At 44.9% G+C, this 1,153,433-nt stretch overlaps 10 protein-coding genes, 3 long non-coding RNA genes and 2 pseudogenes across 44 annotated transcripts; 9 read left to right on the forward strand and 6 right to left on the reverse strand.

Moving 5' to 3' along the window:
* Window positions 1-3,173: 3,173 nt before the first annotated feature.
* Window positions 3,174-691,186, reverse strand: GRID1 (glutamate ionotropic receptor delta type subunit 1). Of its 5 annotated transcripts, XM_021073750.2 has the most exons (17): window positions 690,953-691,186; window positions 688,585-688,740; window positions 556,216-556,500; window positions 484,977-485,182; window positions 264,425-264,478; window positions 232,487-232,657; window positions 219,478-219,639; window positions 217,872-217,991; window positions 122,022-122,123; window positions 120,404-120,601; window positions 116,864-117,188; window positions 115,498-115,636; window positions 51,031-51,226; window positions 20,524-20,690; window positions 12,838-13,078; window positions 12,486-12,576; window positions 3,174-3,886 (listed from the first exon to the last, which is right to left on the reverse strand). In XM_021073750.2, exons 1-16 carry the CDS (start codon window positions 691,029-691,031, stop codon window positions 12,487-12,489), a joined length of 2,691 nt encoding a protein of 896 aa, XP_020929409.1. In that variant the 5' UTR covers window positions 691,032-691,186; the 3' UTR covers window positions 3,174-3,886; window position 12,486. The 5 variants fall into 5 exon arrangements, with proteins under 5 accessions (XP_020929409.1, XP_084852549.1, XP_013838843.2 ...); XM_084996423.1 differs by lacking the exon at window positions 264,425-264,478; XM_013983389.3 differs by lacking the exon at window positions 12,486-12,576.
* LOC146396922 (uncharacterized) lies at window positions 408,574-415,912 on the reverse strand. The gene is made up of 2 exons (XR_014827502.1): window positions 415,767-415,912; window positions 408,574-413,657 (listed from the first exon to the last, which is right to left on the reverse strand). It is a non-coding gene; the product is annotated as an uncharacterized LOC146396922 (long non-coding RNA).
* Window positions 473,903-479,618, reverse strand: LOC146396923 (uncharacterized). Its single transcript, XR_014827500.1, has 2 exons — window positions 478,692-479,618; window positions 473,903-478,086 (listed from the first exon to the last, which is right to left on the reverse strand). It is a non-coding gene; the product is annotated as an uncharacterized LOC146396923 (long non-coding RNA).
* Window positions 691,187-710,146: 18,960 nt separating the features above from the next.
* Window positions 710,147-715,176, forward strand: LOC146396924 (ral guanine nucleotide dissociation stimulator-like). Of its 3 annotated transcripts, none has more exons than XM_084997688.1 (5): window positions 710,147-711,292; window positions 712,851-713,044; window positions 713,677-713,736; window positions 713,905-714,092; window positions 714,362-715,176. In XM_084997688.1, the coding sequence occupies exons 2-5, from the start codon at window positions 712,890-712,892 to the stop codon at window positions 714,640-714,642; spliced, it is 684 nt and encodes a 227-aa protein (XP_084853814.1). In that variant the 5' UTR covers window positions 710,147-711,292; window positions 712,851-712,889; the 3' UTR covers window positions 714,643-715,176. The 3 variants fall into 3 exon arrangements, with proteins under 3 accessions (XP_084853814.1, XP_084853812.1, XP_084853813.1); XM_084997686.1 differs by lacking the exon at window positions 710,147-711,292 and adding an exon at window positions 711,584-711,750 and having other exon boundaries at window positions 713,905-714,098; XM_084997687.1 differs by lacking the exon at window positions 710,147-711,292 and adding an exon at window positions 711,584-711,750.
* Window positions 715,177-738,364: 23,188 nt separating this feature from the next.
* Window positions 738,365-741,974, forward strand: LOC146396925 (ral guanine nucleotide dissociation stimulator-like). Its single transcript, XM_084993356.1, has 5 exons — window positions 738,365-738,531; window positions 739,659-739,852; window positions 740,481-740,540; window positions 740,709-740,902; window positions 741,166-741,974. Exons 1-5 carry the CDS (start codon window positions 738,394-738,396, stop codon window positions 741,444-741,446), a joined length of 867 nt encoding a protein of 288 aa, XP_084849482.1. The 5' UTR covers window positions 738,365-738,393; the 3' UTR covers window positions 741,447-741,974.
* A 33,822-nt stretch (window positions 741,975-775,796) lies between these two features.
* On the forward strand, window positions 775,797-779,292 carry LOC146396926 (ral guanine nucleotide dissociation stimulator-like). The gene is made up of 5 exons (XM_084997709.1): window positions 775,797-775,964; window positions 777,058-777,251; window positions 777,881-777,940; window positions 778,109-778,302; window positions 778,566-779,292. Exons 1-5 carry the CDS (start codon window positions 775,827-775,829, stop codon window positions 778,766-778,768), a joined length of 789 nt encoding a protein of 262 aa, XP_084853835.1. The 5' UTR covers window positions 775,797-775,826; the 3' UTR covers window positions 778,769-779,292.
* A 38,395-nt stretch (window positions 779,293-817,687) lies between these two features.
* Window positions 817,688-821,160, forward strand: LOC102161977 (ral guanine nucleotide dissociation stimulator-like). The gene is made up of 5 exons (XM_084994166.1): window positions 817,688-817,855; window positions 818,937-819,130; window positions 819,749-819,808; window positions 819,977-820,170; window positions 820,434-821,160. Exons 1-5 carry the CDS (start codon window positions 817,718-817,720, stop codon window positions 820,634-820,636), a joined length of 789 nt encoding a protein of 262 aa, XP_084850292.1. The 5' UTR covers window positions 817,688-817,717; the 3' UTR covers window positions 820,637-821,160.
* Window positions 821,161-860,937: 39,777 nt separating this feature from the next.
* On the forward strand, window positions 860,938-862,623 carry LOC102165904 (ral guanine nucleotide dissociation stimulator-like). Its single transcript, XM_021073698.2, has 4 exons — window positions 860,938-861,125; window positions 861,736-861,795; window positions 861,964-862,157; window positions 862,421-862,623. Exons 1-4 carry the CDS (start codon window positions 860,971-860,973, stop codon window positions 862,621-862,623), a joined length of 612 nt encoding a protein of 203 aa, XP_020929357.2. The 5' UTR covers window positions 860,938-860,970.
* Window positions 862,624-875,391: 12,768 nt separating this feature from the next.
* LOC100152313 (isochorismatase domain-containing protein 1 pseudogene) lies at window positions 875,392-877,906 on the forward strand (annotated as a pseudogene).
* A 28,966-nt stretch (window positions 877,907-906,872) lies between these two features.
* WAPL (WAPL cohesin release factor) lies at window positions 906,873-1,008,040 on the reverse strand. Of its 4 annotated transcripts, none has more exons than XM_021073751.2 (19): window positions 1,007,592-1,008,040; window positions 1,004,327-1,004,847; window positions 979,148-980,191; window positions 976,796-976,896; window positions 940,748-940,843; window positions 938,748-938,900; window positions 938,346-938,482; window positions 937,568-937,679; window positions 935,365-935,592; window positions 927,875-927,986; window positions 927,402-927,499; window positions 926,127-926,203; window positions 922,789-922,964; window positions 922,414-922,529; window positions 921,148-921,312; window positions 918,593-918,800; window positions 917,465-917,553; window positions 914,898-914,993; window positions 911,878-914,214 (listed from the first exon to the last, which is right to left on the reverse strand). In XM_021073751.2, exons 2-19 carry the CDS (start codon window positions 1,004,823-1,004,825, stop codon window positions 914,149-914,151), a joined length of 3,573 nt encoding a protein of 1,190 aa, XP_020929410.1. In that variant the 5' UTR covers window positions 1,004,826-1,004,847; window positions 1,007,592-1,008,040; the 3' UTR covers window positions 911,878-914,148. The 4 variants fall into 4 exon arrangements, 2 of the variants coding, with proteins under 2 accessions (XP_020929410.1, XP_013845907.2); XM_013990453.3 differs by having other exon boundaries at window positions 976,796-976,914; XR_014827456.1 differs by lacking the exons at window positions 911,878-914,214; window positions 914,898-914,993; window positions 917,465-917,553; ... (5 more) ...; window positions 927,402-927,499; window positions 927,875-927,986 and adding an exon at window positions 906,873-906,940 and having other exon boundaries at window positions 934,681-935,592; window positions 976,796-976,914.
* LOC146396927 (uncharacterized) lies at window positions 1,006,282-1,014,249 on the forward strand. The gene is made up of 3 exons (XM_084997492.1): window positions 1,006,282-1,006,287; window positions 1,007,255-1,007,368; window positions 1,007,504-1,014,249. Exons 1-3 carry the CDS (start codon window positions 1,006,282-1,006,284, stop codon window positions 1,008,671-1,008,673), a joined length of 1,290 nt encoding a protein of 429 aa, XP_084853618.1. The 3' UTR covers window positions 1,008,674-1,014,249.
* Window positions 1,014,250-1,065,065: 50,816 nt separating this feature from the next.
* LOC146396928 (uncharacterized) lies at window positions 1,065,066-1,080,948 on the reverse strand. 2 transcript variants are annotated; one of them, XR_014827497.1, is made up of 2 exons: window positions 1,078,196-1,080,948; window positions 1,065,066-1,067,012 (listed from the first exon to the last, which is right to left on the reverse strand). It is a non-coding gene; the product is annotated as an uncharacterized LOC146396928 (long non-coding RNA). The 2 variants fall into 2 exon arrangements; XR_014827498.1 differs by lacking the exon at window positions 1,078,196-1,080,948 and adding an exon at window positions 1,075,476-1,075,656.
* On the forward strand, window positions 1,067,283-1,078,423 carry OPN4 (opsin 4). 2 transcript variants are annotated; one of them, XM_001925749.5, is made up of 10 exons: window positions 1,067,283-1,067,627; window positions 1,069,133-1,069,278; window positions 1,070,376-1,070,509; window positions 1,070,831-1,071,034; window positions 1,071,659-1,071,830; window positions 1,072,255-1,072,419; window positions 1,073,314-1,073,421; window positions 1,074,274-1,074,454; window positions 1,075,633-1,075,776; window positions 1,077,699-1,078,423. In XM_001925749.5, the coding sequence occupies exons 1-10, from the start codon at window positions 1,067,484-1,067,486 to the stop codon at window positions 1,077,735-1,077,737; spliced, it is 1,437 nt and encodes a 478-aa protein (XP_001925784.3). In that variant the 5' UTR covers window positions 1,067,283-1,067,483; the 3' UTR covers window positions 1,077,738-1,078,423. The 2 variants fall into 2 exon arrangements, with proteins under 2 accessions (XP_001925784.3, XP_084852585.1); XM_084996459.1 differs by lacking the exons at window positions 1,067,283-1,067,627; window positions 1,069,133-1,069,278; window positions 1,070,831-1,071,034 and having other exon boundaries at window positions 1,070,318-1,070,509.
* LDB3 (LIM domain binding 3) lies at window positions 1,080,515-1,141,785 on the forward strand. 21 transcript variants are annotated; one of them, XM_084996454.1, is made up of 16 exons: window positions 1,080,515-1,080,590; window positions 1,080,674-1,080,789; window positions 1,090,082-1,090,233; window positions 1,090,715-1,090,790; window positions 1,096,101-1,096,123; window positions 1,097,232-1,097,435; window positions 1,099,436-1,101,690; window positions 1,102,015-1,102,184; window positions 1,102,686-1,102,722; window positions 1,115,145-1,115,327; window positions 1,118,539-1,118,681; window positions 1,124,255-1,124,672; window positions 1,125,825-1,126,005; window positions 1,126,895-1,127,015; window positions 1,133,568-1,133,683; window positions 1,139,076-1,141,785. In XM_084996454.1, the coding sequence occupies exons 8-16, from the start codon at window positions 1,102,166-1,102,168 to the stop codon at window positions 1,139,163-1,139,165; spliced, it is 1,308 nt and encodes a 435-aa protein (XP_084852580.1). In that variant the 5' UTR covers window positions 1,080,515-1,080,590; window positions 1,080,674-1,080,789; window positions 1,090,082-1,090,233; window positions 1,090,715-1,090,790; window positions 1,096,101-1,096,123; window positions 1,097,232-1,097,435; window positions 1,099,436-1,101,690; window positions 1,102,015-1,102,165; the 3' UTR covers window positions 1,139,166-1,141,785. The 21 variants fall into 21 exon arrangements, with proteins under 21 accessions (XP_084852580.1, XP_084852566.1, XP_084852577.1 ...); XM_084996440.1 differs by having other exon boundaries at window positions 1,099,436-1,099,450; XM_084996451.1 differs by having other exon boundaries at window positions 1,080,515-1,080,578.
* Window positions 1,141,786-1,153,119: 11,334 nt separating this feature from the next.
* LOC146396929 (small nucleolar RNA U3) lies at window positions 1,153,120-1,153,208 on the reverse strand (annotated as a pseudogene).
* Between the last annotated feature and the right edge of the window lie 225 nt (window positions 1,153,209-1,153,433).

Below are 1,153,433 nucleotides of genomic sequence, written 5' to 3' on the forward strand. Positions count from 1 at the left end.
GAGAAGCTTCTCCTTTGATGTAGAGACAGAAGGATAAGGTCCAGACAGGCTCCTTTGAATATCTAGAAACTGAAATGTCTTGATCATGAAAACCAACTTCTCATGTTATGTCTATTTGGCCCAAGGCTGCAGTGGCATTGTTTCTCCTGCAAAGGCCAAGAAGTCAGAGGTGAACCTTGTGATACAAAAGGTAAGACTGGAGAGTATATGAATCTGGAGGTCCAGGGCCCGGGCTGATGACCCCAGGGCCCCAGAGATGATGGCACATACAGATGTTCATTGGAAAATGATAGCCACAGACTCTCTGAGGGCCAGAAATGGAGAAGCTAAGCTCTACACCAACAAAGAATGACATTCCCTTAGCCCTAAGGCTGAAGCACAGGGAAGCAACTTCTCTGAGGTCAGAGTGGGTGCAGAGATGAGAGAAGAAACAAAGTCACCCAACTCTTAAAAGGATGTTCATTCCACAAGATCATGGGAACACTTCCCTAGGTAATGTGGCCCGATTCTCTCCTGGTGGTTTTCTAAGAAGTCACATACTACAGGAAGCTGTTAGGGTAACTAAAAATTAGAACTGCTTCTCAGCCTGCCCCTCCCATTGCTTCCCAGGCAATGTGGGGCTGCTCTGTATACACACCTAGTGAGGAGGGCGTGCTCCCTGCCCCAGGCATTTCTGAGACCCACTTAGTCTAAGAATTTTTGCTCGCAACAGTCCATGCCAACAGGACAGAATTCCGCTCATGCCTGGGAACAAGCAGAAAGCATTTCTTCACCCCAGAGAAGAAGAGGGTAGGGAGCAAAGTCAAGTTTTATTATTAAACAACTTTAATCCAAATGCTGATTATTATTTGCAGTGTCTGAAGGCACAAATTATACCTAAAATGTACGGAATAGTCTAAACAGAGTTATAAATCCAAAGAGCAAAGCATGAAAAAAAAAAAAAAAAGAAAGAAAGAAAGAAAAGGTACATTCTGAGCTGACACAGAAATCTGAGTTGGGAAGAATTTTTTTAGAGAATTTTCTTGAATATCAATCATTTCCCTTCATGTCAAGGATAGGAAATTTAAAAAAAAATAAATAAACATGGTGAGGAATAACACCATGGGGTGTTAAGGTTTTTTTTTTTTTTTATAAGCCAAATACCTTTCCTTCAAAGATGCACTTGCTCTCTTATTCTCTCTCTCTCTCTCTCACACACACATACACACATACACATACACACACCTCTCCTCTCCCTGATACCCATTCTAAGCAAAACCATCCAAGAAGATACCCATAGTATACAGGTCATACAGAAGACAGGTCATTTCATGGAAATAAAAGAACAAAAACCAAACCAAAACCCAAACAACATAGACTTGGGTGTGAGATAAGGCAGTGAGACCAGAATTTGATTAAAAAAATAGAGAAATATATGTGAAAGAATTGACCATCCAGGGCAGGACATCCCCCCTCCCAATCAAAATGCTGATGGAAGAAAATGAAGCCTTTTCTCCCACAGGATAACCATCGCCTACCTAAGCTTCCCCATGTGCATGCACTCAGCTCCGGGCTCTACATGCTCTGATGGAGAAATGTCAATGGATCGCCTTGGTAGCACTAACATCAGGCCATTCTCAGCATCCAGAGATAAATAACATAATTATAAACACTCTCCTCCCCAGGGTGCTTTTAGCTGACTGTGATGCAGCCGTTCCTTACTGCTCAATCATGTCACGCGGGACTTTGGGAAAGAAATCAATCCTGGGCTAGTTATCACCCTCATAAATACATCTCCAGAATAAGTCCACAAGGCTTGAGGAGAGGCAATCAATAGGACTTTGTATTTCTCCATGACCACAGACCCATGCTCTCAGCCCCCTCATTACTGCTGGGTTGGGGCAAGCCTCACCCCTCTTGGTGCCAGATGTGAGTTGTGTTCTCCATGTTGGAAGGCTAGGAAAGCAGAATCACCTTTGTCTTCCAATGAAGAGCTGAAGTGATACAGCTCTGATTACTCCAATGACTCTGCTCCTGGTGTTTCCCACCCCTTCCTCTGCTTCTACAGTTTAATTGCCCCCAAAAAGCACAATGGAGGGAGGGAGGTGGGATTGTCAGATAATCTTAGCCTTAAGAAACAGAGTTTCCTAAGAAGATAAACCTAAGAAGCAGGTTCACCAGCTCAGGGATAGGCCTTGGAATCTCTGAGACTATGTGATTCTCTCATCCAGCCCCTGCTATGGGCTGGATCACAGCTTGAGGGCTTCTGGTCTAGAGAAAGTAGCATAGGAGGGCATGACGATTGATGCTGGGTTTCAGCCCTATTGGGAAGACTGCCTGCATGGTATAGGGCCCAGAGACATCCTTTTACTTCTGGGGTGACTTCCCTGAGGGCTGGGAATTACCTGTCTCCACATCACACAAAGTTTACACTGTTCTAAGAGCCAAGGCTTCCTCCTACCTGAAGGAACACAGTCCCTTTGATCTATTCTGGGCACTCCCAACAGGTTCCTTTGACCTGGAACCATGGGTCCCACACCCAAGGGGATATTCTCCGTCTACTCGGCTTCTCAGCCCCCCACTTCACCTGGTCCTCATGTCACACCTCACACCTCCCTCATCCATGCAGACAAGGACAAGCCTGCCTCTGTCCAGCCTCCCCAAGGCAATGATCTGGCCTGCTCTCCTTACAGATTAGATCGCAGGTTGATTGTTCTAATTAGGAAAATAAAGTTAAAAAACAAGGCCATCAGGATAACCCTAGTGCATGTCAGCCTCAAAGCCCTCAGAGATCGTTGCCTCAGCCTGGGCACTTCTCTTGGGCCCACAGCACACAGGGACATGGAGTAGGATGACCAACAGGACTGCCCCAGTCCTAGGAGCCTCCTCAGTCCCAGGCTGGTAGGCACAGTTGATCACCCTACAGTACAAGGACCCAGGGGTCAGGCCAACACTGTCCCGAGGCTCACTCTTTATCGACGCAAGAGGTCTAAGAAGAACAAAGGGCCAGGAGAGGAGGAACATGGCAGGAAACTCTGGGACAGGGCAGCAAGCAGCATTTGGGACTCCTCCAAAAGGGACCGGCTGCTTTACCTTCCCCTCTCCACCAGCAGGGGGCGGCCTTATCTGATCGCCCCTCCTGCCCTCGCCCTCAGAAAGGCCCAGGAACAGGGGGCTTCTTTGGCACTTCAGAATGATCACAAGTAATTTGCGTTTTTATTCATATAGAACAAAATTTACAAAGTCATTCATACAGGTTTTGTGTTTTTTTTTTTTTTTTACTGACTTCGAAAATTGGGAATATTCAAAATACACTTTTACCCCACTCCATTCTGTCGTTATTTACAGGTATATACAAGAAAAATGAAAGAGTCTCTGTGTGTGTGTGTATGTATGTGTGGTTTGTGTTGTTTTCTGGTATTAAAAAGCTCTGCTGGTCGGGTGGGTGGACGGGCGGGCAGGAGGGCGGGCTGCGCGGTCAGATGGAGGTGCCATGGGAGGTGTCCAAGGCCTCCGGAAGGACGCCTCCAGGCACGGGCTGGAAGGACATGGGGATGGGGGTCTTCACAGGGCTCTGGCGGAACAGCCCCCCGTTGGGCGACCTGTGTTTGCACTGCATGGAGGGCATGGTGGCCGAGCTGCTCAGTGGCAGAGGCAGGTTGCTGCTGGGCCCTGACGAGAGTGTCCGGCTCGTGCCATGGCTGCTTTGCTCCGGCAGAAAGGTGCTGACCGAGAGCTGCGTGTTCTGGTACTCCCGCGTGGGCTCCAAGGCCTGGCTGGGAGCCAGGCCCCCCATCTCCAGGGCTGAGAGCTCAATGGACGCCGGGGAGATCTGCTTGTGAGCAATGTCTTCATCCATGAGACTGTTCATGCGCCGATGGACCTGCTCCAGATTCACTTCTTTGTCCTGCAGGCAAAGCACGGGAGGGTCAGGCCAAGCCCTCACTCCAAGCAAGGCTACAAACTCTGGGAGGCTGGAGACCCCAGGCCTGATCAGCCTGCTGGACAGTGGGGTGAGCATGCCCCCACTTTTCCCACCACAGCTCAACTAAATACCCAGCCCTCCATTACCTGCCGTACCAGTAGCCTAGGCCCCTGGCCCTGGTAGAAAAGACCCAGCAAGCAGGACTTGACAGTATGTGGGCCCCTACCCACCACAATTTGCTTAGAATCACCATGTGGGCCCCTACCTGCTACAGTTTGCTTAGAATCACCGTCACACCCAGAGGCAACCCTTGGGAGAAGATGCTTTGAACAACTGGCAGAAACAGCAGAAGAAAGAGGTTCCATGGGAATAAAAGGGAATGGTCCTTGAACACCTAATGTGTCCCATGAATTTTCCATTTAGTGCTCATATTGCTCAGAAGACCTGGTGTGGTCATCCCCACCCTACAAAAATGAGGCTTGGGTTCAGGAAGGTCCATGGCCTCCCTAGAATCATAACCCTAGCGAGTGGCAGAGGCAGCGCCGGACGCCTGGAACATGTAAGATCTCCAGAGATGCCAGGGAAGGGGCATGTCTCTGTCTGGAAGGCTCATGGGGCTGGGGTCCTGGAGGAAGATGGGGGTGGGGTGTGATGGTGAGGAAAAGGACTTGCCAGAAGTCAGCTGACTTTCCTGGTATCATGAGAGTTGAGGCTGCTGAGATGGGTGACCCTCGCACTCAACTCTCTCTGTATGGTGAATGGCATTAAGGGAATTGCTTTGTTTGTTCAGTTATTTATTTGCAGAACAAATATCATTCCTTGATATTTTGCCTACAATGTCAGAAGAAATCAAAGAGGTTAAACTGCTGGAAAGCTTTTTAAAGACAAAGACTATGTAATCTACTTCTTCCTTTTCTCCCCAGTGACCTGGGGAACAAAACCAGATGTCCACAGAAGAGCCAAGCCAGCCCCTCAGTGAGGTGTTAGAAGTTGCAGTCCTATTTCCAGGCCGTAGTAAGTACTGCTGATGTGCCAGGCAAGGTTATTCCCTATGTTTCCCTGGTGTCAAACTCCAAGAGAAATACCATGTCAAAGCTCCGCTCCAGACCGAATGTCACAGGCTGTCTAACATCGGCATCCAAGGAGCAGAGAGGAAGCTGTCCCCTGCCCACCTTGTAGGGTTGTCAGAAATACCACAAAATGTAAAAGCTCTGAATGTGATTTCAAAAGAAAAAAGAAGGAGCCACACAAGTCCAAGAGCCGTTCTAGTGGCTGATGAGAGAGGATATTCCCCAGGAAGAGGTGACCTTAAATAATTGGCATGGGCTCCCCTCTCCTATGAGGGCACATGCATTTAGCCCCCAGGAAGTCTCAACCTAGCCTTCCTCAGGCAAGGAAGCTGCCTCTGCAATCCATTCCTTGCTCCCAATGACCCCTGGCGTGGAGAAGGCAGGGCCACTGCTCTCTCCACAACTTTGTTAAGTTCATGACTGGCACACAGGGCTTGGCTTCTGGTGGGACACCTGCTGTCTTTCCCAAACAAGAAAACTGACAATACTCATACAACAATGAGAAACTCATTCTGTGCCTGGAGGAAGCTGGAGATAAGAAAGCCAACTGATTTGAGGGTGGACAACGCTATGGGGCTTGGTATCACAGATAGAAACCGCATCAGAAATTGTTGATATGGCCATATGGGCAGAGCCAAAATTCCAGTGATCTGAAGTCCCACACAGCAGAGCTGAGCTCACTGATGCTGGAAGACCAGCTCCAAGTTAGGGACATCTCTGGGTGGCAAGTGTAGTGGGTGAAATTTGGGGAAGTGCCTGGAGAGGATCAGGCTTTTATTTAGTCAGACCAAATATGGTGCATGCCATGTCTTTCACCGACTCCTTCAACAATTTGTAAGATACGTAACAAACCAAATCCAAGATCTCTTCTTTATTAAGCATAGTTGATTGAGCTCTGTGAACCTTGCCCTTTTATCTATGTTTTATTTACGTACTTTATTTCTATTCCTGAAAAATACGCTATTTTTAATAGTTTTTAAACTATTATACTAGGCATTGGTTCTTTTAGTGCCATCAAGCATCGATCTTCCCTATGGTTTATTTGCTTTGGGGGAATCACTTTTCCCCAATGGATAACAGTTTGACAGTGCTCTGCCTACCTGTATCCAAAAGGCAGGACCATAACCCAAGTAAGGACAATAGAATTGGATCTGAATCCTGAACAAAGAGATAAAGAGACAGAGGATGGCTGACATTCCATCTGTTACAGTGGTAGTACTTGAGAAAACCTTATTCTGTGACTATCCTCCTGGATCTTGCTCCCCAGCCCTCTGGACAAGCCTTGACTTCTGCCCATCAACCAGCATGCTTCTCCAGCCCTCTCATGGCTGCTGTGAGCTTCTGATAAACTTCTGACACAGTGTTCTCATGTACATTAGCCAAAGTCAGTGCCAATGGCTATGTTGGTAAATATTTGTATCTAGAGGCTATTTTCATTTCAAAATGTATGAAGGGCACAAACAGGTACCAGAAAGCCTGGAAGCTGGAAAAACTGGAGGAGAATTTCAGACACTTTTGTAGTTTAATAATATCAACTTCCCTTCTCTTTGCAGTCAGCAAAGCTTGGAGAAGAATGGACAAGCTGAGTGCCCCTGCTGGCAGAGCTATTAACAGATGAAGGAAAACTGATGACCAAGTAAATGGTCCTGGGATCATTGGAAGAACTAGTTAGATGCATAATCTTGCCTTTTCCTCCTTTGTATTTTCTTTTCAGGGCTTTAAGAATCCTTTTGAGACTGGAACTAAGTAGTTTAATAAGAGTAGACTAATTTGAAGTGGGAGGTGTGTCTTGGTCCCACCTGTGTTCATTTTGGATTCTGGCAGTTAGAGGAGAGGGCTTTTTCTCAGAGTCAGTGGAATACTTGGCCAGGACAAGCGTTCAGGAGATGCTCCCATTCTATTGTGTCTACAGTGAATACAGGAGAAGGGAGAACTTCTTGCCAAGGAAGTCTAGAGGGAGACAGGGGATTGAGAGTGGGGGCAAAGTGAAAGAAGCCCTCTTACCGAAGGCCGGGAAAACAGACTTAAGGAGAGCTTTGGGGGAAGACCAACCAACCAAAATCTTCTGGAAGAACATGTGAGCAAAAGAGGTCACTGGGAAGAAATCTTTCACCAGTGAAATACAAGAGAGAGGAAGTTTGGGGGTGTTATAAAAGTATTATAGAAGTGCTAGGGCACCGACACCAATCTAGCATAGTAATCACATAATGAGGAGTTGACCAGGTCGTATCAAAGCATCTAGTAAAAAGACCAGCCCAGAGTGTGGGTGTGGAGACAATATAATTACCCTAGAGTCAGTATTTTTGGAGGAAAGACCTTAAATATAATATTTTTAAATCTGTATCTTTTTCTTGCCTCCAACTAAGGACAAATGAAGCAGTTCTAAGAAAGGCTGCAAAGCTGTGCAGCAGAGCTCAACTTCCAGCTGAGGTTACTCATTAGCCCGTAACCTCTCCACCTCAGGACACAGAAAATGTCCACGCCAATTGAACACACGTTCCAAAGAGACCTTCCCACTCCAAATGGCAGTCAAGAAATCCATCCTCTCCACACCAGTGGGACCTCATTCTATTCACATTCTATTACCACTGGTAGATTCAACACAAAATCAAATGCTGGAAGAAGAAGATTGCCATCATGAGCTTTCTACATGAGTTGTGTAACTGGACAAGAAAATTAGTAGAGCTAAAGCAAATCCCTCTTTATCACCTCTGGAAACCATATGCAGCCCATTTCTGAGTCTCCCAGTGTATCCTAAAAGGTACCTAAAGTGGAGAGAACCGGAGAAAACTACCATGTTTGGAAATGCTGCAAACACTGTCTTCCTGGATGAGATTTAGCACGCGTGAAGACATTTCTGGTGGCCCCCTGACCAAGGAAATAGGAGTCAGAAATAATCTGCCTGCTTAAGGAAAGAGGCAGGAGTGATTTGAATAATTATCTATATTTTAGACAAAATAGGGCATTCTATTATGTTATGCAAATTCAAATAATGGGCTTTTTTATGTGCACTACATCAGTTTACATCCTCATTATCTCAAGGTTTCAGTGTTCAACCAGGTAATGACAGCTGTGGAAAGAGACTTGGAAGCTTGCTGCTGCATTCATTAATTTACTGTAGGTAACTGACCTAGTCAGACCTTCCTGAATATGGCATAAAATTCACTGACTACATTTATCCATGAATCCGGCTGAATTCCAGCTCTGTGTTTCTCACTTCACATTAAACATGACAACATAAGCACCAACAGAGGTTACTGGAGACCCTCTCCCGGGCATTGGCTTGCAGAGATAAAGTTCTGTAATTAAGCTGCTGTTCACCAACGTGGAAATAATACACTGTACTGGAAAACGGTAATTAACTAAACTCTCATTTATGTAACAGCTGGTTACACCTGGGACTCTTTAGAACTGACTTTGTTAGTAGTTGAACGGCTCCCTATTTTAAGTCGGGCAGGAACAAAATGGGATGAGGGACTTCCCAGTTGACTAGAATGGTTGTAGGAGGTGATCTCCTGTTACTGCAGTCTAACCAGGTGGTAAATGAGACCCAACTGGCTGGGACAAACACCTTCAACATGATCTATTGCTCGAACACAAAGGGTTAGTCTGGGGGGTGGCAGTCTCAGGGTAAAGAGCAGAGAAGCTGAACAAAGTCGGGGAAGTAGTCTCAGGGGATGATGGGCAGTTTTTTAGAACATTGTGAGAAAGAGTTCTGATGGGGTTAATTGCAGATTTTGTAGGGGAGGGCAATGAGAAGAGGGGGCCAGCAGACACCTCCCATCGTATGTGGCGGTAGCAGGTACGGTGTGAAGAGACTTGCTCAAGGTTATATAATTCTATGATAAGTGGGATATTAGGATGAGAACCCACATCTACGTGGTTCCAAAACCTGAGATCTTTTCCACCCAACTTCCCCTTGGCATGATGGTGTAGACCAACGGTTTTCATCCTTAGCAGGATATGAGAAACACATGTGGAGCTTCTAGAAATGACAGTTGTTCAGATCTGCCTAACAAGACCCTTTAGGGAATGGAACCCAAGCATCTATATTTCTATAAAGCTCCAGGATCGATTCTTTCTTTCTTTCTTTCCTTCTTTCTTTCTTTCTTTCTCTTTTTTTTTTGGTTTTTAGGGCTGCACACATAGCATATGGATGTTCCCAGGTTAGGGATCGAATTGGAACTACAGCTGCTGGCCTACACCACAGCCACAGCAATGCCAGATCTGAGCCGCATCTGTGACCTACACCACAGCTCACGGCAATGCTGCATTCTTAACCTACAGAGGGAGATGAGGGATCAAACCCACGTCCTCATGGATACTAGTCAGGTTTGTTATCACTGAGCCACAACTGGAACTCCTAAAAAGCTCCAAGATTAATCACCTCTGATGTGCAGCCAGAACTCAAAGCCATTGATTCAGCTGCAATGATTCCACAACAACTTAACATTAATAACGCTTTCTTTAAAGGATCCCAGACTGGTTCATTCATTCGATAAACACTTTTGAGTTCCCACTACCAGATGAGCTAATACTCTTCATGAAGCATCCATCTTGGTCCCTGGCACAGCGAAGATGCTCAATACTTTATATTCATCACTCCTTAATGAGAGGTCGCTCTTCCAGAGATTGGGCAAAGAGATGGGAAGGCAAAGTGGAGAAGCACCAACAGACTCAAGGCAGAGACAGGCAGGTGAACCACATGCAGCAATTTGGAATCCTATCCAATATGGGTGTTTACATGGATGGGGGGTGGGGGCAAGGCTGCTACAGAGATGAACGGGGTGGGGGTGGCATCTCAGCTGATTTTAAGATACACACTGGTGTAGGGTAGGTGTTCAAAGCCTTCTTACTGGAAGGCCCTGGGCTATGGACTGAAACACTCACTCACTGTCCTTTCTCTCAAGCCAAGAGATAGTGGTGTAGCCATTGCGCCAAGCTCAGATTTCAGCAGAAGTTCTGAACCTGGGGTTTAGAGGATGTGAATGCCTAGCTAGGGGTCAGGATCCTGGCTCAGAGAAAACCCTCAGTTACATCCTTCATTTTCAAACCCTCTGAAAAGGCTAGGTAGGAACTTCTGCTCCTGTGCACACCCCATAAAGGCCCAGTGGAGGACACATCACTCCTATCTTGGTTCTGCCCCTGATACCTGTGAATCTCATTTCTCCAAGAAGAAGGATGCCCTCCTCAAATGGTTTTGAGAGAATCAGCAGAGTTAAGGAGATGCCCTAAGATATGACTCCTCTTCCCTGCATCTCTTACTGCCCATCACAAGGTCCTTGGGAGGGTAGAACCCCTTGGCAACCACTCACCAAACAGCTTCCCATGGATCAGGTGCTGCTCAAGGTACTTTACACACTGTCCCTTGTTGAACCTTGGAGTGACACTGTGAGGTCAGTGTGAATGAAGAGGGCAAAGAAGCAGGAAAGAAAGTCTCTCTGTGGAGTCAAAGAAGCGTCAGAGGGGTGGAGGTGGGAAAGGTGTTCATTCCAGAGGAGTGTCCTGAGCAACACATCTTCTAGGGAATGCAGGAGTGCAGTGTGGGGGTTTGCAGACAGAAGCTGGCCCGCTGGCCAGGACAGAGGGGCCTGGCTATTTCTGCAAACCTGCTGCTTGGCCACTCAAGCCTCAGTCAGCCCCTGTCTGCAATGAAGCAGGGATGGCAGGGAGAGCAGGAAAGGCGGGAAGCAACAAGAATTCCAAGCTCCCAGCCCAGTGACAAACTATTCATCCCCTCACTCCTCATGTCATCTCCCATTTGTGCAGTCCTCATCGTTGTTTCATGAATATTTTATGCTTAGAGCAATGGCTCTACTTCCCCCATAAATCTCAAGGGTGGCTCTTTACTGCATCTGTAGAGCTGGGTGCACTCACCTGCCTTCGTTAACTACATCATCGTCTGATTCCTTAGAAAAAATATGAGCTCAAATCCACATGAATATTAAGAGGTTGAACGCATATTACTACTCTTCCCCAAGTAGGTGTCTAAACTCTGAAGACATTGCAGCATAAGCTGTTAAATATGACCAGGATTCCACCCGAAGGCAGGTTTCTAGCTCTTAAGAAATATGGCCAATGCCCCCAAATGAGGCATTCTTAGCTCAACCAGACACTCTCACCTAATTGCAAATGCTGCCTCATAAAACACAGGAAACCGGTAACACAAAGTAGTTCTGGATTAAATACTATCATTATTCATGAAAGCTTTTAAATACAGGCTTCTAAAATCCTGTTGTTACCACCCCTTTGCTGGTTCCTATTCCCTGTATGATTAACATATAACCTCCCTGGCCAGGCAACTTAGTCCCCTGCTATGCCCTGCAGTCTCCTCCCCTCCCATCTCCTTGCTGATGCCCCAGAGCTCCGGGAGAGGTGATGACTTTGTTAACTCTGTGCAATGTCCCAGAATGCTGCCTCCATGACAGTGCCATGTTCGCCCAGCTGGAAAACCTGCCCCCCTTCCCTGACTGCAAGGACATTAGCACAGAAATCAGGGTGCTATAATCCTCACTGAAAATTTTCTAGTAGCAAAAGAAGCTAGAGACGGGACCATTAACTATTCTTTTCAGTAGGTTTTCCTTACATCTCTTCCTTGCTTCTCTCTTGTGACCCAGGGGTGACAGGAGAGCCTTGAGTCAGTGGGAGACTCCAGCCCTGCATTTCCTTACATGGAGGTACACAGACGGTGAGAGGAAGAGGGATGTCCTCAGAACATTTCGGACACACTGAGTCAAACAGCAAGCCCCTTGCAGCAAAAACTAAGTGTGATGACAGAGAGCTCACTGCCTGGTATGAATGGAGAGTCTGTCCTCACCCCCAGCTGTGCCAGGGGCTCCTTACAGACTGACGTGTGGAGCTGTGGTCAGGCAGCCTTTCCATGTAGAGATGGTGGCCATGGTGATGCTGCCTCTTTGAGTTTGGTGCTGGCTACCTGACTGCTTCTTGGTCGCAATTTATACCTGTTTGTATCAGCATAACCTATGAGTGAAGCTGTGATTCAGGAAGTTGCTGAGGTATATGTAGTACATCATGACAGCCCTACCCTGGGGTGGCTGGGCTTGTGCTACAGTGTCTGTTTGTAGGTTTCCGTCAGTGAAGTGTTATTGCCAAATGATGCTCCTTGTCATCCTCCCTTAGAGGAACTGCCTCCAGGAGAACTTTGTGAAGATTTTATCCATCTGTCTGTCTGTCTGTCTGTCTATCTATCTATATATCTATCTATCTATCAGTTGAGCTTGAAGACGAGCAAAACCCAGAGAGAAGGAAGTGTGGAAGGCAGAATCAGCTTATGCTTGGCACACATGGTGAAGGAAGCTTGCCTAGAACCTGGAGTCAGAGCTACAGCATTCCCTGTGCTAGGTGTGCCTGAAGGGATGTGTGCAAAGAGGAGGAAGAGAGGGAGAAGGGATGATGGGAGGGGCAGGGGCCCGTCCCCCCTCACATGCTGGGAGAGCAGGGCCCTTGATGAGCCAAAGAGAACCAGGAAGGAATGCAGTTTCCCCTCTTACCCTACAGCTGGTCTCTCCAGGTCAGGGTGGAGGCGCATGGGCGGGGCAGGGTGGGGAAGGGCTCTCTGGCGCTGCTCATGCTGTACCCGCTCTATAGATAAATACACGACTTTAGTGGCCATGGCTGGTGCCTTGGCACTTTGTTCAAACATGAAAACAACCCACTGCATTTGTTCTCTTGCTTGCAAAGCAAAATTAAACAATAACACCATCCCCCACTCCAAAACACTGCCGTCTCCAGACAAGTGGCTGAGGCAAATACTAACTGGACGAAAACCGCCCACCGAGTGGCCCAGTGGGACTCTCCTGCCTCTAGGCTGCAGAAAGGAGAAGCAGGGCCCAGGGCACAGACCTCTTTGGGAGTCTCCTGGTGGCACCGGTTGCTGTTCCACCACAACTCCAGGGCAGCCACCAGGCAGGCGAGGAGGAGGCCGATGGCCAAGATGCAGAAGACCCCGGCGAAGCTGTGCAGCTTGAGGGCCTTGCCATCCGCCTGGGCACTGGCGTGGCTGGTGAGGTCGCAGCGGCCTGTGTGTGGCCACCACTTCTGCTTGAGCACATCCAGATCCCCAGTGTCCTGCAGTTCCAGGATCCTGCAAGATACAATCCACGTGAGCCACGGCCCTGACCTTATCAACACAGCCACAGGGGGGCCCTGACCCCTTCCCCACTGTGCCAGCCCCTCGGTAGGCAATGCTGAACCATCAAAGTAGTTTTCTGCCTCAGCCTCTCCCCTCCCAATCCATTCTCCACTCTGCAGGCACAGCATCCTCCTCAAAGCACTCATGGGTTTTTTTTTTTTTTTCAGTTTTTATCATTTTTTAAAAGTTTTATTGAAGTATAGTTAACTTACAAGGCTGTGATAATTTCTGCTGTACAACAAAGTGAGCCAGCAGTCTCTGTGCTGCATAACACAGAGAAATCTACCCAGAATTCTATGATAATCCATGTGGGAAAAGAATCTGAGGGAGAATCAATATGTGTATATGCACTCATGGGATTTTGTCACTCTTGTCCTCAAAGCCTTGATGCCTTCTCCCACCCCTCCCACCACTAATGGGCCAAGTCCAATAGCAAAGCACAAAAGGACCCTTCACATGGGATCCTGGGGAGAGCTTGAAGGATAAAATCAGGAAGTACAGAAATGGATGAGGTGAACACACAGATGTGGCCTGGCAGCAAGGCTTTCTTTCAAATGTCAATAACTATATCCCAAGTCTCTCTCACTAAGATTCACCAAATCACTCATTTGAGGAGCACCTGCATTGTGCCAAAAGTGATGTTCAACACTGCAGAGAGTTTGGTCTAGAGACACATACCTGGGTTTTGAAACAATGAGAGCCATCAATATGGAGACAGAAGCTGTGATGGACATGACAGAGTGAAAGCAGAGGTGCTAAGAAAGAGTGCCCGGGGAGGGTGACTGAGCCTGGAGGTGGGGGGAGACCTCATCAAGGAGGTGACAGGCAGGCACCAAGCAGCTCACACTGGTCTAGCACTCTATGTGCCAGGAAGGCTCCTAAGTGCCTGGCAAATCCTGTTTAATTCTCATGTCAGCACTTTGAAAAGTCTACTTCCATGTGCTCATGTTTATAGAAAAGGAAACTGAGGCAGAGAGGCGAAATGTCTTGCTAAAGTCCCTTTGTGGTTGGCGGGGATGGCATCCAATGAGGAGGACAAAGAGCCTCCCGAGACTAGAACCACGTTTGAAAGTTTTGTCTGCAGTAAGTGCTCGGGAGGTATGAGAAGCTAAAATGTGGCCAATGAGGCTGGAGATGGTGGATGAGGAGGAGGAGGATGTGTAATGAAAATAATGAAGCAGGTAGAACTAAGAATGTGGGCTCTGAGACGTGTAAGAGGCAGCCTGGATTTTTTTTTTTTTATAACAGGCAGCTTGCAAAGCTGGGGTGACTCCACCAGTCCCATATTCCCCAGGTAGGTGTCTGGGTGGCTATTTGCCTTTGTTGTAGTATTTTATGGACTCTTTATGTAATCCCAGAGTCTGGAGAGGGAACTAGAAGTAACTGACAGCCCTTAGGCTCCTCAAACCCAAGCTTTTCTATCGGTGGAGAAGGACTCTTTTAGCCTGGTCCACTGACAATGATGAGATATTCAGCTGACAATACCCACAATGGCCTTTCTGAGCCCTCTGGCCTTTTAGAGCCCTCTGGGGTGTGCACAGTTCAAGAGCAGTGGTTCAGTAGGGTCAGGAGATGCTCACAGCCACCTGGCCATCTGAGCAGTCTCTGCCCTGGACCTGCATTGCAGGCCAGCTGTGACCACAGGCTGAAGCTGAGCTCCAAGACAATGCATGGGCTGTGACTGGTGGAGAGGGAGGGTGACAGCCTGGAAAGAGTGCCCTGCCCTGTCAGCATCATGAACCCAGCATAGCATGGCCTCTTACTGGCTAAGAACAGCCTGGCTCTGTGCCAGGAACAGCTGCCTCAGAGTTTTGAAGGCATCAAACCCAGCTTGGTGTCCCCAACAAGGTATTTGTCCCTGCTAAGCTTGGCTTCCTCATCATTGCAAGATAGACCAATGATCCCCACTAGGTGAGCAGAGCCTATGGAACAGAGGCTATACGTCACTCTTCATGGCTTCCCCTAGGCAAGCACCATGGCCAGCGCAACTTGAGTTATCAATGGGTGTTTGTTGCATTGGTAATGTATGAATGGATTAACTGAATCATGAATACTAAGATTGACTAACATGGCTGTAGTGAAATAATGAGATAATTTCAACTAAATGGCCAGGGCATGAGTCAGCACAAAAGATTTAGAATGCAGCTTGGTCACTGAGATAAAAGCATGATTTACATAGGCATTTGTGTGGCTTGGGGTTGCACTTGGTATGCCATAGGTCTCTTCTGTGGCACATACCATGATTAACTGGGCAGGTGCACTGTCCCACATCTTCTAAGTGGCTCTATGTATGTTAGGAAAACTGCATGTCTGCACAACCACTGGCTCATGCTGAGTGACTGTTATTTAAGTCTCTACTGGCAGGTCCAAGTAGGCTGGGCCTTCTGGCAGTTATAGGAACCCCAAGGCTGGATGTGTAATGCCTCAGGGCCTTAAAGAAAGCACTCGTAGTTGAGCTACTGGCTCACTATGGAGAAGCAGCAGAGTTTTGTATTCATCAGCACATATCCTGCTCTGATGGACATTAGTCCAAGCCCAGATTCTGCCATTCACATTAGCCATGTTAGTAAACCTTTCAACTTTCTTGTATCACCATAATCTAAGATCATAACAAAAGTGAGATAGGCTGGGACCTGAAACCACCTATTTGAGAACTTATAATTGCACCTGAATTCAGAGGTTTTGGAGGCACCAAACCCAGCTTGGTGTCCCCAACAAGGGATTTGTCCCTGCTAAGCTTGGCTTCCTCATCATAGCAAGAGAGATCCATGATCCCTGCTAGATGAGCAGATTCTACGGAACAGGGGCTGTGTTCCAGCAATAGAATACAAAGCAACTATAAGGGAATAAAGATAACTGTGGGTCTGAGCAGTTGAGGCAATTAGGAATAGTAAGATACAAAAAGACCACAAACCTGCTATTGCTCAGGTGCTAGGAATAAAATCAGGGAGTTGGGCATGATCCCTGAACACAGCACCACCAAGGTGGTGGAAAGACAACCTTAGCCACCCCTTTGACCCCACCACAGACCCACTCCCACCTTCACTCCATTTAAGGAACCAGTCTGCCCCCTTTGGAGAGCAGAGAGTGAGCAAGGGCACCTGTTACTTGTTTTCACTGCCTCAAACTTCAGCACAAATCCCACTTAAGCTTTTCCTGAATTCCTCATCTGGCCTCTTACCAATTTGGATTGATTAAAGCGCCCAAGGACCTGGGTCAATAACAAAAGCCCCTACTTCACAGAATTATCACGACAAAATAAAAAGAGGGAACACGGGAACACGTGGGACCACTCAGCTCAAGATCTAACAAGCTCTTCAGTGGGTCAATGTGGTATTGTGCTCTGGTGCCATATTGACCAGCAGCCCTATCCATCCAGCATTGACAGGAGATACCTTTTATTGAGAACATAGTAGGGACTGATCATTTTACATTGTTTGAATTCTCACAACAGCCTCTAAAGTAGTTCTTAGTATAATGTCAGGTTTACAGATGGAAGACCCAAGGCTCAGCATCTAGATGACGTGCCCTGAGGTTGCAATTAGAAAGTGGCAAAGCAGCTCTGCAGAGCTGGGTCATGCTGACCGGGGAGGCCATGCTCTTTCCAGAACACCAGGCTGCTAAGTGCAGTCAGCCTGCTCTCTGAGAATCAGTTCTGGCCTAGAGGATGGTGAGACTCCAACCAGAGTGGGGCCCTAGGGCTGGATACCTCTTCCAACGCTCATTAACTGCAAATTCAGGTAGGCGGCTTAATTTTGCTGACGTTTCCCTTCTTCCTGCTCCTTATAATTGTATGCATTTTTTTATGCCCAATATTATTCCAGGAAGCATGTAAGGCAATTGACAGGAAAACAGAGAGTAAAATAAAACAAACAAGCAAATCTAAAAGAAAATTTAAATTTGTAAGCAACAGAGGAAAGATAAAACAAGTCACAGGCACAAAATGACTCCCGGAACGAGGCTAAACTAATGCACACCATAATAATCTCTGCTCCTGTCTATGAGTAAGCCAGAGTGATAATAGCCACTTCCTGAAGCCAGTTGTTCTATTTTCCAGACAGATATAATTGCAGGTGCTTTCCTTTAGTCAATAGTCCTGGAGCCTGCTACACAGTAGGTATTCTATACATGGTTAGGAATTTGCTAAACGTTTGCTGAATGCCTACTCTGCATGCGGTGGTCCACAAAAGGGCTAAAGCACTCAACCCAAGTCTCTCTCTCTCTCTCTCTCTCACGCACACACACACACACACACACACACACACATTGTAGCCTATAGACTCTGTCCTCTGCCCAAGGAAGGGAAATATACAGAGTCAAGGAAATAACTTAGTTCATGAGACTAAGGGAAGAAAGGTTACAGCTATTCCAGAGAAGACTGGAATCCACTGTTTATACATAGCCCTTTTTTCTGTCAATGACATGGAGCATTGCTCCCTGGATCTGCCATCTTCCTTCTCCTAGGTGTGACCCAGCCAGGGGCAGCTCACTGTTGTGCATGCACCATATAATGGAGCCTTTTAAAGGACTACTGGCAGCACTAAGTTGGAAACCTGAGGTCTGAGTGTTTTGTCCAAGTGCACACCCACCTTCCTGCATTAGGGAGGTGAGGGATGCTTTCAGCCCAGGAAGACCTAAAACATGGAGACCAAGGACTATACTTCTGGAGGACAGCACAGCCCACCAGGGATATTTCCTTACATAGAGCACATGACATTCTGGTGACAGCAAAGAATAATTAATCACATCCTGCCAGAAAAATATAGACACTGGACTAGCCACTTGCATTCATGACCCTTGAACCCTCTGTGAGAACAAAGCTCTCTCCTTTCTCCAGGGTGTGCGTGTTCATGTCAGACTTTTAGAGGATCTCTGAGCAGTTTGAATGCACTGGGGCCCTAAGCTTCCTGCTCTGAGGACCCTGTGCATCTATGAGCACTGTCTTGGGGCACATTAACTGTCTTGGTGGTGCTGCTGCAGGGGTCCCCACAAGCTCCCCTACAATCTGTTCATGGGAAGTGCTTACAGGTTGATGGCCTGTGGAATGCCATGTATTATAACACCAATGTATTATACATCCTGGAGAGGGGCTGTTCCTTCTTCATGCCTTTCATCCCCCAAATTGATAAATCACTCCTCCTCCTTCTCTAGTGTCAGCTCACTTTGCTCCAGGGAGCAAAGGGAGGCACAAAATATATACCCGATTAAATTCTAGAGAAAACCCCAAGGCCTCATTTAACTTAATTAGTTTTATCCCCTCTCCTTCCTAAGTTTTGCAAACAAGTCACTGAATGAATGAATGGGTTGCAGGCGTTCTTCCTTGGCCTTGTGAGGATGGGGTTTAGACTCAGGTGCATGTGATCAGAAGGGCATGTTCAACATCTAGAAGGTAGAAGGGACATGGTAGGGCTTGGAGATCCCACAGCAGCATGGGGCACAGTCCTGGGGCTCAGGGGACCTGCATTCTCCTCCAAACTCTGCCAGTAGTTGGATGCACACCCTTGGTGCACGTGACCCTCTCTGATGCTAAACGAATGATCTTTAACAACCTTGACCCTCAAAGTGGGTGCTCCTCAGTTCTGGGGGGCATGCATTCACCAGGCAAGCGGGGACTGCCCCTGAGCCTTGGTGCCATGACAGCCTTTTCACCTAGACACTTCTACCACAGCTGGGAGTTTGGTGTACCAAGGCAGAGCTCTGCCATTCTGCTCCTTCACCCGCCAGGATGTCAGCACACAGACATGTGAATGGTGGGTTTAGACATCCATGGGGATAAGAGCCCCTGTTAGCAAGCTGGCTCCTGGGAAAAGGCTACCAAGCTCACCTAGGCTCTTCATCTCCACCCTGTCTGTGAGGCCGGGGAACCTGGTCAAGGACTACGTTCCTGTGGTGAAGCGAGAAATGAGGGTGGGACAATGAGAGATGATCTTCCTCAAGGAGGCTGGCCAGGTGTCCAGACTGAGCACTTGGAAACTCAATCATGCCCATGAGTCCAGAGAAGGTCAAGCCTACAGGATGGACAAGCCCCAGAAAATCACCAGGGAAGCTAAATGGGCCAATGCAAAGGACACACATATTCTTTCTGGTGCATGGGGTCCATGGGCCTTAGCTTAGGCCGGAACACTCCTGTCTATACAGTGTCCCCACCACCACTTTCCCTCAACATACCTACCATTGCTAGTGTTAATCAACAGGAAGCTGAACTGAGAGGATGGGGAGGAGGCAGGTGATGAGGGTCAGGTCCCTGCTCCACCCCCTCAGCCCATGTACAGGTGAGTATGGAGTCAACCTGCTTCTCTGGCCCCACTTTTTTCATGTCTCTGTACTGACTCTTCCCACTGACTATTTATCCTAAGAAGTTATTCTTGGGCTCTTACCAGACCCAACTAATCTTTCATTTAATTTTTTTTTTTTTTGGTCTTTTTGCCATTTCTTGGGCTGCTCCTGTGGCATATGGAGGTTTCCAGGCTAGGGGTCTCATCAGAGCTGTAGCCGCCGGCCTACACCAGAGCCACAGCAATGCAGGATCCGAGCTGCATCTTCGACCTATACCACAGCTCACGGCAATGCCTTATCCTTAACCCACTGAGCAAGAGCAGGGACCAAACCCGCAACCTCATGGTTCCTAGTCAGATTCGTTAACCACTGAGCCATGACAGGAACTCCTCTTTCATTTAATTTGTGTGTGTGTGTGTGTGTGTGTGTGTGTGTGTGTGTGTGTGTGTTTGCCTTTTCTAGGGCCACTTCTGCGGCATATGGAGGTTCCCAGGCTACGGGTAAAATCGGAGCCGTGGGCACCGGCCTACGCCAGAGCCACAGCAAGGCGGGATCCGAGTCGCATCTTCAACCTACACCACAGCTCATGCCAACGCCTTATCCTTAACCCACTGAGCAAGAGCAGGGACCAAACCCGCAACCTCATGGTTTCTAGTTGGATTCATTAACCACTGCACCATGACGGGAATTCCTCTTTCATTTGATTTTAAATGACTAGGTCTGTCTGGATAAATCCTACTTCTGGCCTGAGGTGTCACCTCCTCTGGAAAGTTCTCCCTGGTCTTCTGGGTCTGGTCAGATGCCCTCCTCTGCCCTCCCCCACCCCCAAGAATATTCTGTCTCACTGTCCTGTGCAGGCATCACCTACTTCATCACAGTTCCCATTGAGACTGTGCCCCTTCATGGGATGGAACATACACTTCCTCTTCTTTATTCCAGGACCCAGCACAGGACTATTTGGGGTGTGGGATGGTAAGGAGCCTGTATCAGTCCATAGCCATGCTGAGGAAAACGTGATGAAGAAACAAGTTTGTATTCCCTCTCACCTCCTAAAAGAAGGTTAAAATCCATCCCCAGCATAGGGGTTTGGCTGTTAGGGCCACCTCACTGACCACGCCTACCTCTGGGAGAAGAGGTCCCTGTAGGGGCTGCCATGCTGCAGGGCGATCCCATAGCCCTTGCTGCTGACGCTGTTGCCAATGACCGTCACGGAGCAGTCATCATCTGTCAGGGCTGCATATTCCACCACGGCAACATCCCACAGAAAGGCGTAGTTCCCCTTCTTTGCCTGAAAGACCAAAATCACCATGAAATCAGGCAGACCTGGCCGGCCATATTGGTTTCAAGCAGCGAAGCATCTCCATGGTGGGGTTTGAGGGGACCCCTCCTAAATGGTCCTCCTGTCCAACCAGCCAGCATAGCAAACTCCTATTTTCTTTCCCGTCTTCAGATTCCACCACCAGTTGATGCCACTCACTGTGTTAGACATAAAAGGCTATGACATTGCTTCTTGGAGGCCCTGGTGTTGCACATCTCACAGAGAGAGGTGGGCAAGATAAGCTACATACAGGCTCTAAGCTAGCCTCCTGGTCACAAAGCAAGCACCTATTTCAGATTTCCAAGCTTACCTAGGAAAGTGCAGAAAGTCTGAGACCAGAGACCTAAGACTTTATGATCAGAGATTCAGGCAGATATCTAACAGTGTCCATCTAATATTTTGACTTAGAAATTGTGCTTTGCTTAAGGTGAACATGGGAGGCAGCCCTAGGTTGAGTGCCCCAGGTGGCTGTGACTGAATATACAAGTTGTGAACCTGCTATACATGGGGAAGAAGCCCATAAGGACAGGGTCCTGATTATTATGGTGCCGGGCTAGATTTCTGCCACTTGCTCTTCACTGCCCACACCAGAGTGGGCACACATACACATGCACATTTATATGCACACACACACATATATGCACGCATGTGCACACACATACATGTGTGTATATAGAGGCGGTTTCTGGTGTTAATGTTTCTATATCCATGCAATGCTGGCAGATCATTCCATCAATTTACCTCAGCCACAGATAAAGTCTTGCTCCATCATATCCATCCATAGCAGATGTTCAGTTCTATCCTGAGCCATAATCCTGACTTGGCCTGGAGTTTAGGCACTCGGAAGGAAGTGTGCACTACTCTGAATTTTGGAAGAAGATGTAAACTAGACATTGTCATTTGGCCAGCTTAAAATAGACCATAATGTTCTTAATGCAGCAAAAAGCCTGGTTTTAATTCTCTAGAGAGTATATAGATGTCTCTTGCCTTCTGCTTCCCTCCTACCACAGCTCACACTAGACCGGAAAGACCCTGGTATGGGGCAGTGGCAGGGCTGAAACATAAGATAACAAGTCAAGTTGGCAAGCTACAAGCTTCGTGGCACTGTCAGGGGTGTTATTCCACTCTCCTGCCTTTATTCCGTTGAGTCCTCATGTGCACTGAGACGTTCCAGAGAGTGCCATAACTGCAAAGATGAAGCTTGTCAAGATTTTACCTCTTTGGAGACCATGCCTGTGGGCCGAGATGGCTCTTCCTTTTCTCATCCAGAACTTTCCATTGGAAGGATTTATAGGTAGAATGTGGTCTCCCCCTACCAGGAATATACTGTTCCTATCCCTTCACACAATTTGCCCAACAACCTTGTAAGAAATGACACTCGCCGTGCCACCCATTGACGTTCACCTCAGGGAAGGATCCAAATATTACCTTAGAGCCTCTTTCCTTGGCCAAGCCAATTTCAGGAGTCCCTAAAGGGCGCTGACCAGGTTGCAAAATTATACTCATCTCTCTCCCTCCACATGGGAAGATAACAGTCTTTGAAATATTTTTTTCCTGCTGGCAAACACGTTTTCTCATGAAAAGATATAAATTTTCCACCTCTTAGTAACCAAGTTTCTCAGCAAAAATGTTGACTTATGACCTAATATTTGGCTTCTGTCTGACTCTGGAGCATTTCATACCCATGCTCGCAATTCAACATGACAATCGGACATTGTTATTTGCACGATTTCAAAAGGGCATGTCATGTTGAAGGAAGAATTAAGATCAAGTTCATTTCTATGTTTCAAGGGATGTTCCAAGAAGGAGAAAGAAAATAAGCTGGCCCAGCTCGAGTGGAAACTGACTCTGACATAAGCCTGGCATGGCCATTCTGATGGGGCACTTGCATCGGTCAAGCCACAGGCATCTGGGGCTCCAGCATGGGCTAAGTGACAGGTGAGCACAGATGCATGAAGGAAGCTGCATTTATAGTTCCGCTGCCTAAGCTGAGAAGTCAGAAAACATATGCAAGGGACTCTGGCAATGTCTCAGTTGCAAATCCTTGCTAACAAGGAAGGCAGTTGGGAAAAGAGGAGAATAGTTCTCCTTGAGTTGCTAAATGACCCTAGACACTCAATCTCCCAATTGGTAAACAGGGACTACATTTACTACCATATTTTTTATGTCTGCTTCAAGGAGCACATGGTTGGTCCCTAATCTACCTGATGAGGCCAGAACAAGGAAGACTTTGGAAAGCTATATGCACCACAGCTTATATGTGGGCCAACTCAGAAGCTGCAATAGCAACGGGGCTCTATCTTTATAAAATACTCTCCATTCCCAACATCCCTTCCTCAGCATCTCAGTGCTTCCTTGGGTCTTCCTCTCTTAGCCTCATTCTGGGTAATATGTACCACTAAAACCTTCCCCTGGCTCCCCAAGTCCATTACTTTCCAGGTAAACTTCCTAGACCTGGAAAACAGTCTCCCCAGTCTTCTGGTGAGTCACGGCTCCTGTATGAGACAGAAGGCTTCTCAGGAATGCCTCACACACCATCTATAAGAAGCCCAAACAATCCATCCATCATGGCTATATCTGCTTTATATAGATCCTCTTCTTGTGTCCCATGCAGAATGAACTCCCCATAACCTCCCCAAAGTTACAAGCCTCTTCTTTGTAGGATCAGAACTAGTTTTCTATGTTATTTCTAATAAATTATGTATCTTCCTTCCTATTCTATGCTGCTAATCCTTCTGACTTCTCCATATGTGGGGAACACGAAATATTCTAAACATCTGCCTCTAGGAGAACCAAGAATTCCCTCTCTTTCTCTGCCTTCCTATTAGGAGCTCTTCCTCTGCCTTTCTCAAGTCTGAGCATTTCTCCTTATTCTGCTCTCAGTTCAGCTCCCTCCCCTGTGGCTCAGACTCTTATCTAGTCTCTGCTTCCATTGGAAGGCATTTCTACCTGCTCCTCCATTCTCCACACCCTCAACTCCATGCCAGAGACCTCTCCCACTTTGAAACATCTGTCATTTCCTATTTATATTATCTTCTTCTATTGAGGATCCCCCCCTGCCAGTCTCTTAGGAAGACAGAGTATTGGCAGGAATCTAGTCTCTTTGCAACCATGTACCTTTGGCTGTTCCTCACAGAAAGAGAAGGGTGAACCCAAATACCTTCCTGAAGGCGGCCTGCGCTTCCCTTGGCTGAGGGACACAATGGATCTCTAGAGCGACTCTTTTGCCACTTCCTGTTCAAAACCAACTCATTCTTTCTTACGCCCCCCCCAGTCCTGTCCTTTCCCTATGTCCCGGGTGGCCATGGGGAGTTAAGGAGGATGCTATCTGAGAGCAGAAGTAATAGGCAAGTGAGCTATTTACAAATAGATCATGGACATTTATTTCATAAAGCCTAAAAGACGGTGGTACCACAGATTTGAGTTCTGCATTAAAACAAGAACAAATACTGGATTTCACTCTTTAATGAGTTAAATTACTTTTATCTGGCTGGCTCATTTATAATATTAAATGTATTCTGAATTTCTAATCATCGACTTACTCTGCATCAATGCTTTGGAGTGGCTATTGGAAAGTTAGGCTGGAGACATGGCTGGTAGATTCAACAGAGCCTCCCCCAAGCCTTCGGCTCTGTGCAGAGTCTCAGGGGGCAAAGAGATCCAGACAACCCTTTAGAGCTAGAGCTGGGTTCCTGGGGCTCCAGCCCCAGATCCTTCAGGAGCTAGGAAGGCCTTTTTAGATCATCTAAGAAAAGTGGCGGTTTGAAAGTGAACATAGCCTAGAAATAGAATTTACTACTTCTATGGTTTGTTTGCTTTTAATTGATCATACCAGTGTTAATGAGGTGGTGACAAAGTGGGCGTGATCCTTCATCGTAATAGACATCACAGAATGACACAACCCTTTAGAAAGTAATGCAGCAATCCATGACATGAATGGCTAAAACTACTCATATTCTTTGCCCTAGCAAATTAAGAATTTAACCTAAAAAGTAAGCCAATGTATCTATGTACCTTAATGATATGACAGATATTTTAAATATAATATTGATTATAAAGTAAGCACACAAATAATTTAAATATTTAGTTTAGGAAAATTAATAAATTATTGTTCATGAATGTGCTATAATTTTATTCAAATGATAGTATTATAAAGAAATAACAAATGCTAGAAGGGTGTGGAGAAAAGAGAACTTTCCTGCACTGTTGCTGGGAATATAAATTGGTACAGCCACTATGGAGAACAGTATGGAGGTACCTTAGAAAACTATACATAGAACTACCATATGACCCAGCAATCCCACTCCTAGGCTATATCCAGACAAAACTACAATTCAAAAAAATACATGCACTCCTATGTTCACTGCAGCACTATTCACAATAGCCAGGACATGGAAACAACCTAAATATCCATTGACAGATAAATGGATTAAGAAGATGTGATACATATATACAATGGAATACTACTCAGCCATAAAATATGAATGGAATAATACCATTTGCAGCAACATGGATTCAACTAGAGATTCTCATACTAAGTGAAGTAAGTCAGAAAGAGACAAATACTACTACATGATATCACTTAACACATGATAGGCACAAAAGGACCTATCTATAAAACAGAAACAGACTCACAGACATGGAGAACAGATTTGTGGTTGCCAAGAGGGAGGGGGGGGAACTGGGAGTGTGGGAGTAGTAGATGCAAACTATTACATTTAGAATATATAATCAATGAGGTCCTACTCTATAGCATATGGAACCACATCCAGTCTCTTGGGATAGACCATGATGGAAGATAATACAAGGGAACATATATATGGGTATGACTGGGTCACTGTTTTACAGCAGAAATTGGCATCACATTGGAAATCAACTATACTTTAATTTGAAAAAAAGACTATGTAGAAACATGGAAATATATTTTTTCTATACATCTATAAAATATATATGTATAATAAAAGTAGTAGAAAACAATAGAATGAATACATTATTATATTGTTCTGTATACATGTGAAGTGTAATAGGCCAAAAGATAGACAGGAATGTTATACAATGGAATGGGATCAGTGATAATTCCTAGGACAGGCTGATTAAAATGATTTCTTTAATCTCATTACACAATCCATAGTATCACACACCACACAGGTACCAGATCTATAACAGACTCCATCTCCACTGTCCTGTGTGCTCTTGGCTCCAAAGGTGCCTTTGACCAACAACAGAACACAAAGTTCTGTCAGAGCTCTCCACTTTACCAGGCACTAGCTCTCACTACTACCCAAACTCCTGAGAAAGTCTTCCTTATGTGCTCAGCCTGCATCTAAACATTTGGCTTTACTGCACTCTCTCCTTTCCCTAAAAGAAAAAGAAGAGGCATTTGGCTCACACAGAACAGAACAGATGTAAACACTTGGGGGAAAGGAGGAAAGAACAGCTTTGACATTGAAGAAAGTCAAGGGTATCTGGGCATCCATCCCCGGGATTCCAGGACAGCAGCAGGCAGACAGGCCACCCCTAGTTTGTCTCCCAGGAAGCATCTCTGCAAACAGAATCTAAGCCTATTCCTGAAGTCCTCTTCCTCCCCAGTGCACCGCATGCTGGAGTGCTGCTGCAAATGGAAAGGGATTGAGATCATGGGGGTATCTGGTCCAGTGCTGAGAGTATCCTCCCTAATATTTGGGGGAATATGATCAGCCTATTTTGCTGGGGGAAGGTTGGGTTCCATAAACAAAGCCACAAGTGAGCTTGAATATTGGATGACTCATCTCCATTGCTACACACTGGTAATAAAATGAGATTGCATTGCCTTTCATTGCACCAGTGATTCGGCCATTCCCAGAACTCACTGGGAGCACAAACTTTTAGAGACAACACCCTTGGAGGCAAGAACTTCATAATGCTCTTCTACTACATCCTAACTGCTTTCGGAAAGGGCCAAGCAACACACTTTACCCCAAACAATACCGCTGGTGCTACAAACATCAAGCGTACATGCTATCAGAAAAGATGAGATGTCTGCCATGCCAGCTATAGGGTAGGGGTTCTGGGCTGTCAGAAACATGATTCCATTTCCATCCATGGTATAATTCTGTGGGTCAGAACATGAATCCCAACATATAGATAAAAAAACTGAGACTCAGAAACATAAAGTGACTTGACCCAAACAAACATGGATAGTGGGTGGTGGGGCCAGATCAATTTGAGGTCCATCTGGCTCCAAAGATAGCTGTGTTCTCCCCTCTGCACTGCTTGGACTCCTGAAAGGATGGCTGGGGAAACTGCTATTGTGTCCTTGCCTGCAGAGCACTTCCCAGGGGGATGCTGTTGGCGATGAAACCCATGGGGAGACCATGGGAATGACAATGACTGCCTTTCTCCAGCTTTACTGATGTGGTTCATGAAACAGCTGCAACTCTGGGAGAGGGAGGACACAGTGGCTGGCACTGTCTGTGGATGGCAAGGTTAGGGTTTCAGGGATGCCTTGGAAACCTAATGCCGCCTCACATGCATTAACCACCCAATGACCTGCTCCTTGTCTCTCCTTCCATCCACCTGTCACCCCAACAAAGCAGAGCTCAGCATTCCAAATCTTAGCTTCTATAGCATGTTCACAGAACAGCAATGCATAGCTGTAGGTAGCCAAAATCCCATATACAGTGATACGTCTATTAAGCACTGCATCAAATCACAAGATGCAACAGTAAAACTCAGGCGATCTATGGAGAAAAGGACAATTTTACAGTCTGCTGGTAGGAGTGTGGGCTGGCATGATATTCCTAGAATGGCAATTTGGTGGGGAGAATCAAATGCTTTTAAAATGTGCACATATAGCAATTCTACCCTTAGGGATTCATTCTCAGGAATTATTCCGTTTCTGAAAAGACGCTTGTACAAAGATTCTCAGGGCAACACTGTTTAAAACAGCAAGAACTGGAAACAACCTAAATGCTCAACAGTTGAGAATTAACTAGATAAGGAATAGTATTAGATGGTGGATTTTTACATTGCCATTTCCAGGGTGTTTTAAAAGAGCATTCCTTGCTAAGGGAAACAAATTTCCATGGTGAGGAAGAACCTTTATTCTGAATTCCAGTTGTAAGAATTTGAATCCCAGCCCTGCTGCTTGCTGGCTGTGTGAATGCTGGCAAGATACTTAACATTTCTGGACTTCATTTCCATTAGATGTAAAATGGTCCATATTTCACAGAGTTCTGATGATGATAAATCCCTCAATGACTGTGACATCTTTAGGGGTCTTGCCTGGCATGTGGTGGATACTAAAAAAATGATAACAGGTATTGTAATGTTTAATAAAAAAGAAACCTGTTACAAGAGAGTATTTACATTGTGATAGTCTTTAAAATTATTATGTAAGAACTTTATGAAGAGTCAGAACCAAATGCCAAGTACTCATGGCAGTCATCTTCAAGTGATGACAGCATGGGTGGTGACTTCTACTGGTTTATTTCAAAGTCCTGGGCTGCCCATGTTTTCTGCAGTGCAGTAAGCATTTCTTCTGTGATTACAGCTGGCCAAGAGGGTAATTTTAGTGACTCAGCCTCCTTCATCGAACACAGTGTAATGAAAAGACTACAGGACTGTGGATAGACCTACCACCACATTCCAGCTGTTTGGTGAACTTGCAGACTTAGGGTTAATAATCACTTCCTAGAGGACTACTCTGAGTATGAGGTTATAGGACACAGTGGCTGTGCCTGGCACACAGTGAGGACCCAACACAAGCTCCTTCTCCTTCTGGCAGTCCCCAGCTAAAGTCAGAAGATCAATCAAGTCAGTTGTTACTGAAACATCTTTCCTCCCATCCACTCCTATCCTGACAATCATTTCTCCACTTTGACCAAGTCAGCAATATACTCTGTGTGTGTGGTGTGTGTGCGTCTGTGTGTACATGTGCGCCCATAAGGATGTGTGTGCATGACCATATGCATGTGTGACAGTGTGTGTGTGTGTGTGTGAGTGTGTGTGTGAATGAATGTGAGCACCCCCCAGGGAAGCAGCAGAGGGGTGAACTCAGGTACCAAGCCTTTGGAGACCACAACAGGTTCAGGAAAAGACCTTCATCTGGAGAGAAGGAGACTACCTCCCTTCGGTCTCTTAGTGCAGTACAAAGAGGTCTCCGAAATGATGTGAAATGTAAGGCAGACCATCAACAGGACCCTCGGGAGCATTCACAAGCCCTCCTCAGGAGGCTGTAAGGAAACCTGCCACCCAAGGAGTAAAAGAGAGTGACCCTTCACCTGGAGAAGCCCTCGGACCAGCCAAAGCAGGGAAAGCAGGGCAGGCTTGGTGGGAGGGGAGAAGGCAGCTGGACTGGCCCACAGGTAGCACCATGGCTGCTTTCCTAAAGTGTCCTAATTTGGCTCCTGGCTTCAGAACAGAGTGAACAGGATGGAGCTGGTCAATGAGATAACATGACTGAAAGGGCAGCAAGAACATGTGGGAGACAGATGTCATGTGTGTGAGTGTGTGTGTATGTGCGTGTGAACACAGGCATGAGAGCAGCCTTGAAGTTTTGTCATGTTTGTCCCAGTGACGCTGCCCATTACCCAGGCTATCAGACCTGGATGATAGAGAGACCCCAAGACTATAGATAGTAGAAAACAGCTCCTGATGGCCAGGCAGTAGGTCTGCAAAACAATTCCTGCGAATGATTACCCAAGATGCCATCCTGGTATTCCCGTGTCCTGGAGCAACACAATCAATAGTGAGAAGCAGAGCTAGCGATAGAGAGCAGCAAGCAATTCCTCAGGCCACCAACGCCCGTACTCTTACGTGACCTTCTCTTTGATTCCTTGACTTTCATTATAGAATCTTCGACCCCCTTTCATAGAAAGCATGGTGTCATATGTTGGTGAAAGCAAGGGTCTGGAGATGGGCAGATCAGGCCTTTGTAGTGTCCATGGTCAGCCACCTGAACCCTCTGAGCTTGAATGACATTGTCTAGAAAACAGGAGTAACAAGCCCCCGCCTCCCCGGCTTATCACAGGAAAAAACTGCCTGATGAAATGAGGGAACTGGAACAATAAGATACTATCATTATGATCATGATAATCATCACCAGCATCATCCTTAGAGCTTAAAGTTTGACTCCTCATTAAAATGCAGTTTCCTTAGGGAAAATAGCACTTGAATTGTTCTCAGTCACTAGCCTGGTAAATTAGAAAGTCTGTTAGACTGGGTCACAGTCTTGACCCAGGTACTGACTCATTACTGATTTATAAAACTGGAAGATGAACCCAGATAATCCTTAAGATCTTCTCTGACTTTAACATTCTCCAGGTTTATAATACAGACCAGTGGTGCTCGGAGTGTTCCCTAGACCAGCAGCAGCAACATTACTGGAGAACTTAAAAGAAATGGAAATTCTAAGGCTCTATACCAGAGCCACTGAATAAAAGACTTTAAGAGTGGGACCTGACAATCGGTTTTGTTAGTTGGGGAGTTCCTGCTGTGGTAGGGAGCTAAGGATCTGACTACAGTGGCCAACAATCTGTTCTAATAATCTCCCAGTAATCCTGATGTGTACTAAAATTGGGACCCAATGATATAGACCTTTGTGTCGGTTAACTTCTGATCATCTCCTGGGAGTAGGTTTAGGAAGGAAAAGAGTATGCTGGCACCAGGATCTTGGGGCAGAGCCCTAAATGGAGGAGGAAATACTGTAGAATCAAGATCAAGGCCATTGGAAACAAACACTAAAGAAAAGTCACCCTTTACATCTTCCTACAGATCACTCTCCTTGGTACTTTCCCATCCATTCCCTTCTTAGAAAGTTTAGGATAAACTTCCAGAGTATAAACTGTGTTCATTTTCCAAGAGAATTAAGGCTCTAAAGGACTTTGCCCAAGACCCCAGAATCAGTCATTCTGGCAGAGCGTGAATGTCTCCCCAGGTCTTCTTGACTGCAAATGGTCTTCCTTTGTCCCACATCAAAATTCCAACATCAGTTGCCCTGAAGAGCCACATGGAGCCCCCTGAGCAGCTGCTGTTATCAAGCTGCCAGATTCTAGACCAGCTTTGCTAATGATGTCTGCCTCCAGCACCTAAGCTTATGGAGGCTTTATGGCTGCTTTCCCTTTTATGGCCTCTGGCCTTTTTGGGGAAAAGAATCTTATTTAGTGAACCAAGCATTGCCTCAATGGGAGAAGATTTCTCACACCTCCAAGGGAGAAGAAGATGGTTTGGTACAAAAGATAAACCCAAAGTCCTAACTTGGAAGAATCAATGGTTCCTTCCTTGAAGTCTGAAATTGCACACTCTCAGCAAGATGGGGAGCCATAAAGAACATTCTCAGCAGGGCAAAGGGACACATTGATTTTCAATGATTTTTCTAAGCTTTAAATTGTCCAAAGACCATGATAAACAACAATCTGAGTTATTCTATGGGAAAGATGAAGGATGATCTAAATGAAAGAATACATTGGTTCTCTTAGACACAAAATAGGTTATGAAGAGACAAGAACATAGAATGAGAAATGCCAATGTAGAAAGGGAAACAACCTAAGAACACCTGACCCCCAGCCTCCTCCACACACACACACACACACACACACACACACACACACACACACGGAAGGATACAAGCCCCTTGGCCATACATATTCTTCTTTCTGCCATAACATAAGGTCTGCCATATAGTTGGTGCTGAATAAATATGTGTAAAGTGATTAATGCAGAATTAAAAGGATGAATACTAGAATCTGAGAAGGCTGGGGACATGAATCAAAGCAAGCTGAGCTGGCTATGTCCTGCTTGCCTCTCCAAGTCAGTTCCCACCACCCTTCTTCATCCTCCACTCTCCTCCAGAGGCTGATTTCATGGACAGTGTCAATAACCACCCTTGGCTTCTGGCTAAGAGTCACTTCCTAAGATTCAGAAATAAATCAAAGACTGATAATATTAAAACAGTAGTCATAACCATAAGCACAACTTATTCAAGGTATGTTCTCAAACCTGAAAGGGCATGAGAATTACCTGGAGGGCATGTTCAAAGACGGATTAGTAACCTCCTCCCAAATTCCCATCTCCAGCTTCTGATTCATGAAGTCTAACATAGGGTCCGCAAGTTTCACTTCTAATGTGTTCCTGGGTGATGCTGATGCTACTGGTCCAAAGACCACCCCTTGAGAACTGCTGTGTTAAAATATACTCTAAAAGGCATGGCACTCATCCCTTCATATCACCTCTAATCTTCACAATAAGTGGGGAGACCCAATATGAGTATTTCTATCTTTCAGATGAGATAACTTGGTTCAGGAATAAGTTAACTTGCCCAGGATCTCAACTCTGTTACAAGGCAGATCCAAGAGCCAAACCGAGTTCCTGTTAACTCAAATCTCACACTCTATTCACTGCATTATGTGGCCCTAACTGAGCACTTGACTTCATTGAGACAAAGTTCAAATGAGACTCATGAAACTACACCCTGAGGTCAGAGTGGCTTTGCCATCTGCAGCCAACCCCCCTCAGAGTCTCTTTAGCCTGAAAGAGTTGTTGGGAACTGACAACTGGGACTATGCAGGATGGAGAGAGAAGCAGTAAAATCACATGTTATCATGATTCATATTAAAGACCATTCCTTAATGTGTTCAGAGACCATTCCTGTGGGGTTTATGTCAAAGAGCCTTGTTCTCTAATCCCATTTGTGGCTAAGTATTCCTTTATGGGCTTTGCTAAGTAAAATGTCAGCCTTGAGATAGAGAAAGAGCTCACACAATAGCCTTTCACACTTTGAGGGGCCACAAAAGAGGTCATGTACTGACCAAAAAGATCCAAATAGACTCTCATCCCTCACAGAACAAGCTCTGAGCTCTACCTGTCAGGGTGTACAGCTTTGTAAAAGTCAAAGAATCAGAAACAGTCACTAGAGGGGTCCATGGGGGCATGGCCCTGACAGAAGCCCACCTCCTATCCCAGGGATGCCAAACACTCACTAGAAAGTGTACTGAGCCCTTCTCATCACTTCCCACATAAATAACTGAGGTCTGAGATCTGGGCTGCATGGATGGGTTCAAGATCTCTTTCATGAGAAGATTCTTTAAAAAAAATAGAAATAACAAATTTCACTGCTGAAGATTTTCTTTACTGGGCTCCTCACCATTCCTATTTCCTTTATCTGCCCCTTGGGAGGCATGATTTTCTAAGCTCTTACTGTTCTTATTATTCTTCCTGATTTGAATTAATCCACCTCTCATCTCTCTCTCTCTCGGTCTCTCCCTCTGTCCACCTCTGTTTGTGTTTCACACACACACATGCTAAAGTTTTAAAATGTAGAGCTCAAAGCCAATCTTAATACCTCCATGTTGGAGAATTAAGGGACTCTTTTTTGGGGGGGTGGGAGGCCATGCCCCACAGCATATGTAATTTCCCAGGCTGGGGAGTGAATCTGCACCACAGCAGTGACCCGCAGTGACCCAAGGAACATCAGTGACAATGCCAAATCTTTAACTGCTAAGCCACTGAGGAACTCCAAGGGACTCTATATTAGAGGTTCTCATCCCAGTGGAAACCACTACTTATACCCAAATAGTTTTTGTTTTTGTTTTTGTTTTAAATTGAAGTATAGTTCATTAGTTGATTTACAATATTGTGTTAGTTTTGGGTGTACACTATAGCAATTTGGTTTTTTGAAGATTACATTACAGGTTAATATAAGATATTGGGTATAATTCCCTGTGCTATATAGTAAATCCTTGTTGTTTTCCTATTCCATGTGTCATAGTTTGTATCTGTTAACACCATACTCCTAATTTGTCCCTCCCCTATTCTCTCTCCCCTTTGGTAATCATAAGTTTGTTTTCCATGTCTGTGAGTCTGTTTCTCTTTTGTATATACATTCATTTGTATTATTTTGTAAATACCACATGTAAGTGATATTTGTCTTTCTCTGACTTATTTCACTAAGCATAATATTCTCTAGGTCCATCCATGTGGCTACAAGCAGTGATAGTTCATTCTTTTTTATGGCTAAGTACATATTCTTTTAAACTAATCATCTGTTGATGGGCACTTGGATTGATTCCATGTCTTGGATATTGTATAGTGCTACTATGTACATGGGTGTGTGTGTGTGTATATTTTCAAATTAGAGTTTTCATTTTTTTCTGGATATAAACCCAGGAGTGGAATTGTTGAAGCATATGACAGTTCTAGTTTCAGTTTTTTCCCTTAAAAGGAAACTTCATACTGTTTTCCATAATGGCTGTATCAATTTACATTGCCACCAACAGTATATAAGGGTCCCCTTTTCTCCACATCCTCACCAACATTCTTTATCTGTAGAATTTTTAATGATAATGGGTGTGAGACAATATCTCATTGTTGTTTTGATTTGCACTTCTCTAACAATGTTGAGAAATCTTTTCATGTGCCTGTTGACCATCTGTATTTCTTCTTCGTAAAAATGTCTATTTAGGTCTTCTCTCCATTCTTTGATTGGTTTGTCTATTTTTACAATAGTGGTATGAACCGCTTATATATTTCAGATAGGAACCCCTTGTCTTGTCGGTCTCATCATTTGCAAATATTTTCTTACTGATGATGACAATGATGATGGTGATATTAATAATAAAAGCAATAACAATAAACACATGGATGGTAGAAAGAGTCCAATAATCTTTGGGGAAATTGTTTAACCTTTCTGAGTTTTGCATTCTTTATTTTCAAAATGGAAATACCACATATGCCCTCAATGGTGAAGATAACGGGTATGAGCACAGGACCACACACAGTAATTTCTTAATAAATGTTATTTTCCTTTCTATTTTTCTCCCTCTTTGTTCCTGGACAAACAAAATTATACCAACAACATGGAAATAAAAATAAGCTAAACAAAAATTGCCAACAATCTGGCTGACTCAATAAATCAAAATTGTTCTCACCAGCAACTGCTTCTTGGTTTTAATGTAATCAAAGTACAAAACAATTCAGTTCAAAATACAAAAACCTAAGTCATAAAACCCAAAGCCTTAATACTCAGTAGAAAAAACAGAATGGAACAAGCCCACATTTATAGCCAGCACTAAGGTGAAGCATATCAGACTGGGTACAAAGCAAATTATGGGGCAGAAGAAATCTGAAGAATAAAATCAGATTTAAGGGAAGTGAACATCCTCCCACCCTTATAATGAGGAGTTTGAAAATAATCAAAGTTAGCATGATGGCACAGATATTGGTTGGATTCCAGAGCTTACCCTACCAAATTATAAAAATCGCAAAAGAAAGTAATTGAAGAATTCATAATGAGATTTGCTTGGCAATGCTCAAAACCCAAAGCAAAGTAATTTAATAAGGGAGGCACAGTGGGGGCTTTCCTTGATCTTTGTACTGTATTATCCCAAACCAATCATAATCAAAGAGAATTAAGCTGCAGGGCATTATGAAGGGGCCAACTTAGTCAACTGTATGGAAACCTGCTCCAGGAGGCTGATGAACCCCACTGCCCTCCCCGCCCCTCCTCACCCCTTCTTGCCCTCTCTGTAACTAGGTCCCAGCAATCCTGCTCATCCATGTTGAAGCAAGATGCACATGGATGCATTTCCAAACACTCCTCAGTTCTTACTCATTGAACATTTATTTTATTTTATTTTATTTTATTTTTAACAGGATAAAAGTCTTTGGATGTCCTTAGGCTTTGCCCCTGTGCCTACCTCTGCCCTAGGACTTGGGGACAAATAAATGAATAAGAGACAGGCCCCACTCCATGGAGGTTTGGAGTCTAGACAGGATATGACAGAGTTGGGCACTGAAGATGGGGAGACATGTGATGAGCCTGTGTTCTGGGATGCACAGGGTATTAAGGGAGCCCCTGGCCCTGCCCAAAGAAAGGAGGAGCTACATCAGAGGGCTTAGGAAGAGCAGATGCTTCTGTTGAGGCTGGACAGATTACCGAGAACCAACTTGTCCAACAAAGAAAGGGACGGCTTCCCAAGCAGGCTGGAACCAAGAGTATGAAGGTGGGGAACAGGGAAGAAACTGCTCAGGTTTCCTGCAGTGAAAACACTAGCAACATGGTAGGAGGGGCTGAGGCTTTCTTTTGATCATGCATCTCTGCCATTTTTTGTGGGGTGTCACAAGGTAATGACACAGGCGCTGGAGTGAGAAAAACACTGACCCAAACCCTGGATCCAATATCGACTCAAGCTTGATTTTAGCAAGTCCCTTGTCCTCCTCAAACTCTAGTTTCCTCATTAATAAACAGGCTGTCTTGAAGCATGGTTGAGCTAATTAATGCCTATGGAAACATATCCCTACCCCTGATCCATCCCAGGCCATGCTCATGGTAGCCATTACAATTAAATTAACCTCCCAGTGGTCAGAAACATTGATGCAAGGCCCCAAAGGAAGGAAGGAAAACTCTGGGTAAAGTAAGAAAGGAAACACAAATCTTTTATTTTTAAAATAACATACTATACCAAACCAGCCTTTTTCTTCCCTCTGAGCTTACGCTAAATCTAACTCAATTTTAGAAGGAAAGTATCAAGCCCACACTTACATATTAACTGAGCTCAGCACTAGTAAATGAGTTGACTCATGAATGAATAAAAAGCCCATATAGTTCAAATAATCAATGATGGTTTATTAAACAAAGGTATATGTCTAACCGTGATCTCACTCAATTTCCTCAAACCCACCAAAATTTATGAATCAGTGATGGCAAAATGCCTAATATGGGCCAAGAAAAAAAGTGAGTTGAAAAGAAAGTGATTTCTTCTCCACTTCAGTCCCCAGAATAATAAAGCATAAAGATAAATACATTTTTAAAAAAATCACAAGGGATTTGAGAAAAGTATAAAAATACAATTTATAAAAAGACTTTTCCTACTAAAGATAAATCCACAAGGATTTAATGAAAAAAAAAAAAAAAACAAAGCAGAAAAACACTGGAGCCTGAGTATTCTTTTGATCCCAAAGATAGAATATAATTTATTCAAAGCCCTGCTTTTGGCACTACTCAGTAATATTTTGTTGAGAGCTTTAAATGTTTATATCCTTTTTTGACACCATATTTCTACTTTTGAGAATATGACCTGAATATAGAAACTGAAAAACCATTAGGCATGAAGATGTTCATTATAATGCTACTACTATTCGGGAAAAACTGGAATTGACCCACATGACAATCAAGAAGGAAATGTTTAAATAAATCACTTTACATCTATTTGATAAAATATTAAGTAGCCACTTAAATGATTTTTAAAGTTTTACAGCAGTGTTAGGAAAATGCAGGATAAAATGTATTATCTCTAACATCATAATTATGTAAAATGTTTGCAGATTTGAAAATGACTACACAGAAATATACACAAGAATTCCTAGACCGTTATTTAATTGGTGAACAACAATATGTATGATTGGTTCTTTTTCTGCTAATTTTTAGAAATATGGTGATATATTAAATTTACCTTGTAAATGTATAACCTAAAATTTCATCACAAAAGCTCTTATTTTAAAAGTTGGCATGGATTGGGAGATATTTAACCTTGGTGCCATTGGAGTTGGGTTGGACCACAGATTTAAAGCACATGAAGAAGGCATAGTATGGGGTTAGGACACTCAGAACTAAGCCTGAGACCCTGAGAAGGGGTACTGTAGACAGCAACTGCTAAGCAGCAGAAATACCACTGCTTAGGAAAAAAAAAATCACTCTCCCACAAGGAAACTATACATTTAGTAGAAATAAAAATGGGTTTTGTTCACATGCCATTCCACTGCTTGGTTTCCGTTATTTTTCATGTGTACTTTATTTCCTGCTTGTCAGTTTTCTCTCACATTCTCACATTTGTGTCTTCAATACTGAGAAGGAATTGAGGCATTTGGATTGTGAAGTATGGGTGCATGACAGGACTACCTTGGGAAGGTTTCCTTAACCCTACTGAGCAGGGGTGATATACTACTTATATGTTTGTAAGTTCCACGTGCTGGACATCCTGAAAACACCCCAGCTTTTTGTTCTCATACCTTTTTCCACATTAAATTATAGCCACTTGTCATCCTCCAGAACTCAAAAGAGATGCATTGAAGAAAAAATCTAAGTCCAATGTTTTATGTTTTGAGCTTAACGATAATGAAAACTCAACATATAAAAATCCCCAGAATTCAGCTAAAACATTGCTTTAAATGCTTATGTTAGGAAAGAAAACCAAATGCTTATGTTAGGAGTAAAACCAATAATCTAAGTTTCAATATTAAGAAGCTAGAAGAGGTAAGAGCAAAGTGAAATCAAAGAAAATAAAAGTTAAGAAAAAAATTAACAAGAAAAGCTGAAATCAATAAAGTATAATAACCACTAAGAAAATCAATAATATTGAAAGTTTATGTTTTAGAAGGAAAAATATATATTCATGAATTAAAAAACTAAATAGTTTAAAGCGATTGATTCCCCCAAAGAATCTATAGATTAAATGTAATAGCTATCAAAATCTCAAGCTTTCCTGAGGAAATTGACAAGGTGATTATAAAATTTAAATGGAACAGGGAGCTCCCTGGTGGTCTAGTGGTTAGAATTCAGCATTTTTTTTTTTTTATCACTGCAGCATAGTTTTAATCCCTGGTCTGGGAACTGAGATCCCACATCAAGAAACTGCATGAGAAGGGATGGTGGGGGAAATAATAAAAAGATCTAGAATTGCCCAAATAATCTTGTAAGAGAAGACCATCAAAGTTGAAGGACTTACACTACCTGATTTAAGGAATTACTATAAAGCCACAGTGATCACGACATCTTTGTATTGGCATAAGAATAGATGTATAGACAGGCAGAATAGAACAGAAAATCTGGAAAAAGAATCGAACACATGTCTGGCCAGTTGATTTTCCATCAAAGCATCAAGTCATTTATTCAGTAAATGCAAGTATTTTTAGTAAGTGATGCTAGGTCAACTGGATAGACAGATGGAAAAAAAAGTGAACCTGGACCACTGCTTTATTCCATACTCAAAAACTAATCTGAGATGCAACATTGACATAAATGTAAAAACTTCTACAAGAAAACTTGCAACTTTGAGACAGGCAAAACTTTCTTGGGACCAAAAATTTTAATCATAAAAGGAAAGTAAAATTGATATATGGCATCTTATCAAAATTAAAACTGTCTAATATATATATATATATATATATATTTTTTTTTTTTCTTTTTGGGCTGCAGCTGCAGCATATGGAAGTTCCTGGGCTGTGGGCTGAATCAAAGCTGTAGCTGCCAGCCTTCACCACAGCCACAGCAACACCAGATCTGAGCCACATCTGTAACCTACGCTGCAGCTTGTGGCAATGCTGGGTCCTTAACCTGCCAAGGGAGAACAGGGATTGAACCCACATCCTTATGGATACTAATCAGCTTCTTAACCCGCTGAGCCACAATGGGAATGGAGTACTAAAATTTTATCAGGACTCATACCCAAAATATGTATATCTCATCTAAATCAACAATGTAAGGATGAAGAGCCTAGTAAAAATTTCAAGAAGATATGAGCACACTCTTCTTGAAAGAAGCTATGTAGATGGCCAACGTGAAAGTACTGGACATTATCAGTCACCAAAGGAATGCAAATTAAAACAATGTGGCATCCTTCACATCCACTTAATTGTCTATGGACCTAAAGACTGACAAATAAAATGTTGGTTAGGATGTCCAGCACCTGGAACTTACAAACATATAAGCAGGATATCACTACTGGGATAGAAAAATAGAATAATCCCATTGGAGATGGTGAGTCAATTTCTTACAGAGGTAAACAAACACACATCTGCCCTATGACCTGAAGTTCTCTCTATCATATTTGGCAAAGAGAAATGAAAACATATCTCTGCAAAAGACTTGTAATATTGCCTTATTCATAACAGCTCTAAATCGGTGGAAATATAGGTCAACTGGAGAACGGATAAACAAATTGAGGTTTGTTCATGTAATGAAATGTTATTCAAAGGAAATAAAAAGAAAGAACTACGTACTGATACCCATAACTTCATGGTAAAGTCTCATAGACATTTTGTTGGGTTTAAGAAACTAAACATAGATACACATATTTTATATTATTCCATTTATATGAAGTACAAGAACAGGTAAATTTAAAGTGTGGTACTAGAAATTCATAAGTGGTTTCTTCTGAGCTTGGGGGGAGGAGTTTCTAGAAAGTGATATAAGAAAATTTTTCAAGGTGCTGGAAACATTCTACACAGTTGTTCCTCTGTATCTGTGAGTTCTGCACCATGAATTCAACTGTGGATGAAAAACATTAAAAGAAAGTCCGTAGGAAATTCCAAAAAGAAAAACGTGAATTTGTTGCATACTGGTAATGATTCGCATAGCATTTACATTGTATTTACAACTATTTACATAGTATTTACACTGTATTAAGTATTCTTACAATGATTGATGATTATTTAAAGTATAGGAGAATGCTTGTAGGTTATATGCAAATATTCCACCATTTTATATAAGGGACTTGAGCATCCATGGATTTTGGTATCTGCAGTGTCCTGAAACCAATCCCTCTCAAATACTGAGGGATGACTTTATCTTGTTTTGGATGGTGATTACACAGTGCATACAATAATTTAAACCCATGAAATAAACACTTAATGTATGTGCATTTGGTTGTTTGCCAATTATACCTCATAAAAGACTAAGTACTATTTGCCTTTATAGTTTTATTACTTTTTTTTCTAATACATAGTAGGTGTTAAGGCATTCTTCTGATACCCACTCAATGTCAACTTTGTCCTGCAATCCACACTAGACACTTTCCACTTTTGCAAACACAACTAACCTGGGAAGGCATGTCTCAATCTCACATATAGCTCAGAGAAGTGAATTCTCTTAACCAAAACCATGGATTCAGTTTGGTTAAAGGTGGAACTTAAATTCACATCTCCAAACCCCTAGGTGGAAGCTCTTCAAATTACATTTCTTGAATGCATGAATAAGTGAATAAATGAATGAATAAAGAGAAGAGACAATCCAACTTGCAAAAAAGATATAGTGCCTTTTGAGCAAGTGCGAAAGAAGATAGATAAATGATTATGCAATGTGAGTGTCTAAGAAGGAAAGAGGCATATGGAATTCCCAATCTACACTGACTTGGAAACAGGAAAAGGACAAAATATGTGTCCTGGAGCATGTCTGCAAGGCCCATTGCTGCTACAGAGAAAAGCATTGTTGATTTCCACTGCACACAGCTACCTAGTTTGAACCAGTCCTTTTTCCTGCAGGGCAGAGGGGTCAGTCAGACTTGCACCAAAGATTCCTTCCATCTACTTGACCAAACCTTTGTGATCATTGAACTCAGAATCCCCCAAATACAAAGCAGCACTATCCCATGTAAGCCTCATCCTACTCCTCTGTAAGGACTCCCAGTATATCATGGAAGCAGGTGCTCCCTCACCTTGCTCCTTCTAAATGGAGAGCACTATGGGGCATCAACATTCTGTAACCAAGCAGGGCCCTGTGGGGCTCCTGGGCACAAAAGTCTTTCTGTGTCCCTCATTTCTTATTTTTAGGATATGGATCTCATTTAGCCTTCATGGCCTTCTGAGTCCCAAGGGACAGCTTCAGGCAGTTGCTGATCAGGGAAGGAAAGGGATGCAAAGAAAAGTGAGAAACAGTCAAGAAACAATAGTAGATCCTTGGGGCAGGATCCTAGTTCCCTCTCAAGGCATACACATAATGACATAGGGATCTTATACACCTAAGAGAAAAGTTATATTCCTTATGCTTCTTTTAGAAATTGATATGTTAAAACCAAAAATCTTAGAGTCCTTCCTTGTGCTTCTCCCTGGCTTAATTGCACCCTAAACACAATCACCTATAATCTAGAGATTAGGCACCCTAAGCACTCTTGCCTGTGGGTTAAAGATTTATTAGCATATGATGTTTTTCAGGAACTTTCCTAGTTTGTTCTAATCTCTGATCAATATGTCCTTTTCTCAGGTACTGTTCTAGGCAATAATGCAGAAGATCTTTGCCATGATCGGGCTGAGATCTCCTAAGACCAGCTTTGATGACTAAGATTCCCTCAAAGAAAGAAGAATGCATGATGGCCCCAATCCTTACTCTTCTCTGAAAGCATGTTTTTCTCCTTTTTCCTATAAAATTCCCTGCAATTCTTCCTAGTGGAGAGCATAGTCTTTAAGGCATTATCCTGCTGTGGCCTCCTTTGTCTGGCAAAGCAATAAAACCTATCTCTTTCTCTTTCACCCTAACTCTATCTCTGCATTTCTATTCAGCACCAGTGGACAAAGGCCAAGTTTTGGCAACAGTTCCTGACCATAATCCTGCTGGGAACCACTTTTTCTGCCACAAGGTATGATTCCTGGCACTCAGCACAGAATGAGTGCAATGAAAGCATCCCTTGTTACAGAGCAGAGAGCAAGGAGAAGGAAGAAAGTGCATGATGATGGGTGATACCCACATGCAATCTGGAACCAGGGCAAGCATTAGATCTGCATGGAAATAAATAAGATTTGTGGGCCCGTTTTCTTCGTGCATTTGCATTCACACTTTATGACCTCAGCGATATTTACTGAGTGGAAAAAAAACACCTTCTGTTACGACTGCTCCACTGCAAAGCTACATCCCTCTGAAAAATACTATCTCCAGACACAGGGTCTAGAACAAGCTACTTGTCTATTTATTCGAAGAGCCCAATGAGCTGTGAAGATTGACATTTAAACTATTAACACTGTATTCTATTTGACAATGTTATTAAATATTAGGTCTGATTTATGGAAAGTCTTAATAAATTGGCAGCCTGGGTCAGCCCTGACATGGCACAGAAATTGGGTTGTGCTGGATGTCACTTAGTAGAGTTGATCAAGCTAAAGAAATTAAAAAAAAAAATCCCACCTACAGCATTAAAATCTGATTTCATGTGACAAAGTTATTATCATATAAATTCAAACCGCTTTACTAGCTCAATTCTGCATTACTGAGTTTCTCTAATAGATATTTTTAATAGTTGGGAAATCAAAAGATAAAATCACGGACTTAAATAACCTTTGCTAAGTCACATGTAAAGAGAGGTAAGGCTTTTTAACATGGGAGCCTGGCATATATCTTGCTACTGTAGTGTAAAAGGGGAAGGGAAATCAAAATACAAGTAACAAATAGGCAGGGGGGTGGAGACACATTGAGTGCAGAAATGGTGGTGTCACTCCGCCGTAGGAAGCAAGGTTGGAGTGAGATGGACAATTGTTCCATGGCTTACTCATGTCTGTGTGACCTTGAACAAGCCACTTAATCTCCCTGAGGGTCAGTCCCATTTCTACATGCTGGAGATAATAATAATCAAGTAGTTCTGTTTAGGATGAAAAGAATAATACATGCAGATCATTTGGTGGAGTGCCTGGTACACAGAGAGAACTCAATAGATTTCAGGGCCAGGCTGGGAGTGAGGCTGGGTCCCAGTGCAGTGAGAAGGAAGTCTCTGGACCATGAGCATTAGACCTGAGAAGGACAAGAAAGGACAGAGCCTGCCCGCTACTAGAGGGTATGGGACTAGGTAATGGAACAGAGCTAGATGATGTGTTACTGCATGCACCTACTTACTTCTAGGTGCTGTAAAGCCAGAGGAGGAGCTTCTTACTAGTTGGGCCTCTGCCCTTTGAGATGATAAAGACCTACGTGGTGAGCGACTGGATGTGTCTATGGGTTATCAGATGTCATTGACCCCTGGGCCATATCCCTGGAGCACCCACTATTCTAGACCAGGGATTCTCAAAATTTTTTTCTGTAAAGGACCAGGTAATAATATTTTAGGCTTTGGAGACAACATGGTCTCTGCCACAATGACTCAACTCTGCTGAAGTAGCAGAAAAACAGCCATAAACAGTATGTGTGTGCCAATAAAACTTTATTTGTAAGTTTATTTGTAAACGCAGGTGGCAGGCCAGATTTAGCCCATGGACCATAGTTTGTGAACCCCTGGTTTAGGCTGTCCTCAGGTCAAGTGCAGGTGTCTGTGAGAAATGAAGACAGCCTCTCTTCTCTCTCTGAGGATCAACAAGGTCTCTTTCCTAAGGGGAGGGTTTTAAGAAACAGGCCCTAAAGGGACTATGAAGCTATTTTGCTTGTCCCTCCCATCAAGGAACAAGGAACTCACAGAGGGTAACCCACTAACTGATGGTACCAACTACACCCCTGATTTATGCATCTCTGTTCAGTCAGACAACAAATGGGATTCATTCAGAGACAACCAACCCAGGATTTATTGAGACTTACTGGGTGCCATGCATGTTTGTTGTAAAAACCGCATACTGTGGGTTTTTAATAAATAAATAAAACCTCCCTCTCCTTCCAAATTCCTTTCTTCTTTCTTCACCAGGGCTCAGAAAGGGCTACCCCCTCCTTATCTGAGCCATAGGTGGCATGAAGGAGCAGGTCACAGCCGCAGGGCAACCATAACATAATTCCTTTCTCTGGTTCTGATACTGGGCAAAAGTGATCGCCTCTTGCTAAGCAATTTCCCACCTAAATTGGTTTCAAGTCATTAAAAGCTGCAGCACTCCCGAGGGGGGAAAAAAATAATAGCAGCTCTCTGAGGTTAGCCTTGATACCGAGCTCCTTGACTTTTAACGGCAATTAGACATTGTTCCACTAGCAACTACTCTCGGAAAATGGATCCAGAGTCACCAAAGAGTAACTGGAAATTAGAAGTGGGAGCATTCTCTCCTTGATAAAGCAGTTTCCTCTGACATCCCTTGGGGGCAGTTGGGCCTCACCTTTGCCAGGCTACCTGCCCTGCACCCACGAAGGGTCTGTTTGGGATCTGACAGACCCTAAATATCAGGGTTATGCCATATTTCCCTACATGCTGGGATTTTCCTCACAGAGTCTGGATTCCAGAGATGGCCCTCACTGAGGGCATAGCCATCCCTAGTCCATTCTGCTGAGGGCTGGGGAGTCATAAGGCTTCTCGAGCCAGAGCCGGGAAGATGAAAGGCAGTTCCACAGTGGCAGGGGGACAGGAAGAGTTTCAGACAAGCAAGTAGGTTTTTCCAGTAACCACCTAAACAGACACATGTAGAAGGAGGGTTTAAGAGTGAATCTGAGCTCTTCTTCTAGTAAAAAAAAAATGTGATGCACTCCATTTTCTGACAATACCATAAACTCACTTTCATGACCCTAGCTATAAAGCCCTTAACATTTATCTAGTGCCGACAGTCAGTTGTCTTTTTTTTTTTTTCCTTAAAGATACAAATGCATGGGGGAGATTTGTGACCCCAAAGTCAGCTTGGGGTTTATAAAATGAAGGTGTCATAAAATCAACACATCCTGTGTGCTAAAAAAGACTAGACTCTGTACCATGGAGTTATAGGCACTTATAAAGAATCTCTTATTTGCATCTTCTACTACTAGTTTTCACACTGTTTTATTCATGAGTAAGGCCCTAAATATCACTAGAGGGTGAGGACTTCTAAGGTGCCAGCAATGGACTAGAATGATGATGAGGATGATGAAGAGATGCTTCCCTGACGACTTGTCACCGGATTTATTGTGCCCCAGAGGGCTTTTCTGACATCTGCCTTCTTGAGGTGCTCCAGGAACAAAAAGTAGGCTGATACATGAGTGCTCACAAGGAAAGAAGGGGCTGGTGTAGGGGGAAGCCAAACTCTGCCTGGCTGGCCTGGAATTCTTTTTTTTGAAAGAGAAGGTAGGTGCAAAAATAAGATTGATTTATAACCCTTGGTTCAGGACACCAGTCCTTTTATTTAGGAATGGCCTCCTTTTTAAATTAACTAATTTATTATTTATTATAATAGAAATTTTTTAAAAATTTTAAAAAATCCAAAACCCTATGACTATAAAGCTAACATTGATCCTGACTTACATCCAATAATCAGCTTCTCCCTTCCACTTGCTCTGCCTCTCCCATCTGTAGTAGCCACTATCTTATATTTTAAACATTACTTTGGATGAGTCTTATATTTAAACATTATTTTGAGAGTTCCCATTGTGGCTCAGTGGTTAACAAATCTGATTAGCATCCATGAGGATGCAAGTTCGATCCCAGGCCTCGCCCAGTGGGTTAAGGATCCAGCATTGCCATGAGCTGTGGTGTAAGTCGCAGATGCGGCTCAGATCCTGCGTTGTTGTGGCTGTGGTGTAGGCCAGCAGCTACAGCTCTGATTCCACCCCTAGCCTGGGAACCTCTATATGCCTTGGATGTGGCCATAAAGTAAAAAAGACAAAAAATAAAAAATAAACATTACTTTGGATGTGTATATGCCTGTGTTTTACACATTTTTGAAGGGGAGTTATATTGTATGTTATTTTCTATTAGTAGACCCATATGAAATTGCCTTTAATGCTTTTTTTTTTTTTTTGGTCTTTTTTGCCTTTTTAGGGCCATACCCGTGGCATATGGAGGTTCCCAGGCTAGGGGTCTAATTGAAGCTGTTGCTGCCAGCCTATGCAAGAGCCACAGCAATGCCAGATCCGAGCCGAGTCTCCGACCTACACCATAGCTCACTGCAATGCCAGATCCTTAACCTACTGAGCGAGGCCAGGTATCTAACCCACAACCTCATGGTTCCTAGTCAGATTCATTTCCTCTGCACCACGACGGGAACTCCTAATGCTTTTTTTTCATTCAATATTATTCAGCTAAGATTCATCCATACCATTACATGAAACTGTGGTTCATTCATTTCATTACAGGTTATATATATTTAAAAAAATTTTTTTCACAGAACTAGAACAAACAATCCAAACGTTTATATGGAACCACAAATGACCCAGAATCACCAAAGCAATCCTGAGAAACAAAAACCAAGCAGGAGGCATAACTCTCCCAGACTTCAAGAAATACTACAAAGCCACAGTCATCAAAACAGTGTGGTACTGGTATCAAAACAGACAGAGAGACCAATGGAACAGAATAGAGAACACACTAATAAACCCTAACACCTATGGTCAGTTACTCTTTGACAAGGGAGGCAAGAACATCAAATGGGAAAAAGAAAGTCTATTCAGCAAGCATTGCTCGGAAACCTGGACAGCTGCATGCAAAGCAATGAAACTAGAACACACCCTCACACCATGCACAAAAATAAACTCCAAATGGCTGAAAGACAAATATACGACAGGACACCATCAAACTCCTAGAAGAAAACATAGGCAAAACACTCTCGGACATCAACATCATGAACATTTTCTCAGGTCAGTCTCCCAAAGCAATAGAAATTAGAGCAAAAATAAACCCATGGGACCTCATCAAACTGAAAAGCTTTGGCACAGCAAAGGAAACCAAAAAGAAAACAAAAAGACAACTTACAGAATGGGAGAAAATAGTTTCAAATGATGCACTGACAAGTGCTTAATCTCTAGAATATAAAAGCAACTGATACAACCCAACAGCAAAAAAGCCAACCAATCAATGGAAAAATGGGCAAAAGACCTGAATAGACATTTCTCCAAAGAAGATATACAGATGGCCAGCAAACACATGAAAAAATGCTCAACATCGCTGATTATAAGAGAAATGCAAATCAAAACTACCATGAGATACCACCTCACACCAGTCAGAACGGCCATCATTAAGAAATCCACAAATAACAAGTGCTGGAGGGGCTGTGGAGAAAAGGTAACCCTCCTGCACTGTTGGTGGGAATGGAAACTGGTACAGCCACTATGGAGAACAGTTTGGAGATACCTTAGAAATCTATACATAGTACTTCCATATGACCCAGCAATCCCACTCTTGGGCATCTATCTGGACAAAACTCTACTTAAAAGAGACACATGCATCCGCATGTTCATTGCAGCACCATTCACAATAGCCAGGACATGGAAACAATCCAAATGACCATCCACAGATGACTGGATTCGGAAGAGGTGGTATATATACACAATGGAATACTACTCAGCCATAAAAAAGAATGACATAATGCCATTTGCAGCAACATGGATGGAACTAGAGAATCTCATACTGAGTGAAATGAGCCAGAAAGACAAAGACAAATGCCATATGATATCACTTATAACTGGAATCTAATATCCAGCACAAATGAACATCTCCTCAGAAAAGAAAATCATGGACTTGGAGAAGAGACTTGTGGCTGCCTGATGGGAGGGGAAGGGAGTGGGAGGGATCGGGAGCATGGGCTTATCAGACACAACTTAGAATAGATATACAAGGAGATCCTGCTGAATAGCATTGAGAACTTTGTCTAGATACTCATGTTGCAGCAGAACAAAGGGTGGGGGAAAAAAATGTAATTGTAATGTATACATGTAAGGATAACCTGACCCCCTTGCTGTACAGTGGAAAAATAAAAATAAAAATAAAAAGATTTACACCAAAAAGAAAAAATTAATGCTCATTTGGATTGTTTCCAGGGTCCTGGCTCCATAAGCAATGCTACCTACCATGGCCTTTCTTGTCTCCAAGGTGCTGCAGAAGTTTATTTTGGGTGGATACATAGGAGTGGAATTGCTGGGTCATAGGGTTTGCAAATGTTCCATTTTCGAAGAGAACAAGAAACACGTTTCCAAAATGACTGTACTAAGAACACTCCCATCAGCAATTAACCACCTGTTACTCCCGTCCTCTTTACCACTTCTCATTTGGGCCAAGTCTAATTGATGTAAAGTGATATATCTTCATGGTTCTAATTTTCATTTTCTGGAAACACTAATGATTTTGAACATCTCTCCATATGACTATTGGCCATATGTGTTGCCTCTTCTGTGAAAGTTCTGTACAAGTCTTTTGCCCATTTTTCTATTAAATTGTTTGAGCTTTTTTAAAATTAATTTATAAAAGTTCTTCAAATAATACCCATATAGGATGTTAACCCAATATTCATTATATACATTGTAAACAGCCCTTCCCAGGGTGTGACTCGCCTTTTTATTTTCTTTAAAGTGTCTTATAATAAATAGAAGTTTGATCAAATCAAAAGCTGCTATTTTTTTCTCTCATAAGTTCTTTTTTAGCATCACTGCAATGAATCTTCATAACAATTCAGTTTGGATGGGAGTATTGACTCTTTATGAGAGACAAAGAAAGCAGAGAAGGGAAACTCGAAGGCCATTTGGCCCAAGCCTTACATTCATAAAAGGTTTTAAATCAACTTTGTATTCATTATCTCCAAATGAGGTCACCTACAGCCACAAAAATCCACTGTCAGGGATGAAAGAGGAACCAGCAGCTCGAGGTAAGAGCACCATCCTTCTTTGTGCAAGAGAAAGTAAGAGGTTTTAATAAACCTTGTGAGCATGAGACTAGCACATTTATGTTGCATTTTATTATTTTTGTTAAGATATCACTTTGTTAAATATAAACATTCCAAATCTACTATAACACATACTTTTAAATATTTTAAGTGTCTAAAGAGACCTCCAAATGGGAAGTTGCCCAGGCCTCTCTCAACTGAGAGATTCCCAATAGGAAGAGTGGTGTGCTCAATTATACATTGTTGGTGAGCTGTGGAACTGGGATTCTCACTCAACTATGCCAGGCTCCAGAGCCCAGACACTGTCTCCTGTTCAACTTGGCTAAACAACAGGGAGAAGCCTCCCCGAGCTAACTGCCCCAAGCTAACACATGTGCCCAGGGGCTCCCACTCCACATAGAGTGCAGTCTTCAGGCACCATGCCAGATGCCGTGCCCCATTGCTTCTGAAGCAGGACTCAGGCTCTGCCTCTCTCCCTGGACCCCATCAGGGCTCTCCTGGGAGGGGCTGGCAGACTGCTGAGGATTTTTCTCATCATGAGGAGCAGGATGGTAAGCCCTTGTGGCCTGGAAGCTTTTGGCAGAAAGCTGTCCTCTCCAGTAAGGCCAAAGAATTGCCAAGTGGCTGGGATGGTGGAACCCAGGTATGCATGTACAGGAATATGTGTGTGCACTAGTATGTGTGAGGAATGGGAGTGTATGCATGAGTGACTACATGTGAGGGCCTGTAAGATGGTTCCACAGAGGTAGAATAGATGAATAGGGAAAGGTATGATACACTGAGGCAGGCTAGACAGGTGTATGTGTGTGTGTGTGTGAATGTGTGAAGGTTGGGTAGGCTAAATAAGGAACAGAAGGGAAGAGATGCTGAGCAAGATAGGCTGGACAACTGGTCTACCCAGAGAGGCAGCAATGGTGGCCACAGTTCACATCTTTTTTGCATCATTCACTGACGACAGAGATAGTAGCCCCTGCATGTGAGGGTCACTGCGAAGAAGGTGTCATCAACAGCAACATCTTTATGACACCTGCCTTCACCCTACCATCTTCCTCATCACAGACCTCCAAAGGGCTCCACAGCACGTGGTGGATGAACACCACACTCCTCAGTCTGGAATCCCAGGCATCAGAACCTAACAAGGAGCGTGACCCACATCTATGATTCTCATCTGTATAATGGAATAATCATGATTAATTGCGAAATTAACTGAAATAAATGAACAAAGTCTAACCCACTCCCAAAGAATGTGTTAACCTTTTTCTTCCCTTCCTCTCTCTGGCCTGGATTCTTCCCACCCAGTGCTCCCTCAATTTCTCCCAGTTCAACCTCCATTCTGGGCTTGCTGTCCTTATCATCATCTCCTGAGCACACTGCCTCTCCATATCACAGTCTTACAGTGTTCCCACTCTCCCCTGAACCCTGTGACCCACTTCCTTCTACCTCTCACTTGGTTCTCTGCATCTGCTTTTTTTTTCTTTTTCACTTTTTAGGGCTGAACGTGCACTAAATGGAAGTTCCCAGTCTAGGGGTCAAATTGGAGCTGTAGCTGCCAGCCTAGACCACAGTCACAGCAATGCAGGATCTGAGCCACACCTGTGACCTATATCACAGCTCACGGCAATGCCAGATCTTTAACCCACTGAGCGAGACCAGGAATCAAACCTGCGTCCTCATGGATACTAGTCGGGCTCCTCACCACTGAGCCACAACAGGAACTCCTTCTGCACTCGCTTTGCCCAGTGTTCCCATTTGGAGTGGAGCAGCCCCTCCACATCACCATCCTATAAGCCCATGAAGGGGGAGGTCTATGTCTTGGGCTCTAATCTAATTGCTTTTCCCTGACCATTTGGAAACTTAGAAGGAACCTAAAGACCAATGCCTTTGCTTCTACTGCCAAAAAATGAGCATCTATCTAAAGAATGTATGCCTCTTTACCTGATACTCTCATGTCTGTGAGAAATGCCTAACTAAGCTGTTGAAGATGGGACATGTTGCAAGTGACAGGGCTACTCAAAGGAGATATGTCTGGGAAGGTGTCTCCTACCCGGAGCATGACAGTCCCCATGGCCCCTGTCATAGCACACACATGCCCAAGTGGTCAGCTCCTGCCTACCTTCCTGATGCCTTCTGAAGGGCTGGACACACAGTTGTCAGCCCCTCCATTCTTGCTGATGGTCCGCCAGAGCTCAGAAAATGTGCTGTCTTGCTCCAGAGGGTTGGTGCCTTTGGCTCGGAAGTACTCATACACTGCAGAATCCCGGACAGTGCCATAAGACATCTCCACTTGTTTAGACAGGTCCTGGAATGTCCTGAAATGCAAAATGGCCATGAAACATAGGTACATGCTATACCTTGCAGGGACACACATGGGTTGCAAGGCCCGCCAGAGGACTGAGCCTGGGTATGGCCCACCGTCCACGTCCTTTACTCCCAACCCCCAGCAGCACGAGTGTCCCAGCCTGGAGCATGACTTGCCAGGGCCTCCCTCATTCTATCACAGTTACATTTCCTTGTAGATTAACTCCATAATGTCACTGAACACCTAAAACCAGGTTCTGTGCTGAGCCTGAGGGACAAAGGATGAGTAAGATAGGACTCCTGCCCTCAAGGAATTTGGAGTCTAGCTGTAGAAACATATAGACAGACAGTCACAGTACAAAAGGGCAACACAGAAGGCTGTACACTGAAGGTCTCCAACTTGAATATCTACAAGCACAAGAAAGACAAATGCATTGGCAAGACTGATGATGGTGACTGGTCTCTGACACTTAGAGCTGGCATGTTGCAGACACACACACAGGGATGGTGACAATTTTTTGAACACAACCCCTCCAAAGCTTGCAGATGTTCTGGAGTTCCACGCAGTTGTCTTTTAAGTTGTTTAGCGATGAAGAAGTCTAGGTTCATCTGTGAAATCTCTTGACTTTCAAAAGGTGGTGAGGATAAAACAAAGCACTTCTGAGAACCTTGATCTGTTATACATGGAGGAGAAGCAAGTAGCTCAGGCCAGGTGCACCATGCAGGGAGGGAGTGCATCTGGAAGGCCCATCTGCAGCCCAGGGGCAGAATTCCAAGCAGGGCATGTAGGGACAGTGCCTTCTTAGGGGTAATGTCAGATCAGGAAGGACCAGTTGACATGAAGTTTTCAATTGTCTGAAGAAATGAGCATATCTGACTAATGTATTGAGAGGACAGAGTTACCAAAAAAAAAAAGTTCTGTGTTGAGCCAGCTTCTCTCTCCAAGCTCCAACCTGATTGCTCTTTATTTATTTCTCTTTTGTAAATCTGTTTCTCCTTATGTTCTTTGTTTTGGCTGCACCCATGGCAAGTGGAAGTTCCCAGGCCAGGAATCAAAACTATGCCACAGCAGTGACCTGGGCAGCTTAACCCTTTGCACCACAAGGGAATTTCTGTCTCTCCTTTTTAATCAGCCAGAATCATTTCCAGCAATCTGAACCATGGTTCCCACGAAGAGATCCAGCCATTTCAGCTTGATTTACACAACCCTCCACCTCCTGATCTCATCTCCAGCTGTTGTTCTCACTTCCATATGACCCCAAAGCCAAAGCTGAAGGGAGAAATCCCACATGGTCCCCATTTATGGCACCAGACCATGGAGCTCCCTCTGCCTGGAATCCTTTTATCTTATTTATCCACTTCTGCAAACCCCTTGAAGTTCCAGCATCCACCTCTACCCATGGGAAGACATCACTATCCATTACCTTCCTTGCCATCTCTCCATCCCTCATGGCTTCTGTGGCAGGAAGAGCTCACTATGACAGCAGAGAGCTGCAGCGCAGAGTGGGTAAAGCAGAAAATCTGGAGTCCGACTACCTGCCTGGCCCTTCCCAGCTCCACTAGCACTAACACGGCAGGCCTGGGCAAGTCAGCTGACCTCTCTGTGCCTCAGTGTCCAAATCTTAAAAAAACAAAAAAGAAAAACATGGCTGGAAGCAGAGTCTGCAGCAAAGGCTGCCTGAAGATGAAATGAGGTGATCTGTGTTCATCTCTTAGAGTAGTGACTGATGCAAAACTCAGTCCCCAGGAACTAGTAGCCATTATTCTGTGATATTATTTTATGTCTGGCCCTGGGACTCTAAAAATTTGGAGGCCTGGAGTCAAAGCAGCCCCATGTATCCTCAGCAATAGACCAGCCTACAGACCCTGCACGCAGAGGAGCCAGCAATGGATGTTTCCTCCTGTTTAGGAGACACAGTCCATGGAATTCCTTCAGGCCCTGCTACATGGCCCAGAAACAGAGCTCAGTATTCATTTCAATACATTACAGATGAAAGGAAACATAAAATAACAAATTCGATGAAGAAATCTTTCTAATTATTGTTCATTATTTATATCTAATTGAAGCAAGATGTTTCTTTGCTTGAAGGGCCCCAAGGGTTGTAACTCCGTCATAATCTGCCTGTAGTGAGGAGGGGGGGATCTTTTTTCCTACATTTTTTTATTTTTCTCATGGTAATACAAACAAACATGAGGCTTTGATGAATGGGAAACATCAGGATGAATTACACAGTTGAGTCTAAATACTGAACTGCTCTAAATTATTGCAGTTTGTACAAGGATGGAATGAATGCGCAACTGCCGAGGAGCTCAGCACTGCTGTTTCATCCCTGCATTTGAAATGGAGATTTCTTCTCTCCTCTTGGTATTTATTCGCAACGGTGCCCCCGGCCAGAAACTCAGGGAACATCCCTGGAATACAAGCAGGCAGCCCGAATGTTAATGGCTTCATGTCCATTTCTGTCCCCGCAGAGGTCATTGTTTCCATCCCCAGACACCACCGCCATCTTTGCTGTGCCAGCCTCATGGCCATCATCCATCACCTCTTGCAGCCTTGAGTCTGTGTCAGGGGATCTTTCCCATCTCAAATGCACATTCCCTCCTTCAAGGAGAGTTTTCAAGCTTCCTAACCCACAGTAGGTGCTACCATCATATTTCGGAGTGAATACACCTATCTAAGGCTATTTGGAGGTTTGAACAGCAAGCCAGCTATTTCTAGACAAGAGCTGCCATCTCCCTGGGCACTCATCCTCTTGTCGGAGTGAGCAGCTTTGGAAGGGACACAGGAAAAGGAATAAAAAAGAACAAGGGAAGCCAGCCAATCAGGCTCCAAGCCAAGAGTCAGAGGAAGACAGATGTTCTTGTCAGACAGAACGTGCATCCAAACAAGAAAGGGAGGCTTAGCCTGGGGAAGGCTGTACTAGCAGCACACTTAATTTATCCTGTTTCTCAAATTAATCTCTTCAGCAACAACTGCTAGTAAGTTTCCAAGCACCCCTTCCCCAAAGAGGGATAAATAGGATCTGCCTGTCACAGGTGGTGTCTCTAGAAACCAGTCATGCCTGACGCAACTGGCTGAAATCATTCAACCAAGGGTCGCATCCACAGCTAGCTAGTTAGTAAGTAGATACTAGGTAAGGCACAGAGGCAAAGAATGGATAAGTGAGCATCCTCATAGTAAGGGGTGGTGAGAGGTCAGAGAGGTAAACCAAAAATAACTGTTCACTCAAATCTGAAAGGGGCTAAAATAGACATCTGCATGAGGGACCCTGGAAGAAAAGAGGAGAAGCAGTTGGCCCATGGACCAGAGCTAAAGAAAAGCTTCCTGGAAGAGGAAGCCTGCCTGGGTCTGGATTGACTAATTAAGTGTCACATGCAGGAATGAAAACTTAGCAGCTTACTCCCAGCTCTGTGATCAGCTGCCTAGATCCTTGCTTCACCTCTTATAATGATGAGTGTTCACGATCGTCCCCAGGCAAAGATTAGCCTCTATTCCACGCTTTCTTTTGAGCCACTACCTCTTACTCAATTGTACTCTATTGAAATCAATAGGGTTTGGGACCAATAGGAGCTGTTCTCTGTATCTCCTGGCCCGGATTGCTGGTTTTGAGGGTCTCCCCTTAGCTGAAAGCAGAACTGACTCCTATGAGTCTATGAGTGCACCGCAGTATCTTGCAAAAGTACTTTGTAAGCATCCCTTGACTCTAGAGTAGTTTTCTCCAATTAAACAGCACCTTCTAGGGAGTTCCCATCGTGGCACAGTGGAAACGAATCCAACTAGGAACCACGAGGTTGCAGGTTCGATCCCTGGTCTCACTCAGTGGGTTAAGGATCCGGTGTGGCTGTGAGCTGTGGTGTAGATCACAGATGTGGCTCAGATGTGGCTGCGGCTGTGTCTGGTATCTGTAGCTCTGATTAGACCCCTAACCTGGGAACCTCCATATGCTGCGAGTGTGGCCCTATAAAGACAAAAGACACACACACACACACAAAACAGCACCTTCTGGAAGTCCCACAATGTCTCCTTCAGCTACGGCCAAGGACAGTCTACCCGGCCCGGCACCACCTCCCTCCCTCCCTCCCCGTACCTTTCTCTATAAGTCAGTCTTACTATTTCCCAGATATATTTTAATTAACAAAGAGACAAATGTGTTTGTAGCATGAGGAAAATCAATAATACAGAATGTATAAATACATCTTTGCATGATGCAGAAATATTTACATTAGAGATAAATACACTTGCAAAAAGAGTAGAATCAATATACAGAATATGTAAAACAGATTCCAACAACTGTGGGGTTGCCATCATCATGGGCCTGATAAATCTAAATCCCACAGTCTTAAAATTCTTCTTAAGGAGAAAAAGAAGTAGTGGAGTGGCCCCAACGTACAGGAGGGTTTGGATGCTCATAATTTAAAGCTGTCCTAACTAGAGCCCACAGAAGCCCTTACTATCATTCTGGCAGTCTCACCCTTCCCTCTCTCATGGCTGATGGTGCTGAGCAAATCAGCTGGAATTGCCTGTTAGGTTTCTACAGCTTCTGGGACCTTCAGGAACCAGTGCTGCCACTTCCCTGTCCATTTCCTAGTCCTTCTGTTCCTTCTCTGCCCTGGCTTCCAGTATCTGTGATCCTTCTCCCATGCACTCTGCTCCTACCCAGTCTCTGCCATGTTTCCCATTCTTTCCACCCCAGACCTGGGTTCTTCAAGGTAGATAAGAGCACAGGGTAAGGCTGAGACACTGCAAGATGCTTCTCAATCTTGGGCTTTGAAAGGCATCTTCAATGTCCTCATTCTCTCATTCATACAATGGGAAAAAAAAAAGCCACAAACATTTCCCAAACACCTGCTTTCATCAAGCACTATTCTAGGTCCAAGGATATGGCCTGAGCAGCACAAAGTTCCCACTCTTGTGGTATTTGCATGATGAAGGTAGGAAGAGAAAAAGAAATACAGGAGTAACAAACAAAAACAAATAATTACCTAATGAGGGTCAAAAAACTTTCTGGGAAAGGACAGAGTGTGTGGATCAGGCCACAAGGGCCACATACTGCTCTGTCCCATATTCCCTGGTTTTGTGTTGCCATGTTTTTAGAACACTGGGAAAATGTTTCAAAAAAAGAAAAACAGTCCTAGCCTGCGGGCAGCAGGAAAATAGGCTGCCAGCCAGATGTCGCCTATGGGTGCATAGTCAGCTGACCAGTGATGTCATGTTTGCAGTGGTGAAAGGTGCTGCAAAGGGTAATATAGCAGAGTAAGGGTTACAGAAAAGGATGGAGGAAGTGACGATGTGAAGTATGCAGGGGGGTGTTTTAGCCATTGGAGCTGACATTGAGGCACGTGCTTCACCATTGCCTTTCTTTGAGCTAGACTGAGAGGAGATGAGAGACCACTGAAAGCAAGGCTTGGACCCGGAAAAGCTGTGCTTTTCGAGGAGCAGAAGCTCACAGGCTCGGGGCTCATCACCCTCTTTTTCCCGGGAATGGGCCCCATACACATCGACTAGGGACCCTCTGGGAAGCCTGGGTCAGGTGACGTTGGGTATGACATCAGGCTCCTCTGTATCTAAAGTCTGTTGTCTGAGTGACTACAGATCAGAATCCTAACTCAGGACACCATCAGGTTAACACTGTGTGAGGACACTTCATGACCCACCAGGATGAGGGCTGTGTGGCAGGAAAGCACATCCTTGCAGGACACAAGAGGCCAGGAAGCCCTTCTTCAAAAGTGTGCTCTGCACACCAGTCACAGAGGGCTCAGGGGTACAGAGCACTCAGCTGAGGTGTGCTCGCTCCCTTCCACCACATTTTCTCCAATCCCATTTCTTTAATAGCTACTGAAATTCAAAGATGCCTAAAATATGCTAAGAGGAAAAAAAATCCAACTCACTTGTATATAGTATATTTCTACTCTTGTAAGAAGAAACCATTGATAAATGTAAATAAATATAGGGACAAAAATAGGAGGAATGAGCACTGAGCAGTTATGAGATCTCCAGTTTTTATACATGTATTTCTGTAAAATTTGCATTTTTTAAGATGTTGTAAACATAAGTGTGATCTGACCAATTTAACTAATCCTTCTGCTGCCCAAGTGTCAGTTCTGAGACTTGAGAGTTTAGCTCTGTACTATCCTTTCTCCTCCATGTCCACCCATTTGGCCAATCACCCCTGAAGCTGACTCACTTGGGAGAGAGAGGCCTCGTTCTCTCCTGCCCCATTAAACTTGTGCCCTGCTGGCTGCAAGGAGCGGGCTCCAAGGCATTGTGATGGGTGTAGCCTCATTCTTCAGAGCAAGGCAAACACTCCTGAATTAACTCCAAGGGGGTGAGCCACCTCAGGCATCCAGGACCTGTCAAGTCCAAGGCTCCTTCATCCAGGCAGGCTAGAGTTTCCCTTACTTGCACATTTTTTTTTTTCCTGCTTGAATTCAGCACAGCCCTGGTGCCAAAGCAGACTGGGATGGCCAGACATGAGTTTCTAAAAAGAGGGCATATGAGTCACGTTTCCGATTGGCCCAATGTAGTCAAGACCCTGGAAGTGAGCAGGGCTCAGAAATAGGTGTTGAGGGATGGGGCTGTGAGCATCACCTCAGTCAAGTTAGATCACACTGGGCCAAGTACCAAGCCAAGGCCCAGGCATGTGGCAGAGGTTGAACCTCTACATCCTTTAGTGAGTCAAATCTGGGGACCTCTAATGCCATTGGCAAGGGGTTCTCAGACAACGAGGACCTTCGCACTCCTGTCCTACCTTCTCCTGCCTCTTATCAGACTACCCTGCTCTTGAGTATCAGCTTGGAAGACATCCTGCTTTTTCAGACCTCTGAGCATTCATTCATGCTATTGTCTGTTCCCCATGCAGTTCCCTGCCTCTTCATGTGACTAAAACCCACCCTCCCTTCAGGAATAAGCTCAGTTATCATCTCTAGTAAGAATAATGGATCTCTTCTTTGGACCTATGTCCCTTCTATGTGAACCCAGCTTAGGATAGTTATTCTAAGATTAATGTTGCCCCAGACTTCATGTGGCTGTTGATGGGTCTGTTTCCCCATCTTGACAGTGGGCTCCCTCTGGATCCATGTCATCCATAATACAGTCTGACAGACAATGTGTGCTGAATTTATGTTTTCTGGAAGAATCAACTTGAATATGGCTAGGGAAAACCCAGGTTGGAGACAGGCATGGTGGTGGGTCTAACTTTAGAATCATGACCACTAACCTCAAGTGACCCTTCATGCTGCCTGGCAATCTTCTAAATTTTCCTGTTCAATTCACTCTCCCTCTCTCTTAGATAACTCTCAGACAATGACCCTGCTTCCAATCTCCTAAAAGAGTAGAAGCAGTCATTTGAGAACTTTATTTCTCTAAAAAAAACCTTCCTTTTCTTTTCTTTCTTTTTTTTTTGTCTTTTTTAGGGCTGCACCTGTGGCATATGGAGGTTCCTGGGCTAGGGGTTGAATTAGAGCTGCAGTTGCTGGCCTATGCCAAAGCCACAGCAATGCAGGATCCGAGCCATGTCTGCAAACTTCACCACAGCTTATGGCAACACCAGATCCTTAACCCACTGAGAAAGGCCAGGGATCAAACCCACATCCTCATGGATACTAGTTGGTTTTGTTACTGCTGAGCCATTGACAGGAGCTCCCAGAACTTCCTTTTCTTAAACCACCAAATACCTGCCTTTTAAAACAGTAGCTGTCTTTGCTCCTATGTATGTCTAACTCTGTCTCATGGATCACAGACTTCCTTGTCCTCTCCAGTACATTGCCTTTCCCATTGTCACCTCTATCTCCCACATCATGAAATTGCTTCGCTCTACAGATCTCTTCCATCAACATTCAAACACATACATTTTTATCTTTTAAAAAATCCTTCATTAATAAGAATCAAAACTACAATGAAGTATCACCTCCCTTCAGTCACAATGGCCATTACCAAAAATCTACAAAGAGGAGTTTTTGTTATGGCATAGTGGCTTAAGGAACTGATGTTGTTGCAGCTATGGCATAGGTCACAGCTGCAGCTTGGATTCTATCCCTGGCCCAGGAACTTCCATATGCCACAGGTATGGCCAAAAAAAGAAACAAAACAAAACAAAACAAAACACCCCCCCCAAAAAAAAAACTACAAACAATAAATGCTAGAGATGGTGCAAAGAAAAGTAACCCCCAACACTGTTGGTGGGAATGTAAGCTGGTGCAGCTACTATGGAGAACAGTATATAGGTTCCTTAGAAAACTAAGTATAGAACTACCATATGATCCAGAAATCCCAATCCCTGGGCATCTATCCAGAAGAGAATCATAATTCAAAAAGATGCATGCATCTCAGTATTCATCATAGCACTATTTACAAGACCCAAGACCTGGAAGAAAAACAAATGTTTATCAACAGAGGATTGGATAAAGAAGATGTAGTATATATATATATATATATATATATATATATATATATATATACAATAGAATATTAGTCAGACATAAAAAGAATGAAATAATGCCATTTGCAGCTACATGGATAGATATAATAATTATTATACTAAGTGAGTAAGTCAGAAAAAGAAAGGCATATATCATATGAGATCACTAATATGTAGAATCTAACAAACAATGATACAAAAGAACTTACAAAACATAAACAGACTCAAAGAGTTTTAAACCAAATTTATGGTTATCAAAGGGGAAATGTGGACAGGAGAGGGATAAACGAGGGATTTAGGATTGACATATACACAAATATATGTAAAATAGACAGGTAAGAAGGACCTACTGTATAGCACAGGGTTATCTACTCAGTACTGTGTAATAACCTATATGGGAAAAAATCTGAAAAGGAATGGATATGTGTAAATGTATAACTGTTTTACTTTGTTGTACATCTGAAACTAACACAACTTCCTAAGTCAATTTAAAAAAAAATGACTGGAGGCCCTGAGAGATGTTTAGGAAGTACATTGAAAGTATAAGAGAGGACTTTCAAAGATTACTCTTTGGATATTTTGTTCATAATTGCATCTGCAGTACCTAGCCCCTAAGCATCTATTAGGTGCTTAATCAGTGTTTTTGAATGAATGAATAGAAACTAGATTATTAGATCATTCTAACAATCTACTTCTATAATGTGAGATATGCAATAGACTTTACAACTATAAGGAGAAAAAATCCTTCGTTCAGTTCACACTCTCCTCCAACCACTCTCCTGTTCTTCTAGGGAGTTATCTATGGCTACTGTCTCCATTACTCTCTTTCTAGGTATCATGAATCTAGCTTAAGTTTTCACCCCATCACTGAAAAAAAGAAAGCTGCTTCTGTTAAGGTCATTAATGAGCTCCCAAACAGAGTGGCCAAATCCCAGTCTTCGCTTTACTCCCACCTACCGGCATTTTGACAAACATGGTCACTCTGTCCTTCCCACACTTGGCTTCCAGGACATCACTCGTCCTAAGTTCTCCCACCTTGCAGGTGCATCCTTATCCATCTCCTTTATGGTTCTTGGTCTCTTTTAAAACTCTGAATCTTGGATTTCCCATCGTGGCACACTGGAAACAAATCCGACTAGGAACCATGAGGTTGCAGGTTCAATCCCTGGACTTACTCATTGGGTTAAGGATCTGGTGTTGCCAAGAGCTGTGGTGTAGGTTGCAGATGTGGCTCAGATCTGGCATTGCTGTAGCTGTGGCATAGGCTGGCAGCTGCAGCTCCAATTTGACTGGGAACTTCCATATGCTGTGGGTACTAAAAAAAAAAAAAAAAAAAAAGGACAAAACGACAAAACTCTGAATCTTGGGATGTGCTAGGGTCAACCCACAGATTCCTTCTCTTCTTTGCTGACACTCATTTCACCATGATCTGGTTAAGTTCATTGGCTGTAGATACATCTATACACTGATGACTCCAAAGGACAACACCAGCCCTGACCCACCCCACTAACTACAGATCCTCTAGACAGAAAATCAATAAGGCAAGAGAGATCCTAAGCGACACAATAGAAAAGTTAGACTTAATTGACATTTTCAGGACATTACATCCAAAAAAATCAGAATACACATTCTTCTCAAGTGCACATGGAACATCCTCAAAAATTGATTACATATTGGGGCACAAAGCTAACCTCAACATATTTAAGTGTATAGAAATTATTTCAAGTATCTTATCTGACCACAATGGCATGAAAGTACAAATAAACCACAGGAAAATAAATGAGAAAAAACTTACTACATGAAGATTAAACAACATGATACTAAAAACCAATGGGTTGATGAGGAAATCAAGAAGGAAATTAAAAAATACCTCAAGACAAATGATAATGAAACTACGACCACTCCAAATCTATGGGATGCCACAAAAGCAGTGCTCAGAGGGAAATTCATAGCAATACAGGCCTTCCTCAAAAAAGAAGAAAAATCTCAAATCAGCAACTTAACTCACCACCTAAATGAATTAGAAAAAGAAGAACAAACAAAACCTAAAGTCAGCAGAAGGAAGGAAATCATGAAGATCAAAGAGGAAATCAATAAAATAGAGATTCAAAAAACAATAGAAAAGATCAGTAAAACCGAGAGCTTGTTCCTTGAAAAGGTAAACAAAATTGACAAACCTCTGGTTAGACTCACCAAGAAGAGGAGAGAAAAAACCCAAATAAACAAAATAAGAAATGAAAACAGAGACGTCACAATGGATACTACAGAAATACAAAAAACCATAAGAGAAAACTATGAACAATTATATGCTAACAAATTTGACAACCTAGAAGATATGGACAACTTTCTAGAGACTTACAGCCTGCCAAAACTGAATCAAGAAGAAATAGATCAACTGAATAGACTGATCACTAAAAATGAAATTGAATATGTCATAAAAGCACTCCCTACAAATTAAAGTCCAGGACCAGATGGCTTCACAGGTGAATTCTAGTACACATACAAAGAGTAACTTATACTCATCCTCCTTAAACTTCTCCAAAATGTTGAAAAAGGAGGAACACTCCCAAAGACATTCTATGACACCACCATCACCCTAATTCCAAAACCAGACAAAGATACCACCAAAAAAGAAAACTATAGGCCAATATCTTTGATGAATACAGATACAAAAATTCTCAACAAAATTTTAGCCAACCGAATCCAACGACATATAAAAAAGATCATACACCACGACCAGGTGGGATTCATCCCAGGTTTACAAGGATGGTTCAACATATGCAAATCAACCAACGTCATATACTACATTAACAAAAGTCAAAAACCACATAATCATCTCAAAAGATGCAGAAGAAGCATTTGACAAAGTTCAATATCCATTCATGATAAAAACTCTTACCAAAAGGGGTATAGAGGGAACATATCTTAACATAATCAAAGCCATTTATGACAAACCCACAGCAAATATAAACTCAATGGAGAAAAGCAGGCATCTGCCCTCCTGATATTGCCATTTGAATGGCTATTAGTCCCCAAAGTAAATATGTTCAAACACAAGTTCTTAAATTGCAAACCACAAACCCCACCACCAAATCTGCTCTTTCTCTAGTTGATCCATTCTGATGTCAAATGCTGCTCTGTTTTTTGACATGCTGTGGCTCAAAGTCTTGGGATCACTGCTGATTCATCTCTCTTGCAAATCTTACATTCAATCTCAGCATGTCTGATATCTTCCACCATCAGGATAGATCCAGAATCAGATTGTTTCTCATCATCTTCATCACAAACCACTCCGTGTCTGCCCAGGATGTTGACATCATCTCCTTAGTGGTCTTCTTACTTCCACCTTTTAACTCTATAGTCTATTTCTTGGGGAATGAGTGATCCTTTAAAAAATCTGAGTCAGATCATGTCACCTCATTGCTTGAAACCCTCCAATTTCTTCTCACCTCTTCAAAAAACACCCCAAATCCTCACGTGGCCTGAAAGGTTACATGTGACCTGGACCCAATACCTCTGCTCTCCCCACACTGGCTATCCTGCCTCTCTGCCTTGGGGTTTCTGCAGCTTTTTTTTTTTTTTTTTCTTTCTTAGCGGGATATACTCTTCCATCACATCTCTAATTGGCTTATTCCCTCAGTGTCTTGGGGACATCAAATGTCGCCTTCTTCATGAAACCTTTGTTGATAACCCTCTACAAAACCCCATCCTTTTAAAATTATATGATAAAACAAAGAAATGTATAACAGGCTGTTTCATAGTAGTTCTCCTCATAGAATGGGACTTGTCTAGTTTATTATGTCACTAGTGCCGACCCCTGCATAACCAATCATCCTGGTTCACACAGGATAGAGAGGTTTCCTGGGATACAGGACTTCAAGTTCTAAAACCAGGAAGGTTCCAGACAAATTGGAGCAATTTGCACTTCTCTACCTACAACAGTGTTTGGCGCATAGTAGATGTTCTAATAAACATGGGTTATTATGTGCATGAATAGTACATTAATGAATTAGTCTTTTCTCACTATCCAAACATCTAGGATGGATATTCTGTTGGCAAGATCTTCATCTTGGATTGACCAATGTTCTTTCAACACAAGCAAGCATTGGCCAGAGAAGCAGGGCATACTGCTTGGATGGAAGACCGTAGCCCTGGGCTAGGAGGCACAGCACAGAGCTACATGGTCAGAGCCAGGCCAGGAATAAATCACCAAGACGCCCAGGGATCATGCCATGTTCTTTCCAGGCTTCCTCCTCAGGGTCTTGAAGCTTCAAGATTTGGCTGCCTTGTGGATCTAACAGAAAGCAGCACTGGCTGAGAATCCTCCTGAGCCTGGACCCCCAGCAGCCACTGTCTGCATCCCTAGCTCCCGTGCCCCTCCCACTTGGGGGGGAGCCCAACACAAACAGTCCCACCAGGCAGTTACATCTTCATGCCAAGAAAACATGGCTGGCTCCCAGGTCTCCACACCCGCAAATATTTGCTGCCACAAATCAATAGAAAAGCAGGATGCACCATTAACCTTTAATATATCAGTGCCAGGGCCCTTAATCCATTATGAGGCTGTCATAAATGGGACTGAAATGCAAATCAGAGCAGCACTACTTTGGGAGGATGTGAAGGTGCCTTCACTGCCTCCTGGCACAGCCTGTATCCCCTCTGCTCTAGAGAAACAGCCCGAGTCGCCTCTCCCCCTGCTGGATTTTGTTTTCACCTCCTTTCCAACCCTCTTCTTTTTTCCAGATGTCTGACTGAGTCCCTGTATTATGTCAGCTTCCACAGCAGGCAGTCACTTGATATGCTGGAAGAAGGCTGGAATAATACTAACTTCCAGACACCGTGCTAATACTCCATTTGTCTTGCTTCATGTAACCTCAGCCGTGATTTCACAAGGTGATCATGATCCTTCCATTTTATAGATGAGGAAGTCAAGGCTCAAGGAGATTAAGTGACTGTGGAAGGCTACAGAAGCAGTCAGTAAAAGAGCTGATGCCCCACTCAGGACTAGTTTGATCCAAAACCCCATACAGTCAATCACCATCCTATAGTGATGTCAGGCAGCCCACATCTATGTGGGGAGGATTAACAGGTAAGCAGACAATCAAAAATATCAGGCAGAATATACTGCTAGAAATCATCTGAGTGTTATTAGAACATGATGTTGAACCTCTCCCGGCTTGGCAGATGAGAGATGGAGGGTGGGACAAGGAGAGAGAAGTAATTGGAAACGTTGGGCTTAAGTTGAGGCATAAGGAGAAAAGTGGAAATTGACAGAGAGAGGAGGGGAATAAAAGATGTTCTGTACAAAGGTGACCATATCTTCCAACCATGGATGTCTTGAGAACAAAATCTGCTGGGAAACTAAGAAAGGTTTACTACAAGGTAGTAGAAATGGTAAATAACCAACAAGCACTAGGGGCAGGATTGAGGAAATAATTACTCACAAAATACTTATAAGCTAGTATAATAGAATGGAAGGGCAAAATATGACTGTGTTCCCTGGACAATTACAGGGTCTGAGCATGTGTGAGATGAATAGTTAGGCACCTCCTGTACAATGGGGGAGAAGAGAGGTACCACAGAGAGTGGTCACATATACTTCAGAAGGCAGGGCTGGAGCTTCTGCTGTGGTGCAAGGGGATCCACAGCACCTTGGGAATGCTGAGACGCAGGTTTCATCTCTCCAGCCTGGCATAGTGGGTTAAGGCTCTGGAGATGCCACAGCTTTGGCTTAGGTCATAACTGTGGCTTGGATCTGATCCATGGCCTGCCTGGGGAACCCTGTACGCCATGGGGCAGCCAAAAAAAAAAGCAGGGCTGAGAATCAGCAGTGAGCCTGTGTGTGTGTGATCGGGGCTTGGGTGTGTGCACGAATGTGGTGCATGGAAGGACCCGATGGGAGCAAGAAGAGAGGAAAGAGGGAGAGGGGTACTGCTAGAGGGCTGGGACATTCAGATTAAGGGATGTCATTTGCTCTGACAAATGTTAAAATAAAGGAGTAGCTATGGGTCCTTCAGTAGCAGGATGGTGGCCTCAGAGGAGGCAGATCTGTGTGACGAGGAAACCGACCAAAGCAGCTAGTGCAGGGATCACGGCACAGGAGACATCTTGCTCACCCAAGCGTGTTTATGGGTTTGAGCAGTCAGCACTCACAGTGCAAGGAAACAGAGATGCAGGGCCCTTCCCATGTGGGAGAGCTTGAGAGAAAATACTAGTGTGTTCGAGCCTATTATTGAACAATACAAACCCAGCTGTAATTAAACGTGAAGCTACAAGATGCTAGCCGTTCCAAATCAGTTTGCGGAATAATCGCTTTAACAAGGATACGGATTCTGATGGAGAGGTTAGGGAAGGGATTTGGGAGAATAAAAGTATGTTTTTATTGATGAGTCTTGGTTCAGGGATGGAGGGGGACCTACTCTGTGCCAAGGGCTAAATGAGAATTGACTTATTTCCCCTTTGGAACCACCTTTTATTCTAAGTGATTCAATCCCTTCATAGAGTAGGAAATGATGAGGTTTTTAGAGCTGGTCCCATGCCAGGGACCAGGTTGAGCTTGCTGGGCTGTCTGATGCTGAGCTTCCCCAGGCCTGTATGTCGAAGATGCTGAGACATCTTCCCAAACCATCTCCCACTGAGGATGATGTGCTGCTGTGGACAGTTCAGTTACAGATGGTTTTTTCTTGGACAAAAGGTTCTTCTAGCACCATTACCCATGCCAGGTGCCAGGCACACCACCCTGGAAGTCACACGAGCCAAATGGCCTGGACCTGGCACTCTCTCTGGCTGGTGACCAGAGATTGTCTGCTTTACTCCCCAGTGGGCCCACCAGCAGAAGCCGCCTGTACCTGATCAGAGGTACACTGCCGACAGCTGCAGCACAGGGATGCTGGCAGAATGAAACATGGGCCTGCTTTTTGTTCCCTAAGTAATTATTCATCCCATTAACTTCTGAGGGTTTGGGCAGGACACTCAGGACCACTCTGCCAGTGTCTAACAGGAGACTATCTGATGGGAGCAAAACACCCAGCTGTGGAGCATTAGATAAAATACCATGGAGAAAGAGTTGGAAAAGCACATGGTGGTGTCTGCAGCCTGGTAGACAAGGACACTGGTATTTAGGGGGCAGGTAAACATATGCAAGGCTTCCTTGTACTAGTCCCTCTTTTATTGGGGATTCCTAACAGCCCTGGGAGGAAGTTATCCCAGTCCTCATTCTCAGAACACTGAGAGGTGAGCTAACTAACGTCCCCAAGAATTAGAAACTCACACCAACTAACCCAAGACCCTGCAGCATCAGCATGAGAGCTGAGCATGTACACCAGTCTGTCCTGGCTGCCATGCCTGGTTCTATACCTTGACTACCTTTCCGGTACCGCCTGAGAAGCAGGAGAGAACTAGTGAAGCAGAATGGGCCAGTTTGACGCTATTGTACTGGGCATCTGGGGCTTGGGTTCTGGGCTCTGTCTGGAGAACTGGCCCCTCCCTGCTCTAAGGCGCACTTGTCCCCAGGTGACGGTGCACCGCAGGGGTCCAGAGCTTCAGTAACGGAGTTAGACTGTGATTGCGAGTATCACTCTATACTGCTAACTCTGTGGCCTTGGACAAGCTACACTCAGCTTCTCTGGGCATCAGTTTCCTCATCTAGACAGTTAAATTCAGGCAAAGTCCTGAGAAAAGTGCTGGACCATGAGAGACACCCAGGAAATTGTTGCCTCAGATTTCCCAAGTATTCGATGAGAAAATTGTGTCATGAATATAAACTGCCAGATTCAGGACAGGTCCAGAAGCAGCTGGTTTGGCTACAATAGTGTTTGGAGTGAATTCAAATTCTTTTTTTGGAGGGGAATCTTTTTTTTTTTTTTTTTTTTTTTTTTTTTAGGGATACACAGCATATGGAAGTTCCCAGGCTAGGGGTCGAATCAGAGCTATAACTGCCAGCCTACATGACAGTCACAGCAACACCCAATTTGAGCTGCATCCATGACCTATGCCGCAACTCACTGCAATGCCATGTCCTTAACCCACTGAGCGAGGCCAGGAGTTGAACACATATTCTCATGGATAATAGTAGGGTTTGTTAACTGCTGAATCATGACAGAAACTTCCATGAATTTGAATGCTTTTAATGTGGGCACATGATTTCTGGGTCATCACGAGCTCCAGCACTTTTCCTTGGTCTCAGACCCACAGGGACATTCTCTGCCTGGCTCTGTAAACATTTTTGATTGAAACCCCCAGACAGGATTATTTTTTAGGTCTTCCCCCACTGTGATACTTCATGACTTTATGGCCGGGGATGGACTAAAAACCTTGCCTTATTTAGGATTCTCTGTTCCAACAAAATGGCAGCAGTAGACTCTTCTTTGAAAACTGGAATGTCATTTTGCAGTGTCTGCTGGGACTCAGAGCTACCATGGGGGAGAATCCCACAAAGAAGAGGCCTCCCCTGTAGCAATTAAAATCCAGTTTGTCCAGACTCCAGGAGCTTTGCCCCTGTGGAAATCTGGCAGCCACCTCCCCAGAAGCAGGGGTCATGCGAGCTTGTCTCTAGGTTACACCAAGGCTGCAGCCACAACTCACCCAACGGGGTAAAGCAAATTAACCAACTTCAAAGGCTCAGGTCTCTGTGGGCTTTCCTGCCTCTTAGCAATATAATGCTGTCCCCAGGGTGCCTTAGAATGAAGGACAATGCACAAAAACCAGCTGCAAACCCAAAGCAAAGTCAACTCCTTCCTCGGTGGGGCAGGAGGGTCTTTCCACAGAGAGTGTTGAGGGTGAATTTTAGGAGGAAGCTGTTGTCTTCAAGAGAAATGAGCATTTCATGGGAACCCTCAAAGGACTGTGTTGTTCAAAGATGGGGTCCCCTGTGCCCATCACCCATCCAGATTGCTGTGTCTGCCAAAATCATGGTTCCACTTGAAATGTCCCCGTCCTGCCAAGTTCTCAGGCCATTTACCTTCACAGCCATCCCCCATGTCTCCTAGGATTCAGAACCTGGAGCACCAGGACCAGGGTGTCCCTGGATCTTTATGCCCAGATCACAAGAGTTACTCAGCAGACAGTGCATTTCTATTTGTTTGAGTGGATGAATGAGGTCTAAGCACACATCTCTGCTGCCTCAGCCATGAGTTTCTCTCCTTCTATTCTGGAGGCTCTGCCCAGGTAAACAAATGGAAGGCTGGCAGTTCCCTTTAAAGACTTTTCTGAAAATACCCTTCATGGGTTTGATCAGCCGGGCTAGAAGAAACAAGGGCAAAGGGACTGGAGGGTGATAGGTATGAGGAGAGGGGCTGTTCAGATGTGAGGGGGAGGGGCTTCATAAGCTCAGAGATGGCAAGAAAGACCCAGTGATAGAGCAGAGGGAAGAGCAGGGGGTTACAGAAGAGCCCCGCCTCTCACCCAGCCCTGCACAGTGTCCATCACTCTCCCAAATCTCCTCCCTCCCCACAGAGCCAACATCAGTCAGAGAGAGATTCCAGTCTCCTTCTAAACCAGAGGACCCACGCCCACCCCTGCGCACCCCCACCTTCCCTGAACCGAGCCCTTGGCAGCAGCACTGTTCTGAGGTCAGGTCTGCCAGGGAAACCTGCTGAGCAGAGCAGAGCTGGACCACGTTGTGGGAGGCCTGGCTCCCTGCTGTGTGACAAGGGTCGGGTGGGAGGCTGTGATGAGTTCTGAGTACGATGCTGTCTAGACAATCCTTCACACTTCCCACTCCCCTCAGAACAAAGTGACCCTCCTGATCATGACTCTTTAGGGCTTGCAGTACATGTGCCCACCTAGTCTTCCAGCCAGCACCCCTCCACTTTATGTTCTGGCCAGACTTTCCCAAACCCACCATGCTTTCCCACACCTCTGGCCATTCCCATATGCCATGTGGAACACTTTTCCTTCCTAAACACACAGCCACCTCCTATATTTAAGGTCTTGGATTATATATTACTACCTCCAGCATTTAGTCAGAGACAGTCCCCCAGTCATGGATTGAATGTGTCCCTTCCAAAATAAATATGTTGGATTCTTAACCACCAGGACCTCAGAATGTGACCTTATTTGGAGATGGGGGTCTTTAGAGAGGTAGCCAAGGTAAATGAGGTCATTAGAGTGGGCCCACATCCAATATGACTGGTGTCCATATAAAAAGGGGAAATTTGGACATAGTCACACACCCCAGGAGAAAGCCATATGAAAATGAAGCAGAGATCAGAAGTTCCCGTCATGGCGCAGTGGTTAACGAATCTGACTAGGAACCATGAGGTTGCAGGTTCAATCCCTGGCCTTGCTCAGTGGGTTAAGGATCTGGCATTGCCATGAGCTGTGTGTGGTGTAGGTCCCAGATGCGCTCAGATCCTGCATTGCTGTGGCTCTGGCCTAGACCGGTGGCTATAGCTCCAATTAGACCCCTAGCCTGGGAACTTCCATATGCCACGGGAGCAGCCCTACAAAAGGCAAAAAGACAAAAAAAAAAAAAAAAAAAAAAAAAAAAAAAAAGAAGCAGAGATCAAGATAATGCATCTGCAAGCCAAGAAATGCCAAAGATTGCCAGCAAACCAGAAGTTATAAGACACGAGGAACAGATTCTCACATAACCTTCATAAGGAACCAACACCACACCACCTTGATCTTGGACTTCTAGCCTCCAGAACTGTGATGACAATACATTTCTGTTGTCTAACCCACCCAGTTTATCACACTTAGTTAAGGCAGCCCCAGGAAACTGACAATGTACTCTGACAATCACAAGGCTTCCTCTATCATACCATTTGCTTCACTGTCCTGTATTGAGTCACTGGTCTGCCACCTCCTTTAAACTGCCAACCACCACTCCATGAAGGTGAAGATCATGTGTCTATCATTCACTTTTTTATCTATAGAGCTTAACACAATGCCAGACATATAAAAGGAACAAATGATCACTTCCTTGTGTGAATTTATGAAGGAATGAATGAGTGAGTGGATAAATGAATGAATGAGTGAGTGAATGAAAAAATAAGTGAGTGAATGCATGAAAAAAGATGACTACTCCTGATTATGGGAAACCCTTGCAATATGGTCATCATGTCATTCACATGGTGATACTATTGCAATACTCTTAGTCCACAAAGGCCTAGCCCAATAGGTACCATATGTGCTCCATGGCTGCCTGATGGATGAATACATGAATAAATGGTCAATTAATCTGTGAAGAGACTTGGGCTCTCATGAAATGTATAAGGCCATTTCCCCTGTACATGAGGTCATTCCTGGTGTCATACTCCTTGAGATGAACCTAGCCACATGAAATAGTCACTTGAACTTGTGGTAGAGTAGAACATGAACACAGAGAGGTCAAGTCTCAGTAAGGAGCTCCTAGCTGGGAGTCAAAGGTCATGGTATGAGAGCCCCTATGTAAAAGCCTCCAGCAAGAGGGAATCATGTTGTTTAAAGAACCCTTACTATGTGTCAGGCATCCTGCCAAATGCTCCATGAAACCTAAGATGACTGCACATGAACATCTCAATATTCCTACGAGGAAGCCAAGGCATGTGAAATAGGTGCCTTATCTGTGGTCCTGCAGCCAGGAAGGTGTGAAAGATTTCCTAGTAGTGTCTGACTCCAAAATGCTCTTCCCTTGGAATTAGAGGATTTCTTTGAGGCTAGACATAGACCCACAATCTATACTTTCAGTTTTTAAATCAATTGTAATATCACTGGATTCACATTTTCTCATCCTGCATGGGCTCATCGAGCATTTTCAAGATCCCAGCCAACTTTAGCTGTGCTTAAGGACACAGGGGATGAGCTCAGTACCTTCTGAGAGCCAAGCTTGAAGTAGAAGCCATGGGTACCTTGGAGATGATGGTTGCAGAAATAACAGAATCTGACACACAGGCCTGACACAACAGGCCTCCTCACAACCTGGAGACTTTCGACTTTTCAGCATGAATATCTTAAGTGATGGAGGCTAGTGAAAAGCATTCGATTTGATTCAAACAGGCTTACATTTGAATCCAGGCCCTGCTGCATACCAGTTGTATGGACTGGTTCTTGGCCTCGGTTTCCTCATCTGACATAATAGTTCAATGCGGTAACAATTAAATGATGAAATTTATGTAAAACACTCAGGCAACTTCTAGCACAAAACTGTATTGTATAACTTTTCAATAAGTAAGATGCATCAATGTTATCATTGTAATTATTACTATGATTATTATGATTATTATCTGTGTTGTTGTTGAAATAATTTCCCTTACAGAGACAGGGAAGTAGGTGTGGCTGATGTTTCAGTAGACTCCTCTATTGGGCCCATACACTCAGTTTCCTTTCCACACAAGCAAACCCCAACAGCCCCAGGCTCACACTTGGGCAGTGACTGGCCCAAGACATGCACTCAAAGCCCTGGGGTTCAAGATGAAGGCTGTCAACACATCAGACCCAAGGGCCTCTACAGAACCACCTGGTCCATACTCCCACTTTCCTCTGCTTCTTCCCATGATCACGAAGGGTTAAGATGGTAATTAAAGCATGAGATCCTAGTTCTTATGATATTAATTAAAGTGAAAACTGCAGATGGTGTTTAATAACAACTTAGTCCCAGCAGGTTCCAGGCACTTTACCTAAATCAAACATATCATCAAGTTGGCATGAGAAGCACAGAGACTGGCCCTGCCACATCTGGCCAGGGACTCACGTCCTCACCTCGAGTGAAAGTAACAAACCATCTCTATTACCTATGCAGATGTGGCCTTAAATTGCCTGACAGTCTGATTCCGCCCTACCACCTCCTGGAGCCAAAAATAAAGGAGTATTGATTGCAAAGATTAATAACGGAGCTCAAGAAGGAAAATGGTGCAAAACACCTTTTTCTCTCCCTTCGTGATATAAGCGCCTGCCACCCCTGCAACCTAATTTTGTCACCCAGCACACAGGAGTGTATTAATTAAAGTGACACCAAGGACAGGAAAATCTGAGCTCTTGGGTGATGACTGGAAATACATAAATATGCATCTCCAGTCTGTCTCAGGAAGAGAGGCACGTTGCCAGGCAAGATCAGCATAATTCCACCGAGGGGAGGGGGCAGAGGAGTAGGCATAGCTCACCCCTGGAGGTCATGGCTCTGGTTCTGGGAAATAACTCCCCAAACCAGACAAAGAAACAAAACCAAGAGTGAGTGTCTGATAGCCCACCTCTTTTGGAAAGAACTGGGCCATAACTTTTATCAGCATCCCCTGATATGGCCCAGGGAGAAGTTAATATTTAACAGATAATTGTTAGGCACTCAAATTTCATGATATACTGACATAGAGAGGTGCCATTTTACAGATGAGGAAACTGAGTCCCAGGATGTCTAGTCAATGGCTCAGCAGAATTCAAGACCATGTTTGATTATAATCATCGCCCTACACTGCTCTGATCAAACAGAAGGTGTTGGAGGTCAGGGTTGAATGAGAAGCCTTTGCCCAGGGGACCAGTCTCAGGATAAGCCTCCTGATAGAACATCCTTGCAGGGTCAGAGCTTCCCTCTGCAAGATCATGGGAAGCTCCTTCCCCTCCCAAAGCAGAGGTTACAATGGGACTTGGACTTCCCAGCCAGGGAGACTCCTCTCCCCAGGAAGGAGCAGGTACTAGAAACTCTCCATGAAGAAGAACTATGAGACGAGATGGAATTATCTTGTAAGGCATGAGGCTATGGTGGATGATTTTAGAGACACTGAGGTTAGCATTGTTTTATTTAGGTCAGTTTCGCTGTAGTCGGTAAATCAGTTTTAACAGCTGACTGCGCTATGTGCCCTGGTTTCAGGAGATGTGACCTCACCTCATCCTGAGCTCCCTTGCTATCATTACCTGTTGGGCATCTCCACCTGGCCATCCATGAGTTCCAACTGGCTCTTCCCCTGTACACTTCACATCAGGTCAGGCATCACCAGCCAACGCAGCCCTCGAGCCAGGACCTGAGCTGCTCTGCCTCCTCGCTTCAGCCCTTCTTCCATCTGTCATACCCCAAAAGGCATGATCAAGTTGACCTCCTCGACCTTTCTCAGACTTCCCTCCTCCTCCAACAGTGCTGCTGCCCTAATTCAGGAAAATACAGGGATGTTCACTGGGCTGTAAGGGGAAGAGAACTAAGCAGAAGCAGAGAGAAGCAGACAGACAGAATGAGCTTAGTCTCATTAATAGCAGAAAAGAGTACATTCCATGCCCGCTGGCATCCTTCTGGGACCCCTACATTACCAGAGCAGGCATCCTGATAAGTGACATGTATTTTCATATATGTGAAATATATATATCTCACATGTTCTTGTTTGTTCTCCTAATAAGTTATTATTTTTAAAAAGAAGAAAGACAAATAGATTGTTAATGCATGCTTACTATGTACAGGGCACTGTTCTGAGTATTTGCAGAACCACCCTTTCAGGTAGGGCCTGTTATTATTCTGCATCTACAGAAGAGGGATCCGGGGCTCAAAAGGTTAATTAAGTTGTCCAAAGTCATGTCTCCATTAAATATTGGGTCCGGGTGTGAGTGCAGGCAATCTGACCCCTAGCCTATGCTCCAAACAGGGCTTCATTCCATGCTTTAAGCTCCTTGAAAACATTCCACAGGTCTGCTTTCTTCCCTAGGATGACCCAGTACTGAGCACAGTGCCTGGAACCCAGTAGGCAATCAATAAAGACTTGGGGAGCAGATGAGTGCACTGACCCATTGCAGTGTTGTTACTGTAAGCCCTGATAATGGTTCCGAAACCCTCTGCTCCTGGCTCCACTGTCTGCCTTGGCTTCCTTCCCCTACAAGAAATGCCATCTCTTCCTTCCCCAGCTCTCCATCGATTTAGGCTGAGCCAGCGTTCTCACCGGGAGGGCACCCACCATCCCCATGGTTTCCCGGAGCGACAGGCAGAGGCCAGCTCTCCAGAGGTCACACACATCTCACCAGCTGAGATCGCCTCACGTTTGGAGGAAAAGCTTGTGCCAACCCACTGTGTGTTTTGGCCATTGTTATCAGGACACACAGCACATTAGCCATGTGAGGGCATCAGGCACCCGCACATCCCACAGCTTGTCGGACACAGGAGCTAGGAATATTCTGACACAGAGGTGCCCAGAGGAATCCCAAAGAGGGAAATGCAGCAACAGCCCTGCGCTTCTCAGCCAGAACCAGAGATGGGAGTAAAAGAAGGCAATGCACAAGGAGAGCGGATCATTCCCTTTTGGGTGTGAGCAACAGAGTATGTGGCTATGATTATGTGTGTGTGTGGGGGGGGGGGGTACATGTGTGGCCGCTCCTGAGTGGGTGTGTGTGAGCTGATGTGTATCCTTGTACTGTGAAGATCTGCAGAGGGAGGAGGAAAATGTGTCTATGCTTGACCCTAGTCTGAAGCTTGCTTTTCTTAGCGTACTAGGCCAAGAAAGCCATTCTGAGATATTCTACAGAAATTATTAGGTCAGACCAGAGTCAGAGTAAGTTGTTGATAAGCCTGCAAACTGGGAAAGTGGTAAGGAACTTTAGAAATCTGGTAAGACCCCCTCATTTTATAGAAAAAGAAAGTCCAAGAAAGAACACTTTTCCAAGAACACACAACTGGTGAGTTCACCTAGACTCCCAAAGCCCTGATCAGTAGGCTTTGCACAATGGCTGAGGGGCTGCCACAGAACCTGCCACTGTTGAAAGGTAGATGCTACTCCATGTTGGAGGAGCAGAGTAAGATGAGGCTCCTAAAGAAAGGGCACTGATATTCACAATCACTGTGGTGTATCCAAGAGATATTGGTCATGCATTCTCAACACTCAGGACCCCTCTTGTGACTCCAGAAGCCAGGTCATGACAATGAAGTATGGTCTAAGGGGTTCAGAGATCAGGAGGCCAGAGGGAAAAGAAGTGGCCCAGGGGACAGGTTGACAATCACTGTAATTATGCAGTGAAGTCAGGTGTTCAGAAAGCATTATCTAAATTAGGAACCCCCTTGATTCCACCACAGGATGACACAGTGCTAATCACAGGTCCCCTGCTCCAGGCCAGAATGAGCATGGAGCCCTAACCAAGCTTGACTCCATGTTCATGGCCAATGAGTATTTCATGACCACGACCCAAATCCAGGGCCCTGTCTTCTCTTCTGGCTCTAGGTGGGGCTGTGGGGTGAGCAAAGGTGGAGGCTGGTGGGATGTCTATTTGTTGGACACCCCCATGTGCCAGGCACTGTGCAGAGCCCTTTGCAGATGGCATCTCTTTTCACAATCACGACACTGTTTGGAAGTCAGTGTTCTCTCACAGAGGAAGAAACTGGGGTTCTGAATGCTTCTCTAAGGGACATGAGGAAACACATGAAAGGCCAATGATTACCCATGTGGCCAAGTCGGCTGAGGAATATAAAAAGCCAAACATGCCACATACAATAATGCTCACACTTTCCTAAGCCCCTGGCTTCACCCTCCATGTCTCTACCCTTCTGGTGTGGCTCCTGACTCATTTTCCATCCAACGCTTCTTCTTGTATCTTCAGTTGTACTCCAAGACTTACCCCTCGTGGTTTCCTCCCTCAGCCCTGCTTGGTGGGTCCTGACTTTACCCATCCTTAAATCAAGGCATCTAAGGTAGAACTGCAGACTCCTGTCTCCTAGAACATATCCTGCTGTGTTCTGGCTTATAGTGAGAAATCCCGGCAAAATTGTTTCATAAAAAATGGATTTGGTTTCCTGTAAAAATGTGATAAGAATATTTTTATCAAGTTAGTTTATTGAATTCTATTTCTCATCTTTTTTTTAGGAAATAAATATTTTCAATTTAAAAAAAAAACAAAGTTCATTAATAAAACACATTTGGGAAATGTTGAACACTGTGGCTCCCTCCTGGAGATTGATGATGCATGATAACATAGTAAAAACTCTGAGAAGTCTTCAAAAAGAAAACTTTTAACTTTATTTAGCCTAGATTTTTCTATCTTGGGAAAAAAGAGTTACTGTGAATTCACTTTTGGAAATGTTGGTGTACAGACGATCCAAAGACCAGAAGGCTCCCAAACAGACATCAAATGCTGAGTCAACATCAAGATTTGTATTAGAAACAGAGCATTCAGGACTCTCTTTCCTCTGAACAAGCCCTTGTGTTTCCATTTAGAGGAATTAACTCTGCTCCTTGAGAAAGGGATTCTGCCAAGAATGAAACCTCCGAAAAAGGGCTAAAAACAATATCAGAAGTTTAAAAGGGGACTTAGGCACAAAAGAAGATAAAGGTACAGTCCTTTGGATCTATGGAGACAAAACTGAGGCAGACTGAGAGCTCAAAAATCCTCTGTACTTGTGAGTTCCCTGTGACATCACCTTGTGCTCCCACCTATCAGTCAGTGGCAGTCTCCCGTCTCCCTGGATCAGTAGACTCTCTAAACCAAATCCCTTTGAAACTGCCTTATCCTGGACATCCTTTGTGTGTGTGTGTGTGTGTCTTTTTAGGGCCACACCTGCAACATATAGAAGTTCCCAGGCTAGGGGTTGAATTGGAGCTGTAGCTGCCATCCTACACCACAGCCACGGAAACTTGGGATCCAAGCCATGTGTGATCTATGCCACACCTCATGGCAATGCTGGATCCTTAACCCACTGAGCAGGGCCAGGGATCAAACCCGAATCCTCATGGATACTAGTGGGGTTCATTATCTCTGAGCCACAGTGGGAACTCCTGGACATCCATATTGATGATGACCTTTTCTCTTTCATCTCCAACTGAAAATTCTCCATCACTTCCTCCATCTCCTCTACCTCATCTCCCCCATTTACAGATGGTTTGCTGTTGTACCCTATCCCTTATGCTCTCTTGTTGGTAGGGCTACAACAAGCACCTCCATGATGCCAAAAGATGGATCTTCCACTCTGAGAGCTCCATCACTCAAACTCCTACCCAAACTAGCTCTTCCTCTCAACTTTCTGTTTCCTTTGAGGACACTGTTATTCTTTCAATCCTCCAAAGACAGTCTTAGGATTATTTAATAATTTTTCCTTTTCTACAGTTGCCATATTTAATCAAAAGATTTCTAAAATTCTATTTCCTTTACTCCTTTTTTTTTCCATTCCTGCTGCTACCCTCTTGTTTGTTTGTTTGTTGGCTACACCTGAGGCATGTGGAAGTTCCTGGGCCAGGGATCCAACCTACACCACAAGAGCTACCCAAGCCTCTGTAGTGGCAACACTGGATCCTTAACCTGCTGAGCCACTGGGGAACTCCCTGCTGCTACCCTTTTAATTTGGTTTCTTTCCTAGTCACTCAATTATTGAAGTGTTCTCATCTTTCTCATCTCAGGCCTCCACTATTCCCATTTTTCTCTGCTTGAGCCCAGCTACAAATTCCTCTCAGATCATTCTTCTTAATCTGTAAAGCCATTTTTAAAACATGGTTTACACTAAAAATTGTTACTCCTCTTTCCCACCTCTCTATCCATCCTACTGGCCATGCTTGTCCCAGTTTGAGACTTCCCTTCTGCTTCCTTCCACAAACACTTATGCACTGCAGGTGGGATCTGGACCTTTTCTCTGGGTCTCTTCTCTGGCTCCCATGCTATGACTTGCTCAAAAGTTACCAAGCTGTGGGCTAGTCTGTTCTCCCTCTGTATTTACCTAGTACAAAAATCAACGTCTTCTTCCATTTGGTTCTAGATGTCCCTCTGAATGCCTCCAGGCATCCAAGAAATGGATATTAAGTAGAAATCAAATAAAAGAGAACAGCTTCAGTATATTCTGTTGCACAGCTCAAAGCTCTAGAAATATAAATTATAGAAGTCTGATTCCACAGATTTATGGCTTATTAAAGCTTATGCTATATCTCATAAGCCATTTTATAATATCCCAGCAATCAGCATGTGGATTGATCAAGATGATTATCCCCTGAAATTAACTGCAATTATTTACTCCCATTTTAAAGACGAGGAAATAGGGTTCTTAGAGGTTAAGGGTTATTCCAAATCACAGAGCTAGTTTTGTGCAGAACCTCATCACCTATCCTTTCTGCTACACTATTAGTGCAAGGAAATTAGAAGATAACATTGTTGACTTTTTAAAGTGCTACATAAATCCATCCATAACAGAGACAAGTGGATTGCCGGCCACGACACAGCCAGTGTATGTTAATGAGAAGCTCATTCATTATTAATGCAAACCATAACCAAAGACACACTAGGTCCTTCATCCCCAGAGGGGAGAGATGTAGGACAAACTCTGTTCTTGGACCCCAGAAGTGTCAAGAATTGTTCTGCCTCAACTGCTGATATCTTCCACTGGAGTTTATTGAAAATTATTTTTTAAAACTCAATTCTGGGTTCACGTTCAACGGCTCTATCAATGGCTTTACAGCTGTTTCAGAGGAGATAAGAGGCCGTCCATCAGGCTCAATGCTGCTGTTTTGTGTCATTTTCCTCTTAGGAAAATTGCCCAGGAAGAAAGAGAAACCTATCTTGGGGAAAGTTTTCAGAAATTATTCACGCTATTAGAGGATCCAGAAGGGACCTAACGTTAGCAACTACCCTGGGGCCGCAGGTGCATGAGAAACTTGGCCAAGAGGGAGAGATGAGATACACAGAGCAAGCAACTGACCCACATGGACAGTCTAGAATGGAAGTGTCCTCCTCCTCCACCTCCATCTCTTCCCCTCAGCTCCACTTTCTCCCAGGTTAGGGGACAATGAAAAACCCAACCTGGCACAAAACAATGCAGAAGGAGCCTGACCTTAGAGCTGGGGTGCACAGTGACTGTTGGAGGGGAAGGATGCTTTGAGGAATAATATTGCATACATGTCACTTAGGGGGTCCCTAACCCAATCCTGTAGACTAAGGCTCAAGATTCGTGAGGGAGATATTAGAGAGAAAGACAAAGAAAGTTAATTAAAATGTGTTTATGTGGTGGAAAATCAACCCCACCTCTCTTTCCTTCTTTATCTCTTCCAAACAGAGGGAGGTCAGAGCACAATGAAGCCAGTATTTAACTTCAGGGATAAAAAGAATAATGTCCTTTCAGTGTCCAGCAGGGCCCCTGCTGGTAGAAAAATGCTGTTGAGTCTGGTATGACATTAACCTGCAGAGGCAAAAGTGGATGTGTCAGCTTCAGGTGTGCACGAGAAGGACAAGATTGGTTCTTGACCTGTGAAGTCAGAGGCCAGGGATGCAGTCTAGATCACATGACCACAGACAGGCACTGAGGGCATTCTAGGCAGTCTCGGAAAACTGGGAACTGCTGGGGAAGCTGCGGTTAGGAACTGAAAGTCCACAGTTAGGTCCTAGTTCAGAAACCTGGGCTTGGTCAAAGAGCAATTGGCAAATGCTGTCCCCTTCCCTGCCTCTCCCCATGTAAGTTTTTACTAAAAAGGCTGTGCAATGCCACAGAGGCAGCTACAGCAGGAGGGTTTCCACAGCAGCCCAGAACACAGGTATAATCTGAGTTCCTGTTCATAAAGGGAGGTCAGCTAGATCTGCAGGGGATACAGCTGGTACCCTGCCTCGACCCCTTTTTGGAAGGATGTACCCATCCTTCCCATGAATGTTGGAGGCTAATGGCACAGGAGCTTTGTCTCCCATGGTGGGGAGCCGCATCTCTCAGGGATGAACCTTCCCATCTCCTCTGTAGGGGGCAGCTCACGGCAACAACAATGGGAGTTCCTGTTGTGGTGCAGAGGAAAAAAATCTGACCAGTATCCATGAGGATATGGGTTTGATCCCTGGCCTCATTCAGTGGGTCAGGGATCCAGCATTGCTGTGAGCTGTAGTGTAGGTCACAGATGTGGCTTGGATCCTGAGTTGCTGTGGCTCTGGCATAGGCCTACAGCTGCAGCTCTGATTCGACCCCCAGACTGGGCACTTCCATAAGTTACAGGTGCAGCCCTAAAAAGAAAAAAAAAAAAAAAAAAAAGCCAGCCTCTTTGCCCGAGAATTGGACCATCTTTGCAGAGCATTTCACATACCAAATCCCTTGCAGGATGAGTCTGGAGCTAGTTTCTAACTGCCATCACATCCTTTCTTAGCGCTTTTCCTCTGCCTGATTCTATCTCCCTCCTTTGGCTTCTCTTGAGCTGCTCCCCTCCCACCCCTGACCCTCTAAAACACATGGGGATGACTTCTTAGTTCGGGCTCTGTTTTTAGGGATCCCACCTAGAGGCAGGAGGCCTGGGGCTCTGAGGTCAAAAGCACCATAATGGACATGCAGAATCCAGTGAGCCCCTCCCAGCCCCAGACTGGCAGATGGAAGCTAAGAGGCACATGCTTCTGAGTTTCAGAAAACTATGAGGCACAGAACTGAGCACATCGCCAGCACTCATTAAATCCTGGAGGTCTGACTTGATTGATACAGCTCCATATTTTTATACAGTTGGCTCTCTGCATGCCTGCATTTCTGCTCTCCCTTAAGTACTCAGGAGCCAGTCTCTGCAAGGACAATTAATTTCACTTGCTCACCAGATTCAAGCACAATTAGTCACTGAGTTTGCCATTAGTTAATGGCAGCCAGAGTTATCAGAACCATCATTTTTCTGTTTGGGGAAGGAATAAAATAAATAAGGCCTAGGAGAAAACCTGATCCACAGTGACTGCTATTTACAGACAAGCTGAGAAGCCAATTCCTCAGCCTCCTTGTCTGGACTGCACATTCTAAGCTGTCCTGATGATTTTGGACTGTGTTACAGGTCACCTCTGATTATCTCAGAGCAGAGCTTTCTGACCCACCAAAACAGTCAGGGTCACTTGCTGTTAAGACTGGAATCTATTTCTACAATAAATTCTCAAGAGCCAAAATGTTCAACAGGACAAAAGATAAAGTGGGATGAGGACAGGTTAGTTTTAATTGAAAACAAAGTCAGGTGAGATGGCTGCAGGTGGACTAAGAATCCCTACCCAGCCAGCATTCCCAGTGCAAAGTGGCCACTGAGCAGGAGGAAGAGGGTCTGTCTCACCCAAGCCACACATGTGACTGGGCGGGGGTTAGGAAAGTGGAGATCAGTGATCACTATGTTCCTGAAAGCATCAATAATTGGGGGATTAATACTGGAGAAGATGTAGAGGAAAGGGAACCCTCATACACCATAGGTGGGAATGTAAATTGGTGCAGCCACTATGGAGAACAGTATGGAAGTTCCTCAAAAAACTAAAAATAGAACTACCATAAGATCCAGCAACCACGGAGTTCCCATTGTGGCTCAGTGGTAACGAACCTGACTAGTATCCATGAGGATGTGGGTTCGATCCCTAGCCTTGCTCAGTGGGTTAAGGATCCAGCGTTGCTGGTGAGCTGTAATGTAAGTTGCAGATGAGGCTAGCATGCTGCATTGCTGTGGCTGTGGCATAAGCCTCAGATGTAGCTCCAATTTGACCCCCTAGCCTGGGAACTATGCCTCAGGTGTGGCCCTAAAAAGAAAAAAAATAAAAATAAAGGAAAAGATATCCAGCAATCCCACTCTTGGGCATATATCCAAAGAAAAGTCTAATTTGAAAAGATAAATGTACCCCAATATTCAAAGTGACACTATTTACAGCAGCCAGGACATGGAAGCAACCTAAATGCCTATCGAATATCACTCTGCCATAAAGAAGAATTAGATAATGCCATTTGCAGCAACATGGATGAACCTAGAGATTATCATACTAAGAGAATTAAGTCAGAGAAAGACAAATACCACGTGATCTCAATTATATGTAGAATCTAAAATATGATACAAATGAATGTAATTACAAAACAGAAACAGACTCACAGACACACAAAACTTATAATTACCAAAGAGGAAAGGGGGTGAAAGATGAGGATTCGGGTTTGATCCCTGGCCCTGCTCAGTGGGTTAAGGATCCAGCATTGCCATGAGGTATGGCATAGATCACAGACTGTGTGTGTGTGTGTGTGTGTGTGTGTGTGTGTGTGTGTGTGTGTGTGTGTGACTGAGTCACTTTGCGGTATAGCAGAAATTGACACAACATTATAAATCAAATATAATTATTTTTTTATTACTCAAATGAATTTATCACATTTATAGTTGTATTATGAACTATAATTAATTAAAAGAAAAAAGAATATATATTTATATAACCGAATCACTGTGCTGTACACCTGAAACTAATACATTGTGAATATATATATATATATATACACTTCAATAAAAATAAATAAAAATATTTTTAAAAAATCAGGGATTTCAAAAGAGGAAAAGAAAAGAGGCAATAATTCCACTAGAAGACCTACTGTGTGCTAGATGTATTTACATGGTGATGTCTATTAACCTTTTCAACACCCTTAGGCAGAAAGAATTCATTTTTCTACTTAGCAGTCCAAGGAAACAGAGCTGAGGAGATACCAACCTACATCAGTCGAGTACCAAGTCGAAGTGATTTCCACTCATCCCTGTTCAACTCACAATGTTTTTCTGGTATCGTAGTTGGGTGGGACCTTCCCTGAAGAGAATAGGGCTTTGAGTCTGAACCCAAGTCTCCCCTAGGAGGTGGTGTTTATGAGCTGAACCATGAATGATAGGTAGAATGGTGGGGGTAAATAACCTGCAAGCACATTTCAGGGAGTAGGAAGAGCATGAGCGATGATGGGGTAAAGGACATGGCATGTTCTGCAGACTCCTGAGATTTGAGACTAGTAAGTTCCTAGAGCTGCATCTTGAGACAACACACAAAAATGAGAAGCTCCAAAGAGTGATGGTGCCAGAGCATTCTCAGACACTAAAAACAGAACAAAACACACGATACTGGAGACTATAGAAGGGCTATAAATAGGAAATGTGCAGCAAAATGCTGTTTTTCATTCTTCGATTACATAGCACTCAAAGGTTAAGAACCCAGTTTCTCTACCACCTCTCCCTCCTGCATCCAAACTTTAAGTTGGGCAGAATTGAGGCAAGGCCTGGAGTGGGCTTTCTAGCAAGAGTAGGGTCATCACAAAAGAGCCTTTAAATTGAGGCCTCAATGGGGCCAGAGGTTCAGGGCCCCGTTGGGTGCCAATGCACCCTGAGGGGAACTTCAACGGGGATGATTCAGCAGAGAAGAGTTTTTTCTTTCTTTTCTCTTCTCTCCTCTCCTCTTCTCTTCCCTTCCCTTCTCTTCCCTTCCTTTTCTTTCTTTCTTGAATTGCCAAAGGCATGCAGAGATTCCTGGTCCAGGAATTGAACCTGTGTCACAGCAATGACCCGAGCCACAGCAGTGGCAATGCCAGATCCTTCATCCACTAGGGTACCAGGGAATTCTAGAAGCATTTTTTCTTATTGAGGTCCTGAAGAGAACTATCGAAAGCTGGACATAACACACTCATTTCTACTACTCTGCCACCCTCCTTCAAACACATTCAAAGACAATTATGGCCCTAGGCTTCCCTTTTGCCTTTTCTCAAGCTCTAGGAGCAGAAATTCTAAACTGGGAACAGGGGACTTCTAAAAGGATCAGCACCCAAACATGAGCTTGAAGGTTGTCTTCTTCTGCAGATGGTAGCCCCTGGAGAGGTCTCACCACCTTAAGTGGTCTTTGCACCTCTACTTTTCAGTTTCCTTGTCCACCTAAACTTCACCTTTAATCTCATTATCTCTAGTCTTCTTAGAGACATTCCCCCTTGACCAGCCCTTCTTTCTCTTACTTCTGGTTACTCTCAGTCTAAATGTATAACAAGGTCTGCCTCATCCCACAAAATAACTATAATATCCAAATCCCCCTAGACAGCGCCTTCCCTGGTCCCCAACCCTATTACCACCACCTCTGCCAGCTATGCCTTCTCTCCCCTGCTGCTCACCATTAAAGTTCTTGGTAACAATATATCTTTACTTTTTCAAGTTTGGTTTATACTCTTTGAAATTTAAATTACACCCTTAGCATGCAAGGAAATTTCTCTCTCTAAGGATAAAGGAGAGGGAGCTACACTCAGCCAAGTCCCACGCTGCAGCTTAACATGCATGATTATAGGTAATCTCCACCTGCCATAAAAGAAAACAGGCTCTCAAAGAGTGCTGACGACTTAATTTGTCATTTAATCCAGTGTTCATTCTAGTCTCACATGCCCCATCAGATCTAGAGATAGGACAACCTCCTGGTGGCAACAAAGTCTAACTGCCATGGCAGTATGGGGGCGGGGGGGGACATAGTTGAACCCACCCAGGGAATTCTGAAATCAACCTCACACCAACTGCCTTCCCCACATCTGCCACCTGTCCACAATGCCTGCTTCTCGCAACACATGGCAATGTAGTTCCTGGGGCGTCTTCCCCACTCTCTTAACCACAGATCTCCCTCCTCCTCCCTGGCCACGTCCAACATGTGACTCCAAGGCCAAGGCCTGTCCAAGCCCTCCTGGTCTTACAATCTACAGTATCTCCACTGAGAATTAATTAACTTCCGCAATGATGAGTGCAGTTCTTGGCAGGGGGCTCTGAAGGCTCTGGGTCTAGCAGCCCTTACTTGTCTCAGTCCAGCAGGGATACATTTCCAGCTATTCCTCAACCCATCCTAGAGAGATGTGGGAGGGCCTCCTGGAGGAGGTAACAATTGAAATGAGTCTTCAGGGACAGATACAGACATAAGATCCTTGGAGAAGCAGGAGAGCAGAGTCCTCCTCCAGGCAAGGGGAGAAGGATACAGAACAGAGGATACAGAGTCAGAGAGCCCCTGGTCTGTTGCGGAAATGTGTTACTGGTGAGGGTACAGATGTGCATGAGGCAAACTTATTTCCAGAGGAAGGAGAGCTCTCTGAAAAGAAACTCAAAGAGGACCTAGCCATATTAGCCAGACAGAAAATGTCATAAATTAATTTCAGGATACAATGGCATTCCAGCTGCTAGAGTCATTACAGTGATATTAACACACTCCAGCCCCTGGCACTGAGGCAGCCCTACTCCCTACAAGGAGCAGCATGAGAGTGTTGAGCAGGCAATGATGATGATGGCCTGTTGGGGGTGGGGGGAGTCAGGGTGGGTGGTTACAGAGGTGTCGTGTGGCTCTGGGAGGGCAGCTTAGGTTCTGCTGCATCTGCCCTAACCTTGAGCACACCAGGCCTCATGATGGCCTACACCACCAACCTCTTCCACCCAAGCCTGCTCCCAATAACACTGAAGGGTAACTGTGAGAGTAAGTGTGCATGCAGTGGGAGGAGGGTGTAGAATGTGACAAGGAGGGAGTTCCCACTGTGGTGTAGTGGAAATGAATCCAACTTTTATCCATGAGGACGCCAGTTCGATCCCTGGCCTCACTCAGTGGATTAAGGATCCGGCACTGCCATGAGCTGTGGCTGTGGCATAGGCCAGTAGCTGTAGCTCTGATTCGACCCCTAGCCTAGGTGCCCCATATGCCATGGGTGCAGCCCTAAAAAGCCAAAATAAATAAATAGATAAAAGAACATGACAAGGAAACTAGGAGCAAGAAGATCCAGAAAGGCCAAGCTTCGTACCCCTCACCCTCCTCTTCAGGCCATGCCCACTGCACCCACATTCTGCTAGTCCTACCTTCTGCTACAACTTCTCTCACTGCTGTTTCTTCCACTAGAGCTGCCCCCTGGAGACCACACCCTTATCCCTTCCTTAGACCAGGAGCTCACAACTTCTCTCTCCACATAAAAATATCTCCTAAGTGTGTCACCATGATTATGGCCAACTCCTGATTGAAGCCCTCATTCTCTAAGTAATTAACTATAGAAATTCTTGATCTTATGTGCAGGGCCCTCCATTCAAGAACCTGGCCCAACCTCAGGTCCAGTTTATTTCCCTGGATCCCTCAGGTCTTTATTCCCCTGCATCCCATATGAGCCCTGATCTCTACCTAATCTGAACTCAGGGAGAGAGAAAAAAAAGCACCTAAGGAGTTTTCTGGACACCTCCTTGGGTCCAGCAGTGTATCCAACACTTAGAAATGCACTGACTTTTTTAAAAAATCCAAACAACCTTCATAAAGAAGATAATACTATTTTCACTTATTTATGAAAAAAGAAAAAGTAAAGAAAAACCAACCCAGGAAAGTTCAGTTGCACAAGGTTTATGAATTTCCAGAGCATGGACTCAGATCTTTGTCTGATAGGCTCCACATCTCTGCTTCTTTCACCCCAACCATATGCTTCCCTAGAACACTCTCTGGATCCTCACCTCTGTTCCTACCCAACATGCATTGCTTCTTTACCTGGAATGCCCCACTCACCAGCGCTTTCTAAATCTTACACCTCCTTCACAACCCAGCTCCTTTCCTGCCACCTCAGCTGAGAATAATTATTTCCTCCACCCTGCCTTTGGCCCACGCATCTGACACATAGCTCTGGGTTGTTCTGCTGGCATTTCTGCTCTTCTCTTGCTTCCCATGTCAAACAGCAATCTCTCTGAGGGAGCGTCCTTTCCAAGGACAACAGTATGTGCCCCACTCTGCCCACACATGCTCAGCACAGTGTTAGTGCAGAGCTGATGTTCAGAGTTGAATGAATGTCGGGGTTCCCCCGGCAATTCATTCAAAAACACATTCTCAGTGCACTTCCTGGCAGAGCTTACACACCAGCAAACATGGGGCAAGCATCCTATCCCCTGTGAAATCATGGCCTGCAGTATTTTTTACATGAAAGCAGCAGTAGAGAGGAAAAGGTCTGGAATGATGAGGGCAGGAAAGAAAGATCTGCCTTCCAGAACCAGCAGGCTTCTCCAGAACAAGAGACAAGTGTCTCAACCAAGGCCTTGACATCTGTAGGGAAAAGGAAATGAGTCAATTTGAGAAGGGCATGGGATGCATCTCAGGACCAGAGCTTTTTTTTTTTTTTTTTTTTTTTAAGTATACTTGATAGAGTTCCTGCTGTGGCACAGTGGGTTAAGAATCCAACTGCAGTGGCTCAGGTTGTTGCAGAGGCACCAGTTCAGTCCTGGATGGCACAGTGGGTTGAAGGATCTGGCACTGCTATAGCTATAGCATAGGTCACAGCTGTAGCTCAGATTCCATCCTTGGTCCAGGAACTTCCATATGCTGCAGGTACAGCCATTAAAAAAAAAAAAAATCAACTGGCATCCAAGTTGATTTACAATGTTGTATTATTCTCTGTTGTACAACAAAGTAATTCAGTTATACATATATACATATCCACTCTTTTTCAGATTCTTCTCCCATCTAGGTTATCATGAAATATTAGGTAGAGTTCCCCGTGCTATATATTAGAGGACCAGAGCATTTAGGAGCTGTCAGGTAAGAGCAAGCAAGGCTCTTAATTTCCTAGATCCTCTGTTTCCTCTTCAGTGAAATGGGAACAATATGGTATCCACCTCTTAGAGAGTTGGGATGATGATGGGATTTATGAGACATAATGACATTGAAAGATATTTACTAGAGAGTTTACTACACAGCGGTTGCACAGCATTAATGATCTGAGGTCGGTATGAATATCCAAATGAGTAATGAATATCCAAAAACAGGCTCTCAAAAAATAAGTAAATAAATAAAGAAATAAAAAGCCTCAAGAGTTCCTGTTGTGTCTCAGTGAGTTGCAAACATGACTAGTATCCATGGGGAGGATGTGGGTTCAATCTCTGGCCTTGCTTAGTGGGTTAGAATCTGGACTTGCCATGAGCCGTGGTATGGGTCGCACACATGGCTTGGATTCTAACTTGCTGTGGCTTTGGTATAGAACAGCGGCTGTACCTCCAATTCAACCCCTAGCCTGGGAACTTCCATATGCAGGTATGCACCAAAACAAAACAAAACAAAACAAAAACCCGGCATTGTAGAGTTTAACAATTTCTATGGTCTGATATTCCCACCAGTTTCAACACAGTGTCACCAAACTATTACTTAGTTGACTCCAGCATACCACTGCTTGTGGCGCACACACACACAAATGTTAATTCCATGCACTACTCTCTCCACCTCCCTGTAAACATAGACAGACCTTCCTACTAGGTGGAAAAAGGAACAGCTATGACTTTTAAATGAGCTATGGAGAGAATACTGCGACCTCAGGCCCCCTTGCCAACAGAGGAGGAGCCTCCGAACCTGCCCATGAATCCTCAGAAGCACGGACTTGACAGTGGGGCAAGCCACTGTGCCTGGGGTGTGGCCCAGCTTGCGGAACGTAGGCCCTTGGAAAGAACCACAAGCTGGGCTGTTCTGAGAATCCTCTTCAAAGGCACAAGAAGAGCTTCCTTCTAGCATCCTTCTCTAGGGAATCTGGCTCATGGGTAGATAGCTGTGGTCATTTTTTAATTTCCAAGGATGTGAAGAACATCCTACATTTTCCTTCATGATTAATGTCTACCTTGTTTCTTAGTTTTCCCCAAACAGTCTGGTAAACAACCTCTTCAGAATATGATTTCTTTCTTTTTTTGCCACATGGATAGGTCGAATATTTTCCAAGCCTTTAAGTTCTGGTTTCTTTTTGTTTAACAATTTCTCCTTCAATTCTTCTCTCCTTTCTCCTTTCACTATAATGAGTCAGGAAAAACCAAGATGCTTCTTTGATACTTTAGAAATCTCCTCAGCTAAACATCTCATTTCATTGCCTATGGATGTCTACCTTCCACAAAACACTAAAACACAGGTCAGCTGACTTATTTGCTACTTCAAGGAATGCACTTCTTATGGTTTCCAGTAACATGTACTTAATTCCACTGAAGACCTAACAAGAATTTTCCTCAACATCCATATTACTAGCACACACCTCAAAACGCTTCCAGTCTCTATTACTCAGTTTCCAAAGCTGCTTCCACAGTTTCACAGTTTACTGTCTGTTATACTAGCACCCCAGTTCAGTAAAACATATTAGCTCAGACTACCATAACAAAATACCACAGACTGGATGGCTTGAACATCAGAAATGTATCTTCTCACAGTTTTGGAGACTGGAGGTCTGAGATCAGGGTTCCAGCATGGTCAGGTTCTGCTGAGAGGTCTCCTCTGGCTTGTAGATGGCCACCTTCTCACTGTGTCCTCACATATCAGAAAGATAGAGAAAGAGATCTCTCTTCCTCTTCTTATAAGGTCACAGTCCTATCTGATTAGGGCCCCATTCTTATGATCTCATTTATCATATTACCCCCAGACACCCTATCTCCAGATACCATCACATTGGAGGTTAGAGCTTCAATACATGAATTTTGGGGCGACGCATTTCAAACCACAGCATCCACTAACATTGTTTCTATTGAACATTATGTTGGAGGCCCTATTTAGTGTAAGAGGGAGGAGGATGAAACTCTAAGGAATAAAACAAACAAAATCGTGATTTTTCACAAATGATGATTGTGTACATAGACATCCAAAGAGAATCTATAGTTAAATTATTAGAATTCATAAAACTGCTCTGAGAAGCAATTACACTTAAAATCAATAAACTAAATAAATTATTTATCTACACATTAGCAACAAATATTCAAAATAAAGTTAAAAATTATAAGATACCATTTAAAATGGCATCAGAATTTCAAATACTAAATTAAAAAATCTAACAAAAGGTGTCTATGTCTTTGTCACAAAACATTATTGACAGAAATTAAGCTGAAAGGAAGAATATTAATATAAATGGAGAGACCACCATTTACATGGGTTAGGATATTTAATCTTGAGTAACAAAATTAAAATAAATAAATAAATTATACATGGAAAGAGAGATATACTATGTTCATGAATAGAAAGGATTATGCAAAAAAACAGGCCAATTATCCCAAAATGTATCTACAAATATATCAAAATTTTGCTTTTGTGAAATATAAGAAGCTTATTTAAAAATGTATATGAAGCAACACCAAGTAGTTATGTGAGCCACACGGGAAATCCAGAATAGACTTGTGTTGCCTAGGCAGAGGGGGAGGGAGTGGGGTGATTGGGGAGCTTGGGGTTAATAGATACAAACTATTGCCTTTGGCATGGATTAGCAATGAGATCCTGCTGTGTAGCACTGGGAACTATGTCTAGTCACTTATGATGGAGCATGATCATGTGAGAAAATAGAATGTGTACATGTATGTTTAACTTGGTCACCATGCTGTACAGTAGAAAAAAAAATTGTATTGGGGAAATAACTTAAAAAATAGTAATAATAATAAATAGAAAAAAATAAAAATGTATATGAAAGAATAGTGCCTCAAGATAATTCTGGAGGAGAAAAACAAAGATGAGTGTAGCAATTAAAAAAGTACACAATGCATAGGGGCAAACAGACCACTCAAAGAGAAAGAAAGCCCAGACAGAAAAGGCATTCGAAACAGTAGGGTTTTTTAAAACCCATAGCGCTTTAAAGGAGAAAGAGTGATGGAGTTCCTGAAGTGGTGCAGCAGAAACAAATCCAACTAGGAACAATGAGGTTGTGGGTTCGATCCCTGCCCTTGCTCAGGGGGTTAAGGATCCGGCATTGATGTGAGCTGTGGTGTAGGTCTCAGACGTGGCTCGGATCTGGTGTTGCTGTGGCTGTGGCTGTGGCTATGGCTGGCAGCAATAGCTCTGATTAGACCCCTAGCCTGGGAATCTCCATATGCTGTGGGTGCAGCCCTAAAAAAGGACAAAAGACCAAAACAAAACAAAACAAAACAAAAAAAAAAAGGAGGAAGAGTGGGAGAATATAAATTATATATGTTGAGATATAGGAATCTAACTATAATACAAATGTATGACATAACTTCTGAAAGGTATGGGGAAGAATAAGTTTACCTAAGTAACTTTGGAAAAAACAATGTTTTACTGGAAAGTGTAAGGCTAAGGACAAAAGATAGTGTCCATAAACACTGTGTTATAGTTGGTAAATTTGTCTCTCATGGAGTAATGAGATCAATTCTGAAACCAGTTTATGTATACACTGGGGTTGAAGAAATAAGTAAATAGATGGCAGATAGTAGGATCATGGTTTCTGACAGTTAAAGAAGGAAATTGTGGAGAAGCAGAGGGAGAAAACTAGAAGGAAATGTATGACAGGTTTAGAATCAGAAACAACATTATAAATGCATGTACAACAGTAAAGATATAGGGTGAAGAGATAAAGAAACAATTACAGACATACAGGCTTCTATACATATATTTCCTAGCTCTAACCTCTGAGCCTTGGAGAAATGGCTGATTCAAGGGCTGGGGCAGGATATATACAAGATGACTGTGGAGCATCTGGTCATTTTAGAAAGCAAGGAAGTACAAAAAAATAAAAAGAATGGGGATGTGCCAAAGGGATCTGGGAGCCAACCCCAAACAGCTTCCAATGGCCAAAGCTGAAATAATTTGAGCAACAACATGAACGCAGTAATATTGGATTATCATTTGAAGCATAAAATATTCATGAGTCCAACTAATATAAATTAATAACTGAATAAATAAATGGGGAGAGAGGGGCTATATCTCCCTTATAAGAATTCCAAATAACTTATGTAGATATCCCCTTCTCCAGGAGGTGTAACTTAACATCCCCTCAACCCTGAATGTGGGCTGTGCTTAATGACCTGCTTCTAAAGGACAGACTGTGGAAAAGATGAAAAGGTATAACTCCACATTGGAGGGACCTGGAAAATTTAACTTAGCAAGGTGAACAAGGCCAACATCACCAGTAATGAGTAGTGTCCACAGGAATGTAAACTTGATATGATGTCATGAGAAAGACATTTCTTCCCCATGGTCTTCCTCCCAAAAACCCATGAAAAAAAGGCAAGCAAACCCCAACTGAGGAACATTTTACAAAATATCAACATTCTTCAAAACTGCCAAGGTCATCAAAAACAAGGAAAGTCTGAATAGTCACAGACTAAGGAGACATGATAACAAAATATAATCTGATATCATGGATAGAATTCCAGAACAGACAAAGGACACCGGGGAAAACTCGTGAAATCTAAATAAACTGTGGCATTAAATTAATAGTAATACTCTAATGTTGAATTTTAGTTATGACAGATGTACCGTCATAATATAGGATGTTAACTATGGGGGAAACTGGGGGAGGAATATATGGAAATTATCTGTACCATTTGTTGAACTTTTCCATAAATATCAACTATTCTAAAATAAAATGTTTGTTTAAAAGAATCACAGGGGAAAGCATGGAATCTTCAATAAATGATGTTGTAAAAACCATTTATTTATATGAGTTAAATGATACTCTCTAAAATAAATTCAAGATGGATAAAAAAATCTATATGTGAAAAGTCAATATTATGCAATTTTAAGAATAAATCATATGGCCCGGAGTTAGGTATGATATTTTAAAATAACACACAAATAGAACAAACCCTAAAGGGATAACTTAAAATGCTGACTATATTAATATTAAAATCTTCTTCACAATAAAAGATACTGTAAAGAAAATAAAATATAAGCACAGACAGGGAGAAAATATTTGTATATATGCAACAGATAAATGTAAGCTCAGTAAGATTAAAGCAAATAATTGAATTGAATAAAAGAAAAAGTATAAAAAGGAAATGTGCAGAAAAATAAGCCCAAGTGGAAATAAACTTATGAAAAAATGCATAGCCTCACATGTAATCAGGAAACTGAAAATTAATATACTCATGAAATATCAGGTCAGACTCATATGATTTTCAAAAATAAAAAATGTGAAATAATCAAATATTCACAGCATTGATAAACAATGGGTATTTTCTTTCATAGTTATGAGAATGTAAATTTACAAAACTACATGAGAGAGCAACTTGGCAATATCTAATAAAATCAAGCAGGCCTCTAACCAATTAGCCAGCAATCCAGGTTCGAGGTCTATAGCCCAAGAAACATCCATGTGTTCACAAAATACATACAAAAATGCATAAGACAGAGCTGGCAAAACTGGCCAAATAAGAGTTCTTGTTGTGGCTCAGCAGAAACGAATCTGACTAGCATCCATGAGAATGCAGGTTTGATCCCTGGACTTGCTCAAAGGGTTAAGGATCTGGCGTTGCTGTGAGCAGCAGTGTAGGTCCCAGAAGCGGACTGGATCTCACGTTGCTGTGGCTGTGGTGTAGGCCAATGGCTGCAGCTCCGATTCGAGCCCTAGCCTGGGAACTTCTATATGCTGTGGGTGTGGCCCTAAAAAGACAAAACAAAACAAAACACAACAAAACAAAAAACTGGCAAAATATTGGAAACACTCTAATGTTGGTGGGGAGTTAGGTAAATATATATGGTTGTATAATTAAAATATACCTCATTGTGTGGTATCTAAACAAGTGGACTAGACCTTTTTGTATGTGAAGGGCAGCACAGAGAAGATCTTCTACTGTGTATAGATTATATGCTATAATACTATTTACATACATTTGAAGATATTAAAAATATTACACTGAATATATTGATATTTAAAATAGATATTAAATATATTAAAATAATTATATATTTTATTTTTAAATGAATATTATGTACGGTAAAATTATACATATGTACTATATATATATATATATACCTCAATACACTCTGAATTCATGTCAGAAAATGCCTCTGGGTGGAATAAAAGATAATGAAACTGGGAATAGGTTCAAATGTGTGTTCAACTGTGTCTATAAGATTTTATTTCAAAAACATAATTTGAGCAAATTGGTTAAGTTAACATTTGTTACATGTGGGTGGTGGGGCATAGTATTTGTTATATTATTTTTATTTTTTTCATGATCTAAATGTTTTGTACAAAACTCAAGATAACCAATGAGATGTGGTTGCAAACGCAAATATTGAGCAAACCCTGAATTCGTACAAAACTAATATTTGGTGATTCTGGGTTACTGTGGTTACAGAAAAGGAATGCACATGTCATAATTTTTTAACATGTAAATATAATAACCAGTAAAAAATGGAAAGTAATGCTCAGGGAAAAATCTATGTATGGTATTTCTCTTTTTTCCATAGTAGAGAGTCAAACGGGTGGTTAAAAAATAGTTGGATTTTGTTTTTTTGTTTTTCAGGTCCACACCTGTGGCATATGGAAGTTCCCAGGCTAGGGGAATGGGAGCTACAGCTGCCAGCCTACACCACAGCCACAGCAACATCAGATCTGAGCTGCGTCTGTGACCTATACCACAGCTCACAAGCAAAGGCAGATCCTTAACCCACTGAGTGAGGCCAGGAATGGAACCCACATCTTCACGGATATTAGTTGGGTTCATTATCACTGAGCTACAATGGGAACTTCTACTTGGATTTCTTAAGCTTTTCAGATTTGATTTTATAAATACAAAGAATAATTTTGGAACTAATATATCCTACCATAAATACTTATCAAATTTCAGTAATATCTTTATTTCTGCTTTTTTCATTTTTTAAAGTCAAGTAAAAATAAATGTAAAAATGTAATGATTTTATTAAAAAATACATTTGGTCATATGATCCCATTGCTTCTTGGATTACCTCTTTATATCCATTTATAAATATGCAGAGCTATATACCTAAAATTATTTTCCCCAAATGAATATTGATTATTGGGGGGAGGAAGACTTTGGGTGTTTTTTTTTATTTGAATTTTTATGGTAAGGATAAGACATGCTTACAAAAAAAAAATACAACCACTACTATTTTAAGAGTCATGAGGCAGTGAGAATGAATTACAATGTGCCAGAAGTGGACAGCATGGCAAGGAATTTTAAAGAAAGGAATGTTAACTAAACTGGAGAAGCCTGAGAACAATTCAAAGAACAGACTTTAACCAAACCTGGGAGAGTAAAATGTTACAAAGAATGGAAGGACTGAATGTGAGTTGAGGGGCAGGGGAAACTCTTCTGAAAATGTCTGGTTCACTGACAGTGAAATGACTGTATTAAAAGAGTAGGAAATACAGTATGTTAGTGATATAATTTCAATAGAGGGAGTTGGCCATTAATATTGGTATGTGTGAAGTACTGGGAAAGGACAGAATAATGGGTTTTTTTTCAGAGTCTGGAAGATCACAGAGAGTACTTGAGCAGGTTCTTGAATGGAATATTATGAGTTTTCCAGGAAGATGAGGGGTAGTGTTCCAGGAGGGAAAAAAAAATGCAAAAGGACAGAAAGGACTCAACTTGTGATTCAAATATGGGTGAGAAAGAAATGGAGGTAGGTGAGGCTGCAAAGGTAGGCAAGGATAACATTCTTGCCATTAGCACTATCTGGAAGAACTTACACTTCCAGTGGACTCCTTGGAGTGGGGTGGCAATGGGCAATAACATGATCAAATTTGTCTTTTAAAAAGATGCTCAGAAGTAACTAGATGAAAGGAAAGCAGAAAAGATGGATTTAAATACCTCCCAAGTCTGGGAGGGAGTCATCCAGGTATATGAGCCCCTATTCCAAAAGAGCTGCTAAGAGGGGAAGATTTTGAGAAATAATTTTTGGCAGACTGAATCTATAGGTGGCAAATGATTTTCCATGGGAAACAGGGACAGGCTGGGTTAAGGATGACTAAGTGACGTGGTGGATGCTGATGCCCTTCAACTAATGAATAAGCTGGTGGGCTGGTTTCGGGGGTGAGCTCATGAGCACAGTGTTGAACAAGTTGGCTTTAGATGCCTGGCCTGGACCATGGCCACAGATATCACATCTTGCATATTTGGTGGTAACTGAAGCCTTCAGAGTTGGATGTGCTTTGCTGGGAAGAGCAGGAGAGTGAGCAGACCAGCAAGCTGAATATATAAGGCTGGAAATACACCCAGTCTGGCATCCCCTGTCCTGTCCTATACTTAAGTGGCTGATTATTTTTAGGCAGTCTGTCAGATTTCATTTATCCATCTTGTTGGGTTCAGCACTTTGTTCCATCTTGTTGATGTAATTTAGAGTCTTGATTCTATCAGTCAACATATTAACCACCCTAGACATTTCCATTGAAGATGGTTTCCGTCTAGCACGCACTAGTCTCTTAATTTCCTAGTAAAATGACCTTCCATAGAAAAGATAAAATGTCACACAATCACTCAAAAATTACAATGTTGTAAAACAGAAGATGTACCGTTCCTTTGCAAACATTTTTGGAACTAGTACAGAAAGCCTAAGAAGAAAACAGCCAGAAGTGAAAAGTCAACAGGATGAGATGTAAAGGAAATGATTTATAAAATAAAGACTTGCAGGTGAAAAACTGTAATTGTTCAAATAAAATCCATGCTGACAGTAGAGAACATAGGATAAATTGTATGAAGGCCACACTTCAAAACTTGTCTCTGAATCCAGAGTAAAAGAATAAATAAATGAAAGGAAAATGAAAATAAAATGATGATAGTTACAAAGGCAAAAGACCAAAGCACCACCCTCAGAATATAGGGTTTGCTAAGATACTTGTAAACAAGTACAGTAGAAGTAATACCCAAAGTTACACTTTAAAAAAATCCTCAAACACATCAAAAGGAGCAGGAAAGTTGAAAGGGCTCATCATATTCCAAGGAAAACCGATGAAAAGAAACCTACACTACCCAAACACATACCAACAAAAGTCTGTCAAAAAGGCTTACAATTCAAGCTTTAAAAATAAGAGGCAAAACAGGTCCATAGGAAGAAAACTAATGCAGTCATTCATCTAATGTGGATTCTACATGCTAGAGAATATAAACTTGGATCCAACCAGTTATCCTTTATTTGTAAAGAACCAGAAGTGAAATACATCTGCAGAAATGAAGGAGATTTGAAAAGACAATGCCTACAGACTGCTGCTGAAACATCCATCAAAAACGTATTTCAACCAATCCAGAGTGAAACTGACAGTAAGAACCTAAAAACTGTATATAAAATGATTTTTAGGTTTTCCCAAAAAAATCATCAGGAACCACACTCTATTTATCAAAATTATCTTAGCCACCAGCCTACGCCACAGCCAGAAAGAGTTTAATAAACTATACCTATTTGAACTGGCCATGAATTAAATCTACAATAACAAAAGTATACATTGAAATAGTCTTGTATTTTTATACTTTGATTTGCACATTTGTCTTTAATAAGTATGTATTTTAATAATAAACTTTGTATAAAACATATATCCTTGATATTTTATATATCTGTAAAATTGATGAATTTGATATCTTAATGAATATTCATCAATATCTTGATGAATTTAATATCTTATTGATGTCTTTGATATCTTAATCTAAGTCTTTGATGATTTTTTTCATTTTTTTATTACTCAAATGAATTTATCACATCTGCAGTTGTATAATGATCATAACAATCTGATTTCACAGGATTTCCATCCAACAGCCCAAGCAGATCCCCCCGCCCCCCAAACAGTCTCCTCCAGAGACCATAAGTTTTTCAGTGTCTGTGAGTCAGCATCTGTTCTGCAAAGAAGTTCCCTCTGTCCTTTTTTCAGATTCCACATGTCAGTGAAAGCATTGGATGATGGTGTCTCATTGTATGGCTGACTTCACTTAGCATGATAGTTTCTAGGTCCATCCATGTTGCAAAAAATGCTGGTATTTCGTTCTTTTTGATGGCTGAGTAATATTCCATTGTGGATATGTACTACATCTTCTGGATCCACTCCTCTGTCGATGGACATTTAGGTTGTTTCCATGTCTTGGCTATTGTAAATAGTGCTGCAATGAACATTGGAGTACATGTGTCTTTGCGAGTCATGGTTTTCTCTGGGTAGATGCCCAGGAGTGAGATTGATGGATCAAATGGTAGTTCTATGTTTAGTTTTCTGAGGAATCTCCACACTGCTTTCCACAGTGGTTGCACCAATTTATAATCCCACAAACAGTGTAGTAGGGTTCCTTTTTCTCCACACCCTCTCCAGCACTTATTGTTTGTAGACTTTTGGATGATGGCCATTCTGGCTGGTGTAAGGTGGTACCTCATCATGGTTTTGATTTGCATTTCTCTAATAATGAGTGACGCTGAACATCCTTTCATGTGTTTCTCGGCCATCTGTATGTCTTCTTTGGAGAATTGTCTGTTTAGATCTTCTGCCCATTTTTGGATGGGGTTGTTTGTTTTTTTGGTATGGAGCTGCAGAAGGTGTTTATAAATTTTGGAGATTAACCCTTGTCAGTCGTTTCACTTGCAAAGATTTTCTCCCATTCTGTGGGTTGTCTTTTTGTGTTATTTAGGGTTTCCTTTGCTCTTTGATGACTGTTGCACACAATGTTTCTGCCTCTTGACTAAGCAACCATCCACCAAGTTGAACCAAATATTATTTTATTAATGGTCTGGGACATTTTCAAACCAATTTCAAATGTATTTAACTATAAACCACGTTTTCCATCTTATTCATAAGATTACTATGCATAACCATCAAATACATTTCTGAAATCAAGATATAATATGTTTATACAATTATTCTAATTTGTCAGTCTAATAAGCCTATCAAAAACAAACAAAAACAAATTGAAAGAGGTTAGCCTAACCCAGTATGATTTATTCTTGGGGAATCAGTACTGCCTCCTAGGGATCACTTTTTCCTTTCTAACTATTCAGAAGTCTCTTTTCGAAAAATACAGTCATAAATTTTGCCATGGCAGCATATCAAATTCACTAACATATCAAATCAAAATCAACTGTTTTTCAAAAGGTTAGATATTTAGCCACCATCAATAATCTGTCATCATTCTCATTTTTAAAATATAAGCAGTGCCCTTGCATATATATCTGCAATTTTCCAGTGTCTTGGGATAGTTACTCAGTTGAATCTAGAAGCAAGATTTAAAAGCCATCAAGGGAAAGGTGGTTTATCTATTTATTGTAGACCAGCTGAATGTCAACACCATGCTGGATCTTGTAAAGTTAAACTTAATTAACTGGCTATTTAACTGGTAGGTTTATATCTATTTTGTCTCTCTCTCTTTTTTTTTTTTTTTTTGTATTTTTAGAGCTGTACCTGCAGCATATGGAGGTTCCCAGGCTAGGGGGCTAATTGGAGCTGTAGCCACCAGCCTACGCCACAGCAACGCCAGATCCAAGTTGTGTCTGCGATCTACACCACTGAGTGAGGCAAAGAATCGAACCCGCAACCCCTTGGTTCCTAGTCAGATTCATTTCAACTGCACCACGATGGTAGCTCCTGGCTTATGTCTGTTTTGGAGATGAGAAAGCTAAGGCTCTAATTGTGACGTGACAATCTGAAAATCACACAGACAGCAAGCCACTGTGCTAGCACAGTGTTTGAATCCCATGATTTTTATACTGCAACAGTGATTCTTCTTCTTTATCATCCATTAATACCACCCAGTACTCCCTAACTACTGACCTTATTTCTTTGGGACAGTTTTAAAATCAAAACTTGAGTTTAGAAGTCAAAACAAACTTTGCATTTGTTTTCTTCAGCATTTTTCCCCAGCAGAAGCTAATTCTGTAACTTGGCCCTCCCTGCATGTGTTTTCTTTTTTAATTTATTTTTTGTTACTATAGTTGATTTACAATGCTTCTTCAATTTCTGTTGTGCAGTAAAGTGACCCAATCACAACAGTCCCCTGTGCTGTACGATAGAGCCCCATTGCCCATCCATTCCAAATATAACAGTTGGCATCCAAAAATGCCAAACTGTCCATCCATCCCACTCCCTCCCCCTTGGGAACCACAAGTCTGTTCTCCTTGGCCATGATGTGTTTCTGTTTTGTAGATAGGATCATCTGTGCCATATTTTAGATTCCACAAATAAGTGATATCATATGGTGTGTTTTTATCAAGTGGATGGGCCTGTTTTGTTTTATTAAACCATGTACCACCTCCCACTTCTGTACTTGCCATTTGATGCACAGGAGATGCCTTGGGTATCAGCTTGCTGTCCCTTCCTCAGTGGGATCATTTGTGATTGATTAGACAACTACCATTTTATTATATAAAGACCTTCTCCTCTGAAACTTCCTGTAATCTGAGATAACTGCTGAGTTATGCCTAGTTCGTCTTCTACTTCATGTCTATTATAATAAATTTCAATGACTCTCTCTTTCTCCCCATTATCCCACTACTTGCATTATCAACACATTGTTTTCTTTCCATAATAAATAAAATGTGAACAGTTATCTCCACAGAGTTCCCAGTTCACCATAAATACCCTGGCTGTTTTCCCAAACACTTGACCTGGGCTTATTAGAAGACAGGCCGGGAACACAAAGAACACCTAGTTTGGCTAGAAGATAGATGCTTCCACAGTTGCTAAACACCAAGAGCAAAGACCAACACATCAGAACTACCTCATTTCCACTTCAGATGATACTGGAATAGGGTTCCCATTGTACCCTGGTAGTCTCACTCCGAGTGTCACTGTATCCCTCTCAGTAGCGCTTGGGATAGCCTCGTCAGTACCAAAGTGTCCCACATGACACCATACAAGCCCAGTGAGGAGCTCATGCCCAGCAACAGATATTTTTCACCAATGGCCCCATTTCTCCTACTTTCTCTCTCTACATCTAGCCATTTCTTCTTCTTCCAGCTTTCAATGCTCACTTTTATCACTATCTTCCTACTGTCTCTAGGTTACCTGAGGCTGTCAAGTTCCCTTGTCCATTCATTCATGTATTTGCCCAACCCACTGGGTTCTAGCTAAGGGCCAAGCCCTTTACTTACCATGGAGAATCCTAAGAAGAATATTTATAACTTCAAAGAGCTCATGGTCTAATAGAAGAGATAACTTATAAATGAATGGTAATGATTCAATTTAATGTCTGATGATGGAAACACAGAGAACAAATAAACAGTTAAAATTCTTTTTTTTTTTTGTCTTTTGTCCTTTTTTAGGGCCACACCCAAGGCATATGGAGGTTCCCAGGCTAGGGGTCTAATTGGAGCTGCAGCTGCAGCCTACACCACAGACACAGCAATGCTAGATCCAAGCTGCATCTGCAACCTACACCACAACTCATGGCAACACCAGATTCTTAACCCACTGAGTGAGGTCAGGGATGAAACCCAAAGTCTCATGGTTCCTAGTCGGATTCATTTCCGCTGTGCCACGACAGGAACTCCAACAGTTAAAATTCAATTTAAGAAGTTCTATATGGGGAGTTCCCATTGTGGCTCAGTGGGTTAAGAACATGACATAGAGTCCATGAGGATGCAGGATTGATTCCTATCCTCACTCAGTGGGTTAAGGATCCAGTGTTGCTGCAAGCTTCAGTGTAGGTTGTAGATGTGGCTTGGATCCAGCATTTCTGTAGCTGTGCATAGCTGGCAGGTGCAGCCCTGATTCGACCTCTAGCCTGGGAACTTCCATAGAGTACAGGTATGGCCATAAAAAGAAAAAAAATAAAGTTCTATATGGAAGATGTCATAGGAAAAAAATAAGGGAAAGAAAACCATGCAAGATAAAAAAAAAATCCTACCTCTTAAAAAATTCAATCTTAGACTAGCTAAGTACTGGAAGAATATACATCAAGATACCCACCAAGGGTTAGCAATTTGAGGCAGAACAGGATATACATGTAGTTATAAAGTTGAATCTGGAAGGGGGGTAAGGTCAAGTGAAGATTCTGTGCTAAGGAAGCTGAATTGTTAACCTGAAATGGATGGGAAACCAGCAGAGATTCAAAAGCAAGGGACTGACTGGATCAGAATTTATTTCACAAAGAAATTTCTGCCAGCAGCATGGAGAAAGGTTTGGAGGACTTTTTTGGGACAAAAAAAAAGCAAGTCAGAAGGCTGTTGTAATAAACTAAGTGGTCATTGGGCCCTGGATATGGTGGAGAGAATATAGAAATGACACCTATTTGAGAGATTTAGGAGGCAGAATGGCTATATTCTATAGACAGAGTAGTCTGCAGAGTATGGAACAGGTAGATATTTAGAATGACCCCAGATTCTGCTTAGTTAAAAATAATATTCAAGAAGAAAAAGGAGAGATTGAATAGCTAGAGCACAGGGAATTTTTAGTACAGTGAAATTACTGAGTATGCTAATGGGATGTTATATACATATCATTCTACATTTATCAAAATCTGTGTAAGGTGCACCATACCTGAATGATCCCTGGGTAAACTGTGACCTTCAGCTAATAATAATGCATCAATATCAGCTCATCAAATGTACCACAGTAATTCAAAATGTTAATAATTGGGAAAATTGGGGGAGAGAATATACGGAAACTCTCTATACTTTCCATTCACTTTTCCTGTAAACCTAAAACTATTCAAAAAATAATCTGTCTTTTTTAAAACAGAAGGTGGGAAAAATACCAATTTGAGGTCTCCCAGCACCTTGGGCATGCTGCTTTAGGACAGCCATAGAGAAGTATCATCGTTTTATATACAGTCCACACAGTAAGCCTGTGGAAGCCCTGTCTCTACACTTCCTTAGGAACCCAACATCTGCTTCAGAGGGCTGGATTCCAAGTCTTTCACGTTTCTTTCACAACATGATGCTGTAGTTCTAGACGTGACAGGAGAAAAGCAAGCATACAGCCCATCACAGGAGCAGCACAATCATTTTCCCCTTAGGAACCCAGCTTTCCTGAATCATATCAATTTTGCTAATATATCATGCATTCAGAAGCCTGAGCCTGAATACAAATCCCACAGCCAGTTTGTGCCTATGGATGATTTATCACAGCTATAATGTCAGGAGCCTTTCAATTCATGAATCTCACGGTTCCAATGTGAAACAGTACACAGATCACAAGTTGCATTTCGTACGATTCTAATGGATCCATGAATACAAGAGCGATGGAGGGATAAAAAGGGATTAAAAAAATCAAAATATTTGGAAAATCTCCAATGTGACCTTTAGAAAAAAAGTGTTCTATCACCATTTTGCCCAGCAGGAGACCGACATGTATACTCAACATCAGCCTTTGCCCTCAAGATAAAAATAAATAATTAGAGAAAAACACAAAACAAAGCCAACTCCTTCTTTGCCTACAGATCTATAAGTGGAGTGGGACCCAAAGAACAGGAAGCACAGAATACATGACTTGAGAGTTTAGGAGTGACAATCCTGCTTCCCAACTGCTGAAAACACACTTCCAGGGATATGTAGTTCATCACCTCCCAAGGGTGTTCACTCAACTTCAGATAGGTCTAATTTTCAGGAAGGGACTTTTCTATTTCTGAGCTAAACTCTGTATCTTGAACTGTCCTATCTAAAGTTGCTTATTCTTTATATATGAACCAAACGACGAGATCTTCCTTCAAAATTTAATTCATCCAGTTAATATGTATTAGGAATACACGTTGTGTACTATCAACTGAATGTTGTACCTCTTCCAAATTCATGTGCTGTAGCACTTACCTCCAGTGTGACGGTATTTGGAGGTGGGTCTTGGGGTGGTAATTAGGTTTATATAAGGTCACGAGGGTGAAGCCCCCATGATGGGATTAGCAACCTTATAAGAAGGGAAAGAGAAACCAGTACTCTCTCTCCCTCCACCATGTGAGAACTCAGTAGAGAGAAGGAGGTCATCTGAAAGTCAGAAAGAGGACTCTCAGAAAGAATCAAATCTGTTGGCACCAAGATCTTGGATTTCCCAGCCCGCAGAACTGTGAGAAATAAATTTCTATTGTTTAAGCCACTCAGTCTATAGTATTTTGTTAATGGCAGCTGAGCTGTGTCAGACATTGTGCTAAGCACTGGTTGTACAATGAGGGCAGACAAATTCAGTCCCCAGATTCACAGAGTTCATTATATAGAAGAATGGATGCATTATAACAAAAAATAAACAGATAGTTACACAACATAACTATTGCTAAGAAATAAACGTACTGAAGTATATGTTGTGAGCCACACGGGAAGTCCAAACGTACTGAAGTATATGAAAGACAAAAATGGAAAAGGGTGATTCAAATTGAGGAATATCCAGGAAGGCCACTATGAGGAGGTAATATTTCAGTAGAGACTTGAAAAATGAGTCAGCATTTGCTGGATGAAAACTGTGGAAGAGGGCTCCAGAAATATGAAATAGCTTAGTGACGGTAACAGACAAAAATTAACTGATCTTTGAGGAGTATAATGAAACCAGGAAAGCAAAAGCACTGAAAAATAAGATTAAATAAAGTTAGAGGGACTGCAAAATGCACCTACAGCTTTGTAGAAAGTCTTGAAATCAAGTAGCACTAGTCTTCCAAATTTGCTCCTTTTTTTCAAAATTCTGTTCTCCATTCTAGAGCCTTGTAAGTACACACACACACACACACACACACACACACACACACACATGATTTTTTCCAATTGAATTTTTTAAGTCAGCTGATATTCTGAGCGGGATTGGCTTGAATCCATAGCTCAATTAGGAAGATTTGCCATCTCAACAATATTGAATATTTCGATCCATGAATACTGGATATCTCTCCATTTATTTAGATCTTTAATTTCTCTTGATATTTTCCACTACATTTTTTATTAAAGGTATAATTATTATACATTTTTTAAAAAAGTATTCCTAAGAACCGTATGCTTTTGGTGTCAGTGTAATTTATTAAAAATTTGTTTTCGAACTGTTGGTTAGTCATATGTAAAAATACAATTGATTTTTGTATAGAGACTTTGTTTCTGGCAGTCTATGAAAACATATTTATTAGATTTAGTTGTATTAGAAGATTGTTAGGATTTTTCACAAAGATAATCAGAAAATAAAGACAGTGTTACATCTTCCTCTCAAGCCTGTATAGCTTGTGTTTCTTTTATTGCTTGTTGGCTAGACAAAGACCTTCAATATAGTGTTGAGGGGGAAGGTATCATCAAGTATATTGTTAGTTGTCAGTTTTCTGTTTGTGCTTATTATCAGAGTGTGGAAGTTTCCTTTTATGTATTTATTTATTAATCATGAGTAGGTATTTAATTTTGTCAGATGCTTTTCTGTATTATTTGAGATGATCATGTGACTTCAGTCCTTTATTTTGTTTTCAAATACTGAAACAAACTCATATCCTTGGGATAAGAGTCCGCTTGAATATAATGTATTATCCTTTTTATATACTGCTAAATTCAATCTTCCTCTCATTTTGTCGAGGATATTTACATCTAAGTTCATGGGGGATATTGGGCAGTGATTTTCTTTTCCTATAATATCTTTTTTGGCTCTTGGTATCAGAATTATGCCAGTTTCATTACATAAATTAAAAAGTGTTTTCTCCTCTATGTTCTAAAAGAGTTTACAATTAGCGTTATTTATTTGAGTGTTGGCTAGAACTCACCAGTGATGCCATCTGGGCCTGAAATTTCATTTGCAGCAAGGCTTACAAATCCAATATCTTTAATAGATGTATTGATATCCAGATTTTCTATCTCGTTTTAAATTGGTTTTTATAAGATGTGTTTTTAAAGAAATTTATTTATCTCACTTAAGTTGTTGAATTTGTTGGTATAAAGTTGATCATAATATTGTCTTATCATTTAATGTCTAAAAATATCTATAGTGAAATCCGTTTTTTTGTTTGTTTGTTTGTTTGTTTTTTGCTTTCTAGGGCCGCAACCACGGCATGTGGAAGTTTCCAGGCTAGGGTTCAAATTGCAGCTGTAGCTGCAGGCCTACACCACAGCCACCAGCTTACACCACAGCTTCCGGCCTACACCATAGATGCAGCAACATAGAATCCTAGCTACATCAACCTACATAGCAGCTTGCGGCAATGCAGTCTCCTTAACCCACTGAGCCACAATGGGAACTCCAAAATCCCTAGATTCATTCCAGATATTAATAACATCAGTTTTCTCTCATTTTCTTTTTTTTTTCTTTTCTTTTCTTTTTTGCTTTTTAGGGCTGCACCCTCAGCATATGGAATTTCCCAGGCTAGGGGTTGAATCAGATTACAGCTGCTGACCTACACCACAGCTGCAGCAACATGTGATCCAAGCCACATCTGCAACCTACACCACAGTTCACAGCAACGCCAGATCTTTAACCTACCAAGTGAGGCCAAGGATAGAACCTGCATCCTCATAGATACTAGTCAGATTCATTTCTACTGCACCACATTGGGAACTCCCTCTCTCATTTTTTTGATTGGTCTTGCTTGGGTTTATCAATTTTATTAAAATTATGAATTAATCAACTTTTGTCTTTGCTAATTTTCTATTAGTATACACAATCTATATCTTTCTTTAAAACTACTTCAAGTTTACACTGTTTTTATTTTTAAAATTTTTTTGAGTAGGAAACTAAGAATTTTTAATTTAAACATTTTCTGTTCCTTATATAGGCATTCAAGACTGTAAACTTTCCTTTAAGCACTATTTTAGCTGCATTCCAAAAATTCTAATATGTTGTGTTTTCATTATCACTTAGAAATACTTTTTACATTTCTTTTACCTTTTTTTTTCCAAATTTTACATCATAAACTTTGATGCTTCATTATAAGGTACATACATATTTAGATGTACCTTTTCAGAGAAATTGGTTCTATTATCATTATGTAATGCCCCTCTTTATCCCTTGTAATATTCTATGGCATAAAGTCTCCTTGCCTAATATTGAGATTAGCCTCATCAGCTTTTTTTAGGCTTACTGTGTGCATGTCTTTTCCCTTCTTTCTCACTGTACCTTGCCTCTATGTTGAAAATGCTTGTAAACAGCATATTATTTTCCAGTTTTATAGTTGTTAATGATGGGAGGTCAGATACCTGTTACTCCATTATGACATGTAGAATAAGCCCCCACATTCTTTTGCTTGAGTACCATTAACATGCACCACCTTCCTTTTCCAGTTTGTGGTGCCCCAAAGGCAGGAACTGATGTATAGCTCTATTAAAATGCATTTGTTAGTTGCAGCCAATTGCTTCAGGCTATTAGAATTTTAGAGATCACTTTTTTCTAATGGGAATCAGTGCTTTCCAAATTTTAATGTGAAGAAAAACCACTTGGAGATATAGTTAGATATAAATTCCAATTCATGAGATCTAAGAGCAGGTCCGAGATTCTAACAGCAGTGTTTGGGCTGTGCATGATGCTTTGAAGAGCAGGGATGAGTAGGACTGGCTAGTTCCCAAAGAGCCATCCAGGTCGTCTGTGTCACAGGACACCAACCTGAATGGCTTGATGATGAAAGGTGGGTATATAGGAGTAATAAAACAGGGGACGGAGGGACTGTGGCAACCTGAAGAGCGCTAGCATCAACAAAGTCATTCAAATTTAAATATTTAAAACATTATGCTGCCAAAAAACTCCACAAACTTGTGAAGTAAATTCAGGTCATACCTAACTGTTTATATTCCTATTCAATGTCTTTACCCATAAAGTAATTTTAAAAATGGAATCTTTACATCCAAATTGATGATGACCCATGTGTAAACAGCCTTTAAGCTCAGTTTGCAAAGGGCAATTGATCTACTGTGGGTTTGGCATGACTTCTTAGATACAATACCAATAACATGATCAGTTAAAAACACATTAAATTGGCTTTTTTTGGCCCAAATGATATCTAGTGCTGTCCTGCTCATATTTTTTCCCATTTTATCCACAAAGATAGCTAAAAACTTACATTAGTCTTCATAAACCCATATATTTCTCTTTCTTCATATATAAATTATAAACATATATAATTATAAATCTATATATTATAAAATTTATAAATATATATATATTTAATCACAAGACTCTTACTTATCAATATGTATTTAAAGTTCCTCTATGACTTTTCATGGATCAATAACACCTTTCTTTTTAGCACTGGATGCACTCCAGTTTATTTATACATTCATTTTTTTAAGGACAGCTTAGTTGTTTCCACATTTAGACAATTTAGGCAAAGCTGCTATAAAAAGTCATGTGCAGGTTTCTGTGTGGAGATGGAGAAAGAGGAATGAGGAGGAGGAAGGAAGATCAAAGTAGAGGGAGGAAGAGGAAGAACAGCAAGGACAGGAGGGAGACGGGAGGAAGAGGAAAAGATTAAGGAAGAAAAGGTGAGGATGATGGAAAGGAAGAGGAAGAGGGACATGGAGAGAAAGAGGGAAAATAGAGAACGGAGTAAGAAGGGAAAGAGAGGAAAAGAAAGAGGAGAGGAGAAAAATGAGGCGCATGGGATATTCTCATGCTTCTCTGGAGTGTTACATACAAGAACAATGGAACAAATTCTTCAGAATTCATACATGGGAGAAACTTCTATAGAATATTAGGGGAAGAAGTTGTGACACAAGAATATTGCACCCAGATAAGTTTAATTCATGTGTAAATGTGATAGAAAAGGGTTCTCAGATATGCTGTCCCAGAAAATATACCATTCTTGCTAGATATATTGCTCAAAAAGCTATTATAGCTGAACAAAAAGTCCTTAAGATAAAGAAAGGAACAATGGCTAAGTCATAGAATTAAGAGATATTCAATAAGCATTGAAATATTTTGAACATAGAATTCAGTCCAAATAATGAGTATAAATATGGATGAGAAAAAAATGAAAAAATGCAAATGGTTTCTTAGAGAAGCCATAAAAGATTTTAAAACACAAAAAGAAGAAAAAAAAAATCAGAGTAAACTGTGTCTAAACTGGGTCAGATTCTGCCAAAAAAAAAAAAAATGAGTAGGTGGAAGACGAGGAAAGAAAAGGTAGCTTACTCTCATTTTAACTAGGAAGCTATAGGAGTATATGGTTTCACTTTTGATTCTGAAAGAGAAATTACCGTGCATGCAACTTTAAGCCTAAAGGAAACCTCTAGAGGTTAAATGAGGATGCTTAATTTCTACTGGCGGGGGAGGTGGTGGGAGAAACACTGTAATAATAATGGTAATTGAGTGCTAGACTCTATTAAAACAATTAAGAATGCATAAGTAAATGGGATAACTGTAAAGATGAATACATTTAAAATACCTGTCAATTATATGCCAACAAATTTGATAACCTAGAAAAAATGGACGAATTCTTAGAAATACACAGCTTCGGAGTTCCCGTCGTGGCGCAGTGGTTAACGAATCCGACTAGGAACCATGAGGTTGCGGGTTCGGTCCCTGCCCTTGCTCAGTGGGTTAACGATCCGGCGTTGCCGTGAGCTGTGGTGTAGGTTGCAGACGCGGCTCGGATCCCATGTTGCTGTGGCTCTGGCGTAGGCCGGTGGCTACAGCTCCGATTCAACCCCTAGCCTGGGAACGTCCATATGCTGCGGGAGCGGCCCAAGAAATAGCAACAACAACAACAACAAAAGACAAAAGACAAAAAAAAAAAAAAAAAAAAAGAAATACACAGCTTCTAAGACTGAATCATAAAGAAACAGAATATCTGAATAGATCTATAACTAGTAAGGAGAGCTAATCAGAAATGAAAAACCCAATAAAGAAAAGCCCAGTTCCAGATAGCTTAACTGTGGAATTCTACAATTTAAAGAAGATTGAACACCAATCCTCCTCAAATTCTAACCAAAAGAATTCAGGAGGAGGGAATACTTCCTATTCATTCTATGAAGCCAGTGTAACCCTGATATTAAAGCCCCAAAAAGACATGACAAGAAAAGAAATCTAAAAACTAATATTCCTGATGAATATTTATGCAAAAATCCTCAACTAAATACTTGCAACGTGAATTCAGCAGCATATTATAAAGGATTATGCACCATGACCAAGAAGGATTTACTCCTGGAATACAAGAATGGTTCAACATACAAAATTTTATCAATGTAATATAGCACATTAACAGAACAAAGTCACAAACCACATTATCACCCCAATGCAGGAAAAGCATTTGACAAAATCCAACACTCTTTCATGATAAAAACACTCAACAGGCTAGAAATAATAGGAAACAACCATTATGTAATAGTGATTCAGAAACTCAAAGCTAACATCATACTCACTGGTGAAAGAATGAAAGACTTTCCCCTAAAATCAGAACAAGACAAGGATGTCCTTTTCACCCCTTCTACTCAACATAGTACTGGATATCATAGTTAGACAATTTGGCAGGAAAAATAAACGATTGGAAATAGCAGGAGTTCTTGCTTTAGTACAGTGGATTAAGAATTTGACTGCATGGCTTGAGTCACTGTAGAGGTGTGGGTTTGATCCCAGCCCAGCACAGTGGATTATAGGACCTGCCATTGCCACAGCTGCTGCTAGGATTCAGTCTCTGTCCCAGGAACTTCCACATGCTGTGTGTGCAGCCATAAGAAAGAAAGAAAGAAAGAGAGAGAGAGAGAGAGAGAGAGAGAGAGAGAGAGAGAGAGAGAGAGAGAGAGAGAGAGAGAGAGAGAGAGAGAGAGAGAGAGAGAAAGAAAGAAAGAAAGAAAGAAAGAAAGAAAGAAAGAAAGAGAAAAAGAAAAAGGAGTTCCTGTCATGGAATAGCAGAAACAAATCCGACTAGGAACCATGAGGTTCCCTGGCCTCGCTCAGTGGGTTAAGGATCTGGCATTACCACGAGCTGTGCTGTAGGTTGCAGACGCGGCTTGGATCTGGCATTGCTGTGGCTATGGCTGTGGCCGGCAGCTGTAGCTCCAATTGGACTCCTAACCTGCAAGACTCCATATGCTGTGGGTGTGGCCCTAAAAAGGAAAAAAAAAAAAGAAAGAAAGAATTGGAAATAAATTGTAAAGGAAAAAGTAAAATTATCTCTGTTGTCAGACCAAATGGCCTTATATGTAGAAAATCTTAAAATTGGACACACACGCATACACACACAGAGACAAGAAACTATTAGAACTAACTAATTAACCAAAGTTTCCAGATACGGAAATCAAAACCCAGCAGCATTTCCATACATTATTAATGAAAAATCTGAAAGGGAAATTACTAAAACAATTCCAGTTACAATAGTATCCAAAGGAATAAAATGTCAAAAAAAAAAAAAAAAGGCAAAAGGCATGTATACTGAAAACTAAAAAATTTAAAAAAAATTTAAATCACAAATAAGTGAAATGAACCCTGTACTAATGGACTGAAAGTCTTTTTTTTTTTTTTTTTTTTTTTTTGTATTTTTAGGGCCTTTCCAGTAGTATAGAGGTTCCCAGGCTAGGGGCAAAATCAGAGCTGCAGCTGCCAGCCACAGCCACAGCCATAGCAATGTGGGATCTGAGCCATGTCTGTGACCTACACCACAGCTCAGAGCAATGTCAGATCCTTAACCTACTGAGAAAGGCCAGGGATCAAACCTACATCCTTGTGGATTCTAGTTGGGTTTGTTACTGCTGAGCCACAAAGGGAACTCCCTGGAATGGAAGACAATATTATTACGACGTCAATACTACCTAAAGAAATTTATAAATTTAATACAATGGCTACCAAAATTCCAATGATGTTTTCTGCAGAAATAGAAAACTCCATCACAAAATTCATATGGACTCTCAAGGGACCCTAAATGGCCAAAACAATCTTGATAAAGAACAAAGTTGGATAACCCAGAGTTCTGAATTCAAAATGTACTACAAATCACAATAATCAAAACAGTGTGGCACAGGCATGATGACAGACATACAGACAAGTGGAAGAAAACAGACAGCCCAGAAATACTGTCCTATATGTGGTCAAATTTTCAACAATGGTGTTAAGACTATTCAATGAGGAAAGAATGGTCATTTCAACAGATAGTATTGAGAAAACTGGACATCCTCGTGCAAAAGAATGAAATAAGACCCTTACATTAGGCCACATACAAAAATTAACTCAAAATGGATCAAAGGCCTAAATATAAGACCTAAAAATAAAAACCTCTTAGAAGAAGACATATGAGAAATGTTTTATGACTTTGGATTTGCTAATGATTTCTTAGATATGGCCAAAAAAGCAAAGACAACAACAACAAAGAAATAGATAATTTGAACTTCATCAAAATTTAGAAAAAAATTTCTGCATCCAAAGACACTACTGACAAAATGAAAATGCAATCCATGGAATGGGAGAAAATATATGCAAATCACTTATCTCATAAGGGACTCATATCCTGAACAACAACATCAACAACAAAAACCCACCTACAACTCAATAACAAACTAACCAAAACAACACAATTAAAAATAGAAAAAGGACTTGGATAGAAATTTCTATGAAGAAGGTACCTAAGGAGTTCCTGTTGTGGCTCAGTGATAATGAACCCAACTAGTATCCACAAGGATGCAGGATCCATTCCTGGCCCGCTCAGTGGGTTAAGGATCCAGAATTGCCATGAGCTTTGGTATAGGTCACAGATGTGGCTCAGATCTGGTATGGCTGTGGCTGTGTTGTAGGCCAGCAGTCACACCTTCCATCAACCCCTAGCTGGGGAACTTCCATGTGCCGTGGGTGTGGCCCTTCAAAAAAAAAAACAAACGAAGGTACGTAAGTCAGAAATAAAGACAAGAAAACATTCTCAACATCTCTAATCATGAGGGAAATGCAAATTAAAACCAAAATGAGGTACTACTTCATACCCATTAGGATAGCTATCATGAAAGTCAAAACAAAACAAAACAAAATAACAGAAACAAAGCATTGGTGAGAATGTGGAGAAATTGGAATCTTTGTGTTTTGCTGGTGGGAATGAAAAATGGTTAAGCTATTATGGTTCCTCAAAATTACTAAACATAGAATGTCCATATGATCCAGCAATCCTACTTCTGATTATATGCCAAAAGTATTGAAAGCAGGGACTTGAACAGATATCCATATGCTTATGTTTATAGCATTATTAAATAATAGCCAATAGATGAATGGATCAAAAAAATAAGTTTATACATACAATGTTATTCATCCTTAAATAGCAAGGAAATTTTGATACATGCTACAAAATGGTGAGCATTGATGTCATGCTAAGTGAAATAAACTAGTCATAAAAAGACAAAAACTATCTTATTTCACTTATATGAGTTACTTAGAGAGTCAAATTTATAGAGACCAAAAATAGAATGGCATTTTCCAGGGTCTGGGAAAAAAACTCAACTCAAAAACTTCCCACCTTATACAAAAATTAACTCAAAATGGATTTTGGACTGAGATGGAAAATGCAAAACTACAAAACTTTTAGGAAAAGAAAAAAAAAACAAATGAAATTATCTTCAGGGCCCAGGGCTAGGCAAAGAATTAGACTTGACACCAAAATCATGATACACAGAAGAATAAAAATATAAATTGGACCTCATAAGAATTAAAAACTTTTCTCTATGAAAGATCTGTTAAGAGGTTGGAAAAAAAACAAACTTCAGAATGGGTGGAAATGTTTGCACACCACACATCTGGCAAAGAACCACTATCTAAAATATATAAAGACCTTTCAAAACTCAACATTAATAAGCAATCCAGTGAGAAAATGGGAAAATACATACAGATATTTACTGAAGAGGATATATAGATAGTAAAAAGCACATTAAAAGGTATTCAATACAATTAGTCATTAGGAAAACCCAAAACCACAATGTGTTATTACACCATGACTATCAGAATGGTAAAACAAAAAAGTGACAACACTAAATACTGGCAAATATGTAAAGAAACTGGATCATTTGCACATCACTAGTCATAATGTAAAACAGTACAGTTACTCTAGAAAGCAGTTTGAGAGTTTCTTATAAAACTCAACATGCTCTTAACACAAGATACACCAATTGCCTTCTTGGCTATGTATCACACATTAATGAAAACTTATGTTCATACAAAAACCTATACCCAATGTTTATAGTGGCTTTATTCACAATTGTCCCCAACTGGAAGAAAACCTGATAACCTTCAATGAGTGGATTGCTAAACAGAGTGTGTTACATCAGATACAACAGAGCAATATAATGAAATGAATTATTAATGCGCAAAACAACGTGAATGACTCTCCAGAGAACTATACTGAAAGAAAAAGCCAATCCCCAAAGGTGCAATTCCATTTACATAACATATCTGAAATGACAACATTTTAGAGATGGAGAACACATCTTGCCAGGGGTTAAGAACAGGCCTAGAGCAGGAGAAGTGTGAAGGAGGTGGGTGCGATTATAACAGAACACAAGGGACTGAATTGTTTAACATCTTTACTGTGGTGGTGGACACACAAATCTACAAATACCATAAGACTGTTTAGAACCAAATATGCACACATGCGTGCCCACATGCACACACAGAGGCAGAAATGAGTACCTGTACAAGAGGAGAAATCTGAATAGAGTCAGTCAATTGTATCCATGTTAATATCTTGGCTTTGCAAAATGTTTCCATTGGGGGAAACTGGTTAAAAGATACTATGAGATCTCTCTGCATTATTACTTACAACTGCATGTGAATCTATAATGATCTCAATAAAAATGTCAATTAAAATAAAAGCCAGACAACATCATTCTCAATTTTGAATCCTAGTCAAGGAGACTGAACTCTTTCAAATAGGCAGTTGGGAGCTGTAGAAGCTAGTTGAGTATGGATGGCTGGACTGGGGCTTTGGATGAATAGAATCGACATGATGATAGTAAGCATGGTGAGCTAAAGGAGAAATTACCAAAGGCAGGGACAGAGAAAACCATAATCTGGAATCAAGTGAGAGGTGATATGGAAGTGAATATTGTACCCAAAGAAGTATAGAACAGGTCTGTGCCTTTGGTCAGTTCAGCAACTACATATCCGATAGACTTTCACTTTGTCCAAGTTCTTTTCTAATTCACATAGTATATGAGAATCTGACTATAAAGCGAAGGCATTTCTGAATTATTTCACTATGTTGAACTAATTCTTTTATGTCATGTTTTTTTAAACATTTTGGTTAAAATGAGACATTTTTAGACCTTGGCTTCAACAGTTTTACAATTTTATAACTCTGAGTGAAATAATTTTCTAATCGCTGTGATAATTGGCATGTATTTAAAAATACTTTTTAAATGTTTGAAGATTGGAAAAACATATTAGACTTGTGGTTTTAATTCATTTTAATTAAATGTTTCTAAAATTTTGATTAAATAAGTTTGTAATCAATGTTTAAATATCTGAGGACATTTAATTAGTTAATTTTTAATGTTTTGACTTATTACTCTTATAAGTAGAGTTTAAATGTTCAAAGAAATATTATTTAATGAGTTTATATATTTATTTAATTGTGCTTGAAATAAAATATAACAGGAGGTAAGCTCTATATGCATTAAAAGATTACTATCATCAAACTGCAGATCCGGAATCTAAGCCTTTCTCTGCCTCCTTGACACCAGGCTTTCCTGATCAGGTTCATATCCTCTCTTTACAGCTTTTCAGAGCTGTATAGTCCCAGATCTGGAAAAGAAGAGGATCTTACCTTATGGGGTTGTCCATCCTGGACACTGTAAGGAAGGCAGCAAGATTGGCTGTGTAGGAGGAGCATACAATGAGAGTGAAGAGCCACCAGCTGCCCATCACGATTCTCATGGCCATAGAGTTCACTGAGGATTCACCACCTGCAGGAGAGAGGCAAAGTGGATTGGCCCTGGGCTTCTGCTCTTAGTCCCATCCCTTCCCCAGGGAAGTTTTCTGCCCTCAGGCCAGGCATGGGAGGGGGTGGGAAGGAGCCACCCTGATGATGAGCTAGTGAGCAGGAAAGTGACTGCCAGCTGATAATGGTGGGCTGTGACAATTTGGGAGAAAATCCTAAGACCACCTATGCTGGAAAGAGAAGGAGGACCACAAAATATGGAAAAGTGGAAGAGCTGGGATTGTCATTTTTAGTGATGAGATGTTTGTCAAAAAGACAATGATAGCATTCTGAATATCAAAATCTTGAAGTTAGAAGATTCTACCTCGCTGTAGAACCCTCTGTCAGGCTACAACCCTATGTAAGGTCCTTGTGCATGTTAAATTCACACAGGATAGTCTCAGGAATTCTGTAAAATTACCTCCTACCTGGAGGGTTCCACAGCTAGCTTTTAAACCTCAGAGATGAGATGCACCATATTACTTTTATTAATATTCAGCCCTCACTAGATGACTTTCTTTTTCCCTAAAAGTTTTGAAAATCATCGCATGTGACTTAGAAGCTGCCTCTTTGAGGCCAATTATTTCTCCTTGGTCACTTAGGTGGTAGTGGAAGAAAGCTTCTCATTGACTATTTTTATATAACCTCTCAAACAGGTAATACATGTTTTGCCATGGCGCAAACAGGGCCAGAACTCATGTTAGGAGTTTTGCAACTTATACTTTCTGGTGAAAATCACACCATCCCCAAGTGCTATCCAGAATTCACAGAGATAGAACTTGGTATTTCAAGAATGGCTGGAGTACCAATTAGATGATTGCAAAACAATTGTGTGGGTTTTTTTAATCCCATTAAGACTTCACATTTAAGCAAGACACCGTCTCCTTTGACAACCCTGTCTGCATGGCAATCAATCTAATGTGGGAGAGGAGAAAATTCTGCAAAGCAGAACTACAAAGTTAATTTTATCTAAAGGGGAAAAACCAGGATTTGAAGTTAAGTTCCTGATTTTTGTTTTTTTGTTTTTTCATTTTGTTCCCATCTGATATTAATTGGAGAAAAGGAGGTGCAGCATGATCCTGGTACTATCTTAGAGATTAAATAAAACTGCATTTAAGATGATTTGGGCAAAGTGCATCTAAGAACTTTGCCAGTGGACAAGTGCATCCAGGCCCCTGGGGCTATTCCAACATCGGGGAAACCAGAACAGTACCTTGCTGGACGAAGGCTCCGTAGACGATCCAGATGGCACTATGCAAGGTGGCAGACGCGGATGGCCGTGGCTGGGCAGCACTCTGAGCTCTCACTGCCTGTATTCGGTTCAACACGAATATCAGCACACCAACCACAGGGATGGCTGCCGCAATGCAGGCCCAGACAGCAAAATCAAATGGAGCGAAGAGAGAGAAGATGCTGATTTTCTCCTCGGGCTTCCTGATTAGGATCCCCACCGAATAATCCATGTACCGCTTGCTGAAGTCCACGACGCTCTCCCTCTCTGGGGTGATGGTGATGGCGGAGATGGCCAGGTCTGCTCTCTGAAAGGCAAACCCATCTCATCAGGTGGCAGTCCTCAGCTTACTGATGGGTTCTACCTTGGACCAAGGCCTATCCTCTGCTGTTGGGGTTGCTCTGTTCAGAGGAAATGGATTCAAGAGTTGACACCTTGTGATCTTGAATATTGTAGGGAAAATCCATCACTAAGCTGTCTGTTGTTATCTCCTTCACCTTAAACACATTTCTCTCCCAAACGCTAAAAATTCCTAGAAACCACTTCTGGAAGAAAGTCTACAAACCACCTTCCTTCCTGTGTGAACTGTAATTTTTCTTCATTTTTTAAATGATCCCCTTAGCAAAGCATCACCTTTCTTTGACTAGTATGTCCCTCCTACCCCTCCCTGCCCTGCCTCCCTTCTATCTTCTGGACTTAGTTACATCCTTCCTAGCTTCAAGGCCACAGGGACACTCCACTTTCCCCTCATACCTCTCTGAATTCCATTAGCCCACACAGATATCTCTCTTTTCTAAAATACTTTAGAAGCTATATGGTAAGTATCCAACTACCTTGAACCTCACTAATGTATCAGTGCTAGGTCGTTTTATATGCAGACTCTATGCCACAGAGTAACATCCTCGAAGAAAAGAGGGGCCATCTACTTCTTCTGTTCTTCCACCTCCCTTAACTCATGGCCTCTGAGACACATGGGTTGATTCTTCCTTTAGTAAAGCCATGCTGTGAAGGGTCCTCTGGGAATCCTATGCTGTGACCTCAAAAGTACCTTCCAAGATTTTTGCTTTCCAAGATGAGCTTAATTTAAAAATAGACGAAGACCTTATTAAGATGGAATAAGACTGTGAGGTTAAAGCTGCCAAGACTAGCGGGGTCCTTATGCCCAGGTGGATGCTGGCAGGCAGAAAAGCGCCTAAAGTACCTGCTTCAACCATAAGAGCCTTAAAATGTATAGTCGCCATCTCCATCTTGGCTCTGGGCTCTCTAAATCGGACATATTGCCAGAACTAGGTTTATTTTAGAATGACCAGTTGTGACAGATGATTCAAACTACAGATTAAAATTGGGGAAAACTATATTGAAGGATTTTATCAGGTCCAATATGTGGGCTAGACAGGCAGATATACTGGTGTTCCAAACCATGAAATCCAGCAATATGCCTAGAGGAAAGAGAAAAAATGTTGGGGGGACCATGTCAGAGGTCTCAGATTTGCCACATTTGCATCACTGACTCTTGCTTCTCTTCTCAGAAATCAAGATCCAGGGAGGTTTTTGTTTTCGGTTTTGGTTTTTGTTGTTTTTTTTTTGGTTTTATTGTAAGGATTCAGAGAGTTTGGAGCATTGTAAGGACTGAGGAAGGGAACCAGTGGGATAGCTTTACAATATAGGATAGAGGGAAACTAATTTATGAAACCAGGTCCAGAGGAGGCACAAGGGAATTAACTCATGACACAGGTGGAAGGATGAGCTCTAACAGGAAGAAAAACACCTCCACCAAAACTTGAGGGGTGTGTAGGGGTCTGCAGATGTGAATTTCATAGGACGTTGAAGGACAACTTCATGTCCAGATGGCTCTATTTCTTTCCCTAACAGAGGAATAATTTTTTAAAAAAATTTAGATAGAAGATTATTAGGTTGCTTGAGAAGGAATATATAAAATTTGAAATAGTCTCTAAGGAAGCAGCCAAGGAGCCCAACGAAAGCCAAGTTTAGGGACGCAGGCTGTCCTGAAGGCCCAGCTGAGGTGCAAGGCCACACATCATTCATAGATCCATCTGAACAAATTGGTGATTTTCTCTTCTGATTGCATACAGCAACCTACATGTCGGAGCCAGAGTGTGGATACCAGAGCAAGTCAGGGTTTCAGTGCTGTAAGAAATCAAGTATAATTTAGGCGGATCGCAAAGGATGAAGGGAACAAGGACTTGTCTGGACCACCACAGAGGGCACACCAGGCGGGAAAGGACACAATATCAGAAGAACACAGAACTCCAAGAGAAGAATAACCTCAAGTCCATGTGCCAAGTGAAAAGGGCCAGACACAAAAGACCATATATCATATGATTCTGTTTATATTAAAGGCTTGCCAAGGCAAATCTATAGAAAGTAGATGAATTGTTGCCTAGGGCTGGGTTTGGAATGGGATCAACTGTTAATGAGGCAGGATCTCATTGGGGTGATGGAAGTATTATAAAACTAGATTATGGTGATGGTTCTACAACTCCCTAGATTTCCAAAAATCATTGAATTATCCATCTGAAATGGGTCAATTTTTTATATAAATTATTCCACAATACAAAAGTTGTCATTTTAAAGCTTAAAAAAATTTGTAGAGCATATGGGCCTTGTATTTGCCATTGCAGGTGTATAAAGCAAAGGACTTGTGTTTTAGGAACAAAGGCCAAAAAGAGTCAGAAGAATGACAGGTTGTAGTCATGGAATGGGGTGTGACAGCAACATGTAAGATGCTAACAGGATGTGTGGGGCAGGTACTCAAAAGTCACTGGAGGTGAAAGGGTCAATGGAAGCCTGGGCTTGTCTGTAGGGATGTTGGAAACATCAAGATTGATGGCAACAGTTACACTGGAGAGGGAGAGTTATAGAAGATCCACCATCATAAATGATTGTCAGGAAATGACCCAGAGATTAGGGGCAAGGATGGGGACACAGTGAACTGGCCTCATGCCATGAGTCTGAATGAAGACTATATAGGAAGAAAGAATAGTAATGATATGAAATTAATCTGAGGAGTTGGGGGATGCCAACTATAGGAAGAAGTAAGGCCATATCACTTACACATAATAATGCAGACACACTCACGTGCTCATTCATACACATGCATGCATGTGGACATGTACATGATATATGCACCCACTCCTGAGCCATGAAGAAGAGAATAAGCGTGCACCAGTATCATCTTGTGAGAACTGGGTTCCTACTGCAGCCCGAACATGGGAGTGGATTTCAGAAAGGGTTATTAAAGAACAGGCACAGTGGATAAGTTTCAAAGGAAGAGAGCAATGGGTACAGAAGGAACACAGGGAGTGAGAAAATAAAAGGGCAAAAACAGGTATAGCAGGGAGCATGGGGGTTGAGATAAAGAGGACTTTAGTGTGTGGAGAGTGGTAACTAGGAGTCTGACTAGTTGATCCCAAGGTTCCAACTTCATAATGGGTCGCATTTAGACATCACCCCAGAGGCAGACTAGGGTGCCCCTCCCCACGGACCTGCTCTTGGACATACCTTGCTGATGAGCTCCCCGATCATCCCGTTCCAGGAGGTGTTATGGAGCTGGTGACCGTACCTGCCATCAGGGGCCTGGTAAATCTCATATTTGAAGCCCAGAGCCTTGGCCAGTGCATCCAGGACATCGATGGAGAACCCTTTGTAGCGCTTGGGCTGTCCAAGGATGTTCTCAGCCACCATCACAAAAGGCTCTTCCTGAGGACAACAGAATGAACATTCTTCAACTAAATCACAGGTTCATTAACACACATCTTTCTAGGGTACTATTGAAGAGACCAAGCTGATGAATCATAATTTCACAATGTTTGTGGACATGTGCCTGTATTCACCCAATTTAAGCCTGGAATCTGAATCTCTCTGCCCTTTTCTAGAGAACTTTATGGATACTCAGGATGCAGTGCACAGGAAAATCCCTCCAACCAGCATGCTGATGGAGGGGCAGGTATTTATTTGCCCTATGTCATCCAGACTTGGCCCAGAACCCCATCTCCAAGAATAACATGGCTTGTCATAACATTCCTTCATCTGTGACATTCAGGACTTTGTCCTTAGGAAATGCCAAATTTTTTTAGGATCCACACAAGAAATGTTGATACTTCTCATTCAGGATAATAAATAACAATACATCTCTGTGATACTGGATTGAGAGAAGACAATATTACGTCTATCAGATAGTGCTAGGAAGTGGATGCTGAGTCACAGGACAAGGTCATACCGCAAGTCAAGGACAGGATGGTTAAACCCACAGCTTGAGAAAATCCAAAGCCAGGTAATGCACACTTTCACACATTTTGTACTGTGTCACATGTGCTCCTATCAATCATGTGGTCATCTGGGAAACACCTCAGCCTTCCCCACCACCATCCTGTGAAACCAGACAAGAAAGGGCCTTTTGGCAATGGCCCCAGAGATTACATCTCATAAATTTAATTTTGAGGGGAAATAAGATATAATACTTATTTGTGGTGTGCACATGGGGAATACAGGAATGCTGCTGACAAAGACCTCTAGAGCCAAGGAGATGCCAGTGCCTCCTAGGACAGATGTTTGGACCATGTCTGACCAACTGATAAGAGATAAATCTAAAATGTCTCCAACAGTTCTAAAGAAGTAAAGAAAGGGAGAGGAAGATGTTCCTAAGGTATCTTAAAGATATAAAAGCCTCTGATTCCAAGGCAATCAGATTGAGAAATTGCCACAAATGGTCTTATTATGAACTCTGTGCCACAAGAGCCCATCAGTGGTGTTGAATCCTGGAAGAACATTCTTCCAACCTCTATCTGAGGACTCTGGCTACCAGCCAAGCTCTCTTAAGGACCAGTAGTTCAAGATCCTGTTTACACCCAAGAACAAGTGGAGTTGCGGTGCCTGCTCTGGAGCACAACACTGGATCTGGATTAGTGGTCCTTTTCTGGAGCAACCCAGTGACCTCCCAGGGAAGGCCTCAGAGGCCCTGGGGCAGGATCTCCAATCTCACTCTTCCCCAAATTCTTTGAGTGAAAGGCCTTATGATTTCAAGATCCCCTTCTTTCCAAACTTAGCATCAAGCCAAACAGAGAAGCCTCTGACCGCAAAATCTGAATAGCAGACCTCCCCAGGGTACCCATGCTCCTACCAAGACAGTCACCACTTTGAGAGTCAGTCCTTGGAGGCGGCTGCCCATGGGCCTCTCCTGCAGGCTGCCATTCAGGCCCTTCTCCGAGTCCCACGTCGCCAGCTGTGAAGGAAAAAGGGAGTGAGGGAAAGTACCAGCACCTGTGCAAACTTTAGGCACTGCTTCCTAAACCAGGCTCCCGTGTCAGGCAGATGGGTAGACAGCAGCCTAGGAGTTTCGAAGGACCCAGAGCCACCCTACAACCTTAGAAAGAATATAGGTGGGACAGACAGAGTCCCACTTCCTCCATCGGCTCATCTGCATCTTGAGGACTTACACATTTTTGAAATGAAACCAAATCATAAGAACTTATTTCTGGAATGAACGTTTATGTCCAATTTTATTCTGTCTACCCACTTGAGGCCATGTCACTGTGTCTCCCACAAAAGTGTCCTCTTTCTTTAAGACTCCCTGGACTTGCCCAGGCCAGAAGATCCTTGAGTTCAGCTGCTGCCACCACCAGGACAGGGTGAGGCTCAGTAGTGAAGCAGGTAGCAAAGATCCCAGTCTACAGCTTGTCTTGCACCCTCATGCCAACTGCAAGCAGGACCAAGTGCTCACTGCCCATCTCCCCTGTAGCAAAAACTTCATAATTTTCCCTGATAGGCAGGTCGACGCCAAGAATGCATGTGCTATGGGTCTACCATACCTCTTGAGCCTGCAGGATATGTCCATTAGCTTGATATATCACTGATGGGCACCCTAAAGTGGTCAAGGAGACCATATCCTGGCTCAGAAACAACAGGAGACACAGATGCTCTTGGGACTGTTCCCCTTCCTTGCATCCCAGCAGGGCCAAAGCGACAATGATGAAATCTTTGTCCAATCAGGGACCCTCAATCCTTCATTGGTGAGATGTAAAAAACCTACACATATTGGTCCTATCTAAGGCCAACATAACCAGGATCTTAGGGTTTGGGCAGGAGGTCCTTATTGAAAACCTCTGCTATTCTAGCTCACTGAGCCTCTGACTTACTGTATATCAGAATCTTTTAAGAAACCTTTTAAAACATACTGAAGTTGGAGTTCCCACTATGGCTTAGTGGAAATGAACCCAACCAGTATCCATGAGGATGCAGATTCAATCCCTGACCTTGCTTGGCGGGTTAAGGATCTGGCATAGCCATGAGCTGTGGCATACGCTGGCAGCTATAGTTCAATTCTACCCCCAGCCATGGAGCTTCCATATGTCAAACCTGTGGCCCTAAAAAACAAAAAATGAAAAACATACTGAAGTCTGGGCTCCACGCCCAGAGATTATAATTGAATTGGTCTGTTGTGGGCTGGAGATGGACAGTTTAGCTCCCTAGGGGATTCTAATGCACAGGCAGGATCATGAACCTCAGCTAGCTACAGATTCAAGTAGCAACCCTCAAACTGTAATATGCAGACAAATCACCCAGGGACTTTTCATGCACTCTCTGATTCTGGGCCCTGAGATTCCTGTCTAACAAGCTCCTGGGTGCCGCTCTTTCTGACCCATGAACCATCATTTTAGTAGCAAGGGGTAAAAATCAGATAGCATCTACCATTCGGCAGGGAAAATCCACAAGACCCCTAGTCAGGCTGAGCAGAAGAACTGCCCCTCTGTTGAGAGGTACCACTGGGTGCCCTAAAGGAGCCACCAATAGTGCCACTTAAGGACATTTTATTCTTCCAGCATTTCCCACCACCTGACATCCAAGGCAGGGTTGGCACACTGGGCCTTGACTATGAGGCCGCAGTTCCAGAATCTGTGGGACCACTCCACCTAAAAGATACTAGAACCCTAAGGTCTAAAGTAGGAACATCAGAATGAGTTATGTGGTTCTAGAACTAGTTTAAGAAGCCTGGAAACTCCAGCTATCACTTTGGACATGATACCAGCTAAGACCCACTTTACCCTAAATAATAGAATGCCTGGAAGTGATTAATGGATCATTTAGTTCACAACATGGCAACATGCTCTGAGGAGCTCCCCACAGCCACTACTAATCAATCTGAGAGGCATTTCAGTGAAGAGCAAAGTTAAGATCTACCCAAAGTCCTGTTCAAGGACATCAAAGTATGCTCACTGTGGGAACTGGTATAGTGAGAAGCAAACTTCATGACTGTATCTCCATTGGGTCTCAGGAAATACCCCTGGGACTCAGAATCAAGTCCTGAAGTTGGATTAAAATGCTGGCTAAGGGGAAAAGACACACTTAGACAAATGGAGCCAAGGTGTTACCTCCCTGCACTCTTTGCACCCTTCAAACTGGACAAAGGGTATGTATTTAGGAAGCCTGCATCCCATCCCTGTTTAGCACAGTCATTGGTGCTGTTAACCCTGTATATGATCTCCTGCACCTCCTGGGTTGGGTGATGTTATGAAGGTCCCCTTCACTACCTCAGTGACTTACAGAGTCATAATGTGAGCACACCTGTATCAGTGATGACATGTCAGCTCCAGGGACTGGGTATGCTGCTCTGCACTAGGACTTAAATTCCTAGCAGTGCTGCCCAACCTCCTTGGCACTGGTGAAGAAACATTCTCAACTCTGTGCTGCCCTGGCTTGGATGAGTGCCTAGAATGAGGCTCTGTTTGGCATTAATCACCCAGGGTTTACTTCTTTACTTCTTTCTTTCTTTCCGTCCATCCTTCCTTCCCTCCTTCTTTTCTTTCTTTCTTTCTTTCCCTCCCTCCTTCTCTCTCTTTCCTTCCTTCCTTCTTCCTCCCCTTACTCCTCCCTCCTTCTCTTTCCTTTTAGCTGCTCCCACAGAACGAAGAACTTTCCAGGCCAGGGATCAAACCTGCACCATAGCAGTGACCCAAGCCACGGCAATGACAAAACCAGATCCTTAACCTATTGTGCCACAAGAGAACTCCTTTACCTGTCTTTCTATTGGGAGTATAATCAGTCATGAGAATGGAGAATGAGGGCAGGAAAAAGCAGTTGGGATAAAGCCCTGTACTTCTAGGGTTTTAGCACAGCTGTGAGAAGAGCTCTGCCTTTCAATCCCTACCCATCCATCCTCTGCATCTAACCCTGCTCAAGGCAGCAGGACCCCTGCCCTAGAGTACTGCAGCAGCACCCCCACCATTGATCTCATTACCACCAACCTCTCTCTCTTACAGCCCTCCTCCAATGAGCTGATAATCTACCTTTATAATAAACAAAGGAAGCCAAAAATAAAACAAAAAGACAACTTACAGAATGGGAGAAAATAGCTTCAAATGATGCAACTGACAAGGGCTTAATCTCTAAAATATACAAACAACTTATACAACTCAACAGCAAAAAAGCCAACAACCCAATGGAAAAACGGGCAAAAGACCTGAATACACATTTCTCCAAGGAAGATACACAGATGGCCAACAAGCACATGAAACAATGCTCAACATAACTCATTATTAGAGAAATGCAAATCAAAACTACCATGAGATACCACCTCACACCCGTCAGAATGGCCATCATTAATAAGTCCACAAAAAACAAGTGCTAGAGGGGGTGTGGAGAAAAGGGAACCCTCCTGCACTGTTGGTGGGAATGGAAGCTGGTATAGCCACTATGGAGAACAGTATGGAGGTACCTCAGAAATCTATACATAGAACTACCATATGATCCAGCAATCCCACTCCTGGGCTGATATCTGGACAAAAATTTCCTTAAAAAAGACACATGTACCTGCATGTTCATTGCAGCTCTAGTCACAAGAGCCAAGACATGGAAACAACCCAAATGTCCATCGACAGATGATTGGATTAGGAAGAGGTGGTATATATACACCTTGGAATACTACTCAGCTGTAAAAAAGAACAACATAATGCCATTTGCAGCAACATGGATGGAACTAGAGACTCTCATCCTGAGTGAAGTAAGTCAGAAAGAGAAAGACAAATACCATATGATATCACTCATATCTAGTTTCTAATATACAGCACAAATGAACCTTTCCACAGAAAAGAAACTCATGGACATGGAGGATAGACTTGTGGTTGCCTGGGGAGGGGGTAGGGAGGGAGTGGGAGGGATTGGGAGCTTGGGGTTAACAGACGCAAACTATTGCTTTTGCAATGGATTAATAATGAGATCCTGCTGTGTAGCACTGAGAACTATGTCTAGATACTTACAACATAGCATGACAATGGGAGAAAAAATTTATGTATACATGTATGTGTAACTGGGTTCCCATGCTGTATAGCAAGGAAAAAAAAGTGTGTTGGGGAAATAACAATAAAAAATAAATTAAATTTAAAAATGAAGACATTTGTTATTATCCTTGTGGGACATTTGGTCCATGCTAAATGGTTTTGCACAGTGCCATATATCAAAGTCCTTTGGCATGAGTCAGATGTCATATGGACGTCTTGGACAGGACCAAATGTCCACTAACCACTGGATATTGAGTGAGAATGTCCTAAAAGGAGGAAGTCAACTGAGAGAAGTCACAAAATCTTTTTTTTTTCTTTTTCTTTTCTTTTATTTATTTATTTATTTATTTATTTATTTATTTTTGTCTTTTTGCCATTTCTTGGGCCACTCCCACGGCATATGAAGGTTCCCAGGCTGGGGGTCTAATCGGAGCTGTAGCCACCTGCCTACGCCAGAGCCACAGCAACACGGGATCTGAGCCGCGTCTGCAACCTACACCGCAGCTCACGGCAACGCCAGATCCTTAACCCATGGAGCAAGGGCAGGGACCGAACCCACAACCTCATGGTTCCTAGTCAGATTCTTTAACCACTGCGCCATGAAGGGAACTCCTTTTTTTCTTTTTAATATAGTTGTTTTAAAAAATAAATAAATGTATTTTTTCAATTTAAAAATAAATAAATTTCTTACTTAAAAAAATAAACTCAAACATGAACTGTGGTAATTAGTGTTCTAATCATTTCTGATGTCCTGAAGAATAAATCCTAACACTTTCACACATGGCCTAAAAGACAGGCCTTCCTAATGGAGACCCAGGCTTTACTCTCAGCTTTAGGACACTCCAACCCCACCAAATCCCTCACCTTCCTCACACACGCCATGGTCCCTCCTGACTCTTTACATCCTGTTCCTTCTGCCTGGAGTGACATTGCTCTTTGGCTGTCTGGTAGACTCTTAGTAATTTTTTTTTTTAAATATTTCATTTTGTAAGAGTTTTAGATGGACAGGAAAGTTGCAAAAGTTGTACAGGAACTATCATATACTCCACACCCAGTTTCCTCTAAGATCTTGCATTAGTGGGACACAGTCCTCACAACCTGTGCCATGCTTAGTTCTGTCACTGCCATTTACACAAAGTTGCAGTAGAAACGGTCGTCAGTGTCTTCCATTCTGGACTTAAGTCTATGATTCTGCTGTGCTATTTGGCTTTCTTACCCTGTTCCCTGGGATCAGAATCCTGTCTTCATAAAATGCTAGTTTCAGGGTCTTGGAGTGGACCTTGCCTTGCTTATCCCCATCTCAGGACTTACAACCTTGCCTTGAATGTCATTTCTTTTCTTTAAATCACCTCCCTATTTTACTGGTACAGATTCAGGGAACTTGGAGGTATTAAATCAGTATATGTTTATGAGTCCATAGATCTATGTTCTAAGGGTACTTCCACCTACTAAGGTCACTTAGCTGAGGGACCTCAGTATGTTTTGTAGCAAAGTGCTTAAAACACAAGAGGCAGGCAACAAATATTTTTGAATAAATTTAACTTCACTTAAATTCCATTTTCTTATCTATAAAATGGAATAAAAACACTTTCCCTGCCTACCATGTTGAGGGGACTGTTCAAAGGAGGAAAAAGTTTTGAAATAATTTATTAGACAATAAATAATAATTACAAAGTACAGAATCAGGATATAAAAAAGTGTGCACAATGTGACCTTAATTATGTTTTTTTTTAAAGGCAGTTGTAAAAAATGGAAGGAAATATATTTAAATGTATATTTTGATTTATCTTGGTGGTGGACTTCTGAATAACCATGATTTTATGTTTTCCTATGTTTTTAATAGGTTTCCTCACTTTCACAAAAAGGAAAATAACCTTTTGATAAAAACAGTTATTTAGCACAGGTGATGAAGCAAGATCCTGTCACATGCACTTGTGTGATTGATGGCTGAATGGAAACAAGGAATCATAGTCAAATTAACTGTCGGTAGGTCAAGGCCAGTCTGAGAGTCATGACTCGGTAAGTCGGTCCCCTGGCTGCAAAGAACTGTGGCCAGGGTGCCCAGCTCCTAGAAAAGGCACATGGTGAGGACCTCCAGCACAGCATCTCATGTTCTAAGACATCTCCAAGAGGGTGTAGGCCCCCATGAGCCTATTGGGTTTAGAGACAGGACAGTGGCCCAGCTCCCTGAAACAGGCAATCTTTCTCCACTAAGGAAGACTGATCGCCCCCTATCATGTTAGTTACTATTCAGACAGTCCTAAGGCAAGGCCATTTAAATCAACGTGCAGCTTCATGAGAGAAAGTAGATTAAAAAAAATTCCTTCAAACCTGTTATTATCATGCCTATTTTCTGTCTAAAAGTACTTAGGGCTTAAGTTTTCATTTTTTTTTTATTGTTTTTCAATACAGATTTATCTCTCCCTGCCCTTCAGGTATCCTGTACTCTGACAAAGAAAAAAAAAAAAAAAAAAACACTTCAAAGAGAAAACAAAATTCTGCTTTCAAACACATCAAAGTGTTACCATGTCCTAGGATCCAACATCCTTGGAGTTTGGCAGGAAAGTTTATTATTCCCTCAGATCAGCCTGAAGCCAAGCACCCCAGGCTGAGTGAATGCCCCTCTTTCCATAAAGCCTTGTGCGCTTGCCCAAATCTTCAGATCAGCATGATAAACCTTCATTTCTGAGTATGGCCATCCCTCTAAGCACACAATATATGAGACCTGAAGAGCAAAAGGTGCCATCCCTTAGTTTAAAAATCTTTTGTTTAAAAGACTCCAGGAGATGCAAACTATTGCATCTGGAGTCAATAAGCAATGAGAGCCTGCTGTATAGCACAGGGAACTATATCTAGTCACTTTGTGATGGACATGATGGAGAATAATGTGAGAAAAAGAATAAATATATATATGTATGACTGGGTCACTTTGCTGTACAGCAGAAATTGACAGAACACTATAAATCAACTATAATGGAAAAAGTAAAAATCATATAAAAATAAATAAAAAATAAAAGACTCCATGATGGAAGATAATAGGAGAAAAAGAATGTATCTATATGTATGACAAGGCCACTGCTGTACAGCAGAAGCTGACACTGTAAATCACCTATACTCTAATAAAAACAAAATTAAAAAACACTCCCTGTGGAATTTTTAAAAATTAAAATAAAGCCTGTAAATAGATTCCCAAACTTACAGACCACCAAGATTAGAGTGACTGAATTCTGCTTGCCTCCTGAGGGTGGCTGGGGCTCCCAGTTCATAATGCTGGAGAAACTTTTCAGAAAATAAAAGCCAAATGAGGCTGATAGGCTTGATAAATGGGAAACCAGAAAAACCTTTCACCCAAAGAAATCCCAATACTTAGTCATACAGCTGCAGACCATTTCATGTGTACATACGTTTGTCTACTCTGACTTTCTCCTTGTATTTTGCAGACAGAATTTTGTTTATGGGATCGATGAATTTATGGTCACAGATACACACTTTAATAGCTGACCTGTCAAGATCAGTGCCTGAAAAACTAATTTCCAGCACTGTTAAACAAACCGAGAACTGCTGCTCTTTGATAAGACGGCTATGGTTTTCATTCATTGATGAGATCTGCTTTACCCAGACCAAAAGCGTGGATGCAGCCAGAGGTTACAGCACAGTCATCACTTGAAATGAGATATATGGTTTCAAAATCTGATTATGACAAACAACTGTTCAAGAGATCAGCCAGTTGGAGAATACATTTCGTAAACCACTGGTCTCAGAAAGATAGAATTCCTGAGTCATTCCGGGTGCTCTTCAGTCAGTATTTGGGTTGGGAGATGTAGGGGTTTGGGACTTTGTGGCCTTTCCTTATTAAATGCAGGACTATTAACCCTAAATGGGACAGGCTTCCTTTGGAAGATGGGGCTCTGTGGTCTATAGTCCAGCCATAGAGGTTTCATGTCATTCTCTTTTCATGGGGAGGGGGGAAGGAGAGAGGAGGCAACCCAACTGGTTTACAGCCCAGAACACCACCCACTTCATACCTAGAGCTCTTCCAGTTCCTTGAGAGGGAGGGAGGGAAGAGGGCAGGTAAGGTTGCTTAATCCCAAATCTCCTATTGGTTATATCCAGCAAGACAACAGATCAATAACCTCTATCGTCACATTTTGCGACTGAATGAACCATACTTTGGTGATAAGCTTGTCTCAAGAGAGCCCTGAAAGCAAGAAGTGAAGTTTTTATGACCATAACCATCAGACCTCACAGCTATAGCTGGAGCCCCACGTGGGCTGTGCCCTCATGACCTCACTGCAGTCAGTGAGTGCAAACATCCTTGGATGGGATACCAGCTTCAGTATGATTGGTTTCTCATCATGTCAGTACATGGGATTTTCTGAAATAAGCCCTCTATTGGCTCCTGTTCTTTTGTCCATTTTTATTGGAAAGTAAATTGGTTTGGTATGTGCTTCAAAGAATCACAGACTTGGGTGGGAGTGGGCATGGGGTGAAGGAGGAACACACATCTTGAATTAGTTTGTATTGGGGGCTTTATCCAGAACTGATTTCAGTCAGGGAGTTGCACATTTTAATTAATTAATTAATTAATTAATTTTTATGGCCCCACCCAGGGCATACGGAAGTTCCCAGGTCAGGAATTGAATCCAAGCCACAGCTGCAACCTAGGCCACAGCTGCAGGAACGCCAGATCCTTTAGCTGCTGAGCCTGACTTGGGATCAAACCCCCACCTTCACAGCAACCCAAGCTGCTGCAGTTGGATTCTTAACCTACTGTGCCACAGCGGGAACTCTAGGAAATTGCATATTTTAAACCATGACAATGCAAAGACAACATGTTTAGACACAAATGTTGCATCTTGGAAGCACAATATAAATGTCTGAAATAGGATATATGGTTTCTTAATTTTATTGGAGTATAGGTGGTTTTTTTTTTTTTCCCCTCTTTTTTGGGCTATTGGAGTACAGTTGACTTACAAAGTTGTGTTAATGTCAGGTGTACCACAAAGTGAATCAGTTATACATATACCTATATCCATTCCTTTACAGATTCTTTTCCCATATAGGTCACTACAGAGTATTAAGTAGATCCCCCTGTGCTAAACAGTAGGTTCTTGTTACTCATCCATTCCATGTATAGTAGTGTGTATATGTCAATCCCAAGCTCTGATTTTATCCCTTCCCACAACATTTCCCCTTGGGTAATCATAAGTTTGGTTTGAGTCTGTTTCTATTTTGTGAATAATTTCTTTTCTATAATTTTTATTAGATTCCACATATTAGTGATCTCCTATATTTGTCTTTGTCTGACTTATTTCACTTAGCATGGTAATTTCTAGGTCTGTCCATGTTGCTACAAATGGCATTATTTCATTCATTTTTATGGCTGAGTAATATTCTGCTGGGGGTAGGATATTAATATTTGTAGTCAGGATCCCTGAAGGAAGGCCAAATTTTAGAATTGATTTTTGGGAATTCTAGTATGTCAGGGCTTTAGATGGGCAAGTCTTCTAGTGTATGAACTCAAGGAAATGACCATCAGGTCTGATATACCTACTGAGAAAGGGGTCAGGACCATTCTTAAGGTCTAGGTATGCTGAATAGGAGAAGGGAGGGGACTCATTCCAAAAGTCTCACCCCAGGAGCATCCACACAGGGAATTAAATATTTGGTGAAAGTTATACAAGCTCCAGCAGAACTTGGGTTTAATGTCTGAAAGGAAGAGCCCTTAGAAAGTGAAAGAAATGGAGTTCCCATTGTGGCACAGTGGAAACGTATTCAACTAGTAACCATGGTGTTGCAAGTTCGATCCCTGGCCTCCCTCAGTGGGTTAAAGGTGTGGCGTTGCTGTGGCTGTGGTGTAGGCTGGCAGCTGTAGCTCCAATTAGACCCCTAGACTGGTAACCTCCATATGCTGTGGGTGCGGCCCTAAAAAAAAAAAAAAAAAAAGTGAAAGAAAAGTGAAATAGACTGGAGAGATACCACATATGGGGCTTCGTGAAAAACCTTTAGCAAGGATGAGACACAAGTACTCCCTAGGCGTGTTGGAGAAGATGACAAGGAAAACTAGAAGTGCCTCTGATACTGGCAACCAAGTCATTCATGACAGAGGCCACAGACAGGCCCAAATTCTCACCTCTCCTCTCCAAAAGCCCAGGGCACAGAGGGCTCTGGGTCCACACTGACCAAATGCAGTGGTACCAGCGATGGAGTCCCATTAACAGAGAGGAGTCACAACATAACATTAAGTGGAGGCAGTTCCACTTCTGCTTAGATACAGAAAGAAGCAAAATGATGTTGCTCTTACTGTAACAAAGTATCAGATCATCAAGAAAACTGCATATTAAAAAAAATTAGAGACCTGTGGTCATAAAATCATCTGGCGAACTGAATTTCAAAGGATGAGCAGCATTTCCGAGGATAGAAAGGACACAAAAAATATTTCATTTTTGGCAGACAGTAGGACAAAAGAGGTGATAGTTGAAGAGTGGATAAGAAGGAAAGAACTGAGTTCCCATTGTGGGTCAGTGGATTAAGAGCCCAACTAGTAGCCATAATGACACAGATTTGATTCCTGGCCTTGCTCGATGGGTTAAAAATCCAGAATTGCCACAAGCTTTGGCTTGGATCTGGTGTTGCTGTGGCTTTGGTGTAGGCCAGCAGCTGCAGCTCTGATTTGACTAGCCCAGGAATGTCCATATGCTTAGAAGGAAGGAAGGAAGGAAGGAAGGAAGGAAGGAAGGAAGGAAAAGAAAAGAAAAGAAAGAAAGAAAGAAAGAAAGAAAGGCAAAAGAAAAGAACCGAAATTTTACCAAATTCTTAAAGGTCATGTGCAGACCAGCATGACACTGAGTCGTTTGCGAGCCCAGACCCAAGGAGGGTCCCAAGAGGATTCACACCCACTCATTAGCCCTTTCCACCAAGCCTCACCTCCACTGGATGGAGTTCAAGAGAGAAATATACAACAGAGCATCCTAAGTTATGGGACAACATCAGATACATGTGTATCTGACATGGGACTTTTATATGACATATGTAAAGAAACCCTTATGATTCAATTATAAGAAGGTAAACAATTCAATTTTTAACAACAGAGAAGAAAACTTATTTTTCCAAAGAATATATGCGAATTCATAATGTGCATATAAAAACTCAACATTGTGAGTCATCAGGGAAAGGCAAAATAAAACTACATGGACCTCCCACTAAACTTCACTCGAATGTCTAAAATCAAAGGCTGATGTTACCAGGTGCTGGCAAGAATCTGGAAAGGAAAAGGTACAGCCACACTGGAAGACAGTTTGGCAATTTCCTATAGAGTTAAACATACGCTGAGTATACCCTCCAGCAATTTCACTCCTAGTCATTCACCTGAGGGAAATATAAAATATATCCACACAAAGGTTGGGATGTGGCTTCTCATAGATGCTTTATTCATAACAGCCAAAAAATGGGAACATTCCCATGTCAATCACCATGACTGATAAACAATGTGGGATATATTTATATACTCAGTGATAAAAAGCAACAAGCTACAGACACATGCAATAGCATGGATGAAGCTCAAAATTTTATACCAAGTGAATGGAGCCAGACACAAAAGACCACATACTTTACGACTCCATTTAGATGACATTCTTGAAAAGATATTGTTACAGGTCCTAAAGATAGATCAGTGGCTGCCTGGGGCCAGGAATGGAGAATGGTATCAAATGTAGGGAGTCTTTGGGGGTCATGGAAGTGTTCTTTGAGTGTTGCTGTGATTATACTACTATTTATACTTGCCAGACCTGATCATACAGTACACTGAAAATGAGTAAATTTATTGCATCTAAATAAACCTGACTTGTTTTACACACACACACAGATAATGATTTAGAAAAGGATGGAGCCATGTGCTGGGGAGGTGGGTTAGTGATACTAACGTATCATGTGACCCAACAATGCCCCTTTGGCAAGGATGGTGAGAGGAAAGGATTCCCAAAATGACATGATGAACAGTGTCAGGACTCATGCAGGACTGAACTAGCTACAGCTAGATGGAGACCAAGGGGCCAAGAAATTATTTATCAATGTAGAAGAACTGAATTAATATTTATAAAGGTTTGGAAAGAACATAAGGGAGGTTTACCTTCAAATAATGCCTTGGTTTCTGTGGGGGAAAAATAGATTACAGAAATTACATATAGTATGATCCAACTGTTTCTTGTGCTTATTTCTTTTTGTGAGATGGTACGTGTGCATGCCTAAGACACAAAAGGGTAGTTGTAAGTGGCTATTTTGGGAATCAGTAGAGGTGTGAGATTGCAAGGAAAGTCCATTTCTTGCACTATACAATCCTGTAATGTTTGAATTACTTTACAGAGAGGAAGCATTGCTTTTGTAATCAGAAGAAAAACAATAAAGCTATTTTCATTGTGAAACTGCTTTGCAATCTTGTTTATAACTGTAATGTTGATTTCGTATCTATAATTATTTTAGGTGTTGGTTTTGTCTCTCTAAATAACTGAAAGTTTCTACCAAAAGCAGCATCAGCAGCAAAACAAAGCAGGATAGAATTTGTTTCTTCCACCTGTGTGTTAGGGGGCCTCTGGCCGGTTACTTGAATTAATCACATTTTTTCTTTGGGTTCAAATGTCTGCATCTATTGAGTTATTATTATTGACAATGCTTTCTTTTTTTTCTCCAGTCTTTGCAATACTAGAGACTAAAATTCTTGCTAGTGTGAATTGATTAGAAATAATGGTACTTATATACACTATATATCAGTCTGAAGAATGAGATACCTTCTGACAACCAGGACTATGAGTTCTCATATCAGAAAAAGAGCAGGTGTCTATCATCATATTCTAAACTCTGGGTTTCCTCTTCTTCCTAGAACTCTCCCCTCATCCTTTGTTCCCTGACTCTTAGTCCTTCTTTGAAGATCATTCTAGAGATCCATCCTTGCACCCTATACCAAGAGTATGAGTGTCCCATAATATTACAAAGCTATGGTAATCAAAATAGAGTGGTAGTGGTACATAAACAGACATATAGACTAATGGAACAGAAGAGAGAATCCAGAAATAAAGCCAGACACCTATGGTCAATTAAACTTTGACAAAGGAGGCAAGAATATAAAATGGGAAAAAGACATTCTCTTCAGCAGGTGGTGCTGGGAAAACTGGACAGTTGTATGTAAATCAGTGAAATCAGAACACACTCTCACACCATGCACAGAAACTCAAAATGGATTAAACATAAGACACCATAAAACTCCTAGAAGAGAACATAGGCAAAACATGCTCTGACATCAACTATGCAAATGCTTTCTTAGGATAGTCTCCCAAGGCAATAGAAATAAGAACACCAAGAATAAAAAACCCAATGGGACCTAATCAAACTTACAACTTTTGTAGAGCAAAAGAAACCAGTAAAAAAAAAAGACAACCCATGGAAAGGGAGAAAATAGTTGCAAATGATGCAACCAATAAGTGCCTAATCTCCAAAATACACAAACAACTCATATAAGTCAACAGCAAAAAAACAGACAATCCAATTGAAAAATGGGCAGAAGACCTAAATAGACATTTCTTCAAAGAAGACATATGGATGGCCAATAGGCACATGAAAAAATGCTCAACATCACTAATTACTAGAGAAATGCAAATCAAAACTACAATAAGGTACCACCTCACACTGGTCAGAAAGGCTATCATTAATAAGTCTACAAATAAAAAAACTCTGGAGAGGGGGCAGAGAAAAAGGAACCCTCCTACACTATTGGCGGGACTGTAAATTGGTACAACCATTATGGAAAACAGGATGGAGGTATCTCAGAAAACCAAATCTAGAACTACCATATGATATAGCAATCCCATTCATGGGCATATATCCAGACAAACCTTTCATTCAGAAAGGTACATGTGGAGTTCCCTTCTTGGGCTCAGCAGTAACAAACCTGATTAGTATCCATGAGGACTTGGGTTTGATCCCTGGCCTCACTCAGTGGATTAAGGATCTGGTGTTGCCATTAGCCATGGTGTAGGACAGCAGTTATAGCTCCGATTTGACCCCTAGCCTGGGAACTTCCATATGCCCCAGACCTAAAAAGACAAAAAAAAAAAAAAAGAAAGATACATGCACCCCTATGTTCATTGCAGCACTATTCACAATAGCCAAGACATGGAAACAACGGAAATGCTCACTGACAGATGAATGGATTAAGGAGATGTGGTACATATACACAATGGAACACTACTCAGCCATAAAAAAGCCCAAAATAATGCCATTTTCAGAAACTTGGATGGAACTGGAGACTCATACCAACTGAAGTCAGAAAGAGAAAGACAAATATCATATGGATATCACTTATATGTGGAATCTATATATGGCACAAATGAACCTATTTACAGAACAGAAACAAGCTGATGGGACATAGAGAACAGATTTGTGGTTTACAAGGAGAGGAGGAAGGAATGGGATGGACTGGGAGTTTGGGGTTGGTAGATGCAAACTATTGCATTTGGAGTGAATAAGCAATTAAGCTTTATTGCTTTATTCCTTGCTATAAAGCACAAGGAATTATATCCAATCACTTGCGATGGGACATGATGGACGATATTATGAGAAAAAAGAATACACACACACATACGTGTGTATATATATATGTGTATGTGTGTGTGTGTGTATAACTGGGTCACTTTGTTGTACAGCAAAAATTAACAGAACATTGTAAATCAACTGTAATAAAAAAATTTAAAAAAAGAGTAAGTGTCTCCCTTTGGCAATCCCAATCCATAGCACTCTAGATTTATCTCTGCAGAAACGCTTTTCTCAATACATTAAAATTGTATGCCTCTTATTCCACAAATATACTCTATCTCTTTTAAGGCAGGAAGGGACTCTCTTTTCTTCATTTAGATTTCCTCAATAAAATTTTATTGGAAAAATTAATACCTCTTCATTAACTGGGTACCTCTTCATTAACTGGCTGAAATTTCATGCTTTTCTTAAACTCCAACTCCCAAGTTATGTCCCATATCTGAAGCTGTATAGAAGGCTTTCTCACTCACTTCAGATTTATTGACAATGGTGGAAAGAAAGTGCCTGGACTAGATTTTCTCTTTTGCATGATTTTGTTTTACATACTTACATTAAGACTTCTAGTCATGGGAAAGTAAAATGAATGATTCAAAAGGCATTTTAAAAAATTCACTTTTTATGTCTTTACCTCTAGACCCTTGTTCCACAAAATATGGTCTATGCACCAGGACATCACATCACCTGGGAATTTATTTAATGGGAATTTATTTAAATCAAAGAGTCTTGGCTCCATCCCACATCTCCTGAGTCAGTGTCTGCATTTTAAGGAGATTCCCAGGTCAAGAGTGGGCACAGGAAAAGTTTGAGAAACAGAGTTTCTAGATCACATCATCATGATTTCTTGCCTAGAATTTTATGAGCTGCTTTACCTATCCACCATGCCTCTCTTATCCACCTGATATCTAATCCAGTAGCCAGAATTTTCTTTCTTTTCCTTTTTAAATAAAAATTGTTTTATTCCACTCTCCTTAAAATTCTCTAGTGGCTTTTGGTTAAACTTCGACCTAAAAGTATATATCCTTTCATGGCCTATAAGATTTTATAAGACCTGCTCCAGGCCTGCCCTTTAACTTGAACTCCTGCCATGCTTTCTATCTTGTTTACCAAGTTCCAACAAAACACAACGCCTTTCAATTATTCTCTCAAGCCAAGATCTTTCCTGCCTTGGGAATGTTGGGTACACCCTTCACTTCCTTGATAATTCTTATCTCTATCCTTCACATCCCAAGGTTGGCTCTTTCTCATCTGGTAAGTCTTAATCTTTATTCTCCTGATAAAGTCTTTCCAGTTCACTCTTCATAAATACTCTAAATAGTCTTAAGCATAGAGCTTTGTGTTTTCTGTATAGCTCTCAAATATTGTAATTGTTAAAACCACCCACCATGGTAGAATTCTTTTTTGTTTCTGTCGGTTCTACTGTGTGTCTGTTTCACTCCCTATCCTATACTCAACCTCTGATACATTTCTGGCATCTAGTATGTACTAGTATTTATTGAAAAACAAATAAATCAATGAACTATTCCAAAGGGTCAGCAAACTTTTCCATAAAGGACTAGGCAGTAAATATTTTAGGCTCTTTAGGCTACAAGTCTCTGTGCTCAGTTATTCAATGAGTGTGTGTGTGTCTAGGTTTCAACAAACTTTACTTACAAAATAAGTGACAAGTTGAGCTTGGTCCAAAGGCCATAGTTTGCTGACCCTAATAATCAATACCTTTATCTCTATTGTTCCCTCTGTGTAAAATGTTCCCCTCTCCAAATGAACTTTTCCAAACACTATACTTTGTTAAATGTTTAATTTTTCATTTAAAATTGTTTAACTGTCTGTTTTTCAAGAAATCCCATTTTATCCCTCCAATCAGAAGTGGCAGATCTTCTTCCATCCTTAAAGCCTTCTGCTTGCCCCCTTTTCATGGCACTGATTACATTCAGATTTCCCTGACAGCTCCTGCAGCAGATTGTATTTTCTAAAGATGGTTGTGACAGTATTTCCTATCCCATATTCTCTTCTATAATGTGAACTTCACCACCTACTATCAAGAAGTGAAGTTTAATTCCCTTCTCTTCTAAAATCTGGTCTGCATCTAATGCTGCTTGTCTTTGAGTCTAGGTTGAAAACTTTTGCTTGACTCTTAGGATGCTCATTCTGGGACAAGAATTTTCAGCTTTGACAGCACCGACTTTTGGGAACAAATGTTTTTTTGTTCGTCATGGTAGAGGGAACTTTCTTGTGCCTCACAGGATGTTAAGCAGCATCCCTGACCTCTACCAACTCTATTCCAATAGCACCCCCTGACCCAGTGTGACCACCATAAATATCTCCAGACATTGCTATCCTCCAGGGACAAAATCACTTCTCATTTAGAACCATATATCTCGGAAAAGCCTGTTATCATGCAAAAAGTTCAGCAGCCCTGAGACCACTAAGCTCGAAAAAATCACATGTCAGTATTCCAGTCAACAGTCCCAGATGAGTCCAGCCTTCCTGCCACCTCTGCCAAAAAGTGTGAGGACATCTTAGGCATTTAAGATGAGCCCGTCAGACAGCTAAGCACCATCAAGTGGCTTCAGTTAATGTCAAGAATCACCAAGCCAAGCCCTGATCAAATTTCTGATGTGCAGAATAAATGAGATATAACAAAAATTATTGTTTAAAATAGCATATTTGGGGACATTGGTTATTTGGTAGTAATGACTTGAATAGAATTGGATACCTGGAAGCATGGTGCCACTACTATAAGGAAAATATATGTAGAATTAGCTTTGGGGCTGTCTAGCAGAAGGAATCTAGAAGGACCTTAAGGGGACTTTGAGAGGAAGCAAAATGGCCTTTGAGGAGAATGGTTGTGAGAGTTTAAAGAAAGTGAGGAAAATATTACTGGGAGCTCCAGAAAAGGACACCCTTGTTATACAGTGACAGAAAATTTAGCAAAACTGCAGTAAAATGAAAAATAGCAAATCTAATTAATAAACTGATGGGTTTGGCCAAGAAAGTGTCAGTCTCTTTTGTTTTCTCTTAGCTGTATATCATAATGTAAACCTTGATACATAGTTCACAGATGGATTAAAGAAGGGATTTTGTTCTCAAGAAAAATTTAGAGAAAATACATAGCAGCCATGCCTTGTTAGACTCAAAAATAAAACTATTTCTTGAGTTTCTTCTAGAGAAAATTCCAAAATAAGAGGCCCTTGATGCAAAGAAACCCCAGACTACCCCATAGGAAAATGCAGACTCATGAAATCAAGGCTGCATCTATAAAACCCTTCCTAAAGATCTCAGAAATACTTAAGGTGGTGTCTTATAGACCTTTCATAGAAACAGATGACTTATTTTACAATCTGAAAGGTGCATAGCACAGACATTCTCTGTTAAACAATAAAGCTCCTAAAACTCCATAGCAGCCTGTAATGGAGTTCAAGATAGAGCTCAAATAAATTTGTAGGTATGGTTTTCATCTAATATAGTGAACAACCTATAAACTTAATAAAAAACTCACACAATTTTTTAAAAGAACTGCCATGGTAGAAGCACAGCCAGGGGATGTAGAAACACAGACTAAATGGGATATGGAAAATGCAAAATGAAAAGAGACTTTTAGATCCCTGAACTCCTATGGGCAGGAAGCGGCTGAGAAAACTATTAAGCTACAGAGTATATATTTTTATAGAAAAGTAAGTATGACTCAGAAGTTAGAATCAAGAGCGCAGAGGACTGATCAGATGGACTGTTCCCAGGAAGCAATAACAGGTCCTAATCAAGATGCTAATACCACAAACCCAGGTGGATATCAGAATTGCTAAGGACCACAGAGTTCCCATCATGGCTCAGTGGTTAACGAATCCGACTAGGAACCATGAGGTTTTGGATTCGATCTCTGGCCTTGCTCAGTGGGTTAAGGATCCGGCGTTGCCGTGAGCTGTGGTGTGGGTTGCAGACGCGGCTCGGATCCTGCGTTGCTGTGTGGCCCTGGTGTAGGCTGGCAGCTACAGCTCCAATTCGACCCCTAGCCTGGGAACCTCCATGTGCCTCGAGAGCGGCCCAAGAAATGGCAAAGACGACAAAAAAGGAAAAAAAAAAAAAAAAAAAAAAGAATTGCTAAGGACCAGCAATCACTCTGTGCCTCCAGATAGGAGGCTATATCTCCCTCCCTTATGGATGGAAATCTTTACCGTAGTTATCGCTGTCTTACCTTTACATACTGAGTGTGGAGCAGTCAGGAAACTTGTCTCTTTAGACTGAGGTCTTCAGATTGATAGCACCTATACTTGGAAAGCTCTATTCAAATATCTCAACCTAATGAGCTTCATCCTCACTTTGACCTGATTTAGATGAAAGACCCCAGACTTTGAGCTAATGCCAAAATGGATGGAAACTCTGAGGTTCTTGAGGAAAGGAATTAGAATACTTCTCATTTGGAAGGGGTGGGGATCATTGCGGCCAGAGGAGAGATCACAACAGATTGTATCTTCCAGTAGGAACAAAGTCATCAATCTCATACGTTCTAGAATATTGCCTTGCCCCCCCACCCCCATCAACATGTGGAGCCTACCTCCTCCTTTTCCTCTTCAATTTTGACTAGTTTCTCTTGAAATTTATAAATTGTAGTGAAGGTACACTGTGATTTCTGAGGCTCTCCCGCTCTGTATATATACATATATATACTTTTTTTTTTTTTTTTTGCTTTTTATGGCTGCACCCACAACATATGGAAGTTTCCAGGCTAGAGGTCAAATAAGAGCTACAGCTGCCAGCCTATGCCACAGCCACAGCAATGCTGTGGGATCCAAGCCGTGTCTGCGACCTACGCTGGAGCTCCTGGCAACACTGGATCCACAACTCCCGGAGCAAGGTTAGGGGTCAAACCCATATCCTCATGGATACTTGTTGGTTCATTACTGCTGAGCCAGAGCAGGAACTCCTGAGGCTACATCCTAAGTGATACAACATATAAGTGAACATCCACTTGGTTCTCTTTAGATGCTTGCCAGACACCATGTAAGAAATTTAACATCCCTGAGACTATCAGGCCACATGTAGGTGCCCTAGAAGATGGTCTTAGATGAGCTAAGCCTTCCCTTTCTATGTGAAGGTACCCAACATATGAGTGAAGTCCCCTTGGGCTCTACAAACTAGCCCATCTGCCAGCTAAGTACAACTGAGTCATCTCCATCATTACCACAAGGAGCAAATAAATGTGTGTGTGTGTGTGTGTGTATCTCCCCCAGCCAAGCCCTGCTCCTCATCCTGACCTGAAGGATCTGTGAGATATAATAAAATGTTTTCCATTTGAGTGCCACCAATACTTTGTGAGTTAAGCAGAACAGGAATTAGCATCCTCAGTTTTGCCAGGAGAAATTGGGGCTCAGAGAAGTTACATGACTTGTTGGGTGTCTATTAATTAGTTTAGAGACCCTGTAAATTCAAGACTTCTGAATCTAAGACTGCTAGACTTTTCTTTCAAAATAGCCCCTCAGTACATAGTATAAGCTTCATAGACATGTTTTTATTTCATAAAGGAAGAAAGAAAGGACAAATGCACCCGAGGTTGTTAATTTCTATGGTCATGGAATCTCATCTGGACCTCAGGTGGAACCAAGACACATCCCTGAGGTCAGCATTCTCCCCTTCTCCCAACATTTTATTAACATCTTGGGACCCAGATCATTATATTGATGCAACCTGGAAACTTCACAGCCTCAGGCCTCCTTTCTTCTGCCCCTTCCCCCTGGCCTCACACTTAGGGGTCTCTCCAATGGCACAGAGGCAGATGAGTTCTCATTCCCCTCAGCAACAGTCAACCAATTAATATTACCCAGAAAATGTATAAAAGGGTAACAATAAGAAAGATAAAAACCTACCCCTGAAAGTGATTAACTTATAACCTGAGAGTGATATAAGGTGAACCAAGAGATAGAGATTTCATGTTATGGGGGTTAGGAGAAGCCTTGAGCTCTACAGAGATGGTTGAGGAGTAAAATGATGGTTCTTTCCCTTTCTCATTTTCCCCTTCATAGTTCATAATCAGAAGGTAAATGATATTTGCTTCCAGTGCCAGTGATTCTTCTTTGGATTACACATGTAACTCAGATCTGAAGGCAACCAAATAAAGCATCTTTATTTTTACAACAGCAAACACAGAAAATGATCACTACACTACTTCATACGAGGACTTTGAAGAGGACTCTGCCTCCTGATTAACTTTAAGGCTATGAGCAGGAAAATGAATCTAGGATCTGTGAGATATAATAAAATCTTTTTTTTTTTTAATCTTTTTAAGGCTGCACCCATGGCATATGGAAGTTCCCAGACTAGGGGGTCAAATCAGAGCTGCAGCTGCTGGCCTATGCCATAGCCATAGCAAGGCCAGATCTGAGCTGCACCTGTGACCTACACCACAGCTCATGGCACTGCTGGATCCTTAATCCACTGAGCAAGACCAGGGTTTGAAGCTGCATTGTCATGGATACTAGTCGGGTTCATTACTGCTGAGCCACAGTGGGAACTCCAGTCATGGGATTCTTGACTGAGTGCACTGGAAAGTTGGCAGCTGAAGTATCTGCCTCTTTGTGGTCTCCAAAGTCCTGGGCTCAAACCAAATACTCACGAAGGACATTTGTCACTGACCTGAAATAAATGGAATGGAGTAAAATGTTCACATGATTCTTTAGTGATTGAGAGGCAGTACAGTGTAGTATAGCGTAGTAGGGTTGAAAAATTTAGAAATGAAAAGTAAGACTGCTTGAGAAATATCATATGAACTTAGCCAATTAATTTGAATATCTTATGTCCATAGCCATTACTTGAAAATTGGTATGGATTTTTTATATCTACTAGTGAAATAATGCATGAAAAAAAGAGGGTTAAGAGCTATAAAATGAAACAAAAAGTTTGATACATTAATAATACAAAAGCTATTATTATCTTTGGCAGAATGAGTTTAGACAGACTTGAATGTGAACCCTATCTTACTCACTTGCCAATTATGACCTTGATCAAGCTACTTAACCCTTTTGGGCCTCAAGATGTGCTTTTTTAAAATAGAGAATATAATAGCATTGATGGTAAGTTCTTTTGAATTTTAAAATCCTACCAGTGTTCTGATCACATGTATATTCCTAGATAAGACTTCTTCGCTGGGCTCCAGGTTCAAATGTTTAGGTTCCATTGAATACAAAATGCACAATTCAGAGTCAAAAACCTCTAATACATAACTTTTGATCCTTAAACTCCCCAAATTTGCATCATATACTAGTATTTTATTTTCTTCCTCTCAGTTACAAGCACCATCACACAACTTAGTTGCTTAAGCCAAAGACATCAGAGCCATCTTTTATTTCACCTCCTACATAAAAGCCATCTGCTTCTGAAATATGTCCTGAAATGGAACCGTCTCTATTGCTGTCTCCCAAGTCCCAGCCAACATTGCTGGGACTTTAGATCACTGAAACTCTTTTCTATCTGGTATCCCTAATATTACTATTTCTAGGCCAAATTCCTGTGGTTACAGGCAGTTACTGTTCATCAAATATGAATATGTTCTACTAAATTTCTGAGCCTCATTTCAGTGAGGTTGGTGCTACCTCTAGGGAATATCTTCTCCATAAAGTGCCTCAGGGATCCAGGCAAGATCTATCCTGTCATTGTCAACATGTGACCTCCACGGCAGAAAAAAGAGATGAAAAGACAAGCACACAAACTCTTATGCACTCTGAACCAAAAGTAAGAATCCCTTCTACACACATTCCCATTCCTTAGAACTCAGGCACATGGCCTCAGGACTAACATATGGATTTCGTGCAAGGTAAAAATCAAAGATGACTCTGAAGTCTTTGCTTAAGCATCTAACTTTGTGTGAATAAGAAATAAACTTTTGTGGTATTAAGCCTCTGACAACAGCACAGTCTAGCTTATCCAGACCATAATCCATCCTTCACACAGCAGGTGAGTGACAGTTCAGAAACATAAATGACTTCACTTCACTCCTTCATTTAAGAGGCTCCCTTAGCTCCCAATTAAAATAAGATCCAAACCCCTGAGCATGACCTAAGGCATTCTCTACGATATGGTCCCTATTAGTTCTCCAATAACAGCCTATCACTTCCTCCTGGTTACTTAAAACAGCCACCCTTCCATCTCTTTCTCCCACATTCCAAAATGATACCTAGTTTAGAGCCTTTGTACATGTTCCTCTTCTAGAAACATTTTTACTTTAGACTTTTCTGAGATGGCTTCTTTGCATCATTTTCAATCAATCATTTTCTCTAAAGAGATTCCTTGTCAATCCTGAGTATCTTATTTTCCTATTTCATTTCTGAATAGTATGTGTGAATATATATAACTATACAAGATATTTTGTTATGTAATTGCTAAAATGTCTACACAGGGGTAGTCCATCTCCTCTTACTGGAATATAAGCTACATGAGGACAATATTTTTGACCCATTGTTAGCAGTGCCCTTAACACTTATTAAAAACACACGGCACAGAGTAGGCACTCAATAAAAGCTAATGGTTATTACTATCATTATACCCAATAATGCAGATAAGCATGCCTATTCTTATAGTTAGTTGAATTCTAACAGAAACATCTATCCCAGTGCAGACAGATGACTAGAGTGTGGATCTGGAAGAATCCTAACATAAGATCATATGGTGCCTTCCCTCACCCAAAGTTCAGGGAAGATTCCACTGCTCAGAAGCACAAGACTCTTCTGACTTATTACCAATTAAGAACCAAGGCATCTGATCACCTGTCATGATTGGCTGAAAGGTGTGATATTCTGGTATAAAAACAGGGCTTCTGCCCCAGCCTCATAGACAGAAAGCCTTGCATCATAAAACATCTGTGAAAGCTGAAAAGAAAGACAGCAATCATATGGAGCAAAACAAAAGCAAAACCAAATATTTCCACAAAAGATAATCTGTAATTACCTAACAAGCATGGAAATACATTTAAACTAATAACATAAAAGGACATGTTGTAGTGATATATGATTTCTTGCTTATGAAAATATTTTTTAGAAGTAAAATACCTCGATGATACAGTGAAATGAGCATCATCATAATACAGGGTAAATTGATACTCTGTGGAAGGTACTCAACAGTCGGCATCAAGAGCTTAACAAATGTACCTCTTCACCAGTCATTTCAATTCTAGGGGAGTTTCATAGGGAAGGAACTCTATGCTTTAATGACAAAAAAAATTATCCACATGGATGCTCATCAGATAATTAAATACAATGGTGAAAACAAACAAAAAAGGATACTTTAAAATCCAATTACATGAGAATGGTTAAGTACTTATGTTCCACCCCCAGATATAAAATTATACAGTACTAAAATGATTACTGGAGATTGTGATAACATTAGAAAATATCATGACCCTAAACACTGGGTAGTGATAATCAGACGGGAAAGTGTGTAGTCAGTAGAAATAGAATGTGTTGTGCCTATGGGTTGAGGGGAGGCCCTGGAGAAAATGACATGAGATGAAAGGAGATTGTGGGTGTTTACAGTCTTAAAATCTCAAGAGAGAAGGGAGTCAAGAGTGGATCAGAATCCATCTAAATGGAGACGAAAGCCTGTTTAGGTCTGAATTGCAAAAGCACCTCTTCTGGTTGCCCTGGTTACAGGCCTCCTTCTTCAGGCAATGGTATTATAAATGGGCCAAATCACATGCAAATGAAGCAAGCTGTATTAGGAGGAGCAGCCTCAACTCTAAGAAGCTTTGCTTTGGGGTAGGTCTGAGGAAGAATTTGGGAAGGGTTTGTTCAAGAGACAAAAGGTGACATTAAGAAGCGATAATGCCACATTCAAAATTAGAATGAACAGTTGCAGAAAGCTTGCAAACACCCGGTCTTCTCTTACTCCCACCAAGGTGGCCCCATCACAGCAGGGAGACCACAGGCCTTCACTTGTTCAGTTTGTGGCTTTGGAAGTCGGTATAGGTCAAAGGTGAGGAATCGTAATCAAGATTACAGGATTTTATAAAGAACAAAAATAATGAATGATATCTTCTTATATATATGTGCATATATGTGTGTATGTACATATGTGTTGTATATATACATATATATACAACATATATGGTATGTATAGTATGTGGATCTGTGATACATGATAGATAGATGGATAGATACAAAATTTAATAATGACTCCTAAGTAGTGAAATTATCGCTGAATTTTTTTTTCTTTAGAATTCATTGCATTTTAAAAACTTGCTATAATGAGATTGACTTGCTTTAATAATGAGAAAAGTAAACTGAAATTTTAAATTAAGCCCTGCTTTTACCCAAGGAGGCTCAGAGTTCACTGGCAGAGAAGACCAGGGGTACTATCATGCCAGTGACCAGCTGGAAGCCATCATCCCCACATTTATGCTAGTCAGCCTCCTCTGGCCAGGACAGAGTCACTTCGGCCTTCCCAAAATGGCCTTTCTTTAATCCACATTCTTTAATGAAGCTTGGAATAGACAAACTGTAGAAAGAGTCAATGTGCCCCTGGAGTGTATCTTTATGATCCTTGTAATTGGTACAAGACCAAAGCGCACACAATCCCAGCCCTCAGGCCCTTTATGAGTTAGAATTGTTGGAAACACATCCCAGGGCCTGCATGGAGCTCATGCTCTTAGAGACACACTCTGACTGGATAAAGTCCAGAAATCTGGAACCGTGCTTGCAGGACAAAAGGTAGAGACATGTCTGGCCATCTTCTCCAAGGTGTGGAAGGCCTTGGAGGTGACCTCATGCCACAGTCTTCACATTCCATGGACACTAGCCTTTCAGTGAAAGAATGCTAAGCTGCAAGACAATACGTGTATGCTTATTTACAAAAATACATATATACTACATATTGCATGTATTATAAACAATATATATAAAGTAGAATTTTCCAAGTGGAGATACAGATACAATCAACTATTGTTAAATGCCTTGTCATAGGTTATATTTTCATTAGGGAATATTTCTTGTAAAAAATTTTTTTAGTTATATTTGATTTAAAATATTCTGTCAATTTCTGCTATACAGCAAAGTGACTCAGTCACATACACACACACACACACACACACACACACACACACACACACATAAACATGACATTCTTTTTCTCATATTATCTCCATCATGGTCCATCACAAGTGACTGGATATAGTTCCATTAAGGAATATTTCAAGATCCCACATACACTTAAAAATTTAATTTGATATCCTAAATACTTATATTGATAACTTGGAACTTTTTAAACCAGTTTCCTACAATATCAGAATATGTAGTCATTGTTTCTATTTCATAATATGGTTGTCGGGGAGCTCACACTAAAATCTGGAGAAATGTCCACTTCACCATTTTCATATTGTTGGCCATGTATACGTTATTTGCAGTACTTTCAACATGCAAATTATTAACAGGAAATTTTTTAAAAGTATAGTTGGTTTACAGTGTTGTGCCAATTTCTGCTGTACAGCAAGGTAACACAGTCATACATATATACATATTCTTTCTCTCATATTGTCTTCCATCATGGTTTATCCCAAGAGACTGGATATAGTTCCCTATGCTGTACAGTAGGACCTCATTGCTTATCCATTTTATTTATTTATTTATTTATTTATTTTGTCTTTTTAGGGCTGCACCTGTGGCATATGGAGGTTCACAGGCTAGGGGTCGAATCGGAGCTGTAGCTGCTGGCCTACACAGCCACAGTAATGCCAGATCCATGCTGCGTCTGCGACCTACACCACAGCTCATGGCAACGCCAGATCCTTAGCCCACTGAGCAAGGCCAGGGATCAAACCGGCATCCTCGCAGATGTTAGTTGGGTTCGTTAATCACTGAGCCATGGCAGGAACTCTGCTTATCCATTTTATATGCAGTAGTTTGCATCTACTATCCCCAAACTCCCAGTCCATCCCACTCCCTCTCCCCTTGCCTTTGGCAACCATAAGTCTGTTCTCTACATCTGTGAATCTTAACAGGTAACTTTTTAATCCATTTTCCCCCATTCTTTAAGGAGCATTTTACTTAAAAGTCAATATTACCCATAAATCCCTTAACAGGCAAATATGAATTACTATACATTTTACTTTATTGAAATCAAATAAAAACTTGGGCACTCTGGCAAACCATCTGTGCTATAAAATCCCTTCTTTTCCCTTGGGGTACCCCACATTCCATACATCAATACTATTTAGAGCATGTCCATGGACCAGTGCCAACCCTCAAACTATTTCTGGTCCTCAATGAGATTAGCAGAGAAATCAAAAGTTACACATACATATTCTATTCAGATTCTTTTTCATCATGGGCTATTATGAGATACTGAATATAGTTCCCTGTACTATAAAGTAGGACTTTGTTGTTTATCCACATACAGTCGTGTGTATATATTTATCCCAACCTCCTAATTTACCCCCTTCCCTCTTTGGTAACCTTAAGTTTGTTTTATGTCTGTAAATCTATTTCCATTTGGCAAATAAGTTCATTTGTATCTTTAAGATTCTACATATAAGTGATAACATATATTTGAGATTAAAGAAACGCAAATCAAAACTACAGTGAGATAGCACCTCACTCCAGTCCGAATAGACATCATCAAAAAGTCTACAAATAATAAATGTTGGAGAAGGTGTGCAGAAAAGGGAACCCTTGTACATTGTTGGTGGGAATGTAAATTGGTACAGCCACTATGGAGAACAGTATGGAAATTCCTTTAAAAACTAAATACAGAACTACCATATGGCCTGGCAATCCCACCCCTGGGCATCTATCTGGAGAAAACCATAATTCAAAAAGATACATGAACCCCAGTGTTCACTGCAGCCCTATTTACAGTAGCCAAGACATGGAAGCAACCTAAATGTCCATGGACAGATGAATGGATAAAGATGATGTGGTACATATACACAATGGAATATTATTCAGCCATAAAGATGAATTAAAACCATTTGCAGAAACATGGATGGATTTAGAGATTTTCATACTTAGTGAAGTAAGTCAGAGCAAGGAAAAACAAGCCGTCTTTGGATTCAGCCAGCTGACTAATATATAGACAGAAAGGACAAGTAGGCAAGAGGGCACTGAAACAAAAGGGTCTGGACAACTGGAACACAAATGCTGGGATACCCTGCTGCTTAGGAGACAATTCTAGACTCCAGCTAAGCAGTTTTCTAGCCTACACCTGTACTCTGTATACAGAAAGACTCCTAACTCATCAGAAGCTGAGCAACAATGAGACAGTGTCCCAGGAGAGCATCCCTGGAGAAATAAGGAGGGGGTGGGAGATGGGTGGGAGATAATCAGAGCAAACCGCTCACAGGTCTCCATTCCTCTCATGTTCCAGGGGGATCACAAGGTAGTCCATCAAGACTTACATTAGCTGCAGCTCAAGCTTTGCCTGTGTGGTCTTCCTGGATACCTGCAAGGTTGTCAAAGCATCACAGCAAAACCACTTTCCTATAAGCACCACTGTCAAACCACATGGTAAATATTGTAAAGCTTCATTTCCTTCAAAAGTTTTAAGAAATAAAAACTTATAAAGAAATATGCTAGTTTTATTTTTATTTTTGTAAGACATCATTTGTCTTTTTTTGGGGGGGGGCTGCACTTGCAGTATATGGAGGTTCCTAGGCTAGGGGTCAAATCAGAGCTGTAGCTGCTGGCCTATGCCACAGCCACAGCAATGTGGCATCTGAGCCTCGTCTGCAACCTACACCACAGCTCACAGTAATGTCAGATCCTTAACTCACTGAGCAAGGCCAAGGATTGAACCCGAGTCCTTATGTATACTAGTCATGTTCATTACCACTGACCCACAATGGGAACTCCATGAAACATTCTAATTTTATCCCCTGTCACCTGATGGTCCATTCCACTCATGGGATCCCTCATCTAGTGAAATCCCCATGTGATATCAGAATCCACATGACAGCAGCCTAAATAACTACATAGGCACTCAACAGATGGAGGGCAGGGGCTCATTTCCTTCCCAGGGGTCACTTTCTAAATTTGGGCAAAGGGTCACTGAGTTATTTCTTCTATTGAATCATCAATATATCCATTAACTAAACAAACATTTATTGAAGACTGTCACATGCTGACAGGTACCAGCCACAAAGATGGATGAAGCATAGTCCCTGTAGTAGAGAAATTTATGATCTAGAAGGGAGAAATGTACAGTGATAGGGAATAATTAAAATCATACGTTACACAACAGAGGGTTTGTGGAAAGCAATGTAGGAAGACAGAGGGAAGAATAGTACTCTGAACCCAGAAGGCTTGGGAAGCCTCTGACAAAGAGAGTGAGATGTGATATTAAAGGGTGAATAGGATTCCTTCAAACAGAGGACAGAAAGGTCATTGCTGGTTAAAGGAAGAGCATATGCAACACAGTGGAGGTGAGAGAGCATGCCCCGCTGAGATTTCCCCTCCCCCACTAAAAGTCCCCTTTCCTCAAGTTCCATGCTGTGCACCAAGGAAGAGACAACAAGGCATATTGGAGAGAGGCTGGTCTTGGGAGTTGAATTTTGGCTCAAATTCTAGTGCCTCACCTTTAGACACCGTGCGATATTGGGCAAGCAACTTAACCAATTTGATTCTGTGCTGCACTAGCAAAATAATGAATTCTTACCTTAAAGAGCTGTTTACAGGATTAGGATAGGCTGAATATAAAATGACTGGCTTATCAGAGGCACTGAATTTATTTTTTTAACACCGTTATGATTTTTCTTAAAGTGCTTGGGATGTTTTTGGACCAAGTCTAGTCTTTTTAGCACACGACAGCCCTCTTGGTATTTGAAGCAGCCTAATGCAATGCCTGGGAATTTTTAGTCTTTCTTCTCAGCAGTTCCTCCTACTGCTCTTTATGAGGCATGCTTTTGACTCGCCCTTTCCCAAACACAATCCAGTCCCACTTTGTATCTTGGTAGAGGGGCAGCTAGAAAGGTGCCCAGGACTCCAAGCCTGGTCTGACCTGCGTAGGTGCTTCAGTGATCTATTGCACCAAAACACATTACTCCATGAACCCAGTGGCTGGAAACAATGACAATGTACTATTTCTAGCAACTCAGTGGGCTAATGGGGTTTGTTTGTGGAATTTCCTATGGCAGACTGGCAGGGCACTGGGAGACCCAGACCTTGCTTTCCACGTGGTTTTCATCCTGGGCTCTCATGTGGTCCTCTCAGGGAGCAGCCAAGTGTGCAAAGGAGAAGCCAAGAGGCTTCCTGAGGCCCCAGAACTTCTGTACCATCACTTCTGCCATATTTTATTGGTTAAAGCACAACACCGGCCTGCCCAGATTGCTGGGGTAGAGCAAGAGACACCCTATCTGGAAGGAAGAAGCAGCAAAGACAAGTGCCAAGGAGCACATGGGCTGGATAGACGGACCTGTCACCATTGAGAACCCAACAGAAAAGGAGACTGTCCAGCTTTACTTCTCAGCTCCAACCTGGCACCTCTGCTTAGGCATACCTGTTCTGGGGGCCCTAAAGGCAAAGCAGACCCAAAAATACATGTGATGGGAGCCCTGACACCTGGGTGCCTTCCAGGACCCAATACTTTGGTGATGTGGATGGAAAGGTCTGATACAAGCTTACTCTGAATTACACAGGCCTCTGTCCTGGCCCTGGGTTATTTCATCCTAAATGGAGGAGTGGCATCCTGACCTCTCAGAACCCTTTCCCAGACACAGAGACTTATTGAGACCCTGCCATGCACTGGACACTAGCAGAAGAAGCTCCGAAACTTCCCACCCTGTGGTGATTTCTCTCCCATCCTCTCCGTCCCTCTCTCTTATCCCCCATCTATACGTACACATGGGTATCCAGCCATGTATCCATTTATCCTGTCCACCGAGGAGTCCATCCCTTCTTTATTGATTACGTCAACACACATCTAGGTGTTGGTAGGTTTTGCTCCGAGCACTGTAGGAATCTGAACTCCTCTAGTGCTCATGATGACCTAATGAGTAAGCACCATTACCAACTCCAAGTGAGATGGGAGAGAGAGGCAAGGAGTAGTTTTTCAGGTTTAAGGGCAGGTGGCTACACTTTGTGATCAAATATGCTTCTTGTCTCCCAGCTACCTGTGCACAGTGATGTAGTTGTTCGGATGTGCAATGAGCGGAGAGCTGGACCTAAGGCATGAGAAACATACTGAGCTGACAGAGGAGAACCGTGATTCAGGGCTCACCTATTTAGCAGATGCCTCTAACTCTCCTCTGAGGCACTGCTGCCCCAACTCCCTAGGAACCACCAGCTCTCACTTAGGAAAACCTCACTGCTCACTCTCTGTGGGTGAGAAGGAGACTTGCCAGTGGCCCAGCCTGAACCCAATCCTGAAACAGCCACAAGGAAGCAAGCTGGCCATGCCGTGGCTGTGCTGAAAGAAGTGGCCAGGATGCCAGAGGAGCTGGTGCCCACTCTGAACAAGGAAATCCTCCCGTCTGTCTTCTGTGGGAGTTGGCATGCCCAGAAAAACAAACATAATGGTCTCTGATCAGCATTGGTGAAAAGGGGCTGCCAAGTCTGGTAGTCTTAGGAACTTCCATTGCCTCTCCAGGGTAGTAGCTGACCTTGAAGCTGAAGGAAGGATGGAAGGGAGCTGAATTTGAACAGAGCTCTGCAACAGCTCGAATGGTGTGGCTGAGCCTGGTGGGGACACTGCAGAGTGGGTGCAGGAGGCGAAGGTGGACTATGTGCTGTGTATGGAGGTGGATCTGGATGGTTCTAATTCCAGCAGCACTCCAAACATACTGTGTCAACCTGAGCAAATTAAATCTCCAAGCCTCAGTTTTCCTATCTGCAAGGTGGGGACAATCATCTTATCTGCAGTAAGATGTGCCTAGTACATTCTCAGAGTTCTGTAAAGTCTGCAGCATGCCCTTAGGCTGGGAGGTATTCTAAAGGGGGAATGGAAGCTCCAGCTGGACCAAGAAGGCCTGGTAGGCAGGGGCCGGGGCTCACTTATAACAGCATCTCCTGTACATCCGTGAAGATGCCCCAACAGAGGGAAGAGAGAACAGTGGTCAGAGTGCATCTCTGCTCTCCCACTCCCTGATCCAACTTTGCATCTGCCACTTCCTAGCCATATCATTTTGGGAGAGTTCTGAGCCTCTTTGAACCTCAGATTTCTCATTTGTAAAGTGAAGTGAATAGGTGTTTCAATTATGCTCTGCTGCATTATTAAATAACTGCAAAACCTGATGGCTTAAGACAAAAAGCATTCCCAATCATTTTATATCTTCACTCACATCTTTGCAATTTGCAATAGAGTTCCACATGAGTTCATTTCTGTTCCATGTGGCATCAGTTAGGAAGCTCACCAGGGCAGCGGGGTCTGCTTCCAAGATGGCTTTGTTCATCTGGCTGGCACGGTGGCAGGGCCATTGGCTGGGAGCTGGGCACGGGCTATTGTCTGAGGCCTGTTTCCCTTCACATAGTGTCCCCTTGTTGCTGAGGGTGGTGGCCTCAGCATAGTCGGACATCTTACATGGCAGGTGGCTTCCCCCAAAGCACAAAATAAAGGCTGTGGAGTGTCATAAGAATGAGACATCGAATGGTCATAGTGTGAGTTGTACCACAAGCTATTGATTAAAGCAGGTCATAGCCCAGCCCCAATTCAAGGGGAGGGGACTACAAAAGGGTGTGAATACCTGGTGATGTGATTCATTGGGAGCCTCCAGAATAGCAGCTCACCACAGTGGTGGTCCTCACATACCCCCTCCCTCACAAGGCTGTTGAGGGAATTAAGAGCGTGAATCCACAGCACTGGGTAAGTTATGAGGGATCGGCTCATACTGAAAAGTGGGACAGTGCAGTGGCCAAAGTGAGGAAATCCAGCCAAACTGCTGGAGTCCCCCCATCACTGGCAATGTGACCCAGGACAAGCTACTCAGCTCCTATGCTCCTCCAAGTCCTCCTCTATAAAATGTAAATGATAACAGCACTTGCCTCTAGAATGAGGTAAGTTGTGAGGATTAGATAAGCAGGTGTTTGTAAAGTGTTTCAAACACCCTTTAACGACACTGAGCAGCTCTAAAGCTAACACCAAGTTAAACACTAAAGTTTACCAACATGAAAGTATGTGACACAGTCGTCATGGTAGACATGCTTTCTGCTTTTATAATCCTAATTGGAGCCAACTCCCACCCCTGAGTCTTTCCCTGGGTCAAATCGTTGGCATCAGCATTTCCCAGGAAGCAAAGCGACTTCTGTAGAGCCACTGTCTTCTGCCTTGTCCTTCAATGGTAGTCAGGGTCACTGAGTGCCATTCATGTTTCCATCACCCTGCTGCTGCCTGCCTGGCAACCCAGTCTAATGGGACTTGCTGTCCCGGCTCCTGGACCAGCCCTAGACCTGCTGTGTCCTTATGTTCCCAGGGCTGGTCAAGCAACTGAATGCATTGGCTCTTGGAGAAAGACCTGGAGTCTCAGCCAAGCCAAGATCCTCACCACCCTGTCTTCTTGAAAAGGAGAGGACTTGGCATTTCTTCATGACCAACCAACTCCTTCTCAGAATATGCCTCCCTGACTTTTCTTTGACTAATCACCGCAATGGAAACGACCCTCCATAACCGAAGAGAACTGTCCTCCTGGGTGGTAAAAGGCGATTTGCACAGTGATAGAAAAATAACATTTTTTAATCCAATCCATAATTAGGTCTTGGAGAAACAAATTAAATGAAGGCAAAATTATGTTTCTTTAAAGCATGAATACTGATCTGCATAATGATGTACATTTAATGGTTTTAATTTCCAAGGGAAACTATTTTTAAAATGAGTGTGGAAAATGTATTTTTCCCTTCAATTCTACGTCTATAAAGTTAAGTCCCCAGGGTTGGAGCTGCATCACCCTAGGCTGCAATCCTAGCTAATTAGCGGTGACATTTTAAACTTAATACAGCAAAAGTGTCTACCACCTCTGAGGGCCCCCTGCCATGCAGGTAAAGTGCAAGGAAGAAATGGTTCCCAAAGCATGGACTCTGTGAATGTGCTTGCTTGCCCCACAGCACCTCCACCTCCTTCAATCCGCAGGCCAAGTCATCTCAGTGGCTGTTTGTCTCAGACCCTTGAGAATAACAAATGTTATTATTATGAATATATAACATGCCTAGTGACATCCGTTCTGGCAGTAGCTCTACAGCTTACCTCCTTGGAAGGCAGTGTCACAATAGGAAATCTGGTGTCACAGCCTACCGACTTCAGTCAGTTCAGTCATAAAAAAGATACATGGAAAGTGTTGACCTTTGATTGTTTTTTACCTACACAGATGGCAATGTTATAGGACTTGGCTTCATGACATACTCATATATGGAAAGTGCTCGATGGATTTCAGATATTATTACAATGATGATTGTTGTTATTATTAATTGCATGAGCTGGGCAACTTGGCTGTAAATGGAGATGGGACCACCTACTCTTCAGGTTGTTGGGAACAGTAGAGGGAGTTACATGAAATAATGTAATTAGTACCCTGCCTAGCTTACCAGCCAGTTCAAAACAATTTGGTTCCCTCCTCTTGCCAGTTTTTGGTTTGCCCTGTTCATTTGCTGCCAGGAAAACCAAATTAACTCAATAAGTCATAGGCACCAAAGATAAAGTCTGCTCTTATCTTGGAAGAATAACTGAACTAGTCACATTCATCATATTAGCTAGCAAGACAGAAGTCAACAGTAAGTGTATATTTGCAATATTTTCCATGGTTTCAAGTACAACATCCCCAATGTTCCCATTTTATCTCTCTTAAGAGCTCTGTGGAGTCATGCCTGGATTTTCTGTGTGGTAGCCATTCTGCTTGGCTGTAGCAATTTGAGGGCTACTGGCCTTGGTACAGCACCCAGGGCAGGGAAAATTGCATCTCATGGATCCCAAACCCTGGCAAGGCCAGAAAAATCCACCTGTGGCAGCAAAGTTCTCAGGTCCTTCTTCAACATGGGCAGATTTGCCCTCTGACCACTCACAGACATGAGATGTAGCTTCAGGGCCCCGGCAATGATAAACCAATAATAACACTTCTAATCTGGAGTTAAAGGTTCTGGTTTTTGGGTCTGTTAATCCCATACTCCTGAGTTATCTCTCTACCGCCTTCCCCTTTGGTAACCATATAGCTGTTTTCTATGTCTGTGAGCCTGTTTCTGTTTTGTAGATAAGTTCACTTGTACTGTTATTTTCTAGATGCCACATATAAGCTATATCATATAACATTTGTCTTTAGGGGAGCCCTATTAAAGGGAGACAATGACAATAAGTTCTAGGAGTTCCCATTGTGGCTCAGTGGTTAATGAATGACTAGTATCCATGAGGACGTAGGTTCGATCCCTGGCCTTGTTCAGTGGGTTGGGGATATGGCATTGCCGTGAGCTGTGGTGTAGGTTGCAGATATGGCTCAGATCCCGAGTTGCTGTGGCTATGGTATATGCTGGCAGCTGTAGTTCCCCATTTGACCCCTAGCCTGGGAATCTCCATATGCCATGGGTGCAGCCTTAAAAAGCCAAAAGCCAAAAACAAACAAACAAACAAAAAAAGCACACACACAAAAACCCCCCAAAACCAAAAACAACAACAACAAAAAACCCCAAAAAAACAATTAAGTTCTAAAAGGTAGGTGTTTGCCAGCCAAAGGGAGGGAAGTGGAATTGGGGCCCAGAGACAAATAAACCTGATCTGGGTCTTCAATAGGTCAGCCTCTTGCATCACAAACTCTGAAAACCTTGAGATCCACATTGCCAAGGTCCAACTGTCCACCAGACACTCTTTGAGCCACCCCCAAACACACACAACCTATGAAGCCCTTTCAGCAACTCACTTGAATATTCTAAGCTGAATTCTGCAATTCAGAAGAGGTGAGGCTACCACAAGAACAGAGAACAAAAGAAGTGCTTAAGACAGGGAAACATTTTTATCAGCCTACTTGAAATGTAGTTTTCCCCTCTCTAGTATGTTGAAGACATTGAAAAGCCTTTCCAAATATCTCAAACATCTGCTGAGTGGGCCAAATGCCCCCTCCCTTTTGCTCCACCCACCATCTCTGTATCCATCAAGCCTCATATTAAACGACACTCAATTACAACACGTATAATTTTGCACCATGTTCCTCAATCGAGAGCCCGTGCTGGGGCAGTCTTTTCCCCACTGTCCTCGGGGTGTGCACGGTGATGCCGACAAAATGCACGTGCATGATAATTAAATTTGGCATAATTACTTTTCCAAATGATCGCTGACACTCCATTGTTCCAAAAGGCTTAATCCTCTGAGCCTTCCAAATGCAGTCTGTTTCCTGGATCTAAATGAGATTTCAAAGAATGTAATTTATAATAACCACAATCCCTAATGCACATTTTAATACATTTTTTCTTTGTTACAGTCATTTGCTGGTAAAATCCCACAGAATTAGAATTCTCCTAGGGTGGGGAGCTACCTGTCCACAGATGACCGCTGCACCGCCACAGACACTCCACTGCAAGTTCCTCCCTGATCTGCCCTGATGCAGGGTCTGTGCCTCACGGCTTCATCTAAGGCTAAGCCCTGGATTACTCCACATTCCTGAGAGAGGGAATGGACCACTTGCTCCCCTCTTGCTGAACCGAAAAGGTGACTGGGGCTTTGCCAGGATGGAGAGAGGGTGGTGGGGAGAAACAGTGGACCCCCAGTCCTAATGCTGTAAAAATGAATGACAGTCAGGATGGAGCCTGTGGGAAGAGGGCATCCCTGCTAGGAAGCAGGTGATTTGCCAGGTGCCTGATAAAACATTAGCTCACTGATGAAACAGAATGATCCCAGGAGACATACCCCCTTTAACACATGAGGCCCCTTGAACAGCCTCTGCATTAAAACCTAGACTGAAGTCACACAGCTAGCACAGGACAGGGCTAGAATTTGGAGCTACTGTATATCTATGAGTCTAGACATCTCGTGCTCTTTCTGGAAACTTGGGAACCACAGAGAAACAGAGCATCTGGGGAGAGGGGGTGGGTAGACAACAAGCTGGCAAAGTCCTTCCCTGGCCTGAGCAAGAGGTGCTGCTCTTCTCCAGAAATCAAGATTTGACTTTCAGGAAGATAGGCAGGGGGCACTGGAGTCGTGATCTCTATTGTCAGTGACCCCAGCCGACTGCCCCGCGCTGCTGCTATAACCCCTGCCAACACACACACAATTCCTCTGTGTACCTACCCCATCATGCTCTCCGTGTTCTAGATCTTGAAAGAAAGGATGCTATGGTCATCTGATCAAGGATGTCCACTGAGATCACAGTTCCACGTTTTCTCTTATGGAGAAGAAGCCATGAGAAACCTTCTTTGCAAGGCTATGAGAGGGGAGGGCCTGGGGATGCCCGCTTGCCTTCTCTGTCACCAAAGGTGCCTGGTATACTGTCTGACATTCCATTTTCCCATCACACCCTGACAACACGCCCCTACCCCATCGCCTTCTGATATGCAGAATGCAACTTATCTCATAAAACATTTCCCGAATGCTAGGTTGATTTCTCATAACGGTTCCAATTTATTGGGTTAAGTAAACACCAAGTGACAAAACATCACCCGCAGTCATCACGAACATGGGTCTCATTTATAACACGCATTTTCACCTCCTTCACTGGAAATGGACAGCGAAAATGGCAATCACAAGCAGATTGGGTATTCCTGCAATTTTAAACAGCATCCTCTGTGCTAGAATCTTCAGTATTTAGACAGATTTGAATATGTATAACATTTATTAACTGTAACATTAGCTCTGACATTTCAATTTAATCAGTGTTACTACAGAAGAGTAAAGTAATTCTCTCATACTCATACATAAACAGTATTATCTTTTCATTTCCAAAAGGTAGCTCTTCGTGATCTAAGACGCTCGGGGAATAATTTCATCTCTGTGTGGGGAGGCAGAATGAGGAAAATCCGGCAAAGTCTCTGTGAGACGGCATTTGAAGATTAAATCATACATAAATTACAGAGGAGGCCACAGAGAATAGCTTTGGGGACGGCTGGATGTTTCCACAATAATTTATTTAATTTAAAAGTTAAAAATAATTATGTTTTCTGCCCACAGAAATCCAGTTTGTTCAGAAATGGGAATGGTGAGCCTCTGAAATGGTGAGCCTTTTTGGCAAGGCTGAGGGCAGGTGATCCTAAATGCTCGGTAAATCCTTCGCAGGCTAAGGTGCAGCCACAGTTAATTATCAGAGAACTCCAGTGTCTCTCTACAGTGCTGGGCACTGCTCTGCAAAGTGATGGTTCTAAAAGGGCAGCCTAGGAGTTCCCTGGTGGCTTAGCAGTTAAAGACTTGGTGTTGTCCCTGCTATGGTATGGGTTCAATCCCTGTCCAGGGAACAGCTGCAGGCACAGCCAGAAAAATAAAATAAAATAAAATGGCAGCACAGAGTCCCCCAGTGAGAGCCATTTCTCAAGGGGGACATCTGGCAAAGCCCCCCACCACAGGGCCTCAGAAATAAGTGCAGGCAGAGTTCCCATTGTGGCACAGTAGAAACAAATCTGACTAGGAACCATGAGGTTGCAGGTTTGATCCTTGGCCTCTCTCAGTGGGTTAAGGATTCGCTGTTGCCATGAGCTATGGTGTAGGTCACAGATGCAACTCAGATCTGGTGTTGCTGTGGTGGTGGCATAGGCCAGCAGCTGTAGCTCTGATTAGACCCCTAGCCTGGGAACATCCATATGTCACATGTGTAGCCCTAAAAAAGCCAAAAAAAAAAAAAAAAAGAAAGAAGTGCGGGCCTTTTGCTTGGCTCTACATGGAACATTTTGGCAGCATTTACAAGCCTGCAGTGAAACCCCACAGGGGCAGGAAGAGTAAGTCAGGGTGAAGAAGGCTTCCCTGGTCCCCTTAAGAGCCAGACTTCTGGGTGTGAATAAACTCAGCCAATTGGACTGTGGTAGGTAATCCATGGGCCCCACACTGTCCAGAGCAATCAAAGGCCCAGGACATAATGGGGAGATAGGGCAGATGAATGCCCAACCTATGCTCAAGGGAAAACCTGACAAACACACTTAGACTTTATTACCAAATCTGCTCCAACTAAGTTAGCAAAGCTGTGTCTTCAAGTTAGTCCTCCCTCACCGATGCTCTGTCAGTACCCTCGCTCCACTTATAAACAGCAGCTAGAGTTTGCCCATGTTTTAGCCTACACTATGGTTACTGTTAACCATTAGCCAGAGTGTGAACCCAAGCACAGTTCAAGGAAAAGAGAAGAGGGAAATTGAAAACAAAAATCAGAATCACTGAATTCAAAGTACCACTTGCCTGAAGGTGACTTTTATGGTTCTAAAACATGAAGGGACATGGGACTCTATGAACGCAGCAGGAATTTGGTCTCAAAGAGGACAAAACAAGTAGCCGGGTGGTCTCTTTGAGGATGTGCAGTGTATCTTTAAACCCGATATTTATTTTGAGCTTATACTGTACCAGGTGCTATTCAAAGCCGCTGAAATACAGCTCACTTACGTATCTCATTTAAAACAATCCCATACATTCAGGTTCTTATGATGACTTCAGTTTTCAACCTGATGAAACTGAAGCTCAGAGAAGTTAAACAAGTAGCCTTTGGTCACACCACATAAAATGGGACCTGGTATCTGCCTCCAAATCTCATATGAGAAGCCCTCCAGGAGGCCTGAGAAATGATCACGGCTACCCCAGGGAGCTCTGCATGCAGAAGGAGAGTTAATCAAAGGGAATAATTGAGACCTCAGAGCCCTGTGTTGCTCTAGCAAATTGGTCACAATGCTGAGAAGGGGCCCTACCTCCATGCTCCCTTGCCCCTTTGATTTTGTAAAATTTGCAAAAGTACGCTAGTTAACTGAAATCAATTAAAGCCAATGTTCCATTCCAACTCCCTTCAGCCACACTTTCTCTTATGTCTACTACTGTTGAAACTGCTGTTAGAAATCTTGGGAAGCTCAGTTTTGGTATATTTGGAGTAAGTTTAGTGGGATACATTTCTGTGGTCTAAGGGCACTTCTGTGCATAGTTAATCTATTGCCAGCTCTCCCAGGGAGGGGGCAAGCCAGGATTTCTTTAAGCCACCTTGTGCGCCAACTCACCTGACCTCATGCCACCAAAGTGCACAGGTGAGATTGTGTCATGGCAAAATACGTCCTGCAGCCCCTGTCACCAGAAGCATTGTGACAGCGGAGAAGAAACGAAGTTTGAAAAAACCAAGTCAGAAGCTAGCTAAGGAAAAATCTTCCAAATCTTCCAACTCGTGTATAGAAACCCAAATTTGACAACAGTCTTATATTTACAAGACCTTACCAATGATGCAAAGCTGGATAAAACTTTCTAACTGCTAATTAAAAAAAAAAAAAAAAACTTTCAACTTTCAATCAGCCATACCAGAAGAAAGACTTAATTTTCTTTCTATTCTTGCTATAGAAAATTAAATTTAAAGAGATGGTCATATAAAGAGAGGGTTAAACATTAACCAAAAAAAGAGAGGGGAAAAATTTATAGACCACTTGCCAGGCAGTGTGTGTGTGTGTGTGTGTGTGTGTGTGTGTGTGTGTGTGATCTGCTGCATTTATCAGCTTTTTCATGTTTTTTTTCAATGATTTGTGTTATGATTTATATTCTCAGTAAATAAATATTTACTTTCATGTCTGATTTTACATTCACCATTTCATATTCTTTCCCTTAAAACATGCTCTGAAATTGCATACACTTCCTGTCTCACAAAGCCTGGACCCACTCTGCCTGCAAAGTCAACCAGAGGTAAAGGGTTCTCCTTCATAGGGTTAAGATACATCTGTGCCTGGACCCACTCTGCCTGCAAAGTCAACCAGAGGTAAAGGGTTCTCCTAAAGAGGGTTAAGATACATCTGTGCCTGGACCCACTCTGCCTGCAAAGTCAACCAGAGGTAAAGGGTTCTCCTTCAGAGGGTTAAGATACATCTGTGCCCCTCTGTTTCCCATCACCAAATCCACATATGTGACTGTCCATCCCAATGAGATCTAGAATTTCTTTTATAATGAGTGTTTGGACCTCTTGGAGAAGGAGGCCCGAAGACTTGGTATCAGAAGTTGGTCTTCCCTTGTGCAGCTCTTTATCTTATTGAATAGGTTGTAACTAATATTCCCCTTTTTGCTCTGCCTGCCAGGAAATATGGAGCCAAATCTGTGTGCAATGCAGCAATTGTATTAACTCATATATAAGTCACACTTTTATGAGCCCATCCGCCTCTCTCACCACCACTCCAATCTCCAGGCTTATTACTTCCTTGTCCTTTATTGAATTCTACCAGTTATTTTTTCTTGTCTCTGTGGTTTCTTTAGCTGCTTCAAAGTCTTTAGTGAATCAGATTCATTAAAAATTCAAGTAAGTTTAAAAGCATATCTATATACAATGAGCATGCTTATTTTTATAAGGGGAAATCAACTTTATACAGAAATTCACACATCAACAAACAGGACCCAGGAGTCCTGAGTCATTTACATTTTGCTAGAGTTTTCAGCCTGTGGTTAATCATCCTGTTGGCAGGAGTTTCTGGGTGAGGGAGATGGAAAGGAGGCAAGGTGGAATTCAGGGGAAGGGAGTGGGCACTTCTTCAGTTATCTTTTCATATGCTCGACAGCTGATATTTTCTTCCACCTTTTTAATAAACTTCCCAAATGTACCCCGATTCCATCTGTCAATATTTCCTTACAGCTAGCAGCACCCATCCTGTCCCAAAGCAGAATCATTTCCTAGAAATAAGCAGGCCATGTGGTACTTGTTGAGAGTTTTCAGCTTGTAAATGGCTTGTAAATGGCTTTTATGTTGCTTTTTGTAGGAAAGGAATCCTGTTGTCAAGGGAGGCAGCTGTAAGCAGGTGACAGAGTTAAGAAGTACAGAAATCCCAAAGAGAAAAGGAAATGCCAACACTAGAAGCCTTGACAAAGAGATTTATCACCTTCCTAGGAAATACCAGGCTAAAATCCATTAAGGCAGGATGACAGTTGAGAATGTTTAGCTCTTAACCAAACCCAAAGAAAGAACGGATAATATGAATTATTCAATAAGTGGTGTTGGGACAACCTGGCCACCAACTGGAAAAAAATATTTAGTGGGATCCATTCTTCACACAAGGCACTCAACATGTCAGGATGAATTCAAAAGGATCACAGTTGCAAATGGATCAAATGTCTACTATGAAAAATAGTAGAAGAAAACATGAAAAAGTTATTCATTTATTTTATTTTATTTTATTTTTTTTTTTGTCTTTTGTCTTTTTGTTGTTGTTGCTATTTCTTGGGCCGCTCCCGCAGCATATGGAGGTTCCCAGGCTAGGGGTCCAATCGGAGCTGTAGCCTCCGGCCTACGCCAGAGCCACAGCAACGCGGGATCCGAGCCGCGTCTGCAACCTACACCACAGCTCACGGCAACGCCGGATCGTTAACCCACTGAGCAAGGGCAGGGACCGAACCCGCGACCTCATGGTTCCTAGTCGGATTCGTTAACCACTGCGCCACGACGGGAACTCCTGAAAAAGTTATTTAAAATTGAGTCTATAAAAAGAAAAAAATGGTAATTGGACGGCATAAACACCTTCCATGTGGTAAAAACTAATACGACAATAATAATGATAAGTAAAATTGAAAAAACAATAATATATTGGAGAAAATATTGTCAGTACACACAAAGGGTAACAGTCTCCTTGATGAGCAAAAACATCTACAATCTAGAAGAAAAAGACACATCATCAACCTAATTTTTAACATGGAAAAGTTATATGAACAGGAAAGGAAAAACAAGTGGATCCAAAATGTTTGGAAAGATACACAGCCTCATGCAGGATAATATAAATGCAAATTCCCATTATTCTGTGTTACGATTTTTACCTATCTTTTTGGCAAGGATCTTAAAGTTTGGTAAGACATGGTTTTAACAAGGCTGTAGGAAACTGGTACCTCCACACATTTGGTGGTGGGTATAGAAACCAACTTGACACCTGTGTAGCGCAACTTGGCAATACTTGGCCATATTATACACATTGCATCCTTTTAACCAGCAACTCTGTTTCTAGATATTTATCTTAAAAGTCATTCTCCGATGGGATTAAGATGGTGGAATAGAAGGACTGGAGCTCAACTTCTCTCCCAAAAACAACAAAATTTACAACCAAATGCTGAGCAATCTTCAACCAAATGAACCGAAAACTTTTTAAAAGATATCCCACTCCAGATGACAAAGAAGACGCCACATTAAGAAGTAGGAGGGACGATTACGTGACATAAGCACCCCCATACCTCCCAGGTGGGATGCCTCACAGACTGGAAAGCAACTGTATCACAAAGACTCACCTACGGGAGTGGGAATTCTGAGCCCCACATAAAATCCTCATGTGTGGGGATCTGGCACTGGGAGAAAGAGCCCTCAAAGCATCTGACATTAAAGGCTAGTGGGGCTTGTGCACAGGAGCTCCATGGGACTGGGGGAATCAGAGACCCCATTCTTGGAAGGCGCACACAGACTTTCACACGCACTGTGTCCCAGGGCAAAGCAGGGTCTCCATGGGAATCTGGGTCGGACCTGGCTGCGGTTCTTGGAGGACCTCCTGGGAAAGCAGGGGTGAATGTGGCTTGCTGTGGGGGAAGGACATTGGAAGAAAAGCTCTTGCAAATATTCATCAGCTTAGGTAACTCTGGAGGTGGCCATTTTGAGAAAATCTGTCCCCACCCATCAGGGCTGAGAAGTCCCAGGCCATACAATCCAGGTGGGATGACAGCCCCGCCCATCAGTAAATAGGCTGCCTAAAGAACCCCCCAGTTACACAGCTGCCTCTAATCTCACCCAGAGACAATGCCCCACCAACCAGACGGATAGGAATCAGCTCCGCCTACCACTGGGCAGGCATCAGTCCCTCCCATCATGAAGCCTACAGCAAGCCCCCGTACCAATTTCAGCCACAAGGGGGCCAGACACCAGAAGTAAGAGAGGCTACAACTCTATTATCTGTAAAAAGGTCACCACACCAAAAACCTATAAAAATGAAAAGACAGAGAACTATAACGCTGATAAGGGAGGAAGAAAAAACCCCAGAAAAACAGCTAAGTGATCAGGAGATTCTCAGCCTCCAGGAAAAAGACTTTAGACTGTTGATGCTGAAGATGATACAAGACATTAGAAATAAACTGGAGGCAAGGATGGGTAATTTACAGGAAACACTGACCAAAGAGATACAAGATATAAAACTTAAGCAAGAAGAGATGCAAAATACAATAACTGAAATTAAAAAAAATTCATTAGAAGCAGCCAACAGCAGAATACAGGAGGCAGAAGAAAGAAAAAGCGAGGTGGATAACAGATTAGTGGAAATCATGGATGTGGAAAAGAAAAGAGAAAAAAGACTGAAAAAAAATGAGGAGAGTCTCAGAGAACTCTAGGACAATGTTAAACACACAAACATCCGTATTATACGGGTGCCAGAAGGAGAAGAGAGAGAGAAAGGGACAGAAGAAATATTCAAAGAGATTACAGCCAAAAACTTTCCTCACATGGGAAAGGAAACCACTCACTCAAATCCAGGAAGCACAACGAGTACCATATAAAATAAACCATTAAATAGTGTCCTACTTTCTCTTTCTTTATGGCTTTCATTTTAAAGTCTATTTGTCTGATATGAGTATTGCAACTCCTGCTTTCCTGTCTTGTTCATTGGCATGAAATATCTTTTGCCACCCCCTCGCTTTCAATCTATATATGTCCTTTGTCCTAAGGTGAGTTTCTTGCAGGCAGCAGATTGAAGGTTTTTGCTTTTTTATCCACTCAGCCACTCTGTCTTTTGATTGGAGCATTCAGTCCATTGACATGTAAGGTGATAATTGATAGATGTTTATTTATTGCCATTTTAAACCTCATTTTCTAGTTAATTCTCTGATTCTCCATTCTTCTTTTCTGTTTTTAGATTGGATGGTCTCCATTTATTTTCTGCTTGAGTACTTTTCATTTTTTGTGAATGTAATGTTTGGTTTTGTTTTGTGCTTGCCCCCTTTTTTAAGTATGTTAACCCCTTCCTATAACTGTGTGTTTCAGCCTGATAGTCCTGTAGGTTCATACATTTCATTACTATAATAAAATTTTAAAAAAGAATCAATTTATTTCCTTACTTCCCTTGCCCACATTTTATGATTTTGATGTCTTTTTTATTTTATTTTAAATATCTTCATGATTAGATCTGTATGCTGGCTTATTTAAGTGACGGCTCTCTGATCATTGTTTCCTCCATCCTAGTTCTTCCTCTTTTTTTTTTTAATTTAGAGAAGCCCTTTCAGTAATTCTTTTAGAATGGGTTTAGTATTACTGTACTCTTTTAGCTTTTGTTTGTTGGAGTAGTTTTTTATTTCCCCTCTATTTTAAATGATATTCTTGCTGGATAGAGTATACTAGGTTGCATATTTTTTTCCTATCAGTGATTTAAATATCTCTTGACATTCCCTCATGGCCTGTAGAGTTTCTGTAGAGAAATCAGCTGATAACCTTATAGAGGTTCCCTTATAATTGACACTTTGCTTTTCTCTTGCTGTCTTTAGAATCTTCTCTTTGTCATTAACTTTTGCCATTTTTATTATAATATGTCTTGGTGTGGGTCTATTTGGGCTCAACTTGTTTGGGGCCCTCTGTGCTTCCTGTATCTTGAAATCCGTATCCTTTAGATTGGAAAGTTTCCAGCGATAACTTCTTCAAATATATTTTCAATCCCCTTTTATTTTTCTTCTCCTTCAGGAATTCCTATTATACATAGACTGGCCCTCTTTATATTATCCCATAGGTCTCTCATACTGCTTTCATGTTTTTTCATTTGGTTTTCTGTCTGCTGTCCTGTTTGGGTGATTTCCATTATTCTATCTTCCACATCACTAATTCGTTCCTCTCCATTATTCATTCTGGTTTTGACTATCCTTAGCTCAGTCTGTATCTCTGCAAATTAACTTTCAAATACCTGGGAATACACCTGACAAAGGAGTCAAAGGACCTGTATGCCAATAACTATGAAACACTAATCAAGGAAATTAAAGAATGTGTAAAGAAATAGAAAGATGTTTCATGTTACTGGATTGGAAAAATCAATATTGTAAAAATGGCCATACTATCCAAAGCAATCTACAGATTCAAAGCAATCCATATTATATTACCCATGACAATTTTCACAGAAGTAGAACAAACAATCCAAAAATTTAGATGTAACCACAAAAAAACCCAAAATTGCCAAAGCAATCCTGAGAAACAAAAAACAGGAGGCATAACTCTCCTGGACTTCAGGCAATATTAAAAAGCCACTGTCATCAAGACAGTGCAGTACTAGTGCCAAAACAGACAGACAGACCAAAGGAACAGAATAGAGAATGCAGAAATAAACCCTGACACCTATGGTCAATTAATCTTTGAACATAAAATGGGAAAAAGACAGTCTTTTCAGCAAGCATTGCTGGGAAACCTGGACAGCTGCATGTAAATCAGTAAAACTAGAACATACCCTCAAACCATGCACGAAAATAAACACAAAATGGCTTAAGGACTTAAATATAAGACAAGAGAACATAGGCAAAACATTATCTGACATCCACCTTACGAATATTTTCTCAGGTCAGTCTCTCAAAGCAATGGAAATAAAAGCAAAATAAACCAGGGGCACCTAATTAAACTGACAAGCTTTTACAAAGCAAAGGAAACCAAAAAGAAATCAAAAAGACAACTTACAGAATGGGAGAAAATAGCTTCAAATGATGCAACTGACAAGGGCTTAATCTCTAAAATATACAAACAACTTATACAACTCAACAGCAAAAAAGCCAACAACCCAATGGAAAAACGGGCAAAAGACCTGAATACACATTTCTCCAAGGAAGATACACAGATGGCCAACAAGCACATGAAACAATGCTCAACATAACTCATTATTAGAGAAATGCAAATCAAAACTACCATGAGATACCACCTCACACCCGTCAGAATGGCCATCATTAATAAGTCCACAAAAAACAAGTGCTAGAGGGGGTGTGGAGAAAAGGGAACCCTCCTGCACTGTTGGTGGGAATGGAAGCTGGTATAGCCACTATGGGGAACAATATGGAGGTACCTCAGAAATCTATACATAGAACTACCATATGATCCAGCAATCCCACTCCTGGGCTGATATCTGGACAAAAATTTCCTTAGAAAAGACACATGTACCTGCATGTTCATTGCAGCTCTAGTCACAAGAGCCAAGACATGGAAACAACCCAAATGTCCATCAACAGATGATTGGATTAGGAAGAGGTGGTATATATACACCTTGGAATACTACTCAGCCGTAAAAAAGAACAACATAATGCCATTTGCAGCAACATGGATGGAACTAGAGATTCTCATCCTGAGTGAAGTAAGTCAGAAAGAGAAAGACAAATACCATATGATATCACTCATATCTGGTTTCTAATATACAGCACAAATGAACCTTTCCACAGAAAAGAAGCTCATGAACTTGGAGAATAGTCTTGTGGTTGTCCAGGGGGAGGGGAGGGAGTGGGAGGGATTGGGAGCTTGGGGTTAACAGATGCAAACTATTGCTTTTGCAATGGATTAATAATGAGATCCTGCTGTGTAGCACTGAGAACTATGTCTAGATACTTACAACATAGCATGACAATGGAGAAAAAATTTATGTATACATGTATATGTAACTGGGTCCCCATGCTGTAAAGTGAGAAAAAAAAGTGTGTTGGGGAAATAACAATAAAAAATAAATTAAAAAAAAAGATTTTTAAAAAATTAAAAAATAAAAATAGAATAAAATAAAATAAAGCCAAGGAGGAATACTGTGAGACACATATTAATCAAACTGACCAAAATTAAAGACAGAGAAAATTTTGAAAGCTAGGGAAAAGAAACAAATAACATACAAGGGAACCCTGATAAGTTTATTGGCAGATTTCTCAGCAGAAACTCTGCAGGCCAGAAGGGAATTGCATGATATACTTAATGTGATGAAAGGGAAAAACCTCCAACCAAGATTACTTTACCCAGCAAGGCTCTCATTCAGAGTTGAAGGAGAAATCAAAACCTTCGCAGATAAGCAAAAGCTAAGAGAATTCAGTAACACTAAACCAGCTGTACAACAAATACTAAAGGAAAGTCACTAGACAGAAAAGGCCGCAACCAGAAACAAAAATGCCAGAAACGACAAGGCTCACCAGTAAAGGCATATAATACAGTAAAGATACGAAATCATCCATGCACAATTATGCCACCAAAATCAGAAATTGTGAGAAGAGGAGTGTACAATCAAGTGCAGGACACTGGAGATGCACTTGCAATTAAGAGACCAACAACTTAAATCAATTGCGTATATATAGACTCATATCAAAACTTCAGAATAACTGCAAACCAAAAATCTACAATTGATAAACAAATAAGAAAAATCAACTCAAACACAACAGTAAAAATAGTCATCAAACCAAAAGAGGAGAGAACAAGGGAAGAAGGGAAGAAAAAAGAGTAAGAAAAAACCCCAAATCCAAAGCAATTAATAAAATGGCAATAAGAATATACATATCAAAAACTACCTTAAATGTAAATGTTCTAAATGCCCCAACCAAAAGACAAAGACTGGCTGAATGGATACAAAAGCAAGACCCATATATATGCTGTCTTGAAGAGAGCCACTTCACTTCGAGGGACACATACAAATTGAAAGTGAGAGTATGGAAGAAAATATTCCATGCAAATAGGAATTAAAAGAAAGCTGGAGTAGCAAGAGTCATATCAGACAAAATAGATTTTAAAGTGAAGAATATTTTAAGGGACAAGGAAGGTCACTACCTAATGATCAAAGGATAAATCAAAGAAGAAGATATAACAATTTTAAATATCTACGCACCCAACACAGGTTCACCACAATATATAACGGAACTGCTAACAACCTTAAAAAGACAAATCGATGATAACACCATAACAGTGGGGGACTTTAACACTCCACTTACAGCAATGGACAGATCATCCAGACAGAAAATCAATAAGGAAACAGGCCCTAAATGAAGCATTAGACCAGATGGACTTAATAGATATTTATAAGACATTCCATCCAAAAGCAACAGAATACACATTCTTCTCAAGTGCATATGGAACATTCTCTAAGATTGATCATATCCTGGGCTGCAAATCCAACCTTGGTAACTTTAAGAAAATTAAAATCATGTCAAGCATCTTCTCCGACCACAATGCTATATGACTGGAAATCAACAACAAGAAAAAAACTGCAAAAAACACAAATACATGGAGACTAAACAACGTGCTACTAAACAACCAATGGATCACTGAAGAAATCAAAGATGAGATTAAAAAATACCTAGAAGGAAATGACAACAAAGACATAACGCTCCAAAACCTATGAGATGCAGAAAAAGCCGTTCTAAGAGGAAAGTTTAGAGCAATACAAGCCCACCTCAGGAAACAAGAAAAAGCTCAAATAAACAAGCTAGCTTTACATCTATAGCAGCTCCAGAGAGAACAGACAAGACCTAAAGTTAGCAGGAGGAAAGAAATCATAAAGAGCAGAGCAGAAATCAATGAAATAGAAATGAAGAAAACCATAGAAAAGATCAATGAAATGAAAAGCTGGTTCTTTCAAAAAGACCAACAAAATTGATAAACCCTTAGCCAGACTTCACAAGAAAAAAAGAGAGGACTCAAATCAATCAAATTAGAAATGAAAAAGGAGAAATAACAACAGACATCACAGAAATGCAAAGGATCATAAGAGACTACTATATGCAACTGTATGCCAGTAAAATGGAAAACCTAGAAGAAAAGGACAAACTCTTAGAAAAGTACAATCTTCCAAGACTAAACCAAGATGAAATAGAAAAGATGAATGGACCAATCACAAGTACTGAAATTGAAACTGTGATTAAAAAACTTCCAACAAACAAAAGATGGCTTCACAGACGAATTCCATCAAACATTTAGAGAAGAGCTAACCCCTGTTCTTCTGAAAACTATTCCAAAAAATTGCAGAGGAAGGGCCACTCCCAAACTCATTCTATGAGGTCACCCTCATCCACATACCAAAACCAGACAAAGATACCATAAAAAAAGAAAACTACAGGCCAATTTCACTGATGAACATCAATGCAAAAATCCTCAACAAAATACTAGCAAACCAAATCCAACAATACATGAAAAGGATTGTACATCATGATCAAGTGGGATTTATCCCAGGGATGCAAGGGTTCTTCAATATCCGCAAATCCATCAGTGTGATACGCCACATTAACAAACTGAAGAATAAAAACCATATGATCCTCTCAATAGACACAGAAAAAGACTTTGACAAAATCCAACACCCATTTCTGATAAAAACCTTTCAGAAAGTGGGCATAGAGGGAACTTACCTCAACATAATAAAGGCCATATATGACAAACCCACAGCTAACATCATTCTGAATGGTGAAAAGCTGAAAGAATTCCTACTGAGATCAGGAACAAGACAAGGATGTCCACTCTCACCATAACTATGTAACATAGTTTTGGAAGTCCTAGGCACAGCAATCAGAGAAGTAAAAGAGATAAAAGGAATCCAAATTGAAAAGGAAGAAGTAAAACTATCCCTATGTGCAGATGACATAATACCATACCTAGAGAATCCTAAAGACTCTACCAGAAAACTGTTAGAGCTCATCCATGAATTTGGCAAAGTCGCAGGATACAAATTAATACACATAAATCAATGGCATTTCTATATACTAACAGTGAAAGATCAGCAAGAGAAATTAGGGAAGCAATCCCATTTACCATCACATCCAAAAGAATAAAATACCTAGGAGTAAACCTACCTAAAGAGACAAAAGACCTGTACTCTGAAAACAATGACACTGATGAAAGAAATCAAAGATGACACAAATAGATGGAAAGACATACCATGCTCTTGGATTAGAAGAGTCAATATTATCAAAATGACTATACTACCCAAGGCACTCCACAGATTCAACACAATCCCTATCAAATTACCAAGGACATTTTTCACATAACTCGAACAAAAGATTTTAAAGTTTGTTTGGAAGCACAAAAGACCCAGAAGAGCCAAAGACATCCTGAAAAAGAAAAATGGAGCTGGAGGAATCACGCTCCCTGACTTCAGATTATACTACAAAGCAACAGTTTCAAAACCGTATGATACTGGCACAAAGACAGAAATACAGATCAGTGGGACAGGATATAAAACCCAGAATTAAACCAACATACCTGCATCCAACTATGACAAAGGAGGCAAGAATGTACAATGGAGAAAAGACAGCCTCTTCAATAAGTGGTGCTGGGAAAACTGGACAGCCACATGGGAAAGAATGAAATTAGCATACTCCCTAACACCATACACAAAAAGAAACTCCAAATGGATTAAAGACCTAGATGTAAGACCAGACACTATAAAACTCTTAGAGGAAAACATAGGCCAAATACTCTCCAACTTAAAGGATAGCATCTTCTCAGATCCACCTCTTAAGAGTATTGACAATAAAAACAAAAATAAACAAATGGGACTTAATTAAACTTAAAATCTTCTGCACAGCAAAAGAAACCCTAAACAACACAAAAAGACAACCCACAGAATGGGAGAAAATATTTGCAAATGAATTGACTGACAAGGGATTAATCTCCAAAATTTATAAACACCTTCTGCAGCTCAATACCAAAAAAAAAAAACAAACAACCCCATCAAAAAATGGGCAGAAGATCTAAACAGACAATGCTCCAAAGAAGACATGCAGATGGCCAAAAAACACATGAAAGATGCTCAACATCACTCATCATTAGAGAGATGCAAATCAAAACCACGATGAGGTACCACCTTACACCAGCCAGATTGGCCATCATCAAAATGCCTACAAACAATAAGTACTGGAGAGGGTGTGGAGAAAAGAGAACCCTATTACACTGTTGGTGGGATTGCAAATTGGTGCAACCACTGTGGAAAACAGTATGGAGATTCCTCAGAAAACTAAAAAGAAAACTACCATTTGATCTAGCAATCCCACTCCTGGGCATCTATCCAGAGAAAACCATGACTTTAAAAGACACATGTACTCCAATGTTCATTGCAGCACTATTTTCAATAGCCAAGACATAGAAACAACCTAAATGTCTATCAACAGAGGAATGGATCAAGAAGATGTGGTACATATTACACAATGGAATATTATTCAGCCATTAAAAGGAACTAAATTTGTAGCAACATGGATGGACCTAGAAACTGTCACGCTAAGTGAAGTCAGTCAGATGGTGAGACACCAACATCAAATGCTATCACTGACATGTGGACTCAAAAAAAAAAAAAAGGGCACAATGAACTTCTTGACAGAACAGATATTGACTCACAGACTTTGAAAAACTTAATGGTTTCCACAAGAGACAATTTGGGAGGTGGGGGGATGTGCTGAGGGTATGGGATAGAAATCCTATAAAACTGGATTGTGATGATCATTGTACAACTATAAATCTAATAAATTCATTCATTGAGTAATGTAAAAATAAAAAACAAGTTAAAAAAATAAAAATCAGACCAGAACTCAGACAAAAAAACTCATTCTCAGATGTTTGTGAATTAATATATGTTCACTGTTATTCCTTCAATGATGTTTTCGATAGCAAACAATTGCAAATATCCTAAACATCCATCGACTGGGTGCTAGTAAAATAAATCATGCTCCATTCACTCACAGGAAGTAACAGCTCTGGTGGAAGGGGTCCTGGGGGTTCCAAAGCAGCCAAGAGCCCAGGCTCCTGGGAGGCAGGAGGGGAAGCTAGTGTGTGTGTGTGGGGGGCGGGGGGGCTCATGGCTGGGGGAGCAGGGCATGAAGTGATGCAGTGATGAGCAGGTGGCTCTGAGAGGTCAGATTCAGGCAGCAAGGGGCACCAAGGCCAGAGGGTGGAAGATGACAGCCGGCAACTTTACTCTAGGGCTGGCTTATCAAGAACCTTATAGTTACACACACACACACACACACACACACGCAGCAATGTATCATGCTTCTCTTCGTTCCAAATCACTGAAGGCCCTTGGGATACTGGGATGGACATAAAAGATGCAGATCCTGACCTCAGAAAGCTCACTTTCTAGTGGATGGGAAAGACCCATAAGAAATCATTTCCAGGAGTTCCTGCTGTGGCTCAGTGGAAACAAACCCGACTAGTATCCGTGAGGATGCAAGTTTGATCCCCGGCCTCACTCAGTGGGTTAAGATGTGGCTCATATCCAGCATTGCTGTGGCTGTGGTGCAGGCTGGCAGCTGTAGCTCTGATTCAACCCCTTGCCCAGGAACCTCCATATGTCACACCTGGGTCCCTAAAAAAAAGAAAAGAAATCATTTCAGGTCACAGGGGACAAGCACACCATGTGTGCTGGGATGACATTTTGGATTTTAACTGACCCATCAACAGGAAACCAAAAATTCCCAGCAGAAACAAACAAACAAAAAACCTCAGCAATGAACTTTAGGACTTGTGAGTTGGAGCTGAAGAAAATGAAGTCCTCAAAGCCGGGCCATGACAGATTCTAACCGGGGGGCAGGGCGGGGGGGAGTGCGAAGCTGTACAATATCCCCAGGAAATAACAATATTCAGAGAGATACGAGGGAGAAAAAACTACCTGGAAGGCTGAGAGTGAGCTGCCTATTTAAAACAGAAACATTTTCCTGTTGTCATTTTTCAAACTATTTTCAGGGATATACAATACCTCTCTTTCTTCCTCCTGTTCACGTAACCAGGCTGCTGTTGGAAGAAAGTTGGGTGGCAAAGCTGGGACGCCATTCATGTGAAGGGAACTTGGACCTCGAAAGGCCCTGGTCTGGGGATGCCTTGTCTCATCTGCTGGTATTTCTCGCTCTACGAAGGCCTCCAGGCAAGCACGGAAAATACATCACATGGAAACCAGACTCGATTTTTGTTTCCCTGCCTTACTCTGTCGGAAAAATCTAAAACCTGCCTTGGGAATCTGAAATCTCTCTTCCCAGTAGGAGCCTCTTCCCTTCTCCTGCCAGAGTTTTATCACTGCCACGTGCCTCAGTCAGTGCTCACTAAGCACCTCCTCTGTGCCAAGCCCAGGCCTCCAGCAGACACTATTCCCAGATGTGTCAAAAGGACAGGGCGAGACAGGACAATAAACTCTTCAGCAAATCCCAAAACATACAGGCTCAACTCTTCCTCTCCCCACGCGACCCCTGCTTTTCTGCTTTAATTAAAACACGCTGAATACCAGAATGATCAGGCAGCATTTGACAGCATTATCCACTCTACAAGCAGAAATGTGGCGAGGTTAATTACATCGTCTAAAGAGGTCCTAACTGCCCCTTGCAGGCATGTTCTTCTAGCAGTTTGCCCCTGAGTGAGCAGTCAGTAATAGCAGCTAATCTCACACCACAGATACTGGCAAGGCAGCCTCTGAGATGAAGGTGGAAAGGGAAAAAGGAAAGTGAAATACAGAAATGGTGGGTTGCTTCTGTGGTGCCATCTTGTTAGGGCCATCTGCATGGGGACCCGCTTGGCTAGAGCCTGTGGATGATGGGAAAATGACTGTGAGGACTGGGAAGGGACTGCTGATCAGGGCAAGGGGCATCCTTGGACAGATTCTCATTTCATCTGCTTTCTAGGGGCATAAGACCAGCTGGTGACCTCTGTGACAACTCAGGTGGTGCCAGATCAGGACTGGTCTGAACAAAAGAAGTTCTACTATGTGTCCCGGCACAGAGTTGGGAGGACATCGTGGGCCCACCCCCCAGCTATAGCCAGCCCACAGGTTTCAGAGCAAATCTTCTATATGGGAAAGGAGGATCTGCTAGACCCCTGTCTAGTTCAGTGCTTTGGCATGGGCACTGCAGTGCAAATGGACTCAAAGCCAAGGCCACCGGCATGGAGAAACATGCTGTCTTTCAACTGCCAATAGATCTCCAGAGACACGCAAACCAAAGTGGCTTGGAGGAGGTTGTGGGGTAGGGCTGGGGGATTCAGTAGCCATGAGCACTGGAATTATGGAGAGGAGGAGAGCCTGGTTCTCACCCTACACCACTGGGCTAAAGTCCTATCTCTCCCAACTACCATGCACATGACCTTGAGCATAGTACTCAACTACAGTCAGTCTCAGTTCCCCCATCAGTAAAATGGGGACCATAATCCCCCCCGTGGGTAGCCGCCAGGGTGAGGAGGTAACATGCACAAGGTTCCTGGCACACAGTAGGCCTCTGAGATTAGTTATGCCAAAGACACTCATGAGCCAACCTCCCTAACACCCAGGCTGGAGGCAGACTCTCTGGGTCAAGCCCTATGTCCACTCCTTCTAAGTTGTGTGGTTCTGGGTGAGATATACTTCCTGGTACCTCCATTTTATAAATTGGAAGCTGGCATTGGTTCCTAGGTCACATAAAAATTATGAAGATTAAATTAGTTATTAGATAAAAAGTGCTTCAAATAATTCTGGCACATAGTTAAGTGCTTAATAAAGATTGGTTGTTCTTATGATTTCCAGAGCACATGGTCTTGTCAAGAGATATGGATGCCCTGCCTGGCCCAGAATGTGGTTCCACAGCAGGCACAGGTGTGCTTAGAAACCCAGGCAAAAAGGGAATGGAATGAGCCTCTGTACCACAGGAAGGGTTTCCTCCGATCCCTGCAGGGTAGCAACCAGACCAGAAGGAAAGATGAGAAATTATGTGATCCTGGGATTAAGAGCCAGCATTTAAATCTCTGCTCTCAGATTGAGTATGAAGGCAGAAGAAACCAATTTTAAAAAATCAATATCAAATCAAGGATAATTTTTCCTCTGCGAGAAAGAAACTAAAGCTAATTCCCCTGGACTCCCAAGTCATAATACCATTTGGGAAAGAATGTTTCCCTTCAAATATTGAGACACCTCTTTAGGCTTCCACTATGCCATGTAAGCACTTCTGGCACAACCAGAATGAATTCTTTGTCCTCTGAAACCCATATTGTTATGCTTTTATAGTGCATCTCTGACAAATGAATAATCTTTGCTTTTGTAAAATCTGGCATCAATTTTGTGAAATTAAAGATATAATTTATAATATAGTGGTGCTGACCACTCTAAACATGTAGTTCAGATATGAAAATGGCATGATATAGGTAATAGACAGGTTAAGAAATTTCATTTTCTAGCCAGAGGATTTGGCTCAGGAAATGGTAACTCAGTCCTTTTAGCCTCTTGAGTAAAACCTGCATTTAATGAACACTTACTACATGCCTGGCCTTGTGGTAGGCATTTTACACAAAGGAGTTATTTAATATATCCATGAAATAAATACCATTGTCTCTATTTTCTAGCAAAGACATAAGAGACTTATTGTGCATTAAAAACTGGTTCAAACCAATTTTCACAGCGAGTAACTGGTTGGGCCTGGATTTGAACCCCCAAAATATCTGGTCTCGAAAGCCATGATTTAATCACTAAGCCCTGGCAAGTTCTTCTAGACCTTGCTGATTATTCAGGAGGCCAGGAATTCTCAACAGTTTAGCATAGGTTTGACCTCTTTTTGTTAGTCTTTTGTCTCAAAATTAATCTTCCTCAAGGCACAAATAAATTAAAGTTTAATTATAATGAGTCCAAATTAATATTCTTTTAAGAATTTCATGACTTCCCTAAGTTGAAAAGCCAACCAGGTCTGGGAGCTACAACAGCACAAAATGATTATGACAGCAACAAAATTAATTCCAACACTTAACAATTAATTGTCAGAACCAGGACCCTGTGCGTGCACAGGCGTGCACACACACACACACAGACACACATACACACATACCAGTCTGAGTCTATATCATGAGATACCATGCCAGGAAATGCTTGAATTATTGACAATCAATGTCTTTCACAAAGTGTCTGTGGGATGGACAGTATTATTGTCTATTGACAGCTTGAAAACAGAATTGCCTCATTCATTCGACAAATGTTGACTGAGCATGCCAGGCCCTGTGCTAGACCTCGGGGACCCAGCAGTCCACAAAACAAATCACAGCTTTCCCGTATGCTACAGTCTAGTGGAGGGAGGCTGACAAAAAGCAAAACAAGTCAAAATAAAGAATGTGCTAAGAAATGTGATGGTTGATTTTATGGATCAACTTGACTGGATCACAGGGTGGCCAGATACTTGGTCAAGCATTATTCTGGGAGTTTCTGTGGGGTGTTCTGGGATGAGGTACACATTTAAGTCTATGGACTAAATAAAGCAGATTGCTCTCCCCAGTTTGGGTGGGCCTCATCCAATCAACTGAAGGCCAGGATAAAAGAAAAAGGCTGACCTGACCCTCACCAAGTAAAAGAGAGATATATCCTGGAGTTCTCTTATGGCACAGTGGGTTAAGGATCTGCTGTCACTGAGTGGCTTGGGTGGCTGCTGTGGTTTGGGTTTGATCCTTGACCTGGGAACTTCTGCATGCTGCAGGTGTGGCCAAAAAATGGAGAGAGAAAGAGAGAGAAGTGCTCCTGCCTCCAGATTGGGATGTCAGCTATTTCTTGCCTTGGAGCTCAAAATAAAACACCAGCTCTTCCTGAGTCCTCAGTCTGCCGGCCTTCGAACTGGAACTACATCACCAGCTCTCCTGACTCTCCAGCTCACTACTCTGCAGATCTTGGGGCTTGTCAGGCTCCATAATCATGTGAGCCAATTCATATATATACTCATGGAGAGCCCCGGTGGACTAGTACAAATGTTTATATGGGAAGCAGGATAGGGAATATCCAGGTATTAACATTTTAAGTAAAGTGGATTAAAAAACCCTCACACAAAAAGAGATATTTGAGTGAAAACCTAAATAAGTTGAAGAAATAAGCCAATTGGATATTGAGGAGAAGAGCATTCCAGGCTGAGAGAATAAATAGCAAGTGCAAATGCCCTGGGGTTGGTGCATGCCTGGTAGACATAAGGAGCAGCAAGGAGACCAGGGTGGCTATGGCAGAGTCAGGGAGTTCAGAGATGACAGATCACATGGACCTCAGGGCCTATTACAGATGATTCACCTACATATCAAATGTGTGTGTGTGTGTGTGTGTGTGTGTGTGTGTGTGTGTGTGTGTGTGTTACTCTCTTTCCAGAAGGGATTTGGGGCACCTTAAAAAGTTCATTACAGGGAATTCCCTTCGTGGCTCAGTGGTTAATGAATCCAAACTAGGATTCATGAGGATGTGGCTTCAATCCCGGCCTCGCTCAGTGGGTTAAGGATCCGGCGTTGCCCTGAGCTATGGTGTAGGTTGCAGATGTGGCTTGGATCCCGAGTTGCTGTGGCCGTGACTGTGAACAGCAGCTGCAGCTCAGATTCAATCCCTAGCCTGGGAGCTTCCATATGCCACAGGTGCAGCCCAAAAAAGCAAAAAAAGCAAAAAAAAAAAAAAAAGAAAAAGAAAATAACAGTGTACAGTGACATGAGATATATGAGAAGAAAAAAGATAAATTAAAATGGAAATAAACTGGAGCCAAAACCTAACTAGAAATCAAAGAAGTTCTCCACATCTCCCACAGGTGACCCTCTTTTTGCTCTCAGACTCCAAGAGTCAGCAGGAACAGAGAAATACCATTAGTGACCATCTCCAAAAGATACATGCAAATAAATCGCTCCTGGAATTACAATGGTTCTTGGCATTATAATCAGAAAAAAATGATCTGCTGAGGGATCATCAGCCAGACTGTGTGAAACAAAGTGACCGACATCATTAGCAGCATCTCCCACGAATACAGCTAGAAGCTTCTCAAGACCCTGTTTCTCAGATAGCAAAGTGCACGACACTCAAGGCAGTTCTGCTGAGGATGCTGGGAGGGCTGTGTGTTTTAGGGAGTCACCTTTAGACATTAGAACACCTTGACAACATATTATATAATATCAAGAAGAAAGTGAGGCCTCTTGTTCTTCACATAATCCTTACTGATTGGGGTTTCTTGAAGCTGAATTATAGACAGAAAGAGTGACAGTGAGCTTGGGACTGTCCTGGAACCACCCAGCAAACTTCAGGTGTTTGCAAGTTGAATAGTGACCGCAGAGACTTAGCAGGAAATAAAGGCAGAGAGAGGTGAAATCCTTTTGGAGAAGCCACAGATCCTGATCAGAACACATCCCACCTGTGTGGTGAGGTGAGCTGAGAATTACTGCTGTTAATCAGTAATTCATGGAGCACAGACAAATGGGCAGTCGGGGACTGACCCAATGTTCCCTTTTATCTAGCATGGCCAGAATCATTTTACTCTGTAAAAACAGAAAGCTGGTGCCACCAGACACTCGCTTAAGCCAAAATGAAACCTCCTGAGAACATTGCAGAGAACTGCAGCCTTTGAGAAAGGCTAGCCACACCCGGACACACCCAGGAAAACACATTATGTATTATGGGGTTGGGAGGACTACTTGAGGTCAAGGACATCCCTGGCATCAGCACACCCCTGGCATCCCCGGCCAAGGGCCTTCTAAGAACATGAACATGTAATGTTCAATTTCTGTGTGGCTTCCTCAGTGCGGATGTGATAGAACTGCCTTCTGTCATGTCAAAACTTCAGTAAAATCTGATACAGATGAAAAAAGATCTGGAGGACATCTAGCAAAGATAATAATATAAATCCTAGGAAGGCTGAAGAAATGTGGGCCTTCTCTTGGAAGAATTATTTTGGAACCAGTCATTCAGTCTGCAGCATAGCACATAACTGGGAGGAGTACACACACACACACACACACACACACACACACACACTTGTGGATTTTATATGGATGAGAAATAAACTTGAGAGGGGCTCAGAGGCCTTTAAACTCAGAGGCTACATGATCAGAAAAGGACTGCCTTATTCTGGTCTCTGAACACCCTAATCCTTTATTAAAACTGCTATTGCAACAGGCCTGTGTTAGGGGCACTCCAGTAAATGAAGTAAAAGAGTCTGGATCCATGGTGGTTCAGGGCAACTCTGAGGATGGAGTCTCATAGCAGGAGATAAAATGATCAGGAGATGAAGTCCTTGGAGGAAGGAAAGAGATGAGAGACACAGCGATGGGGAGAAAGCCAGCTTCCCTGAGATGTCCAGAGCAGGGGCTTTGGGGGTGCCACCATAATGTGGGGAAGAACTCAGCCATTTTTACATACTGACAGAAGCATGACATCCAGAGTCTGAGGCTTATGGGCTGGAATGAGCTAATCTGTCTCCACTGGTCCCCAAAGTTTGTACCCAACTCTGCCACCACAACCACCACCATCCCCCAGACTTCCAAACCCTGGAATGGAATCAGGAAATGAGTCTGGCTCAGGGTAAAACTGAAGACAGATCAGTTTCCCTTTGAAAGAAAGAAAATGAAAAATGACCACAAAAAGGACATCAAATAAGGGTACAAATACACATGCAACACACCACACTCATAGCAGACGCACACACAAAATCTTTAGCCCAACTACATACATAATGCTATGCCAAATGAAATGCCTTTTTTTTTTTTTTAGGAATTTTTCCCCCAAGCAATCATTCTTCCCAGATTACAGAGTCCTGACTCACAGATAGAAAGCTGCCTAGATCAACAGCCAGCCTAAATGACACAATATTTATTTTTAATTCTGCTTTAACATTATTTGCCAAACTCATTAGGCACCTACCATGTGCCAAACATCACATTAAGCATTTGAGAAGCCGGGTGTAGAGGATGTCGCCCCCATCCTTGAAGGATTTTGCAACTGAAATGCAGTGGCCACCTCCCAGGCACCAAGGCCAGGGTCCCTACAGCTCTCAGGTTCAAGACGACCCCCTCTGTGGGCGGTTAATCCACCTAGGGTCACGTGGCAATCCCAACTCTTTTCCAGTGGGAAAATGCTGGAATCCAGGAGAAAGTGGGGGTGTCCTGGGGGGTGCAGGGGCAGTAACTAACAGGCTGGCAAAAGCAGCTGCCACAGGCTGTGAGGCAGTGCTCTCCCCCATGCCCCTCCCCACCTGCCGCCTCGCCCCGGGGCTTATTTCTATTGACACTCTCAGTAGTGCACATCCACATTTAGATAAGTGGCACTAAAATAAAATGGACTGTAATTATTGTTATAGATTACAGTAATTACAGAGGGGGAATGGGCCGATTAGATTAGCATGCCCACCCCCCCACCAGGACCCGGCTGACATGAAGGAGATTTGTGCAGAGAGCGATGAGGCTGCTGTGAGCGTTGGATGTCACTAAGACCTCCCAGGGCCCAGGCTGCAAAGGGCAGAGCCGCTGAGGTGGGGCAGTGGGAGGGAGAAGGTTTCAACCTGGAAATAAACCAGCCATTAGAGAACAAAGTCTCTCGCCAGCGTGCCTGGGGGTCACCACCTGCCAGCTCTTCTATCCATGTGAGGGCAAGGCCACGGCTGGGCTTTCCACTGTGGCTCAGCATAGCTGGAGACTGGGTCCTCCTTCTATGGAAAGACTTTCCCCCCTGCTTCCCGGCGCTGGTCTGCTCTCTAATCAATGAGGCCACACAGGGCTGGCTGGAGCATCTACCCAGGAGGCTAGGATCCTAATCATTGACTTAACATTCCCTTGGAGCCTCTTTGTCCTCCTTGGTGGGTGGAGAGACCATTCCCATTCATGTAATGTTGCAGTGAGATCACAGACATAGAGCATTCGAGACAGACTGTGCCTGGCCAAGGGGAAGGCCTGGTCAATGTGACTGCTCCTTCCAGGCCCTGACCACTTCCGGCCCCCGCTGGACCTGCTGGTACTCCTATCTTCATGCCTAGCCTGGCCCCTCATCTGAACACTGCTCACCTTGGTGGAAGGACTGAGCCTCCAACTGCCTCAGCCATGAAATGTGCCTTGCCCTCTGAATCACAGCTCTGCTGTCTACCTGGACCCCATTCATAAAAGGACCCATGGGTAGGGCTACTACCAGCTCACTTCTCGGCTTATCTGTGAGTTGGGTACCCCCATCAGAGCGAGCCTCCACTCCCTCTAGACCCAACTATCTCTCACTCAGCTCTCTTACTGGAATTAGAGCCCTATTTTGGATCTTGGGGATAGGATAACTGGGAGCTGATGTCACGAATATCTCTCACCCAATCGACCCTATTTCCTTTCCCAGAGGCTGCTCAGCTTCAGGGACAACCACCACTGCCTGGACACCCAGGGCCACCCATTTGTCTGAACCATGGATGGAGGCAGGTATGTGCCCATCCAAATGCACTACCCCACCAGCTGGACCATCTCTCAGGCCAGACCATCCCTGAGCCAGTCTCAAGAGGTGTGTCTCCTGCCACAGCCCAGCCCTTCTCTAATGCTCTGTCCTGTTGACACCCATTAGTGGGGGGCCCGTGCTACCAGGCATTCCCCACCACAGCTTCTTCCTTTGCAGATACTTCTGCTCCTGGTTCTAAGAAGGGTCCCTGCAGCTCACAGAATCCAGTCCAAAATCACTTCCCAGAGTTGGCTCCTGGTTACGCTCTCTGCTCTCATCTCCTATTTCCCTGCAAAATACTTATCACATCATAAGTATCTGCTTACTCATCGGTCACCCTCAGGAGGCTATAAACTTCGTGAAAAAAAAAAGTTATTTTGCCTTTTAATTACCCCTTAGCAGAGTGTCTGACACACAGTAGATGCCAATTAAGGGTTGATGAATGAATGAAAAAAATAAGTATTGATGCCTAGAAACTTGCCAGCCTTTTTTTACTTTCTTGATTTACTCCTTCTGTGTGTTGGGGGGGAGTGGTGGAGGGGGCTTTCCTTATGGAATATGGTCGGGGGGGGGGTGCATTGAGCCTGGCCAGAAGAGGCAGGGGCTCAGTGCACCGCTAGACAGGGACTCGGGCCCAGTAAGTCAGGAAGATGGCCTGGAAGCACTGGAGAAACTTGCCTGTGGCTGGCTTAGATGCCTAGAGATATGGTCCGTCTTGGTTGATGTAAGTAAACTGGCAGATCTGTGATTCCACATGGCCTCCTCTCACCTTGGAGCCATTCCTGCAAGGGCTTGGCATGAGGGCTTGTACAGCTTGGCTTGTGTTGCTAGATTATTATCTCTGCTCCTTACATTCAACAAGAAAAAACAAATTCAACTAAAACGCTCTTGTGAAAGTTTGCACATTACTACCAGGCCAGTTTTGGTTACCAGGTTCCAGCATGTGCCTGTTGGCCCCTCTCCTCTGCATAGAAATCCAAAGTACAGATGTGTCCATGAACCAAGAGTATTGGCAATCTGGCTGCATCACCCCAGCAAGCAAGCTCTCACCCTGATTTCCCACTGTCACACATCTGACCTAGGAGTATCTGTAGTAGGAGAAAACCTCAGAAGGGAAAACACACAGTGGAAAATCTTGGGACTCTGCTTCCCATGGGACATATCCCACCCCAGGTGACCTCCTTATCTGCCCTCTGCATCCTCCCAACATCCCTACTGGTCTCTCTTAAAGCCAATATCTGATAAGATGGAAGTGGGTTAAGTCTGACTTGGGTTTTTCTCTACCACGTAGAGTCCTTGATCAGATTTCACTGGAAACCAGGCAAGGTCATTTTCCTCCATGTCTTAAATACATTGCTGAGTTTACCCCACCCCCACCCCATCATCTGTCTTGAGAAGCAGGTGTTTCACATTCTAGGTAAGCTGAGGCAATGACTAGAGGTCCCTGCATGCAGCTCCTTACCATGCAACCCTCAGAGAGATTGCAAGTTAAAAACTATCAGCCGTGGACATTTCTTGTAGGAACTGCCTGATCCATAGAGTAAAAGGGCACCTCTTAGAGGACGCTAGAGGACGCCTGGCTTCCTGCCCTTGGTCCTCCGTTCCCATGCTTATCCCCCTCATCTTCAAAGGCCCCCTCAGGCATGCAGGCTCCCATTCCAGCTCCTCCCCTTCTCATCAGGTAAAGTCAATGTCGACTAGAAAAGACGAAGTCTTCCATTGAAACATAGCTGCCCTAACCCAGTGTCCATCCAGGCCTGATACGCTCCCTCTACTTTAAGAGAAGAAACCACCGAAACCTCCTGAGCAACTTCTGCCTCCAAAAGAGCCCAACATCTCGTGGGACTAGTGTCAGAGGCTGGCTTTCAGGCTGAGGTTCAGGGAGCCCTGGGGGAGAGATAGGCATTGTAAAGTCCATGACATCGCACAAAGCCGCACCAACCCCCTCAGTCCCTAGAATGCTCTAAGCTTTGTCTCATCTTTTTTTTTTGGTCTTTTTGCTATTTCTTGGGCCACTCTCGTGGCACATGGAGGTTCCCAGGCTAGGGGTCGAATCAGAGCTGTAGCCACCGGCCAGAGCCACAGCAACGTGGGATCCGAGCCGCGTCTGCAACCTACACCACAGCTCACGGCAACGCCGGATCCTTAACCCACTGAGCAAGGGCAGGGACCGAACCCGCAACCTCACGGTTCCTAGTTGGATTTGTTAACCACTGCGCCATGACGGGAACTCCAGCTTTGTCTCATCTTGCTGCCCTGGCCCTTTCTTTTCCTCTCTGTGGCATGGTTCCCCTGGCTCTTTTATGCGGCTTTCTCTCTCTGGAGGATCAGGTTTCAATTTGTGGAGTACTCCCTCAGAAGGAACTCTGCAGAACAGTCCCACCAACAGCACTGGCCATTTCCATCAGAACCCCTCCTGTTCCCTTCTTAGCACTGATCAGGACCTGTGATCACTATGTTTAGGTGAATTCTTTCTATGGTCTGTCTCCCTGATGACCCCTCTCAAAGACAGCATGGTGGCTGGCCCAGAGTAAGGTCAGTGAGTTCTTGTTGTCTGGTCACATGAATTTATTCTCTGTTGCAAGGCAAACACTACTTGTTTCTAAACATAAATCATCTACTGAAGATTTCTTTAGTTTTGAGTATCTGGGAAGGCTCATCTTCTGGGGTACCTGATTTATCTTTGCCTTAGGACAACCTGGCACTTTGACCAGAAGTCTTATTTCCTTCTTCACAGTGGCCAGTAGAAGGCTTCCAGGCACATAAGGACCATCTGGAGCTGATCTCCAGCAACTGATTGAGTTCTTAGCCGATGAGTCGCTGAGTTCCAACTATATCAGCAGGGAGAGCATCAGCTGCTTTAGAGGATTCAGCCCATCAGGACTCACCTGGGAAACACAACTGGGCTAGAGAATGCAGGGTGGGAAGTGGAGTAGATACATGCATTTCATAAACTCATCTTTCCACTGCCTTCACCTTACAGCACTGTCCTCATTTTTCTCTTTGCCCTGGTTTCCCCAATTCCTTGATGAGGGAAAAAGAAAAAAAATCTTCAATTGTACATTAAGTATTTCTGTAAGCTGCAACTAATCCTTTTTGGGCATGAGGCAGGATATAAAAATAAATAAATATAAATAAACAAATAAGCTCCGTCTTCCCCCAGGGTGCCCCACTCCACTTGGATTTAGGTCATCCACATGTCTATTTGTGATCTATTTTTGAATCTCAGGCTTCTGACTGTGTAAGCAGGAACTGCGGGGCTGGCCCTGGGATGAAGACACCTGCCCAAGCCACCGTTCCACAGAGCCCCACAGCCCAGAGGCCTCATACACATGCTGGAGCACCCTCAGAGGGTGTTTGCAGGCTGGGCCTGAGCAGTCCCTGGTATCCAGAGGAACAATCAGTAGTCGCATATCTTCCTGAGCCTCAACTTGAACTTCTGGAAAATGAAGTTTTGGACAAAGAGTGTCTCTGAGAGTGCAGAGGGAGTTTTGCAGAGCTCCTGGTGCAGGATCTGGGATGTGTGGTCCCTGGCATCAACAGTCCTTCCTGTTGCACAGGTGATGCATTTTAGGCACAGCCTCACATGCTCTTGGCCACAGATGTAGCAGCAGATGCTCTCAAGGTTCAGAACAGAGCCAAGGGACCTAGCCGACTTCAGACCTGCCCATGAGGTAGACGGTCCCCAAGGCACCCACAGGATTCTGTGGCCTCGTGGTCAGGGTGACAGAGGAGTAGCAACACCCCAGGCTCCAGCATGAGTTGGTCCTTAATGTCCCCAGACTGTGGCAGAGCGATCTCGCAAAGTGCAAACCTTCCTGCTACCCTCAGAATAGAGTCCAAACATACAAGTGCAGGTACAAGGGTCTGACTGCCCCCTGCCCCCTCTCCTATTTCACCCACTCTGAGGAGCCCCCAAGTCTTTGACGGTGGCACCCACCTTTCTCCCATCTCAGGGCATTCATATCTGCTCTTCCATCTGCAGGGAGTCCTCTCCCCTTTCCACTCCTTAACCTGACTCTGCTCCAGGCCTCCACTGAGATGTTACTTTGTCTAGAGCTTTTCTTGATGCTGCCCCCAACCAGGCTTGGACCACTGCTACACATTCTTCCATAACACCCTGCCTTCCTCCAATCAGCACTCAGAGCATCACAGAACACACCTACTGGATGGGGTAAGAACCAGCCATCAGCCTGGAGATAACGCAAGGCGATGTCTCCTTTTGTTCCCTGTCATTTCCCTGGCACCTAACCCCATGACTGGCAGATACCAGGAACTCAATATATATAGATTGAGCAGAAGATGATTGAATGAGATGACACTCAGGCCGCCAAGCATCAGCAGTTTGTCACTAGGCAATTGTCCTCAGGGGACCTGGCTCTTCACCCAGGGGCCATTCCAGGCCTTAAAAAAGGGAAATTGGCAAGAAACAAAGTCTGTACCTGTGAGAGGACAAGGGACAGAGAAATCACAATGGGATTTGGAGCTGGGCAGAAAGGAAGCTCTTTCTGGAATGGGCTAAGTGGGTGGAGGTGGGGCAGTGGTGGGATGAGGTGGGAAGGGTTAAAGCCCCATTAGGACAGAGGACTAGGACACACTGGGGTTTCAGGCTTTGCAACTGACCCTAGGAGTTCCCGTCATGGCTCAGTGGTTAACAAATCCAAATAGGAACCATGAGGTTGTGGGTTCAATCCCTGGCCTTGCTCAGTGGTTTAGGGATCCAGCATTGCTGTGAGCTGTGGTGTAGGTCACAGACTCGGCTCGGATCTGGCACTGCTGTGGCTGTGATGTGTGCCAGCGGCTACAGTTCCAATTAGACCCCTAGCCTGAGAACCTCCATATGCCACGGGTGCGGTCCTAGAAAAAGACAAAAAGACAAAAAAAAAAGAAAAAGAAACTGACCCTATCCTGGGTCAGACAAGAAGCTGCCTGGCAGGGGGTGGTGCTTGGCCCAGCCTGCCTTCTGGTTTAGTCACGTGTCCGTGGGAATGGACACCACCCCGCTGGCTTCCAGAGGCAGAAGAGAGAGGTAGCTGCTGAGGGGCAATGGCCTTTAAAAAAAGAGTCAGGTATCTTGTGGTAGGGACATTCATCTTGCCATTCCTCCTCCTAACCCCTTCCTCTCTACCCCTACCCACTGCCCAGAACAAGCCCCCGTCATGGGCTGCACAGAGCCCTCAGCCACCAGGTCCGTCTTTCCTGTTACAGAAGCTTTCGAAGATGCCAGCCACATCCTGACCCTGTGTGAAGCAGAGATGAGAAACTCACTGGCGCCTGGTCTTCTTGAGGACCTGGGGGATGATACATTTTACTGCTCCTCATAATCTGCCTCACTTCTAATCCTGACTTTCCCCAAAATAGGGGCCTTCACCCACAAGGACTATAAACCACAATGGTTAGAGCACATCTGTCTGGGAGTGACACCTGAGAGAAGAGTCAGACACTGATGAGCAGAACGTAGGTGTCCCCACCTGAGTGTGGCAGGGAGCCCAAAGAAGGAGTAAGCGATGTCACTGAAGAGGTTAGGCCAGCCCTTCCATCCAGTAGGAACAGCAGAAAGACTGTGCAGTGGTCTCCAGCCAGGAGAGCTACCCCAAGACGTGGTGGTGTGAAGGCACTGAGGACAGATCCCCCTGCCGCCTGGTCATAAGGAAAATAATGTAGATCTTTAGGTGATTTGCAGAAAGTCCTTTCTCATTTTGAATCCCAAGAATTACACAGAGAAGCACATCTAGGGCAAAGTGAACTGCAGACTTCATGAAAACATCATCAAATTGGATGGAGGACCAGGGCTGCCCCGCCCCACTGCCCCTCACCAGCCCCAGTTGCTCGGTGCTCTCTTCAACAGGGAGCTGGTGGTCTTCAAAGATGGGTAATGAGAGCAGAAAGGAAGCAAACAATGAATATATGAGCAGAATCACACACACACCCCCCAAGATGAGGTGAGGGAGGGAGGAGCAGGCAAGGGGAAAACGAACATCAGAAAGAGCAGATAAAGGAAATGTAAAATCCATCATAAGGAATTATCTCTCAGGGAGAGAGAGAGAAAAAAAAAAAAGAAAGAAAGAAAGAAAGATGAACCGTTCAGACAAATATTCTCCCCAGTCTCAAAGAAGTTGCAGATAACATGATCTCTCAAAGGGAAAAGAGGAGAGAGGAGAGTTCAAAGAAGAGATTATAAAACAACAAACAGACAAAAAGCAAACTGTGGGGATTTGGAGGGAGAACGCAGGAGACCCTGTTTAGGGGCTTTGGGGGCACAGTGGGAGGGCTAGAGGGGAGGGTCGGCTGTTCAGCTGGGGGAGGGCCCCAGAGGAGTCCCAGAGGCCTGGACAGCAGATAAAGTTGTGCAGAAGCGCATTTACAGGCTAGGGCATAACCGAAGTTCTCTGTCCAGCGCCAGCCAGATCATAGAGCAGGACTTTTCCCAAATCCTCCTTCCACTGGGCTGGGACAGCTGCCTTGGAACCACTGCCCACCTGGCTGGATGATCCTGTCCCCACCACCAGTGCCACCAGACAACCATTCTGTCCTGTGACACTCCTGACAGTGACAATGGCAGCAGCGGCAGGAGAAACAAGCTGTAGCTGTCACTTCTGAAATGCAGACAGCGTTGTCCCTGTCTCTGGATGAGGCCATGGGACTCGGGACCTCAAATGAATCTTGTATTGATATTTCCACCAGCGGAGGGAGCCCTGGCGAGGTGCCTTTCAATATTTTTAAAATGATTTTTCCTCTTGGCTGTACTTCATAATCCGTCATCAGACACTGGAAGCCAGAATCCTCTTTCTTGCTGAAATGATTTGTTCTCTGGCAGGCTGCAAGGTTTATGACTCTGGAATCCAGCTCACGATCTGAGCTGCGAGTCGCAGAAAGCCTCGGGCTCCTGGCTTCCCTCTGCCATCCTCACAGCATGTGGGCTAAAGAAAGTGACAGCTGTAGTTCTGTCTGGGCACCCAGATTCACAGGGCAGGTTCAAAGGCAGGGCTGTTCCAGGGCTTCTCAAAAGATGCTGTCTTCTCCCCCTTGAGGGTGAAGCCTCTCCCTCCTGATACACCCATGGAACAATGGAAATAACACCCTGAGTTCTGCAGGGGGAGCTTCAGGGATCCTGAGTCTGATTCCCCTTCCAAAAAACCACACCAGAGTGCAGGGCTCATGAGACAGTGGGCCAGCAAAGCGGAAGGCAATTCAGGCCCCCACCTGTCACAAAGACAGCAGTGAGGTTGGGGCAAAACATCTCTCACATAGTCAGATGCCTGATTTGGGGTCTTGCCCCACCTTGTCCGACCCCATGCCCACTGAGGCAGGTGCCTGGCAGGTAAGAGAACTATCAATGGACAGTGGTCTTCCACATGGATCAAGATGTCTGGGTCTCTGGGGGCCCAGCCACAGAGGAGACCCACAACCTTAAGGAGTATCGACGTGGTCCTTCCTTTTTCCCACCTTCAAGCGAAACAATGGATAATATGCCTGACATGCCAGTGTGCCATAAGGGAAAACTCTTATCTGTATCTCCAGAGAGATGCAGATAGGAAGCCGGACATGCCTAGCTTTGGCTCTCAGCAGGCACTGAGATTGGGGCCCCACAAATGGAGCACATGCATCCTGTCCTGGATTCTAAGGCCAGCAGCCACCAAGCACCCACCTGTCCTGATACCATCAGGATCCTTCTGTCATGACAGAAAATAAAGCATTGTGTTTCATGTTGTGTGTGATGTGGCCTTAAACCTGTCCCCATTTTTATGACTCCTGTCTTAGGAACTACTGAATACCTCAGAATCTGGAAAAAGGCTGAGAATTACAGAAACCTAGAAGGGAAGGCACTTGGGAAAGCTACTTAAGAGACTTGACGAAGACCTCTTTTCATCACGTGTTAAATGGGGATGGAAGTCCCCTAGAGGTCAGCCAGTCAAAAAGCCCCCTGACAAGAGAAATCTCCTCCCTCACACCCGGACTCTGCTTGAATACCTGCAGGGATGGGGCACTGATTACCTTCCAAGGCAGCCCATGTTGTCTTCTGACAGCTCTGTTAAATGTACTTTAGTTGCAAGCTGTGTCCCTATTATATCTCCCTTCTGGAATGACACAGAGCACATCCCCATGCTTCTGGAAGACCTACTGTCCTGGGACCACTTTCAGGGTCATGTGTGCTTTTAGAAGGCATGGCCTCTATGATCCATGGTCTCTGGTCCTCCCACGCAGCCCTCAAATCCCATCTCCTCCCTGCGATTCTTCTGAGTCCTTCAATCCCTTCCAAGCCTCCCTGCCAGAGTCTTGGTCCACACCCACAACATCTCTCTCCTAAACTATTTCAGTGCCTCCTCACCATCCTTCATGCCTCCCATCTCTCTTCCCTCCTACCTCTCACCACTGGGAATTATCCTTCTAAAAATAAACACAGCCTTTGGCAGTTCCCAGTTGCCTTTGGACACACCTCACATTCTCAGTAGGGGTTTTCACAGTGGGTAGCCAGCTATCCTATAATATGTACCCCATGTGGAACTCAGAGGATGTGCCAGGTAAAGCTCAGGGTCTCTTATTTAAGCTTTGAGGTAGGATCCACTTCCATCCCCATTTAACACGTGATGAAAAGAGGTCTTCGTCAAGTCTCTTAAGTAGCTTTCCCAAGATTAACTGTTTGGCAAGTGCCAGATGTGAGGTCCCAGTGCTTCTTGCATATAGTCGACACATACCCCCTCACTGTAGTTCAGCACCTGAGAATGGGCCCTGGCAGTCTCTCCAGCACCGTCTTCCATCCTTCTCTAGTCCCAGGAGTACTATGATCTGGCTACACTATATCCACCACCTCAAGCAGAAGCAACTGTTGGCAGTTACCTACACCCATCTGTGTGCCACATGCTGCAGGGACATGGCCGTGCTTCCTGCCGGGAATCCTTAGACTGCCACCCCACTGGCAGCTCCTGCCCATCCCACAGCTCCAGTGACCTCTCCTCAATCATGTTTTACCGGTACCAAGACTAATCACTTCCTCTTCTGGAGTCTCTTACATTAGCTGCTCTCTTAGGCTGGCCCCTGTGTGCTCACTTATCAGCATCACCACAGAGGTGAAGCCCTTGAAGATAATGTCTATATCTTATTTGTAACGTTATTCACAGAATCTAGCACAGGGAATTCGTGTTGTGGCTCAGTGGGTTATGAACCCAACTAGTATCCATGAGAATGGAGGATGCGCATTCAATCCCTGGCCTCTCTCAGCAGGTTAAGGATCCAGCACTGCTGTGAGCTGTGGTGTAGATCACAGATGCAGCTTGGATCCCAAATGGCTATGGCTGTGGCATAGGCTAGCAGTTGTAGCTCTGATTCGAGGCCTGGCCTGGGAACTTTGATATGCCACAAGTGTGGCCCTAAAGAGCTACAAAAAAAAAAAAAAAAAAAAAAAAAGAATCTAGCACAGGCCTGAAAGAAGGTTGGTCAAGATGCAAGTTGCAAATGAAGGAACAGAGTCTTGGCTCTTGAACCACCAGCTGTCACAAGCAGTCCTCCAGCCTCTACTGTGCAGGATGTTCCCTCCAGGGCCCCACCTTTCCACATACTTGTGAGGCTTATTGATACAAACTTTATAACATGTATAACATGTCCTGGACACCCCATAAATGGTAGCTATTACTACTATTATAAGTAAAAAGTTCCAGGTGGATAATGAAGAGTATATGAAAAAATAAAAGCTAACGCTGGTAGTGGGAGACAGCCAAGAGTGTGACAAAAACCCACTGGTCCTTTCAGTTAAATGATTTTCACGGCATTTTCTAAAGTGAATTCTTCAGAGCACTCCTCAAATAGTACGAGGTCCTATGAGAAATAACAGCAACAGTGACAACCAGGAAAGCCTGGGGGTCAATGAACTTTGGAAGAAAAAATGCCACAAAAAAATGAAACATTTCTTTCCTACAAAATTCTCAGATGCTAATATGTCTTGTGAATCAACATAAGATACATTTAACGTATAGCATTTCACATACTTGGCGGTTTCCCCAGGGCTCTTCCTTTGGGAAGCATCTCCTTGAAGTATAGTTGCTCACAACCCACTTTTGGAAAAGCCAAATTAATCTCCCTGTCAGGACAGGTGTTTCAATTGATTGTTTTTACCCAGATGAAGGCTGTAGGATTTCCCCTGCTGGGGTTATTTGGTTAGCCTTTACCATCTGCCATAATGATTTAAATGTCAACTCTGTCACCCACCACTTTAGCTTCTTCATATGATCAGTAACCTAATCATTTACATGATTTGTAATATCAGGACAAAAACAAGCATTCTGTTTCTATCGCTGAGACTGAATTTCTGTGCATCCGTGCTGACAGAGGAAATATGTCAAGGCAGCAAATGTTTTCAAGATCAGACTCACAGAAAGTCAACAGTGAGTTTAATAAGTGTGTTTGTAACCATGTCTCTCCATGATAGCGAATGACATCATACCAAAAATACTGAATGAAATAGGTCTCCATGGAGGAAAGCAATTCTCAACAGAGGGAGCTCATTCAATGCCCAGCTTATCGGATTATAAACATTAGAGTGTCCAAGAGATTGACAGACTGAAAAGCTTTCAGGTTATCTACTAAAAGTATTGTTTCTCTCATGCTACCTTTGATGAGGATTAAATAGTGGCAAGTTCAAAGTTACTTCTAAACAAGTGCCTGGGGTGCACCCAGTACTCACCACTGGGTGTCAATACAGCCATGTGCTGTGAAAGGCAGCTGAACTAGACATAAAGCCTTGCATTTGCCTGCTGTCATCATGAGACAACACAGCCATGCCCTTGAGGTCAAACACTCATGGAGAAGCATAAAGCTGGTGTGCTTCCAAATTATTGCTTTCTGGGCCTCCAAAGAGATAGCAAATTCCACGTGGATTATTTACCAACCTCCTTCACTATTTACCTAAGTTTCCAATTTAAAATGACAGATGGCACACTTCCCCCAAATTCAAATTAAAATATTTATGAAGACACAGAAATGATATTTTAAAAATCAAAGAAAAGAGATGCAGACCATTTGGCAATCATCCTATTGTAAATATTGGGGGATTTCCACTGAATATAAGGTTGATGGATATGGATTGAGAAATATAACTACCTATGTCTTCTGGCAAAAAAAGGGATAGGCTGGCCCTTCTGAAATGGCATAGGCAGATATTCTAACATCAGCCTGCCCTGCTTGCTCTTGAGACTGGCACCAAGGGTGAAGGTTAATTTGAAGAGTGCCCAGCAGTTTCATAAATATTGGCTTTCTGTTCCTGGGGAGCTAGACAAATTTCTCCATCTTCCCAAACATATGACAGCAAAGGTTCCTGAAAGATGATTTGCAGAACACCAGTCTTAAAAGATGTACCTCAGTGAAACTCGACTAGCCCCATCTCAAGGAGCTTCAGAGCCACCAAAGGTTCAGAGAGGACATTCAGTAAAGAATCCTTTATGGTTTTGTTTCACTATTTCTTAAATGCATTTGAATGCATGGTACTTTTATTTTTCACTTAATATCTACACACACTTGGAAGAACTAGTGTTCCCTGAAACATATTTTCAGAAAATGTTCTAAATCCATTCCAGTAAAACAACTGCCACAGATCTATATATAGAGCTAGAAGTGGAGAAGAAAGGGGACAGGCAAGGGTGCACTGGATCCTGGGAAATGTAGTCCCCACTTGCAAAGCACACCAGGCTGAAACAAATTTAGATAGAAGGTTAACATCCTACAGCAGGGACTGCAGTTACGCACCGGGTAATCTATTTAGAGTGCCAGAGAAAATGACCATAGGTAGAACAATGTCCATTGTGGTAAACAACACCTGCAAAATAATTCAGATTTTTTTTATTTTATTTTAGTGAAACAACTCAAAGAAAACAGACTAAGTTGGGAAGTCCTATGAAGAAACAGAAAAATAACAAGCTGAGCTTGAGAGGCAGTTGGTGAGTTAAGGAAGGGCTGCCAATAAAACCAAACTTCGAATCCTAACATTCAAGCCTATACTGGAATGGATGGGTGAGGCTCCCCGCATATGTGAGGGCAATGATGGAAACAGCAAAGACAAAGGCTAAGGTGAAAAGTGTGGAGAGGACTAAGTATGGGGAGCAATGATAGAATTACAGAAGATTCTTAGAAAATACATACACAAACCTGTAAACACACAAAACTTTAACAGAACCAAATGAAGACATAAACAAAGAAATGGTTTTTGAATTTCAAAAGAATCTATTACAAATACAAGGGACTTACAATACTTGAAACAAAATTATTTGAAATAAATATAGACATTTTCTGGTAAAATACATATTTTATTGGAACAAAGGGCATGTAGCACAACAAATTCTTACAGAAAAAAAAATGGTATTGAGTAAAATTAGTTTGATTTCAGTTTTTCCCTTCCTTGCACTAAAAACAGAGCAAATGAAGTAAATGTCTCCAGCTTATATAATAATACAAGAAGTGGATTCTAGATTAAGAATGGCATTGCCAGATATAAAAGGCTCAAAAATTAATAAAAAGTGACATAATTGGAATAATTACGTAAATATATAATCCAGCAGATTGGAAAAAGAGAGCATGAGTATAAAATCCAGCCATCTGAAAGAGATAAGAGAGTTCAGAAATGAACACAGGCAAATCACAGTAAAAAAGCAATGATCCTGAACAATGAAATAATTTAAGTACATAGTTTAATGTCAACTCGAATTTCTGATCATTATACGCCAAGCTGCCACTTTCCTCTTGAAAGTAGGTAGGACGTCAAGGAGCAATACCAACTAGCTTGTTTGGAACCCAAGAATGCAAAGTATAGGATATTAGTAGCAGGATCTTTGGACCACACTGGGCACCATAGAAAAGCAGAGGAGGAGCACAAAGGAAGAGACAGACAAAAAGCAGAGTATGAGTGAGGGCCTGAGACATGGCAGAGGAAACTGCAGATAAATTTTCCAAGACTCCAAGAAAGATGAATGACCTTGGATTGAAAGTGTCACAGGATGAAACATAAGGAAATAAGAAAATGGAGAAATTGATATTGTAAAGACACTTTAAGATATCCAAAACAAAGAAAAAATGCAAACTATTTCCTGAGAGAAAGAGCCAATAACCTATCATGACCATTTGACATCAGACTTCTTAACAGCAACACTGGGTTCATGAGACAACGGAGTAATATTTTGTATAAGCATTTGAAGCAAAGGTACATTAAACCAGGAGTTTTATATCCAGCCAAATTACCTTTCAAATGATTTAAAATAATTGTCAGACATACAAGGCCTCATTAGGTTTGTCACAGAAAGGCCCATTTTAAAAGGCTTTGTGAGAAAAGTACTCACATAAGAAAAGGAACAATCTTGCAGATGTTGTAGGAGATTCATGAAGCAGGGATGAAAAGATACCTGTAAAGTCTCATTTTGTCTTTAAAAGGTTAAAAACATCCCCCAAAGGAAAAGACAAAGTAGAATCATGACAAATCAAAATGAAAATTCTAGAAAATAGCAAGACGATGAGGATAATGGTAGACATTAACAGTAAAAAGCAGCTATATCTCATCATTTGAAATGGGTATCATTTTTTAAGTTTTTATTGTTTATTATTTATTGAATTTTAATTTTTTTGTCTTTTTTTTTTTAGGGCCACACCCACAGCATATGGAGGTTCCCAGGCTATGGGTCCAATTGGAGATGTAGCTGCCAGCCACAGCCACAGCCACAGCAAAACCAGATCTGAGCCGCATCTGCAAGCTACGCCACCCTCATGGCAATGCCAGATCCTTAACCCAATGAGCGAGGCCAGGGATCAAACCTGCGTCCTCATGGATGATAGTCAGATTTGTTTCCACTGAGCCACGATAAGAACTCCATTTTTTTTTAGTTTTTAAAAGGCAAAACAAGTTGGATAATTTAAATCAAATCTTAAATCATAGAAAAAACCAAATTTTTAATAATCACCGTGAATATTATTTTCAGTTTAAAAACAATAATTGTAGGAAAATCTGCTGTGTCTTATTTGGAAATTGTGCTTTAAGGACACATACAGATTAAAAGTAAAATGGGAAATAACAATAAAAAAAAGAAAAAATATGCCAAACAATACTAACAAAAATTTAAAAAAATAAGACAAGATAAACATTAAGGCAAAAAGTACGAAGAATATAGTTACTACAGAATGTAGAAGAGTTTGATCAAAAAGATGTTATGTTCCATCCCATGTTGCTGTGCCTGTGGTGTAGGCTGGCAGCTATGGCTCTGATTAGAACCCTAGCCTGAGAACCTCCATATGCCTCGGGTGCAGCCCTGGAAAAGACAAAAAGGTAAATTAATTAATTAATTAATTAATTTTAAAAAAAGATGTTATGTTCTAGATATTTATATACTTAACAATTAGCCTCACAATGTATAAAACAAACATATACAGAATTGCAAAGAGAAATGTAAAGCTTTTAAAACCATAGTAATTAACTTCTAAGCAGCTTTCTCAATCATTGACAAGTGATCACCAAAGACATAGAAGATGTGAACACAATTTAATGAAGATATGCATTGGACAACTTAAAAATATATTTTTTCCCAGACACATACGGAATATTTCCAAAAACTGATTACATACTAAAGATGAACAAACTATGTTATTGACTGAAAGTTAACAGATTAATAACCAAAAGATAAATAAGGAATTGCTGTATATGAAAAAAAAAGTACTTCTGAATAACTCAGAGATAATATAAAAGATCATAGTGGATAGTTCAAAACCACCTAGAACTAAATAATAATAATGATAATAATAATAATAATACCACCATATAGCAAGGTTTACAGAATGTAGCAAACGTGGTAATTTGTGGAATATATATAGCATCTAATCATCATAATAGAAGAGAAAATAGAAGAGAAGCATAGCCTAAACATTTAGAAAGAGGATAATAATAATTCCAAAAGTATACAAAAAGGAGGTAATAAAAAATAGAAGTGAATGAAATATTTATTTACTAAAATATTATTTATGCATAAGTATTTGCTGGGCACTGCTCTAATTGCTTTATAATTAGCAATTCTTCTCATCAATAAACCATACTACATAGGCAAAAGTACAAGCCAAAAAATCTTAAATGATTTACAAAAGATCACATGCCTAGCAATTACTGCAGCCAAGATCTGGTCACAAAGTTTGGGCTATTCACTTTGTTAAAATAGAAAGAATCAGAGATAAACGTTATTTAAAAAAAAAAAAAAAAGAATAACAGAATTGACAGGCTTCAGGGATTTTTCAAGAAAGAGAGAGAGAAGATACAAATAAATAATATTATGAATGAAAAAGTGACATAATCGCCAGGATAATAGAGATTAAAAATTTAAGAGAAAATTATTAATTTCTTTATGCTAGCAATCTTTAAAAGTATGTTTGTTAAAGCTAATATATAAATGGCTTAAGAAGAAATAAAACACAGAAATTCCTATAGCTTTTAAAGAAATTTTAAAGCAGTAGTTAAAATTTTTCCACAAATAAGTTCTTGACAGGATTACAAGCAATTTCTAGTAAGTTTGCAAAGTACATGTCCTTTTAGAAATTATAAGAAGAAAGAGTAGTCCCTAACTCAACTCATAATTCTGATCCCAAAAGAAACAAAAATAGTACAAGAAGGAAATGGTACTGAACCATTTCATTCACAAATATAGATGTAAAATATTCAGACAAAAATATCTAAAACAAATTCTAAGCAACTAAATACAACAGCATATAAACTAGATTACTTTAATACAGAAAACAGAGGCAGAAAAAACCTTTCATAATACTCAGTATCTATTCACGATAAAAATCATGATATATTAAGAGTAAAAGGAAAGTTCTTTAACCTGATAAAAGGTATCTACAAAGTATCAACAAACATAATCCTAAATGGAGAAATGGTAAAGCAATGACTTTAAAATCACAAAGATAAAAGGATGCTCACCATTACCAAATCTATTCAACATGATACTGAGGTTCCAGCATATGTAACAAGAGAAAGAGGGAGAAAAAAAGACAAAGATTTTAAAGGAGAAATTGAGTCATTATTTTTAGATTGCATATTTATGTGTGTATAAAACAAAACTGACCTTGTGAAAAAAAATCTTGAGCTTTAAGAGGTGAATTTAGCAAAATGAGTGATTAAAAAATCTTTTTAGTCTAAAGTCCTTTGCATGTCTGTGTACCAAATAGTTAGAAAAAAAATCTTTAAAGAACAATATTTACAACAACAACATAGCCGATAAATCTAATAACGTGTGAAAGATCTATATGAAGGAAATTATAAAAATTACAGCAAGTCATTAAAGGAAGGACAGACATAATATGGTAAAGATATCAAATTTCCTAAATTGATTCGCATAAGCAAAGAAATGCTAATCAAAGTAGCAATATTTCCCACGGAACTTGGAAGAATAAAGAACTAAGAATAGCTAAGGCATTTCTGGAAAAGAATTGGGAGGAGACCTAAATAAAGAACTTTGAGAAGGTAAAGGCATTAACTCTTACCATGTCTTTTCAGGGTTGTGCAATAGGTATAAAAGGAAAAAGTGGAGAACGAAGGAAGGAAGGAGGGAGGGAGGGAAGGAAGGAGGGGGATAGAGGGCAGGAAGGAAGGAAGAGAAAGAAGCAGGAAGAGAAGGAAATAAGAGTTGACTCTATATTTTAACACATATGTAGAAAACTTTTTTAAACAAAAGTACTAGTACAAATATATAATTTTAACAAGATCATAGGATACAATGTCAATATATAAAAATCTAGTGTATTTCTACAGACCAGTAGTCATCAATTGGAAAATGAAGTTTAAAAAGAGCATTTGAAAGATTAATAAATAACATTTATATTTGAAATATAAAATCCAAGAGGATGATTTTATTAAAATATATGCAAGATTTATAAAAACTATATACAATTTGCTGAGAGAAATAAAATCTAAATTAATGGAAAGATTTAGTATGTTCATGGGTGAAATACTCAATATTAAGATGTCTAATAAACCCCATACTGATTAAAAAATTAACAATCCTCAAAAATATCCCAGCAATCTGAAATTGACAATCTGATTCAAAAGAAATTACACGATTCTAAAAATTTTAAAGCTCTAAAACAAATTAATTTTTATCAAGAGAAATAAACGTGGAGAATTGATATTACCTGATTCAAGATTTACTATCAAGTTTCAGTAATAAAGAGTTGTATTAACATAAGAATAGAGGTGTAAAAAAAAAGAAACAGAGAACAGAGCCCAGAAAATAGATTCAAAGATTTAGTATTTCAACCGAAATACTAAAATCATTAGGGCAGCTTTTTAACAATTAGATGTCATGTTAATAAAGAACAGCCTTGATGCCTACCTCATGCATATGTGAAGTAATAATTCAAAATGGATCATAGACAGAAAATAAAACCTAAAACTAAAAAAAACTTCTAGAAGGAAAACATAGGAAACAATATTTGTAAACTTATGGTAGGCAAAGAAGATTTTATACATAAGAAACAAAGGCATTGACCTCAAAAAGTATTTTGATAAATTGGATCTCATAACTATTAAGTACTTCAAAACCGTGAAGCATAAGTAAATAAAAAAGTAAACTCTAGGCTGGGAGAATTGTAAATAAGCAATTTTATGGTAATCAACATCATTCATTAGTCAATATAGAAGAGAAATTTGAAAACACAGAGCTACTGCTGTGCACCCACTAGAATGACAAAAATTTAATAGACACATCAAGCTTTGGCAAGAATGTGGAGCAACTAGAACTTTCATACATTGCTGGTGTATTGCAAAATTGTGCTGCCAATTTGGAAAACAGTTTGTCAGTTTCTTATAGAGCTGGACACACACTTGCCATGGCCTTAGAAAGCTACTTAAGAAAAATCAAAGCATAAGTCCACTTAATGAATTGTATACAAATGTTCCTAGTCGTTTTATCCATGATCCAAAACTGGAAAGAATCTAAAATTGTCCTTATATTCATGTAATGGAATAAAATCCATCACTAAAAAGAAACAAACTACTCATACACAAAACTGCATAGAAAACCTCAAAAATATTAGGCTAAGTAAAAAATAGTTGATATAAAAGATGACTATATACTTTACTTATACATTCCAGAACAGAGAAAACTAATCTATAATGACCGATATGAGAACATCATTTGTATGAAATGGAGGGGGAATGGGAGAACTTTTTGGGGTCATGGATATATTCTACCCCTTAAGTAGATTGGTGATTTTACCTGAACATACTTAATATTACTTATCCAATTGTGCAGTTAAATAGGTATATTTTATTAGATGTAAATTAAATTCAGCCAAGATTTTTTTTAAAGCTTTTGCTAGAAAATTAAAAAAAAATAATTTTTACTTTGGATTGAGATAAAAGTACTCATTTTAAAAGTAAAGAGAAGTAAATCTTGCATTATTATAATTATGAATTTCTTACTTGAAAGCCACCTTAAAGAGATGGAGAAATAAAACATGATACAAATCATAGAAGATAATTACATGACTGGAAAGCAAAAAGCTATAAGTTCTAGGAACACATGAAGAACTCATTAATCAATGAGAAAGAGAGAAATAATTCAATAATAAATGATAGAGAAAAATGAGCAAAAGAAGTAAACATTAACAGGAAAAATGTAAGCTAATTAACATGTGACAAGAACTCAGTCTTCATAGTGTTCAGGGATACATTAATCAAGATAACTTTCTTGACTGGCAAAAATAAAAAGTTAAAAAAACAAAGAGGTGAAGAAGATGTGGATAAATGGAATATCTTATACATTGCTGGAGGCATAAATTAATACAATCACTTTGGAAAACAAAACGATTTGTTGATTTTTAAGCTGATTATTCAAAACCCAGCAAATCTATCTTTCCACATAGTCAAGAGAAACTCTTGTACATAAGTACTTGTGTAAGTCAAATAATATTCATAATACCAATGTTTATAATAAAATAATAAAACCTAGAAATAAATCCAGGGTTCATGTCCAGGGAAACAGATTAATAAACCATATACTTAGAAAATAAAATATTTTATACTCAAAAAAATTAAACAACTTAGGTCCCCATAGCAAATTTCATTAACATAATAATGAATGTAAAATTTAGTCCCAGGAGAATATGTACAATACAGTATCCTTATTTGAAAGTTCAAAACTAACTCATCTAAAGCATGCTTCAGACAGAAAGAGGGTGGTACATAAATAAACATGCGATAGAATCATGAAAATAAGGGAACTTCCCATGATAAACACTATAAAGCCTATTAAAATGTATAAAATAACTGTTTCCAGGCCTTTGTATAGCAACCAATACCAGACTCTATTTGAGATCATGAAAAAAACATGAGAGAAACCCAATAGTCACACCAGATCTTCTTATGTGAAGACATTTTTCAATCCATTTTGCATGGAAATCAAACAAAGGCATGGACCAGCAATCTCAGTAGGTGGAGGGAACAGTTTGTGGTACCAAGATGAGACAAATTTGTGAAGCATATTAAGAGAGAGGAAGAAGCTCCAGTGAAAAAATACAAAACATCTCTGTAAAAATTGCATGCATGTTCTTGGATGACTCCTAGGATGTATATTCAGCTTGCAAAGAATCTATAAGGAGGATGGAGAAATAAGCAGGTATTTCAGAGTCTCAGAATGCTGAAAATATGTTAAATTTTAGGCTTAAGCAAAGTATAATATCTTGATCAATACCAATCACTTTCAGTTGAGACCCCAGGAGGCTGTGTCCTAAGTTTAAGAATCCTATTTTAAGAGTGAGGGAAAGGCTACAATAAAATCACCATGACACATTCTAAGACCAAAGCTAAATAGCACCAAGAAGGTTTGCTGGTAACTTAGGTGTCTTTCAGAATAGCATTTCACAATCAGAAGAGAAAGATAACACATTATCTCCCACAATGTAAATGGAAAGATTTACAGCTTAACAAAACTATTTGAAAGTTCAAAACTAACTCATCTAAACCATGCTTCAGGCAGAAAGAGGGTGGTACATAAATAAACATGCGATAGAATCATGAAAATAAGGGAACTTCCCATGATAAACACTATAAAGCCTATTAAAATGTGTAAAATAACTGTTTCCAGGCCTTTAAAATCACAGCTTAACAAAACTAACACAAGAAATAACATAAAACCTAAATATGAATACTATTGCATGTGTATGTGGGATCAACATGACTTTGCTTCACTAGTGAAATTTCCCAAACATTTAAGAACGAACACCCATGTTACAAGCTCTTCCTAGAGACAGAAACAAAAGAAACATTTTCCACCTTCTCTTAAGAAACTCAGCCCACAATAATCTTGACACTGAAACCTAATGAGGACATTACTACACAGGATAATTACAAAATCTCCATGGCCATAAAGAAATTATTAACAAAATATTAGCAGATTAAATGTGGCGATATACAAGGATAAGGAATTATGACCTAGCAGAGTTTATTTGAACCATGAAAAATTGCTTAACTCTCAAAAATCAATCACCGTCAAAGTTTCTGAACAAGATGGTGCAGGCTCATTTCTCCCTGCTCCTCACTGTTAAGTACAACTAGACACCTTGAAAATAATGCAAGAGGTAACCAAAGGAGAACTCTGAAACAGAGAGAGGAGGAACAAACCAGTTAGAGAATGCAGGAGTGGAGGAACAGCAGAGTGACAGAATGTCCCATGGTCCCCAGCCCTGGCCAGGGAGATACAATAAGAATTCCTCTGGTAACAAATGGGCTGACCTATCTCTTCCTTCAGCCAGAGATAGCAGGTCAGGCCCAACCTGAAGAAACCCCTTCACCATCCTCAGGAAGCATGAGGAGGGAGCAGTAGGAGCCCAATGACACCAGCTAAACCAAGCAGAGAAAATCAGAAGCACAAAATAACACCAGCTCTTAAAATCAGTCATTGTAAGCATGGCAGACAAAAATAAGCCAGACTTGCATGCTTAAATCTCTACTAAAATAAAAGACTTACATAGAACACACAGTCTCCTAAGATAATTATCACAATGTTCAGGATATAATAAAAAATTACCCATCATATCAAGAATCAGGAAAATCACAACTCAGATTTTAAAAAAGACAATCAACTGACACTAAGACCAAGATGAATCAGATGTTAGAATTATTCAACGGGGATTTTACATTATAAAAATGCTTCAACAAGTAACTACAAATTCTCTTGAAACAAATGAAAAAATAGAAAATCTCAGCAAGAAAAGAGAAATTATAATATACAACTAAATGGAAATTATGGAACTGCAAAAAAAATAACAAAAATATTTTAAAAACTCACTGGGTGGGATTAATCATAGAGGATAGAGCCCATAAACTGAAGAAGAGAAAAATAAAACTTACCCAACATGAGACTGAAAAAGAAATGAATAGGGTCTCAGGGCCCTGGGGAACAATAAAAAGAAATCTAACATTTGTTCCATTGGAATATCAGATGGAGAGGGGAAAGAGTGTTGGCATGAAAGAGAATTCAGATACATAATGGTTGGCAATTTACCAAATGTAGTGAAAGATTTAAACCTAGAGATGCAAGAATGTAGAAACCCCAACAGGATAAATGCAATGAAATCCATAGAAATACACATCTTAGTACAACTTCTGAAAACTTAAAGCCAAAAAAAAAAAAAAAAAAAAAAAAAACTTGAAAGCATCCAGAGAGAAACTAGTCAAAAGGAAATCAAATTACATGAGAGATTCCTAACCTAAAGCCATGGAGGCTAGTAGAAAATGGCAAAACACTTTTCCAGTGCTGAAAGAAAAGAATTCTCAACCATAAATCCTACCTTTCGGGAATGAAGAAGAAACAAAGACCTTATTGGGTGAGGGAAAATGAGAATTTGTGGCTGGCAGGCCAATCCTTAAATACTGGCTAAAGAAGTTTATTAAACAGAAAAGAAATGGTAAAAGAATTCTTTGAGCATCAGAAATGAGAAAGGAAAACAGAAAGAACAGAAATATGAGTATATACAATAGATTGACCTTCTCATGAATTTTTTAAATATCACATTTGAAAATTAAAACAAATTATAACACTATCTGATACTTAAGACAGTGAAATGCAAAAGTGAAGAAAGTAAAGAGACCCAAATGGCAGTATGATTTGCACATGTCACTCAAAGTGGTAAAATGTTGACCAATAGATTGATAAGTCACATAGGTATACTGTAATACCCAGAGCAAATACACACACAAGCAAAAGTGAAACAGAGGAAATCTGAAAGTTAATCAGATTCATGTATTGTATCAATGTCTACTATTGGAGGAAACAACGAGGCATTTATTGAATCTTTCAGGATCTCTTTATTATTTATTACAACTGAATGTGAATCTACATTAATCTCAAAATAAAGTTTAACCTAAAAAAAGAATATTATGAAAAGGAAGAGAAATTAGGAAGTACTAATGTTTCCAAATATTGGAGCATATTATAAAATAATAATAATCAAAAAGAAAGGTACAGTATTGATGTAATAAAAGATGAATAATAAGCCAGTTTCAAAAATCAATGTAATTTACTATAAGCAATGAGATCCTGATGAACAGCACTGGAAACTATATCTAGTCACTTACAATGGAGCATGATAATGTGAGAAAAAAGAATGTATATATGTATGTGTCACCAGGTCACCCTGCTGTACAGTAAAATTGACAGAACACTGTAAAACAGTTCTAATGAAAAAAATAAAAATCATTAAAAAAATCAATGTAATTTACTGCATTAACAGGAAAAAGTGGAAATTTATATAATTATCTCAAAAGATTAAAAGAGACTTTTGCTAAATGTAAAAATACCTTTTATTAATACCCTTTTTGACAAAACTAATAGCAAACCAGAAATTCAAGGGATTTTTCTCAATCTGAAAAAAGAACACTTAGCAAAAATATGTAGTAAACATTATTTTAAATTGTGCATTATAAAAAGCTATTCTCTGAGATTGAGAACAAGAATACTCACTATCATTACATCTATTCAACTTGAATTAATGACCCTAAATAGTGCAATAAGTAAAGAGAAAGGAATAAAAGGCATAAAAATTGGAAAGAAAAAATAAAACTCTCATTTTTCATAGACGATATGATTGTGTGTATAAAAAATCTTAAAGAATCTATAGGCAACCATTAGAATAAATCAGTGACTAGAGTTCACTAAAAAATGAGTTTCATATACAAACCAATGATTTTCTATATATACACAATGAACAAGTAGAAAAATAAATTTAAATATATACTATATGTAACATGATCATAAATGTCAACATCTGGGGGCAAAACATCAGAAAAGGTTATTCATGAGTTCTACAGTGAAAGCTACAAAACTTTCTTGAGAGAAATTAAAGACCAAAATAAATTAAGGAGATACCATGTTCATGAGCTGTGTTACTCAGTATTGGTAAGACGTTAATTCTCCCTAAATTAATATAGAGTCCATGCAATCTCAATCGAAATCCTAAATGTATAATAAAATGCAAAAAGCCAAAAATAGCCAAGTCTACCTGGAAAAAGGGGAAAAAAAAGAAAGAGCTGCAGAATGTACACTACCAGAACTCAAGAGCTATTATAAAACTGTGATCATTAGAACAGTGTGATAGCGGTCACATAGAGATAAATGGCCAAATGTAATGGAAGAGAATGTTCAAAAACAGACCCACAACACACAGTCACCTGGCTTATGAAAGGTAGTATAGCAAACCAGTAGGGAAAATTGTTTATTTTTTTTAAGTAAATGATATTGGGTTAATTGGCTGTTTTCTTTATTTTTGTCTCCAAACCCACACCATATATAAAGATCAATTCCAGATGTAATGCAGATACAAATATGAAATGTAGAACAAGAAAACATTTAAAATAAATATAGGGAAATATCTTTACAATCTTAGGTAAATTTTATTCAACAACACACCACATATAATAAATACAAAGAAAAAAGTTAAATTGGGTAAATTGAACATTAAAATTAAGAATTTCTGTTCATCAAAAGACATCATTAAGAGCATTAAAAAGTCATGCCACAGAGTAGAAACAAAAGAAAAATTCCAAGGCATATATTTATAAATGACACATATCTAGTTCTACAAATCACTGGAAAAAGGCTGAAAACCAAATTTTAAAAATGCCTGAAAGATTTAAATAGGCACCTCGCAAGAAGATATCCAAATGACCAATAAATATATGAAAAGGAGCTTCACATTATTAATCATTATGGAAAAAAATTACCACAGTGAAAAATCATTACCCGCCCACCAGAATAACTAGAATAATGATCCCTATTAGTTCACTGAGGGTCATTGAAGCAGAAACTGGAACTCTTAGGAACCACTGCTAGGAGTATAAACTGGCATCAGCACTTTAGGAAAGTGTTTGGTAGTTTCTATTAATCAAATATATATCTGTTGACCTACTAATTTCACTCTGAGGTATAGACTCAACAGAAAGACATAAACGCATTCCCCCCAAGAGCTATATCTAAGAATGTTTATAGCAGCATTATTGAAAATAGATAAAATCTGGAAATAATTCAAGTGTACTCAATAATAGAATAAACAAAGTGTGAAATATTCATGAAAGTAATATTATATGTCAACATATATTAATTGCATCTTTTATTTTCTATATTTCGATGCTTTGTTATCAAGGGCTTTCCCTATCACTGGAGAGACTGTCTTTCCCAGGGCTAGCCAATTCCTAGAGGTAGTAAATGTTGGCCTGAACCTGTGCCTTTATATGCAAGTTAACCAATTCAGAGCCCACAGCCTCAACCACCACCTTTATGGAGCTCTTACACTCTTAGCCAGTATCCCTCTGCCCTAATCATCCCAGGGCAAGATATCAGACAATTAGGACAGCCCCCTCACCCTGGAGCCTGCTGAAGTTATTCAAACTAGCCAATACTAAGCCTGCTTTTCCCATTCCTTCCTGCAAAAACCACAATAAAGTCTCTTGCCCACATTTTCCCTGCTCATTCTGCCTCCTAACTGAGCCTGGTGCTTCTCCATGTGGCCCTGTGTGGTGTGCTGTGCTCCTCTCCTCTTGGGAATTGTAACAACTATCTGTTGGCGTCACCACACCTGAGTAATAATAAAACCTACATTTTAAAACACAATAAGAATGAACAAAAACTATACACAATCATAATAATAAATCTCACAAAAGTGATATTGAGCAAAAGAAGGCAGTTACTAAAAGAGTACAGTTATCAATAGTGTTCCCACTGATGGGTGTAATGACCAGAAGGGGGCATCAAGGAGACCTCTGGGGCACTGGTGAGGCTCTATTTCTTGTAGGTGTTAATTGCATGGATATGTTCTAAAAATATACTGCAATTTACTCCTAATTTAGGCACTTTTCCTTATGAGTGTTACACTGCAGTTTACATGAGAAAAACCACTAGAATTCAGACACAACCATACTCAGAATAAAATAGAGAACATCCCCAAACTGGAAAGAATAAAAATACATTATTTAACACCTCATGTAATAAGTTTAAAATTTACAATGAAATGAACATAAGGCAAGAGAGGGGAAGAAAAACAAATTAACTAAAGTAACATAAAATACAAAAAAATTGATTAAACAAGTTAGAAATAGTTCTTTGAAGAAATCAATTTAAAAAAATTTCTCTCAAGTCTAATCAAGAATTGAAGGAAGACAGCACAAAAACACAATAGTATCAATGAAAAGAAAGATATATCAGCAGGTGGATATTTTTAAGTTATTTTCAACTATTACATCAAGTTGTTTGTTTGATTGTTTTTAGGGCCGCATCCATGGCATATGGAAGTTCCAGGCTAGGGGTTGAATGGGAGCTATAGCTACCAACCTACACCACAGTCACAGCAACACCAGAACCAAACAGTATCTGCGAATGGCACTACAGCTCTTGGCAATGCCAGATCCTTAACCCACTGAACAAGGCCAGGAATTGAACCCTCATCCTCATAGATACTAGTTGGGGTAATTTCTGCTGAACCACAATGGGAACTCCCTATATTGAGCTGTAATAATACATTTGAAAATGTCAATGTTATATAAGATTTTCTGTAAAGCAGGTTATTAAAAATAACTCAAGGAAATGTAGAAACCAGAAAAGGAATTTTTCAAAATAATAGCTCTAAGACCAAAAACCAGCCCAGATAATCTTACAGTTGAATTTTTTCCAAATTTAAGAACTCTTTCCATACAAGGGCAAAAGAATAAGCAATTCCTTATTCACACTATGAAGAGAGCAAATCCTATACAAGTTGAACACAAGCATCTGAGAGAGAAAATATTGTCAGTGCCACAAATGCATCTAAATGGAAAACCTCAACTGCAATAACAAAAGAGCAAGACAATCATTATATAAAAACAGGAAACCAGGGTCAACTCCTGGGAAAGGTCTTCCCGTTTATTAAAAAGGAGACGCACAGAAAAGAATACCCTCTTATTCCCTGTGCTGCTGTCCTTCTGGGTATGGCTGTTGGAACTGCCACAGTCATTCTGAAACCTTAAGAAGAGCTCAGACTCCGCCCTGTGGACAGCCAAGAAGAAAGATTAAAAAGAGCAGAGGCTTTGATCTGGGTGCTGAATGTCTGATGTGGGCAACTCTGGAGCCACCCTAGCGCCAGGCCTATTTTCATGTGAGATAATAAGTCTTCCTTATTGCTTAATCCACTCAAGGTGAGCATTGTTACTTGCAGATAACACATTCTAATAATATACAAAGATGAATTATATTTCAGCTGAGAAAAAAAGAAAGAAAAGAATCTAAGTCTTTAAAAAAAAAAATCATGGAGGAGATACGTAAAAGTTAGTAGTGCATTCAATAAATATGACATTCAAGTCCATGGGGGAAGGAAGGGTTACTGCAGAAATGATAGTAAGAGCCTGTACTGAAAGATTATATAAGATTGGCCATAGAGTCACAATTTATCCCAAATCAATCTCATGTGGAACAAAATCAAACCATAAAAATACTAGAAGAAAGTATGGATGAATAGTATCTACTTAGCAAACCGGGTAAGACATGGCTTTCTAAAAAAATATATATATATATATGAGCACATACATTTTTTAAATGTTTGTGAAAATATTTCCTTAGTTCCAAAGCAAACAAAATATTTGACATAAATAATTATCAGTTTCCTTCTGAAAGAGAGGTTATATGAGTTGACAAGAAAAATTTCATTCCTGGTATAAAGAAGCAAAGGGACTGAGGTATTATTTATAAAATGTGAAGTATATATGACCAATGATTATATTTTTAAATGTACAATCTCCTAAAAAATTCAAATTTAGTGGCATTATCTTTTCATACTGTTACCGAATTAGCAAAAATGCTCAATATATCACTCAACTTTTCGGTATAGGATATAGCAGAGACTTCCATATATTACTAGTAGATTGGTAAATTATTAAATCTTTCTATAATCAATTTGAAAATATGTGTCAAACACATCAAGAACCTAAAATTATTATCCTTGGTTTGGTAATTCTACTTCCTAAAAAAAAAAAGTTAAAGAAATATAGACACAATAAAAGTATATGTATTCTGGATATTTGTCACAATGCTATTCTATAATAATATGGTGAACATGCCTACAGATTCATCATATGGGAAGATAAAATTAACGATGGCTGCCTGTAAGTTGAGTAATGGGTTTCCACTAAAAATCATAGTTGTAAAAAGTAGTTAGAGAAGCGAGAAAATACTCCCAAGATAGTATTAAATAGAGGTCAGGATATAAAATTTATGTACAATAAATAGCAATTTGACAAATACACACATTACTATCTCTATCTCTATGTACAGGGTGATGGGAAAAAAAAGGGAAAAAAATACTAGGGAAAATGCACCAGAAATGCTAACACTATTTATTTCTTGGTTCAGAGATTATAGCTAACTTTTATATTCTTTTCATTTATTTGCATTTTCTAAACATTCTACCCTAAATGAGCATGTATCGATGCAATCTTCAAAATGAAGCCATGCTACTTAAAATGAAATATTTAATTGTATCTCTTCCTTATCCTTTTACTCAGATGAAGCAGCACTGTTTTGGTTCTTGGCTCTATCAAAAGCGCTTCTGCACAAGGGTTCCGAATGGTTGACATTTTACTCGGGAAACACGCTGCAAGAATGCTAATCCGTGAAGAGACTGAAGTTTATTTCTCTTCTGAGACTCACTGTGCACAGCCGGGAGTCTTTATCAGAGCAACTTAGTAGACACACTGCACAATTCTCAGGCTGGATCGCCCCGCCCCACCACCGCCCACCTCCCCTGCCTCATCACAGGCGCCGGCTGGGCTGCAGGAGCCTCCAGGTAAAGGATCCTGCCTGGGCTCGAAGAGGCAGCTCCTACTTCATTATCAGAGCTACTCTGTCTGCTGGCTGGTGGCTTTTCCACCTGGCCTCATTGCGTAGAGTTCCTGAACCCTGAGACTGTGGGACAATTTGTAACACAGCGGAGCAGACCTGGGCAAGAGTGTTAATGATGTACTCCCAAGCCCGGGGAGGGCTGGGGTCTTATGGTGTGACAATCACTACAAGATGAGCAATTATTACTCTGTGAATTATCAGCAGCCAAGAGGCCCTCCCAGGGACTTGACATCAAGAGAGGCATTTGATTCCTGTCCAAAGCCAACTTTAATGTGACAGAAAAGAAACGTCTTAAACTAGTAAAGGAGAAGGAAGCCTCCCATCTCCCTGGGTAACAGGGAACAGGGAGGCTGAGCCAAGGGCATTGGTGGAACTTCATGTCTGCAGGCTCTTGACCAATGGGAAGGAACTGTGAGGTCCCAATGCTGGGGTGGGGGTGGGGAGACAGGTGGTTGGGAAAAGGAGGATGGAGTGATAAGTGGGTGCAGAGGAGTGGGGGAATCACAGAACTGTATCATCCTAAGTTCAGAAAGATATTCCAGGCCCTTTGCCACACATCTTCTCATCCCCACCCCAGGAAATCTGCCTTCCAGCCCCAGCACAGCCACCTGCTGGTTGGTACCACCTAATTGAATCTCTCCAGCTCTGGGCCTCAGTTTCCCAAGTGCAGCTGCACAGAACACCATGGAGAGGCTGGCGACCTGGAACACTGTTTAGTGGAGCCTCAAGACCCCACCCCAATTCTACTGCATATCTGCTTCCATAGCTGTTTAATATATTTGGTTTGCAGTAAGATACTGCTGCAACAGATTTTCCAGGATTGGAGAAAAGCTGGAAAACCAATGGACTAAATTCTTTCTTAGTCTCTTGGCCCTAAATCAATGCTACTCTATGGAAAGGAACAAAAAATAGCCCCTTCCCCTCTCTCATCTCACCAGAGTGTCCTTTGTCTTGGAATGTCAACACATAAAGCAAACCCACAGGGTTTCCGGATGCTTCCTGCCCACTTCCCCCACCCTCCTGCCCAAGGAGACAAGCTAACCTCCACTGAGCTAGTGAATTAGGTGGATGGTGCCCGCGGGAAATGAGGTTCAAAGGGCCTCCAGGCGGCTGGCAATCTTCCCAGAGTTTAACTGTACCAGGGACCCGTGTTTGTGGAAAGGAGTGAGTACCCCTCAGTGGAATGTTTAGGACAGAGAAAGGCAGGCATCCTCAGCAATCACGTCATGGAAAAATGTTTCTTCTGAGCTATAGTCAATATTACACTCTCCAGGCAAGACATGCTTGTGGAGAAGAAGACAACCATGTCTTTCTTCTTCTATTAATCACATCAAAATAGTCCTAAAAACAAAATCCCATCAGAGGTGAAGCCCCCAACTCCCTCTCAGTCCTTGGTCTTTATAACATATCTGCTCCCAGGCGTGGATGGGGGGCTGGGCAATGCCCATTGTGCAAAGAACTTCTCCTGCCTCTGGCCTCAGGCTTTGGCACACAGTGTGGAGAGGGGCTGCAGTCCAGGGCACCTCCAGGCAGAAAGCCATGCTCTAAGCCTGCCTGTGCCTCCCTGCTCTTATAGGATCTGGGGTAGGGAAGGTATACAACCCCCAACTGCCTGAAGCCGATGGCCATGTGGGAGAGTTCTCACTGCCAAGTACTGCATCAGGGTCATTACACAGACTGACCCCTCTATTCAACCAGGAGCTTCCTATTATCTGTACCTTCCATCTGAGAAAATGAACATTTCAAAAAAAAAAAAAAAAAAAAAAAAAAACTGTGGCTGCAAAAGCTCAAGGAGAAACAGAGCCACCAGGAGCATCACAAAGGCCCCCAGGTCAGGGAGACAATACATGTATGATGCATCTTTGTCTACCGTAGGTACTCAGTAGTCCCTGCTTGGCTCCCTCTACTCCTCTGTTACGCAGCTTTCCCTGCCCCCACTTCTGGAAATGTCCCCACAGGTGGTCTCCAACTATCCCCTCCTGGCTCATGCCCAGCGCTGAGGACATTTCCATGAAAAAACCCAGGGGGTCTTCCTTTCGAGATTTCTATCCCAAGAGAAAGCCAAGAAGAAATGGGTAGGGCTCCAACAGGAACAAGCATGAGCCCACAGGACAAATATCAGGCCAAGTCCTATGGGAGCTGGACATGACTTTCCAGCAAAGCCTGCCCCTGGCTGGGTTGCCTGGTAATCGCCCATGCCAAACGTCTCCAAGCAGAGCATGAAGGTGATTAATATTTTGCCTGGAGTTACACAGCAAGCGGGTGACAGAGACCTGTGATTTTGCCATCCTGCACTCCTGAACACTCTTCCTGGATGAGATAATTTAATCAGTATTTGTCCAGCACCCTGCAGTGAAAGGCGATCACCCCCTCCTTCCATCCTCTGAAGGGGCTGAGTAATCCAGTCTCCCAAACCCGCTTAATCTGAAAGGTCTGGGTGACTCACCCTTCCAAAGAGTTCCCTCCTGGATATTTACTTTAAGAAAACATCCATTTGCTCCTTAATTTAAATGATTTCTCTTGATTTAAGTCTTAAAGAAACTACTTGGCTTTTGTTTCTGTGTCTGTATTTACTGCAGTTGTGTTTAAACATATATACCTGTGTATATATATGTGTGTGTGTGTGTATGTATCATATACATGACATATACATATCGCAAAATACATATCATCTTTTCAGGGTAACCCTGACTCTGCTCCAACAGGACAGCATCCTACATTCAGCCCAGTTGGCTCCTCTGACCACACTGACTTGGGCGTGGCTACAGAGAGATGCAGTTGAGAGGCCTCCTCAGAGTTTCCCCTGCCTCCTAAGGATGCCTGATCTGAGTACCCATCTTAGCATTTATGCGCCTCCAAAAGATAACCCTACCTTCCCATCTGCCACCCACCCTCAATTTTATTTTTAGGTTGCCCCAATTCCTCAGCCCTACCCACCCTCAGGCCCATCTTCCAACAGGAACCACACAGCTCAGCCTTGCTTTCGAGCTTGATCCTAGACCTGCCCCTGTTCTGGCTTCATCCGGAAACCTCCCAGACCTGCTTTAATGCACCCTGGGCCTGAATAACAAACATTTGCTACAGTAAATCCCATTCCCTGCTTTCCAGATAAGTTCCCCTTAACAGAGATAAGCTGCCAGGCAGACAGATAACAACTGGGATATGCAGTTATTAAGGGCAGATTTTAAAATGACAAAAGGATACATTTTAAAATAAAGCCCACTTGAAAATCAGCTTCCCCTCTAACTCAATCATTCAGGCCTCCTGCTCAGCAGCTCCTTATACTGAGAAATTCCAACTCCCATTGGCTTCAGGGTTTTGGAGGAGCATTGCCATGGCAACACGGAAGGCCCAGACACCTGAAATGGAAGCTGGAGGACACAGTGCCTCCTCCTCTCTCAGGCACCTGGAGTGGCCAGCATGACCCCAGCCAGCTGCCTGAGACAGGCAGGAACCCCTACAGCAGACATTCCCATCTGCTGGGGGAACCTTGGGGTTAGAGCTGAGCTGGAGTAAAAGGGTGGAGGTAACGAAGGAGCCAGCAGGCAGGGCCTGGTTTTCTCTAACCTCCAAGGAAGACTCAGGATGAAGGCAAGTACCATGGCAGATGTGAATGATCACTACGACAGGCAGTTCCTCTCCCACCAGAGTGATTGAAAGGGCTCTCTGGCCCTGGTTTCCCCTTGCCCAGTGGGAGTCCCAGCACAAGCCAATTTCTATCATGGTCATGAATGACCCAGACCAACACTGACCTCCCATTCCCAGGTTCCCCACCCACCAAGCCTCACGAGAGCTTTGGCATCCCTAGTAGACATCATAGATCATCCCTGACACTCTTTTTTAAAATTTTTATTTTATTTTTATTTTTTAGTTTTTTAGCACATGGAATTCCCAGGCCAGAGATCAGATCTGAGCCGCAGTTGTGATCCATGCTGCAGCAATGGCAACACCAGATCCCTAACCCACTGTGATGGGCCAGGGATTGAACCTATGTCCCAGTGCTCCAGAGGTGCTGCCAATCTCATTGCACCACAGCAGGAACTCCATCCTTGACATTCTTGACATTGCAGTTCATGCCTTGACTTTCCAGGGATATGCAGTTATTAAGGCATTTCACACTAGTCACCAACCCCCTTTTTGATGCCACAAACAATCTTCCAAACTCCAAATTGTCACCAAACCATTGGGTGTCGCCAATGTATCACAACAAATTATTGAAATTTTTATTATTATATGACCAACTCATGTCTCTACCTCTGTCATAGGCTCAAAGCGCCCCATCTGCATGTCACATATGGACCCCCCAGCCATCCCAGATGCTCCCTAGAGAGCCAGTCCCCCTCCCCATGTTCTCACTGATGACCGCTCCTTCTGGCTTTCCAGCTCTCACAGCCTCCAGGACTTCACACACTCATCCTTCTACATGGTCCTCAAGCGCACAGTCAGAGAATCCCTTTGCCCAGATTCTCAGTACCTCGACATCAAGTAAGCCCTCCCACCCCTCTGCTGCCCCCAGTCAATGCTGGAGGCCAGGATAGAGGGCTGTCTGTCAAAGGTTTATGTGACCTCCTGAGAGCTCACCATGCCCTCTGTCTCCTGGGCACTGTCATCCGCAGAGATGTCTTCTTCTTGAGTGTATAGAAATTGTGTGTGTGTGTGTGTGTGTGTGTGAGAGAGAGAGAGAGAGAGAGACAGAGAGAGAGAGATTGCAGGAGCCTCTACCTGAGGCCATGCCAACCAGCTAAGGCTTTGGTGCTTTCCTGATTACACCAAGCCCTGAGGCCCCTTTACATCATGAGCGCTCCCATCTCTGGCTCCAACAAGCACCTGGTCCTCCTGCACTGGCCATTTCTGGGAATGCACCCAAGCCAGCTGGGCTGGCTAGCCCTGGGCAGCCAGCAACTGCCCTTACCAGCACCCCCACCACTGCTCCACATTGGCTTGGCTCATGAGGACCACATCTGAGGTCCCCTGCCAGCCGTTTTGACCTCCTAGGCCTAAGACCTATTAGACTCTCCACTTCACAGCTCCCCAGTATTAACTTTTGTAGGTTGCCATTCTGGGTAAAGGCCACCCCTACCCTGCCAGTCCTCAATCCTGAAAATCCCTCCATAAGGGGGGAGGAAGAAACAAGGTATTGCTGGAAAGAGCCCCCAGGCCTGCCACTTGCATCAGCACCAAATAGAAACAAACCAAACCCCACCCTGAACCGTGCAGCTCACTTGTCTCACATCTGTCTCCAGTGGGTTCCATCCCTCCCCACTTCTCACCCTCTGTGTGGCTCTATTCATGGCTTTGCATCACTCTTACATCTAGGGACACTCTCTGGCCCCAGTAACAGTCATATTTGTCCCTGGCCTCACCCAGGACCACAAGGCTGGCTCTCCAGGCCCAGTAGGACCTGTTGGCAGCAGGGGCCCCTGCTTTCCAGAGACTGCAAGAGTGGCACCTTCTGTCTGAAACTCCTTTGAGCCTCTCCCCACCATGACCCTCCCACCAGCAACAACAGCAGCATCCACAGAGACTGAAGAGGGGACTTCTGTGCTGGGTAACATCTGCTCAGAACACAGTCCAATGCATGACAGCAGGAAGCAGGGGAGGTGGGCACCCTGAAGCTTACCTTCCGCATGTCTTTGCCAAAGGTCTCACTGTAGGTCGTACCAAGGATTTCAAACTGCACATAAGGATTCGAGCTGTCCTCCCGAAACTCCATCACTCCTGTGAGGCCAGTGATGTGTCCCTGAGGGAGAGAAGGAAAAACCATGGGAGGATAGGGCCAACATGGATGGGTAGGGATGGAATCCCAAAGGCAAGGAAGAAAAAGGAAGGGGTCACCAAGAAGGGAATAATCTAGGTCCAGGAAGCAATGGCTCAGACTCCTGGCAGTTCTAGGGCGTCGAAACAGGATCACCGCTTTCTAGGCCTTCGCTCATAGGGGAAGGTGCTAAGCCTCCCCCCTGTCCTCCACACAGTCGATATGAGTAGCATCTGCCCTGTGCCACACATCAGGCTAACCCTGAGATTCAAGAGGGAAAGCATTTGTCCCCACCCTCCTGAAGCTTACAGCCTTCCATCGCAACATACTCTGGGGGCTCAAGCAAACCGGAAGGCCAAGGTCAGTGAAAGACGTCTCAGGAAGTGGCAGAGCAGTAAACGTGAGCATTAGAGACCCAAACCCAGCTCAAGTCCTAGCTTTGCCCCTTGGACAAGTCATTTCCCATCTCTCAGCTTTGGTCTGGCGTTAATTAGACCCATGCCAAGCACCGAAGAAGAAAATATGTACAGAGTGTGATATCTGGTACAGATTGGATATGCATGGGGTGGGCGTGTGGGCCCTGCACCTCTCTCTGGCCACTCCATGGGCTCAGGAGGAGCAGACTGTGGAAAGGCTGGGTGGGCCTGTGCTGAGCCCTCTTCTTTCTTCAAGTCTGGGGTGGGGGGTCCCATTCAACTGTGATCTCCCACAGAGAGTGAATGGGGACAGTCCCAGAGAGTGAGCTGGCCCAAAAGGGGGGGTCCTCCTGCTCAGGCTTCGGTGCAGCAGATTCAAGCCGACATCAGACTCTGTTCACTGCTATTGAAACCATGCAGAATTTATTGTGGCTCAGACTCCTGGCACTATAGATGGCCCTAAATGTCTTTTAGAAGCCTCTAAAAGACAATTCAGTCTAATGAGTCTTTTGTGGATTACCCAATTCACTTCAAATCCAATCTTTAGGTAGGTTTAGTGTTACATCTAAGTATATAGGACATACACATATCCTACATGCTGAGGTGTGACACTAAATCCACCAAATCATAGATATGCACATGCACACACAGGGATCCATGAACACCCATGCTGACACGCACACACACACATAAGCTGATCTTGATGAAAAGCAAGATAAACTCTCCTGGAGACAGTGGCAGCCTGCATAGCAGAGAATCTGGCAGGCATAAGCTAGCCAGTTGCTTACATTTTTTTACTTACTTAAGACCTTGGGCAAGTTATATAACCTCTCTGAAGTCCAATATCCTTACACAAAAGGGAGATAATAATAACATATATCCATGAATCCTAGCTCACCAACCCTCAAATGCCAGGACTGGAAGAGTGGCAGGTGGAGGCCTTGGAGGGGTCTGGCTGGGGGATCACAGAAAGAACTCAGCCTCCCAGCAGGGACAAAGAGTGGCGGTGAGAGGACAGACCTGTCTTTGGCCCAGAGAGTGCCCCTCACACACACCTTTTTGATCGTGTCCAGCATGGATCTCCCTCCATTCCACGGCTTGGTGGACTTGCGGATGCAGTTGAGGCTTGCCATGCTGTGCCACTTCCGGTCCTCCAGCTTCCTGTGGAAGGCGTTGGCCAGCATCAGAACACTGTCATACAGGTAGAGGTTGGAGATCTGCAAAGACAAAGACGGTGAAACCCTTTCCACTGGTATATTTCCAAGGATGGAGAGAAACCACTAGAGCGGTGGAGTGACCCATGACACCAATGTTGAGAAGGGGGGCCCAATATCTAGGTCATGATCCTTTGGCTCCCAAGTGGTCATTCAAGCAACCAGCCAGGTGCTGGAGTCCCGGCCCTGCCTCAGGAACTAGAGTGGGAAGAGGATCCGTACATTGACAGAACTAGTGTGATTAGCGCCATGACTGAGACTTGGACACAACTCTGCACAAGGATGGAGGGATCATCTTACTCAGCTAACAAAGGATGGAGGGAAGGATAGGCAGAAAACTCATCTAGAACAATCAGGGTAAAAGATGGAAAGCATTATAAGGACACCATTTTTTTTCTTTTTCTTCCTGTTGTTAGGGTCGCACTTGCAGCATATGGAAGTTCCCTGAGGGCTAAGGGGTCAAATTGGAGCTACAGATGCCAGCCTACACCACAGCCACAGCAACGCAGGATCCAAGCCACGTCTGCGACCTACACCACAGCTCACGGCAATGCTGGATCCTTAACCCACTGTGTGAGTCCAGTGATCGAACCTGTGTCCTCATGGGTACTAGTTGGGTTCATTACCCTTGAGCCACAATGGGAACTCCAGGGAGAGCATCTTTAAAGGCAAGAGGTTGTAAAGAAGCTGGGCCAGGTAGAGTAGGTTCCACAAGCATTTTCTGCAAAGGAGGAGACGACAGTAAAGAATTGAGACTTACAGTCTCTTTTCCAAGTTGACCGCGCTATGAAAGCAGCCGCAAATGGTACATAAACAGAGGATGTGCCAATAAAACTTTATTCAGAAAAGAGGCAGTGGGCTGGATTCGGCCTGTGGGCCACAGCTGGCTGACCCCTAGGCTAGAGGGACTGAAAGCATTTCCCGATGTCTGCATCAGGGGTCACAGTAGGGAGGAAGTAGGATCAAGAGGGAGGCGGGGATCAGGGCTGGAGCCACGCTCAGCTGAAGAGCAACAACACAGGTGGCTTTAGGATCTGTGCCTAGAATCAGATCCGTGACTTAGAAAGACCACTCTGGTCCCCAGACGGGCCTAGGGTAGATGGCGGCCTGAGTGACACTGGCAGCCTTTGTGGGATTCCGGAGGCCACAGAGCCTGCTCTGCAGTGACATCACTGCTGGCCAGGGGATGCACTTGGAATTGGTGACTGTGGGCATGTGAGAACTACCCCTCTGCTTAGCTGTCCACAAGAGGGCTGAATGGCAGGAGCAATACAGCCCATCTCAGAGCATTCAAAAACAAGGTGCGAGGGAGAAGTTGGGGCAACAAGGAGAAGGGCAGCACCACAGTGGTGAGATCCAGGGGCAGGACCCTTGACCAGGATTAAGACCCTGATCTGCAGGAGCCTGGACTCCAGCACTCATAAGAGCCCTCCAGGGGGCGGGGGAGGAGGGCAGCCTTGCTCGCAGGTATCACCCTGCCCCTGCCCCACCCCTCTTCTCCATGAGGTTTTCCTGGAGCCTGAAGGGATGAGATGTGGGTGAAGGGGAGGGTACAGAGTAACATCCCCACCTCGGTCAGGTCTGTGACTCCTCATGGGTAACTGTTGTACAAACAACATTAGCCAAAGTGGGTCAGGGGGATGAGTCCCTCACGCCTTAGCAGCAAGGTGTCTGCTAAAAATGTTTCAGAAAAACAAAATCACCAGATATAAATAGGAGAATATGTTGGCCTCATAGGACTCCTGGGAAAATCAAAAAGGATCCTTGGGCTGTGGGGAGAACTCCTGCTGCCTCCCAGCCTTACCTCCCGCTGTACCCCAGTATACCCCTCACACTCCCAGCACATTCTCAGCCTGTAGGTTCCTTCCTCAGGCATCTTAGATGGGATACCCTCAATGCAGAGGCTCAGACAAGAACTTGGGTGTTAGGAACGGTCTCTGCGACCTAAATCAGAGGTGGGCCAAGGGAGCTGATACAGAACATCACAAACACCTGCTATACGTGCCTGGTCCCCAACTCATGCTCACCTTCAGGGGTCATCTCTTCCATGATGTGTTCAAGTAGAGCTGACCTCTTCTTCCAGGATGTCCCTGTGCCTCACTGTTCCTTCAGAGTCCTGTCCTATCCACCCTCAACCTGTGTCCTTGCAGTGGGCTCAGGGATGTATGCCACCAAAGCCTGCAATGCCTGATGCCTCTCCATTCTGTGCAGGTGTGGGAAATAGGCAGAGGGTGGACAGGAGATGTCTCAGAGGTGACACGAGCATACCTGGCATGGCTGACCACTGCTAGCTTAAATACAACCTCAGGCCATAGGGAAGAGGGCATGGCAGGGCCTGGTGACCTTTTTCAGAGCCCTGTACCACACAGGTGCTTACCTGATGGCAGTCATTCCCACCACCAAGAATTCACCTTCTGTCCTGCAGGGAACACCATGGCAGAACTCTGGGGGAGCATGTCCTTGATGAGAAAGAACTAACCCGCTCCCTGCTCTTGTCAGCCCCCAGCTCTCAGAAGCCCCAGTCAGTGCAAAATTATTTCTGACATGTCTACTTCCCTTCTGGTATACGGGCCAATAATGGAGGTGTTCTCAGAGAATGTAAGCCACTTAGAGTTGGCTTGGGTGTGTTTTTTTTTTTTTTTCCAAAAGGATAACTGAAAGCTGAGAGTCCTTGATGGTGTGAAGATTTCTCTTCTCAAGACATTCATGGATCTCCTAGCCACCCACTCACAGCCAATGCTATTTAACCAGCTTGGACCCTTTGACCCATATCCCTGTTTGTACACACACACACACACACACACACACATACACACACACACACACACACACACACACACACACACCAGGAAACACCACCCCTGCAGACTAACACCCAGTGGAATTTCCCTTTTTCCCTCTAGTACTAGAAGTCACAATAAATTAAGGTTCTTAATTACATAAGTGATTCATACAATACTAATGTATGAATGCAGAAAGGTCTTTCATGAAGAGGAAGAAACAGGATGTGACTCAGAAAGGCCAAAGAAAGAACAGTCTTCAGCAATGCTCTTTTCCAGACCTATTTATTTTCACTGTCTCCAGAAGCCAGCACCAACCAAGGCACACAGTTGGTACTTAGTGTATGTTTAATGGACGGATGCATGATGGATGGATAGGAAGAGATGGATGGATGAGTTTGGATGTGAGGGTATGTGGGGGAAGTGGGGGAGATGGGTGGATGGATGGATGGATGGATGGATGGATCTCTGCTAAGAATGTACACATTGATCTTGGTTCACAAAAAAGAAAAAAAATATGGAAAGCAGAGAGTAGGAAAAAGAGATTTTCTGCCTCCAACTTTGATTTGAGAGGATACCTCCTTTGTTCAAACAAAAAAATCTGCTTCTCACTTGTGGCTTGCTCCGAATGTCTTCTTGATACTCACTGGGAGCTCTTCCCATCTTTTCCACTCACTCCTGCCCCTTCTCCTATAAGGGGGAATACTGTCTAATACTTCTCTCTGCCTTGGGCAGAAGCTAACACTTGAGTATTGGTCTGTGGCTCCACAGTCTGTTACCAACCTTAGCATGCCCGCTTAGGTGACCTGCTAGGTTCCCTGGTGAAGATACAAAGGGAGGGATGCTACCCTCACAGTCTGGTTGTCCAGAGAAGGGACTTTAAGGGGAAAAGATCAAGAGCATATGGTAGAAAGTCAGCCTCTGCTTGGGGTTCCCTCCAGGTCCTGGCAAACATTAAAAAGTCATTCCTTATGGTGAGTGGGTGATCAGTGTAAATGGGTGGATGGAAGTATAGATAGATGGATGGATGGGTGGATCTCAACTAAGAATGTACACCATCGATCATGTCAGGCCCCTGAGCTAAGAGGGGAGGTATAGAAAGACATGGACCTCCACTCACTGTGGTCTGACGGGGAGCACAGTTTGAGCCGGAGCTACAGGTCACAGGGTCAGAGAAGGGGGCCTGGCCTGATGGAGTCCTTGCCTCTCTCCCTCGCATCACGGGTGAGGTCCAGCACAGAGTTCATTGGCAAAAAACAGACAAGCAAAACAGATACTGCCACTGTATCCCTCTGCTGGTGGGAGCCCAGGGCTCTGGGTGGCCTAGGAACGCTGCAGCACAAAAGTGGCAAATGACTGAAAAAGGATTTCAGGTGAGCATAGACTTGAGAAGCAAAAGAAAGGCCAGAGTGTTGAGGCCAAGGGGATGGCAGAGGAAAGGCCTGGATACACAGCTAAAGACCTGGGGCCAGGTCAGAGACGTCAGAGTGAAGTCAGAGGCAGACAAGAGCCAGAGCTGCGACAGGGGCTGAGGCTCTCCTGGGAGCATGTGGCCTCCAGTCTATGTGCGGACACAGCTGTTAGTGGCCTGGCTGGTTCAGACGGCACCCCTAGAGATGCATGCCAGGGTCCTCTTTGTGTCATAAAGAACAATTCACTCTACCACATATGCAGCTTGGCAGGTGATCTGGGAGGAGGAGCAAGAACGTGGATTCATCATAGCCTGGGCCAGCATGGCTCACTGTCTCACTCCTTGTGTGGACAGCAGCACATGGAGAAAGCACGTGCTTGATGGATGCCTATCGTATGTGTGAACTGAATCTCCTCTTGCACTCATTTGCCAGGTGATGTTGAACAAGTCCTTTAAAGCTCTAGCCTTATTCTGACAATAAAACACAGTGTGATCGGTGGCCCTGGAGACGTGCAATGGGGCAGCCCTGTGAAATGTAGCCATATATACCCCATGTGCTCAGGACCAGCCTAAGCTCTTTGCACATATTTTTGGTTTAGAAGGGAACAGAGACAGAAGGAGTGGAACAGGAATTAAAGGACCCAAGCAGAGCTTACCAGGGGTGTCTCAATGGCTGGGGCTCAGTATGGGTCTGGCACAAAGAAGCATGGGGACTATTGCAAAAAGGAACTTCTATCTGCCAACACCACTTGCCCTTTCCCCCAGTGCCCCTCAGTCTGAAAGCTTTTCAAGGGCAAGCAGGGGTCATATTTGGCTTCTGAAGCTTCTGGATCAAAAGACTGAGCATGGATCAGCTCTGGGCATCATATCTCCAACACTGCCTGAAATTTGCTCACCTGGGTGCATGTCCCTAGCTTCCTCCTGGCCCAGCAGCAAGATCACAACTGCCAAAGCCCTCTGGGCCTGCCAGGCTTTTCAGATCTGCATATCATGAGGTGCCCTCTGAGGAAAAGGCCACTTCTCTGCTCCCAGGGTGTTCTATAAAACCTGCCAAGGAAGGCCCAGAGCAGCACCTCTATAATACCCTGACCCAAGTTCCTGAAAGGGAGGTGGCTTGGGCCACTTCAGAGGCCTGACATTTGCAATGTAGAGCTGGTTCAGCCACAGGAACCCAGGGCACCGCCCATCCTGGAGCAAGACCACCCATGTGTGCAGGGGACAGGGGAGGCAGGCAAAATATGACTCCATCAGGGGAAGCTGCAGCCCAGTGCCTTTGAGAGGTGCCATGCCCTGTACTCTGTCGCCTGTTGCCCATCCCCATGCACAGGCTCAGGGGTTTTGCCATGGGGAAGCTTCCTAATGCCCTCTTTACATGGTCACCCCCATGGCCACCACAGTTCAGGAGCCCTCATATCTTCCTGGGGAGGTGGTAACCCCTGGTTATCTTGTCTCCCAGCCCATGCCCTCAGCCTCCACCCTGAACTGAGTCATCCCTCTTAGCACACATCCTGCCCAGTCTCATCTCCAAGGGCTACTGCCCCAGCCTCGGTGTCTGGGCAGCTGCCCTCCTCTCTCGCTGATTTCCCAATGCCTCTTGCCTCTCACTCTTTGCCTCAGATATACTGAATTTGGCCCCTACTCTATTCTGCTTCTGGGCCTTTGTATATGCCATTCTCTGTAATGGGAACATGGTCCTGAATGGAGACTAAAACTCCCAATTTATTTGGTGTTTGTGAGAATTCAGAGAGAACATGTGTGAAATGTCTACCATAGGAACTGGCACATACTATGTGCTTAAGGGGTGTTCGTAGAATTAATGGATGCTGAATGAAGAGTTTTAAACCTGTTCTTAGGAAAAAACACAATGGCAAGAGAGGTCAAAGTGTTTGGAAAGATGATGCCTCTTAGAACAGGAGTGATGGGGGACCAAAGGCATGCTGGGAAGGGGAACAGCACCTCCGTATGGGTACACTCCATGTGGAACTGTCCATGTGTAATTGGAATCCGGGGCACGTGTTTCCATGAGAAAGGAGATCCTGGCAAAGCTTACATTGCCAAAATCAATGATCTATGTAAGATGGGTCCTCATAAGGGGAATAAGGAAGATGAGAACACATCTGCGGGAGACACAAGAGAATCCAGCCGTGGGCTCTTGACTCGGGCTTCAGCTCTTGAGAAAACCAGGTAGACATATCTGGCTGCTGGATGATTAAAGACCAATTCCATGAAGCCAACTGAGGACCAAGGATGGAAAAATAGACTTTGTTTTATATTATTATTATCTTTTTTAGGACCACACCCACGGCATATGGAAGATACCAGGCTAGGGGTCGAATCAGAGCTGCCGCCCTGTACCACAGCCACAGCAACACCAGATCCGAGCTACGTTTGTGACCTACACCACAACTCGCAGCAACACCAAACCCCCAACCCAATGAGTGAGGTTAGGGATCAAACCCGAGTCCTCACGTATACTAGTCAGGTTAATTACCACTAAGCCGTGACGGAAACTCCAAAAAAATAGATTTTAGTTAAAGAGTTAATACCCAGCATCCCCATTATATCAGTAACTATATTTTATTTAGGAATATACCTTGCATCAGCAGACGCAAAGGCTACCAGTAAGACTGTTAAATTTATCTTCATGAGAAAATGAGGAGAATTTACTTTGGAGTCAAGACCCAGAGAAAGAAAATAGAGCATGGCTAGAGAAAGGGAAGCCAGAAAGATGTGGAGAGAGGATAAGGCACTGGGCAGAGGGGAGGCAGTGGAGCAGCAAACATCCCCCATCCAGGGGGCCTTAGAACATCAGAGGCTGTTTGTGCAGCTACAGTTTAAAAGTCCCCCCTCCCAGTCCCCACCATATATGACACCATCTCTGAGACTTGGATCTGTTGTCTTGTTGACACTAGGAAAGGCACTGATTTCCATCTGGGTTGGGACTGGGTAGGGTGGAGGCAGATCCATTGGAAACCCAGATGATCTGTTTAGTTACTGAGTCCCTAGAAGCAGGACTAGGGCCAGGAGTAAAGGAAATAGAAGCTGCCCCCTAAAATGTGCTGAGATCTTCAGGAGAGCTATATGCATCCAATCCTGTCTGGACCTCAGCAGGCTGAGATCTGGGCCCACCCCTGTCAGACTGGGAGGGAGAGGCCCTGGAGGATGACAGTCCTGCCTGCTGGCCAGCTGTCTGCCCTCTCAGCACTCTGTGCACATTTCCTCACAGTAAACCTGAGAATTCAAGCAAGTCATATTAGGGTGATCCAGCCTCATCTCTCTCATATACCACCAGCCCAGGGAATGGTTGTGCATGCACATTATCAAGGTAGCCGGAAGGCAAAAGAAGATGAATGGCAGGTAAGGGTCACGGACACATGGGCCAACTGCCTCTCGCCATCAGGCCATCCTCTGCCCAACACCAAGCTGGAAATGTGGGAGATGTTTTCATTATGAAAGGCTGCATTTCCTCCAGGCTTTGAAAGAGCCTAATTTTCTCTTGTCTCCATCATTAATCAAGCAAAGTAGAGACCTCACAGAGGCAAACAGCAGGAACTGACCTCTGACCAGAACCTCAGACAGGCTCTGGCCATCCAGCAAAGTCAGACAAGCAGCCAGCAGAAGGTCCAGCTGGGAGGACAAGCTGACGCCCAGATGTCATAGCTTGAGAAATCCATTCCCAGGTGAGGCCTTTCTGCCAACCTGCTGCCAGCCCACTGGTCCTGAGAGGGGGCATCACAGCCAGGCATGAGGAGGGAGCAGATGGTGGCAGAGGGCAAAGGGAATGGGGGACCTCTGCTCACACTGAATTTAAGGTAGAAGTGTTGGAGGGGGACAGACATTTGCTATATCCCGGGCTCCCTGGGCTCCAACTGCACACATGGCCACCTACAGCCACAGCTGCAACCACATACACCCAAGGCAACCACCTGTGCAACTGTCTCTGACAAAGGCATGGATGATCATGCTTCCCACCCTGGTTGCTCCATTGTCCCATCACCCCATGTCTTTAAGGTGAAGTAAACCAGCGAAAGTGACACGACGTCCAAGGTAGCTCTGGTGTGAGGCTCACTGTCGTTTAGAGGAAAGGAATCTACAGGCAGGTTGACAAAAAAACTTGCAAGTCAGGGAAGAGTCAAGAAAGCCCTAAAGAAACAGGGATGCATGGGGGAGGGAGAGGTTTGAAATGTTTTAAACAATTGAGCAAGGGAGCAGTAATTCCACCTATCAAGCCAGTCCACAATTTTAAGATGCACAAAGAAGAGAAATTCCAACCAGGGGGAGCATTTTATCATAATACCACATTAGTCCCTGCAGCTTAATTCAAGGATGGGGCTCCACAGTGACCATACAACACAGCTTCTATCATTTTCTTGTCCCCCTTTGGAAAAACATTTGAACAGAAATGGAGTAACAATGTGATAGTGTGTCTATTAGGTCAACTGTAGCCCTGAAGTTGCCAGGCAATGCAGTTGCTACAGGTGTTTCTCAGATCAGGGCTGCCCATAAAATCTGAGGAAGGTCTCAGGGGTCCTTAGGGTCTGGTTGTCACTTTTATTACTGGTTGAGTCTTACAGGCCTTAAAGTAACTTGTTGAGAAAATAAGAACCAGAAACATCCAAATAAGACAGTGCTTTGCAGGGAAAGATAAACAACAGCACTGCAAGCTGGCAAATGTAATACTTTGGGAGCCACTAGAAGCCACTCATTTAGGTATGTTTCTTCCAAAAGATGTTCTCTTTACTAAGAAGGAACCAAACTGATTTGCTGTAATAGTGCCTGGTTGGCTTTGGAGCAAGGAAAGCCCTCACCAAAGGCCTAACAGAATAAGATGGAGTTTCTGAGGCCAGCTCAGTGCAGAAGCAAAGCGATGGATGATTCTTATAAAAATTCCATTTCTGATGGTTCTCATGAAAACTTCTAATCCAGAATTATCATCGTAAGAGCAGCTGTCTGAGGGAGGAACTAAAGATGGACTTGAGAGCTCCATTTCCAAAAGGATTTTCATTAATTTCATCAAGACAAAGTTAATAATCCATGACATCACTTTTTTTTCCCTTCAGTTGGTTGTGCTAAACATGTTAGAGTCTTCTCGATAAATCTCACAGCTAGAGGCTAGTAGAAATTAGTTTGCCTTCTACACCGTCATTAAGAAAGAAAGAAGTGGTAATAGCTACTGAGGAAACTTGAGGGGAATGGCTTCTAAATGAGATGAATCTACAGGCTGCCCAAATGGCTGTTGGGTAGGATGGGTAAATAAATCCACATTCTCCTCTCATCACATCCCGCACAAGGAGGCAGATGCAACGAATGGAGATAGATTCCTTTAATAAAGTATTTTATTTATAGATATATAAAGAGGCTTCTAGAGACAGTTTAACGTAGGTTAAGACCTGCATTCTTAACAGATCCACCCCATCAGTCTTTACTGAGCATCTCCAATGAGCAGGGTCTTGTGTGAAGAGCTGAGCAGGTCACAAAGATGTGGCCTCTTCTCTCCCACACAAGGCAGTGCTGACTGAGCTCCTGTATGACTGATGCAGACAGACAGAACGTGGTGCATGATGCCAAGGATAAGGGGCTGGACAGGCGGCAAGTGTTCCCCCACCCACCGTGAGGCTTTCAAAGAGCATGCTTGGGAAGATAGTGGACTACACCACACAAAAAAGAAAAAAAAGGCCCTGTTCAGCCTTTCATGGAAAGCCCAAGCACACCTGACCACCTCCTCTCCAACAACGCTGTTAATAGCTCAGCCGTGCTCTAAATGCTTTGTAGATATTCTCTCATTTAATTTTCATTGTGACTCTGAGGGGTAGGTAATATTCTAATCCTCAATACACAGAGGAGAAAACCAAGGCACAGGCTGACAAATAAATAATAAATTAAATAATAAGTTAATCACTAGGGTTACTAGGATTTCAACCCAAGAAAGCTCTCTCTTGTGCTGTTGCTGCTGCTGCTGCTGCTACAACTTCTACTGTTATCTACCGCTGCTTCTTCTACTACTGCTACCACTACTGTTAGTACTCCTGCTGCTGCTACTATTACTACTGCTACTACTACTAACACTACTATAGCTATTGCTGCTGTTACTGTGACTACTGCTATTACTGCTACTGCTGCTATTACTATTATTGTTATTACTGATGTTACTACTGCTACTCCTGCTGCTGCTGCTATCACTGCTACTGCTACTGTTACTACTACTACTGCTGCTGCTACTGTTAGTGCTACTATTACTACTCTTGCTGTTACTACTCCTAATACTGCTACTACTATTACTACTACTAAAGCCATTGTGGCTGCTACTGTGACTACTGCCTTTATTACTGCTACTGCTATTGCTATTACTAATATTCTATTACTGATGTTATTACTGCTATTACTACTGCTGCTATTATTGCTACTGCTACTACTACTGTTACTACCATTACCACTGCTGCTGCTACTGCTACTGCTACTACTATTACCACTTGCTGCTAACTAACTGCTACTAGTACTACTAACACTACCATAGCTACTGCTGCTGCTACTGTGACTACTGCCACTATTTCTGCTACTGTTGCTACTGCTGCTAGTACTATTGCTTCTACTACAACTGCTATTAAGATCTGTGATGTTGCTCTTAAATCCTTCTCTTTATATAGTTCCTGGATCTCAGCAGAAAGAGATCCAGGTAGGGTAGCCAGGACTCTAGGTGTGATATCACACTGACCCCATGATGACGACTGGCCACGCACCTCAGAGCTATGGCTTTGCTCATCCTCCTCACAGGTGAATGTCATTTTCAAAAGCATTCCTCACCACCACCAACAATCTCCTTTTCTCTCTTGTCCTCCAGGACAGATTTTCTGTATCCAGTGTGTCTGGCGTGTAACCAAAGGGCTTGCCTGTGCCTTTTGCCAATGGTAAAATGAGTAATCAAGATCTTGAGGAGAAGCACTTTCCTTTCTCCCTCCACCTGACCAGGCAGCATGCGTTGGTGCAATGGGAAGCGATCCTCCTTTCTCCTGGACAAGGAGTGCAGTGTAGCTAAGCAAGAACTGGGGGAAATAGGTTGGGGGGTGGGGCAGGATGGGGCAGGGCTGCTGTGTTTTTGGAGAAGGACAAAGTCCTTTGGGGAGAGAGAACCTGGGGAGTCCTTCCACAGAGCAAGATGCAGAGAGTGACAGAGGTGCCTTCCTGTCCTGCCCCAGGTGGTGATGAGCACACATTACCTGGGTTACATGGTCACACTGCACTTCCATCCACGTGGAGAGTAGGGTAAAATACAGAAGCAGTTGAGAGGCCCTACCCCTTCTTTCAAACTCCAGAAAAGAGGAGGGCAGAATAGGTTGAGAGCATCCAAAAATATACATTATTTCATCAAATATCTTCAACCCCTGACCCATATGCCCAGGGTCCTCAAGTCCATGGTCCTGCAGAGGCCTTTGTTCCACTCTCTTGGTCAGCTCTTCACTATCTTAGAAAGACACCAGATATAGTGATGGTTCCCTGGAGCAGTAGAAGGGGGAATCAGAGTTCCTCTAGCTAAAACCTCAGCGTCTTCTGTGATTCTTTATCAACCAAGAACGTATTTCTAGCATTTTCCATCTGTTGGATGTTTCTCCCCCCACCCCATGTAAGACTACGGAATGTATTTGATGCTTTGGCAAATCACACATGGACTCAGCCCACTCTAGAGATGTTAAGAACACCCCCTCCCCATACCATGTTATCCCTGATAAAATAATACCAAGATATCCTGGGGTGGGACTGATACCCAGGAGGCATCCTACCTCTACCGTACAGTCCTCATGCCTGGCTGGGTAAAGAAGGTGTAATTAGTTTTGAATGCTGAGTGGCAAAAACTTCTGAGCTGTTTTCACGAGCCCCATTGGGATAAACTTCCTTCTATTATGTGTCTCCCACCAAGTATCAAATGAAAGTTTTCTTGGGCGCCATATTTCTAGTGCAGATGGAGATATTGGGCTGCCAAAAGTCTGTCTCCACAGTGCTTCACTGTGACCCCCCCAAACATCCAGGGAGAAAACTACCTCTCACAGAAGGTGCACAGATCCACATCCTCCTCACATGCCCAAGAGGAACTAACCATGGCTGCACCTGCGTCAAGCAAGTGGTGGAATGCCTAACTGTAAACATTCTATATTTCCTATCTTAGAAGGAATGGACCGGGTGGGCAAGTGATAGTCCTACCCTTTTGCCCCTCCCTGATCAGCTGGGATTCCAGCAGTGTTCTGGATGACCCTAAGCCTCAACATTCAGAAGCAACTCCTACATGGAAGAACTTAAAACAGGTTCAAAATAATGACTCCCCACAGAAAAGCTCTGTCCTTAGTCCTGCCAGATGAAGTCATCCCTAAAAAATAGTCATCACAGAAGCCTAAGAGATAGGACTCTCCCTATCCCAAGTATGCAACTTTTAAATACAAAAGACACCCAGTGAGCTAATATGCCCTGTCTGCAGACAACAGCCATAATTGCCTGCTTATGTGCTTAGAGGCACTGCCCAGCTGACTGGTTTCAATTTCAGCAAATGACAGAGTTCTAGTAATTAAAGGTGGTGGGCAAGATTGCTCAGCCAGAGCTGAGGCACATCATGGCAGGCCAAGCGGACAGGTGAGACTCACTCCTAGAGGGAGATTGGGAGGCAAGCACTGACCTGCAGCATCTGGAGGTAGCCTTCCTGGGGATCGCAGAGCAGAGAGGAGATGCGGTGGTTGTTCCTCATGCATTTCTGGTTGTCCTTTGCAGATGGGAAGATCTGCCGGACCACGGTCATCCTGCCAAGGGCACTGTGGACCAGATCCAGGATCTCTGGGTCACTGATTTCCTGGGAAGATAACCAGAAATGCTTACCATGGACTCATAAACTCATGATTTCTGCAAAAGGCCTAATGGTAGTTGCCAAGGTCAACAGCCTACATAGCCAAAGCCAAAGGGGTTATGAGTTTGGGCCCAAGGTCAAAGAGTTCTTTAGTTGCTTTTTACAGATAATACTTGCTTATCCTAAAATGCCAACAGGACTATTTAACATCTCCCTTGAAAGACAGAAAAGGATATCTACAGCTAAATCACCAATACATTGGCCTCCATGGAGGCAAGTTCTAAAAGAACCAGTGCTGTCAAATGTCACAGTAGGCATTAGCTGGGATTAAAGGCTGAATTTCCCATTGGGAGTCATCCACCTGATTTAGAAAAGGAAAACCAGTTTTCTCTGACATAGGTGACCAAAATGCAATGAGTCTTCCCTAATTCTTTAATAGAATTTTTTTTTTTTTTTTTTTGGCTGCACCCACATTATGTGAAAGTTCCTGGGCCAGGGATCAAACCTGAGCTGCAGCAGTGCAAACACTGAAAGAATCCTTAACTGCTAGGACACCAGGGGACTTCCAAAAATTAGATTATTTTTTTAAAAAGAAAATATGCACATACATTTTAAAAAATATATTCATTCATTCATCCACTCACTCATCGCACAAAATCTACCCAACATCTCCTATGTGGTTTGTTCTGTGTTAAGCACTGGGGACATAGCCATGAATGAGTCAGGTTTAATCCCATCTGGTGAAACTAAAGGTCATCATGGGATGAGATATGCTGAGTGATGTCATGCGGAAATCTAGATGCAAAGGAGACCCACTGCACTTCCATGTGAGACAATTTGCTAAGCTCTTTACACACATTCCTTCATTTGGTATTCACAACAACCTAGGAAATCTATGAGGTAGATCCTATTATTATCGTATTTAAAATGAGCACTCATATGCATAGAAATAGCAAAGGAAGCAAGCCACAGGTAGCTCTTTCCAGGATGAGGCTTCTCTGAGGAATTAGCACTGAGGCTGAACCTGAAGGATGAACTGGTTAAGCAAAGTGCTTGCAGGTAGCAAGGAGGTGGAGGTGCAGTGCAGAGCTGTCGGTGCTGCTGAAGGTGAGGGCAGCAGGTGGCACTCAGGGATACCTTCTTCTTGGTACAGGTATCAGGTTGCCCCTCCAACCTGGGGAGGGGCACGGCCACAGGCAGGAGGGAGGGGTGGTCAAAGATACCCTGGAGTCTATGTCCAGGGACAGATGTGGGTGTGGGATTCCATAAACCCTGCTAAAACAGCCACACTGAAGACAATGAGAAGTCTTGAAAGAATTTAGGCACAAGCAAGCCACACAGACTTACATTTTTAAGAAATCTCTGCCTGCTGTATAGAGAGAGGATTAGAGAAGAACAAACCGTTTCTATGTCTGAAGTCAACACAGGAACAAAAATGGACACTCACCAAGGGTTTTTTTAGTGGTGGGAGAGAGTCAGGTTAAGTTCACTGACTCTAAAAAGTGACCCAATGGGTGTTGGTGGCAAGTCAAGGATTTCACTGTGAATAACTGTTTTAAAATTGGTCTTAAGTTTTCTTCCTTGGAGAGACAATCAGACAGTACAAATAGAGCTATTGAGATTGGAAATTAGTGATCAGGAGTTTCAAAATCACTTAAACAAGAATATAACATGTTTAAAGGTATAAGAGTAAACAAAGTATTTCAGGATCTGTCCAAGGTACTCGATGTGAGTGGGACGAAGAGCCAATTGTAACCATATGCTAGATCTGGGAGAAAGTAAGAAATTAAGAATTGCATCCTTTTAGAATGATCAACAGTTCCTAAGTGTGCAGAATTGCAATAATTTTAAAAGAATTAAAGTACTATTACATGTCATATCCAGGTTTAAACCACTTAAATTTTGTATTTCAGACAAAAGTCTGTTTAAGGGATGATGATCTTGTTGGATTGGGACCAACTGACAATGAGTGGTGAGGAAACTGCAAACTGTTCATATCTTAAGACCATCAAGAGAGTCAAGCCCAGAACCCATTTGGGCTTCAGGAACAAAGCAGAGAATGTAGCTGAACCTGGACATTTGTGCTCTGCTCTTAGCTGTCCTGCTAATGGACACCATGCCTCAGCATAGGATAGTAGGAGAGAGATATCACATGCTTATTTAATAGTAAGTTGTAGAACTATAAGAAAAAGCAATTAGTAGAGGAGTCAGCTTTACTTGGAGAAGGAATACAAAGAAATTTGTGGTGGTGGGAGAGAGTTACTTAGAAAAACCATGAGATCATGAAGAATGCAATTTGAATTATGCATAAAAACTATCAGAGTCAGCACATCTTGGAAAAGAAATGGCTATGTTATGTACCTTTTATTTTTCTCACTTATTTTTGATGGCAGAGGCCACCATAGAAACTCTTTTATTAAACCTCTTCTCTCCTACACTTTTAACTTTCTGGAAAGAGAGTATTGTCATTGAATCCCACCCTCTGCCCCTGCCCCCCCCCCACTGAACCTCAAGAAGGACCCTGTAAACTGTAAAGCACCTGACTGATAGGGCACACAGTAACTTTCTGGTAGGTGTAACTCTCACCTTCCCTGGCAGCACCACATGGTGTGAGTGACTGAGCCAGGGGAGCCATGACCTAATCAAGGGGCTGAGTCCCTAAGCCAAGTAGCCCTGATCTCTAGATCATTCCTTTTCAATTCTGCCTACCAAGGACAGAGAAGAGAACTTTGCACAGCTCTCCCCAGCCCATTAGCTGCTCTAAGCCTTCCTCAGAGTAAGGATCTGCTGGATTTCTGCAGATCTCCTTTCTCCCAAGGCCCAGTTCTCACCCACTAACTCTGGGTCAAAGCACATATTCTTGTCTGCCAAAGCACTCCTACCCACCTCCCCACATTTCTGAACCTATACTTAGAGTCCAGCACAGAGATAGCTGCAATCAGATTCTAAGAATCCACAGAAGCAACTCCCATTTGGATTTCTTGGGTGTGATAAGAAGGGTCACCGCTTCTGCCAGAGATACAACCTTCCCTTTGGAGATTTCTAAGCCTGCTTCATCAGTCAGTTCCAGCAGCTCCATGCCAGATCCTTTCTTGTCCTGTTGGCCCCACTTGGTCCCTTCAGTACCACTGGGTTGCATACAGATATCTGCTCACACCCTGCTCACTGCTGTTAGGCACTGCCTCCAGGTTGCACACCAGGTCAGCCTCCAGGCCACTGTGAAGAGCCCTGACCTCTGAGCCTTCCTAATGGTGCAGAGGGAAATCCAAGCAGCCATTTTACACAACCCACTTGGAGAACAAACTTTCTCTTAGTCCCAATAGAGCATTCCTTCTGGACAGTGTTGCTGATGAGCAGAAGAAGCAAGACAAGGTGTACACACTGCATGACCACCACTGACCTCAACAAAGTCAGCCAGGAAGCAGCAACACAGTAACACATTATACCCAGATGCTCACTGAAGTGCTGAAGGGCATAGGTTCAAAATAGATTTTGCTTATTTTGTTACTTTTTAAGTTTTGTCTTGTGAAATATCTCTTAATTCATAAACATTACAAAAAGTATGAATAATAAAATGATTTCAGTGTGCCTTCCAACAAGCTATAAAATATAACGTGCATCTTGGTTGAATGCCTTCTCTCCAAATGCTTACTGCTTCCTCCTCACCAGGAGCTGCCTTTGTCATGCTATAGCTTATGTATATAACCTAAATAATGTATATCTTATTCTTGTACATTTTGTTTAGCTTTGTGTAAGCTAAACAGTCTGCATGCCTCTTACAATTGTGTTTTAACACAGTGGTTCTCAAACCTTGTTGTGTATCAGGATCACCTGGGGAATTGACAAAATTACAAAGGTCCAGTCCTGTTCCATTTCAACAAGCAAGACTTCTGTGCTCTCCATTAGCTCTCCAGATAATTCCAATGCTCAGCAATGTCTAAAACTCACTGGGTTTAACGTTAAGTTTTTGTGATCTGTTCATAATGGATGCAGCTCTAGTTTATTCATTTTCACAACTGTACCTTACTGCATTGTATGCTTATGCCGCAATGTATTCTCCCTGTTGTGATTACCATTTGAATGTTTGGCTTGTTTGCTATTAGGAACAAGCCTTTCATATATTTTCCTTGGCTGTATGTCTTGGTGAAGTCCTTTAAGAATTTCTCTATATACCTAGAATTAGAATTCCTCCATAGAAATTCAATTTTACTAGGTAGTGTTCAAAATTACTGGGTAATACTATATTTCCAAAGTGCGTTATTTTATAAGTCATTTTTAAAAAGGAAGTTTTGGCTTAATTTATACCTTTTTATCAAAAAGAGTTGGTTTTCTATTTCATTAATTTCTACTCTTTATTATTTTTATTTTTCTATTTTCTTTGGATTTACTAAGTGCTTACTTGTCAAACTTTTTTTCATGTCATTAAGCTGATGACTCTTATACCTTTGGTCTCTCCTGATTAAGTATTTTATTTCTACATGCAAACACTGCTTTGTTTGTGTCCCACAGATTATCATACATACTAATTGTATCATTATTTCTAAAAAATCCATCTTGATTTATTTTTGACCCAGGAGTAATTTATTAGGGATTTTTTTCAAAATTTTACAAATATCGGGGAGTTTTTTTGTTTTTGTTTTTGTTTTTTAGTATTCTGCATATTGATTTCTAACTTAAATTCACTGTAACCCTAGAATGTGGACTGTGGTGATAAAACTTACTGAGCTTCACAACGTGACTTATCATATGATCACTTTACATGGATATTTCATGCATTTTTCACCGTACAACTGTTTTTTATTTCAGTGGTATATTTTTAGGTCTATTAGATCAAGAGTTTTTCTATTTCTCCTGGTATTAAGTCTATATTTAAAAAAAACATATTTTGAACCTCTAATTAGTTACATACAAGTTTGAAGCTTGCTCAACTGAACCTTTTATCATCATTTGGATAACCTTTTTATCTCCAGCAATGTATCTTGCCTTATAGTCTACTGACATTAATTTATCTACACCAGTTTTACTTTGGTTAATATCTGCCTGTCCTGTTTCCATTTCTTTGCTATCAATATTTCTCTGTCTCACATTTTATTTGGGACTCCTGTAAGCAAAATATACCTGACTTGTTATATCTATCTTTGTCATTTTAATAGAAATATGTATTTATATTGGCCTATGATTTTATATATATATATATATATATCTGGATTGATCTCATATTATTTATATGACCTATCTTACTGTTTATTTTTTCTTCCTTCCTTTTAGCTTCCTCTTGGAATGATTTTTTTCCTATTTTCATCTTCTTAATCTCTTTTAGAAGTTAAATTCTCTATTTTTCATTCATTGTTTAGAGTAGATATTTTAATATACATAAAAATGTAAAATTAATCAACATTTTTTTTACTCTCTTCTTCAATCCTTATCTCTAATCACCATCGTTTCAACTAATGTGATAATGATGTCTAATATTTTAATTCTTTCTTTTTGTTTTCCTATTACACATAAATTCCACTGTTTTATACAGTTAATATTTATCTGTCTAACCAATATCTATCAATGTATTTATTAAACATTCCTCTCTGGACCTCAAATCTTACATCTGAGATTATTTTTCTCCCCCTGAAATATATTTCAGAATTTTCTTTAATGTGAGCTTGTTGGTGATAAATTTAGTTTTGTTTTTTTTTATGATTTTTATTTTTTCCATTACAGTTGATTTATAGTGTTCTGTGTTTATTGGAAACTGTATTTTGATCTCATTCTTGAAATAGAAAATTCCAAGCTGACCACTAATTTCTCTTAGAACAGAGAAGATAACATTACACGACATTTTGGCTTCAATTTTTGTCCAGTGTATTCATTTCCTGTGGTTCAAATAAAAGATTATCATAATCTTAGTGGCTTGGGGACAACAGAATTTATTTTGTCACAGTTCTGCAGGCCAGAAGTCCAAAATCGGTCTCTCTGGGCTGGCATCAGAATATAGGCAGGGATGTACCCCTTCCTAAGGCTCCAGAAGAGAATCTGTTCCTTGCTCTTACAGTTGCTGGTGGCTGCCAGCATTTCTTGGCTTACAGCCACATCACTCTAATCTCTTCCTCCACAGTTACAATGACTTCTCTTCTGTACAGTTAAATCTCCCTTTTCCTCGCTCTTATAAAAACATGTTGGGTTGCATTTAGGGTCCATCTGGATAATCCGAGATCATCTCCCCATTTCAAAATTGTTAACTTAATCACATTGCAAAATCTCATCTGCCATATAAAGTCACACCCACAGTTTCCAGGAATTAGGCCCTTTATGTCTTTGTGGGCCATTATTTGGCCTATGATCTCCAGATATTAGGAATCAGTTAACTGTCATTCCTTTGAAAATGACCTTCATTTTCTCTCTGGATGCTCTTCAGATTTTTCTTGTTCTCTGTTATTCTGCAGTACCACCATGAGGTATGCAGGTGTGAACTTTTTTTAAAAATTCTGTTCCTGATTCTTGGGCTTCCCAAACCTGGGGTTTAGTTTCTTCAATAATTCTAGAGATTTCTAAACTGTAATATCTTTTAATATTATTTTCCCCTGTTATCTTTTTAAAAAATCAACAGTATATTAGATCTTATTCTATCTTCCATGTTTCTTAACCTCTCTTTCATATTTTCCATCTTTTGTTTCTCTGGACTATATCCTAAATAATCTCTTCATATTTTCCAGTTCACTAATTCTTTCTATATATGCGCCCATTTTGCCATTTATTTTTAGCTTCAAGTATTAGGTTTTTAATTTCCTGAAACTGTTTTTTTCTTTCTTAATTCTGCTTCTTTTAAAATGTATTTTATTCCTTGCTCATATTTTCCCAATATCTCTTTATTTTTGAAACATATCTAAGCAAACTGATTTAATATTTTATGTCAAATAATTCTAATATCTAAAGTCACTTCAGATCTGATAAAGCTGTCCCTTTTTTTCTGGATTTCACTCATGATAGCTTGTTTTTTCCCCTCCCTCCCTCCCCGCTTCCTTCCTTCCTGCCTTCCTCTTTTTTTTTGTTTCTTCTCCTTTCTTTCTTTCATACATGCAGTCTTACCCTCCTAGAACCTCCTTATGAATTCTTTGAAGTCTGACTGGAGTTGGCATTACTTTGGAGAATATTTATGCTTTCTTCTACCACTCCTAATCTACCACCTCATAATTTAACATTAAATTTTCTTTTGTGCTTTGTTAGGCACCCTAGGTGGTGTGACTTGGGTTACAAGTCCACATGAAAGTTTATCACTTTTCAAAAAAGATCCCTCCTTCTCAAAACTCTTAAGTCAAGATAGGAAATTTCCCTTGCTCTTCCCTTCTGCACAGCAGGTCCATTTGTCATCAATCCTTACACTGAGAATCTAAGTTTCCAACTTTATGTGGAAATCCCTCATTCGATTGGTCCTTACACTGGATCTCATGGGTTCTAGGTCCCACACAGCCAGAAGAACAAAAGCTCAAAGTCCCCACAATTTGACCAATTAAGGCAAAACCTAATCTGAAACTCCACTATTTCCCAGAGTTTCCATTTTCATTTCACATTTTGCTCTATGGACATTACTCTTGCCTGTTTGGTGATCTATTTTTAAATATTTTAAAAATACATCGCATCTGCTTTTTAGTTCTTTTCTGTTCGGGAGTGTGATTCAAGCTAATTATTCTTCTATAAAGACATACTACTTGAACTTGTATATAGAATGGTAATTCTTTAAGGCATGACACTGACCTTTTCCTGGACACATAGCCAGCTTCCAAATTCCTTCCTATATGTCTTGGCTGTGTGATTGACTAAACTTCAGTTCTTATGCTTCAATTGGTATTTGCTTCATTTGACCACCTTTTCCTAAGTTCACGGTCATTCGTGTTAGGAAAAGGGCTATTTCTGAAGGGCCAAGAGAAGCATATCCAACCTTTTCCATTTGGTTGAATGCCAATTGCATTCTTAAATCATCTCACTGTTACAGATGGAAAAAGGTAAATATCCTCCAGGTTCCACCTTATATTTTTCTCTTGCTCCAGAATACCACCCCCTGCTGAATTTCCCCATTACTGTCCTCTCCTGGAATCTAGGTTCCACTATAAATCCTTTCATCAATTCTGTTCACTCAAGACATGATCTTTGTGAGAGGCGATGGTAACTTGAACTGAGTGGTTGCAAATGGATCATCTTCAGAGATGATGAAATGTAGAAAATGGAGCACATATCAGATATGGAATTAGAATCGAGTGATAGAAAACTATTACTGGATCTATCTTCTTTTTTAATGGAAGAAGTGTATGAAGTTTGATAACAAAAATATTGTAAAAACTAAAACAAGTAGAGAAGAAAACAGGGATGAAGTTCCCAATAACATTACATCCTCCTGGCCAGTCTTCGGGAGGAAAAAAAGCCTCATGTCTTAACAGCACATCTAAAGAAAGATCTCTATGAAAAGAATAAAATAGGAGATTTTCTTCATGCACTAAATAATAAAAATATTCACTGTCTCTAATTCTGTCCTGAGAATACATACTGAAGCTTAGACAATCTTTATTTTAGGTCAAATAAATTATTCAGAAACCTTTACAAATCTCCACTTACAAAGAGTTAAAACTAAAGAAAAGTTGGAAGAACCCTAAAGAAAATTCAATCTTCACATCCTCCTGGATGGGACATACTTAATGATCAAAAGCAAAATTGCCCTTTTTATAGAGCACGGAAAGCAAAAGAATGGGATCTGATTGCCTCCATTTAGAGGCAACTTGTGTCTCCAGCCAGGCTGACTGGGGGAGGGGTGGGCACACCCTTCCCCAAAATGTAAAGTAGACAAGTATGTGCACATTTTCCTGTGGATAAAAGCCCATAAATTTCCAAAGAAGACTTTCAGTCCGAAAGGGAGATGGGCAACTGACATGGAAGCTAGTAATGTTTTTTAAAGTCCTCCCTGCTGTTAACTATGAGAAGAATAAAAACGATAATGAAAACATCAACAGAATAATTTGGAGACACAGGAGTTTCAGTGTCTGTCGGATTTAGCTCTTTCTTCCTCACTTCATTAAGACCTCTAATGTAAATCAACAACAACAGCAGCAACTAAAATAGAATTAAAGAAGTAAAGGAATTTATACAGCGAGCCTCTCTGCAGCTATAAAATGAATACATGAATCTGAATAACATACAGAATTGTGTTATTACCTCTATAGATGTAGATAAGAGACTTAAGGAAAACAGAAAAGAAAGGAAAACAATGAAAAGCAAGTTACAGAAAGCTATATTGAAGAGCAAAAATATGGAAATAGTATAATAAAAACACAATTGTGAAGGACACATACTGACTTCAGGAGAGTGGTTGCCACTGGGGAACAAACAGATTCACTGCCCATCTGACAATCTTGTCCCTATTCTGCGCTGGCTCAGCCCCCACATGAACAGGGGCTCTTCCTCTCATCTCGAGATTCAAGGTGGTGGGAGGTAATCCCCATGCCCAGAAACAGAGGTACTTCTGGCCTGGTCTGGGTCAACCTCGGTGGTCCTGCATTTTAGACAAGTTCTAAGGAGGGCACGTGACTTCATAGCTGAGATGTGAGGGGGAGGGGTTTTCCTTAAGGGATTCTAAGAAGGTTTGCTCAGTCCTAAGAAGACCAAGAAGAGACAGCACCTTTCTGTCTCTGGACATTTAGAATCATGGGGAAATTCCACAAGAGAGCAGTTTTCACTGAGGACAACACCAGCCATGGGTCCTGAGGGTGCTATGTAGCCTCTGAATGACCTGCCTTGCACACTTATGACTAATCTCTGAGCCTTCTCTAAGGTGAGATAATAAAATCTGGGTCCGCTGATGGAAATTAGACTTGGATTTTTCTGTCATTTCTAGATACAGAATTTAATGGCATCAGTCAGTGGGTACAGAACAGACTCCAAATACATGTGAAATGGTCAAATTCCTAAAAATTGAGATCTCAAAGATGGCAAAATATGAATGCTAGATATGTAAATGCCTGTTATGTCATGGTCTGTATCTTTTGAACTTCTTAGAAATATTTTGTTTAAAACAGAGAGAATCACTACAGACATCTCACTTTGAGTCTGAGTAGCAAAGAGGATACATTTTTATAATGAAGAGAAATATTCAAAATAGCAATTAAAGTGATAAGGATCTCCTTTTTCTAAATATACATTTTGGCAAATGAGATGAAAAAACTCATACACAAATAAGTTTTTGTCTGATCTTTAAGACTTCAATAAAATTTCTGAACCTTCTGATTTCAGGGAAACTATTATTAAATATTTATTTAGAGCTCTAAACTTATAGAGGGCCAGGCAATCACATTATTAGTTATTTCCTTTTATTCCTTAGAAAGACCTAGATCTATCAAACATCTGTGTGATACCAGCATTATTCCACTTCTGGAAAAATAATAATGTTTTATTTTCTGCCTAAAAAAAAAGATGGTGTCCATAATTTAAAGTTGATGATAGTAGGGAAACTTTTCAGACAAGGCTGGCTTGAGAGAAGCTGAGAAAATAGAAGGAGGATTCAATAAAACTGTAATGAAAGAAATTACTCCCACCAAAGTCAACAAGCTTTTCAGAATGCCTGCTGAATTGAGGTCCCCATGGAGCACTTAGGGCAAGACAAGCTAGGGCTCCAAGGAGACAGACATCCCGGTAAGGAAGAAAGGGTGGGAGGAAGCTGCCAAAGCTTGTTCTGATTCCATTTCCAGGACTGAGGAGGACAGAAGGAGGGCACCTGCTGAGAGGATGTTCTGACCAGAGATACACCCTGTCTCATTAGCGGTCTCCTAAAAACCCATGGCATATGTGTGAATCTGTTTTACACTGAGTATAGAAAATTGCCATAGAGAAAGCCCTTTGCTCCCCAAAGTGTGGCCCACAGGCCCAAACCATCAGCATCACCGCCAGCTTGTTAGAAACGCAGACTCTCAGTTCCCACCCAGGCCTATCTAAACAGAATCTGCATTTTGACACCACCATTATGTTTGAGAAGCACTAGTCTAAGATATCATACAGTGAGATGAAGGTCTGGAATGAGAATGGGTCTGGAATGAGAATGGGTTTACGATCCATTTTTGATTTCTCCACTTCCTGGGTTGGTAACTTGGATAAGGCACTTAATTTCTTTGAGTGTCCTCTATAAATGGGATAATAGTACTTTCCAGGGTTCTTGACTAAATTCAGTGTATTTATCTCAATGGGATCCAATATATTTAACACAAAGCTTTGTGGCAAGTACCCCTTACCCTTCTAACTCAAAAATGAAAGTTCTTTCTATAACCTTAGAATGCCAGCAAAAGACTGCCTTAGCCTGGCCTCCAGGCAAATCAGAGCATCCCTTTTCCTGCCCTTCCTCTCACCCCAGGAAAGCTTGCTCCTGCAGCATCCTCCACACCCCTAAGGCAACCATAGCTGACCACCTCAATTTGCTTTCAGCTCTTTCCTGCTCCTTATCTCCAAGAGACCCCAGTCAACACTGGACTCCCTGCTAAGACATCACATCAGGACTCAATCATTCTAGCATTAAAGAAAATGGCCCCTGGGTTGAAAATTGGTTCAGCTACTTTAATTTTTAATAAATGACACAAATGGTTTCTGCTCACAGAAAGCCCACACTTTGCCTGCTCCTTTATACTCAGGGTGCCCAGGGTACAGGTGGCAGAGCTCTCCCCCATCCCACCTCCTCCATCACAGCCCATTCCCATGAATGGTCCAGTCAGACCAGCCAGAAATAAGCAGCTGAACTTGTTCTCTAAAGACCTGCAGCTGTCTATGGCCAGAGGGCTAGAAGGATGTCCCCTCAGGCTTTCTGTGTAGTTCTGGGAAACCCTCCCTGGGCCTGCTGGTTTACCAAGAGAATCTTCTGTCTTGCCTGGAGAAGGCTAAATTTCCCCCAGAGCTGTGCATTTTTAGTGGTTCTTTGATTCCATTTCATTTGAGTTTTTATTTCATCACATTTTATTCTATTATATTTGGCCAAGAGTACAAGGTGGATGTCTGCCCTCCAATGAGCCAGACACACATGTTCCTAGCATCTACTGGGGAAGGTTTCTAAAGCTCCTCTGATTGGCTGGTATTTATGGATTATAGATAGGCTTGAGCAGGCTGTTGGTGCGATTCCTCCATCCTTTCACTCCTCTTCTTTCTTTCTTGTCCCTTGACTTTCACTTTCTCCTTCCCCATCCCCACTACCTCCTTTGTCTCTCACTGTTCCCTTCTCTCCTCTTTGTCCTTCCCCCTCTTTCCCCTCCTTCTTCTTCAGCTTTCCTGCTTCCACTCACCTTGCAAGTTCTGAATTCTTACAATTCCACATTATCCATTTCTACTCATACCATTTTCTTTAATTCCAGTGGACTTAGAACATCTAAGGGAGATCAGAACAATTCCCAGAAGTCATTCAGCATTTGCTAATCCTACCCTCTCTTCTTCAGATGTGATATTCCTGAAATATGCTCTAAGTTGGACTTGAAATGTATACTTCTGCAGGTCCGGACCTGGCCCTTAAAAGCACTAAAATAACAGCAGGGACAGGCTAAAAATAGCTTGCTCTACCATTTGGAGGGCAGGGCAATTCAGAGTTTGCACAGTTCAACAACTTGGGGCAGAGTCTGAGTAGAAATTCTCTAGGTAACAGGACCTTGCAGTCTCAAGCAGAAAAGTGTGATCCTTCATGTAACCCTACACCCCCAGTAGAGCAGCACAGAATTCACCTGGAAAGGGGGTCTTGAGAGCTACATAGGAAACTCCATTTATTGTATATCCACACCTCTGACTCAGATCTGGGGTACTAAGAATTCTCAGTGTTTCCTGCACTGAAGGAGGTTGTATGTGTTAATCTGCATCTATGCTGAAGTTGGAACCAGAACTAGTTTCTCCAGGACAGGGCTTAAGTCTCTCATATTCTGCTGCCTTCCTAGTGCTGAGCACCAGGCCTGGCAAATACTTATGAAGGAAGGAAGGAAAGGAAGGAGGAAGAGAGAGAAGAAGAGAAGGAGGGAGGAAAAGAAAGGGAAGGATGGAAGGAATTCTGTAGAATCCCACATACACATAAAAGGTGAACCTCAAAATTTTAACTTTTAAAGCTCTGACCTAATGAACTATCTCCAAAACACAAAGCCAATGCTTTTTATTCTGTTGTTAAAGTTTTAAAAGCTGGTTGGGCTTCAATTTGCAGCTTACTCCCCAGGCAGATATTCAAAAAGAAAAAATAAATATAATAGCAGCTGATCCTTCACAGTGCTCATTTGCTTGCTTGCTACAAGCCACTTTAATTATTTTGTTTGCAATACCTATTTGTTCATCTCAGGAGAATATTTAAATCTGCTTTTTATTTGTTCACAACTATCCCTACCACTAGGAAAATGAGACCTTATGTTTCACATTAACACCTAATTTTTTTATCCCCAAGGAGCTAACAGAAAGTTATAGTTTTTAATTGCATTTATAATTAAAAATCCAGAAATATTACCATAAACAAATTTCAAAGATGATTTGAAAATAAAACTGCATGGCCCAGAGCCTTGGAATGAATGGTTCTAAAGTTTATAGGCCTGAGCTTAACATTTCAAAGCCCTCGCATCAAAACTGGATCCAACTGTGTAGACCCAAGTGTAAAGATCTGAGAATATAAATTCAGAAGACTAGAGTTATACAGTAAAATTGGTAAGTGTGTAGAGGCTGACCATGATGGATTAAGAGGAGCTTGATTTAGCTCTCACCTTAATAGCTAAGAAACAATATATATGAAACACCAATTCTCAGAAGTGGAACAACAGACATAGCTGAAAAGTGATACTCAAGAAAAAAGAAATAAATGAGGTGATCCTTAGTTTATTGCTCAGACAGACTTTCAGGTTGCAGCAGAGGAAGGGGAAATGTAGGCAGAACCTGATATTCCCCATGAATCTAAAAGGGAGTTTAGGGTCTGAGGAGGCCAAGGAAGAGAAGAGAGAGCTACACGGGGAAAAAAGCCCTCTGGAAATGTGCAGAAAGTTCCCTTTGAGTCTCTAGCAGAGTATTGATTAGCATATGTATGTGATAAAACTGCCAGAAAAAAAAGGGACCATCTGAAAGGATCAAGTTTAACAAGTCTCAAAAATAGGTCAAATTGGCAACAGACTAAGGACTGTTTTTTACCTGCTTAACAAAACCTCAAAGCAAGTTTTGAAAAGTCAAAATCTTCCAAAGTAACTTAACTGAGTCCCAGTGGGGACAAATTATTTAAAGGAATGAAAAGGATTCAAGCACTTAACCATGTAAAATTTATAATGTCTGGCATCTAATCAAAAATTACTAGGCATGCAAAGAAACAGGAAAATGCAAACCATAATGAGGAAAAAATCAATCAATATAAATAGGCCCAGAAATAATACAGATGGTAGAATTAGTACAACAGGACATTAAAAAAAGATATTGTAAATATTATAAACAAACACCATATGCTCAAGAAGATAGAGGAGAGTTTGTGCATGATAGGGAGAAAAGTAAAAGACACAAAATGAATTTATACAAATAAAAATGCATCATCTAAGATGAAAAGTACTCTGGATGAAATTAGGAAATTAGACACTGTAGAAGAAAAATAAATAAACTTGAAAGTGTGGAAACAAAACATCTCCAAAATGAATCATGGGGGTGGGGGGAAGACTGGAAAAAGTCAACGAAGTATTAATAATGAGCAGTGAAATAACTTCAAGTAACCTAATATACATGCCATTTAAGTACATGAAGGATAAGAGAGAAATGGCAGGGGAGTGCTTCAGAAAAAAAAAAAGAAATAATTCAAAATATGTTTTGAATTAAAATATGTTTAAAGAAGATATGATATCAATTCTATACAAACCCTTTCAAAAAACTGAAGATAAGTAAACACATTCTAACTTATTCCAGGAGGCCAGTATTATCCTGATAACAGAACCAGACAAAGGATTTACAAGATAAGAAAACCATAGACAAACGTCTCTTGTAAACATAGATACGAAACTTCTTTAAAATATCTTAGCTAATACTTTAGCTAAGTTTAAATCCAACAATTCAAAAAGGTACAAAAACTTCCTGATCAGGTGAGCTTTATCACAGGACTGTGGTGTTGGCTTCACATTCAAAAATGAATTAACTTAGCTGTCCATATTCACAGAAATTAAAAAAAGAAAAAGTAAAGTAAAAGCAGGTGATTATCTCAACAGATTCATAAAAATCATTTGACAAAATCCAACTTCCAATTATGTTAAAGATCTTCAGAAATAAAAGAAAACTTCTGACCAAGGGCATCTATGATCAACATGCATCTAACATCATAATTCTTGGTGAAAAGCTGAATACTTTCCCCAAGGTCAGGAAAAAGACAAAGATAGTCACTCTTATTACTTCTTTGCAACATGTGCCAGAGGTTCTAGCCAGTGTAATAGGGCAAGAAAAAGAAACAAAAGAGATTTAGATTGGAAAGGAAGAAGTATAACCTATCTCTATACACAGATGGCACAATTGTCTATATAGAAAATCCCAGGAAATCTACAAAAGAAAGCCAATAAAACTAAGTGACATAGCAAGGTTGTGTGTATACAAGGTTAATATTCAGGAATCAACTGTATTTTTACATGGCAGCAACCAACAACTGGAAATTTAAACTGAAAAAGAAAAATCATCTACAATTACATAAAAATTTTGATTTGATGTGTGAGAATGAATTTAACAAGATTTTGTATTTAACACTTCAAAATATTGCTAAAAATAATTAAGAAGGACATAATAAATTTTAAAAACATACCTTGTTCATGGATCAGAAGACAACACTATGAAGACCTTAATTCTCCCTTGAATTATATGTAGATTCAATACAATTGGAATTAAAATCTTACTAAGTCTTTTTCTAGAAACTGACAAGTTAATTATAAAATGTATGTGGAAATGCAGGGTCAGAACCAGGGTGAGACTTGAGAAGGAATTCCTTCTTAAATTTTTTGTTTCATTTGCCTCACTCTAGTCCCAGCCCTTTGAAAATGTGAAGGGCCTTAGAAGAGTGGACGAACATTTTTCAAAAACAAAAAGGTGGAGAACTTATTCCACTTGATTTCAAGATGAACTATAAAGCCTCACTTATAAAGACAGTGTGTCACTGGTGCGAAAATAAACATATAGACCAATGGAACAGAATGAAGAGTCCAGGAATAGATCCAAATACTGAAAACCAATGTATTTTCAGCAAGTGATTCAAAGGGGAAAGGATACTATTTTCAACAAAAGGTACTGACACAATTAAATATCCATGTGCAAAAATAAAATAACTCACACCGTATCCTAAAATTAACCATCAATATACACAATGGTATGAATGAATTTCAAAGTCACTATATGTGAAATAACCTGGATAAAAAAGAATATGTACCCTATAAACCCATTGTTACAAATTCTAAAAAAAATAAGCTATAGTGACATAAAACAGATTAGAGGTTGCCTGGGATTGAGTGGAAGGAGAAATGTATTACCTGGGGAAATAAACTTTCGTGAGTAATTATAAACATGCATTATAATGATTGTGGTGATAGTTTCACAAGTATATATATCAAAACTCCAAATTGTAACTCATCAAATTGTGCGGTATTTTTATGGTCAAACTTCATAAAGTTTGTCAAATCATAAGGGTATAAGAAAGTGGGCTAGAATGCATGGGTTCAGAGCCAAAGTACTCTATATAAATTACAGTTCACTTCACTCACACCCTAAAACTCTCTTACCCTGCTGTAAACACCTGCTTGGAGTTTTCCCTTAGATTTGTCATTTGCCCTCTTTGTACATCAGTCTGGTTAGCCCTACCTTCAATATCACAGAATCTGAGCACATCTCACCTCCTATGCCCATGTCACCTCAGACTAAACCACTCTCATTTCTAATTAAAGTCCCAATTTAAAAAATTTTTCACCCCATTACAGAAAGTCAAGGTGGTCCCTCTAAAGCATAATTCTGACCACATCTCTCCTTGGCTCAAAATGTTTCAGTGGCTTCTCAGCTCACTTAGAGTAAAAGCCATAGACTTTGCAGTAGTAGAAGATATACCAGAGTCTTCTCACACCATCTCTCACATATTGCCACATTAAACTTCAAGTCATTGCCCCATGATTAGATGTCTGTCCATAATTTCATCCCCCAATTGTCACCAACACTTCCCAGTCCTAGTTGCTGTGACTATTTCTTACCTGTGGTACACATCCCTCTCTGGGCTGTGTCATGTAAGCTGAGTACAAAAACCTAAAAGATAACACAGCCCTTCTTCCTGAAGCCAATATTTGGGGGAGGAAATGGCATTTTACATTAAACCAAACCATTATGCTAAATTGGAATTTCCCTTGGAGGCCCCAAGCTTTAAGGATATGAAATTCCTTAATGAGGTGCTTGGTGCATATGCAGATTGGCCAAGGGAAATGACTGAGAGTCATTTTCTTGAATTCAAAAGTTCTCACCCCCAAGGAAGCTATAAAAAGTCCAGAAGAGCTAAAATTGGAGGAGAGAGGATTTGGGAAGGAGCATTTCTTCAAGGGGAAAAGAGAATTTGACCTGCTTCCATTCCCCATAAAAACCAAGAGGGCCCTGCTCTTCCCTGAAAGTCTCCCTGCGGGGGCTTCATGTGGAGGCCACTGAAGACTCCCACAGAACAGAACTGAAGGATTCTTTGGATTTAATCATAGAAGCTGCTTAATGTTGTCTTCTGTTGGCCCTTTGACTCTGCTCATTCCCCTCTACTGAATAAAAATTGAGGAGGGTTTCATAACTTGTTTGTTAACTAAGGCTAACAGAAAGTTTTATGTTGCAAAACCAAGTTTTGATGCAGAAATTAAAATGATGTAATCCAATATAATAACTGAAATATTTACATGTCTTGGTGCAGAAATTTTGACACTTAAAATATATACATCAATATTTATCTCCCATTAGGGTAGGGCTAGGCTGATTCAAAAGCAATTTTATGTGGAAATAGCACAGGCTTTGAAAAAAGACCAACTTGAGCTTAATAGTCCAACTAGTCTTTGTATCTTAGAACTTTTCTGGGCCTCAATTTCATTATCTGTGTTAATAGTACGTCTCTTGGAGAGTCGCTATAAAGATTGGATCATGCAACAAAAGACCGATTCATTTGCACAAAAGACGTGAGTAACCAAGTCACAAAGCTAGAAATGATCGACCAGTAAATGTTTAAAGGGTTTTCCTTGACTAATAAGCAAAGCAGTGCACATTAAAACAAGGCAATATGAGCTTTTTTCCCATCTAAAATATTGATAAAAATGAAAAACCAATATATATATCGGTTTGCGTTGATTATCTTCATGTTCAAAGACATAACAATGAGATGAAACAGGCACTCTGATTAAAGGAGCTCAGGTCTTTAGGAGTTCCCATACTTGAAGCAATATTTTTACCATCATATGAAATCAAAGAGACATCAGCAGATCTGGATATAATGATGTTGATCGTAGCATTATTTGCAATAGCATTAACTAACTTTCCAAAAATGGTGGAGATTTGCATAAACTATGATTCCTCCAAGTGACAGACTACTACAAGACTATTAAATATTATCCCAAATGCTATTTACTGAGTTGATAAAATGTTAATGGTATGTTATTAATCGAAAAGAGCAGGACATAAAACTGAACAAAACAAGAAAACCTCAATCTGGCAAAATAAGCTACATATATCAGGCTATTTGAAAGAATGATTTTATTGGTATATTGATTTTTTTGTATTTTGTTTTACAACTGTAGAAGAATCAGAAATAGAATTAAGAGCAATTTTTCCCCGCTTTCCTTCTAGCCCTGCCTCTCCCTCTCTGCTACATACCTGCCTGCACACACCCACGCAGAGACAAGCAATATCTCCCACTCTAGGAAGCTGGTGCTCTTCTTTCTCCCAAGATATTATCTTTTTTTTTTTTTTTTTTTTTTTTTTTTTTTTTTTTTTTTCCGGCTGTGCCTATTGCATGCGTAAGTTCCTAAGCCAGTGATCGAACCTGCACTACAGCAGTAACCCAAATCATAACAGTGACAGTGCTGGATCCTTAACCTGCTAGGCCACCAGGGAACTCCTCAATGTGTTCTCTTTCAATATAGGTGAACCGGAAAATGATGGTTGGCTGGAAATCCCTCTGTGGCTTGAAGAATGGAAGTGGTCAAAGTGGTCTGAGCCAGGAAGATTCCAATAGATATTGAGGTGGCAGAAGAAAAGCTTGTGGTCTACACATCCCCTGATCCATGTTAGTCTCAGGGTAAGATATCAGAAAGGAGTGGCTGGTGGCCATTTATGAAGGCAAGGCTTCCAGTCTGAGGGCTCTCCAGCTCAGAAAAAAAATCACCATGCCTAGGCACGTGGATTAGGATTTCCTGAGTGTCTACAGAGATTTTTCTATGATTGATCTAGACAGAGTAAAACCCAGGGGCCTTTATATAACCTCCTGAGGGCAAGGAGGAAGCTGTCCTGTTATAATGGTTAAAATTTCTTGCAGTCTCTTTAAATGGAATTTCATGAACAGACGTAATTTGTTCTGTCTGTAAAGCATCAAAAGCAGGGCCTGACACACGGTAGGTGTTCAGCAATGTGAGTCTTCTTGCTTCCGAAGGCATCCACCTGGCTCACTGTTTCTGCAAGTCCTCCCAACAAACAGGAAGAGATCTAAGGGTAGGGAGGAGGTGGCTCAGACCCCAGTGGCCTCACAAGGTGGGCTCTTCAGCACTTGTTGACCAGGAATCCCACTCGGCATCTGGCCAGCAGTAATGCTGGGCAGGATGGTGGTAGCATCTGGTCCTTAGCCCCTCATTGCCTTGGTAACTGACAAGCCAGTCTCCAGGGCTGTACGAAACTTCTTCCCAGTTCTCATCACTGACAAAGCTTCCTCCCTTTTCTGGAACTGCTTGATACTCACTTTGGATTCTTCGACCAGCTCTAAGAGACAAGCTGCCCCAGTACACACATCCTCCAGTGTAAGACAGTGGAAAAAAGAACCAAAGCTGAGCCTACTGTCTCTATGAGCCCTCAGATTATCATTTAAGACACTTCGCAAGAAGTTCTGGTGGTTCGAGTTGTGTCCTGCCTCCATATCTGCTTTCATGCTGCATTTCTGCAAGGATTCCCCCTGGGAGCTCCACCAGGATCTTGTTATCCCCCATGCTGCAAAGGAAGGCAGTAGCCATGTGTGTGCGCATGCATATGTGCACACGCGTGTGCATGTGAGCATGAGCATGCACACACACTTCCTTCTTGCCTCTCTGTATGGTGCCTGATGATTATCCAGCCTGGCAAAGGGGGTGTAATAACAGGGTGGAAGGCACAGATAATAGGGTCTTCCTGGCACAAGCAGCAAGTTCATCTGAATCTATCAGAATCCATTTGTGGAAAAAGCAACGGAATGTGGAAAGATAGAGGCACTAGTCTTTAGTGTTCAGATGCATTTGCTGCACATGGTAACTAAAGCTCTTTTTAAAACATCCCAAGTGTCAGAACTCCCTTTCCTAAACATTCTTCTATCAAAACTCTGCAAAACAACAACACACTTGTTGGGAACAATTGATGCATGTCTCAAACATGGAGTCTGATTCCATAGCAAATTCGGTCTACATGGAGTTTGAACTTGATTGCAAATTTCAGAGGACCTGGAGCGGCTCCTACAACCCTTGCCTAGCTGCGGTTTAGTGATCCAAGCACACATGTTTTTTTTTTGTTTGTTTGTTTGTTTTTTACCCATGATATTATAAGCTCTCTAAGGGTGAGGAACATATATAATTCTCATAAGCACCCCCAGTGCCTCACAGTGTTTGGTACATGAACACTAAATGAATCATAGATTGTCAGGAGTTATATATTCAGGGAGGGAAATAGGACATGGAGGAAGAAGTTAAGGATTACTGAAGAATCACAGCCTGAGTTCTCTGGGTACCAGAAAAAGGAAAGGCTATGGAAGAAATCAATTGGTGTTGCAACGTGGGGAGAGGGTAATTTGATCTGAGTCTTAAAGGATGCATAGGAGTTTGGCAGGCAGAGACAGGGAGAACCATGGACCCAGCAAGCCAAAACACAGTTATAAATGCTGCAATTGAGATTCATCCAAGCGATAAACCAAGCTATGTCTCTAACACCCTGAACTCCTCATAAAAACATGCATTGACCTGTTACCAATGTCTAAAATCTGGGTGCTTCCTTGATTAAGTTTAAAGACAAACCTGCCTGCAAAACATTAGTTGTTAATGTTGTTATTGGTTGGTTAATAAGAAGAGCTATCTTTTAAGAGTGTCTGCTATATGCCAGGCCCTGTGATGGGGTCATTTCTGGTGAGTTTTCTCTTTCGGTCTTCCTAACTTTCCTAGGAGCTGCTTTCCATGAACCCTACTGAGTGGATGAGGAAAACAAGGAAAGAAAGCAATTTTCACGAAGTCAAAGAAGTGGTAAGCATTAGAGTCGAATCCTATCCATGTTGTATTCCCAAAGACTGATCTAAAACACAGCGGTATCTTACTGCTTTTTCAGCACTGTTCCCCAAAACCACCATCTATGCAGCTCCAATAATATTACACAACAGCAATTTCCTCATGTATCTGTAAGCCTAAGTGTAAAATTTCATAGATCGATTTGGGGCTGAGAAAGGAAAATAGATATATTCTAGTTAAAAAGTGGAAGTACATTTCTAGTAATTATGGCTTGTTCCTTTTGGATACTACTCATGTAATATGCATTAGCTTATTTGTGTGGGCTTTATCAGAGTTCTTTCACATTTTCCATAGTAAATTTTAAAAATAAGGTGTAGATGTGTAAAACAACACAAAGGGAAGAAATCTAACAATAGTCTTAAATTTCATAATAAGACTTTACACAGATCATATTACCACTTCCACATTATTTGCAAGGTCAAATATTGCTGGACTTCAGTCATGTAATTAACATTTAGTTAGTGCTCTGTATGAGGGGAGAAGGTAAGAGAGAGGCAGTGTGTCATGAGATATATATTACTTAAATTTGAAGTTGAAATCCTGACTCTTCCACTTACTGACATTGAAAAGTCAATCCATCTCTCTGAACCTCAGTTTCTTTATCTGTAAAATGGGATGATGTATGATGAGATACCTGGAAACGTGTCCTTCAATCCTTTCTCAACACCCACCCCTAGGCCATCACAGTCTCAAGGCAGCAGCACTTGACATTAGTAAGCTCTCTCTCCTCCTCTTTAAAATGGTTTATTCACTGGGCTTCCAGGACTCCTAACTATATCAATATTCACATTAAATATAAATTATCTAAGCACTTTAATTAAAAGGCATTGTTACATAAAAAATAAATAAATACACAAATAAATAAAAAATAAAAGTGAAATTAAAAAAAAAAATTAAGGGAGTTCCCATCCTGGCGCAGCGGAAACAAATCCAACTAGGAACCATGAGATTGCAGGTTCAATCCCTGGCCTCACTCAGTGGGTTGAGGATCCAGCGTTGCCATGCGCTGTGGTGTAGATCGTAGACACGGCTTGGATCTAGTGTTGCAGTGGCTGTGGTGCAGGCCAGCAGCAACAGCTCCGATTTGACCCCTAGCCTGGGAGACTCCATATGCCGCAGGTGTGGCCCTAAAAAAAAAAAAAAGACAAATGACAAAAAAAATTTAAGAAATACACATTAAAAATAATGGCTCTCGTACTCTTCTAGAAGAATTAAAGACAACATGCCCCCCCCCCCCCCCGGGGGGGGGAGCCAGTGTTACAGTGAATAAAAAAGCAAAATCCCAGAATCCCAGAAGGAATGGCCTTTGAGAAACATACTTTAAAACATTAACAAGTAAGTTAAAAGAATGGAAAAAGTTGTAGGATGCTAACACTAGTCAAAAATAAATCTCTAATAGCTTCAGTAATATCAGATAAAGTATATTTCAGTGCAGAGAACATTTCAGAGCAGAGGGACCAAGAAGGTCATTCCATTATGATAACAGATCAATTAATCACCAGTACAGAAAAATCCTAAACATTTATGCTTCTTGTAACACAGCTTCAAAATACATTAAGCAACAACTGATAAAACTACAAGGAGAAACAGGCAAAGTAACAAAGCTGAATATTTTGAAATGCCCCTCTCTCAATAATTGATTGAACAAGAGACAAAAAAAAATCATCAAAGCTACAGAAGACATAAACAAAACTATCAACAAAATTGACCTAACTGACATTGATAGAACATTCCTCACAACAAAAACAGATTATAGATCCTTTTCAGCTGCACATAAAACATTTATAAGGAGAGATATTATATTAGACTATCAAATAAGTCACAATAAATTTTAAGGGATTTAAATAATAGAAACTATGTTCTCTGACCACAATAGAGCTAAATTGAAAAATCAATAAGAGAAAAATCCCTGAAAAATCTTCAATATTTAGAGATTTCATAACACACTTCTAAACAACCCATGGGTCAAAGAAGAAATCAAAAGGTAATATAGAAAGTATTTTATACTGAATAATAATGAAAATACCACATACCAAAATTAGGAGGTGTCAATAAATCACCTAAGGGAAAGTTTAAAGCAATGAAGAAAAATAAAGTCCTTGAATCAATAATTTCAGCTTCCCTTCTAAAGAAGCTATAGATATAGGTGTTATATAAACATTTGGAAAGATGCTCAGTATCATTAGTCATTACAGAAATGAATTACAATAGTAATGAGGTACCATATACACCACTACAATGGCTACTATCAAAAGCCCTGATGAAAACAGACCTTGACAAAAGACGTAGAACAACTGGAATCCTCATACAACCTGGAAGTTTCTTTAAAAGTTCAGCATACATCTGCCATACAATACTATAATTCCACTTGTAAATATGTGCCCAAGAAAAATGAAAGCCTATGTTCATACAAAGAATTGTATATGAATGTTCATAGCAGCCTTATTTGTAATCACCAAAAATCTCAAACAAACAAAATGTCCATTGGGGGTGAATGTATATTTAAGTTGTGGTGTAGTATTCAACTGAATATGCCTCATCAGGAAAAAGAAAAGGACTATTGCATGTATTGCAACATAGGTGAATCTCAAAATAATTATCTGGAGGGAAATAGCCATAGCAAAACAGAAGAAAAGAGTACATACTCTATGATTCCATTTATATAAAACTCTAGAAAATACAAATGATCTGCAGAGCCAGGGACTGGCTGCCTGGGGAGTAGGGGAACAGGCGGTAGGGACAGGGATTACAGTGGGGCATGAGGATTCTTTGGGGGTGATAGTTGTCTTTGCTACCTTCATTGTGGTTATAGTTTCTCGCATGTAAACATGTCAAACATAAACTATCCACTTCAGTGTGTGCATTTATTGTTTTATTGTACATGAATTAAACCTCAATAAAGCTGTTAATTTTTAAGTAAAAAATGATGTGATGCTTATAACAGTGCCTGGCTCTAATGCCAGATAAATGGCAGCTCCTATTCTCCATTCTGGGTGCTCAGTGGGGCTACAGAGCTAAGATATGGTCCCTGTCCTCAAGGACTCCTCGGGGGGGGCTAGGGAGAGAAACAAGTGAATCGATTACAACAAACATAATTGTTTTTGAGTGTTGCTAAATGAAATTTGCAGACAGTAAACGGTACAGGGACTTAATATCCACACAGAATTTGAATCTTCAAAATGAAAGGAGGGGAAAAAAAAAAAAAAAATCCTTACCCTCCCTCTCTTCCTCTGTGTTCCAAAAAGAGATTTTGTGAAGCTATTTGATTCAGCATGCATATCATGGTCTTTTATTCTTGTTTTCTTCAATTAGTACATTAGCATTTCTTTCCCCTACATTATGCATGGATGACCTACTCTCACTTTCATTTGTTTTAACTCAAGGTGTGTTTTGGGGGTAGGGATGGTAATATGAGCCCAGAGTGATGTTTTCTGGATGACTGCCTGGCGTCCCCCTCCAGGACAGGCCCAGCTCTGCACCCAGAGGGTCCTCATGGAATATTTGTTGGTGGTAAACCAGTGAAGACATTAAGGTGGGGGCTGGGGGCTGGGGCCTGAGGGGCACCAACAGAAGAACATTCTGGGCAGATAGGGCTGAGGGCAGTCCAGACACTGGGATCACCCTGTGCTTGGGGTGATAGAGATGTCCCACCACAGAGGCAGGGCACAAAATATTACAAGAGATGGCAGGAGCTGAGACTAGAGAGGACTCTGAAGTCAGCCCATGAATAGGCTCCCCAGCCATGTGGAGGGATCTGAACTCTAACCTCTGGGCCCTGACACCCCACCACCTGCCAAAGGCCTATCCCAGCATAGAGGTGAGCATATGTTGAGAGAAAAAGCACAGGAGTGTGGTTTGAATCACAAATGCATGTGGCAGCCAGTGTGTGTGACCTCATCCTTGGAAAGCACAGCCTGCATCAGAGATGGAAGATGCCTGCAGGAGACACCTGCCTCTTGCTGTTTAACTCGAACTTATCCGCCCTCTCTGATCACAGAATCTGATTTTTCCACCTACGAATTAGCAGAGTACACATTTCCCCACACCCAGTGTAGAGACTGCTGTAGGAAGCCTGACCAGTGCCTCCTCCCTGGCAGCTCTACCACCTGCTGATGGCCTGGTCCAGGGCAGAGGAGAGCCTGTGTGCCTGAGAGGAAGAGCTGATCCCGCCCCCCAGTGGGACTTGTCATGCAGGCACAGGACAAAGAGGTGCAATGGAACATGGGGTAATGACAGTGGTAGTTCAGGAAGTGGGATCACAGTTTTCTCAGTTTGTGAAGGTTTGGGAGGTTATAAATGACTCTTCCGCCACATGTAGGCAATTAAACAGAGTCTAGATGAGGAAGCAAGAGGCAGATACATCAGTGAAAGGCTCAACCCAGCACCTCTTCAGTGTGTGAGTCCCTCATGCTGGGGTCTCCAGGCAACCTGACAGAAAGGAGGTCCAGTCCTCACTTATAGGCTGTTGGGAAAGCCAGACCCCTGCACCAAGACCCCAAAATAGCACAGCTGGTGTGAGGAGTACACGGTGGCAGGAGAATGAATAACTCTAATGGGGAAATCCAGGAAGACCTTTTGGTGGAGGCAATGTTTAACAAATTCTTACAAGAAAGGTAAGCCCTTGACAATCAGAGATTAGGGAAGGGCATAAAGGAATATCCTGGCCAAAGTCCAAAGCCAAGAGAGGAAAATAAACAGAAGAAGCAACAAGTCACCCATTGTTTGCAAGGAGAAGCCATGGGAGAGTGGGCAGAGGCTAAGAAGTCAAAAAAGATGGAAAGATGTTTGGGGATCATCCTGGCACAGGTTCTGAGGTAGGGAGCAGGATGTGGGCTTTTCTCCCTTGGCTAGGGAGCCAACCAATAGGATGGGGACACAGGTGCCTGGGTGAGAAGAGCTCTGGGTGAGAAGCAGGTTGGGGGAGGATGATGAGCTCAGAGAGAAACACACTGAGCTGGAGGTGGTCATGAGGCTTCAAGCAGCCAAGTCCAAAAGGCAACTGGATCCCAGTATCTGGACCCAGACACAAAAGATATGGGGTGTGAAGGTCATGGACGTAGGCTGGCAAGGGGGTAGGGTATGAGGGCCTTGGCCTTCTCCCTTCTTAGAACCTACCTCCCTCTGGGCCCCTGCTGAACCACAGAACACAGCTCATGGCGACACTTGCTGACAAAACCTAAGTGCAAGGGTTATGCATGTGCTTCTGCACTTGAACCATTTCCATCAAAGCCTGCTTTGTTACCATGTCTGGAAGAACTCATCTAAAAATGAGAACTGTCCGACAACAAATGGAGTGCTTCAAATCCCCTTCACAGATGGTTCCAGAAGAGGCTACGGAGATATAGGTGTTCCATAAAAGAATTTCCTCCAGAGAGTTCCCAGGAGGCCAGACTATGAGGTCCACAAAGCCTCTTGCCTGGATGCAGAGCCTTGTAGGGAGGGCAGTCTCCTCTGCATCCAGACTCCACCCTGTCCTGAGGACACCTTAAGTCACTGAGGGGACGCTCTCCAGACAGCTGATGAATTGGTTCTGGAAGCCAAGGTCAAGTCTGACGGGTCCTGAACCAGCAGCTTCTGATGACTGATCCAGAACAGCTCCCTCCACCTAAGCCTCTCAACTGAACCACTGCCTTTGTCTTTTCTCGGAGGCTGACTGGAAGAATTCTTCAGTGCAACTTGCCCTACCCTATCCTATGTACATCAGCTCACCTTCAACCAGACCTTTTTAAGAATCTATTCTTTTTTTTTTTGTCTTTTTAGGGCCGCACCCATGGCATATGGAGGCTCCCAGGCTAGAGGTTGAATGGGAGCTGTATCCACTGGCCTACACCACAGCCATAGCAACGCGGGATCCCAAAACTGTCTGTGACCTACACTACAGCTCATGGCAATGCGGGATCACTAACCCACTGAGTGAGGCCAGGGATCGAACTTGCATTCTCGTGGATGCTAGTCAGATTCCTTTCTGCTGAACCACGACGGGAACTCCCCAAGAATCTACACTTTGCACAGGGTACTGGGGAGGCAGTGGTGAGTTGGATTCTGACCATATCCTCAAGGGACTCATGACCTAGTGGCCACCTTGACTAATGTTCAAATTTGCTTGCCACACGTTCTTTTGAATCCCCCATTCCCCTCCAAGTTAACGTGTGATTCAATTAGTCAGTAAAACCACGGTTTACACCCCAAGGCACATCTGCTTGCCAGATTCCCCATAGCAGAGCCCAGAGACCTGTAGAAACAGTCAGCAAGGCTCACCTACTCGCAAGCCTTTCTCTGCCTCCAATTACCCCCTCTCCAACTAAAACAAGCCTATAATACCCAACATCAATATTCACCAGTGAGGGGGGTTTAGACATCTGAAGAAAACCACTGCATAAAGAAGGCAAATAAAAACATGTGCCTCGAGTGTTTATCTTGATTCCAGGAAAGCAGATTAAGAAAATCAAATACAGAGGGAGAAACTGAAGGACAGAGCCTGTGAGGAATGAGGGAAGCAGGGGGTGGAGCTGTAAGACCACAGGGGAGGCCTCCCCGCAGAAAGATGTGGCAGGAAAAGGCTCGGACTTGAGGCCAGTGATGGACAGAACTTCCTCCAGAGACATGGGGAACAGCTCAGGAAGCCAGACGATGGTGCCCCAGTGTAGATGCTGAATCCTGGAGACCATGTTGGAGCTACCAAATGCCTGCTTTTTCCTACTTTATTTTATCCTTTCCATCCTATATGCCAGATAGAAAAACAACTGGGAAACTACTTGTCTGTGGCTCTGTATTTGTACAGAGCCTGGAATGATGTAAATGCCATGAGAATAACATGTTCCCCATGGGGCCAGGCTTTAACTGTAAACAGCAGCTCTGAATACAGCTAAATCTACATGCAATTTAGAGGCCAACTCAGCCATTAACCACACTGAGGTCTAAGGGTCAAAGCTTTACAAAGGGACCCACCTTCAGATGGCAGGCTTCAAGAACGTCCGTGAGCTGACATCAAGGCCAGCCCCAGAGTGTCTCCATCAGTATGCATACCGGGGCCCTACTGACTGGCCTCACTGAATCAGACCTTGATCACAGGTTAAGGAACATCACCAAGGCCATGTGCATGATGGTGTCATTTGGTGGAAGGGCTCTGGAGCCAGTCTTCACACAGAATCCCAAATGTATCCTTCAATAGCCACATGACCTTGGGCAAGTGATTTAACTTCTGGAGCCTCCCTTTTCCCATCTGTAAAATGGGGATGGTAGTAACTGTCACACAGGGTCATTGAAGGGGGCTAAGGATGGTAACAAATAGGAAATGCCTAGACAAGGGCTTGGCCCACAGGAAAGAAAGAAGGAAGTCACTTCTGGAGGAGGACACACTTATCTCGGGACAAATCACACAACTGGGGTACTAGCTCAGGGTGCAGTGCCCTGCTGATGACAGCCCTCCTCCTGTGTGAGACTGTCCCAGTGTGGCTCTGATGGGTGTGCCCACACCTGACTCCTCCTGGCACTCAGTAAGCCCTGGCTTCCAGCTGCCCTAACAATGCCCTGAGGGCACATCACACAGTGTGAGGTTAAGCCCAGGCCTGAAGATGAAGTAGGAGGGACAGACAGAGGACCCTGGGAGTGGGTCAGCCTGCAGGGGAAGAAAAAGGAAGTAAGTCAGAAATGTAAAAACAGGTGTTCCCCTTGTGGCTTAGCAGTAATGAATACAGCTCATGTCCGTTAGGACGCGGGTTTGATTCCTCACCTCGTTCAGTGGGTTAAGGATCCAGCGTTGCCATGAGCTGTGGTGTAGGTCACAGACACGGCTCATTCGTATCCCGCATTGATGTGGCTGTGGCTATGGCCACTGTAGCTCCAATTCAACCCCTAGCCTGTGAATTTCCATATGCCATGGGTTTGGCCCTAAAAAGAAAAAAAAGAGAGAGAGAGAAAAAGGAAAAGAAATGTAAAAACAAAGCACTTTTTGAAGACTAGAACAGAGAAAGACTGGCCATCTAATTTGAAGTGGAGAGCGAGCAGCTCAGGAAGTGAGAAGAAGATTACCAAAAAAAACAAAGCCAGCACAAGACTTTTGCCTTAAGGTGCACATAGAACGCATCCTGTCCCTAAAGCAAAGGAAACTGTAGACAAGTTGGCAAAGCTCAGAGGATCAAAACTTCCCAAGGAAGAAGGACTCCTACAGGCTCAGAAGAAAAGGGTGGCCCGGGGGGGGGGGGGGGGGGGGGCTGCAGTGTCCATTCTCCTAATTACCAGCACAACCATCCACAACCCAAGGGGAAGTTAGCTCACATGTCGCCGCCTGGCTCATGTAGATGTGGAGCTAATAACATGTAAATTTATGGACAAACACCATGAAAAGTGGGCCTTGCAAGTAGTTACCATCTGATACTACCTGCAAAATTATTAAAATAAGCCACCCAAGACTCTTTCAGCCATAGTAGCACAGAGCTAATGAAGAAACACCCATCATAAAAGCATCAATTACTTCCATAATAAACCTTGCATCTTCTAGAATGCAGCCATTAGAAATTGATCACTTAATTTAGGAGCAACGGAAGGCCACAGGGCTGATGGAAAGCCTGTGCCAGGAAGCACCTTCTAGAGTCAGCTATGCTAACAACCAGCTGGCTCACACGGGTTGCGCTGGTGGGTGCTTCCTGAACGGATGTGAGGGAAGCGGGGATTCTTCTGGAACTTGAGGGCATGTTGTTACAGGCCTCTTCTGTGAAATGCCTGTAGGAGGGAGGAGGCCAAGGCCAGTTAGGGTATAATTGGTGAAGAGCAGATCAGGCAACAGTGAAGCCTTGGTGTTCGCATTCCTCCCGGGGCCCAAACCAGTGGGATGGCCAGTCATGGGAGAAATTGGAAATTTACCCCCTTTAAATGGTTACACTGACTCCTGCCCCCACCAGCTGCAGTGGGGGGGGTATCACATACTTACACACTATCAGTGAAAAAAAACGCTGCCTGCTAATAAACAAAAGATACTGCAGCCATCAAGGCATTACATTACAACTGCCCTGAAGATGAGCTTTTAGGGAACTCAGGGTAGAAACAGGATGCCCGTCATCTAGCAATCAGTCTTTGCAGCCACCCTGGATGGTGAACCCTGAGGAGACTCAGGATGAGAAAGCACAGGGTACTGGCCCTAGATAGATGAGGTGCTTATCATAGGAACGATTTCAGTGAGTCCTGAATTTTGCACCTTCCTATGCATAGAAAACTGGGAAGTCCCTTAGCTTGAGATATCTGGGTTTTTTTCATCAACAGCAATCTCTTTTTTTTTTTTTCCTTTTCTTTTTATAGCTGTACCTGTAGTATATGGAATTTCCTGGGTTAGGGGTTGAATTGGAGCTGCAGCTCTTGGCCTACACCACAGCCAGGGCAACACCAGATCCAAGCAGCATCTGCAACCTCTGCTTCAGCTTGTGGCAATGCTGGAGCCTTAACCCACTGAGCGAGGCCAGGGATGGAACCCGCATCCTCACAGAGACAATGTCAGATCCTTAACCTGCTAAGCCACAATGGGAACTCCTAATTAACAGTAATCTTTTGATGTTCCAACTATTTGGTCTTTGTTGCAAGACATCTCCTGGCCCCTCCCTTACCTCTTTGGAGCAGTCTCAGAGTTATCTGAGTGTCCTGGGCTTAAGTCCCCAGTTCTGTCCGCCAAATAAAACACAATTCTCAACCTTTAGATTACACATTTTTTTTCAGTTGACAATACTCCCGCATACACATTCTCAGCCCTATACACTGACACATACACTCTTTAGTACACACACTGATGACAACCCCCCCACACACAAACACTTAGGCACACAGACCCATACATACTCTCACAAATATATACAGCCACACACTCAAACACACACCCATGCCGTCTTATACACACACACTCATACACATTCACCTTACACACCTCCAACCTCCTGCAGGAAATGCAGCCTCCATCCCCTCTTCATTCTTCCACCTGTCCCCTCTGCAACCCATTTTCTAACCTGCCCTCACCTCTCTGTTCTCTGACCCCTGACTGGTGCTCTCCCCTCACCAGCATATCTAACACCTGACACCACCTCTTTGACTCTTGGACTCAGATCTCCACTGTTTCCCTGGTTTCTGCTCCAGGGGAGCATCTTGGCGGCTCCCTTCCAACTCTTTCACCTGTTGTCATGCACAGTGGAGCCCTGGAATTCCCTCCAGCTCCCCAAGTCAGAACTGGACCTGAAAGGATCGCGCAGTGATTTCCCAAGGGGCACGGGCTCAGGGCAGGCCACGCCCCTCACCATTCTGGGGCTCTTACCTCATTCACAAACACCCAGTGGCTGTCCTTGGAAGCCAGGTTGGTCTCCACGGCCTGCAGAGAGAGAAAGAAAAAAAGAAAAAAAAAAAAAAAAGAGAACAAAGAACATGAACAGAAGCAAGCCAGAAGCTGGCAGACACACACAGGATGATTGCCGAGATGGGGTTTGATAAACATTGTTCTTGGAGAATATTTTCTTCACAAAACACGCCGTCCCCCTGGGGCCAGCTCTGGCTGCCTTTGCTACAAAATGCATCATTTGAACACGGATGTCTGCTTTCCTGCTGTTCTTTGGAGCTCTCATGCACCCGCCCAGAGCAAGGTTAGAAGCTCCAGTTCCTGCAGGCATCACAGGGCCACAGGTGGGTGCACACCATCCCCTGGCAGAATGCCTGCAAACACCTTTCAGGAGGGGCACTGGGGGGCGGGGTTGAGTGTCATCATTGCCTGGGGCTAGAGAATCAGGAATCTGGAACAGGGGATTTATAGCAGCTTGTCCAGCCGTGCCCAACAACACCCAGAAAGTTGGCAGCTCCCAGCTGGGGCTCTGAGCTCCCTTCAGCTCTAAAGAACCCAACAAGGACCCTAGAACTGGCTCTTTTTGGCTCCTGGGCAGTGACCTCACCCCCATCACTCTCTCCTAGAGCACTTTTTTTCTATTTCTTTATAGAATTTGCTGTGTCTGTGCTTGAACAGGTATCAGTTTATTTATTTCTTGTTGTCTATCTCCAGGTTAGCAGGTGTCCATGAAGTCAGAGGCCATGTCTGTGGCTGTCACACTTGTGAGCCAGAACCTTACACTATAACCAGCTACACTATAACCAGAACCTTACACTGTAACCTTACACTACAACCTTACACTATAAACAGTGTTCAATATATAAGGGAATACTCTTGTAATATATGAATGAAGTATAGGAGAGCAAGGCAGATGGGCCCTAGTTACTTATTTTGTTGCTCATAAGTATTTATGAGTGCTTTTCCCCTCCTTTAGTTGGAGATCTGAGCAACTGAAAAAAGAGAAGAAACTAACAGTTTTCAAGCCCATCCTAAAGGAATACTCACAGTTAGCACGTGCCAAGCATGGCTGAGTGCCAGGCACTGCCAGGCCATCTGTAAACCTGGGGGAGAGCTCAGATTGTAGTTCTCTTTCATTTTTACTTTTTTTGATATTTTGGTAATGTGATTTTTATTACTCTTTTTATTTGAAAAAATATAGAATAATCAAAACTTTCAAAATTACCCCTTCAATCTGGCCCCATTTTCTTTTAATGTGCTGAAGCAGTGAAAATGCCCTAGGCACCCCCTCCAAATTCATCCCCTAGAGACTGTTCGAATTGGCCCCTTCCAGAAGTTTTCAGTCACATCTGCATGTATGTACCTACAAACACAGAGCAGACAGATTTTTTTTTAAGGGATCATGCAATACACATCTGGTTACAACAGACATTTCTGAATTATCAGTGTATCAAAATTCTCTTTCCTCATCAGTACACAGAGATCTGATTCGTTCTTCTTAACAGATGAGGCATTGAGGGGAAGGACCCTGCCTGTTCCCATGACCCAGTGTATGTGGGACCTAGGTCATGACACCGTTAATGCACAGGGTCCTGTTAGAACCTCATCTCCACAGGGGATGGACACATTTGCTGGCTAGCACAATAAGCATGTGGAATAGAGCCCATGGGAGTGCCGGCTGTAGCATCCCTGTCTCCTACAGACAGCTCCCCATAGGACACCAAGGGTGGGTGGGGACAGGGCCTTCTCTGGGCTGGGTCAGGGTGAAGGACACAGACTCTCCTCCAGCTTACAAATGAGAAGGTACCAGCCCCTGGAAGACAAGTGGGAATGGGAGTCTGGACCTGACTGGAAAGGGATGGCCTCCATCAGCTGTCATTTAACCACTCTGGCACCTGTTCAACTATACAATGTAGACAACACTTGCCCCCTCTTGTTGGCCAAGGTGCGTAAACTATTTTAAGTCCTCAGTCTCAAGAAGCAGTGAACACACAGGAAGGCCTCCAGACAAGTCCCAAGCCCCTTCCCACAAAGCAGGCATGGGAAGTGTGGGTCCCCCTCCTTTGTGGGTTCTACCCTTGTCCCTTGACTCGCCCACGTTCTTGGGTCCTGAGAGACTTCTCCAGCCATAGGAGTCCTCCTTCTCTTTAAGAGCTGGGCCCACATGGAATGCTGTCTTCCCCAGGATAAATGAGTTATGTCTCAAAACACCTTGGCCGTTCCCTCCCTGACCTCAGGAAGAAACCTTCAAGAGTTCCTGGAAGGTAGCTCTTAGAGAGGCCAAGCCCTGTACCTGGATCCCTCATGGAGCCAGGAACTAAAGACACCTCCCATCCCATGCTACAGACTCCACAAACCAGGCCCTCTGCACAGAAAGCAGGGGGACTTTGGAGCCAATGGCTCTCCGAGGAGCCCTCAGACCCTTAGGCAGGGTGGGGAAGGCAGAGCTACCCAGCCCACAGCCTCCCTCCTCTCCACACACAAACTTTCAGGAATATCTTCAGAAGCCAGAGGCCTGGGGGGAGCTGGGGAGGGCAAAGTGGACACATATCTGTGCTCTGAAATAACTGCAGCATACGGCTGGGCTCTGACTTGCCTCCATTCCCAACGCCTCAGCATTTGCTTAATGCTCATGTCGAGGACAATCAGCGACATACTCATTGACATACTCATTAAATCTGCACCTGATACAGGACTGGGGGCTGTCATAACATCTGAGAAAGCTGGAACACTGCACCAAATCTAAAGAGATGCAGTTGAACAAGGCTGAACTCAAAAGGCTTATGCTTGGGTTATGGGAGCAGAAGGGCAAATGGGGAGATGAGATTTGAAAAAAAACTGTTAAATAAAGATCCATGAAAAGGCAGGGGGCTGGGCATCTGTTCTGCCCCTTGGGGGGTTGCCTACTGTACCACTGTGCTTGATGGAAGGCACTGCAGATCCAGGCAGTGGTTATGGAGTGAGACAGTGTAAACCAATGGCCAGTTACAGTCATCAGTTCAGGTGTGCAAGAGAGGCTGGAATTGCTCTTTGCAGCCTCTGAGAGTTGATTTAGGACCAAGGTCTTCAGTACTCAGGGGAACAGATATCAACTCAATATAGTAGAGAACTTTCTGACTTTCCAAGGAGTTCAATATGGAACGAGTTGTCTCAGAGGCAGCAAGGTCTCATTGAGGAAATGCCTGAATGGAAGGCAGATAGTAATGCCATAAATGGTATGTAAGTGTCAGCATGGAGGTTGATGATGGTGGAGCCATGGTCAACACTTCATCATGCAGTGGCATTCTGCGACAAATGATCCTCAAGTCTGGCTGCATGTAAGAACCTCCTAGGGAGCTTTTAAAGATGCAGACCCTGGATCCTCACTCCCTGGATTTCTAGTTCACCGGGAATGGTCATGTGCCTGAGATGCTGTGTTGTTTCAGAGCTCTGAACCCCAGCTCTTAGCCTCCAGGGCTGGGATCTCTGCTCTAGAATGTAGTTTTGTGTACCTGAAGGTGTAGATGCACCTGTACAGGTGAGAGGTCCTCCAGCGTTCCTGCAGGAGCCAGCAGTGCGAAGGACCTGACTCAGTTGCAGGCAGCAGGTGGGAGCCCAGGCTATACGAAGGCATCTTCCCACCTGGTCTCAGACTCAAGCATGGAAGATATTGATGGAGAGAATTGATCAGAAAACCCCACAGGACAACTGGCCAACTTCCCTGTCCTACTTTCCCTCACCAATTAGCAATTAGCTAATTTGTTAAGCCTCTTTTCCCTGCATGGAGATAAATAGCACTTGGCTGCTGCCTTTTCCAGAAGGTGCAACTCACACAGAAGCTGAGATAGATGGTGAGAAGAAGCCACCGCAGATTTAGCAAGAACAGCCCCTCCTGCTTGCGTACTGGAGAGCTGTCAGCTCTATGGGCAAAGCCCTAAATGCTCCCAGCCCAGTGGACAGTGTCCACTTCCAAGTGCCATCATTTCCCTGATCCTCTCCAGCCATGTCTGAGGCATGTGGGGTCCCCCGAGCCCTCCCTTTCAGCTCAGAGGCAGCAAGGTAGGGGGGAGGCAGGAAGGTGAAGCATTCAAATCCCAGGTCTGCCTCTGCTTAGTGGAGTGCTCCTGGGTGAGATATTCCACCTCTCTGAGCAGCAGTCCCATGCCTACAAGGTATTCAGATGCCAGGAGCACTACTGATGGTCTGCCCAGGTCCCCACTTAATCCCATTAGGAATTCTCAGCCCACTGGCTCCCCATGTACATTTACTGCCAGTGGCAGACACTGTGGCTCAGCTGTCAAAATCCTCCTTGGCATTCACAGAAACGTACACCCTCACTAAGGTCTGAGGGTGCTACGCACACAATCCTCAGCTGCCCTGTGCCCTGATGGCCACTGCTCAGAGTGTGAGCTCAGCTGCTTCTGGATTCATTTTGTGGGACCAGCTAATATGGCCTCATTCCTCACTTGCTTATGCACTCTCCCTGGCTGTCTTCACTTCCTGTTCCACATTTCCACTCCTCTGCAGGTTTGGTTGTTTGTTTGTTTGTTTGTTTTAATTCCCCTGGAAACATTTCTTAAGAAATCATTGTCACACAAACCCTCACCTCAAAGTCTGCTTCTGGGAAGCCAACCCGAGATAAACACGTCCCTTCCTGGGGTTACTGCAAGAATTAAATGAAATTATGGGTGAAGCTTCCAGCCCAGAAAGAAGCTCATTCCAGATGATCGCTTAACACGAAGGTCCTCCCCATTCCTTCCACTCATATCCTGCCTGGTTGTCATGTGATAGTCTCTTCTGAATGTGGCAGAAGCAGGTAACCTCTCCTGTGTTCCTTCCTTCATTCAACAGACGGTATCAGCCAAACTCAGCAGACAGGTGTGAGCCAGGAGCCTCATCCACTCCATCATGGAGCCAACGGTGGCCAAAAGTCCAATAATCAACACACCAGGCAAGTGTGATCAGCACTGTCTCCTCCACGAGTCCACAGACCCTTCAAGGCAGCATAATGTGCGGTCTCCCCCCATCCCAGCTTCGCTGTGTAACACTGTTGGTGTCTGCAGGGGAGCACAAGGCCAACTAGACAAATAAAGGGCAGTCTCTTCATGCCAAGGGCAGGGCAGGGTGTGGAGCTGATCTTCTGCTCAGGTGGGCTCTTGGGTCCTTGCTCTTAGCAGGTAGGGAGGCCAGTTTCCTGCAACTAGGCCTCCCTTCCCAGCACCATGGCTAGGAACAACCTACTAAATAATACGGTGGCAGATATTGGAAGCCTGACAACTGTAGGAGCTCCACACGGACACTGTGGGCACTGGAAACTAGGTCTCAGTGAACCCAAGGGATGTCAACCATGATGCACTGCCTCGGCACAGTACAGGCAGCCCTGGGGAGGTCACTGCTATGAGCCCCTGAAAGGCCACACCAGACCATCAGAGCCCAAAGTCTCCTGTGGTCCCTCGATAGACTGCCAAGCAGAGAACTTTAGAAGAACTGGGGCGCTGACTCCTATTTGAGCCCATTTTGAACAGAAGACAAGGCCCAAGATGTTCTAGATAGCATGTAGCCCACGGAAAGGGCTGGGATGATGGACACAGGCAGCTAGTGGGAAGGGACTTGCAGAGGCCAAACTGGATGTCTGCCCTTGTTCTGACCCCCAGGTACCACCCTTTGGAGAGATAAGTGCACTGTCATAGGTAGACCTTTGTTAGGGGAAGTAGAAGGCAGCCGTTTTCCCCAAACTGGGGGAGGGGAATGTGCCTCCTTATCCATGAGCAGCAGTCCCCATCAGAACCTCCAGGTGCCTTTTCCCATGGCCAGTGGCATCTACAGAGCTGGGGTAGAAGTGATACAGGACATGCCATCCTGCAGGCCTGCTAGGGGCTAAGGGATATTTAGATCCTATTCTGGCCACCCAGCCACCTCGATCCCATAGTTTCCATAGTGAAGCTGATGCAGACAAAACCAGTTCCTGGCTGGCTCCCCAAAGCTCTGGACACAGAGCAGCCCCTAACGCCATCAGGGATAGGATGTGTGGGGCGGCTCACCTAAAAGGGGCTAGGGAGGTGCCTGACCACGGGGAGGTGAGGATCTGTCCTAATATACAAACACCTGGAAGAAAGCTGAGAAGGGATCAGAGGAAGCATCCCCAGCCTTGGTCTCCTTTCTCTGGGCCCTCAGACTTTCATGTGGGACTAAGCTGCAGCAATTTCCAGGGTCAATGAGAGTCTGCTTTTATCGAGCACCAGCCAGATACTTCAATACGACATGTCCACTTCATATCCACAGGCCTCACTTTATTCCCAACACCCTAAGGAGCCAGGCAGCTTCTCACTCCATTTCACAGCCAGGAGACTAAGATCTGGATCTAGACTCATACATCACACAGGTCCCTATGTTAGCGGAGATTGCATTTACGGTTGCGTTCATCTATCTCCAAAGCCTGTGTGCTTTTCCCTTGATCCTGCTGCTCCCCCAAAGCCTAGACAACCATCAGGGCAAATGCACAAACCTCTGGCCCTGGGCCTGGCCCTCTGACAATAGGAACAAAAATACCTTTTTTCTCATATCTGAGAAAAGGCCCTTAGGAGCCATGGCATCTTCTTTCCAGGGTTAACTTGTTCTCCTAAGCCTGGAATGTTGTTCCACTTGCCTTTCTCAAGTCTGAGCCTGTTTCACTTTATCTTGGCCTCAAGGAGTAATAAATGGAGTGGAAGAAAACCTCCACATGGACGCCTTCCAGCAACATCGCTGAGGATTTGCTTTACAAAATACAAATGCCACTGACTATTTATGTATGTGTTCATTGCTGGCCACTTATCCAACGCCCCCCCAACACTGGGAGCCTGAGATAATGAAAGCTTGTCGATGATTAGCATCTTTTTAAAACCCCAACTCTAACATTTCCGAACATTCCCCCCATGGAACCTGGGGCCTGGCATTTTCCCAAGGACAGATATCACGCTAACTTTAAAGACCCACTGCCGCCTTGGCAACATGCCATTTAGGAACAATTCTCACTGTGCAATGTCACCCCTTGGAAGCAGGAGGGAGTGCAATGCCCCGCACTTGCCGAGAAGGGGAGTAGCTGCTTGCAAGACTATAGATAATTTCAGGAGCCCGTTTACAAGGAAATCAGCAAGGCAGCCCCCATGAGGCCTGAGTTTCAAAAGATTGACCCAAAACCACATGGAACCCCATACATGGCGGTGATCACTGAGCTATGTCTGGCCAGGTCATGCTTCCTAGGGGTCTGCCTTCCTGAGGAAAGGGTCTAAGCTTCCAGCCCAGATACTTTTCCTGGCTCCCCAAAGCTCTGGACACAGAGCAGCCCATAACGCCTTGTCTCCAGAACCTCCTCTAGGGCCTTGCTTTCCCCAGAAAACTGCCTTCAGGTTCTCCCCCAGCCTCCCATGCCTCCTACTTCTGGCTCCATCTTAACTCCAGGATCTCAGTGGGGAATCTTGTCCCTTCAGGGTTTTCTCTTTCAGTTTTGTCTTCCAAGCCTTTCCCAGGAGATGGTCCCACCTGATCAAGTGTGAGTTATCTGTTTCTGCCATTCTCATCACTCTGCTGGAGTTTCTTTAAAGCCCAGGGCCCTCACCCTTGGTGGGAGCAGGAAACACAGCCACCTGAGCACATGTTGTGGGGGGGGCAGTTTTCTGGAAGATGGTGGAGATAAGGAATTCACTCCAGGTACACAAGGCCATCTGGGGAAGGTGTGGCAGAATTAATCCCGTGAGCTTCCAAACATAACTCTGGGACAAGTAAGAGGGGGTTTTTTGCTCCGGGAGATCTGAGCCTGTGGCCTGGGAGTTCATGGAACGCTCTAGCTGGGAAAGGAGGAATGGAGATGAGGGCTGTTTGCAGGCTGGGTACCTCTGCCACCCAATCCGGAGCAAAGCCCTCTATACGTGAAACTTCACTGAGTCTCAAGCAGCCCCTGAATGGAGGTTCTGATCTGAGCCTACAGGTGGGGAAACTTGCCCAGAGTCTCCCAGCAAGCACACAATCAGGACCTTCATCCTGCTGTATAGCAGAGAGAACTATATCCAATCTCTTGTGATAGAACATGACGGAAAATAATACAAGAAAAAAAGAATACACACACACACACATATCTGGGTCACCTGGGTGTACATCAGAAATTGGCCCAACATTATAAATCAACTATATTTTAATAATAATAAAAAGTCTTTCAGATGCCAAAGCCCATGCACTTCTGAGCACAACGATGACTTGCAGACTAAGCAAAGACGAACTCATTTTTTGGCACGTTTTGTAGATGTTTAATGCAAAACCAAGAGTTGCGCTGAAAGGTGATGCAGATAGTGGTAAGGACTGGTGTGTGGACCCAGGGAGCCACAGGGACTTCTGTAAAGTTGGGTCCTAGATTCTAGAGTTTCTGGCCACCACCTCTCCCCAGAATTCCTGGGTCAGGTGGGGCTCTGATTGCCAAAGTGTTCCTGAATATGGAGCGCAGCCTCCAGTCCCTCACCTAGAGATGAGCTCCTCAAAGGCTGCTGGTGTAGTTGCTCCACAGCCCTGGCTGACAGTGAATTTCAGAAGATGTCTATGGGATGAATGAATGGGTGGATTCATGCTCCTGTGTAGTTCCCTAATGCTCAATATGAGGAACGTCGGGGGCATAAAATAGGAAGCCCTGTGCAGTGCAAAGGGCTATTGACATAGAGGCAGCCATCACTTTCACAGTAGGTACCAAATTAATGGAAACCCTTGTACGTGGGGCCTGGGTCCTTGCTTCCCACAGTTTCAATATGCATTTGGTTTCCAGTTAACATTGTGCCATGCAAAGTAAGTCCTGCCTCTATTTGAAAGCAGCACCCCTTTTCTACACATCTGAGAGAACCTGAGAATGAAATGATCTTAAAAGGTGGATAAATGCAGATTTCGTGACCTTTAGAAGCTGATGGAAACATGATCAAATTTTAGAGCTTTTCTGTGGGAATGTAATCATTTCTTCATTTGTGCTGAATGCTGAACCTCCTGATGAAAAGCCCTCATATATCCTGCTTAACAACACAGTAAATTCTGGACTAGTCTGGTCAATCAATGGCATTTAAAAAGATATTACTGTAACACCAGAGAGAGAGTATTATTCATTAGATTTGTTTCTTACAGTTGCTTTGATCTCAGAAAAAAAAAAAAAACTAGTATGGTGCTATTAGGAAAAAAGAAAGAAGGCATAATTGACTAAGTAACATGTAAAAATCTGATGGATCTGAACAGTTTCAAGTCAATCATTAGACCTCCGCAGCCTCGGTCCCCACTGTTTACCAAGTTTGAGATAAACAGCTCTGCCAAACCGCCTTCCCACTTTGAGCAGAGGGCACAAGTGCCAGCTCACAGCCTCAGGGGGCTGAAGATTCATTACAGATCATTTGTGGATCCTTCAGATGAAACAGAGACAGGTTCCAGGGCTGTGCAGGAAGTGCAATTGACTGTAATAAAAAGTGAGAATATGCTACATGTGGACAATTTATGAGGAAGCGTTAATATCAGCAGAAAGATGAAATGGAGTCTGCTTGCAGGCACGATCTGTTTAATAAGATCAACTTGGAGAAGTGAAGCTAGGCAGTGCCAATGAGTATCAACTGATGGATACTTGTATTTTAATCAATGGTCCATAATTTCCTTGCTACCTGGAGGGCGTAGAAGCCAAATAAGGCTCTCCATGTCCTCACGCTCACAGACATCCAAGCTGTCCTGATGGGAGGGGATGGGAGCCAGCCCTTCCGTCAATCCTGCCTCATGGCAGAGAAAGGTATCCCCAGCCATGAGACATAGCCACACGGAGACTGCCACACACCCATTTGTGGGGACTGAGGTGGACAACAGGACAATGACTGCTGAGCTTATTTACACCCTGCTGTGGTTTCGTGAGAGCAGCCGCCAGCCTCTGCACTGGGCTGTGAACAATCTCACCACCAGGTCCCCCAGGGGCAGCGGACGTAGCTCTTGGGTGGCAGGTGGCTGCGCTGAACCATTTCTCATACGCTCTGCTGTTCAGCTCTAGCTTCAAGCGGTTTTCAGATATGAGCAAACGCAAAGTCGAAAACTGATTAGGAATGTTTTCTTCTCCCTCCCATGGGTATTTTCACGTTCATACTGGAGTCTGAGATGGCACTGCATGCAGTCAAAGACTGGCTCTGGTGACTCACAGCATCCGAAGTTGCTGAGGAGAGGGTGGGGGCCATTTGGGGCAGAAAAGTCCCTCCCAGTGCCACTGGGTCACATAATGCCTCAGAGGCCAGCCTCCAGAGCATGACTGTCAGCCCCAGAGATGCACACCCACAGCAGGATGTCCATTAGGAGAACTACACTGCCCAGGCTGCTCAATTAAAGCATCAGCATTCAAGGTTAATACCGTGACCCCTTCAAATCATGCCAGGAAAGTCGCTTCTGCACATGGATATAATTCCTTTCCCCAACCTAAATTGTTTTTAAAAGACGGAGCATTTGAATTCTTTTTAAGGCAATAAAGTTGAAAGTAGCAATTCTTTACCAAGCTGATAAGAGCTGCTGGGTGTAATTTGTATTCCTTTTTATGAGCCTGACTTTTGGGAGAATGAAATAGAAAGAAAAATCTCTTCTTTTCAGTTCTGGAGACAAGAACCACTTCTTCCTAGGGGTGCTGGGGCGGAGTTCCCTGGCTCAGGAATTGTCAGGAAACAAGTCGCTGACTGGTGACACATGAAAGCCAAGGAGACACCCTGTGCTGGGGTGTGGGCAGGGGGCTGGGAAGCTGAGGCATAAATAGCTGCTCATCTCCACGCTCAGCATGGGACTCTGGATCCCCTGAAAATGATTCAGAGAGGCCAGGAATGGAGATCGGAGGTCTTGGGGAGCAAGGAAGAGAGGGTGTGGCAAACTCACCCTATCTACCAGAACAGAAAGAGACTCATAGATGGAGAACAGACTTGTGGTTGTCAAGGGGGAGAGGGAAGGGAGTCAGATGGACTGGGTGTTTGGGGTTGGTAGTTGCAAACTATTACATTTAGAATGGATAAGCAACGAGGTCCTGCTGTACAGCACAGGGAACTATATCCAATCACTTGTGACAGAACACGATAGAAGATGGTATGAGAAAAAGAATGTGTGTATCTGTCTATCTATATATATAATTTGTATGACTGAGTTACTTTGCTATACAGCAGAAATTGACACAACATTGTCAATTGTAAACCAACTCTACTCTAAGCAAAATAAAATTCAGTGAAAGAAAAGGAGAACTGTTTCCTTTAGTATGCACAAGATAAACTGCTCTACCACCTTTGAGATGGCTTCTCACCAAGGACAAAGCCTTTGTACCATTAGGTCTCAGGCCTGGGCACTGCCAGAAGTCTAGTTTTTACTCAAAGCCCTCTGGGCCCAACAGTGAAGGCACATCACTCTGCATGAGCTGTTAGAAGGGACCCGATGCAGAAGACACATTAACATGTGCTTCACCCCCAGGGATGTGGCCCACCTGCCCCACCCTCCACCTCTGTTACCTGCACAAAGCACCTGGAAAGGCCCTACCCATGGAACAGCATCCTTTGGAAAGAAAACTCTCTTAACACAAGGCTTCCAAGCTCAGGGCTTGGAGTAGAAAAAACAATGAGAGAATTTACCACCAACCAAACCCTGCAAACTTCCTTGGTCTGAGACACCCTACTGGTTTCATCTAACGATCTTGGTATTAGACATGACCTTGACACCCAGGGCAATTTGAAACCTTAAACTCTCTAAATACTCCTATTCATACGGTTATGTGCATATACACACACACATATATATGCACACACACACACATCTATACACACACACAAACAAATCTACTTCATTCACTTTGTGGGGAAAAAGTGGGACATAAAAAAAGAATTAATATCAATGAATCAATAAACACAAAATGCCCAGCACAGGCATTTCTGTCCCCAGGTCTGGAGTAGCCATTGGTCCCACCAGACCCCAAGGACAGGGAAGCTCATGGGAGTCTCAGCTCCTCCCCTGGCTGTAGACGTGATGCATCTTGATGCTGCCCTCCATGGTAGCAGTTGCCTTTGGCCCAGGGGAAGAGCTAGGTGCTGGCTAGTACCTGGTGGTGGTACCTGGTACCTGGCCCAGGAAAAGGCCACTGGCACAGAGCTAGAGGCTTCAGGCTAGAAAAGGACCCACCCCACAGGCCTTCTAAGGAAAGAACAGGTATGATAGAGGCTCAAGGGAGAACAGGATTCCCTGACTCATCCACTTTATGCATTAATGTGGTGGGATGGAAAAGTCAAAGAAGTAGGTGTCACCCTCAGGAAAATCCATGAGCAGGTGGGAGGGAGGCAGCAAAAGAACACACCCATCCATTTAGCAAGCATGTCCTGGGTTCCTAATATGTGCCAGGTGCTAGAAGTGATGCTACATGTGGAAATAAGGCAGTCTAGAGCCCAGTTTTTGAGTAAATCCAGCCTACTGGGAGACATAGACCCACACAGGGAGAGAATTCCATGAGATGAAGGGAGAAAGTGCAGTGAGAAAGATGCTTTCAGTGAATCAGGAACCAGATACCAACTCCTGCCTGGAGAGTAAAGCTTCCATGGAGGGGGCAGGTGGTGGTGGGATGGTAGGGTCTTCAGTCTAAGGAGATAGCATGTGTAAGCCTGGAGGAGAAGAGGAGGCCTTAAGTTTGTAGAAAACAGTGGTTGAGTCACATCTTCATATCTTGTGAATAAGGGTTTTGTTCTAAAGTTATTAGATGAGGCTAAAATCAATTACATCAAAAATAGCCATGAAGATTTCTTAACTGATGGATAAAGTATAGTACAGAAAATATAATTTGCATGAAGAACTCTTCAACTGATGCCCTAACCTTCATTAATCAAATTTTCTCTATAGTGCTCAATTAAAGCTTCATTTTCTTCCCTGAGTGTATTGACTAAATCATCACCCACCCACCCAGCCCTGGGATTCCATGAGCCCTGTCCTGTCCTGCTACTGTGCTATCCATGTGGCCAGACCAAAACCTCTTCCTGGCTTGCAGGTTAGGATGGGAAATGTATGGTCAGATTTGCATTCCAGAGAGGTCAGACTGGCTGTGTCAAAAAGCTCTCGAGACCAGGAACACACTCTTCCAACAGGTTCTTTCTTAGGATGTCAAGTTTTAGTGTGCACATGACCTGATAGAGAGGTAGTCATGGCATTGTCTGGCTCATGTACCTATCGGCTAGAGTTAAATGTGCATGTGAATCATCCTTGCCTTGGTCATGCTGTGGCTTAAAATAAGGGTAGGAGGGTCAGTAGCATGAGGCATGAGTTATGATCTAAAATTGTGCCAGGTCCCAACCAGCAGGGTCTTATGCTATGCAATGGAGCCTGGCTTTGTCCCTATGCATTGGGAGCTTCCAGATCATGGTCAATGGAAGGGAAAAAGCTTAGGAGATGCTAAAAGTTCTCCTGTTAAAAAAAAAATCTAAATAAATCTATGCTGAGGAGCATTTATATCCCCACCTTGAAGAATCACAAAAGACACTCAAAGACATGTCCTTGGAATGTTATGGGCCAAATGATGGCCTCTCTATGTTCATATGTGAAAGTGTCAGTCCCTGGGACCTCAGAAGGTAATTGTATTTCAAGGCAAAATCTTTAAAGAGTTGAGTTAAAGCAAGGCCATGAAGATGGGTCTAATCTGGAGTTCCCAACGTGGCACAACAGAAAAGAATCTGACTAGTATCCATGAGAATGAGGGTTTGATCCCTGGCCTTGCTCAGTGGGTTAAGGATCCAGGATTGCCATGAGCTGTGGTGTAAGTTGAAGATGTGGCTCGGATCTGCCATTGCTGTGGCTGTGGTGTAGGCTAGCACCTGCAGCTCCGATTAGACCCCTGGCCTAGGAACCTCCATATGTCGCAGGTGGGGCCCTAAAAAGCAAAAATAAAAAAGTAAATAATAAAAAATTTAAAAGGTGGGCCTAATCCAATTGGACTGGTGTCCTTACGACAAGAGTAAGAAACGGCAGGAGTGCATGCTCACAGAGGACAGGCCACATGAGAACAAAGAAGGCAACCATCTACCATCCCAGAAGGGAGGCTTCAGAAGAAACCAGCCCTACTTACACCTTGATCTTGGCCCTCTGGCCTCCAGATCTGTGAGACAATAAAAGCCTGTTGTGTAAACCACCCAGTCCATGGCATTGTCACAGGCATCACAAGTTTAGGAAATAAGCTAGAAAGCAGTTATAATAGTCCAGAAAATTGGTGATGAGAGCTAGAGCAAAGTGAGGTCACTATTCTCGGAGAGGAAGGGTGGGGTTCAAAGGTTTGGAAAGAAAACACTGTTAGCATATGGTCAGCAGCTGGAAGTGAGTATGATGAGAGGAGAAAAAGGACTCTGATGTGACTACTGGATGCAATTACATAATGACAGAAGGTGGATCAGGCTAAATGAGGAAAACGATGAATTCCAGTGTAAGTAACCCCCTGTGGCACTCAAAGACATGTCCTTGGAATGTTATGGGCCAAATGATGGCAGCGAGAAGTTGGAGAGGCAAGTCTGAAAGGTCTGGAGGGATGAGTAAGCATGGAAGTAAATGGGAATAAGGCAAGGGCTTACCTGGGGCAAAAGGTGCACAGTGCAGAGCAGCTTATACAGTATTGAGTTAGCCCAGAGTCCCCACCCTCCAACAGAAGAACCAGCAACGGCTGGTTTGATCTACAGACACCTGCGAGTTACTGCAGTTGTAGGACCAGTGATTTGTGAGGGAGGTTCCCATGGCAGGAGAACAGGAGCCTCTACACCCTCCCCTTTGGACCATGTTGCTTCTACTTGTCCAGCCCAAGCTACCACATTCCAGGGGACAACACAAAACACACTCAGCTGCCTCACTTTCAATCCCCAAGGATGTACTTTTAGTCATTTCTTTGAAATCTACTTCCACATTTCTTTTTTTTTTTTTTTTTTTTTTTTTTTTTGTCTTTTTAGGGCCATACACACATACACACAGCATATGGAAGTTCCCAGGCTAAGGGTCATATCAGAGCTGTAGCTGCCAGCCTACACCACAGCCACAGCAATGCCAGATCTGAGCCTCCTCTGCGACCTACACCACAGCTCACAGCAATGCCAGATCCTTAACCAACTGAGGGATCAAACCGGCGTCCTCATGGATACTAGTCAGATTCGTTTCTGCTGAGCCACCACGGGAATTCCTTGTGTTGGTTTTTTTTTTTTTAATTATTGTGGTTGATTTAGAATGTTCTGTCATATTTCTTAATCATTTGTTCATACTGCTATACTTGGTTGATCAGTTTTAGACATTAGCATTATCTTTTATCTTTCTGATATGGTAATAAGGATTTAAATCTCTTATACAACCCCAAACCCTTTTTGTTTCCCTTCCCAAGTACTCCCAATTTAGTTTTAGCATAATTTTTTTAAAAGTTTTATTGAGGTATAGTTGATTTACAATGTTGTGGTAATTTCTGCTGTAACATAAAATGATCAGTTACACATAAACACACATCCATTCTCTTTCAGATTTTTTTCCCACATAGATCATCAGAGAATACTGAGTAGAATTCTCTGTACTATACAGCAGGTCCCCATTGGCCAATCATCCCATATACCTCAGTGTGCATATGTGTAGCACAATTTTTTACATAAAAGTGTTGACTTGATTATGATTATGAAAATACTATTTCCTACTAAGCCAAGGAGTGGACTATAATTATTTTCCTGATTGTACAATTTTGCTTTTCTTGCATTAGCAATTACCTTGATTTGTATTTATTTATACAAGTTCCATAGTATATTTATTCAAATACTCACCATATAAAATAGTCTTTCGGTTCCCTTATACCCCAGAGTGAGCCTCTCAGAGCCCTCTCTCCCCTGCTTCCATATGGACCCCTGCTCTCCAGCTGGATGGTCAGGGGCTATCCTGAGACTAACCTGTTCTGCCAGTTGGACTCTCTGTACCTGTTATGACTTTTTTTTTCCTAAAGTCCATCCTACAGCTTCTTCCTAAGAAAAGGTGCATGGGGTATAAATTTTTGACTCTATATATGTATGGAATTTTTAAAAATGCTGTTATCACATTAATTATTAGTACAAACAGGGTAATACTAACTAATTGTTCTGTACTAATTGTTCTTAGTACAGAACAGAGTAATGCTAACTCTTTCACAGAAATAGTGTTTCTCCAGTATTTTCTTGAATCCATTGTTACTCCTAAGCATCGTGATGCCACTCTGATTCGTGTTCTCTTTAGGTCACCTGCCCATCTTCCTCCTCCCCCTTCTTCCCTTCCTCCTCTTCTTTCTCTCTCCCTTTCCCCTTCCTCTGCTTCCCTCTCCCTCTCCCCTTCATACCTCTCTCTAGGGCTCTGAAACTTGGCATTGAAGTACCTTTACATTAATGGAGTATTCTTTTCAATTTATTTTGGCTAAGTGCTAAACTATTACTAGGACTTTTTAGTCTGGAGACATTCCTTTTGTTCTGAGACATTTGCTTGTTTATTTCTTTGTTATTTGCCTTTTCTCTATTTTTATCTTTTCCTTCTCTAGAACTTCTGTTAGAAGAATACTAAACTTTCTGGACTGAACCATTCTCTTTTGCCAAGTTTCCTTTCCAAGTTTATACCTCTTTACTTTTGATTTTACTTCCTCAGCGTTGTCTGACAATTCAATTGGATTTCTAAATTTTCATTTATCCATTTTTTTTTTTGTCTTCAGTTGCTATTTGGTATTCTCAGTTCTTTTTTCATAGTATCCTGTTCATGTCTTAAGCACATAATATTTTAATATCTTTAAGATTATCAATGATACAATTTCTTTCCCTTTCTTTATTTCTCTCTCTCTCCCTTTTTTTTTTTGTCTTTTTGGGGCCGCACCTGCGGCCTATGGAGGTTCCCAGGCCACAGGTCAAATCAGAGCTGTAGCCGCAGGCCTAGGCCACAGCCACAGCACACATGATCCAAGCCACATCTGCAACCTACACCGCAGCTCACAGCAACGTCAGATCCTTAACCCTCTGAGTGAGGCCAGGGATCAAACCTACATCCTCATGGATACTAGTCAGATTCATTTCCACTGAGCCACAAAGGGAACTACTCAATAATACAGTTTCTGATGTTTTCTTCTATTCCCTAAAATAAGTTTGCCCTAGATTTGTTTTCCATGTTTATTTGGTATTCTCTCTTTCATAAGAGACCTTCCTCAAATGCATAATAATCCTTGGTTGTTCTTTCACATTTAAAGTGAGGCATGCAAAAGCTCACTGCAGGGCATGAACATGGCTTGTGGAAAGATGGACTGGTGGGCTTCCTTGCTTTTGCACTGGAAGACACCTCTCTCCTCCACAATTTCAGCTCCTGGATGTCTTTTCTCCAAAGCTGTTCAGATTCTCTGGGAAAGATTATTCCCAGATCCTGCCTGAAGGGTATTCTCTAGTTGCTATTATTCCAAGAGCAGGGCAGGAAAAGGAAGTAAAGGCTTACTATTCAGCATGTAGATCTCTGCTTATTCTCCTGGTTTCTTCCACCTGCCTCATCCCACTTTCTGGGGTCTCTAGGTTCAAAGGCTCTCAAGCAGGTAGAATTAACTCACTTCTCATGAGCCTCTTTACTATCAGGCACTGAGGTTGCCACATCCTTACCTATGCTGAATCCATTACCTTTCCCCCATCCACTCTCTATTTTCCAGAAACTAGTCCCAAGCTCTCAACAACTGTTGTCTCCTCACATGTACACTTTGATCTTGTGGGTTTATAATGTTTAACTTTATGGACATTTTTAATTTTTTAAAGTAGTTTCAGGCATAATATGAGAAAAAGAATATATATATGTGTGTGGGTGTGTGTGTGTGTGTATCCCCAGTCATATATATATGACTGGGTCACTTTGCTATACAGCAGAAATTGGCACAACATTTTAAATCAACTACACTTTAATCTAAAAAATATGTGTAAAAAATAAATTAAGAGAAAAAATAAACATAAGAAGAGTTAAACATAAGCAATAAATCAGATTTTTTTTTCTTTTTAGGGCTTCACCTGTGACATGTGGAAGTTTCCAGGCTAGGGGTCAAATTGGAGTTGCAGCTGTTGGCCTACATCATAGCCACAGCAATGCCAGATCCGAGCCATGTCTATGACCTACACCACAGCTCAGGGCAATGTTGGATCCCTAAACCACTGAGCAGGGCCAGGAATAGAATTTGTATCCTCATGGATACTAGTTGGGTTCACTACCACTGAGTCACAACAGGAACTCCCAGAATTATTTAATCAGTCAAATATCAATAAAACTGAAGTTGATCAGAGCTTAGTAGGTTCCCTTTTTTTTTTGCTCAGGACAACTATAATAGGGTTTCGTTATGGGCAACTAAGACCGTTGACAGATCCAAGATGGCTGAAGAAGAGCAGGTGGGGATAAGGGTGGCTTGTGTTGGGGCTGATGGAAAAGGGTGGGTTAGAGATAAAATCAGAATTAAAAGAAGTATCATTTTTCTGCACTGAGTCTAGAAAGCTAGTTGAGAACCAAACTCCAAACCCTCTCATGCAGAACTTATTTTCATAAGCTTTGGGGTGGTGAGACAGCCCACCAAGACTCTGGGAGGAGAAAGGGACCGCTCCTTTCTCTGCTTTAATCTACAGCTCCTGGAGCTGCTTGGGACAGTGTGTTCTTTGGGTGATCACACAGCTGAAAAGGTACAATTTCATAGAGAATTCTTAATTAAGTCCACAAGCACATTTTGTGCTCAGGCTCTGTATATCACTCCTACAGGGGAAGGATGTCAGACTTTTATCCAACAACTTCATTCCACAGTCCATTTAAATAAACATACTGCAGGCAACACAAGGTAAGGAGAGAGGAGGAGCCATCAGCAACCTCAGGAATGACATGATATCAATCAGATGTGTGAGGTTTGGGGATTTATAATAGCCTGTTCAAAGGAAGAGTTCAAATACACCTCAATTTGATCAACACAACCGTCTAGAAGGATGAAAGATTTTAAAAGCTACAGAATGCAGGAATCTGGGCTCCTTCAACATAAATTCAGGTTGAGGTTTACTAGGCATGTCTTCAATGAGGGTGAGCCTGAAGGCAACAAGGGAAGCCATGAATGATGTCTCTCTCCTCAATCAGATCAGTTCTGATGGGAGGAGAGGAGAGGGATGATAGAGAACGGATAATGCATGCATTGTGGGGGGGAGGGGCAGTGGTCAGTCTTAAGGGACCCTGAGAGGTGGAGAAGCAGACTAGAAGGGTGGGAAAATTTTATGGAGGGGCTGGGCTAAAAGGATAAGAAGGTATGGATAGACTGAAAGGAAGAAGGAGGCCATTAAAATCTCAGATAAGGGAATTCCTGTTGTGGCTCAGTACAGGTTAAGGACCTAATGTCTCTGTCAGGGTGTGGGTTCCATCCCTGGCCTCGCTCAGTGGGGTAAGGATCTGGCATTGCTATAAAGCTGTGGTGTAGGTAGAAGATGTGGCTCAGATCCAGTGTTGCCATGGCTGTGACGCAGGCCTCAGCTGCAGCTCTGATTTAACCCCTAGCCCGGGAACTTCCATATGCTGCAGGTGCAGCTGTAATAAATACATACATACATTCATACATACATGCATACATACATTTTAAAAATCAAATAAAATCTCTAGAAGAGTGAAGATGAGCAAAATGATGAATGCAAGAAAGTGCAAAAAATAGCAATAAGGATACAGACAAGTGGCTCTGAGCCCACAGTGTGCCCCTAAATAGTGGCTGGAAGTACCCCTACTGACAGAGGCAGAAAATACAATAAAACCACAGCAGAGATAGCTGCTCAACCAAATGGATGTACCACCAGGGTCCAAGCCCTCTGAGAATCTAGATTCAGATGTACGGCCCTCTGCACCTTGCATATTTCAGGGTGTGCATATGTTTCTCTCTGGGGCTAAGATTTCTGCAAAACATAAACTTTGGGCTTTCTTTTTGACTCTAGTACACAGCATGCTTTATGTACATTAACAAAATCATATGTTCTCAACAAAACCATTCCACACATCCCTTTCTGCACAAGTATGATGAAAAGCATTTCTTTTTTGTCCCCCCCAAATCCTTTTCTAGTAAAATATTTGTGTGTCTTTTAGAGCAGAAAATGCAATTAGTGTGAACAAGGCACTGAGAAGCCCATCCTGGCCTGGATACACACAGGCAGACAGGAGGCCAGTGAGACTGGCTGGGATCACTGGCCAGGACTGGGCTGGAGAGCCAGGCAGCCTATGTGTTGCACTACAGCCCGGTGGGAAGGGGTTGTATGGGGGTTCCAGGAACTCCAGGATCTGGCTGGTGAACATTGGTCCCTGCCCACAACTAGGTACTGGGGATCTTGGTTCCAAGAAAGCCACCTTGGGAACTTTAAGGCTTCCAAAATCATCCTGGAAATTTTCACAAAGATGAATTCTAGGAGTTCCCGTTGCGGCTCAGTGGTAACAAGCTTAACTAGTCTTCATGAGGACATGGGTTGGATCCCTAACCTCACTCAGTAGATTAAAGACCTGGCGCTTCTGTGAGCTGCAGTGTAGGCCACAGACATGGTTCTGGTGTTGCTGTGGCTGTGGCGTAGGCTGGCAGCTGCAGTTTCAATTTGACTCCTAGCATGGAAACTTCCATATGCTGCAGGCACAGCCCTTAAAAAAAAAAAAAAAAGACAACTTACAGAATGGGAGAAAATAGTTTCAAATGATGCAACTGACAAGGGCTTAATCTCTAGAATATACAAGCAACTTATACAACTCAACAGCAAAAAAGCCAATCAATCAATGGAAAAATGGGCAAAAGACCTGAATAGACATTTCTCCAAGGAAGATATACAGATGGCCAACAAACACATGAAAAAATGCTCAACATCGCTGATTATAAGAGAAATACAAATCAAAACTACCATGAGATACCACCTCACACCAGTCAGAATGGCCATCATTAATAAATCCACAAAGAACAAGTGCTGGAGGGGCTGTGGAGAAAAGGGAACCCTCCTGCACTGCTGGTGGGAATGTAAACTGGTACAGCCACTATGGAGAACAGTTTGGAGATACCTTAGAAATCTATACATAGAACTTCCATATGACCCTGCAATCCCACTCTTGGGCATCTATCCGGACAAAGCTCTACTTAAAAGAGACACATGCACCCGCATGTTCATTGCAGCCCTATTCACAATAGCCAGGACATGGAAACAAGCCAAATGTCCATCAACAGATGATTGGATTCGGAAGATGTGGTATATATACACAATGGAATACTACTCAGCCATAAAAAAGGATGACATAATGCCATTTGCAGCAACATGGATGGAACTAGAGAATCTCATACTGAGTGAAATGAGCCAGAAAGACAAAGACAAATACCATATGATATCACTTCTAACTGGAATCTAATATCCAGCACAAATGAACATCTCCTCAGAAAAGAAAATCATGGACTTGGAGAAGAGACTTGTGGTTGCCTGATGGGAGGGGGAGGGAGTGGGAGGGATCGGGAGCTTGGGCTTATCAGACACAACCTAGAACAGATTTATAAGGAGATCCTGCTGAATAGCATTGAGAACTATGTCTAGATACTCATGTCGCAACAGAAGAAAGGGTGGGGGAAAAAACTGTAACTGCAATGTATACATCTAAGGATGACCTGACCCCCTTGCTGTACAGTGGGAAAATAATAATAAAAAAAAAAAAAAGGCAGGAAAAAATAGGAACTCACCTTAGAGTGAGTTCATGTCATGGAGAAAAATGTTGGGTGGTATAGACTTGGGAAGTGAGTATCACAAAGTCTAGAGGAAGAGCATAGAGTGTGTGCTTATCACGTGTCAGGCCCTGGCCAAGTGCTGTACATAGATGACCTCACTGGATCCTTACAACAGCTGCTCTGTCAGGAGGCACCATCATCCCTGCTACTAACAGTGAGACAGTTGATGCTGAAGATGTTACATGACCCACCCTAGTTCACACAGGAAATGAGAAGCTGAGACAAAAAGGGATCTCCAGTTTGCTGGTGGCCAAAGACCCCTCAATTGCCTCCTAAAGGAAACTGAGGCAGGGTGAGAAGCCCCAGAAGAAGGCTAGAGAGTCTTAGAGATGGAGTTCCGACCTGAGAGTTACAAATATCCTTCCATAAACCTGCCCCCATGTGGTTGGACAGGGAGCTCTGCAAAGGATGCCTGGGGTTGCCCAACCTCTAGACAGAGGTGGCGGGGAGACCTGGTGAGCACAGAGTGTCAGCCTGGTTCCCTGAATACCCAGGAGCTGCTTTTGCATGATCAACAAATGGTCGTGTGCCAGGCCCAACGTAGATGGACCACAGGTCAGCCTATCTGCCTACTAACTCTGGCAAAAGAGCTGCTGGGACATTAGACACTATTCATCATAGTCAATTACACACAAAGCAGTATCAAGGCGCCAGGCACTGTGCCAAGTATGTTCCATGTATTATTTCCTTCAATTCCCTCAGGAATCCTACAAGGTAGGTGCTATTATCAGTCCCATGTTATAAATGAGTAAACTGAAGCACAGAGTCTTTCTTTCTTTTTCTCTTTCTTTCTTTCTTTCTTTCTTTCTTTCTTTCTTTCTTTCTTTCTTTCTTTCTTTCTTTCCTTTCTTTCCTTTCTTTCTTTCTTTTTTGCTTTTTAGGGCCATACCCACAGCATATGAAAGTTCCCAGGTTAGGGGTCAAATTGGAGCTGCTGCTACCAGCCTACACCACAGCCACAGCAATGCAGGATCTGAGCTGCATTCACAGCCTACACCACAGCTCACGGCAACACCGGATCCCCAACCCACTGAGCGAGGCCAGGGATTGAACCTGCATCCTCATGGATACTAGTTGGATTTGTTTCCCCTGTGCCACAACAGGAATGCCAGAGTGTTTCTTTAACTTGCCCAAGGTCAACAGGAATAGAGGCCCAAATTTGAACCTAGCAATCTGGTGCCAAAGCCCAGACTCTAACCATTCCATAAACTACTTCCCCTCATACAAAGAATGTCCTGAGTTTTGGCACACCTAGTAAATATCCAGAAGGGCCTACTATTTGCCAAAGCCACTGTGTGCACTGGGAATACAAGCATAACTGAGGTTACAGCTACCTTTTAGGCTCTCACTGTCTTCAACACAGACACATAAACCAGGTATAATGAGGTGGGGGCTCTATGGAGGGGGAGGATGCACAGGACATTAGGGAGCATATTGTAGGACATCTAACTCAAACCTCAGGGAGACAGGGAAAGTTTCTTGGAATGGCTGATGCTTGATCTTAAAAAGGAAGCAGTGGCGAGCCAGCAAGACAAACTAAGAAATGCCACTCTTAAATTCTTCTAAGGCTTTTAAGCTCTACCTTGTGCCAGTTCAAATCCTTAGGAAGCTCCGAGTCTGGATGATATCATTTCGGCTTTCCACAGAAAAATCTTCACTGAACTAGAATATCACATTGTTTATGCCTTTGGCTTTCAGCCAGGGCTGACATAAGAAGCACCCATATGAATCACATTTGCATTGTTTGTAAAATTGTGAGCAAAGACACTATCCATTATGTTGTTCTATGTCCCTTATCTGGAGGCTCATGTGATAAATGTCTCCCTAAGCACTAAAATTAAAAAAAAAAAAGTAAATAGAAGCCTCTCTCCCAATGGACTGGTGTTCTTTTTTGTAGCAAGCATTAAAGGCCATGCATTGGTGAGGTTCTGTTGTTGCCTTGCCTAACAGGAGGCTCAAAACAGAGGTCAATAATAAGAGCTTCCCTTAGCCTGAGTTTCTGGCCTAAAGGTCCCATTGCCCTTAGTTTTTTCATTCTTAACATTGTAACTTTATTTTAATCGACTTATGGTTTTATATCATTTGTTAGCTAGACTTCTAGTTATCAATACTGCTGTGACACAGTGCAGCATATAGAAAAGAGTTAAGTAGGCTTGCTTAACACTCAAAATCACACTGTTCCCTTACTCACTGATACCTACAATTTCCCATGATTTTTTTGAAACTCTGAGTATCCTTTTATACCCAATATGGTTGAAAATAGATCTGCAGTCAAATGCAAAAAGGCCAAAACAGGCCCCATCTGCCACCTGCGGGATCGCTCCTCTCAGAACAGACGAAAGAGCTGTCCTTCACACCACTCCAGGCATGATTGTCTCCAGGACTGCAAGAAATCTCTCAAGACACGTTCTCTGGGAACTCTAAGCATGGGCCAGATGCTGAGAGGAATTTATAACTCTGGTGAAAGGAGGTGTACTGACATCTTTCAGAATACATGTGGCAGTGTGAGTGTCTGTGTCTGCGTTTCTGTGTGTGTCTGTGTGCGCCCAATTCTCATGCTTCATCTTAGCATGACCAACGCATTTTTATCCCCATCCAGGAAATGAAGCTGCTAGGAAGAGTGACCAAGATGATGCATCTGAAGCACCTGACATACTTTGGGCAATTTGCGAAGGTTATCTTGTCATTTGCTCTCTCCATGCTAGACTACAGTCTCCACAAGCAAGGATGAGAACTGTGAATGTCTTACTGTTCCAGTCCCCAGTGCCTAACACAGATCCTGGCCCTAGGAGCTAACAGATAGATACTCAGTCTTAGAACACAACATTCCCTGGATAAATATTGCTTGAATGAATCAATGAGAACAAACAGGAGATCTGAACAGATGACATGATATAAAATCAAGTTGCGGAGAGAGGACAAGATGGCGGAGGAGTAGGGGGACACGCTCGCCCTCTCCCACAAACACAACAAAAAAAGCACATCTACAGAAGAAATGACTCGCACAGAACAACAACCAATCGCTGGCAGAGGAACCTAATCTCCAATAACGGCAAGAAATTCGTGACATTATTGGGCAGAACGGGAGAAAAGAGGAGAGTGAGAGAAGGTGAATCCGAGCGGGACGGGCGCTCCCGAAAGGGAACTGCGGAGGAGAAAGGGATCCCGCACCCTGGAAAGTCACCTACCGGGCGAAAGATCAAACGAACCGGAGGAATCTCCAGATGCAGAGAAGAGTGTAGCAGTAAGTTGGAGTACGGAAAAACGATCAAGAACCCAACGGACCATCTGAACTACGGGCACAGTCACCAAAAATTGAGACGCCTGGGTGGGGGCTGGGCACCGAATCCTCGGCTCCAGAGGTTAGTCCCCGGGAAAGGGCCGGGGGACGCCTGGGTGGGGGCTGGGCACCGAGACCTCAGCTCTGAAGGTTGGTCCCCGAGAGGGGGCCGGGGACGCCTGGGTTGGGGCTGGGCACCGAGACCTCGCCGCCAAGGGTTGGTCCCCGAGAGGGAGCCGGGGGACGACTGGGTGGGGGCTGGGCACCGAGACCTCGCCTCCGAAGGTTAGTCCCTGGGCTAGGGGGGCCGGGCAGAGCGGAAACTGCTTGGGAGGTCTCTAAACCATTTGACGGGGCAGAGACTGCCTGGGAGACTAGAAAACAAAGCTGTCGCAGAGGAAGGGAGCAATACTCTAGGGGCGGGAAGCCGCCTCAGAGGGAACCTGGGAGAAGAGCCTGGTCTGCGCCAGTGCTGGGGAGGGGAGAGACGAAGGGGTGGGTCCCCATAGAATACCCCCCACGCCACAACAAGCTTACAGGCCCGCTAGCTAGCAGAAAGCTGTGCTTCCCAGTGCATTCCCTCCCCCCACCCCCACCACCCCCTACGCTCTCGCCGAACCTGGGGCTGCCTGCCATCCAGGAGGGCTGGCCTCAACAATTGCCTGAAGCCTACCACCGCAGGGGCTCTCCCTGCACAGGCCTGCTTGCCCTTTGGAGGGGCTACACTTCCACAGAGCAGCACCAAACACCACCAGCCCCCTAAAAAAGGCCTGCAGCCCAGAAAAGCTAGAACAAGCCTAGCCAGGCCGTGAATAGATCGACCTAATTCTCTGACGGTTTTTCTGAGACGGGCTCCCCCGGGGAGGAGCCTCTTGAGTCTCCAAGGGCCTTGCTACACGCCCAAGACCCTAGGGGGTGCTAAGACCTAGTGGACCAGCTGCATAGGACTGCCAGCTCCAGGCAGGACCCCCTGCAGCCCAGAAAAGCTGCAACAAGCCTGGCCGAATCGGGAAAAGATCTCAGACGGTCTTTCGGAGTCGGGCTGTCCTGGGGAGGAGCCTCTTGAGTCTCCAAGGGCCCTGCTACCCGCCCAAGACCCCAAGGGGTGCTGAGACCTAGTGGACCAGCTGCATAGGACTGCCAGCTCCAGGCAGGACCCCCTGCAGCCCAGAAAAGCTGCAACAAGCCTGGCCGAATCGGGAAAAGATCTCAGACGGTCTTTCTGAGTCGGGCTGTCCTGGGGAGGAGCCTCTTGAGCCTCCAAGGGCCCTGCTACCCGCCCAAGACCCCAGGGGGTGCTGAGACCTAGTGGACCAGCTGCATAGGACTGCCAGCTCCAGGCAGGACCCCCTGCAGCCCAGAAAAGCTGCAACAAGCCTGGCCGAATCGGGAAAAGATCCCAGACGGTCTTTCTGAGTCGGGCTGTCCTGGGGAGGAGCCTCTTGAGTCTCCAAGGGCCCTGCTACCCGCCCAAGACCCCAGGGGGTGCTGAGACCTAGTGGACCAGCTGCATAGGACTGCCAGCTCCAGGCAGGACCCCCTGCAGCCCAGAAAAGCTGCAACAAGCCTGGCCGAATCGGGAAAAGATCTCAGACGGTCTTTCTGAGTCGGGCTGTCCTGGGGAGGAGCCTCTTGAGCCTCCAAGGGCCCTGCTACCCGCCCAAGACCCCAGGGGGTGCTGAGACCTAGTGGACCAGCTGCATAGGACTGCCAGCTCCAGGCAGGACCCCCTGCAGCCCAGAAAAGCTGCAACAAGCCTGGCCGACTTGGGAAAAGATCCCAGACGGTCTTTCTGAGTCGGGCTGTCCTGGGGAGGAGCCTCTTGAGTCTCCAAGGGCCCTGCTACCCGCCCAAGACCCCAGGGGGTGCTGAGACCTAGTGGACCAGCTGCATAGGACTGCCAGCTCCAGGCAGGACCCCCTGCAGCCCAGAAAAGCTGCAACAAGCCTGGCCGACTTGGGAAAAGATCTCAGACGGTCTTTCTGAGTCGGGCTGTTCTGGGGAGGAGCCTCTTGAGTCTCCAAAGGCCCTGCTACCCGCCCAAGACCCCAAGGGGTGCTGAGACCTAGTGGACCAGCTGCATAGGACTGCCAGCTCCAGGCAGGACCCCCTGCAGCCCAGAAAAGCTGCAACAAGCCTGGCCGAATCGGGAAAAGATCTCAGACGGTCTTTCTGAGTCGGGCTGCCCTGGGGAGGAACCTCTTGAGCCTCCAAGGGCCCTGCTACCCGCCCAAGACCCCAGGGGGTGCTGAGAACCAAGTGAAATCTGCTACCATCGTGGGGTGGACCTCCCAGTCCTGTCTGCCCTCAGGAAGTCCTCCTTTGCTTCAAAGAAACACTGTTAGTCCCATCAACACTCCAGAAAAGCCACACTGCCTCAAAAAAAGATTGACCAACAACGACAGCCCTCAGGAAATATTCCAGGGCAGTGACAAGGCAAACACTACCCGATAACAGAGAGTACAACTCCCTCAGGAGAAAGAAGACAACAAGCAAGATGAAGAAGCTGAGAAACCACCCCCAGTCAAACCAACAGGAGAACTCACCTAAAACAGTCAACAATGAAACTGATCTCTGCAGTCTGACAGACCTGGAGTTCAAAAGAGAAATAGTGAAAATACTGAAGGAATTAAGAGAAGATATGAACAGCAATGCAGATACCCTCAGAAAGGAGCTAGAAAATATAAGGAGGAGCCAAGAAAAACTAGAACATTCATTTGCAGAGATGCAAACTGAACTAGGGGCAGTAAAAACCAGAATGAATAATGCAGAAGAACGAATCAGTGATATGGAAGATAGAATAATGGAAATCACTCAATCTGGTCAACAGACAGAAAACCGAATCAAAAAACTGGAAAGCAATATAAGAGACCTATGGGATAATATAAAACGGGCCAATCTACGCATAATAGGAATTCCAGAAGGAGTAGAAAAAGATAAAGGAATGGAAAATATATTTGAAGAAATTATCGCTGGAAACTTCCCAAATCTAAAGGATACTGGATTTAAGATACAAGAAGCACAGAGGGCCCCAAACAAACTGAACCCAAACAGACCCACACCAAGACACATCATAATAAAAATGGCAAAAGTTAGTGATAAAGAGAGGATCCTAAAGGCAGCAAGAGAAAAACAGAATGTTACCTACAAGGGAACCCCCATAAGAATATCAGCTGATTTCTCTACAGAAACACTACAGGCCAGGAGGGAATGGCAAGAGATATTTAAAGTGCTCAAAGGAAAAAATATGCAACCTAGAATACTTTATCCAGCAAGAATATCATTTAAAATAGAAGGGGAAATAAAAATTTTTCCCAACAAACAAAAACTTAAAGAATACAGCAACACAAAACCCAGGTTAAAGGAAATATTGAAAGGGCTTCTCTAAACCAAAAAGAAAGGAAGGAAAGGGAAGAAAAAAGAAAAGAAAAAAAAAAAAAAAAGAAGAAGAAGAAGAAGAGGAAGAACTAGGACTGAGGAAGATACAATCAGAGAGCAGTCACTCAAATAAGCCAGCATACAGATTTAATCATGAACATGCTTCAAACAAAATAAAATTAAAAAGAAAAAAATAAAAGAGTCATCAAAACCATAAAATGTGGGCAAGGGATGTTAGGAGGTAAATAATCCTTTTTGTTTGTATGTATGTCTCTCTTCTTAATTTTAATATAATAATGAAGTGTTTGAACTTACAGGACCATCAGGCTAAAACACACAATTATGGGAAGGGGTTAGCATACTTAAAAAACAGGGCAACCACAAGCCAAAACCAAATATTGCATTTGCAAAAAATGAAAAAAAAAAATACACTCAAGCAGATAATAACAGGAGACCATCCAACCAAAAAAAAAAAAAAAAAGAAGAATGGAGAACCATAGAATCAACTGGAACACGAGGATCAAATGGCAATAAATAATCATCTATCAATTATCACCTTAAATGTCAATGGACTGAATGCCCCAATCAAAAGACACAGAATGGCTGAGTGGATAAAACGGCAAAAACCTTCAATATGCTGCCTACAAGAAACTCACCTTAGGACAAAAGATACATATAGATTGAAAGTGAAAGGCTGGAGAAAAGTATTTCATGCCAATAGACATGACAGAAAAGCAGGAGTTGCAACGCTCATATCAGACAAAATAGACTTTAAAACAAAAGACATAAAGAAAGACAAAGAAGGACACTATTTAATGATTAAGGGATCCATCCAAGGAGAGGATGTTACTATCATCAACATATATGCCCCAAACATAGGAGCACCCAGATACATACAACAAATATTAACAGACATAAAGGGAGATATTGATGAGAATACAATCATAGTAGGAGACCTAAATACCCCCCTCACATCAATGGACAGATCCTCTAGACAGAAAACCAATAAAGCAACAGAGATCCTAAAGGAAACAATAGAAAAGTTAGACTTAATTGATATCTTCAGGACACTACATCCAAAAAAATCAGAATACACATTCTTCTCAAATGCTCATGGAACATTCTCAAGAATCGACCACATATTGGGACATAAAGCGAATCTCAATAAATTTAGGAGCATAGAAATTATCTCAAGTATCTTCTCTGACCACAATGCCATGAAATTAGAAATCAACCATGGGAAAAGGAAAGAGAAAAAACCTACTCCATGGAGACTAAACAACATGCTACTAAAAAACCAATGGGTCAATGAGGAAATCAAGAAGGAAATTAAAAACTATCTTGAAACAAATGATAATGAAGACATAACCTCTCAAAATCTATGGGATGCTGCGAAAGCAGTGCTCAGAGGGAAATTTATAGCAATCCAGGCCTTTCTCAAAAAAGAAGAAAGATCCCAAATTGACAACTTAACCCTCCACCTAAATGAATTAGAAAAAGAAGAACAAAGAAGTCCTAAAGTCAGCAGAAGGAAGGAAATTGTAAAGATCAAAGAAGAAATCAATAAAATAGAGACTCAAAAAACAATAGAGAAAATTAATAAAACCAAGAGCTGGTTCTTTGAAAAGGTGAACAAAATTGATAAACCCCTGGCCAGACTCACTAAAAAGAGGAGAGAAAGAACCCAAATCACCAAAATTATAAATGAAAAAGGAGAAATCACAACGGATACAGCAGAAATACAAAAAACCATAAGAGAATACTATGAACAACTATATGGCAATAAGTTTGACAATCTGGAAGAAATGGACAATTTTCTAGAATCTTACAGCCTGCCAAAACTGAATCAAGCAGAAACAGACCAACTGAACAGACCAATCACTAGAAATGAAATTGAAGAGGTCATAAAATCACTCCCTACAAATAAAAGCCCAGGACCAGATGGCTTCACAGGTGAATTCTATCAAACATATAAAGAGGAATTGGTGCCCATCCTCCTTAAACTCTTTCAAAAGGTTGAAGAAGAAGGAATACTCCCAAAGACATTCTATGAGGCCACCATCACCCTCATTCCAAAACCAGGCAGAGATACCACCAAAAAAGAAAACTATCGCCCAATATCATTGATGAATATAGATGCAAAACTTCTCAACAAAATCTTAGCCAACCGAATCCAACAACATATCAAAAAAATTATACACCATGACCAGGTTGGGTTCATCCCAGGTTCACAAGGATGGTTCAACATACGCAAATCAATCAACATCATACACCACATTAACAAAAAAAAAGTCAAAAATCATATGATCATCTCAATAGATGCAGAAAAAGCATTTGACAAAGTTCAACATCCATTCATGATCAAGACCCTCGCCAAAGTGGGTATAGAGGGAACATTCCTGAATATAATCAAAGCCATTTATGATAAACCCACAGCAAATATAATCCTCAATGGGGAAAAACTGAAAGCCTTCTCACTCAAATCTGGAACAAGACAGGGATGCCCACTCTCACCACTGCTCTTCAACATAGTTTTGGAAGTCTTAGCCACAGCAATTAGACAAACAAAAGAAATCAAAGGCATCCATATAGGAAGAGAAGAGATCAAACTGTCACTGTATGCAGATGACATGATTCTATACCTAGAAAACCCTAAGGACTCAACCCCAAAACTCCTTGAACTGATTAATAAATTCAGCAAAGTGGCAGGATATAAGATTAACATTCAGAAGTCAGTTGCATTTCTGTATACCAGCAATGAAGCATTAGAAAAGGAATACAAAAATACGATACCTTTTAAAATTGTACCTCACAAAATCAAATACCTCGGAATACACCTAACCAAAGAGGTAAAGGACCTATATGCCGAGAACTATAAAACCTTAATCAAAGAAATCAAAGAAGATGTAAAAAAATGGAAAGATATTCCATGTTCCTGGATTGGAAAAATCAATATTGTGAAAATGGCCATCCTACCCAAAGCAATCTACAGATTCAATGCAATCCCTATCAAATTACCCATGACATTTTTCACAGAACTAGAACAAACAATCCAAACATTTATATGGAACAACAAAAGACCCAGAATCGCCAAAGCAATCCTGAGAAACAAAAACCAAGCAGGAGGCATAACTCTCCCAGACTTCAAGAAATACTACAAAGCCACAATCATCAAAACAGTGTGGTACTGGTATCAAAACAGACAGACAGACCAATGGAACAGAATAGAGAATCTGGAAATTAACCCTGACACCTATGGTCAATTAATCTTTGACAAGGGAGGCAAGAACATCAAATGGGAAAAGGAAAGTCTATTCAGCAAGCATTGCTGGGAAACCTGGACAGCTGTATGCAAAGCAATGAAACTAGAACACACCCTCACACCATGCACAAAAATAAACTCCAAATGGCTGAAAGACTTAAATATACGACAGGACACCATCAAACTCCTAGAAGAAAACATAGGCAAAACACTCTCTGACATCAACATCATGAATATTTTCTCAGGTCAGTCTCCCAAAGCAATAGAAACTAGAGCAAAAATAAACCCATGGGACCTCATCAAACTGAAAAGCTTTTGCACAGCAAAGGAAACCCAAAAGAAAACAAAAAGACAACTTACAGAATGGGAGAAAATAGTTTCAAATGATGCAACTGACAAGGGCTTAATCTCTAGAATATACAAGCAACTTATACAACTCAACAGCAAAAAAACCAATCAATCAATGGAAAAATGGGCAAAAGACCTGAATAGACATTTCTCCAAAGAAGATATACAGATGGCCAACAAACACATGAAAAAATGCTCAACATCGCTGATTATAAGAGAAATGCAAATCAAAACTACCATGAGATACCACCTCACACCAGTCAGAATGGCCATCATTAATAAATCCACAAATAACAAGTGCTGGAGGGGCTGTGGAGAAAAGGGAACCCTCCTGCACTGTTGGTGGGAATGTAAACTGGTACAGCCACTATGGAGAACAGTTTGGAGATACCTTAGAAATCTATACATAGAACTTCCATATGACCCTGCAATCCCACTCTTGGGCATCTATCCGGACAAAGCTCTACTTAAAAGAGACACATGCACCCGCATGTTCATTGCAGCACTATTCACAATAGCCAGGACATGGAAACAATCCAAATGTCCATCGACAGAGGATTGGATTCGGAAGATGTGGTATATATACACGATGGAATACTACTCAGCCATTAAAAAGGATGACATCATGCCATTTGCAGCAACATGGATGGAACTAGAGAATCTCATCCTGAGTGAAATGAGCCAGAAAGACAAAGACAAATACCATATGACATCACTTATAACTGGAATCTAATATCCAGCACAAATGAACATCTCCTCAGAAAAGAAAATCAATCATGGACTTGGAGAAGAGACTTGTGGTTGCCTGATGGGAGGGGGAGGGAGTGGGAGGGATCGGGAGCTTGGGCTTATCAGTCACAACGTAGAATAGATTTACAAGGAGATCCCGCTGAATAGCATTGAGAACTATGTCTAGATACTCATGTTGCAACAGAAGAAATGGTGGGGGGAAAAACTGTAATTGTAATGTATACATGTAAGGATAACCTGACCCCCTTGCTGTACAGTGGGAAAATAAAATAAAATTTAATAAAAAAAAAAATAAATAAAAAAAAATAAAATAAAATAAAATAAGAAAAAAAAAAAAAAAAAAAAAAAAAAAAAAATAAAATCAAGTTGCAATTTTACTTCTCCTTTTACTCAGATGTGCGAAGATTACATAGCTTCTTTATTTTCCAGAACATTCTTCACAAGTCTTCATCCTCACCCTTGGGCACCAGGGAAACAGACTTGTCCATACATTATGTCTTAGTCACTTACAGTTTAGTTGGTCTCCTTTAATTTTATAAATTAAAATAAACTCTGTTTTGGTTTATAAGTGGCCATTATACAAACTTTACTGATGTGAACCAGCAAAGCCTTGCAGAGTGGATTCATTTTGAGAGATGCAGCAAGCCCACATCCTGCTCCATTTTGCTCAACCATCATTCAGTCTCTTCTCTCTTACTTTAGACCAGTAATCCTGAACCTGCTGGGAGGCTTGAAAAAAAAATCTGTTTCTAGGCTCTACCCCTCACAATTCTGATTTAATTAGTCTGGAAGGCCCTGAGGAAGTATCAGCACTTTAAGAGAAGAACAAGAATGCTAGGGACAGACTAGAAGCAATAAAGAAATCCCACTCCCAGGCATCTATCTATATGGACAAAACTTTAATTCAAAAGGATGCATGCACCCCTATGTTCACTGCAGCACTACTCACAATAGCCAAGACATGGACACAACCTAAATGTCCATTGACAGATGATGGATTAAGATATGGTACAAATATACAATGGAATACTACTAAGCCATAAAAAAATGAAATAATGCCGTTTTCAGCCATATGGATGCAACTAGAGATTCTCATACTAAGTGAAGTAAGTCAGAAAGAGGCCACATGACATCACTTACATGTGGAATCTAAAGTATGGCACAAACGAACCTATCTACAAAACAAACAGATGCACAGACATAGAGAACAGACTTGTGGTTCCCAAGGGAGAGGAGGGAGGAAGTGAGATGGGGAATTTAGGGTTAGTAGATGCAAACTATTACAGTTAGAATGGAAAAGCAATGAGGTCCTACTGTATAGCACAAGGAACTATATCCAGTCACTTGGGATAAAACATAATGGAAGATAATATGAGAAAAAGAAAGTATATACATGTACGACTGAGTCATTTTGCTATATAGCAGAAATTACACAATACTGTAAATAAACTCTAATAAAAATAAGAATAAAAAATAAACTATTTTTAAGAAAGATGAAAACTTGACACACCTAGGAAGTCAAAATGGAGAGTGATCTGGGCTCATTTGCTATAGGGACAAAGAGTTACCCTCTGATTGGCCCCTGTGGCATCAGGAAACAAAAACTGATATCCAAAATACTAACCTGTATTCACATGAAAGAGGTTTTGTCTTCATATCTAACAAATCAGCTGTAGGGAGGGCACTCCCCACCCTCTCCTGTGTCCTTCTTTTCTTCCACCGGGCCTGGCTTCAGCCCAGTGATTACCCTGACTGTATTATCATGGGCCATTGTTCACAGGGGATGTCTCCTCTCTAAATTGTGAAAGTTTGGATGGCAAAGGTTGAGCCTGATTAATTTCTGTAATCCCATTGCCTAGGCCTGTGGTTCTAAACCAGAAGCAATTTAGCCTGCATATCCCCAGCAACACGTGGGAATATCAGGAGATTCTGATTGTCACAAGGTGGTGAGGGGGTGCTACTGGCATCCAGTGGGTAGAAATTGTTCTGCTAGAACTAGAACAAAATATTTTAAAGTTTATTTGAAAGCACAAAAGACCCAAAATAGCCAAAGACATCCTGAAAAAGAAAAATGGAGCTGGAGGAATCAGGCTCCTGGACTTCAGACTATACTACAAAGCAACAATCATCAAAACCGCATGATACTGGCACAAAGACAGAAATATAGATCAGTGGAACAGGATAGAAAGCCCAGAATTAAACCCACACACCTACAGTCAACTAATCTATGACAAAGGAGCTAAGAATGGAGAAAAGACAGCCCCTTCAATAAGTGGTGCTGGGAAAACTGGACAGCCACATATAAAAAATGAAATTAGAACACTTCTTAAAACCATACACAAAAATAAACTTAAAATGGATTAAAGACCTAAATATAAGACCAGATACTATAAAACTCAGAGGAAAACATAGGCCAAACACTCTCCGACATAAACCACAGCAGTATCTTCTCATATCCACCTCCTAGAGTAATGATAATAAAAATAAAAATAAACAAATGGGACCTGATTAAATTTAAGAGTTTCTGCACAGCAAAGGAAACCCTAAACAAAATGAAAAGACAACCCACAGAATGGGAGAACATCTTTGCAAATGAACCGACTGACGAGGGATTCATCTCCAAAATTTATAAACACCTTCTGCAGTTCCATACCAAAAAAACAAACAACCCCATCAAAAAATGGGCAAAAGATCTAAACAGACAATTCTCCAAAGAAGACATACAGATGGCCAAAAAACACATGAAAAGATTCTCAACATCACTCATCATTAGAGAGATGCAAATCAAAACCACGATGAGGTACCACCTTACACCAGCCAAAATGGCCATCATCAAAAAGTCTACAAACAATAAGTGCTGGAGAGGGTGTGGAGAAAAGGGAATCCTATTACACTGCTGGTGGGAATGTAAATTGGTACAACCACTGTAGAAGACAGTATGGAGATTCCTCAGAAAACTAAAAATAGAATTACCATTTGATCCAACAATCCCCCTCCTGGGCATCTATCCAAAGAAAGCCATGACTCGAAAAGACACATGTAGTCCAATGTTCACTGCAGCACTATATAAAATAGCCAAGACATGGAGACAACCTAAATGTCCATCGACAGAGGAATGGATCAAGAAGATGTGGTACATATACACAATGGAATATTACTCAGCCATTAAAAGGAACTAAATTTGTAGCAACATGGACGGACCTAGAAATTGTCATGCTAAGTGAAGTCAGTCAGATGGTGAGACACCACCGTCAAATGTTATCACTTACATGTGGAATCTGAAAAAAGGACACAATGAACTTCTCTGCAGAACAGATACTGACAGACTTTGAAAAACTTATGGTTTCCAAATGTGACTGGTTGGGGGGGGTGGGGGATGGGATGGGAGTGTGGGATGAAAATGCTATAAAATTGGGTTGTGATCATCACTGTACAACTATAGATGTAATAAAATTCTTTGAGTAATTAAATAAATAAAAATAAAATCCATGGGATCTATTAAAAAAAGAAATTGTTCTACTAGACATACTACGGTACACGGGGTAGGCTCCCACCACAAAGAATTATTCTGCCCAAATTGTCAGTACCTGGATGAGAAACTCTGGTTTAAATCTAACACTTGACACAGCTGACACTAAATATCAGAAAGATATCCCCATCAAGAACTTTCTTCCCACACGTATTCATCATCCAGATAAGGCCATCATGATCTATAAACATCTAGAATCCTCACACGAGATTTGTTAGCTATCTGGTCTCAAGTTGACAAGCTTTTGAACATAATATATTAACCAGCAGAGTTCTTTCAAGATGTCTGAATGCCTCCATTCCAGTGACAATCCCAAAGCTCTTACCAGAAGAAATGTAGATGAGAAAGACTGTCTCCCTAGAGCCAGTTCTTCAGGAAAATCCACCTAAATTAAGGAGGAAGAGATTTGGACACATTTATCTATAATTAGGACTGAATACTGAGGGGGGCTTCCAGCCACACCCATGATCCCCTACTGGCTCACCAGCATCTATGTTCCGATAGGATTAAACTCCATCCTCTGCTTTTGCACTGACCCTCAATACAGCACTCTCCAATTGTTCGTATTATACTCCAAATTTAGAATAACAGTGAAATGAATCATTACTTTATTTGTGCACTTACTATACACTAGGTGATATGCTCAGAGTTTTATATGGCTTAACTCTTTGAACGCTCATAGCAATTCCACGGGATAGTTTTTATTGTGTCTATTACACAGATAGGAAAAGTGAGGCTCAGACACATGATACTACACCACAATACAGTCAGGATTTCACCTCAAAGATAGTGAGTAAACATGCTGAAAATGTACAAAAGCCTATCTAATTTTAATCAGCAGTATTCGGAAATTTAAAAAATTGTCAGCAATCCAGTGTTCCGTGGGATATCACCTACAATAACACAACAACAGACTGGAAATAGGCCAGCAACCAACTCTGCTACTCTCTCTCTGGACAACTGAAGACAGTCACTTTTTTTTTTTTTTTCTTTGTCTTTTGTTGTTGTTGTTGTTGTTGTTGTTGCTATTTCTTGGGCCGCGGCTCCCGCGGCATATGGAGGTTCCCAGGTTAGGGGTTGAATCGGAGCTGTAGCCACCGGCCTACGCCAGAGCCACAGCAACGCGGGCTCCGAGCTGTATCTGCAACCTACACCACAGCTCACGGCAACGCCGGATCGTTAACCCACTGAGCAAGGGCAGGGACCGAACCCGCAACCTCATGGTTCCTAGTCGGATTCGTTAACCACTGCGCCACGACGGGAACTCCTGAAGACAGCCACTTAACCATGGACTCAAAAAGATTTAAAATATTAAAGTGTGCTAATTCCAGTAATAAATAATCTCTCCTATTGGACCCAAATAATTCATACAGAAGTGCATTGTGTAAAATCCCTTTTTAAAACTGATTTCCTTAAAAAAGACAAAACAAATAAAATTGAGCGTAATTATTCAAATCTGCCAATGCCTGGTTATTTGAAGAATGAACAGTGACAGTTGTGGCCCCCTGGAAAGCTGGGCCTTGCTAAATGGCTGTGCCCTCCAGCAATACCTCTACATATGGTCATTGCCAGTTCCACCTGGCACCTGGTTTGTAGAACCACCTCTTCCAGCTCACCTGAACTGCCTCAGGGGACCATAATCCCCCACCTGAGTCAGCAACTAAGTCAAGTCTATGCCTTCCCACATCACCCTACCCAAGGAGGTTCTGTAGAGTCCCATGATGCAGACTGAGCTTTCCTTCTTATTGGTTCACAGAAAAGATACCACCTGTGATAGTTCTCTATTGACACTGCAACACAATACTCTAAATTTAGCAGCTCAAACAACACTAATGTATTACCATGGAGTTCTATAGGCTAGAAGTCTGATATGGGTCACACTGGTCTAATATCAAGGTGTCAGCAGGGCTGTTTTCCCTTCCAGAGGCTCTAGGATAGAACCTGCTTCCTTGCCCTTTCCAACTTTCATGCCTTGGCTTGTGGTCTCTTCCTCTATCTTCAAACTCAGCAACATTGAATCTCTCTGTACCTTCCTTCAGTAATCACATTCTCCTCTGACTCTTCTGTCTTCCTCTCTACTTTTAAGGACCATTTTGATCACATCATCTTACCTGGATAATCCAAGATAATCTCCATTTTATAAAGTCAGCTGACTAGACATCTTCATTCCATCTGCAAACTTAATTCTCCTTTGCCATGTAACCTAATACATTCACAGGTTCCAAGGGTTAGAACATGGACTTGGGGTGGGCGTGCTTATTCTGCCTACTGCACCATCTCTCAGATGGGGCAGAAAACTCTCAGAGGACTTTGGCCCCCACAATAATGCTTTAATTGAATTTGATAGCCCTTCTATGGGACACACCCTTTCCAGTTTTCCCAGCCACTGCTACTCTTGATTGTCTTTCTCTACCCTCTGTTCTTATCTGCCTGAATCAAGGAAGAATTTGAGTTTTCCAAGCCAAGTCTAGGAAATCTTCAAAAGAGGGCCAGTCTTGCTTAGCTCATGCTCCTCCCTTAGGAGGCCAAGCTCAGAAGAATGATCTTGTGACTGGACCCCAAAAGTCTCTGGCACCATGCCATGTGCAGTCCTCTCAAAAGCTATCGGTGTGAATAATGAATGCAGATTCTGGGATACACACACACTGATGTGACTTCCAAAAAAGGAATTGGAGAAGCATTTGTTTCTATTGATGTCTGGGTGACTTACAGCTCTAGATATATATCTCCAGAATGATTTAGTAGAATTTTACAGACCCTAGACTTTTCCCAGCTGAAACCCAGTTACTGCTTCCACAATAACTCATTGGATTGATCGCCTTAAATTTAAAGGGGCACTGGGAGAACTTTGGCTGCCCAAACTGTTTAAATCTTGTCCTCTGTGAAGGGTTCTGTTATACTTCTGGATGGCTGTGACACAAAGCACTGCAGGTCCATAGTAAAAACATGGCACCAGTGGAGGTGGGAAGTGCAAAGGAGATGGAGCCAGAGCTGGGCTGGAAAAGGGCAGCAGCCAGAACCAAGGACAGCAAATCAAGGCAGAGGCTCAGGTGCCAAATAAAAGAGCTTTGGAAATAGTAGTTTAAGCTACAAGAGCTTCTCTGGAAGCGTGGTTATAAACCAAGATAGAGGCTAGAACTCTGATAGTGAATAAGAATGGTGCTGCCTGAGGAAGGTTAAGGCAGAGCAAGTGGAAAAAACTTTCATTTATTAAGGAACCTCACATGTCAGGATGTTACATCCACCTATGACATTTACTCATTTATCCTTCTTTTTTTTTCTTTTTTTTTTTTTTTTTCTTTTTAGGGTCACCCATGGCACATGGAAGTTCCCAGGCTAGGGGTCAAATCAGAGCTATAGCTGCCGGCCTACACCACAGCCACAGCAATGCAGGATCTGAGCCACGTCTGTGACCTACGCCACACCTCATGGCAACATCTGATCCCCGACCCACTGAGCAAGGCCAGGGATCAAACACCCTTCCTCATGGATACTAGTCAGATTTGTTCCCACTGAGCCACAATGGGAACTCTGTTTGGTCTTAATAATCAGGAAGGTATAGGTTCAAATCCCAACTGAACCAAATGCTAGCTGGGTGTCCTTGGGTATGTTAATTAACCTTTCTGACCCTCATATTCTTATTTGCATTTATAAATTATTTTTATACATAAATATACATAATCTGGTATTTAGAAAGTATTATATATGTATACATTATAAATTTATATATAGATATAATTTATACATGTTAGATATATACATATTATATATGTATAAATTATACCTCACAGAGCATGCGCTTTTTAAAATGTATTTTCCAAGATTATTTAATAGCGTGAGAAAATGCTCATTAACAACATTAAAAGGAAAAAAGTAAATGGCAAATACTAACGCAATTCTGATTTTGTACAAAGAATATATATATTTTGACTCTATGTGCACATATACATATGAAAGAAAATACATCAAAATATTAACAATGGTTATTTTCATGGTGGGAATTCAGATGATTTAATTTTTAAATATACTTTCATATTTTCCAAATTGCCTACAATGAACATGACATACTTTGAAATATTTTTCTAGATTTGCATTTTTATTGCAAAAGTGATCCATGTTCAGGGTAGAAAATTAAACTTTGTTACTATTGGGAACAGCTTGTTAATGAGTCCTTTCAGATGTTTTTCTATGCCTATCTAAATACCTACATATAGGGCATGAGCTTCACAAGCCACAAATACAGGTATGCAAAAGCGGGCAGCTTTAGTTTTCTGTAACTGAATGTTTTTTCTGTCTCAAACCCTCCCTCTTTCTACCTAGTGGCAGAAAATTCACTGTGAGCAGTGGAGAGTAAGCTCCGGCAAACAATGTTTTTCTCTGTGGATTTAACTCATCCATGCATTCTTCTCCCTGGACTTGCACCTTCATCCTGGGGGGCTGCCAAAGTATCCAGATGTGTGTGGGGTGTCTGATGCTCACCTATCATTTGATCTTGCTAATGTAACTGGCTGAGGTAGACTTTTTTCCTGGCCTTGGCCCACAGGATCTTGAACAGACTCCAAGGTGTCAAGTTTCCCGAACCTACTTACCAACCGCGCTGAACACTTGGGGCACCCCTTTGTCAACTGGGAGCCCTCTTGAGGTCCAACAGCCTTGGGCTCTCCATTTCTCAAAGCTCCTCTCAAGGGGCCATAAGGGAAACTTCTGGATGCCCTTCCACTCATCCCTAGGAGGGACTTTCTCAGGCTCTGAGAGAATTTCTCCTCTTCTGACGCTGCAGGCCAGGCTCAGGGGATATTCGGAGGACCGCCACCTCCACTGAGCTCGGGCGCGTTCTCACATCATCAACCACCTGGACCTCTGACCCAAACCTCCCTTCTTCAGCCAGGGAGCGCCCCCAAGTCCTTCTCAGCCTCCCTCCTACACTACCAGGTCACTCTCCACTCATTCTCTCCTCTCTGGGACTGTGTGATCTTTAACTCCTCTGTGTGAGTCCAACAGTGTGCTTAGGGATCTGAGCTTTATGACAGAAACCTGATGTTGGGAGCCCTCTGCCTCAGCCTGGACACTACACAAGTCTTCTTTTCTAACCAGCATCTCTATTTTGAAGTATAAAAGTCTTCTTTAAAATTCCAAAGTTGGGAGTTCCCATCGTGGCTCAGTGGTAATGACCCCAATTTGTATCAATGATGCAGGTTGGATCCCTGGCCTCGCTCAGTGGGTTAAGGATCCGGCATTGCTGTGAGCTGTGGTGTAGTTCGCAGATGTGGCTTGGAACTGGTGTTGCCGTGACTGTGGCGTAGTCTGGCAGCTACAGCTCCGATTCAGCCCTTTCCCGGGAACTTCCATATGCCGTGGATGCAGCTGTAAAAAACAAAAAGAAAAAAAGAAAAATAATAATAACAATAATAACATTCCAAAGCTGGAAATCAGCTTTGGTTCTGTGGCCTTGTGTTCAGCACTAGCATGACCATTCCTTCTGGCAGCAGGACCAACTGCTATTTATTAGCAGAAATAACATAACTGCTGTCTGAGACTGGAGGGGTTTGGTGGGTTTGGCATAGATGGAACAGAAAAATACATCCATTAATGCCTTAAAATATTAACTTACTGTATTTGCGTCTTTGGATGTGTTAAAGATAGATACATAGGTAGTTTAATAACAGTATGACAGTGGGATGAGACCCCACATGCTTTCCACAATATTCTTTTATTCAATGAGCAATAATTGGTCTTGGAGTTATTGAGCTAATACACTCTTTGTAACAGTTGAGTGATAGTCTATTGTCCTATTTGGTTATCTAATCCTGTTTCAAAAATAGAGTACTTCCCAATTTTTCACTATTATAATGCTGCAGTGCACTTGCTTGTTCATATCTCTTGTTCAATTGATCAACTATTTCTTGAGGATAAACTCCTAGAGGCTGAATTTTTATATCAAAGGCTCAATAGCCTCCCTCCAGAAAAATATACAGGGTAATATTATAGATTAAAAAATGCAATTTTTGGAATTCCCTTCATGGCTCAGTGGTTGACAAACCAGACTATGATCCATGAGGACACAGGTTCTATCCCTGGCCTCTCTCAGTGGGTTAAGAATCCAGCGTTGCTGTAAGCTGTGGTGTAGGTCACAGACACAGGTTGGATCCTGCATTGCTGTGACTGTGGAGTATGCTGGCAGCTGTAGCTCCAATTGAACCCCTAGACAGGGAACTTCCATGTACCGCCAGTGTGGCCCTAAAAAAAGGCAAAAAAAAAGCAATTCCATGTAAAAATGATACTTTACTTAATAAATAAATGCAATAAAAATGCTTGAGTAAGTTATATCAGAGTAAGTTATATCAGAATATACATAATGTCTTATATCATCAGAATAAAGATATGTAAGCCAGATCATTTTTAATGCAATAAAAGATGCCACAAACAAAGCCAAGAGATAAATGAAAGATTAGAAAATATCTTTACAAGTATATGACAAGAAACTGGTTCATATCACTAAACAATGAACTCCTTTAGAACTAATTTTTAATTTTTTTAGTAATTTAGATGTTATATCATTATTTTGTCTTTTTAGGGCTGTACCCATGGCATATGGAGGTTCCCAGACTAGGGATGAAATCGGAGTTGCAGCTGCCAGTAACACCACAACCACAGTAACACGGGATCTGAGCTGTGTCTGCGACCTACACCACAGCTCAAGGCAACACCGGATCCTTAACCCACTGAGTGATGCCAGGGATCATACCTTTGTCCTTGTGGTTACTAGTCAGATTTGTATCCGCTAAGTCATGACAGGAACTCCTAGAACTAATTTTTTTTAAAAGAGAGGCAAAAGATTTCAAAAAGTAATGCAGAAAAGAAAAAGGCTAATGTGTTACATTACAAAAGATGACCTCACAATTTCCCCCTGGCATCAGGAGGTAGAGTCTGTTTCTCCATACCCCCACCCCGGAAGGTCTGGATTGGCCACGTGACTTGCTCTGGCCAATGGAAAATTAACAAATATAATGCAGGCAAAGGGCTTGATATTGGGGCTTGCCCTGTTTTGCTGCTTGGAGGAGCCCTGCCATAACTACCTTGTGAACAGGTCCTAACTAGTCCAGTGGATGATGAGCAACACACTGCCCGCTCACCTCTCTCTTCCTAGCCAACAGCCATCCAACTGCCAAGTACTAGAGCCAGTTAACTGACCAGTAGCTAACCAAAGACCCATGGGGGAGCTGAGGTAAGACCCGTAGTAGAACTGCCCAGTTGAATCCAACCCAAATTACTGACCCATAGAGTCATAAGCTAGATAAAGGACTGTTGCTTTAGGCCATTAAGTTTTGCTTTGGTTTGTTGTGCAGCAAAAGCTAACAGAGACAGCCAATAAATAAAAAACATGTTCAAACTCACTAGCAGAAAATTTAAACAAAACATCATTTTTTTACCCATTAAGTGGACAAAAATGAAGAAAAATGATCATTTCAGTTTAGGCAAGGATGTGAAGAAATAAATATTTTTATTCACTGCTGACAAGGATATAGATTTCTACAAACTTACCTGAACAGTAATATGAAAATACATATTTAAATTGAAAATACATATAATGTTGACCACTTTGTGGGGTATTACCTTACAGACACTTAAAAATGTATAAAGATATTTATAGGAGCATCATCTGGATGGAGGGGGAAGAAATTTTCAACGAAATAAGAAAAGAAGAAAGGAAGGGAAGGGAAAAGGACAGAAGAGAGAGAAGGGCAGAAAGAAAAGTAACTGTGAGAAAACATGTATAACTTGCAATAGGAAAATGTTTAATAAAATGTAGCCTGTGTATACTACGGATTAACAGACTAATATTAAAGGAATGAATTAGAGCTATATCTACTAATCTGGAGCAATGGATTTGATTTACTGTTGATTTTTTAAAACAGATTACAATATAATGAATATAATTATTTTTTTTTTCTAAAATAAAAAGGTGATATATATATGCACGTTTTAGCAGAATAATATTGATACGTTTTAATTTCACTAATTGCTTTTATCCAGTAGCCCTCCTAAAGACATGGAAATAAGCATGCCATATAGATTACAGACACATAGGTTAACTCAGAGCTTTTGAGTTTCAAACTCTGAGGTTCTTGTCTAGACCATGATTCCTGAACATCCTAACTGCATACACTGATTAGTAAAAACTTTGAAGCAGTTATATGTGTACTTAGCTTCTTGAAATTTATGTACATTAATTACTATAGAGTATAAAACATATGAAAATATATCACTCCTAAAGGGGAGCCAAAAGAGGAAATAAAATATTTTAATACGTTATATTATTATATACTATTCACTAATAGTACAAAATTTTTTTGCTATTACTAAAAACATATACCCTCAATCATAAACATTTTTTAGTGACAGAAATGTAACTGAAAATGCTTTAAAAAAAATCTTGGTTTAACCCTGCGTGACACAGTAATTCAAAGACCTGGTTCCAGTTTCCATTTATTTCAATGCTTGATTTTAGTGGTGATGGTAGCTGAAAGAGGTAACTTTCAGACTTTCATGTGTCCAAATTAAAAAATTCAGTCTTTTGGAGTTCCTATTGTGGTACAGAGGAAACGAACCCTACTAGGAACCATGAAGTTGCAGGTTCAATTCCTGGCCTCTTTCAGTGGGTTAAGGATCTGGCATCTCCATGAGCTGTGGTACATAGGCCACAGATGCAGCTCAGATCTGGTGTTGCTGTGACTGTGGTGCAGGCTGGCAGCTGCAGCTCAGATTCAACCCCTAGCATGGGAACCTCCATATGCCACAGGAGTGGCCCTAAAAAGCAAAAAAAAAAAAAAAAAAAAAAAAAAAAAATCACCTTTGGTGGCATTGGTTTCTCAATCTCAACCAGCAAAGAATGTGTCCAAAGTGGACTAAAACAGTTTCATCTACCTGTAGATGAAAATTAGTTCTTCTTGCAAAGGCTTCAGAACATACTACAATTTCGTATTTTCAGGAAATTATTTTAAAACACATAGAAACTCTTCACTCTGGAAGATTTTTATATATGAGTTCGAAAATATTATTTCCTGGTTTTTTTAATTGGCAGATATGAAAGGGGTTTTTAAAGTATTATTTATGGGTGATATATGCTGTTTTCCATAACAACAAAATAAGAAATATTTCCAAACATTCATTTTCAAAATGCTTTCTCAAGAATAGGAGTTTCTTTCAAAAAGCAATTGCATTCTCATGCATTTTTAAAACACTATCTTCTACTGAAGTAACCAATTAAATATGTTTAATTTTTCAAAAATACCTGCCAGATAGCATTTGATTAATATTGTCATCTCAAACAAAGGTTGGTAAACTTGAATGTTTGTCTTCTGTGAAAGAAAAAACATCTTAACATCTATTTAAATGAATCTTTTAAACACTTTGCCATGAAAGCATCAGCGAAGCTCTGGGAAGATTTCAAAATGTCTCCCCATTTCACGACAAAGTACCGGAAAGAATGCTACCACTTAAAGGTCTTGTTTTTACCAAAGCAATCAGCTGATGGTACCCATGCCAAGTTAAATGGAATGTGCTGTGACATCCTGAAGACAGACAGGTGCAGTCTTCACTCCAAACGCTTCTCAGGGTTCACTGCAGTCCTCCCAGGTGCCAACTTACATCAAATACCAGGCTTAGTTCCTTTCCCTTTTTTTTTTTTTAAGGCTGCACCCACGGCATATGGAAATTCCCAGGCTAGGGGTTGAATCAGCTGCCAGCCTACACCACAGTCACAGCAACACCAGATCTGAGCTGCATCTGTGGCCTATATACCACAACTCACAGCAATGCCGGATCTTTAACCCACTTAGCAAGGCTGGGGGTAAAACCCACATCCTCAGGGACACTATGTCAGGTTCTTAACTTGCTGAGCCACAATGGGAACTCCCTTCTTTCCTTGATTAAAAAAAGAGAGAGAAAGAGAGAAATAAAAGTTTTAATACTTTCCTCTCACATCCCAAGGGATCAACTGTGCAATCCATTCTGGAGATCACTGCCTTAAACAAGCCATTTGGAAAAACACCTTCTGTGCCACAAGGAGAAAAAAACCCATTGCTAAGGCAAAACAAGAGAGCATGAGTCACTTGAGCAATATAGCCAGTAGGGTCTCTGAAAGTTGTGGTGTCTACACTCTCTGCACCCCGAACCCCAGCCCAAGGCCAGCTCTGAAGAGGTGGTGTTAAGGGAACCACCGGTCAGTCTTGAGTGGTTCTGAGTAAAGAGGAGCTGGCCTTCGATTCCTCTGGGAGGTTCTGAGGCCAAGAAGCCAGGTATCCCCAGGCATCCAGGAAGGAGGACGTGGGGCCCCTCACAGAATCCCACCCACAGTATTCAGTGTGGCGCCTGAAGCTGCCTGGTGTAGTCATAGACAAGGACAAGCACAGGTGTAGATGAGAAATACACAGTATAAGTGTCAGAGACTAAAGATGTAGAAATGCGAGTAGAGCAGGAGAGATGACAGTGAGTAAATTCTGGAAGGAATGGTGTGTAACTTAGACGAAGGGAGGCTGGTGATGTCCCTGGACCAGAGCAGTGCCCATCAGCAACCCCCACCATTAGCACCCTTTCCACCGCCAATTAGAGAGACCCCTCCCCAGGAAAGGAAGAAAGGAAACTTGACAGAGCTAAGACCACTTCTCTACCCCCAGGCAGAAGGGAAAGCTCAAAGTAAAAATTAATTTCAGCAACAGATATACAAAGTGACACTGTTTTCAATTCTGAATTTGTGGTTTGAGATAAATCTCCACTATGCAAGTTATAGATTTATGCTTATGCAGACACTCCAGGCTGTGAACAGGGGTAAGTTCAGCAGGCTGGGATTGGAAGGTGGCATGGGGTCGGGGGAAAAAATCACTAATTTATGCTTCTTTACATTGTTTTACTTGGTTGTTTTTTGTTTTTGTTTTTGGCTTTTTGGGGCCACACCCATGGCATATGGAAATTCCCAGGCTAGGGGTCTAATCAGAGCGACACTGCCAGCCAATACCACAGCCACAGCAATGCCAGATCTGAGCTGTGTCTGCAACCTACACCACAGCTCACTGCAACGCTGGATCCTTAAGCCACTGAATGAGGCCAGGGGTCGAATCTGAAACCTCATGGTTCCGAGTCATATTCATTTCCTCTGTGCCATGAAGGGGACTCCTGTTTTACTTGTTCTGGTGGCCACTTGTAACTTCTGTAATTCAGATAAAATATAATTGAAAATATATATGTAGAGTATTTACCAGCAGGCTGGCTGGTTTGTGAGTCAAGCTGCGGTCCCAGACTCCACTAGCAGACCCAGACCACTTCCCTAAAGGCCCCCACAGAGTGGTCCCGTACGGGAAGCCTTTTGACTTTTTACAGGATGTTGTGCCGTGGGACTGGACACAAAAAGCAGGACCCAGATGCTTCAGTCAGCTCCACAGAATTTTCTCAAGAATGCTTATTAGCACAGAAGGAGCCCACCATGTCTCCCAGGGAGAGAAGGAAATGTGAAGACATGGCAAACGTACACAAGCCTCATTATGAATGCCTTCTCTCCCTCTGAAGAGAAAGAAGTGAGGCTCCAGACTCCTGATGCACCAAAAGGCCTCCCTCGGCCTTGCTCCCTTGCTCTTGTTCATCCTGCCCATCACCCTGACGTCAAGGGAGAGCATCTTAGAAATGTTGTGAAGGAATTGGGAGAGTGTTGAATAACACTGAGGATGATGAGCAACCCTATCAGAAGTCAGCTAAGCTGAAAAATATTTGAAAATGACATGGCTATACTGGGTTCAAGGAGAGTCTGGCAGAGGAAGAAAGGGAAGTGGCCCCAAATGCAGTGTGGTCTCCCTAATGGGATCCTGGAGCAGAAAAGGGACATCGGTGGGAAAACTGGTGAAATCCAAATAAAGTCCAGGGCCTCATTCATGGTAATGTACCAAGGTTAGTTTCTCAGTCTTGACATGTACACCATAATAATGAGATCTTTAACATTAGGGGAAACTGGAAAAGGGTATATACGAAAACCCTCTGTACTATGATTAACAGTAAAAATTATCCCACAATAGACTTTAAAAAACAAATAAAAAAAAAACAAAAAAACAGAGAAGTTGTCAAGGATCAAAAGAGAAAGAACCGGAAGATGAAGAGGATGGGGAGGAAGTGGCTGAAGATAAGTGAAAGCATTTGTTGATTCCATTGCAGGTTTTCCTTTTCTCCTAAGGAAAGAACTATTCTATACATATCTCACTTGTTAAAAAAGACTATTCAAATCATAAGGACATATAAGATCATTTTTAGTGCAGTAAAGCTAGTATTAAGATAACCCTGTATTTTAGTGAGATTTACAGTGGCCATCAATTCTGTCTGGTAGAGTATGGGGAATGTACATTGGCATGGAAATTTAAAGCAGGTTAAATTTGTGTATAACACAAATTATATATGGGATAGTAGTTTTGCTTTTGATAGTATATAAAGTATACTATGTATAATATTAAATATAGTATATTTATTATATACTAATAAATATATTATATACACAAGCTATAGATAGCTTATATTAAATCACCATTCTATTAAGGGAATACCAGTTTATAATTGAAATAAAGAACTTACAACTGTCTGTCCTGTTGACATTCTGAATGTTTCAACTTGTTATCCCATCAGGGAGACCACACTGCATTTGGGAGACACAGCTCGGATCCCGCAGTGCTGTGGCTGTGGCATAGGCCAGAAGCTACAGATCTGATTAGACCCCTAGGCTGGAGAACTTCCATATGCCATGGATGCAGCCATAAAAAGACAAAATAAACAAATAAATAAATAAATATTTATGATTAAAAATAATATTGTTAAAATAGTAATACCTATAAAAATTCCAAAAAAAAGTTTTCATTGAAAACTCCTCTCTAGCCTCCAATCTCATTTTCCAGAAGTAACTGCTGATAACTTCACACTTAGGGGCATCCTTCTGGACTTTTTCTATACCTATGTAAAAATACAGAGATGGTCCTAATAGAGATAGGATCATATTGCACATACTATTGTATAATTTGCTTCTTTTTTTGCATGAAACAATAGATCATGGACATTTTTCTACCATTTATGTATATAGGTCTAATTCATTCCTTTGAAAAGCTGCATTGTATTCCATTTTATGAGTAAACCTTAAATTACTTATCTAGTCTCTTATTGATTTTCATTTACAGTGTTTCCAGTTTCTTGCTGTTATAGATGGTGCTGCCACGTTGTTTGTGCTCTGATGAGCACAATCTTTACAACAAGCCCCCTGAGCTACTATCCTGGCTCCAAAGATGAACTCTGTGTGTTGGGATGGATTAGTTCACTCCCCTGAAATGCAGTGCCCTCATTTTAATGGGAGATAATATCTACTTTATAGGGAGGTGTATGGATTAAATGAGTTTATGTTAATGAGTGAAGTTAAATGAACGAAAATGTCTAGTAGTTTTCTTCGTGTGTGTGTCTATAGATTGAGAGAAGGGGGAAGGAGAGAGAGAGACAGAGAAATGGATGAATATAGAGATAAAGATGGATGCGCAGATGGACTGATGAATGGATGGATGAACCAATAGACAGACAGACAGATACCTAGTAGGTAAGATATCTACAAAGATTTATTTCTCACTAACAGGGCATGAAGGAATTTTTATATATTAGTGATCAATAAACTTAATATCCTTTCTCGTCTACTCACAGAAATAGGGAGAAGACAAAACACAGAAGCAATGGGAGAGTTAGACCCTCTAAGGAAGCTGCTTCAGGAGGCATTAAACTATGAGCAGCACTCCTGGAAGTGACAGCAGCCAAACTCAGAGGGAAGAGGAAGCCATGGAGGAGATGCCATCAAAGGAAGAGTGGTTCAGGTAATGGGAGTGATATGAACACTGAGAAAGAGGGGCCCTGTCACTTTAATAACCAGTTAGTCAGAGAGAGTCAAGCTCTATATAATCACAAATGTAGCCCAGATTTGGGCCAGAGCAATTGAAAAATACCCAGGGAAAAGCAAGACTAAGACTTAAAAATGATACAGATACAGATGTGGGAGGCTCCCAGAATCCAATGCTGACCAGACTATAAGTCATCCTGGCAAAGAGCAGAAGGAGAGACTATCTCAAAGGCCTAGGAGAAAACAAACTATTTAAAATCAGAAGCAGCCTTATAGTTCCCTTTGATTCATCTTCTAATTCAATCCGTTCCCAAATCCCATAAACTTTATGTCTAATACAAACCTACTGCTGGAGTGATCATTCTAAATCTGTTCTTGATCAGACCAGGCCCTCTAGTCCTCTGTGGTTTACAGAATAAAGGCTAAAGTCCTGACCCAGCATCCAGATTCCTCCAAAATCTGGTGCCAGCCTGACTTGTACCACTCCCCTCTACATACCCTACCCTCTGATCACATGACCACTCAGGAGTCCCCCCACCCCCGCCCCATAGTAACAATTGCATGACATGTAGCCTGGGCCTGGAGTATATAGAGTGGCCACCTGGAGTTTGGGCACAGGCTGGAACCCTGTTCCCTTTGGAAATGGTCCGTATGTGACATCATCTGGTTCTGACTGGATACCATTCACAAGATCCCACTTCATACCTGGTCATTACAGGTCTGCATCCTCCCAGTCACAGTGACCAGCCCAGAGGAAAGGAACAGAACCCAGGCCAGACCAAACCCAGCCTTTCTAAGAGACGTTATGGATGAATGTGGGGAGGGGACAGACTCAGATTTCATTAGCCTTGGGATCACAAGGCATTAAAATGTGGGCTGGGGCTACCAGCCAGCCACCTACCCACCATGAGAGAAAAAGGGCCTCTGAGCTCCATAAGGGCAGGGGGTTTCCCTCTGGCATGTAGTGCATGCATGTTTGTTGAATGAATAAATGAATGTGACAGGATCAATCCAGATCAGCAGGCAAATAACAGAACAAGCAGAGCCAGTGTGCAGAGAGAGCTCTGAACATGGGCCCTTTGGACCTCCTGATTAAGTTTGCTTAACGTGTTTCACGTCTGCACTTCTGCTTACGCTACCTTGAGCTGGGTTTCTGTCACAAACAATCAAAAACCCTTTCTCTGCACATGCTCAAAAGCTCAAATCTCTCCAGATTTGTTTCATAGGCTTGTTCTCCCACACAGCCTTCCTAGATCAAGGTGCTCTGAAGTCCAGTTGTATGTTATCTAAACCTTCTAGTAATATTGGATATTTTTCCACCTTTATTTAAGACTCTTTACACAGGTGCAGTGGACACCATTGATGCCCAACCTAGAGGATCCCTTTTTCTGGTCTAGCGGCTATGACCCTGCCCCGGAGGCTACAGGTGCTGGGCTAAGGGCTCTACTCATCCCTTCCCTGAGCTACTGTAGCGCATAAGTACCTGGGAGTCATCCACATGCCACATCCCCACTCTATCGCCAATGTGCTGAAGAACAAAAGCTGGCCCTCTCACCTCAAGGCGATGCTGCATCACTGTCATGCTCCTTGGGAAGGTAGGTTTCTCCTAGTCTTGAGCAGCCCCACCCCTTCCTCTATCCCAAACCTTTATTCCTTTCCGAGTTTCCCCCTTTTACAATAAAGTGCTCACAAATCTCCAGGCCAGGCTCTGCCTCTCAAAATTCTGACCTAAGGTAACATCCCACCTTCCAAACAAACCTTTCTTAAAAAGAAGATGTATGTTGATCCCCTCTTCTGTCTCCTGTCTTCTGTCTTTCTGTCAACAAACATGCATGCAATGCCTTTCAGGTACTCTGAAGGCCAACAGGTGGGGCCAGGAGGGTTAAGGGAAGAAGGGAATGAGGGTATAACTGCATGGAGTTAAGAGTTTTTAATAAACAAGGAGGAATAAATGTTATGGTACAAACCTGTGAACAGAGCATAAAGAAGTAAACTTCTAGAACAGGCTAAAACTTCAAAACAATTCAAACAGCAAAAATGGCGTGTTCTCTGCCCCCCCCCCCCGCTCTATCCAGAGGAAAATCTGGAAATTTGAAAGTCTTTTTTGTTTTTGACTGATCCTCTTCAGTGTTTCTTAAGTCCCCCAACTCAAGTACATTGCCCACTCATTGAAAGTCTCCAATTCATCTCTGATGAAATGAGCCACTTAGAAATCAATCCCAATATTCCTGCAATGCCTTCAGTATCTACACAGAACTTGTTTTTGAAGAGGTTTGTTTTCCTCCAAGCTCACCCCCATCTCTAAAAAAAAAAGGCTTCTACCACCAAAACAAAATGAAACAAACCATAACAAACAAAACCCCAGAACAGGGTCTTGCATATTGAATTACATCTTAGTTCTGTGGGCTCTGGTATGCATTTTTTTCTTCCACTGATCTGGACTATCGTCTTGGGGGAAGTATATAGTTTCTAAGATATAGAAACGTTCCAACTACACATAACTACAAAAGGCTTTCTCACTGTGCAGAATCCATCTTCCCAACATTAAACTCTATCAAGTAGCCCTTGTCAGTTTTAGCCCCGAGGGGTTAAGTATTTAACCACTTCACAGTCTCTCTCAGGTCTATTGATTATATGCTTGAAGGCACAGGCATAACTCTTTTCCAGCAAAGCACACACACACTCACAGAAACACCTTCACCTAGAAACATCACACTTTCTGGTTTTAATATTCATTGGCGTCTTCTCTGCCTAGAGTTCCTAATTCTCACGGTGGGACAATGTTTTCCTATTAACCATTTTCCCTTAAGCCTCATTACTTCTCTGTGGTAGATAATCATTGCATTGCTTTGGCTGTCTTTGCAGGAAAGAAAATTAATTTACAAAAGAAGGCAAAATAATTTCCAAACAACAAATCCTTCTGAACCTTGGAATTTAGCACTTCACAACCAAGTCAGATAGAAGGAGGCCAGGGTTGGGCATGCGAGGCAGGGGCTATGACTGCTCCAGGAATTAAAAGGAGGAGCTAAAATTGACCTGAAATTAGTAAGTGCACAAATGGGGAAAGATGCGGGGGGTAGGGGGTGGGGCAGTGAGAAACCTCAGCCCCAGAAAACCATGCCATGATATGCCACCAAAGAAGATGATTGGAGGGCACTCTCAGAATAGATGGGTGACAACTACAGAGGAGGGATGTTCAATTAAATATAAACACTTAGCAGAAGGAACTGCACTTCCACTGCAAATCAATGGCTGCCAATTATTGCATCAAACAAGTGTGCCTAGCAATTATAAACATCATCTCTCCTATCCTGCACTCTACCTATTCAACGAACTGAGAGTAGCTCACAGAAATGGGAAATCTTCCAAAATTAAATCTATATGAAAACTTAAGTCATAAATACAGGAAATATAAATGACACTTTTAGCAGTACTCTAGGCATGCAAAAATCTTTATACTTTTTTAAAAAAAGGAATTAACTGACAAAATATGGATAGTTGACCCTTAATATATTTGAAAAAGCCATCCCCCAAATGGCAATGTTACTACAGCATGTGGTTCCTCTGATAAACTGTGTGCTCTACCATAAGCATGAAACAATGAAATTGGGTGATTTGTATCCCTACACCAGCCTCCCAGGTCCTCACAAGCTTGCTGAACTGTGTTAAACCCCCCAAATGCAGATCAAGGTAGTAAATTACATTAACAAGTGTTGAAGTAGTGTGAACTCCAACACTTACTAATCATGTGATCTAGAATAAATCGCTTAATCTCTCTGAGCCACAGTTCCCCACAGTGTTGTTGTGAAACTTAAATGAGGTCATGGATGGAAAGTGTCAAACCCACTGCAGGCACTTGTCGAACATTAGTTTTTTTCCCCCTTTCTTGTACCTGCTCTGAAATAGGTGTAAAAGACTGGAGTCCACAGATGTAAGACTACTAAACTCTCAGCACAGCATATCGGCTTTTGGCCCCATTTCCTGGACAGAACGTGCACGTGTCGGAGAGAGAAGGACTACTGACCCCTGCTTGGCAACTTGCAGCTTCAGAAGATGACCTGCTGGGGCTTGAAGGAGAGACTTCATTTCCCTGTCCCATGGATGGTGCTCATTCAGCAAGAACTGGGGCAAGAGTAGCTTTTCTGACCTTGCCCCCAGAGTCCTATTCCCCCAGGACTCAAAGGTCAGCACCAAGACAGCAAACCTCCAGCCATAAGCAAACAGCACACGGAGACCCCAAGAGCCCCCCTGAAAATCTGCACCCAGCCAGCCAACCTTTAGCCACAGGAGGCTTGGAAGTACCAAGAACCTGCATGCAAGGGCCTCTTTTAGGAGTAAAACTGGTGGAATCTGTGGGGGAGGTCTGACAGGTTCCCTACCTTGCCCCCTGCCTAGGAGGGTCTCTGCAGTCAAAGCAAGAAAAGCAGGGCCTCAGAACAGGAACTCTTAAGGCTATTGTTCTACTGAAAGATATGAGACAGAGTGAAAGAGAGAAATGTATTTCCATGCCTCCAGTCATGCCTGAGATAAGAAAAAAAGAAAGCACTAGCCAGCTAGGAAAAGGAACCAATGCGATGAATGGTCCCCATCAACAGACAGGTGGAAGCTTTGGGCCACCATGGTTCATTCATTCACTCAGTCTGTCACTATTGAGCACCCTGCATGCCAGACACTTTGCCCCTGTCTGCCAGAGGCATGGACTGTGGACAGCGCAGCTGACCATCCCTGGGTGCTGCATGGGCACCTCTCCTTCTTACCATATGCTGCCAGATGCCCCATGGAAACTCCTCCAGTTCAGCTTCCACAAGAGAGCCTGATGGCCGGCTACCAGCCATTGCGGGTGCCCAGGCTCTTTTTTTTTTTTTTTTTCCCCACAGTACAGCAAGGGGGTCAGGTTATCCTTACATGTATAATTACAATTACAGTTTTTCCCCCACCAGGCTCTTTTTGATTCTCAGTATACAAAGTAGATTGGGATCTGACATGAGTGACAGTTTCTTGTGAGTTTGACTGGCTCAGGTCACCTCCAGGCACCCTGACAGGGCTGGGTCTCAATGTTTGCTGTCAAGGTGGAGGACTATAGTCCAGATACAGTTACTCAGACCCATGATGCCCAAACTACTGGGAAGCCTCACTAGCCAGCCAGACATTTCATACATTCTCTTCAACATCTGTTATGCCCATGTTCCATTATCTACTTATTTTTTCTTATTTTAATTTACTTTAAAATGTTATTTAATTTTAACCAAAATAGTTAATGGAATCAGATCTCAAACGGTCGTGTGTCTACCCGGCAAGTCCTGGGCTCCAGAGGTTGAGATAAAGGGCCTTACAGCTGGGTACTGCTAACTACCTGAGCCTTTTGTTGGCTAAGCCAACTCCCTTCCCAGACAATTCCTGCTCCAGCAAGCTCCTCCTAGCCCAGACTTCAACACTCTTCTCTGGATACTCTCAAGCTGCCCTTACCCATTCCTTTCAAAGTTCAGGAAGATATTTGGCACTTCAGTACATCGCAGAAATGCCATGCATTAAGAAAGTACAATGTAGATGCTCAAGATTTCTCTTCCGGGATGGGGACAGGTAGGGATTAAGTGCGGTTTTGACCCCAAGGGACCCTCTTAGCCTGATCTGTGCTCATGTGTGTGGTCTGATTACTGTAAGTTGCCCAAACATTGAGTAGCATAAGAACAGCCCCTTCAGAGCCCAGCACTCTACAAACTCTAATTAAAAGAGGACCACTGAGCTGAACCAAAAACACCCTTCCTCATATTGATGAAGTCAATGTAGGAAAGAGGTAGAAATGGGGAAGCATCCACTTGAAGTAGGGCCAGGAAGCTATCACCACCACTGGGTTGTTTTTTGTTGTTTTCCTTTTTTTAAAACGACAGAAATAAATTCTAAAATTAAAGTTGAGGAATTCTTGGAAGGAGTCTGGGAGATCGCAGAATCACTGCCAACAGCTGGAAAATGAAGCTGGGACATAAGACAGCTCTGGGGCATGAAGAACAAACTACAGACATGACCTTGGGGCAGCAACACTGGGACCAGACTGCCCCCCAGATGAATGCACTCTTGCTGGGGTTTTGGTCCTCAAATTTCCAAAGTTCCACAAGAAAGTATGACACTGGCCAAGTTAGGTCTTGATGTGCCCTTTGGTTTTACTAGGGAGTGAAAAGAAATATCGGCCCCTCTGGCCTCTGTTAAGTAGGAAAATCTCTCTAGATTATAAACCGAGGCAGAGTCATCCCTGATAAAGGAAATCAGAGAGCTGTGGGAAGGAGGAAAGGGTAAATATGCCCCAGTGAAAATGATGATAAGAATGTTCTGACATCAGAGACCTCCCCACCCCACAGGGTCACACCCTGCCTTGGACATCCTGGCTCCCAGCCAGGCTGGCCTAGCAAGACCCCAAGTCTTCTGTGCAAACCACTCTCTCCCTGCCTCCATGCTAAGGGTCAGCCACAATTCCCCTACGAACCCTTCCCCAGAGCATAGCTGACCAGGGGTTAATGGAAAGGCGGTGAGGCTTGGGATGTCCTGTCTGGCTCATCAGATAAACCTGCCACTCTGAGGCGTGTCTGCGAACCCAGCTGTCACCTGTCACAGTGAGACCAGCTGCAAGCAGGGACCTTTCCCCAAATAGAGCTACTGTTGGTTAAAATGAGAATGAAATGTGGGAAACTACTTCTAAGAGAGGTCAGGAAGAGGGCCAGCAAGTTAGGTTGGGGATGGCAGAAGCCAGAAAGCAGACAACAAAGGTGAACCTCACAGATCTGGGGCTCTTGTCTCCTGGAAACCTGTCCCGGCACCCTGCTGGGTCAGGTCACCCAGGGCTGCTCCTGGATCCCATGCTGCTCCTTTGTGGACACGGCTGCAGTTTGAGTTTTACTTCCCTGGGCAACTAATATTTGCCGTGGGCTCTCTCTCTGGAGCACCATGTTTGAAAGGACAGGGATCCTGTCTGGTCTGCATGTGCCCCCACAAATGTCACCAGCATTTAGCTTCTGACACTTAGCGAATTCATTAAATCTGTGTTATGTTAGGCACTGAATGAATAAATGAACGCACACACTGAGCCAGAGTCTCCCTCTTTTCCACAGCCCAATTAGTCATGTTCACTTCTCCCTCACTGTGGCTGAGGTTCTGAAGAAAAGACTGATTTTACCCAATAGCACAGCAGTGATGCTAAACATGGACTGAGATGTGGTGGGGTGGAAAGCACGTGTGCCCAGAATGGCAAATCAGATTCTGGTACCCTGAGCCTGGGTGCATACACTAAATAATACCACACTACATAACACCACATCTGTTGGCTGCTCTGAGGCCCCTTTGTGTTCCCTGTGTGTGACAATTAATTTTATATGTCAAATGGCGGGACCATGGGATACCCAGACACTTCGCAAAACATTTTTCTGGGTGTGTTTGTGAGGGTGTTTTGGGGGGAGATTAACATGCAAATTGGTAGAATGAGTAAAGCAGACTGTCCTCCATAGTTTAGATGGGCTCATCTAATCAGTTGAAGAGCTGGATAGAACAACAAGGCTGAGTAAGAGGGAACACCTTCCACCTGATGGTTGAGCTGAGACATCAGCTGCCTTTGAACTTCAACTGAAACATCAGCTCTTCTTGGATATCCAGCCTATTGGCTCTCAGGAACATCAGTTCCTCCTGGGTCTCAGACCTTGGTGCAGGCTGAAGTTACACCACTGGCTCTCCTGGGTCTCCAGCTCATTGACTGCAGATCTTGGGATCTGTCAGCTTCCATAATTGCATGAGCCAATTTTTCATAGTAAATCTCTTTATGCATATCACATTGGTCTGTGTCTCTGGAGAATCTTAATACAACACCCTCTATAACACTCCCTCACTGTCCTGGCCACACTATACCCTCCTCCAGGAAGCTCTGAGCTTCGCCATGATCTGGCAGATCAAAGGGGTAAGACATGGCACAGCAAGATGTCAGCCTCCAGGACATTGCCCGATGCTCTAACAGCATCTGCTTCAAGGTGTGCAGGTTGGTAAATGGACGAGTTTTTACACCTGCACACCACGACTGTAATTATGATACAGCACATTTCCATCAGCCTGGAAAGTTCCCTGTGTCCTGCCCAGCCAAAGTCCTACCCCACTTCACCCCAGAAAACCAGTGAAGGATCACCAAGGAGCCGTTGAACTTTTCTAGGAATTCATATACATGGAATCATACACATGGTGCTCTTGAAAATCTGGCTTCTCTTGCTCAGTATGTTTTGGAAATTCATCTTTGTCACTGCAGTTATCAATATTTGGTTTTCTTGTATTACTGTGTAGTTTTCTATTACCTGAATACATCATAATTCTTTACCTATCACCTGTTGATGGGCACTTGGAATATTTCCATTTTTTTTTCTACCTAAGATTGAAGTCCTTCCAAACATTCATGCCCAAGTCTTGGTATAGGAATGTAATTTCATTTCTTCTAGGTAAATATTTAGGTGCCATATAGTAGGCTCATAAGGTAAGTCTACACTTAACTTTATTTATTTATTTCTTTAGGCTTTTTGTCTTTTCAGGGCCACACCTGCACCATATGGAGGTTCCCAGGCTAGGGGTCGAATCAGAGCTGTAGCTGCCAGCCTACACCACAGCCATAGCAACTTGGGATCTGAGCCACTTTTGAGACCTATACCACAGCTCATGGCAACACCGGATCCTTAACCCACTGAGCGAGGCCAGGGATCAAACCTGCAACCTCATGGTTCCTAGTCGGATTCATTTCCGCTGCTCCATGATAGAAGCTCCCGTTTTTTTATTTTTTTGTTTTTTCCATACACTTAACTTTATAAGAAAGGGACAGAGCATCTTCCAAAGTAGCTGCACCACATTCCATTCCCAGAGCAAAGTCTGAGTATCACTCTGGCCTACAGATGGGTGGAGAGGAGTTCATGTGGGGCTTGCAGGCTGTGCAGGCTGGAAAAGGGTGTGCCTGTGTTACAGTTTTGCAGGGCTTCTCAGCCCCTCTGGAGGCTCCTCCTTCCTGAAGTCTTCTCTACTTCTCACCCCCTGGTCTCTCCAAGATGCACAGGGACATGTATCCACACAGCACTGGCCATGCAGAGGTAAAGAGAATGCCATATACTTTTACCAGCCAAGGGCTCAAGGGCAGAGCTGTTGTTTTATTTATCTGGGTATCTCTCCTCCTCATGCTGCCCACCCATGAGACTCTTTCCCCATGCCTGGCATTACCATTTGCTGGTACACGTGTGATGAAAGCAGTATGAATGAATAAATGAACAGAGCCTGGGTTAATCACCTCTATCTCCGTGCCTGCCTCACTCAATTGGAACACTGCTTTCTCCACTTGGGTGCACTGATCTCTCTCAAGGAAAACATTTCCTTCAATCTTTAAAGAAGCAGCTAAGCTGATGGCTTGGGGAGGGGGAAGGAGCTTCTACAGAGCCCCCTACCAGTCCTTGCCTTCACCCTGAGAACTGGCAGAGGATGTCCACCCTGGTGGAGTCCTTCTTCCCCCACACAGCCTGGCACACAGCTCTCCTGTGTGCTTGTCTAGGGCCTGAGAGTGAGGGCTCCAGAGCCAGGTCTCACGCCTCTCAGGAGTGGTCCCTGCCTTGGTTGAGTGGCAGGATCATTCCAAGTCTAGGTTTTCTCCTCTGAAAAGAACAGCAATAATAATACATTCACAGCATTGCTCTGAGGGTAGAATGAGATAATGTATATGAAAGTGCTTGCAAAACACTAAATTGTTCCCCAAAGGTAAGGTCCTATTATCATGCAGCATTTTGCTCTCCTCACAAGGCCTGCACCACCAGACTCATTAGCTGTGCTAAGCAAGTACTCATGTTATCTGTCAGGCTCGAAAAGCTATGGACAGACCCACCCTTGGCACCCACAGTGACTTTTATGATGAGCATCATGAGGGCCAGACCAGATAAGGGGACATCTCATCACTAGCACTCTGAGGCAAAAGGAAAAAAGTGTCCCCAGGCTTCATGACCTACGGGTTACCTCTTCCCTCCCTCCCTCCCTTTCATTCTTCTTCCCTCCCTGTCTTTGTTCCTTCCCCAGTGTTCTTTCCCAGCATCCACAGATTCACTTGGCTGAAAACTGCTTAGCATCTGGTGGCTGGAACTAGGTACTCCTCCCTACAGCCTTCTCTCCAAGTTTCTGCTTTGCTTCTCTACTTAAGGGGAAAACCTGAAACTGCATGTCTCTAAAATCAGGGGAAAAAACCTCAATTCTGATAAGTGGCAGTGTTGAGTGCTGAGCAAACTTCATGACTGTCCATTCCAGACTGATGCCCAAGGAAGTTATATTGCCCCAGAGCAACGTCAGTTCTGCAAATGGGGAGCAATGGAAGAATATACCACCACAATGTTGTTCCCAGTGCAGCCTGGGCCTTCAGGCACACTGGGAGCTCTGAGCAGGGATCTTTGAAGGCAAGATGGTGGCTCTGGAGAAACCACTGTGTGTCTACCCCAGCTCAAGGGAGGGTGAGTGTCTCCACTGAGGAAGGATGTGATGACCTCATTCCTAATGAGTATGCAAGGGCCCAGTCCCAGAGGGTGGCCTCAGTCCTGCTAAGCACACGGTAGCAAGTATGGGAGCCCAAGTTCAGTGAACCCATTCCCTCCCAGGTCAGCACAGGGGCCTCACAAGAGCCTGAGGGGAAGAGAGGCCGGGAGACGGGCCAAAGTCTCACAAGACTTTAGCAGCTAAACAGAACAAGGATTGGCAGACGCAGGTCAGGGAATGGCCAAGTCAAAATTGGCCATCACAAACTGGGAGATTGCATCTCCTTGCTGCATATGTATTTGTGATGCTGCTTACTCTGGACACACTGATCACTGGGCACTTGGTCCACAACCAATAACCCTAAGCTCTGTGGGATGAGGAGACTGAATACACTGCTCAGGCTTGCATGGTCCTGAACTTAGAGAGGGATTTAGGAATTGATGGAACCACTCAGTTATAACCTGCCAGATTCCCTTTTCCTCCCAACCCTCTACATCCATGCTCAGTTCAATGCACAAATTGTGATGCCTCTGATCTGGGAAAAGCTGGCAACATAATGAAGGGTAAGATTTGGTTTCTAATCTTTAGGCATTCACAGTTTATAACAAAAAAAGTCATAGCAGATAATTTTGAATAAAATATACACACTACTGTGTATAAAATAGATGATTAACAAAGACCTACTATGCAGCAAAGGGAAATCTACTCATTAGTCTGTAATAACCTACAGGGGAAAAAAGAATGAATATATGTATGTGTTAACTGATTCACTTTGCTGTACACCTGAAACTAATACAACACTTGAGTCAACTCTAAACCAACAAAATTTTAAAAAATAAAATAATAAAATGTCGTGCTAAGTGCTCCACTGGGGATAAAAAGTAGATGTCTGCGTGAGCCTAAGAAGAGATGCCAAACTCAGCCAGGAGAGTCTGGAAAAATGATTTGTGTTGTTGATACTTAAATGTATAGTGATTGCTTCTCTTCCATTCATTTTTTCCTGCTATAAATGTATCACAGACTCTGGAACATGTTTCTAAAGGCAGTTGAAGCCTAGAGTCCATGGCATTCTTCACATTGAACAAGCTACATCTTTTAAGTCAAAAAAGGATCCTTCTGACTTTTCCTTCCATGGGCAACTGGGTCCCAAGCCCCATGGATACCACCACTGAATTCTCTTTCCACTCCACCTCTCCTTCCTTTGTACACTGCCACTGCTTTAGTCCCAGGTTCTGGCCATCACCTCTCTGCATAATCTGCATGAAAATAATAGTACAATGATGAAACAGTTATACTGGAGCCAAGTTTTTACATAATATTAAAATTAAGCTACTATTAATCTGCACTAGATTGTTTTAAGTTATGATGTTAACTGTAATCCCCAAGGCAACCACTAAGGAAATAACTCAAAAGTATGTAAAATAAAAGATACAAATAAGGGAAGTAAGAGGTTACACTAGAAAATATCTATTAATGCAAAATAGGCATTATAGGAGGCAGTATAGGAGGACTAGAGGGATAAATATATAAGGCATATAAAAAACAAATGGTAAAATGGAAGATGAGGATTATACTTAGTCAATACTTATATTAAATATAAATAAATAATTCCAATCAAAGGTAGAGATTAGCATATATGAATCTTTGAAATGATCCATCAGATGCAGTCTATAAGAAGTAAACTTTAGGGGGTTCCTGTTGTGGCTCAGCAGGTTAAGAACCCAACACAGTGTCCAAGAGGATGTGAGTTCAAACCCTGGCCTCGTTCAGTGGGTTAAGGATCCAGCATTGCTACAAGCTGCAGCATGGGTCACAGATGCAGCTCAGATCCAGTGTTGCCTGGCTGTGGTGTAGCATGGTAGCTGAAGCTCCAATTCAACCCCTAGCCCAGGAACTTCCATATGCCACAGGTGCAGCCCTAAATGGAAAAAAAGAAAGAAAGAAAGAAAGAAAGAAAGAAACTTTAGATTCAAAGATAGAGGTATGGTCAAGGTGGCATACTAGGAGACCCTGAACTCACTTCCTCCCAAGGGAACATCAAAATTACAACTGTTTACAGAACAACTCTCTATAAGAATGACCTGGAGACTAGCAGAAAAGATTTTCCACAACTAAAGATACCAAGAAGGAACCACAGGCGGACAGGAAGGAAAGGCAGGTGTGTGGTATGGTGAAGACCCACAACCTCAGGGGGTTACCCACAAATAAGAGGATAATCAAAATGGAAGAAGTTCTCCCCAAAAAGCAAGAGCCCCAAAGCCCACATGAGGATCCTCAGCCCAGGGGTCCTGCACCAGAAAGATAAGCCCCAAGAATGTCTGGCTTTGAAGGCCAGTGGGGCTGGCATACAGGAGACATAAAGAACTATAGGAAATAGAGACTCCACTCTGAAAAGGTGCAAATGAAATCTAACATGTTCCAAGTCCTAGCGCAGAGGGAATAATGTGAAAGGTAACTGGGTTAGACCCCCTTGCTGATCTTGGAAAGCCTCCTGGAGAAGCAAGAGGCAACCGAGATTCCCCTTGAGGAGAGAGATCCTGGTGGCAGCCATTTCTTGGAACTTGTTCTACCACAAGGATATTGATGCTGGCAAGTACCATTGTGGAGTCTTCCCTCTAATCTATCCGTGCTGAGGGCTTACCCACCAGTGAGCAGCCAGCCACATGGAGACCTAGCCTCACTCACGAGCAGACCAGTACCAGCACTGGGATTCCCCCAGGCTGCATAGACAGCCACAACAAGCCATGACCCCATTCCCTAGTGGGACAGCACCTGCCCCTGGACTCTATGGGCTGCATAACTGGCCACCCTGGGACACAGCCTCACCCACCAGCAGGCCAATGTACAAGGCAAGGCCTAGCAGCCAACCTGACTGGGTGCCAGTCCCATGTAACCAGTGTACCCACAATGGTTTACCCTGCCACAAAAGAAGGGCCAACACAGCCCTTATAGTAAGCATTCCTAGAGCATATAGCTCTAGTGACCAGATGACAGTGAGTTGTTGGGCCCTGTAGGAAATCTCCTACATAAGACCAGTTCTCCAAGATCTGAAACTGTAACTGACCTACCTAATACAAAAAAATAATAGTGAGAATTAGACAAAATGAAGAGACAGAGGAATATGTTCCAAATGAAGGAACAAGATAAATTCTCAGAAGAAAGTGAAGTGGAGATAAGCAACCTATCTGACAGAGTTCAAGGTAATGATTATAAAGATGCTCAATGAAATTGAGAGGAGAATGAATGAACATAGTGAAAATTTCAACAAAGAGTTAGAAAATGTGAAGAAGAACCAAATAGAGACAAAAATATAATAAGTGAAACTAAAAAATACACTAGAATGAATCAAAAGTAGATTAGATAATACAGATGAACATATCAGTGAGCTGGAATGCAGAAGAGTGGAAATCATCCAAGCTGAAGAGAAAAAAATAAAAGAAATTAGTGAGGATAGTTTTAAGAAACTGGGACAACATAAGCATACTAACATTTGCATCACAGGAGTCCCAAAAGGAGAGAGAGAAAGAGACAGAAAATATACTACTTGAAGAGATATGTAATAGTTGAAAACTTCCCTAACCTGGGGAAAAAAAAACATTCAGTGGCAGGAAGCATGGGAAGTCCCAAATAAAATGAACCAAAAGAGGTCCACACCAAGACGCATTATAATTAAAACGGCAAAAAATTGAAGAGAGACACTTAAAAGCAGGAAGAGAAAAGCATCTAGCTATGCAAAAGGGAACTCATATAAGATTAAGCTGAGTTTTTATCAGAAACTTTGCAGGCCCAAGACTGAATCAGAAAGATAAAGAAAATATGAACTGATTACTGGTAATGAAGTTGAACTAATAAATACAAAGCATATAAGCAAAAAGACAAAACAAAACCTCCCAGCAAACAAAAGTCCGGAACCAAATGACTTCATGGGTGAATTCTATCAAACACTTAAAAAGAAGTTCTCTTTTATTCTTTTCAAACTCTTCCAAAAATTTGAAGAGGAAGGAAATCTTCTGAACTCAATCTACAAGTCCAGCATCACCGTGATACCAAAATTGGGCAACACCACACAAAAAAGGAAAATTACAGGCCAAAATCATAATAAACATAGATGCAAAAATCTCAACAAAATTTTAGCAAACCGAATTCAACAATACATTTACAGGATCATACCATGATCAAGTGGGATTTATCCCAGGCTGATAGGATGGTTCAATATTCACAAATCAATTGATGTGATACATCACACTAAAAAATTAAGAGTAAAAATTATATTGTTACCTCAATAGATGCAGGACAAGCTTCTGTTGACAAATACAACATCCATTTATAACAAAAACTCTCAATAAAGTGTCTGTAGATGGAACATACCTCAATATAATAAAGGTCATAAATAACATACAGCCAACATCATACTCAGTGGTAGAAATCTGAAAGCATTTCCTCTAAGATCAGGAACAAGACAAGAAAGCTCAATTTTGCTGCTTTAATTCAACATAGTATTAGAAGTTCTAGCTATATCAAATGAGACACACATATACACAAGAAATAAAAGGAATCCAAAATGGAAATGAAGAAGTAAAACTGTCACTGTTTCCAAGTGGCGGGGAAGGGGGAGAGAGGGAGAGAGAGACTAGCATAGAATTAATAAATTCAGTAAAGGTACAAAATTAATATATAGAATTCTGTTGCATTTCTACACACTAACAATGAATTATCAGAAAGTGAAATTAAGAAAAAAAATCCCATGTACAATTGCATCAAAAGGAATAAAATACTTAGAAATAAATTTAAGGCAGTAAAAGATCTGTACTCAGAAAATGATACAATAATGATGAAAGAAACCATAGACGACACAAATGGAAAGATAGACAGTGCTCATGGATTGGAAGAATTAATATTATTAAAATGACAAACTACCCAAGTCAGTCTAGAGCCAATGCCATCTCTCTTCAAAATACCCACTCTTACGTGGGAAATTAATCTTATGTAAAGGAGGCAAGACTACACAATGGAGAAAAAGCCTCTTCAGTAAACTGTGCTGGGAAACTGCACAGCTACAAGAAGAAGAGTCAGTCTGGACTACTTTGTCACACCATATACAAAAATAAACTCAAAATGGGTCAGGTATTTAGATGGAAGACCTGACCATAATACTCCAAGATTAAACAAAGACAGTACACTCTGTTATCAGTCTCAGCAATATTTGTTTGTATTGTCTTTTCAAGGAAACAAAAAACAAACAAATGGGACTACTCAAACAGAAAACTTCTGCAAAGCAAAGGAAACTATCAACAAATGAGAAGGCATCCTTGGAGTTCCTGTCATGGCACAGAGGAAACAAATCCAACTAGGAACCATGAGGTTGCCAGTTCAATCCCTGGCCTCGCTCAGTGGGTTAAGGATCCTGCGTTGCCATGAGCTGTGGTATAGGGCACAGATGCAGCTCAGATCTGTCATTGCTATGACTGTGGCATAGGCCAGCAGCTACCGCTCCAATTAGATCCCTAGCCTGGGAACCTCCACATGCCGTGGGTGCGGCCCTTTAAAAAAAAAAAAAAAAAAAAAAAGGCATCCTACAGGAAGATGTTTGCAAATAATACATCTAATAAGGGGTTAATATCCAAAATACGACACCAAAAGACCCATATTTAGAAGGAATATTTTAAATAATTCTAAAAATCAAAAAGAAAGAGACTAACAATCCACTGTAAAAGTACAGGGGGGTAAAAGAGCTGAATGAGTCCTTTACAAAAAAGGATATCTAAATAGTCAGTAAGAATGTGAAAAGAGGCTCAACATATTTAGTGTTTATGGAAATAAAAGTTAAAACCATAGTGAGACCCCAGTGTATTTCCTTCAGGAGACCTAAAATTAAAAGAGACTGACAACAGAAAGAATTGGTGAGAATGCAGAGTATCTGAAACCTTCATACATTGCTGGGGGGAGTTAAAACTGCTGCAACCACTTGGGGACAATGTTTGGCAGTATCTCGTAAAGCTAAATATGTACCTCCTTTATAGTCTTGCAATCCCATTCCTATGTATATGTATGAGAAAAATGGACACTAATTGACACCACCAAAGGGCATAAGCAGAAACATTAACAGCAGATTTATTCATAATACCATGAAATTAGAAATAATAAAAATGTCTATCAACTGGGGAATGAATAAATAAATTGTGGTGTATTCATATAATGGAATGCTACACAGCAACAAACCCCTGACAGACATAACAACATGGGAAAACCTCTAAGACACAAAGTTGCATGATAGAAGCCAGACACAACAAGAGTATACCCTGTGTGATTCCACTGATATGAAGTTCAGGGAAAACTAATTGATGGTGACAAAAATCAGTGTTTTCTTCCAGTGAAGAACAGATGAAAACTGACTGAGATTGAAGCACCACAGAAACTTCTGGAAAACTATTAAGTTCTATATCTTGATCTGGGTGGTACTCACATAGGAATGTACATACATACAATTAAACCAAGTTCTACAATTAAAATTAACATTTTTAATGCACTTCATCAAACCATGATTTAAAAGATCTTTAGTCACATCAAAGACAAAATTAAAACAGGTTGAATAATAGCAAAATAAAATAAACATATTTTTTAAAAAATGTGTTGTGACTCAGTGGGTTCAGAACCTGACAAATAAAACCAAGAGCTGGTTCTTTGAAAGGGTAAACAAAATTGACAAACCTCTGGCCAGACCCACCAAGAAGAGGAGAGAGAGAAATAAAATAAGAAATGAAAAAGGAGAAATCTCAATAGATACTGCAGAAATATAAGAACCCAACATAGTATCCATGAGGATGCAGATTCCATCCCTGGCCTCACTCAGTGAATGGAGGATCCAGGGTTGTCACAAGCTGCAAGATAGTTCCCTGATGTGGCTCAAATCTGGTGTTGGCAGTGGCTGTGGCTTAGGCCAACAGCTGCAGCTCTGATTCAACCTTTAGCCCAGGGCACTTCCATATGGTGCCAGTGCGGCCATAAGAAGAAGAAAAAAAATAACTGCGCCCAGAACTCCAGGGTAGGTTTGCCCTGGCAATGTCTACGTCCTTCTGTCTTGTAGGTCTCATGCTGTGTCTCAACAAAAGTAGCCAAGGATTTCCTGAGCATTTTTTACTGACCTAAAATATTAATGGCTCACAGCGAACTTTCAGTCAACTAAAATTCCCAAGTCTCTTTTTCCCCATGCACAGCTAGGACCTATTGTCCTCATTCTGTCTTTATGCATGTTTAAAAATTTTTAAATGTTATTATTATCACTTGTTACTGCAAACTGTAACAACCCTAATGGAAAATCAAATGCAGTTAGAAAGAGGAAAATTTCCTGTAGGTTTGCCATCCCATGAATCACCAAGTTCCAGGCCCTCCAGTTCCTTTCCACTTACATATTTAATTTTTATGTACTTATAATTACCTCATTAGATACAATTTTGCTATTATTTGTAAAATACATACTGTTATATCATAAATACTGCCCATTGTCTTTATCATTTTTATTGGCTGCAGAAGAATCTACTGTGTGGCTACACCCATAATTTACCTAGCTAGTCCTTGCACAGACATTTAGGTTGTTTCCAGTTTTATGTTATGATAGATAGCACTGCAATAAAATACTTATATATTCATCTGTCTTATTTAAATTATACTTTTAGGCAAAATTCTTAGAAGTGAGATCACTGGGTCAAATGTATGCTTTGCAAAAAGGTTTCCTAATGGACATGGTCACCAAAAATGTATAAAGATAATAGTTTTATCATAATCTTGGCAGCATTACTATAACTTCTAGTCAATTACAGTAGATATAAAGTGATTTCATGGATTTCATCTCATTTTGCAATTATCTGAGTGCTCCAGCAGTTGTCCATTTTAGTTTTTGAAATTCTATTATTTAGCACAGGGCCAGGCACAGTGAAGGATTTTGATAAATATCTTTTGGGTGAACTGAACTTTATTTCTTCTGATGTTAGCATTCATTCATGCCTTTTGTCCATTTTTAAATTGGTATTCCATTATTTATCTCATTAATTTGAATGAGGCAAGGTAAATATTTCTATTTTGTCATGTTTATAACAAAGACTTTTTCAACATTTCTTTTTTGTCTTATAAAGAAATTTTAAATTTTTATAAACTTGTGTATATTTACCTTTCTATTGAAGTACAATTGATTCACAATATTGTGTTCATCTCAGATGTACCATTTAAAATGCAGGAAATTATCTGGAAAATCTTGGGGTCTATTTTTTCCATGATTTTGAAAATACTTAATTCCTTAATAGCATATTTTTTCTAATTTTAGGGCCACACCCACAGCATATGGAAGTTCCCAGGCTAGGGGTCCAATCGGAGCTGCAACTGCCAGTCTATACCACAGCCACAGCAACCCAGGATCTGAGCCACATCTGCAAACTACACCACAGCTCACAGCAATGCCGGATCCTTAACCCACTGAGCAAGGCCAGGGATCAAACCCGCATTCTAGTTGGGTTCTTAACTCACTGAACCACAATGGGTACTCCCTTTATTTTTATTTCATTTTTATTTTTTTATTTTTTAAATAGGATTATTATTTATTTTTGGCTCATTAGGAGGTGTGTGACTAATTTTTCCCTAATAATGAATACATTTTGCCAACATCTTTTCATAAGCAATCCTTCCTTTCTCCATGGTGTTTGATTCTGCTTTTATCTATAACATAAATTATTTTATGTAATAGAATCTTTTTCAACTGTAAAACTGTTTTGCACTACTATCTTTCTGATTTAATTAGTATTGGTTTATATGTTCTAAAATCTATTAATACTGGTCCTCTTCATTACTTTCTGTTCTGTAAGTATTTTATATTAGTCATTTTTTTCTTTCCAGAGTAATTTTCTAATTATTTTATAAAAGTCCAATAAGAAAATTGATTGGGATTTTGATAGAGATTGAACTACAATTATAAACTGAGAATAGAATTTTTTATATTTAGCCAAAGACTACACCCAGGAGTTATCCCTGTTGACTTGCTGTAATTTGCATGTTCAATCACTGAGCTCAGCTCTTCATGGGTGGTAGATGAGTTGAAGGAAACAGGACAACCCTGAAGGACTTTCTTGATTGATGTAAACCAGTGAATCAATAACCTCTGGGTACATATGTTTAAAGTTAACACACCCACCTAAAGGTCCTGCTTAAAATTCTGTGTTTCTCCATGTTCTCTACAAGGGCTGATCAAGAGCCTTGTATAAATCTGAATGTGCTTCCTTAAGCATCTCCACTCTCACTGTATGTTCATGTCCTAGGTTTGAATTTGTCTAAAATCTCTGCATATGGTTCTGTCGGTTGATTCCAATGTTCCCTGTCACCACCAGGGACATTCACAATGATTTAATCCGTGTTCAGTTCAGTCTCTATAGCCTGAAGAGCCATAGTCCCTTGTTTAGACAAAAACAAGAGAATTTCTTGGGGCCTTTTGAAATCCCCTTTACAAAGGTGTAGGGTGAATATGTGCTTGCCCAACCTTTCCTTCCTGGCTCCAAAAACTGAAAGGTCATCTGGTCAGCCTGCCACAAGTTTCTTCTCACTTCTACTTTACCAAGAAGTTCCTCCACATTTAGGGCGAAGGTAGCAAGTATCCTCATGGGATTCTCTGTCCCATGGGAAATAAAGATGTCAAAAAGCTATAAGATGCTGAATGAGACCTAGCAGATGGCCAGTGCGTGACTGGGATCAGCTTAGGGGTCAGCTTAGAATTTTCTTTTCTTATTTCTTTTTTTTTCTTTTTGCCTTTTTAGGGCATATGGAGATTCCATGGCTAGGGGTCGAATCGGAGATGTAGCTGCTGGCCTACACCACAGCCACAGCAATGAAGGATCTGAGCCGCGTCTATAACCTACACCACAGCTCACAGCAATGCCAGATCCTTAACCCACTTAGGGAGGCCAGGGGGGATCAAACCTGTATCCTCATGGATGCTAGTCAGATTCGTTTCCACTGAGCTATGATGGGAACTCCTGCTTAGAATTTTCAAACAGAGGAGGCCAACTGATCTGTCTCACTGTGGATGATGAGCTGGGGCCAGTTTGCAGCAGGCTAAAGCTGGAACCCAAAATTCTAGGGACTGACTTTTCTTGGTTCAGACTTGTGGTCAGTGGGTCTCCAAGTAGCCCTCCCTCATCCAAGCTCCCATAAGGCAAGAGACCACCCAAAAGGTGATCAAGAAAATCAGTTCTCATGGCCAAGCTCTCTCATAGGCCATCTTCGCCAATAACTATTTGAATATGTGCTCCCCAAAAAAGACAGCAGTGAATTTTCCCTATAAAATAGATTTCACTTACCTGAAAAAATTTACATATTTATATGTCTTTTCTTTATTATCCTTCCAAAATCTATCATTTAGAAATGGTGTGCCATATGTTCTAGGAAGCCTTGAGAGAGCTCACCTAAGGTCCGGGGGCCCTCTTTGCCTCTGTTTTATTCACCAGCTAATTGCTGGGTTAGCAAATGCTGTCCAATAGATGCTAATGCTTCTGTGCTGTGTGTCTTGTCTTAGAATTCTAACATGTTTGTGCTAGTCTCTCTTTTTTTCCCCCTCCTTAATACATAAGCATTTATTTCTCTAATTTGATTATCGGGTTTTTGTTCTATTTTCAACTAAAAATAAAATGACCAGAGATCACACTGTGATCATTTCCCGCAGCAATTAATCTGTCTTTAAGGCTGTGTTCTGCTGCACACTTTGATCCACGTTAATCATGACTCGGAACTATACTCCATCAATACGGCACCATTACTGGAGTGGCTCACTGTCAATTGTTTAGAATCATTGACCCCGGAGAGCGGATGCCTCCAGACTGGGTGAAGACAGTCTGAGCTATCTCTGCAGAGAATGGCGGCCCCCTAGCAGCTCCCACTGACCTTGAAGGAAGGTTCCAGACTCTGGCTCCTCCCAGAACTCACCGGTAGGGAGAACTACTGCTTGCTTGTCTTATAAAACCTGACCACCCAGCTAGCCGCGTGCTGCTCCAAACCCTCCCACATGTGTGCACCAATAGGTGGGGCGCTCACATCCCAGGCTGATAACCAGGAAACACAGCCCTCCTGTCCCTACAGCCATATCTCCCTGTCAGAGCCCATATCTCCTAATTAATCTCTGTTCACACTCTCTACAAATGGCTGCCTTCAGGCCTGACAGTCTTCAAAAGTCCCAGATGACAGGCAAAAACAGAAACGCAGAGTTACTGAGGCCCCAGGAAAATTGGTACAGATTTGCTCCATCCATAAACGGGGACTGGTCTGTATGCTCTGGGACCATAAATGATCTGAAATCATCAAAGGGACCATTCCCCCAGTCCTGGCCCACAGGGAAGGCACTGAGGGAGGGTGTATTTCAATAGGAGGCATTGAATTGGCCCACAGATTCCAAAGTAGTCTTTTCCCTCTGACAAAGCCCAGCTCCCAGGGGAGACATAAAACCCATGAAGCCTGTGTAGAAACCAGGGATGTAGAAATCCTGGAACACACTCTGCTCGCACATCTGGCATGGACCAGCCCTCTCCACTGAAAACAGTTAGTGTCTACACTGTAGGGCTGATGCAGATTGAAGAAGACCAGTGTTTTTAAATGTTTAGCAATGTGACTGGTAAGCAATAGAGGTTCAGTAAGTTTTTCTTCCATCCTACAGCCTCTCATGGGCCAAATGCAGATGCTGGAGGCAGCCAAGACTGCCACACACAGGTCACACAGGGAGGAGGGGAACAGGCAGGGATGAGCCCAGGATGCCAAGGATACACACCCCACTTAGAAGCATCCCGATGCATATTGTAAAAACTATTGCACCAACCATCCAAACACATCTCTGAGCTAAGTTCACCCCAGGGGAAGTAGGGAGAGAAATATCTGGAAAACAAGGAAGTAAAAATAGCTGTAGAACATTTCTAGCAACATAAAGTGAGCAGATCAGAGCAAGGCCAACACACACAATTGCTGAGCCTAGAAAGGCCCCCTCTTGCAAGTACACAGTCAAGGCTGCTCCCTCAGGGCACAGTGCCATCAAGGGGTCTCCTTCCCTTCCCTGGATGAGATTACAAGCCCCAACTTCCATGCAGAGACACCAGGCCAATGTGCATGTTGCAAACACCCACTACCTGATAAATACCCTCCATTGAAAGTGAAATCCTAACTCATATTTAAAGAGAGTGCTGAGGCCTGACCCAAGTATGTCATCGTGGACCACACTAAGGAGCCTGGGCAAATGCCTGGCCCCTGTGATGCCCTGGAGTGTGAGCATGATGGCAGGTATGATAATATCCATTGCAAGGCTCATATGAGAGTAACAAAGTCAGGTTGGACCACATGGCTGAAAGGGCCAGTGAACTCATTCAGCTCTCTAAAAGCATTTTGTTACCCTTCCAGGACTCCCCAAATAGGCTGAGGTTATCCTTGTAGTTCTTGTTCTCTATATAAAATAAAACAATCAACAGAGGATGTAGAGATGGGCATTTTCCCAGGCCATGCGGCATCTTCCCCACTCACTCTGTGACCAAAGAAATACCCTTAAAGCCACATCATTGAAGTTCAGGCTTAATACCACGCAGATGCCAGGGCTACTCTATCCATTTGCCTCTGACTGCCATACTAAAGAACACAGTGTTGGACAAAGTCTAAAAACATATTGCATTTATTTATGAACATTTTCTCCAAAGGAACTGGGATTACCATAAAGAATGTATTTAATCAACTGGTACAACATAAATAAAGCATAATAAATTAGAACGAGGAAGAAGGGGGATTACAATCATAGAAACATAATAATTAATAGTCTTGACCTTCCTGGCAATGAGAGCAAAAAAAAAGGAAATGCATGCAGTTACATGGATTATGATGCCAGTGAGAAAGAAACTAATGTCTACTAAATTCTGAAAGCTATCCCTCCAAATGGTGCAATGGACAATTTCTTTGAGGGAAAAAGCAAATGTTCATTGGGCATTAACTACACACTGGGAACACCATGAGACCCTTGACATACAGGGTCAGTCCTGCCTGTGGGAGCTTAAAAGAACATGACCCCAGTGTGGAAGGGGTGGTGAGCTGAGTGCTGACCAAGTCCAGTTTTGACTCACCTCCCTAGCCACCCTGTGCAGGGCACAACCTGCCCAGGTGTATGTGGCAGATGTGTGTTGTTTACACACATCTTCCCTACATTTTTTTTTCCCACTTTTCACCTTCTTCTTTACTATCTTTTTTTTTTTTTTTTCACAACATAACTACTGGGCGTTGCTTCCCTGCATCTTCACGGTGACTCTGAAAGGACATGGTTCCACCTCACAGATAAAGAAACTGGGACTCAGAATCTCTAAGTATCTTGTCCAAATTTAAGTCAGTGAGGGGCAGAGCTGTGTTCTATGACTCCCACGTCCAGCTTCTTTCTACTATACACCAACAACAGTGTCAGCCACAGAGACTGGAAAATTCCATACTGCTTGTCTCTTGTAGGACCCTTGACAAAAGCTGCCATGGGTAGGGCATTCTCAGTCTGGAGACATAACACAGGCCACCTGCAGAACTTTTTGATGGTGTCACTTCCCCCAAGGATAGAGCTGAGGACCAAAGGTAAAAATGCACAGAGGGAGGCCTGGGTGAGATCTGTACCCTCCCCATGTCTCAGAACCCTCATCAGCATCACCTGGAGAGCCCCCTCCACCACCACCATGTTAGCATCTCCAAGAGTGGGATCCTGGTGTGCTGACGTTTCAAAGGCCTCCAAGCTTTCTCTGTGAAGAGGCAAGGGTGTATTAGCCTGCTAAGGCTGGGTAACAGCACATCATGGACTGGGTGGCTTAAACAACAGACATTTATTCTCTCACAGTTCTGGAGGCCAAAAGTCTAAGATCAAGGTGTCAACACGGTTATCTTCATTCTGAGAGCTGTAAGGGGAAGACCTGTTCCAGGCCACTCTCCTTGGCTTAGAGATGAATGTCTCCTTCCTATGTCTCCACATAACCTTCTCTCTCGGTCCGTCTCTGTGTCCAAATCTCTCCTTTTAATAAGGACATGAGTCATAATGGGATTAGGGCCCACCCTAATAACCCCATTTAACTTGATCAATACAGAGACCCTACTTTCAGATAAGCTCATATGCTGAGATACCGAGGTTAAGACTTCAGTATAACTTTATTGGCAGGGACACAATTCAATGAATAATGAAGGCTATATAGCACATCAGATGCTGGTCCACAGAGATCAGGAAGGGTCAGGATACCATTGCCAAAACCAGCCCCCTGCCAGGTTGCACGTTTATCCACTGCTCCAAGCCACCCTCATCTGTTGCCAAAACAATATCAATGGCCTCCTGGCTGGTCTTCACTCATCCACCATTGTCACCCCCATCCAGGCTCCACACGCAGCCAGACTGAACTTTTCAATCAAACACAAAACTGATAACAGCAGTCACTGCTTAAAAGCCTTCAAAAAGCTTCCCATTAGTCTCAGGAGAGCCCAAAGCCACTTCATCCTTATTACTTTCCAAATACCACACTGGGTCCGGAACAGTCTCTTTTCCACCTACCCCCACCTGGGGCTCACAATTAAGTTCTTCTCGCCTGTCAGATCCGAGCTCAGAAGTCTTCTCTCCAGGTCTCCTGTGTCAGATCGCAGCCCCCAGGACAGCCTCAAACCTGTTCTGCTCCCACTGGACCCCCAGCGCCTAGGACACTGCCCAGCACATGATGGCGGCTCCATATTTGTTAAGTGATGATGAAGTGTGACAGTGGTTCATTTAAGTGTATTATCCTGGACTACTTTCTCTCCTTTTGTGAATGTTTGTGAAATCCTGCCTAAGATTAAGGCACTGCCCTAGAAGCTTTAGATATAAAGGCAACTTCTTATTTCCATATAATAGAGGAGGAAGCTGAATTCCTGAGACCAGAAACAACTGTCCAAGGTCACACAGCTAATGCAATCTGACTCCTGACTGAGTTCTCAACCACAAAGCCCTCCTGGCTCCCCAGGCTGGGGATTATCCAGGGCAGCCCTGATTTCCTCCTTCAGCAGCTCATCCTTGGGTATTTTCTGGTCAGGAGACAAACCTCTCTGTTCTTCCTCCCACAAATAACCTTGTGTTCCTACCCAGAGTTATGGGGCAAACAGCTGATAAGAGAGTAATAATGAAAACAGGCAAGAGTGCTGGCTGTGCCTCAAGCAGGGTCAGAAGGGGGAATCTGCCTCCTGAAGGCATTGTAATGAATTGAGCCCTGGATCTGGAGTTCCCAAATGAGGTGTCTGAGCCTGCTTCTGCTACTTATGGGGGCAGGAACTTGGAAGGGTCTCATGACTTCTCTGAATCCCATTTTCCTCCTCTGTAAAAGTGGAGGGAAATATTGAAGCCCGCTTCACAGTGAGGACGCAGGAAATCACAAATGCCTAACTGGATGTCAGCCACGGCAGGCACCCAGGCAATGCCAGTCTCTTCCTTCTTCTAGGATGACTTCTAACCTGGGCAGCCCCAGGGTGAAGGGGCTTCTGGCTCCCACTAAGGCTGTGGGACAAAGGGCTGCGTGAGGATAAATTTCAGTCACCAGTCCTTCATCCACAGCCCATGAGCACAGAGCATGCAGGACTGACCAATGAGCTGCAAGTTCCAGTCCAACCCCCAGAAGAAATGACCACCAGCAGCCAACCGTGATGAATATACTGCTTAAGGCGTGGCACTAGGGAGAATAACCCTCACCTCCACAGCACTTCAGACAGACACACAGCTGAAAAGGCAAGACCTGCTTGATTTTGCTGTATTGTACATCTGGAAATGTGCAGGCCGTGAATTGCTATCACTCCAGGGAAAATCCCTTGAGGATGATTAGCCTTTGTAGAAGGGAACCCGGCCACAACTGGCTGCCGATGGCACTAACTTCACAAAGGCCCGGCAGCCACTAGGAACCTTGGCAAAGGACTTCATGCTGGTCTCCTTCAAATGATGCCAAACTTCCTCCAAGCTCTGCCTCCTTGCCTGAGCCCTCGGCATGCTGGTGGCCTATGCCCAGATGTGCACATTTGGAAGTGTTGTCTAAAAGACTCAGCCTTTTCTTTCCTTTCCTGTCATTTTTGTGTTTCCCCACTCCACCACCCCTTTGATCCTGGTGTTTGTTCAGTGATGTTTCATTCACCAAAGACACAGAATCCCCACTGTGTGCCAGCTGCCACCACAGGCATGGAGGGTACAGCAGGGGCAAAACAGGCACAGACCCTGGTAGGAGAGAGACCACCCCCCATCAAACTAGCCTGTGATACGAAGTCAGGTTGTGAGGGGAGTGGGGAGGATGCTGTTTTAGGAGGAGTGGCCAGGAGCGGCCTCTCTGATGGTAACAGCAAGATAAGGAGATGAACCTGAGGCTTCCTTGAAAAAGAAGGGGTCCTGTCAGAGGAGGCAGCCAGTGCCAGGGCCCTGAAGTGTGAGCTTCTTGGTATGTTCGAGGACCAAAAAGGAGGGGCCAGGTGACACAGGGGATGGATGTCAGGAGGCCAGAGAGTGGCAGCCATTGCATGAGGCCCTTGAAGGTAATGAACAGAATGGAACTCTTTGGATCTTACTTTTTCTGTTTTTTTTTTTTTTTTTTTCCTTGCTTTTTAGGGCCGCACCCATGGCATATGGAAGTTCCCGGGCTAGGGGTTAAATCAGAGCTACAGCTGCTGGCCACAGCCACAGCCACACCAGATCAGAGCTATGTCTGTGACCTACACCACAGCTCACAGCGATGCCAGATCCCTGACCAACTGAGAAAGGCCAGGGATCCAAGCCCCATCTTCATGGATACTAGTCAGATTCTTTTCCTCTGCATCACAATGGGAACTCCATGGATCTTATTCTAAGTGAGACTGAAAGCCACTGAGAATAGTTTGAGCAAAAATAATCTGAGTTATATTTAAGAGGAGCAGTCCAGGTACTCAATGGGAAATTGTCTCTAGAGGTCCCAGGTGAGCACTCCTGTGGCTATGGTTATTCAGGCAAGAACAGAGTGTGGCACAGGTGGTGTCACCAGCAGGGGAGGAGGGTGAGCCCAGCCCTTGAAAGATGTGTGATTTGAATCAAGTCAGAGGGGCTTCTGGGAGCCCCAGTGTCTGCCTCTGGACAACCTCTGTTCCACATGGGATTCCAGTATGATTGCAATGAGCTAACATGTATAAAGGGCTCTGCATGGTGCCTGCCTCTTCTCAGGCCTTTCCTTCCTCCTCCAGTCTCATCTCTGTCTTGGGGGGAGGCTATCTCCCCACAGTGGCTCTTACAGCTGGAAAAGATACTCCCAAGTTTCTCAGTAAGAGCAACCCACGGGCAAAAATACAGGAAAATTCGAAAAATTTCTTAAATCAGGATCTTAAAAACTATCACTAAAAAGACAACCTGCCAGTTTTATGGCTCCTAAAAACACTTTAGAAACACACCCGGCATTCCCCGAGACCCTCTGCTGGTTGATCCAATTAGCCAGTCTGGGGCCCCAGAAACAACACAGAGAAGCAGGGAGCTGCCCAAGTGGGAGGAGATGCTGGCCTTGACCTGGAAACAGGAGGAGAAGCTGGGTAGCCCCTCTCTGCCCTCACCACCTTGTCTGTAGTGGGTGTGATTGGACAACCTCTGTTAAGTTGACAAGTGAGAAAATGGGGTCTCTCCCTCACATGCTGGGGGACCCTGAGCCTGGGGTGGGACACAGGTCAAACCAGAAAGGCTAGGGGAGCCACATGCAGGAGGTGGGGAGGGGAAGATGGGAGCAGGGCACATGTGTAAGTTCACTGGGTGAAACCAAGCTGCCTGGGCCCAGCAGTAACTCTTGAGCTCAGCCTCGGAGATGAGCCCCGCTAATTTTCACAGTCCTGTGAGATAGACAGGGCAGAAATGATTATTCCATTTTATCTTATTTTATTTTTTGCTTTTTAAGGCCGCACCCACAACACATGGAAGTTCCCAGGCTAGAGATCGAATCAGAGCTACAGCTGCCGGCCTACATCACAGCTATAGCAATGCAGGATCTGAGCTGCATCTGCGACCTGCACCACAACTCACAGCAATGCTGGATCCCCGACCCACTGAGCAAGGCCAGGGATCCAACCCACATCCTCATGGATACTAGTCAGATTCGCTTCCGCTGTGCCACAATGGGAACTCCAGAAATGATTATTCCATTTTAGAGAAGAGAGAATCTTGTCACCTCTGAACTCACAGAGGGGATATGAAGACTTAAACTAAACCTCCTTCCTCAATGGCCAAGGAGTCCCCATTGCCCATCTCTCCTGGGCCAGTGGATCACATTCTGGGTTGTAAGACTGAATGGGCCTCTGGATCCTGTGGTCAGCAGGAACTGGCCAGACCAAGAAAGGCTCCATGGGGTCTCCAAGGCAGTGCCCAGCTGCTCCTTAAGGCCATGTTCCATTGCTTCAGGACTTTCCACAGCCAAGCCTCCATCAAGGGAAGGAGGACCAAGACCCATTACTGGGGCCATGGCCTTGGGAACTGCTGACACAAGGGCTCCTCTCCATTCTTCACCTCACAACATTGCTCTTTTGTGGCCTTGGACTCCTCCCCTCACCTCTCCCTTCCCCTTTCCTCCTGTATCTTCTAGACACCCAGGGTCAGCTCCTCTCCTCCACATCTTGCCAGCCACCATGATATGGTCACTGGATTTCAGGTAAGTTGCCTGAGTCCAGCCCTCCTTGCCCTCTGCCTCCATGACCACACAGGGAGACCCTAACATATCGCCTGGCTTCCTCCCTGCCCTGCTAATCTCCCTGTGCTTGATGCCAGCTACTCTGCTACAAGGCTCCTAACAGATGCACCTCCCTCTGGCTCCCAGTCCAGCAGCCCCAGAAGAGACCTTGGATGACTCAATGTGGGATGAGGAGGAAACACAAAGGTTCCCATCCCTCCTGTGGACCCACTGCCTCCAGTCCAAAGCTGGGGAGCTCCTTCAGGCCCAAATCTTCTAGGGTCTAGCATCCATCAACTACCTGGCTGCCTGGGGCCCAAACCTTCTAGGGTCTAGTATCCATCAATCTCCTTAGGCCAAGAACAAAGCCCCATGTTGAGGGATCTTGGGGAGAAGATCGCTCCCCCAGCTGCTGTGCCTGGTCTCCAGCAACTGCAGGCAGGTGGGATGAGCTGGATCCAGGAGCCAGAGCTGTTGGGGAGGGCAGGAAAAGAGAGAGGAGGATCCTTGTGAAAAGTTCAAAAAAGCCCTAGTCCTGGCCAGGACCCAGGGAAGAACATCAGAGGGGGCCCTCAGAAGGTGTCAGATCAACCAGATTACAGCAACTGAAAGTGAGCCTGGAACAGGGAAGGGCAGCCACAGACCCAGGACACCTCATGCTCCCTGACAAAGCATGTCCCTCACTCATCGTGTCCCCACCCTGGGTCCCCAAGGCCAGCCACAGAGCATCTGGGTGCCTGCCAGGAGTCTCAGCAAGGACGTCTCCCGCTCTTAACACCCTGAAGGAATTCAGCTTACCTGGACAAACACCCTCTTGGGTGCTATGCACTAGGTGAAGCCTCATCATTCACAGCAGGGTTTCTCAACCTCGGATCCATGACATTCTGGGCTGGGTCATTCTCTGCGGTGGAGGGCTGACCTCTGCACTGTAGAACACTGAGCAGTATCCAGGCTTTACCCACCAAAGGCTATAGCCCTCTATCCCCCCGTCATGACAACCAAAGATGTCTCCAGACATTGCCAAATGCCCCCTAAAAGACATCATCTCGAGCTGAGAACCACTGGTACACACCACTTGAGCCTTAACGATAGCAAGAGATAGTTCTGTCCCAAGCTGCAAGTGAGAGCACTGAGACTCAGAGGTCTTGTCCAAGGTCACCAAGCAAGTGACAGAGCTCATGTGTGAACCCACAGCTTTTAGATGCAAAGTTCAGGGCACCTTCCACTGTATAACTCTATCTCCCCATGTGAAGAGAAACAGTAAATCCCTGCCTACTTTGGTCTCCCCTAGTGTAACCAAGAGGGGAATGTATGAATTTGATCAATAAAATAGAAGTAACCTTTGTATATGTAACTAGACTATAACCTTCAAAGGCCAGAGGTAGGGCTCACTGCCTTGTACAGGGAGCTCATGGGGTGGCCTTCCTTGAAGGAGCCACTCTCTGCATGGAACAACATTCCTGGGGTCCCAGGATGACTGCTCAGTGTATGGGGGTGGGGGCTGGAACGCCATCCCCACACGCCCCCACATGGTTGAGCAGGTAAGTGTCCGTGCATGTCCCCATCATTCCCCCTGATGGCAGGTTCCTCTGTTCTATTCATCTATCTGCAGGACCTAAACCGGTGCCTGGAGAAGGTCCTGTCTCCACACACAGCCCCACCGGATCTCCCAGACCTGGCTGTCTGGCCCACGGGAAGAGGCAAAAGCAGAGCAAGCCCGCTGCCGCCTGCCTGTCTCCCCCACTGTCGGGTTCACAAGGGGAAAAGGGCACAGTCTGGTCTCCTGGTATGAACCCTGACAAATTCTGAACAAATGGTTTCATCGCTCAAAGCATTCGTTTAGTCCCCTAGAGCACAAAAATAATAATACCCACCTCACAGGGACAGAGTGGAAATAAAACCAGACATTGGAGGCTAAATGCCCAGCAGTGTCTGCTGCATTCAAGGCGCTCAATAAATCATTCATTTAATACAATTATGAAACACTAAGCATGTCGAGGAGAAAAGCTTGGCATGCCTCCCAGGTGTTTGTGAACTCACAGATAGATGGGGTGGATACACAAATGTCTGCTAAGCAGCCCAAGATAAGGCTGGCTCCTGTATTTGAGGCAGCCCCAATTTAACAGAGAACAACCTGAAAGGTAATGAAGTTGTCTCAGACTGCCTTTGTCTTAAAGGCAATCGCCTGCAGATAGCAAGCCCAGAATATTTCCAAATGAGATGCCCTGGGAAAGCCCTTGATGGGTACCCAAACAGTCAGTCTGAGAGGAAAATAAATAAATAATCCAGGTTGTTGTCTGAGGCATTTGTCTGTGCATTCTGTTGGGAAAACAGCATTAACTGCAGAGACAGGCTTGAAAGGGGGGCCAGCTAGAGGGGAGCATCGGGGAGACACAGCGGCATGGAGAGACTTGGCATCACTGCCAAAGCCTGCTGGCAATGTCAATGAGCCCCACCCACTCCACTAGCCACATGGCCAGGGGGGAGGTCTGAGAAAGCAAAAGCTTGTCAGCACCAGGTGAGGGAACTGGGCAGGCATTCTGGGCCTTTGGAAACTTGCCCTGGCCCCTTGGTCCACACAGCCCACATCTGCACCTAAGTCTACCGTATGCAGATCATTTACTCGACAGGTGTTTGCTGAGCGTGAAGACCAAAGAATTGCTCTAGGTACTGAAGGTACAGCAAAGGACATCACGGATAAAGCTGTCTTCTGTCTCAGCTTTCATGTGAGTGGGAAAACAAACAACAGTGTCCGTTTGCTCAGTTCCTTCAGCAGATTCAGGATTCAGCCCAGTCCCCTACTCAGTACCTGGCCCAGAGCAGCCCACACCAGCACGGGTGCTGATTCCCCGAGGAGGATCACCAGCCCAAGCTCCAGAGGAGGCCAGAACTTTCCTTCCTGCCCTACCTGAACCATTCCTCCCATCTAGGCCTGTCTTGGGGTGAGGGAGGGTGCACCCAGCAGGGACAGGGCAGCCACTCAATGCCCAGAACTCAGGGTTGTCCCCAGCCTGCCACCTCCCCAGCCCAGCAGCCAGAGTGGTCCTTCTAAAACCCGACCTGGATAGAGTCATCATCCCCACTTTTTAAAGGCCCTCCTTCTCAGTCTTACCTTACTCACAGAGGCCTGACCTCCCTCCCTCCCTCCCTCCCAGCCTCAACCCCGTTGGATGTTACAGGGAGGGCAAGAAAAGCAGAACAAGCTCTGGATTGGAAATATGAAAACTGTCGGTCTGGACAAAGGGAGTATCAGGGCAGGGAGAGGGTCACACGGTGGTGGTTTGAAAACAGCACAAACAGAGAGAAAATGGAGCTGAGAAAAACAGAGAAGTTGCTAGAGGGGAGGAAGAGTGTGGACAAACCCGGAGGGTTTTTTCCTTCGAAGATTCTAAAACAAGCTTCTAGGCAGAGCAGCAATGAATGAGAGGAGAGGGCAAGATGGATAACATAGGAGAGAGATGTGAAAAGGGGAAATGCAAAAGCCTAGTGAGGGGAAAGAGGATGGATTGAGGACCCAAGAAGTGGCTTTTGCAAGGAGCAGGGACATTTACTTCCTCTAGAGTGATGGGGTGGGATCGTGAGCCAAAGGGTGCAAACGCAGGTGGGCCTGTAAGCTTGGACATGGAGGATGAGGGGGGCACCCACCCAATGGCTGAAAAGTGAGAAAGAGGAAGATAGGGGTTTGAGAGCAGAAGACAACGTATGAAATATGGGTTTGGGGAAGAAGAGCAAAAGCTGTGATTTGTGATGCCCACTGCAGAGCAAAACCAGGTGCCTAGCTCTGTGACTCTCTTTGGCAACACTCAGTGTTCCTATGCAGGATGCAAAGGTGGTGGCCAGGTTCAGCTCCTCTTGGAGTTTTGCCTGATGAATATCCCAAAGGAAAAGGATGGAGGAAATTACACAGGCAAGAGAGGGATTATTATGGAAGAAAACAATTTTTTTTTTTTTTTGGTCTTTTTAAGGCCACACCCGTGGCATATGGAAGTTCCCAGGCTAGGGGTTGAATCAGAGCTGCAGCTGCTGACCTGCACCACAGCCACAGCAGGATCTGAGCCGTGTCTGCAACCTACACCACAGCTCATGCCAATGCCAGATCCTTAACCTGCTGAGCAAGGCCAGAGATCCAACGTGCATCCTCGTGGATGCTACTTGGGTTCATTACCGCTGAGCCACAATGGGAACTCCTGGAACAAAACGATGAAGCTTAACTCAGAAGATATGTAAGAAAAATATTGGGGTTGGAGGTCTCAGATGAAAGAAAATTTCTGTGGAAGAACTGGGTGTGGTTGGAGGATAGTATACCATGTTTGTGATTTCAGATACAAAGACATTATCACTGGTGGGCGTGTCCAGAGGGGTATATCCACGAAAGGAGGAGGCTTGGGAAAGAGGGGAAATGCACGTAGAGATGCAGAGATTAAGGAAATCAAAGTCCAAGATGTGAAAGTCATTAGGAATGATCCAGATTTGGATGGAGAGACAGCCAGAGGATTCGGTGAATGATAGGAAAGGAAAGAGAGCTGAGCATGAGGACAGGGAGAGGATGGTGGAGGCAATGGCATGAGCTGGAGAGAGCTGGTGTTGGAGGATGAAGGAAAAGAAACTGTTTGCAAGTGGTGATGCGAAACTAGGTAGATGGCTCCTGGGGAGCATGGAATGAAAAGAGAATAAGACCTTCAACTTGACAGGCTGTCCTAAGAGGACAACTAGGTATAAACTAAGGTAAACAGTGGAAGAGAAGAGAAGGAGCTCAGAGGGTTTGCTTGCCCCAGGGTGCCAGTTGTAGAGAAAGAAGGGTGCTGGAGGTTATAACAGGTGGAGCTTGTGCAAGTTCAGGGACGGCTTTGACTAGATAAGCAGGGTGGATGCACAGCAGGATAAGTTCTACGGCAGAGGCCCCTCATTCTCTAGTAGATGGTGTGGCTAATCCCAGGACACTATGTCACTTGGGTTATTCTCTGCACACAGGTCTTTATATATAAGGAAACATTTCCAAAGCATAGACATGTATATTAATCAAGGAGTGCTGGGGAAGTGATTAATATTGGAAAACCCACTGGTCCCAGGACAAGTTATTTGTGTCCCATTAATCCTTCCACAACCTGCAGAGGAAATATTACTGTTCCCATTTTATACCTGAGGAAAGGTTCAGAGAAATTAGGTACCACACCCAGGGCCCACAACTAGTAAGTAACAGAAGAAGAGCATCATTTAGATTTACTGCAGCAGGCTTGTGGCTAATTGCTTTTACGTGCCTTGACTTATTTAATCCTCATGACAAAACTATAAAGTAAATTATGCTATGTACTCATTTTGTAGATGACGGAACTGTGACTTGGAGAGTAATGAGTCTTGCCCAAAGTCAAAGGCAGGCACCCCCTTCCCTTGTTGGAAATGATGTGTCCTTACGTGACAGCCTACCCACAGAAGTCTTACCCCAAGCCCTGTTAGGCATCTGCCCCATCAGGAGATCAGCTTAAGTATAGAGCAGGTGCCCCTGCCATGGAGTTGGACATCACATCTTTTAACCTCGTTGGACTCTGGCCCTGCTGAGCCATTCCCCATGATGAATCAGCTACTCAGACATGTGCCAGGGCAGGGGCTGAAAGCTCTTTCAATTTTTCAAACACAACAAACAACAGGAGAGAAAAATGACCAAACTGGACCCAGAAAGGGACTCGACCCAATGCCTCCAAATAGCTCCTCCCCTCAAGAAGCAGATCTGCCATCTGGGCTTACAGCTGCTGTGCAGTGACCCACAGCATGGCAGCTTGGTCTGCTGGGGCAGCCTTAAGGATTGCAGTGACAGTGTCTGAGCAGGCAGAGGTAAGGCAGGGTGGTTTCCAGGAGAAAAAGCTGATTAGCGTTGAAATGGCCTGAAATCCAGCCCATAGCTGTTGACAGCTGCAACCTCTGCACCAGACATCCCTGCCCTTGAATCACACACCTGGAATCAGAGGCTGAGGACCACAGCAGAGCCCCAGCCACCCACTTTTATGTAACTATAAGGAATTACATAAATTCAAGAGATAGTGGGAGACTCCAGGATGCCAGAACACCAGGCATGCACTTCATTTACGGTGAGTTGTTGGATGCTCTGTACATGAGTGAGCAGTTGTGATGGTGGACCAGAGGCTGAGGTCACTCTGATGGTCATCTTATGGTCTAGGAACCATGGCTGTAACCTTAACTTCTGCTGCCCAGGCAGGATTAGGAAAGGTAGCCTTTGGTTTTAAAGGGAGAGTCTTCTACAGACAAGAGTCCTCTACTTTTTAATGCAGTTTAAAGGTTCTTGGAGCAATAAAAAGCACTTCATGTGGGAGATTTATTAAGGAGCGAAAATGGTATCTTCAGTTCAAATGCCATTGGACTTATATTTTTAAATATTTCTGCTAACCCAGCCCAGACCTGGCTGAAACAAATGCAAATGTAAAATTAACTTTTACAGACCCTGTTTGGTTTCACAAACTAACCATAAATGTTTTCAAAGGCACTTATTTGTGTTTTATATTCTTTCCATTTATTTTCACATTAGACTTGGGAAGTTTTATGTTACAAAATGATTTTCCAGAAGTGGAATCCTGCACCCATAGAAAATAACACTGTGTCCATAGAAAATTAAGCTTCATTTACAACAACTCAATGAAGAGGCACCATGTAGGAACAAAGTAATTTTATGGCATCAAGAGCTAACTCTTTGACTTGCCATCTACTGGCTATCTTGTATTCTGCTTCTGAATAGACCAAATGTCCTAAGAACATCCTACTAACAAAGCAGTCCCCAACTAGGGAGCAACTGGATCCTCTCACCCCATTATCGGGTCTATCTCTGTTCCCAGGGACTTCCCCACCAGGGCTACATTGCTTAAGGTAGGAAAGGTTGTGCACCCCCCTTAAAAGTAAAAACTCTCAGCATGATAACTCTCAGCAAACTAAGAATAAAATAGAACTTCTTCAACATGATAAAAAGTATGCACACACACACACATGCGCACACACACACAAATGAAAAATACCCAAACAACGACAAAAAATTATGGCTAACATTATTCTTAAGATTGAAAGATCGAAAGTTTCCCCTTAAAATTAAGAAAAGGCAAATATACCCACTTTTAGCATAGCTATTATACACTGAATTAGAAATCATAGTCACTGCAATAAAGCAAGGAGTATAAATTAAAGCACATGGATTGGAAAGGAAGAAATAAAACTGACCTATTCACAACCAACAAGACTGTTTATATAGAAAGCCCCAATTAATCTACAAAACAATTATAGAATCAAAAATTGTTTATCAAGGTTGCAGAGTATAAGGTCAATACACAAAAATCAATTGTATTTCTATATATTTGCCATGTAGAGTTGAAAAACAAAATTTTAAAACAGTGCTATTTACAATAGCTTCAAGATAAGAAATAAGTTATGAAGGTAATGTAAACTGTGAAGAATCTGTAAAAAACACTGAGAGAGGAAATCAAATACCTAAATAAACAAACAGAAGAACAACCCATGTTCATAGATTGGAAGATTCAATATACCGATTAATATCAGTTCTCCTGCAAATTGATCAGATTTAAGACAATTCTGATCAAAATCCCAGGAGGTTTTTTAAAATCCTCAAAATCACAACAGAGAAGTTGTGTCTAAAATGTAAATTGAAAGGCAAAGTAATTAGAATAGCTAAAAGAATTTTTAGAAAGTAGTCAAAAAAATCACTCTGTCCAATTTTTAAGAGCTATAGCAATCAAGAAACATGTTACTGGTGAAAGGACAATGAATAGATCAGTGGAATAAAAAGTCCTTAAATAAACCCACACAAAATATGGCAAATTGATTTTAATGGTGCACACAAAAGCAATTCAATGGATAAATAAGTCGTCTCAATAGATGTAAGAACAACTAGACATTCATATATCCCCCCCCCCCCCCCCCGCTGAAAGAAGACCCTTGTACTAAGCCTAGCAACTACACAAACATTGACTTAAAATGGATCAGCATTCTGGAAAAGTTTGGCAGTTTTAATAAGTTTAATATGCACTTACCATATGGCCCAGCAAACATACCCCTAGGTGTTTACCCTAATGAAATATTCACACAAAAACATGTATACAAAGGTTTTTTTAACAGCGCTATTCATAATCAACAAAAACTGGGGGGGGAAAAAAAACAATGTCTTTCAGCAGGTGAATGGATAAACATACCATGGTACATCCAATAAAATTCTACTCTGTAATAAAATGAGAGAACTATTGACTCACACATGGATGAATCTCAAAAGGCATTATTTTGAGTGAAAGAGGCCAGTCTTAAAAGGCTGCATAATCTCTGATTCCGTTTCAGTGACAGTCTTAAAATTATAAAAGGATCATGATGGAAAACAAATCAGGTTTTAGGGACGACTCCAGAAAGAGTGGGACTACAAAGGAATAATAGCACAAGAGGATTTTTGATGGAATGGCTGTGTATCTTGATTGGGGTGGTGACGTCACAAATCTCTTTCTGTGTTACAATTCAGAGAACTGCAAATAAAAACAAAACAACAACACACTGCCACAAACTAGATGGGGCACTGTGGCAGGCCTCAATCAGTCTCCAAGATGTGCATGAAAACTTAAGTTAAAAACTTATATACAAAACAAACAAACAAAAAAACATATTGGAAATTAGAAGACATGGAAGTGTAGTGATAAGGCATTGAAGGAGCAGAGGTGCACCCCCTCTTGAACCTCAAGCACCTTTCAGCCACTTCTCCCTGAATTTGGTAAGGTTTTTTTTTTTTCTTTTTTTTTCTTTTTAGGGCTGCACCTGTGGCACATGGAGGTTCCCATGCTAGGGGCTGAATTGGAGCTGTAGCCACCGGCCTACGCCACAGCCACAGCAACATCAGATCTGAGCTGTGTCTATGACCTACACCATAGCCCATGGCAACGCTGGATCCTTAACCCACTGATTGAGGCCAGGGATCAAACCTGCAACCTCATGGTTACTAGTCGGATTCGTTTCTGCTGAGCCATTCCAAGAATTTGGTGAGTTCTCATAGCACTGGTCCTCCAAGTCTGAAAAGGTTTCCTAAAGAAATTTGGCCTTGTGATGGAAAGGCATTGGTCTCAAATGCAAAAATTCAGTTTCCATGGTGTCTGTGATTCTGCCACACAGGTTAGCATCCAGTGATCCAGAAAGTTCCTTTATCATCTGTGGAGTGTACTTCTGACAACTGATTTGATTGTCATAACTAAGCCATCTCCAATGTATTAGTTTTCTGGGGCTACTTAACAAAGTAAGCACAAACTGGAGAGTTCAAAATAAGGAAATACATTCTCTCACAGTTCCAGAGGCTAGAAGTCCAAAGTCAAGGCGTTGACAGGGGCCATGCTCTCTCCAAAGCCTCCAAAGATGGATCTTCCCTCGCCTCTTCCAGTTCCCAGTAGCCACACACATTCTTTGGCTTGTGGCTGCATCACCACTGCACTCTCTGCCTCCCTCTGCACACGGCCATCTTCCCTCTGCCTGTGTCACCCTCTAACATTTTCCTCTGTGTGTGCCTGTGCTTGAATTTCCCTCTTCTTCGGAGGACACCAATCATATTGGATTAGGGCCCACCATAATTAGAGCTCATTTTAATTTGACGATATCTGGAAAGACTCTATTTTGAAAAAAGGTCACATTGACAGGTATGCAGAATTCGAACTTCCACACACCTTTTGGTGGGCTACAATTTAACCTATAACATCAAGATTTCATAAAAGATAGGAAATGAAAGGTACAACAATAGCACTGGCATTACTTTGTTTGATGTACTAATAGCAATGGATTCTAAAGAAGTTCCCTGGCATTAAGTCTCTGCTCTCCTTATCTTGAATCACCTTTTTGAATTCCTGGGAAAACCAGAGCCTCCACTGAGTTCTTCTATGTTTTTTATATAACACAGGCTGTACCCCTATTTAAAGTTTTCAAACCAACCCTCACAGATGTAAAATTTAATGATTTTTTTTTTTTTTTGCACTTGCATTTCTCCTGTGTTTTGATTTTCCAAGCCTCAGCAAAATTCTTTTTTAACCGTCTGGCCTTTTCACAAAATTATCATGGTAGTTACTGGGCCTGGGAGGGGTATAAACAAATCTCTGCTCTTACAACCCCCCAGACTCAGCCACATGTTCTAGGAGGAAGGAGCCATATTTATTGCTGTATTCTTTTGCTTAAAGGGACTGTGTTGAATTATGCATACATGAAAAGACTGTGGAATTTATTTTCTTAGTACACAGAAACAAAAGTGGCATTTCAAAACCATGGTTGGTGAGGGTCATGGAGTCTTCCTCCATTGGTTTATTTATTCACTGAGTAAATAGTTACTGAGCACATACTATCTTCCATATCCCATGCATGATTCTGGGGATACAAAGACAAATAGGACTGAGCCATAAAACTGATTTTAAAAATTCATTTTTTTTCTTTTTATGGGCTGTACCTGTGGCATATGGAAGACCCGAGGCTAGGGGTAAAATCAGAGCTACAGCTGCCAGCCTATGCCACAGCCACAGCAACGCAGGATCTGAGCTGCGTCTGCGACCTACATCACAGCTTGCAGCAACCACAGATCCTTAACCCACTGAGTGAAGCCAGAGATCGAACTTGCATCCTCATGGATACTATGTTGGGTCCATAACCTGCTTAGCCACAATGGGAACTCCCCAAAACTCAGTTTTAAGGGTTGTCATGGGGTTGGCATAATGTTCTTTTGGATCCAGGGGCTGGCCCTAATTTTTCCTGGACAGTGAGGGGTGACTGTCAGTTTGATTCATTTCACCATGTCCATGGCAAACCCATACACACAAAGATGGTTTTTCCTCCTTCTACTTCCCTATTCAGTGCAGCCCAGAACTTCAAGGGCAACCAGAGACACTTGACACATTCATTTAGCAAGTGCAAGTTTACAACCACAATATACCAAGCGCTGTGTCAAGCAGTGGAGCTAAGTGATGGTAGAGACCACAGGGCAGCTGCCCTCCCCAAGCCTTCATCCATTCGAGACTTGCTCCTGGGAAACCAGGGGACAGGGAGAATGGGGAGCCCTTGGCATATCAGCTGGCTGGGAGAGCCCACAAGGCAGCCGACAGCTGCTCATCCAGATATAGCCCTGCTGTCCTGAGAACATGTCAGCTTCTTATTCAAAAACAAGAAGTATTTTTAATCCTCTGGTACTCATGCCCCACTTAGAATATGACTTCAATCACTAATCAGGGGAGCCCAACTGCTCTGGATTGCTAAGATCTCAGGTGACTTCTCATAGTTACCAAAGCCCTCAGCAGTCAGCAAGAAACAGGGCAGGTGGCTCATGGAGCCCCAGGTGGGCCTGGCCACCTTCCCAAATTTCACCAGGCCCAGGTACATGCAAGAAGCTGCCATCAGCAGACACCAGATGTGAGGATGGCTTTCTCTTTATAAGCCTTTGGAAATCAATGGCCAAGGAGTATCTGAAAATGTATTCAAACAATGGCAAGCAGGAAGCTGTGCATGATCACAAGACACCTCATCTACCCATCTGACAGGTAAAGATTTAAAGTTTACCAATATCAACCAAGTGTTGGCCAGCATGTGAAAAACAAAATATGACTAATTGGAGAGATCTCTGTCAATACCCAGGGAACCTCCAACATGCCTGCCCTACCCTGCAGCTGGTCACAAGGGCACCAGGAGAGCCATAAGCCATGTCCATCACAGCACTGCTTGTAACAGCAAAACATTAGAACTCCCCAACATCCAGCAGTACAGGCACAGGAAGGTAAGCTATTCAACCAAGGAATCTCATCAGCATTATAAAGGACAACTCTCTATATATTCAAAATCCTTAGATCCCAACACACATTGCTGAGTGAAAATAAAGCACAGAATATTATGCATAACATGATACCATATTTCAGCATTTAAAACACAGAAAATGTTGCTATCTATTGTTATGGATATGTAGTTAAAATATAGAAAAAAAGAACTGTCAAATTAGCTGCCATGCTTAGGACAACACTGCCTTCACGGAAGGAGAAGGGGAAATGAGCTTGTGGAGAGAAACAAAGGAGGTTCCAATATATATACTCTTTTTCATGAAAAAAATATTCGATGTAAATACATCATAATGTCTAAATGTATTAACCCTAGGAGGTGAGTGATAGAAACAGCCAGATGTCAGGAACTGATCTATGCTTCACATAGATTACATTGTTTAACCCTCACTACAATTCAGTGAGGGAGATGTACTATTTATCCCCATTTCCCAATGGGGAAACTGAGGCACTGAGAGGATGTTACTGGCCTGAGGTTACCCACCTAGGATTCAAACCCAAGCCATGTGCCCCCAATTCTTTGCTCCTACCCACTCTGAAATCCTGTCTCTGTGGAATGGACATGGAGGCATACTGAGATTCTCCTCTATGTGTACATATTGCTGAGAAAATGTAATTATAGAACAAGAGGTAGAAGTGCTACAAGAAAGAGCTTCCCAAAGCTCTTCTGTGATGGTCCATTTTGTTTCAAATTGGCTGGGCCATAGTGGCCACATATTTGGTCAAACATGATCCTGGATGTTTCTGAGAGGAGGTTTTTGGATGAAATTTATTTTTTTTTAATTTATTTTATTTTTTGCTTTTTAGGGCCACACAGCATATGGAAGTTCGAAGGCTAGGGGTCAAACTGGAGCTACAGCTGTCAGCCTACGTCACAGCCACAGCCACAAAGGATCCAAGCCACATCTGCGACCTACACCATAGCTCATGGCGACGCCAGATCCTTAACCCACTGGCAAGGCCAAAGATCGAACCTGCATCCTCATGGATCATAGTTGGGTTCATTAACTGCTGAGCCACGAAGGGAACTCTGCAATTTACATTAAAATTGATGGATTTTTGAGTAAAGCAGATTGCCCTCCATACTGTGGCTATGTCTCATCCAATCATTTGAAGGCCTGGATAGACTGAAAGGATGACCTAACTCAGTAAGAAAGAATTCAGCCAGTCGGTGGCCTTTGGACTTCATCTGCAACAGCTCATCCCTGAATCTCCCAGCCTGTCAGCCTACTCTGCAGATTTTAGACTAGCCAACTTCCATAATTGTGTTAGCCAATTCCTACTTAAAAGCGTATTCTATTTCTCTTCTATATAGATATATATGGAGATAGATATATATATAGAGAGATGATAGACAGATAGATCCTATCAGTGCTGTTTCCCTGACTAATACATCCTCCCTCCTGGCAAAGGCAGCCCTCATGCAGCTGTTGATGGACAGATGGAACAGGCTGTCTGGGTTGCTCTTACTTTCTCCTGTCTGAAGTCTTGGTAGAAAGAATCATAATGAAGCCACTAATTATCAGAACATCATACTCCAAGGTAGCTACTGATAATCCCTTCTTATAGAAAGAAAACTGAGGTTCAGAATAGCTGAATAAGATCCCAAGGGTTCCCATCAGGCTGGGGACAAAGTGCTTTCACACTCAAATCCCACAACTTTCCCTGAAGCATAGGGTAAGGGCCAAGACAGTGGGTGTGCTTGGCTCTGCCAGCAATCAAGCAAAATGGGGTAAATGCCAGGGATCCTAAGAGTAATTGAGGAATTGAGCAGACACTGAATTAAGACAACATACAAGAATGTATAATTATGGGGCATAGCTCATGTTATGACTATGCAGAAATAGATGACGAGGGCTTCCATGACAGCAAGTAGGAGAAATATTGTAATATGAGATCCTGATCTAAGAAAAAATTAATGAAGACACATGCCAACTTTATGGAGAGGAATATATAGCATTATGTAGATGCAAATTCTTTTCAAATTTATCTGTATATTTGATGCAACTCTACTCAAATTTCAATAGGATTTTCATGGACCCCAATAAGATGATTCTAAAATTTACATGAAAGAATAAAGAATAGCTAATATTCTTTGGAGAAAGAAGGCTGATGAGGAGAGTCTTGTTTTACCAGGTATCAAGAATTATTATGAAGCTATAGCAATCAAGACATTGTGGTATTACTGCAGTAACAGATAAATTAACCAAGAGAACAGAATACAAAGCCCTGAAACAGATGTTGAAGAGATAGGGAGATGTTCTATATGACACTAGTCAAGTTGCAGGAGACACATGAGGGATATTCCATAGATGAAGTTAAAGGAATTCCCTGGTGGCCTAGCAGTTAAGGATCTAGCATTATCACTGCTGTGGCATGGGTTCAATCCCTGGTCCAGGAACTGCCACATGCCACAGACATGGCCATAAAAAAAAAAAAAAAAAGATGGAATTAGAAAATATGGTTATCCACTTGGGAAAATAAATGAGTCTCTAACTCAGTTTAACCATAAAAATTAACTGTAGTTAGATTAAGAACTTAATGACAAAAGCCAACTTTAGGAGTTCCCATTGAGGCTCAGTGGGTTAAGAACCCAACATAGTGTCCAAAAGGATGTGGGTTCCATCCCTGGCCTAACTCACTGGGTTAAAGATGCAGTGTTGCTGCAAGCTGAAGCTGAAGTTATGGATGCACCTCAGATCTGGTGTTGCTGTGGCTGTGGCATAGGTCAACAGCTGCAGCTCTGACTTGACCCCTAGTCTGGGAACCTCCATATGCCCCAGATGTGGCTATAAAATTAAAAAAAAAAAAAAAAGCTAAGTTCCCATCATAGCTCAGTGGTAACGAACCCAACTAATATCCATGAGGATGTAGATTCAATCCCTGGCCTCGATCAGTGGGTTAAGGATCCGGCATTGCCATGAACTGTGGTGTAGGTAATAGATGTGGCTCAGATCCTGCGTTGCTGTGTTTGTGGTGTAGGCTGGCAGCATAGCTCTTATTCATCCTCTAGCCTGGGAACTTCCATACGCTGCAGGTGCAGCCCTAAAAAGCAAAAAAGAGAGAGAAAAAAAGCCAACTTTAACACTTTTATTTAGGTAAATGTCTTTCTGATCTAGGGATGAAAAAGGATTTCTTAAGACTAGCCCTAAAAAACTATATAAAATAAAGAGGTAATAAATTTTGACTATATCCAAATTAAGAACTGCTTATCAATGGAAACTTTCAAGAAAATTAAAAAGGCAAATAGGAAAACAATATGTGTTAATAGCTACAACAGACAATGGACTGATAATCAATAACATATAAAGGACTACAAATCAGTAAGAAAATAATCTTCATACCAATAGAAAAATAAGCAAAAGACATAAACGACCTGTGAACAATAAAGCTATAAGATCTTTACTCTCCTTTGTGATCAGTAGATACAAATGAAGACCATAATAAAATACCATTTTACACACAATCTGTCAACATAGATTAAGAAGCCTCCACCTGTTGCAGAGTATGTGGATCAAGAGCAACGCCTAAATGTTGCTGGTGGGAGGATAAATTGATACAGTCAATTTAGAGAATAATGTGCAGTTTTCTTGTAAAATTGAACATTCAGTACCAGACAACTCAACAATGCCACTCCAGGAGAAACTTGCACGTGTATAGCAGGAAACATGCACAAGAATGTTCATAGCAGCACAGTTCCTAGTAGCAAAATCTTGGCATCTTGCCTAATGCCCATCAACAGGAGAATGGATTAAAAAGGAGACACCATTCACAATAGCATCCCATTGTAATATTATATAATACTCAGAATGCTACATAACTAACTCTGGCTACACAGAGTAATAATGAGAATGTGTCATAAACCAGAGATTACAATGAACCCAATTGCATGGTCTAAAGCAAAAATGAAAAAAGTAGAAAAAAAAATCTTTGAGAGGACACCTATTTTTCTCTGGGCAGACAAATGCTGGATCACATCCCTGCAAAGGGCATAAATGTTTACCACAGAAGAATTTTTGAACAGCAAGTCCTTCCTGACATTCCTCAAACCAATATCAGAAATGAAATATCTATACCAACATCCCAAAGTGAGATAAATTAGGATTTAAATGGCAGAGGATGGGGGCTTAGCTGCCACCATTTTAATTTATGCATGCATCCAGGCAGAGCAAAAAGAAAATTCTACAGTCCTGATGATAAAAGTTAACAGGAACATCAAGCTACAGAATTTAGGAAGGAAATAGCTTCTAATCAGTCTCTCTGCTAAAACCAATTGCCTGAGATAAACCCAGGCCATGCTGTGAAAGACAGATAATCAGGAATTTATTGGACAAATGAAAAACAATGATAAAAGTGGTAACCTCGTTGCCAAGTAGGCAACCTAAATAAGGCTAGAAAAATGGAAAAGGCTGTTGTTAGATTCCAATTTTCCAGACATTGTTTATGCCCCACTCCTGCAAAGCTTTTCCCACTTTCCTAAAGAATGTTCAAGAACCAGGAACCAGGAACACGGACACATGATCAGGAAGTTTCCTAACCCAACCTAAGATAATGTCTGTAAGATGTCTAAATGCTCTGTTTAAGACACTAAAACAAATGAAAAGGGAATAACCCCCAACAGCTGGGTCATAAGCATTAGCAGATACATGAACAGGGAGGTTACAAGGCTGAAAACCTGTATCTCAATGGTTTCAAAAGGCTGAGACAAAAATGCTATAACTCTTTCCACTTCCTTGTTTCCAAATAGTGAATGAAAACCAACAATTATCTCATTCAGGTTTGCACATCGGGCTCAGAGTAGGATCCACAACATAACCACCCAGGCTACTGTCAAACACCCACTTAAGTGACGAAGTTGGTTCGTTTTATGGCTCAACCGGCGGGAAGCCATCCCTGAATGTCCCTGGAAACCTTGAAGGGCCTCTTACGCAGGTAACATCAGTATCACCACCACTTCAGCACTTAGAATGCAGCCATCATTAGAATGGGTATCGTCGTGCTGTTCATTCATTAGACAAACACCATTAACTACTGCTTGGTGCCAGACAGCATGCTGTGCACTGGGGATATGGAAGATAAGCAAATACAAACATGGCACCTGCTTTTTCGGGGTCCACTTGTCAGCAAGGGAAAAACCCGTCATCAGAGTGTCATAACACTGTAAGCTTGATTACACTTTGAACAAAGGACTATGGAGGGCAGGCGAGGTGCTGAGGGACCAGATCATACTGACAGGGATGGGAGTGGATCTAGAAAGTGAAGTTTCAATTGATTTATACAAAATAAAAAGGAAGTACCTGTTGAAAGTGTGTATGTGTGTGTGTTTGAGTGAGGGAGCAAATATGTGCAGAGGAAATTTGTGTAAAGGTAGGTGGTAGATGGACTATGAAGGACACATTGAAAATTCTGGTCTTTACCTTAAATGTGATAGAAATCTTAGAAGGAATTTGGGGTAAGACTTCTAAGTTCTGTCTTAGCTCAAGCAGCCGGGAGTGGTTCTAATTGTTTGGCCAGCTACTTAACAGAAATGTAAACTCCATAATGATCTACTCTCAATGAAGCTGGGATGCCAGAACTTCTTTGCATAATGTAGAGGAAGCAGTGCAAAGACCACAGAACACTGACATCCCTTATCATATGGTATCTCCTTCTGCTTATCCTTAACCAGGCTCCCACAGGCCACGCCCTTCACCAAGGGCTGATACACAGGAAGGTGAGGGCTAAACATTCCAGTAAGCTGTAAAGTTCAAATGCCAGTCTTGAAATTGGACCCCTGATTTCAACAGAGAGGAGCAGAGTCTAAGTGGCAGAATCCAAACACCACAAAGTGAGCCTGAGAACGGAAAGAGGCAGCAGGACCAGAGGTGTCACCAGAATGTTCTCACCAGGGATATATGATGGTGATTAATTGACTCTGAGGTTCCCAAACAAAAGTAGAGAGGTGACCTGCCAAGATCTTATTTACTTTCTCTTTTCTTTTTAGGGCCGCACCTGCAGCGTACAGAGCTTTCCAGGCTAGGGGTGGAATCAGAGCTGCAGCTGCCAGCCTAGCCACAGCCACAGCAATGCAGGATCCGAGCCACATCTGCGACCTACACCACAGCTCATGGCAATGCTGGATCCTCAATCCACTGAGCAAGGTTAGGGATCAAACCCACGTTCTCATGGTTACTAGTCAGGTTTGTTTCTGCTGTGCCACAACGGGAACTCTGATCTTACTTAACTTGTATAACTGGTGGGGGAAGGGGAACAGCCTTATTTAAGGCTTTTCAATGGAGACATATACTGTTTTCATTCAATGTTCAAACCCTGAGTCCCCTGAATGACCCTGAACTTTTTAAAAAGGGGGAAGAACTGAACTCTCTCTGGAGCATCACAATAAGAAGAATGAATATTCTTCTTGGCCTTTTTTCAAAGAGGCCTGAAACTACTTATCAAGATAGCTCTGCACTGAAGGAAAAGCAATATCACATAATACCTATTGGGTATTATTGATTGCTGAATCTTGGCTATTCCTAATTCCTAGAAACCTGGCACATTGCAAGAGCCCATCAGTCAGAGTGGGAGCTAATGGAAGTCAAATGAAAAATCAAGTTTTGACCCAAGGCAGCCTCATAGAATGTGCAAGGGACCCCACCTACTCAATGGTTGTTTCCCCATTTTCTGAGTGAATGTTTGGAAGAGATACCTTCAGCAACATGATGAACTTCCTAAATGACTTTCTTAAAAACAACTAAGGCCTAATGAAGGTAGAAAGGACAAAGTGGAAACCACTTCCCTCTTCCTGCCCAAATAAAACAAAAGTACTACCACATTCCTAGGGAAATCAGAGAAATTAGCATCGTCATTAAATATTTGAATGGTGCAAAGGAGAGGATTCCAATCACATCCCTGATTAACTTTCTAGGTTGGAAGATGCAAAAGATAATGAGCCATATGGAGTGACAGTAGATTATCATCAACTTAATCAAGTAGTGACTCCAATTGGTTCTGCTGTTCCTGATATAGTCTCTTTATTGAATCAAATCAATATGGACCCAAGCAACTGGTACACAGTTATTGATCTGTCAGTATTTTTTCCCTTTATCCCAACAAACAGAAGCAACTTTCTCCAGTAAATACAGTAAGAAACCTTCACTGTCCTATCTCAGGGACATATCAAATGTCTGTTTCTGAGCTAGAGTCCACAAAAAAATGACTGGCTGACCAGCTAGTAGACCATCACGCTAGCCTAATACATTGATGATGTCATGCTGATAAGACATGGAGAGCATAAATACGCAGGTACCAAGTGCCTCAGTAAGACATGTGTATATATAGTAGAAAATAGCTTCTATGAACATGCAGAAACTTGCCAAACTTAGTCAAGTTTTTTGAGTTCCAATGTGCTGGGGTCATTAAGAATATGCTCTATAAAATAAAGGACAAGATACTGTCCCTTATATCCTGTGCCTTTAATAAAGAGGTACAACACAAGGTGGGCCTCTTTGGATTTTGGAGGCCAGAGATGCCTTATTTAGGTGTGCTGCCCCCATCCACTCACTGGATGAATTGAAATCTGGACAATTTGGGACCCAAAGAAAGATTAGGCTCTCCACCTTGTCCAGACTGCAGTCAAACAGCTCTGACAATCAGCTCCCATAACTCGGGACTCAAAATGCCTACACTAATTTAGGATGCTTCATGGACCTCCCCCAAGTGAAGCATGCTAGAGGTTCCTAGGGCTTGCCCTCTGGGCAAGGAATTACTCTCATTTTGCAAACCCACTGTGGACTCACCAACAGCAACTTCTTAAGAGAGAAGAAATGCCTAAAAAGTAAAGCTGTATCACTGCTAGGCTGAGCGGCCCAATGTAGCCTATATATTCTCGATTCCCTGAGTCAAAAAGCCAGGTATGTGCACAACTAGGAACATGAAAATTATAACAGGAATTATCTCATTGGTAAAAACAAATATACGGTAAAGGTAGTAAATAAACCACATACAAAGCTAGCAAGAGGGAGTTCCCGTCGTGGCGCAGTGGTTAACGAATCCGACTAGGAACCATGAGGTTGAGGGTTCGGTCCCTGCCTTGACTCAGTGGGTTAACGATCCGGCGTTGCCGTGAGCTGTGGTGTGGGTTGCAGACGCAGCTCGGATCAATCCCGCGTTGCTGTGGCTCTGGTGTAGGCCGGTGGCTACAGCTCCGATTCGACCCCTAGCATGGAAACCTCCATATACCACGGGAGCGGCCCAAGAAATAGCTAAAAAGACAAAAAAAAAAAAGCTACCAAGAGGATTAAAAGACAAGAGTAGTCAAATCATCTACATCCACAGTAAGTAGTTAAGGGATACACAGCATGATGTAAAATATAATGGTCAAAAATAGTAAACAGGGGAGAGAGGAGTAAAAAATGCAGGGTTGTTAAAATGTGTTTGAACCTAAGAGATCAGCAACTTAAAATAATGATAAAATATATAATAATGATATATAAATGATATATAATCATATATAATCATATTATATATATTTGAAATATACATATGGGCTGCTATATGCAAATCTCCTGGTAACCACAAAACAAAAATCTATAATAGATATACACCACAAAAGAGAAAAGAATCCAAACATAATACTAAAGATAGTCCTTAAATCACAAGGGAAGAGAACAAAAGAAGAAAGGAACGAAAAAGAACTACAAAATCAATCTCAAAAAAAAATTTAAAAAATGGATTTAAGTACATACCTAACAACAATTACAATAGAAAAAAGGCAAAAAAAAAGAATCTGCAAGCCCCCCAAAAAATAAATAAAGAAACTTCTAATTAAAAGAAATGTAAATGGCAATGGACTATAACTCAGACTCAAAAAAGAATGAAAACCTACCATTGGCAACAACATGAATGGACCCAGAGGGTCTTATGCTTAGTGAAATAAGTCATTCAGAGAAAAACAAATACTGTAAGATTTCACTTATATAATGAACAAACATAAAACAGAAACATAGCCATAGATATAAGAATAAACAGGTGGTTTCCAGAGGGTAAACAGGTAGCGGAGAAAAGAAATAGGTGAGGGAGATTAAGATAAAAACTCCAAGTTGCAAAATAAACAAGTCACAGGTATGAAATGTACAGTGTGGGGAATACAGCCAATGAGATGACATATCATAACAAGATTTAAAGTGGTGATCAATTTGAGATATATAGAAATAATCACTATATATAGAAAGAATATATATAGAAAGAATCACTATGTTGTGTAATAGGAATTCGCTTAGTGTTGTAGGTCAACTATACTTCAAAAGCAAATAAACTCATAGAAGAGATCAGATTGGCAGTTACCAGAGGTAAGAAGAGAGGGAAGGGGGAATTAGACGAAGGCAGTCAAAAGGTACAAACGTTCAGTTATAAGATAAATGAGTACTAAGGAGGTAATACAAAACATGATAAATATAATTAACCCCACTGCATGCTATGTAGAAAGTAAGAGAGTAAATCCTAAGAGTTCTCATCACAAGAAAAAAGCTGTCTTTGGAGTTCCCATCGTGGCTCTGTGTAATGAACCTGACTAGTTTCCATAAGGATGTGGGTTCGATCCCTGGCCTTGCTCAGTGGGTTAAAGATCTGGAGTTGCTGTGAGCTGTAGTGTAGGTCACAGACACAGCTCAGATCCCATGTTGCTGTGGCTGTGGCATAGGCTGGCAGTTGTAGCTCTGATTGGACTCCAGCCTGGGAACTTCCATATGCCATGGGTACTGCCCTAAAAAGCCAAAAAAAAAAAAAAAAAAAAAAGAAAGAATGAATGAAAGAAAGAAAAAAGAAGTTGTTTTCTATTTCTTTAATTTTGTGTCTATATGAGATGATGGATGTTTGCTAAACTTATTATGATAATCATTTCATGATATATGTTAATCAAATTATTATTCTGGACACCTCAAACATGTACAGTGCTACTTGTCCATTATTTCTAAACAAAACTGGGAGACAAAAAGAGTTGAGTATGTGCATCAGCATTCTACTATCACGTGGAAGTGGCATATGCATGGTCATGCCTGGTCAGGTCCTGAAGGCACAAGAAGGCCACGCGAAGGCTTCTTACCACATGCACACTCTGGCCATGGAGCAGCCCCTCTCCCAAACCACATCAACCTATCTAGGACTGCCTTTAGATAAGAAGAGTGAAACAAATTCAGGCATACTATAAAAATCACTTGACAAATTAGGTTTGCAATCCAGAAGTGGACTGCTATAGTGACAGGTAATTAGTGAGTGACTAACTTTTGACTAGACTGTCAGACTTAAAAGGATCACGTTTCACGAAAGCAATCTTTAGGAAAAAGAACAAAACTGTAGCATAATACTTTTAGACTTCAGACAATAATACAAAGCTACAATAATCAAAATAGCATGGTATTGGCACAAAAAAAGCCATAAAGATCAATGGAACTGAATAGAGAGCACAGAAATAAACCCATACACCTAAGGTCAATTAACATTCAACAAAGGAAGCAGGAATATACAATGGAGAAAAGAAAATCTCTTCCGCAAGTGGTGTGGGGAAAGCTGGAGAGCTGGATGTAAATCAATGAAGTGAGAACACTCCCTCACACCATACACAAAAATGTACTTCAAAATTAGACATAACACCATAAAACTCCTAAAAGAGAACATAAGCAAAACATTTTCTGGCATAAATCGTAGCAATGTTTTGTTAGGTCAATCTCCCAAGGCAGTGGAAATAAAAGAAAAAAATAAACAAATAAGACATAATCAAACTTAGAAGGTTTTTTTATTTTTATTTTTAGGACCACACCTGTGGCATATGTAGGTTCCCAGGCTAGGGGTCTAATCAGAGCTTTAGCTGCCAGCCTATGCCACAGCCATAGCCACTCAGGATCTGGAGCCATGTCTGCAACCTACACCGCAGTTCACAGCAACGCCAGATCCTTAACCCACTGAGTGAGGCCAGGGATCGAACCCGCAAGCTCATGGTTACTAGCTGGGTTCATTAACCACTGAGCCACGATGGGAACTCCTCAAACTCATAAGCTTTTGCACAGCAAAGGAAGCAATGTACAAAATAAAAAGACAACCAATGGACTGTGAGAAAATATTTGCAGATGATGCAACCAGCAAACAATTGATTTCCAAATACACAAAGAGCTCATACAATCCAATAACAAAAAAATAAACCCAATCAAAAAAAGCATTGAGACCTAAATAGACAGCCCGCCAAAGGAGACATATAGATGGCCAACAGGCACATGAAAAGATGCTCCAGATTGATAATTATTAGAGAAATGCAAATCAAAATTACAATGAGGTATCTCCTCACACCAGTAAGAATGGCAATCATTAAAAAGTCTACAAATGCTGGAGAGGGCATAGAGAAAAGGGAAACCTCCTATACTCTTGGTGGGAATGTAAATTGGTGCAGCCACTATGGATAACAGTATAGAGGTTTCTTAAAAAACTAAAAATAGAGTTACAATATGATCCAGCCACCCTACTCCTGAGCATATATGTGGAGAAAACTAATTTGAAAAGATACATGCAACACCAATGTTCATAGCAGCATTTTACAATATCCAAGGCATGGAAGCAACACACATGTCCATTGAAAGATGAACACATAAAGAAAATGTGGCATTTATAAATAATGGGATATTACTCAGCCGTAAGAACGAATTAAATAATGCCATTTACAGCAACATGGATGGACCTAGAGATTATCATACTAAATGAAGTCCGACAAAGACAACTAAATACGATATCAGTTATATGTGGCATCTAAAAATAGTACAAATGAATTTATTTATGAAATAGAAACAGACTCACAGACATAGAAAACAAACTTATGGTTACCAAAGGGGAGGGGGAGGAGGGATAAATTGGGAGTATGGGATTAACAGATATATACCACTACATACAAAATAAATAAACAGCAAGGATTTACTGTATAGCACAGGGAACTGTACTCAATATCCAGTAATAAACTATAATGGAAAACAATTTTTAAAAGAATATAGATAAGAGTTCCCATGTGAGTCAAGAACCCGACTAGCATTCATGAGGATGCAGGCTTAATCCCTGGCCTCTCTCAGTGGGTTAAGGATCTGGAGTTGCTGTGAGATCTGGTGTAGGTTGCAGATGTGGCTCAGATCCCACATTGCTGTGGCTGAGGCACAGACCATCAGCAATAGCTCCAATTTGACACCTAGCCTGGGAGCTTCCATATGCTGCAGGTGCGGCCCTAAAAATCAAGGGAAAAAAAAGAATGATATATACGGATATAACCAAATCACTTTGCTGTACACCTGAAACTAATACAATATTATAAATCAATTATACTTCAACTAAAAAAAAAAAAAAAAAAAAAGGAGAAGCAGGAAGTTCCCATCATGGCTCAGTGGTTAACGAATCCAACTAGGAATGATGAGGTTGTGGGTTCAATCCCTGGCCTTGCTCAGTGGGTTAAGGATCTGGCATTGCCGTGAGCTGTGGCTCAGATCCCATGCTGCTGTGGCTCTGGTGCAGGCCGGCAGCTACAGCTCAGATTAAACCCCTAGCCTGGGAACCTCCATGTGCCATGGGAGCAGCCCTAGAAAAGGCCAAAAGACCAAAAAAAAAAAAAAAAAAAAAAAACAGCAAGTTTTCAGACTTTGCACTGGTACCTCCTGCCTTTCTATTACTCTGTACCTGGCTCCTATGACTCCAGCTGCACTTCCCCCCCACTGATTGCACAGCATTCCATTAGCGTCCCCACATCCATTCAGGCTCCCACATGAAGGTCCTCTCACTTGCTGTCCTCTCTGCTCAGGACACCTTTCCCCCAGTTACTCAGACACAGCTCACTTCTTTCACCTTTTAGGACTGTATTCAAATGGCACCTTCCTGCTAAGACCTTCCCTCACCATGATCTTTAAAACTGAATCCCTCTAAACACTCCACATCTCCTTTTCCTGTATTTTTTCCATAGGACTTATCAGCACATAACATACTGCAGTCAGCCCTCCACATCTGCAGACTCCATGTCCACAGATTCAATATTTTAAAAAAATTCCAGAAAGCTCCAAAAAGCAAAACTTGAATTTTCCACATGCTAGCAACTATTTACATAGCACTTATTATCATATTAGGTATCATAAGTAACCCACAGGTGATTTAAAGGATATAGAAGGGTGTGTGCAGATTGTATACAAACACTATACCATTTTATATACAGGAATGGAGTATCTGAGGATTTTGGTATCCACAGGGGTCCTGGAACCGATCTCCTCTGAAAACCAAGGGGAGACTGAATATCTTTATTTATTGTATTTATTGTTCAGCTTCCCCTAAAGTTTCCTCTGAGCAGTACTGTGTTCTGTTCACTGCTCCTAGAATCAAGCCACATAGCAGGTATTCAAAAATATTTATTGACTAAATTAATGTGGGAATTGGTCAGCCAACAGGGTAGAATGTATTTACCATCTGGCCTTCTTCTTTTGGTTGCCCAGTATCTAAACTCCCTTCTAGTCTGGGGGAAAGTCACCCATGGTTTTAGTCTTTGTAGAAGAAAAAGTCATTCCTCTAAGGATGCCAAATGGCCCTAGTTATCTTCTCTCCCAACATCCTCGCAACTATGGTATGATGTGGAAGCTGGATAATCTTACCCAACTCTTTACCTCTGTGGAAGATACACAGGGTGCAGGAAATCTAAGAGATTATTATGACATCATGTAGTGTAATCAAATGTCCACATGGCAGTTGGGCAGAGTAGATGCCGCAGCCAGAGTTCAGCAATGACCCTACTGCCTAACAAAACTGTCGTGAGTGTGTGACTTTTTTTTTTTTTGGTCTTTTTAGGGCCACACCGATACCATGTGGAGGTTCATAGGCTAGGGGCTGAATCGGAGCTGTAGTTGCTGGCCTACACCACAGCCACAGCAATGCCAGATCTGAGCCATGTCTGTGACCTACACTGCAGCTCAGGGCAATGCCAGATCCTTAACCCCCTGAGTGAGGTCAGGGATCAAACCTGCATCCTCATGGATACTGGTCAGATTCGTTTCCTCTGAACCACGACGCAAACTCCAAGTGCGTGACTTTTCACTGGGTTCTCTGTGGCCCACACTCCCCTGGTTGATGACCATGTCCTTAATCTGACTCTCCACACTTCCCATTGATTCCATTAGCTGCCCAATATCCTAACGTTTCATTATCTTCACTGGCTAGGTTAGCTGAAGCTGACTTCCACTGTTTCCAATCAAGACCCTGAAGGTACAGGAGGCAAAGGAGAGGAAAGTATCACAGATGTGGTCAGAAAGCAGGAGCTGGGAGGTGGAGTAATTTCAGAGGATGCTAAGGACCAAGGTTCGGTCATGCAGGTAGGAAGCTGAGGGGCAGTGAAATGAGGTCAGGAAAGTGAGAGGTTATAGAGTTGAAGGGTCACCACATGATCAGTGACATCACACGTGTTACATCTGGCTTGGGCTGGTGCGGAAGGCAGTTATCCAGGGCCCAATGTCTTCAATCAGACTGAATAGTCAGATCGAACCCAAAGGGCAGCATGTCTTACAAGAGTGTCAGAGATCTCTGTTTCTGAATCCCTAGGGCCTACAGTAGCACATGTTTGCTGCAGAATCAAAGGAAACAGGTCTTCTTCATGTCTAACCATATAAACAAAAGTTATAAGTGAAGTTTATTTCTACAACTCCTCTCTCAAGTGTGCATATGTGCATACAGACTTTTTCTGTCTTGTTCATTCTTACTGCCCAAGGGCCCAGAACAGTGCCTGGCACAGAATAGGTCTTCAGTAAATATTTATGGAATATAAACCAAATGAATGGGAGTTCCCATCGTGTGTCAGTGGAAATGAATCTGATTGGTATCCACGAAGATGAAGGTTTGATCCCTGGCCTTGTTCAGTGGGTTAAGGATCCAGTGTTGCCATGCGCTACGGTGTAGGTCACAGAAGTGGCTCGGATCTAATGTTGCTGTGGCTGTGGCATAGGCTGGCAGCTACAGCTCCAATTATACCCCTAGCCTGGGAACCTCCATATGCTGCAGGTACAGCCCTAAAAAGACAAAAACAAAAACAAAAAACCAAAAATACACATGATCGAACTTAAGTCCCTCTCTCCTCCATCTCACATCTATCCTCCTTCTGTGACTGTTTTCAATGGCTCTGCAGAATGGTCAGCCCTAGGCCCTGGTCCCCCTCTCTCAGAGCCTTGGTTTCCATTTTTAAGCTTCCCTTCCTCTATTAGTGTACTCTTCTGCATCCCCACATGAGGATGAACACCTCCATGGCCAGAACCACATGGCTGAGAGACCATGGAGTTGTTGAAATGTCATCGCTCACACTCAGCATCCATGGACAAGGATGCTCTGATGAGGACAATGCCGGTCTCCAGTCTAGGTATGGCTTATGCATTCATTTAATAAACCTTTACTGGGTGCTCCCTGTGGCTATATTCTGCTAGGCCCTCAGCTAGAAAGGATCTGAAACCCCAGGGAGACCTTATACACACTTAACTGGAAATCAAAGGATACAGAAAATAAGATTGGACTTGCTGACAGGTATTCCTGGGTTTTAATTCTACCCCAGCACTCACTTGCCATAGTGAGACATTGAGCAAACTACTCAAACCTCCCTGAGGCTCAGTTCCCTCATTTGTTTCTGGGAGTAACTAAACATAAAAATCATGCCACATAGATAAATATCAAGAGAAGTCTCTCATCTTTCCTGCTCTCCTTCTCCTTTCTTTGCATCTCCCAGGGAGCCTAACATGTGACAGGCCACAAAGTAAGTGCTCATAGTTTGAATTGTTGGAGAAGGCTGGGCTGGAAGGTCCTGCATCAAATTTTGGTCCTGCAGAGGCAGGAGTGGACACTAGGTTGCCCATTGTCCCGGCTTTGTTTACAAAAGTGGGGGTTCACCAGCTACCTTCTCTGGAATCCTTGATAAGGCATCTCAGGATCACTAACCAATGTCACAGCCCATCTGGCTGTGTTGGCCCTCACATCTCTAGGACATGAGGCAGGCAGAGGTGGCAGACATCCATTCCAGAGAGCCACACTGTTCAGATGACAACTCAAATGTCCTTCTATCCTTGAGTCACGTGAATCCGAGTAGCCAATCTTGACAATTGAGAATGATTTGGAAGCTCAGCATTCTGAGGTAAGAAAAGCAGCTGAGGGGACTCTGAACAGGAAGACAAGGAAGAGATGGGGAAGATGCAAGACTCTGAAAAGCAAGAGAAAAGGAGGGGGAGGGAGGAACCCAACAGTCCAGTTTGCACACATCACGCCTCCAGGAAAAGGGGGACCATCGAGAGCAACAGTCACACCCAAGAAGGATGACTGCCAGTGTGTCAATCAGGGGTGATCCAGCCCCATGCCACCCCCCCTCAACCATGGGGACACACTTCTCATGAGCTCCTTTATACCGTGAGCCATAACCAAACCCTGGCATCAGAAGTCTCTCCATGAAACACACCAAAGCTGATGCAGCATGATCAGAGTTCTGTGAGCACCCATGGTGCATGTGAGTGAAGCAGCGACTCGCTCTCTGGCCTCCCACAACTCTGCGTGGAGAGATAAGACAGGACTGTGAGAAGCAGCCAATGCGACAAGACAGACGACGTTCTGTGCCAAAATGTCTGGGGGAACTGTATCCAGTTACACGTGCAGCATTTGCAGCACAGCATGACAAGCTGTCTCTCACTCCAACAAGTCTAGGTTCTTTATTACAGCTCCAAGGCCAAGAGCAAACAGCTGGCTCTGGGACATGGCACGTGACTGCAGGTGTCCACTCCTTCTTCTGGGCTGAGCCTCAGCCTTCTGGAGCAGCTGAGCAGTGGAGGCTATTCCTTCCAGGCCCCTGGAGCCCACCAACCACAGAACCAGGGTTCCAATACCAGCCACACAACATTTCCCTCACCTTCCTCATGATGCCACCAGCTATTTTCCGAACTTGGGAAACCCCAAGAGAGCATGTGCATCCAGGCCACAATGGACCTCCCCCAAAAGACACTCTAGATGCAGAGTGAGGAGGCTGCAAACCCCAAATCAGGAAGCAGGAACACGTGACTTAATGCTGGACACTAGATCTCAAGGACAATGAAGGGCTTGGTGGCCCCTATCAGACAAAAAGTTGTCTGAGATCTAGGTGGTGACTTCTCTCTCCCATGAGAGTGAAGAGTGAGGGACATGGGCAGCTTGAGCCCTAATGGCTCTCTGGAAGCCCACTGGGACATGTCCAGACCAGACTTGGCTTCTGCACTGCAAGGTTCCTGGGCACCCTGCACACCCGCCAGCCCAGCGCTGACAATTGCAAGCCCTTCCTCACTGCTGCCCTCCACCCTGGCTGCCCTCTGCACAGACACAGTGCCCAATGGATGGAACAGTGTTCCCATGGGCACCACAACAGCAAGCGCCCCAGTGCCTCAGCCATAAGCTCTCACCAGGACAGCCACAGCATCCCCATCACAGAGAAGCCAGAAACCTCGGGCTCCTGAGGGACTGGGGGATTTCAGAGAACAAGATGATTGCCCTTTTCTTGCAAGTAACCCCGACCCCACTCCAAGCTACTTACTCCAACCCAGCAGGATAAGCAGACAGCTCTTGTCATCCCAATGGATGGAACACCCTGGCCAGGCCCTTGTCAGGTTGTTTTCTCACTCCTCCCAGAAACCTCCAGGTGGAAGTCAGCATTCAGATGCACGCATGTCCCATGTGCCATGCTTTGAGCCACACCCATTATGGTAGCTAATAAGTAGATTAGGATTCAAATAGAGATCTGACTCCAAGCCAGGGCCAAAAGAAGGCAGAGCTGCATCTGGTCAGGGCCATGGGCCATGCTGGGCAGGCATGCGGAGGATCAAGGGCCTGAATGGCGCATCCTGGTGGCAGTGATCTGCTCACTGGCAGCCCCTCCTCCTTCCCCAGCACCACCCACTCCATCCTAGTGTTTATAGAGGGGCAACAGTGCATCCCAAACCCACTGAAGGCTTGGAAATGCCCAACCTCAAATAAATTAACTCTCCTCTAGCTGTCCTACAACAGGGGAAAACGTGACAGAATTCATACATCACCTAAAGCCAAATTCAATTTGTACCCATTTATAACACAAACATGTCTCAGGTGTAATATCACGGAGACTCATTTAGCATTCTGCCCACTTGCCTCCCAGGGCTGGCATTGCACAAGGTGAGGTGGTGCAGATCCACTTATAAGCAAAACCTGTTCCAATGTGGGAGAAAAACTGGTTGACTCTAGATGGCTAGGGGGAGACCCCTCACCCATCTGTAAAGTGCCAGACAGGGGCCTGGAACAGGAGAGGAACAGAAGCTGAGTTGGCTGCTTGGATCCCCTGTGACCACTGACAGGCTGATGGACCAGCCCAGCTTGAGACGAGCAGCCCACCCACTCTGCTCCAGCACTGCACAGCTCCCGGGTGGTCATGGGTGCAGCCTGTGGGATCCAGGGCAATTAAACTGAACTGACTTCAAATCTTTGCCCAGTGACCTTGTTAAAGTTTCTTGACTTTTCTAAGCCTATGTTTCCAGCCTATTGAAATAAAGTCAAGTCTGTGAAGATGACTGCGAGTCAGAGGAAGGAACAGACGTGGGGAAAAGAGTAGGAAGTGCTTTGTCATCCATCGTCATTAACTCCAGCGCCACCATTTATGCACAATCCTAAAGCATCATGGCATTTTAGCCAGCACCACAGGCTCTGCAAAGCCACTAAGGCAGCCAGGCTGGCTGACAGTGACAGCTACCTCTGGGGATTTTTGTTAAAGAAACTATGTTTACTGAAATATAACAGGCAAACACAAAATACAAGAATCCTAAAGATGGTGAATTGTCACAGATGAACACACAAAGATGGGAAACTGAATATTAGCAGCCCCACTAGAACTCCCCAGGAAACACTTTGCCAGGTGTTTTCCCCTTTTGCTTCTCAAACATGCTTAACTCAACCCTGGACCAGCCTGCCTGAGAGGAGGATCAAAGTGTCTGAAAGCTGCCCTACAATTTGAAGACCACGTCCATGATCAAAGCTTGGATGGAATCCACCTGTAATCGCTGGGTTCGATTGGAGGCCTTGATCTCCAACACAGAGGCAGGCCAAATTAAGAAAAGCTCTTTTCTTCCTTTCTGGGCTTCTCTGGGTTTCCTGGTGAGAATCTCAGGAGAGACTTCTTGATGGACAGGCAGCTTCTGCCTGTAGCTCAGCCTTGTGCTGTGTGACCACAGCCTCGAGGAGGTTCTGATGATGAGATGCTTTGATGAGCAGGTGCCTCATCAAAGGCACCCCTTATTTGGAGGGATTAATTGAGCAAATTAGTTTCCCTAAAAAATATTGATGGCACTCTGAGATTGTATTCCTCTGTTTTGTTGTTGTTCTTATTCTTCTGCTTAATTTTTAATAGACTTTATTGTTTAGAGCAGTTTTAGGTTCACAGCAAACTTGAGCAGAAAGTAGTTCCTACCTACTGCCCTGCCCCCACCCAGCCTCCCCTAGTATTAACTTCCCCCACCTGCGTGGTCCACCTGTTACAACTAATAAGCTTGCACTAATCCACCATTAGCACCCAAAGGCCATAGTTTACATCACAGGTGATGTCAATTTCAAATCTGCAAAACTTGGCCATTCTCCCCAATGGCATATTCTCTTAAGTGAAGCCCAGAGCCCTGGGCTTCCCAGATCAGAGGATAAACCAGTTTGTCTAGTTTTCTAGCAGCCACCTTAAAATGAAACAGTTAAAATAGCAGATTTTATATACCCCAATCTATCCAAAATCTTATTTCAACATATAATCAATATAAAAATTATTCATAAGATATTTGACATTCATACTAAGTCTTCTAAACTGGTATGTATTTTACATTTATAGCACACCTCAATGCTAAATTTTCATTGGAAATATTTTATCTGAATTTAAGAGTTCATAAAATTTACTTTAGCAAAGTAGATTCACATAATCAAGTTGTGCCAAACAGACTTAAAATTTTTCTAATGCTTGAATCGAGAGTCAGCTCTTTTAATGTAAATTAATTAGAATTAATTATTATTACAAATCGAGGTCCTCAGTCACACTGCCACATTTCAAGTGCTACACAGCTACATGTGGCTGATGGCCCCTGTGCTGGACCGAGCAGGACTACAGGGCAAGGCAAGGAGGACCACGGTTCAGCCTCAGCTGGTGCCGGCTTTGGCCCACCATAGCCATTACCCCCAAGATGACAAAGTCAACTAAAGGTGAAAAAGCAAGGGTGGCTCTGGAGCTCTTTTTTTCCCAAGGTCTCTTTGAATGGCTAGTTCAAGGCCACTAGTCTATACCGGGAAATAAGTGGTCTGGCAAATACCTTTTCTAAGATCTGCAAGAAGGTTAAGAGAGGAGGGTCCAAAGCATGGTTCCATGTTGGGGAGGCCTGCAGGTTTAACTCCTGAGCAGACCGACTCCAGCTCTCCCCACCTCCGTCCAGCCCTGGGCTTAGCCCCCTCTTCCCCTTGCACTGCCACCTCCTACTGTCTCAGGGTTGGTCTCCCCTGCCCTGAGGAATGTGGTCAAGAGTCTGGCTCCCCATGCACTACCATCAGACCAAAGGTGAAACGTGCTCCAGAGAAGGCTGGAGAAAGCAATCAAAGCAGGGCGATAGCTACACTGAAACCCACCACAGCCATGAACCCAGCCTGCGGATTTAGCGTCCTCTGCTCCAGGAGAAGCGCTCCACCACCTCACTGAACTCTCACAGCTCTGCGGAGTTCTACAATAACCCCATTCTGCAAGAGCACCCTTGACCTCCCGGTGCCTTTACGCAACCCACCTATTCTGGCTCTGCCCCTGAGTCCCTTTTCCTTCTAGACTCTCTCTCTGAGCAACCTGCTCCATGCCTGCTGCTCCTACCACCACCCAGAGCCCCAGGCCACCTGTCCAAGTCCACCTCTTGAACACCATTTCTGTAGTACCATCTGCTTGCTGAAAACACCTGCAGGCCAACACACACCAATGCTGAATGCTCAAAACGCCCAGGCTGGCCTCACCATCTCCCCCTGGCCAAACACATTCTTCCTCCTGTCTTCTTTGTCTCTGTGAATCACGTATGACTTACACAGCCACACAAGCAGCACAGAGGCCTCAGCTACCCTCTGCCTTACATCTCATCTGTCTCCTACTTCCTGAAGTTCAGTTACATCCACCCTTCACATGACCCACCTCCCACCTCTGTGCTGCAAAAGACAAGGACCTCACCAGCTTTCACTTAGGCTATAGCAAAAAAAAAAAAAAAAAAAAAAAAAAAAAAAAAAAACCACAAGTTCACAGACAAAAAAGTAATAATCACAACCATGTCTGAACACCTAGCACATGTGCTTCTTAATTGTGCTGAACGAATGCCTTCCTCTTTTTCCTTTTCATCCTATCCTCCACAGCCCCTCTGAACCAAGGCTAGCCACTTATGTCTCCAGGGGGTACAGATGGTATAAAAGCTGGCAGATTTCCCTATCAAGGGTCCCCACCACCCTACAGAGGATGGTGAGAAAGAGGTAGGTGTCCACATTCTGACAGCCCACCAGCCATGGGAGGCAAGGTGACAGCTAGAATGGTTAATCTGAAATGAGACTACCCAGTTCCCAGATTGGTGGGCAGAGACTAGATCTGGTTAGCATTCTGCAGAATAACCCTCCTGCTCCCTCTATGCCACCCCTTTCCCACAATCAGCCAGTTGTCTGGTGGGGATGACCCATTTACACATCTTCCAAGTGAGGATGAGAAACAGGATAATGAGGTAGCCAGCCTGGGCCCCCAGGCAGCAACCACTGTGTGGAGGATGGGCTGCACGGGCTTCTCCTTGCTCTCATGTGTCACACATCAAGTGAGAGAAGATCTATTTTTTCCCCAGGCAGCATGCCTACAACTTCAATTGGCCCAAAATACACTTGGCTAAATTTGCTTGTGCGATGCTCTAAACGGTACACTGTGTTCTATAAGAAGGCGTTGTGAGAAATCTCAGCGCGAGGTGGTGGGGCCAGGAATCCACAAGGTGAGCACATCTGAGACAGGTGCAGGGCTCCTCCCAGCAAATGACGTCCCCAGTTCTGAGCTCCACTTCTCTGGCTGGCTGCAGTCCAGGCATCCTTCTGGATACCATGCTGCTTCCCAGTGAACTCACAGTGCCCTCCTGAGCCAAAGCGCATCTCCTGGCCACCTCCAGCCCCTCTCTGAGTACCCAGCCCTGCTTCATCACTCAGTGCTGGTCCTGAGATGTCACCTGAGACTCAGGGGTCTTTATACCAGGCTAAATCCAGGAAAGCAGGCCTGGGGAGTTTGCAACATCAGGTCTGATGAGCGGAAACCCGAAATGGTGCCAATGGTTTGAAATTGTCTTAAATACAGAGCTTGTGATGAGAGGGGCTCAAAATACAGAAATGCGTCCCCTCATGGCCAGCACTATTTGGAGAGTAGCTGCCCTGTTGGAAGGAGATGGCCACATAGCAGTGTGCTCTGGACCCAGACAGGGGTGGTCTCAAATCCTGGCTCCTTCTGCCCAGCTCTGTGACCTGAGCACATGGCTCCCACCTGCTGAGCTGCAGCCCTCTTGGCTGTAGACCAGAAGTAGTCATGGGACCACCCCTCCATTCGAGAAGGATTAGGTAAAATGCATATAAAGCACTTAGTGCCTGGCATATAATAGGTCCTCAAAAATAGGGACTATAGCAGTTCCTTGAGTCTGGGCTTTATGATGGTGGGGCCAGCCCTAAGGGGAGGTGGTTGCTATCCCACTGCATTGCTTACTGATGGTGACACTGGTCACCAGCTCTGACAATGAAACCAAGCAGTCTTATTAGAATGGGCTTCTCCCTTAGAGCTTCCCTACAGTCAAGACCACAGTCATAGGACCCACGAAATGGGCACCAATTATACATGCCAAGTTTTTTCCAGATGGTATTCATTAGATCCCCACTACAACCCTGAGAGAAGATTCGTTTTCTCCACACTTTACAGAGGAAACAGACCCTTAGAGCGGGTAAGTGCCTCCCCCAGGTGTCACACACACACACACACACACACACAGCCTGGAAGTGGCAGGGCTGGATTTTGAACCCGGAGCAGAATTTGATGCCTGTGCTCTGCACTGTGTCAGCCAAGGTGAGACCTGCTTAATCAACACTGCGTTCCTGACGACAAATGACCCCGTCTCAGGACTTCAGTTAACTTGCAACTTGTTAACTTGTTCCTCTGGCCCATTCACACCCCAGGGCTCCGATGTAATTGAATTTCAGGTCTGCCAAAACAAAAGCCAGGCCCCTGGCCTGGGGAACCTGCCTCTAAGCCTTCTGCCTTAGGGTCTAGCCCTCTACACCCCGAGGCAGGCAGTCAGCCCCTCTCCCCAGGCCACACTGCTTTCCAGTCCTCCCCTGCCACTCCCAGGCCTGCACATGTGTTGCTAACACACCCATCTATGCCCAGAATTTTGACAATTAGCTCAAACTAACATATGTGCAACATCTATATTACTGCATAATTTATATACATTTCACACTGTTTGTGGGGGGACATATGCACCACACCACAAACTATTTGCATATAGATGGCGGCTTATAGACAGATGCTTGTGTTCAGTGGGTAATAGCTGATATACACACATACACTCATTGCTCTTACAAAAGCTAAAATGCTTGCTTTCTGCCACCACTCAGAGTGCACTGATTCTTCAACAGTTTGTTAATTTTTAAAATTTACAATACTGAATTGTCCATTTTTTTTTCTTTTTTCTTTTTAGGGCCACACCTACAGCATAAGAACCTCCCAGGTTAGGAGTGAATCAGAGATGCAGCTGCTGGCCTACATCACAGCCACAGCAACACAGGATCCAAGCCACATCTGCAACCTACGCCACAGCTCACAGCAATGCAGGATCCTTAACCCACTGAGCAAGGCTAGGAATTGAACTTGTGTCCTCATGGATACTAATCAGGTTTGTTACCACTGTGCCACCAAGGGAAGTCCCTGAATTGTCCATTTCTGAATGTAGAAATTATTTTCATCTGCTTGATGAGCTGTGGTTGCCAAGTCTCAGGGAAAAAGAGGATAAGGACTTTAAGAAACTTTACCTCAGAGAAGTTAGGAGTCAGGCTCACTTTTGTTGAAATCCCTCGTATTAACAGTTGTCAAAAAGAAAGTCATTTCCCTCCACCCCCATTCCAGTCTGCGGTCTACTACCGCGTCACTAACCTCCAGGACAAAAACCTGACATGTATCCATCAGACACACAGTTTCTACCCTCTGCCAGAGAGCACACACTGTGCTAAGTAAGCACAGGGGTCCCTGAAGCAAACTCAGATGGTGAGAAGGCAGCCCAGACCTAGCATGGAGCCCAGCACACAATAGGTGCTCAATAAACAGCAATGACTATAATAGTTGATGAGAGGTTGGTACCTGTAGTGGCAAGTCTGGCCCTAATGTAGACAGGGACACAGCCAGGGTTTGAGTGATGGTTCAGCACATGCTGGTTCTGTGATTCAAGAAAACGAATGACACTTTCCCAGCCCCATCCTCCTGGTCCACAGAGCAGGACTGATGCTTCCAGCCTCATGGGGCTGCTGTATCTAAAGTGTTCTGCCTTTTGTCTGACCCACAGAGGGGTGGTGGGAGGCAGAAAAAGCTCCACGCAGAAGTAGCAGCCGACTTTGAGAGTCTTTGAGGTAAACTCTCAGGTTCCTTTACCTGATTATTTTTACTGAGGTAAATATACATCATGTAAAATTAGCCACTTGGCCGCATGACAGTGCACAATTCAATGGCATTAATATATTCACAATGGCGTGCAACCACCACTTCTACTTAGTTTCAGTTTTTTTGTTTTTGTTTTTTTTGTTGTTGTTTTTTTTTTTTTTTTTTTTTTGTCTTTTTAGGGCCACACCCATGGCACATGGAGGCTCCCAGGCTAGAGGTCAAATTGGAGCTGTAGTTGCTGGCCTACACCACAGCCACAGAAACACCAGATTCAAGCCTCGTCTGTGACCTACACCACAGCTCAGGGCAACGCCAGATCCTTAACCCACTGAGCAAGGCCAGGAATCGAACCTTCATCCTCATGGATACTAGTCAGATTTGTTTCCACTGAGTCACAATAGGAACTCCCTAGTTTCAGAATATTTTTATCATCCAAAGTGGAAATCCTGTACCCATTAGCAGTTACTCCTACTCCAGCCCTGGCAACCACTAAACTGCTCTCTATCTCTATGCATTTACCTATTCTGGACACTGCATATAAAAAGAATCATACAATGAATTTTATTTGCCATTTCATGTCTGTTTTCCCTCACTTAGCTAGTTTTCAAGTTTCATCCAACTTGAATGTAGCATCTATCCATCCTTCATCATTTTTATGGCTGAATAATATTCCATTGTGTCAACAGACCACATCCTATTTATCCATTCAATAGCTGATGGACATTTGGGTTGTTTCCACTTTTTGCCTATTCTGAATAGTGATGCTATCAACTCTTACCGATTTTAAAGGATGGGAACAACGTTGCTTCTATTTCAAGACGTTGTGTTCATTAACTCAGATCATCATATAATCCTTACAGGGCCTGGACCTGCTCCTCCCAATGTTCCATTAAGACCAAGATTTTTTCCAGTAAAGCTAGCAGCTGATGGCCTTTCCTTTCATATAAACTTTCTTTGTTTTGCCTACACCTCAGGCACCACTTTGTGTTTTCTCAGCTCAGGTTTCCTAATTGATTTATTGATGTAAAATCCACCCTCACATTATTACAATAGTCATTACAGAAACTATTCATCATTAACTATTATCAGCATGAATTTCTTGTTGGCTGCATACGGACGAGGAAAGAGAATAAACATGGGGTGAGTGCCGGGTTCATATCAGGCTCTGTGCTGGCTCCTTTGTATACTTTATCTGATCCTTACAACCACCCTCTGAGGTAGGAGTTAACATCTCCTGTTACATGGATGAGAAAGTTCAGGTTCAAAAAGATGAAGTGACTTGTTTCAAATTATGCAACTAATGAGAGTCTGAGTGAGTATTCAGCCCCCAGGTGTGTCTGTCTCCAAAACTGCCCTCTGCATGACAAGGCAATGCTTCCTTGATAGAATAATTATTAACAACGGGCATCTTAGCATGCTCCTGCTTGTCTCCGATGGTGTCTGTTTGCTTCCTGCCCCATCAAACTGAGTACCACTGCCACTCTATGAATAAACAAAACTCCCATCCTTGCATGATGGGTTCAGGGGAGCAATTCTACTCCATTCCGGGAAGATGATAAAATGCTACACACTGAGCAAGGTTATAGAATTGGGGTCCTGGGCCAAGGGACTCAAAACCCAGGTTTCTAGTGTGTCCTGAGTTACTGACTTCAAGTGAACCAGTCCACAGAACGGGCCCTCATCTCCCAGCAAAATGGACATCTGTGTCTGTCCTAGGAATGAGGAGAACTGTGTTCAGATATTGCTTTTTTTTTTTTTTTTTTTTTTTTTTTTTAAGGGCTGTACCTGCAACATATGGAAGTTCCCAGGCAAGGAGTTGAATCAGAGCTACAGCTGCCGGCCTACACCATAGCCACAGCAATGCTGGATCCTTAACCCATAGAGCGAGGCCAGGGATTGAGCCTGTGTCCTCATGGATGCTAGTCAGGTTCCTTTCCGCTGAGCCACAACAGGAACTCCCAGATATTGGTATCTTTAATTATTCATATGCACATTCACATGGTTGAGCCAGGCTTGAATCCAGAGAAGGGAGCATATGAAGTATAGCACTTACCAGAGAGAATGCAATCAGAAGTGCGAGGCCTCCCCTTGGCATCACCCCTTTGTCAGTACCCCGGGTCCCTTGGGCAGCCCTTGTCCTATAGAAGGAATTCAGGGGCCACGGGAAGGGGGGTGTTATCCATCTCACATGATAGCTCTGTAACTCTAAATAATGTTGGCCTCATCGGGAGCAAAATATCCATACTTCTTAGAAAGTGTCCCAGGTCTTCGAGTGGGCAACTTCCAAATTGGAAGAGTCAAAAATCAAAAAAATCAAACAAGGAGTTCCCAGTGTGATATAACAGGATCGGTGGTGTCTCTGCAGTGGCAGGGATGCGCGTTTGATCCCCAGCCCAGCTCAGGGGGTCAAGGATCCAGCATTGCTGCAGCTGTGGCATAGGTTGCAACTCTGTCTTGGATCCCTGGCCCAGGAACTCCATGTGCTGAGGGGCAGCCAAAAAAGAAAAAAGAAAAAATTATGGAATTCTCAGGGGTAAAAGGCAGGAAAGCTAGCTGGTTTAGGCCTCCCACCTCAGTCCTTATAAACAATCATTCTGGGGCAATCTTCACTCCTTCCCTCAATGTTGGTCTCATCTAACATTCTGACTTTGTGAGTCTGTGCGATGTGTCAAGTGTCAAGGCTGCATCAGCATCTCTGACTCCTCATCACCCCAGCATGGCAGATCCGACTGCCTCCTCTAAGCCTCCTAGTGGAAGTCCAAGGTGCACCACACATTAGCATGGCCAAAACCAAACTCCTGGTTCTCATGCACCCCCCAACACCCAGATCCACTCTTCTGCAGCCCTCCTCATCCCAGGAAATGGCCACCCCATTCATGCTGCTCAAGCCAAAAGGGATGGTTCCATTGACTCCTTTTCCTCTCAACACCCACATCCACACTATTGGCAGAGGCTGTCAATCTGCCTTCAAACTGTACCCAGTTTCCAATTTTCCACTTCTGCCCCCCCCTTCTCATCCACTCATTTCCTCTTTTTGTACAAAGCCTAGGTTGTTTTTTGTTTTGTTTTGTTTTGTTTTTGGCTTTTGCCTTTTCTAGAGCCGCTCCTATGGCATATGGAGGTTCCCAGGCTAGGGGTCTAATCGGAGCTGTAGCCGCTGGCCTACACCAGAGCCACAGAAATGTGGGATCCAAGCTGTGTCTGCAACCTACACCACAACTCACAGCAATGCCAGATACTTAACCCACCGAGTGAGGCCAGGGATCATACTTTTGTCCTTGTGGTTACTAGTCAGATTTATATCCACTGAGCCACGACGGGAACTCCTCAGAGTCTTTGCTCTTACGTTCCCTTTGCTTCAATACTCTGCTCCCAACATCCCAGAGGGTCACTCTCATACCTCCTCTGGACCTCTGCTCAAATGCCTCCACATCAGTGGGGCCTCCATTCCCCTCCTATCTAAAGTAGAACCCTCACACTTCTCTTTCCTCCTTATGCATTTTTATTTTCCTTCATCATATGTGTCTACCAGATATATTTTACATTTATCTGATTATTATCTGTCTCATTTCACTAGAACATAAGCTCCATGATAAAGGGGGCTTGGTCTGGATCACAGCCACATCTTGCTGGCAAGTATGTAGTAGATGCTTATTAAATATTTGTAGGAAGAAAGGAGGAGAGCGAGGAAATTTTTTAAATTCAACAAAGTTATGGAATCAGAATTGTCTTTAGATATTGGCATCTTTACCAATAATGGAAATAATGGAAATCCAAGGCCAGAAATTCAAGCTGGCCTGAATTTATCCAGCTAGAAGGTGGAAAAGCCATAATGTGAGTTCAGACTGTGAGACTATAAAACCTTTGCTCTTTGCTCAACAATGATTTGCCTCTCTGGGCCACATTCCCTGTAAAAATGGAAATCACTGTCCTGAGTCAAGCAGAACTGAGGACAGATACCATTTCTTAGAAAAATGTGAAAAATAAATGTTATGGTAACAAATTGCCCGTGATCTAATTATCATCATCAAACATTTATTAAGGGCCCATGAGCACACGGTGCCCCGCTTGGCAGGCTCCTCAGAAGGAGAGAGAAAACTAGAACAGCAGACAATGGGAGGCCCATTAATATGAATGATGCTTCAGTCTCTGTACTGTCCATGGGTGGGGAAGGAAGGAGAGAGCCTAAGCAGGCTAGAAATTAGGTGTAGATGAGATGAGAACTAGACTTCAATCTTAAAAACTCAATCTAGTACCTTTGTGGAACTCTCCCGAAGCTTGTGTAGGAGGATAGCAGCCTTGCCCTACAGAGATGTGGACTTTAAGACAGTCTGGGGGCACACCCACAGACATTACTGCTTCTTTCCCACAGCCCCAGGTGGATGGGTCCCTGCCTCCAGTCCTCTCAATTAGGGGCTGGGTCTCCAGGCTGGACCAGCCACCAGGCAAGCAAGAACTTTAGCTCTCTCTCTCATCACTTGCTGGGGGAACCCCAATATGGAAATGGTAGTCTCTCCCTACCATAGCAACATGTTCCAAACTCCCATCGTCTTGGCTCTGAGGTTAAAACATGCTAACAGCATCTCTTCTGACTTTGATATCACCCTGTATCATCTCACTCTCATTTACCCCACTGTCTCTCCTGTAGAAAATGCAGATTCTATGCCTACACTTGGATTCATGGGAAGAAAGTTTTAAGGGAACACTGCTATTCAAATTTACAACCTCAAAATTAGAAATTTGCTTCTATTAAGTAAACTTAGCCTCAGAGTAATCAAATAGAAGTTCCAAAGCTCCTGCTATGTGTGTTAATATTTGATTTTTTTTTAACGAGGTACTTATATGTGTGCTAACACAGCTAATGGCATCAAGGTAGCAGATGTCCCTTTGAGTTGCCCAGGAAAAGGGAGAGCTTTAATGCTGAATTGAGAGTTTTAAATTCCATGGATGTGTATGAGCATGTATGTATAAAATATGGGATGTATAAATATCTTTAAACAGGATCCTTTTTTATAAATAAATTAACCAAAGGAAGGCTTCGCACAGGACAAAGAGAGGGAAGGACACCAAAATTTACTCCCCAGCTACTAACGGCAGGCATTCTGCTGAGCACTTCACAGACCCCATCTCACTGCCTCCTCACCCCGCTGTCTCCATTTTATTTTTAATTTTTAAATGATTTTTATTTTTTCCATTATAGTTGGTTTACAGTACTGTCTCCATTTTAAAGGTGAAGAAAATAAAAGCTCCAAGAGGCTCCACAACTTGCCCACCATCACTCAAATCGTCAACAGCAGAGCCAGAATTAAAATCAATTTCTGACTAGTTCCAAAGCAAACGTTCTTCCCACAATAACATATTGCTTCCCAGGAACCAGGTGAAGTTTCACTGCCTGGTAAGGAGTACTCCTTTGGGCTCCAACAACATCTGGAAGGTCTTCTGTAATCACACTCATTATGCACTATTGCAATTGTGTGTTCTCTTTGATCTCCTTTACTGGACTATGAGTTTCTGAGTTAAGGATCTTGTCAAGTTTTCCACCTTTGTATCCCTGCATTGTGCCTGCATGTAAGGACAGATAGGCAAGTAGGAAGATGGATGGATGGATACATGGATGGATGGATGGATACATGGATGGATGGATGGATGGAAGGAAGGAAGGAATTGGGGGATTACTAAGTCTAGGTTCTAGCCTCCAGGATCATGGTTTTTGTTCCAGAGCCTTTGGGAGCTGGGCTGCCTTGGGCCAGGGCCTTTCTCCCTGGCCAATCAAGGGGCAGTGGCTATACCTACCTTCTCACCAACCCCTTTTATTTTATTCACTCTCTTCTAATAGGTCTTTCATCCCTCCAACACAGCTGGTGGTGAGATTTTACCTAACAGCCCTGGGATAGATTTCTTTGGAAAGGGAAGCTCCCTGCTAGCAGATGCTATTCTTATTCATAGAGGTTTCTAATCCCCTCCTTAGTCATGTTGAATTATTTGCTTCAATGATATCTTGCAGGATTGAGTTCTGAAGGTTGATTAATTGTATGTTGCCAAAAAAAGGGTTCCCGCGTGTCTATTTTAAATTTGCAGCCTTTAAATTTCATCAAGTACCCTTTTGACTAGGAAAGCACTGATGCGTGTTATGCAGGATCCAGCCCTATTGGGGTACCAGGCAAGTGTCATGAATAGGATATCAGAGTCCAGTGGGTCTATGAGTTGTTCCTGAGGTCCACTCTCAGAGCTGAACTTTTTTGCATAAAATAGCTATTTTATTGTGCACCCACTAGGTGCCAGGCCTTGGGCTAGGCACCAGGTGTACCCTGATAAACAAAATAGATATAGTCTGGGAGGGAGGCAATGAGCATAAAGTGAAAAAAAATATGCTTACAATATAACATAAATATATAAATAATAATAGATATTTATAAGTTGAAACACACACTCCAATGAAAATAGCAGCTGTTTTAATAGAATAACTTGGAGGTGGCAAAATATGTGGAAATATCAGAAAACTGATGTCATCAGACACTTGGGGAGGAAGGCTCAGGCTGCAGCTTTGGGGAACCTCCTACAGTGTACCCCAAGGGGCTCTGGGTATGACCTCAAAGGGCAAGGCTGTGGGGGCACCTCAAAGGGCAAATGCATTGTAATTAGTTTGAGGGAAATAAGGGGGGTGATTTGTCTGGAAGATGGTGAGGGACATGCAAACAGGCAGAAGTTGGCAGCACCTGTGCAAGTGCTATTAGGGAAAGGGTGTCCAGGGACCTAGCTTGAGCCCACCAGGCCCAGGACAGGTGGATCCTGGGTGATGGCCCACACAAGTGATGCTCCCACCATGAGACAGGGGTCTCTGGGGAGACAGGAGGTGTGGGTTGGTATTCCCTGCATGTAAAGACAGACAGGCAAGTGGGAGGATGGATGGATGGATGGATGGACCCCAGGTAGTCCGGCCTGGGGTCACACAGGTGTTTCCTTAGCTGGAAGTTTCCTTGGTATGAGTTTGTCCTGGGAAGGGAGTCCTTCTAAATGTTCGGACAAAAGCAGACTTCTAAGGACTCAATTCAAAGGCCCGATCCTGCTCCTTGGCGACTCCCAAGAACACTGGTCCCTGGAAGTCTCAGAAGAAGGCCTCTGGCCCTCTGACCACACCCCTGTCAGCTCCAACCCCAAGAAGACCCAGCCAGAGGTCCAGAGCCAGTTCTCCGGACACTCCCTGTGGCCCGCAGAGGCTCACAGGAAGTGATCCTATCCAGCCTCCAGTTCCTAGGACGGCAGGGGAGGGGGCTGGAAACCAAAAGCTTTGGTCCCACCCCAAGAGACTCCTCAAAATACTGCAGCTGGGTGGGAGTATCGAGCAGCTGACAAGCAGGGGCCCTCCGTGGCCCTCACAGCAAAAGAAGAATGGCCTGGAGGAACCTGGAGTCTGGGAAGACCTCTGGTCTTACAGGGTGGGGAGGATGGCTGAACACACACTCATGACACAGGTTACCTAGATGCCAGGCCCAGGGCTCCTGCATCCTGGAGGGAAGGCCCTGCTCCCCCACACTCTACCACTTCCCGTTTAGTGGTTCAAACAGTGTAGGCTACATTACAAATCAAAATAAGCAACACTGCATTTTATAATTAGCTACAACTTGACAAATTAATTAGTCCAGCAGCACACTGTGTTCCCTGAAGCATGGCTTACTATATTTTGCTTACAAAATATATGTCACACATTACAGACATATTATTAAAAGTACTTATGCAACCAGAGTGAATTTGAAAGGTGCCCTTTTGACATCACTTTCTGGGATGGAAGACGGGACTCAAGTCATGAAGAAATATCATCAAATCCACCTTCCAAGCTCTGAACCACAAAAGTGTTTGCAAAGATTTACTTCTTTTCCTGGAAGGGGAACAGACGCTGTCAACGACCCACAATCTGGCCTCTAGAAAAGAGTTATTAGCAATTAATTACCTGAGGCGGTGTGAAAGGAGAAGTTCTGGGCCTCAGGAGCCTGACGGTCAAGTGCGTTAGACTGCAGGGCTGGAATCCTGACTCAGCCACCTAATAGCATGATGTTATTAGGCAGGCTTGTCACCCAGAAATCGTCATGGGCATAACAATAATACCCACCTTGCAAATTTCCTGTGAGAGCTGGTATATGACTTCATGCCAAGTGCTTAGACCATAGGAAGAGGCCAATAAAAGTTGCCACTGTTATTCCAAGACGCACTTCCATTGGAAGGCTCAAGAGGGTAGTATTTTAGGAAGCCTTGCAGGCTGGTGGACTAAATGCCTTATCCATTCTTCCAGGGATAGTCCAAGGCTTGTTCTTAGCCTTATTTGTTCAAAAACTCAGAAAGTGTTTCTCTTTGAGACATCACAAAGCTCACTGAAATGAATATACACACTGAAAGGCCAATGAATGAACAGCAGTGACAGCTATAACCAGTGGTGTGCAGCTAAGTATTTAACAACCAGTTCTCAGGTGGAGGGTGGGGAGCCCTGAGTTGTAGGTTGTGTCATGCTATAAATACTCCCACCAAAAGTAATTTTGGGCTATGTCAATGAACACAGCAGAACCAGAAAGAGATGTACACGATCAACTCTCATGAGCAGGTACAAGCTGGTCTTGCACAACACCCGGCTAAACTGAGCCTGGGGTTGGAATCTTGCATCCATGAGACAAGCCACATTCTTTTGTTGAGGCAAATCTCCTGAGCTGCTGAATCAGAAGTAGCAGGTGACTAATGGGACAAGTGGAGTTAGCCAAATGCACAATTATCTGCAGAGTTGACCGTCTGGCCGATGAGCCTGGGAGTCCATTAGCTTTCAAGAGCTGTGCTCACATTGGCAATGACACTGCCTGGGAAACCATGACCCTGCAGGTCCATGTCCAACCACAACTGAGTTGTGCTTAGATGGTTAGGTGGCCACAACCAACTCTCCTTTGCCTTTGCCTCTAGAAGACCAACCTCCATGTCTCAGTCCTTCCACATATCCCATTATGTCCTGACACAAAAGCCATTCCTCTCTCTTTAGGAGACATCCCATGCTTTCTTGTGCATGGCTATGCCTATCTATCTGTGCTGGCTAAAAAGATAACACTCAGAGGATGGTTTTATAGCTACCATTTCCTAATTCTTAGAAGAGAGAGTCAAATAAAACAGCTTTCCCTCTTATCTTCAACGGGCTAAATTTCTAACCCCAAATCCTACTCCAAGCCAATATTATCCTTGTGATGACAAACCAAGCAATCAGCAAGTGCCATCAATTTTGCTTTCTAAATAGTTCTGAAATCTGCCCCTACTCCCTGTCTACCACCACTTCCTTCTTTTAGGTCCCCACCAGCTTCTGCAAAGACTATTCCCTTGTCCCCTAGCTAAGTGGCTGCTTTTCTTTAATCTCACACCCCCTCTCCTTTCCCTCCTTCACTCAACTAGAAGGAGAATTCAAAATCCCAAAGTGACCTTGTCACTTCTCCCTCCCAGCCTCTCTGTGGTCATCCTCGCCTATTCCCCCAACCCCTACCCTCAACTCTGGTAGCACCAGATGATACGATACACCCCTGTGTCTTTGCATATGCAGTCCCTTCCACTCAAAATTCTTTTCCCCCTTCCAATTGGGCCACTTTGGACAACTCCTCTTAACCCTTCAAAACCTCCTCTGAGTTTTTCTACTCAATGTTAATAGGTCAGTATGAGGAATAGCTCACCTTCTTTCCCCATGTTTTATCCAAGATTTAAAAAAAATAAATGTCATTCCTTAAATGTAGGAAAGTAAAAGTTACTGTTCTTCCTTTTACCTTCCACAGGCTCCTCCCTTTGGGAAGGAGAAGGTTTTACCCGCTTGGGGAGAGAGCAAGAGTTTGATACCCACTGGCCACACACCTCTAGGGGCCGTCAAAAGAGTAGAAGGCTGAAGACCAAGGCCCAGGTCAGTTGCCTGAATTGAGGTCAGATCTACAGTCAGACTGTCTTTATGGGGAAGGCTCAAAGGATGCCTTTGAGGGGAAGTAGCAGAAAGCTCATTTTGACCTCAGCTCCAAAACAGGTCTTAATTCAAGAGTGAAACAGGTCTTAATTCAGCAGTGAAACAGGTATTTTAATCCCTATCTGCTGCTTATGTTGGTTTCTCCATGGTCTGGAACTCATAGAAGAGTCAGGTATAAATAATCAGCCCCTGGAAGCCAGAACATGTGTCAGGAAGAGACTCTTGTACTCAGAGTGGTAATTACCTGCTAACTTGTCGGTCTTCCCCAGTGGACTGTGGGCCCCTGAAGGGCAGGGGCTGAGTCTTTCCTCCACTGATTTGGATACATTCTAGAATCACTGTGTGTCCATCCTGCTTTGGTGGGGTGCCAACTGTTGTGGGACCTGAAAACTTAGAAAGAGTGGGGCCAAGGCGGTCTCTGGGTTGCAGGACCTGAGCCTTCTGCAGGGCAGGGTGAGGAGGCACCCCCCCATGCAGGGATCCAGATGCAGCTCACAGCCCCCTCCCTGCTCTGCCACCTCCTCTCTTACCTTACTCTTCCTCCTTCTCACTCTGCCTCTCTCTTGCAGATCCTCTCCTGCATAGGAGATCCACAATGTGACAGCTCACTGAGGCTGGGGTGCCAGCCCCCCTGAATCCTAGAGGAAGGGACCTCACGCTCCACCCACTTATTTGCACAGAGACCTCCTAGAACATCTCAGCCTGGCTGCGTGTAGGGCAGATCCACTGAAATCTGCTCCTGCAAACCAATCCAGGTATCAGTGACGGGGCAAGGCCTTGAGCCCTTGTGGGGCCTCCGGCCAGGCCTGAAATCTTGCCAACACCAGAGTAACTGAGTAGAATCTTCATCTGCCTTCACGATTACCACCACCAGGGGCTCAGAAAGAAACACACAGGCCACTGAGGTACAAGTCTATGAGCTACATCCTGTCTCGTGACCCATGAGGAAGGGCTGGCCTTATTTAGAAATCTCCCTGGCCAGTGCTGATCACAAGGTGGTGCCCTGCAAAAGAGGGGAAGGGAGAGCTGACAGTTTGCTTTCTTCCCCTGGTGGGGCCAGCAGGGAGCCACCTGAAGCAGCTGGGCTTTCCCAAAGAATCACTTAAGCTTTGTCATCTCAAGGGAGCGTGAGAGTAGAGCTGCCTGCTGGAGCCCTGGTGAACCCCTCACTCTGTCTCTAGCACTTTTTGCCAGTGTGCCATCCCTCACCACACATACCTGACCTCAAGGTTCCTGCCACAGGGGGAATGGCCTGTCAGGCTCTCCCACAAGGGTAGCTGAACTTCCCCTCTGGTTCCAGCCCCGTCTGGGAGCTCTCCAAGGGCACCAAGCAAAGCCAATTGTCTTGTCCATTGGCCTGGAAACAGGAGACGATCCACCAGCTCCTCAAACTGCCAGGCGCCATGTGAAGGGGAGACTGTGAGGGGGCCGGAGGGGGCTCGTCAGACACTCAGACAATCCTAGAAAGAGTGTCAGCACAGCAGCTTCTCTCATCCTGTCCCCTTCCTTCCAGATGACTGTCTCCAGCCCCTCGACAGAGAGGAGGTTTGTCAGTGTGCCTGCAGTCCTTCTGCAGCCAGGAGAGGTCAGCCTGGCCTGGCAGTCAGGTCTCTGGGCTCCCAAACACCACAATCACAGCCCACATAGCTTCCAGCAGAGTGGGAGACTCCATGAGGACAGAGTCCCCTTGAGGTGCAGACGGGGCCAGCAGTGCCTGAAGGAAGGGGAGAGGGAAGAAGGACTTGACCTGGAGAGATGAACTCCCAACTTCACATCCCCCTCCCCCAGGCAAAGGGTGAGCAGAGGCCCCTGTGCAGCTGGAAAGTCTGCTCAGTGGTCCAAGAAGCTTCTAGAAACTGGGAGATTTGAAAGTAACTAGAGATGCTGCCAACACCAGAGCAGCAGGCTAATGGTGAACTCAGGTTCTAAGGGGCTCCTTCCAAAGAGCTTCCATGGGAACCTGCTAGGAGCAGGAAGTAGTCCTGCCCTTCCTCTACCAACCAAGCTGCACTCTAAGCATCTTCCTCTTTGTCTCTGAGAAGCCCAGAAAGCCCAAGATGCAAGCACAGAGGAAAGACTTCTGGAGAGGCCATAAAAATGTCCCAGCAGAGAGCAGCGTCACATACCCTCCACCCATGCACAAACAGACCTGAAATTCCCAACAAGGAACTGCCATCCCCCAGCCCTGAACCCTGCCTCCCAGGTACCCGGCAGGGCCTCTCTCTCAGACTCTCTCTCTCTAAGCACCTTTAGACCCCTGTTTCTGTGGATCCATCAGACTATAAAGAATCAGGACCAGCTCCCCTCTCCACTGCAGTGGAATTCAACTTGCATAAGGAAGACCTTCCTGACAGCCAGGGGTTGGGACCATGCACTGAAGATGTCAGGGAACCCAAGGCCTCCCCTGGGGGTATGTTCTGCAAGCTCTCCTGCCAACCTCTTGCTCGCGGCCCACTGACCCCTCTTCTCATTACTGGCTGGACAGGTCTGGAGGTGCAGGAAAAGGTGCAGATGGGCAGGCTGCAGGCTATGGGTGACCTACCTTGGTTCTGCATCCAGCTGGAGCTTCAGTTTGATCTCTGGAAAATTCACAGCTTGACTGAGTTCAATAACTCCACCCCCACCCCTGGAACTACACACTGTGTCATAAATAACCTGACTACCAGATTTTTGACCACTCTTACAAAATCAATTTCTTTTCCATCCTCTATTTCTGTTCCCCAAACGTCAGCCCTGACAATAAATTTCACCAATCTACAAAAATGTGTACTTTCTAAAACTTTGAATAACTGGATCTTTACCCACAAGGTAAATTATCCCACATGCTATGGGCCTATGAGTTTGTAAATTTCAGTGAGGATTAATGCATGACAATAGAAAATGAAAATAAAATATTTAATCTTATTATTGAAAGGCAAAAAATATCATATATAATATGTATTTAATATTAAGAAAGTAAGTAAAATATTATTCTACAATACCAGTTTCACATCTCTTTTTAATAGTCTACTAAAGAAACATTGGCTACTTTATCAGGCTTGGTACACAAACACTGCTTAAGATAGTAAGGTTGTCAAGGTCGAGAGCTGAACTACGCTGTGTTAAATTCTCTGTCCTAGTGCCTGGCAAGTGCCAGGCACATAACATGCAACATAAAGGTTTGCTGAATGAAGGGGTGAAGAAATTAATGGCATTCTAGCGCATTCAGTGTTTAATTTTCAAATTCCAGGCAAACACCCACACAACCTGCTTCTTTATCCTACTCAATAATCACTGTGCATAAACTTACAAACCTTCATTGTCCTAACCATTTCTGACATGCCAGTAAGTGTTAACTCTGCTTATATTTTAATTGACAGTCTTTCTAAAGAGCCAGGAAGGCCTAAAACATTGCTGATGTACAGAAGATGCATGATTTGCTTAGAAAAGAAAAACTAGGTGTTCATACCGGCAATTTGATCTCTCCATCTTGCTTCTTTCTACTGCATATCCACTGAGAGTGCACGACAGCCCAGCCAGCTCTGCAAGGGGTCCTGAGACCTCAATTCCCATAGTAAGCCCTACTCAAAAGAAGAAAACCTACTAATCATATCACAAAGGTGATATTACAGGGTGCCCCAGGGAATTCCCATTGGATAAGAGCAAAACCTACCACACTAGGTGTTTGTGGATGAAATGAGTTAATACAAATAAAGCTCCTGGAAAACTATCTGGTGCTTGATAACCCCTAGGTAAATGTTATCTACACTGAAATATTTTTTTTCTTTTTCAGATTCTTTTCCCATATAGATTATCACAGATTATGGGGTAGAGTTCCCTGTGCTATATAGCAGCTCCCCATTAGCCAATTCTATCAGACTGTAGATTCCACGAGGGCAAAGATTTGTCAGTCCTTTATTCCAGTGTTGAAAGATGGGTCTGGCACATAGCAGTTGCCCAATAAACATTTGTGTTGACTGGCCCCAGGCTTCAGAGGAAAGGGAATGAAAACCTATATAAGAGGAGGAGCATGTGGGGCCCCTGGGACAATCTTGGAGGGAAAGACAAGAGGCGGGGATGGAGGGAGGGAGAGAAAGGAGAGCAAGATGATGGAAGGAAGGCTGGCTGGCCACCTCTGGATGCCCCTTCACCCCCTGAAAATCTTAAGCCTACCAATCTTACATTTGACTGGTGTGATGACTGCTGACAGTGTGGGGGTTACTCTGATTGTTGTTAGGATCAGAGGAGGGCTAAGGTTCCCATCAGGAAGATGTGGTCAGAGCAGAGGCTGGCACAGAGAAAAGGAAGCCTGCAGACTGGGAAACCTTTGGCGATATGCCACTACTTCTGGGTGAGCTCTGGGCTTCCACTGGCTCTGGACTTGGGCAGGGGTTTAAGGGTGATTTCACCCTGGTCTCAAGGCACAGAATGGCCAGTGGGTGAGTTCTGGAGTGGACATGACACATCAGGGAGACAGTTAAGAATTTTCATTTGCTTCTCAAAGTGTAATATCCCAAAGAGTTGGTGTCAAGGAAGAAAATGCCAGGTGTTCATCTCTGGACAATTACCTCCATAAAACCCCCAATTATTGATCACATGTACTCAGGCTCTTTATATATGTATATGCACTGAATCCTTGCAATAATGTTATAAATCATTAAGCCCACTTCACAAAAAAGACATGGAGCCTCAGAGAGGTCAACCCATTGCTGAGGCCATGTGGTCGGCAAGTGGTCAAGTAGGAACACCACCCAGGAATGTCTATTTGACGGCCAAGGGCACATCCTAACCCCACTCACACGTCTCTCAAGTTGGGCCACTGGAACAGTGGTTGCAAAGCTTCACAGTTTAGAATCATGTTCTCTGAGAATCAGAACAAAGGATTGTCTTAAAACTAATTAGCTGCTCATATTCAAAACCAATTAATTTTAGCTAAGCTCACTGAAGCCTCACCTTCAATGATGAAAAATACCAAACCTGAATTCATCATCAAAGACAGCTCCCCAGCAGGAAACCCACTCATCTAAATAACTCAGCTTCCTGAGCTACCTGGGCCCTGATGAAAGCAGGGAGTATGGCCACTGGCTGAATAGTAATCCACAAGCACAGAGCGGAGCCAAGCCCTCAGTACATGGACCCGAGCGGGCACACATTATTAAAACATAAGCTGAAAATCACTTATTCTGCATTAGGTGATTAATAGTGCCGGTCCTTTCCTGGGACATGGCAGCGGCCCTGAGAAATGATGCTATTACTCCCAGTGAATGGAGATGTTAAGGGACTCGTTACCACCAGGGCGATGTGTACAATTTCATGGTTAATTAGGACTTTTGGTTATGGGGGGGTGGCATGGGAACTCCGCTGTATTACCCAGCCTAAACAGAGTTCTTAATCCCTCACCTCTCCCTGCCTTTAAACTGTGATGACGTAAACTTTAAGGACCGAGGCAATCAAAGATGCTCTGGTTTAAGGAAAACCCAGGAGTGACTGCTGGAGATGATTTCTGTGGTGATCCTAGACCAGCCAAGTCCTGACGGCCTCTCATCCACGCGCACGTCACCTCGATGCCCTCCGTGGTATAGCAGAGGCACTGCAGACGTGGTTTCCAGGGAGAAAAATGATTTTTAATCAAGACGGGGAAATGGAATTACATGTGCAATTAGATAGAAACAGCCACAAAACCACAAGTGAAGGAGCACGCTGTAATACTGGGCTTCAGTTCTCAGGGGCTAGCGAGGATTTAGGCATAAACTATGCTGAGGCAGGCATTTAGATTTGTGTTCTCGGCTGACCGGAACTTCCCAGGAGAAAGATAATGGCCACTTTGTCCTCATTGGAAACACCCCACGTGGTGATGCGGTGGCTGCTGGCCCTTTGTCGGTTCCTGCTTTTTGCTCTCCTGGCCCTGACCTCAAGCTTATCATCCTGGCAGACAAATGAACACATGGCTAGGTTTTCCTCACTTTTGGAAGCAAACTCCAAAAGCCTAGTGAGGAAGATAAACAATTCTGAGGCACCGGGATCAAAGGTCATCAGTTAAGGGCTCCAATTTGCATGCATTTCAAGTTCATAGGCATATTGAGCAGAGTGATACACACACACACACACACACACACACACACACACACACACATTTATACAAACATTGACTTCTCTGACCGCTGAAGGATCACTGGAGTGCAAAAATAGGGCAAAGAGGCAGCCACAGCCTGGGATTATAAGTCTGTCAACACAATCACTTTCTGTGGAGCTTTGCAAAGCCTTACAGTAGGGGCTTCTGGGGCAGAAGGTACTAAAGCCCCAACAACGGCAACCTAATATTCTAAGTTAGAGAGGCTGCCAGAAGATGCCAGCATGGCTTCTCCAGTCCCAGGCCAAAACATACAGTAAAACTTGGAAGTAAAACCACTTCAGGAAAAAGTAGGGCTAGGCCAGTGGCTTGGGCTCAAAACCCAATGCCCCGGGTCCATGGCAGAGCTTCAAGCCGATGCTAATAGATTCTCCCTACCTGAGGACAGAGTCTAGGTGAGTGTTTGTGTGTAGAAATGCCATGTGGGAGGAGGGGTGGGGGGAGGGCTGCAAATTATGTGGCCCCATGTGGCCTAAAGCCTCATTAGCTTTTATTCCTGACACATGACACTGAAGATTGACCTTGTTTGTAATGTCGGTAATAATAATAACAATAATATAGTAATACGGAATTCTGTAGGACATGTGAAAAGCTCACAAGTTTTACAGACCTATAGACCTGGGTATGCATTTTTTTTTTGGGGGGGGGAGTCTTTTTTTTTTCAGGGCTGCCCTGTGCCCCCATGGCATGTGAAAGTTCCTGGGCTGGGGGTCAAATCAGAGCTGCAGCTGCCTGCCTACGCCAGAGCCACAGCAACACCAAATCCAAGCTGCATCTGCGACCTGCGCCATTCATGGCAATGCCAGATCCTTAACCCATTGACCCCCACTGACCAAGGCCAGGTATCAAACCCACATCCCCATGGACACTATGTCAGGTTCTTAACACACTGAGCTCCTGAACTCCCGGGGTATATGTTTTTGATTCCTCCTCTTTTCTATGGCCCATCTTCCTTCTCTATAAAACAGAAGTAGTAACTCACCTCTCTTACAGAATTAGTGAAAGAATTGAAAATGGAAAAAAAGAACCCTTTTATGTGTCAAGCTTCATGCCAGACACTTTATAGATGTTGCCTTATTGTGTGGGCCAGGAAAAGCCGGTCTAGTAGAAATGGTGGGGTTCTAAGCCAGAAGACGGAAAGCAAGTCTGATACTATAAACCAGGGACAGATATATTCGGTCCCCGAATAAGGCAGAGGCTGCTTCCCATCAGCACTGAGAAAATTCAGCTGTTATGCAGCAAGGGGGACCTGTGAGATGCCCTGCATTTCCCAAATCACCTGGCCTGTGGATGGGTATGGCTGCTCTGCTTGGCTCCGATGACCACCAGGACCAGATTCCATCCCACAAATCTCACTTGTCCAAACCCTTAAGAAATGCAATACTTTTCTTAAGATGTGTTTGAGTCCTGCCTGCAGCTCAGTTCGTCCCTTCTCCTTGTCACTCATCCAAGCCCATCGCACTGTTGCCTGACAAAATGTCACCCCTTCATTACCTAGGCTGTCCACATTGCCCCATACACGGCTGGTTTTAGAAAGGGAGACTCTACACTCACTGTTCCCATGGAGTAAGAGAACATGTGTTGAGCACTTGCCAGAACTCAATCTCAGATTGTCTGCTTGTCCAATTCTTCCAACCCTGGCAGGCAGCAGGGAAATGACAGGATCTATGCACACAGGAAAATCTGCATGCATTCTCACAAGAAAGTCAGGTGAGGACATACATCTAAGGATCACTGAGAAACCAAGTCAATAGATTTATGAAGGGGGGCAGGTTGGTAGTGATGCTTTATGAGAAAAGTCTGTGTTTCTGATTTTTCTCTTAAGCTTTTTAAAATTAAGCACAGATGGCTAGCATCAAAAAGACAATAAATATCAAGTATTGGCAAGGATGTAGAGAAAAAGGAATACTCAGGCACTACTGGTGGGATTGTAAATTGGTGTAGCCATTATGGAAAGCAATATGGAGTTTCCTTAAAAAACTAAAAACAGAACTACCGTATGGCCCAGCAATTCTGCTTCTGGGTATTTACCCCCCAAAACAAAAGACTAATTTGAAATACACATGCACCCAATGTTCACTGAAGTATTATTTGCAATAGCCAAATATGGAAGCAACATAAGTACCTATTGCTAGACGTATGGATAAAGAAGAAACGGCACACACACACACACACACACACACACACACACACAGGAATATTACATAGCCATTAAAAAAATAAATCTTGCCATTTGTGACATGAATAGATCTGGAGGGTATTATGCTACGTGAAATAAGCCAGACAGAGAAATACAAATATCACATGATCTCATTTATGTGTGGAATATAAAAAAAGCAAACAAACAAAACAAAATGAAAACAGACTCATAGATACAGAGAACAAATGGGTGCTTGCAGAGGGGAGGAGATATGGAGTTGGATGAAGCAGAAGAAAAGGATTAAGAAGTCCAAACTTCCAGCTATAAAATAAATATATATACAGACATAATATACCGCAAAAGAATATGGCCAATAATATTTTAAAAACTTTGTATGAGGACGTGTGGTGACTAGACTTATGATCATTTCATAATGTATTCAAATGTCATGTCACTATGTTGTACACATGAAACTAACATAATATTGTACATCAACTATATTTCCATAAATAAGTGAACAACGCTTACTGAAAAATTTTAAAAAATGAAGCCCAACAATCCTCAACCGGTAAAATTAATTTGGAACTGAACAATCCTCTTTTTTTGAGTAGAATTCAACATCACTAAGAATTCAACATCACATTCAATTAATCCTAAGTTAATTTATAAATTTAAAGCAATAACAAATAAACATCAACAAGTTGTTTTTCTGAAACTGCAAGCTGATTTTAAAGTTCAAACCGGAGTTCCCGTCGTGGCGCAGTGGTTAATGAATCCGACTAGGAACCATGAGGTTGCGGGTTCGGTCCCTGCCCTTGCTCAGTGGGTTAACGATCCGGCGTTGCTGTGAGCTGTGGCGTAGGTTGCAGACGCGGCTCGGATCCAGTGTTGCTGTGGCTCTGGCGTAGGCCGGTGGCTACAGCTCCGATTCAACCCCTAGCCTGGGAACCTCCATATGCCGCGGGAGCGGCCCAAGAAATAGCAACAACAACAACAACAACAAAAGACAAAAGAAAAAAAAAAAAAAAAAAGTTCAAACCAAAAAATGAACAAGGAGAAGAGCTAGGGGGAAAAAACCTAAAAGAAAAGAAAAGGAGGGGCTTCAGGAAGACCTAATCCTGCCAGGTTGAAAATGCATGTATTAGATAATATCAATAATTAAAACAGTTTGGTACAGACATGTGAAAGATCATAAGAAAGATCAATGAAACAGAAGAGAATTTAGAGAAATACTCAAATATCTGCAGTATTTTGGTATACTGTAAAGTATATTATAAAAAAATTTATATTATAAATTTGGCATTGCAAATCAATGAGGAAAAGATAAATGTTTCGATAAATGGTATTGAGACGACACACCAAGCAAAATTATAAATTGATCTTATATTTAAGTATTTAAAATGGAACTATAATAGAACTTCTAAGAAAAATGGAGAAAATCCTTTATTACTTTGTATTGGCATATGTTTTCTTATGAATGAAAATTCACAAGTCATAAAAGAAAAGATTGATAACTCTGCTATATATAAATCAAAAACCTCTTCATGAAAAAAAGCCAAGTAACAAACAACAACAAACCAGGTTCAGTAATTTCAACTCATGACAAAGATCAAGGGACAAAAATCCCTAACTAAAAAGAGCTCCTCAAAACCAACAGAAAAATAAGCAAAGCACATGATTCACAGAAAATGAAATACAAATAACTCCTGAGCATGTGAGAAGAGGCTTAATCTCACTCAAAAGAGAAATGCAAATTAAAACTATGCTCTCATACTATTTTTATCCATCAGATTGGCAAAAATCCAAAAGCTTGATAACGTATTCTGTTGACAAAACTATGGGAAGGCAGGCATGTTTATAAGTTGCTGGTGGGAGTATAAATTGGCACAACCCTTTTGGAAGGGAATTTTGCAATAGCTATCAAAATTACACATGCAAAAATCCTTTTACTCTGCAATTCCACTTTTAGAACTTTATCTGATACTTCGAAAAATGCAAACTGACCTAATTACAACATTATTCTTTGCAACACTATTTTTCACAGCAAAAGATTGGAGAGAGCCCAAATGTTGTCTTTAGGAAGCTGGTTAAATAGGTAACGGCGCATCCATACAATAAAATACTGTGCAGCTGCGGAAAAGATGAGAAAATTCTTAATATGCTAATACAGAAATATCTCCACAATGTTTTATACCAAGTGAAAAGAGCAAAATGCAGATTAAGGACCTGTAGTATATCTCTGTCTGCATAGAGAGGTGGGAAAATGTGAATTTACACACATATCTACTTATAAGTCATAATAAAAATCTAGAAGGACCCCCTCCCATGAATAATCTGAGGGACTGAGGAGGAATAGAACTGAATGGGGCTTAGGAGAATTTTCTCTCTACGCCTTCTCACACTTAACTTTTGAGCCAGGGGAATGTATTGTCTGTGCAAAAAATTAAAGAAATGTGTTACTTTTTTTAAAGGATAAACAAACGTTAATGAAGTAGATCAGAGACCACAAAGATTCAGTAAACTCTAGAACTACAGAGACAGAAGATATGACAGCTAAGTATGATCAGAAAGGGAATGAGTGAGACTCCAGGACTAAACTGGAAGTGCCAAGTGCAGTAACTGGGATTGTGAAGAGATAATCCACAGCATTTGGAATGGCTGGGCAATGGAGGCCTACTGTGCAGCACAGGGAAGTGGGTATGACTGGGTCACTTTGCTGTACAACAGAAATTGAAGAAACACTGTAAACTGACTAAACTTAAAAACAGTAATAAATACAGGGAAGGAAAAAAAAGAAATATGCACCTTAACGTTCTTCAGCTACAGTAGTTCCTTCTTGTCCTTGGTTTCAAGTTGCAAGGTTATCCTTAGTCAACCACAGTCAAGTTATTAAATGGAAAATTCCAGAAATCAACAATTTGTAAGGTTTTGTGTTTTTCTTTGGTTTTTTTGTTTGTTTGTTTTGTCTTTTGTCCTTTTTTAGGGCTGCACCTGAGGCATATGGAGGTTCCCAGGCTAGGGGACTAATCAGAGCTGTTGCTGCCAGCTTACGCCACAGCCACAGCAACAGCAGATCCGAACCGCATCTGCAACCTACACCACAGGTCATGGCAATGCCAGATCCTTAACCCACTGAGCAAGGCTAGGGCTCCAACCCGAAACCCCATGGCTCCTAGTCAGATTCATTTCCATTGTGCCATGACGGGGACTCCAACAATTCATAAGTTTTAAACTGCACGTGATTCTGAGTGGTATGAAAACAACCCACCATCCATCCTGCAGGAGACAGGAATCACCCCTTGGACCAGGGTATGGCACCCGTTAGTCTCTTACTAACCATCTCCTTTATCAGAGCTATCTCAGTATCACAGTGCTTCTGGTCAAGTGACTCTTATTTTACTTAATAATGGCCCCATCCAAGGGGGAGGGGGAGGGAATGGGATGGATTGGGAGCTTGGGGTTAATAGAATGCAAACTATTGCCTTTGGAATGGATTAGCAATGAGATCCTGCTGTGTAGCACTGGGAACTATGTCTAGTCACTTATGATGGAGCATGAGAATGTGAGAAAAAAGAATCTATACATGTATGTGTAACTGGGTCACCATGCTGCACAGTAGAAAAAAAATAATGTATTGGGGGAAAAATAATATATTGGGGAAATAAAAAAATAATAATAATAATAATGTCTCCAAAGCACAAGAGTAGTGATGTTGCCAATTCAGGTATGCTGAAGAGAAGCCAGAAAGTGCTTCAACTGAAAAGGTGAAAGTTCTCAAGGAAAGGAAAAAAAAAATCATGTGCTGAGTTTGCTAAGATCTACAGGAAGAACGAATCTTCCACCCATGAAATTATGAAGAAGGAAAAAGAAATCTGTGCTAGTTTTGCTGTCACACCTCAAACAACAAAAGTTACAGCCACGGTTCCTGACAAGTACTTGGGTGATGGAAAGGGCACTAAATGTGTACAATAACATATGTTGGAAAAGAGAAAGAGAGACCACCCTCACATGACTTTTGTTGCAGTATATTGTTATAATTGTTCTATTTTATTATTAGTTGTTGTTCATCTCTTACTGTACCTAATTTATAAATTAAGCTTTATAAAGGTTGTATGTATAAGAAAAAACACAATATATTCAGGGTTCATTCAGTACTATCCACAGTCTCAGGCATCCACTGGGTATCCCAGAACATATCCTGCATGGATAAGAGGGGCTATTGCATCATATACATTATATAAAACTCGTGTGTAGAGAGTTCCCTTCGTGGCGCAACAGAAACAAATCTGACTAGAATCCATGAGGATGCGGGTTCCAGCCCTAGCCTCGATCAGTGGGTCGGGGATCTGATGTTGCTGTGATCTGTGGTATATGTCACAGATGCAGCTCAGATCCCCAGTTGCTGTGGCTGTGGTGTAGGCTGGCAGCTATAGCTCTGCTTCGACCCTTAGCTTGGGAACTTCCATATGCCACGAGCACAGCCCTAAAACAAACAAACAAAAACTCATGAGTATATGTATTTATATGCATTTCATAATGCAAAACATTTTAATGAGCAATAAATGCCCTTTGTCCCCAGCAACTGTACATTTAGAAATATTTTTTAAGGAAATCACTGAGAACGTGCTCAAAGACTTTGGTACAAAGCTATATCTCACACATAAATGTTCAACAACAGATGATTCATTAAATAAATCATGGCCTCCCGTACAACGGAATGCCAAGCAGGCACCAAATTTATGCTGCATAAGGTTTAATGATACCAAAAGATGTTTATTCTCTGCCGGCAAAGACATACGCTAAAATATTAACTGCAGTTATCTCTGGGACTAGGATTATGGATGGCTTCTTTTCTTTTGCATATTAACATTTTCTAATTTTTCTACAATGAATATGGATGACTTGCAAAATAAAAAAACAATAAAAGTTATTAAAAAGAAAAAGGAAAAGGAAAACCCCACATTAAGGAGTTCCCATTGTGGCTCAGCAAGAACCCGACTAGCATCCATGAGGACATGGGTTAGATCAATGGCCCTGCTCAGTGGGTTAAGGATCCAGAGTTGCCGTAAGCTGTGGTGTAGGTCACAGAAAAGGCTTGGATCTGGTGCGGCTCTGGTGCAGGCCAGCAGCTGTAGCTATGATTCAACCCCTAGCCTGGGAACTTCCATGTGCGGCAGGTGCGGCCCTAAAAGGCAAAAAGAAAAAAGAAAAAAAAGAAAAACCCCAGCTTAGCTGATTGATATCCAAGAGTGCTACCCTAATGGACATCACCTGTCTAGTTGCTCTATTCCAATAATTTCTTTTTAGCTTTTTTCCTTTTTTAAGGCCTCACCCACAGCATATGGAGGTTCCCAGGCTAGAGGTCTAATTGGAGCTGTAGCCACCAGCCTATACCACAGCCACAGCGACCCAGGCTCCGAGCCACATCTGCGATCTACACCACAGCTCACAGCAACCCCAGATCCTTAACCCATTGAGTGAGGCCAGGGATTGAACCCACAACCTCATGGTTCCTAGTCGGATTCGTTAACCACTGGTCCACGACGGGAACTCCTACTCCAATAATTTTTAAATTGCACTGTGGTGAAATCCAAAAGCACAGGAAAAAATCCTCGGGGTCTACAAAGGGCAAGCAAGATTTGAGGCTCTGCTCCACACCCCAGCCCCTCCCCTTCCTACACATACACAAACACACACTTAGAAGGACTCCATTTTCTGCAGTTTTATAAATAGGCCTTTTGCCTAAGATTTAACCTGGCAGATGAAAAGACACAAAAATACTGTCCCACGAAAGCTCTGTCTTTATGCCTATTCCAAGCACCAAGAAACCATTCGACTGCCCTTAACCCTTGAAAAATGCCTTTCCAGAACTCAGGTAATGAGTCTGAATGGCTTTTATCGCAGGCAGATGACAGCAAGAGTGAAGGCCCATAGGTACGATTCCACAGGATGGATGTGGGCTTGCCTGCCACTAGAGAGAGGAATGGGGGCGGAGCTGGGGGCAAGGTGAAACCAGAGTGGGCACCTGAGAAACAAAGACAAACTGAGGAAGGGGGTCAGAGCCCATCCCCATCTGCAGGTGCGGGAGCAGAGCCTGGGTTGGTCTTTGAGAATATACTGAGCCAGATCTGCCACCAAAGATGGTGCTGGAAATTCAGACTTGGTCTGCTCTTTTCCCAACTCTAAAAGAAAATCAAGACCAGTGTCCTGCTGACGCTCCTTCCAGGCAAGGACCCCTGACGTACCCATAGCTTTTTCCTTAAGAGCATGAAGGAGGGAGCAGTGTGCCCTGCAAAGGCTGAGTCCAGATGTCATTCTCACTTTGGCCCCTGGCTGCAAAAAGTGGCTGATCTGTATCTAGTTCCGAAAAGACATCAGTCTAATAACAATACACTAGCAGTTATCATTTATCATGTTTTCGCTAGTAATCAGGCAGTGCAATCACATAAACAATTTCATTTAAACCGAGCAGCAAGACTCTGAGGTAGTCTAGGAAACGCACTGTAACAATGGCCCCACTTCTCCACTTTTTCCTGTATCTACACTGTATCATGTGACTTTTCTATGAAGAGGTGAAGTTTCTATGTCATCCTTTGACTTGGGGCAGATTATTTTGACTTTCTTTGGCCAAAGAAGTGAAACAGAGATAATGATTTGCCTACTCTAAGCCTGGGTCTCAAGAGCCTTTGCACACTTCCACTCATTTTTTGGAATCCCGCTATTTTCCCAAGAACAAGCCCAGAGTAGCCTCCTGTAGGATGAGGGGCCACATGGAGAAGAGCTCTCCCAGCCAAGGTCACCCTAAGCCAGCCAACCCTCCAGCTGACCACAGACATGAGTGAGCCAAGATCAGCCAAGCCAAGCTCAGATCAGCAAAACCACTGGGTAAACCTGTAGATTCAGGGGAAATATTATACAGTTGGAATTTCAAACTGCTAAGTTTGGGGATAATTTGCTGTACTGAATTGTTATGGTGACAGATAACTGGATACAGGTGAGTACCATTACGGTTGCCAAACTCAATCTGAGAAAGGAGAAACTTTCCTGTTATAAACTGAACGTGTCCCCCCAGAACTCACATGTTGAAGCCCTAACCCTCGCTTTGTGTTGAATATTTGGAAATAGTGCCTCTGGAAGGTAATTAGCATGAAATAAAGTCATGAGGGCAGGGCCCTGGTGACCCTTGAAAAATGCCTTTCCAAAACTCAGGAAATAATAGAGCTCTCTCTTTCTTTCTTTTTTCTTTTCTTTTCTTTTTTTTTTTTTCGGTCTTTTCGTCTTTTTATGACTGTTCCTACAGCATATGGAGGTCCCCAGGACAGGGGTCCAATGGGAGCTGTAGCTGCTGGCCAACACCAGAGCCGCAACAATGAGAGATCTGAGCTACGTCTGCAACCTACACCACAACACCAGATCCTTAACCCACTGAGGGAGGCCAGGGATCAAACCTGAATCCTCATGGATACTAGTCAGGTTCATTAACTGCTAGGCCATGACGGGAACTCCTCTCTCTCTCTCTCTCTCTCTCTCTGCCATGAGAGCACAAAGTGACAAGATAGCTGTCTGCAAGGCAGGAAGAGAGCTTTCACTAGAACCCAACCTTACTTGCACCCTGACTTGCAACTTCCAGAACTGTAAGCAAATTAATTTCTATTGTTAAACCCCATTTTGTTATAGCAGCCAGAGCAGATTAAGGCAAGACCTCACAGCTAGTAGAGGACAGAGTGAGAACCCAAAGCCTCTGCCCTTACAGAACAGTCCATGGCGTCCTACCCAGCCTTAGGGCTGTGACCAGAGCAGACAGACTCCACTTCCACAGAATTCATCAGCCACACGCATTGGTCTTGAGCTACCCCAGAATCCTAAAGGTCAAGGCACATGGAATTCCAAAGCTAGAAACGTACTTAGAGGGTGTTAACACCAACTCTCTGGTTACACAGGTGATGGTACTGAAAACCAGATGATCCAAATGAACTGTCCAAGGTCAGACTATAAAAAGGCAAAGAAAAGACTGGAGTAAAGCTCTCTTATCTCCCAGGGAAGAGCTCATTTGTCCACATTGGGCTAATCTGTCTCTCCAAGAAGAGTAAGTGCAAGAAAAGTTTGCCCTTTGGCAATTCTTGTCTTTCTCCCAATCCCAGAAGCCCAGTCTTGAATTCTAGGAACCAAAATGCCCAGGAAGGCATGAATTCCTACCTCATCTCCCCTCTTCTCCACAAATAAGCCTGCTAAGCCACACAATCAAGATGGCATGGGCAGACGGTAGTGCCTGGGTCCCTAGCGGTTATTCAAGGACATAAGGCTGCTTCAGCCCACCAGCACCATAAAGGCAGCAGCAGCCTATGCCCATGTAGAGCCCCTGGGTCACCCTTAGAGCTTCTCCAAGGCCACATGGGGATCTTGTAGCGGAGGCTGGAGCTTATGGCAGCACTTTGGCTGTTGCCACGCATATGGCCACCTGGCATCTACTTCTAAGAGCTCACAAACCACACAGTAATCAGAAGCCCCTAGGGCTTGGGGCCCATCTGCTATGCAAAGATAGAGCCTCATTTCAGATGCCATGAAGCCTCAGAGGATGCTGTGTGCTTCCCTTGAAGCTGGAGCGCTGCCCCAGCCTTTAGGCTGCAGTGAAACTCAAAGAAGATGAAGTTCACCCAGCACATAGGCAGAGGGCTGCTGTCTCTAGGGCTCTGGGGACACTCTGATGGACATGGCATAGTTGGGGCCCTCAAGGAACCTTGGTCAAGTAGTGAGTGTCCTACAGAAGTTTATACAGTTGCAGGTGTGCACAGAGGATGACAGATTCTGGTCTGGAGGGAGAGAGGGCAGGAAGGGCCTTAAAGAAAACTTTTCAGAGAACATGACCTTTGGGCTGGAGCTTCAAGGAGCTCTCTCCTGTGATCACTTCTCTGGAAGCTGCCCAGGAGTCATCTAGGATTCAAGTGAGGAATGAAGTGGATGAGAACTCTGTCTCCTGTGTTACCTCCTAGACAGACCATGCTCTCCAGCATCTGAGCTCAGCTTCTTTTGCAATGGCCAACAAAATGGCTTGGATCCCTTACTGCCACTACACTGCTTAAAATCAAGCCGTGCTCCCCTTTTTTTCTTCAGGGAAGCTTAGAGCCTTTCATATGGTCTACAAGGTCCTGCAGGTTTGCCTTTGCCCTCTCCATCAGCATTTTTGGCTGTTCACACTTGCCCTCCCTGGCTAGGTTTCGGGAATTCCAGCTTTCCTTCAGTTCCCACATTCCTCCCACATAGGTCTTGGCACGTGCTGTTTCCCCTGTGTTTAGGTATCATCTCAAAGTTCCCTTCATCAGGGAACTCTCCCCCCAGCCCCCACCCTTCAGTTTGGGTCAGCATCCTCAGATTTACTCTCTCAGAGAACCACATCCCTTTCTTTCACGGTACTCTAATGCATCTTGAATGCACCTTGTCGATGTAATTTTAGTTAATGTCTGTCTTGCCCACCAGTTTGTAACCCCATGAGGGTAGAAATCATGTCCACTTTTGCTTACACTTGTACGCTCAATATCTAACACAGTGCCAGGAACACGATATATGCTCAATGAATATTTTTTGACTGAATGGACAGATGAATGAGGACTGCAAGAACTATTACTGGGAGTTTTGCTCTGGGGAATGGAGGTTCCATGGTGTCTTACGTTGGGTGTCCCTAGAAGCAGATCCTGGGACAAAAATCTGAGTACAAGTCAACTTTTTTGGGAAGTAGAACCAGCAAGAATTGATAGGGGAGTGGAGTAGATAGGGAAGAAAGAAAGAAGAAAGGAGGGAATGTAAGAAGGAAGGAGGGGAAAAAAAGGGAGTGGGGGCAGTGTACAGGAGACCCTCGGACTAGAGGGCTGGGGGAGGAGAGGAGGGGAGGAAGGAGAGGCTGGATGCTTACCTGTGTACATGACAGGACAGGTAGGGGAAAGAAAGGGACCAGCTCATTTCTTCTCAGCTTTCTACTTGATTTGTGGTGACTCCAGCCCCAGGTTCTAGCCATGCTGATTCGGGAGCTTTGGGGGTCCAACCTCTCTGTTTCACTACCACTGGTTTCTCATTAGCACACATTTTCAGCTCCTCCAATAGAAGAATCTTTTAAAATAAGTTTCAGACTCTACCCCTGGCTGCAAGTAATATCAAAACTGCCTGATTACACTTAAAGGTCCATCTCAACCCTCCAAAGGAGGAAAAGTATGGAGACCATGACCCACAGCTGGAGATTCTGAGCACCCTTCTGCCTTTATTTCCTGAGCGCATCATATTTATGCGAAATGACAGAAACCAACATCTGCTTAGAGCCTTGTCAGAGGGGTTCAAAACCCAGAAAGCAAGTCAAGGTTTTATGAACGGCATTTCTCCTCCATCAAAAATCTTAATCTGAAAGTACTATGCATTCAATCAAACGCCCAGCCAATGCTCTCTTGAGCACCTGCCATGTGTCTGGCAACACGCTAAGCACTGGGGACACAGCTGTGAAGGCAGATGTGGTCCCTGCCCTTGAGGAAGTTATAATCCATTGGAGGGGTAGGGAGACATGCATCAATCAACCAACCACCCAAATGCATGTTCAAGTACAACTTGCGAAGGAAAGGTACACAAGGAAAGTAGACCATAACATGGAGTGTGGGGGGAACTAACCACATATAAGGACCAGAGAAATCTCCCTGAGGAATGGATGCCAGAAATGATGTAGGAGTTAATGAGGAGGAGGAACGAGCAGGGGAAAAGCATATGCAGCAGAGGGAATGGCATGTGCAAAGAAAGCCCTTTGCTGGGAGGACAAGGGCCAAGTGGATGGATGGATGCTGAAGGCAGGTGTGGTCTGAGCTAAAGCAGGCAGAGGAAGCAGGTGTGGCCATCCAGGTCCTGAGTCCCACTGCACAGGATGATGTCAAGAAGCCCAGATTCTGAAACATCATGGGTGAGACACGGTAGGCAAAGGTGACCTGCTGGTCAAACGCTACACAGAGAGGCAGGAAAGATGCAGTGGGACTCAGACAAGAGGGAAAAGAATTGGCCTTTTTGAGCACCTCCTACACATCAGGCATTGTGCCATATGCAGGGATTTCATTTATGAAATTGTTAGACTCATTCATTCATTCATTCAATTCAACAAATAGCTGCAGATCCACTGCTCCACTTTAGGATCAAATAAACAGCAAGGGTAATTTTTACCAAAATCATCCTTCAAAAAAAGAATGAGTGAACTTATTCAAAATCCTGACAAACTCTCTCCTATTAAAGGGCAGCTTTCTCATTTACATTATTTTAACCAACAAAGTACCATTTGGGGAAAAGACATTAACCTGAAATGACCTCAATCAATGCAAGTTTGGGATACTTATGAGAGGTTTCCTGATGGAATCATTTAAAAAGGAGGCAAAGCTATTTAACCCCTATTTAATAATTATTCCTGAGTACGACCTTCGAATTGCAAGCTGGGGATGTTGTTCTAAATAAGCCTTTTACAAATCACTTTAAAAGGCAATACCTTCAGTAGTTACACTGCAGAGAGCGTGAATATACCTACAGAACAAAAGAAAAAAAAAAAAACCTCTCCCCTAATATTATGCAAATAAGTGCAGGTGGCTTGGGATAAAATCTCCAGTGACAGCATTTTACACAGATCCACAAAATGCTGGACCTCAAACAACTCTGATAGAAGGGGAGAATTTGTGCCCTGGAAACTAGGTTAGTCGCTGCATATAGTGGCTCAGGCAAATGATAGAAGCACGGCTGCCAAAGAAGAGGCTTTGAATAAAATTGCTCCGTGAAATGTGAGAGGGAGAAGAAAGCAGTATTTCTCAATTATCAGACTATTTTACATAACATGTGAGTTTAAATATGTATGTGTCACTAAATTAATAAATCCAGGGCTATAAATAGACATCTGACTCTTTCATCTACCTCCCTGAGAGTTTATATGTTCAACTTCAAGTTGACCCTCTCCCCTAAATATAGGCTATTCCCACAGGGAAAATGCAAAAAGCACTTTCTTTAGGGAGCTATTCTGTGTCCCAGCGTTCATAGGGACCAGCTACAGAAGGTGGAGTGGAAGCTCGCCAGTTTTACCCACCAGGTACACATGGCCTGGCCCCGCCAGCCAGAAGCACCCAGATGCATATCCCTGTCCTATCCATGAGGGATCAGGTCCAGAGAGGCCCTGAGGCTGACCTGCACATGGACACAGGCAAAGGGCAAACCAGGACTATGGCTGGATCTGTGTCACTCTGAAATCTTGTCACCTAAATGCTTCTGATGTCCCCGGGTATCAGACTCTCCATCACAGCAGGACCCTGGCCTCAGCAATCTGCCTTCTTGTTTTGGCACAGAGAGTGCTGAAGAGTAGTGCAGGTAGCTTCGTGAGACCCCAGCCTGGGTCTGTCTGACCCAAAGACCTTCTCAGGACCTCAGTGGGAAGGAAGGCCCTCAGCCTCCTCCCCTGAGAAGACAGGGACAGAGGGCCCTTCACCAAGGACAGGCACCATCACAGACCCACAGCCCCTCCTCCCAGGAGGTGGCCTGGCTGGGAAGCATCACACCAAGGAGTGAGGCATCGGGGCTCCGTGAGTAGGCACCGAGGCCGGAGCACTTTGTGCTGCTGGGCCAGCTATAATGCAGATCAGTCTGTCTCCTCTATTCTGGGAGACAGAACAACTGAGGTTCCTAGGCAAATCTGGCCATGAAACCTTCCCTGCCTGCATCCCACTAACTCCTCCCCCTGACCGCTCCCCAATTTAGGAGCATCCTCTCTGTGCTCCAGCCAATCAGGTTTTGCACTTCCCCATCAGGATATTTTGTGCTTCCCACCACTTGCACCTGAGGTTATTTCCCTTAGCATGCCAAGTCCTTTCCTCTCCCGGCCACCTGACAAATTCCTACACATTCTTGAAAAGAAAGAGTGCAAACTGAAAATTCACTGGCCAAGTGAAGGCTGCAGATGTGTTTTCTCAGACCCTTGTGGCATTGTAAAAATAAAGACATTTGATTAAAAAAATTCAGAATCCCAGCCTTTCCAGACCAAGTGGAGGATCTAGTAGCACTCATCCCACATTCCCATATGGCAACTGCAGGCTATGGCTGAGTAGCAGCTGCTCTCTTTCCATGGGGCCCGTGCTTCTCAGGCAGCCATGGGCCACGAACCCCGCCAGAGCCACCACCCAGCCTCCCCTGCTGGCCTCTGTCGGCATCTATCTAGGATTTTGAACTCTGCATTAAATGCACAGTCGTTCTCAAGGTGTGCTCTCAGGCCCAGCAGCATCCACATTATCTGGAAACTTGTTAGAAATGCGAATTCTAGGGCTTCATCCTAGACCCAGAAACACCAGGGGGGACGGGGATCGGAAATCCACAGGTACCAAGCCTTCGGGAAAAGGCTGATGACTGCTCAAATGGGAGACTCTGCTCTAGCTCTGTGGGACCTCACCCAAGCAGTAGGCCAGCCTTCTCTACCCCTGACCTCTATCCCTCTAGCCTCAGTCCCAGCAAAGCTCAGCCCTTGACCACATTTTTTACCTGTCCATTGCAGAACTCCCCCACCCTGTGGCCCCGGGCCATTTACCTGCCTGACTGTCTTCCTACACAGTAAGATCCTCTCAGGCAAGCGCTATGTTTAATCCCTTCCTCCTAGCACCTCACAGAGAGTCCCCAGCACTGAATGAACTCACTTGGTGATCACTTTTATCCCCCTAATCCGCTGAAGCAAGAGTGACCCTGAGGCAGCCTTGGCCCTCCTCTGACATGACAAGGATGCCGAGCATCAAATGCTGGCAGCTCCAGGGGAAGCAGTATTTCAGCAGAAGATGAAGTAATTCCTATTCACAGCATCTGTTAATCACTCAAGATCCTTCTAGATGCGAGGGGCTAGAGAATGAAAGGTGTTATTAATGAAACCGTACAGACTAGGAGGCAGTTCTGAATAGCAGCCCTCCTTCCTAACAATGCTTTCCCCTGCAAGTTAATCCCCTTCCATTATTTTAAATTCTTCAAGTGCTGGAGAAGTCATGTAGGTTGTTTTCCCGAATAGTCACTTCGCTGACAAGCATTTTCTAATTGACAGAACATTCTGAAAAGACAGATTAAAGGGTGGGGGGGAGGGGGAGAAGTATTAAGATGGTGCAATTTCCCACACACAGCAGGAGGCTAAGTTGACTGAAATGTAAGATTTGGAAGAAAAGTTATTCATCAAACCCCTCAACCCCGCAGCCCCTTCCCAGAGAGAGGAATTCAAAGATTCCTCCATGGGTGGTTCTGAAGCAAAGATGTGCCCAGAGGGACCACAGGCCTCCCACAAGCTCAAAGCCAAGCTGAGTATTAAAATCCAAGAGTAGTAATGGAAATTGTTACTAATAGTTGAGCAGCTAATATGTGTCTGGAACTTTCCAATAGGCTGTATGCCTGGGGGTGGGGATGGGGTACACTTACTATTCCCAAAAGGATCATGGGAAATGGATTTATCCCCATTTTCTAGAAAAGGGGACTGAGGAATGCACTCAAGTTCTCACATCTTGTAAGTTTGCTCAGGAAGCTCTGTGTGTTCTTTCCTGTCACGGGGCCACCTCCTGCCCTTTGAGGACATATGCATTGTCATGACTTTAGAGTAGCAATGCTCTCAGATGGCAAACACCCTGAGCCACAGCCCAGTTCCCGTTGGAGCCTGCCCTTGGGCACAAGAGGCCCATAGGTGCAGACAGGGCATCTCTGTGGGCTCTCTGTGGGCTGCCACCCCTGCCTCTGATGCTGCAGAGCCTTGGGACAGGACCAACCTATCAATCACCCCTCCTTTAATATCACAGGGAGCTGATGAATTTCCCCCCACTGGCCCTCAAACCATGCATGCTTTGAACAGCTAATGAGGCATGCAGGATGGCTCTGCATCTAATGTTTTCAAATTTCCCGGAGTGAGATAACGCAGCAGACAAGGGAGTATACGCCAAGTCGTCCCAAGCACTGATAAGGTGTTAATAAACCTTAGCAAATGCTGATTAGAGGCAGCTCCAGCAGCACAGGGCCACTGTTCTGCACACACACCAGAGGCTTGGCCAATTAAACCTGGGGAGCTTCTCAATTTGGAAATGGATCCCAAGTGGGCAGCAGGAAGCATCTCCAGGGCCTCAGAGCCACCCAGCAGGTCAGGCTTGCTTTGTGGCTTCAAGCCTGAGTTTAGTGCCAAGGGACATTGTGGGCAGGAAGCGCTTCACAGACATCCCACCCAGACCCCTCCTCTGCTGCTCTGCAGGTGGGCCCTGCCTCACCCATGCCTGGGAGCTCACCTCCTCCCTCTGCAGGTGTCCTGAAGCCAGCCAGTGGATGACTGTGATGGGACACAAAAGTCTAGCCCTTTGCCTCAAGTTGGGATAACCTCGAGGTGCAATTCCCACTCCAGAGCTCCTCCTTGGGTCTGGCTGAGGCCGGACATCAGCTGCACCCCTCGCTTTGCCGAGCTTCTTCCCCTGCCCTGTCCTGCTCCCTTCACATCCTGAAGGATCTCACCTAAGAGATGCTCCAGAATGCATCACCTGTTCAACACAAGGCTACACGTCTAGAAAACAGACTTAAGCAGGTGGAAAGGAGACAGGTGAAAGCTACTAAGTTTTGAGCATGGCTAAGTGCAGGGCACTGTTCAACACTGCCACACTGTTTCACTAACTTCCCTCAGTAAACGTGTGCTGTATGGAATAACGGCAGCATTCAAGATAAGGAAACTGAGGCTCTGAATGGGAAAGTGACTTGGCCAAGGTCACACGGAGCCTAAATGGCAAAGGCAAGATCTGACTCAGAACTGGTTGATGCCGAAGTCAGAGCAAGTCTATTTCCATGAAACCCCGCTGCTTCCCCATGTTTACCAAGGGCTGTGTGGAGTCAGAATAAGTGAGAATGGAGCTTAATAAAGACAGAGATCTGAAAAGACACACAAGGCTGAAAGCTGACAGACCAGCAGGAAGAAAGAAAACCTCTCCTACACTGAGTTGAGGGTTCAAATCACCACTCCATAAGCTCCTGTCACCCCCAGCAGATCCTAGGCCTGCTTGGGGTCTTTCTTGCTTAACAAGAAACTGGTCACCTGCCACCTCTCTGATTCCCCATTATAAGGCATATTGTAGATTTTAACTTAGGACGTGTATTCCACTTGTTGATAGGAGGCAAATGTTTTCCAGCCTAAAGGAGCTCACGGTTTCCATAAACAGTAAAGAAGTCTCCTGCCAGTGACTACGCCTTCTGATACGGTCACACATAACCCTACCTCAATTAAAGCATGTTCCGTGATGAGGATCTTCAGAGAGGCAACCTGATAACTCGGATGTGTCTCCCAAGCATACCATCCTTCCTAAGAAGGCAGGTAGCCTAACTCCAATGTGAACAAATCAACAGTGAGATACCACCCCTCTAAGGTATTAATTACTGTGCCAGTGACCTCGGAGCTGACAGGCAGCAAGCTGCAGCAGGAGTCAGGAGTTGGGAAAGCTTCTCACCATCTCACCTTTCTGCATCCACACCCCCTCTCCCAGGGGGTCATGACAATGCATATGTCCTCAAAGGGCAAAGTCATGACAATGCATATGTCCTCAAAGGGCAGGAGGTGGCCCCGTGTCTGGTCACCCCTGGCTCCCATGGCCACAGTCAGAAACTCCAATCCAGTCTGCAAGCCCTTCTGTCTCTGGCTTGAATCGATGTGACAAGAGGGGGAGTGTACGTGCACATCTGGGGAAGGCTGGGTTGTGGGGGACTAGGGAGGGAACAAGGCTGGAGTGTGTATGTGTTTATGTACTGGTGGCTCCTGAGTGAAAGCTGTAGGTGGAGGTGGGGCCAGGTTTGCAGTCATGCCTGCCACTGCAGACACAGCTGGTGAGTACAATCAGCTCGGGGTGGGGGTGGGGGGCAGAATTCGAAGTAGGTCCTAGCTTGGGATGGGGGTGGGTTGTTCTGGACTATGGAGCCCAGCCTGTTCTGAGCAAGCTCCTCCCTGGGAGAGGAGAGACACTAGCCCCCTGTCCAGAAACAACGAGCAGAGTTCTAGTGTGGCCTAGAATGCGCATCTGGCATAAGTGCCCACAGATCAAAGGCAGCAGATGGTGGCACATGAACTTAGGGCCTGACTCTACCAGCCATGCTGTGTCAACTCAGCGACTGACTGAGTCTCAGCTCCCTCATGCGTAAAACTGGGTGCACAATACACTCTTAGGTGTATCAAGTTGGTGAGGAAGATGCTCAGGAAAAGGTAACAGACAAGGGCCTCGAAAAGCAACACTTTTCTTCAAATTCAAGCCATTTTCCTTATTCTAATTTTGCCCCATTCCATTAAACCCACACACCTTCCTTTCAACTAAACAAAGATGGACACTGTTCTTTTTTTACAGATGATGGTAAACACTTTCTGAGCACCTATAATGTGCTGGGTTCTGTACTACCTGTGTGCTGAGGGAGGTGCTGGGGAGGTATAACGAGGACCCCGGCCTTGAGGAGTTCATGGTCTGCTCCAAGAGAAGCAGCTACCCTTAAATGATCCATAATGTTCGTTTAAGATGGTGGTGGATAAAGAAAGGGGAGCCTTCCCAGCTAGTGGGATGCTGCTCAGGAAGGCTTCCTGGAGGAGGCAACACCTGAGTGAATGCTGAAGGATGAGAAGGAATAGTGAGACAAGGGAGTGCAAGGCAGGGGGCAGCGAGGAGGACAGGACCGTGGGTCCTTTAGAGTTGCTGGCAGAGAAGAGGAAGGGAAGAGGACTGGGGGGAACAGGCAGAGCAGGCAGAGGAAGGGTTGGCAGCCCTCTGAGGACCCCACCAGGGCTAAAGGAATAGGACATTACTCTGGGACAGTGGAGAACCATGGAAGGGTTGTATCCAGGCGGAGTGACAGCTTTCTATTTTAGACTCTGGCGTTTAAGGCAGTGTCTGGCAACAATCCCCACTTCAGCCAACTTCCCTCCAAAAAATCTATGACGACTCAGACCAAGATGAAAATGGTAAATGGAGATTTATCACTAACCAAGGGCCTGATGCCAGGGGAAACTTCTGCAATTTGTAATATCTAAGTTGCTAAAAGAAGACTCATGGGCTAGACAATGCCTGGCCATTTTTCAGGCCAGTGGATTTTTTTTTTTTTTTCTCAGATAGTAACAGGCATTTCCTCATCTTATCCAGAGGAATCAACAGTTTCTCTCTCTGTCTCTCTCTCTCCACCCTGCCTCCCTCTCTCCACCCACTCTCCCCCTTTTTATTTCTATTGAGTAAAGAAATACAGGTATGTTTCAGGAAATATAGACACATTTTAAAAAACAGCATAGGGGAGTTCCCATCGTGGCACAGCGGAAACGAATCCGACTAGGAACCATGAGACTGCGGGTTGAATCCCTGGCCTCACTCAGTAGGTTGAGGATCCAGCATTGCTGTGAGCTGTGGTGTAGGTCACAGTCGTGGCTTGGATCTGACATTGCTGTGGCTGTGGTGTAGGCCGGTGGCTACAGCTCCAATTAGACCCCTAGCCTGGGAACCTCCATATGCTGCGGATGCAGCCCTAAAAAGAGAAAAGACAAAAAACAAAAAATAGCATAGGCCATTAAAGACAACATTATAGGAGTAAAATAAGATGGACTCATTCCAAACCCCTAAGGAAAATCACCACTGTGGAAGTCCAAACCACATGTCAAAATGTAAATCAGAAGAAACAGCAAAAAAACAAAAATATAAAATAAAATATCAGAAATAAGACCAAGACATATCTTGTAGGATGACAAAAATAAATAAGATCTCAAGTAGAACCAAGAAATAAAACCCAACCACCTGCCCTTGTCAGGAGCCAGGCCTAAAACAAAGCAGCTTAGATCTGATCAACATAGTGAGTTTCTGGCCTTAGCGATATGTTTTGGTTCATGTGTTTCCACCATTCTATCCCATACTTTTTCATGGTCTCAGATGTTGGTCTACACCAAGAAGATATGTTCACTACTTTGCTAGTAGTAAAGCAGCGACCTACTTGTCCTCATGTCACACACACCATTGCAGCCTGCCAAGTGCGCAGATCCCCGTACAGCACACGCCGTGTTACAGCATGCAGGTGAGATGATTTTTTTGACTTCCATTTTATCACCTACCCAATGCCAGAGCCACATATTTGGAAACATTGAGCACACTGATGGAGTTTTCCCTGCTTATTCAGATGTGTGGCTTTGTGAGTCTGAAGCATCAGGAATAAATACGGAGAAAAAGCTCCATTCACATTTCCCATTGGTAACTTACTAGTAATGGAAAAAAAATCTTTGCTCGTGGAAGGGATTTAGGAGGAGACATTAACACCCCCAGATATTTCAGTGGTGAAGTAAATTCTGAATAGAATGACTGGCAATATTGAGACTCTGCAGACATCTAAGCAGGCAAATACATGTGCTCATAATGCAGCCTTAAAGCTCCATCAGAGTGACCCCTAGGGTGGGACTAATTCATTCAGACCTGTGCAGCAGGAAATCCAGTGGTGACTCCCCTTACACACTGGAATGGGGTGAGGACCTTCTGTGTCCTGGGAGAGTGGCTGCTGAACAGATAGGAGCCACTGCCTTCTTCGTGGGAATTCATGATTCTCACTGTCCAACCCAACTTTGGTGGATTTCGTGGAGATGTGATTATGTAGCCTGGAAACAGCATTTGCTAATGATGCTGTTTTCTTGCCTCCTGCTGGAATGATCCAGGGAAAAAAGGAGACTGGTTGCCCTGCCCTGCTGGTGGGAAGATAGAGTGTATACTTTTCGTCCAGGGATAACTGAGGACACACCTAGGCCTTTAGAGAACTCCAGGTCACAATGTGGGTACCACTCGAATGCCAGCTTGAGGCTGGGCCAGGCACAAGGAAATATCAACTGGGCCCAAATCCTCAGAGCAGACTCAGGATTGGGACAAAAGCAGAGGGGAGAAGGGGCAGACATGTCCTGCATGGCTGACCAGTGTGAGCACTCAGCTCTCTTGCTGAGAGAGGTGTGCACAGTCAGGACAGTGGCAACAGGGATCTAGTTCCTAATCAGTGCATCCTAGGATCTATGATAGGAAAGCAGGGCACAGCGCTCCATCCTCTTGTGAGCAGAAGCGGCCAAGAAACAAGTGTACATCCAGTCTGTGGATCCATTCCTCACCAAACCCTTATATTCCTCTATCTTGGGAAACCACAGCACTTTGAAGATGTAGAGAGAGCTAAAACATTCCAATCGCCCAAAAACACTAGAGAAAGACATTTCTCTCCAGTACCTAAGAATATGACCTTCTTTGGAAAAAAGGGTTTTTACAGAGGTAATCAAGTTAAAATGAGGTCATTGGCAAAGTCAGATTAAAACAGGACTGGTGCCATTATAAAAAGATGAAATTTAGAGACAGACATGCACACAGAGAGAATGTCAGGTGAAGAGGAAGCCAGAGGTCAGGAAGATGCTTCCATAAGGCCAGAAAGGGCTTATTTCACACACGGTATTTTGTACCTCTTAATTCCCTATTCCTTTATTGCTCCTCCTTCCTCCCCCCTCCCCACTGGTGACCACTAGTTTATTCCCTGTATAAAAGTCTGCTTCTTTCTTTTGTTATACTCACTATTTTATTGTATTTCTTAGGTTCCATATATAAGTGATACCATACAGTATTTGTCTTTTTCTGTCAAACATTTCGCTTAGCATAATGCCCTTTAAGTCCATCCTGCTGCAAATGGCAAAATGCTGTTCTTTATGACTAATATTCCATTTTGTGTCATTGTGTGTGTGTGAGTGTGTGTGTGTGTGTGTGTGTGTGTGTGTGCCATATCTTCTTTATCCATTCACCTGTTGATAGACACTTATGCTGTTTCCATGCCTTAACTATTGTAAATACTGGGGCCATATACATCAGGGTAAATGTATCTTTTTGAAACAGTATTTTTAATTTTTCTGGATATATACCCAGGAGTGGAATTGATGGGTTATGTGGTGAGGAGAGAGAGAAACAAGGAGGAAAAGTTCTTTAAAACTGAATCAAAACAGCTCCTAGCTCCCCAGGAAGGCCACACTGCTCTTCTCAATATCTTCTCAGCCACTGAAACAGTGTGAGAGCTGACTTTAGTTGGTATATAAGGAAACATTTTTAAGAGTAATAAATTTGTTTTAATCAATTTTAATTAGGAAACTATTTACTGCTAGCATATAGCATCCATGATTTCACAGAAATGATTGCTGGAGATGAGGCACCAGTTAAGAAGTGAACTTGTTAGAAGAAAAATGGTAAGTAATTAACAAGTGGTATGGAGATATGGTGAAAACTTGAGAAAGTTGGTCATGAATCACTGGCATTTGGGTCCATTGGTCTGGGATACCTGAAAGTTTGCAGCCATTACTTTCAGCCAAGAGCCTGGCCAAACCTCGTATATTAGGCAGGGTTCTCCAGAGAAGCAAACCATAGGAAGTGTGTGTGTGTGTGTGTGTGTGTGTGTGTGTGTGTGTGTGTGAAGATTTAGTTTAAGAAATAGCCTCACATGGTTTGGAGGTTGGCAAGTCCAAAATCTGTGTGGTGGATGATCAGGCCAAAAAATGAAAGAAAAGGTAATGCTACAGTTCCAGTCTGAAAGCCATCAGGTTGAACACCCAGCCAGGAGCTGACTTTGCAGTTTAACTTCAAAAGCTAATCTGATACAGAATTCCCTCTTGCTCTGGAAAGATCAGTCTTTTGTTCTATCCAGGCCTTCAACTGATTGGACGTGGCCCACCCACAGTATGGAGGGCAATCTGCTTTATCTAAAGTCTACCTACTTAAATGCTGACCTCATCCAAAAACATCCCCACAGAAACATCTAGCACAATGCTTGTGCATATATCTGAGCCCTGTGGCCCAGCCAAGTTGACACAAAACTGACCATCCTACTGGGGGAATAAAAGTTTGATAAGCTACTAGAGAGGACTGAATAGTTCCCCCAGACTTCAGGCTTCTTAGAATAGTAGCCAACACAGCACTGGGCAGTGGCCCCACTGGCCTTTATCCCCTGGATGCCCCTCCAACCTCCTCAGTGCCCTCCTGACCTCTGGCCTGGCCCCTCCCATTCTTCCTCCAAAACTGACCCACAGGTCAGATTTAAGCCTTCCCTTCTCCATGGTCCTTTCATTGACGTCTTCCTCCTCCCCACAAATCACCTGCAGAATAAGTCTCAACTCCTCACCACTGTCTCTAAAACCCTTCCTGATCTAACTGCCACCAATTCTGTGTGAAGCCTTCTAATCCAGTAACTCCAAACCATGCCCTACTGCTGAATACTCCTTGCAGTCTCTGGCCACCACGCCTTTGCTCACCCTACTCCTCCCACCTGAAGTGCCCTTCCCTCTTCTTGCTCTGGCCTACCTGGAACTCGGGCTCTGGGGCTACTCAGGACCCCCCCTCTATGAGGTGTTCCCAGCTTCCTGCAGACAGAATCATGTCCTCTATTTTCTACGCCTCCATCTGCATGTACCTTCATCAAAACACATAATGTGTGACTATGGTTAGTGATGTGTGTTGGTTAAAAGAGGAAGGTGTCTGCCCCTACCCTGACATGACAAGTGGCTGAGCCATCTCCAGATGTAGGCTGGGACCTCCAAGGACATATACTGGGGGGTGGATGTCAGCATGGGAGGCTAATGAATGAATGGATGGAAAGCTGAAAAATCACAGATGGGAAGAAAACCTGCCTTCAGGCACCACACACCTCTGCATGAACATTAAGTGACGAGGACAATGGGTCACTTGGCCTGGCCTACCAGGCAAGCCCAGGGAGCTTCGGTTCCAAAGCTGACAGAGGAGGTTCCTCTGAGGCTGCCCAAGGGGCTTTGCAAGAGCCAACATCCTGAGTCACGGCCAGCCTGTGGCTTTAATGCTCCAGGGCTCCCCAAGACACGGATTAAAGAGGGACCTGGCAGTGGCAGGGCTGGCACTCACTTCTCCCTTGGCAGGCCTATTCCTGAGCACCCACAAGCCATCTCCAAGGAAATGCAAAGGCCTTGATTTTCAACTCCGCAGCTAGAAAAGGGCTGCGCTCACACCACTTATATTTTCCAAAGACCAGGAGGCAGATGACTCCATGGATGCACTGTGCAAAGTCCTGCAATGAAGTTAACAGGTGACAGGTGGATCCATTCTGGCCTGGGCTTCTTGTGTCTTTCTAGTTTCCTGCTAAAATGCACAGTTGTTTCTTCATTGAAAAAAACCCAAAGTGTAAAATCTGTAAATCAGAGACATCCCCTCGGGGACAGTCAGTAGCTGGCCTCCTTGGGCATAGTTGGGAGGTGCAGCAGGTGCCCCCTGTGGCTGCAGCAACTTCTGCACACACCCTCTCCCGGTTCTGCCTACCTCCTCCATCTTCATCTACTCCCTGTCCTGTAAATCAGGGGCTCAGACCTTCTTTTCGAAAGCCTTTATGTTGTTGAAAGCCTTGTCCTCTACATCCCCTGAACAAGGAATAAGACACAGAATCAACATGGAAGCAGGTGGCTCTGCCTCCAACAGCACGCTACCCTGCTATGCACAGAGCTGCAGGCGTGACTCAGGGCCCAGGCTGTCTGGGCAATGGTAGCCATGCCTAGGGCTTAGGAGAGACAGGCAAGTGACTAAACCCAGACTTCTCCATGGAGTTCAAGGGCCCCACCCCCAGGTCCACTCCCCTGGGCATTGCAGCTAAACCTCTGGCACCATGTTAGACTTCTCCCAGCCACCCAGCACTGGCGGCAGTGAGGGGAGCCTACAAGTTGTTCCTTGCTTGTACAGACATGACTGAGAGCCTGTCTGGACAAGGCCCTGTGTCAGGAGCTCAGTGGACTCAAGGTCACCTCCAGGGGGCACTCAACAGGCATGAACACAGACTTCTCCCAGGGTGCAGAGACCTTGATGCTACCACAGCCCTGACTGAGTGACAGACCAGTAGTTGTGGTTCCCTTCACATGGCCTGAAGGGACTCCTACTTCATAATCAATGGTCCTGTGCTCTTCACAGGGTCACAGAGAAGTGAGTGTGGGGATGTGGGCCCTATCACTTCCCAGAAACCCCATTATCAGCCTCAGTGACTTGGACCAAATCGCAGAGCCTGTCTGGAGTGCCTGGAGAATCACTCAGCCCCATCCTAGCAAATGGCCTGGATGGGGGCTGACTACTCTTTGAACACTGTTCTGTAAAGGAAATCCTAAGTCGGCCTCCACTTCCCTGATGGAGGCTGAAAGCTCCAAATGGTGGGGGCAAGGGCCTCCTGCGAGTGGCTGGGGCTCCGTGCTATTCATGATTTAATCATCCATTTTTCTCTGGGACTTATTCCACGGCTCAGCCCAATCAAGGGCCCTGGGTACTGGACTGGAGGGAAAAAGGCATTCATCAGACCAGGAAGCGAGAGAGAAAGAGAACGGGAAAGAAATAAGGGTCCATTCTATGCACAGCTGTCTTGGGCCTCATCTGCCTCAGTGAAGGTGAAGGAGTGAGAGAGCCCAAGGTCCAAATCCCAGCACCACCCCTGGGAGCCCGGCCTTGACCAAGCGTCAATGTGTCTGAGCCTGTTTCCTCCTTTCAATATGGCAATAAATAGCGCCTCTACTGTAGCTGTTGTCAGGATCCAATGACAAAAATGAGAAGTTCCTGGCATATATTGGGCCCTCCATAAAGAGTCGCTTCCTCCTCAACTTAAAAGTCATAGAGAAAATTAACACCTGCTCCATTTGAAGTATGTGTTATTTCCCTTCTGTGTATTTTGGCTGAGCTCCCTGATAGTGGTTGCTGGGTACAGGACACTGAGAAACAGCTGGCAGAGGAGTATTAAAGGACTAGCCAGTAGATTGTAAACTCAGAAGGGAACAGTGTCCCCAAGTCCAAGGGAGGAAGTGTTCCAAGTTCAAGGACACAATTGGCTGGGTTGGGGTGCTGAGAAGTTGAAGGGGTGGTCAGATGAAGCCTATACAATGAGCTGGGCTTGGGCCCACGGAGGTCACTGGTGACCATCTAGGAGCAGTGCCTGGGACAGTGGGCACTGCCTGATTGGAAAGTGTCTGAGTTTGGGTCCCCAGAAGGAAGCTCTGAGATTCAAGCGCAAGCAGTTGATTTGGGAGGCACAGAGAAAGTTGGCAGGGAATAGAAAGCAGCACAGGGGAAGGAAGGCAGCCCATAATGAGGCTATCAGGAAGCTTCCACATAGAGCTAGAGCTTGCTCCTGGAAGGAACACCTGAATGCAGTGTTGTGTGGCTCTCAGGATCACGCCACCTGCAGAAAAGGGCACAGGGGAGCTATGTACCAACTCCCATCCATCTTCAGTTGAGGGCTGTCCCCCAGTGTGCTAAGGGCAAGCAGAGAATAGCCTTTGAGATTCCAGAGAAAAACCCTTGGGCACATAAAGGCAGATGGAGGCTTAGCCCATTGAAATGGGAGGGTCCGAGGAGTCTGGACCAGTCACACCCAGCGCCTGCTGCAGGGGGACTCCTCAACAGAACAGGGGAACATGAAGTGCAAATAACAAGCACATCTGACTATTCTCCAAGTTGTGCTTAAAGGGGAGCAGACATGTGGGGCTGAAGATGAATGTGGAGTGATTATGTGAAGGCAGAGAAAGCAAATTACAGCATATTTGAGGGTTGGTAAATACGATCCACTTTAAAAGGAGAAAGGATGCAAGAGTTCCACCCTCATGTAGGTGACAGGGAATGGTTTCCAGTTTCTAAGGCAAGAGGTTGCCTTTGTAAGGGACCTGCAGTGTTCACACACAGCATCAGCACAGAGGCTGAAGCTCCTAGGTACCAATGATGGAAGCTAGTGGGCGTGGGCATGGGTACACAGATCATCTCTGTCTGCATCCTTCCTGTTTTCTCAGCGGTTTAAAAAACAAGGTCATTATGTTTATCACAACTTTATTGATAACTGCCAAAATTTTAAGCAACCAAGATGTCCTTCAGTAGGCAAATGGATAAATAAGCTGTAATACATCCGGACAATGGAATATTATTCAGTACTAAAAAGTAGTGAGCTATCAAGCCACGAAAAGACATGGCTAAACTTTGAATGCACATTATGAAGTGAAATGAGCCAGTCCAAAGAGGCTACATGCTGTATGATTCCAACTATGTGACATCCCATAAAAGGCAAAACTATAAAGACAGTGAAAATATCAGTAGTTGTAGGGGGTTAAGAAAGGTGGAGGGTTAATGAATAGGACAAAGCAGAGAGGATGCTTAGAGAAGTGAGACTATTCTATTCTGTATGACTCTATAATGGTGGATACATGTCACTATACATTTGTCCAAACCCCTAGAATGCTCAATACCAAGCATGAACCCTAATGTCACCTGTGGACTTCCGTTAATAGTAATGGATACATGCTGGCTCATCAGTTGTAACAAATGTACCCTATGAGTGCAAGATATTAATAGGGGAAGTTGGGAAGGAGAATGAGGGGTATATGGGACTCCATACTTTCTGCTGAATTTTTCCTGTAAATCTACATATGCTCCTAAAAGTCTAGTCTATTAATTTTTTAAAAAGAAAAAAAAATCAGCAAAAAATAAGTACAGTAGAAGAACTTCTAGAGAACTGAAGGGAGGAAACTTGTAAAATATTCTTCTAGAGAATGGGAGAATGCATGGCCTGGGGGACATGGCAGAAGAGGATCTATTTGAGGTGCCAGATCACAGAGACCAGTCTCTGCCTTGTACGTTTTCTTCCAACCACATCCGACTGCCCACGTGCAGCTATAGGTGCAGGTTGCAGAGGGAGTTGGATTAACCCAGGATCCAGTTGCAAGCATGCTTCTTAAAGGTTCTCCATTGTCCCCGTCCCCATAATCTCCCACCTGGGCTCCTGGAAGACCCTCTGACAGGCCCCCCTTTGTCAAGACTCCAACCCACCTTCAACATGACTGCCAGAGGGAGCTCCATAGAAACCTGACCCGCGGGAGTCACTCTCCCTCTTCGCAATCTGTGCTGGTGCCCAGTTGCTACAGGATACACGCCAGGCTCTGAAACATGACACACAAGGAAACCTCTGGCCACCCAGGCCCACCCTAGCTCTCCTGCCCCATCTCCCCATCCTTCCCCAGGCTTTCTGCTCCTTCCATGCAGGGTTTCCCAAGCCACGATTCTCCCTTTGCACACACTGTCCCCTCAGCCCACTGGCCCTCTTTGCTTTTACATGGGACATGCAGCTCATGTCCACCCGCCAACGCCCTGCCCTATGCAGTGCTTCCTAGGCATGCCCTGGCAGAGTCCAGGAAGTGGTCTGAGCTCCCACTGTTCCAAGCTCCTGTTTCTACTTCTGCCTTTATGACAGTGCAATGGAAGGGCTTGTCCACCTTTCCGCTCCACTAGACCAGGAGCTTCTGGGGGCTGGAAGGTGACATATAATTCATCTTGTCACCACGCCCCAGCACAAAGCCAGCCACATGGTGGGGACTCAGGAAAGTCTGTGCACTGATGACTGAGTGAATGGGTGAATGGAAACAGATGGAAAAACCACCTGGCCCAGCTCCCACCCGAACTTGGAAGGCAAGGCAGCATTTTCTTCTTCCTCTGAACATGATGCTCTCGTACAGAATGGTTTCTCAAGCAGCACCTTCTGGGAGATACTGTCTCTGGGAAGGACATGGGGCTGCCATGGGTAGGGCTCAGCCCTGAGAGGCTGGAAGCAGAGGTGCTGCTGTGTTTCCACCTTCCCAAGCCCAGCATCTTTCTTCCCCTACCTCGTGCACTGTCCTGAGGCTGAGGTTCAGGAAAGAGCACTGAAGGTTTACACGGCGTGTGCTTAATTACTGCCAGCCAATCCCCTTCCTTGCTGTAATGGGACAAGTCTCATCAAGAAGTCTGCTCCTTAAATCTCATTTCAGAAGCAGACATTCTCCCCAGGTGACGAGGACAGCTACCACTTAGATTGCTTTCTCAAGAGACAGTAAAAGGCCATCCCAGCTTCAGCTCCAAGTCTCTTGGCCATTGTGAGAAATGAAGGCGCTGTCAGTAAATCTTAAGGAATCTAAGTTATGTCATTATCTTCATCACTGGGAAGAAGAATGATAAATCTGCCACCATTAGCTTCAGGAATTGGGTCACCTTGACCAATATGGCAATGACTTCCATTTAGCACATAGCTCCCGTGTGGCTGTCTACCCGAACACCCTACCGCCACACAGACCAAATCCAGTTCAGTTTATACTAAGTTGTGCTTCTGTTTTTCCAACTATGAGACCCTGTGGCAGCGCTGCTTTTCTAGGATCGTGCCAGGACCCACAAGAAGCTCTCCCAGTGTCCTCCATCCCCCAGGGAGGGGACCAGGCTCTTTCCCTGAGTCTGAAGTCATGCTGTTAGACCCTGGAGGCCAGCACGCGTCTGGGTGTTGTGCCCTCATTCCACAAAGATGTCCAGAGCACCTCCTGGCATGGACTGGTGGGGAGGGGCCAAAAAAGGAAAAGGGGACAAGCACTGAATATTCACAGCATGTTCCCTCTAGTTGCTCACGGACCAGCGAGGGAGGAGTCATGCACACGCACAAAGTAATCAAGGGAAGCACGGGGGCTGAGGGAGAGGAGGGCAGGTGCCTTGCCAGGCTGGACGCATCAGTGAAGACTTCCCAAAAGAGGTAATGCCTGACCTGTGTCTTTAAAAGTGAAAAGGCAGAAGTCCCTGGTGGCCCAGTGGGTTAAGGATCCAGTGTTATCACTGCTGTGGCTTGGGTTGATACTGTGGTGTAGGTTCAATGCCTGGCCCAGGAACTTCCACATGCCATGGGTGCAGCCAAAAAAATTAAAAAAAAAAAAAAATGAAAAGGCTTCACACCCATGAGGTTGGCTTCTACATAAAAACAAAAAAAAAAAAAAAAAAAACAAAAGCAGAAAATAATAAGTGTTGATGAGGATGTGGAAAAATTGGAGAATTTGTAAAAATACAAAATTGTACACAGTCACTATGGAAAACTACAGCAGTTCCTCAAAAAATTAAAAATAGAATTACCATATGATTCAGCAATTCCACTTCTAGGTATATGTTCAGAATGATTGAAAGCAGGGTCTCAAAGAGATATCTGTATACACACATTCACAGCAGCATTGCTCACAAAACCCAAAATGTGGAAGCAACCTAAATTCCCCTCAATAGGTGAATGGATAAACAAAGTGTGGTATGTGTGTACAATGGAGTAATATCAGGCCTAAAAATGAGGGGATTTCTGATGCACATTTCAATATGGACAAACCCTGAGGTTCATCAGCCAAGTGAAATCAGTCAGTCACCAAGAGACAAATACTTATATAAGGTTTGTCAGTAATCAAAATCAGAGAGACAGAAAGTAGAACGGTGATTTCTGGGGGCTGCAGAGTGCAGATGGGGAACCAGTATTTAGTGGGTACAGAGGTTCAGTTTGGGAAGGTTAAAAAGTTATAGAGATGGATGCTGGTGATGGTTGCAGAACAATGCGAATGTACTTAACAGCACTGAACTGCACAAACTTAGGGTTACCAAAGGGAAAGGAGTTTGAGAATAACAGATACACACTACTATACATAAAATAAATAACAAAGACCTACTGTATAGAATAGGGAACTATATTCATATCTGTAATAACCTATAATAAAAAAGAACCTGAAAAAGAAAAAAAATATATATATATATAAAACTGGGAGTCCCTGCTGTGGCTCAGAAGGTTTAAGAACCCAGCTAGTATCCATGAGGATGAAGGTTCAATCCCTGACCTCACTCAGTGGGTTAAGGATCTGGCATTGCTGTGAGCTGCGGTGTAGGTCGCAGGCACAGCTCAGATCCCATGTTGCTGTGGCTGTGGTGTAGGCCAGTGGCTACAGCTCCTATTTGACCCCTAGCCTGGGAACTTCCATATGCTGGAGGTGCGGCCCTAAAAAGCAAAAACAAACAAACAAAAAACTGAATCATTTTGCTGTTCACCTGAAACACAACACTGTAAATCAATTATACTTCAACAAAAACAAACAAAAACTGTTAAAATGGTAAAGTGTATATGAGGCATGTTTTACCACAATTAAAACAAATAAATAAATAAATATGAAGGAGAGGCTCCAGGGTAGAGCATTTCAGGAAGGACACTGTGATAAGTCTTTCCTGCTGCTTCTAAAGGCCTCAGGGGTGGGCAGGAAGGAACACCCTACAGGGACAGCTGGGGAGGCAGCCAGGAGCCCCAGCTGCCAACAAGCCCCCAGGGTCCTCAGTTTGTCCCGCGGGGCCTCCAGGGCTCACCCAGCTCTGTGACATGCTCTGACCCACCAGCACCTGCCTGTCCATGGAGGTTCTGCTTCATTCTGCCAATTCCACAGGCCCCATCACACCGTCCCCAAAAGATGAGACGTTACAATGGGACCAGCAGGTGCAGGCAGGCAAGTGTGAGAAAACAGTGGAACCGAGAGTGCAGGTAGAAATGCCCCGAGAGCTAGGTCAGGAAAGGATGGTCAGCGTGTATGCCCCTGCCCCACTGTAGGCCATGAGAGCTGCACTCTCCAGGAGTTAAAGGTAACCTCCTGCCTGCCCCCAGGAGACAGAGTCCGTAGAACCAAGCCTTCTCATAGAACAAATGGAGAATTGCAGAGAATGTCTTCCTCATTGCCTGGCCTCTAAGGAAGGCGATGGCAGCCGGGCACAGTCACCTCCACTTGGGGGGTCTCCATGTCCTTGGGGGTCCCTGGGGTGCACAAGCTTACCAGCACACAGAAGACATCAGCCAGCCCCACGCTCCCTGCTGATCACACTTTCCATAGTGCTGGGCCAGGTGCAGGCTGGGGAAAAGGAAGGGTCCTGACATTCCCAGCACAATGCCCTTGGAGCAGAACCTAGGCTCTCCCCAGCTGCCATCAGGCCCATGGGCACTGCCCAGTGCTCTGACCGCTCCTCACCTCACAGCCTCTCCAGCCCTTGAAGCCCAGCCCTATAGAGCATCCTTCTGCATCTCGAGCTCACCAAGCCTTTTGGAGCCTCACAGCCTTTGCACCTGTGACTCCTGACTCCATCAGGAGTGCTGCTTCCCAGTCTCTCCAGGGCTGGCACATGTCTGCCCTTCAGGCCTCAGCACAAATGCCACCGCCTCCCTGAGGCCCTCCCTGACCACCCAGCTATTTTCTCTCACACCCCCTGCTCCTTCCCTCCACAGAGCTCACCGTTCTCAATCCCTCCCGTCGTCTCCTCTGACTCGCTTCCTAGTTTGCTGTCTGTCTCCTTCCAGGAACATATAGTTCTGTGAGGGCCAGGATCTTGTCTGTCATTTCTGGTCTAGTACCCAGATTCAGTAGTGGGCACAAAGGAGTCAAAATGTAGAATAAATGAACAAATGAAAATTATCTGCTAAGCACTTCGCATCGTCTCATCTGATCGATCAGGAAATTGCTTAGAGACAGGAATTACCATGCCCACTTCATAGATGAGGAAAGTGAGCCTGGGAAAACTGAGTGCCAGTCACACAGTAAGACAGACAGGGCTGGGATTCAAAGCCACATCTGTCTGAGGGTCCTGCAGAGCCCTCAGGGGGACATAAGAAGCAAATGAAATAGTGGGCGTGTATGTGTGTGCGCACATAGTGTATGTTGCCTTCAGAGCGCCACCCCACAGGTCCTAGAGCTTTTGGAGGAGAAGACCCTCATCTTTTTCATAGGTTTGTGTCCAGGACATTCCACAGGGCCTTCAACTGAACTTCTGCAAAAGTTTGTTAAACTAATTGCAAATCCAAGAGCTATCTCAGTGTGAGCTCACTGCTTTAAGCTCCTGAACTTTTTCCACATGCATATGTCAGGGGAAATGAATACACCTCTGTTTCCAGAGACCTGCTCAGCAATAGCTTAGGGTTAAAAAATATGCTGACATGGAGGGTGTGGGGCCTGGAGCCAACATAAGCATCTCTTCAATGGCCCTACATACTTCCTGCCTGGGGCTCTCCACCCCACCTGTGTCACCTCTGTGTTTGGAAAATGGAATGTGTGTGTGAGTGTATGTATGTGTCCATGTGTGTCCAGGTGACTGGACCCTTCTGCTTGAGTCTGGGGCTATTTGTACATGTGTGTGTTTGTGCGTGTGTTTGCACATGTGATGTGTTGCTGGGATTGTTTATGGCTGAATCTACATGCAGATCTGAGTATGTGTGTTTGTTTCCTGCCTTCCCCTCCAGACTAAATTCCTAACAAGAGGTGAGCTTCTTCTCTGTTTTTTTTTTCCCCCCCATTGGCCATTTTTCAGGTATCCCATCAGCACATCAACTAATTTGTTACTAACTGCAGGTTAGCTGAGGGCTCACCCTTTCCCTAGGTCCCTGTCCACAGGCCTCTCAGCATCACAATAAAGAGTGCCCAGCCCAGACAAAGCAAGGAAGACAGCGCCCACTTTCCCACTGCTCACTCTCCTGCCCATCTGACTCAGCTCCCTCCATCTCCCCTGGACCACTGACACCCAGACCTGAAAGGCAGCCCAAAGGGTCTGCTCAGGCCTGCAGCCCAGCCATCAGCTCCCTTTCAGGCCCCTGCAGAGGCTGGTCCTCCCCACCCCCTTCACCCTCCATCAGCTCATGCAGGGCACGTTGTGCAGTCAGTGCAGAAGGAGGAACTGTCTGCAGAGCCCCCAACACTGGCCGCCTCTGTCCTCACCAACAACCGTGGACTGTTCCAGCCCCACAAACGCTTCCGTGGCTTTGTCTCCATTAAAGGCACAATCTTGCTCAACCAATTAATGAAGCACCTTCTCTCCTACAATTCTAAGATTTCCCCAGAGCCAAATGTAAAGTGTATACAATTACACAGCCCACGGTTTGATAAAGGAGGGCTTACATCTTTAATAATTCTCAGTGAAAGAACATCCTATGAAAGAATTGTTTAATTAAAAGACAACAATGGGATAAAAGGCAAATAAAAAGGAAAAAGAGAGAGATCACAACTGTTAATTCAGAACTAAATAAATATCCTCCACTTGAGATCCTTAAATACTTTCTTAGAGTCCAGATATACTTGTTTAGCATGCAAATGAATTCTAGTGTTAAATACGCCTGAAAAATGAGCAACTGTGCTTTAACTAACTTTGTATTTCCCTGTTTCAAAACCAGCAGGCATGCCCTGGCGAGCACTGGAATTCCAGCTCTCAAGCAGGGGTGCTGCTTTTCCAGGACAAGTTTGGGATCGCTGGGAGGAACTTTGGCTCAACAAAAAAGGGGCTTTAATAGTTGACGGCAGGCCACAGTCTAGACTTCAGCTTCTGGGTAAGTGGAATAGACCTTCTTTCTCTTATTCCTCTCTAAGTACAACTGAAATCCCCAAACATTATATAAAATAAACAAACCTAAGAAGAATCTGAACACTGGAGAGAAGGTAGACCAGCTAGGGACCTTGGAACCCAAAGAATATGGTGATAAGGAGCCTGGGTTTCTTTCTCATATATTCCAGTCTTGGTGCTGAAGGGCTGGTAATCCAGAAATAGCAGCAGGCTCAGGCCAAAAAAAAAAAAAAAAAAAAAAATCTGCTCTCTCTCTCTAGTCAAAGGTCCAGGAAAGGGGCAGCCTAGCAAGACAGAAAACTTGTGGACAGTGAGAATTCTCCTCCAGCCAAACACCACAGAAAAAAAGCATGACCCCACCCATACTCTGACCAGCAAAGGTGCAGTGGAGACATCCACCTTCACCAGCTGTAACAGGGTTCCCTTTCCCCCATGTGGGTGATGTCACAGGAGGCCCAGTGGAATCTCAGAGCTTTCATCATCACAGAGATAAAGAGGTCACCCCTGTGTTTTTAGTGAAGGCGGGGAAGAGTAACAGGGCTCTCCTACTTCTCCCAGCCAAGGAGGGATCAGTGAGGTCTTAGCAGGGAGCCTAACTCCCACATTTTCCCAGCAGTGACAAGCCACCTTACCTCCACGTTAACAGTGGCCAAGAGGAGACTCAGGACTTTACTCTTACTTGGCAGTCATGAGACAGCCACCTTCTCCCCAGAAAGGAGTCAAAAGAAACCAGTGAAAGCTGGTTTAAGTAAGACCCAGAGCCTCATAATATAATATCCAAAAATGTCCAGGATTTAAGTGAAAATCATTATTCTTACCAAGATCCAGGAAGAACTCAAATGGAATGAAAAAAGTACAAGCAAGAAATCCAACACTGAGATCATGAAAATGATAAGAACAACCTGGTAAAGATTTAAAACAGCCATCATAATAAAAAATTCTTCAATGGGAAATTGAGAATATACTTGAAACAAATGAAAAAAGAAAAAGTTTCAGCAAAGACATATAAGATATCACAAAGAACCAAATGGAATTTTGGAACTGAAAAATACAATAACCGAATATAAATCTCGGTACAGGGGTCAATAGCAGAATGGTGAGAACAGAAGGAAGAGTCAGTGAACTGAAAGAGAAAACAATAGAAGTTACCGAGTAAATCAAAACAACAGAGAGAAAATGGACTGGAAAAAATAAAAGCAACATAGCCTCGGGTGTGTGAGACTCTTAAGAAAAAGATCTAACATTTATGTCATCACAGTTCTAGAAGGAGAGGAGAAAGAGGGTGGGGCTGTAAAAGTACTTGAAGAATTAATGGCTGAAAACTTTTCAAATTGGACAAGAGACATAAATCTACAGAGTTAAGAAGTTGAGTGAAACCTCAATAGGAAAAGCCCAAATAAATCCATAGCAAGACACATCACAGTCAAACCCCTGAAAACTAAAGACAAAGAAAAATTAAGGCATCAAGAGATAAAGGAACACCTTACCAACAGGTGAAAATCAATTTGAATGACAGCAGATGTCTCATCAGAACCATGGAGGTCATAAGGAAGTGTCACAACATGTTTCAAGTGCTGGAAGAAAAGACCTGTCACCCAGAATGCTATATCCAATAAAAATATATTTCAGGAATTATGGGAATATAAAGATATTCTCTAAGAGAATTTGTTGCCAGCAGACCTACTCTAAGAATGGCTAGAGAAAGTTCTCTGAACAGGAAGAAGATGATAAGTTACCTTAGAATATCACAAAGGAGGAATGACTACAGTAAACACAAATATGGGCAAACACAATATACTTTCTTCTCCTAAGCATTAAAAACTACGTTGAACCTTGAGGAAAAATTGCAGCACTGCCTGATGTGTTTCTAAAACTATGTAGAGTATATATGTAAGTTAAGGTAATCCAATATTATAAGTGGGAACGTTTTTTAAAAGGGAGGTAAAGTTTCTATGCTGCACTTGAACTGGTAGAATGACAACTCCAGTACACTGAGACAAGATTGTGTGTGTGTGTGTGTAGAGAGAGAAGGAGAGAGAGAATTATATTAATCACTTCAAAAGATAAGCAAAGAGATACACTTCAAACTTCTACAGGGGAAGGATCAAGATGGCAGAGGAGTAAGACATCATGCTCACCTTCTCCCACAAACATATCAAAAAAACACATCTCTCTGTAGAACGATTCAAACAGAATGTCTACTGAATGCTGGCAGAAGAACTTAAACCTCCAAAAAGAGCAAGAAACCCTCCACATAACTGGGTAGAACAAACAAAAAAAAAGAGAAAGAGAGAAAAGGAATCAGGATGTGACTAGCGCTCCTGAGAGGGAGCTGTTAAAGAGGAAAGGAACCCACACCCTGGGGAAGCCACCTAACCAGTGGGGAGATCAGTTGAGACAGAGGACCTCAAAGTCAGTGAGAAAAGCAAAGCAGCTGGACTGACGAGGGCAAAGCAGAGAGAGAGCCGCATAGAACATCTGTACCACCACCCTGGACACCACAGCCTGAGATGCTTGGGTGGGGGCTGAGCACTGTGACTGGGCTCCAGAGATCAGTTCCAGGGAAAGGACTAAGGTTGGCTGTGTGGGGACAGCCTGAGGGGCTAAGGAGTGGTGTGGAACAGGTGGGGGAGCGGTGTGCTATTGGGTGCGGAAAGGAATGCCATAGCAGAGTGAACCCAAGAGGAGATCTAGACCCACAGGAGAAGCAAGGTACCATTGTTGGGGAGGGAGAGAGTCGAAGGGGTAGACCACCATAGGAATCTCTTTCCCTGTGTACCAGTGGGATCCCAGAAGGTGGGGCACCTCTGGGGCAGGCTACAGGTGGAGAGAGGCCACTTGCTCGGGCTACGGGAGACTGGAAGCATCTTGTGTGAGCTATGGGTGGCCGGGCAGCTCTTGTGTGGGCTAAGGCAGTAGGATGCTAAGCAAGACATGGTGCCTATTGTGTGATCTACAGGCAGTGGAAACAAACCACAGAAGACATCTCAGAAACCAAAAGGGGCATGGTCCACCACCACTAGGGTCTGTGAACAGGCTCTATCTGCAGTGCCGGTCACCTCAAAAGTTGGAAAAAAGGAGGGCACTGCAGCTGAGCACCATGCATTGATGTTCTTATTCCCCTGGGAACACACCCACCCTGCTGCTGCCACTGCCAAACACTCTGGGCAGTGCCCACACATGCTTGATCAATGTTACTTCCCAGGACCCTACAACTAGGATCAACCTGTGCAGCAACTCCTGCATGGACTAAATGGGACAGGGTGTGTCATGCATGGTCTACAGGTGTCGAGGGTAAACCACCACAGTTATCTCTGACTCCAGAGGTAGGTGTGGCCTGCCACCACTACAAATCCATGAACAGATACCACTTGCAGCCCCAATCACCTCAAAGGGCACCACAGAGGAGGGCATTGCGATTAGATACCACCTATTGTTGCTCTCACTCCCCTGGGAACTTACACACCCTGCCACTGCCACTGCCAAATGCTCTGGGCACTACCTGAATATGCTTGAGGCCCATTACCACTGCCCAGGGTCCTGCAACTAGCAGTAGCCTGTGCCACCTTCCTGTAGGTCCTTGCTACTGTCAAGAGCCCAGCAACCGGGCACTGACTACTAGCCCTGCCCACTGTCTCCTTCACCCCAGAAACACACTCAGGACCCTGTCAAGGGGATAACAGCCTGCTCACACTGAGGAAAGAGACAACAAATATCCAAACTCCCACACCAAAAATAAATAGTAACCCCCCAACCAAAATACAAAGGGGCATGCTTACATAGAAATAGCCCTCCAAGACTACAGTAGTTGGTTTCCTGAAACTCACAGAAAAAGAAAAATACAAGCAAAATGAATAAGCTCATGAACCATTCCCAGGTAAAAGAACAGGAGAATTCACCTGAAACAGCAAACAATGAAACAGACCTCTGCAGTCTGATAGACACTTAGTTCAAAAGGGAGATAGTGAAAATACTGGAAGAATTAAGGGTGAATATGAAGGATTTAAGAGTAGATATAAACCATAATGCGGATTACATTAGAAAAGAACATGAAAATATAAGGAGGAACCAAGAAAAATTAGAAAATTCATTTGCAGAAATTCAAACTGAATTAAAGGCACTAAAGAGCAAAATGAATAATGCAGAGGAATGAATTAATGACTTGGAAGATAGAGTAATGGAAATCACACAATCAGGACAGCAGACTGAAAACCAAATAAAAAAACATGAAAGCAATATAAGAGATCTATGGCATAATATAAAGTGGGCCAATCAATGCAAATGAGGGATTCCTTAAGGAGAAGACAAACAAAAGGGGATTGAAAATACATTTGAAGAAATTATGTCCAAAAACTCTCCAAATCTAAAGAAAATAGATATAAGATACAGGAAGCACAGAGGCCCCCAAAAGAGTTGAACCCAATCAGGCCCACACCAAACATATTATAATAAAAATGGCAAAAGTTAAAAGAGAGGATTCTAAAAGCAGAAAGAGAAAAAGAAAATGTTAATTATAAGGGAGCTCTGATGAAGCTATCAGCGGATTTCTCTACAGAAACACTACAGGTAAGAGGAGAGTGGCAAGATATATTCAAAGTTCTAAAAGGAAAAAAAAATTCAGCCTAGAATACTCTACCCAGCAAGAATATCATTTAAAATAGAAGGAGAAATAAAGAATTTCTCCAAAAAACAAAAACTAAAAGAGTACAGCAATACTCAATGCATTCTAAAAGAAACACTGAAAGGGCTTCTCTAAATAAAAAGGAAGTAAGAATAAGTAGGATGGAGGAAATCACAGTTGGAAAGCAATCACTTAAATAAGCCAGGATACCTAAAAGAAAACCTATTGTAAAAGTGATGATAGATGATATATGATGAAGATGATAAAAAAGGACTTCAAAATCTTAGAATGTGGGAAGGAAAGTAAGAAAATCTAGACTCTTTTTGTTAATAATGTGTTTAAGCCTATATGATAATCAAGCTAAAGCAAGCAGATAGAGGAAGGGGTTAACATAGTTGAAAAACAGGGCAACCACAAGTCAAAACAAAGCATTACATTCAAAAAAAACTAAAAAAGAAGAGGACACAACCATAAAATAAAAGGAAATCATCCAACCAAAGAGAGAAAATAAAAAAGGAGAAACAGAATCTACCAGAAAACAAGATTTAAAATGGCAATAAATATATATTTATCAATAATTACCTTAAATGTCACTGGACTGAATGCTCCAATCCAAAGACACAGAGTGGCAGATTGGATAAAAAAACCAAGAACAATAATGCTGTCTATAAGAGACTCACCTTAGGGCAAAGGACACATATAATTTGAAAGTGAGGGGATGGGAAAAGATATTTCATGCCAATGGACAAGATAGGAAAGCAGGAGTTGCAATACTCAAGTCAGAAAAAAAAAAAGACTTTAAAATTAAGGCCATAAAGAAAGACAAAGAAGGACACTATTTAATGGTTAAAGGATTCATTCAAGAAGAGGATATTACAATTGTCAATGTACAGGCCCCTAATATAGGAACACCCAGATACCTACAACAAATACTAACAGACATAAAAGGAGAAATTGATGGGAATCCAATCATACTAGGAGACTTTAACATACAACTCACATCAATGGATGGATCCTCTAGACAGAAAATCAGTAAGGAAGGCAACAGAGATCCTAAATGACACAATAGAAAAGTTAGACTGAATTGACATTTTCAGGACATTACATCCAAAAAAATCAGAGTATACATTCTTCTCAAGTGCACATGGAACATTCTCAAGGATTGATCCCATACTGTGGCACAAAAGTAACCTCAATAAATTTAAGAGTATAGAAATTATTTCAAGTATCTTATCTGACCACAATGGCATGAAAGTACAAATCAACCATGGGAAAAGAAATGAGAAAAAACTAACTACATGGAGAATAAACAACATGCTACTAAAAAACCGATGGGTCAATGAGGAAGTCAAGAAGGAAATTAAAAAATACCTCAAGACAAATGATAATTAAGACACAACCACTCCAAATCTATGGGATGTCACAAAAGCAGTGCTCAGAGGTAAATTCATAGCAATACAGGCCTTCCTCAAAAAAGAAGAAAAATCTCAAATTGACAACCTAACCTACCACCTAAATGAATTAGAAAGAGAAGAACAAACAAAATCTAAAGTCAGCAGAAGGAAGGAAATCAGAAAGATCAGAGAGGAAATCAATAACATAGAGATTCAAAAAACAACAGAAAAGATCAATAAAACCAAGAGCTAGTTCTTTGGAAAGGTAAACAAAATTGACAAACCTCTGGCCAGACTCACCAGAAATAGGAGAGAAAAAAACCCCAAATAAACAAAATAAGAAAAGAAAAAAGGAGAAATCACAGTGGATAATGCAGAGTACATAAAACCATAAGAGAACAATATGAACAATTACATACCAACAAATTTGACAACCTAGAAGAAACAGACAACTTTCTAGAGACTTACAGCCTGCCAAAACTGTATCAAGAAGGAACGGATCAATTTCATTTGAAATGAAATTGAATATGTCATAAAAACACTCTTTACAAACAAAAGTCCAGAACCGGATGGTTTCATAGGCAAATTCTACCAAATACACAAAGAAAAGCTTCTACCCATCTTTCTTAAATTTTTCCAAAAGTTTGAAGAAGAAGGAACACTCCCAAAGACATTCTATGGTACCACCATCACCCTAATACCAAAACCAGAAAAAGATACTACCAAAAAAGAAAATTATAGGCCAATATCTTTGATAAATATAGACACAAAAATTCACAACAAAATTTTAGGCAACTAAATCTAACAACATATAAAAAATATCAGACACCATGAACAAGGGGGATTCATCGCAGGTTCACAAGGATGGTTTAACATATCCAAATTATTCAACATAATACACCACATTAACAAAAGTCAAAAACCACATGATCATCTCAATAGATGCAGATAAAGCATTCGATAAAATCCAACATCCATTCATGATAAAAAAATTCTTACCAAAGTGGGTAGAGGGAACATACTTTAACATAATAAAAGCCATTTATGATAAACCCACAACAAATATAATACTCAACGGAGTAAGGCTGAAAGCCTTCCCCCTGCTAAAATGTGGAACAAGACAAGGATGGATTAAAAACCATGTGCAACTATTTTCTGTCTACAAAAAATAAACTCACTTTTGTTGTAGGAATATTGTTTCAATATAACAATACAGAGGTTTAAAGGAAAATAATGGAAAAAGCCATATCATGTCAGCATTAATCAAAAGAAAGCAGGAGTGGGAGTTCCCATTGTGGCTCAGTGGGTTAAGAGTCCAACTACTATCCATGAGGATGCAGGTTGGATCCCTGGCCTCACTCAGTGGGTTAAAGGATCTGGTTTTGCCATTAGCTGTGGTGTAGGTTGTAGATATGGCTCAGATCTGGTGTTGCTGTGGCTGTGGCTGTGGCTGTGGCTGTGGTTGTGGCTGTGGCTGGCAGCTGTAGCTCTGATTTGACCCCTAGCCTGGGAGCTTCCATATGCCACTGGTGCAGCCCAAAAAAAAAACAAAAACAAAAACAAAAAGACAAAAAGAAAGATAGGCAGACAGATAGAGAGGGAGGGAGGGAGAAAGAGTGACTATTAATATCAGATAAAATAGACTTCAGAGCAAAGAAAGTCCATGGAGACAGAAGGGACATTACATAATGATAAAAGGGTCAATCCACCAAGAAGACACAGCACTCCTTGATGCTTTTGCTCCAAACAACAGAGATGCAAAGCGTGTAAAAAAATCTGATAGAACTAAAAAGATAAATATTCAAATCCACAATTATACTTGGAGACTTCAACTCTTATCTCTCAATACTTGATAAAATGCCTAGGCAGTAAGTCAGCAAGACTATAGAAATATCTAACAGTACATTAGCCAACAGAATCTGACACATATCTATAAAACACTCTACTCAACAACGGTAGGATACATATTCTTTTCAAGTGCCCAAAGAACACATACCAAGATAGACCATATCCTGGGCCATAAAACAAATGTCAACAAATTTTTAAAAATTGAAATCTTACAGAGTACATTCTCTAACCTCAATAGAACCAAATTAGAAAATAATAACAGAAAAATAGCAGTAAATTCTCTAAACACTTGGAAACCAAACAACACACTACAAAGTAGTCCATGGGTCAAAGAGGAAGTCAAAGAAATATACTTAACTAAATGAAAATGAAAATACACATATCAAACTTGTGGGACATAGCTAAAGTTAATAATGAAAAGAAAATTTACAAAGCTAAAAGCACTCAGTAGAAAAGAGGAAAGGTCTCAAATCAATAAACTAAGCCCCCACCTTAAGAACTTAGAAAAAAGAGCAAAATAAACCCAAAAGAAGAAAGAGGAAGAAAATTATAAAGTGAAAGGCCCAAATCAATGAGATTGAAATCATAAATATAGTAGAAAAGATAAATAAGAAAGAGTTTGTCCTTTGAAAAGATCAATAAAATTGACAAGCTTCTAGCAAGATTGACAAAGGAAAAAAAAGAGAGAAAAGACAAAATCACTAAAATCAGTAATGAAACTTGGATATCACTATAGACCTGCAGACATCAAAAGGATAATAAGGGAACACTGTGAACAACTCTATACATCAAAATTTGATAACTTAGATGAAATGGATCAATTCCTCAAAAAGCACAAACCACACAACTTACCCATCATGAAACAGATAATCTGAATATCCCTAACACCATTAAGAAAATTAAATTCATAATTTTAAAACTCTTCCAAAAGAAATCTCCAGGCCTAGACGGTTTCACTACAGAATTCTACAAAATGTTTAAAAACAAATTAACACCAATCCTATACAAGCTCTTCCAAAAAATATAATAGGAGGAAATACTTCTCTCAATTAATTTTATGAAGCTAGCATTACCTGACACCAAGCCAGAAAAATACTATACAAAAGAAGAAAACATTAGGCTAATATCACTTGTGCATATAGCAGTATAAATCTTTAACAAAATGTTAGCAGATGGATTCTAATAATATATAAATAGGATTATACGACATGACAAAGTAGGGCTTTTTCCAGGGACACAAGAATGTTTCAATATTTGAAAATTAATCATTGTAATAATCCACCATATCAACAGACTAAAGAAGAAAAATCACCCGATTATATCCGTCAACACATAAAAAGTATTTTACAAATTTCCACATCCATTCATGATAAAAAACCTTCTAGAAAAGGAACAGAAGAGACTTCCTCACTTGGCAAAGAATATCTTCAAAAAAACGACTGTTAACATCATACTTAATGGCAAAATAAAATGGTCTGCTTTCCCCCTCTGGTAGCGAACAAAGTTAGAATATCTGTTCTCACCATGCTCTTGTAACACAATACCAGAAGTTTCAGCCAGCACAATAAAGCAAAGAATGGAAATAAAAGGCCTACAGATGGAAGGGGAAGAAAGCTGCTCCCATTTGCAGATGACCCGATGTAAAGAAAATCATAATGGAATCTAGAAAAAACACTTAGAAATAGAATTTTTTCTATTAATTTCTAATATAAATTTCTAATATTTTTTCTAATATTTAAAAAAAATATTTCTAATATTCATTAGAAATAAATTAATTTAGCAAGGCCACATGATATACAAGAATATATATATATATATATATATATATATATATACACACACACAAAAATCAATAATATTTTTATATACTCACAATGAGCATATGGCCACTGAAATTGAAATACTATTTATAACTGCCAAAAAATGAAATATTTAAGTATAAATCAAAAGAAGGAAAGAAAGAAACAAACAGGCAAACAAACAATCAAACAAACATGTTAGGATTTGTATACAGAAAACTATCAAATGCTACTGAAAAAAATTAAAGGAAAAAGGTCTACATAAATGGGGAGACATACTGCATTTTATAGATTAGAAGACTCACTGCAGCAAAGATATCAACTGTACCCAAATTTGGGTACAGGTTTCAGTAATTTCTATCAAAGCCCCAGCAATATGTTCTCTAGATGTAGACAAGATTAATATAAATTTTATTTGGAAAGGCAAAAGAAGTAGAATAGCTAAAACAATTTTGAAGGGAAAAAAAAGAACAGAGTAGGAAGAATTGGCCTACCCAATTTCAGGCCTTACATAGCTACAGAAATCAAGGCTATGCAATATTGGTGGGGGGAGAAACAGACAGATCAATAGAACAGAACAGAGAATGCAGAAATAGACCCACACAAACACACCAAACAGATCTTTAGCAAAGCTGCAAAGTAATTCAATGGAGGAAAAACAGTTTTATTAACAAATAGTGCTGGAGCAACTGGACATCCACAGGCCAAAAAAAGTTAAGTAAACAAATAACTTCAAACTAACCTTCACACATTATTACAACAATTAACTCCAAAGAGACAGCAGACTTAAATGTAAAACCTAAAACTTTTTTAAACTTTTAGAAAAAAAAAAGTAGGAGAAAGTCTTCAGAATATAAGCTTAGGCAAAGAATCTTAGACTTCACACAAAAAGCATGACCCATAAAATTAAAAATTGATAAACTGGACTTCATCAAAATGAAATACTTTCTTTTTGTACTGTAAAAGATCCAGGGCTCTTTCAAACTACTCTTTTCAAAAAAGGGTGAAAAGACATACCACAGACTGGGAGAAATTGTCTGCAAACCACATATCTGTCAAAGGCCCACTACCTAGAATATAAAGAACTCACAAAACTCAACAGTAAAATAACAATCCAATTAGAAAGTGAACAAAAGACATTTCAGTGAAGAGAATATACAGATGACAAATAAGTACATGGAAAGATGTTGAACATCATTAGCCACAAGGGACATGCAAATTAAAACCACAATGATCTATTACCACACACCTAAGAGAATAGTTGAAATTTTAAAAAGGTAACAATATTAAATGCTCATGAAGATGAGGAGAAATCAGATCATTCATGCATTGCTGGTAGGAATATAAATGGTACAGCCACTCTGGAAAACAGTTTGACAGTTTCTTCAAAACATGCAACTACTCAGAAATTGCACTCCTGAGTATTTGTCCCAGAGAAGTGAAAGCATGCTCACACAGAAATCTGCATATGAATGTTTTTAGAAGCATTATTCTTTTTTTATGAGTATTCATTTGTTTATTCATTTACACAAACAACATTATAAAACATATATGATGTCCAAAGTACTATTTCTCTATGAGGTTTACTCTAAGGGATAGTTTTAGCTATTAGCATGCTAAAGTATTTTTTTGGTTTGTTTTGTTTTTTTAAATTCATCTTTTTTTTAATTTATTTTTTTCCACTGTACAGCATGGAGACCAAGTTACACATACATGTATACATAATTTTTCCTCCCATTGTCATGCTGCGTTGTAAGTATCTAGACATAGTTCTCAATGCTACACAGCAGGATCTCATTGTAAATCCATTCCAAGAGCAATAGTTTGCATCTGTTAACCCCAAGCTCCCTGATCCCTCCCACTCCCTCCCTCCCCCACCTCCCTGCCCCGGGCAGCCACAAGTCTATTCTCCAAGTCTGTGATTTTCTTTTCGTGGAAACATTCATTTGTGCTGTATATTAGATTCCAGTTATAAGTGATATCTTACAGTATTTGTCTTTCTCTTTCTGACTTACTTCACTCAGTATGAGAGTCTCTAATTCCATTCAGGTTGCTGCAAATGGCATTATGTCATTCTTTTTATGGCTGAGTAGTATTCCATTGTGTATACATACCACATCTTCCTAATCCAATCATCTGGATGCCCACTCTCACCACTGCTATTCAACATAGTTTTGGAAGTCCTAGCCGCAGTAATTAAACAAACAAAAGAAATAAAAGGCATCCAAATAGGAAGAGAAGAGGTAAAACTGTCACTGTATGCAGATGACATGATACTATACATAGAAAACCCTAAGGACTCAACCCAAAAACTACTTAAACTGATTAACAAATTCAGCAAAGTAGCAGAATATAAGATTAACATTCAGAAATCAGTTGCATTTCTGTATACTATCAATGAAATATTAGTGAAGGAATACAGAAATACAATACCTTAAAAATTGAACCCCAAAAAATCAAATACCTGGGAATACCCCGACCAAGGAGGTAAAGGCCTTATATGCCAAGAACTATAAAACATTAATCAAGGAAATTAAAGAAGATGTAAGGAAATGGAAAGCTATTCCATGTTCCTGGATTGGAAAAATTAATATTGTAAAAATGGCCATACTACCCAAAGCAATCTACAGATTCAGTGCAATCCCTATCAATTTACCCATGACATTTTTCACAGAACTAGAACAAACAATAGAAGCATTATTCTTAATAGTCAAAAGATGGGGGTGAGGAGGTAGTCCAAGCTACCTCCTCTCTACCACCACTATTTTCCCTAATTTTTATAATTGTTACCTTTTGACCCCTTTCACTCATTTCTCCCACCCACATCCCCACCTCTGGCAATTACCAATGTGTTTTCTGTGTTCACAAGCTTGTGGATTTTTTTGTTTTATTTTATTTTGTTTTGTTTTCTGTGGGTGTGTGCACGTTTATGCATTTTAGATTCTACCTATAAGAGAGATCATACAGTATCTGTCTGACTCAGTTCACTGAGCATAATGCCTCAATGTCCTTATATGTCACACATGGCAATATTTGGTTTTTAACGGCTGAACAATATTCCACTGTATATTTATACCATGATCTCTTACTCCATTCATCCATCAATGGACACTTATACCTTTTTCTATATATTGGCTATAGTGAATAATATTGCAATAAACATGGTGGCGTATATGTCTTTTTGTTGTTGTTGTCTTTTTTTTTTTCAGGGTTGCATCTATAGCATATGGAAGTTCCCATGCTAGGGGTCAAATAAGAGCAGCTGCTGGCCTACACCACAGCCACAGCAACGCCAGATGCAAGCCACATCTGCAACCTATACCACAGCTCATGGCAATGCCAGATCCTTATCCCACTGAGCAAGGCCAGGTATCAAACCCACTTCCTCATGGATACTAGTCAGGTTCATTACTGCTGAGCCATGATGGGAACTCCTATATCTTCCTAAATTAATGTTTTTGTTTCCTTTGGATAAATACCCAGAAGTGGAACTGTTGGATCACACGGTAGTTCTATTTTTAATTTTTTGAGAAATATTCTTACCTTTTTCCGTAGTGAAAGCACCAACTTATATTCCCACCAATAGTTCACAAGGGTTCCCTTTTCTCCACATCCTCAGCATTTGCTATTTCTCATCTTTTTGCTGATAGCCATTCTAACAGGTGTCAGGTGGTATCTTATGGTGGTTTTGATCTGCATTTTCCTGATGATTAATCATGTTGAGCATCTTTTCATGTGTCTATTGGACATCTGTATGTCATCTTTAGAAAAATGTACATTCAGATCTGTCCATTTTAAGTTAGTCTGTTTGCTTTTTTACTGTTGGGCTGTATTAATTCTTCATATATTTTGGAATTAGCCCCATACAGATAAATGTTTTGCAAGTATTTTCACCCATTCACTAAGTTGCCTTTTCATCTTATTGATGGTTTCCTTGAATGTGCATAAGCTTTTGAATTTGATGTGGTCCCACTTGTTTATTTCTTCTTTTTCTGTTTTTACTTTTGGTGTCAGATTCAAAAAAAAAAAAAATCATTACTAAGACCCATGTCAAGGAGCATTTCTACCAGCAATGTATTAAAAACACATTTTTTTTAAAATAAGTGACTAGTTAAGCTGTGATACATTGTCATGGATTCCTACTCAACAATAAAAATAATGAACTATAAATACATGCTATAACCTGGATGTATCTTCAGAGGACTATACTGAGCTAAAAAGTCAATCCCATAGGGTCATGCCGTATAGTTGCATTTACATAACATTCTTGAAATGAGAAATTAGAGAAATGGAGGACTTAGTGGTTGCTAGGGGTTCAGGAGGGATGAGGTGGGAGGGAGGTGGATGTAGACATAAAAGGGCAGCAGGAAGAATCTTTATGGTGACAGAAATAGCCTATATCTTGACTGTCTCAATGTTAATATCTGGTTGTGATATTACATTATAATTTTTCAAGATGTTACCACTGGGAGAAGCTGGACAAAGGAACATTGGGTTCCTGGATTATTTATTACAGCCACATGTGAGACTCTAATTACCTCAAAATATAAAGTTTAGTTCAAAAAAAAATCTTAGGGCAGGGAAAAAGCCCAATATCCAGGATGCCAACTAGCATACAAGATCCAGAAACTGGAGAAACAAGCAGTCCAGTTCCCTGAGTCTGAGTATCTCATAGCACTGGAGAAGAGAAAACAGAGGCAGGATTACGCTCCCAGAAGACCACTTCTGTGAGGCTCTGAGATGGCGATGGAGATGCTGCATGGCATCCCATTATGGCCACTGTCTTCTGTTGCCCATAATAGCAACCTGCCTTGAGAGTCTGCAGCCATGAGAGGGAGATGATGCCAGAATCACCCAGTTCCAAGGCATAGCTCTGGCTTATAAATACACTGCCAGGATAATGACAATGAGGCCAGGTCTCTCTGGATAGTCTGTAGCCCAGCCATAGACTCTGAACATGCCAAGTTGAAAGGGTGCCAAGCAAGCCTCTTGTCCAAGGTACATTCTGGGGAACCCTAGGTTTACAAGATACTCTGGTGGAAAGGATTCAATGGTCAGATTAATTTAGAAACCAGTATGCTGGTGTGCACTATGAACTGTCAAGAATTGCACTGAAAGGTTCTACCATAAACAATCTGCCAACATTTCATAGTTTGACTAGCTGGATAAATCTATTGCCATCCAACTTCCTTTCTGATTATAAGAAACATACTTTGAAAAGTGATGACATACTCCTAACTTCCACTAGATTCAAGAGACCCCAAAGAATGGTCACTGAGCCTCTGTGCAGCCTTCTGTGGCCACCCCAAGGAAGCATGGGCTGCCCGACCCACCCTGGCCTTTGTCCCACGATATGGGGCTCACAAGGGCTGCTGTCTTAATGCTCCAGAAATCAAAGGGCCAGTTTGAGACTATAACAAATAGTACCAACTGAACAATCCAACAGATCTCTCTTTGTGGAAGTATGCCTTAATCAGTTCAGGCTACTATAACAGAATAGCATAGACTGGGTGCCTTAAACAACAAACATTTATTTCTCTTTATTAGTTTTGGACGTTAGGATGAGCAAGATCAGGATCTCAGTTCCTGGTGAGGGCTCTCTTCCTAGCCTGCCTTCTTGCTATATCCTCACCTGGCACAGAGAGGGAGCTCTAGTCTCTTCCTCTTCTTATTAGGACACTAATTCCATCAAGGGCTCCACCCTCATGACCTCATCTGAGCCTAACTATCTCCCATAGGCCCCACCTCCGAATATCATAATATTTGAGTTAAGATGTCAACATATAAATTGGGGGAAGATACAAACATTCAGTCCATAGCTGAGTGAAGGATACAGGAGTGTAGTCAATAGAGATGAGAATGTTTAATTATAATAGATATTAGTAAATTGCCATACAAAATATTGATACCAATTCACATTCCCACCAGCAATATGTGAAAGGGAACTTTTGCCTACAGCTGCTACATAGAAATGGAGAAATGTCCAAGATACATTATTAAGTAGAAAAACAAGCACATACATACTACAACCCAACTTTAAAAAAAAAAAAAAGAGTAAACTCTAATTACATGACACTATATATGGAGAAAGATGGACAGATACATGCTGAACTCTTGATGGTCATCATCTCTGAAGGGTGGGAAACAAGCCTTGTTCACTTTTAATTGCACAGGACTCGATCATGGTTGAAGTTCATACAACTGTTTTAAATTTGTAAGCAGAAGAAAACTATTCAAGGTACTTTTTGAGAAAAACAGAAAGTGATAAGGAAAGAAATGAGAAGCAAAACAAACAAAAAATCCCAGATATGAAGTAGACGCAATTGAGTGGCAATTTTCCAGCATGACTTATCATCAGAAACCATCCCTTTCTTTTCTCGGAAATGTATTTCAGATGAAAATACTGCATAAGAGAGCAGTTTTCTTGACCCAGCTTTGTTGACCATGGCACCTCTATTCAGGCAGCAACCACATTTCCACTCACTCCTCCACATCAATGTAGTTACTACACTATTATTCCAATATGAATGAAGTACATGCTTACTATTTAAATGATGAGTTCAAAGCCCCCATATTCATTCCACCCTCAAACAAGCACTATTAATGCTTCTATTTAACCCCCTTCCAGATTTAGGTCTATGCAAAGATCTGTAGGATCTCTTAAGTAGTTGTAACATGATGTGTACAATCTTGTGACTTGCTCTTTTCCCTCATAGTCTATGTTCTCATCTCATGCAATTGGGCAAACACTCATGGAATGATACTTGATCACTGGGCTATACCACACTTCCCGTAACCACTTTCCTGACGTTGGCTCTTTAGATTATCAGCAATTTTTTACGCAACTGTTTTGAACTACGTAATGCAGAAAGCTTTCTGTGTAATTAGGATAATCCCTTAGGAGAGATTTCTAGAAATGGAATTACCAAGTCAAAAAGTTTAAACATTTTAATGGTTCCAGATACTCATTACTAAATTATCTTCCAGAAAGTCTTCACCAGTATAGCGTAGAAAAGGCAAGTGTGCGTTTTACCAAAGTCTCATCAGCACTGGGTATTCTTTAATTGAGTGGGGAAAAATGGCATCCTGTCTTAATTTGCTTTGCTTTGATTACAGCTGAGGTTTTAGTGATTTTCCATATGTTTGTTAACAAGCTGCATTTCCTCCTGTGATTTGTTGGATCATGTTCTTTGCACATGCATCTACTGAGAATGATCAGTATCATAATTCAGAGAGGGAAGGCCCTTTCCGTAGTCCTTCTGCTATGACTCCCCTACTTGTTGACTGCCATTAGTACCCCCTTTAAATAACACTAGTTATGAAATTTTAGATCTATAGAGCACTCAACCAACACAAACAACCTCTGGTTTGATTTTCTCAACAGTCCTGTTTGGAGGACACGTGGAATTTGTAATACCCATCTTACAGAGCAGAAAGTGGAGGTCCAAAGTGATTAGACTGGCTCTTCTGGAGTGGTGGGGGGTGGGGGGGTGGTACATGACCACTAAATAGCAGTGAATAGCAAGGCTGGGACCAGAATGCGTCCTTCAATTTCAGGAGGCAATATAGTGCAAAGGTTAGGAGTCCTGGTCCACAAACCAGCTCTGCCCTGACCACCCGCACCACCCTGAACAGGCAGACCTTCCCCATGAGGAATGATAGCAGCAATTTCCTCCTGGGGCCGGTGAAAGGGTCAGATAAGATCACATACATACAAAGCTGAGTACAGTGCCTGGCTCACTGTTTCAGCTTCATAAAATATTAATTCCACAAACACTAGCTGACACCTTTTTGGGGCCACATACCACAAACTGCCAATCCACATGGCAGGTCTCACAGAAGCATGTCCAAGGCACTGAACGGGCATGACCCAGACTCCTTGTCCCCTCATCAAGACAGAATCCATCACTCAAGGTCAAATTCATCATTCTGATCTTTCTCATTTGGGCCGTCTGGCTCTTTCAGCCCAATGTCATCCATAAGGGGTCATCAGACCAAACAGAATGACTCTCATAAATTTTCCCGCATCCCATCCATCAAGCCATCCCCCCATGTCTCTGCCCTCAGCAGGAGGCGCCTACATTTCTCCTGAACATGTGCATCTGTGATCTCTGCCCAAAGGCCTGACCACCCATCCTCAGGGTCTACTTCAGAGGATCCTGAAGAGTCTGCAGAGAGCTGCCCTTCTGGGGTCTTGGCACACAAGGATCACTAGTGGCTGAAGGTAGCACAGTAAGGCCCCTAGTGTCCCCAAGGCCCCATACTGTGCCTCACACCTGGGGAGCTGGGAGGGGCATTTGGAGCCCACCTTCAGCATCCCCGTGGGATGGGTTCTAATCTGGTCAGTTATTCTGACTCCACCGGGAACTCAGGTGCAAGGAAAGAGGCCATAGTGTGGTAACTAGCATGAAGGGAGGTACAGAGGCAGTGCAGCACTGGGGAAGCACATGAGCTCTCAGTGAAAGAGATCCTGGCTCACTGATGACTTTGAGCAAGAGACAGCCTCTCCATGCCTCCACACCTTATCTCTAAAGTCAGAATTAAAACAGATCCTGCTTCAAAGTCTCTTATGCAAATTACTGCAATCACGTAAATAACCGCGTCCTTGATTCTCCCAACAGCATTCAGGCTGTAGAGTATTAAGAGTCACCGATTACTGAGTACTTCCTGTGTGTGGGACTGTACCTGAAGGCTGTACCTAAATTCATCTCAATGCATTCTCAAGCATAACCCTATTCAATCATTTAGCCAAATATTTATTAGGCATTTTTCTAGGTGCCAGGGATACTGTAGTGAATGAAACAGACACATGTCCCTGCACTGGTGAAACTCACATTCCAGTAAGGAAAAGAGAAAATGAACAAGATAAGTAAATAAAATGTATAATAAGTTACACTGTCACAAATGTTTAAGAATGCAGAAAGCAGAAAAGAGGGATAGCAAATGTCAAGCTAGGGGTTAAAAATTATAGTAGGTTGGAGTTCCCATTGTGGCTCAGCAGAAAGGAACACTGCTAGTATCCATGAAGACGTGGGTTTGATCCCTGGCCCCACTTGGTGAGTTAAGGATCCAGTGTTGCCGTGAGCTGTGGTATAGGTCACAGACTCGGCTTGGATCCAGCATTGCTGTGGCTGTGATGGAGGCCAGCAGCTGCAGCTCTGATTTGACCCCTAGCCAGGGAACTTCCATATGTTGCAGATGCAGACCTAAAAAGAAAAAAGAAAAAAATGGTAGGTTGGCCAGGGAAGGCCTCACTGGGAAGGTGACAGTGACAGTTTGGATTATTGGTAATATTTGCTTCTCTCCCTTATGGGTGGTATATATGGCACAGTTCTACTTGCTTTGGCAAATGGGATGTTAACAGATGTGACACAAGCTAAAGCTTGAAATATGCATGTGCCGGCACTTGCCTTCTCAGGCTTTGGCCATGGCCAAAAGAGAGCATCTTAAGGGTAGGTAGCTGCTCCTCTAACCTCAGTCCTGACCAAGATGTCAAGAAGAAAATCCACAGGTGGAAGAAAAATCTACCCAGCCCAGCCCAGATGAGCCACCCCAGCCAGCCTAGAGGGATGCATGAGATGCTGATGCCAGTGCGGTTTAGGGTTGTTATGTAGCATGATGTGGCCACATCAGCGACTGATAGACTTCAGGGGTAAAGACCTTATGGAAGTGGGAGAAGGAGCAATGTGACTATCTGAGGGAAGACTGAGCTAAACAGGGAGGAGAACAAGGGGCTTATTCAAGGGACAGCAAGGAGGCCTGGGTGCTAGAGTGGAGGGAACAAGAAAAAAGCAGGAGGAAATGAGACCAAAGAGATGATGAACAGCTGGATCACTGGGATAGAATCCTATAAAATTGGATTGTGATGATCATTGTACAACTACAAATGTAATAAACTCATTGAGTAATTAAAAAAATAAAGTAAAATAAAATAAAATTAAAAAATATATATATGATCTTTAACAGCTGAAAAAAAAAGACATTAGAAGTGGGAAGATCAGATAATTTATCATCCAAACCAGAACATGTTTTTCTTAAACTGAAGTGTCATTTGCATATAGGAAAATATATTCTTTTTATATATTTTTTATTCCCCAGGCTTAGAGAGGAATGAGTTTGACAACCCTAGACAGTCACGTAACCATTCCCTTGATGAAAATATAGAAAGTCCATTACCCACAAAAATTCTCTGTGCCTCTTGGAGTCAATGCCACTGGAGGTCCTGGCAAACACTGCTCAGATTTTGCCCCTGTACGTTTGCCTGTTTCAGAGCATCATTAAATGGAATCATCAGTATAAAGTCTTTTAAGTCTGGCATCTTCCACTCAGCATATGCTTTTGAGAAAAGTCCCACATTTCTATGTGTATCGGTTGTTGGCTCCTTTTCAAGGCTGAATAATCTTCCACGGTATGGATATACCACAGTTTGTTATCCTTTTGTCAGCTGAAGAACATGGGGGATGTTTCCAGTTTGAGGATATCATGAATAAAGCCACTACAAGCATTGGAAAACACCAAACCAGGACAATTCTAAGCATGAATAACTCCTTGGAGACAAGAGGTATAAGTGGGGACCATCCTGAGAAGATTAGGAAGTGTGTTCGCCCAACTTATGTCAAGGTAGGGAATCTGGCAGTTCCCCTGGTGAGATGGAAGCTATGGGAAGATGCTAAGCAGAGGAATGACCTGATTATCTGACATTGTAGCAGGATGATTCTGGTTATAGAGGCCAAGGATAGCAGTAGGAAGGCCAAGCATAAGGCAGTTGCCATAATGATGGTGGCCATGGCAATAGTGAGGAGTAATCAGATTCCAGATACACCTATGGGAGAGCTGATGGATGGCAGATGGGTTAATTATGAGGCATGAGAGAAGGAAGCATCAACACCAAGACTTTTGACCTGAACAAGTGAAGAAAGGATGCTTAGCCCATTTTACAGAGGAGAACACCCCAGGCTTAGAGAGGATAAGACATCTCCTGGGCATACATCAAGAGGGAAGATCCAGGACTGGTGTTCCAGCAGCCAGCTGCTTGGCATCATCTTTGCCTTATGTCAAAGAGAAAGAAGCAAAAGTTCTCCTCCTAAGGAGAAATCACACATCAGGATTCCTCCAGATGGGATCCCAAAAGCACAAACATGCCCCCATCCAGGAAAAGCCCTGCCTGGGGGAGCTGCCAGGAGGCCCTAGGGAGGGATCTAGGTCTTCCCCTGGGCTGTTTCACAACCAGAATGCGAAGCCTGGGCAAGCACTGGGGAGTAGGGATATGAGGTGAGGACAGACTAACAGGAAGGGCTCCCAGTCCTGACCAGACTCCACACTCACCCACCCACTGTGTCTGTGTGCACTGCAGGAGGGTGGCTGGGGACGAGGCAGTGTTGGAGTTGGCCACCACTCTGGTCCCCTTAATAGCTCTGTGTGAGCCTGTGACAGAGGGCACAGCCCCCTGCCTACCCATGGGCCTCAGCTCAGTTCCTTGGGGCTAGATTCATAAATTGACCCCTAAGGAGATTCTACTGCACCCCCAGACCAGGAGCTGCCATCCTGGCTCATGTGCCCAGGCTCCCAAGGGCAAGGGTCAGCCCCAGGAGCTGGGAACCCCAGTGGATGAGCAATGACACTGCTGACAGGAGCTGGGATGGGGGGGTTGGGGGATGTCCCCCACTGCGGGGCCAGCACCACCTTCCTGGTGGGTGGGGGGCAGCCCTCCTTCATTTCACAGTATCTCACATTCTTCCCCAGATGTAGCTCTTAGAAATGGATGTGCCCTACAACCCAGGAGTAGTAAAGCAGAGGGCAGAGTCACCCTGATACACAGCCACCTCCTTTTACCTCAGCCATGTCACCAAGACATGAGAAAATCATTACTTAGCACTGTTGTGTTGAGCCCTGCACCCTGGGAAATAAAGTAGTCATCCGATGACAGATGCTGGACACACACATCCCTCAGGGTTCCCACTCCCCATCTCTAGACATCTATCACAAACTGTGCCTCTCAAACTTCCAAAGGATGGCTCCCTTTGCCATACTGCCCTCATAAGCACTGCTCCCTGGTATGGCCTTCAGAGTCTATTCTGGGGACACTCACACACACACATCAGTCTACACACAGTAGGTGGGAGCCCCTTCCACTAGGTAAGGCACCATCCCACTGCCCACCTGATTCATTCCAATACCACAGAGTTGACAAGAGCAGAGCCTTGGAGACATGTGGACCAGGGTTCAGATCCCAAGCCTGCCATTCTCTGGCTGTGAACATTGTATGGGTTCCTTAACCCCCAAGCCTCAGCTTCCTGACCTGTGAGATATCTCAAGCTGTAAGGAATAACTGTGCTCATGTGCCCAGGACATAGGAAGAGCTCACACCTCTTGCAAAGCTAGTTCAGCTCCAAGCCTGAAGAGCAGGTGTTGCCTGTGCCCATCCCCCACCCGCACACCTCCTCAGCCCTGTGGGCAAGGCCACAGCAAGTGCAAGGGTGCCCAGCCTTCCTGAGAAGGCCTGACACAGGCCTCTCACATCCACTTCCTTTAACCTCTGGGGGGCACAGTTCACAACTACTTGCATGGCCAGGGGTCCTCTCCCAGGGACATTCCAGACAAGGGTGTGCACACCACATGCGAGGTGTTCCAAGACTCCAAGGCCCAGTCTCAGCTGGCGCAGCAGACAGGCAGCCCGGGAAGACCAGACGACTGCTCACACCATCGATTGGAGGGCAGCCCCAACAGACAGAATGCCCAGAGCCATCCGTGCTTCCTTTGATGGGACCCAGGCTAGCCCTGACCCCAGGCCCAGGACAGCAGCTCTGCCACTGTCCCTTAAGTTTCAGACACACAGGCTCCCTCCATACTCAAGTTCAGTTGCAGTTCAGCCCAATGCCTTGTTCCCACGACCAGAGCCAGAGAAGGTGGGCTGGGCCTTCCCCCGCAGCTGGCGGTCAGGCAGCCTACTGGAAGGCAGGTCCAGGGCCACGAGGCAGGGAGGACAGAAGGGCAAAGTCCACAGGCAAGAATGGGGAAACCAGCAAGATCTACAGCAGGTGACAGGGTGGCAGCCAGTCCCAGGCACCCACACACCTCCACTTGCTGAGATTAATTTACCTGATGCATCAATTTGACCCACTTCTGACTTCATGATTTATTCACGTAATTACACCTGAGTTTTGTTTTTTGGGTTTTTTTTTAATTACTGATTTACAGTTGCTCTAACTTCTGGATGAGAACATCATTGCATTCCTTCCTAGGAAGTTGAGAGGCACTTTGAATTTAAGGGCTGTGTTCTCACAAGGAGTGTTACCCGCCCTCTGATACCTAGGAAGGGAGCTGAATGATACAGGCACTGGAGGGGCTTTAATCTGTTCGAGGAGACCATGAGGGGCAAGAAAGTCATTTCCAGAGGGGCAAAGTGTGTGCCCATTGTCCAGGTGAGAAAACTGAGACCCACAAGCCTTGAGCGCTCAGCCAAGGTCACTGAGTGCAGAGCTGATCAGGAGCACATCCCCGCTGCTGCAGCTACCTCGTCTGCCTCACTGCACCACGCTGGCTTCCAAGAACACCACAAATCTGCTCATTCCTGACTCCTGTGGCTCTCACTCCATCCTCAGGCTTGAGATACACCCTTCCAAGGCACGCATCTAAGATGATGTTGGGAACACTTTCTTCAAGGAAAGCAGGACACGAGGGGCCAGCTTCTGCCTAATCAGTGGTGTCCTTGGCATACAGAGCCCTCAGCCCCCGTTCAGCAAGACTTCGGTAAGAGCTCTCTGCATGCCAGGCCCTGGGCCAGTCCTGGGGGGGAAAGGCAGCTATAGTCCCCTCTGGAGTGCAGATTAGAATCTAGAGAGAAAGACTGACATTAGTCAAATAATTATATGACTGATAAATCATCGCAGAGTGAACCACGCACTCTGCAGGCAAAGCCCGGGGTGCTGTGTGCATGTCTAAAAGGCTTGGGGGGCAGGACACCCACAGAAAGGGTCTGGAGGAGCAATGTTTGGGCTGTGATGGAAAGGATGATAGGAGTCAGTGAGGTGTGCCAAGCGGGCACAGCGGCAGTGGGGGCCACTCCAGGGGGAGGAAGTCGGTGTGAAAAGATCCTGGAAAGGCCAGTTTTCTCGTGTTTGTAAAAGGAGGGCGATGATATCACCACGAGCACGGCAGCCAAGACCAAGATGATGCCATTCAGGAGACTGGCACCCTGACCCTTTTGACCCTGGAAATTTCCCCTCAGCAATAATCCAAGGAGGAAAATAAAACACGACACCTGACGATTTTCACTGAAACATTGTTTGAAAATATTGACTGAAGAATTGGAAAGAGCTCCAATGTCCAATAACAGGAAACATTAGGTAGGATATGGAACATCAATTCTTTATTCTCAATGCAATCATTTAAAATGATCATTAGGAGCGCTTTGCAACAACACAGGAAATGTTTATGCCAGGAAGTTAGGTTGAAAAAGAGCAGAACACACAAGCGCATCTAGATTATGAGTGACTCTATATGAAATAGGTGCACATGTGGTTAGGAGAGGAATACGGAAAATTAATAAAAGCAACTGGGCTAGGCAGCAAGGTTATGAAATTCTTCCTGATACTGTTACAATGCTTTACCATAGGCAAAATCAGTGTTAGGGTATGAAGAAGGATGTGCCTCATCAGGTGCGAGGATGAGGGGAGGGACCCGCCTTCAGAAGTGGGATGGGAGGAGGGAGACAAGACCAACTTAAAGCTCTATTCCTCGCTGGCACACCTGGACCAAACCATTCACTTCTCTGATTCCTGCTCATTGATAAGGTGAGGGTGGGGGTGTCTCAATGAAGTCAAAGGACGTTTCTAGGGAAGCACTGGAACAGGATGGAAAATTTGAATGGCAGAGTGTGGAAGTTGAGAAGATCTGGGGCTGGGCAAGCTCCAGGATGAAGTCAGAGGAGTTGTTTGCTCAGACAGATGGAGTGGGTAGAAGGCCCTCAGAGGTGAAGAGGAAAATAAACTGATGATTTCAAGCAGGAGGTTAGGGGAGAGGTGAGGTTTAGCCGAAAGGGCTTCTGGGTTGAGAGAATCCTGAGATGAGATAACCCAGACATCTGTGTAGGCTGAGGGCAAGCCTGCCTATGGGAAACCACAGGGGGACTCAAATGGTTTACTGCACTAGAGGCCCAGGAAGTGGAGGCTTTCCCAGTGCAGGCATAGCAGGAACATTGAAGCCTTGAACCCTGATGTTACTCCTCGTACTGTCTCACCAAGTATGACTGTTACTGTCTTAGGTAGCCCCTGACGCTGCCCAGTGCCGATGCAGCCAGGGCTTCACAGAACTTCAGCCTGCAGAGGACCACACCTCTAAACTGCTCGGTATCTCCTCCTCTTCCAGCCCAGGACACCAAACTCCAGGGACGTGTCCATGAGCTTCCAGACTGGCCCTGGGCAACTCGCCACTCACCTGCATCCTATCCAGGCCTCGCATTTCTACTGCTCACTTGCTGCTCTGAGAAGGAACCCAGGAGCGGGCTGGAGCCCTGCAGCCCCGCGCCTGCCCAAAGAGCTCTTCTGCTCAAGAATGCTCACAGCAGAAGTGTGTCGTGATAATATCCACAGCTACAATAACCACAGTCTGAAAGATGTCCCTTGAAATTGTGCAACATACAAGCCAGCACGAGTGTTAGCAGCAAGCCCTGAGCCAGACTGCCAGCCCAAACCCTGGCCAGGTCAGTCATCTCTTTGCATCTCTATTTCCAAAATAAAATGAACTACATTTTGGAATTCCCACCATGGCTCAGCAGTAACAAGCCCATGAGGATGCTGCTTCCACCCTGAACTCATTCAGTGGGTTAAGGATCTAGCATTGCCATGAGATGTGGTATAGACTGGCAGCTGCAGCTCTGATTCTACCCCTAGTCTGAGAACCTCCTTCCCCTCCTTCCTTTAGAGAGGAAAGCAGCCGTAAAAAGACAAAAGAAAAAAAAAAAAGAGGATACGTTTTGTTTACATCTCTACCTTACGGGGGATTCGATGAGACAAGACACAAAGTGCTCAGAAATAGCCTGGCCTGTAGTAAGCCTTTAACAAGTATTAGCTGTTGTTATTACGTGCTTGGTCGGAATGGAGCAGTTTTCCACTTATGGAAACTGGAAACGTCCATGAGAAAAAGTGTGTACACACACACACACACACACACACACACACACACACACACACACACACACACATGCATGCACAGGTGATATTTGGGGATCCGGATCCATCTCTGCCAAACCCGTGGAGGGAGCAGCGCCAGTCCTCACACCCCACCTCCTTCTTCAGACCACCCTCTGCTTTCCTCCACAGAGTTGTTTACATTTTCTTATTTGCCTTTCTTCTAGTCCTTCTGATTTCCCACATTCTTTGATTTGTCCGTCCTGTATTTAACAGGCGAGGTCTTTGATCACTTTTAAAATTCCATCAGTACTTTTTGGAAAAGGCCCATGCATCAGAGGGCCCACAGGTGCCTGTGAGTCTGGCAGTTTTGCGTTTGATCACTCGGTCTCCGAGTTATTTCAGGGCAGCCCTTGCCACAGCCGGCTTTCATCTGTCCCCAGTCAGGCCCTCTTCCCTCTCTCACAGAGCCCCTCCCTCCCTCCACACCATCATCTGAGTTCCCCCTCAGCCCAGCCCTGAACACCTCCCAAGTTCAAAAAATCCAAATGTTCATTCCACTTGCCCTCTGTGGTCCTTTGCTTCTGCTTTTCTCTGACCCCTTTCTAAAGAAAAATTCTTTCAGCCAGGGTTAGAGATTGACTGTCTATCACAACACGCATATGCCTTCCTCCTTGTCTTGCTTTAGGATGGTTTCCCTCACCTGTGAGTCAAAACAGCCATTCTCCCTACTCCAGCGAGGCCTCTGCTTAGCAGCTAACAGGACAAGGTGAATGAAGGGAGAGAGGAGCCAATTGACACGCAAAGAGAAAGAGAAAGTACCTGTTGTCACCCTGGCCCTGTCTGGTGTGAGCATGGCTCACAAAGCTCTCAGCAGAGGGCTTGGACACCCAACACACAGGCCCTCACTGACCTGGCCCAGAGGCCTCCATCATCAGGCCCAGGGCTAATGGCCACCCTCAGGGTCACAGTGGCCAAGCAGGTTCAAGGCACTCCACAAGGCCACGCCAGCTCCCTCTCAGGTACAACTCCACAGGACAGCAACACCCGCTACTCTGTTCTGATTCAAGATGGGCTGTTCATCCTCAGCTGCAAGCAGTGAGGCCTGAACATCATATGATAGTCCCACACTCATGTTCATCAGGTCACCTGGGGAGATTTGTAAGCATATGATTGGTTGCAGCCCTACAGCTCTCTCCTAACTGATCTAGAGTGGGGCCTGCACCTTGACGCTTTCTGAAAGCTCTCTAGGTGCCTCTAATGTACAGGCCAGGGTGAGATCACTGTGCTTCCAAGAGCTGGAACTCTGGAGCCAGGTGCCCAGGATCCAAATCCTACTTCTACAATCCGCCTCAACAAGGTCCCCAACTTCACTAGGCCTTGGTGACCTCAACTACAGAAAGGAGAATCAAGGGAGTTCCCTGGGGGCCTAGAGGTTAAGGATCTGGCATTTTCACTGCTACAGCTTGGGTTTTACTCCTGGCTTGGGAACTTCCAGGCAGCCTAAATCAATCAACTGATCAGTCAATCAATCAATCAAGAGTTACATTTTTTTATTTTTTTATTTTATTTTTATTTATTTATTTATTTATTTTGTCTTTTTGCCTTTTCTAGGGCCACTTCCACAGCATATGGAGGTTCCCAGGCTAGGGGTCCAATCGGAGCTGTAGCCGCCGGCCTATGCCAGAGCCACAGAAACTCAGAATCCGAGCCATGTCTGCGACCTACACCGCAGCTCTCGGCAACGCTGGATCCTTAACCCACTGAGCGAGGCCAGGGATCGAACCTGCAACCTCATGGTTCCTAGTTGCATTCATCAACCACTGAGCCATGACGGGAACTCCAAGAGTTACATTTTTTTAAAGGAGAATCAAAATAGCACTTCTGATACATATAAAGAAGAAAATGCATATAAAGAGTCTAGCATAAAGAACACGCCTAATAAATACTGAGTACTCCTGTTCTTCTTTCATTCCCCTCAGTGATCCCATCCCAGCTCCAATCCTCTCCCCATCTACTATGCAGCCTCTGCAGAGGAAAATGGAAAGACCACCGAGTCTGTGTGGGGTTGGGCTAACTGTGCCAGGCAGTAGGGAATAAGGTTTGGGTCACAGTGCCTGCCGCAGGGCTCCTGAAACACCCCATTAGAACAACTACCTACTGGGAGGGAGGACACTGTTCCTAGAGGGGACAAGGGGTAGGCTGGGCACCCGTGTGACTTCTGGTCACTACCGCCCAGGAGCCTAGGGTTCACAGCAACATTCCTCAGGCCGCCACGGAGACAGTCATTCTAGGAACAGGCTCTCATGTCCCCTTCTCCCCCCCCTCCCCCCGCCGCCCCCACTTTCCACCTGATCCAGGTAAAGGGCCAGCTTCATCCCTTTCATCTGAACAAGCAAGACTCCGAGTCAGCCAGATGGGGTGGGCACCTCAACAGTAGCCAGAAAACCGTCAGACTCAGAATGTTTAACAACCAAATAAAATTCTTCACGCAGTCATTCAATTTGTCCACTCAGTAAATAGCAATTGTCCAGTTGTTGTCCTCTGGCACTGGAAATTTCCATCATGTCTATGTCCAGCATAGTGCTGGATGTGTGGAATGCAGAAATGAGTACAGACCACTGCATCAGTTAGCTCTTGCCAAAATCATGCCATGTAACAAACCACCCAAAAACTCATGATTTATTTTCAAAGGTGTATGGGTTGGTTGGGGGGGATCTTTTATTCACTGCAGGTTTACAGGTCAGTCAGCTCAGGGACTCTGGTCAGACTCATGTTTCTCATCCCCCCTGAGACTACTGTATTACCCGGGACTTATTCTTTTCTTCTTGAAGGTAAACATAGTAGAAACTCTAGAGGAGAGACAGAAACATCCTGTATCTCATATCCAGGCTCAGAACTGGCACGCTGTCACCTCTGCCTACATGCTATTGGCCAAAACGAGATACACAGTCAAACCAAGGCGAAGCTCAAGGAAGTACACTGCACCCACCCTGAGGCCACTGTAAGGAGGTGATGAAGAATTGGGGATAACCATTCAACTGGCCAGACCCAGCCTCTGTCCTTCAAGAGCTCCTCCTGGCCTGCAGAGTGAGTGCAGTGTATCAAGAATAATTGTAGCACAGTATGGTTTTGTCCCTATCATTGGGATCATTTGGAACCCAGAGTCCTTTCTCGCCAGAAGGGAATGTGTCCTATCTCATTCCCCCTACATATGTGTCCTATAAATTAGACCTAGCAGTTGTCACCCCATTTGACAGGTGGGGAAGAAGTGACTTAGAGGGATAAAGAGGTTTTCCTAAGATACTCAACTGCCTCAGTGTTCACTCTTATTTGCATTTGTGTTTATTTGAAAAGGAAGTAGATGTGCTGTGTGTAGCTTCCCATGCTAACAGAAACCAAAGATGGGCTGGCCAATCAGTCAGTCCATCCAAAGAGGTCAAAAAATTCAAAATGATGAGAACTCATGAACTGGCACAGCCTTAATCTGTAGGAAGATAGCGTCTTTTGGAAACTTCTGGAGGACCTTCCATGTTCTGAAAGTATCATAGATGCTATTTCATTGAATTCTCGTGAGAACCCTGTAAGATGCTGTGAGTGCTAGTTGTATTTGAGGAATGCTGAAATAGACAATCATAGAGACTGCCTACAGTTGATGAGTGGCAGGGACAAGGCTGCAGGCAGTTGCCTTCTGTTGCAAGACCTGAGTTGCCACCAAGTGCCTTAGATGATAACCCAGGAGTTGTCTATGTTGGCCCAGGTGAGGACAGAGCACAGCCAGACCAAAAAGGAGCAGATGGGCTCAGACAGCATCCCCATGCCACATCTGCAGGGTGAGGGGTGGCCCGACTCACCCACAGCCTCCTGGAATGGATCTCATTGGCCAGCCGCAGGAATATGCACCCTCTTCCCAGCTCCTCAAGTGAACATCTGCTTTTCTCAGAGCTGTGAATGTCACATCAAGAATTTCCAATTACCTTCCCCTTGGTTTTATTTAGCATCAGTGTATTGGAGGCATAATTAGTCTGAGATGAAAACCTGTATTGTTCCCTTCTCCTCTGCAATGAAATAGATTTCCAAATGTGCTAACAGAGAGGATCCTTCTCCAAAAATGACGAACAGCAAGTGAAGGATGAAAGCGGGAGTGAAATACAGATTGATAACAACTGTGGCTGAGTTAGGACGGGGGTGGGGGATGTGATGGCGGAATCTGCCAAGGAGCCCCAGCTCCAAATCTCACCTCCTCCTCACCTCCTAATGAGGATAGGCCTCTTCTGTAACATAAAAGTGATGCTGATGAAGATGAAAGACCAATTTCCACTGATATGTTTCCTAATGATACATCATGAGAATGAGGCGCCTTGGGGAATTACTGAACATGGAGGTGTCATGAGAATTATTCTCCCAGGGGCTGGCCATGCTTAGAGCCTGGAGGCTTCAGCTGAGATGTGCAGGCTTCCCACTGGACAGGGTTACCCAGAACTGGGTGACAATAAAGATAGATGCAAATTTTACATGAGTAGAAAATATCCCAAGAAGTTGGGTGTTCAAGAGACCAAGACTCAGAGGCTGTCATTGACCCCAGGTGTTGCAAGAGACTAGACATTCGTCCAGTGCTTGACAAAGTGAGTCTCCAAGAATTCTATTCATACCATGAGTGCAATGTGGAGTTCCAATCGTGGCTTGGTGGTAATGAACCCAACCAGTATCCATGAGGACATGGGTTCAATCCCTGGCCTCGCTCAGTGGGATAAGGATCTGGCACTACTGTGAGCTGCAGTGTAGGCTACAGATGAGGCTCGGATCTGACGTTGCTGTGGCTGTGGTGTAGGCTGGCAGCTGCAACTCCAATTCAACCCCTAGCCCGGGAACTTCCATATGCTGCGAGTGCAGCCCTAAAAAGACAAAAAAAAAAAAAAAAAAAAAAAAAGGCAATGTGTGCAATGACATCTATTCTGCTCCCACTCTTGCCTTCTTACAGGCTCATCCCACAGAGCAGCCAGAGGGATCACTAAATGGGAAACAGGTCATGTTGTTGCCCTAGAAAAATCCTCCAGTGACTTCCTACCACACTTAAAATAAAACCCAGCTCCTCATCCAGGCGTACCCTCGCCCACCTCTCTCACTGCGTCACTCTCTCCCTTCCTCTCACTGAGCCCCAGCCACACAGCCATTCTTCTGTTTTAATCAGCCATCCTGTATTCCCACCTTGGGACCTTGGCAATGGCAAAGGTCTCCCATACAAAACAAAGGCCCTCACAGACCTGATTCTATCATGCAGGTCTTAGCTCAAAATCAGAAAGGCTGGGCACACAGTCAAAAGCAGCCCTCAGTCCCTCCCTATCACATCATCCTATCCTGGGCCCCTTATGGACCTCTTCACCATTTGATATCATCCTGCTTTTTGCCTCTTCTCTCATACCTTAAATGTAAGATCTATAGGTGTGGAGAGCTCACCTGGCTTTTCCCCACCATACTCCAGCACCTTGCAGGGTTGCAGAGTATCTGACACACAGGAGAGGCTCAATAAATATTGATGGACTCAGGAACAGTAGGGGATTTGGTAGGATGTTGCTTGCAAGAGGACCACAAGGTGAATGCAAGCTATCTTCAGATAACTAACGTGTGAAAAACAGTAAAATTGTCACGTGACAAAGAACATTGATTGAAAACTAATGTAAACCCATGGGACAAATTCTGTGCAGTGACAGAATGGGTTTCCTCAGGAGATGGTGAGTTCCCAACCTCTGGAGGTGTGTAAGAAGAGGCCCCTGCTGGTACCAGTGAAAGGAAAAGATGAGCATCCTTCTAAGGTCCTGTGTCCACAGCCATCATCAACCTCCACTTTGGTTGCTTCTGCCTTGGTCTTATTCTCCCATCCAAATAATAATCCCCTTACCAAGGGCAGAGACTCTTTCTCCAGCAGGGCCTCAGTGTGCCTTGCACACAGCAGGGCCATGGTGACAGATGGATCCGTTTACTCCAGACATGGAGTAAACATGCCTGATTTCTTTAAGATGAAAGCAGGAGGCAACAGGCAGGGCTGTCTCCATGGGACCCCATGTGGAAGGTGGGCATCTTCCTGGCAGGAATCAGTTTGTGGCCTGTGCCTTCTGCCAGGGACATAAGGCTGGAGAGTGGACAGGGGAGGAATTAGAAGAGGTGGCAGTCACAGAACACCACAACCTGCACTGTGATGCTCATTTCAGTCAGTCCTCCCTGGACCCCTGGAGGGACGGACATGACTCCCAGCCCCAGGCAAGAAAACCAAGGCTCAGGGAGGCCCACCTGCTGGTCCAGTCCTACAGTGAGTCTAGTTGAGCTCAGATCTGAATGATGATGCCATGACCTACAATCCTGACAGCTTGATTCCCAATAGGTCAGACACTTCCCTCCCAATTTCAGACCTGTCCAGTTGGAAATATTCCCAACTCATTCTGCCTTTTCCTCTCCCCTAGGGACCCTCAAATCCCCCAGGCAGAGCTCAAGTCAGAACTGCATTCAGTTCCCTGTTGTATCTTCCAGCCCCAGGCCCCTTCAGAAGGAAGCTGGTAAAACAAGTGTATTTGCATGCTCCTTCCTCCCATACATGTGCCAACAACATTCTCCTTCCACTCACCTGGCACAGGTGCTCATGTGGAGGCATTCAGCATGGATGTGACAAATAACCAAACACACTTTCCTCCCAGCTCACTAACAGGGGTCCAATATGAGCTCCTGAATCTCCTCTACTTCCTCAGACCTCCTGGGCTGGTTCATGGGTTTTTATGGGGAAAAATAGGGGCAGAAAGAAGGAGGAGAGAGGAAGGGGAGCAAGAGCACATGTGGACTATGAAAGGTGACATATCTGGAGAGTTTGGAGAGACAGAGGCTTGTAAGAGACAAGGAAGGAAAGAGACAGAGAAAGAACAAGGATTCTAAAATGTGTTGTAAGTTATGAACTGGATCTTCTGACCACCTTCAAAAGATTCTGGTAAAGAATTGTAAAGCAAACTATCACATTTCCTATTTTTCTTCCCTAGCGTGACTCTAAACAGAGACTGGAAGATGGGACACCACAAGTTATATCTGAGTTATAAATAAATGAAACACTAGTCTCCGGTGATAGTTTCTCTGACTTACTGTGGTCACACAAAGAAACTTAGCCCCTTACTGATCTCACGGTGGAGTCTATTACTCCCCACCTCCCCATGGAAAGAAAAAGATTCTCAACAAAAATTCTAAAACTGTAAATGTCTATTTTTGTACTCAACTATGAAAGAATCTATGAATATATGTAAATATGTTTAATAAATGTTTTGGTCATGCTAAAAAAAATTGAGCAGATGAATAAAGGAACGAATGAATAAGAACACCAAATCCATTGTTTAGTTCACAAAGTCCTAAGTGGCTCTTGCCTGTGTTAAAAATAACATCTAGTGCATCCTAGGTAAAGATCCACCCTGTGCTAGGCACCTTTTTGTATGTATTAACTCCTTTAATCCATCTATGAGGTAGATAATGACATTACCTGCATGTTGCAAGTATGAAAGGTGAGACATTCACCTATTAGGCCCCACAGCTAATAAATGCTGGAGCCAGAATTCCAACTCAGGAAGATGATTCCAGACTCATGTGCTTAGTCATACTACTAACTTCAGCAGAGATCTAACCTGCTTGCTGAAAAGGACTGACAGAGCCAGCTATCTCTTCACATGGGAGTAGCCCAATCCCAGCTTCTCCCGTCAGAAGAAGCCTGCAAGCTGTTGCCCTGAGAGGCAAAAACATGTGTATATCTCCTAACAGTTTAGTGTTGGACCACAGAAAAGTCAACCAAATGCACCTTGTCACCTTTTTGGCTGTAATCAATATGTGCTTACAAAATTTATTTCACAGAAATATAATAACATAAAAAATAGGTATTTGGGAAGCACTGAGCCACCAATGTTGAGGCTGAGGCATGGCTGCAATGCCTCCACCACTGGAATCTGTCAGGCAAACACCGAAGAGCAACAATGCTGCTCTATTCCCTTTTCCTCAATAGAGTTCTCGGGGAAAAGTGGCAGGGGTGAGAAGCTGGAAAGGACAGGGTTGGAAACACAAGCAAGTTTAGCTTGTCTTAGAAAGAAGCCATGAGGCTGGAGACCCACAAGCAGTGAGTTTCTCAATCACTAAGGATGTGTCTCACTCATTTTCCTCTTTCTGGAGATCAACCCCAGGTCTGACATACATGCAAAAGTCAACATTCAAAAGTGCTCATGGGTTTGACTTGAAGTAAGCTGAATTGTACGGCCTTCTCTACTTCACAACAGGGAGGCAGATCATGTGGCCAGGGAGACACGGAGCATAACCCCCTACTCCTCACATGTGGACCGCACACAGTGACATCTTTCCAGGAAGGACAGCATGGAAACGGGGAAAGAAAAAATAACCTTACAGTGGAGAAACTTGACAAATATGACCTCGGTCAGGTGAACAAGGTCAACATCAACAATGAGCTGAGAGCCAAGCACCCTTGATATGCTGTAAGGAGAATGACACTTAACCTCTGTGGTCGCCTCTCCAAACGCATAATCCAGTCTAAGCATGAGAAAATGTCAGACAAATCCAAACTGGGGGACATTCCACCTCATACCTGAGCAGTGCTCCTCAAAACTGTGAAGGTCATCAACAGCAAGGAAAGTTTGATAAACAGTCACAACCAAGAGAAGACTAAAGAGACATGGTGACTAAAGCAACATGGTGTCCTGGATAGGCGTCTGGAGCAGAAAAGGCACAGCAGGAAATCTGAATGCAGCATGGACTTTAGTTAATAAAAATGCATCAGTAATGGTTCATTAATTGTGACAAATGTACAATACGAATGGAAGACACTCATAATAGAGGAGACTGGGGGTGGGGTGTATGAGAACTCTCTGTACCATCTTTGCTATTTTTCTGTAAATCAAAAACTATTCTAAAATTAAAAGTTTATTTTTAAGAATTAGAGCCTCTGCTTGAGTTCTGTAGGATATACTTCCAGAAAAGTCCTCAAAAGTCTTCCCTTTTTCCCAGTAACCCCTGCCTTCATCAGCACTATGTCAATGCTCACTCAAATCTCGGCACCACCCTTCCTCCCTGGCCCCAGGCCCCCATCCAATCCATACTGTTCCCCGGGGCCACCCAGAACTTTCAGCAACATGGCACACCCATGGTGTGATGGCTCCCACTGTCTTCGGGATTGATTCCGGGCCCAGCCTGGCATCCCCGGCCCCTTCACTGCCTGGCCTCCTGCTCTTCCTCTAAATGCCTTTTGCACTTTCCCCGGAAAGCTCTTCCTCCAGCTCCCATGTGCTTCTCTCCCATGCACTTGCTGACCCCTTCCCTGGGATGCCCTTGTCCCACTGTTCACCTCAGCTGACTCATGTGTATCCTTCAAGACTCAGCTCATACACTGCTTCCTACCGAAAGTCCTCTTTGGCCCCAGGATGGATATGTTGGCTTTCCTGGACACCCCAATCACACCTACACTTAAATCCATCCTATATTGATAGTTGCCTACTTCCCCCAAGGTGTACTCGCCCACGTATGTCTAGTGCCAATCTTCACCAAATATTTATTTAACAATGAGTAAATCACTAGCGGAAAAAATGGGGTGGAAAATCAGAGTCAGCATTCCACGGCTTCTGTTCTTGGGTTTTAAATGACAAATTCTACTCTGCAGAGCTCCGTTATCCTCACTAGAGTCCTATGTAACCACATTCCATTATATGGCAATGTAATGGATTGCTGGATTTAATTATAGCAGGATAATTAATGGCAAGGTATTGCCAGTTTGAACATAAATATTAAATATCATCCTCAATATAACTATTCACTAACTCTGTGATGACTAGGCTTGGAAACAGCAGTTTTTGAGGAGAAGTGCCTTTATCATGGGGGAAGTGATGCCAAGGAGAACATCTGCTTTGCCAGCTGCCACTGTCCTCTGGGAAGCATGCCTCTGCCCTGGCTTGAGGCCGGGCTCTCCGCACCCTTGATGCTGAGATGGGCCCCATCTCTTTTACCCTCAGGCACACTCCACATAGGTGGCCTTGCTCCAGCTGAACCAAGAACTGGAGGTGAAGGAATTTCTCAAGGGGTCTCTCTAGGACACTTGGAAGGTTCCCACATCACACATCCCTCCATGACCTCAACTTACCTCCATAACAAGAAGTAAGAGCAACTACAGGGATCCAGGGACTCTTGGGAGCTATGACAAGGCAGAGACAGCACAGCCAGCTCAGGGAGGGGACGCTACGCCTGCTGCGGATGAGGGCCCCACCTTTGGCTGCCACCCCTCTGCTGTGCCCTCTCCTCCAGCCACTCACAAGCCCGGCTCTGGCTCCATCCTCAGAGTGGTGATGATTTCATTCGGTGCCTTGACAAAAACACTGCCTCCTGTCAGTCACCTTCAGGCTATTCTCAAATGGTAGGACCATGAATATCCAAAATACAGGATACAGGATACAGATGCAGGGTTAGGCCATGTATGCTCCCTTACTGCACTGGCTCCTCTTCCCTCAAGCCCACTCCATGGCCCCCGACCCTGGGTTGCTTCAGAAATATTCAACTGGAGACTCAAGGCCCCCAGATAGAACCCTGCAGTGCCTTGGTCTCTGCATCTGGAAAATGGGAGTGGTGACAAAAGCCTGGTTCTAGAGAGAGTGTCAGACCTGAGGGACACTGCGTCCAGGAGGGGGCAGGATGCTATCACTTAGTAATCGCCTGGCTCTAGGCCAGGCAGTGCTGGGCATATTTCCCACACACTGGCCCATTTAAACAAGCCCTGGGGGTGGGGGTGGGCAGGGATTAAGGACCCCAGATTCAGAGCAAGCCCAGCTGTGTCACTTCCAAGTCCTTCCTATTACTGTTGCCCCCACTGTTCCAACCATGAGGACAGGTCACATGTGCCACAAGGCGAGGCCCCCTGTGGGAGAAGCAGGTCATTCTCTGCACCTCCATTTAGAGGAATTAGAGAGCCCAGCATGTGTTTGCTCTTCCTTCCCTGGGACAGGCAGCCATTCTGGGCAAGCTCCACCCTCATAGAAAGAGACACCAAACAACTGGAAGGTTCACACCACCCCAGGCCGGAATCCCCCTGTTCAGGCCTTCCTGCCGCTAGAGCCCACTGGGTGCCTGCTTAGCTTATACAACTTTCCTCTCTCAGAAGCTAAAACTAGCCAAATTTGAAAGGATGCCTCCCCCCAAAGAAAGAAAATGTCATAGTTTTCAATTGGCCACTGAATTAAGTGTGCAAACTGTTGTCCCCCAGTACACAGTCTTTTTCTGCCACCTTTTATTTGCCCCTGAGGTTTCCCATTATGCCTAGGCTAGCCATAGCCCCTGATGGAACTGACTTCCTGATCTGAGCACACGGAGAACTCAGTGTGGTGGGGAAGGGGGTAGGGGGAAGGGATGGAGGCAAGACATGACCCAGACTAGAGCACTGCGCCCAGCCTGCTGAAGCTCTTCAGCACCCTCCACTGTGGGCCTGGGCAGTGGTAAAGTCCAGAGTCCAGAAGTGGACCTAGTAGTATCAGAGCCAAGGGACCCAGCTTCACAAGAAAGGCTCTAAAAGACTCCCAGCTCTGAGGAGACACCAGGCAACCCTTTGGGTTATAAATAAAGTAATGTAATGATTTGGGCCATGTGCACTGCCAGGCCTGCTTCCTCCCCCACCCCAACACTGCAAGTGCCCTGAAGCTATGGAAAGAGTGGTGGGAATAAGAACTGGAATCCACTGGGTTATAGCAGGAGAAAGGGGGCACTGCCCAAGCCCACCCCGTCCTAAGGGGAAGGTTACCCACCCCCACCCCAGGGACCAAAGGTCACAGCTGTGGCCACAGAGCATAGCGTGGAACTTCTGGGGGATGCTGAGAGTACAGGGGGAATGGTTGCAGGGCAACAAGGAGTGGGATGGGGTGCAACAAGGGGTGGGATGGGGTGAAGTGGGGAGTCCTGCATCATCCCCTATAGGGGATGGTGGGCTCTCTGCAGTCAAGGAGGGTGGGCATCACCCAGGGTAAAAGAGACAGTGTGGAAGCAGGTGGATAAACATGGGACTCGAGCAAACTGTGCCCCCAATCTCACAAACACACACACACACACACATGCACGCACACACACACATGCACACAAACAAACAACAGCAGCCCAAATTTGTTTACCTACCAGCCTAAGTGCAAACAAGCAAAGGCCGACAGGTGGGGAGGCCTGCACTGGCTCAGGACCTGCCTGATTCTCATTAGGTGACTGAGGACAGGTTAGTCATGGTTGGGTTGGTTGCTGCTACTTCCCTGAATTCCCTGGTGAAGGACAGAGGAAAGGTGTTTCTGCAAAATGCATGTCCTCTGAGCCCTTCAGAAGGAGAGTCCGTGGAGCAGCAGGGCAGGCCCACATGCACACATATCAATAAAATGCAAAGCTCTTTAGGCTGATTACTTTTTGCAGGAAGCGGCCATGGGTGGCTGCCAGGAGGCTGCAATCACCCCTGAAAACTCTCTTGGTGAAACACGAAGCAGGAGAAGCAGGGGCCTAATTCTTACACCAACGGCCCACACAGGGAGCCCCAGGCAAGACTGTCCACCCTGGTGCTGGGTCCCCAGAAAGCAGAGGGGGCATAGGGAGCACCTCCTACAGAGCAGCCTTACTCGGCTCCATACACATCAGCCCCCTGTGGCCTCATAACTACAAAATACCATCCCCTTAGAATTTCCAGCTATACTTCCTACAGTCAAAGAATGCCAGAGATGACACCTTCAGCCTGGCCTTTTCCAGATCATGCTGCTGAGCTGTTCACAAACTTCTAGTGACTTCCCATTAAACTGAAACCAAGTCCAAAGTCCTATGATAGCCAGAGATACCTTCTGTGCTCTGACCCTGGAGCCCTCCCCACGTTCATCTTCCACTACCCCTTCCCTGACACATCCTCCTCTTCGTCGCTCCTCCAGTGTGCACCAAGCTCATCCCAGCCTCAGGACCTTTGCACATGCTATTCTAGCTGCTGAAATCGCCCAGGAGTCAGATCTTGGTTGATGGGCCACAGCATATCCTTCTCGTCTTCCCACAATGCCTCCTCATGGACAGCACTATCCCTGATCACTGAAACTAAAACAGTGTCCCCATCCAACTGCTCTCTTCTTACCTGGCCTCATCTTTCTTCATGGAGGTTATCACTAACTGAATTACTTTGGGTTTATTCATTGACTGGCTTAGTATCTGCCCACTGCCTCCACTAGAAGATCAATTCCTGGAAGTGAGGGACCATGTCTTTCTCAGTTGCTCTGTATCTGGTACCTAGAACGGTCCGATCTATATGAGCTGCTCAATTAATATCTAATCCATCTCAAGATAAGCAAACTGAGACCTACAGAGGCACTAGGGTCACACAAGGCACAGCATCCCAGGGGAGCCTACGATGGGCTGGGCTCAGGCATTTACTGCCTTGGGCTGTCGGCTCACTTTTCATGTTTTTCTAAATCATATCTCACTTGCAGGAAGGGACAATCTCACCTCTAAGCTGCTTCCCAGTGCTCAGGCAGAGCTAGGAGAATAGGTGTTCAGAGAGTCTCCAAGCACATCAGCCGGGCTTTTAAAAAATTGACCACTTCCCTATCTCACACTCACTCTCAGGGCCCTGAAAAGCCACCAGACCCACTAACAGAAGGCTGCCAGCCCCAGGATAAGTAACCAGGAGCAGCACCATGGGGTATTGTTAGGGGCACAAAGCAACACCAATGATAACCTTGATCTGAAGAGTTGACCTCCACACACTTAGTTAGCATTTAATGTGGACTCTGAGCAATGACATATGACAATAAACCCCAAAACGCCCTGCAAATACAGAGGAGGCGCCTAAGGCAGGTCAGCAACATCCTAGCACCAACTGGCATGAACAAGAAAAATTAACCGATGCACAAAAAGGGAGGTACCTTGAGGATCCAGGAGAGAAACAGGAACTCTTAGGAGCAAAAGGAGCAAAGGATGATGGTCAATTCTTGTGAGAACGAACTGGAAAGGAGGATGGGCTCACTTCACTCCGTGCCCACATGTGAATATGCTTAAGTTGACAGTATATAGGCGATAAGTCAGATGTTGCCACTCAGCGGTCTGCAAGCCTTATCAGCCCTGCCACAGGCAGAGTTGGCCAACAGAGAGCTTAAAAATTTACTAATTAGTTGCCAACATTTAAGAATTAAGAGATTTCACAGTAAAGTCCAAATGTCTGCCTTCTCTTGAGAAGCAGGAAGCAGCGGCTGTTCCAGCCCTTCACATAGGAACCTCCTGGAGCAGGGCTCCCCCTCTAGGAAGGAGGGGCCTCCAGGTGCCCATGGGCGCCCCTGTCTCCCAGACCACCTGCTCTACACATTAACCTCCCTGCCTGGACCTGGTGCACCTTCAGGTTTGTGATTTGTGTTATACCTGGCTGGCCTTCCAAAGCATAACTTTAGGCATTCTTATTTAACCCTTTGGTTGTCTTGAAAAACTACACATGACAGATTCACGTGGTCGCCGTGGTCACCTGCATTGGATGGACCCAGCTGACTACTGCAGAGCTGCAAGAAAAGAGCAGTTACATAGCTCCCTTCCCCATGTAGTGCAGGCACAGGGCTCTCTCCAGTTGGGGACTCACAGTTTGGCACCCAATTCTCTCTATCTCATTTTTTTTTTTGGTTTGTTTTTTGTTTTTTGTTTTTCCAGGGCTGCACCTGCAGTATATGAAAGTTCCCAGGCTAGGAGTCAAATCGGAGCTACAGCTGCCAGCCTACACTACAGCGACAGCAACGCATGATCCAAACCATGTCTGCGACCTATGTGCCAGCTTGTGGCAATGCTGGATCCTTAACCCACTGAGCAAGGTCAGGGATTGAACCCACATCCTCATGAATACTAGCTGGGTTCTTAATCCACTGAGCCACAACAGGAACTCCTGGGCACCCAATTCTCTTGCTCATAGCTCTTTCTGAGTGTTAAGTTAAGCTTGGCAGCTCTTTGGGCCCAGGATGTATCTCCTTCTCCCCCTGCCAGGGGGCTGGGGACAGAGGCCCCCATTGTATCTTGGTGGTGGCTGGTCATCCAATAGGCCACTGAAGGAGTCCTTCTCCTCCAAAGAGTAGAAAGCCCAGCAACCCTCCTACTTCTATCAGGCCAGCAGCCAGCAGTCTTGAGAAGCCATGAGAGCTGTGTCTGCTGGGATTGGCACATGCCCAGCCAGCATCAGGAGCCACAACGGGCACTAAGGTGTCCTCTCCTCCTCTATCCCCCATGGACTCCATCGTTCTCTCCAGCCAAGTGCTAGGACAAGCGTCCAATCCTCCATCCCATCTGGGCTGGCCGAAGACACTGTGCACTCTGTCACTTTTGGCTAGCCCCATCTGCCTCTAGCCTAGGGTGCACCCTGCATCTGGTCTTCCTCACATGCCTCTGTGAGCTGGGCATCCGGACACAGAGTGAGGAACCGCCTTTCTGCCAGGCTGGTCACAGTACCGCTCCTCTGAGCCACTGACACTTTCACTCTTGACCTCAACAGTCCAGGTTGGTTCCACAGTTTCAGCTGAACACCATCCAAAGACATGGGGAGGGTATCACTATCCCGGATAACAGACCAGTAAGCAGGTTCAAAAGGATGCCACCGAGAGGGAGCTGGGATCTGACTATGCGTCTGTGTGCTCCAAAGGCAATGCCCCTTCCTCTGAACTATCAGCAGCCCTAGTTCCTGAATAAGCACTGTTGTGTCCCCTCAGATTCCCTCTATGAAGAAGGAAAAGGTGGGAGTGGGAGGGAGGAGGAAGAAAAAGCGGACATACTTGGGATTTCCTCCCTGGCCCTTGTTACTGCTAGCCCTGAATCTCCCATTCAGTAGGAACCCAACACATCTCCTCCCCACCTGCCAGGGTACCAGGGCTTCGTGTAAAGGGCTTGGGGGATGCATGCATGTTTCTCCTGGCAAACATCTTCCACATTTCTTTTCTCTCACACCTTCACACTGGTCTCCCACAGCATCTCCTTTCTCCCCAATCTCCACGTCTCCAAGTATGGACCACAACCCTTGTTCTTTGCTTTCTCCCGACATTACTCAGGACGCAGACACTGAAGACACAGGGGTAATGCACCAGAGGGGGGGGGAGATGCCTTGCCACCCTGCATAGCAAACAGCTGAGAAATGAGTATTAGACATACCTATTAATGGTCCATCAACCATGTCCACCTCTCTCCTTCAGTCAATTGACCCAGCAGCAGGTCACCATCAGAATCCCTGATGTCAACTATCAGCACATTTCAAAATTCAGGATGTGGACCTTGCCCAGAGTCACAGAAGATTTTCTTTTTCTCAATGTCCCGTGTCTTTACATTTTCTAAAACTCATCCATCCCCCCACTGACACAATAATGACTGGGCACCTTCTGGTGCCCAGCCCTGTGCTAGACACTGTAAAAGAGAAAAGGGGGGGATCTGTACCCCCAGAATGTTTCCTGGGCTTAATTCTTAGAGTAACCTTGCGAGTCAAGTATCATTAACTCCTTTGTACAGACAGGGAAGCAAAGCTCAGAAAGATGCACAGTGAGGAAGCGGGACAGAAGCTGGGCCAGGTCTCTTTGGAATTCTGCTCTTTCCCTGCCCCGTCAACCACACTAGAAGGGTGAAGTAAAATGCCCAGAGGGTCCCACGGAAAATGCTCTTCCGGTTGCCAGGGAGATAGACACGGGCAGCCTACCCATCCCCTCGCACTCTTTGCAGGTGTGTTGGCAGAGACAGGACTGTAATGGGGTGAAGGGGATCCCTCCTCTCACTTCTCAGATGAACTCTCAGAAGTACCCAGTTCACCTTCTGGAACCCTACCCCACCTGCTCCTCAACAGCGGTTATCACTGAGTCAGTCCACCATTTGCCACATTCTAGGAGGAAAATGGGCTTCCCCTGGATCTGTCAAAGGCAGCAAACTTCCTCTTTCTCCTAGTGGCATCTAGTGGAAAAGAGCTGGTCTGTGACTCAGAGTTCTGACTTCACACCCCAGCTCTGTCGCTCTATCTGCAGGAACATAAGCAAATCCCAAAATGCCCAGGCTCCGGGGCTCTGGGACAGCCCTGCCTTGCCAGCACTGCCGAGGAGATGAGAAGAGCTCATGGGTCTGAATAAGCAACCGTAATAAAGGCCTACTCCATCTCTCCTGCTCCACACCCCCCACCTCACCACCCTCACCCCAAAGGTGAGCAAGGTCAAAACAAAGCCAGAGAATGGAAGCACATGGCCCCGGTCACCCACAGACCTGTGAGCCATCTGCTTCCTCTCAGGAAGCTCATCTGAGAGCAGGGGACAGGTTACCAGATGACCCCCACGCACCATCCTGTACTGTTTCCACTCCCATGCTATGTGGCCTTGTGGTTCCCCTGAAGGGAGTTACCCTGGCATCTCCCTCCCCTGGCCCTTAAATCCAGGCTGACCCCCTAGCTTTGGCCCAGAGATCATGGCAGAAGCCCTGATGCACCAGGTTCAGACCTCGAGCGGCCCTGAGCACTTACCTTTGCCCTCTTGGACTCCGCTACTGCCCCATGAACAAGTGTGGGCTAACACCTGGTAATGAGAGACCCGGGCCTAGTCGCCAGTCTCCCCAGCTTACAGCCAGCCAGCCACCATCCTAACTGGCCAACCGCAGCTGAATGGCCAGCTGACCACAGATGCATGAGCAAACCCAAACAAGATGAGTCCTGTCTGCCCAGGTCTGCTGAACAGGAGACTCATGAGCATGAGTATTCTTGAGTTTGAGGAGGTTTGTTCTTCTCTTCTCTTCTGCAAGTCGACTGGCAGGTTGGCACAAAAGGCAGGCAACCAAGATGACCAAGGCCACATTCCTGGGGGCACCAGACAAGGGCCCCATTTGGTAGCATGTGGAGGATGGTGCCCGATGTGGGCTGCCCGGGGCACAGACAGCTTCTCTGAGATGAATCCAGGCCAAGATGGGGCCACCTCACCTCAACTCTGCCTCTCTCAACACCCCAGCCTTTCCCTGACTTCCCACAGGGCTGAGGAAATGCTGCTGCTTTCCCGCTGGGCTCCCCACCCAACCCTTCAATCTACAAAGGGCTGACTCACCACCTCAGGGGAGGCCTCCCCAAGCTGAATTTCCTTGGGGATCCAGGAGCAGAAAGAGTAATTGAGTCATTTCACTGCTGCAGGCTGTCTCCCTTTGAAACGACTGTTTCTCGTGCCTGCCTACCGCCTCCCCTGCCCCAGCAGGGGCTACCTGCTAATAAGCCACGGGGACTCCCGTAGGGAGTAACTGACACTTTGCTGGCTAATGGCTCACAAAGGAAGGGAAGAACACTGTGTGACTCCAGACCATGCTTCAGGTTCAAGATCCCTCTCTTTGACCCCAAGAAGGAGCAGACGGGCCTCCCAGATAGCCTGGTAAGGCTTCCCTGGGCATTGGAACAGGGAGGCATGATTTAAAGCATAACTTGAACTAGAAACAGCACTCAACCAGAAAAACAAACTCCAGAAGATCGAGCAGCAGTCAAGCCTTTCCTTTGATAAGGGCTTGGATGGTCCAATTGTTCATGGAAGAGAATTAAGAAAGGGAATGTATATATATGTACAACTGGGTCACTGTGCTGTGTAACATAAATTGGGACAGCACTGTAAACCAATTATAGTAAAAAAAGATCTTTTAAATCAAACATTAAACTCTTTCAAAACAAGGTCTTACTCAGGTGCCCCGGGCTTGGCCTGAGCATTAAGAATGCATTTTGTCTACCCATTGGATAATTGAGCATCTAGAAGATATTTGCATGGGGCAGGAGTCAGGGCTCCTGGGAGCCCAACCTGCATCCATCCTTTTAAAAACCTTTATCCACAGGCCTCAGTAGAGCCCCTAACAAAGATGAACATGTCCCAGCTCCTGCCCTCATGTGCTCATTGGTCCCATGGGGAGAGAGGACCCTCTCTGAGGGTGGCCATGGAGGTTATGCTCAGATGCTGCAGGCCCCTGCAGGCCCATGATGGCTTTCCCAGTATGCACAAGGTTCAGAAGGATGAGAGGGGTGTGGAGTCAGAGAAAGAAGGGGACAGCGGCTGGGACACAGGCTCTGGCGGGATAGCTCTGTTTCTTTCCCCATCTCTGCCAGACCTTGAATTCTGGGCCTTGAGCATCCTTGAGCTCTAAACCTACCAAAACTAACTCTCCAGACTATCTCTTCCTCCTAAGCTCATTTCTAAGAATTTCTAAGGGGAGAAAATAAAAGGATTTCTCAGACTCAGACTCATTGCACTTTTACTAAAGTACTAAAATCCGTAAACAGTGGGATATAATTAAATGCAAATGCGGGGCCACATTTTAAAGTTAATCTTCTATAATTAATTAGTAATTTTAAGCATTCTGATAAATGATACTTAAATGGCACAGAATTATCCTAGCTCTGAGTGATAAAGTCATCTGCTGAAGATTTACCATGTTGGAGTGAGAAATATTTGCATATATCATATGGGACAACAGAATACTGCAATTACTTAATTTACCTTTGCTATGAATGTATTAAAAAGTGCAGGCTTTATATTCAAATTGTGGGAGCAAACTCACTCACTGCAGCAAACTGAGAGGCAATTGATTTGAAGCCAGACGTTAACCCTGGCTGTGACTCTAGTAAGGATTAACTTGGCCTCCAGCCACACTCTTGGCCTGGGAAACCAGTCCTGGTGAGGGTAGGTAGGGATGTTGGAAGTGGCCCTATCCACCTTTGTCCCTTCACAGTCTCCTACTCCTCCCAGCCTGGGAGAAAGGTGCACCCCCACCTCATTCCCAGAGCAATAAGAAGCTGTCCTACAAAGGGATGCTCCCCTTGCTGTTCTTTCTTCATCCTTCTCGTTACAGAAAGATATCTGCAGTATTATTCTACCTGCAAAGATAAAGGCCACCAGCTACAACCATTACTTGGTACTGGTACTTCCTTCCCAGCTTTGCAGTGCCTTCCCCAGACTGCTCTGCCATCAGCAGCACCTTTCAGTTTTCTGTGTGTGCACATGCATACATGCGCCTATTGGGCTGTGCTACTCTGAGCGTCTGCTTGTACTAGCATATGTGGCTGGTTGGCTGTATTACTGTATCGACAAGTGTTCGTGTGTGTGTGTGTGTGTGTGTGTGTGTGTGTGTGTGTGTGTCTGTGTGTGTATGTGTGGTCTCCCACACCTGCTTGCACCAGTGCTTATGCCAGCCCTCTCCCAACACACTCACCTCCCTGCCACTGCTCTCCTCTGCAGCACCATACACCACTCCAAGAGCAGCCCACCCCACTCACTGACCAATGAACCAAGAGAAGGCCAAAGACAGAGTTCTGAAGCAAACATGAGCCTTCCCAAGAGCAGTCCTTTTTGTTTGTTTTTTGTTTTTTTATGGCTGCACCTGCGACATACGGAAGTTCCCAGCCTAGGGTTCAAATCGGAGCTGCAGCCATGGCCACAGCAACACAGGATCCAAGCCACATCTGCAAGCTACACCACAGCTCACAGCAATGCTGGATCCTTAACCCACAGAGCAAGGCCAGGGATCGAACTCTCCTTCTCATGGTTACTAGTTGGGTTTTACTAATAACCCTGAGCCACAATGGGAACTCCAAGAGCAGAATTTTTAAGACAAAAGCCCTTGCTGATAGGCTGGTGAAGGATCACCAGTCAAAAAGGCAACCCAGGCATACAAGAAAAGGTAGATTTCTATTGGAGATAAGAAAGATAAAATACCATCAGGACATAAGAGTTGGGATGGGAAGGAGCCTAACCTCATCTGCATCAAGCTAATACAATGCAGGAGGAGAGGTTACTTTAATGGCAATTCTGTAAATTATCTTCCAAGGTAAAATGAAATGTGTCCCCTGTGATTATTTACTTTTCACCAACGTTTTGATAGGTATGTAGTGTAAATAAGAATTAGAAATCAGTAAGCCATCTTATCTTACCAAGTATTTTATCAGGAGATATGCATTTTAAAAAAATAAAAAAGGAGTTCCCATTGTGCTCACCAAGTTATGAATCTGACTAGTATCCATGAGGATGCAGGTTCAATCCCTGGCCTCACTCAGTGGGTTAAGGATCCAGCATTGCTGTGAGCTGCAGTGTAGATCACAGATGCAGCTTCGATCTGGCACTGCTGTGGCTGTGGTGTAGGCCAGTAGCTATAGCTCTGATTTGACCCCTAGCCTGAGAACTTCCATACGCTGGAGGTGTGGCCCTAAAAAATAAATGAAAAAGGAAAAAAAGACATGCACTATTCACTGCAGCACTATTCACAACAGCCAAGACATGGAAATAACCTAAATGCCCATCGATAGATGAATGGATTAGAAAGATGTGGTACATATATAGAACAGAATAATATTCAGCCATAAAAAAAGGACAAAATAATGCCATTTGCAGCAACATGGGTGGAACTAGAGACTCTCATACTGAGGAAAGTAAGTCAGAAAGAGAAAGCTATCATATGATAAGATTATCATATGATAATCACTTATATGTGAAGTCTAAAATATGGCACAAATGATCTATCCACAAAACAGAAAAGATCATGGACATGTATCACAGACTCGTGTTTGCCAGGGGGAGGGGAAGAGAGTGGGATGGATTAGGAGTCTGGAGTTAGTAGATGAAGACTGTTGCATTTGGAGTGGACGGGCAATGAGATCCTGTGGTAGAGCACAGGGAACTATCTAATCACTTGCGATAGAACATGATGGAGGATAATGTGAGAAAAAGAATGTGTGTGTATATATATATATATGACTGGGTCACTTTGCTGTGCAGCAGAAATTGACAGAACATTGTAAATCAATTATAATAAAAATTTAAAAATAAAATTTAAAAATCAAAAAAAAGAAAAATATAAAATATCCATTCATTCACTCATTCCTTCAACAGTCATCATGGGCAAAGACATGTGCTGCTCTTGGAAGACAAAAAGATGGGCATCACCCAGTCTCTGCCCGTGAGAGGGTCACATTCCCATGGGAGGGACAGGATCCCAATTCTGCAGGCTGCACAGAGCTGGATGGTGCTCAGACTGTGGGGCACGGGCAGGGCACAGTGTCTGCCTCATGAACTGTGAGCAAGCCATGGCAATTCTTCTGCATAAATATTTAAAATAGCTTAATTTTTCTACTCTTTCCAGTACAAGAGAGAGGGAGAGGAAAGAAAGTGATAAAGATGATGCAAAAGGACAGAGGGAGGCATAAGCACAGCTGGAGGCAGAAGCACAGAAATGATGAATGAGAATTAAAAGTGCCTCCCACATGCCCAGAGAGGGCCCTGGTGGATGAGAGCCCCAGGGCAGGCCCTCTCAGCTGGCTTCCATGAGGGCCTGGCACAATGATGACTGTGGTGCAGCTGCAATATTCCAGGAGGTCCCCAGGAGGAGGCACTGCTGCTATGATCCCAATCGGTAATTGATATGGCTCCTGGACCATACGAGTACCCAATCTCCACTAGATGGATGAATGACTGGGTGGGTGGATGGGTAGATGGACGGAAGAACTGACAGATGAACTCACGAATGGATGGATGGATGGACAGATGGACACATCAACACAGGGACAGCCGATGGATGGATGGAGAGAATCTCTTCCAGAAAGATGAGATGAAGCTCAGGGCCAAAACTGACTGTGAACTGAAGCATTCCCCATCGAACCTGACCTAGAGAAGAAAAAGCAATGAGACATACATACCTGCAATAGCACTGGGGCTATGGTTACTGAGGCCACTATAGATCATCAACCTTAAAGACCCTGAAAAGGAACTCAAGAACAGACAGGTCCCGAAGTTTGGATTCCCCAGCCTGGACTTGGGAGCCCCCTCCTGCTGACAGAGCCTCAGCCCCACCACATCCTGCCACACACACACACTGCTGCAACCACACAACACGCATGTCCCTGAAGACACTGGGTCTCTCCAGACCCTGGTCTCTAGCCCCACCTTGGCCATGAGGTTAATGAAAGTTCATTCCTATAGACCTAGACCCAGTGTCACCTACTCCAGGGAGGGTCCCTGACCCCTGGTCATCCCATCTCTCCCAGGCCAGATGCTCCATGCTAGATGCTCTCACAGAATTTCGCCCACACCTCTGCTTATATAGGTGAATGGGATCTGTTTAAATCTCTGTTCTCCCCATCAGGCTGAGAGCCCCATGAGAGCAGGAATATTAGCCTTAGTGCCCGGCCCAGAAGTTGGCACAACACCCAGCCTCATTAAATGCTAGACAAATAAAAGAAGGAATTCCTGAGCAGAGGGGAGGAGCCTCCAGCAACCAGGAGCCAGGAACAAGACCCCTGCCCTTGGCACCTCTGAGCAGCTGTCACCTTGATCATTTTAGGACTTCCCTGGTCCTGGAGAGAGGAAAGGACACCCACATCCCAATTCCTCCAGCTGGTGGTTTGGGATGACAGGCTGCATGAGAATAGCACCATAGACATGTGTCACCATCCACTACATCTCTGCATAGCAGACGATAGCCTAGAAATGAGCCGAGGCGTGGCTTAGGATAGAATGAGTCCAATTCAGTCCCAATTAGGTGTAATTGGAAGGCGCCACCTCCCCTCACGCAGAGATCCCCAGTGCTGAGTTCATGGAAGGGTTTGCTCCATGGCATGTGCCCTTGCAGCCCCCAAGGGCAGCCCCACGGGGAGCTCAAGGTCTGGGACCGGAAGACCTGAGTCCTTTCACCCCTGAGCCCAGTATCTCCAAGGGGAGTCTTTTAAAAAAGATAATGCGCTGATGCGGTGATTATTAAGACTATGATGAAAAGATCTCAGAGGAGTGAATGTGGATTCAAAACTGAGTGATGAAAAGCTGAGGGGAGCTTGAGGTGGGGGCCTATGATATGAACCACAGGCCCCCTCAAGCACACCCCAGTGCCTCAGACTACGGCACCCCCCCACACTCACCTACCATCAAGGCTAAGCTCCCCAGACCTATAACCCCTGGCCAGGATGGCCCCCAAGGTGGGGTCACAGAGAAGCCAGCAGTGCATGGGCCCCCAAACCAAGCCCCCCACCCCCGCCCAAGCACATTCCTGGATGCTGGGCGAGCAGCCTCTCACAGCAGAACATATGAACAGCCTGCTGAACCCCGACAGCCATGTCCTGTGTCATGCAGAATTTGTCACTAACGACAGTGGAAGTGCCAGCCTTCCCAACAGATTCATGTGCAGCAAAGTGTAAAAGATTCAAGCAGAACCAACTTCCGCCCTCACTCCTATCCGCCAGATTTTCTGAGTGGGGAGGGGAGAAGTTACAGTTGGGAGGGCCACATAACCCACCCCTGCTGTAACTTTTCCATGCCAGGTCTGATGGGACACAAGACCAACATGTCATCAAAAGCGATGCAGCTGTGAGGCCATCTACTTCCCCACTCCCACTAGTGTTCCGTGTTTGGTAAAATTCAGAATGTGTCCTGGCGAAGGGTCACCCTTGTGAACATCCTCTGTGCCTGTCACAACAAAGAAGAGGTTGGGTCAGTCTGCTCACAAAGCCCAAGAAATGCTTCTGGGCAGTGAACAAAGGGTTGTTCCTGAATTGGCATTGCCAAGTCTCTCCTAGGGGACCTACTGGGCCAACCATACAGATCTTGCTCACCTCCAGAGTCCAGATTCCTTCGCCTACCATGCTTAGTAGATGAGCATAAGCACCCTAAACACCTCTGCCAGACCCTGGACAGAAGCAACTACACTGTATTTTCTTCTATAAAATCAGCGCGGCTGTGTTCTACCCACTGCAGTTACCACCATACTTGTATTTTCCACACAGGCAGACCTCAGAGACACTGTGGGTTGGGTTGCAGACCACCACAATAAAGCAGATAGTGCAACAAAGTGAGTCATATGAATTTTCTGGTTTCCCAGTACACAAAAGAGTTACATTCACACTCTACTGCCATCTATTAAGGGTGCAATAGCATTAAAGCTTAAAAGAAAAGGTATATAAACCCTAATGTTAGAAATTATTGCTAGGTGTTCTCTTGTGGCACCGTGGGTTAAGGATCCGGCATTGCTACCGCAGTAGTCTGGGTCACCGATGTGGCATGGGTTTGATCCCTGGCCCGGGTGTGGCCAGGCCAAAAAAATACATATAGCAAAAAATGCTAACCCATCATCTGACAACACAGGGTTGCCACAAACCGTCAATTTGTGAAAAACACAATATCTCCGAAGTGTAATAAGGTGAGGTGTGTGCCCATGGTCATCATAGTAATAGCACAGAGGGGCTCTGGAGTGGTCAAAGTGGGACTCAAGTCCTGTTCAACACCCCCGTGGCCGCTTGCCTGACCCTTAGAGGGTCACTTAACTTTTTTAGCTTTGGTGCCCTCATTTGCAAAGTGTGAGGATTACAGAAGGCACCCACAGGGCCGGGTCGGTGGCGGGCACCCAGGAAATGGTGACAGCCCCTCCCAATGGCAGGCATGTGGGACCAGAGACCAAGACCAAGCAGCTGGAGCTGGAGGCAGTGAAGCCCAGGTGATGTCTGACCACATGGTCTTCCATCGCCCCTCCCGGGAGTGTGTCATTCTTGCCCCAAATTAAGAACAGTCACTCCAGGGGCAACTCCAGCTCCGCAGTCCACAGCAGAGTAAAGGCTTTGCCAACGCGGTCTGGAGGATCAAGAAAGCATCGGGCCAAAGTCAAGCCAAGTGTATCCAACACTGCAGGAGTTTGCATAATTAGCCACTTGGAAATAAGATCTTTAGGCTAGTCATGGTTATGCGTTAAATCCTTTCAGGGCCTAGAAACAGGGCAAGGGTTGCCTTCATCTAGAAGGGAAATGATGAATGTGCACAATGAACAGGTACAGAAGCTTCTTGAGAAGGCACGTGTCACATGCTTTATCATGTCCGTCACCTCCTCCATCCCTACTTTCAGAGGAAGACGCTGAGGTTACAAAGGTGAGGCGAGTTACCCAAGGTCGCACGCACAAAGAGTAAATGAGGGAGCTGGACTTGACCCCAAAGCCGCTTAACTCCAAAGCCAGTGTTCTTCCTATGGCAAGCTTAACAGCAGAGCAGTGGCAAGGAGGAAAGGAAGCAAGAAAAGGGAGGCAAGGGATTGGCAGAAGAGGGAGCGGAGAAGCCGGGCGACATTTAGCAGAGGCCAGCTCCAGAGCAGACTCCCGCTGGGGGAATTTAGCAAAGAGAAAAACCTTCTGAGGAGCAGACACTGGCACGTACACTGCTGGGGACATTCTGAGAAAGCTTGGGCACATTAGTGCTGCTAATCCTAGCCTGCCCATGACTGGTCTGCATCCCTTCATACGGGGAAACATGTTCCAGTGAAAATGCCGAGCACCGCCCGGACCTCACAGCGGGGCTGACCACCAGCGTGATCAGGGACCCGATTAGCCCCGAGCGGCAGGGCTGCCAGCCAAACGGCACCAAATTAAGCATTCTGAATTTTAAGTTTTCCAGCAGTGGGCTTCTGCTGGCTCCCGACGCATGAGGTAGCATTTTGACTAATAATTAATTAGAGGGAAAAGCAGAATAAGCAAGCAAAGGACATCGAATGGAATTAGTATAATTCTGCCTTTCACTTCATTTTACATTCGGAGAGGCCCAACAGGTGACCGGGGTTGGAAAGGAAAACGCTGGGAGCATTCAGAAGCCCCCTGACCCCTTCAGTCTACCTCTACTACCAGGCACGTCACACCCCCAGCTTGTCCCTGAAAAACTAGCCCAGGCCAGAGAGGGACCTGCCAACTCCAGGTTGACACCTCTTTGCCATTAGACCACCAGGGCTGGCACCAATCAGCCAGCACATAGAATATTTCTAGTTGTCTGTTCTCAAATTAATGGATAATATGTTAAACTGGTGGGCCTTGTCTTCATTAGAAGGTCCTAATCCCTAATAGAGGTGTTTCAAGGAAAAAAAAAAAAAAAAGTCATTGATTATCCCAGGCACCAAAGAAATAAGCACATACACCAGGCATCATTGGTGATATGCAAATGACACCTCCTCCAGGTACCAACACATCCCAAAGCAGAGCTGCCCACCTCTGCAGAGAACTGGAAATTTATTTTATCCCTAGAGGCTTACACCTGTCAACAAAGAGAGGAAAATTAAAGGGAAAAAACAACAAACAAACGGCCTGGGTTTTGCTGCAGAAATCTCTGGCAGTGACTTATAACCAGGCTTCCCATCAGCTGCCCCCAGCCTCTCAGCATCTGGGTAGGCCTTGGGTCACCTGACAGGGACTTGTTGGGAGCCAAGCTGTGCTGGGGTCTCCCCCTTCATGGCATGTGCTATGGGACCAGCACCAAAGACTCCCCATGGTCCATTTCAGCCACGCCTGAGCAAACTGCACCTGCAACCCACCTGGGCCTCCCCCAGGGAGCCCTGGGCAGCGCCGAAGGCAGTGCCCCAGGCCCCACCACCTACCTCATTGATGAAGGAGTGCGCCCCCTGCGGGCTGAGCAGCAGAATGGCCCGGCGCAGAGTGTCCCGGTAGCGGTTCAGCTCCTCTGTCTTCATCGTGGTGAAGAGGCTGGTGAACACCTGGCTAATGTTCTTGTCCACCTTTTGTAAAGAGACGTCGAGGCCCAGCCGCGAGGCCTGGTCCAGAAAGCTTTGGAGCCCACGGATATCTGAGCAGTGAAGAAGAGGAAAGGGAGAGAACCATCTTTAAGCGGGAAGGGACCTTAGAGGGAATCTAAACTCCCTTCCTCCCCCTACTGCTTTCACCCAATAGAAATGAAAGTTCTGGCAGTTCAGTCCTGGTGGCTGCATGGGGTGGTGGTCCCTAGCCCTGGACCCCTGTTCCCTCCACCTCGCTCTGCTCCCCAGGGCTGTGACTCCTTGGCTCTTACTGCTGAGCTAAGACTACCAGGCTGTCCCAGCCCAAGGGTGCCCAGCCCTGGTCCCTGCCTCAGTACTGTAACTAAACCGCCTGTACCTTACACCCCAGCCCTGAGGCTTGAGTCTCTGATTTGTTCCAGGCACTTGATTTTCCTGGCTGAACTTTCCTCTTCCACTCTCTTTCTAGCTGGAGTGACTTTCACCTCAAGTCCAACCAGAATTTCACATCCTGACTAGTTGAGAGGTGAGCAGGTGGTCCAGGATGGTCCTGGACTAAACACCATCCTGGCACTTTGATGGAGCATATGGGAGAGAGACCCGCTCTTCTTCCCTGCTCTTTCCCCCATGGTCGCCAGGAGGAACGGATAAAAGCCTAGGACAGGAGGGGGGCATGGGAAGCTGGAATAAATGACCAGGGAGCAGGCTTCCAAAGGAGCTTGGGACCCAGCTCTACCACATATTAGTGCAAACCCACTCTTGTGAGGGCTGACAGTGCTTAACTTTTTCAAAAACGAGGGCCCAAATCTCTCAGCAGCAGCCCTGCACGGCCATCTGGCTGCTCCAAAAGGAGCTCTGCCCAAGAATGGAGGCAGCAAGCAGGTCCGAGGGCTGGGCATGCTCCAAATGATGTCATTTAAGCTTCAGGGTCCATCTAGAAAGCTTGTTTCTCCTGGATTTTTTGGTTCCATGAGCCAAAGAATACCCTTCCTGCCTAAGCCAACGTGAGCTGGATTTCTGTCACTTGCAGCCCAAAGTCTCTATGCATAAGTCAGTTTTCAAGCCGGGGACGTTTCCTTCATCTGGTGTGTATCTGTGTTCCAGTTCTGAAAGGCAGGCCCTGCACATGAGCCACCCTCTCTGGGCCAGCCCACGTTGTATGAGCTGTACCCTCCCAGTGCCTGGGGTGCACATGGGCTGCCTCAGGCACACCTGGCCCATCCAGTCACCCCAAATCAAATTCAAAGTACACAGTGTTTTGCATCTATTATTCCATTTAGAATGGATAAGCAATGAGGGCCTGCTGTACAGCACAGGGAACTATATTCAATCTCTTAGGATAGACCATGATGGAAAATAATATGAGAAAAAGAACATATACATATATATATATATAACTGAGTCACTTTTCTGTACAACAGAAATTGGCACAACATTGCAAATCAACTATACTTTACTTTTTTTTTTAAAAAAAAAAGGGGGGGGGGAATGCACAGTGTTAATTCAACCCGTCTGTTTTTCCCAACCAGTTCCTTTCCCACCTTCACTTCATGCCCATTCCACAAACTTCTTAAACTCCACACGTGCCAGGAACCATGCAAGCTGCTTTAAGGTTCTTCAGTTGCAATCTTGCTGGGAGGTCAGCTCACCAGTAAGTCTAATCCTAACCGAACAGGACAAGAGTGGCCATCAAAAACCAAGTACAGTGCCAGGGAGGAGACTGGAACACCCAGGCAGTCATGACTGGGGTGCTTTGGGGAACATACACAGGGTCCCTATTTCCCACCATGGGGGAAGGGGAAGCCCTGGAATGGGTCTGAGCACCTTCCATGGACTCAGACACTTCGAATTTAGTACAGTTCCTTAAACACTCAGGCAAAGCATACGTGTACTTTGTGCCTCAGTGTTTTCATCTGAACACTGGGGATGAAAGTCCCTGACTACCATTTCCACAGGACTTTGAGGAACCACAATTCTTGAAGGTACCACCTGCCTGCATCTCAGGAGCCTGCCTCTAGGAGGCCTGGAGAGCCGACTTTCTAACAGTCAATCAGAGAACACAGCCATACCCAAATGAGAGCCCCAGGGGCCCTTCTAGAGATGGCAAACATGTGACTGATATTCAAGTTCATGTGTTCAAGTCCAGCCACGACAGCCAGTTTTGTCCATCAGCAGCCTGGCTCCTGGAGCACAAACATGTGCTCAGAACTGCTTGCCTGACAGAACAGAGGGTCTCAGTGTTGCTTTACCCACTGAATCAGGTAGAAAAAAGGAGGCAGAATGGGTCCTCTGCACCAAGCCCTAGGGCTCCCCCAAAGCTGCCAAGTGAGACAAGATGGCCATCTTTCCCCCCAAAGGGGACCACACAGTGCCTTATACCTGCCCAGCACCAGGGGCTCCTAACACACAGGCCCCAGGTGGCAACACCCCTTGGATTCCCAGAAAGGTCATGCAGTCCCCATCCAGCTGCTTGGTTCCCTAGAGATCTGTAGCCTCAAAGCCTCTTGAAACAAAAGTCTGAAGAGGAGGTGTTTCAGAGCTTCTGCACGCATCAGAGGGAAAGGTCTGGCAAATGGGCAGAGAAGACTCAAGGAACAGAAGGGCAGCAGGGGGAGGGGACCCCCAACGAGAAAAACTCAGGGCTGGTGTTAACCCTGGCCCATCCCTCTCCTGAGCACGGCACAATTCATGCCTGCCCAAGCTTGAGAGCATCTCAGCACCCAGCAGACACCCACACCCAAACCAGTAGCAGCTCGCGTGCCAGGCATGCAATAGCTTGTGCCCAAATGGCCTTGATGGTTTCCTCTCCATCTGGGCTGTCACTCGTCACCTGTGGCTATTTAAATTTAAACTTAATTTCACTAACATTAAAGATAATCACACGCTCAGTTCCTCAGTCACATTAGCCACATTTTAAGTACTATCTGGCTGGTGGCTATATCATCCTGGATAGTACAGATATAGATCATATATATATGATCCGATCCGTGATGAGGGATCATCACAGAAAGTTCCAGTGCACAGTCTGCCTGAGAAACTGTCTTATAACCAGTGCATTGGAAACAATGTTCCCAAACACAGGAGAGGAGCTGCATTACAGCCTCTCTATTCCTATGCCTCTTGCCCTGTCATTTTGAAGACCCTTCCAGCTCCCGCCCTAGGTTCAACCACATGACCTGTTTTGATCTATGGTATTAGCAGGTGTTTGAGTAAGTGTGCATTTCTGTTTCCACTCTCGGACCCTGCCACCACCATGAGAACAGCCCTAGGCTAGCTTCCCAGAGGGATGCAGACACACATGGAGAAGAATCAGGTGCATCAGTGAGCCCAGAGCAGAACTGCCTGGTTGATCTATAGACTCACCAACAAAAGCAATAAATGACTGTTGTTCTAAGCCACTAAGTACGGGGATGGTTTGTTTCTCAGCAATAACTAAGTGATAAAACAAGTTCATCAGAAGCATTTTACCTAATACATCTTATGAAAATTTCACTGAGAGCAAGGCCAGCGTCTTAAAAAATCACCCTACACACAGCTTTCCCACAGGGGGCTGGGGAAAAGGGACACTAGTAGTTTCTGTAGCCCTGTCCCTTCTCTTGGACACCAATGGTCTTACTGCTGGCTGGCCTTGACTCTGACTCAGATCTGAGCCCAGCTGATGGGACTGGCATGAAGAGAGCACTCTGAGACCCACCATCTAGCAGCTCCCACTCCTCTTCTGGTGCTTTCCACGGCCACTGCAAGTCTTTAAATTAGCAGAGCCTGGCCATGTCTGCAGAGTCGTGCTTTCTGCACCTTGACACAAGCCCAGGAGCAATGAGGGCTCCAGCGTGGCTCTGTGTGTATGCCCACAGGTCCACAAGTCTGCTCGGGCTCCAGGGACCTCATACATCATGCCAGCATGGCTGGTCCTCACAGGCTAGGGGAGAAGCCCTCTTCAGTCTCTTCGCTGAGGCCCCCCTGCCTAAATCCATCCCGACCCAGAAGATATTCATTTCCTAGAAAACAGGAGGTACCATGGGAGGGGTGGCCACTATCTCAGGACCAACAGGTACATACGAGGACATGCACACAGAGAGCACAGGCCCTCAGCTGCTGCGCTTCTGCCCTCTGTTCAGGTAGCCCTTGACGGAACTGAGCCGTCACAGAGAGTTTAAGCTCCCTGTCAGTGGTCGGCTTCTCACACGTGGAATAAGTGATGCCAACTGAAGGCAGTGCTCCTGAGGGACCACAGCCGCAGGCTACAGCTGCCTGCTCCCACTTGGCTGAAAAGGTCAGCTCTCAGCCTCTGAAGGTCTTATTCAGCTGCACTTGGGAAGGGCTGGGGGGCAGAATAACAGTCAGGAGCAGAAGCTAACTTTGCCACCCTCCTACTGTTCCCCAGGAATGGGCCAAGGAAGGCTGCTTCTCCAGCAAAAGTCCTTTCTTCCCTACCAGAGAACAGGTTTGTAATGCCACCCTCCCCCCATCCCCCCAAGAGAGCCAGCTGTCCACCGCTGCTCCCCAGAAAGGAAGACCTCTCCAAGAAGTTAGACAGGGCCTGGGCTGCTTGCGAGGCAGCAGAGTGGGCACCCCTTTGGCCCCTAAGGACCTTACCCCAGGCCCTTCCGCTGGGAGTTCTCAGGCAGACTGGCCAGCCACGCCCACCACTGCTGGTGCAGCTCCCCCAACCAGACCCACCCTCACTGGAGAAGGAGGTGATGGGGCCACAGTGGGCCTCACCCAGGCTCCATCCAAGAAGGGGCAGGAGAAGGCAAACCACATACAGCTCTCCAAGGTGGCGAGGGGAGGCCCAAGCCATGGACAAGGGCAGGCCCAAGCCATGGACAAGGGCACCAGCCACCCACAGGGATGGAAGAGGCTCCCAGAGAGGCACCCTCCTCCCCAAAGAAAGGAAGCAGTTCCAGGAACAGGGGCCAGGGCCTGATGTGGTCCTGAGGAACCTGATGTGACAAGACCCCCAGGACAGGCCTCAGCTTCCTTGGCCCATCCGTGGAGCTCTCAGGAGACCTGGTCATCAGAAGTCTTTCCAATACCGGAGTTGTCCTGTCCACACCGATCATTGCTTCCTCCCTCCAATATTCACTGAGAGCTTCCTCTGTGCTGGTCCCTCTCCTAGGGGCTGAGAGACAAGAATAAATGAGCCCACGGTGTTCCACTGGCGTGAGACTTACATTTCAAGGACTGGGGAACAGACAGGAAACAAACAATGTGCTAAATAGATCATTTCCAACACTGGAGTGAGCACTGAAGAAAACCGATGCTGGGCTGGAGGAAAGCGCAGGGGGTGGAGGTGGGAGAGACCCCCGGGAGGATCAACAGTGAGAAGGAGCCAGCCCTGGAAACTGGCAGGGAAAGAACACTCCTGATAGAAGAAACAGCACATGGAAAGTTCCAGAATGATGGCAGCAAATGAAGAAGGGCCTTACTCACCCCATACTGGGGACCAGGAAGAGGGAGGACCAGGGAGCTTGAACTGTGGAGCTGCCAGGGAAGGAAGCTGGGGTCAGAGGGCACCAGCAGTGGAGGAGGGGAGCACATGTGCCCCCAGCACCCGAGCCCTGTACTTCCTCTGCCCCATACCCCCTCCCTTCCACAGACCAGCTTCCAAGGCTGGGCCCAGGCACCCTCCGGCACCTCTGGGCACACCCCTCTCTGCCCACTGCCACCCACACCACGCTGCCCTAAAACCCACGCCAAAGCCATCAGCAATGGGACCCTCCTCTCTCTGCATCTTCCACAGGTTCTCCTGAGAACCCAGCCTGTGACCACCCATCCTGGAAGCCCTCTCCTCCTCCCTGAGCCCCTTTCTTAACTCCTCCCCTCACACGGTCCTGCATATATGCCCTCATTCCAGGCTTCCCTCTGGCATTACCCACTCTATCAGCCAGGCTCAGAGGACATCAACCCCGGAAACCCAGGCTGGCCAAGGGCTCCCCACGGCTCCTAAACCTTCCAGAGTGAGGCCATCGCTACGATCCCTCCCCAGGTTCAGGCACCACCAGCCTCTCCCTGGGACTTCTGCTCCAGCCTCCCACCACGTCCCCCTGACCTGGGTCTTCCCCACCAGTGCCACCTGCAGGGATGTTCTCTAAGTTCCTATCTGCTCGTGATAGGACACTCCTCTAAAAACTTCTGTGAATAACACATTTCTTTCAAAGTTGCCAGGAAATTAATATTCTCAAAAGAGTCAATCACAAACAAACAATAAGCTTTCTAGGGACTTTATTAATGTACACGAATAATCTCCATACATCTTAGCCTGATACATCTCTGGTCCTAAGAGCTTTTTTTTTTTTTTTTTTTTTTTAAGGACCATACCAATGGCATACAGAAGTTCCCAGGCTAGGGGTCAAATCAGAGCTACAGCTGAGGGCCTACGCCAACAGCCACAGCAACGTGGGATCCAAGCTGCATCTGCAACCAACACCATAGCTCACAGCAACACTGGATCCCTCACCCACTGAGTAAGCCCAGGAATGGAACCCATATCCTCATAGATAATAGTCGGATTCCTTTCCACTGCACCACAACAGGAACTCCCTACTAGCTTTTTCTAATTTTGCTTTTGTATCACCATCACCCACTTCCACCACCACCATCAGAAACCATGCACCCAAACTCCAGAAAAAAGTTCTCTGCTCTTCCCTGGTCATCCATACACACCCCACACATCATCAGAGCACACATCACACACACACACACACCATAAACATACCCACACAACTCCCCCCATACACACATGCATACCCTCAGCCTAGATGCTCCCAATTTGAAACTTACAGAGCCTTACCCTTCCACCTGAAATCATACCTCTTCTCAGGCAATCTCAGATCCTCAAGTCATAATTCATATCTCCCTCAAGTTGCATAGTTCTAGGGCCTGGGAAGCGAGAATTGGGTCTTTCTCATTTCTTTGTTCAACCCTAAGGCTCAGTGCCCAGCACAGAGTCCCAGACAGTCAAAGTCTGTGTCATTAAATTGAACCAAAGCAACAACCAGCCTGAAGCCTAGGCTGCAACCTACACCATAGCTCACAGCACTTCAGCAACTGTTGGGTCACGAGATCTGATAGAGGCACAGCCCTGTTAAGCAAGAACCTGAAATGGGCAAGAGTTTTTTTCCCCCAAACCTAAGGTGACAGCTATGACTAACACACTGCTTCTTCTGAAAAAAAAAAAAAAAAAAATCACAGAGTCATGGGTATTTTAAACACTTTCTGAAAAGTAATTGAAATGAAAGAACACATTTCAAATTGCTTCCCATACTATTTTCAATTTCCAAGAAATGTCCAAGCACTCAGAGTACTTGTAAAGAATATTTTACCATCTGTAATACACATATATATGTATGAGGGCTGCCACCCCACACCCAGAAGTTCACAGGTAGAAGTGCTTCAGGATTATTGGCAAACTTTCCAAAAGCTGAGACACAACTTTCATTCTATGGACATTTTTTTAACTCCCTTCTCATCTAGCCAGAAAATAGCAGAATGTGTTCCATTTGCAGACTGCATTTCACGGATGCATTCTCAATCCACGTGGGTGTGATAAAGGCCATCTCTACAGGGGGCAGGTGGTCACAAAGCAGTCCCTTAGGAGGTCTGCAAAGGGAGGGGCCGAGACACACAGACGTGGCACTTTGAGCCAGATCTCAATAAAGCAGGATGTGCAGGCCTCTCCCTGTTAGGAGGTGACAAGGTCCCCCAGAGAAAACGCCCCCCCAGACTCAGGCAGGGGCTGGCTTCAGGTGAGCAGAAGGACCCTCAGGTACTATCGACCCCCACCTTCCCTGGCAGCACAGTGCCACTGTTCTACATCCTCCTGCACAGGTTCTCACCTGGGAAGAAGGCCTCTCCTGTCCTAGTCACAATCTCAGCTGCCCTGCTGGTCCTGGAAGTCCTCCAGAATGATATCCCATCCCCAACACCCCCCCCCCCGAAAAATGTGCTCTCTGTATTAACCATGTCTTTTATTTCTATATTGTGATGCTTTGACATCTGGGACCCTGCTAAGCCTGGAAGACTGTCCCTCAAAGGATAATCAGTTCCTACAGATAGTAGACACTCACCCAGAACACCCTGCTCATACACAAACCAACCACCCCAGAGCCACCTCCTCAATGGGACTCTCAGGCTTTGAGCCACTATCCACCGGCTCCAATCACCCCAGCACCAAGTACCAGACAACCCAGAACAGCCCTGTGTGCCAGAGCCTGCCAAAATGGTTCAAGCTAGCCAATCCCAAGCCTGCTTCCTACACCTCATCTATTCTTTCCCGAAGAAATCACATTGAGGGCTCTGGCCCATAATGCGCCCCTCCCCCTCTGCTTCCTGACCAACCCTGGTGCTTCCCCCCACCGCCCCCAACTGCCCCCCCCCGCCAACCCGATCCTCCTGTGGCTACTCAAGGCATGGCGTACCCCGTCCACCTGGGAATTGTAACAAACTATCTTTTAAATCAAAGTTGTCTCCTTATCTGCTGACCTTGCTTTACTCAAGTAATAATGCCGCACCCTCTGCACAGTGACTTCGGATGCAGCTTTGGGAGGGGCACCCAGAAGCAGCCCCATTGGCCGTACTCCTCCCAGGGAGGCACAGGATAAGCACAGGCATGGGTTCGAATCCCACCCTTCACTAGCCCCATGACCACAGGGAGCCACTTCTCTGAGCCCATTTCTTCATTCGCAAACAGAGCTAACAGTACTTTCTTCCTCGGAGTGCCTCGATCCTTCACAGAGGGGCACATGTTACTGTTAGCACAGGGCAAAATAGATATTCAGTGGCTGTTAGCTCCCTTCCAACCTTCCCATCAGTGCTGGAAACACCCACAAAAGGGTTCCCAAATGAACAAATCATCACTCCTTTTCTAGAGGTTCATCAAGAAGAGAGGGGCTATCCTGACAACCAAAAGGCACAATAGAAGACAGAAAAGGTCGACTCTCCCTTCTGTGATAATGGAGACTCCAAAGTTGTAAAGTGACTGCAGGGGAAGGTCTATCAGTGAAATCTCTCTGAGCAGGAGACCAAGTTTCTGCCCATAATAGGGGCCAATAATATCTAGGAGCCTTCGGTTCAAACAGGTCTTGGAACCAGCCATGAAACTATATGCGAGCCGATTGTGTAAAGGAGAAAAGGTCATCTGCATAATTCCTTGTGAGCACATTTACACGGTGTGTGCACACGCAGGTGTCATTTCAGACACAGGGGTCCATGCGTGAGTCCCCCACCCACTGCCTGGAGCCCTGGCAAAGGAAGGCATTGCCTGATCATAACATGTCTGCTTTTCCCCAAACTCTGTCCCTTTCCATTTAAAAAACAAACATAAGGGAAAAAACATTTTAAATAATCAGGCTGGAAGATCGAGATTAAAAACAATTTAAAATAAACGTCTACTCTGGCACTTAGGAAAAAACATACCACGCTGCATTAAGTGCTTTGAATTAAGTAAATTACACCAAGTAACTAATTTACATAATGATCAAAATTTGCATTTTACACATGTTATGATGAAAAAAGGTTTATAAAATAATTTTTCACCTACTCCTGTCCTGAGTTGGGTTTCAGTATTTGGATAAAATTCTGCAGTGTTGATCTGCTACTGTCTTTCATGTTTCAAATCTCTGGTTCCTTCAATTTTTTTTTTTTTTTTAATCTGGCAGGTCCCTTATTCCCACTGCAATAAATAGTCCCTTTGATTTGCAATTCCCTTCTGTCGACTGAGTGAGATCATATTTTTAAAGGATCCATAATACACTAATGATTCTTAGAATTTTCACAAATAAAGTTTGATGTTCCTGTCACCTTTCACTTACTAGGTATTCGGTATTGATTTTAGAAATTCCTCCCCCAAGATTTGTCGGACTGGCTTAAAGTCCTGCAGCTATGGCTGCCATCTTTTCAGGACGGGGAACCAGACTGGCATTTCTCAACAGGCTTCATTCTTGCACCAACAGGCCCCTCAGGAAGGAAGCAAGACCCCTCTGGAGATACTGGCATGCCTCGATGAGGCTGAGCATGAAGTCCTTAAGGAGATTGGCCACCAGCCCAAGAGGCCACTCAATGCCTCTATATCCTTGGTGCCCAGAAAGCAGGCCTGGAGCCAGAATTCCCTCTCCCAGAGCTGCTGGATCCTTAGATGCTTCTTTATTTTCTCCTTCTCCCCAGCCTATGATAAAGGGATAAGCATCCCATTTCAAAGATGAGGAAACTGAAATCGAAGTTGAGTTCCTCCATCAATGGGACAGAGCCAGCAAGAGGAAAAACCCACAATCATGCGTTAAGAAATTTTCCTGGACTTCTCTGTAATTTAAGTAAGATCTTAAAGCCAAGAAAAGTAATTTTCAAGTGTTTACCCAAAACAGCCATGTTTGGACATCCAAGGGCCCCCAAAGATGATCAACTTTGCTTTTTGATAACGCCATAGAAAAATGACCTCCTGTGTGGCATGGCCGGAATGATGCCATGTGGTGACCATGATAGAATAATCATTAAGGTGCTTGCTTATTAAGGCCTGATGTTGTGCCCATATTGTCATATTAATCCCCATGACACCCTGACATCTGGCCCAAAGTCATCCAGCCCATGAGAGGCAGGACTGGGGTTCAAATCAGACTCTGATGGTGGAGCCAGCACCCTTTAGTCACAATGGCCCATCAGCCAAAGCCACCTGGGAAGGGATGGGAAGGAGGCAGGTCAGAACCCCCAACCATGGGCAAATGCCAAGCTAGATGCCTGTCATACACACATCTTTAGAGCCTTGCACATCTCTAGGGAATTGCCAGATTATGTCCATTTCACAGCTCAGAACAGAGCTGGGATTTAACCCCAGATCCATATACTGTCAGAGCCTCTATTCTCTGTGCCACATCAAGGCATGGGATTTCCTGGTGGCAGGCAGGGCCTCTCCTCGACCCTCGCCCAGGCCTACAGAGTGGTCACCTCATGCACATGGAGCTCCAGAGAGACCGCACAGTGTGCTGGTCAGATGCTGATGTCTAGTTTTTAAGAATGGCAAGAAGATGGAAATGTGATGCCTGTCACTACCAGCTGTTAATTTGCAATCAATACTAATAACTGACATTACAGAGTGAAATGCAGCATCTTCATTAATTCCGTAAATTATCACCGTGAGGAAAAGCCCATGCTCCTGCAAGTGGCACCTCAACTGGACTGACTTGGAAGCAACACTGGGAGAGGTTCCACATCTTCAGACGTGCCCCAAGAGATGCCCAGAGACATCGCCTGCTGACCCTATTCCTCACTGTCCCAGGACTAGCGGTAGCCTCCCACCTCCCAGTGACAAGGGTATAGGAGCAGGGCCCCACAATGCAACCTCTCTGACTCAGACTTTCCACAAGCAAGTGTCTGGTGCCCACTGTGCCACAACCATCATGGAGGCTTGAGAGACAGATCAGACAAGGACTCGATGGAAACAGACAAGCCAGCAATGCTTGAAGACATGCTAGGACCCCTGAGAAGTACCTGGGAAGCAGTCTGTTTGTCAGGATGGAATCTGAGGAGGAAAGATCTCAGAGGGCTCAGCCCAGGAGCTGGAGCCCACTGGTCCAAGTGGACTTTTCTGAGTAGACCGGAGAGGAAGCATGACACAGGCCAAGGGAACATCAAGATCAAAGGCCTTGTGGAGCTCAGCAGCCTACCCAGGGGACCTGCTGCTAGCTCTGCTTGGCCATGAGGGACACAGGACCTGATGTGCCCCGCTGGAGGATGGCCAGAGTGGCATTCTTAGGAATGGCCAGAAAGTAGCAGGACAGAAAAAAGGGTGTCAGAGAGGCCTCCAGGTCAGCTGAGACCAGGGCTGTGGCCTCAGCCACGCCAACCTCACCCTTCTTGCCTACCCCAAGTCTCAGAGGCACAGGGAGGACCAATGGACAGCAAAGTCCATTGCTCTGGAGGCAGCTAGGAGCCTCAGAGTACACCTGAGTGTCCCCAACGCTGAAGCCAGGCAGCCTGAGCCGCTGCGGCCCAGCTCTGGTGGGGGCCTTTCCAAAGTGGACCTGTGGCTCCCAGGTAGGAGAAGGTTGAGCTTTGGGGCCTGGCCCCAGGAGATGGACTCACACGTGTTGCCATCTGTGAACATGTCCCCAAAGCTCTCTGCACCTCAGTTGCCACCTCTGTAAAATGGGCAGAGTGATGCCTCCTACGAGGTAGGACCATCGTGGGGAGTGAGCATGATGGGAGACGCCGTACCTGGGACAGAGTCCACTGCACAGGGAGGACTCAGAACAAAGGGCCTGCCTCGCCAGTTATACTGCCACCTCCACGCTACCTCCAGTGCCACCCTCCCTCTCCTGTTCCTCCCCAGCCCTGGCGCTGGAAACCTCTGTCTTCACAGCTCTCTGTTGACCTCATGACAAATGTTCTTTTACTTATGCATTTAATTTACATAATTACTCTCTGATATTTACTCGGATTTAATTTGTTTCCTCTGGAACTTGCCTTTGAAGAGGCAGAGCCAACTGGAGCCAGAAGAGACATGCAGCAAAAGGATTACTGATGCCACCACCCATCTCTGGGGGCCTCCAAACGCCACCTCTGCAGAAGTACTAGGCTCGACCTACTCACAGGTTTCACGCACAGAGCCTCACACTTCTCAGTGCCAGATGGGGGCCAGGCCAGGGTGGACCATTGGCTGCAATGACCTCACAGAGGAGAGAGAGATGCATAAACACCACTTCCAGGACCATCACTCTGCCAGACCCAGAGGGAAGTGTGGACAATGCCCTAAAAAGGAGGGCAGAAGTTCCCCGCTGGGGAGTGATGGGGAAGGGGTGGTGCTGGACCTCAGGCTGAGCTGGAGTCCAGAGGTAGTGGATGGGCTGGAGTCCAGAGGCAGTGGGACAGCATTGCCAGAGCCCTCCTTGGTGCAGAAGAACGAGGGTCCCAGGGGTGTTGTGTATATGAGGCTGGAATCCAAGTCAGGGCATACCACAGAGGGAAGTGTGGATACACCCTGGGATGAGAGAAAGAGTTTTTGTTTGTTTTGCTTTGCTTTTTAGGGCTACACCCATGGCAGATGCAAATTCACAAGCTAAGGGTCAAATCGGAGCTACAGTTGCTGGCCTATACCACAGTCACAGCAATGTAGGATCCAAGCCTTGTCTTTGACCCACACCACAGCTGCCAGCAACAGCAGATCCCTGACCCACTGAACGAGGCCAGGAATAAATCCCACATCCTCATGGACACCGGTCAGGTTCATTTCCGTGGCACCACAATGGGAATTCCCTTTTGATTTTGAAAAAATGCCTTTGGAGGTTCTGTAAGAGGGGGGCATGACCTGGAAGACAAAGGTCAAAGGGCATCAAAATTTCCAAGCCAGGGCCCAAGCACAAGCCAGTGGAGCCTGAACATGGGCAGGAACTGAAGTGGAGAGGAGAGCCTTTGGCTACAGAGAAAGAAGTCAGACAAGAGAGGAATAAAAGCCTGGGCTGGTGGATGGGGAACCCAGAGGCAGAAAGATAGGAGGGGGCGGGGGGGCAGGGAGCTCAGTCCTGGGAGGACAGTGGCTCAGCCCCAGACCTGGGGTGCTGGGTGCACAGGAGCGCCTCTCCTCCTTCGCCCTGCATGCACACTCATGCATGCACACTCATGCACGCGCATGCACACACACACACACTTACGTGTTCACTCTCACGAGTGGGCATGCTTGCGCTCACATACTCCTATATTCACACTCACACCTTCACCCTCATACTCACACTCACCCCCACACACACTCACACGGCGGTGTGCTGGGCTCGGCTTGCACCACCTCATGATAGCCTGTTGTTAAATTTTGTTATTAACCACAGCCACTATACATTAAATTAAATAAACATCTAATTAAACAAATTACATTACAAACAAAATTGACAAACACACAAAACTCATCACTTCCTAATTATTAGGCTCCATTTTCTTATCTGTGTTCATAGAGCTATTAATGTCTGCTGTATGGGAAATAACACATCGTGGTGGGTCATCCCTTTCCAACGTCACATTCAGTGATACCATGATGCTCAAAATCAGCCACTGCAGGAGCATTTACACACCAGGAACCAGCAAAACCATAGATCAGGGCTTTCTGTCTCCTCTGAGAGCCGGTTGTTAAACACTTACTAGCACACCAGGGCTCAGAAGGCTCACAGGCATTCACACCCCCAGTCTCAGGCAGGCACACCTGCCCCATGCTTATCGACTCACACATACACTCACATCCACACTAACACACTCACACAGTGCCACTCAACTCACATACACACTGACACACACGGCACATCTTACTCTTATACACGCATGGGCATTTCATCTCCCCTGACATCACACAGATGGTCAGAAACCACAGCCAGGCCTGGGAAGGAGAACAGCATGGTACCCCTGCTCACCTGGCCTCCCCTCACCCTCCCCTGGGCCAGGAGCTGACTCTCCCAGAAGGTATCTATGCTGCAGCCTCCCCAGGCCACCTGGAAGGTGCCTCACTTTGGTAACAAAGCAAGTCGATGGCAGAGTTCAGTCATAATGGGGCTGGTGTCCGCGGAGGCCGGGAGTGCTACAAGGATGGAGGGAGATGATGGACGCCCTGGCCCAGGCAGCCAGGCAATTCTCGGAGCAAACGCAGGTGGCCAAGGGCTTCTGCGGCTCCATGCAGCCCTGCTAAACCCCCAAATTAAACCCGCATCTATATTAATTAAGAGCCAGGATCTGCAGGCCTAGTAGAACTGTCAGCCCATCCATCATAAGCTAGTTCACTCCCGCCAGAACCTCTTGGGCCAGATTACAAATGGGATTCAGGGTGGGGGCCAGGGGAGGCAGGGTATTATCCTGAAATATAATTTGAACTTCCCTTCCAAAATACCATCCTCCAGCTGATCCATCACAGGCCCACCCGCGCCTGGGCCCGCCGCAAGAGAGGGCTGGACCGTGGCGCCATCCATCACCAGCTGCTGGAAGGCCCTGGAAATGCCAGGACTGCTCGAGGGCTCTGAGGAGGATGGGAACAACTGGACTAAAACTTTGATCAATGCCAGTGGGGCAGAAACATGGCTGCCAGGGCCAAGGCCCCTCTTGCTCCTCCTCTCAAGGGCAAACGTCCTCCCCGCTGGGAGCAAGGTCCAGTCGTGGAGGACCTTTTGTGTGCTGGCCCCAGACACTCCGATTCATGACCTCCCCACAGGCAGCCTGGGAAGGCAGCATTAGTACTCCTGGTTTGCAAATGAGCAGACTGGAGCCCAGAGAGCATCAGTCAATCAAGAAACAGAGGCTGACCCAGGCAGATTTGACTCCACCCATTCTGCTGCCTCCCACCAGAACACAGAGCCCCAACCAGACCCTGGTCTCCAGGACGTCCCCTGACTCCCCTGGTGCTGGGCTGGCCTCAATATCTGGGGTAGCCTCATCCCAGCAGCAGGTGTCTCTGACTACTGGCCTGGGATCCTGAGTGGTTGATTCACTGCTATACATCCTGAGCTCCAAGCACAGAGCCTAGCACATATTAACCGCTGGATAAAACAGCATGGGGGAAATGTGTGGATTAACATAATGAATGAAAAGCAACTCTCTGTCCAGTGGGGGAAGTCCATGTCCAAACCCCTCTTGGTTGAAGCAGAAACCCACACTGGATCTTCGTGAAGCTGTAGCTGAGGGGCTGGCAGGGCTGCCATGGTGAGCTGGCCTGGGGCACAGGCCTCTGCCCACCCTGTCTTCCCCAGGAGCAGTGACCAGAGGGGATGTCCTGGCAGCACATCAGGTCCTGTGCTCTCCCCATCTCATCTACACACCCCAGTAACCCCAGGAGGGCAGTTCTATCATCATCCCCATTTCACAGATGGCAAAACTGAGATTCAAGAACAGTAAGTGCTGGAGCCATGATTCCAAAGCCTCTGCCCTTCACCTCTCTGCTTTGTGGGGACAGGTCTGCCCACACAGAACCCCCTCATTACTGTTAGCCCCCTTTGCCTTCCATAGAAACCAACAGTTAAAAATGGTTGAATTTTTTTTATTAAAGTATAGTTGATTTATAATGTTGTGCCAACTTCTGCTGTACAGCAAAGTGACCCAGTCATGCATATATGTATATATTATTTCCTTTCTTTTTTTAAGTTTTATTGAAGTATAGTTAATTTACAAGACTGTGATAATTTCTACTGTACAACAAAGTGACCCAGTCATACATTTACACATATCCAGTCTCTCTCAGATTCTTTTCCCACATAGATTATTCCACAATATTGGGTGGAGTTCTCTGTGCTATACAGCAGGTCCCTGTTGACCAATTGTTTCACATATCTCAGCGTCCCTTTCTTATCTTCTATCATGTGCTATCCCAAAAGACTGGATATAGTCCCCTGTGCCATACAGTAGGACTTCATTGCTTATCCATTCTAACTGTAATAGTTGGCATCTACTAATCCCACTCCCAGTCCATCCCACTCCCTCCCTGGTCCTGCTTGGCAACCACAAGTCTGTTCTCTATGTCCCAACTGTTAAAAGTAAACCCACACTCTGGCCTCCTCCCAGGCCAGAACATGGGCTGCACCGTGCACTGAAGGCTGGCGACTGCCCTGTGGTGGCCCGGGGCCTGAGCTGCCCCAGCCTGCAGCAGACAGATGGCTCAGTGCCTGCATTATTGAGTCCCACTGCCCCGGGTGGGTAGCTGGCCTGCCATTCTCCACAGCGGCAGCCTCACAGCCTCTGCTCCAGGCCCCAAGTGGGCTCTTTCATAACCCCCAGCTGCCTTCACCAACTTCGCAAGAGCAATTGGAGATGCAGATTCTGATTCTGAGTCAGAGTTTTCATCGCAATCATAGTGATTTCCAGTTTAGGAGGAAATGAGCACCTCAGAAAGCACTTCGAATTAATCCTACCGACCGTTCTGGAGCAGCAATAAAACTCCGTTAGGAATGAAATACATGCAGTCTGTGGCAAGCCCTGTCACTAGGAGAAAAGAAAGATCCAATTGTCTGTTGGCTGGCACGGGTTCCTGGGCGGTCGGAGGTATCTGGCAGAAGCAGATACCTCTGGCGGAAGCACCCCCTTCCTGCTCCCGCTCCACTGCCCTTATCCCCTGACTACATACAGCAGCGTAAGGTAGGCACAGGTTGAGGGTCCTCAGGGCTCTCCTCTGGGAGGGGGGTGGAGAGTGCAAGAGGGGGAAAGTCAGGGATTTGGGGCGGGGCTCAGCTGTGTGCCTCCCAGGGAAGGTCTAAGGCTCTGGCGCACAGATCGCAGGTCCATGGGAAGGCAGAGAAACACCTGGAAATGAGGATGGTTCGAAGCATTAAGAGTGTGCTGATGGGGAAGTTCCCGTCGTGGCGCAGTGGTTAATGAATCCGACTGGGAACCATGAGGTTGCGGTTCGGTCCCTGAGCTTGCTCAGTGGGTTAACGATCCGGCGTTGCCATGAGCTGTGGTGTGGGTTGCAGACGTGGCTCGGATCCTGCCTTGCTGTGGCTCTGGCGTAGGCCGGAGACTACAGCTCCAATTAGACCCCTAGCCTGGGAACCTCCATATGCAGCGGGAGCAGCCCAAGAAATAGCAATAAGACACACACACACACACACACACACACACACACACACAAAAGAGTGTGCTGATGGGAAGGACCAAGCCCCCAGACACCCGGGAGAGTGACACATTCTTCTCTTTTTTTTTTTTTTTTAATTTTCCCACTGTACAGCAAGGGGATCAGGTTATCCTTACATGTGTACATTGCAATTACAGTTTTTCCCCCACCCTTTCTTCTGTTGCAACATGAGTATCTAGACATAGTTCTCAATGCTACTCAGCAGGATCTCCTTGTAAATCTATTCTAGGTTGTGTCTGATAAGCCCAAGCTCCCGATCCCTCCCACTCCCTCCCCCTCCCATCAGGCAGCCACAAGTCTCTTCTCCAAGTCCATGATTTTCTTTTCTGAGGAGATGTTCATTTGTGCTGGATATTAGATTCCAGTTATAAGTGATATCATATGGTATTTGCCTTTGTCTTTCTGGCTCATTTCACTCAGTATGAGATTCTCTAGTTCCATCCATGTTGCTGCAAATGGCATTATGTCATCCTTTTTTATGGCTGAGTAGTAGTCCATTGTGTATATATACCACATCTTCCGAATCCAATCATCTGTCAATGGACATTTGGATTGTTTCCATGTCCTGGCTATTGTGAATAGTGCTGCAATGAACATGCGGGTGCATGTGAGAGTGACACATTCTGAAGTCACATTCTGAAGTCACACTCCTCCCAGAAGCCAGGAGGTTAGGACTTATAGGTCACCACACACATGCTGACCTACCAACTCCTTTAATGAGGCAGAGTCAGGAGTTCAGAGATCAGGCCAGCATAGAACCCCAGAAGGAAAGGGAGAGAGGGGATCTTAGGTGACAGTGTTACTGGCACAATCCCTGCAGCCAAGAGGGACAGCCCTGGTGTCAGAGGATGAAGGTGCAGGGCTCCATTTTACTGAAATCCAGGAGTCTCAACCCCATGCTCTCCAGATTCCCTACCAACCTCTTCTCTTCCCTACAAGAGATGATGTGATGATGATGATATCATCTAGTCCTCCACATCTGACTCTATCACCAACCTGGACTCTGCCAGGATTTCCAGACTCATCCATCCACTTGGAAATAGACATTCAAATTTAATCACCCAAAACGGAACTCTTTTTTGGGGGGTTAATTTTTTATTATGATTGATTTACAATGTTCTATTTTTGCTGTACAGCAAAGTGACCCAATCATATATATATATATATATATATATATATATATATATATATATATATTCTTCTTTTCACATCATCCTCCATCATGTTCCATCACAAGTGATTTTATATATATAGTTCCTTGTGCTATACAGCAGGATGCCATTGCCCATCCACTCCAAATGCAAGAGTTTTCATCTACTAACCCCAGATTCCCGATCCATCCCACTCGCTCCCCCTCCCCCCGACAAACTCCAGTCTGTCCTTCATGTCCATGATCTTTTCTGTTTTGTGGATAGATCATTTGTGCCATATTTTAGACTCCACATATAAGTGATATCATATGGTGTCTGTCTTTCTCTTTCTGAATTAATTCACTCAGTATGAGAGTGATTCTAATTCCCCATTAGCTCTGCTCCCCTTTCTAATAAACAACATCACCAACCATCCAAAAGCCTGGGAGCCTTCCTGGAGACTTCCCTTTCCTCACGCCTTACCGATGATCCAGAAGAGCCTTTAAACCCAACTTCTCCTCACTGCTGCCTCCCTGGTCCAGGCCACCACCATCTCTCCCAGAGGCTGTTCTGGCAGCATCCTACCCAGACTCCCTCCTCCACCCTCGCCCTCCAGCAATCTGCCCACCACATGGCTGAGACAGTGATTTCCCTAAGCATGAAGCAGACATGCCTCTACCCTGCTTAAAATCCCCCCCAGTCCCATAACATGCTCAGAAAAAAATCCCAACTCCTCACCCAAGGCCTAAGAGGCTCTGCATGACTCAGCCCTGACTTGATCTCCAACTCAATTTCTTTCTTCTCCTTCCCACCCTCCAGCCACACAGTCCTCCTCCTCCTTTTTGAACATTCCAAGTTCACTGCCACCTCAGGGATTTCACACCTACCACTCCCTCTGCTAGAAAGCTCTTCTTACTGCCTCTTTCAATGTGTTGTGCCAAGGATCCAAAAGTCTCCTCCTCAAAGGGACCTGCCTTGCACTGCTGAGCACCTCCCACCCCCTCGTGTGAGTCTCTGGCACATTCTCACCCCTCTTCTTCATAACACTCCTCGTCTTCCGAAAGACGGTCTTCATGTCTTGATCAGTCTTCATGTCTTCCCCTGTGTCCCCAGGACCCAGAGCAGTGCCTGGCACATAGCAGGCAGTCACCAGATGTTAACTGATGCCCCAAGTAAAATGTAGGGGCAGGGCAGGCTGCAGTGGGGAGAGCCCAGGTTTGGAACTAGTCTGCACTGGGTTTGAAATCAACTCAGCCCAGCCCCTCCAAGCCATCTGACCTTGGCAAGTCACTTCAAAACTTTCTAAGCATCAGTTTTCTCATCTATAGGATGAGACTCATAAAACCCCTTTGGCGCAGTAGCTGTCAGGATTCAATGAGATAGCAAGTGTAAGGTGCTTGAAATGAACTTAGCCAACAGTCACTATTTTTATGAATAGCAGTAACAGCAGATGTGAAAATACCTGTGGGGAAGTGGGAACTGAAAAAATTATATATGAGCAGAGAAAAAGGAAAGAACTGTCCCTGTGCTGGGCATCAACCATGCTCTGGGCACTCTGCTGGCCCAGGAGGCCACAGGAATGAACAAGCAGCTGGTGGGCTGGGGCAGAGCCAGACTTGGAAATGCTGGGTCGGGTGGCAAGATTCAAAGCGATATTAGAGGCACGTGTAAATGCTATGGGAGCACAAGGAAAGGCCTCACTGTCGCAAAGACGTGGAGGATGACAAGACGAGAGAGGCAGTGCTCGTCCCCCTTCTGGGAACAACCCTGCTCTTGTTCCAGGGGATGTCTCCTTACCCTACTCCAGTTCTGCAATTTTTGGGGGTGCCACCACCCAGAGCCCTCTGTTCCTCACACACTGGATGAGCAGAGAGTACATGACCCAGGCCAGGCCAACAGAGCCTGTCCCTGACTTTTTTCAAGCTGGAACTAGGAGACGAGAGTTACGCCCTCTAGCGACAAAGGACATCATGTAAACTCCTGGAGGTGAGAGCTGCCCTGTTTCTTGCCATAGGGAGAAAGCGGGGCTGAGGGAATTAGCCAATGTGCAGATGCAGATGGAGAAACAAAGGTGAAAGGTAGGGATGGAAGCCTGCAGACAAAAAGGAAACTAGCTGACACACTTTTGGGATTGTGGGGGCTGGCGAGTCTGAAATCTGAGAGGATAAACCTCAGGCTGGAAATCCGCAGGCAGGAGCTGACACCACAGAACAGAGGCAGAATTTCTTCTCCTTCAGGGAAAGTTTTGGTGTTAAGGCCTTTCAACTGATTGGCTGAGGCTCATCCAGATTATCGAAGCTAATTTCCTTTATTTAAGGCCAATTGATTATAGATGTTAACTCCATCTATAAAATACCTCCAAAGCAACACCTAGATTACAGTTTGATTGAATAACAGTGCTCTTGCCTCACCAAGTGGACACATAAAACTAATCTTAGCAGGAGTTAAGAAGAAGCAGTGGGGGCAGTAAATACTGATGACACTTTCAGGACTCTGGCTCCGAGGGAAGACAGGAGCTTGCAGGAGAGGCAGCATGGCAGGGGGAGGAGCCAGGTTTTGCTTGTCCTGATTGGACAGGGGAAAAAGATGGGTGGGAACTGAAGCAAGGGGAGGACTTAAGTAACAAGAAACAGAAACTGATCTGGGGGGCAAGGCCACTGAATGGAGCAGAGAGGATGAGAACTGGGGCAGGAAGGGAGGGTCTCTCACTATCCACAACATTAGGGTTACGGTCAAGTTCTACACAAGAAGCTCAGCCTGGACATCAAACAACCAAATGGATGCTGGCTTCTGAGTTGGACCACAGCGAATCTGCTCCAAACGCTCACCATAAGAAGATACAGTCAATCACCCCGAATTCATTGATAAGGAAATGGATGGAAGCCTTAGTAACTCACCTGGGACCCCTTTGCCAGGAAGCAAGGTTGTGGACCTTGATGCAGGAAGAAAGGAGGAGAGAATGGTGGCAGAGTCTATGCACTACACCCCCACTTCTTCCTGGGAACCCTGGAAGCCCATAATATCAGTCATAGATCCTTTGCCTCCTCTCTGGCTGAGCTGGAGTAAAGGGCAGAGGCCCAGGGCTCTGCAGCCTCTGAAGTCTCCACCAAAGAAGAAACAGGTGCTCAGCACAGCTCCAGGCAGGGCCTCACATCCTGTAGGCACCCACTGTGGGACAGCAAAGACACACAGTGGGTCCTTCAAGGAGCCCAGTGTCCCACTTGAGTGCCCACGGGGCAGGGAGATGACCATGACCTGCCATGCTCCATGCTTCACCTCCTTAAAGCACAGCTGATGGGGTCCACCTGCAGAACATCCGCCCCCACCCCACCCCCAGCCATCTCAGAGCAGTGGGCATAGGCCAGGGACCCACGTTCTTAGAGTAGCTCATCCCCATGGAAGAAAGCAAAGGAAAAGTCCAGGGAGTGAAAGTGAGGTTCTCCTAGGGGTAAGCTGGAATCTGCCCAACATGCAAATCCAAGTCAATAGCAGGCAGTCAATAAGGACGTCCATCTCCATCCTCTCCACAATTATCCCTTGTTAGGAGTAGCACCCTAGGACGGCCCACTGCTGACGGTGCTCATGGGGCTGCTGTATCCAGACCATCAGAACAGCCAGCTTGGTTTCTTGGTATGACTCCCAGCTACCCTTCCAGGATAGCTAGGTAGCTGCCCCAGAGGGATGTTGTAACCTCTGAAGCATGGACCAGAAGAACCAAAATAGTAACAGTTATCCGAAGGAGCCCATCCAAACAGGGGACCTTTGGGATTTTCTACCATATCGTCTCATGTCACCCCCGATTTATCCACAGAGCTAAATAAAGTACAGCCTCATTAGTCTTCCTTCTGCCAGACTTGTCCGTTCAACACACCCCCTGTTCACAAGCCTCAAGTCCCCTGGTCCCTACAGAGAATAATTCCCATTCCTTGGCATGAGCTGAGCCTTAGTGCCAAGGACCAAAGACCAAGGAAAAAGCTTGGCTTTGAGAGTCAAGACAGCCTTGGGCTCAGTCTTGGCTTTATCACCCATTGGATGAAATGCCTCTAACCTCTCTGTGCCTCAGTCTCGCTACTGGCAAATCCACTGACCGAAATAAAAAGGGGAATTAATCTATAGCTTGGAGTGATTGTGAGAAATTAGTGAACAATGTCAGGTCTATTGTCCAATAAATAGTATTCGCTAGGACCATCATCAGAAACTGCCCTTCCACCCACAGAGAGTTTCTGTTGTGGCTCAGCAAGTTATGAACCTGACTAGTATCCATGAAGATGCAAGTTCAATCCCTGGCCTTGCTCAGTGGGTTAAGGATCTGGTGTTGCTATGGTGTAGGCCAGCAGCTGTAGCTCCAATTTGGCCCCTAGCCTGGGAACTTCCATATGCCACGGGTGTGGCCCTAAAAAGCAAAAAAAAGGGAAGGAAGGAAGGAAGGAAAGAAAGAAAATGAAATTCCTAAATCAGACTCACCTACCTCCTGACCCCTGAGAAAGCCATGGATGTGACTACCCTACCCCCACCAGCACCCCACTCTGGGCCTTTTCAAAAATCCCTTCTCTCCTGTTAGAACTCATTTCCAGCTCCATCTGAAAGGGCTCCTGGACAGAAAGAAGCATCTGTGTGAAATGACAGAGTTATGAAAAAGACAGGAAACTGTATGGAGGGATGTGCTGGAGAGCCACAGGGCAAGGGGGTGGGGGGAGCCAGGAAACACAGCTGAGGAGTTTCTGTGGCAAATGCAAAGCAGAAAGAAGGCCATTTGACTCCCAGTCAGACTGTGAACCAAGAGGGGACTGAGGCTGTGTGACCCTGTGCTAGCCACAAGCCACATGGGGCCACTGAGCCCTTAAAACGTGGTGTCTAATCCTATTGAGAAAAATTGCAAGTGTAAAATATCTGTCAAATTTCAAAGACTTAGTTTTTATGTTAATTAAATATTGGGATGAGAATAACAGGCTAAAATAAATGGAGCCAAATGAAATAATTTCACCTAGATCTTTTTACTTTCTAAATTTTAAATTACGCATGTGGTTCACATTATATTTCTGTTAGACATCATTGGGCCATAGCCTTGTTTGTCCCACAGGACACTCAGCACTGACCGCTGCTTGGTACATTTGACACGGGTGTTAAGTCAGCCATGGTCCAATGTCAGGCTTCATCCCTTGACAATGGACACTTCACTAAACTTCTCTCTGCCTCTATTCTTCACCTATATAGTGGAGATAATCATAGTAGCAAGCTCAGAGGATTTTTTACAAGAATTAGGACCTAGTATGTGGTAAGTACTGAATTAGTTCTTACCACCACCACCACCACCACCACCACCACCACCACCACCGCCATCATAACCACCACCATCACCACCATCACCACCACCACCACCATCATCACCACCATCATCATCATCTTCACCATCATCATCATCATCATCACATGGGCCAGAGCACAACTGTCCACCCCATATCTCTGCCACATGAATCTTTAAGCTGGGGGATCAGGCTAGGTTGAGTCTGATTTCCACACAGAGGGACTATCATGTCTAAGCTATAGCCAGTCTTGCCAAAGTCTCTGGCTGAGGACAAAGGAGCCCTGTAAGTGCTGACCCTGTGCCTGTCCTCCCTCTCTGCCAAGAACACTTGTCCAAAGCACAAAGCCCATCTTAACCACATGGAATTCCCAGCTCAGCTGGGTCCAGACCCCCTACCCCTGCCCCTTCTCTCCCAGCTGTCATGTTTCCTGAAGGCCTGGGAAGTTGCTCTCAAGTAACTCTTTAGGAACAATGACATCAACAGCACATCCACACCGACAGGAAGGACATTCAATGTATACCTTCTAGCTTTCAGAAGGGTGGGAAAAGGAGGGATGATTATCAAAGGGTCCAGAGCCTGAGTGGCTGGGAGCTAGCAACCTGCTAAAAGTCACCATGCTTCAGCAAGTGCCTGCCCACAGCTCTGCTCCAGATTTGCGGACAGGGAGGAACACATCAGTAACATTCCCCAGCAATGCAGAGAGAAGAAAGGCATCCACATGCATTGAGGGCCTACTAAATGCCAGAAACCATACCCTACCCCATTTGGTCCCCCAAACAAGCCTTCTAGGTGGGAATAAACACCCTCATTTTTTAGATAAGTAGCCTGAGTCTCAGAGAGGTGAAGTAACTTACCTAAGGTCACACAGCACATAAATAGAGGAAGCAGGGAATGAAATCCATGGGGACCCAGCTCAAAAGATGTCCTCTTATAACAGCATAGCCCACTGTCAGAATACACACAGCGTGCATGGGGAATCAGAGCATCCTTATTCTTAGAAGCCAAAAACTTTCATCCATCTCTTGACATCTGTTTGAAAGTTCCTCTCAATACTCAAGAACCAGGGAGTTCTTGTTAATAAGGGTTCGCCCAGCTGGCTCTCAGCAAAGATGTGCATCCGTCCCAGGCCTCCCACCTCTCAGCTGTCACTGCCAGCAACAACAGACAGGCTGAATGTAAAACCTGAAAGAAGCCACAGCCGTGCAAAAAAAAAAAAAGAAAAAGAAAAAACACCTCACCCTTGACCCAGTGGCCCAGAGAACCTGATATGAGCCACACTCTCTGCAGTAAGAGATGGAATAAGGAAGTAAACTGATCACAAGAGTGTCAAGAGGGAAAACAAACAAATTCTGGGCCCTAGTCTGTCATCCTGGCACATTCAGGGGGTTCAGAAAATGTAGAGATTTTTATGCTGGGATTTCTGAAGGCTTGTGGGGTGGGTGGCCCATGAGGAGTTTGGGACATTCAGTCTGAGAAGCTGAGCCACGACAGGCAGATGCAGGAAGGGAACTCACACTCAGGCAGACAGGTGTACCAGGTGGTGGGACAGGTGGTTGACATGTTAACCCACTGAGCGCTCCTGGCTCCCAGGAGAAACGCCCTAAGCCCGTTGCACTCATGAGAACACTGAGGCCCAGAGACTGTGTCAAGCCAGGAAATAACTTCAGCAGCTGAGGCTGGGCTGCCTGAGGAAGGGCCTCTCCAGGGCCTGAGGGAGCCTCCAGGAGGGCTTGTCTTTGCAGCCGTCAGAACTCGCCTTCCCAAATATGCCATGGAACCCGCAGCCACATCTCCCTGGTTCTTGGCAGGGCATCTGGAGAAGAAGGCAGTGATGATGACCTGCTGGCTGATTTGCTCACACAACAAGGTTTGCCAGCAGTGACAGTGGTCACAAAGGGACTGGATCACGGAGAGGGCCAGGGGTGGAGGAAGGGGTAAGAACATCTCTATCCACTTGGAAACCAAGAGGAAAATCAAACAAAAATTATATCCAGCTTCTTCCTGCTAAAACAAAATCAATAAAGAAGGCAGAAAAACAGGTGTGTTTTATTTTCTATGAACTTCCAATTGCCACGCTTTGTTCATGGAGGAAAATGCTGGCAGTTACACAGGAAGAGCTCACGACAGGACTAAAACCAGGCCTGTTCTGGAGAAAAGCAAGACATGTAACTATCAGTGGGGCTGGGGCCAGTTGTGTTTGGGGGGTGTGATTTTACTTCTAATTCTCATGAAATGTTAAATAAATGGATGTATTCTGGTGTCCGGTAATTCGCCCAGATGGAACCGTGTGTCCTGGGCAGCAAGACCCAGCTGGGGAAAGGGAGAGAGGGTGTGTAAGAGCCAAGACAGGAAAAGGGGGAAATCCCAGGACCTTCAGCCTGTCCCTGCTGAGGCCCATGGACCCTCACGCTTCCTGGACCCATGATGAGACACCCATATACCTGCAGCCCTACAACCAAAAGCCAGGAAGCCAGCTCCTAGCCACAGCCCCTCCAAGGAGGCCATAAGAACAGGAGCATCCTCAGATTGGATGGGGTGGCAGCTGCCTGCACACCCTCCTCATCGTTCCTTCTCACCTGTGCTGGCAGGAGCAGTACATTCAGGGTCTCCTCCTGCTTTCTGAGGGGAAGGCTTTTCCAAGGGCCCTGGGATACCAGCTGGTGAACTTGGCTTGGCCTGAGCAGGCATCCTCCCTGGCTACCTCCTCTGCCCTCAGCCTGGGTCCATTTAGCCTGCAGGACAGTCTTTGTGCGGCCGAGGGGCAGCCAGGGCCCAGCAGCAGGGGTACATACAGGGGGCAGCATGTGAAGTCTCGGCCTCTGACCCCTCATCCATGTCCCACGTCAGCTGACAGACCTTTCAGGCCAGGATGCTACACTCCTGCCTCTCAGCTCTTCATCACTGGCTTAAAGCTGACGGACGTACCAATAGCGTATCTTTAACACACAGGCTAAAAGGTGCTGCAAGGGCAGCCAGGAAGCCCCAGGCCAGCTGGGTCTGATTGAACCTCACAGAGTTCCCAGGGTGGGAGAACAGAAGGATCCACGCTCCACTGCCATGGGTCTGAGGGCTCCCCTACCCAGGCAGCCAGGCTGCCCAGGGCGAATCTGGAATGCAGATTGGGATTAGGATGGAGTGGACTCTGCACAGGAGGAAAGGATGGCTGCTTTCCTAAGATGTGCCTGTGAGCGCACCAGCCTGATGGCTTCCTGTGGGGCTCTGGGCTCCCTGCTCTATTCTTCCAGCCCCAGCACCAGCCCTGATCTGACTTGCCCTGACTCCACACGTCTCTCCACACTTCTGCTCAGTTGGTCTCTGTGGCTGAGACTGCCCTTTCCCTGCTCCCGCTGACCTCACCTCTTCATCTGCTCCTTCATGCCCTTGACCTGCCAGGAAGCCCAGCACCCAGGAAGTGCACACCTCAGCTGGGAGAGTAGGGGCTCTGAGCCAGCATCTGTTTGCCCAGCACCCATGCCTTCCTACTCCACACCTCTTCATCTGCAAAGGTGGGCACCCTTCATAGACAGGGGAATGAGGCTCAGCCTGGAGTGGTAGAATCTGAACTCACACCCAGACAGGCAGGTATTAACTCAGTCCTTCCCTGACACGTGGGGTAGGACATCAGCACATCCCTGGCCCCAGTCCAGGGGAAAGCTCACCAGGCAGAGAGCCAGATGCTGCCCTGTGGACTCAAAGCTCCATCCTTGCTCTCTTCTATCATCGGGGCCTTCCTATAAAGTAGCTCAACAGCATCTAAGCAAAGCCCCTTTCCTTCCCATCATGCAGACCCATGCTCACCCCCTCCAAGACCCAAGGGAGCCTCCCTCCTCCACAGCCCCCATATGCGCTGGCAGAACATGCAGCCCCACACAATACCCTCACCCACCCACTGATGGACAGCCAGCCAGCTTGGACCCTGTACCTTTCTGCTTGTGAAGATATAGCCCTCAAGAGCCTTCTCTTACACAAGAAACCCTGTTTCTAAAGAATGGATTTTGGAAGTGAGAACAGAAATTGGGTTTTAGGAGTTCCTGTTATGGCTCAGCAGGTTAAGGACTTGACATTGTCTCTGTGAAGATACTGAGGATCCAGTGTTGCCACAAGCTGCAGAGCAGGTCTCGGATACAACTCAGATCTGGTGTTGCTGTGGCTGTGGTGTAGGCCTCAGCTATAGCTCCAATGCCAACCCCTAGCTCAGGAACTTCCATAAGCTGCAGGTGTGGCTGTGGAAAGGAAAAAAAGAGAGAGAGAAGAAATTAGGTTTGAGCCACTCTATGCCTTACCTAAAGAAAGTTCCTGAAAACAGAAAAGACTGGCAGGTTTATGCTCTTATGATAAAGCTCTATTCTCCGGGGCGCCCAGCCCTCCTTTGTTTTCGAGTGATGTACACACCACCCACACAGTTTGCTGCTACCTGGCCCCTCCCACCCCTGGAGGACTCATTCTGCAAGGTGAGGATGGAGCCACACCTGCTAAGATCCCCCTGGGTGTCAGGGACAGTGGGGGCCAATGTCTATGGTGTCTTAATTAATTTTCCTTCTAGGGAAGTATGATTGTCCCAGTGGAATGGTGAAGGCATTGAAGATCAGAGAGGGTGCAGAGAGGTCCCAGTTATGGCCGGTAAGTGGCTGCCCACACAGCCTTGCCCGTCCCCTTGTATCACGCACAGAGTCCACCACAGAAGCACCTGCACAGGGAAGGGTCTTGGCCCGAGGCCCCTGGGCCACAGTCCTGCTCACCCCCACTGACCCCGTCCCTGGGGCCCAGGTGGGGGCTGCTTGGTGAGAAACTCCAGCAGTGCTTGCACAGACACACCAGGCCAGGCAGAGCAGGAGGGGCTGTGTGAGCTCAGCGAATAGATTACCCGCTTCAATTATTTTATCTAACGATGACATTTGTACTGTAAAAGTCAGCACAAAAATCAATGAGTTTTAAAGGACAAAATCTGGGGGAGGCTCCAGCCTAGCGACCTGGAACAGCAGCTCAGGAACTAGGAGGAAAGAGGCTCAGAGCCGGGGGTGAGTGAGGCTCACAGAACAGCAGAGCCGGGGTAGGCCCAGCCCCATCTGCATCCCAGAGCAGAGGAGAGATGGCCATGCTGAAGCCCAGCCCTGGACCCCCCAGCAGAGGACAAATACACTCTGAGTGGCACCTGTGTTCCAGGCAGCCTGCTCTACATGGACACAGAGGACAGTCCCTGCCCACACCCAGCACAGCGGAGAAGCAGAGGTGCAATTAAATTGATAATGGCACAACCGAACAGCTACATTACAATTTAGAAAAGCAAAGCCTAGCTCATCAGGAGGGTCAGGGAGAGCTTCTAGAGAAACTACTTTAAGCTCTGACTTGGAGGAGGAGTCTGCCAGAAGGCACAGGAATAGCATTAGGGCAGATGGAAGAGCAGAGACAAAAGCTGGGAGCTTGGTTTCCTTAAGGGCCTGAGAGAAGTCACCTCCTCCAATCCCACTGGACCCCACAATTTCTCAGCACCTCCCTTGGGGCCCTTCAGGATAGAGGATGACAGTGGGGGTAGAGCCTTCCTCGTGCAGGTCAGGGGCCTGGGGAGGCCACGTGGGCAGCGGTAAAGCAGGGCTGTGTGTGCTCACAGTCCAGAAGGCAGGCCTGGGATCCAAAGCCAGAGGGAAAGTGCAAAGAACAGAGGATGGAGGACAACGAGTGTGGAAATCTATGGAGCCCAGCAATGGCAGGGCTGCCCCCGGCTGGCCGCCTGCGTGCTCTCAGAGGCGGCCTGGGCACCTGGCAGAACCAACAGCCACAAAGCAGCCCCCAAGGTATATCCACTAGAAGGAAAAACAATTCTGTGATCCTGGAGGTTTGTTCTCCTTGCACATTTCCTACTGTTTCTTATTATATCCTTGGGGTGGGGGCCCGGGGAGGGCAGGGAGCCCTGCAAAGAGCTGGATCTGAGACAAGGTAAAGAGGAGTCGTGTATCAGAGCAGTGTAGGATGCCGCATTGCTTAGGCTCAGGCTTTTTTGAGGAAATGCCTAAATAATTCTTCTCTGTGAAGGATCAGGTCCAGGCTAGACCAAGGAGGAGAGGGGAAAGAGAGCACCTGGGCTCTGCAGGATCAAGAGGCAGAACTGCAGTGCTGTCAGCTGGCTTCCTGGAGACACAGAGCATCATGATGAGAGTGAGAGCAGAGGCTAAGGATGGTCCCTGAAGGAGCCCAGGGGCTGAGGGGCTACCTGTGGCTGGGATAATTTACAAAGAGGGATATCCAACATGGAGTTCTTGGTTAAGCTTAGGGTTAGGACTGGGGCTGGGGATGAGGTCTGGGGTTACTTTGGAGGTTGGGATGAGTATTAAAGCTAGGGTTGATATCAGGGCGAGTGGCCATCCCTTCCTTTAGTCTGGAAGGTCAAGTGAGTCTGTCCCCCAGACCACCTTGCACCAGGAGGCGGGCATCAGAGGAGGGAGCGTGGGGCGCTCCTACCATAGGGCCAGGTCGGGGGTGAGCTGCTGGTGGTCTCAGAATGTGACACATGAGCAGGAACTAACATTCAGCGGGACCTGGGATTCAAGAGGTAAGACTCACCTCCTGCTCTCACCCCTAGAAACCCTGTGCAGAGCAGCAGCCCCACCACACTCAGATGAGGCCCAAGTCCTCTCAATTGGACATTAGAGCAAAGGGAGATGCTCAAGATACAGGGAAACACACCACAGTTCATTATGCCTAAGGTAACTATGGAGTCAGAGCAGCCTCTGTAATGTGACAGCTGTCATTCTCGGCAGTCCTTTTTGTCATCGTCCTCATCTTAGCACCATTTATGGATGTGAGGGTCCAGCTTTACTGGTACCTTACATATGTTATTTTACTTAGTCCTCAAGAGAATTCTGTAAGGCCTATATCACAGTCCCAATTTGCAGATGAGAACTGTGAGTCTTGGAGAGGACAAGGAACTTAGCAAAGTCCCACAGCTGGGAGGTGTCAAAGCCAGACGGGCAGGCAGCACAGCCCAACTGCTGACTCACAGTAATAGTAGGCTTGGCTGATATTTAAAGTTTAGATAGGAACAAATACCCTATCTTTTTTTTTAAGTATAGCTGATTTACAATGTTTCTTCAATTTCTGTTGTATAGCAGAGTAACCTAGTCATACACAAACGCTTTCCCAAACCAGGTTATCTTTGCTTTCCCAAACCAGGTTATCTGTGACCAAGATGCAGTTTCCATTGGTTGCCATGGCCACATCTAAGTTTTTGCTGGGCAGTCCCTATTTCTACATCATTTGTAGCAGGGTTGGTTTTTGCCCTGTGCCCAGTATCTCCTCACCTCCCATTTAAGCCTGAGCAAGGCCCCAAACCCCAAGTCCCACGTTCTCAGACTCAGAACCTTCCTTCCTTTGTGTCTGGGAACCTATAGATGCCTCCACCCACCTGTTACATCAAAGATGCTGGCGCTCTGTTGGGAGGGAGGTTAGAAGCACCCCCTCCCCAGCCAGAAAAGGCCCAGCCAAGCGGGGCAGGAGAAGGAGACCTCTCCCTCCCTGAGGCATTGCAATCTTTCTCAGAAACCCTAGTGCCATCTTGTCAAGGAGCCCAAAGGTCGTCCCACATTGTGAATGATGGCCGATTGGGTAGCCAATCTGGGGTTTCCAGTGAGGAAGAACAAAGAACCTGGCCCTGGGCATGTGTCTAGCCACTGGCAAGAGGCAGCCTGCTTGCCAGCGGGGATCCGGCCAGACCCTCCCTGCTCCTGTCTTCCTGGCAATGGGCAGGGAGGCAGGAAGGGCCACAGAGGCAGCCTGAAGGCCTTTGTACAGGCTCTGGACAGAAGGAGTGCCTGCCTTCTAGAAGGAACCACAGAGCCAGCTGCAGAGAGAGTGCCTGCCCTCTTTGGAAGAGAGTCACGCATCTCTCCGAGATGCACAGGATGGATCACAGAGGTCACACACATCCCTGCCTTTGGCTTTTCCCAAGGACGTCAGAACCCGGCAAGTGGCCTGAAGGTCCTGAGGGAAGAGAGGGGTATCTGGGAGGTGGCAGGTGGAGGGCCTCCCTGTTGCATCCTTCAGTTCTGGTCAGCATGCTGGACCTGGACCATCCACCTAGTCTCCACCAAAGCCAGGCAGAGTCCATAGTGTTGTCCATTTTGCAGATGAAGAAACTAAGGCTCCGATATCTTCTATGCCTCTCAACCACTATGGGATCAGCCCTCTCAAGCCTATTTCTGAGCCTCTGGATTTTGGACACAGAAGAGAGCTAGCTGGATGCTAAGCTTGGTTTGGGCCAGCTACAGCCCAGGCATCCTGCCTGAGCATCTGTCCCTGCCCTCATCCATGGTACCAAGACAGGTGAGCCCTGCCTCAGTTGGAGGCTGTGTTCCCCTGGGGTGTATTTGGGCCTTGGGATGCCCTTGGGGACCAGGCCACCTTGATTCTGGTCCCAAGATAATCACCAGCACCCCAGGAGCCTGCTATTAACACACCATCTGCTGAGTTGGCATCCCCCTGGCCTGTAAGATGCAGGAGGATTCCCAGCCAACTGCCCTCCCTCACCTGCCCCAGCCCCAGGGCGGCCCCAGCAGATCCAAGGGAGAATGGCAGGCATGGCACAGGGAGCAGGGAGAGAACATGCAGAGACACACAGAAATACTCATTCACTTAGTCAAGCATGCACTTGACTTATGTAAACAAGATCTTCTTCTAATCCCACCCATTCACCCTCATGGGATGGGGCCAAGGACCTGACGTTTATCAGAGGGAAGGGACATGGGAGCCAGCATCGTTCAAAGTCTGCAGGCCCAGAGAGAGTGAACTAGACTTCGTGAGATCAGCTGGGCCCCAGGGGGAATGGAGGTCAAGCTAGAAGGAGGAGCACAGGCCCACAGATGCCCAGGACTGCTGAGGCGTCCAGGCATTTCAGGGAGGCTACAGCACGTGGGCTCTCACATTGGAGGTGGCTTCCATGCAGCAATCCAGGCCAACCCAGGACCAGGCGAAGAGCTAGCCCACAGGGCCATAAGGACTTGGGTCATATCTGTGGATTCAATCACAGCAAAAGGGCTACCTGGGACCTTTGGAATCACTGTTCTAAGAAAGCCAAGTCCCAGGTGCGTGATGATGCTGGACTTGGACAGACAGAGGAGAATGCAAGCATTCCTGGGCTTGCCGCACCATCCTGCAGACCCAGGATGCTGCTAAAGGCTTAACAACAGGCTCTCAGGAAGTAAGTCAATAAATAAACAAACCTTTGAGTTGGAGTATTTGCAGAGTTCCTTGGTGTAATTACATCCACTGGGGTCGATTTCATGCTACCAAAATGACATCACTGAGTATGGAGTCAGGAAGCCAGCGCTGAGAGCCACCTCCAGCACACCTCCACCCAGGATGACCTCGAGTGCCTTGTTCTGTTTCAGAGGTGGGGAGGGCATGCCACCCAGGAAAAAGTGGGAGGGGGAACCAAAGACAGACCTCAGGGAATGCTAACAGGGCAACTGGTAAGGTTTCCTGAGTCCAGCTAGTCAGAGAACCCCAAATTCTTCCAGCAAATGTTTCCCAGCAGTGATCCCAGCTGGGATTTCTGGAACACGGTCCCTCCCAAGCCAAGGACGGGCCCCAGTTCTAAAGGTAGGAGCCCCATCCCAAGAGATCGGTTGCTGAATCAGGGCAGTGGCCATCCATGGGACCCGGCCTGGGGCTCTAAGAACCCCCTTTCTTCAAGGTCTAGTCATCTCCTTTGCCCTGTTGCTCAGGAGGTGAGGGAGGCAGGAGAGGGGCCCGTGCTGGTTCCAAATCAACACAGCCAGGGGCTCTCAGCAGGCAGGCCTTTCTCACCACGCTTAGTGAAAAGTTTATTTCCCAAGCCACCTCTCCCAGGAATAATCCAGGCATGCATAGAACTCCAGGGAATCAAGGGGACAAAAGGCCAGTGATGTCCAAGCCAGCCCCAAGGGCCTGCGTGGCCCTGGCCTGAACCCCATGGTTGGGCCCCTGTAACGATTCACATGGAGCAACGGCAGATGTCATCCCTGTATCACTCCTGCCTGAGGCTGAAGCTGTCTGCTATGGTCCTGATCCAAGCTCTACCACCTCAGGGTGCTTGGATGCACGTCCTTCCACCTCTAGACTCAGCTTATTCTCCTGTGAAGTAGAGTGACACCAGAGTGAGGTACGAACCCTGCAGGAGGTAAGGGACCCAGCATCTTGCCTGCTTCTAGAGGCCCCTCCCCCAGGAGAGACCAACATCCTGTTCTGTAATGAATGGGCCCCTCTCCCTGGTGGGTCTGCTCATCTCCAGAAGAATACAAGCCTCTCCCCAGCCCCTGCCCCAGGGACAGGAGAACCACAAAGACGCAATCCACCAAGGGCCCGAGGCTGAGCAAACCTTGCTGTTGTCACACACGCACATGTGCCCTCAGTGCCAGAGGACAACAGCTGACATGTTTGGTTGACAAAGGAGGAAGAGTCCCACCCGGGGATGTGTCAGAACAGACGAGGAGCTATTCTGGTCCACGGTCTGAAAGATGGATGGACCACTGCACCCGTGCTCCCTGTCTGTCTGCAGCAGAATGCCGACGGGTCTTAAATAGCACTTTGAATCAAAGACTTTTCTTCTACACACAAGTTAAAAGAAACGTTTCCCCTCTGCACTTCCTCTGCCCACTAATGAAGTACTTTTGCATTTCTTGCCTTCAGCCCTTCCATTCCATGAGTCTTCCCTCCAAGGCGGTGGCTCTCACACTCAGCTGCATGTTAGAGTCACCCAGAAGCTTTGAATAATCACTGTACCCTGTACAGCTACCGCAGAGCATCTACAGGCAGGGCCAGGCATCAGTAATCTTTTAAACTCCCCATGTGATTCGACATGCAATCACTATGGAAAGCATGATTTGGCTCTGCTGAGGCAGCAAAAGTTTAAATTAAAGCAATACTATGCATTCTCCTCATACTCCAAGGAATGACCAGGAAAGGGACCTGAGGCAGACCTGAGGCCAGCTGCCTCATGCCCAGGGATTTGGTCAGCAAGCTTGGAACTTGAAAGGAAAGCAAATCCCCAACATTAAGGCCAATTCTCGGTCCTTCTGAGGGTCAGCCCTCTGTCTCATTCACAATGGTTTAGTCAATTAAGAAATTCCTGAAGGAAGAGAGATAAACTAGGAGATGGTGAATCAATTAGGTTAGCTACTCATTAGCTTTACAGCTGTTAATAGAGGTGAGAATCTAAAAGGAGAAGCTGGAAGTTCCCATTGTGCCTCAGTGGTTAACGAAGCCGACTAGGAACCATGAGATTGTGGGTTTGATCCCTGGCCTCGCTCAGTGGGTTAATGATCCGGCATTGCCGGGAGCTGTGGTGTAGGTTGCAGACGAGGCTTGGATCTGGTGTTGTTGTGGCTGTGGCATAGGCTGGTGGCTACAGCTCTGATTGGATCCCTAGCCTGGGAACCTCCATATGCCATGGGTGTGGCCCTAAAAAAGAAAAAAAAATAAATTAATTAATTAAAAGGAGAAGCTGCACCAAAATTCAAACATTCCACAACTTGAAAAACATGGTTATAGGAAGAAAGGACAGTCTAAATAAAGAAGTATGGGGAGGGTGGCAGTGCAAGAAAATGCCACATTTAGACTACCCAAAGTCTCTACAAGTTTCTTTAAGAGAGATTTTTTTAAGACCAAAGATGTGGTGCTATAGGAATAATCTCTTTGAGGGCTGCTTAGAAGACTTTTAATTCTAGACAGTGTATGGTCATTAAAACCTTAAGACTGAAATTCTACCTAAACCACTGATACCAAAGTTTCCATAACATGATACCTACTGAACACTTCAGAAAGTAAATGCTGGAAGAAAATGCTGCCCCAATGATTTCAGTAAAGCACCATGGAATACAACCCCCATATGAGGTGCCAGGCACCCTTCTAAACACTTTATACATGGTATTTGATTTCATCTTAACTCCATGACATGCGCGGGTTTTTTTTTTTTCAGACAGTTTTATTGTGATATAACTTACATGCCACAAAATTCATCCATTTTAAGTGCGCAATTCAATGGTTTTTATTATATTCAGAGTTGTACGGACCTCACCATCTAATTTTAGAACATTCCCACCATCTCAAAAAGACACTTTATGTCTATAAGCTGTCACTCGCAGCTATGGTCTGAAGGCTCATATCCTCCAAATTCTTTGTTCCAATCTTAATGTGATGGTACTGGGGGTGCTTAGGTCATGAGGGTGGAGTCCTTTCTAAAGAGATGAATGCACTTATTAAAGAAACCCCACAGAGCTCCCTACCCCTTGCCATCATGGGAGGACACAGCCAGGAACCAGCAGATTGCAACCCAGAAAAGGGCCTTCGCCAGACACTGAATCAGCTGGTGTCATGATCCTGGACTTTCCAGCCTCCAGAACTGTGAGAAATTAATGGTTTTTATTTATAAGCCACACTATCTATGGAACTTTTTTATGGCTTCCCAGACAGACCGAAAGATTACCTATATGCCTAACACCCCACCCGTCTCCTGCAACCACTTTCCACCTCTATCAATTTGGCTATTCTGGAAATTTCATATAAATGGAATCATACAATATGTGGTCATTCATGACTGTCTCCTTTCACCTAATATAATGTTTTTAAGTCTCATCCAAGTTGCAGCATTTTTCAGCACTCCCTTTTTGTGGCTGAATAATATTCCATTGCATGGGTATACAGTAGGTGCTATCTTTACCCCATCTTGGAGATGGGGATTTACTCCCCAAGGTCAGAGGATGACTACATGCAAAGCCATGCAGTCTGCCTCTGGAGTCCACACTTAAAAGCTTCTATTAACTTCCTACCATAAGTACTGGCCTATTTAGTCCCATGGTGTGAATCATTTCTTACACAAAATAATATGACTACATTATATGCATGTAATTTTGCAAAAGTATCCGGGGATAAAAGCAAGCTGTCCAGGAAACTCGATTGATAGTGTCCTGTTCTCATTAATATTTGTTCATTACTTATCCATTCATCCTGCCATCTGCTCCTGTCTCTAGCTGGCAAGTAATAACAGCACCTAAGACTACAGAAAAATTAAGACAAAAAAAAAACTTAAAATAAAAACCAAAAAATATTCCTTGTATAACTAGAGGAAAGGATGCTATTACATGATTTTATTTTATTTTTTATTATGGAAAATTTCAAACACTGTCAGGATCTATCACTCGGCTTCAACTCTTATCAACCATACTTTACCCCCAAATCATTGAGAAGAAAATCTCCCAAATCACATTTTCCCATGGAAACATTTCACCCGTATGTCTAATAAAACAAAGATTTAAAGAAAAAAACCATAAACACTATACTCTCAATGCATCTAAAAAAACGAAAGATCCCTTAATAACTTTCACCATCCAGTCAGTATTATATACACAGTGGAATACTACTCAGCCATAAAAAATAGAAAAATAATGCCCTTTGCAGCAACATGGACGGAACTAGAGACTCTCATACTAAGTGAAGCAAGTCAGGAAAAGAAAGACAAATACCATATGATATCACTTATATCTGGAATCTAATATATGGCACAAATGAAGCTTTCCACAGGAAAGAAAATCATGGACATGGAGGATAGACTTATGGTTGCCAAGGGGGAGGGAGAGGGAGTGGGGTGGATGGGGTACTTGGCTGTTAATAGATGCAAACTATTGCCTTTAGAATGGATTAGCAATGAGATCCTGCTGTGTATCACTGGGAACTATGTCTAGTTACTTATGATGGAGCCTGGTAATGTGTGAAAATAGAATGTGTACATGTATGTGTAACTGGGTCACCTTGCTGTACAATAGAAAACTGACAGAACACTGTAAACCAGGTATAATGGAAAAAATATAAATCATTATAAAAATACTTATAACAAAAAAAGTATGGATATTCTTAAGGAGGAAAAAAATAAAATTTCTCAAGGGTCCCATTTTTTCTTAACAAATTTTCAAATCAGGATCCTTATGAAGTCCATTACAGACAGCTAATTGCTTTGTGCTTCTCTTTTAGTCACTTTATACTCTGTCCCTCTGTTTTCTTTTCTTCCCCAAGATAGCAGACCAGGGTTCCACAGGACCTTTGAGAATCATGAAAAGTTATAGCAAGATATGTGTGTGAATATGCATATGTGGGTGAGTGTACATATGTATAGATAGAGCTGTAAATAGAGATATGGATATAAATATAGATATAGATGTAAATATGCCTCAAGTGTTCATCTGGTTATTCGCTATGTATCTCACCCCCTTTTCTCACTCACTCACTCACTCACTCACTCCCCAAGGGATATTTCTATTTTCCCACCTTCATCAAAGCAGGAAAAAAAAAAAGACTCAACAATAATGCCAACCTAAGTTTGAGAAGATTCAGGGCCAGCTTTTCATTTTTCACTTCTGAGACTCTAGATAGGTCCAGCCTGGGGGAAGGTCAGAGTGAAGGCCAAGAAAAACTAAAAAAGCAAACTGGGGAGAGAAGAAGAGCATCAGACAAAACTTTCTATAAAGAGGAACCAGGGGAAGGAGAATGAGACGCAGAGGTGCCCACAGAGGTGAATCCCCCTCCCCATCCACTCACCAGCCCACAGCCTTCCACCATCCTGCACATTCGAAAGACCCTCCACCACTGGTATGGTGTAGGGTACCCTGTGTGTAGACAGGAAACCCAAGGGGGACCCTGGGCACTGCCCAAGGGAGAAATGCACGATTAGCTGGGGCACTTGGCCACACTGCCACTGTCAACACATGAGCATGAACTGACATGGAGATGGAGCTAGATGTCAACAACATTGATGAAGAACCTTCGCTGGAGATACAGAGAGAAGTAAATGATGGCTATGAATGGACAGATCAATGCAGCAACAGTACAGACGGACCGGGGATGCAGACACATGCACATGCATACACATGTGTAGGCCTGCACACGCACATGTACACACAGGTACTAACAAGCCGCTAGATAGGAATGAAACTAAAGCCAGTTGCCAAGTATTCTGGGCCAGGGCGGGAATGTGCCTAGAGCTATTTCCTGTCAGGGGACACCCACCCTCACCCCCTTACCTCTGGGCCTTGATTTATGCTGTTCGCTCTGCCACGAAGACCCCTCACTCTGCCTCCTGCCCTCCCTGCCTCAGGCTCCAGCAGCGTTTTTAGACCCTTCAACCTGCTGTTATCTCCCTGCACTGCCTGGAACCATCAGGGATGGCCTTGCTTCTGTTCAAATGAAGACATGAACAACTTTAGACCTGTTAATCCAGGATACCCTAATAAGAGCTAATGGCTCAATGGTCAGCAATGAAGGTTCTGGAAATTCTCCAGGCTTTAGGGTCAAATAGACCTGATTCCTACACCCGTGCTGCTTTCTGAGCCTCAGTCTCGCCTATGAACAACATGATATTGTTGTCATGAAGATGAAATTGCATAAAGAATTCGAGGTTTCTGGCACGGCATTCTACCCCGAGTAGATGCTCAATCAGTGCTGCCTGAGGACCAGTATCCAATCTACCAAACACTCCCCAGCTGCTGCAACCTCAGAGAGACACAGCCTCAGGAAGACACAGCTGCAGAGAGATACAACCTCAGAGAGACACAGCCTCAGAGAGAGCAAGGAGCTGTGGCCAAGAGCAAAACAAACCCTGTCGCCCTCAATACCCTGCAAGCTCTGACATCAGCAAGGCCGCCAGGCAAGGCCACAATGCACAATGATGCTGCACCAGTACAAAGGTGCCCCAGTTCAGGCCCACCCTTGCTGGTCCACTCAGGAGCTGCCTCCTCACCTCTGCCTGGAGAGCAGGTTCACAGCAGGGGTGAGCCTACCACCACCCCAACAGGCCTTCAAGGTGGGCAGAATGGGGCAGGGCTGCTGCAGTCTCCATGACCCACAAGACCTGCCTGCCTTCATCCCAGCCTGACCTTGGACTTTTATGACCTAAAGAGCAGACACACAATAAGGATACTGCCTCAGGCCCTTCCTAGCTAATGGCCTTTGCAACCCTGCTCTGCCCTGGCCTTTAAGCCACCTGCCACCGCCAATACATACAGGCACACACATGTACACACACATAGCCCTCTGCAGGACCCTGGACCCACGCTATGGGGATTTAAGGAATGTCAGCCCACCTGAGCCTTGCCAGTATGTCTTGCTGGCATGGAGCATCAATAGTGGCAGGAGCCAGAGTGCTTTGCCATGAGCTAGCTGTGTGATCTTAGGGATGTTTTGTAACTTCTCTGAGCCTTGATTCCTCATCTGTAAGATGAGGAAAAAAAATGTCTGCCTCAATGAAGAACAGACTAGACATGAGAAACACTTGTTGAATGCATGGGCAGATAAACAATCTACCTAAGTCTGGCACTAAAACAAATGACCATGAGTTTGCTCCCCCGTGCTAATCTGGCATAGACATTGTGTAATATGATGCTAAGCGAGCCCCCACATCCCGGGATGACAAGGTAACAAGATGTCCACCCTGGCCTCCTCTGCCTAACTTCTGCCCTAGCCTACATGCCACTGCCCAGCTCCCAAACTTGGGCTCTGACTTTCGCCTGACTGTTTCAGCCTTCTTTGACAGGAGCTGGTGCTCTGAATGTGACCTTAACTGCAGTCCATAGACTGCTCTCTGCTAGTGTCCTCACCAACCTGGACATCTCTGAGCTCCTCCCCAACCACTACTACCCCTCAGGTACCACGTATACCATTTCTTCTCAAGTGAGCCACAATCAAACCTGCCCCCAGCCCTGCCTGCCCACCCCCAGCCTGCTCTGACTGTCCTGTGACCAGGGCTATGCTGCCATGTCTGTGGAGCTGCTCCGCCCTGCACCTGCTCATGCCAGGAGTCCTGGTGGTCATGACCATGACATTCAGAAATGGCAGGGAAAGGACAGTCTGTAGGTCTCTCCAGGGCTGAGCTCATCAGCAGCCAGCTGGTTAATGGTGCTGGGAGAAGCCAGACGAGGCTCATCTCACTTATGACACACACATCCTGAGCCCAGATCCCATCCCCTCTCACTGACTCAAGGACATCACTCAACCTGTTGTCCCTTCTCGCTTGCTTGCAGCACAGTCTCTGCAGAGGCACCCCAACAGGACATAAGCACACTGCCGTATCTCCCATCTTTATGAAAACACTCCTCCCTTAACACCACCACCCCTTCATGACTTTGCTCCCCTTCCCAATGAGACTTCCATAAAAAGCTGTCTCACACCTGTCACTCTACTTGCTCTCTCCCCATTCTCTCTTGAACTTACTTCCATCAGATTTGGCCCCACCACCCCACTGCAACAGCTCCTGTCAAGGACCAAAAATGTCATTCTGCCATAAATCCACTGGTCTACACTTACCCCTCATCTTCCCCAACCCACCAGCACCACTGGTGAGGCTCTTCCCACCTCCCCCAGCAGCACCATCACCTACTTTGTTGGCTGCTCTTTCTCAGTCCCCCTTGTTGGTACTCAGTAGCATCATCTGACACATTTACTTGTTTACTTCCACTTCTCACCCCTAGAATGGAGGCTCCATGAGGTCAGGTTCATTGCCGTATCCCCACTGCCTAGAACTGTACCTGACACATAGTTGGTGTTTGATAAACATCAGTGGAATGAGCCCATTGTGGAGAATGGACCACCGTTCTTGAGGACTAGCAAGAGCCAAGTCCTGGGCCAGATGCTGGGGATACAGTGGTGGACAAAGCATGGTTTCCACCCTCAAATGTCACACCCTGGGTGGGGGTAGGAGGGCATTAGGATACAGAAAAAATGAATATTATAGCACAGTAATAGAAGCATCATAAAAAAAGTGGTCATAAAAAAAGGAAGAAGAAGAAGAGAAATAGCACAGGGGAAAGTGTACCTAATATTAACTAAAAGAACAGAGACATTCTCTGAGCAGGGTCCTGAAGGCCTATTAAATTTACTGGGGTACCAAATGAAAGGAAAACATCCTCTGATAGGAAGTTCAGCATATGCAAAGGCACTGAGGCTTGTAAAGTTGGGGCAACTAGCTAAAGAGTGGTCCACACATGTTCTAAGAACTAAAGCCATCCAGCCTGGCTGGTGATTAACAACAAAGATGAGAGAGTAAAAAGATAATATTGGAGAGGAGGGGAGGGCCCAGGCTAGGAAGTCCCTCAGAGGTCATGCTGCAAAGTTGAAACTGGATCCTGAGTCAACAGAGAGCCACCAAAGTTTTCAGACTGGAATTGGACTGATCAGATTCGTGTTCTCAAAACCCCTCTAGTGGCTGTGGATTAGAGGCAGAAATACTGGTTGAAGGAACTTGGATAGGCCACTATCCTACTAACCTAGGTAAGAAATGAAGAGGGTCTGGAATGGGAGGATGGAGAAAGGACAGATTCAAGGATGCTCAGGAAGAGTAAGTGATCAATGAATTGATAGCTATGAGAGAAAGGAGGAACTCTTACCTGGGTGACAGTGGTGCCACCAGCCAAGACAGGAGGGGACCAGAAATGGAGAGAAACAGTGAGTTCAGACACTGTCCCATGAGACAGTCTGGGCACAGATTATGGTTCCATCATGTGACTGTCCAGCGTTTCCCCTACAGCAGCACCCAGGGTCCCCACTCACTCCAGGGGGGAGAGGTGAGCATCACTGCCCTGAACGAGTGCTTCCAAAAGAGAAAGAAAACCTACAGAAGAAAAAATCTGTATCTGCTCCTGGAGAATTTATTTGCCTTTAACACCCAGAAAGAGGGGTTATTTAGACCAATTACAGTGTATTGTCTTTTCCCTACTTCCTCCAATTAGGGCTGTTTTCTGAGCCAGCCCATCGGAAAAGCCTGCCCCACATCCAACGTACTTCCCTGACAGCTTCAGGCAAAAGTGTGTGTGTGTGTGTGTGTGTGTGTGTGTGTGTGTGTGAGAGAGAGAGAGAGAGAGAGAGAGAGAGAGAGAGAGAGAGAGAGAGAATGACAGCACAGTCCATCACTGTGAAGAAAAGCCCTGAGCTCCTCTCCCTGAGGAGACCCAGTCACAGCCTCTCAAGGCACAGTGGGTGAGGTGAGTTTTCAAGGGAGGAGGCCCGAAAACCACTGCAATGACTTCACTTCAGAAAGCAGGTCATCCCAAAAAATCCAAGTCTCCAAAATATGTTCACAAATGACCAAGTGACCAGTTCTCTTAGTGGCCAACTGACCAGAAGCCAAAATCACAAAATCATGTCTCTCAAACACTAGTTGGCATTGCTGAAGGTTTCTCTAAGTTTTCTATTTCTCTTGTCCCTCCCTCACACACCATCTGCATATAAAATAGCATCTGAGGAAGAAGCAGGGGGAGGAAGACATGGGGGCAGAGGCCAGGGCTGGAGTAAAAGCAAAACTTGGAAAATATCCTCAATCTTTCAGCAAACAGACTGTGCAGTGAGATGCTCTAAGGACAAGTTGGCCTGATTTTGGCAAATTGGCTCAGGGCTGTTGGTGAGAACATCTAGGCTCTCCCATCAGCTCCCCAAATCATGCCCATGGGTTATTTGGCTGCTTCTGGTGGGTCCTGGGAATGGTTTCAGCCAACTGCCATCAACAAGAGATCCAAAAGAGACCACACTCCCACAAGCCGCCTCCAGACCAACATGTGGCTGGTTCCTCAAACCACACTCTCCCAAGGTGAACCAAGGGCTCCTTAAGTTAAGAATCCCCTCCATCTGCAGAAGCCACAGCCAGACCTTCCTGGGCCTTTCTGACTTTGAGAGACTCTTCTTTCTCTCCCCTCTCCCCCAGCTCACCCTCCCCTCAGCCAATCATCTCTTCCCAGCATCCGTGATTAATTCTGAGTGGGACCATCTATCCCACCTTTGAAATCAGTGTAAAGACCAGGGAACCCTTTCTAAGTTTTCTGATGCAGAGAATTTTCTCTGTGACTTTGAGCTGGGAGCCTTGACCTTGGGCGGGCAAGATTACAGAGGCTTCAGGATCTGATTGATCTTCAAGTTTTACTCCAGCCTCACTTTCCTTGAGCTGGTCCAGGGTCCCCAGCCTGGCCTGAGGGAAGGATGTAAGGGAAAGCACCACTCTTCTCCTCGCTCACCTGAGATCTGGCAGAATATCTTTTACCCAAATTCGTTCAGGCTGTCCCTGATGACAGGCCAGGCATCTCCACCAGGTCACCTCCTCTGATTCTCATCACAGCCCAAGCAGGAAGTCACTTCCACCCACAGCTTTCAATGGAGGAAAGTCCAACTCAGAAAGTTTCCCTTCCTTGCCCAAGGTCAGATAATTTGCAAATAGAGAGCCACAAGAGAATTTTGGATTTCACCTGCCCTCACAGGTGACAGGATTCTCCGGGACTCCAATGCCCCTTCTTCTCCTTGGGTCCCCCAGTTACTACATCAACTGGCCATGGGACAATGTCTTTCTATTTATAGGGATGTCTTTATGAAGCAGGGAGCCACAGCTCACACAGGTTCTGCCCTGTCCCAGAACTACCAGTCACAACAACCACAGATGACCCTCCTGACCCAAACCAGTGAGTTAGGTCAAAATAAATGTTCGCTAGGATTTCGGCCAACTTAATCAAGAGTAGTCTGACAGTGACAAGTCACCCTTCCCTGGTGATCATGAGGACGCTCATCCTCCTCCCAAAAGCCAGCTTCCTGCAAAGGGAGAGGGGAAAGGGGCTCATGTTACTACTCACCCACCTCTGTCCAAACCGCTCTGCTTCACACAGGCAGGGAGAGTCCCAGGCCCTGGGTTCAGAAGGGGTCTGTGTCACTCTTAAAGACCTGGAGTGCCACAAAGAAAGTGGAGTTCCACTGACTCAAAACAGAGGCAGAGGAGTTCCCGTTGTGGCTCAGCGGTAACGAACCCAACTAGTATCCATGAAGTCATGGGTTCAATCCCTGGCCTTGCTCAGTAGGTTAAGGATGTGGCGTTGCTGTGGCTGTGGTGTAGGCCAGCAGCTACAACTCTGATTTGACCCCTAACCTGGGAACTTCCTTATGCTGCAGGTGCGGCCCTAAAAAGCAAAAAAAAAAGGGGGGGGGGTTGCAGAGCCAAGAGTGTGGGATTCAGTGGGGCAGAGCAGAGCAGGGCTGGACCAAGGGAGGAGTACCTCAAACAGTGGCTACACGGGAGGTGACCTGCCAGCAAGCCTGGTGAAGGAGCTTCCAGCTGGTATTAAGGGAAGGAGACCCACAGAATGCAGTGGGCAAGCACCATGCCACAGGATCCTGCAGGAATTACTTCAATTACTCCTCTCCTCGACTCCAATAGCAGGTGTCTCTCTGCCCCTTGTACCAACAAATACCACAGAATCCTCAGGTGAACTACTGGCTTCCCAGGGCCATGCTTAGGCAGGTATTTGGGGCTTATTCTCTGTGAGGAAAGTGACTGGGGTCCCTGACACTCTGAGGGTGTCCTCAGAGTGCCCCATATTGACCATGTTCCAACCACAATCAGAACCTGTGGTATAATGGGTGCAGCAATCAGGTCAAGGGCAAGAACCATTTGAGAGGCTAAGGTTACCAGTCTCAGGTGCTCCCTTCGCAGAGCTGGGCTGGGGCAAAAGTATGGGCACTGGGGAGTTTTGTGGGAGGAAGCCCACGCACACCTACACACTCCCAAGTCTTTCCCAAATTCCCCAGGGGCTCGTCCACAAAAGAAGAACTACAGGCAGGAACAAGGTAGCTGCCAGAGCCTGCTCTACCACCTGAGGGCAGGCCCTGGAATTGGGCAGTGAAAGGCCTCTGAGACTAAGACACAAACAGTAATGGGTGCATTCAGGGCCCCCGCAGCACCCTCCTGAGGACCAGAGAGGCCACAGGCCCTGAGGGACCAGGTGAGCTCAGCGTGGGCTAACCTGGGGGGTCCAAGCTGGTGCTGAAACCATGGAGGGCAGGGTGGGGTCCTCACTTGGACACTAGCCCTGTGGAGGGCAGCTAGGCCCAGACCCTGAGGCTCCCTCAGACACACAGGCCATGGCCAGGCCAATCTTCAAGGCTCAGACCTGACAGCCAGCATGCTCCTGACCCTCCTTCCAATCCAGAACAGGAAAGCAAAGACTTCTGTACACAGCCCACCTCCTGGGACCTCCCATGGTAAATGGAGACCCTGCTCTCATGATGGCAGAGAGACCTTGTGAGGGGGCAGAGTGGTTCCTGCCACTCAAAGCCAGGTAAGATGTACCTTCCAATGGACACGGACATGAACCCAGAGAGAGTGGTGACAGCTGGAATAAGGGAACACGGACTTCACTGGGAGTGAAGTGACTTAGAGACAAGGAGGAGACAGTCACAGTGGGTCCAGGAGTGGAAGAGACATCTGTGCCCATGGACATGAGGGGGTTGTGGAACTAGAGTCACTGGTCTACCCTTCCTTGGAACATGGATGTTTGAAGCATTTGGTGAAAACCATGGATTTTCTTCCTAGAAGAAAAAGTAGAAACGTGCACACACACACTTTTCCAAACAATTTCAAGGAGCTTTGGGAGCCTAGGAACCCAGGAAGAGAACCTCTGGATGAGAGGAAGTCATGTGTATTGTGTGCGTTAATTAAGAATTAATTGATTACTAATTAATTATTAATTACTTATTGGTACTTATCTTCTTGCTGCCTTATTTCTCCAATCTCTATCTCCTATGCTAGACAATAAGCTCCATGAAGGCAGGATCCTTGACTCTGTCATTTCTTGGTTCCCGAGTACCTAGGACAGAGCCCAGCATGCAGACAGTACATAATAAACTCTTACTGGATGAATAAATGGCTTTATGACTTTGTGCTTCGGTACTTAGAATCAGCTATGGTCTTACTCCAATTGGTTGGCAAAAAAAAAAAAGCATGAGACAAACCACGAGAAGTGGACTTCTTTATGAACTTGACTCAGAAACTTTCAAGCCCTCCCATGAGTACTAGACCCCCGGAGTCAATTCCGCATGAATCTCTGCAGAGGCAGACAGCCCAAACTGAATGTTCAGCCCTTCTGCTTGGGAGCATGGGGTGAGACTCAGGCGGTGGTGGGGGTGGCAGAGGAGAGCACACGGAATTCCAGGGTCTGCGGGTGCTTCCCAGAAACTTTGCCCTAAGGATGCTGCCCACCAGCCCTGGAGAGCAGCCAGGGAACTAGTGAGAGTACCTCTGCCTCCAGGCCATGAAGATGCAAAGTGGCAGCAGGCAGGGCTGGGGGTGGGGGCCTCCACACTGCTGGCCATTGATCTCCTCTAATGAATTTCTTTGTGGAAAGGAACACACTGCTCCACAGTGAGCCTGGCCAAGGCCGCCCCAGCGGGGCAGCCTGGTGTCTCAGGCATGCTAATTACCTTGCTGTCTGAGTACATCTGATCAGCTTCTCCCCACCGCTGTTCCACAACTGTCAGGCTGATCTGGCCCCACCTGATGGCTTCTGAGCAGGCCAGAGACTTCCTAATCAACCCTAATGCAGACAGCTGATAAAGGAAGAAACTTATAACATTGAGAATAAAAACCATGATGTCAGCTTCTAGAAACCCACGATTCACTTAGCTTCTTTTGTAGTACATTTCAAGGACTATTAGTTGAAATCACTCATTGCATTCAGGGCCCCTGATATAATGCTGACTGTTCCACCCTTTCTATCCTGTGTGTGACAGAATTCCAGCAAGCCAGCATGACTCACTTATGTGGTGGATGTTCACAGATGGATTATCAAACTAACACGTCTTTGGAAACCATAAGGGATATGCAATTGTTTGAATGAATTCAGGCATGATGGTTTCTCTGGCATGGAAGCAGAACCCCTGGGATAGGCAGCATGGTATCTGGCAAAGGAATGAATTTTTTACTGAGGTATAATTGGTATGCAATAAAGTACAAATACAGAAGTGTACAATTTAATACATGTTTGACGTATGTATCACCACAATCACCATAACCACTACCCCCCCAAAGTTTCCTAGTGCCCCTTTGTGGTCCCTCCCACCTACCCCAGCCCCCAGGCAACCACTGAACTTTTTCTGTAATTAATTATTGCATTTGGAGTGGATAAGCAATGAGACCCTGCTGTATAGCACAGGGAACTGTATCTAGTCACTTGTGGTGGAAAATGATGGAAGATAATGTGAGAAAAAGAATGTGTATTTATATATATATGACTGGGCCAGTTTGCTGCATAGCAGAAATTGACAGGACATTGTAAATCAACAATAATAGGACAAATAAAAATCTTTTAAAAAATAAAGAGATTAGTTTGCATGCTCTAGAGTTTTATATACATGTAATCATTCAGGGTGTATTTTATTTTTTCTGTCCTCTTTCACTTAATCTAATTACTCTGAAATTCATCTATGCTCTTGTTGTAGCAATCACTGATCCCATCTTATTGATAAATAGTATCCCATGGCATAGATGCACTGCAATGTGTTTATCCATTCACTTGCTGAAGAACATTTCAGTTATTTTCTGGTTTGGGTATCACAAATTAAGCTGCTATGTGTCCTTGAGTGGATATATGCTTTCATTTCTCTGGAGTAAATACCCAGGAGTAGGATGGCTAATATGGTAGGTGTATATTTCACCGTTCAAGAAACTATCAAACTGTTCTCCAAATTTTACATTTCCACCAGCAGCGTATAAGAATTCCAGTTGCTCTGTCACCTCACTAACACTCGGTTTTGTCGATCTAGCCATGCTAGCAGGTATGTAGTAGCTTTTCACTGTGGTTTTAATAGCTAGCTACTAAGTCTCTTTTCATGTGCCTACTTGTCATACACATATCTTGTTTGGTGAAGTGTCCATTCAAAAATTTTGCCCCATTTTTATTGTGGTGCCCATTATTATCGAGTTTTAAGACTTCTTTATATTGTATATGTGATTCCTTTACCAGATAACTAGCTTGTAAATATTTTCTCCCAGTCTGTGGTTTATCTTTTAATTCTCTTAACAGTGTTTTTCAAAGAGCTTCATTCTTAAGGAGGTCCTAATTTTAATTAAATTTAATTTATCATTTTTTTCTTTTATGGAGGGTGTTTTTAATGTTGCATCCAAGAAATCTTTCCCTAATCTAAGGCCACAACAATTTTCCATTGTGTTTCCTCATGGATGTTTTATAGCTTTAGTTTCTTCACAGTCTATGATCCATTTTTTACTTATGTTTTATGGTACAAAGTATAGGCTGAAGATTATTTATTTACACATAGATATCTAGTTGTTCTAGCACCATTTGTGAAAAAGGCTCTTCTTTCTCCACTGAATTGCCTTTGCACCTCTGTTGAAAATCAATCATCTATATATATGGAGGTCTATTGGGGGGTTCTCTATGCTGTTCCAGTAGTTTATTTGTCTATGTTTACACATTGTCTTGATTATTATAGTTTTCAATGTTTGAGGTCATTCAGTTAGTCCTCCAGTTCAGAGTTGTTCTGGCTGTTTTTTAGGTTCTTTGCACTTCCATTAAGAACTTTAAAATCAGTTTGTCAATTTCTATCCTCAAAAAAAAAAAAAAAGGCTGGAATTTTTATTGAGATGCATTGAACCTACAGAATAATTTGAGATTAATTTATATTTTAATAATTTCAATCCATGAACATAGATTTCTCCATTTAAGTAGGTATTCTTTAATTTTTCTCAGAAATGTTTTGTAATTTACAGTGTACAGGTCTTACTGATATTTGTCAGATTGATCCCTAAGGATTTCACAGTTTTTATACTATTGTAAAGAGTATTCTTTTTTATTTTTATTTTAATTGCCCATTGCCAGTATATAGATACAACAGGTTTCTGTACATTGATTTTTTATACCACAATGTTGCTAAAACTCACTTAATTTTAGTAGTTTTATAGACCACATTGAATTTCACACATAGATGATCATGTCATTTGTAAATAAAAAGTTTTAGTTTTTCCCTTTCTAATCTGAAAGGCTTTTATTTATTTTTCATGCCTAATTGCACTGGCTAATACCTCAGATACAATTTTTTTTTCTTTTGAGGGCCACCCCTGTTGCATATGAAAGTTCCTGGGCTGGGGTCAAATCAGAGCTGCTGCTGCCAGCCTACCCTACAACTTGTGGCAAGGCCAGATCACTTAACCCACAGAGCAAGGCCAGGGATCGAATCTACATCCTCACAGATATAATGTCAGGTTCTCAGCCTGCTGAGCCACAATGGGAACTCCTCAGATAAGATGCTGAAAAGATGTGGTGAGAATCATAATACCTGTCTTATTCCTGATCTTAAGGAGAAAGCATTTAGTCGTTCACAATTAAGTATGACATTAGTTGTAGGTTCTTCATAAATGCCTTTTATAAGATCAACGAAGTTCTCTTAAATTTCTAGTTTGCTCAGAGTTTTAACAGAATTGAATGTTGGATTTTGCCAAATGCTTTTCCCTGCAACGCAATCATGTTTTCTTATTTTTAAGTCTGTAGTCATGGTGAATTACATCATTTGAATTTTGAGTGCTTAAATCAATCTTGCATAATTGTGTTAAACCCTGCCACTTCCCTCCCCAGTTATAATGAAGTATTCTTTTTATATGCTGTTTCTAATATAGTGTTGAGGTTTTTTTATGTGTCTGTGTTTATGAAGAACATCAATTTTGTTTTCTTGTAATGTTTTTGTCAGTTTTACTATTAGGATAATACTAGTTTCATAGAACAATAAAACCAGACCATAGAAGAATGCTCTCTTCAATGTTCTGGAAGACTCTGTGGAAAATTGATAATATTTCTTCCTGAAGTATATGGCAGAATTCAACAACAAAACCATCTGGACTGGAATTGTCCCTCCCACAGGTAATTTTTAACTATAAATTCAACTTCTTTACTAGATATAGGACTATTTATGTTTTCTATTTCTTCTAAAGTGTGTTTTAGTAGTTTGCGTCCTTCAAGCAATTTGTCCATTTCACCTTGCTTGTCAAATTTGTTGACATAAAGTTTTTCACAATACCCCCTTATTATTCTTTCACTATCTATAGAATCTGTACTGATGTCACTTTTCTCATTCCTAATGCTAGTAATTTGTTTTTTCTCTTCTCTTCCTCTCTCTCTCTCCTTCCTTTTCTTTTTTTCTGATCAGTCTATCTAGAGGTTTATTAATTCTATCTTCACAAAGAGCCAACTTTTGGTTTCATTTATTTTGTGTTCTCTATTTCTTTGTTTCCACTCTGATCTTTAGTATTTATTTTCTTCTACTTATTTTGGATTTAATTTCCTCTTCTATTTCTAGTTTCTTAGGAGGAAGGTGAGGTAATTGATCTGAGAACTTTCTGTCTCTCTAAGAGGCAATGGAACTTGAAGTCACATAGCCATCAATCTTTGTAACTTTCTGGCTGCCTGACCTAAACAACCTGTCTGAACTCAGTTTTCTCATTTGAAAAATGATAATAATACCAAACATCTGATAAGAACTTTCTATGTGCCAGGCACTAAGTACTACCCCAGTGCCAGCTCTGCTAAACCTCACTAAAATGCTACAGTATAGAAGCCTAGGGGCAATCTGAGATACAAAGAGATTGAGTACCTTAGCAAAAGAGAAAGTTGACTTTTACCTTGTATACTTCAGTGCTGTTTACATCTTTACCATCAGAAAATTCATATTCTCATTACCTGAGGAATGTATTTACTTTAAGAAGTCACTGGAAGCCCTTGCTTTTGTGCTCTAGGTGACTAGAGAGTCTGTGTCTGATGTCAATGGGGCCTGACTCCATAAATTTTCTGGGCCTCATGTCATCGAGCCAGACCCAGACCCTGGGCTCCAGCTGTGAGGAGGGAAAGGGGAGGAAATTCACAGGGATGGAGCACTTGTTGTCCCTAAAGCACCTAATTGGGCTTTAGTGAACTGGACCTTGATTCTTCATCACACAGATGGAAAATTCATTTAATTCAAGGGCACCTAGATAGTGAGCAGAGGAGCTGATGAGTTTGAACCTCACTCCTCTCCCCCTGCTACAGGCTAACTTCTCCCCTGAGGAAGTCAAAGCAACTGGGGCCCACCTGGCTGGAATGTCTGCTCAATTGTTCCAATCCCCAGGCCAGTGAGGGCTCCAGCCCCTGTTTCCTTCAGGGAAAACCAGTTCACTTTCCACAAACCAGCCTAGATGGAAAGTGGGAGCTGTGGCCCAGAAATAGTCCCCTCCACCACCAGGCCTGGAATGCCAGCACCCCCACCGAGCCAAACACTCACACCCTCCTGAGCCCTCTGCACAGGCCCGATGACAGTTTCTATTGCCAAGTCCCATTCCTGGAGGAAGGCAGAAACCTCCAACCATTGGTGGCAAAGGGCTTGAGGGTTAGGACTAGCACTGAAAGTACCTCCTGCCCACAGGCACCAGTGTACAGAGCTGGCCTAGGGGCTGTGGGACACACATCTGCCCCATCTGCCATCCACACCACCCCCCCACACACACACTTCCAACCTCCTCCATTAAAAAATAGGTAACACAACACTCGCTCATTGTTCCCCTTGTCTGGTACATTGACGATCTCATTTAATTTTCTGACAATGATGTAAGATAGGTACAAGTGTTATTCTCCATTTGACAGATGAAGAAACTGAGGGTCAGAGTGGTCTAGTGAAGGAAGTAGTAAAGACAGAAGTTGAACCCCTCTGGGCCTCTAACCACAAGGAGCACAGAGGGAACCAGGTGTCTGGAGTATGGAAGCTATAGGAGAGCTGCAACTTGCCAGGTCTAGGACTCTCTCAACACCTGGCTCTTCCCTCTCAGGGAAGCAGCAGGTGGCCTCATTTCTGAAACATCCATTTTCTACTGTCCATAGACACTCTCCCCTGATTTCTTTCTTTTCTTTTTTTTTTTATTTTAGGTCCATAAGTGTGGCATATGGAAGCTCCCAGGCTAGGGGTTGAATCAGAGCTGCAGCTGCCGGCCTGCACCACAGACACAGCAACACTAGCTCTGAGCTGCATCTGAGACCTATACCACAGCTCACAGCAATGCCAGATCCTTAACCCACTGAGCAAGGCCAGCAATGGAACCTGCATCCTCACAAATACTAGTCAGTTTCGTTTCCACTGAGCCACAAAGGGAATTCCCCCCTGATTTCCTAATGTCTCAAGTCCACTGACCCCTGCTGGCACTTTTCAAGGATCCATTCCCCTCCTCTGAAAAGAGAGGTGGGTATACAAAGTTATTTCTGTAATATTCTGTGTTCTGGAAACCCATTTCTCAAACTAGACACATTGTCTTTTCTCTCTCTCTCTCTCACAGACATACACACACACACACACACACACTCTCTCACACACACACACATTTTCACTTCATTCCATATGCTGCACTGAATATACAACCTTGTACACCCCTGACATTGAAACTGCATTAGCTCCAATAGCACCACCACCATTTAGGACCAGAAAGTACATTGTGTGGGGCTATGTAGGGGAGGGGCATTGGATGTTCAGCAGCATCCCCAGCCTCTACTCCCTGGATGCCACTCACACTCCTCCCACTCCTGTTGTGACAATCAGAAGCATCTCCAGACATAAGCCAATGTCCCACTAACAACCACTGCCCTACAGGATAAAGTCCAAACTGCTAACTCAGTTTTCCAGACCCCTCATTTTTGCCCACAAACTTACCTAACCTTATTTCCCATGACTCCCAGTTTCAGATCCTTGACGCTTTCCAACACTTAAGCTGTTTCCCTCCTGGAATGGCCTTGTCTCCATCTACCCAAATCTTCCCTGCCTCTCAAATTCCAGTGTGGATCCACAGGATGCCTTCCCATGATTGACCCCACACTCCCCGCCTCCCCATCAGCCTAAACTATGCCCTTAATTATCCTCTGTGTCACCATCCTACCCCCCACCCCCAAGCAGGCAATACATTCCCTGGGAGTGAGACAGGGTGTGGTGTAAAACTGGCTTTCCAGAATGAAAAGCCCCAGCGTGCAGCCCTTGCTGATTTCCATGATGTAAATACTCCTCCATGGTCCATTTCTAGCTACCAAAGTGCTGTCACTAAACATGGCATTGGGAGAAAGTGGGCCAGTGGCTCTCATGAGCCTGTAAACATCGGCTCCAGGTCACCACACACATCTTCCCTCACTGCCCCCATCCCCACAGCAAATGTGGGACCAAAGAAGCCTTGCTGTGCTGGTGCCTGTGCCCTCTGCAGTAACTGGACAGGCTGGGGCAGTGCCCATGGTTACAGACTGGCTTTGTAGCCAGGGCCTCTGTCCACCAGAGACATCACCAAAGAAGACAAAAGGGATATCCAAGGTAGCCCCTGTCTCCAAGCCCCTGACACACCTTCCCATCCTGCACATCTGACACTTACTCTGATGTCCCCTCCCGCACAGGCTGACTAACAGAAGTCCTCAGGAAGATTTCACCTTGAGCTGCCCTAGGCCCTCCAGTGAAATCTCACGCCACCTTAGAAGGAGGCAAATTTATTGATCTTTCTTGGTGACTGTTAGGAAGATTCATAGCTGGCCACAGACGACATTCATCTGCGCCTCTGACTTTAATTATCGCAGGCACCTGAGATGTGTGTACACGTGTATGCTTGCGCACGTGTGTGTGTGTGTGAGTGTGCGTGTGTGTGTGCCTCCAGATCTCTGCTCTTTTTATTTCTGCTACATCTGACCCATGTCATACAACAGGCATCAGCTCAGTGCCTCCTCTGTGCTCCTAGCTCCCTCAGTGTGGCTCCTCTGGGAGGTCCCTGTTCCCAACTGGGTGGTCTCGCCCCCAAGATCATCTCCCCCATTTGTCCCTTCAGCCCTGGGTGTTCCAGTGCCTTCTTAAAGCCATTAGTCTGGGTTTCTTCTACCTCACCTGTCTCATTCCTGGAGACACCAGTCAGTAGCTCCCTTGATAAATTCCCTCCCCTGAAGGATGTGGGATGGGCTGTTTCCCTGATTGCATCCCAACTGATACATCCTGTGTAGCTGGGACATAAGGAGTTGTGAGGGAATGATGAGAGATGAAGCTGGAGAAGGAGTGGGACAAGGGACAGACTTTGAGGCCCATAGGCTCCCAGCAAGGATTTGAACTCTATCCTTGGGGAAAAGGGGGACCATTGCCCGCCTTTAAGCAGGGCTCTGAGTTTAAGGAAGGTGACTTTGATAACAGAGGGAAGAATGAATAAATGGCTTCCAAAAAGTATGACATGCAAATGCACAGCACACCACACACACACACACACACACACACACACACACAGAGGCTCCCAAGAGACTACTCTTTTTTTCCAAAACCCTTACAAAGCAGAGTAGACAAAAGGTGGAAATGACCCAAATGTCCATCAATAGATGAACAGATTAACAAAATGTGGTTATACACATAAAATGGAACATTATCTAGCCTTAAAAAGGAAAGAAATCTTGACACATGCCATGATATGGACAAGCCTCAACAACACTGCTACAAAGTAAGCCAGTCACAAAAGGACAAACACTGTATGATGCCTCACTTATGTGAGGTCCCTAGGGCAGTCAAATTCATAGGGACAGAAGGCAGAAGGGTGGTGACCAGGGGCCAAGGGGAAGGGGGAGGGAGTTAGTGTCTAATGGGTACAGAGTTCCAATTGCACAAGATGAAAAGGGCTCTGAACACAGATGGTGGCAATGGTTGCCCTTCAGTGAGAATGTGCCAAATGCCACTGAGCTGTGCACTGGAAATGGCTAAAATGGTCAACTTTATGTTGTATAGATTTTATCACAATAGAAAAAAGCTAGAAAGCAAGACAAGATGTTTCCATTGTACAAGCAGACTCCAGTCGATGTCACAAGGACCCACGGGTGACATCCCTTCATACCTACATGTGTGGTAATGCCACAGAGCCCTGAAGGTCCCCAGTAACAAAATCCATACAGGCCACACAATGAGGGTACAGCCTCCAGAACAGGTTTCTGAGTTCCAGTCCTAAGCCTGTGCTGTGTGTAGGTCCCTCTGTAATCGGTGCCTGTGAGGGGCCCAAGTGTTTTGTCAGGAGGATGGAGTCTGGTGGATGAGAGGCGGGAGGATGCAGAAAGATCAGAACAGCCAGAAAAGGTCTCGCAGCCCCCAGGGCCCCCCATGCTACAGCATCTCCTGACCCAAGGACCACCCGTCCCACCCCTTCGTCTCCCTCCTCAGGCCAGGGGAACACAAATATCTATCATTTGGAGCAGTGGAGAGGCAGGCAGGAGAGTGAGGATTTCAGACTAATATTGACACCTACAGCTAAAACCTCTCCCAGCCTCAGTTTCCTAGACTGGCTGGTGTGCCAGTGCTGACCTGCTAAGTGGCTGCTCAGACTGAGAAAAGGACGCATAGCTGCCCAGCACAGGCTAAATGCACCAGAAGCGTCCTAGCCCCTTCCTTCTGGAGAAACAATGCAGGGTGCATCACTCTGTTTATGATCCATAAGCTAAGCGCAACCCAATGGCCCCTAGGAAGCCTGCAGGCCTGGGGAGATGAGGCAGAGAACTCTCATGCAGAACTGTGCTTAATAATGATGCTTCTCTTCATCTCAGGCGGATGAGGGACAAGGACCCTCCCTGCCTCAGTGGCTCCAGGGACTCCCTGAGAGATGGGAGCAGTCCCTTCAATTCAGACCAGCTCTGATAATTGGAAGGTTCCTGATTTCCTGTACCACCTCCCCCTGGATGCAGTTCTGGTGCCACTTGGAGCAGGCCGGCGCCCTCGGCTCACCTCAGCCTCCCCCAAGTCCCAGAAATGTCAGCTGCTTCTCCTGAGACCTCAGGGTCCCCTCTCCATCCCAACAGAGAGACGTAATGCCTTCAGAGCAGGTCCTACCACAGGAGCCCCTGCTCCGCTGCCCACCCCCAACGAGCTGCCACCAACTCAGCTCTCACATCTTTTCTCACAAGAGCTGATGCTGACCTAAGAGCACCCCTGTTCCATCTCATCTGCTTCTCTGATTTTGGATTTTGTCCCTGACTTTCTGCCTAATCACACTTCTCAGCAACTTGGTATCCAAGAAACCTATCTTCCTCCAAACCATTAAAAACAAAAAAAAAAAAAAAAACAGGGACCAGAACAGGGTCTGTTCTCCTCTAAAATACTTCTCTTCCTGCCTGCCTTATTTTTGGTACCTGGCACTTCAGCACTATCTTTCTAGCTTCCTAAATGGAAAACATAGAGTCCCCCGTAACTCAGCAACTCTACTTTCTAGCAACCCAGCGCATAGAAATACTTAGGCACATGCACAAAAGCTGTGCCATCAACGGTGTGCTTTATATGCTGCTTGTAAGAGCAAAATTGCCAGAAACCACCCCGAGGAGGAAATGGCTCAATAAACCTCACCCTGCAGGTCATTGTGCAGCAGGTTAAGAACAAGGTAGCAACAAGGAGGCTGACATGGAGTGAAGGCTCTGAGGCACCTCAAGTAAAAAGCATGGCACAAAGCTTTTGGAAAGCTCTGTGTATGTGCACGTGAATGTCTGCACATGTGTACGTACATATGATGAGCCCAGGCAAGGGCTTTACTTAGCTTGAAAGAGGAACTCCAGGAAGGGAGCATAAAGGGTATCTATGGTTCTCACCCTAAATGCTTATATCATTTACCCTTTTTTTTTTTTCACAAGACATTCATTTCATGCATTACAATATTAAAAAATACTTTCAAAGAAAAACCAACAAAGAAAACAGAATGATCTACCCTTCCCTGTTTCCCTACTGCCTTTAGAATAGTCAGCCCCTCCGCCACCTGGGCCTGGTGCTCTGCATCCCAGTCCCTGATCCCAGAGACTAGATTCCGGCAGCCAGGCATAATTTCCTCCAGCTCTCAGAACACCCTTTCTCTCCCCGCTGGGCCCCCACACCTGCCCACCTTGCCCTCCCCTCTGCTTAGCCCTCCTCACTCCATCAGGACTCAGCTCTGTTCCAAAAAGCCTCCCCAGGCTCTGCCACGCAGGCTGAGCTCCCTGCTGAGGCTCCAGTGACCCTCCCAGCAAGGCCTCCATCATGACCCTCTTCCCCACTGGAGGCAGTTACCACTGGGGCCAAGGGGGCATAGGCCACACCTTCCTTGCTCACCTCCAATCCCCCAACACAGCCCCTGGAAGCCCAAGGGTGTCTGGCTGATGGGACTGGACTGAGTAGATAAAGGATGCCTTGCTCAGTGGGCAACAATGTTGCCAGAATGGGACACCATGGGATCCATGAAGACTAGCCTGAAGGAAGCTCTCGTGGGGGCAGTCCAACCCCCCACCCTCCGGGAATGGGGAGTTCCAGGCCGGGACCACCCTCTGCACTCAGCAAACTGTGAGTGACATGCAAACAAAATCCATCTCTGCATTTGATTTAAAGTTGAGCCAGAATTACTCTCCATTCTGTTCTCCGTGTCTCCTGCACAGAGTCAGTCCCTCTGGGGGAATTCTTTGAAGTTGTGGAGAAGCCTGGTCCCTCTGAGGAGCAAGCTGCCCTGTTTCTTTCTTCCGGAGGATGCGGACGCCTGGCAAGCTACGACTTCCTCCCCACTTCCCGCCTGCCAGGGGAACATGATCACAGTGGTCCTTGCCACCCTCGCAGCCATCGCAGCCACTGTGGCCCTGTCTTGATTTTCTGAGTGCCGCTGCCTCATTAGAAGTCTCTGCAAACCCTCTCTGGATGTGTGCAGGAGATAAACAGATGAGCAAACAGGCAGACTAGGCATCCCAAAACAATTAAACCAAAAACAAAGACAGTATGTGGAGGATCCCACGCTGGACCAAGAGGGGTTGGGGCGGGGAGCAGGCAAGCCCTCACAGCTACCGTGCCAGGTGGATCCGAGGCTAACTTTCAGCAGGGGACTGGGTCAACAGAGACTTGGAGAGGAGACCTAACGCCACTTATAAGGAAAGGGGCCATGTCAGTGCCACCCCTGTCTTCTGGATCCAAGTACCACTCTTAGAGCTTCCAGTGGGAAACATGGGATGGGCAGCTGCCCCTCAAATCAAAACTACTAGGTTTCTTATGAAAAAGAACTACCCACACAAGGTACAAGCAATTTCATCCTTGTCCCATCCCAGGATGATGCAACCAAGATCAGGCTTCTGTTCTAAAGCATCTCACCAGACAGGCGAGTCCCCATGGGAGGGCAAGCCTTGATGCTCTTGGAATGGATTTACAGTGAGATCCTGCTGTGTAGCATTGAGAACTATGTCTGGATACTTATATCACAACACAACAATGGGAGGAAAAAGTATGTATACATGTATGTGTAACGGTCTCATGCTGTACAGTGGAAAAAATAAATAAATAAAATTTGTTTTCAAAAAAATAATAAAATATAAAACAATAAAAACCCATAGAGGTGTGCCCATAGTGGCCCAGCAGGGTAAGAACCTGACACTGCCTCCATGAGGATGTGGGTTTGATCCCTGACCTCGTTCAGTGGGTTAAGGATCCGGCATTGCCACAAGCTACAGCATAGATCGCAGATGCAGCTCAGAGCCAGTGCTGCTGTGGCTGTGGTGTAGGCTGGCAGCTGCAGCTCCAATTCAACCCCTTGCCTGGTAACTTCCATATGCTGTGGTGTGGCTATAAAAAGAAAAAAAAAATCAAAACAGTTTGCTGTATAGCAGAAATTAACACAACATTGTAAATCAACTATACTTAAGATTAATTGATTAATTAATTAAAGAATTAATAACCCCTTCAGAGCAGGGGTTATTTAAAATAAAACAAAAAACCCAAGGCCTCTCAAGGCCAAGGTGGAAGAGGGGATGGTTTAGGCTTCTGGGCTCTGTGATGACAGGACAGCACCACAGGTACCGAAAGGGAGTCCCAACAATAAGAAATGGTCTGGACAACAGGGAGCACAGTGGCTCTAAGAGCTATCATTTCATTTCATTTCACTCTCCCAAAAGCCCTCTGAGGTAGGCATTTTTCTTATCCCCACTATCAAAATGAGAAAACCAGGGGTGAAAAAGATGAGTCAATGGGCCCAGAAACAAGCAAGAAAAAAACTGAGGCAGGAACAGAGCCCAAGTTCTCCAACATGCACAGCCACAAAACCTCAGCGGCCATCACTGCCCTCACACTGTGATATAAACATTCATTTCATGTTTATTCCTCCTGTGAAACTGGGGAGAACTTTCTCAAGGGCTGGGCCCATCTGAACTCCCCTCAGGCCCTGGCCCTGGATACACAGGCACTCCCTCCACATTTGCCGAGAAGGAAGGTGCAGACAGAAACTCAGTGGGCTGAACACTGGTGGGAGAAGAGGAGGACGAGGCTTTGCCTGATCTTTGGACTTCACAGAAGTTGTTCTAATTAGGAATCTCATATAAAGAAACAAATGCAGAGTTCCGTCGTGGCTCAGCAGTAACGAACCCGACTGGTATCCATGAGGATTCAGGGTTTGATCCCTGGCCTCACTCAGTAGGTTAAGGATTTGGCATTGCCACGAGCTGTGATGAAGGTCACAGATGAGGCTTGGATCCCGAGTTGTTGTGGTTGTGGTGTAGGCCGGCAGCTGTAGCTCTGATTAGACCCCTAGACTGGGAACTTCCATATGCTGGAGGTGTGACCCTAAAAAGACAGACAGACAGACAGAGAGACAAAGATTTCCTGAAATAATAGAAAGACAATGAAATGCCCCCAGATGTAGATTCATTCATTCATATATTGAATATTTACCGAGTACCTACTATGTTCCAGGTGCTGTTCTAAATGTTGGGTGTGCAGCATCATTTAAAAAGACATACAAAAATCCCTGCTTGTGTGGAACTCACATTCCAGTTAGGAGAAGACAAAAATCAAAAAATAAGTAAATGGGAGTGAATTCAATGAAAAATATAAGGCAAAGAAGGGGAAAGAGGGTGCCAGGAAGAAGAAGAGTTCCATTCCTTCAAGGAGGTGGTGAAAAAAGGCCTCTTGGGGCAGAAGGAACTGAAGCAAAGCCTTGAAGGTGAGGAACCAGCCTGCAGATATCTATGAGAAGAGTGTCCCAGCACAAAGGTCCTGAGGCTGGCCTGCCCCTGGCCCATTCATGAAGCAGCAAGGAGCTGGAGGTGGGGCGGACAGGGGGAGGCAAGGCGGTGGGCAAGGCATGGAGGCCCACAGCTGTTACTCCAATGTAGAGTGGAAAGTTCCAGTGGCCACAATGGAAATAAGGATTTATATCTGAGGTTCCCGCACAACCCTTCACAGGGAAACATCTTTGAGGGCTCCTGGAGTCTTTCTGCTTCCCACAACTCTCCAGGAGAAGGATATTCCTAAAGCTGTTTCAGAGATGCTTATCACAAGATAAGCAAGACCCAGATCCTAGTTGCTGAGGAAACAGGAAAAGAAACCCACTTCCCAGGCCTCCAAAAAGGTTTCTTCAGAGCTGGGTAGCATCAGCTCAGATCTCTGTAAGAAGCAAAAGAAAACCTTTAAATCATAAGGCTCTCAACCAGCTATAGCACTGAACACATGCTTGACCAGGATCTGCCAGCAGCCTAGGAAGGAAGTGCTGTGATGATACCCATCCTACAGGTCAGGAAAGCCAAGGCTCTGACAGGTACCCATAGCTCACCCAGGATGCCGTAAGCAATGGGGCAGGGACTTGAATGTAATTCTTTTCTGAAGCTGGAGCCCATGCTCATAGCTACCCAAATGCCCCCTCTCAAGGAGGTGCCAGGCATTGCTTGGCAAGGGAAGAGGAGCCATCTCAGGCTAGTGAGCAGACGGTCAGGGCTCTCATCCCGGCTGGAGACGGGTTCAGCCCAATCGCCAGCCACAGCTGCCAAAGGGCTTCCCTGGCTCCTCCCACCACTCCCCAGCCTTCCACTCCTCCCCATCCTCTCCCTGTTTTCCTGCCAGACACACTGACAAGTCAGGTCCCTGAGAACCCTCCTAGGAGCAGAGGATGCTTCATGCAGGCTCCAGGCAAACAGCATTGCTCTCAGGGCCTATGGCTTTCAGGCTAGTGCTGAAGTGACTGGGTCCGGGAGTGGGGCGGGGGGAGGGCGAGGGGGGGATGGGCGGCACTGAGCTATAATTTTCTCTCTTCACAGCAAAGACATTCCATACCTGGCAACATTCTGCACTTCAACTGAGGTGGTAGTTACACTGGTGCATACGTTTGTCAAAACCCATCAAACAGTACACGTCTAATGAGCATATTTTACTGCACGCCAATTATGCCTCAATATAGTTCATTTCAAAAAATGAAGGCACTCTCCTGGCATTGCTGGATTCTAGTAGGAAAGAGCCATGTTCTCCCTGATTTGGGGGGAGGGTGTTCGAAGATGGCTCAATTGAGACAATGAAAAGAATGCAATATCTCGTTTCACTAGGAGAGGAGGGAGAGATCCCATTTGTTTTGTTTCGTTTTGTTTTGTTTCGTCTTTTTTTTTCTAGGGCTGTACCTGCGGCATATGGAGGTTCCCAGGCTAGGGATCCAATCAAAGCTGTAGTCACCGGCCTACACCACAGCCACAGCAACGTGGGATCCGAGCCGCGTCTGCGACCTACACCACAGCTCATGGCAACGCCGGATCCTTAGCCCACTGAGCGAGGACGGGATCAAACCCAAAACCTCATGGTTCCTAGTCAGATTCACTAACCACTGAGCCACCATGGGAACTCCGAGGGGATCCCATGTGAATCAATGGTCCTCCCAGATGTTTGGGGCCACATCATGCAGTGTCCTTCCTGAAATTCTGTGATTTAACAACAAAACCCATTTCCTTTTATGTGCTAGGGCTGAGGAAGTCTGGAGAAGCAGGGTCAGCACAGGAGGGGTTGGTCAACCAGGCCACATTTATCTTCCGAGAGACAGGTGTAGGTCTGGCCAAGTTCCTGCTGTGGCAACTCTCCTGGGCCCCAGCAGCACGACGGGCCATGTGTGGGAGCTGGGACAGCCTTCCTGCTCTTCATCCACGCCTGCATCAGGCGTCTCCTCACATCCCAGACACACCATGGAATCTGACGGAAGGGTGAGGGAACTTCAGAGATAATGAACTTTAATCTTCTGGCGAACACTACAATTAACGTGCCCTGAAGTACAGTTGCTTTGTAATTAGATGGAAAAACAAAACCCAAAACACTCATCCCGGTAAAGTTATTGTCGAACTTCTTGGTAGATTTCCTAGCAATTAAACTCATTTACTCATTTCATCTGGAAAAAGTATTTATTACTTCAATTTAAACTAATGCCGTAATGATACGATGGGTGTTATTAATGAGAACACTCACCATCACAATTCAGTCATCTGACTTCCTATGCCGGGGGCCAGAAAGGAGACTTCATTGGCAAGAAATATTGGTTACAACAGCATTTGTCCTAATAATTCTCTTTCTTATGAGGAGTTTCACGCCAGAAGGACTCGGAGGTGAGGTTCAACAGCCACAGATATTTGCCATGAAATCCAGTCAGGTTTTCCAGCTCAGAAGGGGTGATGGTTCACCAGAGCCACCTGTGACCATGCAGTGAGCCTGTGGGGACATCCAGCAGCTCAGCCCTGCCACCAGGGAGGCTTGGAGTGTCCCCTGCAGGTGAGAGAGTTGACTTCAAGCTCTCTCTCTGTTTCCCCAGGCACCAAGAATGCAGTCAAGATGTGTCCTGGGCCAGAAAACAAGCCATAACAGAGATACACCAGCTCAGAGGCTAAGGGAGAATGGACAGCAAAGGGGCCACCACTGGACACAGTTCCTAAGCAAGGAAGTCTTGCTGGGCACTTCCAGACACTGTGCTAAGCCCTTGGCATGTATTCATGCATTAACCCCACACATCAAGCACACCAGGCAAGGATAATTCTCTTATCCCCACTTTACGAGTGAAGAAATTGTGGCACAGAGAGACTGAGCAACTTGCTCAGTGCCACACAGCTATAGAAGCAGAGCTGATATTCAACCCAGGCAGACCATCCTCAAGCCCATGTCTGTAACCACTACACTCAAATAACCCTGAGCCAGGGTGGAGGGGCAAACAGGCAGAGCCTTGTGCCAAGACTCTACCAAGCCCTGTGCCCATCCAGCCCTGGGCCGGGGAGTAGGGGGTGGAGGTTGCTGACCAGTGCCACTCCTGGCTCCCACACATGATTTGTTGTTATCATATAGACCACTTGCCATGTACCAGGAACTCTGCTGGGTGTTTTACTCTAGAGCTCAGAAATTTCCATCCCTGCTCCTTAGATGAGGAAGCAGAGGCTCAGAGAAGTCATCATGGACAGGCCGTAAGTAGGAGGGAAGGGTGGCAGGCAATGCACACTCTTTTTTATGTACTTAATTTCTGTACTTGACACAAGACCTTAAAGGTATTTAAAACATGCAGTGAAAGGCACAACAGTGTAAATCAACTATACTTTAATAAAAATACATATACAAGAAAAATACATGCAATGAAAAATATATCTCCCATCCCCATCCCAAGTCACTGCGCATTTCCCTCCTTAACACAGACTGTGGGTCTGTACTCAGCTACACATGCACGAGAGCTTGCTTTTACACAGAGCAACACTCACACCACTGTTCTCACTTTGTTATTGTGAGCTAACAGCAACATGTGTTGGAACTATGGCCTCTTAGTTCATAAAGAACCACAGATTTCCATTAAATGTATGTATCATAATATGTTTAACCAATTCACTGAAGAGCTTCATTCAGGTTGTTGTAAATATCCTCTGTTACCAACAATGCTACAATAAATCCTTGTGCATTAAGAGACTACCTGCAATGGGGGTTCCCGCTGTGGCTCAGCGGGTTACAAACCTGACTAGTATCCATGAGGATGAGGGCTCAGTCCCTGGTCTCGCTCAGTGGGTTAAGGATCCAGTGTTGCCCTGAGATGTGGTATAGGTAGCAGACAAGGCTCAGATCCTGTATTTGCTGTGGATGTGGCATAGGCTAGCGGCTATAGCTCCAATTCAACCCCTAGCCTGGGAACCTCTATATGCCTCACACACAGCCCCTAAAAATACCAAAAAAAAAAAAAAAAAAAAAGAGAGAGAGAGAGTCTACCTGCATTGTTTGTTCCCCACAGCTTTGCCACAAGGACCAAGAGGCTGTGGGCAGGCTGTGATACCTGGGCTTTGGGAATCAGGCATGGCCAACCCCCTACCCACCAGCCACATGACCTGGGGCATCCCTTTACTTTGCTGAGCCAGTTCCCTCATCCATAAAACAAGGGGAGTATAAACCCATCTCAAAGTGTTGCTGTGAGGATGACGTGAGCTGCTGCTATAGCGCTTGAACAGTGCCCATCTCTGAGTGAGGGCTAAAGAGATGTGAGCCATCACTCACTGACACCTGGGCCACCTGGGTCACCTGGGGAGTTTAGGCCCTGCCTCTAGCTTGGACTCTGAGTCTGGGGTTTGTCCTCAATCACTCACAGCTCTCCTTTGTGCATTAGTTTCCTCCCTTTCCTAGGCAGCAAATGAGTCTGGACATAGGCACTAGAAGGACAGGAGCCTCTGGAGATGAAGGGCCCATGTCTGTCCTCAGGTCTCTGGACTGAGCATGAAGGACAGGACTCACAGGCACCAACTGAGGTAGCAAGATGTGGCTCCTGAGGATTTCTAGAGATTCTGAGCCTGTCGGTGAGGCCAATAAGGTCTGTCCCAGGGCTTTAGCCTCACCCATGGCCACTGCCCACAATCCAGCCATATGACCTTTTCGTGTCCAGCCTGCTTTTCCCTCTGCCTAAGATACTCTTTCTCCCTGCCCCCATGCCCTTTGCTTGTCTATATCCTACTAGTCCTTTAGACCCTTGCTTACATACCACCAGGAAGCCCTCTCTAACCACCATGCCGCAGGCTCTGCAATCACCACCAAGAATAAGATCAGCCCTGTAATTCATGGCAGAGCAGAAGCATATCAGGGAGGAATGTTGGGCCCCAGCTGCGTGGACAGCTGGTCTAGGACTGAGATCCAGGCACACCCGGCGCCCAGATCCAGCTGTGGACGCATGGCAGGAGGACACCTGCTCTCAGTACAGAGAGTAAGGTTCCAGTAGGAGAACATCTTTATGCCATTTGGATAGGGAAGGGCCTCTTAAATGAGACAGGAAATAGAGCTACTTGTCTAAAAGATGAATGTTTGACAACAATACAATATAGAATGTGAATTAAGACAACTAACATCTCTAACTTACGAAAGAAAAGGCTCAATTTTAAAAATGGGCAAAAAATTAAAAACTATAAAAGGTGTTTCATAGAAAAGCAAAAATATAGTGCATAAAGATATGAAAGGGCCTCAATCTCATGACAATGTAAATTAAAATCATAGTTAAGATACCATTTCACAAGAAAATTTTAAAATGAAACACAATACTATGAGGTTGGGGGGGGCTTCAAGAACTCTCATACATTGCAGATAGCACAGAAAATAGAGACAAATGCTTTGGAAAACAATTTGGAATCACCTAATAAAGTGAAAATACATAGACCCAAGTCCAGCAATTCTGCTCCTTGAGGTAGATCCTCAAAAAATTCTTGCACATGAACACCAAAAGACAAAAATCTTCTAATCAGTATTATTTGTAAAAGCTAAAAACCTGGAAACAACTCAAATGCCCAGAGTAACAAAATGGGTAATAAATCAAGTGATACTTTGCAGCAGTAAAAACGGATTGAATACACCTACCTGCATCAAATGAACAGATCTCAAAACCTAATATTGAATCAAAAAAGCAACAGCAAAGTGTGCAGAAGTGTTATTGCCTGTATTTAAGGTGCACGAATAGGCCAAACTAAGCAATACCTATTTTAAGATCCAGACTTGCTTGATAAACTATAAAGAGAAGCAAGGAACTAGTTAGAATACAACTAAGATAGTGGTTATGTTCTCTAGGTAGGAGAGGACATGATAGATATAGAACACTCAAGGGCTCCTATACCTTTTTTAAACTGACCATGGGAGTTCACTTTATCATCATTCTTTTAATTTGATGTATACTATGGAAACATGTGTAACTCTTAACTTTTTGATATAATTTACAAACAAGCTCAAATAAGAAATGGCCATACATTTAGAGCCCCAAGCTGTTGCTTTTTGTGGAATCCCAGATCTCAATGCATCTTAAAACCTGCAAGCTGGCCCAGAGGCCAAGAGGGACCACCACGCCCCAGAAATGCTACTATGGAGGAGAGACCCCTGGGGTCCTGACCTCACATCCCCATCCCGCGTAACTTTAGCCAAGATACTCCAGCCATCTGTCTCTTCATCTAAAATGAGTACCTAGCAAAATAGCTGTGCATGGCGGGACTCCATGAATATGCGTTGAATGAGTGAGTCAGTGATTTCTAAGATCCCATCATAAATACACTCTTCATCCAAATGTGTTCACTAGGGAGGAATTGTGGCTGCAGCTTCTAGCACACCCTCCCCAACACACACATGAATATCCCAGAATTTGAAGTGGCAAGTCAGAAAGTTCTCTCTTCTGTTCAATCCAAACTTTTGGTATTTTAATGTTACAGATTTTTCTCTCCCAAATGTCAGCTTCTCTTTTATTTTTCCTTTCGCTGTCACAACAAGCATACAAGTATTTTCGATGGAATTTTACCAAATGGCACATCTTGCATTTTGTAAACCTTATATATACAAACTCCTCTCCCAACATTTTGCCAAGTTTTATCTTAGAACTTGCTTTTGCCTCTCTGACCCTTGACTTTGGACTCAAATGCCCAGTCCTCAGGCTCCACCCAAGGCAGGGCAGTCCTTTGTTTAAATAGAGCCTGAGGGACAAATAAGGAAGGATCAGAGCTCACCTAGCAAGGATGGGATCTTACATATGATATTCACCAATGTGACTGACTACACAAACTTGGGACATGCCAAGTCCAGTCCACACACCCTCCTCCCTGGCATCAACTCTGACCGGCTGGGGATGGGATAAGACAGTTGAGCTTAGCAAGCCCCAGATTAAAGAAATAGGATGGTGCCCTGGCTAAGTGCATGGGCATCAAAGTCATAAAGAATCTCTCTGAGCCTCATGCTCTTCATCTGTAAAATGCAGCAATAAATCCCACCTCAGAGAGTTACTGAATGGTTTAAATAAAATAATATATGTAAAGATACACACAGATCAGTATCAAAAAAAAAAAGTCACTATATCCCCAAACCACTTCTGTTTGACTTTGGAAGGAATGAAACAGTCTTTACACTCAATTTGCTTTTTAATTGGGCTTGTCACAGCTACTGCTGCAGTGGTCGGGTGAGGAAAGGCCCTGAGGAGTTGTGGAGGCATTTGTCTTGGGCGTATCAGCTATGTAAATCCACACAAAGCCCTTGGACAAGCCCCAGCCAAGTGGAAGGAGCACCCACACCCCGCATTCTTAGAGCAGCATCATACAGCATGTGGGCTTCCACCACCACGGATCACCTAACATGCTAAAATAGGCCAAAAGTTGGGCTGTGCAAGAGGAGCACGACCAAAACAAGTAGCAGGAATTGGGGTGGTTAGCATTTCATAGAGAATGTTTTGGGGTAGAAACCTGGCCTCAAAGGCTGTCAGGTCAGGGATCAATGCAAAAGCAGGAGGTTCTGCACAGAACCCAATGGAAGAGCACTGGCCTCCAGACAGGCTAAAAGCCATATGCATTAGCACCTTGGACAGTGACAGGCAAGCATAAGGAAGCTCTGAGATGCTTGATTTGCCCCCACCTTCCATACCAGAATCAGCAAACAGGGCAGGTAGTTGCCAGCCCCTCCTCTACAGCATGATGCTTCATGGAGCAATCACTATTTGCTATTTCTATTTCTATTGCTGAGCCCACATGCATCCTCAGAATCCTCCTCAACACAGCATTCAAGGCTCAAGCAACTGCCTGCAGTGGTCCATTGGAGAAAAGCTACTGGTTGCTTTGTGTTTTTATGGGCCAATCTGGCTGAAAGCTAATTTCAACCCTACCAAAGGTAACAAAGGTTTCCATGTCAGAAAAGAGGGGCACATCTTTCGGTTTGCTTGGAGGGTCTGCAAACCAAAAGATGGGAGAGGAGAGAAGAGGGGCAAGGGAGAATGTCTACAGAATGAAACCTCTGCCTCCTCGCTCACCTCCCCTACCTCAGCAGTCAGACTATGCAGTGCCCTAGTCCTTCTCCCCATTTCTCCTTTGTCTTACATGCAAGTTGTTTGAAATGTCCATGTCCTCATAAATAAGTTAGACATTCATTCATATAGTGTCAGTTTCTTAGGCCCTACTCTGTGCCAGCCACCATGCTAAGCAGCAGAGACTCAGCAGGGAAGGGCACAGGGCCTGTTCTCCTGGAGCTGACAGTCTGGGTGGGAGCGAGTGTTCATCAAGCATTAGCCCTCAAGTGTCCAGACAGGCTGAGAGGAGGCTGAGGGGAGGAGGCATGTGTCCAGGCTTCCAGGAGCAGGTAAGCAAGGAACCAGCTCTTTGGGAAAGGGAGGAGTTTGCAAACTGGTGGAAATCAGGTGCCTTTCCTTGAGGACTTTGATCCTTGAGCCAAGTGGGATAAGGGATGTAATAAGAGGAAAACAGTTTGAGCAAGTGCCATCAAGTATCATTCAGTCTACAAGAATTACAGGATCCCAGAGGGGGTAGCCAGGCTGGAGAGCAGATACATGCCTCCTATGGCTGAGGTTCTCACCAAAGCTACCTCAAAGGCCTTAGGGAGAACCAAGGTGTGAAGAGTTTCTATAGGCCAGAGAAGAAGGGGAGCAAAGAAGCCAGGGGAAGTGAAGTAGGAAGATCCTGTAGATCCTGGACCACAGCATCCTTCAGCCTTGGCAGTGTCCACACCTCCCCATAGGACCCAGCCTCCGAGTAGACTCCACGTCAGGGTTGAACCAATAACACAAAGGGTTCTCAGAGAAAGGGCTGGGCCCCTGAGAGATGCTATGGTCCCCAACTCCTTCCCAGGGTCAGGGATTGAGTGAGTGTGGGAGGGGGAAGCCAGGTCCTGGACAGAGTCCAGTTCAAGGGCCTAGAGCCTCTAGCCACCCTTGTCCCCCTCAACACATCATCTCTGTTTCAGCACAGTGACTGTTTGCTCTTTCAATTCCTCCTGGAAGACTCCAAACAGCATATTTGCTAAAGAGCTGAGGACAACATTCCCATCTGAGAGAAGCAGAGTATTTAGGCAAATGCAAACATATGCTGGTTTCTCTTCTTAGTTACATTCTTGGCAAAGGAATTATTTCACCAAGGGAAAAATGGGATTTTCAAGGGTCCACCCCATTCTATCCTGGCCCAGCTATGCAGCTGCTGACCCTCACTAACTACTCCCCCACCCTTTAAAGACACATGATGTAAGTGACTGTGGGTATAAAAGGGTAGTACCAGGATCCTTGCAAGGTAAGTGCTCTTCATTGCATTGCGGTGGTCACGTGAATCCATATGTGATAAAACTGCACAGAAGTGAATGCACACACCGAAGGGTGTGTAAACTGGTGAATATGTGCAAGGCATATGGACCGTGTCAAGGTCAAATCCTGCTTCTGATATGGTATGACAGTTAGGCAAGACATAGGGGCACACGAGATTTCTGTATTATTTCTCACAATTGCATGTGAATCTCAATTATCTCAAAATAAAAAGTTAAAAAAAAAAACCATAACATAGAAACTGCTTTATCTTGGGATCAGAACCAGTCTGTTTTTTCAAAGAAGCCTTAAAAAAACCTGAAGCTATTTCTTCAAAGCCCATTTTTCTGGTTTCCTAACAAGTAAATTATGTTTTGTTTTGTGTTTTTTTCATATAGGAAGTATTCAAAGAAGACCAGTCCAGCCGTGCCCAGTGTCCCCAGACCCACATGACCCCATCCTGGCTCGCTGACACTTAAGGTGTCTCCCCCCTGACTTTTATCCCCACTTGAAACCCTGAAACTGAGGGCAGATCAGGGTAGAGGGAGGCAAGGAGCTGGAGAGGCTGGGAGAACGTCCAGTGAGAGAACATTTTGCAGCAGAGGCTTCCGGGAGGACCCAGGCTGGCAGGCCTCCACCACTGCCTGTGTGCGGCCCTTTGGATCCCTGCCAGCAATTTATTAATATTTTATTGAAAACTCTAAGATGACTCAAACTTCAGCTGTCATGATAAGGTGTTGTTGCTAGGCAACTTTGGTGCCTGTCTACAGATCTGTTTTCAGAGCTTTTCCCCCATTCACGAAGCTCAAGGTGGGGCCCTACCATCCAGAGACTCGCTCGGCTCAGAACACCAACCCCTGTTCACACCAGCCCGCCCCAAGACCCTTGGCCACCACAGGGGATGGTCAGGCTCGCAGGTCTCCCAGTGCCCAGCCATGCCCCCACAGGAACCCCAGAGCAGCTCCTGCCCCCAACTCACCATACTCGCTGTCATAGAACATGACGAACTTCTGCCAGCGCAGCTCTGTCACCAGCCTGAGCATGACGTCATTGAGGCGCACAGGTGGTCTGGAGGCCAGCGTGTAGGCCTCCCCGTCAGGACTGGGGTTCAGGTGGCAGGCGGTGCGTGGAGAGCCCCCTGGGTTTCGCTGGACAAAGAGGTGTGGGATGTGCATTGCGTCTGTGAGAGACTGCAGGGCGTTGGCGGATGCGCAACCCGTGGATGTGACCAAGGCCAAAATCCCCTGGGTCATGAGGTCACAGGCTGAAAGAGAGGAGAGAGAGAGGGAGGGGTCAGCATGGGGGCAATGCTGCCCTGGCTTCAAACTGTGCAGCTCAGGCTGGGCAGCCCATGCCTGGGGTTCCAAGAAACACTGCCTCCCTCCAGGGACCAAGGACCCATGCTGGGCCAGGCCAGAGGCTGGGCTCACAGGCACAGCCTCACTGATGCCCCAGTGAGCCTGTCAGCTGGATGTTCTTATGCCCATTCAACCAAGAGAAAACAGAGGGCAAGAGAGGCAAAATCAGTTGTCCCAAGCTACTCGAGCATGAGCCTAGAACAGGGATCTGACCCACATCTGCTTGAGACATCCACCAGTGCTCCTAAAGTAGCCATCCTGTTTCCCCCCTGGGCTGTGACCCCCTTAAGAGCTGCAAACTCATTTGTTGATCCATGTATCCCCAAGGCCAAGCCACAGGCCACACCTACACTGTGTGCTCTACCATTGATCACTGGACAAAACTGATTGGCAGCTGAAGGGGATGAATTTCATTGGGAAGCCAGGGAGACACTGACCCTGGAGGACCCAGCCTGTAGGCACTAAATCCCAGAAACCCTGGGTCTTCTGGCCAAGCCCACTTGATTCATATCATAAAAATACTAGGTCACGCCCCAGAGGAAGCGTTCAGTTCCAGAAGTCCAGGATTATTCAAAAGCCACTTGACAGTAACAAAGGAGGATGTTCCCGCAGCTGGGGCAGTGACCACGGGTGGGGAGGAAGAACAGGATGAGGCGTCAACCACCATTTCTAAGGTGGCTGCACTCAGGGATCGTCTTTTGAAGTCATGCAGCAACCATGCGTTCCAGTAACCCCTCTTAGCCACACACGCCTTTTTGGAACATCAGACCAATTAATAGAAAGATGCACCTCCCAACACTGCAACCCACCACCCCAGTTTTGAAGCAAACATTTATTAATAATGCTTTATGTGACGGCAGGAATGTGGGAAAGCAGATGCAGTTTCAAAACACAGCCTGTGAATGTCAGCAGGCCATCTGCTGCCGACGGCAGACTTTTGAACAACTTTGACAATGCGGTTCTTTCGGTTGAGAACACTTGGGTTTATGTAATGCCCGAGATGGAGACGGAGACAAGGCGGAGGAAGCCCAAGGAGGCTGGGGAGGCCTGGGAAGAGGAAGACACCACCAAGGATTCAAACACCAAAGGCCAGCCGCTCCCACACAGGGACGCGCGCCTTGCACATTCCTAAGCTTTGGCAGGAGGATAATTTAAACGCCCACAATTCTCCCTGCTAAACCCTCAGCCTCCAAACACAAGGCAGAGGGAGAGGGCAGTCAAACAAGAGATCCTCTGAAGTCTCTCCTGAAAATCACGCAGCCACCCAAATGCTCTGGCTCCTCCCATTCAGGCTCCGGGGCCAAGTTCACTCTGGAACTGAAATCCAATAGTGTAATGCTCCTGTTTAAAGCCCTTTGGTGGCTCCCTGGAGCCTTGGGGATAGAGTCAAACTCCTTCGGATAGTCTTGCAGGCTCCTAGATGCCTGCAACCTCGGGCTCCTCACACACCCCTGCCCAGTGCATTCCAGGCAGCTGCCCACCTTGACACCACTCGAGCTCATCACATGTCCTGTTGTTTTCTGAACCTTCACACCACTCTTGCTTCAAGACTCAGACTCTACAACCCCAGACTGGCTAAGGACTCTCTCTCACATGCTTCATCTGCATCTCGCCCTTCCCCATCACAACACTGTGCATTGCTTATGTAACTGTTTCTCTCTCCTCCTTGCCCTCAAGCTCCAGTGGGACAAGGGCGATGCCCATTCTGCTCGCCAACCTTTCCCAGACACACAATGTGCCTGGTACACAGCAGTCAGTAAAGACAAGGACAAGTATATCATAAGCCTTGACATTTCATGCCCTCTGGTCAATAATTCCACTTGGGGCATCTATCCACATCATAAAAATGGCCTTCAATCCAAAAACATTCAGAGGATATTTATCCAGGCTCTTGATATACTGCTAGCGACCTAAAAGATGCAAAGAGGCGAGTGACATAAAAGTCTTCTATTTGTTGAAAGATGAGCAGCCTTTAAACCTATTTATGAAGATACTACAGTAACATGGGAAAGAACGTGTCATAAAAAGTTATATGAAAGTAATACAAAATTGTATGTATTTTATGATATCGATTAAATAAAACTTAACACACATGAAAGACCAGAAGGAAATATTGCAAAATGTTAAAAGTGGCTGCATTTTAGAAGAGGCCTCGATGTGGTTTTCCTTCTTTTCCATATTTTTGCCAAAATTTCACGTTGTGAACAGATAATTCCTTTACACAAGGAAAATAATCCTCCAATAATGAATAGGTATGGAATCATGCAGGAGGAGGGACTGTTTTGTGAGAGTTTTCTCTGTTCCAAATATCCTGTCAAGTACTTCTTATGTATGAGTTTGCATTATTCTCATGACATCGCTGTACAGCAGGCATCACTGTGTCTATTTCCCAGATAACAAGATGTGAGGTCGCACAACCGATAAGGGCTGAACTAAGACGCCTCCTAGTCTAAAAATGCTTCTGAGAGGTGACTAAGTGACAAAACCAGGGCATGACATCTTACACTCGCCAGGATTACAACTAGGTAGGAAGCAGGCTTATGAAGAAGACAAGGGAAAATACTAAAAGCCAAGGCCTGGGATGATGAATGGATTTTTCTTTCTTCTCTTGTACATATTCTCTTTGATGCCAACACACTGAATTTATACTTTTAAAAGGTAATCTCACAAAATACACTATACATCGCTGTGGTATGAAATTGCCCTAGAACTCCACCCCTCAGTCCCAGCCCAGGACACCCAGGAGAGCACTCACTGCGCCATCACTGGATCCCAGCTCTCTGGCTCCCTCCCAGATCATCACCTGACTTCTAATGACAAGTCCCATTCCCACTCCATATATGTTGGGTTAGGAAAGTCGCTGAACCTCTCTGAGCCTCAGTTTCCCCAGCTGGGCACACATCCCACTGCTCACAGTGGACAGACTGGTTTCTTCCCTCTTTTGTGTTTCATGCACATGCTCAGCATGTTCCCTAAGCACAGAGCCCTGCAATGAGCATGGCACAGAGGCAAAGGTCAGGATGAACACAGGCCCCATCTGAAGAGCTCAAGATCTACCAAAGAACCAGAGCCCACCATGTGGCTTGTGGAAGGACCCTGGGACCCAGAGGAGGGTGAACTCACATGGGCTCAGCATGAGGGCCTCGAAGGAAGAAAAGGATTTAGACCAGAAGAGATGGGGGGTGCAGAGTGAGTGAGGGGTGCAGCATCATAAAGACACAAGGGCCGGGCAGCAGGAACATGCTTGGGGAACAGGTCCCCTGGCCCAACCTCAGTAGCAGCCAAAGACAGCAGTTTGTTGGCTGAGCCTGGGCTCCCCAAGAGCAGTGGAAGGAGCAATAGAATCTCATAGACCAAAGTTCTGATTTGGGCTCCTCCGGTCGGCAGCCATGGAGCTGTGGGCATGTCTCCTTCCTGAACCCCCGTTTTCTGTTAACTGAGGATACAAATCTCTGAGCAGAGCTATGGGAGCACTGACTTAGAACGTGGACCACAGGTGCAAACCCTGTGCTTGTGCAAGGGTTTCCTGCCCCTCTCCTTGGGCATCCCTGGCTCCCCATCAATGGTCCCACTCAAATCCTACCCAGGATCCAAAGAAACAGGAATTACAACAGAGAGCACCCCACTCCTGCTTCTGGCCACCCCTCCCCGGGGAGGTGGGCACCCTCACCCGTCTCTTACACGGCCACCTGCAGCAGCACAGAAGCTCCCCGACCTCCTCGGTAAACAGGGGGGTAATTAAGGCTGGAAGCCTCTTCCAGGCGCTAATGGAGAGGCCTGATGCTAGTCAATTTCTAATCCACTATGAATGGCCTGCTAATTGGGGCACAGTTGAAATGATGGTTATTTTAGAGGCTCCAAACATAAAAATAATAAGATCAAAATACAGCAGATAAAAGCCACACCAGCTATTTGCTTAGACAAGGTTGTGTGCTCATTCCCAGGACAGGACATCATATAACTCACACCCTAGTTGTGGAGAGACAGGTCCAATCCACGTGCCAGTGTCCTGTGGCTGAGCCCAGGACACAGGTACATGCTGTGGGACCTTGGGTGAGGGACTGACCCTCTCTGGGCCTCTGTGCTTTTTCTGTCAGATAAAGATGATGGCATCCTCTTCACAGAGCTGTTGTGCACATTCTCTGAAAGGTCTTTGTGAAGAACCATTTGGCACTTCCTGATGCATAGTAGAAGTCACCGCCGCCAGCTCAGGGGTGTTTCTGCAACTCACCAGAAGATAATAGCTCTTGTTAAGATGCTTTGCCTCCAATATCAAAAGGTCATAAAGCCGACCTCTCTCTTGATAACAATGCAAGCTTGATGGATTGATAAAACCTTTCCAAGAATGGCTCATCAGCCAGGAAAGATGAATGTAATGAGCATCTTCGAGCTCCTTTACCAGAGCTTGGTGACCTAGGAGAGCAGAGGGCTCTGGGCCACACGACTGGGGGTTGAATCCAGTTGAGAGGATCCATGGGGCCCAGCCAGCCTTCCCAAACAGCCCATCCCTGCCAGCTTCCCCTGAGATGTCAGGTTTCCAGCTGATCCAGGATTCTCTAAACACAGGACTCTCAGGGTTGGACATGCCAGGAGTCACATTGGTCCATCACAGGACAAATGGGCATCTCCCTTATTCTCACCTAGGTGAGCTTTCTGATTCCCTGGTGAGAAATCTGAAGCACAGAGAGGGCTGGCCACTTGGCTAGGGCCACACAGCCAGAGAGTGAATGGCAATGAGTGCATTAGCAGCAGACCACCAGGCAACTCTTCAGCCAGTTTCAGGAAGAGAGGGTACCCAGCAGAGGACAGAGCCCAGATGCCATGGCTGAGTCTCCCCAGGCCTTCCCTGGATGGAAACTCCTGGGGCAGCTCCACACCTAGCACAGACCCCAGAGAAGGAGGCAGCGGGCAGGAACCAGGCCTCCTCTGCTAAAGGCAAATCCCTGGCTCATCAAGTCATTCAGTGTCTGTAGGTGGGTGCTGGAGAGAAGAGAGGTGCCCCCAGACATTGAGGTCACTCTGGGAACCACTACTGATCCCTGCCCAGTCTTCTCCAACCTCATAGGCATTCCTGGAAAATTCTCAGGCCAAGACTCAGGGAAACAATACCCCAGAAGGCTGGTGCTGGAAGAGACACACAATTCCTAGTCTGCCACCTGGTAAGGATGCTGGCCACGGCCATGCCAGCCCTTCCCTCCAACATGTGTCCCGAATGCATCGTGCCCCAGGCACATCCACACCTGCGCCTCCTGAAAGAGGTGACAAAGTCCCCGAATAGGTGAGATGCAGCCAAGCAGCCCCTGTTACTCTAGGGCCATAAACCTCTCAACGTCATGTGCTAACTGGCCTCGGGGAAGTCCCTTCAAGAATGACATGACTTTTCCAGATGGACAAGACAAGAGAGGCCACTTCACCTGGGTAGCTGTAGCCTGGTAGAGGTGCCCTTATGACAGAGAAGCCTGGCAGGGCTCTGCTGGTTTCAGCAGGCAGCAGAAGAGAGAGCCAGGCTCTGAGCAGCCTTGGGCTCAGCTCTGCCCTCCAGAAGGAATGATCTCTCTCCGAGGGAGTCCAGCAGGCCAGCCCCAGACACTGCCTGCTCCACAATCTGGGCTCCAGGGACCACCTCACGACTCCAATAATCTTAACAGCCAGGAGCACTCATCCTCCCTTGAGCCACCCTCATTATGTGTGCCCTTCCTTTCCTCCTTTACACTGGCACCAACTTTATTAATATTTGAATTCTAATGGCTAATGCTTTAAATTAAGGTAGCATTTATAAATACTTTAGAGTCAATGAATAATTGACCAAATTTAGTATTGTCATAACTCACAGTAAATTATTGATCAGTGGAGACTAAATATTTTTCATGTTTTATTAAGACATTTAAAAGGTAAACAAAGCCATGAAATGGGCAGCTATATATGGCAGTGTCATAAAGGCAAGCGCTAGAGCTCAGGCCCTACAGGACCTTGACCCCTCTCACCTCTCACCACAGAAAGGCCCCCAAAGGCGAGGGCCACCAGGGTCTCTCCTCCCTCCTGTGCACCAGACAGACTTGACAAGCATCCTGTCCTGCGGACCTTTTGCTTAAGTAACTAACTGCCACCAGCATCCTCCCACCTTCACTCTTGACCCCTTGCTCAGTCTGCTTTCTGTCCATCTATCATTACAGTCAGTCTGCTGCGAATTCCCTCACTCCCTTCTCTCTCCTTATGTAGGATGGCTGGTGAAATTCCAGCCCAAGGGCAAGTCTGATGGGTCCACCTGCCCACCCACTTCTCCATGTCTGTGAGCAAACAGCAGAGTGTCAGAGAGAACCACGCACCCAGCAGTGTGGGGACCCAAGGCAGGAAAGCTGTGTCACCAACCTCAACAGGGCTCCCCCCGCCACCATATTCACTTACACCCTCTCCACCACGTCCCTTCTCCTCAAACCTTCCGCGCTTCTTCCCTAAGTTCAACTAATGACCTGGCTTCGTTCTTTTTTTTTTTTTTTTCTTCATTTTATGTAATACTCTTTAAAAATTTTTTTATTAAAGTGCTTTATTCTTCATAGATAAAAATAGAAGCCATTTATCATAAGAAATTCACTCCACTTCTTATCCCCAAATCTATACACCTATCTGCCTTTGTGCTGATAGTTGAGGAAGCGAGCTTCTTCTTCCATCTTAGGCTGCTCCCACCACTAGTCTTCTCCCAGACACAGACCCGGACCCAGATCCATCACTGTATCTTCTCTTTCTATGGAATCATCAACCTTCCTTGTATATTTAATCCATCCCTTTAAAAGTTACACCCCAGCCCTGACAAAGGTGCCCATTATTGCTCTGGCCCACAGTCCTCCCTGGGCTCCTGACTCCCAGCCAGGGGATCTCCCATGGTGAGTCCACTGGCAACTCAAACTTGGCATGTCAACACCAAGCTCCCTGGGGTGTGCTCCTGAGCCCCCTGGTCTGCCAATCTCAGTTAAGGGGAACCCCTACCCACACTTTTTTTTTTTTTTTTTTTTTTTGCTTTTTAGGGCTGCACCCACAGCATGTAGAGGTTCCCAGGCTAGGGGTTGAATTAGACTGCAGCTGCTGGCCTGCACCACAGCCATAACAATGCAGGATCCGAGCCACATCTGCAATCTACACCACAACTCACAGCAACACACCGAGTGGGGCCAGAGATCAAACCCACATCCTCATGGATGCTAGTCAGATTAGTTTTTGCTGAGCCATGACAAAACACCCCCCACTCACTTATTCTTGACCTCTCCCTTCCCCTGACCCTTTGCACTCAAGCCATCACCTAGTCCTGATTGTTTTATCTCCAAAATATATCTTGAATCTGTCAATCTTCCCCCATCTCCACTGTCACTGCCTTGGTCTAAACGACTCTCACCTCCCCATTGGACCCCACATACCCAACATGCCACCCATTCTGCACACCGCAGTGGAGTGGCCTTCATGAAGCTGTCCTGTCCCTGCTCAAAATCTGCATGAGCTGCCCATTGTCTTTCAAATAAAGTTCTCACCCGCTCCCCACACCCTGTGGTCCAGGTAGCCGGCCCTTGTGCAGTAACTCAGCTGCCCAAGCTCTTGTTCCTTGTGGTCTCCTCACACACTCCTCCTCTGCCTGCAATGCTCATCCCACTTCTCTCCAGCCAGCTCCCCTCATTCTGTATTTTTATTGGTTACTGTGATTCCATCATGAGAACTTTCCATGACCCCAGTCCTCCCACACGGTACTTGGTCTGTAGACAACCCACTGACATGTGCAGTCATGGACTACTTTGTGCGACCTCTGCCAGTCAACTCATCCTCTGAACCATGAGCCCATGAGCAGAAGCACCTGTGTACCGCTTCCCCTCCCAGCCTCTGGCCCAGCGCCCAGCATGGCCTGCAGAGCAAAAAACTATTTAATATTTCTAACAACGCCACAAGATAAGCACCATTAGTATCCGTGTTTCATTGGTGAGACAGAGCTTTCACACTTGCCAAGGTCCCCAGATGCTCAGGTCCTTCCCAAGGTGAAGCCACATGCCACACTTCGGAGAAAAGGAGTCTCTTAAAGCCAACCCTTAACTCTAAGGTGGGTTTCACCAGCTACTTAGAGGGTGCCAAGGGGACAGTGGGAAGGAATGTTGGCTGGGCCCTTTCCTGGAGCACCTCCAGGCTGGGAGCTCCCATACCCCTCTGGCCTCACGGTCAGCCCAGCACAGGGAGGAGAACAGGAGCAAGGCCCAAGGGTCCCACTGGATGTTGGACTGTGGCCCAGGGCAGGTGGTCAGCTGGTGCAGGCAGGAGGCACAGAGCCAACCAGGAAGGCGGGGAAGGGCTGGCGGCACCATCCAGTCTCTGGGGCCTCATCCTTACACCAATTAATGAATCAAAGCTGATTCCCTGCTCCCGCAGGTTAGAAACACAGAGAACACTGGGTGGGATCGTGCTGGCTTATTTATAGCTCTCTGGCTCCTCATTAATGACTTTCACTGCTCCGCCAATGGAACACCAGGCTCCCAGGCCGGGATTCACCGGAAGCCTCTGCTGTGAAAGTTAAATCAGGACGATGATGAGTCCCAAGATACTCAGAGCACCTCAAAGGCATCTGAGCCCCCCAAGGCATTCGTCCTGCAGTATGTCTGCCCCAAGCCCATTCACCTTTTCCTGAACTCCCCTCACCCAAGGTCTGTGCTTTCATTTACTCATCCCTTCACCCCAAATCCTTTGATTAGCACTGTATCAGGTCCTGTGCCTGGAAACACAGAAAGCCATGAAACTCAGTCCCTTTTCTTGGGACCTGAGGAATTCAGCATGAAATCAAATAATACACACTCAGTAGAAGTGTGCTAGGACCTACAGGAAAAGGAATGATTAATTTTGTATAGCAAGGGGATGTCAAGGAATGTCAAAGAGGCATTCGTGATGGGTCTTGGGGGATGAGTAGGAGTTTGAAAGGCATAGCAGGAGCCAGGCACCATGCAGGGAGCATCCACCTAATCACTGAACCCCATGGCCTCCCAGGGAAGTGGGTCCTGATACCCTGTTCCAGACAGGAGCGGAGACCTGAGGTCAGGATGTTGCCTGGAGTCACACGGGAGTCTGGGTTGAAACCCTGAGCTGCCCTTGATCTCAAAGTTAAGCACGGGGTCCAGGATGCAGGCAGACCCACTGCTATAGCTGTGTAACCCTCAGACAAGTGCCTTAACCTTGCTGAGCCTCAATCCTTCAACTTGTAAATAAGCTAAGAACAGTCCCCACCTCTAGGTCTCTCATGGGGATTAAATGAGCTCAGTGAACCAGAGGTCACACTTGAATGTACATGCAAGGGCCAGACCATGGAGCCCGACTTCAGCCCTCCCCACATCCCCAGGCTGTCCACGCCTGTCCATCCCCTTTATCCACCTGCATTTGTCTTCTGAAAGCCAAGGTCATACAGACACCAGGTCCAAGTGCTTCTCCCAGGGTCCACTGGGCCTCTCAGATGGTGAAGTGAAGCGTGGTGGGGCCTCCAGTTCTCCCTTTCCACCTCAACTCATGTCTGGGGTTTGTCTAGCTTGCTCCGGCTCTCTCTCTCTCTCATCCTCCCTGTTGTTGCTTCCCCACATCCAAGTTTCAGCTCACTCTCAGAGAGAGAGAAAGAGTGTGTGTGCACGCATGTGTGTATGTGTGTGTGTGTATGAATCTCACCCTCCTTCCCACGAGCCTATGCCCTCTCTCCCTGCAGGACTAACCACCACAAAGGGACAAGGCTTATACCTAGGCCTTGGCTCCCAATCTCCATTCTGGGCTCAGAAGCTGCCCAGATGTCCACCTGTGAGGCCTTCAGCTCTCCAGTCCCTCCCACCCTAGGGGATTAACGTAGGAGGAGCAAGGGTCACCTCTCGGCCAGTCCCCCTTCCAGGAAAATCTGGAGGGAATGGAAACGTGTTCATCCTACTGAGCCCCAGCTCTGAGACCATGTGCTTCCAGAAGACAGCCTCCTGACTCCAAGGAACAAAACAAGGCTCCTTGAGGGCAGGCTATGTCAGGCTCAAATCTCTGCCCCTGTGTTCCCCTGACAGAAATTCACATTGCTGTCCCCTCCTCATGATTCTAGACCCAGTTCAAGAGCCTCTTCCTCTCCAGAGGCCTTCTTTACCCAGTCAAAACAACACAGGCCTTGCCTTGCTGTCTCCCTACTATATACACAATTGCAGCTCAAACAGTGTCATCATTTGTTTGTGGGTTTCTGTCACACTCTGGGCTAAGCCCCCTAAAGATTTCTGTCCCTAGCAGTGAGCCTGGGATAGGACACCCAGATGTCTCAGAGAAGCAGGCAATAATAGAGCAATGATGGATGAACACAATGCTGGCCCTGGTCCACCCGCCATCACTGGAGCAGTCCCAGGTGGCTGCTCTGGCCAGGCAAACCCTAAGGCAGTAGGTTGTTACCACACTGCGGGGCTGTCTCTAGGGTGAGTATCCACAGAGATGCCCATTTCAGTCCCCCTCCAACAGCCTGGATAGGTCAGGCTCGAGTGGATCCAGCCCTCCGTGTCACTCCTGGCTTGTCACTTGGTTGGAACCATGCCTGAAGCCCTCCCAAAGGTCAAGGATAGCCCACCCTGCAGGGGAGGATACCACTGCTGAACTCCCAGATTCTGGATTCCATCCTGCTGATTGCCCTGCTTCCATGACTGGAGATCCATGTCCAGTCTCCAGCTGTGAGCCTGGAGCTCAACACTACCAACTACAAGATGTCCCTGAAACAAGGGGTTTGGGCTACAGAGCCCTTTTCAGGGGCCCCTACTCCGCTGCTCAGCCACTTCCCTCATTCTGTCTAGCCTAGCAGCCCAGCCCCACTTAGCAGTCACCAGACCCCACACTTTGCAGCCAAGCCCAAGAAGATGTAAGCAGTGAGGGGTGGCCCCCTCCCGCCCCCCTCACTCCTCTGTGTGCTGCTCCCTCACAGCCCTCATCACCTGGAACCCAGGATGAGGGAAGGAGACAGGAGGCTGGGGCAACACAGGGACTGGTGGTGGCAGAAGGAGCTGGTTACACCACCCAGTCCTGCCGTGTTCTTCACATCCTTGTCGTGGTCCTTGCTTGGAGAGGTCCAAGGCAGCCTGCCATCCACACTTATGGGCCCAAACCCACAGGTGAACTGAACAGAGTGGTGGGGAGAAAGTGGCCCCACAAACTCCTGATGTGTCTCTTGTACTGAACTTCTAGCCACCCAGGCCACCAGCATTCCTCCCAGGAGGCAGCAATCTTGAAACTCAAGCCGCCTCTGACCCTTAGCATCCAGAAGCCTGAGCTGGACACTTGTCAGACGTCAATAGCTAACTTTTTTTTTAAAGGGGAGGAAGACAGGGATAAATGGCCTCTTTCACACTGAAACCCACATTAGTACAGAGGACCTCCGACGACACATACGGGATGGTGGCAGGCCACTGTCCAGCCCTCTGGGGTTAAAACAGAAAGAAATGAAGCACTCTCTCCCTCGTAGAGAGATGGAACACCCTGGTGGTAAGAGGACAGGTTCTGGCACTAAATTGCCTGGACTCAAATCCCTGCTCTGCACCTTCCAGCTGCACATGGATTTGGGCAAGTCACACTGTCTCCAGGCCCCACTTTAAGAATAGGATTACAAGAGTGATTTCAAATATAATAAATGCATTTAACCAAGAAAATAAAACTGAAACACTAACAACAAAACATCATGCCTACCTCACAGGATACTAAGGAGAATCAAAGGAATTTCAATCTGGGAAGCACCTGGGTCACACCAGCAAGTGCAGCTAAGTGACCATCTACTGCGTGAGGAGTGAGCTAAGACCAGAGAAGAACACAACCTAGCCAAGTTCAAACACAGAACCAGGCCAGGGGAGCAAGGTCTGGGCTGATGGTTAATACTGGGCATGCCCAAGGCAAGCCTCTGCCCACCTGTGCATATGCCCACAGGGTGCCAGCTGCAGCTCTGTTGTTGAGGGCTGAGAGGGGCTGACACCCAGCCTGGGTGCCTGCCAAAGCCTGCAGATGCTTTGCTCATTCACCCCAAGGCCCTGTAAGCCCTTGCGTTCTAACATCTTATCATCATCCTAACAGCCACCACGACAATACCCAGCATCTAAAACTGTAAAGATGGTGACACTTTTAGAGAATGAGTCTTGAGCAGGCAGCTGCCCCTGCTCCCATGACAACTCCCTGAGGGTTTCTCAAGAACAGAAAATAGAGGGAGTTCCTGGTGTGGCTCAGCAGTAATGAACCCAACCAGTATCCATGAGGATGCGGGTTCAATCCCTGGCCATGCTCAGTGGCTTATGGATCTGGTGTTGCCTTAAACTGTGGTGTAGGTCGAAGATGTGGCCTGGATCTGGCGTTGCTGTGGCTGTGGTGCAGGCCGGCAGCTGCAGCTCTGGTTTGACCCCTAGCCTGGGGACTTCCATATGTCAGCCCTAAAAAGACAAAAAATAATAATAATAATAACAGAAAAGGGGATGGTTGGAGAGCTGGCCTGGCCCCCAAAGGCAGCGTTCCCGGCTGGACCAGCCCTGCCTCCCAAGAAAACAAAAGCAAAATTCTCAGGACACAGGATTGTGGGTTGTGTCGCCCTGGCCATTCAGGCCAGCCCTGCTGATCCCAACTCTGATGATGACTCCCTCCTGAGATCTGCAAGAAAGAGCCCGGAGGGCTCAGGGGCATTACCCATCTCAGCCGTGCCCAGGTGCTTTGCAGCAGACGGGGAGAGGAATCAGAAATCTCCTGCAGCCAGCAGGGATAAGAAGGGATCTTTGCCAGTGATAATGAAAATTTTCACAGTAGCAGATGCTTGGAGAAAATTAAAAAACAATACAACAAAATTCACAGACCAGAGAGGGACTTAAGAGAAACAGGATGGATGGGACTCAATGTTCCCACTGGGACCTTTCTAGAAACAAGAAGACCGATTGGGACCCAGGTAGTCAAATTGCCCCTCCTCCCCCTGGGGACCCAGCCTAAGTCTCTCCAGGTACCCTGTGCCCGACTGGGGCTCACAACGGGAGCACAGAGGTGACGCAGATCCAGCCCCAGGCCCAGAAATGGGTGTGGGACCTGGGACGTGGGACCTGGGCCAGGACGTGGCTCAGTGTCCACAGAGGGATGTCAGGCAAGAGGAATGTGGACAGGTGGTCATGTGGCCTGGGGTGGCAAGGGGCTTCACAAAGGACAGAGCTGCTAATGTTGGGCCAAAACACAGACACAAAGGGGACCGAGAGAGAGAGGTAACCCGGCCAGCAGCCTGGAGAGAGCGGAGGCCCACACATGGTTTGTGTGGATCTGCCAGGAACGGGCCACTCATGCAGGGGTAAGGGGAACACAGGCAGGTAGGGTTCACAGGGGGGTCTTGCTTGCCCAACTGAGGGGCTTTGTTTCAATCTCATGGGCACCGGGGAGCCTTGGAGGGTCCTGAGCACAGCCAAGGCCTACTCAGAGCCTTTGGAAGGGTGACGCCCCAGTAAGGATGCAGCAAGAGGACAGGAAGCCTAAGTTGGCCCCTCCTGCTCCTCGTTCTGGCAGGACCTGGGTCAAGGCCATTGGAGGTCAGGGGACAGAGTCAGCTAGAAGCACAAAGTGGGGGGCAAACAGGTGGGGAGACCAGGAGGCCAGGCCCCACCCAGAGCCAGCAGGAAGAGGGAAGGGTACCTATCGCCTAGCAGAACATGCTACACTTAAACACCATCATCTGGCATCTTCCACAGGCCTAGGAAGGGGACAGCTTGGGCTTGGCGACATGAGGTCCCATGCCAAGTCTGACACACTCCCCAGACAATGAGCATGAATTAGACAGAGAACTCAGGCCTTCTGAGAGGCACAGGCTGCCCACCTCAAGCCTGGGCCCAGGGCCCAAGGGGCAGGACAGGACCGGAGCCAGTACCGCCCAGCCCTGCAGGGAGCGAGGCCAGCCCTTTGGCCCTCAGTCAGCACCTGGGCTACCTCTAGAGACTTGAGAGAACTTGGTGATCCCTGAGTGCCAGGAGAGAAGCTGGCAGAGGAGAGTAAATCAGGGTTAAAAGGAAAAGCAGTGCCCTTACCCAGCTCTGCTGTCACAGAAACCCCATGGAGGCCACATGCGTCACAGGCCAGGATGAGCCAGAAGGCAGGGCTGCCTCAGGCCTGTGCACTGAAGGGGAGGAGAGGCCTCTGAAGGATGCACCCTAAGAAAGGGAGGCATCCTAGAAAGGGAGGCCATCAGAGCCAAGGGAGACCCTACATGCAGGGGCCTGTCGCTGGGACTGATCACAGCCAAGACCTCTTTTGGGGGTGTGATCATGGGCAAAGCTGTGTCACAAAACTCTCCAAGTCAGGGTGGGCACAGCAGCACATGAGTCCGCCCTGGAGGCCAGCTTGAGGGGAGCAGGTAACCCCTGCCTCATCATCGGGCACTAGGGCCTCGGCCAAGGCAGGAGATGGTAATGTCAGGTGCATACACGAAACAGCAACACGCCAGGTTGGGGCACGCATGAGGCTGCCCACCTCCCCAAGCCAAGCTAAGCTGGGCACAGGTGCCCTGCGTAAGCTCCTGCTGGCCCTGCCTGGGACAGGAGCCTGGGGATACACGTTCCCATGCAGCAGGCCTGCTTTTGGAGGGCGCTGTGGTGCACCACACCAGGGCAGGGGGGCACTGAGAATAAATGAGAATCAGCCCTCCCTACACACACACACACACACACACACACACACCCCAGCACAATCAGCTGCTCACTGCGCTCTGCACTCCCCTGGAGCATCACTCTCTGTGGAAGAGGCTCCACATGGATGGTTAGACCCAGCTCCCACCTTTCCCTGGGCGTGGAAGGCAGTGTCCCCTCTCTCTCCTCTGCCCAGACACCTTCCCTGGAGAAGATAAGGGGACAAGGGGGCAGGAGGAAAGAGCCACCAGAGTCCACACCACAGGAGGGACAGGAAAGCTGAGGGGCTGTGGGCCTGGTCCCTCGAATGCCCCACCCAGCAGGCAGGCACGCACTCCACTCTGCTCAGAGAAGGAGATCTTGGGGCAGCTCAGGCGACTGCCCAAGCCACGCTCCAAGCTGCTGAGCCTTGCCGGGCTTTGCAGGAGTGACTCCGGGCAGTTCTGCAGATACCCAAACTCCGTGGTGGCCTGCCTCAGCGCTGTCTCTCCCTCTGCGGGGACCTACACCTCAACCAAAGGGTGGATCTGCTCAGAACTTTGGCTAAGTGCACTTGCTCCCATGGGCACATGCAAGGAAGTTGGCCCCACGCCAGGCCTGAGCTGCCCTCCAAGATGTGGCTGAGGTGACAGGGGCACCAAGCAATGACCACATGCTGTGTCTCCTCACAGAGACATGATGATACTGTGTGCAAAACAGGCCAAGGGGGAGACTGAATTTATTGAGCAAACTGCTCTGCCTGGCAGCTTCCCTTCTTTATCTCAGGTGATCTGTCTGACAATTCTGAGGTAGGAGTACTCTCCCCCATTTTTCAGATGAAGACACTGAGGCTCAGAAAGGCAAGTCACTTGCCAAAGGTCACATAGCAAGAAGATGATGGAGCCTGAGTTCAAGCTCAAGTTATTCTAACTTCAAGAATCCTCCTATTCTCACCTTCCCAAGTGGTACAAGTGAAGCCAAAGGCCAGCAGATGAAGACCAAGGACCAGAGTGAACGTCAAGCACCAGCAGGTGATAGACTGCTGTTCAAAGGCACATGAAAAGGAGTTCCCATTGTGGCTCAGTGATAATGAACCCAACTAGAATCCAGGAGGACATAGGTTCGACCCCTGGCCTTGCTCAGTGGGTTAAAAATCCAGCATTGCCATGAGCCGTGGTATAGGTTGCAGATACAGCTTGGATCTGGTGTTGCTGTGGCTATGGTGTAGGCCGGCAGCTACAGCTCCAATTTGACCCTTAGCTTGGAAACATCCATATGTTGTGGGTGCAGCCCTAAAAAGACCAAAAAAAAAAAAAAAAGAAAAAAAAAGAAAGTCACATGATGAAAGAAGGAGAACTTTCCTGCTCTCATCCCAGGCACATGTTCCTGCTAACTGGGCTCTATTACCCCCTTCCTACCTGCTACTGAAGCCCCAGAATCCCCACCCTCTCAAGTGCCCCCAACACTTCCAACATACATAGACCCACAAATCTATTTCCTGCCTCCATTTAAAACACAACAGCCATAAGCTGAATGACCCTCAGTGCCAGTACCTACCCTGGCAGAGCCTTTCCAGGTAGGGCATCACTCCCCGCCCTGGCCCATTCCTCCTCCCTCTCAGAGAGCTGCACGAACTCCCACGCAGCTAAGGGGAAGATGATCCCTGGGCCTCGGAGTCAAGGATAGACAAAGGAAGATGCAAGGAGGTGTGGGCACTGGGGTCACTTATGGTTAGATCCATGGCCACCCTGCCCCTGAATCCCTGCCCTGGTCCTTCCAGCAAGGCTGCTTCTGCTCTGACACAGTTACATGGAGACTGGGCATGACGTGATGCAGGGGACACACAAATAGGACAGACGTTGTATCTGTCCTATCCCAAGACCCCGCCCCCAGCTGGCACCCACCCCTGCACCTTCATCAAGCCCCAGGGGCCCTCAGCCCCCTCAACTCCTGAGGAGACAACCAGCTGACACCTTTAGGGCACTCAGGGTTCACTTCCTCTACACAGCCATCCAGAGCACTCACTGGCCATTGTCACTACACCACGCCAGCTCCATTTCCCCTCCTCCCACTTCTAAGCTCAGTTCAGGAGTGTCCACCTCCAGGAAGCCTCCTAGGACTTCCCAACCCCATTGCTCCCAGCTCAGCTCAAGCTGGCACATGTCACTCTGAATGACTGTGAGCTGTTGGAGGTCAGGGACCATGTGGAGGCTATGCCAGGGTCCCCAAGGTACAACTGCCCAGGAAATGTTTATTGAAGGAGTGAGTAAAACTGTTGAGTCAGATGAAGCTGAAATGCTGAGGACTCTTTTCCCATAAAAAGCATTGACCCTGCCCTACAGAACTGTGACTCAAGTTTCCAGCTGAGGACCTGAGTGTGAAGATGGAGGGGAGGGGAAAGCCAACTCCAGTCCCTCCGACAGGCCAGGGGACAAACCTGACTTGCCTAGTGACTCAGCCATGGCCCCAGTACATCATAGAACCTGAGGGGCCAGCACCTCTCACCCTCCACATCCTCATCCATGGCCCACACTTCCACAGCCCAGGCACCAGCGCAGGCAGCCGCTGAGCAGCACAACTCTTTTACCTTCAATGGTTGACTTCTCAAGTGGTTTGTAAAAGGACTTAACACCAAGGGAAGCACCACTCTAGGCTGAGAATTAGGAATATTTACAGTGGTTAGGCATAATCGTATTCAGATGAGGGATGTATACTGCTCCCTGCAATTTGCACTCTCCTAGGAGCACATCACTTTGCAGGGAAGGACTGATGCCAGAAGTCAACCTGGAGACAGTGGGGTCTGGAAGATGCCTTAGGACCTACTGTATCCCCGCTTAGAGGTCCCCATACCTCTTTGAGTGTAGAACCCCCTTTTTTTTCAAAGTTCAAAACTGGCCCCTATCTGACACATCTGTTCCATCAGTGCCCGTGATGGAAAGCACTCATCATGAGCAGATGCGCCTTCAGTAAATGAACTTGCATGTGGCCGTGTGTGCAACGGGGTCAGGCTGGGAACACTCATGAATTCATGTCCCCTTTCTATAGAGCTTGGACCTCTGGGGACTCACTCCCTGGGGCTTTGGAAGTCCACAGGCCTGGGTCAGTTTACAGCCGACTGAGGAAGGTGTCAAGACCTGAGGATGGGCAGGTGAGCTGCCGGGGCACAAGGCAGAGATGTGAGAGAGGGAAGAAGATAAGGATGAGAGAGAAGAATCCCATCCCAGAAGACTGGCAAAGCCAAACCAAAAAAGAGGGAACCAGTCTGCTCCTATCGCCTATCCTTGGCCACCAGACACAAAACACACACACACACACACACACACACACAAACACACCAGACATACAACATATGACGACATACCACACACACCCATTCTATACCAGATCACAGGCACACACACACCCCTTACTCAAATAAAGCTATTGGAAAAGCCCCCTTCCTAAGCCAACACTCCCTAGCAGTGGACAGAGCCCACCCAGCCCAGCCTCCCACCCTCTGTGCTCCCAGAGTAGGGGGGTTTGCAATAGCCAGAGTCACCCCAGCAGGTGCTGCAAGTTCCAGCCCAGGCTCCTCTCTCCTCCCTCCACAGGACACTCGGGGAAAAGTCCCAGCAAAGAAGGCACCTCAGAGAGTCCATAAACCTGGTATTAAGTCCCAAGGGCCACCCTAAGGACCTCTGCAGAGGCCACGTGGACTGCACTGGCAGGGCCTGCGGCCTTCACGGAGAGTAGCAAGAAGCAGGGAGCAAGGCTTCCTGAGAGCAGAGCTCATGGTCCTTCTTTTATCTTCCTGCCTCCAACCTTGCCTTTTTGGCGCCTTGCTCACCCAAGTCATCTTCCTAAAACCCTGCTCTGCTTAAGACCCTCTGATATCCATCCACACGGGACCAGCCACTCGAAGGCCTGGCCCAATACCCTCATGAGCTAAGCTTCCTTCGTTCATTTGTTCTCTACTCCATTCTCCAACACCTGCCCACCCCTCATACTGCATCACACAGATGACCTCCTGCCTCCTGCTGCCCTTCTCCTGCTTCCGAGCCTTATGTCTATGCCAGCCCTCTACCTAGAAGACTGTCAGCCCAAACCGCACCCATGAATTCCCTGCTTGGTCCCCAAAACACAGCTCAAGCGTGGATCACCATCCAAGAGGGGCCAGTGGTAGGCACGCTCCCCTCCATCACAGGCCCTTGGTGCTCTGTCGCCACCACTAGACTGTGAGCCACTAGAGGACCTAGGATTCTGGGTCCTGGCACATGGGAAATTAACAAAGAACACAGAGTGATAGAGTGAATGAATGATGACAAGAGAAGAACAGATGGATGGATGGATGGATGGATGGATGAATGGATGGATGGATGGATTGATGGACAGTCGGGTGGGTGAATGCGTGGATGGATACGTGGATGGGAAGATGGCTAAATAGATGGGTAGATGGGTGGATAAGTGAGTAGAAGGGAGGGGAAATGCAGACAACCAGGAAAGGGCTGACCTTGCTCCGGCCTTGGCCCCCGTCCTCACTCCACATTGTCAGAACACAAAGGCACTTAGAAGGATTAAGCCTCCTTGATACAATTGGAGTGGCTGGAAATAGCTCTGTGCAGCCCGCAGCCGCTGCCTCCCAGCAATCAGCCTCAATCAACACCCACCTGTCCCTGCTGCCAGTTAATTCCACCTGACACCCTGGCCAGGCAACTCGGAGCCGCCAGGTGTTGGCTCCAAATGAGGGATCGCAGGGGCTGGGCCTGCTCAGCCAAGGCCAGAGCAAAGTCACCCTCCGGGGTCCCCAGTGCCCAGGGAGGACAACCGTGCCCATGAGCTGCAGGCAGGGCAGAGCCTGGAGAGCTCAGGAGACTATGCACTCCCAGCATCTCAAGGGAGCTGGTCAACCTCAAGAAATGGGCTGTGGGTCCCCTTCTGCCCCAGCCACTCACCTCGTACACTCACCTAGGATTTCATGGCTCCAGAGAGTTGGTACCCAGGGGAGGGACTTTTAAGAGCTTCTTGCACTAGAATAAGGAGCATCTTTAACACCAAAAAATGGAAGTGGCATCTCAGTCACTATTTGAAGGGAGTAAGGGAGAGGGGTACATCCCCTCCAGATGCTCTATGTGCCCAGGGGTACCTGAAACAAGGGCGGGCCATATGGAGGCAGCCAGTGGGGAGGGGCTACTTTGCCCAGAAGGGGGCTGTGTCCTCCAAATGAAGATGATTTGAAGCTCAGCAAGGGTTTCCATGTGATCTCTTCAGGACTTCTACCTTGTGACCCCCTCTTCTGGGCCTCCTGGCCCCTTAATCTCTCCAGTCATATACCTTCCACGCCTCCCTTGGTCACACCCATCACTCTGCCCCAGCAAGTGTATGGGGCCAACATGGCCAGTGCCCTTCCTCCCAAAGCAGAAGCACCCCACCCCCCAAAAAAAATTCAGGTACCATGCAAGGAGAGTGTCAGAGGAAAGACATGACAGCCAAGTTGCAAAGTTCAAAGCCAAGTTCTGCTGCCTAATGAGCTGTGTGACCTTGGGCAAGATGCAGAACTTTTCTGTGCCTAATTTCCACCCCAGCAAAATGGGCTAATAATAGGCCCACCTCACAGGGCTGAGTAAATGGTGTGAAGCACTGAGAGCCTGACTCACAGGGTGGCCTCCAGCGATGAAGTGGAGGTGGTAGTGGGGGCACTTCTGGGAGTGAGCGGACTCCCATCATTCCAGGGCCATGAAAGCTTGATTCCTAAGCATGTCTGTGACTGCCCAGTGCTGCCTTGAGCACAGGATGATCCAAAATGTCTCAACACTTGGCCTGTCATTGCTCAGGGTCATGAAGTTTTGCCGGGTTCTCCTTTACTGTGGGGGCTCCAGGGAGACTCCAAGTAAGGCTCTGCTGAGAGAATGCAGCCCTCAGGTGCCCACATTCCCTTCCCCCATTGCTGTGTGCTCTGAGGGCTGCCTGGGGCTATGCCCTCAACGCCTCCCTGAATGTGCGGCCAGGGCAGAGGGCAGGGGATGCAGAGCTAGGTGTCCTCCCATTCACGCCCCGCCTCCTCCACAGCCTCCCCCTTCACTGTGTCTGCCGTGGATACCCCTTCTCCAGGGCCTTCCCGGACCTGCCCTGGCCACCCATCTAGGCTGCATCCTCTGTAGGATGCTGTCACCTCCCCCTGCCCTAGTCCTTGGCCACTCTCAGCATATGGCCACACCCACCTGGCTCACTTCAGAATCCCCAGAGCCTGGCACAAAGCAGGCCTCACGGGTATTTGCCGACTGAAAAAATAACCATCAGTAAGTGATGAGCTTACTCCAGGCATCCCGAGCTCCCCAGGCCCAATTCAAGCATGATGCCCATCTTCCCTGCTTGTGGCACACCTGCCTATTGTGCCCACTCCCCTGTTCACATAGCTTATCCTGTCCCAGCTTCCTAAACCTGGCTCCAGACCTCCCCTGGCCTTGGCCTACTGTTCCTGCCCCATCCCAGAGCCTCTGCTCACCTCACCATCCCCCAGGGCAGGGAGATAGTAACTAAAATGAGAGAGGAGAGAGGCCACCACTGGTCACTTGTCTCTGGTCACACGCATAACCACGAGTAGGGATAAGAACCTTAGGAATTCCTGTGCCCCCTCTCCCGGAAGCCACTCTGTCACATGACATACAAGGAAAGGGCAGCAGACGGAGTTCATGAGCTTCTCCTGGTCAACTCTGGATGAGCCACCCTCAGCATCAAGCCCAGAGCAAGGAAATATGCAGTCCCCTCCATCTCCACATCTGAAATAATGTTCCAAGAGCAACCTCACCTTTCAAGATTTTGTGCTTTTGCAAGCCCTGTTACCTCCATCTGAAGAACTCTCCATGGCCACTATAAACTTCCACTCATATTTTAAAAACATGCTCAACCATCACCTCCTCCACGAAGTCTTCCTTAATTTCTCCCTCTGTGTTCCCAGGGTTTCCACCCCATCTGGTCTGTGAGTTCCTCCAAGCAAGGTCATGTCCAAGCCATCTATTTATCCCCTGCCCAAGGCTGGCAGGAAGGAGCCCTGGTAGATGGTCTCCTTCCCCAGATGGCACCTGAATGACACACAGACACCCGTGCCCTACAGAGTGGACAGTGACAGGCCCCAGGTGGCCCTATATCTGTCCAAACTGTCATCCCAGGTTCCCTGAGACTTTCCTGAGGACTGAATCTCTCAGCACTGGGCTCTTTCCCAGGTCTCTAAACACGATGCTGGTATTGGCAAACCTGAAAACCTGTGGTGATCGCTGGGGACAGAGGCATGCTGCCTGCTTAGCCAGGCTTCCAGAAGGGGCCTGTGATGCACATTTTGCAAATGACAGGAGGCATGCATGTCAGAAAATTGTCCACGATCAGTTTCAAATTCCAAATGGAAATGGTTAGTTTGCTGAAGTCCCTGCTAATTCGCCTGAAAATCTGAGGAGAGTGTCTCCTGGGAAGGCAGCAAAAGGATCCAGGGCTGGTTCCTTTGAGGTCAGAGATAACCTCTTGACCTCCCCCTACCACCTCCCAGCTCCCAGGACTTCCTGCCTGGGAAGCCAGGACCAGTCATTCTGCACCAGGACAGAGGCTCTAGCTGTGATGGCTTTTTTTTTTTTTTTTTTTTTTTTTTGGTCTTCTTAGGCCCGCACTCCTGGCATATGGAGATTCCCAGGCTAGGGGTCAAATCAGGGGAATCAGAGCTGTAGCCACTGGCATATGCCACAGCCACAGCAACCCCAGATCTGAACTGCGTCAGCAACCTACACCACAGCTCATGGCAACGCCGGATCCTTCACCCACTGAGGGAGGCCAGGAATCAAACCAGCATCCTCATGGATACTAGTCAGATTTGTTTCTGCTGAGCCACAATGGGAACTCCCTCTCATGGTTTCTGAACTAGTAGTCCTGTAAACCTATTCCAGCCCCACTCTGCGAAGCCCAGTGCCCTAAGCCAAGGCAGGCACGGGAGTCCTAACGCTCAACCATCATCTCATACCACAAGCGCCCACCAAAAGACCACTCCCCAGGTATGTGTCCAAGAAATGCTACACCAGAAGCACAACTGGGTCACCGTGTCTTTAAGGACCCCAGTTTTCCCACTTGATAAATGGGAAGAATACTTGCTACCACGGGACAGCAGCAGAGGATGAGCAGCTATTATAAACCACCCATGGGGGTCATGTGACATCTGATGTTGATCGTATACCTATCCTGTGCCTACCCATTGTGTTTGCAGACCCAGTGTCTTCACTTACGCCTCAGCCAAAGTTCCCCACAATAACCTTCATTTGCCAGTCTGCTCCCCATGGAAGCAGGCAGTCCAGGCCCTCTATTACCATGATGCCCTGTGGCACGTACACGGAACACATGCAACAAATGCTTGGGGGTGGGGGATGGAGTGAGACCGGGTCCAGTACTGCCAACCCTCCCACGTATCCTCACTGACATTTCTTCTACTTCCCAAGGCCTGGGGTGACCTATCCTCACTGCACTTGGGAATTAGAGGAAAAAGCAGTAGAGAAAGGGGTCATGGGAGCCCCCAGTCCTAGCCGCCCCCCTGTCCCCAGCACATAAAAACTTCAGCAACTGAGAGGCCAGGAAGATAACAGGCCTCAGAGTAACAAAACAGCCACCATACTGTGGCCAAGAGCAAAGGCAAACTGAGCAGCTCCAGTCCTGCAAGCTCTGGAAGCTGCTGCTTCAGGAACTGGTACACTGAAGACGGTCCCTGGGCATCTCTCTAAGCCTCCGTTTTCCGATCTCTACAACGGGACAAAGTTGGTGTACACACTCATTGAGTTTTCATGAGCCGGGGGCCTTGGCAGTGCCAGGCAGGGTCAAGGCAGGGCTGGACCCAGCCTAGCTTCCTCCCCTGCTCCCCGTCTCACCCACCCCTGAAACTACCATCACCACCACCCTGACCAGCCTCTGAGCTGGTCGATCAAGCTTCCAATCAGGCCAGCCTCCAAAGGAGAGAGACACTGAAAAGCAGTTAGAATAAGAGAAGGGAAGAAAGTTTAGGAAAGAGAAGTAAAGAATGCTATAGTACAAATGCCCATTTTTAAGTTTTTCTCGAAGAATAGGGAATGCTTAGCAGGGTTCAGAACGAGGCTTCCTTTTCAGGGTATTAACAATTTGTATTTTTTCCACTATCTGTCTTCCCCGCAATCTTTTGCAGGGAGGGGAAGTCTATAAATATTTTTTTTTAAGAAACGACTGAATTTTGATGAACTCAGCTAAGCGAGTGCTTTGCATATGAATGGAAACTGATTAGCCCAGGCACTTTCCCACCGCAAAGTGGCCTGCAACTCCAAGCTTTCCAGAGAGTTAAAAAGTTGAAGCGGCCACATTTATGCGGCTCCTGTAATAAAAAAATCATGCAGCATTTATTATTAATGCTCAGCTCTAATAAATATCCACATCTAACATTCTTCACTTGCAGGAACCCTTCAGTATAATTTCTCAGGAAGACCAGAGGGAACACTTCAGCCAGACCTATGCAGAAGCCACGGAGGAGTCTCTGCCGGTGGCCTGGGGAACAGGAAGCAAGACCAAGTTCAGTGGCAGGCAGGAGTATCTGGGTGAGAGCTGAACAGCCCCGTGCATCTCGAGAGGAAAATCCATCCGTCTCAGTTCCCATCAGCCTCCAAGGGGGCTCTGGCTCTGCTGTCACAAACTCATCCAGGCTCAGGGCAGCTACTGAAAGGACTAGCGCTCAGATTAAACACCCAGAGGAGATGGTTGGGAAGCAAGGGGCTGGGTTCCTATAATCCAAAAGCACCTGCTAATTGACATCTATCCTCCTCCAAAGTCGTGTTGTGGTGGGGCCGCCATCCTCTGAATGAGCCGTGCTGCCACTCCTATCTGCTCCGAGGGGCGGGGGGCTGAGAGTCACAGCTGTCCCCTTCTCCAGCAAACTGTCCCCCCCGAAGGAGCCACCTTACCCAGAAGTGATGGCCTGCTCCCCACCTGAGGGCAGCTCACAGCCAGTGACCTACAGTCAAGGTGGTAGAGAAGGTGGCTGCCTCCCTCTCCTCAGAGAAGACAACACTATGTCCCAGAGTCCCTAGACTGGGACAGGCTAGACTGTCATGACACCACATCCTTGACTGACTCTTTCTCTCTCTCTAACCTGCTTCCCTCAAAAGACCGCACACACTAACCTTTGTCCCTAGATCTGTTCCCGGGGAGCCCGAGCAGAGACAACGTGCACCTTCCTGCAGGGCCACTCCTGCACCCTGGAAGGCTACCGCTGTGGGTACCATCGCCTGGACTGCCTGTCCTCCAGCTCCTCTGGGATCTGGCCCAGGGGGACCCAGCAGGAAATAAAAGGGTGTATGGGAGAGACGGAGGCTTCTCCCCTGCTCCCTCCTTGCCGGGTTGGCCATGGCTGCACCCGTGCTTTAGCTGCTGTCCCCGCTCTGGGCTCCCTCTGGAGGAAGAAGATAATCACTCCTCAGCAGCACCAGCCCAGGTGCTTCAACGTCTTTCAGCTAGTCTCCTTAACCTTGCCCACACTTTAGTAAAGACTCAGTTCATTAAACTCACTCCGATTACCCTTTGAGCCTACCCTCCCTTTCCTGCCAGCCCTTAATTGGTCCAGAGGCGATGCCCCAGCATCCCTAGTCCTAGTCAACTTAAGAAGAGCAGTTTCATCAAAGGCAGCCCCAGAAACAGGAGTATGCGGCTCTCAGGATTATTGAGACTCTCCCAGTCCAGTACTTCCACTCCCACCTAATTTACCTTCCAGGGAGCGTGGCTCCCCACACTATTTAATGGGCCCTCCTCCCTAGAGGGACCGTAAGAATGAAAGCCAAGCAAAGGAATTGGTTTTTCCAAAATCCCCAAGTGTGCATCCAGACACACAGACGGGCCTACACTTCAGCTCCTTAGTAACTGACAACTTATGAAGAAGCCCTCTGAAACAATGGATTAAAATTTCATGCATTTTGCTTCAAAAATCTATAAAAACCAAGTTTCTGGAATAAAGAAAACCCTCTTCTCCAAGAACACAAAAAGCAAGCCGTGGTCCAAGCCCTCCCTTGGCTGGTATTTGGGTGTAAATCTTTAATTTCATTTGCTGCTCTAGTCCTCTGACCCCAGCAGTATTCCATAAATATTTAGGCAACGAACACCAGGCTTGTTTCCCGCTTTGGAATGCTAATGGTAGGAATGGGAGGATGAGAAAGCAGCCTCCATGGTTGAGCCGCTCCGGCCCATCAGCAAAATACAGCAGGCGTTCAGGAGGCCCCGGGAGCTCTGGGCTTCCTTAATGAGCTGAGATGCTGCGGGGAAAATCGCTGGCTCGCTATCTGCAGGTGCAGGCGATGGCAGAAGCACCAGCCCAATCGATAGCTGTAGAGAAGGCTCAAAGGGAAGGAGGTGCAGTGGAGAAAAGAAACAGCTCTGCAGACAGATATGTACACAGGTAGACTCTGCAGAAAGGACCTGGAGCTGCCAGCTCTCTCAGCCCCCCACCCCTAAGGCAAGACTTTCACATGCCCCATGCACTTGCACACATGTACCCTTCCCAAAAATCTCAGCCTTCCAGAAGGCTCGTCCCAACTTTCCAGCCTTCTACCCACTGCGAAAGGTAACTGTCACCTCACCTGAGGCTCCCACCCTGTAGAAGGCAGAGGCCTCTCAGCTCTTGCCCAGGCTGATCTGTCTCTACCTGGTGGTAGGGGCCAGGGGCCAGAGCTTTCAAGAAGGCAGATCTTGGTTTGAATTCTACTCTGGCCATTTGCAAACTGTATGGTCTTCAGCAAGATTTTTTTAGCAGCTTAACTGAGGTATAATTTACATATCACGGAATTCACCCATTCTAACTGTACAGTTCTTTGAGCTTTAGCGAATGCATGCAGTCATACAACCATCACCCTATCCAGCTTTAGAACACTTCCATAACCCCCCAAAAGTCCCCTCACACCTGTTTGCAGCCAATCCTTGCTTCCACCTCCAGCCCCAGGCAACTATGAGTCTGCATTCTGTCTCTATAGTTTTGCCTTTTCAAGAAATTTCACATCAATAGAATCATAGAACATGTAGTCTTTTGGGCCTGGTTTCTTTTAGTTAGGATAAAATTTTTGAGGTTCATCCATACTGTAGCATGTGTTAGTGTTTCATTCCATTTGAATACTGAGTTGAAGTCCACTGAATAGATAGACCCAGTTTTGTTTATCTGTTCACCAGTTGATGGACATTTGGGTTGTTTCCAGTTTGAGGCTGTCATAAGTAATACTGCTAAGACCATTCCTGTAAAGTCTTTGTATGGACTTATGTTTCTGCTGCTTCTGTATGAATTCCTAGGGGAAAAAAAACTGCTGAATAATATGGTTAAGGATTTGTCTTTTTAAGAAACTGTCAAATGGTTTTCCATCAACAGCTGCATCATTTTATATTCCCAGCAGAATATATGAGGGTTCCAGTGGCTCTACATCCTCACAACACTTGTTACTCTCTTTATTACAGCCTTCCTCGTAAGTGTGAAGTATCTTATGTTTTGTGAAGTGTAGCTCACGTTTTGACCTATATTTCCTGAATAACTAATGATGTTGAGCTTTCCATGAGTTTATTTGCAATATGTCTATCTTCTTTGGTGATGTATTTATCTAAACCTTTTGCCAATTTTTATTGGCAGTTTGTCTTCTTATTATTTAGTCGTAAGAGCTCTTCACATATCCTGGATACACATCCATTACCAGATATGTGATTGGAAAATATGTCCTCTTAGGCAACATTTCAACTTCTCAATGTCTTCATCTGCAAAATGAAGCTTCCCATAATACCCTGCCATGCTGCAATGAAGAGTGGGAATGATTTTGTGTGTGTGTGTGTGTGTGTGTGTGTGTGTATGTGTGTGTGTGTATGCATATATGTGTACACACACATATATGCATACACACACACACACACACACACAAGGTGCCTGGCAGGAGGCTGACACACACTGTCTGTAATAAACAGAGCCACCACCATTACCAACTGTCCTGGATGTCAAAGTCCAGTCTTTGCCTGTGGCTTAAAGTGCCCAGTGTAAGAAAGACCTCAGTCAGGCTGGGCCCCCAGCCATGCTGGCATCCCCTTTCATGTTCCCTCCAGGACCCCATCCCCCCTCAGCAGCACCAGTCTTCATAAAGCAGAGCACAGGACAGAGAGTAAGACCCTATGTGAGCATCAAGAGGACACAATCCCAAAGGTGATGGGATATTAGCAGGGGAAGAACAAGAAGAAGTCCTGGCAGAGGGGACAGCAAGAACTCCACACAGAAAACAACCAAGTGCATGCCACCTTCTGGGAGCCTGGGGCAGAGCTTTATGCCTGATCCAGGGAGTGTGGCTGGCCTGGCTATCAGGGTCACCAGGCTGGCAGGAAGGGGATGTTGTTCTAGAAAGCCAGGCTGTCCTAGAGCCCCTGGGGCAGCTCTGCTGAGGTGGTGACATGGCAAGATACATTCAAGAAGAACTTTTAATTCAACGTGCTGCCAGGATGGCACAGACCGTATCTTAGAGATCCACACAAGGCAGTCCAATGCTGAAGTCCAAGCAACAGGACCAGAGATACCACCATCAGCTTACACTTCCTCCCCGATGGACAACCAGGATCCCCAGGCCTTGGCCAGCCCACACCTTGCCTAACGCAGGGCTCTTCATCACTATCTGACCATCAGGGAGTTAATAGCGCCAACTTAACCTCAGAAAGAGTTTGCACAGTTATTTCCCCTTTTTGTTCAATTAATTATTGCAATATCAATAGATCTTTAATTTTCTCATCAGTGAGTAATAGGAATGAGTCTCAATTTCACAATATAATTAATTAGTTATGAGTGTTCAAGTGAAAGTTCCTGCTCAAAGTCTTTTTTTTTCTTCTTTTTACTACCACACCCGAGGTATATGGAAGTTCCCAGGCTAGGGGCTGAATCAGAGCTGCAGCTGCCAGCCTATGCCACAGCCACAGCAACACTGGATCTGAGCCACATCTGCAACCTATGCCATAGCTTGCAGCAATGCCAGATCCTTAACCCACTGAGAAAGACCCACATCCTCAGGGACACTCTGTCGTATTCTTAACCCACTGAGCCACAGTCGGAACTCCACCTACTCAAAGTCTTGCTGAGACCAACTCCCAGCCACTGCCCTGGGGATACTAGCACCAGGGGTAGATGTCTGGCCAGGAGCCTGGGGACACATGGCCCAGCCTGGCCCTAGATGGGGTAGGAGACACTCCAACCTGACCCAATCTGGCCAAAGCCCTGGGAAGGGGATCTTGCCAGTTTGAAGAGATCTTCAGGAAGGGCTTCCCATGTGCTAATGCCCATGCTGGGCCCCTGGACATGGGAATCAAGTAGCCCCACCCTCAGGGAGGGCCCTGCCCTGGAGGCTCCCGTGAAGACAACGGAGGCATGACACAGGCAGAAATAACATGCACCAATTTAATTACACAAATCTTTGTTGAGCATCACTTTGGGCAGACCCTGCGCCAGGTTCTGGAGACACAGTGGAGTGTGACAGAAGCAATGACCCTGTCTGGCAGGGGTTGGGGGTTTCTAAAAACAGGAACTGAGCTTTGAAGGCCAAGCTATGTTCACCAGGTAAAGAATTAAGTGGGGCCTCTCAGCCAGGAAAAGAAAGCAGGTACAAGGACCCAGAGACAGGAAGACCACAGTGGTCTAGGGAACTGCAATTAACTTCTGGGTCATATTGGGAGTGTTTGGGGCAAGAGCCCATGTGATGCTAAGAAGAGCATGGAGGGAGAGGAGACTTCCTCCCCACCCCAACACAGCCACTGAGAGCCTTGGGGATCCAGGCTGCAGGTCAGCCAAGTGGAGGCCTGAGATGGGGGGGTGGGAAGGGGTGGCATGGCAGATTCTGGAGCTGCCTGCCAGAGGAGGGCTGTCTCATGGGAAGCCTCACCCTGCAGACCCTGGCTCAGCACCGCTTGGATCCACAAGTCCACATGAGTAAGACGGCTGACAAAATGCAGGGCTGGAGCCTAAGAGGCTTCCCGGTAAGGGAGGTGGCCTGTGCCAGCCCCTTGGCACCAGCTCCAGGCCCCGACTTCCAAGAGCCCCCTTTAGGAGCAAATCCTCACCCCCTCTCCCCCACCAATATTTAGAGCTCCCCATGAGCCCAGTACAGGGCTAAGTCCTTTAGGTGGGCAAACTCACCCCATCCTCTGCAAGTAATGACACCCCAGGTTGTATTTGAGCAAGCTCAGGTATAGACAGGTGACATGCCCACAGTAACAGTGAGAAGTGGCAGGGGGATGTGACCCTGACAGCTGATGGATAGACAGACAAGGCCTCTCCATCAGCCCTTCACCCAGCCCTACACATGTTCTCCCCACCACTGCCATGGCCTGGGGCCAGGCTCAAGGTACCCGCAGCTCATCAGTAAAATTAAGGTCACGAGGAGACCCCCTTCTCAGGATGAAGGTAAGGAGGTCAACTCCAGGGACAGTGCCCGTCACCTGTCACTCTTGTGATTGTGGTTCGCAGCAGAAAACTTGGCACAGATGCCATCAGGAACAGGCACCAACCCCAAAGAAGGAAAAGAGGTCTGGATCAACACATCAGGGCTCAGTGGGGCAGGTCTCCACATTGGGGAGGCCAGGATGGGGGTCAGGTGTCCTCAGATGGACCCTTAAGGAGCTCGGTTATTCCAGAGCCTCACTACAGGTCAGGGAGAAGAATACTGCTGGCCTCTGCCCACCTTTCCACATGCACCCCCATGGCCCCAAGGCACCGGGGCCTGCTGGGTCCTGTGCACCAGGTGCCAGTGGGCATGCAGCCCCACACAACACCATGTGAGCCAGGCAATGTTAAGCCCATTTAACAGATGAGGAACCTGAGGCTCAGAGAGATCAAGTAACAAAAAATAATAATGAAATGAACTAGGGCTTGTCGAGCAGGTGCTCTAGGCTAGGTCTTGGAGAAATACCTTCAAGTACATTATCTCCCTTAATTTTCAAAAGTAGCCTCTGAATTAGGTATTACTGCTGCCAGTTCGCCGATGAGGAAACCAAAGCTTAGAGATGAAAGTTACTGCTCAAAAGCAAGGGGCTACTAGTTAACAGATGTGGGATCCTCACCCTCCAGGCAGATGACAGTCACTCTGCTTTCACTCACGGCCCCTAGCACAATGAGGGCAGATGCCAGGGTGGGACAGGGGCCACACCGTCCTTTAGGATGTTTAATCCAACCTTCCCTCACTGTCATTCCTTCACACATGCGTAGCACCTCCCTTCTGCTCTGGTCTCTAGTCCCCAGCTGGAGGCATAATCGGGGTGAGCATTGGGTGTTGGTGCCAGGACAGGAATATTTTCCAAACCAACACCACTTTCTCTGAACACCATCTTCTCCCAGCTCCCCACAAGAGACAGTGACTATATAGGAACCCTCAGCAATGCCACCAATCCCATCAGAGCTCCAGGTGGTGGGAAGGAGGTGCAGGCTCTTCTTCAAGGGCCCAACTTCGTGTCCAACGCCAGGCTCAGGGCTCAGCATGGCCAAGGCAGCCCCCAGCCCCTCAGAGGCCCAGACAGGCACCGGAACAAGAACTATTGTCTGGTAAAGAGACATGGGGATTTGATGCTGCAGCCCTGATTTCTCTGACTGCTACAGATTAAATCGGGGATAATGTCCCCGATCTAGGAATCAGATTCGATGCAGCTTAAAGTCTGCTCAGACACCGCACCATTATGCTAAGCAGTGCGGCTGCGAGAGGGCTGTACCACCTCGTTTATCATCCAGCAGAAGCAGAAGCACAGCCAGCCAGGCCACCGCCTGCTCCAGTGGGAAACAGGACAGGCAGACAAGCCCAAGGCACCTTCTCCCTCTCCTGGACAGACAGACAGAGGGCAGCCATGGTCCCCTCTCTAGTCCCATAGGCACAGAGGCAGCCACAGTGAGAGGTTGCGTTTCAAGCCACGATTTCCAAGATCCTGGGCTCAGCTAGTACTTGACTATCCTCAGAGATGTAAATTATGTGGGTTGAACTAATGAGCTATATATGTATCTTTCATCCCCTAATTAACTGTGGTTTAATGAATTTCTCAGCGCATTGCTGCCAGAATAGCCTTGCAGCCCAAAAGATTTTTTCCCCTCCATTTCAGGTAAATATTTAAACACCCCAAATTAAAGGGAGCACCCGTGCCCAAAATTGGAGGTTTGATGCTACCCTAGGTAATTAGACTCCTGTCTCATTGATTTTTAGCTTTTTCATTTTCCCTCTTTCTTCCTGAGGCAGGTACCTTGGGCACTAGGACCCTGGTCTAGCACAGGATCTGGGGCTCCTGGCAGACCAATGAGCCTCTGTCCAGCTCCCAACACCTGGAAGCTCCTCTCCCAGGCTCTTGGGAATGGCTCCATCCAGGAAGGAAGCAGGAGATGCTACCTTCCCGCCAATCCTGAGGTGGGCACAGAACTCCCTATGGGCAAGGGGGCCCTGGACCTGGCCTAAAGTACTGGGAAGTCAGAATGCTGCCCACCCAGGGGCTCCCATCCAAGCTCCCACCCCTCCCCTCAGATGGTCAAGTATTCCCAAGGCTCATTATTACTGTTATCACGACTCCTATTATCATTAGCTTTACTCTATTACTCAGAGCTAATATGTATCAGATGCTTAAGGCACCATTATTATCTGTAGACCAGGCCTGGCTAGAATCATCCCCCTCCCCAGCCTCTCTGGCTTTGGCTCAGGGTCAGCCTAGGGGACACAAGACACTCTCCCCTCTCCTCTCCTCTCCTCACCAGCCTGGCCACTCACCACCCTCCTCTGACGAGGGCCACTTAGGCAAAGCCAAAGACTGCCGGGAAGCCACTTGGCCCATCTGGGTTCCCTATGGGCATGGTACAAAGGACACCTCCCCTTGATCTCCCCGGGCCTCTCTGGTGCCAGAGATGGTGTGTTTGCAAACTAAGAAAAGCCTGGGCCTGTCCTAGCTCCAGCTGTCTCCAGAAGAAACAAGCAGGGAGCTCCTGACAATGGCTGCAGCTGGCTCTCTGTGCCTCAGACCCAGCCACCTATGGGCCACCTCACGGGGAAGTAAAGTGTGAGCCTGAGAAGAACCGGAGGGTCCACCCTGCCACGCAAGGCCATGAAGCCCAGCGTCCCCTTCACTGACATCCTCCATCAGCCACCAGCTCCCCTCACTCTAGCCCATTGTCCCTACCTCCCCCAGGCCTGTCCCTCTTCTCAGGGGTGTGGGGTCACCACTGCCCAGGGCTCCTGCTCACCCCATGCACCCTGCACAGTAGTATCCCTTTTCTTCCTGACACCACCCTAAAGCTCATTCCAGGCCTTGGTGTCCTCACTGAAGCTACCTCTCCAAAGCTGTAACCACCCAGGACCTCCCCGAGCCAGTCCTGGCTCCTGCCTGCCCCTCCATGCCCAACTCATATGGCCTTCAGTCATAGCGAGCATGAGGAGTCCACCTGTTCAGAGCCCTTAGGCAGCATGCCAAGACTATGACAACCTTGGGTCACCAAATAAGGCCTCACAACAGCCTCTGAGGGGAGGATGGCCCCTTTGCAAAGATAAGGAAAGGGTTCAGCCCTCCAGTGCAGATAAGACCCGACTACTTTAGAGTCCCTGGTGCCCAGCACTGTACCTGGAACACTGTGGGTGTCAATAAATACTTGTCTAGATCACTGTACAGATGGATGGATGAGCAGGTGGAAGGTGTGTGGATGAATGGATGGAAAGATGGATGGGTGGATGGAAAGATGTATGGGTGGAAGGATATAATAACAGAGACAGACAGATGGGTAAAGATAAATTCTCAAACTAATCACCTCAAAGAGACCCCAACCAGTTCCCCAAATTCAAAGGGTTGGCTTGATACTTCAAGGGCAGCAGGTGAGGGAGAGACGCCCAGAGGCTCCAGTAAGGGGCCATGACAGTCAGGCCTGCCCCTTTAAGGGTCTCTCCAAAGAGGAAGAATCAAGACAGGAGAGGCAGGAGCTGGAGTCTGAGGTCAAGAAGGGGAGGTGACAGAGAGTGAAAGAACCAGGTACCAGGCAGAGCAGAGCTCAGCACTGCCTGGAGCCCAGGAGGCCCCAGGGAGCACCAAGCCATGAGCTGGAGAGAAGGGATGTGGGGCAGAACCCCACCCTCAAGGGGGCCTGGAAGAGTCTGAAAGGACCGACATGGGCCCAGTGCCAGGCCCTCTGAAACAGCTGGGCATCGGTTGGTAGTTGTGTCTATTGGTCTCCAGGTCCTGCATGCAGGCCCATAATGTGCTTCTGACCACTTTGACACCCAAATGCCACCACACCCTCTGTAGAAATGGTAAAGAAACAAGTCCTGCCCCAATGCAGCTGCACAGTGGATGGGCACTGACCCAGAGCCCAGGGGAGGTCAGTGCTAGCCTGGCCAGGGAAGGGGTAGTGAGTCCCAGACTGAGCTGGACCTCTTCCTTTGAGAACAGAAGGCCAAAGAGGCTTGATCTAGACCTCAATCTAGACACTATTTTAAGAGTCTGAGAAATGAGGAGTTTCCACTGCAGCACAGCAGAAACAAATCCAACTAGTAACCATGAGGCTGCAGGTTCGATCCCTGGCTTCACTCAGTGGGTTAAGGGTCTGCATTGCTGTGACCAGTGGTGTAGGTGGCAGATGCAGCTGGGATCCCACGTTGCTGTGGCTCTGGAATAGGCCAGCAGCTGCAGCTCCGATTCGACCCCTAGCCTGGCAACCTCCATATGCTGAAGGTGCGGCCCAAAAAACAAACAAACAAAAAGTCTGAAAAATGAATCTTTAGACCCTGCAACCACCAATTAGGACCCTTCCCACTGCCACCCCCTTCTTCCATAATGTACAGAATCCCTATCCTTGTTTATTAAGCTCCTTTCCAGAAAAAAACAAGCAATGCATGGAGACAGAACAGAAGGAGTGGTTTCAGATGCAAAGGCACTGTCTAATTAGGTGGCTTCTGCCAGTGACAGTCACCTTCAGCCATCTTCACCCCTCTCCCCCACCCCCTCCAGCAGGCTAGGGCCTGTCTGAGTGCCAAGGCCTCACCCTGGACAGGTGGCCATACTCAGGCTAATCTGCAGAACCAAACTGGGAGGAGGACGGCTGGGGAGGGAGTGCTGCCTGGAGTGATTGAAACAACAATAACAATATTACGTGAATCAACCAAAAATACCCACAAGCTTTGTTTGGAATTAGCAGACTTGGAAGAAATCTCTCCCTTCTGTGCAGGTCATACAACCTGGGATAAATCAATTTCTCAATCAGATTGTCTCTGGGTGTGATAATCCCCATCTTCCAGTTGTTGTCAGGAGAAGCCAGAGAAAGCACATCGGCTTATAGGCCCAGACGCTGTGCAGGCACTGGGAAACAGGGCCACACCCACCCATCCTTTCCCAGGAGAAGGCTCTGGTCTCCCTGACTCCTGCCCCTCTCTGCATAAAAAGCCAAGACCTCAAGGAGGCTGAGGCCTGCACTAACTTTGGGGCAGGGCAGCCAACAAGGGCTCCCAGGAAACCTTCCTGTCCCCAGATACTTTGACTGCCATGATGCCAGCGGATGAAGAAAGGGTCCCGATGCCTTAGCCCAGGCAGTTCCCTCTGCCTGGGAACTCCATTCCCTCACCTTTACAGAGTCAATGCCCTCTAATTTCAGACTCAGCCCAGGTGTCTTTGAGAAAATCATCAATTGCCACCCGATTACTGGGACTCCAGGCTCTCTTATGCATGTCTGCTTGTATGTCTCCCCGCAACAGACCCTTCCGAACCCCAGTTCCTGGACAGGGCTCACACAGAGTGTCAGCAGTGTTGCATGAATGGATGATTGCATGAATGAATGGATGAAGAGGTCCACCAAGAATGCCACAAGAAGATGCAAAGGAGGGAGCCGGTAAGGATATTGTCTCCAGGGGCCAAGATTCCCTCTCCGCAGAAGAGGCTCCATCAGACTGCAAACATGGCACACTTCCCCCTGTTCAGGGCATTTTGGGCAGCTCTACGCAGAGGCAAAGAGGTGAAGGAGGTGACCTCTCCAGCATCCTCTCAGCATTAAGCTTTCCCCTCCTGCAGCCTTTGAGCAGCCCCTTGTTTCTGTGGAAGCCTTATGGAAGAAGAGTGGTGTGGGGAGGTCTCAGCACTGGAGTGTCTTGAGGGCAGGGTGCCGAGCCTCTAACTTTCTCTACAGACCCAGCTCCTCATGCAAGTGTGCTGCATCTCAGTTCCCCATCAAGACATTTAGCAGTCTTTGTCTGAAGAGCATTTAAAAATTGTGTGTATTTTACAGATAGGGAGAACAAACCAGTGGTTACTAGTGGGGTAGGAGCGTCAAGAAAGGGGTAAGGGATTAAGAGGCACAAACTAATGTGTATAAAATAAATAAGCTACAAGGATATACTGTAAAGCATGGCAAAGATAGCCAATATTTTATAATAACTTTAATGGAGTATAATCTATAAAAATATTGAATCACTATGGTGTACATTTGAAGCTCACATAATATTGCAAATCAACTACACTTCAATTTTTTTTTTTGGTCTTTTTGTCTTTTTAGGGCCACAGCTGCAGCATATGGAGTTTCCCAGGCTAGGGGTCTAATCAGAGTTGTGGCTGCTGGCCACAGCCACAGCCACAGCCACAGTGACTCGGGATCCGAGCCGTGTCTACAACTTACACCACAGCTCACAGCAACGCCGGATCCTTAACCCACTGAGCAACCTCATGGTTCCACTAGTCAGATTCATTTCCACTGTGCCACAATGGGAACTCCATACACTCAATTTTTCAAAAAAGAATCTTTAAAAATCGTGTGTATTTTTATATGCAACATGACAAAATTATGCCAAATTTCACAGTCTCATGGATGTGGCTGATCTCTGCACACAGGACACAGGTCCCTACCTCTGGAACCCCCCAGCCTTGCAGGGCCACCACTCAGCTGTTTATGGAAAATCCTCGATTTGTAACCTTCTGCTCAGTGCCCCAGAATGTCAGGCCTCAGATGGAGTGGCCTGAGAGTCTGCAGTCAAGAGCGAGCACTGCCACCTAAATCTATTCAGTCCATTGCCAGGAAGGGCAACATAGAAGGCCCTTCTCCTAAGGCCTCACACTTTGGAATTTCCAATCACTGCCTATAAGAGTCAGAGCCAGGATGAGGTGGCAGCTGGACTGAAACAGTCCTCAATCACTCAGCTGCCTCTATGGTCACTCAGAATATCACCATGGATCAGGGATACAGACACCTGGCTCAGACACAGATGTCTCCCATGCCCATTCAGCCAAGGGCCATCCAGGGAAGCTCTGTGAGCATAAACTTCCCAGGGGAAAATCCCAAAGAAGTGCCTTGAGCAAGCAAGACCTGAAGCAGCACCTGCATCATGGTATGTGGTTTAATGTCATCTTCATACCACTCTAGGAGGTAGGTCTGAGTGTCCACATTTTATACAAAGGGAAACTGAGGCTCTGGCCTTACCTGAAGTAATCCTGCTACTGAAAGACAGAGCAAGGGGTAGAGCCCAGATCTAGGTGACCCCCAGGCCCATGGGCACTCCTCCCTCCATCCCACAGGCCTCTGTGGTAGTAAAGTAGTGAAAAAGGGAGGGAGGGAAACGCCAGTCTTCTCTCTAGCCAGAGACATTGGACTTGGTGGAGAAGAGCTTCAGTATCACGCACAGTCTGGAGCATCTTCCTTCAGCCTCAGGCTGCTCAACTCCATCACATCTACTCAGACCCTAGTTGAGTGGCACCTTCCCCAAGGGCCTGCCTGGACCCCCTTCCCAGGCAGTTCATGTACCTCCCCCTCCAGGTTTCCTCCAGCCCCTGGTACCCTTCTATCAGAATCCCCAGCACACTGCACACACACAATTATTGACAGCACTGGGCAAATGGATCCACAAGGCACATGAATAAATGGATGAACCAACGAATATGTGGTTTGGCACCAACTCTCATCTGGTGTGCAAATTCTTTACGTCCCCAGGAAAAGAGAGGAGATGCATCTTCCCCCCGATCCCTGCCCACACAAGCTACAGTCAAGAGACTTCCATTTTCCTAGACCAAAGACATTCAGCATCCCTCATCTGTGTTGGTAGCCAAGTGACACAGCCTGACAGCTACCATGTCCAGGTGGTAGAAGGATGTATTTACATAGTTTGTGCCACCTGAGATAATATTTGCATCTCTGGGGGCCTCAGGCTATGTGTGAGATATTGATGCACAGTCTGATTACTTCCATGGTGATTTCATGCTGAATTTGCTGAGTCTCTGGGCAGAGTCATAAATGTAAAGAAGGACTGTTTCTCTGGGCCTTCACTACATCTTTCATCCAGCAAATAAGTGGTGATAATATTTGTAATATGTTTACTGACAGGACCAGGGGCTCTGTACAGATAACTCTTTTATGACACAAAGTACTTAGCTAAGATGGAAAATGGCATCACTCATGTTAAATTCAAAATGAGCATTTTGTCCCAGATTGCTAGAAACCCAGTAAATGTCATTAGCTATCTGAGGTTACAATGAAATCCACAAAGGGTTACTCTTTGGTAATTACATTTACTGTAGCTATAGAAACAAGGGACATCAGGCTCAGCCAGGCTGACAGCTCTGTCTTTTCCCACAAGAATGGCTCATCTGCATGTTGCCATCTCCAAAGACTGGTCTCTAAATCTGGCATCTCGGCAGCCGGCTCTTGGGAAGATCGTTTTCCCCACAGGCACCAGGCTGAAGCCCCAGGACAGGGGCTGCTGTGATTCTTGATTGGAAAATGATGATAAAAGACCCAGATAAGGATGTGCTCTTCCTGCGGTTTCTGCATTGAAATGTGCCTCCTGAATGCATGCCGGGAAGTCATGCTTCCTAGGGCCATCCTTCTGTGGCAGATACATTATTTATGGCCAGTGTGCTATTGTGCAAAGCACTCCCCCCAACCCCCACAGACCATGCCCCCACCCCTGCACACACTGCCATGTTCCACCCAACCTTAACTCCCCTCTTTCCCAGGACAAGAAATGCACCCACCTTAAACGAAGGCTCAGACTCCACTGGCCTTCTCAGACCCCTGTGGCATAGGGGGCCATAAGGCCAGGCCCAGGGGGCCCAGGAAAGGGAAATGGGAGGACACACAAGGGAACCTAAGAGATAAGGGCTGCTTTAGCCTCAGTGGCAAACAGGACTGATGCCCTATCAGCCAACTAGAAGGGCCAGCACCTTCCTCTCCACCTGTAACTAACAACACCTCCGCCTCCTCTGTCTTACGTGTGTGTGACAAGGATGCTTTCCTCACCACCTGGTGGTGCAACACTTCCCCTCTCCACCCGCAACAAGCAGTGCCTACCCACCGGCTCTACAGAAAGCCATCAGCTTTCCTCCTCACTCACTAACACAGACACCTTCCTTTGCCACCTGCCACAGCCAGTGCCTTCCTTTGCCGCCAACACCTACAGCCAATGGCTTTCCTTATTACCTGATGCCAGCCAACACGCTCCTCCACCAGCCATCACCTTCCGGGACCATCTACGGCCGTGACAGTCAACACCATTCCTTACCCCAGGGAGCAACCAGCACTTGCCCTCAACACCTGTGGCAGCCAACCTCGTCCCTCACCATCTTTAACAAACATTTCTCTCACCACCTCTGGGTGGAAGCCAATACCTGCCCTCACCACCTAGAAGTACCAGGACCTTCCACAATCATCTTCCTCTGAGCCAGTGGTTCTCAAAGTGTGGTCCCCAGGCGAAGAGCATCAGCACCCCCTGGAAACTTGCCAGAATTCAATTCCTTATAAATTCTTAGGTCTCACCCAAACCTAATGAATCAGAAACTTCTGAAGTGGGGCCTTGTAATTCTTAGCAAGATTTCCAGGTGATTTTGATGGACATGAAACTTGAGAACCATGGTGGCTGTTCTTTAGACTCACCTTGGGAGCTTTCAAAAACCCTGATACCCAGGATGCACCTCCCAGAAGGCAGGGGCCTTGGGTCACTGATTTCACAAGTTCCCAGGTAATTCTAACATGCAACCGAGGCTGAGAGCCATGCTCTGGCCCTGTGTGCCTCTCTGTAAGGGCAGATAGGGCCCAACAAGGCCTCAGCTGTGCTGCTGGCAGAGCCACCTACCACCTGAAACTGGCCATCACCCGTCTGATGTCCAACAGCCCCTCTCTAGGCCACAAAATGTCCAAGGGACCAGAGTTCTTGGCAGCAGGCCTGGCCAAACCCTGCCCAGGGATTCCTGGGCTGTATAGGGACCCACACTGACCAAGCCTGCTGAGGTGCTGCTCATTACCTTGCTGAAGCCGCCTGTGATGATCAGGGAGCGCCTCAAGGATGCAAGAAGGCCAGATAAGCGCCAGCCTCCAGGGCAGGCCACATGGGAACCCACTATGGACAAGCCCTGCATGAGCCTGGTCTCAAAGCTCAAGGCCAGGCCTGCTGTTGGTAGCCAAGCTCTCTCTGTGCTCCGTGGGCCCTCCACTCACCTAAATGTCACCACATTGTGGCCTCTGCCCTCCACTCCCTGAGGAATAACATTTGAGAAAGGCCTGGAAAGAAACAAGCCAAAATGCAACCTTGGTTGGCTTAGGGTGTGTGTAAGGGTATATTATTTTATTTCCTTCCTTTTTCAAAGATTATGTCATATAAACAATCACATTTATACTTTAAGAATTAGGAGTTCCCATTGCAGCACAGCGGAAATGAATCCAACTAGTATCCATGAGGTTGTGGGTTAAATCCCTGACCTCGCTCAGTGGGTCAGGGATCTGGCATTGCCATGAGCTGTGGTGAGGGTCGCAGAGGTGGCTCGGATCCTGCATTGCTGTGACTGTGGCATAGGCTGGCAGCTATAGCTCCAGTTCAACCCCTAGCCTGGGAACCTCCATATGCTGCAGGTATAGCCCTAAACAAGAAAAAAAAAGAATTAGAACAAATTGTCTCTATACCTCATGCCTTAGATCAATGTCCCCTTCTGGACACCTTCCCTGGCCCCTCTCCCCATGGGATGCCTTGGTGAGCTCCCTTGCAGCCTGTATGCACACCGGACCTGGCTCCGAGCACTTATGGCTCAGGAGGTCCTCTGTCTCCTGCCGTCAACAGCTATCTGCCCAGTGCCAGCCTTGACCCCTTGAGGGTTTCTGCTCTGCCCTTGGAAATCCTGGGGTCTGCTCAGCACTGTGCTTATAAGAGTTCGATTTGGTCCTGTTGGGCAGAGGCCCTGGATGTCACAGCTGGAGAGACTGGCCATGTCCACTCACCTGTGCTAGACTGGATCAGCAGGTGGATAGACAACTCAAGAGGAGTCCCAGGGCTCCCCCTCGGCTGCCCAGCCCAGCACATACTCCACCTCAGCTCCTTACATCCTACACCCCAACCTCCACATCACCTCCCCCAGGATACAGAGGACAGCTGGTAACCAGAGCTCCTGGGCAGAAAACCAGGATCATTCAGATCACAAGCCGCCTTTGCCCTTCCTTCACAAGCAAGTGTGGAACAGACACTGCCCAGCTGTTCAGAGGCTGACATAGGCTCCTAGCCCCATAGGTGTGTCGGTGTGAACTGTGTCTGTGTGTCTTGCTCAGGACGGTCCTGGGTAGACGGACAACCCCAGGAACTCCCATCCAACCCCTCCCACTCCTGGAGGCTCTATCCGCTCTTCCCTCCCCTCTCGGCAGCCTGAGGCCACTGTGTCTGGCCAGAGCAGGGGCTCAGCTCCCTCCAGGAACGGCCCAACTAGCTCCCACAGGCATTTAATCTGCCCAGTGATGTAAATGTCATAACATCCCCACAACTGCAAATAAATTCACCTTGTTGGCAAGAGAGTCTACGAGTGATGACAGACAGACAAGCCCAATCTCCACTCCAGGAGATTAGCCCCAAAAGAGATATTTAATTCGCAAGATTATCTGGGACATTAATAAGTAACTGCATGGAGCAGCAGATGGAGGTTAGGTTGCACTGTTGTAGATGCGCACATGGTCACAGCCTGACCTGGTGAGCTGCTTATTCTGCTTGCACCTCCCGATCCACCCTGCTATGTGCCCTACAAGGCTGGCCTCCAGGGACTCTGCTCCCAGGCTTCCTTGCTTCCTGGCCTCTACTTGGCTTTGCATGCTGGGAGGCATCAGCCAGGGATCAGAGGGCCGAGCTGGCCTGGATCTGCAGTGGCTATGTTCCTGCGTCTAGGACACAGTTCCCATCAGGCAGCCCATCTCTGCCTGCTGCATCCTTCTCTCAGGCTCAGTGACACTGCCCCTGCCCCTGCCCCTGCCCCACCCCTGCCCCGTCCCTTCAGGCCCAGGGATGGTGCAGCTCTCTGCTAGTCCCTGACTGCTGCCCTGTACCTGGCTGGCTCCTCTTCGTTCAACTCTGCGCAATGACCCTTGGGAATGTGTGATCTGTTTCTTGCCCAACACTGACCTCACCTGGAGAATTTACACCTTTAGGCTTTGATGTGGGTTTGGGTGAAGTAAGTCAGAGAAAGACAAATATCCTATGAGATCACTAATATGTGGAATCTAACAGAAATGATACAAAAAAACCTTAAAAAACAGAAACAAAGATTTTGAAACCAAATTTATGTTTACCAAGGCAGAAACATGGGGGGGGGGTGGAGAAGGAATAAATTAGGGGGTTGAAATTGATATATATACTATACACTTCTGTATATAAAATAAATGGGTAACAAGGACCTATTGTATATAGCACAGGAAAATTTACTGAATACTGTGTAATAACCTATATGGGAAAAGAATCTGAAAAGGGATCAGTTATACATATATGTATAACTGATTTACTTTGCTGTACACCTAAAATTAACACAACTTTGTAAGTCAATTATATTCCAATAAAATTTTTCTAATGGGGTTGTTTCAGCAAAGCATTCCACAGTCCTCTGAGGTGGGCTGAGTGCCAGTACAATTAGGTAGATTCAGAGATAGAATTAACTAGATGCAAAGTAGGATGGGTCATAACAACCAGCACAGTGTCTTTAGTGATATGCCCAAGGGCTCTGTCCCAAGACCTGTCTGTTTAACATTTATTTTCTTACATTTTTTTTATTTTTGGCCACACCCATGGCATGTGGAAGTTCCCGAGCCAGGGATCAAACCTGCACCACACAGCTATAGCAATGCTGGACCCTTGACCAGCATTCCTGGGCCACAAGGAACTTCCTGTCCAAAATTTTTGTGAGTGATTTGGTAGAAGACATTGACTGCCACTGATACCACTGAAGAGATAATCAGTAAATAGCACAGAAGTGTCTGGGATCTAAAATGGTCTCAGCTACATGGAACAATGGGCCATATTTAGCAAAGCAGAGATAGATGGAGACTTAGTGGTTTAGAAGGCCAAAGGCGTAATAAGAGGGCAAAACCTGATGAGATGCTTATGGAAGAAAGTCTTGGGTTCAGCCACCTTTAAGCTGAATATGAGTCAACAGACTAATGCAGTCATCACATTAGGGACAAGTGAATTAACAGGATACAGAGGAAACAGGCCAGATGTCAACTGAGAGCTCGGTTCCATCCTGGGCTCTAATTCCATAGGGACAGTGGTACTGTGGGGAAGGCCTAGAAGGGGATAGCCAGGCCAGGTGTACAGGACGCAGAAACTCATCACAGGGCCTGGTTGAGAGGACCAGAGAGAGCCTGGGAAGAGGCAGGCCAAGTAGGAAGGTGACATGAGAGCTGGCTCCAGACAGCTAAAGGGATCATCTCCAGGAAGATAAAGAACAGGAGAGCAGAGCAGTGCCGAGGACTTTCTCTCCCTGATCCAATTAAAATTGCCTGCAATCACTGAAAAATGAACATTAGCAGCACCGATAGCTGAGTAAAAAAACAGCCCAGCCTCAAACCACAGGCTTCCTACCACCAACCAGGGTCCTAGGGTGGGTGTCCCCCTCCAGCCTTACAACCCAGCTTTCTACCCCAATGAGTCTACTAAATCCCTCACCAAAATAGGACAGAACAACAGAGAAAATGCAAACATGAGTAAATAGGTATATTTTTTAAAAAGCAGTACAACTTCAGAGGCATAGCCAACCCTAAAACACACTCACACGCAGAGCATAAGAAGATTTTAGGAAAATGCTACCTCTTGTCTTCAAAGAGATAAAAATTACATCAATTGAATAATATAGTTTAAAACATAATTAAAATATCTCTACAATGCTAATAAACCCACTGTTGGAAGCATTAAAAAACAGAATTGGTGCTCCCAAAAATTTCTACCAGCAAAACAAAAAACACCTTGGAGAAACCTTTAGTATTAGTACTGTTTTGGTCAGGTTAAGTTAAGATATGCTGTCATAACAAGCGACCCCCAAATGGCTTAAGTCAATAAAAGATTACTTTCCCCCTCACACCATATGTGTCTTACAGGTTGACTGCAGCTCTCTTCTGTAGCATCTTTATCTGGGCTGAGGGAGAAACCTCCATCTCTCATGGCAGAGGAAACAAGAAACATGCTAGAATCATGTGCTGGCTCTTAATGCTTCTGTTCAAAAGAGGCTTATGTCACACTCAGCCCTATTTCATTGGCCCAAGCAAGTCACATGGCCAGGAATGACACCACCAGAGCAGCCTGTAAATCCTTCCACAGTGGAGATTTTGAATGAGACAGTCTATCCCTCATGACCAGGATACAGAGTAAATGAGTGAGGAAGATGACATATATAAGAGAAAATGCTGGAAGAACTGGATAGCAGAGACTCTGATTCCCAAAGAAGACATAAGAAACAGTTTGTATAATGTGAGGAAAAGAATGTGTACACACACACACACAGATGGGACTGGGTCACTTAGCTGTACAGCAGAAATTGACAGAACATTGTAAATCAACTATAATAAAAATTTTTTTACAAAAAGAAACAGACCGTAGCTATCTTCAGAAGCCCAACAGAAGAGTTCCTGGAGCTGAACAATGAACTGAGATTAGAAATCTAGAGGACACACCCTGTCTAAGGAAAAGTCTGCCCACAGAAAGGAATAAGTTTCATGACTGAATAATGTTTCAATTTCAAAGAAAAAGGGAGCAAGATATTCTGATGAGGATACAGTGCCACTATGGTCTCATGCAGGTGAGTGCTGACAGGGACCAACCTGACAAGGGGAATCTGTTACAGGTGCCCCAGAGCTCTGCCCTCAAAGCCTCCAGAGAAGGCATAGCCAAGTGGATTTGCCTCCTTTGATGAGCCCAGCCCTCTGCCCAGGCTGACCTCTCTGCAAATTGTCAGCTCAACAGTTTACCCCTAAAGTGTAAAGATATCACTGGCTGCCCCCCAGACCTCTGCAGTCTTTTTCTCTCCTCTCTTCCATGAATCTACCTCTGCCTGTGTTCACTGAGGACAGGCTGGTTGGTACCATCCTTCTTCATCTGGGTCTGTAAACTATTTGCCCACAGAAAATGAAGTCTCTGAACATTAAAGATCTGAAATCAGATACATCTATAATTATATATAAAATTACATAAGTAAAAATACTAATTTAAGGGAGTTCCCATTGTGGTGCAGTGGAAATAAATCTGACTAGGATCCATGAGGATGCAGGTTCAATCCCTGGCCTTGCTCAGTGGGTTAAGGATCTGGCGTTACCATGAGCTGTGGTGTAGGCCAGCAGCTACAACTCCAATGTGACCCCTAGCCTGGGAACCTCCATATGCCACAGGCATGGCCCTAAAAAAAAAAGGCAAAAAAAAATGCTAGTTTAAAAGAAAAATAGGAGAAACTTGGGCACCACCCACATGTAGGAAAAAAATCTAAAAGTTTAAAATCAGAAAGAAAACATTAAGTTAATTTTTCAAACTTAATCAAGCATGGAGTCCAGCTGGAACTGCATCTCTAATAGTGCACATCTGTCGGGGGCAGGGGCACATATAGGGAAGGGGATGAGAAGAGAGAGAGAAGGAGGCAAAGGTAAGAGGAAGGAAAGGATGGAAAGAAGCCAGTGAGAAAAGAACAGGGCGCAGATGAGTTAGTGAGAGGCAATGCCCTGACCTCTTTCCAGTTCAGGCTCCAAAGAAACCCCCTGAGACCCACCCAGGAGGGTCGCTCCCGTGGAGGTGGATGTGGGAAGCTCCAGATCACCTGGCTCACAGAGAAGCTGGCTGAAACTGGATGCCCTACAGGAGTTTCTCACTGGTGGACCACGTGAGAGCCCAGCCAGCGGTTTTTCCCTGTGAATTAACATGCTGGCATGCATTTAGCCAAAAATCAACCACTCATGAGTTTGGTTAATCTGAGTTCCCACCTGGTCCTAGGACAACCATGGGTTGCCCCCGCCCCAGCCCATGGACCTGTCCCCACCCATGAGAACCCTGTGGAACTGTCATCTGAGCAATGACCACCCTTCCTTTCCTAGGTCTTGTTTTCTGCTCTGCCTTCACCTGGGAAATTCAGGCACTGCCCACATGGTTCCTCGCCACTTTAGAGCCAGCATTTCTAAACTTTGGCTATGTGCCAGGCACTAAGCTATGCACTGTGGATATTACTTTGTGATAATTCTTCTAATAACCCTTACAGCCAACAGGTACCACCATCACCCTCATTTTAGAAATGAGACAAGTGAGGCTCAGAGAAGTTAGGTAATTTTCCCAAGGCCACACAACAAGTGACAGAGCTAGATTTAGAAGCCAGGTCTGCCTCGGAGGCCTGTACACCTCCCAAGTACCCCACCGCCCTCCTCATTAGAGCTCCTTCAACGGTCCCTGCAATGCACTTCTGCCTGGACCGCAGCCACGTCTTCAGGAGTTCCTGGTCTCAGCAGGGACACAGACAAACACACTGAAATGAACTACAGGAATACCAGCTGAGATCACAGAAGGCTCAAGGTGGGGGCTAGGGGGCGCTATAAGGAGCGGGGCCAGTAGAATAAGCCAGTGAGTAGAGGTGGGTACTTCACCCCCCTGAAAACAGAAAATCCCTGCTCAGCCCTGCTTCCCCAGCATCTGCCTGGGAATGCGATAACCATGATAACAGACACAGACAGTGATGGAAAGTGAGTCTCCCAGGGGAGGCCCCCACAGCCAGACTCCACAATTACCAGCCAGGGCTCACTGGCGGCTCCGGGGCTGACAAGACAGACAGCTCCTTCACTCTAGATGCAGGAAATGTTTTGTGTTTTCTGCTTTGGCTTTAATTTGGAGCTAAACAAAGACCCAGCGAGTGGGAGATGGAGTGCTGCCTAGGGAGCCCTTCCATCCCAAATACATGTCTCCAAAACCAGAGGAAAGACAGGGCCGGGGCTGCAGAAGATGTGGCTTCTGCCCTGGGCCCAGCCTGGGACCTCAGAATCCACTGCCCTGGGAACAAAGCACTCAACCACATTGGACAAGCTCCACAGCAGCTCTGTGCTTGGTGGCTTCCTCCTCACGCCCCTGGAGGTGATGTGATTTTGTGGATGAGGAAACGGGCTCAGACAGGTTAGGTGACTTGCGGCATAACAGGATCAAGTCAAGTTCAGATCCACTCTGTCTGAGCCCAGAGCTAGGTCTTCGCAGGCCTTGCAGGATCTCAGGAGAGAGGGAGGCCACACATGACCTGCCTGACTGGGAAGGAGGTGGAGTTCCAAGCTGGCCACAGATTGTTCATTCCAAGGTGAAAAGCACTGGCACTGCAACTGACCTTGGGCAAGTGCTCAGTAACTGTCATCTCTCAGAAGAATGAAAGCTCTGCGAGGACAGGGATTTCATCTGTTCTGCCCACCTGGGACACTAGTGCCTGATGCCACCTGCTAGGAGATGCTCCATCAGCAATCAGGGGCCTGCCCCCCATGGACCTACAACAGGCTTCATCTGACCAAACCCAGGCCAGGGCACTTTCTGAACTTTCCTTTTCCAACCTTTAGGCTGGATGAGCCAGAAGCTCTGATAGAGCAGGTGGGGATGAGAGGGAAAGACATGAAGGAGGGGAAAGGCAGAGCAAGACAGGCAGCCCACTGCCCCAAAGGCCAGATCCTGCCAGATGCAAAAGAACCCCAGATCACCCACTCTTGAGTGCCTGAGGCAGGTGCACAGGGGTAGGTAGCACACAGGCAGCCACCAGCATCAGGTCAGCCCTGCTCACCAGTCCAAGCCCCTGAGGCCACAACACAGCTATCTTGCTCACCACTGCACCTCTGCAGACCAGTCCAGGTCTGTTAAGGAGTAGGCATTTCATAAACATCTGTTACAGAACATTACTGCCCAAAGAGATGACTATGTGCCAAGCATGTTTCATAACCAGTCTTCCATACCTTTGGCAGTATTGCTTTAGTGTCTGCAGGTGGCAAAACTGAGGCTCAGAGAGGAAGAAATGCACTCAGAGTAACACAGCTAAGAGGTAATGGCAGTGAGTCTAGCCTCAAAGACTATGCTCTTTCCACTGCCCTACGTGCCCTCCAGAAGAAGGAAAGAGAGGGAGAAAAGGGCTCTTCTGGAGCAGAAAGCAGTTAATCTCCCCTGAGTAGCCTCCCTGAGCCCTGTTCCTACTGCGCCCAGGGCAGCCAGGCCAGCAGCTCAAAATCTGTCTATAAATGTGCCCCAGGGCAAAGCCAAGTCTCCCCTGAGATTCTGCTCTCACCCAGGCTGGGGTCTGACAGGCATCAGGCAGACCTCAGGGAGCCAGGAGGGGACTATGTACCACCAGTCACCATAAGGAATGCCCAAATTCCTGATTTATGCCGCAGAGTCAAGACCCAGCAGCACAGCAGCTCTTGGGTCCCCACACCTCAACCCCCTCCCTTGGGCATCAAGTTTGCCAAAAGAGGATACTGAGTCTTCACCAGGCTGCACCCAAGGCTCTGCCCCCCAACTCGGACTACGGCTGGAGCTGTCCGAGGTCCTTCATTCATTGTGTGTTATCTCAGGGAGAAGGGGCTATTATCCCCATCTTCCTGATAACGACTGAGCTTAGAGAGGTTAAATAACTTGCCTGAAGATTGCACAGCTGATGAGCAACACGCCAACCCAGAAATGTTAAACACAAACCCATAACCACAACACACACTGCCTCTCTACAAGCCCTAATTCCAACCCCAATTCCAGATTTCTGCATTGTCCACACAACTGCAGGTTGGCTCCTTTCCCCTAAAGCCACAAAGACCTGGCAACAGAAGGCCCAGGAGCCAGAAACCCCCTGGGGCCAGTGCCCTCATCCCAGCAGGAAGCACCCCACGCGCCTGTTCCCAGACCCCCGTTCCCAGGCCCATGCCTCCCTCCCTCCCGCGGCGAGCTGAGCGGGAGCATAGGCGGCATTTGTGGGAAACCGGGACTCAGTGCGCAGAGAGGGAGTCAATTTATTCTGGAGAAAACATCTTTGTTCTGCGAGTGAAGGGGAGCCATTTCCAACAATTTAATGCTCTGTTCACGGGCCCGGGTGCTGGGGTTGCAGCACGAGGCTTGTTCTTCGAGGCAGAGCAGCACATAATGAGGCTTCTCACTGCCGCTCCCCGCCATCCTGCCAAAAACCAGAACGGTTATTTATCCATTAATCTGACATTACACCCCCTGCATTTTATCTGCTTAAATAAATTTGGTGGTTAGAGTGTGTGCCTGGCGGAGAAACTCCCGCATTCAATTTCCTAGGTGCCAACGTGTGCGTCAGGGCCATTATCAACTCGCCTCTGACACCCTGGGGCCTCGGCGGTCCCAGCTGGGAAATGCAGAGGGCAGCAGCCAGGATCCAGCCTCTCCCAGCTCATCCAGTTCCAGGCCCCTGTTCTCCAGAGACTGTCTGCCTGGGGTCCCCACCATGCACCACAGTCCCTGAGTCCCATGTTGGTGGCCTTTCTCCCAACAAGATAAACCACCTCTTTCCACTACCACCTTTGGGCCACAGGGAACAGCGGAAAAACCTAGGACCCTGCTGCCTGAGCTGGAATCCTGGCTGGGCCACACACTAGCTATGTGACCTGACTGTGAGATGTCACTTCTCCTTTCTGTACCTCAGTTTCCCCATCTCATTCCCAGGGTTGTTGTGAGCATTAAAAGAGGTCATATTTGTAAAGTGTTTAGAACAGTGCCTGGCGTATATAAAGTGCTCAGTAAAAGTTGGCTTAATAGATACATACTTTTTAAAATCTAGGCCAAGTGTTTCTACACAGGGCTTTGGAAACTAAACAACTGGGTCCTAAATGCATCCTGCAAAGAGGGGGAAGGTGAGCGGAGCACTGTCCAGCTCCCCCACCCCTCCCACTCCACTTACTTCACTCAGATGAGGATAGAAGGGATCCTAGACTATTTCATTTGAACTAAGGGCCCCATGGCTTGAAAATGTTTGAAGGCCCTTTTTTTTTTTTTTTTTTTTTTTTTTAATCCATGGTTTGCACTTTACAAGAAAGCAAATTGAAAGTCAGAGGGTAGTAAGGACTTGTCCAGGGGTCTCAAAAAGTTCAAGGCAGAGTTGGGAGCAGAATCCAGGCCTTTGGCCTCCAGGTCAAGGTGGAATTTTTTTGTTCTTCGGGTTTATTTTGGTTTTGTTTGTTTGTTTGTGGCATGAGACCTCAGGGTGCCCAATCACCCCATTTTTAGTTAGGTTCTTACCAGCCTTTCTACCTAATGCCAGGTCAGGTTGATCCGCAAACAGTACCAGCAGGGCACCCTCCTCTCCTATCACAGCAGCTATAGTGCCAGCCCACCAGCAGGTGAAACCCAGAGACCCTCAGACCTCAATTTCCCCTACTCTGGAGGCTGGCAACCCTTCGCCCATTCATCCTTTGTCATTTCCTTTCAATCTCTGGGTCTCTGCAGCACCTCCTTGGCCTGGAAAGTCAAAACTGCCTGCTATCCTCCCTGTATCTTGTCTGGCCCTTGGAACCCTGTTCCCCCATCCCTAGGGCTGGAGTCTGCACCCCACCTCACTGGCTGGAGACCAGCTCAGGGCTAGGAGACCCCCAGGTCTTGCTACCCCCGCCTCTGCCACGCAGCTTCCGATACAAGCTCCTTGGATGCATCATTGCCCAGCTCACACCCAGCCTGAGCTCACCACACCCCTCTAGGGGCTGACCCCTGCCAGGGCCATTCCCTGAACACTTCCTGGAGCACAAGCTACCCTGCCTAGAGAATGAAACTTCCACAATCTTCTCGCTCAGGAGCACCTGGCCAGATGCCCCACGACGACTGCTGAAGCGGGTAAGGAACGAAGCGGTGAGTCTGTAATCAGAGAAGAGAGCTGTGTCCCACGCAGGAGCCGCTCTGTCCAGGCAGCTGCAGGCCCAGCCCCTGCCTCCTTCAGAGCCACAGAGAGGCAGGCATGCGGGCAGACAGACGCCCAACACAGAGACCTCCCACACGCTCGCTCGCCGTCACTACTGCCCCTTCCTCCTCCACCCCACAGACAGGAAGCCCCTCCAACCTGCACTCATCTGCACCCTTTGCCAGCCAAAGGGAAGATGGCTATTTCCTAATCCCCTGAACACTGCCACCTGCCATCAACGCCTGGGACCAACCAGGCAGGACCTGCATTTGCCCAGCCCTGGTCTTTCAGGCTATATTTAAGCAAGAAAAGCACCATGGGCAAGGAGAAGCTCCCTGGCCACACGGTGCGGACAAACTGGGTCTTTGGGTAGCCAGCATGGCCTGGGGCCTTCACCCTGCCCAGCCCCCAGTAGGCGTGAGCTCCCGACACACACGTCAGAAAACCTTGCTAGCCTCGACTCTACTTCCCTCACCGTGCCCTCACTTTTGACCTGTGTCCTGCCCTCAATCTCATGCTCACCGTTGGCCAATGCTGCTACTAGGAAAGTGACCTGTGTCCTGGATCCCATCAGTTTCTGATCATTCCACTTAGACCCAGGCCAACTCCCTAATAACCTGTGCCAGGCACTATGCCAAGAGCTTTAGAGTCTAAGACATGATTAGGTACCCCCCTCCCATTCTACAGATGAGGATCCTGAGGCTTGCCCTGGGCACAAAGCTTCTAAGTGGCCCAGCCTGGATGTGAACCCAGATGTATCTGAATCCAGAGCCCTGGGTCTTATCACTGGCCCTGCCATGTGGCTGGGAGGCCCACAGATCTGTTCTTGCCCTGTGAATGAAATTAGACACCAAGTCCCATGCCTATGGCCTTGGAGGATGGAAGGAAGAGAGCTGGGCCCCACAGGCCATGTTTTCTATAAGGTTCTGCTCAGGGCTCTGTCTTCCTTCAGTGCCACTAAGACTTACCTGTCGCTAGTGAGAGAGGAAATCAACATTTTACAGCAATAAAAGGCTGCTCCTGGTTAGACATCAAACGAATCAATCTTCTCCGACAGTTAATTTTCATTTTGCAACTTTCCCTGGTGACAACGGCAAGTAATGACCCTACGGATCTGCAAAGTCGCTGAGCAGCAGCCCAGCCTCCCATGGCCCTGGCTCCTCATAGCTCCTCATGGCCCTGGCTCCTCAGCCCCTCTCCTTCTATGCTGGCCCCTTGCCTCCCCTTACCCCGTAGCCTGCAGAGATGCCTCTCTATCCAGGGAAGTCCCATCTGGCCCCCTGGGGTACACAGACAAGAAACAGATGCTTTAGAGCTCACGGACAGGCACTGACGACCTCCTGGCCAACAGCATCCTCCCTATCCTCACTGCTCCCCACCCCTCACTGCACTGTCAATCATCTTCTCCATGCACCCCATCATCATTCACTCGCCAACACGCTCATGACCCCAGAACCTGCCACCGAGCCCCAGTACACAGCACCGATGACCCCATCAGAAAACTCCCTGAGCACACTCCTCCCATTCCCTCAAACCCCATCGTGGAGAATCCACACACACGCACTCCCATGTGCCATCAACTACCCCGAAACCACATATGGTCCCCAAGTGCACGTCACAGATTCCCGGCATTTCCTCACAGCAAAGATGCCCCTAGATTCTGCACCTGTCCCCAGTCCTGCCCGAATCTGGCCCAAGGCTTCCCCCATCCATGCATGTTTGGGTGATAATTAATACTGCAGGGACAGAAAGACAGATCCTTTCCAGAGAGGCAACCCCAGGTCTCTGATGGGATGTCAGTGCAGCTCGGAGCCTTCCAGTTAAGCTCTTTCAGCCAGCTCCATGAGATGGGGAAAGGTCCACTCAGGCCTGGACTGTGGCTCTGTGATGATTTCCAAAGCCAAGTGCAGCTGCTTTCACTGGCTCAGAAAACCCTGTCTCCCCTGGACCCAGCCAGGACAGAGCTTAAGTCCATGGGATCTTCCCAGGAGCCCCACCCTCTTTCCAGCAGAGCTATGACACCAAGGAGTGGGACTCCCCCTGTGCCTCCACTTCTAGAAATGCTCCAAACCTGAAGGGACTCCTCTCCTAACCCCACAGAGAGCTCCTGACCCCAAGAACAACACTAACTACCACTCTGTGAATGTCCCTGCGTGCCTAGCATGGTGCCAGCACACCTCACGTCAGCCTCACATCACTGCATGGATTCCAGGAATGCTGCTTGGCACAGCTGACAGGAAGAAGCATTTCCTATATAAAGGAATGGATTGTGGGCTTTCCACCTATCCACTCAGGAAATATCTCAGCCACCCTGCAAGCTGCTATTAGGGCCCTAAATGAGTCGAGAAACCAGAGGGCAGATGAGGGACCTAAACTCACAGAGCCATCAACTAGCAGAGCCACTTTCAAATACAAGTCTGTCCCACTCCAGAGCCTCTGCCCAGCTCTGACCCACAGAGAGCCCCATTCAACAAGGATGACTTAGGGAGAGGCTACTTGACACAGCCCCACACAGCACAGGACTGGCCTCGGGGAGCTAGATATCCATCTCTTCCTGACACCAGACCACAGCTCCAGGAAGTGCAGGCAGCAGCCCCTGCATCTCCCTGGCAACCCAGGAGCCTTTGTTCTTGAAGAATGGAGCTGATTCATCCCCCAGGGTGAAGAGCAGAGGCTGCCGGCAGGGGAGCAGGGTTGAGACCCACTCTGCAGCCTGGAACAACCCAGGCTGGGCTGCTGCACTAGGGGAGGGAGGCCCCTGCTGGGCTTCCCGGATAGGCTTCCCCAGTGCGCAGCACACCAACAGCTCAGTAGGAGACAGGGAAACCATGAAAGCCTCACTCTTGGCCCCTCCAGCTCTCCAGCCTCTCCTCCTTTCTGCCACACTCCCATAGGACCCTGGACTCCCCCAACCGTATGCTCTTCCCATGCCTTTGAACAGCCTGTCCTTCAGTATACAGAGCCCCTTTCTTTCTTGCCCCTTGCTGGGGATTCCTTATCTTTGCACTAAGGGTTCAAATGCTGCCCCCTGCAATTCTCCCTAGGCAGAAGGCACCACCGCTCCCCTGTACCCCACAGCCCTCAGCTCACCTGTGTCACACACAGTTCCTCCCACTCAGAGACATCCCTTTCTTGGGTCCCTAACTGCCCCTCCACTAGATGGTGAGCACCTGGAGGCATGGAGCAGGACCCTTCTCCCCTGAGCTCAGGCACAGGGGAGGACCACGGGGACTCTGAGAGTCATCCCTGATGGGACAGCCCAGAGCAGCTCCTACAGACTGTTGCTACCGCCAGGGACCGAGACACTCCTGCATGCCTACTGAGCCAGGCCTGGCAGGCGACCTGCTCTGGCCAATGTAATGCAAGCTGTTATGATATGTATTCATTCCAGGCAGAAGTTTCAGAACTGGTTCTTGCTTCTCTACAGATATTGCCAACAGCCTTTTAGAAAGTGGCTGCTGCTCAGCCCAGTTCCTGGAGTGAGGAAGATGACAACAGGCTAGCAGTGCCCCCAGGCCAGCCCATGATGGATTGTGGCCTGAGCAAGAAATAAGTCACCAAGATTTGCAGGCTGTTTGTTACTGTCAGATTCTGGCAAAGCAAGGAGAGAAAGAACAAAAGCTTTCCATACCTGCCCCAGAAAGCACAGGTGTCAGGACTCTGTAGGATGCCACTAACATGGCATAGCTTTGTAAATAAGCCTACTCCAGCTGTGTTTTAGAGGCCTGTGAGAACCACATGAGTAAATCCGAAAAAGGAAGAGAAACAGTGAGCCATGTTAGAAATACTAAGGTCTGGAGTCTTGGATAGACAAGTTAAGATTTATCTACAACCTTGGACAAGACCCTTCACCCCTGTGAACCTGTGCTTCTTTAGCATTAAATAGATGCAACCATACCTACCCCACAGGGCATTCCTAAAATATCAAGAGTACAAACACAGCATGGAAAGTGCTTAGCACTTTGGGAGTCCTCCATTGCTCATGGATGCCAGCTCCTTTGATTAACTCAAAGATGCCTGGGGTATAGGAAACAGGATGAGCCAGCCTTAGCCCCAATCCCTGGCATGAGTGGGCTCACATACCATTCAACTGCCTTAGGACAGGCTGTATCTGAGAAGCTGCCACCTGTCATTCACAAGGAGAGGCCCCAGGTTGCTGGCATGCTGGGCTCACTGAGGTCACCAAGCCAATGCTCCCAATTACGTCCCAACACACACACTCACAGACAAAGGGAAGCATTCCGAGAAGTGCCATTTATGGCTCCTCTTGGGCACCTGAACCCTGGCTTCCACTGACCCCTTGTTGATTAGGTGTCCTCTTATCCTCGTCCTCATGTATCTCCTGGTCCTCAGTCCTTCCTCTCTTCCCCTCCTGGTCACCAACGGCCCTTTCCTCAGGTCCCATCTAGAGCTGCTTTCTCTGCCCTTTAGTCTCAATTCCCAAGCAGAAGACAATTTTGAGGCAAGTTGGAAGCAACTTCTTAGAGATACAGGCATTTCCTGTTTGCCTCCTGATGTTCCTCTAAGCCTTGAGGCTTGTCTTCTTTAGGGGCATAAAAAGAGGAGACTGCTAATGAACAAAGGGTCACAGAAGAGGCCAAAATTGCACGTCTCAGAATGCAGTTCATAAACCAAAGTCCCCACAACTCCTACTTGGGGAGGTCCTGACTCTAGCATGCATGGGTGCTTGGGACCCATAAGGAAATGCTCATCCTAGAGTCTCACTCTGAACAAAGACATGGGAACCATATTTACTAATAACCTCCTAAATGCTAGGCACATGCAAAGACACAAACCAAGGCTCACTCTGAACAAAGACATGGGAACCATATTTACTAATAACCTCCTAAATGCTAGGCACATGCTGGGTACTTTACATGTGCACCCCGTGAAAACCCTCCAAGATGCCTGCAGTTATCCCATTTTACTGGGCAGGCACTCATACTCTTTAAGGCAAGAGGACCCAGGAGGCTCAAATGTAGGTCTTCTGACCCCAGATCTCAAGCTCCTTCATATAACCCTTTCACAAAACTAACCTTCCTTTTCCCTTAAGGGATGAACAAATCTACCCTGATGTGTAGCCCTTCCTGGAACAGTATTTATAATTGCATTCAATGAAAAATGTTTTAAATGAAACTAATTTTTCATAGTTTGGAAACATGAAACATCTGCTTTGTCTCAGCAACTGTATTTCCTGATTAAACCAACTATAAACCATTTCCCCCACTCCTTCAGATCATGGGCTTCTTGAAGGCAGGGGCTATAAATTATTCCACCAAATACCGACAGGAGCCTGGAAAAGGGTACTGATCAATAGCAGATTAAATAATTAAATCATCCTTCCCCAACTTATTCCAACAATTATCTCCTCTACACAAACACTCATATTTTTATCCATTCCATTTCCTCAATCATTAAATAAAACCAAATTATCAATATTAAAAATAATAGTTGGGAACTCTTGTAGTAGCTCAGTGGCAACAAACCCAACTAGTATTCATGAAGACGCAGGTTCGATCCCTGGTCTTGCTCAGTGGATTAAGGATCTGGTGTTGCTATGAGCTATGGTGTAGGCTGCAGACACAGCTTGGATCCCACATTGCTGTGGCTGTGGTGTAGGCTGGCAGCTGCAGCTCTGATTGGACCCCTAGCCTGGGAATTTCCATATGCTGCAGGTGCAGCTCTAAAAAATCAATAATAATAGTAATAATAATAATAATAATAACATTTGAGAATTCCCTGATGGTGTAGCAGTTAAGGATTCAGTGTTGTCACTACTATGGCTCAGGTTTGATCCCTGGCCTGGAAACTTCCTCATGTCATGGGCAGGGCCAAAAAAATAAATAATAATATTTGGACTTCTTCTGATCAAGACAGAGTAACAGAGACCAGATTTACCCCAACTCCTGAAACAAACCAAAAAGGTTATAAAATATGTTTAAAAAAATGATTTTAAGACACTGGACATGAAGCCGCAAAGGACAGTGATGCATAAGAGATTAAAATAAAACAAGCCTATGATTGCCTCACTGTCCTAAGAGAGTTTCTGGAGTGACATGGGGGTTGGGCACACAGGAAGAGTCCAGCAGATGCCCTAGGTTAGGATTTGAAGCTGAGAGTTCAGGGAGACAAAGATAGCCAGAGTTCAGAACAGAGTACCAGAAAGGAGAGAAATGTACACAGGAAGAGAAATCAGAATTTTCAGAAGCTTCCACTTAAGTATTTAGCAGAGTAAATCTTGGAAAAGATTTACTCTGCTAAAAGTAAAGAACCATCCAAAAAGATTTGAGGGAATGGTACCTGACATTCACGCTAGAAAACCTCATGATTCACAAGACACTGGGTATATTACAGACAAAAGATCTGCCTCAGGAGTAATAGCTGTGGCCCTGCCTAACAAATATAAAAGCAGGACTCAAAAGGACCAAACTGTATTCAAGTAAATTTGCACCCCAGAATAAAGCTCAAGAATACTTCTAGGAATATAAGAATATCCATCACATTGCATGTAATCCAACAAAACTCACATTGCATGTAAAGAAGCAGAAAAAAAAAATGCAAACTATATGAAGAGAAAAATCAATCAATTAAAATCAAACCAGAACTGACACAAATACCAGAATTAGCAAACAAGGTTACAAAAACAGTCATTGTTACTACATGCCATGTGTTGAGAATTTAAGAAGAGAGATGAAAGAATTAAAATAAGATGAAAATTGAACTTCTAGAGAGAAAAAATGCAATTTATGAGAAAAAAAGTAAGATCAGTGTTGGATTAGATAGAGCAGAAGAAAAGACTAGTGAACATGGAGACATGGCAAAAGAAAGTATCCAAAATGAAATGGAGGAAAAAGAGGAAAGAAAAAAAGAAAGGAGAGCTGGAAGAAGGGAGGTAGGGAGGGCGGGAAGGAACAAAGGGAGGAATGAAGGGAGGGAAGGAAGGAATAAGAAAGTAGAGAGATTATAAGGAGATCCTGCTGAATAGCATTGAGAACTATGTCTAGATACTCATGTCGCAACAGAAGAAAGGGTGGGGGAAAAAAACTGTAACTGCAATGTATACATCTAAGGATGACCTGACCCCCTTGCTGTACAGTGGGAAAATAATAATTAAAAAAAAAAAAAAAAAAGAAAGTAGAGAGAGAAAAAAAGAAAGGGAAAGAAAGAAACAAATATTACTGAGTACAGGGACAACTTCAAGTGGTCTAATGCATATATAACTGGAGTTCCAGAGGAGTATAAAAGAGAGGCAAGAGGAGAAGTGAGGGGGGGAGAAAATATTTATAGAAATTTTTTTAAGTTCCAAATTTTGTGAAAACTATAATCCCACAGATATAAGAATGTCAATACATCCCAAGCACAAGAAACGTGATGAAGAAAACTACATCAAGGCACAATCAAAATGTTCAAAATCAGAATAAAGAGAAAATCTTAAAAGCAGGCAGAGAAATAAGATATGTGTACAAAGGAACAAGGATAAGGATCACAGCAAATTTATTATCAGAAACAATGGAAAAGAGAAGATAATAGATCCAGTCTTTAAGTTACTGAAAGAGAAGAATTAGCAACGTATATTTTCATTCCCAGCAAAAATATCTTTCAAAAAATTAAAGTGGAAAAAAATGACAGAATAGGTAGCTCTAAAGTCTCTTTCTACAGAAATATCAAAATAATATTGTAGTAATAATAATAATTACCACAAGAAGAAACTGCTAGAACAAACTTTTTCAGAAATCTGAAAAATGGTCAAATGTTCACAGAAACCAAGAGAACGCTTGACAAGAAAAAGAAACTTGAAAACAGTAGGAAATCACTGCAACATTTTTACTTGTTCTTGCCCCACTCCCTCTCTAGTATGGCACATTATCACAATAAAAAATAAAATAAAAGTGAAATTAAGACAAAAGCTGAGGGAGTTTGCTACCACTAGAACTTCTTCACAAGAAATGGTAAACGTCTTTCAGGTTTAAATGAAAGAACACTAGACAAAAACTCAAAACTGTATAAATGAATAACTGTCTCTTAAGTGACCACTATAGACTGAATTACGTCCCAAAAAAATTCATATATTGAAGTCCTACCCTCTAGTATGACTGTATTTGGAGTAAGAAAATCAGGTAAGTTTAAATTAGGTCATTTAGGTGAAGCCCTGATCCAGTAGAATTAGTGTCTTTATAAGAAGAGACATCAGAATAATAGCTTTCTTTGCCTCTCCACCATGTGAGGACAAATCAAGAGGGCAGCCTCCTGAAACCTAGGAAAAGGGGCCTCACCAGTAACCAAATCTGCTAGAAATTTGATCTTGGACTTCTTCAACCTCCAGAACTATGAGGAAATAATTTCTGTTATTTAAGTCACCCAGTCTATGATATTTTGTTATGGTGGCCCAGGTCGACTAAGTCAGTGATCTGTGAGACACCATCCTACTAATTATGGGTATGCCAGAAGGAGAAAAAAGAGAAGGGGGGAGAACGAATATTTGAATAAACAATGACCAAAGACATCCCAAATTTGGAATACATGAATTTAAAGTCCCAAAAAGTCCAATTCAGTCCAAATACGATAAACTCAAAGACCCATTATAATCAAACCATTAAAAGATAAAGAGAGAATCTGAAAGGCAGTGAAAGAGAAGCCACTCATCATGTCCAAGGGATCACCAATATATTGCTTTACTATAGGTACTGTTAATAGAGTACCACAAATGGGGTGGCTTAAACAACAGATATTTATTGCCTCACAGTTCCGAGGACAAAAGTCTGAAACTGAGGTTGGTTCCTTTTGAGGGCTATAAGGGGAGGATCTGTTCCAGGCCTCTCTCCTTAACTTGTATATGGCTCTTCTCCCTGTGTCCATTTATATAATCTTTCCTCTACATATGTCTAGCTCCATGTTCCAATTTCTCCTTTTTGTAAGAACAGCAGTCATATTAGATTAAGGCCCACCCTAATGATCTCATCCTAACTAATTACATATGCAGTGGTCCCACTCCCAAATAAGGCCAATTCTGAGATACTGTGTATTAGGACTTTAACATTAATTGGAGGGTGGGGGAAAGGGGACAATTCAACCCAGAACACCCAGTAAGCTTAATAGCTAATTTCTTAACAGCAACAAAGGAGGCCAGAAGGCAGTGGGGATTACATGCTTAAAGTGCTAGAGGAAAAAATGTTGTCAACCAAGAATTCTATATCCAGTAAAACTTCCCTTCAAAAATGAGAGAGATTATGCTAAATGAATAAAAGTCATCAAAGGACAAATACCATATGATTTCACTTTAAGGTGTGTGGAATAGTTGAATTCATAAAAGCAGAAAGTAGAAGGGTTGTGACCACGGGAAGGGGAGAAGGAGGAATAAGGAGTTATTCTTGCTCAATAGGTACAGAGTTTCAGCTTGGGAAGATAAAGTTCTGGAGATGAAGGGTGGTGATTGCACAACAATGTGAATGTACTTAATGCCACTGAAATTTACATTTCATTATGATTAAAATGATAAACTCTATGACATATATTTTAAAATAAAGTCAAAATAAGGCATTTCCAAATAAACAAAAGCGAGACTATTACCACTAGACCTTCCCTATAAGAAATGCTAAAATGAGACCTTCAAATTAATGAAAGGACACTAGACAGTGATTCAAAGCTGTATGAAGAAATCATTATCTCCAGTAAAGGTAACTACATGGGCAAATATATAAGACATTGCTATTGTATTTTTGGTTAATAATTCCATTTTTTACTTCCTAAATGGTTTAAAAGACAAATGCATTTTTTAAAATTATAAATCTATGTTAATGGACACACAGTGTATAAAGATGTGATTTGTGATGATGATATAAAGGGGGGTGGAGCTATATAGGAGCCTAGTTATGCTCTTCCATTGCTATTGAACTTAAGCTAGAATCAATTCAAATTACATTGCTATAAATTTAGGAGGTTAAATGTAATTCTCATGGTAACCACAAAGGAAATGAAAGAGGAATCAAATAGCTGCCTACAAAAAAATCAAATATACACCAAAAAAGGCAGAAATAGAAGAAATGGGGGACAGAAAAGCTATTAGACATACAGAAAACAAACAGCAAAATGGCAGAATACATCAACCCTTATCAATAATTATTTTAAACATAATGCATTGAACTCTCCAATCAAAGGCAGAGATTGAAAGAATTGATTTTTTAAAACAGAATCCAACTATATGCTTTCTATTAAAAATCCACTTTAAATCCAAAGACATGAGGAGGTTGAAGGTAAAAAGGATGGAAGAAGCTATTCTCTACACATGGTAACTGAAAGAAAACTAGGATGGCTATACTAATCAGGAAAAAATAGACTTTAAGTCAAAACTTTTACAAGAGACAAAGAAGGGCATTATATACTTATAAGAGTCAATTCAATGATTTCAGATTCTATTTAAGAATTTGTTTTAAAAAGAAGAGCAGACTTCCAGTTTCCTGTTTTGCATATAAGGAGCTTGTAAGTCATCACTCTTTAAAAAAAAAAAAAAAAAAACAGTAAAAGCATAACAGACTGAAAAATCAGCAAACTCTTCTTGGATCCATGAAAGAGAGGAGTACACAGCCTCCAGATTTGGAAAGAAAGGTGAATAGAGGTAGGTGCAGATTACTGGAGCAAACTCAAGAGTGGAAAAGACTGTGGGAACCAGTAGTGGGCAGGAAAATCTGAATTGTAGCTGCTGAATTGCTGGAGGCTCACTGTGGAGACAACTCTGAGAATGAAAATTCCAGGGGTATCCAGTAACTGGAAGGATCCCACAACCCTGTGAAGTTTGCCTCCAGGAGCTCAACTAGATTCCCAGGGTAAATACCAGAGAAAAAAATACACTGGGGCTCCTGGCATCCCAGGTCAGAGTCTTAAGAAGGGGCAGAGTCACAGCAGAGGGGTGAGGTTAGATGGAAGAGCAGCACTGGGTGGGCACTGTGGTTCAAAGGAAGGAAGTGGACCTGTGGTCACTCAGATCTGGCTCTTCCCCCAACCCGCTGGGTGGCCTGGGACAGGCTTGTCATTCTCAGACCTTAGTATCATGATACATGACAGGGACAATAGCAGTGGGATCGCTGGAGGGTGCAGTGAGGCCATGCCCCTGCCTGTACCCAGCCCCATGTAGACTCCGCTGGCCTCACACTCCACCCCACAACAGTTCTCCCTCCATGGTGAGGCAACATGAGGACAGATGAGAATCAGGCTCTCCCTGCAGTCAGAGACCTTTGCCTCTGCCCCTCCCAGGTTGAGTGAGGGTCCAGGGAGCTCCTGCAAACACACACAGCACCTGGACCTGTGTCCCCAGAGCCAGAGCACTGCCACTATCGGATGATGCTTGGGCCAGACACCATCTCACACTTGGTCTCAGGCTGCCATTGAGGAAGTTCCTGGATGGTGCCTTCAGGACAGCCCTGTATGTGATGTGCACAGAGAAGCCCTGTGGTAACACGCTTGCCTAAACCAAATGTGACATTCTTAATGACCCACAAAAGAGATGCAGCCAGGGAGACATCAGACACAAAAGCAAAGGGAGTAGCTTCTAATAAACAAGGTTTTTAAATGTCCAGGCCCTGAGCCTCTGCAAAACGGGTCAGTGAAATGGGAAACATGCCCCTGACCATCAGGTCAGGCTAGGGGGCCCTGCAGGCCAAGGAGGAGACAGAAGGCAGCACAGGGTGGGCAGAGTAAGGCAGGTGTGCTTCCAGAGCCTCAGAGGGACCCACCACTTGGCTTCAGTAATAATAATCACAAGTCAGCTAACACATGTATAGAACTCACTGCCTGCCAGCGTGCTCTGAGATAGGTAGGTATAGATGTACATATACATTTTTTCATATATATACACACATATACATATATATACACATACATATACATATATACACGTTAGACATTTATGCATATACATAGATAGAGGTAGAGGTATAGATGTATGCATGGAGGATCAATATTAATCCTCACCACAATCCAGGGAATAGATATTTAATATACCCATTTAACAGATGAAAAAACAAGGATGGTGGAGAGCCTGGGTATCACCACTGAGCAGTGGTCCTGGGAACTTGGCCCTCATCAAGGACCTTTGAAAACTGCCTTGGAGAGCAGCCTGTGTACGGATGGGCAAAGAATGGAGATGGAAGCAGTCGCCAAGACTCTTGTCAGGGAAAAGACGCCTGGCCCCAGTTAGCTTTCCCTCCCCTGCCTTTCTCTCTGGGTCTGGAGAAACCACCATGGGCTCCACAAGGCCCCAGCTTTCTCTCATGAGTGAGGCTACAGGAAGTAGAGTGGCAATTTGCAGCCGGATTGCCCTCCACAAAGGGCAGGAAAGGGAGTAGCTCAGCAGCTGGGCATATGGTTAAGATCCTGGAATCGGATCAGATAGATGCAGGATGAAATCACTGCTGTGCCAGGGACCAGATATGTGACCAAGAGAGAGTCACCTGACTTATAACCCCTTTCCTCATCTGTGAAATAGGGATGACATCAGTACCTACACCACGTGATGGAATCGACAAAGCTCTCTGCTCAGGGCCCAGCACCCACATAAATGCTCCATCAGTATTACAACTCTCCCTTGTCACTGAGAAGCCATAAGAGCCTGCAGGGAGGACCAAAGGGGAAAATTAGGGCTCTTAGGACCCTACCCTCAAAGCAGGAAGCCTACTGGATTGGGCTCCCACTGCCTGGGCACCTACAAGGTCCCAGGTCCTGGGTCACAGACACGGAAAACCATGTGTGTTTGCTGAGTCAAACCTTGTTTCTGTAGATCATGCTCCCTGCTCTTGGTAGAGCCCCAGGCTGGTGGGGGAGGCAGAACACATGACAGGACACCACTCCCGCTGGCGCAGCAGGGGATTAGGGAGCAGGACAGGGGGACCACTCTGGAGACTGGAAGGCTCAATAGAGCAACACCCTCAGGGATGAGAGGGGAAGATGCAGAAATATGCACAAGACAGGCCTGGAGGCATGAAAGCGGCCAATAAGCCTGGGGCATAGGAGGCCCTGTGGGGAAGGAGCTCCAAGGCCAGACAGAAGCAGATGTGCCCTACGAGAAGCTCAGATCGTTAAAGGTCACCAGATTCTCCAGGGTGTTCCTAAAGGAGTGAGTCAGGGAGTTCATGAATTCACCCCTAACTGAAAATCAGGTGCCTACCTCAAAGCAAGAGATAACTAAGCAAGAGTCCAAAGCACTGTGTCGGGGCCCCAACTAACTTATAAATTAATTAAAGCAGCTGCTGCTACTGTTTTATCAAGTATCTTTTGCAACCAAGAAAAAATGCACATGAATGATTATATACTTGTGCTTGGCCCAGCCCCCTGGTTCAAATGGGCCATCTGGACTAGGCCAGGACCAAAGAGAATGGGGGGGAGAGGCTCATCCTGAGGATATGATGCTCAGGCAGACCTCTGACCATCAGCTGAGCCAGCAGAAAGGACAGATCCTGCCATCCCCCTCCACGAAGTGCACCCCAGCAGGGGGCCCATGGCTCCTGGTTTGCCCAGCATAGCTGGGCTGCACTTGTTATTTGGCATAATTATTAATAGCACCAACTTTCAGAAGTTTCCCAGTTTGGATGGGACTCTCATGCAATCAACCTAAATTCTGAGCCATGTGTTCTTAGCTCAGAAGTCCTGTTGTCCTGAGATTTTCCTGGGATTTTCTGAGGTTACCTAGATACCCAAGTCAGAAAATGGTGGCACTCTAGATCAAAAGAGAATGTACATGCAAACTTCAAGAAACTCTTTCTTAGTCAGTACTTCAGCTGGAACAACATGCCCAGAACTTCCAGGGTCACATCTTCCAGCTCTGACATGTGCTCCAGGCAGGCCCAGTGCCACCCTCCAGAGCCGCTCAGTCCCTGATATAATCTGTTTCCACCAAAGGTAGTGGTTGCTGAGTCGTACCACTGCCTCCTGAGGAAAAGGCCCCCATGGCTGTGCTGGTAGCTGCCCCAAGATGTTCTGATAGATGCCAACTCATGCAGAACCCAGGTGTATGCACAGGAAGAAAGCACAGGGCTCTAACTTCTGACCACGGCTGCCTTCCCCATGGTCAGAATCTCACTGCTGGCCCTCTGTGCCCCACCACAGCTGTGATCGACAGCAAACACCAAAAGACCCAAGGTCTCCTTTACCTAGAAGGACTAGGCATGACCTGCCAAGAACACACTCAAGGAGGTTGAGCGAGCCCACTGTCTCCAGTTAGAACTCTATACAGCCAATAATGGGGCCCTTCATTTAGAGAGCATATATGCTCATTTACATTTTTTTTTTTTTTCCTTTTTAGGGCCACACTCACGGCATATGGAGATTCCAAGGCTAAGGCTTGAATTGGAGCTACAGCTGCCAGCATACACCACAGCACAGCAATGCCAGATCTGAGTCACGTCTGTGACCTACACCACAGCTCATGGCAACATTGGATCCTCTCTTAGTGAGGCCAGGGATCGAACCCACATCCTCATGATACTAGTCGGATTTGTTTCCCCTGTGCCACAATGGGAACTCCCTCATTTACATTTTTAAGGAGGGAGGTTCCCTGTAGCAATGTTCAGCTCAAGACCTGGGTCATGTGCCCATAAAGGAGGCTTTTCTGGGCCCTGTGATTCTAGAATGTGATCACCATTCACTCTAGAAACGTACTCTCAAGTTGAGTCAGAAATTGGAAACGAGATGGAATCTCAAGAGGACCCAGAAGTCCTACTGAACACCCATACTGGCCCCTTAGATACATTCTAGGAGGAAAGCATCTCTGTTGTTAGCCCCTCCAAAATGGCGCCTTGGTCCTTAGGATCTCAGACTTCACCGAGACAATTACCACTACAAGCCCCAAGGTGGCAGCACACAAATTGCCAGGTAACTTTGCCAGGGTCTGTCTCTGAGGCATCACTGTTTGCTGTGCCAGCCTATGAAGGGCAGGCAGTACAGGCACCAGGACACTCCTGCCCCAGACAAGCTCCAGAGTGATGGCTATAGAATGGTGGCCAACCCTGCCCAGCTCCTTGCCCCTCTGTTCAACAGTAGGAACTGGCCTTACACACACATCACCACCCTTATGTCTGCCCCAGCTTAGAGGTGAATGAAAATACACTCTGTCCCACAATCCTCATCTCACTGGGGCCCAAGAGCCCACCACCAGCAGAACCTCAGACTTGAGAAGTGGACCCATAAGTGCATGTCACTCAAGGTCAGCAGACAGACAGACAAATGGATCCCACCATGCTGACTGGAGAGGCACAATCCTTGAGGGCCAAAGCACCCTCAACCTTCATACTGTCTGACAAGATCAGTCAGCTCCTGGGGACACCAATCCCAGCCACAATGGGAGATTTTGCCCTGTGATATATGGGCAATTGGGCATTTTGATCAGAGGAGTGGTGTGATGTTAGCTGCTTATATCAGCATCACTCCAGATGCCACTGAGAACAGACTGAAGGGACAAGGGCAGAGGCACAGAAGCCATCCCAATGATCCTAGTTAGAGATGGTGGCTGAGACCAGAACAGCAGCCACGGGCCTGGTACATGGAGCAAAATGGAAAGATGGGGCAAGGGAAAATGGGGGATGGAGGGGGGCCCCATGATGAGTATCTGGAATGATGGGCAGATGGAGAGGACTAGGGGAGCCTGCTTGAGCTGAAGAACTGAGCTGGGCTGGGGAAGCCCTCCAAGTGGACAAATGAGTCTAGAGTTGAGAACAGTAGTCGGCTACAACACAATCCTTGTGAGTCATCAGTATGCATGGAATATTTAAGGATATGAGAAAGATCCAAATCACCAAGATTTGAGCTCAACTGGAGTGTCACTGGAAAAGAGATGACCTTCAAAGTCTGAGGCAGACACTGCCATGTGTAGAGGTCAGGGAGGTGAGAAAGACCCAGCAAAAGAACCAGGAAGACTAACTGGAGAGCTGGAAGGAAGGAGTCTGTTACTCTTGCTCCCCAGCCCTGTGCAAAGTGAGCAGGGGTACTGTCTGGTGTTCCAAAGGCTACTGATGGGCCAGGTAAGAGGAGAATTGAGATGACGGCATCACTGGACCGAATGACATGGAGGGCTTCAGGACACTGAGAGAAGCAGTTCTGAGAGATCCCTGAGGATGGTTTCAGGAGCAAATGAAAGGAAGGGACTGGAGCAGAGGGTACAGATGATGCTGTAAAGAGGCAGGGAAACAGGGCAGTAATGGAGAAGGAGTGGGGCCAAGCCAGAGAGTTTTTAAGGCAGAAGCAGATACCACAGTCTGCACATCAGCTAGTAGGGATGATGAAGAGGGAAGGAAACTCAATGACAAAGGAGGGAAGGGGGGGGTCTGCTGGGACAGTAGTCTTGAGTGAGCAAGATGGGATTGAGTGTGCCACCCAAGGGAAAGGGTGCCTTAGGTCTGGGTTGGCCATGTCAGGAGGAACCCAGAGCATCACCTGGGGCACTGACAGGTGGGCACACTGATTTGGTGGTGAGCAAGGAAGAGTTCTCTTCCACTGGCTTCTATTTCTCAAATACAGAAGAAGCAAGTCTGCTAGTGGGGGTAAGCAGCACGGACAAGAGAAGGTGTTAGAGATATGAAAAGAGAAGAGAGGGCAAAGGGAATGGGAGAGTGAATGGACAGAGAAATGCAATACAGTGGAGCCAACATGAGCAAGGGTCCCTTTCCATCATGGATTTACAGTGAGATGTTTGTTTTTCTCCACCAGGAGCAGCATGAGGTGCTGCCCAGTAGGTCACATCAGCACTTGCCTTGCTCATCTACATCTTCCACACCTAACAACATTCTCCACATACTCAATAAACCTTTAAGAGGAGGAATGATGAGGGAAGGAGACATATCGATGAGATGTACACTGTACCCACCTGGCACGAAAGCCACAGAGATCTGGAAAGTAGCCTGTTCATCTGGACTAGAGAAGGCCATTTTGATCAGGTGATTCCTAACTCACCTGCCCATTTCTCCTACAGATGGTGTTTCTGATTCTTTGCTCCTGTTTCCATGGAGGTTCATGGAGCTGGGATCAGCCTAGGCTTGGTAAGCTCTACTGGGAATGAGGCAGCCTCCGTGTACTGCCGGCTCCACCAGCTCTGTGTTAATCACAGCACCAGGGCTGCCAGCCACAGCCATCTCCCTCACCGCCACACACTCCCCGGGACATCTGAGAACAAACATCCAGTCCCCATGGCTCACAGTTAAAGGGGATCATAAGCAAAACTGCAGCAAGAAGAGAAAGTGCTTATGATATAAGAGAAGCCACAGGATGCCAAACAGATCACCACTGCAGCTCCAGCTGCCTGCAATGTCTGTCTGTGGATAAGTTCTAGAAGGAGCCATGGAAAAATATAAACCATTTGCTTGTTTAAACGGTGAGATTGTGGGCTCCTCTATTGTTTTCTTTTTGAATTCTGCAATTGTTATTGCCATCCTGGTTACACAGTAAATAAAAATAATTTTTATTTTAAAATTAATCATCCTACCATTGTATTCAAGCCAGGCATAAACATAAAATTAAATTTAAAAGGAGGCCCCATTCACAGACGCATCAAAGAACATAACTACTTAGGAGTAAATTTAACTAGAGATATGCATGACCTACAAAAGGAAACTACCAAATTTTATTGGGAGTTATAAAAGATGACTTGAATAAATAGAGAAAATAACTGTTCCCAGATGGGAGGACTTTATGTTATAAAGACGCCAATTTTCCCCAAAGTTAATTTATAAATTTAATTTGATCCCAATCAAAATCTCAAAAGGATTCCTTCAAGGAATTAAATAAAAATTCTAAAATCATTTTGAAAATAAACAGATGAAACTATTAAATGAAATTCTGTAAAAGGAAAAATGAGAGGAAACTGGGTATAAAAATATGTTATAAACCAATAATAATTTCAAATACTGTAGAACACAAATATAGAACTGAGTAAAAAAATCCAGACCTAATTGCACTAAGAATTTAATATATTACAAAGTAGGACTCACCAAACAATGGAGAAAAGAATTCTTGATTGATAAATTACACTGTGATAACTGGTAGTTTTGAGGAAAAGTAATTAATTCAGAAACACACTTTACCTCACATACCAAAAAAAAAAAAAATCAACTCTGGAGAGATTAAAGAAATCACATGAAAGAAAAACTTAGCAGGAATTATTTATCTGTTATTTGGAGGCAGTGATAACTTCTCAAGTTTCAAACTGATAAAAGAAAGTACAAATTAAAAAAAAACAAATTCGACAATTAAAAGTGCAAAGCTTTGTAGAAAAGGAATAAGATTAACTAAAATAAAAATAGTCTAGGAGAAATATTTGTAGCAATGTGTCAGGCAGTGTTGAAAACTCTATAATAAAATGACTTCACATAAATCGTTCTGAAAACTTTAAGATGTCAACAGATAAATGGACCGAACAGAAATCCACAAATCTCTTCTACTAATCAAACAGAAAGTCATTTAGCATCTATTAAATTAGTAACAAACATAAACAAAGGTTTGTCACTGTAACTCCAAATGCTTCTTGAATTATAGTCAAACTCATCTTCTCACATATTGATGGGAAATAATCCTTTTTGAAAACAATTTGGCTTCACCATTACGTGTACCATGAAAATGCCCACACTCTCTGACCCAATAATTTCACTTTTTTCCCTGAGAAAATAACTCATGAGGAGGAAAAGGCTACTTAAGAAGGTAGTCAGCATTACTTGATTTATAATATCCAGAAACTGAAAACAACCTAAACAATCTAAACCCCTGAACAAAGGGAGATGTTTAAGCAAATTAAAGAACATCAACTTAATGGCCAATTTATGCAGCCATTGAAATGATAATTACGAAAACTCTGTAGCTATAGTGAAAAATGTTTACGGTATAATGAAGAAAGCTGTAACCAAAACTGTAGTTGTGCTGTGATTAAAAATATGCCTGTGGACCAAGGCTTAGAATATAGAAAACGAAACTAGAACCATGGGGTTTGGTTCTATTATTTCTACTCCAATGCAAAAAAAAAAAAAAAAAAAATTGTGTATTACACTAAAACTCAGGCAAAGGACTCTCTTAGGTTCTGTGATCAGCCTCACCTGCCACTTTTTCCTGAGCTCCAGAAACACACTACATGCTGGAGATGAGGGGTCACGGTGCTCTCCTGGCCATTCTCAGTCAGGACCCAGGACCCCACCCAGGTCTGTGGGTGCCCCAGACTTGCACCGTGCTTCTCCTGAGATGCCTGAAACACCTCTCCCACCTCCCTGGAAAAATCCCATCTTTCAGGACTCATCCTGTGACTTACACACACCGTGAAGCTTCCTCAGCTCCCTCCTGGTACCCTAAACAAACTCCACCTTCACAGTGCCTATAACTCCCCTGGATGGAGTTACCAGGGCATCTGTGTCTTGCCCCTGAGGTTCTTATCCAGCCTGGGGGTTCTCTTGAGGGCAGTGATTCTGTCCAATTTGCCTTTAGAGGCCCAGCACTGAACTCCAAGCAGAGCAGTAAATACCTTCTCATTTTTCATGTAGTGCCAGCCTCTTGCTTTCTACCAGACCTTGAGGAGGGCACATGGAAAAGTATGCAGGAGGAGAGAAGAGCATCCAGCCTTCTGGAAGCTCACAGTTTAGCTACAAAGGAAAGGTAGCTCATGTTTACAGGTGCTGTGGGGTGGTGTCTATGCTTTATCCCACTCCATCCTCACCCAACCCTGCAAGGAGGATCTCACATCACCTCCACTTTATAGATGCCCTGGCAGCTCAGGATGGCATTGTCACTCACAGACAGGGGGTGAACAAGTCTGTTGATCCAAAGGTTGTGCCTTCAGCCTTTCTGTCACACAGGGGACCTGCAGGACAGGGACTGGCCTTCCCATGAGCAACAGGAACGCAACAACACTTTGCTAATGCGGATTGTGAGGTCTTAGCAGAAAGCCAGCAGAATATCCAGCCTTATCCCTTCCCCCCGCCCCAAGGCCCCTGCACAGTCTGAGGCTGCCAACTCCCTGCCCCAAATAGGCTGCTTCTCACTGACACTCTCCTAGTGGTAACAGCCACCGCAGCTGGACAGTGGGACAGAGCCATGGGCTGGAGAGAGTCCTGGGGGCAAGAAATGCTGACATCACTAACTGAGCTCTCCCTGAGCTGTCCAAGCCTCTGCCTGGATCCCCTCAGATGGGATATGCATACAGTGGATTCAGCACTTTCCTCCCTAAAAACTCTTGTCCACTGGAACCTGAGAATGTAACCTATTACTGGAAATAAGGGGACCATAGATGTAACTGCTGGGGATGAGGATTCACTGGATTAGGGTGGACCCTAAAGCCTTACAAGGCCTTATAAGAAGATGAGAGGACACCCAGAGACTCACCAAGGGAAGAAGACCTCATGAAGATGGACACAGGGACGGGAGGATGCATCTCCAAACCACGGAATTCCAAGGACGGCCAGAAGTCATGGGCAGCCAGGAAGAAACAAGGAAAGGTTCTTCTCTAGAGCCTTCAGAGGGAGCATGGCCCAGCTGAGCCCCTGATTCAGACTTCTAGCCTCCAAAACTAGGAGAAGAATACATTTTCAGTGTTTTAAGCCACCCAGCTCATGGTAGTTTGATCCAGAAGCCCTAGGAAACTGGAAAGGATACCTCCCACATTCACTGGCAACAGGCTTTCCCTACATGAAGTTCTCCAGAGGCAGAGCCATCAAACACTTCTGAATGAAGCACCAGTAACTTTGGGGTTGGAAGGACACCAAGCTGTGCCCCAGTGGAGCCAGCCATTCCCTGCCTCCACCTGGAGAGTGGGTTTAGAGTCCAATGGGGCCCCAGGAGGCCAGGCCAGGAGGACAAGACAGACCCTCAGCACCGTGGAGCAGCAGGAGGAGCGGGAGCTCTGGAAGCAGGAAGACTGAGTTCAAATTCTGCCTCCAGCATTTACCAGTCGGCCGATCTTAGAGAAGCTGCTGGAACTGAGCAATCCCAAGGGAGAGGAAGCATGGCATTTCTGATCCTCTCGACGGCTAGTCCATTCTGTGGCGCTACAACATGTCTGCAGGCCGTGGAAGTTTCTTCTGCCATCCAAGGAAGGCAAAGGAAATAAATCCTTATTTGAAAAGTAACATAAACCCCCAACAGGAGCAGAACAGAGACAGCTGGGCTGGGTCCCCATGGGCACCAAGCCGCAGGTCACAGATAAGTTCAGAGGCACATGGGCCTCCAACCCATGACTCCCCAGCTTGGCGCTGCTGCCCGGGCCCTGGTCGACTCCAGCTCAGGGCAGCTCGCTGACTTTCTGCTTCAGGTTACACTGAAGAAAAACCCAAAATCAATCATCCCCATCCATCTATCTCTGCCACTGACACCCTTCATTTCATTCATTTTCCTTCCTGTTGTGCTAATGGTGTGTGGCTAAGCCACAGTATAAAAGAAGATATAAAATTATACAGCATTATCTTTCCCCTGAGCCTGCACACATGTGTTTTTCTCACCAGCTCTGCTGACTCTCTAAAGATGGGAGCGGGTACAAATCTCACTCAGTTTAGACCCATTTCTCAAGGCACCCACCAGTCCACTAGACAGACCCTCCAACCTTATAGCCCAGTTTTTCTGGAGAAAGGGGCAGCAGGGACCCAGAAGCCTCAGAAGGGGAGAGCTAACACATCAGCCACTTGCCTTGCCTCTGAGCAGTGTTTGCCTAAACCACTAGCATCACTGGTCCCAGGGGTTGATAATCACCACTATTAACTGACTCCAAGGTCCCCTTCTACAATCAGGCTCTTCCCCCTTCTCAGGGCCTCGGTGCCATTGAAGAGAGCAACCGTCCACAGCCTTTGGACAACAGCTACCCTAACTCAACAGAGGGGACACATTCTGGACTCTTAGGCTGTTCTGAACCTGTAGGAGCCCCAAGGCTATCCTCATACCCCCAAAATGGGCTGAGTCAGGACACAGTCCACCACCTGTTTCCTGAGCCATTCACCCTGCCTGCCCTGACTCCACTTCCCACCATCCCTGGCTCCTGGCGGGCACTTGTCTCTACTGAGAGCCCCACCTCACTTTGCACAGCTCTTTGACTCTGCACGTCTCTCCTCACCCTCGCATCTGGTGTGGACCACGCCTGGCAGGTAGATCACAGACACGAACAGCCATAGCTGTGCCCAAGTTCTTCCCTGGGTCTCACTCCACAGGGGCAAACACACCTCCTTGGGGACACATCTTCAGCAAAAAGCCATGGTCTTCACCCTGAAGAGGCACTTCTGGAGCCAAAAGAGAACCAGGGACAGAAGTGATGTCCTTCAAGGGTTTGGGAAACACCATGGATTGTTTTTCATGAGTAGAAACTTCTAAGATCTCTCTGAGAATCCGATACAATGAATCCTTTCCATCTCCCTAAATGTATACACTCACATCCGACAGCACCCACTCACAATCCCAAGAATCACACTGAAAGATATTTTTAATGTGCTTTTTGATGTGGTGCAACATGAAGCACACGACACCCCCACTGATGTAACTCTCATCACAAAGGCCTTACATGGATCAGACTCACCTCCAACCTAATGTCCAGCTAATAGGCAGTACAGGGAGTTCCCATTGTGGCTCAGCACTAATGAACCTGACTAGTATACATAAGGATGTGGGTTCAATTTCTGGCCTTGCTCAGTGGGTTAATGACCCAGTGTTGCCGTGAGCTGTGGTGTAGGTTGCAGACATGGCTCGGATCCCACATTGCTGTGGCTGGGGTATAGCCTGGCAGCTGCAGTTCAAATTTGACCCCTAGCCTGGGAACTTCCATATGCCACAGGTGCAGCCCTGAAAAGACAAAAAAAAAAAAAAGGCAATACAGGAGGCAGATGTACAAGTTTTTTTTTTTAAAAAAAAGCAACCAGCTAAACCCAGCAGAGGACCCTTTCTTCAGGACAAATGGCCCACATTCTACAAGTTAATGTCATAGTGAGGAAACGGGGCAGGGAGCTTGTTCCAGATCTTTGCTCCACAGTGTATTCCATGGATCATCAGCCAAAGCATCACTTCAGAGTTTGTTAGAAATGTAGAGGTTCAGGCCCCTCTCCAGTCTGCAAATCAGAATGTTAGCAGGAACTCCACGTGAATCGTATCCACCCATAACAATCTGACAGGCACTAGTCTAAATAAGAAGAAATGCTGGAGAAATAACAGCGAGTAGTATGTAGTCCTTCGCTGAATCCTGACTTGAACCCATTTGCTCTGAGACATATTTTGGGGACAACTAGGGGAATCTAGAAATGGATTGTTAGATTATAATAAGAAATTATGATTCGGCATGCTAATGGTATTGGGATTAGTAGGAAAAGGTTCCGAAATTTTTAGGAATACACACTTAAGTACTGAGGACTGAAATGTCGTATCTGTAATTTACTTCTAAATATTTCAACAAGAAAAACTAGTCAATGAAATAGATTATTATGGAAAAATGTTAACAACTGTTAAATCTAAGTGATGGCTATGTGGGTGTCCATTATACTCTTCTACTACTTTTCTGTATGAATGAAAAATGTGTATAATAAAAATTAGAAGTAAAAGAAAAGAGCCTTTTACTTCATTAAAGAGATTTCCTAAACAAAAAATAGAGTGCTCTTCAGGTAGGAGTCAGCTCGGGTGATTTCCCCACTTGGCAGGGATTAGGCTCAGCAGGTAGGCAGTGAGTGGAAGAGGGGTAGGCAAGGGGACAACACAGGTTTCTTGAACACCTATTACCTAGGAGGCACAAGAACAGTTGACATTTGTTTTCATTTTTCTTATCATCACCCTTATGATCACCCCATGAGTTTGGTCTTCTCTGCCCCATTTAACAGATGAAGAAACCGAGCTGCCTAGTGGCTAGCACATCACCCCCACATCACACCGCTGGGTAAGGACGGGGGACTGGATTTTGGTGGCAGCCCCAGTTCTCTCCAACACACCAGCAGCCCACCTGGTTCCACCAGAAGCTACCTAAGAAACCTCACCTGACCTCTCTCCTGGGCACCCCGATGCTGGCAGGAGGGGGGGATGAGGCTCACCCTGAGCTTTTTCTACCCACAACAGTGTCTTTTTGGACTCCCCATCCTAGACCTGCCTCTGCAAGTTATCTCCAGGCTAATTGACCTCACAACTGCTGACCTTTTAAAGACCCAACAAATGTTCCCTTTTTAGTCTCAGATCATTACTTCTCATTACACTGCCCTTTCCCATTTCCAATATGTTTCCTCCCCCTCCAGCTGGATGCTCACACGGCGTACCTACTGGTTGTGCCAGGAGAAGAGGCCATGTCAACCATTCCCCACCACTCTTCCTCAGCAGGCTGTGGGGTTCCCTGACGCTGGTGGGGGCCCTCTCTGCTCCTATCTCACTCAAAAGAGGTGCTGAGAGGGTCTTAAGGGCCCAGTCCTCAGCTCACTCCTGCACTTCTCTGTATGACCTACCTGATCTGCCTCTTAAGCTTCAAAATGCCCTCTGCCCCTTGTCACACCACATGATCCTTCCTGGAGAACCCAGAAGCTGTATGTTTAAGATGCACCAAGACACAAGCCAGGACATGATTAAGAGGAGGAAGACAGGCAGAAAGGATTCCTTGCCCATTCCTACACCTGAACAAATGCTCAAAGTGTCCCATACTCAGCTGCCACATTTGGTTCCCCATGAAGTCTAGTCCTTCCCTAACACCAGTTCTGCTGCTAGGGTCTCAAAAGAGAATCCCACCTGCTCATGGACCCAGCAAGCACCTGCTAAACCCCACTGAACTCTACTTCTGTCTGCTTCCCCCAGCCCAGAGGGCATGGCAGGTGCCAGAGCTGCAAGCAGAGGCTCCCAAAGGCAGGAAGAGACATGGAGGGGAAACTAATACTGTGCCTGACCCTGCCATACCTGTGATCACAATCAATCTCCAGTACTCCTGTAAAATGCATAGCTATCATCTCCATTTTGCAGATGAGAAAATTAAGTCTCAAAGGACAAAGTACCTTGTCATTGCCAAGAGCATACAAAGCAGAGACCAGAACCCAAACTGGTATACTCAAAACCTACACTTTTAAAATGGTCAGGGTAGGGAGTTCCCGTCGTGGTGCAGTGGTTAATGAATCCGACTAGGAACCATGAGGTTGCGGGTTCGGTCCCTGCCCTTGCTCAGTGGGTTAACGATCCGGCATTGCCGTGAGCTGTGGTGTAGGTTGCAGACATGGCTCGGATCCCGCGTTGCTGTGGCTCTGGCGTAGGCCGGTGGCTACAGCTCCAATCTGACCCCTAGCCTGGGAACCTCCATATGTTGCGGGAGCGGCCCAAGAAATAGCAAAAAGACAAAAAAAAAAAAAAAAAAAAAAAATGGTCAGGGTAGAGAACCTCCTTGCCTGCCCGCTTGTATCTCTTGGAAGCGTCCTATCTTAATAAATGCATTTCTTGCTTACCAAAAATAAATAAATAAATAAAACAAAATAAAATTGTCAGGGTATAGGGTATTCTCAACCCTGAAATGCATGGATTTAAACATGGGCTACAGGAGCATTTTAAAGCCACTGGATGGCACTGTCCTTATCTGGGATAGTTAAATTTATGTGTCAGTGTGGCTAGGATAGAGTAGCCAGTTTTTTTGTCAAACACACTAGTCTAGATGTTGCTATAAAGGTGTTTTTTTAGATGTGATTTAAATCACTAGACTTTGAGTAAAGCTGATTATCCTCCATAATGTGGGTGGGCTTCATCTAATCAGTTGAAGACCTTAAGAGAAAAAACCAAGGTACCCCAAAGAAGAAGGAATTCTGCCTCTAGGCTGACTTCAGCCCCATGATTGCAACATTAACTCTTTCTCGAGTCTCTAGCTGGTTGTCCTGCTCTGCGGATTTTGGTCTTGCCAGTACCCTCAATTATGTGAGTCAATTCCTTAAAATAAATAAGTAAACAAACAAATACATCTGGATGGATGGATGGAGAGAAAGAGAGAAAAATATGCATGCCCTTTGGTTCTGTTTATCAGGAGAACCCTGACTAATACATCATTCCCTGGAAGAAGCCCTCCTCAAGCTCCTGTCACTGGTCAGGAGAATGCAGGTGCTGAGAGGCAAGGACCCATGCTTTCCCTGAGATAGCCCCATAAATGTTTCTTTATTTCTCTTAAAGTGACTGGAAGTGACACGGCTAAGGATTGGTCCTGGCTTTATGACTGTGTAAAACTCAAAAGAAAGAGCTGTTAGTTTACAGCCATATGATCTTCAGACCTCATTCCTCGCCCCTCATTCCCTCCTGCCCTAGGAAGCAACAGAACATCCAAGATCCACAACAGATGGCCCCAAAGGCTACAGGCTCAGAAGCAGAGGGGTGAGTGCTTCCACAGCTGGGAGCACCTCCACATGGGAAAGCGCATCAGTTCAGCCTCTCCGTGCAGAGAAAAGCGGGTGGGCTCTTCATTAGTCACAGGTATCAGCTCCCAGCTACAACTGGCATTGAGAACTCTGGTGAGGTCCTCCACGAGGGCCAGACCACTGTGGCTGACTCCCCCCAGGGACTTCAGAAGGGAGGATCACACAATAGCTTGAATCCTCTGAGAAGGAAGAACTGAGACTCCCACTGAGCACTCTCTATACTCTGTCTCTAATCTTCCCAACAATTCTGTAAAGTAAGCAACACTGTCCCCATTTACAATTGAGGAGCCTGAGGCTCAAGAGTTGTCACAGCCCTCTTTTCCAAAGGCCCTGCAACAAGACAGTTGGAAGCCAGAGTTACAAATGACTGTTCTAACTTCAAAATGCATGCTCCTGTGTTGCAGCCCAAATCCTCCCACCAGCCTTTAGATACTGGTCAGTGACCCAACATTTACCTGACTACATTTAAAAATGTCCCACCCTCAGATGTCTGGAAAATGCTGACTCTACCTGATGTGCGAATGCAGAGAAGGGAAACTGCCCTCAGGGATGAACCCAATGAAACTCTTTAAGCAAATCTTTAGGCAAACTGGGCTCCCAGGTTCTTCTGGAAAACTAGAACAGACGAGTCCTCTACCCAGGGTGGTCCAGCTTGGACACCCCTTCCTGCTAGAGCCCCAGGCCCCAGGTGGCCCCTGCTCTGACCTTGGATCCCATAAGAGCTGTGAGTGTTAATGGACCCTGGTGGCGTGCCTTAGGCTCTCTTGAGCCAAGGTTAATAGAGAAGCCTATTTCCATGGTTATCCTTCCCCAGTCATTTCCTCCCACTGATTTAAAATAGTTCCTAATCACATTTGGCTCTCTCTTATCTGCTTCATGGAGAGGTCTGAATCTCAGGGGGAAATAGACGAGCTCTCTGGAAACTCCCAAATATAAAGTTGTGGTGACCTGGGCTCAGAAACCACAAGGTCTCCAAGATGGTTAAATCCCCTAGGTCTGGGCTCAATTCCCTCCATTCTCTCCCTCCTGCCCTTGGCATGAGTCTGGCTTCCAGAAGCCAACAGCCAAAGCAATGAATGAGAAAAGAAAAACTACCTTCTTTTCATGGTCAGAATAGGGGGTGTTCTCAGCTCTAAGCCTCTTGGAGGTAAACACGGACTAGAGCAGCATTTCTAAGCTGCTGGATGACACTGTCCCCAACTGTGGTGGTTAATTTTGTGTGTCAGCTTGGCTAGGTCATTGTGGCCAGTTGTTTGGTGAAACACAAGCCTAGAGAGGTCCATTTCCAAGGCTAGAAAACAAGAGGCCCCAACACAGAGATCCAGAGTCCAGAGCACATGCAACATAGAATAAACAATAAAAGGTCCGGAGAAAGAGGAGGGTGCCCGTGGCTTAGGGTTAACCACACAGCCCTGGTGCTGTCCAAGGTGCTGACCTGGCCTCCTGAGGTGTGCTTTGATCAGGGCAGGGATAGGAAGAACCACCCTTCTTTATCCCCACATTTGGATGCCACCTGGGTGTGAATCCTACCATTCAGAGGTAGGAACCATCAGTTACCAGATCTGCCCTCACCTCCTGCCACCCTGCCCTTCTTGCCTGCTCTCCCTAGACACTTAACTTTCTAGCTGGACCCTGCCCTAGAAATGGCTTATCTTTAGTTTCATGGGCCCATGAACTGAGCCCACCTTTAAAAGGGGCCACCTGGATCCCTCCACCCTCAGACCTGAACTAGGGCCCACCAGACTTTAGGGTGAGACTCCAGCACTTGGCTGCAGCCCCCAGAGCCACTTCCAGAAAAGGTAGATATTTGGTTCCAACAGGCTATTATTCCTATACATTTTGACACATGGGGAAGTCTATGCCAAAATACATTGGTGGAATAAGAACATGAAGCACCTGGCCTTGGACTGACCTTGTGTCACTCTTCACAAGTCATAAACCCTCCTGTAGGGTGGTATTGATTAAAGAGAAATCTGCTATGCTGGAAAAGGAGAATGTACGAGGTTCAAAAGTAAGTCCAGAAAATATACTTGGTTACAGGGTTTCTAAAGATGTAATTATTTTGGTATTTATGTTTGGAAATAGTCTATACTTTATGTTAATAGGAAGATGACATAGTAAGTTAGTGGATTTAGGAGAACCTGTCTTAGAACCTGGGATTTATAATGTTATAGGGAAGGTAAAGAGGGAAACTGCACAGCACCAATTTCCTTGAAACCACAAGAATGAGGGGACTCCTAAACACAGCTGAATTTTTCTACCAAGAATACTATATTGATAGTTTATTTTAAAACTCTGGTTAACCCTCATATTTAAAAAAAAAATTTGTTGGAATACAGGTGACTAGTTAAGTTGTGTTAATTGCAGGCATACAGCAAAGTAAATCAGTTACACACATACATATATCCATTCCTTTTCAGATCCTTTTCCCATATAGGTTCTTGCACAGCATTGCGTAAATTTCTCTGTGCTGTACAGTAGGTCCTCGTTACCCATCTATTTTATATATAGTAGTCAACACAGCTGGATTTGACAAAATGAAAAAATGGTCAGCCAAGACTAAAGCCTGCAGGCTGTATTCTCAGTTGCGCATAAAGGGCCCCCTCCTCATGCTAATGAATGATACAGTAAATGAAGTAACCAGCAACATTCAGTCCTGTAAAACTATCCAGGGGGAAGAAATGGGGTGGAGTTTGGAGAGGTTGAGTAAAAGCCAAAGAAAGAGGGCATGAGGGCCAGACCCAGGGTGAGCCATAAAAGGAATCAACTAAGCCTGTGTTCTGGAGAGTTCTGGCAACAGTACTTGCTTGTTGTGTCCCTTAAGGGCACAGTTTCAACTAGGGTAAAGAAAAGGAGGAGTCCACACTGCATCATCTGTTCTACCTGGAAAGATTCAGGCATTGGGGAGGACACTATTTGTTTCCCTGGCCACTCTTGTGAGAAGCTTGAATTCTAGCAGCGTGACCTCTGGACTCCATGGCTAATGTCATCAAAGAACCACCCCCAAGGGAAGTCCAATAAGTGGGGTGGAGTCAATATCCTTCAATACCTAAATACATCCAGGCAAGGTGCACACAAAGGTTGCTCTGAAGTTCCTCTTCCTACAAAACCCTCTTGCTGGGAGAGCCCCTCCTCTCCGGTGCATCTCAGAAGCCAGTGCCTCAATAAGCTCAGCCCCTGGAGCTCTAATCCCTGCCCTCCATCCCTCCCCTGAGATGTGCATGCATCCAGGACCAACCAACTCCACTTTATCTCCCCACCCCCATCTTCTCAGAACTCACAGCCAGATCTGTTCAAGCTTATCATCACCCCCTCAGGTACAAGCTGGCTGGCCTGAGGCCATCTGCCAGGGTCAGTGGCCTCAGCTCCACCATGTGCATGGCTTCTGATCACTTCTGTCATCACCTGGGCTAGAAACCCCTTCACCTCACTCTTCTGCTGGATCCGCCCTGACCCAGGGCAATTTAGCCGCAACCCTCACAACCTCTTTCCCCCACCCCCAAGCCCAGATGGCTTGGGGCTCACAGACACAAATGGATTTAACAGGCACAGCCCAGTGGCCCAAATCTGTCCCCATACTTCTCAATGGACTAGACCCCAAGGTTCTGCTCAGGACAGAACCACATAGGTTCTTTACACACTTGGACCTGGTTCCTCCCCATCCCCTGGCACTCTCAGGGCCAGAGTGGTAGGAACAGGACCCCATCAGCTCTCAGCCTGTGTCCCAACCCACCAATGAGCCTTGAGTCCCCAAGACCCCAATCACGGTTTAATATATCAGCCCACCAGTGCTCTTGCAGGGAACTCGGGCATCTGAGTATTGAAGAGAAGGGCATATACAGGTCCCCACTTCAAGTGCCCCACTGCCTGGTGTGTGATTTCTGCCAAGAGGCTGGAAATTCCAGAAGAGGTGGTTGACCCCACTCAGACCCAGCCTGACACACCTGATGGCCCTCTGTCATCCTGTCCCAGAGATTCCACATGCACTCCAGTCTGCTGGAGCCTGAAATGTCCCCACATTTATTTCTGGTGATTCCAAAAAGCCAAAGTCAGAGGAATTTACAACCTTCCGGCTTTGCTAACACCGTGCAGCAGTCTGCACGGTAACAGCCTGTTATCTCTCAGCTCAGATCTCTCCACCCCAGACAGCAGAGGGTACAGGAAGGTGAACATGATAGATTTCCAGGCAATCCATCCTGAAAGAGCCTCATGGGTCAAGATGGAAGAAGAGAAGGAGGTGGGGAAGAGCAAGAAGAGAGAGCAGAGGGGGATGAGGAGGAAGAAATGGGTTAGGAGGGACAGACTAATGTTTTCTGAGCACCTTCCTCTGTGCCAGCCTGGGAGCTGAGACATCATATAGTGATGTTCAATTCCCTCAAGAGCCTGTTAGCCAAGTGTTATTCTGTCTTTACAAATGAGAAACCAAGGCTCAGAGAAGTTAAGAAATAGCCTTGAAATCGCAGAGCCAGTAAGTGCAAACTCAGACTGTCGGCTGTAAAAGACAACCCTCTCTCCACTGCATCACGCAGTTTCCAACAGGCAGTAGAGGAAAAACCTGGGGCAGCTGGGAGACCTGGCACAGCAGATGACCATCACTCACACGCTTGTTCCCATCATGTCCCACCGTATCATACGTGGGATGTGACCTCCATACCCATGACAAAGCTTCCCTTCATCAAAGTCTAGGAGTGTTATTTGTTCACACACGGACTACCCAACAACCCCCACCAGGCAAGGCAAATACCTAAAACATGTCTTTATGACCCAACAGTAGAGAGGCTTCAGGGGCTTCTTGGCTCCTGAGAACATGAGTCCACCAGAGGGAAGAAATGTACCATGATCCTCTCTCTCTCACCCTGTCTCTCCTTCCCTCCAACCTGAGCTCTGGGTTCAGAAGCTAAAACAAAAAGCCACTAGTGGCACCACAATCTGTTTTAATTAGCTGATTCTGAAACCCTTGAGTCAACAATTCCACAGGCCCCCAGTGACTCAGCCCAGGGTGCCTGCCCCACGTGGACAGAAGTGGGGAGCCCAGCTTCTCCCCTGGGGCTGGCCTCCACTTCCCAGCACTTGTAATCGGTGCAAAGTGGCTCCTGGCTGAGTGCCCACCATGCAGGCTCTTTCTGCTGACAGGGGCACTTTTGCAAAGTTCAGACCAGTGTGGCTACTGTTAAGTTAAATGTGGGTGAAAACAAAACAGAGCTCTCTCCGAATATTTCCAGGTGGTTTAGCTCCCGGCAAGCCCAAATGACGTCAGAATCATTTCACTTTCAAACCAGAAATTCCCCCAACCTAGAAAAATGACTTTCCGTGGTGGCACTGGGGAGTGAACGGAGGAAAGCACGTTGCCCCCCACACCCCTACCACCCCACCCTACCCTCCCCCCGCCCTAAACATTCTGTCCCTTTCTCTGCCAGAGCTAATGACAAGAGCTCCCACTTATCGCCTCCCAAGGAGCAGCTCACCCTTCATTAATCAGCAAAGGGAAAGTGACTGCTCTCCTTTCCTTCTAAGCTGTGCCTCCAGAGAGAGATTTCTCTCATTCTGCCTGCAGACGCAGAGGCCTTGGTCCAACCTTGTCACAGACCGTGGAGGTGGAGCTGCCTTAGACCTCAGACCCCAAAGGCCAGGTTGCACCTGGAGGCAGCAGAATGGGAAGAGCTGATGGTAGAGTTCCCCTGTGGCTCATAGGGTTAAGAATCCTGAGCTGTCACTGCAGTGGTGTGCGTTAGATCCCTGATCAGGGATATCTCATATGCCACATGCATAGTCAAAAATTAATTAATTAATTTAACAATTTTTAAAAATATAAAACTTAGGAGTTCCCACTGTGGTGAGAAGGGTTAAGAACCCAACTGCAGCAGCTCAAGTCTCTGCAGAGGCCTGGGTTTGATCCTCAGCCTGGCACAGTGTGTTAAAGAATCTGGCCTTGGAGTTCCCATTGTGGTACAGTGGAAATGAAACCATGAGGTTTCGGGTTTGATCCCTACACTCGCTCAGTGGATTAAGGATCCGGCATTGTCTTGAGCTGTGGCATAGGTCACAGATGCAGCTCAGATCTGGCATTGCTGTAGCTGTGGTGTAGTCCAGCAGCAACAGCTCCGACTAGACCCCTAGCCTGGGAACCTCCATATGCCACAGGTGAGGCCCTAAAAGGACAAAAGACAAAAAAGAAAAAAGAAAAAGAATCCGGCCTTGCCACAGTTGTGGCCCAGGAACCTTCATATGCCATGGTGTGGCCATAAAAAATAAATTAATTAAATAGAATAATTAAAATTTTGGAGTTTCCATCATGGCGCAGCAGAAATGAATCCAACTAGCAACGATTAGGCTGCAGGTTCAATCCCTGACCTTGCTCAGTGGGTTAGGGATCCAGCATTGCTGTGAGCTGCAGTGTAGGTTGCAGTCAAGGCTCAGATCTGGCATTACTGGGGCTGTGGCAAAGGCCGGCAGCTGTAGCTCCAATTAGACCCCTAGCCTGGGAACTTCCATATGTCATGGGACAGTTAAAAAGAGCTGATGGCTACTCCAGAAGAAAAAGAGGAGGCCACTTCAAGAGGTAGGAGGGGCAATTTCACAATATAAAACACCCCATACCTCTGGGTGGGAAGCTCCACAAACTGAAAACTAACTGGTTCACAGAGACTCATCTATAGGAGTGAGAGTTCTGAGCCCCACATCAAACCCTCACGTGTGGGTATCTGGCACTGGGAGAAAGAGCCCCTGGAGCATCTGGCATTGAAGGCCAGTGGGGCTTGTGCTCGGGAGCTCCACAGGACTGGGGGAAACGGAGACCCCATTCTTAAAAGGCGCACATGGACTTTCACGTGCACTGGGTCCCAGGGCAGAGCGAGGTCTCCATGGGAATCTGGGTCAAACCTGACTGCAGTTCTTGGAGGACATCCTGGGAAAACAGGGGTGAATGTGGCTTGTTGTGAGGGAAGGGCATTGAAGGCAAAGCTCTCGGGAATATTCAGCAGCTGCCTTGCTCTGGAGGTGGCCATTTTGGGAAAATCTGGCCCCACCTGTCAGTCAGTGCTGAGAAGCCCCAGGGCAAACAACAGTCCAGGTGGGATCACAGCCCTGCCCTTCAGTAAACAGGCTACCTAAAGACCCCTCAGGCACACAGCTGCCTCTATTACCATCCAGAGACTAAGCCCCACCCACCAGAGTGATAGGAATCAGCTCCACCTACCAGTGGGCAGGCATCAGCCCCTCCCATCAGGAAGCCTATAGCAAGCCCCTGAACAAACTTCAGCCACAAGAGGTCAGAAGTAGAAGAGGCTACAAACCTGTAAAAAGGTCACCACACCAAAAACCTATAAAAATGAAAAGAGAGAACTCTAACTCAGATGAGGGAGAAAGGAAAAACCCCAGAAAATCAGCTAATCAAGGAGGAGATTCTCAGCATCCAGGAAAAAGACTTTAGATTGTTGATGCTAAAGATGATGCAAGACATTGGAAAGAAACTGGAGGCAAAGATGGATAACTTACAGGAAACACTGAGCAAAGAGATACAAGATATAAAACTTAAACAAGAAAAGATACAAAATAAATAACTGAAATAAAAAATTCACTAGAAGCAGCTAACAGCAGAATACAGGAGGCAGAAGAATGAATAAGCAAGGTGGAGGACAGATTAGTTGAAATTATGGATGCAGAACAGAAAAGAGAAAAAAGTTTGAAAACAAATGAAGAGAGTCTCAGAGAACTCTGGGACAACGTTAAACGCACCAACATCTGTATTTAGGGGTGCCAGAAGGAGAAGAGAGAGAGAAGGGGACAGAAAAAATATTCCAAGAGATAATAGCCGAAAACTTCCCCAACATAGGAAAGGAACCACTCACTCAAATCCAGGAAGCACAACGAGTACCATATAAAATAAACCCAAGGAGGAATACACCGAGACACATGTTAATCAAACTGACCAAAATTAAAGACAAAGAGAAAATCTTGAAAGCAGCTAGGGAAAAGAAACAAGTAACATACAAGGGAACCCCAATAAGGTTATCGGCAGATTTTTCAGCAGAAACTCTGCAGGCCAGAGGGAGTGGCATGATATACTTAATGTGATGAAAGGAGAAAACCTCCAACCAAGATTACTCTATCCAGCAAGGCTCTCATTCAGATTTGAAGGAGAAATCAAAACCTTCACAGATAAGCAAAAGCTAAGAGAATTCAGCAGCACTAAACCAGTCTTATAACAAATACTAAAGAAACATCTCTAGACAGAAAAGAAAAGACAGCAATAGGAAACAAAAATTCCACAAATGACAAGGCTCACCACTAAAGGTATGTATACAGTAAAGATACGAAATCATCCATGCACAATTATACCACCAAAATCAGGAATCATGAGATGTGGGTACAAATGCAGGACACTGGAGATGAACTTGCAATTAAGAGAACAACAACTTAAAACAATCTCATATACATATAGACTCATATCAAAACTTCAGAATAACTGCAAACCAAAAATCTACAATGGATACACAAACAAGGAATCTCTGGAGAAGAAATATATCTCATAGTAAATAAGTGCATAATCCACCATGAAGGGGGTCATATGACATCATTCTTGGAATGCTAAAGTCTTCTTAGATCTGATTCTGATTTCCTCTCCATCAAAGAATTTATGATAATTATAATTAAATAATGCAAGTGTACAATTAAATAATACAGTTATACAAATGTATTATTAATAACCATTTCTCTCCTTGGTACAATGTAAGGTCTATAATGTCTTGTTTATCACATCACCTAGAATATTGAAGAATCAATAAGATGTAACAAATTGTGAGGACATATTTATATAGTTACGCTGTTTTTTAACCAATTTATGCATTTTATATTTTACTTATTTTCAGAGGGCGTATTATTTTTGTTATTCTTACCAGTTAAGTTATTCTTTTTATTATGCTATATAAAATATTTAATGGTATATAAGGCTTTCTTCTTTATAAATTTTAGTTGCATAATACACACAATTTTAATATGATGCTAATTTTTAAAGAAAAATTGAAATGTAATAGATAATACTAAATAGTAAAGATGAAAGCCATACAAAATGGGATAAAGTATAGAATAAATTTCCTATTTGTCTCAGCATATTTTCCATTCCACTTCTCCAGAGGGAGTCACTTAATCTGTTTCTTAAGATCCATGATATAATAATCTGTGTGAATGTAATTGTGTTTAAATATATGTATTTTATTCTGTAAAAAAAAAAAAAATAAAATTTCAAAAAAAAAAAAAGAGCTGATGGCACAGGCAGGGCGGCAGACCGAAAGTTCGGATCCTGGCTCCATCACTTACAAGCCCCGCAATTTGTGCAAGATGCTTCCCCTTTCTGCCCCCACTTCTTTACCTGGTCACATCCGGTCACCACTGGTCACACCTCACAAGGAGACTAGGAAGACTGGGCCCTTTGTAAATAACTAAGTGCTGTCAGGGCTTCCATCTGCCCCACCCCAGGGGCACCACCCAGATTGTACCTAATGGTGCCTGGGGTGTGCCCCCTGCAATGGGGGCCTGTGGTTAAGTGACTCCAAGTGACCGCATCCACAGTGGTCTGCCCACTCTGGCACCCCATTCGGAGGAGTGACAGGACTTCAAAGCAGCTCTGTAGGACAGGAAACCAGGAAAGAGGATGCCAAACTCAGGGGCTCTTTCCTCAGTACCACAAAGGCACATCCTGTGGAAAAAACCAGGGCTAAGGTGGGCAGCAAGGTGAGGGCACCAGAACCTGGGCTTGGCAGGCTCTCTTTAACTCCCCAGCCAGTAATAATACAGGAATTATACTGACGGCTGCCATCACCCAGTGCTAACCATGCACCAAGTACCATGCCAGGCTTCTCACACACATCTCAGATCATCCCCAGGACAACCCTGAAATGTTGACAGATGAGGATCCTGTGGTTCTAAGGGGCTCCATAGCTTGCTCCAATCACGCAGCCAGTAGGTGGTGGGGCTGGAACCAGAGCCCAGTCCCTCTGGCCTTGCCCACTCTTGAACACATGAACTGAGCAAAGGAATGTTTATGTAAAAAACAGAGGACTCTCCAGGCCTTTAGGATCCCTTGCCTGTGGAACACGGTCTGGTCCTAGCTGTGGTTCCCATCACTTCCCCACCACCCCCTGGGTTAACCTTGTGCCTGTCTCGGGTATGGTCACATACCAAAAAGGGGAGCAATAAGGACTTTTTTCTTTCCATTTTGTAATTGTATAAAAATAGCAGACCAACTGCTTAATGGCGGGGTTTTTTCGCAGTTTTCAACATTAGTGATTTTTTTTTAATTTTGTTTGCAAATTAAAGGTTTGGCATTGTTTCTTTAAAAAAAAAGAAAAACCAATAATTCACCATAACCCTATGCATAAAGTGCTTCTTCTATTTACAAGGTCGATTTTCCGAATAACACTTTTAGCATTGCAAAAAAAAAAAAAAAAAAAAAAAAAAAGGAAAACCCTGTCTCCCAATTTCAGTGTGACACAGGAGCAGGAAGAGTCACCTGGGAGGCAGAGGATGCAATGATGGCCCAGGACTGGAGGGCATCTTGTGTCTTGCCCCACCCCTGCACCAGCAGCCAAGGCTCCCCCATTCCTGACTCTCCACTCCATGTTCCTGGCTCCAGAACCTCAATGCCAAAGCCCAGAAAATTCATGGGACAGGAACAGCCTTCTCCTGACTGGGGAGCAGGTAAAAGCTGGGCTGTCCCCCAACTGGGGCATCCTGCTGCCCCAGCCCATAGACTCACACTCCTGGTGGCTGGCTCCCTGATGGACAACCAGGCCTGCCAGCACTTGTTGCTTCTGCTAAACTTGATGCTATTACAACAAAACCCCTGTATTTCTTGCAAACAATTTTCCCCTTTGCATTCTCATAAATTAATTCCCTCCTTTTGAGCTGACTGTCTTCCTGCTAATCTAACAACTAACCTATCACCATCCGTAAACTAAATGATCCGTAAACATTCTCCCATCTCTAGCCTAATGCACTAAGATTACTTTTCTGTTCTTCTGGCTTTATCTTTCTTTGCTAAGGCCAGTTCAGGTCCAGCTTCCTCCCTCCTGCCTCCCAAACGGGGGGCTTCCTGCTCTTCACTCCCAAGGCTCCATTCCCTGTACTCCCCAGACTCTTCCATCAAGCACTGGGGCTGGCTGCTTCAAGGGGTGCACAAGGTCTGAACTGATGAGGGCCAACTTCCCCAGCCTGAAATCTACCATAAAATAAGCCATACATGAGCATGGATGTGACAGGTCCCAAGTTTGTCCTGCCCTGATGTCAGAAGCTCTAGTTGAAGGAGAGTGACAGGGTGGTGGCTGTCACCACCAACTGCAAGCAGCCAACTGCTCCCCCAACCCCTCAGGATGGGGTCAGCTCTGCCTAGAATCCCAGACTGGGACAATAACAGAGGAACCCATGACCTGGCCCAGAGACAGGCGAAAGGAAGCTTCAGTGGTTCTGGGGACATTTCCTGCCAGCCTGGGAAATGATGACACAGGGCCCTTGGCATGAAGGTGTCAATGGGCTGCAGGGAGCACCTGCAGATGCCTGAGGCAGTGGCTCTGAAGGCAGCACCCCTTAAGAAGCCACCTTGGCTCTCTGTCCCTTCTCCCAACACTTCTCACAGGTATGCCAACTGTCCAGCAATCCATGCAACCACAATATGGTGCTACCACTCCAGAATCCTGCCCAGTACCCTAAGACCTAGGGCAGAAAGGCCATGTGGCAGCAGAGCCCAGACAGAGGACCCAGGGCCCCATCGCTGAGTCATCAATCCCTTGTGCTTGGTTATCTCAAATGAAACTCTCTCCCTGGGACCCCCTGCTTTGGGCCTGCAGTCAGGACCCTCCACCCAATCTGTCCTTTCCAGGACTGACCTTCGGCCCCAGATCCACTGCTGATTTGATCCCACTGTGATGTCCCGAGTTAAGAGCCCCCAGCCTCTGCCTGGACTACCAGGCTCTGTCCCTGTCAGACAGCATGACCTTGGGCCAGTCACCCACCCACCCCCAGCTCCAATCGCCTCTTCAATGAGGCCCATATCTCCTCTCCTATCACAAGAATGAAACAGGAAAAGTACCCAAAGTGCTTCGTAGAGTGCCTGGCTGGGAGTACATTAAAAAAAAGTCATGCCCTCTCCTCAGCCTTTGTCCTTCAGGCTCCATGTCACAGCTCTCACCTTGTCACCCAGTCCAAGCACAGCCACATCCCAGGCAGGACTCTCTAGATTCCGGAGGACCACACACACCAGGCAAGGGTGGCTCAGGCCACAGGGCAGACAGCAACTCTCGAGGCAGGAGCACAGTCTTGTGGCCCAGGGATGCTTCCCTGAGTGGGTCTGAGGCTGAACAAATCCTCTCAGAACACTGTCCACCTCTCAGAGCCCCACAAGGAATCTGGACGTTTGCATATCTGGCTGAAACTTAATATTGTATTATTTAGCCTGACTATCCACCTGATCTGCCTCCTACCCAGCAACCCATCCTTCCACTCCCATTAACCATCCTCCTCTAGATCCATCCATCCATTCACCCTACCCTTCATCCACCCACCCATACCCACATCCCCATCTTTTCCATCAGACACCCTTATTTATCTCCCTATGATCATCCACCCATCCCCTGATATACTCCCATATATACTCCATCAATCCACCCATCTACTCAGCCATTCTCATCCTCCAATCCATCCATCCACCTATCAAACGCCAGTCCTCATCAATCCACATCTATACATCTTCCCACTGACTACAGCCAGCCATAAACTCAATCAGCCATTCATCCATCCATCCATACATACATCTACCCATTTTTCTAAATCCTATCCCTCAACTCCATCCACTCATTAATCTAGCCCCCATCCATCTATCTGTCCTTTTACACATCCACCCATCCACTATTATCCAGCCAAACTCCGTTCCCCTGTTCTTCTCCTAAGACTAAGCAAGTGTGTCTTAGAATGCAACATGGAGGGCTAGCACTGGCCATAGACCCAGCCAATGGCAACCCTGCCTTCCCTGGTTCATCCTGGGAACCTCTGTTCAGCCAATATCTCCCACATCTTTCAAGCACTACACTCTTGGAAGTCTCCCCAGATGTCCCCCTCCCCCCGCCGTGATTCTGTACCCCCAGCATGTTCTGGTAGCATCTCACTTCACTCACTCTCCACCCTCACCATACACTCTTATAATCAGGAACTCCCAGCTGCTTCATGCCAGGGACTTTGCAGCCTTGACTTTTGCAAGTGAGTCCAATCATCAGGCACGGACCTGCAGGATCTCCAGAGCCACAATGGCTCCATATGGCTGGCCTCTGAAGCTCTGCCCATGCCTGAAACCAAATGAAAGTGCTAGCCCCCCAACAATGGGCCCCAGCCAAGTTGCAACAGCACAGGTGAGACCTCCAGGCTTAGCAGGGTCTGATCCAATGGAAGACAGGCATGTGGGACCCACTAGCAGTGACTGCATGAAACCTGAGTGCTCCTGGACTCCAGCCTTCCCAGCTCCCAGGTCATCTTTATGGGCACCAGTCACAAATGTATAAACTCCGAGCCAACCCATTCAATCTCCAGATAAGGCCCCTGACTTGGTCTTGTGTGGTTTTCTCTGAGACAGGGACAGGCTGGGCTTCAGAACTACCTATCCCCCACCCCCACCGGCACTTCTCACACTATAGCATGCATAGGAATCACTAGAATCATGTTTGCTAACATGCAGATCCCCAGGCCTTTTCCCTAGAGACTCACTGGGGCTGGTAGGGGCAGAAAGCTGTATAAAATTCCAGCCTTGGTGATTCTGACACAGACGGCCCCCAGGGCCACCCATGAAAAACCAAGACATTTCTGAATCCCTGAAGAAGTCTCATCCTTGATCTCCATGCAAGAGGCAGAGCCCTGACAATCCACCAGCCCACGCTGGGCCCTTTCTCAGGGCCTCTGGGCTCAGCCCATGTGAGCACAGCTGCCCTCCCATCTGATTCCTCATTCCCTGATATTCACTGGTATTCCCTGATATTCACAGCTGCCCTCCCAGCTGATTCCTCATTCCCTGATATTCCTCATTCACTGGGCTTGCAGCTCACCGCTAGGACAAGATGATGCCTTGTCCCACAGTTATCAGAACCCCAAATCCAGAACCTTCACTGCCCAGGCCTGCATGCTCCTGTCTGCTTGGCCCGCCCACCCACAAGCCCCCAGCATCCACTTTGAATAAGACAGACTGTAGAGGAGAAGAATGCGGTGAGTGGGTGCTCTGTGGGCCTGTGACTTTCTGCAAGTGTTATGAATGACCCAGGGAGAAAGCACTTGTAAAAATGATGACAAATAGCTTGACAGTGTTTTCAATTACCCACAATTATATCTCACCTTGTGAAAATGGATTCTCCACAGTGCCGCTTTTCTTGGGAGCACCCCTCTGGCATTCTCCCAGCCTGCCTCTGCTGGGATGGCAAGGAGAGGCGGGCAGGCTGCAGGCAGCAGGTGCCCCATGCCTGGGGATCTCAGCCAGGACTCCTGGCTGGGCCATGTGGGCAAGTGGGCTCCCTTCTCTGGCTCTGACTTAGAGAGCGGGAAGCCAAAAGGCACCTCCCGAGTCATGTCAGTTTGGCTCACACAATCTGCAAGGCCAGCCTGGGCTTCCCAATTAGAAAGAAAAGGCTCAGATGCCTGGGGCACCTCACCTCACTGCCGACCTGCTCTTTAGAGGCATGAGAAGGGCCATGGCCCACCTCAGTGCAGGCAAGTACTAGCAATGACTCAGTTCCTGAGGGTGGTGCCAGTTGTAGTTGGCCTGCCCCCCACTGCAGTGGGGTCCCAGCACCCACCTGGCAAGAGCGAAGAACCTGATGGCAGAGGGGCCCTGACCAGATACCTGCCAGTCCCTTCTGATGGTCTTAGCCTCCTTGCAGCCTCCCCTGCAGCAAGGTGCCCAGGCGTCTCTTAGACAATGAGGGACCCAGCCTTTCACTATTCTTTTAATAGATTCTGACACCTCTTTCCAGCTGCCCCCACTATTCCTGAGCTCGCACAGGGGGCTGGTTCTCTTCAAAGTGCCCCCTGTTAAGAGTCAGCACAGTCAAGCATCAGAAGGACCCTCTAGGTAAGAGAGGCAGAGGGCACAGGCTTTAGGCCCAAGGGATGTAGAGAAATTAGGGAGCTGGTCCCCATGCTGTCCACCAAAGTCCCTCTCAGTAATGGAACAAGGCTGATGCCAAAAATCCTGTCTCACTCTGGCTTTTACTCCTCCCATTGCACTGAACTCAGACATGGTCACAGCCACAGCTGCCACACAGAAGCCATGCCAGGGCTGGAAAATGCCCTTCCTGTCCCCAGTCAAGCTTTGTGCTCTGCTCCAGCAGCTACTCGTCCACCTGCCAGCGCCAGCCCATCGCCATACCACACAGGCTGACAGGGTGGGCCAACCCCACATGGCTACCCCTCCAGCTGTGAAAACTGCACTTCCAGTTTTCATATGTTCCTACGGACATGCTGGGGCCAAAGAACAAGAAAGCCCAACCAGGCCAAGCCTAATTCCTGCCTATCCACTCCTGCTGGGACACATGTAAGCCAAGGCGCTGGGCCCGAGGTCTTGGGCAGAAGGAGACAGTGCGGGAGAGAAAGCTGCTACTCTTCCTGAGACCCTGTCATAGGCAGGACGACACGTTGGACACACTCATCCACTGGCTCAGCCATTCATTCATTCAACTGAGCACCTACTATGTGTCAAGTACTTGGGATTCATGTGAGAACCAGATTTAGAACCCCATCTTCCCAGAGCTTGCCTTCTAGCAGGAGAAAAGGCATAAAAAATCAACACAGAAGTATGTACACATAGAACACATACTGGGATATGGGTGATGACTTTTCAACAAGAAAAGCAGGGAAAGGAAAATAGGAATTGGGCAGTGGGCTTTAATTTAAAATAGGACATTAGGAGTTCCCCTTGTGGCACAGTGGAAACAAATCTGACTAGGAATCATGAGGGATCCCTGGCCCACTGAGCGAGACCAGGGATCAGGTTTGATTCCTGGCCTCACTCAGTGGGTTAAGGATCCGGCGTTGCCATGAGCTGTGGCGTAATTTGCAGATGTGGCTTGGATCTCGTGTTGATGTGGCTGTGGCATAGGACAGCAGCTGTAGCTCCGATTAGACCTCTTGCCTAGGAACCTCCATATGCTGCAGGTGCAGCCCTAAAAAGCAAAAAATAAAATAAAATAGGGCATTAGGGTCGGTCTCACCAAGGTGCCATGTGAACAAGTATTCAGAGACAGTAGGAGGGGAAGCCATGTGGGTGTCTTAGAAGGAGCACTCCAGGCAGAAAGAACAGAGAGTGCAAAGACCCTGAGGCTGAACTGTGCCTGAGATGCTCCAGGAGCAGGAAAGAAGCCAGGCTGGGGCAGAGGGAGCACAGGGAGAGAGGGAGGAGGTGAGGCCCAAGAGGTAACAGGGGACCAGATCATGCAGTGCATCACAGGCTTCAACTCTAAGAGAAATGGGGAGCCATGGCAGGTTATAAGCAGATGAGTGACATGATCTGTCTTTGTTTTATAAGGCTCACCCTGACAGCTGTGCCAGGAATAGAGACACAGACACTAAACTGACATATCAACCTTACAAAAACGTACCACACCCCGCGAGATGACAAAGCAACGGGAGCCAGAGCTTAGAGGGGTGAAGAAGGTGATCCCAGGTCACTGAGCCAGGATAGCAGAGCAAGGAATCCAATCTGGGGCTCCAGCTTACTGCCTCCAGGACCCTGCAAAGACTCTGGCTACCACCATCTAGTTGGCTTACTGCCCCCATCCACCCCCCACACACACCCACACTAGGCAGGAAGGAAGGAGTGGGGCCAGGGCCAGCAGACCCGGGAAAGCCCTCATCTCTCCCCTCACCCCTGCCGATAAAACACCCAACCTGCCACAAGGGATAAACCTGAGCTGTGACATTGGGCAATGCATCTCCATTTACTCATCAAAAAAATGGCCATTGTAACAGCTCCCTCAGAGGTTCCCGGAGAGAATCTGGGAGGAAGGAGTCTTGCTGTCTGCAGAAGTTGCTGAGAGGACAGTGAGAATGGCAAAGATGATGCTGATGGCGTTTAGGAGGGCTTGCTGGGTCCAGTCCAAGGTGCTGCCCCACTCCATCCCCCCACTACCCTAATACTCTATCAACTCTCTCCTAGAATCAGATATTACAGCATGAACTGCAGTAAGAAGCAGCTGTACCAAGAGCCCCCTCACTCCCTTGGTGACAGCACCAGCAGAAATTAAGTAGGGAGTTCCCGCTGCAGCACGGTGGAAACATATCTGACTAGTGTCCATGAGATTGTAGGTTCGATACCTGACTTCACTCAGTGGACTGGGGATCAGGCATTGCCATAAGCTGTAGTGTAGGTCACAGAGGCAGCTTGGATCCCGCTGTGCGGTGGCTGTGGCGCAGACAGGCAGCTGCAGCTCTAATTTGACCCCTAGCCTGGGAACTTCCATATGCCACAGGTGCAGCCCTAAAAATAGCACAAAAAAAATGTTAATTTAAAAAAAATTTAAATAAAGAAATTAAGTAATAAAAATGCAATTCCAGGAGTTCCCTAGTGGCCCAATGGTTAAGGATGCAATGGCCTGAGCTGTGGCTCAGGTTCAATCCATGACATGAGAAGCTCTGCATGCCCCAGGCATAGCCTAAAAAAGTGCAATTCCATGTTTAAAATGCACCCCCTCATTGTCCCCCCACCTACCCACCCCACAGGCACAGAGGACCCTGGGCCTCCTCACAGGCTTGGGTCCCTCGGCCCACTGCAGTATTGCATCTGGCAGAGGTTAGAGAAACAGAGTGGGCAGAGCGTGAAAACTCAATGTATAGATTACTGTAAAGCAAGTTTATGAGCACAAACTTTCAGACCAGCCCTGCTGGGAATGAAATTCCATTTCATTTGGCTCTGGCTCTGAAATGAATCACTAAGTGAATGAGGATGGCAGAATCTCCGGGAAAAGCCCTTCTGCACAGGAATGAAGAGAGAAGAGAGACATCCAGGCCACCTCCTGAGAGTACAGTGGATTCCCAAACTTGGGGGGACAGGAGGCAGGTGGGGCTCAGGGAGGAAGAGGTACAGACCGGGCTTTTTAAAACACACTCTAACAGAGTTCCCATCGTGGCATAGCAGAACAAATTTGACTAGTATCCATGAGGAGGCGGGTTCGATCCCTGGCCTTGCTCAGTGGGTTAAGGATCCAGCATTGCCGTGAGCTGAGGTGTAGGTTGTGGACACAGCTCAGATCCCACACTGCTGTGGCTGTGGCCTAGGCCAGCATTCAACCCCTAGCCTGGGAAATTCCATATGCCGTGAGTGTAGCCCTGAAAAGGAAAAAAAAAAAGAAAACAGCATTGACAAAATGGATGAACCTTGAAAACATTCTGCTAAGTAAATAAACCAGTCACAAAAGGACTTCACTTATATGAGGTACCAAGAGAGGGCCTGGGGCAGCGGGGTGGGGGGGGAGGGATATGAGCAATGGTTATTGGGTAGGAAGTTCCAGTCTAAGATGGTAAAAAAAAGTTCTGGAGACAGAGGATGGTGAGTGTACTTAATGCCACTGAACTGGAAACCTAAAGACGGTTAAAATGATTAAGGTTGTTATGCACATTTACCATAATAATCACACACACACACACACACACACACACACACTCAGGACCCTCCCTTAGGGAAATAGTCCCAACAGCAGACAAAGTTCAGATACAAGAGGTTCACTGCAGCGTTTTTGATTATAGTAACATGTTGGGAAGAAAAGGGAAATGGTTGAGTCAATTAAGGTATAGCAGTTAGAAGAAATACTATGCCATCATTAAAATAGTGATACAAGGGACTTTTAATGATCCGAGAAATGATTACCACATCACAGTAATGATATGGAAAGGTGTGCAACATTGTAAGGTCTTTCTGGAACAAGGTCATCCATAAAAAACGAACAGAGATTGGATCAAAATGTTGGCCTAAGGACACGCTCAGCCTCTCCTTCCTCACATGAAATACTTATAATGACATAAAAAATGTAACTAATCTTTAAAAATCTGTTTCAGAGCTAGAAAACAAAAATGGGATTTTTCATAGGGTAGAAATCATGAGGAAATCCTGAGTGGCCCAAGGTTGATGAGCTCAGATTGGAAATGGCACCATAGCCCAGAACACACCCAGGAGAGGGCTGCCATGAAGCAGGCGGCTGAAGAAATGGGGACAAGGAGGAAGGAAGCCCTGGGTCAAATACAAAGAGGTGGATGCTAGGGCCTTGGAAAAGGCATTCAGGTACCCCTTCCCCACAATGCCAAGCAGCAACCTATGCATGACAGGAGAACTTGATTCCCAAGGGACAGGTGGCCCTTAAGTGACACCAACACCCAAGAGGAAAGTGGAACCCCTCACACCGTAAACACAGCAGCCCAGAGACTGGGCTGGGTCAGATACAGCCTCACAGACAGGCCAACAGAAATTTCAAACACAAAGACAAGCAAGTAAACAACCCAGCATCACCCCCTATATCTAACAAAATCTACACATTGAAAGAGGCCCGAGGAGTTCTGCTGCAGCACTGTGGGTTAAGAATCTGACTGCAGTGGCTTGAGTCACTGTGGAGGCGTGGAGGTATGGGTTGAATCCCCAGCCCGGCACAGTGAGTTAAAGGATTCAGAATTGCTGCAGCCATGGCACAGGTCACAGCTGTGGCTCAGATTCAATCCCTGGTGCAGGAACGTCCATGTGCCATAGGTGCAGCCATAAAAGAAAGAGGGAGGGAGAATGGAAGGAAGGAGGGAGGGAGGGAGAGAGAGGAAAAGAAAGGAAGAGAGAAAGAAAAAGAGAGAGAAAGAAAGGAAGGAAGGGGGAGTTTCCGTCATGGCGCAGTGGTTAACGAATCTGACTAGGAACCATGAGGTTGCGGGTTCGGTCCCTGCCCTTGCTCAGTGGGTTAACAATCCGGCGTTGCCATGAGCTGTGGTGTAGGTTGCAGACGCAGCTCGGATCGATCCCGCGTTGCTGTGGCTCTGGCGTAGGCCGGCGGCTATAGCTCCGATTAGACCCCTAACCTGGGAACCTCCATATGCCGTGGAAGCGGCCCAAGAAATAGCAAAAAAAAAAAAAAAAAAAAAGAAAGGAAGGAAGGAAGAAGGAAGAGGCACACCAAACTCATCAACTACAGGAACTAACACCTGAGGACACAGATGTCCTAGGAGAACAGAGTAATACTTTAGAACAAGAGCCTTCAGAGCAATGGATCTCAGAGGCTATTGCATCCATTAAAAAAAAAAAAAAAGAATGAACTAGATCTAGGATCAAACACTTCATTGCTGAAGTATAAAAAGGGGGTTGAAATGCAGCATGGAAGTGATGAAGATCAATGTAGCGACCTGGAGACTGAGACAGGACTTCTCCCAGATGGTGGCACCAAAACCAAGAGATCGAATGGATAAAAGTCAAGTAAAAGGAAATGGAAGATAAACTCCATTTAAACTCCAACCACCATCTAAAAGGAGTCCTAGAGAGATTTGAGAGAATAGAGGAAATTAGAGAAAGAAAGAAATCCAAAAAGACACAAGTCTTGGGATTTAAAGAACTCATCACATGCAAAGAAGGATTATGTAAAAGGACAATATTTAGGCACAGAGTGGTGAAATTTAAGAACCCAAGGAAAAAAAGAAAACTGCCAAATTCTTCCAGAGATAAAAACCACACAGATTGCCTACAGTGGAATGGAAGTTAGAGTGACTGACAGTGGACTTGACAGCCAGGGGTCTGGTGTGAACCTTGGCCCTTCTTTCCTAGCTGTGGGACCCCTCCTCATTCTGCCTCATTCTCCTCACCTCTGTGAGGAGCACCTACCTAACAGGGGGTGATGACAGAGTTAGGTGGGTTGACATTTGTAAAGCCCTGGCACAGAGCACCCATTAAGTAAAACTTAGCCCTTATGGTTATGAAAACATCAGATGCACGTGGGTCAATGAAATATGTCTCAGGTGTGCTTAGGTGGAAACTGTATAAACCTTGATTTCCCTACTCAGCATTTGGGAAGGAACAGGCAATTTCAGACACATGAGGACACAGAAAGTTCATCACCCACATATCCTCTTGGAAAGAATTACCAAGTAGTGTGCTCCAGCCACCATGAAAACGAATCCAACAGAGAAGAGATGAGTGGTCACCAGGAGGCTGGGGAGAGGGGGCTTAGGGAGAGACCGCTCATAATGGGTCTAGGGTTTCTTGCTGAGGTGATAAAAATGTTCCAGAATTAGGTAGTGGTGATGGTTGTACAACATTTTGAATGCACTGGAAGTCACTGAATTGCACACTTTAAAATGGCTAAAATCATGAATCTGATGATATGTGTATTATTACCTCAACAACAAAAGTGAATCCAAGAACAAGCTGTGGCATACAAAAGCAACAGTGAGAAAAATTTTGTAATTTACTATTAAAACCATCTATTGGCTCTCTTTAAGTATGAAAATTTGGAACATCGCTCCCCATGCCCCCTCTCTCCAGTCTCCTGGTGACTACTCATCTGTTCTCCATCAGATTTGTTTTCATGGTGGCTGGAGCACACTATTTGCTAATTCTTTCCAAGAGGATGTGTGGGTGACGAAGTCCACTGGTCGCATCTTGAGTGGTGATCAGGTTTAGGTGTGGAAGCAGTGAAGGCATGTTCAAGTTCTTGATATTTTGCAGGAGACAATGGAAGCACTGCTTATATGATGAAGTATAAATATGATTTATATCTTTAAAATATAAGTAATCATTAGAAAACCAAAATACATTATTTGAAATCTTGGTAGATGGTTCTCCACTAAGAACAGAAAGAAGGGGACATTTTTGATTGTCACAGTGATAGGCAGGGCTCTCTTGTGTCCTGGGCCAAGTATCCAGGCCCAACAACACAGAGAAGAGGGCCACATCCCAAAAGACAGTCCTGCCCAAAATGATAGCAGCGCCCCCTGTTGAGAACATTGTTTCAAGGAACAAAAACCAGGACAAGGAAAATTGAATCAACACAACAAATGGCAGAAAAGGGGAAAAACTGCTCAAGAAAGCAGAGCAAGCAAGAACCACAATAAAATAGCAAGAAAAGTACCCAAGCATATTGGTAATATCATTATATGTAATTAGATTATCTGTGCCTAATAAATATATCAATAAATGGAGATTTTTTTTAATTTTTATAAAAAGTTACAAAGATAAACACCCAGGAAGGTTAAAAACAATAGGATGAGGAAGGCAATACCAAACAAAAAATAATACAGAAGAAGCTGTTCATCAAACAAAGTAGAATTTGAGGTACAAAGAGCTCAAAGGAAAAGACAAGGAAATTTCATATTGATAAAAGATAATGAGCCACACCAGAAATATAACAGTTGTGGTGAGTTATGAACTTTACAACACAACTTCAAAATAGATAAAGCAAAACTGACAATAATTGTGACAAATCCACAATCATAGAGGTGACTTAACATTTTTATTTCAGATTCAGTATGCAAAAAAAAATGTTGAAGATATACATATTTCACCTACAAATTTACCCAATCATATTTATTTTATTAAGTACTTGAATTATGTTCTAGGTTTTCTGTCAAAGTTTTGCATATATTGGAGTTCCCATAATGGCGCAGCGGAAACAAATCCGACTAGTATCCATGAGGACATAGGTTCAATGCCTGGCCTCACTCAGTGGGTAAGGGATCTGGCATTGCTGTGAGCTGTGGTGTAGGTCACAGATGCGGCTCGGATCTGGTGTTGCTGTGGTTCTGGCGTAGGCCAGCAGCTGTAGCTAAGATTCGACCCCTAGCCTGGAAACCTCCATATGTCACAGGTGCAGCCCTAAAAAGACAAAAATAAAATAAAACAAAATAAAATAAAATGTTTTGCATATATTAAGTAATTTAATCCTTACACAATGCTATAATATAGGTACTGCTATGATGTCCTTTTTACACACAAGAGAACTGATGTCCAGCCACTCGCCACCGTCATGCAACCAGTAAGTGGCAGGCTGGGGCTCAAGCCCAGGAGCTGGCCCCAGAGTCAGCTCTCAATTTCCACTTCTGCACCCTTTTTACGGCACCCTGCAGAGGCAGCACAGTCCTTTTCATCCACATTCAGCTCTCCACCATGGAAACCTCAGTAAAATCCTGAAGGAGAAATTATTCACCTTACACCAGCCAGAATGGCCATCATGAAAAAGTCTACAACCAATAAGTGCTGGAGATGGTGTGGAGAAAAAGGAACCCTAGTACACTGTTGGTGGGATTATAAATTGGTACAACCACTGTGGAAAACAGTATGGAAATTCCTCAGAAAACTAAAAATAGAACTACCATTTGATTCAGCAATCCCACTCCTGGGCATCTATCCAGAGAAAACCATGACTCAAAAAGACACATGTACTCAGATGTTCATTGCAGCACTATTTTCACTAGCCAAGACATGGAAACAACCTAAATGTCCATCGACAGAGGAGTGGATCAAGAAGATGTGGTACATATACATAATGGAATATTACTCAACCATTAAAAGGAATGAAATACTGGCATTTTTAGCAACATGGATGGACCTAGAAATTATCATGCTAAGTGTAGTCAGCCATACAATGAGACACCAACATCAAATGCTTTCACTAACACGTGGAATCTGAAAAAAGGACGGACTGAACTTCTTGGCAGAACAGATACTGACTCACAGACTTTGAAAAACTTATGGTCTCCAAAGGAGACAATTTGGGAGGTGGGGAGATGTGCTGGGGTTGTGGGATGGAAATCCTATAAAATTGGATTGTGATGATCATTGTACAACTACAAATGTAATAAATTCATTGAGTAATTAAAAAAAAAAAGAAATTCATTGTACCCTGACTGAGTCTAATGCAATCAGATTAGGAATTAACAACCAAAAGAAGTTGTCCCCAATCTATCTACTTAGGAAACTTAAAATATTATTTTTTATAACTTCTAGCTGAAGAGAGCATGAAAACAGAATTTCCAAACTATTTAGAAATGAATTTCAATTGGGGCATCTATTGGCTTTGACCAAAATAGTACTCTTAGTAAACCAGGGATTAAGGAGTTCCCATCGTGGCTCAGTGACTAACAAACCTGACTAGTACCCATGAAGTTCGCAGGTTCAATCCCTGGCCTTGCTCAGTGGGCTAAGGATCCCGTGGCTGTGTCCAGCAGCTGTAGGTCCAATTCAGCCCCTAGCCTAGGAACCCCCATATGCTGCAGGTTCGGCCTGAAAAAGACAAATGACAAAAAAAAAAAAAAAAAAAAAAAAAAAAAAAAAAAAAAAAACCTAGAGATCGAAAGGAACTACTGCGACCTGATAAGAGACATGTAGAAACATACAGCAAGAGTCATACTTAATCAGGAAATTTTAAGATATTCTATCACTACCAATATTTAGTATCATCCTAGACAATGTGATAACGCCTGAAAAAAAAAATAAGGATAAGTGTTGAAAAGGAAGAGACAGAGTTGGCATGATTCATAGAAAATATGAACATCTCCCTATAAATTCCATGAGAATCAACTCATAAACTATCAGAACTCAGAGGAGAGTTGAGCAAAACCGCTGGATATAAGATCAATATGCAAAAATCAATAGCTTTCGTGTATGCTAGCACTCCCAGTTAGAAAATGTAATCCAAAAGAAAGCTCATTCATATTAGAAAAAAAAAAAATCTATAAAATCCCTGGGGATAAACCTAATAAGAAATGTGCGAGACCTATATGAAGACAAATGTAAAACTTTACTAAAAGCATTAAAATATTCCAGATAAATGGAGAAACAGTATGTCCCTGGATGGTAACTATCAGTGAATGAAGATGACAGCTCTCGCTTTGTTAATCTATGTATTCAAAGCATCCAGTGACAGACACACCTTTTCATTTCAACTGCTAACACCAACATGTGACAAGTAGCTAACGACTATGTATGGGAATTGAGTTCATTGTCCAAGCATTCTCTCACTTAATCAAAGGTTTGAAAGTTTTCACAAGGGTAAAATGGTCTGAACTATATAGACAAACTCTGAGAAGTCAGATAAAAAAATTAGTGAGATAATAGAAGGCAGTTCAAATAGAGCATAAGAGTAAAATTCAAACCTAGGGCCACAAAGTCAACCAAAGGCATTAACAAAAGAGAAGAGCAGTGATGGAGCATTATTAGGCCAGGCAGATGGCACTAGGCTCCAGTAATCAGTGAGCTGAAAGCCCTATGGATGGATGCACATAACATGAGAGGTCTGGGCACGACTATGGGCAGATCTCGGGTTAAATTACAGACAAGAGTGAAGCCTGTGCCAGGTCACCCAGCAGGCAACCAACAGAGCAGCAGCCCCCAAATAAGCATATTTCTTAAAGAATTTGATTTCCAAATTCGTCATCCTGAGAACACTAACCTCATTGTTGGACAGCCTTACATTTATGTTTTACAGTTTGGGCTGTTTTTACACTAGACATGGAGGTAGGCAGCCTAAAATCCCAGTGCTCAGAGATCCCAAGGGTCTCACTGTACTCTGGTTATACACTAGTTCGCTATAGCCAGTTACTCCGTCCACTGCCAGAGACCCCACCTTTGGCAAAATCATCATTAAACCTTAAACATGCAGCAAGCCCACGTGAGACCAACAGCACACATCAGTGGACATCAATCAGTCAATTACTGGCAGTGCTGAGCCCCAGAGCACCATATACTGCCCTTTCAAAGGCTTCATCATTGGGCGTATCAAGTGTTGTATCAGAGGAGAGTGCCTTTATGAACTGCGTTTACAGTGAGGTGTTTGGATAAATATATTAAGATGATAATATTTTTATTAACAATTAATATCTGCTAAAAAGGCGTTTGTCATGTAAGTGGTATGAAAAGACATATGGCAATTAGAGAAATGCAAATTATAATAACAATGAAGGACTGCCTATTAGCCACCAGACTGACAAAAATCACAAGGCTGATAATATCAAGTGTTGACAGGAACGTGAGGAAGTAGGTGCTCTTCTTACACTGTTGGGTGGGAGTGCAAATTGATTCCGATTTCTAAAGGGCATTGTGGCAGACGCTATTTAAAAATTTAACTGAGCATGCTGTTCAGCCAAGCACATGTGCAATCTTGGAATCTACCTAGATAAATACTCATAAACACATACAAGAATTTTAACCACCACATGGTTTGCAATTGTGAAAAATCAGAAATAACCTACCTATTAACAGGGAAACACATTGTGAGATTCTGTTTAAAACGTGGCAGATTTATATGAAATAGCATAGCCAGCTCACCAAGACATATTGGTGAATGAAAATAAGCAAGGTGTAATGGGATACGTGCAGTCAGCCTTATTCAAAATATACAAAGCAAAACTGTATTCTGTTTTGTGCAAATATAAATGTAAACCCAGAGAGAAAGTCCTAGAAGGACGGAGCAACCTGATTTCAGTTTTCCTTCTACGGAGGGAAATGGGACTTTTATTTCTTATAATTAGTTCGTAAATCTTTTATGATGAGAGGTATTTGTGCATTATTTGCGACATTTAAAGAAACAGAAGTGTTACTGTTAAAGACAAAACCAAGCAAGTAGTATGAGCTCAACCTTGTGAAGAAGGAAGTCTACAGGCCTGGAGGCTGAGAGGTATGAACAGTGGTTCTCCGCCTGGTTGGGTACCAGCAATGCTCATCTGCTTTCTGGTGTTTTCAGTATGTCCTAATTTTTCTGTGATGCACTTACAATCTGAAAACCTCAGGAAACCTTCTTCTGTGCAGATGTCCGATGCCCGACTGCTCCCAGTGGGAGAGTCACAGTAATTCTCTCACATTCTGAGAACTGGTTTGGGTCAATGGAGAGCCCTGAACTCTTGGCACTTGGCAAGACCTCGCCACCCATGCTGGCCCCTCAGACATACCATTCCTGCAGGCCAAAAAGTCACTGGGTTCGGGGACTCACCGCGTGAGGTTTTGCTCTGTTACTGGGGTCCTCACCCCAACCCAGCCAGGCAGTAACCCTTAAGGTCCCCACCTGGCTGCACGGCAGTGAGAGGCCTGGATAGTCTTCGTACCTTGTGTAAGGTCCCACAGACAGGAAGAGGGGAAGCTGGAAGCCCCTCCTATTGTGTCTGTGGCAAAGCTAGGATGAGGCCAGGGTTAGTGTTTCCTGGAAAGGAGAAGCCAAGAAAGCCTCATCCCTGGTAGTGCGATGAACCAGTAATTCAGGAAGCCACCCCCTGAGCCACAGCACTGCTCTGGCAGAGGTAGTCAACACATCCATGTCACAGTGTGGGAACTGAGACTCCGAGGGCTGGAGAACCAGCGCAAGGTCATGCAGCAAAGGTGCAGACTCAGAGGGCCTGCAACCCCTGACTCACTGTAGCGAGAAAGGAAGGCATGGGGAAAAGAAACCAGGGGTGGCAGGAGCGGATGACACTCTGTGTATCCCAGGTATGATTCCAACCTGGGCCTCCTCCAAAAGCAACCCTTCATGGAAAGTAAGGGTCCTGCTGTAGATAATCGGGGGAGGCTGTCACAGAGCCAGGACACAAAGGCAGGTCTGGAAGATGATCACTGCCACCAATGCAAAGCTGCAGGCTGGTCTTGTTCTTGTGGAATGTGCAACAAAGGCACCCTTCTCCCAGCCCTCACCTCTCCAGCTGCCCAGAGCACTGTGGCCTCTTTAAGCATCTCCCCAAATGTCCACTGGGCATTCTGGCCTCTGGCTCCCAAGCTGGGCACGCCTCAGTGAGGCTGGAAATGCACCCAGGCCTCCCTGACAGGGCCTCCGACCCAGGTAGATCTCTGCACAGCTGAGCCTGAGAAGTTCCATGACAGCCAGGGCGGGTGGCTCCAGAGGCCAGCTGCCATGGCAGTGCCCCCCCCACCTCCACTGAGGTGGGCAAGGTACCCACCGCATCATCTGAAACTGCACAGTCAGGGACAACACAGTGCTGAATATTCCCAAGCTCCAGCCAGGCAGGGCTGCAGGGGACCAGAGACCTCCCCACAGTGCCCAGGGCCCAGGGAAAGAGCCAAGAATTTGGGGTCACCAGACCTGAGTTCCCAACTCAGCTGTCACTTCCATTCCAGCTCTATTCCCTGGGGCAAGTACTGAGAGTCCTTGAGTCTCTGTTTTCTTCCCCGCAGACAGATTGTGCTGAGAAATAAACGTGTGAGTGCTTGTAACGCACCTGGCACAAAACAAGCAAAACAAGGATGCCACCTCCTCTCCAAAGAGAAGGGGATCCGGCCTACTGTCACTGCTGGATCTTCCTGGATCCAGTGCAGCAGACAGAGCTGAATCCAGACACAGGTCCCCTGCGCAGGAGACTGGCCAACCTGTCAGACAGGGATGACACAGGGAGCAGAAATTCACTATAGGACGCAGACTAGACAGAGGCTAGGGGAGCTCAGGGCAGGCCTGCCACACCGGATCCACCTGCAAATGTCAGAACATGCTGGGTCCAGACCATTCACTTCTGAGATGGAAAAACCAGAGCCCAGGGCAGTGGGACTTCCCTGAGGTTACACAACCAGCTGCCCTGCACCCTCACGGCCTAATTGGCTCCTTCAGGGGCCTTCTTCCACCCTTTTAGAATCAAGGTCGACTTTCTGCTCCAGGAGAGGAGGTTGCCCAGGTGAAGAATGAGTAAGAATAGCCCATGGAGAGGAGGGAGAGACATTCTAGGAAGAGGAAATGAGATGATCAGAGGCCAGAAAGATCCAAGAAACAGGGCTGGAAAGGGGATAGGGAGCTGAGCTGGGGATCCTCTTCAGTCTCCTTAAATGCCAGGTGTGAGGAACAATGGGATACACCCCTCTTCAGGAGTGAATGGCTCCTGGGATGCTGCTTTCAGATGCTCTTTGCTGTCAGTTCCCCTTGCGCATCTCTCCAGCGATGAGAAACCCCATGGCCAAGCCACATCCCATTCCTGGAGAAGCTGTCCCCTCGGGGCCTAATGGGGTATGACACCATGTCAGAATGCCTCCAAAGAGTTATTACATCTCATCTTCAGAGCTCCCAAGGTGTCTGTAAGGCCTTCCCCTAAGATGACCTCACTCTGTCTTGTACCCCTACCCAGGTCTGACTCTGTCCCTCTCCTCTTCCCCAGGTGTGTGTCCCAAAAGCTCCCACTAATAAGCCTCCTATAAGTCAAAGTCTACACATTCTGGAAATTAACCCCTGATCAGATATATGATTGGCAATCTTCTTCCATTCCATAGGTTGACTTTTCACTCTGTTGACTGTTTCCTCTGCTTCACATTAGTTTTTTGGTTTGATGTCCTTGCACTTACCTGTTTTTATTTTTGTTGCCTGTGATTTTGGTGTCATGGCCATAAAATTGTTGCCAAGACCTATATCATGACGCTTTCCCCCTATGTTTTCTTTTATGAGTTTTATAGTTTCAGGTCTTACCGCTAAGTCTTTAATACATCTTGAGTTGATCTGTCCATTTTTATGTATTGCATAAGATACTGGCCCAATTTCATTCTCTTGCATGAGGACAGCCAGTTTTCCCAGCACCATTTGGTGAAGACACTATCCTTTTTCCATTGTGTATTCCTAGCCCCCTTGTCAAAGATCAGTTGTTTGTAAATGTACGGATCTGTTTCTGGACTTTTGACTCTGTTCCATTGGTCTGTGTGTCTCAAGAGCAAACAAAAAAACCCCACCAATAATCCAATCAAAAATAGGCTAAGAACTTGAACAGATACTTCTCCAAAGAAGACAAACAAATGGCTTACAGGTACATGAAAAGATGCTCAGCATCATCAATCATCAGGTAAATACAAATCAAAACTACAACAAAATATCACAACTGTCAGGACGGCCATCGTCAAAAAAAAAAAAAAAAAAAAACAGCAAGTGTTTGAAAGGATGTAGAGAAAGGAACCCACGTACCCTTTTAGTGGGAATGAAAATGGTGCCGCTGCTATAGAAAACAGTGTGGAGGCGCCTCAGAAAAATCGAAATAGATCTACCACATGATCCAGCAATCTCATTTCTGGGTATTTATCCAAAAGAACTGAAATCAAAATCTTTAAGCGAAATTAGCAAACATATTTATTGAAGCATTATTCACAATAGCTAAGTAAAAGCAACCTAAATATCCATCAGTGGATAGATGAATGAATAAATACAATGTAGTATACCTGCACAACTGAATATTATTTGGCCTTAAAAATGAAGGGAATGAAACCAGTCCCTGTCCTGCTAGGTCTTCCATATGTGACAATAAGGATGAACCTTGAAGACATTATGCAAAATCCAATAATAAGCCAGTCACAGAAGGACAGATACTGCACATATACGTGTGTGTGTATTTGTATGTATCTATACACATACGTATATATACACACACATATATACACATTTATATGAAGTATCTAAAAACACTCAAACTCATTGAAGTAGAAAATAGAATGATGGTTACCAGGGGCTAGGAGGGTGGGGGAAATAGGGAGTTGCTGTTCAAGGGGTGTGAAGTTTCAGTTATTCAAGATGAGTAAGTTCTAGAGATCTGTTACACAATTTATTGTGCCTATAGTTAACAATACTGTATTGCACATTTAAAAATCTATTAAGAGTGTAGATCTCATGTTGTGTTCTTACCGCAATAAAGAAAGACCTAAAATAATTTTTTTTTTTTTTTTTTTTTTTTTGCTTTTTAGGGCCACACCCACAGCATATGGAGGTTCCCAGGCTAGGGGTCCAATCGGAGCGGCAGCTGCTGGCCACAGCCACAGCCACAGCCATGTGGGATCCGAGCCGTGTCTGCGAGCTACACCACAGCTCACAGCAACGCCAGATCCTTAACCCACTGAGTGAGGCCAGGGATAGAACCCTCAACCTCATGGTTCTTAGTCGGATTTGTTTCCGCTGCGCCATGACAGGAACTCCTAAAATGTTTTTAAATTGTTTCCCAGGTGCCAGTCCCATCCCTGCTAGAGCTTCTTCCCTCCGTCTTCCAAGACTGACTCCCAGAGTGCTGTCTCCAGCACAGCCCTCCCCTCTGGACACCTCACCCAGGAGGACCCACAGGTTCCCCCAAAATCCATGGTCTAGAGTGATCTCACTGCCTTCCCCTGAGCCTCCCCGACTGTTCATATCAACTGTGGCCTCCCCCAAAGGTCCAAGCCCAGGCTCGGCCCTCACCCTGACCCTCCTCTTCCCTCACCAATGCTCCTGCCCTGGGCTTCGCAAAACCCCTCCTCACTTCACCCCCTGGCTGCATCATCAGCTTCTCCAGCCCACCTTCCACCAGGATGATCTCCCAGAAACACAAACTTTATCACATCATCCCAGCTTCAAACCCCTCCCAGCTCCTCTCTGCTATCAGGCTAAGCTCCAGCTCCTCTCCTTGGGAAACCCACTCACCTCTCAAATCTCTAGCCTTGTCTCCTACCAGATCTTCCAGAAAACCACTGGGTACTCCCCGCACATTCCATATAGCTTCCTGCCTCTGCTCAGATGGCCATCCCCCCAAAAACTCCTATCCTTAACTTTGGACAACATGGCCAATTCCCATTCACACTTCAAAACCCCAACACATGACCTCCAGAAGCCCTCCCTGCCTTCACTAGAGGGCAAAACTTTCCGCCCTCCCGCCCCCATGGTCCATGCTGCTTCTATGATAACTTCCTATTTATTTCAAAAACTATAATTTTTTGTTTCCATATCTGTCCTCCCTCCCCTACCAGACTGGAAGCATGCTGAGGGAAGGAATTATATTGGAGTCACTCTGAAATCCCCTGCATATAGCACAGAGCCTGCCATGCATCAAGTTCTCAACAGATGTTTGTTGAGGGTATGACTGAATAAATAAATGAATAAATTGGAAGTTCCCATTGTAGCTTAGTGGTATGAGCCTGACTAGTATCCATGAGGATCCAAGTTTGATCCCTGGCCTCGCTCTGCAGATCAGGGATCCAGCGATACTGTGAGCTATGGTATAGGTCGCAGACACGGCTTGGATCCCATGTTGCTGTGGCTGTGGTGTAGGTCAGCAGCTGTAGCTCTGAGTTGATTCCCAGCCTGGGAACTTCCATATCCTGCACATACAGCCCTAAAAAGCAAATTAATCAATCAATCAATCAATCCACTCTAGCACTAGATGCCAGACACCTCCTCCTCCTCTGCCCTCCCTCCCCTCCAGTCCTCTTTTTTCAGCCTATCCAAGGCAAGACTCTCACCTCCTGTGTCACTCAGGGCAAAAGCTGCTTCCCTCTCCCCTTGGCCTCGTGGCCTCCTGGCCCCTCCTGGCTCTTCCAGCCCATCCATCTGCTTGACTAATGAATAGAACAACCTGTGTTTCTTTTCCAGGGAGTGTGCCTGCCTTAAACTGCTTTGAAGAGCACAGCACCTGCTCACATATCAATTAAAATTATAATTAGGTGGTGAGAATATATAATTAAAATAACATGTTCCATCTCCCTCATTTATTGCTGCTGCTAGCTGTCAGGAGGAAGTCAACTAGTTCCCCAGAATGGAGCGGGGGTAAGAATCACTCCTGTCTCTGAATATACCATGCTTCCCCTCCCGGTGTCTCTTCTTGCATAGGAAGAAGATTCCCAAGGCTCTGCTAATCAACCCAAGCGAAAGGTTTTTCTGTCACTTGCTGGGTCTTTACACACTCCCTGCACCTCATTATCTATGGTTTGTATCACAGGTCAGACTTTTTCAGGCCTCAGTGCCTTTGGACAGGGAGTGCTGTCTGCCTAGAATTCCCTTCTCCTACTTACATGTATTTTTTTAAACTCCTATTCATCCTTCAAAACCCAACTCATTTTCACCTGTGCTAGGTTGTGGGAACACAAGTGGGGAAAGATGCCATTCTACTTCAAGGCACACATGGTGCTGAGCATGACGGTCCTCATATTCCAGAGAAGTAAAATGAGACTCCCTGATCCCACAGTATGTTTGGGAGGCAGAGAATGTGGCTGGGTCTACAGAGCCTCCCATTCCCTCAGCCCCTTCTCACATCCATGGCTGCAGGGGCACCTTTTCCAGGACACAGGCCTGCTAAATCTGCTGCCACCCCCCAGGCTAGCCAGTGGCACTGACAGGTAAATCTGTCAAAAGGAGTGTCCTGCTAATAAGCACAGGAGTGTGGGTTTGCTACTGGATGGTGCTTGGCAGATTTTCCCAGTCAAGAGCAGTACCCAGCACCCAAAACACCCCACTGCAATATTTATGAAGTCCTGTTTTGGCAGAGCATAGGGGAAATCACTCCTTGCCTTTTTAAGATTAAACTCACTTTGACTCTTGTTGCTGTAACCGCTAAAACCTGAGTGTGATAGCTACTGTCAGCTCCCCCAAGCTGATTTGTGGGCAGCCAGGCCCTGCCTGGTCCCTGTGCCTCCTTCAGAACATTGAAGCAGGGACTGACCCACAGTTATTGAGCACCTCACAGGTGCAGGGTGTTTTACCTATGCTGCCTTGGCATTCCCAACACGGGTTTTGTGAAGCAGTAATTACACAAGATGCTATTAGGTGCTCTGCCAAAGAAAGTTCCATGTTCAACTGCGCCTGTAAATGCTGAGTTCACAAGAGTTAAGGGGCTTCTTGACTACAGGACTTCTCAGAGCCTTAAATATGCAAATGAACATAGCCATGTCTCCAAGAGAAGCATCTAGCTGGATCACATGTATGCAACCACAGAGCTTATTTCTGCCACAACATTTTGCAGAACTAGTTGTGAAGAACACAATTTGGAACATGCTGTTTCTACATCTCTTTCCTTAAGATGTTGTCCCCATCTTAGAAAGGAAGACACAGACTCGTTAGGTCTCTCCCACCCAGTGCTGTTTCCTCAACGCCTGGCACAGAGACCAAGGCAGGGCAGGCCCTTGACACACAATTGGTAACTTCAGTTCAGGAAAAGATGTCAAGTGAAAGGCACACATGGGGGAGCTAGGACAGCTTCCTGGAACTTCTGATTCTCAACTCCTTGTATTTCCCACAGCTACTTCTCCAAAGATGACAGAAGGGCCTCTTCCCTCCCTGACTGTGAAGATAAGATGGGACAGGACGTACAGGCACCTAGCCCACTCCTAGCCCAGGGAAAACACTTTCTGGGGGCCTCCAGAGGTTTTATTGAGTATGGTCTCTGTGGGGGCCTCACCAGCAGTAAAGGAGCAGGAATCCAGGGACCACATAACTATCACAACTATTTATCACAAATGTCAGCCCTGACTGGAGCCAGTAAGGTGGTGTAGCTGTTTCACTTTTCTGAAGCCCCCTGTGCTGGTCATGGACAACTTTAGGTTGTCCTCCTGGGAGTCTGATCTAATGAGACTAATAAGATCAATGCTGTGTCTCAGGAGGAGATTTATTTTCATTGTGTTTACGATAAAATGTGCACATGCTCACTAAATAAGAAAACACGGATGGGGCTCAGAATGGTGTGTACAGATAGTAATCAGTTTCCACCGCAATTTCTAACCCCGAGCCCAAAGCCGAGTACACATTTAGGCATTAGAAAGAGCTGGTGACTGAATGAAAGAACTGTGACACATTAAAGACAGCCTGTCAGGGTGTAGAGCCTCCAGGAATGTCAACGTTCCTGAGACAGAGCCACAGCATATGGCACCTGATGGCTCAGGGTCTCTTCTAGAGCCCAAGCAAGCAGCTGAAGAAGAAATCCAAGTGTGCATTCCCCAACCTGGCCTCTCCCCTGTGACAACTAAGGCTGCTTTCCACCCACAGTGGCTCCACACCTTCCCATATTTGGACTAGCTCCCCACACCATCCCCTGGGGGCCTGGAGCCCTGTGGAGCCCCCCTAGCCCAGCCCCAGGGCCGCCTTTCATAACTGGTATTAAAGTGCAATGATTAGGTGACAAACGTCATTTGCCAAGAGGCAACACACAAAGTCATAACCAGGCATGGTTCCATGAAAACATGGCTATAAACTGTTTCTGACAGTTGTTTTATTTCATGTGCGTGTTGCCTCTACACAGTTGAGAAAGACCCTGTCACACAGCCAAGCGGACTGCCTGGCCCACTCTAGCTGACTGACTAATCCATCAACAAATGGACTAACCACAAGCCAGGGCCAGCCACCAAGAATGCAGACCAGTTCCCAAAAGAGAGGCGCACACAGTCCTCCCACCCCTCCAACCTGAGTGTGGGCAGAACAGGACCAGAGGCTGCCTCAGGGTGTGGCAGGAGCTGGGAATCTCTAATCCTTGACCTGTGCGCTGAGGAGCCTGCGGCCAGGGTACCACCCCCAGAGACACTCACCTGTAAGAGGCAGGCAGCTCCCAACCACAACCGAGCCCCAGCTACAACACCACAGAAGCCCCTGTCTGGGGGAGACACTGATCCATTTCTGAGGCCCTTCCTGGAGTTATAAAGGTAACAGATGCTGTTCACTAAAGAAAGCCAGGTCAGCCCTGAAAATAACATGATGAGGCCCATGATGAGAGGTGCCATGGTAGAATTCCTCAGTTCTGAATGACTAGCACATTTTCCCATTCATCTGACAGTCTTTCTTTCCCTTTGGGGACTTTTTCTTCCAATTCAATACACTCTTGAAAAGGAGTGAAGCACATGGCTGGTCAATGAGGATTCCCCACCTCCTCCAGTGGTAGCACTGATAAGCTCATCAATGGACACATGATTCAGACTGGGCCAATCAGGATACCCCCGCCCCTACTAGCACTGATTGGTTCCTAGATGGGCACATGACCCTCGCTAGTCCAATCAAAGTCCTCTGAGGTCCTCTCCCTTGGAGTGAATAGGGAGCGGGTGTCTTTCCCCTAGCGTTTTTGCTAAGCAAGAAGAATGACTGAAATATGGAGGAAGTCAGGCAAAAGAATGAAGTCAAGCAGAGCCATAAAGGGTCCACTCCAAAGCCTGGCATCTAGCCTTTCCTGAGAACCCTATTGGCAAAAGCCAAGGTGAGCTCAATCATGGTCCCACACAATTGAAGGAGCCCTGATTTGTATTCATTTGGAAAGCTTGCTTTTCCCTCGCCTGTCAGGACTCGCCCTGCCATCAGATCCCCATGATGCCTAACCCCACCCCAGTATTCACAGGTCCCTCCCCTCTCTTCTTTTCCATGCTCAGTCCAACCATTAACATCCAGCAAAACAGGCCTCCCTGTCAGGGACCCTCTAAGCCCCAGCTGAACTTACACCTCTGTCCTACTCCTCTGATACTTTGTCCAGCTTGGCTTTCACCTTGCCCTCCCCTGTTTCCTTTCCTTCTACCATGAGTTCCTGGAACTCTGAGGCCAGGTGAGATCATCCCTGCATTCCTCACAGCACCTGGCACATAGTAGGGGCTTGGCTCTCGCATGCTACCCTGACGTATATCGGGAATAGGGATGGAGCTGCATTCAGCGGACACCTCCTAGCATCCTATATCAACTTAAATTTACACAGGAGTTCCCATTGTGGCTCAGTGGGCTAAGAACCTGACATAGTGTCTGTGAGTATGCGGGTTCGACCCCTGGCCTCGCTCAGTGGGTTAAGGCTCTGGCATTGCCACAAGCTGTGGTATAAGTCACAGGTGCGGCTTGGATCCGGTGTTGCTGTGGCTGTGGCGCAGGCTGGCAGCTGTAGCTCCAATTCGACCCCCTAGCCCAGGAACTTCCATATGCCACAGGTGTAACTATAAAAAAGAAAAATAAATAAATTCACACAAATACCTTGGGTGCCAGGTGCTATGCTTATCCCCATTTTGCAGATGAGCAAAACTGAAGCTAAGGGAGCTTAAGTAAGTTACTCAAGGTCAAGAGCTGGTAAGAGGCAGAGCTGGCGTTTAGACCCAGCTAATCCGCCTCCAAAGTGCTGCCTCTCTCCATCAGACAGCAAGCTTCATGAACCTGCCATGTCCACCACCAACCTAGCACCCAACACAGTGCATGGCCCAGAGCGACACCAGTGAATGTCTGCGGAAGTGAACAGATGCCGCCAGCAGTAGCACATCTGGCATCTCCTAGGAGCCTCCCAGGAGTCCGGCCCTCCAGAGAAAAGCTCCATAGAAGAGTCTGCAGAAGAAGACAGAGGAGGAGGAAGAGGCAAAGCATGGAGACCAGAGAAGCCTCTGAGACTGGCAGGGGCCAGGCCAGGGCATCTCAGAGCCCCATGCAGGGATGCACAGGCAGGGGGAGCCTGGGATGAGTGCGAGCTAGGGTAAGCACATGCCTGCCCTTGGGGATAGATCCAGTGATTACTGAGAGCTGGCTCCAGCCACACTAATTAACCTGCTTGCTGCTCCCAGGGGTTCAGGAGTTCCAAAGCACCCTGAGGCTGAGCCAAGCAGGCAGAACTGCTTTGCAGGATGCACATGGTGGGGTTGAAGTTATTCCACTTGGGGGAAGGGTCCAGAGCTGGCCTTCAGGGCTAGCCACACTGAGCACCACACCTAGCTAAGGAACCTATGGGGACAAAAAAGGAAATGTGTAGATGAGGGGGAGGCTGGGAGTCAGCAGACCAGAGGTGACCTCAGGAAGGAGGGGTGAGGAGGGTGACTCTTGGGAGATCACAGGGCAGCTTCCTGCACCAGTCTGGCAACCAGCTCAGAGGTACTCAGCCTGCATTGACTGGACATCTGCCAGGGGATATGCCAGAGATGGTGGGACCCAAAAGGCAGCAATCCCTGCCCTCCTGAAGCTCCCACTCCATATGGGGTGGACAAAAAATTACAAAATCAATCATCTAGGCAAAGGTACATTCAAAGGAGATGAGTACTGTGGGGAAAAATAGGGCAATGAGGGGCACACTGGGGCCAGGGGCTGGGGGGGATGGGAATGGGGTGAAATTCTAAATAGAGTGGCAGAGAAGAGCTCTCAGAGGTGTAACCTTTTGAGCAGAACTGGGAGCATCTGAGCGTGAGCCTCATAAAATGTTTTGAGAGCAAGTGCCTCCTGCAACAGACAGAAGGATCCAGGGAATATGGTCAAGAAATGCAAACCGTACTCGCTGTGAATGAATGAAACAAGAGGGCAGGCACATGACCACTGAGAGTGTGGGAATGAATGAATGGGAAATGCGTGGGAAACTAAGCACCAAACAAGTTAAATGTCGTCAACTCCAGAAGAAACAAAAGAAGGTACAAGAAAACCAAAGGCTGTACCAGCTCGGCTGTGGCCCGCGTTGATGCAGGGCTAAAGTGCTAAACCTTCCCATGCAGCACTGATCTGCCCTAATGACAACGCTGGGCAGAGGGGGGAGGGGGAAGTGCAGGGCACAGAGGGAGAGGAGCCCTAGTTCACTCCCGAAGTGAGAAGTCAAGCGCTGCAATCCAAGGTGCTCTTGGGAACTAAGAGGGGAGAAGGGCTGCTGCTGGGGGGGGAGAACACGGAGAAGAGGAGCTGCTAGTTTTCTAACCTTTTGGAAGTCATCCGCTCTTTCAACTCTCTGCATGTATAAAAATAAAATTTGGGGAGGGAGAGGAAGAAAGATAGGAAGGAAGGAGGGAGGAGAAAGGAATGGCCCAGAACTCTCTGCCCCCTTGGAGCTTCCACAGCAGCCAGGGCCTGCAGGGGCAGGAGAGCAGAGCTGCTGAGGTGAGGACTGGAGGCCTGAGAGGCTGCCTGGAGGGGGTGGCCCTAGAGAAGCACATGGAGGATGCCCATAGAGGAAGACAAAGACTGGGCTCTCTGCCCACCTAGCTCAGGCCCCTCATAACTAAGGACAATTGGTGGCCCCCTGCTCCCCTAAGCGCCAAGCCTCTCTCATCCAGTCCCTACACCAGACAAATCTAGTCCAGCTACTTCAATCCAGGAAACTCACAGAGGCCTCCCACACCCTCAGGCTCCTCAGGCTTTGCAACATCTCACTCTCCACCTCCCACTCCAGCCCTAAATTACCCCAGAGCACCCCTCATTGTGCCTCTCAGCCTTTGCACATGCTGTTCCCCATCCCTTCCCTGGCAAAGTCCTCCTTATCCTTCAGGCCTCATTTACAACATCACCTCCTGCAGGGACTGTCTTTGATCCCACAGATCAATCTTTCAACATGAGCCCTTCAAAGGCAAGAAAAAAAACGTAGGGAAGCAAGGTGCTCTGGGGACAGAAAAAAAATCCTACTGCTGACACAGATCCCGATACGACAGGCTGGTAGATTCCCCCAAGGCCTCCTTTGAGCAACTTGACAAGCCAGAAGGACAGCAGAGAACCCTGGGGCTGATGGCCCATGTCACCGCATCCCCTCCTGGAGCTGGGGCTCTGGGCACTCATGCTGCACCCCACGTTATCCCTGCTCAGAGTAATACTATAGCCGGTGAGGGTGGGCAGTCCTCCCCTGCAGGGCTCCCAGCCCCCAGTCCTCCCTCAGCCCGAGCATCCCCCTCCTTACAGTTTTCAGAACTACAGGACTCCTCGCCCACTGTCAATACCAGGTACACTGTGAGAGGCCACACATAGCAAAACCTCAGTCACGTCTCACAAACACGTGGTTCTCTGTGGGTTCAGCATTTACATCTGTGGAGTCGCAACTTCCAGGAGTGGGACAGCACCTGCCCGTCCAGAGAGTGGAGTGCAGGGCTGGAGTTCTCAGTTGGGTCTGGCTTCAAAGGCATGGTTCTGGGACTCTGTAACAGGAGACCTTGGCTTGGAGGGTCTGGGGTGTGTGGCTTCCAAATTGGGGCTCTGGGCTAGAGTTCTGAGTCTGTAGTTCTTCTCCCAAGGAGCCCATATAGAAGTTAGGATCCTGAGGTTTTGTCATGGAGACTTTTAGCCTCGGATGCTAAACTGGAGTTTGTGAGCCTGGTTATGGGGTCTAGATTTAAGGGAACTAATTCATGGCGTGGGAAGGGGTTCTGAGCTTGAGATTCTACGCTGAGGGAGCTTAGAAAGAAGAATCAATCTGGGCTTTTCCAGCGGAGAGGTTGGTGTGGGCAAGGGACAGCTGGACCTCCCGAGCCTGCTCATCCTGCTTGCTCCTGAACCGTTGAGGAGATGCTGGTCTTTTCCACAGCACTGCTAAGAGACCCCCAGCTGACAGGGCTCCAAACACAGTGCCCACATCCTCCGGGAGCACGCACAAGAAGAAAGCACTAGGGAAGGAAGGGGTCTCACTGCCCTCATACTGGCGGGCACAGCTCCCTGAGACTGTGGTAGGAGCACCACTGCACACACTGCCCACCTCAGCCAGCCTCAGGAACTCACAAAGGCCACACAGTACTTCCAGCTGATCCCAGCTGATCCCAGTAGTGCCTCAGCCCCAGGCCAGGGGAACCAAGGGAGCTGAATCCCACCACCTCCAGTGCAAACACCTACACACAACACCCCCACTAGATCCTCAGCCAATAGTCATCAGAACCCAGGAGTCTTTTCTGGCACCTCCACAGCTTGAACAGGGCAGCCCCACTGACCCTTCTGAACTGAGGCTGGGCCCTATTAGGTACCCAAGGGGGTCCTGAGGCAGAGCCAGGTCCCAGACAGTGCAGGATGGGTAGGGCTGAGGGGTGACCCATATGAAGAACAGATTTGGCCTGGCCCAGCCCACCTTTCAAGAAGCCCTAAAAAGCCACGCTGCTGCCTTGCTAGGGGCAGCCTGAGTATAGCCCTGTGTACCTCCTCAGCATTTACAGATCATTGGCAGAGAGGGAGCTCTGTGAGCGGCAAGCCCTGCCTGGCAGCCCAATACACAGAAGCACTGACCACAGAAAGGGTCTCATTTGAGAGTCACGTATGTAAATGCTTGTTTCTCTGGAAAGCACCAGCTTGTTAAGGATAAAGATCTCGGCTTTCCTTGCTGTGTATCCCCAGGTTCAGGACCAAGGCCACAGCAGACACTCAGGAAATGAATGCATGAATGAATGAACATTTCCTTTCTAATATCCTGACTGAAGGATCAACAGAGAAATTTCTACAGCACAGGAACGTTGTCTCTCTGCCACAGCCAGAGAAACACTGATAGCTTGGTACATCGCTTGTGCTCTTAAAACCGTTTTCTGGAGACAGAGAGATACTCAGAATTCCATCTAGGAATTTGGGCTGGGTTTTCTGTAGACATTTATTTACCTTCTTCTAACGTAGCAGAACCTCGCAATACTCATCTGAAACTACTTGATAGCTAATTTTCGGATTTCTAGATATAAAATAAATCATTTTACAAAAAAATCTGTATCTACAGTGTATGGAACAAAAGGATATTTCAAAGCCCATTAACTCACAGAGATGGTATGTTACTGGGAGAATATGGGCTGTATAATTAAAACAATTTAAATCCGATTATAGGAAGACAGTGGGCTTTACTGCCTGCCACCATCTCACTAATGGAAAGAAAACCAATAGCTTGATTTTTTTTTAAATTACTGTAAAATTATGAATTAGAACATGCACGTACCACTGCTCCACTGCTTCATGGTACTGATGAGATGAGATGAAATACTCCTTACAGAGAAATATTCCTTATAAGGAAGGTTAGCTATCTTCAGCTCAGAGCCACCCAGGAAGCTCTTAAAGAGCACCCATGCCTGGGCCATATCCTGGCTTGTGAAATTAGGGTCTCTAGGGTGGAGCCTGGGCACTGACAGCTGCTTGAGACCCCTGAGGATGGGGACTGGGTCTGCTGTACTCACACACACCTAGCATGGTGGCTGGCACAGGGTCAACCCCTGGTAGACATGAGAACAGGGAATAAATGGGCACCTACTGTATGCATGCCTTGTATATATGCCATTCCTTTGGACTCCATAGACAATTCTTCAAGGTAGATGTGAATATGCCTGCCCCAGAGCCGGAGCCATTTCTGCCAGGACCACAGAAAGGAAGCTCTAAGATCCCTGCAGTCCCAGCGAGCTGTCAGCATCCTCCTCCTCCACCTATGCCCAGCAACCCTGAGCAGCTCACAGGTCTTGGCTTTTCACACCTCTGAGCCTTGGCTCAAGCTGTTCCACCACCTGCAGGGCCTGCCTCCCATTCTTCACCTGATCAACCCTCACTCCTCAGTTAAGATGCATGTCAGGAATCACCTCTTCCAGGATGCCTCCCATGGTTGCGCCCAAGGTCAGGCTAGGTTAGGCAGCACATCTGTGCTCCCATGGACCCTGGGCTGGCTTCACTTTCTTATAGCACGGTTCGCACTCTTAGCCCACTTGCCTGTCCCTGCCACACCCAGCTCGGTGGCGGCCGCAGGCAGGATGGGCAGCCTGCCAGGGCTCTCCCGGAGAGCGGTCTTGGCCGGGCTGGAAACCAACCCATCAGCCCTGCCCAGCCTCACGCCCCATAAAAAGGCTCGCATTTCTTCCTCGACCCCCACCACCTGCTTTCTCCAGCTGAGTTAATAATTTTAAAGTAATTAAGCCCAGCAAACCGTAACCGATTAAGTAAGGACTGCTAGTGGCCGGCAGAGCTGCGCAGCCTCACCTCTGCCTGAGCCTGTGGAGGGCAGCGGGGTGGGGGCTATTCCCAGGTCCAGCCTCCAGGGGCCTGGCCACCCTATGGCAGAGATAAACCTCTGAGCAGCCAGCCGCCTAATGAGACTGTCAGGGGACTTCTTAACGAGATTAGGCGGGGCCAGAGCTCTGCCTCACAGTGCGTGGAGGATTTCTATTCAATTAGTCGTCTAGAGCAGGGCAGATACTGCCCAGAAGGACGTGGAGCCCTTGCCAATAAGGCAGCCCCCTCCTGGCCCTCCTAGTTCTGCCCATGGATCCACCGTAGCCTGGGACAGGGACCCCACCAGACAGAAGGGAAAGCAGTGCTGGCTGGAGGTATGGGGCAAAGCCACATCTCTGACTGCCAACCCAGGACCCCCCACCCCCTCCCTCGGAACTTGAGTGAGCTCCCATGGGTGGCCACAAATGGGCCATCTGGAAGAAGGGAACAGAGACCCCTGTCCACAACAGGTGTATGGGGATAGGAAAGACCCACCCAGGTAGAAAAGGCTGAATCCAGGGCCAAGGCTCTATAGGTTGTGGCCACACATAAAGTGGGGGCCTAGTGTGTAAAGCCAAGACCCACTGCCCTGCTCCTTCCTGCAAATAGGGTATGGACAGCACACACAGCAAAGGGAAGACTGCAGACACCCCAGGACCTGCGGGTGGCCTGGGGGATCAGATCTTGACTCCCTTCAGGACTTGGGTGAGACAAGCAGTGGAAGCCCAACCCAGTGCCCAGGCTGTGGTTCTACACTTCCTCCCAGGCTTCTGGGCGCTCGGACAAAAGGATGGCAGAAAGGCCCCAGCCCCAATCCAGGAGCAGAGCCAGGGCATGACCTAAAGCCTCTGTCTCTGCACCAAGCAGGAAGAGAAGAGGAGAGCACACCTGCCAGGCCAGGCCAGGCCCAGGCCGAGTCTGCAGGGGCTCAGGCTATGTCAAGGCCGGCACACAGACAGGCTGGGCCAAGAGCTCCAGCCAAGGGCGGTGTGGGGATGGTGTCCAGCCTGGAGGTTGGGAACCCCCAGGCAGGGCACAGAGATCAAGAGGTGTCATGTACCTTTGGCAGGGGAATGGGAAAAGAGAACAAATAGTGGCCAGGACCCAGAGAGATCCAATACCTACTTAGCATACTGTGTGGTGCCACCCATACCCTTAACCCCAGCATGGAGCTCAGTGCACCTCTCCCAGGCACCCCTGTGGATGGCTACCTGCCAATAGCCTCTTTCCTGACATGCATATATCACCTTTCTAGATCCATCACTGTAACCCAGAGGCAGCCCCACTTAACAGACATTGCAACTGAGGCTTGGAGAGGGCCAGTGACCTTTCAAGACCACACAACTAATCAGTCACAGAGCGGGGATTTGAATCTGGACCCAGCTGACCCCTTTCCACCCAAGAGAGCAAGTTATGGGCTCTATGCCAGCTGATCAGGGGTTGGGCCAGGCAGGCTGGATTCTGGTCACTCTGTGCACTCAGAACAGCAAGGCTGCAGCAAGACTGCAATTCCATGCAGCAATGGTCCACAGATTCCTGGAAGCCAAGCCCGCACAGGTGGCTCTAGGCAGCCTCCATATGAGCTCAGTCATCAATATCAACCTGCTTCCCTGCTCTCCTGGGATACCCAGCAAGGCCGAGATTAACTCCAAACCTCCCTAAATGGGGCAGAGGGTGGAAAAGCCTGCCCAGTCCAGGTCAGGAAGTGGAAGGAAGCCAAGAGCCCCTTGGAGCCACTCGAGCTGGCACTGTATCAACCATCTCAACCTCTCTGCTTGGCCCTTAGCTGGGTATCTTAGTGCATTTCCTCAACTGACTTGCTGCGATGTCCTCTGCGTCATCATTCCCATCTTCCAGTCATGGAGACTGAGGTATCCTGCCAAGAGTCAGAGAGCAGAGCAGGCCCGGGAACCCCAGTCTGTGCCCAAGACCAAAAACACTCCTGCCCTCCAACTCAGCTTGTGAGCGCCATGCCTGTTCTCACGCAGAGGTACAGGAGGGCCAGGCTGAGCTCGGGCTGGGAACAGGCACACGTCAGGCAGAGACGGGGCTGCAGCATCTGGCTATCTCTGCTGCATCCAGCAAAGAACTAATGTGAGGGAAGCAAACTAGGAAGAGAGGGCCAGTCAGGGCCACGTGCCCCAGACTGGGCTGGAGGAGGAGGTGCAGCACAGGATGAGGACCTTCACCTGCTGGGAGCCTGCCCCACCCACTGAGCCCAGAAACAGATAGAAAAGGCCCATCTATTCACCTCCCAGCTACACAGCCTGTGCTTCAGGCCTGGAAGGGAGAACCCTGGGTCTCTCTCTCCCCAGCCTGTGGCCACTGGCCAGAAATCTGGCTGTTTATAGGCTAGAAGGAAGGTCGTAGAGAACCCCACTGATGGGATATTGGACACAGACTCAGCTGCCTTCCTGGGCCTCAGGCCTGTCAAAGAGGCCAGCCCCCCCACACCCCACCACCCCAGAGAAGGGACCAGTCACAGGCCCATCATGGCCGAGATATGTCTCTACTCCAGCCCAATGCTAGAGGCACAGCATTGCGGGGAGGCAGGGGGAGGAAGGCATGGGGAGGGGGCAGGAGGCATCTGTAGAGTAGACGGGGCCAGTGCCAAACAGGGAGCCCTGCTGAGTCCACAGAGAGCACAGACTTGCTTAAATCCAGCTGTGGGGGCCCCCATCTGGTGCTAGCAACAGCCAGGCCTGGACACCAACCAACCTTCACCTCATTACTGAGGAAGCACTGAGCCCAAGTCTTCTGAGAGCTGGGCCAGTGCAGGCCCTAGTTCACAGAGGATGTGACTGGCAGACACAAGACTGACTCTCTTCTGAGAGCCTGGCAGGGCTGGGGACCCAGGCTTCCTGACCACCCCCTACCCCAAAAGGGCTACCTATTGCTTTCAGAGCAGAGGGACAAGTAAACAAGAGGGCAAAGGGGACTTGATGGCAGCCAGGGATTTGATCCAACCGAGATCCAGGACCTAAAATTCTTTTTGGTTTTGTGTTTCTTTGTTGTTGTTGCCATCATTGTTTTAATGAGTCACCAAGGAAATGAAAGGGCTGTTTTGACATGAATTGGGTAGTAGATGTCCGTGTCATTCACCAAATATTTCCAGTTCTCCCTCTTTCCAGGCACATGGTAGGTCTGTGCTTCCTGGATCCCTTAAAACTTGTTCCCTTAAAACATGACTAGTTCTGGTCAATAAGTTATAAGTAGAAGTGACATGTGTCACATACAGGCAGGGACCCCCCACAGCTCTCTTTCCCTCTGGCACAGCAACTGGCAATATTCAAGCTGAGTCACCACAAAGTGCCAAATTCCAAGCTGACCCATGATGGACATGCAGCAAGAGCAGGAGATAAGTTTGTGTTAAGTCACTAGACAAAACAGAAAGAGACTCATGTAGACTTGTGGTTGCCAAGAAGGGGATGGGGGAGGGATGGATTGGGAGTTTGAGATGAGCAGGTAAGTGTCTGCTACCATGGCATAACCTAGCCTATCCCAACTGATATAAAGGGACCCACAGAACAAAACCAAAGGGTATGAACAAACTGGCACTTCCTGGGTCGCCAAGTCTAAAAAGATTCATATCCAGGGATCAGACTGGGTTAGAAACGGTTTGGGAACAAGAAGTATAGACTCAGTGTTCCAAGTGTTTGGGTGACAGTATTTTCTGGGTAGTGAAAAGGCCAAGTAAAGAGAGAAGATGGCTGATATAGGGGGCAAGGCTAGAGGATTTTTGAGCTGGCAACTTTTTTTGCCATGTGATCCAGCAATCCCATTCCTGGGTTTTTATCTGGACAAAACTATAATTCAAAAAGATACATGGACCCCAATGGTCACTGCAGCACTATTTACAAGAGCCAAGACAAACGAGCAACCTAAATGCCCATCGACAGATGAATGGATAGAGATGTGGTACATACACACAATGAAATATTACTCAGCCATAAGAAAGAATGATACTTGCATATATCCGGACAAAACCTTCCTTGAAAAAGACACATGCACCCATATGTTCATTGCAGCACTATTCACAATAGCCAAGACATGGAAACAACCTAAATATCCATCAACAGATGATTGAATTAGGAAGATGTGGTATATATACACAATGGAATACTACTCAACCATAAAAAAGAACAAAATAATGCCATTTGCAGCAACATGGATGGAATTAGAGACTCTCATACTAAGTGAGGTAAGTCAGAAAGACCAATACCATACGATATCACTTATATCTGGAATCTAATATATGGCACAAATGAACCTTTCCACAGAAAAGAAAATCATGGACATGGAGAATAGACGCCTGTTTGCCAAGGGGGAGGGAGAGGGAGAGGGATGGATTGAGAACTTGGGGTTAATAGATGTAAAATATTGCCTTTGGAATGGATTAGCAATGAGATCCTGCTGTGTAGCACTGGGAACTATGTCTAGTCACTTTTGATGGAGCATAATAATGAGAGAAAAAAGAATGTATACATGTATGTGTAACTGGGTCACCATGCTGTATAGCAGAAAATTGACAGAACACTGTAAACCAGCTATAATGAAAAGAAATTAAAATCACTATATAAAAAAAAGAAATTATACCATTTGTAGCAACATGGATGGAACTAGAGATTATCATACTAAGTGAAGTAAGTCAGAAAGAGAAAGACAAATACCATATATCACTTATACGCAGAATCTAAAATACATCACAAATAAATCTATTTGCAAAACAGAAAGAGACTCCCAAAGAGAATAGACTTGTGGTTGCCAAGTGGGGAGGAGGAGTGGGGGAGGAATGGATTGGGAGTTTGAGATTAGCAGATGCAAACTATTATGTATAGAATGGCTAAACAAGGTCCTACTGCATGGCACAGAGAACTATATTCAAAATCCTGTCATAAACCATAATGGAAAATAAAATGAAAAATGTGTGTGTATATATATGTATGTGTGTACATATGTATGTATATCTAATTCACTTTGCTGCACAGTAGAAATTAACACAACATTGCAAATCAACTATACTTCAACAAAATAAATTCTTTAAAAAAAGAACCTGGCCTGGAAGAAATGGAGGTCATGGGCCTGCATGGTGGCAGAGACTTACAGTCTGGCTCTTCATGAAGCCAATTCCTCTAAGAAGCTTCCTCAGGCACAAGCAGCTCACAGGCCCAGAGAAGGAAGTTGGTGTGGCATTGGAGAGCACAAGTAATTCTCAGGGACCTACAGGCTTACAGTATGCCACCTCCAGAGCAAGTTTGATATCCCCCAAGTAATAAGATGGTGCCACCCAGTAGGCAAGAGAGCAGCCAACCACGCACAAGAAAGGAAAGGGGGGAGTTCCCATCATGGCCCAGTGGTTAACGAATCCAACTAGGAACCATGACGTTGCAGGTTCCGTCCCTGGCCTTGCTCAGTGGGTTAAGGATCCAGCGTTGCCGTGAGCTGTGGTGTAGGTTGCAGATGCAGCTCAGATCCAGTGTTGCTGTGGCTCTGGAGTAGGCCAGTGGCTACAGCTGTGATCAGACCCCTAGCCTGGGAACCTCCATATGCCACGGGTGCGGCCCTAGAAAAGACAAAAAAAAAAAAAAAAAAAAGAAAGGAAGGAAAGGGTTACAAGGTGCACTGGCTACTATAGGCACCCCCAGGTGTGCCAACATGGCAGCTAAAAAAAATAGCCCACAAAGGCATCCACATTCTAATCCCCAGAACAATGAATACACCAGGCTACAGGACAAAGGAGAACCAAGGTTGCCAATTGGCTGGCTTTAGGATAGAGAGAGAGGACTGGATTATCCAGGTGTACCCAGAGCAAGGGTCCTGGGAGAAGGAGGAGAGACAGAAGAATCAGAGGAGGAGGGGCGAGGACAGAAATAACTGGCTATAAGAAGGACCCCACCCACCACTGCTGGCATTGAAGAAGGAGGAAGGGGGTCAGGCACTAAGGAAGGCAGATAGCCCCTGGAAGCTGCAAAGGCAAGAAAATGGATTCTTTCCTAGAGCTTCCAGAAGGAATCAGCACTGTTGACACCTTGATTTTAGCCCAATGAGACCCATGCCAAGCTTCTGACCTGCAGAACTGTAAGATAATACATTTCTGTTTTTAAACAGCAAAGCTGTGGTAAGATCTGTTTCAGCACCGAGAGAAAAATAATGCAGTTGAGTGGATGGGAATGATGGTGGTGGGCCTGCAAGGATCTTTTAGGACACTAACATCACACTTAGGAAGATCCCGACGGGGTCTCCCAGGCATGGACCAATAAAGCCATTCCCAGAGAAAATGGTGGGTCTGCAAGCAGGGGCTGCGAAAATCCAGCCACAATGGGACCTATGATTCTGAAGGGGAGCCAAGGATGCTACCAGAGGCATCAAAGCTCAGGGAGGGAAACCATCTAGAAAATTTCATGGAGTGCGAGGGGCAGGGGGACCACATAGGGGTGATCAGTATAATGTGACCAAGACCATCAGACAAATGGTCACTGTGCTTTATTTTCATTTTATTTCATTGTTTCATTATTTTACTCAGCAAACACCAAGCTATCCTTGGATGATTTTTACCTTGCCTTCCTAAAACACTTTTGTGCTTATTGTAACTAAAAGGAATATTGCCTCACCTACATTTCTTTTTTCTTCCTCTTCCCTAAATTGTTATCCTTCCACTCTATGACAGATATATCTACAGCATAACCAATAACTCAAGTCTTTTACTTACAGTAAAAGATAATACTGTGAACAGAGAAGACTCATGTTCAGCCAGTTCTTTTATGCATTTATGCATTTATATAATCCTCTCCTTGAGCAAGCACTTTAAAGCAATATGAACTTTTTTTTATTTAACAAATTAGTATCTTTCCTGGTATCTAGAAGACAAATTTTCATACTTATTGTTAATATGGACTTTGCTAATTCAATCTAAGATACAACCTTTTAGAGATTTAAATATCATTTCTGTGTTATCATTTGCTAAATCATCACCAAATGCATATTTTGTTAAAAGTGATCCAATCTTTTACATAAACTGACCAACCGCCTCAAAGAGTAGCTTGTAAGAAGCTTGTACAAAATCAGCCTGAAGAAATTGCAGGTATACATCTTAGGACCAACAAGCCAAAGTAGAGTTTCTTATTTCCTTCATTAAATTCTTAAGCATATCACAGCATAAATGTTTCAATTTTTTTAAATAAGTGATTTTGAATATTGAAAAATACATGCAGCCATTAAAAGTAATTTCTACAGGAGTTCCCGCTGTGATGCAATGGGGTTGGCTGCAGCTCTGTGGCACCAGGACACAGGTCCAATCCCCAGCTCAGCAGAGTGGTTAAAAGATCTGGCATTGCCAAAGCTGCAGCACAGGTCACACAGCTGCAGCTCATATCTGATCCCTGGCCCCGGAACTCCATGTGGCATGGGGCAGCCAAAAAAAGAAAAAGAAAAGGTAATGTTTACAAACAGTTCCTAGTGATTTCAGAAAAAGCCAATGATATGTTAAATGAAAAAAACCAAAATATACAACTGAACAGAATGGGTGCTCCCTATATTCATGAAACTCACTAGGTGAAAAAAGACTAGAAGGAAATAACAGTGGTAGAATTCTGAATGATCTTGCTCTGTCTCTTGATGCTTTCTTGTACCTTCCACACTGTATATGATGAGCATGCACTGTCCTTCTCCTTTTTTACATTTTTAAATTAATTCATGCTCATTGTAGCAAGGCATTTCTTTTATAATCTGGAGGGGAAAAGTTAAGTAAAGAGCTGAAAATGAAAAAGTCAGTTAGGGTCCGCTCTCAAGGAATTTACTCAACTAAGCAACAATACCACTGAAAATATCAACAGCCTCAAGAGAAGCTGAGACAGCTTCACAGTTGGTGGAGGAACAGAGAGGGAATTAGTGTTTACTGAACACCTACCGCAGGCCTTCCACAGACAATTCATACATGTCTCATCTCATTTAATCCTCACAATAATCCCTGGAGGCAGGTACTGTGATTGCTTCCTTTTAAAAGACATGTGAACAGTCTAAAGTCTTTCTCCTGGAGGCTAAGAATCTCCTCCTCGCTTAGCTGATTTTCTGGGGTTTTTCCTTTCTCCCTCATCTGAGTTATAGGTCTCTGTCTTTTCATTTTTATAGGTTTTTGGTGTGGTGACCTTTTTACAGATAATAGAGTTGTAGCCTTTTCTTACTTCTGGTGTCTGCCCCCCTTGTGGCTGAAGTTGGCATGGGGGTTTGCTATAGGCTTCCTGATGAGAGGGACTGATGCCTGCCCACTGGTAGGTGGAGCTGATTCTATCCCTCTGGTGGGTGGGGTTTAGTCTCCCGATGGGATTAGAGGCAGCTGTGTGCCTGAGGGGTCTTTAGGCAGCCTGTTTACTGAAGGGCAGGGCTGTGATCCCACCTGGACTGTTGTTTGCCCTGGGGCTTCTCAGCACTGACTGACAGGTGGGGCCAGATTTTCCCAAAATGGCCACCTCCAGAGCAAGGCAGCTGCTGAATATTCCCGAGAGCTTTGCCTTCAATGCCCTTCCCTCACAACAAGCCACATTCACCCCTGTTTTCCCAGGATGTCCTCCAAGAACTGCAGTCAGGTTTGACCCAGATTCCCATGGAGACCTCGCTCTGCCCTGGGACCCAGTGCACGTGAAAGTCCATGTGCGCCTTTTAAGAATGGGGTCTCCGTTTCCCCCAGTCCTGTGGAGCTGTGGGCTAGATGGCAAGTCATGCCCCCTCCCTCCCTCTCAATCCACCTCTGTCCATTTCTTCAGCCAGAGCAATGCCACTTTATCCTGCTTTCCATAATGGGCTCCTATGGAAGAATGGGGGGGGGGGACGGTTCTGCAGATAAGCGAATATTAAAAACATGGAACATGATCTTCTCTCGTCTTCCTCATATTTGAATTTTTTTTTTTTTTTGGTCTTTTTAGGGCCACACCTGTGGCATATGGAGGTTCCCAGGCTAGAGACAGAATCGGGGCTGTAGCCGCTAGCCTACACCACAGCCACAGCAACACCAGATCCTTAATCCACTAATGAAGGCCAGGGATTGAACCCACAACCTCATGGTTCCTAATCAGATTCATTTCCACTAAGCCATGATGGGAACTCCCTTTCTTCCTCATATTTGAAATTTAAGAATACCTGATTCCTGTGACTACTGAGCCCTCAGACTTTTCTCAGAATGTGAACATTTAAGTTTTGCTTTCCAAAGAATAATAAAAGATAGAATTTTTAGCACTGGGAACTATATCTAGTCACTTACGGTAGAGGATGATGATGTGAGGGAAAAAATGTACACATTTATGTGTGACTGGGTCAAATTGCTGTACAGTAGAAAATTGACAGAACACACAGTGGATTTTACAAAATCAGCTATAATGGAAAAATTAAAATAATTATTAAAAAATAAAAAATAAATAAATAAAAGACATGTGAACAGAAGCTCAGAACAGGGCCAGGCCTCCCCCAAGATCATACTGCATGAGAGGCAAGCAAGATGCAAACCTGGTGTTTTGGATTCTAGGAACCAAGCTCTTATCCCTGCATGGTACTACCTGTTAGGCCAAAATGGGTCGGCATCACTTCAATCCCAAATCCACTGAGAGGGGACCACTGGGGGCACATCTAGTCCCTGATGGAGCCTGAACCCTAGTCTGCCTTTGCCCTCATCCTTGGCTACTCCCCAGCCAAGAAGTCCTTTCCTTTCTCATCCAAGTTGTATCTACCACCCATGTCTTGCTGCTGTGACTGTCCAGGCCCAGTGAGAGATGAGATGATCTATCAGGCAGGGCCAAGCCCTGGGATGGACAGCACCCACCAGAGCACAGAAGGAAGGACATCCAGTGAGCTGAGTGCCTGCCCAGCCAAGGCTAGGGCAAGAAAGAAGGAGCCTCTGTGCCTCTCTCTGCACTCCCTGAGGCCCTCCGAGGAGCTGGCTCCTCCCATCCCTGATAACATCCCAAGGCTTCCAAAGGTCACAGGATAACAGGTAGATTTCTGCCCACATGGCTTATCAGCTGGAAGCATGCCAACTTTAACAAGCACATGCAACAACATCTGGTCAGTATTCCCCTATGGAGACTGTCAGTTATCAGCATCCAATTCTCTAGCTCTGGATGTACACACACACTCGCTCACACCCATCTGAGACTGTGCCAGCCTGCCATCCTTAGAGCCTGAGACATTTTTCCAGTTATAAAAACAGAGAAACTGAGACCCAGAAAAGGCTCCTGGACAGAGCCCTGTGTCTCCAAGACAAAGTTTCATTAAGGCTTGAGGGTTGAATGGCCCATAGCTCTGGTTTATTAGGTTTGTACTGTATTGTTCAAATTGCTTGATTAGTTGACAACAGTTAAAAATCAGGTTTTACATTAAAGTCCAGATTAGGGACTCCTCTTTAAACACACACACACACACACATTTGTAACAGCAAGATTTTCATTCCCAAATGGCAAAATCAACTGAAGCTATGAACAGCTGCTCCTTTTGACAGAGATGACCTCCCCAGACCTCACAATCCGTGTCTTTCCGGGCCCAGCTGCCCAGTTCACCCATATGTGTTACCTGCCCGAGATTATCTTCAGTCTCTGGGGATCTTCTGGGGGTGCGGGGGTGGGGGGAGGCAGGAGGTGGCAACAAGCATCATTCGGAGCAAAATAAATGAGCATGGAATATTCAGCACAGCAGAGGGGAAGTCAACGGAAAGAAGGTATATCAAGAGAGAAGGTGGAAGAGCTAAACTCCCATGGCAAACACAGGTGGCATTCCCAGCACAGCATGAGCTCCCTGGAGCAGGAAATAAGTGCTTCCCGGCTAAGTCCTCAGCTCCCAAGGACAAGAATGAAAGTCCACAGAGACAAGTGTGTGAGAATGGTGTAAAAGGCGCATGAGGCAGTGTCAATATTGCTGCATGTAACCGATAAGTCAGATCCCCACTCCAGCTAGGGTCATTCCTAAGGAGGTCCCACCCTCCCCTGGCTAGAGCCCTCCCCAGGTACGTGCAACAGTTGTGATGAGGGCACACAGAAAAGAAGTCTAGGGACGGGACAGGGACAGCAGGTAGGGCATGATGTGACAGCAAAGAAAGACAGGGATTCCTCCTCCCATAGCTCAGTGGACATCAGACAGTGGAACACCTGGAAGCAGCAGTGCCCATGACAGACAACACCAGCCTCATCCCACTCACCACCACTGCAAGACCTCTAGGTTTTTACAACCACCTCAAAACACCTTTGGACCTTCAGGCCCCAGAGCTGGGTCTTCTCCCTCCTCTGCTGCACCCAAGAATAGGAGACTCCCCCAAAAACTTCCTTCCAGCATAAAGCTCTCCCCAGCACCAGTTCTGACCTTCTGGACCCAGACCAGAGCCTTCACTGAGTCATCCTATCCTTGGAGGTACCAGAAGACCAGCCAACATATAACCCATGGCAGAAGGTGGTCTCTGGGCCCAGGGGATGGAGGCAGGTGAAGAGAGAGAGAAAAAACTCGCCTGGAGCCCTCACCAGCCCCCTTCTCCCTACACCCACTGTCTTGGCATTTCCTCCTGGGAGGAATCACTGCACCCTGTGTCACCAGCTGTGCCTTCCATCCTCAACAGAGGGCCTCAAAGTCAAACCCATGGATATATGGAACTAGGAGAACCCATGGATATGAGGGAGAGGAGAGGGAAGGGACGCCGGCCCGGCAGATATCAGGGGCAGAGAGGGACTCAGTCCCTAATGAGGAAGCAGGCATTCTGGGAGAAAAACCCTAATCCCAGAGCACAGGCTCAAGCCAGGTGGGAGGGGAGTGAATGAGGCAGAAGGGGAAAAGGGGCGGGGGGGGGGGGGGCTGCTGCCGTCTCACTCTTGCTGTCCCAGCCTGCGGCCCAAGGTAGAGGCTGCGCTGCGGACCACAACAAGACCCAGCACTGGTGAGGATTTCCCCGCATCTTGGCCTGGCCAAACTCCGCTCCTTTCCTGGTCAAACAGCGCCCACCTCCGGCCCAGGCAGCAGTGCCTCCGCCCACAGCGGGGGATGGCGATAAAGAGCGGCTCCTCTAAACTCGGAGGAGGAGCGCCGTGGAGAAACGCGAGTCAAGGCGCAGAAGGACCGCGAGGCGCGAAATGCCGCGCGTCCCGGGCTGGGCTCGAGAGATTGGAGACCAAGGGCTTGGGCGCCAGAAGCTCCTCGGTTGGCAGCGAAGACGACACTGCCCATCTAGGTCAGGAGAGGCACCCCAACACTGGTACTCCGAATGCAGACACGCCCACCCACAAACACTCTAAAAACAAAGACTGCCCTGAGCCGCACACGCCTGCGCCCACCGAATTGGAAAGGAGCCGCACAAGCTCGCGACACGCCCCGCAAGGAGCCCTTGCCGAGCTCGCCTGCTCACACGCTCTCCGCTCCAGCCCCGCAGCGCAGAGCACTCCCCCGCTCCATTGCTTTGGTGGGCCGGGGAGGGAGCGCGCACCGCGACTGCCCAGCCGCACTAGGGGCCTCCCCGCCCGCCCATTCCGTCGCAACCCCGCGGGTCTCCAGTGCTGCGCCGCCTAGCAGGCCCTGGCCCCCGTTAGCCCTGGGCACCGCGGCCAGCCACTCACCTTCCTGCACGGCCTGGAAAGGATTGTTGGCCTCGATGACCTTGATGGAGTAGGTGATCTTCTCACTCTGCAGGATGTCATCGTTGAGGCTCAGGTCGGAAACAGCCAGCTGGAACACCCTGTCGTCCTTGGCCGCGTTCTCCTCGAAGATGGCACCTGGAGGAAAGGAGGGGTCAAAACCAGGCCTAGAGAGGGGCTTTCCTTCCCGGTCTCACCCCCACCCCAGCCTTGGCCCTCTGGTCGTGGTGCTGGCAGGACTGCAGGTTGTCAGGTGGTGGGAGTTCTGGGCTGGGGTTTCAGCCTCATAGGATAGTTTAAGGCTCTCCATCCACCAACACAGAGATGTGCCCTCCCCCCGAATATGCCAACACAGTTGACATGAGTTACACATGCTCATAGCACATGCTGCCACCAGGTTACACTAGTGTCTCACAACCAAAACACCTCATGTGCTGGTCATGCCCCACATAATGGACTGAGTCAAGCTTGCATGACCTCAGGCAGCACCTAAATGCCCTAACATGGTGCCCTAAGTCCCTTCTCAGGAGCCAGAAAGTTCCCCCCACAGGGCAGTGTCCCTAGCTCCAATCCCAAAATGGAATGATGACTTTCTTCTGCCCTGGGCCTCCCCCTTTCAATAGAGCTAAGCAAGTAAGTCCACGGTGGCTTTCCTGTGCCAGGGGGCTTCTTTATGCAGGGGCCTTTGATGACCTATTGCAGGCAGCTCATTCCCAGCCTAGCCCCCTGGGCTCTGCCTCATGCCCTCCATCCCTATTTTTTCTTATTCCATGTACAATGGCAGGGAAGGGGGGGGCAGTTATAATGTCCCTAAACACCTTGCCTTCTCCACCCAGTAGGCTGAGAAGCCCAGAAGGAGCCGCTCTTGAAAGGGCCTTCTAGAACCACGAACAGCTAGCTCCTCCAGGGCAGCCTCTGGCTGGCCCTTTGCTCTCTTAGCACCACCTTGGCCGACTCTGCAAGCTTGCAGCCGAGATCAGTCCAGCTAGCCAGAGCCTAGCCCTGCAGCCTGGACAACTCCAGAGACCTCCTCCCTTAACAGGCCCTGAGGGTCACCACAGTCCCAGAGCTAGGCCCAGTGATCCCCTGAACTGGGGGCTGGGCAGGAGGGGAAGTCCCGTACATGCTACACCCAGAGCCGCAATGCTGAATGCCAGACACAAGCCCCCCACCCCCACCCCCATCCACCATTGAGAAGCAGGTCTGGCCCGACTCCCCCCAGCTGACTCCCCCCAGCCGCGGATTACAGCACACCAAGCCCAGGCCTAGTCCCTCACCGCCCCTCCTACCCCCACCTCCCTGTCCCATTATCCCTGCCTTCGCACACCTCCCAACCCCCAGTTTCTCTGAGCTAACTGGTCTTTCCCAACTTCCGGAAAGGCGACTGCAGAAGGGCTCCCCAAAGCAAGGGCTGTCAGTTCCCTAACCTGGCCCAACTTCTTGGGATTTCTCCCATGCTGCTACCAACTCCCACACACTTTCCATCCCCCGCCCCTTCCTCCTCTCCTCTATGTTATCTTCTCTCCTCTCTAGGTTCTCTCCCTCCATCGGTCTCTTCACGTTCAGTGCACACACATACTCTCCCCAAACACCGTGGCCCAGGCTTCTTCCCTAGCTCCCACCGCCCAGACCATCTGTCAGCCCTCAAGACTTTGGCCACTGAAAACTCTAGGGCTGTCCAGGATTGGGCTGCCATCACCACAATCAGATACACACCCACACCCACACTGAGATACAGAGACACACACCAGGGAAACAGACAGACACTGTCCACTCTAACAGGCTGACAGTCCTGCACGCACCAGCACAGGCTTGGATGGCCCCACACACCCCAACGCCCTCTCGCAGTGACACCAACACGGTGCCAGGCGCACACACAGCGACACACGCTGAGAACACCCACCCACCCACATTCACGCACAGTTCTCCTCGGGCCTCTTTGAGCCTGCCCTGCCAACTTGGCGAGACCCCGGGCCCTGCGTGCCCCCTGCCCCCCGCTGCTCCGAGCTGCGTCTAACGACTGGCCCTACCCCCCACCACCGACAGCCCAGCCAGGGGCGTGGGTCTGGACGTGCGTCTAGCCCCGGGTTCCCCGCAGCCGCGGCTCGAAGTGTCGGCAGAGGCCGCGGGGCCCCGCAGGGGGATTGGAGCCCCGAGGAGCAGCAGGAGCCCGCGGGAGCGCGACGCGACCCGTGCACATCTCCTCCGCGGGGCGGCGCGGCGCGGCCCTTCGTGGGAGCACCGCCCGCCGAGCCCCTCGGCCCAGGGAACAGCCAAGTTTGGACGCCGCGCACCCCCCGCGCCGCTGGGGCCCCCGCCCAGCCTCGGCCCCGCAGCCCGCCGCGCTCACCGATGTGGATGATGGAGTCGGCCCGCACCGACACGCACTGGCATATCCAGGGGAGAAGCCACAGCGTCAGCGCTTCCATGTCCCCCGGGCGCGCGGCTCATCCGCCCGGGCCCGGGGCGAGGCCGAGGGCAACGCGGAGCGGGGAGGCGCCGGTCCGGGTGCAGTCCCGGGCCGCTCCCCGGGAGAGCCGAGCCCGCCCGTGCGTCTTCCCCCGCGCGCCCGCCCCTGCGCCCTGCGCCCGCCCCAGCCCAACCCAGCCCAGCCCAGCGCTGTCGGGCTCCCGCTCCCGCTCCGGTGGCGGCTGCGGCGGCGCTGGCAGCCCGAGCCCAGGCCGGCGCGGCGGGGGCGGCCCGCGGTAGCGGCAGCGGCCCTTCCCGCGGCTCGGGTAGCTTCGGAGGCGGCGGAGGCGGTGGCGGCGGCAGCCGGGCCGGCGCGGCGGCTCCGGGCTCGCTGTGTGTCTGAGCCCCAGCGAGGAGCAAACTGCGGAGGACGCCCCCTCCCCTCCCCCTCCCCCTCGGCTCCGCTCCCCCTCCCCTCCCTGCCCGCCTCCCTCCCCTCCGCCCTCCTCTCGACCACGTGACTGCGGAGCCTCTGCCTCGCCGCGCGGCGCTCTCCCGCTCGCGGCTCGGAGGGGGTGCCGGGTGCTCCGCGCTCCCAGCCGGAGGGACACTCGGAGGCCGGCAGGGCGTTGGGGACCGGCCCCGGCTGTGGAGCGCAGACTTGGAGACCCCAGGCCTCGCGGCCCCCATTAACCAGAGACGAGAGGATGGAGAAGGGTCGGCCTCTGACTGCCCTCAGGAGTTCCAGGGGCCCCCTGGCTCCCGCCGACCTCAGCCACCGTGCGTCTCGGGCCATGACCCCCACCCTGGGCAGAGAGCCCCTCGCGGAGCCAGCCCAGGGGCATCCAGAAGAGAGACCGGGTGGGACGCTGAGCCAGGCACCGGGATGCAAGGGAAACCAAAGGGAACCCGCCGCGACCAAACGTCGCGGAGCAGAGCCACGGCCATGGGCTGGAACCCTAGCTGGCCTCACGGACTTTGGCGGGCGCCCATCCCCCGCCCCGCGGCCCCGGGCTCAGCCGGGAGTCGGGCAGGAGGCTCGGACTCTGAAGCCCAATTCATGGCCGGAAACCGGCGCATCCGTGACCGCGGCGCCTGGACGTGAGGAGCCTTCCAAGTGGCCGGCGTGTTCAGACTCCGACCCTGCACGGAGCCGTTTACGCGCGAGCCTGGGCGGAGAGCCCGCTCCTCGCGGCCAGCGCAGAGCGGGGCTCTCTCCACTGCTCGGTGAATGTCTCCCGCCAGCCACCACCAGATGTAGCGTTAAGCTGTTTGGGCTCCAGCCTGGGAGGAGGCGACAAGCCTGACGCGTAGCCACCCTCCCCGCCAAGTTCTAGACAATCTGGGCTCCACATGGCACACCAAAGATTTCAGGGAGACAGCCGAGCCTTCCCAGACCGGGATTCCTCGGAAGCTCGGTCTGGGCGCGCCCTGGCAGAGCCTCATGCAAGGGGCCACTCCCGCCAGCCCAGCAGCGCCCCTCGACCCAGTCCATGGCCTGACCGCAAGGCCCCTGACGTGATCAGGGACAAGAGCTGGGCAGGAGGCATTCAGAGAGACTCAACAGATCTTTCCTGGAACTCCCTGCTCAGAGGAAAGGCAGACACCGAACATATCATTAAAAGATGTGGCAAAGGACCCTGAATAAGCTATGTATGCACAGATGCATCCTGGGCTGTGACCCAGCCTGGGAGGAAGAATCAGGAGATAGCTTCCTGGAGGAGGCGACAGTTCTAAAGGCTGAGTGAGGGTTACCAAGGGAGAAGGAAAGGAGGCTTCCAGGCATTGAATGCTGGTTAGCGAGCCAAGACAGGAAGAAAAAGAATTTAGTGTAAGTGTGTGTTTGTGTGTGCGTGTCCATGTCCCAAGCTGCCTGCCACAGAAGTCATTGGCAAATTTTGTTTGGTAAGGTTGGGGAGGGTGCTGTGCAGAGGGAGCCAGCGCAGGCTGGGAGAGCAGTGAAGCAGCTCTTGGAGTGGCTGAGTGGCTGACTCAGTTGGGCTGGAACAGCCTAGGGGAGAGGAGAAGCTGGGTTGGAGAAATAGCGGACAACCACATGGGCTCACAAGGTGACTTCCAGGATGAGGGGGCCAGTGAGCAGAAAGAGAACAATGACCACGCCTGCAGGAGTCTGAGCTGTCCTGCTGGGCGTGGTGCCCACACAAAAACACCTCTTCAAGAGACCCATCAAAAGGGCCTTGAATTGTAAAGCATGTCCCACCTGGCTCTATTACAGCCCTCACCCCATACCTCCATTCTCTTTTCCTGGAATTCTCCAATCACTAGCTGAAAAGTTGTGGTGAGAAGGGATATGAAGAATGGGTATATTATATAACACTTTGGTTCCTATGGCAACTGTCTCCACCTGTGAAGGATGATGGTTGTTTACCCTATAGGGGCTTACACCTGAGGTCAAGAGCCACAGGGTCAGGAATCCCCAAACACACTTGTTTGGATCTATGTTAGAGTAGGCATGTAAAACTTCTAAGAAGTTTCTCTTGGTATTTATTAGGCTAGGTGGAGATAGCATGATGGCAGTGAGACAAGTCTCTAGGTCCCCTTCCAAATATTAAGAAGTCAGTTTACAAATGCACACAGTTTGGGGGAGACTTCTATTAGTTTCTAGTTTGAATGATGAGGTCCCTCTAGTGTGGAACCTGAGGGCTATGACTCATGTTGGCATATTCACTCCTGTTCTGGGCATGGCCTTCCCATCCATCTCCCATAATGTGGGTCCTTCACCATCCCAAGATGCTCATCTCCTAATGCTCATCCTCCTACCCTCCCAAGCCATGCCAGTTTCCCCTGCTAGACTAGAATGGCCCAGGGACTCCTTGACTGGCCATGAGCGGCACTCTGTACAGGTCCTATTTTTCCTAGAGCTGGGAGCCAGGTCCAGAGATTACTGGGGCCCAAGGCCCACCTCTCTCTAGGCAAGACTATTATAATCCTCTCTGCCACCTGAAGTTGGGATTACCAGGTCCCAAAGACATTAGTTTATTGGGGCTTTATCAGGCTTATAAAAACCTTAATTACTTATTGATCCCAGCCAGCCCGATCCCTTTAAACCCCAATAGCCTCTGGGACTGCAAAATCAGCCTCCCCCAATCTGTGTTCCTGAGGAAGCAACTCTACCTGATGAACAAATTCACCCAGACTTTAATAACCTGGCTAAAACAGAGAGATTAGCAATCCCTGGGTCATGGGAGGCAAACCTACTTTACAGAGGGGAAGATGGAGGCACAGAGAAAGGAGTAACTTGCCCAAGGCACCAGGGGAGTTACCAGAACCAGGACTAGGTCCTCCTCATTTGCTCCTCACAATACAAAGATATATTCACAGAAATCAAAACTGGGTCAAAAAAAAATCCTTCATTTACAAAGAATTCAGCCAACACGTAATTGCTTTTTCTAAAGAGATCTTCGGTTTTACTAATTCTAACTATATTTATTTAGCATTTACTATATGCAAGCACTGTGCTCAGCACCCTGTGCCTTACGGGAAGATGATATTCCCGTTTTCTACTTGGGAAAGGAGGGTGCAAATAGATAAACTGGATCCATCAGGAATCTCAAATGGAGCACAACTGGAAACCAGTAGTTTGCCACCAAACCTGAAGATGAAATGTCAAGGCAAAAAGAATATGGTGGTCCACTAGGAAGCCACAATCACCGTCTTTTAAAGTTTTGTCATTCCATAAAACGGACCTTCCTTTCCCTGTCATCTAGTTTCTCACTTCAGTCAATAACTTAACTAAGAAAGCACCAACTGGAATCCTGACTCTGCCAGGAGCCTGCTTCCCTGGCACGTTCCCTGGGGATCTGTCTACTCCATGTAGAACCAGCACTGCCCAACCCCTAGAGAAGTGCCCCTGCCCCAATCCTTTCAGCAAGCACCCAGATTAGACAAGATATTATTCCATGAAACACTGCCTTTCTCCCTCCCTCCCTTCTCAGCACAGAGCCCACCCAGGATTTCTAAGATAATTCAACCCAGACCTGCAGGAAAGTTACTACTGGTTAGAGTAACCAAAACCCCAGCCTTGGGGATTCTTTGCAGGCTTTGGTACAGAAGACCAGCTCTCCCAAGAACACAAGGAAGAGGGTAACCCAAGGCCTGAGGTCAACTCTCAGGGAGGGGTCAGCTAGCATCTTAGAAGGAGCCAAGCTTAATGCCCTGCAGTTTCAGTTCTGGCCTGGGTCCTCCCAACCTATGGGCTCCAAGGAACTCCCAGTCTGCCAGAATCTGAGTTCAAAAAATCCCATTGCTACCTTCCTCTCTTAGTCCACTGGATTTTTCTGTCTTTCTTTCTGTCTGTCTGTCTTTTTAGGTGGCACATGGAGGTTCCCAGGCTAGGGGTCGATCAGAGCTATAGCTGCCAACCTACACCAGAGCCACAGCAACGCAGGATCCAAGCCCAAGGAGCCACAGCTCACGGCAATGCTGGATCCTTAACCCAAGGAGCAAGGCCAGGGATTGAACCTGAGTCCTTATGGATGCTGGTCGGATTTGCTTCCACTGAGCCACGATGGGAACTCCCTGGATTTTTCTTAAAAAAAATATATATATATTGCTTATTCATCCTTTCCCTCAATCACTGCCTTTGGTCTTCTGTTGTATGTTAATTGTCCAACTCCACTTTGTCTTCCTTAGCCCTTCTCGACAACCTCTTTCATCTCATTTTTATGTTTCTCTGTTTGTATTTATTTTACTTGATCTTCTTTTATATTACAATATTTTTATTTTTACTCTGGTTGGCCTCATGGGTTTTTACTTTTCAATTTCCCAGGCCACCAATCTTTTGCATTGCTCTTTCCATTATTTGAGGCTTCTCTTCATTGACTCTTTGGTTTTCCTCCTGTTGACAGTTGAGCAAGTGAGACTGAAGTTGCCCTCTCTGCACCTGCCTTGCAGAAGCCTCCCGGGCAGGACATAGTAGTAAGCCCTGGCCCCCTGCCCATACCCAGCCTTCACACCCTTTCCAGTACTCTTTCCAGGGCACTGCCAATGGCACAGGCAGGTGCCCATGCCCAGCAGCCCAACTGAGGAGGCTTCTATTTGCTGGAACCACATCCCACAGGCTAATGAGGAGGAAGGTAATCAGTGTGATTTCCCTAGATAAGGACAGGGGTCCCTCTTTATCCCTGTTAAATGTTCAATAAACTGGGGCCCAGTCCAGAGTGTGCCATCTGCTTGGAACCAAGATAGTCCCAAAAGTTACATGTGTGAAAAGTTGCTTTTTTTTTTTTTTTTTTTTTCAGGGAAGTTCCCAGGTCGACTCGGAGCTGAAGCTGCCAGGCTATGCCACAGCCACAGCCACGCCAAATCTGAGCCACATCTGTGTCCTACACCACAGTTCACAGCAATGCCAGATCCTCCCTTAACCCACTGAGCAAGGCCAGGGATCAAATCCACATCTTCACTGATACGAGTTGGATTCTTAATCCACTGAGTCACAACAGGAACACCAAAAGTTTCTTCTTTCGTAAAAACAAGCTGGAACCTCAAAGGTCTGGTCCCTGGACCCAGGCTCTGCAGGCAGTGTGGTAAACAGGACCAAAAAACAGTTCAAGCCCATCTGGGACTTTCATGCTGAAAGGATAGAAGGACAGAAGAGGACAAATTCAGAGAGGCAGGCTGGAGTTTGCACAAAGGCATTACCAAATGCCAAAGGACAGCAAGAATGGGGAAGGCTCGGTTCTCAGGAAGGACCCTGAGCCATCATCTCAGTCTCAGGCCTCCTGGGGCAGCCTCTGTCCCAACCTCCACCCAAAGCAGTGGTCCCCCACATGTGTGTCCCCCAGCCTGGATCCAGGATGTTCTGCAGAGGAAGGGCTGGCTTCTGGGACTCTAGACCTACCCCTCTCCATCAGGCTTGAACTTGTGGGCTTCCATGTATGAGGAAAGGGTTTTGCTGGTGAGAGCCTAAATTTTGAAACCTCAGCCTTGATGATCTCTCCTGAGCCCAAAGGCTGACTCAGACCCTTCCCAGGTTGCCTTCTGGGATTCTGGCTTCCACGCTACAAGGCCTGGGCCCTGCAACTCTGCCCTTTCTGCACTTGGGGGAGCTCCCAATTCCCCAGGCAGGAACAAGGAACAGGGAAACAAACTCTAGCCTGTCTTTTTCCTGAGCAAAACTCAGGCCTCCACACCCTCATCAGCCACTGCCACAGCTCCAGACCCAGGACATGGAGCATCCCAGATGTCCTCTCTCTGTCTGCCCCTGCCATGTGCTGCAGTGGGTCCCTGCAGTGGGCTCTACACAGCCTGAGTTGATACCTTGAGCTGAGTTAAGGGAGAAAGTGTACGTTCCAAGCAAAGAGAATAGGAGGGAAAGTGTGGAGCTAGAAGGATGTAAAGGGACACGGAGGGGAGAGCAGCAAGATGTGAAGGAGGAGTTGGCGGAAGGGCCAGGATGGAATTTGCAAGAATGGTCCTAATGGGAGATGCTGAGGCCAGTCTCACTGCTTTTTAGACATGTTCTATAGAGCAGGAGCCTGAGGTGGCCCTGAGCAGACAGAGACATGTCTACCACTGTGTTTTCAGTGGGCACCTTAGGGAAACGAGGGGACCACTGATCCACAGTAGAGTCAAGACAGAGGGGTGATGCTTTTGTTCCCATGACCGCAAGGGATCTCACAGGAGGCTGACCCTCCCTGACTCTGCACTCAGAGCTAGTCATATATCCTCTGCCCTCTGAGGGATGGAGCTGTGGGTGACCACAGGTAAGGTGGGGCCCAAGGTCCTTGTCTGTAAGGGGGTATCCAACTATCACCCCTCCCAGTAGGAGACTCCAGACACTCTGTGGAATGAATGTGAGAGGATCAATCCCTCCCACCTCATCCCCTCCCAAGTCACGCACAGCCCTGCAGCTCCCGCTGGCCTGAACCTGAAGCCTCTCAGAGCTAAGCCCCCACCTCCCCAAGGGTCAAGTACTAGAGGAACTGCATCTGCCTGGAGCCCTGGCTTATCTGGTACATAATTCCATCCCAGACCCAGGTCTCCAGCTAGACACAACCCCTAACGAATCAGATCACCCTGCTCACCGACACACCCATTTCCATGAGCAATTTTTCTTGCCTGTAAACCTCTTCTTTTATGCAGCGATGAAATGAAATTGTGATTGATTTTTCTCTGTCTGGGTGTCACGGCACATTTAGCACCCTGTAAACCCAAAGGATGAAGGTGCTACCTCCTGGGGATGCTTCTGAGGACTCAGCTTAGAGCAGAACCATCTACTGCCCCTTCAGCTGAGGTAGGGAGATGGTACCAGATCCACTGCCGACGTCCTGGGCAATCTTGGGCAGTGTCCCTAAATTCCCAGACATTCATGTGGAAAGTGGAGATGGAGATCCAGGGTTTGGGGTTAAGGAAAAAAACAGGGAATGAGAGGGAATAGGAGCCCCAAGGGAAGATCCCAGAAAAGGAAGCCTGGGCACAGCAGCACCACACACACCTTGCTGCAGAAAAAGAATCAATTGGAAATGGGGATGAGAGTCAGCTTGCCTCCCAAACTCACTTTAACTCTCTCCAAAATCAGGGGAGGTCCAATAATAAAAGGGAATGAAGGAAGAAGCTGCTCTATAAGATGAGAACAGCTCTCCAGTGTTAGAGGGGAGGGGCAGGGCTCAACCACAGAGAGGCCCAGTTCTCCTGTTGCCTGTTCATAAGGTTGGTGATCAGGACAAGACCCTCTGAGAATAGGGTTCTCATCCCCAATCTACAGGTGAGATCACTGAGGGTCACCCTTAGTGGGTGTGACTGGCTGAAAGCTGGTCCCTGAAAGATATTTCCATCCTATTCCTCAGAATCCATAAATGTGACCTTGTTTTGATAGATGCAAACGATTACATTTAGAATGGATGAGCAATGAGGTCCTACTGTACAGCACAAGTTATATCGCCAATCTCTTGGGATAGAACCTGATGGAAGGTAAGATGAGAAAAAGAATATGTATTTAGGTATGGTTGTGTCACTTTGCTGTACAGCAGAAATTGACACAACATTGTCAATCAACTATAATTTTTTAACAATGGAAAAAAAAGTGTCTTTGTAGATGTGATTAACTAAGAACTCGAGGAGATAGTCGTGGACTGCCAGAGTGAGCCCTAAATTCATTCCACCACAAGCATCCTTAGGAGAGAGAAGCAGAGGTAGATGCATAGACAGAAGGTGTTGTGACCACAGAGACAGTGTTTGGAATGATGCAGACACAAGCCAAGGAATGCCAGCTGCCACCAGAAGCTGGAAGAGGCAAGGACAGATTCTCCCCTAGTGTGTGGGAGCACAGCCCCACTGGATCTCAGACTTCTGGCCTCTAGAATTGTGACAGACTAAATTTAAGTCACCTCGCTTGCCCATGGTCATTTTAAACCACCACCACAAAGAATGAAGTAAGGAGTTGCTGCTGTGGCTCAGTGGTTAACAAACCCGACTAGCACCTATGAGGACGTGGGTTCACTCCCTGGCCTCGCTCAGTGGATTAAGGAAACAGCATTGCCATGAGCTGTGGTATAGGTTGCAGACGCGGCTTGGATCCCACATTGCTGTGACTGTGGCATAGGCCAGCGGCTACAGCTCCTATTCAACCCCTAGCCTGGGAACCTCCCTATGCCACCAGTGTGGCCCTAAAAGACAAAAAATAAAAAAATAAAAAGTAAAGTAAGGAAACCAGAACACAAACACAGGTCTGCCTGGCATGGGCCACCAGGGCCTGTGCAAGGGGACACACTCCAGCATGTTTAAGGGGAAAGGCCCAAGGTAGTAAGCCCAGCCCTACATCAGCCCAGGCTGCACATACGTACCCATTGTGCAGGCCAGCAAATGGAGAAAGCTAGGGCAGGCCAGCAAGAGAGCCAGCAGAAGGGGCAGCCATGGGCTATACTCCACATGTCCTCTCAGAGCTGCACTAACCTGCAGGGCCCACAAGCAAAGGGGACAGGAATCCAACGGACAAACCCCAGGAGCCTTTCTGGTGTGTCTGGGTCCAGCTGCAGCTGCAGCTGCCTTTGCTCTCTCTTCCCACATAGTAATCGGTCCCTGCCCTGTTTCTCAAAACAAGTTCTTGGTTTCCTCCACGCAAAACTTTCTTTTAATGCCTGGACTGATTTCGAAAATGCCACAAAACATGAAGAAAACTACCATCACTGCTAACACCACCTCCTCATTCTCCCCATCCTCCTTCTGCCAAAAGCTACCCTGTGGCCCTTTCTGAGCAATGACAATGGCTGAAGACTTTGCTCTTCCCTCTTCCCCTGTCTTCCTTCAGACCTGGAATATGGATGCAGATCCAGAAGAGAGGGCCATCTTGTGACCTTGAGAAGCCAGGCAGGAGACTGGCAGCCTCAACCCAGGAGGGCAGAGCCACCAGCTGAGAGTAGTGGGCTTTTGCAGCCCTGGATACACAGGACAGTTAAGCCCTCCATGAGTTAAGCTACTCCCGTAAAGTTTTTAGTTATTTGCAACACAAATCCTAACTGATAAAAACCAACCTGAATTAACATCCACAGACCTTATGATGTTTTTCTTTCTGTCCTTTTCTCTATTCAGGTATAATTTTTACATGCAAGCAGACAAAAATGTCATACCTGAAATTATTTTCTTTTTCACTTGTTTATTGTCTGTCTCCCCCTACAGAAGATAAGCCTCTAGAGTTCCTGTCATGACTCAGCGGAAACGAATCTGACTAGCATCCATGAGGACGCAGGTTCAGTCCCTGGCCTCGCTCACTGGGTTAAGGATCTGGCATTGCCATGAGCTGTGGTGTAGGTTGAAGATGTGGCTCAGATCCTGTGTTGCTGTGGCTGTGGTGTAGCCTGGCAGCTATAGCTCTGATTTGACCCCTAACCTGGGAACCTCCATATGCCACAGATATGGCCCTAAAAAACAAAAAAAAAAAAAAAAAAAAAGAGAAGAAGAAGAAGAAAAGCCTCATGAGAAGAAGGAGAGTATTTGTCTCATTTATGATTTTATTCCCTGTAACTAGAACAATGTCTGGCATGTCTACATGGTCAATAATGTTAGTTAAATCAATACATTAATTAAAGGGTGAATGAACATTTTAATGTGAGTTCTTCCTCCAGCCATGAAATTATTTTCTGAAATCTTGATTTTTTTTTTCTGATTAGTTTTTCTCATGCACACATCACAGTTTATTTAACAAGTTACTTGCTGGTGAACATTTTTTTTCTTTTTGGCCTCAGCCACAGTATGTGGAAGTTCATGGGCCAGGGATTGAACTCATGCCATAGCAGTGACCCAAGCCACTGCAGTGCCTGGATACTTACTTAACCTGCTGCACCATGAGAGAACTCCTGCCAGACACTTTTTAATGCTAATTTAAATATATTCATATGCATTTCAGGTTTTATGCAATGATTTTTTATGGTAAATACCTACAAAGGTTATGCATGATTTAAATCTCTTAATATATATTTCCAAAATTGTCTTCAAAAGCAGTTTTTAAAAGCAATTAACACTTCCACAAGAAATTCAGGATAGTGTTTTTTTCTCTGCACCTCAACCAACATTAGGCATTATTAATTTCTAATGTTTTTCTCATTTTAATAAGTGAACAGTTAATGTTCTCAATGTTGTTTTTGTTTGTTTGTGTTTGGCTGTTTTGCCCACATCCATAGCATGGGAAGTTCCAGGGCCAGGAATCAAACCTGCTCCGCAGCAGTGACCCAAGGCGCAGCAGTGACCCAAAGCACAGCAGTGACAATGCTGGATCCTTAGCCCTGTGAACAAGGCCAGGGATTGGACCCACATCCTCACAGAGACAGCACCAGGTCCTTAACCTGCTGAGCCACCAGGGAACTCCATTAAAACAGGTGGTTGTTTTAATGTGCATCTCCTGATCACTGGGGTCGCTGAGTGTTCTTTTGCCAGCTAGCTCTTTGGCAAGTCTTTTCAGGCCCCAGCATCCTAAAGGGGGAAGGAGGGAAGACCTGCATCTGCCATCAGCTACTGGAGGGGTGTGAACACAAATAGTGAAGGTTGGGTCCCCTTGGCCAGTATTCAAGCCCCTCCAGGAATTATGGGGGAGGGAAGACAAAGACTAGACCCCTGGAGTCCCTGAAATTTCCGAACTGGAATCACTGAGCTGGGACTTTCCTTAACTGGAAGCCCAGCCACTCCCCTGGTCCCCTGCTAAGGGCCATGGTAGGAAAGACATGTGTTCTGGTGTGAGGTCTGGAGCCAGTAGCAGGAACATGGTTAGCTACAGGTAGGGACAGGACTGCTCTTGGAGGCTGACAAGGGCCAAGGGAAGCTGATACCAGGCCCGGAAATACCTAGAAGGCACTTAAGGACTTCTGAGAAACCTAGGCAGTGTTAGAAGAAGGAGAAAGGGGAGGTATTCCAGGAAGCGGAAGCAAAGACCCTGAACAGGTTCAAGAATGAGGTGTGCTCATGGCCAGATCAGCCCTCCCTTCAGGACCACACAGCCAGCCACAGCCTGGAGCAGAAACAACCCACATGGCCATACTCTCCCTCAATTTGTCACAGGCCCAGAAAATTGCCAAGCCTGACACACAGCACTGCCCAGCTCAGGCCATGGTGGAAGTTGTTAAAACATCTCCTGCTCCTTACCCTCCAACCTTGAGCCAAGCCCTGCTGACACAGAGCAGATGTGCCCGTTTCACAGATGGGGAGGTTGTGCACCAAGTGAAGAGCATTGTCTAATGCCTCCAGGCTGCACAAAGGCGGAGAAAGAGCCACAAGGTCCCCGAAGGTCAGGATCCTCCCAAAGGAGGATGCCAGGCACCAGGCCCACAGAGGAGCCCAGGTCCTGGGTTGGCAGAAAGGGCAGCCTCCCCATTCCTGTGCCCACCACACCAGGTCAGAGGGGCTGCCTCCCAGGACAGAGCACCCAGCTTCACAGGCTGAACCGGCCTGAGACGGGGCAGCCGTGGTGCAATGCTGCCCCCTGCTGGTGTCTGGGTAACAGGCATGGCTGTTACTGTGATGAGGCCCCCAGGAAGAAGACCTGGCTCAGGTCTACATGACGCCTTGACCTGGGTAGGGATTGCTGCAGGATGCTGTGCTGGGTAGAAGTAAGGTAAAAAGACAAACAGATCCTGATCTTAATGAAAATAACAATAATGGCCATCATTTACTATGAGCCGGGTATTACTTCGATGCTTTCCATACATTATTAACTCAATTACTCCTAACTCAATTCGTGTGTGTGTGTGTGTGTCTGTGTGTGTGTGTTTAGGGCCACACCCATGGCATATGGAGGTTCCCAGGCTAGAGGTCAAATCGGAGCTACAGCTGCCGGCTTACACCACAGCCGCAGCAACTGGGGATCCAAAGTCGAGTCTGCAACCTGCACCACAGCTCATGGCAACGCTGGATCCTTAACCCACTGAGTGAGGCCAGGGATCGAACCTGAATCCTCATGGAATCTAGTCAGATTTGTTTCTGCTTAACCACAATGAGAACTCCCTAACTTGATTCTTAATAGAAGAATCACACTAATTATTCCCATTTTAGAGAGGAAGAAACTGAAGTACTAGCAGGTTATGCAATTTGACCAACTAGGCAGTGGCAGAGTAGATTTGACCCCAGTAGATCTGATTCCACATCCCTTTGACCTATTTGCTTGTCAGAAACAGGAAGAGTCTGCCTGTATGTGACCCAACATGACATCATTTTCCAGTTTCTGGAGCCTCACCCCCATGTCCCAACCACTGCTGCAGAAATGCAGACAGGTGTCCTAAAGCCCCGATTATGAACCAGTCTCTGCTTGGGCCATGTGGAAGACCCGAGGCCCTGGATTTCACATGGGTCTGGGACTTCTTTGAGCTTCCTAGACTCTCAGAGGACTCCAGAATTTAAGGGAATGACTGGGTTATCCTTGTCCTAGACCACTCAAGATCCAGAGATGGAAGAGAACCCAGTGGGCCTTTGTGAAGAATGCCTGTGTGTGGAATTCTCTGGTGGTGCCAAAAAATAAGAAAAGAACAAGACAAAAAAGGCCTGTGTGCATGTGCACCCTCCTACCCCAGATCTGGCCTCCACACTCACCCCGACTACTACCAACATTTCAAGCCCAGTCCTCTCCTAATCACAGCTCCATCCTGCACAAAACCCTTTACTACAACTCAATGACAAGACAAACAACTGAATTTTAAAATGAGCAAAGTATTTAAATAGCTATTTCCTCAAAGAAGATATACAAATAGCCAACAAGGATGTAAATATATACTCAACATCTTTAGTTATTAGGGGGATGAAAATCAAAGCCATATAATGAGATGCCACCTCACACCTTATTAGGATCCAAAAAATCATCAAAAAAATAACAATTGTTGGTGAGGATGTGAAAAAAAAAAATGGAATCTTTGTGTACTGTGTGTGGGAATGTAAAATGGTGCATCCACTCTTGAAAGCAGTATAGTGGTTCCTCAAAAAATTAGAAATAGTATTACTGGAGTTCTCTTGTGACACAGTGCGTTAAGGATCCAGCATTGTCACTGCAGGTGCTCAGGTCACTGCTGTATCATGGGTTTGATCCCTGGCCTGGGAACTTCCACATGCCACAGGCCCAGCCAAAAGAGGGGGGAAAAAATGTCAGTAAATATGAAACACATAACAGAATTGTCTAAATGGTATTTCAGTCCAGTATATCTAAGTAATATAGATGTTATGAATTAAAAATCAGAAGTTCCCATTGTGGTTCAGCAGGTTAAGAACCAGACATAGTGTCTGTGAGGATTCAGGTTCAATCCTTGGCCTCTCTCAGTGGATTAAGGATCAGGCATTACTATAAGCTGTGGTGTAGGTTGCAGATGCAGCTCAGATCCAGTGTTCCTATGGCTGTGGTGCAGGCCGGCAGCTGAAGCTCTGATTCACCCCTCGCCTGGGAACTTCCATATGCTGCAGGTACGGCCATAGAAAGGAAAGAAAGAAAGAGGAAGGGAGGGAGGAAGGGAGGGAGGAAGGGAGGAAGGAACAAAGAAAGGAAAAAAAAAGAAATCATGCCAGGTTATACTTCTTACAACTTAATAAACATAATAGCAACATTTTTCTTTTTTGTTTTCCTGAAGTAGAGTTAATTTACAATGCTGTGTCAGTTTCAAGTATACAGCAAATGGACTCAGTTATACACACAAAGAGATAGATATTTATGTATTCTCTATCAGATTCTTTCCCATTAGAGGTTATTACAAGATACTGTGTATAGTTCCTGGTCCTTGTTGTTTACCTATTTTATATATAGTAGTGAACAGATGTTAATCCCAAACTCCCAACTGATTTCCCACCCATCCATTCCACCACAGCCCCTGTCCCCCTGCACTGACCATAAGTTTGTTTTCGATGTCTATGGATAAAAGCAACATGTTTTTAAAGCTCTGGAGATGGATGGTTGAGCAACAGTGTGAGTGTACTTAATGCCATTGAATTGGTCACTTTAGAATGGTTAAAAGGAGTTCCCATTGTGGCATAGCAGAAACAAATCCAACTAATATCCATGAGGTTTCGGGTTCGATCCCTGGCCTCGCTCAGTGGGTTAGAGATCTGGTGTTGCCGTGAGCTGTGGTGTAGGTCAAAGACACAGCTCAGCTCCCACGTTGCTGTGGCTGTGGTGTGGGCTGGCAGTTGCAGCTCTGATTGTCATGGGTACAGCCCAAGGGAAAAAAAAAGTTCTAAAATGGTTAAGATGGCAAATTTTATGTTATGCGTATTATTATCACAATTAAAATTAAAATGAATTAAACGAATCTTTTACTGGCCCCTGCCTGCTAAGCAAAGGTCAGTCTCCTCAAGCTGCATTGAACATCTGCAGGACAGGCACCCAGTAACACCTCCCCTCCCCCCTCCCCCGGGAACTGCATCAACTCAGGGCTGCAGCAGCAACAGAGTTTTTGCAAAACCCTGCCCCAGGCTATACCTGATTGCTCTAGGGATGGCCATTCATCCAAATGAAGCCAATCAGCACCCTTCCCATGGGTCCCTGATGCAAACAACTCAGTAACAATGAGGAGCCATGCTATTTCCCATCTTCTAGCCCTGGCTTATTCTTTCCTCTCCTTGGAATGCTTTCTCTCCTGAGTTGTCCAGTGAAATTTTACTCAACCTCCAAGATAAACCCAACATCCCAACCTTTGTTACCCACACCCGCAACAGCACATGGAACCCACCCATTCTGTGTGCTGTGACACTCCGCTTTGCACATGTCTGTTTACAACTTGCCGGAACCCAACTTGCTGGAAGATGCTCCGAAGCAGAAACTCCTCTTTGTGTCCACACTCCCCAGGTTAGGATCTGGTACCTAGTGGGTGCTTGAAGTTTACTAAATGAATACATAAATTCAAAGTAAATATTACCAAGCCTCTCCATAGAACCTACAACTGAGGCTCAAAGATGTGGAATCCCAGGCAAACCTACAAATTCTCTACATCCCTGTGTCTCATCCTATCTCCTAGCCCACCCACCCCCAACTCTGAAAATCCATCACTATGCTCTTGACCTCCTAGTCAATCATGTAATTAATAAAAAGTCTACATTTTGATACATCCTAGAGAAACAGGAGAAAACTAAGACACAGAGAAAATACTTAAAACCCACCAGAGAAAATAGCAAACACCTGAAACTGACAGCTGACTTCTCAACAGTGTGCCCACACATGCACAAGGCAGGAAATAGTGGTATGAAGCTTTGATGAGCTAAAGAATATTTCTAACCTAGAATTCCAGTTGGAGGGAAAAAATATATTTTGAAGGAGGGTGATATAGATCTTCAGGCAAACATAGCTCAGAGAGTCCATTGAGAAGCAGATACACACTAAAGGAGATATTTCAGACGGAAGGAAAGTGACCCCAGAAGGAAGGACTGATATACAAAAAGGCATGAAAAGCAAAGAGCATTTAATAAGTGGGTAAATGTAAATGAACACCATCTACAACAGTAATGTCTACAGAGTAAAAAAAAAAAAAAAAAAAAAAGGAAAAAAGTGAAACAATTAAAATACAAGACAACACATGCATTGTCTAGAAAAATAACAAAAGCATAGGTTGACTGTATAATTAGCAAATTAAGAATGAGGTTGCCTAATGGCCTAGTGGTTAGGATTCTGTGCTTTCACCCAGGTTCACTCCCTGGTCTGGGAACACAGTGCAGAAAGATCTCATTTTATTTTGCTTCACTGTATTACACTTTGAAGACATTGTGTTTTTACATTGTGTTTGTGGCAACCTGGTATCAAGCAAGTCCAACGGCACCATTTTTCTAACAGCATTTACTGACCTCATGTCTCTGTGACACATTTGGGTGATTCTCACGGTATTTCAACTTTTCTCATTGTTATTATAATTTTCATGGTCATCTGTGATTAGTGAACTTTGATGTTACCATTGTAATTGTTTTGGCATTTTTTTAGCAATAAAGTACTTTTTAATTAGAATACTGATTTTTTAGACACAATGTTATGACGCACCTAACAGATTATAGTGTAACCATAACTTTTATATATAAATTCATACGACTTTACTCACTTCATTGCAATATTCATTCACTGCAGTGATCTGGAACCTAACCTGCAGTATCTCCAAGGTATGCCTCTATTGTATAATTAAAACTTGCTAAGAGAGTAGAACTTAAATACACACACACACACACATACACACGTACACACAAAGTAAATACATGATGTAATCGATATGTTAATTAAGTTGAGGGAATCCATTCACACTGTATACATATATCAAGCCACCACTTTAATTATTTGACATTTTATTGTCAATTATACCTCAATAAAGCTGGAAAAATAAAAAGTAACTTTCAATAAAACAAATGTAATTAAATAACAAAGTTTTACGAATGCGTTTAGATGGCAAAACTTTTTTTTAATGATTATCAATGAACAAGAATGGTGGCTACACTTCCAGCAGAAGAAAAGAATTCTGATTGGAGAGAAGAACTGGGAAGATTTCTTAGGGCTTTAATCATATCTCTCTTTATTTATTTTTTTTAAGCCCTAGGTGATGTTTACATAGTTATTCCTAGTATTCATAAAATGGTATGTATATGTTTTTGGTGCTTTTCTGTAAATATATATATATATATATATATATATATATATTTTTTTTTTTTTGTCTTTTGTCTCTCTTTTTTGTTGTTGTTGTTGCTGCTATTTCTTGGGCCGCTCCCGCGGCATATGGAGGTTCCCAGGCTAGGGGCTGAATCGGAGCTGTAGCTACCGGCCTACACCAGAGCCACAGCAACGCGGGATCCGAGCCGCATCTACAACCTACACCACAACTCACGGCAACGCCGGATCGTTAACCCACTGAGCAAGGGCAGGGACCGAACCCGAAACCTCATGGTTCCTAGTCGGATTCGTTAACCACTGCGCCACGACGGGAACTCCTGTAAATATATTTAACAAGTTTTTTTTAAAAGAGAGAGGATGTCCGCAAGCTCTACCCCAGCTGCATCTGTGTGTTGGGTCTGTTCTTTCTCTCTCTCTCTCTCTCTCTCCCCCTCTCTCTTGTTTCTGTGCATGAGGTGCACCGGCTTCTGCAAAGTCGAGCCTCCTCCCCAGGACATCCTTCCAGCAAGGCTTACCTCTCCTGCACCAGGATGTTCACTTCTCTGTTGGACCTGAACCCCTCCTACCTTCCTCCAGCTGCTGCCCCATCTCTCCTTCCCTTTAAAGTAAATACTCTCAGAGGCTCATCTAGACGCCCTTCCAGCTGCTCCTCCAGTTCTCTCTAGAACCTTCTCCAATCAGGCTTCACCCCCACTATTCACCCGACCACTCTATCAAGGCCCTCCGTTGGCCTCCATGTTGCTGAATCCAGTGGCATCATCTCAGTCCTCACCTTGCACCATCAGTGTGTGGCACAGCTGACCATCCCCTCCTCCATGAAATACTCCCTTCACTTGGCTCTAGCCACCCCTCCACTTCCGAGTTTCCTCCTACCTGCCTCTCCTGCTCTACCCTCCAGCCCCCGCCAACACACATACACACACACACACACACGTTTGGCTCTTTTCTTTTCACATTCACTCACTGGATCACCTCATATAGTTCCAATGCTTTAAAAGCCATCCCTGCCTGCCTCCCACGACTTGATTTGCAGCCTAGACCTCCTGTGAATTCCTGTCACATTTATCTTCAGCATCTACCCAGCATCACCACTAGAAGGCACTATTTATCTCTAACTGGACATCCCCAGAGGGGAGCCCTTCATCTCTCCCTTCCCAAACCTGCTTCTCCAACAGCCTTCCCCAACCCAGCCAGTTTCAGTCTTTCAGATATTCAGATAACTTGTGAGATTCCCTCAAGCTCCTCATCCAACAGCAAATCCTACTCTCTCTTGCTTCAACTTAGATCCACGTCCACCCCTCCACCACCACTGCCCGTGTCTCCTGACATTGCGATTGCTCCTAACTGGTCCTGGGATTGCTCTCTCGTCCCCTGTAGTCTGTTCTGAGCTGTGCCAGCCAAAGGGATTCAGTTAGTGGGTGTCCATGCTGTCACTCCAGGGCTGAGAAGCCCTCCTTCCTCCTCCTCCGTCTCTCCCAGGAAAAGCACACTCTCTCTAGGGCTTCCTCCCTGGCTCATCCCATGCTGCCCTCTCCACCCCACCCCCAACACCCTGGCCTGTTTGAATCCCTTGAACACACCTGTGCACTTGCTCTTTGCTCCACCCAGAATGCTCTTCTCCCAGGCAGATAATTCCATCAGAGCAGCAGGAGCAGAGTCTAGACAAGCCTCTGACAGTGTTTGCTTTAAAGAGAAGGAGCACGATGAGGTAGCAGCTGGAAAGGGATGGGAGGGTCCAGATCCAATAGAGAAGTGAATGCACAGGCCAGCAGTCTCCCCACACTAGACTGTAAGCTCCAAGCTGGCAGGCTTCTTGTAGGATTTCTTCACTGCAGTATTCCCAGTGCCTGGGATAATCCCTGGCACGTTAAATAAAAGAAGAAAAGTGACTTAAACCAGCCACATAGTAAAGCAGCAGAGGTGAGGATTTGTACCCAGATGTCTCTGACCACTGAGGCTTGCAGACCAACTTGGGTACCTGAAAGGAGAAGGGCCTGCGATGGGCGGGTCAGGGTCTGGAGTCCCGCCCTCCTGGCTCTGGTTTGCTGTCTCTAAATTCCACCTGGAAAACCAGCCAGGTGGCAGGAGTCAGGGAGCACTGCAGGACCTCTTCTCCCAGGGTCGCCAGGGGGCTAAGAGCCTGCTAGGGTCATCTGCACACTGTTGGTGAGAGGCTAGGCACCTGAGGTCACCTAGGGTCCCAGCCTGCTGCCACTTCCCCCAGCAAGTCCTGGGCCCGGCAGAACAGAGTGACAACTCCTAGAACTATGGAAAGAGCTCTGGGAGAGGGACCGAGGGCCCAGGGCCAAGCCACCTCCAGCCTTTGGGTTAAAACTTTAGAGGGCATCATCCAGGTAGGGAGGCCAGTGGTGTCTGGGCAAGGGCTTTTGAAGGCTGGGCAGGGGGCACTCCTTTGAGGGAGAGACCGAAGCCAGTGTGGCTGCACTGAGAGGAGCAGGCCAGGTGGGCTTCTGGCAGGAGGAGGGCCTGGAGTTCTGGCTGAGGACTGGGGTTTCTGCCCAAAGTGCTGCCAAGGGATTTGTCTTTTGGGGTTGGTGGGGAGCTGTGCCACTCTTGAGGAATGTGGAAGTTCCTGGGCCAGGGAGCCAGTCCTATCCGTAGCTTCAACCTAACCTACAACAGCTGTGGCAGTGCTGGCTCCTTAACATGCTACACATCAGGAACTCACAGATTTGTCTTTTAAAATGCCCTATCTTGGGTGGGACAGAGAGAAAAACTGAAGCAAAGAGCATGAATCAGGGACAGTGCCAATGCTGGCCTGGACTAGGATAGGGAAGAAAATGCAGGTAGGGGATGAATGCATTTTGGAGTTGGAAGCAGGGCCAGGGGATCTGCTAATGGCATGTGGGGGTGAGGAAAAAGAGGGAGCAGGCAGAGCCCCAGGTCTTGGCTGAGCAAGTTAGAGATGGAGCTGCTGCTGCCTGGATATGGGGGAAGGAAATGGAAAGAGAGTTCCAGCAGGCAGTATGGGCCAATTAAAATTAGATGTTTATGAGGTTTAATGAGATCTGATCTACACTACTAATGAAGTCACTGGGAAAACTGCTTACAAGGGGACTATCAGCAAGCTGAGGACCTTCTAAAAGGAGATGACTAACATCCTGAGGACACACCTAGAAGGACCTGCTCTAAACACCACACTGTGCAGGTGGGGGTCAGACAGGCATCCAGACACAGGGACTCACCCAGGATGGAGACCAGGTGAGAAGGGGAAGTTGAGTCTGGAACCAGGTCTGTCTTCTCAGAGCCACACACAGCCCCTCCCCAGGCACTGTGCAGAGGGCTGTGTGGTGTGACTGGGTGACATGGGGACTGCGTGGACAAGGGCTGAGGATCAGCAGCCCAGAGGGCTGTGTGCTGGGGGCTGTGTGAGGAGACCATGCCGCTGAGGGGACCCAGGAAGTGAGGTCACTTCCTTGGCAATGGACCCCAACAGAATTGGAACCCCGTTACCAGGCGCCCACATTCTAGCGCCAGCCCCACAGCCAGCTCACTTGGCTGGAGGCAGTTGAGGGAGAAAGATGTTCTCCTGCTGTGTCCCGACTCCCCGGGGCTTCTGCTCCAGGAAACCCTGGAAGGAGAGGATTTTCAGATTCTGTCACCACCGGTTCAACCCTCAACCCCGACGCCACTGGTCCTTTAGGAGGAAGTCCCCGAAGGTAACCACAGGTGGCCTGGGGCAGGCCAGTGAGCCACCCCCACCTACCCTCATCCCCCTGTGTGTGGGGGGGATGAAGGGGACCTGAGGGGAGGTGTCCCCTCTGGGCAGGAGCAGGAGGGCAGGCCCTTGGCAACCTGCTGACCTGTCATGGTCATAGCCCAGCACAGGGCTGGCAGCAGGAAGGAGGAGCCTGAGGTGTGTCTTGTCCGTGCCTGTGGATCCCGGGCCCTCAGGGGCTGGGCTTTTCTCCATCCCTGGGGGAGGTCTGTGCAGAGAGTGGTGAGCGAGTATCTGCAGAGGGGTGTCTGGTGTCTCTGAGAGCAGCGAGGACAGCAGGCAGGGCTCTGAGGCTGCTGCCTGCCTGCCAGGCACTGTGTTCCCAGGGCCCCACACAAAAGTGGGGACAGGAGCCACTCCCTGGAGCCACCTGCTCCATCTCCCTGCAGGACAGGCAGGGCCCAGGCCAGGCTCAAGGTGAGCACCAGCCATGGGGAGACTCCACCCCAGGAGGCCTGGGTCCCAGAGCTGTCCATCTTCTCCCTGGGGCTCCCTCCCAGGGTCATGCTCCCAGAGGAACCTGAACCCCCATCTCCCTCCCTCCCATCCTCATGTCCCAGACCCTGCCCTGTCCACATGCAAAGTCACTGTCCCCACATTTGTGGCATCTCAGAAAGAGACACTGATCAGTTTTCCATCATGTATACCCACAGTGCTTCTCCAGGTTTTTTCTACGGATTCTCCTGTTCTGACTCCATCCCCAGGTGTGTACGTGGGCCTGACAGTCCTGAGCCCTCTCTCTCTGGGATCAGCCTCTGTGTTCTCATCTCTAGAATGGGAGTGTGGATCAGAGTCTCAGGGCTGATGCAGTGCCTACAGGACGGAGCCGTCAGGACTGTGTTCCAAACTGCCTCCCACATTGAATCATCTCCCACCGCCAGTTCTGCTGGGGATGCCACAACTTTTATGCTGCTGAGGACTCTCTGGCCACCTCTGGCTACTAGTCTCCGAGGCTGGGGATTCGATCTGAGCTCTGGCCTGCGCCCTCCTAGAGTCCACAGTGTTGCCTCTGACCCACGTCTCTACTCTGTTCCACCCCAGGGGGAAGATGTGACCCCAGTGGGCAGGTGTGGGACCTGCATGATGGGGAGTGTCCAGGGAGGCCGGTTGGACAAGCTGGTGGCACAGCTGGTGCCCGCCTTGCTGGGCGGTGACCGCTCCTTCCTCCTCACCTTCCTGGGCACCTACACGGCTTCTGCCACCACCCAGCAGGTGCTGGAACTTCTGTTCCTGAGGTGAGTGCCCTGCCCCTTGTGGCACATGGGTGACTGGGCCACCTCCCAGCTGTGACATGTGGGAAGGTCACCACACCGCTCTGAGCCTGAGTGTGCCCTCTGTCCCCCACCACCCAGATAAAGAGAGGACCAGCCCCCTGGGGTGATGGAGGGACTGAGCGAGTCCATCATGGCAGGTGCTTCTGGGGAGCTGGCCCTGGGGGAAGGCTGCTGAGGGGCTGGGCTTGTGCTGCTCTCTGTCTTCCTCCTTCCCTTGAGGAAGCCTCTGCCTCATTTGGGACTGTGCCTGTGACCTTGGGCTGAACTGTGTCCCATTGGAAAGGTGCTGGGGGATTCCCTGGGGGCTTCTCTGTCCTGGGGGAGTGAGAACACGGATCCCAGGGACCAGCCGTGGGGCCCAGGCTGCTCAGATCTGCGTCATGGGGCTGGTTGGCCTTCTTCCTTCTGCAAATATCTGGGACGGTCCCCTAGGACCAGGCACTTCTAGGAAAACCTTCATTTCATGCATCAGGCAGACCACGGTCCTGCCCTCCACGGCCTCCCTGCTCCCGGGGGTCACCCTGTCACACCAGCCATCACATCCAGGTGAGTCCTCAGTACAGCCCAGCTGACACCTTCCTGGCCTCCTCTAGGTACGGCTGCATCCTCCCCTACGCTGAGGAGGACGGCGGCCCCCTGCACCAGCTCAGAATGTGAGTGGCTTTGGATCCCAGGGGGAGGGGCTCTCTGCTCCAGAGAACAGCGGGGAGGTGTGGGGCCTGGGGATGGGAGGGGCTGCCAGAAGCCCGGGTCCCACACGGGGCAGGGTGGAAGGCAAGGCCGGGCCCTGACTCTGCTGCCCCCCTCCCGACCACCCCCAGGGCCATGACCTCCATCCTGGGCACCTGGCTGGACCAGTACCCTGAGGATTTCCACCAGCCTCCCGAATTTCCCTGCCTGAAGATGCTCTTGGCTTACCTGGAGCTCAGCATGCCTGGCTTAGCCCTGGAGCACAGTGCCCGCCTTCTCCTGGCACAGCTGGAGCATCTGGAGCCCATGGAGGCAGAGGGTGATGGTGAGGGGCCCTCGGGGTGGGTGATGGGGGAGTGGGGAGGGGACGGGGCTGGGCCTCACAGAGCAGAGCCTCCTGAGGCTGGAATTGGGCAGGAGCCATGAGGAGGCTCAGATCACTCTTCCCCTGGACTGCAGCCTGGGAAGACTTCCTGGGGGTGGCACCTTGGCCTGAGACTTCGCTGATTGGCATGGAGGAATTGCCTGTTTTGGAAGGCATGCGGTAAGGCAGTCCTATTGAGGATATTTTCTCTTCTTGAACTACAGGACCAGCTCCAGAGCAAGCTCTAGAAGCACCTGGAGACCCAGAGCCAGCTACAGCTCTCGTGCCGGCTGCAGCTCCACAGCCCCAGCAAATTCAAACCATAGCGCTTATTCATGTTCAAGCTTTAGGTGAAGGGGACATGCCAGCTCCGGTGCCAGAGCCAGAGCAAGCTCAAGCCTCAGCTCTCGTTCATGTTCCAGCCTTAGATCAAGGGGACATGCCAGCTCCAGTGCCAGAGCCAGAGCCTGCTCATGTCCTAGCTGTCGTTTCAGCTCAGAGCTAAGAAACCACTTTCTCAGCCTCCACTTCGAGATCCATGCAAGTCCCACCCAAGCTCTGCTCCCAGTTTCAAAGCCTGAATCACCCCGGAAACCTGTCCCAGTGCTTCCCCTCCAACCTCAGCCCATTTCCCCCACAGCCTCTGCTTCAGAGCTGAAGCCCCAGCAAGGGCACTGCCCCTGCTCTGAGCCCATCAGGCTTGGGCACCTGCTGTGGCCTGGAATGTCCTCCAGCTCCAGGTCTAGGTCTAGAGACCACGGCAGACCCAGGTCTTCCAGTTACTCCAGGGCTGGCGCCACCTCCTCCCCTAATATCCCTGGAGCTGGACCAGGTCAGCAAGAGCCATGAGCACCGGCTCCTGTGGTGCCTTCAGGGCCAGAGGACGAGCTGCCCCAGTGCCAGCAGCAGCCCTGGAGCCTCCCTTCCCTTCCCCGTAAGTCCATATTCTCACATTTGGTTCTTCACTGTATATAGCAAATTATTTATTCTAGGATATAGATCTCACTTGAAATAAAATTGAATATTTTGATCATTGAAATTGTACATGTGAGTGACATGAAGGACACTCGCCGTGTTACATGACCCCTCTGTCATCTCTGTTTCAGATCATTTGCATCAAGGGCAGCTCTATCTGTGTTAGGCAGTAAACCCCCCACCTTCAGCATGGGACCCTCCAGTATTCCTTATTTATTTATTTTTAAATTTTTTATAGTAGATCAACACTATTTTGTCAATTGCTGCTCTACAGCAAAGGGACCCAGTCATCCAAATATATATACTCTTTTTCTCCTCTCAGTATTCCTTAGGTGTCTATGGATTTATCAATTCCTGATTTTTCTTAACGGTAGTAACATGACCTTTGGCCTCTTGTGTCTGGCTAAGTCATGTACGAAGAGACTGATTTTCATAATTGCAATGTATACATCTAAGGATGACCTGACCCCCTTGCTGTACAGTGGGAAAATAATAATAAAAAAAAAAAGAGAGACTGATTTTCTTTCTTTTTTTTTTTTTGGTTTCAAAAACAACATTGAAAATTTTAAGCAATGGACCACAATGATGTGAGAAAAAGAATGTATACATTTATGAGTAACTGGGTCACCATGCTGAACAGTAGGAAAAAAAATGAAAGGTAAAGAAAATATTCAGCAATATTAGTTATAAAATATCATGTAAGAAAAAAAATTTTTTAAGCAATAGAGTTCCCATTGTGGCTCAGTGATAATGAATCCAAAATGCATCCATGAGGATTCTGCTTTGCTCCCTGGCCTCGCTCAGAGGGTTAAGGATCCAGTCTTGCTGGGGCTGTGGTATACTCTGGCAGCTGCAGCTCCTGGATGGGAACTTCCATATGCCACAGGGGCTGCCCCCCAAAAAGCAAAATATATATATATATTTTTTTAAGGAGGAGCTTGGGGTCAGAGGCACAGCCTTGGATGTGCTTGATCCAGGGGACGGGATGATCTGAAGGGCAGAAGTACGACCCCCTGAACCCCTGTGAGCAGAAGGAGTCTCACCTTATCAGGCACTCAAGGAAACTGCAGGAAGGTCAGAGCCTAGGGCCAGGGAGCTTTGCAGCTGAGCCCCTCCCCACCCCCACCTCAGGCTCCCCCAGCAGTGACCCACCGCCCCACCCTCAGTCCAGCCCCAGGGCTGACATCCCTGCCCCTCACCATCTGCAGGGGGAGGAGCTTGGGCTTTGGTCCAAAACCACAAATGGAGAGGACAGAGGTTCCACCCGGTCTATGAAGGTGAGGCCAGGGGGAGTCCATGGTTGGAGGCTGCTGGAAGTGGCCATGGCCAGCATCTCCTCTCTGCCCAGAGCTGGAGGCCCTGATACAGAGAACCTAAGTCCTTGCAGGGAAGGAATTCTGAGCTCTCCTGGAGGAGGAAAGAAGCCCCTGATTCCTTGTGAGCAGACAAAGCAGAGGTCAGAGGACTGAGGGGAGGGCTGCCTGGCTACCTGAGGCAGCCGGTGATGGTTGGGGGCACAGGATCTGTGTGATGTGTAGGGCATGGCCAGGACTCATGGCTTTACCATCTCTCTGCAAGACCAAATTTGCCTCCAGAGAAAGCCTTCAGTAGAAAACATCCCTTGTCCACCTGGAGGCTGTGGGAGCCAGTGATGCTGTCCAGCTCCCCAGCAGGGGGAAGGGATGGGGTCGGGGTGTCCCACCGAGGTCAGAGCAGCTCAGGTGGGTTGAGGTGGCCAGGGGAGGGCACTGTGATTGGACCCCATATTTGTCCCCTGAAGCGGAGGACACACATGAGGGGCAAAGTGTTCAGGTCTCGTCACTCAGAATACTCAGTGACCACAGCAAGGACTGTGGCTGCAGGTCTTGTCCAGTGACAGGGCTGGTCTGAGTGTGGTGGCCTGGACCCCAGGACTGCAGAACCAGCCTAGGTGACTCCCTCCTCAACCCCCAGGGGAAGAAATGCTTTCTGGGGGAACAATCGAGTCTGAGGAGCTGGGCTCGTGAATCAGAGAGGACAGAGGGGCCAGAGCAGGAGGCGGTGGCAGCAGGGTGCTCACAGCGGGACCCCACCCACACTGAGAGCCTGGGCTCTGGAGTTCTGACGTGGCCTCGGCTCTGGACACAGGTCATGTCACTGAATCTGCAGAGCCATTCCCTATTAATGGAAACACGGCTCCCGTTTACTGCTGAAGAGATGGTAACCATAATCCAACTGTGCAAATTCCATGCAGTCAGATGTTTTTTGTTTTTTTTTTTTTTTTTTTTTTTTTGTCTTTTTGCCATTTTTCTCGGGCCGCTCCTGCGGCATATGGAGTTTCCCAGGCTAGGGGTCTAATCGGAGCTGTAGCTGCCGGCCTACACCAGAGCCACAGCAACGCAGGATCTGAGCCATGTCCACAACCTACACCACAGCTCACAGCAACGCCAGATCCTTAAGCAAGGCCAGGGATCGAACCCGCAAGCTCATGGTTCCTAGCCAGATCCGTTAACCACTGAGCCACGACAGGAACTCCAGTCAGATGTATTATTGATTTAAAACAGATGAAGAAAAAGATCATTTGAAGAGTTTCTGACCTCTAATATTTGACTCAGATCAGTTGAATGAGTGCAAATAATGGTCACTAAAGAAATCTTACAAATGGAGAGTTTTAATCAACAATTTGTGATGTAGATAGGAAACCTATCATTTTTTAAATAAAAATTGATCCCTAAGGAAATCTTGCAATTAATTTTCAAAAAGATGGATAAACTTTGGTTTACTATGGTGTATTTTCAAAGCAGGGACAAGGAAGTAAAATGACCTATTAAGGTTTCCGTGGAAAATAGTTTCTCAATGCCTCTTTTCATGTACTGGTATGATGCTCATTGCAGTGATGATTAAGCTCAGGAGAAAAAATATTGAGGAATCCAAGTTCTCTGAGGTCAAATGACTGGGTCAGAAGAGCAGGCTTAGACAAACTACCAAGCGTCAAACTACCAAGACAAAATTGATTTTGTCACTTTAAATATACTAGATGGACGGCCTATATAAGTGGATCCTATGGCTCAGGTGTTTGTGTGCATATTAGTTTAGGCTGAATTACTACTGACCACCCCCCAGAGGTCAGCAGCTCTCACTCTGCAGCCCCCACATCACAGCACTGGGTCGGCGCTCACTCAGTCCTTCCCCTCCTCCGTCAGGAACCCAGAGTCCTCCCATCCTGTGCCTTCTCTGGCCCTAGGACTCATCCCCATCTGCCTCCATCAGCAGAAGGAACAGGAACCTGGAGAGATGCATGAGGGAGGTTATACTGGGCCAGGTCTGGAAGGATACGCATCCCTTCCTCTCCTGCTTTTCATTGACCTGAGGCCGCAAAGGAGGCTGGGAAGTCCTCCAGCTGTGCCCCAAGAAGGGAACAGATTTTATGGAAAATTGACATTGTCAGCAAACAGCAAATAATTCATTTCTATCTATTGTGTCTTCAAATGGAAACTGAGTATTTACCATGCAAAAAGCACAGTGCTGAGAGCAGCCTGAGAACTGATTAGCAGCAAGACTGTGAAAGTGAAAGTCGGAAGGACTATTGGCTTCAGAGGCTGACAGAAGCCAGGGACCCTGCAGCACTCATGCCATTTCTCGTTTGGCCACAAGAGGGTGGTATTTACCTGCTTCTGACAAACACTGCCCTCTTCAAATTTGTCCTTCTGAGGGAGCCTTCATTAGAAAGTGTTTTATAAACATACTGGACTGATTTAATGTACATTCATTTACTTCTCTTCCTCAAACTCATTTTGAAGTTAATGAAAATCCACTACAAATAACAAATATAAGCTGAACCACTGCCTGGAAATTGTCCCTTGTGGACATGGGACATGGAAAATTAGGTACTCAACCCACCACCTGTGTCCATCTCTGTCCCTTCCTCCCTCCCTCCAACCATCTAAAAACATCCCTTTATGTAAAGCATCTTTTGGCAATCTTTGTAAACCTGTCGAGGTATTTTTCAAACTTGCTTTGCTTTTGTGATACGGATCTTTGCATGGCAGGTGGTCTGCCTGCTAGACACTGGGTCCACACTGTCTCCTATCCTCAAAGCACTGAGTTTGCTGTCAAACTCAGGGAACTTGACTGAAATACTGTCTATCCTGAAGGGGCATCAGGGTCAGAATAATGAACAATGGTTCTGATAATTGTAGGATTTAGATAAGGTTATATCTCTTCTTTTTTTTTTTTTTTTTTTTTTTTTTTGCTTTCTAGGGTCACACCTGCCATATATGGAGTTTCTAAGTCTATAACTGCCAGCCTACAGCATACCACAGCAACTCTGGAACAGAGCTATGTCTGCAACCTACACCACAGCCCATGGCAATGCTGGATCCTTAACACACGGAGCCAGGCCACAGATCAAACCCGAATACTCACAGATACTAATCAGATTCCTTTCCGCTGCACCATGAAGGGAACTCCACATTTTCAATTCTCACATTATGTCACTGTCTCATTTGTGATTTAGCTTTCATAAATGATGTTTGCAAGGGTCCTGCCTCATCCCTCTGCATGTGGATGTCACGTTCTCCCAGCACCTTCCGTGTTCAAGACTGTCTTTCTCCCTGGAATGATCTTGGCACTCTTGTCAACACTCATTGGACCATCCACGGGAGGGTGTGTTTCTGGGCTCTGGAGTCACTGCATTGATATAATTCTGTTTTTATGCCAGGGCCCAGGTGTCCTGATTTGTCCTTTGCAGTAAGTTTTGAAATCAGGAATGTGCCTCCTCCAACACGGTATTTCTCCCTGAGGATGTTTTCCTCCTGGGGCGTTTACTCTGTGTAAAGTGAAGGTTGAGTAGGGGTTTTCCATGTGGGGTGGGGTTTGCATAGGGATTGTAAATTACAATGGGTAGTAATAAGGTTTTAGCAGCAAGAAGTCTTCCAATCCATGAAAATGCGATTTGTGTCTTTTTTTCTTTTTTCTTTTTGGGGCTGCACTCACAGCATATGGAGGTTTCCAGGCTAGGGGTCAAATCGGAGCTACAGCGGCCGGCCTACACCACAGCCACAGCAACGCCAAATCCAAGCCAAGTCTGCAACCTACACCACAGCTCTCGCCAACACCGGAACCTTAACCCACTGAGCAAGGCCAGGAATCCAACCCGCAACCTCATGGCTCCTAGTCGGATTTGTTCCTACTTCACCATGATGGGAACTCCAGATTTTTGTCTTTTAATCTCCCAGAGTTTTCTCAGTTTTCCACTAAGTAGTTTTCCACTAAGTAGTTTTCCACTAAGTAGTTTTCCACTAAGTAGTTAAGTAATTACTATTCTCTCTGGTGACAGGGTAAATACAATTGTTTTCTTTTTTTCCTTTTTTTTAAGGTTTTTACTTTTTACTGTAGTTGACTTACACTGTTGTGTCAATTTCTGCTGCACAGCAAAGTGACCCAGTCATAGGTATCTATACACACATTCTTTTTCTCACATGATCCTCCAGCATGTTCCATCACAAGTGACTAGACATGGTTCCCTGTGCTCTACAGCAGGATCCCATTGCTTACCCACTCCAGATGCAATAGTTTCAATCTACTAACACCAAATTCCCAGTCCATCCCACTCCTCCCCCTCCCCCTCAGCAACCACACGTCTGTTCTCCAGATGCATGAATCTGTTTCATTTCTCTAGAAAAGTTCATTTGTGCCCTATATTAGATTCCAGATACAAGTGAGTCATATGGTATTTGTCTTTCTCTTTCTGGCTTACTTCACTTAGGTTGAGAGGCTCTAGTTCATCCATGTTGCTGCGAATGGCATTATTTTGTTCTTTTTATGACAGTGGTAGTCCATCGTGTACATATACCACATCTTAATCCACTCATCTGTCCATGGACATTTAGCTTGTTTCCATGTCTTGGCTCTTGTGAATAGCACTGCCATGAACATTGGGGTGGGTGCATGTATCTTTTCCAAGGAACGTTTTGTCCAGATATATGCCCAGGATTGGGATTGCTGGATCATATGCTAGTTCTAAATTTAGTTTTCTGAGGCACCTCCATATGTTTTTCCACAGCAGTCGTACCAATTTCCATTCCCCACCAACAGTGCTAGGAGGGTTTCCTTTTCTCCACACCCTCTCCAGCTGTTGTTATTTGTGGATTTGTTACTGATGGCCATTTTGACAGGTGTGAGGTGGTACCTCATTGTAGTTTTGATTTGTATTTCTCTAATATTTAGTGATGTTGAGCCTTTTTTCAAGTGCCTGTTGGCCATCTGTCATATACATGTCTTTGAAGAAATGTCTATTCAGGTCTTCTGCCCATTTTTCAGTTGGGTTGTTTGGTTTGTGTGGTTGTTGAGTTGTATAAGCTTTTTGTATATTTTAGAGATCAAGCCCTTTTCTGTTGCATCATTTGAAACTATTTTCTCCCATTCCATATGAAATGGTTTCCTTAATGTCCTTTTCAGATGGATCTGGTTGGTGTACAGAAATGCAAATGATTTCTCATGTTGCCTGTATCTGGTTACTACTTTTCTGAATTCATTTACTAGTTCTAACATTTTTTTCGAGCATTCCTTAGGATTTATCCCTATGACATCATGGCCTCTGTGAACAGAGCTAAATCTACGTCCTCCTTGCATATGAGGATGTAAGTGATTTGTTCACTGATTGGTGGGTTGATTGATTGAACTTTCCTACCTGCTGCGGCTAAAACTCCAAGTACTATGTTGCACTGAAGTGGTGAAACCCAGCATTCTTAACATGCTTCCTGATCTCAAAAGAAAGGTTTTCGGTCTTTCACCATTGACTATGATGTTCACTGTCAGTTATGTCATTGTAATTTCCTTCAAACCTAGTTTGTTGAGAGTTGCTTATTCTGAAAGGGTCTTGAATTTTTTCAATTGCTTTTTCTGCGTCACCTGAGCTGATCATACTTTTCCCTTCATTCTCTTAATGTGGAAAAAAACATTTTTATCATGTTTTCCTGGGTTGAAGCATTGTTATTGCTTCTTTTTTAAAATTTCACGTTCACGTATTTCACCGCACCCACCTATTGTCTCTGGTTGCACCAATCTGTTCTCCAAATCCATAAGCCTGAATTTTCTTTTTTAGATTTCATGTATAAGGGAGATCATGTAGTATTTGCCCTTCTGAGGTATTTCACTTAAGAAAAGCTACTCTAGGTCCTTCCATGTTGTCACGTGTCAAGATTTCATTCTTTCGTTCCCTGAATAATACTCCATGGTATATCTATACCACAATTTCTTTTATCAGTTTTTAAGTTAAATGTAATAGGTATACATATTCTTATTCAGATTCCTTCCCATGTAGGCTAATACAAAATATAGGGTACTGCTCCTTGTGATATATCTATTTTATTATAGTAATATATATACATATATTGTGGCCTTGTACTATATATATATATAGTAATATATATATATATACACCCCTTCCCAATCCGTCCCTTCCCGCTCCCTTTCCCCTTTGCTAACCATAACTCCATTTTCACAGTCTGTGAATCACTTCCCAGTTGGCGAATAAGTCCATTTTTATCATGTTTTATTCTCCACATATAAGTGATATTTTGTATTTGTCTTTCTCTGACTATGATAATTTCTAGGACCATCCATGTTGCTGCAAATGGCATGATTACATTTTTTATGGCTGAGTAATATTCTGTTGCATGAATGTGGCACACCTTCTTGATCCATTCCTCTGTTGGTTGACATTTAGGTTGCTTCCACATCTTGGCTATTGTAAATACTGCTGCAGTAAAATGGGGTGCATGTATATTTTGAATTATGGTTTTTTCCAAATAGATGCCTATTAGTGTGATTGCTGGGTCATATGGCAGTTGTGTTTTCAGTTTTGTAAGGAGCCTCTGTACTGCTGTCCATAGTGGCTGCACCACCTTACATTTCCATCAGCAGTGTAGAAGTTTAGCTTTTCTCCACATCCTTTCCAGCACTTGTTCATTGCAGACTTTTAATGACGGCCATTCTGACTGGTGGCAGGTGGTACCTCATTGTAGTTTTGATTTGCATTTCACTAATAATGAGCAATGTTGATCACCTTTTCATAGACCCATTAGTCACATGTAGGTCTTCTTCAGAAACATGTTTCTTAGGATGTGCCCATTTTTTTTTTCTTTGTCTTTTTGCCTTTTCTAGGGCCGCTTCCTGTGGCATATGGAGGTTCACAGGCTAGGGGTGGAATCGGAACTGTAGCTGCTGGCCTACGCCACAACCACAGCAACGTGGGACCAAGACACATCTGCGAACTACACCACAGCTCACGGCAATGCTGGATCCTTAACCCACTGAGCAAGGCCAGGGATCGAACCTGCAACCTCATGGTTCCTAGTCGGATTCGGTAACCACTGAGCCATGACGGGAACTCCAGGATATGCTCATTTTTCATCCAGAATGCTTACTTGGTAGTTTGCTATTGAGTTGTAGGAGTTCTTGATAGATTGTGGATATTAACCACTTATCAGAGACATGATATGTAAATATTTTCTTCCATTCTAAGGGGGCCTTTCATTTTCTTGATTCCTTCCTCTGCTGTACTGAAGATTTTGAGTTTGATGTAGTCTCTTTTTTTTGTTTGTCTCCTTTGCTTTGGGGTCAGATCCTAAAAAATAAATCATCACCAAGGCTGAAGTCAAGGAGCTTACTGCTTATTTTTTGGAAGAACCTCAAGATTCCAGGTCATAATCAAGGCTATAATCATTTCTGAGTTAATTTTTATGTATGTGCAAGATAGTGGTCCAGTTTCATCCTTTGCTTGTGGCCATCCAGTTTCCTCGTCACCATGCACTGAAGATGACTTCTTCTCCCCACTGTGTATTCTTAGGCATTTGTTGTAAATTTCAGCTGACTGTACATGCATGAGTTTATTTCTGGGCTCTATATTCTGTGCCATTCACCTATGTGATTGTTTTTATGTCGATATTGTACTGTTTTGATTACTATAGCTTTGTGATTTACTTTGAAATGATAGGCCTCCAGCACTGTTCTTTCTCAAGATCGCTTTGGCTCTGGGTGTCTTGTGTGACTGCAGACACATTTTACAATTATTTGCACTATTTCTATAAGATAATGCCATTGAAATTTTGGTAGGTATTACATTCAATCTACAGAATGCTTTGGGTAGCATGAACCTTCTAACGATGTCAATTATTTCAATCCATGAGGATGGACGATCTTCCCACTTAGTTCTCTCTTCCTCATTTTCTCTCTTCAGTGTCTTATGTGATATCATGAATATTGCTAATCTGAACCTGTGTGTGCACCAGGTGAGATGAAACACCTCCCTAGTTGGATAGTCTAAGCAGTTGTTCACTGTGTCCTTGAGAACCAGATGTCCCAGTTAGGAAGAAAGGAGATACAGGTGTAACAGAAGAGGTAATTAAGAACATTAATAGCTCTCACTTCAAATTTAATGTATCTGTGTAATAGCACAGTATTTCATCATAATTGTAATATTTAGCTCTTCCTACTGACCAGACCGAGAAACAATGAGCAAACCAGAAGCAAGCAAGAGTCCTACATTTCCAATGGTTAGCATTATTAAATAATACTTCCCACTAAAAGAAAACAAGACTTCTTGGAAAATGACTGGTTCTAGTGCTGGGAGCAAGTGCACAAGAAGAGTTTGAAACATCCTGCCAAACCAGATCTCAAAGAAGCATTCAGACTCTGAGGGTCATGTACAGAGGATTGAAGAGTTAACCAGAAGAGGTTCAAAGTGGTGAAAAAAATGCGGCAATTAGACAATCAACAAATGAAATATTTGCAGTCCAAATATGAAATCCACCAAATATGTTTTCCTGACAGTATTGTGTTTATTTCTTTACTTTTTTTCCACTGTACAGCATGGGGACCAAGTACACATACATGTATACATACTTTTTCCTCCCATTGTTGTGTTGTGATATAAGTATCTAGACATAGTTCTCAATGCTACACAGCAGGATCTCACTGTAAATCCATTCCAAGAGCAGTAGTTTGCATCCGTTAACCCCAAGCTCCCCATCCCTCCCACTCCCTCCCCCTCCCCCTTGGGCAGCCACAAGTCTATTTTTTTTTTTTCGTCTTTTGTCTTTTTGTCTTTTGTTGTTGTTGTTGTTGCTATTTCTTGGGCCGCTCCCGCGGCATATGGAGGTTCCCAGGCTAGGGGTTGAATCGGAGCTGTAGCCACCAGCCTACACCAGAGCCACAGCAACGCGGGATCCGAGCCGCGTCTGCAACCTACACCACAGCTCATGGCAACGCCGGATCCTTAACCCACTGAGCAAGGGCAGGGATCGAACCCGCAACCTCATGGTTCCTAGTCGGATTCGTTAACCACTGCGCCACGACGGGAACTCCCACAAGTCTATTCTCCAAGTCGATAATCTTCTTTTCTGTGGAAACATTCATTTGTGCCATATAATAGATTCCAGTTATAAGTGACAGCATATGGTATTTGTCTTTGTCTTTCTGACTTATTTCACTCAGTATGAGAGTCTCTAGCTCCATCCATGTTGCTGCAAATGGCATTATGTCATTCGTTTTTATGGCTGAAGGGTATTCCATTGCGTATATATACCACCTCTTCCTAACACCATCATCTGTTGATGGACATTTGGGTTGTTTCCATGTCCTGACTATTGTGACTAGTGCTGCAATGAACATGCGGGTGCATGTGTCTTTTTCTTTTTTTTTTTTTCTTTTTTTTTTTTTTTTAATTTTCCCACTGTACAGCAAGGGGGTCAGGTTATCCTTACATGTATACATTACAATTACATTTTTCCCCCACCCTTTCTTCTGTTGCAACATGAGTATCTAGACATAGTTCTCAATGCTATTCAGCAGGATCTCCTTGTAAATCTATTCTAAGTTGTGTCTGATAAGCCCAAGCTCCCGATCCCTCCCACTCCCTCCCCCTCCCATCAGGCAGCCACAAGTCTCTTCTCCAAGTCCATGATTTTCTTTTCTGAGGGGATGTTCATTTGTGCTGGATATTAGATTCCAGTTATAAGTGATATCATATGGTATTTGTCTTTGTCTTTCTGGCTCATTTCACTCAGGATGAGATTCTCTGGTTCCATCCATGTTGCTGCAAATGGCATTATTGTGTTCTTTTTTATGGCTGAGTAGTATTCCATTGTATATGTATACCACCTCTTCCGAATCCAATCATCTGTCGATGGACATTTGGGTTGTTTCCATGTCCTGGCTATTGTGAATAGTGCTGCAATGAACATGCGGGTGCATGTGTCTCTTTTAAGTAGAGTTTTGTCCGGATAGATGCCCAAGAGTGGGATTGTGGGGTCATATGGAAGTTCTATGTATAGATATCTAAGGTATCTCCAAACTGTTCTCCATAGTGGCTGTACCAGTTGACATTCCACCAACAGTGCAGGAGGGTTCCCTTTTCTCCACAGCCCCTCCAGCACTTGTTATTTGTGGATTTATTAATGATGGTCATTCTGATTGGTGTGAAGTGGTATCTCATGGTAGTTTTGATTTGCATTTCTCTTATAACCAGCGATGTTGAGCATTTTTTCATGTGTTTGTTGGCCATCTGTATATCTTCTTTGGAGAAATGTCTATTCAGGTCTTTTGCCCATTTTTCCATTGATTCATTGGTTTTTTTGCTGTTGGGTTGTATAAGTTGTTTATATATTCTAGAGATTAAGCCCTTGTCGGTTGCATCATTTGAAACTATTTTCTCCCATTCTGCAGATTGTCTTTTTGTTTTGTTTTTGGTTTCCTTTGCTGTGCAAAAGCTTTTCAGTTTGATGAGGTCCCATGGGTTTATTTTTGCTCTAATTTCTATTGCTTTGGGAGACTGACCTGAGAAAACATTCATAATGTTGATGTCAGAGAGTGTTTTGCCTATGTTTTCTTCTAGGAGTTTGATGGTGTCCTGTCGTATATTTAAGTCTTTCAGCCATTTGGAGTTTATTTTTGTGCATGGTGTGAGGGTGTGTTCTAGTTTCATTGCATGTGTCTTTTTCAAGGAAAGTTTTGTCTGGACCAATGCCCAAGAGTGGGATTGCTGGGTCATATGGTAGTTCTACGTATAATTTTCTAAGGTACCTCCATCCTGGTCTACACAGTAGCTGTACCAGCTCACATTCCCACCAACAGTGCAGGAGGGTTCCCTTTTCTCCATACTCCCTCCAGCACTTGGTACTTGTGGACTTATGAATCACGGCCATTCTGATGGGTGTGAAGTGGTATCTCATGGTAGTTTTGATTTGCATTTCTCTTATAATCAGGGATGTTGAGCATTTTTTCATGTGCTTGTTGGCCATCTGTGTATCTTCCTTGGATAATGGTCTATTTAGGTCTTTTGCCCATTTTTCCATGGGGTTCTTGGCTTTTTTGGTGTTGAATTGTATAAGTTGCTTGTGTATTCTGGAGATTAAGCCCTTGTCCATTGCATCATTTGAAACTATTTTCTCCCATTCTGCAGATTGTCTTTTTGTTTTCTTTTGGGGGTTTTCCTTTTCTGTGCAAAACTTGTCAGTTTGATTAGGTCCCATAGGTTTATTTTTGCTCTTATGTCTGTTGCCTTGGGAGACTGACCTGAGAAAATATTCATGAGGTTGATGTCAGAGAATGTTTTGCCTATGTTCTCTTCCAGGAGTTCGATGGGGTCTTGTCTTATATTTAAGTCTTTCAGCCATTTTGAGATTATTTTTCTGCATGGTTGTGAAGGTGTGTTCTAGTTTCATTGCTTTGCAAGCAGCTGTCCAGGTTTCCCAGCAATGCTTGCTGAATAGACTTTCTTTTTCCCATTTTATGTTCTTGCCTCCCTTGTCAAAGAGTAACTGACCATAGGTGTCAGGCTTTATTTCTGGGTTCGCTATTCTGCTCCAATGGTCTGTCTGTCTGTTTGGATACCAGCACCACACTGTGTTGATGACTGTGGCTTTGTAATATTGCTTGAAATCTGGGAGAGTTATGCCTCCTGCTTGGTTTTTGTTTCTCAGGATTGCTTTGGCAATTCTGGGTCTTTTGTGCTTCCATCTAAATCTTTGGATTGTTTGTTCTAGTTCTGTAGAAAATGTCCTGGGTAATTTGATAGGGATTGCATTGAATCTGTAGATTGCTTTGGGTAGTATGGCCATTTTTACAGTATTAATTTTTCCAATCCATGAAAATGGAATATCTTTCCATTTCTTTAGATCTTCTTTAATTTCCTTGATTAAAGCTTTATAGTTCTCGGCATGTAAGTCCTTTCCCTCCTTGGCCAGGTGTATTCCGAGGTATTTGATTTTGTGAGGTGCAATTTTAAAAGGTATTGTATTTTTGTATTCCTTTTCTAATGTTTCATTGCTGGTATACAGAAGTGCGACTGATGACTTCTGCATGTTAATCTTATATCCTGCTACTTTGATGAATTTCTTAATCAGTTCAAGTAGTTTTTGGGTGGAGTCCTTAGGGTTTTCGATGTATAGTATCATGTCGTCTGCATACAGTGACAGTTTTAGCTCTTCTCTTCCTATTTGGATACATTTTATTTCTTTTGTTTGTCTAATTGCTGTGGCTAGGACTTCCAAAACTATGTTGAATAGTAGTGGTGTGAGTGAGCATCCCTGTCTTGTCCCAGATTTGAGTGAGAAGGCTTTCAGTTTTTCCCCATTGAGTATTGTATTTGCTGTGGGTTTGTCATAAATGGCTTTGATCATGTTCAGGAATGTTCCCTCTACACCCACTTTGGCGAGGGTCTTGATCATGAATGGATGTTGGACTTTGTCAAGTGCTTTTTCTGCATCTATTGAGATGATCATATGATTTTTGACTTTTCTTTTGTCAATGTGGTGTATGACTTTGATTGATTCACGTATGTTGAACCATCCTTGTGAACCTGGCTATCGTATTTCTTTTAATTGATCATCATTAGAGGATGACAGGGTAGCAGATCATTCTCTGGATAATGGAGAGATGAATAAAATGAAAAAAGCATCTACCCTGCCTTCCCTGTATAAACTGTGCCTTGGGTGACCAAGTAAGAGATGACCGAAAGTGTATTTTGGTAACATTGAACCCAGCTGATACATGAAAAAGAAATGCTGTAATTAGAATATCATCCTCTTCACCCTCAAATGCATCAGTGAACAGAAGGATTGAACACCATCTTTCCTGACATCTCAAAAAAAAAAAAAAAAAAAGGCAAACCACCTCACATGTGTATCCTGTGATGAAAGAACACATCAATGCCTAGAGTCTCGTCAACAGTCTTGATCCTGAGCCTGATCAAGCCTTTGTATACAGTTGAACATCTGCAGGAAATGTGGAGCACAGAGGGATGTGTTGATCTGCCTCATGGGAACACAGTCCGAAGAATCCACACTGGAGAGTTCCCCAAGGCAAGGGCTCAGCTTCTTCCCTGGAGCCATGTCAGAAAGAGAGGTGAGAAGGAACTTAGAGTCTAAAAGAGTTGAACAAATCCCAACGAATGAGCAAGCATCATCTAGAGGGCCTAGAGTGGCACAGGAGGGTGATAAACACTACAAAGAAACCTAAGGCGAGTAGTGACTATAGAGATCAGGACAGTGAGAAATTTAGTAAGGGGGGAGGTGGTAGAGATTGGGAGGGGATACAGGGAGGATCTTCTGGAGTAGATGGAAACTCTGCTACTTTGTCAGACTGTACGTCACTAGTACACATGATTGTCTGAGATGGTGGTAAAGAGTTTGCTCTTTTTTTACTGAGGTAGAGTCAATTTATAATATCATGGCACTTTCAAGTGTACAACATAGTGATTCAACATTTTTTAGGTTATAATCCATTTAAAGGTATTGAGAATACTGGCTATATTGCCTGTGTTGTAAGGTGTATCCTTGTAGCTGGATTACTTATTTACTTATTTATTTAAAATCTCACTATAGTGACACCAAATGCATATAGCCAGATATTGAAAGATGTCCTTCATATAAAATGCAATCTTCTCTCCAGGGGAAGAAAGAAGATTGGTGGCTACATGGGGACGGGAGGAAGGGAGATGTGGATTTATCAAGGGGCATGAGAAAATTTGGGGGGCCTTGGGGATTTTTTTTTATCCCAACTAGGCTGATGCTTTTCTGGCTGTATACATATGACACAACTCAGTGAACAGCCCGCTTTAAATATGTGCGGTCTTTGGGCGTTATTTGCACATCCATGAAGGTGTGAGAAAAGCAGCACAGCGAGCACTGGAAGCAGTGTGTCCCAGTCTTTGCTGATGCTAAGAAGCCCCTGGTGCTGTGGAAAGTCCGGTCTCCTGTTGTTGCTCTGAGTCTCCATGAGCACCAGGTGAACTGTGCTTCCAACAAAGCGTACCAGGAATGCTCCTGCTCAGGAAAGTTGGGAAACTCGAGTGTGAAGCGGGCGGTAGCTGACAAGGAGCCTTCACCCTCCTCAAGTGAAGCCAAATGAAACCGCCACCATCCACAGCCATGTGGAAACGAATCTCTGATTTCCTGGGGTTTCACACAAGTGCCTGATCCTTAAGCACCACAGAACAAGGGGGGGTCACCAGTCTCTCCTCGAAGGAGCTTTTGCTGCCCCCAGCATCTTAGATCATTGGATTGATGAGGATGCAACTCAGCTGATGGCAGAAAGGGCCTCCATAGAAGCCCTGTTACCGCAATTATCCAATCAAGATCCCATCGCCTCTGAAAGACGCACAGAGGGCTGTGCTTTGCGTTTCACCTGGAAGGATGTTTGCTGTTTTCTGTTGTGAAAGAGGCACATGATGCCAGGTAAAGCGTGATATGGTTTTTTAACAGCTATATAAAAGCAGTGGTATGACTGGAATTTCTTGAAAACGCACTTTTTCTCATACTAAGTCAGGTCAGGGATGGCTTTTGATACTCACTGAGTATGGCAATTCTTCACATGTGAGTTTTCCATTATGCACTTTCAGCTTTTCTCTCTTTTTCCTTGTTTGGGGTATTCATATGTAATTGATTTGAAATCTTTGTCTTATCTATCTTGAAAATATTTTCTTCCATCTATTGCTTACCGTTACCTCACTTCTGGTGCTTTCTTTCTTTTATGGCAGCTATGACACACACACTCCCCTTTTTTTTCAATAAAAACTTTCAATAAAAAATTTTTTGGAGTTCCTATTGTGGTGCAGTGGGTTAATAATCTGACTGCTGTGGCTCTGGTCACCATAGAGGCATGGGTTGGAGCCCTGGATCAGCGCAATGGGTGTAAAAATCGTGTTCCTGCAGCCTGGGCATAGGTTCCAGCGGCAGCTGGGATTCAGTCCCTGGCCCAGGAACTTCCACATGCTGGGGTGCAGCTGTTAAATTAAAAAACAAAAGCAGGAGTCCCATCGTAGGGCAGTGGAACCGAATCCAACTAGGAACCATGAGGTTGTGGGTTTGATCCCTGGCCTCACTCAGTGGTTTAAGGATCTGGCATTGCCATGAGCTGTGGGGTAGCCCACAGACACGGCTTGGATCTGGTGTTGCTGTGGCTGTGGTGTAGGCTGGCAGCTGTAGCTCTGATTAGACCCCCTTGTCTTGTCAGGGTGCGGCCCTGACAAGACAAAAAAAAAAAAAATGCAAATTTTTTCCCTTTGCTTCACAAGATAGAAGTTAAGCAAAGCATGCATTTCAACCTAGGAATTGAAGACAAAATTTTAATGTATTCTGTTTTGGAGTAGAGTCGATATAAAATATTGTGTTAGTTCCTGGTGTTCAGCAGAGTGATTAACTTTTATAAATATGTCAGTATATACTTTGTCATATTCTTTTCCATTATAGGTCATTACAGGACATTGAATATACTTTCCTGTGCTGTTCAGTAGGCCCTTGTTTAGTTTCTATCTAACAGTTTGTATCTGCTAACCCAACCTCCTAAAATAATACTTCCCCACACCTTTTCCTGGTTGGTCACCTTAAATTTGTTTTCTGTGTCTGTGAGTCTGCTCTGTTACATAAACTAGTTCATTTGTGCCATATTTTAGATTCCAATAGAAGTGATATCAAATGGTATTTGTCTTTGTCTTTCTGACTTACTTTACTCAGTATGGGACTCTCTAGGCCCATCCATTATTTCCTGCTTTATTATGACTGTACAGTGTTTCTTCTCCTTGATCCATTTGTGCATCAAAGGGCATTTGGTTTGCTTCCATGTCTTGGCTCGTGTCAGTAGAGCAGCTGTGGACATTGAGGTGCATGTAACTTGTTGAATTATACTGTTTTCCAAATATGTGCCCAGAGGTGGGATTTCTAGGTCATCTGGCAACTCCACTTTCGGTTTTTTGAGGAACCCCCATACTGTTTGCCATTGTAGCTGTACCAATTTACATCCCCACCAACAGCGTAGGAGGGTTCTCTTTTCTCCACACCCTCTCCAGCATTTCTTATTTGTAGACATTTTGATGATGACCTTTCTGATAGATGTGCGATGACACCTCATTGTGGGTTTGATCTGCACTTGTCTAATAACCAGCAATGCCAAGCATCTTTTCATGTGCCTATTGGCCATCCGTATGTTGAAGAGGAAATTGTAAACATTGGAAATGGAGTTGGAAAGCAAACACTATGCTTGGAGGATTCAACCAAATGCTGGTTTTGGGAAAGGGAAAGTGGTTGTTTTTTAATTGGAAATAGATAAACCCTGTCAAGCCAATAAAAAATTAGTTTAATATGAAGAAGAAATGTACAAAAACAGAATTCTAAAAATGATGGACATCTTCATACCTGTGTACCTGACATTTTAGGCTGTATAAATAATTTTCTGAAAGACAAAATTTATCAGGATAAAACCTAGAAAGACAGAAACTCTGAAGAGACCACTTCTGTAAAAGAATTCTGAAAACTGGTCACACCTTCACCTTGGGGTGGCCTGAGAAGCTGACTCCTTCAAGCTCTTGGAAAGCTTTGGCGGCATTTCAGAAGGGTAACTTCCCCTGGTCCCAGCATCCATGACATTCTCCATGACAAAACTGGGGCCTCACGTAAGTTTCAAACATACATGTCGAACTTCCAAACAACACATAGTTTACTTGTTTTATACAAAGTAGTTCGTGTCTCTTAACCCTTTACCTCTGTCTTGTCCCCCCTTCCCTCTCCAACCTTGTGAGTAGTTTGTTCTCTGTGTCTATGAGACTTTCTCTTTCCTTAGGTACATTCATTTATTTTACGTTTTAGATTCCACTTATAAGTAAGTGTGACATCAGTATTTGTCGTTCTCTGACTTAGGTCACTAAGCATGATATCCTCCTTGTCCATCCATATTGTTGCAAATGGTAAAATTTCTATACCTGAGTAATATTCCTTTTGTGTATGATTAATATATATGTTAATATTGAAGTTCCTGCTGTAGCCCAGTTGGTTAAGGCTCTGACTGCAGCTTGGGTCACAGCAGAGATGCGGGTTCTTTCCCTGGCCCGGGAACATCCATATGTCAACTTCTATATATGTTTATTTAAATTGCATATGCCAATATGTATGTTTATTTATTTATGTATAATTTATACACACACACATACACACACACACATATATTTTAATCCATTAATCTGCTGTTGCTGGGTTAGATTGCTTTCATGGCCTGCCTATTGTAAATAGTGCCACTATGAACATGGGGTGCATGCATCTTTTCAAATATATTTTTATTGTCTTTAAATATATATCAAAGATGATATTGCCAGATCATATGGTAGTCTTATGTTTAGGTTTGTTAGGCAGCTCCATACTGTTTTCCATACTAGCTACACCAACATACATTCCCATTAACCGTTCCTTTTTTCTCTACATCCTTGCTAGCATTTGTTATTTGTGGTCTTTTTGATGAGAGCCTTTCTGAAAGATGTGGGGTGATTACTCATTGCTGTGTGATTGACACCTCTCTGATGACTGATGATGTTGAGCATCTTTTCATGTGCTTGTTGTCTATGACTGTGTCGTCTTTGGAAAAATATCTAATCAAAACTTCTCTCCAATTTTAATGACATATGGTTTTTGTTTGTTTGTTTGTTTGTTTTGCTGTTGAGTTGTAGGAGTTCTTTATATATTTTGGATATTAATCCTTCACTAGGTATATGACTTGCAAATATTTCCTTCCATTTCCAATCTTCTTATCACTTGATCAATGGGTTCCTGGGCTGTGCAGAAGCTTTTTAAGTTGCTGTAGAACCCCTTGTTAATGTTGCTTCAGTTTCTTTGCTTTTGGAGTCAGAGCCAAAAAATCATTGTCAAGACTGATGTTAACAAGCTTACTACCTATTCTTTTCTATGAGTTTTGTGGTTTCAGGTCTGCTATAAAAGGGTTTAATTCATTCTGAGTTCATTTTTGTATATGATGTAAGATAATGGTCCAGTTTGATGGCTTGTATGTAGTTGTCCAGTTTTCCCAACACCTATCATGGCAGAGACCATCCTTTCCCCTGATGTACATCTTTGGCTTCTTTTAAGTTACCTGACCAGATGTGTGTGGCTTTCTTTCTGGGCTCTATTCTCTTCCATTGGTCTGTGTGTGTGGTTTTCTGTCAGTATCATACCGTTTTGATTACTATAGCTCTAGTTTACTTTCTACTTCTCTAAATCCAATGTGGAAAAAAAGGGATGTGGCCTGGCTCTGGGCATCAGTGGGGGCTTTTCCTCTGGTGGTCACCAGGGGGCTCAGAGCCTGCTGGGGTCCCCTGCAAGCTAGAGGCTGGATGATTCTTGTTGTTGGGCACCTGGGGTCACCTAGGATCCCAGCCTCCTGCCACTTCCCCCAGCAAGTCCTGGGCCCAGCAGAATAGAGTGGCAACTCCCAGAATTATGGAAAGATCCCTGTGGGGAGGGACTGAGGGCCCAGGGCTGAGCTCCAGCCTTTGAGGTGAAACCTGAAGAGCGAGTCATCCAGGTAGGGAGCCCAGTGGTGACCAGGCAGGGCTCTGAAGGCTGGGCAGGGGTGCTCCTTGGAGGGAGAGACAGAGGCCAGTGTGGCTGCACTGAGGGAAGCAGGCCAGGTGGGCTGCTGGCAGGAGGAGGGGCTGGAGGTCTGGCCGAGGACTGGGTCTTTTCCCCAAAGTGCTGCTGGAGGATTTCCTGTGTTAGCAGACTGACAGGAACACATTTACCTTTTTTTCTTGAGGAGGTGTGGGGAGTGGCACAGCTGAGGAATGTGGAAGTTCCCCGAGACCAGGGATGGAACCCCAGCCACAGCCATGGCAATGCCGGATCCTTGACCAGCTGTGCCAACAGCTGGAACACCAGAAATGTCTTTTGGTTTATTTTTTACTTTTATTTAGTAAGTTATAGTTGATTTACAGTGTTGTGACAATTTCTGCTAAAAAGCAAAGGGACCCAATCATACATATATATATTTTTTACTTTTAATCTTTTTAATTTTTTTTATTTCCCCAATACATTATCTTTTTCTACTGTAAAGCATGGTGACCCAGTTATACTTACATGTACACATTCTTTTTTCTCACATTATCACGCTCCATCATAAGTGACTAGACATAGTTCCCAGTGCTACACAGCAGGATCTCTTTGCTAATCCATTCCAAAGGCAATAGTTTCCATCTATTAACCCCAAGCTCCCCATCCATCCCAATCCCTCCCCCTTCCCCTTGGCAACCACAAATGTGTTCTCCATCCATGACTTTCTTTTCTATGGAAAGGTTCATTTGTGCCTTATATTAGATTCCAGTTATAAGTGATAGCATATGGTATTTGTCTTTTTCTGACTCATTTCCCTCAGTATGACAGTCTCTAGTTCCATCCATGTTGCTGCAAATGGCATTATTGTGTTCTTTTTTATGGCTGAGTAGTATTCCATTGTGTATATATACCACCTCTTCCTAATCCAATCATCTGCCGATGGACATTTGGGTCATTTCCATGTCTTGGCTATTGTGACTAGTGCTGCAATGAACATGCGGGTGCATGTGTCTTTTTCAAGGAAAGTTTTGTCTGGACCAATGCCCAAGAGTGGGATTGCTGGGTCATGTGGTAGTTCTATGTATAGTTTTCTAAGGTACCTCCATACTATTCTCCACAGTAGCTATACCAGCTTACATTCCCACCAACAGTGCAGGAGGGTTCCCTTTTCTCCACACCTCCTCCAGCATTTGTTGTTTGTGGACTTATGAATGATGGCCATTCTGACTGGTGTGAGGTGGTATCTCATGGTAGTTTTGATTTGCATTCCTCTAACAATCAGTGACATTGAACATTTTTTCTTGTGCTTGTTGGCTAAATGTATTTTTTTAAAAGAAAGAAATACTTTTCCAAACTCCCCATCTTGGGTCAGAGGGAGTGCGAAATGAGAGCAAGGAGCATGAATTAGGGGCAGTGCCAATGGAGGGCTGGCCTAGGGGAGGGGAGGAATGCATTTTGAGGTTGGGAGCAGGACCCGGGGATGAGCTGGTTGCATGTGGGGAAGAAGAAGAAAGAGGGAACAGACAGTGCCCTGGGTTCTGGTTGAGCAGGAGGGAGATGGAGCTGCTGCCTGGATATGGGGGTGGAGGAGGGGAAGAGATTTCCAGAGGCCAATGGAAACTTAGGCATTTATAGTATATGTATATATAAACCAGATCAAAAGAAAACAAGAACCTATTGTTTTTTTTTTTTTTTTTTTTGTCTTTTTGCCATTGCTTGGGCCGCTTCCGCGGCATATGGAGGTTCCCAGGCTAGGGGTCTAGTTGGAGATGTAGCTGGCAGCCTACACCAGAGCCACAGCAACGCAGGATCCGAGCCGCGTCTGCGACCTACACCACAGCTCACGCAACACCAGATCGTTAACCCACTGAGGAAGGGCAGGGATCGAACCCGCAACCCCATGGTTCTTAGTCGGATTCATTAACCACTGTGCCACGACGGGAACTCCGGACCTATTCTATATACAGAAAACAATATTCAATAATTGAAACATTGATAACGGAAAAGAATCTGGAAAAGTATATACATATGTATGCAGAAATGATTCATTTTGCTCTACACCTAAAACTAACACAACTTAATAAATCAATTATAATTCAATAAAATAAAATTGGACACTAATGAGTGATCAGTTCTGATCCATTTTCCTAAAGGAGTCCCTGGAGAAATTGCTTACCAAGGTGTTTTTATTCCTTTCTTTCTTTCTTTTTTTTTTCTCAAATTTAGCATGTGAAGTTCCTGGGCCAGGGATCAAACCCAGGTCCCAGAAGCAACCCTAGCCACTGCAGTGACAGAGCCAGATCCTTAACCAACCAACCGGGGTATTTCAGGCCAGGCTCAGGATGTTCTCACTGATCTGATGAAAAATTCCCTTTTTGCTCCTTTGACACTGTTTCTACTGGAGTTGGCCCTGGATAAGGAGTCCAGCCACCTTGGTCTTGGTTTTTAAGGGAATGAGCATGAAGGCAGCAGCACTGAGCTTGTCAAGGCTCATCTGGTGAAGGCGCTTGTCATCTGCCACCTGTCCTGGGGCCACTGTGTGTCCAGCCAGAGAAGCTAAGCCTCGCACCATGTGCCCTGTGAAGGGGACAGTCCCCACAGGCTGCACTGTGGCTGTGAGTGAGGACAGGGGAGCAGACTGTCTGTATCCGTCATTCCTGCTCCTGCGACCCGTGCCACCTGGTCTGACGTGTCTGCGTCCCTAGAACAAGGCTGAGACCCTGTCAGCAGGTGTGTTGGGAAACTAGAAACCCTATGATCTTAGGAAGCTCTGGTCCCTCCCTCCCTGGGAGGGGGCGGTTTCCTTCTGACCCCCAGGGAGTGAGCACAGGCACACAGGCTTGCACACATTCATACACACACACTCTAGCACAGGTACGTTCAATAAAAATCTTGGGGTGTGATCAAAGAGAAACAGCCATGGTGGAGGTAATAAGAGGAAGAGAAAAGGGGGTGAAGTCGTGACCCACACGTGCCCCTCCCACATGCTCGGGTCTCATCCCATGTGTGCCTTGAGGACACCGCTAGAAGGACCTGCTCTAAACACCACACTGTGCAGGTGGGGGTCAGACAGGCATCCAGACACAGGGACTCACCCAGGATGGAGACCAGGTGAGAAGGGGAAGTTGAGTCTGGAACCAGGTCTGTCTTCTCAGAGCCACACACAGCCCCTCCCAGGGCACTGTGCAGAGGGCTGTGTGGTGTGACTGGGTGACATGGGGACTGCATGAACCAGGGGTGAGGATCAGCAGCCCAGAGGGCTGTGTGCTGGGGGCTGTGTGAGGAGACCATGCCGCTGAGGGGACCCAGGAAGTGAGGTCACTTCCTTGGCAATGGACCCCAACAGAATTGGAACCCCGTAACCAGGCGCCCACATTCTAGAGCCAGCCCCACAGCCAGCTCACTTGGCTGAAGGCAGTTGAGGGAGAAAGATGTTCTCCTGCTGTGTCCCGACTCCCCGGGGCTTCTGCTCCAGGAAACCCTGGAGGGAGAGGATTTTCAGATTCTGTCGCCACTGGTTCAAACCTCAACCCCGATGCCACTGGTCCTTTAGGAGGAAGTCCCCGAAGGTAACCACCGGTGGCCTGGGGCAGGCCAGTGAGCCTCCCCCACCTACACTCATCCCCCTGTGTGTGGGGGGGATGAAGGGGACCTGAGGGGAGGTGTCCCCTCTGGGCAGGAGCAGGAGGGCAGGCCCTTGGCAACCTGCTGACCTGTCATGGTCACAGCCCAGCACAGGGCTGGCAGCAGGAAGGAGGAGCCTGAGGTGTGTCTTGTCCGTGCCTGTGGATCCCGGGCCCTCAGGGGCTGGGCTTTTCTCCATCCCTGGGGGAGGTCTGTGCAGAGAGTGGTGAATAAGTGTCTGAAGAGGGGTGTCTGGTGGCTCTGAGAGCAGCGAGGACAGCAGGCAGGGCTCTGAGGCTGATGCCTGCCTGCCTGCCAGGCACTGTGTTTCCAGGACTCAACAAAAAAGAGGGGACAGGAGGCAGGCCCTGGAGCCACCTGCTCCATCTCCCTATAGGAGGGGCCGGTCCGCCCCACCCCAACTGCCAGTGCCCAGGCCAGGCTCAGGGTGAGCACCAGCCATGGGGAGACTCCACCCCAGGAGGCCTGGGTCCCAGAGCCACCCTGCTCCTCCCCGGGGCTCCCTCCCGGGGTCATGCTCCCAGAGGAACCTGAACCCCCATCTCCCTCCCTCCCATCCTCATGTCCCAGACCCTGCCCTGTCCACATGCAAAGTCACTGTCCCCACATTTGTGGCATCTCAGAAAGAGACACTGATCAGTTTTCCATCATGTACACCCACAGTGCTGCTCCAGGTTTTTTCTATGGATTCTCCTGTTCTGACTCCATCCCCAGGTGTGTACGTGGGCCTGACAGTCCTGAGCCCTCTCCCTCTGGGATCAGCCTCTGTGTTCTCATCTCTAGAATGGGAGTGTGGATCAGAGTCTCAGGGCTGATGCAGTGCCTACAGGGTGGAGCCGTCAGGACTGTGCTCCAAACTGCCTCCCACATTGAATCATCTCCCACCGCCAGTTCTGCTGGGGATGCCACAACCTTTATGCTGCTGAGGACTCTCTGGCCACCTCTGACTACTAGTCTCCGAGGCTGGGGATTCGATCTGAGCTCCGGCCTGCGCCCTCCTGGTGTCCACATTGTTGCCTCTGACCCACGTCTCTACTCTGTTCCACCCCAGGGGGAAGATGTGACCCCAGTGGGCAGGCGTGGGACCTGCATGGTGGGGAGTGTCCAGGGAGGCCGGCTAGACAAGCTGGTGGCAAAGTTGGCGCCCACCTTGCTGGGCGGTGACCGCTCCTTCCTCCTCACCTTCCTGGGCACCTACACGGCTTCTGCCACCACCCAGCAGGTGCTGGACCTTCTGTTCCTAAGGTGAGTGCCCTACCCCTTGTGGCACATGGGTGACTGGGCCACCTCCCAGCTATGACATGTGGGAAGGTCACCACACCGCTCTGAGCCTGAGTGTGCCCTCTGCTCACCCAGGTAAAGAGAGGACCAGCCCCCTGGGGTGATGGAGGGACTGAGCGGGTCCATCATGGCAGGTGCTTCTGGGGAGCTGGCCCTGGGGGAAGGCTGCTGAGGGGCTGGGCTTGTGCTGCTCTCTATCTTCCTCCTTCCCTTGAGGAAGCCTCTGCCTCATTTGGGACTGTGCCTGTGACCTTGGGCTGAACTGTGTCCCATTGGAAAGGTGCTGGGGGGTTCCCTGGGGGCTTCCCTGTCCTGGGGGAGTGAGAACAGGGATCTCTGGAGACCAGCCGTGGGGCCCAGGCTGCTCAGATCTGCGTCATGGGGCTGGTTGGGCTTCTTCCTTCTGCAAATATCTGGGACGGTCCCCTAGGCACAGGCACTTCTCAAAACAAACAGCATCTCATGCATCAGGCAGACCACGGTCCTGCCCTCCGCGGCCTCCCTGCTCCCGGGGGTCACCCTGTCACACCAGCCATCACATCCAGGTGAGTCCTCAGTACAGCCCAGCTGACACCTTCCTGGCCTCCTCTAGGTACGGCTGCATCCTCCCCTACGCTGAGGAGGACGGCGGGCCCCTGCACCAGCTCAGAATGTGAGTGGCTTTGGATCCCAGGGGGAGGGGCTCTCTGCTCCAGAGAACAGCGGGGAGGTGTGGGGCCTGGGGATGGGAGGGGCTGCCAGGAGCCCGGGTCCCACACGGGGCAGGGTGGAAGGCAAGGCCGGGCCCTGACTCTGCTGCCCCCCTCCCGACCACCCCCAGGGCCATGACCTCCATCCTGGGCACCTGGCTGGACCAGTATCCTGAGGATTTCCACCAGCCTCCCGAATTTCCCTGCCTGAAGATGCTCTTGGCTTACCTGGAGCTCAGCATGCCTGGCTCAGCCCTGGAGCACAGTGCCCGCCTTCTCCTGGCACAGCTGGAGCATCTGGAGCCCATGGAGGCAGAGGGTGACGGTGAGGGGTCCTCGGGGTGGGTGATGGGCGAGTGGGGAGGGGACGGGGCTGGGCCTCACAGAGCAGAGCCTCCTGAGGCTGGAATTGGGCAGGAGCCATGAGGAGGCTCAGATCACTCTTCCCCTGGACTGCAGCCTGGGAAGACTTCCTGGGGGTGGCACCTTGGCCTGAGACTTCGCTGATTGGCATGGAGGAATTGCCTGTTTTGGAAGGCATGCGGTAAGGCAGTCCTATTGAGGATATTTTCTCTTCTTGAACTACAGGACCAGCTCCAGAGCAAGCTCTAGAAACACCTGGAGACCCAGAGCCAGCTACAGCTCTCGTGCCGGCTGCAGCTCCACAGCCCCAGCAAATTCAAACCATAGCGCTTATTCATGTTCAAGCTTTAGGTGAAGGGGACATGCCAGCTCCGGTGCCAGAGCCAGAGCAAGCTCAAGCCTCAGCTCTCGTTCATGTTCCAGCCTTAGATCAAGGGGACATGCCAGCTCCAGTGCCAGAGCCAGAGCCTGCTCATGTCCTAGCTGTCGTTTCAGATCAGAGCTAAGAAACCACTTTCTCAGCCTCCACTTCTAGATCCACACGTGGTCCAGCATCAGCTGCTCCCAATTTCAAAGCCTGAATCATCCCAGAAACCTGTCTCAGTGCTTCCCCTCCAACCTCAGCCCATTTCCCCCACAGCCTCTGCTCCAGAGCTGAAGCCTCAGCAAGGGCACTACCCCTGCTCTGAGCCCATCAGGCTTGGGCACTCGCTGTGGCCTGGAATGTCCTCCAGCTCCAGGTCTAGGTCTAGACACCACGGCAGAACCCGTTCTTTCAGCTACTCCAGGGCTGGCGCCAGCTCCTCCCTTAATATCCCTGGAGCTGGACCAGGTCAGCAAGAGCCATGAGCACTGGCTCCTGTGGTGCCTTCAGGGCCAGAGGACGAGCTGCCCCAGTGCCAGCAGCAGCCCTAGAGGCTCCCTTCCCTTCCCCGTAAGTCCATATTCTCACATTTGGTTCTTCACTGTATATAGCGAATTATTTATTCTAGGATATAGATCTCACTTGAAATAAAATTGAATATTTTGATCATTGAAATTGTACATGTGAGTGACATGAAGGACACTCGCCATGTTACATGACCCCTCTGTCATCTCTGTTTCGGATCATTTGCATCAAGGGCAACTCTATCTGTGTTAGTCACTAAACCCCCGACCTTCGGCGTGGGACCCTCCATATTCCTTATTTATTTTTAAATTTGTGCTATAGTTGATTAATACTATTTTGTCAATTGCTGCTGTACAGCAAAGGAACCCAGTCATCCATATATACATATATGTATACATTCTTTTTCTCCTCTCAGTATTCCTTAAATGTCTATGCATTTATCAATTCCTGATTTTGCTTAACACTAGTAACATAAACTTTGGCGTCTTGTGTCTGTCTAAGACATATATGAAGAGACTGATTTTCTTTTTTTTTTGTTTCAAAAACAACACTGAAAATTTTAAGCAATGGACCACAATGATGTGAGAAAAAGAATGTATACATTTATGAGTAACTGGGTCACCATGCTGAACAGTAGGAAAAAAAATGAAAGGTAAAATAAAATATTCAGTCATATTAGTTATAAAATATCATGTAAGAAAAAAAGTTTTTAAGCAATAGAGTTCCCGTTGTGACTCAGTGGTAACGAACCCAAATGCATCCATGAGGATTCTGGTTTGCTCCACGGACTCGCTCAGAGGGTTAAGGATCCAGTCTTGCTGGGGCTGTGGTGTACTCTGGCAGCTGCAGCTCCTGGATGGGAACTTCCATATGCCACAGGAGCTGCCCCCAAAAAACAAAATATATATATATTTTTTAAGGCAGAGCTTGGAGTCAGAGGCACAGCTTTGGTTGTGCTTGATCCAGGGGACCATCTGAGGGGCAGAAGCAGGACCCCCTGAACCCCTGTGAGCAGAAGGAGTCTCACCTTATCAGGCACTCAAGGAAACTGCAGGAAGGTCAGAGCCTAGGGCCAGGGGGCTTTGCAGCTGAGCCCCTCCCCACCCCCACCTCAGGCTCCCCCAGCAGTGACCCACCGCCCTGCCCCCGGTCCAGCGCCAGGGCTGACATCCCTGCCCCTCACCCTCTGCAGAGGGAGGAGCTCGGGCTTTGGTCCAAAACCACAAATGGAGAGGACAGAGGTTCTACCCGGTCTATGAAGGTGAGGCCAGGGGGAGTCCAGGGTTGGAGGCTGCTGGGAGCGGCCAGGGTCAGCATCTCCTCTCTGCCCAGAGCTGGAGGCCCCGATACAGAGAACCTAAGTCCTTGCAGGGAGGGAATTCTGAGCTCTCCTGGAGAGGGAAAGACAGAAGCCCCTGATTCCTTGGGAGCAGACAAAGCAGAGGTCAGAGGACTGAGGGGAGGGCTGCCTGGCTACCTGAGGCAGCCTGTGATGGTTGGGGGCACAGGCTCTGTGTGGTATGTAGGGCGTGGCCAGTAATCATGGCATCACCGTCTCTCTGCAAAACCAAATTTGCCTCCAGAAAAAGCCTTCAGTAGAAACCATCCCTTGTCCACCTGGAGGCTGTGGGAGCCAGCGATGCTGTCCAGCTCCCAAGCAGGGGGAAGGGTTGGGGTCGGGGTGTCCCACAGAGGTAAGGGCAGCTCAGGTGGGTTGAGGTGGCCAGGGGAGGGCACTGTGATTGGACCCCATATTTGTCCCCTGAAGCGGGGGACACACATGAGGGGCAAAGTATTCAGGTCACGTCACTCAGAATACTCAGTGACCACAGCAGGGACTGTGGCTGCAGGTCTTGTCCAGTGACAGGGCTGGTCTGAGTGTGGTGGCATGGACCCCAGGACTGCAGAGCCAGCCTAGGTCACCCCCTCCTCGACCCCCAGGGGAAGAAATGCTTTCTGGGGGAACAATCGAGTCTGAGGAGCTGGGCTTGCAAGGCAGAAAGGACAGAGCAGATGGAGCAGGAGGTGGTGGCAGCAGGGTGCTCACAGCGGGGACCCCACCTGCACTTAGAGCCTGGGCTCTGGAGTTCTGCCGTGGCCTCGGCTCTGGTCACGGGTCATGTCACTGAATCTGCAGAGCATGTCCACAAGGTAATGGAAATACTGCCCCCGTTTACTGCTGAGGAAATAGAACCATAATCCAGCCATGCCAACTCCATGCGGTCGGATGTATTATCGACTTCAAATGGATCAAGAAAAAGATCCTTTGAAGAGTTTGGACATCTGATATTTCACCTAGATCCATTGAACGAGTGCACATAATTGTTACTGAGGAAATCTTAGTAATCTTTATCTGCTACTGGAGGGCTTTAACCATTAATTTGTGATGGGGAAAGGAAACCTGCCAATTTTCATGAAAAACTGATCCCTAAGACACACTTGCCATTACTTAGAAAGAAAGATGGGTAAACTTTCATTCACTGTGGTACATTTTCAAAGCAGGGACAAGGAAATGATATGACTCATTGAGGATTCCTCTGGAAACTATTTTCTCAATGCCTCTCTTCACAGACTGGTATGATGCTGACTGCAATGATGATGAAGTTGAGAATAAGAAAATACTGAGGAATCCAAGTTCTCTGAGGCCAAATGATTGGGTCCGAAGAGCAGGCTTAGACTGGAGGGTTCAGTTACCAAGACAAAATAGATTTTGTTATTTTCAATGTACCCGGTTGATGGCTTATTTAAGTTGTTCCTAGAGCTCAGGTGATTGTGTGCATATTAGCGTAGGCTGAATTAGTTCTGCCCACTGCCCAGATGTCAGCACCTCTCCCTCTGCAGCCCCCACATCACGGCACTGGGTGGGAGGGTGGGAGCTCACTTTGGGGAGCCTCAGTTCTTCACCTGCTCAGTCAGGAACCCAGAGTCCTCCCATCCTGCGCCTCCTCCGGGCCCAGGACTCATCCCCATCTGCCTCCATCAGCACAAGGAACAGGCACCTGGAGAGACGCATGGGGGAGGTTACACTGGGCCAGGTCTGGAAGGACACACGTCCCTTCCTCTCCTGCTTTGCATTGACCTGTGGCTACAAAGGAGGCTGGAACATCCCCCAGCTCTGCCCCAAGAAGGCAACAGATTTCTATGGAAAATCGACATTGTCAGCAAAGAGCAAGTAATTCATTTCTAGCTATTGTGTTTTCAGATGCATACTGAGTATTTACTATAGGAGAAGCACTGTGCTGAGACCAGCCTGAGAACTCATTAACAGCAAGTCTGTGAAAGTGAAATTGTTAACATTGGCTTCTTAGGCTGACAGAACCCTGGGACCCAGCTGCACTCATGCCATTTCTCAATTGGCCACAGGAGGGCGGTGTTTACCCGCTTCTGACAAACACAGCCCCATTCAAAATCGACCACCTTCTGAGGGAGCCTTCACCAGAAAGTGTTTCAGAAACATCCTGGATTGATTTCATCTGTGTTCATTCACTTCTCTTCCTCAAACTCATCTTGAAGTTAGTGAAAATGCACTACAAATAACAAATAGAAGGTGAACCACTGCCTGGAGAGTGTCCCTGTGGCTTATCAACAGGGAAAATGAGGTGTCCAACCCACCATCTGTGCCCATCTCTGTCCCCTCCTCTCTCCCTCCAACCATCTAGAAACATCTCTGTATGTAAAACAGCTTTTGACAATCTGTGTAAAGTAGTCGAGATATTTTCTATCTTGTTTGGCTTTTTGTGATAGGAATTTGGGTGGCGTGTGGTCTGCCCACTAAGGCAGTGGGAAATTCCATGGCACCCTAGGAAACAGTTGAAGGTGGGCTCTAGGTCTCAGTGGGAGACCGTAAAGGGTGAGCTCTCTTGCTCACCACAGCCAAGGTCAGGGCCATACTCTCTCCATCCCCAGTGCCCTGATTTCCCTGGGGACCCTGGGCTAAAATCCTGTCTCTCCTGCAGGAGGATCGGGGTCAGGCTAATGAACAATGGTTGTGATCACTGCAGAAGTGAGATGAGGTTGTGCATTTTCAATTCTCAGCTTTATGTCTCTGTTTCATTTGTGATTTCACTTTTATAAATGGTGTTTGCAAGGGTCCAGCCTCATCCCTCCACAAGTGGATGTCACGTTCTCCCAGACCCTTTAGTGGACAAGCCTGGCTTTCCCCCTGGAATGATCTTGCCACTCCTGTCAACACTCACTAGACCTTCCATGTGAGGGCGTGTTTCTGGGCTCTGGATTCACCACATTGATGTGCAATTCTGTTTTTATGCCAGTGCCCAACTGTCTTGATTGGTCCTTTGCAGTAAGTTTGGAAATCAGGAAGTGTGCCTCCTCCCACGATGTTTTTCTCCCTGAGAGTGTTTGTTTCTGGGCGGGGGGGTGGGAGGGGTCTATCCTGTGTAACGTGAATGTTAAGAGGTGCTTTTCCATGTAGGCTGGGGGTTGCCTAGGGATTGCAGTGGGATTGTAAATTACAATGTGAAGTATTGAGGTTTTAGCAGTGAGAAGTCTTCCAATCCATGAAATTGGTACGTGTGTCTTTTAATCTCACAAGGTTTCTCAGTTTTCACGGTAGGAGTCTTTGCCTCCTTTGTTAAGTTTTTTACTAAGCGGTTCATTGATTGCTTTTCTTTCTGGTGCCATTGTAAATAAAATTGTGTCCTTCATGTCTTGTTCAGTTGGATCTGATTGGTGTACAGAAAGGCAAAGGATTGTTCACGTTGCCTGTATCTGGTTACTACTTTTCTGAATTCACTGGTTAGTTCTAACATTCTTTTGGAGCATTCCTTAGGATTTCTCCATATGAGATCTTCTCCTGTGTGACCAAAACTAATTCTACTTCCTCCTTTCACATTAGGGTATAAGTGATTTGTGCATTGATGGGGGGATTGATGGATGGATCTTTCCTACCTGCTGTGGGGCTAAAGCTATCAGTACTATGTTGCACTGGAGTGCTACAACCCGGCATTCTTACATGCTACCTCATCTCAGAAGATGCGTTTTTATTCTCTTACCATTGAGTGTAGTGTTCACTGTCAGTGATGGCATTGTAATTTCCTCCAAACCTAGTGTGTTGAGTGATTTAAATTCCGAAACGGTGTTGGATTTTTCCCATTGCTTTTTCTGCATCAGTTGAGATGGTCATGTTTTTCCCCTTCATCCTGTTAATTGGAACATTACGCTGATATGTTTCCTAGGTTGAAGCATTCCTATACCTCTTCATTTATAATTTCACATTCAGGCCTTACACCCCACCCACCTACAGTCTCTGTCTGGCAACACCCATCTGTTCTCCAAACCTATGAGCTTGGACTTTTAAGGTTCCATGTGTAAGTGAGCTCATGACCTTCAGTCTGAGTTATTCCACTTAGCCTAATGCCCTCAAGGTCCTTCTATATCGTCACATGGCAAGATGTCATTCTTTTGTTTGCCTGAATAATATTCCATTGCGTAACCACAGCACAATTTCTTTTGTAATTTTAATGTTAAACTTTATGTGTGTGTGTGTGTGTGTGTGTGTATGAATATATATATTTTTATTATTCAAATTCCTTCCCCATGTAGGTTATTACAGAATATTGCAGAGCTTTCTTTATGCTCTATCTAGTTTATATACAGCAAGGTATACATATTAATCCAAAATGCCCATCCATCCTTTCCCACTCCCTTTCCCCTTTGCTAACCATAAATCCATTTTCACCGTCTGTGATTCCGTTACGGTTGTACAAATAAGTTCATTTTGATCATTTCTCTTTAGATTGTACATATCAGTGATATGATATGATATTTCTCTTTCTCTGACTTCACTTGGTATGGTCATCTCTAGGTCCATCCATGTAGCTGAAAATGGCATGATTTCATTTGCAAGGCTGAGTAATATTCCATTGCAGGTATGTACCACATCTTCTTGATCCATTCCTCCCTTGATTAATATTCAGGTGGCTTTCATGTCGTGGCTATTGTAAAGAGTCCTGCCATGAAAATTGGGGTGCATATATCTTTTTGAATTATGGCTTTCTCCAAATAGATGCCCACTAGGGGAACTGCTGGGTCATATGTTAGTTGTATTGTGAGTTTTGTAAGGAACCTCCATACGGCTCTCCATAGTGGCTGTACCAACTTTCTTTCCCACCAACAGTCTAGGAGGGTTCCCTTTTCTCCACATCCTCTCTAGCACTTGGTAATTGCAGACTTTTTAACAAGGGCCATTCTGACTGGTCCAGTGTGGTACCTAATTACAGTTTTGATTTGCGTTTCTCTCCTACTTAGTGATGTTGAGCATCTTTTCACAGAACTGTTGGTCACCTGTATATCTTCTTCAGAAAACTGTTTCTTAGGATCTGCCCATTTTTCAATCAGAATGCTTGTTTGCTATTAAATTGTATGACTTCTTGATAGGGATATTAGCCAGTTATGAGATACACGATTTGTAAATATTTTCTTCCATTCGCAGGGGGGCTTTTCAGTGTCTTGATTGTTTCCTTTGCTGTGCAGGAGCTTTTGCGTTTGAGTAGTCTGCCTTGTTTCTTTTTGGTTTTGTTTCCTTTGGTGTTGGAGTCAGATCCAAATAAATCATCACCAAGACTGAGGTCAAGGAACTTACGGCCAGTTTTTTTGTAGGAACCGCACGGTTTCAGGTCTTACATTCAAGGGTTTAATCATTTCTGAGTTAAGATTTATGTATGTGCAAGATAGTGGTCCAGTTTCATTCCTTTGCAGGTGGCTGTCCATTTTCCCCATCACCATTTACTGAAGATGTTCTCCTCTCCCCGTTGTATATTCTTAGCCACTTGTCATCAAGTAATTGACTGTATTTGCATGGGTTTCTTTCTGGGCTCTATATCCTGTGGCATTCAACTATGCATTTGTTTTTAGGCCAGTTTTGTACTGTTTTGACTACTCTAGCTTCGTAATTTAGTTTGAAATGATAGGCCTCCAGCTTTGTTTTTCCTCATGATGGCTTTGCCTTGGGGTGTCTTTTGTGGATGCATGCAAATTTTAGGATTACTTGTTCTATTTCTCTAAGGAAGAGTCCTACAATTCCATTGTTTTGCATTTAATATTCAATAACATTTCCCACTAAAAGAAACCAAGGCTTCTTGGACAACGACTGACTCTAGGACTGGGAGGAAGTGTACAAGAAGGGTTTGAAACATCTTGCGAAGCCAGATCTCAAAGAGGCATTCAGACTATGAGGATCACTTCCAAACGACTGAATTGTCAAACTGAAGTGCTTCCAACTGGTGAAAAATGCGACAATTAGACCATCAGCAAATAAAATAATATCAAGTGAAATAATTCAAGTGAAATCCACCAAATATGTTTTAATCCTTGATTTTATAGGGTGTTTGTTTAATTCATTGTCTCTGGAGGATGACAGGGTGGCAGTTCATCTCTGGATAATGGAGAGATGAATGAACCTGCCTTTCCTCTATGAACTGTTCTACTGGGTGACCAAACAGGAGATGAAGGAAAGTGTGTTTTGGTAAAATTCATCCAGCTGATGCTCCAAAAAGAAATGATGGAATTAGAATATCATCGTTTTCGCTCTCAAATGCATCAATGAACAGAAGGCTTGAGTGTCATCTGTCCTGACACCTCAAAAAAAGACAAACAACCTGACGTGTGTGTCCTGTGATGAAAGAGCACATCAATGCCTAGGGTCTCATCAACAGTCTTGATCCTGAGCCTGATCAAGCCTCTGAAAACAATTGAACAGGAAATGTGGAGCACAGAGGGATGTGTTGAACTGCCCCATGGGAACACCGTCTGCAGAATCCATACTGGAGAGTTCCCCAAGGGGAAGGGCTCAGGTTCTGCATGGATGCAGTGTCAGGAAGAAAGGGGTGGAGAAGGAACTTGTAGACTAAAAGAGTTGAACAAATACCAGCAAATGAGCAAGCATCAGCTAAAGGGGCTAGGAGTCCCTGTTGTGGCACAGCGGAAAGGAATCTGACTAGTAACCATGAGGTTGCCGGTTCAATTGCTGGCCTCACTCAGTGGGTTAAGGACCCGGGGTGTTGTGAGCTGTGGCATAGGTTGCAGACACGACTTGGACCTGACATTGCTGTGGCTGTGGTGTATGCTGGTGGCTACAGCTCCAATTTGACGCCTAGCCTGGGAAACACCATATGCGGCAGGTGAGGTCCTAAAAATTAAATTAAATTAAAGGGTCTAAATGAGTACACGAGGGTGATAAACACCACGAAGAAACTGAAGGAGAGTAGTGACTATAGAGATCAGGACAGTGAGAACTTTGGGAAGGAGGGAGGTGGTAGAGATTGGGAAGGGGCACAGGGAGGGTCTCCTATGGTACAGGGAAAAGTACAGATTCTTATCCTAGATGGTGGTCACAGGGAGCTCTTTTTTACTGAGGTAGAGTTGATATAAAATATTGTGGTAGTTTCTAGAGTACAACAGAGTGACTCAAAATTTTATAGCTCATACACCATTTAAACATATGTAAAATGAAGGCTATTTTCCATGTGTTGTGCAGTGTATCCTTGTACCCGGATTATTTATTTATTTACTTATTTATTTAAAATCCCAAAATACTGATACGGAGTGAACACAGCCAGACAGAGAAAGATGTCCCTCATATAAAAAGAGCTGTTCTCTCCAGTGAAAGAAAGCGGATGAGTGGCTGCTTGGGGATGGGAGGGAGGGAGGCATGGATTACCAAGTGGCACGAGGATATTTGAGGGGAGCGTTGGGTATGTTTTACTCTTAATTACGCTGATGTTTTTCTGAGTATATACATACGACACAACTCAATGAACTATCTACTTTAGATATGTGCAGACTTTGGACCTCATGTGCACATCCATGAAGTTGTGACTAAAGCAGCACCGTGAGTGATTGGAAGCAGTGTGTCCCAGGCTTTGCTGATGCTAAGAAGCCCCTGGTGCTGTGAAAAGTCCAGACTCCTGGTCCTGCTCTGAGTCCCCATGAGCACCAGGTGAACTGGACTTTCAGCAGAGGGTCCCAGGAATTCTCCTGCTCAGGGAAGATGGGAAACACTGGTGTGAAGTGGGTGGGAGCTGCCAAGAAGCATCTCCTCCTCTTGACCAAACGATCCTCAGGTGAAAGCAAATGAAAACTCCACCATCACCACCCCAGGGAAAACGAATCTCTTATCTCCTGGTGTTTCAACAAGTGCCTGAACCTTGAGTACCATAGAACAAGGGGGTGTCATCAGTGTCTCCTTGAAGGAGCTTCCACAGCCCCCAGCATCTTAGATCATTGGATTGATGGGGAGAAAGCCCAGCTGATGGCGGAAATGGCCTCCATAGAATCCCTGTTACCGCAATTATCCAATCAAGACCTCAACTCCTATAAAAGACCCACAAAGGGCTCTGCTTTGCCTTTCATCTTGAAGGATGTTTGCTGTGTTCTGTTGTGAAAGAGGTGCATTGATGCCAGGTAAAGCAGGATACCAGTTTTTAATGGTTTTATAAAAGTGGTGGTGTGATTGGTAGTTCTTGAAAATGCACTATTTCTTATGGCTGGGTCACGTCATGGATATGTTTTAGAATCACTAAGCTTTGCAGTTCTTCACATGTGAGTTTTCCATTATGCACTTTGTCAGTTTTTCTCTATTTTTCCTTAATTTGGGGTATTCTTCTTATGTAATTGATTTGAGGTCTTTGTCCTCTCTATCTTGAAAACGTTTTCCACCACCTATCACCATTACCTCATTTCTGGTGTCTTTTTTGCCTGTTTGGCAGCTGTGCCCCACCCCCATATTTTTTTTATGAAAACCTGAATTGTTTGGAGTTATTGTTGTGGCTCAGTGGGTTAAGAATCTGACAGTCGTGCCTCTAGTTCCCAAAGAGTCCAGAATTGGAGCCCGGGCTCAGCGCAGTGGCTTTAAGAATCAGGTGTTGTTGCAGCCTGGGCATAGGTTCCAGCTGTGGCTGGGATTCAGTCCCTGGCCCAGGAACTTCCAAGTGCCAAGGGTGCATCTGTTATGTTAAAAAAAGAAAAAAAACACCTTTTTCCCTTTGCTTAGCAAGATTGAAATTAGGCAAAGCATGCATTCAACCTGGGAATTGAAGACAAATTTTTCATTCATTTTGTTTTGGAGAAGAAGTTGATTGACAAATCTGTGTGACTTTCTGGTGTACAGCAGAGTGATTCCATTTTATATATATGAATGTATGTACTTTGCCATGTTTTTTCCATTTTGTTTAATACAGGATATTGAATAGACTTCCCTGTGCTACACAGTAGGACCTTGTTTATTTTACATATGCTAGTTTGTGTCTGCTAGCCCCAATCTCCTAGTATATCTCTCCCCCACTCCTTTTCCTGGTTGGTCACCATAAATTTGTTTTCTATGTCTGTGAGTCCATTTCTATTGTGTAAACTAGTTCATTTGTGCCCTATTTTACCTTCCACATATAAGTGATATCATGTGGCATTTGTCTTTGAATTTCTGACTTACTTGACTCAGTATGGGAATCTCTAGGTCCACCCATGTTACTGCAAATGTCATTATTTCATGCTTTTTTTATGGCTGAATAGTGTTCCATCTTCTTGATCCATTCATTTGTCAATAGACATTTAGTTTGTGTCCATGTCTTGGCTATTGTCCATAGTGCTGCTATGAACCTTGAAGTACATGTATCTTTTTGAATTATACTTTTGTTCGAATATGTGCCCAGATGTAGGACAGCTAGATCATCTGGCAACTCCAGTTTTAGTTTTTTTGAGGAACTGCCATACTGTTTGCTATTGTGGCTCTATCACCCACCAACAGTGTAGGAGGGTTCTCTTTTCTCCACACCCTCTCAGCATTTCTTATTTGTACTTTTTGATGATGTCCTTTCTGATGGATGTGAGACGATAACTCATTGTCTTTTTTTTTTTTTTTTTTTTTTTTTTTTTGCTATTTCTTGGGCTGCTCCCTCGGCATATGGAGGTTCCCAGGCTAGGGGTCGAATCGGAGCTGTAGCCACCGGCCTATGCCAGAGCCACAGCAGTGCAGGATCCGAGCCGCGTCTGAAACCTACACCACAGCTCACGGCAACGCCGGATCGTTAACCCACTGAGCAAGGCAGGGATCGAACCCGCAACCTCATGGTTCCTAGTTGGATTCGTTAACCACTGCGCCACGATGGGAACTCCAACTCATTGTGTTTTGATTTGCCTTTCTCTAATAACTAGCAATGTTGAGCATCTTTTCATGTGCCTGTTGTTGGCGATCTGTATGTCGGAGAGAAAATTGTAAACATTGGAAATGGAGGAGGAATTTCATAAGGAAAACCTCCAATACCCAGTTGGAAAGCAAACGCTGTGCTTGACGGATTCAACTAAGTGCTGGTTTGGAGAAAAGCAAAGTATTTTTTAAATTGGAAATAGATAGACCCTGTCAAGCCAATAAAAATCTAATTTAAATAGGACTAAGATAAGAAATATTGTAATATGGTATTTGTCTTTCTCTTTCTGAGTTACTTCACTCAGCATGAGAGTCTCTAGTTCCACCATGTTACTGTAAATAGCATTATTTTGTTCTTTTTATGGCTGAGTAGTATTCCATTGTGTATATATACCACCTCTTCCTAATCCAATCATCTGTCCATGGACATTCAGGTTGTTTCCACATCTTGGCTATTGCGAACAGTGCTACAGTGAACATGCAGGTGCTTGTGTCTTTTGCAAGGAAAGTTTTGTCCAGATATCAGCCCAAGAGTGGGATTGCTGGGTCATATGGTAGTTCTATGTACAGTTTTCTAAGGTACCTCCATACTGTTCTCCATAATGGCTATACCAGCTTACATTCCCACCAACAGGGTAGGAGGGTTCCCTTTTCTCCCCACCCTCTCTAGCATTTGCTATTTGTGGATGTATTGATGATGGCCATTCTGACTGGTGTGAGGTGGTATCACATGGTAGTTTTGATCTGCATTTCTCTAATAATCAGGGATGTTGAACATTTTTTCATGTGCTTGTGAGCCATGTGTATGTCTTCTTTGGAGAAATGTCTATTCAGGTCTTTTGCCCAGTTTTCCATTGGGTTGCTGGCTTTTTGCTGTTGAGTTGTATAAGCGGTTTGTATATTTTAAAGATTAAGCCCTTGTCCATTGCATCGTTTGAAACTATTTTCTCCCATTCCATAGGTTGTCTTTTTGGTTTTTTTATGGCTTCCTTTGCTGTGCAAAACTTTGTCAGTTTGATTAGGTTCCATTGGGTTCTTTTTGTTGTTATTTTGTTGCCTTGGGAGACTGACCTGAAGAAACATTGGTAAGGTTGATGCCAAAGAATGTTTCGCCTATATTCTCTTCTAGAAGTTTGATGGTGTCTGGTTTTATGTTTAAGTCTTTGAGCCATTTTGAGGTTATTTTTGTGCACGGCGTGAGGGAGTGTTCTAGTTCCATGGATTTGCACGCAGCTGTCCAGTTTTCCCAGCACCACTTGCTGAAAAGACAGTCTTTTTTTTTTTTTTTTTTTAATTTTCCCAGTGTACAGCAAGGGGGTCAGGTTATCCTTACATGTATACATTACAATTACATTTTTCCCCCCACCCTTTCTTCTGTTGCAACATGAGTATCTAGACATAGGTCTCAATGCTATTCAGCAGGATCTCCTTGTAAATCTATTCTAGATTTGTGTCTGATAAGCCCAAGCTCCCGATCCCTCCCACTCCCTCCCCCTCCCATCAGGCAGCCACAAGTCTCTTCTCCAATTCCATGATTTTCTTTTCTGAGGAGATGTTCATTTGTGCTGGATATTAGATTCCAGTTATAAGTGATATCATATGGTATTTGTCTTTGTCTTTCTGGCTCATTTCACTCAGGATGAGATTCTCTGGTTCCATCCATGTTGCTGCAAATGGCATTATTGTGTTCTTTTTTATGGCTGAGTAGTATTCCATTGTGTATATATACCACCTCTTCCGAATCCAATCCTCTGTCGATGGACATTTGGGTTGTTTCCATGTCCTGGCTATTGTGAATAGTGCTGCAATGAACATGCGGGTGCATGTGTCTCTTTTGAGTAGAGCTTTGTCCGGATAGATGCCCAAGAGTGGGATTGCGGGGTCATATGGAAGTTCTATGTATAGATGTCTAAGGTATCTCCAAAGTTTTCTCCATAGTGGCTGTACCAGTTTACATTCCCCCCAACAGTGCAGGAGGGTTCCCTTTTCTCCACAGCCCCTCCAGCACTTGTTACTTGTGGATTTATTAATGATGGCCATTCTGACTGGTGTGAGGTGGTATCTCATGGTAGTTTTGATTTGCATTTCTCTTATAACCAGCGATGTTGAGCATTTTTTCATGTGTTTGTTGGCCATCTGTATATCTTCTTTGGAGAAATGTCTATTCAGGTCTCTTGCCTATTTTTCCATTGATTGATTGGTTTTTTTGCTGTTGGATTGTATAAGTTGTTTATATTGAAAAGACAGTCTTGGAGATGAGACTTGTGGTTGCCTGATGGGAGGGGGAGGGAGTGGGAGGGATCGGGAGCTTGGGCTTATCAGACACAACCTAGAATAGATTTACAAGGAGATCCTGCTGAATAGCATTGAGAACTATGTCTAGATACTCATGTTGCAACAGAAGAGGGGGTGGGGGAAAAAACTGTAATTGCAATGTCTACATCTAAGGATAACCTGACCCCCTTGCTGTAGGGTGGGAAAATAAAATAAAATAAAGAAAAGACAGTCTTTTTTCTCATTTTATATTCGTCTCCTTTGTCGAAGACTGATTGACTGTAGGTGTCTGGGTTTATTTCTGCATTCACTATTCTGTTCCATTGGTCTGTGTGTCTGTTTTGGTACTGGTACTGCACTGTCCTGAAGACGTAATATCGCCTGAAGTCTGGGAAAGTTATGCCTCCTTCTTGTTTTTCTTCCTCAGGATTGCTTTGGCAATTCTGGGTCGTTTATGGCTCCATCTAAATTTTGGACTTGTTTGTTCTAGTTCTGAGAAAAATGTCCTGGGTAATTTGAAAGGGATTGCATTGAATCTGTAGATTGCTTTCGATGGTATGGCCATTTTTACCATGCTAATTTTTCCAAGCCAGGAGCATGGAATATCTTTCCATTTCTTTGACTCCTCTTTAATTCCCTTGCTTAATGTTTTATAGTTCTCAGCACATAAGACTTTCCCCTCCGTAGTCAGGATTATGCCTAGGTATTTACTTTTGGGGGGGGTGCTATTTTGAAAAGTATTGTATTTTGTATTCCTTTTCTAAATTTCATTGTTAGTAGACAGAAGGAGACCAATACCTAATCTTGTATCCTGCTACTTTGCTGAATTCGTTGATCAGTTCAAGTGGTTTTTGTGTTGCGTCCTTCACGTTTTCTATACATAGTATCATGTCATCTGCATACAGTGACAATTTTGCCTCTTCTCTTCCCATTTGGATCCCTTGTTTTATTTCTTTGGTTTCTCTGATTGCTGTGGCTAGTATTTCCAATACTATGTGAAATAAAATTGGTGAGAGTGGGCATCCTTGTCTTGTTCCAGATTTTGTTGGGGGTACTTTCAGCTTTTCCCCATTGAGTATTATATTTTCTGTGGGTTTGTCATAAATGGCTTTTATTTAGTTAAGGCATATTCCCTCTATACCACTTTGGTAACCGTTTTGACTATGAACGGATGTTGGACTTCGTCAAATGACTTTTCGGCATCTATTGAGATGATCATGTGGTTTTTGAATTTTGTTTGTATTTATTTGCTTTGGGAGACTGACCTGAGAAAATATTCCTGATGTTGATGTCAGAGAGTGTTTTGCCTATGTTCTCTCTAGGAGTTTGATGGGGTCTTGTCTTATATTTAAGCCTTTCAGCCATTTTGAGATTATTTTTGTGCATGGTTGTGAGGGTGTGTTCTAGTTTCATTGCTTTGCAAGCAGCTGTCCAGGTTTCCCAGCAATGCTTGCTGAATAGACTTTCTTTTTCCCATTTTATGTTCTTGCCTCCCTTGTCAAAGAGTAACTGACCATAGGTGTCAGGGTTTATTTCTGGGTTCGCTATTTGCTCCATTGGTCTGTCTGTCTGTTTGGATACCAGTACCACACTGTGTTGATGACTGTGGCTTTGTAATATTGCTTGAAGTCTGGGAGAGTTATGCCTCCTGCTTGATTTTTGTTTCTCAGGATTGCTTTGGCAATTCTGGGTCTTTTGTGCTTCCATCCAAATCTTTGGATTGTTTGTTCTAGTTCTGTGGAAAATGTCCTGGGTAATTTGATAGGGATTGCATTGAATCTGTAGATTGCTTTGGGTAGTATGGCCATTTTTACAATATTGATTTTCCCAATCCAGGAACATGGAATAGCTTTCCATTCCTTTACATCTTCTTTGATTTCCTTGATTAAAGTTTTATAGTTCTCGGCATGTAAGTCCTTTCCCTCCTTGGCCAGGTGTATTCCGAGGTATTTGATTTTGTGAGGTGCAATTTTAAAAGGTATTGTATTTTTGTATTCCTTTTCTAATGTTTCATTGCTGGTATACAGAAATGCGACTGACTTCTGCATGTTAATCTTATATCCTGCTACTTTGATGAATTTCTTAATCAGTTCAAGTAGTTTTTGGGTGGAGTCCTTAGGGTTTTCGATGTATAGTATCATGTCGTCGGCATACAGTGACAGTTTTAGCTCTTTTCTTCCTATTTGGATACATTTTATTTCTTTTGTTTGTCTAATTGCTGTGGCTAGGACTTCCAAAACTATGTTGAGGAGCAGTGCTGAGAGTGGGCATCCCTGTCTTGTCCCAGATTTGAGGGAGAAGGCTTTCAGTTTTTCCCCACTGGGTATTGTATTTGCTGTGGGTTTGTCATAAATGGCTCTGATCATGTTCAGGAATGTTCCCTCTACACTCACTTTGGCGAGGTTCTTGATCATGAATGGATGTTGGACTTTGTCAAATGCTTTTTCTGCGTCTATTGAGATGATCATATGATTTTTGACTTTTCTTTTGTCAATGTGGTGTATGACGCTGATTGATTTGCGTATGTTGAACTATCCTTGTGAACCTGGGATGAACCCTACCTGGTCATGGTGTATAATGTTTTTGATATGTTGTTGGATTCAGTTGACTAAGATTTTGTTGAGAATTTTTGCATCTATATTCATCAAAGATATTGGCCGATGGTTTTCTTTTTTGGTGGTATCTGTGTCCGGTTTTAGAATTAGGGTGATGGTGGCATCATAGAATGTCTTTGGGAGTAATCCTTCTTCTTCAACCTTTGGAAAGAGTTTAAGGAGCAGGGGCACCAGATCCTCTTTATATGATTGAGAGAATTCACCTGTGAAGTCATCTGGTCCTGGACTTCTATTTGTAGGGAGTGTTTTTATGACTTCTTCAATTTCATTTCTAGTGATCGGTCTGTTCAGGTGGTCTGTTCAGTTGGTCTGTTTCTTCTTGATTCAGTTTTGGCAGGCTGTGAGAGTCTAGAAAATTGTCCATTTCTTCCAGATTGTCAAATTTGTTGGCATATAGCTGTTCATAGTATTCGCTTATGGTTTTTTGTATTTCTGCAGTATCTGTTGTGATTTGTCCTTTTTCATTTATAATTTTATGGGTTTGAGTTCTTTCTCTCCTCTTTTTAGTGAGTCTGGCCAGGGGTTTGCCAATTTTTATTTACCTTTTCAAAGAACCAACTCTTCGTTTTATTCATTTTCTCTATTGTGTTTTGAATCTCTGTTTTATTAATTTCTTCTTTGATCTTTCTAATTTCCTTCCTTCTGCTGACTTTAGGTCTTTTTTGTTCTTTTTGTAATGCGTTTAGGTGGAGGGTGAAGTTGTCAATTTGGGATCTTTCTTCTTTTTTGAGAAAGGCCTGTATCACTATAAATTTCCCTCTGAGCATTGCTTTTTCAGCATCCCATAGATTTTGAGAGGTTGTGTCTTCATTGTCACTTGTTTCAAGGTATTTTTTAATTTCCATCTTGACGTCCTCATTGACCCATTGGCTTTTTAGTAGCATGTTGTTTAGTCTCCACATAGTATGTTTTCTCTCATTTCTCTTTCCGTGGTTGATTTCTAATGTCTTGGCGTTGTGGTCAGAGAAAATACTTGAGATCATTTCTATGCTCCTAAATTTGTTGAGGTTAGCTTTGTGTCCCCATATGTGGTCGATTCTTGAGAATGTTCCCATGTGCATTTGAGAAGAATGTGTATTCTGATTTTTTTGGATGTAGTCTCCTGAAGAGATCAATTAAGTCTAACTTCTCTATTGTTTCCTTTAGGATCTCTGTTGCTTTATTGGTTTTCTGCCTAGAGGATCTGTCCATTGGTGTGAGTGGGGTATTAAAATCTCCTACTATGATTGTATTCCCATCAATTTCTCCCTTTACGTCTGTTAATATTTGTTGTATGTATCTGGGTGCTCCTGTATTTGGGGCATATATGTTGACGATAGTAACGTCCTCTCCTTGGATGGATCCCTTAATCATTAAATAGTGTCCTTCTTTGTCTTTCTTTATGTCTTTTGTTTGAAAGTCTATTTTGTCTGCAACTCCTGCTTTCCAGTCATGTCTATTGGCATGAAATATTGTTTCCCACCTCTTCACTTTCAATCTATATGTATCCTTTGTCCTAAGGTGACTTTCTTGCAGGCAGCAGATTGAAGGTTTTTCCTTTTTATCCACTCAGCCACTCTGTGTCTTTTGATTGGGGCATTCAGTCCATTGACATTTAAGGTGATAATTGATGATTATTTATTGCCATTTGAACCTCGCATTCCAGTTAATTCTATGGTTCTCCATTCTTCCTTTCTTTTTTTGGTTGGATGGTCTCCGGTTATTATCTGCTTGACTGTTTGTTTTTTGTTTGTTTGTTTGTTTGTTTTTCATTTTTTGCAAATGCACTGTTTGGTTTTGGCTTATGGTTGCCCTGTCTTTTAAGTATGCTAACCCCTTCCTATAAATGTATGTTTCAGCCTGATAGTCCTGTAGGTTCAAACACTTCATTACTACATTAAAATGAAGAAGAGAAACAAACAAACAAACAAACAAAGGGTCTATTTATTTCCTAACATCCCTTGCCCACATTTTATGATTATGATGACTCTTTTTTTTTTTATTTTATTTTGTTTGAACCATGTTCATGATTAAATCTGTATGCTGGCTGATTTGAGTGATTACTCTCTGATTGTGATTTCCTCTTTCTTAGTTCTTCCTCTTCTTTTTTTTTTTTTTTTTTAATGTTTAAAATGAAACCCTATGATCTTAGGAGGCTCTGGCCCCTCCCTCCCTGTGCATGTGTGGTGGGGAGTTTTCTTCTGAGCCCAAGAGAGTGAGCACAGGCACACACACTCCTGCACAGGGACCTTCAGCAAGGACCTTGGGGTGTGGTCAAAAGAGGAACAGCCATGGGGGAGGTAATGAGAGGAAGAGAAATGGGGGTAAAGGCATGACCTACTCGTGACACCCCTCCCACACACTCAGGTCTCATCCCACATGTGCTTGAGGACACCGCTAGAAAGATCTGCTCAAATCCGCCCCACTGTGCAGGTGGGGGTCAGACAGGCCTCCAGACACAGTGAGTCATCCAAGATGGAGACCAGGTGACAAGGAGGAGTTGAAGCTGCTGCAAATCTGTCTCCTCAGTGCCACACACAGACCCTCCCCGAGTGTTGTGCAGAGGGATGTGTGGTGTGACTGGGTGGCATGCAAACTGTGTGGATTGGGTGGAGGGCAATGGGATTGGACCCCATATTCGGCCCCTGGAGCAGCCACCACACATTAGGTACAAAGATCTTAGGTCTCCACATTCAGGACACTCAGGCACCACAGCAGGGACTGTTCTTGTCCTCTGACAGGGCTGGTCTGAGTGTGGTGGCATGGACCCCAGGACTGCAGAGCCAGCCTAGGTCACCCCTCCCCAATCCCCAGGGGAAGAAGCGCTTTCCTGGGGAACAACTGAGTCTGAGGAGCTGGGCTCCCAAGGCAGAGAGGACAGAGTGGACGGAATAGGAGGTGGTGGCAGCAGGGTGCTCACAGCGGGCGCCCCACCTGCACTTAGAGCCTGGGTTCTAGGGTTCTGACGTGGCCTCAGCTCTGGTCATGGGTCATGTCACTGAATCTGCAGAGCAAGCCCACAAGGTCGTAGAAATACTGCCCCCAATTACTGCTGACTCCATGTAGTTAGATGTATTATTGACGAAAATGGATCTAGAAAAAGATCCTTTGAAGAGTTTTGACATCTAATATTTGATTCAGATCAGTTGAACATGTGCAAATAATGGTCACTAGAGAAATCTTACAGGAGTTCCTGCCATGGAGCAGTGGAAACAAATCCAACTAGGAGCCATGAGGTTACAGGTTCAAGCGTTGGCGTGGCTCAGAGAGTTAAGAATCCGGTGTTGCCGTGAGCCGTGGTAGGGTGCAGCTGGGGCTCAGATCTGGCGTTGCTGTGTCTGTGGTGTAGGCTGGCAGCTCTCGCTCCAGTTCGACTCCTAGCCTGGGAACCTCCATATTGCTGCGGGTGTGGCCCTAAAAAGCACAATAATTTTTAAAAAAAGAAAGAAAGAAAGAAATCCTACAAATGGTGAATTCTAATCATTAATTTGTGATGTAGACAGGAAACCTATCAATTTTTATTAAAAATCGATCCCTAAGGAACCCTTGCAATTAATTAAAAGGAAAGATGGGTAAACTTTGGTTTACTATGGTGCATTTTCAAAGCAGGGACAAGGAGGTAAAATGATTTATTGAGGTTTCCTTGGGAAATAGTTTCTCAATGCCTCTTTTCACGTACTGGTATGATGCTGATTGTAGTGATGATTAAGCTCAGAAGAAAAAATAGTGAGGAATCCAAGTTCTCTGAGGTCAAGTGACTGGGTCCGAAGAGCAGGCTTAGACTGGAGGCTCAAACTACCAAGACAAAATTGCTTTTGTCACTTTAAATATACTAGATGGATGGCCCATTTAAGTTAATCTTATAGCCCAGGTGTTTGTATGCATATTAGCTTAGGCTGAAGTAGTACTGACCACTCCCCAGATGTCATCAGCTCTCACCCTGCAGCCCCCACAATACGCCACTGGGTGGGAGCTCACTTTGAGGAGCCTCAGTCCTTCCCCTGCTCAGTCAGGAACCTGAAGTGCTCCCATCCTGCTTCTCCTCCAGCCCTAGGACTCATCCCCATCTGCCTCCATCAGCAGAAGGAACGGGAACCTGGAGAGATGCTGTGGGAGGTTATGCTGAGCCAGGTCTGGAAGGACACGCATCCCTTCCTTCCTCTCCTGCTTCATTGACCTGTGGTCTCAAAGGAGGCTAGAAAATCTTCCAGCTGTGCCCCAAGATGGGGACAGAATTTCATGGAAAAATTCACATTGTGAGTAACAGCAAGGAATTCATCTCCATCTATTGTGTCTTCAAATGTAGAGTGAATATTTACCATGCCACACTCTGGCACAGGCTGGCGGCTACACCTCTGATTGGATGCCTAGCTTGGGGACCTCTGTATGCCATGGGAGCGGCCCTAGAAAAGACAAAAACATATAAATTTACCATGCCACAAGCAGAGTGCTGAGAACAGCCTGCAAACTGATCAACAGCAAGACTGTGATTGTGAATTGAGGAATGTTGGCTCCACAGGCTGGCAGAATCCTGGGACCCTGCTGCACTCATGCCGTTTCTCATGTGGCCACTAGAGGGCCATGTTTACCCGCTCATGACAAATACTGCCCCATTCAAAATATCCTGAGGCAGCCTTCATCAGAAAGTGTTTCAAAAAATGACAGGATTTCTTTAATATCTATTCACTTACTTATCTTCTTCAAATGCATTTTGAAGTTAATGAAAATCCACTACAAAAAACAAATATAAGGTGAACCACTGCCTGGAAGGTGTCCCTTGTGACACAAGCACATGGAAAATTATGGGTTCAACCCACCACCTGTGTCCATCTCTGTCCCTTCCTCTCTTCCTCCAACCATCTAGAAACATCTCTTTATGTCAAACATTTTTTGACAATCTATATAGAATAGTTGAGATGTTTTCCAATCTTGTTTTGCTTTGTGTGATATGAGTCTTTGGGTGGCAAGAGGTCTGCCCACTAGACACTGGGTCCACACTCTCTCCTATCCTCAAAGCACTCAGGTTGCTGTCCCTCGGGGAACGTGGCTAAACTCCTGTCTATCCTGAAGGAACATCAGGTTCAGAATAAGGGAAAATGGTTCTGATAATTGTAAGAGTGAGATAAGGTTATGCTTTTTCTCTTTGTTTGCTTGTTTGCTTTTTAGTGCTGCACCTGTGGCATATGGAGTGTCCCAGGCTACAGCTGCTGGCCTATGCCACAGCCACAACAACTTGGGATGGGAGCCATGTCTGCAGCCTACACCACAGCTGATGGCAACGCTGGATCCTTAACCCATGAGCAAGGCCAGGGATCAACCCAAATCCTCATGGACACTGGTTGGATTCCTTTCCACTGTGTCACTGCGGGAACTCCCCATGTTACACATTTTCAATTCTCACCTTTTTCTTTGTTTCATTTCTTATTTAACGTTTATAAATGGTGTTTGCAAGGGTCCAGCCTCATGCCTCCACACGTGGATGTCACGTTCTCCCAGCACCTTAAGTGGACAAGCCTGGCTTTCCCCCTGGAATGACCTTGCCATTCCTGTCAACACTCACTAGTTGACATGTGAGGGTGTGTTTCTGGGCTCTTGGATTCACCGCATTGATGTGTAATTCTGTTTTTATGCCAGTGCCCAACTGTCTTGATTTGTCCTTTGCAGTAAGTTTGCAAGTCAGCAAGGGGCCTCCTCCCACATGACTTTTCTCCCCGTTAATGTTTGGCTCTTTGGGGGTCTAGTCCATGTAAAGCCAATGTTAAGAGGCGCTTTTCCATATTTCTTAAGGAACTGCATTGGGATTGTAAATTGCAATGTGAAGTATGGGGTGTTAGCAGTGAGAAGTCTTCCAATCCATGAAATTGGGATTTGTGTCTTTTAATCTCACAAAGTTTCCTCAGTTTTCATGGTACGAGTCTTTGCCTCCTTTGCGAAGTTTTTTACTAAGTAGTTAATTGGTGACTCTTCTGTTTGGTGCCACTATAAAAAAATTGTTTTCTTCATCTCCTTTTCAGGTACATCTGGTTAGTGTACAGAAAGGCAAATGATTTTCCAGGTGCCTGTATCCAACTACTACTTCTTCTCTGATTCATTTACTAGTTCTAACATTCTTTGTGAGCATTCCTTAGGATTTCTCCATATGTGATTTGTCCCGTGTGAAAAGAGCTAATTCTATTTCCTCCTGTTATATTAGGATGGAAGTGATTTGTTCGTTGGTCGATGGATTGATTGATGGATCTTTCCTACCCGCTGTGGCTAAAATGACCAGTACTGTGTTGCACTGAAGTGGTAAAACCCAGCATTCTTACGTGCTTCCTGATGTCAAAAGAAAAGCTGTCAGTCTTTACCACCAAGTGTAATGTTCACGGTCAGTTATGTCATTGAAATTCCCTTCAAACCTAGTTTGTCGAGTGTTGTTTATTCTGAAAGGGTGCAGAAGGTTTTCAGTTGCTTTTACTGCGTCAGTTGAGATGATCGTGTAATTGGGGCATTACACTGCTGTTTCCTAGGTTGAAGCATTCTTCTAGCTCTCTTTTTAAAATTTCACATTCATGTATCTCACCCCACCCACCTACTGCCTCTGACAACAACAATGAATGATCTGTTCTCCAAAACTACAACTTGGATTTTTTTTTTTTTTTTAGATTCCATGTATACTTGAGATTATGTGGTGTTTGCCCTTCTCTCTGAGTTACTTCACTTAAAATAATACCCTCAAGCTCCTTCCAAATTCTTACATGGCAAGATTTCATTCTTTTTTTGCCTGGATGATATTCCATTGTATGTCTATGCCGCAATGTCTTTTCTTTAATTTTCAAGTTAAATTTAGTGTATATACATATATGTGCATGTACACACACACATATTCTCATTCAGATTCTTTCCCATGTAGGTTATTACAGAATATTGTGTGGTTTACCTTGTGCTATTTCTCTTTTACCTACAGTTTTGTATATATGTTAATTCCAAGTGCAAAATACATCCCTCCCCCTCTTTTTCCTTTGTGAACCCAAAGTCCACTTTCAGTCTGTGAATCAGTTACTATTTTGCAAAGAATTTCATTTGTATCATTGTTTATTTTCCACATATAGCTGATATTATATAGTTATCTTTCTCTTGGTATGATAATCTCTAGGTCTATCCATATTGCTGCAAATGGCATCATTTCCTCTTTTATGGCCGAGTAATATTCTATTACGTGTATATTACACATGTTCTTAGTCCATTGCTCTGTTGGTTAACTTTTAGGCTGCTTCCATGTCTTGGCTATTGTGAATAGTGATGCAGTGACAGTCAGGGTGCATGTATATTTTCTTATGTTTGTTTGCTTTTTAGGGCCTCACCCACAGCATATGGAAGTTCCCAGGGTAGGGGCCAGCCCACACCACAGCCACATCAAGGCAAGATCTGAGCCACTTCTGTGACCTACACCGCAGTTCACAGCAATGCTGGATTCTTAACCCATGAGTGAGGCCAGGGATTGAACCCACATCCTCATGGATCCTAGTCAGGTCTGTTACCACCGAGCCACACTGGGAAACTCCATGTATATTTTCAAACTCTGGTTTTCTCCAAATAGGTGCCTATTAGTGAGATTGCTGCATTCTATGTTTGTTGTATTTTTAAGCTTTGTATGGAATCTCCATTCGGCTCTCCATGTGGCTGCACCAACTTACAATCCCACCAGCAATCTAGGAGGGTTCCCTTTTCTCCACCTCCTCTCCAGCACTTGTAAATTGCAGACATTTTAACAGGGGCCAGTCTGACGGGTGGGAGGTGGTAGGTACCTCATGATAGTTTTGATTTGCATTTCTCTAATAATTTGCGACATTGAACATGTTTTCATAGACCTATTAGTCACCGGTGTAACTTCAGAAAAACAGGATCTGCCCATTTTTCAGTCAGCAATATTTGTTTGTTTGCTATTGAGTTCTATGAGTTTTTGGTATATTTTGGATATTAACCACTTAGCAGACACATGATTTGCAAAAATATTTTCTTCCATTCTAAGGGGGCCTTTCCTTTTCTGAATTGTTTCCTTTGTCAGTGGAAGCTTTTGAGTTTGATGTCGTCTGACTTGTTCCTTTTTGGGGTTTGTTTCCTTTGCTGTTGGAGTCAGATCCAAGGAAATCATCACCGAGACTGAGGTCAAGGAGCTTCCTGCCTATTTTTGTAGGAACCGCATGGTTTCAGCTCTCACATCAAGGCTTTAATCATTTCTGAGTTAAGATTTATGTATGTGCAAGACAGTGGACCGGTTTTCATTCCTTCAAATGTGGCTGTCCAGTTTCCCCACCACCATTTACCAAAGAGTTTCTCTTCTCCCCATGGTATGTAGTTAACCATTTCTCGTAAATTAACTGACTGTGTATGCACGAGTTTCTTTCTGGGCTCTGTATTCTGTGGCATTCATTCAAGTGTTTGTTATTATGCCAACATTGTGCTGTTTTGATTACTGTACTTTGTAATTTAGTTTGAAATGATATGCCTCCAGCTTCCTTTATCCTCCCGATTGTGTGGCTTTCAGTGTCTTTTGTGATTGTATGCAAATTTTAGGATGATTTGCTTTCTTTCTGTGAACAAAAAGTGCCACTGAAATTCTGATAGGGATTGCATTCAATCTGCACCTTGCTTTTGGGAGCATGAACGTTTTAAAAGTGTTAATTCTTCCAATCCCTGATGATAGAGTATGTTCCCATTGAGTACTTTCTTCTTCAATGTCTTTCCTCAGTGTCTCCTTGGATGTTATGACCATTGTAATCTGAACTTGTGTCCACATCTGTTGAGACGAAACACCTGACTAGTTGGATGTTCTAATTCAATCGTTCCCTGTGTCTTTGAGAACCAGGTGTCCCACTCAGGAAGAAAGCAGACACAGATGTAACGGAGAGAGGTGAGTAAACATGTGGACAGTTCTCACTTTAAATTGCATGTATCGGAATTATACTACTCTTTTATCACATATATAAGGTCTAGCTCTTCCTACATGCAAGACCTAGAAACAATGGCCAAACCAGAAGCAAGGAGGATACCTAAAGTTCCAATGTTCATGATGATTAAATAATATTTCCCACTAAAAGAAACCAAGACTTCTTGGAAAATGACTGATTCTAGTGCTGGGAGGACGTATACAAGAAGAGTTTGAACCATCTTGCCAAACCAGACCTCAAAGAAGCACTTGGACTACGAGGGTCACGTCCAAAGGACGGAAGAGTTACCCAGAAGAGGGTCCAGCTGGTGAAAAATGTGACAATCGGACCATAAGCATATAAAATAATTGCAGTCAAATGAAATCCACCAAATATGGTTTAAGGCTTGACTTTATCATGTTTTGTTTTACATTCATCATCTTTGAGGATGATAGGTGAGCAGTTCATTCTCTGGATAATGGAGCGATGAATGAAAAGAATAAAACATCTACCCTGCCTTTCCTCTGTGAACTGTTCCAGCAGGTGACCAAATGAGAGATGAAGGAAAGTGGTTTTGTTTTCTGATCAAATTAATCCAGCTGATACATGAAAAAGAAATGATGGCATTAGAGTATCATCATTTTCCCTCTCAAATGCATCGGTGAGAAGGATTGAACATCATCTTTCCTGACATCTCAAAAAAAGGCAGCTAGCCTGACATGTGTGTCCTGTGAAGAAAGAGCAGTGCCTAGAGTCTCATCAACAGTCTTGATCCTGAGGCGGATCAAGCCTCTGAATACAGTTGAACATCTGCAGGAAATGTGGAGCACAGAGGGATGTGTTGATCTGCCTCCTGGGAACACAGTCTGCAGAATCCATACTGCAGAGTTCCCCAAGGAAAGAGCTCAGCTTCTTCCCTGGAGGCATGTCAGATGAGAGGGATGGAGAAGGACCTTAGAGACTAAAAGAATTGGGCAAATACCAAAGATGGCAAGCATCATCTAGAGGGTCTAGAGGCACAGGAGGGTGATAGACACTACAAAGAAACCTAAGGAGAGTAATGAGTATAGAGATCAGGACAGTGAGAACTTTGGGAAGGAGGGAGGTGGTAGTGATTGGGAGGGGACACAGGGAGGGTCTTCTATGGTAGATGAAAGTACAAATTCTTATCCTTTATGGTGGTCACAAGGCTGCTCTTTACTGAGGTAGAGTTGATTTATAACATTATGGTAGTTTCAAGTGTACGACATAGTGACTCAAAATTTTGTAGATTATACTCCATTGAAAGGTATTTAAAATACTGGCTATTTTCCCTGTGTTGTACAGTGTATCCTTGTCGCTGGATGATTTATCTACTTGTTTAAGTATTTATTTAAAATCTCAAAATATTGACGCTGAATGAATACAGCCAGATACAGAAAGAGGTCCCTCATATAAAATGCAATGTTCTCTCTAGTGGAAGAAAACAGATCAGTGGCTGCCGGGGGATGGGAGGGAGGGAGGTGTGGATTATCAAGGGGCATGAGGAAATCTGGGGAGTGTTGTGTTTATTTTTGTCTTAAGTGGACTGAGGCTTTTCTGTGTATATACATACAACAAAACCCAATGAACTGTCCTCTTTAGAACTGTGGAGTCTTTGGACCTCATGTGCACATCCATGAAGCTGTGACTAAAGCAGCACAGTGTGGTGTGTCCCAGTCCTTTGGAAGCCATGTGTCTCAGGCTTTGTTGATGCTAAGAAGGCCCTGGTGCTATGGAAAGTCCAGACTCCTGTTCTTGCTCTGAGTCTCCATGAGCGCCAGGTAAACTGTGTTTCCAACAAGGGTCCCAGGAATTCTCCTGCTCAGGGAGGTTGGGCAACCCTAGTGTGAGGTGGGTGGGAGCTGACGAGCAGCCTTTCCTCATCGTGACCAAACCATCCTCAGGTGAAACCAAATGAAACCTCCACCATCCACAGCCAGGGGAAAACGAATATATGATCTCCTGGGGTTTCACCAAGTGCCTGAATCTTGAGTACCATAGAACAAGGGGGTATCATCAGTGTCTCCTTGAAGGAGCTTCCGCAGCCCCCAGCATCTTAGATCATTGGATTGATGGGGAGAAAGCCCAGTGGATGGCGGAAATGGTCTCCATAGAAACCCTGGTACTGCAGTTACCCAATCAAGACCCCAACTCCTATAAAGGACACACCAAGGGCTTTGCTTTGCATTTCATCTCGAAGGATGTTTGCTGTGTTCTGTTGTGAAAGAGGTGCATTGAATGCCTGGTGTAGCATGATACCCTGTTTTAATAGTTTTATGAAAGTAGTGGTATGATTGGTAGTCCTTGAAAATGCACTATTTCTTATAACTATCAGTTATGACCTGATAACCAGATCAGGTCAGGAAAATGTTTTTAGATTTACTGAGCTTTGCCGTTCTTCAGATGTATGCTCTTGGTCCATTTTTCTCTATTTTTCCTTAATTTGGGGTATGCTTCATATGTAATTGATTTGAAGTCTTTGTCTTTTCTATCTTGAAAACATGTTCTTCCATCTATCGCTTACCATTACCTCGTTGCTGGTGCCCTTTTTCTTTTGTGGCCTCTGTGCCTCCCGTTCATTTATGGAAACTTGACTATTTTGGAGTTCCAGCTTAGTGCAGTGGATTAAGAATCCAACTGCCATGGCTCCAGTCCCCATGGAAGTGTGGGTTAGAGCCAGGCTCAATGCAGTGGATTTTAAGAATCAGAGGCAGCTGGGATTCAGGCCCTGGCCCAGGACCTTCAATATGCCAGGAGTGCAGCCATTAAATTAAAAAAGAAAAGCTAACATAAACTTTGTCCCATTGCTTAGCAAGATTGAAATTAGGCAAAGCATGCATTTGACCTAGGAATTGAAGACAAAATTTTAATTTTTTTGGGGGGGAGTATAGTTGATTTACGTTGTGGTAGTTTCTCACACAGCAGATGGTTAAATTTTACCTACATGCAAGTATATACTATGTCATCTTCTTTTCCATTTTGTTTATTACAGGATATTGAATATACTTCCCTGTGCTTTTCAGTAGGACCTTGACTATTTCATATATAGTAACTGGTATCTGCTAATCTCACTCTCCTAATATAACCCTCCCCCACCCCTTTTCCTGGTTGGTCACCATAAATTTGTTTTCAATGCCTGTGAGTCTGTTTCTGTTTCATAAACTAGTTCATTTGTGTCACATCGTCCATTCCTCTTGTAAGGGATAGCAAATGGTATTGGTCTTTGTCTTTCTGACTGACTTGACTCCGCATGGGAATCGCTAGGTCCATCCCTGTTACTTCAAAAGCATTATTTCATGCTTTTTAATGATGGAGTAGTGTTGCATTTTCTTGATACATTCACTTGTGCATGGACAATTAGTTTGCTTCCAGATCTTGGCTATCGTCAGTAGCGCAGCTGTAGACGTTGAGGTGCATGTATCTTTTTCAATTATGCTTTTGTCCTAACATGTGCCCAGAAGTGGGATTGCTAGATCCTCCAGCCTCTCTATTTTTAGTTTTTTGAGGAACCCCCCTGCTGTTTGCCATTGCGGCTGCACCAGTTGACATCCCCACCAACAGGATAGGAGGGTTCCTTTTTCTCCACACCCTCTGCAGCTTTTCTTATGTGTAGACTTTTTGATGACGCCCTTCCTAATTGGTATGAGATGATACCTCATTGTGGTTTTGACTTGCTTTTCTCTAATAATTAACAATGTTGAATATCTTTTCATGTGCCTATTGGCCATCTGTACTTTGAAGAGAAAATTGTAAACATTGGAAAGGGAGGAGGAATTTCATATGAAAATCTCCAATAGCCAGTTGGAAAGCAAACACTAGGTTTGAAAGGTTCAACTAAATGCTGGGTTTGGGAAAGGGAAAATACTCTTTTCTTTTATTGGAAAGGGATAAGCCCTGTCAAACGAATAAAAATGTAATTTTAATATGAGTAGAAGAAGAACTATACAAAAACTAATTCTAAAGCTAATGAACATTATCATAGCTATGTACTTGACATTTTAGGCTACATGAATAATTTTCTGAAAAGCAAAATTTATCAGGATAAAATCTGGGGAGTCAGAAACTCTGAAGAGACCACTTTTGTAAAGAATCATGACAACTGGTCACACCTTCACCTCGGGGTGTCCTGAGGAGCTGACTCCTTTGAGTGCTTGGAAAGCTTTGCCAGTGTTTGACAAGGGTGTCTTCCCCTGGTCCCAGCATCCACGACATTCCCCATGACAAAACTGGGGCCTTGGGTTTCAAACATGCATGCCAAACTTCCAAACAACACCTAGTTTACTTGTTTTATACAAAGTAGTTTGTGTCTCTTAACCCTTTGCCTCTCTCTTGTCCCCCCTTCCCTCTCCAACCTTGTGACTAGGTTGTTCTCTGTGTCTGGGACATTCTCGGTTGTCTTATGTACATTCATGTGGTTTCTGTTTTAGACTCCACTTATCAGTAAATGCTGACATATTTGTCTTTCTCTGACTGACTTATTTCACTAAGGATAATAACCTCCAGGTCCACCCATATTGTTGCAAATGGAAAAATGTCCTTCTGCTTTATATCCGAGTAGTATTCCTTTGGTGTGTGATTTATATACATATTTAAACTGGGGTTCCTGCTGTAGCCCAGTGGATGAAGAATCTGACTGCAGCAGCTTGCGTCACTGCAGAGGTGCAGGTCCAACCGCTAGCCCAGGGACATCCGCATGCCAATTTGTGTATTTATTTAAATCCCATATGCCAATATATGTATTTATATATGTAGTTACATATATAATTATGTATACACACATGTATTTTATTCCATTCATCTGTTGTGGGACACTTAGATCGCTTCCTTATCTTCCCTCTTGCAAAGATTGCTTCCTTATCTTACCTGTTGCGAGTAATGTCACTTTGAACACTGGGGTGCATGCGTCTTTTCAAATATTTTTCACTTCTTTTGGATATATATCCAGGAGTGGTATTACTGATCATACGGTAGTTATACTTTCAGTGTTTTGGGGCACCTCCATACTGTCTTCTGTCCTGGCTGTGCCAATATACATTCCCATCAACAGTGTACAATTGCTCCTTTTTCTCCACATCCTTGCTAGCATTGGCTCTTTGTGGTCTTTTTGATGAGAGCCTTTCTGACAGATGCGGGGTGATGACTCATTGCTGTGTGATTGACATCTCTCTGATGATCGATGATGTTGAGCATCTTTTCTTGGGCTTGTTGTCGATGACTATGTCTTCTTTGGGAAAATGTCTATTCAGAACTTCTCTCCAATTTTAATGACATTAGTTTGTTTGTTGGCCGTTGAGTTGCAGAAGGTCTTTGTATATTTTGGATATTAGTCCCCCACCAGATACATGACTTGCACATATTTTCTTCCAGTTCCAATCTTCCTCTTTTTTTCACTTCATTGATGGCTTCCTGTGCTGTGCAGAAGTTTTTGAGGTTGCTGGAGTACCACTTGTTAATTTCTGTTTCTTTGCTTTTGGAGTCAGAGCCAAAAATATCATTGTCAAGACTGATGTTAAAAGCTTACTACCCATCCTTTTCTAGCAGTTTTATGGTTTCAGGTCCTCTATACAAGAGTTTAATTTGGGAGTTCCCGTCGTGGCGCAGTGGTTAACAAATCCGACTGGGAACCATGAGGTTGCGGGTTTGGTCCCTGCCCTTGCTCAGTGGGTTAACGATCCGGCGTTGCCATGAGCTGTGGTGTAGGTCACAGATGCGGCTCGGATCCTGCGTTGCTGTGGCTCTGGCGTAGGCCAGTGGCTACAGCTCCAATTAGACCCCTAGCCTGGGAGCTTCTGTAGGCCGTGGGAGTGGCCCAAGAAATAGCAAAAAAAAAGACAAAACAAAAACAAAAACAAAAATCAAACAAAAAAGAGTTTGATTTGTTTTGAGTTCATTTGGTATATCATGTAAGATAATGGTCCAGCTTGAATGTCTGTATATAGCTGGTTGTCCAGTTTTCCCAACACCTATAACTGCAGAGACCATCCTTTCCCCTGGTGTGTATCTTTGGCTTCTTTTAACTTACTTGACCAGATAGGTGTGGGTTTCTTCCTGTTTTCTTTCTATTCTCTTCCATTGGTCTGTGTGTGTGACTTTCAGTCAGTATCATACTGTTTTGATTCATAGAGCTTTGGCTTAATTTCTGCTTCTCTAAATCCCATGTGGAAAACCAGGGGGGTGGCCTGGCCCTGAGCAGCCCTGGGAGCTTCTTCTCTGGGGGTCACCAGGGGGCTCAGAGCCTGCTGGGCTCCCCTACAAACTGAAGGCTGGAGGATTCTTGGTGCTGGGCACTTGAGGTCACCTAGGGTCCAGCTTCCTGCCACGTCCCCCAGCAAGTCCTGGGTCCACCAGAACAGAGTGGAAACTCCCAGAACTATGGAAAGAGCCCTAAGGGAGGGACCCAGAGCCCAGGGACTAGCGACCTCCAACATGGATGTTTAAACCTGAAGGGGGAGTCATCCAGGTAGGGAGCCCAGTGGTGTCAAGGTGTGGGGCCTGAGAAGGCTGGGCAGGGGGTGGTCCTTGGAGGGAGAGAGAGAGGCCAGGGCTGAGGGAGCAGGCCAGGTGGGCTGCTGGCAGGAGGAGGGGCTGGAGATCTGGCTGAGGACTGGGGCTTCTCCCCAAAGTGCCTGTGGAGGACTTCCTGTGTTAGCAGAGTGACAGGAACACATGTGCCTTTTCTGGTTGCCTGGGAGAGGCGAGGGGCACATCTGAGGAGTGTGGAAGTTTCCCAAGGCCAGAGATGGAACCCCAGCCCCAGCCATGGCAGTGCCGGCTCCCTGACCAGCTGTGCCAAGAGCAGGAACACCACAAATGTCTTTTTTTTATATTTCACTATTTTTTAGTAAGTTATCATCGATTTACCGTGTTGTGCAAATTTCTGTTGTAAAGCAAAGGAAACCGGTGATACACATACATGAAAAAACAAAAAGAAATCTCTTTCCCAACTCCATTTCTTGGGTCAGAGGGAGTGAGAAATGAAAGCACGGAGCATGAAGCAGGGGCAGTGCCACTGGAGGGCTGGACTAGGAGAGGGGAGGCACACGCAGAGAGGCGAGGGATGCATTTTGAGGTTGGAAACAGGACCAGGGCATGAGGTGACTGCATGTGGGGATGAAGAAGAAAGAGAGAACAGACAGAGCCAGGGTTCTGGTTGAGCAGGAGGGAGATGGAGCTGCTGCTGCCTTGGATATGGGGGGCGGGGGCGGGGTGGGAAGAGAGTTCCTGGGGCCAATGGAGTCTTAGACCTTTATACTATATATGCAACCCAAATTAAGAAGAAACAAGGACCTCTTCTATAGCACGAGAAACCATATTCAATAATTCATAAATTTATAATGGAAAAGAATCTGAAAATATATGTATGCACAAATGCATCAGTTTGATATGTACCAAAAACGCAGACAACTTAGTAAATCAATTATATTCGAATAAATAATAAAATTAGGGAGTTCCTGTCGTAGCTCAGCGGAAACAAATCCCACTACGAACCATGAGGTTGCAGGTTGGACCCCTGGCCTCACTCAGTGGGTTAGGGATCCAGCGTTGCTGTTAGCTGTGGTGTAGGTCACAGATGCAGGTTGGATCTAGTGTTGCTGTGGCTCTCGTGTAGGCCGGCAGCTGCAACTCCGATTCAGCCCCTAACCTAGGAACCTCCCATGTGCCACAAAAAAAGACAAAAGACAAGAAAAAAAATTGTTAATTAAAAAATAAAATTAGAAACTTACAAGTGATCAATTCTGATCCGTTTTCCTAAATAAGTCACTAGAGAACTTGCTTACCAAAGCCTTTCTTCTTTCTTTTTTTATTTTTCCGAATTGAGCATGTGAAATTTCCTGGGCCAGGAATCAAACACAGGCCACAACAGCAACCTGTACTGACAAAGCCAGATCCTTAACCTACCTACCCGAGTGTTTCAGTCCAGGCTGAGGATGTTGTTACTGATCTGAAGAAAAATCCCCTTGTTTCTGGTGACATTGACTCTGTTTATGCCGATGTTGGGCCTGGATAAGGGGTCCAGCCGCCTCAGCCTTGGGGACAAGCATTTAAGTTCAGGAACAGGAAGGCAGCAGCACTGAGCTTGTCAAGTTCATCTGGTGAAAGGAGCCTGTCGTCTGCCACCTGTCCTGAAGCCGCTGTGTGTCCAGCCAGAGAAGCCAAGCCTCACAGACCCTGTGCCCCATGAAGGGGACAGTCCCCGCAGGCTGCACTGTGGCTGTGAGCGAGGACAGGGGAGCAGACTGTCTGCGTCCGTCATCCCTGCTCCTGCCACATGTGCCACCTGGTCTGACGTGTCTGTGTCCCTAGGACAAGGCTGGGACCCTGTCAGCAGGTGTGTTGGGAAACTAGAAACCCTACGATCTTAGGAAGCTCTGGCTTCTCCCTCCATGTGTGTGGGGGAGGGTTTTTTCTGACCCAAAGGCAGCGAGCATGGGCACACGCACTCACACATACCCACACACACACTCCTGCACAGGGACATTCAAAAAGAATGTTGGGAAGGGGTCAGAAGAGGAACAGCCATGGGGGAGGTAATAAGAGGAAGCAAAAAGGGGGTGAAGGCACGATCTTCTCGTGACGCCCCTCCCACATGTTCAGGTCTCATGCCACATGTGCCTGAGGACACCCCTAGAAAGAGATGCTGGAATCTGCCCCCCCCAAAACTGTGCAGGTGGTGGTCAGGCAGGCTTTCAGACACAGGGACTCACTCAGGATGGGGACCAGGTGAGAAGGGGAAGTTGAGTCTGGAACCAGGTCTGTCTTCTCAGAGCCACACACAGCCCCTCCCCAGGCACTATGCAGAAGGCAGTGTGATGTGACTGGGTGACATGGGGACTGCGTGGACAAGGGCTGAGGGTCAGCAGCCCAGAGGGCTGTGTGCTGGGGGCTGTGTGAGGAGACCATGCCGCTGAGGGGACCCAGGAAGTGAGGTCACTTCCTTGGCAATGGACCCCAACAGAATTGGAACCCCGTTACCAGGCGCCCACATTCTAGAGCCAGCCCCACAGCCAGCTCACTTGGCTGGAGGCAGTTGAGGGAGAAAGATGTTCTCCTGCTGCGTCCCGACTCCCCGGGGCTTCTGCTCCAGGAAACCCTGGAGGGAGAGGATTTTCAGATTCTGTCGCCACTGGTTCAAACCTCAACCCCGATGCCACTGGTCCTTTAGGAGGAAGTCCCCGAAGGTAACCACTGGTGGCCTGGGGCAGGCTAGTGAGCCTTCCCCACCTACCCTCATCCCCCTGTGTGTGGGGGAGATGAAGGGGACCATCTAGGCAGGAGCAGGAGGGCAGGCCCTTGGCAAACTGCTGACCTGTCGTGGTCACAAACCAGCTCAGAGCTGGCAGCAGGAAGGAGGAGCCTGAGGTGTGTCTTGTCCGTGCCTGTGGATCCCAGGCCCTCAGGGGCTGGGCTTTTCTCCATCCCTGGGGGAGGTCTGTGCAGAGAGTGGTGAATGAGTGTCTGCGGGTGGTGTCTGGTGTCTCTGAGAGCAGCGAGGACAGCAGGCAGGGCTCTGAGGCTGCTGCCTGCCTGCCTGCCTGCCAGGCACTGTGTTCCCAGGGCCCCACACAACAGAGGGGACAAGAGCCAGTCCCTGGAGCCACCTGCTCCATCTCCCTGTAGGAGGGGCAGGTCCCGCCACCACTGCCAGCGCCCAGGCCAGGCTCAGGGTGAGCCCTGGGGAGACTCCACCCCAGGAGGCCTGGGTCCCAGAGCCACCCTGCTCCTCCCCGGGGCTCCCTCCCAGGGTCATGCTCCCAGAGGAACCTGGGCCCCATCTCCCCTCCCTCCCATCCTCATGTCCCAGACCCTGCCCTGTCCACATGCAAAGTCACTGTCCCCACATTTGTGGCATCTCAGAAAGAGACACTGATCAGTTTTCCATCATGTACACCCACAGTGCTGCTCCAGGTTTTTTCTACGGATTCTCCTGTTCTGACTCCATCCCCAGGTGTGCACGTGGGCCTGACAGTCCTGAGCCCTCTCCCTCTGGGATCAGCCTCTGTGTTCTCATCTCTAGAATGGGAGTGTGGATCAGAGTCTCAGGGCTGATGCAGTGCCTACAGGGCGGAGCCGTCAGGACTGTGCTCCAAACTGCCTCCCACATTGAATCATCTCCCACCGCCAGTTCTGCTGGGGATGCCACAACCTTTATGCTGCTGAGGACTCTCAGGCCACTAGTTCCCGAGGCTGGGGATTCGATCTGAGCTCCGGCCTGTGCGTTCTGGTGTCCACAGTGCTGCCTCTGACCGACGTCTCTGCTCTGTTCCACCCCAGGGGGAAGATGTGACCCCAGTGGGCAGGCGTGGGACCTGCATGGTGGGGAGTGTCCAGGGAGGCCGGCTGGACAAGCTGGTGGCACAGCTGGTGCCCACCTTGCTGAGCGGTGACCGCTCCTTCCTCCTCACCTTCCTGGGCACCTACATGGCTTCTGCCACCACCCAGCAGGTGCTGGACCTTCTGTTCCTAAGGTGAGTGCCCTACCCCTCGTGGCACATGGGTGGCTGGGCCACCTCCCAGCTGTTGAGATGTGGGAAGGTCACCACACCGCTCTGAGCCTGAGTGTGCCCTCTGCTCACCCGGGTAAAGAGAGGACCAGCCCCCTGGGGTGATGGAGGGACTGAGCGGGTCCATCATGGCAGGTGCTTCTGGGGAGCTGGCCCTGGGGGAAGGCTGCTGAGGGGCTGGGCTTGTGCTGCTCTCTATCTTCCTCCTTCCCTTGAGGAAGCCTCTGCCTCATTTGGGACTGTGCCTGTGACCTTGGGCTGAACTGTGTCCCATTGGAAAGGTGCTGGGGGGTTCCCTGGGGGCTTCCCTGTCCTGGGGGAGTGAGAACAGGGATCTCTGGAGACCAGCCGTGGGGCCCAGGCTGCTCAGATCTGCGTCATGGGGCTGGTTGGGCTTCTTCCTTCTGCAAATATCTGGGACGGTCCCCTAGGCACAGGCACTTCTCAAAACAAACAGCATCTCATGCATCAGGCAGACCACGGTCCTGCCCTCCGCGGCCTCCCTGCTCCCGGGGGTCACCCTGTCACACCAGCCATCACATCCAGGTGAGTCCTCAGTACAGCCCAGCTGACACCTTCCTGGCCTCCTCTAGGTACGGCTGCATCCTCCCCTACGCTGAGGAGGACGGCGGGCCCCTGCACCAGCTCAGAATGTGAGTGGCTTTGGATCCCAGGGGGAGGGGCTCTCTGCTCCAGAGAACAGCGGGGAGGTGTGGGGCCTGGGGATGGGAGGGGCTGCCAGGAGCCCGGGTCCCACACGGGGCAGGGTGGAAGGCAAGGCCGGGCCCTGACTCTGCTGCCCCCCTCCCGACCACTCCTAGGGCCATGACCTCCATCCTGGGCACCTGGCTGGACCAGTATCCTGAGGATTTCCACCAGCCTCCCGAATTTCCCTGCCTGAAGATGCTCTTGGCTTACCTGGAGCTCAGCATGCCTGGCTCAGCCCTGGAGCACAGTGCCCGCCTTCTCCTGGCACAGCTGGAGCATCTGGAGCCCATGGAGGCAGAGGGTGACGGTGAGGGGTCCTCGGGGTGGGTGATGGGCGAGTGGGGAGGGGACGGGGCTGGGCCTCACAGAGCAGAGCCTCCTGAGGCTGGAATTGGGCAGGAGCCATGAGGAGGCTCAGATCACTCTTCCCCTGGACTGCAGCCTGGGAAGACTTCCTGGGGGTGGCACCTTGGCCTGAGACTTCGCTGAATGGCAGGGAGGAATTTCCTGTTTTGGAAGGCATGCGGTAAGGCAGTCCTATTGAGGATATTTTCTCTTCTTGAACTACAGGACCAGCTCCAGAGCAAGCTCTAGAAACACCTGGAGACCCAGAGCCAGCTACAGCTCTCGTGCCAGCTGCAGCTCCACAGCCCCAGCAAATTCAAACCATAGCGCTTATTCACGTTCAAGCTTTAGGTGAAGGGGACATGCCAGCTCCAGTGCCAGAGCCAGAGCCTGCTCATGTCCTAGCTGTCATTTCAGCTCAGAGCTAAGAAACCACTTTCTCAGCCTCCACTTCTAAATCCGCATGAGGTCCAGCAAGCTCTGCTCCAAATGTCAAAGCCTGAATCACCCCGGAAACCTGTCCCAGTGCTTCCCCTCCAACCTCAGCCCATTTTCCCTCCAACCTCAGCTCCAGAGCTGAAGCCTCAGCAAGGGCACTGCCCCTGCTCTGAGCCCATCAGGCTTGGGCCCCTGCTGTGGCCTGGAATGTCCTCCAGCTCCAGGTCTAGGTCTAGAGACCACGGCAGACCCCGTTCTTCCAGTTACTCCAGGGCTGGAGCCAGCTCCTCCCCTAATATCCCTGGAGCTGGACCAGGTCAGCAAGAGCCATGAGCACCGGCTCCTGTGGTGCCTTCAGGGCCAGAGGACGAGCTGCCCCAGTGCCAGCAGCAGCTCTGGAGCCTCCCTTCCCTCCCCCGTAAGTCCATATTCTCACATTTGGTTCTTCACTGTATATAGCGAATTATTTACTCTAGGATATAGATCTCACTTGAAATAAAATTGAATATTTTGATCATTGAAATTGTACATGTGAGTGACATGAAGGACACTCGCCGTGTTACATGACCCCTCTGTCATCTCTGTTTCAGATCACTTGCATCAAGGGCAGCTCTATCTGTGTTAGTCACTAAACCCGCGACCTTCGGCGTGGGACCCTCCAGTATTCCTGATTTATTTATTTTTAAATTTGTGCTATAGTTGATTAATACTATTTTGTCAATTGCTGCTGTACAGCAAAGGGACCCAGTCATCCATATACACATATATATACATTCTTTTTCTCCTCTCAGTATTGCTTATGTGTCTATGCATTTATCAATTCCTGTTTTTTCTTAACAGTGCTAACATAACCGTTGGCATCTTGTGTCTGGCTAGGTCATGTATGAAGAGACTGATTTTCTTTTCTTTTTTTTTTTTTTTTTGGTTTCAAAAACAACATTGAAAATTTTAAGCAATGGACCACGATAATGTGAGAAAAAGAATTTATAAGTGTATGTGTAACAGGGTCACCATGTTGAACATTAGAGAAAAAATGAAAGCTGAAATAAAATATTCAGCCATAATAGTTATAAAATATCTTGTAAGAAAAAAAAAGTTTTTAAGCAATAGAGTTCCCGTTGTGACTCAGTGGTAATGAACCCAACATGCGTCCATGAGGATTCTGGTTTGCTCCCTGGCCTCACTCAGAGGGTTAAGGATCCAGCCTTGCTGGGGCTGTGGTGTACTCTGGCAGCTGCAGCTCCTGGATGGGAACTTCCATATGCCACAGGAGCTGCCCAAACAAACAAACAAACAAACATAAATATTTTAAGGCAGAGCTTGGAGTCAGAGGCACAGCCTTGGTTGTGTTTGATCCAGGGAACAATCTGAGAGACAGAAGCAGGACCCCCTGAGCCCCTGTGAGCAGAAGGAGTCTCACGTTATCAGGCACTCAAGGAAACTGCAGGAAGGTCAGAGCCTAGGGCCCGGGGGCTTTGCAGCTGAGCCCCTCCCCACCCCCACCTCAGGCTCCCCCAGCAGTGACCCACCGCCCTGCCCCCGGTCCAGCGCCAGGGCTGACATCCCTGCCCCTCACCCTCTGCAGAGGGGGAGCTCGGGCTTTGGTCCAAAACCACAAATGGAGAGGACAGAGGTTCTACCCGGTCTATGAAGGTGAGGCCAGGGGGAGTCCATGGTTGGAGGCTGCTGGGAGCGGCCAGGGTCAGCATCTCCTCTCTGCCCAGAGCTGGAGGCCCCGATACAGAGAACCTAAGTCCTTGCAGGGAGGGAATTCTGAGCTCTCCTGGAGAGGGAAAGACAGAAGCCCCTGATCCCTTGGGAGCAGACAAAGCAGAGGTCAGAGGACTGAGGGGAGGGCTGCCTGGCTACCTGAGGCAGCCTGTGATGGTTGGGGGCACAGGATCTGTGTGGTATGTAGGGCGTGGCCAGGACTCATGGCATCACCGTCTCTCTGCAAAACCAAATTTCCCTCCAGAGAAAGCCTTCAGTAGAAACCATCCCTTGTCCACCTGGAGGCTGTGGGAGCCAGCGATGCTGTCCAGCTCCCAAGCAGGGGGAAGGGTTGGGGTCGGGGTGTCCCACCGAGGTCAGAGCAGCTCAGGTGGGTTGAGGTGGCCAGGGGAGGGCACTGTGATTGGACCCCACATTTGTCCCCTGAAGCGGAGGACACACATGAACGCAAGGTGTTCAGGTCTCATCACTCAGAATACTCAGTGACCACAGCAGGGACTGTGGCTGCAGGTCTTGTCCAGTGACAGGGCTGGTCTGAGTGTGGTGGCATGGACCCCAGGACTCAGAGCCAGCCTAGGTCACCCCCTCCTCGACCCCCAGGGGAAGAAATGCTTTCTGGGGGAACAATCGAGTCTGAGGAGCTGGGCTTGCGAGGCAGAGAGGGCAGAGCAGATGGAGCAGGAGGTGGTGGCAGCAGGGTGCTCACAGCGGGGACCCCACCTGCACTTAGAGCCTGGGCTCTGGAGTTCTGCAGTGGCCTCGGCTCTGGTCACGGGTCATGTCACTGAATCTGCAGAGCATGTCCACAAGGTAATGGAAATACTGCCCCCGTTTACTGCTGAGGAGATGGTAACCATAATCCAGCCATGCCAACTCCATGCGGTCGGATGTATTATCGACTTCAAATGGATCAAGAAAAAGATCCTTTGAAGAGTTTGGACATCTGATATTTCACCTAGATCCGTTGAACGAGTGCACATAATTGTTACTGAGGAAATCTTAGTAATCTTTATCTGCTACTGGAGGGCTTTAATCATTAATTTGTGATGGGGAAAGGAAACCTGCCAATTTTCATGAAAAACTGATCCCTAAGACACACTTGCCATTACTTAGAAAGAAAGATGGGTAAACTTTCATTCACTGTGGTACATTTTCAAAGCAGGGACAAGGAAATGAAATGACTCATTGAGGATTCCTCTGGAAACTATTTTCTCAATGCCTCTCTTCACAGACTGGTATGATGCTGACTGCAATGATGATGAAGTTGAGAATAAGAAAATACTGAGGAATCCAAGTTCTCTGAGGCCAAATGATTGGGTCCGAAGAGCAGGCTTAGACTGGAGGGTTCAGTTACCAAGACAAAATAGATTTTGTTATTTTCAATGTACCCGGTTGATGGCTTATTTAAGTTGTTCCTAGAGCTCAGGTGATTGTGTGCATATTAGCGTAGGCTGAATTAGTTCTGCCCACTGCCCAGATGTCAGCACCTCTCCCTCTGCAGCCCCCACATCACGGCACTGGGTGGGAGGGTGGGAGCTCACTTTGGGGAGCCTCAGTTCTTCACCTGCTCAGTCAGGAACCCAGAGTCCTCCCATCCTGCGCCTCCTCCGGGCCTAGGACTCATCCCCATCTGCCTCCATCAGCACAAGGAACAGGCACCTGGAGAGACGCATGGGGGAGGTTACACTGGGCCAGGTCTGGAAGGACACACGTCCCTTCCTCTCCTGCTTTGCATTGACCTGTGGCTACAAAGGAGGCTGGAACATCCCCCAGCTCTGCCCCAAGAAGGCAACAGATTTCTATGGAAAATCGACATTGTCAGCAAAGAGCAAGTAATTCATTTCTAGCTATTGTGTTTTCAGATGCATACTGAGTATTTACTATAGGAGAAGCACTGTGCTGAGACCAGCCTGAGAACTCATTAACAGCAAGTCTGTGAAAGTGAAATTGTTAACATTGGCTTCTTAGGCTGACAGAACCCTGGGACCTAGCTGCACTCATGCCATTTCTCAATTGGCCACAGGAGGGCGGTGTTTACCCGCTTCTGACAAACACAGCCCCATTCAAAATCGACCACCTCCTGAGGGAGCCTTCACCAGAAAGTGTTTCAGAAACATCCTGGATTGATTTCATCTGTGTTCATTCACTTCTCTTCCTCAAACTCATCTTGAAGTTAGTGAAAATGCACTACAAATAACAAACAGAAGGTGAACCACTGCCTGGAGAGTGTCCCTGTGGCTTATCAACAGGGAAAATGAGGTGTCCAACCCACCATCTGTGCCCATCTCTGTCCCCTCCTCTCTCCCTCCAACCATCTAGAAACATCTCTGTATGTAAAACAGCTTTTGACAATCTGTGTAAAGTAGTCGAGATATTTTCTATCTTGTTTGGCTTTTTGTGATAGGAATTTGGGTGGCGTGTGGTCTGCCCACTAAGGCAGTGGGAAATTCCATGGCACCCTAGGAAACAATTGAAGGTGGGCTCTAGGTCTCAGTGGGAGACCGTAAAGGGTGAGCTCTCTTGCTCACCACAGCCAAGGTCAGGGCCATACTCTCTCCATCCCCAGTGCCCTGATTTCCCTGGGGACCCTGGGCTAAAATCCTGTCTCTCCTGCAGGAGGATCGGGGTCAGGCTAATGAACAATGGTTGTGATCACTGCAGAAGTGAGATGAGGTTGTGCATTTTCAATTCTCAGCTTTATGTCTCTGTTTCATTTGTGATTTCACTTTTATAAATGGTGTTTGCAAGGGTCCAGCCTCATCCCTCCACAAGTGGATGTCACGTTCTCCCAGACCCTTTAGTGGACAAGCCTGGCTTTCCCCCTGGAATGATCTTGCCACTCCTGTCAACACTCACTAGACCTTCCATGTGAGGGTGTGTTTCTGGGCTCTGGATTCACCACATTGATGTGCAATTCTGTTTTTATGCCAGTGCCCAACTGTCTTGATTGGTCCTTTGCAGTAAGTTTGGAAATCAGGAAGTGTGCCTCCTCCCACGATGTTTTTCTCCCTGAGAGTGTTTGTTTCTGGGCGGGGGGGGGGTGGGAGGGGTCTATCCTGTGTAACGTGAATGTTAAGAGGTGCTTTTCCATGTAGGCTGGGGATTGCCTAGGGATTGCAGTGGGATTGTAAATTACAATGTGAAGTATTGAGGTTTTAGCAGTGAGAAGTCTTCCAATCCATGAAATTGGTATGTGTGTCTTTTAATCTCACAAGGTTTCTCAGTTTTCACGGTACGAGTCTTTGCCTCCTTTGTTAAGTTTTTTACTAAGCAGTTCATTGATTGCTTTTCTTTCTGGTGCCATTGTAAATAAAATTGTGTTCTTCATGTCTTGTTCAGTTGGATCTGATTGGTGTACAGAAAGGCAAAGGATTGTTCACGTTGCCTGTATCTGGTTACTACTTTTCTGAATTCATTGGTTAGTTCTAACATTCTTTTGGAGCATTCCTTAGGATTTCTCCATATGAGATCCTCTCCTGTGTGGACAAAACTAATTCTACTTCCTCCTTTCACATTAGGGTGTAAGTGATTTGTGCATTGATGGGGGGATTGATGGATGGATCTTTCGTACCTGCTGTGGGGCTAAAGCTATCCGTACTATGTTGCATTGGTGTGCTACAACCCTGCATTCTTACATGCTACCTGATCTCAGAAGATGCGTTTTTTTTTCTCTTACCATTTAGTGTAGTGTTCACTGTCAGTGATGGCATTGTAATTTCCTCCAAACCTAGTGTGTTGAGTGATTTAAATTCCGAAACGGTGTTGGATTTTTCCCATTGCTTTTTCTGCATCAGTTGAGATGATCATGTTTTTCCCCTTCATCCTGTTAATTGGAACATTACGCTGATATGTTTCCTAGGTTGAAGCATTCCTATGGCTCTTCTTTTAAAATTTCGCATTCAGTCCTTACACCCCACCCACCTACAGTCTCTGTCTGGCAACACCCATCTGTTCTCCAAACCTATGAGCTTGGACTTTTAAGGTTCCATGTGTAAGTGAGCTCATGACCTTCAGTCTGAGTTATTCCACTTAGCCTAATGCCCTCAAGGTCCTTCTATATCGTCACATGGCAAGATGTCATTCTTTTGTTTGCCTGAATAATATTCCATTGCATAACCACAGCACAATTTCTTTTGTAATTTTTAAGTTAAACTTTATATGTGTGAGTGTGTATGAATATATAGATTTTCTTATTCAGATTCCTTCCCCATGTAGGTTATTACAGAATATTGCAGAGCTTTCTTTATGCTCTATCTAGTTTATATACAGCAAGGTATACATATTAATCCAAAATGCCCATCCATCCTTTCCCACTCCCTTTCCCCTTTGCTAACCATAAATCCATTTTCACCGTCTGTGATTCCATTATTGTTGTGCAAATAAGTTCATTTTGATCATTTCTCTTTACATTGTACATATCAGTGATATGATATGATATTTCTCTTTCTCTGACTTCACTTGGTATGGTCATCTCTAGGTCCATCCATGTAGCTGAAAATGGCATGATTTCACTTGCAAGGCTGAGTAATATTCCATTGCAGGTATGTACCACATCTTCTTGATCCATTCCTCCCTTGGTTAATATTCAGGTGGCTTTCATGTCATGGCTATTGTAAAGAGTCCTGCCATGAAAATTGGGGTGCATATATCTTTTTGAATTATGGCTTTCTCCAAATAGATGCCCACTAGGGGAACTGCTGGGTCATATGTTAGTTGTATTGTGAGTTTTGTAAGGAACCTCCATACGGCTCTCCATAGTGGCTGTACCAACTTTCTTTCCCACCAACAGTCTAGGAGGGTTCCCTTTTCTCCACATCCTCTCCGGCACTTGATAATTGCAGACTTTTTAACAAGGGCCATTCTGACTGGTGCAGGGTGGTCCCTAATTACAGTTTTGATTTGCGTTTCTCTCCTAATTAGTGATGTTGAGCATCTTTTCACAGAACTGTTGGTCACCTGTATATCTTCTTCAGAAAACTGTTTCTTAGGATCTGCCCATTTTTCAATCAGAATGCTTGTTTGCTATTAAATTGTATGACTTCTTGATAGGGATATTAGCCAGTTATGAGATACACGATTTGTAAATATTTTCTTCCATTCGCAGGGGGGCTTTTCAGTGTCTTGATTGTTTCCTTTGCTGTGCAGGAGCTTTTGCGTTTGAGTAGTCTGCCTTGTTTCTTTTTGGTTTTGTTTCCTTTGGTGTTGGAGTCAGATCCAAATGAATCGTCACCAGGACTGAGGTCAAGGAACTTACGGCCAGTTTTTTTTGTAGGAACCGCACGGTTTCAGGTCTTACATTCAAGGGTTTAATCATTTCTGAGTTAAGATTTATGTATGTGCAAGATAGTGGTCCAGTTTCATTCCTTTGCAGGTGGCTGTCCATTTTCCCCATCACCATTTACTGAAGATGTTGTGCTCTCCCCGTTGTATATTCTTAGCCACTTGTCATCAAGTAATTGACTGTATTTGCATGGGTTTCTTTCTGGGCTCTATATCCTGTGGCATTCAACTATGCATTTGTTTTTAGGCCAGTTTTGTACTGTTTTGACTACTCTAGCTTTGTAATTTAGTTTGAAATGATAGGCCTCCAGCTTTGTTTTTCCTCATGATGGCTTTGCCTTGGGGTGTTTTTTGTGGATGCATGCAAATTTTAGGATTACTTGTTCTATTTCTCTAAGGAAGAGTCCTACAATTCCATTGTTTTGCATTTAATATTCAATAACATTTCCCACTAAAAGAAACCAAGGCTTCTTGGACAACGACTGACTCTAGGACTGGGAGGAAGTGTACAAGAAGGGTTTGAAACATCTTGCGAAGCCAGATCTCAAAGAGGCATTCAGACTATGAGGATCACTTCCAAACGACTGAATTGTCAAACTGAAGTGCTTCCAACTGGTGAAAAATGCGACAATTAGACCATCAGCAAATTAAATAATTGCAGTCAAGTGAAAACCACCAAATATGTTTTAATCCTTGATTTTATAGGGTGTTTGTTTAATTCATTGTCTCTGGAGGATGACAGGGTGGCAGTTCATCTCTGCATAATGGAGAGATGAATGAACCTGCCTTTCCTCTGTGAACTGTTCTACTGGGTGACCAAACAGAAGATGAAGGAAAGTGTGTTTTGGTAAAATTCATCCAGCTGATGCTCCAAAAAGAAATGATGGAATTAGAATATCATCGTTTTCGCTCTCAAATGCATCAATGAACAGAAGGCTTGAGTGTCATCTGTCCTGACACCTCAAAAAAAGACAAACAACCTGACGTGTGTGTCCTGTGATGAAAGAGCACATCAATGCCTAGGGTCTCATCAACAGTCTTGATCCTGAGCCTGATCAAGCCTCTGAAAACAATTGAACAGGAAATGTGGAGCACAGAGGGATGTGTTGAACTGCCCCATGGGAACACCGTCTGCAGAATCCATACTGGAGAGTTCCCCAAGGGGAAGGGCTCAGGTTCTGCATGGATGCAGTGTCAGGAAGTGCAGGATGGAGAAGGAACTTGTAGACTAAAAGAGTTGAACAAATACCAGCAAATGAGCAAGCATCAGCTAAAGGGGCTAGGAGTCCCTGTTGTGGCACAGCGGAAAGGAATCTGACTAGTAACCATGAGGTTGCCGGTTCAATTGCTGGCCTCACTCAGTGGGTTAAGGACCCGGGGTGGTTGTGAGCTGTGGCATAGGTTGCAGACACGACTTGGACCTGACATTGCTGTGGCTGTGGTGTATGCTGGTGGCTACAGCTCCAATTTGACGCCTAGCCTGGGAAACACCATATGCAGCAGGTGAGGTCCTAAAAAATAAATTAAATTAAATTAAAGGTCTAAATGAGTACACGAGGGTGATAAACACCACGAAGAAACTGAAGGAGAGTAGTGACTATAGAGATCAGGACAGTGAGAACTTTGGGAAGGAGGGAGGTGGTAGAGATTGGGAAGGGGCACAGGGAGGGTCTCCTAAGGTACAGGGAAAAGTACAGATTCTTATCCTAGATGGTGGTCACAAGGGGGCTCTTTTTTACTGAGGTAGAGTTGATATAAAATATTGTGGTAGCTTCTAGAGTACAACAGAGTGACTCAAAATTTTATAGCTCATACACCATTTAAACATATGTAAAATGAAGGCTATTTTCCATGTGTTGTGCAGTGTATCCTTGTACCCGGATTATTTATTTATTTACTTATTTATTTAAAATCCCAAAATACTGATACGGAGTGAACACAGCCAGACAGAGAAAGATGTCCCTCATATAAAATGAGCTGTTCTCTCCAGTGAAAGAAAGCAGATGAGTGGCTGCCTGGGGATGGGCGGGAGGGAGGCATGGATTATCAAGGGGCACGAGAAAATTTGAGGGGAGCATTGGGTATGTTTTTCTCTTAATTAGGCTGATGTTTTTCTGCGTATTTACATACGACACAACTCAATGAACTGTCTACTTTAAATATGGGCAGACTTTGGACCTCATGTGCACACCCATGAAGTTGTGACTAAAGCAGCACCGTGAGTGATTGGAAGCAGTGTGTCCCAGGCTTTGCTGATGCTAAGAAGCCCCTGGTGCTGTGAAAAGTCCAGATTCCTGGTCCTGCTCTGAGTCCCCATGAGCACCAGGTGAACTGGACTTTCAGCAGAGGGTCCCAGGAATTCTCCTGCTCAGGGAAGATGGGAAACACTGGTGTGAAGTGGGTGGGAGCTGCCAAGAAGCATCTCCTGCTCTTGACCAAACGATCCTCAGGTGAAAGCAAATGAAAACTCCACCATCACCACCCCAGGGAAAACGAATCTCTTCTCTCCTGGTGTTTCAACAAGTACCTGAACCTTGAGTACCATAGAACAAGGGGGTGTCATCAGTGTCTCCTTGAAGGAGCTTCCACAGCCCCCAGCACCTTAGATCATTGGATTGATGGGGAGAAAGCCCAGCTGATGGCGGAAATGGCCTCCATAGAATCCCTGTTACCGCAATTATCCAATCAAGACCTCAACTCCTGTAAAAGACCCACAAAGGGCTTTGCTTTGCCTTTCATCTTGAAGGATGTTTGCTGTGTTCTGTTGTGAAAGAGGTGCATTGATGCCAGGTAAAGCAGGATACCAGTTTTTAATGGTTTTATAAAAGTGGTGGTGTGATTGGTAGTTCTTGAAAATGCACTATTTCTTATGGCTGGGTCACGTCATGGATATGTTTTAGAATCACTAAGCTTTGCAGTTCTTCACATGTGAGTTTTCCATTATGCACTTTGTCAGTTTTTCTCTATTTTCCCTTAATTTGGGGTATTCTTCTTATGTAATTGATTTGAAGTCTTTGTCCTCTCTATCTTGAAAACGTTTTCTACCACCTATCACCATTACCTCATTTCTGGTGTCTTTTTTGCCTGTTTGACAGCTGTGCCCCACTCCCATTTCTTTTTTTTTATAAAAACTGAATTTTTTGGAGTTATTGCTGTGGCTCAGTGGGTTAAGAATCTGACGGCCGTGCCTCTGGTTCCCAAAGAGTCCAGAATTGGAGCCCGGGCTCAGCGCAGTGGCTTTAAGAATCAGGTGTTGTTGCAGCCTGGGCATAGGTTCCAGCTGTGGCTGGGATTCAGTCCCTGGCCCAGGAACTTCCATGTGCCAAGGGTGCATCCATTATGTTAAAAAAAGAAAAAAAAACCTTTTTCCCTTTGCTTAGCAAGATTGAAATTAGGCAAAGCATGCATTCAACCTGGGAATTGAAGACAAATTTTTCATTCATTTTGTTTTGGAGAAGAAGTTGATTGACAAATCTGTGTGACTTTCTGGTGTACAGCAGAGTGATTCCATTTTATATATATGTATGTATGTACTTTGCCATGTTTTTTCCATTTTGTTTAATACAGGACATTGAATAGACTTCCCTGTGCTACACAGTAGGACCTTGTTTATTTTACATATGATAGTTTGTGTCGGCTAGCCCCAATCTCCTAGTATATCTCTCCCCCACTCCTTTTCCTGGTTGGTCACCATAAATTTGTTTTCTATGTTTGTGAGTCCATTTCTATTGTGTAAACTAGTTCATTTGTGCCCTATTTTACCTTCCACATATAAGTGATATCATGTGGCATTTGTCTTTGAATTTCTGACTTACTTGACTCAGTATGGACTCTCTAGGTCCACCCATGTTACTGCAAATGGCATTATTTCATGCTTTTTTATGACTGAATAGTGTTCCATCTTCTTGATCCATTCATTTGTCAATAGACATTTAGTTTGCGTCCATGTCTTGGCTATTGTCCATAGTGCTGCTATGAACCTTGAAGTACATGTATCTTTTTGAATTATGCTTTTGTTCGAATATGTGCCCAGAGGTGGGACAGCTAGATCATCTGGCAACTCCAGTTTTAGTTTTTTTGAGGAACTGCCATACTGTTTGCTATTGTGGCTCTATCACCCACCAACAGTGTAGGAGGGTTCTCTTTTCTCCACACCCTCTCAGCATTTCTTATTTGTACTTTTTGATGATGTCGTTTCTGATGGATGTGAGACGCTAACTCATTGTGTTTTGATTTGCCTTTCTCTAATAACTAGCAATGCTGAGCATCTTTTCATGTGCCTGTTGTTGGCGATCTGTATGTCGAAGAGAAAATTGTAAACATTGGAAATGGAGGAGGAATTTCATATGGAAAACCTCCAATAGCCAGTTGGAAAGCAAACAGTGTGCTTGACGGATTCAACTAAGTGCTGGTTTGGAGAAAAGCAAAGTATTTTTTAAATTGGAAATAGATAAACCCCGTCAAGCCAATAAAAATCTAATTCCAATAGGACTAAGATAAAAAATATTGTAATATGGTATTTGTCTTTCTCTTTCTGAGTTACTTCACTCAGCATGAGAGTCTCAAGTTCCTCCATGTTACTGTAAATAGCATTATTTTGTTCTTTTTATGGCTGAGTAGTATTCCATTGTGTATATATACCACCTCTTCCTAATCCAATCATCTGTCCATGGACATTCAGGTTGTTTCCACATCTTGGCTATTGCGAACAGTGCTACAGTGAACATGCAGGTGCTTGTGTCTTTTGCAAGGAAAGTTTTGTCCAGATATCAGCCCAAGAGTGGGATTGCTGGGTCATATGGTAGTTCTATGTACAGTTTTCTAAGGTACCTCCATACTGTTCTCCATAGTGGCTATACCAGCTTACATTCCCACCAACTGGGTGGGAGGGCTCCCTTTTCTCCCCACCCTCTCTAGCATTTGCTATTTGTGGATGTATTGATGATGGCCATTCTGACTGGTGTGAGGTGGTATCACATGGTAGTTTTGATGTGCATTTCTCTAATAATCAGGGATGTTGAACATTTTTTCATGTGCTTGTGAGCCATGTGTATGTCTTCTTTGGAGAAATGTCTATTCAGGTCTTTTGCCCAGTTTTCCATTGGGTTGCTGGCTTTTTGCTGTTGAGTTGTATAAGTGGTTTGTATATTTTAAAGATTAAGCCCTTGTCCATTGCATCGTTTGAAACTATTTTCTCCCATTCCATAGGTTGTCTTTTTGGTTTTTTTATGGCTTCCTTTGCTGTGCAAAACTTTGTCAGTTTGATTAGGTTCCATTGGGTTCTTTTTGTTGTTATTTTGTTGCCTTGGGAGACTGACCTGAAGAAACATTGGTAAGGTTGATGCCAAAGAATGTTTCGCCTATATTCTCTTCTAGAAGTTTGATGGTGTCTGGTTTTATGTCTAAGTCTTTGAGCCATTTTGAGGTTATTTTTGTGCACGGCGTGAGGGAGTGTTCTAGTTTCATGGATTTGCACACAGCTGTCCAGTTTTCCCAGCACCACTTGCTGAGAAGACAGTCTTTTTTCTCATTTTATATTCGTCTCCTTTGTCGAAGACTGATTGACTGTAGGTGTCTGGGTTTATTTCTGCATTTGCTATTCTGTTCCATTGGTCTGTGTGTCTGTTTTGGTACTGGTACTGCACTGTCTTGAAGACGTAATATCGCCTGAAGTCTGGGAAATTTATGCCTCCTTCTTGATGTTTTCCCTCAGGATTGCTTTGGCAATTCTGGGTCATTTATGGCTCCATCTAAATTTTGGGCTTGTTTGTTCTAGTTCTGAGAAAAATGTCCTGGGTAATTTGATAGGGATTGCATTGAATCTGTAGATTGCTTTCGATGGTATGGCCATTTTTACCATGCTAATTTTTCCAAGCCAGGAGCATGGAATATCTTTCCATTTCTTTGACTCCTCCTTAATTTCCTTGCTTAATGTTGTATAGTTCTCAGCACATAAGACTTTCCCCTCCGTAGTCAGGTTTATCCCTAGGTATTTACTTTTGGGGGGGGTGCTATTTTGAAAAGTATTGTATTTTTGTATTCCTTTTCTAAATTTCATTGTTAGTAGACAGAAGGAGACCAATACCTAATCTTGTATCCTGCTACTTTGCTGAATTCGTTGATCACTTCAAGTGGTTTTTGTGTTGCATCCTTCAGGTTTTCTATACGTAGTATCATGTCATCTGCATACAGTGACAATTTTGCTTCTTCTCTTCCCATTTGGATCCCTTGTTTTACTTCTTTGGTTTCTCTGATTGCTGTGGCTAGTACTTCCAATACTATGTGGAATAAAATTGGTGAGAGTGGGCGTCCTTGTCTTGTTCCAGATTTTGTTGGGGGTACATTCAACTTTTCCCCATTGAGTATTATATTTTCTGTGGGTTTGTCATAAATGGCTTTTACTAAGTTAAGGCATGTTCCCTCTATACCCACTTTGGTAAGAGTTTTGATTATGAACGGATGTTGGACTTCGTCAAATGACTTTTCGGCATCTATTGAGATGATCATGTGGTTTTTGACTTTTGTTTTGTTAATGTGGTATATGATGATAGATTTGCGTATGTTGAACCATCCTTGTGAACCTGGGATGAATCCTACTTGGTCGTGGGTGTGATCTTTTCTATATGTGGTTGGATTCGGTTGGCTAAAATTTTGTTGAGAGTGCTTGCATTTATATTCATCAAAGATATTGGCCTATAGTTTTCCTTTTTGGTAGTATTTTTGGTTTTTGCATCAGGGTGATGGTGGCTTCATAGAACGTCTTTGGGAGTGTTCCTTCTTCAACCTTTTGGAAAAAGTTAAGGAGGATGGATATAAGTTCCTCTTTGTATGTTGGGTAGAATTCAACTGTGAAGCCTTCTGGTCCTGGACTTTTGTTTGTAGGGAGTGTTTTCGTTACATACTCAGTTTTATTTCTGGTGATCAGTCTGTTCAGTTGATCTTTTTCTTCTTGATTCAGTTTTGGCGAGCTCTAGAACGTTGTCCATTTCTTCTAGGGGGTCAAATTTGTTGCCATACAATTGTTCATAGTATTCTCTGATGGTTTTTGGTATTTCTGCAGTATCCATTGTGATCTCTCCTTTTCCATTTCTTGTTTTGTTTATTGGGGTTTTTTCTCTCTTCTTCTTGGTGAGCCTAGCCAGAGGTTTGTCGATTTTGTTCACTCTTTCAAAGAACCAGCTCTTGCTTTTATTTGATTTTTTCTATTCTTTTTGAATCTCTATGTTATTGATTTCCTCTCTGATCTTTATGAGTTCCCTCCTTCTGCTGACCTTAGGTTTTGTTTGTTCTTTTTCTCATTCATTTAGGTGGTGGGTTAAGCTGTCAATTGGAGATTTTTCTTCTTTGTTGAGGAAGGCCTGTGTCACTCTGAATTTCCCTCTAAGCACAGCTTTTGAGGCATCCCATAGATTGTGAATGGTTGGAGCTTCATTATCCTTTGTCTCGAGGTATCTTTTCATTTCCTTTTTGATTTCCTCATTGACTTCTTGGTTTTCTAGTAGCATGTTTCGTCTCCCTGTAGTTAGGTTTTCTCATTTCCTTTCCCATGGTTGATTTCTAGTTTCATGCCCTTGTGGTCAGAGAAGATACCCAAAATGATTTTGATGCTCTTAAATTTGTTGTGGTTAGCTTTGTGCCCCACCATGTGGTCCATCCTTGTGAATGTTCCACGTGCACTTGAGAAGAATGGATATTCTGATTTGGGGCGATGTAATGTTTTGTAAATGGCAGTTAAGTCTAACTTTTCTACTGTGTCATTATAGGATCTCCGTTGCCTGATTGACTTTCTGTCTAGAGGATCTGTCCATTGATATGAGTGGGGTGTTAAAGTCTCCTACGGTTCTTGTGTTCCCCGCTCTTATTGGATTATTGTATTCATGTCTGTTAGCATTTGTGGTATGCATCTGGGTGCTCTTATCTTAAGGGCATATATATTGACAATTGTAATAGCCTCTTCTCGAATGGATCCTTTTACCATTACATAGTGTTCTTCTTTGTCTTCCTTTATGGCCTTCTTTGTAAAGCCTGTTTGGTCTTATATGAGTATTGCAGCGCCTGCTTTCCTGCCTTATCCACTGGCCCGAAATATCGCTTTCCATTGCCTCACTTTCTGTGGCCTTTGCCCTAAGGTGAGTCTCTTGTAGCCAGCATCTTGTAGGCTTTTGCCTTCTTATCCAATCTGCCACTCTGTGTCCTTTGAGAGGACCATTCAGTGCATTAACATTTAAGGGAATTGTTGATAAATATGTATTTATTGCCATTTTGAACCTTGTTTTCCAGTTGATTCTGTTTCTCCTTTGTTCCTTCCTTTTTTATTTCTTCATTCATTTATTTTTTTGCTTGGAAGATTGTGTACTTTTCTTTTTAGTATTTGTGAATGTAATGTTTGGTTTTGATTTGTGGCTGCTCTGTTTTTTAAGTATGCTAACCCCTTCCTATATCTGCTTGCTTTAGCCTGATTGTCATATAGGCTCGAACACATTTTTTAAAAAAAAAAAAAGAAGAAGAAGAAGAAGAAAAGGGAAAAAAACAGTCTAGCTTGTCTTACTTTGCTTCCCCACACTCTATGATTTTGAAGTCCTTTTTTGACATCTTCATGTGTGTTCTTTTGCTGTGTCTTGTGTTGATCATCACTTTTACAGTAGGTTTTCTTCCCCTTTTGTATCTGTGTCCTGGCTTATTTAAGTGATTGCTTTCCAGTTGTGATTTCCTCCATCCTATTTGTCTTACTTCATTTTTATGTAGAGAAGCTCTTTCAGTCTTTCTTGTAGAACAGTTTTAGTATCGCTGTTCTCTTTCAGGTTTTGTTTGTTGGGGTAAGTCGTTATTTCTCTTTCTATTTCAGATCATATTCTTGCTGGGTAGAGTATCCTAGGCTGCAAAGTTTTCCCTTTTAGAGCCTAGAATATATCTGGCCACTCTCTTCTGGCCTGTAGTGTTTCTGTAGAGAAATCAGCTGATAGCCTTATGGGGGCTCCCTTTTAAGGAACGCTTTGTGTTACCTTTGCTGCCTTTAGAATCCTCTCTTAATCTTGAACTTTTGCCATGTTCATTATAATATGTCTTGGTGTGGGCCTGTCTGGGTTGAACTTGTTTGGGGCCCTCTGTGCTTCCTATACCTTGATATCCGTTTTCTTTAGATTTGAAACGTGTTCAGACATAATTTCTTCACATATATTTTCAACCCCTTTTTTCTTCTCCTTCTGGACTCCCTATTATGTGTAGATTGGCCTGCTTTATATTTATCCCATGGATTGCTTATACTGCTTTTGTGTTTCTTCATTTGGTTTTCTGTCTGCTGTCCTGATTGGGTGCTTTCCAGTCTTCTATCTTCCAAGTCACTAATGCATTCCTCTGCATTAGTCATTCTGCCTTTTAAGGCCTCTAGCTCAGTTTGTATCTCTCCAAATGAATTTCCTAGTTTTTCCTGCTTCCTCCTTGTATTTTCTAGTCCTTTCTAAAGTAATCTGCATTACTGTGCATATCTGCTCTTAATTCCTTCCTATTCACCCTTAATTCCTTCAGGATTTTCACTATCTCCATTTGGAACTCATGGCCTATCAGACTATCGAGGTCTGTTTCCCTGTTTGCTGCTTCGGGTGAATTCTCCTGTTGTTTTAACTGGGAATCGTTCCCTGAGCTGCATCATCTTGCTTAGTGGTTTTCTTGTTCTGTGAGTTTAGGGAAACCAGACTGCAGTCTTGAAGGGCCATTTCTATGCAAGAGCAGCCCCCTTTGTATTTTGTGGGGGGTTATTTTGTATTTGGGGCATGGGAGTTTGGATAGTTGCTGTCTCATTCTTCAGTGTGAGCAGGCTGTTATCCCCATGGTGCTGAGTGTGTTTCCAATGGGCAGGGCTAGTGGTCAGTGCCTGGTTGGTGAGCTCTTGACAGTAGCAAGAACCTGCAGAAAGGTGGCACAGGATACTCCTCGTTGCAGGGTCCTGAGACGCGGTAATGAGCCTTAGGCAGATTTAGGAGCATTTGGCCATGGCAGAAGCTGGGTATTTGAGTTCCCAGGGGAGTGAGAGCAACAACAGGCAGTGTTCGGTCACAACGCCCTCCTCTGTGGTGCCCTCTGAGGTGACTGGGGAGGCAAATGGTGCCTGCTCATGGACCCCCAGTGGTGGTGGGCCACACCCACCTCTGGAGTCAGAGACAACTGCAGTGGTTTGCACCCATCACCTGTAGACCATGGAAGAAGCACTCTGTTCTGCTTAGCCCATGCAGGAGGTGGTTCACAGGCTGTTCCCAGTTGTAGGGTCCTGGGACGTGACAATGCTCAGGCATCTGTAGGAGGTGCCCAGAGCATTTGGCAGTGGCAGTGGCAGCAGCAGGGTGGGTGTGTTCACATGGGAGTGACAGCAACACCAGGTGGTGCCCGGTTGCAGTGCCCTCCTTTTGCTGACCTCTGAGGTGACTGGGGCCACAGGTGGAGCCTGTGTTTCTTTCCTCTTTTCCTTTCCTTCCAAATTGAGCATGTGGAAGTTCCTGGGCCGGGGATACAACCCAGGCTGCAGTAGCAACCTGAGCCACCGCAGTGACAAAGCCAGATCTTTGCCCACCTGGCAGGGGATTTAAGTCCAGCCTGAGGATGTTCTTACTGATATGAGAAAAAAGTCCCTTGTTCCTCCTGTCTTTGACTGCGTATACACTTCTGTTGGGTCTGATTAGTGGTCCAGCTGCTTCAGTGTTGGGGAAGCCGTCTAAGGGCAGGAACATGAAGGTGATGCACTGAGCTTGTCAAGGCTCATCTGGTGAAGGCAGCCTGTCATCTGCCCCCTGTCCTGGGGCCACTGTGGGTCCAGCCAGAGAAGCCAAGCTTCCCGGACTGTGTGCCCCAGGAAGGGGGCAGTCCCTGCAGGCAGCACGGTGGCTGTGAGTGAGCACAGGGGAGCAGACTCTCTTCATCTGTCATCTCTGCTCCTGCGACCTGTGCCACCTGGTCTGACGTGTCTGACTTCCTAGGACACATCTGGGACCCTGTCAGCAGGTGTGTTGGGAAATTAGAAACCCTATGATCTCCAGCAATCCCACTCCTAGGCATCTATCCAGAGAAAACCACGACTCGCAAAGACACATGCACTCCGATGTTCATTGCAGCACTCTTTGCAATAGCCAAGACATGGAAGCAACCTAAATGTCCATCGACAGAGGAGTGGATCAAGAAGATGTGGTACACATACACAATGGAATATTACTCAACCCTTAAAAGGAATGAAATACCGGCATTTTTAGCAACATGGATGGGCCTAGAAGCTATCATACTACGTGAAGTCAGCCATAGGAAGAGACACCAACCTCAAATGCTTTCACTGACATGTAGAATCTGAAAAAAGAACAGACTGAACTTCTTGGCAGAACAGATGCTGACTCACAGACATTGAGAAACTTAGGGTCTCTGGAGGAGACAGTTTGGGGGCTGGAGGAATGTGCTTGGGTTGTGGGATGGAAATCCTGTGAAATTGGATTGTTATGACCATTATACAACTACAGATGTGATAAATTCATTTGAGTAATAAAATTTTTTTTCCCACTGTTCAGCATGGGGATCAAGCTATCCTTACATGCATACATTTTTCCCCCACCCTTTGTTCTGTTGCAATATGAGTATCTAGACATAGTTCTCAATGCTACTCAGCAGGATCTCCTTGTAAATCTATTCTAAGTTGTATCTGATAACCCCAAGCTCCCCATCCCTCCCACTCTCTCCCTCTCCCTCTTGGGCAGCCACAAGTCTATTCTCCAAGTCCATGATTTTCTTTTCTGTGGAGATGTTCATTTGTGCCAGATGTTAGATTCCAGTTATAAGTGATAGCATATGGTACTTGTCTTTGTCTTTCTGACTCATTTTCCTCAGTATGAGAGTCTCTAGTTCCATCCATGTTGCCACACATGGCATTATTGTGTTCTTTTTTATGGCTGAGTAGTATTCCATTGTGTATATATACCACCTCTTCCAAATCCAATCCTCTGTCGATGGACCTTTGGGTTGTTTCCATGTCCTGGCTATTGTGACTAGTGCTGCAATGAACATGTGGGTGCAGGTGTCTCTTTTAAGTAGAGTTTTGTCTGGATATATGCCCAAGAGTGGGATTGCAGGGTCATGTGGAAGTTCTATGTTTAGATGTCTAAGGTATCTCCAAACTGTTCTCCATAGTGTCTGTACCCGTTTACATTCCCACCAACAGTGCAGTAGGGTTCCCTTTTCTCCACAGCCCCGCCAGCCCGTGTGTATTTGTGGACTCATGAATGACGGCCATTCTGACGGGTGTGAGGTGGTCTCTCATGGTAGCTTTGATTTGCATTTCTCTTATAATCAGGGATGTTGAGCATTTTTTCATGTGTTTGTTGGCCATCTGTGTATCTTCCTTAGAGAACAGTCTATTCAGGTCTTTGGCCCACTTTTCCATCGGTCGTTGGCTTTTTTGCTGTTGAGTTGTATAAGTTGCTTGTGCAAACTAGAGATTATGCCGTTGTCCATTGCATCATTTGAAACTATTTTCTCCCATTCTGGAAGTTGTCTTTTTGTTTTCTTTTGGGGGTTTTCCTTTTCTGTGCAAAACTTGTCAGTTTGATTAGGTCCCATAGGTTTATTTTTGCTCTTATGTCTGTTGCCTTGGGAGACTGACCTGAGAAAATATTCCTGATGTTGATGTCAGAGAGTGTTTTGCCTATGTTCTCTTCTAGGAGTTTGATGGGGTCTTGTCTTATATTTAAGTCCTTCAGCCATTTTGAGGTTATTTTTCTGCATGGTTGTGAAGGTGTGTTCTAGTTTCATTGCTTTGCAAGCAGCTGTCCAGGTTTCCCAGCAATGCTTGCTGAATAGACTTTCTTTTTCCCATTTGATGTTCTTGCCTCCCTTGTCAAAGAGTAACTGACCATAGGTGTCAGGGTTTATTTCTGGGTTCGCTATTCTGCTCCATTGGTCTGTCTGTCTGTTTGGATACCAGCACCACACTGTTTTAATGACTGTGGCTTTGTAATATTGCTTGAAGTCTGGGAGAGTTATGCCTCCTGCTTGGTTTTTGTTTCTCAGGATTGCTTTGGCAATTCTGGGTCTTTTGTGCTTCCATCTAAATCTTTGGATTGTTTGTTCTAGTTCTGCGAAAAATGTCCTGGGTAATTTGAAAGGGATTGCATTGAATCTGTAGATTGCTTTGGGTAGTATGGCCATTTTTACAATATTGATTTTCCCAATCCAGGAACATGGAATAGCTTTCCATTCCTTTACATCTTCTTTGATTTCCTTGATTAAAGTTTTATAGTTCTCGGCATGTAAGTCCTTTCCCTCCTTGGCCAGGTGTATTCCGAGGTATTTGATTTTGTGAGGTGCAATTTTAAAAGGTATTGTATTTTTGAATTCCTTTTCTAATACTTCATTGCCGGTATACAGAAATGCGACTGACTTCTGAATGTTAATCTTATATCCTGCCACTTTGCTGAATTTGTTGATCAGCTCAAGTAGTTTTTGGGTGGAGTCCTTAGGGTTTTCGATGTATAGTATCATGTCGTCGGCATACAGTGACAGTTTTAGCTCTTCTCTTCCTATTTGGATACATTTTATTTCTTTTGTTTGTCTAATTGCTGTGGCTAGGACTTCCAAAACTATGTTGAAGAGCAGTGCTGAGAGTGGGCATCCCTGTCTTGTCCCGGATTTGAGGGAGAAGGCTTTCAGTTTTTCCCCACTGGGTATTGTATTTGCTGTGGGTTTGTCATAAATGGCTCTGATCATGTTCAGGAATGTTCCCTCTACACCCACTTTGGCAAGGGTCTTGATCATGAATGGATGTTGGACTTTGTCAAATGCTTTTTCTGCGTCTATTGAGATGATCATATGATTTTTGACTTTTCTTTTGTCAATGTGGTGTATGACGCTGATTGATTTGCGTATGTTGAACCATCTTTGTGAACCTGGGATGAACCCTACCTGGTCATGGTGTATAATGTTTTTGATATGTTGTTGGATTCAGTTGACTAAGATTTTGTTGAGAATTTTTGCATCTATATTCATCAAAGATATTGGCCGATGGTTTTCTTTTTTGGTGGTATCTCTGTCCGGTTTTGAAATAAGGGTGATGGTGGCATCACAGAATGTCTTTGGGAGTAATCCTTCTTCTTCAACCTTTGGAAAGAGTTTAAGGAGCAGGGGCACCAGATCCTCTTTATATATTTGATAGAATTCACCTGTGAAGCCATCTGGTCCTGGACTTCTATTTGTAGGGAGTGTTTTTATGACTTCTTCAATTTCATTTCTAGTGATCGGTCTGTTCAGTTGGTCTGTTTCTTCTTGATTCAGTTTTGGCAGGCTTTGAGAGCCTAGAAAATTGTCCATTTCTTCCAGATTGTCAAATTTGTTGGCATATAGCTGTTCATAGTATTCGCTTATGGTTTTTTGTATTTCTGCAGTATCTGTTGTGATTTGTCCTTTTTCATTTATAATTTTATGGGTTTGAGTTCTTTCTCTCCTCTTTTTAGTGAGTCTGGCCAGGGGTTTGTCAATTTTTATTTACCTTTTCAAAGAACCAACTCTTCGTTTTATTCATTTTCTCTATTGTGTTTTGAATCTCTGTTTTATTAATTTCTTCTTTGATCTTTCTAATTTCCTTCCTTCTGCTGACTTTAGGTCTTTTTTGTTCTTTTTGTAATGCGTTTAGGTGGAGGGTCAAGTTGTCAATTTGGGATCTTTCTTCTTTTTTGAGAAAGGCCTGTATCACTATAAATTTCCCTCTGAGCACTGCTTTTGCAGCATCCCATAGATTTTGAGAGGTTGTGTCTTCAAAGTCACTTGTTTCAAGGTATTTTTTAATTTCCATCTTGACGTCCTCATTGACCCATTGGCTTTTTAGTAGCATGTTGTTTAGTCTCCACGTAGTAGGTTTTTTCTCATTTCGCTTCCCGTGGTTGATTTCTAATGTCTTGGCGTTGTGGTCAGAGAAGATACTTGAGATAATTTATCTATGCTCCTAAATTTGTTGAGGATAGCTTTGTGTCCCCATATGTGGTCGATTCTTGAGAATGTTCCCATGTGCATTTGAGAAGAATGTGTATTCTGATTTTTTTGGATGTAGTGTCCTGAAGAGATCAATTAAGTCTAACTTCTCTATTGTTTCCTTTAGGATCTCTGTTGCTTTATTGGTTTTCTGCCTAGAGGATCTGTCCATTGGTGTGAGTGGGGTATTAAAGTCTCCTACTATGATTGTATTCCCATCAATTTCTCCCTTTACGTCCGTTAATATTTGTTGTGCGTATCTGGGTGCTCCTGTATTTGGGGCATATATGTTGATGATAGTAATGTCCTCTCCTTGGATGGATCCCTTAATCATTAAATAGTGTCCTTCTTTGTCTTTCTTTATGTCTTTTGTTTGAAAGTCTATTTTGTCTGCAACTCCTACTTTCCTGTCGTGTCTATTGGCATGAAATATTGTTTCCCACCCCTTCACTTTCAATCTATATGTATCCTTTGTCCTAAGGTGACTTTCTTGCAGGCAGCAGATTGAAGGTTTTTCCTTTTTATCCACTCAGCCACTCTGTGTCTTTTGATTGGGGCATTCAGTCCGTTGACATTTAAGGTGATAATTGATAGATGATTACTTATTGCCATTTGAACCTCGTGTTCCAGTTGATTCTATGGTTCTCCATTCTTCCTTTCTTTTATTGGTTGGATGGTCTCCGGTTATTATCTGCTTGAGTGTTTGTTTTTTGTTTGTTTGTTTGTTTGTTTTTCATTTTTTGCGAATGCACTGTTTGGTTTTGGCTTATGGTTGCCCTGTTTTTTAAGTATGCTAACCCCTTCCTATAATTGTGTGTTTCAGCCTGATAGTCCTGTAGGTTCAAACACTTCATTACTATATTAAAATTAAGAAGAGAAACAAACAAACAAACAAACAAAGGGTCTATTTATTTCCAAACATCCCTTGCCCACATTTTATGATTTTGATGACTCTTTTTTTTTTTTATTTTATTTTGTTTGAACCATGTTCATGATTAAATCTGTATGCTGGCTGATTTGAGTGATTACTCTCTGATTGTGATTTCCTCTTTTTTAGTTCTTCCTCTTCTTCTTTTTTTTTTAATGTTTAAAATGAAACCCTATGATCTTAGGAGGCTCTGGCCCCTCCCTCCCTGTGCGTGTGTGGTGGGGAGTTTTCTTCTGAGCCCAAGGGAGTGAGCACAGGCACACACACTCCTGCACAGGGACCTTCAGCAAGGACCTTGGGGTGTGGTCAAAAGAGGAACAGCCATGGGGGAGATAATGAGAGGAAGAGAAATGGGGGTAAAGGCATGACCTACTCGTGACACCCCTCCCACACACTCAGGTCTCATCCCACATGTGCTTGAGGACACCGCTAGAAAGATCTGCTCAAATCCGCCCCACTGTGCAGGTGGGGGTCAGACAGGCCTCCAGACACAGTGAGTCATCCAAGATGGAGACCAGGTGACAAGGAGGAGTTGAAGCTGCTGCAAATCTGTCTCCTCAGTGCCACACACAGACCCTCCCCGAGCGTTGTGCAGAGGGATGTGTGGTGTGACTGGGTGGCATGCAAACTGTGTGGATTTGGTGGAGGGCAATGGGATTGGACCCCATATTCGGCCCCTGGAGCAGCCACCACACATTAGGTGCAAAGATCTTAGGTCTCCACATTCAGGACACTCAGGGACTGTGGCTGCAGGTCTTGTCCTCTGACAGGGCTGGTCTGAGTGTGATGGCATGGACCCCAGGACTGCAGAGCCAGCCTAGGTCACCCCTCCCCAATCCCCAGGGGAAGAAGCGCTTTCCTGGGGAACAACTGAGTCTGAGGAGCTGGGCTCCCAAGGCAGAGAGGACAGAGTGGACGGAATAGGAGGTGGTGGCAGCAGGGTGCTCACAGCGGGGGCCCCACCTGCACTTAGAGCCTGGGTTCTAGGGTTCTGACGTGGCCTCAGCTCTGGTCATGGGTCATGTCACTGAATCTGCAGAGCAAGCCCACAAGGTCGTAGAAATACTGCCCCCAATTACTGCTGACTCCATGTGGTCAGATGTATTATTGACTGAAAATGGATCAAGAAAACGATCCTTTGAAGAGTTTTGACATCAAATATTTGATTCAGATCAGTTGAACATGTGCAAATAATGGTCAGTAGAGAAATCTTACAGGAGTTCCTGTCATGGAGCAGTGGAAACAAATCCAACTAGGAGCCATGAGGTTACAGGTTCAAGCCCTGGCCTGGCTCAGAGGGTTAAGAATCCGGTGTTGCCGTGAGCTGTGGTAGGGTGCAGATGGGGCTCAGATCTGGCGTTGCTGTGGCTGTGGTATAGGCTGGCAGCTCTCGCTCCAGTTCGACTCCTAGCCTGGGAACCTCCATATTGCTGCGGGTGTGGCCCTAAAAAGCACAATAATTTTTAAAAAAAGAAAGAAAGAAAGAAATCCTACAAATGGTGAATTCTAATCATTAATTTGTGATGTAGACAGGAAACCTATCAATTTTTATTAAAAGTTGATCCCTAAGGAACCCTTGCAATTAATTAAAAGGAAAGATGGGTAAACTTTGGTTTACTATGGTGCATTTTCAAAGCAGGGACAAGGAGGTAAAATGATTTATTGAGGTTTCCTTGGAAAATAGTTTCTCAATGCCTCTTCTCACGTACTGGTATGATGCTGATTGCAGTGATGATTAAGCTCAGAAGAAAAAATAGTGAGGAATCCAAGTTCTCTGAGGTCAAGTGACTGGGTCCGAAGAGCAGGCTTAGACTGGAGGCTCAAACTACCAAGACAAAATTGCTTTTGTCACTTTAAATATACTAGATGGATGGCCCATTTAAGTTAATCTTATAGCCCAGGTGTTTGTATGCATATTAGCTTAGGCTGAAGTAGTACTGACCACTCCCCAGATGTCATCAGCTCTCACCCTGCTGCCCCCACAATACGCCACTGGGTGGGAGCTCACTTTGAGGAGCCTCAGTCCTTCCCCTGCTCAGTCGGGAACCTGAAGTGCTCCCATCCTGCTTCTCCTCCGGCCCTAGGACTCATCCCCAACTGCCTCCACCAGCAGAAGGAATGGGAACCTGGAGAGATGCTGTGGGAGGTTATGCTGAGCCAGGTCTGGAAGGACACGCATCCCTTCCTTCCTCTCCTGCTTCATTGACCTGTGGTCTCAAAGGAGGCTGGAAAATCCAGCTGTGCCCCAAGATGGGGACAGAATCTTATGGAAAAATTCACATTGTCAGCAACAGCAAGGAAGTCATCTCCATCTATTGTGTCTTCAAATGTAGAGTGAATATTTACCATGCCACACTCTGGCACAGGCTGGCGGCTACAGCTCCGATTGGACCCCTTGCCTGGGGACCTCCGTATGCCATGGGAGCGGCCCTAGAAAAGACAAAAATATATAAATTTACCATGCCACAAGCACAGTGCTGAGAGCGGCCTGCAAACTGATCAACAGCAAGACTGTGATTGTGAATTGAGGAATGTTGGCTCCACAGGCTGGCAGAATCCTGGGACCCTGCTGCACTCATGCCGTTTCTCATGTGGCCACTAGAGGGCCGTGTTTACCGGCTCATGACAAATACTGCCCCATTCAAAACATCCCCAGGCAGCCTTCATCAGAAAGTGTTTCATAAAGTGACAGGATTTCTTTAATATCTATTCACTTACTTATCTTCTTCAAATGCACTTTTAAGTTAATGAAAATCCACTACAAATAGCAAATATAAGGTGAACCACTGCCTGGAAGGTGTCCCTTGTGACACAAGCACATGGAAAATTATGGGTTCAACCCACCACCTGTGTCCATCTCTGTCCCTTCCTCTCTTCCTCCAACCATCTAGAAACATCTCTTTATGTCAAACATTTTTTGACAATCTATATAGAATAGTTGAGATGTTTTCCAATCTTGTTTTGCTTTGTGTGATATGAGTCTTTGGGTGGCAAGAGGTCTGCCCACTAGACACTGGGTCCACACTCTCTCCTATCCTCAAAGCACTCAGGTTGCTGTCCCTCGGGGAACGTGGCTAAACTCCTGTCTATCCTGAAGGAGCATCAGGTTCAGAATAAGGGAAAATGGTTCTGATAATTGTAAGAGTGAGATAAGGTTATGCTTTTTCTCTTTGTTTGCTTGTTTGCTTTTTAGTGCTGCACCTGTGGCATATGGAGTGTCCCAGGCTACAGCTGCTGGCCTATGCCACAGCCACAACAACTTGGGATGGGAGCCATGTCTGCAGCCTACACCACAGCTGATGGCAACGCTGGATCCTTAACCCATGAGCAAGGCCAGGGATCAACCCAAATCCTCATGGACACTGGTTGGATTCCTTTCCACTGTGTCACTGCGGGAACTCCCCATGTTACACATTTTCAATTCTCACCTTTTTCTTTGTTTCATTTCTTATTTAACGTTTATAAATGCTGTTTGCAGGGGTCCAGCCTCATGTCTCCACACGTGGATGTCACGTTCTCCCAGCACCCTTAGTGGACAAGCCTGGCTTTCCCCCTCGAATGATCTTGCCACTCCTATCAACACTCACTAGTTGACATGTGAGGGTGTGTTTCTGGGTTCTGGATTCACTGCATTGATGTGTAATTCTGTTTTTATGCCAGTGCCCAACTGTCTTGATTTGTCCTTTGCAGTAAGTTTGGAAGTCAGCAAGGGGCCTCCTCTCACATGACTTTTCTCCCAGTTAATATTTGGCTCTTTGGGGGTCTAGTCCATGTAAAGCGAAAGTTAAGAGGCGCTTTTCCATATTTCTGAAGGAACTGCAGTGGGATTGTAAATTGCAATGTGAAGTATGGGGTGTTAGCAGTGAGAAGTCTTCCAATCCATGAAATTGGGATTTGTGTCTTTTAATCTCACAAAGTCTCCTCAGTTTTCATGGTACGAGTCTTTGCCTCCTTTGCGCAGTTTTTTACTAAGTAGTTAATTGGTGACTCTTCTGTTTGGTGCCACTATAAAAAAATTGTTTTCTTCATCTCCTTTTCAGGTACATCTGGTTAGTGTACAGAAAGGCAAATGATTTTCCAGGTGCCTGTATCTGATTACTACGTCTTCTCTGATTCATTTACTAGTTCTAACATTCTTTGTGAGCATTCCTTAGGATTTCTCCATATGTGATTTGTCCTGTGTGAAAAGAGCTAATTCTACTTCCTCCTGTTATAATAGGATGGAAGTGATTTGTTCATTGGTCGATGGATTGATTGATGGATCTTTCCTACCCGCTGTGGCTAAAATGACCAGTACTGTGTTGCACTGAAGTGGTAAAACCCAGCATTCTTACGTGCTTCCTGATGTCAAAAGAAAAGCTGTCAGTCTTTACCACCGAGTGTAATGTTCACGGTAAGTTATGTCATTGAAATTCCCTTCAAACCTAGTTTGTTGAGTGTTGTTTATTCTGAAAGGGTGCGGAAGGTTTTCAGTTGCTTTTACTGCGTCAGTTGAGATGATCGTGTAATGTGGGGCATTACACTGCTGTTTCCTAGGTTGAAGCATTCTTCTAGCTCTCTTTTCAAAATTTCACGTTCATGTATCTCACCACACCCACCTACTGCCTCTGACAACAACAATGAATGATCTGTTCTCCAAAACTACGACTTGGGTTTTTTTTTTTTTTTTTTTTTTTTAGATTCCGTGTATACTTGAGATTATGTGGTGTTTGCCCTTCTCTCTGAGTTACTTCACTTAAAATAATGCCCTCAAGCTCCTTCCAAATTCTTACATGGCAAGATTTCATTCTTTTTTTGCCTGGATGATATTCCATTGTATGTCTATGCCACAATTTCTTTTCTTTAATTTTCAAGTTAAATTTAGTGTATATACATATATGTATATGTACACACACACATATTCTCATTCAGATTCTTTCCCATGCAGGTTATTACAGAATATTGTGTGGTTTCCTTGTGCTATTTCTATTTTACCTACAGTTTTGTAGATATGTTAATTCCAAATGCAAAATACATCCCTCCCCCCCTTTCCCCTTTGTGAACCCAAAGTCCACTTTCAGTCTCTGAATCAGTTACTATTTTGCAAAGAATTTCATTTGTATTATTGTTTTTTTTCCACATATAGGTCATATTATATATTTATCTTTCTCTTGGTATGATAATCTCTAGGTCCATCCATATTGCCGCAAATGGCATCATTTCCTCTTTTATGGCCGAGTAATATTCTGTTACGTGTATATTACACATCTTCTTAGTCCATTGCTCTGTTGGTTGACTTTTAGGCTGCTTCCATGTCTTGGCTATTGTGAAGAGTGATGCAGTGACAGTCAGGGTGCATGTATATTTTCTTATGTTTGTTTGCTTTTTAGGGCCTCACCCACAGCATATGGAAGTTCCCAGGGTAGGGGCCAGCCCACACCACAGCCACATCAAGGCAAGATCTGAGCCACTTCTGTGACCTACACCGCAGTTCACAGCAATGCTGGATTCTTAACCCATGAGTGAGGCCAGGGATTGGACCCACATCCTCATGGATCCTAGTCAGGTCTGTTACCACCGAGCCATACTGGGAACTCCATGTATATTTTCAAACTCTGGTTTTCTCCAAATAGGTGCCTATTAGTGGGATTGCTGCATTCTATGTTTGTTGTATTTTTAAGCTTTGTATGGAATCTCCATTCGGCTCTCCATGTGGCTGCACCAACTTACAATCCCACCAGCAATCTAGGAGGGTTCCCTTTTCTCCACCTCCTCTCCAGCACTTGTAAATTGCAGACATTTTAACAAGGGCCAGTCTGACGGGTGGGAGGTGGTAGGTACCTCATGATAGTTTTGATTTGCATTTCTCTAATAATTTGCGACATTGAACATCTTTTCATAGACCTATTGGTCACCGGTGTAACTTCAGAAAAACAGGATCTGCTCATTTTTCAGTCAGCAATATTTGTTTGTTTGCTATTGAGTTCTATGAGGTTTTGGTATATTTTGGATATTAACCACTTAGCAGACACATGATTTGCAAAAATATTTTCTTCCATTCTAAGGGGGCCTTTCCTTTTCTGGATTGTTTCCTTTGTCAGTGGAAGCTTTTGAGTTTGATGTCGTCTGACTTGTTCCTTTTTGGGGTTTGTTTCCTTTGCTGTTGGAGTCAGATCCAAGGAAATCATCACCGAGACTGAGGTCAAGGAGCTTCCTGCCTATTTCTGTAGGAACCGCATGGTTTCAGGTCTCACATCAAGGCTTTAATCATTTCTGAGTTAAGATTTATGTATGTGCAAGACAGTGGACCGGTTTTCATTCCTTCAAATGTGGCTGTCCAGTTTCCCCATCACCATTTACCAAAGAGTTTCTCTTCTCCCCATGGCATGTAGTTAACCATTTGTCATAAATTAACTGACTGTGTATGCACGAGTTTCTTTCTGGGCTCTGTATTCTGTGGCATTCATTCAAGTGTTTGTTATTATGCCAACATTGTTCTGTTTTGATTACTGGAGCTTGTAATATAGTTTGAAATGATATGCCTCCAGCTTCCTTTGTCCTCCAGATTGCCTTGGCTTTCGGTGTCTTTTGTGATTGTATGCAAATTTTAGGATGATTTGCTTTCTTTCTGTGAACAAAAACTGCCACTGAAATTCTGATAGGGATTGCATTCAATCTGCACATTGCTTTTGGGAGCATGAACGTTTTAAAAGTGTTAATTCTTCCAATCCCTGATGATAGAGTATGTTCCCATTGAGTACTTTCTTCTTCAATGTCTTTCCTCAGTGTCTCCTTGGATGTTATGACCATTGTAATCTGAACTTGTGTCCACATCTGTTGAGACGAAACACCTGACTAGTTGGATGTTCTAATTCAATCGTTCCCTGTGTCCTTGAGAACCAGGTGTCCCACTCAGGAAGAAAGGAGATACAGGTGTAACGGAGAGAGGTGAGTAAACATGTGGACAGTTCTCACTTTAAATTGCATGTATCGGAATTATACTACTCTTTTATCACATATATAAGGTCTAGCTCTTCCTACATGCAAGACCTAGAAACAATGGCCAAACCAGAAGCAAGGAGGATACCTAAAGTTCCAATGTTCATGATGATTAAATAATATTTCGCACTAAAGGAAACCAAGACTTCTTGGAAAATGACTGATTCTAGTGCTGGGAGGACGTATACAAGAAGAGTTTGAACCATCTTGCCAAACCAGACCTCAAAGAAGCACTTGGACTACGAGGGTCACGTCCAAAGGATGGAAGAGTTACCCAGAAGAGGTTCCAGCTGGTGAAAAATGTGACAATCAGACCATAAGTGTATAAAATCATTGCAGTCAAATGAAATCCACCAAATATGGTTTAATGCTTGACTTTATCATGTTTTGTTTTACATTCATCATCTTTGAGGATGATAGGTGAGCAGTTCATTCTCTGGATAATGGAGCGATGAATGAAAAGAATAAAACATCTACCCTGCCTTTCCTCTATGAACTGTTCCAGCAGGTGACCAAATGAGAGATGAAGGAAAGTGGTTTTGTTTTCTGATCAAATTAATCCAGCTGATACATGAAAAAGAAATGATGGCATTAGAGTATCATCATTTTCCCTCTCAAATGCATCGGTGAGAAGGATTGAACATCATCTTTCCTGACATCTCAAAAAAAGGCAGCTAGCCTGACATGTGTGTCCTGTGAAGAAAGAGCAGTGCCTAGAGTCTCATCAACAGTCTTGATCCTGAGGCGGATCAAGCCTCTGAATACAGTTGAACATCTGCAGGAAATGTGGAGCACAGAGGGATGTGTTGATCTGCCTCCTGGGAACACAGTCTGCAGAATCCATACTGCAGAGTTCCCCAAGGAAAGAGCTCAGCTTCTTCCCTGGAGGCATGTCAGATGAGAGGGATGGAGAAGGACCTTAGAGACTAAAAGAATTGGGCAAATACCAAAGATGGCAAGCATCATCTAGAGGGTCTAGAGGCACAGGAGGGTGATAGACACTACAAAGAAACCTAAGGAGAGTAATGAGTATGGAGATGAGGACAGTGAGAACTTTGGGAAGGAGGGAGGTGGTAGTGATTGGGAGGGGACACAGGGAGGGTCTTCTATGGTAGATGAAAGTACAAATTCTTATCCTTTATGGTGGTCACAAGGCTGCTCTTTACTGAGGTAGAGTTGATTTATAACATTATGGTAGTTTCAAGTGTACGACATAGTGACTCAAAATTTTGTAGATTATACTCCATTGAAAGGTATTTAAAATACTGGCTATTTTCCCTGTGTTGTACAGTGTATCCTTGTCGCTGGATGATTTATCTACTTGTTTAAGTATTTATTTAAAATCTCAAAATATTGACGCTGAATGAATACAGCCAGATACAGAAAGAGGTCCCTCATATAAAATGCAATGTTCTCTCTAGTGGAAGAAAACAGATCAGTGGCTGCCGGGGGATGGGAGGGAGGGAGGTGTGGATTATCAAGGGGCATGAGGAAATCTGGGGAGTGTTGTGTTTATTTTTGTCTTAAGTGGACTGAGGCTTTTCTGTGTATATACATACAACAAAACCCAATGAACTGTCCTCTTTAGAACTGTGGAGTCTTTGGACCTCATGTGCACATCCATGAAGCTGTGACTAAAGCAGCACAGTGTGGTGTGTCCCAGTCCTTTGGAAGCCATGTGTCTCAGGCTTTGTTGATGCTAAGAAGGCCCTGGTGCTATGGAAAGTCCAGACTCCTGTTCTTGCTCTGAGTCTCCATGAGCGCCAGGTAAACTGTGTTTCCAACAAGGGTCCCAGGAATTCTCCTGCTCAGGGAGGTTGGGCAACCCTGGTGTGAGGTGGGTGGGAGCTGACGAGCAGCCTTTCCTCATCGTGACCAAACCATCCTCAGGTGAAACCAAATGAAACCTCCACCATCCACAGCCAGGGGAAAACGAATATATGATCTCCTGGGGTTTCACCAAGTGCCTGAATCTTGAGTACCATAGAACAAGGGGGTATCATCAGTGTCTCCTTGAAGGAGCTTCCGCAGCCCCCAGCATCTTAGATCATTGGATTGATGGGGAGAAAGCCCAGTGGATGGCGGAAATGGTCTCCATAGAAACCCTGGTACTGCAGTTACCCAATCAAGACCCCAACTCCTATAAAGGACACACCAAGGGCTTTGCTTTGCATTTCATCTCGAAGGATGTTTGCTGTGTTCTGTTGTGAAAGAGGTGCATTGAATGCCTGGTGTAGCATGATACCCTGTTTTAATAGTTTTATGAAAGTAGTGGTATGATTGGTAGTCCTTGAAAATGCACTATTTCTTATAACTATCAGTTATGACCTGATAACCAGATCAGGTCAGGAAAATGTTTTTAGATTTACTGAGCTTTGCCGTTCTTCAGATGTATGCTCTTGGTCCGTTTTTCTCTGTTTTTCCTTAATTTGGGGTATGCTTCATATGTAATTGATTTGAAGTCTTTGTCTTTTCTATCTTGAAAACATGTTCTTCCATCTATCGCTTACCATTACCTCGTTGCTGGTGCCCTTTTTCTTTTGTGGCCTCTGTGCCTCCCGTTCATTTATGGAAACTTGACTATTTTGGAGTTCCAGCTTAGTGCAGTGGATTAAGAATCCAACTGCCATGGCTCCAGTCCCCATGGAAGTGTGGGTTAGAGCCAGGCTCAGTGCAGTGGATTTTAAGAATCAGAGGCAGCTGGGATTCAGGCCCTGGCCCAGGACCTTCAATATGCCAGGAGTGCAGCCATTAAATTGAAAAAGAAAAGCTAACATAAACTTTGTCCCATTGCTTAGCAAGATTGAAATTAGGCAAAGCATGCATTTGACCTAGGAATTGAAGACAAAATTTTAATTTTTTTGGGGGGGAGTATAGTTGATTTACGTTGTGGTAGTTTCTCACACAGCAGATGGTTAAATTTTACCTACATGCAAGTATATACTATGTCATCTTCTTTTCCATTTTGTTTATTACAGGATATTGAATATACTTCCCTGTGCTTTTCAGTAGGACCTTGACTATTTCATATATAGTAACTGGTATCTGCTAATCTCACTCTCCTAATATAACCCTCCCCCACCCCTTTTCCTGGTTGGTCACCATAAATTTGTTTTCAATGCCTGTGAGTCTGTTTCTGTTTCATAAACTAGTTCATTTGTGTCACATCTTCCATTCCTCTTGTAAGGGATAGCAAATGGTATTGGTCTTTGTCTTTCTGACTGACTTGACTCCGCATGGGAATCGCTAGGTCCATCCCTGTTACTTCAAAAGCATTATTTCATGCTTTTTAATGATGGAGTAGTGTTGCATTTTCTTGATACATTCACTTGTGCATGGACAATTAGTTTGCTTCCAGATCTTGGCTATCGTCAGTAGCGCAGCTGTAGACGTTGAGGTGCATGTATCTTTTTCAATTATGCTTTTGTCCTAACATGTGCCCAGAAGTGGGATTGCTAGATCCTCCAGCCTCTCTATTTTTAGTTTTTTGAGGAACCCCCCTGCTGTTTGCCATTGCAGCTGCACCAGTTGACATCCCCACCAACAGGATAGGAGGGTTCCTTTTTCTCCACACCCTCTGCAGCTTTTCTTATGTGTAGACTTTTTGATGACGCCCTTCCTAATTGGTATGAGATGATACCTCATTGTGGTTTTGACTTGCTTTTCTCTAATAATTAACAATGTTGAATATCTTTTCATGTGCCTATTGGCCATATGTACTTTGAAGAGAAAATTGTAAACATTGGAAAGGGAGGAGGAATTTCATATGAAAATCTCCAATAGCCAGTTGGAAAGCAAACACTAGGTTTGAAAGGTTCAACTAAATGCTGGGTTTGGGAAAGGGAAAATACTCTTTTCTTTTATTGGAAAGGGATAAGCCCTGTCAAACGAATAAAAATGTAATTTTAATATGAGTAGAAGAAGAACTATACAAAAACTAATTCTAAAGCTAATGAACATTATCATAGCTATGTACTTGACATTTTAGGCTACATGAATAATTTTCTGAAAAGCAAAATTTATCAGGATAAAATCTGGGGAGTCAGAAACTCTGAAGAGACCACTTTTGTAAAGAATCAGGACAACTGGTCACACCTTCACCTCGGGGTGTCCTGAGGAGCTGACTCCTTTGAGTGCTTGGAAAGCTTTGCCAGTGTTTGACAAGGGTGTCTTCCCCTGGTCCCAGCATCCACGACATTCCCCATGACAAAACTGGGGCCTTGGGTTTCAAACATGCATGCCAAACTTCCAAACAACACCTAGTTTACTTGTTTTATACAAAGTAGTTTGTGTCTCTTAACCCTTTGCCTCTCTCTTGTCCCCCCTTCCCTCTCCAACCTTGTGACTAGGTTGTTCTCTGTGTCTGGGACATTCTCGGTTGTCTTATGTACATTCATGTGGTTTCTGTTTTAGACTCCACTTATCAGTAAATGCTGACCTATTTGTCTTTCTCTGACTGACTTATTTCACTAAGGATAATAACCTCCAGGTCCACCCATATTGTTGCAAATGGAAAAATGTCCTTCTGCTTTATATCCGAGTAGTATTCCTTTGGTGTGTGATTTATATACATATTTAAACTGGGGTTCCTGCTGTAGCCCAGTGGATGAAGAATCTGACTGCAGCAGCTTGCGTCACTGCAGAGGTGCAGGTCCAACCGCTAGCCCAGGGACATCCGCATGCCAATTTGTGTATTTATTTAAATCCCATATGCCAATATATGTATTTATATATGTAGTTACATATATAATTATGTATACACACATGTATTTTATTCCATTCATCTGTTGTGGGACACTTAGATCGCTTCCTTATCTTCCCTCTTGCAAAGATTGCTTCCTTATCTTACCTGTTGCGAGTAATGTCACTTTGAACACTGGGGTGCATGCGTCTTTTCAAATATTTTTCACTTCTTTTGGATATATATCCAGGAGTGGTATTGCTGATCATACGGTAGTTATACTTTCAGTGTTTTGGGGCACCTCCATACTGTCTTCTGTCCTGGCTGTGCCAATATACATTCCCATCAACAGTGTACAGTTGCTCCTTTTTCTCCACATCCTTGCTAGCATTGGCTCTTTGTGGTCTTTTTGATGAGAGCCTTTCTGACAGATGCGGGGTGATGACTCATTGCTGTGTGATTGACATCTCTCTGATGATCGATGATGTTGAGCATCTTTTCTTGGGCTTGTTGTCGATGACTATGTCTTCTTTGGGAAAATGTCTATTCAGAACTTCTCTCCAATTTTAATGACATTAGTTTGTTTGTTGGCCGTTGAGTTGCAGAAGGTCTTTGTATATTTTGGATATTAGTCCCCCACCAGATACATGACTTGCACATATTTTCTTCCAGTTCCAATCTTCCTCTTTTTTTCACTTCATTGATGGCTTCCTGTGCTGTGCAGAAGTTTTTGAGGTTGCTGGAGTACCACTTGTTAATTTCTGTTTCTTTGCTTTTGGAGTCAGAGCCAAAAATATCATTGTCAAGACTGATGTTAAAAGCTTACTACCCATCCTTTTCTAGCAGTTTTATGGTTTCAGGTCCTCTATACAAGAGTTTAATTTGGGAGTTCCCGTCGTGGCGCAGTGGTTAACAAATCCGACTGGGAACCATGAGGTTGCGGGTTTGGTCCCTGCCCTTGCTCAGTGGGTTAACGATCCGGCGTTGCCATGAGCTGTGGTGTAGGTCACAGATGCGGCTCGGATCCTGCGTTGCTGTGGCTCTGGCGTAGGCCAGTGGCTACAGCTCCAATTAGACCCCTAGCCTGGGAGCTTCTGTAGGCCGTGGGAGTGGCCCAAGAAATAGCAAAAAAAAAGACAAAACAAAAACAAAAACAAAAATCCAACAAAAAAGGGTTTGATTTGTTTTGAGTTCATTTGGTATATCATGTAAGATAATGGTCCAGCTTGAATGTCTGTATATAGCTGGTTGTCCATTCTCCCAACACCTATAACTGCAGAGACCATCCTTTCCCCTGGTGTGTATCTTTGGCTTCTTTTAACTTACTTGACCAGATAGGTGTGGGTTTCTTCCTGTTTTCTTTCTATTCTCTTCCATTGGTCTGTGTGTGTGACTTTCAGTCAGTATCATACTGTTTTGATTCATAGAGCTTTGGCTTAATTTCTGCTTCTCTAAATCCCATGTGGAAAACCAGGGGGGTGGCCTGGCCCTGAGCAGCCCTGGGAGCTTCTTCTCTGGGGGTCACCAGGGGGCTCAGAGCCTGCTGGGCTCCCCTACAAACTGAAGGCTGGAGGATTCTTGGTGCTGGGCACTTGAGGTCACCTAGGGTCCAGCTTCCTGCCACGTCCCCCAGCAAGTCCTGGGTCCACCAGAACAGAGTGGAAACTCCCAGAACTATGGAAAGAGCCCTAAGGGAGGGACCCAGAGCCCAGGGACTAGCGACCTCCAACATGGATGTTTAAACCTGAAGGGGGAGTCATCCAGGTAGGGAGCCCAGTGGTGTCAAGGTGTGGGGCCTGAGAAGGCTGGGCAGGGGGTGGTCCTTGGAGGGAGAGAGAGAGGCCAGGGCTGAGGGAGCAGGCCAGGTGGGCTGCTGGCAGGAGGAGGGGCTGGAGATCTGGCTGAGGACTGGGGCTTCTCCCCAAAGTGCCTGTGGAGGACTTCCTGTGTTAGCAGAGTGACAGGAACACATGTGCCTTTTCTGGTTGCCTGGGAGAGGCGAGGGGCACATCTGAGGAGTGTGGAAGTTTCCCAAGGCCAGAGATGGAACCCCAGCCCCAGCCATGGCAGTGCCGGCTCCCTGACCAGCTGTGCCAAGAGCAGGAACACCACAAATGTCTTTTTTTTATATTTCACTATTTTTTAGTAAGTTATCATCGATTTACCGTGTTGTGCAAATTTCTGTTGTAAAGCAAAGGAAACCGGTGATACACATACATGAAAAAACAAAAAGAAATCTCTTTCCCAACTCCATTTCTTGGGTCAGAGGGAGTGAGAAATGAAAGCACGGAGCATGAAGCAGGGGCAGTGCCACTGGAGGGCTGGACTAGGAGAGGGGAGGCACACGCAGAGAGGCGAGGGATGCATTTTGAGGTTGGAAACAGGACCAGGGCATGAGGTGACTGCATGTGGGGATGAAGAAGAAAGAGAGAACAGACAGAGCCAGGGTTCTGGTTGAGCAGGAGGGAGATGGAGCTGCTGCTGCCTTGGATATGGGGGGCGGGGGCGGGGTGGGAAGAGAGTTCCTGGGGCCAATGGAGTCTTAGACCTTTATACTATATATGCAACCCAAATTAAGAAGAAACAAGGACCTCTTCTATAGCACGAGAAACCATATTCAATAATTCATAAATTTATAATGGAAAAGAATCTGAAAATATATGTATGCACAAATGCATCAGTTTGATATGTACCAAAAACGCAGACAACTTAGTAAATCAATTATATTCGAATAAATAATAAAATTAGGGAGTTCCTGTCGTAGCTCAGCGGAAACAAATCCCACTACGAACCATGAGGTTGCAGGTTGGACCCCTGGCCTCACTCAGTGGGTTAGGGATCCAGCGTTGCTGTTAGCTGTGGTGTAGGTCACAGATGCAGGTTGGATCTAGTGTTGCTGTGGCTCTCGTGTAGGCCGGCAGCTGCAACTCCGATTCAGCCCCTAACCTAGGAACCTCCCATGTGCCACAAAAAAAGACAAAAGACAAGAAAAAAAATTGTTAATTAAAAAATAAAATAAAATTAGAAACTTACAAGTGATCAATTCTGATCCGTTTTCCTAAATAAGTCACTAGAGAACTTGCTTACCAAAGCCTTTCTTCTTTCTTTTTTTATTTTTCCGAATTGAGCATGTGAAATTTCCTGGGCCAGGAATCAAACACAGGCCACAACAGCAACCTGTACTGACAAAGCCAGATCCTTAACCTACCTACCCGAGTGTTTCAGTCCAGGCTGAGGATGTTGTTACTGATCTGAAGAAAAATCCCCTTGTTTCTGGTGACATTGACTCTGTTTATGCCGATGTTGGGCCTGGATAAGGGGTCCAGCCGCCTCAGCCTTGGGGACAAGCATTTAAGTTCAGGAACAGGAAGGCAGCAGCACTGAGCTTGTCAAGTTCATCTGGTGAAAGGAGCCTGTCGTCTGCCACCTGTCCTGAAGCCGCTGTGTGTCCAGCCAGAGAAGCCAAGCCTCACAGACCCTGTGCCCCATGAAGGGGACAGTCCCCGCAGGCTGCACTGTGGCTGTGAGCGAGGACAGGGGAGCAGACTGTCTGCGTCCGTCATCCCTGCTCCTGCCACATGTGCCACCTGGTCTGACGTGTCTGTGTCCCTAGGACAAGGCTGGGACCCTGTCAGCAGGTGTGTTGGGAAACTAGAAACCCTACGATCTTAGGAAGCTCTGGCTTCTCCCTCCATGTGTGTGGGGGAGGGTTTTTTCTGACCCAAAGGCAGCGAGCATGGGCACACGCACTCACACATACCCACACACACACTCCTGCACAGGGACATTCAAAAAGAATGTTGGGAAGGGGTCAGAAGAGGAACAGCCATGGGGGAGGTAATAAGAGGAAGCAAAAAGGGGGTGAAGGCACGATCTTCTCGTGACGCCCCTCCCACATGTTCAGGTCTCATGCCACATGTGCCTGAGGACACCCCTAGAAAGAGATGCTGGAATCTGCCCCCCCCAAAACTGTGCAGGTGGTGGTCAGGCAGGCTTTCAGACACAGGGACTCACTCAGGATGGGGACCAGGTGAGAAGGGGAAGTTGAGTCTGGAACCAGGTCTGTCTTCTCAGAGCCACACACAGCCCCTCCCCAGGCACTATGCAGAAGGCAGTGTGGTGTGACTGGGTGACATGGGGACTGCGTGGACAAGGGCTGAGGGTCAGCAGCCCAGAGGGCTGTGTGCTGGGGGCTGTGTGAGGAGACCATGCCGCTGAGGGGACCCAGGAAGTGAGGTCACTTCCTTGGCAATGGACCCCAACAGAATTGGAACCCCGTTACCAGGCGCCCACATTCTAGAGCCAGCCCCACAGCCAGCTCACTTGGCTGGAGGCAGTTGAGGGAGAAAGATGTTCTCCTGCTGCGTCCCGACTCCCCGGGGCTTCTGCTCCAGGAAACCCTGGAGGGAGAGGATTTTCAGATTCTGTCGCCACTGGTTCAAACCTCAACCCCGATGCCACTGGTCCTTTAGGAGGAAGTCCCCGAAGGTAACCACTGGTGGCCTGGGGCAGGCTAGTGAGCCTTCCCCACCTACCCTCATCCCCCTGTGTGTGGGGGAGATGAAGGGGACCATCTAGGCAGGAGCAGGAGGGCAGGCCCTTGGCAAACTGCTGACCTGTCGTGGTCACAAACCAGCTCAGAGCTGGCAGCAGGAAGGAGGAGCCTGAGGTGTGTCTTGTCCGTGCCTGTGGATCCCAGGCCCTCAGGGGCTGGGCTTTTCTCCATCCCTGGGGGAGGTCTGTGCAGAGAGTGGTGAATGAGTGTCTGCGGGTGGTGTCTGGTGTCTCTGAGAGCAGCGAGGACAGCAGGCAGGGCTCTGAGGCTGCTGCCTGCCTGCCTGCCTGCCAGGCACTGTGTTCCCAGGGCCCCACACAACAGAGGGGACAAGAGCCAGTCCCTGGAGCCACCTGCTCCATCTCCCTGTAGGAGGGGCAGGTCCCGCCACCACTGCCAGCGCCCAGGCCAGGCTCAGGGTGAGCCCTGGGGAGACTCCACCCCAGGAGGCCTGGGTCCCAGAGCCACCCTGCTCCTCCCCGGGGCTCCCTCCCAGGGTCATGCTCCCAGAGGAACCTGGGCCCCATCTCCCCTCCCTCCCATCCTCATGTCCCAGACCCTGCCCTGTCCACATGCAAAGTCACTGTCCCCACATTTGTGGCATCTCAGAAAGAGACACTGATCAGTTTTCCATCATGTACACCCACAGTGCTTCTCCAGGTTTTTTCTACGGATTCTCCTGTTCTGACTCCATCCCCAGGTGTGCACGTGGGCCTGACAGTCCTGAGCCCTCTCCCTCTGGGATCAGCCTCTGTGTTCTCATCTCTAGAATGGGAGTGTGGATCAGAGTCTCAGGGCTGATGCAGTGCCTACAGGGCGGAGCCGTCAGGACTGTGCTCCACATTGAATCATCTCCCACCGCCAGTTCTGCTGGGGATGCCACAACCTTTATGCTGCTGAGGACTCTCAGGCCACTAGTTCCCGAGGCTGGGGATTCGATCTGAGCTCCGGCCTGTGCGTTCTGGTGTCCACAGTGCTGCCTCTGACCGACGTCTCTGCTCTGTTCCACCCCAGGGGGAAGATGTGACCCCAGTGGGCAGGCGTGGGACCTGCATGGTGGGGAGTGTCCAGGGAGGCCGGCTGGACAAGCTGGTGGCACAGCTGGTGCCCACCTTGCTGAGCGGTGACCGCTCCTTCCTCCTCACCTTCCTGGGCACCTACATGGCTTCTGCCACCACCCAGCAGGTGCTGGACCTTCTGTTCCTAAGGTGAGTGCCCTACCCCTCGTGGCACATGGGTGGCTGGGCCACCTCCCAGCTGTTGAGATGTGGGAAGGTCACCACACCTCTCTGAGCCTGAGTGTGCCCTCTGCTCACCCGGGTAAAGAGAGGACCAGCCCCCTGGGGTGATGGAGGGACTGAGCGGGTCCATCATGGCAGGTGCTTCTGGGGAGCTGGCCCTGGGGGAAGGCTGCTGAGGGGCTGCTCTCTATCTTCCTCCTTCCCTTGAGGAAGCCTCTGCCTCATTTGGGACTGTGCCTGTGACCTTGGGCTGAACTGTGTCCCATTGGAAAGGTGCTGGGGGGTTCCCTGGGGGCTTCCCTGTCCTGGGGGAGTGAGAACAGGGATCTCTGGAGACCAGCCGTGGGGCCCAGGCTGCTCAGATCTGCGTCATGGGGCTGGTTGGGCTTCTTCCTTCTGCAAATATCTGGGACGGTCCCCTAGGCACAGGCACTTCTCAAAACAAACAGCATCTCATGCATCAGGCAGACCACGGTCCTGCCCTCCGCGGCCTCCCTGCTCCCGGGGGTCACCCTGTCACACCAGCCATCACATCCAGGTGAGTCCTCAGTACAGCCCAGCTGACACCTTCCTGGCCTCCTCTAGGTACGGCTGCATCCTCCCCTACGCTGAGGAGGACGGCGGGCCCCTGCACCAGCTCAGAATGTGAGTGGCTTTGGATCCCAGGGGGAGGGGCTCTCTGCTCCAGAGAACAGCGGGGAGGTGTGGGGCCTGGGGATGGGAGGGGCTGCCAGGAGCCCGGGTCCCACACGGGGCAGGGTGGAAGGCAAGGCCGGGCCCTGACTCTGCTGCCCCCCTCCCGACCACTCCTAGGGCCATGACCTCCATCCTGGGCACCTGGCTGGACCAGTATCCTGAGGATTTCCACCAGCCTCCCGAATTTCCCTGCCTGAAGATGCTCTTGGCTTACCTGGAGCTCAGCATGCCTGGCTCAGCCCTGGAGCACAGTGCCCGCCTTCTCCTGGCACAGCTGGAGCATCTGGAGCCCATGGAGGCAGAGGGTGACGGTGAGGGGTCCTCGGGGTGGGTGATGGGCGAGTGGGGAGGGGACGGGGCTGGGCCTCACAGAGCAGAGCCTCCTGAGGCTGGAATTGGGCAGGAGCCATGAGGAGGCTCAGATCACTCTTCCCCTGGACTGCAGCCTGGGAAGACTTCCTGGGGGTGGCACCTTGGCCTGAGACTTCGCTGAATGGCAGGGAGGAATTTCCTGTTTTGGAAGGCATGCGGTAAGGCAGTCCTATTGAGGATATTTTCTCTTCTTGAACTACAGGACCAGCTCCAGAGCAAGCTCTAGAAACACCTGGAGACCCAGAGCCAGCTACAGCTCTCGTGCCAGCTGCAGCTCCACAGCCCCAGCAAATTCAAACCATAGCGCTTATTCACGTTCAAGCTTTAGGTGAAGGGGACATGCCAGCTCCAGTGCCAGAGCCAGAGCCTGCTCATGTCCTAGCTGTCATTTCAGCTCAGAGCTAAGAAACCACTTTCTCAGCCTCCACTTCTAAATCCGCATGAGGTCCAGCAAGCTCTGCTCCAAATGTCAAAGCCTGAATCACCCCGGAAACCTGTCCCAGTGCTTCCCCTCCAACCTCAGCCCATTTTCCCTCCAACCTCAGCTCCAGAGCTGAAGCCTCAGCAAGGGCACTGCCCCTGCTCTGAGCCCATCAGGCTTGGGCCCCTGCTGTGGCCTGGAATGTCCTCCAGCTCCAGGTCTAGGTCTAGAGACCACGGCAGACCCCGTTCTTCCAGTTACTCCAGGGCTGGAGCCAGCTCCTCCCCTAATATCCCTGGAGCTGGACCAGGTCAGCAAGAGCCATGAGCACCGGCTCCTGTGGTGCCTTCAGGGCCAGAGGACGAGCTGCCCCAGTGCCAGCAGCAGCTCTGGAGCCTCCCTTCCCTCCCCCGTAAGTCCATATTCTCACATTTGGTTCTTCACTGTATATAGCGAATTATTTACTCTAGGATATAGATCTCACTTGAAATAAAATTGAATATTTTGATCATTGAAATTGTACATGTGAGTGACATGAAGGACACTCGCCGTGTTACATGACCCCTCTGTCATCTCTGTTTCAGATCACTTGCATCAAGGGCAGCTCTATCTGTGTTAGTCACTAAACCCGCGACCTTCGGCGTGGGACCCTCCAGTATTCCTGATTTATTTATTTTTAAATTTGTGCTATAGTTGATTAATACTATTTTGTCAATTGCTGCTGTACAGCAAAGGGACCCAGTCATCCATATACACATATATATACATTCTTTTTCTCCTCTCAGTATTGCTTATGTGTCTATGCATTTATCAATTCCTGTTTTTTCTTAACAGTGCTAACATAACCGTTGGCATCTTGTGTCTGGCTAGGTCATGTATGAAGAGACTGATTTTCTTTTCTTTTTTTTTTTTTTTTTTGGTTTCAAAAACAACATTGAAAATTTTAAGCAATGGACCACGATAATGTGAGAAAAAGAATTTATAAGTGTATGTGTAACAGGGTCACCATGTTGAACATTAGAGAAAAAATGAAAGCTGAAATAAAATATTCAGCCATAATAGTTATAAAATATCTTGTAAGAAAAAAAAAGTTTTTAAGCAATAGAGTTCCCGTTGTGACTCAGTGGTAATGAACCCAACATGCGTCCATGAGGATTCTGGTTTGCTCCCTGGCCTCACTCAGAGGGTTAAGGATCCAGCCTTGCTGGGGCTGTGGTGTACTCTGGCAGCTGCAGCTCCTGGATGGGAACTTCCATATGCCACAGGAGCTGCCCAAACAAACAAACAAACAAACATAAATATTTTAAGGCAGAGCTTGGAGTCAGAGGCACAGCCTTGGTTGTGTTTGATCCAGGGAACAATCTGAGAGACAGAAGCAGGACCCCCTGAGCCCCTGTGAGCAGAAGGAGTCTCACGTTATCAGGCACTCAAGGAAACTGCAGGAAGGTCAGAGCCTAGGGCCCGGGGGCTTTGCAGCTGAGCCCCTCCCCACCCCCACCTCAGGCTCCCCCAGCAGTGACCCACCGCCCTGCCCCCGGTCCAGCGCCAGGGCTGACATCCCTGCCCCTCACCCTCTGCAGAGGGGGAGCTCGGGCTTTGGTCCAAAACCACAAATGGAGAGGACAGAGGTTCTACCCGGTCTATGAAGGTGAGGCCAGGGGGAGTCCATGGTTGGAGGCTGCTGGGAGCGGCCAGGGTCAGCATCTCCTCTCTGCCCAGAGCTGGAGGCCCCGATACAGAGAACCTAAGTCCTTGCAGGGAGGGAATTCTGAGCTCTCCTGGAGAGGGAAAGACAGAAGCCCCTGATCCCTTGGGAGCAGACAAAGCAGAGGTCAGAGGACTGAGGGGAGGGCTGCCTGGCTACCTGAGGCAGCCTGTGATGGTTGGGGGCACAGGATCTGTGTGGTATGTAGGGCGTGGCCAGGACTCATGGCATCACCGTCTCTCTGCAAAACCAAATTTCCCTCCAGAGAAAGCCTTCCGTAGAAACCATCCCTTGTCCACCTGGAGGCTGTGGGAGCCAGCGATGCTGTCCAGCTCCCAAGCAGGGGGAAGGGTTGGGGTCGGGGTGTCCCACCGAGGTCAGAGCAGCTCAGGTGGGTTGAGGTGGCCAGGGGAGGGCACTGTGATTGGACCCCACATTTGTCCCCTGAAGCGGAGGACACACATGAACGCAAGGTGTTCAGGTCTCATCACTCAGAATACTCAGTGACCACAGCAGGGACTGTGGCTGCAGGTCTTGTCCAGTGACAGGGCTGGTCTGAGTGTGGTGGCATGGACCCCAGGACTCAGAGCCAGCCTAGGTCACCCCCTCCTCGACCCCCAGGGGAAGAAATGCTTTCTGGGGGAACAATCGAGTCTGAGGAGCTGGGCTTGCGAGGCAGAGAGGGCAGAGCAGATGGAGCAGGAGGTGGTGGCAGCAGGGTGCTCACAGCGGGGACCCCACCTGCACTTAGAGCCTGGGCTCTGGAGTTCTGCAGTGGCCTCGGCTCTGGTCACGGGTCATGTCACTGAATCTGCAGAGCATGTCCACAAGGTAATGGAAATACTGCCCCCGTTTACTGCTGAGGAGATGGTAACCATAATCCAGCCATGCCAACTCCATGCGGTCGGATGTATTATCGACTTCAAATGGATCAAGAAAAAGATCCTTTGAAGAGTTTGGACATCTGATATTTCACCTAGATCCGTTGAACGAGTGCACATAATTGTTACTGAGGAAATCTTAGTAATCTTTATCTGCTACTGGAGGGCTTTAATCATTAATTTGTGATGGGGAAAGGAAACCTGCCAATTTTCATGAAAAACTGATCCCTAAGACACACTTGCCATTACTTAGAAAGAAAGATGGGTAAACTTTCATTCACTGTGGTACATTTTCAAAGCAGGGACAAGGAAATGAAATGACTCATTGAGGATTCCTCTGGAAACTATTTTCTCAATGCCTCTCTTCACAGACTGGTATGATGCTGACTGCAATGATGATGAAGTTGAGAATAAGAAAATACTGAGGAATCCAAGTTCTCTGAGGCCAAATGATTGGGTCCGAAGAGCAGGCTTAGACTGGAGGGTTCAGTTACCAAGACAAAATAGATTTTGTTATTTTCAATGTACCCGGTTGATGGCTTATTTAAGTTGTTCCTAGAGCTCAGGTGATTGTGTGCATATTAGCGTAGGCTGAATTAGTTCTGCCCACTGCCCAGATGTCAGCACCTCTCCCTCTGCAGCCCCCACATCACGGCACTGGGTGGGAGGGTGGGAGCTCACTTTGGGGAGCCTCAGTTCTTCACCTGCTCAGTCAGGAACCCAGAGTCCTCCCATCCTGCGCCTCCTCCGGGCCTAGGACTCATCCCCATCTGCCTCCATCAGCACAAGGAACAGGCACCTGGAGAGACGCATGGGGGAGGTTACACTGGGCCAGGTCTGGAAGGACACACGTCCCTTCCTCTCCTGCTTTGCATTGACCTGTGGCTACAAAGGAGGCTGGAACATCCCCCAGCTCTGCCCCAAGAAGGCAACAGATTTCTATGGAAAATCGACATTGTCAGCAAAGAGCAAGTAATTCATTTCTAGCTATTGTGTTTTCAGATGCATACTGAGTATTTACTATAGGAGAAGCACTGTGCTGAGACCAGCCTGAGAACTCATTAACAGCAAGTCTGTGAAAGTGAAATTGTTAACATTGGCTTCTTAGGCTGACAGAACCCTGGGACCTAGCTGCACTCATGCCATTTCTCAATTGGCCACAGGAGGGCGGTGTTTACCCGCTTCTGACAAACACAGCCCCATTCAAAATCGACCACCTCCTGAGGGAGCCTTCACCAGAAAGTGTTTCAGAAACATCCTGGATTGATTTCATCTGTGTTCATTCACTTCTCTTCCTCAAACTCATCTTGAAGTTAGTGAAAATGCACTACAAATAACAAACAGAAGGTGAACCACTGCCTGGAGAGTGTCCCTGTGGCTTATCAACAGGGAAAATGAGGTGTCCAACCCACCATCTGTGCCCATCTCTGTCCCCTCCTCTCTCCCTCCAACCATCTAGAAACATCTCTGTATGTAAAACAGCTTTTGACAATCTGTGTAAAGTAGTCGAGATATTTTCTATCTTGTTTGGCTTTTTGTGATAGGAATTTGGGTGGCGTGTGGTCTGCCCACTAAGGCAGTGGGAAATTCCATGGCACCCTAGGAAACAATTGAAGGTGGGCTCTAGGTCTCAGTGGGAGACCGTAAAGGGTGAGCTCTCTTGCTCACCACAGCCAAGGTCAGGGCCATACTCTCTCCATCCCCAGTGCCCTGATTTCCCTGGGGACCCTGGGCTAAAATCCTGTCTCTCCTGCAGGAGGATCGGGGTCAGGCTAATGAACAATGGTTGTGATCACTGCAGAAGTGAGATGAGGTTGTGCATTTTCAATTCTCAGCTTTATGTCTCTGTTTCATTTGTGATTTCACTTTTATAAATGGTGTTTGCAAGGGTCCAGCCTCATCCCTCCACAAGTGGATGTCACGTTCTCCCAGACCCTTTAGTGGACAAGCCTGGCTTTCCCCCTGGAATGATCTTGCCACTCCTGTCAACACTCACTAGACCTTCCATGTGAGGGTGTGTTTCTGGGCTCTGGATTCACCACATTGATGTGCAATTCTGTTTTTATGCCAGTGCCCAACTGTCTTGATTGGTCCTTTGCAGTAAGTTTGGAAATCAGGAAGTGTGCCTCCTCCCACGATGTTTTTCTCCCTGAGAGTGTTTGTTTCTGGGCGGGGGGGGGGTGGGAGGGGTCTATCCTGTGTAACGTGAATGTTAAGAGGTGCTTTTCCATGTAGGCTGGGGATTGCCTAGGGATTGCAGTGGGATTGTAAATTACAATGTGAAGTATTGAGGTTTTAGCAGTGAGAAGTCTTCCAATCCATGAAATTGGTATGTGTGTCTTTTAATCTCACAAGGTTTCTCAGTTTTCACGGTACGAGTCTTTGCCTCCTTTGTTAAGTTTTTTACTAAGCAGTTCATTGATTGCTTTTCTTTCTGGTGCCATTGTAAATAAAATTGTGTTCTTCATGTCTTGTTCAGTTGGATCTGATTGGTGTACAGAAAGGCAAAGGATTGTTCACGTTGCCTGTATCTGGTTACTACTTTTCTGAATTCATTGGTTAGTTCTAACATTCTTTTGGAGCATTCCTTAGGATTTCTCCATATGAGATCCTCTCCTGTGTGGACAAAACTAATTCTACTTCCTCCTTTCACATTAGGGTGTAAGTGATTTGTGCATTGATGGGGGGATTGATGGATGGATCTTTCGTACCTGCTGTGGGGCTAAAGCTATCCGTACTATGTTGCATTGGTGTGCTACAACCCTGCATTCTTACATGCTACCTGATCTCAGAAGATGCGTTTTTTTTTCTCTTACCATTTAGTGTAGTGTTCACTGTCAGTGATGGCATTGTAATTTCCTCCAAACCTAGTGTGTTGAGTGATTTAAATTCCGAAACGGTGTTGGATTTTTCCCATTGCTTTTTCTGCATCAGTTGAGATGATCATGTTTTTCCCCTTCATCCTGTTAATTGGAACATTACGCTGATATGTTTCCTAGGTTGAAGCATTCCTATGGCTCTTCTTTTAAAATTTCGCATTCAGTCCTTACACCCCACCCACCTACAGTCTCTGTCTGGCAACACCCATCTGTTCTCCAAACCTATGAGCTTGGACTTTTAAGGTTCCATGTGTAAGTGAGCTCATGACCTTCAGTCTGAGTTATTCCACTTAGCCTAATGCCCTCAAGGTCCTTCTATATCGTCACATGGCAAGATGTCATTCTTTTGTTTGCCTGAATAATATTCCATTGCATAACCACAGCACAATTTCTTTTGTAATTTTTAAGTTAAACTTTATATGTGTGAGTGTGTATGAATATATAGATTTTCTTATTCAGATTCCTTCCCCATGTAGGTTATTACAGAATATTGCAGAGCTTTCTTTATGCTCTATCTAGTTTATATACAGCAAGGTATACATATTAATCCAAAATGCCCATCCATCCTTTCCCACTCCCTTTCCCCTTTGCTAACCATAAATCCATTTTCACCGTCTGTGATTCCATTATTGTTGTGCAAATAAGTTCATTTTGATCATTTCTCTTTACATTGTACATATCAGTGATATGATATGATATTTCTCTTTCTCTGACTTCACTTGGTATGGTCATCTCTAGGTCCATCCATGTAGCTGAAAATGGCATGATTTCACTTGCAAGGCTGAGTAATATTCCATTGCAGGTATGTACCACATCTTCTTGATCCATTCCTCCCTTGGTTAATATTCAGGTGGCTTTCATGTCATGGCTATTGTAAAGAGTCCTGCCATGAAAATTGGGGTGCATATATCTTTTTGAATTATGGCTTTCTCCAAATAGATGCCCACTAGGGGAACTGCTGGGTCATATGTTAGTTGTATTGTGAGTTTTGTAAGGAACCTCCATACGGCTCTCCATAGTGGCTGTACCAACTTTCTTTCCCACCAACAGTCTAGGAGGGTTCCCTTTTCTCCACATCCTCTCCGGCACTTGATAATTGCAGACTTTTTAACAAGGGCCATTCTGACTGGTGCAGGGTGGTCCCTAATTACAGTTTTGATTTGCGTTTCTCTCCTAATTAGTGATGTTGAGCATCTTTTCACAGAACTGTTGGTCACCTGTATATCTTCTTCAGAAAACTGTTTCTTAGGATCTGCCCATTTTTCAATCAGAATGCTTGTTTGCTATTAAATTGTATGACTTCTTGATAGGGATATTAGCCAGTTATGAGATACACGATTTGTAAATATTTTCTTCCATTCGCAGGGGGGCTTTTCAGTGTCTTGATTGTTTCCTTTGCTGTGCAGGAGCTTTTGCGTTTGAGTAGTCTGCCTTGTTTCTTTTTGGTTTTGTTTCCTTTGGTGTTGGAGTCAGATCCAAATGAATCGTCACCAGGACTGAGGTCAAGGAACTTACGGCCAGTTTTTTTTGTAGGAACCGCACGGTTTCAGGTCTTACATTCAAGGGTTTAATCATTTCTGAGTTAAGATTTATGTATGTGCAAGATAGTGGTCCAGTTTCATTCCTTTGCAGGTGGCTGTCCATTTTCCCCATCACCATTTACTGAAGATGTTGTGCTCTCCCCGTTGTATATTCTTAGCCACTTGTCATCAAGTAATTGACTGTATTTGCATGGGTTTCTTTCTGGGCTCTATATCCTGTGGCATTCAACTATGCATTTGTTTTTAGGCCAGTTTTGTACTGTTTTGACTACTCTAGCTTTGTAATTTAGTTTGAAATGATAGGCCTCCAGCTTTGTTTTTCCTCATGATGGCTTTGCCTTGGGGTGTTTTTTGTGGATGCATGCAAATTTTAGGATTACTTGTTCTATTTCTCTAAGGAAGAGTCCTACAATTCCATTGTTTTGCATTTAATATTCAATAACATTTCCCACTAAAAGAAACCAAGGCTTCTTGGACAACGACTGACTCTAGGACTGGGAGGAAGTGTACAAGAAGGGTTTGAAACATCTTGCGAAGCCAGATCTCAAAGAGGCATTCAGACTATGAGGATCACTTCCAAACGACTGAATTGTCAAACTGAAGTGCTTCCAACTGGTGAAAAATGCGACAATTAGACCATCAGCAAATTAAATAATTGCAGTCAAGTGAAAACCACCAAATATGTTTTAATCCTTGATTTTATAGGGTGTTTGTTTAATTCATTGTCTCTGGAGGATGACAGGGTGGCAGTTCATCTCTGCATAATGGAGAGATGAATGAACCTGCCTTTCCTCTGTGAACTGTTCTACTGGGTGACCAAACAGAAGATGAAGGAAAGTGTGTTTTGGTAAAATTCATCCAGCTGATGCTCCAAAAAGAAATGATGGAATTAGAATATCATCGTTTTCGCTCTCAAATGCATCAATGAACAGAAGGCTTGAGTGTCATCTGTCCTGACACCTCAAAAAAAGACAAACAACCTGACGTGTGTGTCCTGTGATGAAAGAGCACATCAATGCCTAGGGTCTCATCAACAGTCTTGATCCTGAGCCTGATCAAGCCTCTGAAAACAATTGAACAGGAAATGTGGAGCACAGAGGGATGTGTTGAACTGCCCCATGGGAACACCGTCTGCAGAATCCATACTGGAGAGTTCCCCAAGGGGAAGGGCTCAGGTTCTGCATGGATGCAGTGTCAGGAAGTGCAGGATGGAGAAGGAACTTGTACACTAAAAGAGTTGAACAAATACCAGCAAATGAGCAAGCATCAGCTAAAGGGGCTAGGAGTCCCTGTTGTGGCACAGCGGAAAGGAATCTGACTAGTAACCATGAGGTTGCCGGTTCAATTGCTGGCCTCACTCAGTGGGTTAAGGACCCGGGGTGGTTGTGAGCTGTGGCATAGGTTGCAGACACGACTTGGACCTGACATTGCTGTGGCTGTGGTGTATGCTGGTGGCTACAGCTCCAATTTGACGCCTAGCCTGGGAAACACCATATGCAGCAGGTGAGGTCCTAAAAAATAAATTAAATTAAATTAAAGGTCTAAATGAGTACACGAGGGTGATAAACACCACGAAGAAACTGAAGGAGAGTAGTGACTATAGAGATCAGGACAGTGAGAACTTTGGGAAGGAGGGAGGTGGTAGAGATTGGGAAGGGGCACAGGGAGGGTCTCCTAAGGTACAGGGAAAAGTACAGATTCTTATCCTAGATGGTGGTCACAAGGGGGCTCTTTTTTACTGAGGTAGAGTTGATATAAAATATTGTGGTAGCTTCTAGAGTACAACAGAGTGACTCAAAATTTTATAGCTCATACACCATTTAAACATATGTAAAATGAAGGCTATTTTCCATGTGTTGTGCAGTGTATCCTTGTACCCGGATTATTTATTTATTTACTTATTTATTTAAAATCCCAAAATACTGATACGGAGTGAACACAGCCAGACAGAGAAAGATGTCCCTCATATAAAATGAGCTGTTCTCTCCAGTGAAAGAAAGCAGATGAGTGGCTGCCTGGGGATGGGCGGGAGGGAGGCATGGATTATCAAGGGGCACGAGAAAATTTGAGGGGAGCATTGGGTATGTTTTTCTCTTAATTAGGCTGATGTTTTTCTGCGTATTTACATACGACACAACTCAATGAACTGTCTACTTTAAATATGGGCAGACTTTGGACCTCATGTGCACACCCATGAAGTTGTGACTAAAGCAGCACCGTGAGTGATTGGAAGCAGTGTGTCCCAGGCTTTGCTGATGCTAAGAAGCCCCTGGTGCTGTGAAAAGTCCAGATTCCTGGTCCTGCTCTGAGTCCCCATGAGCACCAGGTGAACTGGACTTTCAGCAGAGGGTCCCAGGAATTCTCCTGCTCAGGGAAGATGGGAAACACTGGTGTGAAGTGGGTGGGAGCTGCCAAGAAGCATCTCCTGCTCTTGACCAAACGATCCTCAGGTGAAAGCAAATGAAAACTCCACCATCACCACCCCAGGGAAAACGAATCTCTTCTCTCCTGGTGTTTCAACAAGTACCTGAACCTTGAGTACCATAGAACAAGGGGGTGTCATCAGTGTCTCCTTGAAGGAGCTTCCACAGCCCCCAGCACCTTAGATCATTGGATTGATGGGGAGAAAGCCCAGCTGATGGCGGAAATGGCCTCCATAGAATCCCTGTTACCGCAATTATCCAATCAAGACCTCAACTCCTGTAAAAGACCCACAAAGGGCTTTGCTTTGCCTTTCATCTTGAAGGATGTTTGCTGTGTTCTGTTGTGAAAGAGGTGCATTGATGCCAGGTAAAGCAGGATACCAGTTTTTAATGGTTTTATAAAAGTGGTGGTGTGATTGGTAGTTCTTGAAAATGCACTATTTCTTATGGCTGGGTCACGTCATGGATATGTTTTAGAATCACTAAGCTTTGCAGTTCTTCACATGTGAGTTTTCCATTATGCACTTTGTCAGTTTTTCTCTATTTTCCCTTAATTTGGGGTATTCTTCTTATGTAATTGATTTGAAGTCTTTGTCCTCTCTATCTTGAAAACGTTTTCTACCACCTATCACCATTACCTCATTTCTGGTGTCTTTTTTGCCTGTTTGACAGCTGTGCCCCACTCCCATTTCTTTTTTTTTATAAAAACTGAATTTTTTGGAGTTATTGCTGTGGCTCAGTGGGTTAAGAATCTGACGGCCGTGCCTCTGGTTCCCAAAGAGTCCAGAATTGGAGCCCGGGCTCAGCGCAGTGGCTTTAAGAATCAGGTGTTGTTGCAGCCTGGGCATAGGTTCCAGCTGTGGCTGGGATTCAGTCCCTGGCCCAGGAACTTCCATGTGCCAAGGGTGCATCCATTATGTTAAAAAAAGAAAAAAAAACCTTTTTCCCTTTGCTTAGCAAGATTGAAATTAGGCAAAGCATGCATTCAACCTGGGAATTGAAGACAAATTTTTCATTCATTTTGTTTTGGAGAAGAAGTTGATTGACAAATCTGTGTGACTTTCTGGTGTACAGCAGAGTGATTCCATTTTATATATATGTATGTATGTACTTTGCCATGTTTTTTCCATTTTGTTTAATACAGGACATTGAATAGACTTCCCTGTGCTACACAGTAGGACCTTGTTTATTTTACATATGATAGTTTGTGTCGGCTAGCCCCAATCTCCTAGTATATCTCTCCCCCACTCCTTTTCCTGGTTGGTCACCATAAATTTGTTTTCTATGTTTGTGAGTCCATTTCTATTGTGTAAACTAGTTCATTTGTGCCCTATTTTACCTTCCACATATAAGTGATATCATGTGGCATTTGTCTTTGAATTTCTGACTTACTTGACTCAGTATGGACTCTCTAGGTCCACCCATGTTACTGCAAATGGCATTATTTCATGCTTTTTTATGACTGAATAGTGTTCCATCTTCTTGATCCATTCATTTGTCAATAGACATTTAGTTTGCGTCCATGTCTTGGCTATTGTCCATAGTGCTGCTATGAACCTTGAAGTACATGTATCTTTTTGAATTATGCTTTTGTTCGAATATGTGCCCAGAGGTGGGACAGCTAGATCATCTGGCAACTCCAGTTTTAGTTTTTTTGAGGAACTGCCATACTGTTTGCTATTGTGGCTCTATCACCCACCAACAGTGTAGGAGGGTTCTCTTTTCTCCACACCCTCTCAGCATTTCTTATTTGTACTTTTTGATGATGTCGTTTCTGATGGATGTGAGACGCTAACTCATTGTGTTTTGATTTGCCTTTCTCTAATAACTAGCAATGCTGAGCATCTTTTCATGTGCCTGTTGTTGGCGATCTGTATGTCAAAGAGAAAATTGTAAACATTGGAAATGGAGGAGGAATTTCATATGGAAAACCTCCAATAGCCAGTTGGAAAGCAAACAGTGTGCTTGACGGATTCAACTAAGTGCTGGTTTGGAGAAAAGCAAAGTATTTTTTAAATTGGAAATAGATAAACCCCGTCAAGCCAATAAAAATCTAATTCCAATAGGACTAAGATAAAAAATATTGTAATATGGTATTTGTCTTTCTCTTTCTGAGTTACTTCACTCAGCATGAGAGTCTCAAGTTCCACCATGTTACTGTAAATAGCATTATTTTGTTCTTTTTATGGCTGAGTAGTATTCCATTGTGTATATATACCACCTCTTCCTAATCCAATCATCTGTCCATGGACATTCAGGTTGTTTCCACATCTTGGCTATTGCGAACAGTGCTACAGTGAACATGCAGGTGCTTGTGTCTTTTGCAAGGAAAGTTTTGTCCAGATATCAGCCCAAGAATGGGATTGCTGGGTCATATGGTAGTTCTATGTACAGTTTTCTAAGGTACCTCCATACTGTTCTCCATAGTGGCTATACCAGCTTACATTCCCACCAACTGGGTGGGAGGGCTCCCTTTTCTCCCCACCCTCTCTAGCATTTGCTATTTGTGGATGTATTGATGATGGCCATTCTGACTGGTGTGAGGTGGTATCACATGGTAGTTTTGATGTGCATTTCTCTAATAATCAGGGATGTTGAACATTTTTTCATGTGCTTGTGAGCCATGTGTATGTCTTCTTTGGAGAAATGTCTATTCAGGTCTTTTGCCCAGTTTTCCATTGGGTTGCTGGCTTTTTGCTGTTGAGTTGTATAAGCGGTTTGTATATTTTAAAGATTAAGCCCTTGTCCATTGCATCGTTTGAAACTATTTTCTCCCATTCCATAGGTTGTCTTTTTGGTTTTTTTATGGCTTCCTTTGCTGTGCAAAACTTTGTCAGTTTGATTAGGTTCCATTGGGTTCTTTTTGTTGTTATTTTGTTGCCTTGGGAGACTGACCTGAAGAAACATTGGTAAGGTTGATGCCAAAGAATGTTTCGCCTATATTCTCTTCTAGAAGTTTGATGGTGTCTGGTTTTATGTCTAAGTCTTTGAGCCATTTTGAGGTTATTTTTGTGCACGGCGTGAGGGAGTGTTCTAGTTTCATGGATTTGCACGCAGCTGTCCAGTTTTCCCAGCACCACTTGCTGAAAAGACAGTCTTTTTTCTCATTTTATATTCGTCTCCTTTGTCGAAGACTGATTGACTGTAGGTGTCTGGGTTTATTTCTGCATTCGCTATTCTGTTCCATTGGTCTGTGTGTCTGTTTTGGTACTGGTACTGCACTGTCTTGAAGACGTAATATCGCCTGAAGTCTGGGAAATTTATGCCTCCTTCTTGATGTTTTCCCTCAGGATTGCTTTGGCAATTCTGGGTCATTTATGGCTCCATCTAAATTTTGGGCTTGTTTGTTCTAGTTCTGAGAAAAATGTCCTGGGTAATTTGATAGGGATTGCATTGAATCTGTAGATTGCTTTCGATGGTATGGCCATTTTTACCATGCTAATTTTTCCAAGCCAGGAGCATGGAATATCTTTCCATTTCTTTGACTCCTCCTTAATTTCCTTGCTTAATGTTGTATAGTTCTCAGCACATAAGACTTTCCCCTCCGTAGTCAGGTTTATCCCTAGGTATTTACTTTTGGGGGGGGTGCTATTTTGAAAAGTATTGTTTTTTGTATTCCTTTTCTAAATTTCATTGTTAGTAGACAGAAGGAGACCAATACCTAATCTTGTATCCTGCTACTTTGCTGAATTCGTTGATCACTTCAAGTGGTTTTTGTGTTGCATCCTTCAGGTTTTCTATACGTAGTATCATGTCATCTGCATACAGTGACAATTTTGCTTCTTCTCTTCCCATTTGGATCCCTTGTTTTACTTCTTTGGTTTCTCTGATTGCTGTGGCTAGTACTTCCAATACTATGTGGAATAAAATTGGTGAGAGTGGGCGTCCTTGTCTTGTTCCAGATTTTGTTGGGGGTACATTCAACTTTTCCCCATTGAGTATTATATTTTCTGTGGGTTTGTCATAAATGGCTTTTACTAAGTTAAGGCATGTTCCCTCTATACCCACTTTGGTAAGAGTTTTGATTATGAACGGATGTTGGACTTCGTCAAATGACTTTTCGGCATCTATTGAGATGATCATGTGGTTTTTGACTTTTGTTTTGTTAATGTGGTATATGATGATAGATTTGCGTATGTTGAACCATCCTTGTGAACCTGGGATGAATCCCACTTGGTCGTGGGTGTGATCTTTTCTATATGTGGTTGGATTCGGTTGGCTAAAATTTTGTTGAGAGTGCTTGCATTTATATTCATCAAAGATATTGGCCTATAGTTTTCCTTTTTGGTAGTATTTTTGGTTTTTGCATCAGGGTGATGGTGGCTTCATAGAACGTCTTTGGGAGTGTTCCTTCTTCAACCTTTTGGAAAAAGTTAAGGAGGATGGATATAAGTTCCTCTTTGTATGTTGGGTAGAATTCAACTGTGAAGCCTTCTGGTCCTGGACTTTTGTTTGTAGGGAGTGTTTTCGTTACATACTCAGTTTTATTTCTGGTGATCAGTCTGTTCAGTTGATCTTTTTCTTCTTGATTCAGTTTTGGCGAGCTCTAGAACGTTGTCCATTTCTTCTAGGGGGTCAAATTTGTTGCCATACAATTGTTCATAGTATTCTCTGATGGTTTTTGGTATTTCTGCAGTATCCATTGTGATCTCTCCTTTTCCATTTCTTGTTTTGTTTATTGGGGTTTTTTCTCTCTTCTTCTTGGTGAGCCTAGCCAGAGGTTTGTCGATTTTGTTCACTCTTTCAAAGAACCAGCTCTTGCTTTTATTTGATTTTTTCTATTCTTTTTGAATCTCTATGTTATTGATTTCCTCTCTGATCTTTATGAGTTCCCTCCTTCTGCTGACCTTAGGTTTTGTTTGTTCTTTTTCTCATTCATTTAGGTGGTGGGTTAAGCTGTCAATTGGAGATTTTTCTTCTTTGTTGAGGAAGGCCTGTGTCACTCTGAATTTCCCTCTAAGCACAGCTTTTGAGGCATCCCATAGATTGTGAATGGTTGGAGCTTCATTATCCTTTGTCTCGAGGTATCTTTTCATTTCCTTTTTGATTTCCTCATTGACTTCTTGGTTTTCTAGTAGCATGTTTCGTCTCCCTGTAGTTAGGTTTTCTCATTTCCTTTCCCATGGTTGATTTCTAGTTTCATGCCCTTGTGGTCAGAGAAGATACCCAAAATGATTTTGATGCTCTTAAATTTGTTGTGGTTAGCTTTGTGCCCCACCATGTGGTCCATCCTTGTGAATGTTCCACGTGCACTTGAGAAGAATGGATATTCTGATTTGGGGCGATGTAATGTTTTGTAAATGGCAGTTAAGTCTAACTTTTCTACTGTGTCATTATAGGATCTCCGTTGCCTGATTGACTTTCTGTCTAGAGGATCTGTCCATTGATATGAGTGGGGTGTTAAAGTCTCCTACGGTTCTTGTGTTCCCCGCTCTTATTGGATTATTGTATTCATGTCTGTTAGCATTTGTGGTATGCATCTGGGTGCTCTTATCTTAAGGGCATATATATTGACAATTGTAATAGCCTCTTCTCGAATGGATCCTTTTACCATTACATAGTGTTCTTCTTTGTCTTCCTTTATGGCCTTCTTTGTAAAGCCTGTTTGGTCTTATATGAGTATTGCAGCGCCTGCTTTCCTGCCTTATCCACTGGCCCGAAATATCGCTTTCCATTGCCTCACTTTCTGTGGCCTTTGCCCTAAGGTGAGTCTCTTGTAGCCAGCATCTTGTAGGCTTTTGCCTTCTTATCCAATCTGCCACTCTGTGTCCTTTGAGAGGACCATTCAGTGCATTAACATTTAAGGGAATTGTTGATAAATATGTATTTATTGCCATTTTGAACCTTGTTTTCCAGTTGATTCTGTTTCTCCTTTGTTCCTTCCTTTTTTATTTCTTCATTCATTTATTTTTTTGCTTGGAAGATTGTGTACTTTTCTTTTTAGTATTTGTGAATGTAATGTTTGGTTTTGATTTGTGGCTGCTCTGTTTTTTAAGTATGCTAACCCCTTCCTATATCTGCTTGCTTTAGCCTGATTGTCATATAGGCTCGAACACATTTTTTAAAAAAAAAAAAAGAAGAAGAAGAAGAAGAAAAGGGAAAAAAACAGTCTAGCTTGTCTTACTTTGCTTCCCCACACTCTATGATTTTGAAGTCCTTTTTTGACATCTTCATGTGTGTTCTTTTGCTGTGTCTTGTGTTGATCATCACTTTTACAGTAGGTTTTCTTCCCCTTTTGTATCTGTGTCCTGGCTTATTTAAGTGATTGCTTTCCAGTTGTGATTTCCTCCATCCTATTTGTCTTACTTCATTTTTATGTAGAGAAGCTCTTTCAGTCTTTCTTGTAGAACAGTTTTAGTATCGCTGTTCTCTTTCAGGTTTTGTTTGTTGGGGTAAGTCGTTATTTCTCTTTCTATTTCAGATCATATTCTTGCTGGGTAGAGTATCCTAGGCTGCAAAGTTTTCCCTTTTAGAGCCTAGAATATATCTGGCCACTCTCTTCTGGCCTGTAGTGTTTCTGTAGAGAAATCAGCTGATAGCCTTATGGGGGCTCCCTTTTAAGGAACGCTTTGTGTTACCTTTGCTGCCTTTAGAATCCTCTCTTAATCTTGAACTTTTGCCATGTTCATTATAATATGTCTTGGTGTGGGCCTGTCTGGGTTGAACTTGTTTGGGGCCCTCTGTGCTTCCTATACCTTGATATCCGTTTTCTTTAGATTTGAAACGTGTTCAGACATAATTTCTTCACATATATTTTCAACCCCTTTTTTCTTCTCCTTCTGGACTCCCTATTATGTGTAGATTGGCCTGCTTTATATTTATCCCATGGATTGCTTATACTGCTTTTGTGTTTCTTCATTTGGTTTTCTGTCTGCTGTCCTGATTGGGTGCTTTCCAGTCTTCTATCTTCCAAGTCACTAATGCATTCCTCTGCATTAGTCATTCTGCCTTTTAAGGCCTCTAGCTCAGTTTGTATCTCTCCAAATGAATTTCCTAGTTTTTCCTGCTTCCTCCTTGTATTTTCTAGTCCTTTCTAAAGTAATCTGCATTACTGTGCATATCTGCTCTTAATTCCTTCCTATTCACCCTTAATTCCTTCAGGATTTTCACTATCTCCATTTGGAACTCATGGCCTATCAGACTATCGAGGTCTGTTTCCCTGTTTGCTGCTTCGGGTGAATTCTCCTGTTGTTTTAACTGGGAATCGTTCCCTGAGCTGCATCATCTTGCTTAGTGGTTTTCTTGTTCTGTGAGTTTAGGGAAACCAGACTGCAGTCTTGAAGGGCCATTTCTATGCAAGAGCAGCCCCCTTTGTATTTTGTGGGGGGTTATTTTGTATTTGGGGCATGGGAGTTTGGATAGTTGCTGTCTCATTCTTCAGTGTGAGCAGGCTGTTATCCCCATGGTGCTGAGTGTGTTTCCAATGGGCAGGGCTAGTGGTCAGTGCCTGGTTGGTGAGCTCTTGACAGTAGCAAGAACCTGCAGAAAGGTGGCACAGGATACTCCTCGTTGCAGGGTCCTGAGACGCGGTAATGAGCCTTAGGCAGATTTAGGAGCATTTGGCCATGGCAGAAGCTGGGTATTTGAGTTCCCAGGGGAGTGAGAGCAACAACAGGCAGTGTTCGGTCACAACGCCCTCCTCTGTGGTGCCCTCTGAGGTGACTGGGGAGGCAAATGGTGCCTGCTCATGGACCCCCAGTGGTGGTGGGCCACACCCACCTCTGGAGTCAGAGACAACTGCAGTGGTTTGCACCCATCACCTGTAGACCATGGAAGAAGCACTCTGTTCTGCTTAGCCCATGCAGGAGGTGGTTCACAGGCTGTTCCCAGTTGTAGGGTCCTGGGACGTGACAATGCTCAGGCATCTGTAGGAGGTGCCCAGAGCATTTGGCAGTGGCAGTGGCAGCAGCAGGGTGGGTGTGTTCACATGGGAGTGACAGCAACACCAGGTGGTGCCCGGTTGCAGTGCCCTCCTTTTGCTGACCTCTGAGGTGACTGGGGCCACAGGTGGAGCCTGTGTTTCTTTCCTCTTTTCCTTTCCTTCCAAATTGAGCATGTGGAAGTTCCTGGGCCGGGGATACAACCCAGGCTGCAGTAGCAACCTGAGCCACCGCAGTGACAAAGCCAGATCTTTGCCCACCTGGCAGGGGATTTAAGTCCAGCCTGAGGATGTTCTTACTGATATGAGAAAAAAGTCCCTTGTTCCTCCTGTCTTTGACTGCGTATACACTTCTGTTGGGTCTGATTAGTGGTCCAGCTGCTTCAGTGTTGGGGAAGCCGTCTAAGGGCAGGAACATGAAGGTGATGCACTGAGCTTGTCAAGGCTCATCTGGTGAAGGCAGCCTGTCATCTGCCCCCTGTCCTGGGGCCACTGTGGGTCCAGCCAGAGAAGCCAAGCTTCCCGGACTGTGTGCCCCAGGAAGGGGGCAGTCCCTGCAGGCAGCACGGTGGCTGTGAGTGAGCACAGGGGAGCAGACTCTCTTCATCTGTCATCTCTGCTCCTGCGACCTGTGCCACCTGGTCTGACGTGTCTGACTTCCTAGGACACATCTGGGACCCTGTCAGCAGGTGTGTTGGGAAATTAGAAACCCTATGATCTCCAGCAATCCCACTCCTAGGCATCTATCCAGAGAAAACCACGACTCGCAAAGACACATGCACTCCGATGTTCATTGCAGCACTCTTTGCAATAGCCAAGACATGGAAGCAACCTAAATGTCCATCGACAGAGGAGTGGATCAAGAAGATGTGGTACACATACACAATGGAATATTACTCAACCCTTAAAAGGAATGAAATACCGGCATTTTTAGCAACATGGATGGGCCTAGAAGCTATCATACTACGTGAAGTCAGCCATAGGAAGAGACACCAACCTCAAATGCTTTCACTGACATGTAGAATCTGAAAAAAGAACAGACTGAACTTCTTGGCAGAACAGATGCTGACTCACAGACATTGAGAAACTTAGGGTCTCTGGAGGAGACAGTTTGGGGGCTGGAGGAATGTGCTTGGGTTGTGGGATGGAAATCCTGTGAAATTGGATTGTTATGACCATTATACAACTACAGATGTGATAAATTCATTTGAGTAATAAAATTTTTTTTCCCACTGTTCAGCATGGGGATCAAGCTATCCTTACATGCATACATTTTTCCCCCACCCTTTGTTCTGTTGCAATATGAGTATCTAGACATAGTTCTCAATGCTACTCAGCAGGATCTCCTTGTAAATCTATTCTAAGTTGTATCTGATAACCCCAAGCTCCCCATCCCTCCCACTCTCTCCCTCTCCCTCTTGGGCAGCCACAAGTCTATTCTCCAAGTCCATGATTTTCTTTTCTGTGGAGATGTTCATTTGTGCCAGATGTTAGATTCCAGTTATAAGTGATAGCATATGGTACTTGTCTTTGTCTTTCTGACTCATTTTCCTCAGTATGAGAGTCTCTAGTTCCATCCATGTTGCCACACATGGCATTATTGTGTTCTTTTTTATGGCTGAGTAGTATTCCATTGTGTATATATACCACCTCTTCCAAATCCAATCCTCTGTCGATGGACCTTTGGGTTGTTTCCATGTCCTGGCTATTGTGACTAGTGCTGCAATGAACATGTGGGTGCAGGTGTCTCTTTTAAGTAGAGTTTTGTCTGGATATATGCCCAAGAGTGGGATTGCAGGGTCATGTGGAAGTTCTATGTTTAGATGTCTAAGGTATCTCCAAACTGTTCTCCATAGTGTCTGTACCCGTTTACATTCCCACCAACAGTGCAGTAGGGTTCCCTTTTCTCCACAGCCCCGCCAGCCCGTGTGTATTTGTGGACTCATGAATGACGGCCATTCTGACGGGTGTGAGGTGGTCTCTCATGGTAGCTTTGATTTGCATTTCTCTTATAATCAGGGATGTTGAGCATTTTTTCATGTGTTTGTTGGCCATCTGTGTATCTTCCTTAGAGAACAGTCTATTCAGGTCTTTGGCCCACTTTTCCATCGGTCGTTGGCTTTTTTGCTGTTGAGTTGTATAAGTTGCTTGTGCAAACTAGAGATTATGCCGTTGTCCATTGCATCATTTGAAACTATTTTCTCCCATTCTGGAAGTTGTCTTTTTGTTTTCTTTTGGGGGTTTTCCTTTTCTGTGCAAAACTTGTCAGTTTGATTAGGTCCCATAGGTTTATTTTTGCTCTTATGTCTGTTGCCTTGGGAGACTGACCTGAGAAAATATTCCTGATGTTGATGTCAGAGAGTGTTTTGCCTATGTTCTCTTCTAGGAGTTTGATGGGGTCTTGTCTTATATTTAAGTCCTTCAGCCATTTTGAGATTATTTTTCTGCATGGTTGTGAAGGTGTGTTCTAGTTTCATTGCTTTGCAAGCAGCTGTCCAGGTTTCCCAGCAATGCTTGCTGAATAGACTTTCTTTTTCCCATTTGATGTTCTTGCCTCCCTTGTCAAAGAGTAACTGACCATAGGTGTCAGGGTTTATTTCTGGGTTCGCTATTCTGCTCCATTGGTCTGTCTGTCTGTTTGGATACCAGCACCACACTGTTTTAATGACTGTGGCTTTGTAATATTGCTTGAAGTCTGGGAGAGTTATGCCTCCTGCTTGGTTTTTGTTTCTCAGGATTGCTTTGGCAATTCTGGGTCTTTTGTGCTTCCATCTAAATCTTTGGATTGTTTGTTCTAGTTCTGCGAAAAATGTCCTGGGTAATTTGAAAGGGATTGCATTGAATCTGTAGATTGCTTTGGGTAGTATGGCCATTTTTACAATATTGATTTTCCCAATCCAGGAACATGGAATAGCTTTCCATTCCTTTACATCTTCTTTGATTTCCTTGATTAAAGTTTTATAGTTCTCGGCATGTAAGTCCTTTCCCTCCTTGGCCAGGTGTATTCCGAGGTATTTGATTTTGTGAGGTGCAATTTTAAAAGGTATTGTATTTTTGAATTCCTTTTCTAATACTTCATTGCCGGTATACAGAAATGCGACTGACTTCTGAATGTTAATCTTATATCCTGCCACTTTGCTGAATTTGTTGATCAGCTCAAGTAGTTTTTGGGTGGAGTCCTTAGGGTTTTCGATGTATAGTATCATGTCGTCGGCATACAGTGACAGTTTTAGCTCTTCTCTTCCTATTTGGATACATTTTATTTCTTTTGTTTGTCTAATTGCTGTGGCTAGGACTTCCAAAACTATGTTGAAGAGCAGTGCTGAGAGTGGGCATCCCTGTCTTGTCCCAGATTTGAGGGAGAAGGCTTTCAGTTTTTCCCCACTGGGTATTGTATTTGCTGTGGGTTTGTCATAAATGGCTCTGATCATGTTCAGGAATGTTCCCTCTACACCCACTTTGGCAAGGGTCTTGATCATGAATGGATGTTGGACTTTGTCAAATGCTTTTTCTGCGTCTATTGAGATGATCATATGATTTTTGACTTTTCTTTTGTCAATGTGGTGTATGACGCTGATTGATTTGCGTATGTTGAACCATCTTTGTGAACCTGGGATGAACCCTACCTGGTCATGGTGTATAATGTTTTTGATATGTTGTTGGATTCAGTTGACTAAGATTTTGTTGAGAATTTTTGCATCTATATTCATCAAAGATATTGGCCGATAGTTTTCTTTTTTGGTGGTATCTCTGTCCGGTTTTGAAATAAGGGTGATGGTGGCATCACAGAATGTCTTTGGGAGTAATCCTTCTTCTTCAACCTTTGGAAAGAGTTTAAGGAGCAGGGGCACCAGATCCTCTTTATATATTTGATAGAATTCACCTGTGAAGCCATCTGGTCCTGGACTTCTATTTGTAGGGAGTGTTTTTATGACTTCTTCAATTTCATTTCTAGTGATCGGTCTGTTCAGTTGGTCTGTTTCTTCTTGATTCAGTTTTGGCAGGCTTTGAGAGCCTAGAAAATTGTCCATTTCTTCCAGATTGTCAAATTTGTTGGCATATAGCTGTTCATAGTATTCGCTTATGGTTTTTTGTATTTCTGCAGTATCTGTTGTGATTTGTCCTTTTTCATTTATAATTTTATGGGTTTGAGTTCTTTCTCTCCTCTTTTTAGTGAGTCTGGCCAGGGGTTTGTCAATTTTTATTTACCTTTTCAAAGAACCAACTCTTCGTTTTATTCATTTTCTCTATTGTGTTTTGAATCTCTGTTTTATTAATTTCTTCTTTGATCTTTCTAATTTCCTTCCTTCTGCTGACTTTAGGTCTTTTTTGTTCTTTTTGTAATGCGTTTAGGTGGAGGGTCAAGTTGTCAATTTGGGATCTTTCTTCTTTTTTGAGAAAGGCCTGTATCACTATAAATTTCCCTCTGAGCACTGCTTTTGCAGCATCCCATAGATTTTGAGAGGTTGTGTCTTCAAAGTCACTTGTTTCAAGGTATTTTTTAATTTCCATCTTGACGTCCTCATTGACCCATTGGCTTTTTAGTAGCATGTTGTTTAGTCTCCACGTAGTAGGTTTTTTCTCATTTCGCTTCCCGTGGTTGATTTCTAATGTCTTGGCGTTGTGGTCAGAGAAGATACTTGAGATAATTTATCTATGCTCCTAAATTTGTTGAGGATAGCTTTGTGTCCCCATATGTGGTCGATTCTTGAGAATGTTCCCATGTGCATTTGAGAAGAATGTGTATTCTGATTTTTTTGGATGTAGTGTCCTGAAGAGATCAATTAAGTCTAACTTCTCTATTGTTTCCTTTAGGATCTCTGTTGCTTTATTGGTTTTCTGCCTAGAGGATCTGTCCATTGGTGTGAGTGGGGTATTAAAGTCTCCTACTATGATTGTATTCCCATCAATTTCTCCCTTTACGTCTGTTAATATTTGTTGTGCGTATCTGGGTGCTCCTGTATTTGGGGCATATATGTTGATGATAGTAATGTCCTCTCCTTGGATGGATCCCTTAATCATTAAATAGTGTCCTTCTTTGTCTTTCTTTATGTCTTTTGTTTGAAAGTCTATTTTGTCTGCAACTCCTACTTTCCTGTCGTGTCTATTGGCATGAAATATTGTTTCCCACCCCTTCACTTTCAATCTATATGTATCCTTTGTCCTAAGGTGACTTTCTTGCAGGCAGCAGATTGAAGGTTTTTCCTTTTTATCCACTCAGCCACTCTGTGTCTTTTGATTGGGGCATTCAGTCCATTGACATTTAAGGTGATAATTGATAGATGATTATTTATTGCCATTTGAACCTCGTGTTCCAGTTGATTCTATGGTTCTCCATTCTTCCTTTCTTTTATTGGTTGGATGGTCTCCGGTTATTATCTGCTTGAGTGTTTGTTTTTTGTTTGTTTGTTTGTTTGTTTTTCATTTTTTGCGAATGCACTGTTTGGTTTTGGCTTATGGTTGCCCTGTTTTTTAAGTATGCTAACCCCTTCCTATAATTGTGTGTTTCAGCCTGATAGTCCTGTAGGTTCACACACTTCATTACTATATTAAAATTAAGAAGAGAAACAAACAAACAAACAAACAAAGGGTCTATTTATTTCCAAACATCCCTTGCCCACATTTTATGATTTTGATGACTCTTTTTTTTTTTTATTTTATTTTGTTTGAACCATGTTCATGATTAAATCTGTATGCTGGCTGATTTGAGTGATTACTCTCTGATTGTGATTTCCTCTTTTTTAGTTCTTCCTCTTCTTCTTTTTTTTTTAATGTTTAAAATGAAACCCTATGATCTTAGGAGGCTCTGGCCCCTCCCTCCCTGTGCGTGTGTGGTGGGGAGTTTTCTTCTGAGCCCAAGGGAGTGAGCACAGGCACACACACTCCTGCACAGGGACCTTCAGCAAGGACCTTGGGGTGTGGTCAAAAGAGGAACAGCCATGGGGGAGATAATGAGAGGAAGAGAAATGGGGGTAAAGGCATGACCTACTCGTGACACCCCTCCCACACACTCAGGTCTCATCCCACATGTGCTTGAGGACACCGCTAGAAAGATCTGCTCAAATCCGCCCCACTGTGCAGGTGGGGGTCAGACAGGCCTCCAGACACAGTGAGTCATCCAAGATGGAGACCAGGTGACAAGGAGGAGTTGAAGCTGCTGCAAATCTGTCTCCTCAGTGCCACACACAGACCCTCCCCGAGCGTTGTGCAGAGGGATGTGTGGTGTGACTGGGTGGCATGCAAACTGTGTGGATTTGGTGGAGGGCAATGGGATTGGACCCCATATTCGGCCCCTGGAGCAGCCACCACACATTAGGTGCAAAGATCTTAGGTCTCCACATTCAGGACACTCAGGGACTGTGGCTGCAGGTCTTGTCCTCTGACAGGGCTGGTCTGAGTGTGATGGCATGGACCCCAGGACTGCAGAGCCAGCCTAGGTCACCCCTCCCCAATCCCCAGGGGAAGAAGCGCTTTCCTGGGGAACAACTGAGTCTGAGGAGCTGGGCTCCCAAGGCAGAGAGGACAGAGTGGACGGAATAGGAGGTGGTGGCAGCAGGGTGCTCACAGCGGGCGCCCCACCTGCACTTAGAGCCTGGGTTCTAGGGTTCTGACGTGGCCTCAGCTCTGGGCATGGGTCATGTCACTGAATCTGCAGAGCAAGCCCACAAGGTCGTAGAAATACTGCCCCCAATTACTGCTGACTCCATGTGGTCAGATGTATTATTGACTGAAAATGGATCAAGAAAACGATCCTTTGAAGAGTTTTGACATCAAATATTTGATTCAGATCAGTTGAACATGTGCAAATAATGGTCACTAGAGAAATCTTACAGGAGTTCCTGTCATGGAGCAGTGGAAACAAATCCAACTAGGAGCCATGAGGTTACAGGTTCAAGCCCTGGCCTGGCTCAGAGGGTTAAGAATCCGGTGTTGCCGTGAGCTGTGGTAGGGTGCAGATGGGGCTCAGATCTGGCGTTGCTGTGGCTGTGGTATAGGCTGGCAGCTCTCGCTCCAGTTCGACTCCTAGCCTGGGAACCTCCATATTGCTGCGGGTGTGGCCCTAAAAAGCACAATAATTTTTAAAAAAAGAAAGAAAGAAAGAAATCCTACAAATGGTGAATTCTAATCATTAATTTGTGATGTAGACAGGAAACCTATCAATTTTTATTAAAAGTTGATCCCTAAGGAACCCTTGCAATTAATTAAAAGGAAAGATGGGTAAACTTTGGTTTACTATGGTGCATTTTCAAAGCAGGGACAAGGAGGTAAAATGATTTATTGAGGTTTCCTTGGAAAATAGTTTCTCAATGCCTCTTCTCACGTACTGGTATGATGCTGATTGCAGTGATGATTAAGCTCAGAAGAAAAAATAGTGAGGAATCCAAGTTCTCTGAGGTCAAGTGACTGGGTCCGAAGAGCAGGCTTAGACTGGAGGCTCAAACTACCAAGACAAAATTGCTTTTGTCACTTTAAATATACTAGATGGATGGCCCATTTAAGTTAATCTTATAGCCCAGGTGTTTGTATGCATATTAGCTTAGGCTGAAGTAGTACTGACCACTCCCCAGATGTCATCAGCTCTCACCCTGCTGCCCCCACAATACGCCACTGGGTGGGAGCTCACTTTGAGGAGCCTCAGTCCTTCCCCTGCTCAGTCGGGAACCTGAAGTGCTCCCATCCTGCTTCTCCTCCGGCCCTAGGACTCATCCCCAACTGCCTCCACCAGCAGAAGGAATGGGAACCTGGAGAGATGCTGTGGGAGGTTATGCTGAGCCAGGTCTGGAAGGACACGCATCCCTTCCTTCCTCTCCTGCTTCATTGACCTGTGGTCTCAAAGGAGGCTGGAAAATCCAGCTGTGCCCCAAGATGGGGACAGAATCTTATGGAAAAATTCACATTGTCAGCAACAGCAAGGAAGTCATCTCCATCTATTGTGTCTTCAAATGTAGAGTGAATATTTACCATGCCACACTCTGGCACAGGCTGGCGGCTACAGCTCCGATTGGACCCCTTGCCTGGGGACCTCCGTATGCCATGGGAGCGGCCCTAGAAAAGACAAAAATATATAAATTTACCATGCCACAAGCACAGTGCTGAGAGCGGCCTGCAAACTGATCAACAGCAAGACTGTGATTGTGAATTGAGGAATGTTGGCTCCACAGGCTGGCAGAATCCTGGGACCCTGCTGCACTCATGCCGTTTCTCATGTGGCCACTAGAGGGCCGTGTTTACCGGCTCATGACAAATACTGCCCCATTCAAAACATCCCCAGGCAGCCTTCATCAGAAAGTGTTTCATAAAGTGACAGGATTTCTTTAATATCTATTCACTTACTTATCTTCTTCAAATGCACTTTTAAGTTAATGAAAATCCACTACAAATAGCAAATATAAGGTGAACCACTGCCTGGAAGGTGTCCCTTGTGACACATGCACATGGAAAATTATGGGTTCAACCCACCACCTGTGTCCATCTCTGTCCCTTCCTCTCTTCCTCCAACCATCTAGAAACATCTCTTTATGTCAAACATTTTTTGACAATCTATATAGAATAGTTGAGATGTTTTCCAATCTTGTTTTGCTTTGTGTGATATGAGTCTTTGGGTGGCAAGAGGTCTGCCCACTAGACACTGGGTCCACACTCTCTCCTATCCTCAAAGCACTCAGGTTGCTGTCCCTCGGGGAACGTGGCTAAACTCCTGTCTATCCTGAAGGAGCATCAGGTTCAGAATAAGGGAAAATGGTTCTGATAATTGTAAGAGTGAGATAAGGTTATGCTTTTTCTCTTTGTTTGCTTGTTTGCTTTTTAGGGCTGCACCTGTGGCATATGGAGTGTCCCAGGCTACAGCTGCTGGCCTATGCCACAGCCACAACAACTTGGGATGGGAGCCATGTCTGCAGCCTACACCACAGCTGATGGCAACGCTGGATCCTTAACCCATGAGCAAGGCCAGGGATCAACCCAAATCCTCATGGACACTGGTTGGATTCCTTTCCACTGTGTCACTGCGGGAACTCCCCATGTTACACATTTTCAATTCTCACCTTTTTCTTTGTTTCATTTCTTATTTAACGTTTATAAATGCTGTTTGCAGGGGTCCAGCCTCATGTCTCCACACGTGGATGTCACGTTCTCCCAGCACCCTTAGTGGACAAGCCTGGCTTTCCCCCTCGAATGATCTTGCCACTCCTATCAACACTCACTAGTTGACATGTGAGGGTGTGTTTCTGGGTTCTGGATTCACTGCATTGATGTGTAATTCTGTTTTTATGCCAGTGCCCAACTGTCTTGATTTGTCCTTTGCAGTAAGTTTGGAAGTCAGCAAGGGGCCTCCTCTCACATGACTTTTCTCCCAGTTAATATTTGGCTCTTTGGGGGTCTAGTCCATGTAAAGCGAAAGTTAAGAGGCGCTTTTCCATATTTCTGAAGGAACTGCAGTGGGATTGTAAATTGCAATGTGAAGTATGGGGTGTTAGCAGTGAGAAGTCTTCCAATCCATGAAATTGGGATTTGTGTCTTTTAATCTCACAAAGTCTCCTCAGTTTTCATGGTACGAGTCTTTGCCTCCTTTGCGCAGTTTTTTACTAAGTAGTTAATTGGTGACTCTTCTGTTTGGTGCCACTATAAAAAAATTGTTTCCTTCATCTCCTTTTCAGGTACATCTGGTTAGTGTACAGAAAGGCAAATGATTTTCCAGGTGCCTGTATCTGATTACTACGTCTTCTCTGATTCATTTACTAGTTCTAACATTCTTTGTGAGCATTCCTTAGGATTTCTCCATATGTGATTTGTCCTGTGTGAAAAGAGCTAATTCTACTTCCTCCTGTTATAATAGGATGGAAGTGATTTGTTCATTGGTCGATGGATTGATTGATGGATCTTTCCTACCCGCTGTGGCTAAAATGACCAGTACTGTGTTGCACTGAAGTGGTAAAACCCAGCATTCTTACGTGCTTCCTGATGTCAAAAGAAAAGCTGTCAGTCTTTACCACCGAGTGTAATGTTCACGGTAAGTTATGTCATTGAAATTCCCTTCAAACCTAGTTTGTTGAGTGTTGTTTATTCTGAAAGGGTGCGGAAGGTTTTCAGTTGCTTTTACTGCGTCAGTTGAGATGATCGTGTAATGTGGGGCATTACACTGCTGTTTCCTAGGTTGAAGCATTCTTCTAGCTCTCTTTTCAAAATTTCACGTTCATGTATCTCACCACACCCACCTACTGCCTCTGACAACAACAATGAATGATCTGTTCTCCAAAACTACGACTTGGGTTTTTTTTTTTTTTTTTTTTTTTTTTTTAGATTCCGTGTATACTTGAGATTATGTGGTGTTTGCCCTTCTCTCTGAGTTACTTCACTTAAAATAATGCCCTCAAGCTCCTTCCAAATTCTTACATGGCAAGATTTCATTCTTTTTTTGCCTGGATGATATTCCATTGTATGTCTATGCCACAATTTCTTTTCTTTAATTTTCAAGTTAAATTTAGTGTATATACATATATGTATATGTACACACACACATATTCTCATTCAGATTCTTTCCCATGCAGGTTATTACAGAATATTGTGTGGTTTCCTTGTGCTATTTCTATTTTACCTACAGTTTTGTAGATATGTTAATTCCAAATGCAAAATACATCCCTCCCCCCCTTTCCCCTTTGTGAACCCAAAGTCCACTTTCAGTCTCTGAATCAGTTACTATTTTGCAAAGAATTTCATTTGTATTATTGTTTTTTTTCCACATATAGGTCATATTATATATTTATCTTTCTCTTGGTATGATAATCTCTAGGTCCATCCATATTGCCGCAAATGGCATCATTTCCTCTTTTATGGCCGAGTAATATTCTGTTACGTGTATATTACACATCTTCTTAGTCCATTGCTCTGTTGGTTGACTTTTAGGCTGCTTCCATGTCTTGGCTATTGTGAAGAGTGATGCAGTGACAGTCAGGGTGCATGTATATTTTCTTATGTTTGTTTGCTTTTTAGGGCCTCACCCACAGCATATGGAAGTTCCCAGGGTAGGGGCCAGCCCACACCACAGCCACATCAAGGCAAGATCTGAGCCACTTCTGTGACCTACACCGCAGTTCACAGCAATGCTGGATTCTTAACCCATGAGTGAGGCCAGGGATTGGACCCACATCCTCATGGATCCTAGTCAGGTCTGTTACCACCGTGCCATACTGGGAACTCCATGTATATTTTCAAACTCTGGTTTTCTCCAAATAGGTGCCTATTAGTGGGATTGCTGCATTCTATGTTTGTTGTATTTTTAAGCTTTGTATGGAATCTCCATTCGGCTCTCCATGTGGCTGCACCAACTTACAATCCCACCAGCAATCTAGGAGGGTTCCCTTTTCTCCACCTCCTCTCCAGCACTTGTAAATTGCAGACATTTTAACAAGGGCCAGTCTGACGGGTGGGAGGTGGTAGGTACCTCATGATAGTTTTGATTTGCATTTCTCTAATAATTTGCGACATTGAACATCTTTTCATAGACCTATTGGTCACCGGTGTAACTTCAGAAAAACAGGATCTGCTCATTTTTCAGTCAGCAATATTTGTTTGTTTGCTATTGAGTTCTATGAGGTTTTGGTATATTTTGGATATTAACCACTTAGCAGACACATGATTTGCAAAAATATTTTCTTCCATTCTAAGGGGGCCTTTCCTTTTCTGGATTGTTTCCTTTGTCAGTGGAAGCTTTTGAGTTTGATGTCGTCTGACTTGTTCCTTTTTGGGGTTTGTTTCCTTTGCTGTTGGAGTCAGATCCAAGGAAATCATCACCGAGACTGAGGTCAAGGAGCTTCCTGCCTATTTCTGTAGGAACCGCATGGTTTCAGGTCTCACATCAAGGCTTTAATCATTTCTGAGTTAAGATTTATGTATGTGCAAGACAGTGGACCGGTTTTCATTCCTTCAAATGTGGCTGTCCAGTTTCCCCATCACCATTTACCAAAGAGTTTCTCTTCTCCCCATGGCATGTAGTTAACCATTTGTCATAAATTAACTGACTGTGTATGCACGAGTTTCTTTCTGGGCTCTGTATTCTGTGGCATTCATTCAAGTGTTTGTTATTATGCCAACATTGTTCTGTTTTGATTACTGGAGCTTGTAATATAGTTTGAAATGATATGCCTCCAGCTTCCTTTGTCCTCCAGATTGCCTTGGCTTTCGGTGTCTTTTGTGATTGTATGCAAATTTTAGGATGATTTGCTTTCTTTCTGTGAACAAAAACTGCCACTGAAATTCTGATAGGGATTGCATTCAATCTGCACATTGCTTTTGGGAGCATGAACGTTTTAAAAGTGTTAATTCTTCCAATCCCTGATGATAGAGTATGTTCCCATTGAGTACTTTCTTCTTCAATGTCTTTCCTCAGTGTCTCCTTGGATGTTATGACCATTGTAATCTGAACTTGTGTCCACATCTGTTGAGACGAAACACCTGACTAGTTGGATGTTCTAATTCAATCGTTCCCTGTGTCCTTGAGAACCAGGTGTCCCACTCAGGAAGAAAGCAGATACAGATGTAACAGAGAGAGGTGAGTAAACATGTGGACAGTTCTCACTTTAAATTGCATGTATCGGAATTATACTACTCTTTTATCACATATATAAGGTCTAGCTCTTCCTACATGCAAGACCTAGAAACAATGGCCAAACCAGAAGCAAGGAGGATACCTAAAGTTCCAATGTTCATGATGATTAAATAATATTTCCCACTAAAGGAAACCAAGACTTCTTGGAAAATGACTGATTCTAGCGCTGGGAGGACGTACACAAGAAGAGTTTGAACCATCTTGCCAAACCACATCTCAAAGAAGCATTTGGACTACGAGGGTCACGTCCAAAGGACGGAAGAGTTACCCAGAAGAGGGTCCAGCTGGTGAAAAATGTGACAATCGGACCATAAGCATATAAAATAATTGCAGTCAAATGAAATCCACCAAATATGGTTTAAGGCTTGACTTTATCATGTTTTGTTTTACATTCATCATCTTTGAGGATGATAGGTGAGCAGTTCATTCTCTGGATAATGGAGTGATGAATGAAAAGAATAAAACATCTACCCTGCCTTTCCTCTATGAACTGTTCCAGCAGGTGACCAAATGAGAGATGAAGGAAAGTGGTTTTGTTTTCTGATCAAATTAATCCAGCTGATACATGAAAAAGAAATGATGGCATTAGAGTATCATCATTTTCCCTCTCAAAGGCATCGGAGAGAAGGATTGAACATCATCTTTCCTGACATCTCAAAAAAAGGCAGCTAGCCTGACATGTGTGTCCTGTGAAGAAAGAGCAGTGCCTAGAGTCTCATCAACAGTCTTGATCCTGAGCCGGATCAAGCCTCTGAATACAGTTGAACATCTGCAGGAAATGTGGAGCACAGAGGGATGTGTTGATCTGCCTCCTGGGAACACAGTCTGCAGAATCCATACTGCAGAGTTCCCCAAGGAAAGAGCTCAGCTTCTTCCCTGGAGGCATGTCAGAATGAGAGGGATGGAGAAGGACCTCAGAGACTAAAAGTATTGGGCAAATACCAAAGATGGCAAGCATCATCTAGAGGGTCTAGAGAGGCACAGGAGGGTGATAGACACTACAAAGAAACCTAAGGAGAGTAATGAGTATGGAGATGAGGACAGTGAGAACTTTGGGAAGGAGGGAGGTGGTAGTGATTGGGAGGGGACACAGGGAGGGTCTTCTATGGTAGATGAAAGTACAAATTCTTATCCTTTATGGTGGTCACAAGGCTGCTCTTTTTACTGAGGTAGAGTTGATTTATAACATTACAGTAGTTTCAAGTGTACGACATAGTGACTCAAAATTTTGTAGATTATACTCCATTGAAAGGTATTTAAAATACTGGCTATTTTCCCTGTGTTGTACAGTGTATCCTTGTCGCTGGATGATTTTTCTACTTATTTAAGTATTTATTTAAGTATTTATTTAAAATCTCAAAATATTGACGCTGAATGAATACAGCCAGATACAGAAAGAGGTCCCTCATATAAAATGCAATGTTCTCTCTAGTGGAAGAAAACAGATCAGTGGCTGCCGGGGGATGGGAGGGAGGGAGGTGTGGATTATCAAGGGGCATGAGGAAATCTGGGGAGTGTTGTGTTTATTTTTGTCTTAAGTGGACTGAGGCTTTTCTGTGTATATACATACAACAAAACTCAATGAACTGTCCTCTTTAGAACTGTGGAGTCTTTGGACCTCATGTGCACATCCATGAAGCTGTGACTAAAGCAGCACAGTGTGGTGTGTCCCAGTCCTTTGGAAGCCATGTGTCTCAGGCTTTGTTGATGCTAAGAAGGCCCTGGTGCTATGGAAAGTCCAGACTCCTGTTCTTGCTCTGAGTCTCCATGAGCGCCAGGTAAACTGTGTTTCCAACAAGGGTCCCAGGAATTCTCCTGCTCAGGGATGCTGGGAAACTCTGGTGCGAAGTGGGTGGGAGCTGACGAGCAGCCTTTCCTCATCGTGACCAAACCATCCTCAGGTGAAACCAAATGAAACCTCCACCATCCACAGCCAGGGGAAAACGAATATATGATCTCGTGGGGTTTCACCAAGTGCCTGAACCTTGAGTACCATAGAACAAGGGAGTGTCATCAGTGTCTCCTTGAAGGAGCTTCCGTAGCCCCCAGCATCTTAGATCATTGGATTGATGGGGAGAAAGCCCAGCGGATGGCGGAAATGGTCTCCATAGAAACCCTGGTACTGCAGTTACCCAATCAAGACCCCAACTCCTATAAAAGACACACCAAGGGCTTTGCTTGGCATTTCGTCTCAAAGGATGTTTGCTGTGTTCTGTTGTGAAAGAGGTGCATTGAATGCCTGGTAAAGCATGATACCCTGTTTTAAGAGTTTCATGAAAGTAGTGGTATGATTGGTAGTCCTTGAAAATGCACTATTTCTTATAACTATCAGTTATGACCTGATAACCAGATCAGGTCAGGAATATGTTTTTAGATTTACTGAGCTTTGCCGTTCTTCAGATGTGAGTTTTCCCTTAAGCTCTTGGTCCGTTTTTCTCTGTTTTTCCTTAATTTGGGGTATGCTTCATATGTAATTGATTTGAAGTCTTTGTCTTTTCTATCTTGAAAACATGTTCTTCCATCTATCGCTTACCATTACCTCGTTGCTGGTGCCCTTTTTCTTTTGTGGCCTCTGTGCCTCCCGTTCATTTATGGAAACTTGACTATTTTGGAGTTCCAGCTTAGTGCAGTGGATTAAGAATCCAACTGCCATGGCTCCAGTCCCCATGGAAGTGAGGGTTAGAGCCAGGCTCAGACAGTGGATTTTAAGAATCAGGTGTGGATGCGGCCTGGGCATAGCTTCCAGCGGCAGCTGGGATTCAGGCCCTGGCCCAGGACCTTCAATATGGCAGGAGTGCAGCCATTAAATTGAAAAAGAAAAGCTAACATAAACTTTGTCCCATTGCTTAGCAAGATTGAAATTAGGCAAAGCATGCATTTGACCTAGGAATTGAAGAGAAAATTTTAATTTTTTGGGGGGGGAGTATAGTTGATTACAATGTTGTGGTAGTTTCTCACACAGCAGATGGTAAATTTTACCTACAGGCAAGTATATACTATGTCATCTTCTTTTCCATTTTGTTTATTACAGGATATTGAATATACTTCCCTGTGCTTTTCAGTAGGACCTTGACTATTTCATATATAGTAACTGGTATCTGCTAATCTCACTCTCCTAATATAACCCTCCGCCACCCCTTTTCCTGGTTGATCACCATAAATTTGTTTTCAATGCCTGTGAGTCTGTTTCTGTTTCATAAACTAGTTCATTTGTGTCATATTTTCCATTCCTCTTGTAAGGGATAGCAAATGGTATTGGTCTTTGTCTTTCTGACTGACTTGACTCCGCATGGGAATCGCTAGGTCCATCCCTGTTACTTTAAAAGCATTATTTCATGCTTTTTTATGATGGAATAATGTTGCATTTTCTTGATACATTCACTTGTGCATGGACAGTTAGTTTGCTTCCAGATCTTGGCTATCGTCAGTAGCGCAGCTGTAGACGTTGAGGTGCATGTATCTTTTTCAATTATGCCTTTGTCCTAACATGTGCCCAGAAGTGGGATTGCTAGATCCTCCGGCCTCTCTATTTTTAGTTTTTGGTGGAACCCCCCTGCTGTTTGCCATTGCAGCTGCACCAGTTGACATCCCCACCAACAGGATAGGAGGGTTCCTTTTTCTCCACACCCTCTGCAGCTTTTCTTATGTGTAGACTTTTTGATGACGCCCTTCCTAATTGGTATGAGATGATACCTCATTGTGGTTTTGACTTGCTTTTCTCTAATAATTAACAATGTTGAATATCTTTTCATGTGCCTATTGGCCGTCTGTACGTTGAAGAGAAAATTGTAAACATTGGAAAGGGAGGAGGAATTTCATATGAAAAACCTCCAATAGCCAGTTGGAAAGCAAACACTAGGCTTGGAAGGTTCAACTAAATGCTGGGTTTGGGAAAGGGAAAACACTGTTTTCTTTTATTGGAAAGGGATAAGCCCTGTCAAAACAATAAAAAAGTAATTTTAATATGAGTAGGAGAAGAACTATACAAAAACTAATTCTAAAGCTAATGAACAAAGCTAAATGTATTTGACATTTTAGGGTACATGAATAATTTTCTTTTTTTTTTTTTTTTTTTGGTCTTTTGTCTTTTTGTTGTTGTTGTTGTTGTTGTTGTTGCTATTTCTTGGGCCGCTCCCGCGGCATATGGAGGTTCCCAGGCTAGGGGTCCAATCGGAGCTGTAGCCACCGGCCTATGTCAGAGCCACAGCAACGCGGGATCCGAGCCGCGTCTACAACCTACACCACAGCTCACGGCAACGCCGGATCGTTAACCCACTGACCAAGGGCAGGGACGGAACCCGCAACCTCATGGTTCTTAGTCGGATTCGTTAACTACTGCGCCACGACGGGAACTCCCTAGGCTACAGGAATAATTTTCTGAAAAATAGAACTTATCAGGATAAAATCTGAGGTGTCAGAAACTCTGAAGAGACCACTTTTGTAAAGAATCATGACAACTGGTCACACCTTCACCTCGGGGTGTCCTGAGGAGCTGACTCCTTTGAGTGCTTAGAAAGCTTTGCCAGTGTTTGACAAGGGTGTCTTCCCCTGGTCCCAGCATCCACCACATTCCCCATGACAAAACTGGGGCCTTGGGTTTCAAACACGCATGTCAAACTTCCAAACAACACCTAGTTTACTTGTTTTATACAAAGTAGTTTGTGTCTCTTAACCCTTTGCCTCTCTCTTGTCCCCGCTTCCCTCTCCAACCTTGTGACTAGCTTGTTCTCTGTGTCTGGGACACTCTCGGTTGTCTTATGTACATTCATGTGTTTTCTGTTTTAGACTCCACTTATCAGTAAATGCTGACCTATTTGTCTTTCTCTGACTGACTTATTTCACTAAGGATAATAACCTCCAGGTCCACCCATATTGTTGCAAATGGAAAAATGTCCTTCTGCTTTATATCCGAGTAGTATTCCTTTGGTGTGTGATTTATATACATATTTAAACTGGGGTTCCTGCTGTAGCCCAGTGGATGAAGAATCTGACTGCAGCAGCTTGCGTCACTGCAGAGGTGCAGGTCCAACCCCTAGCCCAGGGACATCCGCTTGCCAATTTGTGTATATATTTATTTAAATTCCATATGCCAATATATGTATTTATATATGTCATCATATATATAATTATGTATACACACATGTATTTTATTCCATTCATCTGTTGTGGGACACTTAGATCGCTTCCTTATCTTCCCTCTTGCAAAGATTGCTTCCTTATCTTACCTGTTGCAAATAATGTCACTTTGGACACTGGGGTGCATGCATCTTTTCAAATATTTTTCACTTCTTTTGGATATATATCCAGGAGTGGTATTACTGATCATACGGTAGTTTTACTTTCGGTGTTTTGAGGCACCTCCATACTGTCTTCTGTCCTGGCTGTGCCAATATTCATTCCCATCAACAGTGTACAATTGCTCCTTTTTCTCCACATCCTTGCTGGCATTGGTTCTTTGTGGTCTTTTTGAGGAGAGCCTTTCTGACAGATGTGGGGTGATGACTCATTGCTGTGTGATTGACATCTCTCTGATGATCGATGATGTTGAGCATCTTTTCTTGGGCTTGTTGTCGATGACTATGTCTTCTTTGGGAAAATGTCTATTCAGAACTTCTCACCAATTTTAATGACATTAGTTTGTTTGTTGGCCGTTGAGTTGTAGGAGTTCTTTGTATATTTTGGATATTAGTCCCCCACCAGATACATGACTTGCACATATTTTCTTCCATTTCCAATCTTCCTCTTTTTTTCACTTCATTGATGGCTTCCTGTGCTGTGCAGAAGTTTTTGAGGTTGCTGGAGTACCACTTGTTAATTTCTGTTTCTTTGCTTTTGGAGTCAGAGCCAAAAATATCATTGTCAAGACTGATGTTAAAAGCTTACTACCCATTCTTTTCTAGGAGTTTTATGGTTTCAGGTCTTCTGTACAAGAGTTTAATTTATTTTGAGTTCATTTGGTATATCATGTAAGATAATGGTCCAGCTTGAATGTCTGTATGTAGCTGGTTGTCCATTCTCCCAACACCTATAACTGCAGAGACCATCCTTTCCCCTGGTGTGTATCTTTGGTTTCTTTTAACTTACTTGACCAGATAGGTGTGGGTTTCTTCCTGTTTTCTTTCTATTCTCTTCCATTGGTCTGTCTGTGTGACTTTCAGTCACTATCATACTGTTTTGATTGCTACAGCTTTGGCTTAATTTCTGCTTCTCTAAATCCCATGTGGAAAACCAGGGGGGTGGCCTGGCCCTGAGCAGCCCTGGGAGCTTCTTCTCTGGGGGTCACCAGGGGGCTCAGAGCCTGCTGGGCTCCCCTACAAACTGAAGGCTGGAGGATTCTTGGTGCTGGGCACTTGAGGTCACCTAGGGTCCAGCTTCCTGCCACGTCCCCCAGCAAGTCCTGGGTCCACCAGAACAGAGTGGAAACTCCCAGAACTATGGAAAGAGCCCTAAGGGAGGGACGCAGAGCCCAGGGACTAGCGACCTCCAGCACGGATGTTTAAACCTGAAGGGGGAGTCATCCAGGTAGGGAGCCCAGTGTGTCAAGGTGTGGGGCCTGAGAAGGCTGGGCAGGGGGTGGTCCTTGGAGGGAGAGAGAGAGGCCAGGACTGAGGAAGCAGGCCAGGTGGGCTGCTGGCAGGAGGAGGGGCTAGAGGTCTGGCTGAGGACTGGGGCTTCTCCCCACAGTGCCTGTGGAGGACTTCCTGTGTTAGCAGAGTGACAGGAACACACGTGCCTTTTCTGGTTGCCTGGGAGAGGCGAGGGGCACATCTGAGGAGTGTGGAAGTTTCCCAAGGCCAGAGATGGAACCCCAGCCCCAGCCATGGCAGTGCCGGCTCCCTGACCAGCTGTGCCAAGAGCAGGAACACCACAAATGTCTTTTTTTTATATTTCACTATTTTTTAGTAAATTATCATCGATTTACTGTGTTGCGCCAATTTCTGTTGTAAAGCAAAGGGAACCGGTCGTACACATACATGAAAAAACAAAAAGAAATCTCTTTCCCAACTCCATTTCTTGGGTCAGAGGGAGTGAGAAATGAAAGCATGGAGCATGAAGCAGGGGCAGTGCCACTGGAGGGCTGGACTAGGAGAGGGGAGGCACACGCAGAGAGGGGAGGGATGCATTTTGAGGTTGGAAACAGGACCAGGGCTTGAGCTGATTGCATGTGGGAATGAAGAAGAAAGAGGGAACAGACAGAGCCAGGGTTCTGGTTGAGCAGGAGGGAGATGGAGCTGCTGCTGCCTTGGATATGGGGGGTGGGGGCAGGGTGGGAAGAGAGTTCCTGGGGCCAATGGAGTCTTAGACCTTTATACTATATATGCAGCCCAAATTAAGAAGAAACAAGGACCTCTTCTATAGCACGAGAAACCATATTCAATAATTCATAAATTTATAATGGAAAAGAATCTGAAAATACATTATGCATTAATGAATAAGTTTGTTATAAACCAAAAACGAGCACAACTTAGTAAATCAATTATATTTGAATAAATAATAAAATTAGGGAGTTCCTGTCATAGCGCAGTGGAAACAAATCCCACTGCGAACCATGAGGGTGCAGGTTGGACCCCTGGCCTCACTCGGTGGGTTAAGGATCCAGCGTTGCTGTTAGCTGTGGTGTAGGTCACAGATGCAGGTTGGATCTAGTGTTGCTGTGGCTCTCGTGTAGGCCGGCAGCTGCAACTCCGATTCAGCCCCCAACCTAGGAACCTCCCATGTGCCACAAAAAAGACAAAAGACCAAAAAAAATTTTTTTATTAAAAAATAAAATAAAATTATAAACTTACAAGTGATCAATTCTGATCCATTTTCCTAAAGAAGTCACTGGAGAAATTGTTCACCGAAGCCTTTCTTTCTTCTTTCTTTTTTTATTTTCCAAATTGAGCATGTGAAATTTCCTGGGCCAGGGATCAAACCCAGGCCACAACAGCAACCTGTACTGACAAAGCCAGATCCTTAACCTACCTACCCGGGTGTGTCAGTCCAGGCTGAGGATGTTCTTGCTGATCTGAAGAAAAACCCCCTTGTTTCTGGTGACATTGACTCTGTTTATGCCGATGTTGGGCCTAAATAAGGGGTCCAGCCGCCTCAGTCTTGGGGACAAGCATTTAAGGTCAGGAACAGGAAGAAGGCAGCAGCACTGAGCTTGTCAAGGTTCATCTGGTGAAAGGAGCCTGTCGTCTGCCACCTGTCCTGAAGCTGCTGTGTCTCCAGCCAGAGAAGCCAAGCCTCACAGACCCTGTGCCCCATGAAGGGGAAGGTCCCCACAGGCTGCACTGTGGCTGTGAGTGAGGACAGGGGAGCAGACTGTCTGCGTCCGTCATCCCTGCTCCTGCGACCTGTGCCACCTGGTCTGATGTGTCTGTGTCCATAAGACAAGGCTGGGACCCTGTCAGCAGGTGTGTTGGGAAACTAGAAACCCTACGATCTTAGGAAGCTCTGGCTTCTCTCTCCATGTGTGTGTAGGAGAGTTTCTTCTGACCCAAAGGCAGCGAGCATGGGCACACGCACTCACACACACCCACACACACACTCCTGCAAAGGGACATTCCAAAAGAATGTTGGGGAGGGGTCAGAAGAGAAACAACCATGGGGGAGGTAATAAGAGGAAGCGAAAAGGGGGTGAAGGCACGACCTTCTCGTGATGCCCCTCCCACATGTTCAGGTCTCATGCCACATGTGCCTGAGGACACCCCTAGAAAGAGATGCTAGAATCTGCCCCCCCCCACAAAACTGTGCAGGTGGTGGTCAGGCAGGCTTTCAGACACAGGGACTCACCCAGGATGGGGACCAGGTAAGAAGGGGAAGTTGAGTCTGGAACCAGGTCTGTCTTCTCAGAGCCACACACAGCTCCTCCCCAAGCGCTGTGCAGAAAGCTGTGTGGTGTGACTGGGTGACATGGGGACTGCGTGGACAAGGGCTGAGGGTCAGCAGCCCAGAGGGCTGTGTGCTGGGGGCTGTGTGAGGAGGGCATGCCAGTGAGGGGACCCAGGAAGTGAGGTCACTTCCTTGGCAATGGACCCCAACAGAATTGGAACCCCGTAACCAGGCGCCCACATTCTAGAGCCAGCCCCACAGCCAGCTCACTTGGCTGGAGGCAGTTGAGGGAGAAAGATGTTCTCCTGCTGTGTCCCGACTCCCCGGGGCTTCTCTTCCAGGAAGCCCTGGAGGGAGAGGATTTTCAGATTCTGTGGCCACTGGTTCAACCCTCAACCCCGACGCCTCTGGTCCTTTAGGAGGAAGTCCCCGAAGGTAACCACCGGTGGCCTGGGGCAGGCCAGTGAGCCTCCCCCACCTACACCCATCCCCCTGTGTGTGTGGGGGATGAAGGGGACCTGAGGGGAGGTGTCCCCTCTGGGCAGGAGCAGGAGGGCAGGCCCTTGGCAACCTGCTGACCTGTCATGGTCACAGCCCAGCTCAGGGCTGGCAGCAGGAAGGAGGAGTCCTGAGGTGTGTCTTGTCTGAGCCTGTGGATCCCGGGCCCTCAGGGGCTGGGCTTTTCTCCATCCCTGGGGTAGGCCTGTGCAGAGAGTGGTGAATGAGTGTCTGCGGGTGGTGTCTGGTGTCTCTGAGAGCAGCGAGGACAGCAGGCAGGGCTCTGAGGCTGCTGCCTGCCTGCCTGCCTGCCAGGCACTGTGTTCCCAGGGCCCCACACAACAGAGGGGACAAGAGCCAGTCCCTGGAGCCACCTGCTCCATCTCCCTGTAGGAGGGGCCGGTCCGCCCACCCTGCCAGCGCCCAGGCCAGGCTCAGGGTGAGCACCAGCCATGGGGAGACTCCACCCCAGGAGGCCTGGGTCCCAGAGCCACCCTGCTCCTCCCCGGGGCTCCCTCCCAGGGTCATGCTCCCAGAGGAACCTGGGCCCCATCTCCCCTCCCTCCCATCCTCATGTCCCAGACCCTGCCCTGTCCACATGCAAAGTCACTGTCCCCACATTTGTGGCATCTCAGAAAGAGACACTGATCAGTTTTCCATCATGTATACCCACAGTGCTTCTCCAGGTTTTTTCTACGGATTCTCCTGTTCTGACTCCATCCCCAGGTGTGCGCGTGGGCCTGACAGTCCTGAGCCCTCTCCCTCTGGGATCAGCCTCTGTGTTCTCATCTCTAGAATGGGAGTGTGGATCAGAGTCTCAGGGCTGATGCAGTGCCTACAGGGCGGAGCCGTCAGGACTGTGCTCCAAACTGCCTCCCACATTGAATCATCTCTCACCCCCAGTTCTGCTGGGGATGCCACAACCTTTATGCTGCTGAGGACTCTCAGGCCACTAGTCTCCGAGGCTGGGGATTCGATCTGAGCTCCGGCCTGTGCGTTCTGGTGTCCACAGTGCTGCCTCTGACCGAAGTCTCTGCTCTGTTCCACCCCAGGAGGAAGATGTGACCCCAGTGGGCAGGCGTGGGACCTGCATGGTGGGGAGTGTCCAGGGAGGCCGGCTGGACAAGCTGGTGGCACAGCTGGTGCCCACCTTGCTGAGCGGTGACCGCTCCTTCCTCCTCACCTTCCTGGGCACCTACACGGCTTCTGCCACCACCCAGCAGGTGCTGGACCTTCTGTTCCTAAGGTGAGTGCCCTGCCCCTTGTGGCACATGGGTGACCGGGCCACCTCCCAGCTGTTGAGATGTGGGAAGGTCACCACACCGCTCTGAGCCTGAGTGTGCCCTCTGCTCACCCGGGTAAAGAGAGGACCAGCCCCCTGGGGTGATGGAGGGACTGAGCGAGTCCATCATGGCAGGTGCTTCTGGGGAGCTGGCCCTGGGGGAAGGCTGCTGAGGGGCTGGGCTTGTGCTGCTCTCTGTCTTCCTCCTTCCCTTGAGGAAGCCTCTGCCTGTGACCTTGGGCTGAACTGTGTCCCATTGGAAAGGTGCTGGGGGATTCCCTGGGGGCTTCCCTGTCCTGGGGGAGTGAGAGCAGGGATCCCAGGGACCAGCCGTGGGGCCCAGGCTGCTCAGATCTGCGTCATGGGGCTGGTTGGGCTTCTTCCTTCTGCAAATATCTGGGACGGTCCCCTAGGCCCAGGCACTTCTAGGAAAACCTTCATTTCATGCATCAGGCAGACCACGGTCCTGCCCTCCATGGCCTCCCTGCTCCCGGGGGTCACCCTGTCACACCAGCCATCACATCCAGGTGAGTCCTCAGTACAGCCCAGCTGACACCTTCCTGGCCTCCTCTAGGTACGGCTGCATCCTCCCCTACGCTGAGGAGGACGGCGGGCCCCTGCACCAGCTCAGAATGTGAGTGGCTTTGGATCCCAGGGGGAGGGGCTCTCTGCTCCAGAGAACAGGGGAGAAGTGTGGGGCCTGGGGATGGGAGGGGATGCCAGGAGCCCGGGTCCCACACGGGGCAGGGTGGAAGGCAAGGCCGGGCCCTGACTCTGCTGCCCCCCTCCCGACCACTCCTAGGGCCATGACCTCCATCCTGGGCACCTGGCTGGACCAGTATCCTGAGGATTTCCACCAGCCTCCCGAATTTCCCTGCCTGAAGATGCTCTTGGCTTACCTGGAGCTCAGCATGCCTGGCTCAGCCCTGGAGCACAGTGCCCGCCTTCTCCTGGCACAGCTGGAGCATCTGGAGCCCATGGAGGCAGAGGGTGACGGTGAGGGGCCCTCGGGGTGGGTGATGGGGGAGTGGGGAGCGGACGGGGCTGGGCCTCACAGAGCAGAGCCTCCTGAGGCTGGAATTGGGCAGGAGCCATGAGGAGGCTCAGATCACTCTTCCCCTGGACTGCAGCCTGGGAAGACTTCCTGGGGGTGGCATCTTGGCCTGAGACTTCGCTGATTGGCAGGGAGGAATTTCCTGTTTTGGAAGGCATGCGGTAAGGCAGTCCTATTGAGGATATTTTCTCTTCTTGAACTACAGGACCAGCTCCAGAGCAAGCTCTAGAAACACCTGGAGACCCAGAGCCAACTACAGCCCTCGTGCCGGCTGCAGCTCCACAGCCCCAACAAATTCAAACCATAGCGCTAATTCACGTTCAAGCTTTAGGTGAAGGGGACATGCCAGCTCCAGTGCCAGAGCCAGAGCCTGCTCATGTCCTAGCTGTCACTTCAGCTCAGAGCTAAGAAACCACTTTCTCAGCCTCCACTTCTAGATCCATGCAAGTTCCACCCAAGCTCTGCTCCCAATTTCAAAGCCTGAATCACCCCGGAAACCTGTCCCAGCGCTTCCCCTCCAACCTCAGCCCTTTTCCCCCACACCCTCAGCTCCAGAGCTGAAGCCTCAGCAAGGGCACTGCCCCTGCTCTGAGCCCATCAGGCTTGGGCACCTGCTGTGGCCTGGAATGTCCTCCAGCTCCAGGTCTAGGTCTAGAGACCACGGCAGACCCCGTTCTTCCAGTTACTCCAGGGCTGGCGCCACCTCCTCCCCTAATATCCCTGGAGCTGGACCAGGTCAGCAAGAGCCATGAGCACCGGCTCCTGTGGTGCCTTCAGGGCCAGAGGACGAGCTGCCCCAGTGCCAGCAGCAGCCCTGGAGCCTCCCTTCCCTTCCCCGTAAGTCCATATTCTCACATTTGGTTCTTCACTGTATATAGCGAATTATTTACTCTAGGATATAGCTCTCACTTGAAATAAAATTGAATATTTTGATCATTGAAATTGTACATGTGAGTGACATGAAGGACACTCGCCGTGTTACATGACCCCTCTGTCATCTCTGTTTCACATCACTTGCATCAAGGGCAGCTGTATTTGTGTTAGTCACTAAACCCGTCACCTTCAGCATGAGACCCTGTAGTATTCCTGATTTATTTATTTTTAAATTTGTATTATAGATGATTAACAATATTTTGCCAATTTCTGCTCTATAGCAAAGTGACCTAATCATCCATATATATATACATTCTTTTTCTCCTCTCAGTATTCCTTATGTGTCTATGTATTTATTGATTACTGATTTTTCCTGAAAGTGGTAACATAATTTGTGACTTCTTGTGTTTGGTCAAGTAATGTATAAAGAGACTGATTATCTTTTTTTGTTTGTTTGTTTAAATAAAAATCTTTAAAATTTTAAGGCAAGGGAGTTCCCGTCGTGGCTCAGCAGTAACAAACCCAACTTATATCCATGAGGATTCAGGTTCTATCCCTGGCCTTGCTCAGTGGCTTAAAGATCTAGCCTTGCTGGGGCTGTGGTATAGTCTGACAGCTGCATCTCCCATATGACTTCTGGCCTAGGAATTTCCATATGCCGTGCAAGCTGCCCTAAAAGACAAAAAACAGACAAATAAACAAACAAAAAAAATGTAATGCAGGCTTGGTGTTAGAGGCACGGCCTTGGTGTGTTTGATCCAGGGGACGATCTCAGTTGCAAAAGCAGGACCCCACCCTAAGCCTCATTAAGCAGTATCTTGTCCTGGGGAAGCTCTGAATCCACAAGAGGAGAGAAGACATGGTCTGAGGTGCCTGTGTCCTAAGAGAAAAGGATAAAAACTCATGCTTGGGAAGATCAGGGAATGATCTAGATTTAGAGGCTGCCTGGGGATGAAGAGTTAGGACTCCACCTTCAGAGATGAACAGGATACGGCTGTGGAGGAAACTGGCAGCAGGAGCAATAGAAGCAGGTCCCTACGTGCAGGGTATCATAAAGAATATTCTGCAGCCAATAAATTCATATTTTCTACAATTATAAATGGGTAGAGTAAGAACTCATATGAAGAGAGAAAGTGACTCATAATATACGCTAATCCCATTTGTTAAAATTCCATATAAATATACATGAAATTATAAAAATATTTTGTGTGATAGTTTTCTAATTTTCTAAAATGTGCTATTGTTACTGTAAACAGAAAAATGCCATAAATTTCTCAGTTAGATAGACAGATTTCTCTGTAGCACACACGGAGAGCTGGAGTGTAGACATATGAACCCCAGCACATTCCTACCCTCTCCCTGCAGGTCCCCTGAGGTGACCTCCTCTCTATTCTCTGCCCTGGACCCCAGGCCTGACTCAGGGGGTCAATCCACACTCCCTGATAGTGGGATTGACTTGGGGAGTGGCCAGTGGTGTTGTAGTCAAGACAATGACCTCTAGTAGAAGGCATCCCCTAAACACGGAACCTTCAAAAATTTGGTTTGCTATAGCAGCAAGACTGAAAGTGGAATTAGGAATATTGGTTTATGTTGAGAGAACCCTGGGGCCCTGCTGCACTCATGCCATTTCTCATATGGCCACCAGATGGCGGTGTTTAACGGCTTCTGGGAAACACTGCACATTCAAAATTGTCCTGAGAGAGCCTTCATCAGAAAGTGTTTTAACTTACAAGTTTTGTTTTGTTTGGGGTTTTTTTTGTTTGTTTGTTTGTTTTGGGTTTTTTTTTTTTTGGTCCTTTTAGGGCCACAATCACAGCATATGGAGGTTCCCAAGCTAGGGGTTGAATTGGAGCTATAGCTGCCGGCCTATACCACAGCCACAGCAACGCAGGATCAAACCAAGTCTGTGATCCACTCCACAGCTCAGGGCAATGCCAGATCCTTAACCCACTGAGAGAGGCCGGGGATCTAACCTGCGTCCTCATGGATGCTAGTCAGATTCATTTATGCTGAGTCACAACGGGAACTCCCAGGATTCCTTTAATGTATATTCATTTTCATCTCTTCTTTAAACTCATTTTGAAGTTAATGAAAATCTACTGAAAATTACAAATATAAGGTGAGCTGCTGACTGGAAGTTGTCCCTGTTGACACAGAACATGTAAAATTATGGGTCCAACCCCACCAGTGTCTATCTCTGTCCTTTCCTCACTCCTTCCAACCATCTATAAACATCTTTTTATGTAAAACATCTTTTGACAATCTGTATTACATAGTGGGGATATTTTTTTAATCTTGTGCTTTTTGTGATATGAATCTTTAGGTGACAAGTGGTCTGCTTTTGAGACAGTGGGTAAGTCTCTGAGGTCCTGGGAGACAGCTGAAGGTAGGGTGTGGGTCTCAGTGGGAGGCAGTAAAGGCAGAGATCTGCTCAGCACAGCCAAGGTCAGGGCCACACTGTCTCCACCCCCAAAGCACCGAGTCTGCTCTCCCTCAGGGAACTTGGCTAAAATCCTGTCTATCCTGAAGGAACATCAGGGTCAGAACAATGAACAATAGAGCTCATAACTGTAGGAGAGAGAGAAGGTTATGCATTTTCAATTCTCACCTTTATGTCTTTGTTTCATTTCTTTTTTGTTTTGTTTTGTTTTTTTGTTTTGTTTTGTTTTTTTGCTATTTCTTGGGCCGCCCCTGCGGCATATGGAGGTTCCCAGGCTAGGGGTCGAATCGGAGCCATAGCCACCGGCCTACGCCAGAGGCGCAGCAACGCGGGATCCGAGCCGCGTCTGCAACCTACACCACAGCTCACGGCAACGCCGGATTGTTAACCCACTGAGCAAGGGCAGGGACCGAACCCGCAACCTCATAGTTCCTAGTCGGATTCGTTAACCACTGCGCCACGACGGGAACTCCTGTTTCATTTCTTATTTAACTTCTATAAATGGTGTTTGCAAGAGTCCAGCCTCATCCCCCTGCACGTGGATGTCACGTTCTCTCAGCACCTTTAGTGGACAAGCCTGGCTTTCCCCCTGGAACGATCTTGCCACTCTTGTCAACACTCACTAGACCATCCATGTGAGGGTGTGTTTCTGGGCTCTGGATTCACTTCATTGATCTATAATTCTGTCTTTTTGCTGGTACAAAATGGTCCTGATTCTTGTAACTTTGCAGTAAGTTTTGAAATCAGGAAGTGTTCGTCCTCTCTTTGTTGTCCTTGCTCAAAATTGCTCTGGGAGTCTCCTAAGTGTAAAGTTAATTTTAGGATGGCTTTTTTCTTTTGAGGGCAGTGAGACGGGGATGGGCACTGGAATTGTAAATTGCCATGGGTGGTACTGAGGTCTTAGCAGTGAGAAGTCTTCCAATCAAGGAAAATTGGATTTGAGTCACTTAATCTCTTTTCCAAAGTTTGGCAATTTCAGTTGTACAATTTCTATTCTCCGTGGTTAAGTTAATGACTAAGTAGTTTATTCTTTCTGATGCAATTGTAAATAAGACTCTTTTCTTAATTTCCTTTTCACATAGACCAGGTGAGTGTACAGAAATGCAAATGGTTTTAATGATGACTTCATGTCCTGTCACTTTGCTAAATTCACTTATTGTTTATAACATTATTATTGTGGCCTCCTTAGGGATTCTACATATGACATATGTCATGTGAGAACAGAGCTAATTCTACTTCCTCCTTTCAAATTTGGATGTCAGTGATTTATTCATTGATTCATTTATTTATTCATCTATCTTTCCTGATTGCTGTGACTAAAACTGCCAGTGCTATGTTGCATACAAGTGGTAAAATCCAGCATTCTTACATGCTTCCTGATTTCAGAGGAAAAGTTTTCAGTCTTTCAAAGTGGAGTGTGATGTTGGCTATAGGTTTCACATATATGGCTTTCATTAAGTGGTGGTAATTTCCATCAAACCTCATTTGTTGAGTATTTTTTATCATGAAAGAGTGTTGAATTTCTTCAATTGCTTTTTCTGCATCAATTGCAATGACCAAGTTCTTTTTCCCCTTCATTCTATTAATGTGGAGCATTATACTGCTGTATTTTCCTAGACTGACATTTCCTTGCATTCTAGGAATAAATCCCCCTTGCTCATAGTATATAATTTTTAATATATGAAGAGATATAAATTATTACTATATAACTCAATGTATACATGCTTCCAACCTCAGCTCAGCTTCTTAAACCCTGGTATGGTGGCAAGTGATGGCCAGGACCCAGCACTGGATCACGGTGGTTTATGCTTCTAATTATTGTTATTACTGATCTATGATTATTGTGGAGGAAACTGGCAGCAGGGGTTATAGAAGCAGGTCCCTAAGTACAAAGTATCATAAGGACTATTCTGCCGCCATTAAATTCATATTTTCTACAATTATAAAGGGATAAAATAATTACACATACGAAGTGAGAAAGTGGCCACTAATATTCATGAACCCCATTTTTTAAAATTCCATATAAATTTAGATGAAATTATAATGTTATTCTGTGTGATAGTTTTCTAATTTTCTAAAATGTACTATTGTTACTGTAAACAGAAAAGTGCCATAAATTTCCCAGTTGGATAGACAGATTTCTCTGCAGCACACACAGAGATCTGGGGTGTACAAGTGAACCCCAGCACATTCCTACCCTCTCCCTGCAGGCCCCCTGAGGCAGCGACCTCCTCTCTATTCTCTCCTCTGGACCCTAGACCTGACTCAGGGGCTCAATCCACACTCCCTGAAATACTGCACTTGGGGAGTGGCCAGTGGTGTTGTAGTCAAGACAATGACCTCTAGTAGAAGGCATCCCCTAAACACAGAACCTTCAAAAGTTTGGTTTGCTCTAGCAGCAAAACTGTCAAAGTGAAATTAGGAATGTTGCCTTCTTTTGCTGAGGGAACCCGGGGACCTGGCCGCACTCATGCCATTTCTCATATGGCCACCAGAGAGCGGTGTTTACCCGCTTATTACAGACAACTGCGCTCTTCAAAATAAACTTCTACCATGAGGTTGCAGGTTCAATCCCTGGCCTCGCTCATTGGGTTAAGGATCCGGGGTTGCCATGAGCTGTGGTGTAGGTCGCATATGCAGCTCGGGATCCCAAGTTGCTGTGGCTCTGGCTTAGGCCGGCAGCAACAGCTCCAATTCGACCCCTAGTCTGGGAACCTCCATATGATGCGGGTGCCACCCTAAAAAGACAAAAGACAAAATATATATATATATATTAACGTCTGAGGTGGCCTTCATTAGAAATTTTTTATAAACACGCAAAATTTCTTTACTATATATTCATTTTCTTCCCTTCTTTAAACTCATTTTGAATTTAACCCAATTCCCTTCTAGTCACAAATATAAGGCTACCACTGCCTGGAAGTTGTTCCTTGTGACACAGAGGCATATTGTGTCCAATCCGCCACCTGTATTCATCTCTGTCCCTTCCTCTCTCCCTCCAACCATCTATAAACATCTCTTTATGGAAAACAGCTTTTGACAATCTATGGAATGTAGTAGAGATTTTTTCAATCTTATTGTGCTTTTGTGATATGAATTTTGGGTGCCAAGTTGTCTGCTCATTTAGACAGTGACGTCCTAGGAGACAATTATTGCAGGTGGGCTGTGGGTCACAGCAGGAGGGGTAAAGGGTGAGATCTGCTCAGCACAGCCAAGGTCAGGGCCACACTGTCTCCATCCCCAAAGTACCGAGTCTGCTCTCTCTCGGGGAACTTGGCTAAAATCCTGTCTATCCTGAAAGAACATGAGGGTCAGAACAATGAACAATAGAGCTCATAATTGTAGGAGAGAGAGAAGGTTATGCATTTTCAATTCTCACCTTTATGTTTTTGTTTCATTTGTGATTTAACTTTTATAAACGGTGTTTGCAAGGGTCCAGCTTCATCCCTCTGCACGTGAATGTCATCTTCTCCCAGCACCTTTAGTGGACAAGCCTGGCTTTCCCCTGGAATGATCTTGCCACTCTTGTCAACACTCATTGGACCATCCATGTGAGGGCGTGTTTCTGGGCTCTGAATTCACTGCATTGATGTATAATTCTGTTTTTATGCCAGTGTCCGCCTTGATTTGTCCTCTGCATTGAGTTTTGAAATCAAGAAGTGTGTCTCCTCCCACAGTGTTTTTGTCCCTGAGAAGGTTTGGCTCTTTGGGGGTCTGTTTCTTGTAAAGTGAAGGTTAAGAAGGGGTTTTCAGAGTTCTTGCTGTGGCACAACAGGATTGGCTGCATCTTGGGAGCACTGGGACACAGGTTCAATCCCTGGCCCGACAGTGGGTTAAGGATCCAGAGTTGCTGCAGCTGTGATCTGATCTCTTAGATCTGATCCCTGGCCTTGCAACTCCATATTCCTTGCAGCAGCCAAAAACAAAAAAATAGGGTGTTTTCCACGCAGGATGGGGTTTGCATAGGGATTGCATTGGGATTATAAGTTGCAGTGAGTATTATTGAGGTCTAAGCAGTGAGAAGTCTTCCAACCCATGAAAATGCCATTTGTGTCTTTAATCTTACATCTTTTCTCAGTTTTCATTGTACATGTCTTTACCTCTTTTGCTAAGTTAATTTCTAATTGGTTTATTCTTCCCAATGCAATTGTAAATAAAATCATTTTGCGAATTTCCTTTTCAGATGTATCAGGTTAGTGTACAGAAATGCATATGATTTTCACGGTGACTGTATCTGGTTACTTTGCTGAATTCATTTCTGAGTTCTAACATTATTTTTGTGGCATCCTTAGGATTTCTCCATATGAGATCTTGTCATGTATGAACAGAGCTATTTCTACTTCCTCCTTTCATATTAGGATATGTGATTTTTTTCATTGATTGACTTGTGGACCTTTTCTAACTGCTTTGGCTAAAACTACCAAAACTATGTTGGATAGAAATGGTAAAATGCAGCATTCTTCCATGCTTCCTGATCTCAAAGGAAAAATTTCAGTCTTTCACCATGAGTGTAACGTTTGCTATGATTTTTCCATTTGTGACGAATTATGTCATGGTACAGTCCTTTAAACCTAGTTTGTTGAGTGTTTTTTATACTGAAAATGCGTTGAATTTTTTTCAGTTGCTTTTTCTGTATCAATTGTGGTGATCATGTTTTTTTTTTCCCTTCATTCTGTTAATATGGAGCATTATACTGATGTATTTTCCTAGGTTGAAAGATTCTTATAGCTCTTTTTTTAAAAATTTTTTTCTATTAAAATATAGTTCAGGAGTTCCCGTCATGGCGCAGTAGAAATGAATCTGACTAGGAACCATGAGGTTGCGGTTCGATCCCTGGCCTTGCTCAGTGGGTTAAGGATCCGGCGTTGCCGTGAGCTGTGGTGTAGGTCGCAGGCACGGCTCAGATACTGCGTTGCAGTGGCTCCGGCGTAGGCTGGCAGCTGTGATTAGCCCCTAACCTGGGAACCTCCATATTGCTGTGGGTGTGGCCCTAAAAATAAAAAAAGGACAAAAAGACAAAAAAATAAAAATAAAATATAGTTCATTTACAGTGTTGTGCCGATTTCTGCTGTACAGCCTCTATCCTAGGCTGAAGCATTCTTCCATTCCAGGGGTAAATCCTACTTGTTCGTGTGTGCAATTCTTTTCATATGAATAGATATAAATGATTATTATAGAAGTCACTCATAGGCACTCCCAAATTGAGTGCAAGCTTTTCTGAGCCCTGGCAGACAGGTGATGGCCAGGACACCAGGCTGGACCACAGAGGTTTATGCTTCTAATGAGTCATGATAATCGTTATGACTGAACCACGATTGTGTTTTACGCAGTCAGTGCCTGTCTGACGGAGACCTGCCTTCTCCCATTTCCTGCCTCCTTGCCTCTCACGCGCCATTCCTTCCTTCTGGGATCTGCTCACTTCTTCCTTAAATCCATCCTTCCTCACCTTCACTGAGGGCATGAAAAAGCCAAACTCTCTTAGTCCTCGTTCCACCTGCAAATGTTCTCCCCTTGCTTTTTCTTGAGTGATAGTTTAGAATGAAAGCCGCATGGACCGTTTCTGTGATGTCCTGGGCATCTGAAGATGTTACTCCTTGTTCCTGCCCTGAGTTGTTCCTGCTGACCCGTCTGCTGTCTGGTCTCACTGTCGTCAGCCTGCCCTCAGCTGTAATAAACTCTTTTAATTATCTTCAGTATTCTGAAGTCCATTGCTCTAAGGTAAGGTCTGTGTTTGTTTTTATCTTTCCTGCTCAGGACTGGAATCCGACATCCATGATTTCTAGTAAGTCTAAAAACTTCGCATCCTGCCCCTTCACCGCTCTTTCCGCTTCTCATCCTAAAGTCCCTTGTATATTAGACGCTTCCTCTGCTTCATGTGCCTCACTGCACTTACCCGATTTTATTTTCCATCCCCCTCTCTCTCTCTGCAACACTAGGTTCATTAATTCTCTCCCCAACCCTGGTTAACCTGCTGTCTGATCATCCAACAGAATTCTGATGTCCATAGCCCTGTTTTTTCAGTTTTAGAAAATGTTTTTATATTGTTTTGTTTTTCTAATTTTTCTTGTCATTTTTTTTTCATAGTATTTCATTCAGCAATGGTTCCAATACAATCTTTTAGGTCTTTAATGAATTTGTTGGAACTTCTTTTATAGGTTCAAATTTTTCTATTTCATGAAGGTCTTGGGGCCTCAATTCTCCCATGTGTAGTATCTGCTGACTCTTGTTCATGGTGAGGTCAGGGCATGCTTTGTGATAGCGAATACTTGTTGGCCTTGCAATTTGGGGGGGGCGGGTGTATACATATATTTGTTGTTGTTGTTACATTAAGGACTTTTTTTTTTTTTTTTTTTTTTTGTCTTTTTGCCATTTCTTGGGCCGCTCCCGCGGCATATGGAGGTTCCCAGGCTAGGGGTCGAATCGGAGCTGTAGCCTCTGGCCTACACCAGGGCCACAGCAACACAGGATCTGAGCCACATCTGCAACCTACACCACAGCTCACGGCAACGCCGGATCCTCAACCCACTGAGCAAGGCCAGGGATTGAACCCGCAAACTCATGGTTCCTAGTAGGATTCGTTAACCACTGCACCACGACGGGAACTCCCTAAACAAATTTTTATTAAATAATAGTTGAGGAGTTCCCGTCGTGGCGCAGTGCTTAACGAATCCGACTAGGAACCATGAGGTTGTGGGTTCGGTCCCTGGCCTTGCTCAGTGGGTTAAGGATCCGGCGTTGCCGTGAGCTGTGGTGTAGGTTGCAGACGCGGCTTGGATCCCGCGTTGCTGTGGCTCTGGCGTAGGCCGGCGGCTACAGCTCCGATTCGACCCCTAGCCTGGGAACCTCCATATGCCTCGGGAGCGGCCCAAGAAATGGCAAAAAAAAAAGTCTTTATCAGTAAGAATCAGACCTGATGAAAAGTCGCCTTCTTCAAAAGAAAAAGGAGATACAAAACTCGACAACAAAGAGACATGAGTAAGCTCTATTTCCAAAGTCCAGACAGCACTGAAAGTAATAATTGAGATAATCATAAAAAAAAAGAATAGTGGATTTACAATGTTCCTTCAATTCCTGCTATAAAGCAAAGTGACCCAGTCATACATGTGTATATATATATATATATATATATATATATATATACATTCTTTTTTTTATACTATCTTCCATAATATTCTAACCCAAAAGATTGGACACAATTCCCTTAAATATCATTTTTTTCATGTTCCTCTCAACACAAAGACATCTCTCATCACTCCAGTGAAAACAAAACACCCCCCCCCCCACTCCCCACCTCCGCCCCTTTCCTCTGTTTACCTACATCTGTAACACCTGTAATCAGACTCCAGCTGCCTGAATCCCATGTTGAGGAAACCACAAAAACCATGGCAGCAGAAGGAGACAAACGGCACTCGGAGATATGGAAAAGCAAGGTTTATTCAGCACAGGTGTGGGCTCAGAGGAGTCACCTCCAGAGTCTGAGCACCAGGTCTTTGTTCTCAGCAACTTGTATACACTGCAAGGTCTTGATTTTCCCATGTAAGCATCCCGGACCTCCCCCCATCCCCAAGCAGACAGTGTTCCTCCCTAAGAAACTGAGCGAGCAAGGTTACAGAAGCGGAACTGATAAGCAATGCTGGGCACACGATTAGCAGGGCTGCTGGCTTGGACAGAGGGTATGTAGTTGCTACAAGAAGGGTGGTATGAGGCGAGCATAGCTGAAAAGGCTTGCAGCTGCCTTTTTAGCCAAGGTGGGGTTGTTCCTTAGTTAAAACTCTTATTTCACCTGGGCCATCCTATTTGTTTGAGCTGCTATGATAAATACCACACACTGAGTGGCATGTAAACCACAGACATTTATTTCTCGCAGTTTTACCTGCTGGGAAATCCAAGACCAAGCTACAGGCACATTCGGTGTCTGGTGAGGGCCCACTTTCTGGCTCCTGGTGCCCATCTTTTCTCTGTGTCCCCACATGTCAGAAGGGGAAAGAGGGCTCTCTGTCCTGTTTTACAAGGATGCTCATCCATTCATGAGCACTCTGCCTTCTGACCTAATCACCCCAAAGGCCCCACCTCCTAACACCATATCCTTAGAGGTTAAGATTTCATCATATGAATTTGGGGACATAAACATTCAGTCCCCAGCACAGGCATAGTGATCTCCCCTCATGGGGTCTCTCTCCCTCTCACACAGAGCCCAGAGAACAAAGCTTCTCAATGAGGAGAACGTCTCCAGTCTACCTTCTATTAGGGGCACGATCTGCCAATAGACCTGGCTGTGTGTGCCATCCCTGGTCCCTGCCTTCTCTCCCATCACAAGGCAGTGAAACTCAGTCATTCACCTGGCTCCGTGGACCAAGAGCAGGACCTCCACGCTGGTAGCTGAAACACTGGATCCCAAACTTGCATCCAGTTTTCCCTTCTGTCTTCACTCCCCGGGCCTATTCCTTCCTCTCTCCTGAGCTTGACCAGGCCATCACACATCTGGATGTTTCTAGCACAAGGGTGTTTGGACAGTCAGGTCCACCTCTTACCTGGACCAAGAGCTGACACATCTCTAGGATTGTAATCTCTCTTGTGAACATTGAGAAGGGTCAGCATTGCTAGGCCTTGAGCAAACAGTAGTCTTTTGTGATTTTTACTGTATTTTTTAAATTGCTCTCTGTACAAAAAATAAGAATTCTGATTCTCCATTGTTTTCTTTTAAAATGTCTAAAGATGAAATAAAGTTAAGAATTCTAGGAATATGGCAGTGGTGGTGGAAGCATAGATTTTTTTCCTTCAAAATCCCTACATAAACACAAACAGAGCAATAGCATCTTAAAACCAAAACCTCTGGGCAATATTCACAAGACAGGATGATAAGTTAGCTCCCTGATACCACAAATTACAAGAGGGTGGACAACAGCCATGAGACCTGCCCACATCACCATAAGGGCAGGGAAAGTAGGAGGAAACAACTGGGTACCTGGCTGTCTGAGGACACTGCACATGCTCAGTATAGCAACAGGCTGATCCCGAATTTGCCCCCTTTCCAGGGATCCCCACGCATGTGCTATGCAGGGGCAGGTGAGCACCCACAGCAGAGCCTTGAGCTCAAGCGATGCAGAAGCACGGCCAGGACCTGGAGCTGAGATCGAGAGGACCTCCGCAAACTACACCATGAGTGAGGCAGAGCTCTAAGGTAAGCCATACAAGTCTTTGAATTCTCACACTGAGCCTCCAGGGCCCCTTTGGGGCTGGAGTCTACAGTGGGCAGCAAACTGTTGGGAGTGCCAGCAAAATTAAGTAGGATAGGACCCTAAAGAGGAAGCTCAGAGAAGCTCCAATGCTGGTCTAGAACCAGGAGAGTCCAGAAAGACACTGGCCTGGGGCACACAATTTCCAGGGACACCAGACAACTCAATAATCAAGATAAATGAGATTTTAATGCAGTAATTCTTCAAAAAGCAAGTTTAATGCCAAAAAGTTCTTGATGAGCAAAATATCAAAGTTTGGACTAAAGATGGAATCATTAAGTGTCTGTAGTGGAGAGCCGCATTGAAGCCGGAGCTAAAAAGAAAAATCAGTAATACCGGCCCTGTCTTAATCATAGTGTTTCAGTGGAGTTCCAGATGTAGCAGAAGCGGTAAGTAAAAACCTTTGCAATTCTCACCTTCAATTGGATATATCTGTATAATACCACAGTATTTCATCATATATGTAATATCTAACTCTTCCTACAGACAAGACCTAGAAAGTGTCAGGTTCATCTGCTGAGCTCTCTCCCTCATTCCTTGCCTACAAACGACAAGGATTTGGAGGTGCAGACTGGGGAAACATGGTAGTGACACGGGGATAGAGCCATTGGCCTCTGTCACACAAGGATGGAGGCAGGCGGTCTGGCGGGAGGTCGTCTGGGCTGGGAGGTGCTGCAGCAGCGCCGGGATAGACCCAGTGGTCTTGTCCGGCAGAGATGGAGGCAGGTGGTCTCTCCAGGCAGGAGCAATCAGCTCAGGATAAGAGAGGTTTTGGATGGAAGGCAATTTCCCCTTGAACCAACACCTTAGTGTAACAGCTCTGACCCGGGCTCTTTTAATGAGCCTTTCAGGTGCATTGCCCTGAGCCCGTTGCCCCAAGCTAAAAATGCTCCTGCTCATTGCCCCCGAGGTTGCGATCAAGAGTCCAAGAGCCCAGTAGCAGTGTAGAGCAAGTTTTATTTACACCCTCAGAGAGAGCAGGCCGCCCTGGGTAGAAACTGGTGTTGGCTGCTGCTGGGTCTCTCCTTACAGTCTTATATCACTGACCTGTTTGAGGACTGCTGTTCTCTTGCTCCAGGCCGACTAATTTCCTATCCCACCCGCCCTGCACCTTGCTGCATAAGGGGGCGTGTTTGAATCCACTGATTGGTTTCAGGCGAGGATGCCTTATTTGCATGGGAAAAAAGATTCTAGGGAGATGCTCTGAAGAGCATTCCTTTGGTATCTACATGTGTCTTCACTGTTTGATCACAGGCCTCCTGTTTTTGTTAATAGGTGGCCTGTTTTAAATCACCCGGGTCAGAGTCCCTATCCTTATCCTACCTAACAAAAGAATGATCAAACCTGAAGCAAGAAGGATTCCTAACACTCTAGTGTTCAATATTTCATATTCCATATTACTTCCCACTAAAAGAAACAAAGGCGGGGGCCTAGGCGGGCGGCCGTGTCTGCGCTTCGCGGCCTTGGCGCTCACAGCCACTGGGGGAACATAGCATTGGTGGAGCCCGCGGTCCCAGCGCTCCCCAGTGGTGGCCGGGCGGGGGCCGTTGGGCAGGGTCCACGTGCTCTTCTACTTCTCTGACTTAGCGCAGCCCTCTGCAGTGCAGCACTGGGCGGGTTAAGATCTGCTCATCCAGAAGTTCCTCAGCCTGTATGGCGACCAGATGGACATGTACCGCAGATTCCTGGTGCAGCTCCTTGTGAAGGAGTGAGGCCAATACGTGAACCTGCCCAAGGACTTTGCCGCGAGCAAGCACTGCGAGGTGTTCCTCATTCCGCTGCAGATCCAGCTTGCTACCTTGGGAAATCTTACACCTTCAAGCACTGTGTTTTTCTGATGTGATATGCAGGAAAGTTCAGAGCAGCCGTCAAGTATTTTGGAGATATTATTAGTGACAAAGATTGTTGCAAGAGGCTCGGATTTTAGGAATTTTAGTTATTGTAACAGAGCAATATCCGAAAGTCTTGGAAGCACTGTTCAGGAAATCGATTTAATAGGTGTAAAAGTCATACTTCGAAAGACCAAGTTTTCAATGGTATTACCAGAAGTAGAAGCAGCAATAGCAGAGAGTCCTGGAGTCAGGAGTATTTTGTTATTCAGGGTAGGAGCTCGTGTGTACATCCAGCAAACAGCTCTGGAGCTTGTTGGCCAAGGTATCAAGGTTCATACTGTTGTTGACACCATGTTGTCAAGAAGCATGATGGACAGGATGTTTGCTCTTGAGCGTCTTGCTTGAACTGGGATCATAGTGATGACAAGTGAGGCCCTCCTGTTGCAGCTGGTGGCTGATAAAGACCATCCAAAATTCAAGGAAATTTAGAATCTAATTAAGGCAAGTTCTCCAGAGTCCGATCTGCTTTCCAAAGTATCAGATATTAGAAGGACTGGGATGCCACTCGCCATCAGGTGGCAGGACTGTAAGCCCAGAAAAGCTCTTGTCTCTACTAGAATTAAAATATTAAGGCCAAAACTGGCTCCTTTTGCACCTCTTAGTTCAAACTTAACCAATTAGACCATTTGGGTACCAGCATTTAGTTACAAATGTCAAAGACTTGAGATGCTGCTTACCTTTTTTTTTATGTTAATATGCTTTTATTTATTAAAAATTATAATGGAGGAGTTCCTGTCATGGCGCAGTGGTTAATGAATCCGACTAGGAACCATGAGGTTGCGGGTTCGGTCCCTGCCCTTGCTCAGTGGGTTAAGGATCCGGCATTGCCATGAGCTGTGGTATAGGTTGCAGACGCAGCTCAGATCCCGCGTTGCTGTGGCTCTGGCTAGGCCGGTGGCTACAGCTCCGATTCGACCCCTAGCCTGGGAACCTCCAGATGCTGCTGGAGTGGCCCAAGAAATGGCAAAAAGACAAAAAAAAAATTATAATGGAGGTGCCTGTTTTGTCTGTACTGTATATAAAGATCATACTTTTAAAAGTGCACATTCTTGTGAAGTTTTCTTAACTTGTGCACAGTAAAGACAAATACCAGTGATGGTTTGAGTTTTGTGTTATTGTAAGGTGCATGTTATAATGTTAATGTGCATTCAATGCTTTTACTTTACAGGTTGGTCGAAATAGGATTATTATATGAGAACTTAGAAGCAGGACTCTGGAGCATGTTACCCCTTTCCCTCTTAGTGCGGTAAACTTTTTATTACGTTCCATTGGTTTAACCAGATGAAGTTAATGTTGAATAATTATATATCTTAATTATTCTAACTTTCTTATTCTGCTCACCAATCACTTATTTTCTGTTAATAGTCACTTTTTTAACTGAATATTTTACCTAGAAAAACTCATTGGGTCATTGCTTGTTTTAATTTTGTAAACAGATGGGATGATTTTCAGTGCCATATAATTTGTGGAAGATGGTTTTAAGATCTTTAAAGCATTACTTTAACCGAATAGCTTTATAACCATCTTGCAGAAGATTTAGTAAAAAGATAATGGCTAGATAAAATGTAGTTTTAAAACATCCATATTCTTGTTTGATTTTTTTCCACCTACCCTCCAATTTTTGTTAATGAAAAAGGCCTCAGTAATGATTTGGTAGTATTAATTTTGTAGTCATTCCTACCCTTCAATAAATTTTATTTTCATTTAAAAAAATAAAATTAAAAGAAACTAAGGAGAGTTTCCACTGTGGCACAGTGGGTTAGCGATCCCCTGTTGTCTGGCAGCTTGGGTTCAATCATCAGACCAGCAAATGGGTTAAGGATCCCATGCTGCCACAACTCTAGCGTAGGTTGCAGCAGTGGTTCAGATTGATTTCTGTACCAGGAATTTCCATATGCCACAGATGTGGCTCAAAAAGACAAAAAGAAAAAGATAGAGACTAAGACTTCTTGAACAAATAACTGATTCTAGTCCTGGGCAGGAAATACACAAGATGATCTCTTTTTTAATAAATTTTATTATAGTTGATTTATAATGTTCTGTCAATTTCTGCCATATAGCAAAGTGACCCAATCATACATATATATATACATTCTTTTTTCACATTATTCTCTATCATGCTCCATCACAAGTGGTTAAATATAGCTCCCTGAGCTGTACAGCAGGATCTCATTGCTTATCCACTCCAAATGAAATAGTTTACATTCAACCCCAAACTCCAGGTCCATGAGTTTGTTTCTTTTCTGTAGATAGGTTTATTTTGTGCTGTATATAAGATTCCAGATATAAGTGATAGCATATATATTTGCTTTCTCTTTCTGACTTACTTCACTTAGTATGAGGGTTTCTAGTTCCATCCCTGTTGCTGCAAATGGCATTATTTTGTTCTTTTTTATAGCTGAGTAGTATTCCATTGTGTATAGGTACCACATCTTCTTCATTCATTCATCTGTTGATGGACATTTAGGTTGTTTCCATGTCTTGGCTATTGTGGATAGTGCTGCAGTGAACATAAGAGTGCATGTGTCTTTTTGAGTGAAAGTTTTATATGGGAGTTCCCATGTGGAGGTTGGTTTGATCCTTGGCCTCACTCTTTGGGTTAAGGATCTGACATTGCTCTGAGCTGTGGTGTAGGTCACAGACGCAGCTCAGATCTGGCATGGCTATGGCATAGGCTGGCAGCTGTAGCTCTGATTCAACCCCTAGCCTGGGAATTTCCATGTGCCACAGGTACAGCCCTAAAAAGCAAAAAAAAAAAAAAAAAAAAAAAAAAAAAAAAAGAGAGAGAGAGAGAGAGAAAGAGAGGGAGAAAGTTTTGTCTGGATGTATGCCCAGGAGTAGGATTGCTGGGTCATGTGGTAGTTCTCTATTTAGTTTTCCGAGGTACCTCCATACTGTCCTCCATAGTGGTTGTACCATTTACACTCCCACCAACAGAGTAGGAGGGTTCCCTTTTCTCCACACCCTCTCCAGCATTTATTATTTATAGACTTACTAATCATGGCCATTCTGACAAGTGTGAGGTGCTAACTCATTGTGGTTTTGATTTGCTTTACTCTGATAATTAGTGATGTTCAGCATTTTTTTTTTCACGTTCTTATTTGCCATCTGTATGTCTTCTTTGGAGAAATGTCTATTCCAGCTCTTCTTCCCATTTTTCAATTGGGTTGTTGGCTTTTTTGCTCTTGAGTTATTTGTATATTTTGGAGATGAAGCCCTTCTCAGTTGCATCTTTTGAAACTATTTTCTCCTGTTCCGTAGGTTGTCTGTTTTTGTTTTTGTTTTTGTTTTTGTTTTTATGGTTTCCTTTGCTGTGCAAAAGCTTGTCAGTTTGATTAGGTTCCATTGGTTTATATTTGCTCTTATTTCTATTGCTTTGGGAAACAGACTTAAGAAAACATTTGTGAGGTTGATGTCAGAGAATGTTTTGCCAATGCTCTCTTCTAGGAGTTTGATGGTGTCTTGTCTTATGTTTAAGTCTCTAAGCCATCTTGAGTTTATTTTTGTGCACGGCATGAGGGTGTGTTCTAGTTTCATGGATTTGAATGCAGCTGTCCAGTTTTCCAAGCACCTCTTACTGAAGAGACTGTCTTTTTCCTATTTTATATTCTTGCTTCTTTTGTCAAAGATTAATTGACCATAGGTGTCTGGGTTTATCTCTGGGTTTCTCTATTCTGTTCCATTGGTCTGTATGTCTGTTTTGGTACATATCACACTGTGTTGATGACTGTAGCTTTGTAATATTGTCTGAAGTCTGGAAGAGTTATGCCACCTGCTTGGTTTTTGTTCCTCAGGATTGCTTTGGCAATTCTGGGTCTTTTATGGTTCCATCTACATTTTTGGATCGTTTATTCTAGTTCTGTGAAAAATGTCCTGGGTAGTTTGGTAGGGATTGCACTGAATCTGTAGATCGCTTTGGGTAGTATGGCCATTTTAATGATATTAATTCTTCCAATCCAGGAGCATGGGATATCTCTCCATTTCTTTGAGTCCTCTTTAATTTCCTTGATTAATGTTTTACAGTTCTCAGCATATAAGTCTTTCACCTCCTTGGTCGGGTTTATTCCTGGATATTTAATTTTGGGGGGTGCGATTTTAAAAGGTATTGTATTTTTATATTCCTTTTCTAATATTTCATTGTTTGTATACAGAAATGCAACTGATTTCTGAATGTTAATCTTATATCCTGCTACTTTGCTGAATTTGTTGATCAGTTTGAGTAGTTTTTGTATGGAATCCTTAGGGTTTTCTATTTATAGTATCATGTCATCTGCATACAGTGACAATTTTACCTCTTCTCTTCTCATTTAGATACTTTTTTTCTTTTTGTATGATTGCTGTGACTAAGACTTAATACTGTTTTAGGAGTTTCCGTCGTGGCGCAGTGGTTAACGAATCGACTAGGAACCATGAGGTTGCGGGTTCGGTCCCTGCCCTTGCTCAGTGGGTTAACGATCCGGCGATGCCGTGAGCTGTGGTGTAGGTTGCAGACGCGGCTCGGATCCCGCGTTGCTGTGGCTCTGGCGTAGGCCGGCGGCTACAGCTCCGATTCAACCCCTAGCCTGGGAACCTCCATATGCCGCGGGAGCGGCCCAAGAAATAGCAACAACAACAACAACAACAACAACAACAACAACAACAAAAATACTGTTTTAAATAAAAAATGTAAGAGTGGTCATCCTTGCCTTGGTCCAGATTTTAGCAGGAAGGCTTTCAGCTTTTCTGTGTTGAGTATTCTACTGGCTGTGGGTTTGTCATAATGTGTTTTATTATGTTAAGATATGTTCCCTCTATGCCCACTTTGGTAAGAGTTTTTTTTTTTTTTAATCATGAATGGATGTTGGACTTTGTCAAATGCTTTTTCTGCATTTATTGAGATGATCGTGTGGTTTTGACTTTTCTTTTGTTGATGTGGTGCATGACCTTTTTTATATGTTGTTGGATGTGGTTGGCTAAAATTTTGTTGAGAATTTTTGCACCAAGATGATCTTAAAACAACTTGCCAAACCAGATCTCAAAGAAGCATTCAGACTAACATTCAGGATCAAGTCCAAAGGACTTCAGATTTAACCTGAAGAGGTTCCAACTGGTGGAAAATTGGACTATTTGAGCATCAACAAATATAATAAGTTCAGTCAATGAAAGCCACCAAATATGTTTTAATCCTTTATCAGGTTTTTTTAAATCAATTCCTCATCCTTGTAGGATGACAAGGTAGCATTTAATTCTCTGGATAATGAAGAGAGAAACAAAAAGAAAGAAACATATAACATGCCTTTCCTCTGTGAACTGTCCCACTGGGTGATGAAAGAGTAGATTAAGACACATCCCTTAATCCAGCTGATAAGTGAAAAAGAAGTGATATAATTAAATATCATCATTTTCACCCTCAAATGGATCATTGAACAGAAGGATTGAACATCATCTCTACTAACCTCTCGAAAAAAGGTGAACAACCTGACATGTGTGTCCCATGATGAAATAAGACATCACTACCCAGAGTCTCATCAAAAACCTTGATCCTGAGCCTGATCAGGCCTCTGAATACAGTTGAACAACTGCAGGAAACATGGAAAATAGAGGGATGTGTTGAACTGTGTTGTGGGAACACGGTCTACAAAATCCACACTGGAGAGTTTCCCAAGGGGAAGGGCTCAGGTTCTTCCACGGATACAGTGTCAGAAGGAGAGGGATGGAGAAGGAAATTATAGACTAAAAGAGTTGAGAAAACATCAAGAAATGAGCAAGCCTCATCTATAGGGTCTAGAGAGGCACACGAAGGTGATAAACACTACAAAGAAACTTAAGGAGAATAATGACTGTAAATATCAGGACAGTGAGTACTTTGGGAAGGAGGAAGGTGGTTGAGATTGGGAAGGGGCACAGGGAGGGTCTTCTGGGATGGATGGAAAAGTATAAATTCTTATCCTAAATGGTCATTGCAAGGGTGCTCTTTTTACTGAGATATAGTTGATTTATGATATTATGCTACTTTTAAAACTACAACAGAGTGATTCAAAATTTTATGGACTATACCCTATTTAATGTTATATAAAATATTGCCTATGGGAGTTCCCGTGGTGGCTCAGTGGTTAGCGAATCTGACTAGGAACCATGAGGTTGCAGGTTTGATCTCTGGCCTTGCTCAGCGAGTTAAGAATCTGGCGTTGCCATGAGCTGTGGTGTAGGTTGCAGACGTGGCTCAGATCCCGCATTGCTGTGGCTCTGGTGTAGGCCAGCGGCTACAGCTCTGATTTGACCCCTAGCCTGGGAACTTCCATATGCCACGGGAGTGGCCCAAGAAATGGCAAAAAGACCAAAAAAAAAAAATATGTATATATATATATATATATATATATATATATATACACACACACACACATATATGTAGCCTATATTCCCTTTGTTGTACAGTGTATCATTGTAGCTTGCCTTTTTATTTTTATTTTTATTTATTTATTTATTTGGTCTTTTTGCCTTTTTCTAGGGCCACTCCCGTGGCACATAGAGGTTCCCAGGCTAAGGGCCTAATCAGAGCTGGAGCAGTTGGCCTACGCCAGAGCCACAACAAGGCCATATCTGAGCTGTGTCTGCAACCTACACCACAGCTCACAGCAACACTGGATCCTTAACCCACTGAGCAAGGCCAGGGATCAAACCCGCAACCTTTCGGTTCCTAGTTGGATTCGTTAACCACTGACCCACGACGGGAACTCCACTTTTTTATTTTTAAATCTCAACATATTGATACTGAGTGAATGCAGCCAGATACAGAAAGTTGTCCTTCATACATAATTGCAATTCTTCTGTCTAGTGAAACAAAGAAGATTAGTGGCTGCCTGGGGATGGGAGGGAGGGAGGTGTGGCTTATCAAGGGGCATGAGGAAGCTTTGAGGGGCATTGGCATTTTTTTATCTTAATTAGGCTGATGCTATCCTGGGTATATACATACATCCTAACTCATTGAACTGTCCACTTTAAATATGTGTCGTTCTGGAGTTCCCGTCGTGGCGCAGTGGTTAACGAATCCGACTAGGAACCATGAGGTTGCGGGTTCGGTCCCTGCCCTTGCTCAGTGGGTTAACGATCCGGCGTTGCCGTGAGCTGCGGTGTAGGTTGCAGACGCGGCTCGGATCCCGCGTTGCTGCGGCTCTGGCGTAGGCCAGCGGCTACAGCTCCGATAAGACCCCTAGCCTGGGAACCTCCATATGCCGCGGGAGCGGCCCAAAGAAATAGCAAAAAGACAAAAATAAAATAAATAAATAAATAAATATGTGTCGTTCTTGTACCTCATTTGCATATCCATGAAGCTGTGAATAAAGCAGCACAGAATGAATGATTGGAAGCAGTGTGTCCCAGTCTTTGCTGATGCTAAAAAGCCTCTGGTGCTGTGAAAAGTCCAGACTCCTGTTCTTGCTCTGAGTTTCCATGAGCACCAGGTGAACTGTGCTTCCAACAAGGGTCCCAGGAATTCTCCTGCTCAGGGAAGTTGGGAAACCCTGGTGTGAGGTGGGTGGGAGCTGACAGCAGCCTTTCCTCATCGTGACCAAACCATCCTCAGGTGAAACCAAATGAAACCTTCACCACCCACAGCCAGGGGAAAACGAATATGATCTCCTGGGGTTTCACACAAGTGCCTGAACCTTAAGTACCATAGAACAAGGGGGTGTCATCAGTGTCTCCTTGAAGGAGCTTCTGCAGCCCCCAGCATCTTAGATCATTGGATTGATGGGGAGAAAGCCCAGTGGATGAGGGAAATGGCATCCATTGAATCTCTTTAACTGCAATTATCCAATCAAGATCCTTCCTCCTATAAAAGAAACACAAACAGCTGTGTTGTTGAAGGATGTTTGCTGTTGAAGGATGTTTGCTGTTGAAGGATGTTTGCTGTTTTCTGTCGTGAAAGAAGTGCATTGAATGCCAGGTAAAGCATGATGCCATTTTTAAATATTTTTATAAAGTAGGACCATTGGAAGTCGTTAAAAATGCTTCTTTTATTATGACTAGGTCAGGTTAGGGATGGTTTTGAGATTCACTGAGCATTGCAATTCCTCTAATAGGAGTTTTCTGTTATGCCTTTTGTCAATTTTCTGTTTTTATCTTCATTCCTGACATTCTTTGTATATAATTGACTTTAACTCTTTGTCTTATCTATGTTGAAAAAATATTCTTTCATCTGTCACTTACTCTAACTTTGTTTCTGGTATCTTTATGGCAGGAAAGATACCAGAAAAAAAGGGTAAATTACTTTCCTTTAAAGCTGTGCTTTATTTTTCGGTAAAAACTTGAATTTTATTTTATTTTATTTTTTTAAGAGCCGCACTCGCGGCATATGGAGTTTCCCAGGCTAGGGGTGGAATCGGAGCTGTAGCTGCTGGCCTGTGCCAGAGCCACAGCAACACAGGATCTGAGCCGCATCTGTGACCTACACCACAGCTCACAGCAATGCCAGATCCTTAACCCACTGAACAAAGCCAGGGATCAAACCTGCATCCTCATGGATGCTAGTCAGATTCATTTCCACTAAGCCACGATGGGAACTTTCTGGCCATTTTTTAAGGTTTTTCTGTTTGTTTGTTTTGGCCACAGCTTCAGCAACACAGGATCCTTAACCCAATGTGCTGGACCAAGGATCAAACCTACACCACCCAGAAACAATACTAGATAACTAACTCTCTGTGCCACAGCAGGAACTCCCATGTTTTAATCATTATTTGGTTTCTTGAGCTGTATGAGCTGTTTGTATATTTTGGATATATTAGCCCCTTATCAGTCTTATCATTTGTAAATATTTTCTATAATTCAGTAGGTTTTTTTGTTTTATAGATGGTTTCCTTTGCTTCACAAAAGCTTTCAAGTTTAATTTGCTCCCACTTGTTTATTTTTGGTTTTGTTTCCTTTGCCTTAGGAGACTCCCCAAAAAATATTGTTACAGTTTATGTCAGAGTGTTCTGCCTGTTTTCTTCTAGGGGTTTTGTGGTTTCTGGTCTTTCATTTAGGTCTTTAATTCATTTTGAGTTTATTTTTTATTAGGGTGTGAGAAAATGTTCTATTTTCATAATTTTATGTGTATCTGTCCAGTTTTCCCAACACTACTTATTGAAAAGACTCTTTTCCCTATTGTATATTCTTGCTTTTTTTATAGATTAATCAACCATAAATGTGTGGGTTTATTTCTGATTTCTCTATTTTGTTACATTGACACATGTATCTGTTTTTACATCATTACTTTCTTTTTTAAAATTATAGTTGGTTTACAATGTTGTGCCAGTTGCTGCTGTAACCATACTGTTTTGATTACTGTAGTTTTGTAGTATAGTCTAAAGTGAGAGACCATGATTTGCTCTTTTTTCTCAAGATTTATTTGGCTATTCGAGATCTTTGTTTCCATACAAGTTTTGCAATTATTCTAGTTCTATGAAAAATGCCATTGGTATTTTGATACAAATTGCATTTAAGGAATTCCTTTTGTGGCTCAGTGGTAATGAGCCTGACTAGTATCCATGAGGATTTGGGTTCAATCCCAGGCCCCACTCAGTGGGTTAAGGATCTGGCATTGCTGTAAGCTGTGATGTAGGTCACAGATGCGACTCAGATCTAGTGTGGCTGTGGCTGTGGCTGTGGTGTAGGCCAGCAGCTGCAACTCCAATTCAACCCCTAGCCTGGGGACTTCCATATGCCACAGGTGTGGCCCTAAAAGGGAAAAAAAATTGCATTTAATATGTAGATTGCCTTGGGCAGTATGGTCATTTTAACAATATTAATTCTTCCAATTCATGAACACAGTATATCTTTGTATCTGATTCTGTAATCTTCATTTTCTTTCATCTATGTCTTATAGTTCTCCAAATAGATTTTGCTTTATTCCTAGGTATTTATTCTTTTTGATGTGATGATAAATGCAATTGTTTTCTTAATTTCTCTGATAGTTTATTCTTTGTGTATTGAAGTACAATATATTTCTGTACGTTAATTTTGTATCCTGCAGTTTTACTGAATTCATTGATGAGTTCTAGTAGTATTCTGGAGGCATCTTTAGGATTTTCTATGTATAGTATTAGGTCATTTGCGAAAAATGACAGGTTTACCTCTTCCTTTCAATTTTCTATCCCTTTTATTTATTCTTGTTGTATGACTGATGTGGCTACGACTTCCAATACTATGCTGAATGAAAGTGGTGTTAGTGGGCATTCTTGTATTGTTTTTGACCTTAGAGGAAATGCTTTCAGCTCTTCACTGTTTCATATGATGTTTGCTGTGGCTTATCATAGAAGGCTTTTATTATGTTATGTGACCTCTACACACACTTTGTGGAGAGTTTTTATTATAAGCAGATGTTAATTTTGTCAAAATCTTTTCCTGTGTCTGCTGAGATGAACATATGATTTTGTTTCTTCAGTTTGTTAATGTGGTGTATCACATTGATTTGCAGGTATTGAACCATACAGGTTATTCTTTTTGTAATAATTCACTAAGCTTTACATTTGTTTTGTGTCATTTTCTATATATTAGAGATTTGATACAGACTACTTCTAACTCCAACACCCAGCCCACAGAGGCAGAGTCAGCCAGGTCCAAGGGAAGGCTCTAGGGACCTCTAGTCAAGGCTGGGTTGGGGAAAGGGTTCTGGGCTACTGTTCTGGAGACTCATGGTAAGGGGTGCTGCAATGAGATCAAGGAAAGGAACTCTAGAAAGCCTAGAGGCCTCTCCAGTCCAACACAGAACCAGAGGAGGGCTTGGGCAACCCCAGCTCTGCAGCTGGTTGGCACAAGCTTGGGGTCCAAAGGCCAGGCCTGAGCACATGGCCCCAAGCACCCAGAGAACCAACCTGGCATGTAGGAGGGTGGAGGCCTGCAACCTACTGAGCCCCAGGCAGCAATCCTGATCATGGAGGAGATGGCCCACCCCCCTGCGCAGTGGCCAGGCTCTGCTTGACCCAGTGGCTCCTTTGGTTGGGCCGACTCCATTTCTCTCCAGGCCTTCTGGTGCAGTTGCCAACCTTGCATACTTCGCTCACGCTCCACCTGGGTGGGCTCCCAACCTGTCTTGGGCTCCGGAGCTGTTGACACTGGTTTGAGGTCAGCCTCGCCACCCCCAGGCACCAAGACACCCACACCTTACAGGCCTGGAGGAAGGGTCACTTGGCCCAGGGAGGATGGAAGCCAGGGTGCCCTGCCACATCCCAGCAACACAGTCCCCAGGGCGGGCCAAGCTGGCGGTGTGGAGGCAGAGGAGGTCAGAATTGGAGTTGATAGGTTCCCCTAGGGACCTCGGGGAGTGGGAGAAGCGGATCAGCCCACCTTCCCTTCTCTGAACACTGGGAGCAAGAGTTCGCGAGCTGGAATGGTGGCCCACGGTGCCACTGCCTCCTAAGGCCACTCAGCAGTCCCTCAAGATAAGGGGCAGGGCGGAGAGACATCAGGAAGGCAGTGCTTACTCCAGGCCGTGTCCCTCCACCCACCTACTTACCCAAGCGGTAATATACATGAATCCTGGCCCTGTGGCATGGGCCTCAGCATACTGGCAAGACCCCAAAGGTCAGACAAGGACGGGACAGGCGCCCGGTCTAAGGCGGTCCTCAGCACCTGCCAGCACCAGCCTCCTCTCCAGGTAGCTCGTGGGTGTCGAACCCCTCCTGGGGCCTTAGTTCCACTGCTGGGTAACTGGCTTACTCAGGTAAGCAATGCGGTTTCCTCTGAGATCTAGCCAGTGTAGAGATATACGCAGGGACTGGAGCCCTGGACTAGGAGTCCATAAGGGCAGTTTCCTTACCCTCCTTACTGTTCCTTGACACTTGGAGCTGTTCTTGGAGGCAGAAGGGTGAGTGACCCCAGCTTTACAGCCCTCAGAAGAGATTCCAGCACCAGGTGCACACCGTAGGGAGGAAGGACACACCAGTGGCCCTGAGTAGGGAAGTGCCCTAAAAAATTAGCAAGTTGAACCCAGCGCCTGTGGCTCTCCCCAACCCAGCCCAGAAGTCCTTCAGAGCCGCATCCTTTCCCTCTTTCTAACATTTGGACCTCAGTCCCCAACTCTCTTCTGTGCCTTTCCTCCATGTGCTCTGCTCCATGGACCACCGCTTCTGCCCCCTCTGGCACCTTCCCTGGTTCTTCCTCTGCCACTAGATCCTTTGATCCCCCTTGGACTGAGTGTGGTGCCCTAAGAGCTGGGGAGAGAGGCCAGAAGGAGATTTGTCCCCTTTTTCCTATGCCCCCCAGTCAGTGGGGGAGAAAGCAGAGACTGACACTTCTCCTTATGTCCGCTGGTGATGAGTGCATTGGGAACAAGTTACTTGGAATCAGGAATGGTGAGACAGGTGTCTTAGGTGGAGAAGCCCTGCCAGATGATGATAGAAACAGAAATTTTTCATGGTTTATCCTTTTCTACCTTGTGAATGTTGGACCATGTACATGTCTCTTGTTCCAAATATCTCTTCAAAGCAAAAACAAAATAAACAAAACTAAATAAAATGCTGGGGTTCATCAGCACATCAAATATAAGTTATGTTTAGAAAGTAGCAAATTTATGTCAAAGCCGGAAGATATCCTAAATGTTTATCAAGACTATTCTGAAGGGAGCCAGATTGAAAAGAAAGGTGATTGGAGTTCTCGTTGTGGCTCAGCAGAAACGAGTCTGACTAGGATCCATGAGGATGGGGGTTCCATCCCTGGCCTCATCCAGTGGGTCGGGAATCTGGTGGTGCCATTACTATGGTGCAGGTCACAGATGCAGCTCCGATTCTACCTCTAGCCTGGGAACTTCCATATGCCATGGGTGCGGCCCTAAAAAGCAATAACAACAACAAAAAAAAAGAGAGGTGATCAATGGGTCTCCAGTTTTATCACTGTGAGGATTTTTTAGTTAACAAAAAGAATGTATTGTATGCATAGTTTGTGAAACTGAACATTTATATCCAGTAGGGACACCTAAAGGAGAAAAAAAGGCATAAGGCATATATCCTGAAGAGGAATGCCTGAGAACTGGGCATCTGTCACACCTACAGTCCCTTCTAATGGACAGCATGTAGACAGAATCTTCCTGAGGCAGGGAGCCCAGGTGCCCTCAGGGGCCTTCTGAAGTGAACAGAGGGGGCAGTAGATGGAGCAGGAGAGCCACAGGAGGGAAGTGACCAAGGGCAGGTGAGAAATGGAAACGACAGAACAGCTGGCAGGGGTCTGATGTACACATGCTCCTGAAGGCTAGTCTCCACTGCTGAGATGTGTCCTCAGTCCCCAGTGTGTCCCTCTCTAAGGGACCTGAGAGGGTCCTTGTTCTGTGCAGCCTGAGGGAAGACCTAAGGAGCGTGGCTGGGCAGATAGAATGAAGCACAGGAGCAAGGGCTCCTGGAACCAAATTGTGAGCATACCAGGACCCAAAGCAAGCACAGTTCTCATCATCTTGGGTCACTTGCAGCTGAGAGGACGATTCAATTTGAGAGGCAATGAAATCAAATCATGTGGGTCCTCAAATGCCTTGGGGAGATACTTAGACTCCAAAGGGGGATGGGCAGCCATGACCAGTTGGTAGGTAGGTCAGGCAGGGGCAGTTTCAGAGGTGGGATGCGGAACTGAGACATCTGGAAGCTGGAGAAGATGGTTTGCTTAAGGGTGAACCTAGTGAGTTTCCTGGTGGCCTAGTGGTTAAGGATCCAGTGTCGTCAGTGCTGTGGCTTGGGTTCTATCCCTGGCTCAGGGAATTTCCACATGTCTCGGGCACAACCAAAAAAAAAAAAAGAGAGAGAGAGAGAGCCCAGAGACTCGTTTGGTACCAGCCCAAGAGCCTTAGTGGAACATGAGAAGGACTTGAATGAGGTGGTGGAGGAGATGGAAAAGCAGGGGTGTGGCAAATACTGTGGAGGCCAGCATCACAAGGATTGCTCTGGAAGACATATGGGTTAGGCTTATTTATTGAATCATGCGGACAAGCCCATTCAGACTGCTAGTAGTGGGGGAAGGGGTGTTTTCTGCATGGGATCTGGAAGCATTAGGATCAGAGGAGGTTCCTCTTTTTATGTGTGTGGTCCATGTCTCTCCTTTCTGAGACTTTATACTCCATGGTCCCAGGTTTTCTATTCCCCGTGACTTCCTCCTGCACTGGTCCAGGGTTGCCATGCTCCGTGTTCTGACCTCTCATCCCTGTGACCTGAAAGTTCAAGTGCTCTACACTTTTGATCAGGTTGGGGTCTTGGCATGGGAATACTTGGCCAGCATTGAGCCACGAGTGTGTTGGGTCATGTACCTACTCTTGGGTGAGGTCACCCAGGGGTTCCTCTTCCTGACCTTTGGCAAAGCAGACTAGGTCAGAAGTTGAATGCTGTGTCTGGTAGACTTGCCAAAGAGAAGCAATCAAAGGCAATAGCAGAGACAATCCATTCTTACTGAAAAATGTTGCTACATTTCACTGAAAGGAAAATATGAGGGGGGAGCATTTGATGAAGTTTAGCATTAAGTCATAATTTTTATAAAATCTACATAAGATATTATTGTCAATAGGGAAATGTTAAAATTCCTTTAAAACTAGAAATATATATATAAGTGAAGTCATCCATACAATGAGACACCAACATCAAATGCTTTCACTGACATGTGGAATTTGAAAAAAGGACAAACTGAACTTCTTTGCAGAACAGATGGTGACTCACAGACATTGAAAAACTTATGGTCTCCGGAGGAGACAGTGTTGGGGGTGGGGGGATGTGCTTGGGTTATGGGATGGAAATCCTGTGAAATTGGATTGTTATGATCATTATACAACTACAGATGTGATAAATTCATTTGAGTAATAAAAAAAAACTAGAAATATATAAATGATGACCACAGTCACCACCTCTATTCAGTATTATGTTGGTGATCTTAGTGTAGTAAGAGAAGAAAAAGAAAATGTATTTTAAAAAATGGAAAGACAGAAACAAAACTGTCATTACACAGGTGATATTATTGAGTGATGGAAGCCAAAGAAACCTGTAAACAAACTATTAGGGTTTTTGTTTGTTTGTTTTTTTGTCTTTTTTAGGGCTGCACCCGTAGCATATGGAGGTTCTCAGGCTAGGGGTCAAATCAAATCTATAGCCACTGACCTACACCACAGCCTCAGCAACGCCAGATCCAAGCCATGTCTGTGACCTATACCACAGCTTACGGCAACACTGGATCCTTAACCCACTGAGTGAGGCCAAGGATCAAACCCGCATCCTCATGAATGCCGGTCAGATTCATTTCTGCTCAGCCATAATGGGAACTCTAAAACAAACTGTTATGTTGATAAAAAACTTATATAAAAATCCATCACACTTGTATAACCCAATGGTGGTTAGAAAACATAACCTTAAAAATGCGATTTCCATTAGGAACACAAATCCCCCACAAGAAATCTATGGAAAAATCTTGCAAAATATACACAATGTCAGTATGGAAAAATTGAAACTCTCTTGTAGTACATAAAAGACAGAAATAAATACAGGCATATACTAAGTTCTTAGGAAAACTCAGTATTGAAAGAGGTTAATTTTTTTCTCCCAAGATGACTATTTATAGAATCAATCTTTTTCAAAACAAAGCCACCATAGGGTCTTAGGAGGAGCTTGACAAGCAGATTCTGAAATTTATCTGGCAAAGCAAAGGCTTAAGAGTCAAGTAGCCAACTCACAGGAATGAGAAGAATGAAGGACCTGGTTTACCAGGATCAATAGTCATTGTAAAACTACTACCATTTAAAAAAAAAAAACAAAAAAAAAAACAAAAAAAAAACAAAAAAAAACTAATGAAGCATAATAGCCCAGAAACAACCTCAGAAGAATATGAAACCTCTCTATATGACGGAGGTTAAGATGAAGACTATGTTAGTTTCCAGTAACTGCTGCAATATAATACCACAGACTTAGTGGCTTAAAGCAACACAGATTGATTATCATAAGTTCTGGAGGTCAGAATTCTAAAATGTGTCCACGGGGCTTTGTTTCTTTTAGAGGCTCTAGAGAAGAATGCGTTGTTTTGCCTTCTATAATTTCTAAAGGCTGCCTACATTCCTTTGCTCATGAGCCCATCTTCTGTCTTCAAATGCATATCTCCAGTTCTCACCTCTGCTTCTTCCCTTTTATTTCTCTGACTCTCAGTCTACTTCTCCCTCTTATGAAGACCTTTCTGATTACATTGGGCTTACCTTCATAATCCAAGATAATCTCCCATTCTCAAGATCCTGAATTTAAGCAACACCTGCAAATTCCTTCTTGCCATAAAAAGTAACACCTTCTCAGGTTCCAAGGATTAAGAAGTGGACATTTTGAGGGAACCATCATTCAGCCTACTCCAGAGACCAATAGAGAAGGAACAGATATCAGGTTAAGACATTAGTCATTCATACAGAAAAAACAAAATTGATATCTCTAACACAAAAATCAATTCCAGGAGTTCCCGTCATGGCTCAGTGGTTAATGAATCCAACTAGGAACCATGAGGTTGCGGGTTCAATCCCTGGCCTTGCTCAGTGCGTTAAGGATCCGGCGTTGCTGTGAACTGTGGTATAGGTTGAAGATGCGGCTCGGATCTGGCATTGCTGAGGCTCTTTGTAGACTGGCAGCTATGACTCTGATTAGACCCCTAGCCAGGGAACCTTCATATGCCACAGGCGCAGCCCCAGAAAATGACAAAAAAAAAAAAATCAATTCCAAATTAAACACTTAAATGTGAAAGCAAAGTTTAATGCTTTCAGAAGATAATACAGATGAATTTTTTTTTTTTTTTGGTCTTTGTCTTTTTAGGGTCACACCTGCAGCCTATGGAGGTTCCCAGGCTAGAAGTCATATCAGAGCTATAGCTGCCGGCCTACGCCATAGCCCAGCAATGCCAGATCTGAGCCGCGTCTGCGAACCACACCACAGCTCATGGCAACACCGGATCCTTAACCCACTGAGCAAGGCCAGGGATTGAACCTGCATCCTCATGGATACTGTATGGGTTTGTTAACCAATGAGCCACAACAGGAACTCCCAGATGAGCATTTTTATCTACTTGGGTAAAGAATGGTTTATTAAACAACATTTTAAAATTTAAAATGAGAAGAAAAGATTAATAATACATCTGCATTAAAATTAAGAACTTCTGTTTGTTAAACGACTTTATAAATAAAGTAAAAAGTCAAGCCACAAACTGGGAGATGATATTCACAAATACATAACCAACAAAAGAATAGCACTGAGAATAAATAACTGTAACAATCAATAAGGAAAAGATGACCCATTGAAAAGTGTACAAAAGCCCAGTGGCCCATAAATATTCTCCAGCTCATTAGTAATGAGGAAAACAGAAGTTAAGATGACAATGAGATATCATTTTATACCCACCAAATTAGAAAGAAATTTAAATCTAATAGTTCAAAGTGTTGGGGGGAATATGGGGCAAAGAGGCACCTTTAACTGTATGTGTAAGTAAGCAGTGTTTTTGAAAAACAATTTGACAGTATCTTGTAAAACTGGATCTGCACATATCCTATGAGTTGTATATTCCACTCCTTTGTGGTATACCCTAGAGAAACTCTTGACAAGGGCAAGAGAAAACATTTGCAAGATGGATCCTAACAGCATTGAAATTTAAAAAGAAAATACTGAGAATAACCTATATCTCTATGGATGTGCTAATATATGAGTAAACTGTGAAAAAAAAAATCATGTAGTGGAATGTTATCCAGCTGTGAAAATGAGTGACCTATAACTACATACAGAAACAAAGATGAATCTTGTAAACAGAAAGTGAGCAGGGGGGAAGAAAGCCTAAGACAACACAGTAGAAGACATTATTTTTCTAAATCTCAAAAACAAGCAAGTTAATAGAGTTCCACTATGGCTCAGTGGTTAATGAACCCAACAAAGCATCCATGAAGACGTGGGTTCAATCCTTGGATTGTTCAGTGGGTGTACGATCCGGTGTTGCCATGAGCTGTGGTTTAGGTCACAGATGCGGCCCGGATCCCATGTGGCTGTGGTTGTGGTATAGGCCAGCAAGCAGCTGCAGCTCCAATTTGACCCTTAGCCTGGGAACTTTGATATGCTGCACTCACGGCCCTAAAAAAAAGGAGGGGGGGGCAAGTTGAATACCATGTTGTTTAGAGATATATCCGTATTAGGTCACACTATTTTTATTTTTTGTCTTTTTGCCATTTCTTGGGCCGCTCCCGCGGCATATGGAGGTTCCCAGGCCAGGGGTTGAATCGGAGCCGGCCTACGCCAGAGCCGCAGCAATGTGGGATCCAAGTCACGTCTGCAACCCACACCACAGCTCACGGCAATGCCGGATCCTCAACCCACTGAGCAAGACCAGGGATCAAACCCGCAACCTCATGGTTCCCAATCGGGTTTGCCAACCACTGAGCCACGACGGGAACTCCAGGTCACACAATTTTCAGGTCACACAATTTTTAAAAGCAAGCAAATGGTTAAAAAAAACTTTTTTTCAAGGCAAGAGTTATTTCTGGGGGAGTAGCAGGGATGGAGTTGTTGGCTTGAAGGGCAAGCTGCTTCAGAGGAGGGGTCATGTTCTAGATACAAAGTGTGGGGTAAGTTTGTAGGCATTCATTTTATTATTCTAGCTTACATATAAATCATAATTTTTTTGTCTTGGTTCATTCAAAATAAATTCTTGTGTTAAGCAAAAAAAGTCATTAATGCCAATTAATGGTATTGTATAGTATAATATACAATTAAGGTACATTATACAATAAAAACAGCCACTGGGAGAAAAGATTCACAATATATCTATTGGACAAAAGAGCACCTACCTATCAATAAGAAAAGGAAAACTCGATTAGAAAATGGGCAAAGACTTGAACAGGCACTTCATAAAGAGGCATCTAAATGTTACCATGTCCGAGCGTCTACTACTTGCTGCATGACAGGCCAGTAAATCAAGAGATAAGTTGTTGGGGCAGGGAATAGTGGCTTTATTCAGAAAGCCAACAGACCAAGAAGGTGGTGGACTAGTGTTCCAATGAACTATCTTACACAGGTTAGAATTTAGGCTCCTTTTATACCTAAAAGGGAGTGGATATTGTTGGTTGTTGCAAACTTCTTGATGTTAGAATCCTACATTCTTGTAGCTTTAGACCACATAGTGTCTAAAGGTCATGATGCTCCTATAAACCACCAAGACAAATGTTATTCTCTGTTCTGCAACTTTTCATCTCTATGTGAATGGAAAAGTGTCATATCTATAAAGGTCAGAACATTGAAAATGGACTATCTTGTGTATTTCAGGCAATAGACAATATTCTTAACAAAAGTAATAAAATACAAAGATTAAAGTAAAAGAAATAGCTCTGATGGGGTCAGATTTCCAAATGCCAGTAAGCATTTGGAAAAGTGCTCAACCTCATCACTCATGTGGATAATGCGAATTAAGACCTCAATGAGATATCACTATATACTAGGCAGGACAGCTAAAACATAAAAGTCCGACATTAAATGCTGACAAGGATGTGGAGCACCATTCATATTCAGAGGAGGGTAAATAGTTTTATCCACTTTAGAAAACCATTGGACATTATCTACTAAAGTTAAACATATGCCCAACCCTATGACTCAGCAATTTCACTCCTAGGTATTTACACAAGAGAAATGCATGCCTATGTCCACAAAATATATGTATGAGAAAATTCATGACAGCCTTATTCATAACAGCCCCAAACTGGAAGTGACCTACATGTTCATCAACAAGGTATAAATTTTATCCAAGAAGGTATATTGTACAATAAAAACAACAAATTACTGATACAACATGGAGGAATCTTCAACATTACGTGGGGCAAAAGGAGTCAAACACACATGTGCTTTGTATTTCCATGTGTATGGAGTCCAAGAGCAGATTATTGAAATCAGAATAGTGGTTACCTCATGGTGCCTAGAAAAGTGTATGATGGAACCTCTGGGATGATGGATATGTTCTAGACCTTGATGTGAGTAGTGATTACATGGTGTATACATATGTGCATTATATAGTGTTGTACAATCAAGATCCATTTGTGTATTCTCTTCTACATATAGGTTATGCAGTTAAAAAAAAAACTAGTGTCCCCTTTCAACCAGATTTCTCCTCCCCAGCATACCCTTTATCAGAATTCTGGAACCCTTGACATTTTGCCTGAGGAAAGTCACTTGAATTATGCTGAGTAAACACAGCAAAGAAGTTGAAGGCACAGTGTGGCTCACAAGGTAAACAAGAAACCAGCTGACACAGTTGAGAGGAGTGTGTTGTTCTGATGTAATAGAGATAGGTAGAACAGGAAAGCTGACTGCCTCAGGAATTCATTTGTTTATTCTGCAGATACTTTTTGAACTTCTCCCATGTGCAGACATAGTGTGAAGCTGTCCTCTAAGGATCAGGACATCTTATTTATCCCTCAGCAAGAGACCTAGCTTCATCTTCCCCTGCAGAGTTTATTTCCCTCCATACCTGCCTCATTCTGTCACCTTTCACCTTCTGCTCTGTGGACCTTTTATGTCTCATGAGCTTACTTGCTTGCTTTTGACATTGGCGTATGAATCTTTCCAGCTTAGGTTCCTTCTAATAATAAGTTTCTCTCTCAGTCAGCTATAGCTGTGTAACAACATACACTAAAACTTAGCTTAAAGCAACCGTCATTTTGGAGTTCCCATCTGAACTGTGGTTAATGAACCTGACTAGCAACCATTAGGATGAGGGTTCGATCCCTGGCCTTGCTCAGTGGGTTAAGGATCCAGCATTGTAGGTTGCAGACTCAGCTCAGAATCCGTGTGGCTCTGGCTGTGGCCTAGGCCAGTGGCTGCAGCTCCAATTAGATCCCTAGCCTGGAAACTTCCATATGCCACAGGTGCTGCTCTAAAAAGTAAAAAAAAAAAGTAACAGTCATTTTGTCAGTTATGATTCTGTGGCTCAGGTATTTGAGTGGTGCTCCATGAGCATGGCTTCTCCCCCCCACATGGTGTCATCTGAGGAAGCTCAAGTAAGTTTCCCTCTTTTTAATAATGCTTGCTGGTTAGGCATTACTTTAACATATCATCTCCTTTCCCATTGAGCTCTTGTGAAACTTCCAGATAATGACTTCTCTAGTCCCTAAAACCAACATAAAAACAAGCTAAACCAGGGCCATGGCCTTTGTATCAACATCAGATGTCCTCTATGTGTCTAAGAAAAAACTCTGCTTAAGGAAACACACAGAGGTATTATCCATTCTACAGTTAGAAAACCAAGTCTAGTCTTAAAAATTTTTTTTTCTTTTATGAAAGAAAACTTTATTTGGGGTAAATCCATGACTGGACTGGACTCTTAAGTCAGTCCCCTCTCAACAATGTTCCCTGCTACACCCAGCTTCTTGCTGGTTTTCTCATTCGGGCTACCTTTTTTTTTTTTTTTTTAATTATAGTTGATTTACATTGTTCTGTCAGTTTCTGCTGTACAGAAAAGCGAGCCAGTTACACATATACGTATATTCTTTTTCTCACCTTATCCTCCATCATGTTCCATCGTAAGTAGCTAGATATAGTTCCTTGTGCTACCCAGCAAGATCTCATTTCTTATCCACTCCAAATGCAATAGTTTGCATCTACTAACCCCAAACTCCCAGTCCATCCCACCCCCTCCCTTCCTCCTTGGCAACCACAAGTCTGTTCTCCATGCCTATGAGTTTGTTTCTTTTCTGTACATAGGTTCATTTTGTGCCATATATTAGATTCCAGATATAAGTGATATCATATGGTATTTGTCTTTATCTTTCTGATCTACTTCACTTAGTATGGGAGTCTCTGGTTCCATCCATGTTGCTGCAAATGGTATTATTTTGTTCTTTTTATGGCTAAATAGTATTCCATTGTACATATGTACCACATCTTCTTAATTCATTTATCTGTTGATGGACATTTCGGTTGTTTCCATGTCTTGGCTATTATGAATAGTGCATATATCTTTTTCAAGGAAAGTTTTGTCTGGATATATGCTCAGGAATGGGATTGCTGGATCCTATGGTAGTTCTATATTTAGTTTTCTGAGGTATCTCCATACTATTTTCCATAGTGGTTGTATCAGGTTGCCTTTTCAAAAAACCAAAGTATCAGTAAAAATGTAGATGGGGCAAAACAGAAATAAATGTCAAAGACTGGGGAGTTTCCGTCGTGGTACAGCGGAAAACGAATCTGACTAGGAAGCATGAGGTCATGGGTTCAATTCCTGGCCTCACTCAGTGGGTTAAGGATCCAACATTGCCATGTGCTGTGGTGTAGGTCGCAGATGTGGTTCAGATCCAACATTGCTGTGGCTGTGGTGTAGGCCAGCAACTGATTGGACCCCTAGCATGGGAACCTCCATATGCTGCAGGTGCAGCCCAAAAAGCAAAAAATAAAATAAAAATTTTTTTAATATTTTTAAAAATTTGAAGGCTGTGCCAGGTATATCCTAGGTACTCAGTAAATGTTAGCAGTTTATATTAAAACATCTCTCAAAATGTCATCCTAGGTTGGAGAGGCAAGCTGAGGTAGTCATTGGAAAAATAACAGGTGCTTAAAAAAGATGGCTTACTTTACTTCATTTTAGTTTCTCTTGTATGTGATTTTGCTCTGTCACTCCTAAAACCATAAAAATAAACATTGTATTTAAAATAGTACACTTAAACTATTTCCGGCTGGGCATGATAACTTGTGGAGTAATTCATGCTTACCATTTCAGAAACTGAACAGTGATCCAAAGTGTAAAGGCAGGAAGTGGTTTGGTCGGGGTCTGGCATAGATAGAGTGCATGTTGGTACAGGTGAGTTATTTTTATGAAAACTGTGCTTACATTTTCACTTTGAATGATGGCAACAGAAAACAGAAAAAGTTGGAGTAATAGCATGTGCTTAAGTAATATTTCATTTGTATTATTTTCCATGATGTGCTGTACAGGTAGAGTACTGAAACCTAGAGCGCTGAAATCCTGAATATTTAATTTCTTTAGTTTAGTCCCCCCAAATTAATTGCTGCCCCACATGGCTAATCATGCAAGAATTCATGCTCGAGTACTTCAGAAACTGTTCCATGGTCTAAAGTTTCAACTAAGGATATGGTTGAGAGTTCACCCTGAAGAGATTTCCAGTATCACTCACTTTTCTTCATAATTTAAGTTTTTATCTCTTTCAAAGTAATATATACATGTACCTTAAAAAGTCAAAATTTTACAGTGAAAAAGCTTGCAATGAGGAGTTCCCCTGTGGTTAGCAGGTTAAGAATCCGACTCGTTTCTGTGAGGATGTGGGTTTGATCCCTGGCCTGGTAAAAAGAAAAAGCTTATGATGAAATATAATGGTTCCCTTGGCTCTTCTCCAACGCACCCCTATCCCTGTTCCCCAGAAGAGTCAGCTCCCTCCTCTTTCAGTTATTTCTTCTACCTGTTACCTCCTTATTTCTAAACAATGTGCTTAAATGGCTATTTCTTGACCTTTTTTTTCCTCATCCACTAACTACCTTGAAAGACTAGGATTCCCTCTTCTACAGCCCCCACCCCATACTCATCCTTCCAATATACCTTTATCACAAGTTTTAGTGAAATCGGTATTAAGTATTCAGTCTTCATTGCAACAATTGTGTAACTATTACTCCCAGATAAGCTACATATAATATACCTTGATTACATTTCTTATGCAACTTTTGGTTACCTCTAAGTTAATAATTTGCCTGGTTTTCTAAGTACCTCTCTCTTATTCATCCCAAATTGCCAACTGACATGTAAATTGCTTCTCAGCACATTCAAACTTAATGAGGTATCCTATCAGCCTACTTTTTTTCTTAACTGTGCCCCCCCCCGCAGTTCTGCTGCTTCTAATCACTCTCTTCCTTCGAACTTTAAATGATACCTTTTTCGCTGTAAGAAAGCAAACTTTATTTTAGAAATTGGTCTAGTTAAAAATAAAAAGTTATGTTAAGCTAGTTTCATCAGGACACTGCGCATTCAAACGTGAAAAAGTCCTGCTTCCTGCCCCCAGCGACTCAGTCTGGATGAAAACCCATGAAACAGAAAGATGCAGAGACACTTACAGATGCAGGGGATACAATGAGAGGGCACCCCAGGGAGAACAGCATGGATGCATACCTTTGGAATCAGGCATATCTGGGTTTGAATCCCAATTCTGCCCCTTGGGGGACCTCAGGTAACCAATCTGACCTCCCAGAGTCCTCAGTGAAATACAGATGCCACTTGCCCTTCCAGGACATTGGAGAGATTCTATCAGAGAAGGGGCATGTGAAAGCACCTGGAACCATGTTGAACCCATAGCAGTCACAGAAAAACTCTCCAAAGAAAATCCAAGGTCTACATACCTTAGGATTTGTGCCAATATTAATTTCACATTGCAGTCATCCTCCCCCAGACCACCATACAAACTTTGGAGCATCACAGTTTTGTAGCAAGGGGAGTAAAAAAGCTTGATTTTACTGGAAGGTAGAACCTGTGTTTCAGTTCATCCTCATTTCCGAGCTCGACTCAAGTTTTGCGTCAGAAGTTTCTTGTGTTGGTTGTGAGAAAAATCACCCCAGGAAAAATTCTGATGTGTCCTATTCTAAGAGAATTATAAGGTTTCAATCAGCTGCCAGGTGGAGTTCCCATTGTGGTGTAGCGGAAATGAATCCAACTAGTAACCGTGAGGTTGCAGCTTCGATCCCTGGCCTTGCTCCATGGGTTAAGGATCCTGTATGGCTGCGTTGTAGGCCAGCAGCTGTAGTTCCAATTTGACCCCTAGCCTGGGAACCTCCATATGCCGCAGGTGTGGCCCTAAAAAGGGGAAAAAAAAAATCAGCTACCAGTAACATTACTTGAAAGCAAAAAGGACAGTTTGAAAAGGTCAGCCATCCTATTGGCACCTTCCTCAGCTTGGCTCTTCATCAGAGGGTCAGATTTCTGCCACTCGCGTGCCTGTTTTCCCTTCCAAACTCTTCATCATTCATCAGCAAATAGAGGTCACATTCTCATCACATCCTTGCACAACTATTTTGAGTTACACTGCTGATCTTGATATATTAAAACACTTTAAAATACCTTAGACTACTATTTGGAAATTGATTCTGTTTAGAACAGAGCTTGCAGAGTTCCCATCACGGCTCAGCAGAAAACGAATCTGACTAGCATTCGTGAGGACACACGTTCAATCCCTGGCCTGACTCAGTGGGTTAAGGATCTGGTGTTGTCCTGAGTTGTGGTGTTAAGTCACAGACAGACACAGCTCAGATCTGGCATTACTGTGATAAATTGATAAATGAAGTTATCCAATGACCAATTTGACCCCTAGCTGAGAACCTCCATGTGCTGTGGGTCTGACCGGAAAAGGACAAAAAAAAAAAAAAAAAAAAAAATAGCATTTGCTTTTTTCCAGGGATCAAGGCATTTTAGGTTTTAGAGGATCAAGACATTCAGTAAAAAGATTCTAAAAATCATTCCCAGTTTTGCATTAATCTATTCATATGATGCTGGTTGAAATATATAATACCTGTTAACCTCTCAAGAACTCTTAGCTGCATATAACATGTTTATTATATTTATTGCCTGTCTCTGGCAGTAAGTAATGACAATCTGCTCCCAGAAAGTCAAATTTCTACTGAGCTATTAGGACTATTTTAACTAATTTGGTAATTTGCCAGGATGCTTGTGAATGTAACCAGATCACCATTTAGGCTCATCCTCTGCAGACAACTACTAGGTAGCAGTGGCAAAAAACAACCAACCAAACAAAAAAAACAGCTTTATGCTTGTTTATTTGATTTTCTGGCCTTTCAAATTAATTTTTATACATATGAAATGAATATATGTATTCTTATTTAAAAGAAATCTAAATCAATACAGATTAAACAAAGTTCACCCTGACATCTACCTTCATGTCATTTTCCCATAGAAATAATCATTACCAGTTTGATAAGTAGCCTCCCAGAATTTTTCTGTCTATGCACCCATGAGCATATCTAGGTATTATATAAATATATGCTTTAACTGATTATACTACATTGTCCATATTACTGTGCAATTTGAATTTCCCCCTAACAATAGGACTTTGAGATCTTATCAGTATAAGAGTGATCTTTCTTTCCACGATGTACACTATTTCAGAAATTTGCCTAATGTAATGTTTATGGCTCGTGATCCGTTTTGCCTTAAAATTTCAGTTACTACTTGTGGACAAGCATATCCCTCAGGCCAAAAGTGATTGTGAGTGCTAGGTTCTTACTTCTCACCTTTCAGGCCAAGTAATGATTCATTAGTCTGTTAGTTCTTTAATGCTCTTCTTAAAATACATATCAGCATTTTAATTGTCTTCAGCAGGGTGGTTGGTTTGAACTCTATTGGCTGTTTGGGTTTTTTAAATTCTTATCCACTATACTGCTGTCTTTATCTCTAATAAATTCTCCATGGATTTATTTGGATTTTTGTATTAGACAATCATATCTGCAAGTGGTTTCAGACTTTATTTATTTTCAAACATTTATGTCTAATTATTTGTCTAATCACAGTAGCTAGGACCTCTAAATATTAAAAAAGAAAGTACTGGCATTAGGGAGTTGCTGCTGTGGTACAGTAGGTTAAGAATCCGACTGTAACAACTTGGGTCTCTGAAGATCAGATTCAATCCCTGGCCCAGGGACTTGCATATGCCATGGATGCAGCCATTAAAAAAAAAAGAAAAGAAAAAGGTACTGACATTGGAAATCCAAATTTTGTTCTTGACTTTAAAGAAAGTACTTCTAGGATTTTGCTATTAAGATAAATTTCTGTAGGTTTTTACTGGATACCTTCAGTTGTTTCAAGGTTGTTCCATCCTGTTCCTACTTTGCTGAAAGATCTTTTTTCTTTGAATATTTTTGAATTTGTTCATATCAAATCTTAAAATGCTTCTTTAGCTAGTCTTTTTATTTATTTTGAATATTTATCTTTGAATATTGAATTTAATTAAATGCTTTTTGCACATCCACTGAGAAGATCCCATGGTTTTTTCCCTTTATTAATGTATGAGTTACAGACACTGATTTTTCTAATGTTAATTTACCATTGCTTACCTGTGATAAATCCAACTGGGACATGTTCTATTATTTTATATATATATATAAATTACTGGGCTCAATTTGCTAACATGTTTTAAAGGAATTTAGTATCTATGGTTATGAGTGGGATAACCCTGCAACTTTCCTTTTCCTTGTTGTCCTTGTCTTATTTTGCTATCAATGTTATATGGACTTTATCAAGCATTTAGGTGAGTTTCCTCTTTTTCAATGCTCCAGAAGAATTTTTGTAATTTTGGAATGGTTCATTTTTTGAAAATTTGGTGAAAACAACTTTCAGAACCTGAACTTTGTGTTATAATATTATGGAATTGTTTTCTTAGTGTTGGTTTGATCTCTTTAGAAGTTATAAAACACTTCTGCTTTCCATTTCTTTTTGTGTTAGTTTTGTTCACTTTATTTTTCTAGTCATTTGATAACTTCATTTATCAATTTCATTAGCATGTATTTATTCAGAATATTCAGTTAATGTTTTTTAAATTTCTGTCCTGTACTTATGTATTTTTATACTTAATTTTTAAATGTGTACTTCCTTTAAATGTGTTCTTCCTTCTTTGTCAGTGTCCCAAAGTTAGGTTACCCTTTTCAAAGAAACTATTTTTGGCCAATAAAAAAAGATTTTTGTATTACTTTCTTTCTACTTTTCAAAGGTTTATTCTGTTGCTCTTGTTCTATCTGTAAAATGGAGGATTCGTCTTTTAGAATTCTCAGCCATTTTGTTTTTCAAGTTTAAACATACAAGGTCAAACATTTATCCGTAGTATTGTTTTGTTGCATCTTATGACTTTTGGTATTTTATTTTTGTTATCATTTAGCTCTAATTTTTGAAAAACTTCCGCTGTAATTCTCTAACCCGTAAATTATCAGGAGGTGTGTTTTCCAAACATAAGAATTTTTATTTCAACTTTTTGTTATTTGTCTTCTAAATGAATTACTATGAATGTTTTCAACCTACGCTTGTTTTGCCTGTTCTACAAATTTGTAATCAATTATTTTAGGCTAATATTAGCTTTATTTGGCTTCTTCCACTCAGCATGATAAATATGAGATTTATCAACATTGTTGATTGAAAGAGTTCTTCATCCCTCTTTATTGCTAAATAAATCACAATTTGTTTATCATTTGCATGTTGATGGACATTTGTGCTGTTTCCAGTGTTATTAAAATGGCTGAACATTTTTTTCAGGAATTTTTCTGTTGAATGTTTTCACTTCTTCTGGACAAAATGGAAACACTGAACAGGTTTTAGTTCATTCAGGCACCCAACGCTGTGTCCCTTATTGAGGGATCTTTGGGAACTCTTGAGACAAGAATAAGGGTGGATATAGAGGAAACAGAGAGATGGGTGGGGCATGGAAGTGTATCTGATTTTCAAGCAACTCCCAAAACTTTTCCAAAGTGGTGTTTTGACTTTATATTCCCAAAAAAAAACATTAACAAACTTCTAATTGCTCATTTGTGCCAACATTTTGTGTTGTCATCTGTTGAATTTTGGCTGCTGAATATCGATTGGGTCCTGTAATTTAAATGTGCATTTCCATGATTACTAATGATAATGAGAACTTTTTAATATGCTTATTAGTTATTCATATATCATCCTTTGTGAAGTACCTGTTCAAGATTTTCCCCACTTAAAAATTAGACTGTTTCCTTTTTATTGAGTTGTTCTTTATATATTCTAGATACAAGTCTTTTGTCAAGCATATGATTTTTTTTTTTTTTTTTTTGTCTTTTTGCCATTTCATGGGCCACTTTCACGGCATATGGAGGTTCCCAGGCTAGGGGTCTAATCGGAGCCATAGCCACCAGCCTACGCCAGAGCCACAGCAACGCGGGATCCGAGCCGCATCTGCGACCTACACCACAGCTCATGGCAACGCCGGATCGTTAACCCACTGAGCAAGCGCAGGGATCGAACCCGCAACCTCATGGTTCCTAGTCGGATTCGTTAACCACTGCACCACCACGGGAACTCCGAAGCATATGATTTAATATTTTCCTCCAGTCTGAAGCTTGCCCTTACATTTTCTTAATGGTGTATCTGTATGAACAGACATTTTTGATTTTGACAAAATCTAATGAATCAATTTTTTCAGTTATGATTCCTGTATCTAGTCCAAAAAATTTTCCAGTCCCCAAATCATCATGTTCTTTCATGTTTTCTTCTAAAGCTTTATCATTTTAGCTTTTACACTTATATCTATGATCTATCTGGAATTAATTTTTGTGTATGGTAAGAGGAGGTCAAGATTTTTTTTAATGGATATCTAGTTGTTTCAGAACCATTTGTTTAAAAATACATTCTACAGCAAAATGCTTTGATGCCTCTGGCAAAAATCAGTTGGTGATATATGTATACATCTGTTTCTAGGCTTTGTCTTTGTTTTACTATCTATATGTCCTTATGCTAATATCACATCATTTTGACTACTGTAGTTTTGTAGCGAAACTCCAAGTTCAATGGTGTACATCCTCCACCTTTGTTATTTTTCAAGATTATTTTGACTACTTTAGGTCCTTTGCATTTCCATGTGAAGTTTGGGTCAATTTGCCAAGTCTACTTAAAAAAAAAAAAAAAAGAAAAAAAGTGTTGCAATTGGACATCTCTGCCTTTTTCTCAATATCAGGTGGAAAGGATTATACATTATATCACTGCACTTTTCATATATGCTCTTTATCTTATTAAGCTAGTTCTCATCTAGTTTTACTTTGCTTAGAGTTGGGGGTTTTTTAAAGTCATGAAAGAGGTTGCATTTTATCAAATACTTTTTCCGTATCTAAAAAGATAGTATTGGAGTTCCTATTGCGACTCAGCGGAAATGAATCCAACTAGTATCCATGAGAACACAGGTTTAATCCCCAGCCTCATTCAGTGGGTCAGGGATCCTGGATTGCCTTGTTGCTGTGGCATAGCCTGGCAGCTGTAGATCTGATTCAACCCCTAGCTTGATTCTTAACCCACTGAGCAAGGCCAGGGATCGAACCTGCATCCTCACGGATCCTAGCTGGATTCATTAACCACTGAGCCATGATGGGAACTCCAGATTTTATTTTATTTTTTGTTTTGTTCTGTTTTTTTATTTTTTGTCTTTTTGTCTTTTAGGGCCGCACTGGTGGCATATGAAGGTTCCCAGGCTAGGGGTCGAATCAAAGCTGTAGCCTCTGACCTATGCCACAGCCACAGCAACACGCGATATGAGCCACATCTGCAAACTACATCACAGCTCATGGCAACACCAGATCCTCAACCCGCTAAGTGAGGCCAGGGATCAAACCCGCATCCTCATGGATGCTACTCAGGTTCATTAACCACTGAGCCAGGACAGGAACTCCTGGCTTTTATTTTCTAATATTTTGTTAAAGCTTTTGCATCTGTATTCATGAAATTTGGTCTGGTTTTGTTGTTTACATTTTCTGTTGTCTACCTTTAGTATTAGGGACATATAGGGTAAGCCCCAAGTGAGTTGAGTATTCCTTTCTCTGTTTTCTCAAAAAGTCTGCTTAAGATTTATATTCTTGGAGTTCTTACTTAAGCTTAATTTCTCATCTTTTTCTAGCTTTTTCAAGTAGGAATTAATTGGTTTTAGCCTTCTTTCTAAGCATTTCAAGCTAATTTTCCTTTAAGCACTGCTTTATCTGCATCACACAAATTTTTATTTGTATTTTCGTTGTCATTTAGTCCAAAATTTTTTGTAATTTCTTTTCCGATGTTATTTAGAAGTGTATTTAATTTTCAAATAACTTCCTAGATAATGTGCTATACTTGCCTTCCGATAGAATTCCTTGTATCAAGGTTTCCAGTCGTCTGAAATTCATTGAGACTTGTCTTCTGACCCATCATGTGGTCTATTTCAAGTTTCACATGTGTCTGAAAAATTAGAGAGTAAATGACCCATAAATGTCAGGTGAACGTAGTTAGTACTGTCATTCAGATCTTCTTTTCTTATTGACTTGTAAAATATATTAATTCCTAAGAGGTATTAAACTATCAAACTATTATTGTGACTTTGCCTATTTCTCCTGTGGAAAAAGAATGTTGCCAGCCATCAAGCCATCAGCCAATCTCAGACAGCCCCAGTGAAGGCAGGCCCTGAAGGAAATTCAGAATGGAGAAAATCAGTTAACATTCAGTGCTCTGGATACTGGCCCTAGATAGTTAAGATGCCTATCTAAGGAATAATTTCAATGAGCTAAGACCCTTGCATCTTCCTAGACATAGAAAAACACTATAATTATTAACTTGAAATGTTTGTGAATAGCAGAAATATTTCAATGTTTAACCTTTCTCTTTCTCTTTTTCTCTCTTTTTCCTTTTTCTTTCTTTTCTTTCTTTTTCTCTCTCTCTTTCTTTCTCTTTCTTTCTTCCTTTTTCTTTGTTTTTCAGTAAAAGCTCTACATATTCTGGCTCCTCCCTGAACTCTTGTGCAGGAGTTTCTTAGAGCTATCTGAGAAGCTGTCTCAAGTTGTAGTCCTCAGTAAGAACTCCAAGTAAAACTTAACTCACAATTCTTAGGTTGCTTTTCTTCAGCAGACACTCTCCTTAATTCCAGTTTTTGCTGTGTATTTTAGAAGTGCTGCTAGATGTACAGACATAATTTTTACTTTTTACTGAAATTTTTCTCCCCTCCCCAATCATTATGAAATGCTTCTTTTTAGACTTAATATTCCTTTGTCTATTTTGCCTGATATCACCCCCAATTTTCTTATGATTCTTTTTTAAAATTATTTTTTTCCATTATAGCTGGTATACAGTGTTCTGTCAATTTTCTACTGTACAGCAATGTACCCAGTCACACATACATATATACATTCTTTTTTTTTCACATTAGCATGCTCCATCATGAGTGACTAGATATAGTTCCCAGTGCTGTACAGCAAGATCTCATTGCTTATCCATTCCAGAGGCAATAGTTTGCATCTATTAACTCCAAATTCCCAGTCCATCCCCTCCCTCCCCCTCCTCCTTGGCAACCACAGATCTGTTCTCCATGTCCATGATTTTCTTTTCTGTGGAAAGTTTCATTTGTGCTATATATTAGATTCCTGATGAAGTGATGATATATGGTATTTGTCTTTCTCTTTCTGACTTACTTCACTCAGTATGAGAGTCTCTAGTTCCATCCATATTGCTGCAAATGGCATTATTTTGTTCTTTTTTATGACTGAGTAGTATTCCATTGTGTATATACCGTATCTTCTTCATCTACTCATCTGTTGATGGACATTAGGTTGTTTCCATGTCTATGTTATTGTGAATAGTGCTGCAGTGAACATATGGGTGGGTGTATGTGTTTTTTTCAAGGAAAATTTTGTCTGGCTATCTGCCCAAGAGTGGGATTGCTGGATCATATGATAGTTCTGTATTTAGTTTTCTGGGGTATCTCCATACTGTTTTCCATAGTGGTTGTACCAGTTTACATTTCCACCAACAGTTCAGGAAGGTATCCTTTTCTCCACACCCCCTCCAGCATTTGTTATTTGTTGACTTGTAAATGATGGCCATTCTGACTTGTGTGAGGTGGTACCTCATAGTAGTTTTGATTTGCATTTCTCTAATAATCAGTGATGTTGAGCATTTTTTCATGTGCTTGTTGGCCATCTGTATATCTTCTTTGGAGAAATGTCTATTCAGGTCTTTTATCCATTTTTCTGTTGGGTTTTTGCTGTTGAGTTGTATAAGTTGTTTGTGTATTTTAGAGATTAAGCCCTTTTCAGTTGCATCATTTGATACTATTTTCTCCCATTCTGTAAGTTGTCTTTTTTTTTTTTTTTAAATGGTTTCGTTTGCTGTGCAAAAGCTTGCAAGTTTTATTAGGTCCCACTGTTTATTTTTGCTTTTACTTCTGTTGCCTTGGGAGACTGACCTAAGAAAACATTTGTGAGGTTGATGTCAGAATGTTTTGTCTACGTTCTCTTCTAGGAGTTTGATGGTGTCTTACGTTTAAGCCATTTTGAGTTTATCATGGTATGAGGGTGTGTTCTAGTTTCATTGATTTACATGCAGCTGTCCAGTTTTCCCAGCACTATTTACTTGCTAAAAACACTGTATTTCCCATTTTATATTCTTGCCTCCTTTGTCAAAGATTAATTGACCATAAGTGTCTGGGTTTATTTCTGCATTCTCTATTATGTTCCATTGATCGGTATGTCTGTTTTGGTACCAGTTCTGCATTATCTTGATGACTGCAGCTTTGTAATATTAAGTCTGGGAGAGTTATGCTTCCTGCTTGATATTTTGCTTTGGCAATTCTGGGTCTTCTGTGGTTCCATGTAAATTTTTGGATTATTTGTTCTAGTTCTATGAAAAATGTCATGGGTAATTTGATAGGGATTGCATTGAATCTGTAGATTGCTTTGGGTAGCATGGTCATTTTTACAACATTAATTTTTGTAACTCAGGAGCATAGACTCTCTTTTCATTTCTTTGAATCCTCTCAATTTCCTTGATTAATGTTTTATAGTTCTGAGCATGTCAGTCTTTTACCTCCTTAGTCAGGTTTATGCCCAGATATTTGATTTTTTGGGGTGCAATTTTAAAAGGTATTTTTGTATTCCTTTTCTAGTATTTCATTGTTAGTATACAGAAATGAGACTGATTTCTCAGTATTAATCTTATATCCTGCTACTTTGCTGAATTTGTTCATCAGTCCAAGCAGTTTTTGGGTTGAGTCCTTAGAGTTTTCTATATATAGTACCATGTCCTCTGCATATAGTGACAGCTCTTCCAGTTTGGATACCTTTTCTTTCGTCTGATTGCTATGGCTACTACTTCCAATACTGTATGTTTAATAAAAGTGGGTGAGAGTGGGCATCCTTGTCTTGTTCCAGATTTTAGTGGGAAGGGGTTCAGCTTTTCTCCATTGAGTATTATATTTGCTGTGGGTTTGTCATAAATGGCTTTTATTATGTTAAGGCATGTTCCCTCTACACCCACTTGGGTAAGAGTTTTTATCATGAATGGATGTTGGACTTTGTTAAGTGCTTTTTCTGCAGCTATAGAGATGACCATGTGGTTTTTGATTTTTGTTAATGTGGTATATGATGTTCATTGATTTGCATATGTTGAACCATCCTTGTGAACCTGGGACTTCTGAATTATGATTCATTCTTGCATAGTATTTCTTTTCCCATCCATTTTCTTTGAAACTATTTGTATATTTCTTTATTGTGTGTCTCTTTTCAGTTCGACAATCTCTTTTAATTGGAGTGTTTGGTGTATTTACATTCAGAATAATTAGTGGTATCATTAGATGTAGTCAACAACCTTGGCTTTTTCCTAAGAAAAGCATTTTTTTTGCTCTTGACTTACACCTATTTGTTTTCTATTTTCCTCATCAGCTTTTTGTTACTGCTACTCTTTCCCTACCTTGTTTAATCAGCTATTTTTCAGCGTTCCATTTTGATTCCTGTAAGCAGCTTGAGCTTTATCTTGCCACTCTTTTTTTTACTGGATGTTTAGACATTAGAACATGTATCTTTAATTGACTACAATCCAAGTATTATGTACTGCTCTACATTAAGATTTCTGAACCTTGCAACAGTATAGTTCCCATATCCTGTTAACTCTGGATAGCAGACGGGTCCCTTTACTAGGTGACATACAGAGGTACTTTTGTACTTTTGTTCCGTAGGCCAGTACATGACCTTTGGAGTTTTCATATTGCAAACACAGAAGCTAAGGAAACAGAGGTTTGATCAGAACACTCAACAGTATGTATTCAATTTTTTTTTTCTTTAAAGACTTTCTACATGAAATGATTTATCTGTTTATCGAATATTGGGAGACCACTGACAGTGAATTATGTAAATCTTGTCTGGCCTTCTAAGGAAAAAACTTACTTGAAACACGTTAATGATCCCATAAGTTTATTCCATTTCCCCTTGTCTTATTAGTTACTACCTACCACGATATTAACAATACCAGTTTTGGAAACAATTTTAGAGATCTGCTGTTAGTAACCCAAACCCAATGCCCTTAGTGATATGAAAAGATATTATCCCACATGTTTAAAATTGTCACAGTATTCTACCCTGTTTTTTACAATGTTTTAATTTCCTGATAAAGTGAAAACAAAATCATGTGAAATTCCCTTAAATGATATATCGTGTTTCCCATAGGTCAGTTCTATCAAGTTCATGAAACTTCTTCCTCCAAAATAGTTCAATAGATTTATGTTAAAGACAACATGTGTATTGAAAGTAGCAATTTTATTTGAGTTAAAATTATTTACAAAAACCCAAAGACATACTTCATGAAACTGGTACAAACTATTTTTTTTTCCTGCCGTTGGCTTTTGCTCCAAAGATCACAGCTGCGAAATACTGTATAAAATAAAAATAGGATTGGATTCAGAAAAGTACTCTACCTTCTAATTTCCAATTGGTAGTATTTACAGAAATATTTACAATGGAAAAAAGGTTACTTTAAAACTTTAGTTAATTTGCAAGTCAGCCTCAAGTACCCTAAAATGCAGAGTTCTCTGAGGGTTAAAAACACACAAATGCACTGCAATTGGTGAGGTGATTTCTCCCCCACCCCCGCCCCCACCAAAATCTGCATCTCTATCAGTGCTTGACAATTAGTTATTATTTAAAAAACAAAACAAAACAAAAAACTGTTAAACACTGAGGTAAATCAATTCTCAAATGATTACCAGTGTAACAGAAAAATGTAGTTCGCCCTGATTGTTCTTATCCAAATGTTTTAAAATATCCCTTACCAACTGCCACAAGTCGGTTTTACTAAAATCTCTTCCTTTTCCTAAATCCAATGATTAATAAATATCAGTATTTTAAAATAATTTAATTCAGTTTTATGGATATTGTTTACCAATATGCTTTTTAAAACAGTTTGCTAAGCTAGCTCTTATACTCAGGGCAAGTACAACCTCAGTCTTTCCCAAGTTACACTGGCATACTATGCTCTTAAAAGTGATGGGTGGGGGTTGGGGTGGGTAGGAGGAAGAAAACAATTTGACTGGAATCAGTTACTTCCTTATAGATTTCCCAACAATCTGCATTATCAAAAATAGGAAGACAAGAGAAGGCAGCCACTGCATTAAAAAAAAACATTACAGCTGGCACTGATCCAAGAGCCCCGATTTGTCACTTTATACAAGGAAATAACAAAGTCTAAATGGGTAAAAATTAGACTTTTAGCTATTTTCCCAATACACACCAAACTAATATTTTTATGGCTTCAAGTTTTACAAATCCAATGAAGAAACATGATATAATTACCTGAAAGGTATTTGAAAGTATTAAATGAAATCTCTGGAAAGCCTGTATTCAGGCCCAATCAATTAAAAAAAAAAAAAGCATAACCAGTGGTCTGAACAATAATTAATACAAGAAAAATTTGCAATGTTGTGAAATTAAATATAATTAAATGTGTTTCGTGTGTTCCAAACAACACAATTCTATGAACTAAAAGAATCTTTTAAAAAAGGATCTTCTCTAAACCAGCAATTTAAGGCTTTACGTTATGCATTTGATCCTGTCACTCTTATAGAAGAATATACATGTTATCTGGAAACATGAATTCCACATTGGTGTTTTAGCTTCCTTATATTTATTGTAGTGAACATTAGAAAATATATCTAGAGAGTCCTCCCTCAAAACTTAATCATGTTTCAAGAGCCTCCCCTAGCATTAAGGGTAAACTACCCTGGGCTTGTCTATTTTGCTTCATCCTTTAATAGGGCACATCATCTTATATAATATTCCCTCAAACTGTTATTTGTTTTCTTGAGTCTACAGCTATGACTCATTATGGTATGATAATGAATATGGTCATGATCTCAAAGATGAAAAATAGTTGACAACCCAAACCAAATCAAGAATAAAAAAATATACTATTAATCCCTTGTGTCTTTGGATTCCATCTAATTTTAAATATAGACAGTAGTTCAGGGAACAACAACAAAAAAAATTCACAAAATTATTAAAAGCTTTATTTACGATTGGAATCATTCAACAAAAAAGCAAAAGCAAATGAGCCTGAAAAAGGAACTAAGCTGTTGTCTAGAATGTCCTCAGAACATTCAATACCTCAGTAGCTAAGCTGCCTTTGCACCTGGCTGGCATGACAACAGTGGCTCAACATACACAGCAGTTGCACTAACAGCAGCACAAATTTTCCCCTTAAAACTTGCCCAGAATAAAGCAAGAGAACAAGGGGATAGTATAAATTCTGCCAAAGTAAGTGTATTTAAATACTGCATGGAAATGTTAACAGCCTGAACCTTTTCCCTCATTTTTGATAGTTGCAGATTGATGTAGTAACTGTCATTTAGCAAATGCAGAATGCATGACGAAGAAGAAATCAGGTGGCCTTAAAATCCAAATATGAATGATACTGATGAATGTTCTTGGTATATCTTCAAGGACTTCTTTCGTGACTTTTCTTTGTCTAAGAATAGCTCCAGCTTTGCCGAGCACCTGAAGCAAAGGTAAAGCAGCTAGCAATGTTCCAAGTATTCAATCACTCTAGAGATAGATTTCTGGCCTGTGGTTCCAACAGCACACTGAAAAGGGGAGGATGGGGGCGGGGGTGGAGGAGAGGAAGTAACAGTTAATATTTGACAAATTTTCAAAAGTACTGAAAGGACTGAATCAAAGCTTTAATTCTTTAGCTTTACACAACTGTTAATGTTACATTTGTCCTTTTGTCATAGACAGGGCTTTTTTCAGATTAGATAGAATGGCCTGTGCTTTGTGAAGACTTCGCAGTACATTGAGGCCTATAAAATAATCATCCTGAGTACACACATGGCCATGAAATAGGACTTGAAACATACTGTTACCCTCTTATATTACTAAAGACCATCCTAAATTTTCTATTCTTGCCTTTATGATCTATTTACTGTAACTGTGATTTGTTTGATGCTGAGTTAAAGATATTATTAAAATCTTACTTGAATTAAGGAACCTTTGTGTCACAATAAACAGACTATTTTGTGAGGATGTTAAAATATTCTTTAGCTTTACTAAACTGAACACTATAAAACAAAACAAAATGAGATTAAATTGTGGCTTTGATGATATAGCATCAATACATCGGCCATAATAATTTGTAGTTATCTTAAAAAAATAAACAATTACTAAAAGAATCATCTTTTGCTTATCACTATGGCCACAGTATTTGTATTTCTACTGTCATTAATTCATCATATTTAAAATCACAGAAGCTACAATAGAAGCTACTTACGGTAAGATTCATGAAGCTCAGAAATTTTTTGAGCATCTCTGTCATTATTGAAAAGTCCCCTTCTGGCAGATACTCCCGCACAGTGGTCACATTGATCTGAGGAAACGGATCAAAGGAGCATTAGTCAGGCAAAAGAAAACACGAACTTGAACCTTGCACTGTGCCATTGGTTTTGGCACACATCTTGTTCCAAAATTCTACAAGGTCCTTGAACTCCCTGGTTAATATGCAATTTCATTTTCCACACTCTTTAACTCTGTAAGATTGTGTTGTGTTGCGGGTGTATGTCCATTCCCATCACCATCCCATCCTCAGAAAGAAAGGAAAAAGGTAAAGCTGACAAAGGCTACAAAGAAACATTTGTGTGGATATTTACTTTGGTAAATGCACAGAAAAGTGCCTCAAATAACAATGTGCTGTTGAGGGAAGCAGTGGGGATGCACAACACAACGATGACAATTAGGACAAGAGGAGGAAAGAGTGCAGACTTAGAGCGTATCCACAGAGCTGCTTAGGAACATAAGGAAAAAGGTTTAAGAAAATTCTTCATGTTCCTATGTAGGCTAGAATTTAACTACATCTTTTCAAAGGTAATCTAGTGTCATCCATGAGAAGGAGAATGTAGGCAATGCCAGGAGAGATGAAGATGTTTCTATTATCAGCAAGATACATAAACCAATCTGTTACAAGGAAAAACAGTTTTATTTCAATATATTTTAAAAATGCTCTTCTAAGGAGGCCCACTTACAATAAAAAACACAAAAGAAAATATGTTGCCCCATGTTTTGGGCCACAAGAGGGGAAGGAAGAGGGAAGCTTCTGAGTTGATTTTTGTTGATAGAAGCAGGGGAGGAAAAAATACATATTGCCCTCTTAAGAGATCTGCAACCAACCTCCTTCTCCCACTTTTACTCCGACTGAGTTATCCAATCCTGCAGCTAAAATACTAAATGTTTTTACAATCCTGAAATATTTATATTTTAAAAATAAACTGAAAAGTGGAAAACATCTTGTAAAAGCAATAGCTGTGGTAACTAACTGCATGGGTAAAGAAGAAAGCTGGATTTTAAAATGTCTTTAACCAATTCCTAGGAAAGGGGCACAAGAGCATGGTGGGGGAAGCGTAGGAAGAGTAGTGGGTTGTGGTGTTATGAAGACGGCTTACTAGAAAAGGATATGTCTATCATTTAGAATAAATTATTAGATCCTGGGTTTTGAGTGAAAGCCCCTCAACAATCCCATCAAATCCTTTTCTGTCAACACACTACAGAATACATCAAGAGGCTGAAGCATGGGAAGGAGATTGGAGAAATGTGGAAATGGAGCTGGGCTGATAGAAAACCTGCATGTCATAACTCTGTTCTTCTAATCCTCCAGTCTCAGAAAAGAGAACTGTCCTACTATACAAGAGACGTCCACTCTTTCTTGCATCCTGAATGCCCTTGCTCATAACGGGAGGAAAAAACCCTTTCATTTTAAACTTTGGTTCTTCTCCTGGGTAGTTCTGTTAATATATATATATTTCCATCCCACACGCCTCATTTTAAAAGCAGACTATGGCCAGACTGTCCACTTCTGTGCTGATTCAGCCCAATTGTCTAGACACTGGCATATTTCTCTTAATTAAATCTTGATGATCTAAATCTCACATAGTAATCCCATTTTCCTGGCCAGTGAATAAATCAAACAGAAGCATGTGAGCCAGTGCTGGCCAAGATGAGAGTAAGTCTACTTTTTGCAGTGGGTGTGGAGAGGTCCTGGGGAAAAGAAACCATTGCTCTTACCAAAGAAACAAAAAAGAGGCTACCTTCTACTGGACGTTATTTAACTAGATGAGACACATAGCGAGTCAGCACAGGGCCATGAAGAGAGCCAGACATGCAGAGGACAGCAGAGTTTAAAAATGGAAATTATGAGCCCCTGATGATATCACTGAGGCTAGACTTTCCCACCTTAAGCCAGGTAGCAAAGGTTTTATATGATACTGTTTTTCTTTTTTTTTTCCTTTGTTTTTTAAGGGCTGCACCTTTGGCATGTAGAAGTTCCCAGGCTAAGGATCAAATTGAAACTACAGCTGCTAGCCTAAACCACAGCCACAGCAACCAAAGACCAAGCGGTATCTGTGACCTACACCACAGTTCATGGCAATACCCAATCCTTAACCCAATGATCGAGGCCAGGGATTGAACCTGCATCCTCATGGATCCTAGTCAGGTTCATTAACCACTGAGCCACGATGGGAACTCCCTATGATGCTCTCTTTTACTTCATCCAAGAGCAGTGGATTGATTCCTCTACCAATCTGGAACTTATCAAACAAACCCAATACATTCTTTTTCGGTTGTTTTTAAAGACTAAAAGATCTACTGATAAAAGACTTTTCATAACATGGTAATAAACCCAATATAGTCTTACTTTGAAATCTACCTTCTATATAGGTCACCAAATATTTGAAAGTTTTTAACATGAAGGGGAAAAATAAAAAATAAGTTAACTAGGTAATGATACAAAGTGGTCACAATAGAGTCCTTTTAAGATACATAAAACAGTATTGAACTATTACTTACAGGACTCTCCTGGCAGAGACACCCGAGAAGTAGCGCTGTGTATGAGGCCACGATGCAATCCTCCATGTGTTTGCCAGCATGCTGAAGGGCTGAAAATAGCAAAGCAAAAAACTAACAGTACATGAACAAATTTTAAAAAGCACCCAGGAAACCAACAACTCTGATAGTCCATTTTTTCTTCAAAACTGCTCAACACTGATAAATGGTGCTAGGAAACTGGGACAGCCACACAAATTAACAAAAAATAATAAATGGAAGAGGGACCTTAATATAAAAGCTAAAACCACAAAACTCTTAGAACTAAATCTTTGTGACCTTAGTTAGGTTAGGAATTGGTTTCTTTCTTTTTTAATTTTATGGCCGAACTTGAGGCATTTGGAAGTCCCTGGACCAGGGATTGAATCTGAGCCACAGCTGTGACCACGCCACACCCAAAGCAATACCAGATCCTTTAACCCACTGGGCCGGGCTGGGGATTGAACCCACATCTCCACAGCAACCAAAGCCCCTTTAGTTGGATTCTTAACCAACTGCACCATAGCAAGAACTCCAGGAGTTGGTTTCTTAAACACAACACCAAAACCACAAGTGACAAAATAAATAAGTTAGACTTCATCAAACTTAAAGCATTTGTGTTTCAAAAGACACCATCAATAATACAAAGATAAAGAATTTAAAGTCTCTAAAGTATACAGAATTCCACAACTCAACAACAACAACAAAAAAAACACAACCCAATTTAAAATATGGGCAAAGGACTTTGAGAACTACTACTGTAATTTATGACAACAGAACTCAGTGCGTAAGTGAGGGTAGCAAAAGAATCTTAAATTTTCAAAAAAACTGTAAAAATCTCTAGGGGTCATATTATTTGGCTGCTTCTCTTTATAAATGAGTAAGGGCCCAGGAAGGAAAAGCAGACCTTTTCTGCACTGCACGTATACCCTCCTCAATGCTAGGAAGCCGGTGAAGAAGAACTCCTACAAAACAAGATTTGCCTGCACTACACTACCAAGGCCATTAAATAGCAAGATTATGACATATGACAACACATGAATTTAAAAAAATGTTTTACAGGGAAAAACCACATTATTTTTCATTTGAATACACCAATCAAAATAAATATACCTTTATTGAGGTCAAGTTCTTCATCATCCTCCTCCTTCTTATGTTTCTCTTCTGTACCATCGGTTTTTTCAGTTGCTACCCACTGTATTTCTCCACTTGTTTCTTGCCACTCTCCACTCTTATCATGCTGAGTGGTGGGAGCATCTTTGATCAACTCATCTGTTTTACTTTCTGCCAACTGTGCTGCTCGTTCTCGCTCAAGGAATAGCTGATAAACATTTTTCAAGATCATTAAAAGAGATCACCAACCAACATGTACACATCCAAATATAAGTTCCATTTGCTTTTAAATTATCAGTAATCCTCAGAAGCATGCTGTCTGGTAAAATGGGTAAGTATCAATAACAGCCCTCACTCCACATTCACATCCAAACCAAATACAAATGCTGCTGGGATTCAATCAAGAAAATTAAACTATCTACTGATGATGCAGGCATCTGTTTATAAGAATGAAAATCTCACCACTTTCCCTCAATTTGGATAATATTGATAGGAAATGCGAGCAAAAATACAAATTAAAATTTAAAGAGTTGGGGAGTTCTCTCATGGCACAGTGGGTTAAAGATTTGGCATTGTCACTTCAGCAGCTTCGGTTGCTGCTATGGTGTAGGTTCAGTCCCTGGCCCAGTGAATTTAATATGCCAAGGGCAGACCAAAGAAAAAAGTTAAAACAAAATCCTTTACACCCAAGCAATCTGGAAGGAAGCAAGATAGACAAGAACCTGTGAAAGTAAAAAGCAAGTTCTCAGAGAAAGATCTAGAACTCAATCTCAAACTAGTATCATTAACAATGGAAAGAGAATTGTCAATGGACGTATACACTGGAATGTCTTACTAAATCTCTTGCCTTCATACTTTATTTTCCTGTGCTGGCACAGTGCTGAATGTAGAGAAAGCATTTTATACATTTGCTAATACGATTTGGAGAAAACACCAAGTTACTAATGACAACTACCTGATAACCAAATGCCAAGTAAAGACTTCAAAAATTTGCTGAATAAATAGAAACATTATATATAAACTTTAATACCCTTAAGAACATAACATTTAAGCTTCATATAAAGCAATATTTCTTAAAATTCGTTCAAGGATCTATAGAGGGGGTCCCCAAGATCCTTTCAGGGAGTCTGTGAGGTCAAAACTGCATTCATAAAAACATTAAAAGATGACTTCTTTAATTCTCTCACAACTGGTGGAATTGTCCAGAATCTACCTGCTATTTGATTGTTATTGCTCTAATGACTAATAGAATGAGTACTTGGGTTTCATAATTCTCTCAGTTTTGATTTCAAATTTAAACAATATCATAGAAAAAGCACACATAAGAGTTCTTTGGGGTCCCCAGTAATTTTTAAGAGTATAAAGAAGTCCAGGAGTTCCCGTCGTGGCGCAGTGGTTAACGAATCTGACTAGGAACCATGAGGTTGCGGGTTCGGTCCCTGCCCTTGCTCAGTGGGTTAACGATCCGGCGTTGCCGTGAGCTGTGGTGTAGGTTGCAGACGCGGCTCGGATCCCGCATTGCTGTGGCTCTGGCGTAGGCCGGTGGCTACAACTCCGATTCAACCCCTAGCCTGGGAACCTCCATATGCCGCGGGAGCGGCCCAAGAAATAGCAACAACAACAACAACAAAAGACAAAAAAAAAAAAAAAAAAAGTCCAAAGATCAAAATGTTTGAGAAGAGAATGATGGGCTCCTAGTTATGACTCGGGAAAAGATCCAAGTTGTTGCAGATCATTTCCTAAAGACATAGTTCAAGCACTTCTAGTTTTAAAAAGGTCAAAAAGATTAAAGGTTAGCAGAGGCTTTTGAAAAATGAAAAGTATGGTTCATTATCACTTCTGAGCATGTGCAAATTGCCATTTAAGGAAATGACAAAGGTAGCTGGGAACTGACAAAATAAAAATTGTAATGTCCAGCATTTTTTTTTTTAAGTCACAGTTTGGGGGTGGGGGAGTATAAATCAAAGGGAAAGGGACAGTATGGTGCTTGGGGCAGCAAGCTAAGGACGTCAATTTTAAATATGCATATTCTGACACAATTCCTAAGCCAGAAAATTGCTCCGAAGATGTACATACTTTGAAAACTATCTCTCATTAGGTGTACACAGTCCCAGTCACAGATTAGACCAATAAGTAAATACTGGAGGACCTGAACTGGATGGGATAGGGCTAGAACTTGATTCCTAATTTGTTGTTAATAATCTACTTTCTTTTTCTTCCTTTTTTGGCCTCCCTGCAGCATATGGAGTTCCCAGGCCAAGGATCAAACCTGCATCCCAGTGCTCCAGAGATACCACTGATCCTGTTGTGCCACAGCTGGAACTTCTAATCCCCCTACTTTTAATTCATAAATACAAGTGCCTTATTTCTGCTTTTTGCTAAGGAGTGATTACAGTAGTTGAAAAAATGCAATGATAACACATTCTAACCCAGTGTGCCCCTCAATGAACTTGTGAGAGAGAAGGGGAGGTAAGAGGAAGAGAGAAGGTACAACTGATAAAGAAATTGGATAGATGCAACCAACTGAAAGTGTTAGTTATTAAGTTGTTGCTTACCTGCACTAGAGCCTGAACTGCATGAACTTGTCCAGCTATCCTTAAACTATCATCTCCTTCTCCACTACAGAAGGAAGAATCAAAAGAACATGATGTCTCCATGTTGACAAGACAGTGCCGATTCCGAGCACTATACTCCACTAGATTTATCAGTAGACCCAAACCCTACAAAAATTAAAACACGCATGTTACCACAGGTAAGAATTAAAAGCAAATGAAGAGAGTTCCCGTTGTGGCTTAATGAACCTGACTGGTATCCATGAGGCCATGGGTTCGATCCCTGGCCTTGCTCAGTGGATTATAAGGATCCAGCGTTGCCGTGAGTTGTGGTGTAGACTGGCAGCTGCAGCTCCGATTCAACCCCTAGCCTGGGAATTTCCACATGCCACATGTGCAGCCCTAAAGACAATAAAAAGTAAAAAAGCAAATGAACATAACATACATAACTTTTATTGCCAGCTAGAAAACTAATCAGTGTTCTGCCATCTACAAAATGGTTAAAAACCGGTATATAAAATAATGATCTTGCAGTTCCTATTGTGGCGCAGTGCCAACAAATCCAACTAGGAACCATGAAATTGTGTGTTCAATCCCTGGCCTCGCTCAGTGGGTTAAGGATCTGGTGTTGCCATGAGCTGTGGTGCAGGTCGCAGACAAGACTCTGATCTGGTGTTGCTGTGGCTGTGGAACAGGCCAGCAGCTATAGCTCCGATTAGACCCCTAGCCTGGGAACCTCCATGTGCCATTGGTGTGGCCCTAAAAAGCAAAAAATAAATAAATAATAAATGAAAATAATATAATGGTCTTCCCAAAGAATGATTTTACCACTCTTTAAAATAATCATTTTTAGTTCTTGTACTTTTTTTTTTTTTTTTTGTCTTTTTGCCATTTCTTGGACCGCTCCTGCGGCATATGGAGGTTCCCAGGCTAGGGGTCGAATCGGCGCCATAGCCATTGGCCTACGCCAGAGCCACAGCAACGCGGGATCCAAGCGGTGTCTGCAACCTACACCACAGCTCAATCAAACCCGCAACCTCATGGTTCCTAGTCGGATTTGTTAACCACTGCGCCACAACGGGAAGTCCAGTTTTTGTACTTTTTATTTTTACAAAGGGCCCTTCATGGCTCTCTTTCATACAATAAGTTCATAAGGAATCAATTAAAACTAAGAACATACTGACAACTATTTAAATCCAAAACTAATATGAAGTTTTTTTCCTCTTAATAGACCAAGTACTCATTTCTGAAATAGTCACTTCAACTCACCAGCACTCGAATATCAAATCTCTGCTCCTGAGGTAGGTACTTTGGAACCTGAAGCACACAGTTCATCGCTGTGCCAATCAAGCCATCCTGTTCTCCTGTTTTGGTGCTGCCCCATTCTGGAACAGGGAATGGGAAGAGTATAGCTATTCCTTTATTGAAATACATTGTTGACCTTAATATTTCTGAGCCAAGCTACCAGGCTAGTTCTAAAAATATCAGCCCCCAAAAGCAGTGAAATCTATACATGAATAAGTGAAATACATGACAACCCTTTTAAAATCACTATATCAAGACAAAAAGAAACAAGGAGATTAACGTGTTTTTTACATGTAGTACAATCTTCCAATGAGAATATACATAGAAAAGATGACTTACCATTATCATTAGTTAAATTGAGCAACACCCCAATGATGGCCCTCATGCAGTCTTCTACTGCTTTGCCCACATGATTAGTTACATTCTGGTGAGGCAGAGGCTTACTGTCAGGTAAGCATATACTGTTCTCAGCACGGTTATACTGCTTAATCAATTCTTCACAATGCTGTAATGCTCTTAAAAGAAAATAAGATGTACACTATTACGCTAAACAAAAAATAGTTACACTAAGACTTTCTACCTACTTGGACCTTAATGTTTAAATCTGTCATAAATTCTGCCAAATCAATTTTTTTTCTTTTTTTTTTTCCCCCTATGGCTGCTCTTGCAGCATATGGAATTTCCCAGGCTAGAGGTCAAATCAGAGCTGCCAGCCGCCAGCCTATGCAAACAACAATGCCAGATCCAAGCTGTGTCTGCGACCTACACTACAACTCATGGCAACATCGGATCCTTTAACCCACCAAGTGAGGCCAGGGATCAAACCCACATCCTCATGGATACTAGTGTTGTTCTTAACCTACTGAGCCACAACAGGAACTCCTAAATTATTTTTTTTCCACTCCAGAAGTTATAATGTATTAACTACTCAATAATGTACCAAGCATATCTGATCTCACACTAGGTGCTAAACTTTGTTTTAGGAAAACTTGATAATATAAAATTTTCTAAGCAAGTTAAAATTATAAACTCAATGCAGAAGTTTATAATTATACTATCTATAATTGCCCCTCAATTTACCTATCTCTCCAACATAACAGACCTACCACTAGCCCACCCCAAATAAGGTAAAACCTTAAAAAGCTAACACTGGATGCTTCTGAATTTCATTTAGATGTTTTTCATTTAGAATGTAGGCTCTTTGCAGGTAGAGAGCATTATTTATGTTAATACTGCATAATAACCTTGCATAGACAGATATTAAATACTTCATAAACATTACAGCAAATCGTATTTTTTTAATGTGAGGTCATTTAACTGGCATGCCTGGCAGTCCAAGGATATCAGCCACATCCAAGCATTCTCTAGATGCTATCCAAAATAACAAGGAAATGTAATCTCTAGGTGGGTCTAGTATTTAAGACTCTCTTTAAAACTCCATGTCCATTACTTTAAAAAAAAAAAAATCTGTGAGATATGAAGTATTCTGTCAATTGTCTTCATGTATTATATACCACACGAAACCCTTAAAAAAAACTGTACTATATCTAATCCCCCTCTAGCTGCTCTTTAAAATATACTCTATAGTTACTGCCTTAAGCAGCACTGAACTAAATCTGTTGGGAGATGAGGGGAGAAAAACAGGGTTTTATTATTTAATCATTCAATAGGCTACCCCTGCTGTTATCAGGGTTCTACTGAAAGTGTTAAAAAGCCAGAGGTGTGGTCTTTCACAAACATCCAATTCTGACCTCTGCTGCCACTTCACAGACATCTGACACAAAGTTCTTAATCAGAAAGGTTCCTAACCTCTTTTTAGAAGACCATTTGTCAGGGGTCATGAAGTATACAAGAGACGTCTTAAAAAATAGATTTAATTTGCAAGAATACTCTTCAGTGAGGGAGGATAATACACAGTAACAAATAGAACACATGCCGTAAGGGTACTAAGTATGACACAAAATTTAGAAATACAAGACAAAAAAAAAAAAAAAGGAGGGGAAACCTACAGATTAAAAACAAATTTATTGGGAACTAGAGACGATTAGAAATTTGAGACTATTGGAAATTTGATTAATGACTGGGCTTATAATATTAAGAAATTAATAATTTATAGGATATCAAAATATTGTGATTGTATTTTTAAAGAATCCTTTTTTAGAGATTATATACTCAAACATTTATGTATGAAATTATATGAAATCTGTAATCTGCTTCAAAATAACATAGAAGGGGAATGTATAGGATTACACATGGGAATAAGACTGGCCAATAACTGATGACTATTCAAGCTGAATGAGTTGTACATTGCGGTTGATCTACTGTCTACTTTTGTCTCTGAAATTCTCCAAAATAGGAATTCAAAAAACATGGAGTTTCTCTGGTAGCCTAGTGGGTTAGGATCCAGCATTGTCACTGCTGTGGTATGGATTCAATCCCTGGCCCAGGAACTTCCACATGCCACAGGTGTGACCAAAAAAACCCAGTTTCTTTTTTTTTTTTTTGGTCTTTTTGCCATTTCTTGGGCTGCTCCCATGGCATATAGAGGTTCCCAGGCTAGGGGTCCAATCGGAGCTGTAGCCACCGGCCTACGCCCGAGCCACGTCTGCAACCTACACCACAGCTCACGGCAACACCGGATCCTTAACCCACTAAGCAATGCCAGGGATTGAACCTGCAACCTCATGGTTCCTAGTGGAATTCGTTAACCACTGAGCCACGACGGGAACCCCCCAGTTTCTTTTTTAATTAACAAAACGAACAAAAAAAAGGCAGATAAACCTGAGTCAAGCTGTGGTAGGTCTCTGATACTATACTAAGGACTGTGGACATATATCCAAAGACAATAAAGAACCACAGAGATTGGGAGTTTGGGATTTTTACAAAACAGATCTGGGGAAGGTTAACCCCTTATGGTATTATGTTGGACAGGTTCGAGGCCAGAGTACCAGGGCAGAGACAGCAAGAACTAGGATAGACATATTAGGAAGAAGCTGCTGTAACAAGCTAGAACCAGGACTGGAGACATATGTGGAAATTTTACATGCAATGAGGTGACAGCATTAGCCTAATGTCAAGAAAGTTGGATGGAGAATATGAAATAGAGGAAGCTACACAAAAATCGAGGAAAACAGGTATAAATGAGCAGGAAGCAGCTGGTAAAGTTCATTTATAATAAACATAAGGACTAATGCTTAGTGTCCACTACATGCCAAGCATATATATGTAAAAACTCCTTAATATACATTGTACTATATAGAGTATATACAGTATACAAGAGATATCTTTAAATCTTTTTGAGATTTAAAAATAATTATATATATATACACTATTTTTAAAATATCATATATAATTCAGGATACATTAACATATATATTAATTATTTTTATTGTAGTAACAACTTTAGGTAGGTAGATACAATTCTTAACCCCTTCTGAAGAACCTTTAAGTGTTCTTGCCCAAGGTTATAGGCTGAAGTTATGAAGCTAGGATTCAAACTCAAGTCACTCTGGCTCCACCATTTGTACTCCTATTTTTGTACTACATTACAGGGCTTCTGGTTCACAGAATTCAACAAGACAGAAGTATTTTGTGAAGGAAGGTGATAAAAATCACACTGCCTTTATGGTCAATCCAAATGCTTTAAATAAATAGTTTAACATTTTAGAAAAACTTACTTAGCTGATGAAACAATGAGTTGTGAATCTTTATATGCTATCAAGTAGCTTTGATTCTCTGGATTATGCACCGTTACCTAAAAGGGAAGATTTTGAAATTTTGTGGCAATCCATAACATTCATTCATTCACACACAACACACAGTGCTCTAAAAGACACCAAGATGAAAAAGAATTAGCTCTTGTCATCCAAGGGAATAACAACCCACATGTTCTAAACTTAAAGTTATAGAGCTATTGCTTTAGTACAAAATCCAAAAGCCAGTGTTATAATTCCTTGCTCATAATTACTAAAGTCTGTACTACACATACACTGTAACGAATTATCAAGCACTTTACATGTCAGAAAAGAGCAATCACTAACTTAGTAAACAAATATTTTACAGTTCTTAAGTAGATTCATTTAGAATTTTAAAAAATTAGATCTGCTTATCAAATGTACCTGAAGCTTTCTAGAAGAGACAAGGAACAATTTCATTTTCATCTATGCTAGGAACTTTTCATTCACACTAGATTAGTTTCTCACTCATAGATGTTTAATAAAGTATCTAGCTAATCCAATTTGGTCAGCACACAGTCTATGCATCTTAAAATTCAGTGGCAGCATAAACTAATCTACATTGAACTAGGTTAAGTCACTCGTAAAAGAAAAACAAGTATACTTAGGGCATACGGTTCAATAATATTCTCCAAAGCCAAATATTTTTATAAGCTGTGATTACAAACAATGTGGCTTAAATAATGGCTATATCAAGAAAATTCCTGGAGTTCCCACTATGGCACAATAGGATAAGCAGCATCTCTGGAGCACTGGGACAAAGGTTTGATCCCCAGCCCGGCACACTGGGTTAAGGATTCAGCATTGCTGCCGCTGCAGAATTGGTGGCAACTGTGGCTCAGATCTGATCTGATCACTGGTCTGGGAGCTCCATATGCCCAGAGGGTGACCAAAAAAAGAAAAAAGAAAATTCTTATTAAAAAATGAAAACAAAAACCCAACTGTATTTAACTACCGCTTCCCACAAATAAGTTAATACATTTAAGCAGAATTCCACATTAAAGAAAGAACAATAACATCTGGCAATACAGACAAACTTGACATGCAAAGTTTCATATGGAGCAACAAACTTCCAAACTATACCGCTCACTTAACTTGTTCATTAACACCAATTGCTCAAAGACTACATTATAATTTGGAACAAAAGTGAAACTGTGGGTATGTAATATAAATTATGACAGTCTCACAGTCACATTTTTCTCCAAATCAAATACTTACGCTTTCTAAAACTCGTAAACATCTCTCTGCTCCCCATAATGAAGCTACTAATTTCTCTTCATCCTCATCTCTACTTAAATGATCCACACATTCTTTCACTAGGAGAAAAGAAATGGACATAAATTAATGTTTCATCACTTCAATACTTATCCCCTTAACTAACAATAAAAGCCATTTGTACACATGCTATGAATATGCTAAAACCTCCCTGAACACTATTCAAAGTTTTATATTGTGAGATGCTGAAATGTATGTTGTGACTCTAACTTATTACAATTATTTTATCTCTCTTAACTCTCCAATATCAAACTATTAATGGCCTTTCCTTTAAAAGGAAATTTTCAAGATTTTCAAGATGCTGCTAAAAGGAAGAGATCTTTTCGAACTGATAGAATGATTCTTTGAAGTATGTAAACAGAACATTTTCTTCAGGCTTTAAATATACATAAAAACTTTATGTGTGTATATCATACCTTTATCTACAATATGATCCAGACCACCCAAAAGCCGTAGTTCTTCTTTAAACCAGTCTCCTGCTCGTTTAGAAGTAAGGGACAGTAATGTCTCCATAGCTAAATGCCCAGTCTGAAAATCAGAAGCACCATTAATGAATATGACTCTCAGCAGTAACTGTGAGGCAACACCTCTAGAGACTGCTTTTTTTTTAAAATACAGTGTATGCTACCAGCCCATAGTATTTCTTCTAATACAGTAAATGCTTTTTTGTTTCTTTTTTACAGCTGCACCTGTGGCATATGGAAGTTCCTGGGCTAGAGGTTGATGGGGAGCTGCAGCTGCAAGCCTATGCCACAGCTACAACAATACCAGATCTGAGCAGCATGTGCAACCTACGCTGCACAGCTTGCAGCAATGCCAGATCCTTAACCCACTGAGCCACAACAAGAACTCCCAGTAAATGCATTTCTAAGTAAAATTAAACTGGTATTTAAATTTAAGTAAAACATATTTATTGATTGATTGGCCCACCCTCAGCATGTGGAAGTTCCTAGGCCAAGGATCGAGCCCACTCCACAGCAGCAACCCAAGCTGCTGCAATTACACCAATGGATCCTTAACCCACTGTACCACAAAGGAATTCCCTAAATTTAAGTAAATTTTAAATTGGTATCAAAATAATCTTAAGCTTAAGAAATGTTTTTATTGCAGCAACATGGATGGAACTAGAGACTCTCATACTAAGTGAAATGAGTCAGAAAGACAAAGACAAATACCATATGATATCACTTATAACTGGAATCTAATATCCAGCACAAATGAACATCTCCATAGAAAAGAAAATCATGGACTTGGAGAATAGACTTGTGGCTGCCCAACAGGAGAGGGATGGAGTGGGAGGGACTGGGAGCTTGAGGTTATCAGATACAACTTAGAATAGATTTACGAGGAGATCCTGCTGAGTAGCACTGAGAATTATGTCTAGATACTCCTACTGCAACAGAAAAAAGGATGGGGGAAAAAAATTTATACATATAAGAATAACTTGATCCCCATGCTGTACAGCAGGAAAAAATTTAAAAAAAATAAATAATAAATAAATAAATAAATGTTTTTAACCACTGGCTTGTTTTCAGAGAAAACCCATTATTTAAAGTAGTCTATCATTTGCCAGTTCAATAAAATATACAGTAGGACAACCACATAGAGGCTCAAGGGCAAGGTGGCTGAATCAAAGGGTATAGGCATTTAACTATAGATAAATATATTAGATTAATTTACCAGAAAGGCTGTAACAAGTAAATACTCCAGGAACAACGTATGGCTATGTCTCAATTTTTGTCTGTTGGCAAAAACTGATATCTTATTGCTTTGCTTTGTATTTTTCTAACTATGGCAAATTGAGTTTATTTTCAAATATTTATCAGTTAACTTTTTTTTGCTGTGAGTCCCCTGTCAAATATTCTTTCCTTATGTTCCTGCAAAGTTGCTTGTCCTTTTATTGTTCTATATATTTCCTTATCTATTCTGAATAAAAACCCTTTGTAACTTTTAGGCTTTCATATTTACCAGTTTTAAACTTTACACTGCAGGACTAGCAGCTTGGATACACATCCTATGGCCACCATGACAAAATTTTATATAAATGATTCAGAACCATCACTAAAAAAAGCACAGAACAGTCAGAATCATATTTATAAACCAGGATAGTTTTTCTTTCTCTTTATTTGCCTTTAATTATTATTTTTATTGTATTTCTTCTTAAAAACAGCCACCCCCAACAAAGGGCAATTGCTTCCTACTGCAACAGGAATTTTTAGTATAAGAAATGCTTTAATTAGCAAAGCTAAAAAGCCCTGGTTTTCTTCCCAAAGCTTTTTTTCTTTGAAAAGACAAAAGTTTATATTAAGTCTGCCTGACCTATTTGGATCTGAATATAATTAGACATTCAGAAATGCAAAAAAAACAGATCTTAACACCAAAAGTCTTAGTATTACTTACTTAGAAGAAATTTAACAATTTTATTCTATTCTTTAAAAAAAAACAAAAAAAACCAAGGTTAATGTCCAAGGCAACAAATATAGAACTAGAATTCACACTATAAAAACAGATTAAATTTTGCTGAATTCTCATTCTAAGTCCCTGAAAGAGTAATGTAATGAGATCAGTTCAGGTAGGTTAACTCATGAGTCACAGAAGTGAAGCTAAGATAAATGAGGCTTTCTTTGTTTAGGAAGAAAAGGACATAGTAATCTGATGTTAATATAGCGGACTCATAAGATTTTACGCAAAAGGGACCTTATTACTTACTACAGGCATAAAAAAGACTGTCAATAGAGAAAATTAATAAAACCAAGAGCTGGTTCTTTGAAAAGGTAAACAAAATTGACAAACCCCTGGCCAGACTCACTAAAAAGAGGAGAGAAAGAACCCAAATAACCAAAATTATAAATGAAAAAGGAGAAATCACAACGGATACAGCAGAAATACAAAAAACCATAAGAGAATACTATGAACAACTATACGGCAACAAGTTTGACAATCTGGAAGAAATGGACAATTTTCTAGAATCTTACAGCCTGCCAAAACTGAATCAAGTAGAAACAGACCAACTGAACAGACCGATCACTAGAAATGAAATTGAAGAGGTCATAAAATCACTCCCTACAAATAAAAGTCCAGGACCAGATGGCTTCACAGGTGAATTCTATCAAACATATAAAGAGGAATTGGTGCCCATCCTCCTTAAACTCTTTCAAAAGGTTGAAGAAGAAGGATTACTCCCAAAAACATTCTATGATGCCACCATCACCCTCATTCCAAAACCAGACAGAGATACCACCAAAAAAGAAAACTATCGGCCAATATCATTGATGAATATAGATGCAAAAATTCTCAACAAAATCTTAGCCAACCGAATCCAACAACCTATCAAAAACATTATACACCATGACCAGGTAGGGTTCATCCCAGGTTCACAAGGATGGTTCAACATACGCAAATCAGTCAGCATCATACACCACATTAACAAAAAAAAAGTCAAAAATCACATGATCATCTCAATAGACACAGAAAAAGCATTTGACAAAGTTCAACATCCATTCATGATCAAGACCCTCGCCAAAGTGGGTATAGAGGGAACATTCCTGAACATAATCAAAGCCATTTATGACAAACCCACAGCACATATAATGCTCAATGGGGAAAAACTGAAAGCCTTCTCACTCAAATCCAGAACAAGACAGGGATGCCCACTCTCACCACTGCTCTTCAACATAGTTTTGGAAGTCTTAACCACAGCAATTAGACAAACAAAAGAAATCAAAGGCATCCATATAGGAAGAGAAGAGATCAAACTGTCACTGTATGCAGATGACATGATACTATACCTAGAAAACCCTAAGGACTCAACCCCAAAACTCCTTGAACTGATTCATAAATTCAGCAAAGTAGCAGGATATAAGATTAACATTCAGAAGTCAGTTGCATTTCTGTATACCAGCAATGAAACATTAGAAAAGGAATACAGGAGTTCCCGTCGTGGCGCAGTGGTTAACGAATCCGACTAGGAACCATGAGGTTGCTGAGGTTGCGGGTTCGGTCCCTGCCCTCACTCAGTGGGTTAACGATCCGGCGTTGCCGTGAGCTGTGGTGTAGGTTGCAGACGCGGCTCGGATCCCGCGTTGCTGTGGCTCTGGCGTAGGCCGGTGGCTGCAGCTCCGATTCAACCGCTAGCCTGGGAACCTCCACATGCCGCGGGAGCGGCCCAAGAAATAGCAACAACAACAACAACAACAACAACAAAGACAAAAAAAAAAAAAAAAAAAAGAAAAGGAATACAAAAATACAATACCTTTTAAAATTGCACTTCACAAAATCAAATACCTTGGAATACACCTGACCAAGGAGGGAAAGGACTTACATGCCGAGAACTATAAAACCTTAATCAAAGAAATCAAAGAAGATGTAAAGAAATGGAAAGATATTCCATGTTCCTGGACTGGGAAAATCAATATTGTAAAAATGGCTATACTACCCAAAGCAATCTACAGATTCAATGCAATCCTTATCAAATTACCCACGACATTTTTCACAGAACTAGAACAAACAATCCAAAGATTTAGATGGAAGTACAAAAGACCCAGAATCGCCAAAGCAATCCTGAGAAACAAAAACCAAGCAGGAGGCATAACTCTCCCAGACTTCAAGAAATACTACAAAGCCACAGTCATCAAAACAGTGTGATACTGGTATCAAAACAGACAGACAGGAGTTCCCGTCGTGGCGCAGTGGTTAACGAATCCGACTAGGAACCATGAGGTTGCGGGTTCGGTCCCTGCCCTTGCTCAGTGGGTTAACGATCCAGCACTGCCGTGAGCTGTGGTGTAGGTTGCAGACGCGGCTCAGATCCCGCGTTGCTGTGGCTCTGGCCTAGGCCGGGGGCTACGGCTCCGATTCGACCCCTAGCCTGGGAACCTCCATATGCCGCGGGAGTGGCCCAAGAAATAGCTAAAAAGACAAAAAAAAAAAAATTTAAAAAACAGACAGACAGACCAATGGAACAGAATAGAGAACCCGGAAATAAACCCTGACACCTATGGTCAATTAATCTTTGACAAGGGAGGCAAGAACATAAAATGGGAAAAAGAAAGTCTATTCAGCAAGCATTGCTGGGAAACCTGGACAGCTGCATGCAAAGCAATGAAACTAGAACACACCCTCACACCATGCACAAAAATAAACTCCAAATGGCTGAAAGACTTAAATATACGACAGGACACCATCAAACTCCTAGAAGAAAACATAGGCAAAACACTCTCGGACATCAACATCATGAATGTTTTCTCAGGTCAGTCTCCCAAAGCAATAGAAATTAGAGCAAAAATAAACCCATGGGACCTCATCAAACTGAAAAGCTTTTGCACAGCAAAGGAAACCAAAAAGAAAACAAAAAGATAACTTGCAGAATGGGAGAAAATCGTTTCAAATGATGCAACGGACAAGGGCTTAATCTCTAGAATATATAAACAACTTATACAACCCAACAGCAAAAAAGCCAATCAATCAATGGAAAAATGGGCAAAAGACCTGAATAGACATTTCTCCAAGGAAGATATACAGATGGCCAACGAACACATAAAAAAATGCTCAACATCGCTAATTATAAGAGAAATGCAAATCAAAACTACTATGAGATACCACCTCACACCAGTCAGAATGGCCATCATTAATAAATCCACAAATAACAAGCGCTGGAGGGGCTGTGGAGAAAAGGGAACCCTCCTGCACTATTGGTGGGAATGTAAACTGGTACAGCCACTATGGAGAACAGTTTGGAGATACCTTAGAAATCTATACATAGCACTTCCATATGACCCTGCAATCCCACTCTTGGGCATCTATCCAGACAAAACTCTACTTAAAAGAGACGCACGCCCCCGCATGTTCATTGCAGCACTAGTCACAATAGCCAGGACATGGAAACAACCCAAATGTCCATCGACAGAGGATTGGATTCGGAAGATGTGGTAGATATACACAATGGAATACTACTCAGCCATAAAAAAGAATGATGACATAATGCCATTTGCAGCAACATGGATGGAACTAGAGAATCTCATCCTGAGTGAAATGAGCCAGAAAGACAAAGACAAATACCATATGATATCACTTATAACTGGATCTAATATCCAGCACAAATGAACATCTCCTCAGAAAAGAAAATCATGGACTTGGAGAAGAGACTTGTGGCTGCCTGATGGGAGGGGGAGGGAGTGGGAGGGATCGGGAGCTTGGACCTATCAGACACAACTTAGAATAGATTTACAAGGAGATCCTGCTGAATAGCATTGAGAACTTTGTCTAGATACTCATGTTGCAACAGAACAAAGGGTGGGGGAAAAAAATGTAATTGTAATGTATACATGTAAGGATAACCTGATCCCCTTGCTGTACAGTGGGGGGGAAAAAAAAAAAAAAGACTGTTTGTGAGCTCTCAGTTATTTGAAAATATTTTAAAATTATAATATTAATATTTTAAATTATTCTCCATGGCATATCAGGAGTAGCAGTATGTCTAAGAGGTTGAAAAATTAACAAAAATCAGTATGTAGGAGATAATCACCATACAAAATAATGTCTATTGTAAGATTAAAAACAAACATAATATCTAAGAAGAGCCAAAGAGGGGGGCAGTGGGTAAAAAGGCATCTTGATATTGGCAACTGTGTGTTCTGGTTTTTATCTTGTGAGTTAACTACTTAACACAATATAAGAGTTATTATATGGTATTTACCATCCTAATAAATTCAATAAATGATGGAGAAAATTCAGAGAACGAGTTTATCATCATGTTATTTAAGAGCAAATGCCTAGAAAGAATCTAAATGTTTCTTCATCATCATCATTAAAAAGCTCTTTTTCAATTATATAGCAAATAAAAATTATAGGCTCAAATGTATTCTTTTATAACATTAAAATGAGTATATGTTGTAAAAATGTTAAAAATAAATAAAAATTATGAATATAGCTAAAAGGTATACAAATAGTTTGGTGAGGAAGAAGAACTGTTCATCCGCAATCTGAACATAACAGCTGTATTCTAATTTTAATAAGTGAAAGAAGAGAATACTTGCTTTCCCCCTAAACCCCCACTATACCTGAATATACTCCCTACTCTACCTTAACTAACCCTAAGTCATATGTGGCTAGCACAAAGCATTCAGTAATTATTTTTTTGGCCATGCCCACACAGCATGCTTAAGTTCCCAGGCCAGGGACTGGACCCCCACCACAGCAGTGACCACGCTGGATCCTTAACCACAAGTCATCAGGGAACTCCCATTTGGTCATTTTTGAGGCAAATGCTGCAGTCTTCAGTTTAGTGGGCAGGAGAAAGATCAATGGTTATACAGTTCAGATGCTGGAAATATCTGGAAGTCAGGCATATAAAAAGCAAAAAACCTTACTTTTTCTCAAAATGACAATGCCAAAAAACAAAAAAAAAAAAGACAAAGCCAATCATCTATCTTCTTCTGGCCTACGAATCTTTGGGGATATTATTCATTCTACAAGTTAAAAAATTAGACATCTTGAAATACTCTGGCATAAGTGAATGCTCACTGAAAATGGCTCTTGAAAATCCTTTGAATTTTTATTCCTGAAACCTTGAAATCCACAGAGAATTAAGAATTCAAATTCCTAATAGCCTAAATGTTGCTTCTACACTAAAAAAATTTTTATCATGAGAAAAGGATTAGGCAAAATGAAACAAAAAAATTTCAGAGAACGAGTTTATCATCATGTTATTGGGAAAAAAATCTAAATACCAATGAGGCAGTTTAGGACTTTCAGGCAGGGAGCAGAATTATGTACAGAGCTAAAGAACTTGCTGAATTGTAAACAAAGATGTTAAATGATTTGTCCAAAGTCACACAGCAGCTGTGACCAATTAAAATCTTTCTCAAAGTAATTTTCATTTTACAACAGAAGGAAGAAAGGAACCCACCGTTATATTTTCTAAATCAAGGTGCTTGTTGTGTACAGTTTCACAGAGCCTTCGAATTTTTTCTTTGATTTTGTTCATGTCTTTTTCATTCAGCAGCTTAGCTGAAGAAGCATCTTGTTCCAGTTCTAGAAGTCGAATCATTAAATCTAGGCTAGCTCTATCAAGATCCATGTTTAAACGATCTCTACTCAGTATGTACATGAGGGCAGCTGTACAAAGGGACAGATTCTTCACAGACAAAAAAAAAAAAAAAATAACATAGCAATTACTGATAATTTCAGGAAACATGACTATTTTGACATTTTGTTCACGTCGGAAACCTTCAAAAATGTTTTTATTCAGTGAAAACCTCCCTCTTAAAATATTCTACGGTAATATGAATTAAATAAATACATAAATAAAGCACTGTTGATTATAATTCTTTTTATAGACCTTCCCTACATAAATGCCCCAGAGCTAGAAGCTATTAAGTGGAATTACATTTTTTGGCCATTCTGTGCTAAATAAAGTTTACAAAACACTTTACAGCTACATATAATCCTATTTCATAATACAGTTCACCATTTGTTCTTTATGATACAGTAAAGTTGAATTTCAGTTTAAAATCAATAATGCAAATGTGTTTTAAAATCTGTACCAGAAACAAGTTTTTTTCACTATAAAAATAAAGACAGCCGAGGAGTTCCCAATGTGGCTCAGTGGGTTAAGAACCTGACTGCAGCAGACGAGTGGGTTCGATCCCTGGTCAGGTGCAGTGGGTCAAAGCTATGGCTCAGACTGAATCCCTGGCCTGCAAAAATTCCACATGCAGTGTGTGCAGCCATAAAAAGAAAAGAAAAGAAAAGAAAAAGACAGATGAGTTTACATCAATATATTAAACTAGGATGCTCAAATAAACATATTTAGACTCATTTCTTTAATAGGTCTAATAGGTCTGGTTGAACCAAATAATTTTTTGAAAAATATTAATATAATGTGCTCTCAAAATCATTCAGATCAGGTAAGTCAGCACACTCTGCTTATAATAAAATCTGCAAGTACTGAAGGTGATATAGGTAAACAATATAACAAAAAGGTCTGTGTTGAGATATTCCAACATTTGGGATATTTTGTACTTAAACTTATTTTAATGTACAAAAACACAATTAAAGATTTAAACTCTGAATCCTCAAAATTCAGACTAGGTGACTTATTAAATGCTTACAGAGCAAAATGTTTTTGGAAATAAGGATGTGGCAGTACAGGTCTTGGGAGATCCACTGCCCCCAAGAATATGCATTAATGCTATATGGTCCTCTCATAACTGCATAAGAATGCAGATTAATTCTTAGTTCTCTTCTCCCCTCATTGTTTTGTATCCTCTATGACTTGGTAATGGAGTTATCCCTACTCAGAATTAACTACATTGCTTTCAGTTTCATTATCAGAGTCAGTATTAGACTCCGTATTAGATTGTGTCATCTAATCTGTATTTGGAACATAATTTCCTTGAACAAAAATATAAAAAAGCCATCTCAACATACCATTATTGGTAATGATTAATTTTTTTCTAACTTTGAAAATGTTAAATGTGACTTTTATATGTAAATATGCTTTATTTTTAAGAGAAAGCATTAAAGTCATAATGAAAATGAAGAATTGATTGCTTTTCATGAGATCCAACATCTAGAAAAAAATGCTAAAAAAAATTTAATATCAAAAAACATTTTTTCATGCTATTAATATCAAAATGGTTATACTATGGTTAATAGTATAAATTGATAAGGGGAAAAATGTCATGAGAAAATTATTTTTCCTTTCTTTTTAGGGCCACACTCACAGCATATCAAAGTTTCCAGGCCCAGCTGCTGGCCTACACCACAGCCACAGCAACACAGGATCCAAGCCATGTCTGCGACCTACAACACAGCTCACCACAACGCCAGATCCCAGACCCACTGAGCAAGGCCAGGGATCAAACCCGGATCCTCATGGATACTAGCCAGATTCATTTCCATTGTACTACAACAGGAACTCTGAGAAAATTACCTTAAATGATTTATTAAGCAAAAACTTCTGATGTGAAGCTCTAAATATTTAGCAAATAAAACTCAACCCATAATTAGGAAATATTTATAGATAAATATCCAAAGAGGGTATTTTTCAATAGCCACATAAACTAGAATTCTAAAATAATGCCTCTCAATCCCAGAAACTTAAATACCTGATGATGCTGGGAATCATCCAAGGTTTTAAAGACCATTGCTACCATTCCGTGTGCTCTTAGGTGCATTCGAAAACTGGGCATGGCACATTTAGTAGCCAAGCTAATAACACTAGAAGAAAACAGACTAGGTTATGGGGACTGAAAATAGCTAGTGCATTAGTTTCTTATTTGCATAATACCAAAATAAGCAAAAGGGTGCACATATGAGGAGTAGGGATAAGGGTGGGTGGGGGTGGTCAAGACTGCCCATGCAGATCACAATATTAAAAAACATGGCCAAACCAAGTTTTTAAAAACTTACTGATTCAGGGTATTTGATTAGGTAATGAAAAAATACACGAAAAAATAATGTTTCTGGCCCATAAAAATTTTCCCTAATTGAACATATTCCAAGTGACTGGATAATTCAATCACACCAAGATACTCAATCCTTTAAAGTACGTAATCCATATCAAAACATGATTAAATTAAAACAAATTTATCACTTGCAAGTATAAAATCTGGGGCTAAAAAAGAACTTAAAAGATTCTTTAGTACAATACTTCTTTTAAGTATCTGGAAACTGCAGCCTACACGCTACAATAATACTTATCATCCAATTTTCTTTTGTCCATGTAGAATCAGGTCCCTTAAAAGAAATCAATCACATTTTAACTTATCACTGGTTATAACTACACTTACGATAACAAAGTCACAAATGTTCGTCTCCACAGCTAGAAAATATTAATGAAAAAGAGCATGAATACAATTTTCAAATATAAAAATAAGATCTTACCTAAGGCAACGTGTGTTTAGAGGCTGAGTGCTCTTTAAGCCACTTAACAAGTACTCAATGTCATCAGTGAACTCTTGATTTTCACCAAATTCCACCACATCATTGAAGTGCTTCACATGCTGAACAACAGTATACAACTGCCAAGAAAAAAATAAGTTCACCTCTTTTATAACTATGAAGTAGCATATTTAAATCTACAGACTTGTGCTTTATTTAAGTGTACCAAAGTTTTTTAGATGGCCACCAAAAGAAATGTTTTAACAACACAAGTAGTAGTAGGGCAAGATAAGTTTGTGGTTCAAAACTGAAAATCAGTGTACTGATTTGTGTTCAAAACATTGAAAGGCTAAATTACATACAAAATTCTATCCACGTGCAGTAAAACTGTATGTGGCTGCTTACTTCTTTGTCTTCTTTTCTGCATTTCAGTGCAGTAACTATATCTTGGTAGGGCTGAGTAGGTATTGTCACAGTTTTTATCACTTTGGGTGGTGGTGCAGGAGCCTTAAAAACTCCATCATCTTTTTGATTTTGTTCCTTTGAAGACAGCCTCACCTATTAATAAAGGTATTAAATTAGTTGTTCTAAATAAATATATAAAAATAGTAACATCTCATCTACTTGGCAAATTTAGCTTATGAATAAGGTCCCCACTTCTCCCCCAAAGATAAGGGGAGGCCTCTGAAAGGTCATAAGGGATACTTTAAATCCATGCACTACAAGGTAAGACTCATATATGTGTTATTCACAAAAGAACCACTCAGGAAAACATTCTGGTCTTTTTATTTTTATTTATTTTTATTTTTGCTTTTCAGGGCCACACTCAAGACATACGGAGGTTCCCAGGCTAGGGGTCTAATCAGAGCTACAGCTTCCAGCCTACACCACAGCCACAGCAACACAGGATGTGAGCTGCATCTGCAACCTACACCACAGCTCACGGCAAGGCCAGATCCTTAACCCACTGAGCAAGGCCAGGAATCAAACCCGCAACTTCATGGTTCCTAGTCGGATTCATTTCCACTGTACCACGACAGGAACTCCCATTCTGGTCTTTTTAACCTTAAATTTTATACAGTTTGTTGTCTCCAGGACCATTAGAAGGAATAAAAACACCACATAAATAAATAGTATTGATATGCAGCTCAAAATGAACAGGAAAATTACAACAGATAAACAAAAGAATTTTTAAAGTATAGGGGGCCTGCAGTTTAAGGGTAGAAAAGATAACCATAATAGGAAGTTTCCTGGTGGCTCAGGAGGTTAAGGATCTTATGTAGTCACTGCTGTGGTATAGGTTCAATCTCTGGCCCAGGGATTTCTGCATGCTATGGTGCAAGGCCTCCCACTCCCCCCCAAATAGCCCTAATAAGAATAAGGTATATAATTACTAATATGAACCATAATGGTTTTAAACTAGTAAAAGGAGTTTAATAATAGAAAGAAGACAGGGAATTGTACATTAATATTTTAAAATATCCTTTATCCTTTTTATTGTTTTCTATTAAAAAACTCATTCCCTGATAGCTCCAGATGACTGAGGTGTAACTGAGGTGTCACCATTCGAGAAGTATTAATGTATGGTCCTGCCAATTATTCTGAAGAAAATAACTTGATAACAATATTTTTCAAATGTGTTTTCAATTGGAAAGTATTACTAGGGGAGCTCCTATCATGGCTCAGTGGTTAACAAATCCGACTAGGAACCATGAGGTTGTGGGTTCGATTCCTGGCCTTGATCAGTGAGTTAAGGATCCGGTGTTGGCATGAGCTGTGGTGTAGGTCACAGATGTGGCTCGGATCTGGCATTGCTGTGGCTCTGGGGTAGGCTGGCAGCTACAGCTCCTATTTGACCCCTAGCCTGGGAACCTCCATATGCTACAAGTGCGGCCCTAGATAATACAAAAAGACAAAAAAAGAAAAGAAAAAGAATAGTATTACTGGAATGTAGGAAAAAGTTCTGCACTAAAAGACAAATTAATCACTCAAAGGCACTTTAAGATCAATGTAGGATGTAGTTTATAATATAGCTCTAATCATTAATACAAACTTAAAATACTTAATTTATAATATAGCTCTTAAGTTAATACAAATTCAAATATTTGCCCTTAAACATTAATACTGTAATGCCATAAAATGTAGGTGAGCAGTTAAAAAAAAAAAAGGGTGGTAGTCCAATATATTTTAAGCCTTTCATTTATAACCATAACACCAGAATTTCTGTTATCCTGTCCACAATCCTTACTTTTCCAATGAATTAATAAAGCCTTTAAATTGTAGTGAGGAAGTTGAAAATCAACTATTAAACAGAAAAGCCAGAGACTTTCAAATTAGGAAGATAGCAACTTCTTGGTTTATAATTCATTACACAAACATGAAATTAAAAAGTACAGTTCACTTACTGGGACGCTCTGAGGTTTTGCTACTGGTGGCCCAGGTAGTTCTTCCGAGTCTGGATGGTTCCAATGCCTGGCATTATATACAGCTTTTGTAGGAGACTAGAGAAACGAAAAAAAAAAGATCAACTGTTTCCATCTTACTTTGCATCCTTATAAAATCATCTCATTTTATTATAAAGAATAATTTAAATACATAAACATATTTCCTATACAGAGCAGGATAGACAGTATCTGGCTCATACTCCCATCATACTCCCATGCTATGGAAGACATGGAGTCGCTGTACAATTCTGCCACAAAAACCGACAGTGTTCTGTGCAACTACTACCAACCGAGAAAAGAAAATTAAACCTCTTGCTAGGCTTATATTAACTTACTAATTAATGTAGTTAAATCAACCTGTTCTTTATTCCTCATACTACTGATTCATGCCCCACATTCTTCTAACAGTGGAAATCAGGCAGCTTATGACAAGTAATAAAGGTCTTTATTCAATTAGGTAAAACTGGTGGGGGCCAGATGAGTGCCATTATTCAAGTGTTCAGATTTTATCAAAGTAAATATGATATATACAAAATGGAATACTACTCAGTCGTAAAAAAGAACAAAATAATGCCATTTGCAGCAACTTCTGTTTTTTTTTTTCGGTCTTTTTAGGCCCACATCCACTGCATATGAGGTTTCCAGGCTAGGGGTCAAATCAGAGCTATAGCAGCCAGCCTACACCAGAGCCACAGCAACACTTGGATCTGAGCCGTGTCTGCGACCTACACCAGACCTTATGGCAACACCAGATCCTTAACCCACTGAGTAAGGCCAAGGATCCAACCCACGTCCTCATGGATGCCCGCTGAGCCACAACAGGAACTCCATTTTGTTTTTTGTTTTATTTTGTTTTGTCCCATTTGCAGCAACATGGATAGAATGAGAGACTCTCATACTAAGTGAAGTAAGTCAGAAAGAGGCAAATACCATATATCATCACTTATATCTGGAATTTAATATACAGCACAGGGAGTTCCTGTTGTGGCGCAGTGGTTAACGAATCCGACTAGGAACCATGAGGTTGCGGGTTCGGTCCCTGCCCTCACTCAGTGGGTTAACGATCCGGCGTTGCCGTGAGCTGTGGTGTAGGTTGTAGACGCGGCTCGGATCCCGCGTTGCTGTGGCTCTGGCGTAGGCCGGTGGCTACAGCTCCGTTCAACTCCTAGCCTGGGAACCTCCATATGCCGCGGGAGCAGCCCAAGAAATAGCAACAACAACAACAACAAAAGACAAAAAGACAAAAAAAAAAAATATATATATATATATACAGCACAAATGAACCTTGCCACAGAAAAAATCATGGACTTGGGAGAACAGACTTGTGATTGCCAAGGGGGAGGGGGATCGACTGGGAATTTAGGGTAATAGATGCAAACGATTGCCTCTGGAATGGATAAGCAATGAGAACCTGCTGTATAGCACTGGGAACTATATCCAGTCATTTATCATTGAGCATGATAATGTGAGAAAAAGAACGTATATATGTATGTATGACTGAGTCACCTTGCTGTTCAGAAGAAAACTGACAGAACACTATAAACCAGCTATGAAGGAAAAAATAAAAATCATTTTTAAAAAAGTAAATAAGGTGTGCATACCACATTACATAACACAGCAGAGTCTAAAGCAGTACCACATACTAAAATACATGCAAAATCTATTTTATTCACACCGGGTAGGATAAAACTGCCCTACTCCAGTTCAGGTTAGTTTGCTGCCAAATCAATATATGACAAATTTATTGAGAAAAATTTCAGTTTTAACACCCTGAATTTCAGAATTGAGAATAAATGTGACCCTATATAATCAAGTCCATAGGATGAAATCTGTATAAAGGAACAAAATCTTGCTTCCACAAGGAGACTGATTAAACAGACATTTTCTGTATCCTTTACAAAAGTGATGTTTTATTATGTCCTTTAAATTTCAAACAAATAATCTCATTAGAGATTTTCTGTTCATAAGAATATGATTAATTAGTAATCTTCATATTTTCAGTATTAGATACAAAAAAAAATAAGAGTACAAGAGGAGAACCATATTTCAAGACTGGCAAAAAACAACATCAAAAATTAACCATCTTCCCTGATTAGCTGCAGTGAAGTAACATAATTGGAATTAAGCATCATACAAAGTAACCTATTTTTATACAAATATTATCTTTAAAATAAACATGCTGTGACAGCAACATAAACTCCATAAGAACTGGTTTTTCAAAGAATGTGTATATATATATGTGCATGACTGGGTCACTTTGCTGTACATCAAAAATTGACAGAATAGGAGTTCTCGTAGTGGCTCAGCAGAAACGAATCTGACTAGAATCCATGTGGACACAAGTTTGCTCCTTGGCCTCGCTCAGTGGATCTTAAGGCTCCAGCATTGCCATGAGCTGTGGTGTAGGTTGCAAATGCAGCTCAGATCTAGCGTTGCTGTGCGTGTGGCATAAGCAGGTGGCTACAGCTCCAATTCGACCCCTAGGCCTGGGAGCTCCATATGCCGTGGGTACAGCACTTTAAAAAAAAAAAAAAAAGACAAAAATAAATAAGAATATTTCCCAAAGAAGAGAAATTGACAGAACAATGTAAATCAACTATAAGAGAAAAAAATAAATTAAAAAAAATCCCTGGTTTTTTTCGAAAGGTAAACTTTAAACTGATTTACATTCTAAATTTGTTAGAAAATCAGGTCTGAGCCATGTCTTTGACCTATACTACAGCTCACAGCAACGCGGGATCCTTAACCCACTGAGCAAGGCCAGGGATCGAACCTGCCTCCTCATGGACAGCAGTCAGATTACCTTTGAGCCACAACAGGAACTCTCAGAAAATCTTAACATAAAAGGACTCTACTGTGAAATACATGGCAGAAAATCTCATTTTGTACTGTGTATACAAATGCATTATTCTTATATATCAGGTTAGCATAAAATGATGCAGCATTAGTAATCTAAAGCAATTTATGCATTCATACAGTGACTTGATCTAGCCACTTGAAGCACAACTACATAGAGCAGACTCAGTGTAAATTTTAAAACCTTACTGTTTTTCTCTCAAACATTATCTAAATAATATACATGTCTGCCAGTTGGTAGATTCCTCATTTAAGCACCCTCTAATACCCAAAGCACAGCCAAAAGCCCAGGAAGATAACAGACTTTTGAATTCAAAATAGCCGCAAAATTTATGCACTTCTTTTTTGAAAGCATTGATTTCGAGTAATCAACAATCTTTTGGATAATAAAAAGGTTATCTGGTTCCATAGGTAGCAAAATAGCAGAGAAAGTCAATGTTCTAAATTAAATACACCTCCTCCTAGTTAATTCTGAGTGGCAACATACTTAAGAGTTATAAAGCTGACTCACAAACCAGGCAGTCTGGGTTAAAATCCAGAAATAGAAAGCTCTACTACTACTTAGCACTAAACATTTTTCTCTTCTGTAAAAGAGGGTTAATAACAGTACCTACTGCAAAGGGTTGTTGTGAGGATTAAATGAATATATGTAAAACACAGATTGCCTGAAATAACACGTACTATACAAATATTTTATAATAATATTGTTATGTGATGATGTGCAATTCTTACTCCAGCATCTTAATAAGAAAATTAAAATACATGGCCTACCCATGTAACAAAGGGACTGAGATAAAAGAGATAACAGACAAAATCACACTCTGTTAAATATTATTATAAAAAGCAAATTGGGATATACAGTTCTAATTCATCTCAAAATTAACTGAACAGGGGAGTTCCCACTGTGGCACACCAGGTTAAGGATCTGACTTTGTCTCTGAAGTGTCGTGGGTCACTACCGAGACTCAGGTTCGATCCCTGGCCCAGCGCAGAGGGTTAAGGATCTGGCATTGCAGGTGCTGTGGTGTAGGTTGTAGCTGCGGCTGGGACTTAATCCCTAGCCCAGGAACTTACATGCCATGAGTTTGGCCAAAAAAAAGGTTATTGAACAATATCCTTTATAAATACAGATGCAAAAAAATATTCTTAATAAAAAATTACTACTAGAAAACTAAATTCAGCAGCACACATTAAAAGGATCATACACCATGACCACGCAGATTAATCCCTGACATGAAAGGATAGTTCAATACATAATGACCTCAACTGGTGCAGAAAAAAGATTTAACAAAATTCAATGCCCTTTAATGAAAAAACATTCAAAAACAAGGAACAGAAGGGAATTACCTCAACACAGAGGTCATATTTTAAAAGTCCACAGCTGACAAAAAAAAAAAAAAGTACTTAAAAAAATTTAGGAGTTCCCGTCGTGGCGCAGTGGTTAACGAATCCGACTAGGAACCATGAGGTTGCGGGTTCGGTCCCTGCCCTTGCTCAGTGGGTTAACGATCCGGCGTTGCCATGAGCTGTGGTGTAGGTCGCAGACGCGGCTCGGATCCCGCGTTGCTGTGGCTCTGGCGTAGGCTGGTGGCTACAGCTCCGATTGGACCCCTAGCCTGGGAACCTCCATATGCCGTGGTGCGGCCCAAGAAATAGCAACAACAACAACAACAACAAAAAGACAAAAAAAAAAAAAAAAAATGTGCTTAAAAGTCCACAGCTAACACCATACTCAACAGTGAAAAACTGAAAGCTTTTCCTCTAAGATCAGGAACAAGGTAAGGATGCCCACCTCTCACTGATTATTTTCAACATAGTACTGAACATACCAGGAAAAGTAATTAGGCCAGGAAAAAAAAAAAGGCATCCAAGTCAGAAAGTAGTAAAATTTTTTCTGTTCACAGGTGATATAATCTTTTACACAGAACTCTCTAAAAATTCCACCAAAAAAAAAAAATCCTGTTAGAACAAAGAAATGTATTCAGTAAAGTTGTATGACACAAAAGTCAGCATTAAAAAATCATTTACATTTCTATATACCAACAAAGAACAATCCAGAGGAAATGAAGAAAATTCCGTTCACAATAACATCAAAAAGAACAAAATACTTAGGAATAAACTTAACCAAAGACGCAAGAGATTTGTACCCTGACAACTATAAGACATTATAAAAAGAAATTAAAGACACAAAGAAATGAAAAGACATCCTGTGTTCAGAGATTAGATGACTTAACACTGTTTAAATGGCCATATGACCCAAAGTGATCTACAGACTCAATCCAATTCCTATCAAAATCCCAGTGGTATTTTTTACAGATATAGATAAAACTAAAATTCATATGGAATCCCAAAGGATCCTGAATGGCCAAAACAATCCTAAGAAAGAATAAAAAAAAACCAGAGGCCCCACATTTCCTGATTTCAAAACATTACAGGAGTTCCTGTCGTGGCACAGCAGAAACAATCCTGACTAGGAACCATGAGGTTGCAGGTTTAATCCCTGGCCTTGATCAGTGGGTTAAGGATCCGGCATTGCTGTGAGTTGTGGTGTAGGTCACAGACGTGGCTTGGATCATGCATTGCTGTGGCTGTGGTGTAGGTGGCGGCAGCTGTAGCTCCGATTTGAACCCTAGCCTGGGAACCTCCATATGCCATGGGTGCAGCCCTTGGGGGGAAAAAAATTACGAAGCTATAGTAATAAAAACAGTAGGGTACTGACATAAAAACAAATACACAGACCAACAGTGGAGAACAGAGCACCCAGGAATAAATCCACATATATAGTCAAATGATCTTCACAAATGGTGATAGTCTCCTCAACAAATAGTGCTGGGAAAACTGGATATCCACATGTAAAAGAATAAATTGGACCCTTATCTTACCATACACAAAAATCAACTCAAAATGTACTAAAGACTTGTAAACATAAGACCTGAAGCTAAAACTCCTAGAAGAAAACATGTGAGAGAAAAGAGATACATAACACTGGTCTTGGCAATGACTTCTTGCCAAGAAGCACAAACACAAAAACACAAGCAACAAAAGCAAGCATAGACAAGTAGCTTCTGCACAGCAAAGGGGACAATCAAGAGTGCAAAGGCAACCTTCAGAATGGGAAAAAATATTTGCAAATCATGTATCTGCTAAGGGGTTACTATCCAAAATATATAAGGAACTCCTATAAGTCAACAGAGGGAAAAAAAAAAAAAAAAAAAAAAAAACCCTAATTTAAAAGCAGGCAAAGGATTTGAACAGAAATTTCTCCAAAGGAGACATTCAAATGGCCAATAAGTATACAAAGATGCTCAACATCACTAATCATAAGAGAAATGCAAATCAAAATCACAATGAAATATCACCTCACCCCCATTAGGATGGCCACCATCAAAAGAAGAGAAAATAACAACTGCTGACCAAGATGCAGAGAAAATGGAACCCTCATGCAGTGTTGCTGTGTATTTAAAGAGTGCAGCCATTATGGAAAACAGTATGGAGGTTCCTCAAAGAATTAAAAATAGAACTACCATATGATCCTGCAATCCTACTTCAAGATATGTATCCAAAAGAATTAAGAGCAGGATCTCAGAGTTTCCACCATGGCTCAGCAGGTTAAGAACCCTACTGTATCCATGAGGACACAGGTTTGATCCCTGATCTCGCTCACTGAGTTAAAGATCCAGCATTGCTGTGAGCTATGGTGTAAGCCAGCAGCTGCACCTCTGATTTGACCCCTAGTCCAGAAACTGCTATATGCTGTATATGTGGCCCTAAAAAGAAAAAAAATAAAAAGGGCAGGATCTTTTTTTTTTTTTTTTTTGCTCTTTAGGGCTGCACTCATGGCATATATGTTCCCAGGCTAGGGGTCTAATCAGAGTTACAGCTGCTGGCCTACACCACAGCCCCACACCCACAGCAATGCCAGATCCAAGCTGCGTCTGCAACCCACACCACAGCTCATGGCAACACTAGATCCTTAACCCACTAAGCGAGGCCAAGGATCAAACCCACAACCTCAATGTTCCTAGTCGGATTCATTTCCTCTGCGCCCTAACAGGAAGTCCCAAAAAGGTCAGGATCTTAAAGAAATATGGGCACGCCCATGTTCAGTGTAGCATTATTCACAATAGCCAAGACATGGAAAAAACCTAAGTGTCCATCCAAGGATAGGTAAAATGTTACCTATCCTTAAATTGAGTATTATTCAGCCACAAAACTGAAGGAAATCCTATCATAAGCTACCACATGAACCTTTAGAATGTTATGTGAAATGAAATAAGCCAGTCACAGAAGGACTAAATACCTTCATGATTCCACTTATAAGATACTTGGTCAGGAGTTCCCGTCGCGGTGCAGCAGAAATGAATCTGACTAGGAACCATGAGGTTGCAGGTTTGATCCCTGGCCTCGCTCAGTGGGTTAAGGATCCGGCGTTGCCATGAGCTGTGGTATAGGTGGAAGACGTGGCTCAGATCTGGGGTTGCTGTGGCTGTGGCGTAGGCAGGCAGGTACAGGTCCAATTGGACCCTTAGCCTGGGAACCTCCATATGCTGCAGGTGTGGCCCTAAAAAGACAAAAAGGCAATAAATAAATAAATACATAAATAAATAAATGCATAAATAAAATAAGATACCTAGTCAAACTCATAAAAAGAAATGATGGTCGCTAGGGGCTGGAGGGAGGGCGAAATGTGGTTTTGCTGTTCAGCGGGTATAGAGTTTCAGTCATGCAAGATGGAAAAACTCCAGAGATATGTGGTACAATACTGTGCTTATTAATAATACTGCACAATTAAATTTTTCCAAAGGATAGATTTCATATTGTTTTTTACTGCAATAAAAAAAAATTTTTTGAAAAGCCTTTGAAGCTTAACAGAGTAACTTATACAGCGTAATATATACAGAGTTTAACTGCATAAGTTATATTCAAAAGACATTCAGTGAGCTTTCTGTTTACTCTGTTGAAAAAGCAACTTAGTAAATACTACTATTTTAAAAATTTTGACAATGTTATGCCATTTTAATGCTATTACATAACCTAAAAGAAAGTGAATCCAGTAAGAATCCTTGATTATGATTTCAAAGTTTACAAAGTTAATATAGGGTTTATTATAGAGGAGGGAAGAGATAAAAATATATCCTACTATCTAAAAATTGAAAGAGGAGTTCCCATCGTGGCGCAGTGGTTAACAAATCCGACTAGGAACCATGAGGTTGCAGGTTTGATCCCTGGCCTGCTCAGTGGGTTAAGGGTCTGGCGTTGCTGTGAGCTGTGGTGTAGGTTGCAGACGCGGCTCGGATCCAGTGTTGCTGTGGCTCTGGTGTAGGCCAGTGGCTACAGCTCTGATTCGACCCCTGGCCTGGGAACCTCCATATGCCGTGGGAGCGGCCCTAGAAAAGGCAAAAAGACAAAAAAAATAAATAAATAAAAATTGAAAGATAATATCTAGATGTGGCTAATACATGCACAGTGGGGACAGGAAGGTGGGGGTGGGCATAAGATATGACAGCACTGACTGACCCTGAGCTCTTCACATCATTGTAGATGTCTTGTGGGGGCTAAGGGCAGTTGGGGGGCTAAATGCAATGCAGCACCTCTTGCGCAGTACAGGCAGCGGGGGTGAACCACAGCAGTCATCTCAGACACCAGAGGGGGGCATGGCCCACCACCACTAGGGGTCTGCGAACAGGTACCACCTGCAGCCCCCGTCACCTCAGAGATGGGTACAGAAGAGGGCACTGCAAACCGTGCACCATTCGTTGTTGCTCTTACTCTCCTGGGAACACACCTGCCCTGCTGCTGCCACTGCCAAATGCTCTGGGCAATGCCTACACCTGCTGAATCACTGTCACTTCCCAAGGCCCTGCAACTAATAGCACCCTGCATCACCTGCCCATGGGTCCTTGCCACTGTCAAGGGCCCAGCAAACAAACACTGACTACTAGCCATGCCCATTACCTCCATCACCCTGGAAGCACACCCAGCACCCTAAAAATAAATAGTAAACCCTCACAAAATACCCAGGGGTGCTCACTCATACAAAGAACACTCTAAGACTACAGTAGTTGGTTTCCCTAAACTCAGAGAATAAGAAAAATAAAGCAAAATGAAGAAACCATTCCCAGGAGAATTCACCTGAAGGAGCAAACAATGAAACAGACCTCTGCAGTCTAAGAGACACCAAGTTGGAAACGGAGATAGTGAAAATACTGAAGGAATTAAGAGTGAATATGAAGGAATTAAGCACAGATTTGAACAGTAATGCAGATTACTTTAGAAAGAAACTAGAAAATATTAGGAGGAGCCAAGAAAAATTAGAAAATTCACTTGCAGAGATACAAGCTAAGTTAAAGGCACTGAAGAGCAGAATGAATAATGCAGAGGAATGAATTAGTGACTTACAAGATAGAATAATGGAAACCACCCAATCAAGACAGCAGAAAGAAAACCAAATGAAAAAACACAGTTGCATTTCTGTATACAAACAATGAAATATTAGAAAAGGAATATAAAAATACAATACCTTTTAAAGTCGCACCCCCCAAAATTAAATATCCAGGAATAAACCTGACCAAGGAGGTGAAAGACTTCTATGCTGAGAACTGTAAAACATCAATCAAGGAAATTAAAGAGGACTCAAAGAAATGGAGAGATATCCCATGCTCCTGGATTGGAAGAATTAATATCATTAAAATGGCCATACTACCCAAAGCGATCTACAGATTCAGTGCAATCTCTACCAAACTACCCAGGACATTTTTCACAGAACTAGAATAAACGATCCAAAAATGTAGATGGAACCATAAAAGACCCAGAATTGCCAAAGCAATCCTGAGAAACAAAAACCAAGCAGGTGGCATAACTCTTCCAGACTTCAGACAATATTACAAAGCTACAGTCATCAATACAGTGTGATACTGGTACCAAAACAGACACACAGACCAATGGAACAGAATAGAGAACCCAGAGATAAACCCAGACACCTGTGGTCAATTAATCTTTGACAAAGGAGGCAAGAATATAAAATGGGAAAACCACAGTGTTTTCAGCAAGTGGTGCTGGGAAATAGGACAGCTGCATGCAAATTCATCAAACTAGAACACACCCTCACACCATGCACAAAAATAAACTCAAGATGGCTTAAAGACTTAAACATAAGATAGGACACCATCAAACTCCTAGAAGAGAGTGTAAACAAAACATTCTCTGACATCAACCTTACAAATATGTCAGTCTCCCAAAGCAATAGAAATAACAACAAAAATAAACCAATGGGACCTAATCAAACTGACAAACTTTTGCACAGCAAAGGAAACCCTTAAAAAAAAAAAAAAAAAAAAGGAGTTCCCATCGTGGCTCAGTGGTTAACGAATCCAACTAGAGACCATGAGGTTGCCGGTTTGATCCCTGGCCTCACTCAGTGAGTTAAGGATCTGGCGTTGCCATGAGCTGTGGTGTAGGTTGCAGACGCGGCTCAGATTCCGTGTTGCTGTAGCTCTGGTGTAGGCCGGTGGCTACAGCTCCGATTGGACCCCTAGCCTGGGAACCTCCATATGCCAAGGGAGCAGCCATAGAAAAGGCAAAAAGACAAAAAAAAGGAAAAAAAAAGAAGACAACCTATGGAATGGGAGAAAATGATGGTTTCAAACGACGCAACCGACAAGGGCTTAATCTCTAAAATATACAAACAACTTACACAACTCAAGAGCAAAAAACCCCCAACAACCCAATTGAAAAATGGGCAGAAGACCTGAATAGACATTTCTCCAAAGAAGATATACAGATGACCAACAGGCACATAAAAAATGCTCAACATCACTATTACTAGAGAAATGCAAATCAAAACTACTATGAGGTACCAGTTCCTGTCGCGACTCAGCAGTTAACGAAAGCAACTAGTATCCATGAGGACATGGGTTGGATCCCTGGCCTTGCTCAGCGGGTTAAGGATCTGGTGTTGCTGTGAGCTGTGGTGTAGGCTGCAGATGTGGCTTGGATCCCGTGTTGTTAGGGCTGTGGTGTAGGCCAGCAGCTACAGCTCCAATTGGACCCCTAGCCTGGAAACCTCCATATGCCGCAGGTACAGCACTAAAAAGAGAAAAAGACAAAAAACAAAAAAACAAAAACCCTACTATGAGGCACCACCTCACACTGGTCAGAATGACCATCATTAAAAGTCAACAATTAACAAATGCTAGAGAGGGTGTGGAGAAAAGGAAACCCTCCTACACTGTTGGTGGGAATGTAAATGGTACAACTATGGAGAACAATATGGAGGTATCTCAGGAAGCTAAATAGAGAACCACCATGTGATCCAGCAATCCCACTCCTGGGCATATACCTAGACAAAACTTTCATTTAAAAAGATACATGCTCCCTTATGTTCACTACAGCACTATTCACAATAGCCAAGACATGGAAACAACCTAAATATTTGTTCATCAACAGATGAATGGATTAAGAATACATGGTACATACACACAATGGAGTACTATTCAGCCATAAAGAACAAAATAATGCCATTTGCAGCAACATGGATGGAATTAGAGACTCTCATACTAAGTGAAGTAAATCAGACAGAGAAAGACAAATACCATACATCATCACATATCTAAAATCTAATATATGGCACAAAATGAACCTATGTACAGAAAAGAAACAAACTCATGGACTTGGAGATCAGACCTGTGGTTGCCAAGGGGGAGGGAGTGGGACAGATTGGGTGTCTGGGTTAGCAGATGCAAACCATTGCATTTGGAGTGGATAAGCAATGAGATCCTGCTGTACAGCACGGGGAACTATATCTAGTCACTTGCGATGGAACATGCTGGAAGACAAAGTGAGAAATACAATATATGTATATATGTATGTATGTACGACTGGATCACTTTGTTGTAGAGCATAAACTGACAGAACATCAATTATAATAGAAAAAGAAAAAATCTTAAAACAGAAAGTAAAAAATGTGCCAATGACAGACCTATAGAGCATTTATCCATGAAAGATAATCTAGTTTCTACAAAAACAATGGACAAAAAGTGGTTTTTTTAAATTAAAATGCTGAGAGTTCCCGTTGTGGCTCAGGGTAACAAACCCGACTAGTATCCACGAGGATGTGGGTCAATCCCTGGCCTCGCTCAGTGGGTTAAGGATCTAGGGTTGCTGTGAGCTGTGTACATCATAGACGTGGCTTGGATTCTGCATTGCTATAGCTGTGGTGTAGGCTGGCAGCTACAGCTCCAATGCGACCCCTAGTCTGGGAACTTCCATGTGCCACAGGTGAGGCCCCAAAAACACAAAAAACAAATAAAATTTAAAAATAAAATTATAATGCCAAGGCTGTGGTTAACAGATTGGCTTGCTGAATCACAATTATAAGCAGAGGTAGGAAGAGTTCCTTCATAAAAACCTAAGAAGAACTGACAACAGAATACCACCCTTTATTGAACTGGCTCTCACAGGGGAAAAAAATGAAATAACTGCCTCTAATCCATATGAATTTTTTAGTAGTATCAGACCTATTCCTGAGTTTTAAAGAGTACTGTGTACTAAATAAGGATAAATATAGCAAACTGATAAGAATTCATCCAGCCTTCCCTGCACAAGGATATCATAACAGAATCATACTCACCAGTAATTCAATCAGCACAGTCTACAACTAAATGAGTTCTGAAAAAGCAAAGTGTTACAATGCACAACTGTGTGTGGGGAGGGGGCTGCTTTAGCGGCAATTCGAAAGGGAAAAAAATAATCTGGATTTGGCTTTTTTTTTTTTTTTTAATGTTAAGGATTAACAAAACAGAGAGATTTTGAAGGAGTTCCCATTTTGGCGCAGCGGAAATGAATCCGACTAGGAACCGTGCGTGAGGTTGCAGGTGGATCAAACCCCCACTCAGTGGGTTAAGGATCTGGTGCTGCCATGAGCTGTGGTGTAGGCTGGTAGCTACAGCTCCAATTAGACCCCTACCTAGCCTGGGAACCTCCATATTCGGCAGTTGCCGCCCTAAAAAAAACAAAACTAAAAACAAAAACAAAAAAACAGAGGGATTCAAGGAAGAAAGTTTTACAAAGATTATGCAACCTTTTAGCTCGGTTGATCTTTCAAGCATAATCATATAATCTCATATTGTGCTAAACTATGGCAAAAAAAATCTTACAATAAATTTCCATAATTTTTTAAATATTCAGGGCATTAAATTATTTGAGGGAAAATGGCAGCTATCCCTAAACTAAAACCAATAAATGTGAGTACTGCTAAGAGCTAGTCATTTAGAATATGTTAAAATAGAGACTATGCAAAGAATATAAGATACAGGTACATGGAGGAAGTAGAATTGAAAATCTTTCTTTTCGGCCTGATTCAATTAGGTGCTACAGATAAAACTTTTAGCCACTATTTTTATCAATTGTCAGATCCTATACAAAAGAGCAATACATACTAGGTGTTTTAAGTATACCTTCAAAAGTATAAATGGTAGCAACAACTTTATAAAATTCCATAAAAGCAGGCATTGCCACATCAGAATATCACCTTGAAATAGCATGATATGAGCATAAACACTAAGTCCAGGTAACAAAGCATAAACATTCAATACCTGGCACTTTGTGAAAACTAATACTAATCAGCCTACAACTGAACAATATAAAATAAAAAGATACTAACATGAACTATGATGAAAAACATCAACTGAAATAAGCATCAGTTTTGCAACTAAAAATATCATTAAATATAAAATGGACTGGAGTTCCCTTTGTGGCTCAGCGGGCAATGAACCCGACTAGGATCCATGAGGATGCAGGTTCCATCCCTGGCCTCGCTCAGTGGGTTAAGGTTGTGGTGTTGCCATGAGCTGTGGTGTAGGCTGCAGACTCAGCTCGGATCCCACGTTGCTGTAGCTGTGGCGTAGGTTGGCAGCTGTAGCTCCTATTTGACCCCTAGGCTGGGAACTTCCACATGCTGCAGGTGCAGCTCTGAAAAAAAATATACACACACACACACATACACACACACACACACACACACACACACACACATATAGAATGCACCAATTGTATTAGGGAGATGATTCACCAAATTTAGAAACATGAAAAGAGAAGCTGCACATATTTGGAGACATCTATGGCTAGATATAGAACATCCATTTTCCCCTTTCAAGATTATTTAGCTGGACACATAGCTTGCCCTGATTTTCCAACATCTCTTACTGCTTGTGTGGGAACATGACCAAGTTCTGGCCAATGATGTATAAACAGAAGCGTGACACACCTCCTGGATCCTTGCCTTCTAAAGATGGTTCCTCGCCTCCCATTCCCATCCCTTCTATTCATACTCTTCAATACTCTAAGGATGATAGAACACCACCAGAGAGGAAGGTGGGTAACACAGCAACTTGCAAACAGGCTGTTGATAAATAGCCAAGGACTAGTAAGCCAAAGAAAAATAAACTACCTACTACAACCTATTTGGGAATTTCTTTTACAGTAGGCCGAACCAAATGCTAAGACTGAAATTAGGACTAAATAATGATAGGGATGTGCTGAATATTCAGAATTTTGCCAACAATGGATTTGTACATATATAAAATCTACACACATATAATCTTAAATAAATATAAGAAAGTAGAGGAAGGAAAAAAAAAACAAGGAAAAATACAACCTGAAATCAACTTTTTTTTTTGGCATGCCAGCCATATGTAGAAGAAAATTCCCAGGTCATGAATCAAACCCAAGCCACAGCAATGACAACACTGAATCCTTAACTACTAGGCCACCAGGGAAATCCTAAAACCAACTTTTTGAAAAACCTATAAATACGAGTTCCCATTGTGGCTCAGTGGATTAAGAACCTGACATAAGTGTCCATGAGGATGAGTTTGATCCCTGGCCTCACTCAGTGGGTTAACGCTCCAGCGTTGCCATAAGCTACAGCATAGGTCCAGATGCAGCTCAGATCCAGTGCTGCCGTGGCTGCGGCATAGGCCTCAGCTGCAGCTCCAATTTAACCCCTGGCCCAGGAATTTCCATATGCCACAGGTACAGCCATAAAAAGGAAACAAAAACCAAAAAAACTCAAAACCTATATATACTCTGAGGAAGATCTTTATGAACTCACATGGTGTGATTTCCAAGAGTTATTATTCCTAACTTTTTAAAAAGCAAAACACGGAACTGCACATCCAGATGCTATCTTTTATGTGAGAAAAAGAAGTTAAAACTGTGTGTTTATTTTTTATAATAAGAAACACAGAAAAGATAAAGCAAAGAACTATGGCATCAGCCCCTACAAGGGGTGGGTAACAGGCCAAAACATAGTGAAGTGAACCTTCAATGAACTTACCTTTTTGTAGAGTGCTGATTTTGGAAGCATATTAATGTTGTGCATATTCAATCAAATTAACTAAATAAATGAGAATGGAAGGGGGGAAAAACCTAAAAGTAAAAGCAAACCAGAACAAATAAACCTTGTAATTCATATGAATAGCAAACACACTGAAGGGAAGGAAGACAGAAAGACCAAAAGACAGGTGGTCAGAACTAATCTAAATAACTTATGAACACAGTATTTGACTTTATACACTGAGTCAGGGGGGCAGTATAGGGTAGAACAAGTAGGATTACAAATAAATCCTACACACAGTCATTTATGATAATGGAACTGACAATACAATTCTCTATCTCTGATGCATCATAGGTTTGAATAAAAGTGTTGATAGTGCTGGAAGTCTGGGTTAAGACAGAAAGCAAGAAAGAACCCTGTAGGGATGAACTAATATTGAAGATAGTGTGATTTCTAGAACAAGTATGTACATATGCAGGAATCTACATGCATATATATGCATGCTTCCTATCACCATCTGCTAAAAGGCCTAGAAGTAATGACCACATCTACTGCCCAGATTTTGGTCTCTAATACTATTCCCCACTAAACAGAACAGACACTCCTCAGAGAAGGGGACTGACTCCAAAGCTGGAGCAGGGCAGGTACGAGATGAATCTGGAACACTGTGTTATGCCAGAAAGTAGGAAAGCATTCACAGCATGATGAGGACATGTCACAGTGAGAGAAGAGACAGATGAGCCAAATCAGGATAAACACAGCTCCAATATAAACAATGAATTGTGAACCATTAAAAAAGCAGTGGTTCTGAGTCCATACTGATAAAAAATAAAACCACCAAACAAATAAAATAAATAAATGGGGAGAAGGATGGACTGATGCGTATAACAGTGTTGAGAACTGACTGGTAAAGGTAGAAGGAGTGTTGAGAGATTGAAAATGGTTATTTTGTAAGCAGCACAGTAAACACTGAATAGGGAAACCATTATCATGTATACAAAATCTATGAGTATGAAGAATAAAGGTATCTGAATAGTCTCTTCAAGGACTGCTTTTTAGTTATAAGGGGAAGAAAAACAGTTATTATAAAGTAGAGAAATGGACAACACCTTAACTGGGTGGTCATAATTAATATCGTCCAGAGGTGGCACACTGAAGAGAATACATCATCACTTACACAGTCTCCCAGCCTAGAATGAATAACCTGAATCCAATCATGAGGAAACTTCAAACTAAACCAAAATGAAAAGTTTGGTTTTTTGTTTTGTTTTGTTTTTTAAAGAGGATCAGTCGATGTCATGGGAGACAAAGGAAGACTATGTTATGTTTCTGGTTAAAGGAGACTAAAGGAGACAGCTGACAGCTAAATGAAATAACTCTCCTGTATCAGAAAGGAAAAAGTGCTACAAAGGACATTGCTGCGTCAGCTGACAAAACTGACACAACAATCTATTAGGTAAAAATACTAGAACAATGTTAAACTTACTGAAGATGATTACTGTGATGTGGACATGTAATTGACTAGAAGTACACATTGTATTTAGAGATAAAGAGCTAATGATATATAACATATATATAAAACATATACAGAACAGATATATAGATACATATAACTTACCCTTAAATGTTCAGAGAAAATGTGTATGTATGAGTATATATACGCACACAAACACAGAGAAATCAAAAATCAAATATTAAGAAAATCAGGATAAGGAGCATTTATTTGTTCTACTAATTTATTTTTCCAACTCATATAATTTTGAAATTACTTCCAAATATGAACTATTTTTTAATTTATTTCCAAATAAAAATATCAAAAATCTTTTGAAATTCTCTCAAACATAAAATAGAAAAAGTCTAAATCATCATTCTATCAGTTAATATTTTAATTTCCATGAAACAACTAAAATCAAATGAGATAAGAAAGAAATCAAAGAGTAATAAAAAGATGAATTCAACCTTAATAAGGCACTCCTACTAAATAAGAAGGGATAAAGATACCCTTCATTTATGTTCTCAAATCAAACAGTTAAATAACACATTAGTAACAAATGAAAATTTAAAAGCAAAATTTAGTTGAGGCACAGAAAGTGATTAAAACATAACCCATACCTGGCCCAAGGGTAATAAGAGTTTTCTATTTTTAATGGTCCCACATAAAAAGCAAACAGGCCACTGACAATCTTCTCTGCCCTAGCTTCTAAGAAGCTCAAAATTATACTGGCGATAGATCCCTAGAAAATCCATCAAGACAAAAAGGCTTGAATTCTGGCTTCCACTCATTTTACTACTTACTTTTTCTAAACTCAATTTCCTCATTTATTTTCAACGTGGTTCTACCAAATTTTTCTTTGTACACTTTTTAAAAAATTTATTATATGGACAGCATATAAAGCATAGCTAAACATAAAGAGATACAACTATATAACTCTATTTCAATTTTATATGGAAGTTCAGATCAAGTCAAAAATAAAAGAAGAAAACCAAAAAGAAGGAAACAAGGATGAATCATTAGTCTTGTAGGTATTCATTACATTCTTAAGTACTCATGAAAAACAAAAAAAGAAAAAACACTTATTTTCTGGACACAGGATAGGGATACAGAATATAGTGATTATCATAACACATACATGAATCTAGAGTTTCTATTTCTGGACAAGATGGAGTAACAGGGACCAAATTTACCTTTCTACCTAAATTAACAAACTGGACAGGATCTATGAAATAGTTTTCAGAGAGTTCTGTTGTGGAGCAACAGAAACCAACCCAACTAGTATCCAGGAGGACTTGGGTTCAATCCTTGGCCTCGCCCAGTGGGTGACAAGGATCCAGTATTGTGGCGAGCAGTGGTGTAGGTCACAGACGCGGTTTGGATCTGGCATTGCTGTGGCTGTGGTGCAGGCTGGCAGCTGTAGCTCTGGTTCGACCCCTGGCCCAGGAACTTCCACAGGCCATGGATGCAGCCCTAAAAAGCCAAAAAAAAAAAAATGATCCCTGAGAAGGGTAAACCCTACTGTTGCCTCTGAGTTTCCGGGCAATGGCACAAGGAGGGAAATATCCTAGTCCAGCCAGCAGCACCAGCATCAGTCTCTCTTAGTTGAAGAGATGGAACTGGGAGTCCAGGGATGCAAATGACTTAAAGTTCACAGAGCACAGTATCAGAGTAAAGAGCTGAACAAATATATTAATAAAGATCGGAGTTCCCGTCGTGGCGCAGTGGTTAACGAATCCGACTAGGAACCATGAGGTTGCGGGTTGGATCCCTGCCCTTGCTCAGTGGGTTAACCATCCAGCATTGCTGTGAGCTGTGGTGTAGGTTGCAGATGCGGCTCGGATCCAGCGTTGCTGTGGCTCTGGCGTAAGCCGGTGGCTACAGCTCCGATTGGACCCCTAGCCTGGGAACCTCCATATGCCGCGGGAGTGGCCCAAAGAAATAGCAAAAAAATAAAAATAAATAAATAAAATAAAGATCTACAGAGGTTCCTCTCAAATACGTAGCTGAGTACTGATAAACAAATGTGAAGCAAAGGAAATGACTTCCCCTCAAAAGAGCAGGCAATTCCTAAATTATTCCCAGGGCTAGAAAAACTTTGTGTTCCCATTGGCCTTGTAATTAAGGAGAATATCAGGTGATATATTTTAGGGGGTGTGGTGGGAGATGAATTCTAAAGGCTGCTCTCCCACCTAAAATTTATTTTTTTCAGTATTTTATTTTATTAATGATTTTTATTTTTTCCATTATAGTTGGTTTGAAACGTTCTGTCAATTTTCTACTGTACAGCAAAGTGACCCAATCACACATGCACATTCTTTTTCTCACATTATCCTCCATCATGTTCCATCACAAGTGACTAGATATGGTTTCCTGTGCTACACAGCAGGATCTCATTGCTTATCCACTCCAATACAATATTTGCATCTATTAACCCCAGGCTCCCAGTTCATCCCACTCCCTCCCCCTTGGCAACCACAAGTCCATGCATTTCTCTTCTATCCCACCTAAAATTTAAAAGCTTCGTAAGGATCAAATATACCTTTGATGCATCTCAAAGGAAACCAAAACTTATAGGGAAATGTCCAGTACCCAACAAGGAAGTCTAAATGACAAGTATCCAATCAAAATCATCAAGCATGCAAAGAAGTAGGAAAATACAATCCATAATAAGGAGAAAATCAATCTATAAAAACGACCCAGGAGTTCCCTAGGGGCTCAGAGATTTGGACCCAGCACTGCCACTGCTGCAGTGTGCATTCAATCCCTGGCCCAGGAACTTCTTCAAGCTGCAGCAAAAATAAATAAGTAAATAAAAATAAAAGGACTCAGAAACAATACAAATGACAGAATTAAGGGACAACGACACTGAAAATAACTATCTATATTCCACATATGTAAGAGAGTAGGGGAAACACTGAATATGTTGAGTAGATAATAAAGACATAACACTGACTCTAAACTTTCGAAGATGGAAATTTTAATGAGTGGGATTAACAGCTGATTGGACACTGTAGAAGAATCTAAAACTGAGCAACCACAACTAAACTATCTAACCAAATGAAACCAAGAGAAAAAAAAGACAGAAAAATGAAAATGGACAAAATGTCAGCACACACTGGGAAAAGTTCAGCTATCCCAATAAATGTATGAAAAGGTAAAGATTAACTTTCTTCACAGATAGCAATGCTTTGCACTGAAGTTCTCAAACACTTCATTTAAATATCACCTAGGAGTTCCCGTCGTGGCGCAGTGGTTAACGAATCCGACTAGGAACCATGAGGTTGCGGGTTCGATCCCTGCCCTAGCTCAGTGGGTTAACCATCCAGCGTTGCCGTGAGCTGTGGTGTAGGTTGCAGACCAGGCTCGGATCCAGCGTTGCTGTGGCTCTGGCGTAGGCTGGTGGCTACAGCTCCAATTCGACCCCTAGCCTGGGAACCTCCATATGCTGCGAGAGCGGCCCAAGAAAACGGCAAAAAATAAATAAATAAATAAATAAATAAATAAATAAATATCACCTAAACTCCCCAGTTCCCCAAAAATCCTACAAAAACTTTTCACTAGTAAGATGCTCCTTGGTTTCCCTGGTGCACAGTATCCTTTCTTACAATAAGTCAATAAGCCTCATTCTGTCATAATACAGGTTAAACATCTTGATTTTTGGCTTTAGGCTAACTGAAGTACGACAAATACACCCAGAGGAGGGCTATAGAGCCAAAAAAAACTATTTGAAAAATACTGGCTGAAACTTTCCCAAATTTGATTAATTCATCAATTTTCAAATATAAAAAACTCAAATACTTAACACTACATAAAGATTCTAATGTTAAATTGTGGTCATCATTAGCATAAAGCCATCAGAGTATCAATAATAGAAGGTTCAGCAAAGAGTTTTGGATGTCAGAACCCCAATTAAGTCTAAAATAAAATATAAGTTGGAAAAATAAATTCCAAACTATAAACATCCTCATACATATACATGCTCACACTCTTTTGCTAAGTGTCAAATGTATGCCAAAGTTCTCATGCTTTTGATTAACCCATGGCTACATTTTCTCATTTTGTCTTTTTTTTTTTTGTCTTTTGTTGTTGTTGTTGTTGCTATTTCTTGGGCCATTCCCGTGGCATATGGAGGTTCCCAGGCTAGGGGTTGAATCGGAGCTGTAGCCACCGGCCTACGCCAGAGCCACAGCAGTGCAGGATCCGAGCCGCGTCTGCAACCTTCACCACAGCTCACGGCAACGCCGGATCGTTAACCCACTGAGCAAGGGCAGGGACCGAACCTGCAACCTCATGGTTCCTAGTCGGATTCGTTAACCACTGCGCCACGACGGGAACTCCTCATTTTGTCTTTTTTTAAGGGTTGTTCATGCTGCATATGCAAGTTCCCAGGCTAGGGGTCGAATCGGAACTGTAGCTGCCATCCTACACCACAGCCATAGCAACGCAGGATCCAAGCCATGTCTGTGTCTTACACCACAGCTCATGGCAACACCAGATCCTGAACCCACCAGGCAAGGCCAGGAATCAAACCCACATCCTCATGGATACTAGTCAGGTTTGTTACCACTGAGCCATGACAGGAACTCCCATTTTCTCATTGTGAACTTCATTTTCTGGAAAGTAAGTTATAATGAAATATTCTGAACTTTCAAACTTTAAAGGAATTTGAACTAAAGAAAATAAAAGGATTAATAGTACTTTTATTCCTTTAATAATAAAATGTTACAGGAAAAAAACCCAAGAATTAGAGAAAATAACTTATAATTTCCTACGTCTTTATAGAATAGAGATCAATGGTTTAAGTACACAGTTCAATGTTTAAGTCAAATACTATCTATATAAAAGGAAAACAGATACTGCCACTTTTGGAACAAATGCACTGAGTATGAAATACTAAGACTACTCAAAAATTTCCATGGCAGAACAACATTCTACCTCACTTTTTAAGACACTTATCTTACTTCTTTTTATACCCCCAGCACCTAGCACCGAGAAATGCACCTAGTATGTGTTAAATAAAAACAATGACAGGGAAAAGCCAACTAAAACTGACCCTCCTCTATGTCCAGGCTCAGCCAAAACACACTCAACTTCAACAACTCTTTGGATCACTAACTTGGGAGCTATGGCTAGCAGTGGCTTTTTACTTCTTCACTTTGGCCAGCATCCCTCATCCATGGGCCAATGATTCCCCCCCCCGCCCAGGCTTCACATTTATCTATGTTCCAGGTTTCTAGTCCATGAAAATATAATGAATCTCATACTGCTATATTGATGACCAGATCCCAGGACAGTCAATGAATCCCCAGACACAGAACAAAGGTAACCATGGGTAAAACAATTTGACAGAAAAATAAGCTACTTCATGAGAGTGAATTCTAACTGCTAGAGAAGGTTACTGAGAAGGAGCATCTGTTCTTGGGTGAGAGGTGGAACACCTGTCCTTTTAAAATCTCAATTATACAATTCTGTTTTTAAGTTGACAATCTATATAACCTTGTTTTATTTTTAAAAATGAGTTTATAACTATAAAAACTACACAACTTTAAAACTGCAGCTTTACACAACTTTAATAAAGCTAAATATATAACCATGATTTATACTGATAACCAAATTTTAATCCAATTAATTACCCAGAAATCCACTACCCTGTGTCATACTGAATGACAGAAGGGAAGAAAAAAATGAAGTTCAAAATGTTCCTTTGAGAGTCAAACAAAAGACAGGACCAGATGGGCCCAGCATTAAACCATAGGGAAATGATGAAAGTGAAGGTATAAATATTTGAGAATTCAAGCTGAGATCGACATAGTTAGTTTCATCAATGACCCAGTAGCAGTCTTAACCAGCACAATATGACAACCAAAACCCAAGGTAAAATATAACCCTCCAAGCACTGAAGGTTAGTTGGGATGATTATACAGATAATTCCCTTAGGAAGTGAGCAAAATAGGCAGCAGCTAAGTGGAAAATTGGAACTCATACAAAAAGCAGGGCAGGCAGAAGAAATGACCTAGGTTTATTAGCACATATATGATAACCAGAAATAATGGAATTCAGAGAAACTATAGCCAATGACTAGAAACAGGATAAAAAAAAAGGTACTAATATTAGTAAACGATCGATAAAACCATGCACAGAAGCAGTAAGTACTTAAAAACAGATGTTTCATCCTAATCCCTCAAACCTTATCTTTACTTTTCTACCTTGCAAGTGACAACTTTTTTGAATAAACATTTCAAATATATCCTTACCAGAAACTTTTCTTTACTCTCATCTTATTTCTGCCACATGTGTTCATCCAGCCAGCCCTTAATCTTGTTATGAACAACCCTTCTCTATATCCCTGGTGAGGTGTTAGGGAAAATTCTCAATGCCAGCAAGCTTAAAAAGTTAAGGTTTTCTAACACGGGTCAGGAGGGAGAGGGAAGAGGGACCTCTTAGCTAGTGGCATGAAAGCTGAGGAGATGGCCTATGTGGTCAGGAAACTGGCTACAGACATGAGGACTGAGCAAATACGTAAATGTATTTAGGGTAATGGGAACCAAGCTAATCACTGGCAAAGAGAAGTAAAATGTGGAAAGCAAGAAGGCTAGAGTAAAACCTGTGATGTTGAACTAGAATTAGAGCTATCAGTGTGAACTCATGGCTCTAAATATACATATATATGAAATAAACGTGTGTTGTGTACATGTAAAAAAGAGAGAATGCACATATTCAAGCTTCTTTGCTTTGTTGACTCAAACAAGGCCTAGAAGCAATGATACCCCAGAAAAAAGACCATATCTAGTAACTAGATTTTATTTCTAAAGATCATTCTCGGAGTTCCCGTCGTGGCGCAGTGGTTAACGAATCCGACTAGGAACCATGAGAGTGCAGGTTCGATCCCTGCCCTTGCTCAGTGGGTTAACAATCCGGCGTTGCTGTGAGCTGTGGTGTAGGTTGCAGATGCGGCTCGGATCCTGCGTTGCTGTGGCTCTGGCATAGGCCGGCGGCTACAGCTCCAATTCGACCCCTAGCCTAGGAACCTCCGTATGCCGCTGGAGCAACCCAAGAAATAGCAAAAAGACCAAAAAAAAAAATCTTTAAAAAAAAAAGATCATTCTCCACTAAAAGAAAACAGGGATCCTTGGCAAAATGGCTGATTTCCAAGTCTGGGAATGTATGACCATCTTAGTGTGTCATTAGTACAGAAAGAGAAATTGTAGAACATGTTAGAAGCCAATTTGAGGAATTCAAGCTGTGGTGCAGTGGGTTAATAATCCAGCTCACCGCTATGGAGGCACTGGTTTGATCCCCAGCCCAGCACAGCGGGTTAAGGATCTGGCATTGCTGCAGCTGTGGCACAGGCTGCAGCTCCAGCTTAAATTTGATACCTGGCCCAGGAACTTTCCTATACTGTAGATGCAGCAGAAAAAGAAAAAGGTAAAGGAAAAAAGCCAGTTTGAAAAAAACACCTACGGGCCAAATCTAAGAATATCTTGAGAATTGAAATGATAGTAACAAATGAATGAATAAAACAGAAATCCATGTTCATACTGACAAAGAAATATATATAATTGAATATATTATATACAGTGTATAATGAATACATACATACATACATATTTACATATATTCTTTTTTTTTTTTTTTTGTCTTTTTGCCTTTTCTAGGGCCGCTCCCACAGCATATGGAGGTTCCCAGGCTAGGAGGCTAATCGGAGCTGTAGCTGTCGGTCTACGCCAGAGCCATAGCAATGCAGGGTTCAAGCCGAGTCTGCAACCTACACCACAGCTCACAGCAACGCCGGATCCTTAGCCCACCGAGCAAGGCCAAGGATCAAACCCACAACCTCATGGTTCCTAGTCAGATTCATTAACCACTGAGCCACAACATGAACTCCTGTACATATTCTTATATACATGAAAGGGAGGAAACCTACAGTAGAAGGCCAACTACTAACTACAGGGGGAATGATGTAATTAGAAAAAAAATTCAACAACTATCACAGTAAAGATCAATTTAGGCAAAAATCAATTCTAAAGCTAATGGGTAAAAGTTTGATAAGGAAAGCTGAGGAACCTGATAGACCCCAAGGGATACTTTACATCAATAGTAACGGTACAAACTGACACTGTATGCCACCTTATAAGATACAGTGAGAACATTCATCTCTTCTGAGGTATTGCCACCAAATACACATAACCTAAATCCAATGGTGAGAAAACATCAGATGAGCACATATTGAGACATTCCGCAAATAACTTAATTCCTCAAAAATATTAAACACATGGATCGACTAGGAAAGACACAGATGTTCCAGAGTGAAGGAGGGCGGATGGAGACTTGCGACAACTAAATATAACCTGTGATTCTGAGTTGGATCATGGGCTCTTTGTCCAGAAGACTGAGGCGGGGGTGGGGTGGGGGGGGTGGGGGGGTAGTATCTGTTTTGCCATATAAAGACCATTATTGAAACAACAGGTAAAATGGAATGGGACTGAATTATTGTACCAATATTATTATTAGTTTCCTGGTTTTGATGGGTATACTATAGCTATATAGTAGAGCATTCTTGTTTCTAAAAGTACAAACCAAGGTATTTAGGAGTAATCAGCATCAAGTCTGTAACTTACTGTCAGGTCACACATACACACACAAAACCTGGGGAGGGGGGAGAAACATGGATCATTTTGACCCCCACAGAACATTTAGTAATGTCCAAGAGATTTCTTGGTTGAAAGGGGGGTGTGAAGAGGGGCAGAGAGGACTAGCATCTGGTGGGTAAGGCCAGAGATGTTGCTAAATATTCTCCAGTGTACAGGACTACCCTCCACAACAAAGATTCATTCAAACCACAACATCTGTGTTAAGGCTAAGAAACCCTGATAGAGGAAAATTTGCCACTACAAGACATGGGCCACCACTATACCACACAAAAATGAGGTCATTGGTGCTTTTAATGATTAGAGAAGACTCAGACACTCCCAGTGACCTATCCACTAGAGGAGGGTATTTCTATTATAACAGAAAAATGGAACAACCACTGAGAACATTTCCTACACCCACCTACCTAGTGACCACCCCCCTTTCCTTTCTCTCTAGAGATTTGGGGGATAACCTACATTAAAAACTCCTTGGAGAATTGAGCTTATCTCATCTTTACATAGAAAACATGAATCCTAATTTCTTATATATATGAAACATCTATTCTTTCCACTGTATTAATTTATAAGTGCTTAAAACTTTGATCTCATTTATTTCCTCTATTCCTTTACACCCATCAAAACTCAGGTAAAATCACTGATATTTGTTTCTCAATGGTCTGCTCCCTTTTTCAACAACTCTTAAGTAGTCTTTTAGCTGTCTTAAAGACAAATGGATGACCTATTTCTTCTAAGAGCTAGGGATTTTTATACTGCTTAATTTCTTGTTGCTCTCTTCCTGAAGTAGGCTTCTAAATTCTTTACCTAGATATTTTCATAAGGATATATAACTCCACAGGATCTAAAACATTTTTTATTACTTTTTATTAAAGTACTATAACACTCAGGATCAAAGTCTCATTTTTGAAGCTTACTAATCCACCAAAGCAGTAGTAATATCTAAGTGAAAGAATTCTGACATAATTTCTCTTAAAAAGGATTTTGGCAAACCTTTTAACAGGAGATTAAAAAGAAAATTAAAACATTTATTGAAGCCTCTTCAGGACTATTGTTTTAAGGCAGAGCTTTACCTATATTACATCTTTCAAATGAGTCCAATCTCACAACTCTTTTGGTTTCATAATTAATAAATAATTCTCTTAATTTTCCTCTGACAACAGTAAATAGGTCTTCTGTCTACTTGGTTGCATGACCTGATTTACTTTAGGCCAGAAAGATTCCTTCATAATCAGGTCAAGTACATGTACACTGCTGCCTTCTAAGCCATGTTGGTAACAAAGAAATAAATTCAATATTAAATTTAAAACTAAGTTTAAAAAGTGATCACAAGTACAAATGAATACTGAATTAACATGTGCAAAATAAAAATTATTTCAAGGAGTTCCTGCTGTGGCTCAGTGGTAATGAACCCGACCAGTATCCATGAGGATGCGGGTCCCATCCCTGGCCTAGCTTATTGAGTTAAGGATCTGGTATTGTCGTGAGCTGTGGTATAGGTCACAGACACAACTTGGATCCCGAGTGGCTGTGGCTGTGGCACAGGCCAGCAGCTGTAGCTCCAGTTCCACCCCTAGCCTAGGAACTTTCATATGCCGCAAATACAGGCCTAAAAATAATAGTAATATATATATTATTTCAAAACATCATTAGTAAAATAATTTAAAGACAAAAAGAACTGTTAAGAATTCTTTGAGTTCTTGTTGTGGGGCAGCACAAACAAATTTGACTAGTACCCATGAGGATGTGGGTTCGATCCCTGCTCTTGTTCAGGGGGTCAGGGATCCAGCATTGCCACGAGGCGTGGTTTAGGTTGTAGACGGGGCTCGGATCCCAAGTTGCTGTGGTTGTCGCATTGGCCGGCAGCTGTAGCTACAATTCAACCCCTAGCCTGGAACTTCCATATGTCACAGGTGCAGCCCTGGGGAAAAAAAAAAACCCTTAAATCTCACTCAGTGTATTTACTATTCAAAGATACTGGTATTGTAGGAGTTTCCGTCGTGGCGCAGTGGTTAACGAATCCGACTAGGAACCATGAGGTTGCGGGTTCGGTCCCTGCCCTTGCTCAGTGGGTTAACGATCCGGCGTTGCTGTGAGCTGTGGTGTAGGTTGCAGACGCGGCTTGGATCCCGCGTTGCTGTGGCTCTGGCGTAGGCCGGTGGCTACAGCTCCAATTAGACCCCTAGCCTGGGAACCTCCATATGCCGCGGGAGCGGCCCAAGAAATAGCAACAATAACAACAACAACAAAAAAGACAAAAGACAAAAAAAAAAAAAAAAACAAAAAAACAAAGATACTGGTATTGTAATTTAAAAAGTAATATATGCTGTAGAATAAAGCAAGAAAGCTAAATACAAACTTCTGATATGTTAAATTTGAAATGAAACTATCCATATGAACTCAGTTTATTTTTCAACATGTTTCATAGCTCTCTGTCCAGTGAAAGAGTCTAGAAGCAATGAAAACACCCAGCACTCAGATCTGGGTTTCTAATTACTACTCCCCACAAAATGAACTAAAGATCCTTAGATAAATGAATGATTCCATGATTGAAAGTACAAGATGAATGTGGGTCATCTGTTGTACAAAAAGTAAAATAAGTGCTCAAAGATGAAGGGATTACATAAGAAGGACATAAAAAAAGGCTCGAAATGGCTCATTCTAGCCAAATCTATTACAAATACATTTAATAAATAACAGTTGAGTCTACAGTGATAGTAATAGGGAGGGGGTAGGGATGATGAGAAAGAAAACTTCTATTTACAAAATCCTAATTATTAAATGTAGAATAAACAACAATTAGAAAACTCACTGTTCTGTAGCTATCAGCATAATAAGTGATGCAGGCAAAGATCAACAGTGGATCCTACTGCATAGCAAAAGGAACTATATCCAATCTTTAATGATAGAACATGATGGAAGATAATAAGAGAAAAAGAATGTACATATAACTGGGTCACTTTGCTGTAGAGCAAAAACTGACACAACACTGTAAATCAACCATACTTTAATTTTAAAAAATTTAAAAACAAACAATGGATGCTAAAATAATGGCATAAAACCATAATGGGGAACAGAATATTCACCTGGTGTCAAAGTAACACCCAGAAGCTTACTAATTAAATTAAAAAAGGAAAAACATGATTTTTGGAGCGATCCAGTGACCATTATCTTCAATAGGTGGTCAAAGAATACTAAGTGGAATAACCAGGTATTACACAGCTTCTGACGTGCCACAATATACACAACATTACTTTGAGGAATTCTTGCCAAATTATGTTCAACTTGAGCCTAATCAAACGTGTAGACTTAGCTTCCAGTGTTTTATGACATCCTATTACTTCAATATAGTGGAGTAACAACTTACATCAACAGGAAACAATCAGATAAATTCTGAATGTGAAACATTCTACAAGACAAATATCCTGGGCTCTTAAAGAAATTAAATCAGTGCCATGAAGAATTTTAAAAAGATGAGAGGACTGTACAAGATTAAACAGACATAATAAGTAGGAAGTTCCTGGGTGGCACAGCAGGTTAAGGATCCAGCTTTGTTGTAGGTCTCGACTGTGGCACAGTTCCATCCCTGGCCCTAGAATTTCCATATGCCCTGGGTGCAGCCAAAATAAATAAATAAATAAATAAATAAATAAATAAACTAACTCTGGGCTTGAGACATAACACGTAAATGGTTATAGTTTTGGGGAAAATAGCTAAAAGACAATTTGGAGACAACCGAGGAAAACTGAATATGGACTAGACATCAGGTTACACCAAAGAATTACTAATTTTCTTAGGTATTATAATCATAACCATAGTTAGGTATGAGACTATCTTTTTACTTAAGAAAAGCATTCTATCTACAACTCAACATCTTACTTTTAAATATGACAGAGAAGATGTAACATAATACACACACATATAGGGGAGGAGGGGAGAAAAAAGACTGTGTGTAATTACAACTTTTTTTTTTTTTTTGCTTTTTAGGGCTGCACCTGCGGCATACGGAAGTTCCCAGGCTTGGGGTCGAATTAGAGCTACAGCTGTTGGCCTACGCCAGAGCCACAGCAACTTGGGATCCAAGGCGTGTCTTCGAACTATACCGCAGCTCACAGCAATGTCGGATCCTTAACCCACTGAGCGAGGCCAGGGATTGAACCTGCATTCTCATGGATCCTAGTTGGGTTCGATAACCACTGAGCCACGAAGGGAACTCCATGACAAATTTTTTTTCAAAGGGGAATCAATCTAGGTAGATAAATATTGATAAATATAACATATAATCAAAAGCTCTTTGGGATTCTCAATAAATTTTTTAAGACTGTAAAGTAGTCCTAAGACCAAAAAATTTGGTAACTGTTACAGTAGAAATCAACACATGCCATACAATAATCAAAGCCTCATCTAAGCACTAAGGGCTATAGACATTACACAACACTACCCTGGCTCCTCGTTCCAGAGCAAGTTAACTCTCCTGAATTCAGCGTTAAGCACTTTCTTTTGTGGTTAGGGAGTGGGCACCAAGGGGGTTCAAAAGTAAAACGCAATCATTTTGAAAAGATTCCCAACTGGCTCTTCACAGAGGTAAAAGAAAAAAAATAAAACAAGGCCATAAAACACACACTCATTCTTTAGTTGCTTAAAAGTACGTCTATCTACTCAAAAAGTCAACAGTTTCTAACTGCAATTTTCAGTGACAAAACTAACAGAGGAGTTCCCATTGTGGCGCATTGGAAATGAATCCGACTAGAAGCGATGAGGTTGTGGGTTTGATCCCTGGCCTCGCTCAGTGGATTAAGGATCCTGCGTTGCCATGAGCTATGATGAAGGTCGAAGACGCAGCTCGGATCTGATGTTGTTGCAGCTGTGGTGTAGGGCCAGTAGCTGTAGCTCCAATTCAACCCCTAGCCTGGGAACCTCCGTATATTGTGGGTGCAGCCCTAAGAAGACAAATAAAAAAGATAAGGTCAAGTAAAATATTCTCAACACCTATGCTGGACCATATTAAAATGACTTATACAATCCATAAGAATGAAGCCAGACCCTTTACACTATATATAAAAATCAACTCAAAATGGATGATCTGAATGTAAAACCTAAAACTATAAAATTTAGTAGAAAATACAGAGGAAAACCTATATGACATCCAATTTGACAATGATTTCTTGGATATGACACCAGAAGCACAGGTAACAAAAGGAAAACCTAGATAAACTGGACTTTGCTGAAATTAAAGCATATTAGCAAAGTAAAGAGACAACTCAAAGAAAGAATAGGAGAATCTATGTGCAGATTATATATCTAATAAAGCATTAATATCTAGAATATATTAAGAACTCCTAAAACTAAACATTAAAAAGCCAAACAACTCAATTCGAAAATGGACAATGAACAGACATTTCTGCAAAAAAGATATACAAATGTCCAAATTCTTAGAAAGGTACAATCTTTCATGACTAAACCAGGAAGAAATAGAAACGATAAATGGACCAATCACAAATCTGAAATTAAAAATTTAAAAACTTCTAACAGGAGTTCCTATTGTGGCTCAGTGGTTAACGAATCCGACTAGCAGGTTACGGGTTCGATCCCTGGCCTCACTCAGTGGGTTAAGGATCCAGGGTTGCCCTGAGCTGTGGTGTAGGTCGCAGACACAGCTCGGATCCCATGTTGCTGTGGCTCTGGCATTGGCCGGCAGCTACAGCTCCAATTAGACCCCTAGCCTGGGAACTTCCATAAGCTGCAGGTACAGCCCTAGAAAAGACAAAAAGACAAAAACAAACAAAAAAACAAACAACTTCTAACAAACTAAAGTCCAGAACCAGATGGTTTCACAGGTGAATCCTATCAAAAATTTAGAGGAATTCCCATTGTGGCTCAGTGATTTCGAACTCAACTAGTATCCATGAGGATGCAAGTTCGACCCCTGGCCTTGCTCAGTAGATTTAGGATCCAGCATTGCCACAAGCTCTGGTGCAGGTTGGAGACATGGCTCAGATCCCACATTGCTTTGGCTGTTGCATGCCAGCAGCTACAGCTCCAGTTCGACCCCTAGGCCTGGGAACTTCAATATGCCTCAGGTGCAGACCTAAAAGAGAAAAAAAAAAAATTAGAGAAAAGTTAACACGTATCTTTAAAACCACTCCCAAAAAAAAAAAACTGCAGAGGGAAGAACACCCCAAACTCATTCTATGAAGCCACCATCACCCTGATACCAAAACCAGACAAAGATACCACAAAAAAAGAGAATTACAGGCCAATATCACTCATGAACATAGATGCAAAAATCCTCAACAAGATACAAGCAAACCAAACCTAGAAATACATTAAAAGGATCATACACCATGATCAAGTGGATTTATCCCAGGGATGCAAGGATTTTTCAATATCTGCATATCAATCAGTGTGGTACACCATATTAACAAACTGAAGAATAAAAACTACATGATCCTCAATAGATGCAGAAAAAGCTTTTGACAAACTCCAACATGCATTTCTGATAAAAATCCCTCAGAAAGTGGGCACAGAGGGAAACTACCTCAACATAATAAAAGCCATATATGACAAAACCACAGCTAACATCATTCTCAACATTGAAAAGCTGAAAGAATTCCTGCTCTCACCACTTCTATTCAACATAGTTTTGGAAGTCCTAGCCACAGCAATCAAAAAAAAGGAAAGAAAAGGAATCCAAATTGGAAAGAAAAAAGTAAAACTATCACTGTTTGCAGATAACATGGTACCCCACCTAGAAAATCCTAAATATGCTACCAGAAAACTGTTACAGCTCATCAATGAATTTGGATACAAAATTAATACACAGAAATCAACTGCATTTCTATATACTAACAATGAAAAATTAGAGAAATTAGGGAAACAATCCCATTTACCACTGCATCAAAAATAAAATATCTAGGAAAAGAGACTAAAAACCAGGACTCAGAAAACTGTAACACGTTGATGAAAGAAATCAAAGATGATATAAACAGATGGAAAGACATACCATGCTCTTGGACTGGAAGAATCAGTATTGTCAAAATGAGTATACTACCCAAGGCAGTTCATAGAGTCAATGCAATCCCTATAAAATTACCAATGTCATTTTTCACAAAACGCGATAAAAAAAATTTTTAATTTGTATGGAAACACAAAAGACCCTGAAAAGCCAAACCAATCCTGGAAATGAAAAATGGAGCTGAAGGAATCGGGCTCCCTGACTTCAGACTACACTACAAAGCTAGAGTCATCAAAACAATACAGTACAGACACAAGAACAGAAATATAGATCAATGGAACATGATACAAAGCCCAGAAATAAACTCAAGCACTTAAGATCAATTAATCTATGACAAAGGAGGCAAGAATTTACAATATCAAAAAGACATTATCTTCAATAAGTGGTGCTAGAAAACTGGACAGCCTGCATGCAAAAGAATGAAATCAGAACTTTCTCTAACATCATACACAAAAATAAACTCAAAATGGATTAAAGATCTAAACGTAATACCAGATACTATAAACTCTTAGAGGAAAACACAGGCTTAACACTCTCTGATATAAATTGCAGCAATATCTTCTGCAATCCACCACCTAATGATAATAAAAACAAAAACAAATGAGACCTAACTAAACTTAAGTTTTTGCACAGCAAAGGAAACCATAAAACAAAACAAAAAGACAACCCACAGAATAGGAGAAAATATTTGCAAATGAAGCAACTGACAAGGGATTAATCTTCAAAAAATAAAGAACACCTCATGCAGCTCAATACCAAAAAACAACCCAATCAAAAAAATGGACAGAAGATCTAAATAAACTTCTCCAAAGACATACAGATGGCGAAAAAACACATGAAAAGATGCTCAAGGAGTTCCCGTTGTGGCGCAGTGGTTAACGAATCCAACTAGGAACCATGAGGTTGCGGGTTCGGTCCCTGCCCTTGCTCAGTGGGTTAACGATCCGGCGTTGCCGTGAGCTGTGGTGTAGGTTGCAGACGCGGCTCGGATCCCGTGTTGCTGTGGCTCTGGTGTAGGCCGGTGGCTACAGCTCCGATTCAACCCCTGGCCTGGGAACCTCCATATGCCGCGGGAGCAGCTCAAGAAATAGCAACAACAACAAAAGACAAAAGACAAAAAAGACCAAAAAAAAAAAAAAAAAAGATGCTCAACATCACTAATCATTAGAGAGATGCAAATTAAAACTATTATGAGGTACCACCTTATACCAGCCAGAATGGCCATCATGAAAAAGTCTACAAATAATGCTGGAGAGGGTATGCAGAAAAGGAAACCCTCTTACACCGTTGGTGGGAATGTACAGAGGTGCAACCACTATGGAAAACAGTACACAGCTTCTTCAAAAAACTAAAAAGAGAACTACCATATAATCCAGCAATTCCACTCCTGGGCATCTATCCAGAGAAAACCATAATTCAAAAATATACATGCATCCTAAAGTTCACTGCAGCACTATTTACATTAGCTAAGACATGGAAGCAACCTAAATGTCATCAACAGAGGAATGAATAAAGAAGATGTAATACACATACACAATGAATTTTTTTTTCTTTTGCCTTTTAGGACTACACTCGAGGCATAATGGAGCTTCCCAGGCTAGGGGTCAAATCAGAGCTACAGCTGCCAGCCTATGCCACAGCTACAGCAACACAAGATCAGAGCCGCATCTGCAACCTACACCACAACTCACAGCAACATCAGATCCTTAACCCACTGAGTGAGGCCACGGATTGAACCCGAAACTTGGTAACCCATGGTTACTAGTTGGATTTGTTTCTGCTGCGCCACAATGGGAACTCCATATACAATGAGGTATTACTTGACCATAAAAATACAATGAAATAATGCCATCTGTAGTAACATGGATGGACCTAGAAATTATCATACTAAGTGAAGTTAGTCAAACAGTGAAGGACAAACATCATATGATATCACCTATACGTGAAATCCTAAAAAAAAAAAAAAAGGATACAGATACTTTTTTGCATCACAGACTTTGAAAAACTTAGGTTATCAAAGGGGACCATGGTACTGGCACGTGCACACTGAGGTATATAGAACAATTGGCCAACAGGGACCTTCTGTATAGCACAGAGAACTCTATCCAGTATTCTGTGATGAGCTATGTGGGAAAAGACTCTGAGAGAAAATGGGTATGTGTATATGTATGACTGAGTCACTTTGTTTAACAGTAAACGTTATCACAACCTTGTAAATTAACTACAACAAAACTGAAAAAAAGAAGATATACAAACATCTAGTAGGTACATAAAAAGATGCTCAACATCACTAGTTAGGAAAATGCAAATCAAACCACAATAAGATACCATTTCACACACATTAGGACAAGTATTATCCAAAAAAAACAAAAGAAAACTCAGAAAATAACAAGAGTTGGTGAAGATGTGGAAAATTGAAACCCTTATGCACTGCTGACGAGAATATAAAAATGGTATGAAGTGGAAAACAGTTTCACAGTTAACCTAGGGATCCAAATCAAGTGAAACCAAGGACTCAAATCACCAAAATAACAACCCAGGTGTCCATCTACAGATGAATGGATAAGCAAAATGTGGTATATACACACAATGGAATATTATTCAGCCACTAAAAAGGAACAACACTTTGGCATATGCTACAACAGGGGTGGATCTTGAACACAATGCTTAGTGAAATAAGGCAGACACAGAAAGACAAATACTCTGATTACACTTATATGAGGTATCTAGAATAAGGAACGTTTTAGATATAGAAAGTAAAATAGTAATTACCAAGGGCTGGGTAGGTCAATGGTAGTGTTACTATTTAATGAATGAAGTTATTGTTTAATGGGTACAGTGTTTTTGTTAGAGATGATGAAAAGTTTTGGGTTTTGATAACGGTGGTAGTTACAAATACTGTGAATCTATTTAATGTTATGGAATTGTACAGGTGCATATAGTAAACATCATGTATGTTTTACCACACTTCAAAAAATGGTTACAATGTTTTTCAAAAATGACTTAAATAGGAGTTCCCGTCGTGGCACAGTGGTTAACGAATCCGACTAGGAACCATGAGGTTGAGGGTTCAGTCCCTGCCCTTGCTCAGTGGGTTAACGATCCGGCGTTGCCATGAGCTATGGTGTAGGTTGCAGACGTAGCTCGGATCCCGCGTTGCTGTGGCTCTGGTGTAGGCCGGTGGCTACAGCTCCAATTCAACCCCTAGCCTGGGAACCTCCATATGCTGCGGGAGCAGCCCAAGAAATAGCAAAAAGACCAAAAAAAAAAAAAGACTTAGATATATCCTTTGAAAGGCAAAATTTAGTTGTCATGATGTTTGTTGTAATTTTTAAATAAAAAAATTAAGAGTTGGGAGTTCCTGTCGTGGTTCAGTGGTTAATGAATCTGACTAGGAACCATGAGGGTTCGATCCCTGGCCTTGCTCAGTGGGTTAAGGATCGGGCATTGCCATGAGCTGTGGTGCAGGTTGCAGATGTGGCTCGAATCCCATGCTGCTGTGGCTCTGGAGTAGGCTGGTGGCTATGCCTCCAATTCGACCCCTAGCCTGGGAACCTCTAATATGCCGCAGGAGCCGCCCAAGAAATGGCAAAAAGCCAAAAAAAATTAAGAGTTGAGCCCTCCAACATTAAATAATACAAATCACTGTTAATGTTTTACTTACCCGTTTGGGGCCACTAAAAATCTTTCTGGTATTTTCCTTTGATTTATCTCCTTGTTTATTTGGAGGCTTCTTCACACTTTCAGGCACACCAGGCAAGTCCTCTGTAAAATCCAAGTTTTCTGAAATGGTAATCAAAACTAGCTAGCTTTCTATTATTTCAAATTATCTACCAGACAACCTATAAACATTTTGGGGAGAAAGGTATACTGTGGGGAGAAAAAAATAAAGGAATAAAAGCTCCACATAGTTGACAAAATATTCCCAGTATTACTAAATTTCATTCTCCCATGCTCACCCCTTGCCTGTCACCTACTCTAAAAGAAAACCAGAAACCTAGTTGTTGTGTATGTGCTCCAGTTTTACTGCCAAAATTAATTATTTTCCAGAATATTTGTTCTTCAAATTATATAAAGTTCTTCTTATATAAAGTTCATATAACTGCTAGATATCTATAGACACTGACGCTGGTATGGTCTAGTTTAAACACACACACATATACATACCATTAGGTGGTATCTACCTGTACTATTTTTCCAGAATTTAAGTACACTGAATCACACTTGCCTTTAAAGAATGCCTACTTACATCTACAAAAGTCACATTTAAAAAAAAAAAAAAAAGGATATAGTTATCCTTAGCAAAAGACATAGAATGACCTAGTACAATGTAGTTCAGTCGTTTGTGGATATACATTCCCACAAAACTAACCAAAGTATTAATTTCCAAATGGTTGTAATTTTTCTGACCGAAACCAAAAAATAAAGAAAAAAGAAAATAAAAAAATAAACTTTTCTCTATTCCAATCCTTAAAAATGATTGCTATTCATACAATATATGAAGACTCAGATTCCAACCTTCTTATTTTAAAGCTTAAAAAGTTTATTGTTTTAAAATATAAATTTCAGCCACAGATTCTGACCTGCAGATTAGGATAATTTGCTATCAAGGTTAGCATAAGAGTCAAGTAGCTTCTGGCAGGAATGGAGCTCAGGTTTCATTACATAATTAACTTATCATCCTCCTGAGAAAGCAAATGTAAAGCTGTTTGCCCCGTCAAATCTCAAGTGATGAGCAAGGCTGCAGCAAACTTCAGTTCTCCAGAAGAGATTCAAAACATTGGATAAATTCTGAAACTTATTTATGCACATGATTCTAATCTAGCAAAACTATTTTTAAGCCAAATAAAGCAAAATGGTATGACATACTTTACAAGAGAACCTATATGTATGAATACTATGATAATTTTAATTCACCATAATAACTCTTCTACGACCTTAAAAGGACAAAAGCTTTATTTAACAAGTAAACTGTTAAGGAAAACTGTACTGGTTAAATATAAATAAAGATAGCCCCTGTGTCCCAGAGGCTTTCACACTGAGGCTTCCTCACTCAATACTCAATCCACTTCACAAAGCCCTTGTCAAGTAATGACTTGTTCAGAGCAAAGCCAACCTATTTCTTTCCTTTGTCTCTCACAGTGGAGACTACCAACTCCTCAAAGGCGGAGTCATTACTGATTCTACTATCTATCTTAAAGTGCAAATTAATTTTTCACTGGTAAGAGTGTATAAATACTTAATCAGCACTTTTCAATAGTATTAACTCAATTTAAGAGAGTGATTCTTTTTTTTCTTTTCCGGTCACATCCATAATATATGGAAGTTCCCTGGCCAGGGACCAAATCTGAGCTGCAGCTGCAACCTACGCAACAACTGTAGCAACACCAGATCCTTAACCCACTGCACAGGCCCAGGAATCAAACTGGCACTGCCACAGAGACAATGCTAGATTCTTAAACCTGCTGCACCACAGTGGGAATTCCAAGTGAGTGATTCCAAAGATTAAGATTTAATCTTAACTTTATAAGTTTAAAATTTCTTTAGAACATTTTTAACATTAGCTGATTAGTTTTGAGACAACTACAAAGGCTTTATTTCAATGTTCCCATATTTCCCTCATTATAACCATTTAATATCAACAGCATACTAAATGACCAGAATCTATCCTTATGTCTCCACTGCATTTGGTTTTTCGAAGTTGAAAAACCTGTAGACACAAGAACACACACACACACACACACACACACTTTAAAAACTCAACTGCTAATGGTGGAAATAAAATACAAACATGAAAAGACTCTTCCATTTACAAGTTGGTTCCTAACAAAGTGGAACTTTATTAACATTTAAAGTGCTGTATCTTTGGATAAGGTAATCTTTGACTCTAAATAGGTACTTCTATTAAAATTAAACATGGTAACAAACTAAAATTGATTATCTAGGAGGAAACTAAGTAGCTGTTATTTAAGCCTGAAAAACCTATTTACTTGCAATAATTTTTTTTAAGTCTTACCTGCATTATTAGTACTAGACTGACTGTCCTGGGAATTATCATTGCTTTCTGGAGGAGGCTGCAAGGAGGGTGATGGAGCTGTTTTAGTTCTTTTTTTGCTTGTCTTTCTTTCCACTTGACAGTCATCATCTTCATCATCTTCACTTTCACTGAGATCATCAAAGCCAAAATACTTAATTTTGTAATTAGAACTCCCAGAACCTCCTTCATCACCTCCTGTATCATCATGATCTTCAAAACCAAAAAATTCAAGTTTAACATCCTTTTTAGATTTAGTATTACTAGGTCGAAATCTAGTAGTGGTCTTAGATGTTGCAATGTCTGCCTTTTTTCTTAACCGGCCAGCTTCTCCCAAATCTGCAGGAGTTGATGCAGTGAACTCATCCATACTGCGTTCCATAGTATCCTGTATGGTAACATTACAAACTGACAAGCAAGATGGATGCAAAACAGTATAATCTCTAGTCCGTCCAACTGTCCCCCTAAAACTGGTCCCACAACTTACACTGCCTTTCTTTGCCTGATTCAGGCCATCTTTACTTGATTCACTGTTTGCTTTGGCTGAGGCCTGACTGGTGCCGTCCATTAGCTTATCAAAACTTGATGCTCCTTGTGAGGATTTTGCTTTATTGGCCCTACAGTACGTCCTACAGTTACTCGGCCTAAGAACACTTTGCATGATGTCTTCCTCAATGGCTTCATTTAGATTTTCCAATCGATTTTTTAAATCCTCATCCTTCATCTCCAAAACAGGACCACTATCCAAACTTAAAACACAATCTTCTGATCTGATATCTTCAAAATCATTATCCCATTCATACAAACCAGTTCTTATAGATCCCTTGATTGGAGATGTTTCTGATGGAGATTCTGATCTTTTTCCATGCTGGGAGTTCCAAGTATCATTGGTTTCCTTGATTTCATCAGCTCTGTATCCAGAAGCCACTGTAGTTTCTGCACTGGGTTTCTTAGTACTGTCTTCAGCATTTTTGTAAATATGGTGACTATTCTTTTCATGTTCTTCACTAAAGCTCTCCACTTTATCTATAAAAATGAAAAATAAGTCAAGGATAAAAACATGAATGACATCAATGTAAAAGTTAAATAAAAAGGACAGTTGCCTAATTAATAGCATAGTCAATTAATTTTGAAATAACTGCAATAACTTTCAATTTTAAAGAAATAAATGTTTACATATTTGACATCTCCCCTTCTACCTTTTCAGTGTGCAGGTCTCATGTCTTCTAGTGACCCCTCCCTAGGCATCCAAGTCCCTTAAAATTGTTACCCTAAACTCATGGGATTTCAACAATGTTAAAGATCAATTCAGAATGAAACTCAACCAAACCTTCTCAGAGGTACTATGGATTTTTGAGATAAAAATGCTTATATTAAATTTAGGAGACAAAAACAAACAAAAAAAACAGAGTTCCTGTCGTGGCTCAGCAGTAACAAACCCAACTAGCTTCCATGAGGATGCGGGTTAGATCACTGGCTTTGCTCACTGAGTTAAGGACCTGGCATTGCCGTGAGCTATGGTGGAGGTCACAGATGTGGCTCCACATTGGATCCCAAGTTGCTGTGGCTATAGCATGGGCTGGCATCTGTAGCTCTAATTCGACCCCTAGACTGGGTACTTCCATGTGGCATAAGTGCAGCCCTAAAAAGACAAAAAGTAAATAAAAAATTTTTTAGTAAAACCTAAGTGTAACACAATAAATGTCTGTATTTCTTTGGAGTAGCACTGCCCATATGGCATGCCACTCTGCCTAGAAATCTGTTTCAGGATCAGTTACTTTAGCTATTTCTGCTTTCGGTTCTTTCTCCTAATCCTAAAAGCCATATAACTTCAAAGGTTTTTTTGTTTTGTTTTGTTTTGTTTTTGGCCACACCTGTGGCATGCAGAAGTTACTGGGCCAGGGACTGGATCCAAGCCATAGCAGTGACAATGCCAGATCCTTAACTGCTAGGCCAACAGGAAACTCCCTAAGGCTTTTTTATTTTTAAAAAGTGGCTCTGATGCCTCAGTAAAGTAGCTACAGTGGCCATTTATCCGTATCACCCAGTGGTAAATCTTAAACTGCCTGTTTGTTTTGCACCTGGGGAATTCATTTTTGTTGTCTTTAATTTTTATCATCACATTTTTTTAATCTTTCTAAATGAGAAGTGGAAATATGATTCAAACTAATATTACAATTAATTATCCAAGCACTTATTAGCAGAAAAACCAAGGCAAAACGTTTATGCCAAAAAATAAAATTACAAAAAACAGTTTCCACCGTGGTATAGTGGTTTAATGATTCAGCTTGTCTCTGTGGAGGCACCAGTTTGATCCGTGGCCTGGTGCAGTGGGTTAAGGATCTACTATTGGTACAGCTGCGGCACAGGTCATAGCTCCGGCTCACATTCAATCCCTATCCCTGGAACTTCCATATGCAGAGGGGGTGGCTGAAAAAGAAAACAAACAAATGGGAGTTCCTGCCATGGTGCAGTAGAAACAAATGTGACTAGGCACCATGAGGTTGCGTATTCGTTCCCTGGCCTCGCTCAGTGGGTTAAGGATCTGGCAATGCCGTGAGCTGTGTGGAATAGGTCGCAGATTCGGCTTGGATCCTGCATTGCTGTGGGTGTGGCGTAGGACAGCAGCTGTAGTGTAGGACAGCAGCTGTAGTTTCGATTAGACCCTAGCCTGGGAACCTCCATATGCCTCAGGTGCAGCACTAAAAAGCAAAAACAAACAAACAAAAAACACCTATATTTAAGAAAAGCCATTTACAAATCTCAATTAATAAACCACTAAGAACAAAGGTCCTGCTGTATAGCACAGGAAAACTATATCTAGTCACATGCGATGGAACACGATGGAGAATAATGTGAAAAAAACAATGTATATATATATATATATGTATAATTGGGTCCCTTCGCTGTACAGCAAAAAAAGACAGAACACTGCAAATCAACTATAATAAAATTTAAAAAAAAAGCAAAGTAATGTTTTACATGAATTCACCGACGATTTTTAATGCTACCCAACAGGTGTAAATAAAATTTATATTTACTTACTTTTAGAAGTATCTAACTTTTCTTCCCCTTTTTAAGGTTGCACCAGCGGCATGTGGAAGTTCCTGGGGTCAAATCACAACTGCGGCTGCCACCCTACACCACAGCCACGGCAACACCAGATATGAGCCACATCTGTGCCCTACACCACAGCTTGCAGCAACATCGAATCCTTAAGCCACTGAGCAAAGCCAGGGATTGAACCTGCAGTCTCATGGACACCATGCTGGGTTCTTAACCCACTGAGCCACAACAGGAATTCCAAAAGGCATCTAATATATAGGTACACCTGCCAAAGACAAGGAACTATGGCTTTCATAATCTCAGAAGTACCAATCACTAGGAATTCCCACTGTAGTGCAACAAGATCAGCAGGGTCTCTGTAGCATCTAGAGGACCCAGGTTTAATCCGCAGCTCAGCACAGTGGGTTAAAGGATCCAGCACTGCCACAGCTGCAGCATGGGTCACAACTGCAGCTCAGATCTGATCCCTGGCCCAGGAACTCCAAATGCTGGGGGGTGGAGGTGGGGGTGTGAGAAGTACCAATCACTAAGCATAAGATACCAAAAAGCAAAGAATTAAAAACTGACTCTAACATCTGATACTATCTTAAAGGGTGCAGAAGCAAAGCCAAGCCTAAAAAAATAATACTACTGCTTTTATTTATTTATTTTTTTTGGCCACACCTGTGGCATACCGGAAGTTCCTGGGCCTGGCAGGGATCAAACCCATGCCACAGCAGCAACCCAAGCCACTGCTGTACCACAAGAGAACTCCACCACTGGTTTTGTTACAAGTGGAAAAAGCAGTAGTAACTGAATCTGACTCTTTTGTTGCCCTAATCAAACTAGCTCTGTAGAGGCTCAGGCAAGACCCCTAACTTTGGGAATTTTCCTGAGAGCTCCAACTTCCTCCTGTGTTCAAAAGGGAAGCCACTGACCAAGACTACTTTACAGCACTAAAGGAGTTTGTTTCCTAATAAACAGCTATGGGAATCCTTTGTATGCATTGCCACACCAAAGTCTATGCGATGTCAACAAATGCTATACCACACCATTTTTATAGTTATATAGCATTCTATTGCCTTAATGTCACAAAACCTATTTAAGCTGTTTCTAATTGTTTTATGTAACATCCTTCTGACTCAAAAAGTTTATGTTAACAGTAAATTTTATTAGGAGCTTCCTGCTGTGGCACAGTGGGTTAAGGATCAAGCAATGCCACAGCTGTGGCGTAGGTCACAGCTGTGGCTCCAATGTGGTTCACATTCAAGTCCTGGCCTGGGAACTTTCATATGTCACACATGCAGCTGGAAAAAATTTTAAAAACTACTACAAGTCTGCTTAAAATGATTGCTTTCTATACAGTCCTTCACCATTTAGTTCTTCAACAACTATTCTTAACCATACCTTCAGAAGAGAGAGCAAACTTATCTTGTCCTAAAATGCACAACAGCAACTGCATTCGACTGACCACCTTCCTTAAATATCCCAGCTTCTATGTCAGATAAAATCATTTTATAGCTCAAAACATCAAGATGGAGGGGAAAAAAGGAAATAAAAATTTTTTTTTTTAACAAAAAAAGATTATTCTGTTTTCATCTAAACCAGCTATATGCTACTTAACTGGCTAAAATGAACTTGGGCAGTGATTAACGAATCCGACTAGGAACCATGAGGTTGCAGGTTCGATCCCTAGCCTTGCTCAGTGGGCTAAGGATCCGCGTTGCTGTGAGCTGTGGTGTAGGTCGCAGACATGGCTCGGATCTCGAGTTGCTGTGGCTGTGGTGTAGGCCACAGCATTGGCCCAAGAAATGGCAAAAGGACCAAAAAAAAACAAAGTTTGGACAATTTCTTCATCTGAAAAATGAGTTAATAAAACCTGTCTTAAGAGCAAGTGGAATAGACAAAAGAAGATAATGTACCTAAGATATTTGCAGGATATAGAGCACCACACAAATGCAAATTAGCAGAGTTATTACAACTCTGCTACAGTATAGGATATATTTTTAATAATCTTTTAGTGAGACATTCTTTTCTTTTTTTAGGGCCATACCCGCAGCTTATGGAAGTTCCCAGGCTAGGTAGGGGTTGAATCAGAGCTTGCAGCTGCCAGCCTACACACCACAGTCACAGTAATGCCAGATCTGAGCTGCATCTGTAACCTACACCATAGCTCATGGCAACATCCAATCCTTAATCCACTGAGTGGGGCCAGGGAATCGAACCCATGTCCTCATGGATACCAGTCAGGTTCGTTACCTCTGAGCCACAACGGGAACTCCAGTGAAACCTTCTTTAGTGGAATCTAACCTGTAAGTTCACCAATATTTCCTTAGGTCCCGAGTCTATCAGCTTTAAGCAAGGACTCCAAAACTACAGTCTAAGGCCTAAACCTAGAGGGTAAAGACTGGTTATGTAGAAAGCTTTCAGTTGAAGACTCCCCACCATCATCTGCAAAAATACTTTAAAAATACCTTTTTTTTTTTTTTTTTTTGTCTTTTTGCCTTTTCTTGGGCCGCTCCCACAGCATATGGAGGTTCCCAGGCTAGGGGTCGAATCAGAGCTGTAGCCACCGACCTACACCAGAGCCACAGCAACTCGGGATCCGAGCCGCGTCTGCAACCTACACCACAGCTCACGGCAACACCGGATCATTAACCCACTGAGCAAGGGCAGGGACCGAACCCGCAACCTCAGCAACCTCATGGTTCCTAGTCGGATTCGTTAACCACTGCGCCACGATGTGAACTTCTAAAAATACCTTTTAACATCACTAAATAGGTATTCAATCTTTTGTATGTTAGGCCACACACTAGAGAATAATTTAGCATAATAAAGACTACATGGGGGAGTAGTCTTTTGGGAGAGGCACACCTGCAGCATGCGGAAATTTCCAGGCCAGGGACTGAATCTGTACCACAACTGTGACAACACGGGATTTTTTTTTTTTTTTTTTTTTTTTTTTTTGGTCTTTTTGCCTTTTCTAGGGCCGCTCCCGTGGCATATGGAGGTTCCCAGGCTAGGGGTTGAATCGGAGCTGTAGCCACCGGCCTACGCCAGAGCCACAGCAATGTGGGATCTGAGCGTGTCTGCGACCTACACCACAGCTCACGGCAACGCTGGATCGTTAACCCACTGAGCAAGGCCAGGGATTGAACCTGCAACCTCAGCGTTCCTAGTCAGATTCATTAACCACTGCACCATGACAGGAACTCCAGGATCCTTAATTCACTGTGCCACAAGGGAACTTCCAGTGTTCTTAATTTTGAAAGGAAATAGATGACACTCTCAAAAAAACAAAAACATTATCAACACTTGCAGTAATTAGAATATACATGGTTTTATAATGGAAAATAAACAGATGAAATGATTTAAGGCTTCCATGGGTTAAAGTGAACTCTTAGACGTATTTAACAAGTGGGAAGGAGGTTTGATCAGTTTTAGCAATAGATTTCATGGGTTCTGCAAATCTTGTGAAACTGAAAAAAATGTCTGTGCACACATTTTCAGGGAGAGTATCTATAATTTTAGCAAGTTTTCAAACACTCCAAACTATAGTTTTTAATTGGTAAAGGATAAGAGAAGGAGAGAAATATCTGTGGGAAATTGTGTATGTTAATCATAGAATTTCAATGCTGGATCCTTAACCCACTGAGTAAGGCCAAGAATCAAACCCACATCTTCATGGTCACTATGTTGGGTTCTTAACCTACTGAGTTACAATGGGAACTCCCATTTTTCTATTTTTTATTTCTTTTCTTTGTCTTTTTAGGGCTGCACTCACGGCATATGGAGATTTCCCAGGCTGGGGGTCTAATCGGACCTGTAGCTGCTGGCCTACACCACAGCTCACAGCAACGCCAGATCCTTAACCCACTGAGTGAGGCCAGGGATTGAACCCACATCCTCATGGATACTAGTCCCATTTGTTTCTACTGCTTCACAATGGGAACTCCTATAGGCATTCTTTACATAGTTTTAATACTCCCCCCTACTCTGGTCTGGTAGTTCTCTTAAATAGTGTTTTTTTAATGGACATTAGGGGATTTTTTGCTTTTTAGGGCTGCACCTGCAGCACATGGAATTCCCAGACTAGGGGTTGAAATCAGAGCTGCAGCTGCCAGCTCATGCCACAGCCACAGCAACGCAGGATCCTAGCTACATCTGTCACCTACACCACAATTCACAGCAACTCTGGATCCTTAACCCACTGAACGAGACCACGGATTGACCCTGCATCCTCATGGATACTGGTTCAGTTTGTTACCACTGAGCCACAACGGGAATTCCTAGTTTTGTTTTTTGGGCCACATTTGTGGCATGTGGAAGTTCCCAAGCCAGGAATCGAACTCATGCCATAGCAGTAACAATGAAATATAAATATTCATTAAGGACACAGTAAGATCTCCTGTCATGGCGCAACAGAAACAAATCTGACTAGGAACCAAGAGATTGCAGGTTCAATCCCTGGCCTTGCTCAGTAGGTTAAAGATCTAGCATTGCCGTGAGCTGTGGCGTGGGTCACAGACACAGCTCAGATCTGGCACTGCTGTGGCTATGGCTTAGACCAGCAGCTGTAGCTCCAACTGGACCCCTAGCCTAGGAAATCTATATGCCACGGGTGCAGCCCTAAAAGTACTAAAGAAAAAAATAATAATAAAAATAAATTTTAAAAAAGAGTACAATAAATAGAACGGTCTAGTCATACAAAGAAATACTGCAAAGCAATAAAAATAATTAAAACTACATTTTTGTAGGAGTATATCATAGTACAATCACTACAGAGAGCAATCTGGTAATACTTTTTAGAATTAAGAATGAACATGTGAAATAAACAGACTGACCCTGAAGCAAGCAGTTTTATTTATTCCACAAACAATTTCCCATGAGTATGAATAACATAAGTAAAAAGTAAATTCACTACAACTTTGTTTCCCGATTTCTGCTTTCATAAACATCTATCAACAAGGAACTAATTAAATTAAATTATCATACAGCCACTTATCTGAATACTATGTAGCTGTTAGAAACAATGAGGCAGGTCTATATCATGTACAGCTATGGTTGCCCTTAGGGAAATGGATAACTAAAAGGCTAAAGGAAAAATCTTCCATATTTCTCAAATTTTATACTATCTATAAACAGTCTACTCAAAGGCCTAAAAAGTAAAAAATGACAAAGGGAAAAAGTACCTTAAACTGTAACAATGACACCATAGTTATCTTTTCTAGAGTCCTTACTGGTAAAGAATTATATTTATGTGTGAAATACAATGTCTGGAATCTGCCTCAAAACAATCCATGTTGAAAGGAAGCAGGTGGTGATAAAAATGAAACACTAGCTATGAATTGATGTTTACTAAAGCTGGATATACACAAACATCTGTACAACTGTATGCCGCTCTCTATATACAAACAGCATACATACTACTTCCACCTTTCTTATAAGAAAATAAAGATATTTCACTTTTTCACCAAATCCATCATTATATAAATGAAGAAAAGGTGGCCCACAGAGGCCAATGACCACAAAGGCTGCCAATTAAACCAATGACCAAGAAACCTCATAAAAAGAACCATATCAGAGTTCCTGTCGTGGCTCAGCGGAAACAAATCTGACTTGTATTCATGAGGACACAGGCCCAATCGCGGGCCTCAATCAGTGGGTTAAGGATCTGGCATTGCCATGAGCTGTGGTGTAGGTCGAGAACGCAGTTCAGATCTGGTATGGTTGTGGCTCAGGACAGCGGCTCAGCACTAATTCAGCCCCTAGCCTGGGAACCTCCATATGCTGCAGGTACAGCCCTAAAAAGACAGGAAAAAAAAAAAAAAAAAAGGAACCATATCAAGTTCTAATATACTATACTACTACTAACAGTGGCTGCTTAAATTTCAAACACTACACCAGATAAACCATCTTAACCCAAATTAATAGAAGAGGTTCAGGTGAAAAGGTAAAAGCTAATGTGTTGGGCAAACTGAAAATATGTAACACCATGTGCTGAAGACTACATTTAAACAAAACCTTTGACATCTAAGGAGACTACTGGAGACCACGAGCCATGATAAACAGCTGAGGTACCAAAAGTTTAACTTGGGGGAGGGGTGCATGTGTGCCATTATTAAAAGGCAGGCCGCCTCTAGATGTCTGAGTGGCTGTAATTACAGGGAATAAACTTACTCAATGTGCAGAAATCATTCAATTCATAGACACTATAAAGATTGACAAGCAGGGAGGTCCCATCGTGGCTTAGTGGGTTATGAACCTGACTGGTATCCATGAGGATGCAGGTTCGATCTCTGGCCTCACTCAGTGCGTTAAGGATCTGGTAGTGTTGTGAGCTGTGGTGTAGGTCAAAGACGCAGCTGAGATCTGGCGTGGCTGTGGCTGCAGTGTGAGCTATCAGCTGCAGCTCTGATGCGACCCCTAGCCTGGGAACTTCCATATGCCACAGGTGCAGCCCTAAAAAGAAAAAAAAAAAAAAAAAAAAGAAAAAAAAAAGAAAAAAACCTGAGCACACATCACCAAAGAAACTACACTGATATGAAAAATACTCATCAGTCACTAGAGAAATTCAAAAGGCTGATTTCCTTACTATACTAAGGATTCTTACACATCAGTAAGTCCAATCAATGCCGCAGCAGAAAAAGCAGGTAGAGACGCATAGAGGCAATCAACAAAAAAAAATAGAATGAATAACTTAGGAAAAGATACTCAATATCATTCACAATTAAATATCAGAGCCTACAATGTTATATATTAATTATATCTCAATAAAGCTGGAAAAAGAAAGTAAAACAAAGTTGAACTGTATTTATACTTCCTAAGCCCTCGGTATGTGCCTGGTACTGTTCTACTTTCCATCTATTAACTTTTTTGATCTCATAGCAATCATTTGAGGTAGGTACTAGTACAAGTTCACAAACCTTTATCCACACTTCCAGCATCCCAAGAGCTCTGAAAACAAAGTTTTCTCATAACACTTTTTTTGGGGAAAATTCCCAGGCCAGCGATGGAACCCGCATCACAGTTGTAACCAGAGCCACAGCAATGATAAGTAGATCCCTCTTATCTACTGACTGAGTCACCAAGGAACTCCTCATAAAGTATTTTGAAGCAAAACCTGACTTCCCTAAATGAGGCTATTTGTAGTATTTTCTTTTTCCGAAGAAACTCTATAATCTCTGATTAGAATGCTGCCTCAGTCCCTGATGGGTATTAATGTAAAATACATACACTTTCTAAATTTCAAACAATTCCAATTCCAAGACAAAACTGACCCCAAAGGTTTCAATAAGGAAATGTGAAATTGTATCCCATTCTGCAGATGAGGGACAGCAGACTTCAGTTAGTAGACAGTTGACAACCACACAGTTAATAAATGGAGTGTGTTCTCTGAAAAATAAAGCAACTTTCTAAAGAAAACAAAAACAGTGGAAGCAACCCAAAAGTCTGACATGTACAAAGAATTGGTTAAGAAATTGTAACACACAGATATTTTTATTTTTCTTTTTTTTGCTTTTTAGAGCTGCACCTGTGGCATATGGAGGTTCCCAGGCTAGGGGTCTAACTGGAGCTACAGCTGCCAGCCTACACCACAGCCCGAGTAATGCCAGATCCGAGCCGCGTCTGCGACCTACACCACCGCTCACTGCTTAACCCACTGAGCAAGGCCAGGGATTGAACCTGCAACCTCATGGTTCCTAGTGGGATTTGTTTCTGCTGCGCCACGACAGGAACTCCCACGTAAGTATTTTTAAATTAATAAAGGGAGGGAGACCAGAAAGCTTTCATATACTGACAAAGAATTATTCTCAAGATATATTAAGTGAAAAAGCAAAGTACAAAACAGCATGTTATCTCCTTGTAGATTTAAATACACACACACGTATATGTAATTGTTTGTATTGTTTATAGGTGCATAACATATGTCAGAAAGGCTAACACAAGCAACTATGAGTGAGCGATCACTCCAAGAAGAATTAGGGCAAATGAAGGAAAAGGCTGGGAAGCTTTTAACCACTATCATTTTGTACTAGGTACAGGTAACTTTTTTTTTTTTTTTTTGGTCTTTTTAGGGCCTCACCCACAGCATATGGAGGTTCGAGCCTCAGGGTCAAATCAAACCTACACTACAGCTGGATCCTTAACCCAATGAGCAAGGCCAGGGACAGAACCTGTGTCCTCATGGATACTAGCCAGATTCATTTCCACTGAGCCACGATGGGACTCTCAGATAAATTTTTTAAATTTAAACTTTAAAAAAATAAAAATGTACATATTCTAAAGCAGAAAAAAATTAAACCCCCAAAATAAACATTTTTTTTCTACTTTTCAGCTAAGCAAAGTCCAAGATTCAACGAAATGATGCAAAGAGAAAAAGAGCCACACTGTTAGTGAAGAATTGGGCGATATCAATTGAGTATTTAAATGTATATGCTATTTAAGTTCCACTTCTATAAACATACCACTGTACTGAATATATGATGCTCAAAAATGTAAGCAGAACATATATTACATATATATGATATATTATCATATAATAATTACATCATATATCATATATATATGATGCTCAAAATATAAGTTCAACATGGCAGTCCCTTGTGGTGCAGTGGGTTAAGGATCCAGCATCATCACTGCAGCGGCTCAGGTCACTGTTATGGCGCAGGTTTGACCCTGGCCTAGGAACATCAACATGCCACTAGTCTAGCCAAAAAAAGAGAAAGATGTTCAATGAAGCACTTTATCTGTAATAGTAAATGACTAGAAACAGCCAAACCAACCTTAACAGCCTCAAGTATGGTATATCCATATAACAGAAAACCATGAAGCTGTTAACAAAACAAAGAACAAGTAGATTCATAAATACTGATGTGTACATCCTAAAAATTTTTCCGTAAATGTGTGTGGAGGAAAGGCAGTGGTGGGGTTTTTTTGGCCACACCTGTGGCATGCAAAGTTCCCAGGCCAGGGAATGAATCCATACCACAGCAGCAACCCAAGTCACTGCAGTGAAAAGGCCAGATCCTTAACCTACTACGCCACAGGAGAATGTCTCCATAAGTGTTTTTTAAGGCACAATACACTATACACTCACATATATATCATGCTCCCATTTATGTGTTTGTGTTTTTAAGGATACATATATTTGCATGATGTGCATGAAGATTATGAAAAGATATGTAAGAAAGTGTAATTCCCTTGTGGCTCAGTGGGTCGGGGATCTGGCATTGTCACTGCTGCAGCTTTGGTTTCAGCTGTGGCGCATATTCAATCCCTGGCCCAAGAACTTCTGCATGCCGTAGGAACAACCAAGGGAAATAAAGGGGAAAAAATAAAGAAATTGTTAACAGCATTTGCTTCTGTGAAATGGAACTGTCTTTTCATTGTCAACAAGAGTATGTAGCTATTTATCAGAGGCACCTAAAGACAATGGAAAAACATGGCACATCTTCCTCAATGAATCAATTTTACTCAAGTATTTGGAAAGTAAAAAAATACTTAAAAAAAAAGTTAGGCATTTCAAATGATGATTTCAAATGTTTATATATATAAATATAAAAATCTATCTATATTATATATATGGTATATATAATTATACATCTTATTATATAATATATATATATTTTTTATATATATATATATAGCCTTTTTTTTTAATGGCTACACCTGCAGCATATGAAAGTTCCCAGGCTAGGGGTCAAATGGGAGCTGCAGCCACTGCCACGGCCACGCCAGATCTGAGCTGCATCTGTGACCTATGCCGCAGCTTGCAACAACACCGGATCCTTCACCCACTGAGCAAGGCCACGGACTGAACCCGTATCCTCAGAGACACTAATCAAATTCTTAACCCACTAAGCCACAATGGGAACTCCAAGTTTTTATATTTCATAAAACATTCCTATCAAACACCAAATCTATATGTAATTTTAAAAATAAAGCAACTTCAAGAGTTCCCCTTGTGGCTCAGTGGTAACAAACCCGATTAGTACCCACGAGGACTCAGGTTCAATTCCTGGCCTTGCTCAGTGGGTTAAGGATCTGGCGTTGCTGTGACCTGTGGTGTAGGTCACAGGCACAGTTAGCATCCAGCATTGCTGTAGCTGTGGCACAGACTGGCAGCTGCAGCTCCTATTTGACCTCTAGCCTGGGAACTTCCATATGCCAGAGGTGTGGCCCTAAAAAAAAGAAAAAAGAAAAGAAAAATAAAGTAACTTCAAAAGAACTATTCAGAGTTCCCTTGTGGCTCAGCAGATTAAGGATCCAACATTGTTAATGCTGTGGCGCAAGTTTGATCCCTGACCAGAGAAATTCCACAGGCCATGGGTGTGGCCAAATAATAATAACTTAAAAAATAAAAGAACTATTCAACTGAACCCACTATACAGAACAGTCAAGTCAACTCAACTTCTCATTCCTCAACAAGAGCCTATGGAGAATCTGTCAATTGCCATTGCCAAGGAGGTTGTTTATTCCCATGGTCTCCCACTCAAGCTGCCCATCTCTGTCCCCCCTTACAGCAGAATAGGGAACACACCCACATAATCTATGCCACTCCTCAATCAGTGGGCCACCCTGACAATTAACTCTTCAAACTAGATACACAGAACCTTGGAGTTACACAAAGACCTTCCAAAACATACACAGGCACAAGTTTTAGCGACGTTTGTTTCTAAATTCCCAACTTCCTCATGTACTCTGGTCCAAAAACTGATCTACCAATCTATCATTCTTCTCCCACATTGCAAATAATGGCAGATCGCTCACCTATCCCCTAATCTTACTATGGTACATTGTTCCTACTCTGGCATGACCTATAAAGAAATAATATGGGAGCTCCTTTCGTGGCTCAGGGGTTAACGAACCCGACTAGCATTCATGAGGACAAGGGTTTGATCCCTGGTCTTGCTCCGTGGGGTTAAGGATCTGGCACTACTGTGAGCTGTGGTGTAGATTGCAGAACTGGCTCTGGAGTTGCTGTGGCTCTGGCGTAGGCCAGCAGCTGTAGCTCCGATTCAACCCCTCACCTGGAAACCTCCATATGCTGCAGGTGCAACCCTAAAAAGACAGAAAGACAAAAACAAAGACAGGATGGCAATTACATTGAGGGTGAGGAAGGGGACCACAAAGAAGAATTTCTTTATGGAGTGGCTAGCACTATTCTATTCCCTGATGTGGGTGGTGGTTACAACAGTGCTGCTCTTGCAAAACATATCTTTCTATTATATTGTGTGATTTTCTGTATCTGTATTTTCTTTTACAATAAAAAGTTTAAAGATATCACTATATGGAGTTCCCGTTGTGGCTCAGCAGAAACACATCTGACTAGCATCCATGAGGATGCAGGTTCCATCCCTGGCCTCGCTCAGGTGGGTTAAGGATCTGGCATTGCCATGAGCTGTGGTATAGGTTGCAGATTTGGCTCAGATCCTGCATTGCTGTGGCTGTGGCGTAAGCCAACAGTACAGCTCCAATTTGACCCCTAGCCTGGGAACCTCCATATGCGGTGGCTGCAGCCCTAAAAAGACAAACGACAAAAAATAAAAAAAATAAAATAAATTAAATTTAAAAATAAAGAGATAAAAGCTAAATAAATATTTTTTAAAATATTTTTTTATGACCAGCAACCCGTACCTAGATACTTACTCGAAGAGGAATGTGGATTTATGCCTACACAAAAACCTAAAAGTAACTGTAAACAGCTTCATTTATTATTTATTTTTTTTTTTTTTTTTGGTCTTTTTGCCTTTTCTAGGGCCGCTTCCGCGGCATATGGAGGTTCCCAGGCTAGGGGTCGAATCGGAGCCGTAGCCACCAGCCTACGCCAGAGCCACAGCAGTGCCGGGTCCTTAACCCGCTGAGCAAGGCCAGGGATCGAACCCGCAACCTCATGGTTCCTAGTCGGATTCATTAACCACTGCGCCACAACGGGAACTCCGAAAACGGCTTCATTTATAATTGCCAAAATCTAAAAACCAAAATGGCCTTTAACTTGTGAGTGGATTGTGGTACATAAATATAATGGAATACTACTCAACAATAACAAAATACTGATACATGCAACAACAGGGAATATCTTAAAAGCATTATGCTAAATGAAAAAAGCCAGACTGAAATTGCTACCTACTGTATGATCCCATATATATATATATATGACATTTTGGAAAAAAACAAAGCTATAGGGACCAAAAAAAAAAAAAATAGATCAGTGGATGCCAGAGTTGGAAATGGAAGAAGGAACTGACTACAAAGGAGCATGAACGAACTTTTGTCATGATGAAAATATTCTCCATCTTGATAATAATTGCAATGATTAGATATTGCACCAGTTATGCTCTATTTTTCCTTCCAGATTCACTCTCCATCCTGATCTCAGCCCCAGAAGGCTGGCCTGTATCAAGGTTTCCTTACCCTCAGGCTTCCATTGGGTTCTATCAATGAGGAGCCTCAGGATAAAGGAGGGAAGGAGCAGACATTTTATTTTCAGATATCTTAACCTCCAGCATCTTCTTTGTGAGGTTCCCCATTCTTAAGAGAAGCATACTGCTCTTCTTAAGGTGGCCTTCTCTACTCAGCTCAAATAATCCCTTGCCCCTGTGAAATTGGGTGACAAAAGCTTCATCTCAGCTAACAAAGAAGATGGGCTTTCCGTAATATTCCTCCCATACCTTTGTAAATATGCTCTGTATAAATAAACACTCCTGGTATGAGCCTGAGGTATGTCACTTGTTTCTAGTTGGGACTTTGATAAATCAAAACGCAAACTTTTAAAATATATGAGGAAAGAGTTCCCACTGTGGCTCACACTAGTATCCATGAGGACGTGGGTTTGATCCATGGCCTTGCTCAGTGGGTTAAGGATCCCAGTTGCTGTGAGCTGTCATGTAGGTCGCAGATGGGGCTTGGATCCCGAATTGCTGTGGGCATGGTGTAGGCCAGCAGCTGCAGCTCCAATTCGACCTCCTAGCCTGGGAACTTCCATGTGCCATGGGTGCAGCCCTAAAAAACAACAACAACAAAAAAAAACTACACAAACACACGCACATGGGGAAAACACATCTTGCCATCTACCTCCTCCTGTATTCAAAATGTACCTGTACTTCTTTCCTATCTCCTAATCCCAACAACCCACTGCCTCCATCATCAGAGTATCCAGGCCTTAGGAATCAGCACACTCACATACACCTGAGGGTCACACCCTCTGCCACTTCCTTGCCCTAAGTGAAACCTGACTAAGGATGCTACTTCTGCAGCCCCTTCTAGTATCTCAGAAAAGAATGGCTTGCAGTCACCCATATGCTGGCTCTCCAGAGCCCTTTATAAACTATTATTACTCACTTCTCTTATGAAAGCCCATTCTTTTGTTGGAGTTCCCATTGTGGCTCGTGGTAACCAATCCAACTAGCATCCATTAGGATGAGGGATCAATCCCTGGCTTAGCTCAGTGGGTTAAGAATCCGGCACTGCCTTGAGCTGTATGGTGTAGGTCACAGACTCAGCTTAGAATCTGAGTGGCTGTGGCTGGCAGCTGCAGCTCCAATTCGACCCCAGCCTGGGAACATCCATATGCCTCAGGTGTGGCCCTAAAAAGCCAAAAAAAAAAAAAAAAAAAAAAAAAAAAAGATTGAATAAATAAACAAAAGCCCATTCTTTTGAGGCTTGTACCACCTATCTAGTCGCCCTCTCATACTCCTCCTATGTGTTATCTAACAACCTCTTATTCTTCATTTAAGGATTTTACAGGAGATTTACAATCTACCCCACCACACCACTTTTGCTATCATTCTGATTTCACCAAATTCCAATCTCCTGACCTCCCAGTTCTGAACCTCCTCTCTGCAACAGGCTTCTACATTCCATTTTAGCCACTAGTTCAGTTTCATCCAGGAACTTACCATGTCCTAAAATGCTTCAATTCTTAAATACTAAAATCATTTTAATCACAACTATCAAACTTGCTTGTTTTGATAATCCTATTTTTTTTTTTGCTTCTTAGGGCCACACCTGTGGCATATGGAGGTTCCCAGGCTAGGGGTCGAATTGGAGCTATAGATGTCGGTGGCCTATGCCACAGCCACAGCCACAGCCACGCCAGATCGGAGCCCCATCTGGGACCTACACCACAGCTCACGGCAATGCCAGATCCTTAAACCCACTGAGTGAGGCCTGGGATCAAACCTATGTCCTCATGGATGCTAGTCAGATTCATTTCCACTGAACCACTACGGAACTCCACAATAATCCTATTCTTGACTTTTATGTAATAAGACTCGGTATACTAACCTCTCTCCCCCTCTTTCTCCTGTCCATCCACACTGTCCAGGTAAAGTTTAAACTGCATAGTCCCTTGGTTCAAATACTCTCTGATCAATAACCTAAATTCTCTTTCTTCTCTATCTGTTCACTCCATATTTTGTCAGACAAAATGCCAATCCAGAATAATTCTCATTATTGTATCCAATATTCTATATTTTGTGCAGGTTCTGGCTATTAAGGCTTAAGGAGAGAGGAAAACACACATACTCAATAGGTGGATCAATGACCACAAGTTTTCAGTGATCAGTGACGTCCAGAAATTCTGCTTTCTCTCTAAACAGCTCCTTCTTTTCCACTTTCTGCAACATATATTTGAACACTTTGTCCCCCCTCCACCAGCCACCACATACCCATCCTTCTTTCTTTCTCTTTTCAGAGATGACCTCTTTTGTCATTTTAAGAAAAAAAAAAGTTTTCATTCATAAACCACCTTATCTTCCATCCTCCCATTAAGCTCACATTTTCGCCCACCTTTCCTCCTAGCCAGGAAAAGCAGAATCCCTTCTTCCAAGACCACTCTCCCCCTGAGCTTTGGGTCCTATGCTCTCTCTCATGCAGTCAAACCTTCCAGAACTCCCCTTCCCTATATATCTCTAACTGCCCCTTTTCTTCTCTCCTTCAAATATCTTTAACAAGTTGTGTACCTGCCACCCCCATTTCCTCACTGTGTACTAGCTGCTCAGACCACTTTTAGCCAAACTGTAAAATCCAATGCCTACTTCGCAGTCCTCATTTTTGTTGACTTTGCAGCAGGCATTCCAATTAGGCATTCCAATTTATTTGATCCTTCATGAAACATTTTTCAGTTGGAGTCCATAAAATATCACTCACTTGATTTTCCTTCAGATGCTCTAGTTGCTTCTACTCAATTACCTAGCTTTTCTTCCCCTTCTCTCCATCCATTAGTATTTCAAGCTGTTCGGTACTTTTTCCTTAAATTCTCTGTAATGACTTTTTATAATCCTCTACTTTCAAATAACATTTATATACTCAATCACAAATTTTTTTTTGTCTTTTTTAGGGCTGCACTCGCGGCATATGGAGGTTCCCAGGCTAGGGGTCAAATCGGAGCTGTAGCTGCTGGCCTACACCACAGCCACAACACCACCAGATCCTTAACCCACTGAGCAAAGCCAGGGATCAAACCTGTGTTCTCATGGAAACTAGTCAGCTTAGTTTCCGCTGAGCCAGGACAGGAACTCCCTGAATCACAAACTTATCATCTCCAACCAAGACACACCTAAGTTCCATACCAGCAGATCCTGCTGCCTCATGAACATAACTCCCATATATCACAAACTCAATGTGTCCAAAACTGAACTCATGAACTTTCCCTTATCTCAATGATACTATTATCCACTCAGCTGCTGACATCAGACACCTGGGATTCATTCTCCATGTCTCCTCCTTCCTTATAGCCCATGTCACAAAGCTCTACCACTTCTATCTTTTCTCAGTGCACCAGGTCTCAAGTTAAATGTCAGTCTGCCACCATGCCTCATTCACTCAAACCAGGCAAAGTAACCCATTATATATTCTCACAGCAGCCTATATTTTTCTGTCAGTTTTCTACATACTTGTTTGTATTCAATTTTGGTCTTATTTTTATTCAATCCATCTTGCCCACTAGAATATGAAAAGGAAAGGTCTTGTTTATGGACATGCATCCAACACCCAGCATACAGAAGACACTGAAATTATAGCTGGATGGTTGGAAGGAAAGCATCCGCACAACCACCTATGAAAAATTCATCCTCTACCAACCAGGGGTCTGGAAAAGTTGAGGACTATTTCCTAGAGTCAGGAGCTGAACCGTAAAAATATATGATGTATTTTTACATGTGCTCTAAATTCTAAGAATACAGAATACATGTGGAAATAATCTGAAAAGCAACAGGCATTATACAAATGTGTTGCCATTGTTTCAGAAATAGTTATTTATCATGACCAGCCCAAGTCAAAAGTTTCAACCCTACCTAGGGGACAAAGACCATGCTTATAATTTTCTTGTACTAGCCCATAGCTGGCATTCAGCCTGGATCTGAGGAGAAACTTGTTAGTCGTTACCTGCATTTGTGTTACTGCTCAAGCCTTGAGAATGAACCTCCTTTTATTAAAATATATTTCACAAGAAATTAAAGTTCTACTTTAAGACAAAATGTACTTACTTGAAATTACACTGTCTCTTTCAGAATTTGCATATTAAATTTCCACTTGTATACAGAACAAAAAATTAGCAAGTAGAAGATAATTAACAATAAAAATAAGGTCAGTTCTCTTCATTAAGTATTATAAGTAAGTAGTCTGACCACCATTCTTATTAAAAAGAAAATTATTTAAACAGAGGGGAGAAGTAATCTTTAATTTGTTTCTCACCAGTTACCTCCAAACTCACTGTATAGTGTCAGTCTGTTATTTTAAATTTAAGGCCTCACATATGACAAAATTAAGTTCACACATATCAGAATACACCAGCACAGTATGAAAAGAACTCTGAATGTTTCTCAGATGTTCCACTTAATAGTTCAAGTTATTTAACCTCCCTGAACTATACTTTACCCCCTACAAAATGGGAATAAAGCCTGTAATAAACAGGTGTGATTAAGGATCAACTGATATATAAAGGGCTTAGCACAAAGTAATAATAGGCATCTTATCCTCCTCTCTTAGAAGAAGGTGATTTTAGGTATGACAAGTATATTCTATATGACAAATACATACAATATCTAAATGAAGACAGGTAACTCTTACTGGTACTATACCTGCAAAATTCTTTAATAATCCTCATTAATCACCTTACTTTATCCAATGAGTAGATGACAATCTCCTCTCAGGTCACAGGTTCCTGGCCTATTTTAAGCTTTCAGGAATAGAAGAATTTATTTCCCTTTCTTAAAACCACCGTCAGTTCTAAATCAAAGTTCCTAATTTCCTGACAATAACATTCTCATAACATATACAAATACTCATTACAGCTTTAAGCAAATGGGAAAAAAATTATTGGCTACAAAAACAGTCATGCAAATTAAGAGCCTATGCCATTTTATCTCAATATTTGGCAGGATGTGTAGATTGAATTCCAGCTGGCTAGCACAGAAAGTGTGCCAAATAGAGTCTTTGCACACTTTTATTCTAGAGTCCAGATTAAAAATCTATAGCAGAAAGCACAAAGATGGAAAACAGAAGTAGGTGCATATAAACGGCATGAGAAGCCCTCTTTCAGCCCTAATGCACATAACTCTGGATTCCAAACTTTGTAAGAATACTAAGATCTCTCAAAAGACCAAACTTTTATCTCTTGCTAAAAGTTTTTTTTTTTTAAGTGTTTCACTTGTTTGAGAATTCCCTGGCTTTAATGACAACTGCAACTAAAGTATCTATAGGTAAAATAATAAATCTTGAATCTGCTTTAAAATAATTTAGGAGGGGAGTTCTCATCCTAGCTCAGCGGTTAGCAAAACTGACTAGCATCCATGAGGACACAGGTTCCATCCCTGGCCTCACTCAGTGGGTTAAGGATCCGGCATTGGCGTAGGCTGTGGTATAGGTCGCAGGAGTGGCTAGCATCTGGTGGTGTTGTGGCTCTGGTGTAGACAAGCGGCTACAGCTCCGACTGGACCCCTAGCCTGGGAACCTCCATATGCCACAAGTACAGCCCTAAAAGATAAAAAGACCAAAAAATAATAACAATAATAGAAATAAATAAAATAATCCAGGAGGTAGAGGACAGGAGGTGGAGAAAGTAGTATGTACGATAGAACAAGATTTGCATATAACAACTGTTGAAGCTAGAACACAGGCACACAAGAGCCTTTTAAGATTTCTATTTTTGTGTGTCTCAAAGTTCCACAGTAAAAAGTGGGGGGTTTTTTCGTGTTTTTGTTTTTTGTCTTTTTGTTTTTTTTGTCTTGCTATTTCTTTGGGCCGCTCCCGCGGCATATGGAGGTTCCCAGGCTAGGGGGTCCAATCGGAGCTGTAGCCACCCGCCTACACCAGAGCCACAGCAACGAGGGATCTGCAACCTACACCACAGCTCACCACAATGCCGGATCGTTAACCCACTGAGCAAGGGCAGGGACCCAACCCTCAACCTCATCGTTCCTAGTAGGATTCGTTAACCACTGCGCCATGACGGGAACTCCCTGGTTTTTTTAATTAAGGTTAGGATGTTTTTGCACCTCAATCCTTCCCTGCAGTTCTCATTCAGTTTGTAATCTTGCTTCTGGTTCCCTTACCCATCAAGCATCCATTCGGCAACCATTATGTTTTATCATGACCTCATTCCGGGTTTCCTCTTCAAATAAGCCACTTTTTAAAAAAAAAACAAACTTTTTAGGGTCACTTGTTTAGGGTCACCCAAGACATATAGAAGTTCCCAGGGTAGGGGTCAAAAGGGAGCTGCAGCTGCCAGGCCTACGCCACAGCCACAGCAATGCCAGGTCCGAGCCACGTCTGCAACCTACACCATTGCTCACGGCAATACCAGATCCTTGACCCACTGAGCAAGGCTAGGGATCGAACCCGCCTCCTCATGGATATTAGTTGGGTTCGTTTCCACTATGCCATAACAGGAACTCCAAATAAGCCCCAATTTTATTTTATTTTATTTTATTTTTTTCCCTTTTTGTCTTTTTGCCTTTTCCATGGCCGCTCTGGTGGCGCATGGAGGTTCCCAGGCTAGGGGTCAAATTGGAGCTGTAGCCACCGGCCTACACCAGATCCACAGCAAGGCAGGATCTGAGCCGCGTCTGCAATCTACACCACAGTTCACTACAACGCTGGATCCTTAACCCATTGAGCAAGGCCAGGGATCAAACCCGCAACCTCATGGTTCCTAGTCGGATTCGTTAACCACTGAGCCACGATGGGAACTCCAAAGCCCCAATTTTAAAAAGCATTATCTGGCATAAAATATTTAAAACAAGTAATTTTAACAGTACCTAAAAATTAATCATATATTCCCCTATAGAGATCCACTTTAAAACTTAACACCAGAACAAATGATGGGCCCTTTTTCACTGATGTGACATAATTCTACAGCAAAAAAAAAATGGTCTGAATGAACAGGAACATTCCACAGGAAGGATACTAAAGAACCTAACTGGTGCACTTTGAACAAAAATGATCATAAAATTTCTCACAAGTTCTTAAAATGCCTGAACATAATCTGCAAAGGATTTCTAAGACCTAAGAGAGTGTACATGTACTTTTATCTGAAATCCAAAATTTTATTCTCAAAAGACCTCTAATTCAAAAAAGGTTTAGGAACCACTTTAGATTTATAGAGACCCCTTTTATCAAAACCTTAGGTTTGAATTTCTAAACTTCAACTAAAATCACGCTTTCTGAATGACAGTAAAGGCACTGACAATCTGACAGACATAATGCATGGAAATGCCCAAATTTTAGAGAGGCAAGGAAAGGTCAAAAGGTACAGAAGTACTCCCAGAACTATAACCAACTTATAAACATACAAACTTAAAAAGGTTTAAAGGAACAACTAACTTACACATGTTAGGGATAGGACAAGACCATGAGAATTAAAAGTACTCCCTCAAAGTTCCCTTGTCTTTCAGCGAGCTACCAGAGTTGCTGCAGCTCTGGATGGGCCAAGGGAGAGGACAAAGTTAGAAATATTCAGTGTCACACCATTCCCTTCCTACTAAGGATGCCCTGTGAAGAAAGAAGGAAGAGGAACAAGATGTTCTTGAACATATATTTTTCTGTATTTTAGTATAAATTTTCCCACCCCAAACCCATCAAAATAGTTTGTACACTTGGTCAGGCCACAGTATCAGCACCAGAATCACGATTTAGCTACATGAGACTGGGAAGCTAATATCTCTTTTCTACAGAAAATTGTTTCCAGTTCCCACTGAACAACTTCAAATAGCAGTTTGGACATGTACAGATGTAACATCAGCAAAGCTATATAAGCAATTGCTGCCTAAAAATATTTTACTTCCTAGTTCCTGTTCCCCCTCTACTTAAAATTTATCCTATTGATATCCTCTGCCTGCCAATGATGCCCCTCTATTCTCCAAAGATAGCACTTGAGGAAGCTTTTGTCTATGTGCCTTGACCAATTTCACCACCTCCCCCAGCCTCATCTTCCCTCCTCCAGGCTATCTGCCCCACACGGAGGATTAGAACACTAGATAAACTGACAGAGAACATTCTCAGAGCCTAACACAGCAGAGGACACAGAGCAGGCACTCAACATTTTGAAAACTCAATAAATGAATCTCATTCCAATTCTGCCACTACTCAACCTTGAACAGTTACTTAACCTCTTTGAGTCTCATCTATAAAACAAGAGGAACGGAGTTAAAATTTCTTTTGGCTTAGCAGTTCTATGATTAGAATACATTTTTAGGAGCTGATCTGAGAAATAGCTTTCATACTGTTTTTTAATGAAAATTTAACCTAACCTTAAGTTATGGACAATGCTTCAGGAGAAATACGGGCAAAGGATAAGAACAGCCAAATCAGAATTAACCAGGAGGATCAAGGGAATGACAGGAACAGCTGGTTCATCCTCTCATCCAAGGGTAAAAAAGAGAGTGAAAAATGTTCAGCATTTTTAGTGAAGCTATGCAAGGCAAAGTCTTGTATTATACTGTTTGAGGAGCCTTATATTAAGCCCCCAGAGGACAAATTCTTCTCAAGTATTCAAAACTAGGTAAGTTTAGTCTTTACCTTTTTTTTTTTTTTTTTTTTTAATGGCCACACCTGTGGCATAAGGGATTTCCCAGGCTACGGACTGAATCAGAGCTGAATCTGCCAGACTACACCACAGACATAGCAACTGGGGATCCGAGTTGCATCTGCGACCTACACCTCAGCTTGTGGCAACGCCGAACCTTAACCCACTGAGGGATTGAACCCACATCCTCATGGATACTAGTGGGGTTCGTTACCACTGAGCCACAATGGGAATTCCTGTCTTTACCTCTTTTAAAAATGTAAGTTCTTTATAACCTTTTATTATTGCTAAATTTTGCCAGGAAGTAAAGAACTAAGGTTTGTTTTTGACTACAGTGCCATCCTTGTCCTATTGCTGATAAGGCACACATGCTGCTGTCTACCCTGCCGTCTAGTAGCTAAGCTCTTCTGTCTAGTCTTTTAGTTGACTGCACATTTTACCACTTATTGTTAAGTGTTAAATCCTTAAAATGAGTTACAGGTACAACTGATAAAATACATTGTTTAGGAACAAACACTAGATGCCAGATTTACAAATTGACATTTTAAAAACACTAGTTCTGTGGACAAAAATCTCTTAATACAAGTTGCTGCTGGCACCAAAGAGACCCCAAACTAATCTGAATTTGCATCAAGTTTAATTCTTCAACACTTCTTCTCCATACCTCCTTAATCTTTCTACTTTGGGAAGAAAGTCTAACACTTCTAAACCTAATCCTCATAGTAAATGCTCATCTTGTTTCCATTATCAGTAACTATCCAAATCCTCCACAGTAATAGAAATGAGATAGTGTGCAATTCTAACACAACAAAAAGAATGTTTCTTATTGAAACTGGAGTTAAGAATTAATGAAAGACCATCCCTGAAATGTACTTAGTCTAGAAACATTAATATCCAAGTTGTTTACATAAAATTTCAACCCCCGCTTGGTTTAATTTCTTAAATCTCTTCTACAAAATTATCTTTGGTCCCCATCAATTATAAATGCAGAAAGAAAACCCAAGAGGTGTAATATTTCAGAATTTAAAACAGGCATTTAAATGGTTTACACAAAGTTCTGGCTCAGAATAAAGAAAATCAAAACTTACCTGAAGTCATCAATTTAGCACAGCTACTTCTGCTTGCACCATCTTCTAAGACACGGTTTGTGCTTTTTTCTTTCCCAAGCAAAGTATCCTCCAAACGTAAGCATTTATCAGATACAACACTGTCTTCACCCATCACCTGACTAATTTTGCTATTAGCTTCAAGTACAGAAGTGACATCTTCCAGCTGAGCAGCTTCACTAGATTCTGAATAAGAGGAACCCTTACCCTGGGCTAAATTCTTTGAAGAAACTGGGAGAGACTCATCATCACTATCAAATCCAAAAGGATCTCCAGTATTTTCTTCTTCCATCTTAGGTTTCTTCGGAACTTCTTGGATATCTGGTTTGAAATTGGGCCTCTTCTGTCCTAATTTAGCCATAAATGTGGTCTCTCCCCATTTTGTGCTAAGGGTGGTCCGTTTGTTGGAAAAGACTTCATCAAACTTTGAACTGCCATTTCCTCCTTTCCTACTGTATGTTTTCCCAAATCTGGATGTCATTTTGACACCTGTTTCATATTCTCTGTGGGAAAAAAGGAAGAAAATATACAATCAACAAATATTTGACAAGTATTAATATTGAATGTAAAAATAAGAACATAAGGATGCCCTCCATGCGGCTCTTCAACATTCAAGATACAGCTTTTTTAAAATGGTTAAATAAATGTGGGGAGGGAATATAGAGAGGCTAATTTTTTATTCTACATACTTCTGCCATTTTTTTTACAGTGAGTACATATCCATATGATACTTTCAGAATAAGAAAGTGTAACAACTAACCAACTTATAATACAGCATTCACAAAACCAACTTAGAGTGGAACATCAATTTTTTTTAGTTTCAAATGAGTCTACTTACTATTCTCATCACTTTTACCATAAAAAAATAATCTAAATGGGCCAATTACTCTTAATATATAAAATCTTAAGCACAAAATGTGAATTTTTTCAGGATCTTAAAAATGTCAAATAATTAACTAAACACAGTTCTTTGAAATTTCACAGCACTTATGAGAAAGGGGGGGAAAGTCAAAAAAATGGTGCTATTTTCTCACATATAAGAACCTGCAGCTTTTAACCCAACCTCAAAGATACTAATTTTTGTTCTAAAGCAATATGAACTGTGACTTGAAAAATATTCCTTTCTTGGTCATCTCCCTAAATCCAAGAAACCATACTTACTCTATCTTCCTTGTCCCTATAGTCCTGTGCTCATTTACTGAGCTAGGTTTTCTAGAGCTAGTGAACTCCAGCACATTACACCGACTGGTCTCCGGATTACTGCATGAAGCAATGCAAACATATAACTATTTTCCTCTTTGCTTTAAGAAAGGATAAACTGATTCATCTGATTTATCTACATAATAAGTACTAGGACAAAAAAAAATTTCAGAACAGTATATCAAGAGTCAAACATTTAAAAAACAAGCTACTTTTTAAACACTATCAATCTTTATCCATTTCTCACACTGTGACCTAAAGTTTAAATATCAATAAATTAAATACAAACAGAAAAAAATGAACAATTGCCTACGCACTTGAAAAAAAAGGCAAACTCTGAAATTTACAGTATGACTGGAATGATATTTTGACCTATATTTTTGAATGTTTTTTATCCATACTTTACATGGTTCCCCTTCTTAAATTCTGGCAATTTATAGGGAATCACTATAAACTTAGTTTATATTCCCCTCTCATATTTCAGTGAGAAGCTAATTCTAATAGGATAAAATAACAATTTAGTCATCACTCACATCTTCTTTAAAAGAAAATGGTTTGTAATTTGTTCGAAGACCTTTCAATATGTCACAAAACTTTTTCCTGAGGGAGATCTATTTCCCTTCCTACTGTACATTTAAACTAAAGATTTTTGTCTTTCTTGTTAAGTACATCCTAAAAAACTAAGAATATTTGGCAGCTACCAGAAGACAAAATAAATCATTTCTTTTCATTCCTCCATGAAGGTAAAGCCCTGATCTACAGACCTATATTTACATATACACCAACAAAGTTGAAATGTTTTGGATACACTAACATGGTAATCACCTAAAAATGCTGACTAAAGGCCAAACCAAAAATCTAGACTTGGGCTATTTTAGGCCCACACCAGAAAAACTCATGGTAAAAATGGTCCTAGAACCACAAAGCATTCACTGTTGCAAGTTGAAAGTCTGCAACGAATATTTGATTAAGAAATTAATTATTTTAAGCAGTAAGAAAATCATGCTTACGTTTTTTTAAAATAACCCATGTCTTTGACAAGTATATACTGAAATACTGATGCAATAATGTCAGTGATTCTCTAACTTTAAGAGGTGTGGAATGGAAAGTGCACAGATGAGTTGAGAGTTAATAACTTGATTCTGAAAGATGACTATATGGGAGTTCACTACCTAACACTCCCTACTTTTGACTGTCTTTCCAATTTTCTATCTTTCTTTTAAAAGTCACTAGACAAACTATTGTGATTGCATTATCTAAGCCTAGTGTATAAAGTACGTACAAATTCAAAATAAGTAGGTAGACATAGGTGACATTACATTTTAAGTATATTTCAAGAACACAGGCTATCTTGCTGAAGCTTCAAACTCCAAAGACTACCCTAACCAAAAAGGAAAAAATGATTCACAATTAGGTCTTCGCAGTCTTTGGGCCTTTACCTCACTCAGCCCAAAGCCAGGTCGAATTTTCAGGGAAGTGCGCTGCGAATAAAAAGTCCTCACACTTAACCCCCATTGAAATCCAGCGTCTTTCAGATCTCCAAGGATTTAGAGGCTTCCAAGAAGGAATGAAAGAAGGAAAAGCCAAACCTCACGAACCAGAAACCCTCACCTGGGGGCGGCGGAGCAATAGAAGGTGGCGGGGAGAGGCGCCCCCCCGCTCCCGCCGGAGGCTCACGCAACTTTTCTCCTCCCCACCCCCACCTCCCAGGAAAGGGACGTTGCTTCTGACGCCCCGGAAGCCTCTGCCACCGAATCCCCAGGGCAGCTGAAGGCCTCAGTGGCGGCCAGGGGCGGAGGAAGAGACGGCAAAAGATTCAGGCCCGTAACCAACACACTTGACCGCGCCTGGGGAGGGAAGTAAATCAGCCATCGCCCAAAAAGAACTCAGAATAAAGGAAAAAAGAGTTCTTCAGATCGTTCCGCTGCCCAACTTCCTCAGAGGCCGGGTGGGTGACAGAGAGACTTCCATCACCCCCTCCAACACCCCTGCCTCCCCCACCCTCGACAAGCTCTGGGCCTAGGCAGCCGCCCGAGACCTTACTTACCCTCGGCGCCTGGCGGGTGCTTTAGCCTCGGGCCGCCTCCGCCTCTCCGGCTCCCAACGGCCCACGGGCGGGCGGCGGAGCCCCGCGCGGGAGAACGGGGCTGGCTGGTGCGTGAAGAGAAGCAAGGAGCTCCGCCACCGTCAGAACCCGCGACTCCGCTCTCGGTAAATAGGAAACCGGTGGAGGGGGGGAGGAGCGGCGGCACCGCAACTTCCCTCCCCGCCTCGAGCGCCGCCGGCCGGGCCCGGACTAGGCCTCCCTGGCCACCGCCGGAGCTGGTACCAGAGCCCGCTACGTGCCCCCGATGGGCCGCCGCCGCCTCCTGCGCCGCCGCTTCCGTCGGTGAATGGTCAGCGCTGGAGTTTGAACAGGGCCCTGAACCATCTCAACGCCATTTGCGCTCCCGGCCCCCACCTCCTTCCTCCAACAGCCGCTCGCTCCGTCACTCCGCTTCCCACAGGCCCCGCGCGGCCGCCCGACCCCGCAGCCAATTGCGCGGCGGCTTACTCAAACCGCCGCGCAGGCGCCGCGCCCCGCATGCTCCGGCGCCCGCCATTGGCCCGGCCGCGGGGCCCGACGGGAGTTGTAGTCCAGGTCCGCGAGGTCGCGGGGCTGAGAGCCCGGCGCAAGAGCGGGCTGCCGAAGGAGCGGCTGTGGCGGACCTCGGCTGCCCCGGCTCGGTAGCCAGTTTGAGCTCCCATCCCCGCTGGGAGACGCAGATGCCGCGGGGGAGGGCCGACTGCGCAGTGCAGGCAGCTGTGTCAATCGTTTCCCCTCCAGGGACTCGCCGGTGTCTGGGGACGGTGGGTTGTGCAGCTGCGCCGGGCCTACTGGGGCCGCCGCCTGGGAGCCAGGAGGCGGGAGCTCGCGGTTCCCAGCGGTCTTTGACCGGTCTGGCCGGTGCTGGCCCGGCGCAGGTAATGACGGCGGGAACCGGGAGGCCTGAGGCGCTGGGCGCCCAATGGCCGCGGCCGGGAGCGATGTCGGCACGGCTCTTAAATGCGTCCTCTATGTCCCCTTCGCCTTTCGTAGTTCTTTCTCCCTTGATCCGTCCGGAACCCGTTAAAAGGGACTCCTTGTAGGGCGTGATGACGGTAGTGTGGTTAGGTTAAGGAGAGGGGAAAAAACGGAATACTAAAGTTTTGACATAAAATGATCTGGTGTCTGGGATTTATTTTAAAATAACTCCTACAAAAACTGAGGAAGAGAGAATAAAACAAGCCCGGTGGGGTGTTTTTCATTGCCAATGCTGTGTTATACACGACTCACTCCGGTGTCTCTACAGAGCTGTATGTCTGAAATTTTCCAAAATAAAAAAAATTAATGAACGAGTGATTATCTCTGGGAAGGACAGCAAGGTTAGAGATGATGAGAGAGAAGAGTATTTATTTTTCGCTATACACCATTTTGTGCTGTTCGAACTGGAGGTTTTTTGTGTTTCACTGTATTACCTATTCGGAAAATTGGTAAATTTTAGGTTTGGTTCTCTCTCCTTCCTCTCTCTCTCTCTCTCTCTCTCTCTCTCTCTCTCTCTCTCTCTCTCGGGCTGCGGTGGGAAAACAACAGTCGAATGAGTAGCGTAATAGGTTCCTCCTAGGAGGGGTGCACGATTCTTGGGGCTGTGATGGCCCTGCTGTTCGGTGGGCCACGAGTAGAGATCCACTTGGGAAATTAGAGAACTGCTAATTGCTTTCTGCGAAAAGACCCGCCCAACTTCCACAAAAGGATAATATGCTTTGCATGCACGCAGAAGTTACCAGAGTCTTCCAATGTTTTCTGGAAACTCCAAAAAAAGAAAAAAAAATAGTTTGGACATTCTGTAGCCCTTCGCAGCAGAAACTTAAGGTGGATTTTAGCATGTTTGCAAGTACAGCGGCTTGCAAAATCTGTATGCTGACATTTACAATTTCCCAAATATATCAATAGCTGATTGTTTCAAAAGCACCTCTTCAGTAGCTTATTTCAGTGGAAGTTTTAACAGGTCTGTGTATTCCATGGCATATTTTTATTTGGGTCAGTTTTGTCTTTTTTAAAAATTGGCATAGGATCTTGTTTTATCGGTTTGTTTGAAGACTGCCGGCAGAGGTGCAAGCTGCACTTACTATAATTATTTAGATGACATGGTGGCGGGTGCTAATTAAGGGGTAATTATCATCAGAGGCAGAGGCTAAGATCAAAAAGCTGAAAGTGGTGGGGAGACAATTGCAGGATCTTTCCGTAAAAGAGTGCTGTGAACCTTCCAGGACCAAATGATGCCCTCACACAGCTCGTTATGCCCTAGCCTGGCTGGTGCTGGGCACTTAGTTGGGTCAGTGACTCTGCATAAAGCTAAAGTGGAAAAGTTGAATTTTTAAAGAAATAGCTAGTCCCTGGAACTCCTTTTGGGGGCTTTTTGTATTACTTGTTGTGTTAAGTAATGGCACTTAATGTAAAATCTCAGTACTCAAAAGAGTGACCACCCAGCCAGCAGCATAGTCAGAACCTGGAAGCTTGTTGAGAAATGCAAGAATCCGTGACCACAACTCAAATCCCATAAAACAGAATTTGCACTTTTTTTTTTCTTCTTTTTATGGCCGCACATGGAAGTCCCCAGACTAATGGTCTCATCGGAGCTGTGGCTTGGTCCTATACCACAGCCACAGCAATACCAAATCCAAGCCACATCTGCGACCTACTCCTTGGCTTGTGGCAACGCTAGATCCTTAACCAACTGAGGGAGGCCAGGAATCAAACCCACATCCTCAACTTAGGGTCATTAACCCACTGAGCCACAATGGGAACTCCAGAATCTGCACTTTTAACAGGATTTCCCCCAGGTGATTGGTCCACACATTAAAGTACTATTTTATATTTATTTATTTGTTTGTTTTGGGGGGGTTGTTTTGTTCTGCTTTTTAGGGCTGCATGTGCAGCATATGGAAATTCCCAGGCTAGGGGTTGAATCAGAGCTACAGCTGCCAGCCTATGCCACAGCCACAGCAAGGCAGGATCCTTAATCCACTGGCGAGGCCAGGGATCAAAACTGTATCCTCATGAATGCTAGTCAGATTCATTTCCACTGAGCCACGACGGGAACTACCTTTATAGACTTTTTTTTTTGGCCACCCCCACAGCATGAACTAAAACACTTTCTTGAATCTGGTACATGATTGAAAAATAAAAATTTTATGTGTGTGTGTTTGGGCTGTGGAAGCTTAGTATATGAATACAGGAGAGAACTGTGCTAGGGCTCTCCACCCTCATGTGTCCTACACTAAGGACAGGTGAAAAGCCTGCCCAATCCAGGGCCCCTCCTGGAGGAAGTTCATGTTCTGGACATGCAGGCTGTACCACCACCTTTACTCTGTACCTCCCTGGTTCCACTAAGGCATACAGATGCTCTGAAGGCATCCCATCCTATCCCATTACCTTGCCATGGCCCTGAGTTCCTACACCACAGTGAACAAACTAGATTTCAGTGTGGATAACATCAGCAAGCTGTTTTATTTTTACTTTATTGGTTTTGTTTTGTTAGTTCCTTCAGCTTATATTCCACCACCTGCCCATTCTCCATCCCCACCCCGTCAGATTGGTTCACTTCATTTGAATCTGTTCACACACCCACCAGGTAGCCTATAGGTGCTTTTTTCTCTGATAGACTGTGTATATGCAAGCTCTCAGATGTCTGATTTTTTTTTTCTACTAAGTCTCATATTTATGCCAGAAACTCAAATCAGTCTGAGGCAAGCAAGTACCCTTTGATGCTGCAGGCTCCCCTCTTGTATACTACCTAGAAGAGGACAAAATCCCCACTACCTAGAGTTCCAGCTAAAAAAAGAAAATCCCGCAAAGAAACCTAAAAAGAACCTATTCTGCCACTGTGCCTTTGTTTTAGCCTGGGAATGGGAACTGTGAAAACTAGAGTTACTACAGGGAGCCACAGACTTACTTGGCTGTTGTTGAGTGGCAGGCTCTCCAGGGGACTAGGAAGGCTACAGCTGAGAAGGTGCAAGCCAGGTGGGGTAGGAAGGGTCTGCTGTGTCTCCCCAATCCAGCCAGGGACCCACTTCTCTGTGCATGGCCTGCTGTTGCATGGGACACAGCCTCACACATCTCACTCCACTAGCTATGGCCTTGACCCTGCCAGGAGCCCACTTCACCCTCAATGTCCCAGAATCTAAAATGGGTCCAAGAATTTTCTCTCCTTTGCTTGCCTCTCAATCAAACATGATGATGCCTCCAAACTGCTGAAATAAACAAAACCTTGAAAACCAAAAAAATTATAGTTGCAAAATAGAGCTGTGCAATCTTTTTCTGATAACATGCATGAAGTGTATTACAATTTACAGAATTCAGTTCAGAGAACTAGAGGTCAGAAATAACCACATTGGCTAGAGGAAGTTTTTTCCTCTTCATAGAATGTGAACTAAAATTACAAGTTGTACACTTAACGTTGTAGCGGTTATGTTACAATGCCCTATAAGATGTAAGCCAGGCCCTGCCTTTATCTCTCCGATACTCCCCAACTCTTCTCTCTGTTCCACCCATGCTGGGCTGATAGGACTTTTCAACTAATCTCTCCCTGACCGGCTGGGGGGCTCGGGCAGGGGGTGGGGGTTAGCTGTACTCACAGTATGCGGAAGTTCTGAGGCCAGGAATCAAACCCCACCACAGCTGTAAGCAGAGCTATAGCAGTGACAATGCCAGGTCCTCAACCACCTGAGCCATGAGGGAACTCCCTGACCAGGTGTTTTAAATTATAACATGCCCACTGTCAAATGCTCACTAGTCCCCCTTTATTTTTCTTCAGGACATTTATTTCCTCATCCAACTTGTCATACTTTCAAAAGTTTATCTTCCCTATGAGGACAGGAATTTTTGCCCATCTTGTTTTCTGCTGTACCTCTAGCACCTAGAAGAGTATGTGGCAAACAGTAGGTGCTCAATAAATATTTGTTGAATAAATATCCCTATTTTTTTCATGTAAAATTATATCCGGAAAGGAAAGTGACTTGATATTAACAACTTCACATAACCTTCAGTTGCATAAGTTGTTAGCTTAGTTTTCCTAAGGGGTAGGCAGTGCTTTCTGGATCTACCTTTTGTTCTTTCTTCGGATAGATTTTCATCCTGAGAATTGAGACAATGAATACTGCTATAATCCCAATTACCTTGTTTTCTGGGATAATTGGAATACGTTCTCTGGAGATGGTGACATCCTTTGGGGAATAAATTGCCATCTAGGTAATTGAAAGAGAAAGCAAAGGAAATTTCCTGGGGACAGATTTCCTGACAAGGATTGGTACCCAGCCACCCCTAAAGGTCTGGCTACCTGACCCTTGTCTAGAAACAGCCTTCTCCCCAGAGTCCTCACCCCTAATGCTCTAAGATACCCCTCCCCCTCAACAGAAATCCTCCAGGGGCTTCACATTACCAAGACTAAAATCCAAAGTCTTTACCATGGCCTACAAGGTCATGATCTAGCCCCTGACTTCTCCCATCCCTTCCCACTTTGCCAAGCCTACCTCTGTATACACCTAGAACCTGTCAAACCAGCTCCTACCTCAGGGCCTTTGTACTGCCATTCCCTCCACTTATCCTGGAGATAAGCACACAACGCCTGCCTTTTTCCCGTCTTCACTCCAGTGTCTCCTCAATAGTGCCTACCCTGACCATGGGTTATCTATGTTAAACCCCTCACCCTGCCATCCCTGCCCCCCATATCCCTATTCATCATCATGTTTGTTTTACATATTAACTTGTTTATTTCTTTCCCTACATTAGAATATAAAGGCCAGGGATGGTTGATTTGCTCACTGTTCTATGCCCAGCACACCTAGAGTATTTGTGGACTGAATACCCTGTAAATTTGTTTAACCTTTTATATCTTTACTAATTTGTGTGTGTGGGTGTTTAACTTATCAATAATAGCAAAAGGTACATTGAAACTTCCCCAGGAAGAGCAATTTTGTCAATTTCTCCCTACAATTTTTGTTTTTATATTTTAAGAACATTTTATTGGGCACATAAAAGTTTAGCATTGTTATAATTTCCTGATGGTGCTGAAAGCTTTGTAAGTAATATGACAGATGAATTGCAAAAATTGCCTGTATTTTCCATGCCTCCCTGTACATACACCTCTTGCAATGTGACTTGCTGCTCCTCCCAGAATCTGTGCTGGCCTTGTAACTTGCATCTGCCAAAAGAATGTGGCAGAAGTGATATATAGTTCCAAGCTTTCAGAAACCTTGAATGCTTCCACATTCTCTCTCGGATCCCTGCCTCTACCATGAGAACAGGCCTGGGCTAGCCTGCTGGAGGATGAGAAGCCACATGAAAAGAGCTGAGGTCATCCTACACCATTATAGCCAGCAGACCCCAAACAGGCAAGCCCAGCCAGGATCAGCATAGCCACCCACCTGACCTACTGCTACTCAAAGATGCATGTGTGAGCCCACCTGGGACCAGAAGAACTGTCCAGCAGACTTGTAGGCCCGTGAGCAATAACTAGCTATTATGTTAAGCCTCTGAATTTTGAAGTGGTTTGTTATACATTATTGTGGCAATAGATAATTGATGGTTCATGTCTCTTCATTTGGGTCTTTCCTGACTACCCAGGCAATCTAAATCAGCTTTCCTGTCTATATAATAAAGTGTATTATTTTCTCAATAACACCCATCACTCTCTAAAATGATTTGTTTACTTCTTTATGGTCTTCCACACTAGACTCTCGGTAGTGTGGTGTCAAGGAACTTTTTTTTTCTTTTGAGAATATATTAAGTTATAAAATCTTGAATAACTGTTATTTAAAAAACTCAAACTGAAAGAAAAAAAAATCTATCCTGCCTTGTCCAGCTGTGTGTCCACTGAGTACTGGAAATGTAGCAAGGCCAACCCGAGATATCCTGGAAATACAAAATACTGGGTTTCGAAGGCTTAGTATAAAAAAAGTACATATAAAGCATCTCAATTTTATATTGATTAAATGTTGAAACGATATTTTGAATATACTGAGTTATTAAGGTTAATTTCATCTCCTTTTTACCTTTTTTATTGTGGCTACTAGAAAAATTAATTTGTGGCTTGCATCATATTTCTCTTGCACAGATAGAATATTTAGAAGTTGACATAGAAGTTCAGCAAATCTTGGGAGTTCCCATCGTGGCACAGTGGTTAATGAATCTGACTAGGAACCATGAGGTTGCAGGTTTGATCCCTGGCCTTGCTCAGTGGGTTAAGGATCTGGCATTGCTGTGAGCTGTGGTGTAGGTTGCAGATGTGGCTTAGATCCCACGTTGCTGTGGCTGTGTTGTAGGCCGGCGGCTATAGCTCCGATTAGACCCTAGCCTGGGAACCTACATATGCCAGAGGAGTGGCCATAGAAAAGACAAAAAAAAAAGTTCAGTAAATCTTTATTGAAGGAAAATATTTTTAAAATAGACTTACCAAAAGAAATGAGCTATCACGCCACAAAAAGATATAAAAGAACCTTAAATGCATATTACTAAGAGAAAGAAGACACTCTGAAAAATCCACATACCACATGATTCCAGCCATATGATGTTTCGGAAGAGCAAGATGAGTTGACAAAGAGTGATTGCCAAGGGATTTACAGGAGAAAGGAATAGTAATGAATAGGTGAAGCATGGGATTTTTTTTTTTTAGGGTGGTAAAATGATTCTGTATGATATTATAATGGTGGGTACATGATATTATGCATTTGGCAAAACCCACTGAGCTATAAACAGAGTGAACCCTAATGTAAACTAGAGACTTTAGTTGACAATATATCAATATTTGTTCATTAATTGTACCAAATATACCACACCAATGCAAGATATTAATAATAAACTATAAGGGTGCAGAAGGAGGTATACGCAAATTCTCTGTATTATATGCTCAACTTTGTGAACCTAAAATTGTTCTTTTTTTTCTAGGGCCGCACCCACAGCATATAGATGTTCCCAGGCTAGGGGTCTAATTGGAGCTGTTGCTGCCAGCCTACACCACAGCCACAGCAACTCCAGATCTGAGCTGCATCTGCGACCTACACCATAGCTCACAGCAACGCCAGATCCTTAACCCACTGAGTGAGGCCAAGGATTGAACCCGCAACCTCATGGTTCCTAGTTGGGTTCATTTCCGCTTCGCCACGATGGGTACTCCTGTGAACCTAAAATTGTTCTTTAAAAATTCTACTTTAAAAAATGAATTCACCCTTGCACAGCCACTAGAATGATAATTCTAAAACATAAATTTAACAAAGTGGTGTTCCTGTTGTGACTCAGCAGTTTAAGGACCCAATGTTCTCTCCGTGAGGATGCAGCTTCAAGCCCTGGCCTCATTCAGTGGGTTAAGGATCTGGCATTGCCACGGCTGTTGGGGTAGGCCTCGCTTGCAGCTCCAATTTGACCCCTAGCCCAGGACCTTCCATATGCCACAGGTGTGTCCGTAAAAAAAATAATAATAATTAATAAACCACTTACACCTTAAAAAAAAAAAAATCTTTGGTAGTTCCCCACTGTCTACCAGAAACTAGTTCATATCTATTGGCATTTGCTGTGGTGTTGATCACACCTCCAGTTCTGCTGTTCCTCTTCCTCTTTCTACCTGTATTAGGGCCTCGAGCCTTCACTGCTGGTCTCATTCAGTCTTCTCTGCCTGGAAAGTCTTCCTCTCACTCCACTTGTGGAACCTAATCATGAATCATAACACTCTCCCATATAAGTGAATCATTCTCCATTCCGTATTGCTATTGTTCTAAATTAAAGGTAGATACAGAAAACCAGCATTTGGAGTTTCGGTCATACTGGAGTTTTATGCTTCTTTCTAGTAAGTTTGGAAAATGGATATGATGAGGGTATGTGTTAATCTTGGAAGTGTTGAAAAAGAATTGTGATAGCCACAGGCAGCCTAGAGATTAATATCCTTGAGATGGAACATTGGAAGCAGAACAAGTCTTTTGAGTATCAGTGACCGTCTGCTTGGGCTCACCTCCTTCATCAGGAAACACTGGGATACCTTGCTGGGGACACGATCCATTCCACAGCAAGGTAGTGTTATCTGACTGCCTGGCTACAGTGATCAGAGAAAGGCCTCTGGGTTGTCACCTGCTCTGAAAGCCAATCTGCCTCTGACTGCTGCTCACGCTAGCCAGGATGTCGGGTGTTTCAGTTTCAAGTACTGTACTTCCAGGGCAGATGACCGTGTGGTAGTGACATTACTGTCTCTACTATCATATAGTAGAGCCTCAGGAGAGCATGTGAGGAAACAGGTGAGCAGGTTTCCAGGTGCTGAGTTTACAATGCCAATTTCCCTATATCTTCTTTTCAGATATGAAACTTAAGGAACACTGTCATGTATAAATGATTTGTTCAAGATCACCCAGCTACTTAGGTGATTTTCTTCAAAGGTTACAGGCATGAAGCATGTACTATCCTGGGTCCTTAATATCAGGCCAGGTAGAGAACCCCATCCTTTTGCCCCCATCTTTTTTTTTTTTTTTTTTTTTTGTCTTTTGTTGTTGTTGTTGTTGTTGTTGTTGCTATTTCTTGGGCCGCTCCTGCGGCATATGGAGGTTCCCAGGCTAGGGGTTGAATCGGAGCTGTAGCCACCGGCCTACGCCAGAGCCACAGCAACGCGGGATCCGAGCCGCGTCTGCAACCTACACCACAGCTCACGGCAACGCCGGACCCTTAACCCACTGAGCAAGGGCAGGGATCGAACCCGCAACCTCATGGTTCCTAGTCGGATTCGTTAACCACTGCGCCACGACGGGAACTCCTGCCCCCATCTTTTAAGCCAGAGATCCAGGCCTGCCTGAAAGAATAAGAATCTGTTTGAGACTTCAGGAAAGGTATGAGGAAAAGGTCAGTTTGGAGTCTGGAATAGACTAATCCTTGGAGGAAGACATAACAGATCCGGGAGACCCTATAGAAATGTATCTGTGATCACTGAGGGTAGAGGGGTAGACAGCTGTCTATAAGACTGGGCTTATTCACCAGTTTGGGGCTACAGTGTTTTGTCTTAACCAGGTGATATGGAATCTCTTCCCACCTTGTCCACTGGGTCCTCTGACAGAACCCAGAGGACAGATGCTGTACTGGGATAGAGAGGAGCCTTCCCGAAGCTCCCATCCCTGTGTCCCTCAGCTGGCTCAGGGGATCCACAGCTGGCACTTGGCACAGAGAAAACACAGGAACAGGGATTTCTATGAAATGCATATAAATAATCTGGGTTGGATTTCTTTGGCTGCCAAACTTCAGCTCTTGAGGGTGTAGAAGGGTGCCTCAGTGAGCCTTTGGGCAGCTTGAAGGTTCCCTGGGCTGGGGCCTCTCCAAGAGAATGGGAAGGAATTCTTTCTTTTGTGTGATTTGCTTCATTATATATGAGTGTTGTTGGCACCCACAGTTGAAAAATGATCATTCTCTGCTGAGTTTTCCCAGCTTGAGGAAAAAGCTTTTGGAAGACCAGGCAGCGCCTACTTGGACGATTTAATGGATTAAACAATGTTGAAGTTGGGGAACTGTGGGGGGGGGGGCTGGCAAGGAGCACAGTGGCACCCCAGGTGACCTCCACAGCCCCTCTCAAGCACAATGAGCCCTGAGCCCTTGGAGTCATACCTGCACAATTAGAACCCCATATGCTGTGCGCGTGCCCCAATTTGCGTGCCCCATCGGGGAGGATGGGTGGAGAATGAGTGATGTACCTGTTCTAGAAAGAAGTGTGTTAATGACTTGAGTCACCTCATCACAAATTAATCCACGTAAAGGGCTTCGTACAGTGCCTGACAGTGTCATCATTGCCAAAGTGTTCGAGAGTAACTCTTATCGTCGCTAGCAGCTGGACTGTGCAAAGGATCCAACTTGATGCTATTCTGGCAATAACCCGACAACTATCTAATGTGAACAGGGAAATACAGGCCAATACTTTTAAAAAGCACAGGCTGTGACACCCCCTCTGTGCCCTCCCGCTGCGGAGGCCCGGCATGTTAGGCTGAGGCCTACGGGCCAGAGATACAGAACCTCGCAGGGTCAGGATTTACCCGACGACATTTCGGATTCTAGCCGCATCTTGGCATGGAGCTGCGGGCTGGGTTCCGGCTTGACAGCACCTGGGTGGGGCCAGGCCTTAGCTCCGCCCGAGCGCAACCCCGCCCCTCCCTCTGCCTGTGACTTGGATTGCTCCTTTCGGGGCAGAGACCCGAGGGGCCTTCAGCCTGGAGGGTGCAAATAAGGGTCTGTAGATTGGGAAAACTTCTCCAACTCCTGGAGTGCTTGCACGAAGGAGTTTTGTTTTGTCCTTTGACGGCCGCACCCGCGGTATATGGAGGTTCCCAGGGTAGGAGTCTAATCGGAGCTGTAGCTGCCGGCTTACACCACAGCCACAGCAACGCCAGATCCGAGCCGCGTCTGCGACCCACACCACAGCTCACGGCAACCCCGGATCCTTAACCCACTGAGCAGCGAGGCCAGGGATCGAACCCGAAACCTCATGGTCCCTAGTCGGATTCGTTTCCGCTGCGCCACGACGGGAACTCCAGGAGTCTTTTTAAAGAGAGTGACGGGGCTGTGTAATAATTTACCCGCATTTGTCCTCGTGCACCTGCTTCTCTTTGAGACCAACAAATGTTCACCCGGTTCTCACCCATGCCTAACTTTGGTTTGTTTATCAATCCCAGAGGCTTTTCTGCCCGCTCTCAAGGAGACAGACCCAAGCCTGGAGGGAAGCTTAAAAATATTAACATTTCAAATGAATGCACTCCGGGGGTTATAGGGGGAGGGGAGCGGAATGGGGGTGGGGCTCCTTGGGCTGCCGCTCTCCCGGGGCTCAACTTCACCCCAGGACCTCACCCAGTATTTACAAAACAGAAGGCACCACTTAGGGGCGCCTTTGTTGTGCCCATCACCTCACGGGCATTTCCCAGACTGATAGATGGCCCGGCGGCTATGCAAGGCTATCCTGCAGCGGCCCAGGGAGTCGAAGATCAATGAAGAACCGAGGCGCGTCCTTGGGTTCCCCCGGCGGAAGAACGCAGGACCTCCGCCTTCGCCTGAACTCATGTACTCTGCTGTCCCGCGCAGCGCTGGGGAGCCGCTGGGGACCTGCTAGCGGCAGCGGGATTGGCCTGTCCACCCCCACCTAGGCTTTGAACTCCTTATCCGAGCCTTTTGAGTCCAAAAGGGCATAGCAAAACGGACACTGAGTCAGCTCCTATGAAGTGGATACCCGCACCTCCGTGCCTCCTGCCTGCATCCTGCCACCGAAGTGTGGCCTGTGCAGTTCAGAAAGAAAGTGTGGGAGCGAACCCGCAGTTTGCTGCGGGCGCTGGGCACGGGAGGCCACGCACCACGCTATCAGTCTCTGCTACCAGATGCACCGTTCCTGCAAATTTTGCTGCTGTCCCCCTTCCCCCTGAACTCATGTCTGCATTGCTTCGTCGGTCCTGCCAAAGCAGATCGACTCAGCAAACTCTAGGCCTCCAGGCCCTTGGCCTCTTCTCTGCCCCCAACCCCCTGGGTGACCCCAATAGCAGTCCACAAATTTGTAGTCGCAATTATAATTAGCTGTGTGCCCCTCTGTTTCCCAGCCTTGGCTTCCCACCAACCGGGTCTCCCCTGGAATGTTTACCTGCATGCAGGGTCTCCCATACTCACCTGTGCATCCTTTTCTCTGCAATCGTGGAGATACCTCCAAGAGGACCCCTGGGGTTGTAGAAAGGGAATGAGTTGCCAGTTTTGGTAAAATGAAAACAATAATACCAGTCCCCTAACCCCTCCAGAGAAAATTTCAGGAGGTCCCGGTGAGATAAGGACCACTCTTTTCTTCCAGCAGCATATGGAAGTTCCTACACAAAGGATCCAATCCCAGCTGGAGCTTCGACCTAGGTCACAGCAGCAGCAATACTGATCCTTAACCCACTGCTGATGAAAAGGGCACCTCCACAGAATCAGGTGGATTCCTACTGCCCCATAGCAGGAACTTGTCCAGGGACACTCTTAAGAAGGATATAAAAGGGACTTCGGACCCTGTTGCTAAACTATAAGGGCCCCATACCAGGCAGAGTTTTATCTAGCTCTGCCCAGAATCACCAGACGGTCTCAACTTTTCTCAGCTCCTTTGCTCTTCTCTGTCCCTCTACCCCCTTAGTCCACCGCTGACTGGAGAACCCCTTTGATAACTTCACCTTGGAGGTAATCTCCCAAATGCTGCTTTCAGTGAAGATGCCACCAAGGGTGACTCAAAAGTCCCCAGAAGGCACACACAATAATTTCTTAGGCATCAGAAACTTGGCAGGATTATTCTGCCTAGGATAACAGTAGGACTGGAGAATTACTTTGGGGCTTCACAAATTGAGGGAGGGCTCTGCTAATATCCTCTAGGGTGCTCTGAGCTCAGGACGCTGATGGAGGACTGCTGTGGGCCAGGCAGCAGGTCAGTTTAGGGGTACCAAGAGCATGGTAAAAGATGACATAGTGTTTGCACTCAAGTAGCACTTTCTGAGCTGCTTTCAAGGCTTGAAATTTCTTCCAGCTCCTCCCCACTGCATTAGTTTCTCCTTCCTCTCTGCATCTTTACTTTCCTCTCTTTGAGTACTCACTACACTCTCATTTGTTGGTTTTATCAATGCCCACCAGAGCCAGGCTGGTGCCTATCTGAAGGAAGGTCACCAAACTTCATGATCAGGACAGCCTCCAACGCCAACTCTTTAAGTGAAAATGACAGCATTAACGGCCTAAACCTAGCCAGAACACAGACAGGGACTGGAACCCAGCCTAAAGCTAGATTGGGACTTGAACCCACATTTTAAGTTAGCACTCACCCGATGTTTGTACTTACTGAGGTTCAGATTCTTTTTTTTTTTTTTTGGCTTTATTTGTCTTTTCTAGGGCCACACATGTGGCATATGGAGGTTCCCAGGCTAGGGTCTAATCAGAGCTGTAGCTGCCGGCCTACACCACAGCCACAGTAACAAGGGATCTAAGCCATGCCTGTGACCTACACCACAGCTCACAGCAACACCGGATCCTTAACCCACTGAGCAAGGCCAGGGATCGAACCCGAAACCTCATGGTTCTTATTCAGATTCATTAACCACTGAGCCACTACGGGAACTCCAGATTCAGATTCTTTATGCCTCCGAGCAGAAGGAATTCAGCAAGAGACAAAGTGATAGGCAAGAAAAAGATTTATTATGATAGGATGCTTGTGAGAGATGCAAGCAGGCAGGAAAGGAGGCTCTGCCCGAAGGATCTGGTGGGCTAGTTTTATCATCCAAGGGGAGTAGGGGTCGGAAAAGACCACCTCTTCCTTTCTGGTAGTACTGGCTCCTCCTTGGTATCCGGTAAGGTGTGTATTCAAATCAGCAGAGGAGGGTCCTCAAACTCCTGCCATTGGTCTGAATCTGAATGCAGGTCTCATCCCATCCCCCACCCAACAACCTGAGGCAGTTCTCTCACTTCCACTACTTGAACAAGCCTACCTTGTTCTGATGGCTTTTTTGAGCAATTTATTAACTTACAGTCATATCCCAAATTCCTCTAAATTTCCCTATCTGTAATTCTTTATTGGGACTTCTACAACTACCTGTGCCTACTTCATCCCTATCAAAAGGACAGCCAGGAAGGAGATTCCAAGGTTGGGCGCATGCCAGTCTGGAGTCATTGACCCTGGGAACTCAGGGTTTTTAAAATTTAATTTTGGGGGTTGTTTCTTTTAGTGTAGCAGGATATAAAAATTACACCTAGCTCTCTCTTGGTTTCAAATACCATTTTCCAATAAAAGCAACCAGGGCCCCTTGGAGAAATGACTGCTTCCAGGACAGCAGCAACAAATGAACATAAAAAACCTAGAGGATCTTACAGTACTAGAAAGTAAGGAAGTACTGAAAAACAAAGCCCCAAAATTCTGGAGTGCCAAAGGGACACAGAAGCCAATTGACAGAGTTCCCAATGGCTAAAGGTGGAGCAATCTGAACAATAATAGTATTGAATGATAGCCCAAAATATAAAATAAATATCCATGAGTTCATGCTGATATAAATGACTGAATAAATACATAAGTGGGAAAGAAGAGACAAATCTCCCATGCAGAAGGATGCCAAATAATGTATGCTGGTGATATGAATTAGCTAAATCTTGAAAGTTTTTGCATAAAAGGCTGCACCTGGGTTTTGTGTTGCTATCTGACCTTGCTGATCTCTATAGTTCAGTAGTTCTCAGTCTCAGCTGCAAGTTAGAATCTCCTTGGGAGCTACTAAGACTCAAATTAAACTGGACTCCAGAAAAATTAAATAAAAATTTCTGGGCATGCAAGCCAGAGATTCAGTGGTTTTCAAGACTCACTAGGTGACGCCAATGTGTAGCCAGAGTTGAGAACCATTGTTTTTGTAGTAGGGCTAGATCAAGTACCAGTGGGACTGGTCTCCTCTTGCAGGTAGCTGGCTCCAGTGTCTGCATGGGGTCTCCAAGCAAGGTGACTCCTGACACAAACGAGGCTGAGTGTAGTTAGGAGTAATGTTAACCTCACTGCATTTTTCTTTTTTTTTCTTTTTTAGGGCCATACCTGTGGCATATGGAGGTTCCCAGGCTAGGGGGAGAATCGGAGCTACAGCTGTTGGCCTACACCACAGCCACAGCAACATCATATCTGAGCCGCATCTGCAACCTACACCACAGCCCATGGCAATGCTGGATCCTTAACCCACTGAACAAGGCCAGGGATTGAACCCACAACCTCATGGTTTCTAATCAAATTCGTTTTTTGCTGTGCCACAATGGGAACTCCTCCTCATTGCACTTTTGAGAATCTTCATCAATGCCTTAACTTTCAGCTAAGAAACTGCGAGGCTGCAAATTCAACTGACAGTGTAATTTATCAGATTATTGCTCAAATTTTAGGCCTGACTTTTGGCTACCTCAGCAGGTGAGAGATTCTGGAGTTTTTTGGTTTATTTTTTGGTTTTGGCGGCCTCTGCAGCATATGGAAGTTCCTGAGATGGAATCTGAGCCAGAGCTGCGACCTATACCACAGCTGCAACTGCAGCAAAGCCAGATCCTTAACCCACTGTGCCACAGCAGGAACTCCTTTTTTTTTTCTTTTTTTGCAGGGGTGTGGTGGGGGTTGGTGGTGGTACCATACCTGCAGCATGCTGAGTTCCCAGGCCAGGGATCAAACCACAACCACAACAGTGACCCCAGTCTCAGCAGTAACAATGCCAGATCCTTAACTCACTGAGCCACAGGAGGTCCTGAGGTGAGAGATTCCTTTAGCATAATCCCAGGTTGTGATTTCATTGCTCAAAGAATTCTCAGTCACTCTGAGCAAGTGGTTTTCCTTCTGCATTCTCTGAATGGAGGCAATCTCTTTCTCTGATTTTATTATTAAATAAATGACATCACCATTATATCAGGTGGGTAGAAGTAAGACTATTCATAATTCAGAATTTCTGAGCTAGATATTAATTTATAGAACAAAAACAGTAGGCAGAGGTCTCAGGGGAAATTTGTTGTGGTTGTTTTCCCTCACTGTTTTTGCCCTGACCCTCTTGTAACTATTTTAATTCATTTTGATTTTCCAGGTGTTACCAATTTCTAAATTTTTATCAGAATTTGGCTTTGTTTCCTCTGATTTTATCAAGTTTATCCAAAACCTTTCCTCTGTATATATTCTAAAGGACTAGAATGTTTGTAAATAAGGTTTTTATCTCATCTAAAGTCAAAAAAATTGTAACTTTCCTTTAAGCACAAAACAATCTTAGACTCACTTTTCTTTTTTCCCAGAACCATTTGAGAGTAAGTTGTTGACATGATCATCCTATAATACTGAAGTGCAGCCATTCTCAACGAGGGTTCCTTAAATGAATGACGGAAGAGGAGAAAATAATTTGAATGACTATTTATTCCAGTTCTCTCAAGGATAGCATACATAATTATATCCCTATGTTCAGGAGAGAAATAATTCATACTATATTATGGGTGCTTAGAATATTAAAGTTTACTTCTCCAATAGAAAGCTAAGTTTGAGTATATTTCCTACAAAAAGCAACCTACATCAAACTCAGGAAATTAACATTACTACCATCTAATCTTCAATCCCTATTCCAGTTTTGCCAGATGTCTTGGTAAAATCCTTTAGAAAAATAGTATCCACTGAAGATTGGCATATTGCTTTTACTTTTCCTATCCTTTTAATCTCTTTCATTCTGGAACATTCTTCAGTCTTTCCCTAACTTTTATATCCTTGATATTTTAGGTGATTATAGTTTAGTTATTTATTATTATTTTTTTTAATTTTTTTTTTATTTTCCCACTGTACAGCAAGGGGGTCAGGTTATCCTTACATGTATACATTACAATTACATTTTTTCCCCCACCCTTTCTTCTGTTGCAACATGAGTATCTAGACATAGTTCTCTTTATTATTATTTTTGGCCACACACTGCAGTGGCTTGATGTGGGATCTCAGTTTCCAGACCAGGGATTGAACCAGGGGCTCCAGGGCTCCAGGGGGTGAAAGTGCTGAATCCTAGCCATCAGACTATCAGGGAATTCTCTAGAGTTCGTTATTTTGTTGTTGCTCTCAATCGTGTTTTGTCTACTGTTTCCTAATGATTAGATTTGGGTTATCACTAAAGTGATACTGTTTCCTTCTATTTGTATCTGATCAGATGGTGCATGATTGTGTGTGTGTGTGTGTGTGTGTGTGTGTGTGTGTGTGTGTATGTTTAGGGCCTACACCGGTGGTATATGGAAGGTCCCAGGCTAGGGGTCAACTCAGAGCTGTAGCTACTGGCCCACACCATAGCCACAACGCCAGATCCGAGCCGTATCTGCGACCTACACCATAGCTCACAGCAATACCAGATCCCCGATCCACTGAGCGAGGCCAGAGATCAAACCCGAATCCTCATGGGTACTAGTTGGACTTGTTACTGCTGAACCACAAAGAGAACTCCTGGTACATGATTTTGATTTGTCACATTGCTGGTGAGGTCCACCTTGACTATTTAAGTAAGATAGTGCCTTCCAGGCCTCTCCCCTGTGAAGACACATTTTTCCCCTTAAAATTAAAAAGTATTTTGTGGATACTTTGAAACTCTGTAAATATCTGCTTCCTCATTAATTTATTTGTTTATTTATACATATAGACTCATGTTTTCCTATTTTACTTTAATGAGTTGTTTCTTTCTTTCTTTCTTTCTTTCTTTCTTTCTTTCTTTCTTTCTTTCTTTCTTTCTTTCTTTCTTTTCTTTCTCTCTCTCTCTCTTTCTTCCTTCCTGTCTGTCTGTCTTTTTAGGGCCGAACTCACGACATATGGAGGTTCCCAGGCTAGGGGTCGAATCAGAGCCGTAGCTGCCAGCCTATAACAAGTCACAGCAACACAGTATCCAAGCCACATCTGTGACCTACACCACAGCTCACCACAATGCTGGATCTTTAACTCACTGAGCAAGGCCAGGAATTGAAGGACCACATCCTCATGGATGCTAGCCAGATTTGTTTCCACTGAGCCACGACAGGAACTCCCTAATAAGTTGTACTTTCTTAATGTCATTATTTCTTTTGACTGGCTCAAATTGTCCCAGCAGAAACCCCTTCACCCTGGCTTATAGGTCACTTTTTTTGTCTTTGTCTTTGTCCTTTTTTTTTTTTTTTTTTGTCTTTTTAGGGCCACACCTGCAGCATATGGAGGTTCCCAGACTAGGGGTTCAGAGTTGTAGCCGCCGGCCTATGCCACAGCCACAGCAACGTGGGATCCCAGCTACATCTGCGACCTACACCACTGCTCAGGGCAGCGCTGGATCCTTAACCTACTGAGCAAGGCCAGGGATTGAACCCATGTTTTCAAGGATGCTATTTGGGTTTGATAACTGCTGAGCCATCATGGGAACTCCAGGCTTATAGGTCCTTTTGACATGTCTCCAACATTCTTTGAGCAAATTCTTGCTTTCTGGTACAAAAAGATGTTTTGAGCTGATCTTGTTTATTTCCTGCTTTAATCCCGGAACCTACCATTTCTCTCAGGAACATTGGTGCTTTTTTTAGGGGAAATATTTCTGGGTGCCAGGTATGCTCATTGTTTTAGGATTCTGCTCTTCCAGGTCCCTTAGACAGCAACAAGAAATACACACACACACACACACACACACACACACACACACACACAGAGGCATGTACACCCACCCTATCCATCTATCTAGAAAACTGTTAGTTCACACTCATCACAGGAATGATGTTATTTTTTTCCTCCCTTTCCATATTTGTAATTCACTCTAGGACAGTGAGAAATTCCAATTATCCTTAATACATTTACTCATGTGATTAATCCCCTGTATGCAAACCATCTTCCACTGCTGCTCCCGCCCCATACAAGAACAGATGCCTTCCTTAAATACACTCGGGCTCCAACTGCCCACACCAGTCTGTCTCTCCCATATGGATGTCTTTCTCATCCTCAGGCTCTGGAAACCCATGCCAGCTTCCTTTCTGTGTGTATGCCCTCCTCACTCTGCTCATTCTGTGAGACCCACACCAAGCTGTACCTCCATGTCTTCTATAGTGGTTTTAAAGTATGTCTCTCAAGTCTTTGTTATTCCTCCCTTCAAAAGGTGGAATTTAATTCCTCACTCCTTGACTGTAGACTGGGTTCAGCTCACTACTAATGAATAAAACATGATGGAAATGACCATAAGACCTTCTAGGCTAAGTCATAAAAAGGTGCACTCTCTGGGATCACTGGCTCTCAGGGAAGCTAGTTGCCATGATGTGAGGGCACTCAACAGTCCATTGGTGGGGACCACAGCTGTATAGGCCCACATGGAAAGAAACCAACTTGTTAGCACTGGCTTTCCAAGCCTGAAGTGAGCCTCCTTAGATGCAGCCTCCGCCAAGACTTCAGATGATTTCAGCCCTCTGCCCATTAAGTATGCCAGACGTCACGGGACAGAGACAAGCCATTCCTACTGTACCCTGTCTCAATTCTTAACTCACAGAAACTATGAGCATAAAAGATTATTCTTATAATGTATTAAATTGGGAGGTCATTTCTTAGGCAGCAAGAGATAACTAATACACTTTCAGTCTCATGCTCAGGCTATGATGCCCTCACTAAACTACTCCTTTGCAGTGCTGTTCTTCTCAACCTTCTTGAGCTCTAACGCCTCTGCTAGGCCACATTCCTGTAGGAACACCCTCCTCTTCCAATGCCTCTCCATGCCAGGCAGTCCTCCTATACAAATGCTCTCCTTACCAACTTCGGACACCAATACCCACTCTGTGCCTCCACAGGTCCTTTCACTCCAGGCACAAATGCCTTCCTTGCTCTGTCTTAACTGAATACCTTTAGGATTGAATTTTTCAAAAAAGTGAGGGAAGAGAAGAAAAGGGAAAAATAAAAAGAAGTGGAAGAGGACCAAGAATTTATGAACTTGGGCTTATCAATCTCTTTCCTTAAATTGTCCAGAAGAGTTCAAATCAACATCATCACCCATAGTCCTTAAATTCCTTGTTTCCTATATGCTGTTTTTTGGTGTCAGCCATTGGGTCCCCCAAAGCCTTGCCCCAGTGCATACTTCATGACAGGCAACTGTAAGCAATAGTTAAAATACTTACTTCATCACCACATGCTGTAACTTGCAAGTTCCCATCCTTAAATAATTACTCTTAGTTATCTATCAGTACATAACAAATTACTCTGCAATTTAGGGGCTGAAAAAACACACTTATTATTTCACAGTGTCTGTGAGTCAGGAATCTGGACATAGTCTATATGCATCCTCAATGTCAAGGTCTTTCACAAGGTGCCAATCAAGGTATCAGTTGAGGCTGTGATCTCATCTGAAGGTTTAATGGAAAAGGATCTACAGTCGAGCTCTCTCACACGGTTGTTGACAAGATTCAGTTCCTTATGAACTACTGGTCAGAAATCCCTCTCAGTTCCTTGCCATTTGGACCTCTCCAGCATGTCAGCTTGCTTCATTAAAGAGCGCAAACATATGCTGGAAATGTAAATTGGTGCAGCCACTATGGAGAATAGTATGGCGGTTCCTTAAAAAACTGAAAATAGAGTTAACATATGATCCAACAATCCCACTCCTGGGCATCCATCCAGAAAAGATGAAAACTCTATTTTGAAAAGATAATGCACCCCAATATTCATAACAGCATTATTTATAATAGCCAGGATATGGAAGCATCCTAAAATGTCCATCAACGGATCAACTGATGAAGAAGATATACATACATATACACAGTGGAATATGACTCAGCTGAAAAAGAATAAAATAATGCTATTTGTAGCAACATGAATGGACCTAGAAATTATCATAGTAAGTGAAGTAAGTCAGACAAAGACAGTATCATATATCAGTTCTATGTAGATTCTAAAAAATTATACAAATGACTTATTTACAAAACAGAAAAAGACTCACAGACATAGAAAATAAACTTATGGTTACCAAAGTGGATAGCAGGGTAGGGACAGAGAGATAAATTGGGACTGGGATTAATAGATACACACTATATAAAAAATAGATAAGAAACAAGAATTTACTGTATAACACAGGGAACCATATTCAATATCTTTTTTTTTTTTTTTTTTTGTCTTTTTAGGGCCACACTCACAGCATATGGAAGTTCCCAGGCTAGGGGTAGAATCAGAGCTGTAGCTGCCAGCCTACACCGCAGTCACACCAGATACAAGCTGCGCCTGCAACCTACACAACAGCTCATGGCAGTGCTGGATCCTTAATCCTCTGAGCAAGGCCAGGGATCAAACCTGGATCCTAGTCAGGATTGTTATCACTAAGCCACAATGGGAACTCTCAGTATCTTATTTTTTGGCCATGTCTGTGGCATGTAGAAGTTCCTGGGGCCAGGGATTGAACTCACTCCACAGAAGCTACAGAGCCACAGCGGTGACAACACTGGATCTTTAACACATTGCACCACCAGAGAACTCCAACCTGACAACTTATAATGGAAAAGACTCTGAAAAAGAATATACATATTTGTATGTATAACTGAATCACTTTGCTTACACCTGAAACAGTGTAAGTCAACTATATTTCAATTAAATAAAAAAGAATGAAAAAATCGGGAGTTCCTGTCGTGACACAGCAGAAATGAATCTGAATAGGAACCACAAGGTCGTGGGTTCAATCTCTGGCTTCGCTCAGTGAGTTAAGGACCCGGCGTTGCTGTGAGCTGTGGTGTAGGTTGCAGATGGGGTTTGGATCTGGCATTGCTGTGGCTCTAGTGTAGGCTGGTACCAACAGCTCTGATTAGACCCCTAGCCTGGGAACCTCCATATGCTGTGGGTGCGGCCCTAAAAAAAGGTCAAAAGACAAAAAAAAAAAAAAAAAAAAAAAAAAGAGTGCAAACATGAGGAAGATAATAGGGCAAGATGGAAGTCACAGCCTTTAGTAACCTAGTTGTGAAAGTGATATCCCATCACTTTTGCCATATTCTATTTGTTAGAAGCAAGTCATGAGGTCCAGATTACAAAACAGCTTGAAAAGCAGGAGGCAGGAATCTTTGGGAGTCATCTAAAAGGCTGCCTGCCACAATTATCTTAGCTTCAATCGAGGGAAGATAACCAGTATCAGATTCTCTCCATTTCTCTGAGAGTTTACTGCTTATACCTCACACCTCATATGAATCGCTATTCTATTCAGGGTTCTTGTTGAAAAAAAAAAAACAAAAGAAAAAAAACAAAAAAACGTCTGGTTAACTTAAGCAAAAATGTTCTCTATAAAACTAGGCTTAGGGTTCTAAAAAGTTACTGATATTCTCAAAACTACCACTAGGTATATAGTGAACACTTTGTGGTTTTTTGAATAAGCTAGAGAATGAATGTAAAAATGAATTAATAAATTCTCCAGCAGTCGGTGGATGTTATCTGGTGGCATACTCAGCTTGGGAAAACTCTTTAAAAACAGCTTATTACAGGAGTTCCCATAGTGGCTCAGTGGTAATGAATCTGACTAGGAACCATGAGGTTGTGGGTTCGATCCCTGGCCTTGCTCAGTGGGTTAAGGATCCAGCGTTGTCCTGAGCTGTGGTATAGGCCACAGATGCAGCTCAGATCCTGAGTTGCTGAGGCTGTGGTCTAGGCTGGAAGCTGTAGCTTCAATTCGACCCTTAGCCTGGGAACTTCCATTTGCTGCAGGTGTGGACCTAGAAAGACAAAAAAAAAAAAAAAAAAAAAAAAAACCAACCCCTGCCCCCCAAACTGAGCTTATTACTATGAAGCTATTTGAATAAAAAGCAGGGAGATCCCTGGTAACTCAGTAGGGTAAAGATCTGGCATTGTCACTGCAACAGCTTGGGTTGCCGTCATGGCACATGTTCAATCCCTGGCCCGGGGAACTTTCACATGCCACAGATGCAGTCAAAAAAAAAAAAAAGGCAGTATAAAGCAGTATATCTATAATTACTCACTTGGAAAGTTGTCAACAATATATTACTTGGTGAAAAAAGCAAGTCCCAGAACATAAACTTGTTCTGAACACAATTCAGCTACTTTTAAACCCAAGAAGTTATCCAAGAGCAAAATCCAGGACAATCATGGTGAAAGTAAAAATTGGAGATTTGGAGATTTTTAAAAAGAATTAGAGTAGTCTCCCAGAATACATTGAATATTCTTCCAAACTATATTGGTGGCCCCACCATGCCTACACAGAAAGGAGTTTGTAAATTTTTCCATTGCTGTGTTACACACATCATCCCAAAACTTAACTTAAAACAATGGCTTTTATTTTATTTTATTTTATTTTATTTTATTTTATTTTATTTTATTTTTCTTGGTTCCTGCTTAGCTCAGCTCAGCAGTCATGAGGGTGTTGTTCGTGCAGTTGTACTCAAGCCATAGCCGGGACCTGAAAGCTTCCTCACAGCTAGAACTTAAGCTGGGGTTTCAACTGGATCACCTGTCCGTGGCCGCTCCATGTGGTCCAGGTCTCCTCACAGCATGACAGCCGGATTACATGAAGGGACGTCCCAAGAGGAGAAAGGCAGGCAGAAGCTGATCTGCTTTTATGATCTAGCCTCCAGGAAGTCATACCTGATCACTTCTTCTGTATTCTGTTTGTTAGAAGCAAATTACTGGAGACAACCCATATTCAAGGGAAGGGGAATTAGACTGCATTCCTGATGGACAGAATTCTCCAAGAATTTGTGGCCATGTATTAAAAACCACCACAGGAACTACTGGGGAGATTACTCTGGACTCTGAGCAAAGACTTCCTAGATAAATGCAGTGTTTGAATACAGAGGACGGCACACACCAACTTCAGGAAATACGGGGGTGGGGACTGGGCTCTGGATATGCAACAGCCTAGGGTGTGGAGCAGGAGAAGAGTCCATTCCCTGTGCTCAAAAGTGCTGGACCTCATCCTGGATGCCTAATCTGTCCATTCCTCAAGTAGGCTCCTTCCTGAGCTGTGCTGTCTGACCTGGCAAAGGATGCAGACAGACCTGTTTCCCAGCGTGGTTATGCCACCTACAAACGTTTAAATTTGGATGAGTTACTCCCTATCTCTTTAGGGATTATATCAGTCAGGGTCCTGGCAGAAAACGAATGACACATTCGATTGGGTAATCTGAGGAGAGTTTAACACAGAGACTATTTACAAAGGTGTGAATAAGGTGTAAAATAACCACCAGGGACAGTGTGGTCCTCCAGGAGTATAGACTAAGGACTAGGAACAATAGGGCTCTCATCTACCGTGGGCCTGAAGGATGAAACCTGGAGACAGAAAGGCTGTGTGGAGGGCTACCCTCTAGGAAGTGGGGCCTTTGGTGGCTGGAGAAGCCAGCCAGTAGGGGTTCTTCACTGGAAACTGGGAAACAAACACCTCAGGTTCTCTCTCCTCATGTGCCACCTCCTGCTGGTGCTCCCCATTGGCCAAACCCAAAGGGAAGCTAAAGGAGGAAGAAGCTGGCTGAAGCTGTCTCAACAGCTCAGCTTCTAAGGACTCACAGTGAGTAGAGGCAGGTGGAGAGCCGATCTGGGCAGGGAAATAGAAGACAAGGAGGGGGCTGAGATTAAATGAAAAAGTGAATGAAGAGTACTTGGCTCAGGTAAGATAGTAGACCTTAGTTCCAACTCATTGCTCAAAAGATGTAGAAAAGGTTACGCTTCCAATTAGCTGGGCTTTACTTGACATAAAAACACATCTTGGGGAGTTCTCTTGTGGTGCAGTGGGTTAATGATCTGGCGTTGTCACTGCTGAGGCTTGGGTCGCTGCTGTGGCGTAGCTTGGAATCCTAGCCCAGGAACTTTCATATGCCATGGGTGCAGCCAAAAAAAAAAAAAAAAAAAAAAAAAAAGATAAGATATAGAACTTTTTCTGTGTGTGTGTGTGTGTGTGTGACCCACACCATGCACAAGTTCCTGGGCTAGGGATCCAACCCGTGCCACAGCTATCTAAGCAACAGCAGTGATAAGCCTGGATCCTTTAGCCACTAGGCCCCCGGAAAACCTAAGATATAGAAAGAACATTTTCATCATCCCTAAATATTCCCTTGTGCCCATTGCAGGTGGTCTCAATCCATCACGCTCAGATCCAAGAAATCACATATCTTCTTTCTCTAACTATAGAATTGTTTTTCCTAAATTTTGTATAAATGAATGTACAGTATGTCTTTTCTGTCTGGCTGCTTTTGTTCAGCAGATTGATTTTGAGATTCAAACATGTTGTTGCGTATATCAACAGTTCATTCTCCCCTCCCCCTTTTCCTGCAGAGTACGGTGGTGTGGATATACAATCATTTATTTATCCATTTACCTGCTGATGGACATTTATATTATTTCCAGATTCTGGCCATTATGAATATAAAGTTATCATGAATATTCATGTACACGCCTTTGTGTAAATATATATTTTCTTTTCCTTGGGAGTATAATTGCTGTATCTGATGGTAAGAATGTGTTTAATTTTATTTTTTTAAAAACCTGCCAACTTGTTTTTCTAATTGGTTTTAGCATTTCACACCCCTACTAGAAATACATCAGAGTTTATCTTTATAATCAAATACGCTCTAGTCTTTTTAGCTTTAGTTGATCTAGTGGGTGTGCAGTGGTATCTGATCACAGTTTTACTTTGCATTCATATTTCAACATTTCATCAGGCTTTTTGCTTAGACTTTTTTTTTTTTTTTTTTTCCCCACATCCACAGTATAGAGAAGTTCCAGGGCCAGGAATTGAACCCCCACCACAGCAGTGACCAGAGCCACATCAGTGATAATGTCAGATCCTTAACCTGCTGAGCCACCAAGGAACACCAAACCAGGCTTTTCTCTTATTCTTTAATTGGAAGAGTCCTTTGTATATGTTGGAAGTAAGTCCTTTGTCAGTTTGGTGTATTGCAAATATTTCCCTCAGTTCCCAGGCTAGGGGTTGAATCGGAGCTGTAGCTGCTGGGCACAGCAACGTCAGATCTGAGCCACGCCTGCAACTTACACCACAGCTTATGTCAACGCTGGATCCTTAACCCACTGAGCAAGACCAGGGATCGAACTTGCGTCCTCATGGATCCTAGTCAGATTTGTTTCCACTGAGCTATGACAGGAGCCCTCTTTTTTGTTTTCTTAAAGATGTCTTTGAAAGAGCAGTTTTAAGTTTTTTCAAATGTATTACTTTTTCTTTTATGATTTGTGCTTTTTGTGCCCTAAAAAGGTATTTGTCTACCACGAGGTTGCAAAGGTTTCCTTTTACGTTTTCCTCCAAATGTTTTATAATTTTAGCTTTTACATTTAGTGTATGATCAATTTTTAAATTATAGCTTTATTGAGATGTAAATTCACATACCATAAATGTCATCCTTTTAAAGTGTAAAATTCAGTGATTTCAGTATATTCATAGTAAATTATATAATTTCTGAACATTTTTATCACCACCAAAATAAAATCCATTTGCATTATCAGTTTCTCCCAATTTCCTCATCCCCAGCTCCTGCCATCCCTAACTTAAACTTTCTCTGTTTTGGATTTGCCTATCCCAGGAAAGTCATATAAATCAAATAATACAAGGTGTGGATTTTCGTCACTGGCTTTTATTTATTTATTTATTTGCTTTTTAGGGCTGCACTCCTGGCACATGGAGGTTCCCAGGCTAGAGGTCCATTTGAAGCCATAGCTCTGGCCTTCACCACAGCTACAACAATGTGGGATCTGAGCCGCGTCTTCCACCTACACCGCAGCTCATGACAATGCCAGATCCTTAACTCACTGAGCAGGACCAGGGATCAAACCTGCAACCTCATGGTTCCTAGTCAGATTCATTTCCGCTGCACCACGATGGGAACTCCTATCACTGGCTTTTAAACTTAGTCTAACATTTTGGTTGTTTAGCCCTGTTGTAACCTGTATCAGCACTTCATTTTTTTATTGCTGAATAATAGTACATTGTAGATATCTACCACATCTTCTTTATCCATTCATCAATTGATGGACATTTGGATTGTTTCTATCCTTTGACTACTATGAATAATACTATGAACAGTCATTTACAAGTTTTTGTGTAAACATGTTTTCAATTCTCTTGGGTATATGCTTAGGAATGGAATGACTAGATCAAAAGATAACTCTGTGTTTAACTTTTTGAGGAATTGCCAAACTTTTCCACAGTGGATACACCATTAGCATTCCTATTGGTAACATATGAGAGTTATAATTTATTCACATGCCTGCCAACACTTGTCATTTTTCCATTTTCAAAAATTACAGATGTAGTAGCAGAAATCGAGGGTATCTCACTGTAGGTTTTTGTTTTGTTTTGTGGGTTTTTTTTTTTTCTTTTTAGGGCCACACCTGCGGCATGTGGAGGTTCCCAGGCTAGAGGTTGAATTGGAGCTACAGCCGCCAGCCTATGCCACATCCACATCAACACCAGATCCAAACCTTGCCTATGACCTACACCACAGCTCATGGCAATGCCAGATCCTTAACTCACTGAGGGCGGTCAGGGATCAAACCCGCAATCTCATGGTTCCTAGCTAGATTCGTTTCGGCTGCACCACGACAGGAACTCCCATTCACTGTAGTTTTGATTTGCATTTCCCTACTAGTTAATGATGTTGAACATCTCTTCTTGTACTTATTGGCCATTTGAATACTTTTTTTTGAGAAATATATATTCGAGGATTTTGCCCAATTTCAAATTGGATATTCTGGGGGGGAAGGGGCTGTGCCCATGGCATATGGAAGTTCCTGGGCCAGGGATCAAACCCACACGGCAGTTGCAGCCTGAGCCACAGCTGTGGCAATGCCAGATCCTTAACTCACTGTGCCACATGGGAACTTCCTAAATTGGATTTTTAAATTGTTAAGTTGTAAGGGTTCTATATACATTCTATATTCTAGATATAATCAGTCCTTTATCAGATATATAATTTGCAATTATCTTCTCCCATTCTATCATTGTTTTTTCACATTCTTTATGGTGTCCTTTGAATCCCCAACATTTAAAATTTTTTTTTGTCTTTTTGCCATTTCTTGGGCTGCTCCCACAGCATATGGGAGGTTCCCAGGCTAGGGGTCTAATCAGAACTGTAGCTGCCAGCCTATGCCAGAGCCACAGCAACGTGGGATCCGAGCCGTGTCTGCAACCTACACCACAGCTCACGGCAACGCCGGATCATTAACCCACTGAGCAAGGGCAGGGATCAAACCCGCAACCTCATGGTTCCTAGTCGGATTCGTTAACCACTGAGCCACGACAGGAACTCCCCCCAACATTTTTAATTTTGATGATGTCTAATTTATCTATTCCCCTTGCTTTGTTTTCTCGTGCTTTGGAGGTCATACCTAGCTTAAGGTCATGAAGGTTTCATTCTATGTTTTCTTCTAAATGTTTATAGAACACCTACAGTTATACCTATTGTCAATTTTGAGTTAGGTTGTTTTCCATATGATGTGAGTCAGTTCACTTCTGCATGTGGATATCTATTTGTCCCAGCACCATTTGTTGAAAACACTACTCTTTCCCTTTGAAATGTCTTGACATCTTGTCTAAATCAATTGGCCATAAATGTAAGGGTTTATTCTTGGACTCTCAATTCTACTTTATTGATCTATCTAGCCATACTTATGCCAGTACTACACTGTCTTGATTCCTATAGCTTCACAGTGAGTTTTAAAATTGAGAAGTGTAAGTCCTCCAGCTTTGTTTATCTTTTCCAAGATTGTTTTGGCTATTCTGAGTCTCATTCATTTCCATATGAATTTTAGGATCAGCTTCTAAGTTACTGCCAAAAGAAGTGGGGACTCTGAAAGAGATTGTGTTGAATCTTTTTTTTTTTTTTTCTTGAGGGACCATCTTTTATTTTTTATTTTTTAATTTTTTAAATTTTTTGTCTTTGTCCTTTTTTTGCCTTTTCTAGGGCTGCTCCCGCGGCATATGAAGGTTCCCAGGCTAGGGGTCTAATCGGACCTATAGCTGCCGGCCTACGCCAGAGCCACAGCAACGAGGGATCCGAGCCGCATCTGTGCCTTACACCACAGCCCTTACACCACAGCTCATGGCAACGCCAGATCCTTAACCCACTGACCAAGGGCAGGGACTGAAACCGCAACCTCATGGTTCCTAGTCGGATTCGTTAACCACTGCGCCACGACAGGAACTCCTTTCTTTCTTTTTTGTTAGCCACAACCATGGCATGTGAAAGTTCCCAGGCCAGAGATCGAATGTGCGCCATAGTAGTGACCTGAGCCACAGCAGTGACAACACCAGATCCTTAACCCACTAAATGACCAGGGAACTCCTGAGAGTATTGCCATCTTAATACTAAGTCTTCCAATCCATGAGAGTGGAAGGTCTTTCTATTTATTTAGATCTTCTTTAATCACCTTAAACACTGTTTCGTAGTTCTCCATGTACAAACCATGCACTTCTTTTGCGAAAGCTTTTCCAAATATTTTATTCTTATCACTGGTACTGTAAGTAAGGTTTTTTCTTTCTCTCTTTCTTCCTTTTTCTTTCTTTCTTTCAACTTTAAAAAAAATATCATTTCTCATCATGATCTAGCCCAGGAGATTAAATATAGTTCCCTGTGCTATACAGTAGGACCTTATTATCTATCATTCTAAATGTAATAGTTTGCATCCATTAACCCCAAACTCCTAGTCGATCCCACTCCCCCCGACTCCCACTTGGCTACCACAAGTCTGTGCTCCATAACTGTGAATCTATTTCTGCTATGTTCATTTACGCCATATTTTAGATTTCACATATAAGTGATATCACATGGTATTTATTCTTTTCTTTCTTTTTTAAATTTTTAAATTTTTTCTATTTTTGCTTTTTAGGGCCACACCTGTGGCATATGGAAGTTCCCAGGCTAGGGGTCGAACTGGAGCTGCAGCTGCCGGCCTATACCACAGCCACAGCAACATGGGATCTGAGCCGAGTCTGAGACCTACCCCACAGCTCACGACAACACAGGATCCTTAACCCACTGAGGGAGGCAAGGGATCAAACACACATCCTCATGGATGCTAGTAAGGTTCTTAACCTACTGAGCCATGATGGGAACTCCTGGATATTTTTTAATAGGATGGTTTATGACGATAAATTCTATTTCTTCAGTAAAAAAATAGATACTTAGATTTTAAACTTTCTTTCTTGGTTATTTTGGTCTTTCAGGAAAATTTTTCATTGCACCGAAGTTGAAGAATTTATTAGCATAAAGTTCTTCATAATTTTTCCTTACTGTCTCCTAATATCTGCTGGATCTGTGATATTGTCCTCGCTTTCATTTCTAATGTTGGAAACTTTTATGTTCTCTCTTTTCTTTTGTCTGTACCCACAGCATGTGGAAGTTCCCAGGCCAGAAATCAAATTTGAGCCATAGCAGCAACCCAAGCTGCTGCAGTGTCAATGCCTAATACTTAACCCACTGAGCCACACAGGAACCCCTGTTTTCTCTATTTTTATCTTGATCTGTCTTTATCCATTAACTTTATCCATTTAATGATTTTTTTTTCAGAGAATCAGCTTTTGCTTTATTATTTTTCTTTTTCTTTTTTGCTTTTTAGGGCTGCACCATAAAACCTGGAGGTTTAGGAGGTTCCCAGGCTAAGGGTCTAATTGAAGCCACAGCCGCTAGCCAACGCCACAGCCACAGCAATGCCAGATCCAAGTCGAGTCTGTGATCTACACCACAGATCATGGCAACGCCGGATCCTTAACCCACTGAGCAAGGCCAGGGATCAAACCTGCAACCCTGTGGTTCCTAGTCGGATTCGTTTCTGCTGCGCCATGATGGGAACTCCCTTATATTTCTTTTTAAAAATATTTATTTTATTATTTATTTTTTGCTTTTGAGGGCCGTACCTGCGGCATATGTAAGTTGCCAAGCTAGGGGTTGAATTGGAGCTACAGCTGCCAGCCTACACCACCGCCACAGCAACATGGGATCTGAACCTCATCTGCAACCTACACCACAGCTCAACAACCCCACATCCTTAACCCACTGAGTGAGGCCAGGGATTGAACCCGAAACCTCAATGTTCCTAGTCGGATTCGTTTCTACTGCACCACAATGGGGAATTCCTGTCTGTGTCTTCATGTTTTTTGTTTTGCTTTTTATGGCTACACCCGAGGCATATGGAGGTTCCCAGGCTAGGGGTCTAATTGGAGCTACAGAGGCCGTCCACAGCCACAGCCATAGCAACGCCAGATCAGAGACGTGCCTGCGACCTACTGCAGAGTTCACGGCAATGCCAGATCCTTAACCCACTGAGTGAGGCCTGGGATGGAACCTGGAACCTCATGGCTCCTAGTCGGATTTGTTTCCACTGAGACACCACAGGAACTCCAGTGTCTTTATGTTTAAAATGGGTCTCTTTCACACAGCATGTTGTAAGTTATTGCTTTTCTATACAATTTGATACTTCTAATTAGAATGTTTAGACTATGTACATTTATTGTACTTATTCTTATGATTGGGTTTAAGTCTACTATCTTTTATTTGTGCTACTTGTTCTCTTTTTACTGCTTATTTTAAATTTTTTTGCTTCCATTTTACCTCTTCTATTGGCTTACAAGCTCTACCTCTTTGTTTTATTAGTTTTAGTGATTGCTGTAGCATATGCAATAAACACTTTTACCTTTTCAGAGTCTATCCTTTGATAATAGTATGCAACCTAATGTAAATTATAAGAATCTTACAACAGCATACTTCCATTTTCCTTTTTCCATTCATTGTACTACTGTTTTCATATATTTTTGCCATAAGTGCCAACCTGTTCATAGATCAAGATTTCCATATATTAGAGTTCCTATTTTTGCACAGCAGAAATGAATCCGACTAGGAACCATGACGTTTTGGGTTCGATCCCTGGCCTCACTCAGTGGGTTAAGAATCCAGCGTTGTCGTAAACTGTGGTATAGGTTGCAGACCTGGCTCATATCCTGCATTGCTGTGGCTGTGGCATAAACTAGCAGCTGTAGCTCCGATTCAATCCCTAGTCTGGGAACCTCCATATGCCACCGGTATGGCCCTAAAAAGCAAAAAAAAAAAAAAATTCTCTTAATAATGCTTAAGCTTTCAGCTATTTGATTGTGTCTTGATTCTGATGCTTGAGGTATTGGTCGTGGCGGTGTGTGTATAGTTGTCCTATTTTGTGTTGGTTGATGTTTTGGGATCTGTAGCCTTATAGTTTTCTCAGCTATGGAAAAATTTCGGCTATTATTCCTCAAATATTTTTTCTATATTATATCTTTCTTTCTTTCTGGGTTTCCAAGTATATCCATAGTTCACTAGACTGTGTTCACATTTTTTTTTGTCTTTTCTAGGGCCATTCCTGCAGCATATGGAGGTTCCCAGGCTAGGGGTCCAATCGGAGCTGTAGCCGCCGGCCTATGCCACAGACACAGCAACACCAGATCCGAGCCGGATCAGCAACCTACGCCACAGCTCACGGGAACACTGGATCGTTGGCCCACTGAGCAAGACCAGGGATCGAACCCGCAACCTCATGGTTCCCAGTCGGATTCGTTAACCACTGCGCCACAACGGGAACTCCTGTGTTCACGTTTTTAAATTAAAATATAGTTGATTTACAGTGTTGTGCCAATTTTTACTGTACAACAGAGTGACCCAGTCATACTTTTTTTTTTTTTTTTTTTTTTTTTTGCTTTTTAGGGCTGTACCCATGGCATATGGAGGTTCCCAGGTTAGAGGTCAAATTGGAGCTGCAGCTGCCAGTCTATACCACAGCCACACAGAATCTGAGCCGCGTCTGCGACCTACACCATAGCTCACGGCAACACCAGATCCTTAACCTACTGTGCAAGGCCAGGGATGGAACCCACATCCTCATGGGTCCTTAGTCAGGTTGTTAACTGCTGAGCCACCCACGAAGGGAACTTCCATCATTTAACCCACTTTTAATCCCATCATAAGTACTGTATTTTTCACCTCTAGGAGTTTCATTTTATTCTTTTCTCTCTTTCATTTCTTTATTATGTTCCTGCTTTCTCTCCTTATTATGTTCATGTTTTCTTTTAAATACGTGAACGTAGTTATGACAGCGGTTTTAATATTCCTATATGCTAATTCTATCAAATCATCAAATCTATTTGTATTGATTGATTTTTCTCCTAGTTATAGATCACATTTTCTGGCTTCTTCCATGTCTAGTAAGTTTCCTTGGATTTAGCCATTGTTTTAAATTGTTATATATATTTTTGTTTTCTTCTTCTGTTGGATGCTGGGCTTTCTTGTCATAGTCAATGAAGTTAACTTCAGTTCAGCTTGATCCATTCGAGGCTCCTTTATAGTGTCATTAAGGTGGGTTTAGAGAGGCCCATATTCTTGGGAGTGTTTCGCCTATTCACTAAGGCATGGCCTGCTTAGGGTGCCAAATGATCAATTAGAGCTTTCTAATCTTGCTGATCAGAACTGAAATGTGTTCCAGTGCTTTGTGAGCTGGGGAGCCACTGAGCTCATTTCTTCCTGACAAGTCTCTATCCAGCCTAATGGAGTTTTATCCTGTACATTCACATGTTAGTATTCAGCAAGTTCATAGAGGTATCTATGGGGATTTCTGGAATTCTTTTTCCTCATAATCCACTCCTCTCCGAACTCTGCCCTGAGATTTCCAGCCACCTCAGATATCCTGAACTCTGGCTCTTCATCTAAGCAAGATGGTTAAGCTGTGTTCAGATTCCTCTTCCTTACTCTGTAGTTTGAAATATCCCTGCAGGCAGAAAGCTGCAGAGGTCATAAGGCTGAACTCTTTTTCTTCCTTTTGCTCAAGAATCACCGTTGTGTGTTGCCTGTTATTTGATGTCTGAAAGCAACTGTTTGACATATTTGGTCTAGTTTTTTGTTTGCTTATTTGTCTTTTGGTGGAATGTTAAATCTGGTCATTTTTATTCCATTACAGACTGAAATGGAAGTCCATCATTTGTCCTGACAATTTGTTTCTAGAGTTTTGGTTTTGTTTTTAATTTTTTTTTTCCACAGAGAAATGTCTAGATTTTGTGTAATCAAATTGGTTGAGTTTTTAAGTCTATGGCTTTTGGATCTCAAAGAAATTTGTTTTTTGTTTTTTTAAATGAGAGTTGCAGTGTTTGTTTCAGGTTCTCTCTCTCTTTTTTTCTTTTTGTATTTTTTTTTCTTTTTTGCCCCACAGGAAGTATGTGGAAGTTCCTGGGCCAGGGATCAAACCCACGTCACACAGCAGTGACCAGAGGCACAGCAGTGAGAATACAGGAACCTCAACCTACTAGGCCATAAGAGAACTCCCATGGATTTCAAAGAACTTAGAAGTTAAATAGGACTTCCACACTCCGAATTTAGGAAGGCATTCTAGGCCATTTCTTTTTTTTTTTTTCTAGGCCATTTCTTCATGCTGATTCTAACCTTGTTTTCCATGCAGTTCATGTCCATGCAACCTTGATTTGAACACTTCTAATCTCTTTGCTCAGTCATATTTGTCCTGCCCACCCCCATGAAAGTGGAACTTTTTTTTTTTTTTTTTTTTTTTTTGTCTTTTGTCTTTTTGTTGTTGTTGTTGTTGTTGCTATTTCTTGGGCTGCTCCCGCAGCATATGGAGGTTCCCAGGCTAGGGGTTGAATTGGAGCTGTAGCCACCGGCCTACGCCAGAGCCACAGCAACGCGGGATCCGAGCCGCGTCTGCAAACTACACCACAGCTCACGGCAACGCCGGATCGTTAACCCACTGAGCAAGGGCAGGGACCGAACCCGCAACCTCATGGTTCCTAGTCGGATTCGTTAACCACTGCGCCACGACGGGAACTCCTTTTTTTTTTTGCTTTTTTTAGGGCCACATGTGCAGCACCTGGAATTTCCCAGGCTAGGGGTCAAATCGGAGCCACAGCTGCCGGCCTATGCCACAGCCACAGCAAGGCAGGATCCTTAACCCACTGAATGAAGTCAGGGATCAAACCTGCAACCTCATGGTTCCTAGTCAGATTCATTTCCACTGCACCATGACAGGAACTCTGGAAGTGGAATTTTTATCTCAAATGTATGAAGTGGGGTATATTTGGCATTTCACCTATTATTTTGCCCAAATTAGTCACTTATGGCATAAGTCAGATGGCCTGAGTTCTTTGGGGTTTTATTTTTGACATCCAAGGCAATGGGAAGCTTTGTGAATTCTATAATCCTTTCTATCAAAACGTTGTCTTTGTCACAAATTCCAAAAGCCTATTTTAAAATTCAAAGAGTTCTTTGAGATCTATGCCCATTTGAAGTAATTGAGAGATTGGATTGGGAGAAGAACTGGCTGATTGGTCTGAGGAGGGCCGCAAGGTACTAGGAAGTAAAAATGGAAAAGCACAAAGATTAATATTTCAAAAGATGCTTCTTCCGCACCCTCGGTCTTCTGCACTTTTTTGTTTTGTTTTTGTTTTTTCTTGTTCACCACTGTATTCTTTTTCTGTTGCTGTTATTTTTTTAATTTATTTTTTATTGTATTTCCCCCAACACACTTTTTTTCCCCACTGTATAGCATGGGGACCCAGTTACACTTACATGTATACATAATTTTTCTGTCTTCTGCACTTTCTAACACACCAGCCCAGAATACCATCAAAGAAAAAGATAAAATGAGCCTGATAAGTATCTAGGCTTCATTCTGGGGTTCTCTTATTAGGTCAGCTCACAAACCATTGTCTCTAAAAACTCAGTCTACAGCATGACCTTGGGTCTATAGGAAGTTCACTATGCAGAATTCTTTTTGGAAATTGGGAAATCATTCCCAGCTAGTTTTTTTAGCTTGTTTGCAAGTTTTCAAGAATGTAATTAGGAGTTCCCACCGTGGCACAGTGGAAATGAATCCGACTAGGAACCATGAGGTTGTGGGTTCCATCCCTGGTCTTGCTCAGTGGGTTAAGGATCTGGCGTTGCTGTGGCTGTGGCGTAGGCAGTGGCTACAGTTCCATTTGACCCCTAGCCTGGGAACCTCCATATGCTGGTGGGTGCAGTCCTAAAAGGCAAAAAGACAAAAAAATAAAAAATAAAAAAATAAAAATAAAAGAATGTAATTAACCAGATTAGGAGACCTGTATTATTTAGAACAGTTTTCTTACTAATATCATCACCCATCTTTGGATCAATTTCTTTTTGGTAAACTTGGTTCTGTACATTTCATTACCATAAGCAAAGCCTTTCTTGCAGTCATCTATCTATATTATGCCTTCAATTTCCAACAGAAGACTCCATTTCTTGCTCCATAAATTATCTGTAATCATGTTTTACATTCCCTGTCTTATTTGAAATATCAGTTGAATTCACCATTTTATATGCCTTTTAAAAGAGTAAGCTGCTTTTCCTTCTGGGGAGCGGATTTTTTTTTTTTTTTCTAGAGGGCAGGATTCTCCCCATTAGGAGAAGTGACTTATTAACATAAAAGTGGAGTAGAAATCTTATCTCAAGCTTAGAAACTTGACACTTAGTGGCCCACTGTCAGCAGAGCTATAGGAGTACTTCCTGGCTTGGCAGCACAGCCATGGGACTCCGGCAGAGAGCCCTGCTGCTGGATTCATAGAGTCTAAGGCAGCAACTGACCTCATCTCTCACCCAGCACCCCATTCTGGACAGCTGATTGTTCAGTCTCTCTTTGTTGTCCTGGAGCAAGAGTCAGTAATCTCATCCCGTCGGCCAAACCTGGCCTGATGCCTCTTTGCAAATAAACTGTTACTGGAGCACAGCCACGGTCATTCCTTTTTTTTTTCTTTTGACCATTTTTGGCCACCCGAAAGCATATGGAGCCCCCGGGTCAGGGATCAGATCAGAACCAGAGTCATGACCCAAGCCACAGCTGGGGCAACGCCAGATCCCCAACACACTGTGCCGGGCTGGAGATTGAACCTGCATCCTAGCAGCTCCCAAGATGCTGCTGATCCCATTGAGCCACAGCGAGAGCTCCCACACTCATTCTTTGCCGTATTATCTGACTGCTTTCATGCCACAGTGGCAGAGCCAGGCAACTGCAACAGAGATCACATGGTACACAAAGCCTGAATTATTCACAACCTTGCCCTTTATGGAAAAAGCTTGACAAACCCTATCCTAGGGTACTGGAACTGTAAGGGAATTTTGGTGTTCTCCCCTTTCTAGGTTATTCCAGAGCCCTAACCTGGCATCAAAGTGTGATTATTCCCCTCAGACCTCTTGGCTCCTCCATCCTGGGCAATTCCCATTTCCAACTTGCTGACAAAGCACAGTATCTTAGTTTGAGTAACCCCAGAAGCAGATTCTGACATAAGGATTTAAATGAAAGTAATTTATTGGGGAAGGGCTCCCTGAAAACCTCACTGAGGGTGTAGGAAAGTAAGATAGGGAAGGAAGTCAATATATTATCAAAAAGTTACCATTGTGGGCAACAGGAGGTCAGTCTGCTGTGGAGCTCTGGAAGCCAACACAGAACACTTGCCTCTGTGTTATGCCTGCTGGGGAGCATAAATACACCAACTCCTGCCTGGGATTAAGTAGGAGGACTGCTACTAGGAGGGATGAACTCTCTGTTACTTCTGGATTGTTTTTGAAGGCAGAGAGGGCTCCAGAGAATGTTCTCAGGCAATTTGGAGCCAGTGTTGGCATTTAGAAGTCAAGCCAGCATACAATGAAATGATATGATTAAGAGGCTAAAGGTAGGGTCTTGATGGCATCTGCTACAGGAAAATACAGAATACCAAGGTGACTTCCTGAAGATCCTCCGGGCAAAGGGGCTGGCTCCCAGAAAAAGAAAAACCAAAAGTTCCTTGTGAAACATCTAGTTAAAGAGGAGTGAGCACACACTTTTGGGCGTATTATCCTGGCCAAGTTCCCTACACCCATGGGGGTTCAAGGTGCCCATCTATCTCTAAGACTAAGGTGAAACCACTGGCTTCCTCCCTGACCTGGAGAAGGGACTGTGTTTTGTTTTATTTTGTCCTGGCAAAATTGACATTCAGGGATTAAATCTGTTTTTGCCAGGAATTTATTTAACCCAGGTTCACTGCGAAAATTTCACAAGCCAATAGCATGTTTCTTAATAAGCCAAAAAAGAAACAATATACCCCAAACCAATGCTAGATTAATCACATTATTGTTCCAGGCAAGGGGAGATGAAACAAATCAAGTCCAAATTTAGCTTGAGGTATACCTTTATACAAGTTGGGAGAGGACAGTTGCCTTAGCCAATTGCTAGCTGATGTCTAGCTGCCAGCATAAAAGTAAAAGTCCTCCGTTGCTACAGCACACTGCTGGGGAACAAGGCACTGCTGTTGATGGATGAAATGATCTCCTTGGAGGAGCTGCTTGGTAGCTTTCCCCACTGCCAGTAAAATAATTGCCCTTACCATGCAGGAACCAATGCCCCAGACTTCAGAAAGCTATTTAGATCAGCAAAGGGTCCCCTGCCCAGATGAACACTCTCAATAGCCCTACAAACGTTCAGTATTTACAGGTATACCTTATTTTATTGCGCTTCATTTTTATTGCAGTTGGCAGATATTGTGTTTTTTACAATTTGAAGGTTTGTGACAACTCTTTGTTCTCAGGTAATGATTAGCATTTTTTGGCAATAAAGTGTCTTTTAATTAAGGTATGTACTTTTTCAGATATAATGCTAAAGCACACTTAATAGACTGCAGTATAGTGTAAACATACATTTCATATGCACTGAGAAACCAAAAAATTCATGTAACTTGTTTTATTGCTGTGGCCTGGAACTGAACCTGCAATATCTCCGAGGTATACCTGTGTCTCTTCTTTACATGTTCTCATCAATAAACCCCCAGTAGGTCCCCTCAGCACCTGAGCTACTGAGTACTTATCAGTGACAACAGAGCAGATGATGACATCCTGACACAACTTACTTTGTTCATTTTTTTTTTTTTTGTCTTTCTAGGACCGCACCCTTGGCATATGGAGGTTGTCAGGCTAGGGGTTGAATCAGAGCTGTAGCCACCGGCTTGAGACAGCCACAGCAATGTCAGATCCAAGCTGCATCTGTGACCTACACCACAGCTCACAGCAATGCCAGATCCTTAACCCACTGAGCAAGACCAGGGATCAAACCTGCATCCTTGTGGATACTAGTCAGATTTGTTTCTGCTGAGCCACAACAGGAACTCCAATTTACTTCATTCTTATATCAAAACAACTTTACCTCTAAAAATAATTTTTTTTTGGTCTTTGCCATAAACAAGTATATTAAAACAATTTTCAGTCATAAAGAAGTGGATTTGAAAGCATATCAAAACAATACACAATAGGCAGCTAACTCATAAAACATCCAAAGATATAGGGATTAAAATGTTGGAATATTTGCTTTCTCCCCAAATGGAAACTCAATTACTTTTACTGATCATAATACTAAGAAAAATTACAAAAGGTTTTTTTTTGATCCAGAAGGGTAAAAAATAGGAAATTTAAAATCCTTCCCAAAACTAGCCACACGTGAAAGTTTAATGTTCTGTGTAACTTTCCAGATTTTCTATGTATATACAGATTTATATTTTTACATAAAAGAACTCATAGGGAACATACTAGTTTTTAATCTGCCTTTTTTTTTACTTGATAATATATTAAGGCTATGTTGGCACACATTAAGAGGTATGGATCTACTGTATCATTTTTAATAGTTATATGGTATTCCAGTGTGTGCTTATACCATAATTTAACCAATCTACTCTTGAGGGACTTTTATGCTTTTTCCAATTTGCCTATATAGTGATAGTGCTACATGGAAAATCTTTGCACATTTGTCTCTGCTTAGTTGGGCAGATGTTTTCACAAGATAAATTTCTAGAAGTAAAACTGCTTGATCAAAGAGTATACACATTGAACAATTTTGAAACTATTCTCAATTGAAAGATTGTATAAAATTACACGCTTAGTTATAAAAGGTGAGGCCCAGTTTCGTCTAACACTGGGTATTTTTAACCTTTTGGGAATTGTATCTTTCATGTTTTTTACCCATGTTTCTATTAGGGTACTTGTTTTAAAATTTGATTTATATGCGCTCTTTATGTATTAAGGATAATATACCACCAAGATATTGACAAAGTCAACAGTAAGTTCTGACTGATGGAATGACCAGACACAACATCACTTGCTTAAATTTACCAATCTAAAATTTTAAAAGGAACTCAGTGGTGCCAGGATGCACCATAAAGAGATTAGAAGCATTCTGCAGAACATATGAGAGACAGGTAAATTCCCAGGTTCCCCCAAATCCTCTTCTGGAACACACAGTTGTAGAAAATAAATCTGTGCCTGGGTGCTGCACTATGCCTTCTGGAAACTCAGTTGCCCTCCTTTAAGACAACCTTCTGTGCAAAAAGCTGGAGCATTTCTACACCTAGTCTGATCTAAATTGAAATCTCCTTATCAATTTTGGAATGAAAATATATACAATCTGACTATAGAGTGTGGTACCCCAAAGACTGGTCAAGTACATTTATTGACCTTCTTACTGCATGACTCCTTATAACATTAAAAAGTAATTGTTTAGGAGCAAACAGGGGCTAAGGAAGAGGAGAAGGCAGGGCCAGAGGGCTTTATCTCCCTTAATCTCCATCAGCTCCCCTCAAGCCATCCTCCTCCCCTCCCATCATCATTGTTCAAATAATTACATAAGTTTTCTGTTTTACAGTGAAATGTGTAAATAAAAGCAACTTTGGAAAACTGCTATTTGTATTGATTCCTTTACCATTTAAAGGAAAAGTTTGTACAGGGCTATTCACGTGAAGCTTGCCTCAAAGCCCCTTGTGCCTCTTCTGGAGTCTCTGAAAGGTGACCTGGGCTCCTCAGTTGGGAGTTGGGTAAGAGGAGAAAAGCCCTTCCTGGGAAACCCTAGGTGCCTCCTCCCAAGCTTCCTTATCACCTCTCACCAGAATCACTTGTAAATGACAAAGGGAGGAGCAGAGTATGATTGAAATGATACACTGGCCTGCAGCCCCAACTCCCCTCCTGTCCCACCTGTGCCACCTGTGGGAGGACTGGGGGCAAAAACAGGTGCCACCTGCAAGTTATAGATGCCCATGGTGAGAGGCTGTCCACCCCCACACCAATCAACCATACTGCGCTGGCTCGAAGCCTCCAACCACTAACCTCAGTCAGTCCGTCTTTGTTCATTGTTTACTTTAGGAAGTGGGTTTTAACATCATGATGAGTTTATTTCTGAACAGAAAATTTGAAAATAGAGAGTCCTTGTTTCATCTTTAAAATTTCAAGGAAAACATATCTACTAGATATTAAACTGTTTCCCTGCTGCAAATCTCAACCTATCAAGTTTTACAGACTCTGTGGAGATGAACCATTCTCCGAAGGCAAAGATATATTCTGGCTTTCCAACAGGTACTGGCCAGGCCTGAAGCCAGCAGAGGGAGCCCAATGCTCACAGTGGTCCCACCTGCCAAAAGAAGGCCGTGGCCCGCCTTCCGGTCTGCAGGAAACAACATAGGTTTTTCTGTTGCTGACTTATTTTCCTCCATCCTGTGGCTTTTATTTTCAAATTATTTGTGCATAAGAAAGACCCTTTGTACAGACGGAGTCATTGAGCCACCTCAGCTGTGGCCACCTCAGCTGTGGCACTTAGTCCATTGAGCCACCTCAGCCTCTAGTCCCACCAGAGCTGGGACTAGAGGCTGAGCTCCAGGACAGCCAGGAAAAAGGAGGACAGGAGGCCAGTAGTCTTCCATCCCTGCCAGGGGCTTCCAGCATTTTCTAATAGTCTTAACACCAAGGGCATCTCCTCCACATCTCTGAGCTGCGTGCCTCATGGAGCTCAGCCTCTAGTCCCGGGGGTGGGAGGTGAGGCTGCGCTGACTGCTCCCTTGCACAGAGGCCCACCTTCTGCCACCTGTGGCAGGCTGCTGACGGAGGCCATCGGTCCCCAGCTGCTCCTAGGAACTCTACAAAGCCCTCTCGCCCCACACCACGTCTGTGCGCTGTGCCCTGGGAGCCAACACCATCACAGCCATCCTGTCCCCGAATGGCCTATCGTCGAATCCTACACCAGCGCTCAAATGCGAGCTCTACCCTTGGGCCCTTCAGTTGGAACCAGCTATCCGAGCAATTAGTTATCCATGTGTCGCTCTGGCTTACCATGGGCTTTGGAAGGCAGGATCTATTTTTTGTACCTCTCGTAACTCTAGTGCCCAGCACGGAAGGGCCTAGAGATGTGCCCCCTCCTCTGTAGGGGCTGTTCCCTTTCCTGAGGAGCCGCAGTGCCACCCAGTGGCGGGATGCCTGTACTGACGCTGCTCGCCGAGGTCTCTCCCGCTCCGCCCCCTGCTGGTGGAGGCCGGTTACTGCAGGAGTTGAAGGTGATCAATGGGTGAAGGCAAATCCTTCTCACAGGCTTTCAGTGACCCTCTGACAAGCACCCGTGGGCTCTACCTCCATCCGGGATATTAGAAACACCTAAGAGAGGCCCAACAGAAGTTGGAAGTAAAGGGAGACAGAGTTAATGTCTATGTACTCACTTCCTTTGTCACCTAAGGACCTCTCCTTGCTGAGAGCTGGAAGGTCCAGGAGAAGGAGCACCACAGGTCCTCCAGCCAGCTTGGCTGTTCCCTGGGACCTGGCTTTGTTCTTTGGGTTCCATAACCCACACAGGCAGGAATCCAATGGGTGTGGCCTTTGGCCAGCTCAGGTGATGGGGAAAGGAGGCTGCCCTAGGGCTCCAGACTGGGTCTGGCAGGGCCACAGCTTACTTCTGAAGACTTGGGGGTGTGGAGGAGGTACAGGGATGTACTGGCAGCCCCAGTACAACCCTGACTTTGGACCAGACTTCCCGTTGGCCAGGTGACTTTTTCTCTCTCTCCACCCTGGATTTCCCCTCTTGCTGGTGACTTGAAGACCTGAAACTTCTTCAGATCTTCTCTCTGATTTTGGAGGGGCAGGTTTGGCCTTGGGTATAGCATGTGAAAGTTCCTTCACCAAGGATTGAACCCACCCCACAGCAGTGATACCTGCTGGATCCTTAACCCCCCGCACAAGGGAAATCCTTCTCTCTGTTTTTTAAACTAATTTTGGCAAACATCCACTCCACCCACACAGATTTTCAGCTCTTAACACTTCTCATGAACATTTTCCATGACGCAGCCCCTATTACACACATGCAAGCTCCAGATGATATCACGCCCTAGTCACAGTGAAGCCACAGAAGGCCTAGGGGCAGAGAGCTGGAAGATGGGCAGGTAGAGAGGAAGCAGGGTGGGCAGGACTGTGGAGCCCATAGGATCCCATTTCCCTTTTCAGCACTTTGTTGGAAGAAAATTGCAGGGGACATTTCAAGTTCACCAAATGCAGCCATTTACCAAATGCCTAGAGGGGCAGCCATTGAGGGGCAATGCCAAGAGGGTGGATAGGATCAGTGATAGTGGAGGCTGAGGTGTGGGGGGCAGGGTGATCTGATCTCCCTATGGATCTTACCTACTAGCTCTGTCTTCTCTGTAGTGTGAAGGGAGAGAGCGAGAAGCAGTCAAGGGTTGAGAAACAATGGGGAGAGAGTTGGAGAGCTGATCAGGGTCCAGGTCAGACAGGCCCTGAGGGTGGGAGAGAGACATGCCATCCTTCTTCCATGGCTCCCCCCAAACCTCTGCTCCTGGATTATTTTAAATTCCAGACGTTGTGTATCTTTAAGAAAAGAACTCTTTCAACATAAACATCACACCATTACTTCGTGTTTAAAATGAATAATTCTTTCTTTTCTTGTCTTTTTTTTTTTTTTTTTTTTTTTTTTTTGGCCATAGTGTGCAGCGGCTTGTTGTGGGGTCTCAGTTCCCAGACTAGGGATTGAACCCAGGCCACAGCGGTGAAAGTGCCAAGTCCTAAACACTGGATCACCATGGAACTTCCCAATTTCTTACATATATCCAGTCAGGGATCAAATTTCCCAGATTGTCTCTAAATTTTAGTTTGAGTCATATGTTGCATTCTGTTGACATGACTTACATTTCTTTTAATCTATTGAAGTTCTCCCTCCTTTTTTTTTTAAACCTAAGGAAGCCTTTTAGATCCTTGGTCTGCAATCTAACCTGCTGTGACCATGTCACAAGTCCCAGGGTCATTTGCTTTTCCCACCCTTAGTGGACAGTGCTTCGGGTGCTCCCTTGGTATAACACCAGCCTCACACCTCCACCTACAATGAGCAGTCGGGTGGCCCCCATTCCCACCTACAATGAGTGCACCATCTGAAAACTTATTTCCTTGAGACCTTTATGACGGTATGTAGGGAGTTGGAATTCTCAAAGCTTTTTCTTTTTCTGTTCTCAAGAAGTGAATTTTTTGAAAAGCCTGTTGGATGACTCAACAGGAGGCTCTGGGGGAGACAAAGACACTGGGTTGTTTCACAAAATGTGGAATGGGACAAAGAAGTATTTATAGGTTGAAATATTAGTTTAAAGTATGAGTAATGGGGAGTTCCCGTCGTGGTGCAGCAGAAATGAATCTGACTAGGAACCATGAGGTTGCGGGTTCGATCCCTGACCTTCCTCAGTGGGTTAAGGATCCAGTGTTGCCATGAGCTATGGTGTAGGTCGCAGATGCTGCTTGGATCTGGCATTGCTATGGCTCTGGCGTAGGTCAGCAGTTGTAGCTCCAATTGGACCACTAGCCTGGAAACTTCCATATGCCATGGGTATAGCCCTAAAAAGACAAAAAAAAAAAAAAATGAAGTATGAGTAACTGAATTAATAAACTAAATGAACACAGAACTATTTCCTCTACATCTCAAAAATTTTATATATTCACGATGAACAAAAGTTGGAAAATTGAAGTATTTTGATAAGGAGTTGCCATGCATTGGGTTATAGAAGGTGATTTTCCTAAGAAGACTCTGCCTAAATTGTCCTTCTATATTTTTTTATGTGTGTAAAGTTACTCCTTCTTCCACTGCCCTTGATCAGGTTCCTCTTTTCCTTCACACAAAGAACTCTGCATATACTCTGGATTTGGTCCCTGGTTATTGGCAATCCTTGGTTACCACCAGTTCTGCCTGCATTTATCTGAGTCCCTGCTCAGTTCTCCCTGGCTCACCTCCCCTAGCTGCACAAAGCCTTCATGCTAGCTGGTAGCAATCACTCCAGTGCAGGAGAAAAGGCAAACACAATCTCAACAACCTCAAATCTTGGAAAGCAAGGAGTTAACTTTCTTTTGTTTCCTCCTGGGCCAGGAGGGACTCTCCAATGGCTTCTACTTGGCTTTTTCCTATAGCAATAGATTTGCTCTTTAAGTCAAGGGGCAGTTCCATGGCACTCAGGCCACCTCCTCCATCTGCTCAGAAGCTGGTCCCCACTGAGACACAAGCAGCCACAGACCCGTCTGGCACCCCTGCATGCTTATTGGCCTGCCGGAGCAGCCTGTAGAGTTGCAGGCTACAGGGCAGCCGCTGGGCAGGGCCACTGGCTCCTGCCTACTCACTGGCTTATCCCACAAGGTGGGTCAGTGCCAAAGGTGCACCATCATGGCCTTGATATTCAACTCATAAATGCCTGCTGGGGCCACAGGGCCGCCACCCACAAGTGCAGGGCTGCAGAACTTCTGGCAAGGCTACCCAGTAAACACAGCAACTGGGAGATGGGAGTTTGTGGGTCAGTTCTTCTCCCTTCCTCCCTGCAGCAGACTTCTTGGTGTCATGGTGGTTCAGGTGGACTCTCTGAAGATGCCTTACTCAGCTGAGCAGTCGCCGGGCTTATCCAGCACCCTGGTCAGCTCAGTCATGCCCTCTCTTCTGTCTTCTCTCCCTCTTTGCCCACCTCACTCCTGCTTCCCTGGGATTCATTCTCCCAAACGTGTTAACATCTAAACTTTTGCCTCAGACTCTGTTTGCCAGGGCATCAAGGCTAAGACAAAGCTCCATCTTTGCACTTCGTTTTACAAAAAATCACCCTGTGACATCAGTTCTACTCAACGTACAGTCACTTAGCACCTTCTCCTCTTTTCCAGGCACCAGGAGGGACCTCAAGGACACAGTGGTGAACACACAGAAGGTTCTGTCCTTGTTCCCAGTGCCTTTGGGGTGGGAAGTGCCAAAGGAGATAAGGGGGACAAATATCCTATTATGTAAAAAGGAGGAAAAGCAAATTCTAGTAGCCTCAGGTCTTGACACCTATTGTTGGTCAATTCCAGTAGCTAGATTTACAGGAATCTACATGCCAAATAATCTCTTTCCTGAAAGCTGACTAGACTGGATGGGTAGGGGGCACTGGCAAGGGGAGTACTTGGGTCAGGGCAGTCATTACAGAAAACACTGGTCGAAGGCTCTTCTAGCACCTTATGAGTCAGCTGGACCACACAGGCCATAGGACAGGGTAAACTCAAGAGAGGAAGCCAAATTTGGAATGTTAAACCTTTGGGAGGAAGGGACTCCCCTAGAGATGGTAAAGCAGCAGCTTGGAGTTCACCTGTAATGACCTCTGACCTTCCTCCCCACTCTGGGATCTGCCTCACTGAGCACCAGTGGTCTTATGGAGAATCTCATTCCAATTACTTACTCAATGTAGTCAGAATTTTTGGTGCTCTGCCCAGGTCCTGTGGCACCCATTCACCAGTCCTGTGCACCCACCGCCTTCTTTTCCATGCCCTTTGGGCTCTGAAGTGAACTGGAAGTGCTTGGATGTTAATGTCCCTCCAGGATAGTCCTTAACTTCCCTGCTTTGAGGTTGAGTCAACTCCCAAAAGTAATTTACACACCAGAGTTCCCAGCAGAATTAGGCAGAAGCTAGGACTTTGCCTGAAATGGCAACTTTGGCTGACTTTCTCCTTCCCTACTCTGCTCTGCCCACTCCTAGTTCTGGTTGACCTCTTCCCACTTGATATGTCAGTGTTCTTGAATTTCAAGTCCCAGAAATTCTTTTTTTTTTTTTTTTTTTTTTTTTTGCTGTCCCTGAAGCATGTAGAATTTCCTAGGCCAAGGATCGAACCTGTGCCACAGCTGTAACCAGAGCCACAGCAGTGACAACACTGGATCCTTAACCCACTAGCTACCAGGGAACTCCATGAAGTCCCAGAAATTCTGAATCAAAAGTGGCAAGAGTGTCACCTGGGTAGGTCCTCAAGAGCTGGCCAAGAAGAGTGCACCTGTCCCTGGGGCTCTATGCAGATGGGCAGTGAGCAGGTCCTAGTGGCTGGCAGGGTGGGGTCAGGGCCTGCAAAGAACTAGTGACAGTCCCTCTCCTTGAAAAGCTGCAGAGACACAGGCAGGAAGGCTCAGGAAGTCATTTCTGGGCCTCTCTCAGGTCAGCCCCACTCAAATACAGCATTGGTGCATGGTCTGATTAGAATCCAGCCCTGAGCACAGGACGCTGAGGCCAGACCCAAGACCAGGGCAGAGAGGGAGGCAGAAGGGTGGGGAGGGGGTCTCAAAGGGATGCAGCCCTCAGACAAGCACTTCTGCCCTTCTCAGGGAGGCCTGAGCTCTGGTTCCAAGGGGAGGCTTCCTTACTCCTGATGCCAGTTTCCTCCTCAGAGCCTGGCTCTGCCTCCACCTCCTGCAGACCTTTGTCTTTGTGTCTTCAGCAGGTGCTGGACCCAGGAAGGGGCTTTGCCTAGGTCTTGGGTTCAGGGTTATCCAAGGCCTCACACTCAGGCCCCCCTGGATTCTAGCCTCTCCAGGGGCACTAACCAAAGGTAGGGACAGCAAAACTTGTGATGGAGAGAAATGCAGCTCAGCTTTCTTCCATGAATTTGAAAACAAAATACTCAGGAATCCCCAGGCCTGGATTCTTTCTCATGGGGAAACATCTCTCCTGTTCACCAAGTCTAAAGGTCAGAAACCTGAACCCAAGGAAACTCCGATTCAAGGCTCCACTGGGGGGAAGGGGTCTGAAACTCTGATTGTGCTTTTTAATTAGACCTGGGATTTGAGGAGGGAGTGGGAGGATGGGAGGGTGGATGTGCTTTTAGGTTCTAAGGTTCAAGTTTCTGTAAAATCAAATATTTTTAATTTGAGGTCCCCCAGTTAAGGTAGTTTGTTCTAATTAGGGCATTTTCATTGAGCAAGGTCCAGCGAGCTGCCATATGCAGGGGTGGCTGTACTGTGTGGAGGACCTGTGATGTGGAGGGAGTTGGGGAAGGTGGGAGAGGCCAAACCTTACAGCAGGGGTCCAGATCCCTGACCAGGCCCACACCCCAGAATCTCACATCCAGTGCTGTAGGAAAATGAGCCTCAGGAAGGACCAGGTCAAGAGTTCCTGTTGTGGCTCATCAGTAACAGACCCAACTAGTATCCATGAGGATGCAGGTTTGATTCCTGGCCTCCCTCAGTGGGTTAAGGATCCGGTGTTGCTATGGGCTGCAGTGTAGGTTGCAGATGCAACTTGGATCTGGCGTTGCTATTGCTGTGGTGTAGGCCAGCAGCTGCAGCTTCGATTCGACCCCTAGCCTGGGAACCTCCATATGCCACAGGTGCGGCCCTAAAAAGCAAAAATAAATAAATAAATACAAGAAGGACCAAGTCAGCATTTATGGAGAGACTTCCTAGTCACAGATTTCAAAAATCTAATTAAGGGAGTTTCTGCTGTGGCACAATGGGTTAAGAATCGACTGCAGTGGCTTGGGTTGCTTCAGAGTCATGGGTTTGATACCCCGGTCTGGCGTAGTGGGTTAAAGATCCTACACTGCCTCAGCTTCAACTCCTGAATTCAATCCCTAGCCTGGAAACTTTCATATGCTGTGGATGTGGCCGTACAAAACCCCCTCGGAACTTCCTCACAGATATTCCCTCCCTCAGTAACTAACAGAGTGAATGCTGAGACAGCTCCCTCCCCCACCAGCCCTCTTCTCCACTTGGCTCCTCTCTGGAAAAAGATATCAGGGGTCAGCAACAAATGGTCCCTATGAAGAATTGGGGGTGGGGAAACTCAGTCTCCAGCCCCACAAGAGGGGAAATACCAGCACACTCCCTTCAAAGTCTGATGCTGCCCAGGGGTGGGGCTGGGTTGGGGGAGTGGGGGGTGGGAGGAGTTGGGGGGGGTGTCAGTTTGGGCTCCTCTGAAGCAGCTTTAGAGGGCTGTGTAGCAGCTCTCTATTGTCCTTTCTAGAATGTGGGTGTAATTGAACCCAGGTTCAGCAGCTTGCCACTCACAAGCCAGTAATTCAAGAGGCAAGAGAAGGGAAAGTTACTTTAACCAGAAAGCTGGTTATGGGGCCGGGGGATGGTGCGCTCCTGTCCAGAGACCAGCTCTGAAGATTCTGCTCAGCCATGACAGTTTTTAAAGGGAAAAAATGGAGGGGGAAGAATCTCAGTGAATCATTGAGGCAGGAGGTTGGGTTCTGCCTCCTTCTCCATTGCGTTTGGACTGGCTGACTCTTCAGATGTTATCTTGCCTGCAAGATTGCCAAGGGGGTTTTGGGGGGTGGGTAGCTAGTCTTCATTTTTTTTTTTTTTTAATTTAGAAAAAGAGTCAACAGGTTAGAGAAGGCAAGGGATGCTTTCAGGAGAGCGTTAAGTCAGGAGTTAGTTTCAATTGCTTAGCAATCTCATTCCTATAATTAGGTTTTTTTAAGGTTAGAGGGGAACAGAAATGGACAAACAAGAAAGCAGCACAAGAGCTGCTTTCAGGGGACCCTTAAGCCTCTTGACTTCTGCTTTGGGGCTTTAACCAACAGCAGGAAAAGTCTCTTTCCACATCCTTCTAGACAAGATTCAGCACTGCAAACCTTTTATTGATAAATATAGAGATAAATAGCAGGGAAAAAATACCAAAGGGTTGAAAACGGTTGCTCTAGGAAGTGCAACTGAGGAGTAGAAGTGATTGAACTGGGCACAATTTTTTTGTGTGTTCTTTCTTTTTTTCTAAATTTGTATTATGGTTCATTTATAATATTCTGTCAATTTCTGCTGTATAACAAAGTGACCCAGTCATACATATATGACACACACATTCTTTTTCTCATATTTTCTTCTATCATGTTCTATCACAAGTGATTGGATGGTTCCCTGTGCTATGCAGCAGGATCTCATTGCTTATCCACTCCAAATGCAATAGTTTGCATCTATTAACCCCCAAATCCCAGTCCATTCCACTCCCCCGCCACCCCAACAACCACAAGTCTGTTCCCTGTGTCTGTGAGTCTGTTTCTGTTCTGTAGATAGGTTCATCTGTGCCATATTTTAAATTCCACATATAAATGACATCATATGGTATTTATCTTTCTCTTTCTGACTTACCTCACTTAGTATGACAATCTCTAGCTCCATCTATGATGCTGCAAAATGGCATCTTTTTATGGCTGAGTAGTATTCCACTGTGTATATGTACCACATCTTCTTAATTCATTCATCTGTCACTGGTCATTTAGGTTTCCATGTCTTGGCTATTGTGAATAGTGCTCCAATGAATATAGGGGTGCATGTATCTTTTTGAATGAAAGTTGTGTCCAGATATATACCCAGGAGTGGGATTGCTGGATCATATGGTATTCTATATTTAGCTTTCTAAGGAACTACCATACTGTTTTCCATAGTGGCTATACCACCAACAGAGTAGGAGGGTTCCCTTTTCTCCACACCTTCTCCAGCATTTGTGATGTGTAGATTTATTAATGACAGACATTCTGACCAGCGTGAGGGGGTACCTCATTGTAGTTTTGATTTACATTTCTCTAATAATTAGTGATGTTGAACATTTTTTCATGTGCCTGTTGGCCATTCGTATGTCTTCTTTGGAGAACTGTCTGTTTAGGTCTTCTGCCCATTTTTCAAATAAGTCATTTGTTTATTGTTGTTGTTGTTGAGTTGTATGAGTTGTTTGTATGTTTTGGAGATTAAGCCCTTGTCGGTTGCATCATTAACAACTATTTTCTCCCATTCCATAGGTGGTCTTTTCGGGGTTTTTTTTGATGGTTTCCTTTGCTGTAGGAACTATTTTTGGTATAAGCTTTACAGTATGATTTCTTTTCTTTTTTTTTTCTTTTTCTTTTTGGCCACACCTGGGACATAAGAAAGTTCCCCAGGTAGGGACAAATCCGAGCCAGAGCTGTGACCTATGTCCAATGCCAGATCCTTAACCCACTGTGCAGGGCCCCAGGCCAGGAATCAAACCCACACCACAGAGACAAGCCAGATCATTCACCCACTGGAACTCCTTACAATTTCATTTTTAAAGGAGGTGTTGGTATCAATTAGATCACACAAATAAAAACTACAAAACAAGTCTAGGAATTCCCTTGCCCAGGCCCATCCTTGGAGATCCATGGGGTGGGGGGAAGGTATGAGCTCCCATTCTTCAATCTCTTTCCATGGCTACTCACCCCTGCCCACTGCTGCAGATGCAGGGTCCCAGAGCAGGGACTCACAGTCATGGTGGTGGTAGCAGCTGCTCTTCATGTTGGTGTGAAATCGTAGGCTTCCTGGTCTTTGGGGAGAAGCTGTGAAGGTTTTGCTCTTAGGACTAGGATTCTGAGAAGCTTTTAGATGATCAGTGAAAGGCGAGGCTCCTGGTGGGGATGGCAGCCTCTTGGAGTGAAAAGAGCAGAGGCAGGCCAGGAGTCTGGGCCTCCATTCTCTTTGTGTCAAATGGCAGGTGATGGCAGAGCCCCAGGCACTGGAACTCAGCCTTGCACATGGTTCCCACCTCTTGGCCTCTGCCTTCACCTCCATGCTCTGTCCAGCCCTCCTGGGAAGGCTCAGTAGCCCCTGTCTCTCCAGTGAGGCGTGATCCCAAGTGCAACTCACCTGCTCAGACTGTCTCAGGGACCCCTTGTCTCTGGGCTGCCCAGGCCTCCCACAGACTCTCTGCCCTTGGAGTGTTGATCAGCTCTGCTGGCTGCAAGGATTGCAGTTTATCTGAGGAAAGAGGAAGGCAAGACATGCAGCCAGACTCCAGGCTCAAGAGTTGGGACATATAGTGGGCCCTTAAGTCCAGAAAGATCTTCTCAGACTCCTACTGGTTTGGCTGGTTCAGGGGACCCAGGTAAAACTGGACAACTGGGCTGGTGCAGACTGAGTCTCCCAGCAGAATAAGTCGTTTTTTTTTTTGTTTGTTTGTTTTTTTGTTTTTTTTTTTTAGGGCCACACCTGTGCCATATGGAAGTTCCTAGGCTATGGGTCAAATCAGAGCTGCAGCTGCTGGCCTACACCACAGCCATAGCAAAGTGGGATCTGAGCCACATTTGCAACCTATGCCACAGCTCATGGCAACACCAAATCCTTACCTGAACCCACTGAGTGGGGCCAGGGATTGAACTTGCATCCTTATGGATAATAGTTGGGTTCGTAACCCTCTGAGTCACAATAGGAACTCCAGAATGGGTAGTTCTTAAAACTCCCAGGCAGTCCTTGGGGACCCAGGGGAAGCTGCCTCTAACTCCTGAAATCATGGCTCCCATCTACTGGTCTTTGAACAACCCCCTGCCTCATCGCCTAGGAGTTCTCTGAAACCTATGGAATCCTTTTTCAGAATGTTTTCAATCCATGGAGTAAAATACAGAGAATTACAAAGGAAACCAATTACTGTGAACCATTGTTACAAAAATATTAAATAAGAAAGTTGTGATGGGGTAAAATGTGTGCTTCTTAAAGAATCAGCAAAAAAACCTGGTGGGGGCTTTAGGCAGAGTTATACTTTTCAAATGGTGATGAGCAAAACAAATATTGTGACATTGTCTGCAACAGCTCTACTGTCATAGAAAAGGAGCAGTGATTTCCAATGGTGACAAAGTCACAGGTAATATTACATGGGATCGGAGTTTCCGACGTGACTCAGCGGTAACGAAATGTAACTAGTATCCATGAAGACACAGGTTCGATCCCTGGCCTCGCTCAGTGGGTTAAGGATCCAGCGTTGTGGTGAGCTGTGGTGTAGATTGCAGATGAGGTTCAGATCTGGCATTGTTGTGGCTGTGGTGTAGGCCAGCGGCAGCTATAGCTCCAACTCGATCCCTAGCCTGGGAAACTCCATATGCCACAGGTGTGGCCCTAAAGAGAGAAAAAATAAATAAAATAAAATTATGATCATGATTAAAAAATATATTACATGCAGTTTTGTCCATGTTCATAAAGAAGGGATCCTAAATTTTAGCTAGAGGTACTGCAAACAATGGTATCATTTTTCTCACTCAGGTTCATGGATGCCCTCAACTCTAACCACAGACCCTGGACTAAGAATGCTTCCTGCCTCTTCTGCCTGGCTTCCTACCTCATAGCTTCTGCTTATCATACCTCTTGCCACCAGGCTCCTCTCCTGAGCTCCTCTGCCCCACAACATTAGGTACTAAACTGTTGTCACCATCCCTTTCCACCATTTTTCAGGCACTTGGGCAGGCTGGTTGGGATCTGAATCCAGGCCTTGCCCTGAACAAAGCAGCAGTAATTGCAGAGCAGGTGGAGCAGAGGGCCAAGGCAAGTGGAAGGTGCAGGGTAGGGCTCACCTGTGTGTCCAGGTGTGTGCATGGATGGCCCTGGCATAAAGATGTGGGTCAATGCCTACCACTTTGTGTTTGGCAGTGTTTTGAAAAATCCCAGTGCTTAGGCCACAACCTAGGCCAACTAAACCGGAGGCTCTGGGGTTCAGCTCCTGGTGTCATAACTTTTTATTTTTGACCATACCCAAGGTATAGTGGAAGTTCCCAGGCTGTCATATATCAAAGAGGGTACCTTTCTCCCTTCTCCTCTCCCTCAGACAAATGCTTCACTTCATCGAGAACAGCTAAGGAACGTGGTTAGGAACCAGCTAGAACTGGAGATCCCGTCGTGGCTCAGTGGAAAGGAATCTAGCATCCACAAGGATGTCAGTTCGACCTCTGGCCTTGCTCAGTGGGTTAAGGATCCGGTGTTTCCATGAGCTATGGTGTAGGTCATAGATGCAGCTTGGTTCTGAGGTTGCTGTGGCTGTGGGGTAGGCAAGTGGCTGCAGCTCTGATTCGACCCCTAGCCTGGGAACCTCCATATGTGGCATATGCAGCCCTAAAAAAAAAAAAAAAATTAGTTAACATTTTGAGGAAGAAAGTTTTCTCCCACTGCTCCAGTATGTCATAAAAAGGTAAGAAAAATGTATACAATAACCCTTAGGGTAGATCGAGCCTCTCTATGTGCCCTAGTTAGGGTGCTCCATGTGCCAGCTAGGAAATGTCAAAAGCTCTGAGTGAATTTTATGTTGTTGTTTTTTTAAATTGAGATACATTTGACATATAGCATTATTTCCAGGTACACAACATAATGATTCAGTATTTGTGTATATTGCAAAATGATCAGCACTATAAGTCAAGTTAACATCCATTACCACACAATTACAATAGTTTTTTTCCTGTGATGAGAACTTTTAAGATCCAGTTTCTTAGCAACTTTCAAATACACAACACAGTATGATTAACCATGCTGAACTACATCTCAGGACCTAGTTATTTTATAACTGTAAGTTTGTATTTTCTGACTACCTTCACCCACCCTAAATTGCATTTTTTAAGTCCGGTAGCAAGTTCCTGCTGGGTGTGCCCAAGGTATATAAAAATACAGGACCGCCTACTTGAGGGGGTTTTTCACACCTACATGCTCCTCAAGGGTATGTAATCAGTTCTCTAGTTAAAAGTTTGTTCTTTCTGCCTATTCATGTTTTCCTTGACTTTTTGTTTCCTAAGTCCTCTGTCACACCTATTAACTGGCCTTGACTCCCTTAAAAGAAGGCTCTAGCCAAGGCGGGGAGGGGCATTTTCTGAAGTGTGACCGTATTACACAGCAGGCACTCCCAGGGCAGCTCCTGTGACTGTTGCCAGCAAAAGATGTGGCACACTGCTGTAGGGTTTTTTTGCAGGTGGGGGTGGGGGTGGGGGGTTGTTCATTTTTCTTTTTTGGCTGCCCCATGGCATATGGAGTTCCTGAGCCAGGGATCAGATCCCAGCTGCAGTTGCAACCCACACCGTAGCAGTGTCACTGCCAGATCCTTAATCCACTGTGTTGGACAGGGGCTCGGACCTGAGTCCCAGTGCTCCCAAGACATCCCTGATGATCCTGTTGAGCCTCAGCAGGAACTCCACTGCTGTAGTTTTTTGATGAGTGCATAGCACTTGGATGGGTACGAAGTTGAAGACCCCTGGGCTGGACCCACTGAGACAACCCGCATGGCCCAGGTAGAAATGGCACAGGGGACAGCTCTGAGGGCCCTGGGTCAGGACCCCAGGGTAGGAATGTGAGCACCAAGAGGTATCAAGCCCAGGAGCCACCACGGGTGTTCCTGGGGGGGACAGAAAACAGTCCCACAGCGCTGTGTAGACCCTGCCCTGTGGCTCCCCCCACCTGCCCCCCTATAGTTAGCATAAGCTGCATAGGAGAGAGCTCTGTTGGGAGCACCCCAGAAAAGGAGTAAGGTAGAAAGAGCAACAGAGAGAGATATTAGCAGGACCCCTGGGCCAGTTGACTAGTTCCTGAAGGGCAGATGCACAGCAGAAAAAGCAAGGATTTTCTGAGTTTCTGCATTTACTGCCCTTCCTCAGGCCATGGGAAGGAGGGAGGGCCCTATCCCGACAGTATTTGCCTGGAACCCAACAGGTTCCAGGTGAGCGTGGGTCCAGGTGAGCTGCTGGCCAGGTGCTTATAGGAATATGTTCATGAAGACATTTAATATCCCCCTGGCAACAGTTCCAGGGAGTTTCCCAGGAGTCTCTGGGTAACCAGATAGCTCTGGCCAGCCCCAGGTGGAGGAAACTGATCCCCAGGAATGGATAGGATGGGAATCACATTATAGTGCTACCTGTGAGACCAGGCTGGAGGGCAGAGAGATTTGCCTCCTCAGATGCTGGGTGCTGCAGCCAGAAATACAGAAACGCAGGGACTATGGACTTTCCTTCCAAGGGCTTTCAGGACTTCTCTGCAAAGGATAGGAATTCTGGGGCTCAGAAGACCTGTACGTGACATTCAGCACTGGGAGTGCTTGTGGACAGTGTGCATGACGCTGGTTGATTCAAGTCCCCCAACAAGTAAGGTTATGGGTCTGCTGAGGGCCACTGCTGAGATGCTTCTAACTCTTGCCTGATTTAATATCACACATCATCTCCTGCCTCCCTGGCTCCCCAGCTGTGCAGATGCCCAGGACTTCTCTGCCACCCCAGGGCGGCTCTTAGCCCTCCCCCTCCCTAAGCCCTCAGCACTCCCCAGTGGGTGAGTGGCCTGGAAAGCTTTTCCCACTTCCAGACATACCGGCAAAGCGTGAAGAGCAGGCAGCAAGTCAGTGCAGAGCTGTGGGGAAGGGCTCCAAGTACTGCAAGGCACACTCAGTACATTCAGATCTCCCTGGCATGGCTAGTGGGCTGGGGGAATGGGTAATGGGTAAGCAGAAGAGTGGCCTGGGATGGTCCATGGGAGCCATGGAAATTGGCCAGGTAGAGAGCTGGCTCTACTGCTCACCCAGGGCATGAGCTATTTCTCCATGGGGTGGGGCGAGAAAATCAAGAACACTTGAACTGGGTGGACTAGGAGGACTAACCTCCTGGCCAGGAGAGGGGGTGGAGGGGACCCAGCAGTATCTATTGGCTACAATGGCAGGTGGGGGTGACTAGGAGGGATGATAAGTGTGTGCTCCATGATCCTTTTCTGCTCTGCTTTCTGAAGGAGGAAACCACTTCTCTCAAAGACTCCTACCTCTGACTCCCAGGTAGGTTCTGTCACTGTGGGGCACCTGAAAAGGATGGGAGATCAGAGAGCAGAGTGGTGGGCATTCACAGTCTGTGTTCTGATCACCGTGGCACCTCTTCTGGTAGCTGTGTCCCCACCAAGGCTCCTGATCCAACCTCCAGCACCCTTCCTCTGTGGTACCCTGCCAGACAGCCCCAGCCTCTGCAATCCCACCTTCCTCCTGCCTAGGTTGCTCTAGTGTGTCCTGCTGTTGGTCATCTCTGGATGCTTCAGTGTCCCTTCAGATTGGCTCCCAGCACCTGTCGCCAGTCCCTAAGCCCTCTGGAAAGTCTAGGTCAGCATCTTTCCCATTTAACATGTGGATCACCTGATTCAGCAGGTGTGGACATTTAACAAGCTCCAGATGATACTGATGTGATGCGTCCTCGGACCACACTTTGAGAAGCAAGGACTGGGGAGATTTTTATTTTATTAAAACAATGTGCCAGGCACTCTGCTGGGCAACAGGTCACAACAGGGAGGAAAATATCCCTGCTTGCAGTCCAGAGAGGGAGACAGATGCAATGAGAAGATCACTATAAATGACACCATCAGTTAAGTGCTCCAAGGGATAAGCAGGAGGCTGTGAACAGTTTGGTCCTCAGGTTGGCTTCCTTGACACCTTAATGATGTGTTTGAGCTGCAACCCAGAGAAGGGGTGGGAGGAAGGTTCCAGAGTAGTGCATGAGCAGGGGCTGGGTGACCATGGGATGGTGTGCAGTATGTGGTCTGAGAGGTGGCCAGTCTGGCCAGAGCATGACTCCCCGCCAGGTAGGCCCAGAAGCTCAGGTCCCCAGCACCAAGCTGGCTCCTTTTCACCCAGCAGGAGGGTCTGCACCTGAACTTGACTGCCCCTGCAATTAGACCACACTGCTTGAATCCGACTTCCAGTAAGGTCTCCAGGTGCTGGCAGCTGGCACTCTCAGACACCTCCCTGCTTGGCTGGCAGCTGCATGCAGACTGCCTGGCGCCTGAGCTTGGCTGTTCATTCCTGAAATAGGGCTGCTGTGGAGCATGCATTCGAAAGGGGGAGTAGCAGGGGTTGCAGGTCTCTGTTGGGGGAACACAGAGCCCTGTGAGGGCAACCTGGCCCATGAGGGCAACACAGACACTAAGCGAGGGATAGCATGCCTCTTCTGCTGACCCCTGGTAGTTTAGTTTCCCCAAAAAAACCTACTTCTTATCTCTCTATACTTGGTGACATTGTATTTTCCTTACCCACTTGACACATCCAGGCTTTGTTTATGGCTTAAGAGCAACAGAAGCCATCAAAGGGTTAAGCATGGGGCTATCTGACTGGATCTGTGCTTCCAAATGCCTTTAGGGCTGCAGCATGAAGAAAGGGCTGTAAGGAGAGGGGCAGCAGAAAGGGAGAGACTGTGGAGAGGGGAGCTGGGTGTGGCAGCCCTGCTATCAGCTCAGGGGTGTCTGGGGCCACAGAAACACCAGGAACCAGCAGCTGTCACTGAGCGCTGAGGTGACCCTATCCTCAGCACTGGGAGAGGAAGGATGCCAGGCTGGCCTCAGAGGGCATGGGCCCTGGTCAGGATGGAAACAGGGAGGACTTAGAGCGTGTGTCCCTGCACTGAGCTTCTTCCCCCAGGTACCCCTTCACCCACTACCCACAATGAGCCTTGAGAGCCAGAGATCTGCAAAGGAGGGGCCTCAGAAGGATGTGCACCTGAGGCTCATGCTGGCGCCCACCAGGAAGCACAGCATCTCCCTCTGAGTATGGGTGCTCCAGCCCCCACAGCCTGAATCTGCGGCTATAAGAGAACTGTTTATCAAGACTCGGGGACATGGAAGAGGCGCTGGTATATCCCTCCACTCCACTCCTCAAATCTCAGTGCTGTGCCTCAGGACATGGCACCCGCAGAGGACATTCCCGGAAGCTGAGCAGCCCCCCTTGGAAATGGTGTGTACAGCCTCCACCTCTCCAGCTCTGGGGCTCTCATTTCTGCTCCTACAGCCTCCTCCAAGAGGTAGGTGTGGCCTGGAGTCCCCCTCTACCTCTGATATTTACCTCAGGCTAGGCCTGGGTGAGCTCCCAGGTCTTTACCAGCTTTGTGTGTGTATTTTTTCATCTTTATATTTCAGTAAGAAAAGTTTATGATCAAAAACAAACAAAAAATGCCTTGTGATCTGATCTCCCCCTGACTGGCCTACATGCTGGGGAATCCTCTGAGTCTTCCATCTGTGCCACAGGGTGACCAGCCTCGATTTCATATAGGAGGGCTGTGAAGGTGTGATGGGTCATGTGGGCAGACATGAAGGTAAGATGCTCCGTGGAAAAGCTGGGTCTGGGCTCTGCAGATAGTCCTGGGGGCTCTCGGGGAGCAGTAGAGGCTGTCCTTCATGAGCTTGGGAAAGAAAGAGGGCCTGGTCAGACAGGGGGACAAAGTCCAGAAGCCCGAACCCAGCAAGCTCCCCTGAAATATACACATACACACACACACCCATATTCACTGGCACGCACACACACACACTCACATACACACACACACACACACATTCACACATGCCTGCCGCCATCATCAGGGACCTGTGCCTAAGGGAGCCGGAGGTGCTGAGTGACTGGGCATGTGCACTCCCAGCTCTCCTACTTAAAGCTGGGAACAGCCCCTTTGACTGTTGAGTCACCATAACTGTGACACTCTCTACTTTGTGCTTCACTGGACACAGAGAAGCCATCGGCCCTAAGAACAGGCCGGGTCCACGCCAGACACAGGAGCAGGCATCCAGTGGACCAGGAAGGAATGCTGAGGATGGAGGAAAGCTGCTCCTGCCCTTAAATTCTCTGTGGGCTTGAGAAAGGACCATCCCACCTCAGGATGAACCCTCCTTCACGGCCAAGTGCCCCGCCAGACCCAGCCCTGGAGTCTAGCTGCATGGCCACTCCAGCCTCCCCCAGCAGATGGGACAGCTCCCAGAGCAGCACCTCCAGCTTGGGCCACCCTCTGCCCATCAGCCCCACGGTAAGCCTGGGGTGGGTGTGTGCATGCAGAGCCTTCCCTCCCCCATCCGGGTGCCCTTCCTGGTGCCTTGACAGAGAGGTAGAAAAGGCCAGAGCTCTGCTGTGGGAACTTGGACATGTTTCTGGACTTCTCTGAACTGTCCTACACCAGGAAACCAATAGAGGAGAGAGTGGCAAGTTTTTATTCCCCATGAAGAGCATTTGAGCAAGAGCCAGGCCAGCCCTGTGGATCAAAGGGCTGGAATGGCCCACGCCCGCCCTTAGCTGCATCCACTTATTTCTGAGAGTGGTAGGACACCCTGCCCCCAGCTCAGAGCCTTCCAGAGAGGAAGGCATACCCTGGGCCTCTGGATTTGTTCAGCTCAGAGTGAGGTGTTAGGTACTTTCTGCTGCCTCTATCATCTAAGCCAGGGCCCATCCCAAGAACTCCATCATTAACTGGGAGGGATGAGGGTACCCTCAGGACTATGGGGTGCTGGCCTAGGTTGTAGACAGGATGGGAAGTTTCTAGTAGCTATAGGAGCCAGGGAAAGACAAAAACTAAATCACTTCTTTCCCTGGAGAGCAACTGGGACGGGAGAGGGGTCTTTAAAGCCTTTGTATTGGCCTCATAGGATCATGACCTCCTTGCAGTGACTTGGGAGGCCTGAGTTTTCCTTTTATCTTATTTTTTTATTTTTTAAATTTTTTCGTCTTTTTGTCTTTTCTAGGGCCGCTTCCCACGGCATATGGAGGTTCCCAGGCTAGGGGTCTAATCGGAGCTGTAGATGCCTGCCTACACCACAGCCACAGCAACATGGAATCCAAGCTGTGTCTGTGACCTACACCACAGCTCATGGCAACGCCGGATCCTTAACCCACTGAGCAAGGCCAGGCATTGAACCCGCAACCTCATGGTTCCTAGTCGTTAATCACTGTGCCATGACAGGAACTCCCTGAGTTTTCCTTTTAAAAGACAATTCTTTCTTTCACTCTCATGCCAGGTGTCAAGATCAGCCCTAGCCAGTCATACAGTGGGAGAATACAACCTCCTTTGAGGCTCAGGAGGGTAGGGACTCCTGAGGAGAGGGGCTCCACTCTGCTCCACCTCCCCAGAGTTCAAGGGGACTATAACACCACTGCTGACTATCTCAGACACTGCAGATGTGGCCCACATAGCAGAGAGAAACCCACCCAGGACACAGCTCTGCCTCTCCCCAAGGAAAAACAGAGATACTCCAGCCATGCCCCTGCTTATCAAATATGTGTCTGTCTGTACTATCAGCCTCCAACAGGTGATCTGAGTGCACTCCCAGGAACCTCGTGCCTCTGTGCCATGGTATAGGAGCTTGGGCTCAACTTTAGGGAGACCTGTGTTTCCATTCCAACTCCGTCACTTGCCAGTTGTATGGGCAAGTGTCTTTGCCACCCTGAGCCTGTGCCACTGGAAAACCTAACCCTTCCTTCTCAAGACTATTTGAAAGTGACACGATCACGTGATGCCCTTGTTTCTCTGTCTCTTCACAGGCAGCCAGGGTTCGGGCTGCTGCCTGGGTCCCCTTCCCCACGGTTGATGTTCCAGATCATGCCCACTACACTCTGGGCACAGTGATCCTGCTGGTGGGGCTGACAGGGATGCTGGGAAATCTGACGGTCATCTATACCTTCTGCAGGTGCCTGGTTGACAGGGTGGGAGGCCTGGGCATGCACTGAGAGCAGCCAGCCATGCAGAGATAGGGCAGAATGCAGGGCAGGAATTTTGGTGCCAGCTCTGCCAGGGAACGTTAAGCCTTGGAGGGGAGGTTGGAGCCAACTCTCTCAGGCTCAGGCCTCCATCTTCAAACTCAGGGATGGCGCCAAAAAGTAGCTCCGGGAAGCTTGAGTGGCACAATCAACTGGGCCCCAGGCACACCCTCTGAGTAGGACAGGTGTCCCTACAACACACACATCTCTACCTATTCTGCTCTGCTCTCAGCTCACCCCCGCTATCACCTGCCCCAGTGGGCATCCTTCCTTTGCCTCAAAGAGCAGCCCTGGTACCAGGGTCCTGAGTCTTCAAGCCCTTCAGTAATCAGCCCTGGCCACTACCCCCTGGCTTTTGTCCCTACCTTCCCTATTTGCAGACTAAATGGCTTAGACAGGCTCTATCACCTATTAGCTGAAATGACTTTAGGCAAGTTATCCTCTTTTAGTCTACTTTCTTGTCTACAAAATGGAGTTGTGATTTACTTCATGGAATCAATGTGGTGATTAAGTAAATTTTTGTATGTGCAGAGCCCAGCAAATGAGTGAATCTTGGCTCCTTACTGAGTCTTGAGATCTGGAGCAAGCCACTTCTCGGGTGGGAGCCTCAGTATTCTTATCTGGAAAATGGGGGGTGGGGTGGAGGTAAACTGAAATGAGGTTTGTAAAAGTAGCTGGCCCTGGGGGCATCATCATCAGTTTCTCTCCAGATTTCTATACACGCCCGGGGGGTGGGGGGAGGGGGCGGTGAGGACTGCAGAGACACTGGGAGAAGAGGGACACGAGAGGCGAGAGTTGCTACCCTGAGGAGTCTCATCTCTCATCGCCAGGCTCCAGAGCTGTTTGGGTTGTACTTAACTGGGTAGCGGAATGGGTCTACGGTCCAGCAGCTCGTGCCTGTGCGCAGGTACCCGCAGGAGCACGGCCACGCATGCGTACATCTATGTGCACACGCGCATGCGTGCCTCTCTATTTGAGAGAGACTCCCCAGCCGAAGAACCGCCTGACAGCTTCTGGCCCCTCACAGGAGCAGAGGCCTCAGGACACCTGCCAACATGTTCATTATCAACCTCGCGGTCAGCGACTTCCTCATGTCCTTCACCCAAGCCCCTGTCTTCTTCGCCAGCAGCCTTTATAAGCAGTGGCTCTTTGGAGAGGCAGGTAGACACCTGGGACTCCCTTTTGCTTGGGGGGAGGAGGAGGAGTGGGCAGGAGATATCCCCAGTGGAGGGTTGCCCGGATGAGAAGGTGATGTGCTTCTCCTAGACCAAGAGTGGGTAGCCACCTTTAGTCCCATGAGTTAGCAAGAGGCTTCCACCAGCCTTGATTATATGTGGGAAGTAGGCAGGGTGGGGTGGAGCGTAGGCCTGCTTTTCTTAAAGGTAGGGCAGGAGCTGAGTCCGCAATCCCCAGACCCTCCATCTCCTGGGGTATCTGATGGGCTCACTGCCAAGGACTGAGGTCAGGGAGCTGTGCCCACAGGCTGTGAATTCTATGCCTTCTGTGGAGCTGTTTTTGGCATCACCTCCATGATTACCCTGACGGCCATCGCCCTGGACCGCTACCTGGTGATCACGCACCCACTGGCCACTGTTGGGATGGTGTCCAAGAGGCGGGCGGCGCTTGTTCTGCTTGGCGTCTGGCTCTATGCCCTCGCTTGGAGTCTACCGCCCTTCTTTGGCTGGAGTAAGTGGGCTTGGGGAATCCGGTGGGAAATAGGCTGGGATACGTTCAAGTGGCAGATAGGTGGGCTTTGATCGACCAGCTGGCAGGAGGCGCCAAGAGACTGCTTAAGCCTCAAAGCAAATGGGCATTCCAAACTGAGGCTGTACCATCAACCATCAGAGAATAACCTGGGCTCCTATTCCAAATACAGAGGGGAAGGCCACATGATTCCTGCCTGGCGGAAAGAGACAGGTGCATCTGATGCTGAGATTGCATTGAGTCAGACAGGCAGGGGTTGGGGTGTGAGGCCTCAGCAGGGTAGGAGGGTTAGCAGCAAGGTACCCATTCTTCTTGGGGGCAGGACCAGGAAGCTGGCTGAAGTTTGGGGGAGTAAGATCCTGGGGCCATAGTGAGGTCTCTTCCAAACTGGCAAGATTGGGTAGCAGAGGACTTCCCTAGCTGTTTCCTGCTAGAACCAGTTTGGGAAGCTCCCCTCCACATGCCCCAGCTTCTCCACTTTACAGGGCAGGCCTGGGCCTGGGGCCAATGTTTGAGAATCTCAGACCCCACACCCAAAGCCCCTGCTGGAGGAGGGGCCTGAGTCAATGCTGCCCTGAAGGCTGAGCACCTGCCCTTGCTTCCCAGGTGCCTATGTGCCCGAGGGGCTGCTGACCTCTTGCTCCTGGGACTACGTGAGCTTCACACCGAAGGTCCGTGCCTACACCATGCTGCTTTTCTGCTTTGTGTTCCTCCTTCCCCTGCTTGTCATCATCTACAGCTATATCTTCATCTTCAAGGCCATCCGGGAGACAGGCCAGTAAGAGTTGGGCATGAAGGAGGGGGTAGATGGGAGGGGGGCTATTCCTCTTTGCCAAGGCTGCCTGTGGCCCCCAGGGTGCTAACAGCCCCAGATGGGCAAAGACTAGCTGAGCACATGTGTTTATGGGGAGGGGGACCTACAGAACAGTACAACCTGGGTGCTTAGAAAACCCTCAGGAAACAGGGTTGTCTGAAGAGGGAGCCTTCAGTCTCAGTCAAGGGGTCTGAGAGCAGAGAAGACACCACAGGTAGAACCACAAGGAGACAGCTTAGGCTGGATATAATGGAGAACTTTCTGGGAGTTAGGGCTACCTGCACTGGAAGGGATGCAGGTAGCCCTGAAAGCTCCCTGAAGTTAGCCGTGACCCAGGCACTCACTGCTACCTGAGTGGGGCCAGACCCAGACTCTGTATGCTTCCTAGAGCTCTCCAGACTTTTGGGGCCTGCGAGCGTCGCGGCAAGTGCCCCCGGCAACGGCAGCGGCTGCAGAACGAGTGGAAAATGGCCAAGATCGAGCTTCTGGTCATCCTTCTCTTTGTGCTCTCCTGGGCTCCCTACTCCACTGTGGCTTTAATGGGCTTTGCTGGGTGAGCAGTGACTAAGGGACTGGGCAGGGACTGAAAGGGCGGGAGAGGGGTAAGGGGACCCTGGGTCAGCTATTCTTCTACCCTAGGTTCAGCCCCACAGCCTTATTCTCCCCGCTGCTGTGAGATGCTTCATGGAGGCACTAGGAAACATGCTGGGGGAGTTCTGGGCCACACTGAATTTGGCTTGAGGGCCTACAAGGACTACCAGGTCCTGCCAGACCCTTTGGGAGTAAGCAGCTCTCCCGGAGGTTTGGTTTCCTCTTCCCCTGGGCGGTAGGCACACAGCCAGGGGAGCTACTCATCTCCCACCCTCTAGTTCTTTGCCACTAGAGTCTGGGGACCTTGACATCTGTAGCAGCATGGACGTCGGCACTTGAAACAGTGAGAACTATGAGTCTTTACACTTTGAGACAGTGACTATGAGTCTTTGCAGGTTAGTGGCTATGAGACTTTCCTCCTGCACAGGAACAGCCTGGTTCTCTCTTGGGCCCTCCTGTGATGTTGCTCTCAGAGAGCCAGGGGGGCAGCAGGCATCAGGGTCTGGTGGGCATGGGAAGAACTGGGCAGAGGGCCAGAGTCATCGGGGGTGGGGAAGGTTTATTGCCAGCAGCACAGGCTCCAAGGGACAGTGGGACCTGGTGAAACCCTGCAACCCAGGACATTTTCTCAGTGCCCCTCCCTCAACTGCTCTCTGGGTACCCGCTCATCGCAGATGAGAATTTTTCCTGGCATTGCAGTCCCTCCCCTGGGGATGACTTGGTCGTGCTGGTTTGGACCAGGCTGGGCTGTGCACTGACAGGGCTTGGTTGGCCTAGAGGAAGAAGGTTCCTGAGAGGTCAAATGGGCTGTGGAGTCTCTGGTAGGGGCAGGGGGACCTCAGCTTCTCTGTTCTAGGTATGGACATGTCCTGACGCCCTACGTGAACTCAGTGCCAGCTGTCATCGCCAAGGCCTCTGCCATCTACAACCCCATCATTTATGCCATCACCCATCCCAAGTACAGGTGTGGCCCTTCTCCAGGACCCAGCCCCAGATCCCCAGGTCCACGCTTGTGGGCAGAGAGGGCCTGGGCTTATAAATGGGGGCAGAGGCTAGCCATCTTTCCTGTCTCTTATGTATGCATTGGGTGGGGAACTCTGGCAGCTGAGAGTAGCTAGTGACACTGGGTGGGGTCAGGAACTGGTGTGACCCTCTCTACTGCTCCAGCTCCTAGGGGCCTCAGCTTGGAGGGATATCAGAGCCCCTGAGCAGTTTCCAGTCCTAACTGGAGGATTTTCAGAGCTAAGGCCAAAAGGCAGCCAGGATGGCTGATCAGCAGTGCTGTCTACTCCCAAGAGAGGCCCCCAGACAGTGACAGCCTGAAGAGATCACAGCGGGGAGAGCTTTGCTTTACTTCAGGGGGCCTGACAGAGGCCTCCGGGGTTCTGGTGCAGAGCTCTCTCTCTGCTAATAGAATCCCAGCATGGCTGGCCTCTTCCACGAGGGGGCCTTCAGTGCTTCCTTTTGCCTGGTGGTGTCAGTAACTTACCACCCTGTTGAGGCCAGCGGCAAGCTTTAGCCCATCCAGCTCAGAGGCGGCTCAGGAGCATTCCTGGTCCCCATTTGCAGAGATGTGACTTGGGCCAGCTGCTTGAGGGCTGAAGCCCAGCATCTAGCTTAACCCGCCACCCTAAGGCTCTCACTCCATGCCCATGAACCCAGTGTCTATCTGTCCATCCTCATCACCCGTGTCTGAACACCCCCAATTCCCCAGTGGCTCTTTGTCCACTCCCATTAGCCTGGTATCAGTCTGTTCACCTACCTTTCATCTTGAGTCTGTCTGTCCATCCCTCAACCCAATGTGCTGTCTCTACAGAATGGCCATTGCCCAGCACCTGCCCTGCCTGGGAGTGCTGCTGGGTGTGTCAGGCCAGCGCACTGGCTTGTACACCAGTTACCGCTCCACCCACCGCTCCACACTGAGCAGCCAGGCCTCAGACCTCAGCTGGATCTCCGGACGGAGGCGCCAGGCGTCCCTGGGCTCTGAGAGTGAGGTGGTAAGGAGTCCAAGCCCTCACTGGCTGGCACCTCGCCATCCTTTCTTCAACCAAGCCAGCCTCAGGCCTCTGGGTGGGGCTTCCTCTGAGACTCAGGGACCCTTAGGAACCTGGGACCCTGGCAAGAAGAGCCCCTCACCACTTTTCCCATAGCCTTCCCACACATCATCCTATCTGACAGGCAGGGGTATTGGGGGCAGAGAGGAATGTTGGCCCAAGGTCACCCAGCAGCAGGGCCAGGACTGAACATGGGTCTTGTAACTCCAGGCTACCTCTTTCCATGCTGGCACTATCCCAGGGTCTTAGAACATCTGATTGAAAAGGCTAGCAATTCTGGCTCTAGATGGGCCTCTAGAGAGACAGGACCTGGCTCAGGGCCCTTTGTCCTTGGCATTAAGTCCCCTCCTCCTGGGGGCCTTGAGGAACTCACAGGATACAGTGGAAAGAGCGTTGGCTCTGGAGTTGGGGGACCTGTGTTCAAGCCCAAGTTCATGTCCTTACTGTGTGAGCTTGGGCAGGTCACTCAGCCTCTCTGAGCCTCTGTGTCCTCCTCTAAAAGGGAAAAAAAAATCTCTACATCCAAGACTAGATAGGGTGCCCATGGATGGGTGCTGACCCCACAGTTTGGTCAGCCATGGGAGCTACGAGCCTGCAAGGTCCTACCTGGGGCCCAGGGCTATGATGCCCCCTGAGGTACCCAGGAGAATTCCCTGTGCTATGGCTCCTGTCTCCACCTCCTTCATCATTGTACCTACTACAGGGCCCACTGTGGGCCTCAGCAAGAGCTTCCACTGACCTCTTCCCACTGCCCCCATCCTTGGGGGTCTCAGTTGAGGAGCTGAAGGAGAAGCTATCAGAGGATCCATCCCTGAACCACTGTGGTGAAAAACATCAAGGAGTGAATCCTCACCATTAAGGGAGGCCTAGACTTTCATGCAGACGTACCCATCCCACATGCTTAAGAAAGCACACAAGCACCCTGCCCCAACACACGCAAACACACCCTAGCACATGCACTCACAGTTTGTAAGTTTGGTGACCAGCAACCCTGCAAACAGTATCATGGACCTCCTCCCAGTGAAGTTTAGGCAAGACGGGGAAAGGCCTGGATAGGAGGGGACAGAAGCAGGACTACAGAATGTCCCCCTCCCTTCACAGTGACTCTCCCATCTCCCCAGGGCTGGACAGACACGGAGGCAACAGCTGCTTGGGGGGCTGCCCAGCAAGTGAGTAGATGGTCCCCCTGTGGTCAGGGCCTGGAGGACATGGAAGCCAAGACCTCTCTGGGGCGCCTGGGATGGGAAGCAGAGGCTCCCGGGAAGGTAACTGGGCTCCTCACCTGCCAGTCTTTAAAGGGGTGGGGACAAGGAGCAAGTAACCCAGGGAGTGTTCAGAAAAGGGGGACAGGCCCAGTGCCCTCTGGGAATCACCCCCTTCCTGCACCTTCCAGCTTTCCCTTGTCCCCTGGGGGGGGGTCGTCTCTGTTACTCCATGATGTTCTAAGCAGGCCTGAGTGTGACTGCACCTGAGAGTGTATGTGATTGTGTGACCTTGACTGTGCATGTACATTGCAGGTGATGGTGGCTATACTGTGTTATGACAAATGTATGGCATGTGTGTAAGTGTGTGTGACCAAGTACTCAGCTCATGTTTTCTGTCCCTGTGATGCCACAGGGCATGGGACTGAGCGCGCCCCAATATGTCTGCTCTAAGCTTCATATGACCAAGTGTGGGTGGTATAGACCTCTCTGCGGTTGGAAGCTGGATGTACCTGGGGTGATGGGGGTGGTGGCAGTGCCCCAAGCAGTGTATGTGCTCGCTCTGAATGCCCTGAGATTAGGATGTCACCCAGAATACTTGTGGCTATTAAAAGAAGGCCAGCTGTCAGCCCAAGTGCCTATGGAATGGAATGTGGACGGCGATTAGTGAAGGCCATATTCTGGAATGCTGGAAATGCCCTATGCACAGGCCCCAAGGCTGCCCTTCCCCCTCAGCTGACAGCTCCCCACCTTGTACCATTCACACCCACACAACACCCCAACTCCCGGGCTCTCTTGGGCTTCTCCACCAAGCCCAAGACCAGAGGTACTTTCCTGCCTTTTCTTCCCCAAGTCTTCTCCCCTGCCTGTCCCAGAGAGGGGGAGCCCTGGGCTGTTCCCTACAGTCGTGGAGCCCCTGCCTCTTCTAGCATTCTCATCCCAGGGAGCCCACTCCCCAGATGTCCAGCCCCAGAGAGAACTCACTCCCCAGCCCTGAGCCAGGGTACTGTGCACGACCCAGAGGCCAGGGCAGAGATGGGCAGCATCCCCCAGGTTGCAGGGCAATGAAAAAAGGCACTCTGCCTCTCCTGGAGGGAATACCAGGCTGGGGCATTGGGCAGAGAGGGACAGCATATCAGCAGTCACCTAACACATGTGATAAGCACTGCCAACAAGGTATCAGCACACAGGGTGCTGAAAACAGAGGCACGTCACTGAGGGCTCCCAGGAAGGGGAAGGTAAAGCAGGGATTGCAAGGCAGGGTGCGGCCAGGGAGCAGGTATTAAGTGGTCCAGGCTGAGGAAACAACCTGTACAAACCCAGCAGGCACAGGTGAGCTCGCCATGTCCTGGAGCAGAATGTCTCTCCGTGACCCCAGGAGTAGCCAAGAGACCCTGGGAGCTGGTGATGGGGATATAAAAGGAAGAGGGGCAGGAGGTGGTGGGAGCCATGGGGATACCCAATCAAGTGTTGGCCTAAGATGTCCCTATGCATGACGTGGGGGACAGAGGACTTAGCGGGCACTGAGGTGGGCTTGGTCAGCTTGGCAGAGTGGCGCAGCCTCTGTGGTGGCTGGGGAAGGACAGGTTGGGTGGAAGGAGCTGGTAGAGATGAGAAGTCAGTAGGACAGGCAAAGAATGAGGCATTAAAGACAGCAGGGAGAGAAGGATGCGGGGCATGTGGAAGAGGAGAGCAGGGAAGTGGAGATTTGGATGGTGGGGATGAGGAGAGCTTAGTCTGGATCCCAGGAGTCCAAGAGCCTGGGGACACCCCAGAGGGATGTCCTGTAGGCACCCTTAGACATTGCAGTGTCATTGGTCCAGCCGCATTGCCTGGAGAAGGCCCATCCTCCAGCCAGGACAAAACCTGGCCCTTCCACGTAACCTGCTTTCACGATGCTGTGCCCCTAAACATGGGGAGTTCTCGGGAGACTACTTCCAATAGGACACTCCTTGGGCCAAATGATGTCTGCTATTTGCTTTCAGACCAAGGGGCTGCTTCCCAGCCTGGACCCCAGGATGTAGGGTGCCCATTGGCTCTGCCTGTCTTCTGGGACACATCCAGCCCCTTCACATCCCCCTCGCACGCATAGACCAAGGATTACCCTGTGGACCTGTGAGCTTTGGAAATGGCCCTGTCACCCATGTGTGCTGGATTCACGGCCCCGTACAACAAAACTGCTCTGCAAAGTGATCTGCACTTACTTCTCAGCTCAACAGCCTGCTCCCTAGGCTCAGCCTGAAGAGTGGATGCTCAGGCCCTCCCACTGCCCGGAGTCATCCGCCTCTCCTCAAATTCTGAGTGCTGTGATTGTCCAAGCAATGACAATGGCGATGGCTCTGAGGGACACACCAGCTGTTGATGAGCTGCCTCTGCCCCTGGGCTAGGCATCTCACTGGTACAGGGAAGATAGCAACATGTCTCCCACAGCTGGCAATCAAAGCCAAACACAGACCTTCATGTACTGGAAACTGTTACTCACCTTTGGCTTCCCCCATGGTACTGTTTCCACCGTGGCCCACACTCTCGTGCACATGCGCTTTTTCGGACACACTGTCCCGTGTGTACATTCTCGCATGCACACCAAGCACGTGAGTGCACACACTACACCTGTGATTTGATCCAAATCAGTGGTCTAAGTTCATCCCAGGTCTCTGTGGCTTTGGCAGGGTATAGAAAAATAAAAAGCAAAAAAGGAAAATGAAAAGCAGAGAAGGTCTCCAGTAAGCATGATCTCTACCTATTGGTGCCATGATAGGAGGGAGACCCAGGGATGGGCCTCTGATGCCTGCAGCAGCCTCTCTTCCTGGTCTCTCTCTGTCCCCCACCTTATGCCTTTCATGCCTAAAACCCTCATCTCAAATTGCAAGGAGCAGAGTGAAGGAGGGACAAAGACCAGGCTTGCCCCCATCCCTGCTCCTCAATGAGCTCCTGCTATTGGGCAGCAGCTCACGCCCGTCTGGCCAGCGTGTACCAGCTGCTTTCTGGCTGGCTTCAGGTCTCCCAGGGGAGGCAGCTAGAGGGAGGCTGGCCTTCCCCTTTAAGAGCATCCTTCCCGCTACCCCTCCCTTTCCCCAGAGGCGACATCAGACATCAGGAGGGTGCCTGGGTCCAGAGAAAGAGCCTGCAGCTCCAGGTACAGCCTAGCCCCGGGGCGCCCCTTCCCTGTGCAGGATCATCTCCTCCCTTTCCCCACACTGGCCACGCCCTGCTACTGGGTCCTCTCCTATCTGGAGTACAGGTGTGTCCCAGGAGGAGGAAAGGGGATAAAGGGATGGATGGGATGGGGATAAAGGGGCAGAGGATAGAATGGGGGAGGTTGGGGTGCTGGCCATGAACTCTTGGCCTCCTGGGCAGGAAGGACAGCTACATAACAAAGGGCAGGGGAGGTGGTGAAGTGCAGAAAAGAACACAGGTCCTTCTCTGGCTATTGTCACTTGATATTTCTGTGACCTTGGGCACATAACCAAAAACCCCTGTGATGTGGGGATACTTTCTTGCCATGCATGTTGTATGTCCTAGGCCCAGAGCATGAGGTGGGCTACTGGCAGCTGGGAGATTGCTCACACCCAGGCCTGCACTGAGTCCTCAGGAGCCAGCTCAGGCCAGAGCCCTCCAGCAGGGCAGAGAATAGCCGGCCCAGCAGTCTTCCCTGAGCCTCAGTTTCCCCAGCAGGGAACCAGGGAGGGCCTTGATCTACCTCCAGACCACATGCAGTCTGAGGTCTCTTCTGAGGAAGGGCTTCTGGTCGTATCTTTGCCCAAAGACCACACTGGCAGGAATCCCAAGGGGCCCATCACACTGTCTCTGGGTTATGGGCTGAACACACCACACACACTTTCCCCTCCCTGCCCCTTCTGGCCCCTTGTCCCAGCAGCTGAGCAAATGGCCTCTCCTCCCCTCCTCCCTGCCCCCTGCCATTCTGGCGCAAAGGGCACCAGGGCCTGGCGTGCAACACTGGCAGCTGGAGCTTTCCATACTGCTGTCAAGTTTTCCAGAGCACAGATGAGACAGGAGAGCCAGGAATAACTGCTGGGCCCCAGAGGGTCTGGGGGTGTGGGCCTCCCCCAGACCTGCTTTCAGACCCTTTGCTGAGGATACAGGCAGGGCCCCCCGCTGCCAAGTTTAGGCATCACAGGGTGCCTATAGCCACTGGGAGCCTGTTATCTGGCACAAGTTCCCATAGCAATGAGCTCAGGCTCCAGCATGGCCTGGGTCTACTACCTGTGTGACCTTGAGGAAGTCACTTAATCTCTCTGGACCCTGGTTCCTAGAGGATAAGTGGCAACCTCTTGGGATCTGAGGGGATAAGGGTGTGAGGGCCTCAGAGCTGGCATGGCCTTGCCTGGAGCTGAAGCTCTGTCCACACAAGCTAGAGGCTCAGCTTGGTCCTAGCCACCACCAGGGCTCCACCCTGGATAAGGGACAACTTCAGGGTCCTCACCAGGGAACACAGGGCAGCAAAGCCCTGGGTCACAAAGCCCCTGGCCTGGGAAGCTCATCCATGGTCTTCTAGGCAAGGGGCTAGGTACAGCTGGGTAGAGTCTGGGCTCTCCAGAGGGCGGAGGAAGCAAGAGGAAGAGGGCAGGGAGGCGAGAGCTTTATCCCTAACCCAGCCAGGCCCCTCTCCTGCCCTCTGGGGGCTGCCGAGTGCTGGACACCCCTCCCTAGGGGTTATATTAGCCGTGTGAGTCACGGTGGACCCGCTGGGAGGCTGCAGGCGGGCGGGCACAGTATAGGGTTACAGTCCATTTATGGGCGCAGCAGAGGGCAGATATCAGTGTCGATGGCATTCATTCCCAGCTATTCTTAGGAGCCTCTCAGGAGCTCCACACAGCCTGGCCAGGCAGCAAGGGACGGAGCAGGCAAGGCCGGGGGTCAGGAGCAGGGACCGAGGTATGGGCTGGGGAGGCAGGGTCTGTGAAGTCCTCTCACCCTACTCTTCCTGCTTTGTCCACAGAGGCCGCCGCTGTCAGCACCAGCATGTCCTACAGCGTGACCCTGACAGGGCCTGGGCCCTGGGGCTTCCGTCTGCAGGGGGGCAAGGACTTCAACATGCCGCTCACCATCTCCCGGGTGAGTGTGCACTGTCCACAGCCTGGCACCCACAGGGGCGGGGCACGCTCAAAGGAGGGTGTATGTGTCTGTCCGTCTGTCCTCCCTGAGGCGCTTGGAAAGCAGAGCATGCTTTCCTGGCCTGGGGGTGGGGACTGGACCCAACTGGATACTGTGGCCACAGGCCCCTGGTCTTGGCCACAGCTATTGCCCACCTGAGTTGGCTGGCCTATTAGGAGTATGAAACATGGGCAAGTGGCTGGTGTTTTGAGCAGAGAGGGAAGTGCCAAGTTTGCAGGCCAGGCCAGGGCAGGTGGACAGAAAGTATAGTACCTTCCTAAGCTCTTCTCTGGGAGGGTGGGCTCAGGGAGCCGCCAAGCCTGGAGCATCTCCCTGGCTGCTTTGGGGAGAGAGTGCTCCTAGCACGGAGAGGGCAGGTGATGGACAGACTGCTGACCTCAGCTGCTCTGCTGTTGGGGCTTGGAGCCGGGCTGGGCTGGTAACTTGTCCCCCGCACCCACTCCATCCCAGACTGAAATAACAGCCACACCCCCCGCACCCCCCGCCTTCCTGGGCCTGCTGGGGACCTCTGGCTGGCTTGAAGCTGGGCCTTCCTCATCTGCTCAAGCCCCTAGCCATTCACCTACAGCTACTCTGCCTGTCTCACATCTGGTTCCCCACGTCCACCCATGTGACCTACAGTGTCTGGGATTAGTCACAGATCTTCACAGATTGTCTGAGTAACTCTGTTGCCCAGCGAGAGACACTGATGTCCAGAGAGGAAGCTAGATCTGCTTGAGAGAAAGCTGTCTGTGAGAAGGGACCCACTGCTGGGTCCCCAGTACCTAGATCAGTACCTAGGACACAGTAGGTGCTCAGGCAACACTGGTTAAGTAAAGGGAAGTCCAATGGAGGGGGTACTGAAGGCCCATAGGCTCCCTGTGGACTGTAAAATATCCCCCCGGTGGGAGAATGCTGAGGCTGAGCCCCAGCAGTGCTGGTGTGAGCACAGGGGTGCAGGCTGAGGCCCAGACTGTCACTGGTGGGTGATGGATGAGCAGGGTGTCTGGGTTGCTGCCCACCTGGAGACAGGGAGACAGTTTCCTCTCCAGGGCAGTGGAGACTTGCTTTGCACCTGAGGGTGGGTTGAGGAGGGTGGCGAGGAGGCCCTGAGGTGGGCAGTCAGGGAAGGCCCACAAGGTGTTGGCAGAGGGGGCAGGGAGCCACTGTCCCCACTGGATGCACAGTCCTGGCTGTGGAACCTGGTGTGGATAATTTGGGGACCCTCAGAAGGAAGGCCCCACTCAGGGGTGCTATGGCAGCCTGGCAACGGCCATAGAGGCCACACTCCTCTGGGATGGGGCACTGGCCGGGCTCCAGTCCAGGAAAATGGCCTTGCCCTCCATCCTTCTGCTGGAGGTCTAGCTCATTCTAACCTGAGGCTCCAGACCCACTCACTATCCTGGAGACCACAGGGTCCCAGATGAAAAGAACAACTGGAAACTCACACCCTCTGCCTGATGCTATGGTAACACATGGGGATTTGGGCTGGACACACCCACCCCCAGCCCCAGCAACCCTGCGCAACTCCCCACCCACTTGGTTGCGGATCTCCTTCCTCCACAAGACAGGACCATCCACCTTCACTCTCATGGGTCCACCAGCCTCCCACAACTGGCACTGAGCCCAGATTCCTCCCCTATCCCCGCCAAGCCTCACCATCCTTAAGGCCTCCTACTGCTGCTCCCAGCCCCATCCCCCTTGGGTGGAAATAAGCCTCCTGTCTCTGAGGATAGCGTATTACCTCATCCGGGGTCTATGCGCCACCTGGCCTCAGCCTGTCCAGGGCTTAAATTGCAGCACAGAGGCCTTAAGCTAGACAGCAGGAAGAATGTCCTCACTGCGGGCAGGGGGTGTATTGGGATGTACTAGAGCCAACGACTAGGGGGTACTTTTAAAAATAGATCCCACAGCTCAGGCAGGGCATTGGGGGCATATAGGCCTCTCAGCTTCCTTTAGGGGCATGGCCCAAATCATCAAGGCCATGGAAAAAGCTGAACTGGGTACTGGCTCCTTCCCAGGGCTTGGAACTCTTGATAAGTCCTCTAGTGGGCTGTTGATAGCCTGAGCTTGGGTGTCCCAGGCTCAGTGCTCCCAGCAAGGCCGGCCCTGCCCTCCAGCAGTGCTGTCGTATTTCCTCCTGGAGCCCCCAAGGTCCTTCTGCACTGGAACTTCTTCCCCTAAGGGGATGCAGGGTCAGAGCTCTCTGGAGGAACTATATTCCCCCTGCAGCCATGACCCCTTCCCACAGTGGGCCTAAAGATGCTCAGGCATTGGGGCCTGAGCCTTTGCAACAGGGCAGTAGTGGTATACCACAGTAGGGGGCCAAGCAAAGGCAGGACTTACTCATTCTCAGCAGTGGCTGGCATCCCTGAGCTCGTGCACTGAAATCCTCAGAGGGGTGGGTCAGGCAGGCAGGGCATCTCACTTCAGAGCTGAGCAATCTGAGACTCAGACTTGCTCATGGGCTCCTGGGTCCTTGGTACCTCTAACTCCCATGCCTGCTTCCTCCCCCCTTGGCTAGGGACTGGTAGGAAAGCACTGAGTGGGGCCATTCCCTGTCCGCTGCAGGCACAGGCTATAGCTTCTCCTGTAAGAAGGCTGGCCACCTGCAGCCTGGGTAGTAGCTCTTATACCCCTTACCCTGCCCACAGAGTCAACCATGGAGGACTAGCAGCCCCAACAGAGAAATGGGTTCAGGAGAGAGGCTCAGAGGGTGGAGGGGAAATGCCTTTATTTATCCTGGACAGGTGCGGCTGGGCCTGCAATATGAGCTGCCCTCTCACCCCCACCCTCCCCCGACCCTAGCCGGTTCTCCAGGAAGTGGGGGAGGGGTGGGAGGCGCTGAATAGGGAGCCGCTTAAAACCCAGCCCCCACCCTTGGAGCAGTTAGGCGGGAGGCTGGGGCCCGTGGTCTGGGGTCTTGCCTCTTAGTGCATGTTGCAGTCTTAGACTTTATGGCAGAGAAGTATGTGCTGGTTTGTCATGTCATAGGCATGTCACCTTAGAAAAGTCAATTCACCTGTTCAGCCTCAGTTTTCTCATCTGTAAAATGGGACGAGTGCATTGGTGAAAGCAGGCATATGGGTGTGTTTTCTACATGCGCTTGTGAAAAATACAGTTGTTTTTTCCACAGGGGCTGCTTGTGAGGATGGGGGTGTGGTGGAACTGAGCCTGGAGCCAGGGGGTCCTATCTCTGCTCCAAGGCCTCCATTCCCTATGGCCTCGCCGCTGGCCTGGCAGGCATACCTGGGGCACCAGCCCAGAGGCCTCTGCCTCTTCACTCTTTTCAGTTCCACTCTTTGTCAGACTGTCCTAGCTACAGTGGGTACACAGAGGACAGAGGGTCCCTGGGGAGGGGAAGGAGGACAGGCCGAGACTATTCTGGGGCAACTGCTCTGGCAATTCCTGGAATTTCATGGCCATCAGGCTGTTTCTTGGGCAGCGCCTAGCAGTGCTGACAGCCCATGCTGTTTATAGCCACGCTGAAGGTCAGGCAAGACTCCGGAGGGCTACTGTGGGGCTGTAGGATCCTCCTGAACAAAGGAATGGGGAAGACAACTGGACAGAGACCCACTGCTGGGGAAGGCATCCTTAGAGATCCCTGGGCCAGGCCCCCTCCCAGCCAGCTTCTTCTCTCCTGACCCAGGGAGGGCCTCAACAGAGTGGGCATGAAGCTGGCTGCGTCCCAAGGAGTGGGATCTCCAAGGTCCTGGGCCAGGACATAGGACAAGGGCAATTGTCTCCCTAGTTCCTGAATCTCCCTCTTGTTCAGGGGCTACCATGATTGCCAAGGGCCCCCACTTGGGCCCTCCCAGTCCCAAACACAGCTTCTTTACCTCTTTTGAAGCCAAGTTCCACCTCTTCCCAGGAACCATCCTAAGTGGCATGAGGCAGATACTGCCATGTTCCAGTGCTTTGGGGGACCCAGCAGGGCATAGAACTGTGAGACAAGAGGAGAAGAGAGAGACTCAGAAGGCCAGGGAAGGATGTGGCCAGCTAGAGAGGGGACCAATGATCCCTGGCTTTGACACAGGGAGGTCATAGGTATGCGTGGAGTGGTGGGGGCCAAGGTCAGACAGCTAATGTGAGAGGGACAGGAGATCATGGAGGCAAGACCCACTCGTCACTTCTTAGAGAAGCTTGGAGGTGAAGAAAGGAGAGAAACATGGCAGGAGCCAATTGGAGAAGCTAAGGTGGAAGGAGAGGTGCTTTTTTTTTTTTAAAGACAATTTTTTAGAGCGGTTTCAGGCTCACAGCAGCATTGAGAGGAAGGTAGAGAGATTTCTCATATGTTCCCTGCACCTTAATCATGCACAGTCTTCCCCATTACCAGCATCCTCCACTAGAGTGTACTTTTTTTTTTTTTGTCTTTTTTTTTAGGACCACACCCACGGCATATGGAGGTTCCAAGGCTAGGGGTCCAATCGGAGCTACAGCCACTAGTCTACACCACAGCCACAGCAACTCCAGATCCGAGCCTTTTCTGCGACATATGTCACAGCTCACAGCAACACCGGATCCTTAACCCACTGAATGAGGCCAGGGATTGAACCTGCATCTTCATGGATACTAGTCAGATTTGTTTCCACTGAGCCACAATAGGAACTCCCAGAGTGTGCATTTGGTACCACTGAAAAACCTACACTGACACAGCATTGTCACCCAGAGCCCATAATTTACACTAGGGCTCACTCTTGGTGTCGTACATTCTTTGGTTTTGGACCACTGTTTTTTAACGTGTATGCACCGTTATAATATCATAGAGGGTGTTTTCACTGCCCTGTGTAAGAAGAGGCTTTTTGAGCATAGATAAGACTCTGGTTTTTTTATTAGCCAGGGTGGGGTTGGCGAATGGGGCCACGGGAAGACAAAAGGTTCCAGTGAGAGAGTGAGAGATAGAGCAAGGCCCCAGGGGAGGCCAGATGGGAAGGGAGCAGAACATGGCCTGACAGTAATTTAATCATACACTGTAAAATGCACTTAAGGGTTCATGAAAATCCCCTGGGGTGTCAGCCTGGGAGGGTCAGGAGGAGATGCTGAAAGTTGCACAGGGCACAACACCCACCACCTGCCCTTGTCCCCTGTCCCTTGCCATACCGACACTGGCAGATCTAGAGGGAGAGGAAGGAGGGGCCTGGCTGGTATTAAGCACTGGGAGTGATGGCCAGCGCAGAGCCCAGGAGTCCCCTCTGTTCCCAGGGAGCTGGAGAAAGGAGCCTAACCACACAGGTTTGCCTGAGCCCCATTGGGACCTTGCTTTCCTGGGACACTGGATAGAACTTTTCTCCTGTCCCTGGAGGGGTCAGCTGATGCTCAGGGACAGGAGGCTGGCTCACGACTGATCAGTTGGGGCTGACACCTCACACACCTGTCTTTGCCAGCTCCAAATCTTGTTTCCCATGGAGCCGGGGGCTGAAGCCTCCTAGCACCTCCCAGGGGAAGGGAAAGGGGCTGGGGGGCGGGGGACAGCACCTGTGGCTCCTTGATGGGGAGCTTCCCTGAAACTTTCTCAGCTCTGCACTGTCCTTCTATAATACCCTATTTAATGGCATCACTTATCCCTGTGTCCCCTCTGGGGTGCCCTAAACCACAGCCCAGCAAGGAGGCCTATGGGCCAGGTGGCAATCTTGGCCCCCAAACACCTAGAGCCTGTCCTAGGGGCTTCTGATTCAGGACCTCCGTTCTGGAGCTTGTCCCATGGCAGGGTTCCCCATTGAGAGGTGGCTGGTGACAGCAGAAGGCTGAAAAGTGAAGTAAACGAAACTTACAAAGAGTTTTTCAAATGCTCCAAAGACTTTAAAGAAAAAAAAAAATCCTCAAAGGATTTAGCAGCACTGGGTCTTTTCTGGGACAAGGAAAGCAGAGGGAGGGGACTAGGGAGTCAGATGAGAGATGTGTGGCTGCCTCATGCCTGGACTGCACTCTTCACAAGCCCAGGGCACAGGTCAAGGGTCCAAGGGTGGCCCAACCCTTCTGCCAGGCAGGCTGTTTCTGAGGAGGGGGGAGGGGATCTGATGGCCCTTGAGGGGAGCTGAGGGGAGCTGAAGAGCAGCCTCCTTAGGGTCCCTGCCCCATCTGGCCTCCTTCTCTAAGGAGACTGGGGCAGAATTAGCAGAGTGTCTCCCTACAAGAGGCTTGTAGAGCCCTCCATCCTCCACCCAGAGGGGTCTTGGGCCCTGCCCAGGGCAGCCAAAGGCCAAGCCAGCTGAGCCTTGACGAGGAGGCACAGGTGCGGGGAGAGGCGCCAGGGGCAGGCTGGAGCCAGCTTGGCGGCTCTCCTCAGGGAGTTTGGCTATTGACCAGACCCCAGGGGAGGCTGGGCTCTTCCCTGGGAATAGGATCTCCTCACCTTATACCTGAGGATGAGGGGGAGCCAGCCAGGGCCAGGCAAGGGGAAGGTATGGTGTTAGCTAGCCCATGCCTGGGAGAAAGATGTCTTCAAGGCAGCTCCAAAGGGAGGACATGCCAGATGATGCCGTGGTTTGCCCTAGCTATCTGGCCCTAGCCTCTCTTGGATGTCTTTCTGGTGTCCTTGTTCACACTTTATCCATGATCTTCTGGACACAGCTCTGGTCCTGGCTGGCAGGCATCCCCCTAGCAGGCATGAGGCCCGCCCTTCATCTGGGGTCTGTGGCTACCCTGCCCAGGAGTTCCTTGCCACAGGCTGATGGCCTCCTTCTCTGCAGATGCTTAGATGCATCTGGGAGACCCTGGTTGGAGAGTCCTGACATAGAGGTGTCCTGCTGTGGGGAGCCCCAAGGGCAGTCCAATAGGACAGCAGAAGCTTTGCACAGTTCACCCTGAATGAAAGCAGACTGGTGTCTGCTATTTTCTCTGCAACGCTTCAAACATATGATGGATTGATGGATGGAGAGAGGGACAGACACGTGACCAGCAAGTAGAGCGAAATGCTGTATCAGACGCTTGGTGGTGGGTATTCATTCTATAGAATTTGTTCTGCCTTTTCTATTTTTGAAGTGTCTATAATAAAATGCCAGGAAGAGCGGAGGCCCAAATGTGAAGCTAGGTGTAGGCAAAGGTGATTTTATGTAGGACAGGCCTGGCCGGGTGCTCAGCTTGCCCTTAGGAGTCCTCTCTCAGTCTAGAAAGTATTGTGCTTTTCTTTGTTGTTTGTTACTCTTTGTTCAACCACTTAAATCAAAGGAGACAGCACACTCCTGTCATTCACAGATTGATTTGGGAATAAAGGTAACATGTGTTTTGAGGTGGCCCAAGCAGTTCTAAGATGCCCCTGAAGGAGCCTGGAGAGTAGGCTGGCCTTGGCAAACCAGACAGTGTGGCTTCCTGACCTTTGAGGCATTTGTTTCCCTATTGTCCTTGCCTCATCTCAGCAGATTCTGGGGGTGGTGGGGAGGCTGCCCTGGGCGCAAGCTGGCCAGTGCTTAAGAAGGTGCCACAGTTTCTGGGGCTGAAATGATGGATCAACAGCAATTGGCAAGAGCTCTCCTGGTCTTGCTATTTTCACTAGGTTGGCACTTGTTCTTCCCACCCACCCTGCAGAGCCATCTGAGAAGGGCCTGGAGGCTGGTGACTATAGGGCCTTGATTAGGATGGCAATTCCCTGAGAGTCCCCTGGCAGGAGGTTTCCATCCATGTCTGAGAGCCTGAGTCTGGCCAGAGGCCCACCTAGAGTTGGCACCCGGGGTGTGGGATTGTCCCTAGGTCCTCTCTGGGCTCCTTCTAGGATGGTCCTCAAGCCTTGGCCAGAAAATGGCTTCTGCCAGCATTAGGAGCCAGCCTTGTCCCTGGGGTATAGCCAGGAAGGATGTGCCCAGAGAAGCCAGGAGGACTGGCTGGTGGGCATGTTGGGAAAGAAAAGCCAAGAGACACCCTCCAGGCACAGCTTGGCGGGGTTGACTTCCTGGGGCTCCTCTTTCCTATGATGTCACTTGGGGCAAGGCCTGCCTGGCATCCCATGTGATGTCATGGGGGGCTTCCACATGATGTCATGGGGTTATAAATTCATTCTATGTGATGTCATCAGGGGGTGGGGCTTGCATAGTATTCCACGTAACATCACAGGGATGGAGCCAGAGTCTCCCTTGAGACACCTTTAGGGGCAGGGCTACATTATTCCACCTGATGTCCTTAGAGGCCAGCCATCAAGCTAGTTTAGGTGATGTTACTAAGCCCTCCAGAATTCTGCATTTCATGGAATATCACTGCAGGGCAGGCCAACATGGCATTCGGGGTGCTATTTGGGGGCTGGACATGCAGAATTTGGCACTGTGCATGATGTCATTGGGAGTGAAATCTGAACCATCTCAGCATCCCAAGTAATGTCCCTGGGAGTGTGGCCTTCCTGACATTGCATTGGGTGGTTATTGGGATGGCATATCCATGGCACTGTGTATGATCACACTAGGGATAGGCCCCTAGACTCTAACATTCTATAATGTCACTAGGGTGCAAGATTTGGGAACTGGCCTCCACATCAACACCTTCCCTTCTGGAAGTATGAAGCCAACCGCATAGCACTGAACCCTGCCCCATGTCCCAGATGACCTTGCTCCTAGGTCATCTGGGACATGGGGCAGGGTTGACAGCTCTGCCAGCCCTCTCTGCACACTCGCCATGGTAGCACTAGGCACTTACACTGCGATGCTTTTGTGAGGGTACATTTGGCCTGCTTGCTGGCCTGGCAGCATCTCTGCAGTGGTACTGATTCTTAGCAGCTGCTGAGTTCCTCTGGAGCCTGAGAAGTACGCCATGGATTTTCAGGGTATGTGGATTTCATAGGAGGCTAACTGGTGTAACAAACAGCCCCCAGATCTCAATGGCTTAGCACAGAAAAGTTTATTTTTCATTCATGCAACATTCACTTTGGTGCTCCCCAGTCATCTCTCCTCCACACAGTGACTCCAGGATCCAGGTCCCTTCCAGTTAATGGCTTGGCTATCCTCCTCTGGGTCCTTTGTATCCAGTCAGCTGACAAGCAGACAGAGTGCAGGATGGCAAGATGGTTACCTGGGACAGACCTGGAAGTGGTGTGCATTGCTTCCACCCACATTCCACTGACCACAGCTAGTCTCATAGCTGCATTCAGATACAAAGCAGTCTGAAATGTGGTACCTGTGTGCCAGGAAGAGGAAGCAGGCTTGGTAGCCATAATGAATGAAAGATAAAATAGCAGATCTCTACTGGATCATCCCAGGTGACTCTTCCCTGAGGGCTAGCCCATACTTAGGTCACTGTTCTTATGCTCATCCCCCATCTGCTTTCCTCTCAGATCACACCGGGCAGCAAGGCCGCCCAGTCCCAGCTTAGCCAGGGTGACCTCGTGGTGGCCATTGATGGCGTCAACACAGATACCATGACCCACCTGGAGGCCCAGAACAAGATCAAGTCTGCCAGCTACAACCTGAGTCTCACGCTGCAGAAGTAGGTGGGAGCTCTCCAGAGCAAGGGGTGGAGGCTGGGCATGGGCACCAGGGGCCCAAGAGAGAAGCTGTCCAGCAGAGGCCCAGCCTGGTGCCAAGGGACCATACAGGGAAGTGGACCAGAGCAAGGACAGGCCCCAGTCATCAAGCACCTGCCACGTCTGTGCCTCAGTATACAGATAAGGCTCAGAGAGGGTGGGTCACGCTGCTGCTGGTATGTGGGCATTGGAGCCTGGAAGTCAGGGTCCTCTCTGCCTCATCTGTGCCCAGCCAGCCTCCTGAGGACTTAGCAGAGGCCCGTGGCTGCAGAGTACCCCAGAGCTATGACCACTCTATGCTGGTCAGGCCCAAGCCCTTTCTGGAGTCCCTCTGCCCTGGATCCCTGGGTTTCAGATGTTCTCCTCTCACCAGCCCCACCCAAGCAGGAGCTCCTGGTCCCAGTGGCAATTGGCTTCACCTGATCCCATTTCTGGTTTTTCCAGGTCAAAGCGTCCCATTCCCATTTCCACGGCAGTGCCACCAATCCAGTCCCCTCTGCCGGTGATACCCCACCAGAAGGTAGGTGTTGACCGTGGGTGGTGGGCTCCACTCTTGGCCATGATTCCTAGAGTGCAGCCCCTGGTCTGCCTGCCTGACTCTCAGCTGGTCTGACTCAGGCAAGGTGGTAGGATTAGCCCTGCCCCAGCCCTGCCCCTCAGTGGCTGACACCAGGGAAGTGGGGCAGGAGGTGTTTGAGCCCCCATGAAATGCTGAGTATGGAAGTGCCTGCCTGGGTGTTTAGCTAATACCCTGGGCCTGGCTGGGCTAATGGAAAATCAGCTTAGGCAGTGGTGTCTTCAGGAGAGGGACCATCCTCCCAGCTAAGTAGGGACAAGTGTCCAGACGCTCTGACCCTCATCCTCCTGAGGGCACTAGGGAGAGGGGTGACTGTGGCATGAAAGTTGAGGCCCCACTCTGAGCTGACTCCCTCAGGAGGAGCTTCCAGGCATGGGGGTCCTGTGGGCCCTCGAGGTTTCTCCTCTGTCACAGGCTCTTTCCCTCTAGTTTCCCTTTCTCTTCTCAGTTGCACACCCTTAGACCACACTCAGAAGTGCTGCTGCAGCCAAGAGGCAGGCACAGGAGCAGACACCCCTCATCCCCGGCCCAGGCCCCTGCCCAGCTCTTTTTAAGCAGCTCAACCCCGAGGGACCCAGACCATGCAAGGTCCACCCTACCACCCCTATAGGAGAATACCCCCTACTGCTCTCCACCCCTCCCTGCATGACCTCTGACCCAGTGTGTCTGATGAGGCAGAGTGGGCAGGGTGGGGAGGGGACAAGAAGAGGATGCTGGGGGTTTGGGGTGGGTGACAGATTGGGGGAGTAGGCAGAGGGCTGCTTGGAAGAAACTGCAGAGGCAGACTCTGGGAGTCAAGTGTCAGCCATCCTCCTTCCTCAGTTTTCTCTCCTGCACCTCTACTCTGCCTGTTCACCACCAGCCCAGAAGGGCCATGTGGGGTCAGCAGAGCAGGAGGTGGGGCTGTGCTCATTAGGTGCCCCCATTGAGGGGAAGGGAAAATAGAGGAAGGATGGAGGGGGCTCCCTCCAGTTCCCTGAGACCACTCCCGCTTCCACTCCTCGAGCCCTGCAGGCAAGCTGGCTTGGCCTAGTTTTCTTTGTGGGGCTTTGTGGGGCTTTGTCCAGGTGGATGACAGCTTCAGGGCCAGGAGCCGTGTGTCTCCCCTGCTCTTTCTGACAAAACCCTTCTCTTCCAGGTGTCTTGTTTGTCCCTCCTGAGCTTGGTGCAGCGGGCTGCAGGCTGCAGGGTGGCGGGCTGCTGGGTGCTCACACTAACCCTTCTGTTTCAGGTCCATGCAGAAGTGCTGGGATGGGCGTGGCCTCTAACTGCTCTCTTCTCTCTCCCCTGCATGGCGCTGCCCTGAGCCAGGACCCTGCTCTGGACGCCAACAGCAGCCTGGCAGCACCCAGCCCCCACCCCGAGGCGAGGGCCAGCCCGGGCACCCCAGGCACCCCGGAGCATGGGCTGACCTTTAGCTCCTCCTTCTCCCAGACCTCCGTCTTCTCCTCACACACGGAGGCCTCTGACCTCGGCCCTCCACGGGGCAGCCCAGGGGCCAAGACCAGCCTGGAGGGGGCCCTGGACTCACTCAGCCTGAAAGGCCCGCTGGGCTCAAGCCAGCCAAGGCAGTATAACAACCCCATTGGCCTGTACTCGGCAGAGACCCTGAGGGAGATGGCTCAGATGTATCAGATGAGCCTCCGAGGGAAGGCCTCAGGTGCCGGACTCCTAGGAGGGTAGGTAATGGCACACAGCTCTCCGCTGGTGGTCTGGGGCCACCTGGGTCCTCAGTGCTCATAGAGGCCTGGTCAGGTGGTCAAAGCGAGGAACTGATTCCAGCCAGCCCCAAGCCCATGAGGCAGCACAGGCAAGAGCAATGAGAGTAGTCATCCTATCGACATTTGCCATGAGCTGGGCGCATCGTTGCTTTACACAAGTGGGGGTAATGGGTCAGATTTTGCAGAGAGGGAAACTGAGGCTCAGAGTTGTCCAGCTGTCCAGCTACTAAGTAGCAGAGCTGGACCCGAATGCAAGAGACTCTGATTCCTAAAATTTTCACATCAGGTCACCCCTAGGAAAAGACAAAGCTTGCTACTTCCAGGAACTCTGGGGCAAGGGGACAGACTGCTCCCCATCCCTCTGAAAGCTCTGAGAGGTGGGAGGCTGGCAGTGGTCTGTGAAGGCTGCTTGGAGGAGGTGGGCCTCATGGAGGGGTTGAGGGAAGGGAACCTCCAAGCAGAGTACATTATTACCTTGCAAGCCGTCCACATTTGTTATCTCACTGTAACTTCTCCCCAGCCCCATGCAATGGGTATAATTGTCTCTGTGCTAGAGGCAGAGTGGGCTGAGTCAAGGCAATATGGCCCAGCAGTTAGGGGCTCAGGGATCTTCCATGAGACTATTCGTGTCTCAGGATTATGGGGAGAAATGAAGGTGACAACATGTGTGCAGCGCTGAGCTCAGTTCTGGCACACTCACTACGTGCTCTCAGTCATCATTGCCTGGAGTCACACAGCAGGTAAACAGATGAGTCAGCATCGCCATCTGGGTCAGTCTGATTGAAACCCACACCCTTTCTTTGACCTTGTCGCAGAAGGTACCTGTGCTCTACTCGCTCACTGCTCCCCTGGGGATCCCCAGCTTTCTCAGATCCCCTAGATCTTTCTGGGATCCTGAGTAAGGCTGGGAACTCCTCAGTCTGAGCACTTGGACCCTGGCTTCCTTCCACCAAGGTGGCAAAGCCTTGTACCTCCAAGTTTTTTCCAGCAAGGAGCTTCTGCAGAAAGCTTAGGGAATGGCAGAGTAGAAATGAACTCCTGCTCCTACTTTAGATGGACTGAGAGCTCTTCCTGAGCAGGGAGGTCAGACTCTAGTGGACCTGGACCACCAAGAGGCCCACCTGCAGTGATGGTAGGGTCTCCTCTCACTGAGCCCTCAATTGATACTGGGAGCTGGCTAACTGTCTCTCTTGACACTCAGAGTGGCAGGGTCCAACAGTTTATCTGAAGGGAAGATGGGCTAGAGAAGGAGTGTGGTGCCGTGCATACTTCATCCAAAGTGAGGGCTGAAGCTGCAGTTCCCGCAGAAAGGATGGAGCCTCTGATCCTGGCCAGCTGGGGGCTGAGGCCACCACCCCTGCAAAGTGTCTTAACTGCTTATGAGAAACAGGCTTGGCAAATGCTAATCCCGATGTCTGTTCATCCAACACTTAACTCATGCTGAGGGCTTTACACTCAGGATTCTGTTTAGTCTGGTAGGCTCCACCATCTTGACTTTACGAATGAGGAGACTGGCTAAGGCAGCTGGGCAACTTGGCCACAGTCACAGTGCTAGGAAGAGGTAGGGTCAGGCTCCTGAAGGAAGGTCCTTACTCTTTCTGAGCAGCTTGCAAGGTTATTCCTTGGCAGCTTGAGTCCTTTGGGGAGGAACAGACACAGTACAAGAACAGTCAGGCCTGCAGCCCCCTTCTCCTCATCCTCTCTGGGGCTGGTACTGAAGGGCAGTGTCCTTCAGGCCAGGAAGGGCTAGGGGCCCCCTGGGTGGGTCTTACATCTTTGGCTTATTCTCCCAAGACCTGAGTGCTGGCTCCTTCTTGAGTTGTGACTACTTTGGGCATCCCAGCCTCCAAGTCCTCAGTGGGAAGCTAAGCAGGGGGCAGGAATCAAGGCCAAAGAAGGAGCTGGCTACTGGGGCAGGGAAGGGCAGAGGCCCCTGAGGCCAACACTGCCCTCTACAGGGAGCACTGCGCTGTGCAGGGCAAGAGCTGACCCTGCAGCTGTCAGCACTGGCCAAAAATGGAGAAGGAATGGGAGATCTGTGCTGGCCCTTTCCTAATATAGCTCCACTTGCAGCTATTTTGAGCCTGAGAGGACAGAAGGAATTTTATCAGCTCTGAGTCATGGTTGGGCCTGGGACTGGGGGGTCTCCCTGACTTTGGCACGGACCCCAGGGTCCTGGCCAAGGGATGACGAGGGCCAGGCCAGGCTCTTGCAGCCAGAGGCCAGAGTGGTCAGATCTGGGAAGGTGGCAGAGTAGGGGGCAGGGAAACCACTTTCTGCACTATTCTCTCCTGGGGTTCCTGACAGGATCTGCCACTGAAAGGAATTTGCATTTAGAGAAACATCGCACAGCGCAAAGGAATTCGACTAGGAACCATGAGGTCTTGGGTTCAATCCCTGGCCTTGATCAGTGAGTTAAAGATCTGGTGTTGCCATGAGCTGTGGTGTTGGTCACAGACACAGCTCGGATCCTGGGTTGCTGTGGCTGAGGCGTAGGCCAGAAGCTGTAGCTCGGATTTGACCCATATGGGAACTTCCGTATGCCGCAGGTGCGGCCCTAAAAAGCAAAAAAAAATAATAATAATAATAATAAAATAATAATAATAATAATAAAATAAAAAATAAGAAACATAAGGCAGGCAGTGCTGCCCTCAAGGAGAAGATGCTCCAGGTGGTTGGTTCTCAGATAAGAGTGAGGGTAGGGTCTCTTTTTTTTTTTTTTTGTCTTTTTGCTATTTCTTGGGCCGCTCCTGCGGCATATGGAGGTTCCCAGGCTAGGGGTCGAATCGGAGCTGTAGCCACCGGCCTACACCAGAGCCACAGCAACTCGGGATCCGAGCCGCATCTGCAACCTACACCACAGCTCACGGCAACGCCGGACCCTTAACCCACTGAGCAAGGGCAGGGACCGAACCCGCAACCTCATGGTTCCTAGTCGGATTCGTTAACCACTGCGCCACGACGGGAACTCCGTAGGGTCTCTTTTGTAGTGTCCAAGCTGGGCTGCCTTGGCTGGGGGCTTTCTGCAATAAGCCTTAGATTCTCATTTCTCTCAAGCCTCCCCACTCCTCCAGCCTGCCAGAGCTGCCCCTCATTGAACAAGTGTAAGTGCAGAGCTGCTGCCTGGCCAGGAGGCACTTGGGGCCTTGGCTGTCCCTGAAGCAGCCATAGCTGATCCTGTCTCGATCTCTGGTCTCCTATACCAGAGTATATAGCCAGGTTGTATGTGGGAGATTCATGTACATAGTAAATGAGTGCCCATGAAGACAGAAAATGCTATATTCCCTGGCAAAGCTTTGGATACTGTGGACCTACCCAGGGGGAAACACTGCAGTTGGCATCTCTGACCCAACCTGAGAGGCTGTGATTGCAACTCTGAGCTCTTCTCCTTTCTCACTCTGCACTCTCCTCACCCAGTGCCAGTCTGGGCTCTGCCACCACAATGGCCAATCGGAGGACCGCTTTGTTCAAACCCTTTGGCAGGAGCTCACTCTGATAGCTCTGTCTTCTTTGCTCTTTCTCTCCTCCCTAGGTGGTAGCCAACTCTCCAGCCAAGTTAGTATGAAGGGAAAGCATGTGTGTGTGCTTGCGTGCCTATCCCAGCATGCCTCCGCGTGTCTGGGGGTCTGGACAGTGTGCGCCTGTGTCAGCATGTGTATGTGTGTGCATGCGTGAGTGGGGGTGCATTTGTGTCCCTGAGTGAGCCTGCATGTGTGTGAAGCTGTGCGTAAGGAGTGGAGACGTTGGGGTGGGGTGCTAGGGCTCCCTCTGATGCCCCCGGCCATTTTGCTCCCAATTTCTGCTGTGGCTGCTTAAGACAGCAGGCTGGCTCTGGTGGGCAGTTGGTGGAGCATCCTGCTGAAATGGGTTCCGGAAGACATCTCAGGCCTGGCCAGACCCCTCAGAAAGGCTGTGCCTGACTTCGTCTTTGCCTGAGGAGCGCACTTACTGTTGGAGGGGGAAGCCTGGATGCCGAAAGACTGGCGGACCACCCAGCAAATGGGACTTGGAGGAGCCTGAGCCCCTGCTCTGAGGAAGAAGCACCTGCACTGAAGCATCTGGAGGAGCAGAGCCCCAGGCCACCCAGGGGGTGGCCAGCAGGATGAGCCCCTTCGTGGAGAAACCAAGCTCAAGATCGCCGTGGGTGCCCAGTGGGGCTGCTTCTGGCCTTTGGGAGTGCTCTGGACTCGGCTTGGGCTGCCGCTGCCTCTCACATGTGGCTCAGCTCCTGCCCCCTAATCCCACCCCCACCCCTCTCCCCAACCCTTTCTGTCTCTGCTTCCCCGGGGGGTGTGGTGGGAGAACTCTCAAAGCCTGGCACCCCCTGCTAACCCTGAGAGGTAGCTCAGGCTGAGCTGGGGCCTCCAGGTATCTGGGAAAGAAGACATGGCCAAGAAAAACCTTTCACGAAGGGCTCTGGGGAGGATACAATGATTTTCCTGACCAGACCCAGCCGGCCCACGTCGTTGGCGGGGGAGGGGCCGCGGGCGAGGGGACTCAGGTAGCCACCTGGGATGAGGCTTTGGGAGATCTCACTCCACATCCTCCACTACAAGCCCTCAACTTGACCCAAGTAACACCGCCGTTGCCCTTCTCTCCTTCCAACCTCTCTCTCTCTCGCTCCCCTACCCCCCTGCTCCCCTTCCATGCTCCCGTCCCCCAGCGCCGACTACCAGGAACGCTTCAACCCCAGCGCCCTGAAGGACTCGGCCCTGTCGACCCACAAGCCCATTGAGGTGAAGGGGCTGGGTGGCAAGGCCACCATCATCCACGCGCAGTACAACACGCCCATCAGCATGTACTCCCAGGACGCCATCATGGATGCCATCGCTGGGCAGGCCCAGGCCCAGGGCAGTGACTTCAGTGGGTAAGCGCGTCCTCTCCTCCACCAGCACTTACCACCTCCGCTGCCTCGTCACCGCGGAGGGCACCAGGCTGCTTGGCGCCATCGTCATCAGAGACTGTAGGCATCGGGATCAGCTTTCCTCCCTTGTCTTGAGCCTCTCAGGGCAAAACCCTTGGGGGAGAGCTAGCCTTTGCCTGGGCCTTCGGAATGTGGTGTTCTCTTCAAAATCAATCTCACGGTCAGCTTTAGGAGAAAGGTGGAGAAGTGCAGAACATGGTGGTTCTTCCAAGTGCTTTTCACAGCTTCTGTATTTTCCCGGGATTCATGAGGGGGCTGGTTTAGAAAAAGACTTCCGGAATTCTTAAACAGGGTCAGTCACATTCTGGAAACCCCAGCTTTTCCCAAATAAGCCATTCTTTGGGGGAGGTTTTGCTGCTTTCTTCCAATGATGGGAGCAAGGCAACTACATGATTGAGTTTCTTGTTTGGAAGGGGTCTTCACAGTGCTGTTGGCAGTCAGCCCCATCACAGAGACTGGGGAGCACCCAGGATGGGGAACCTGCCTCCTCCTGTTTGCCTCTAGGGAAACCCAACCTCAAGGCAGTGGGGTTTCCTTGGTTCCTGAATTTGTGAGCAATGATTGAAGAACTTGAGGGCAGAGAAGGGCTGAAAATTACCTGCGGATGAAACTGGTAATAATACAAACATTAATGGGGACCTCTCTCTTTCTAACTTTCTTTCTGTCTTTGCTTCTCTTAGTCTCTTTCTTTTCTGTATCTTTTTCTGTGTATACCTCTCTCTGTCTCTCTCTTTCTGTCTCTTTCTCTTTTTCTGTTTCTGTCTGTCTCTGTTGTCTCTCTTCCTTTCACACACACACTCACAGACCCTTACTGTATTCTACTTGGGAATACCATTAGTGTTGACTTTCAGAATTGATTATCTTTTTGGGTAACATCTTATTCCCTGAGTCAGGATCCCCAGCGACTCAAGGCAAGAGATCTTAAAATGATTGTTGCACTTTTTTCTGAAGCTAGAAAAAGCAGATGCTGTAAGAGGTTTAGAGGTGTTAAAAAGTCCCAGAGAACTCCTAAGTGTTTGGCCTTTTCAGAACCTAGCCTTTGTGGCCGTGACATGAGTGCAGTTTATGAAGGGGTAGGCTCCAGAGGCCAAAGAATGGAACATGGTATGGACTTCTTGGCTCTTCTTGTTCTAGGGAGCCTGGTCCTCTCAGGCACACAGTGCTTCTTTTGGGCCACCAGAGGGTGGAGATTGAGCTGTGAGTCTCAAACCGGCCATTCTCAGGGCTGCAGTTCTTTGCAAAACTCTGTGGGCAATGTTGATTTATTTAATTCCATCATTCAAATCAGAAGATTTGACCCTGCAAGTTTAAAAACATAACCGTTAGCTCATGTGTACCCAGGAAAACAGGGCTGTCTGATTAAGCCAAAGTGTTAACAGGGATTTCCTGTTAATATTTGTTTGCCACGTGTGTCCTTGGTGTGCTCTCAAAAGTGGTAACAGTCGCCAAAGAGAAGCACAATGGAAGATGATGGAAGAACTGTTGTTCACTAACTTTATATTTTCTGCACCTTGGGAGAAGATGATTGCAATCATTATTTTTACTTCCAGGGCGCCCATGATCTTTTTTTAACATGATGCACCTTTGATCTAATCTAGGCTTCTTCCCATCCCCTCCCCTCCCATCCTTTTCCCTTCCCTTGTGCGCCTGGGAAGCAACATGCTTCCCTTTCCTTCTAACTCAGCCCTGCTGGGTTGATGCTGCTGTGGTGCCAGTGGGTAAAAGCTGCCCCTGTCTGCCATGAGGTGCTCCGTTTCTGCTGTTAATTTCCATGATTCCTTCCTCACTGACAGTTTTCTTTTTGTCTCTCTCTCTTCCTCCTTTATCCACCCCACTCCCATAACTCATTTCTGATCCTAACCCTGCTCCCTTGTGTATGCGCCGCCCCCCCGCCCTCCCATGATGGACACGCACTCACTGCTGGGCTTTCCTCTGCTTGGCAGGGCATCACCGCTGGCGTAAGTAGACTCCACAGTTTCTGTTCCATCGTCCGTCTGTCTGGTTGCGGGATGGTGTTTGGGTTTGGTGGGATGTGCCTGAGGACAGTGGCTCTGTCCACATTCTTCCTCACACCCACCTCACAGGTAAATGACATGCCCTACAGCCTCTACAAGCAAGTACTTGTCTTTGGGGGTTTGCCCCAAATAACGTCACTATGGACATAGAAATCAGAGTAATGACATCACACTGGCTGGGGGTGTATCCCTATGTTCTCCTTGCTGGCTTTGCAGGGGCTTTTCCTGGCCTTTCTTGTCTGCATTGGGATGGTGTAGATTTGAATGTCAGAATCCACACCAGGCCATTATTCAGAGAGTGAGAGGGTGGTCAGGGGGCCTCTTGGAGGCCACTCCCCAGAATCCTCATGGAAGACAGATCTGGAGGAGCCAGTGCCTGCCAGAAACACCCATAGGTGAAAGATGAGTCAGATTTGGGGCAGTGTGCAGTGGAGTAAATGCCCATAGATGACCTTGATGTTGCAGTGACCATGGAGTGTTTTTGGTGACAAGAAATTCATGCTGAGAGCAGCTCCACAGAGTGGCCACGGACCAGGGTCCCAGAACTGCAGGGCCTTTTCCATCTTCTCTCTGTTGTATATTCTTTCTGAGTCCTAGAATCTCAAAGTCACACCAGTTCCTTTGTCTGGCTCCCAGTCTCTGTTGCATCAGGACCACAAGTTCCTAGTCTTTGGACAGTAATTTTGGGAAGGGACGCCAACAATGTGAACCCCAGAGAACTTACTCCTGGCAACTTTCTTGAGCCCTTGGAGCTGTGGAAGGAAGAGGGAGTGTCTCAAGGGCACGTTCTAGGGAAATGGCAGTGAATGACTTTCATCTGTTTTGGGACCCCTTGAGACTCCTCCGTGTGCCAGAAACGACCTCCCCGTCGAGATCCCAGCCTCTCCTCCGTTTCCTGGGCAGACCCAGTCTCCTCCCTGCTTGGATGCCAGAGGGATCTGACGGTCTTCCCTATCTGATCCCAACCTCAGGCTGTAGCTCTTCAGGCCAGGGCAAAGCCTTCAGGACAGTAGGGTAGCTCCAGCCAACCTTAGTCAGTCACCTTCCACGACCTTTCTCCACCTCTGATCTCATAGCCCACTCTGAGCTGACGCAGGGAACCAATCCTGGGAGACTAGGCCACTTCCATCCAGCTCCTTGCGGAGAGGGTAGAAGACATGGGCTCTGGGAATGTCCCCTTTCCAGCTAACCAGCCCTTGAGGGGGCGGTGCAGGTCAAGGCAGCTATAGTGCAGGAACAGGTGGATGGACAGGATGTCTGGGCTGGGCCATGTTTCCAGGTGTGGAGCATCTGGGGTGCGCAAGTCCCCAGTGGGCAGAAGTGGCCTTCCTGAGCCCTGTCACTGCAGAAGGTCTGATGGAAAGGACACTGGGCTGGGAGGCGGAAGCCTGGGTTCTGACTCAATGGGGGCCCTACATGCCATAACCTGGATCTAGTTGGCTGGCCTCTCTGGACCCCAGTTTCAGCATCTGTAAGAGGAGAGGGGCCACTGGTCTGTAGGCCGGGGGGGCAGGCTGTTATTGCTGTGAGCTTTTTCTGAGCCTACCTGACTCCTGAGAGGGTGGGCAGGGCAACTTGGATCCCCCAGCCCTCTCTGATTGGGGTGAGTGGACACCCCTAGAGCTTTTCATGTATCCTGCCCTGCATCTGATCTGGGCTGGGAGGCCCTGGACTCAAGGCACTCTGGACTCCCTTATGGCTCTGATCTGGCTAAGATTTGTTCATTCAACTAAGTTTTGAGCACCTACTATATGCCAGGCCCTGGGAGTCTAAGGGAAAGTCACCAGGTACCTTTCAAATGAATGTGCTGCTCTGGGGCAGAGAACTGGTGACCCTCCTTGCAGCGCCACTCCCAACTCCTGTGGGCTAGAAATCCCAGCATCGGTGGGTAATGCCAGGCCTCATGGGTCGGGTTGCCTTGTTTTTCTCATCACCTCACAGAGCTTGCCTGTTTTTGCTGAGTGGGAGCCTTCAATCCTCTTCCAGGGCAGTCACCACATTGGTGACTTCTTGCTCGGATCCCAGGCTCTGAGGAGGACGAGAGACTGACCATGAGGAAGCCTCTGAATTCCTCGAATGGCCTGTCTTACCTAGCCCCAAGCTAAGGGCCAGCTCGGGGAGGTTGAAATTGCTTCCAGACCTCTTCTGCCTCTTCTTTCCTCAAAGGAGATCCAACTCCTGGGGTGAGGGTGTCTCAGACTCATGTCTGGAGTTAGCATGGGGGGGCGGGGTGGGTGTTGGCGGGAGGGTCTGAGCCTCCTGACCCTCTGTGAGAGGAACTCACTGTCTCGCTGTGACCACCCTGAGCACTGAGGACCCAGGCCAAGCCCTTGTCACAGGCTTTCAGAGGGCAGCGGGTAAGGGGCATGGAGGGTTCAGACAAGCAGGGGCCATCAACAGGCATGGGGGGTGGGGGCATGCCAGGAGGACACGACATAGGGGTGATGCAGGGGTCAGGAGCAGGGTTCCAGCTCTGCCCTTGCCCACGACCTCTGTCTGCCTTGCAGGAGCCTTCCTATCAAAGACCTCACCGTGGACAGTGCCTCTCCTGTGTATCAGGCTGTGATTAAGAACCAGAATAAGCCGGAAGACGAGGCTGATGAGTGGGCCCGCCGCTCCTCCAACCTGCAGTCTCGCTCTTTCCGCATCCTGGCCCAGATGACGGGCACAGAATACAGTAAGAGAAGGCTGTGGAGGTGGGGCAGGAGGGGAGACCCTGAGGGGCCACAGGGGTCAGGGCCCTAGTTCATGGTCACAAGGCCCACAGAAGCCAAGGAGTCAAGCCCCCCCACCCTTGAAGATGAGCTGGCCTTGATAGATAGTTAGCAGCCTGCTGAGCCCCTTTCAGCTCCTAGAGCAAGCAAGCTGACACCAGCCTTTTGCTTGGCTCCCTGACTGAAGCAGTGGGCAGCAGGCTGGCTGCAGTGCTTGCCTGCATGAGAATAAGAGCACCTTGTAGGCCACGCCTGCAACCACTCCCTCCCACCTGCACTACTTGCTCTCATGCCTCCTTCCGCCATCCAGCACAAAGCCTTTTCCTCCCAGAGGTCACAGGTAGAGGGCAGTAACTGTCCCATCATGCCATCATGGGTGGCAACTCAGTGCCCATCGAACTCCAGTAGCTTTTCTTCCTGATGGTCTGTGTGATTCCTCCTGACCAGCAACTTTCTACCCACAGTGCAAGACCCTGACGAAGAAGCTTTGCGAAGGTCAAGGTAAGTGCCTGCATTCAGGCTCTGTGGCCTTGCCCCTTCTAACCCCATCCCTTCCAGGGCAGCCCCCAGGTCACATGACTCACGGAAGAAACTTCTCAGGTTAACGCATATGGAAACTCCCGGCCCCTCAGGGGCTCCAGCAGGTGCTGGCTTGAGGCATGTGTCCTGGGTCAGTGAGGTGGGTGCCTGGAGCTGAGTCTTATCCTCCAGGCCCCGGCTTCCAAGCGAGGACTCTGGGCTCTCCTGGCTCTGTCCCTGGGCAGGGGGCAGGGCTGCTTTGGCCTTTGCTGGGCTGTTGAGAATGAGGGCATCTCTCCCTGTGAGGCACTGGGCCAGTTGCCTTGCCTGCCCACTCATCTCAGGGCCTGTCCCCTGTGAGTCTGAAAGCTAAGCACTGGGAAGCAGGCACATGGAGGGCTCTGCTGCGCGTGACCCCCTGGCCCTTGGACTCACCTGTCCAGACTCACATTGAGGTATCAGTTCCACAGAGCACCACAGCTGCTGCAAGGAAGCAAAGCCCTGGGCATGAGGAGTGGCTTGTGCAGGGCAGGGTGTCTCCAAGTATCGTCTCCCTGACTGGCAGGCCTGAGGCCCCAGCCACTGGCCTGACACCTTCGGCCTTTCAGGTGCTCATGGCCCTGGGCATGAAGGGGGCACGCTGCTCTGGAACCCACTGGAACCCAGTAGGGCCTTCCATGGGGAGGCATGGGGCCCGGTGTGATTTTGCTTACACTTCCAGAAGCAAATGTGCCATCTGCATGTCTGTCCTGGGAGAGTCTGCCTTGGACCCGCACATCCTATGGTGGCCTCTGTGTGAGGAGCTGAGGCTCAGAGGTGCCTTTCCATCCTGGGCCTAGCGCTTTCTGTCCTTGCTCACCAGCGTGTAGTGGCCACAGGACCACGTGGAGAGTACTACTGTGGTGTCAGCTCCAGTTGATGTGGATTTCCGAACTTCTATTTCTACCAATCAGAGTTGCTCCCACTCTTTGGCTGAGGCAGCCCAGCCTAAAGTGTGGTCCTCCCCGGCCTGCTAACAATGGCATGCTATTCCAGTGATGGTTCTTAACCTGTTGGTGCCTGCAGTGTGCCTGTAAAGAACCTGAAATGAGATGGTGTTTGATGTAGCACAAAAGGTAGTATTGAGCTGTCTGAAGCGTGACTAAGCTGTCCGCTCTCTCCAACCCGTGCGCCTCTGCCCTTGTACCATTTCCATGTCCATCCCACCTCCTCTTTGGAGCCAGCCACAAAGACACTCCAGTGAGCAATGTGGTCTTTGCCAAAGATTTGATGGAGGGACTTTACAGCAAACTGCTTATATGTCTCCAGGTCTGTTCCATCAGGAAGCCAGCAAGGGCCTGCCCTGCTTTCCAGCCTCCATTGCCCCCTCCCAGTACTTCTGGTTACTTTATGTTTCTCTGGCCGGTCACTCTAAGTCCACATCTCAGTCACCAGACACCGTGTAGAAGGTACTGGTGGAGGTAGATTACAGAGAGCCTTTGTCGCTCGTATTTCCCCTGGAATATTTGTAGGCTCTGTGAAGTTAGTGAATGAGGAGAACACAAAAGGCAGTACTAAGGGTGGTCCGCAGGCCTCGGCATTGGTCTTCCCCTCCTTTCTTTCAGAAGCATCTCTTGGGGCTTGTTCAGCCTGATCCTGTGGCTCTGGGGGGGAGGTCAGCCCTTCCTTCTGGGGCTTAATCACCTACAGCTCCATTCAGATCCCAGCAGAAGGCAGGTGGTCTTGAGAACTCTGCTGCAGGTCTTAGAATCTCTCTCACAGCCCCTGCAGGGTTTCATTGTAGGGAAATCTGGAAGTGGGAGCCCAAGAAGAAACTCCAGCCTGCTTCCTCCCTCAGTCCAGGCCCCCACCCTGAGAAAGCACCTTCCCACCACACACTCTGTGCCACTGTCAGCCCCTCCCTTTGGGGTCTCTGGCCCCGAATGTGCAGGCTCGGAGCCACCCAGCAAGTGTTCTACCCGGGACTGGAGGGGTCTAAGCCTCTTGCCCTTCTTCCTTTCCCTGACTTTAATTTCTGGAAGGTCCTCACAGCCTCCCCAGAAATACCCATTCTCCCTACGGCCACAGGAGGAAGATAGGCCTTTTTTATTTCACTGACTCCCAAGCAGCCTGGGGGTCACCCCTGGGAGTAAGAAGTGGGGGTGCGATGGGGACAGTGGTTAGTTCTGTTTGTGATTAATGCCTGAAGTAGTGACTGGGGCCCCAGGCTCATTCAAGTGGCCATCAGAGCAGAAGGGACCATGCTTACCCTCACCCTGGCTCCAGGCTGGTTAGGGATATTGCTTCCCGGGGCACTGAGCCCCACTTCCATCTGTCCCCCTCCCAAGTTGGAATCTGCACCCCAGACCCTACTGATCCATCTTGTTGGCTGAAGCCACAGCCTCTGCCCTTCCTCCTCCAGTTAGCCTAACTCACAGTGAGGAGTCTGAGGATTTCTCACAAAGGCTACACCTCCTTAGGGAGGCTTCACTGCACCCCACTTCCAAGGAGCTCACTCCAGCAGGGCAGCCTGGGCACCATGGTGGCCTATATAGGCTTGTACATGTGCAGGGGTGCTTTTTCCTTCCTGTTGGTGGGAAAGCTAGTAGGGACACCAGGTGTTCTGTACCAGGCAGGGGTACTGATGACCTCGAGGGCAGGTATAAACTTGCTCCTCACCTGTCGCGGCTCTACCTGCCCTTGCAGAGTCCCTGAGAAGCTCAGATCCCTGCCCTGCCCTCTCCTCCTCTCCTCTCAGGCCCTGGCTCCTGGCATTGTGGCTACGTTTCTGATATCTGGTAGCAAGTAGCTTCCCTCTGAGCTCCAGTGCCCACGGGCTGGCCTAATCTCTGGGACTCTGTCTTTATAAGTGAGGCAGGGTGGGCTCCTGAACGGTCCAGCTGCAGACTTGGCTCCCCTCCCAGGAAGGACCCAGAACCTTAGCAAACTGTCCAGGTGGGCTTAATACCAACCCCCTACTTTCTCAAGGGTACAGGTAGTACTATGGCTTCCAGCCTTCATCTGAAGTAGCGGAGCCCCATTCAAAAGCTGTTTCTCTAATTCCAGAGAGGTCACCACAGCTTCCCTCTGACTTCAGGAAGGCATTTCAGGGCCCTGATGGCTCTAAAGGTTGGGTCCACATGGGCCAACCCTGACAGGGGTTGGAAAACAAGCAAGCCTAGCTGTGTTCTAGGCAGGGCATCCGGATCCCACTGCTTGGGCATGACCGTCCTGGAGGACCCTGGTGTGTAACTCAGACATCCCCCACCTTGTGGTGCAGCTGTCTGCAAGTTCGGTCGCTGTGTTTACCTCATGCTCACCACAGTAAAGAACTCTACATGTCTTCCTGGTCACCAAGTGTTAAGGAAAAAGTTGACTTTGGTGACCAGTTCCCAGAGGAGTTGAAGGTGAGGGTTGCATTGCCCAGCAGTACATGGGCAAACAATGTAAAATCCCTCTCAAGTCCCTTCTACATCATGCAGCCATCCAAGGTTCTTTTTCCTCTCCTCCCCACCCCAGCTCTGACAGAGCCCAGGACTTACTGGTTGCCCCCTCCTCCCCCTGTAGCTTCCCTGGGCATGTCACATCCTCCCCCCTCCCTGCACATGCTCAGGCGGCCAACTCTCCTGGTCCTGGCGTAGCTCAGGGCCTCCTACAAACAGAAGCTTTGTGAAGAGGCAGTGGGCAGCTACCAGTAACAAGAGCTACCTGTGTTTCGTGGACTTTTAGTCCTTGGTATTCTGCCAGCCTAGCAAATTTGAAATCTACAGCTGAAGAGATCGGGACATCCCTGGGTGTCCGAGCAACCCTTGTGGGTGTCCTGGGACCTCCCTCTCTTTCTCACTTGTCCACTCTCCAGTCTCTCCCCCCTCACCTCTTCCTTCCTATTCTTGCTCCTCTCTTTGGCTGGCTGTGAGTTTCCAAACAGCTCCAAGCAGAGCAGACTCACCAACCTCCCCGACTTTCCAGGACTGTCCCTAACTCTGTTGCTGAGCACTGATGACAAAGGCTGTGGGCCTGGCTGGACAAACTGGCCACGTCTGTGTCCCGGGTGGTCTCTATGGGCTGATTGTTGCCGTCTGTGTTGTGTCAGCAGGGCTGTATGGGCCCTGCCACAGGGCCTCTGCTTGTGCCATCTTTGTCCCTTCTCCTCAGCTTCAAAAGAGGCAGTAGCTGGGAACGTCTGGCACTTAGATCAGGGTTCTGCCTCTGAGTTTCCCTGTGGCTTTAGGCCATGCATGTGATGTCTCTGAGCCTTGGCTTCTTGGTATTGGGAAAGTTTGGACCAGTGGTTTTAAATATGTTAGCAGGGGCCCCTCTCGTCAGACAGAATCTTCTACAGAGACTCAGTGTGCAGGACTCAAGTGTGTGGGGAGTCTGCCAGGTAATGCAGATGTGGAAAGATGGCCAGATGTACATATGGGGATGCGGGTCTGTTACCAGGCAGAAATGTATGACCAGGAATTCCCTGGTGGCCTAGCAGTTGGGGATCTGGCATTATCGCTGTGTGGCTCGGGTCACTGCTGTGATAAGGGTTCAGTCCCTGTCCCAGGAACCTCCACATGCCACAGGCGCAGTTTAAAAAAAAAAAAAAGTAAGCCCAGCACTGCCCCATCCTCTGATTTTAAAAGATTAAAGCTGATCTTCCTGATTTTTATATGCTGGCAATTCACTTCTTTTTTTTTTTTATTTTATTTTCCCACTGTACAGCAAGGGGGTCAGGTTATCCTTAGATGTATACATTGCAATTACAGTTTTTTCCCCCACCCTTTCTTTTTTCCCCCACCCTTTCTTTTCCCCCACCCTTTCTTAGCAATTCACTTCTTAAACTATTTCTTTGGAGACAATCACAGATTGGGACACAGTTATAAGAAACAATACAGAGAGAGTCTATGTAGCCTTTACCCCCAGTGGTAGCATCCTATACACCTACAGTATATCTGCACTAGGGTGCCAACACTGATACAGTCAAATGCAGAATTGCTATCATGCCCATATTCATATCACACTCACCTCCCTACCACACACACCCTGTCCTTAACCTGTGGCAACCACTGTTATCTGTTCTCCATTTCTCTAATTTTGTCATTTCAAAGGGTCTATGTAAATGAAATCATATAGCCTATGATGTTATAGGATGGCCTTTTTCAGTCCACCTGATTCTCTGGGGATTCATCCAAGCTGTGATGTGTACCAATGGCTCATTCATGTCTTTTTATTGCCTAGTAGCATTCCATGATCTAGATATAGCCATTAATTTTTAAAAATGAGTTTTAAACACTATTCAGGTTTAACACACTGCATTTATGGCTATATGTGGCCCCTGGGCCACCAGTTTGCACGTCTATTCTGAGGAATGTTAGAGGCTCCTCTGGCCTGGAGGGTCTAGGATTCTGGCATCGCGGTACTGGCCTTTCCCAGGCACACTCTGTCCTCCCTTTCTATGTTTCTGGCTCTTCCTTGCCTGCCTTAAACTATGCCCTCAGCTGAGCAGGCTGTGGGCTCAGCCCCAGAGGCCCAGCTGGCGGGAAGTGGCAGGAAATCCTGGCCTTTGGTGTGTGTGTCAGCAGCCTTGTGAGTATGTGTGTGCACATGTGTGCCTGGCTATGCTCAGGCCTAGGTGGGCGGGGCAGCCGGTGGTGTTTGCAGGCTTCTCTCTGGAGACGAAGGAGGGTTGGCAGCGACTGGGGCAACACAGGGAGATGGCAGATCTGCTCACCAAGCCTCATCATGGGAATAGGCATTCCTCCTTCTTGATGCCCAGCTAGGGGACAGAGACCATGTGAGGCCCACCTGCCTATGTGGCTCAGTCCTCAGAGCCCACAGCCAAAGCAGCCCTGCCCAGCCCTAACCACACAGGCCAGGGAGAACCCAGAGACCCCCATTTGCCCGGAATGCCCTCAGGCCCTCTATCCAGACCCCTTCTCCATGGACCCTCATTCATTCCAGTCAAGGGTATCAGTCCCTCCATCCTGGTCCTTGTGACTTTGGTCTTGCCCCAAACCAGGCCTGACCACCTGAAAAGTACCCCAATGGTGGCAAAGCCTCTCCAAGCCTAATCCCTCCCTCCCATGTCCTCTGCCCCAGCCATCAGACAGGGCAATGGCGGACACATCCCCTAACCCCTTTCTTTCTTCCTTTCTCTCTCTGTCTCTCTCTGTCTTTCTCTCTCTGTGCCACAGGGAAAGGTTTGAAACGGAACGTAACAGTCCACGTTTTGCTAAATTGCGCAACTGGCACCATGGCCTTTCGGCCCAGATCCTTAATGTTAAAAGTTAAAAGGCTGTCTGGAATCTCCCTACCCCCTCCCTCCTTCCCCCCACACAGATCTGGCATGTGAGCCCCACGGTGATGCTTGAGAATGTATAGCTGTGCTGGGGGGCGCCCTTCATAGTCACCTGCGGCAGTTGTGCTCTCTGCCCGCCCCAGAGCTGACCAACCCCATGCAGCTGACCAACCCCATGCAGCACTGCATCCACTCCACCCCCACCCTTCAGTGCAACCCTCACCACCCCCACCCCCCCAATAGTCCAAGCCTCTGCTCTCCTGCTCAGGGCCTTCCTAGATCAGAGAGGACGTGATGGGGTTTGCTGGCCAAACACCTCAGAACCAAGGGCAACAGAACATGCCACTGGTCCATTTCCCACCAACCTCCTCTCCCGGGAGAGGCAGCCTGGCCTAGTGCTGTCCTGGAACAAGCCGCCTGTAGGTCAGGGTCCTGGGAAGAGGCCAGCTTCCCGGCCCTACTCACTCTCTCGAGCCTTCTGGAGCCCGGGCAGCTGGAACAGGGCTCCCCACAGAGGAAGAGGAAGTCCCGGGGTAGATGAGGCAGAGGCCCCTCCTGGCTGTGGTGAGACTGGAGCGTGTGTTCTCCTCTCTGTGCTGTGTGTGCTGGCTCCTTAGTTCCCTCTCCTGTACATATAAGCATGCTCGTTCTGAAATAAAGAGGATTTGAAATGAACCAAACCAGCCCCAGTCCTGCTGTGCCTGTGTGCGTACTACCCAAGGGGGCAGTTCCGAGATGAGAGGACAGGTGCCTCCAGAAGAGGGGCCAGGGCAGTGTTCACTGGGGCTGGGACCTGGCAGAGCTCTGCCCACGGCTGTTTTCCTGCCTTTAGGGCCCTGCCCCGGGCTGCAGGTCTCAGGCAGAGAAGATGGCACGTGAGCATCTGTTGCTGTGGACTGGTGGGCAGCCTTAGCCACCTCCCAGGTTGTGTGTTCAAACAGAGCAGTGGGATCTGCATGTCCTCTGCCTCTCCCCCAACGCCTTACCACAACCAGCAGATCAAGCCATCCCCTCATCCCCACTGGAAAGCATGTCACAAGCCCCTCTCCCAGAAAACGCTGCTCTTGCCCAGCAGACCCAGGAGGCGAGAGCAGGGGCTGAGGTAGAAAGCTCGCAGGGGCACTGCTGGGAGACCCCTGGGAGCCGGGGCCATGGATTGGGGGAGAGGGTGAAAGGTGTGCCTGGTGGAGTCTTGCTCAGGTGGCAGGAGGGTGGGGAAGGCCCTTGCTTCTGGCCTCCACAGCCCTATTGCCTTGTCCTAGTCCTGAGCATTTAGCAAGGGCTGGGCTGGCAGGCTCATGTCCTCCCCACCCACCTGTCTACCCATCAGCCTCATCCCTATTATGGAAACCCCAGGCGGAGAACATGAGACCTGCAGCACTTAGCAAATAATGACAGGTGCTGAGGCCCATCCCTCAGGACTCCCCTGCCACCCCTGTGGCTGGACTGGGCCAGAGCTTCACTCCCACTCCCCTAGCTGGGAATGGGCTTTCTTTCTGCCTCCAGGGGCCTTGGCAGTCCCATCTAGAAGAACTCTTCTAGCAGTCTGACTCCAGGGCCAAGGCGAGGACCAGGCAGGGCAGGCTGGCTGGGGGATCAACAGGGGAGATGGGGTGTGTGCTCCTGCCTACATCTAGGCATTGTGGAGCACACCCATGTTTAGCTGACCTTTGATTGAGGAATTCCAGGCCCAAGGGTAGGTTTGGGGGTGGGGGGGGTTGGAGGCTGCTGGACAGAATCTCCAGGTAGTGGGTGTCCCAAAGCTGGCAGAGGACCTGAGCCAGTCCGTCATAACTGGTGACCTCACTGTCACCTGTGCCCATCCCCCAGCCTGTCAGAGCCCTTTTGAATCCACCTGATTGAAGCCCTGGAAGGCTCTTGTTGGCTTTCCAGCCTGCCTGGTGCCTCCCCGGTGATCTCAGGCCTCTGCATGCAGCACCTTGGGTGGCCCCAGACCAGGGGTCTGTGTAAAGCCCTCTGCAGTAAACAAGAGAGATGTCCTTGTTCAGCATTCTGTGTCCATGGTCATTAGTCAAGGCTCCGCACCTGGCTGCTGTGCATGCCAAAGGAATCCGAAAGGGCCAATGTGGCTGTGACTGACCACAACGCAAGGCTGATCATGTGAGGTCCAGAGACAGGGAACGCTCCTCTGATTGGAGGATCAGAGAAGGCTTCCTTGAAGAAGGGGTCTGTGTGTTTAATCTTCAGGAGCAGTTAAGAGTAGGGCACATGTAGTCATGGAAGGCTGCGCAGGTACTCTAAGCAGAGAGAGCAGAGGTGCTGATGGGAAGGAGTGGCCCAGAACTCTGAGTTAATCATTTGAGCTGGGATGGAGGGCATGCAGGGGATGTTATGGTTAGCAGCAGAGCAGAGCTAGAATGCCGGGACTTTTGACTGTATTCCGAAGGCAATGTGGAATTGGCAAAGGTTGAAGGGCACCATTCACAGTGCAGCCTGTGGAGACTGCTGTGCATGGCCCAGTTGTTGAGGGTGTCATTGCATAGACTACAGTGTGAACAGGGCCCCTGGAGACATGCAGTGCAGCAGTGCTGAGTCAGGGCTGCCCTGAGTAGTAGTCATCAGGCTGAAAGATGGCATGCAGAGTAGGTGGGTGGCAGCATGAACAATTTCAAGACCAACCACTTGACTGGTGTTCTGTCATCATCCAGTCAACAGAGATGTTCATATTCTGTTCTCTTACCTAATACAAATAGCAAGCACTAATAATGGCAGGCACTTCCCAGCACCGTCAGTCACAACACCTGCATCGTCCCCAACAGTTCCAGCCTGAGCCCGATGACCACAAACCCCCAGGCCCAGCACCACCATCAGTACCATCCCCATCCTTTCCATACATAGTATCATTGCTGATAAGAGCATCAGCCAAGCGTCACCACAGAAGAGCAGGGCACAAGGTTGGCACACTGCACCTTGATGCCAACTAGGTCAAGGGAGGAGATGGGCTGAAAAGGGGACTGTAGCCAGGCTGTCTTTCTTCTCCAGCTGCACCCTCCCCATGTAGCCACGAGTGGTGGATATTTCTGGGTTGGTTTGGTTTTTAGATGTTTAAGGTGAATTATGACCAAGGCAAGAGGCAGCTATAGAATGCTAGACAAGGCTGGGTTGGTTTCATGGGCACATCTTTAGGACTGATGTCAGAGCCTAGTATGTTCTCTGCACTGCTTGCTCTCTAAGACCCCCCTCCTTAGGGTTTATGGGGGCTCAGGGAACTTCAGGCAGGAACTGACCTGGATAAGACCTTAGAATCCTTCAGGATGTTCTTCAAGGCCACCAAATCTCTCCTAGGCACTGGCTGCCTGTCTGTAGACAGCGACTCTAGATAGGATACCACGCAGCCGGAACCCCAAGCAGCAGGCTCATGCGCATGCCTTTTTCCTGGCTGTGTGGTAGATGATGAGTTTTCCTAGGGCCAGTGTCCAGCTCCAGCTTCACTCCCAGCATTCAGGGTTCATGTAGAGCTCTGCCTGGGGAGAGCAGCATGTGAGCTGGCCTGCGAGGAAACTGGAGCACAGGGGACAGGCAGAGCCAATTTCCTGTTTGCCCTGCAGAACACTTTACCCAGCCTGGGTATTTTCACGACTGCTTTTCCATGCAGGGTCCTCAGTTCCCAGAAGCCCACTGGAAACATGTGGCAGGATCAGGGAGAAACAGATAAAGGAGACGTGGTGTTCTGTTTTAGCCAGGATCTTCCTAGGCCATACCTGCCCATGCTGTGGGGGTCTGAGCAGTCAGCTTAGCGGTATGGTATCAGGGCCTGAAGCTACTTCTCTGAGGCAGCCACTTCACAGGCCTGGCTTAAAAGCCCATTTCTTTCACCAAGGTGGATGGGTGGCCTCATGGAAGGGCCAGGGCTGGGCACTTCCATAGGCCTGAGAGATGGGCTGCCTGAAGCCTCCTCTCTGAAGCACGAAGTCAGGAAAGGGCTGGACAGGGCATGGCCACTGCCCTTGTCCATCCTAGATGCTTCCTGTGCAGTCACAGAGAAGAATGGTGCTCCCTCCTGTGGGGTGGTCAACCCACAACCTTACCTCTTGTCCAACCCTCTCATGCTGTCTCATGCCTTTCTCTATCATACACCTCGCTGAATGGAGGAGAGCACATCGTGATGCTTTGTTGAATAGCTCATGGCACCCTGGCATTCCTATCTGGGACAGATCTCTATAGTGTTTTGCTACTCAAAGCGTGGTTCATACACCAGCCACATCAGCATCACCTGGGAGCTTGTTAGAAATGTAGACTCTCAGCCCTGCTCCACACCTACTCAGCCAGAAGCTGCATTTAACAAGATTCCCAGGCAACTTGCCTGTGTATTGAAGCCTGAGAAGCGTTGCCGTGGTTAGGGATCACATCCATCGCTGCCACTTGGCAGCCATGTGATGTTTTAGCAGAGATTCAATCTTTCTGGACCTCAGGTTCCTCATCAATAAAATGAGGATCTTGATACCAATCTCCCAATGAGGAGAGTACCTTTTGTTAGGGAAGGATCCTGCTTGACTGACTGCAAGAAGTTCTTCTTTTATGAGGGGCCCCTTGAGGTACTGGATAAAGCTTCTAATCCACATGCTTTTTAGTCAGATCCTGTGGCCACTACTGTAAGTTATAGGAGCTCAAGCAGTTGAGCTCAGTCTCCATTCCCTCACCTATTAAAAAGAATTGATAATACCCAGAGCAGAAGGTTTTTGTGAGGATATAAAGACATAGGCCTGGCACATAGTACGAGGTCAATAAATTTCATAGCAGGAAGAAAGTCATTCACACCTGCAGGAGTTGCAGTATCTGTTGCCATTGTAGCAAGTACAAATCTTAATCAACAACCCAAGTGAGCAAAGAATGTACATTTTTTGCTTGCCTACAACTTAATTTTTATTCTCTGTCCATTTTATAGATGGCAGAAATCTAATCCCATTGACCCAGGCTCTGATGCTCCTCTCTTGCCTGGAGCGATTTTAGGGGAGAGGGGCTTACAGAATGCCAAGGTGGGTGGGGTGGGGAGTCTGGGCAATTGGTCTTTGATCACGGTCTAGCTGTGTTGGCATCTGCTGGGATATCCCTGTCCTGTCTGCTCACACTGGTCCACACTGGCATAGTGGCATCTCTCATGTTCCCAATTATAGGGACTTTCAGGTGTGCAAGTGCTCAGGACCACATCTATGTCACTCTCAAGTGTGTGGGAAACTGTGTTCAGCCCCCAGGCCACAGGATGGCTTGCAGATCTTTGGGCTGTATGCCTGCCTCCCTCTTCACCATGGGCATGGGTTTAGGGCGTGCTGGATCCTGTCATATCCCCAGGGTTTACCCAGGGAAGGGGCACAACTGCCTCTATTCCCGAATACCCTGGTACCACATTGCCCCCTTTCTGGTCCAGATGACCTTGATCTGCCTGGCATGGTAGCTTTTGCCATCTTCCAAATGTATCATCAGCACCCTGAGTCCTTTGCAGCTTAAAGCCCAGGCTCTTACCACTCCAGAGCTTAAATCCTGACAACAAAATACCTTATCTCTGCCTTTTCCATTGTATTATCCTTTCTCAAAGGCAATACATGCCTCTGACTAAATGGGGAAAGAAAGAGGAAAACAGGATGGGAGAGAAACTTTGGTTGATAATTCAGTTTACTTTTCAACCATACTGTGGTTTTATTATTATTATTGTCATTATTATTGTTATCATCATCATTATTATTATTTTGGCCGTGCCCACAACATGGGGAAGTTCCCAGGTCAGGGATCAAACCCACACCACAGCAGCGACCTGACTGCAGTGACAACGCTGGATACTTAACTCACTGCGCCACAGGAGAACTCCACACACTGTGTTTTTATAATACATGTTGAGAAAGACAAATTAGGAAGTATACCCAAATGGGGAACAGGGGAATGTCACTAGGTTTGAGGTGATTTTTGATGTTGCCGTGATCCTCCCTGTGATCCGAGCCCTTCTCTCTTGGGGTCCTGGGTGGGGCTGCTCTTCCCCTGAGCCTGGGGACAGGTTTTCTGGAAGAACCTGCACTGTTTGCAGTAAGGCCAGTACCTTCAGCCCAGCCTGCCTCTGTTGGCAGCCACCCCCACGTCCTGCAGAGGGGCACCCTTGACCTGTTATCTTTCTCGGTCACCTCATTAGCACCCCTATTGAGCATGCTCCAGTATGCACCAGCCAGGCCGCCACCCCGCTGCTGCCCGCTTCTGCCCAGCCGCCTGCTGCTGCTTCTCCCAGCACAGCCTCGCCACCCCTGGCCACAGCCGCTGCCCATACTGCCACCGCCTCTGCCGCAGCCCCTGCCTCAAGCCCTGCGGACAGTCCAAGGTAACTAGCTGGCAGGTTCTGGCTGGGAAGGGAGGCAGGAAAAGCCTCTCCGTGGGTCCATCTGTCAGCAGCTGTGTCCAGCATGTCCCTCAGAAAGGCCCATCCAAAGTGGTTAGGACCCCAAGCACCCTGGGGAAGCCAAGGCTCAGCACTGCTTGGTGCTGAGAGTGAAGGGGAAGCTAGGATGCATTTCAGGGGAGCACCCTGTGCATGGCTGAGGACAGAGGCAGGGATGTGTCACCCTGCCCCAGGGGTACTTGCTCTAGGGAGAGAGGAAAAAGACACGGGCACGTGCGCGCGCGCGCGCACACACACACACACACACACACACACACACACACACACAGTTAGATAACCAAAGGGAGGTTGTGTGGAAAGTCTGAGTTCCTGGAGCAGAGATTACAAAGAAAGAAAGGAAACCAAAGAAGCCTCTGTGGAGGAGGGAGCATTGACCTGGGCACTGAAGGGGGTCAGATTTGATTCCGCGTTTAGCAACTACCTTGCCCTCATCCCTTTCCGTCTCTTCTCCTAATGGAGAAGCGTGCTAACAACAGAGGCACCTGGTGGAGTAGGATTTTACATCTCTGCTCTACCACTTACTATGTGTAACCTTCAGAAAGTGACTTAATTATTCTGAACCTCAGTTTCCTTATCTGCTAAGACGCTTAATGCAATGACTTATTTATAGGGTTGGGTTAGAAAAAGGGTACATAAAACACTTAACATGTAAAATGCTCTCAAGTGCTACAGGTTACTGCCTTCCTGCCTGCCCTTGTGGATACTCAGCAAAGGTAGGGGTGGGGGTGTTGAAAAGGGTGCAGGGAGGCAGGGGACAGGGTGGACAGGTCCTTCTGGAGTGGCCAGGCAGTGTAACAGGCCCAGCAGGCCTAGCTTATTCTGAGCTCTATGGAGTGGCCAAGTTGGTTTTGGGTGTCAGAGCTAGCTTTCCCAGACTCCACATGCCCCTCCCAGGATTTTGCTGGAAAGAACAGACCTTTAGGTCAGGGTGCATAGTTCCCTGCTGCAGCCTGAGGCCCATGAAGGGTGGGCAAAGTGGCCTGTGTGAGGCACCTCTACCCCTGGGCTTCATAGTGACCCAGGTGGTGCCAGCACAGCCTTTCCCTAGCCCAACTCTAGTGCCAAGGGAGAGCCTGGCCCAGGCTTCCAGGGGTCATCACATCTCAGCTTTCTGGGTTCCCTCAGCAAGCTGTTTCCCTTCCACACACCAGAATCTCTTCAGGTAAGGGTCTTGCTTCCCATACAAAGAGGAAGCTCTGTGGAGGGTAAGAATGTCCCTCTTGTCAAGTGGGAAGCTGCCTCCCCAGTTTGAAGTGGGGGCTCTAGCTGCTGGGCTCCATGAACAATCTAGCCTCTTCCCTGGGGCCCAGCCCTACTCAAGGGCAGGCTCCTGGACCACACTCCAGGCCCCTTTGGACTCCCTCAGCCAGGAAAGCCCTTCCTCCACTTTGCCTTGCAAAGAGGTATGAGGTCTGGGTGGAGGGTGAAGGAGGACCTCTCCCAGCATCAGACTGGAGCAGAAGGATTCAGAGCACCAGTTCTGGGTCCAGCGACCTTCCCTCCTTACACAGGGGCTGGGATGGAACTAGAGGGAGCCAGTGTGAGGCAAGTGGACACCTGGCATGGCCTCAGAATTTTTGCTGAATCTTAAGCCTCTGCTTGCTCCCCCAGTACCAATCCTTGACGCAATACCTATAGCTCCTGGGATGCTGGGAAAGGATCCTCCACTGGTGGGAGAATCTGGCTGGGACCCATTGACCCTTGGCCTTCCCCACCACAGTCAAAGCAGAGCACCCCTTGGACATAGCCTCTTTCTCTTCCATTGAGGTTCCTGTTGGTCTTAATAGGGATGTATCAGAGAAGGGCAGACAGGCCCTGGGAGGGGAGACAATGTCCTCATTCAACCAGAAACACAGTAGCTTGGTAGGGCAAGTCTGCACCCCACCCCCATGTCTGAGACACTGGCTCTCTGAGGCTCATGCTACCTCTGCGCTGTCTGGGGCAGCACACAGGCCCTTCTGGCTCCACTTGAGTATGGTGGTGGGTTCTTAGCTCAGGGCAACTTTCTCTGGATCCCTAGAGAGGAAGGTACTCCCTTGTCCTATGACTCTGCCCAGCAGAGATGGGCAGGGCCTGGGCCTGTGAGCAGCAGGTAGAAGGAAAGCAGGAAGCCATGGGCAGGCAGGGGGCAGCATATTTCCAAGGGCTCACTTCTCTAGCACCCCCGTCCATGACCCGTTTGCCCTGGGTATGTTCATGTGGTCCCTGTTAGGATGTGAAATATGCAGGGAGAAACCAGGGATGTGTTCTATAAGGTATATGTTAGTTTTAAATGAAAAAAAGAAAAAGTTTCACAGACAAATGGAATTGGGAAACACTGGATCAGACAAAGTTAAACAGGCTGCTTAACTGCAGGAGTTCTGGGAGTTTAGCTCTCTAAGAAAGAGGCCAAGCACCAAAATTCCTGAGGGCAATGACTTGGGACTTAGACTTTTTTTTTCATCTCTTTGGTCCCATTGTCCCTGGGTCACAAGTGGGAAAAGGTTGCTTTAAGCCTCTTGGCAGCTAACCCAGTGGGAGGCAACAGGAATTCTATATGGAAGGGAAGCCTGTGTGTGTGTGGATTGGAGGGGGTGGGGGTTGGAGGGTCTCCTGACTTCCCATGAGCCCTTCCCGGAGCACGCTTACCTGGAAACCTGAGACTTTGCTGTTCCCTCCAGCAACAATAGAAAGGCAGAGGGGGAGAAGGCCAGGTGGTCTGAGGCTGTGAGGTGTCTCAGAAGGTCAAGAGATGGAGGGACTGGAGTACCCCTGACCATCTCCACCTCTCCTGCCTCTGCTCCCCTCCCCTGTCCTGGGCGGGGGGTCTCTCCATGTGTCCTCCTGTCTGGATGGTGACTTTCCTCCCCCTCTCCTAAGACAGCAGTACCAGTAATTTCTTTCTCAAGGTGTTTCTGCTGCCCTAACCAGACCCACCAACACTTAGCACCCAAGAAGCAGCTTCCTTCCCTCTAAGACCTCCATGGTGTGGTCTTCACAGCTTGTGGCTGCTCTCCAGGGACTTCTCTGTCAGGTTTCCTCCTTATAGGGCCTCCTTAAAGGTCAGGGAGCCAGCCTGTCATGGCTCCAGGCCCCACGTCCTGGGTAGTGGGGCTATCACTAACTCTACTAACTCTTCCCCCCTTGGTTCCAGGCCCCAGGCCTCTGCCTACAGTCCTGCTGTGGCCACCTCTCCAGCACCTGCCGCCCATACATACAGCGAGGCCCCAGCTGCCCCTGCACCCAAGCCCAGGGTTGTCACCACTGCCAGCATCCGGCCTTCTGTCTACCAGCCAGGTGAGAAGCAGAGTGGGAGAGAAGACTGTCTAGCCTGGGCATGGGCTTCAGGGTCAGCTCCAAAGCCACATCCCCAGCCCCCAGAAAGATGGTGGTTAGTGAGGCTCTGTTAATGAGGTTCAGCCTTTCCTCCGTTTGTGGGCCAGAACCCCATGGAAGCTGCTTCTAGTGCTGGGGAGACAGGTGAGCAGTGCCAGGCAGGGATAGAGCCTTCCAGCTCTCAGGAAGAAGACATTCATGGCTGGGGATTTCCAGGCTCCAGGTGAGGAAGAGAGGGGTTTAGAAGGGGAGGGGCTTGTTCTCCAGAACTTTGGGTATGGCTCAAACCAGAGGACACATAGCAATAACAAAAATGCTAGGGAATTTGGACAGTCCTACTGCATCACGTTGTGAAGCTGCCCACCTGTCTGGTCTTTGGTTTCCTCAGCTGGGACAGGCTAACTCAAGGCATAGAGAACACACATGACAGGCAAGAGAGTGGCCTGCACTGGGTCTGCCCGTGGCTGGCCTTGCTGGCTGACTGTCCCATTGCTCTGGTCTTTTCTCATCACTGCAAGCAGGAAAGCTCAGCCTTTGTCCCCCTTTTTCTAGGTAAAGTCTGGCCTCTTCCCAGAGCTTGAGGGCAATTCTCAGGCTGGCTTGCAACCCTGCTCCATGAACCTAAGGGGTGATAAGACAGGAACTGAGGCGGGAAGGGCCTTGCTTTAGGGAGCTGACTTTATGTGTAGGGCAGAGAAACCATGATCAGCCCTTTATTTTACAAAATGCACTCTGACAGCAATGTAGAGAAGGAATGGTAGGAGCGGCTTTGGCATCAGACTATGCCAGGGCCCCCTCTGCTATCTAGGGCAAAGTACTTCATCTCTTTGGTGCCTGAATGTCCTCATTTGAAAAATAGGCATGGTATTATGTACACTTGGTGCTCTAAGGATGAAATGAAGCACCCAGCACAGTGTTTGGCACACAGGAGGTGCGTTCTCTGACCCTTCAGAGTCAGGGACACAAAGTTCTGAGGTTAAAAATGCACAGGCTTAGGGAGCAATTTGCAGAGGGCTGAAGTGGTTTAAAAAAAAAAAAAAAAAATCCCATATGGCGCTGGAGGAAGCAGCTGCCCTGCGGAGATGGGGAGCACAGGAGGGAGTGTGTAAAGGAGTTTGGATGAGCAGCGGCGGCGGGTGGAGTAGGGATTCCGGGTGCAGGGAGGGGATTTCCGCCCCGGCCTGGGCTTCGGGGCCAGGCGGGTCCTTCTGGGCATCTTCCGGGGCGGGTCCCCAGCTTCGGCGCCGCCGCCTCCGCCGCCGGCTCTCCTTCGCAGGCCCGCCAGGGGGCGGCACGGCACCAGGGGAGCGCACCTTCTGGCCTGTCGGTCGCCCCTCTCCTCCTTCCGGGGATGGAGCCCAGGCCGGCGAGACGTGCCGGAGCCCCGGCGCTGCGGGCCTCTGCAGAGTTCCCAGGCCTTGCAGACGTTAACTCATTCTTGCCCAGAGGGAAGGAGGTGGCCCGACAGGCGCGCGCCGGAACTGGCCTGCCTCCGCCCCTCCTCCGCATCCCTCTCCTGGGGATGGGGTCCTGGGGAGGCTGGCAGGCGGCCCGGGGAGAAACCGGGATCGTGGACTTGGGCCCCCTCCGCTGTTCTCCTCTGCAGCTCCTGGCCCCGGAGAGGGCGGGGAGCCCGCGTGCGGCCTGGGCCGCAGCCCCGGCGAGGGCTCCTCCGGTCCGAGGGTGGCGTTCGCAGTCGGGATCTTATCGCCGGCGCCGAGGCTGGGCGGCCGCTCCCTGGAGCACCTGGGGCTCGGGAGGGGGCTGTGGGCGGAGGGGCCTGGCGCAGGCCGGAGGAGGCTACGTAGGCCCGCGGGCCAGGCGGGGGCCGGCTGTTCTCGGGAGCCGGGCACAACCTGGAATGAGTCAGAAATCACCTTGTTTAATTACATATTCCTAAGCCGCCGAGTGTGATAGGGGCCTTTTGAACTCGCCAATTAGAGATGAAATATCACCTTCTAATTTGGACGGGCTTCATTCCGTCAAGCAGAAATAGCAACAGCCCCGGGCTCTGAGATGGGATATCAGATCTCTCCGGGCACGTCGGGGATGGTATGGCCAGCCAGGGTGAAGGGCTGGAGCTGTGAAGCAGTATCCCCGCGCCCCCATCCTCACCTGGGACGCGGTGCTATGGCAGAGAGGAGCTGCCCGCCCGGTCCTCCTCGAATAAGGAAAGGACTTTAGCTGGAGGGGGTTAGGGGAGTAGTTACCTGGGGGCCAAGATGCAGCCCACCGGGGCCCAGATACCAGCATGCTTCTGACCTGCTTAGACCTTTGTGCTGTGGGGGTTTAGAGAAGGGGGGGTTGATCATGGAGTCTGGAAGTCTTCCCAGAGGAGGGAAGAGAATGGCTGCCAGGCAGAGAGAATAGGGTTAGTATTACTGGAGGGAAGCTGGAAAAGTGGGCAAGGGCCAGATGTGGAAAGAGCTTGCTAAAGCCTGTTTTGCTGCCTAGGGAGTGGTTAAGCAGGGAATCTGGAATTGAGTCCTGCTGCCTGAGCTCCAGATTCAGCTAGATGGTTCACTAGCTCTACAACTTTGAGGGAGTCACCTAAGCTCTCCAAGCCTCAATTCCTCATCTGTGAAATGACTTGAAAATACTATCTGCCTCATTGGATTGCATGGAATATTACCTGAAATAATACAAGGGCCTGGCACTTGAAAGCAGTCAGTACTTGGTAACCGTTGTCCTGATTAGGACAGCACTGTCCAGTGACAATACATTTTCTAGTAGCTACATTTTTAAAAAAGTAAAAAGAAGCAGGTGAAATTAATTGCAATGTATTTTATCTAACTCAGTATATTCAAAATACCATTTCAATGTATAAACAATATAAAATTATTAGTGAAATGGGAAGTTTAATAAACCAGAGTTCCCATTGTGGCTCAGTGGGTTAAGAACCCGACTAGTATCCATGAAGATGTGGGTTCGATCCCTGGCCTCACTCAGTGGATCAAGGATCTGGCATTGCTGTGGCTGTGGTGTAGGATGGCAACTGCAGTTCCAGTTCAACCCCTAGCCCGGGAAATTTCCATATGCTGCAAGTGCAGCCTTAAAAACAAACAAAAAAATGATTAATGAGGTATTTTCCTTTCTTGTACCATCTTTGAATTCTGGTGTGTGTTTTATATTTACAGCCCATATTAATTAGGACTAGTTTCATTTCAGGTGCTTAATAGCCACGTAGGGCTGTGTATTGGATGACACAGAATTAGGGCTCTCATTCATAATCCCATTTAGCAGAGGTCCCCCACTTTACAAAAAAAGGAAATAAAAAATCTTGTGCAGAACCCCACTATTCATAACAGCGAGGGATGAAGCCCCTCTTCCTCTTTTCATCACTCCTCCCCCAGCACACTGAGACCCTCTGCTCTGGGCACTTTGCAGCTATGCCATGCTGTTAGGGAGGGTGACAACATTTCAAATATGGGCTTCACAAGTTTACAAAATGCATGGGTAGGCACCCACCCTGTGAGGCAGGCAGGGGTGTCATACTTAGCATCACTGATAAGTAGACTCAGTCCCAGTTCACCTGACTTCAGAGTGTCACATCTCCCCCTCCCTATATCCTATAGTCTCCCTGAGCTGGGCTCCTCAGGGGACCATCAGGCTAAGATGAGCTGACAGTTCATCTGGACCATGAGACCCAGGAGTCACTCTCCTCACCATCCTCACTAACATTTAGTGACACATGCACAGTGCCAGGTACTAAGTAGTTCTTATCTCCCTTAATCCTCATGACAACCCTGTGAGGTACTAACGATTACTACTGCCATTTTTAGACAAGGAAATTCAGGCCTAGAGATGTTAAGGAACTTGCCCAAGGACACAGCCAGGATGTGGTAGGAGCTGGAACCTGAACAATGGCTGTGCTACACACCAGAGCCTGGGGTCTCCTCCAGCTTGGTAGTTACACCTCCATAACATGGTGCACCCAGATCTTCTGGAAATTGGAATGATGTTTTTTACAGAGGCAGCTTGAGGTGATAGAATGATTTTGGAGACTCTGCCACTTACTGTCTCTGTCTGAGCTTCAGTGACCTCAGCTGTAAAAAGAACTAACCCAGATGACCTGTTGTTATGTGCCTCTTAGTAAGTGGACAGAAGATTCCTTCTGAGAAGGTTTTACCTTTGGAAACCAGCAACACTCCCAGGATGGTTTCAGTGGCACAGGCCTGGACCCTATGCATTCCCAGCACTGGGGTTTCCAAGTTACCCAACTCTGAACAGCCAGTCATCTGGGAGTAGAAGGTAGTAGAGTTGGAGCAGCAAGCCACAGGCCATCGAAGGTAGACCCGGGGAACCAGGTGGGAGAGACCAGAGGCCAGGCCAGGACTTTTTGCCCTGAAAATAACCGACCCTCCTTTCTAAGCTGGAGCCTGACAGGAGCTGCCTCAGCATAGGCTCTTCACCAGGCCAGACTCAAGAATCAGGTGGGGACAATGAGGCCTCTTTCCAGAGGAGCAGACTGGGAGATGAGGAGAGACTTCTGGATCTGCCCTCCCTAGAAGGGGAAGCTGGCAGGACCATGTGTGCCAGATGCAGCTGGGTCTGCCCCAGGTAGGGTTTGCAATGGGAGGCAGCAGAACTTAGAAGTCTGGGTTTTGAGGGCCCAGGCCTGGGACAGCTTTGAGTGAGCAGCTGCTATGCCTCTTTGTGTTGCTGCCCTAAAAAGGTGTTCAGCTCTCAGTGAGCTGGAGAAGGGAGTTCCAGAAGTGGGACAGTGCATTCTCCTCCTGCCCTCGGTTTCTTCCGTAACCTCTACACAGTATCAGACACACTCTCAGTTTCCACCACAGTAATGTAGGGGAGCTTGGGTCCCCCAGAGGCAGTCACAGGCTGAGGGAGCAGCTAGGCCTGGGCTGGGTCACCCCAGCATCTGTACCCAGGTCCCCTCTGAATGACTCCTTCAAGACCCCTCAACCCTGAGTCAAACCAAAATACTGTGTGTCCCCCCCCCCCCCCGCCCCCGAGTATAAGTCAAGCCAAGAAACCTGAAACCTGAACTTGAAAACCTAACTGCGTGGTCATCTGGAAGGCTGGACTCAGTCCAGGCTCAGCAAATGCATGCCACTGAGGCATTTCAGATGTCAAATCACTGGTCAGAGTGCAACCGAAAGCATCTTCTAGTCAAGGCCAAGGCTGACCCACTTCCACCCTCTTCCCAGCCGAGGGGATCCAGATATGAACCTTGCCCGGCACCCCCTGCCCCCCACTGCCTTCTCTTGCAGGCCTCTAGCAGCCAAGGCCTGACTGCCCCACCCCACACAGCTGCAGATATTTTTAGCTCTATTCCTTCCCAGCCCTGTCCAAGCTCCCAGGGCTCTGCTCTGATGACTCTTTATCTCCCTTGGCTCCCTGCTGCAAATTCAAATTGAGGCCATCAAGAAGTGCAGGGATGTGTCTCCTGCAAAAATTGGAACTGGGCTGCTCTAATATTAAACTTGTCTTTTACAGTTCTCTGGCTGGGTGTGGAGGAAGTTGGGAGAAATGAATTCCTGACACTTGTTTCTTTGGGTATTTTTGGCTTGCAGTGCCTGCATCTACCTACAGCCCATCCCCAGGGGCCAATTACAGTCCCACCCCCTACACCCCTTCCCCTGCCCCTGCCTACACCCCCTCCCCTGCCCCCACCTACTCCCCCTCACCTGCACCAGCCTATACCCCCTCACCAGCCCCAAGCTATAACCCCACGCCCTACAGTGGGGGCCCTGCGGAGTCTGCCAGCCGCCCCCCATGGGTGACAGATGACAGCTTCTCTCAGAAGTTTGCCCCGGGCAAAAGCACCACCTCCATCAGCAAGCAGAGCCTGCCCCGAGGGGCCCCTGCCTATACCCCACCGCTGCAGGGTCCCCAGGTGTCCCCCCTTGCCAGGGGTACTGTCCAGAGGGCCGAGCGCTTCCCAGCCAGCAGCCGGACTCCGCTCTGTGGCCACTGCAACAGCATCATCCGGTAAGATCCGCTGTTTCCCCTGGCTGGGGCGCTGGGAAGATAGGGGGATGGGAGGGCAGGTGTAGGGAGAGGACTGCGTGCAGGGCAGACCTGAGGCTGGTGGTCTGACACCTTCTGGTCTGACCCTCTCTGAGGTTTAGCTTCCATACCTATGGGACACGCACATCCCTGGGAAGTTGGGAGAATTCCATGAGGTAAGTGGGTGAAGCTCTCAGCGCAGTGCCTGTGCCAGCTCCATCCCCTCAGGCTAAGGCTGGGTTCTGAGAATCTCAGGTCTGGCTGGTAGGTTTATTGGGCATGTTGCAAGCTGGCAGACAGTGCTGGTTTGACCCAGCTTTCCTTTAGGGTTGCTTCTGGGTCTTTCCACAGACAGGCCCATGCTGCTCAGGGCTTTGGTGGGCATCTGCCACACTAAAAGGAAAACAAGTCATTTCATGTGTAGAAGCCAAGGATCATGGGTGGGGCTTGTTTGGATACAGTATGTTTATAGTATGTGCATGTGTGTGGGGGCCAAACTGATATATGTAAACAGTATACTTTCATTTAAAAACAAAGTATCATTAGAGAGAATATACTTATTAGAAAAGAATTAGAAAATTCCGAAAAGTGAAAACTAAAACATAAAGCATTTCCACTGTTATGAGTACTATTCTGGAACCAGATTTGTGTCCTGGGCCTGTAGTCCTATAGCCTTGAACAATTTAACCTCTCTGTGCCTCAGCTTCCTTATCAGAAAAAGGGTATCATAATAGTACCTGCTTCATAGGATTGTTGTGAGAATTAAGCATATTAATAAATGCAAATTTCTTCTTGAGTAGTGCCTGGCACAGAGTGAACGCTTAATAAGTGCTAGCCATCAGCACCGTTGTCATTGCTCTTCTTATTATAATTATCAATAGTCAATTGAATATTCCATGGTACACTTACATGGTCCCCTACTAGTGGATGTTTGAGTTGCTTCCCATTTTCTCTTTATTGTAAGCAGTGCAGCAGTGAGCATCTTTTTGCTTTATCTGAATTTCACGTTATTTCATTAGAACAGTCACAAAAGTCAGGGTTACAGGGTCAAAGTATGAATGTTATTGGAGGTTTTGAAATATCTCCTTAAATTTTGGGGGCTGCCTTAGGAGGTACTGTTCTCTGCTTCTTCAGGGGCCCCTTTCTGGTAGCCATGGGCCGCTCCTGGCACCCAGAAGAGTTCAACTGTGCCTACTGCAAGACCTCCCTGGCAGATGTATGCTTTGTGGAGGAGCAGAACAATGTTTACTGTGAGCGGTGTTATGAGCAGTTCTTCGCCCCAGTCTGTGCCAAGTGCAACACCAAAATCATGGGGGTAAGTGGGCAACGTTCCTCTCCTTTGACCATTAGCTTTTTTTTTTTTTTTTTTTTTTTTTTCTTTTTCTTTTTCTTTTTTTAGAGCTGCACCCACAGCATATGGAGGTTCCCAGGCTAGGGGTTGAATCGGAGCTATAGCTGCTGGCCTACACCCCAGCCATAACAATGCAGGATCCAAGCCTCATCTGCAGCCTACACCATAGCTGACAGCAATGCTGGATCCCCAATCCACTAGGCAAGGCCAGGGATCAAACCGGCATCCTCGTGGAAACTAGTTGGATTTGTTTCCGCTGTGCCACAATGGGAATTCCCTGATCCTTATCTTTTTTCCAGCCAATCTCTCCTCCTCCTCGAGGTTGTGGGTCCCCTTTGGAAGCCAAGAAGTTGCTTTGCTAACAGAGCAAGAACAACTCCATTTCTATCCTGGAAGGAAGTTAGTTTGCCACCAATGATCTAGGGAACAAATGAACTGAGTGAGAGATGATTACATCCTGGGACCACAGAGTTTAAAGTGGTGGTGGAGCTTCTGCAAAGCCAGACCTCACCATGCACCCTCCTGTGGCCCTGAACCACATGTGGCTTTGACCTTCAATGCCCATTTGGTAAAGTGGCAGTAACAAGCAGTACCTCCCTCCCAGATTTGATGGGAGGTTAAGCATCATAGCTTACGTGAGTACACACAGAAGCTGGCACCCAGCAAGCACTGGATAAGTCCCTCCTCTGCCACCTGTAGCCTTTCTTGGCATGTCCAAGGCCCACTTCCTGGGCCTTCCTGCCCTGCTCTAGGAGAGATGCTCTGGCAGTGGCCAGGGCCTGGTAGGGAAGTCAGGCCTGCTTCCTTCTCCCCATTGGACCTTTCTGTCCTAAGCTGAGGCTCTTTTCCCCAGGAAGTGATGCACGCCTTGAGACAGACATGGCACACCACCTGCTTTGTCTGTGCAGCCTGCAAGAAGCCCTTCGGGAATAGCCTCTTCCACATGGAAGATGGGGAGCCCTACTGTGAGAAAGGTAGGATCTCTGTGCTGTGGGGAGGCCCCACTGTCTGGGAGAAAGGGGTAGGCATTCTCATTCACATACATTCAATCTTTGCTGTCTTCCCTGCCCCATATATATGGACCACAAGTTGGCATCTTGTGACTGCTTGGGAAACCTTTCAGATGATTTTGATTTGGAGACCATAAGGTCTGGTCTGAAAAAGCTTTGGCTCTGACCTTTGTGAAAAAGCTTTGGCTCTGTTCCAGGCACCACCTTAAGCTGGTTTTGTAACCTCGGGTGAGCTCCTAAACGTCTCTGTGCCTCATTTTCCCCATCTGTATTAAAAGGGGGAGTCAAAACCTGCCTCCCAGAGTTGAGGTGAGGATTCAACCAGAGAAAGTGTGGAACTCATCAAGTACGGGCAAGTCCCCTCCCAGCTCCTGTGATGTTTACCAGACTTTGATGTCCCTTCAGAGTCCTGCCATCTCCTTGTCTGAATTCCCCTAAACTCAGTTCCCCCCAAAATGCTTTATGTTATCTTAAAACTTGGAGTCAATTATGGTGAATTCTGAAGACAAAGCACTCTGAGCTGGGCATCCTGGCTAACTAGCCTTTCATTCCCTCACACACTCATTTATTCATAGCCTCCCTCTTTCAGATAAGGATTTGAGGCAGGTTCCAACAAAGGTAACATAAACATGAAAGTTAAGACAATAGAACCAGCAAATCAGCACTAAGTAGAAGAGGGAGAAGCAAACATGCTGATTATGAAGAATAACAGAGCTGCAGTGATCGGGTAGCAAATTTGAGGGTGAAAAGAGAAACACAGTAAGTTAGTTTACTTTAAAACCAGAAAGGAGAAAACATTCCAGTTCCTCAAGGGGAAAAGCAAAACAAAACAAAACTTTTTTTCCTCTGATAATACATTATAAAAGAAACTTCTTGGGTTCCTAGGTACTGGTGAATTTTCTTTTCTAGCTCTGAAGTTCATTGAATGACTTTAAATAAGCCATTCAGTTGTTCTGGCCTCATTTTCCAAATCTGTAAAAGGGAGAAGATAACACCTGTCTTTTCCCGTCTTATAAGCAAATGCTAATGACTCATAATTAATAAAAGTGCTGTGGTACCAACACAAATTGCTATTATTTGTCAACGAAATGCATTATAACTTTCATAAGTTGTGATAAGCCATAATTTGTGTCTGAGGCTTGTGATAGATTTCCACTATTACCACTGCTCCTCTCCATGGCAACCCCCCAAAAAAGATTTTCAAAAGTGATGTTTTGAGTAAGAAGACCCAGGAAGAGGATAGTCTAGTGTTAGGAGAAGACAATGGGGAAGCATATTTAGCCTCATCCCTAGGCACTGTGACAGACCCCACTTCCAGGCTGTGTGACCATGGTTAAGACGCTTGTCCTTTCTGAGTCGCTTCTTCCTCACCTCTCAGAAGCTCTTGTGAGGATTAACTGAGATAATGCATGCAGAGCTCTTAAGAGAACACCTGCCCACAGTGAGTGGGCAATATGTGTTGTCCCCACATTGGCTCCAGGAGACCCCCAGCTCTCTGAGGAGCACAGTTTGAAACCACTTCCTTAAGCAATGGAAGTCATCGAGGTGTTTTAAGTAAGGAAATAACACAGTCTAATTTTTATTTTAGAAAAAGCATTAGAAACAATTTACCAATTGTTGAATTGGTAAAGAATGATCTTCTTTTTTCGGGGCAGGGGGCACACTTGTAGGATATGGAAGTTCCCAGGCCAGGGGTTGAATTGGAGCTGCAGCTGCTGGCCTACACCACAGCCACAGTGAACCCAGATCTGAGCCACGTCTGAGACCTACACCACAGCTCATGGCAACACCGTATACTTAACCCACTGAGCGAGGCCAGGGATCGAACCCACATCCTCATGGATACAAGCTGGATTCATTTCCACTGCACCACAGTGGGAAACTCCTATGTTTATTTTTTGAGGAAATTCCATGAACCTCCATGTTGCACCATTTTACAATCTCAACAGGGTAGAAGTATTCCAATTTCTCTACATCTCTGCCCACTCTTGTTATTTTCTGTTTTGTTTTGTTGTTGTTTTGTTTTATTTTGACAGCAGCCATCCTGGTGAGTGAGAGGTATATCTCATTGTGGAACCTTGTCACCATTTTTATCAACAACTTAGAAGACACAGAATGATAGGATCTAGACTCAAAAAGATTTCATTTGGCTGCAATGATGAGCTAACATTTTAATATATAATATCTTGTCTGCAAGTAAGAGAGCTTCTCAAAGACAGGTGTGAACCTGAGCAGCACACACCCAGGCAGGGCATCACAATCATCCAGGGAACTTTAAAAATATAGAGAAGATAAATTCCCAGACCTCCAGAAGCAAGATTTCATGGGTGCCCCACCCCCACCCAGTGATTCTGATATTCAGTTAGGTTTGGGAATCACCAAGTGTGGTCCCAAGACCAGCAGCGTCAGCGTCACCTGGGAACTTGTTAGAAATGCAAGATCTTTAGGCCACACCCCGGATCTGCTGAATAAGAAACTCTGAGGGTTGGGGCCTAGCCATCCATATTTTTTTAATGAACACTTCAGATCATTCTAAAGTTTGAGAATCACTGTTCTAGTAAAGCACTAAACTCTTTTTCAACATAGAGCATCTGTGATTTGATGAGTGAAAATCCTTTTACAATAGCAATAAAATCCACTAAATACAGGGTATGAATTCAACTTGGGGCATAAGAGTTAGTCAAATAAGGAGTTCCCATCATGGCAAAGCAGAAACAAATCCAACTAGGAACCATGAGGTTTCGGGTTCGATCCCTGGCCTCACTCAGTGGGTTAAGGATCCAGCGTTGTCATGAGCTGGGATGTGGGTAGCAGACGTGGCTCGGATCGGGCTTTGCTGTGGCTATTGTGTGGGCCATCAGCTACAGCTCAGATTTGACCCCTAGCCTGGGAACCTCCATGTGTCATGGGTGTGGGCCTCAAAAGACAAAAAAAAAAAAAGAGTCAAAGGAAATTACAAAGATCTAATAGGAGAAATAAAAGAAGAAATACATAAATGAGAAACTAGATTATTTTCCTGATGGGAAAGGCCCATGCACAAACTTTATTCAATTATATTTTCCTTTTGTGGAATAGAGGAGGAAAAATGCCACTTTTTTAATTTTAATGTATTAGGGTCAGACCTGTGGTACCAAATTCTTTTTTTTTTTAGTGTTTTTTTGATTTGTTTTTTGTTTTTGTCTTTTTTTTGCTATTTCTTTGGGCCCCTCCCTTGGCATATGGAGGTTCCCAGGCTAGGGGTCTAAACGGAGCTGTAGCCACTAGCCTACGCCAGAGCCACAGCAACGCAGGATCCGAGCCGCGTCTGCAACCTACACCACAGCTCACGGCAATGCCGGATCGTTAACCCACTGAGCAAGGGCAGGGACCGAACCCGCAACCTCATGGTTCCTAGTTGGATTCGTTAACCACTGCGCCACGACGGGAACTCCTGTGGTACCAAATTCTAAAACAAAGTGGCAGTTCTCCAGATAGTACAAAATCAAGTTTACAACAAAAAATATTTAATCAATAGACAGGACTAGACATTCCAGAAATAAATTCAAGCCATTATAAGAGCTTAATCTCTTAAAAAAACACATAGGATGCACAACAGGAGAAGGAATCACTAATACAGTTTTTTGGAACATATCTTTGTTTGACCATTCATTATTCATCCATCAAATGTGTGCTAGTTCCTGTGACGGATGCTGAGCATAGATGAGAGGGTATGTGTTCTGAAAAACCTCAAGCAGACCCATCAACATCTGATATGCTGGCACATAAATGGACAGCTAAGAGACAATGGATGGATGAATGGATGGATAGATGATGGATGAGAGGGGAGAGAGAGAAGCCCAGGAGAAGCTCTCAGGAAGGCTGTCTCATCTCTCTTGAGTGGAGTGGGAATGAGATCTTCCATAAAGGAAGGCAGTCCAAAGGATTGCAGAGGTTCAGGCAGACAGAATGGGGAGGATTTTTCAAGCCTAGGACCTTGTTCATACAGAGGCCTGAAGACAGAGGAGAGAATCCAGGGCATCTAGAGACCAGCTGGGCATGTGGTGCAGAGCTTGCCCTCAGGTGGAGATGGGTTAGCCCGCAGCCCTGCTTCTCACCCCATACTCCTAAGTTCCTACAGAGCACAGAATGAACCATAGACTTGCCATAACTTTCTGATGGAAGCAGAGTGATGTTTTCCTAGCTCTGCTGAGGTGATAGATTTCTGCCTACTGAAGAAATTAAGTCTTCTTTCAGAAGCAGGATTGGACTGTGGTATATATATAAGAGCATTTGCATGACAAAGTGTAATTAAACTCCCAAGAGGAAACCATACATTGGAAAAAAATATGCAAGAGATAAAACTTATCAAGGCTCCATGGCAAATAGATAACTGGAGACAGCGTAAAATCAGGGAGAGTGGATGAACTTCAAGTCCATCCAGCTCTTTACTGCTTGTTTGATGGAACCTCTACAGCCAGATTCATTATCTTTCTTTTTTTTTTTTTGTCTTTTTGCCTTTTCTAGGGCCGCTTCCATGGCATATGGAGATTCCCAGGCTAGGGGTCTAATCGGAGCCGTAGCCACCAGCCTACATCAGAGCCACAGCAACGAGGGAACCGAGCCATGTCTGCGACATACACCACAGCTCATGGCAACTCTGGATCCTTAACCCACTGAGCAAGGCCAGGGATCGAACCCACAACCTCGTGGTTCCTAGTCAGATTCGTTAACCACTGTGCCATGACGGGAACTCCCAGATTCGTTATCTTTAAGCTGAGAATAACACTTAATTGCAGAGCTGCCGTGAAGATTAAAAGAAACAGGAGTTCCCATCGTGGCTCAGTGGTTAACGAATCCGACAAGGAACCATGGGGTTTGATCCCTGGCCTTGCTCAGTGGGTTGAGGATCCGGCGTTGCTGTGAGCTGTAGTGTGGGTCGCAGACGCAGCTCAGATCCTGTGTTTCTGTGGCTCTGGCATAGGCCAGTGGCTACAGCTCCGATTAACCCCTAGCCTGGGAACCTCCATATGTCACGGGAGTGGCTCAAGAAATGGCAAGAAGACAAAAAGACCAAAAGAAAAAAGAAAAAAGAAAAAGATTAAAAGAAACATAGAAAAGGACTCATATGGATTTGCACATAGTAGGTGCTCAAATCATGTTCCCTTCCCTCCTTTCATTTTTATGACCTTCAAAATGAGCCAACATTTTTGAGTTATTTGTGCCAAGTACTTCACATACATTATTATCTGTATAACAACCCCATGAGTTAGGTAGTATAGTTATTCCCAGTATACAGATGAGAAAGTTGAAGCACTGAGAAGTTAGGTGACTTGTTCCATATTTGAACAGTTACGGAATGGAGATGGGATTTGAGCCCAAGTCTTTCTTTCTTCAGAACCCAAGTTTGTAATCCCCACTGCACGCTGCCTCTCAGCAGGTGGTCTAAGACAGTGACTAGGCAAACTGTCCACAAGGAGAATTGAGCAGAAACATCACTGTAAGAAAAACCCAACTGTGGTGGAGGCTGTGGAGAGACAAGTACACTTCTAGGGGAATAAAGGCTTTGTAAAAGGCATCAACCTTTTCTAGAAGAATCTGGAAGTGTTACAGTGAGGGCAATAGAGATACTGCCTGTGACCTAGCCAGGACAACTGTGGCTGAGAAGCAGGAGACCTGGCCCATGTGTCCCAGCTATGTGACTCTGGCTAGGCCCTTTACCCCTTCCAGCCTCAGTTTCCTCATCCACAAAGTAAAACAAAACAGAACAGAAAAACAATAATAGTTCAGTCTCTGAGGGATTATGTAAAGTTCATTCACTGCTTTATCGATTCATTGATTCACTTATTCATTCAATACATATGTGTTGGGAACCAACTTGTGAGTAGACACTCTGCTGAGAGTACCAAGAAAACTAATACATAGACCTTGATTTTGAGATACTAGTAAATAATACCACTGATGTGAGTATGCTTGGTAAACTATAAAGCATTATCTAAACAATGTTTGTTATTATTATCTCCTTGGCTGGGGGAGGGGTCATGTCCCAATAAAATAGCTCAAGTATTGCTTCTAGTAGTGAGGCTGACAGAATGCCCAGTGACAGAAGAATGGCCAGGCTAAAGCATTCTATAACTCTAAAATGTTAAGGGCTCTCATTCTTCCAAAATAAGCATAGTTGCTGGGAAATAGGAATTTTTTTTTTCTTTCGGGGGATTGGTCTGTTTGGGCCATAGAGGTGACAGAAGCAGAAGAGAAAATCACCCTGCATAAAGTTAATGACAGTTCCAGAAAGTATAAATCAAACCAGCACACGGTGATGACTAAATCGGAATCTGCACCACTGCAAATTATTGGAAAAGGAAAAAGCCAGTCATGTACCTGAGTATCCTGTCTGCAAGATGAAAAGTAACCAATTAGGTTTTATCCACCGCCTCCAGCCCAGTGGTTTGGGGAGTTGTTCTTGCCTTGGGTCAATATGTCTGAGTTGTTCCTCATAGCCTGCCTGGATGCTGGTCCTAACTCTGCCTTTCATTTCAGACTATGTCAACCTGTTCAGCACCAAGTGTCATGGCTGTGATTTCCCCGTGGAGGCTGGTGACAAATTTATCGAAGCCCTGGGGCATACCTGGCACGACACCTGCTTCATCTGCGCAGTATGTTTTTAGCCTGGGGTCCTGACTTTCTCAGAGAGGGCAGGAGGGACCAAGTGAGGTCAGACAACCCACCCACGACATCCCTTTCCACTCTGGCATTCTGATATCCTGACCACTTTTTAAAATGGGCAAATACTATGGTGCCTTGATATGGCACATTTGAGCAAAGTTTTATTACTAATAATGATTTATAAACCAGTGTGGCTTTGTTATTCTCCACTTCATTAAAGAAAACAGAGTATCCTAGGATCTGGCAAACAAGCAGTTTGCCTCATCAGAACTGATCTCAATAGATGCAAGGAGCGAGGAGCTCCTGCTGTGGCACAGTGGGTTAAAAACCTGACCTCAGTGGCTCAGGTCGCTGCTGGAGGTGCAGATTTGATCCCTTGCCTAGTGCAGTGGGTTAAAGGATCCAGCATTGTAGGTCGCAATTGTGGCTGAGATTCAATCCTTGACCTGAGCCCTTTAATATGTCTTGGGTGGGGCCATAAAAACAAATAAAAATAAAATGGAGAGTTCCCGTCATGGCTCAGTGATTAATGAATCTGACTAGGAACCATGAGGTTGCAGGTTCGATTCCTGGCCTCGCTCAGTGGATTAAGGATCTGGCATTGCTGTGAGCTGTGGTATAGGTCGAAGACATGGCTTGGATCCTGCGTTGCTTTGGCTTTGGTGTAGGCCAGCAGCTGCAGCTCTGATTCGACCCCTAGCCTGGGAACCTCCATATGCCATGGGTGCGGCCCTAAAAACACAAAAAAAATTAAAAATAATAAAACAAAATGGAAAGTGTTTTAAAAAAAACAAATGGGGAGTTCCTGTTGTGGCTCAGCGATAATAAACCTGACTAGTGTCCATGAGGATGTAGGTTTGATCCCTGGCCCTGCTCAGTGGGTTAAGGATCTGGTGTTGCCGTGAGCTGTGGCAAAGGCCTGCATCTGCAACTCCAACTAGACCCTTATCCTGGGGACTTCCGTATGCCGTGGGTGTGGCCATAAAAATAAATAAATAAATAAATAGGAGGAGCAAATGATATTTTAATTTAAATAGGGGTGGGTGGCTTCCTATGGTTATAGGTTAAGATAATCTGAAAAAGAATAGATATATGTGTAACTAAATCATTTTACTGTGTATCTGAAATTAATACAACATTGTAAATCAACTATATTTCAATTTAAAAAATATAATGAAGTGACTCAAGGGTTTTCCCCCAAATTTTCACCTTGAACACTCAATTGGAGCTTATTGACTAATCCTATGAAAAGCTGAGATAAGGTTTCTTTGATAGAACTTTTAGAAAGCAGGACTGAGTATCATTTCATTTTCCTAAATAGTCCTGTTCTTGATATGTAGTTGCCAGGAGGTAGCACCTAGATTAAGTATTAACCATGTGCAGTTTATTTCTGCTGAACAGCCAGGTCATTTTTATCGTGAGATTGGCATTTTCCTTCCCAAGGGCTTTAGGTTGGGGAGGGGACACTGCAGTGAGGCTGCTGACATTTAGACTCTGCATTAGAGTTGAAAAGTAGTCATCCCTGATAAAGCCCTGTAATGCAAGTCTGTAATTAACTAAACTTTATTTGGGAAAATCAGTGTGCTACTACTGGCATTTTTTTTTTTTTTATCAGAGCTGCTCACGGTCAATTTTGGGAATGTGTGAGAGATCTGTGTCATTGAAAACTGAATAATTTTTATAGACTTATGATATAGGACAACCCTGGTCATAAAGTTTACTGCAGTTCACTTCAGCTTTTACACTTCACTTCCACATCCCCTCCTGTTTGTGGAAGTATTGTCTTCACTCTGTATATTAGTTTGCTAGGGCTGGTGTAACAAAGTACTGCAAATGAATGGCTTAAACTATAGAAGTTATTCTTGCACAGTCTGAGGGCTAGAAGTCCAAATTCAAGGCACCAGCAGGGCCATACTCTCTCCTAGCTCCTGGTGGTTGCCAGCAGCACTTGGTGTTTCTTGAATTATAGCTGCATAACTCCAATCTCTGCTTCCATCGTCATGTGGCTGTCTTAACTCTGTGTGTCTGTGTCCTCACGTGGCATGTAAAATAAAGGCTGAGAAGGGCGGTGTGGGTCAGGATGAGTGTTTAGCTCCTGTCTGGCTTTGACACTTGAGTTCTAATGGAAAGGATATGAATCCTACCTTACTTGGGGAAAGATGACTTGCTGACCCTTCTTTTCCTCTAAGTCTAGTTGTTTTCCTCTAAGTCTAGTTGGGGTGTAACTTTTTCAGGTAGTCCTAGGGCAGCAGCAGCTGGCTGATTTCATTGCCTTCCAATCTGTGGTCAGCACTGTCTATGGCCTCTACTCTTTCCCAGCCTGGCCCTACTGCCACTTGACCTTGCAACCTCAGGGTTAGACCATCTCTGCTGCTCCTCTGTGCTGGGTAGGCTGGAGGCCTCTTCCACCATGAAGCTGCCTTGCATCCTGTCTGCAGTCTCCTGGCCCAAGACAGTGAGCACAACCTCTCAATGACTGTTCCTGCCCTCTGTCTCATCTTACCAACAAACCACCTCTATAGCTCTGTCCTTGCTCACTCCTTGGTCTTCACCCTTTCCAGCTTGACTCATCCCAAAGTTCTCACAACCAGCACAGTCCCAGACCAGGCAGGATCTCCTGGCCAGAGCCCCAGATGCCGACCAGCAGCTCCTTGCCAAGGCTCTCCAGAGCTGCCTTTCTATCTTTCCGGAAACCCACCCTCACCAGTTGGATCTTGGGTGCTACCTTCTTAGACTTGTCTCCAAGTTGTTACCACAGTGAGGCCACCACAGGAGCCTGGTTACACTCAGTATCACCACATCCAGCTAGGATGTTTTCAGATACTTTTTTAGGTCATTGGCTTCCAGAGCCCATTGGCAGCCCTGTCAGTCTCAAGTATCACATCCTCAACTGGGCCATCAGGGCCTTACACATGGGACCACCATGATGCCACTTTCTCTCCAACTCTCTCAGAGTGGGCACATGCTCACTGACCCAAGCTCATCTCATGAGGGTGATTTCTCCATCCTCTTGCTTACTTGTACATGGGAGCTCCACCTGCACTTCTTCTCATGTCAGTGTCCTGGATGTGGTCCCCAGTGCTGCTCCCCATTAGGGATCCTTAGTGCCCTTTCTGAGGCTGGGGTCCATTCCAGCCTATGTGACTCTTCAGCTGACTCTGGCAGTTGGCAGATTGCCCACCCAGGGCCAGACTACATACTGGGAGTCCAACAAAGTTAGTGAACAACCTCAATACAAGTCCATAAGCCCAGAACAATTTCGAGTCAACATAGCCCCTCTCTGCTGTGGGGTATGGGAAAAATGAGTTTAGAACTAGAGTCTTAGAGTTCCTGTCGTGGCGCAGTGGTTAACAAATCCGGCTAGGAACCATGGGATTGCAGGTTCAATTCCTGGCCTTGCTCAGTGGGTTAATCATCCGGCGTTGCCATGAGCTGTGCTGTAGGTCACAGACTCGGCTTGGATCCCATGTTGCTGTGGCTCTGGCGTAGGCCGGCAGCTACAGCAACGATTAGACCCCTAGCCTGGGAACCTCCATACGCCTCAGGTGTGGCCCTAGAGAAGCAAAAAGATTTAAAAAAAAAAAAAAAAAAAGGAACTGGAGTCTTGTAGCCCCAAACATGGATTCCCAGCTCTACAACCTATTGGGTCTGTGACCTGAGCAAGACACTGGGGATCTCTGAGCTTCAGCCTTTCAGTTGTGAAATGGGGTAAAGTCATACCTATCCCATAAAGCTCTGATGAGATTTAAATGACATTGTGTATACACAGGGTCTGGCATTTTACTTGACCCACAGAAGCCTCAACAAATATTACTGATCTCCTATCTTTCTGTGATGTCACCATCTTCAAAATGTACTCATATGTTGTCATCATGGGCATATATGATTTTGCCTCTGTTTTTAAAATGTAGTTATTTCCCTACAAAGGCTTTGCCATGTTTGATTTATTTTTTCCTGGTGGCACTTCATTGGAAAAATGTACCATAAAAATTAACTTAATCATATCCCCATTGAGAGAAATATTAGTGGTTTTTCAGTTTGTGGTTGAGCATCTGTTGCTTTCTTATTCTGTGCAGTAGTTTCTGCAAGATGAAATTCTCCAGAGTGGTGTTACTGGGGTACAGGGCAGGCACATCTTCATGGCTTCTCTTCAGTGTTGCCACATTCCCTGCAGAAGGCTGGGCTGATCCACGTGTCCCTAGCAGTGACAAGGAGGCCTCATCCCCTTTGGGCATTGCTGACTTTTGACTGATTATTTTTTTTTTTTGTCTTTTTGTTGTTGTTGTTGTTGTTGCTATTTCTTGGGCCGCTCCCGCGGCATATGAAGGTTCCCAGGCTAGGGGTTGAATCGGAGCTGTAGCCACCGGCCTACACTAGAGCCACAGCAACGCAGGATCCGAGCCGCATCTGCAACCTACACCACAGCTCACGGCAATGCCGGATCGTTAACCCACTGAGCAAGGTCAGGGATTGAACCTGCAACCTCATGGTTCCTAGTCGGATTCGTTAACCACTGCGCCACGACGGGAACTCCTGACTGATTATTTTTTTTCACTTTTGGGCTATAGTCATGTAAACTTGAAGGTGACAAGGCATTTTTGTTTTGTTTTATTGTTTATTTTATTTTATTTTTTGCTTTTTTAGGGCTGCACCCATGGCTTATGGAGGTTCCCAGGCTAGGGATTAAATCAGAGCTGCAGCTGCTGACCTACACCACAGCCACAGCAATGCAGGATCCAAGCCATGCCTGCAACCTACACCACAGCTCACAGCAATGCCAGATCCTTATCCCACTGAGCAAGGCCAGGGTTTGAACTCTCAACCTCATAGTTCTTAGTCAGATTCGTTTCCACTGCACCACAATGGGAACTCCCATTTTTATGTTATTTTTATTAATTTTTTTATTTTATTGTTTTTGTTTTATTTTGCTCAATTAACAGATCCTAGTGGTATCTCATGAAGTTTTGAATGTATTTTTCCTTTAATTATCAGTGAGGATAATTTTTTTTCTGATGTTTTTGTTAGTTTGCTAACGGTATTTCTTTAGTGAATTTAGTGAATTATCTCTGTAGATTTTAACTTACGAATTTGTATTGGTTCCCTATAAATTTTGGATAGCTTCCATTGATTACCATATGTATGTTCTGCATTCCATTAATTTAATTTGTTTATTCCATATTCCATATTCTAAGTTTCATATAGTTCAACCCATCCACTTGGGGTTGTTAAGCATGTACACTGGGGAGAAAGAGGTTGTTGCCTTTTCTCCCATCTGCCTGTGACAATGCTTTGTCTTCAAGGAATAGCTGAAATCTTTTGCTCATGTCCACCTGCCTCTTGGGCTGCAAGGCCTGTCTCACGCCTGTCTGTTCTCTGTCCCAGGTCTGCCATGTGAATCTGGAGGGGCAGCCATTCTACTCTAAGAAGGACAAACCCCTGTGCAAGAAGCATGCGCACGCCATCAACGTGTAGGGAGCCCAGGGCATCTGATGCGAACGGGCAGGAAGCTGCTGCTGCTGGCAACCAAGGATTCAAGGAGGCTGATGTTTCTTTTTTGGGGGGAAAGGAGAAGACCAGAAGTGACTGAGCCCTTTGAAGTATAACTTTAGTCCTTTCTTCTGCACACAGATCATGTATTTGCATAGTTCAGCCTAGAAGCCAAATGAAGATTCCTGAACCAAGCTAGTCATTAATCCAAGACTGGAATTGTACTTCGAACATTGAGGACAGAATTCCAAGAACTCAAGCGTGAAAAAAAAACCTAACTTTCCCAAAGCAATACACTTCCCTGAGCTCACCAGAGCAGAGACAGAGCTCAGAGCAGTTTTGGAGAATCGGAAGCGTTCTCCAGAGTTGTGTAGAGCGCCTCTGGCAAACAAAATGAAGTGCCAAACAGTCCTCACTGCAGGGTATTTTTAGAGCCCTAGCTGAGAGCTTGTTAGCTAAGACCAATTGGGCTTTCTTCACCAAAAAAGGAAGTGTTATTCCGTGACTCGCGTCATGGAGCTACCTCTGCACATCAGACTTCAGACCTTGCCGGGGTTTGGACATTCTCAAGGGAGCCCAGACATCGGAGAGATGGCTTCTGGGAGCTGCTGGGCAATAGACAGGGCAAGGACGGGGCTGGCACCACAAACAGCTGAGGAAAGGAGGGCTCTTCAGCTGCCCTCTTTCAGTCTGAAACATCCAGTGTCCCTAGAAGGCTTAGCTTCTTTTTGAATTGTGGTGGGAAAGTGGAATTGGGCTTTTCCAGTTTTGCTTTGCTGTGTGTGAGAGATTTTAAAATGACTTTGGGCTGTGTTTGGCATGAATGTCTTGTCTCTTGCATGTGTTTCACTCCCAATCCTGTGATGGCTCACTGATAGAGTCTTCCTCAGCATCCCTTCCCTCAACAGGCTTAGCGACCTGCGGAAGAAAGACAGTGTCTGAAACAGGATGGCAGAATAGGCTGAGGACATGCCCACACTCTGGGTGGGGAAGAGGAGCCTTTCTTTCTGCCAGCTTCAGTAATAACGCAGAAGCTGGCAGGAGCTCCCACATCAGAGCAGTACCAACCTTTTTGTCCTTTAAACACGGCATACTGATTATATATAGTTGTGTTGCCTGCTGGAAGGGAGAGATGGCCTGTTGGATACATATGTGCCATTTTGGCCAGTATTTTTTAAAAGTAGGAGCTAAGGTGATCTAGCAATTATTTAAGTACTTATTGAAATAGACTTGGGTCTTCAAACTTCTTTAAAATATTAGTGATAGTTTGAGTTAAGCATTTTAAAGTTGTTTGGTGATAAAGAGAGAAGCTTAGTGTCTGAGGTTGGAAATGGTATAGTCTTCCGCTTTTACGAAGCGCTGTTGTGATGCTCACAGCACACGGCACTGAGGCAGGAGGTTTGAGTGGATATTTCTCACTGGAGCACAATACTTAGGTGCTCTTCCAACTCACTGCTACTCTCTCTCACTCTTGTTTTGGATTTTCTCTTTGCACGTTTGAAATGTTTTATGAGGATGCATCAGAACACTTTTTCTTCTGAGAACTAAGGCTTCCAGAGGACTGACTTTCTACCTGAGGGAGAAGGAAGCAGCTAGATATGTCTCTAGCAGGAGGTGTATGTTTTGTTTTTTTACAAGGAAGGGTGAAGCCACCAACATCCCCCGGGGAGCACTAGGAAGGACATAAATGTGTTCCTATCACAGGGCCCTACTTGACCTTTGGTGCCGTGAGAAAGTGAATATAAAGCACCAGGCAGAGTGAAATCCGCCAGGAGTGCCTAGAGATTTTTCAGAAGCTGCCAACAAGCATTCTGTTATTTTTGGAAAGTTCAAATATACAGGGACAAGGAGGTTGCTGACTGTAGAGAAAGGCTCTAGGCAGGTTTTCTCTTTAAAAAGAAAAAAGAAAAAAACTATTAAATTATCAGGGACCGGTCTCAAGGAAAGGGAAAAAATTTCCCTAGAGTTAAGTTTCCAAAAGTATCATTTTAAAAGGTTACACACACACACACACACACACACACACACACACACACACACACATGATCATTAAAAAGAAAAGTGAATAGCTCAAAGCAGAACTTTATCATAGTTGTTTATTGAATCATTTTTTTTTTTTACCTCTCAGAGCTAGTATAGATTCTGAGGAACTCTTATATTTACCAAAACACAAAATAAACAATAACAACACCACCAAAAACCATTTTAAAGGTAGCAGGAAAAGCAGATAGTTTGGGTTAAGGTTGTATCTATTTCAGGTTAATATTATGGGTGTCCTACAACACCGAACACAGTTTTTAATAGTTCATGGTGGGGAGTACACTATGGATCTACAGTTCTTGTCTCCTCATTGTTGACATTTATTTAACATTTATAAACATTTTTTTGCAACTGAGTGACTTATATCTGCAGTGTCTGTGTTAGGAATCTAGCTTTTATAATGTTAACTTTTCAACCCAGGTATTCTTGCTTTGGGATTTTTTTTTTTTTAATTTTAACATTTTTGAAGTATGTTAGAGGTGTGCACAAAAATGCTTTGCATGTTTTTTGGCCTGTGTGAATTCGTTTTAGCAAAATAAAACCCCAAAACAGATGTGCAAATACAGATTTTTCTGTGTAAAGTTTTTTCATGTGACATCAAAAGTGGGTTATTTCTCTATGGCTATAGATAAAAGTTTGAGACAAAACAAAATGCCCTAAGGAGAAGAATATATAACTCACCTACTCTTTTGGCTATGTGGCCCAACAGCTGTTTTTCTACCTTGTTTAAACAGACAAGGATATGTGAATAATACAGATATTTTGCATACAAAGTGAATTTACCAGGTAAATAATAACATGAAGACCAGACTTACTTAGCCTTTTCTTTTTGGAAAGATTTATTTAGTTAGTTACTTGGTGATTAAATATTTCAGATTTATTTATTTTTATTCTGTTTTAAATAACATCATTTCAAGAAAGATTGCTGTATTTTCTTCCATACATTTTGTCTTGAAATAAGCTCAGAGTAAAATCCTTTCATGGAATTTTTTTAAAATAATGAAGACCCCTTTGAGGGTACTGTGTTTATTAACACAACCAGTTCATTCTTTTTCAGGGTATTTTGTTTCTAGACATTACTTTAAAAGAAAGCGACTTTTTTCATAATTTATTTGATGTTTAGTACCTGAATCAGATTTTCAAAGAACTGTGCAATTACAAGTAGAAATAAAATCTTATTATTTTGGTGCTTTTTTTTTTTTTTTTTTTTAGGGCCGCAGGTTTAGCATATGGAAGTTCCTAGGCCAGGAGTCTAATCAGAGCTCTAGCTACAAGCCTAAACCACAGTCACAGCAATGCCAGATCCAAGCTGTGTGTGACCTACACTGCAACTTGTGGCAATGCCAATCCTTAACAGATTCAGTGGGTCGAGGGATCGAACCCATATTCTCATGATTACTAGTTGCATTCGTTACCTCTGAGCCACAATGGGAACTCCTATTTTGGTACTTTTTAAAGCTATACCAACTTTTCAAATAGGTGATGGAGAGAAGAAGGCTTATAGTCATAGAACCTAAGGTTGGGGAGTTCCTGTTGTGGTCCAGCAGTAATAAACCCAACTGGTATCTGTGAGGATGAAGATTTGATCCCTGGTCCTGCTAAGTGGGTTAAGAATCCAGCATTGCCATGAGCTGTGGTGTAGGTCACAGATATGGCTCAGATCTGGCATTCCTGTGGCTGTGACATAGGCCAGCAACTGTGGCTCCAATTAGACCCCTAGCCTGGAACTTACATATGCCACAGGTGGCAGCCATTAAAAAACAAAACAAAACAAAATAAAACAAAACAAAAAACAAACTTACAGTTGGAAAGAATCTAAGTGATCCACCTGGGCATTTTCTACATGTAAGAACTGAGGCCCAGAAAGGGGAAGTGGCTTCCCAGCATACACAACCAGCTAGGGAGGCAGCCAGGTGCCATGAAATAAACATGGACTTTGACATCATAATACCAGTGTTTAGATCAAGACTGATCTAGTACCACCTGGGTAATATCAGGAGCGTCTCTCTAAGCCTGCCTTTCTACCTGAAATTGAAAGTTATAACACCTGCATTTTGTTTTGAGAGCCAAATTTATTAACTTCTGGAAGAAAATTGCAGTGTAAATGTTAGTTATTTTTATCACCAATAGAGTAGGGTCAGAACACAAGGCTCTTACTCCTACTTCATTTTCTTAACTCCTACAACTTTTCCATCCAGAAAAAATTACATTGAGAAAACCATCAGCAGGAATATATATTACACAAATACCCAAGAAATATAAACTACCTGAATCAGAATTTGGTATAACTACCTGGTACCAAAATTTCTGCCCTCTTCATTGAGGAGTTGTGCGCAGAATAAAAATTGTTTTTCAACACTTTACAAAGCCAGCATTACCTGATACAAGAATACCACAGAAAAAGCAAATGAGGAGTTCCTGTCGTGGTGCAGTGGTTAACGAATCCGACTAGGAACCATGAGGTTGCGGGTTCGGTCCCTGCCCTTGCTCAGTGGGTTAACGATCCGGCGTTGCCGTGAGCTGTGGTGTAGGTCGCAGATGTGGCTCGGATCCCGTGTTGCTGTGGCTCTGGCGTAGGCCAGTGGCTACGGCTCCGATTAGACCCCTAGCCTGGGAACCTCCATATGCTGTGGGAGTGGCCCAAGAAATGGCAAAAAGACACACACACACACACACACACACACACACACACACACACACACACACAAAAAAAAAAAGAAAAAAAAGAAAAAGAAAATGATAGGCCAATATCCTTGATGAACATAGATGCAAAAATCTTCAGCAAAATATTAGCGAACCAAGTCCAACAACACATTGAAAGAATCATATACCACAATCAAGTGGGATTTATTCCAGGGATGTAAGGATGATTCAACATCTACAAATCAATCAACATGATACATCCATTAACAAAATGAAAGACTGGAGTTCCCGCTGTGGTGTAGTGAGTTAAAGATCCAGTGTTATTGCAGCTGTGGCAAAAGTCACAGCTTTGGCTCAGATTCGATCCCTGGCCTGGGAATTTCCATATGCCGCAGGTGTAGCTGAAAAAGAAACAAAACGAAATGAAAGCTAAAAAGTCATCTCAATAGATGGAGAAAAAGCATTTGACAAAATTCAACATCTATTTATGATAAAAATTCTCAGAAAAGTGGATATAGAGGGAATGTGCTTCAACATAATAAAGGCCATATATTACAAACCCACAGCTGGAGACCCACTCTCGTCATTTTATTCAACATAATATTGGAAGTCCTAGCCACAGCAATCAGACAAGAAAAAAGAAAAGGAATCCAACTTGGAAAGGAAAAGTAAAACCATCAGTGTTTGCAGATGAAAAGATACTACACATGGAAAATCCTAAAAACACCACCAAACAACTACTAGAGCTCATCAATGAGTTTAATAAAGTTGCAAGATACAAAATTAATATACAGAAATTTGTTTCATTTCTATACATTAACAGGGAACTATTAGAAAGAGAAGTCAAGAAAACAATCCCAATTATCATCACATTGAAAAGAATAAAATACCTAGGACTAAATCTGACAGAGGAGGTAAAAGACTTGTACTTGGAAAACCAATGACACTGATGAAAGAAACTGAAGATGCTAATAAACAGAAATGTCATGTTCATGGATTGGAATAATTAAATTGCTAAAATTTAATTAATCCATACTCTCCAAGGAAATCTACAGATTTAATGCAATCTTTATCAAAATTCCAATGACGTATTTCACAGAACCAGAAAAAATAATTCTCAAATTTGTATGGAGGAGTTTCCTTGTGGCTCAGTGAGTTAAGGATCTGGTGGTGTCACTGCAGCAGCTCAAGTCATTGCTTCATGCAGGTTTGATTCCTGGTCCAGGAACTTCCTTATGCCAGGGGTGTGGCCAAAAAGGGGCAAAAAAGACTTTATTTTTAGAGCAGTTTTAGGTTCGCAGCAAAATTGAGCGGAAGGTGTACAGATATCCCACACAATGCCTTTCCATCACTCACATACATTGCCTCCCCATTATCAACATCCCCCACCAAAGTGGTACATTTGTTATAATCAGCAAACCTACACTGACGCATCCTTATCGCCCAAAGTCAATACTTTATATTAGGGTTCACTCTTGGTGTTGCACATTCCGTGGGTTTGAACAATGTGTTATCCACCATTATATCATACAAATTTCCCTAAGAATTCGCCGTGCTCCACTTACTCATTCCTTCCTCTCCCTTCACCCAGACAAGCACTAATCTTTTTGCTGTCTCCATAGTTTCACCTTTTCCAAAATGTCATATAGTTGGAATCATACAGTATATATAGCCTTTTCTGATTGGCCTCTTTGACTTAGCAATATACATTTCCTTTTCCTCCATGCCCCTTATCATGGCTTGATAGCTCATTTCTTTTTAGCACTGTATAATATTCCAGAAGTGTAACTTTTCATTCCACACTCACTAAGTAGTTAGGTTCTGTTGTAGGGATGGAGAATGACAGTACAGACAAGGTTCCTGCTTTCATAAAGCTTCCCCTCTAAAGAGAAGCGACAAAAAATAAACAAGTAATATGTAATCAATATAATTTGTGCTAGTGCTATGGGAAAATAAAAGACAGAGCTATGTGTTGGGGGCTGGGGTAAGCTACTTTTGGTTGGGTGGTCAGTGAAGACCTTGCTGAGGAGGTAACATCAGGGCTGAGGTTTGAATGATAGGAAGAAACCAACCACACCAAGAGTTGGGGTAGAGGGGAAAATAAATGTGGAGGCTTTAAGGGAATGTTTCTGCCACAACAAAGGCACAGGGCTTGAGAGCTGAGGTAAGGATATGGCAGCAGGGGAGGAAGCAAAGGGCACAGAGGGCCTTCTAGGCCGCCCTGCCAGGTTTGCCTGCCAGTTGCAAAGAGATGAAATAAATATTAGACTATAAGTAAAGGACCTCACTTTTTTTTTGGTCTTTTTAGGGCCACACCTGCAGCATATGGAAGTTCCCAGGCTAGGGATCGAATTGGAGCTACATCTGTCGGCTTATACCACAGCAACACCGGATCTGAGCCATGTCTGTGACCTATACCACAGCTCATGGCAACACCAGATCCTTAACCCACTGAGCAAGGCCTGGGATCGTACCCGAAACCTCATGGTTCCTAGTTGGATTCATTGACCACTGCGCCACGACAGGAACTCCAGGATTTCAGTTTTGACAGAAGAATAAATTTTTTCTTATAAGACTTTTCACTTGAAAAAATGTCAAAGCTGTTCAGCAAACAGCTCTGGATGAATATGGCGAAGGGCTGTATGCAGATGTCCGAAGTCTGGGAAACATTAGTTCTGTGTGGATGTGGTACAGTGTTGTTCCCTGAAATCACATTGTGTTTTACTTAATTGGAGTCACACTATACATACTGTTCTGCGATTTGCTTTCTTTTTAAAACAACATTTTGTTTCTTTTCATTTCTTTTTGCAGCCACACCTGCAGCACATGGAAGTCTAGGGGTCGAATCAGAGCTGCATCTACAACCTATACTGCAGCAACACTGGATCCTTAACCCACTGAGGGCTCGAACCCACGTGCTCATGGTTACTATGCCAGCTTCTTAACCCACTGAGCCACAATGAAAACTCCAAAACAACGGTTTTTGTTAATTAGTTAATTAGGCCACACCAGCGGCATGCAGAAGTTCCTAGGCCAGGGATCTAACCCATGCCACAGCAGTGACAATGCTGGATCCTTAATTGACTGAGTCACCAGGGAACTCCTAAACGATGGGGTTTCTTTGGTTTTTTTTTTTTTTTTTTTTTTTCTTTTTAGGGCCACATTAGTGGCATATGGAAGTTCTCAGGCTAGGGGTCCAATCAGAGCTGTAGCTGCCGGTCTACACCATGGCCACAGCAACAAGGGATCCGAGCCACATCTGTGACCTATATCACAGCTCATGGCAATGCCACAGCTCACAGGAACTCCCCTAAACAATGTATTTTTAAATGAGCAACTTCACTGTTTGATCCTACTTAACTGTCTTTGTAATACATTTGAAAGATTATCTGAATAATGATATTGACTTAATCTGTTCACTAAGCTTGTGGGATAAATTCTGCCATTAATTTGGTCAAGGCAAGCACCTATTTTTCTGAGCCATTAGACATTCACGTCTTTAGCGCAGTGCTCTCCTCTGAGCCTCAGGGCTCACGTATTTAGCTTCTGCTCTACTGCCTCCCTGGATGTCTCACAGCCGTCTCCACATCTACCTGTTTCACAGGTGGATGGAAGGCCTTATGCATATTCTTCTTATCCTTTCTTCTGGTACAGACCCTGCCCCTTGAGGCACAGTGATTGGTTCAAGAGGTGGGTTTGCAAACCAAGCCAGAACAGTCAGAACCTTCCCCTGGGATATTGTTGAAATTGGAGCTTACAGAGCAATATTTTCTTCCCTCACTGGTGGCTGAGCTGGAAGGATGTGAATCCAAAGGGCCTCTGTTCCCTCTGTGGAGGAAATCTGTCTGTGACAGGAGAGAATGAAGCCAGGGGGCACTGAGAAGCAAAGATCAGAAATGGGAGTGAGAGAGTAGTGTTCTGCCCACCTGAGGGCTCTTGGATCTAGTCATTTCTGATGCTCCATCCTTCACTCTTCCTTGGTTTGATCAACTTCCCCTTAATCCTTGAGAGAGCTTGTGACAGAAGTTGGTTTTCTGTCACTTGCACATAAAAGAATCTCAAGAGTTTCTGTTGTGGCTCAGTGGGCTATGAACCTGAATAGTATCCATGAGGACACAGGTTTATGGATACTGGCCTCGGCTCAGTGGGTTAAGGATCCAGCGTTGCTGTGAGCTGTGGTGTAGGCTGGCAGCTGCAGCTCCGATGTGACCCCTAGCCTGGGAACTTCCACATGCCACGGGTGCGGATCTAAAAAAACAAAAAATGATAAAATCTCGACTAATACGATGCCCAGTGCTGAATTTAGGATGAGTTCAGGATGGTGGGGAGAATTTAAGCGCCCTTAATCTGGCACTCATCTTACCCATTCCATTCTGTGTAAACATATATGCAGAGTGCTTCTTATTGTAAACATAGTTTCAAGACAAATTCCGCAGTCTTGCTGCCCTACACCTCTTCTAGATGGAAATTCTGGAGCCGTCAGCTTCCCACCCAACCTGCTTCTCTCCTCTCATGGTGTTTCTTTTGCTGAACTCCAGGCACCACCAAGTCATAGAAACTAGAAATTTGGGGGTCATCCTAGATGCTTTGCTTCTCCCACAACTGTTCTTTCTGACAACTAAGAGTTACCAAAGGCTACCAGATTTACTTCCTGAATCCCTAACTCTGTCTTGAATCTGTTTTATCCTCTCCATCCTCAGGATTCCTTCTTACCTTCAAACATCTCTCCTCTTGGTTATCTCACCAACTCCCTAACTGATCCTGTTGTCTCCATTTTGCCTCCTACCTATCCCTAACCCATCTCCCAAACTGTAGCTAGAGAGCCAAACTAAACTGCATATGAGACCCCATGTGCTTGACCCCAGTGATCTCTCCAGCCTCTTAACCCATCTTGGACCTACACTCTGATAACACAACACTGTCCTGGCCACTCTGTGGTCAGCATTCCCTCTCTAGTATTTCCACAACACTCTTGCATTTTCACATTATTGAATAATTAACTGCTTCTGTGTATCTTTCTCACCTGTTAACACAAGAAGCAGCTATGAGCAATGACTATTTGGAGTGAGTGCATTTTTGTGTTCTCCGAATTGTGAAAAACAGAATACTTTTTCTATAGTAGTGTAGGCATTGGATTTTCTTTTTGGTTTTGTTTTTCCATCTATGGTTAGGTATTAGATTGGAGAGATTTAGAGCCGAAATGACAAAACAAAAAATGAAAAACAAAACAAAAACAACCCCCCCCCAACGTCATTCTTATCACTTAGCTGGGAACTGTGTTCCTTTTTTCATGAATGCATTCTGTTAAAAAGCAGAAACATTTTATTAAATAAATTCTTGCAGACTACCATTCCATTTGCAAGTCAATTATCGCCTTCTCTATCTCTAGTTCAAAATCTATTGATGCATAAAAGTAGTTATAAAGAGGAGTTCCCATTGTGGCTCAGCATAAACAAGTCTGAGTAGTATCCATGAGGATGCATGTTCTATCCCTGGTCCTGATCAGTGAGTTAAAGATCCTGCGTTGCCATGAGCTGTGGTGTAGGTCGCAGACACGGCTTAGACCTGGCGTTGCTGTGGCTGTGGCATAGGCCAGCAACTGCAGCTCCGATTTGACCCCTAGCCTGGGAACCTCCATATGCCATGGGTGCAGTCCTAAAAAGACAAAAAAAAAAAAAAAAAGAAAAGAAAAGAAAAAAAAGTAGATGTAAAGGGACTATTTCAAAATAGTTTTTAGATTCAGGGGAGAAGTCAGCTAACAGAAGTTTTATCTTTTACTTCTAATGAAGCACTTGGGAATGTTAGAGGATCCCAGCATTTGTGGAAGGAGAATTGGTACGAAGCATCAACATGTGCCTATGGGAGAAGATGGCAGTGAGAGTTGAGTTTATCTCACATGGAGTCATTGCAACAGAGACCCCTGCATTCGTTCCTTCAAAACTTGTGACTTTCTGGAGTTCCCATTGTGGCTCAGTGTTAAGGAACCCGACTAGTATCCATGAGGACTCAGATTCGATCCCTGGCCTTGCTCAGTGGGTTAAGGATCAGGCATTGCCATGAGCTGTGGTGGAGGTCGCAGATGTGGCTTGGATCTGGTCTTGTTGTGGCTGTGGCTAGCAGCTGCAGCTCTGATTCAGCCCCTAGCCTGGGAACTTCCATATGCCACAGGTGTGGCCCCAAAAAGACAAAAAACCAAAAAACACAAAGACAACTTTGTGGCTTTCTGATGAGCTCTAGAATAGAAAGGCATTAGAGAAAAGTAGATACAGGTTGGAGAAGAACCTGATCTAGCTTGGGATCCAGGTTTTGTGAGGTCCTTCTTAAGAATATAAAGTTTCAAACGCAAGATTAATTATAGAACTGAGTATTCATTTAGAATGAGAAGAAGGAATCACAACAAATTACTGGAATCACAGATCTCTAGGTCTCTTTCTTCTGAAATCTTTAGGCAACTTATCAGAAAAGCTGAAAGAGGAATGCTCCCTGATTGCAACATGACTTCCCCTCTCAACCTACAATATTCAAGCAATTCTCAGCACAAACAGAGGGCTCTGACCATGAGGGACCCTGAAGCTTAAGCTTCATTAGTTTCCTAAGAAAGACACTCTGGGAATTCTCTTGTGGTACAGTGGGTTAAGGATCCAGCATTGTCTCTGCAGTAGCTGGGGTCGCTGCTGCATCTTGAGTTCAATCCCTAGCCTGGAAACTTCTACCTCCCTCCCAAAAGACACTCTGGACCCAGGCCAATAGAATGAATGACACAAGAATTGGAGATCTCAGCTCCCTGGTTCATGCTCTGTATTAGGAGTGGGCAACACTTGTCCGGGACCAGGTTCTGTCTCCAGAATCAAGATCAAGATATGCCTCAGAGCTGGGAGAGTAAATCAGATTATTGGGTGAGTCAAGGCTTCAAATGGGCCCTGCCTCTGCAGCTCACACTCCTAACAGGTGGTTACCTTTCTCTACCTTCTAGTTGAATTATCTCTATCTTATAAGCCCAGGTTTAATGTGAATGTAACTGAGACAGTAAGTAAGTCATTGGACAGTGCAGTAATACTAGGTTGGAGATTCAGGAGGAAGGATCAGGGTGTTGCAGGAGAGGCCCCAGGCAGTGGCTCAGACCAGGTCCCTTGTCAGTTGCTTGGAATGATTGCAATGATCAGAATCATCTCTTAGCTTGTAGATTAATAACCAGAATGTGACTTTAAAGACAGTGAAGAAGCTTTTTTCCATTCACCTTCTATGTGCCAAGTTCATTGTGCTTAGTGCTTGGTGACTCTTCTCTCATTGAGTCTTCACAACTCTACCAGGTTGGGAAGCCAGAGGTCAGATAGGTTAAGTACCTTTTCCAAAAGTACAGCTAGGATTGTGTTCTCACCTGTAGGCACTCGATGTGAAGTTCTGTCAGTTAAATAATTTCTAAGTTCTTCTCCTTGTTGGAAAGACTATATTATCCTCAAAGTACTGGGAAAGTTGAGTTCAGCTCCACAGACTTTCATGGAGCTTCTACTTTGAGCCAGGCTTCATGCTAGGGAGCTAAGTATTGTGAATTCAGAGGCAAATGAGGTACAGTTCCTGCCCTAATAGAGCTCACATCACTGGAAGAAACAGAAAAGTTAGCATGTCATTTCACTATCATATGGCATAAATGTTTCTCCAACTTCTCAGCAAAGCAGACCTAAAAGCAAAGAACAGTATATGTCCTCTAGGAATCCCCTGCAATTGTGAAATTTCTTACATAATCTAATATTTTAGCTAAAAAAATGTACATATATGTGTGCTTAGTTTTGCTTATTATTAGATAAAACTGACACTCTGGAAAAGATGCCTTATAACATCCTGTATTCCATATCCAATGCAGGGTACCCTGATTTGAGAAGCAGAATATAAGGAAAATGATAGGGCAGAAACCAGCTTGGGGAGCTGCAGGGCTACTTGGAAGGGACACTAACTCAGCTTGGGAGTGAGCAGTGAAGGCTTTCTGGAGAAGGAAATTCCTAAGCCAAGACTGGAATGAAGAACTGGAGCCCAGCCCAAGCTGAAGCAGAACTCATATACTAATTACTGAACTGCACTGGGCTGTATTTGAAGTAAGGCTCATTAGGAGTTTTACAGTGTGTTTTCTTTCCCCTTCAATATAAACACCGATGGACCAATCACTTTCTAGAAAGAAAAGGGAAGGTAAGTAATTTTAATTGAGTATTGACTCTATGCCAACTGTTTTCCAAATATTCTCAATTAATTCTCATCTGTCTCATCAGATTGATATTCTTTATCCCCATTTTATAAATGAAGAAACTGGGATTGAGAGAGGTTGACAAACTCTGCCCCAGGTCAAAAACTAGGAAGTTCAAGCCAGAATTCTGACTCCAAAGTTGGTTTTCTTCTTACCATATCGGGTTGCTTAGCCTGTTTTGGAAGTGTCTCTCTACTGGCTGGGTGCAGTAGCAGTCAAGAAAACAGTGGAGTGGCTTCAAGTTTCAAGGATGAAAGGAAAGGAAAACAGGCTTTCCCTGAGCTCTTGACCCTCTTCTTTGGTCATGGAAAGTTCTGGAAAGGGACTTCTGGGATACTCCTCTGCCTGGCATTGCAGCAAGCCTACCTCACCAAGCCAGATCTGCTGAATCTGGACTTGGAGTAGGAAGGGTTCATGGGACATCCTTTGGGAGTGTCCACTGAGGTCTGCTTTATACAGTTTATAATTTGCTGTAAACAGCTTGCTGTTCCTAATTAAACCTGTATGATCATGCCTGAACTTTTAGGAAACAAGGATTTCTTTTTTATGGTTCTCTTTTCAGTGGTAAAACTGGAGCCCTCTTCACCTCCACGAACCTCCTTAACCTGTTGGGCCTTGATTCTGAGACTCTGAACTATACTCTAGAAATGCTTGGATCCTGGCAAAATGCCCACAAATACCTAGGTGAGGGGACTGCTCATGCTTGTGAGGCCATCTCCTCTGGAGAGCTCTTCTGTGATTCTATTCAGTGGGTTCTAGGGCATCTCAAGGACAGGTTCTCTGATACTTTTCATGCTACCATAGAAGGGAATGTAGATCTCTCAACTAAAAGCTGCTGGCTGAGTGTAATTGTTTTTCTTTTTTGGCCGCCTGCGCAGCATGTGGAAGTTCCCAGGCCAGAGACTGAACTCATTCCACAGCAATAACCAGAGCCACAGCAGTGACAATACCAGATCCTTAACCCACTACCCCAACAGGGAACTCCACGAACACTTCCTACAAATCTGCAACTTTATATCTAATGAATTGCAACCTCCCATTTCTGGTGCTACACATTCAGAGAAAATTCTCAAGTAGCAAATTATAGAAATGATCCTGAATATAGTCTTCCTACTATTTGTTTTAAATGGAGGGAACAGAAACAGCATTTCAGGAGATGGGCTTAGATGCTATTCACCAGGCCTGAGCAGAGCAGGTCACAGTCTATAGCAACACTGTCCAGAAGAACTTTCTGTGAAAATGGAAATACTCTATACCTGCATTCTTCCAACATGGTAGCCACTAGCCTCGTGTGGCTACTGAACCCTGAGGGGGCCTGGACTGAGAAATAGAAC

Source organism: Sus scrofa, chromosome 14 (genome assembly GCF_054392235.1).
Source record: "Sus scrofa isolate SSC_HxYL_T2T_F1_AM1 chromosome 14, Sscrofa_HxYL_maternal_Yorkshire_Landrace_v2.0, whole genome shotgun sequence".
NCBI lineage: Eukaryota > Metazoa > Chordata > Mammalia > Artiodactyla > Suidae > Sus > Sus scrofa.

Coding starts and splice junctions, on each gene's coding strand:
- GRID1 (XM_013983389.3), bottom strand. CDS start 691,031: ATGGAAGCGCTGACGCTGTGGCTTCTCCCCTGGATATGCCAGTGCGTG. Junction 217,992..219,477: donor TGCTGGACACGATCAAAAAG/GTGTGTGTGAGG, acceptor TCTCTCCCTCAG/GGACACATCACTGGCCTCAC. Junction 3,887..12,837: donor ACCAGGAGACTCCCAAAGAG/GTCTGTGCCCTG, acceptor CTTTGCCTGCAG/GACAAAGAAGTGAATCTGGA.
- LOC146396924 (XM_084997686.1), top strand. CDS start 711,613: ATGTTCTCCTGCTGTGTCCCGACTCCCCGGGGCTTCTGCTCCAGGAAA. Junction 711,751..712,850: donor TTAGGAGGAAGTCCCCGAAG/GTAACCACAGGT, acceptor GTTCCACCCCAG/GGGGAAGATGTGACCCCAGT. Junction 713,737..713,904: donor CCCCTGCACCAGCTCAGAAT/GTGAGTGGCTTT, acceptor GACCACCCCCAG/GGCCATGACCTCCATCCTGG.
- LOC146396925 (XM_084993356.1), top strand. CDS start 738,394: ATGTTCTCCTGCTGTGTCCCGACTCCCCGGGGCTTCTGCTCCAGGAAA. Junction 738,532..739,658: donor TTAGGAGGAAGTCCCCGAAG/GTAACCACCGGT, acceptor GTTCCACCCCAG/GGGGAAGATGTGACCCCAGT. Junction 740,541..740,708: donor CCCCTGCACCAGCTCAGAAT/GTGAGTGGCTTT, acceptor GACCACCCCCAG/GGCCATGACCTCCATCCTGG.
- LOC146396926 (XM_084997709.1), top strand. CDS start 775,827: ATGTTCTCCTGCTGCGTCCCGACTCCCCGGGGCTTCTGCTCCAGGAAA. Junction 777,941..778,108: donor CCCCTGCACCAGCTCAGAAT/GTGAGTGGCTTT, acceptor GACCACTCCTAG/GGCCATGACCTCCATCCTGG. Junction 778,303..778,565: donor CATGGAGGCAGAGGGTGACG/GTGAGGGGTCCT, acceptor CTTGAACTACAG/GACCAGCTCCAGAGCAAGCT.
- LOC102161977 (XM_084994166.1), top strand. CDS start 817,718: ATGTTCTCCTGCTGCGTCCCGACTCCCCGGGGCTTCTGCTCCAGGAAA. Junction 819,809..819,976: donor CCCCTGCACCAGCTCAGAAT/GTGAGTGGCTTT, acceptor GACCACTCCTAG/GGCCATGACCTCCATCCTGG. Junction 820,171..820,433: donor CATGGAGGCAGAGGGTGACG/GTGAGGGGTCCT, acceptor CTTGAACTACAG/GACCAGCTCCAGAGCAAGCT.
- LOC102165904 (XM_021073698.2), top strand. CDS start 860,971: ATGGTGGGGAGTGTCCAGGGAGGCCGGCTGGACAAGCTGGTGGCACAG. Junction 861,796..861,963: donor CCCCTGCACCAGCTCAGAAT/GTGAGTGGCTTT, acceptor GACCACTCCTAG/GGCCATGACCTCCATCCTGG. Junction 862,158..862,420: donor CATGGAGGCAGAGGGTGACG/GTGAGGGGCCCT, acceptor CTTGAACTACAG/GACCAGCTCCAGAGCAAGCT.
- WAPL (XM_013990453.3), bottom strand. CDS start 1,004,825: ATGACATCCAGATTTGGGAAAACATACAGTAGGAAAGGAGGAAATGGC. Junction 980,192..1,004,326: donor TGCTAAATTGATGACTTCAG/GTAAGTTTTGAT, acceptor TCATTTTTATAG/ATAAAGTGGAGAGCTTTAGT. Junction 914,994..917,464: donor GTCTCTGCCAGGAGAGTCCT/GTAAGTAATAGT, acceptor CCGTTTCCTCAG/ATCAATGTGACCACTGTGCG.
- LOC146396927 (XM_084997492.1), top strand. Junction 1,007,369..1,007,503: donor ACGGCAAAAGATTCAGGCCC/GTAACCAACACA, acceptor GGTGGGTGACAG/AGAGACTTCCATCACCCCCT.
- OPN4 (XM_001925749.5), top strand. CDS start 1,067,484: ATGAACCCTCCTTCACGGCCAAGTGCCCCGCCAGACCCAGCCCTGGAG. Junction 1,067,628..1,069,132: donor CTCTGCCCATCAGCCCCACG/GTAAGCCTGGGG, acceptor GTCTCTTCACAG/GCAGCCAGGGTTCGGGCTGC. Junction 1,071,035..1,071,658: donor ACCGCCCTTCTTTGGCTGGA/GTAAGTGGGCTT, acceptor CTTGCTTCCCAG/GTGCCTATGTGCCCGAGGGG.
- LDB3 (XM_084996438.1), top strand. CDS start 1,080,697: ATGTCCTACAGCGTGACCCTGACAGGGCCTGGGCCCTGGGGCTTCCGT. Junction 1,080,790..1,090,081: donor TGCCGCTCACCATCTCCCGG/GTGAGTGTGCAC, acceptor CTTTCCTCTCAG/ATCACACCGGGCAGCAAGGC. Junction 1,115,328..1,118,538: donor AGCCCTGCGGACAGTCCAAG/GTAACTAGCTGG, acceptor CCTTGGTTCCAG/GCCCCAGGCCTCTGCCTACA.